Source organism: Vicugna pacos, chromosome 33, assembly GCF_048564905.1.
Source record: "Vicugna pacos chromosome 33, VicPac4, whole genome shotgun sequence".
In the NCBI taxonomy this organism is placed as follows: Eukaryota; Metazoa; Chordata; class Mammalia; order Artiodactyla; family Camelidae; genus Vicugna; species Vicugna pacos.
Window position 1 is genome coordinate 5,123,657 of NC_133019.1, and position 1,051,735 is coordinate 6,175,391.

At 49.0% G+C, this 1,051,735-nt stretch overlaps 8 protein-coding genes, 3 long non-coding RNA genes and 1 other non-coding gene across 39 annotated transcripts; 5 read left to right on the forward strand and 7 right to left on the reverse strand.

The window, feature by feature from the left end:
- The first annotated feature begins 311,150 nt into the window (after positions 1-311,150).
- On the forward strand, positions 311,151-797,100 carry KIRREL3 (kirre like nephrin family adhesion molecule 3). The gene is made up of 17 exons (XM_006209871.4): positions 311,151-311,579; positions 690,158-690,235; positions 714,586-714,735; positions 719,301-719,450; positions 759,204-759,361; positions 764,766-764,916; positions 769,983-770,088; positions 775,284-775,432; positions 776,768-776,895; positions 777,838-777,964; positions 781,635-781,735; positions 783,634-783,832; positions 785,298-785,333; positions 788,632-788,739; positions 790,199-790,308; positions 794,844-794,930; positions 795,480-797,100. Exons 1-17 carry the CDS (start codon positions 311,525-311,527, stop codon positions 795,921-795,923), a joined length of 2,337 nt encoding a protein of 778 aa, XP_006209933.1. The 5' UTR covers positions 311,151-311,524; the 3' UTR covers positions 795,924-797,100.
- Positions 797,101-805,110: 8,010 nt separating this feature from the next.
- On the reverse strand, positions 805,111-839,065 carry ST3GAL4 (ST3 beta-galactoside alpha-2,3-sialyltransferase 4). Of its 15 annotated transcripts, none has more exons than XM_072953982.1 (11): positions 839,051-839,065; positions 812,701-812,773; positions 812,327-812,411; positions 811,837-811,917; positions 811,572-811,669; positions 811,319-811,379; positions 810,781-810,876; positions 810,497-810,686; positions 809,668-809,811; positions 806,060-806,203; positions 805,111-805,786 (listed from the first exon to the last, which is right to left on the reverse strand). In XM_072953982.1, exons 1-11 carry the CDS (start codon positions 839,051-839,053, stop codon positions 805,700-805,702), a joined length of 1,062 nt encoding a protein of 353 aa, XP_072810083.1. In that variant the 5' UTR covers positions 839,054-839,065; the 3' UTR covers positions 805,111-805,699. The 15 variants fall into 15 exon arrangements, with proteins under 15 accessions (XP_072810083.1, XP_072810087.1, XP_072810085.1 ...); XM_072953986.1 differs by lacking the exon at positions 839,051-839,065 and adding an exon at positions 837,988-838,199; XM_072953984.1 differs by lacking the exon at positions 839,051-839,065 and adding an exon at positions 837,988-838,199 and having other exon boundaries at positions 812,327-812,435.
- On the forward strand, positions 831,036-845,428 carry LOC116276717 (uncharacterized). The gene is made up of 3 exons (XR_012066642.1): positions 831,036-834,334; positions 840,146-840,350; positions 842,744-845,428. It is a non-coding gene; the product is annotated as an uncharacterized lncRNA (long non-coding RNA).
- Positions 845,429-845,578: 150 nt separating this feature from the next.
- Positions 845,579-878,664, reverse strand: DCPS (decapping enzyme, scavenger). 2 transcript variants are annotated; one of them, XM_072953990.1, is made up of 7 exons: positions 878,428-878,664; positions 877,023-877,197; positions 856,495-856,640; positions 852,226-852,339; positions 847,783-847,893; positions 846,304-846,479; positions 845,842-845,980 (listed from the first exon to the last, which is right to left on the reverse strand). In XM_072953990.1, the coding sequence occupies exons 1-6, from the start codon at positions 878,626-878,628 to the stop codon at positions 846,351-846,353; spliced, it is 876 nt and encodes a 291-aa protein (XP_072810091.1). In that variant the 5' UTR covers positions 878,629-878,664; the 3' UTR covers positions 845,842-845,980; positions 846,304-846,350. The 2 variants fall into 2 exon arrangements, with proteins under 2 accessions (XP_072810090.1, XP_072810091.1); XM_072953989.1 differs by lacking the exon at positions 846,304-846,479 and having other exon boundaries at positions 845,579-845,980; positions 878,428-878,663.
- A 207-nt stretch (positions 878,665-878,871) lies between these two features.
- Positions 878,872-880,574, forward strand: LOC116276719 (uncharacterized). The gene is made up of 3 exons (XR_012066659.1): positions 878,872-879,020; positions 879,185-879,240; positions 880,068-880,574. It is a non-coding gene; the product is annotated as an uncharacterized lncRNA (long non-coding RNA).
- Positions 880,575-882,899: 2,325 nt separating this feature from the next.
- Positions 882,900-896,822, reverse strand: TIRAP (TIR domain containing adaptor protein). 3 transcript variants are annotated; one of them, XM_072953996.1, is made up of 6 exons: positions 896,110-896,822; positions 890,029-890,248; positions 889,133-889,256; positions 888,780-888,938; positions 886,543-887,235; positions 882,900-885,614 (listed from the first exon to the last, which is right to left on the reverse strand). In XM_072953996.1, the coding sequence occupies exons 4-6, from the start codon at positions 888,844-888,846 to the stop codon at positions 885,595-885,597; spliced, it is 780 nt and encodes a 259-aa protein (XP_072810097.1). In that variant the 5' UTR covers positions 888,847-888,938; positions 889,133-889,256; positions 890,029-890,248; positions 896,110-896,822; the 3' UTR covers positions 882,900-885,594. The 3 variants fall into 3 exon arrangements, with proteins under 3 accessions (XP_072810097.1, XP_072810099.1, XP_072810098.1); XM_072953998.1 differs by lacking the exon at positions 896,110-896,822 and adding an exon at positions 895,683-896,103; XM_072953997.1 differs by lacking the exon at positions 896,110-896,822 and adding an exon at positions 894,781-895,670.
- A 135-nt stretch (positions 896,823-896,957) lies between these two features.
- FOXRED1 (FAD dependent oxidoreductase domain containing 1) lies at positions 896,958-904,236 on the reverse strand. Of its 7 annotated transcripts, none has more exons than XM_015244106.3 (11): positions 904,083-904,236; positions 901,977-902,197; positions 901,166-901,276; positions 900,780-900,898; positions 899,625-899,719; positions 899,243-899,344; positions 898,796-898,872; positions 898,450-898,704; positions 898,218-898,347; positions 897,881-898,019; positions 896,958-897,671 (listed from the first exon to the last, which is right to left on the reverse strand). In XM_015244106.3, the coding sequence occupies exons 1-11, from the start codon at positions 904,165-904,167 to the stop codon at positions 897,479-897,481; spliced, it is 1,527 nt and encodes a 508-aa protein (XP_015099592.1). In that variant the 5' UTR covers positions 904,168-904,236; the 3' UTR covers positions 896,958-897,478. The 7 variants fall into 7 exon arrangements, with proteins under 7 accessions (XP_015099592.1, XP_006209932.1, XP_072810093.1 ...); XM_006209870.4 differs by having other exon boundaries at positions 897,881-897,985; positions 898,450-898,610; positions 904,083-904,235; XM_015244109.3 differs by having other exon boundaries at positions 897,535-897,671; positions 897,881-897,985.
- Positions 904,237-904,453: 217 nt separating this feature from the next.
- Positions 904,454-910,402, forward strand: SRPRA (SRP receptor subunit alpha). Its single transcript, XM_006209868.3, has 14 exons — positions 904,454-904,690; positions 905,308-905,391; positions 905,688-905,851; positions 906,035-906,198; positions 906,449-906,605; positions 906,740-906,893; positions 907,127-907,218; positions 907,322-907,440; positions 907,569-907,655; positions 907,967-908,139; positions 908,231-908,444; positions 908,848-909,011; positions 909,093-909,191; positions 909,336-910,402. The coding sequence occupies exons 1-14, from the start codon at positions 904,574-904,576 to the stop codon at positions 909,462-909,464; spliced, it is 1,917 nt and encodes a 638-aa protein (XP_006209930.1). The 5' UTR covers positions 904,454-904,573; the 3' UTR covers positions 909,465-910,402.
- Positions 910,403-910,680: 278 nt separating this feature from the next.
- Positions 910,681-948,839, reverse strand: FAM118B (family with sequence similarity 118 member B). Of its 4 annotated transcripts, none has more exons than XM_015244110.3 (8): positions 948,748-948,839; positions 929,301-929,393; positions 925,180-925,432; positions 918,189-918,416; positions 915,505-915,633; positions 914,032-914,317; positions 911,440-911,499; positions 910,681-911,185 (listed from the first exon to the last, which is right to left on the reverse strand). In XM_015244110.3, exons 2-8 carry the CDS (start codon positions 929,384-929,386, stop codon positions 911,172-911,174), a joined length of 1,056 nt encoding a protein of 351 aa, XP_015099596.1. In that variant the 5' UTR covers positions 929,387-929,393; positions 948,748-948,839; the 3' UTR covers positions 910,681-911,171. The 4 variants fall into 4 exon arrangements, with proteins under 4 accessions (XP_015099596.1, XP_072810251.1, XP_072810250.1 ...); XM_072954150.1 differs by lacking the exon at positions 948,748-948,839 and adding an exon at positions 935,024-935,131 and having other exon boundaries at positions 911,440-911,496; XM_072954149.1 differs by lacking the exon at positions 948,748-948,839 and adding an exon at positions 935,024-935,131.
- An 80-nt stretch (positions 948,840-948,919) lies between these two features.
- RPUSD4 (RNA pseudouridine synthase D4) lies at positions 948,920-956,868 on the forward strand. Of its 2 annotated transcripts, none has more exons than XM_072953822.1 (7): positions 948,920-949,128; positions 949,499-949,664; positions 950,953-951,154; positions 954,187-954,280; positions 954,356-954,500; positions 955,654-955,751; positions 956,315-956,868. In XM_072953822.1, exons 1-7 carry the CDS (start codon positions 948,943-948,945, stop codon positions 956,552-956,554), a joined length of 1,131 nt encoding a protein of 376 aa, XP_072809923.1. In that variant the 5' UTR covers positions 948,920-948,942; the 3' UTR covers positions 956,555-956,868. The 2 variants fall into 2 exon arrangements, with proteins under 2 accessions (XP_072809923.1, XP_072809924.1); XM_072953823.1 differs by lacking the exon at positions 948,920-949,128 and adding an exon at positions 949,184-949,349.
- A 6,459-nt stretch (positions 956,869-963,327) lies between these two features.
- LOC140691081 (uncharacterized) lies at positions 963,328-969,126 on the reverse strand. The gene is made up of 2 exons (XR_012066539.1): positions 969,002-969,126; positions 963,328-963,986 (listed from the first exon to the last, which is right to left on the reverse strand). It is a non-coding gene; the product is annotated as an uncharacterized lncRNA (long non-coding RNA).
- A 46,674-nt stretch (positions 969,127-1,015,800) lies between these two features.
- On the reverse strand, positions 1,015,801-1,015,874 carry TRNAV-GAC (transfer RNA valine (anticodon GAC)). Its single transcript has one exon. It is a non-coding gene; the product is annotated as a tRNA-Val (tRNA).
- Positions 1,015,875-1,051,735: the final 35,861 nt, after the last annotated feature.

Consider the following 1,051,735-nt stretch of genomic DNA (forward strand, 5'->3'; position numbering starts at 1 on the left):
TAATTAGTCGACATTAGCCTCCCCATAATTTCGACTCATTGGTCCTAGATCTGCTGGCTGAAATAACACACAATAAATACACTGCTAAGTCTCCAGAACAAGTCTTCAAGTATTTGATGATAAATCTCTGCTACTTTTAACATGATCTCTTTTTTTTTCCCTTTTCAAATGACTATTTCTTTTTCCTGCCACATTCTAGTCATTAATATCACCCAATTAAAACCTCAGGGATGAATATGAAATAGTATCCTTTGTCTTGTGGGAAAACATCCATTGATTTTGCTTTTCCCCCATGCTTATGAGGTGACATAATGAGGCCAGCAGAGTAGAGGAAGATGCTGGCTGTAGGTAGAAACCTGCTCAGGAGGTGCAGGGAAAGGCTGTGTGGCTCCTACCTAATTGGAAAGCTGGGCTGCAGCCCTCTGCACTGTGTTAAAATAAGAATGGCTCTGATGAATGGCAGTGCTGAATGTCCAATATGGCGCCTCCTGAACAAATTCCAAGTGTCAGGTTAATGTCCCAGTGGGTGGGGCTTTAAGAAATAACAAGATATCCACACATAAAGGTCAGGATTGCAGCATCCGATCAGCCCTGAAGAAAGACACCAAGCAGGGCCTTGGGTTGGTAACACTAATGATGAAAATAATAATGGAATGCACAAGGGCTGACACATTTTGGGTCATTATGATGAGTTCACCACTGAACCAAGTTATTAAAGTTCTGACCTCGCTAAGACTTTCAATACGACAACAATTCACATTTTACAAATAAAGATATTGACCCAGAGATTCGTAAGTGGAAGGCGTGGGATTCCACCCCAGGTTGTCCGACCCTCAGTCCCTTCATCTTAGTACCTGTGCTCTACTGGCTCAGTCACCTCCTGGAGTTCAGAACATGTCCCTGCTGATAATAAGCCTGAAGCATCAGGCACATCAACCAACGATGTTCAAAGGAAGGAAACCAAAGCAGAAACTCAGTTCAAAGAAGCAGGTCAGCGCAGGCAGAGCTGAGATCTATGCAGATGCCCAACACGTGCCACGTGGCACTTGGGAGCTCAGCCTGATCTGCTGCACAGAAAACTTGGAGCAGAGACACTTGGACTCCTGTCAGTGGCGGCAGGCCCACCAGGCACAGCACGCATTTGATTCAAGCCCGAGACGTCTCAGGCAAATTACTTGCCCTCCACCCTGATCTCAATTGAATCAGAAGCCCAGAGAGCCTGGATCTGCAGCAGCAGCAAGTAGAGGTGCAGGGATCCCGGCAGAAAGCACACCCGGGGAGCAGGGCAGGGGCTGACCTACACTGGAAAAGAGACATCTGGGGCCCGAGCATCTTGATCCTCTGCTTTCTTATCTTCTCCTGAGAATAACAGAACACAGCCTGCATCACGTTGCTTCTTTCTGTGTCACTGTTACCCTTGGGGGCATCCAGTTTTGCAGTTTTATTTAGGCATTTTTCACTTTCTTCTACAAAATCTCATTTTTAAGCTCTTTGGTCAGGTCAGCAACTCTCCTCCCACGTTCCCTGTGAGATGAACGCCGTCTCTTGCCAGGAACTCTTTGTTCAGGAAAGCCATGGTCCAGGAAAACAAATTCTGCTTTGACACCATCTACACAGCCAGCTGTTCCCTACTCAGATCTTACTTTCCCTGCCAACTTACAGCCTCCAATTGGAAACGGAGTTGGAAAAGCAAAACTTGTTATTCCTACTGTTTTCTTTTTTAATCTTATATCCAGAACTTCAAAAATCATCACATCGTCATATCAGCTTGGCTCTGATGATATCATTAGCCAGCAGAAAAGTACAAGTCAATGTGCTTGGTGTGTTTTGGAAAACATTCTATTTCTGGGTCTCCTTGCATATCTGTCTTTCCTTTCAGGCATCTGTCTCTCCCGAAGAAGAAAGTAATTGACTATTATAATTCTTCTCTTCCTTTTGGAAGATGTTGAAAGACACCATATTGTATATGATTTAAATCGTGCTGTGAAGGACAGGAAATTTCTTCCCAAAGACTTAACGTTGCCATACCCAGAAAAATCTTCATACTTGTTATACCCCATGAGACAGTTTTTCCTACTCAGGTGTGAGGTAGCAAGCAGAATGGAAATTGGATGGGCAGAGAGGAATGGGAGAAGAGAATCTAGGTTGATGAAATTGTAAATATAGCCATTAAGAGACAACACAGCTTGGTACACTTGGGAGATCGTGAAAAATCTAGCCTTGCTGGCAGACTATGTGTTGAACAATAATCGGAAATGAACAACAGTAGGGGATGAGGGATTGGCTATAAAGTATACCCAGAGATGATTTTTCAGGCTTGCATGCTAGGTTGACACGTCTGAACATTGCAAATAACTGAAGAATGAGTGTTCATTAGCTAATAAGTAAAGTTGCTTGATAGAATGACTGTTTCTGAAATATTTTGGGGGTTATATAGAGTTTAGCTTACAAGTCTAGCGGATGAATAGAGAGGGCTAGAAAGAGTCAGGAAGCCCCTTCTGCAAGACTTTGCATCTAGAATGGGACCTGGGTATGTGGTGGGTGTCAAGCGGGAGATGCAAGCTGGTGAGAGTATGGATTAGTGTTGATCAGCTCATGGTGTCCGACATGAAGAGAGATCAAGGGACTGGGGCGTGCTGCTTCGGTTTCCCCCAAGAGCTTTCCCTCTGTCTTCTCAATGGGAAAATGAAAACATATTAAAAATACTCACTGCAAACTCTAAGATGCTAAGTATCTTATCCAGTATTGAGGTCCTGTGTTCAGTTCAGTGCTGTAGTCATGCAAGCACTTTTCAAACGCCTCTTGGCAGGGACGAGATGTGTGATTGTCCCTGGACTTAGCATCTGATCTGTGCTCTGCTGACCCCCGCTGGCATCATGACCGAGGGGGCCTCCAGATGCTTCTTGCCACCTCCTAAAACAAGGCATCCTGTGCACGCATTTGCATGTCGGCCCCCCGTAAAATGGATCTTTGCTCTAAACCATCATGTCTGAGGGCAAGGAACTTGGAGTTTTCCTGGGGCGTTTAATTCCCGAGAGATGATTCCAGGAACGACTTCTCATTCGGGTTTATTAGCTCCTAGCACATCACAGCTGAACAAATGAACCGAAAGCTTCCGGAGCTTAGTAGGATTTACAAGCAATTACTGGAGTTGCGAAGGCAGCCCGCGCTAGGAGAGAGCATCTCACAGAACGCGGGGCGCCGAAGGAGGTCCTGCGGGTGGTTCTTCTCAGGCAGGTGCACTCTCGGCGCGGGGGAGAGGGTGCAAAGGGCAATGATTGGCACAGTCCTTTTCTCACCTCAGGCTTCTCACTCCCTCGAACCACTGCCTGAAAATTGGATGCTTACTGTGTAATTTTTGACCCTTCAACTTATACCTAGAGGTTCCTAGAAATACTAAAACAAAGCGTTTGGAACTCAATTATTTTCCTGCATGCCAAACTCGAGCTCTATTTTGCTTCAGTTTTTTTTTAATTTTTATTTTTAAATGGGAAGCAGACTCTTCTTCCAAGAAAGCAGTGATATTAATCATTAGAAGCAAAGGTCCTGTGGTCAGTCACACCTAAGGTCTAATTATTGTCTCCGTCAGCTTTCTCCAGGCAGACCTCTGAGATGTTGCTGGTTCGGTTCCAGACCACCACAGTAGAGCCAATTTTTTTAGTTTCTCAATGCATACAAAAGTTATGTTTACACTACACTGCATTCTATTAAGTATGTAAAAGCATCCGTATGTCTTAAAAAAACAATGTACATACACCTTACTTAAAAAAATACTCTTTGTTAAAAAATGCAAACCACCATCTGAGCCTTCAGAGAGCCCTAATCTTTTTGCTCGTGGAGTTTCTTTCCTGGATGTCGATGGCTGCTGACCGATCGGGGTGATGGCTGCTGAAAGTCAGGGTCACTGTGGCAGTTTCTTAAAATAAGACAACAACGAAGTTTGCTGCACTGATTGACGCTTCCTTTCACATGAACACTTACATGGGGTTGTCGGGTTATTAACTGGTCTAATTTCAATAGCGTTGTGTCTCAGGGAAGAGGATGATCACAGATCACCGTAACACATATAGTCATAATGAAAAACACTGTGAGAATTATTAAAATGTGACATGGAGATATGAAGTGAGCAAATGCTGTTGGAAAAATGGCTCCAAAAGACTTGCTCAACACATGGTTGCTGTTAAAAAAAAAAAAGCAATATCTGTAAAGAATCATGAAATAAAGCACAATAAAATAAGGTATGCCTGTAACTGGGGAGTCCTAAGTAAATAAAAGTATTAACCTCAATTTTCCCATCTGTAAAATGGTAATGATAACTTGCTATAATTTTTTGAGAATTAAATGAGATGATATATGTAAATCACCTAGCAAATTTAAAAATAAGATTTGGTAGATTTACCCACATAAGCAATATTGGATATTTGTGGTTTTCCCTATTTTAGGGGCTGAACTTATAAAACTTTTCCATATAGGAAAATCCAAAATGTGAGTTCTCTGAACCAAAAGGATATGAAAATTGAAAAACAGAAGAAAAGCTGAGGGTTCAAATCCACCCATCTATTAAGTTACTCCTTTCAGGGGGTGGAGCACGGGAGGAAGCAAAGAGACAAGAAGTAGCCCAAAGAAGGGAACATCAGGAGTGAGGGATAAGCCCCATCTCAAAAACAATGTACAGACATTGTTAGAAGATCTTCACTTTCATTACACATTTTTTTATGTGATGTCCATTGTAAGCATTATTTATTTTTTAATAAATAATAGACTTATTTTTTAATAATTTATTTTATTTATTTTTGTTTGTTTTTTGCTTTTGTTTTGGAGAGGAGGTCACTAAGCTTATTTATTTACTTATTTATTTTAATGGAGGCACTGAGGATTGAACCCAGGACCTCGTGCATGCTAAGCATGTGCTCTACCGCTGAGCTATACCCTGCCCCCCTCCATAAGCACTATTTCTAATGGAAAAATTCCAACATGGGGATTATTTCTGTAGCTATTTCCCAACTACTGGCCATTTAATTTTTTCAGTGTTTTGCTAAGATAAATAACTTCTTTGGTAAATATCTTTAAATATGAATCTTTGTCTGAATTTCTGATCATTTCCTCAGAATAAATTTATATAAGTGAGATTACTAAATCAAAAACTGATTTTATGATTCTCATTACATTTTGCCACATATGAAGAAAATGTGTTACATTCTCAATAGCAGTAAATAAAGTTGCTGGTCTCATGAGCTCCTGGTTGGAACTAAATATTATTCTTTTAAAAGCACTATTATTTTGTTTGAAACAAGCAGGTATCTTATTGTCATTTAAATCTGTATTTGGACACTTGCACCCCAATGTTCATAGCAGCACTATTTACAATAGCCAAAACATGGAAACAGCCTAAATGTGCATCGACAGATGACTGGATAATGAAGCTGTGGTATATTTATACAATGGAATACTATTCAGCCATAAAAACCGATAACATAACGCCATTTGCAGCAACCTGGATGTTCGTGGAGAATGTCATTCTAAGTGAAATAAGTCAGAAAGAGAAAGAAAAATACCATATGTAGAATTTAAAAAAAAAAAGAACATAAATACAAAACAGAAACAGACTCATAGATATAGAATACAAACTTGTGGTTGCCAAGGGGGCGGGGGTGGGAAGGGACAGACTGGGATTTCAAAATGTAGAATAGATAAACAAGATTATACTGTATAGCACAGGGAAATATATACAAGATCTTGTGGTAGCTCACAGAGGAAAAAAAAAGTGACAATGAATATATGTATGTTCATGTATAACTGAAAAATTGTGCTCTACACTGGAATTTGACACAACATTGTAAAATGACTGTAACTCAATAAAAGAAGTAAAAAAAAATCTGTATTTGATTCAGTAAAATGTTCTTATGTTTAATAGCCATGAGCTATTTACATTTGTTATAAATACCTGTCCACGCCCTTTGCCCACATTTTTGAGTGCTGGAATTTTAGTGTGTTTCTTAACACTTTGCAAGAGTTCTGAATGTATCAAGTAGAATTTTGACAAGTGGAAAAATTAGGATGAAGCAGTGACATCGTGTTTGCTACAATTGTAAATTTTAGATATCAGAAATTTTATGAGCAGAAATGTAGGAGGTCTCAAGTCATGTATGATTGTAGCAGGCAGTTCGGTTGGAGACACATCCACATGAGGATGCACCAAGGACTGGGGGTTTTGAAATCTTGGAACTGTAGTTTGGACCTTTTAAAATGCCACATTAAGAAATGGAGGCTTTGTTTAATGATTAGTGTTTTTTAGTGCTTCTTATGTGACCCTAGTAGGTGTTTTATAACTCTGGGCCCCACCCTGGACCAATTAAATCAGAATCTCTAGGCTTGCATTGGTGAACCAAGAACAAACCATCTGAGAGATATTGTGGTTTTGAAAACCAAATTTACCTAATGGCAGTGGTAGGAAGGAAGGAAAAGAGAAGCCAATGGAAAAAGAGGAGGATGCAAGGGAGGGGAGGGAAGGAATAAAACACTGGAACGGAGCAGACCAGAACAGAACAAAGCAGAACAGGGACCAGAGGCCACTGAAAGAAGGAGAAACGGTTAGATGGCTGCAGTAGCTCAGGAAGGGGACAACAGGAGCTGCTCTAGGGTGACGGCCGTGAGAGGACATGGGGGGAGGAGACAGAAGAAGTAATGTCCTCAAGCTTCTAATGTAGCCATAAGCTGAGTGAGATAAAGGTAGGAGTCAAGCCTGAGGTTTGAGGGCGAGGAAGTGTAGAAATGAACAGTTAGAAGGGCTTCCGTGGGGAGTTAAGAAGTGCATACAGTGGTTTTCAGGCAACAGTGAAAGCTAAAATAAAAATGGAGGCAAAGGGGAAGGAAAAAGTGTCAGGTGACAGATGGATGTAGCACCCAGCACAAGGTCCAGCGCACAGAAAGTGCTTCACACGTCGTTGTTCAAAGAATAAAGGAAAGGGAAGCTGAGGATAGAGTCTTTTCCAGGGCCCCTTTCAACAAGCAGAAGGAAAAAGGCACAGCACCAGACATAACAAATGGGATGATCAGCAGACACAGATACAGTGATTTACGTTTCAACGAGACTGTGGGGGATGGAGAACTGAGACAGTGGAAGTTAAAGAGGGGCAACCAATCATATTTTATTGGGACAGCAGCTCTCCTCTGAAAGCAGGCTACACGTATTTATAAATGGTTGAGGAAACAGTGAGGAATCCAGGGTTAAGTGAGTATAAACTTTTCCTGGTAAGAAGAACTTACACTGGCAAGACAGCTTGCACGTACTGCTGTTTTGTTTGGGAGTTTATTACTATTAATTTTTAAATTTTTCTGAAGTGTAATCAGTTTACAATGTTGTGTTCATTTCTGGTGTACGGCACAGTGATTCAGTTATACACATATATATTCCTTTTCATATTCTTTTTCATCATCGTCTATTAGAAGGTATTGAATATTGTTTCCTGGGCTATCTAGTAAGAACTTCTTTAATCACAATAAAAAATCTTTGAAGATGTTTAAATAATCTAGTGAGATTATCCGATTTATGTTAAAATGTGCTGGGAGGGGGGCAGTGGCTGCTGTGTGAAAATATTTTGGGGGAAAGACAAAAGTAGAAGTGAAGATTGAGACAAATGAAGAGAATCTCTATATATATATATATATAATCTGGAGATAAAACAGTCCCATATGCTGATGGCTAAATGTAGGGGGTGATCAAGAAAAGAACCAAGAGACTTCCAGTTCTCTGGCATGAGCCCACGGGTGGAGAGCAGTGACAATTTCTGAGATGCAGAAGACTTTCAGACAGGAAACCATCTAAATAGAAGAGGTGAGAACACTGATTCCAATTTTAAGACTTAACTCAGTCTCTCTCCTCCGGTTTGAAAGGAGGAACTAAAATGTCCACGTTATTGGTTAGACTTCCTTAATGGAAAGTAACAGACGCAGACCAGGACAGCTTAGGCAAAGGTGATGAGTGGGGAAAGCTCCTGGGGACTCACAGGATCAAGGAGAATCAAGGAGAATCTCCAACCAGGCTTGGAGACAAGTAGAAACCGAGGTACTAAAGGCAGAAACTACAAGTGACTGATTTGAGCCACTTCCTTCTGGAATAAAATGGAGTGACAATCGTTTTCAGTGTTTTTGAATCTCTGTGCAAGAGACTGTGCCCAGGAAAGGAGTGTCTGCCTGGCTTAGTTTGTATCACGTGTTCACCCCTTGCGCCAGACGGTAATCAAGGGGAAAAAGTAGATTTCTCACATGAAGCGCGGGGAGCAGCCATTGGGCAGCCAGGCCTACACCCGACACGTGCACAGGAAGCTGCCGAGAGGAGAGACCGAAAGGCGAAACAGCCAGCGGTCCAGCAGTAATCAGGCCCCCACCCAGCCGCCTGGAAAACCCCAAGATGAGGAGGAGGGGTTGGGAGTACAGCTGTCTCTGAATTGTACTCAGGAGGGTGACAGGTACGGGCACCAAGGATGCCAAGGGGAAGGGCCCTTTTCCACAAACCACATCACCCCCCTCAGCCCCGGATACAAAAATAGCATAATTACTAGCGTTTTCAGCAGACATATTTAATTGCCTTTTTTGGTCTGCATTTGGTGACCCAGGCGAATTAGTGAACCTGGGTCCTCTTCACTACACCGGGCTGATTTAGCTAATGATCTGTTAACGAGTTCTTAATCATTTATTCAAATTGGGAAGGTTGGGTGACTGAGCAGGTGCTCAACCTGGAGGAAGAATCTATTGCAATAAAACCTTCCAATTTCACCTTCCCTGGGAGGAAGCTCCCTGCTCCCTCTTCACTTTCCCTGTATGTATGTGGGTGTTTTTCTTTTTTTTTTCCTTCCACTTTCTGGCAGGCTTGTGAACAAACATGGCCCCTGATGTATCCTGAAGGGCTGCTAAGCCAGGGTCTGCTAGCCTTGAATGCTGCATCTCGGTTGCTGGTGCAGTTGTGAACTGTAGGAAAGCAGCAGTTTGGCTTCACCAATTGGAAAACCATTGAGCTTCGGAAAAGTAATAATTGATTGATCTGTTAGTAACTCTGGCACCCACAAGCTGTAAAATTCCAAACAACCGTATGGAATCATGTGATTTATGAAAATATTTTCAGAGGCGCAATCTCATTGTATCAGAAACAGCAACCACGTAAGATGAAATGATGGGGTATTTTCCAGATGATGCGATGTGGGCTGAGGGAGTTTGAGAAGTATTTCCAAGGTCTCTTAACTTGACAGTAACGGAACTGGATTTTAATCCAGGTGTGACTGACTCCAAATCCTATTTGCTGAACCGTGTTGCCTCTCCTAGAATCTGAAGTAAACATTTTAAAAGATATGGAATTGACATCATGTCCTTCATGCATGAAACATGCACTTTGCTTTTATATGAGGGTTATTAAACCACAGACAAGAGAAAACCTCCTTCAGAAACACAGGGCATTGGTTAAAATTTCTAATCTCCATTCCGGGTCAGAATCTCTGACAGTAGGTCCCATAAATGTGTACGTTATACATTCTCCGAGCAGTGTTTATACACGCCGGGAATTTTAGTCTCTCACTGATTGCTGTGCCCATTATCATATTCAACATGTTTAATAAAATTAATGGCTTAGAAACATAACCTTAGAAAATGAAATAGGAAAGACTTTTTGAGGTGGGTACACGTATCAGGAATGGTGATATCTGACAAACTCCTACTAAGAAATAGGAAAGAATCACTAAAATGTAGCTATAAGCCTATATTCATTACAGTAAAGTGTAGTGTTGGAAATAGTTATGCTCATCCTGGCTCAAGAGGAAAAAAAAAGTTTAAATTATATGTAGTACCCTTTCTCTGTGAATACCAGGAAGAACCTAATAATGTTTAAAACGGTCTGTGGAAGAACTTTAAACTAAAAACATATTTTGGGACTTGCAGAAATAAAATTCATCTCTAAGAGTTCCTTCAAGTAAGAACGTTTGACTGTAAGTTGAAACACCAAGGTTCAAATCCCAGCCCTGATGACTAATTTTAGAAACACGGGAGAGAGTCTTAACCTCTATTTTCTTGCTTTCCGTTTTCTCATAGCTGTAAAATGACCTAAGTTGTGAGGATGAAGTGAAACAATGGCTGTGACAGCCGCGTGGTTTGGAAAAGCACTGTATGCATGTTAGGTATTATGAGTATCTGAAAAATTTCCATACGACGTTTTACTCACTTTATTCCCCCCTGGTTCTGGATTAATAAGGCATCGCTGTGTTCTGTTTACTAGCCAGCACAGGCCTACAGGACTTACCTATTCCTTAAATATAAGTATGAGTCCAGTGAAATGACTCACCAGAAAACTCTTGCTCCTGGCCTTTGTTCTTAGTTAAGATGTGTGGCCTCGGGCAGAACTCCCCTTACTGGTTATAAGCTTTCTTATCCCAAGAATGGGATTGGGAGTCCCTACTGGATGTGTATCAAAACGCATGCCATAAGAACAGTGGAGGAGGTCTGGGGAAAATGAACCCTTTGGGCACCCCTGTCCTCCAGATGTAAATTAATATTATTATAAGACATGGAAAATATTTTCCTTGAAGTGGCTGATCACCAAAGCTAGTAGGTGAGCCAGATAACTTGTGTGCTCAATTTTTGTATCACTGAACCTAGAAATTCTAAACCAATCATTCCACTGACAAATTCTATGGAAGATTTTAAGAGTTGGGTTAATTTAGGGGAATGATGAGAGTTGATATTTTTGTTCTTGCTGTTTCTTTGCTTTTCTCCTTTGTTTTGTGGTGTGTGTTCTTGATTCAATATTTCTTAAAATTAATAGTCTGAGAGGCATCTAAGGTAAATTGAGCAATATTTTTTAAACATTTTTTTCCTATTGAGTCATACTTTCTCATTTTCTAGAGAAAAGGGAATGTTTGAGGCTTACTGACCAGCAGGGTTTAAAAAGAAATAGAAGCAGAAAATTTTAAAGCCAAGGGGAAAACGCATAAATGTGTCACTCCCACAAAATGTATGTTATTTTCTTTAACTCCTTGTTGGCAAGTGAAATTTCAGGGAGCCAGAGATCCACATTGTCTAACACATACTAGTCCACACCGGCTTGTCTGATATACATTTTATAAATTTACTTACTTCACGGTTTAAGGTACCAACTCGTGTTTTCTTTTTCTTCCAAAAGCAGAAGGGAAATTTTATTTTATTCTATAATCATATTATCCGATAATTCTCACATGAAATCATTTTGAAAGCCTTTTTAATATGCTACCAGTTTGAGTATTTTATCCCGGTCAAGGAATTAAAAATTGCTTTTAAATTTCTTTTCAGGATCATTGATTCCTGTTAGAGACACAAGACCCAGAATTCAGAACCGTTAACCAAAACTCCCAAACCAACCATATTTTAAGGCATGTCTAAGGACCTGGTTAGGGGACATTCAGTTTTCCTCTGTGTTAGACAATTCTGCCAGTTCCCCTTCTTTCAAAGATAAATGCACTTGTTATATTTATCTGAGAAAGGGATGTGGAGAAATAAATGAAAGTTATTAAAGAAAGGGAGATGGATGGCAATTGAGACAGCCGTTTGTTTTGCCACAGCCAAATTTATTTCCAGAAAAAAAAGCCCTTATCAATTTCTAGGGGACGGTCTGCTCTGTCGTGGTGGATGCAGTGTTAATGTTCTTTACGGCTCTCTTGGAGCCAGTGCAGTGACACCAATCTAAATAAAAGGAGAAGGGAAGGCTTAATCACACCTGTCACTGACCAGTTATTAACATTTTCCAACAAGGGCATTAGAGGAAACATTCAGAGAGGTCAATTTGTTTTTCAAGAGTGGAGCCAAAAGAGAGAAAGCTGACTTGAAAGCAATGTGCTTATGACAAGAGCAGGTACGTGAAGTCCACTCCACGTGGGCCAGGCTTTATCAAGCATCTTCTATAACAGAATCATCATCATGCAAGAAGTTCACTGTCTTACTTGAGAAAACTACTAGGGAAAAAAATTAACTCAGCAAACATTTGTCAATGCAGTTTGGAAAGACATATACAAGATACAAAGGAGAGATTGATTAACCCTTCCCAGAAAACTAGAGCCAGGGAAAGGCTTGAGTTAGAAACTCGGCTGTGGGAGACAAAACATCTGACACAAGAGGCGGGAGGGAAGCTCTGGGCAAAGAGCATACGTGAGCAAAGGCTTGGAACTGAAAGGCACCACGGAAAATTCTAGAAAACGTGGTTCCATACTGATGGAGCATAATGTTCCTGGGTTGGGGACAGAAAGAAAAGATTTAGGAGACAAGCAGGACCCTATGAAACAGAAACTTATGTTGGAAAGCTACTGATGGGTATTTTGAAGAAGAGTTATATGATCAAGTCATATTCTACAAAGATTGTTCAGGCAGCTTTGCAGAGATTGGGTTAAAAGGGGTCAAGAGAAGAGACATGGAGATGAGTTAGGAAAATGTGGTAAAATCTACAAGTAAGAGATATGGTGCTTGTAAATTAAGGCAGAGGTGAAATCAAGGATTGAAACGATTATACAGGTAGGAGAAATTTTTTTTTTTTTTTAGGATTTCTAGGTCTCAGCATTGTTTTGATATAGAATAGGTGTTTAACTCGTTGTAGACATGACAGCCACCTATTTTAAAGTCCAAATCTACTATGCCTACTGTATGCTTTTCTGGCCGTCTGTCCTCCGCTGTCCTGTCATCATATAATCACATGCCCTTCGTCCTTACACAGCCTCCAATTTTCAAACCATTCTGCTGTACCCCCGGAACTGCCAGTCCTGCGGTATGTGTGGTATACGTATGTAAATAGTATGTTTTTCATTTATACAACGTTCACTCTGAAATCTATCTGCATTGTAGACGTCATGGATTCAGTTCATTTTGGCATCATTTACGCACTTGTTTTCATGCTTAACTGAAGTGGTAGATAATTGTTTTCTCACATCTGTTTTAACTCGAGATAAAGAAGTACCCGTTCTAGCCTTCTGGTTCCCTATGGCTTCTTATTGCTTCTCCTGGTAAAAGTAAACTGTCTCCTTTGAGGTTTCTGCTCTTGGACTATACCATTCTCTAAATACTATTATCTATTGGACCTTCAATTTATTCCTCTTGAGTCATTAGTCTGTCCCATGAATTTTCACTCACTAAATGTTCCATCTCATTCTCTTTAAATCCAACTGAAACTTTGTCAAAATTCTAACATCAACTTCCATTACTTCGGATTCCACAGGGATGATTTATTGAATATTTTGGCTCACTTCCTTAGCCTCTTCATCTCTAAATGACCGTCTCTGATCCATTCAAGTATGTTCCTTGAACTTGGTATTATGGTAGACTGCTCCACATTCCAAAATCCTGAAGTCAATCATCCCCTTCTCTAGATAAAATTTTTTATCTTCCATCTTGCTTATCAAATTATTCCTACTTTAACCTTATCACCTCCAGTCCATTCTTCTTATCTTTGGAATCCAGACTCCATTATTTAAATAACACTGCCTATAAATCTTAAATTCATTTTACCCTTAGTGTTTTGCCTCGTCTATCTTTCAAACCCCCAATGCTGAAAGAACCCAAACAAATGTGTCCTCCATACCTGCACCTGAGTTGCTGAGCACAGATTAAACACACATGCACCTGCACGTACACGCGCACACACACACACACACACACGTACACGGAGACAACTTTGTTCCACTACAACTCCAAGGTCTCCAAACTATGATGAGTTAACTACATTGACTGCAAGTCTACTCTTTTCTCTCTTCAAATCTTTCTCTCACTCCTCAAGTATCTCTACTGTTGTTTCAAAGAGAAAATAGAAGCCATCAGACAGGAACTCTTTCTTATTTCTCTTCCCAGACATAAAAATCTTCCATCATCTGCACCCTTCCTTGCTACCTCTCCTATTACGTGAAAACCTTGTCTAAATTTCTGCAAAGTGTGCCTTCTTCCATTCCTTCTGACCTTCTGAAGAACTTAACACTATTTTTAATCCTTCTTTCTGTAGCAGCATCCTCCTGCATTAGATTTTTCCACCAATGTTTAATTGAGCTGAACTTACTCTAAACAACTAGAAACAAAACAATGCACAACAACCCACAGATGGGAGAAAATATTTACAAATCATATTTCAGATAAGGACCTAGTAGCCGGAATACACAAAGAATGCTTATAATTTAATAATAAAGTGTAACTCAATTGAAAATGAGCCAAAGATCTGAATAGATTTTTTTTTACAAGGAAGATATAAAAATAGCCAATAAACAAGTGAAAAAAATGGTGAACATAATTCACCATCAGGGAAATGCAAATCAAAACCATCATGAAATACTACTTTACCCTTCTTTTATAGTTAGAAAGACAGATTGTAAGTAAAAAGTGTCATTAGGGTTTGGAAAAATTGGAGCCCTTATACACTCCCAGTAGAAATGTAAATCTTTGGAAAATAGTCTGGCAGGTTCTCAAAATATTAAACATAAATTTATCACATTATGTAAGTTTCACTTGTAAAACATTATATTTCCATTTCTGTATACCTACAGCATTCTCACCAGGAAGAATTTAGTTTCCATCCATCACCATATGGTTAAACTCTTATGCCCATTTTGCCCTCCCTCCCCTCTAGCAACCACAACTTTATCCTCTGTATCTCTGTGTTTGTTTTTGTTCAGTTTGGTTTCTTCATTTATTTTTTTTTAATTTGTATGCATATTTATTACATTCCACATACAGTGAAGTCATACAGTATTTATCTTTCTCCATCTGACTTATTTCACTTAGCAAAATACCATTAACACCATCCATGCTGTTACAATGGCAAGATTTCATCTTTTTTATTGCTGAGTAGTATTCCATTGTGTGTATACATATATATATGCACATGTATGTACACACAATAGAATATATATGTACTGCTTCTTAATCATTCATTCGTTGATGGGCACTTAGGTTGTTTCCATACTTTGACTATTGTAAGTAATACTGCAATGAACATGAGGGTGCACATTTCCTTTCAAATTAGTGTTTTCATATTATTTAGATGAAACATATAATATTGTAAACCAATGTTACCTCAATTTAAAAAATAAAAGATTAAATTTAGAATTGCCATATGACCCAGTAATTCTACTTCTAGGTATATATCCAGGAGAGCTGAAAACATGTCCACACTAAGATGTATACATGAATGTTCACATAGGAATTATTCATAATATCCCAAAAACGAAGACAATCCAAATAACCAACTGATGGACGGATAAATCAAACGTGGCACATCACCTTAGTTCAAGATTTTAAACGTAAAGGAATTAGAAGGGATGATGTGGCATATACTACAACATGGGTGAACCTTGAAAACCTCATGCTAAGTAAAGTAAGTCAGTCAGAAAAGACCATATGTTGTATGACTATTTAGATGTAAAGTCTGGAATAGGCAAATCTATTGAGGAAGAGAAACAGAACAGCGAGTATTCGCCTAGAGCCGGGAGTTTGGTGAGAAACAAGAAGTGACAATGAATGATGACTAAGTTTTCTTTTTGGGGGCTGATGAACATGTTCTCAATTTGATTGTCGTGATGGTTGCACAACTGTGGAAATAACTGAAAATCACTGTATTGCACACTTTAAGTGGATGAATTATGTTACGTGAATTGTATCTCAATAAAGCTGTTTAAAAAAAAAACTCTGGAATCTGATTTTTATGAGAATGCAGTTTTATGAAAGACTGAAGGCAGTGAGGACAGGTAAGACACCACCACAGTTACACAGGCAAGAAATAATGACAGCGGGACACGGACCAAGGAAAGCCACGAGAAGAGCAGCAAAGGAGGGAGGAGACTCAACAAACCTTGAGAAGGTTTCATGTTATACCTGGTCGGTTTGTGACATGACTTCCAAGGGGAAGGTTGGAAGGGAGAGGAATCAAGGATCAGGCCAAGGTTTCCAGTAGAGTGAGCCAGTTGTCTTTGAACTAACAAGTGATCTAGAAAACACAGAAAGAAGGCTGAGTTTAGGAAAAGCTGCAAGTGTTTTGTTCTTGAAGACCAGGTACGTGTCTTTTCCCATCTAGCAGATCCAGCATGAACCATAGTGCAAATCAGATAACTGAATGGACACATTGCAGTAGAACTAGATTCCCAAATCAGGTATCCAGGTTCTCAAGCTTCCGCTGAGCCGATTCCCCCAAAACCCCCCCAAAAAATGGCCAGCATTTGGAACAAATGCAGAAAGTAGTAGTTAAGCGTTCCTCTGGTTTCTAAGCCTGCCTGGTGCTCTATAAAAAGAGGTACTTGCCAAAGTTCATGGTGACAGAATTGTGGAGGAAAGGATGTTATTGGGGTGGAAAAACAGGCAGGCTTTGCAGAATTCTGATTTAGAGCCTCAGCTGTAAATGCCAGTTGTTCCACTAACTTCATTTTGCTAATGCAAGAACAGCGTTTGCAGTAATAACATATTTCAGTGTGAATGTCTTTTTAATAATCCTTAATTTGAGTCCTAATTCCCTTGATAGCCACTTTGAAGAGACAACTGCATTCCAAAAGTAACACTGCATGAGCACATTTGAGGGAAGACTAACCATATGCGCACACACACACACAATCAGAAAGATGTTACATATATTTTAACACATTATCATATTTCTTAAATGTCATCAAAGGAAGACCCCGAGCCCTTTAATAAGCAGTCACTCAGAATTTCACAGGCATCAGCAATTAACCACCCATACCTTATCGTCTGTCAGCATCTGAGCAGGACAGAGATAGAAGGCAAGGATGCTGTGATGAAAAGAGCAATAATAGAGAAAGACAAAAGAGGTGGGTAGAGAAAAAAGCACAACTCATAGTGTAACCACAGAAGCCAGGGCAAGCTTGCAGCAGCGGGGACAGCTGAATATATTTTATCGTGGAATCCGATATAATTTAGCCACATTTTTTTTTTTATCCAGTGGAGACAGGCAACAAGCCAAGTCGGGATCAATGAGTTGACATTGATGGGTCCAGAGTAACAAAACTGCCAAGAAAACATAAATGCCAACAAAGAAATATGTGTGTGCCCTCACCTTTCCCCTCCCGAGCCCTCGGTAGAACAAATTTATTTTTGTGTTATAGAAAATTGCTCACACTAGCACCCCCACACTCCTCATCCATCCCCAACTGTCTTCCATTCTTCCCACCTGCAGTAATTCTTAACTCTTGCCCTGAGAACAGTGTCATGAGACTAGCCTTGAAATTTGGGCCAGGAGGCTCAGAGAAACTTGGTCACCATGAAAGAAATGTCAGCAATGCCGTGTTTATGCAATGCTTTTTACCTGCCACATGGGAAGAACTAATTACTTAAATATAAACAGAATGTAAGTATTTATTATTCTTCAATCTCTTACCTCCCCAGCCACATAAAGTCTCCTTCTTGTTAGAGCTTTTTGTTTGTTGACCACCTTGTGTTCCCTTTTTATGCCACTTACATCCTTAAACAATAACATTTGTAAGTACTTTTCGTTGTCTGTTTCCTTGACTGTGAGTCCCATGAGACTAGGGAATGTCTTTGTTCACTGATCCCTTCTCCTAGTCCAATGGACATTAAGCTAACATGTGTTTAGGGGTGGTAGGGGGAAGGTACAGATGGAAGAGAGAAAAAGGAGAAAGAAGAAACAGGAAAGAAAAGAAGAAATGTCAACTCTTGTTTACTCATGATCAGAATACACAGCTAAGCATGCATGGCTCAGGCATTTTGGCTCTATACATTTAATAAGATTTGGGTCACATGGCCCCACCAGATCTTTACTCATACAAGAGAAGTAACAATTTATGATCTAGGTCCCACTTGCCCCAGTATATGCCAGCTCCTGGCCCGTTCCCGTATCTACTATGGTGGACAAAGTAGGGAAGACCAGCTCCATAGTCTATGGAATTTCCATCTTAAGGCCCAGACATTTTTTAAAAAGCATAGCAGAGTGATCTAAAGAAAGAAAAAATAGTAAGCATGATGTTATATGACCACAGTTCTCTATCCCTTGATTAGACAGCTCCATCTTTTACAGACCAGTCCAAAAGGAGCCCCATTCATAAGAAGTGGTCTCTAACATCACAAAACATTGCCTACAAATAACAAAGTAATTGTTTCTCCAGTGACACTATGAGTACAAAAACAAACACAAAAACACAAAAAAACACAAAAACTTTAGTATGGCCCCTCAAGGTAATCTGTCTCTTTTGAATTTTCCAAAGGACGTAAGTTCTACAACACTGTGGAATAGAACTTTCTGTAGTGATGAAGATGTGAAGTTTATCCCCATCTGTGCCATCTCCAATATGGCACCCATGGCTATTCAGTACTTGAAATTTGGCTGATGTGACTAAAAAGTTAAAATTTTTATTTCATTTAACTTTATTTACATTCAAATTTAAATAGCCACATATGGTTCGCGGTTACTGTGTTGGACAACTCAAGATAACATCAGAATGACTTGGCTAATGAGGAAGGCTGGCTTCAGCCTCCTGCTCGTTGACTTTCTGTTTCCAAAAACAGTCTGAGTGGACATTTCTAGTAATATCTGACTGCACTTTAATTGGTAAGCCAATAACTACAGATGTATTAAACCCTATGAGTAAATCTTCATCCTGTCTTTTTACAACCTAGCTTGAAATATTCCTCTCTAGAGTCACCTCTTTGGTTTACACAATAAAGAATGGGGGCATTTTCTTCAAATAATAATGCACATGCCTTGTGAGGAAGGAAACATGTCACTGTATGATCTGCAGGTGGAGGTGGTACCAAATGTGGAAGACAGTCACAGGCAGGAAGTCTCACTGGAAATTTGGGAGGTTCAAAGCAAGAGAAGTAGGATGGTTCATTCACATTCTGAATCCTGCAAATCAGGAGATGGGAGTGCAGTGGCAGGTTATCCTCAGAGGGCTCAGCTGAGAGGGTACCAGTCTATACACCAGTGGACGTTAGTCTGAACACCACCACTAGCACTGTACACTGTCAGCTTCTGTCCTGGGTCTGGCGTATGGGAATACATTGTCACAAGATAACTGTTCCTAAGAGAGCAAGAAACCTTAGGAATTATCAGAAGATTTTAGTTACCAATGTTTCTTCTTTCTCTCTCTCTCTCCTCCCCTTCAACTTTTACTTGATCAATAGTTATTTGTTGGTGATGGATCATGTTCTGGGCTCTGTATGGAGCAACAGGGACACAGCACTACACTAGTCTTAGACCATGACTTAAAAAAAGCCAAGTTATGTTGGGGAAACAAACGAGTCAACAGTATTAAGTTGCCTTGTGAAACTCATTGAAAAACTTCATTTCAAAAATCCTGAGCTTCTACTAAAGGAGAGCTGGAATGAACACATGGTGTTGGTACATAGTCTGGGGCCCAGAGAGCACTACCTTCAAGCCCACTGTTTTCCTCAAACACACACACACACACACACACAAAACAGGTTTTCCAAATTCCATTTTTAAAAAAGCCCAGAATACAATGACGTGATGGGCCTGATTTTCCTCTTTTGTTTTATATTTATAGAAAACATTTAGATGATGATTTTTGCTGCCTTTGCTTTTCCAGCCTTTCAAAGGCAACATTATTCAAAACCCCTAGAGCTTTAATTCATTCATTCATTCATTCATTCATTTTGGTTTGGCTTCAGAATTTGCATTCCTAAGACTAGATATTGGTCAATGAGATGAGATGAGATGGGGCCTAGGCAAAGACCCTGGCGCCACCATCAAGGCTGGCAAGGTTTGTAACCACAAGCACTGGGAAAACCTCTAGCCTGGGCATTGGTGCTGGATGGTTGACACGGATTTGGAGAAGGGGGGTGTGGTCCTGACACACTTCTATTCCACAGGGACCCACTGATGTTATAACTGAGTTGAGTTTAAAATGTGAAACAGATTGGCTTTGCTGGCAAACTCTGAGCACAGGTGTGTTTATTTCTTCATAAAACAATGGTACTTCCATACAAAGCCACGGAACCCCAGCTGGGTCCCCTATTTCTCATCATGTAGCATCATCAACTGAATTACAGATGGAACCCACTTAACTCATTCCATACTCCTTTCTTAGACTCATTTAATTATCCACAGTTATTGCTGTTATTTTTTAAGGGCATTTAAAAAATTACATCTTTTCATGTACCAATGTGGCATACAGAAAAAAATAATCTGAGGCCTGATATGAATAAATATCTCCCTTCAGCAGTGAAAATGCCATCAGTCCACTAGACTTTTGGTTTGATGGCAGCGCCGCCTTTGATTTGACTGACCTTGGCCCTGACCAGAATATCACCCTTTTACAATATGCTCCCTCCAATATACCATGTCAGCTCCCACCACAAGGATTACACTTCCCCAGATTGTCCTGTATTGAATTAAACAACCAGAGTACAAGGTTTTCTCCTGTTTATGACTCAGACCACTTATAACCCAACCCCTGCTAATTACCTTAGGTCATGAGGAAGACTATGACAAGAGGTTCTTGTTTTAAAGAACACATGATAACTAAGGCAGATGTAGAAGTAATTTTAACACATGATGATGCCTATAACAATATAAGTATGATCACAAAGCTGGGATGTAGACCTGAGGAAGGAGAGACACTCAGTTTGGAGAACCAAGAAAGTTTCAGGGAAGAGACCCCTCCTTCATCAGGTTTGATAAGAACCCATCACATACAAAAATGGGAGACTCTTTGAGGAATAAAGGATATGAAATTGCATGTTCACCTCCATAGGTAGGTATCAGAAATGAAATATTTAGTGAGTACTTCCTACGAAGTATAGTGAAAAGATCAGCTAGACTTTGTGGTTTCAATTTCTGATCCTACTTCTTACTGCATGGCTTTAGGAAAATGATTGACCCTCTCCAGGCTTCGGTTTCCTCATTTGTAAGGTGGAGAAATGTTACTTTTGGCATTGGGTTGCAGTAAGAATAAATAAAACAGTGAACACAAACTCATAGAAAATGTTTAAGCTCCCACATCAGAAGCTCCCACTTCTGTCCTGGCCGTGAGATGACAGAACACCAAGCACAATTTCTCTTGGGGAGTGACTACTCTTCAGACCTCCACAGGGAAGCTCGAGGAGCCCAGGATGCCAGACTTCTTTCTGATAGGATGTCCTCTCCTGTGAAGGTCACTGTCTCCCTTGACCATCATTCCTAACTTTTAGGGAAGCTCCTGGCAAAGTTACAGTGAAGACAAAGTTCAGCTCTGCCTGCCTTTCTTCAGGCTCCAGGCTCTGGAAGTCAATCCAAAGTCGGGAAAGCCAACGGGGCCTTTCCTGGCCATTAGGTCTATCAAGTCGCTGCACAGCACACGCTCCATTCGAGAGCTGTGTGATATCTACCAGGGAAGCAGAGCAACAGCCTGGGTGACAGTAGCGGCAGCTCTGAAAATAATAGAACCACACCCTTAGGGGGAAAAGCTTTAAAAGTTAAGTCGCTTTCTCACTTAGTTATCTCCACTCATTATTCACACCAAAGTGCACTTAGAGGAAACGCAAGGCTGCAGTAAATGGATTCTAACTCTACGCAGGACGCCAATTTCCTGACGGTGACGGGGTCGCTCTTGGAACTTGCTCTTCTTGGGAATCAGACTGATGTCTCTTGGCCGTGGCTGGTTAACCCTGATGGTTAAGGGACAATGATAACAAGGCCGGGCTCATGGGTTTGATGCCAGGGAGGTCCAGTCAGCCATGCCTTGCCCCTTCCCATTCATTCCTCAGCCGTTTGCTAGGTGCCAGACCACGTGCAAGGCAATAAACAGAAGGAAAAGGGTCACGCTCTAACTCGGAGGGAACACACAGTTTAATGGAAAGGCAGCAACGATAGTAAGGTAACAGAGCAGCTCATTGGTGGACCAGTGCTGAAAGAGCCATGATGGCAGCCTTGGAGAAGCAGCCCCAGAGCTCTGGCCGTCGCCAGGATATGGGAGCACCCTTGGAGGCCGGATTAACTGTACAGTGAAGAGACAATGGGTCTCACCAGCGTTCCAGGTCACTCACATTCACAGATGTGTGCTGCTGAGTATGGCCCAGTCCATCTGCGAAAACTGTATGAACAACATCCTGGAAGAGCTATGGCTAATTCCACAATCTCTTGTGGTTAGAGCCATGTAACAACCCAGGAATTCCACCCCAGACCAGCGCCAGGCAAGCAGACCTTAGCATCTGGAGGGAGAAGTCCCAAGTAGGCTTCAGCCCAGGCTAGCAGCCCCTCTTCCAAGGACCAAGCAGGGCTAGTGAGGCTGGTGAGGGCCAGTGCAGGTCCCTATCCCAGTCCCTGGGAGCACAACAGACAAGGAAAACTATGTCCTGCCACCCACAGCCACAGAGGAAGACAGCCAGTGTCCACAAGGTGAGAAGGTGTGAGTGGGTCAGTGCAGACCAACTGCTTCTGAAAAAAGTACAACCTCGAAGTGTGTATCATGCAAATATTAGATCCACAGCACCCTGCAAGAATGCAGTATTAATCCTACTGCCCCGGCCAAATCACTCTGATGACCTTCTGATATCTGCAATAGGCTGTTCTTCACATTCTACAAAGAAGAGCGCTGAGCCGTGTAGCATAGCAGTGACTTCCACAAGTCTCTGTCACAGACCAGAAGTCAGGGCAGAAACGCCACCGGCGAAGAGGGTGGCCCAAGAGTGAGGATAATGTAGCCCCATCCTTGGCCATCAGCTGATCTCTCTAGAATGGAAACCTGGGAGGATCCTGGGATCGAGACCCAGACAGTCTTCGGACGGGGTCCTAGCTCTGCCACTTGCTGACCGTGTAACCTAGTGCAAGGTCACTGAAGATCCCCTTGCCCCAGGGCTTTATTCGTAAAACAGAAATTGCAGTTTCACTCCCACAGGATGGCGGTGAGGGTTAAATAAGAGCTTGGATGAACACAAAATACTTCCGGCATGACAAGCAGTTGCAATCAAAATATGCCAATGGCCTTCCATCGTTCGGTTTGCATCTGAAAAATACGTCTGACCTCCCCAGATATGGAAAGCGTTGAGCTCCTGGGTGATAGACCTAGAAATTCAAAGTGAATCTTTGAGGTGGGACTTTATTCTGATAGTCAGAGGCTTCTTTAGAACAGCCCCTGCCGGTGATCGGGCTGGCATTAGGGATTTGCATTTTTTTGCTCCTGCTAACCCCGGTCTCCCAAGACAGCGGAGGACTGTGTTAACTGATACATCGTATGTTACAGGAACCGGGAGCTCACACACAAGCTGAAGATTAAACTGAGCCGCAGACCCAGAGCCTCGTTTACAACCTCTGCATGTTCACTGCTGCCGTTTAGCAAGCCGGGGCGCTGTGATTATTACCTGAAGCAAATAATATAGTCAGCACTTCATAAGAAATGCAAACGCTTCACCCTTCCTTCGGTTTTCAGAGCAATACCATTAATTATGATAAATTCTTCTGATACTTGTGTGACTGAGGTAGGTAATTTCTTAGGTATTCCTCTGCAATTTGACATCAATCATTGTCCACTTAGCATAAAGTAGGGCCAAGATTCCACGGCTAAATTTTACCACTTACTCTGCCTCGTTCAAGGAAGCTAATTCTTTTCTTAAACAGGTATCAAGTTGTTTTCAAAAGGTATTTTTTAGCAGTGGGTGTGTTCAGGGCTTCATTTACGCTGTTCCCAACACACAGAACTCTCACAGGGATTTTCAGCGGCCGTCCTACCTTACGAACCCGAGAGAAAGTTCAGTTTCCTGAAAGAGCTCTGGGACTTCCCGGTTCAGGGTCTCTGAGTCATTTTACACGATGCTCCATCAACATCTCCCGCCACTTTGTCTAACTGTCTGTCGCCTTCCTCTTATTCACAACTCTCTTAATGAACCCGACAAGGCTGATTCTCATTAACCGAAAATCTGCGAGAGTATTGGGGTGTTGATGGCTTCTCTTCATGGACTTAAACTTTCAGAAGAAATACATCCTGGGAAAGAGAGATGGAGCGGAATTATCTCCACGTAGCAAAGTCACGTGACGCTAGGATACCAGGAAGAACTACCTAAGGAGATCTGCCTGATTCCTTCTTTTCTCCCTCTCCTCGCACAGATTCAAACATTTCAATTTGCCCCTGGGAAAAAAAAAAAGTGGCTGACAAGTCTCCAGAGTACCATGGGCATGTAAAGGCGTCTCCTTGTTTATCAAATCTGTACTTAGAGTTGGAGAAATCTTATGGTTCCTAGGATGCAGCAATCTATCAGTAAGCATGTATGCAGCATACAGCGGTGTTCCAGGGCTGAATAAGGCTCTGCTGATGCTGAGCCAGAGTGGGGTATGGCCCACCCAGGAGCTCATAGGCTGTTGAGCAATGAGACTTGTGCTCCTGAAATGAAACATGAAGATGACAGTCCCCACAGCTCTGGGATTGAAAATAGCTTCTCCACAATATCAGAGACAGATCGAGTCATGATCAGCGAGGATTCATAAAGAAGGTGAAACTAAAGCAGTAGCTTGAAGAATTCTTATCGGGGCAGAGCAGCTGGGTGAGGTGGATATTATGGAAAATCACAGGAGCATGAGGCCGGGTAAGTAGGTGAGAGGAATGGCTCATGGCAAGTTTCTGGAACCAGTGAGAAGGTCACCTGCTCTGAGACGAAGTCCTCACTGGAGGGTATAATTTTGGATGGGATTGCTAAAGCTGAACTTACCATGCCAATGCCCTTTCAAGCCCAGGGCGTAGCATGAAGACAAGCGCTGCAGTTTGAAGGAGAAGGGATGGGGACTCCCTATTATTAGGTTAAGGAAGCTGCTCTGGTAACCACTGTATAGAAACATCTCACAACTTGAAAGCCCGAAGAACACTGGCTTCTTGGTCAGAAAAAAAAAAAAAAAAAGATCGTGAGGCTTTCAAGATTCTGAAACCCAAACTTTTCATTTTGTAGATGAGGCTGGTCCTTGGGCGCTTGGTGACTCAGTGAGGACACACGATCAGCTAGTGGCTGAGAACTGTTGACGCCCCCTCGGGCCAGGGCGCCCTGCTTCTTCTCTCCTCATCACCGTCAGCTCGCTCCAACTTGCTCCTCCCTCCCTCAGGGAGGGAAGTCTTCCTAAAGACCATTTAGCAAGGCTGTCCCTTCACCCAGAGTTCTCCTCCGCTCAGGGTAGGATCTTGCCGTGTTCTGAGATCTAGCATCGACGTCACCTGCTTAAAAAGGACTCGTTGGTTCCAAGAGCAGCCGTGATGTCTCCCTTCTGCTGAGCTCACAAAGCCAAACACCTGTGGCTCTGGTGACTTCCCGTCACGTCTTGTTCCCAGTCACTCGTGCGCGTGTCTCAGCCTCGGGGTTACGAGGGAGCTTTCCGGGATGAGAACCTTGTGTTGCTCGTCTCAGTGCCCCCTCTCTGTTTAGCGCAGTGTCTTCACATAACAGGGTCCCTAAATACCTAATGAATGTGTTGGACTGTTGTACCCAGTGTATTTGTATCAGTCAGTAGCTATTAAACACAAGGTGCCTGAATCACAAGTGCAACGGCCTAGTGTAAAACACCGCTGAGGGGAATTCCTCCGAAATGCATTCCAGTGAGTTTCCTAGGCGAGGTAGCCTGAAACAGAATAATACTAATTATTGTCGTTGTTAGGGCCTACAATGTGCTGGGAAGTCGTGACTTGGAATATTGCAAATTTATGGGCATCCTGCCTATAACGGAGTTATCAGCTGAGACAAGACATCGTCCTCTCTAGAGTCACTCTGTGAATGCTGGCAGGTCTGATGGATTTGCCGAGCTAAGCTGGCTTTGGTGGGAACTGAAATAATTTGTCAAACTCTGAGGGGTTGTGAGCGTGAACGGGTATGGGAGCGGACGTTTAATGCTGCCTGGAATGCGAATCCGGGACTTTTAGCCAAGGCCAGACGACCCAGGAAGGAAATAGCCCAAGGACACTGAAGCGGGCAAGGCGAAGTCCTGTGCATCTGGCTCTGGTTAAAGGTTGACAGGAGGAAAGATTGACATCCTTGATTTACAGGCAGTGAGAGGGCCAGCTTCCCACAGAAATGGGCCCCAGCCTCAAGTTAAAGCAGCGATTTCCAGGGATGAAGGAGGAATTGAATCCCCAAACCACCGCTCTGGCCCTTGGCCTCTCTTCTGAAACTTCAGGTGTTTGGGGAAAACATATGCTGAGTCAGCAAGCACAGTGAACGGGAGGCAGGCCTGTAATCGCAGCCCGGGGTGCCTGCTGGTAAACCGGCCCCGCCCGGGCTCTCTGTCCTCAAGGAGACTGCCATCTAGCAGGGGCTGAGCTCATGAATGAAGAAAAAAACCTGAAGGAATGTGAGAATGAAAAGATGTGAAAAACCTGGAGGAAAGGGAAGCTGGCACTAACCTGTGTGATTTAGAGGAGGGCTGGAGGGCAGAGATGTGCTGAGTGCTGTGGGCAGGGACGGAGAAGCCATGGAGCTGCCACCATCTGTCCGCAATCTGCCCACTGCGGGCACCTGGAAAACGCAGTCTCCTCCTAGACTAGCCCCTGACACTGTTACCCAGCAGCATGACATTAATTCATCAAAATCTCCGTCTCCTCCTCCCTAGGTTAGAACTGTGGTTAGAAATGCCAGGATGGCTTATTAACAGGACTCTGTCAAGCGCTGTCAGCAAACGTAATAACAATAGATAGTATTTATCAGTTATTTACTCTTTGATGAGCATTATTCCAAACTTATCACATATATCAATTTGTTTAATCTTGGCAAAACTTCCAAGAGGTAGGAAATATTATTATCCCCCGTTTTACTGATGAGAAAACTGAGACACAGAGAGGTTAGATACCTGGTTGAGGTTACATAGTTGGTAAGTAGGGGAGCTGGGATCCTAACCCAGGCAGTCTACTCCAGCCCTTGCCCCCGGTAGCCAGACAGTGTACAGTCGGCAGAGCCAGGACTGCCAGGGGATGCTGTGGTCCCTGGGGAAGAGGTCTTCACTGCAGGCTCTCCCGGACAACTGCGGACACCTGCTAGCTTCTCCACTGAAGTCTAGTCCAATAGGATCATCAGCACTTCAGTCTTCATGCCCAGGTCAGACCTCTCTTTCCTCCCCTGACTGTGAGCCAGGTGATCTGCCTACCATTCGGGAGGGCAGGGTAGCCCACTGCTGCTGTCTTTTATTCAGTCTCCTACTGACTATGCGGGGGGTTAGGCAGGGGAGGAAGGGGAAGAAGGGAATTGAGAACATGCAAGCATGGAAAACTTCTTATGGCAGATGTTTAAGCTGATTTTTCAGCCCGTGGATGTTTTCGTGGGTCCTGAGAGCCTCTCCCGCGGGGCCCCTCAGCTGCAGACCCCAGGGTGCTGGCAGGGCTTCCTCCCCTCCAGCTGCTGCTGCCGCCTCCTGAGCCCAGGTGCACACGTCACCCAACATAGGTCATTTCCGCTGGAATCCGAACTCCTTCAGAGTCCTCCAGGGAAGGGTTTTAACCAGCCCCAGGCTGATTCTCCACCTGTGGGGGCCACAGTCTGGTTCCTGACCCCAGTGCAGCAGCCACATCTCTCTTTTATCCAAAGCAGCTCACTAGCCCTCCTCTCTGGTCCTCTGGATGTTCTAAGTGTGAGCTGGGCATTGGTCCACCATATCCTGTAACTGCCAAAGAGCCTTCTCAAGGAGGCTGCTGGGTACGGGCTGGCAGGAGGCTTCCAAGCACTCGCGTGGCCCTCTCAAAGATGCTCCTCACCAAAACCTCCCAAAGACCTGCCTCCTTTCAAACAGTTCTGCGGACAAGGGAAATTCAAGAGTCATACCACCTTTGCAGAGGAAGCCTACTTGGCGTCCACCTCACAGAGCACAGGCACCTCGCTTTGACACTTTGCCTGGATCTCGGTGCTTCCATCAAAAGTCCTAATTCAGCATGATTTGCGGAGTGCTTATTATGTGTCAGGCACTGTTACAGTTGTTCTGAATGTACTACCTAAGTTAAGCTTCAAAATAATTCTATCGTGAGGCACCAACACCCATATTTTAGATATAAGGAGAGTGAGACTTAGACTGCAGATGTGTCTCAGTGCAAAGTATAAGGGCTTAGCCACTTCAGGCAAAGGACCTGCCCTTCTACATAAGTTGTCTACGCTTGCCGTCTGCACCATTTTACTCTGAAGCTCATTCCAATCTGACTTTCAATCCTCCCAGCTCCCTTAGAACAACTCTTTTGCAAGCATCAAGCACTTCCTCGCTGCCAGAGCTTGTCATCTGACATAGCTGAGCCCTTCTGTCTTCTTGAAACACTTACTTCTCCAGGATTCCATGACCACAACTCTTCTGATTTGCTTCCCACCCTGCTGGCTGCCTGCTCTCAGTTCCCCTCTGCTACTTCTTCAGCTGGCCCCTATGTGTTGAAATGACCTAGACCTCAGCCCTGGACCCTCTTCTCTTCCCTGCATTCTCTCCCTTGGCACTGAATGTGAGGCCTTTAACTGCCACACCTATGCTGATGAGTCCCATAACTAAGTCTCCACCATGACCCCTCTAAGTATGAGATTTGTACATTTTCACTTGGAGATCTTAACAGGTATATTAAGCAGAATTTGTCCAGTATGGAGTTTTTGATAACCTACTCCTATCTGAATATCTTTTTCCTGCCTCCTATCCTGGTTTCCTCATTTAAAAAAACTAGCATCACGGTGCATCAATCTAAGTACCAACCACTGTTACATCCTCCGTTAAAACTGTGCCCTAGTCTCCACGTTTCCTCCATCATCAAATCCAATTGTTTTTATTTTCAAAATACATCTCAATCCTCTCCAACTTCATGGTCATCACTAGTCCAAGCCACCAACTCTTTTTCTCCAGACTCCTGATAAACTTCGAGTCATCTCCTTAACCGACGTGTGTGTTATTACATTTCTTTACACAGCAGCCAAGGTGATCTTAGAACTATAGATCAAATTGCACTGTGCTTTGGATTAAAACCTCTCCACATGATCCCATTGCACGTAGATAAAATATTCAAACTCAGCTCCATAGCCTACTTCTTTTTCCTCTTCAGCCCAGATTTCTTCTCTTCACTAACTTATGCTTCAATTCCACCGCCTACCTTTAATTTCTGAGCATGCCAAACCCTTTCCCACCACTGGAAACTCCCATTTGCTGCACGTCATCCTTGAAGCACTCTTCCTCAAGCTTTCTGCAGTGCTGGTTCCTTCTTCAAAGGCCAGCTTGGATAGCACATTCTCTCAAAGGCCATTGATGGCCATCTTATTCGAAATGGCTTTCTCCTTTTAATCTCTATCTCATCACTCTCTTTATGGCTTTTCTAATATCACCACCATTTGTAAATAAACAAAATATTATTTATCCATGTGTTTGTGTAATTGTTGGTCTCCTCCATCAGAAGGGAAGCCTCAGAGGATGGTGAACCTTATCTCTTGCTTTCATTGGTATGTTCACATAACCTCTCATATAGTAAGTAGTCAATAAATATTGTTATTGACTGGATGAATGAATGAACAAATGGATGGATGGTTGAAGGGCTAAAGCAATGAATCATGACATGTTGGTAGATTGAACACACTATTAAGTAGGTAACATATCAAGCCCTGGAGTAAAATTGGACAAAAATGGATATTTTACAAAATGTTAAATGGAAAAATTGATCCTGTTTACAACTGATCCTTTTCTACAGATAGCTTAGCCCCTTTGGCAACTGAAACCACAACACTGCCTTTCCAGGGCTCAGAGCGGAGGCACAGAGAGGGGCGCTCTGGACATCGATGAGCCTCAGGCAGCCCAGCCAGAAGATGTCCAGTTGGAAGCAGTAGGAGGGAGAATGCCCTTTCCCTCAGAACAAAAGCCTCCAGTAAGCCTGCAGGATCCCGCATGATTGCAGTCCTGAAGGCTCCACTTTGGAAGATTTTAATCTGAGAAAAATGGCTTAATACATAACATGCTGCGGGGATATTTGTTTTGGAGGAGATTGAGTTCAAGTCAAATGCTCTGCATTTACAAATCCAACTGATTAATAAACAGCCACAGAATCTTGCTCTTTCTCTACAACACACTCAGGAAAATGGATGAATTTTATTATTCTACTTATTATTTTTTATCAGCAAAAGTAAAAAAACATGATTTCTCCCATCCCTCCTCAGCTGTAAAGTGAGAGAGGCAGTATGATTATATATTGCTGGAAAGAGATGCAATTGTAGGGAATTATAAATCATATTCTTTTGTTTGGTTGGCATTTTTGTTTATTTGTGTCTAATGCAAAGAGCAGAAGATTTACCATAATTTGTGTTCTATAACCTGCAGTACATGTGACAGAAGAAAAAAAAAATCTATTAGCAAAAATGTGTTTTGCCTTTCTGGACCAAAAGCAAAATAGCGCCAGGTTGAAATATTCATCCATTTCTCCTGCCAGGGTTTATTCCTTTTAGTGGCAGTCCTCTACCCTTAAAAAACAGACAGACAAACAAAAACTCTAAGGGAGTCTCTCAAAAGGCGTTGGACAAAATGGAAAGCTTTGTCTTCTGGTCTCATTAGTGATTATAGTGACGGATTTCTTTCCAAGGAGGGAAAAGATTCCTTCTCTTAGGCTTTTTCTTTGTAAAACAAAATGCGAGTGATCAAGTTGCAGGGGTCCTCAGGGCGGGACTGTGACTGGGAAGCACGTGTGGGGCAGCACACGCACTCATGGTGGGAACGCTGTGCAAAGGAGAAGTCTTCAAGTGGGTCTGCGTATGCTCTGCATTCTGAAACCACCTTTCGTGGCAGAATTCAAGTCTGTAAAGGAAACACGCTTAAGTGTATGAGCAGGTTTTGCGATCATTTTCTTTGTATCCATTCAGGGCAAGTCAAGAGAATACATACTTAAATGTTAGTATAAAATCTTTAAGCTAGACAACTGGAAACTCATTTAAATGCTGAGGGTAATAAGATAGGAGACGACGTTCCTAAGGGAATTTTGAGAGTGTAACCCTTTCCAGATAGTTTTAGTTTTGTGTAACAAAACCAATCACATACATAAGGGCAGATATAAAGCAAGTAAACCCACATGTCTCTTGCTTTTTTAAAAAAATTCCTCATTCTACTTGCTCTTTGTTGGTACATAGGAATGTGACTGTCTTTGTACATCAATCTTGAATCCTGTGACCTTGCTATAATTGGTTATTTGTTCTAATTTGTTTTTTTTGTTTTGTCAGTTCTTTTGGATTTTCTATATAATCAGGCCACCTGTGAACACTGACATTTTTATGTCTTCCTTCCCAATTTATTTTTTTTTTCAATTTCTTTTTCTTGCCTTATTGCATTACCTGGAACTTCCAGCTCAGTGTTGGAAAGAAATGGCAAGAAGGGATTTCCTTACCTTGTACCTGATCTTCGTGACACGTCTTCAAGTTTCTGACCTTCAAGTGTGAGGGGACAGTTCAGCAAATCAGAGAGACCACCCATGGTTCCCTACTTCGGGGAGCCCCATCTTACTGCATTGATGGGCTCTTGTTCATAACCAGACTACTAGAAAGCAGGCGTGGTTTTACAGCTTATTGTTAAAATTCATGCGTATACACTTGAGATCACAAAAGCAGGAAGACGTAGTGTGCAGACTTCAAAGGATGCTGGAGCAGTGATGAAAACTGGTGGAGAGAATTTTAAATGGCAAGATCTTTTGAAGAGAGGCTAGGCCAACTGGTACAGCACACGCTAACCTGCTTGTCCCCCCTGCCCCACCCCAGTCGTTGGGGAAGAAGGAACCTGGTTGATGGTCTTCATACCCACCACAGGCAACACTCGTATCCTAGGAGACATGAATGTCCGTCTGGGCTGCCTCTTCAACATCCTGACCTTTCAGTCTCTTGAGCAGATCATCTCCAATGACATTTTCCACTCTATTCATGCTACTCATTCCCATAGTTACATTCCGGACCCTGTCATCATTCATAATTGCTCTGTCTCACCACCTCCCATCTTTCTCTTACTGTTTATATGCTTCAAAACAATTGAGAATTTCAGCCTGTTAACCATATACTTCCACTTACTCCATCGTCCCTCTGTTTTCTTCTCTTTCTATCGATGTTAGGTTACCCCTTTATTACCCATCTCAGATGGCATGGTCCGTATTTTTAGTAATATTCTTACCAATACCCTTGGCCACTATTTTTCTCATTTTTAACCATTCATTTTCTGACAGGCTTAATCTTTTGAAAAACTACAACCAGGAGGAATCCTTTATTCCTGCCCTTCCATGGCTCTCTTGGGGCAATGCCTGAATGGAGAGAAAAGAGAAGAGAGCTGCGTGGGAGGGAAAACAAAGCTGGCTAATATTTCAGAAAGAATATCTGGCCACATGAATATTTTAAAAGTTAATTCTGCTAATTACTGTGGAGAGGGAGCTCAGGGCACTATCAGAGCACGCCCAAGTGATCCGAACGCTTCCTCATCAGGGACCCAAGGAATAGGGAGAAGGCGTCAGATTAGTGAGACGGTGCTGTCCAGCCCTCCTTCTGATATTTGTACTTCAAGATATCAAATTTAACTCCTGTCACTAAGGAAATGAAGATGGCTTAGCCCTCACTCCTCTTATATATACGTCTCAGCATCCTGCCATCTGTGACTTATTTTTCTTTTTAGGGCTTCCCTAGACAATTGTTTACTGTCTTCTAATTTTGTCTGGAAAAGAGTGACAGATTGTGCGTGCATGTGAGGAAGGGGTAAAGTGAGAGAGGGCAGTGAAAAGTGTCACCAAACCCAGCCTCCCCCCTCGCCGCCCCCACCCCCACCCCGGGGATGAATCTTGGCTCTGCATTTGCATCCCATTGCCCTCCCCCCAACAGCTGCTGCAGTTGCAGAAATGACCACGTATGCAGGTGACGGTGTTGAACAAACCTGACATTCACCCTCTGCTGAGCTTTGACAAAGAACGTGAATTTCTCAGCATAAGTAGTTAATGAGAGAGACGATCATTGTCTTCAAAGGTGGAAGAAGAGCCAAGGGCAATACCCTAAGTTCCCAGTAAGAAGCGGCAGCAAATCCTTAGTTCTGAATCCAAATCCCATCTCAATTTTCCACCAGGTGATCTGATCCACCCGCACTTGCTGACCGTCAGCTGCAGGTTGTCGGCTTGTCCTGCAGCAGAATCAGTGCTCGCTGGAGCCTCTTTCCCGCCTCGAAAAAGTACAACCACCTTCTCCCTTTCGAGCCTCTCTCCTGCTTACTTATGTCCCTGCACCGAATCTGCCGGTGTTCAGGAGCTGGGGGGAGCCAGATAACCACCAGGTCCCATGGTCGTGTACGGCCTGCCAGTTGCCAACATGGGTTCGTACTGGCTGGCCCTTCTAACCGGATTCCAAATCAGAGCAATTCATTTCAGCGCCGCTGTTCCTTGCAGGCAAATGTGCAATAACGCAGTCGGCCCATTAACACTGCAGCTGCAGAGATGAGCCACTTGTGCTGCGCCGCCCGGTTAAAGCATCCACAGCCACTCATGGAGTTAGGGCCTGGCACGGGTGCAACGAGCTGGCGCGCCGTGCGCAGCCATCTCCCAGCGCAGACAACACAGTCTCAGTTTTCCGTGTGGGCTGGGAGGCTGAAAACATCTCCCAGCAAATTGGAAATTTCTACACCGCTCAAGAGTGAGGGAAAGGGTCCAGGTGATCCCCATTCTCTGCTCCACCGGGGCTCTCCAAGCTGAGTTTAAAACCGTGACTGCCTTCATCGGCTTGCCCACAAAGATGGATTGACACCTTCCTCAAACCAACGATGGCTTTTGATTGGTTATAACGGATCCTGAAATCTCTACAGAACAAGGGCTTCATGTGATCGCCCTCTGCAGTGCTCAACATTATAGCAAACGGTGCTGTGCTCTTGGATTGCAATGTATCCTGGGAAACACACTCTCCTTGTGTACAAATATTTCATGGATATCTCCGTATCATCGTTTCAAAGACTTGAGGATAAAGGGAACACAAACGTGCAGAAATGACTTCCATTTTTACGATGCGTCTTAAACAAGAGGAAGAAATGCTCTTGGCACCAAGGCTGAGCGTCTTTCCAGACCTTCCCAGGCATGACGTGAAGTAGCTTCAAGCGCAAAAATAACTAATAGCAACCGAAGGAGTGAGGCTCAAGATGGTAACGCTCTCGTCCTGGGGTGTAAGCTGAAAGATGATCACATTTCTCACATTCCTACGAGATAGCGCGCATTTGTCAGAGAGACAGAGAAAACATATTTAAGAACCTTCCAGTAAACATATGTAAGAACCTTCTTAAATGTGTCATCACAACCGCATTTGCCAAGACCTTTCCTAAAATGATGGGCTCACTTCTGTTCCTGTGAGACATCACAGATAGCCCTTGAATTAGCCTGCGAGGGCTATCATGACAAAATACCACAATCTGGTTGGGTTAAACAACAGACATTTATTTTCTTACAACCCCAGAGGCTAGAAGTCCATGATCAAGCCGTCAGAAGGTCTGGAGTCTTCTGAAGTCTCCCTCCTTGGCTTGAAGCTGCATCTTCTCACTGTGTCCTCATGCGCTCTTTCCCAGTCGCCTCTTCCAAAGAACACCAGTTCACCAGTTGGACCGGGTTGCAGCCCACCCTAAGGGCCTTATTTTAACTTAATCACCTGTTTAAAGGTTTCCTCTCCAAATGCAGTCACATTCTGAGGTCTTGGGGATTAGGTACAGATGAATCTTGAAGGGACAAATTTCAGCCTGTCACAGCCCTTCACACATCAGTCTGTGTCTACACTGAAGAGTGGAGGAGGTATCCTTCGGGGACAGGTTAGCTCCTTGCTTTCAGTACTGGCTGCACCTTAGAACCAACTAGGGAATTGTTAAAGCTACCAGTGCCCAGAGCTCCACCTCACGAGAATGAAAGCATCGTCTCACCTCGGAGGGTGAGGATGTGAGCATGTCTCAGACATTCACTAGGTGGTGACGGTGCACATTCAGCCCTGAGATTCACTCAGAAGAAACAGAGGAAGGGGCTGAGGGCCACACCCCAATTCCTTCCCCCAGTCTCCCAATCACATGAGCTGCTTCGCTTCTCAGGAAGATGAGTGAATAAGGAAAGAGACCAACTGGCCCTGAGTACCCCTTGCAGGTGTCAGGGTGCCCTGAGACAGGTGGCCTGTCTCAGCAGAAACAGACCCATCATGCGTGGTCAGGGATGGGGTGGTGGGGGCAGTGGCCCTCGCCCTCCTCCACTTCCCTGACATCTACAAGGGAGGCCACGACCAGTTTCTAGTAGCCAAGCCTCATTTTGCAGGATCCAGGCACAACCCTGGCAGACCTTCATCTCAGACCATCTCACTGGGGCAGCAAATTGTTCCACCCTGTCTTTGCACGAGACGTTTATGGACCACAGAAAGCCAAGATTTAGTTCTCCATTCCCTGAACCCCTCTGGCTACTGGACCTCAATTCTGGGCAGCCAGGCAACACATCAGAAATTCACTAAAGCAAATCATTTTGCTTCTCCACAGCAGGCTGACTTCAGTAACCACCAAGAATTCATGACTGCCCTGGTTTGTTTACACTGGCTGGGAACCGACAGTGTTGTGAATTATTTGGAGACACCCTTTTCCCTATAAATTAGTTTCAATCCATGCTTCAAATGAGTAGGCCGGCTTCAAAGAGTGTCTTCTTTGTTTTCCTTTCCTTCTTTAGGCAAATGGCTATTCAGGCATCGCCCTTTACAGAGCGTACCCAATCAGGAAAAATGAATATTCTCAATTAGTAAATAAGTAAGTGCCTTTGACCTCAGCTATGTGGATCTGGAGAGGAAGAACTCCTGAGTTTTGGTCCCAGCACCACCATTAACCAACTATATGAAATTTAGAAAACGCACTTATCTCATTTCTAAAGGGATGGGCATGTCAGGCTGGTCGTGATTTCTATGGTGTGGAATCTCTGTAGGAAAAACGACAGATGAAGAGAGAAGGGAGATCTGGATATTTTTGGTTTAATTAACTTAACGACACTGTTGCTGACTGTCTGCTATGTGCCCGGGACTGTGCTGGCATCCAAAGACAAGATACACAAGTAGATACTATGTGGCTCTGCCGTGAAGGGCACCTTAAAGTACAGATCTTGGTTAGCACGATGGAGAGGGAGGATACTGGCAGGTGGTGGCTGTTACAAGGATGCCTTCGTTTCTTTAAAAGAACAAAGTATCAGACTGCATTTATATCAGTCTCTTTGGAGAATGTAAGGAGCACGCCTTCCCAAGAGACAACGCAACTGGTAGCCAAGATAAAAAAAAAGTAAACGACAAGCCCAAACTGAAAGAGCGCCGTCATGTTTAATGCCAGCCAGCTAAGGACGGCGGGAGCTATCGGTGTTAAGCGTAATTGAAAAGAAGACTCCTCATTGCCCACGTGGGGTGGGAGGCAGAGGCAGGGCGTGCTCTCTGCCTGTCACTCTCCCCCACCTGCTGGGTCTGAGTGGACTGTGCTATGACGAACGACAACAGGGAACAGCCAAGGAAGGGTTAGCGCGTGCGGGGCAGAAGCAAACCTCAGGCACTGTCATCTCATGTAACACGCCGGTCCCCTAGCTGCATGGTCCACACGGAAGCGTTTTCCTTCTGCAAAATGGGTAACACAAAAGAGTGATCCAGCCGGCATACTGATAACGGGAAATAAAGGTGCCGGGGAAAACTCTCTGAAACCTCAGTGGCTAATTTGGGAATTCTCGGCTTTGCATACCAGAGAGACGCGGTGAAGATGTTACTGAACAACTGTGACGCGCAGGTGCCTCACGCTGAGCGCGCACTCTCGTTTTTGTAATTGCTGCTTATCTCAGACCTTTCCGTCCTGATCTCTGAGGACATTTTCTGAAGCTAATACTGTCACTATCTCCTGATCAGGGTTATGGGCAGCTTTCTTTTTCTTATAGAAGGATTATTTTCCTGGTCCCTCTCCCAAACACTCCAGTTTAATAACTGTATCTTTTCTGGGCAGTATTATTAGCCTGGGGTCTGTAACCCCATCTCCTGAGCTCCTACAATGAGCCAGGGACAATGGCATCTACGGTATTATGTTCCTTTTGTGGATGCCAACCCTGATTACAGTCCTAACTATGGTTGTGCACCTATGTCTGTGTGTGTATGTGTGTGTGTGTGTGTGTGTGTGTGTGTGTGACAGATGACAATCGATAGATGGATAGAAAGAATAAGTTCTCAGACTTAGAGCTACCAGTTTTCTATAATCTGTTTTTAAAGTTTAGTGACCATGGCCATGTTCTTGGTCCATAATCAGAAGCCCACCCCTCCAGGCACAAACAGTTCATGCGTCCATGCACACATCACCACCATACGCTCGGCAGAGCCAGGCGCAGAGCCAACACAGAGATAGTTTACAGGGAAGACACAGGGAACCCCACCTCAGGCACAGCCACACGGCACATGGTCCCTTCATGAGACACAGACCCTCTCAAACACAGACAATGGCACTTGCGAGCGATCAGAGGACCCCACGATGCACTTGCTCAAGTAACATCAAGTGAATCAGAGGCAGACTTTAACCTCCCCTTAACTTTTCCCTTTACCAGTATTGTGATCTGATGGGATACTCAAAATATGCTGCCAAAAAACATGTTTTGCAAGCTGCTGGACTGAAGTTATTTCAGGATGATTTTTCCCAAAGAAAGAGAAAACTTCTAAGGAAAGGGAGGTGTGCCTCTCAGCACGGCGCTTTTCAATTTGCTGAGATCGTCTCCGTCACAGCAAACATCAAGATACTAGGCGAGGCACAGCGGATTTTTGTGCCTCTATTTCTCCATCTGTAAGATAAAGCAGAAATTCCCGTTTAAGGGAACGATGATCTACGTATGGTACACATCACACGTGGTGGGAAATTACATGCTGAGCTGGGAATCCATGTTGTATTCCTGTTTTAAATACATTCTTTAAATAAGAAAAATAACAATGAACATTTCAGTAATATGAATTTGTAAGTTTCTCATCTTTCATTTATTGTTGGAGAAAATCGAATTCTACTGGGTCCCCCAGGGCGTCCTAGTTTCCATATAGAAGCTGCGGGGGTGCCCTTGACGAAGAGACTCTTCAAGTGTCCATGAGACCCAGAGTCTTCCAGAGCGTTCTTGGTGACAGTGAGGTCTACACATTTCTTGCCTACTCCTCCTGGGCCCTGAGGTGGGTCAGGCCAGCCCAGTGAGACAGAAAGGGGGCAGGGCTCAGCCATTCAAGGAATGCTACAGTGATTAACATCAAAATGGTGAAAGAGTCAACCCCCAGGACGCCTTGAGGCTCAAGATGGTGGGAGATTTGACTTCTAGTAGACCTTGAGCTTCACTATGTACCCATTGTAATATATTAACATGGTGAATAACACGCCCACAGGTACCAGGGCACTCCCAAGGCTGGCCACAGAAGGACACAGAGTGGGAAATGGCCAACTCCCTGGGAATACCAGCCCCTTTCCCAGGGTAGTTAGACTGATCCTTCCACTTATTAGCATATGAAGCCAATGAACCCATAAAAACTGGCAACACAGCGCCTCAGGGCAGCCGCCTCTCTCTTTCTCTCTCTTTCCCTGTGTCTATGGAGTGTGTACCTACTTTTAATCTGAGCACTCAACCCCCACACCTTGTGGCCTTTCTCTTGCCTTTCAATATATCTCTCTGAATAAATCTACCTTTACTCAACTGTGGCTCACTCTTGAACTCTTTCCTGTGCGAAGCCAAGGACACACACCTGGCGGGGCACGTCCCAGGGGCTCAAATGCAGCCTGGGACACGGCCCTCTTAGGGCCCAACATCGTTTTTCCTGCATCCCCAGGACAGGTCCAGGGTCTTCTCTACTGCTAAAGGGTCTTGCTGGAATTCAGAGATGTGTGTGGCCTTGGGCAGACTGGTTGGCTGGAGACAAAAGGGCTCCAGGACTGTCAGATAAAATTATTAGACAGGGATCTGCAATTTCAAGTCGAGTTCAGAGTGGGACTTTCCAGAGGACAATCAGACATTTGCTTGATAAAAATAAATTCAGTAATCTGATTGTATAGAGGCTTTAGCCCATATTGTTACAGATCAGGTTACAAGGGTCCAGGGAGGTTAACTCACTTGCCAAACCACATTGCTAATAAATGAGAAGGGAGGAATTGATACCAGATCCTTGGGCTCAAAATCCAGTGTCTTTCATCACCATGATGTGCTGCCCACGGGGGACCCTGAATCCTCTGCCTGGATCTGGCTTCAAGGAGGTTTGTCCGGTCGGCTCCATGCAGTTTGTTCAAGCACAAATGAACCATCTTGGGAGAAATATCATACTGTCCACTGCTCTGCTAATCTATCCCCTGGGCTCACAATCATTAAGACGTCTTTATTCAAGTGCTGATTAGCTCGACAAATATTTCTGGGATGTATGCTTTGTATCAGTCTGTGATATTGTGATTTATGTGAAACATATTTGGTCATTTGCATATAACTAAATACACACACACACACACACACACACACACATAGAGAGAGAGATATAAAACATAGACATTTGGATATTTGAGTTAAAACACTGAACCACAGAAGAAAGATCCAAGATGTTATATATACATAGATAGATAGATAGATAGATAGATAGATAGATAGATAGATAGATAGATACGAAACGTAAATATACATACACACCCCCACACCACCGCACGCTTGGTCTTCCATATCCATGGGTTCTGCATCTGCAGATGCAACCAATGGGTGAAAAAAAATTTTTTTTTTAATTGTAGGAATTTCAAAAAAAACAAAAAACTTGAATTTTCAATTTGCAGACAACTATTTACATAGCATTTACATTGTATTAGTTATTCTAAGTAATCTAGAGACAATTTAAAGCATAGAAGAGAACTTGCTTCGGTTGTGTGCGGATACCGCACCATTTTACAGGAGGGACTTGAGCGTCTGCAGAGCTTGGTACCCAAAGCAAGTCCTGGAGCCAGTCCGCCATGGATACTGAGGGACAGCTATATATATGTGGGTTTCCCCCCCCCCTTTGGAGCAATCACATCAGATACTAGATGGGATTTAAAGCTATTTAAATAGATGAAGTCATCGAGAGAGAGGAAAGAAGTCTCAGATCAGAGCACTGAAGAATTCCAACATTCACAGGTCTCGCTGGGGCAGAGTGATAGGCAGAAGAAACTGAGAAGGAGCGACCAGAGAAGTAGGAAAGGAATAAAGACACCACGAAGCCACAAGAGCTAAGAGGAAAGAGTGAGGCTGCATTTAGTCAACTGAAAGCCACTGTGGAGTCTGATGAGATAAGAGGTAAAAATTACCATTGAAGTTTTCAATATGGAGGATACTGGTAATCTTTGCAAAGGCGGTTTGATTGCTGTGATGAGATGTGGGCTAAATTAAAGCGGGCAGAAGAGTGCATGGGGAAGATATTTTTTATAAAAGATATTGACACGGGTGAAAGATGTTGTCATGAATCAAGCAAGCTGCAGGTTACATTTCTACCAAGTCCCTGGAAATTATAAAAAGTGTTTATTTAAAAATATTTATTTAAAGACTCTATAATAGTACTGGAAAATGAGAAGGGGTGTCATCAATAGATCAGATGGTATGAAGAACCTCTCAAAAATGGAGTGCAGATTGGATTGGACTGAAGGAGGATAGCAAACCTGAAACTCGTTCAGGGGAGGATGGATGGACAGGTGGGAGCAGCTGGAGAACTGATGCTCTATGATGGTGGATGCAAAAAGCAAGAGGCAAGGGGACCTCTTGGTGTGCTTAGCTGGAGAACAACCGAAAGACCCACCAGGGAGTTTGGCTCCTCCCTCCATCCTCCACCTGCCTCCATCTCGGGCACCAGTGAAGGTGGGGCTGGACAGGAGGAGCAGCGCCTCGCATCTGGAGACACAAGAGGGAACAGGAGCATCACCTCTCCCCAGAGTGACTACTAGAGCATCTCCCCAGTAGCAAAATCTTCCCAGCATCACAGAAGACCAACCTTTTAAGGCAGGCAGAAAGGTAACTCCACAATGAGACATCAGTATCCGAAGAGAAGCAACAACAGAAAGAGAGGCATTTCCTCGGAAATTGATAGATGGAGATATTTTTCATGTATTTCATATTTTTCATCAGCATAAGACAGGCTACATGGTGTGAGGTATTAAGTACCAGTAAAGGTCCCTGAAGGAAGAGCCAATGCCAATATGTTAGGGAAATGAGCAGAGTGGACGGAGCTGTGAAGCCAACTGGTGAGATGGAGCATCTGGATGAGGAATTATTCCCCCAAGGCAGGAAAAGTTAGCAGCCATGGGGGACAGATTTAGATCTTTTAGCATATATTTAACAGCAGATTAAGAAGGAGAAAGTAGAGAAATTTCAGAACACTAAAAGATAGAGAATCAGAACAGCTTATAGAGATTCTGAGAAGCTGACCTCGGGAGGAATGAGAAGATGAAAATACGATTTATCACTGGCACCTCTTGTTTAGACAAGAAGATTATCTCTAAAGTAATGAGGATGCTGGACATTATCTCTAAAGGAAGGAGGAAAAATAATTTTTTAACAACAGTAAAAGATGCTCTTCCCAGCTGTATTATCATTCAAGCACAAGAGCTAAACAAAGGGACCTTCAGAAATGAAGAGTCTCAGAAATTGTGCTGCAGTATGAGCTTGCACTGCTAGTTAAGAGGAATTAAAAATCACAGAGGATGAGGGTCAGGGGAAATATCAGCCACCTATGGCTACTTCTATTCCCTCCTGAAATCTCACTGAAACAACTCCAAAGGTATTTTAAAAGCAAACCCTCCAAAGATATGGAAGATAAGAGAGAGAAAACAGTAACAAAATTCTGATTGGTGCAAATCAAATAGACAAGGAGCAAAATCGTTTTGAGGCTTGAGGAAACTGAATCCCCAGCGAGAAGAAAAGCCAGGAATAAACGCAATTTACACCAGAATCTTCAAAAGACTTAATAACGGGGGAAGCCAGGCACGCTGGAAACCAGTTTGAAGCAAAGGAGCTAAATTAATGAGGATTGAGTGAAAATTGATTTAAGAAGTAAATCAGACCCTCTCGCCAACCTGGATTGGCTTGTTGACAGTCTTCCCCTTCCCTTCTGTGCAAAACTGGAGATTGGTCTTCTGAGCAAATACAAGAGAAGCTTTCTGGACTGGCGGGTACCTGTCACAGTTAGGGCAGGAGTCCATGTACTGAAAACAGGGGACCCAAGTGCATGTGTGACTACCGGACACTGACAACCTTGTCCTGTTCTTCAGTTCAGCTCCAAGAGTGCTAGCAAGCAATTCTTCGCCGCTGACAAGAGACTGGCAGTCTTCTCTGGGGAGTCCGACCCAGCCAGGAGGAAACAACCAGCAACGAAAAGGTTTCCCCGTGGGCTGGTCCAGCCAGGCCCTTCCAAGTCCTCGAGCCAGAGCCACACGCTCAGAGCCTCCAGTGAGCTTTGTAAGAATGAGTCTGAAAATAAGAGCTGGGAATGAAGGATTGCCAGACATCTGAGGATAGTTTATCATATGAAATATAGAGACCAAAAGAAATATCAATAAACACCCTCCAGAAAAAACAGAGACGAGGCAAGGAGAAAGAAATATCCCCTTATCTCCCTGCTTGCAAATAAGGAAAATTGCAGCCTTAAAGCAGGAGCAGAATGCCAATTATAGGAACACTGGGAGGCCCTGGAAATTATTTTTTGTAATAATAATAATAATAATAATATAATAATATAAGATACAGGGGGAACTATGGAGAGGTTTGGAAGGCAGCATTGAGGAGATCACGCAATATGTAGCAAAGATTTTTTAAAAAGGAGATGGAAAACAAGAAAGCAAAGATGAGGAGATCAGAGGCCCAGTGGAGGAGGTATGCATACAGATGAACACAGCCAGGTCATGGGAGGGCAGGTCCTCACGAATCCAAAGGATTCTGACGGGGGCATTTGAGCAAGTGAGCTGAGGGGATGGCAGGGGGGGTGGGGGTGGGGGTGATTGGCAAAGTGTTCCGCCAGAAAAGAAAACAAAGGAGAGAATTTCTTCAGTGGCCTCTAACGTGGCAAGAATATATAAAACACAGGTGAAAAGGCGACCATTAGCTTTAGCAATTAATAAGCCATTGATCATAAGGACCTTGGCCAGCAAAGATGCACAGCAGTTACAAGGGCAGAATTCACGTGGCCCTGGACTGAGTAATGGCTGATAAATGAGAACGTGACTGGTGGCTACTTTTAAAATTTTTATTTCTGAGGAAGTAAGGGCACAGAGCAGGGTGCTGTACAGCGGTTCTGGGTGACTTCCTGTCGGCCGTGAGCATCATGCTAGGAAGGTTTATCCTAGAGGAAGGATCATAGAAACCCGCCTCCCATGCCTGTAGTGAATGAGCGTTTTCTCAAAAACAAAACAAAACAAAAACACAGGAGGAAGACTCACATTCCACCAGGGGAGGGAGTCTGAGAGCTGGCCTTTGTCAGAAACATCTCAGAGACATCCTCCCCACAGGCTCTGACATAGAAACACCATAAATACTCCTGCGCCCTGGGTATGGTTGGCATTTGGAATATTTCTAGGGTCTTCCCCCCTGAGTTTCCTTTGAGGTACCCTTGACAATTGAGTTCACTCATCCCTCAGTATCCACAGGGGACTGGCTCATTCTAGGACCCACTCGGAGACCAGAATCTGCAAATGCTGAAGTCCTGTGTATAAAGTGGGATGTATCTGCATGTGACCTATGACACCCTCTCGTATGCTTGAAATCATTTCTAGATGATTTAAAATACCTGATACAATGTGAGTGGTATGTAAATAGTTGCCTGAAGGCAGCAAAATCAAGTCTTTCCCTTTGGAACTTGCTGAATTTTTTTCCCCCAAATATTTTCGATCTTGAGTTGGTTGGATGCTCTGACGTGGAACCTGCAGATACAGAGGGCCGACTGTATTATAGACTTTTTAACCTTGGATCTGGACCTTCTCACACGTTCATCTTGTAGTTCCAGACCTTCCCTTGCTTCGGGACTCACTTTCATTAGAACTTGGATGTCAGCAGCCGTGGGTGGCCTGCCCACCCCACATCCAACCCTGGCAACTAGAACCCAGGTTTAGGGCAGGCTCCAACCCTTGTAGGACCCAGGAAAGGAGGGGAGGGACAAGAGTAGGCGGGCGTGGTGGAAAGCGGAGTGCCCAAGGACAGGGGACTTCTCCGCTGGATGTCCCAGAGGCTAAGAGGGTACCGGGGGCTCTTCGTGTCCAGGGTAATGCCTGGCATCTGGTAGGCACAGAAGTCACTTGTGTTGGTGGGAGTGGTCGTTATTCAGACCCAACAACCAGCTCACCCGCCACCAGTTGCGGCAAGAAGGAAGCAGTCCTGCAGCGGTGAACTGGCCCGAACCCCCAGCTGTGCGCCTGGCTGCTTGCGTGAGGTTGTTACTTTCTCTAATCTTCACAATAATGCCGCCAGGCACCAGCTCCCCACCAAATTTCACAGTAGGTGAAAATGAGGCTTAGAGAAGGAGGAAGCTTGCCCAGAGCCATTCAGCGGCTGAGCCAGGGTGTGAACCAGTCCGTCCGCTTCTCCCCTCCGGGGGAGAGCGCTTTACAATGGATGGAGAGGTGATGCCAGCATTTTAAGGCGTGTGCTTTTCTGGCTAACGTCACCTTCCAGAATCAGATGCCCCATTCGCAGACTGAATTGCGACAAGCTGACTAGTCTTCAGTTTTGAAGGTGCAAAAGGTATTCCAGGGGCGTTTTGTTCTCCTGCCTCCTCCTGCGAAGGGACTATCAGATTGCAGAATGTGGCCGGGGGGACTTCCTCCCCTCCCCTCTTCCATTCTCCCTAAATGAGTTTTCATTTCATAACAGTCATTAGCAGAGCTCTGGGAACTAAGTGTAAAAATTTCCCCTCACCTCGGAGCCCTTACTGGCAGCAGTTCCTTGAAACTCCTGCAACCAGAGCTGCATTTAAGCATCAGAACCTCATCAGTTAGGGCCCCCTGTGCAAGGATCACGTGGCCTGCGCCACGCTAAGCCGGACCCACGCCGGGGAGGACCGGAGGCCTCATTACCAGCCCTGGGCTTTTGTGAAATTCCTGAATAAGCAGCCGTGGAGTATCTGCAGAAGGCTGCATTTTCTTTTTCTTTTTCTCTCTCTCTCTCTTTTTTTTTTTTAACCTGGCTTTAACAACTGCTTTTACAGACAATTTAACGCTGTGGGTTGCCAGCTGTGTTAATGCTGACCCCCTTCCCTCCTGATGTCCGCTTTGTGAAATGGCCATCAGAGGGAGACTCCGTGCCCCTCCTCTTCCCAAGAAAACCGTGCCTTTCTTCACATCCGGGGTTGGGACTCCATGCCAAGGACAAGGATTTTATCCCGGTTGCTGCTTGCACAGAAGCAACCAAGGGCTTGTAGTCTGTGTTGCCGACGTGTGACCGAGCAGGACCCTGTGGGATCTTCCCAGGGCAGACACCGCCCCCATGCATCCTCTGCAGTAGCTCCTCTCTGAAGCACCCAGATGATAGCATCTCATGTTTATTTCCTGAGTTTTTCAGATGCTAAAAACCACCACCAAATGGAAGAAATGAACTCCTTGATGATCGAGAGCACCCAGACCTTCTGGTGCCGAGGGATCATAGTGTTGACTGCCCTGCTCCCTCAACATCAGCCAATCAGAGAACTGTGCACAGCTGATCACCTACCCTGTGACACCCCCCTCCCTTACCTGGCCTTTAACTATGCTTTGCTGAAACCCTTTGGGGAATTTGGGGTTTTCTTGGGCATGAGCCACCCCATGCTCTTTGCTCGACCCTGCAATAAATCTTTCTCTGCTCCAAAATGCAACCTTTAGATTTGGTTGGACTCACAGTGAGCAGGGCACATGAACTTGCCTTCAGTAAAATGTAGCTCATTGGTTAGTGAGAAAAGGTTGCAAATGGTGAGGGTTTGAGGGGGGCGGTGATGCCCCGAGTCTAGGCTGCCTCTGGGTGGTGGACAGGGAAGCAGATGAGGAGGGGGGTGGAGCTTGATCACCGATAGTGTCTGCAGCCTCTCTGCTGAACGGGCGGTTTCAGCATATGTGTCTCATTTGCTCTTGGCCCAGGTGAGCCATGTCCACATCTGGGGGATCCCCTTGCTGCTCAGGCTGAGCCTCATGTAACAGGATCAACTCAGATCCGAGGCTTGCTTCCTCATGTTAAAGGTTCAGGAAGTGAGTTTTATCAGCTTGCTCCCTGCTAATTAGAGTCTAGGGGCATCTAATATACTGACCAAGCTCCTGTTAGGTATACGGATGAGCCAGACTCTACTGATGCTGCTTAAATTACAGTGAAAAATACCAGAATACTCACGTCCCATGGTCCCTGTCTTCTCTATTCTCTGCCCTTAAGTAAAACAGAAAACAGACACACACAGAAAGAGGCTTGAAATCTATTTCAAAACCATTAGAATACTCAGAAAATTTGAGCCAGCAATTCCACATAAAGAAACTTGAAATATGAAAATCATTAGAATTACATACAAAGATTTAGTTATTAAAAAATCTAATATTTTGGAAAAAAAAAACTAAGTGTTCACAAATAGAGGATTGACTTTAAAAATTGATTTAGCCATGCAGGTTAAACTTTCGATTACTATCTGTGCAGTAGGAATGGAGCATGACATTGTACGTTAAACAGGGAACAATAGACTTCATGGTTTTACATATCAGACTAAATAACCTGAACGACCCTCCTGCAGGAAAGAATAAAAAGTCTGGATAAAATATGCACTAAATACCCCTTGAAGGCTTATAAAAAAATGAACAACCAAATAAATGAGTGTCTATAATGCTCAGATTGTGATTTTAAACTATAGTTTCCCACTAAAAGCAGAACTTCTTAGAAAAGTAGCTAATTTTAAGTCTTGGTCAGAAAAAGTAGAAGATGATCCTGGAACATCTTGGGATCCTGTTAAAAGGACTTTGAAAGCAAGGCCCTTGAAGGGGCTCTCAATAGCCAGCGATGGAGCAATTTTTGCTTCACTGAAGATACAGGCAGACCTCAGAGATATTGTGGATTCTGTTCCAGACCACCGCAATAAAGCGACTGTCACAATCAAGAGAGTCACGTGAATTTCTTGGTTTCTCACTGCATGTAAATTTACATTTACACTATCCTGTAGTCCATTAAGTGTGCAATAGCATTATGTCTAAAAACACAATGTACATACTTTAATGTAAAAATGCATTATTGCTAAAAAATGCTAACCATCATGACACTTCAGTGAATAGTGATCTTTTTGTGATAGCAACAGCAAAGATTGCTGATCACAGACCACCATAACAAATATAATAATGAAAAAAAATGGAAATGAAGGATATGTGATTGACACAGAGCAGATAGAGATGATGTAAAGTCCTATTCTTGATCTGAGTATTGGTATAAACGTGTTTACTTTATACGTAGTTATATATTTTTGTGTGATATTCTGTATCTGTTTTTGACTTTATGATAATAAGGTTAAAATATATCAAATGGGACTAAAAAGAATTCATCGAGGTTGTTGAAGTTAACTTTTGGCCTGAGGACAAGTGCTGAATCTTGACGTCTTTGAGCCTCTCTGTTTTGAAGGCAACATGACACACTGGTTGTCGGTTTCCCAGGATCCCTGTCGGAAGCAAATTAAAATCCTCTCTGAACGAGCACACCTTCAAATCAGGCAACAAAAACTTTCCACAGATAAAGTTCCAAAGAGCATCAGCTCGTAGTAAAACTGTCAAAACCCTCAAGAAAACAAAGAACCATGAGCAAGAGACAGCAGAAACAGCTAACAGCAGAACCAGACCTGTAAAGAAAATGCCATAAAAAAGAAAGTAATAGGTAATAAGTATGCTTAATATGGAAGAAAACAAACCATTGGAAAAGTCTAAGTAGATTGTTTTTAAAAAAATCTAATTATAGAGATAAAAATAAATAAATAAACCCCAAATTAAGGACACATGAGGGGGACAGCCAACTTCAAATACGATGAAACAGCCTGCGGCAGGCAAAATGCTTGCCAAGAACAATTAGAAAAGCAAAAAAAAAAAAAAAAGTACAAACACCTATTTGAGGAAATCTCAGCACTAGTAAGGTAATCAAGTTTTGAGGGGGAAAAATTAGAAAAGGAGTAATCTCAGGAAAAATGGAACCAACATACTGCAGATAGATTTTTTTTACCTCATTGTGTTTGCTAGTTTGTGGTCCTGAACAAAATGATGTGCCAAGGAGAGAGCTTGGGGAGAGGAACCCTAGCAGTACAGAGAATATGTAAAGAAAAAAATAATGATAAAAGATAACCAAGTTAAAATTTGGCAAAGGGTTTGAATTAGCATTTCACAGATGAGAAAAATGATCGGCTGTGAACGGAAGAAAATTTGCTCAACATTATTAATAAGGAGATACATGCAAATGAAAGCCACAATACAATGGCATCTTATTCCCCCCAAATTAGTAAGTCTGACCATTTTAAGTGCTGAAAAGAATAGGAAATGATAGAAATACACCTCTCAGAGTACACTGATCTGGGAACACAGTTTAGCCTCATCTAGGCTCCGGGAGGTCGGATTTGAGGCGCACTCTGGTATGGGTGCGCCATGAGAATGGCAGGTGTTTTCAAGGAAATGTATAAATGACTTGCAGTACATTTATATAATCGGATACAATAAATAAATATGAATGAAATCCAACTATATGATGAATCTCAGGAACATACAGCAACAATGAATTTTAAAATTTATTTTTAATACAGGTATAAAAGAGTACATTCAGTGTAACACTACTTACGTCAAGTTCAGCAGCATGTACATGAGGTTAGTTGTAAAGATATTCAAAGAAATGTAACACAGACTTCAGGATATAATGTTACAATTATTTGAGGGCGTGGAGGAGGGGGTGACACAAGTGATGGATCTGGAAGTGCACCCAGGCCTCCAAAGCCCTGGTGATTTAATTGTGTATGTCAGTTGTTGTTGATTGCTTTTTAAGCCTGTATACTTATTAAAACATTTTGTATGAATTAAATATTTTAGAAAGTTTTGTTTAAAATCAATCTGTACAAAGTGCAGTATGATTATAGAAAAGGAAGGAAGGAAATTACACAGGCTGTAAAAATTTCAAAAACAGCAAGTTATTTTAAACAAGTCCTTATTTAGTAACTAATATGTTCCAGAAAAAAAAAACAATTTATGATTAGGCAATATATTTTAACACTTTGACATATTTTAATAGACGTGAGGTTCAGAGAGGTGATTTTCCACAGGTTGCCTAATTGCTAAGTGGTGAAACACTGTTTCAGAGCAGGACTTTTGATTTTATAATGTGTTCTCTTCCTTTGATTCTAACCTACTTTCTATAAAAATTCAGGTCCAAAGTTTGGAAGTTTTGGAAAGTTTTAATATTAAAAAGTATCCTCCATTATAAGGGTGTCTCCTATCAAGACATAGATTTTTTTAAAAACGGGTTAATAGGTTAATTATGTGTTTTTTTTTTATTTTATAAACTAATATTCTACAATGATCTCTTGAAAAATAAGATTATTTTCTAAGAATGATATAAAATACAGAAACTGGAATTTAAATGTTTGATTAAATAGACTACATCTTCTTTTTTTTAATCTTTCATGTGAAAAAAAAAATCACCTAAACAAACCTGAAAAGCAACTGGAAACTGGAAAACAAAATGGTTTATACCAGACAAAAACTTTTTAACCCTAATATATAATAATCTCTGGGGAAGAAGAGCAACAAAAGAAACAAATTTCCCTCCAAAAAAAAAGCAAAAGATAGAAACAGGTAATATTCAGTAAATGCTAAAGATACAAAAATACTAATTAATCAAAAAACAACACAGATAAAGAGCTTTTTAATTTTTTTAATCTATTAGTTTGGGAAAGATTGGAAAGGTTTACAAGATATGTATTGTTAGGATTTGGTCATATTTCTAGCTCTGTGTCCTATTGGTACTAAGGCAACTGGGTTTAGGTTTTCAAAGGTGCATTTGGCAATATTTTTCAAAAAACAAAGCTCACACATCCTTTGCCTGAGCAATTATGTTTCTAAAAATGTTTTCTAAGACAAGAAACAATAGCTTTCAAAGGCATACGTATTAGGTAGTTTATCAGAGCATTATTTATAATAATTAACATTTGAAAATAGCATTCATCAATAGGAAATTGATTTCATAAATTATGGAATTACATGAGTAGAATATTATGCAAAATATTATGCATTTAAATAGTCATATCAGTCAATATTGATACAGGAAATGTCTGTTCGTTGATTGAAAACAGATTAAAGAAACTGACACTGGCTTCTCTGGATGATGAAATTTTATGAGATTTTTATTTTCTTCTTTTTTTAATTACCTATTTTTATTGAAGTATAGTCAATTTGCAAAGTTATGGCAATTTCTGGTGTATAGCATAATGTTTCAGTCTTATATACACGTACATTTACTTGTTTTCATATTCTTTTGCATTATAGGTTACTGCAAGACATTGAATATAGTTCCCTGTGCTACACACTAGAAACTTGTTTATCTGTTTTATATATAGCAGTTAGTATCCTTATTTTATTTAGCAATGAGCATATCTATATGTAAATAAGAAGGAAAACCAATATTCAAAAAAAAAAGGTAAGAAAATGAATCCTCTAACACACAAGTATATTATTAGCAAGTGGGTTTTCAGAAATGTAACAGCTACCACTTATCAGATATTCCTTTTATGTCAAAAATGATTTTCCCCAAAATCCTGGAAGATATGGCTTAGTTACACACTCCTGTAAATAGCAAAGAGGTGATGTGGTTATTATTCTGAGTTCAGGCACCTCTCGCTTTCATCAGTCTATGCTGACGCATAACACTTGGGCTCTGCACCTTGACTCAGTGGACCAGAGCACCGTGGACAGGGTTCAGTGGGTCTGTGAACCTGAAATTGTAAGCAAAATTGCATTTGTATATGAATTTTTCTGGGGTAAGAGTCTATATCACCCATCACAGAGTTATTCCATATAGTCTCAAAAGATAAAGGACCCCTGCCTTCGAGGGAATATGGCTTCACATAAGATCATCAACTCCTTATAATGGTGTAGACAGCCATACCTCACTTTCCTGCACTTCACAGATACTGCATTGTTTTTTTTATAAATGGGAAGTCTGTGCAACGCTTCATCAAGCAAGTCTATAAGCACCATTCTTCCAACACTGTTTGCTTACTTCATGTCCCTGTGTCACATCTGGTAATTCTCTCCTTTCAGACTTTTTCTTTACTGTTACATTTCTGATGGAGATCAGTGACTTTCATGTTACCACTGTAATTCTTTGGGGTGCCACGAACCATGCCCAGGTGAGATTTCAAACTTAACGGATAAATGTTGTGTGTGTTCTGACCACTCCACTGACCAGCCATCCCCCAATCTTTCTTCCTCTCACTGGGCCTCCCTGTTCCCTGAGACTAAATAATATTGAAATTAGGCCAGGTGTTCAAGTGAAAGGAAAAAAATCACATATCTCTCACTTTAAATCAAAAGCTAGTGATGATTAAGCTCAGTAAGAAAGGCATGCTAGGCTGAAAGCTAGGCTGCTTGTGCCAAGAAGCCAAGTTGTGAATGCAAAGGAAAAGTTTCCTGAAGGAAATTAAAAGTGCATCCGCAGTGAACACACAAATGATAAAAAAATTGAAATCAGCATTATTGCTGATACGGTGACAGTTTTAGTGGTCTAGATAGAAGATAAAAAAGCCACAACACTCCCTTAAGCCAAAGCCTAATCCAGAGCAAAGTCCTAACTCTTTTCCATTCTACGGAAACCAAGAGAAGTGAGGAAACTGCAGAAGAAAAGTCTGAAGCTACCAGGGGTGGGTTCATGAGGTTTAAGGAAATAAGCCGTCTCCATAACATAGAAGTGACAGATGAAGCAGCCAGTGCTCACGTAGAAGCTGCACCAACCAGGACGCTCACTGAGCAAATGTCCAGAATTTTTACTGGGGTTTTAGGGCATAGACTTGATTTATTAAATCACTGGCCATGCGACTGCACTCAGTCTCCAGCCTCTCCCCTCCTTGGAGGTTGAGCTGGCTCAAAGACTGACCCTCTAATCACATGGTCAGTCTCTCTGGTGGTCAGACTCCATCCTATCTAGGGGGCCACCACCACCACCACCACTATCACCACCACCATCACCACCATCACCACCACCACCACCACCACCACCAGCATCACCACCACCACCACCAGCCACCTCATTAGCATAAACTCAGATACGATTCAAGGTGCTGATGAGTAACAAAGACACTCTGTCACCAGGGAATGCCAAGGGTTTAGAAGCCCCATGCCAGGAACCTGGGACAAAGACCAGACAAATGCTTTATTGTACCACAACCTCCCTCTTTCCATGTCTCTTTCCCACATCCCATTTTGTTTGGCTAAAATGAAACTTCCACTGTCAAACTCTGCATTTTTTAATGTGGTTTTGAAAAATCATACAGCCAACCTTATTAACATAGTTCATTCAGCAGTAATAGTCATTTATATAGACTGACTGTGGATATAAGGAATTCACTTATAAGTGAAGAATTAGACCTTAATTTTTGGCACACGGCTTTTGTCACAGCGATTCTGAATAGTCAGGGGACTTTTGTTTTCCCTTCTGTATCCTCAGTGAATCTGTCAGTGATCCGGGTACTCTAGTCTTTTCACGAGTTTGTCTGACAGTGAAGTCCCCAGTTTTAATTTACATTTAGGTTCCAACTAATCACTTGGTGTCTATGAATATTTTAGAGTGAATTAGTCTTCAATTTCCAAGTTTTTTAGATTTTTAAAAAATAATATGAAATAGTTTTAGAACCTGTGCTTAAATGTTTCTAAATTCACATGTAATAAATCACTTTGATACTTGACTGCACAGAAGTTGGCCATTCAGTATATAGACGGTTTGGCTTTCAACCTTCACTGTGTCTCTCTTATATAACACATACATATATATATATATATATACACACGCACACACACACACACACAGATATAGACACACAAACGTAGGCACACATATATGCATTTCACATAAAGGAGAAATTGGAAAAGAGAAATGGAAGAGAAATTCCTCAGGTGAGCAATTTGGGGAAGAGGGATGAGATGCCAACGGTGGTGAAATAAAAGCACAGCACAGATTCCTGCTCCTGATGAGCTTATGTTTCCATCAGGATTACCGGAGCAGCCAGTGTTCCTTTTGGCATTTTCTCCTAGAATACTAAAAATTTCAGGGAACAGAAAAACTCTCCAGATTTATTTAGGCAAAACAAGCAAAATGTAACCCATGAAACAGCAGAGCCCCTTTGGGGGCTAAGGCAGGGGGAGGAGGTGCAGGGACCTGGGAAGAGGAGCATGGTGCAGAAGTCACTCTTCATCAATGAACAAACCAAGAACCATGATAGTAAAAAACAAACAAAAAAAAATCTCAATCCAAATATGTTGTCTGTGCTAAGGAGACTAAAAACTCCTAAGAGTACCCAAGCAGAGAAGGAAATTCGATGCAACTACACTTGGATCAGATGCATTTCAGGAGCACCACTGTCTCTACTCAATTCTTAGAGTTCCTTATCAGAATCCCTGTTGGGGTCCCAGTCCTTCTGCTTTTTTCTCTCTCCTTGACCTCGTCCACCTCTGAGTATGCACATGCAGGGAGAGAAATGACTTGGTCAGAGGCCAAAACTGATGCACAATTCTGTCATGAGTTCCCCCTAAATCAACTGAGAGCAGCAGAAGAAATGGCTTGGAAGAAAACCTAGAAAACAGCAAGTCCTCTTTCTCTCTCTCTCTCTCTCTCATCCTTGTAGCTTTGGGGCCACCAGATGGCGATGTCACAGACCAGCGCTTAGAGCCTCCGTGCGCAGTGCAAGCCTGAGAGTTGGAGGGTGCGTTAAAGGGAACCCTGCAGGGTGTCGGTGCCCGTGTCCCCGACTGAGAAGCCAAATGCTGTGCGAAGAACAGCAGCGGCTTAAAGGTGGATAACTTTCCTCCCAAAGTTCATTCTGAAACAGCAGGAGGCTACAAAGCAGATTCCACGGGGTTAGATCAGTTTAACCTCACCAGCCAGATCGGTTGTGAACACACAGATGTTTACGGAGAGTCAAGGTTTGCTTGAAGACTCCAGCGAAAAAGACAAAACCCAATGAAACCAGTGAAACCAGTCAAATCACGCTCTCAAGAGCTTCATGTCACCCCATCCTTTGTTTAATTCTTTCCGTTCACTGGAGCCGCCAGCCACCTGTCACTGCAGACCACCCCGACACAGGCAACACATGCACACACTCACATTTTAAAGTGTAGAGATGGCAGAATTACCAATAACCACACTGGCTAACCAAAGAAAGCTTTTCATTGATTTCTTGTGTTGTAAATTGATCCAGATAATTTTGGTGGCTTAAGGGGCTCATTAACTCACTAATTCGAAATAATCTGAACATAAGCCGAGTTAAAGTTTTCTCTTGCCCTGTGTCCAGACTCATTTAACTCAATTTCTTGGAGCCTGGTGCAAAGGGAGCCAAAGCTCAATGTACACTTGCTTGTACTGTGTTCCACTGACAGCACTTCTTGCTCTCAACCCTGGCTGCGTGTCTAGGATTAAGGTCAGAAGAGGAAGTTAAGGAGCAGGGACAGAAAAGAGAGCATGAATGGAGAAATACAAATATACTCTGGTGACTGGGGGGGGAAATACTTCAAATCCAGTCTCTGGTTTTCATTCGAGGTAAGATGGAGAAAACCCAACCACACTGTCCCTCCCATTGAATGCAGCTCTATCGCCAGTACAGAATGCACAGAGCATCCTTTTGGGGGCTCTTAATAGTAAATAGTAGCAAGAGGGTTGGCGAAGAAGACGAAAATTCCAGTACCACTAAATTGGCAGCAAGTTTCATATCGTAATTCCTTTCTCCTCTCCTGTGGGCTTACAGTAGCATAAAAGCTCTAAGTGGGCACTGGCCTGTGGGTAGAAAGCACAGCGGAAGGAACGTGGAAAAGAAATAAAACCATCCTTATTCACAGGTGACATAATTTTCTATGTAGAAACTTCAAGAAAGCAACAAAAAAAAAACCCTAGAAATAATGAGTTTAGCAAAGTCACGGGATATAAGGTAACACACAAACATCCACTGTATTTATACATAGTGGCAATAAACAGTTGGAAACAGAATTTTTTTTTTAAAAAAAGCACTGCTTATAATAGCTTTAAAAAACATAAAAGACTTAGGTATAAATCTCACAATTCATACTGTACTGTATCTCTGTGCTGAACACTGTAAAACGTTGATGAAAGAAATCAAAGAAGACCGAATAAATGCAGGGACACACAGTGTACGTGTATTGGGAGACAATAGGTAAAAATGTCAATTTCAAATTCATCTATAGATGACACAATTCCAATAGTAAGAAACAAACAACTCAACTGAAAATACGCAAAAACCTTAAACAGACACTTCCCCTAAGAGGATATATATATATAGGGTAAAACAAAACACACCAGCACAGAAAGATAATCAATAGCACCCAGAGACAGCCATTGGGGAAATGCAGATTAAAACCACACGTGATCCATCCACACTCCTACCAGAATGGCTAAAATAAAACATTCTGACAATACCAAGTGCTAGCCAGACACAGAGCAGCCGAAACTCTCATGCCTTACTGCACGGTAGTACAGCTGCTTCAGGACACAGTTTTTCTAAACCTAAACATATATTTACCATAGGACCCAGAAGTCCTACTCCGGCACATTTTACCTTTGAGACTTGAAAATCCACATTCACACAAAAAGCTGTACATCAAATGTTGATAGCAGCTGTAGTCACAGTTGCCAAACCTGGAAACAATCCAAGTGCCTTTCAAAGAGTGAATGATACACACGCTGTGATACATCCACGCACTGGACTGCCACTCGGCAACGGGAAGGAACAAACTGTGGATACACACAACCACTTGGATGAATCTCAAAAGCATTATGTGGAGTGAAAGAAGCTGGTTACAAAAGGTTATATAGTGCATAATTCCATTTCTATGATAGTCTCAAAAAGACAAATCTACAGTGATGGAGGATATATCAGCATTTGCCAGGAGTTAGGAGGCTGGGGTGGCACACAAAGAGGTGAACAAAGGAGTCTTTCGGGGACATGGAGCTGTTCTGCATTCTGTGGTTACGATAATCTGTAAATACTGTAACAGTCACAGATCTGCATGCCCCCCCCACAAAGACTCGGTTTTGCTGTATCGTTTATAGGACAGGCATTTTACATATATTATCTCATGTAACCCATATGACTCTCCAATTGGTTGGGCTTTATTATCCTTTTTTTTAAACATTTTTTTATTGAGTTACAGTCATTTTACAATGTTGTGTCAAATTCCAGTGTGGAGCACAATTTTTCAGTTATACATGAACACACATATATTCGTTGTCACATTTTTTTCACTATGAGCTACCACAAGATCTTGTATATATTTCCCTGTGCTATGCAGTATAATCTTGTTTATCTATTCTACATTTTGAAATCCCAGCCTGTCCCTTTCCACTCCCTGGCCCCTTGGCAGCCACAAGTTTGTATTCTAAAAAAAAAAAAAAAACATAAATACAGAACAGAAACAGACTCATAGACCTGGGTTTTATTACTCTTACGTTAAAAATGAGAAATGAGCATTTGGAATGGTTAAGCAGATAGCTAGCAAACAGAGGAATTAAAATTCGAAACACAACTGTCTGCTTTCAGGGACTTCATGCCTGCCTGTTATGCTATAGCCTCTCCATCACTTAATTAAAGGAGGTAGGTTAATGCTACCTAAAGTATAAACTTTCTAATCTCTTTTAAAACTATTTACTATGTAAAACTTGGCTATTTATTAAACCAGCCCCAGCAGGCCTTCCACTTGGAAGTGTCTTATTAGATATTGGTTAGTTTTTCCGTGTAGTCTTAGAAAGTGCCTTCTCCAACCCTGTCATCCAGGTCTCCCTCTGATTCTGATCGACCCCACCTTTGCTTATTACACATGCATAAGGCTTTTATTTTATTACATACCTCTTGGACATGAAAGGATTCATTTCTGAGGTTGTTCTATCTCAAAGCTGAAGTCTTACACAGGCCCTAATTAAACACGGCACTGCTATTTAAACCCTCTGATTTAAGAACAAGATGGAATCGTGGTTCAAGTCTTTGAAGTAAAACTCTGCTGCATATGCAGTTCGTGGAGTTGCGATAATCCGTGCCTGTGTGTGGAGGCCCCTGGCACGGCCCAGAGAGGACCGCCCTAGTTCTGTCCTCCAAAGGCATAGCATATATCAAATGCGTACTGTCACCTGGTCATGCATCATTCATGCAAAAAAAAGAAAAAAGGTCTGATCCTAAAACAGATAGCTTTAACGTCTTCCACAACAGGCATTATCATTTCTGCCACTTGATGTGCTCCTCAGGCCCTGGGTCTGGCATTCCGTGCCCAGGAAGTGAAATTGTCTAAAGGGAGAATACATCCAGCCTCCAGCAAAGAAATCCTACACATGCCACTATGGTTGTGGGTGTTGAGCCCAGTTATGACGTGCCTGTAAGAGAGAGGGAGAGGAGCAGGGAGCTCCGATTCAGGCATCTAGGGGAGGGGATTAGCTCACACATCCAAACTGCTCCTAACTTACAATCCAATGAGTAAAAAGCACCAGGGACGCATGAAGATGGACGGGCTTCTTAGTGTAATCAAGCGGGCACTCAATTTCTTTTCACTCTAACAACCTTTTTTGGACTTCAGGACGGGCGAACAAAGGAAACCCATCACAGGTGACCCCTATGAGCTACAATAAGATCTTTCGGAGGGAAGAAATTCAGCACTACTGATTTTGCTGATCTTACTGCAGGGTCTAGCATATGGCAGACGCTCGACAAATGAGGAGGGGAGGAACAGGAAGAGAAGAACAGGAAGAAAGAATCCAGAGAAGAGAGACAGCTGGCCAGGAGGTGAGCTGGCTCCCAATTAGGCGGAAAGACTGAGCCCACAATTAGCAGAAGGGATTCTCCCAGAAGGCGCTGGTAGTGTCTGCAATGACTCCACCTCTCTTTACTTGATCGAGGAAGCAGGCTTAGGAATCCTCTCATGATCACAAGGAGCCGTGAGGCACTGGTAGATGATCCGCCAGCAAGCCGCTTCCTAGCCTCCGACAAGAATCCAAGTGGAAGTACACCGGCCATACCAGCCTCGAGGATTTCCCAGCCTGGTGTGCAGGCTAGTTGGGTGGATCAGACAACCTCTACAGAAGCTTCACTACTTTCTGTTACTTCACTGCACATACAAAATTAATGATGGCATGAATGATTAGCATAAATAACCTTATGCATATGGTAATAGTGTCCGTGGGCACCTCCTACGTACACAGGCAGGGCGCCAGGTGGTGTCACCAAGTTGTATCAGACATAATGGAAAATCCAGGCACAACTCATGTTTCCATGAATAAGGACCCATTTTCTTATTCACTAGTCAACACAAGTATACAAATAACTCTGAAGTCCAGGTTCAGGAGAATCAGTGTCGCATGGAGAGGGGGCAGTACACCTGGAGAAAGCGGGAGGGTGAGCACTGATCTGTGGTTGGATGACACTAGCTAGTAACTCCCCAGATCAGGGCCACTGTGTCCTAATCTAGAAGATGCGGGGTTTGATCAAGAGCAGCGCTTCTCAGACTGTAATGTGCATTTGCATCACATGGGGATCTTGGTCAGAGGCGTGATCTGAATCAGGAGGTTTGAAGTGGGAATTCTGTGTTTCTCCAGGCTTCCTGCAATAGCCATGCTCGGCTGCATCTTCAGTAGCAAGGATGCAGACAATCTGTAAGGTAACACTTTGCTCTAAAACTCTGAACTAAGGAAGGGATGGTCTGGCGGCCAGTTCTGTGCATGTTGTCTCTGGAGTGTGGTTTTGTAAATGTGACCCACAGTAAGAGCAGGGAGTGAGGGGTGTGCTTCCATCAGGAGCCCATGAGTCAGTGGACCCCAAAAGTGGAAGATGCAGAGACTGGCCCCCATCCAACCTTCAAGAAGAAAAGCCACTGAAGAGAACGCAGTTACGAGAATGGCATCGAATCCGCACCACTGCCGGTGCGTTCCAACGCCACGTTCCCTGCCGTGAAGTTGCAACACATTTCAAAAGTCTTATTTCATTCTGAAATCATCTTTCTTTCCAGCCTCCCACCCACACTGCCACACAAACCATTTGTTTCTTAGGAGAGGGAACATTCCTGCGAGACCACCCAGAGCTCAGAGCAGGGCTGAGGGTGGGAGACTGATGAGATATGAGCAGTTCAAACTTGGGTTTTGTTTTGTTTTGTTTTTCCCTCCAAATCTCAGCCGGTTCTAACACTTCACAGACCACAACTCATTAAGAAAGAAAGTAGAAATTCTGAGCTATACCCTTCTTTCAGCTCCCCAAACTGTGGTTCTCCAAGTTGCACAATAACATCAACTTTACGAGGAGGTGAGCAGACAAGTAAAAGCAACAACAAACAGCAAAAAACATACAAGCAAACAAACCTGGACTAAAGACTGTTCCTGAGTCATAAAACCAGCCATGCAGGCTTATTGCCCATCCTAGGAATTAATTAGAAACCAGTTCATCTCTCATCTAAGAAAATAATATCACTTCTCTTGCTTTAATATGCTTGGGCTTTGACTGACATTTCATTTGTTCAGGAGGATTTTTTTTTTTTTTTGCTCTTTCCTGTCGAGAGACATTGGCAAAGCTTCGTGCAATCAACTTTCTCATCCCTCCTGGCAAGGACTGTTAGATGCTAAGACAGGAGCTGCGCGCGGCCGCTGTCATGGATTTGGATACTCAGCATATGGATGCAGAGCCATAAAACAGGAAGTTTTTAATGAGACACCTCAGCCCCCAAATGTGACTTGTTTGAACACTGTTCAAACTCTCGTCTAACTCCTCCACTGCTCTCTGCTGGCATCTGCGAGGGGAAAGGAATTAAGCAAGAATGCATCATCTTCCTGAGTTTGCAAATAACGTTCCCATGTGAGGCGCCTCCATCTCCCCCGCTGGAAAATGGTGATGGAAATGACCTACCTTATTTAATCAGTGTTTATAATACTTGATTAGCCCCCCAGGCCACGGCGGCGAGGTTTAGCTAAGAACGGAAAGTCCTCTACACGAGGCTGTTACCTTCCCTGCTTCTGGGAGAGATTCCGTGTGCAGCTGACAATAGCAAAGTGACTTTGCCTCCCATCTGCTTGGGTAGATGGAAAATACAGAAGTAGGGGAGGGAGTTAAAAATGAGCCACGATTCAACTGGGTTCCCAGGAGAGCAGAAAATGGGCCAAACAAAATAATGTATATTTTTAACTCATAAATAGGCCAGCAATATCATGTTCAATCTTTATGAAGTGCTCTGGTACAAATGTGGCCACTAATATCCTCCTTTGCCTGGCCATCTCCACGTTTCTTAATGTATTTTATTTCACTACATGAAGAAAATAATAGGAGGCTTTGTTAGGTAATGATTCTACATTCAAAATGAATTAAGTAATATAACTAATGACTCTGATTGTTTAAATGATTATGGCTACTTCACTCTAATCATGTGGGTGTTTCACGAAAGGTTTTAGGTACAACCTTTCCTCCTGCCCGCAATAAAAGTATCTCCGGAAATACTGACATTCTGCTAAACCTTTTGTGAATAGGTAAACTAAGTCCTTAGCTTACACTTGGAAACCAACTATTAAATCTTTCTAGCCCTTAGAGTCTACGAGTTTTAAGTCGCAGCCCCATTTTTAGAAATTTACAAATCAAAAATTCATTCATTCACTATTTTTTTCTCCAAGAAACATTTATTGAGTAGCAATTACTTCCTGGGCATTGTGCTGTGTATATAGTATACAAGCGTGACCAAAGAGTTCCTCCCTCATGGGGATTACAGTCCACTGGAGAAGACAAAAGTCAAACAAACTAATAAATCCTAATTAGCAAGGATACTAAGTACTTCCATGAAAGCTTAAGACTGGGTACTTAATCAGTTCTGGGAAAGTAATATTTGACCTGAGTACTGATGGGTCAGGAGGGATTACAACTGAGAGAACAGCATGTGCAAAGGCCATGTGGGGGGGGGGCACTGTGTATTAAGAGAAGTGAAACAAGGCTTGAGTCAAGTTGCATGTAGCACTAACTGATCAAATGAATGCCATAGAACATGAAAGGAGGGAGGATCTCCATTTAGAAGAGGTGATCAAGGAAGACTTCCTGGAGAAAACAAGACTTGAAGCCAAATTTTAAAGAAAATGAAGATGATAGAAAGGAAAGTATTAAGTATTTCCAGCAACTGGCATAGCAAAAACAAAGGCACAAAGTATGATAGCATCAAATATTTTATCACTTTTTACTACCTTTTTTTTAACGTATGTACATGTGAACTTGTTCTTTTGAAAATCAAAGATGTAAACTGCCATATTTTACAATTGAATTTATACAGAGGAGGACCTAAAATAAAAAGGATCAGTTCTTCTCATACAAAAATTAACTCAAAATGGATTACAGACTTAATGTAAAAGGTAAAACTATAAAGATTTTAGAAAAAAAAAAGTAAGAGAACAATTTCCGGTTCTAGGACTAAGTAAAGAGTTCTCAGATTTGACATTGGAAAAACTGATAAATTGAACTTCATCATAATGAAAACTTTGTTCTGCAAAAGCCCACATCAGGAGTATGAAAAGGCAAGCTAGAAACTCAGAGAAAATAATTTGCAAGCCAAATCTCTAACAAAGGACTTGTATCTAGAACATATAAAGAGTTCTTAAAATTCTGCAGTGAAAAAAATTTAAAAATGAGCAAATAAGCACATGAAAAGATGCTCTACATATTAGCCTTCGGGGAAATGCAAATTAAAAACCGTGATATCACCATACTCCGATCAGAATAGTTTAAACAAAAAGAGTGACAACACCAAATGCTGACAAGGATGTGGAGAAACAGGACCATTTCTACGTTGCTGGTGGGAATGCAAAATGGTACAGTCACTCTAGAAAAGTTTGGCAGTTTCCTATAAAATTAAGCATTTAATTACTCTGTGTCCCAGTAATTGCCTTCTTGGGCATTTATTCCAGAGAAATGGAAACATACTCAGACAAAAACCTATGCATGCCTGTTTCCACCAGCTTTATTGAGAATAACCAAAAACTGGGAACAGCCTAGATGTCCTTCAGCCAGTGAGGGGTTAAACTGTGATGCATAGCTTCCGTGGAACGCTATTCAGAAACGAAAAGTAACTAACTATTGGCATACACAACCACATGATGTATACCCAGGTGATTATGCTGAGAGAAAAAAAAAAGCCAAAGGTTATATACTGTATGATTCCATTTACATAACATTTGTGAAATAACAAAATTTTAGAAATGATGAACAGATTGGTGGTTGCTGGGGTTAAGGATACTGAAGGTTGTACATTAAAAATTACAGAGATATTTGCAGCCTAGAATGATATTACCTGAGAACATTTTTTTCTGACAGGTGACTGAGAAAGGAGCAGTCCAAATCACCTGAACCCAGCAAAAGACGTGTATGATGAAAACCTAGGCATCAGTCCATGCAAGGTCCGGTTTATTTAGGATTTACTCTTAATCCCAGTGTATTGCTCCTCCATGTCCTAACCTAAAGCATATGGGATTCACCAAGGACCCGCTACTTGCAGACCATGAACTTCAGCATTTGTTCTGAAGTCGTTTGAGTCTCCTGAAGCTCTGCCCAGCTATGCTTCTTAAATCCACAGATGTCCCTCTAGTTAAAAGCTCACTTCTCTTGGCTTTCTTCTTAGGGATTTTTGGCTTCACACTTCTTCAATGCTTTGTTACTTCTCAATGCTTCAGATTCTTTCCCCTAGGTTTTCTAGTTTTTCTCACTGGAAGCTCTGCAGTCTGCCTTTCGTGGAAGAGGAAGTCTCGGTTGCTTTTTATTTTTAATTTTATAAAAGAGCTTAACAAAACCTCTATTTTGTACTGAAGTAGAGTTGATTTACAGTGTTCTGTTAGCTTCTGGTGTACAGGATAGTGGTTCAGTTGCTTTCTTACCTTGATATTCATCTAATTTACCCCTGTTTTCTGTATACTTTCACCCAGAGACACCTATCCTTCTGCTCCAACCTGAAATAATTACTTTCAGAATGTACTCTTGTGAAAGATAAAAAGTCTTTATCCTCAGATGTCTCGAAAATATTTGTATCTCTTTTACAATTTTTTAAATTGAAGTATAGTCAGTTACAATGTGTCCATTTCTGGTGCACAGCACAATGTCCCAGTCATGCATGTACACACATGTATTCATTTTCATATTCTTTTTCATTAAAGGTAATAATGAGATATTGAATATAGTTCCCTGTGCTATACAGAAGCAGCTTGTTTTTAATCTATTTTTATGTATAGCGGCTAACATTTGCAAATCTCAAACTCTCAAATTTATCCCTTCCCACCCTCTTTCCCCGGTAACTATAAGACTGTTTACTACGTGTGCGAGTCTGTTTCTGTTTTGTAGATGAGTTCATAGAGTCCTGTATCCCTTTTGATTAGAATGTTTTCTGGCTGTGGTAGTTTAGTTTGCCCATCATTTTCACTCAGGTGTTTGAAGTCATTTGCCACGTTGCTCTGAGCGCATTTAGCGAGCACTCGGAGTTGCTGATGAGAACACAACTTCATTGGATCTGGAGCGTTTCTTCTTCCTCTTCCTCTTCTTCCTTCTCCTTCCCCGCATCCTCTTCTCCTCCTCCCGCCCTTCCACTCCCTCTGTTGTTCCTCCTTCTTCTTTGTCGATATGCATTTTCCCACTGTTTCTCCCTCCTGCGTCTCCTATTGGTTGGATGTTGAATCTCTGTTGTCAATTACTGACATTCCTATTCTTTACTTGCCAAATTTTTATCTTTATAGATTTTCCTAATAAATTCTGAGCAATTTTCTCAGTTTTTAATGTTTTATCTCTTCTCTTTGCGTGTATTCATTGCAGCAATAATATTAGTGATTTTTTCCCTTAATTTTTAGGAGGTTCTTCTGGTTATCTGACTATCCCATTCTTACAGTGTTCTGTACTTATTTCATAAATAAAGTGTCTTCTTTTATCTGAGAATGTTGATTTTTGTAAGTATCTCTAAGTGGTGGTTTTAAAATATGTTGACAAAATCTTTTCCAATCCATCCCTCTAAAGATAGAGACGAATTCCTCTCTCCTTGAGTGTGGGCTAAAAACTTAGTGACTCACTTCTAAGGAACAGAATATGGCAAAAGTTGCCACCAGTAAAATGGCAAATCAAACAGTTTAAAATATAAATGTACAAACCTATATATTCTCAGATCTCATTTATCTGCACTCATAAGTGGCAGACTAGCTCCTCTATAACAATGTTTGTGAACTTGTTTAATTTAATGGAAGTTGAAATATTTTAGAAAGATAATATGACATTGGAAAATATAGGAAAATAATTGAGGTATAGTTGATTTACAATGTTGTATTAGTTTCTGGTGTACAGCATAGTGATTCAGTTATACATATGTGTGTGTGTGTATGTTTATGTGTGTGTGTGTATGTGTGTGTGTGTATATACACACACACACACATGCATATTATTTTTCATTATAAGGTACTAAAGGCAGCTTTTCAGCAGTGAAGCAATTTAAACATTTCCTTTTCAGCAGACCAAGGTTTGCCATACAGGACAAGGCAGAAAATAGATAACATACTCAATTAGTGGGCTATGTAATTCCTTATCGATCAGACAGATAGATTGCTGGCTGAAATTGAAACAACCCATAACTAATGGTACAAACATGTCAGTGGTAAAAGGACTTTTTCATAGTACATTGTTAGACTTGATACATAACAGAATAATAGAAATTCTTGTTAACTTAGTGGCATAAATTACTAGTTTCTGATTATATGGATATTAATCCACGATTCTGTTTTGTTTTGTTTTGTTTTGTTTTTGTATTTCATACATCAGAAACTGAAAAAAATACTAGAGAAAAAATATTGAGCAAAAAATAGACCTGGAGCATGATTGGAAACTTATTTTCTTGAGAAAGATAGAAACATTAATCAAATAGTCACACAAGTAATTGCTTGACTAAGTCAGCATTTCCCAAATTTTGGAACACAGAATTTATTACAAATAAAAATGTATTATTGATGAAACACCAATAAAAGACCCTAAGATACAACATGCAAATGAGTGAAAGCAGGTGGCAGGGAGTGGCATCACAGAGTACTTAATTACTGTGAGGAGTGATAAAAATTTGATTCGCTTGGGGTTTCTGTTGATTCTATCATAGAAAAAATCAAAATTAGAGAGAGAGAGATTTTATTAAAAACAAGAATAAACAAGATGATTCAGTATCACAATATATGTAAAAAATAAGACCCTGTGCACAAGATGGGCCAGCAGAGACAAAACAGACCACATACATCAATGTGATAGTTAGTTTGTAAATGCGGCCAGTGCGTCAGTGCACAAACTGAATGTCGTTTATCCATGCATCAGGTGGTCAGCCGGGCAGCACCTCAGCGTTCTTCATGATCACACCCCATTTCTTAAAAGGCAAACAACAGCATAGTAAAGCAAACAGTGATAAAAACATTCTTAGTATTTTTTTTCATACATATATTTTTAAAACATGTTTATAAGAAAGCCTATTCCATGCATCACTTTCTTTTTTCTTGGGCGCTTCTCTCTCCTAAGTATCTTCTGGGACACTCTGTGTAAGCACCAGCAGGGAATCTCTGAGGGAACGTGTTTTTAACTCTCTATTGAATAATTAGATAATAGAAAGTTAAAAATAGGAGTGAACTTCAGGGATAATTTTAGTTAAAAATCATAATATTACAAAAGAAGAAATAACAAATTTTTCAGAATATTGCAGCATTTTAGAAATTAAAAATACCCTAAAAAATATCTAACTAGACCCCCTATTGAAACTGGCACTGTGCAAAATTCCTTGCCCAGCATTCATGTAGCGCCTGCCTTGAAATTTTCACAGATGGATGCATTCTCATATTTGTCTGTTCAGTAGATGTTAATAGACTACATTTGTTATGCTAGAGATAATTGCAAAATCTCAGAAAATGTGGTTTTCTAAGCTCTCAAATAACTACAATTTAATAAGGATCATAATAGCAATGAGGTCATACTTGACACATTCTACAATAGAGGAGAAATAAACCTAAATATTACTGGAACTTCAAACAAATTAAAAATTAGACACTTAGTATTCAATCTCAGCTTTGTAAAAATATGCTATTTTTTTCATGTGCAATGATTAGGATACAGAGGGAAATCATTTTAGGTTAAAAAAAAAGAAAAGCTAACGTTAACAGAGGCATGTTGTAAACAACCAGCAAGTATTATCAAAATTATTAAGTTGCTCAGGGTGGCCGGGACTGTTGTGATGTCTTCATCATTAAATTCCACGTTTTTTCTTTAACCGAGATAACTAACACCTTCATTAACCTAAAATGTTTCCTTGCACTCCTTTGTAATTCCTCCCTCTCCATCTACCTTTCCAGTAACCCTAGACAAACACTGGTCTGCATTGAACCACTATACATTTTAGTTTGTTTTCTAAAATTTCACATATGCAGAATCATAAGTGTGTGCTCTTATTTTGCCTGAATTCTTTCACTCAGCCTAATTATTTTGAGATTTATCCTTGCTGTCTCATGTATCAGTAGTCCATCCTTTTATACAGCTGAATAGTATTCCAGTATACGGATAAAACACAATTTGTTTATCCAGTCACCTGTTGATGGACAGTTTGGGGCAATTACAAATAAAGCTGTTACAGCCAATTCTGTACCAGTCTTTGTATAATTTTTTTTAAATTTTTGTCATATTTATGTATCAGTACTAGTCGAAAGACTGAGTTGAATGGTAGATCTGTTTATCTTCTTAAAGAGACTTCCAAACTCTTTTCCAAAATATGTGCACCATTTTATATCCCTCCCAGCAATGCATAAATGTTCTAATTCTTTCACATCCTTGCCAATATTTGATACAGTCTTTAATGTTAGATATTCTACTAGATATGCAGTGATAGCTCATGGATTTGATTCACCTTTCCCTAACAACTAACGCTGCTCATCATGTTTCCATGTGCTTATTTGTCATGCACATCTATTTTACCCATTTCATTGTCAGATTTTTTACTGAGTTTTCTTGTTATTGAGCTTGAGAGATCTTTATATATTATAAACACAAGTCCTTTATCATATATGTGGCTTGCCATGATTTCCTCCCAGTCTGTGACTTTTTCTCATCCTCCTAACATTATCATTTAAAGGGCACAGTTCCTAATTTCGATAAAGTGCAATTTGCCAATTTCTTTTGTGACTATGCTTTGTACGTTGAACTGTGTTTTCTGGCTTAAAGCAGAGGTCAACAAACTTATTTTTTTCCTGTAAAATGTCAGAGAGTAAATAAAGTGAAAAACTACCGTGTACAGTAACCAAGGTGGTGTGGTATCAATAGACACCGATCGATTGAACAGATTGGAGGATCCAGGTATGTATTCACACAAACACGATAAATTAATTTATGATAAAAATACAAAAACTATTCAGTGAGGGAAAGGATAACCTTTTTCAAGAAGTAGAGTTTGAGCAATCAGACATCCTTGTATTAAAAAGAAAAAGAACTAAAACCTATACATTACACCTCACAAGTTTATTTGTAAAACATAGAGCGTTAAAACTTTGAGAAGAAAACATAGGCTAGAACCTTTACACTTTTCATCTTAGGTAAATGGTTTTAAAATATGATCTGAGGGTACAATCCATAAAAGAAAAAAAGGGGATTAAATTTCAGCAAAATAAAAAAGTAATTCTGCAAAAGACACTGTTAAGAAAATTAAAAGACAAGATACATGTGCAATTCCTATGTTTGACAAAGTATTTGTACAGGCATAGCTCAGTTTATTGCACTTAATTTTATTGAGATTTGCAGTTATTGCATTTTTTACAAATTGAAGGGCTGTGGCAACCCTGCATAGAACAGGTCGATCAGTGCCATTTTCCAATAGTATTATTTTTTCATTAAGGTATGTACATTTTTAGACATAATTTAATACACTATAGTATAGCGTAAACATAACTTTTATATGAACTGGTGGTCTAACCCACACATCTCACCCACATTGTCCCCACGGTGTGCCTGTATCTGGGACGTATAAAGAAATCTCAAGACTCAACAAAAAGAAAACAAATAACTTAGTCAAAAAAACAAACAGGTAAAAGATTTGATCGGTCATGTCTCGAAAGAAGATTTTGGTTGGCGAGTAAGTACATGAATAGGTACTCTAGGTCACTAGACACTGGGGAAATGCAAATTAAAACCATCGTGAGACACTAATGCACTTATTAAAAATAACATTTTTGTAATGAAACTGACAATATCAAGTACTGGTGAGGATGCAGAACAATGAGAACTCACACACTGGTGCTGGGTGCGTGCAAAGGCACATCCACTCAGGAGAAGAGTTTGGCAGTTTCCTGTAAACTTAAAACATACTGGGATTTCAAAATGTAGACTGGATAAACAAGATTATACTGTACAGCGCAGGTAAATATATACAAGATCTTGTGGTAGTTCACAGAGAAAAGAAAATGTGACAATGAATATATATATGCTCATGTATAACTGAAAAATTGTGCTGTACACTGGAATTTGACACATTGTAAAATGACTATAACTCCATAAAAAAGTTAAAAAAAAAGCATATAATCACCACATGACCCAGAAATTACACCCCTGTGTTTTACTCTAGAAAAATGAAAACTTAGGTTCATATAAACACCTGTACATGAGTGTCTATAGCGGCTCATTCAGAACTGCCCAAAACGAGGAATACCTCAAGCGCCCTTCAGCAGATACATGTAACACACTGAGGTGCATCTGTGGAAGGGAACATGACTCAGGAATAAAAAGGGAGTGACTGCTGATGCTCTCACAACCTGCAGTGTCTGCGTGAAGAATCCGGCCTCAAAAAGTTGCATGATTCTATTCACGTGACATTTTGGAAAATGAAAAACTGTAGTTCCTAGAAATAGATAAATGGCTACTAGGAGCTGGCGGAGGGGGGTTTAACTGCAAAAGGGCGGCACAGGGGATGAAGTGTTTGATTGATAGACCTGTTTTGAGTGGGGGAGGGGCTGCATGAACATACACATGTGTTAAAACTCATAGAACTCTTCACACAAAAGTTAATTTTACAGCACACTCACTTAAAAACACAACATTACAGTCTCTTTAATGACTGCAACTCATTTGTAGCTCTGGCAAACCCAGGACACTGAAGATCCTGCTCAGCACAATTTCACTAATTTATTTTAAAATTCTGGATAGACAACCCTGTGAAAGTGGAAACAATTTATGACAATGAAACGCATATGAATATTCTGGTAGTGTAATCAAGAAAATCACATCGAGTTAAATTCATAGCAAAACTCATTTAACATGTGTTACTGTTAATGAATCATTATTACTGGGTGGCATGACACGTCGTCTGTTTAAATGAGGGTAATGAGCGTTGCTTTTATAGACACCCATTGTAAACATTTCCGTAGACTCTGCAACTGTTGTCAATGTTTTTAATCCTGCTGATCATCAAACACAAAACTCCTGTACAGACCTCCTACGCTTGGTCCTTAGAACAAGAGAAAGCATTGTTTAGAAGTGGCATGATTGGATCATTGGGCTACTGAAGAGAAATATTGGAAGACTTCTAGGAACCCACAATGATTTCTTGCATACCTACTGCATACAATGTAGCGTGTTAGAACTTTGTGGACACAATTGCAAATAATCCATGACCCTCAATGAGATTCACGGAAGAGGGAGAAAGATAGAAATCGTGAAACGGCAGATTCGAATATGTGAACTCTAACGTGTTGTGTGAACCACAAATACTACGAAGGAGGGCTTGGTCCACACGGTAACCACAATAATCACAAAATTCATTAGGTTTTCGCAGGAGGAAGAGAGGGTTTGTAACGGGAAAGGGCGAGGACCTTGCTGGGAGGACAGCAATTGAGTGGCACAGCAGTCAGAGTCAAGGGCATACTGAGACTGCGCGATGCACTTGGGATGGCAGCCACTGAGTGAGGAGACACGGGAATGGAGGCTGGAAAGATGAGGAATGTGGTTGGGACAGGCTGAGTTTGAGGCGTGGAGTCGATGGAAATGCCTATCGGAAAAAAATAAGGTGAAATGGATGAGATCATCAAGAAAATGGATAGAATGAGAAGGAAGAAGGGATGCGAACAAACATCTAAATCATACGGGCTTTAGTAGGAGAAGGCGTCGAGGATACAGGCTGAGCAGGGGCTGGCGAGGGAGGAGAGCTGGGAAAGTGGACTAGAGAGGAGGGAGAGAAGACCTTACTAAACCCTGCAGGATGCTGGTGACTTACTTTTCATAGGCTGCTGTCGATGGAAGCCAAATTTCACATACATGAAGACAGAATGAGAGGCAAGCAAGCAAAAACACAAAGTAAAGATGTTTTAGGAGATTTAAACATCCAGTGTGAAAAGGTCAGCAAGCCTGATTCTCTTAGGACAGGGTTAGTCTCAAAGAATGGTAATGGCCACAACAGACATTTGGATTACGTGCAGAATTGGCCCCGCTTCTTCTCGGAACAGAATATCCACAGAGCCGTTAAATCGGTACCTGCCATTGTGGCTGGACAGCACCTCAGCCTGGGAGGTCAAGGGAGAGGCATCATTTTTCTGATGATTTGCAGCCTTCTGGGGAAAAACAATGTTGTAAGCGGGGTTTTTCTCCAGCTGTGACAATTTCCCCACGCTGCATTAAGGCGTTCAGCTCGGAAGCAGCGAGCTCAGACGACTGGAGCTCCCAGGACACCTCACCGTCCAGGCACCAGGGAATAAACGAGTACCACCTCTTGGTCAGGTCGTCATTTTCCTTTTGTCCTTCGGGGACTATTGCTACCACCCATAACTGGGTCCTCGGACAGTCTGTTGGCAAGGTTCTGCGGTGCATCCTCAAGTTTTCCGCGTTCTGGACCTAACCTCACGAGGCGCTTCTCATTTGCTGTGACCTGCTCCTGATCGGTGAGGGCGCAGCGACTCATCACACTGGGGGAGCGACAGGTGAGCAAGGCGGACTGGAGAAACCAGAATCAGCGTCTCTCCAGAGGCTCTTGTTCCTTTTTTTTTTTCAGTGGTCACACATGATAGTGGCCCCATGGGCTGGAGTAAGACATTTCACATCCAAGAAAACATAGCAAAAATATCTTCCCTCTTTTGCTGCCCCAGCCTCTTCTTCCAGGACGTGAGCATTCCAAGACAATAAAATACCCTTACGGAAACAGGCTAAGTGGGTTGTTTTAATACGTGTTTTTGTTTCATTTTTACTGAAGCTTCATTCTACTGCTGTGGAGACCTGGCTGGAGGGTATTGGATAAATGCTAAATAATGATCAGGCTGAGAAAAAGAAATGGATTTCCCAGCATAGTGGACATAAAGAGAACAGGCTTAATTATTGATTCTCATTCCTGCCTTGTTCACACCTCGGCTCACATTCGAATAACTTGAGGGAGAAAATAGTTCAGAATCTAGTAAAGCAGAAACTATTCTAAGGCGGTTAGAGTGTCAATTCCATCTTTCCTTTAATTTGGAAATGCATTTCTATGCCGTGGTACCACATCAATAAAGAAAATACAGGAAGAAAGTTTACCGACACAGAGTCTAGGGGCTGAAGTTGTGGCTTGCCAGATGGAAGATTAAGCACAGGAGGAGTCAGACAGCCTGGCCCATGGGATGTTCTGAGGCCACCTTTCTATAGGATTTTCAGTTTAGAAGCGTGTGTCTTTAACTACCAATTAGAAACCTCAAGAAAATCTTTGGAGGCAGTGGCTTGGCGTGTATTTTGCTTTGGCATTTTGTGTCCATGAGTTTTGAATCACTCCAGCTTTTTACTAAAGGAACCACATGAAACATGAACGTCTCTCCGATTTATGAAACTAGTTCCAGACTCTCTTCTGGTGTATCAGGGTCAAATTCAACGAGTTAATGTAGGTGGAGAAACAGATGTCTACAACAGGCGTATTACCTTTGTCACTTTCAACATGAAATAGTTCGGGCGCTTCAGTGAAATAATAAAGAAAAAAATCAGAAGTCTGAGCTGTATGAATAACAGGAACGTGTTTGTAATTGTTCCGCAAGCTTGACTTTCAAGACGTTTCTCCAGAGGCGCAGTGAAAAAGAGAATTGAGGCAATTACACATTCAATCTAGGTGTCAGCTGAGGTCACCGTGTCCTTTGAGACTTACATAAAATTAACTTTGACCACTATTCTCATCTTTAATAAGAAGCTCAATATCCTCTGTAAGATTTTTGCGCACACCTTAAATGCACCTTCTCGTGGTTGTCTGTGTTTTTAATTAACTATTCCTATTGAAGGTGCACCTACCCTCCCATGACTGTTTCCCTCTGGTTGTCCCAGAGCTGACTCACACACCGACAGTCCCTTTACTCCCTAAAACTCTATCCTTAGAAGACATTTTTATGTAGCAAATGGCCATTACATTGCAACACTATCCAGAATTAATTTTAAATATGAATCGTGCTATAATTCCTCCAGCCACCCCCACCACCAGGAAATCCTCATTGTCCAGCATTTTTTTCCGGAACCCTTCCCACAGACACCGGAACTTCTCTCAAGTTGCTTGGCCCTGTCTCCTGTCCTCAGAAGTCTCCCCTTCTTTTAATTTTTTGCTTCCTCAAATAAGTGTTAGCACTCATGCAAAGCAATTTAACTGTCTCTTCATTTCATGGTCTTCTTCCAGAATTTCATGTTCTCAGAGCTTCCTCTTTCACACCTACGAGCAAGGCATTTTGCTAAACAGAAGAACAGAAAGCCATCCTGTTAGGAGAGGGTCACACCACTCCCCTAAGGGGCAAAAGAGCAGTTATCATGCTTTTTAAAATTGTTTTTCCATGTAAAGTAACCATCCCTATTGAAAGTTGAACAGAAATTAAGCAGCTTGTTGAAAGCCACAAACGTGGCCATGGAACTGGTCTGGTACCTCAGGCCCACCTGGCCCTGAAGTCTTTAAGCTCTTTCTTTTGTGCGTCACCAACCAAGCAGGCCTGCTTTAGGTGCAGTTGCTCAATGAACACGAACCCAGTGTGTGATCCGCAGCCCATACTGGCCATATTATCCAAGAGAACATCACAGTAAATTCTGCTAAAAATCTAGCTGCAGGTGAAAATGCACTAAACCTAAAGTATGACTTTATCAACCACCCATTTAATCCTGAGTTTGTTTTTAAAATGACTTAAAATCAGAATGACTAAATTGCCTAACAACCTAAATTCACTTCAAATTGTGATTCAAATTGTCTCCCATGTTAAGCACATGTATATGAGCTTCTGGGGGTAATTGTCAATTGTCCTAGTCTGTAGTTTGGAACCCACCATTTTTCCCATATTAAATAGTAAGACAAAGTTTCTCTCAAGCAGCCTCTGATATGGTTGCATTCTTCAAAGTACATCACAATTGATTCCTGAGTCATTATTTTTACCATTTTTTCTCTACCCTGTTGTGTAATTTGTTTACACCAAGTAACCCAAACACCATTAATACAGCCAGCTGAACTTTTACCAGCTCTGTTAGTATTACAAAATTTCCTTCTCCTTTCTTTGCCTTCTTTGCCTCTTCTTCTTCTTTTTAAAATTTCATTTTCTGATTATAAAAAAAAGAAAGTAAAGTAGCAATGAAGATAGTGGATATGAGTCATGTTGTTCTTGTCTTTTTTTTTTTTTTTGGTTTTTAATGAGATCATCTCTAGAGTTTTGCCATCAAATATGTTAGCTGTTGATTTCAGTTGAATACCCTTTTGCAACAGAGTTTAATCTTCTAAATCTAGTTTCCTTAATGTGTTTATACTTTTGTAAAAAAAAAATTGAAAATATATTGATTGTCATCAAACATTTTACAGCATCTTTTAAGATTATAATGGTGGTATTTTTGTATTAGACTTAGAGATACGGCATATTGCAATCATCTCTCTCCTGATAATATACCAGCCTTTCAATCTTAGGACCAATCCTACTTGGTCATGGTGGGTGATTATGTGAAGATATTTGAATTTGATTTGCTAGTAGTTTGGGGTTTGTATCAGTTTTTCTCAGTGAACTCACTTACAGATTATTATTTTTTCTTTCTTTCCTGATAGCTGGCAGCTTTCTTGTGCAGGTCTTTTTGTGGCATTAGAGCTTAAGAAAATGAAGTGGATAACACTGTCATCTTCAATGCTTTAGAATAGTTTATATAGCATGGAAATTATCTCCTCTTTGAAATTCTAATGGTAAAGTTATTTGATTATGGATCTGTTTTGAAGACTTTTTGGTAATTTATTTTATATTATTGTTCAAATCAAATTTTCTACTTTTCCTTAATTTAATTTTGGCCAACTGATATTTTTTTTCCCTAGGAAATCATTCACTTAATGTAGTTTTAAAGTTATTTAGCATAAATTGTGTGTAATATTTCTTTGAATTAAAAACAAAAAAACCCAAAATACCACTTATATGTGGAATCTAAAAAAAAAAAAACACAAATGAACTTATTTACAAAATAGAAACAGCCTCACAGACATAGAAAACAAACTTATGGGGGAAGATGGGGTGGAGGGATAAACTGGGAGTTTGGGATTTGCAGATACCAACTACTACATAAAAAACAGATAAACAACAAGGTCCTACTGTGTAGCACAGGACCTATGACAGCCTATAATGAAAACGAATATGAGATGGAGTATACATGTACGTATAACTGAATCACCGTGCTGCACACTAGAAATTAATGTAACAATGCAAGCCGACTATACTTCAATCAAAAAGTCTCTCTTACTATGTACTTATTTTTTAAAAATATTTTTGTTTTCTCTTTTTTGTCTTGATGGGATTTGCTTTTTCACTGGCATTAGTATGTTGTGCTTAAAGAACAGCTCTTGGATTTACTGAGAAATTATATTATTTTGTTTTGAATTCATTAAAAACCCCTATACTTATTACATGTTTTCCTCCATTTTCTTAGGTTTATTTTGTGGCTGCTTTGCTGACATATTGTCTTGACTGCAAAATTTCTTTACTTTATTATTATTTTAATAATGGAAACATTTAAGATTATTGCCTCTGAGAATAACTTCCGTTGCATTGCACTAAAATAATAAGTAATGGGTTTTTTTATTTCTGTTATTTTTCTAAATAGCCTATTATTGTAAGTTTGATTTCTTTTTTGTCCTAATAGGTTTTGTAAAGAATGTTTTAAATTACCAAATTGCTGGGTTTTATTTTTGTTGGTTTTTTTAACCTTTGGTTATTAATTTAGTTTATTATATTGTGACCGGGTAACATTTTCCCGTTCAATTTCTGATTTGCAAATCTTATTTGTGTTCCACAATTGAATCAATTTTTATAATTGTTCATTAAGATTTGAAAATAAGACATATGCTCTGGATGTCATGTACAAGGTTCAATATATCCATGAACTGAAATGTATTATAATATTAAAACTGCCTAAGTCTTCAAGATATATTTTAATGCTTCCTATAACAAGCATGTTTCAATCAATTTCTCATTTACTCATTTAACCAGTGTTATTTAGCACCTTCTTTGTGCCAGGCTCACTTCGAGGTGCTGGGAACACAGCAGTGAAGATGATGTGGGAAGACCTCTGGGGGCAGAAGCCGAGGAAGTGAAATCATTTACCCAAGGTCACACTGTAAGAGATGAATGACTAGGTAACGTGCATCCATATATACGTCTCCCACATTGAAAGACTTCTATAAACACCATACTTTCTGTACACACTGCTTTATACTTTGATTTTTATCATTTTTCTTTCTATCTTGGTTTCAGTACATCTTATTTTATTGCGTCTTCATGGATGTCATAGTGGAAGAACCTGGGACCAACAGACAGACGCATTCAAATGGATTCAGCTCCCCCTCAGTTAGGCCTGGCTTATCCTTTATGGTTTCATGTTCATTTTTCTTCCCCTTAAGAGAGAAGTTGTGGGTGAGCCATTCCCTTTCCCTTGCTGCTCTCTGTCTGAACTACATGACCTTCCTCAAGAAAGTTGCTTGCCCGTCTTCATGAAACGCCTCTTGAACGAACTTGAAGTCCTCTAGGTTCCATCTCTTACTCCAGCCGTGGCTGCAGCAGTCCATTCCAAGAAAACATCCGCCAACCTAGAACACCACACCTCTGTGCTGTGCCCCCATCACGTCCTGCTCAGGTCCCTTCTGCAGCGGAAGTGGTCGGTGTGACCCCCACCCAGCCACAACCCGGAAGTGCAGCACACCATCCTCAACCACGGAAGGATGAGAAGACGGACAATACAGCTAGCTTTCATTTTGGGGTCAGGCAGACATGAGTCCCACCTCAAAAGGCTCCTCAGAAGGTTTGTGGGTTCCAGCCACACTCTCTCTGAACAGTGACCAACTCTACCACGCGTCCTGGTGTGGGCTTTGCCTCTTGCCCTGTTTCATGCCTCTGCCCTGAAGCCTGCTTCTTGGCATCACGTCCAAATATGTCACCACACCTGAGCTTTTGTCTCGGGCTCTGCTTTCTGGAAAACCCAGGCTGGGACAGTTCTCTTGCTCATCCTGCTCTGCACATAGCTTTTAACTCTTCTTATGCTTTTTAAAGCATCTTTCTCAAGTCTTCAACTCATTTTCACATTTAGGCTACCGAACATTATTCTTACAACCTGGTGTTGCTCTTTTGTATTCTCCTGATGTTTATTTTTCTCCTTCAGTATTTAATATATGTCCTTTTAAAACTGGAACACGACTTTCAATGACATTAGCGCCTTTAGATTTATATCCTCTTTCTTTACCATTAGAATAGTTTCTGATTGTATGGATTTTGTTTCCTGAGGTGTCTTCTTTTTTTTTTTTTTAACCATCCTATCCCTCTTAAGCTGTGTTATCTTTCAAGCCTCTTTCCTCAGGATCACACACCCACCCACACATTCTGATTATTTTTAACTGCGGTTCTGAAGTCATGTGTGTGTCTTTTGAGGCTTTGTGAACATCATGAGATTGCGTTCTCCAAGCACCTCTCATGACAGTGACCAGATTTGCCTCCACGGTCAGAATTAAAGCAGTGTGACAGTTCCCTCCTTGTGACTTTCTTTGCCACTTAAAGTACTAAACAAGAGCAAGTCATGTCCCGGCTTTAACAGGATGCTCCACTTTTAGAAGATTCAGATCCTCTAGGGGTGCCTGCACAGTCAGACTATCCCAATAGGTCAGTCCCTTTTCCCCTGAGGAGTTTTGCATCATGTTTCAGGGACATTTATACAGTGGCTTAGCGAGGTCACAGCATCCCTCTGCAATCACAACACTTTTACTTGTTTCTGCTTTAATTCCATGGTCAACTATATGCCATCATGCTCCAGCCTGAGGCTGGAGATTTCTACCAATAAGAGTATCTTAACATGTGTGTCTTAACTGTTCTCCTGCGATTTTTATTGCATTCGTTTCGTTGATGCAAGCTGTCCCCTTCTATCACTGCATTGTAGCTATATTTAAATTATATATATATATATATATATATACACATATATATGTATCTGTCACTTTGTATTGAAATGCGCAGCCAGATCTTACCTAATGGCAGTGTTCAGTGCCTGACACACAGATACCTGAGGCCCACTGATATTGTACTTACTATATTCATTATTTTCTCATTGTCCCTCCACCCCCGTCCCAAGGCACACCTTTTGCTATCCATGGTATTAATTTTGCAGTTGAAGCGTTCTTCTGCCTTTTCAGAGAATGTTTATTTTTTGTTTTAGTTGTGATCACAGTGATGAGTGGTTTACATCTTCTTCCAGGTGTTTACATGAGGTCCTCCATTATTTTGTCGGAGAACATCATTCTTTTATAATAAGCCATGATGCAGAAAACCAATTTTTCCCTTATTATTAGTGTAATCAGGAGATTATTTCCCATAGCCTCCTCCTAGTAATAACAAAAATAACAACTACAGTTACAAGTAATTGAGTTTCTTTGCTGCACTAGGCTTACTGTTTTTTATGTACATTGTATCGAACCCTCATAACACCCATGAGAGCTGAGGGCTCCTGGCCCCTTTCCCAGTTAAGAAGATTGAGTTCTTGAAATCAGAAGTGGCGGATCCACCATTTACCCTAACTTATCTGATCCCAAATCTTTTGCTCTTCTCTCTACTGCAATATATTTATTTGTTGATTACGGTTCCAAAGTTGTTTTAATGTCCCTTGGTTGCTGTAATTACAGGGAAGACAGGAAAGAATTTTTTTTAAGCCTAGGTGTTCTGTCCCTGGTCAGGTATGCAGAGTCAATAAAGACGTTTTCTCTTTCTCTGTACCTCTTCCTTTTTCTCTTGTGAAAGAGATGAAGTACGTTGTGCTCGGAGTGTTTGGCAATACAAGTGCACACTCTGCAATTCACCGTGCCGTGTGTACACGTGGTGCTCGGCTTCACACGTCTCGTCCTCTTGGGCCCATAATGGAAGTTCCTACCCCTGCTCTATTCCTCTGCTGGCGCAGGAGGCTGCCACTTCTGCAAACACCCTGGCTTGGTCCTCTGTTGGAAAATGCCCCAATCTCTTTGGTAGACCTTTTGTAGTTGTTGTATTTAATACCTGGTGATAGAAGAACAGACAGAAAGATGCACTACCGATGAGTTAAACGATAGTGAAAATCTTTGAACATTGTAAAGAGACGTTCAAATAGAAGATCTTACAGAAGAGGAGTTAGATTCCCCCTGCCCCCTTGCAAGGACTTGAGAAGATAAGGGAGAGTTATACTCTTATCAAAATGAACATCATTATTGCTCAAAATTGTATTGAACTCATTCTTCCAGACAACCAGAGTCCAACATGGATGATGTTTACATTGACAAACTGAGTCCCTGTTGAGTCAAGTCAACACAAAAAGTCAAGGAATCCTGATTCCTGTTGTGGAGATGACTTAAATCACAGCCTTTGCACGTGGCTTCAGGTTCCACCGCTTACAAGCTATATATATTCTTCAGCAAGTCACGTAGACTCTCCGTGCCTCCGCTCTCCCATCTTCTGTAGAGCATACCTTAATTTTTATAGCTGTCATGTAAGTCCACAGTCCTCTTGGAATCTCAGAGGTCAATGACTGGCGTGGTTTGTAAATAAGTGAGGACTTTTGCGGATGCTCTAAGAATCTCTGTAAACTCTGTATCTCTTGTCCCATGGCTACTGTGTTAGTGAGGTGGCTGTTAGCTCATCAGTTCACTCAGCTCTGCAGTTACCTTTTTGGGGACAAGTACTCACAAAGTCCCAGACCCTGAGGTCTGTCTCTGAAACGGTTGCAGGAAATAATCTCTTCCTTCTGGGAGCAAATTCTCAACAGCAAATAAACAAGGTATTGGTTGACTTTTTCTTTCCAAAGAAGAGTGAATTTATATTTTGGTTTGTAGGTGGAATCAGAAAATAGCTATAAAAGAGACTAAGAAATTTTCCCAAGGTCATATGGTGACGTAGGTGAGAAAACCAGGGCTTATGCCCAAGTCTTCTAGATACGAAACCCTATGCTTTTCATCTCTACCCCATTACCCCCATGGGAAATACATCCTTGCAAATATATTTACTGAAAAAATGCAAGTACCTTATCATCAAACAGATAAAGTTTAAGAGAGAAGTAGGGGTTTCAGAGAGGGCTGGAATCAGTTGTGGGGTGGGGGGTGGATCTACGTGGAAAGCCACACAGATGAGCTGGGCGTATGATGTGGACGCTGGGAGCTCTGAGGAAGAAGGTTCCAAGCAGAGACCATTGGCACCAAAGGGGTGAAAGCTGTCTGAGGACAAAGCTAACCAATTTTACAAATCTGTCTTAGGGTGACAGTCTGTACTTTTGGAGTCCCTCGTGGGTCAATATCCAATACAGTATCCATTGTCCAGGAGAGATTTGTCTTTGTTGCTGATGCAGTTATGTGTGCGTGTGTGTGTGTGTGTGTGTGTATCCCAGCAACCACAATTTTTAATAAATATTAATGGATGAGGAGAGGAGAGAGGAGTAGAGAGAGCAGTGGTGTTTGGCCTTGGGACAGCACGCAGAACCCACCTCTTTAGTTTAGGTATCCCCAGTGGGCTAGATACTGGGTTTGCTGCATTGATTGCTGTTTCATAATATAAAATTTAATTATCTCTATTATTTTACAATAAGCTGTTCTGCCTTGGGGCCGCTGGCACAGGGTACAGTTAGTAACAAATCTAATAAATAAAGAAATAAAACACTTCATTTCCCGTTCAGAAGGAAGCTGTGTTCTGTTCTATATGCTTTGAGCTTAGGGGAATTCACTTTAGCTTTCCCAAATGCACTTGTTCTTTGGCTGAGATGAAACAAAGTTGTCTTCCAGAAGAAGGGTTTCAGAGAGGCCACCATCAGAGGCTCTAGACTTTAAGATGTGGGAACAATTGTGCTCCTCCTAGCATTAAACATGTCGCATCTCCACACATGTTCTGGGGGTTTTTTCTTTCTCCTCAGACTTTTATTGGAGTCCCCCTCCTTACCTTTGTTAGTCCAAGAAGCACAGACTTATGAATCCTAACTCTGATCAGTCCTTCACCTACCTACATTTTGCTTACCCAGTTTTTGTCTTTTGAGCAAAGATTTCAGTATTAGCCAGAGTCAGGTTAGCAGATACAAAGCACAGATTCTGAAAGACGGAAGAAATGTTACTGAGGATGTAATTGAAGTCAAACACTGTGGTTCAGTGAGATGAGGAATACATGAGATGTAGTTATTATTAAGCCATCCAGACTTTGGATAATATGTAATAAAGGGTCCTCCATCCAAACACACACTGTCAGTCTCAACAGCATGCATTTAATAAGCATTGTATAAGCATAAAGTACGCAAAATCGTTATGTCTAGTGTTTTTGAGGATACAAAGAGATCTGAAACAAACACTTTGAAGGCCTAAAAAAATCAGGAATAAATATAAAAGAGATGCAAAATTGTATCTCAAGGCAGAATATAGGAGCTCCTAAAAAATAAGAAGAAGTTAAATGTTCTGTCAAAGAGCATATGGAATCTGGTAGAATGATGGGAAAGACTTGATGGAAGTGATGGTGCTTAAAGTTGGCCTAGAAAAAAATGAACACGCTACAAACATAATATTCAGTGAAGAAACAATTTCAAAAATTATATTCAATATAGTCTCTATAAATTTGAAACTTTTTAAAATTAAAAATAGGTGGCTTAGGAAATACACACAGATGGAACTAGAAAAAAAGGTAAAGTGATTATCACAAAAAAATTTTAAATCATTTCTACTCTGGGGAAAAGCAGGAGGATGTAATTGGGTTTAGTACCCACCAGTGGGAACGTATATTCTAAACCAGGCTGTTGGTCGATGGGCTTTGCTTTATAAACACTCTTTGAGTTGTGTATGGTAGTACATATGGCTTCTGTAGGCGCTTCTGCGTGTATGGTGCACTTCGAAATAAAAAGGTTAAAATATACATGTATGATTAAATTTCCTTAAATAAGTTGGCAAAAAGGGAAATGGTTTGCCATTGTAGAGATCAAGCTATTGGGGACAACAAGATTGTATCTTAATTTTATTAGGCTTCATATGATTAAATGAAACTGAATTAAAAATAAGGTAAACTATTAGTATTTTTTCAGCATGGGGGGAAGGCATTAACATCTGAAGTAAGTTAATGTCAGTAGAGACTTAAAAAATAAAAGGAGGGTGTTTCTGAGGCTTTGAGGATGGACAAAGTGTACTGATTAGAGTTGTTTTTGTTTTGTTTTGTTTTGTTAAGCCACAAACAAGCACCAGTTCATCCCTCTTCTATCTTTCAAAGGTCAAAGTCTCTGAAAGAGTTATGTGTTTGGGGTTTCTAATTTCCATGATTTAATTACATAACATGGCACCCTCGAAGGCTTCCCTGTATTCCAAGATCCCCTTTTCCTACCCTAAGATTTTTTTTTAACCACAGCCAAGCTGGGAATATGACAGGAGACAATCATCTCCTTTCTCCAGTCTTCATACACTAGGATGAAGATGTAGATATGGTCCAAAGAAGTAGCAAAGGTAAAAATTGGACATTAGTGCTTCAGAATCAACTGGAAGAATCTGAATGACTCTCCATTGGCTGACTGTGTTCCAGCCATGGTAGCCTCCTTGCTCATTCTCCAATTCACCATCTAGCCTCAGTGCCTTTGAAAGTGCCTTCCTGGCATTCCACTCCTCTTCCTCAAATATTCACACAATTCACTTTCTCACTTCAATAGATCATTGCTCAAATATGCACACATCAGAAAGACCTTCTTAAACACTATCTAAATTAGCTCCTCACCACACCCCAATGTTCACAATAGCACTATTTACAATAGCCAAGACATGGAAACAATCTAAATGTCCATTGACAGATGACTGGATTAAAAAGTTGTGGTATGCATATACAATGAAATATTACTCAGCGATAGAAAAGAACAGAATAATGCCATTTGCAGCAACATGGATGGACCTGGAGATCATCATTCTAAGTGAAGTAAGCCAGAAAAAGAAAGAAAAATACCATATGATATCACTTACATGTGGAATCTTAAAAAAGAGACACAAATAAACTTATTTACAAAACAGAAACAGACTCACAGACATAGAAAAGAGACCTATGGCAAAGGGGGTGGGAAGGGATAAATTGGGAGTTAAAATTTGCACCTCTTGGGGAGTGATGGAAATATTAGCTATCTTGATTGTGCTGGTGGTTTCATGGGTATATACATCTATCAAAATTCATCAAATTGCACATCTGTTGAAAGTCAGTTTACTGTATAGAGATTATACCATAATAAAGTTGTTTAAATTTTTTTTAAAATGAAGAAAAAGTAGTGCCTTTATCTCCCCCCAAAGTCAGGGATGTATTTCCCTGATTGAGATTTTTCCTACCTAATTTTTCATATATTTAGGTTTCTGTTATGTTATCCGACTCCCACACTGAAATGTAAACTCCATGAGAACAGGGACATTTCTCCATTTTTTTGTTACTGTGTCTCTAGAATTTGAAACAAGGCCCTGGCACACAATGGGGTCTAATAATTATTTGTGGGATAAATGTGTTTGTGTTTGAAAGACCTTAATAGATTCAATGGCTCTTGTGCCCAAAGAGTTGGCAGTAACGCTGGCAAGTGAGCACCATAAATATCCCTCTTCCTTGCTCTCCCTGGTGGCCATTAGGACACTCCATGGAATGAGGACTGGATTTAAAAATTAAAGAGAACAGCAGAGCTAAAAGAAAAAGAAAAAAACCTCCCTTTTCACTTATAAAGATTGCAGAATTCCTACTTAATCTGAGAGCAGCACTTAATGTGAGAGTTTCCATCATACCTTGAAGGCAACCCCCCAAAAACCAACAAAAATCAATAAAAAGTGGGCTTGCAAAGCAGGTGTAACATCAGGATAAGTCCCTTCCCAGCCCCTCTTCCTGCCCTGCCTCCCTCCTGACAAGGGTATCCCTCTCATACAGACGCACAGTGGCCCCCACCATTGAAAAGGTGAGTAAGAGGTGTTTTGGGTGCGGCTGAGCGTGGGGAAGCTGTTTCAAGATCTGGATGGACTAGGAAAGGCAGCTCAAGTGTAGGGATGGCGAGGCTCTGCTGGGTTTCACTAGAAGGAGCATTGTTGTGGCTGGAGTGGCGGTGAGATGAGATCAAGGGAAGGGGAGAGGAAAATTCAAGGGGAATCTAAGAACCAAGATTATGAAAAGCTTCCTACTTATGGATGCTGTTTCCAACCCCAACTCTGCATATGATAAAGACCCCAGGAACCTCCCCCTTGGGCCCCCATGCTAATGTGCCCATTCACTTCCCGCCAGCATCCCATATGAGCTTACTGATGCATGTGGCTCATTTTCTTTGAGCTTTTATGAGGTTTTGCTTGGTGAGACCATCCCACTGTGTTCAGATCCTGTTTACCTACAGAATCTGCAGCACTGCTATATGGTGTTGAATCGAAGGGCATTTGAAAAGGGGCATGAAAGGAAATGAAAGCTCGTCCTTACCTTGAAACACGTATCAGGAGCTGAAATTAGATCCCACCTACTGGGAAGGGAGAGCACCTGTGTCACCCAGCAAAGCTCAGCCCCCTTGGCACATCCAAAGCCTCATGTCCCTGCCCCCTGGGCTTTGGCACCAGGGGTTCTATGGCTGTGCCCAGGATAAAAGCACTGTCCCCAGCCTGCTCTCAGGCAAAGACAGCCTGCTTTTAATTAGAAGCAGGAGCCGTTGTTAGATTTGTATTTTTCTTTCCTTTTTTCCCCCTATGTTTGATGGCATGATGTGTGTTACATATTTAATTAAAGAGGATCTAATGAGTACTTCTAACAGCCCTGGGGTCAGAAGAGCCACTGCAGAGATTCATGCAAATGAAATAGGCTTTATTGCTTCCCTAGTGAGCAGCAGTGATGTTGTCCAAAATGGCAGAGTCGGTGGGAGCCCATTGATTTCCAATATTCCCCAGGAAAAAAAAAAAAACCCAGTGGGGGCAGGCAGAGAGGTGGGGAGTAGAATTTGCAGGCTTGTGTCTGGGCCCAGAAATAAGTCTAAATATAGAAGGGGGGGATGTCTAAATAAAGTCTAAACTTTATGAAGAAAAGGTACAAAGGAGCCAACTGGGTCAATGGCTTAGGCCCGAGAGCAACTCAAGAGGACTAAGACTCTTAGGAACCCACTTCTGGACATAGGAAAGTGAATCAGGAAAGAGCAAAGGAAGCGGAGGTGAAGTAAAATCTGCTAAGGCATTTGAAGTTCATTTTATGGGAAATGGGTCGTTAAATGATTTGATACGCACTTTCTTCATCATGCTGCGTTCATGTATCTGTCATAGCACTTGTCCCGTGGTTTATCTGTAGATGTATCTATGTCCTCTTGGACTCTGGACTGACTCCTTTAGAGTGGGCACCTCCTGTCTCTGCTCCCATGGCTCCTACTAAACTTCTTCTGCTATACGAGGTACCCCACTATACTATAATTGCCTGTTGAGTTTCTGTCTATTGTGCCTACCTGAGAGTTGATTGAGTGCGAGAATTTTTTTTTCCATATTATTTTTTTCTTATTCAGATGTATATGTCTAGCATCTGGCACAGTGCTCGGAATATCGTATGCCCTAAGCAAGTCATCATTAAATGTATGAATGAATGAATGAACCCATTATAATCGATCTGAGTTGAGGTTAGTCTCAGAATACTTACTGCATCCACAACAAAGACTGACCACAAATTTGCCCCTGAAAATTAAAATAAGAGAGTTGTTTAGAATTTTATTGAAAGTCAGCTACTTGGGCAAATGGTGAATGATGTTACATTACATATTATACCAGAAGACTTCTTTAGAACCTTCCCTAAACTAAGATATAAAATAAGAAATGTAACTCATTGTCCATAGTTGTATTTTAGTTTTGAAAAAAAAAATACTGAGCTGTTAAAGATATTTTTGATAATTGGAGGATAGTGGTATTAGATGATATTCAGAAATAATGTTTGTTGGTACAATAATAGAGGCTGTGTTATATAGAAGGTTGTCTTTGTGGTGGCTTTTAAAAGTAGCTGCAAAGGAGCTACCCCATGGAGGGAAGGGGGTCTATGGCCCTTTCCCTTGAATGTGGGTGTGCATGTGCCGGTGTTGGCCAACAGGGTTCAGTGGAAGTGATGCTACGAGGCTCCCAAGGCTTTGTCAGATAAGCCTGAGCAGCTTCTCCTGGAAAGGTCATTCCTCTCTTGAGATGCTCCCCATCAGAGCCCAAGTGCCATGCTGGGAGAGGCCCATGCCACCTGGAGGGGCCACATCTGGCAGCTCTCGTCCACAAGCCCAACTGAAACCAGACTTTGAGTCATTCCTGGGCTTATTTACAGAGGCCTCCAGATAAATCCAGCCTGCAGCCATTTGGACACTTCCTACTGAAATCCCAGATACCGTGGGGCAGGGGCAAGCCACGTCTCCATGCACCCCTGACCCGTGGAGTCTGCAAGTGCAGTGAAGCCATTGCTACACTGTGTCAGTAAGTCTGGAGTGGTTTGTTCAGCAGAAATAGTAGCTGCAACTGTCTTTGCTATTTTCTGGAGGTGCATGCCAAAGAACTGAGAATGAAGGGCCATGACACCTTAGCTTACTTGTAAAATGGCTGCCCCAAAATGTGAACAAAGACAGCCAGATAGACAGAGCAGTCACACTCAGCACAATATTGGCAACTGTCAAAAATAGACAATGATTCTGTTGTTACCCCTTGCTCTCTTTTTCTACTTTTCTGTAAGTTTTAAATTTTGTATAACAAAATTTTATTTTAATAGTGTTTTTAAACATCTCTTTCTTTCCCCAAAGATAGGTTGATCAGGAAAAAAACTAAATTTATCACTCACATAGCTCTCTGATCTCTCACAAACCTCTTTGTACAACTGTCTCCTTGTTCGGGTCCTGCTTCCTCCCCTTTCCTCCATCAGGAACTCTTCTGCCTGGTGGTTCCAATGAAGAAATGCAACCTTCTGCCAGCAAAATCACCTCTCTTTTTAGGAAAATATATCCAAGATCTTGTGGTAGCTCACAGCGAAAAAAAAAAAATGTGACAATGAATATACGTACGTCCATGTATAACTGAAAAATTGTGCTCTACACTGGAATTTGACACAACATTGTAAAATGACTATAACTCAATAAAAACATGTTAAAAAAAATCACCACTCTTTTTGAGATGCGTCATTTTCCAAGGCAGGGGAAGGGATTAGGATTGTAATAACTAATACTTTAATAGAGTTTCTTTCAAATTAATGACATAATATTTAAAAGACTTTTTGAAACTACTAAGATTAGTAAAAAAAAAAAAAAAAAGAACAGAAGACCTTCATTAAATTTCATATCTATTGGCAAAACAAGGGCAAAAGACTTCCTGCTTTCAAAATTTAAAATTTCCAAAGCAAGGTGAATGATTATTATTCTCATCAGAAGAAAGCAAAGCATTTTTCTAACTCATTGTAGGACAAATCAAGCCAAAAAAAAAAAAAAAAAAAGAGGAACGTTAAAAAAGCTTTGATCAGAAGTGTTTCTGCCTCTATCCTGACTCCCAACCCCAGGCTCCCTTTACTGTTTAATTTACTCTGGAAGTTCCAGCGTGAACCCCTCCCTGCTTTCCCCATCCCCTGCTCACTGCCCTGACCATCTGTTCCTTTCTCCTTTTGAAGGTCACTCTTCCTCGGAAGAGCAGAACCAGGGTGAACCCCTTGGAATTCCTATTCTATTACAGACAAAATTTCTTACATCTTTAAAATGTTCCTTAAACACGCCTCCCCACCAGGCTACGTAGACAGAAATCATTTTCTCCCCAATGACGCCAATTCCTGTACATCCTTTCTGATAATAATAATAATAACAACAACAACATGAATGCTAATTTTATTGACTGTGTACTGTTCTCTTATTAATTATTTCAATTAATCTTCACAGCAGCCCCATCGTTAGATTAGACACCATTATTATGGCCACTTTAGAGATGAGGAAACTGAGGCGAGAGGTGGTTGAGTAGCTTACCCAGGACCGTTAAGCTAGGAAGGAACTGAACCAGCATAGAAGCCAGGAGTCTGACCAAGAACCATCATGCGTTACTGCCTCCCCTAGAAGCCTTTCAACAAGCTCCGATTCTGCACCCCCCAACCCTAACGCCCAGAACCAGAAGGAATCTTCTTGTGCTCAGTGCATCATCCAGACCGCTGTCGCCTGGCTGTGCCAAGACATCTGCGAACCTTTGAAGTCCATGCCGTGTTGTCCTCATGATCTATGTGGCACCAGGACACTCACAGGTTCCTTGACTTCACCATGTGGAAGTCATTATACTTCTGCTATTGTTCCCTGATCCTACGCACCAACAATCATGCTGAAGATCTTGTAACACTCCAGGATCTTCAGAGACCGGCTAATCTTCTGAGCTTCTTACAGCCGCATGTCACCATCACTCAGAATTGACTCTTCTGCCTCTACGGTCTTGGACTCGCAGCAGTTCCTTTCTGATTTCTCCCTCTTTATTCTGTCTCCCTTTTGCCTTTGCTTCTACTAAAGCCGCTCTTCATTTTAGCTGTGAGTTGCAGTGTGTGTGCCGTTCCTTGTCCTGTAACTCCCAGCTTCCATTCTCAGCTCACCTCTCTCCCTTCTCACCTCAACGTTCTGCTGAGTCACTTCACCGCCGCCCTCAAATGCTTCGTTCTCCTTGTCTTGTTTCTCCTTGACAGTTTTCAACTTCGGGAAACTACCCTTTGGTTTTTCCATCCACCCACCAAGGCTGTGAAATGCAACTGGAGAATTTCATAAAAACCTGATTAATCTTTGTTAATCATGAGTTGATTTAATTCAACTCAGCTAGCTTTTCATCTCATCTGAAATTTCATCACCCACTTATCTCAACTTCACATCTAATTTCCCCTGGAAGATGCCTGAAATCGATTTCTTCACCCACCCAACCCACTCACACTCCACCCTAGGAACACGTACGTAATCTGTCAGAAGTCTAGAATGCCTTCCTTTGCTCACCCTCTCAATCAAACCTCTTATAACAGAAGCAACACCCAATGCTTCTTCTTGAGACCAAGCTCACTATGTTGGGTTTCTTTCCCATCACTTCCTTCTTTCTCAAATCTTACTCTATCAAATATCCTCACCTTCTGTCTTATAGCCTCAGTCATTCTTCTCTGACTACCTCTGTTCTATTTACAAACATGTTTTTATGTCTTCGCAACCTCAAAATAAAATGCCCTTCTGCTCTCCTGCTAACCTATCTCTCATTACCTTGAAGCTGCTACTCTATTCCCTCAACAGGGTCTCCCCGCCACCCTGACCTTCAGCAAAGACATTTGCATTCATATCCTAACCACTCACTGACTAGTTACATCTTTGCGAGATGGCTTTCCCTCACCAGTCTTTCAAAATGGTTCTCTCCAGGATGCTGGTGGTCTCTAGATCATTAAAGCCAACAAGCGTTTCCAAGTTCTCATGCGCAGACTTCTCTAAAGAATCTGAAATCTTTGATTATCCTGTATATCATCAAATTCTATCCCATATAAATCTCCTTGTCCCCTTTCCTCTCTCTCTTTCCTATTCTTCTTTCTCAAAAAGAAAGCCATGAGGTCAGGTCTTTTATCACTGGTCCCATAAGATTCTTTCCCTAAATTTCCTCAAAATTGTCACTTCCAAGTAAATGTCTATATAAATGTATAGTTTTCAGCCCCTGCTTATTTTCTCCTGATGTCCAGTCTGGAACTTCCCAGTGCTCCTGGATGTCTGCATACATTGTACAGCCGTTTCAGACCCAAAACGTAAAGCTGGATGGCCAGAGTGAGCATCTTACTGTAACTAGCCTGTTCCTGTTTGTTGCCGAGTCCGCTAACTGCCTTGGCACTCCCCCTCCTACTGAATTAGGTCACTAATCCTCCACCTGGGCACCAGTAGTCCATACAGTGGAGTGCTCATCGTGGCGTGCCTCTGCTCAAGAGCCTTCAAATGCTCCCTTCTGTCGATGAACCAAATCCAGTCTCTGCACTGGCAGTCAAGTTCTCCCGTGCTCTTATGTACCCTAATTTTCTCTTCTCTTCTCATATATGTATTCTGTTGTCTGTTAGGCCAATGTGTGAAGAGTTTAAGCTCTTTTTAAAAGAGTGTGTTATCAGTACATTTATAAAACAAGGGTGCCTGCTTTAACATGCCTCAGGAGAACGCAGTGATTAAAGGGATGGGCTTTGTGGTCCTATTTAAGCACCTTAGAATCCTAATTCTGCCTATCTAGGAGCTCTATGCCCTGGACAAATTACATCCTTTCTCTACGTTTCAGTGTTCTCATCTATAAAATGGGTGTTTTGTGAATCAAATGAAATAATGCAAGAAAAGTGCTGTCTAGAGTACCTAGCACATAGGTAACATTTTAAATGCTTCTTATTTTTCATTTTGTCTAACTGTTTTATAATGATGGATCTCTGCTGTTTCACTCCGGGTCCCACACAAAGGACCTTCATTCCAAGCTCACTTCATAAACAAGCAGTTCATTTACATAACAAAGAATTGGGATTCCAGCAGCCAGTGTTCTGTTGTCCTCGGTGAGAACTCATCAAATGATTTAAGTAGTTTCTGACTTTTCCGGAGGCCACTTACTTTAGTAAATAGAACTGTTCAAACCAACTGAAACTAGAAAATGAGCCCTCGAGTTTTCTGAGCAGCCATCAGAAGTCCAAGAACTCATTTAGTAACTGGAGGCCCCTTCCTTCGTCTCCCGGTGCTGACTCTCTGACTCACCAACTAGCCGCCCAGGTTCTTTCTGAATTTGGAAAAAGCCATCTGAGTTCTGGTTTTGAATCTACCAGGCGGTCTCTGTGTAACCAAGGTGAAGTACATACATATCTTGGGCTTTTGTTTTCTCAATTCCCCTCCAAAAAAATAAGAATTTCCCTTACCCTCACCTAAAAGCACGTGTTAGGTGCTCAGTGAGTGTCTACATGAGTCAATAGCTGCTCTGAAAGCCAAGTGAGTCATTAGGCACAATCACACTTTGAAAACTAAAATAATAATTTAAACTTACACAAGTTATTAAATAACATACTATAAATACAGCAATTGCCTAGGTTCGAAGACTTGAGGACCTTCCCTATACAGGCGGTGTGCGTCCGCGGGCTCCGCGGGCGGACCCAACCAACCGGATTCGGAGGGCGGGCTGTACTACCCGCCACTGTATGTAAGGAACTTGAGCAGCCGGGGATCTCAGTAAATGAGGGAGATCCTGGAACCCTTCCCTCACGGATACAGGGGTGGCTGTAATCCTCCGACTCCCCAGACCCCCCCCCCCAGCCCCTCCTAGAAGCCCTCCCGAAACACTTCACCGGAACAGAGCATCTCAGGTGGAGCACGGAGCCATCCTACCCAGGGGCTCTCCGCGTACCACCAGCGCTCGGGGACCTCAGTATCAGTAATTTCTCCGGGATGCCTGTTACCGGTTCCTTGCAGCATCAGACGGGGCCGGAGAGCTGGGGAGGCTCCTGGCGCCTGTCCCGGCCCGCCTGCTCTCCCGGTGACCCCAGCCCGGGGCAGCCCCCGGAGGCGCCTCCCTGGCACGCGAGCCCGGAGCTCAGTCCCGCTGGCGCGCGGGTCTCGCCCTCCCGGCTGGGAAGCAGTGACTGAGGTAAACCCTGGCACCGCAAACCCCACAGCCATAAATTTCACTTACATCTAGTAAAACACAGGCGTCCAATTAAACCCATAATCCTATAAACTCGCCAGCAATCAAGCTCACAGTTAAAAATGAAGACGGACAGGTGCACTCAATCAATACCGCAGAGGTTACAGCCTGCAGTTTGGAGGCTGGCCCTACGCTGATTCTTGCGCCCCGCTCCTGCTGCTGTTTGTTTTCTGCCTGGGCAGAAACAACAAATGTTCTTGCTTACTCTTCCGTTACGTCGTCCTGAGCACTGGAGCGCGGCGGAACCCCGAGGCCGCCCCGATGTGGGACACGCAGGGGCGGGGCGGTCCCTCCCGCAGTGCGGCCCCCGCTCCCCGCCCCATCCCGCTCCGCGACCCGCGTGGCCCCTTTCCGGCCAGACCCCGGGTTTAGACTCAAGTGCCTAGAGGGTGGCAGGGAGTCACTGGTCTTTTCCTCAGCCTGGGGGATGGCCTCTGCCTCAAGGGCCTCCTCTGACCTTTACATCCATTCCCTTGGCCCTCTGGCCACCACGGCTGGCTGCTGCCCTCCTCTCCCAGGACCATTTACACTCGCTGGGTTGCTATGGTTATCCAATTTCCAGGGGATTTCATTTAAAGATGAACACCTTTGAAGAGTATGAAAAAAAGAGTTAATCACTTAACATTTCAGCAGGCAACAGCCCTCTGAAAGGGCAAGGCGGGGGCGGCCTTGGGGGTGCTAACTTCCAGCACTTTCCTCAATACTCCCGTCCCCTTGTGCAGCTTCTTCCTCGCTTTCCTTTAAGTCCTCCTGCCTTCCTCCCCTTGATTCTCTTCTGTCTGCCCGCCAAGCCCTTCCCTCCCTCCATCTGTCCTTTCTCGCCTCCCATCCTCTCACACCTATTGTGTGTATGACCCAGTCTGCACGCGCCCTTCTCCCCTTTTTTTCTCCAGCTCCATAATGTAAACTAACCTCTCCTGATTGCTAAGTGAACGGTGAGGTTATAGTTTTGTCTTCACGGTGCTCTAATTTTTCCAAGAACGCAGAAAGCGGCTGCACGGGTCTCTCAACAGATTTCTTCGGCTATGAATTAATGTCTCCCAAAGCTTCCCTTCCCTCTTTTGCCAACTGAAAAAAAAGATCCATAATGGGAAGTTTAAATGCTCAGGAAGGAAAATGCATCTAAGCAACACATCTAGGTCCTGGCGTTTGTTAGGATCAAAAGAGATTTTGGTGACTAATGACTTTTTTCCTTCTCTGCAAATTCCTAATGGAGTCTCTAGTCGGGCCTTTGGACCGTTAGCTTCTCCGATGTGGACGTCTCCTGTTGGCTCAGGTACTGGGGCCTGGGATTTGCCAAGTCTTGTTCATTATCCCGGGGACACTAGTCATTACAACATATAGAAGAAATGTTTCTGGCAGCGTGCACGTCTGATCCCCGCAAGTAACAACATCAGGGAGACAGGAAGGCTTTGGAAGAAATTCAGGTCTATTTCTCACAGAAGCCTCTACATTTCCCTTGTCCAAGGATCACGCAGCTCTTGAACTGGGGGAAACGGGTATATAGGGAACATAAAGAGGATTATGAAAAAATCCAACCATGTAGATATGTTCTTTCCTTAAAAATCATACAACTCACGTTCACAAATACACACACACACACACACACACACACACACATATTTTGTATTTTCTCAGACGGGTGTATTGTTGTATAGATTGGAATTAGCTCTTTAAACCTCAGTGGTCAGATTCCAAGGCTGGAAGAGAACACAGTCTTCTTTTACACAATACACCTCCCCGCAAGGCTGCATGTGGACCAGAAAATAAACTCCACCTGCTCTAAGGCAGCCGATTTGGCAGAAAAAGGGAAAAGCTATGAAATAGGTCCTCAGCCATCACAGACACCCAGGCTACTACAAATAACAGCCGGAAATGAGGTCGAGGCGTTGGACCTGGCGCCTCCCATTCATGTGGCCTTCTTTCATTTTCAAGACAACCCCATGACTTGAGTGTCACCGTTTTCCCCATTTTGCCAGTGAAATGTCATAGCCAGAACTGAGACGTGAACCTGCGTCTTCTGTCTCCGCGGTTTGATTCTGGCCTCTGCCCCGTGCCAGCCCCGCTGGGCGTGGACTGCCTTGGCACCGAGGAGAGTTAGTCTTCATGCCACTTGGCGCGCGGGCAAAGCAGATGTTACCCCCAGCAGCCTCAGCCCCAGGAGAGGGGCAGGGCGGCTCTTTCCCTCGCCTGCCTCTCCGAACCTGGCGACAGGGATAAACCCCACAGAAAGGGTAGCTTCAGCGAGCGTGGATAATCTCCTTCAGACACTGGTGGATAGGAAATATATAGATATATATATATACTTTGTCATTAAAATAACCCTGTTTTTCTAAGCTGCTAATAGGATTATTCAAAATGTTTAAAGCAAAATCCCAAAGCCTGTTATTGGTTTGCCAAAGAAACTAAGTCTTTTTTTTTTTTTAATCTTTCTAGAATGTTGATTCTGAGTCAGGCAAACAAATGGGCACCCCTTTCTGGGCTATGCCTGTCGCTCAGCATGCAAGGATTTCCTGAGTAGGTTTCACCAGCCCTGGTCCCTCCCTCTTGTTACTCCATCTGCCTCCCACCACCCTCCTTGGCACCATCACACAGATACAGGAGGCATCAATCTGGCTCGGCAACCTTCCTGCGGTAACCGGGCAGATGGGCAGAAGTGCGCAGTGACTGCATCTTCTTCCACTCAGCACTCAGGTACGCAGCCCGGGCGGTGAGAACTAGTGCTTGCTGAGGGTTATCTGGTAAATGCTCTTAAGTCACGTCAAGTCGGTGTGTTTTCTTCTGGCAATTAGATTTGAAGGAATGCGAGATGGCAAGGTGGATTTCTGTTTCTTTATTCTGGGTTATTGCATCTCTCTGTCCTCCTTGCTCCATCACCACACGTCACGAAAGCCCCGTGCCTTGGCACGTGCCTCGTACAGAGTTAGGGGACAAGTACCCAAGGGAGAGGTCAGCCCTGGTACAGACAGCAGCTTCTGTCTGGGGGAGTGGCCATCGGTCCAAGTAAACAACAGAGCACATCTTTTTGACAAGAAACACCCGGGCAGATAATGATGGGGGAGTGAGATGCCTGGAGGTGTACTATCCAGAGAGGACAGACGCTTGCACACACAGGTTTACAGGCTGTTTATAGAAGCTTTCCAGGGTGCTTATGGAATGCAAAGCAGAGCACCTCTCCAGATAGATAAGTAGCTCCTGCCTGCTTCTGCTGCCACATCCCCCTACTCACCTCCCTCCTCCCATCTCCACCCCTGGACCCTGTGCCGCGGCCGCGTACTATAACCGAGACTGGACTCAGACATCACCTCCTTTCTGAAAGCCTTCCCTGGCCGTGCACTGCCCAGCCCACACCTCCAAACCCCCCGCTCACGGCTGCCCAGCTCCTCCTCCCAGAGCCCCCGTGACCCCCTGAGCTCAGCTCAGCTCAGCTTGCTCTTCTTCTACTAGAATTAGTTCTTACTCGTTGTTCAAATCCCCAGTGCCGAGAACGTAAGTTGAGGGCATGGAGCACATACTCAGTGAGCATTTGCGATCTAGAAGAATTCGCCAGTGACTTCATGACCCAGACTGGCGGGTTCTGCTTCCACTTAGTCCTGCTCTAGCTCCACTGGTCTTTCCTCCGTATGTTCCTTCCCTAAATACAAACTACTGGAATGGGAGTTTTCCATCCTTCTACCTGGAATGTCTCAGGTTTTGCAAATAATAGCAGGAAATTGCAGTGCTGTGATGATGTCGGCTTTTAGTTTATTGTTTCCTTCTGTAACCTGACGTCGTAGCACATACACACACAAACCCTCGCGTGATAGAGCTGCATTCTCCCTCGGTGGATGAAGTCCCCCATGGATGGCGCTTGGGGGGCTATGTCATTTGTCTGAGAGATACGGGAGGAAGAGTTAATATTATGGGGAAACAGACAATTAGCATAACAGGGTCATTAAATTGACAACGTAAGAGAACACGGCTCCACAGTCCCCCAAGGCAATCAGGGTGTCCTAAAATGGGAGACTGGGGGTGACAACAAAAGAAACCAAACATACTCTGTCTCGCTTTTGTAGTTGCCCTGAATCTGGTTTTCACTAGAATCTGTATCCGGGGAAGGCTCTGAGTAAGTCTGCTGCACACAGATGCCTGCATTCTCGGCTAAGAAGCGAAGAGCAGGAAGAGACGGTAGACTTGCTAAGAGGGGCAGGAGGCAGTGAAAATGCTAAGGGGGTGGGGGGAATTGGGGAAATTGTCAACGAAAATGTGTAGGCCAAAAAAATGCCTGGGAGGGCTAATTGGTTTTGAAAATTATTTTCTCTGCCAAAAATGCTGATCAGGGATCTTGCCTTCTATTGGGAAAACAGAAACCATCACACACAGTCTCTCGCCCTCCAAACATCAAACCTACAAACCTGTTTTCCCTTCATTTATCTTCTTCTTCCCTCTTGTTACAGAAAAACATTTCAGCCACTCATTTACTCAAGTGAAAAAGGAAAAAACAAAAAGGGTTATCTTCGATCCGCCCTGTTCTTTCATCCCCTCAACCTACAGAGCAGCAGATTCACATTAACTCTTGCTCCAGCTCCCCGGTCATAACCCTTGTCAGCTCAGCACTTCCCTCTTACCTGGACTGATGCAGTAGTTTTCTCACTGGTGTCTGCTTCCCCCCCCCCCCCGGCCTCCTCTGATCTCTCCACACAGAGGCCTGAGCGATCTTGGCAACTTCCAAGTTGTTTAAGGTCCCAGTTTTGCTTAAAACACTCAGATTACCTCCTCGCCACTTAGAATAAAGTCCAGACTCCTTATGACGGTCTTCTGTGTTCTACAGGAGCTGGCCCTCACCTGTCTCTCCAACTTCTGGCCACACTTTTCCTTGCTCACTAGCCCATAGGCACCAGCCAACTGGACTTCTTATGAGATGTAGAAAACACCATGCCTTTTCACTCTTTTTCTTTTTAAATTTTTATTGAAGCGTACTTGATGAACAATGTTAGTTTCAGTTATACAGCAAAGTGATTCAGTTATCCATATCCACAAACACATTTTGTTTCTTTCCAGATTCTTTTCCATTATATGTCATTATAAGAAATTGAATATAGCTCCCTGTGCTCTACAACAGGTCCTTGTTGTTTAGCTATTTTCTGTATAGCAACACATGTCTGTTAACCCTCAACCCCTAATTTATCCCTACTCACCCTTTCCCCTTTGGTAACCATAGTTTGTCTTCTACGTCCATGAGTCTGTTTTTGGTTTATAGATAGAATTTGTTTTTTTTTAATTCCACATGCAAGTGATGTATTTGTCTTTGTCTAACTTACTTCCCTCAGATGATGACCTCTAGGCGCGCCCGTGCTGCTGCGCGTTTTATTCCTTCCGTTGAGACTGAAACGCTCTCCCCTGCCATCCACTTTGCTCATCCTCTTCCATCATAAGCTCTCCCGGAAGCCTTCTCTGTCTAACTTAGGCCCCTTCCGTAATTCTCTCCCTTATCGTCACCTTATTGTTTCTTGTAAACGTTTCACGGCTTGCGGTGAGTTAATGCATGTGTTTCTTTTCCTGTGCTTGGGTCACTCCCTGGAGTGGAAGCTCCGCGAGGGCAGGCCCCACCTGGGACAGTGTTGTCCCCTGGGCTACCCTGAGGTTTAACTGTCATGTCTTCAACACAGTGAGCTTTTGGTTAGTGGGGTGGACTCTAGCAATTCAGATGAATTTAGAAATAAAATAGGAGAGCGGTAGAACGACAAAGAAATGCACTTTTAGGACTTTCAGGACATGCAACGCGCTCCTACAAGGCCTAACTTATTGAAGGGGTAAGACTCGTTTGTAGCTGGCAGCATCCATTTGTACCCATCTGCAGCCCAGTGATTAATGCCAAGTTCTTAGAAGCAGTCTGTTCCCTTAAGGAGGCAGAGTCTGCGTTTAAATTTGATAGAAGTGGCCTGGGTCATGGGAGAACTTGACTCTGTCTTCTTGAATTGTTCTCTGTTCTTTTCCACATGTGAGAGTCTCTTTCAAACCAACTGTAAGACACTTAATAGGGAGGAATTTGCCCTGTATTTTCTCTCTTTATTTAAACCCTAAAAACTGCAAACTTTCCTTTTTGCTAATTCTAAACATAAAATGCATCCTTCATGCATGAGACAAGTTGTGTGTGTGTGTGTGTGTGTGTATCTGTGTGTGTACAAGTTTGTGAGCGCCCACTCTGTCATTGTCGCTACCACACAATGAACAATGTGTTAGAATTCCATATCACCTCTTAATTCAGGTGAAGAATGCATTTCCACTATGCCTCCCTGCTATTTTCTGTTGCTATTCAGAATATAATCGAAAAGAAAATAGGGTTTAATCCCGTATAAATAGGCTAAAATATGAATTCCGTGAGGGCGGGAGACACAGTCTACTTTGTTCATTGTTGACTTACCGGTGAGCACAGAGCACCAAGGCTGCTGCGCTGTAAGTGCTCGGTCAGGACTGAATTGATGTAACGCTTCCTGTAGGTTTAGATCATGTCCAGAGGTAATTTCTTGTGCATCTTCCTCCTGGTCTGTCCTTCACAGGGCTCATGGCAGGTGTCAAGAAAATAAACATCTGTTGATTTTCCCTGACAGCTGAGGTTCCCAATGCCTTCCCATGGCCCCGGTTCCTCCAGCTAGGCTGTTTTTGAAAAACGATGTCTTCCCAGCAGTTTCAGTGACCATGTGGTTTATCTGTAGGCAGTTTTTTTTAAAAAAGGAAAAAACAGCCCAAACAAACAGGGGTTCTGCGACCCAAAAGGAGAGGTTAGCACACCCAGCCTGTTGGGGATCCCAGAGCCCTGAGCCCTGCAGAGCCCTCCAGAAAGGAGTTTCCCATCTCAGTTCCCTCTGGCACCGCCAGCGTTAACGCTCCAAGCATTTATCCCTGTACCTTTTCTGTTCTCAGATAACTCAGAAATGGTTGGATTAAGAATGTCAAACTTGGCCTTTAGGTAATCCTCAGTGCAGAAGGCAGCAGAGTTAAATTTGAAGAGAAAAATGGTTAAAAGATAAAGAAGATCTGAAGCAGCAGGAGGAGCCGGCACGTCTTATTTTAGGGGACATGGAGACATTTTCAAAACCCTTTTCATCAATTAGGTGCCTGGGTATTTTCTGCGTATTCGCCACGGCCCGTCTGGTGTGGGCTACAGGATGACAAAGACGGACAGGAAGTTCCAAGACCCTCCCACACTGGAATCTCGCAGCTGCAAGAATCTCCCTGTTCTCAGCTCTGGGCCCTTGCTCAACAGTCTGGGCTCAGACCCTGTTCCTGTCGCTCACAGGCTGTGGGAACTTGGACCAATGACCTAACCTCTTGGAACTTGTTTCTCCTCTGTCAAACGGAGGTGTTAACCGTGTCTGTCTCACAAAGCTGCTGTGATGAGTTTACCCACAGCAGCAATTCCTCCGGGGCACGGACCGTGGCAATTGCTAACTACGCGTCATCCCTAACATCATCATCCTCTCCTTCTTCATCATCGTTAAAAGCACTCATCTCTTCTCCCCTCCTTTCAGCAGCACAAGGTGGCAGATCAGGACCCCCCTCCCCGTCCTACCTGGGCAGTATAACGTGAGGGCTCACCTCCATGGTGCAGACTTTCGCCAGCTCCTGCCTGGATTAGCACACCAGCTCCGAGGCTGGCCACTGGCCTCCACCAGTGCTGTTATATCCTGAACAGCAACAGACAATAGCAGGGAGAACCTCTCTGCCCCAGAACCCTCCTACTCACCACTTCCTTGTTTAGTTTGACTCTGTCAACACTATTAAATGAATCTTTGCCGCTGTGGCCAGTTTGGGCATCTCACTGCCTCCCCTCAGCTTGTACCCATCACTGGCCCCTGCTTAGCCCTTTTTAGCCACCTCGCTTGTCCTCTCTCACATTTCTGCTTCATCTATATAAAGCTACTTTCTCCATGAAGCTTCCCCTGACTATTAGCTGCAATATCTAAGTCTGAATTTCTCTAACACTTTATAGCCTGTTTCTCTCTTCCGGGGACGTGGTTAATCAGACACTACCTTATTCATGATGAATGTGTTATCTATGTTGGAGGGCAAACAAGCCTTGGTTCTGTCTGTGTGTCTGTGGGGAAGGTATTTAAATTCTCTGGGACTCAGTGGAACACATACAAAATGGAAGTAGTTGTACACACTTTGACTGGTTATATAAATGAGCGCGTCTAAGAGGAGTCATGTTAACACAGGGCCAGGTTCGTTTTAGGAGTTTAATAAACAGCAGGGGCATTGTCCTGAGACTGTCCATGTCTGGAACCTCTTCAAAGACAGGGCTTTATATTTCTTTGCATACTCACGTTGAGCAGAAAAATATCACACTTGTCATATACCCTTAGTTTATGGTGATTAGTACCTACTTACTGAATGAATGAATGAAACATACTTCTACCCATAAATCTCTTCTGTCTTGGTGTGTTTACCATCCAGCTGTTCTGGAGTTTTGTGTGTGTGTGTGCGCGCATGTATATGTTTTGCAATTCCTTTAATAGACTCAGCCTCGTCTGTAAAATAATTAGATCTCTCTAGAGATCTTAAAATTGACATCCAGTATCAATTTGTCACAAAGATTGAAATTCCACCATTACAGAGATTTTCATGTGGGTTAAGCATTGGGCTCACCCAGTAATCCTTTCTTTTTAGTGCAAAACCCGCATTTCCAGGTCTGTATTCATCAGCTCAGGCTGCCATAGCAAAATACCGTGGACTAGGAGCCCAAAGCAACAGAAATCTGTGTTCTCACAGTTCCTGAGGCTGTAAAGTCCAGGATCAAGGTGTGAGCAGGGCCAGCGTCTGGTGAGATTCTCCCCGTGGGCTGCTGACGGCCGCCTTCGTACCGTGTCCTCACATGGCCTTTTCTCAGTGTGTGCATACAGAGAGCTCTCTCTCTCTTCCCCTTCTTGTAAGGCCACCGAGCCTATCAGATGAGGATCCTTAATTACCTCCTAAAATACAGTCATGTAGGGAGTTAGGGCTTCAGTATATGAATTTGCAGGGACACAATTTGATCCATAGAGAAGTAATTCACACCCTCATGTAAATTCCACTTCTGGTACTTTTCCCTCCCTGAAAATGACAACAGGTGACGTGGGGAGTAGGGTCTGATAGTGGGGAAATGACTGCAGGCAAACTTCATCTGGGGCTTCCTGCGCACAATTGCCTTGTTGCAAAAGTATTGTCATGGTCCCAGCATATTAGGCTGTCATAATAAATTTGTCGAAGCAACTTGGACCCCCACCGGCCAAACCCTCAGAGCTGTGGGAGAGGAAGATGGATGCGGGCCCTTCACGTTTCTTCCCACGACCCCACCACTGCCGTTAAATCCCAGCCTTCCAGCTGCTGCCGGAGATGGAGGTCAGCTCTCTACAGCTCACGGACAGTGTCATCAGTTTTGAGTAACTGTCCCCATCCATGATGGGGACCTTGTGAAGATCAAAGCCATAAGGCCCAACCTCTGCCCAAAATGGAGAGCAGTGGTCTCTGGCAGGAAAAGGGCACATGAGAAAGAGGGAAAACAGAAAGCCAGTTTCCAAGGCTCAGTGTGACTAAGCGCCCATAAATCACTGCCAGCCCGGAGGGCTTGCTTTCTTGTTGGTGTTCTTTGTTGTGATTCGCTTGCTCTCTAGCTGCTCTTAAACTAGAATCCTCCCCCTACCTCTATGTTTGTTGCTTTTTATGATAATGATTTTTTGAAGAGTACAAACCAGTTGCCTTGTAAAATGCCCCTTGTATTAGTTTCCTGTTGCTGTGAAACAAATTACCATACATTTAGCAGCTTAAAATAATACCTTCCCTGCCTCCCAGTTTCCAGGGGGTGGGAGCCTGAGCCTGGTTGTTTGGTCTTCTGCACAGAGCCTCACCAGGCTGAAATCAAGGTACTGGCTGGGGCTGAGATCTCCTCTGAGGGTCAGGGCTCTCTTCCAAGCTCACTGGTTGTTAGAAGAATTCATTTCCTTGCAGGTGTCGATCTGAGGCTCTCAGTTCCTAAGTCCTCCATCTGCCATGTGTCCTCTGCATGGCAGTTTCCTTCTTCACGGCTAAAAGGAGAATGTTTGCTGCTGCTTCTCTCCCAAGGGAAAGGGCTGAGCCTTTATTTAAGCTCCTCTTACTGACTGAGTCAAGTCCACCCAGCAAAATCTCCTTCCAAGTAATCATCTAAAAGTCAACTGATTAGGGACTTTAATTACATCAGCAAAATCCTTTCACCTTTGCCATATAAAATATTCACCAGGCTTGGTTCCAGGACCCACCTGCCCTTGCCATGAATACCAAAATCCACAGATGCTCCAGTCCCTTCTAAATGGACTTCCATAAAATTGTCTAGTACAGACAGACATCCATGTCCACAGGTTCTGCATCTGAAACCCCTGGGTACAGAGGGCCAAGTGTATGTGAACAATCAAGGGAGGGACTGTCCATCATCCACAGGCCCTGCCCCTCCAATGTGGGTGATAACACAGGGAACGCACAACTGAAGGATCTGGGGTCCACCTTAGCAATCTGCCCATCACACCCTCCACTTTGGATATGCCGGACTGTCTATCTCCTCATAATTAAAGTCAGGCCATAGATTTTTGGCAAGGCCACTGATGGAGTGGTGCACACATGTTTTCTCATCTCCACTGCTCCTAAAATACTGCAGGAGAGGAAGGGAGTCCATGTTTGTCTAGTGGCTCTAGTCCCATCAGAATATCAGCTGACCTGGCACCTCCCCATGGTGACACCTGCCACCAGGAGGAATCAGATACTGGTCGAGTGTGCTGCAGTAACACTGCCTGGATTCAAATTCTGACATCAGCACTTACTGGCAAATGACTAAACTCTCCATTTTCCATTCATAAAATATGGATATTCCTAAGCCTACACAGAGCCCATCCCTAACATTTTTAAGGTCTAGAGGAAGAATACGAATAGCAGCTTACAGATCATGCATCAGAATATTCCAAAGTAGAAATGAAGCTAACAGATCTTTGAGTAAAACATATCTTATCCTCCTCACTGGGCAAATGCAGGTGTGTAACAATCTGGAGGCACAAGGACTGAGCGCAGAACACTTGGACTCCCAGGAGGTCCTTGCTGAAATGGGATGCTGTCAGGGAGACAGTGCCTAAGCTTCTGCTCGTGGATGACTCTCTTCCCATTCTCTTCCCACCCCTGGCTCCATCCCACGTTATGAGTTACATAAAAGTAAGTTGACTGACAGCCCAGCCTGCACAAAACACTCTGTGTGTCCGTCAGCCATGCAGGGGGGTCCAGTCCTGGCTTGGAGACCCAGGACCACGTTGAGAACACAGTCTTCCAGCAAGGAAAGACCCAGGTACGAGGTCTGCTCAGAACCTCAATTCAACTTGAGGATGTTAGGAAAGGAAACCAGGGTCCCAGGTGCCTGGTGGGTATGTCCTTTTGTCCTCATAGAGCAGATTCTTACCCTCTGAGGAGTGACACATATGGCAAAGAGCCAAAATCAACCCACTGAAGCAGGGAGTCGAAGTAGGGACCTCCTTTGTCTGAGTCTAAGGGGGAAACTGACCTATCTCATAAAGATGAGTGAGAAACGAATGAGAAAATGCATGTTGAGTGCTTAGACCAGGGTCTGGTACAAAACAAGTTTCAGTATATAAGTTAAGTAGTTATTTTCAGATGCTCTGCAGTTTGAGAGAGGGAGAAACTCCAGCACCACCAGCATCTGGCATTGAATTCTCTTGCACTATTGCATTTTCTAGCATCTTCTCAAACCTAAAGGCAAACACAGAGGGAACGCTGCAGGCAAGCTGTATTGTCAAATCAGTTTCTGGCAGCCAGGGATGACGTCGTGCTCTGAGCCCTGTGAGTCAAATTAAAATCCCTACCTACTCCTCTACCTCAAATGGAGCCTGCCTGATCAAACCACTTATCACAGACAGGGACGAAACACACATCTCACCACGTCTGACATCCCGATTCCTTCTTCATTTGGCCGGTATTCATCTGCTGTCTCTCTGCATCTTCATTCGGTTTATGAGTTATCGTTAATTACAGAATAAATCATGAATACATGCTAATCTGAAGAATCTTGTCTTTGAAAAGCTTCTTGCTGCCTTCTCAGTTTGTAGAGAGCTGTGTTGAGAAGGAAAATGCATTCCCCGGCTGGCAGACTTTGTCTTCCTTAGAATTTAGGTGTGATCTATATTCAAATGACAGTTTAATGAGCCTTTTCCTATTTCCAGAAACCTTATCACATCATTAAAGTGTAGAAATGAATAATACATCTAGCAGTTGGATTAAGCTGAACTTGAGACCTGATGCATCTTCAAAGAGAAAAAAAAAATGGAGCAGAGGCAAAATCAAGGGATGCTGAGCCCAGGAGAAGGGGTTAAATGAGGGGGTCAAGAAGGGATATTTTTACTCTCATGAACCAACATAGGTAAATGTCACCAGCATTTTTCAAAGTCTTAATGTGGCCCTCCTGCTTCTCTGGGCATGGGCTGGAAGAGGATTTTGGAAAATGATCGGCTGCCAGCCATCCTGGCTGAGGATGACGCGTTTACCTGCCGTGACGTCATTGTGAGCAAGACGTAAGCTGCCTGCATACATGTCCACACCGTTCCCAGGGCAGGGGAGCTCACAGTGATCAGAGACCTGAGCCCCAGGGTCAGAACTCCTCCTCTGTCTCCCCCTGTGTGTCCTTGGGTTGAATAGCTTGACCTCCCTACGTTTCAGTTTTTTTTTTTTTTCCATCTGCAAAATGAAAACAGTAAGTGCACTTGCTTGGGTGGGCTGTGGGGATGACCCAGCGAGTAAGCCTAGATCCAGGTCTTAGCGCTGGGCGTGGTACCAGTAAAGGCACAGTATCTTTCAGCTGTTATTTTCCATTCCTTAGTATTATTGCCAAAAAGTTGGCCTCTGTACCCCGTTATCTGAATTGCAAGTAGGAGGCAGAGTTTGGGGAGAATTAAGAAAGAACAGCTTTATTGCTTTACAGGCAAAGGGGGTCACAGCCGGCTGGTGCCTTAACGACTGTGAGCCCACCTTGGAGTGAGAGTCCTGGGGTCTTATAGAAAAATGGGAACAGCAGGGTGATAGCAATCAGGGTGTGAGCAGGGGCTACATTCCTTTCATCTTAATAAGAACTTGCTGTTGTTACGGAGGAATTTAGGAGGATCTGCCCATTTTCTTGAGGTTCAGTCCATGATCTTCTTTCAAGACCTCTAGGGTAAAAGGATAAGTTATTCTAAGAAAAGAGTGCACAGGGCGGGGAGCGTGTTAGTCACAAGATCAGTTTAGCTGCAAGTACTGGCCTGAGCCACTCAGGAGCCATCTTGTTAATTTTCTACTCTTTCAGTACCTTTGCACTTGCTACGTCCTCTGCTGGGAATGACCTATTTTCCTGACCTTCACCCAAGTCCACTCTCCAGCCTCAATTCCCCAGTCTTTCTCCTTCTGAGAACTCCTGCTCATCTTTCAAAACCCAGCTGAAGTGTTCCCCAGCATGATCCTCCCTGACATCCCTAGTCAGATCAAGTGCTCCTTCTCCACATCCCCTTAATTCCCTCGGCACACTTGTGATCAACGTACCACTCTTAAATGTTGATCAAATGAGTCTAGCTTCACTTTTCTCTCCTTCCCGATGGGTGGAGATACAGAGGTGAGGGCACATTTCCTGGTGGCCTCAGGGCTCTCTGTCCAAGGCGGAGAGATGCACGTGTTGGTGATAAGGGCTTTTCATTGCCCCAGAGCAAAGTCCTTTGACAAATTCAGCCAAGAGAGCAAACATTTTAACCCAACACGCCCCATCCAGAGTGTTGGCGTGAACATGGCAAGTTAAGTCCACTCCAAGTTCCACTGCCCCGGACAAAGTGTCTTGGAGATGCTGCAGATTCAGAGGCCATCCCTCACAACTCCCTTTCCCCCACGCACCGCACTGGGGAGCTGCCAGGGCACTGCACCACTCACGGTCCTCCCGTCCATCTCCCTGCGTCCTTCTCTTCACATCCCCTGGCTCACAGCATCAGGACCTTCTCCTGATTACAATATCTCCTCCTGACTGTCTCCTATTTATCTCCCTGAGGAATAAATCTAATATGTCATTCTCCTACTTTTAAAACAAAGTAGCATTTTTCCTGACAAAAGGAGCCCAAACTTCTAAGCTAAGAATTCGAACCCTTCATACTCTGATCCCAACTTTCTTTTAGATTTATTTCTTCGTACTTTCTTTTGTGAGCGGAGTCTCGAAGCTACACCCTGTGCCATTGCAAATGTGTAAATCAGATCACGCTACTCCTCGGTTTCAACCAAATTTTGAGTAACCACATTGGAAAACTGGCAGTTCCACTTAGACTGATCATGTATAACCTATGACCTAGCAAGGCCTCTCCTGGATGCTTTCCCAACATAAATCCATATAAGCGCACTGCAAAAAAAAGTGTGCAGAGATGTTCAGAGCAGCACTATTTGTAACAACACCAAAGTGAAACAAATTAAATACCCCAAAGGGTACAATGAATGACTTATGTTATAGTCCCACAAAGAAACACTATACAGCAATGATAATACATTTTCTAGAGCCCCATGCAGTGACGTAAATGAATCTCACAAATGCATTTTGAGAACAAGGAAGCAAACACAACCAGAACGAACTGTATGACTCCTTTTGTGTGAAGTTTTAAAAAAAAACCTTTTTTTTTAAAAGTAAAGTTGTTAAAAAAAAACAAAAAACAAAAAACAGGACAGTGCTGCCCTTGGGGAAGGTGCAACTAAAAAGGGACTGAAATGGGTTAAATTGTGCCTCCCAGAAATGCGTGTCCAAGTCCTTACCCTGGATGGTTGTAAATGTGAGTTTATTTGGGAATAGGGTCTCTGGAGATGTAATTTAGTTAAGGATTTCAAGATGAGCTCATCCTGGCTCTGGGTGGCCTTAAATCCAATGACTGGTGTCCTTATGAGAGAAAGGAGAGGGAGCATGGAAACACACAGAGGGAAGGCCGTGTGAAGATGAAGACGGAGGTTGGACTGATTCACCTACAAGCCAGGCCACGCTGAGGATTGCTGACAGGCGCCAGAAGGCAGGCGAGAGGCATGGAAACGACTCTCCCTCAGATCCTCAGAGGAAACTAGTCACGCCGATGCCTTGATTTCAGACTTTGAGCCTCCAGAATCACAAGGGGACACGTGTCTGTTGTTCTAAGCCATCTGGGTTGTGGTAATTCGTTACAGCAGCCCTGAGAAACCAATACAGGGGCATTCGGGGGGTAACTGGGATGCAGGTGACATTCTGCTTCTGGATTCATGTTCAGCTGATGAAGATTCACTTGGCTGTACCCTTTGCTACATGGGCACAATTCAATATGTATGTATTCTAAAAAGTTAGAAGCATATATAATTGCTCTTAATTATAGTTTGAAAGAAGCCGTCTCATCACAGTCCCACAGGGAGAATAAGACTGGATGTTGTCTAGTCACAGATCATCCCATATGACCCATGACAGCCAAGGCCTGTATCCCACCCACGCGGCACGTCTTTTGGGGGTCACCCGTGGCTCTGCTTCGCATCACCTTCATGAACCAGCTCAAGTTTTCCTTCCGTGTGACGCTTTCCAGAATTGTGGAGGCAGACAGGAGATAACAACAGAAGTTCTCTTTCTCCCATTTCATTGCTTTTATTTTGGCTACTTGCTTGCACATCTATTTCTGGCACTAGGTGTGAACACCCAGATGGCAGGACCATCCTCCTCACCGAGCAGAGCTTAATGATTGGGGGTGCAGTTTTCACATCAGACTTGGTGTCAGACGGACTGGGGCTTTGCTCCCATCCCTAGTGACCTCAGGCTACTTAATCCCACTCGGCCTCAGTTTCCGCAGCTGTAAGATACGGGGTAGTGCTACTGATGACCTGACAACGTTGTGAGGACTAAAGATGATAATAGATGAAAAGTTCTCAAAACCATCAGTAAACACTCCCCGTGTCCTTACTGCTATTACACACCTACTGCAGGTCCGGCTCTGATCTAGGGTTCTAGGACTTACGGTAAAAAAGACACAGTCCTGGCCCTTAGTGGGCTAGGCTGCTGCCCTTGCCACTGTTAGCTGTTGTCTGTACGCCGAGCCCCCAGCACAGAGGACACATCGTAGGTCCGTGATAAATGTTGTTGAATGCTCACTACTCATCCCCTGACTCCAAACTGCCAAGCTTACTCCTGACTTCTCGTCCTTTCAGACTTTTCCCTCAATATTTTTTCTCCCTGGATTCTCACTCCCATGTTTTCATGAGTCATTCCTTGAGAAAAGCCAGCTTTTGGGGTGAGTGTCGCAGCCTAATCTCTGTAGCATCACGTACATAATAATCCATGTTAACAGATGCCTGATTTATAGGGAAATGTTAGGCTATGATGTGGGGAAATTATTCATCTCATGCTTTTGTGGAAGAAGCAAAACACACAGTCAATTAAGTCTGGTCTTCTTGAAACTCTGAATTTTTTAAAAAATTGTGACAGACCTTGGGGAGCACACTCTGTACCACGTGGCATTAATTATTTAGTCGTTGTGAATCGGTTTCAATTGCATTACACGGGAAAATGCAAGGGCCCTCCAGCGGCCGGATAATCCCTCTTGAATCCCAAGGGTTCTTTGCGGCAGACGGCGTCTCCAACGGAATGAAATGCCCGCTTCGTCTTCTGTAGGGAAGGAAAGAGGGCGAGCCCCATTAAGGTCCCATTTTCCCATTTTAAAAAGGACTCTTGTCTGATTCCAAACACTCAGACAAGTTTGAAGCAAACTGCTTTATCCCTTAACGCAGAGATCACACCGTCTTTCTGAGAGCTAACCGTCGCCATCAGACAGCACCTTTTTGATTAAGCAACTATTGTAGCTGGGCTTTGTGGGAGGGAACAGCCTACGGAGGGAGAGCGAGGTGAGCAGAACACATTGCTTCCATCCCCGAGGGACTTCCAGTCTGTTGAGGGGACAAGACTGACTCCTTTGGACAGCAGGATGACCCTGTATGGGGCTAAGCTTGACCTTTCTTGTCCTTTGGCACTCTCTTCAGGGCACGGGAAAAACACTGCCTCGTTAGAATAAATAAAAATGTATTTGCAATTTACTGATAGTAAGTGCTTGTGAGCACCTGTGCTGGAGGGACCAGCATGAAGGTAGCCGTGGCCCCCGACAGTCTGCGGGGGGAGTAATGACAAGTGAACAGGGGTCAGGGGGCCTGACGGGTGCTGGGACAGACAAAGTACCGGCGGTCTGAGGACACACGGAGTAAGCGTCTAACTAAAACCGAGGAGGGGAGGGCGGCCAGGGAAGCTTCTAGAGGAAGTGACATTTAGGTCAGGGCCTGAAATGAAGAGCTATTTAGTGACCAAGTGATGAGGATGGGCTTAGAATGTTCTAGGAGGTGGGAAAGGGGGCTGTGAAGAGCTGATGGGGGAGGGAGGGTTGTAAGACTGAAAGACATTCCGTGTGGCTGGAGCAGAGGGTTGGGGACTCAGGGAGAGGAGGGGTGGGAGCCGCGCTACAGCACTGGGAGCTGCAGATAAACGCTGCTGCCCACCAGAGCTGGTCCAGGCTCCACACAGACCCTTTCTTCCATTATCTCCTGCCAAACACCATTCCGTCTAATCAGAACTTATTTTTGCTTCCAATTCCCCCAATTAACACACATTTTGATTCTTGATTTATCTTCCAAATCCACTGCATCCTAAGGTCAGTCAACTCCTGGGCACCAACCTGCTTCCAGTTTCTGGTTTTAACTCTCACGCCCTTTCAAAAAAATGCAATCCTGTCATGTGAGCATTTTTTCAGTCACTTTTCTAATAATATTTCCTCGCTGCTGGGCCCAGTCAGTTCCTAGAAGGAGTCCTCAGCCGGGCCTGGGTCAGGAAGGAAGGTGCTGGAACACCTGGGGAAGCCACCCCTGCCTCGGGTGTCTGAGGGGCACGTGGCTGCCCTCACTCGCACCTGCAAGAATCGCCAAATCAAGAGGAGGGAGGGAGTGGTCCCACATCCGAGTCGGGAGATGTGCAATCTGTCAGTGAGATGAACAGCAAATCTGCCCTGAGCCTTGCACTTTGCTGTGAAATGGTGTTTGGTCTAATGTCACTGGGCGCAGACCCCTCAAAATGAATTCATCCACAGGGACAAGAGAGGACAACATCCTCTTCTGGCCCCGACCCAGCTGCACATGAAGCCTCTCCCCAGCGCCCTGGCCGACCTCGTCCCGGTGGCCAGTAAGCCTTCCCATGCGTCCCTGCCATCCCGAAAATGACCCCTGGTCTTCAGCATGGGAGAAGAATGATTCTCAAAGTAAACACACTTTCTTTTGTTTTTCATCACAGAAAACACTCTGCAGGGCTGATAAGGAGGGTTAGACCGTTGAGCTATGTCAGCCTGAGGCTCAGCACGGCAGGCTCACGGGGTGTACTAGTGCAGAAAGTAATTTGGACCCGATAGGTTTTTGCACAGTAGAGGGCAAACCAGCCACTTCCGTCAGCCAGGACTGCCCGTTACCTGCCGCGGGTGACCTGCGCTGGTGGCCGTCAAGCCCAGGGAGCTGGACTCCCGACAGGAGACAAGAGCCGATTTTGAAACTGAGGAGGGTCTTTAAACTGGTGGCAACATCCCAGGAACTGATGCACCTTCACACCACGGGTGCCTGGAGCTCCACGCAAACCCAGCTGTGGTTCAAGTTCTGCACTTGCAACTCGGGATCTCCTTCTGGACAAGTTTTCTTCAGCCCCAGGGCTGGCTCCATCTTTGGTGACAGGATTGAGAAGATAAAGTGTATACAGAGGCCAGTTCCGACAGTTCGAGGTTTCGCGACCTGTCTGGGGATCCTGAGAAGCACACAGCCCTGTCGCTTCCCTCTTCCTCCTGTTGTGTCCACCGTCTTCCCCTTTCTCCTTCTTCTCCTTCTTCACTATTCATATTTATTTACTATGGCAAGAACACTTGACTTGAGATCTTCTTCTCTTAAAAACAAATTTTTAAGGGCATTGTAAGGGCATACAGCAGTGTTAACTATGGGCACAATGTCGCACGGCAGACCTCTAGAACTTACTCATCTCGTGCACCCACTGAACAGCACCCCCTTCCCTCCCCACCAACCCCCGACAGCCACCGTTGTGCCCTGTTTCTAGAATAGCAAAAAACCAAATAACCCAATTTAAAAAGGGGCGAAGGAATTGACTGGATATCTCTCCAAAGAGAGCACAAAAATGGTCAAAAGGTCTATGAAAACATGCTCAACATCCCTAATTATCAGAGCTGCAAATCTTCTCCCTTAGTATCCAAGTCATCTTTAGGTGTAAGGAGGAGGAAGAGAAATGGACTAGGGTATCTCCAGGTCCAGTGATGCCAACACAGCCTCTGTGTGTGTGTGTGTGTGTGTGTGTGCGCGCGCACGCAGAGGGTCAGGGGACAGAGGGAGGGGGACATTGGGGTGGGATGGGCATTGGATTCTCAGAGATTGTATTACATGTAGAATGAAAGAGTAAATGCTTCCCCGTCTGTTAGTCAGAGGTTCGAGTCCTGCGTCTGACACGGACTAGCCACGAAACCTCAGCCAAACCACTGCTGTCATAGCCTCCTAGTGCTTCTCCACCCAGAGACGGAGGAACAGAAATAGTGCTTTCCCCGACAGTCATTGTGGGGACGGACAAACACAGCAGTCAGAAAGCTCAAGTGCCAATAGGACCCACAGCATCGAAGTTCGACGCAGCTGGGTGTGACAGAACCGGACACCAAGCACAGGAGCTCACTGGCAAGAGGACACACCACAGAGAGCCTTTCAAATGCAGTTTAAGACAAGATGATCGCTGTGCATCTGGGAGCCACAGTATATGTGTGTGTATACGAGCCACAGCTCACCGGCTGTTACTCCACAGGGAAAGGTCTGGCCCTGGTTACAGTTACCGTCTGGTTACCGTTATTTCCTCCAGAAGAAGCCCCAGCTCGGACTTTCCAGACCCCCCCAGAGATACCCAGCCCACTCGAGAGCCTGCTCTGGAACCCGACTGTTTTTTATTTCCAGCAGAACCCCCGGCCCGCCCTCACCGAGACGGAGGAAGGACTGCTGATTCTCCGCTGGAAACAATCTCGATTTCCAGATGCTTCCACTGCTTCCTTCTGCTGCGGTTCTCCTCTGCCCCCACCCCCTGCTTTCGCTGCCACCCGAATCCAGCACCGACAGGACAGCGGGCGAGGACGCCGGCAAGGATGCGCACCACCTCTGCCTGCGCCGCGAGCCAAGCGACGGTCGGCTCTGTCCCCTCTGGCGTCCTCTCTCCTGCGTCCCTGCAGCTCAGAGCCTGTGCGCGGCCTGATTTGGCTTCCCGGAGAGCAGGCTGCCCTATTCCTAGTCGTCCAGAAGCCAGGCTGGAGTCCTGTAACAGCGGACTACTGACCTGCGGGCCAGAGCAGGAGCAAATCAGGTGGCATTCACCTTTCTCCATGGGAGAGTCTTTTATTCTAGAGATGAGAAACTGCAAACAGCCTTTGATTCGTGGTGCCCATCTCTGCAGGCCATGGGCTCCTTCCTAACTCGGATTTATTTTCCAACGTGAGACCCAGAACAGAAAACAGAGAATAAAGGGGGACGTGTTAGGTTTCGCCCGCTGACGTAAGTCGCAGCATTATGCCTTGTGACTGGGGAGAGGTCCCCGCGCCGCGTGCTGGTCTACCCCTGATATTTTCCCCAGAGGCCCCGAGGGCGAAGAGACCGGACTGCCTGGAATGGATGATTTACACCTGGAAGTTGTGGACTCACATCCCTACATGCAGATGTCATCCAGGGTGCCTCCCAGGTCAGATGAGGGAAGGTGGGCTGACCCCTTCTTCTGCCCTGCAGACTTCTTCTAGAATGCCGCAGAAACTCTGCCCGCTCCCTCTCCCATCCTTCCTAGGACGGGCCTCATCAGTCCTCAGGACATGGCAGAGCTGGGATTCCAAACAACAGCCTTCCCCTTGGAGGCTGTGCAAAATGCACAGTCCTCAGCCTCCCCCCAGAAGTTCTTATTCATTTGGGGGCTGCTTTTTATAATGTCCTTGGTGGCTACATGGGAGCTCCTGGCTGAGAATCCCCGCTTTAGAGAGCGGAGGAGGAGCAGGAGGGGGGCCTGAGGCCTCTCTCTGTCTGGGCTCCGGGGTCTGTGTCCTCTGATCGCATTGTGGTCCTTAGACCCGTGTGCAGTGCACTTCAAGGGACTGTCACTGCATCGCCATTGCCCACCAGACGGACAGCCCAGCAGCGAAACTTGCCCGCCAATTCTCTGTGTCCTGCGGAAATCGTGAGTCTAGGGGGACGTCAAGAGCTTTGGACCGAGGTGTCTGAGTCCTGCCTCTGACCTGGCTCAGTCCTGTCACCACCTGCTCAGATGACCTTGGGTTGGGCAGACCCTTGAACACTTTCCCAATCTCACTTTCTGCACCAGTTACGAGATGAGGTTGAAATAAATAATAATTTCCCTACCAACAGCAAAACTCTGCGATTAAACAATCATGTCATGGATCTTAAAAAAAAAAAAACTTGTTCATGTATTATTTTGATTCATTTTTGATGGAATTTGGTACAATGAACTTTCTCAATTTATCTTGAACTTTTTTGTAAAAAGCAGAAAATAAAGTTCTTGGCATGTCAAAAATTGCAAAAAAAACCCCCAATTATGTAATGGATTTTTAATAAAGTCAATATTTTCCCCCCTTTGGAGTAGCAATCCTTGGTTTCAGGGTCTAATAGTTAAACCCAAAGTGATAAGAATCAAATCAAGTGATAAGAATTTTAACTCTGTCATCAGACTCCTATGTGGTGATGGCTAAGTCTCTTCCTGGTGCTCATGTATCGAGGGAGGGTATTGAGGGGAAAAACAGGTGCTGGCGGAGCCCGCAGGTCCCCAGAATTAGGGATGGGACCGGTGGCTGTGGAGCTCATACCCTGATGTTATCAACAGGGCCCGGGGCCCAAGCCTGGTGACTCCAGGTCAGGATAAGAGAAAACTGCCACTGAAACTCTGCCCCAAGCAAGGGCCTTTTCCTTGCAAAGATCTTGCAAAATAATAAGGGAAGGGAAGGAGGGGAGAAGATGGCTGTATTTGAAGTAGAATCATGAATCTAAAGAGAACGTTTCCAAAGATTTCTACGATGCATCAGCAGCTCCTTAAAGTCACAGCAAACAGTTTAGATGCATTATTTAGTTTCCATGGAAAATAAACAACAGGGTCGAGTAGAATAGTAATAGTGAATTCAGTCTTCCGTCCCCATCCGTCACCTGTGCCCATGCATTTTTAAGACAGGAAAGCATTTTCCTGATTCTAGCTGGAGCCAGAAGGAGGAGAGGGAGGTGGGTTGGCTGGGGCCTGCCGGACGCCTGGCCTGTGTGCCCGCGGGGCCTGAGGTCAGAATGGGACAGAGTCTGGGCGGTCTTTAGGGTCAAGGGGATACCTGGTCCCACTCCAGGCAAGACCCATCCCTGCACAGGGCTTCACAAGCCCACTTTGAGGTGTTCAGAACCGGAGTGCCTCCACCCCCAGGCTCTGCGCCTCAGGCCCTCAGGGCTCCTCCCTGCCACCTGGGTGGGGGGCTGGAAGGGTCCTAATGTGCCTGTTCAGAAAGCCTGCAAGGGGGCCCCACAGCCCATCACGAAGGCCTCACCCTACCCCGTCAAGTCCTCCCCTGGAAATCAGCCCGGCCACCTCCCAGAAAGCAAAGCAGGGAGGCAGGAGAAGCTCTGTGTGCCTCGCTCGCCAGCAGGGCTGCCAGAGATCTGAGCGCCGGCTCTCGCCGTCTGATCGCGCTTCCCCACTTAGGGATGACTTCACACACCCGAAATAGCAGCAGCCACAGAACAAAACACAGCGAGGCTCAGGCAGTAAGAGCAGAATCAAGAAATAAAAATTAACATGAGAAGTGCCCACCAGTATCCAAGGTGACGTTAGGACCTTCTCATGATGCTGAGACAGGATGAGCTGAAGGTCAGGGACTGGGGCCGTCGAAAGGGCTCTGTTTTAATGACGCAGCAGAGAAATGAGACCAAGTTTTTCTAATATCTTGTTTTGGTGGTTTTGTAAAAGCATTTTGAACATGTCCATGTTAGTCCCAGACCGAGCTGTTTGGGACTTTTCTGCGAGCAGAGGCACAAGGCATCTAGAATTCCAAACTCCACCCCATCGTCTAGGTACCGAGGGGTGCACCGAATTCTGTCCACAACATTAACCGAGGGAGAGAGAAGTGAAGCATGCCAGCTCCAATCTCTCTCATCTCACCTTTCAGACTGAATTCCTGTCTAGTAATTACCGCCTGTGATTCTGAGCCGTAATACACAGTTATCAGCCAGCACTCATCAGAGAGGTTAGCAGAGCAGGGCACCCGCCGTAGCCTCGGAGAAGAGGCTTCATTATGTTTTTGCTGAGTTACTTCACCCTGTGGCTGTTTATAGTTATCTCCGCTCTGCAGAGCTGTTCTGCTCTTCCAGGTCCCGAGTCCAGACCTTTCCCCTCTCCACCGCTGGAAGCGGGGAGAGTTCACAGACCAGACCCTCCCCTTGAAAATGTAAGACTGAGGCTTGTGGCACATTCTTGGAGGAAGTCCTTCACTCTTGGGTTCCTCCTCCCAGACACACAACCTTGTGCAACCTGAACATTTACTCTCTCACTTAGGAGCCAAATGCCGTTAAGAAGTATCCTGGATCACTTTGAGGCTCGCTGTCTCCTTCTGTAAAATGCAGATGGATAATACCTACCTCATACTGCTTTTATGAAGATTAAATTAAATAATATAGAGAAAATAAATAGGTCAAGTGGTTAAATTCGATTGAGTACAGCATCTTGGGTCTTGCTGAAGCTCAGGAAATGGTAGGTGACATTGTTATGATCTTCTATGCAGGTTTTGCTATGAAATTTGAAAGTAACTGATACTATGCCTGAAACAACACTCAGCAGATAGGTCAGCTGCCCCCTCCTGTCGCTGGACCACGCCTCCCCCACTGGCACACAGGCCACCAGGGAGGGAGCCCCGGAGCCTGGATCCCCGCCCAGCACAGCGTCTCTCCCACTGCACTCACAGCATCATCGTTCCTGTACACACCATGGTGACTGAGCATTGAGGAAAGAGTGCTTTTTTCTCTTCTCAGCTTCTGTCTCTGCTCAGCTCTCACCAAACGAACCACCAAGGAGCAGAGTTGGTTGATCAAAACCCACAGGTTCACTTGGTGACCAGCAGGTGTATCCTCAGCTGTTTCTCTGTTGAACCTCCTTACCAGCCCTGAAAGGGAGATATTATTATGTTCCCTTTTCCTATGGTGTTTAAAAGCTTGGTCTGGGTTAACAGTCTGCCCCAGGGTCCATAGCATATGTGTGGCAGGGAAGGATCTGAGTCCCGGGCGCCCAAGAGGGTCAGGTGAGGCCAGGTGATGTAGGTGGAGGGCCTGGCACAATGCTGACATACAATCTCAGTAATCTGATCTTTTCCTTACCCTTATCACCTCCCATAGTAAACCCTAGTACGGAGGTGGTCCTGCCAAAAAATGTACCTGCCATCTCTCTGACCTCTGCACCCCTCACACCCGTGCTGCAGGCATGATGAGCCTCTTGCCAGTGTTTAATTGTGGTCATTTCACCTGTGCACACTGAGCCGGGGCAACCCACTCCTCCCCTCCAGCTACATCGCCTGCTTGCCATTGTCTTTAAATTCCTCTGATAAGAAACATGCCCTACAGAAGACCTAAATAGACATTTCTCCAAAGACATCCAGATGGCCAAAGGGCACATGAAAAGATGCTCAACATCACTAATTATTAAAGAAATGCAAATCAAACCTACAATGAGGTATGACCTCACACCAGTCAGAATGGCCATCACCAAAGAGTCTACAAATGATAAATGCTGGAGAAGGTGTGGAGAAAAGGGAACCCCCCTACACTGTTGGTGGGAATGTAAATTGGTGCAGCCCTATGGAGGACAGTAAGGACGTTCCTTAAAAAATTAAAAATAGAGCTACCATATGATCCAGCAATCCCACCCCTGGGCATATAGCCAGGAAAGATGAAAACTCTAATTTAAAAAGATACATGCACCCCATGTTCATAACAGCACTGTTTACAGTAGCCAAGATATGGAAGAAACCTAAGTGTGTATTGACAGAGAATAGACAAAGCAGTTGTTATATATGTATTTTCACACACACACACACACACACACACACACACACACACACACACACACACAATGGAATATTACTCAGCCATTAAAAAGAATGAAATAATGCCATCTGCAACAGCTTGGATGGACCTAAAGATTATCACACTAAGTGAAGCAAGTCAGACAGAGAAAGACAAATATTATATGGTATCACTTATATGTGGAATCTGAGAAATAGTACAAATGGACTTATTTACAAGACAGAAACAGACTCACAAGCATAGAAAACAAACTTATGGTTACTAAAGGGAAAGGGTTGGGAAGGGCTAAATTAGGAGTTTGGGATTAACAGACACACACTACTATTTTATATATAGATTATACACACTACCTATTTTATATATAGATAAACAACAAGGATTAACTGCATAGCACAGAGAACTACATTCAATATGTTATAGTAACCTGTAACGGAAAATAATTGAAAAAAGAATGCAAATATGTATATATAACCAAATCACTTTGCTGTACACCTGAAACTAACACAATGTCACAAATTCAGTTTTAAAACAAAGAAAAGAAATGAGCCCTGTTTCCCCCAAAACAATTGGACATTATCTCCTTTTGCTCCAGGAGCAACTTGTTATCCTGTACCTCTGATTATAAATTCCTTCTCTGTTTGACTCTCTCTCTTACTGGATTCAGAACCTTGGGTACCAGAGTTTATGGCTTATTCTTTTTGTATTCCTGGCATCTAACAGAAGGGTTGGCACATAGTAGGCACTTAACAAATTTTTGTTAAATGAATTAAAGCTATTGAATAAAACCCCTGGAGTCCCATGGTTTCTGATCCTCTGCTGACTCCCTGGAACACAGACAGGGAAAGGCTAAGGTTCAAGTGATAACAATTGAGCATCTGGAAAGAAGCAGGCATTAAATGAGGCCCCTGCTTAGAGGGTCCTCAATTCAGTGCCTGTCCCTCTGGGAGCAGGAGGGATTTCCGTTCTTTCCAGCTCCCTGAAAACTCTGGCAACCCCTTGTGCGGCTGAAAAGAATGGACAGTGTCCCCTTTGGGGGAGGCATCCTGAAGGCACCTGGATGGACGGAGCCCTGTGCAGACAGGCGAGTTCCTCCAGGTGTGACTCTGTGATGGAAAAGCACTGTGGGCACTTCCAGGAGGCACCTGGGTGGTTATCCTGGCCCAGCCTGCACGCAGCCGCAGACAGCTGTGTGAGTTCCACGAGGGTGCACTGGCATAAATGTACTGGATTTCCACGTTCCTTTTTCTCTTCTCCATGCGCATTCCTTCCATGCCAGAGGAGGTGATCACCTGACTAGATGTTTACAACTGCCCAGCAACATGGCTAGAGACCAGACCAAGAAAAAAGAGATGTTTCAAAGGCCAGGAGAAGGAAGATAACAGCTCTATATTTCAGCCAAATATATGCCCCACTGGGGCCGTGCAGATATGACAAACCTGGGCTGAGCCTAAAGAGAAGAGGTGGTCCAGACCCAAAGCCTGGGAGATGGTATCCCTGCAGATGTGCCGGGGTCTCACTCGCCCCCTCTGGACGAACTTGGACTACGCACAACTCCCATCTGCAAAACCAGGAGAGTCGCATTTCGTAGTCACAGTGTAAGAAGGGTCTCCAGAGATGTTAGTCCCAAATCCCTCATTTTAAGGGGGAGGAGACACAGATGTGCAGGGGACCACCCGGGCAGTCTGCCACAGCGCAGGGGTAGGGACCCAGGTCCCTCCCTCCATCTCTCAGTCACTGCACTTCCTCTGAACAGCATTTCCGATTCCTAGAAGACAGCGCTCTGAGCCAAACAAACTTACAGTCTTGCTCTGTGTTGAACCCAGGGACTAGGAGTAGTTGTGCGCAGCTTTAGAAGACCAAGAGCTGCCGAGATAATATGTCTAAGGTTTGTGTCTATGAATTGTGCTTGTGGCTCGATGCTGGATTGAACATTAAAGTCCGAGAGTCTAAGGAAAATGTTAACAATCAGATATGTCTTCCCTTTCGCATGGTCTCTTACCCCAAGCTTGATGAGGTCCCCAGGGAATTTTTCCCCTATGCTTTCATTCCTGAAGCCTCCGCAATTTGACTTCGCATCGGTTCCTGCCCCGGCTGTCCCGGTTTCACACACTCACACGCCCATCCACACTTACGAAACAGAAATAGTTTTATCAAGTGGCCATGCCACAGATTGCTTCCAAACAGCTGGGCTCAGGAAAAGCTCTGGGGATGAGTTGGGATCAGGAGCGGTCTTCCCTGGCACGCTGTCTCTGGATCTGCATACATGTGGGCTGAATGTTTTAATTAGCGCTGTCAGCCAGTCTGCTCACAGCTCCCCACCAAATGCCCTGCTTCTTAGGCGAGCGGTCGAAGGCTGCTCAGACGTGGAGCGTTCGGGCTTCTAGAAAAGGGAAACAACACCTGGGCATCTGCAGCTTACTTTTTCATTCTTGTTCAGCAGCTCTTCCTCGAGGACCTATTAAGTGCCAGGTATTGCGCTAGAACGTGGGGATTCCAAGAGCGGTAAGACATGACTCCTGTTCACAAAGAGAACACAGATGATAGGCGTTAAATGAACGTGTTATAAATGGGCAGCAGGTGGGAAATGTGGACTGCGATGACACCGAGGTGCCCAGGGGGTCACAGGAGACCAGAGGAGGAGCATTTTACCCCACCTGGGGCACCTGTGGGAGGGGCCAGGGAGTGCTTTCCAGGGCTGAGAATCAGGGAAGGCTTCCTGGAGGAGACGTTCAAAATGAATCCCAAAGGATTTGCAAGAGCTGTTAGGAAACAGGATGGAGTGGGCAAGGCTTTCTTGGCAGAAGGAACAGGATGAACAAAGAAATGAAGAAGAGCAGCGTGGGAGCGGGGTGGACCAGCAGTACAGGCGGCCGCAATTTGAAGAGGTGGCTGGAAACGGAAAATAGCATTTGGCAGTGAGTGAGGGGTGGAGCAGGGGAAGGGGAAGAGGTGCAGGTGGGGAGCACGTGCTTGACATTGGCCCAGCGTCTCGCGCGTTGGCATGCATTGGCTCATCAGCTGCAGAGCAGCCTTGTAGTGTGTCCAGGGGAGATGCTAGCTCTTTGCAAGTCCGCTGGCAGGCCCTTAATAGCCAGCCTAATGATTCATCTTCCATCTCCATCCTGCTCTGCCTCCCGTCGCCCGTCCTCTCTCAAGCTCAAGGATCTTCCTCGTTCCTGCTCTTCCTCTTAGCACTCCGGTTTTCCCTTTCAGTCTCCTTGGCAGCTAATCCACTTCAGTGTAACCCTAAATATTCCCTTCCCTGGGGACTTACCCTTGGCCCTCCTGTCACTACAATTGCACCCATATCTTCGTGATTACCAGATCCAACTCCCCAGCTCCTACCTGCCTCCGGGGATCTGGTCATGAATCTCCACCTGTCCGAGTGGACATCTCCACCTAGGTAACGGGCACCTCACTGACTATGTGTGAGCTCATGATTTCTCCATCAGACCTTCTCTTTTAGCGGCAGTGCTGATCTTTGGCAAACTGGACCCCGTTCTTCTCTGCATTACCCCGAGTCCTTCTTTTATCCCCAAACCTCATCCATCTCTAAATGGTGTCTTCTAATTCAGAGCCATTTCCTGCATCAGCTCTTCTCACTGTCCACCCACCTGCTGCTCCCATGGCAAGGCCTCCACGTACAGACGTCCTATGACCCTACTGTGAAGCCTTCCTTGATTCCACAAAGCATCCATGAAAGTTTTTCAGTCTGTGTTATTCCACTTGTTTCACTGAATTATTATTACCTTTTAAGTCATCTGCTACTGGCCTGAGCGCCTAAAAGGTAGAGAACAATCACCCACTGCTGGGCTAGTCCCAGGTTGAGACTCAGACTATCACCTGGTGTCTGAATGAATCATCAATTTACAGGAAGGAGAACTGAGGTTTGGAGAAGTCAAGCATCTCGTGAAAAGTCCAACACTGGTCTATCTGGGACTAAAACCTTGGCTGTGGGTTCACAGATTTTTCCTTTAAAGTCAAAACCAACATCTCCAAGTGTACCACTTCCAATTCCAGTGGCATCACTTCTGGGAACACCCTCTACAAGGCATCGCCTCATTTCTTGGGTAGCTGAACCTCCAGGGGTTCACGTCCCAGTGCACGTAGGGCAGCCAGCTGTCTAGAGCGAGGGACGCCAGCAGTGACAGCCCCCAAGCTGCACAGCAAGTTGCTTTTCAAATGACTCTTAGGACAGAGTGAGCCCCTGCCAGGACACATACACTCAGCCGCAGCCTAAGTGTCTCCCCCGAGTCACACCTGCAACTGGACTCCAGCCCTGCCGTTTCCCAGTGCCACGACCTTGAGCAAATCACACCGCATGGAGCTTGTGTTTGCTCACCAACGGGAGTGAAGATAGCTACCCTTCATAACTGTTGTGCAGGACACGCAAAGCAACAGTAGAAGCGATAGACACAGTTTCCACGTGCCTCTTTACCGTAGCTTGGGGAACCCACTCACACCGCAGCAGCCCAGTCGGTGCTCAGCGTGATGGCATCAAGTGCCACGTGGTCTGAACGACTATCTGTTCTCTCTTCAGCAATTTCTCTGAGCCTTGGATCCTCTGGAGCCCCCTTTGGTGGCCCTCCAGACCTTGAATGTGCAGAGAAAGGAGAATGCAAACTCAAATAAATAAAATAGAGTCTTGATACACTGCAGATCCACCGTGGTGGTGCTGTTCTGACCTTATTGTGGTCACTTTTAGCAAAATGCTTTGATATCACCCCCCACCCCTGGAAAAAGAGACATGCAAGAGAAATGCAAGATATGTGAGAGGGAGAAGAAACCTGCGCAGAGGTGCTCCTGAGGGTCAATCAGACTAAACATCTTAGAGAGGGTATTTTTCTTATAAAGGCATTTTCCCCAAATGAGTCTGCGCGGGTTCCACAGTTTTCACGCATCTCTTAAAGAAAAGGCCGGTGTACTCCTGGCGTTAGAAATTCAGCCAAATGGTCCGAGCATCCAGGAAATTGTTAGATCTATTTCTAAGAATTCCCACAGGCTTCATCACCCCAACTTTTATTTGCCTTATAAACCCAAAGTTTCCAACCTGCGTGCCAAGGGCCCTTAAAGGATATAAAACTATTGCAAGCAGTTCCAAATTGAAGTGTGCATTGTGTCATCTCCCACCTAAAAAAAAAAAATGATAATTAGTGCTTTGCAAATACCTCCACACTTATTTTATTTTCAAGTGTATTTTATATTGTCATCAGTAAAATGTATGTCTGTATAAGATCATTACTGAATTTATAACAGCTGTTGGTCATTATGCATTTCCCTCCAAAATAAGTATTAAAGGGACTAATAATAACTTAAACTTTTATTGTGGGGAAATTGGCAAGGGGTGTGCTCTGCAAAACGTTTGACATAAAAAGCAATGGCAATACCAGAAAAGTTTAGACATCACTCTTACAAGTCAGAAGCCAGGATAGGAGCGGACCTGGCAGTTGGCTTCCGGGAGCAACTCAGAAACATATGTGTGCTGCAGAATGACCTTGAGGAAGATCTTCCTGCTCCAGAAGATGAAGCTATTTGGGTCTGTCTGCCAAGCTAATCCACCACACAGCCCTGGCATGAGATGCAGGGAGAGCTAATCTTTCCTCCTTCCATCTGGGGGACCCAGGGGGGGACCCGGGGGGGCCCAGCAGCAGCTCCCAACCCAGGGCCAATAGGAGGATGAGCAGAAAAGGGCAGTGGCAGCACCTCCCTGCCAGGAGCATCTCTCCTCCGTTCCTCCCGCATCCCTCTCCATCAGCCCTCATGACAAGGCACCAGCAGAAAGTTAGATTGGCAAACACTCGGCCAGGAGAACACAGCGGGGGCAAGCAAGGTGACTAACCTCATCAAGTCGTCACAAATTCAATACGGTCTGTGCAGGAGAGTTCACCTCCCTGCTTGCTTTGGGAACAGGAAGCTGAGATTTTCTACACTCTGACCAGGTAAAGCCAGCCTAGGTCGGGACAGGACCAGTGTGAGCGACACTCACAGCAGGATTGTCAGCTCACCGCCAGTGGTACACAGCGGTCACCTAGGCAGGTCACTGCCTGCCCCCTGGGTAACACAGACGTGGACCCTGGTAAATTGGCTGAAGACTCCTTTCTTCCCCTCTGAGCAGAATAACCAGCCACTGGACCAGCCACTGGACTCCCGCACGCCTGTGTCCCCGTGAGGGAGGAAGGATGCTGTTAATACCCACTCACCTTCCGCAGGGAGCCGAAGCCTTAATTAAGCACGGCTTGTGAAGTGCTCTGAGGTTGCTGGATGAAAGCTGAGCTCTGAGTGCAAACTATTATTGCTAATTAATTATTGTCAGCAGAACTATTTGCTCTGTGTTTTCAGGACCAGGAGCCCTTGTTTTCTGGTGAAAGAATGTTTTCGTTGTCTGTTTTCCATCCTTCTCTCCCATCCACAGCTCTAGCTTGTATCTCTCTAGACTTTCTCCACCGCCCTCCTTCCTTCCTCTCGCTTTTCCCAGGTCCCTACCTGGAAAACAAGGTATTCAGCCTCCTCCTCGCACCCTAGACGTAAGCAGACTTTCATAAAGAGAGGATGAGAAATCCTTAGGAATGTGACTATGAGCTGGAAAATAAGAGGGATCTGAAAGTAAACGTCTGTAGGGTTGGCTAGGAAACACAGAGTCCCTTTGGGAAAAATATGCAATTAATCCTCAACAGAACACAGAGCTGAAAGATGGGAGCTTTCCGCTGAGTTGATTTTTGCTAGTGTACGACCATGACCTCTGAGGGGCGATGATGCGCGCGATCAGAAGAAGGCATCGGAAATTCTCGGCGCAGTGAGCCTATCGTCAGGGCCAGCAGTCCTCCTTTTTATAAATCCCTCCCCTATGCCACCATCCCACAAAAAAAAAAAAAAAAGCCTGTTTAACTTTAATTTCTATCTTCAATTAGTTAGGATAACAATCCTATAGAATTCCTAGAATAACGTGCGCCCCTGAGATTAAAAAGAGGGAGGCCAGAGGCATTAGGAGAACAAAGCAACCGGGATGGAACAATGCACCGTCTTCCCATCTTGGCTGCCACCTGGCGCTCACCACGCTGGCATCTGAATCAAGGGCATTGTGGATGCAAGACAAGGGACTCCCCAGTGAACGGTAGCTTTTATGAATAAATTGTACTTGCCAAAATTGGCTGGTTGTTTGTGGACATTGATTTATTTCCTCTGATTCTTTCTGATTGTTATATTTTGGATGGTGCTTACTGACGTGCGAAAGCCATCTCGAATGGCTGATAAATCTTAGAGATAACGGCAGAGGTCAGAGAAAGTAGGGAGGAAGGAAAAGGTGCACTTGCCGTACACTGGGAAAACTTTGTATGTAAAGAGTGACTCCCCTGCCCACTTAAATGCCGTTTCACCCCGTTTTGTCATTGTACAGTTCGTCAGGACATTTGCTTGTTTTGTTTTGTTTTGTTTCGCTTAATTTCCCTTTCTGGAGTCAAGGCTGGAATGGAGAGCGTGGTGGAAGGGTGCGTTTTATCTGCATGCTCAGACATTCCTGCTGGGTTTCTTTGTTACTTCTTTGCCTTTGACTCCTTGACACTGCACTTGTGTGTGTGTGTGTGAGAGAGAGAGAGAGAGAGAGAGGTGGGTGAGGGCAGAGAAAGAAGGAGAGGGGGAGCTTTTGGTGTAGCAGTGATTGGCACCCCTGGAGAATAGGACCTTCTAATACTGCTTTGAATGTGCACACCTAACATTTTCAAGGTCATGCAATGTGAGCCCGACCTGCTCGATTCCCTGGGTCTCAGTGCTGGCTATACTGGCGTCTGAGTGCCAAGTTTGCATCTGGCTGGCTTTCTATAAAAAGAGCATTGAACTCAGTTTAACTTGCAGGGGGATAGTTACGCATTAAAAGTTGCAGATGTAAGGCTGGGGGGCCAGGGAGGTGGGGAGAGGAAGCAAGGGCTGAGAGGGTGGCAAGAGGCTGTTTCATCTTTGGATCACAACTCCTGAAACATTACACCTAAAATAGGTCAACAGGGATTTGGGATAAAGTGGGATAAGCTTTGGTTAATTATCCCAATGTGCCGAACGCCTGCTTTTAAATCCTGAGTTGGATTTAATCACAGGAGCTGAGAAGATCTTCCAACATCCAAACCCATTTGAAAATTGACCAGAGGAGCACCCTATCCAAAAGGATAGCTTGTCCAGTAACAAGGGAACAAACACAGCAGCCGCATGGAGACGGGAACTCATGAGGGCTCGTCTGTGCGCCGGCTCCCGGTGTCATTCTGGGAGCCATGCAGCAGATAGAATTAAGGAGCAAGGGCTGGCTCTGATCATTTTCCACATCCTCCCTGTCAGGCTGGGTCTCCTCAGTAGAACAAACCTCAAATTCAATACAACAGAGACAGGAGAGGAGACAAAACATCTGCAATCAATTGGTGGGGAGACGTTAATAAGAGAGATGCTGAAAATGGGGGACGGAGGGCACTTTAAACCTCACTTTTAGACACACTTTGTATTTAGAATTCTCTTTGCTTTTTGATAATCCCGCACTTGTGAGTGCACAGTGGGGGCCCATTTTAAGGAGAAGTGTGAGCCCTCCTGAGAGGTACATTATTGTTAAAAAGACTAACTTTTGCTACAGGTCTAACAGCAAGTCGATTTATTTCAAGAACAATTTGAAAACCATCCTAGAAAATGGTTTGGGTTAACCTCTACTGATGGCTTTTTTAAAAAGCTTTCCATGACCTTGGTGAGGCAGAGATTCAAAACAGACCTCCGCAACCCAGATTCCTTCCCCCACCGCAGATCCATCCCACCCCCTCCACCCACAAAGGCATTGCGCACGAGAGACCTGAAGTTGGAACCCTACTGTCAGAACCCATCTGAGTCTACTAGCTCTGTGTTTCAACATTTTCTTTTCAGTTTTCTTCCCCTTTGCTATGCATCCCAAATCACATGTTTGCAGAGGGCAAGGGTCCTATCCACTTAGGTTTGGGAGTTAAAAATCTCAAAGAGTACTATACCTTTGAAGAGCACTAGACTATGTCTGTTGTTCAATAAATGATGAAATGATAGTGAAATGAACTGTTCTAATGACATTGGTTGAGTGTCCAATATGCAACATTGCTGTTGTAATGTGTGCAAAAGCTCAAGAGCTCTTTGCCCTCAGGAAGCTTATAAGCTAAGAATGGAAGGAGGAGCAGAAGCAGAAGGCAGGAAAATGACTGCAATGGAGGTAGAAGAAACTGAGCGCCACATCAGTTGTGCAAATAATGTGTCAAAAGAACACAGAGCAGGAAGGGTTTCATGGAGATGACAGGTGGAGGGCTTCATGGAGAAGGTGGCATATGAGTTGGATTTCATGGGAAGATTAGGGCTCTGAGAGAACAGGGCAGGAGAGGAATTCCAGGCTAAGAAAGCTACATGAACAGCAGTACGGAGAGGTGAACACGAGGGTGGGGTCAGTCCACCGTGATCAGCCCAGCATCTACTTTGACCCAGGATGCCTCGACAGATGTGGGAGGAGCAAACCAAGGTTCCTTGGAGAATCACTTCACTCACCTGCTTCTAGAATTAAGGGAGTCTCTTCAACACCCAGGAATCAGAGAAATAAATTTCCTTTGCAAAATTACCGTATCATTCCAGGGAAGAACCCACAAAGTCATCAAGTATCACACAAACAAAGACCCCGAATTCCCCAAATCTCACTCTCATGAAATAGCTAACCCCTACGCCAACCCTCTCTCCCCGGGTCGTTTGGGAGGCCTTCCACAGTCACAGATACAGAGCTTTCTGCCAGACTTTAAAACAAGAATTTCACCTCGGAGGTGAGAATGGATATGAGAAATTTCAGCCCAAAGAGTGATTTTTCCCCCAAGGCTGTCATGAGCACCTGAAAACAGGGGTTTATAATGGAAGTGTCATCGCAACTGTAACTACATTGCCATGGAAGTGTGACACTGTCCTCCAGGACCAGCACGATAATAAGACGGAGCATTTAAATGATGCTTGGAAGGACAGCCAAGAGATGTCGTCGTCTTTTTCTAGATCATCTCTTCTCCCTCTCTTCCATTTCCAGCTTTTAGACACACAAGTTTCACTGGGAAAAAACCTAGTGCAATAACAGGAAGTTTTATAACTGGAGAAAAAATAATTACGGAGGATGCTGGTCTCTGACTTGAGGCAACTGTCACAAGGAGGCTCTGATAACCTCAGGGCTCTTGGAGAGTTCACCAGGGTTCAGTTCCCTCCTGGCCAGCCCCCGAGCCTCGCCAAGCAATTCCCAGGGATTGTCCCAGAGTCAGTTATCTTAACATTCCATTACAGTGCAGAATCAAGGTTGTGGGGTCAGGCTCTCCCATTAGACAGCACAGCATAAAATGTAGCTCTTTGCAAGAAGCTGTAGCCAATATTAACACAAAAGGAGGTTCCTTCTCCAACAGTTGTACAAACTACTTCATTGATCCGCTTCCATAGACTATATCCTGAGTTCATGCAGAGTTTCATCAAATTTAATGAAGATGTCCCAAGTCACAGAGGGGGGAGGAATGAGATTCACGTGCTCACATGAGACATCAGGGAGAACAAAGCTCACAGAAAATGAAAACCACCCTGTCATCAGGATGAAAACGCACACACGGTGTACAGCCATACATTGTATATTATATACATGTTTGTTTCAAAGCTATAAGCAAGTTTCCACATCATACGTGCCTGTAGGAATATCCTTTTGATGTAACAGAATTCCACACCGAAAGCTGTGCGTCTCAGTCTTTCCCTCATGCTAAGTGGGAGCAATTTAGCTAATTGTGCATGGCTTTATTTTCATTAGTACAATTTCAGTCCTCCTTGAGTGATTTGTTAAAGAATAGCAAACCTCCCCCACTGTCACATTTAGCTTAAGACATCCTCTCTCAAGGGACGTTGGGTACCACGAGCGAGCACGCCCATCAGCACTAGCGAACCTGCCCGTGAACCAGCCGCTCGGACACCTGCCGTGCATACTTGCACCCTGAACAGCTCTGAGAAGTCAGCCCTCCACAGGACAACACAGACTTTCCCAAACTTGTTTCACCACAGTATTTATATTCCCCACCCTCGTCTTAATTATTTTTCTGACGTGACAATTATTCATTGGGAGCGTTTTTGGGAAATGATGCGTGAAATCAGCATGCACACTCACAGAGTATGATGCAGGGTTAGGGGTCAAGGTCACCAGGAGAGGCCGCTTCCCCAGCCTGCGTTTCCGTGTGGAGGGCCCTACACCAGAGAAGTGCATCAGGCCTCCCCTCCTCCCCGCTCTGGATCTGTCTTCCTCCACACCCCTACTGGGGCAGCTGGGACGGAGGCTGAGCGTGAGGGACGTTAAGTCTCTCTGGTTCTGGGGTGAAATTTTAACCCTTGTCAGTGAGTCCAAAGCTACATCCTCCAAACTGTTTCATCTCCAAACAGATGACATTTTTGAACTCCATCTGTGAACTCTGTATCTACCCTTCAGATGATCCCAAACTTGGTTTGTTTGCTCCCTAAATTTAACTAGCAGCAAAAGTGTTTCTTCTTCCCTAAAGCCGGTATCACTGATCCACAGTGTTGGGCTCCCTTCAGGAGCGGCTAACACAGGCTCGTCGCGAGAGGTAGGTGCAGCGTTTGCGATGTGAGGGAGGGTTACACCTGGACGGCCCCCAGTCAGAGGGAACACGCCTTCCTCAGAATGGAGGTTCCACCATTCGATAGCCAGCCGTCCAATCCCAGATGTTCACTTGTAAGCATCACCTGGAAAATAAATCATTAATGTCCCTGGAGAAGAGGTTACAAATGTAATCTTTCACAAATCGTTACATTAGCAATAGACTATATTTGAAAATTCATGGGTTTTGCAATCAAATGGTCCTCAATTCCAATCTTGTGTCTCCCACTCAGAATGAGGTTCAAGATACATACGGTGGTTTGAAGCTTGTCTGGAGTGAGTGACATAATCTATTTGGCAACATGTGACGTCCAGTCCACAACACGAGCCTGAACCACTGTGTCAGGTGACTGATGTCAGGGCCCCATCCTCTGCCCGACCCTGATATGTGAGAAAGAGTGGAACATTCTCACTGAAAGGAGAGGTGAGGTCGAGGAGGAGCCAGGCCAATTCACGGGGCCGGACAGTGGGGTAAATGGGACAGAGCCCCAGCGAGAGGTCTCAGACTCGGGTACAGGCCCTGCCTGTCCCCTCCATGGCTCCACCTGAGCCAATTCTGAGGAAGCAAGCGCCCAGGTTCCTAGCCTCTGGCCACTAGGGTGTTTCTTAGGACACCAAGAAGGCTGTGACAAGTTCAGGGACTGGCTCCAAATCCTGCTCCAAGATTCATCTCAAAGTGGCTCGGTGCCCAGCGAGCCCCTGCCCAGGCTCCAGGCAGCTCAGGCCAGCCTCGCGGCCTGTCTGCAGACACCTCCCCCCCGCCCCGTTCCAGTGCCTCCAGGGGCAGCCACAGCCCCGTAGCAGACAAGCATGGCTTGCAGTGTGTGTCATTTTAAGTCCGCACCATCTGTTCTGGGCCCTCATTATGAATTCATAATGAACATATGTGACAATTGCATCTGTAAAAGGAAAAAAGGAGGATTTTTTTTGTGATTTTAGTTTCAAGTCAGTGTTCTTTGTGCAAGCAAGCGTTGTTCTGAGGACTTTATTTTTGTTTTTATTTTTGTTTTCCTTTCTTCCTAATACTCGAGAAACTATTTGCCACAGACAAGTTCGAGTTCTAAGCGCCAACATTCAGCTTCGAGTGACCAGAAATGGAAGACTACAGCTCCCTGCTCTAAGAAGAAGACATAAAGTAAAAACCAGGACCTCCCCCCTGCCCCCTGCCCCCAGGAGCGACGCTGGAGTCAGGATGCAGTAACAGCTGGGATGGAGAGCTTGGACCACGGCTCTGATCTCCTCCCAACTCTGTGACCTCAAGCAAGTGGCTCTAAGCCTTGTCCCCTCTACATAACAGACATAACAGCAACTCTGCGTCAGGTCGGGAGGAATAAGGGGGGAAGCCTGGCAGGGCGACCAACACAGCACACAAGGCAGCTTTTAGCATCGGGCTGCAGTTTTACCAAACTTGAAGTGAGAGAAGGACTGACGTTTTATAGACCAATAGTTGGAAATAGATCTGGCCCTCACTTTCCAGAGGCCAAGAATCTTATAGTGATAAACTAGAAGTTTTGAAATCTGGACAGTTCTTTTACCGTGTGTGTGTGTGTGTGTGTGTGTAGCTATGTGGAGACAGATGAATGATACATTCATCTATACATAGTTAGATACATAGATACATAGATTACATACATAGATATGTAGATAATAGACAGACAGACGTGTTTCACCCACGAAAAACTGGGAGACCATGTTTATCATTTAAATAATGATTAGCTCTGATAGTATGATTGGAAAGGCAGGGGAGGGAGAAAGTTAAGAAAAACAAAAAATAAGCTGCATAAGGGCTCTTTGAAGACCATTCTTAGTGTTCTGAATAGTCACAGATTCAACCCACGTAACCAGGAGGGCTTCTCTGCTCCTGACGGCAGCACAGGGAGACATTACAGAAGGTTCTGGACTTATTTGCAGGTATGCATGCTGGGCCAGGTTGAAAGGAAACCGTTTTGAAATGTGGGGAACGGAATTCACAGCCTGACTCATCCGCTCCTCAGGAGGGTCTGATAACGTGGAAAAGCACCAGGTCACCTCTGCTGCCAGGTCAGCAGGAACGTGGCCGGGAGGCGGGCCGCACCAGCACCTCAGCAGCAGATGCCAGGATGTGCGAGAACCCGGGACGACCCTGGGCTCCGGGCCCTGCAGCTGCTTAATCCCACCTGAGCCCTACGGTGTAGGGGGGACGTCTGCCCCCTGAAAGCAGGTAGAGAAAGACCCATGACGTGCCTGTCCCACATGGGGTGGATTTAATGAGCTTAACACTTCAGTCCGTTGCTTCTGCCCCTAAAAGCACAGGAGAAGCTCAGGGCCACCTGGTGAATGGTAATTGCTCGCTCTGTGTCCAGGAGCAGATCAGGCACAGCAATTACAAACTTCTTTTTTGCCTGGACGAGGTAGCAGTGGACGGCTGGCAGTGTTCAGCCAATCCGAGCTCCACTTAGCAAGGCGCCCCGTGGTACCCCTCATGCGGAGTAGCGCCCATCACCAGGGCACGTGGGCTTAGATGGTGCGCCGAGGGCACTGCACAGGGAGCTGGGAAGTGTGCTGCTCAGACCCGTGGGACAGAAATGCTGCCTGACAGATGGGGAGTCAGGCTGGAGACTGACCCACGAAGAGGTGCAGTGACATGTGTAATGGTTTGGACGTCTCGAGACCTAATACTACCATCCACCTCGTCCCCTCCACAGGCAGGTGAACGTAGGGAGAACTTCTTGAGATGTCCACCTGCTTGCACACAAAACCTGCATCATCTCTTTTTTTTTTTAAACCTGAAACTTGGGTGATTGTGCTATGACAGCTTCTTAAAATCCTCTGGTTCAACCCTCCTCCCCCACTGTACACATAAAAGAAATGAAGGAATCCTCAAGGGTGCAGGCTTTCTGAAGTCTTTGGAGTGTTTGTCCTACTGCCTTGATGATGAATCAATGTCTCTCTCTCTCATTATGACCTTTTCGGTCTTAATTTCCCTTTTTTGAGAAGTCATCTTACTTATTCTGTGATGTTGCCCAATTGTCAGCCCTCAAGTTCCCGCTCCCCTGATTTGCAAATTATTCCTCTGCACTCAGGAAAAAGAGGAGTGTGTGACCTGATTAATTTGAGGTGGGGTGATGAGGAGAGAGGATGAAATCTTACTGTTCTTCCTCAATCATATTTAAAAATTATAGCAGAGATGCACTCAGAGGAGCCCTGGACCAGATGCTGCCCTGCCTAGGTCCCCTGCCTCCAGTATTCCCGCTTCCACACCATGCTTACGTCGGATCCTATCTGTAATCCTGTCTGCTGATCTTTGGTGACATCCATCTGAACCCAGGTATCTGACATCTGGGGGTCTTCAGATATAATTCAATAATATTAGGGATGTTTAAAGTATGTCTTTATTTCTGATAATGTAAAAATTAACCCAAGCATTTTGAGAGTCACCCAGATGTTCACCTTGTAACAGAAAACTGCCAAGCAATTAAATTGCTTGTGTCTGTGTTTATGTTTACAGCAGCGATGGTGACAAGTTGTTCTTGCTTCATACCGAAAGCTAATGAGAGGAGAACAGAGGCCGACTACATACATAAATTATGCTCTCTTTCAAAGTGAAGGTCAAATGACCTCAGTGTTCACCATATGCATGAAGATTTCCCAGTAGATGGAATAGAGAGACATAGTGGAAGAATGGAGTTATCACACTGCACAGGGTAATAAATTATGACAAACACAAAAGCTACATCGCGGCAGCCGATCACCCACACAGACCTGCAATTTAGACACACAACCCAGAGCACCGTATTAAACTTTGCTTCATTTTGATTTTATTGGCTTTAGTTTCATCTGTGTTTAGTTACCCATTTTTAAATTTTTTTAGTTCTATTAGAGCTATAAGAACTGTATCCCTTAATGGGTTTGTGCATATACAGCTGTGTTGTAATAAAACTATTTTTGTCAACATTGAGGGCTGACGGGTCTGTCAGTTAGGGTCCCTGAACCACCTCTTTCCAGAGAAGGCACACGTAGAAGGGTTAGTCTGAAAATATTTTAATTTTTATTTTAATAATGAAGGAATGAAAGGGAATCAACAAAGCTTGTTGAGGAATCCGAGAACTAGCAGCAGTGGACCCAAAGGGGCAAAGGGAGGTCTCTCGGAGAGCGCAAGGAGCCAGAGCAGCTGCAAGAGGGGCTGTGACCAGTCCTACAGCCCAGAGAGACTGGACCACTTCCACAACCCAGCACCTAAGAAGAGGGAGATGAGGGAACAAGTGCCTGTCGCTCTTCCCAGCATGCTCTGACCGCCGCGGAGATGGCCCCAGTCATCCAGAAGCCAGAGGGCACGGGAAACTGGAGGAAGCAATTTACAGAGGACACCCCGGGGCCACAGAGCAAAGTGAAGGAGGGTGGAGACTGGCTGGGGGAGGAAATGAAGAATAACCAGAATAATGTGGATTTTTATTTTTTCTTTAAAAAGTGCAGCATAAGTGATTCAAATTTGAGAAACACTGTCCTGAAAGCCGGAGTCCATAGCGCGGTTCCCAAGACCCTCCCCTGGCTGGACTTCACCCACCCGTCCATTCTAATCTCTAGCCAGGTGAAGTCGCTCACAGTTTTCATAGTGAACCATGTTTCAAGCCACTATCACCTTCCTAACATTAAACTCCCTGCCCAAAATATCCCTCTTCACCCCACCTGCTTGTTTACCACCCACCTGTAAACAGTAACTCACCTTGCAAGTTTCAGCACAAAGGTCAGTCCTTCCATAAAATCCCTCCTGACTGCCCTTAGCACAGATGAAGCAGTTAACTGCACCCTTCTCTGCACGCCTAGTGTGATATCCACACACACAGCACTCAGACTAGCACAAAGGCATTCACCTTAGCACTGGACTCTAAGTTCCTAAAGGGCAAGGTGCATATCTTTACTATCTCTTTATTCACACCCATTAAAAGAGTATGTCATATAATAGAACTCAATAAGCACTAGGAAGGGAGGGAGGGAGGGAGGAAGGGAGGAAGGAAGGAAGGAAAGGAAGGAAGGGAGGGAAGAAGAAAGGAAAGAAGGAAGGAAGGGAGGAAGGGAAGAAGGGAAGAAGGAAGGAAGGAAGGGAGGGAGGGAAGAAGAAAGGAAAGAAGGAAGGGAGGAAGGAAAGAAGGGAAGAAGGAAGGAAGGAAGGGAGGGGAGAAGGAAGGAAAGAAGGAAGGAAGGGAGGAAGGAATGAAGGAAGGAAGGAAGGGAGGGAGGGAGGGAAGAAGAAAGGAAAGAAGGAAGGGTGGAAGGAAAGAAGGGAAGAAGGAAGGAAGGAAGGAAGGGAGGAAGGAAGGAAGGAAAGGAGGAAGGAAATGAGACCATATGAGTATCCAAGTTTTGTCATTATAGGATCTTGAGCAATTGATTGCATCTCTGGGTCTCAACATCCTTATCAATGAAATTAAGACAATGATAACCAGGTTCTCACGGATCGTGAGAAATCTAAATGGGAAAAAGTATAAGCCCCTAGCACCGTAGCTGACTTACTGAAAACAAATACAAATGTTCCTTTATCTCATCATCCATTGTCTCCATCTACCCACCGTCTTTCAGAAACTGAAAGCACTTGTAACTGATCCAGTCAGTTTTCTGGATCTACTCCTGAGTCTAAAAATAGCAATTATGTGGCCCCATGGATAGACCTGTCCACCGGAGCCCGTATTTCCTTCTAAGGGAAACAAAAACCAAAATAAAAACAAACACCAAAAAACATGCTGCTTCTCTCTTGATTGAGCAAGAAGGGAGAAAGTAAACTGGTGAAGACATGTGGGTGGAAATACGTGATTTCTGCTCTTCAGCAGATTTTTTTTTTCCTTCAGATGACTGACTGGCCGACTAAATGGATGGGTGAATGAAAGAATTTTCTTCAGCATAGGAGTATGCTGCTTGCATGGCTGGTGTCTCTGAATTTTATTCATGGAAGGAACCAGCTAATTTTATCCATGGAGGGAAATTGTTGACCAGGCAGAACCCAAAGGAACTGCTGGTTATATGGGGAAAAGCAGAAAGAAGTCAATACTTGCTTCTTGAGATCAAGTCGAATCAAGTCAACTGTTAAGCTCTTACCTATAAGGTCATTGACAGCTCAGAGAAAATACCCCAAACCAGACCAAAACAGAATGGACAAAGAAACACTGTGAGAGGCTTTCCACGTAAACCCCCAGATGTCTGATGGACCTATATTCGTTGATACATTTCTGCCTGAAAGCTCTAAGTGAACATTGAGTGTCTGTCAGTTGATATAAAGAGATTTACTCCTAGGTTCATTCTGTTGGAGATGCTGGCCAATTTTGTGAATCTCTGTCGTAGTGAGGCAATTCTACAAATACCAACGTTATTTTTTTAGTAGAATCAACATGCTACATCACAAACTTTTTGCATTGTCATAGTGGGAAACTTCCTAGTTTATGTAACTTCAGACGTGTGTGATTTACAGCAAAGCCAACAAATTTAACAGTGGCTTCTGTTGGATCCGTGTTTCTCTGCAGCTCAGTTTCATGTAATGTTATCCATGCAAAAAGGAAATGAACACTCTGAGCAAAGAGGGTAGAGGTGAAGACTCTCCAGGGATGGAGGAAATTCTTCTGACCCAAAGATCTGTGGGGTTGCTTCCTTTTTCAGTTCTCCAATTTTCCCATAGCTCCTTTAAAATGCAATATGTAAAAATCTTCATAATATAGGGCACGCTCTTGTGGAAAAATTACTTTAAACTTTTACCATAATTTAGTACATTTATTTCCATCTTGTAATAGCATCTTATCGGGATTGATCTGCAGTTGTGATTTGGACTCTCCTTCAGATCTTTCCTTTGAAACTTCCCCGTCTCACCACAGCTTACATATTTTGGGTTTCTAGCTTTAATTGCATTACTTGGTACCTCTTCATTCCGAGTTATGAGTTTTACTACAGCTTGTTGAGGTCATTTGAATGACATCTCAAGGTCATTTTGAATTTTCTTTTTCTTTGCAATGAGGAATGTGTTAAGATTATTTTCACATTTTCCTACTCTGCACTTGGGACCCGCGATGATCTGACTGCCATCCGGGACCTCTCTCTGAAGCATCACTTGACACAAACCTCTGGTCTGCTTCACGCTGACAACAGTTACCTTTCAGAAATGGTCTTGATCATTCCTCCAACTAACAAGAACATACCTTTTCAGCCAAAGTTGAAAGTACCATTTACACAATTAAAGCAAAAACCCTACTGAGGTTAAGAAAGATCATTGTCTACTTCATCTAAGTGTCATAGCAGGAAACCATGTTGGTCGAGAAGCCTCACTTGCCGAAGTGTGGTCCATGGACTAGCAGCATCAGCCTAGTCTGGCAGCTTCCTAGAAATGCAGAATCGCACCCCTACCTCAGACCTGAGTTCAAGTCTGCAATTAACAACATCTTGGTGCCCCATGTGCACATTTGAGTTTGAGAACCAGAGATCTAGATGATGTATTTTTCTGATAAAATGTCCTGTGCTTTCCTGGATAGCTGGAAATGGATAGTTTCCTGGTTTGCCTTAAGATTGCCTCGATTTTGATGGGGCTGCAGTTTTCAGGGTAATAATTTTTCAGGGATGGCACCTACACGTGCCCTCCAGCAGTCCTCAAGAACTTTCTACTTCTACATAATTTCTCTGTAGAAGTATTTACCAATTACATTATTACCTCAATATACTTCAAATTTAACTCTCCCTGCCTTTCACACTCCAAGGAAACTTGAAGTAGCTTAACAGGTTATATAAAGGAAAAATAAGATTATTGACTTTCTTCGCACGGGTACCCAGTACGAAATTCTTAACTGATTGAAGGGCAATGTTTAAGCAAAACAGAAGCGTGAACGTGTATTCACATTTATACCCGAGTAATTTGATTCAGAAGATGCTGACTCTTGTAACAAGCTGTTTTATAATCTCATGGGCAATCCTGCTACTTCTTTGGACCATGGACTTCACTGTAGAATGTAGAAGGCATGGGCTTGGAGTTAGTGCTGGGTTGCGATGATAACTTATGTGGTCATTGGCTGATACTTAACCGCCTTCAGTTCAGATTTAGCATATGTAAAATGAAACAGTAGTACCTACTTTATGGATATTTATGAGCATCAAATAAAACGATGCATGAAAAAACACCTCTCTGGACCATACGGGGTACTCAATAAATAATTGTTGTTATTGTTGTTAAAATGACACTCAAAATTGTTAAGATTGCTAAGGATTGAGACCTTCTCTTAATTATTCAATATTTTATCCCCAGTGCTTGGGGCTCATTAACTATGTGTTGAATTAACGATTAAATGGATAGATGGATGGATGGATGGATGGATGGACAGATGGGTGGATAGATGGATGGATGGGTCTAGCTTTCCTGACCTCTAAAGTGACAGATTTTTAATAAATGATCACCAAATTATCCTCTACCTTTAAATTTTGACCTGTATTATAAGTAATCCCTAGATTTGTGCTTAGCATTGATTTCTAGACATGACTAAACCTTAAAAGCAAGAATATGGGCGTGTTCAGAAGGAAAACTGTGCTATGGCCAAGGATAACGTTACAAAGTATACCAGGGGAAGCCAAGGGGAAAAAATTGTGACATCCCAGGGAACACGTTCCACCAGCCACTCTGGTTGTGAATGTCATCCATTGTTGCTTTCAGCAAACCAGGGATCCAGAAAATAGGTAAGTGCTAATGACCCCAGGGAAAAAGCAGCCTATCTATTTTCATACGCACACCTAGAAGAAATTACACCTTCCTGACAACTTGATTTAGATGAAATGTCATGAGAAAAAGAATGTGCTCAATTTTTCAACAGGGAGAAAAAAAAATCCAGTAGAAAACTCAGGTCTTGTGGGTAAGATTTTCTTGATATTAAGCTGATGATGCCCTGTGTGCAATAACTGCCCCTTGACTTTTATTTGTATAAAGATAGTTTTCTTCACAGATTCAATCATTTTTAATCATTGCCTCTGCTTGGGACCTGACCCCGTACAGTGCAAGAGATTGGAAAATATTTCTTGAATGGAATTACTTCATTTAACCCTCACGACTATAATTCTCGATAGCGGACACAACAGATTTAGGTAGTTTTATTTTGTGGTTTTCAAGTTTCTGAAAGGTTAAAAATTACTCAAGTGCACTTGGCAAATACTAGTAAAGTCAGGTCTCGAACCACTGACCGTTGTCCCAAAGTCACTGCACAAACCAAGATATCACACTACCTTTGGTGGCTACAGAAGCTGGATTGAGACCAGGAGTCACTCATTCAGTTAATATTCATTGGATACATCCTAGGTACTAAATATATAATGATAAACAAATCAAACATAATTACTGCCCCAGGTAAAGTTGTTAGGAGATGAAATAGGCTGATAAAAGATGAAGTTATGTTGCCTGACTCCTACCAGGACTATCCTTTGGCAATTGGATAACCCATCTAAAATATTTTTTAAAAACCTGTAACCCCTCAGAGGACTCAGTGATAGACTTTCAAATGGCAACGTTTAGTGACCAGGCGGATTTCCACGCAAATCTGTCCTCTGCTTCTGGTCGGCCAAGTGCCCCTGGGAATGTCAGGAGGCCCACTTTTCCGAATATCAGTTTCATCATCTCCAAAAACAGGGATACAATGTGCACTTTGAGGAACCATGAGAACAAAAGGAACTTTAATACAAGAAAGCCTGGAAGGCAGGGCCTATCACAGAATAAGAGCTCGAAAGACTTTATTTTCTTTCCCCTTTTTTACTTCCTGTCTTAGAAGTCAATGGCAAGCACCTTGATTTCCTTAAAAGACATGAAGTCCCATAAAAAGCAAATGAAACAGGCATAGAAAGGGGAAACGGGATGCCTGGCTGCCCAGTTGGTATGTGACTCTACATTTCAGCAGAGACTGGATGGCATCCTCCCAGCAGCCCCGGCGACTTACGAATAGGCAGCTCAGCGCCACGTGGCTTAGCCTCCCCGCAGAGCCGTAGCAAGGGGGCAGCCGTGGTTTCACATCTAAGAGCTTTGGGGATGGTTCTCCTGGAAACCAGAGTGGAGTGGACGACCACCACGTATCTCCAGCTCCAAGCATTCTGAGTGTCTATAAAGAAACATGCTGAGCATCTTTAAGGAAAATATGATTATTAAAAATTATTGTGGCACTTCTGTGATTTGTTCCCAATATGCCTCTCTATTCTGTCCTGTTATTCATTTCTCCTTAAACATTCTCTACTCGACCCAAACTGCATTATTTTATTTTCCTTCAGTTTGTTCTGAGTTTCGCTGACTTGGATCATGCTGTTCTCTCCCTATGGAATGACTTTTTCCCTTTGCTACTTCAAACCCTAACAGTCCAACAAGACCCAGACCAAACACTCCTTTCCCGTCAAATTTTCCTGAAATGCCCACCTCCCATCCCACTGCCAGGTGAAATTAAACCTCCAACTCTGGTTTCTCTTTGCACTGCCTGCCTACTTCTTGCTGCACTCTCATTTTCCATCATGTATTAATGTTATCTCTGTATATGTCTTATCTTCCCTTTTAGATCTGAACTTCCCTGAAAGTAGGAACCACATTGCAGTCATTTTTATGTCCTGATGGAACCACAGTTGATTAACATATAATGAAAGCTAAACAAGTCTTCGTGAAATGAAGATGATAGTTGTTATGATGATGATGGTGGTTGTGGTCATGATGGTGATGATGATGGTGATGATGGTGATGATGATGATGGTGGTGATGGTGATGATGGTGATGGTGATGATAATGATGATGATGATCAACTAACATTAATTAAAGATTACTATGAGTCAGGCCTTCTTCTTGAGTTCTTTACATGGCTTATCTCATTGAAGTCACTCCATAAACCTATGTAGTAGTAACTGCAGTTACTATCTTCAAAGATGCCAAGTTACCCACCCAGAATCACATAGCAAGAACATGGATTTTAACCAAGTCATTTTTCTTCAGAGATAGCATGAAGAACTATAAAAAAAACGGTGAGAGTTAATTTTACGTGTCAACTTGACTGGGACAGGAGGTGTCCAGATTAAGTATTATTTCTAGATGTGTCTGTGAGGCTGTTTCTGGATGAGTTAGCATTTGAACCTGTGTACTCAGTGAAGTAGATGGCCTTCCCAAAGTGGGCGGGCATCATCCAATCCATTGCTGGCTGAAATGAAACAAAAAGGTGAGAAAGGAGGCATTCCCTATTTTCTTCCTGCCTCCCTGCTTGAGCTGAAACATCTCATCTTCTCCTACCCTTGTACTGGGGTTTACAGCATCAGCTCCCTTGTTCTCAGGTCTTCAGACTCAACCAAACTGGAATGATGATTTTCCTGAGTCTCCAGCTTGCAAATGGCAAATTGTAGGACTTCTCAGCCTCCCTAATTGCAGGAGCCATTTCCCCTTAATAAATTCTATCTATATATCTGTCAATACCTCTTACTGGCTCTGGTTCTGGTTCTCAGAGAACCCTGACAAGTACCACTACCTGACTTACCTCCATTTTTTGTCCTTACATTCTCATGATTTTAGGAAAGCACTCCTATGATTTTAGAATTACATAGCCTCTAAAGAAAACTTTCAGACTCATTTCTTCTTTATACTCTTTTTCCCTCCTATCTTTCAAAAATGAGGCTTTTAACAACCACTTAGTGAGAAGACATTGTGGTTAATTCTGACCAGAGCAAAGCTAAAAGGACGCCCCAGCTGAGTGGACACAAACCTTTGATGCATCCAGAGTCCTGGCTGAGTCAAGTGCTTTCAACTTCCCTTCAAAAGGAATTATTCCCACAGGATTATATTTAAAGCCCTGCAGATATTAACAAAAGCAGATGCATCAGAGCAGCAAGACATACACCGGGGACGGCGGGACAGGAGGAGATCCCCAAGTTCCTCCCTCACTCCACAGGTCAAGTTAATGCATAAGTGTCATCGCAGAGTGTGGACACCCCAGAAAGTGAATATCTCTGTACCAGTTAGCATTCTAATGAAGAGATACATGGTGCACGTGATCAAGGACTAAAATGGGTGGTTCCAGCAAACCTCAGACAGAATGACGGGGAAGAGGAGAGAGTAACATGTAGGCTGGGGTCTGGCACGAGGGAGGGTGTGATGATGAGGAAGCAAGGTGGCAGGATTCCAGGATCTCTGAGCTCTCTACAGTTCTGCTCCCCCATCTGGAATGGCCCTCAGGGATTCAAAGGCAAACAGAAGCAGCACAAACTGGGGGCTCATTAAAATGGCACGGGGCACATTTCCATTAGAGTTCCTGACATGTGGATGGAGAGTACAGACCTGGGTCATTTCTTGGCTTCCCCTGACCCTCTTGCCCTGCCCCAGCCCAGTGTCTCTCTTTGCACTGGCTTCCCTTTCTGGTCCGGCGTCCCATTTTCTCTCTCATTTTCGCAGCCGTTTCCCTGATGTTTTTCGTATATGAACACAGCACACGGCCTTGCACGCTGTGGATGCTCAAAAAACATTTATTGGTGGGTGGGGGGTGATTTGGCAAAGGTGTTTAGTCTTTGTATCTTTGGAACGTAGCTAATCAATAAAGGCTGATTGGAATAGAATGAGGGCTCTGTGGCCAAAGAAACGTTTTTCTGAAGCTCAATGGCTTGATTTCGGAAAGCGCCTGTGCCTTGGCAAGAAGGTGTCCATTCCAAATTCGCAGCATAAATTCTGTTTAATTAGTGACATGAACTAGATGGCCACAGCTGCTGTTTCTTGCAGCGGCCAAGGGCCTGGGGGGACAAAGCAGCGGCAAGTGCAAAATGACTCAAATGCTCGGGGAGCAGAGCGTGGTGGGCACAGATGGGCCCTGCAGACCTCTCCCTGCTCCGCCGCCCAGGCCCGGAGGAAGTGACGTCAGAGACGCAGAGACACACCTCGTGGCGCCTGGCCTTTAGGTTCCCCCAGGAGGGGTCTTGGGAGCCCAGGAAAGTTTCATCATTTTTATTTTTACACACGCATTCAAAAAGGAGCTACGAAGCAGCCTTATTTAGGGGACTAAATGTAGAATTTACAGTCAAAAGATGGAGCTTAAGAATTGTTATTTTTGAACAGGTGTTTTTTTTAAATTGAATTTTAGTTGCTGTACAATGTTGTGTTAGTTTCCGGCATAGAGCACAGCGATTCAGTTGTATGTATATTATTTTCTCTATAATACTCTTTAAAGTCTGCTCCGACAGACAAATGGTACGAGGCTTGACAAATGTATCTGATGACAAAGTCATCTCTAAAAGGGTATCAGTAATAAAATAAGGCAAAATGATACACGTTTCATAATTACTGTTGTAACTGGGATGGCGGAAATGTAATATTTGGATGTCTATGTTATTACTAATGCAAAATTAAGAATTTATGTACACTCAAAAGTTCTCTCTTTAATGGGAAATAAAATCCAAGTGAATGACTTAAAAAAAAAAAAGGAGACAACATCTGACTCCATCTGCAGACACTAGCCATGTGCCATTAAGTGACCCGCTTTTTGGCTTTGAGCCTCCATTTCCCAACCTGCTAAACAGGAATGACAGTTCTGGCTCTAACCACCTCAGCAGTATGCTGCAGTTATCAACTGAGTCCGTGCACACATGTTTAGTAAAGAGCAAAGTATCGTATAAATGCAGATGAGTTCATATTTACCAAACAAGTGGCCCACTTGTGGACAGAACGCGGCCCGCTACCCTATTAGGGAATTTTTGCTCCGTAATCCCATCCACTTCACACAAAACCTCTGTGCAGGCAGTAGTACCTTCCCTTTGCAAGGCAGGAAATTAAAGACGGGTTTTATGTTTGCGAGCTGTCACAGAGCTCACGAATCTGGATTCACCTTGTTTCTGCTCCTAATCCTGTGGAAACGGAGCCCTTGGCCCCGACTCTAAGTCTACCTGTGGTTCACATTTGGGCTCACAGCTTTAAATTATGGTACAGTCACCACTGGCCCTCTGTACCCTGGGTTCCACACCCACAGAACCAAATGCTGACTGATTTTTTTTTTTAACTCCAGAAAGTTCCAAAAAGCAAACCTTGAATTTGCCTCCAGCACTTACATTTCACCAACCTATAGAACATTTGCACTCTGTTAGGCATCATGAGTGATCTAGAGATGGTTTTTAAAGAACGCAGGAGGATGTGTGTAGGTTATATGCAAATACTGTGCCATTTTACATAAAGGCCTTGAGCATCCTTGGATTGGGCGTCTGCAGGAGGTTCTGGAACCAGTGCCCCAAGGGTACCAAGGGATGCCTGCACTGTCTTCTGAACTCCCACACTCAGGCACGATTCATCCAGCCCTCCCATCCGCCTGCTCGCTCTACGTGTAAGGCATTATTTTCAATCCTGTGGAATATTTTTAAATGTGTTAGTGGCAATGTCTTCCTTCATGAAGCTTACATTCCAGACGGAAAGAAAAATCGGGGAAAATTACTTACAATACCATGTATCACAGACCGATGACCAGCTGTGGTGTTAAACACTGACTATATAATAAACTCCCTTCTAAGCATTTCAAATGTACCGGCTGTGGACATAAATGAAGACCACCCAGATGAGGAAAAGCAATTTATTCAGAGCTTGCTGTGGCAGAGGAGGCAGTCACCCTCACTTGCTTCTGGCTGAGACTCAAATGCAGGCAAAGAGTGACAGCGCTTTATAAAGGGGGAAGGGAAGGCTCCGGGCGCGCCCTGATCGGAAGCTGTTGGTATGGGGAAGCTGGAGGCGGGCCACCTGCAGGTGCAACACCCCGCGTGGCCAGTGAGGGGAGCATGCTTGGCTTTCTCTAATTAGTCCTAAGTGGGAAGCAAGGCAAAAGTCAGGGAAGCTGGCAGAGGTTGCCACACAGGTTGTGGCTTGGACTAGTCACTTCCCGGACTAGTCACGGAAGACTGTGGGTGTTCTGTTCTCAGACATGTCTGGCCACTGTCCATTTGTGTATTCAGTCCCTCATAATTCACTTGCCACCATTGTGTGGCACAGACGCTGTGTTAGCCAGAGGAAACTGAGGCACAGAGGGATGAGTTAACCTGCCCAGAGTCACACAGCTAGTAAGAGCCAGGACCGTGATTCGAATCCAGGCTTCCCCCAGAACCTGTACCCTCACCCACCACACTAATGCCGTTGAATAATAAAAGATCAGCCACACGAAAGGAAATGGGCAGAGAACCAGAGCAGAGAGTTTACAAAGAAGAAATGCAATAACTCAAGATTAAAAAGGACATTCAGACTTAACCAAATTCAGGGGAATAGAAAATAAATTACAATCAGATACCCTTATAATTTTACCTACCTGGTTGGTAAAGATCAAAAAGTCTGATGATATGCAATGTGGGTGAACTTGTAAATTTGAAAATCTGTGAAAGAGAATTTGATAATATGGATCAAAACTACAAAGACACCTCTCTTTGTCCCAAGTTTTATTCTTAGATATTTATCACACAGATATAAAGCTATGAGAGAAACGACATACACACAGGGACATTCGTGATCACATTTGTAAGAGCAAGCCCTGGGACAGGAGAACTCACCGTTCTCAGTGCTTCACATGCATTAACTCATTAATTCCCCGTAATGATCCTAGGAGGTGGGCACTCCCTCCATAGTTTACTAGATGAGTCAACCAATGTACAGAGAGCTAAAGTAAGTTGCCCAAGGTCATAGAGACAAGATTTAGACTCAGGCAGACTGGCTTCAAATTCTGTTCTTAACCACTGTGCTATGCTGTTTCACCACTGCAGTTACAGAAGACATGGTTCTACAGGTACCAATATATAATGATCTCCAAGAAATAAAATGAGAAAAAAAAAAACACAACACAGGGCAAGATTCAGAATAATATGTATGTGTGTTAATTGGATCTATAACACATAAATATATATAAACATTATATTATATGTATATGACATGTATGGAATATACTCAGAAGGTGAGAGGAAGGACAGGGTTGAGGAAGAGATGCATCCACCACAAAAAGTTATTTTTTGAATTTTGGGCCATAGATATGTTATTAAAAACATAAGGATAAGCACTGAATCAGCTCATATCACTTTCCTACTGGAAACCCTAGAGTTGCTCCTATGGTACTGAGAACAACCAACTGCAGACTCCCTGGCACCATTGAGGCCCCGCCTCAACTACCCCTTCCCCCCCTGTAGTGTGCAAATCTCCATCCAGGTCATGCTGTGCAGCGTCTCAGGTCTCCTTTCACAGCTTAAACATGCTGAGCTGTTTCCCACCTCAGGGCCTTTGCACATGCTATACTTTCTGCCTAGTTTCTTTTTTCCCACATTTTGCAACCACTTGACTACCTCTCATCCTGCAGGCCTTGCCTTAGCTTCCCAAGGAAACCATCTCAAGTTGTTTCCCTCGTTTCTGTTATTTATCAAGTACCTTCTTTTATTTATTTTTCTCAATTAGCATGACTCATAAGCTGTAATTACTTATTTTGATTCTACTTTCTTAATGCCTTTTTAATTTGTTATTTCCTTTCCCACAACAGGACTGTATTTGTCTTCGTTTGCATGGCAGAGCCAGCGCCTATCACAGTTCAGAGCAAATAGCAGGTCCTCAATATTAATTTGCTAATTAGCCCTGTTATTCATATAGAAAGAAATAAAGCACCAAGGGAATTTGAAGGGCAGGACTTTTCACTCCCAGCCTACAGCACAGTGGGAGGCAGGAGGATTTCACAAGAAACCTTACCTTCACTTATTGAAAGGGTCCCCCAAATCTTGAAACGAAGTAGTTGCATGATCTGTGAGGGAAAGATAAACGCACCAGCTTTGATGTTATAGAGGCCAGAATTCAAACTTCTGTCAGCATATTCTGGGGCTCTGGGTAAAAAATTAACACCTAAGAGCTTGAATTGTATCATCTGCAAACTTGGGATGGTGAAAATACGGTGAGGATTGAATAAAACAAAATGTGTAAATCTTGGCCCATAACAGTCCCTCAGTTAATGGTGATTGTTAACACCTCCTCATTCTTTACCCGAGCACACGGATGCCTTCAGAGATGGAACCAGCAACTGACAGCCAAGCCTGCTTGAGGGTCCCACGTCCCTCAGAGTCTGGAAGGAGGATCCCTCCCCCCAGACTGCTGTCACTGCTGTTGCTTTGGCCCCACCGTGACATGGGACAATAGCAAACCCTAAGCATCATAGTCCTTCGCTCTGCGGTGTGGAGCCGCGTCTCCATGAACAGCGTGTAGTGCTGCTGGGGATGCGACTCCATCAGCGTCACCCAGGTCCTGTTGTCGCCATCAGCCTGGAGCACAATGGCCGCATGTCAGGGCCTTACAAAAGCTTTCATTAAGGAGGATTTGAATGTCGGGGTTTTTTTATTACTATTATTCCTTTTCTCCTTGGGCTGTGCAGCCAATGTTGGCTGGATGCTGTGAAGCAGACGGGTTATCACTGACCTGCTTCTTCCCCGGGTTCTCGAAGATCAGAGGACCCGCCTGTTCCGAGGAGAGGCGGACCCCGGGGCTTCAGGCCGGCCTGGGCACCGCGGCCGGCTGTGCCCGAGACGGGCCTGAGACCCTCACACGCGAGTCACGCCTCCCCGGCAGGCTGCCTGTCGTGGCCCACGGGAGCAGAACGAGGCAGTGCCCCTGCGGACGGGCGTCCTAAAGGCAGCGGAGAGGGGAGCTGACACGCCCTTCAGGGCTCCGCCCGGTTCCAGAGGAAGGATGTGGACTCCTGGTCTGCTGTTTCCCGAAGTCCAGCCTCCAGGCCCCTCAGATTTCTCCCCACCGTTCGAGGAGGAAAAACAAAGACATCCAGCCAAAGAAAGAGAGAACTCTGCCAGCCAGACTCATCAGCCTGTCCTCAGGCTCTGAGAGCGTGAAATGGAAATGGCCGGTCTCCAGTGAGCCTGCTCTGACTGTATTATTTCAAAAGGCTCTGGACACAGATTAACTCCCTTTGCCTGCTGTTTAGCTTTTGTTTTTCCTTCTCTGTCTTCTTCTAGGGAATGAGAACAAGATGCTCGGTGATGAATTCGTCGGCCAGCGCTCTGCCCCCACCACAAATCCTGGACGTGCCTCTCTCACCGCTTCTGGACGGGAACGTTCCATCCCAGAGCCAAGCTCCTCATTCTGTCAACCCAGACACATTCCTTCAGCGCCGCCCCAAACAGCCACGCCACGGCCATCAGGGAGCAGAGAGGAGGGAGCGAGGCAGGGGGGCGATTCCTCTCCTTACCGGGACGGGCGGGACACATCCATCTCCCAGCAGTCGGCTCCCCGTCCGCAATGGCTTTCCATCCACTTTGCAGTGGTGCAGATGGCCTCTCTCTGGCAATGCTTAGCTGCTCTGCTTCTAGCACCTCGAGGGGCCCTGGCAGGAGGTGGGCCACCTACAGTGAGTGATGACATTGGCCTCCCCCGCGCTGTAGCTGAGGGAAGTCGCACTAAATACTCCAGACACCGTCTGTGCAGAATACAGACGTCCAGAAAGCAGACAGCTCATCCTGCCGAGTAACCGTAGTGGAGGCAAGGGTTAGTGCGAGCAGGACGGTGCTGAAGATGAGAGCCCCTGCGTCCTCCTCTTCCAGTAACGAACTCTCTTACGGCCTCGAGCGCGTGCCAGCCTTAGTTTCTCCATCAGTCAAATGGGATGACTCCTCACTGAGAGAACGGCATTCTTTATTCTCACATTTCTCAGACTCTGCTTTGAATCCTTTGATTTCTTTTAATATGTGCAGTTTTTTCTCTTCCAAGGCAGCATGTTATGGTGAAAAAGCAGACAAGCTGCAAGAGAGTACCAGCTCTTTTCTTTGCTGCCTGACCTTGAGCAAGTGTTTGTATTCTTTATGCCTCAGTTTTCCCATTTGTAAAGCCAGAATTAGCGCTACCTTCCTTGGAGAAGATAAGATAATGGTTTGAAACTGCTTAACGGATGTATTCCAAAAGTGGTAGCCACTCCCATTGTGACTCACGACCACCAGGCACTCACTTGACATAAATGTCCCGTCTCCTTGCATGCCTAGGACATCCCTGGCGTACAGCAGACTCTCCGTAAATATTTGCTAATTGATACACTTTCAAGCTTCAAGGCAGAACAGAACTGTATTCACTAATGGTGTCATCCTTGCAGAATGATTTTATAACCCCATTAGTTTGAGAGCGGTAAATGGAGCTAAAAATGTTCACGTCAAAGAGTCGTGGTATCCAGGCCACTGAAACATTTGATTTTCTCCTTTTCCCCATCAAGTGCCAACATGTGAGTGAATTCATCTCTCCTCTCCATTTTGATGTCTGTCTTGACGGGAAACCCATTCTGGGAATGAGCTGATGACACCCAAACCGTATCCTATTAACACATCTTCCTTTCAGAAGCCGCTGCTATTTTACAAAACGCCTTTGGGCGCGTCGCGGAGAGAATGCCTGTGACAAAGGAATCCAGGCTTTGATCAGAATTGTTTTCCTTTGCGCTCTCTTCAGGCACCGCAGGAATTTTACTCTCACAACAGACTGACACAGTTGTCAGCGATTCTCATGGAAATTTGGGGAAATATTGTTTCTGTAGTCCCTGCATTTCTGGTCGGAAACACTGCTCCTGAGGCCAGCCAGCCACACGAGCGCTGCTGTCCTGGCAGGGCCACTGTCCAGCTCTGACCACCTTGCTGCCGAGGCTTTGATGGTTTCAGGAGGATTATTCTATTTCCTGGGCCCTCGATATTCCTGATCCATGAAGCTAGGGCCACTATGCCACTATCTGCAGATCCCGCCCTGGCCCAGCCTCCAAGAATGATCCTGTCCCCTGGCTGGGGGAATACAAGTTCCCTAATTCAACATAGGGAAGAGTTTGTGCAGTTCCCATCCTAAGGACATTTATTGAACCAGCTAGTCTGTAAGCAAGTGGCTGCCTTATTACATTGATTCTTCTCCACAGCCCTAGGAAGTGGGGGGTACTATGATTCTTATTTTACGTAGGAAGACATTGAAGCACAGAGAGGTCACATCGCTTGTCAAGGTTCCTTAGCGAGAAAGTATTGGAGCCAATGGTCAGACATGGGGACCTCTGCTTTTAACCCCTTGCACACCGCTGTCTCCTAGGGCTGCCTCTGGTTGTCCTGCAGCCACTCTGTCTGATACCTGGGTCTTGTTCAAGGCTGGATTTCTTTTTTTTTTTTTAACACCTTATTGTAGTATGGTTCCTGTACAGTAAACCATATATATTTCAAACGTACAATTTGATGAATTTTGATAGATGTATACACCAATGTAATCTACCACAATCGAGATAGCTAACATTTCCATCACTCCCCAAGAGGTGCAATTTTCGAATTTTCTTGATCGTGAAATCTATACAGAGCTGCTCAAACTTTAATGTGCAATGAATCACTTGTAGGTGACTTGGAGAAGGGGGGGGCTTCAAAGAGAAGTGTGTACAGAAGTGTGGCAGGGAGGAGGGGGGATGCTGGTAAGAAGGCATCCTGGGCAGAGAGAAGAGCAGAATAAAGGACACCGGTAAGAGGGACACAGCCACTGGGAGTCCTGCAGGCAGCCCAGCCTGTCTGGCATCAAGTCAGTCTTTCCGCAGTTCCCGTCTATCCTGATGACAGCCTAGCTTGCCAGGACCAGATTGTCCAGATGAGGCAAGAGATGCAGGCAGGGTCTGGCCACCAGGACTGCAGGTCACAGAGAAAGAAGCCAGAGGTGGGTTACCTGACACGTAGGGCAAAGTGAAAGGCCAGCCTAGAAGTGGAAAGAACTGGCTTCACAGAAAATCCGTGTTACATTCCAAGGTTCAGTGTGAGTCCAAGACACAGCGTGTGTGCCCCAGTCAGGGCCAGCCAGGCAAAGCGCTGGGTAGCACAGAGCTTCTGGCAGGGAGGCCCCCCTTGGGGGAGATGCTGGCAGCCAGTATCAGTGCCCAGGACCACATTCACTAGATGTTTGCTATCAAAACACGCAGGGGACACAACGTCACCGCTGTGATATTCCTGCCAATAACACATAGCCTGAATCTAATTATGAGGGAACATCAGACAGTCGCAAATTGAGGGGCATTCTGCAAAATAACGGGCCTCTACCATTCAAAATTTTCAAGGTCAAGAAGGACAAAAACAGCTGAACAGTTGCTCCAGATTACAGGAGACTCAGAAGACACGGTCACCAAATGTGATCTGGGATTGGACCCTGGACCAAGATGGGAAATTGATAGAAAGGATGTTATCATTGAAAATCAGAAGACACAGGGACCGAATGCAACACGTGACCTTGGATTGGACCCTGGACCAAGGGGGAAATGTGATAGGAAGGATGTTACAATAGAAAATTTTTTACTATAACCTGTGCTAGATAACAGTATTGTATCAAACTTAAACTTCCTGATTTTGATTAATGTGAGAGAATATCCCTTTTCCTGAGGAATTTAGGGGTATGGGGGCACATTGTTACAAACTTATTTCCAAGTACTTCAAAAAAGCATATATCATATCTCTAAATATGTAGAGAAAGAATAAGAAAGAAAAATGCAAACAATTGTTGAATTTGAATTTGGATAAAAGAGTATAGTATTTCTTGCACAATTCTTGTAATTTTTCTGTAAGTTTTAAATTAATATTAAAATATATTTTTAAGTTCCAAAAGAAAAAAAAGACTTAAGAGATATATAAGAAAAAGAGAATGGATCTTTAACCTGTAATTTATTAGCATGACAGGCTCTCAGACCCCATACCAGACCCACAGACTCAGAACCTACATTTTAACAAGATCCCCATGTGATGTATATTCACCTACAAGTCTGGGAATCTCTGCCCTACTGCACCCAGGGCTGGGCACCTGCTCCTGGCTCTCAGATGTTTCAGTCCTAAATCATCTCCAAACTAGGTCCCAAACTCCTACACATCCCCTAAAACACAATCCAGAAATCATCTCCTCCATGCAAATATTTCGTACCCCTGCCCACAGCTTCCTTCCAGAATATCTTGCTATATTCAGTGATTTCCAAGGGAAATTTTGATTGTATCCCCATTTTCACCTTAAATTGGAATTCAGTTGCATTTTTCTATTAGACTAAGATACTTATTCTTTGGGTACCCTCGGCACTGAGTCAGTGCTCAAGAAACTTTTGTGTGAATGAATGAATAGACAGTTGAATGAATAAATTCAACTTGGTGCTGTCAACCTCCCTGCTATACGGATGGCTCCGGGAATATACCGCTGGAGTCTCAGAAGGGACAAGAGGTAATTTAGGTCCAAGCAGGCACTGGGGTCTCTCAGCAGGGAACAAAGGAGTTGGTAGGAAGAGGGGTCACAGCAAGCAGATTTCCAGCCTCTAACCCAACATTGCTCCAACACACTGCAAAGATAACTAGCACGTGACCTTGTTATTCTCGGGGCTCTGTGCCTTTAAGAGGCAGCCCTTTCTCTCCGCTCTGGCAGGTGCAGGTGGGAATACAGAACAGAGAACATCAGAAAGCTCAGGTGACTGAAAGGAAAGGAGAGGCTTTGGTTTCAGAGGAATGATCTCCCTCTCTTGGCTTCAAATGCACAATAAGGAATGGATTTATAATGAGCTGCTTCTGTCCAAGAAGTAAAGCAAATTTAAAAAGATCTGCTAGTTACAATCCAGCCTCCCTGGTGTTTTCAGTGAAAGAATAATTTTGGATCTCAAACCAGAGCATCCTGGCTATGCGAAGCTATGCAGACTCCAGATCTTACAGTGCAGACGAGATCGGCTACCACAGGACTTGCAGAAGAAATATTTTATTTTGAATCAACAAGGGACTTCTTAAGAAATCCCCCAGGAACAGGGTTTTGCCAAAAACTGAAGCTTCATTTAATGAGGGTGAAAAGTTTAAGAAAGAAATATAAAAGGAAAGTCCCGCAAGGACAGAAGACTTGGAGCAGAATCTTGGGCCCAACTAGTTGAAACGCATCAGCCATGGCAGGGATTTTCAGTGAGACTCTCCCCAGCCTGGCGCATGTGCCAGAAGCTTCTCAAATGTGCAAAAAGAGAGCCGGGTAGAATCGCTTGAGGGAGTTTATTTATTTTAATACCGACTATGTGATAACTTCATCTGAGTCTGGGAGGCAGGTAAAAATCACCTTTGTCTTGCAGATACAAAGGCACAGAGGACCAGCGCCTGCCCAAGATCACACAGTCTTCAGAAAGGTCCACATCTCCCAACTTGAGAAGGCCACAGCAGCCCTTTAAAAAGCTATCTCTTTGTTTACAGAGCCATCAAGCCACCTCTCCTGGTACCTCTTCCTACTTACTCTCTGAACCTCAGGCCCTGTGGGCTTGCAGACCCAGCTGGGATCTTCACCTGGGACTGTCCGCATCTGCTGGCCTCCTACAGAATTTTCACTTCAGTCTCATCCTTTGGTTCAAAGCCTACCTTCACTCAAGATGTTCCTTCAGACCCTTTGGTTCCCACTGCCCCAGCCAAGAGCCTGTGCACCCATTTGTGCAGCCCTGGCTCCCAGGGCACCAGCCGACAGCGCAGGTTCCTGGTCTACAGCAGAACCAGAACTTAACTCCAAAGTCCAGGCTCATTTTCCTGTTCCTCAATGTCAACTGAAGATGTCCCGTGCTCCGTCTCTTCTCTGTGGCTGAGTAATTAAACATATTGAAATGTCGGCTTCTCTGCTCTCAGAAACCTGTCTTCTAAGCTGAAAAGCCTAATACTTTCAAGGTCCACAAATCAAATCTAAGAATTCTCCTGCTCATATTTCATTGTTCCACAAACAGTTTAAGAGCCAGATGAAGCTCTGCCATCATTAAATGGCAATCTACCATTTAATGTAAGCCCTGGCACAATCAAAGCCTGCAAACTAGAAGATATAAAATACTCATCCCTATCAAATACGTGATTTTTTTAAAGAGTGCATTTGTACTTAAGGTACGGACTGAGAAATTAAAAAGTGACATATTGGTAAGTGGGGAGGAACAGTGACAGGAAGAATGGGGAAGTCACTGGCCCATGGTAAGACCAGAGACAGAGCGTGTTTGGCAGCTGATCTAAGTCAACGCACCCAAAGACTGGACGCTGACTGGGCTCTTGCTCTCACCACGCTTCCTTATGAACATCATCTTCAAGCTTTCATGCTGGTTTCTCCATGAGGCTGGACCCATGGCCACCGGCAGTTTCGGGGCTCCTGTCTTCTCATCTTTACGGCCAGGGTGCACAGTAGTCTCTTTCCTTGGATTTATTTCCCAAAAGAAGTTCACAAAACTATTGATTAGCTGGGCTTGGCTCACATGACCAGCCCCCTGGCCAGGAGGACTCAGTGGCATAGTTGCCCATGGATGGAATTTGAAACAAGTTTCACAGGAGAAGAGATGTGGACTATCCAGAAAAAAAAAAAAAACTATTGACCTCCACTATATTCTTGAAGGAGAAAGAAAACTGTTTTTAATTCACAAGGGCTGTTGGTTAGGATAAAAGAGAAAAGAAGAAAGAGCTTTACAATAGTGAATTCTTTCATTTCCTAGAGTGAGCCCAAATACAGAGCTGAAGCACTTTGCTATAATTGGTGAAAAAGCTCAAATCAACATTAACCACAGCCCTGATCACATTGCATTATAGCTCTCTGTGCCCAAGACTGTTTTCCCAACGACAACCGAGCTCTTTAAACTTCAGATCCTATTGTATCTTTACTCCTGAGGCCAAGGCCAGCGCCAGCAAATAGCAGAGGAGTTTCTGCAAATGTATAAGCAGGGAAGGAAGAAAAAGGAGAGGGAGAAGGGATTCTTTACTCAAATTGCCCACCGTCCAGTGGAAGAGCAGGCATGATGCAAACAAGGGCAACTCAAGACAGAATAATCAGTGCCAAGTGAGATTATTAAAACGTACTTCAGTCATTTCAAAGCAGTGACTTACCGCACTGAGGAAATCAGATAAAGCTTCATAAGAAAGTTACCTTGGCGGTATTCCCATAGAAGCTCAACTCAATGGCCCACAAAGAGGAGACGGTGTTCAGATCTAAGCAACAGGCAGAAACTCTGCACCATAACCGTAAATCGCTTGTACGTAGCATAGGGTGACTTCAAGTGTCCAAGAAAGGTCCTTTTCCCTCTTATCTCTGTAAAAGGATCTCCTTCATCTACTCATATTGCCTGAGAATTACTTGTAAGGAACAAAGCCTTTCACTCCATAATTAAGGACAAGTTTTTAAGTGCAAATATTCTTTGACTTACAGGAAGGAGTAAGTGACTGATAACTAACCCTTCTGCAGAAGCTAATTGTGCTGGAAGGAAGGGAAAGGGTAAAATGGAGGCACTGGGTTCTGAAGATCCAAAAAGACACTGCTGAGAGAAGGCAAGTACACCCTCACGCTCAGAAAGGCAGTGAAAAGGGGAGGTAGAACCCACCCCAGGCTGGACGATCTCGCAGTGTCTGTTGGGCTGGAAATGCAGTGACACTCCTCCTGATGCCAGACCCTCCATTAGAAAGTAAAGCAAGCGACCACTGGCTCCGTCTTAGCATGCCTTGGTGTTAGTAGATTAAACTTAGGTGGGGACTTGGCTTCACAGTCAACTCTGTGCTCTACCATGGCAAGGGGAATCAGCCTTTCAATGAAAATCAAATTAGCTCATAAAAAAGCAAGAAAGTGGTTTGACTGAGTTCTTTTGCCACAACAGTGAGTGCTACATAGCAAATTCAAGGACTTGAAAGTAAACTTTTATCATTGCTCACAGGTACATGGCACAATGGTTCATTTTGAGGGTTAACTTGGCTATTGGTGTCCAGGTGTTGGTCAAACACGAGTCTAGATGTTGCTGTGATGGTATTTTGTCGATGTGATTAACATTTACAATCAGTAGGCTTTAAGTAAAGCAAATTGCCCTCCATAATATGGGTGGGTCTCATCCAATCAGTTGAAGGCCTTAAGAGTAAAGACTCAAGCTTGCTAAGGAAGAGGAAATTCTGCTTTAAGACTGCAACATAGAAACCCTGCTTGAGGCTCCCATCTGTCAGCCCGCCCTACAGATTTTTAGACTCAAGACCACAGTATCAATTCTTACCTGAATTTCAAGGCTGCAGGCCTACTCTACAGATTTCAGACTTGCCAGAAGCCATAGTCATGTGAGCCAATTCCTTAAAGTCTCTTGATTTATAGGTGATAGATAGATAGATAGATAGATAGATAGATAGATAGATAGATATTCTACTCCATAGAACCCTGACTGATGCACATAATTGGATAGGTGGGCAATTCTTTGGGTCTCAGTGATTACAGGCTGGTCTCTCCTGTTCTAGCAGGTGAGGCAGGCTCATTCTCAGGGTGGCACAGGCATATGACAAGAGTGGGGGTAAAGCACCTAAAGAGAGGGTGGAGGACATCTCGAGATCTAGACTCAGAGCCAGCACACCATCACTCCCACCACTTCTGGTGGCCAAAACAAGTTGCAAGGCCAGTTTGGATTCAAGGAGTGGGACAGTAGAGTCTGCTCTTAGGTGGGAAGCATGGCAAAGCCAAGTGCAGAAGGCATGGAACCAGGGAGGCCATTACTGGGGCAATGAATGCGGTCAACCTAACACACTTAGGAAACAGGCCTGCAGAGTCTTGACGACAATGCAGTTATGATCTGCAACCTGGTTTGGTGACTGCCGACCCCCTCTCGCACGAGGGCACGTGGCTGTCCTCTGAGTTCTTATTCATATTTTCCCGTGCAGCCCGGCTCTTAAAAGGAGTCTTAAGTGCTGGTGGGAGCAGAGCATCCCAAATCTAATAAAAGACCTAATCCATACAAGAACGTTTAGATTTTATGATTCGATCTACGCAGCACTCATCAGCTCACAAAGCACTGTTGCAGTCATCGTCAGCTTTGATACATAAGACCCAGGAAATGCTAAGGGTACAAATGGAATTAAGGAAAAACTAAACAAAAGGGAGCGAGAGGAAGACCTGAGGAAAGAAGGGCGCTGAGGCTCAAAAGCGTTTCTGCCCAAAGACAAATGCGAGAACGAGCACTTGTGGGGAGAGCTGTGCGCACCTCGGGGACAATTCTGAATTAGATTTGGAGATGGATAGTGAGTGGGTGAAGATGACGGATGGCATTAGGGGGGATATATGGCACCAACTCCTGGAGCACGAGAGCAAAACAATATCTTTGGAAGATGAATTTGGGGAAGAAAGTCTTCCGAGGTGTAAGCAAAAGTATATTAAATGCGAGTGTGTTTTTATTTCTTTGAAACACATTTCTTTTTACCTCTCCCCTCCTCTTAGGAAAAAAGAGAAAGGGCGGAGGAAGGGAAGGGACATGATACAGAGCACAGGAGAGGAAAGAGGACGGGAAAGGCGTGGAAGGGATTCTCTGCCTCCTTCTTCAAAGTCACCTGGAGGTGGGATCCGGGGGTGAGAGTGGAACGAGCCACGAGGGTGGAGAGCCACGGTGTCGGAGCTCAGAGAGCGTGTGGGCTTGCCGTAGCATGACTAGGAAAACAAAAGCAGCCCCGAGATGCTCACAGCCAGGGTTCACTCTGGGATGACAAGAGATTTAGGCAGATGTGCTGAGAGCTTGAACATCCCTGCGCCTGTTAGCAAAATGATGGAACTCCCCTCACAGCTGTTCCCAGAGGAAGGTCAAGTGTTAAAAACATACCCAGGGCTGAGCGGTCTGAGCGAAGCACGCAGGCCCTTTCAAACGCTCAGGGACATCAGGACAGCAGTTTGATGTGTATTAAACACCAGCGGGGTCTCCAGCAGAGCGCCAGTCCCTGCGAAAGCTCAGGCCTCAGCGCAGAGACATGTTACAGGCAAGGGCACCAGGGAGGCCAGGTCTGGGCAGCCACCATCATCACACAGTCGGGCTGGCCTTTTACAATCTGGTCACTGTGGGCAGGGAAGGAGTCTGCTTTCAGAATGAGATGTTTTATTAATCTTCTCCCCCTTGGAAGCGTTTCCACAGCCAGCCATCAGAGAAAACCCTAGATGATCAGGAAAGGATGAAATATTTTCTGGAGTAGAGAGTGCGAAAAGAGATTGGAAATAAATGATGTAGAAGGCAGTAACAGCCACGGTCCGCCCACGCCGGCATCGCTGCCAGTCACGTTTGTTCGGGAAAGTCACTAGGCTTGAGGGAGAGGGTCTGACTCAGGACAAATAGCAGGGGGAAAAAAAGACGAGGTTAAGTGAAACCCGACAAGGAGGTCCATAAAAGGAAGTCCAAGGAATGAAAAGTAATTCTCAAAATTATATGACATCACAGATCAAAACAAACATGAATACGATGTGATTTGGGGAAAAAGCACAAAACTGAACATTAGAAGAAGCTGGTTCAGATCCTGGCTCTGCCACTGACCAGCTGGTACTCGATCTCCTCCAGTCTCAGTTTCCCCCAGGAACTGGGAGAACAGTCCTAACTCACGTGATTACGGTGAGTCTCAAGGAGAGAAGTCCTAGGAATGTGCCTGTAAGCTACAAGCGTAGCTTTTCAAATGTTAATTCCATAATTGGTATTATCATCATGTTTGATAAAAAAAAAAGGTGATTCCAGCATGTAAATTTGCATATTCACTCAAAGCTATGAAAATGCTGATGCTGTAACTGCAGTCACTGCTGCGGAACCCTCCTCAGTCTAGATCGTCCAAAACGAGGATTACAGAAACAAGTCTGAGGCAGACCTGCTCTCCCTCTTGCGCCGGTGAGAGAAATGAAAAATGGACTGTATCTTTCGCAGGAATGTCCCTGTTACCGCCTTCAAACTAAATATTCATTCTTGCCAACTCTCAGAGCTATTCTGAGACAAAGCAGAGATCATAGTTTATCTCTTGGGCTTTTAATATCCCCCACTGGCGTGGATCGAGAAGTTGAGGTGCACGGAGATGTAACGCAGCTGGTACCAAACCCACGTCTGCTGGGTCCAGCCCGGCCTCCACCGCCCGAGGGCAGGACCCCGCCAGGCGCCCCAGCTGCAGGCGAGGAGCAAAACCCAGAGAGGATGTAAAATGTTAAACAAATCAAGACCAAGAAGGGAAGAAAAAGATGTATTCGGAGGCGTATTTTCAGAATAAGAAAGATAAATTCTAAGAATGAAGCAGGTTGGGAGAACAAGACAGATGCTGAAATAAATATGAAAAGAAGACGAATGTGGGCCATCCAGAAAGTAGAACTCGAAAGTATTGGATGGTGGTTGAAGAAAAGGTAAAAGCGGGGGAGTCAGATAAACACAGAAAGGCAATAAATCATGGAAAAGCACTTCTGAGGATTATTGGGAATACAACACATCCCACAAAGTGAGTCTGCAGGAGTGAGACAAATGCAGCGTGACGCAAGAATGCAGATATCGTGACACGGATGGAGGCCACTGTTGGGAAGATAAATGCCCAGAACAGGGGCCGGGCCGCCCCGGCCGTGCGCAGGAAATCCAGTTTACACGCGCTTCCCTAAACCCTTCCTCTGGGCTCTTCTCTGGTCCCTTGCTGCCCAGTCTGGGAGTGGAGGTCTCCTCCTCTGACCTGATAGTGGCTCTTAGTTACTTTGTAAGTGATAGATGGACTTGTCCCCTTCAGAGAGACACTGTCCTCCTGCTATAACTGGTAACTTCTCCTGGGGAAGAAGCCACAACCCTGCTCTCCTATTCCCAAGTCTGGGCCTGGTTGCAGGGAGGTGAGTGGCTCCAGTTACTGCAGGCAACATCCACAACGTGCCCATCTTTAGCCCGGAGCTCATCACCACCTTCCCACGGAGTCCTCAGGCCCGAGATGAGGCTCGTCACCTGCCTCTACCATGAAAATCCCCGGACCAGAGGGAGAAACAGCGGCTTGTCACGGGGCAGTGGAGGCCGGCTTTGGAGTCAGACACACGAGGACTTGACATTCTGCAGCCGTTGCAGATCAGCTGTGTGATGTTGAACCAGTTAGTTGACTTCTCCGAGGCCCCCGCTGCTTCATCCGGGAAATGGGACTAACATTTAACACGCAGAGATAATTAGAAAATGCATGTGTTTTACGTAAAACATCTGGCTGCTCTGAGAACTCAGAAAAGGTAGCGTTCGGAATGCCTACGACTCATCACAACCATAATCCTCACCTGCACGTGGGGTCTGGGTTCTGGTGGCCCGAGGCCTCACCACCCCCGGGAAGCTCAGACACGGCAGAGATGAGGCTAGAGAGGACCCACATCTCAGCTCTGAAAGCAGGCGGGAGTCCAATTAAAGCAACAGGCAGCACCCAGACCACAGTGACGCCGTCATGCTGGCATCACTCATTCCACGTTCATCAGGTGCTTTCGCTCAAGGAGGGGCTCGGACTTTGCATACTGGGCACAACTGACAGGATGCTAAGCCTACCGACTCTCTTTATAGAACAGGGGTTTTTTTATTGTTGTTTTTCCTTTGTAAGTAGTTTCACATCCATTGTCTAATGTGATCGCTTCCTTTCAGTGACATAAACGGAGCAGGGGAATAGCTTTCTCGTTCCTTATCTGAGGAACCTGAGCCCCAAGGGTCGTGACCCACCTAAAGTCACGCAAGGTCATGCAACCAGTAGGTAGCAGCTCACAGAGGTTCCAGATCCACCACAGAGGACAGGACAGCTCCCAGCTGTCCCCAGCGCTCTGCAAAGGGAAAGAGTGATTGCTTCCCGTGCTGCATCACAAGGACCCCCTTAGCTAAAACCCCTCAGGCAAATGAGTTCTCCTTGAGGGAAGAGAGTGCACAGCCAAACGATCAGATCAGCGGGAGAGTAAACGCAGTTACTGTCAGAGCGGAGACCCGGAAATTGCCTCTTCTCTCCACACAAAGTGTGGTGCTCCAACCAGCAGCACCGTCGCACCAGCGTGCTCGTGAGAAATGCAGAATCTCGGGGCCCCCTCCAGAGCCTCTGAATCAAAATCTGCATTTTAACAGAATTCCCAGATGATTCACGTGCAGATTCATATTTCAGCAGCACTGATCTCAATAATTCAGACAGGAAATCACCTTGCCACCAATAGAGTCCTGAATTCACTCTGTCGGGGAGGAGCTCTACTCTGCACTGATGGACCAGGACGGCTTTTAGGATCCACCTGCGTAATGACCTACCCTCACTGCTCCCTGAGCGCATCCACCCAGCTGTCTGCGTCAGTTTGTCTACCTTCTTCCCAGCTGGCTCCTGTCTTGACAGAACAGATGCAGAGAGACCACAGTTGGGGGAAACAGCCCTCATAGAACTAGAGAGGGGATAAAGCTGACTCAGCCTACATCATCTCAGGGTCTCTTGCAATCCCAAAACCCCAAGGACGGCTCTGTGTTGTATTCTTAGTTTGAGCTTCTTGTTCCGTGCAGGTTTCAGAACTTTGGCTTGCCCTGATCTCTGACACGTCCCTATTTGTCAGATATTTACCAGGGGAAACATCAGATGTGTACTTTTTAACCTGCTTACCTGGGGATAAATTTACAGGCATAGTTGACTGCTCTCCTGATTACTTCTGACCTCTGTTACTGGAAGAATCACCCAACAGCAATTGACTCTGCGTGGTCCCTCTTATTGGAACGGCTGCATCTGGAATTCAGAGAAACGGTCCTTTCAGAATATTCTGGGGAGAGGCATGTTCAGTCTATGACCCAATTTCATCTGTTTTGCAAAAATAAGGCAACTCTACCTGGCTTTTCTCCTAGGAGAAGTTGGACCACATTACATCATGCACTGGGAGGTGTCCAGAGGTCCCACACAAAGGTCATCATTGTGGAACAGGATTATTACCCTCTTGCCCCTCAATTAAAATAAGTGGCACTTTAAAATGCAGTAACAGCTGCTCCCAGCAGTGTCTCCTTGCAAAGCATTTGTGTTCCCAGTTCTTGCTTTTCCCTACAGCCTTTTACATCTTTGTTTAAGCTGTGCTTCCCACTCACCATTGTGAAATCCACAGGAAATCCTCAATATGAAATACCCGATTCCATCATCCGAAACCAAAACGGAGCCCAGGGACCCAGAGAATGCGCTACAGCTCTCACACCTGGACCTAAAAGGCCCTTTGCCACTAGAGCATTTTGTAGCCATAGCTTAAGGGGGTAGGGGTGTCTTCCTGTGATGCAGTCAAATCCACAGGCTTCACACTTGGGTCCTGTAAGAGGCCAGTGGCGTGCAGTAAAAGCAACACAATGTGTCAACTACATGTGCTCACCATTGGGAAAAAAAATTCGGATGCATCCAAACCAGAAGAGATGGATCCGCAGGCTTAGTTTCTATGGTCTATTTCATGACATAAAATAACCAGTGTCAAATACAGAAAACGATGAAAATAATCAACAGGAATAATCTAACTCTTCACGCTGTATTCTCTTCTCTTCTCAAACGTCCAACAGCCCTTCCCACTTCCTTGCTCCTAGCTAATGACCTTGCTTATGAAGAACTTTCGTAAAGCTCTGTCTACTCCCATCTGAGTCCTTATTCTGCCTACCTCCCCGCCTTATGTTAATCACCGAGGACCAGTGCTCACCACAGGCCAAACACAGCCCCTAATCCTGGGGACCGGACCTCATCACCTCTCCCTACTCAAGAACATCACTACAGAAATTCTCTTCTCTCTCCATCCCGTTCCTTATTTCCTGGTTCTTCTCCACTGCTGGGCTGTTCCCACTGACATCCGAGCATATCGTAATTTTTCACATGAAAAGATGGATGCTTACAGCTACATTTCCCTCTATCTACTGACCCCTTTTTTTGTACACTCCTTTAAAACAAAACTCCCTGGAAGTGTTTTTCCATACTCACTGTCTCAATTTGTCTTCTGTTAACTTCCATTCCAACTTTCACACCTGACTGTCTCCAGTGAAACTGCTCCTCTCAAGGTCAACAGTGACTGACACATGGTTAAATCTAACTTCACATTTTCAGTCCTTATTTCATTTGATTTATTAGCAGCATTTGATAGGACTGACCACTTCTTTCCCTCGGTGTGCCCTCTTCACCAGGCTTCCAGGATGCAAAGGAATATTCTTGGTTTCTTTTTACCTCACCGGTGGCTCTTTCTTGGTCTTCTTTTCTGATTCTTCCTCAGTTCCCTGATCTTTAAACACTTGAGTGTCCATGGCTTGAACCCTGGTCCTCTCTGTTCCAGATATACATTCCTCCCCTCGGTGACCTCGCCCAGCACGACAACTTTGATTTACAGGTGGACGACTCCCAAGTTTATACAGCCAGCCCTAACACCTGTCCTTAACTCCAAATCTTCAATATTTAATAGGCATCTCAAACTTAATAGGCCCCAAACGGACATCCTGGTCTTGGTCCTCAAACCCACTCCTCCTACAGTTGTTCCCATTTCAGTTAAACGCAGCGCATCCTTTATTTGCTTGGTCCAAAGCCATTGTTTCATCCACGATTTCTTTCTTTCCCTCACACCTCACAGCCAATCCATCAGAATTTTTTAAAAAATTTCTCACAAATCATTGAGAAGGTGTTCACTTCTCATCAACTACGTTATTCCCATGTTGGTCCAAGTCACCGTCATTTCTTACCTTTCAAATGACCTCGGGGTTTCTATCCCTGTCCTCTAAAGTCCAGCCAAAGTGATCCTTTTAAAATATATTCATTAGATCATGTCACTATTCTGTTCAAAACTTTCTGGAGGTTTCCAATCTTACTTTATAGCTGGGTCAAGTCATCATTTGCAGGACTTCCATATACGCATCTACGAAATGATAACAGAGGTCGCTACCTCATAGAATACCGGCGAAGAGTAGATGCTGTAATGTCTGCAGCTCATTTAGGGGAATTCTTGGGGTGTGCGAGAAGCTCGGAGATGTAAACTCTCATCATCCTTAGCAAATACGTTGATAAAATATTTAATCAAAAGGATCAGTATTCTATGTCTACAAATTATAATAAGATCTAGAAATAAAGTGAGAAATCCTGTTTTGCTCTCTGTGCACTTATTCCTAAAGAACCAGACTTAACATCAGGCACACCGTGAGCTCGCCTGGGCACCGGGCATCGGGAGGGGTAAATAAGCTTACTCAGCCGGCAGAGAAAGTGTCCAGTGCTGGAAGCCAAAAGGTGGTGACAGTGGTAGCAACAAAGTCAGTGAGGAAGGACATGTCGGTGACGACCAGCAAGAACTCACCCAGGACATCCGTCCTGCCGCCGGCTCTAACTCACCACGGCTCTGCCTCCGGGGGCAGTTGGACCCCTGCGGTCCCTCGTGCTGCCTCACCCCGTCCCGGCCCTCTGGCGCCTCCATCTCCGCCCCACTCGCCAGCGCTCCCCGCGGGGACCCTCTGTGGCCGCTTCTGAAGGACAGGCGTCCCACCCCGTTCTTCGCGCTGGTGTCTGGCGACTTCTCCTGTGCGCGTGGTTTCCGTTTCCCCCCGAACCGACTATGACCGCTTACCACCTGAACGGCACCACTAATGCAGCGAGAGAGGAAGGAAAAGCGCCAAAGCCCATTAAAATGTAACGACAAAATAGCCCGAGGCTCAAGATGCTGAGGCTGCTCGCAGGAGCGCTCCTTCCCGTCCTCACTCTCTCTCTCACTCAGCCACCCTCCCCGACAGGTCGGCCTCCCCCTCTCCGCCCCCAACGCTTTTATTTTCCCCCGTTGGCTGCCTGGGTTTCCACATTCTCCTTCCTTCCCTTCCCTTGTCCCAGCCTCCTCGCCATCCCTCCTTCCTGAAAGATTTCCCTTCACAGCCTCTTCCTTTCAGCCTCTGGGTAGGCTGGTGTTACCGGGTCTACGTATTACTAATTCTCAGTGAGAGCATCATCCTGGGGACACGGGGAGGATGGGGATGGATGAAGGGAGACCAAAGGAAGCAGGAGACCTGCCCGTCCTCCTCACAGCAAGCCCTTAGCCAGAGGTAAGCGGTGATGAAGGACAAGGACACAGCAGGAATGGGGACAGAGAGCCCTGCTGGGGGAATCCAGAGCACAGGGCTCAGAGGCAGCACGGGGTACAGAGGAAAACTGCCACTGACTTGCTGGGTGACTATGAACAGGCCATTAAACCCTATGAGTCTCATCTGTAAAATGGGCGTGGCAAGCTCTCCCCACCTCCTGGCCTCTGTGAAGGTCAAATGAATGGTAATTACATGGGAGAAGTTAGCATAACTATAAATTGGTTGTTAGTATTACTCATGGAATCTCTTGAAGAAAAGATATGCGTAGGCTCATCCTGGTGGCCCCAGAATTAACAGATGACCTTGCATGTGGCAGGCAGCCATTGAACTCTTGTGGAATAGAACTGAATTGAATTCCCAATCTTTTCACATATTCTGGGAACACCCTAATATTTGATTTCAACAATAGTCATTTCTTCTATCTCTCAAAATCACTAGGACTAAATAAAACATGGCACTGCCCTCTAATGAAATATCTTCTGTGCGATTGTTAAAAATTACCTATTTAATGAGTTTTATTAGCCTGACAAAAATGCTCTTGTTATATTAAGTTTTAAAAGATACAAAATTGCTTATATAGTATGAGCCGAATTATTCATGTTGTGAGTACATACTCCAAGTATTAATATTTATATCTAAAATACTAACATTCCAAAATATTATTACTCTTAATTTTAATAGCAGTGATTTCTGGATTGTGAAATTATGGTATATATAATTTTGTGTGTGTGTGTGTATATATATATATATATATATATATTGCTATTTAGAAGATTTCAACAATGATTAGTATTTTGGTAATTTAAAGAAAATACAGAATGCTATTTTAAACAAAGACTACAATGGCAAGGAGCAACTATCTCTGCCCCCTCCTCACTGCCAGCTTACCAACAGTACCGAGTTCTTCTAAGACAAGCAGAGAGCGCAGGGTCAGGAAACCCATAAGACACCAATGAGTATGTGAGTTACCTTATTTCCAAGACATCACACCTAAAATTCCAGTGCCTCCATTTCTCTCAGATGTCAACAACCTCTTCTCTTCATGTAGAACATTTGGACTAGGTTGTTATGTTCGTGAGTCCAAGAATGGGTTACCAAGATGGCAGAGGAAGAAGGAGGTGGCCGCGTTCATAATTCGCCTGAACTTCCTAGCATCTTCTCTCAGACGTGTGACAGCGCAGGTCTGTAGGTGGCCGTACGTTTTTACTTCTCCTTGAAGGAGCTGCGCTCGCTGATCACTGAGGGGGGCGTACCCAGTGTGGAGCTGACAGAGCCGCCACATGGAGGCCGCGATGGGGTCGTGCAGGAGAAGGATCACCTAGGTGGGATACAGCACCGGGTACTGGACCAGGGGGAGGGAAGGTTTATGAAAAACACCAACTTTCCGTGCAAAACCTATATTTTTATGTCCTCTCTCTTCTAAAAGATATACCTGTCAAACCCTGACTCATTCAGTACCAAGCTCCCAACACTCCCAGAGATAGCGGGAAGCTCCCTCACACGTGTTTTATGTCTTTTTGCACTAGAGGCTTCTGTGCTCTCAATCCAGCCGTCTTGGTTCCCATGTTTGTTGGAAGGGGCTTTTGTCTGCTCATCTGGGACTTTTCCTGTATTAGATGAGGTATCCCAAAGGTTTCTGCTTTGAGAAAAGTAAACAAAGGTATCCTCCCATGGAGAAACGTTAAGTATTTTAAACCTTCCAGACATTGTGGACTGAATCAGGAGCTGCGATGTAAAAAGTAACATCATGGTGAGAAAGTAGGTCTCTTATGAAGCTGACTTGACATTGAATTCAACTGCTTAACAGGAAGCTAGTGATTAGCAAAATTAGGCAACAGCCTTGGACCATAAAGAGAAATTTCTTGGATTCCAGGACGGAACCTGTTCCCCAGAGGCAGAATCTGTGCAGAGAAAATTCCATTGTTGGACCTGCCTTTTCTCCATCGCTGGAAGAGATTTTTGTTAAGGCATCTAAACAAAAATGTGCCTATTTTCTGAGGAACCTCATTGGCTCTAGATTCATATCTTATAAACAGAAGACACCTCCAAACAAGAGAACGCAGGTAACATTCCTTGGTGTGTGTGGGCGTTTTACCAAGTGTAATTTTCTAAAAGAACCTCGGAAAGGGTGCATGGTTTGTAATATGGGTCTAGGATTTACCCTGAGTCTTTGCACTGACGTGGCGCATTTGTGTCTGCTACAGCTGTGTGCTTGGTGCGTCCCATCGGGTGCCCCACCTTACCTGGTCCTTTTCTAACACTGAATTAATGTCAGAATCCCAGCCCTGGTGACGGGAAAAGGCCCAGTGACAGGAAAAGGCGTGGTGATCTTTTTCCCTAAGTTGCATCTAGATATACATGCATATATATATTTGTACATATATATAGATGTATAAATGTATTAGTACATGCAGATGTAATATATATATTAATATATGCAGACATTATATATGTGTGTGTGTATATGTGTGTGTGTATATATATATATATATATGTATGTACACCACTCCTGCTGTGTTATTTTTTTTTCAAACTTTTACCTGGGTTCACTCAGCTCTCACTAACACTTGAGCTATTTATCTTAGCTTGGACTCCAAAAAATATTTTTTTGAAGTGTATAAGCATTCGAATTTTGGTTGAATACTGCTCCTTGGATACGTATGAACCTTCAAAATAAATCTTTCTTTTGATGTTGGGTCACTGAGTGCCTCATACCTTTCCTGCAGTGCCATTTATCTTAACCAACGTATTTTCTCATTGGCTGTATAAATACATATACGTTTTCTTGTTTTATTCACCTTGCCACAGAGGGGGGAAAATGGACTCTGACAAGAGGCCTGGGTGATTCCTCTTCTGCCACAGTCCCAGGAGGAAAAAGTGGCACAGAGAATGTCAAAACCTGGAGAATGCCTGAAGTGTAAAGACTTGTCTAACTAGCCTTCACAGCATAAACCACTTTGAGAAGCTTCCAGAATGGCAACCACGATAGTAAATCGACAGTGCCATCTGCCAAATGGCCTGGAGATGCAGAGAACCGATGGGCTCATTAATTATGGATGACAATCAGAGTCAATTTGACTTCATTAGGGGCCAAGAAGAGGAAATCATTGAGAAGCCTGTTCTTAATGGACCTAAGTGTGACGGGGGGGGGGGTGTCATGGGGGTGGGAGGGCCCATCTCCCCACCTCCCCTCTTCCTTCTCTTGGAGAGCAGCACTGTGACCAGAACTGCATGAAGTATCTAAATAATTTAGGCAAAAGTCAAACCGTGGGAGGCCCTGAATTTCCAAAACCCAATACCTGTCTGTATGGCTCACAGCTCATCAGATCATGGCACTATCCTCCCCTGCAGGGAGGAAGAGGACTTCACCAAAATTGCGTTTCTTCAAGAATTTTTTTATCCCTGATTTTGTGCCCTCTGTTCAGGGGACGATGCAAGTCACCTCCCTGTAGATGAGACACACCAGGGCGTGCGGAGATGAGGGGACCGCAGGGCTGCCATCAGCCTCTCTGTCACACTGACTCAGCTTCCTGGACCGTTTATCCACTCCTTGGTCACAGCCTGTATTTCTCAGAGCACAGACTTTGGGAAAAGAGTGAAGCTGAGTGTGACCTCTGATTGGACCTGCAGGGGGAGCTTTCGGGAGACAGGATGCAATTACTCAATGGGGTTGCAGCCAGAGCCAACGGGATGACTCCGCCTCCTTTGTATTTCTCCAGCAGAGCTCACTGCCGCTTTCCCATTTGAGTTTGGGAAGAGCCTCCATCCTTCTCCAGCACTTTCTCTTTCAAACAATTCAGTTCCACTGAGCAAAACAGAGATGAAGACACCCCTGTTGTTGTGCAATTCATTCTGGGAGTTCTAAGCAGAGTCAGAGGTGTTATCTATGTGATCAATTTAGTCTGTTTGTGGAAACAAAATGTAGACCAAAGAAGCAATCAGAGAGTAATAGAAAGCATACACTAGTTCACAAGCAAGGGGCCCCAAGCCGATGTTACCATTATTCCTAGAGAGGAAAGGGAACCATGAGCTCTCTCCTTGGCTACAGGGGACATAGCAAGTGATCTTGAACTTAATTAATTTGTTAATAATCATACCTGTACATTGAAAAATTAATTGAGACAGGATAGATGTGTTTTGATTAGCTAAACTACCCCAATTCATTTCTCAGTGCATAGACCTGAATTTTCTCTCCATTCTAAACTAGTGTTTTTCCAATCATACTTCTCTAGAATCACTCTTTGGCAAGTGCTTTTGTCACCACGGTACTATGTAGAGCTCATCTTCACTCAAGGATGGATGTTTGAAGCTTCCGAGCAATAGGCATGCCCCTTGATCCCTACCATGGTGGCTCTTCCCTCTGTGCATCCTCGTGAACCTCTCTCATTAGGAACTATGAGCAGTTAAATCAGAAAAACCCCTTCTGCTCATTTTGAAGTGTCCTGTGCAGTTTGCTTATACTTATTCTTTGAAATTATTACTTTGGATTTTTAAATGCACATTAAATTAATTGGAGACTACTAGTGAAATATAATAGGAGGCAAATCAAATGTAATATTGAGAAATGCCCATGCTCATTACCGCCCACTATGCAACCAGGGTGGTCCTTCTCAAAATATATATCAGAAAAAGCATGCTCCTTTTTAGAGTATATTAGAAAGACTACTGTTTTCCAGTATAATAGAGTACCTTCATAACCATTCAAAATATTTGCATAAGCATTGTCATATTTGATTCCCACAGAGATACTCCGAGGCAGGTAGCGCATGTTTTCCTGTCCCCACATTCCTACTGAAGAAACTGAAGTTCTGCCTGCTCGTATACTTCTCTAAGGTCACACTGCTAGGAAGTTTCACAGCCAGCTGCTCGACCGACTCCTGGTCCAGTGTTGTCTCTGCTACAATCTCTTTCTCTACACCAGGTATCAAGAATTAAGAATTTAAATGGGATAGATTCTACCCTATTTGCAAGCTGACAAGTTAGACGGCCACAGTGTCATGGATGCTGGAAGAAGACATGAAACTCCTGGTTCAGAGATAAAGGGTTATTACCCACAGCAGTTGTCATAGCTAGAGGAAAAGCATCTAGCCCCAGTTCCCACAGTCCAGTTCCCTCAGTTGCTGGACCAGGTGACGCCGGAAAAGGCAATAAGCTCCATTATAAAAGAGTAACAAAAATAAATAACAATAAATAAATAAATAAAAGGATAACAAACACTAACCATAAGGAACCAAGCCTTATACGTTGTGCGTTAAGCATACCTGTCTTTGCACGTTGTCTTTTTCTTTATTGAAGAAGAGTTGATTTGCAGTGTTGTGCTAGTTTCTGGTGTACAGCAGAGTGATCCAGTATGTGTACTTTTTCACCAGGCTTCGTTACAAGGTATTGAGTATAGTGCTCGGTGTTATACAGCAGGGCCTTATTTTTTTAATCTATTTTATATACAGTAGTTTGTATCTGTATGTCGTCTTTTTCATACTGGAAGTAGATGCTTTCCCTTCTCTCCAGATGGATGTTTGTGCTCTCTCTCTCTCTCCATATATATATCTCCTTTAAAAAAGTATATGTGTATATATATATCCTTTTAAAAGTGTATATATACACCCTTTGAAAAAGTGTATGTATATATATATGCACACTTTAAAAAAGTATATATATATATAATCCTTTTTAAAAAGTATATATATATACCTTCTTTAAAAAAGTATATATATATATATATATATATATATCGCCTTTAAAAATGAGTCTCAAAGGCACTCAATACCTCTGTAAGGTACGCAGAAATATAAGAGACTGATGGGGAATTGCCTCTGATTCTATGTACTAATACTACGATGTGCAGGTGTTAACGGTTCACTTGAGTTCAAGTGAACTATTCCATGTAACAAAAACTAGTAATGGTTGGGTTAGTACTTAAAACCCATGTATTTCTACTCTACATTCCATTTTCTACTATTCTACGCAGCCTGTCCACGGTTGAGGCAGCATCTGGAGACAATGAATATCTCTACATCCATGAAATCACACCTTCTGGTCAACGAGCTCTCCCTCAGTCCTGTAGTAGAAAAACCAAGAACCTACTTCCTTTGCATGCATGCTACACCCTCTATATAGCAGGAAATGTACTGTGACTCCAAAGAGAGTGAACATGAAACAGATGGACTTTGATCTGATGAGCTACTTGACAGGAGTGTGAGTCCAAGATCTGGAGCCAGAGAGAACCTGGTCGCCCTGAATGAAAAGGCAAGAAGACATTGAAATGGGAGGATGGAGATCAAGAAGGGAGGGAGGATATTTGTGGAGCCCAGAGGCTGAGTAGAGTTTGGGCAGCTACTTAAGAAAACAGAACTAATAAGATGTGAGTTCTTATGATGCACCCTAGTGCTTTGGAAGCATTGGGAAGAGGGTCTTTGAGAAGAACTGGCAAGTACTGAGTTTCATTGGTGGGTCTCCTCAGGATAGAGACAGTGGTAAGTCAGGGTTCTGAAGGGAAGGGAATCAAAAAAATCACACCTGTCTGGAAACTCACCAAAGCCTCAGGAAGACCTAGGACATTTCCAGAGATGCTTTGTGCTACAGAAAGTTGACTTAACATAGTCTGTATCGATTGACCCCTTTTTCCTCCGGGTTCTAGTTGGTTGAGTTCAGCCAATGGGAGGGATCAACAGTAGATCCAGAGGAGGAGACTGTAGCCAGGGTAGTCAATTCCCCAGCTCCCCAACTAATTGGCTGTCTCACTTTACCTGCCCTCACAGTTCTTATCGGGTCATCCTCTCCTAACACCTTCTCTCTCTAACTCCATACCTTGATCTCAAGGAAAACCCAGTTGTCATCAAGGTAGAGTGCCATCGCTTGGATTCTTAATTAGGCTTTACCACTTACTAGCTGTGTGATCTTGGGTAACTAATTGACTTCTCTGTGCTTCCTTCTTTATGTGTAAAATTGAGTTAAAAATAGTACCTATGGCAGAGGGATGTGTGATGATTAAATAAGAAAGTCCTAGCATAGTGTTTGGCATGTAGTAAGTAGCTGACAAACATTAGCTAATTTTCATCATTTTATTATTGCTGTTATTGATATTTTTCAACATCATCAGTGTGGGAAAGAAGTAAGTTTTGCTCTCAAAGGCCCAGTAGCTGTTAAAACTGAAAGACCTAGCTAGATACCCAGTAAACGTCAGTGAACATGTGGCCCTCCTAAACCAGGAAAAGTCTAGACCTCATCGTATTCATAGCATATTCAGAGCATAAGTTGTGCATATTTCAGTTGGCATGTCAAATATTAACAGCCCATGTTTGAATATGTTCATTCAGTTCTAGAAAAGATGTCATCTCCATATCAAGGGATTAAAATCATTGTGTGAATGTTTCCTCTAAGCTGAGATTTCTTTCACGTTATAGGATTCTCTATTATTAATCATTTTCTTTAATATCTTAATAATGTGATAGGAAAATCAAATTAGGCTGCTAGAAATTCCCCATCAAACCATATTAACTTTGTCTAGTAGAGACTTGAGTTCTCTTCCTAATGAGAATGCTAACAGCCGGCTTCATCTGCACACCGCGCACCTCAGACAAGCTCCCAACCCCGCTTTTTCTGGAGAACGTGCCCGTCACCCTGCACTCTTTCCCCTTTGTTGTCATTTACAACCAGCCGGTTTCTAGTGTTTGTCAATTCTGCTCTTGTATTAACTCCCCACTCTCTGTTCTCTCTACCAGGGCACAGACCCTCACTAACCCGTGTCTAGTCTGTCATCACCCCCAGCAGTGGCCCCTGCCTGGCCTGTTAACACTCTAATTGATCTTCCACATTTTTGCCATATTAAAAATCGATCAAAGGCATGCCTCTGATTATGTCATTTCCTTGTTCAAAAGGCTTTTATGATACCCTATTACCTACCGGAGGCAGAGGTTAGGGGACACATTCTTAGCATTTCAAGCACACCAGTGCTGGTCCTAAATTACTTTCCCAACCTTGTCTCACACTACTGTCTTCACTAACATGTTTTGGTAGTCGAATTGGATTTTTAAGCTATGCTGTATATTTTCACTTTGCATATTTGCACGACATTTCCAAATGCACCCTCTACTTTCTCCACCCTGCTCTGTGCACCAGGAAATTTGGCCTATGGGGGTTATCTTCCTCTCTGGTTTCTAGCTGGGTTTGGCCCTTGAGAAGTACAAGTAAGAGATCAGCAAGCTGGAGGAAAGTTACTGTTAAGGTCCCCACCCTTTCACAGAAAATCCCTTTATTAAACTCTCTTCAGCTACACAGGTTGAGTAATCGGCACCCATCTGTTCTCCGCTGGGACCCTGGCTGATTTAGTAGCAGGTACCAAGAGTGGCACCAAGGAAACAGCCCTCCAGTGTGATTCAGGGGATGGATTTCAGGAGCACATGCATAACCTTGAAAGAGGGAAACAGAATGCTGGTTATCTGCTTTCAACGGCATTAAGATCACTCAAATTAACAAGCATGGCAGCATGAGACAGGCAGCAATCAGGAAGCTGTGGCATTGAAATGGCTATAGGGATTCTAAAGCTGTGAGGTCAGGTGACGCTGCTCCCGCCAGCCATAGAGAGAGCACACAGGGAGAAGGACAGACGGAAGCTCTTCAATTCCCAGCTCAGGACTTGGGTGGAAAGTCAGGAAGGTTCCATGACGGCTTCGAAGGAGGCCCTCATCCCTGTGGCTGCAGGGCGGTTATGGCTGAGCAAAGACACCGTGGCAATTAAATATCAAAATTCGCCAGATGTCTTATGTCAAGGTAAGGCCACCGGTGGGAGAGGAGAGGAGAGGAGAGGAATCCCATGGCACAGGAGGGGGCATTTAGTCAGATGAATCAGAAGGGTCTGAGAACTCTGGATCTGCAAACCCCTCCGAACCTCCTTTATCTATAGAAGCCCCTCACTGCAGCCCTGCCTGATGGAAACTGCCTTCCCTTGTGTAAAAAAAAAAAACATTAGTGATTTACATGAGGCAACTATTTTACAAGGCATCACTGACCTCCTGCAGAACCACCCCCTCTCATCACCTACTACCCTGCATCACCCCCAGGACCATAAGAAGAACCAGATCCCAGACGGAGAACCTGGGCCTGGAAGACTTAGGCTATGCATGGAAAGAGCTGAGGACATCACCTGTCTGTATTGCAGATTATATTAAAGAATTGTATGAGAGCAGACTTAATGGGTGTGAGATCGCGGTTGCCATTGGTAATGCCATCCCTCTATGGAAAGTTACGTCTCCGGCTTCTGATTCATCTGCCTAAATGTCCCCTCCCACATCATGCGATTCCACTCCTTTCCCACCGGTGGCCTTACTTTGACATAAGATGGTACAGTTGCATTTATGTTAAACGTCCCAAATAGGTGAACCTGTAGAGACAGAAAGTAGATTTGTGGTTGCCTGGGGCTGGGAGGAAAATGGGAATTAACTATCAAGAAGCATGAGGGACCACACTGGGGTCATAAAACTGTTCTGAAACTGGTTATGTTGATAGTTGCACAACTGGGTAAAGTGACAAAAGATCATTTACTTTTGCACTTGAAGTGGGTGAGTTTTATGATATATAAATTACTCCTTCATAAAAAAAAAAAAAGAAAAAGAACCGCTTGCTGCCCTCCAACCCCCCCACACCAAAAAAAAAAAATCTAGTGAAAGCTCTTGAAAACCACTCTCCAGTATTGCCTGTTTTGGGGCAGGGAGTTCTTCGTATTTTTAACTAACTAAACTGATTAATTTTTCCTTCAGTCAGAAATTTGCAGTTTTTTCCAATTCCAATGGCACTGTGCTTAGCTCATCAACTTTTTTCAGCTCTTCCCTCTCACTGACACTTGGCACCTCTACTGCTGTAACATAAACACAGAGTAAAAGAGTTGTAGCTGCGATTTGCAAGGCCCACAGGAAGAGCAAGAGACTCCAAGAAACAGATTTTAAGCAATAACATGTGAATATATCTCATTCTCATAAATGGCCTTTTTCAAACCTTATATTTGCCAAATTGGTAAAGAGCTATATTTTATTGCCTTTTTACCTTAAACAACAAAGGTGAGTTCTTGAGTGAGTGCTTCCACTGTTAACACGACACCACAACCCCTCTACGTGCTCAAACGCTAAATAACTGGATAAAAGTTTCTCAAGTGCAGTTTCCCCAACTTGAAAAGAGGGGGTGAGGCTGCAGGAAGCAACTGGAATCAGGTTATCCTGGAAGCATGGAGACATTCTGATGGTCTGGAGATGAGTAGACAGAAGGGCAAAAGGCATCTAAGCTACAAGGAACAGAAGAGCCTGGAGGCTGGAAATTACTGCATAATGTCAGGAAACAAGAGGTAGTCAGGAGAGAGAATCCAAGGCTCTCACTGGGTTTTGTGATCCTTGTACGCTGCACTTGTCTTTCAAGCCATTAGAATAAACATTTCCTTACTGAAAGATTTGAGCTGAGTTCCTGGTTCATTCATATGATAGGTGTGTGCTGTGAGCTACTATGCATCAGACGATATATTATGGAAAGCATAGCGGCGCACCATGGGGAAAGCAGGGTGGCACGTTGGTTAAGAATGAATTTCAAAGTCAAACTCCTTCAAGGTCAAGTCCGGGCTGCTCCATTACTAACAATGTGACCTCAGGTAATTAGCCTGTCTTAGCCGGTTTCCTCATCAATAAACTGGGGATAAAACATACGTCCTACATCACAGGGATATTAGAAGAATAAGATAAGAGATTGTATATGAAATTCTTAGCAGTGTCTGGTAAATAAGTATTCAGTAGTGGTTACCTTTTATTTCCTGAAAGAGTCAGTGTAGAATAGTATTATGTTGATGAGAGCAATCACCAGTGAAACACTCTGGGTCTGGAGTTCTCTTTGAGGGATAAGAAGTTTAGTTTCTTTAACAGCTGTAAGGCTACTAAGCTTTTCTATTTCGTCTTGTATCAACATGGGTAATTGTATTTTTCAAAATATTTGTTTCTTTCAATGAAGTTGTTGAATTTAGTATCATTTTGTTGTTCATAGTAGCCCCTTATTTTTCTCTCTATATATGATATATTTTATATATAATATGTGTCTGTATATGCATATATATAGATAGACGTGTATGAATATATATGTTCCATGGTGATAATTACGTACATTCTTGATGCTGTTAATTTATTTTTTCTCTTTTCTCCTTGATGGGTCCACCTAGGAGTTTATCAATTTTGTCGATTTTCTTCAGACAACCAACGTTTGGCCTTGTTAATTTTCTCTATCTGTGAGTATTCTATTTCACTCATTTCTGCTCTTATCTATTATTTTTTCCTTCTATTTATTTTAGTTCTACTTTGCTCTTCTTTTCCTAGCTTCCTTAGGTACAAACCTAGGCCATTGATACCATATCTTTTTTTTTTTTGTAGAGGCATTTTAATATTATAAATTTCCTTCTAGGCATTGCTTTGGAAACAAACAAATTCTAATATATTGTATTTTTATTACCATTTAGTTCTATTTTCTAAATGTTTCCTGTGATTTCTCCTCTGACTCGTGGGCTGCTTATAAATTAAATTTCCATATTGCAATTCCCTCCGTGCTCACTCATTACTGCCTTATTCTCTTTTACATTCTTGAACATAAACATAATAGCTCTATACACTCTTCATCTGCTAAATCCAACATCTGGGTCTGTTTCTGTTGATTGTTCTTTCTCTTGAATATCAATTGCTACATTTTTGTGTATTTTCCTATGCCTAGTAAATTTGTTTTTATTTTTATTTGGTTCCAGATTGACAGAGATATAACTGACATATAACATTGTGTAAGTTTAAGGTGTACAATGTGTTGAATTAATACACATATATGTTGCATGATGATTACCAGCCCAGCATTAGCTAACACCTCCACTGTGTCACATAATTACCATTTCCTTTTCCATCTAAGATTTATCCTCTCAGCAAGTTTCAAATATATAATATAGTATTATTAACTATAATCAGAGGCCCTGAGCTGGCTGTTAATACGGTTCCTGAACTTGGTGGGTGGAGGGGTGGGGGAGGGGAGGGGAGGGGAGGGGAGAGGGGGCAGACGAGTGGTGGCAGCGAAGGTGAACCCCTGTGGAATAAGAGCTGGGGAAACGTGCGGGGAGTGCCCAGCACCTGTGCTGGCTGTTGGCTTTGTTGGTGCTGCAACCTGCTGGGTTTGTCTGCAGAGCAGGTCTCTGTGAACCACAACTGCTCGCACTGTGGGGTTGCTACTGGTAGCTTATGATTTTCATCCTTCTCCCCAGCTGTCTCTGCACAGCTCAGCTCTGCCAGCCTGGGTGGGGTGGAACCAATTCGGGACCTTTGTGCGATGACCTGAAGGCTGTGGAGGATCTTCCTTTCCTGTTCTGCTGGAAGGGGAACCTGTTTCCCTAGGAAGCGCCCTCTGGACACTGAGCAATGCTGGCTTGGGGGAAGGATCTGGTGTGGGATGATGCAGGCAAAATGAAGCTCTCTTTTTTCCCTTTTTGTGTGGTTACACTCAGGTTTTTTGGTCCACTGTGTTGCTAAGTTTCTTATGTGGACTCCAGAGCTGCTTTTTGTTCATTGATCTTTGTAGGGGGCTGGAGGCTGGGGTCTCCTTTGCCACCATTTTTGTCTGCGTCTAATAAATTAGGATTGTCATCTAAACACTGTGTATGATAAACTGCAGAAACTCTGGATCCAGTTACATCCCTCCAAAGAGTCTTGATTTTGTTTTGTTTTAGTAGCCACCTAACTAGACGTAGATTCAGAACTCAACCTGTTTGGGGAGGGGGAAGATGCTGAAACCTCTGTCCCTTCTTTGTGTCTTGGCTGGGATGCTCGGAGTCAACCTGGGGCATGCGCATTTCAAGGCTTAGTCACAGATCTGGGCAGTTGATTTATTTACAGTATGGGGGAGGGTGCCCTCTCTCAGGCTCTCCTTTCAAGGATTCTCCTCCTCCTCACTTTCCAGTTGCTGTGAGCGCCCTAAACTCTGGCCTCTTGTACTTCAAGACAATCTGATTACAATCTTCTATCTAAGTATTTCCCACTTTGCCTAGTAGGTACTGGGGTCTGTGCTCAGGAAACAAACAAGCCAATAAACACAAAACCAGCCCCTTGACAATGGATTGAATAACACTGCAGAAATAAAAGTGACAAACCTGTCAACCAATTAGCAATAAGGGAGTAAGAGAGAAATCAAAGACACACACACGGAGCTCCTCTGATCTGGAAAGCCGCCTTCTCTGCACGCATCAAAAGCTAATTCATCCTTCGAGGCACAGCTCAAGTTTCTTTTCCCAGTCCAACCTTTCTCATTTCCAAACATCACAGAGGCACTGCCTTGGGTTGCGTGGGGCTTTGTGGAGCATGTGCTTTGCACTATCCAAGTCGATTTCAAGCTCTGTGAAATTAAAAACACGCTTGATGCATTGTTGTATCGTCATAGGGCCAATCATAGGGGAGGTTCTTCATAAATACTTGGCGATTAATTGATTCTCCCACTAATCTTAACTCACAGTGTCTCTGATAATAGAGAAATAGCTCCTAAGCATCTCTAATCCTCAACAGGCTTTCTTAACATTTGCTGAACCTCCGCTCAGAAGGAATTGCTACACTTGCTGTCAAGCTTGCTGATCCGTTTATAACATCAGGTTTTGCCAGAATTGTCCATTTCAAAGGGACAGAAAAAAATGCTGCATTGAGAAGGAAGAACTATTCCTTTTGAGTAGCTAAAGACCTAAAGAAAACATACTGGACTGGTAAGTAGGTCCCTGTAGCATGGCTCTAGCTCATCTTCGATCAGGAAGAAGGGGAGCATTGTCTGTGGCCACAGGGCCCTCCCTGTGGGGTGACCTGTCTGTGTGGGGCAGAGGAAACCCTGTGCAGCTCTTAGAAATGTTGATGCACTAGACTGCAGACATAATGAATGCTAACATGCAGCTGCTCACATCCAAAGGCTTCTTAGTATAAATAACAAAATGCAAAATTATAATAAATGGAGGCTCTGTACTTCCGGAAAGTTCCCAGAAGGCAGCAAATTGAAACGGCTCAAAAGCCCGAAGCAGAGTAAGAGAAAGGAAGGCCAAGGTGCCCTGGATCACAGGGCCCTGAGGAGCTCCCAGCCAAATGCGGCCCACGGAGAAGGCGGCTGGGGTCCCCTGTGAGGAAAGACCATGACTCGCCGACGATTGGATGGAGCCTGTTTTAAGCCTACACCCAATACACACACATACATGCACACACACACACGCACACTCTCTCTCTCTCTTTACCCCCTCATGCAATGAATGAGAAAGAGTAAGTCTTAAGACACAGAGAATTCTGCAATCTTGATTCACTTTGTCTCTTCATAGGGTTAGCCTGATTAAAGCAAACAATGTTTAGAAATGTCTATACAATAAGAACAGGTTTTAGGGGACAAACCAGAGGCAAAGGTGGGACCTGAGCATGAGCAGAGAGGGGCAGGTTAATTGCTGCCACCACAACATCCACCACCACAACCTGCGCAACATGCCTCTCCCGGAGACACAGCCAAGTGTTCCCTTCTGTCTCTCCCGGAATGTGACTAGTGAGCCCTGTGTCCATTCTTTGTTAAAGAGCCCCTGTCGGGAGAACAGGTGTGTTCTGGACCCGTCTTCTCCTGACCTCCCTGAAGCCTCCACGACCCTGGGGTGAGGTCAGCTCAGCACAAGGATGCGATTTGTTCCATTGCTGGATCAGCCCCGTGAGGGTAGAGGCACCACCCCGGCCTTCCTTGTAACCGGTGTGTCCAGCAAGGCAGAGCCTGGCACACAGTCAGCACCCAATGCACGTCTCTTACCAGCTTAGTGGCTTGGTTTCCACGTCTTTAAATAGGAATATGGATAATTAAAACACTTAACTCACAGGATCTCATTATTATGATATATTAAATGAGTTTAAACATTTAAGGCAATAAATCAATGCCAGGCCATCCTAAATGTCCAATAAGTGCTATTTATTATTATAATAGTTATTACTAATATTATTAAATTGGATCCTCCCAATGGTATTTTACAGACAAAAGACTGTGATGTTTAAGAGCACCTATAAAGACCCTCTATTTTAACATATTTCCCTCACTGAAATAAAAGTACATAAAGATTAAATGTCTTTTGTAAAAAAAAATATTCTCCTTTACTTACTGATCATTTTGAATATATAACCTCTGGGTGGAGAAAAACCAGAGATCTCCAAAACCTTGCTAAGTTTGAGCTTTTAAGGTGATTTTTCCTTAGGCAGAATGGAAGCACCGAGAACCCTGGAGCTGCTAGCAAAACGTAACAAAAAGTGGAAGAAAGACAAACTACTCTGGGGTTCAGTTTCTTCATTTAGAAAAGGAAGTGGCTGGCCTGAGTGGTTTTTTTTTAAACATCTTTTTATTGAGTTATAGTCATTTTACAATGTTGTGTCAATTTCTGGTGTAGTGCACAATTTTTCAGTTATATGTGAACATACATGTATTCATTGTCACATTTTTTTCTCTGTGAGCTACCACAAGATCTTGTATATGTTGGTTTCTAATGAGCTTTCATTTCTAAGAAGCCATAAGCTCATTTAATAAGCTAACTTGGTTGAAATTAAAATGTCATCTCAGCCCAGACTTGCCAGTTGTTAGGCTAAAGTCCATCCCTCCTGGTTTTACTTTGGAAGCTCGCCGTCTGGTTATCTGCACTCCCACGTTCTTATCTGTCTAATAGGTGGTGCGGAAAGACTGCAGAGCCTCTCAGGCGGCATGGCTTATCAGGAAGAAGGACAAGGGGGCCCAGTTTCAGAGTGAGGGTCCAAGGCGGCCCCACGCCAGGAAGCCAAGCCAGAGCTGCCACGACTACTGCTGTGGTCAGCGGTTACGTCGCCTGCCAGCTTCCGCCCCCGTCCTTTCTGAGAGCCCTGTGCCTCGGTGTTCCAGGCAGGCAAGCTCTTCAGCACAAAATGACTTTGTCTGCACTGTGTGCGAGCGTGTGTGTACACGCGCGTGCGTGTGTGTGAACGCAGACAGGCATGGCATATGCAGAACGGTCCTATCCAAGAATGTTCCTCCAAGCATCACGATCATGAAGACCCAATGCGTTGTTCCCATTTTACAGATCGAGAAGATTGCCTCCAGAGTCTTACTCACAGGTCTTCTCTCAGCCAATCCTGAGGACCCCGTCTCCTCATTACGCACCTGTAACTGGGTCCCAACACACTTATGAGTTGGCTTCCCACAAGAAGCACTCAGTAACGTCTTGAGAAGAAAGTAACAGATTCTCAAGAAGCAGAGACTGTAGGACCAACGCAAAATTAATCATGTCCTACACTCCCGTCAGTCCCACCTCCATAGAAAACCCAACCTGAACTATGAAATATTGCTTCCTCCCTAGAGAGCAACTTAACAAGGAAGGCCAGAAATCCCCCAAATAAAAAAGATTACCAAAAAAAAAAAATCCCTGATGTTGCAGCTTAAGATGCAAATGAGACCTCGTATATAACGTCGCGTCTGGCTTTACTGATGGCACCCGGGTTCCCGCGCCGCACCCCCGCCTGGCGAGGACCAGCAGCGAGGCTCCAGGCTGTGCCCTCCGTCTTCGCTCTCACTGCTGGGAAGATGGAGAAGCCCGGCGGGTGTGTTTAATCATGCAGCCTCCTCACCTCCAAACTTCAGAAAAAGAAAGGGGGGTAGGGAGAAGGTTAACATGCCAACATTTTCCTCCTACCTCTTTTTGCTTTTCACATGGAAAGAAAGGGGAAAGGTGAGATGTTTTGGCTGATAGCCAAGCCAGGGAAAGCAAGATCTGAGCCCTGCGAAGGAGAGTTAAAGAAAGACTCCTTTATATCTGGAGGTGAATGATGAGACATTTCTGCTTGTCAGTAGAATCTAAGGAAAATATTTATTTACTGGGCAGCTGCCCGGGGCCCTGGGGAACTTAGGTGGAAGAAACCAACTCATCGACCTCCCTTTGGCTGGTCTGGGAAGTCCAAAGGATCCAACCACGGAAGCCCTGCAAGTAGGGACTAACCCCTCCCTGCCCATGCCTTCCATGCGCTGGGTAAGAAAGATGGCTCCTAGGTGCCAGGGCCATGGAGATCAGGACCCCTGTGGTGCAGTAAGTGAGATGCCCCACCAAGGAGAGAAACCAAGACCTTTAGAGAGCTGCACGTCTTGCTGAAGGCCTGGGGTGAGCGGCAGGTCCATGGCCAGACAGCCAAGGTGAGTCTACACTGAAGGGGATTCATTGCACCTGGACTTGGACTGCGAGTCACAGAGATACTGGGGCTGAGCTATGGAGACTCGTGTTAATCTGTAAACAGGATGCCGCTGGCACTAGGAACCGAGCCATTGCCCTGGAGCCGGGAGGAAGGAGGGAGGACCCCCTTCATGAGACAATAGCTGTCAGCAGGGCTGCTTCTGGGTGAGGGCTCACACCAGGCTCTTGGATAATATTTGGCAACAAGATGGCCCCTCGGAGTAAGAATTCGGGGACTGGTTGTCTACCTGGGACCTTCCGCTGGCTCACTTAGCAAGGCAATGGAAAGTGCGAGGGCTACAGCAGGACTTTCCTGGGGAAAAATACTCATGGGAAGTTGTTTGAGGCCCATAAAATCTGACTCTGACCAGTAGATCGTTTTCAGCAACATGGCAATGAACCACACCTTGCTAAATTTAGAGGAATTTGATAGATCTCTGAGGATGGCAAATTAAACCCGTTTAGTCCAGGGGCTGTAAATGAATGGCCCAGGGCTAAACGTGGAGCTGGCTTCAGAAACACTCTCTCTCTCCAGGTGCTTCTCCCAGTGGAATGCAGTCCCTGTCGCTCCCTGTTTGATGTGTGTCCCCCATCTGCTGGTGTCGTAGGTCCCTGGGGGTGATATAGGCTGTGATTTTACTCCAATTCCTTTTCCTTGGACGGATGAGGACACCAAGACCCAGAGAGTTAGGGGGCAGAGGTGCTTCTTCTTCAGGCTGTCTTCTGTCATGGCCTGTTCCTTCCTCGCTGGTATTTCTTCTGGCTCTCCCCGGGCTTTTAGTTCTGGACTAAGGATCGAGTCATTTTCTGCCTGGAGATTCTGACAGCACCACCCCCTCCCGTGCATGGGCTCTGGGACTGCATTGTTCCTTTGCAGACTGAGCCCCTGGTAAGTGTCCAGGACCTGAATGAACGTGTCCATCTGGGTCCTCCTGACCTTTACCGCATTCATCAAGTTTCACCGGGTTGAGAGAAAGGTAATAGTGCCTTTTCTTTCCTCTGTTCTCACAATTCATCACCTGATCCTCAATTCAAGTCTATTACCTTTGAAAAGCTCGTGAGGAATTGTTTTCCTTTTGTCAAATCTCAGTTGAAGGAAAAACTCTTATTCGGGCTTTTTGATGGGTCTCATCTCTAGTACCACCTGTGAAATACCCGTCTTGGCTACTAAGTTCCTGGCAAATTGTCAAGAGTTCAGTTTGTCGTCGCTGTCAGTAATTAGACAACCTTCACCTTGTGTGATGGAAAAACCTGCAGCTTCTCCTTCCTGCGTAAGGGAAAAACCCAGCTCCCTGTGTGTCTCCTTTACCTCCATGGAGAACACTTTTGACGCTTCACTTCTGGTCATCAAATGCGTGAAGGACTTTCCCCACGTGAAACAATTCTCTGTGACCCCAGTTGGGTGTCCTTACCACTCAACTCAACTCTGACACTGTCTGCTAAGAGGTAGTGTCAGGTCCCACAGGTTAAGGACTCAATCCCACAAGACTGCCTCCCACCACCCCCAACACACACACACACACACACATGCACACACACTTCAGATGCCCTCACGAGTCCAGGTTGTTACCTGTGCTTCTGACCAACCAGCTGTAGATCAGAGGTTCCACGACTCCTTCTCTGTGTTCAGTTAATTTACTAGAGTGGCTCATGGAACTCTTACACTCACCAGTTCAGTATAAAGGGATATGATAAAGGATACAGATGAACACCCAGAAGGAAGCGATGCACAGGGCAACACATGAGTGGAAACTCCACGCCCTCTTCAGGAACACCACTCTTCTAGCATCTCCATATGTCACCAACCCCAAAGCTCTCCAAACCCGGTGCTTTTGGGACTTTTATAGAGCCTTCAACATGTAGGCATAATCGATTATTAACTCCTTCTCAGGAGAATGGAGGGCAGAGCTGAAAATTCCAAGCTTTCAATCACAGGTTGGTCTTTCTGGTGACCAACCCTTTCCCAAGAGCCCACCTAAAGTCACCTCATTAGAACAAAGGTCACTCTTATCACCCAGGAAATTACAGGGGGATCAGGAGTCCTGTGTCAGGAACCAGGAGCAAAAACCAATGTATATTTTCTATTATCTCACACCTTGGTACCCTTTACTTCCCAAAATTGAAAGTTACTTGGGCCAAACGTTAACGTTTTGGGGCTTCCTTCAAGGCCATAACACATGTGTCCATCAGACCTAAGGGCTGCATTCTTCCAAGCAGGTAGCTTTCCAGGAGAGAAAGCTTTCAGGAAATTTGCCTGAGTTTTGATCACACGGCACCCCTCTATCATTTGATCAAAGAACAAATGATATCTTGGCTCCACAAATGAATGAACCATTGAATGAGTGAAGGGATAAGCATATACATGAATTGAACGAATAAACAGAAGGAAACAGCGAACAAAGTGGGAGAGGCTGCAATCCGTCGGTTGAGCTGCTCAGACTGTCAGTTCTATGCTTTCATAGTCAGAGAAGAAGGATGCTGAGACTGTGTAAGGGAGTCCACAAGTTTTATCGTGGCAAGAACACCTAGATGCAGTTCATTCTCTTCCTCATACCGTGATGTCACTTGCCATTTTCACGTGCTCTAAATTGACGTCACCCAGACGAGGGAAGTCACGGGGAAAGAACGCAGGACTCTGACTCCCAGACCAGTGGGCTCTCCACCCAGAGCCCTTCCCCAGCTGGGAAGGTGTCAGAGAACTTTTGAACCCAGCAATTTCAGAGTTCCGATAGCCACTCTGCAGCTCTGTTTTTTTTTTAAAGGACTTATTTCCTTTTGTTTCCAAATGCGGATGCCAATCTATGAAGGATAATGCACCTTTTAAGCAAAAATTTTACCAGAGAATGTATTCTCAGAGAACAGTCAATAAATACACATTTCTCTAAAACACATATAAATGGCAGAAAAGTGATTATCTATCAAGCGGGTTTGGCACCAAGAAGAAAGGTTTGCATTAAGTGCAATGGTCAACAGAGGAGTCGTTCAGAACTCTGGAACCTCAACCTAAAACCTATGATCTTCTTTAAGGAAAAATGATTGTCTAACCGAAGGCAGATTGCAAAGAGCAGAGAAAGCCGCTGCGACAGGGCTTCCTACAAATGCTTCTGAGACAGAGGGCGTAGACTTGAGTGGGGGAGGTAAAAGGTAAAGTTCTAGAACTTTCCTGGTGCAGATTGCCATGGGCGCCCTCTCCACCGCGCACCAGCTCCACAAAGGCTGCTGCGCACTCAGAGCCTTGGGTCTGGCCTGGGCAGACTCTGAAGTCCCCTCCACAAGGACTGACATCTCGATAGACAGACGGCTCCCATACTGACAGCACAGACACCCAGCCCCGCGGCCTCACTGGGCACCCGTCAGCGCCCTCAGAAACAACAAAAAAAGGTCTCTTCGAGGAAACAAAAGAAAGGAAAGAAGAGGAAAACATCTTCCTAAAAATAGTAATAATAACAAAGGGCATAGAATTTGCTTTGGTTGCGGCCCTGCCCTTCCTTCCCTGTCATGCAGCTGGAGTTGAACTCTCCTGCTAGTCTGACCTTGACCTAAAGCTGTCTTACACTCTGCAGACCCTTACGAGCTGCTTAGCATCCAGCCAGTAAGCCTTGGCCTCTGCCTGCCTTCTGCGAGCTGCCCCAGCCGGGGCCCAGGAGCGCGGACTTCACCACGAACTGTGGCCCACATTACTGGGCTGCGTTCCCCCAGCCCAAGGCTCCACACTCGTCTCCCGAGCAGGGAACCCTCATGATCCTACGGGACAGTCTGTGCCTGATTTGTTAGTTATAATCAGCGGCTGAAAGACTGCAAACAGATGAGGCACTCAACTGTTTCTTGAGTGAATGAAAGGAAAAAGGATGAATGGATGGATGGAAATTCCTGGGGCGTTTGACTGTCAACCACTCCAGGAATCCTGAACTCACCCCCTCACAGCCCACCCAGAGCTGGGCGGACTGTCAGCCTCCTGAACCCCCACATTCTCTAGACTTTCTTCAGCTGTTTCCATCCTGATTTATCATTTATTAGTTCATTGTTTTTAACTTAGCATCTGCACTTGCTTCACCTTCATCTCACTCATTCGAAACGTAGCTATTGGACGCTAAATGTTCTATGAGTTTTAGAGGATAAAGAGACAAACCAGGTCCACGCCATCTCCTCTGGCGTGGATGCTGGCTGGAGGTGGCGGGGGGAAAGGGTGTGGCCCAGACTCGACGGTGTGGGGAGTGGAGAGAAGTGGGTGAGAAGCAGAGAACCCTTAGAAGAGCTCATGTGTATTGAGCGCTTGCTGTGTAATAGACCTACTAAGTGCTTGGCAAGCATTAGCTCATCCTTGCAAGACTCCCCCGGAGTCAGCGTCACTACCGCCCCCACCTGGCGGACGAAGAAACCGACTCAGGCTTAGAATGGTTACGCAACCAGCAAAGTAAAAGCCAGACTGGGGGTGGGGGTGACTTAGGAGTTTAGGATTAGCAGGCACACACACTATATTGAAAACAGATAAACAACAAAGACCTACTCTAAAGCACAGGGAACTATATTCAATAATATTTTTAAAGAGCCAGAAAGACTTTTCTAACTCAAGAATGAATTCCAATTTATTCCCTCTTTATCTCTCTCTCTTTCTCTCTTTCACACACACACACACACACACACACATACACACACACACATACATGTTTTGAATGTCTGAATTTATATTTTAAGGACAATAGCTTCTATATCATTAGGAAACCAGTCTCACATGTGTAACTATTTTATTGAACGGACTGGACTGGATAAAGTGCAATCAAAAGAGTAAATTTATTCTTTCTTCCAAAGTCCCTGCAAAATCACTCTGGATTAGTCTTCTCTATCCCTGGGATAAAATTTCAGGAAAGTCTTAAAGCTACCCAAGCTCCTTTTAATCACAAAAGCAGTCTCGATTCAGTAACTGAGTCCAAAAGCACCCAGCGCAGTCTAATCGTCAGAATGCCGAACTTCGCTCCCCTTTAGGATTCTCCTTCAGCCCGAGCCTGAGCACCTGCAGTGAGGCAGTGGGGACCCACCACTCCCCTTCCACTGCTCAGCCTGCTCCCTTCCTACGCCCCCGCCCTGCCCAGGATGAGAGGGAATTAAAAGGAAACTACACCATTATTCACGGAAGGTACAGTTGTAATCTGGAGATGGGCACCCTCTGGATAGCAGGTGTACAATTGTTAGCCTTTTTGCTGTATTTTGCTTGTTGTCTTTGCTTTTAAAAGCCTCCTGCTGGGACCCTTCACCGCTTCTCCCTGGATCTGAGCAGTCTTTCCTCCTGAGACCACCTAGGACTTCCCTTCCAGAAGCCCAGCCATCCAGGGCTCACTGTGGGGGTTTTGCTCCTCTCAAGCAGAATCCCCATCAGACATCCCCAAGCCAACACCCACGCGTGGCCTCTGGGATGCGTCTCCCTTCATATTAGAAGAGACGTCTCTCCCAGGAGCCTCTCTGTGCTGGTACCAGGCAACCAGCTCCACCCTCAGCTTCCATCTTCCTCAGGCAGAGATTAGACAGCAGTCCTTAGATTTCCCAAGCTCTAGAGAGCTCCTGACAGGTTCTCTGGGTAGCCAGCCCCCTTAGAAGCTTCCCTTATTCTGCCTCGAAGAAGAAGTAATGCTTTAGGGCTCCAAAAGCCCCTTCCCAGCCTCTCCAACCTTGACTGCTCCTGTCGGGTGGGTGAGGGTGGTCCCCACCTGTGCTGTTTCAGAACCGTCCCAGTATCTCCTGCACAGGAAGAGCCGCCTGGCCCTTATCTTCTACTTCCCTCTACTTCTCCTTTCGTGGAGGAAAACTTGGAGTTTGGGCTTTACAGCTTTCCTCTTTCTTTTTTTCTGTTTCATTATATATTTTGTCAACAGATAATGACAGTAATGACAAGAAGGTCAGATGTTCCGTCTGCACATCCGAAGTTATGTTCAGTGAGACTTTGCCCCCCTCCTAAAACCATGAGTTTTAGAACTTTCTCTTTCCTTCAGAGGCAGAAGCAAGTTGCAGCTGGTCCCTGGGACTGAATCCGACTTCCGGGAAAGAATACAGACCTTCAGCCAGAAGGCTTTCCTTCCTGCCCTCTCTGCACCGGTGCCTGTGTCAGCAGGGCGCCACCACGAGAGACTTTATCTCATCTTATCCAACTGCTGGCAAGTTCTGAATCTTAATGAGAACTGTTTTGTAGTACAAAGATGAGAGTGCTTCATAGACTACTAAAAAGGCAAAAGGGAAAAAAAAACTAAGTCATCAAGAAAAGTTTTTAAAAACCCTCTCTGCATAGACTTAGTTGAAGAGCCTGTATAATGCGCTTGGAATTTACTTTAATTATTAACATTGAAAGAAAATGTTCCTTCTAAGCATAGAAACTTCAAAGGGTAAATAGTGATCAGGCTCCGGGTACCTTTTCTTAACGTGCTGTCGTGACAGCAGGTGTAGCCACGCACTGTTTGGAGCTTTGGTGGTGGTTGGGGGTGGGGTTTGTCTTGTTGTGTTTTACGCAGTGATTGCAAAGTGTTTTATTAGCGAAAAATAATCGATAAAATTCTATGTCGTTGGAGCAAACTGAGACATAAACTCTGACTTGGCCCAAGGTCACCCTGCCAATCCTCAGAGGATGCCCTGCTCTTTGCATCAGCGACCGAGGAGAGGGCTTCCAAGGGGACAGTGAAAGAAGGCGAATGTGTGTGGCAGCCTGCTCAGTGACGAGTATCTGAGATGTGCCAAGGATCTTGATGCCAGGAGGAGAGGGACTGATTAAGGAGACTGAAAGGGAGGAGGAAACAAGACCTGTTAGAAACTGCAGAGTCCAGCCAGATACATACACACGACCTTGGATGTCCTGTAAACAGCTTGGAGACTCCAAAGCGGTCCCCATCACTTGTGCAGCTTAGGCCTAAACTCATGGACACACCAGCCCTCCTTTCACAGAAACGAGAGAATAACCTGCTAGTTGTTTGCAACTGTCACCTCTTCCCATCTGCAATACTGAGCAGCTGCAGTTTGACTTTCTGGTGGGAAACCATGGCTCGGAAGTCGGGGAAGCCGTCTCAGGTGACACTGACCTGAGTTTCGTTTGTTTGTTTGCTTTAGTTATTTGTAACTTTACTCTCAAAAGAGCCTGATGATTAACAGGAAGAGTTTCCTCTGAGAGCTCACCAAATAAACTACAAAGTGGAAGGAGGTCCTTAAACCACGGCTTTGTCGCTGCTACCGTCTTCATCACCATCTTCATCCCTGTCTTCTTCCTCTTTGTCATGCTCATCCCCATCACCATCCTCAACATCAGCACCATCGTCATCAGAGACAGTCATCAGCCTGTTTTAAGTTATGGGGTAAGTATTTCGCATCCAGCTCATATTTGGACAGGCTTCTTTGCATTCCTTAAACACTCGTCTTCACCTGGAGTGTCCTTGACCTTGTTCCCCTTAGCTGAAAAATTTCTTTTCAGCTGTAGCCTCATCACCTTGTCCCTGCCAATTAGATTCTATCCGTGTCTCCAGGAGTAATCTACAAAGGAGAGTGTGCAACATGTGTGCTCACACCTCCCTGCAGGTGGCCAAGAGGCCTGTCACTAGAAATCCCGGAAGTCACCTGCTTGGTTCGGTTGGGAGACATACACACTTACACACACACACACACACACACACGCACAGAGTAAACGCTCAACATTGGTGCTTTTCCACGGGCGGGTTATTGATGGATTATCCTGAAGGTGGCCGAAGAATGGAGAAGAAACAGGAGGCACAGACCAAACACTGAGTATTTGCTCACTGATTAATTCAATCAACAAAAATGTATTGAGCTTGGAAACTCCAAACCCTCACTTGTACAGCCTCTTCCCTCAATAAACTTGATTCTACACTAAGTTCAGCAGAAGCAATTATTTAAAGGAATCAAGCCTCGTCGATTGACAATCTCAGCTAAGAAACACCTGCATCCTCTTTTCTTGAAGAGTTTGCCTTTATTTTTGATAAAAGCAGAATCCTAGGCCAAGCTCGCCTTCCAGTGTCACACGCTCAGCCTGATTCCAGGCCTCTCATTCGTAATAATGCCCACTTAACTGGTGCCATCATTGCTACTGTCATTGTCATCAATAAATATCTGTGGAACAGCTACTGGGTGTCTTGTGCTGGACCAAAATCCTTAAGGATTTTGTAAAACAGAGAATGTGCCGTCCCTGCTGTCTAGAAGCTTAAAGCAGTAGATGTTCAATAGATTAGCTAATTAATGGCAGAGAATTGTTTAAAACTCCAGAGCTGGACCAAACTTGAAAAAAAATAAAAGCTCTCATGTATAATCAGTTACTTTTGATTTATGGAAAATATACTCTCTTCCCCTCTAATAACAAGCAGGGAAATAGCTATTTTCTGTTTCGCCCACAGGGATCTCTGCATACAAATAATTCAAACAAAACTAAACTCTCAAACTTCACGCTTTCCCAAGGGAATCATCTTTTATTAGAAATCGTCACTTCAAAGGTTGGAATAAATGTGGGTTTGTTTTTTTTAAACACTGCCAGCAATTTGCATTTTTGTGTGTACGTTCACTAAATGATTCTGATCAGATTCGGGGAATTCATCCTGCCAGGAGTGCTGTGAAAGTGTGAAACTTCATAGCACAGCGATATCAACCAATTAGTGGCAGAAATTGGCTGGATGTTCGAGCCCCTCAAATAAACTTGGGATCAATCAGATGAATTTCTGACCCAAGCACAAGAACTGATGGTCGGAGTGTGTTTGTGTAGAACCCCTTCTCCAGCAGCATCAAGGGCTTTTAAAGACTTCCTTGTTCCTGACAGATGTCATTTTTAACAATAATAACCTGACATTTTCTTTAGCACGTTACCAAAGTTTACAAAATGCTTTCTCACCCAATATTTTATTTCTGTCCTCTTTAAACATTCCCATGAGTTTGATCTTGTTATTCTTCTTATTTTATGATCAGAAAACTGAAGTTCAGGCCCGGTAAGAATTGCACAGTTAAAACACAGACAAGCAAGATCTGGAAGCCAGATTTTATTTTAATATATTGGAATCCATCTTAAGCTGTTTTGGCCTGAAGTTTTCAGATGGTTTTATATCAAACTGTATGGGGAGAGTAACGGTGATGATAAAAGGAACCTAAATTATCCAAAAATGCCATTACGTGCATTAGAAATAGTCCAGATTAAAAGTGACCTTTCTACATCCCTTGATGCCAAGCAGAACTACACCAGGAAAAGACTTAAATCAAATTGCTAACTAGCCCTGTCTTTCTAACCACAAAAAAACCATGCCATGTGAATAAACCAGCAAAGCGCTGAGACTCAGCTCATATCCAGAGCCAATCATCACGGGTGTGCCCCGGCACAACCTGTCTAGTTGTTAACGACACGCCTCCTTTCTCACGCGTGAGCCCCTGCAGTTGGACGCCGAGAGCTTTCTGTAAGCCTGACTCTAACCTGAGCGGCGTCGGATACCGTAGCTCGTGGAGCTCTCAACAGCACCATTCTGGGATGAGCATCAGCCTAATTTTTTTGTTGTTCTTCTTCTTCTTTATTTTTTGGTGCATCTTAAAGACATTGAAAAATGTCTGAAGATGCTGCTGAGTAACTCACACAAGCTGTAGCCATAGGGACACGCGCTGGGGAAAGCAGGCGGGCTGTGTTTAGCTGGGGGGGAGTGCCAGTGGGTATTTCGTATGAGGGGCAACTATAATCTATTGTATGGCCACTGTAGGAGAGAGGATTTTTTTCAATCTGCTTATCTCCCACGCTGGCTTTATTTGCCTTTGATGAGACCTCTCTCTTAGCCTCATCTTGCATAATACACAGCAGAATGCCAATGAAGCTTGGCGAACTCCTTAGGAAATCATCAGTGCCCCACAGGGACTGGAGCCATTGATTCCCTCCTGGGAACTGCCTTTAGAAAGAGTGATCTCAGAGGAATTTAGAAGAAGCATTAGCTCTGTCAGTAAGCCCAGAGGGGGAAAAAAAGTTGAGACAAATTCCACCCTCTATTCAATTCAATTCAGCAAGTATTTACTGAGCCTAATGGAGTCTTCAGGACATAAAAGGAGAGGGAGGCAGACCTTGTCTTCAAGGCGTTTGCCCTCTAAGGGTGAGATGAAGGGGAGCTCCCGTTTCCTGCAGAGTGACTGTGTCCCCCGATTCGCCTTCTGCTCCCTTTTTGTCCACGGGGCCAACTCCTTGACACTTGCCCACCTGTCCTCTGCTGTTGGCACTGTCTGTAAGTGTTTGGGACATAACTCAACGTGGTCTATTGGTATTTTCCAGCTGTTCTCTGCCGAAGTCCTTCCTGTTCTCTGTTCATAATAATGTGTCAGCTTACCTTTGTTGGTTACGCACATCTGATTAGCAAGGCAAACGCCAAGAACCATAGCATGGGCGTCCCTCACAGCCTGCTTTTCCTGACACCTCACTGCCTCCATTCTCTCTATTTTGTTTTTCCTGGAGAAGGCAGAAGGACCTAGATTCGCTTTCCTTTGCAAGCATCTTAACTTCGTTTTGTGTTGTGCCTACACATGAATCAAATTCTCTAATAAATAAAGCTAATGAAGAATGAGGTTCAGTTGAACAAAGAGGGTCTATCATGCAGTGACTTGGAGAAGAGGCTTAAGGACCAATTAAGAAAGATGATTTTGATGAGGGAAAAAAAAAATGACAGCTTATTTTCTGCCAGTAAGTGTGAGATGTGTGTGCAGGTCAGAAAATACCAGTTAGGTTTAATTTATTTTCCTGAATTGGAAAATACTAGTTAGAGATATGCCAATTTCACACACATACAACAGATTCAAAGTGTATCAGCCAAAATAGACTGCCTCCATGAAAGAGGAGACCCACGTGTACATCTAAATACTAAAAAGCTTTAAACCAAATAATCAACAAAGTAAAATCTGTTCTACTTTCCCACCTTAACAAACATAATTCACTATGACTTAAAAGATCAGCTTTGAATTCAGAATTGCGGGCCTCCTCTGAGTTCTCCATTGCGTCCTGGTGGAAGAGAGAGAACTGGGGGTTACCAAGCCTGTATTGCACCTTCTCACCTCTGGCTCTGACCCACAACACAAGGAGCCTCATACACACGTCTGTGTGCGCCCAAGCATCACCGCCGCCCACTGCCCACAGCCTCCCCTGGACCCCACAGGCCTAGCGGTGCGCACGTCAGTGATGCAGCCCATCCTCAGGAGGGAAGACCAGAAAAGGGGCCCTTTCAGATGCAGTGAGGGAGCTAAAAGCTGTTTGAGTGGGGAATTTTGAGATCCTGGGTAACCAGAAAACAAACGGTCTAGAAAAGGGGTGAAGCCTCAAAGTGTGCACAGTCCCCTGGCCCCACCGACCCCTCGCCCCGTGGGGAAGGGCAGGACTCTCCTCTCCTCAGAAAGTGGTCCATGGATTAGCATCAGCTACATGGCCTGGGAGAGTCAGACTGCATCGTCCCAATGTCCCAGATGAACTGGACGCACAGTGAAGTTCAAGAAGCGCTGCTCTGAAGTGTGGAGCCTGAAAGTGGCCCGGTTTGCCCGGGCGAAGGCAGTGCTGGCCATAGTGGTGTGTGCCCCTCTGTCCCTCTCCTACCGCCCCAAAATCCACATGGACCCTCCGCTTGCTGCCTGATGACCCTCTCATGTTGGTTGGTGGCTAATGGCAAATCTCGTTTCATCTGTGAGTCGTTCAGCCACAAGTGAGGCTCCCCAGTTATTTCAAGGCCATTTTCCTGGCCCGTGAATGGAGAGCCTCAGAAACACAACTTCGATGCCAAAGAACGTGCCTCCCTTTGTGATCCCCATGCAAAGTAGGTCGAGGAACTCAAAGATAATCAAAGCGTTTTAAATTGGAATCAGCTCCCAGATACCCTATAATGGTTTGCAAATGCAGGCTTATCTCTTCCCCATTTAATTCCTTTCAGTAGGTGCAGGTAGAGAGAGGCCTACTTTATTCCGAAACATCCTTGAGTCATAGCCCCTGGACTCCAGTTCCTGAAAACATTACAACATTGATCAGGGCTATGATTCTGAGCTAAAAGGTGTCTATTATTGGAGGCCCCTGCTGCTAGGCCACATGAAGAGCGCTGGAGGGACTGCAGAGGGGTATTAAGAGGCCCTGAGATATGAAACAGTTCCCTTGATGGTCGTGACTCCAATACACAGATCCCTGAATGAGGAAAGGCAGAGAGAAGTGCAAACACCCTGTAAGAAAATGAAGACAGTGACATAGAAGAGTCTGTGTTTCAGGTTCTTCCAACCTATTAAAGACTTGATTCTCAAGTTTCTGGACGGATCAAAAGGAATTGACCTCAGGTCTCAGAAAATTATCTTCTTCTGCAGGGTACCTCTTCTGCTCTAGGTAAGGCAGAAAGGCTGTTTTTGACATCTTTATGTTTTTATCTTTTATAAGAATTGTATTTATACGTGTTCCCAAAGTACAGAATTTGTAACTGGCATTTCCCAGCTCATAACGAAATAGAGACATGTGGAAGACTGAGTTTTTGTTTTGATATTTAGAGTGGGAAGGCATGTTCTGGAAAGTCCATCTGTAGAAAAAATGACGATTACTTTATTAGAATCATTACTAATAGAACAGGTTGACATAACTCAAAGTGGAAAGTAGGGAATTATCAAGATAATTTATAATTCAGTACAAACGGACACTAGAATGTCTGCCTTAAAAATTCGAATCCACTATGTCTGTGGTTCTCAAAGTCTGGACCCCAGAGCCATAGCACCACATCACAGGAAAATTTGTCAGAAATGGATTCTCAGATCCCGCCTCGTACAGGATTCAAAATCTCTGGGGACAGAGCCCAGCAGCCTTGTGTTTTAACAAGACGGTCTGATGCACAGTCAACTGGAGAGCCACTGCACTAGATCACTGGGTCTCAAATTTGGTAACAAATACCAACTCAGGGCTCACCTTAGACCCTTTGAGATGCAATCCATTACATGGAGCCCAGGTTTCTCAGGAGTTTTTAAAGCTCCCCCAGTGATTCTAATTCTAATTCTGCCTAAGCCAATGGCTGAGACCCCCCTATACTGGTAATTTTCATTTTATAGACATAGCTCTCATGTACTTCTCAGAAAACTTTTATTCAAGAATCAGCAGGCAATTTACAAGCAGGGGCATGTCATCAAAGACCTGTACAGCCAAGCCACGATCCCCAAATCATCGTGGGCTTTGGGCATACATAGCTCAAAACTGCGGCATTCCAGGCTAGCAAGCATCATTTGCACAGCTACAATTATTTCAACCATGGTTAAAAAATGAGAAAGGAATTCAATTAGCTTGCAGTCTTTTTACATGTTTCTCGAGAACATGGCACCTGTCACTCGGAATAAGAAGTGCGTCTCCGTCTCTCAGGATGTGGTATAATGAGGTCCCTCTCTGAGCTCTGAATGCAGAGATGTATTTATGGCACAAAGGGAGATTTATGTATTTTCTAAAAATCCTGGCAGCCAATAATAGCCTTGACTGACTCTCTAGGGCTCCAAATGCAACTAGATTGTATTTGGGTATAAATCTGGATGCATTGTAATCTTAGCCCTGTTTCCCTCCATTAAAGGCCAGATGGGGCAAAGGGGTTTAGAGGGGAAAAGTAATGAAATTATTTATAAAATGCATAAAAATAAAATACTAAGCCAGAGAAGGCCATTTTGGTATAATCTGCACAAAATTCTCAAAGACATCGTGCATAAGTGCCATCTTGGCGACTATGCTAATGAGTTCTTGGATAACACGGATTCTGTACAATCACAGCTTGGTGGGTAACATTTTAATTTTCCTTAGTGTCATAGAGAGTTGTAAGGAAAATATATTCAGTAAAGGATTTGTCCCAGGGTAAGAAAGCGATTCCAGAACTGTTTAACATCTGCCATCTGATATTTCCTCTCTCCTCGATCACTTCCCCCTCATTTGAGAAAGCATTAATAAGAGAATGAAAAGTTGGGAATGGAAGTGACATCCTTCACGTCCCTGTCTGTGATAGATGGGATGACCCCGGGTCTCGGGAAGACGGGGTGGCGGCAGGTGTAGACAGTTTCTTAGAATCACTCCGGCTCTGAAGTGAGGCATGTATTCCAACAGTTAAAGATTGTAAGCGCCCAAGAAGAACTTAAAAAGAGCTGACATATGGCCATCAGTGAAACTGCGCTAAACACGTAGCATGATCGCTTTAGGAATTCAGAGGACGGAGGCTTGGGCTGTATCCTACCCGGTTCCATTAGCCTTGTCCCTACTCCAGACCTGAGCGTTCTTGGAAATAACTTGTTCGTAATACCAAGCATTTCTCTGCACTATTGAGTCTTGACAAGCTGTTATCTATCACTCATCAGTCAGAGCTCGATGGAGATTCATGACCACACCCAGAAGGACACCAGCAGAGGCCCGAGTGTGTGGAAGCTGCGGTGACATAAACCCAAAGGCCACTGTAAGGGCTCTGACGAGGGTGGCAGGTCAGGACTGCTCCCAATTTCTATCCTCCCGAATAGGATAAAAAACATCATTTTGGCCACAGCCATTTGGGAACTTGATTAAAAACAAAATCTATCCTATGGAGCAGAACCAAGAGTAGTAGAAATGCCCTAAAGACATTTTTTCCAACTAAATTACACGCATTTATTTTTCACCATGGGGGTCAGGATCGAAAAGCTAACAGGCTCCAGAGGGACGGTGCGTGCTAATTTCACTCATGGTAAAGGTCCTTTCAGACGCCACTCACGCCGGCAGCACTGGCGGGTTTGCGGGGTGCTTGGCTGGAGGGGTGCCGGGCACGCTCCCCCTGGAACCCATTAGACCGCCTGCAGAGAGATGGGCGCTGCCTGGCCACACATGCATCCCCGCCATCCCAAAGTTTAAAAAAAATTACTAAGCAATTACACAGATTTCCCAGCTCTAACAACAAGGCTAATGGCAGCCTATTTATGACTGAGGACAGCAGATCGGTGCGGCACAAAGACAGCTAAGCAGTTTAGCGGCGCGTTCCAAGCTCCCATCGAAATCACATTCAATTGCGATTCATAGAAAATTGTGGGGAGGGGTTGTGTTTCGTGGTGCACACACTGGGTACCACCCTCAACCATGTGGAGGGAGGCAGGCCACACCCGACTCCCTAAATGTTCGAAGATGCTCTCCTAATCGGCTTACGGGATAAACAGATGCCGGAACACCATCTTCAGGTACTCAAAAGGAAGCAAAGACAAGCAGGTCCAGTCTGCCTAGCTCTGATTTTATAGAAGAGGAAACTGAGACTTCCAAATTAACGCATGAACACATACACATGCACACATGTGCATACACGTGCTCATGTACACACACACACCACACACACACACACAAACACACACACACACACATACACACACACGTCTCTCTAAAGAACAATATATAACCTAAAAAAAAGCTATTAGGGACTCTTCCAAAGGAGTGTCATGCCAACAAAATTCTCTTCCCGAGAAACCTAACCCAATCGTGCAGGTCACGTCCCTCTTGGAGCGAAAAGCATAGAGTGGAGACACTGCCTGGATTTCTACCTAATGCCGCACAAATCAGAGCATCCTAGCCCTTTTCCCAGCTGTAATTTATGATCTATCACACCGTCACTTGTTTAATCTCTGTCACTCGCAACTGTAAGCTTCATGAGGCCCAGGTGAGATCACAGGCTTGTTCACTATTGGATGCCCAACACCCGAAACCATACCTCACCCATGACAGTCACCCTATAAATATTGGTTGAATGAAATGAACAAAATAAGAAGAAAACTCGGTGGATGTCACAGTATGGTGTTGAAGTGCTTCAGCTGAGCCTCTCAGTGAAGCTCTCCTTCTCTCTACAGACAGGAAACCCAGAGAATACATAGCTGCTCCTCCACAGGTGAAAACTGCCCCACCCCACCCTGAAACCCCACTCTCCATCTTGGATGACCGTGAATAACACCATTACCTCAGCTCGTAGTAATGACAGCAATGGTAGGAAAGGTGAGAGCTTTCTTCCTGTCAAGAAGCATAAGGCAGAGGCTCCAGCCTATCCCAGGGGAGTGACCATTCTCACTGCAAAGGATATTTGGGGAAGGCCTGTCACTCTCCACTGTGCCTTCAGTCAATGGCAGGGACTGGCAAGGCTCGTTGCAAGGAGGTTAAATCTATCACTGCCCTGTTATGAAAGTCGTGGTGTGGGAGCCCAAACCTGTGTCTGACCCGGGAGGCTGAGCTCTTCTCGGACAGGACGTTTGCCGTGACCAGCATCGCCAAAGGCCAGAAGAGTGCCCCGCATGGAGGAGGAGTTCAATGAACGCCTGTTGATGGAAAGCGGAGGTGGGACAGAAAAAGACGATGATGGAGAGGAGAAAGTACGTGAGTGACGGCAGAGACGACGTCTTGTTTACTCTGTCCCCGGGCCTTGCACGGGACACAGACCGTGGCATGTGTCCAGGACACCAACGGCACACACTGGAGACTTCCAGGCTAAAGCAAACCACAGCTTCCTGACTTCCGAGGGGAAGAATCCAAAGTGATGGGTGCCGTGTTTCTTCACATCAGTGAAGGAAAATTAGCCGGCCCCATGAGTTCAGCAGAGCAGCTGAGGTCTCCAAGGACGATACCAAAGTTTCACACTTGACGTAGCTGGTCCCCTCCAGCCCCTCTGCAGGAGAGCTCCCCCATCCAGCGGCAGCCTCCTCTCTGCTTCTCTCCTCATCTGCTTAACTTCCTCCCGCAAGACCAGCAGCAGTTCAACTGTGGACTACGTAATTCAGTAGATTCGCAGACATGTCTTGAGTCAATTTTAATTCTATTTAAAGGACAGTCGATAGAGTCATCTCTGGGGCTTTCTGAGCTGAATTTCATATTCCATACACTGAACAACGTGGACAAGAAAAACGCACTTCTCTTTAAAGATACACGACTTAGGTTTCCAGATTTCTCCATGTCTACCCCATGTCTCCATTTCAATGAGACTCAGGCTCAAGCTTGGGAACTCATTTAGAAAATCTGAATGGCAAAGGAGGATCGCATTTATACATAAAGGAAGGTTTAGACTGATCACCGTCTTTTTCTTTGGGGTTTGCCAGAATGAAACTGGTAGTCACATCTTTCTCAGGAATTTCTCACTCTTGTACCTTTCCCTGAATTCATGCTGTTCCCTCTTCCTGGGGTGCTCTTCCTTGCCTTCCTATATGTTCTCATCCCTCCATGCTTTCAAGACCCAGCTCTAATGCTACACCCACCATCTAGTATCCTCTTCCCTCCCACTCATCCCCACTCCCCCACTGGAAAGCACCTCCTGAGAGTATTGCCTCTCTTTATCCCATTTTAGCTCATATTGTTGCTATGAAATTTATTTTTTTAATTTTTCTCACTCATCTGCAAGGTCCTTGAGGGCAGCTGACATACCTGATTTATTTTGCTGTCCTCCTCTATTAGTCTGGTTTTGTTGGTTAAAGTTTGCTATTCCAATGAATCTAGTAACTATGCCCAAAGTTTCACTTATGACAACAAACATGGATTTCCCTCACTTGTGCATCTGACAGTCAGCTGCGGTGCCTCTTCCGGGGACTGAGTTCAAGTGCACTCACCTGCCTCTCAGTCTGGGACCCGGACTGAAGAAGCAGTAGCTACTTGAACAAAGCTTTCCCTCTGGTGAATCGCAGGGAATCAGGAGGCCGGGCTAAGCCATGCAAACGCAGTTAAAGCCTCTGCTCATGTCACATTCTCTCCTATGACATTGGTCGATGCACGTCACTTGGCCAAACCCAAAGTCAGCTGTGGGGGTAGGAGGAGAGCAGAGATGAATACTCTGCACTGCAGAGTCACATGGGTGCATAATTCTGTCCCATTTTCTCCACCTCGCAGTCTGCCAGCTTCTCATGGTGCTTGGCCGAGAGTCTAGGAAGCCCAGCAGGTGTCACAGCCACTGCCAACGAGCTGCAGCGCACTGCCCACCGCTTGTACTTGGCCCAGCACAGTTCTGGAGGTTGTTTGAGAGTTGAACACACAAGGAAGTGAGTAGGGTCAAGAGGGTGGCTTTTCGTGTGCGACACGGCCTAGCTCCTGTCGAGCTCCTAGCCTGGGGTGTATCCACAAAGGGGCCACGGGGTGGAGGGAGAGAGCAGACAGCCATCGCTAAATGATGGCTGGGACGTTTCGGGGAAGCAATCCATTTCGAGACGTTGGTGGTACTGAGTGGACTACCGCCGACGTTTATCGCTAGGGTTCTGGAGGAGAGAACAACATCTTTGCTCCTTAAGATTTTCATCTGCTCCTGCTGTCTTTTCCCACCTGAAGTGCCAAGTAAGCCTCTTCCGGCCGCGTCACAGCCACCTCTGGGGCAGGACTCACTGCAGGGTCCGAACACCCGCCTGCGGGCTCACGTGTGAATGACCAGCGGGTGTGAGCGAAACAGACAAACAGCGAAAATCCCACGTCTCTGGGGCTGTAACAAAGAGGAGGGAAAGCAAAACAGATACTCCAGGGAAGAGCCTCCTGTACACTCGCGACTTAGCCAAGCTCAAGGTGTTCTCCCGCATTAATTCACGGACACTGGGGAGTACGCAGAATGCAGAGGAGGCTGGCGCGCACCTGCTCTTCCTCAAAGGCTGAAAGAGAGGGGCCCAGAAGCAGCCAGTCCTTTCGGAAGGTCAAGGGGGACTGGGCGTTTGGGCGAGGTCTAGCGTGCCGAGATGCCGGCCCCCGAGGCTCGGCGCTTGTCCCCAGACCGCACTCCGGAAAGCATTGCTATTAAAACACTTACTCTGCTATTGGATTCCATTCCAGTCAGTGTTCAAGGAGGCTTTTAATTGTACAATAAAGTCCGTTCGTTTGATCCACGATGCCGGCTTTCTGAACTGTGTTTGCTCCCACACACCCTGATCCACGCTGCTCAGTGCACAGTAATTAGTCAAGTCGATCACAGCCCTTAGTGCAAATTAACGAGGTTCTACCAGAGTGGGCTTCTGAGATCTTGATGCAACATGAGGATGTCACCGCCTCTGCCCTCATGATAGATGATCAATTTATTTAACTCGAATTGCATTTTCAATAGCCCTCTCTTCCCAGAGTCAGCATGTCTGCTGCAACTTACACTTGAGACGGGGAGCCAGTGACAGGGTGTAGCGGCTGAAGAGAAGCTGGGTAGCAAGAGAAGTAGTTTTTTTTTTTTTTTTTTTTTTTGCACGCTAACTTGGATAAGATCAGTGACATTTTGAGCAAGGACAACAGTGCCAGTGGTAGCCACAGTCCTCCTCAGCCGGGAAAATTACCAGGGGATCTGTGCTGCCCAGGCTTCCTGTAAGTTCTCCCGATATGATGTTAGTGGAATAATTAATGTATATCAAAGCAAAGGCTAGCCCAAGTGGATATTTAAACAGCATGCCGTGTTCCCTCGTCAGATGGCTTCCTTCTAACTGCACAGAAAACCCAAGTGAACACATAATTCCCTATTATGCCTTGGAAATGAACTTGATGGCACTGATAACAGCATCACTCTAAGACGGAAAGTTGAGAGAACATATTCCCGGTGTCACCCACATGGCATATTTGTCTTCTGCTTAATTTGCCCTCACTGTGTGTTATTAGAAGTTAACACTGTAGTTTTGTTTAATAACTGGCTTCACCGCCCATGGCTGACTCCAAACTGATCACTCAGGCCTGCTGATGAGAGTCCTAATTCATCCTTGTTAGAGCAATTAGAGGGAAATTGGATAACCGTGCCTCTTCTTGCAAAGGTCTACGTGCAGCCACAGCCTATCCCCCAAGAGGTTAAACAAACGCTCACTTTGGCTGCAAGTGAAATAGATACTTTCCTTGTAAGTGAGATAGGACCAAATTAATTTAGACTTCAAGAAGTTTTTAAGTGGGAGCTGGAGCTCAGCTCCCAGTCTCCTCTCCGCTCCGTTCCCCTCCCTGCACACGGCCAGGTTAAGTGTTCTCTGCCATTAGAAATCAATTATGATGCTCTGCAGCGCTGCACGGGCTGCCAGGGCCCCAGCTCCACCTCAGCACATTGCCTCCAGGCGTCTCTCCTTCTTGCCCTTGACGTTCGAGTCATTATCTGAAAGTGGTTAAGTTCTCGGAGCTTTACGGCGCATCCTGTCTCTGACAGATCCCACGTGCCTGACGGAAAGATAGCCACACATGGCTTGCGTCCACCTGGGAAGATGCTGTTTCTTCTGGAGATGGATTTTAACCACAACGGAAAGGTTCTGGGGTTGGGGAGAGGGGTATGATGGGCTGGGGAGACGATAGATGGGAGGAGGAACACAAAAAACGACGTGAGATGTGAGGAGAGACGTCTGTTGTGTGATGGTCCAGTTGGTCTGGACCCAAAGGACAAAGACAAGCAAGAAGCAAGCGTCAGTGAAAAATCACAACATTTCTAACCCTTAAGCCGATGTTTCTGCTAAGATTGCTAAGTTTGCTCTGAGTCTTAATCATACGTATTTAATTCCTTGGGTCTCTTATCTGTTTTCTTATCTGTTAAACGAGGTCCCTGTGATCTCAAAAGTTCCCGCTGACTCTGTAACAGAAATGTGTTTTGCTACAAGTAACAGAGAAAATGTTTTTTTTTTTTTTTTGGTGTCACACCACGAGGAATCTAGAGAGAAGATGCTGTTGACGTTGGTTCAGCCATTAGTGGTTACCCAGATCCGTATCTCTGCAGTTCTTTGGGGCTTTTTCTCATCTTGCCACCTGCTGGTCGCCCAGGTGGCTAGTGGCTTCCAGGAGTGGCGTCCATGTTGTTCCACACAAGAACACGGGGACGAGCGAGGAAGCTCCTCTTCCTGAGGGTTTGTCTCTTTTCGGAAAGAGATGCTCTCTCCTAGATGCTTTCTGCCTACATCTGGTTTTCTTGGAACCTGCCCTTGGCCACCCCTCGGTGCAGAGGTTCCGGGAAGTCAAGGGTTTTCCAGCCTCTGATGAAAAGGAGGCAAAGTCAGAGGGTGTTACGATGGGTTCTGAGTCAACCTGCAAATCTGTCCCCGGGTTTAGAGCTTGAAGTGTGCTGCCTCCCAGCTTGGCTGTCTCAGACACTCAGAGGAAGGCAGTGTGGGCAGGCATTATTACTGCCATAAGTATTCCCAGTTCTTTTCCATTTCCATACCCACTCTGAGGGGTAGTGCTTCTCCAGCACAAGAAGAAAGGTGCAGCCAGGTAACTTGCTCTGGCCAATAACATGTTTGCTAAAGTGGGGTGTGTCCATGCCCCCCGTAGTTTCATCACAGATGAAAGCATTTATGAGCCAGCATGCAGTTCTTAGCATCTTCTCATCCCCTACCTCCAGAGGTGTTCCCGGGGCCGGGAGCTCCGTCAGCCTGGGTCCAGATGTGAGGATGAAATGAGGCAGAGGCCCCGATGGTACCCCAGCTGCACGTGGTGGGAGTGTGATTCCGGGGGTTGCCAGTTATCACAGTATAACTTAGAGTGTCTGGACTGAAACAGATGGGCCAAGAGGGTGTCCTTATTGTTGAAAATTCCACAACAGCTGTGAGGCCCCAGTCTAGACCCTCGCATCACCAGCTTTCCCAGAGTTGGCCCGTTTCCTTTGCCCCTTTCCTTCACTTCTGCCCTGCAGTCTTGAGAGCTCCCCAGATGACTGAGTGCTATTCTGGCCATGGAGATGTGATGATGGAAAATCTGCGGAGGTGAGCGCTTTTAGAGCGCGGCAGCTTTGTGTCGCGATGGGGACCACCTGGAGGTTTTCCTTTCAACATCTGTTTGTTGAGTTTCTCTCCGGCTCCTCCAGGCAGGGGAGAATGAGGACCTTTCCTGGGCTGCCGCACTTGAAATCATTTTGTTGCTGCAGCAAATGCAATAATAACAATGGCAAAGATTTCGTAACCATTTCCTGGGACCCTTTTTCCGCATAATCATCACCACCACCCCAAGGCCATCATGATTATTACTGCTGCCTCTAATGACATCTAACATATAGGGAGCCCTGCGGTTGGGCTGGCGATGGGAAATGTATAATCTCTTCCCACTGAACATACATCTTTAAAAGCCACTGAGACAGGCAAGCCATAGAAACGCCCGAGAGATGGAAAATCCTCACCTAGAGACGCAAAGCGAGGCAGGGTAGGAGGGAGAAGGGGCGGGTTAGACGTTCAGGAAACTCGTTTCGTACTCATTTACAGCCTCCCCTCTGTGCCCTAAATGAGGCTCCTGTCTTTTTAGGGTCCCACTTTCTCCAATTCACTATTAAATATAAAGGACGTAGGCACTTGAATTCTTTGTGTTCTAGTAAACCCAGAGAGACAAGCATTGATTTTAGAAAAATCTACATAAGGGTCAACCTGCCCAAGCCATGTCCGCGGTGTGGTGAGTGTCTTCACAGGCACCGGGTCCTCCCTGAGAAGGCGTTTCCTCCTTTGTCCGAGCTATTCGTTTACTTGGAAGGAGAGACGTGGACAAGCAAACAGGAAAGGCTAAAGAACATTGGGCTATTTCTTTGCAAATATGAGCAGTCCTGTGGGGTCTGCAAATGCAGGAAGATGTCAGATCACAAAGAAGCAGCAGAGATGGCTTATCGGCCAGGAACACCTCACTTCTGGCTACAAAGTCTCATGCGCCACTTAGACACACTAGCTCTCCGAGTCCTTCCTGACATGAGCTTCCCCTGGGGGCTCATACGTGCCGTGTTCGGCCAATTCTGGGGCCCGCTGAGCGGTCTGGGGAGGGGACCTCTTCCCCAGTCTCCCTTCCAGGAGCTGGCATCTTCCTCCACGGGTGGACAGAAACAGAAGGGTGGTTGAGTTCCCGAACGCCTGGCCAATATCACTCGGAGGCCAGCTGCCCTTTGAACGGAGACCCGGGAGTCATGGCCCCTTCCTGGGAAGCTGCCCTTTCCTGACCTGGTTTTCCACCGGGTTTTCCACTCACGCCCTCTCTCTGTTGGAAGACGCCATGCTGCATCTGGTTGCCATGTCTCCTTCGTCTTCTCCGGTCTGTGCCGTTATCTGTCTTTCCTTGTTTTTCATGATCTTGGCAGTTTTAAAGAGTACTAGTCAGATAGTTCGTAGAATGTCCCTCGATTTGGATTTAGCTGACGTTTTTCTCACAATTGTTCTGGAATTTGGGGTCTGGGAATGACTATCACAAGAGGTGAAGCGCCCTCGTACCAGGAAGCAGGGGGCGGGTGGGGTCTGCGTCGCTTTCACCAGTGATGTGTTGCAGCTTCTCTTCTGCAAAGTCACCGCTTTACGTTTCTTTACGCTGTTCTTAGGCGGTCGGGGCCACACCCAGGAAGTGGGGAGGCAGTTCAGCTCCACCTCCTGGAGAGGGTATTTATAGACATTGTTTTTGGAAGAAAGATTTTTGTGAGGACGATTTGTCCTTTCACCACCATTTATTTATTTATATTGGTGTGGACTTCTGTGTGTTTGGCTTAGACTCCGGGTTACAATTCAATGCTATGTGATTTATTCTCGCTCAGAGTGTTCCAGCTCCGGTCAAGGGGAGCACTTTCAAGTTGGCTCTGTGTTCTTTTGATATGCTGGCATCTCCCTTCCTCCCTTTCCTCATTCCTCTCTCTCTCTCTCCCCTTCTTCCCCTTCTTCCCCTTCTTCCTTTATTTTTGTGTAAAATGTTTAGCACTTTCTTGCTTTCTGCCACTACAGTGCACTCCAGGCACATCCCGCATTCTCCCTGCTCCAGCCCTGACAGCAGGAAACCCTCCAAGGAGCTCTAGTTTCTTTTTTCTTTTTCTTTTTCTTTTTCTTACTGAAGTTTAGTCAGTTACAATGTGTCAATTTCTGGAGTACAACATAATGTCCCAGTCATGCATGCATATATATATATATATTTGTTTTCATATTCAGTTGCTTTAACTGGAGAATGGCATGTAGAAACCAAATCTTAGTACTGAGTATGCTCCTTGCTACCCGTGTCACTGCTTCTAGCATCTCAGCTAACTGAGCTGGAAAATACACATATGTGTATGTACGATTGTTTGTTTCCTGTCTCCCCAACTAGACAGGAAGCTCCACGTGGGCGGAGACTCCACCTGCCTTACTCACCACTGCATCCTAGGACAGTATGCCCTCCAAAGCAGGTGTTCACTGAATACTGAAGAAACTGCACTATTACCGGTAAATAGGAATGTTATTAAGATTGTTGGCTTTCTTAATATCAACACAGGACTCAATCTCCAAAATTTATTTTGTTAAAAGTTGCTTTCTTATTGAAGCCTAACATTGGCTCTTTAGGGTTTTCGTTAATTTTTTCTTTTCTTTTTTTCTTTGTTTAGGTTTTCTGTTTGTTTCCAGCTGTATGATAAAGTCACCAAAACATTTCAAAAATAGCAATAATAGTCACACATCTGGTTAATATCTGTGTTGATATTAAGGAAACCAACCACCCGGGTCACTTTCACTTCCCGTCCAAATTCTATTCTGTGCTCCTGGGCGCTGTTAACGCCTCACTTGCCCGCTCACCTCACCTTTGATTCTTCTGTCTGCCCTTGTGTTGTAAAGTGTGTGGGGTCAGACACCATCACTTCACTTTGCTAAGTAACAATGCTAGAATCGCAGATAATGATGAGGGCATGTGAAATTCATTTCAGTTCCTCCTCCAGCACCTCGGGACGCCCCAAGCTTACAACAACACTCTGTACAGAAGAGGCTCTTTATTTTAGACCAGAGGAAGGACGGAAAGAATGATGCATTCTTTACAATCTGAATTAAATACAAATAATAAAGCAGTTCAGTTTCATTCCTTTTAAATACAAATAATAACTAAAACCAGGTTTAAAAAAATTGGTGTTGAATACAGATTCTGGGGGACCTGTTTTCACAAAAATAAATGCTATCGACCTGGCATTTCATACTTGATTCTAAGCCAACTGTAAATGCCAGCTGCCATGAGTAACAGTGGACGTTGCTAACTTTGATCAGATGTGTGTTACAGATTCCTCCACGTGCGCCTACCTACAATGCATTAGAATTTTGCCCATTTACAGAGGTAACTGAGTCCCGAGTCGTCAGGAAGTTACATGCCCAGAGGGACATGGAGTTCTGTCCTGAACCTCACTTCTTACGACCTTATTTATTTTATGAAACCCTTGTAAAAATAAACTCCAAACCTTTACCCAACTCTCTAGGAATTTGGAAAGAAAGAGATCAGAGGTGGAGAAATGCTACCACAGTCGCCTGGGGAGATTGGGAATCAAGGAGTGCAGTGCTGGAAACCGCGCCATCATTTTGGGCTCTGAAAGCAATTCCCCCATGAACCTTTATTTTCAACTCGTATAAATCTTAGCAGATCAATTCTGCAGGGACACCACTCGCTCCCCGCCTCCTCCCTTTGACTCAGAGGAGAGTCGTTTTGGCAAGTTTCGGCCGAAGCAGAGGTGCCCTTTGTGAGCCACGGGCCCGAGAAAAATTAACGGGTTTGGGTTTGCTTGTTTTGTTTTGTTTTTAAAAAGTCAAGACCTTTTTTCCCCGGCTCCCCATAAGTCACAAATAGCTTTTCTTTCAAAGTTCAACCTTGTCAGGCCGTTAATCCTCGGTGAGGAAAAGCGCCTGTGATAGGTTTCGAAAGGTTTAGCTTTCCAATAAGGAAGTTATTAACTTTTACATTCCTGGTTGGCACTTTCTCGATGGTTCTGGAAGTCTCTTGGAGACTAAACAACAAAGGAGCTCCAGCATTGGGGCAGCTGGGCCAACCTTCTCCTCTGGGACCCTTTCTTTGCCTCAGTCCTGCGCTTTCCCCATTTGGAGAAAAGATGCCCTCATAGAGACGTCGCCATACAGCACAGGGCAGGATTGGGGAAAAGGGGCAAACTTCAGGCGGAACACCCGGGCGCGGGAAGGGCGGCAGCCTGGGCTGGGGGCCTCGGCATCTGAGCACCAACTCCCGCGCTCGCAGGGGGATGCTATTCATGTGGGTTGAACACCGTAAATTAGACCTCAAATATTCTTGGGCTTATCAATAAGTTATTAGTACCCTTCAGATTCATTATCCATCAGTTATCAAGGCTTTCCCAAGGTAGCTGTGGAAAGAGTGAGGGAAGGGAGTAAGGATTTTAAGTTAAAAGATCTGATTTTGAATCCCAGCTCCAGGCTAGGTAAGTCGACACTCCTGAGCCAGTTGGTGTCTCCTCACCTATAAAGTGAGAATAATAATCTCCACTTCTTCAGGGGTTGATGAAGATAGTCGTTAACTGGCATTTACCGAGTGCTCACCACGTGCCAGGCACCGTTTTATGTACGTTTCTTACTTCATCTTCGCAGGGGGCACACGTCATTATCATCTTCATTTTCTAGATGAGGAAACGGAGGTTTCCTGAGATTAGGTAACTGTTAGCCAAGAGAGCAGACAGGGTTTCCCAAAGCCCACTTATTTAGCCATGGGAGGTAATGGATGTCAGAGCATTTTGTAAACTCTAAAGGGCTGCACAAAGGTTCTTATTTGTATTGTCTTCATCAATATATGGCATCTTGAGTATAATTCCAGATGCTACAAGTGACCTTGAAGTAAACCCAGCAGAGGAGGAACCGTGAGCCCCTGACAGGTGATTTTGTGTAATGCAGTGGTTTGCAAACTTTAGTGAACTTCCGGATCACCTGGAGGGCTTCCTGAAACACAGATGACCAGGCCCAAGCCCGGAGCTTTGGCTTCAGTGGGTCTGGAGTGGGGCAGCGGACATGCGTCTCTCACCAGTGCCCAGATGATGCTGGCGCTGCTGACCTGGAACATGCTTTGAGCCCCACGGATGAGCGTTTGAAAGCACAGGCTTGGAACCAGAACTCAGTTTTGCCCTTTGCCGACTGAACAAGTTTTCTGGACCAATCCTCTCATCTACAAAGCATAAATCACAATAATGTCTACCTTGTAGACATTCAATGAGGGTAATCATCAGTAAAACACATGTCCAGGCCTTCGACCCAGACCTGGAACGTGGGAAACGCTATGTGTGTGGACGCTGTCCTCTGCAGACCCAGCTTTGCATCCTTGTCGGAGATTTACTGCCAAATCCTGTAAGGGTTAAACAGACCATCGACATTTTCTGTCTTTGAAAATCTGCAATTTCATTTTTCATTGAAAAGGGGATGAAGTCATACTAACATGCTGTAACCGTCAGGGTCCCAACAGGAAACAGATGGTACACTCAAAATAGGAAAATTCCAGGAGGGTATTTACAAAGGGACTGTGCATAATGTGTGGGCGCTGGGGAACCACACGGGAGGAGACAGTGACCTGGGGCGGAGGAGCAGTGAAGGGGCCATCACTCTCCAGCCAGAAGGAATGAGGACGGAAGGGGCTGTCGTTGGAGCTGGTGAGAAAGGATGCCTTAGCGTCGGCTGCCTTGAAAGCAGTAATCTTTGATCAGGGGAAACAACCAGATACGGGCGGGCAGGGCGAGAGCCCAGGGAATCGATGCCCACGCTCCTCCCTCCCTGCGTCCTGCCAGGGCTCCCAGATGACAGCAGCGTTGACTCTGTTCCGTCCCACAGAGACCAAACCCAGCTGTGAGCCAGAGAGCATGGGAACGGGGATGAATCCAGCAGACGTGCTGACGTGTATCGTACCATTTCATCCTTACACAAGCCCTATGTTCTCCCCATTTTACAGATAAAGAAACAGAATCGAGCTAGTGCAAGCAATTTGCTCAACACCATGCTGCTGGAAGTGGCTGGGTCCTCAAACCCAGGCAGCCTTGTTCCAGAGGAGGTCCCTCAACAGTTACAGTTGAGGAAGCCTCTAGAGAGAAATATCAGAAATTAAGATGCATATTCTTGGTTAGTATTAAAAAAAAAACCCTGTAAATGATGAATATTATGTCATTGTGGGAGCTAGGGCCCCCGTGACCTCATCTGTCTTGTGAAGTTTTTATTTCTTTTAATTGAAGTGCAGTCAGTTACAATCTGTCAATCTCTGGTGCACAGCACAATGTCCCGGTCATGCATATATATACATATAATCATTTTCATATTCTTTTTCGTTAAAGGTTATTACAAGATATGTCTTGCGAAGTTTGAAATTAAAAGGAAACAACTTTATATGCTAAGATGACAAATTGGTAAAATGTGCACGTGGTCATTGGTAATGCTGGCTATACTATGGCATTCAGATGACGGACAATTTTCTTTTTATTTTCTCCATTTTCTGAAGTTCTGTAACATGGGCAGATCAAGCTCACATCTTCTCAGCATAAAAGCAATCAAATAAAATTTTAAAAAATAAAGTAAAGTGAAGGGTGAACCAGAGAATCTCCAAGTTCCCTTGAATGTTTTATGAGGCCACAATCTTGATGTCAATCTCTTTATCTCTCCTCTTTTAATATTAAAGCCACCCTACAAATATGAATAAAGGTCTGCAGAATCCGTGTCAAGCCTGCAGACCGCGTGCTTTCAGAAAACTGGTGTGACGGGAGTGAAAGGGGTGAAGTATTACAAAACTGCGGCGAATCCCTCCGGAGCAGAAGCGGTGGTTTTTACCCTCTGGCTGGGGAGAGCGTGATGGTCCACAGACGCCCCTGACGAGGCCACAGGCGGGCTGTGGACCATCTTCCACAGGTGTCTCCCTGCGTGCGGGTGATGGAAACTACCCCAGTGCTTCTCCCCTGAAACAAAAGTGCTCCATAAAGACGACATAGAAGGGCAGGCTTCTGCGTTTCTGACTGTGGTGCCATGTTTCACCGTCACAAATACGGGAGGCTAACACAAGACCGTCAGTTCTCAATAGGGTGCCGGCATCTTTTCTGTGTGTTCTCACTGGTCCACCATCCATGTCTAAGATGGGCTAGCTCTCTCCTAAGCAGAGAGATTATCTCATCTGGCAAGTCACCCACTTTCCACTCAGCATCTCTTCGAGGGCACTGAGGCAGTGGTCCCTCATGGACCTTTTGCTTTGTAGCTCTTCTCAAACCACGTTGACAGAAGAACAGCAAATTCACCCTCAATGGGCAAAGGAAGTGCCCTCGACTTTTTAAAACCCTGCAGAGTTCCCAGCATAAGGCCTTGTATTGGGGGCAGATAGAGGTGAAGAGACAGGCAAGCTAATACATCCGAAATGTCAGTGCCTCTCACTTGCAAGAACCCATTCCGAGACCCTAAAACTGATTTTTATGACTGTACTTTTGCATTCTTCTTTCTAAAGAGAGCCCCCCAAACTGTGCACAATTCAGACATCGCAAAACCTAGATGCACCTTGCATGTACATGTGAGGATTTCAGACTATTCCGGGCTCTCTAATTCGCTTACGTTTAAGTAACAAAAGCCCGAGAAATGCTCTCCTCCACCGCTCCCCACTACCTCGCAGCTGGTCGGCAGCTAGAAGGAGAAGATGGTCTCGGTGCCTGAGCCATTTAGAGATGAAGGATGCCCACCCCGATGGACTGCACCTCAGTCATCGGATGGGGACTAGGTTCCGGATGGGCGGCAGTGACAGCGAGGGCAGAGCCGAGCTGCCCAGCAGGCACGGGCACAGGGCCCGGGTCCCGCGTGGTGATGAAAAAAATGGGCTGCAGGCATCCGAGCACGTTCCTCCGCGGCGCTCAGAACTGCCAGCCTCAGCCTCCTCATTTACAAGGGGAAAGCGATCTTATCTAGCTCTCCAGGTTTCTGTGACGATAAAATGGGACAATACGTGTAAAATGCCCAGCGTGTTGCCTGACACATCGTAGCTATTCTGTAAACAGTAGCTAATTTTCTTACCACTAAACCAGAAAAATAATAATGATAATCAGAGCCCCACACCGCCACGTGACATGCAGTGCGATGCTTTACTGAGCACCTTACATCACTCCTTGGACCAGCCTTCTCACGTCTCTTATTGGCACACCATTGTAACTATTACAATTTTATAACCATCCTATAAATGGGAAAATATACCATAGAATTGAGAATAGAAGTGAAAACTCAAATTGACACAACAACAAATTACAAAATCAAAATCGGGAATCATATTCCGAGGGAGCTCAAACAGTTCACGGTGCCAGTAAAATTTACTTCAATGTATGTTCACTGATCATCTTCTGCATATAGGCATTTTGCGTGATGCTATGAGGAAGTCGAAGATCAGAGAGATTCTCTACTCTCAAAAAGCTTGAAATAAGCCAGGGTGGATTTCCCAAAATGGACTGTTTCCATGGAATTCTAGTACTGGTAGGTGTTATATGAAAAAGTTGTTCTATGGACAAATCTCAGAAACTTTGGGTTAAACAGAAGTAAGCACGCTTCTCGACTATACGACTTCTCAGGGTCTTCATAATGCTTATTCTCTTTACAAACCTGCTCAAAGGGAAAAAAATCAGCCCGCAGCACTTTCCAAACTCATTTAACCACAGAACTCTTCACTATTGTAGAATCCCACGGGTCCAGTGTTCCTGGAAGATACGGAGGGAAATACTGGGTTGGAGAAGGGAGACCTGCCACAAACACACCCGCGACTCTAAGGCTGAGTGGCATTCGACATTTTATAGAAACTGGATAAAGAGAGCTGGTGCCCTAGTTAGTGAGAGTCTGGAAAGGCTTCCAAGGGAGGTGTGGTCTGTGGTGGTCCTCAAGGGCTGGGCCAGGTGTTGTGTGATGGCGACACACAGAAGAGAGGTGGGAAAGGTCAGAGAGCTTGGGTGGAGCCTTGCCACAGGGTAGCACGGGAACCGCAGCAAAGAGTCCTTGGAGGTGACTGAGCCGGGACCAAAGCCACATGCCAAGAAGGACATTCCGACCAAACGTGAAGCCTGCGTTGCAGGGGGTAAAGTGAGGAAGTGGGAGACCAGACAAAGCTTATCTCATGAATCTCAGCAAGAAGTAATATATTTTGAACCAAAGAGACAACAACCAAAAGCCGGGGCTGAAGCGTTTGGGAGCTAAAATCGAGCTGACTTGACAGCTTCTGTATGTTTTATTATATTGAGTGACATCTTTTTTACAGTCAGATGTGGTCAAGTTGTGTGTATTGAGTTTACAAGATTAAGTGAACTCAGCTTCTGTGATTCTCAGCGTGGCGTGAACTTGAGAACATGAACTTGAGAACCCGAACAAGCTGCTAACGGACAGGTGTGTACATTTCTCACAACAGAAGACTTGCCACGGGAACCAGGGACACAGGATGTGACCAGATAATGACAGACCCTTCTCATCTCCCGAAAGGTGATGCCTGGAGGCAGATCTGAAATCCTACGTGCCTTTCTTTCCCTTGACTCATGGCTGCCAGTATCCAGGAGGGTCCCCCAGACACCACCCACTTGGAATCCAAGGTTCTGCAAACCTGGAACCACGCTGAAAATTGCTCCCAGCACAGTACACAAACAGGCCCCGAGAGCAACGTAAGCCCGGGCCTCTGCTCTCTTGCTGACCAACTGGCCGACCCACAGCACGTGATGCTGTGACTCTAGCTGCTCAGGCGGCGGCTGGCTGTCTCGGCCTCCTGGCCCGGATCCACCGCCCAGAGGGCGCACACCCGCGTGTGCACGGAGAGGCCTGTGCTCCATCCGGCAGATGAAGACCTTGCTGCCCCATCCTGTGAAAGGCAGGTGTTTTCTTCCTTAATTGTTGAAGATTAAAATTCACAAACCAAAAGATAAAAATGCTTCCCCAGGCCATGACAGTCAATCAAATCACAGACTTTGGGAAGAAATACGTTGACTTTTTCCTCCCTTCTCCAAGTGAGTGAAATTGCCCCCGCCCCTCCTCAAGTTATTTTAGCCACACACAGATTCGTGCTCCCTTCTGCGCCAGGTAGTCACCAGTTACTCCTCCGAGGGCAGCCGGAGCAGGGAGCCTAGGTGCCTCTGTACTTGAGAAACTGGTGTTATTCAGCCACTCAAGAAACCTATCTTGTTAACATCCCGAGCAAAGCTCTGTGCTAGACACTGTGAGGGAGATTCAAGTGTTTGTTCAAGAGACCTCATCTCAATGAGAGAAATCAGGGAAGTGATCTTTGAGCTGCACTTGAAGACCAGGAAGGATTTGAACAGGTAAAGATGAAAACCTGGGCATTCTTTGGGAGATAAATTGTCAGAAAATATCAGACAAATAATTAAAAGCTAGGTTTGGGGTCCAGGATAGTAAGCCAGACCGAAGGCATCATAGAGTAATTATCTGCGGTTTATGCCTGAGTTATGTGAATAGATGAATAGATGGATCTTGGATTATTTGCATGACTGATAGAACAGTAATAACCCTTTTTTATTTTATGGAAAATGTGCACAATCTAAAAGGGCTCCAAAGAATTAACTTGGTTACAGAACAATGTGCAAAATCATATTAGAATTTAAAACACAGGCACAAATTCTAACTGTGCTGGAAAAGGAAAGAACTGATTTATCAGCAATTGTTCCTAATTAGACAAGTCCACTCCACTGTCTGGTTACCCAGCTGGCAGACGCAATAATCTTTACACATCTACCCTTGGCAAAAATGGACTACAGTTCATTTTAAATTTCCAGGTTTATTTTGGAAGTATAAGTACCCTTTTGGACGTAATGAGATATAATCGGAATGATAAATATGAGTTGATTCACATATACAGGGCTTCAGTCTAATAACTGTTTAATGAAAAATTATTTGGCTGTTGTTAAATCTTAATAAATGTTTTAAATAATAAATTGGCCTGTATTCACGGCTGGCTATTAGCTCTCACACTTCTTATTATGTACTAACACAGTGCTTTAGATTTAATATGGTCGTTCTCATTGTTTATTTTCACAGTTATTGCTCAGACCTAATACTGCATTTTTATTCCTCCCGATTCTCAGAGCTCCTTTCTAATGTTAATGATGACTTCTCTCTTTTTCTAAACCCCCGATGACCTCCATCCAAACACAGCTGCACCACTGGGTGCATTCAAGGACCTACCTACCCAAATGAAGACTCTGCTTTCAGAATTTTCCAGACTCTTGTCTTTCTCGGTCATGGCTTTGACTAGGCTTCCATTTTAATGATGCTAAAGAACTTAATGCAACCTGTGACTCTTTGGGGTGATGGCACCTGTTGAAAGGACTCACCATAAATGTGAATTCCTCTTCTGTCTTTTACCATAATGTAGGGATTGAAGAGAATGTTCAGTGAAAAGGAACCTGGGGCATCACAGCAGAGCAAAGGGTCCACGGTGCCCCTGACGCTCCATCCGGTGATGGCAGGACCCCGCCCTCACTGGGGCATCTTCTCCGCTTGAACCCTCGGAACAAGTCTCGGCTCCTTTAAGAGCCTCCAGTGAGAATTCCGTCATTGTCTCTGTGGAAAGAACAGTTCCCCCGGTGCAGCGTGGTAAATCACGGGTAATAATAGCTCTTTCCAAAATAATCCTGAGGCAGAAGCAAAATCCAGCTGAGAAGGTAGTTCAGAGTCAAAACGTGGGACCTGGATCTGTCTTTTATTTAGCTCCATAAAAACACTGAGTATCTTCTGTCGCTGCTGTTGACATAATGTATTATTATTACTATTCAGCTATTATTCCCTTAATGCCTGTATTTTTGTCTTTTATCTCCTACCAGGCCTTCATTCAATGGGCCAAGTGTCCACCTTTAACCCTTAGTTGCCTGCTGGCCAGAGTATTGTTCAAAGTCTCTCCACTTCACCACCAAGCGTCAGGGCCACACTTTAGGGAGATTTCTAGTGACAACATCCTAGTGTGCAGGGAGTAGAGCCAGGTTTCTAAATTGCCCTGATTTCCACTTCATGGTGGGTGGAATTATCAAGGTCGGATTTTTTTTTTTTTTAGGCAAAACCCCCATCACGTTTGTTAAGTCATTTTCACAGTATAAGAGCAAGTTGAACGTTTTATGTCCATGCAGGGACCCTCAGAGGGACTTCCAGCCCTGTCTTGACCACAACTCATTGTGGTGACTCATCTTCTGTGTCAGCTTGACTGGGCTAAGGATGCCCGGGTAGCTGGTGAAAGCTGTTTCTGGAAGCATCCGTGAAGGTGTTTCCAGAAGACAGCAGCATGTGACTCAGTTCGCTGGTTGAAGCTCTGCCCTCCCCAGTGTGGGCAACAGCCCATCCACCAAGGCCCGAATAGAACAGAAATGCAGAGGAAGGGGGAGCTCTCTCTCTCTCTCCTTGGGCCGGGATGATCGTCTTCTGCTGGCCTTGAACACTGAAGCTCCTGGGTCTCAGGTCTGTGGACTGGGGGACTTGACACCAGTGGCCCTTGGTTCTCAGGGCTTTGACCTTAGGATGAATCACACAAGTGGCTTCCCTAGTTCTCCAGCTGCAGAGGACACACTGTGGGACTCCCCGGCCACTGTGGCCACACCAGCCAATTCCTGCAATAAATCTCCTCTTGTATTTACATACATATTATATATTATATATGTGTGTGTATATATCTTATTGGTTCTGTGTTTCTCTCAAGAATCCTGACTAATACCCTGATTATCTGGGGCTGGCTGGGACTGCTTATAACGTGACTTAACGGGCAGAGATGTGGAAGTTTTGCCACAAGAGTGTTCAGAGAGCGACTCACCACGCAGTTCACAGCCCGAGTCTTAGTGGTACCACAGCACCGCCTGGAAGATAGGGCGCCCCATCCCGAAGACCCCATGTCCTGCACATTCCTAAACCCTAACTCCCTATGCACTCAGGTGCCAGAGCTACCTGGGGCTCAGCCAGCCAAGTCTCCTCCTTAGGAGCTTCGACTAAGTTTCCAAGACCCCAGGATGAGACATCACCCACAAGTTCGTGCTTGGCTTCTTTTTGACTTATGAGACAAACCAGGATCATAACTCTATTTTAAAATATCATAAGGCAGATTGTTTCATTTTCCTTCTTTAGCGTGTAATTATTTCTAATTCCACAATTACTTTGCAAAGTGACAGTGCAGTGATTAAGAATGCTCGCTTTTAGCAAATTTTTCTTATCACCAAACTCTATAAAAAATTTAACTTCCTCCAAAAATTATGGTGTTGTTGGGTAGTTTTTTATTAGACAATTTTGGGACCTGAAAACTCTTTGTGACTAGTTCTTCCGTACTCCAGCACGTGTGTAATTATAATTAATTGCTTTTCTGCACATTTCCTTTTTCTCTGGAAGAAGAGAAATAGTTTTGGGAAAAACAAGAACTGTAGGAAAAGCAGGGAGGGGCCCTTTTCTTTGTTAACTGTGTGAGGCTGGCTGCCTGTCTAGCTACAGTCAGCATTTCAACCGCACATCTTTTCAAGCTGTGCTCCTGAGCAGCTGGAACAGGCTATGAGACCCAGGCCAGGATGAAGTGCCACAGCGTTACATGGTTTCAAACCAGCAGCCAGTCTATGTCTCCCTGTCTCTCTCTCACGCACAGACACACTCACACACAGACACACTCACACACGGGGACTGGGACTTGAACTGCCCCAGAGTCTGTCATTATGCTGGATGATACGGGCTTCAGAAGCACGTGAGTTGGCAAACCTCTGCTCTTCACCTTCTCTGAATCCCAAGCGAGGTCTGAACCCCAGGCCAGGAAGAGCCTAGGAAAACAAGTCACCTGGTCACTCAGGCACGTGTCCCGGGGTCCCCATCACTGATCAGGTACACACATGATGCTTTGCGAAATCAAGTTCCAAATCTCTGGAGCCTCACCCCAGGGTGAGCCTGCGAACGAGGATGAGAGGCCAGATTCAGACGCCCGCAGAGCTCTCGGCCACTGGAGGCATAGCCCTGCCGGGTCACTCGTTTTCTCCCAGGACCACAACTGAATGAGCCTCTCTCTGGGGGCCGTTGTTGCGAGTAAAGAAAAGAACAATATGCCTTTTTATCCAACCACAGTGAAAGGCTTATGGAAAAAATGCGGAGCCTGGCATTTGATGGAGACCAGAAAGATAAATAATCCCTCATACTTGGGTCTCTTAATTATCTGAGGGGCAATGAGGTCTGGCTAACCTTCCCTTCATTATCTCTGACCCCCGCTCTCCGACTCTGGACAATGGAATTGGAAGCCGAAAGCTGAATGAAGGGCAGGGAGCAGCTCCTCAGACGATTTTCAGGAGGAAGTGCCAGAGAGAGCCTGGGAAACTTCCGTTCCAGCAGGTCGACGAGGCGGGGGCAGTAATAGCTCAGTGCTCTGTGTGTGTGTGTGTGTGTGTGTGCGTTAAATGCGCTAAGTGCTTCCTAGACATGAGCTCACACAGCCTCACGGTTCCCTGGTGAGGCAGGTGGGAAGCTTCTGATGCCTCTTCTGCGTGCGCTGACTGTCAGCACCAGCGCAGACCCGCCTGTGCAAAACCTCAGAGGAAGTCCCAGGTACCGAGGGAGCTGAGGGAGCTGAGGGAGCTGCCCCCACCCACCCATCCCGATACACTAGGATCTGACGGGCAAAGATGGATTAAGTCCCTACTGTGTGCCTTGAATTGTTCTGCGTGAAATACACACTGAGAAAGAGGGAGATGCAGTTTTTCCTCTTGACGACCTAACACTGTGGGTCAGGGAATGAAGCTGTATGTGTAAGAAAAGCCGGCAGCATGGCCCGTGGGGAGAGCCGGGCAGCAACTGGACCTGCTGCTAAAATCCCCACGTTTCGCATCTCAGGGCCGCCTTCGTGGGCGACTGGCGCGGCCTTCTTTGCAGTGCTCCGTCTGGACATTCCACTGGGGATGTGTGGGCTCCTTAGGACTTCCACTAGAGGAAGACTTCAGGGTTTTTGTTTTTGAGATTCTGGATCTGCTCCCAAGACTTGAGCCCCCTTGGCGTCACCCTCCAGTCCAAACACAAGGACAAATGCACGTCCTGGAAACGCTGGCGGCCTCTGAGAGGCAGCTGGAACCCCTCGATGTCTGCTCCGGGTGGGGCGCTGCTGGCCTCCGGCGGGAGGGCGCACTGCTGCCCGTGAACTTGCGGCCGCGGTTCTTCCATTAGCGTGCCCGCGGGTCAAAGGCAAAGGTGGAGCGGACCGCGCACCGCCCGGCCTCCCGCCTAGGGCTGCGGAGGGGCGCCGGCAGGGCCCGGCTGGGCGGGGAGAGGCGTTCCCCCCTGTCTCTCTGTCAAAAATAAAATAACAATAATAATAGTAATGCTGAGGATGAAAAGCCCATTATGGCTGGAGGGCGAAAATAACATTTTCCTTCTAAAGTCTATACGAGACATCTTCCCGTAGAAAATGATGATCTTGCACGTCGGGGAGTGCAAAGACTATTTAATCAAAGCCTTTAAGAAGATCAAACCTCATCATGAGATGTTAAAAAAAAATAGACAAAAGCAGATAAGAAGAGGTTTGGGCTGCATGACCAGAATCTGAAAATCAGAAAAGAGCCTTTTAGTTCCTTCCACGACAAGAGAAATATGTCATTTTTTTTTTCCCCTCTCGCTCAGCAATCCAATTTACTTGCTACAGTGGTACGAGATGGGACTTAAATAGCATGGCCACTCCGACAGCCTGGGCCCCACAGTGCTTGCCTGGCTCTTGTTCTCCGCACGGTCGTTACTGACTGGCCCCGTTTTCTTGTTTTGGTTCATGTTAGGTACGATTTTTAAAAGAAAGAGATGGTAGAGACATTCCACCAGACACGGATAAGAAGGTGCCATGGGAAGAATAACAAGGTTGCAGAGGGATATGGGACGGGGTGTGCGGCTCCCTCTTGCTGGTCCCAGGAGAAGACTGAGGGTTCAGATCTTCACTCTTAATGAGGTGGGAAGCCCCATAAAGACACTGGCAGGACCCCCAGGCAGGGCCACTACTATCCTGCCAGCACCATCCGGTTCCCTGGCCCAGATGCTCTATCTTACTTTTTGCCTCTGAACTGGCTTACTTATCCCTAAAATTCTATTGGTTCCCTGAGCTCACTCCTGATTGGTTATTTCCTTCACTCCTGATTGGTCCACTTCCCTCACTTCTGATTAGTTATTTCTCTCCCTCCTGATTGGTCCGTTTCTACAAAGCTTGTTCCTAATTAATCAACTTTTGTTATACCTTTTTTACATGTGATGTTGCAAAGTGTAAACTGTCAGCATATAAAAGCCTGTGTAAACCTACACACAGGGTCCAGAGCTAGGAGTGTGAACTCCTCTGGGTCTGTTTGTGTAGTAAAGCTGAGTTCTCCAACTCTCCAAAGTGCTGCTTGGCCTCTTGCCCAGATCCAGGTTGCTGTTACAATTGAGCTGTAACACATTTTTCTGCAACATTAAGACCAGAGCAGGACCAGCCCCACAGAGGGCCCGGGTGCACAGTGGGATGCTGGAGCACAAAGCCTGTAGAGAAAGTAGGGGTGGAAACAATACCATAAGGATGAGACCAAGGACTCAGGGCACAATGATATTTTAATGCAATTATCTGTACTTCCGCCAATACAAAGTGAAGTGTGCTGGACACTGTACATGGGGAAATATTAACACCAGTAGCTCCCAATGAGGCATTACCACTTTCCTACGTTGTGTCTAATTCACCACAACCCCTCCAGATAGGCATTCTTTAACCTCACTTCACCCGGAGTCAGAAAGGTGAGGCCACTGGATTCATCTAAGTTGTAGCTGGAAAGAGCCAGACCTGGAATCCACCTCAGGTCTGCACAATTACAGAAGCTTTGCTCTTTTACTTACTGAATAATTCCCAATTCTTTTCAAATATAAAAGCCTCTTTTTATACCCACCTTCCCTTTAAAAAAAATTTAGAAATTTTACTGAGAGGTAGTTGCACGTTCATGTGTACAGTCTGTGGGCAATATCGGTTTACACTTGCCTTCAGAGGCCCGTAGCAATCTCTCTGCAGCCCCAGAGGCTCTCAGTCCTCATCATAAAGAACTTACTATGAAAACCATTCTGAGAAAAACAAACATGAGTGGTGGGCAAGGGTTCACACATTCAGGCTCCCTCTTCCCTGTTGAAAAAAGAAAGAGGTCAGCTAGCAGGTAGGCTACAAGATGTAGCCAGCTGCGGCTCCATCCCTCCTGGCAGCCCCTTGGGCTTCTTACATTTTGTGATATCTTCCTCCTCCAGCATGTTTGCCAGATCATTGTTTCCCTGCTGTTGCCTCTCCAGACTCCTTTGATTAACACAGCATCATTGTTTAATCAGATTTCACCTAGACAGAATCGTGGGGTAATTTCCCAGGACCCTCAGAATCTGCTAGGAAGGGTTCTAGGTACAGTTTGATGAACAAGGCAGACACAGGGAACACACACACACAATACGATGAGATCTCAGCGCATGAAACACACACATGTAGAATGCAATGAGATCTCAGCGTGTGTAAGGAATATATATATATATATATACACATATAATAATAGTACTAATTATTATAGCATAAAATTGTGTAGAGGTAGTAAGAGGATGGCACACAACAGAGGAATGGGAACTTTACAAAGTTCTTAAAGAGGTTTTACACATGGAAGGAAACGAGCTAAAAGAAGATTTTGAACAGAGGAGAGAGAAGATGAAATGAACACCCCCACGATGAGAAGGACTCACTAGGCAGTAATGAATTGGAGACAATATAGAACATGAGTTTTGATGTGTTTTACCATTGAGCTGAGGATAAATAAGCAATCCACACAAATAAAAGAAAAACTAAGGCAAGCACTGCACAGCATCCTAAAAATGACACTGCTAAGTTTTGGCCTCTCCATGACCTTTTTCTTTCCGCCACCTCCTTGGGGAAGAACTACTCTGAGGAGGAAGGAAAAAGTCCCGGGAAAAGGCTAGGCTTCTGCCTTCCTTGGTTTCCTGTCCCGGCTTCTTCCGAGCCCAGGCAGGCCAAGAAGAGCCCAGTGGGAGATACACAGGACACACGCTTCTGCCCCCAGCATCACTTCGGAAGTTGTAAATGTGCTGACTCCCACTTGGAAAAGAAGAAAAGGTGAAAATAAGAGATGATATAATGTCTGCATGTGCCTCTGTCTCTCTCTTACTCAAGCCTGTCACCTCCAAAGAAGGAAATGGAAAAATGTAGCCAGGAGCCTTTTGAAGGGGAGAAATGTTGCAGTCTGTAAGCAGTATGTTTGTACCTGGTGCCCGGGTTCTCCTCTCGGAAAGATGTGGCCTTCTGTAACTCTGCGTTAGCCATTTTCACGCTCCTGAGAGCAAGCCTATTTTATAATCAGCAAATACGCATGAGGGTTCCCGGCTTTAAGCAGTCTCCCACTATTTTGGTGAAACTGCCTATTAATCTTCACATATCACATATACATAACCAGAGGCACTTAGAGATAGATCCGAATCCTACAGGAAGCCCCTGGGGCACCGGTGACCAGAGGTGCGGGTGGTGGGGGGGTTCCGGATACCAGGATATTTAGACAGTTGTCTTCACAGTGCTTCTTGCTGCTTCCTGATCTCAGCGGCTCGAGTGGCTCGGGGAAACTGGGCTACCCAGGATGGCTGAACACCTCTCCACACTAAACCCTTCCACATTCATGATCTCACTCAATCCCAACCACAAGCCTTCAGGGTAGACAGTTTATTATTAATGTTACTTTATCAAAGAAGGAACTACATTGCCCCAAATCAGTCAAAGGAGTCTGAGTCAAAGGCAGGTGGGTCTGGGCCACACCCCAGAGTTTGCAGATCAGCGTCCTGCAGAGACAAGGACCTGGTCTTGAACACAGATAGCGTGGAGAGAGGCAGGCTCTTTGGAAGACACTTTGGAAAAGGGATTTAATGAGTCAAGACCCAGCAGAGGGTGACTCGTGTTGCGACAGCAGAACTGACCCGAGCTGAGGGTGTGGAGTGGAGTGACGAGGCTGCCTCCGGCAGTGTTCTGGGGACACAGTGATGCCCTGCTGGGTCACATGGATGCCCATCAGACCAAAGACCCAGCTCCTTTGGTTTCCAGCAGAATAGCAAAGCAGGAAAGCTTGACCTTGGTGTGTGCTTTGGTCCGTCCCACTACCCTCTCTTTCCCTGCAGACCGCTCTCCCCACCACCAGTTTAAAGATGTGTCCCCAGGAACATCTTCCTTGGTGCCCCTTTCATCAACATTGTATTTTGCTGATACAGGTGCATGGCCCTTATTTATGTTCATCTCCTAACCTTGGATCTTTTTCTGACCCTCCTCACTCTTACCCCTTTCCTTTCTGTAATATTTCCTTACTCGCTGCTGTGATTTCTCATCTATTTTTCTCTCCTGAGATAGCAAAGAGAACAAAAGAATAAGAATGGGAGAGATCCTTTGCATCGCCCTGAATGATTCATAATTTGATTTTCTTTCATTACATTCTTTGAATAAGCTTCATAAGATCTATGGTAACTGGGTACCCTATTTGTGTCAAATGCTCTTTTGATATCTTGGCATTGACTAAATAAGCATTTTGGAGCATCTTCACTTTCCTTTCTTCATTTCACGAGTCTGATGGTTGGGTTTCCAGCTAAAGGAAGAGAGGAAAGGAAAGGGAAGAGAGAAAAGAAAAGAGAAAAAAGATTTGCAGGCCAGACAGAGGCCAGACAGAGAGCAGGCCTTGTCCATTCCCTGGACCATTCTGGCCTTTGTGTTCCCTCGGGAGAGAGAGACACGGTCAGGGAAGAAGTTCAGAACGTGCCACCCCAAAATACATCACTTTGGCATGTCGATTAGCTTGAGCTGAAAGCACTTAAAAAACAGCAGGGGCTGAAAGGCCCCTCTTCCCTCCCCTTCTCTAATATTAAATAACAAAAAATCAATAATTTTTAAATTTCAAGATCTAATTGGCTTTATTAAATGATTCATGAATAGGGCAACTTCCCATCTTGCAAGCAGAGAGGCACTCTGAGGAGCTGTACAAAATGGAAGGCTTTTATTGGCAGAAGAGGGAAAAGAGTGGATGTTTCAGGCTTAGGTACCTGCCCACGGGGAATAGAAGGGGCCTCCACGGCAGATCACTTCATTGCTGAAGACCAGAAAGTTCCAGACTGTCTGGTTAAGACTGCTTTTCCTGGGGGAGGTTGTAGCTGCAATGAGGTTAGGGATTAAGTCTTGGTTTGCTGATGTGGGGCTTGGCATAAGTGACTCCATATCGGGCCTGTCATTTCTTTTGTGAAAGTATCTGAAAGCAGGATGTAAAATTTCCCATGAGAAATGTGTCCCCTCTGCACTGGGAAGAAAGGAACATTCTTATCACCAGAAACCAGGAGTCAGCGCCGAAATGGACCCATACAAACAAATCTACCAGAATAGCCGTGATCTTCTGTTCGTTCCCCCTTACACTTCCTAGTCACTTTCTCGCAATGGACTGACCCCGAGAAGCTTAACCCCCCTTTCCTTTGTCTTGTCACTTCTGCACAAAGTTATCTTTCTTTGTTAAAAAAGGTATATAAGCTCTCAGTCTTAACCTCCCTTTCAGATCTTCATTTTTCCTATGAAGGCTCCCACATGCACGAAAAAATATTAAATAAAATGCGTATGCTTTTCTTCTGTTAATCTGTCTTTTGTCAGTTCAATCCATAAGCCCCAGCCACAGAACTAAGAGGGTAGAGGAAAATTCTTTATTCTCCCCTACAGCATCAATTCAGTGTTTTGTACATGTGCACGTGCACACATGCACACGTGCACACACACACACACATGCACACACTCTTCATTTTCTCTGGAAATGTCAGGGTTGGAAAGGCATGGAATCGTGTAGACCACCCATTCATTTTGGAGCTGCAGAAACAAAGACCCAGAGGGGCATAGTGACCTCATTAAGCAACTAAAACCCCTTCCTGTTTACACTGGAACTAGCATCCAAGCATCCTGACTCCCATTTTGCCATATTCTTTCCACGGACCCACCTAGACATGGAGCACTGAGGCCTTCTGCCTTTCCCTGCAGTAATCATTTTTGGCTCTATTTTCCATGAACTTGTCTGAAGTCTTCTTAAAGCTATTTCTGGTTTCAGTGTCACGCTCCCAAGCAAGAGGTTGAAGCCACTTGGACAAAGGAAGATGGGACCAGGAAGGGTTTTATTTTTGTACTGTCTCCGATTCATGACCTCTGTCCTTCTGAGAGAGTCAGGGGCCTTGCAGCTTAGGAGAGTGATGTAGACGTGGAGGACTTTGTTTTAGGAGGGGCCTCATGGCAAGCTGTTAGAATTTCTCAGGTAATGAGTTATCCTTCCTCCCAGATAGAGGTTGGCAGCCCACAGACATATAAATGGTAACCTGGTCTGACTCTGCTCTTGGACACCTGTCCACTTCTTCCATTACAGCCGTCAGTGAGCTGAGAGCCAGAGGATGTCTCAGCCGGGACCCCCACCTGCCTCAAAACCTTCATTAGCCCCCTGGCGGACAAACATGGGCCAAACTACCCAACTGGCTCCTAAATATGATAAAAATAGCCAGTGGAAACCAGCCAGCTATCTTCAGCAACAGATCACGGGAGAGTCAGGAATAGAACCCAAGGGTCAAGATTCCCAGGCAACAGAGCAAGCTCAGCTTTGTTCTGGGAGAGACTTTCTTTGCCTTGGCCAGCTGTTCAGAACTGAGGAATTTTTCAAATGTCTCTTGAAAATCCAAAGTTGAGAAAGGTCTTCTTTTTAATGATCTCGGCCTCCTCCTGTTCATTTCCCCGCAACGTGGCCTTTCATTTTACCTGGGGTCTGAAATTAAAGGGCTTGGCCGGGGCGGAGAAAGAGACAGGAGAAAGCAGAGAACCACAGGGCGTGGGGCTGGATTCTCTCCCTTCAGGCTGTGAGGATACCAGCTGCTTGAGGGATTTGCATAATGAAGAAGCGAGAAACTGGGGAGGCTGGAGCTGAGAAAGGCTGAGGGGTGGGGGGCAGTCGGGTGGGGTGTGCTGCCGTGGAGAGAGACGGGGGACCCTGCCAAACTGCTCCTTTTCTTCTTAAGGAAATTCTCATTTCAACTTTGCTCTGTCTTCTCTGTGACCATTTAGAGGAAGGAAGACTCCCAATCTGCATTTAAATGGAATGATTTCAGGAAGCACAGAAGCCAGTGCAGGCTTTGCACCTTCCCCTCCTGGAGAAGGCCTTAGATGCATCTAAACTGACAGCTGCTCTTTGCAAAAGCAGAGGGCAGTTCCCGCCCATTTCCAGGAGCCCCGATGGGCCTCTGCCAGGGGCTCTTGTGATTTGGTTTCGAGGATGGAGAAGGGCCTTGGCTCAAAGGAAGGATCGAATGCCATTTGGAATTCCACCATTTAATCGAACTGAACTTCCTCCCCTGTTGCTTTGATCTGTTTTTAAACTACAGACGTCCCAGAAGAGGTAAAGCTCTAACTGATTATCGGCCGTTCACATCTAGGTGTGACTGGGGGCTTTGAGAAGAGGTTTTCATTCCTTTCACAGATATTTGAAAAGCAGCTGGTCCCGGGCAGGCGCCGTGCTGGTTTCTGGGAACAAGGCAAGGCCTGGCTGAAAGGAATCCTCAGTCCATCGGTGGGTTTGCAGCTCAGGATAAGGTGAGAGGGCGCGAGGTGGAGGGAGAGAATCTGAGCTCAATGGGAGGGAAGGTGGGGCCAAAAAAGAGAAGCTTGGCATGCTGAAGATGCACGTTTAGGACAATTTTGTGATTTTCCCTTTTTGCCCTGGGTGGGTCCTGTCTCTGGTAAATGGCTCCCTGCTTAACTTCAGGGGAGAAGAGGCTCCTGGCCTCATCCTGGAGTCACTGAAAAGAGAGCAAGGGGCCGGGAAATAACTGTTCCCATAAACGAGGGTGTCATTTTCTGAGTCTCCTCCCCGTCCCCCCCCCCCCCAAGACAGCTTCGCTTCGTCCTCTTATTAAAATCTCCCCTCCAGTTTGCTTGGTCAGCACGTGAATGTGCCTTTTCATTAAGATTATTTCTATTTCTGACAGGCCCCCGGGTGGGTCGCGGGACGGCCGCTTCACGCTCTTGCCACCATCAGTCCTCATAATTACTTCTGGAGCTGGCACTCCGCACATCTGCATTGCCTGGGGGCCAGGGAGGGCGCGTAAACCCTCCGAGTGACTGTTGGAGACAGCTGGGGGGCAGGAACAGGAGGAAGTGGGTGAGTGGGATGGGGCACAGTTTGTGTGAGACCCTAGTAAGCACCCCATCCTTGGCTTTCAGAAGAGATGAATCAGCGATCTGGGCCAGAGGTGGGCGGGGGAGAGAGGGGAGGAGATGAACCCTGGAAGATTCACCACAAAAACAGTACCTTCTCACCAGGACAGGCTTCTCCTGTCACGGCATTTGCCCAGCAGAAAAGCCCTCTACTCCGTTCTTTCCGTCTGGGAACTGGCTCCTGAGTTCTGGCTCTGGCACAGGGAACTTGGCAGCTTTTACAGGTGCTGCAGCCATGCGAGGGAAAGGCTCGTTGCCAGAGGACGGCAAAGTGTTGGAATGCCCCGGGAAGGACCCCCCCGGCCCCACCCCCGTGGGCCACTGCAAAAAGTTAGCATTGACCAGGTAGATGAATGAAACTTCTGGGGTGAGGTTCAACAGTCATGTGGCCCAACAGCCAGGCTGAAGCACCTTTCCCAGCCTGGCAGCACTGACTGGACCCGCCTTCAGGCGGGAAAGGTCCTTATTAGGGTTACTTTTGTTTTACGGCTGAGGCAAGTGAGGAAGACCCCAAGCAGCTCCAGGAAGTCCCCAGGGCCCCTCGGGGATAGGAGACGCCGGAGTCCTGGTCCTCCTCCCGGGCTGCGGGGCTTCTGCTAAGTCTGTGTGCTCTCTGTTTAGGGCTTAGATGACTAAGAGGGTACAGGCCGGATGCCACTCCTGCCGCTCACATTCTGAGAGGAGGACGCTGCCTTGGACCCTCGGGTCCCCTGCTCATCCTCCCTGGGTGCCGGATGGTCCAGGCTCAGCAGTGAGCACGGCACGGGGCAGAGGGGACAGAGCCCCACTGTAGAGACATGATGGGACTTCAGTACTGAGCAGCTCTTCCTGGGACCAAAAAAAAAAAAAAAACACTTCTCACAGCTGCGTCTCCTCTTCAAGTCATCTCTGTCTCGGGACGGGTGCTGGAAGCTCACGGCTGCCAAGCCAGCCCTGTGTATTCGTCTGTACATTCCTTTGTTCTTGGTGTTGAGCACAGCGGGGCCAACTACATGCCCCCCACATCCTGATGGGGGATGCACAGATAGGACCAGATACTGCCTGCAGGGAGCACTCATATTGCCTCTCGAAGGCAATGGCATCCCTGCTGCCTCCACCTTCGTGGAGCAGCGCAGTCACTGTCCTTTGTGCTTCACAGATGTCTCGTCCTAACTCAGAGCAAGCCCATGGGGCGGGTGCTGAGTGGCCCAAGGTCACATGGGTCCCCCAGAGCCATGATTTGAAGCTGGCTCTCTGCCATCTGAGCTCCTGCTCTCAGCCACCACGCTGACACACACCAGACCAGCAGTAGGACTTGGTGTCCAGAGCGGGTTGCGGCTGTTCAGAGACCACAGCCATCTCCTCTATGGTCCCTGCCAGGTGGCTTTTGATAGCTGCTTCCTGACGCTCCACCAAAAATCCTGGCAGCTTTCCTAGGCTGGCTTAGAGACAGGGACAGAAGGATGGTCCATTCTGATTGGCCCTGTGTCTCAGAACAGGAACTATTCCCCACTCCCTGGCTTCAGGATGCCAGGCTTTCTGCTCTAGAGCTGAGATGAACGGTGAGGCTGGGAGGGGCCTTAGAGGTAATCCGGTAGACCAGTCCACCTCCATCCCTCAGTTTACCGGAAAGGAAACGGAGGCTCAGGCCGACTTACCAAGGGTCACGGTCTGTGGCAAAGTGGGAACCCAGCCCTGGGCCCCTGTGTTCCCGCGCTCTGCTGCTTCTCGGGTAGGAGTTCACCAGGGAGGCTTAGGGAGAGTGGCTGGCTTTAGCGTGTACTGTCTACGAGGTCAAACGGGGGATGAACAGAGGAGCACTGATCTGGGGCCCTTGGCTTCTGTCAGCCTCCCCTCTTTTCCCCAGCCTGGCGTTCACCGAAGACCAGATTCTGAAAACTCCCATTTGAAGGAAGTCTCTCCCTGCTTCATCCTGACCTGCAGCCCTCACTGAGCACAGCCCGCTGAGCTGGCAGTCCCTTGCTCTCCTCGGCGAGGGACTGAGCCTAGGGCAGCACCTGGGCTGGGGTTTCCCTCCACCTGCACGGTCTGGTCTCCACACTCCCTCGCCTCAGCCCCGTCAGCGAGTGTGCGGCCAAGAGCACCCCAAGGATGTTGTGAGACTGACCGAACCCCGCGACCTGGGGGGCGGGCTATAAAATGAACTGTTCATTTTACCGGTTTTATGAATGAGGACCCAGGGCCGCGCTGGATTTTGAGTTTGGGGAGGATGTGTCAGCTAGGGTCATCTCTGCAGCAGGAGAGAACTAGCAGGGGACTAGAAGGGGGTGGCCCAGGGGGAGATAACATCTCCCACCTGAAGAGCCAGGGCGATGATTTACAGGTCTGGGAGTCGAGTGCCTGATTCAGCAGAAACCCTTTGTTTTATTGCACCGGGTGAAATTCAATCATTCCCAGGGAGGGCCTTTGCCCGGGAAGGGGGAGATTCGGGCTCTTGGTAAATTAGGATTAAATTGCTGATTTCAGCGAATGAAAACTAACAACGGCGGCCGGCCTCCCATTGGCGGGGGCACCTGCCGAGGAGACGCAGCCCCGCTCCGGTGAGGACGGCTTGAGCCGCCGCGTGAGGGTTTGGATAGGCCTGTGGGGGTGGCCATGCTTTAGGGCAGCTCTTGGAATCTGCCATCTCAAAGCCCTTGCTAGGGCTTATTTCCTTCCCGAGCTGCCACAGAGAGGGAACACAGGGTGAAGAATGGAGCCCTGATCTCCCGGGAGCTGCACCCTAGGGCTGCCCTGCGAGCTTCTGCACAGCTGCTGCTCCGTTCACTCTGGCCCTGCACACTGGTGTCACCTTCCTGAGTCTTCTGCCGGAGCACGTGGAAACGTCCCCGCCCTCCTTCCCTGACTGCTCTGCAACGGTGTGCCCGGTCCTCGGGGTCTCTGTGTCCCCTCTCAGGGAAGGCGCGGGATGGCTGCCCTCACCTAAGGGCAGTGTAAATTCTCTCGTCTCCAAGTATCTCCGTCGCGGATGCAGGTGTGACTTAGGCCAGTGCCTCATCAGACAGCACGTTAGCTCGGCTTAGTAACAATCAACTGAGACTGAACGTGAGGCTGAGCAGCCACAGTAATGGCAGTAGCTGTCATCTGCTGAGTAATTACTAGGTACCAGGCACTATGCTAAGCTCTCTACAAACAACATCCTCCTTCCTTTCTCTCTCTTTTTTAAATCCTGACTGCAGCTCGGAGACAGGCATCACATTCCACGTTCAGAAAAGTTCAGAAACGTATCCAGGGTTACACACCAAGTAAGCCGAGTCAGAAGCCAGCTCCAGGTGGTCTGACCACCCCTCTGACCCCCAGCTTAGACTTGCCACAAATGCCAGGCAAGGGGAGCTCCGAAGGTGGGGACTTTGCCTCCAGGGGGCCAGAGAGGAAGGAAGGAGAGCAGAAGTGATGGAACAATGAACGTCCTTAGAGCGGCCCAGAGCCTGACCCCAGTTCAGTTCTGACATGGTCTCCCCGCCTTTGCCTGACTTCAGGCAACTCGCTTGCCCCCGATTGTCATTTTCCTTGTCTGGTAATAGGGACAGGGTTACCCCCACTCGCCTCCCTATTCCCGGGTCTCTGCTTAGGGTTTCTTCTCAGAAGCCTCCCTGACCTTTCAGCCCAAACATATTTTGCCCTTTCAAGGCAGGGATGTATCTCAAACACAGTTACGCCCTCAGCCCCTCATACATATTAAATGAATAAGTGAATGGATGGATGAATGAATGAATGGGTAAATGCATGAGCTAGCAATGGGAGGGCAATAGCCTGGAACACAGATGGCATCCAAGACATTAGCTCCATTGGCTCCTCTGGTAACTTTGCCGGGGGTGGCTCCAGCGTTAAGGCTCCGAGTCACGCTCCTGTGCTCCTGTGAACTACGACAACAGCGCTTGAGGGCGAAGAGACTTTTATTATTGATATTTCCCTGTGTTGGGCGGGCAGCTCCGGCCCTCGGAAGGTATTCCCTTACCGTCAACCTCCGGTTTCCGAGCATCTGTTTCTCCGACTCACGAGGTGGCGCTAAGCTTGTTAGGGAGCAGGACTCAGCGATGTGCTCTCCACCTGGAAGGCAGCCGATGGTGTCCTCTGTCCTGCAGGTAAATGTCACACCTGTTCCCTCACCTGGCCGCCCAGGTGTGCAGAGACACCCCTCCTCCAGTAGGTCCGTGGGTTCTTCAAAGCAGGATGGAAGCGAGCTCCGACGTTGAGCCTCCCACACCCACCTTTCTCCCCTTTTACACACCCATGCACACACATGTGTGTGCTCACACTCATGCACACATGCACACACATGCCTATATGCACACACACTCATACACGCACCTCCACCTGAAGTCCTGCTGCAGACATCAGCTGCTCACGCTCCCAGGGAACAGAAAGGTGCAGTCGCTGGTGTCCCGGGGACAGCCTCCTTCCTGTGCACCTTCCTCGCCTGCGTTGGCTTCTGACAACCAGGCAGATATTTTTCAAACCACTTTTGTTTTTTTACTGAACAAAGGAAGGAAAAAAATGTTCCTGTCATTGTTCACTCCGCTGCTCCTTCCTCCTATTAGCTCTGCTAAAATGCACCCGAAGAAAAGAAAATACAATTGCATACAATTAGCAATGGAAATTATTAATAGGAGCAAGAGATTCAATCCATTCTACAAGTAATTCTGAAGTGATTTTAGTAATTGATAGTAATTAAACACTAATTAATTCATTTCCTCACTAATGTATTTACTTTATTTATGGGTATTCACTTTAATTACACTTGTTTGCAGTCCTTGGGTGAAGCAATACAAATCTGCTCTGTTTTCTGAAAATATTTAGCCGGGCTTCTGTAAGTCATTCTTTGAACAAAGACTAATTAATTGCTTTGGGTGGCGGCGAAGCGCGCCGACCGCTCACCTGGGAAGGTGGAGCTGAGGGGAGGGGAGGCTGTGTTACCTGCTGGACTGGGCCCCTCGCTGTTCGGTTTAGCTGTTTAATGAACACTTTGTTGACGCCTCTTAGGAAAGACCAGAAGCTTAACCATGGGAATCTGTTCCCCATGGACCTGAAATGTCAGAAAATGGAAATCCCATCTTTGAGCCTCATTGGAATGAGTATGTGGACCCCAAAAAGACATGGCGCAAGCATGTGCCTGTTCTCTGGGTTGTGGGGTTGTTAGCTGTATTTGACTCCCAGACTCAAAGTGCTGGGAAGGGCCCCCCTCCCTGGTCCAGCCACTCAGTTGCTGCTCATCTGTCTCTATCAACTGGCCATGCTCCCCGTATTCAGACACTCCCCCTAATATTCCATTTCTGAGCAGCTCCAACAATTAGAAATTCTTCCTCATATTGAGCCCAAAAGTCTTTATTTGAAAGTATCTTCCTCCCTGATGACTCCCCATCCTCAAGAGCTCTACCCACAAGGCCATAAGAGTAAGTTCAAGTCCTTCCACAGGTCAGCCCATCTGATGTGGAACAAATAACATGGCGGCTCTAGACACACCAACCCATTCACCATTCTCACACTGAATGTGTTTGTATCCCTTCAGCATCCTGCTGCCTGAGGGGAGTCCAGTCTCTTCTTCATCACCTCTAAAGTATGTGAATGGCTCTGGTTTGACTATCACAGTGAAAAATGGACATGACCTCCCTCAGTCAAGATCCTGTACTTCTATTAATGAGTGCATGCGCTTGGACTGGTCACATAACAATCATGACTCACAGGGTTGTTGGCGCTGCGAGGAGCAACAGATGGTGTGCTGAGTATTTCTGAGGACTGTTACGGATAATGGGTAGGTCACAAGGAGTAAAGTGACTCTTAGTCATGAAAAACGTTTGGAAATCCCAGGCCTGGCATCAGCTAGAGGGAAGAGGAAGTCTGCCTCCCTGTGCCTCCCTTTGATGCAGATTGTGTTTGAGCTCAGCCTCAGCCCGAAGAAGGGGTGAGGAGTCAACGGAGGCACACAAAACGCACAGGATGAGGACAGCAAACAGGGCCACGCTCATGAGGGCTGCCACTTCTGTCCCCATCATTCTGGATCTCTAAAGCTCCTCTCCATTTGGGGAAGGAAGGAGGCCCAGGTAGGGGAGCAGTGGTTGAATTTGGAAGGGACAGGAGAGTTGGGATGGGTCTGTCTTCTGGGGCGCCCCGAACTGAATGTGCGTGTGGGGCACAAGGGCAGGGGCTGACGGCAACGGCCACACAGCCGGACTGCCGGAGAGTCACGCCTGGGGCTTGATGTGCTGAGAGAACTGCGTTGGAGAAGGGTCGGGGGCAACCCAGGAGAAGGCCCCATTCCTGGCCTGGAGGAGCTCGTGCCCGGCGAACACCTGGGTGCGCAGAGGAGGCTGCAGGAATGACCACACTCCCCCCGCCCCCCTGGGGCGGATGGAGCCTGCTCCCCGCGGGGAGGAGGGCACCCGCCTTCCCAGCCCCCCAGTGTTATCTGGTCCCTTAGAAATGCCTTTCGTCCCATTAAGGAACTCCTGCCTCACTGGTTTTTGAAACTGCAAACGAAAAGGGTTTCCACCTGCGTAGAAGTGAATGTATCAGTAATATGGATGTATGTGGATTTTCATGAAAATTGCGTGTGTGTGCGCGCGCGCGTGCGCACATGCCATCTAGAGGTACCCAGAGGTGTGTGGTTTAGTTTCATCGGCCTACGGTGTAGGATTTGCATCTGCTAATCAGTTCAGGATCCAGAAAAGTAGCTTCTGATAGAAGAGGTCCATTACCAGTCAGCCAGCTGCGAAATGCTGTGCCTGGTCTGTATCGTACAAAGAAAGCCTGTTTTCATCTCCTACACATACACACACACACATGCGCGCGCACACACACACGCCCCATGTGCCCCTGGCATGCCACAAGGGAAAGCAGGTGAGAATTCATGGAAAAGTCCCTGAAAGGAGAAAAAAAAATCAAGATTCTTTGAATTTAGTTTTTCTGTGAACTGGAATGAGATTTCAGGACCAGAATCTTTAACATGCTGGTTTATAATTAAGGAAGGATGGAAGGAAAAAGGGAAGGAAGGAAGGGAAGGAAGGGAGGGAGGGAGGGAGGAAAAGGACCCTTGCAAACACAGAGGAGTGTGAGCTTGATAAAAAGCTGTTAAATGAAAAATAATAATTATGAGAATAAAGTGCATATGACCCGTATATAGGCCAAATTGTCTCACCATCTCTCCTTCTTTCGTCATCTTTGGAGTGGTGACATTTAAGCATTGACTGGAGTCACATCCCCTGAGCTATTGATCACTGGGTTTTCGCTCTGAGAGTGTAATGTTAACGCAATTTTAAGAAAATGAGAGTACGAAGGAGAAAAAAAAATCAAATGAACCACAATGGAAGAAGAATAATGGGGCCTTATTGAGAATTGTAGTCCATTATCCTATTTGTTGCTAATCATGACCCTTTGCCTTGGTTTCTTGTCCCAAAAAGGACCCTCTCTACATTCAACGTGAGTTGTGTATGTGACAACATTTAGGCAAGGAGATTCCTAACCCAGAAAAATAAGTGGAACACAGCCACCTTTCTTGGAGGAGAATAATTCAAACTGGCAACAAAGCACCCACCCCACCACTTAATACAGAGGCTGGACAAGCACAGGATTCTGACCAGCTTTCTATTTATAGTGAGTTTCATAATCAGGAGTCTAATTACTGAAAGGCTCTCATTGACATGAGATGAGAACTGGAGCAAAACGAATGACCTGACCACTCCACGCCTGAAAAAGGATGAGCAGCCTAAAATGAAGCCAGATGAGCTGGGGACACAGGCGGCATCTAATCGAGGTGCAGAAGCAAGTGAAGGGCTTGAAGAATCAACAGAACAATCAAGAAAATGCCCCGTTGGATGCGTCTCTGCTCTGACACGATGGTTTCCGCTCACTGCTCTCTCCCCGTGAACAATTTCACTCTGTTTATTTTCCGTTGCCTGCTTATGTAAGTCTTCTCCCTCCAAACACTCGGCTGCACATCCACCTGCTTGATGTGCTGGTCCCCCAGTGAACATACCACCGCCACCTACAAAGCCGGCCGTGTACCCGGCCTCCCGCATTGCTCTCCTGCTGTATTTCACATGGTTGATCAGTCCACTCCCCTGGGCTACCAAGACACTACCTCTCATGTTGGCTTCCGACTCTGGGGAACTGAATGTGCCAGGACCTTGAAGTGTGTGCACTTTGACCTGAACGGTGTACGCACTCATGCTAGGGAAACTCCCGGCTCCTCTTCCTCTGTTCCCTCTTCCTGAACAGAGAGACTTACGGCCACCAGCGCTTCCCTCCCTTCCCTGTGTGTTCTCTCATAGCAGTTGCACACACTGATAAGGCTTCGACTCCCACCTCCATACATATGATTATCTAATTTAACTTCAGTCCTGAAAACAGGCCCAAGAGCCACTGCCAAATGTCCAATGGCTTGTGAACGTATCCATCTGGACGTTCCCACCAGAACTTGAAACTCGGTACATCCCAGTTTGAACTCACCGTTCCTCCTCTATGTCACCAAAAAAGAAATGAGCTTCTCCGTGCATCACGTGGGTCTGTTATGACACCTCCATCACCGCAGGACGCAAACCCTCAGCATTCCCCTTCCTCTTCCTCTGCAGCTGATTTCTTTTTGAGCTTTGTCCATGTTGGCTCCGTGCTGTTTGCTTTATCTGCCTTCAGACACCGGTCATCTGCCGTGAGGGTTACTGGAATAGCCTCTTACCTGCTTCGATACCCCTCGTCTTCCGCATCTCTAACTCATCTTACAAATCCCTGCCAGAGTGGTCTTCCTAAAGCCTCGCCCTGATCATCTTACTGACCTGTCTGAAAACTTCCGGGTCTCCTGATTCACTCAGTCACAAATAAAGCAAAAGAAACACCACAAACAAAACCGTCATAATCTGCATCCACAGCCCTCCCCACAAAATCTGGCGTAACTTGACCACATCACCCACTGATGCTGTCACCCACCCGAGCGTCTGATCCAGGCTGGACCACGTGCTGCTCCCTGCCCACCGCCACTTCTGACTCTGCACCTTCGCTCCCGGGGCTCACTCAGCCTGGAACGCTGTGCCCATTTCCACAGAGGCAAATCTCTGACTCGGATGCCATCTCCACCTAGAAGTCATCCCTGGTCTCCAACTGAAAGCAATGTTATATTCATCTGATCTCATCTACCCTTTTTTTTTTCATAATCCTATCCCTTTCAACTTTGTATTAAAGTTGTATGATAGCATCTCATTTCTTTCAGAAAACAGAAAGTCCTTGAACTCGAAGCCAATCTCTTCACACACACACACACACACAGGCACTCACCCCGTGCCTTCTGCACGGTCTGTGCTTAACATGCACTGAATTGATGATCATATATGAATAAATACAGGCATCTGAATGCTCATACCTGCTCACTAAACATGCAGCCACTCATGGCCACAAAATATGACTCAGTCACTATATAAGTCACTTAACCAACGTTATGATGTTCCCACGGTGAGAGCTGTGTGTGTATAATTGCCTGTCCACGTGCCCTCATGTTTAAAAAGACAGGAAAACAAACTCTTTGAAAACATGGGCAATGACTCTTTCTCCAAGCACCACGAGGCATCCTAGTGCGGGCACCTATATAAGAAAAGAAGGTCGAAACACGGAAGTTGCTTTGAGAATTCCCAGACCAGATGAAAAAGCTGCAGCAACTGGATGAAGTCCACATGCGTTGGATAGATATGTGAGCGAGGACGGGGGCCGACCCAAGCTGCCGCTGCTGGGATGAGGAAACCCGGCCCAAGAATGTGCTTCGGGCGAAGGAAGCACAGCCACAGACAATCCCAAAATGGCTCTATGTGAAAAACGGCCTCCCAAATATGCAGCAAGCGACACTGGTGTGGCTGGCATGGAGCTGTGTGTGTGTGTGTGTGTGTGTGGATGGGGTGGGGAGGAATATGGGAATGAATGAATGAATGAGTTCAGGGCACCCTGATAAATTCCCCCTGGGATAAAATCCAAACGTCTGCTTCTAAGAGATAAACAGAAAGCTCTGCTCCTCAGAGGCATGGCCAGTGGCTGAACACCACGCTAATCTCCTCTGCACCGGGTCCCGGGCACCACGGCAAATGTGTGTCCAAAAAAAAAAAAAAAGAAAAGAAAAAGGAAGCAAAGAAGAAGAGAATCTCGCTAAAGGCAATAATGTGAATTCAAATACTCTTTGCAGTTTGGATGAAAGGAACCCAAATTAATGTTGTTTCAAAGAGGGAACAGGAGCAAGAGCAGAGAAATAGATTAACTTGGCTGGAGAGATGAGGAGGACCCCCCAGCTAAAGGGGTGAGGGCCGGCCGGCTGCCAGCGAGCTCAGCGATGCTGGGCCTCCCCGCGCGTTGTCCCCTGCTGAGCACTTTTCCCTTCACTGAGCCGTTTGATCTTCCGAGCCCCGCAGGGAACAGCAGCCCAGGTGCTACCATTCCCCCTCCAGGGAATGGGGAAGAAGTTCCTGAGACCCGAGAGAGCCCCACACTGGCCCCCACCTCCTAAGGGCTTCAGGCTGGTGCTTCTGAGGTTAGTGTGACACCACCTGGGGCTGTCCTGAAATCCAGATTCCAGGGGGTCGGTACAGCTCGGTGGTAGAGCGCGCGCTTAGCATCACATGAGGTCCCAGGTTCCACCCCCAGTACCTCCATTAAAAGAATATGTAAATAAAAAATAACAATAAAGAAACCTACTTACCTCCCCGAAAAAAAAACGGATTTAAAAAGTCCAGATTCTAGCTGCCAGTCAGAGGGAGGCCCGTGACTGCCCTTTCGCGTCCCCCAGGCGAGGCGGAGGCTGCCCACTCGGGCCGACACTTTGAGCAGCCCGGCTTTGACGCCGCGTCTGTCTGTGCGTGCCGGGTTGGAATGACTTGTCTTGGTGAAACCAAACTATTGGCTCTTCATTCAAAGAATGTTCTTCAATTTACACTTCTAAAGCCCCAGAGCAGGTGTCACCAGGGGCGCCCGGTAGGACTGAGTGGTCTTCGGCTCCGACGGGCATCCTGAGCTGGAGCGATGCCCCCGTGCCTCCGAGGTGACCCGGCACACACCGCAGACTCTGCAGATCTCCGTGTCTCCGAGTGAGCAGAACCAAAAGCTCGCCGCCTCCGGTACCACACTACTGCCCCGCTGAAGGAGGTGGAGAAGCCTCCTTGTTCTGATCAATTTGGCCCTTGCAAACCCCCCGAAGTCCCCAAGCGCGGAGACTCCAAAGGAAGCTGGTCTGCCCCACAACACAAGGCAAAATTGACTCCTCGTGTGCCTTCAGGGACCTCACACGCTTCATCACCATCGCGGTGCCCCTCGTACGGGAAGAGCAGGCAGGTGTCATTACTCCAGCCCTCCCTGAGGAAGCAGATAGGCACGAGGAGGGAGAGCATCTTACCCAGCATCCTGGAGCGAGGTCAGGACCGGGCTCCGATGCCCCATTGCTGACCCCACGCTGGAGAGAAAGGACCAGCTCCTCACTGACCACGCACGGCGCCTGCGTCCCACCACTTCAAATGTACACCTCTGGGACTCAGCCCTTTTTATCTTCAGAATGTGGTACGTACGCTCCATGACACGCTCTTTGGACTTAAAAAGGAAGGAAATACTGACATTTGCTGCAGCATGGATGGACCTTGAGGACATTATACTAAATGAAAGAAGCCAGGCACAAAAAGACACGTCATGTGTGATTCCACTTAGATGGGGCACTTAGAGCCCTCAGATTCACAGGGACAGAAAGTAGAACCACCCTTGCCAGGGGCCGGAGGCGGGAGGAACGGGGAGTGACTGCTGAGTGGGTACAGAGTTTCAACAGAAGACTTCTGTGGATGTATGGTGGTGGTGATTGCACCGCAGTGTGAATGTGCTTGATGCCACTGAATTGTACACTTAAAAATGGTTAAGATAGTAGATTTTATGTCACATATATTTTATCACAATAAAAAACGGAAAAAATGTTGTTCTAAAACTAGAATCATTCCCGGGAGAGCTGGGTAACACTTTTAAACTCGAATCATTTAACATCAAAGGAATTTATGTATTAGATTTCTGGTGACAACCAGCTGATACAAAGGCACTGCTAGAATGAGGGGAGGGAGGGGCCCGGAGGGGCAGGAGGGGACCCCTGAACGCCAGGCCCGTTTGTACGTCTCCACCTGCACCGCCGGGCCTCGGCACTGGCTGCGGGGACTGACCTCAAGGCTGTCGTGGCCTCCAGAGGCTCCCTGGCCAGACACGGTCCTCCCTGCCCGTGTCCCCCATCCACGCTCAGGCTGAGCTGTGGTTGGTTCCCAGAGCAGGGGCACCTGGACGCCTCCGTGCTGTTTCTAGGACGTGGCTTCGGGTCAGGGAGACTGGGGTCACTGACTTCACAGCAGCTCAGCGCTGAGCAGGCCCTGCTCCGCGCAGCTCACCCTCGGCAGCCTCAAGGAGACGGTGACAAAGAACTCCGGAATCTGGCCGCCCCGCTCCAGGACCTGCTGCCGCAGCCTCATTGCCAGCCCCAAACGCCCTTCAGGGACAGCAAACCTCCAGGAAAAATTAAATCCTCACCCAACACCCTTTAATTTTATCCACTTGGCTTAACGAAGGTTCCGGTATCAGTGACCTCGGGGGCTTTTTGTGTGACAGTGCCGCTGGTAACCAAGCCCTGGGCTGCGCGCCCCCACCCCTCCCTGCAGCCTGGAATCTCAAGCATTGCCTGTAATCGTATTATCTATTTCTGGGCTCTGTTGCATTAGCACCTTTTTATTTCTCCTGGCATGTTTGACAGTGAGTTCAGGCTGGTGAGAATCATCTCTTTGTGCTGGCAAAACGGGGACTGCACTGGTGGTTTTAGAATAACGACTTATAGTTAAAATTACCCCCAGGATGTCATAATTACATGGTTACAGCTTTCTTCTTTGACAAGGTGGAGAGGCAGAGCTCAGGTGGCCTGCAGGAAGTTGCTTTGGGCAGAGGAGAGACAGAGATAAACAGACGCACACCCAGAGTCCCCGGGAAGCATGACAGGAACAGAGGCCTAAGCTTGTGATCAGGAAGGAGGCTGTTCACCCCACGCCCCCGACATCCTCCTGCCCATCCAGGACGGACGTGAGAATTTGCAGGATTCCCCCCCACACCCCGTAACCACGAATACCCCAGGCTGTGGGGTTCCCCCCCCCCCCGGTGTCTGAAATTCACAAGCAAAGCTTCCATTCGGCCTCACTCATTAAAGAAAGGTCTCTGCTAAAAGGGAAATGTTATTGGAGGGGGTGGGGCTCACTATGAACATTAATAATCCAGGATACGTTAATTCATAGGGGCTCTATTGCAATTTTTTTTTACGTTTGCTTTTAGTATCAAGATAAACAATATCTCACGTGAAGCAGAACGTAGAATGCAGTGGTATCAGGACTGTGACCTGGCTCCCGCCCACTCAGCCCTCCATCCCCGCCCCACACTCGGGCTTCCAATGAGGAAGGGGGGGCGGTGGTGTGGCTTGACAGCCACTGCCCTGTCAGCCTCTAGCAGGAACAAAGGGGGTGGTATCCAGAGATTGGAAAAGGAAAGTTTTAAAACGCCGATTCCTGTCAAGGAAGGAGGTCACAGGGGAAGGCCAGGATGATGGGGATACAGGCCCCTGGGGGAACTGATGTAGGGTCAGAATAGGAGCAGAAATGGGACGGGGGTAAGGTATGTGCATCCCTCAAAAGGGCCAACGCAGATGAGCGGGCGTGAACCTGGCCTCGAGAGTCACACCTGGGTCCAGCCCCAGCCCCAACACGACCACCTGTGGGTCACTGAGCAGATTACTTAACTTCTCTGTGACTCAATTTTCTCGTTTCTGAAATGAGAGCAATAGGAGAACCTAATTTACAGTGAGGACTGAGCACGTTAGCACAGCGGAGCGCTCCGAGCCGAGTCGGCCGGGCGCAGCGGCATCGGCAAATGCTTTTCACATTTTTATTATTTCCGTGTAGCCACTGCTGTTGGGACTGCCACCCTCAGCCCCTGAACTGCTGTCTCCTTCTCCTCGTCTGCGAGTCCCCAGAGTGCCGCACTCAGCCCCCGGGGAAGAGGGTCTGGAAGAGATTCCAGGGCAGCTGGGAGCTGAATTGGTTGAGTCTGGAGGAGACACAGCGTAGGGGGAACAGGGTGAGCCCAGGGCTGGGCGCAGCCTGCGTTTGTCAGGAGGGTGAACGGGAGCCCAGCGGGGTACGAGGAAGTGAGGTGGGACCCCGAGAAAGCCGATTTCTTTAAACCCAACTTCTAATCTGTGTAATTACTGTCACGGGGCCAAGGCACCAGGGAGAAGGAACATTGTACGCCATCTTCTCTTTTTGTTTTCCTCTTCATCAGGGAGACCTTGAGACCTCCCCAAGGTTTTGAAACAAAATTACATTTTTTCCAAGAGCAGGGCGGACTCAGCCTGCAGGAATGAGGCTGCATCCCAGCCTCCCAGGTTGCCAACTGGGGCTCCGGAGAAGCCAATGTGCAACAGGCCATTTTTCAAATGACACTAATTAATATGGGGGTTGTTGGAAGAGCCAGTCTACTTTGGCACCTTGATTATAACGCTCATTGCTCCCCAGTGACACTGTCTGTCCAATGGGCTTCTGGTGGGTGCTTGTGTGGGGCCAGCTGAGGAAGGAGGCACGTGCTTGGTCGCCATTTCCATCCCAGTCTGTCTGTCGCTCGGACTAAACTGTCGCCTGAGAGCCTGACAGCTTTCTCCGGGTCTCATGAGATAAAGGGTGATGATCAGCACCATGGAGGATGGGAGCAAGAAGGTGGTATGATCTCACGCAGGGACCCAGAAGACGTGAGTTTAAGCCAGCGTCATCTTTGACTGATCAGGCTACCTAACTAACTTCTTGGACTGTTATCATGAATAATACTGATGTTCCTGAGTCCAAACTTGTTCTGCTCACCGCACAACAGGCCAGTAAGTGTTGGGGCAAGGAATAATGACTTTGTTCAGAAAGCCAGCATCTTCCCCAAGTCAGAATTCAGGCTTCTTTTATACTGAAAAGGGGAAGTGTGTGCTTGTTGCAAATTTCTTGGTGTTGGAACCCTTTGTTCTTGCAGCTGCCCATGTGGGTCGGGTCACGGTGTCCCCTGCAAAACCTCCCACAAATGTTATTTTCTACTCTGCAATGTTCTATCTTTTTATGAATGCAAAGGTGTTAATATCCTTAACAGTCAGAGCCCTGAGAGTAGGCTGCCCTGTGTGTCTCGGGCTCCAGGGAACATTCTTTTACAAAGCGTGCAGGACCAGCCCAGGAAACAGAGCACGGGGCTCAAGCCAAAGGAACGGGTCTAACGTGGAGTCAGACCTGCTCTTTTCTATTACACTGATACCGCCCAGCCTACCTCACAGGCGTATGCATCCTGTCGTAGTGGGTGCCAGAGAGCCTTCTAAAGGCCCACAGGACAAGGTGACTATCAGGATGGCGCTCAGAGACACAGCAGGAACGGGCAGTCGATCCAGCAACACCAGGGCGTGCAGTGCAAGTCTTGGTACGGCAGCGAGGGAGTGGGGTCGGGATCACGCTGGAGTCCGCTAGCGACAGCTGTGGAATGAGGTGTCAGAGAGCACCACACCCTCAGCCTTTCTTTCTGACCATGGGGATGCTGCCCCCTCGGAGATCCTCCTCTGTGATGCCGCCCTGGGGAGGCTCCCTCCCTACCGTGGTCACGCAAAGCACTCAGTGCCAGGCACTCCCCACCAACGCATTATCCGTTTCTTATGTCTGGACGCCTTGCCTCCTTGCACACACAGTGACGTCTCTGATTCTCTCCGCAGCTCATGTCTGTGTCTCACTGACCTGGTGGCAGGATGCCCCTCGGCCCGGTGCATCTAGTGAGCTCGAAAGCAGATATCGACCGACTGAGCCCGGTTCTCCCCAGTTCGCTCAGTGCCCGGCTGTGTGGGGAGGACCTGGCTTCTTCGTTTCCTGAGACCCATCCTTCCACGGCTCTCTCTGCCTGCAGGAACCATGCTGAGGCCCCAGCCCCAGCCCCTACCAGGCTGGCTGTGCTCTGTCACTCCCAGGGCCAGTCTGGAGGACCCCAGGACCCAACCCAGGTCCTCTTCTCTTGAAGAGAAGTGACACCTTTCCCCAGCCGTCCACACCCACCAGAGAAAGAACCAGGGCAAAGTTTTGCAGGGTCAACATATGAGGGGGGCTGTCATCTAAGATGTGCAGCCTCAAGTCAGCAGAGCTAGGTTACCATTCTCTTTCTCTCTCTGGGCCTTGACGTACTCATCTGTGAGATAAAGGGCCTGGACCAGGTGATCCCTGCAGTCCTTCCTACACCTGAGACTCCACAGTCCACCAAGGAGGACGGGACGGCAGCCAGGAATCACTCAACAGAGAGCTAAGAACCAGGTCGGTTCCCAGACTCCGGGGCTTCAGTTCCACAGGTGCCCTGTGCCAGCCCCCTTCCTCACCGCGGGCAGGGACAGCACAGGTGGCAGAGAAGGTGTGAGGGCGGCTGATCAGCTGGCTGTGGGCCCAGCAGGGTGGTGCTCTCATTGCAGGACGGTTACCCCCATGTTTTACACATTGCTTTACAAGCGCCCCCTTTACTAGTTGTCAATCACGCCTCCATAAAGCTGTTAAAATTTGAAAAGAATCTGCTTATAAGAGAATGTCTATTTTCTTCCCATCATTTTCACAGCATCATTTGTTTACACACAGGAAAGAGAAAGTAAGGGATTATGAAGGAGGATCTGTCCACGCCCTGGTTTTGTGCTTTGTTCTGGCTCCGAAATAAATTACACATTATTCTGAAAAAGAAAACAAAAAAGAGGGTTAAGCCCTTTGATTGGAGAGTTGGCAGCTTGTGTTCAGATCCTGATTTTGCCTCTTACAAGCTGTCTGATCTGGGCTAGGTGATAATTGTCCCAGTCCTCGGTTACATCGTTCCTAGAGGAATAACATATATCCCGCCAAATACGAGCGTGGCAAGGATTCAGTGATGCCCTTGGCACCTGGCATAGGTTAGGTACTGAGTAAGTGACAGTTCAGGGGTTAAAGCCGGGATCTGAATTGCAGGGGGACGTCACACCCAGGACCACGTGAAGTTTCACCCTGTTCCTGAGGTCTAGCCTGGTTTTGTGAAATTGTAGGTCATTTTATTTTAAGTGGAAGAAATCTCCAAAAAGAGTCCAAAAGAATCTTAACCCCCCAGGGTCCAACAGCACAAGCGGTGAAATACTGGGGTCCGATGTTAGCTATGTGGCTCCAAGTCTGATGTCTCAGGGCTTCTTTGTGTACTATTTCCCCCCAGTTCTTACCCCTTTTTCCTACAGGAGAACCTCACGCCCCGCCTCTCCCTGGACCTCTGAGCCACGCTGCCTCCGAGGCACTGGCTCCAGGCTGCGACCCCCGATTCAGGAGAATGCAAACAGTCTGATCTCTTGGCATGTTACAGCTGTGTCATGCCACTCTCCTGAGATGGCAATTTCTTGTCTGCTGTTCTGCTGAGTACATTTTCAAAGAAGATTCTCTTGGCCGCCGCTGCCTCACTCTCCTTTGTGGTTAGATGCAGTGGCTGGAATCTTGCACGTACGTACAAGTCAATTTGCTTTTAATGATGATTTTACCTGCTCTGAAGCTTATCAGAGGGAGGGCTCACACACCCGGGGTCTCGGCTCGGAGCTTTCCGTGGTTCTCACCAGCTGGTCCATAGGCAGTTGCACCTGTTTTGAATGTCATCAATGTGATGCTAATATGCAGAGCGATTTGTGATGCAGGAAACTGGAACCAACAGTGAAAGAAATTGTGTTTGGGATTATAAATCACTTCCCCATCAGCCGCTGAGCTTTCTTGGGGATTCAGCCGAGGGGGTTCCGCAGGCGGTGGGACCCTGCGCCATCCCCTTAATTGACTCCTGGTCTCTGAGAGGAGGGTCCGAAGGGACATTGTTAAATCTGGGAAGGCAGAATTAGAGGGGGCTCAGGTGGAGGAGAGGCTGTACGCAGAAGGCAGGAGCGAGGGAGAGAGGGCATTTATCTGGCAAAAGGCTCCAAGGAAGCATGCTTAGGCCCGCTTCCCTTGCTATGTCTGGTGGCTTTTGCAGAGGTTTGAATGGAGAGTTCTGGAAGGGCCTTACCAAGAAGAAGGGCTCCTTTAGGGCTCATTAGAAACTCAAGACTATAATCCCCACCTCAGAAAAGCCTCCACTTCAGGGAGTTGCTGTTAATGACTTTGAATGAACCAACTTCCATTAGCGAAATAGGATGGGGAAAGTTCAGGGTCCACTAAGTCCTGGGGACGGCCGGGCTCATTCCGAAGCTGAGCCTCCTGACTTCCGTAGAGTCCCAGGGATGTCTCCCAAAACGCAGTCGGGTCCTGGTTGCGCGCATCTGTGAAACGGAGCCAAACCCTCTCCTGAGCGGCCGGGCCTGGAGAGTTTCTGTATGCTGTTATCTTTGTTTCCTTGTTTTATTTCTCAGAAAGAGTGAGGACGGGCACAGCATAAAACAATACATGACCCTGAGACCTAGCTCTAAAGACACTCACCATCCTTCCGTTGCCCTTGAAGCTGCACGCTCCTCGCGACTGAAAACAGGTGTGGAACGAGGCTGGGATTCTTTAGTTCAAGCCATAGAGTTCACCGTGGTTTGACCATGCGGGTAACTCAGAATTTTCTGGAAAGCTGCAGAGAAGTTTCGGGTTTGGGTGACAAAGGACAACAAGGCGGGGTGGTGCAGGTAAGAGAGACTACTTTGTGTCTACTTGTGACAGCTTTTACGTGAAGGTTGCTGCAGGCTGTCAGCGCTGCGGGACAAATGAGCCTGGGCATCTGCTATGGGCAGGACACCGGGCAACAGCCCGCCCTGGAAGAGTTAACGCAGCCATGAAACAGCAGACTAAAAGCACAAGGTGGCGGGTCCCAGGTGTACGATGTTGGTGCGCTGAATGCGGCAGGATGTCAAGGGAAGGGGAGCTTATCCTAGCTGGGGGCAAAGAGGAGGCGAAACTTGATCTGGAACTCAGGAACTGGAGTGGAAGTGGGGAGGGCATTCTGGACAGAAAGAGCATCAGGGACAAAGGACAGGGTGCGTGCACGGCGGTGCAGCCTGAGGACTAGCAACACGGAGCTGCATAGCGTAGGAGAGGGAGACCTTGTGTACCGGGAAGCCATCAGGGCAGCAGAGGACACAAAATGAAGACACCCTGAACTTGCGATCTTGCTGCTGTGTACCTGAGACGCAGGGAGTGCAGGTGGGGTGGGGAACCCACTGAGAGTCTCGCCACCCAAGCCGGCAGGTTCTGTTCTCACAGCTGCAAATAATCCATTTTCATCAACACTAGAGGGGGTTAGCTGGCAGCGTGTGAGCCCACAGGAGTCTGGGAAAAGGCGTCCCCATCGCAGCTCCCTCCCAGCTAACTCATGCAAGTGTCTGGGTACAGCTGAGTCTCCACCAGCTGAAGAGAGTCAATCAGAGAGTCAGCTTGCGAAGGTCTCTGAGTCCCAATCCTGCTCTCGCTGTTTTCAAAGCTGCAGAACTCTGGTCCCTCTGGATTTCCTGGGGAGAAAAAACTGTTATTTACTCAGTGGGTTTATTAAAAATGCACCCATTACCTGAACACTGCGAGGCAACCATACAAAAATATATTTTTAAAAGAATGAGAACTAAACTAAGCAGAGATGCCGGCGCACCTGCAAGTATGCCAGCGGGGCTGCCCCCCATTGGATGGATAAGAGCCCCGATGTGAGGGGTCACTCAGGATGTTCAGGCTCCCTAATCCAGCAGTGGGAGAGCCATGGAGATGGAAAGGTCCACCATGTGGTTTCCCATCTTCCTGCTCATCCCCATTCCAACCTGGGGCTTCTAGAGTGGTGCTCAGACTTCAGTCAGTGATGAGACCGGGAATGGATGGGATGGGAGGTCTCAGGTAGAAATATCCTGGAAGGGAGTTTGGGAAACACTGTTAATTAGCTGCCTGCGTGTTATTCGGGCTTCACGCTCCTCCATAATCTGAAACACGTTTGTGGTTAGGCTGTGACTATTCCTGAAGAAATCTTGGGGGGTAGGCAATGATCTTTCTAAAACTCAAATCAGATGATGTCCATAAGAGTCCCCATGGGTGCCCAATGCTTTAGGGTCCAGATCCTTCCTTAACACAGTGTGTGTGGTACTTTGTCACACACTGGCTGGCTGGCTCACTCCCCTGACACCCCCACCCCTGGTCACTCACAGCTTTTTCTAGGGCCTCAAACCATGCTCAGCTGGTCTGCACCCCCAGGTGGAAAGCCATTTCATCTCTCCAGAGTACCTGAAATGTGGACATCAATATCTCACTTCTGCCCCAAGTGATTGCTCCTCCTCCTGCAGGTCACCAAAGGCGTCACCTACTCCTGGAAGCCGTCCCGGGGCTTCCACTCTGGGATAGGAGCTCCTTCCCAAATCCCAAAGGGCCTGAAGATCACACTGGGTTGTAACCCTTTGCTCACCTGACTGTCCCTCTGGGGACAGTTCATCCCAGGATGACAGTGCCTACTGCCTCAAAGGAGAACCTCCAAGTTAAAATAAAGGCCTGACTCTGATGCTTGAGTTCCCTAAACCTCAGGCTCTCCTCTTTCTGTAAAAAGGAGGTGATAATAACACCTGCCTCGTTGAAACATTTTGTGAGGATGAAGGAAGACACTGTACAGAGACAACGCAGCTCATCACCTTGTGCAGAAAGTGACCGGCGTGGACAACCACGGCCCCTGTCCTGGACTTCTTCAAAAGAAAAGACTGAGGCTCAGAAAAGTGAACTCACTCACCCAAAGTCACGAGCAAGGTAAGGAGACAGCACAACCTGGGCTTAGCCAGCTCCAAAGCCCTGCCCAAACCTCTGCGCCACCCAGGGCCCTGCGGACTAGAGACACCACTCCCTGGCCAGACCCGGCCCAGACGGCAGACCCGTTTCTGGTGCAAGGGCAACGCAGACTTCCTGGGCCTTCCAGCTGAAGAATCTGGGGGATCTGCTTCACCCTAATCATCCGGGGCAGTGATTCCGAGTTAAGTTTGCTGAAGACACGTTTGTTTATGTCTGGAAAATGTAATAGTTTAATGGAATGAGCAAAGGACTGGGAGTCAGCTACCACCTAATGAAACATTATCATGTCAGTTCCTTTCCAGCCCTTCCTTTCTCCATCATAAAATAAGAATTTGGGGATAAATGATCTCTATGGTCCTACCCGTTTCCAAATTTCTGTGCCACATGTGGGAAATAAGACAGCTAATGCATTCCCAAGTCAACACAGGCCTTGTGTGGCCCTCTCTCGGGTGACACACACCTCTGCTTCCCTCCTTGGCTGTGCATCATCCAAACCTGTCAGTGCTTTTCTGCTCGCCGCCAAGGTGAGGTTATGGTAGTAAGGTCAGCCACAGGGAGAAAACATTCGTGCCAAACAAAGACGGTTCGAGCCTCCCTGAGCGCCGTAGGTCTCCCGGGGGACAAGGAAGCAGGTGCAAGAACCACGCCTGCATATTCTCTCAGCACCCTGCTCAGAGGCCAGTCCATCTCTGGCCCCCTGGTCTAGTGAGGACTTGGTCCTGGAGGAGCAGCTACTTAAGAGAACTGACAGCCTCCCATCAGCTACACTACAAGAGGCTGATCGGCTGCTGGCCCAGCAATCGCTGCTAAGAGACCAGTCTCCACTGGGGATCACAGCTGTGTTTGCATTAACTGTCGAGGGTGACCTGCCTTCCCCAGAGGCTCAGCGCACGCTCAGCCCCACGGCTCGGCTCAGAGAAGGCTTTGCTTTCAAGGAAAAGAGCGTGTTTACCATCGATGTGATCATGTGTCACAGGGAGCTTGAGACTTGCCTGGCTTTTGCTGCAGCTGTGTGAATGGCTGTCACAAACTTTTCTCTGTCTGGCCCCAGATCACCCAGAGCCATCGCATAACCCTCTCTACCTACCAAGTGGTTAGGGGCAGGGAGTGGCCACGAAGATGTCGTCTCCACCGCAGGCTGCCCTTGATTCACGCAGAGAGAAAGCCCCAGGTTGCAGGCAGCGGCACCGTAGCTGCGCTCAGATGCTGTGATTGCTTCATCGACCATCACCTCATTGGCATTAATTCAAAATAGCACCTACCTCATAGGTCTGTTGTGAAGATGAAATGAACGAATATACTCAAAGCCCTGAAAACGGTGTCTGGCACGGTGGAAGCTGGCTACAAGTGTTAATTGTTGTTTATATTCATTCAGTCCAATGAACATTTGGGAGCACCTATTCTGTACCAGGCACTGAGCCGGGACTGGAGACTTAACAGTGGGTAATGGGCAATGGAGACCTGCTTCCCTGCTGCCCTCCAGACACTTAGACCCACGAGCGTCCTGGGGGACCTTCTCCAGAGCACAGAAGCCTTCCCCATCGGGTGGGAAGAGCAGCCTCTCAAATTCCCACTGTCCAGGGTGACATGTGAGAGAAGTCGCTCAGACGGACTTCTGTCTGAGATGCAAAGCAGAGGACTCCCCGCCTGCATCTCCCCTTGGGCTCTGCAAGGCACCCGCTGTCAAAGCTGGTCCCTAAGGCCATTTGGTTTCAACTTCATATTTACCTACTGAAAAAAAAATCCCTTTCAGCAAGGCCTCCAGGTCCGTCTTCTAGCAGGACCACTCCAGGTAGAGTGAGTCCCCCACTCAGCCCTTTCAGTAAAATTGTCCTTTGTCGGTAAGAAACAAGAACAACATAACACTGAGAAGATGATCCCATTGCCACCCTCGGTGAACTCATTTTTGGTACCCCATAAGACCTCATTATTCAGTGATGACCTGATATTAACTGGGCAGTCGCCCCAGAGCAGCTGCAGCATCTCAACCTGGCCTCCTCCTCTTCAGGAGCAGAGAACAGCCACTCAGCATCCTCAGTGAACAGCCCCGGGAGGGGAGCCCAACCCTCCGAAATGCCAAGCAGATGCAGAGAAAAGTCTGGAATTCCTCTTAGGAATTCATTTTAACTGATCCCTCATTCAAAAAATATTGACCACGTGGCACTAGAGGTTAAAAGAGTAAGAAACATCTCTTCATTCAAGGAGCTCACAATCCTGTAGGGGACACAAATGTAGAAATTGTACAATGCAGATGGGTGAGCTTGACAATAGAAATGTCCAATGAGTGACTGCTTACTGCAGAGTAATTTGTTTGAAATGTTATGTGGTTGCTGACAGGCTTTCCATCCTCAAAAACGATTCTCATCTATTCTCTGGAAATTCCTGAGATAAATGTATACTATGTTGGTTAATTCCTTCACCTGCATGCCCTTCCCTCCTATTTCTTGTCCGTATGGTAAACTCCTATTCATCCTTTAAAACCCTTTTCAGACTTTGTCATTCATTTTAAGTGTTCCCTTCCCTATACTACTTCCCCACTTTTTTCATATTTCTCTGTTTGCACGTATTGTTCTATAGTCTAATGAATTATTTGCACGTCCACATTCTTTACTAGGTCACATGTTTCTTTAGGGATTAAGACAGTACCTAGCAGATATTCTTAAATGTTCATTGAACTAAACTGTGTATAACAAAGAGTGGTGTGACTACTATGACCACCACTGTATCTACTATTTTTGAGAATTTTTATGAGCCAGGCATTCTGATAAGTACTTTATGTGTATTTCCTCAGTTTTTCCTCAAAATGACCTTAAAAGCAGGAAGTTATCACAGTTGGCTTCTCCAGTAAGTGGTACCTTACACAAAGGGAGAAAGGGAGAAAGGAAGAAAGGAAGGAAGGAAGGAAGGAAGAAAGAAATAAAGAAAGAAAGAAAAGAAAGAAAGAAAAGAAAGAAAGAAAAGAAGAGCAGGCAGTATCTTTCATGATCCAAGGGAGTTATTTAGATAGAAAATAGTATTCTTCATAAACTCCAAATACTCTTCAACCAAGCAAAGGAAAAGGAAGATCAGTGAGCACTGGAGCCTGGAAGTACTGAGTATATCACTTGATAGAACACCCTCGTCTTACAAAGAGAAGTCTAAGGAACCCAGGTGAAATAAACGGCCTTTGTGCTTTCAGTTGAATCTAGGCAGAGACCTTTTGCTTCTCACCCATCACTTTAGCCTTGGACCCAACGCTTCTCAAGGACAGTCCCACTGGCCTCTTGTGTGTTCTATTTCCCCAAGCAAAGGGGGCGATACCAGTGGACACTGAGTGTCCGTTTATTTCTAACCTCTTTACTGCCCATTCTGTGTCAGGCTCTCTACCAGGTCCTGGGTTCACAGAGGCCTGTCCTCTGAAAGCTCGTATTTTGAGGCCAGGTGATCCCACCCCATCCTCATGAATCCCACTACGCAAACCACCCAAGGTCAGCTCACCAGTGGTGGGAACGTCTGTGTACTCACCTAGCCAATAAAGGTTTTCAAAACTACTTAAAAATCAGGAAGAGAGAAATAATAAACACCTGAAATCGAATTGGCCTCTGATTTTAACCTAAGAGTTGGAGTGACTGTGGGGAAAATGTTATGCATAGAAAATAAATGTAAAATGCGCCCACTTCATTTTTCCCTGCGTCGTAGTTAACAATTATCTGTGACAAATGCCTTTCCAGAGCAAATCTCCAGATTTGTTAGAATCTACTTGTAGACTATGAAGTCAGGCAACCTGCAGTCCTTCCTCCCTCCCATATTCTGTTATCTGACTTGCAGCCAGCCTCCCGCAGAGCCCGGGACCACGTGACAAAACTCATCCTTCTCTTAAGGCACCGAGGGAGGGGTTGTCTGTGCTCAGAATTCCTCGCCGACGAGGCTGCTCAGAATGCTCCACAGTCCTCCTGGATCTCTGCCCCCATCTTCTCCAAAGCTCTCATCCCATGTCCCAGCCTCCCTGAGACAGTTGCTCAAGGTTGAAGGAATCACCAAAGGGTCACCCGTTGACTGCCAACTGGTAATAGGTTTACAGGATGAGCCAGATTTTTCCAAGCCGAGGAGAAGGAAATCCAGCTCCTTTCGGGGTAGAAGTAAGCGATGTACCTCACGCTGAGACCGCAGCTTCCCTCACCCGTCACCCTGCGACTTCCCAGACACCTGTGGCGACTAAAGCCCCAGGCAAGTGTTAGGTTGTCACACCCAACCTGGACTCCCAAAGCGCTCCTCACCCACCAGGGCTGCTCAGGCAGCGGGAAGGCGATTATAACCTGTAATTTCTCATCTCGGTTAGCAGGTGACAGGCTCCCATAACGTGGCATCCATATGGCATCACCCGTTCTGTTGAGCACAATTTTAGGGCAAGATTCATACTGCTTCTCTCTGTGCTCAAAATAGATGCCCAAAATTGGGATAGAATTTACATAAGTTGGCTGAAGAGACTGTGTTCAATTAAAAAGCTTTTGTTGCCAAGGAATTTTTTTAGTTGATACATATGCTCCTTTATTGCAGTCCTATGGGGGGGGTTGTTGGTTCCCTCTCTACCCCCCCCCCTCCTTCAGTTCCTTAATTAACAAGGAAGGGGAGGAGATGGGTATCTGCCCTGATTTGAGCGAGCAGCAAATGAAAAAGCAACCCAGATGGAAAGAACACAGAACCTGGCCCAGGAGAAACAGAAGCCGGCGGTGCCCTCCTGCCTAGCCTGGGGCAGGGCAGGCTACGGCTCTCGTCTCTGTGTGTATTCTGGGCTCTGTCCCAGGGAGAGTGGGCTGCCCCACTTTGCAGTCACCATAAATTCCATGGGATGTGTTTTCAAATGTGCTGACACTGAGACAGGGATTCTAAAATACAAAACATGCTTTTAAAAAAAATAAAATAATGCTGTTCTTGGGCAAAAACTGGAAAACAGAAAAGCACAACAGAGAGGAAATTCATAGGTAATTTGATCTTTCAAAGATGGACCCTGTTAACATCTCAGTGCCTTTCCTTCCAGCCTTTGCTGCAACGGTGTATATTCACACAAATTTGGGACCATAATATATAAATACTTTTGTAACTCAGCAGTTCTGTTTAAAGTTGTATTCTAATTTCCTGAGCACTTTTCTATATTATATATTTTAGGAACATCACTTTTAATGGATGTAGTCTAAGGTCTTAAACACTTTCTCTGTTTTGGATATTTGTGTTATTTCCAGTTGTTTTGCTAGCCCTATATAAATATTTTTGCAATTAACAGCCTTGACTTTGCACACACCTCTGATGACTTTCTCAGGATAACATTTGCCTGGGTTGAGATCTGAAGTGTATATTTGATAGTGAAAAAAGTTACAGTGAGCTTTTCACATGCTTTGGGACTTTATGATTAATGCATGCTTTTTTTTTTTCTGTGACCCAAGGTTTGTCTCCCAAACTATCCTGATTGCAAAACTCAAGAGGGGTGCTTGTTAAATACACAGATCACTGGGTCTCTTCTCTGGGAATCCTGATTCGTAAGTTTTCATTGGGGTGAAGAAGTCAGGGTGATGGACAAGCACCTGGAACCATGTTTTGGGCACGTCTGAAAACCCTGCAAATCAGTAGAGCTCTCCTGGCTATAACCAGGATATAACGGATAATGTCAACTAACCATAATCACAAAGAACTAGTAGCATCTAGAAAAGCAGTCCTGTGAAGAGGAGAGACCCCTATCAAGGGGATTCAATGTCCTGGACTCAGATCCCTACTCGGACACTTGCTAGCTGGTGGCTTGGTGCAAATTATGTAATTTCTCTGAACCTGTGTTTCTGCCTTTGCAAAATAAAGAAGACACTCATTGCCTCTTTCCCTTCAAGAAATGTAATTAGATGATGTGTGTAAAAGTGTGCCATAGATGAGAGGAATTTTCGGTTTGATGTCTTGACTGGGAGCAAGAGCTGTAAGATGCTCTTTATGATGGAGGAGACAAGCTTTGCCACAGACACCAGTTGTTTGTAAATATTCGCTCCACGAAAACCACTCATTGCAGGGCTGTCCCATTTTATGTCAATACACCAACGCTGGAAGGTCACCTCAATAAATAACAATTAGCATTTATTGAGCACTTACTCTCCGTCAGGCATAATTCCAGGTGAATTAGTCACATGGATCAATTGAAGCCTCACACAGCTCCATGAATAGGGGCTACTTTGATTACTACCATTTTTCAGTTGAGGAAACTGAGATGTAGCTGCGGTCTATTTGCACAGCCTACCCGAGGTGCAACAGCGGCATAGTTAACTACCCCGCGAGAGGGCACACAGCTGTTCAGGAGCAGAACGAGGCTCTGAGTGCAGGCAGTCTGCCTCCGTGGTCCCTCCTTCTGATCCACTAAACCACGTGACTTCTCAAGATGATGGGTGGTCTCCACAGTGACCGGGAGAGCAGCTAGGGTTTCCGGTTCCTTACTCTGCCTCCCCTTTAAAAAAAATGCGAAAGAGATGAATAGGCAGCACCGTGTGATACCATAGTGGTGGATACATTCATTCTGCACGTGTTCAAACCCATAGGATGTACAACATCAAGAGTAAACCCCGTGTACACTCTGCACTCTGGGTGATAACAACGTGTCAGTGTAGGTTCATTGTTGTAACAAAGGTGCCATCAGGGCCAAGGGGGACACTGCTGGTGGGGGAAGCAGGGGATATATGGTAGCTCTCTGGACCTTCCCCTCAGTTTTGCTGTGAACATAAAACTGCTCTAAGAAAACTGTCTATTAAAAAAAAATGCAAAAGGTAGTAGTTTTCGTATAGGCCAGCCTACGGACGTCCATTTGCCCTCTACAGCGTTCGGCCTTCTCCTCCACAGTAACAGAATATTAGGACTGGATGGCATGTGGACAGACACAGAGTCCAGGGGGAGCTCAAAGCAGAGGCCCCGTTCCAAATGCGGCCCCCCGCAGCCTTGAGGTGCTGCTGTGTTGGGGAAGGCCTTTTGGAAAGGCAACAGTAGGCACCTTAGCACTGTAACACCTGGCCATTTCACATCTGTATTGCCTGCCCAGTCCCAAAAGGCACTTGAGTTTGCTCTCTTATCCAGTCTCACCCTCCAAGAAGAGACAAAAAGCCCAGACAAATGAAATGGGTTGCCCAGGTTCAAAGCAAATGAACGGCAGCGTCTGGAATAGACCCCAGCTCTCCCAACTCCCAGACCAGTGCTCTTCCAAACCACAATGCAGGGGGAGCCACAGCAGCATCCTGGCCCGCAGCTAAAAAAAAAAAAAAAGAAAAAGGAAAGAAAAGAAACAACCAAAATCATGACGCAGTTAGGAAGGGAGAGTGAGGATGGCTGGAGACGGAACAGACGGCTCCTCTGCCCGACGCGGGACAGGAAGGCGCCCGGGGCCGCCAGCTGCCCTCGCAGCGCAGGTGCTCGCGCGGTCGCCAAGCCACCCTCGGCTGTCGCGGTGCCTGGAAGGGGGAGGGGGAAGCCTCGGAAGCGCCCCACCCCCGCCCGGAGAGGCGGGAGAGGCGAGGCTGCCGCCGATTGTGGAGCCTTAATTGAAGCCGGGGAAGAAGAATAGGGGCGCCCGGGCGCTTTCTCGGAGGCCCCGCAAAGAAAGTGTGCAGAAAGGATGCGGGAGCAGAGCCGCACAAAGCGCGCCCCGGGCCGCCTTCGGATTGCCGCCTCCCAGCGCCTTGTAGCTCTGGAGAACTTTTAATAGAAATCTGCGGAATGAAATGGGCTACAGCTGTTTGCCTTGATAAATATATTTTATGCTACATGCCTCAGCCGCCATCTGTTTGCTGATACGAGCACTTCTTCGTGGCAACTAAGGAGAAGCCATCAAAAGGCATAGCAGGAGATGGGTTTCCGAGCAGGTAGAGAGGGAGAGGGGGCAGGGCAGGGGACTGTTTTCAGGCTGAAAGGGGCCGGCCTGGGGATGAAGGAGGCAGAGGGCAGGTGCAGAATAAGAAGTGCTTCGGGCGAGCTGGAGAAACCACCGACCCGTCCCCTCTTCAGCCATTTTCCAGGATGCTCCCACTGCATCCTAGAGCCCTCATTCTCTCCTCCCTCCTACTCCCGCCTTTGGCCTCCAACACTAACACCAAGATGGTGCCAGGAATTGCAACGTGCCTTTCTGCCAGCCAGTGTGGCCCCGTGGTGAGCATGGCGAGTCAGTCCCCCTGCACCTGATTCCGCAGTCCCCTGAGCCCGCCTTCCAACCCCTCTGATCTGGGCTGAGTGCAGAACAGACACGGACAGGGGCAGAGGCCAGTGCCCTGAAATAATGTAACCTATTCCAGGACCAAACCAAATCAGGGAGCAGTTTTAAAGGCCCTCTGCTGAGCCCTGTGGCCACACAGCTACCCAGCCCTGTAAGACCATTGGAGAGATGGCCTACATGTGCTGAGAACAGACATGGAGGAGGAGAGGTTACCCATCCTGGAACTCTCAAATATTTTCATGAGAGGCAACAGATTGGCTCACTCTCGAACCCTTAAAGCAAAAGAACAGAGGATACCAGCATCCCTGGGGAAAGGCTAAAATACTGGGAGACTTCTGTTTTCTGAGTGCAGAACCTATGTGAATGCATCTTTCTTCTTCCTTTCCTTCCTCAGGGAAAAATGGGAGAGGCCGGTATGACTCACCCCTGTCCTAAGTGGCTCCTATTTCTGGCACCCCGTGGCATCACTTCCTCCTGTGACCCTACCCACCAGCTCTGCCGCAGCTCCCCTGAGAACAGCGCAGCCCGGCTGGGAAATGGAGTCAGCAGCTGTGGACCCCACAGAGCCCCACACGGAACAAACTCACCCCCTCCAAGTGCCTCTCCCAACGGGGTGCTGTCAGGGAAGAGACCGTGCTGACCCATCCAGTCACACGAGGGCCACTGTCACCACCAGCCTGCACCTGGTGCCTCCTTCCCAGCCCTTTTTGGGGCTGAAAAGGGGGGACGAGTTTCCAAAAATGTATTTGTCAGAAACAAGCTGGATGGAGCACCTGCTGCTCGGTGCCACCTCCTGGCAAGGACGTGGGCAGGGTGACTGTTGGTGACATGTTTGAGATGCTCTGACAGAAGGCACTAAATCATTGTGCACTGAAGATGGTGATTTTTGGTCCAAGAAACCAAGGGCTTTGGCCGTGCTTCAAAACTGCTGGCTGTTCATCGGAGCCAGAGCAAGCCTCGGGCTCTGTCAGAGCCGCGGCCCCTGGTATTAATAAGTGTTTCCATGGCACTTGATATTTGCAATTATCTTTTCTAACACGTCTGCCTTAGCAGAGGTAGCAGGCCAAATGAACATCCTTCTGCCCTCCCTGATGTCTGCCAACCTCTGAGGGAGCGGTCCTGGCCCCATCGTCCACCTTGAGAGGTGATTAGCAGGGCCGGCTGGTCCTAGAGTTTGCAGCGTCTTCTGTCTATACTCGGTTGCTGGCTTCACCCTCACTTCTTCGAGAACTTCTCTGTCCACGCTTCAAGGCCCATTCAAAACAGACTTTATCCACTTGCTCCTCCACTCATTTATTTCTCAGTTTTTTGTTGAGCACCTGCTATGTTCCAGGCACCATTTTAGGCACTGAAGATACAGTGGTGAATAAAATAGAAAAAAAAATCGCTGTCCTCATGGAACTTACATTCAATGAGGTGGTAGATAAATAATAAGCAGGTAAATATTTAGTACTATGAATAAAAATAATGCTAGGGGAGGGTTAGAGAGTACCTGGAAAGGATATTATTATAGATCTGATGGTCCAATGGCCTGACCTCTGAGCAGAAACTGGAATGAAATAAGGAACTAAGTTAGGCATCCAGGGAGAAACATCCCAGGTAGTGAGAGAAGCAGGTGCAAAGGCCCTGAGGTGAGAGCACACTGAGTGCTGAGAAACAGCAAGGAGGACCAGTGCAGGACATGTGTTGTCATGGTAACAGATATGGACAAAGAGGTAGCCAGGTCTTTCTCTTTCCAACAGATCCAGCCCCACAGGACAACCCTATACTGGTCCTGTGAACTATACTGTTCCCGAAGTGGCTCATTTGGACCTTACTGACACCTGTTTTGTAGCTTCACCATTTCACACACTTGTGTTTTCTATGCCCAAAGTAGATGAAGTTTCCCCAGAATTTCTCCAGATTCCTGTGTCTTTCCCAGGCCCCGTGGTCATCCCATCCGTCCCTCCTGCCCAACATCCTGGCTGCCTTTCCATTGCCCCCGTGAAAGGGGATGCTGTGAAAGAACCACATCTCGTCCATCAAATGTCCCCGTGAACCCACCCGAGCGCTCAGGACCACCTGCATTTTTAGTTTTATTTTCAATCAGAGAATGGTTCCACTGTTCAAATTAACCTTAAACACTTATCCATCTTATGAGAGAGCATTTATTCACTCAGGAGTCATTGATTGATTCATTAACTTAAAAAAAAGTTTTACTCTGTGCTAAACACTGTGCTGGGGAACAAAAGGTGAAGAAGGCAGGTCCCCTCAATCAGCACTAAGTCTAGTGGACAAACAAGCTATAAGAACAGAAGCAAATGCCAATACAAAAATACAGAGAGAGGGCAGAAGACACAGCAGTTAATTTCCCATCCTTTCTGGAGAAGACCGGGAAGGCATTCCAGGGGCAGTGACATGATAGATGGGCACTGAAGGATGAGTAGGAGTTTACCAGTCAGAAGGGAGTGAAAGGCTTTAGAACCAAGACTCTCCCCTGGAGGTGATGTTTTCTCTCTGGGACAATGGGCAATGTCTGGAGACAAGTTGGTTGTTGTGACTCAGGGCAGGGGTGCTTCTGGCCCCTATTGGGTAAAGAACGTGCAGAATAGTCCCCAGCACGCGGCTATCCAGGCCAAATGACAGTGGTGCGGAGGTTGAGAGACCCATGTTAGAAGTAAAGAGAACAACATGTAAAAGGCATCAAGTTGTACAAGGGTCAGGAAATTCTAGAGAACAGTTGAGGTTCAAGTGTGAAGCAGAAATCTGGTGGCAGTTGGGTCCATGGCAGGAGATGATGCTGCAAACGCAGATTTGAGGCAGAGAGAAGTCTCACACCCTAAACTATGAAGTCTGGCCCCACAGATAAAAGGGAGCCGATCAAAGAGAAGCTGAAGTGGGTGAAAAGGACAGCTGTCAGCCCCCCAGCCTCTGCCCCGAGCAGGTGCTTTATGCGTCACCTCTCATTCTTAGAAGAGAGAGACGGAGAAACTCAGAGAGCGGTTGTTGTTTCTGCCTTGACGATGAGGAAACAGGGAAACCAAAGTTCAGAAAAGGGAGGCTGCTTACTCAAGGCCAGCCACAGGGGCAGCCACAGAAAAGGATCCGGATTCCAGTGAGATCTACCCGATGTCTGAGCCAGTACCCTCGCTGGCAGGGCAGCCACTCCCTGTCTGACCTGCATGCTGTGAATCCCCGCTGGCTTCCAGAGGCAGCCTTCCGGCCCCTGGGATGTAACCACGCTGCTCTGCACAGAGCCCTCCTGGAGGAAGGGGAGGCTGGCTAACACGTGCGTCCACTGGGGAAGCTGGCGGCCAGATTCCATTCTTTCTACTCGTTGGCATATTTTGGGTCCCGGAAAACATGTTTGAATCATCTCTGGAGAACAAAGGAGCATTTGAGAGTCGTTCCCTTTTTCCTTTCTTCCTCTCTCTCTCTTTCTTTTCTCTTTCTTTTCTCTCTTTCTTTCTTTCTTTCTTTCTGTCTGTCTGTCTGTCCTTCTGTCAGTCTGCCTTCCTTTCCCCTGAGTCGGTGTGCTTGGCACACTGTGAAAATTCACTGAAACCCATCTGCCTTCCCCCCAAGCACATAAGCAGTGGCATTTCCCAGCCCTCCTGTAGCCAGGTAATGGAATCCCGGCCAATGAGATCTCCACGACAGTGGCCTGTACCTCGTGCAGGTGTGGCCCACACATCCACCTGCCTGCCCCTCCTGCTCCCGCTCCCCATCCGCTGCGTCCCGGGGGTGTGGAGGGTGTGGAGTTCCGAGGGAAGGAGCACAAAGCCTGGGGGCCAGGAGGTCTGCTGCCGACCCACTGTGCTCTCTCTGGGCTTGATGTGAATGGCAAGCTTTTGCTGGACTGAGCTACTGACACTCGGAAGTTTGCTACAGCAGCTGGATTTACTTGCCCTACCTAATATAGGGAGCGTGGAGGAAGGAAGATAACCTGGAACTGAGTTTTCCATACACACAGAATTCAAACAAGTGGCTTCTCAGTCTGAAGTCCAGGAACAGGCCGGTCTGGCAGTCATCTGGGCATCACGGCCCTCCCACATGCCTGCTTCACCGTCTCTAGAGTGGGATGCCGACACCACATTGGCCTTAGATCCAAGCAGACATCACTGTTTAGGCTGAAAGAATGAGAAAGAACACAAGAGAAATGCCCCTAGTGCGTCAGCTCCGTCGAGGGCCACGCCTGGAAGCCCCACCCATCGGTCCACCCCGGGGGACTTGCCTCCTTGCAGGGGAGGCTGGAAAACGTTACCCTTCTGCTTAGCATCTTGCTTCTCAGGATAAAATCAGAGTTCGGATAGTAAGAAAGCAGGGAGAATGGATATTGGCTGGGAAACTAGGAGTATTTGTTTTTAAAAAAAGGAGGTGATAGTGGTTGTGAATCAGATGCTGCCGGATTGGCTATGTGATGCCGCCCTCCGCCCTCCATTTATGTTCTGGGCTGCTTCTGGCTTCAGTGGCCCATGAGGTAAAGACATGGGTGTCGAAAATGGCTCTGCCCCAGGAGACGCCCACCCCCACCTCCGAGACAGGACGTGCCCCCGCTTCGTCCCTCACGCTCAGCCCAAACCCCCTGCACGCTTGCTCCCACCTGGTTCTCCAAGAGCCACTCCTGCAGGAGATGCTCCTTCCAGCAGACTCGCCCACGACAGGGAGCCAGGGCGTGCCAGGGCTTCTGAGCGCCAGCGGCTCCCTCGCCTCCCAGTGAGCACCATGAAAACACACATTCTCCTGCCATCTGACGAAGCCAGTTTCCAAGTCACGGGAGGCGCTGACGCTGCTCTCTCTGCCTTTCCTGCTCGGTGTTACCAAACGCTGCTCCCTGTGGCACTCAGCACAGGCCTGCAGGGAGAGCTGAGCCCAGAAGTCACCTTGAACGTAGGTGTGCGGGTGACAAACAGCTTTACCAAAATGAGCATAATAAAGGGCCAGGAATCAGCCCCTTGAAGTTTGCGCTTTGGGGGGCCCCATGGGAAAAAAACTGGGCTGCATTTTCAGACTTTATACCAGGGCCCCCACCCCTGCACCCCGGCGACGAGCGAGGAGGCCAGCTGAGGAAGTGGAAGTCGGCCTGCCTGGCACCTGTGCCCCGGGAACCAGGCGGGGAGCGGGGCCACTCACTCAACCGGGCAATGGCCGCGAACCGAGGCTGCTCCTGGAGCCCCGGCACTGGGATTTTAGGTACAGACTCTCCATGGTTTGGTATAATTCAGTGTCTCCCCTGCAGGTCAGACTGTCTCTTTTTGTTTTCCTCTGTTTCTGTTTCACTGAATCTGATTTCTTCCCTTCTCTCTTGTTTGAGAAATATCTTATTCACCCGTGGAGGGGGTAGGGGGACTCTGGTAACCCAGGGCAGTGCTTCCTAAATGCTAATGTGTGTACACATCCCTGGGGGATCTTGTTAAAATGGAGATCCTGATTCAGTAGGTACAGGGTAGGTCTGAGATCTGAATTCTAAAGAGCTCCCGGGTAACGTCAGTGCTGCTGGTCCAGGGACCAGCCCTTCACCTGGGCATCGCTGGCAAATTCGCTTTGACTGGGTTAAGCTCTGAGATTTGAAGGTTGATTTTTCCAGTGTACCTGGAGCACCATCAGGACCTTGGATGGAAGACGCTGGCACTTTTAGAATTGCTGATCCTTCCCTGCACCTTAAAAGGTCATGAGTCTAAGGCTTAGAGGCATATTCAAAGGCAGAGCACTTTGGCAAACGAGCCCTCCCCCCATGAGACAGCGAGGTGCACCTGAGATGTGGATGCGTTGTTCCCAGGAGGCACCACTGGCTTTGGGCAGGCCATGAGGGGGTGACTCTCACTGTACGGTATCTCTGGGGGATGTCCTGCTTGCCCGTGGCCTCCCGAGCAGAGGGGGCCAAAGAAGCTCATGCCTCCTCCTCTCTTTGTTGTCAACAAACGGCTGTGTCAACAGCATCCCAAAGACTGATAATCTCGGCGAAAACAAGGCAGGCACAAGGCGTTCACCAGAGCACAAAGCTGAGGGCCTGTCCCTCTAAGTCAGCCTCACAGGGATCACCTGACAGTGTTAGGAAGGAGCCAGCGCTGCTCTGCAAAGTGTCCATGACCACCTTCCAGGCGTGCACCCGGCACCACGTGGAAGGCTCTTGTGTCTAAAGCATCCTTAACAACAGACTGAGCCACTTCATCCGCCCAGGTCTTCGCCTCCCACCTCATCTTCTCTCTCTTCTGTTAGACACTTAACTGCCTCTTTCTCTCCTAGATTTTCCCAATTGTTCTTTGTCTTGTCCTTGCTTCACCCTTTGGATATGACACATTCTGTTGCCTTCCCAGTAACAATTGTGTGACTTTAGTTTCTCTTTTCTCCATTTCCAACTTTGGATGAGAAGCAGGTCCTTCAGCCACCTTAGGTAAGACGCTTCCCACTCCATCCACTCTCCCAGGTGACCTCATCCACCCCATGGTTTCATCGACCATCAGTGTGCTGAGGTATCCCAAAGCTCTTCACTGTTCCAGACTCAAATATCCACAGGCATATCAAATTCAAGGTGTTCTGAATGGTGCTCATCATCAGATCTGAAAGAATAAAGGAAAGAAATAAGCAAAGGACTTGCTCTTTAATCCCCTAGTTCGTGAAATGGCACAATCACACCCCCCCCCAGACGCCAGGAAACACCCTTCACTCTGCCCTCACCCTCGCCCACCCACAGCTTAATCAAGTTTTAAGTCTTATAACTTCCTTCCTCCAAACTACTGTAGACCCTGCCGTGTTTTTGACTCTTCAGTGTCTGCGTACAACCTTTTCCCTGTGCTTGGGTGCTCGTCCTCCTCTTCTTAAATGGCTTACCGTTGGCAACCTTGCGGATCACGTCCCAGCCTTCTTTGACTCGCCAACGGTGTATCGACTCTTTGTTGCCAAACGAGGGCACAGAGGAAGTGGCCCACGAGTGCGTGAGTCAGGAAAGGCGCGGCTAAGTAGGGGGTTTTGCCCAGAGCTGATTGCCCTTGGCTTTCAGGTCATTTACACAGCACTGCTGAAGACACTAATATTTTCCCCAGGAGAACGATTCCCGGTTATTCCAAGAAAGAAGAGCCACCCCCATGACTCAGCAGAGAACAGCAAACTCTCCCCACTCGTGATGTGTTTGTCTCTCCAGGGATCACGTCCCTGCGGGTGAAAGTTTACCGCACTGACTCCCCCCTGACTTGTTTCTGGCCAGCAGGGAGATGGGAGCGATTAGAGACGGTTTGGAGGAGGCTAATGAGCCCATGCTCTGCTGCTCGAGCCACACGGTTTTCTCCCTTTCTTTTTGCCTCTCCTCCTGCCTAGGAGCGCTTCTCATGCAAGAATCCTAGAGTCTTTGAAAGGCAACTCCGTTTTCAACAGTGCATCTTGTGTGTGTGTGTGTGTGTGTGTGTGTGTGTGTGTGTCTATGTGTTCCAATAAAGCTTTATTTACAAAAATAGGCAGTGGCCAGATTTGGCCACAGGATGTAGTTTGCAGATCTTTGTCCTAGACCATCATTTGTCCATGAGGCCTTGGACTGAATGCTCTGTTGACTCCCCAGGGCATGGCAGGGCCTTTGGGAACTGGTGGAGTGGGGAGGGGTGGACTTCAGAAGTCTCTTGCTCAGGCCTAGTGGGACCGAAGCCCTGGCAAGGGAAGGGGCTGAGACAGAAGACACTGGGGAGGACAGGAGCCACCTGAAGCCATTATCGCATCCTCGGTTAATGCTAATTCCTGGGCTCACTCAGGAGCCAGCAGCTCTCAGTCTGCGGGCCATCAGAATCGTCTGGGGCATTTGTTTAAAAACTCATGGACCCCTGACCTCAGAGCTTCCAGGGGGTTCAGTGAAGCTCAACAGTGCATCCTTATACCACGGACCCCAAAATGCTTTTCAGGAGCTGATACACGATGCGAGCAGGCTGCATAATTCTGCATGAACTAGAATACCAAGCCTTGGCCTCCAAGCGCTAGGTCTGTCTCTTACCCGTGACGCGAACGTGGGCAAGTTACTCAGCATCTCCGACCCTCAGTGTCTTCCTTTGTACAACGGATCTCTGCCCACCTCAGTGACTATGCTAATTATTGGAAGTAATATCAGCATTTTATAACCTCTAAATCATGAGATTACTACTGCTGATAACAGTAAGTGGTTATAAGCAAGTTTTGGTTTTTTTTTTGTTTTTTTTGTTTGTTTGTTTTTGCAGGAGCTGGTTACAAACAACTTCAGAATTGTTAAACATTATAAAGAGAAGATGAAGTAGAGAGGAGGTAACAATGAGTCATAAAATGAAGACAACAAAGGCTCCAAGACAAGAGAGTTTGGTGATGGGAAGGCGCTGGCACGCAGACTCTGGGGGTGGGGTGATAAGAGGTGGGGTGGGGGTGTGAGCAGCGCCCATCTGTGCAGACCTTTGGAGGCCACATTAGGGGGTCTGGATGCTTTTCTGAAGGCCATGGAAGTGCTCAATGTACTTCAAGCAGAGGAGCGCTGTGATACAGTTTTCATTTAAGAAAGTCATTCAGACTGCAGTGTGGATATTGGACCCAAGTACGTCAAGACCAAAAGTAAGGAAACCAACTCAGGACTCTGCGGCAGTGACCCAATCTAGGACAGACAGCAGTGATCAGGGCTTAGGGAACAGCCACGGGGATGGAGAATGGTGGAGGGAGTCAAGAACAGAGTCCAAACGTCACAATCTCATCTCTGAAACCTCAGCTCAGCAACTGCAAAGGACTCCCTCTGGGAAGGCAGACGGGGTTAGCAGGAAGGCTCCACACTCCTAATCAAAAAATCTGTATTTAACTCCTAGCCTTGCAGTTAATTAATAATTTAAGTTAGCTTCATGGATTTGGACAAGTCACTTAACCTCTGCAAGCCTCAGTTTCCTCATCCATCAAATGGGGATAATTAAGACTGTCCCACCGCACTTCCTGAGTGGTTGTGAAGCTCAGATCAAATACAATACAGAAGTGGTGCCTTGTGAATTGTCAAGTGCTGCGCAGTTGTGAAGCAGCCACAGCGTTCTCCAGAGACGCAGTCAAACCCAACACAAAAGGAATAGACATAAGAGACAAAGATCACACGGCTCCTCATCTGAGCCTCCTGCCTGACTCTTCCTTGGCCTGTCTGACTTATATTAGGCCAGGGCTTATTTTCATGGTTCCTTAAATTTTATAAAAGCTTTCATAGTGAGAAAACTTTGTGAGAATCTTATTAGACACAGCAAAGACCAAATCAGCACAAATCTCACATATAAAAGCTTTAGGAAAAAATAAGGATTTCTCTAGAGGTTCTATATGTGCTTAAATGGCGCAGATTGCTAAATGGTGAAATTACAAATGAGATGTGGAATGGCATATTTGATTATACAGAGTTATCTGCAATGCCTCATAGCGCAGAAGAAATTTGAGAGACTGTTTATCTGGCGCGAGCTGAGGAGAAATCTGCAGAACTGAATGAGCTCTAACAGGGCATTCCCCAGACAGAGGAGTGCTCTGCGGGGACTACACGGCCTCATTGGGGTGACTGGGACCCCGGTTCCACACTCTCTCCCAAATTCCGAAGGCTCACATGAATTTGATTTCACTTGACACACCTGCAAAGAAATGCAAAGATCATCCCTGTTTCACAGGTAATGAGATTGAACTCTAAACAGTTATAAGGTGTGGTCTCTACTCCCAACCAGTTGGCAATCTCTTCGGGTCCGTGAGATGGGTGTGTGATACAAATAGTGCTCCTGCGTGGTCCAGTACCAACACAGGGTCCTACATCCTCTGGGAGACCAGAGACCACAGGCTTTGGTTTGTGTACACAAAGGAGTACTACTCAGCCATAAAAAAGAATAAACCAATGCCATTTGTAGCAACATGGATGGACCTGGAGATCGTCATTCTAAGTGAAGTAAGCCAGAGAGAGAAAGGAAGATACCATATGGTATCACTTGTAAATGGAATCTAAGAAAAAGACACAAGTGAACTTATTTGAATCACTATTAATAGTCTGCTTGTGTTGTGGATGGTGCTTACGACCAAGGGTGAATGGAAAGTCATCCAAATGAGGGGGGGTTGCACCAAGGGAGTACGTGGCCTCTTCTGATCCTAGATCAGCACCATGCTCTTCATCAAAGTCCCAAACGTCATCTAGGGGCACGTGAGTCCTAGCCACAGTAACCCCTTAGATGTGGATGTTACAGTGGCACCCTCACACATCTGTACTCTCAAAGTAGACGGTAAGATGATCAAACAAAAGCAGGTGCCCTCCCCCCACCCAAATTCCGCTGGAGCACCCACAGCCAGTCTTCTCTCTGCGCCCCAGCCCGGCCTTAGGGGCCCGTGGCTGCTTGGCCAGGGCCCTTGGGAAGGAGGGCCAGGCTCCGGGATGCTGGCGTGGCAGCTGCAGCGCCCAGCAGGCAGGTGTGCGGGCGGGAGGCGCTCACGGGAAAGAACAGATTGAGAAGGGCTTTGGGAAGCCTCCGGCACAGATGCCAACGCAGAAGGGAAACTCCCCCCTGTGCTTCATCTTCCCGCCCCTCCCAGCAGCCCAAGGAGTGGGGCAAGGAGTCTGAGATGGAGCGGAGCTCTTCATTTGAATCCTGCAAGGTCTAGTGCCTCCTCTTCAAATCTGGGCAATTGAGGCTGTGACCCTGGAGGTCAACATCAAGGTGGATATTTATTAAGGCCCACGTGCAGGGGGCCACATCCCCCTCAATGACAAGAATTTGTCATCTGATTGTGGAAGCACAGATGAGTTTTGCACAGATGACAAAGCAAACACATAATAAACCTGGGTTTGTGTGTCTGTGCATGTTGGTGGGGCAGACATGTGTTGAAATAGAGGGGATGAGGAGATAGGAGATCCACACACGTTAGTGTGACTTCACTTTGTAATCATTATTAAAAGAATGAAGGTGGAAATTGGAATCAAGAAATAGCGCAAAGGCGGAAAGAGAAGGCTGTTTCCTACTGGCACCGCCTACTTTTCCTCAGGTCATAAATAACTGCGAAGAGGGGTCTACAACAGCCTTTCCTACAGTGATTCCATTTTGTGATTCTTACACACACACGTACACACACCAAGTTTAAGTAACATTTCTCAGCTGAGGGAGGCACTGTTTGTCTACCCTTTTATCTTAGACCTTGTCACAGAAATAGACCCCAGGAAACCCTGGTTACAAGACCCCCCTGCACAACCAAGTCCGCTTCTGCCTAATGTCTGCCTGAGCTCAATCCACAGACACACGTTCAACGCCCACGATGTGTCACATCCCACGGATCGCATCCCACGGCAGGTCCTCCAGGAAGCCTTCCTTGATCCAACCCCGAGCTTTGCTCAGCGTTCCTCATCTCTGCCCTCAGAGACCCTGCATTTGCATTTTTGTAGCACCATGTGGTATTAAAATAATTTACTTGTAGATCCGCCTCTGACACTGAATCGATTGTAACCTCTTGCAGGCTTTGTATGCTTTTAGCGTAGAACAGTGTCCGCCGCTGAGTGGACACGCCGGGGACGTCTGCTTGCCAGTGCTCGGCCTCCGTCGTGGCACGGTACGTCGTGTTACAGTCCCTGATGTACCTGGCCGTCTCACCTAGCCGACTGTGGGCTCCTTAAGGACAAGACCGGATTCACCTCGGAATCCCCAGGGCCTAGCACAGCGCTTGGTACCCAGTCATGAACAAATGAAAGATGAGTGAATCGCACATGAATGAATCTATCTTTAAATTCCCTACGACTGCTCTGAGGCTTGCTCTAATTCTGAAATGAGAGTGAATGTGTACCACATGCGCGCATAGGCCATAAGTGCTATTACCTTCCACAGGAGGGGAAGGCCAATGGATCGGGAGGTTTTCTAGGGAAAACGTGATTTCAGCTGGGCCTGGAGAAGGCGCGGTATTTGGATATGTTGACGGAGAGGAGAGGATTGTCCGGGAGGAAGGAAGACGGAGCAAGAGGAAGGAGCTGAGAAGGAGCAGTCCCTCTGGCCCCCGGGCCTGCTGTCTGTGTCTGCTCTGTGTGCAAGAAGGAGCAAGGGGTTGGCTCTTTCTCCTTCCCTTGCACTCGTTTCAGACTTCTCCGAGCGAGCTGGTTATCTGATTTGCTTCCCACATGATCTTTCATAACTAAATATCCTGGGGCAGGGATGCAGGGGGATCATAAGGTGACCAACTGTCCCAGTTTGTCAGGGAGTAATGGTCTGCTCGGACTCAGGACTCCCAGTGGTAGAGCTGGGCACATCCCAGGCACAGAGGGATAAGGTGGCCCCCGCAGCCCTGGTGAAGAGATGGGGAGAACCGGGAAGAGTCACATGAAGCTCTCAGAACGACTCTCAGCCCCTTCCTACTACAGCCTCTAATTCTTGATTTGTTTTCTCCTTTGAGGACAAAAGGAAATAGTTTCACAACTGAAGGAAATATTCAATCCCCTCCAAGAAGCTTTCTCTCATGCCTCCCCCTCCTGATTTAGGTGCCCCACCTCAGGGCTACCATAGGAAAATCGCAGCCTTGTGTGCACCACCGACTGTTGTGAGGTAGTGATCTGAAGTCCACGCTCCCCAGGTGCGCGGTGAGCCCTCTGCCGGCACGCGCTGTGCCTTACCCGTCCTGGCAGCCTCAGTGCAGAGCGCCGTGCAAGCCGCCCGGGGCGCATCGGTGAGTTTTGTTGGTTGGTTTATTGGCTGTTAGGTGATGGTGCCCCATGATTTGAATGTTCCACGGTAACTAGTGGATCCATCCAAAACCAACCGGTGTAGGCCCTTCTGGAAACAACCTACTCCATCAGCAATCCCATTTTGAAAGGAAGATGAGGCAACTTTGGTGCTGAGCAGAAATCCCCCATGTGACACCAGTTTTTAGTCACAGGTATCCACTGTCGGAGGCTGAAGGCTCAGCAAACCTTAGGCCACTGAGGCCCCGTACCTCCCCAGACATTCTCTCAGGTCAGTGAGGAGCTAAACAGCTTTCACCATCCCCGCTGGGGAGGCAGCAGAGCCCAGAGGTGGAGGCCCCGTCTTGGCAGACTCATTATCAGAAGCCTTGGCCCCAAGCAACTTGCTACGTCATGCTGATATTTGGGGGAAGGGATGAATTAAAGGGGAGAAATTCCAAAGCACGTCCAGGAAAAGGAGAATTTATGGATGAAATCATGTCGGCTAACTGTATTTTTCCCAAGGCTTTTTTTTTTTAATTTTTAAGCCTACTGAAGATGGAAAGTGAATATGAATGGAAATGTATATATCTTTCTTTGAACTTGGATCTCCAATTGCTAACATTTTGCTCTATTTGCGTGAGATTGCTCTCAATGTTTTTGCTAAGTCATTTGAAAATTAGTTACAGACGTCTTGAAATTTGACCCCTGAAATACTCCAGCATGCATGTCCTAAGAATTACACATTATCCTACATAAGCACAATATGTTTTTTTCACTCCTAAGACATTTACCTCCCAAAGCATTGATACAATAACATCATCTAATATATTGCCCATACACAAACTTTCCCAATTGTCTTAGAAATGTTCTGATCCAGGAAGCAATCAAGAATCATCTACCCCAGGTAACTGACATTCTCTTTAGTCTTGACAGTCTTTTTAATCTAGGGAAGCCCCCTACTTTTTTTTTAATCATCTTTTTAGACTAATAGTTTTGGAGCACAGGTTAATGTCTTGTAGATTATCCCACAGTCTAAATTCAGGTGTTTGTTTCTTCACTATCAAGTTCAGATCAGACATTTCTGGATGATGTCTCACCCAGCATATCAGGAAGCTCACAGTGTCACTTTGTTTCCGTCTTGGTAATGATCCCCCATGGCATCAAAGGCTCAGGAGCAAGAACAAGTGGGGCAATCAGGCAGGACCCTTTGTTCCTGCCACTTGGGTAAGGTGATGTCTGCTAGAACTCTCCGCCACGAAATCTCCTCTACTGTTTGTAGATGGCAAGTAACACGCAGGGTGAGACCACGTGAATATCCCATTCTCCAACGGAATTCATCCAGCGGGTTTATCATCCATTGATGATCTTTGTCCGAATCCGTTATTGCCATGGTGGTTACAAGTGGTGATTTTTTTTTTCGAATTCTATCATTTCTGCTCCATATATAGGCTAGCATTCTTCTGTAAAGAACACCATGGTACCACCTAGGCATACACATGCTTATTTGTTAACTTTTTATCTCAAAATAATTATAGACCCACAAGAAGTTGCAAAAACACTATTACAGAGAGGCTCAGTGTACCCAAGCGCAGCTTTCCCCAGCGATAACATCCCACACAGCACTTATCAAAGCCAGCGAAATGACACTGGCACAGCGTGATTAACTAGACTCCAAAGTGGTTGTGAGTTTCGCTACTTTTCACAATTTTTTTTCAAACTTAATTGTTTGCATCACTTTTGACTCACTGTTTTCACTGTGTTATAATCTATTACTGTCCTTATTTTTTTTGATGCTCAAATTATCTCCAGTTTGGCGAGTGAGAGCCCCTTCAAGCCAGCTCATGTAACTTGTTATAAGCGACCAGCACTCTCTGAGCTATTCTTTGGTTTCTGGTGCAAGACGTCCCAGGCTCCAGACCTGAAATTAGTCGTTTCTCCTGGTCCCTTCTTTTTTTTTCCCCCCTTGAAACTGATTCCATTTTTTTCAGTGGGGAATGATATTTCATTCTAGGTGCTATGTGAGCAAATTGCTACCGGTGTGTAAGGCCCTTTCTGTGAACAAACCAGAGTTCAGACTGATTCCTCTCATTCAAATCCAACAGCACGGAATTCTTGCTCGTATTTCTACAAACCTTCTCCCTGGCTCCTTTCACCATCAATATATTTAACTCATCCGCTCAGACCTACAATATATTCAGAATTGTTAGAATTACTAGATCACTGCTGACCACAAGCCTGCTAAGTAAGTTCAAAGTGTCCTTACAGTTCTTTTTTTTTTTTTTCAAATAATCCATCAGGATATACAGTTGGAACATTGTACTTGAGAGTCTGTGAATTCATTATTTTCCGCATGCTTATGTTACCAATTTGATACGTGGTTGACTTCCTTTGTTTCATTTTATATTCAGGTTTAAGATTTGCTTTGTATTCATTCTGACTGATTTAATCTCATTTTAAGAGAGATATATATATATAAAACATTTCTATGATTTATAAGTCAAAACTCTATGGAAAGGCACATTCAGAGAAGTCCCACTCTCCTTCCTGACCATCCCTACTCCCCTCGTCCCACAGACCCCAGGACAGGTAACCATTTTCATTAGTTTCTGGTTCATGCTCCCTGCATTTCTTTTTGCAAAAACAGGAAAATAAGTACATTGTCTTGTTTCTTTCCTATACAGAAGGTAACATACGATATGTACACTTTCACACCTTAGGTTTTGTATTTAACAACATATCCTGGAAATCACTGTGCATCAGTTCATAGAGCGTCTTCATTCTTTCTTACATCGTGTGTACTCACCCGTGTGGATACACCATAGATTATTCAAACACTCGAGTTTAGACTATGGGATATTCTACAAGACATACAGAAGGCATTTCAGTTGAGTTCATTTTTTTTTTTTTTACAACAAATAACGTCACAGTAGACAACCTCATGGCGGTGGTTTGTATTTGTGGAAGGGCATCGCAGGGCAAATCCCAACAAGAGTAATTGCTCAAAAGGTAAGTGTCCAGCTTTGTTCAGGATCCTGGATTCTTCTCCATGGAGATACCATTCTACTTGCCCACCATCAATTGATAAGAGTACCTATTTCCCTGTCCAAAGTGTGTTTTGTCCACCTTTTTAATTCTACCAATCTAATAGGTGAAAAATCGTGTCAGAGTTTTGTTTTACATTTCTCTTATTAAGAGTAAGTTTGAGCAGTTTTTTACGTTTGAAGACTATTTGTATATATTTTTCTCTAAAATGTCTCCTTCTTTTGCTCATGTTTCTTTCCAGTTTTGGACTTTCTTGATTTTCGAATGTTCTTTAAGTATTAGGGAGCTGTCAGCCCTTTATCTATGAGCTATGTTGCATATAGTTTCTCCAAGTTTGTTGGTAGTCTTTTGGCTTTGTGATTTTTTTTTTTTTTTGCCATGCAAGAATTCTGTGTTTTTTTTAAAATATGGTCAAATTTATCAATCTTTTTTTCTTCTTAAATCTGGATTTTGAATTATGATTAGAAGAGATTTCTCCATACTCAGATTATAAAGAAATTCACTCATGTTTTTTCAAGTACTTACATGGTTTCTTCTTTCTTCTTTTTTAACATTTAAATCTCTGATACATTTAGAATATAGTTTGGAAGAGAGTGTGATGTATGAGTTCATTTTTATCTTTTCCCAAATGGCTATCCAGTTGTCCAACCCTTTATTAAAATGTCCACCCATTTCTCAGAGCTTCTTAAATTCAGAGGCCTTCTACCCTAACAAGTCCGGCAGTCAGCATTAGTCAGGTTGAACCAGAAACGGATGGCTTTTTATGTTCTGTGTGAAGCTGCCAAACCTAAAAGAAAGAGAAGACACTGAAACAGGGTTAGAAACTCAGAGTTTCTAAATATACATATTTTGCTTATTTTTAAGAAATACATGCAAATGACAAGTATATTTTTAAGAAATGCATGCTAATGACAAAAATGTTAAATAATATAAAAAAGTTGTAGAGTGAAATGTGAAATCATCCTCCTATATCAGAGCGCAGCCTCTCTAGAAGCTACCACTGTTGCCAGATTCTTACATTTCCATCCACATAATAGATGTCTGTGCAGAGAGAGAAAATGAGAGAAAGAGAGAGAGAGAGACAAATGCATTAAATGAAAGAGGAGGAAAGTGAGCTCACATCCCCTGAAGACTCAAGCACAGAGCACACACAGGTTATCTCTATATCTGCCAATGATCCACATCTTCCAATGGTTCTGTATTTTCACTCCATTTTACAGATCAGAAATTGAAGTTCAGAGATGTAAAGTGACTTGTCCAAAGACCTCGGCTTGCAAGGGGAGGCTCTGGATTTAAATCAACACTGTCTTCTCAGCACCATGATGTGCACACACACGGAGTGGGTGGTCACCACATATAAGTGGCTCCTTGGAACTCTTGGGGGCACACTGATCACTCCCAAAAATGACTTGGCAGTGGAGCAAAGGGATATCCAGGTTGTGCTGAGAAATGAACACGTCATGTTCTATTCACGCACTCCTCGACAGGAAACTCCCCACAATGGGAAGGGAGGTTCATACATCCAGGCTAAACCTCCCATTCCACCAAAACTCTGAAATTTTTCCCTAAGCCCTGCTGCCAGGAGAGAAAAAAATCAAAAGAAAAACTGGATTGTGTCAAGAAACATTAGCAGCTATGACTCAAAGATGCATGGTGGGTGGGGGGTGCAGATCTGTTGACTCAGAGGGGTCCGTTTCTTAGTCACTTAGCAGCTTTCACCACACTTTAATCTTTTAGAGAAAGAAAGTGATTTACAAAGTGGGGGGGAGGTAAAAATAAAGAATGGCAACAGAAGGATTTGCTTCACAACAGCAGTCCGTGGCAGCATGCAAGGAAAGTATAGAGAAGAGAGCATTGTTATTTCTATTCTGGAGAGAGGGCTTTTGAATACTGAAGTAGATGGGTGTCAATTTCTTTGTATTAAAACACTCAAAACACAACTCTTTCTCACAGAAGTTCCCTCCATTGTAGTGGAAATGGGTTTTTTTTTTTTCTTGTTTTTTTTCCTTCTCCTCTTTAGGGATTACGACTCTGTAGATGTGCACAGGATAAAAGAGAAAGGAGGAGTCAGGGGCGACGATGGGGGCGGGGGTGGCAGATGCAATTCCTCTAGAAGGTTTACAGGCTGTTTTTGATTCCCTGAGGATTTTACTGCTTCTAGACTGAGGTCCTTGGGCTGGTCCCTTCCTTGAGATCCATGAATGTTGGACAGTAACAAGCCTCTCCAGTCGGTACTTCATCAGTATATGGTGGAGTTCTAGCTCATGACCAATCCTGCCCAGCTCCACCCTACCCTCTTTCCAGTCCCCTCAATTGTCACCACCACAGAAGATTGTGGGGCACTAGAATTCTGGATTCTGCACCTGCACTGGACATGCATACAGTTTATCTTGATTTTGATCACCAACTGCAAACCTGCACTTCTCTTGCAAGTACACTGGAGGCCTTGCAAGAATGCTCATCTTCCGAGGATGCCCGTCCCTGCATCGATGACCATCTTTGCTCGGACAGCCCTCTGTGCACAGATGCTCATACAATCGTCTGCTTGCTCAAGGGCAGGCTCCACCCCAGCACCTCACCTGTGACCTCCCAGCCTTCCAGTGACCCTCCTCCTTTTCTTCGTCCTTTACCTAATTTCCTTCCGCTTCTACTCAGATTCTAGCCAAGGGAAAATGCTGTTCCTACTCAGATTTTCTCCTTTGTACCATCAGGAAATATTCCTCTGCTCTTCCTAGCAAGTCTCCACACTCCTTTCCATTTAAAAATTCTATTAAAAACCCATGATTCATAGCAAATCTCCCTTGAGTTCTTCAAATGTTTCAAACAACTCTATTCTCACCCTTTAGCATCTGTCTATTGATCCAACAACTAGCATGTTTATTAGGCACTGCTAATATGAGGCGAAAATGACATTTGTTTATAAGACTTTACAATTTGCAAGGAATTTTCACACATTTTCCTATATCACCTCCACAGTAAGCCCTAAAGTAGGATGGGTAGAAATAATTAGTAATCCCATACTGCAGATTAGAAAACTAAGGCCCACCCAGAGAGGTCAGGTGGCCACTTGGAAGTGACAAATCGCAAAATTCAGAGATCATGTTTGAAAGCTTAGGCACTTTGCATTAAGCAGGAAGTTGCACGTGTGCACGGGCATGCGCACGGGCGTGCGCCCCACCCCCAGCCCACACACACACACACACACACACAAACACACACAGTCTCTCTTTATAGTTGGAATTAGTTGGAAGCATGTTTTTCTCTGTCTTTCTAATGTGTTTGTTCTGCCTTCCCTTTAATCAATAAAGTCCCCCTAGACTGGAGCCCAGAGTGGCTCTCTGAGCTTGGTGCCGAAAGGGGTTGGGAAAGTCAAATAAAGCCACAGCTCTTAAAAGCCAAGCTGGATGAAGGTTTCGATTTGCGCAGGTGCTGTCCCGTCTGAAATCCCAGCGAGAGGTACTGAGGACCCTTGCAGGTGGGCTCCCTTGAGCTTTACCCATTTCGTAAGTATTAGTGTTTTGGGGGGAGCAATTTCCGTTCTGCCGACAGGATAGAGAATGAATCGGCGCTGCGGTCTCCATCCCAGCCACGCTCCCTCCCCTCGACACAAAGGCCAGTGCAGATGAAAAGCCCCCATAGTGGGCACATAATTATCATCAAACTGCAAACCCATTTCTCAAGGCTCCTTCCCCATGGCTTGAGAACTGGATTAATCAGCATGGCGCACAGTGGTTTTTGCATCTCTTAATTTACTACCAAACACTCCTTCTCTCCTGAGAGGAGATGTTTTGTTATGTGTAATTAGACCATGTACGCAAGCCTGTGTGGGGCTTGTTATTTTTGCCCAGGAGGATTACGGAGCAGTCTCCAGGTGGGGGACGCTGACATGCTGCGGGAACAAAGGTATGCTGGCTGCACGTTCATTCGCAAACCTCCTCTGGCCCAGCACTGGCAGGCTCAGTCGGGAGACGTCAGGGCTGGAGGCATACATGGGCCCAGCTCCTCCTCTGACTAATTGTCTGGGGCCAAGAGGATCAGGAGATGGTGGCTGAAGCCTGTGCTCTGTTGCTCCTGAGGCTTCCTGCCTCCTGAGAGCAAGGCTGGCGGCAGCCACCATGGGGCTGGTGGTGGCTTCAGAGCCCCCCTCTCCAGGACACACGCAGGGGAGCAGGACATCTAGGTTGAGCTGCCTCTGATTTTGGGGAACCAAGAGGTGACTGGGCTTTGGAGACCGAGGTGCCAAAAGGCTTTAATCGCCCGTCTCGGGGCTTTTCCTTGCGAAAGCCCAATTCCCCATAGTCCTCAGCACCGCCCACATGAGGATCTTGCAGCTCTCAATCTCACCAGAAGCAAAATGAAAAGAGAACCCTTAAGCTCCTACGCGCCTGTTTCCAAACCTCTCCACTAAACTCGCTTAGAACCTCCGCTTGTGACTCAGAGTGTATGAGAAAAAGCTGTTTAGAACTCGAGCCAGTCCGTGAAAAGCACCCTGTGTTTGCACATGTCCTCAGCTGTCTTTATTTTCCTGCTAATGATGGAGAAGCAAGGTCTGTCGGGATTACTTAGGGTCAAGCTCCTCACGGAGCGAGAGGCGTGCTGGTCAGGCAGGAGAGACTTGACGCCAGTCTAGACTGTGTGGTTAGGAGGCCCCAGAGCTCAGCCACGCTTTCGATCAGAGGTCCCCGGTTCCTGCTTCATCGCTTCCTGGCTGTGTGACCTTGGGTAAGTCATCAGGTCTCTGAGCCTCCCTCTCCCCAGGCATCCGAGGATGATAACAGCGGCAAGGTCTGACCTACCTCCCAGGGCCCCTGGCGAGGATCAAAGGAGAGATAATGGACGTGAAAGAGCTTTGTAAGCCATACTCCGCTATACAAAGGAGAGTCGTTGTTTTTAATAATAATGACTCTTCCCGCTGGTAATGGCTCTCATCTGGGACTTGGGGCGGGGGTGTTCTGCCAGCTCTGTTAAGGTCCTTTGTAAAGGACCAGCGCTGAGGAGCGTGCACCCTGTCCCTCCCCAGGAGACACCCCAGGGGACTCTGTCAGAGGTGCCAGAGGAGAAGGGCCAGGGCACCCCGTCCCTCAGGGTTGACACAGCATAATTGTTTTGACATATGATGGAATTTGTCCTCGCGTGGGTCAGAAAAAAAGCCCGGTCCTGATGCTTTTCATCTCATTTCAATTACAGTCATTAAAACCCTTACTCCTGAGTCAAGCCTTTCCAAAAAGCCATCAACGACAGCCCATTACAGAAGAGTTATTTATAGCGGCGCATGTTAATTTTACAGTACCACAGACCGATGATTCATGGCTTGGCATTAGGGAGAGACATCATTCACTGGGCTGAGTGATCCCTGCCATAACAAGACGGCTCTGTATCTCTGCGGGGACGACTCAAGGCCTCAGACTAGAGGCCAGGCCCTGTTCAGAGCATCTTAGCCTTGGCCCATGTCACCCAAGGAGGTGCTCTGCCCTGGGTGGGGGAAGGACGGTACGACCTGCTTTGGGGTCGGTGGGTGATGTCTGTGGGGTTTCTGAGAAGGTCTCTGGACTGGGCCAGAATTTCAGCTTCTCCTTCTCATACTTACAGCTATTAGTGTGGGCATTCGGTAGACCTCATCTCATTTGCTGCTGTTCAGTACCTCTTAGGGGATATTTGATACTCGCCTGGACTGGATGGAAAAAGATGGATCTGGGGCCATCAAAAGCCTAGCATCCTTTTATCCAGACTCCTCCAACCTCAGGTTTGTAAGTGCCACTTTGACCAATCAATATTGGGCCTCTTGATTCTCGGTCTATTTGTAGCTGAAATTCTCCCCCTTGATTAAAAATTCACCAGGAGGCAGCCTGATGTGACATTTATGAGTTCCTGGAAGTCCATAAATGTTGAATGTTAGAAATTAGCCCGAGTTGTTTAGATGATGAAAAGCAATAAGCAAGCAGGAGGGCTAATATTCAACACTCCTATATTTTTATTATCTGTCTGTAAAACCTCATGGCGAAGTGGAACTCAAACTTCATACAAAGCACCTCCGTGTTTGATGGAACCTTTGTACCAATCTCTCCCTCTAAACGACCCTCCCTTGCAAAAGAAGTTGGGTCGGGTTCAGTGCGACTGACAACCCTCTCTCCTTCCAGCTGGTAACACTTTGACAAAGGCTAGCTGGCCCAGGTTCCCTGCTCTGTCTTAACACAGACCATGAAAACAAGTATTGGAATTGATTACTTTTGCTCTGTCTTCATATAATAGTAGTTCTGTGATCACTGGGAGGGTAGATTGGCAAAAACACGTGACTTCATTATTTTGGAGTTTTCAGCCACAGAATTTTCACACTCGACCCACGATTATTCCTTTGAAATTATTTCCTACCCACATCCCAGCACTTTTCCAAGCCTCTGTTCCCTTCTTTTAAGCGACTTCTTCTGACATTTCTATAACGTTCCCTCTGTAGACCCTTCTGGGCCATTGATCACGGCTCTGGGAGCTTTGCACGCTTCCTGGGAGGCCTTGTCTAGTCTGGGCTGAAGTCAATGAAAAGACAGAGGAGGTTCAATGACTGAAGCGCTAATCAAGCAGGCTGAGGGCTGTTCTGTTTCTTTCACTGCACGGCCATCCAGAGAGCAGTTTGTACATGGAATTCCAATTCTGTCTGGCGGCCGGTACATCTTACAAAATACACAGAGAAACTCTTCTTGACTCTGGAATGGGGAAACCTAGAAATGTGGTCTCTTAGGGGTGGACTAAGGAAGTGCAGGGGTAAGAAGGCAGAATCTGGAGCCGAGTGGTTTGAGTTGACTCCTAGCTCTTCTGTGCATCAGGTCTGTGACCTTGTCCCTCTGCATCAATTTTGTCTTCTGTAAAAAGGAGGTAATGATGACATCTGTCTCAGAGGGTTGTTATGAGACAGTAAATGAGCTAATATTTGAGGGCATTTCCTAGCACACAGTGTATACTAAGTGTTGTTAAATAAGACATTTTAATTTAAGAAGTGTTTGTGGAATACCCATCACCTGCTGCAAGACACAGTATTAACATGCGAATGTGGAAAGGGAATAAAATGTGTTCACCTTTAAGGACACTTTTTGGAAAGGTGTAGACATGTTCTCAAACAAGAGGGCAGGGCTGGAAGGTGCCCTACACGGGTCTACTCACACAAGCCATGGAGGAAGATGCTCTAGCTGGGAGGAGTCCAATGGTTACACAAGAGACAATATTTGAATTGTTCCTTAATGGATGAGTAGTATTTCCAAGGGCAGGGAAGGTGGGGCGGGCGGCAGAAGGCTGCCCCACCCCATGCGCGCAGCACAAGCACAAGCCAGTTGCCTACCCCGCACGTCCACCAGCCCCGTGTCTGTCCCCTCCACGTGCCTCATTTCCTAGGTCGGCCTGCCCTTTCTTCCTTTTTTTCCCATCCCTTCCTCTACTTGCAAATTTCTACCACTGGCCTCCCTTCCCCTCCAATTACTACTTTCTGTTTATTCTCTGTTTCTTTTTATCTCAAAAGAAAAGCAAGCAATTTTTAAAAATAAATAATATAGAAGGGTATAAAATGAAAAGCAAAATGCTCCACCATCTCCTCCTTAGAGGTAACAACAGTGTGGTGGTCCGTGAATTCTTGATGCATCTCCCCTGGATGGGGGCATTTTGTCTCTCTCTCTCCTTGAGTCTGAGCCAGCTTACAACCCCTTCCACCCCTAGAGAAGTGACAAGTGGCAGTGACAAGTCTTCCCAGGCTGAGGCATAAAAGGCCACGCAGCTTCCTTGCCACTCAACACACATAGACACACACACACACACTCTCCTTTCTTTCTCTCTCTCTCTCTCCCCCCCCCCAGAGCCCTGGGCTGCCATATAAGACAGCTTCCCCGAGACAGCCTTGCTGAAGGGCGCTGGCACTCGGGGCAGTCGTCCCCGCTAGGTCCTGTCTTCCAGTTTCCTCCAGTGCTCACCTAGCTACCTCTCCTAGCGAACGGACGCCACTGCACAACTGACTTAACCAGCCTTTTAATGGTAACCACTGCAGTAACCTCCAGGTTTTTGCATTACAATATGCAGCCATAGGGGGAGGGTATAGCTCAGTGATAGAGCGGCACCTGCTTAGAATGCACAAGTCCTGGGTTCAAGCCCCAGTACCTCCATTTTTAAGAAGTATAAATAAACCTAATTACCTCCCCCCAAAAAATTAAAAATAAATTTTAAAAAATGCAGCCATGAACATTCTTATCCATATGGTTTGGTGCATTGTCTGGGGATGTCTGCAAGATGGACTCCTAGAAATAACATTGCTGAACCAAAGAATATGTAATTTTTTAAAAATTTGCCAGACAGTACCAAATTGCCCTCCAAATAGGCCCCATCAGTTTAGACTTTTCCTGACAGTGCATAGAGAACCTGTTTCCCTGCAACATCACCAACACTGCGTGTTACAAACTTTTTCATCTCTACCATTCTAACGTTGCCTCTGCCTTCCTTACCGTGCGCCCCAGCTATACACAGTGTGAGCAATGATCCCAGCGTGCAAACCCGTGGGGCTGAGGTGCGTGTGGAAGCAGGCAGGGGGCACGTGGGATGGTAAAGGACAAAGACAATGCCAAGGGCCAGCTATTCCTAACTCAGGTGGATGAGAGCTAATTTAACATAAAGGTGAGCCACAGAACATCGCAGCCCAGCAGAACGAATCTGTCAGAAAGTAATGAAATTCAGCTCAGTGACATCCTGCTAATGGCAAGTGTTATCTGAGGTCCAGAAAGACTCAGTTGGAAGAAGAGGGCTGGGGGCTTACGGAATGAGGAGGGAGAAAAAAAGAAGGTCTCTCAGTTTATCGAAGTACTCACTGGACAGCTGGCTAAAAATGGAATATTTTATAACGATTGATTTCAACCTGCACGATTGAAAGAATAGTGATCCCCACACCCAGCTGCCGAGCGGTATTACCTGAAGCGATTTTTAGAAAAATACAGATACTTCATCTTCCTTGCCACCGCCTCTGAGCGCATACACTGTCATTTTAGATTCTGATACAGTCCACCTGCCCATCTAACCAGCCCTCAGGAAATTCTGAAGCAGAACAAGGTTAAGGAAAGTGTTTCTGGAGCAGCGTTTCTCACACTTGAATGTGCGTCAGAATCACCCAGGACTTATTAAAACCCAGGGAGCTGGACGCCACCACCCCAGCTTCTGATGTGGTACATCTGGGTGGACCTGAGCTGCTGCATTTCCAGCAAGCTCCCGGGTGGTGCTGGTCTGGAGCCAGAGCTCGAGGAAGGTTCCCACAGCATCAGCAACACCTGGGAGCTGGCTGGACCTGCGGGCTCCGAAGCCCCAGACCTAGCGCGTCAGAATCTGCATTTAACAAGATCCCCTGGGATCTGCGTGCCCCCACTCAAGTTTGAGGAGCGGTGCCCTAAGAGTCTTACCTCTATTGCCTCGGGTACTATTCAAAGGGAAGAGAAAGCTGGGGGAGGACCTGGGTTCTGGTCCCAGCGCTTCTACTAATAACCTTTGTGATAAAATTAATTGCTTCATTTCTAATGGTTACTAATTCCTTTTAAATAAAATGAAAAGCTGGGCTAAGTAATCCTTTAGATGACTTTCCTTCTTTCCTTTGATTCTAATTTGGTCATTTGTACACTGTTATGGGCTGAACTGTGTTCACCCAAAAATACATATGTTGAAGCTCTAGCCCCCCCAGTACCTCATGATGGGACCATATTTAGAGACAGTGTCTTTAAAAAGGTACTGAAAGTTACATTCGGTCATTAGAGTGGTAACAAAATTCGACTGGTGTCCTTACAAGAAGAGATTGGGACGCAGACCTGGTAAGATCGTTGCCAGAACACGGCCACGTACAAGCCAAGGAGAGAGGCCTTAGAAGACGTCAACCCTGCTGACACCTTGACCTTGGACTTGTACCCCCTACAAGTGTGAGGAAATTAATTTCCGTTGTTTAAGCCGCCCAGTGTGGGCTTCTTTGTTACGACAGCACTGACAGATAAATACATACATATTGAGCTTTGTAACTAAAGCTAGATTAGAGTCTAAATGCAGAAATCTAATTTCTTACTGCGACTCATTTCACATCAGATCCATTAGCTCCTGTAGGCAGATTCGCCAAGAATGCCAGGGCTCTCCGCGTGCAGTGTCTCAGGTTTTCTGGGCAATACCAACCCAGGCGCAGACTCATTTCCCTGGATTCCATTCCCAAGATCCACGGAACCCTCATTTACCACCACACATTCATCCCTCTCTCTCCAATCTGTCATTCCTGCACCCCCGCCAGCCCCTCCCACTCTGCCTGCATTTAGCTGTAAATTTTGATCTCTGACCTCTGATCTCCTTACACCCTCTTTTTCAGAAATCAGGCAAAGTACACTTCTACACCCTGGCCCTGATTGTTTCACAATCCCTTTGCCCAAGAAAAAGTTTACACTTTTTACATTTTCAGTCAGATCGTGTCCTTTTTCTCGGCTACACCAAAGAACTCTTCTAGAGCAAACAAAGGAGAAAGATGATGAGGAATGAACCCTCCCGTGTATGTGCATTCAGATTACCTCCCCACTTCACTGTGGCTGCTGGCGCAACACAGCTAGAAACAAGGATTCTGGAATTCCTCTAGTCAAATCAAAGACTCAGACCTCAAAACATTAACATGGGACTTCCCACTGTTTTGAGAGCCATAAAGGTAAGCCTGTTTTTCACATGCAAAGGATGTAGGCACCTTGGGCATTCTTCAGTAGAGACACAGGTAGAGTCCCACAAAAACAAAAAATTAAGACATTTTCTGAGCAATGGAGAACACGTTAACACTTACTTTTTTCTTTTTTCCCATCACGGTAGTGTAAAGCTTGTTTCTCAAACGGAAATGTGCATGCCTGCCACCTGGGGTCTCGTTAAAGTGTTGATTCTGATCCAGAAGGTCTCGGGTGGGGCCTGAGAGTCTACCTTTTTTAAAAGCTCCTAGTGGAGGCCCGGTCTGCTAGTCCCTTGACTGCACTCTGAATAGCAGGGGTCTAATGGCAGCTAAGACCTGTGCTTTCTGCGGTTTCTGCAGAGACACACACACCCTAGCCTGGTTAGGAAAGCTTAGCGGGCTTCTCGCCTGGTCCTAGAGGGCACAGTGACCGCGTGACTGTAACTCACGGTACCCACCGGAAACGGCAGTCATCAGTATCCCCAAGAGTTCACCAAGTTTCCGAGCAAATCCATGTGAATAGTGCTCTCCATACTTGTCTGCACACTGGGGTCACCTGGGAAGCTTTGGAAATTGCGGATGCCCAGGATGACCCCCCAAAGACTGTGATTTAATTGGTCTGGAGTATGTCCTGAGCTTTAGAATTTTTTTAAGATCCCACCCCTACGCCAGGGTGGTTCAAATGTGCAAACAAGTCTGGGAATCACCACTGCAGGGTGTACTGACTGAGTACAGGATTGAGGTGAGGGAAACTGGTTTTCTGGAGGACTCTCAATTGATCGTTCATGCATTCATGCATGCATATGTGCAACAAATAATCACTGAGAACAGACTTTGTGCCAACACTATGCTGGGTCCTTAAAATTCAAAGAGGAAAGACATAGCCCCTGCCCTGACAGGGTTTATAGTCTAGGGGAGGAGATGCAGATGAGTGAACAGACAACTAGAGTGCAGGGTGATGGTTCCCGGCGGGTGGACCTGCGGGAGCAGAAGTGAGGCCGCGGGGCTGAGAAACACAGGAGGGGCGACATGAGTGACACAGAGCCACTACCTCTCAGGGTCAGGAAGCCAGACAGCAGTTCTGATGGGAAGAGCTTATGACACTCATTCATTTAACAAACATTCCGTGAGAGCACGGAGCATGGGTCAGTCATCCAGTGAGTGGCCGAGAAGATTGCAAATGAAGCAGTCCACTCGATAAACACAAAATGTCTCGCGCTCCACTCAGAATTTTTGGACTTCCCAGTAGAGTAGATGTTTCTTGTCCCCACCTGCAGGTAATCCATTCTCTCTGCTGGTACCAGAACTCTGAACTTCCTCTGAGAAACAACTTCTCCATCACTCTCTGCCCATGTTATCTGAGGATCTACGTTCTTCAGAACACCAAGTCTGCCCGGCTCTGACTTTACACTTGGACTTCAACCCGGTGTGTATGTGGACATGGAACTGCTGGCTGCCATCTTTAAACTGATGGATAGAGGCTAAAGATGCAGCCAACCTGGAGAAGGGAGCCAGGAAGCAGAGACGGGCGTCTGATGACACTGTGTACCTAGAGGAAGTCATGCCTTTGTCCCCTGCTGCATCTGCTCATGCATTTCCTTTGGGGCCTAATACAATTTGAGTTAGCTTTTCTGTTATTTGCAACCCAAAGTGTCCTGCCTCCTACACCTAAAATGTGTGATTAAAAAAAAGACCCATTAATGTCTGTTCACGAATTGCTCAGTTTCCTGTTTTGTGAAAATGTGTTTTATAGAGATTCTATTCTAATCTGCCTTTAGGTGTATAAATGGAATTCTATCAAATCAGTCAGATCGTGAGCTTAAGATGTTCTTTAGAAAAGCATTTAAATGGTGCTATACCTAGTTAGCAGCTGCCAGCTAAGGCTCAAAGAGCAGGTGGAGAAAAATATTCCAGATTGTTCTATTCACCTTCTAACAAGTCCCTGAGAAAACCTTCCAGGTTCGGAGAAATGCACTGGGGGTTTTCACTTTCCAGACAGTATTGCTGTGTGATTGGGACTCATGGGTGAAGAGGAGCTGGCGAGGCATGGGAGGTCCTAAGGCGCAGAAACACAGCCAGTCAGCCTGGAGTCCCAGCAGAGGGATGTGCTCAGCTCCTCCAGGGCCAGGGTGTCCTGGGCCCCAGGGTGCACTGTGGTCACTACAGTGGTAGCAAAGGTTATAAGGTGAGCTGGAGAAGAGATTGTTAAACTAAGCCTGTCTCTTCACCAAGTCCTATTGGTGTCCTGTTTCTAAATATCTCTTAAATTGTCCTCTGGATTCCAAACATCCTAACATGTTTGTCCAAATTCTCTTCAGCACTAGCCTAAACTAATGCAACAGCCTCTTAATTGTTCTTCCCACTTTTACTAGCATTTCCACCTGCAGGCACACCTTCAGTCCATCGTGCAAACTGCTGCCCAAGTGGTCCAATCATGCTACCTGCTTAGAAAGTTCCACACTTGTCCCATGACTTAGAGAAGAAGGTCCAAGATTTGTGTCAAGGTACCTTTTGCCTCTGTCTACCTGTGAAGCCTCCACATCCGGTCCCCAGCATGGGCCAGGCTGCTTCAAGTATTTGTGCCCATGCTCACAGCATTCCTTCTGTCTTGAAGCCTACTGGGAAAACTCCTCTTCATCCTTCAAAACCAAGTTCAGATATTCCCATCTTCAGGAAGCCTTTCTAAGAACCCTCCCCACCGATAAAGCCAATTCCTTTCTCCTCTGTGCTGTGTGTGTAACTTCCATTTACTTTTGTCCCCTAACATCCTGTTATTATATGCTTGCCTTTCTGTCTAAATTTGAGTCCCTTTAAGATGGACCCGTTTCTTATTTATTTTCTATCTCTAATACCAAGTATAGTGCCTGACATAGAGTAAGCACTCAGTGAACGTTCAGTGAATTGAACTGATTGTGTTTGTCTCCAAGTCAGCATTGAGGGTGGTTTAGAAGCACCTGATCATCAGGCTGGAGATGTGGTTAAGATGTGGTGGGTAACAGCTAAAAGTCAGCAATGAAACGTTACCCGCATGTTGTCGTCTCCCCTGAAAGGTTATTTGATTTAATATGTAAGGCTTCCCATGCTTAGCTCTGGCATTAGAATTCATATATTGTGACTAATATCTGAAAAAAATATATATTTATAAAATGTGTAGGTTTGAGCTGAAGTCTCCATAGAAATCTCAGAGGCTCACACTGACTTATACCCAAACATCCTCTAGTTCACTCTGGGAGAAAATGGGATTCTAATTACCTACCCTAAATTAAGTAAAAACGTCTAAGAGAAAAAGGAATTCTTGAAAAAAAAATTAAAAGACCGACTTTGATCCTAATTATGCAAAACTAAAATTAACTAGTTGAGACAATCTAGGCTGAATCCCAAAGGGTCAGAACCGGCTGAGGAAAGAGCGAAGGCTCACCGCCAGCCCGCCTCCCCGACCCAGATGACAGTTCCTGAGTGATGATTTCCGAATAATCCGGCCCAGAGCGGGGGCGGGGGGGGGGCGTGAACTGGATGGCCCCTTGTTTTTTTTCCCCTGAGTCTACATTCTCCCTCCTTGGATAAGACCTGCTGGATCTGGGTTGTGTTTATTCCCAGTAACCATTACAGTTACAGCATTACTTTAAACTAGCTGCAGTAAAAGAAGGGAAAAAACAACAACAACAAAAAAAAACAAGCCAGAGGGAGGCGGAGATTGCCTTGTAAAATTGGCAAGGACTTTCACTTGCTTTTTGCTGGTGCTCTTAAATTCAAGGCTGGTTTCCATGTTCCAGAAGCCCTGTTCTGCTATTGACTGACACTCAGCAGAAAAGGCAGGGGGCTCTGGGGCTATCGTGCCCGCCGTTTACCCTCCTTGTTTAGCAGGCTCCTCGTTAACATAACAAGATTAGCTTTTCTGCTGCAGTAAGTGTGGCCTCCTCCTTCCAAGGACACCATCATGTTCATAAGTATAATAAACCCTTAAAAAGAAAGGCAACAACAATCAAGAGACAAATGTAACAACCTGGAATTTCTGGAGTCTCCATCAATCTAAGTAGAATGGCAGTGAAAGGACACGTGTCTAATTAAACCGCCAATCAAACTGAAATGATACCCATCCTATTTATACAAATGTTTACTTCTGTGGCTGGAATCAGCCCTTCTAGCAGAGGAGGCAGCAACTGGTGATTAAAAAAAACAAGTGAGATCAGATGTCTCCACCAACTAAGTAAAGTAACAGCTTTACTTGGCTGCTACAATGCATCTGATTCTTTTTTTTTTCTCATTAAAAATGGTTTTATCTTTTTAACAAAAATGCATATATTATAAATACATGGCTTGATCAGTTTCGCCGTACTGAAGGCATCCATTTACTAGCACCAATCACAGAACGTGTCCAGCACCCCCGAAATCTGCCACTTACCCCTTCCAGTAACTCATCCCTCTCCTCTCAGGAGTAACCACCGCCCTAGCTTCTCTCCACAGAGCTGACTGTTGCCTGTTTTTGTTCATTATATAAATAGAGTCATTTGAAATGTACCCTCTAAGTGTCTGTCTTCTTAACTCAACACGACATGCGATTCACCCAGAGTGCTGTGTTTTACCTCATTCTGCCTTGTGACCGGGTAGCGTGTGTGTGACTCCACGGGTCCACCCTGCTGTTGGATCCTGTTCTTTGTTTCCTGTTTGGGGCTACTATAAGTAGTGTTGCCATTAACATTCCAGTACTTGCCCCTTGGTCAAATACATTCACAGGCCGACTAGGTACATACATAGGGCTGTAATGGCTGGACCATAGGTTACGCACGTGTCGTGAACACTGCCACGTGGTTTTTCCGCGTAGCTTGTAGCAATTCGCACTTCCACCGTCATGATAACTCTGGCTGCCCCACTTGGATGCTGCACACGTGGCCGGGACTAGGCAGTATGTTACTGAGTCTTCACATCAGCCCCACGTTCAGATGGGGAAATTGAGGCTAAGAGACTTGCCAAGATAACGCTAAGGGACAGCTGGGGCTCCCACCCAGGTCCTCTTGTCCTGAAAGCTGGAGCTTTTATTCTCTCTGCTAATGCCTCCCAAGTGTTCTGGTTTGATGTCAGATACCAAATGCACCTCATTCCTAGCAGAACTCCCAGACTCCTGCAGTCTTGTGTTGTGGTGCTTGTCAACTTCACTCACACCTACCCATCATTTTTGTTCTCTGAAGTTTTAAGTCCAAGTGATGAAAGGTTCACTTGACTTCCAGGGACCTACACTCTCCTCATTTTCCTTCTTGGCCTCCTGGCTGGTTCCTTCTCTCCCCTCCACCTCTGAATGTCCCAATGTCCAAGGCTCATCCTTTCTGTCTCCACTTCTCCCTTAGTGATTGTGGAGACCATGACAACCCAGTGCTCCAGATGTTTCTGCCTCTCTGTCTCCCAGGCACAAGGTAGGACTGTGCTTGCTAGGCTACCCGACACCTCTTGTACTTGAGTGAGGCTGTGTGGCTAGTTCTGGCCAGTGGTTGTGAGCAGATGTGATGTGTGTCACTTCTGAGCCAGAATGTTTCATTGTTGACACAGTGTCTCCAGAGCTAGCTTCCCTTCTGCCCACCTTGTCAGCCTGGATCCTGGAGGAAGGGAAGGCAGAGCAGAGCTCACAGTTGACCCACAAGGGATAAATTGCATAACAAGGAAGAAAAGTGGTGAAGGTATAAACCACTAAGATTCAGGAGAGTAAGAAGTGTTTGTTACTTAGCATAACCAAGCCCATTCTAACTGATACAATGAACGTATTAGTTTTAAGAATTTAGGTAGACCCTATATTTTCACAGTTCTCAAATTTTAACTCTTGGTTGATTCTGAGTCCTGAACTCCAGACCCAATTATTCCATCACTTCTCTCAATCTTCTCTTGGGGAACTAATATACATCGCAAACTAGGCATGTCCAAAATGGAGTTTCTGATCTCTCCTCTCCCTGAACTTGGACCACCTACAATCTTCCATTTCTCAATGAATAGCAGCTGCAGTATTCCCGGGACTCAGGACAAAATCCTTGGGAGAATTCTTGTCTCCTTCTCTTATACCCCACACTGAATCCATCAGCAAATCATTCAGGCTTACTTTACTTTTTCATAGTTTCTTATATTTTCCAAATATATCCAGAATCTGACCCTCCTTTGGTTATCTAATTCTAGATATCATGTTTTTTTTCAAAAATTCATTATTCTAGATTTTTGCACTTTTACTGCTGTTTTTCTTTGAAATGTTCCCACAGCACCCTGTCTCACCCTGCCCTCAACCTTTATGCCATGACGTTATGGGGTCCTGACTCTCCTGTTTTGATGTTTCTTTGCATTTCACTGGCTACTTTCTCTCCCTCATTTCAGCTCCCTGATCTTCTTGCTATTCTGTCTCCATGAGAAAATCAATGCTTCTTATGGCTTTAATTTTCATTTTTATCCACGGTTTACAAAGTGTATTGGTAACTATTATGATGCTGGGAATGATGTTAGGAGGTATATGGATGAATATTTCTGTTTTAACTGTTATCATTTTATTTTAATTGTGTATTAGACAAAAGACAACTAGCATATAAAGCCTGAGATTTCACAGATATTATTGCTTAGATGAAGTCAAAAAAATAAGTTCGAGTCAGATTATAGTAAAATATTAAATAAACAATATTATAGGAGGTGTGAGACAGAGTGAAAAATGTAAGTAGTGAATCCTCAAAGATGAAAGGCAGTCAGTTCTCTTCAGTAAATGGACACTTGTGGCCACCTGGAGAGTTCCATCTGGATGGTCTGCCATACCCCCAACATTAATCAATAAATCTGAAGTGGATTTTCCCCCCAAAACCAGTTCATCTGTTCATTCAAGGATGCCACTCTTCTAGCAGGCCAAGTCCAACAACTGGACGTCATCTTTTATTCATCTCTCTCTTTTGTCCCTTTTATTCACTACATTTTAAAATCCTGCAATGACTGTCACATTTACCCTTTCCCTTTTATTCTCATTAACATCATCCCAAGCCATGACCCAATTACCTCATACCCAGATCATTGTAATGACCTCCAAACTATCCTCCTGCCTCCATCTAAATGCAACTGCATTCTGCCAGCGCCCCAAATTCATCATCCCCATGTTACTGATGACAATGTCCAAGATCCCTAACCTCATGCTAATAATAACTAGCGTTTATTGAGTTTTCTGTGCTAAAAGCCTTACAGGAATTTTCTTATTTAATCCTCATGACAACCCTATGAGGTAGAAACTACAGATGAGGAGACTAAACTTTAGAGGTTAAATGACTTGGCAAGAGCTAGTTCTGGCAGAACCACAGTTTCACCCCAAATGGCCTAATGCCAGCATCTTTGCTCTAAACTGCCATAGTATACTGCCTACTGACAACATTAGCATTCTTTCTAATTACACATCATCTTTGTGTCCTCTGTTCTACTTCCTTTTCCCCCTTTATTTAGGTGAGTCTCATTCTTCTTTATATTTGATTTTTACTCATCTTTTTTATTGAAGTATAGTCGATTTACAATGTGTTACTTTCTGGTGTACAGCATAATGATTCACTTATACACACACATGCACACACACTATATATACATTCCTTTTCATATTCTTTTTCATTATAGGCCATTATGAGGTATTGAATATAGTTCCCTTTGCTATACATTAGAACCTTCTTGTTTATCTATTTTATATATAGTAGTGTGTATCTACAAATCCTGAATTTCCAATTTGTCACTCCCCATCCCCTTTCCCATCCTGGTAACAACCTTCCTACACAGTTGGTGAGAATGTAGTTTGGTGCAGCCATTAACAAAAACAGTATGGAAATTCCCTAAAAAACTGAAAATAGACTTACCCTACGATTAGCAATCCCACTCCTGGGCATATATCTAGAGGAAACTTTAATTTGAAAAGACACATGCACCCCAGTGTTCACAGCAGCACAATTTACAACAGCCAAGACATGGAAGCAACCTAAATGTCTATTGACAGATGATTGGATAAAGAAGATGTGGTATATTTATACAATGGAATGCTACTCAGCCACAAAAAAGAATAAAATAATGCTCAAGGCTGGGCTTCTCAACTACTTATGCACACAGGGCCTTTTCTGCTGCCCATTCCTTGTGTTCAATAGACATTCATAATCATAATAACACAGGCTGATTTCCAAAACAAGCCAGTGTTTCAGAGACAAGGAGTCAGGTGTGAGTCCTGCCCAGAGAAATCATGGCCTCAGTGAGCATTTGGTCCACCAGGATTTGTTTTGCTCATTGATCTTCTTTCAACTGGTCAATTCATTCCTTGAGTTTTTGTCCACAGAGAAGCTGGAAAAGAAATTGAGCTGGCAAAGATAAGCTGTCTCTTCTGTCCTTTCTGTGTAATAAAAGGCCACACACACACACACACAAATCTTAGAAACTTAGACATCATGTTGCCCCACCCCTTCATTTTGAGATGAAAAAACTAAGACTGATACAAAGTGACCCACACAGGATCACATAATTAATAATAATTAGTGGCAGCTCCAGGACTGGAAACCAGAACTTTAACCACCAATGCAGCTTGTAAATCCTAGCTCTTTTAATAAAGTCATGGCCTTGCAAACATGGCTCTTTCTGAGATTCAGTTTTCTTAATTCTGCAACAAGGCTAATATTAATGATTACACTTATTTTGAAGGATTGTTATAAGAGTCAATTATAGTTAAGTGAAATAAGTAGGGAGCAAACATCCAACACATAATAGTTGCTCAACAGACGTTTGTTTATTCACCCAAATGGTTAAGTCAAAAGACACCCAGGAAGAATCTAGAAAAGAGATGTTTTTAGAAGATGACAAAAACACTGAAGATCTAATCACACACAGTTTCCAAAAATCAGAGAGAGCCTTGAAATCAGGGTAGGGAAAAGGGAGGCAGGAGAGAGAGGGGAGTTTAATAGCAAAGGTGTCTCGGGTGTTTGTTTATTAAAGGAAAAGGTGTGTGTCAGCTGGGTGACCCGTGAAACACTAATTAAATTTTTTATTCTTTTTATCCCCGGAAAACAAACAAACCACTTTTAGCAATGCCAAGCTTTCTGGAGACCCAGGAAAATAATTGCCTGGGTTGAACATTAATTGCTTTAAAAACTAGTTTCAAATTTTAGCTTTGGCTTTGTTTTTCAAGATGTTAAATGATTGTTAGGGCCAAGTCTTAGGTGGCTGGTGACCCCTACCCCAGCAGGAGGAGGCAAAGCTGAGGGGAGTTGCTCACCAACCTCTCACCCTGAGCAGCTCGGGCTCCTTGCTGGGTCTCTGTGTAGCCCTGGTGCAGGGCTACGATGTCACACCCCAGCTCTCCCATTGACTTGGTGGAGGCCCTTGGAAGACAGTTTCTCTGAGTGTCTCTTTCTGTCCTTGTCTGTTTGCTCCGAAGGCTACGAGATTTAAGGCTTACATGGAGACTGTGAGGACTGATATTAAGTGATCAGGAAAATTCTGATCTTGCAAAATGTCTTGAATTTTTAAATTATGAAAAACTTACATGCATGGAAGTACATAGTATCATTTAACAATTATTACCCATGAGCCATCCATATTTGACACACGTTAAGTGAGATTTGCAAATGTCAGCCACTATATATAAAAATAGATTTTTAAAAAGCTTCTTCTGTATTATACAGGGAACTATATTCAATATCTTATAATAATCTTTAATGAAAAAGAATATGAAAACGAATATATGTATGTAAATGCATGACTGGGACATTGTGCTGTACACCAGAAATTCACAGTGTAACTGACTGTACTTCATTTTAAAAAATTCCTTATCTGCTTTAGAAAAAATTGTTTAATGGAAAAATTTACAGATATAATTGAACCCCCTCCAAACCACTTTTCTCCCTCTTCAAAGATAATCACCACCTTGAAGTTGGATTTTTGTCTGTCCCATTTATATTTTTACTACTTAGCTATTCACATATAACACACAATATTAATGTGTTTGTGAATTTTCTATAAATCATCTGCACATATATTTTTGTAACTTGCTCTTTTCACTCAATAGCATATTTTTGAGATTATGTATGTTGATACATTTACATCTAGTTCATTTTATTTTAATTAGTAGAAAATGAAAACATTTCATTGTATGAATGGACTACACTTTATCCATTGCATTATTGATAAACATGTAGCTTGTTTCTGATTTTTTGCAATAAGTAGTAAGTCTGCGGTGAGTATCATTGATCATACCTGCTTGTGAACATGTGCAAGATGTTCTCGAGGATATGCATTTAGAAGTCAATTCCTGGATCACAAGGCATGTATATCTTCAGCTTTACTAGATATTGACAAATTCTTCTCCAAAGAGGCTGCACTAATTTATACTCTAATCTCCAGTTTATAACAATTCTTGTCTCCTCTTCAGTGCTTGATGTTATGAGACTTTAAAATATTTTTCCTAATCAGATGGGTGTAAAATTGACCTTTCCTTTAGAAGTTAGTCCTTGACCGCTAGTCTGAGACCCTCTGCATTTTGGGTGACCGTTTCACCAGCAGGCCTGTTTCCCTCCATGACTAACTGTATAAGTAAGTGCTTAGAAAGGAATAAATTAATTCTTTAATAACTTCTCTATTTTAACATATTTTCTTTTCTACCAACAAGTTTGCACATCTTAAAATTTTATTGGCTATTTGAATTTCCTCTTCTGTAGATTTCTTGTTCATGTCCTTTGCCAATTTCTCTCATTTTTTTTAACATGTTTGTAGAAAAATATTTTTAATATTATGGAAACGAATCCCTTGTTGACTATGCAATATTGATTTCCACGTTCCAGAGCTCTCAGTTATTTCTAATGGGCAGACGTGAATGTGAGAGCAGTCACGAATAAGCCCTCATGTTCAGAGTTGCCCAGGCACAGTCACAGCAGATCTGGAGAGCAATATGGTGGGGGGGCTGGAATTCAGAAGCCCTGGTTTCTACACTCACCTTGACCTTGATTATCTAGGAATTCTCAGGCCTCTTTTTCTTCATCTGTGCAATCATAATATTAATACCAGCCTCCAGAGCTTTTGTGAAAAGCAAATAAGATACATGAAACCACCTTTGAAAATGCTGTGCAAATGCTGTTCTTGCAGCAGGACAAGATGCAGCAGAAATTCAAACGTAAGGCTATTGTTTAGACCGCTTGGGTTAGTGTAGATAAAGACCAGAGGCTGGGTGGTTTAAACAATAGAAATTTATTTTCCCACAGTTCTGGAAGCTGGAAGTTCAAGATCAGGTGCCGGCTGCGTTGGTTCCTGGTAAGCACTTCCATACTGGTTTGCAGACTGTCCCCCTCTTGTCATTTCCTCGTGTCGTGGAGAGTGAGTCTGGTGTCTCATCCTCTTCTCATAGGGGGACCAGTCCTACCAGATGAGGGCTTCACCATTATAACCCCTTCTAACCTTTATCACCTCCTCAAAACTCCAGATGTAGTCACACTGGGGGTTAGAGTTTCAACATAAGAATTTTAGGGAGACACAATTCAGTCCACAGGAGCCATGGTCCATTGGTGTTCACACATTTATTTCCAAATAGATCTAAGTTTCTTAATCTTTCATCGGAGCTCGGAGACTTAGATGGGAACACCATTAATTTTGTAGCATTATCTCTGGCTTGCTCTGTTCAAAAGTATTATTATTATCAAACCAAGGCTTGACTACTTCTGTGACTAGCATTCGTCTTTTTCCCATACAAAACTGATTGGGCAAAGAGACTAGACCAATACTGTCCAATGGAACTTTCTGTGATTTTAGAAACAGTCTATCGAGTCTACAGTGTCTAACACAGTAGCCACTGCTGGACCTACATGTGGCTACTGGGCACTTGCATAGGAGTGAAATGATGGAAGAATTGTATTTTTAATTTTAGTTAATTAATGTCAAGTTAAAGAGTCCCACGAGGGTAGTGGCTACTGCATCAGGCCGTGCAGGTCTGGACCACGTGTGCTCCTCCATCACGAGTGACTGTTCCAGCAGCTGGCTTCCCCTCCTCCATTGTGTGCTCATCGGTCCCAGACTCGGCACAAGACGGTGCCTTGTATCTCCCTACCCTCTGATGACCAAAAAGGAAAAGAATAGGAGCTTGAAGCTCACATCAGAATTCCAAACTGGGGACTGGGTGTGGGTGTCAGAGAATGGCACAAAGCAGGAGGCCTATGAAGTCAGGAAGGAAAAGAATCTGCGGGAAACACTCCTGCAGAAAGTGCAGCACCCGCACATGCTTCAAAGGTCAAGCATTCGGAAAACATCAGGTTTTTACCTTTCCCATCTTTCTTTCACTTTCAGGAAATCTGAGAAATAATCCTTGGCAATAGAGGGTTTCCAGATTTATGATGGAGAGGTCCCCCTGCAACCGCACTGAACTAAAATTCAGCACGCCTGAAATGAGAAGAGAAAAAAGGCAGCCACTTGTTACTTCAAAAGGTTTCTGCTTTTAAAATGATTTTCCCTGGGTCCCAAAATAAGAGTAGTGCACAGAAGGGGACCAGAGAGCAAGACAATTCAATTACCAGCCAGACTGTGAGATCAGCCATCGCTGGTCCCATCTCTTTTGAGGATGTCCCAGGGAAAGTTAATCAATTCAAGTTCCCAGTGCATCTGAAACTAAGAGCTATTAGTTGAAATAAGCAGGATGCCCTCAGCTTGTTGATAAGAGAGAAATACCACAGATTTATGAAAGCCATGACTCTGAATTATTCGTCAAAGCAGAAGACAGACTGGTCCCAAATCTGCTCTGAGAAAACAGGTTTGAAAATACCAGCTTTTCCCTACAGTGTTTGGAATCTTGAAAGCTACTTCTCCAAACCCTGAGTCTGAACTTTCAACCACCAACCTGTCTCTCTGGCTCACCCTGCCTCTCACACACTCCCAAGCTGTATTCACTGCGTTTGTGATTTAGCAAATGCTTTTGTGTGCCTGACAACAACAGACATTCAAATGACGAGAACAAATTATTGTGTCCAGATCAATAGGCCAAAGCCACACTTACATTTTTGCTCAGAAAAAAGCTTTCCATTTCCCCACCTAATGGCCTTTAACATCTGTGCCAATAACCATCAAGCCAGGACTAAGTGTCCCAGAGCTCGAGCAGGGAGGTGAGTGAGACAGGAGCCGGGGGATGGCGGACACCATGTAACTCGCCAGAATCGTAACGGTTCGGAGTTCCCTGAGGCAAGCTCGCCCTCCAGATCTCCGCTCCGTTGTGAGGTCCCTCGCCCACCCTCCTTCGCCGTGCGGACACTTCTGCGGCCTTGCCCCAAGTGTCGGGCGTCATCGGGGCCCTCCAAAGCGATGGCAGGATCCAGGTTTCCACCGTGAGACAATCTGGCCTCACGTGAGAGAGGCACAAAGCCTGGAGGCATCCTACTGACTTTTCGGAAGTCTTGTTCCGCCCCTGTCACTCACTCAGTGGGCCCCATTGCTGTTATTTCTCGCAACACATTCCCGTCTCCTGCCTAAGAATCAGAGTAACAGCCAACGCCAGCAGAGTGACCTGCAGTTAACAACACACTTGGTTGGGAAGGGATGCTAGGGCCACTCCCCCCAGCACCCCCACTTGACCTGGGGAACACTGTCAAACCTCCCAGCCTCTCTTCCCATCCACACCGTGGGGATCATAATAGTAACAGACCTCTGGTTCCTGGGGTTTCTGAGAGAGAATTCTCCATCAAGGACCCCCAGACGCCCGAGTGTTGCTGAGTCTGGTCCCCCGGCTCTATTAAAACTCCCAGCCAGGAGGGAGGCAGCACAGGCTTTCTCACTCCCTCATCTCACCCAGACCCAGTGACAACAAACCGTGAGAGGTTTAACACTATCCATGGTGCCATTCGGGCATGTCTTGCACCTACAAATTTGAAAAAAGAAAATTAAGAAAAAAAAAGTCTCACTTGGGCTGTAACACAGAGCAAACAGTGATGAGCCAGGGGTGTGCAGTCTCACCACGGAGCCCAGCCAGGGCGCCGTCTGCATCTCTCCAGATTCCCTTACTACTCATTTGCTTTCAATGTCACTTGCATGACAGGGGCAATGCCTTGCAGGCCCCAATGCCCCTTCCCTGGTTCACAAGGACTCCTTAGCTTCCCCCCCGAAATCCACAAACTCGCGCTCCAAGAAGCATCTCCGGTTTTGTTCTCTTGCCCTTGAGTATTTCACAGCAACGGACAGTGGAGGCAGGCAGGAGAGACTGCGCCTTACTTTGGAAGACTGTGTCCCAGCGGAGGTGGGCAGCAGAAACGTTTTTCCCTCCCTGTCCTATCGCAGGCTTCGGGGGTGACTGACCCACGGCTCCCTTGGTGATCCTTGGAGGTTCCTAAGACTGTGCAGGGCCTACCAGTGAACATGCCAGAAATCCTGTCTGTGCTGAGCGGGACTCTGTCCACCTACTGGTGAGAAACAGAAAGAGACCCTCGGAAGGAGCCCAGCAAGGCAGGGCTGCAGGAAACACCTAAGGAAGCCGGCCAAGGAAGAGAAAACCAGACAAAGAAAGGCACAGTGGAAACAAAAGCTGGTAGTCTGGGGGCAGAATTTGCTTCCAAGTATCATTGCACATGGGAGATTTAGAAGGAATTCTTTCCAGAAAGTTCTGAATTTAAAACATCAGAGTCAAATGTGGAAAAAAAAAAGTTACGGGAAAAGCAAGTAATGCAAAATAATCTCGGGTTTTAGAAAAACTGATTGTCCCTAGATTTTCTTTCTAATTGGATGAAAAATCGGATGTAACTTTGTTTTTATGGAAATCTGGCCACCGGCAGTGATTCACAACCCAGCCCAAAGGACCCAGTGCACAGTGTCCAATGTCTGTCTACCCCAGTCCTTGCGGACCCCTGGGAGCGCCAGATAGGTGAGGCCGCTCCCAGTGGCAGAGCTGCGAGGAGACAGAGCTGTTTCTCCCCCACACATATGTTGATATGCAGAAAAGCGGACGGCCCTGCTTCGCGCAAGCTGTCCTATTGAAGCCTCATTTCCTGTCAATCTTCCTTTTTTTTTTTTTTTGCCATGAAGCTTTAATTTTTTGCCACAGCACTTTCTACATTTTGGTTTCCTGCAAACCTCAGGAAATAGACTGAAATTAATATCGTCAGATGCTTCTAAAAGTGCTGGCTTGGCGGCATTGCAGAACGCTTTCGGATGCCATTTTGGGATTAAAATATACCAGTTATGTCCCCATTGTTTGTCGGAGAGATCTGTGCGAGGGGTTGTGTCTGAGGTGGGACCGAATTGAAACGCAGGTTTAAAAAAATGGGGAAAGAGCCCCGCAGTCTGAGACCAGGCAGAGGAGGCAGGTAAGCACACTGGAGGAGGAGGCGAAGAAACCCAGCTCCAGGCTCACAGAGCTTCCCCAGCGCCCCATCGGGGGAAACTGAGTCCAGGACCCCTCACTCCTGTTCTCCATGTAGAACTTTTCAGCGTTGGGTAAGACCTCAGCGCCTCCAGATCTGACTCCAGAGGGAAACAGAATGTGTCAGGAGGAGTGAGAAGAGGTGGAGAGATCTTTTATTAGCTCTGCATTCTGAAGCCGCAATGTGTTGGGGGAGGAAGTAGCCAGACCCTGGCTTTTCTCATGTCTCAGGCCCTGAGGAGTCCAGGCCCGGGGTGAGGCCGACTGAATTTCGAGTGCCCGCCGCACCCCGGTTCTCAGCAGACCCCCACCTTTGCAGACTGCAGTTTCTCTGTCAGACTAACGGGGAGAGACGGCAGTCTTCCCTTTCTCGCTGTGCAAGGACCTCGCAACGATCCACTTGTAACAACTGTGCAAACAGGCTTTGGGTTCTTGAGGGGGAGAGTGTGACATGAATCCAAGTTATTTTTATTGTTGTTGGCTTCTGCATCGACGACTTCCTCAGAGTGTTAGATGAGGCCACGCTGGTTCCGCGTCCTCTAAAATCTACATAAAATCTTTGTGATGTTGCGGAATACTCAGTCCTTTCACGTTGTTTGGGTTTGATGTAGTCGTCTTTGGGACGAGTCAGCTACAGTGTCTCCCTCTACACCACACAGCCCCCATCCAGTCAACCCGGGAGACTTACTGATCATATAACCAACTCCTTTTCCTGTGGGTGGACACCCCCGGTTCTTTCTCTCCAAGCCCAAGAACCACACAACTGGCTTTCCTGCTCCAGGCTCTCACTCTTCAGACAGGCTCCCCATCACCTTCTCCCATCTTCCTAACGTGTTGCTCTACACAGGAAACCTCAATCGTCCTTCATAGAGCATCTAAGAAAACCTGTATTTTACAAACGAGGACACCATTCCCAGAAAAGCTAAGGGCATCACCCTGACTCACCTTGCTAGCCAGGGGAAGAGCCAGACTAAAAGCTAGATCAGATGGCCGAATACCAGGTCTATGTGATTACTTATCGCGTCCAGGGCTACCGCAGGACTAGAAGCACAGTCCCCTAGCACCCCATCTGCACTCCCGCACGTCAGCCTTCCGGAGCGCCATGTATCCCACAGAGTAAACTCGAATGCTGGACCACTACACGCAGCTTCATGGAACAGAAATATGACACAGAGGCTTGAACACTGGGGTTCGCTTTTTTCACATAAGGAGAAGTCAGGAGGTAGGTGTTTTAAATCAGATGCTGCTGCCCCAGGAAGTCATCCTGGATGCAGGTGGCTTCTCACGCCCTTTCTGCCCTCCTAAGCCTGGGTCTTCGTTTTGTGGTCCCAAGACACCTGCTCTACCTCCAGGTCTCAAGTGCACATTCTAGACAGGAAGAGGGAGAGAGGAGCAAAGGGTCAAAAGCATGGACCGAGTGAATCCGTTTTTATCAGTTGTCCAGTAGCTTTCCCAGGAACCTCGTCTGGTAGACGTCTACTTACAGGTGGAAGGTGAGAGGTCACGTGACACCCTCTAGCTGCAAGGGAGGTGAAGAGGTTCAGAGTTTTAAATGGACATAATGCCACTCTAAAAAAAAGCTGAGATTCTGTTAGTAAAGACAAAGAGGAGAAGGAATATTGAACAGATCACTGGCCATTTCAGCCCCAGAGAGCTTAGTGTCGGCATTCAGACCCTCAGTAGTCCCAGCCCAGCTGACTTTTCTGGTCCCACTTCTTCTGCCCGGCCGCTCGCTCCAAAGCCCAGCCACCCCAGGGCTCCCCGGGCCCTCCCAAGCCCGTGTGGTGCTTGCTACCTTACATCGCTCATTGCCCCTCACTTCTTTAAAACCCAGATGAAACATCTCTTCGCTTTCCTAATGCCCGCAGTCAAAATGGACCTCCACCTTTTCTGTGCTCCTATAACATACTGTATTTATCTCTAGGAAAGGACTCAGCACATCCCACTTTGAATCATAATTTGCCATGCACAGATAGGCCTCATTCAGCAGAACATAAGCTTCAGAAGAGCAAGGACCACCTCTTGTTTATCTCCATATCCAGGACAAAATTTAAAACGCTGATATTTCCCTAGTAAATGCCAAAGTGTTTATAATTGGAAATTTTTTTTCATTTTGCAAGCATGGCTAATGATGGATGAAAAGGAACATCTCATAAAACTGTGTCAGTAAAAAGGCTATTGCATCCCATCCCCCTGGAATTGTGGAGTATTGCTCTCCTTAGAAGCAGAAGGATGAATTCTGGAATTCTCTTCCAGCCTGTGGATTCTGTGATGGTGTTGACACCCCAGGGATCATGACTGCAGCCTCGGTGGCTGGTGGTTTGCTCTGCATCCTTCAAGCTCTAAGCACGCTGGGTGACAAGGACCAGGGTTTCTTTGCCCTTTTGGTTTGAACCTAAGCCTTGTGAAACTCTGGCGAGTTTTTCTGCCCTGCCCTGTTCTGGCTTCCAGTCCAAATTTCCATCAGGCTGAAAGGACGGCTATTTTCTGTATCCCCTCACTGCCGTCAGCACCACCAGGACTCACTCTCTGACCTTCTCCCCTTGGCTCTGTGCCCTGGGCTGACTCTGTGGACTTCATCTCCAGATTCCTTCTCTTCTTGGTTTCCATTTGGGTTCAGCCATCAGGAGTCACCCAAAAGAGATGAGTGTGCAGGAGGAGAGAGAGGTGGGAGTACTTCTTCTGTATCCTTTCTACTTCAGTTCTGACACTGGGTGCATCCTGTCCCTCCAAGATTCAGCCCCTGCCGGGGGCCCCGCCCACTTGTCTTCAGTTCACAGAGGCTCCACCTACACTGGTGCCTCCCCTCACTGTGCTTCAGGGCTGCAGCACTGGTAATGGGTTAACCACTGTACCTCTCCCCTGAGTGCCTCAACATCACCTCTTATTGACTCTCATAACCCTGCCCATCCCTCTGGGCAGTCTCTGAACTTCCCTTCCACATCCCATCTGAGTGCACCTTATTTTATCCAGACTGGCCTGGCTGCCCAGGCCCTTGCTCTATGAGCTGCACTAAACATCTTCATGGTAAGGAGTATTCAGGATTCTGAACCGACTCCACAAACGTACCATCTGTGACAGTTTCCAGAGAAGCCCCGGGCAGTGTCCTTGTTCTCCGAGGACTAAGTGGATCTTCACCAAAGACCCAGATGTGTGTCTGTTTCCACAACTGCACTATGCTGGCATGTTCCAGAATGAAATCTCCTTCTCTCATAACAAAAAGAACACTTGTCCTGTCTGGTCCGATGGCTTATATTTGGGGAGATGGGGAGAGGAGTCAGGGATAAAGACCCAATGGATATTGAAGTCTCTGATTCATTGTGTCTAGAACCAAATAAAGAATTTTCCCCCAAAGACTTCATCTCTTTCCAGAGCTGAAAGGTTTGGATGTAAAGAGAGAGCTGGTCAGACGGCCACCCTGGGAACTCAGAGTGAACACTTCTCTGCTTTGTGTGTGTGCTCAGGATGTGCTGAGGGGATGGAAGCTTCCAAACCCTTCCTTCCTTCTTTCCTTCCTCCCTCCCTTCCTTCCTCCCTTCCTGGCAGGGGTACCCTAAAAGAACACCACTAAAGCATGCGTACGTTTTTGCACGTGGAAAATGACCACTGTCTGTGGCCTTGCTAGTGGTTAGTTTCAGGTTACTGGGGCTCCTCCCCGAGGCCTGCTGAACACTGTTCGCCTAAAACTGTCAAGAGTTCATCTTTGGCCCTTGTTTCCTTTCTGTGCATTTGGGCCAAATTTAAAACCCTGGCGACTCAGTGTAGCTCATGCCTGCTCCTGGGCCCTCGCCTTTTCCCTTCTGCCCTTTTTTCCCACCCAGGACTGCAATTACCGCTTCCCCGGGAGCCCGGATCAGATACGGATGAAAAAAAAGCAAGTCTTGCCTTGGAAAGCAGAAGACAAAAGGAAATGAATGCCTCAATTTCTGCTTCCTGCAGGCATATTAAAGCAGACTATCACTGGGAAAAATCGATGAGATATATTGTTAAATTCAAAGAAGATATAATTGCGGAATAGCATGTACCATGTGTGATTCCATTTCTGTGTTTGTGCACCGAGCACTTGTTCCTTTGTGTGTATAAACACGGAACAAAAGACTAGAACTGTTACCCCTTGGAGCAGATTTGGGGTGAGGGTGGGTCAAGGAAAGTGTTCACATTTTACTCTATATGCTTCTGCAGTATTTGGTTTTATAAAATGAGATCATCTTCTTTGGGTTTTGCTTACATAAGTAATACATGGATTCAATCACAAATAGTGAATTCTTTCACAGTTTCACAGGATCTTTTCTTTTCCTTCTGGTCTACAGGGAAGAACCAGATTAATTTTCTTTAAGTTTTAAAACTTGAGATTCCTTCCCCTGAAACACATTCTCTGTCATTTCGGGGTGTCATCTTGCTTCCCGATCATGATTTAAAATAGGTTGTAATGAATCATGTTCCACAGCAAGTTTGACTCAGTCAAATAAAAATGGTTCAAAGGAAATCAAAATTATGAATTAATCTCCTCCTCGATTAGCACCGTGATGCCTCCTGCACTGAGTTTTATGGCTTGTGTTCTGGGAGGTGGAGCACCAAGGGGAGAAAAAGGGAGCACTGGGCATCGGGGTCTCTGGTTTAACAGGGATTCTGTCGGGCTCAAGCCCTGTCCCTTCCCACTGTGAACCCGTGACGAGACTCCCCTGCTCACCCAGCCCCTCCCCAGAGCATCCGTGTCTCCGAATCACTATCAACCTCTCTTAGGAGCTTATACTGCTGTCCCCTATGTCTCATGAGACAATGACAGGCTCCTTGAGGACAGAATGTAACATTTTTGTCTTTGTTTTCATTTGAGTGGGGGGAGTAATTAGGTTTATTTATTTACTTATTTTTGGAGGAGGGACTGGGGATTGAACCCAGGACCCGGTGCGTGCTAAGCATGCACTCTACTACTAAAACTATCCCCTCCCCCTAGAATGTAAATCTTTTTTGTCTCTGTGTCGCCAGCTCCTGAATCAAGCGTCTGACACAGAGTAGGTGCTCAGTAAATGTGTGTCACGTGAACATCAGAATGAGTGAACAAATGGTGGGCTGCCTGTGTGTCTTCAACTGCATCGAAGGTACTCAAGGGCCAGGACTTATGTCTTAAATCCTCTGCAGCCCCCTAGAATGGCCTAAGAAAAATCAGCATTCAACAAATACGTTGATAGATTGCTCCTGTTTTAAAGGATGATAAAAACTATTCACAGAGATTTATCTCTTGATTTTTTTTGCCAGCCTATTGACAATTTCAAGGGGAGGAAAGATGTATTTTTTTCCCTCATTTGGTAGGTAATTTAGACGAGGCACAGAAAGATGAGATGGTTTGACAAGTGAGGAGAATGGAAATGTACCTCCTGACCTTTCCAGGGGCCTTTCTGGCCCCCTCCAGAGCCCAGTGTTTTTGACTGGACTTCCTCTTCCCCATTAGGGAGCACGCCCGAGCTTGGTTGACAGCCCACTGCTAAGTGATCTCTGAGTTTCAGGTTAGTTAAAGTAGAAAGTGGCACTTCATAATTAGATGGTAATAGCATAATTATATGAAGATGCCTTATAATTACATCCTTCCTCCCCAAGCTCCTTTAGCTGCTTCAGCTGGGATCTCTGGTTCTGTCCCGTTTGTGTCCTGTATCAATGCAATGCCACGGGGCCAACATGAAGTGTTTACCAGCAATGGTTGTACCTTACCAAGGGAGGAGCCCTCCGATGGATTCTCTCGCAAACTCAGAACTCATGGGCTCTCACTGCTACAGCGTGGCTAGCTCTACTTCAAATCATTTTGCACGTGGCGCCAGATAAATGAGTTAGGGGGTTGAGAGATCATTGAGAAGCCATTAAATCTAGATACCTCTTCAAGATTTATCTCAGAAGGACTCTGTGACTTCAGTACACCTTGCTGAAATTCTTGCCATAAGCAATTCTTTCTTATTTTGTAACTTCCGGTCTCATGACAAACAGATTTCCTATTGGCTTAGCCTGGAAATAGAAGAAAAATTACCGTCACCACCCTCCACCGAAGAAAAATATCTGTGCTTCCCTTTTCTCTTGAGATAGAGTATACCTTCAAACCGACGGTCCCTGAGCAGGCAACACCCCCGAAGACGAGGGCAGAGAGCGCTAACCATCAGCTCAGGTGGAACAGCGTGGGGGCTCGCAGTCAATAGCACACATCACCCACTTTGAAAAATGGCTGATTGAATGAACACCTTGTCTCAAGAAAGAAAGGGGCCAAGGGAGTCATTAATGAAAGCAAGAAACTCAGTTGTACATCTCATTCCAAAGATGGATTCACTGTCCTCCTCTCCGTCCAGGTGGGTGAGTTAGTGTAGTGTGGAATTTGTCTGCCCTCGCTGAGAACTCCGGTTAGGCGATGAATTATTCCAAGTAAATTAACTGTATCGATCCCCTCCCCTTTCTGACACTTTACAGATATTGCTATCAAATCACGCTCTACACAAGTGTCAGTTTTTGCCACAGACATCTGAACAGAAGAGCAAATATTCTCTTGAGTGTCTCAGAGTCTAATAAAGCCTCGTGGGGTCTCACGGGGCCTGAGGGAAGCGGGCGGTGACCTAGCCCTTTGATGAGACTGGCTGCTCACCTTGGAGGGCTGGCACACTCAGCTGATAAGAACAAGCTCATGGGTATACTCCCTTCTATGTCTGAGGTGATGTCAGATCCTAGTCATGGGCTGTATCTTAACTCTGGCCAATTCTCATACAAGTGCAAAGGGACCAGAAGGAAGATCTGGGCCACAGAGCCTGGACAAAAATTGTGACTATTACAATTCTGGGAAAATAATCAGACTACATACCCTATGAATATGATGTAACACAAAACTTCATAACCTCTAAGGAGGCAGCCTCTTCCAAGGTGAAGTCGTGCAGAATTTTGTTAAGGGCCACAACAAGGGCTGGCTTCTTTGATGTTAATTCTTCTTCCTCATTATAATAACCAAACTCATTCTTTTCTGAATAATAAATTCTTGATCCAAAAAAAAAAAAGAAATCTTTCTCTTTCTTATCTAATTGAGCAGTTTTTTTTTTTTGTCTTTTTTATCCCCCTTCGGATGAAAACTACCATATTAAGTCTGTTGAATGTATTCTAAGGATGAATTGTCTAAGATGACAATTCATTCTTAGCTATCTGGTCTGTCCCAGATAACTAGCAAGTGTATACTACACAGTATTCTTTTCATCCACACTAAAGGCCCTTATCGCAAACTGAAATACTTATGGATGAAGGGATACAATCTCTGAATTTGCCTCAAAATAAGGAAGAGGCACGGAGGATAAGTGAAACAGACTTGGCCACGGCTTGATCATGGTTGAGGCTGGGTGATGGCACAGGGGGGTTCTAACAGCAGTGGTTCTCAAACAATGGTGTGCATCTGAATTATGTGGAAGGCTTGTTAAAACACCGAGAGCTGGGCCCCGCCCCAGAGGTTCTGATCCAGGAGGGCTGGCAGAAGCCTTAGAGTTTGCATCTCTGCTTGGCACTGCTGGCCCAGAAACCACACAGTGAGTCATTTGTACTATACTACTCCCCGTTTCAGATGATTTAAAAAAAAAAAATCAAGTGGGGCTGAACTGGGCTGGCACAACAAAGCAAGGTGGAGGAAAAGGAGTTTCTACTTCTGCTCAGAATCTCAGACACACAGCAGAAAAGAGACACAGACTACAGGGGAAACACTGAACCACCAGCTCAATTCCTATTGGGCCGAGTTTGGGAAATATTAACACTGGTTCTCCTCATCTCCTTTGAACCTATACTATGAAGTATGCTAGCTTCTCAACTGTCTTCAGGCTGTGCCACCAAGCACAACAACCAGGATTTCTCACTGTTCTTTTCATACAAGTGCTGGAGTTAGGCTGTGATCTATACAGACTGACAGCACCACTTCCCACATCTGCCTCAGACTTGGGCTGGGTTTCAAATGCATAGTCAGAAATCCTTTTCTTCCATCTTTCATATGCACCTTGTTCCAGAAGATGGATATAGAATTTTATGCATCTAGTTGGGTATCAGATGATGGAGAAAGAAAATTTCAAGCTTGAGGCTGAAGGATCACCAGGAGGACAGCAGGGCTTTGGGTCTAATTTTATTTTGTTTAAAAAAACATTTAGCAAATAATTACTAGATGCCCAGCATTAAGCAATAGACTCTGGGAAATGCAAAAAAAAGTGGCCCTTTACCCTGAAGATCTCATGTATAGTTTGGAAGGAAGACATACAAATAAATAATTATACTATAATATTAATTATCATGGAATAAAGGATCATAAATGCTGAGGCAAACTAGATGAATGCACTTCTTTTTTGTATATATGTATAGTTTCATATTTTATTCATTTATTATTGTATCATTTTATTTTAAATTGGTGGGGGGAAGTAATTAGGTTTTATTTTCTTTTTAGAGGAGGTACTGGAGATTGAACACAGGACCTCAAACATGCTAAGCATGCACTCTACCACTTGAACTATACCCTCTCCCTGTATATATATGTATATATGATATATATACATATATATATAAAATTAAAGTGTAGTCAGTTTACACTGTGTCAATTTCTGGTGTATAGCATAATGCTTCTGTCATACATGAACATACACAGATTCGTTTTCATACTCTCCTTCACCACAGGCTGCCACAAGATATTGAATATAGTTCCCTGTGCTGTACAGTATGAACCTGTTGTCCATCTATTTTATATATATTTGTTAGTATCTGCAAATCCTGAACTCCCCATTTATCCCTCCCCATCCCCTTCCCCCTAGTAACCATAAGTTCGTTTCACTGTTCATTTTTGACTCGGAGGAGAAAGAGGTGAAGCAAAAGTCATTATAGAAAACAGTATGGAGATTCCTTTAAAAAATTGAAAATAGGCTTGTCCTATGATCAGCAATCCCACTCCTGGGCATATAACCAGAGGAAACTCTAACTTGAAAAGATACGTCCACCCCAATGTTCATAGCAACACTATTTACAATAGCCAAGACATGTAAACAACCTAAATGTCCACCAACAGATGACTGGATAAAGAAGATATGTTCTATTTATACAATGGAATACTACTCAGCCATAAAAAGAATAAAATATTGCCATTTGCAGCAACATGGATGAACTTGGAGATGGTTATACTAACTGAAGTAAGCCAGAAAAAGAAAAATATCATATGATATCACTTATATGTAGAATCTAGAAAAATGACACAAATGAATTTATTCACAAAACAGAAACAGACTCACAAAGAGAACAAATTTATGGTAACCAAGGGGGATGTGGGTGGAAAGGGATGAATAAGGAGTTCAAGATTTGCAGATGCTTACTACTATATATAAAATGGATAAACAACAAGGTCCTACTGTATAGCACAGAGAACTATATATAATATCTTATAAGAGCCTATAATGAAAAAGAATCTGAAAAGAAATACATGTATGTGTGTGTTGTATGTATAACTGAATCACTGTGATGTACATCAGAAATTAACACAACATTGTAAACTGACTATACTCCAATTTAAAAAAATTTTTAAAGAAAAAAATACTGTACATATAATAAACAGAAAAGAAAAATTAAAGTTTGTCATCTAGGAAAAAAGCTTAAAGGGCTTCAAGTGAGACACACCTGCTCCCTGGGCTCCTATAAAGTTTTACTAACCTAGGCCTAGGGTATGTGTGTGTGAGGGGGAAGGGGGTTATGAAAAAGAATAATGGAGAAAAAAGAATAAATGCAGTAAGATTTTTTTTAAAGACTTTGAAGACCACAAATGAGTCATAAATTGGAATTTCACTTTGTCTTTCAACATTTTCCGCATAATCAGCCCATTCATATATACATGGCCTGTTCCAAAATAACACAAGATGTGTTCCAAGCGCTGAAGAGGCATGCTGAGGCTCGCTTCTGGTGCCATCCCTGGGGCATGGATGAAGGTCCCGGCCTGTGCGTTCAGTTGGCGATGAGACAAGGCCCGGGGGCACTGCCACCTGCTTTCATACCGTTTCCCGTATCTTTTCTTCCCTGTAAATTATACACTCCAGGCTTTTGCCGAGGGAGATAATGCTGTTCCCATGTGCACTGAATACCCAGCGCCCTGCATGTATGCGTGTGTGAAGGCTAAACAGGTCTATTGTTCTTAAACAGTGCTGCCGGAGAATTGTCTCCTCGTGCAGAATGATGCTGAAGAGATAAAAATATCTTTCATTTCTATAGTGCTGTGCATCTTAAAGTGTGTTCCACATTTTGCAAACTATATATAGGCTCGATTCATTACCCATCCCCATAAAATACAGCCGGAGCAGTGGCAGGCACGTGCCAGATGTTTGACAATGATTTAATAACAGAGGGAAGAATAAGTTATATTGGACTCAGAAGAGAGGAAACAGGATGTGGGGCACTAGGTAAAACGTTGCCGTTCAGCCCACATCATGTACTAAGTGCCTACTGCCTACTAGGGTACCAGCTGGGTGCTGTGTGACCTGGGGAGGCTCCGCTCCCACGTTCGTGGGGCTTCCGGGAAGTCGAGGGAGACACACAATCAGATTGATTCTACAGTTGAGTCTGATTCATGTTAAGATTGAGTTAAAATCAAGGCGCCATGGTCCTACTGCCTTTGAAGGGAGTCTTTTAACCATCAGCCACTCTGATATCAGCATTTCCTCCCTTTACTAAAAGGCTTGCACCAGCACCATGATAGAATGTATGTTGCAGAAAAGCTGTTCTGGAACCCAGAATCCAGGCCGGACTTGAGGCATAGGTCTAGGGGAAATAAGGAAAGAAGAGAAATCACAAGTTGAACAAGTTGGGGAAAGACCGAGGGCACTCTGAGTAAGATGAACGTGAAACAGTTTGGGGAACAGTCATAATCAACCAGCGCAGAGGGGTCGCAGGGAGAACGGAATCGGCCACACTCCCTCTCTTTGCCTCCGGGCCCAGGGACTCAGCAGTGTTACCCCGCCTGCGCAGTACCCGCGTGTTGTTGCGGAATGACTGGCACCGCGCAAGCGCAGTGGTTAGCCCACCCGGTTGGCTACATGGCTTTGCTTGCTTTGCTGTATAAGGTGGGCGGGGCTTTCCTCCGCGCCACCACGGAAGCGGGTGTACTCCGCTCCACGATAAATGCGTGTCAGGGATACCTACAGTGTTCTCCGGTCTGCCTGAATCCGTCAAGCTGCCAGGCCTCAAGCACTTGCAGTATAGGGGTCCATGCAGATGCCAGGGCCATTGCTAATGTTCTTGGGGGTGCGTATCTGCCCTGATGCTGAAGTCATTGAGTCACTGGGGAAGCACTTCCAAATCTCTCCAGGCTGAGAGGTGTGGCTTGTGGAAAACAGATAATAGGATGTTAGGATTGGGAGGGATCCCAGAGAGCCACTGCCTGAAGAAGGATATACCCAGGTTTATTGAGTGGCTACGAAAGGTAGCAGTGCCCAGGCCAAAAGGCTCACCATGACCTCTCACTCGGGCCTGGCCTTTAGTGAATCAGTGATGCAGACTTGCCTGCCCTTCGAGGGATGCTTCTGAAAGCTGCATTTCTGGTTCTTGGGGCCTTACTGCATGGCTGTGGAGAGACTGACCACAGTAAACAGGGGTTAAGGTCTTGTAATCCACCTACGTAGATGTGAGGAAGGAATTTGTTTCAGATGAGTGAAAAAGAAATAGGCTAGAAGATTATGACTGCCCAGGTCAGACAGGCTGCCACCAGGGAGACCCTCGGAAGCCCATTTGTTCTCCGGAAGTATATGTAGCTTCACGCCCTTATTAACTTATCCAGGATGGAAGAGTCAGGTTACCCCAAACTCCCAGGAGGGGCTGGTTCAAAATGTGTTTAAATCCCTGGACAAGGAAGCTTAAACCAGCACTGGCAGGATATATGAAAAACAAAAGGAAATGTGGTTTATAATGTATCTGTGCAACCAATATTGCAAAGAGGCATTAAACAGGAAATTCTCTGCTCATGATGACAGCCTGCCTCATAAAACAGCCTTTCTCTCCCATTCGTGGCAAGGCTACCTGGTGAACACAGCTGTAGATGGGGTGGGGGTGGGGGCAGTCAAAACTCTGACCCAAAGGTTGTGCTGCTTCTCAGCCCAGCAGCTTCCTGTAAGACTACAAGCAAATCAGCCTAGAAAGACCAGTCTTGAAAGGATTCCACCTGACTCCAGGGCAGTTGTCTGTCATATTAAAAAGCTAGTGAGATGTTCCATCATTTTTTTCCCCTGCATGCACCTGTGAACACATCTCCCCAGCTAGAGGACAAACTTTCCAAGAACAAGAATTCATGTATTCATTCCACACGTCTTTATTCAGTACCCAAAACAGGCCTTTGCACAAACTGAGGGAGTAATAAATATTACAGACACTGAACTAACAGCCAGGAGGAAAGTCACTAGAAAGCAGTGATGAGTCAGGGTCTGACCTCCTGCTGGTTCAGGCTGAATAGCAGTGCCCCTCCCCCCCACCCCACCTGCACCTGGGCCCAGAATCTCCTGCCTCACTCTGTTTGTCCCAGATCTCAGAAACCGCCCGGGCACGCTTGCTGCCGGGAGAGTAGAGATTGGAAGATGCGCAGGGGAGACTTGCCCCTCTGGAACTTCTTGGCCAGCGAGCAGCGGTCTCTGGGGCAAGCCCTCATTCCCTGGGGCTCCGCCCCCGCGCAGCTCTGGGCGATCCCGCTTCGCCCGCCCCGCCGGCGTGAGGTGGTTCAAGGGACACAGCACTTGGCCCAGAAGGCCTCGGAGGGGGGGGGGGGTCAGGGAGCGGGGAACTGAGGACTGCTGAAGAAGGCCTCCCGGGCTGCACGCCAGGTGAAGAAACGCTAGAGAGGATGCCACCTGCTGGTGAGGGGCCCCGGCTCGCACGGTGGGCGCCACGGAGACCCGGAGCCTGGATGTGCACAGAAGAATTCGGGCAGCTTCCCAAGTGACTGGTTTTCGGCTGTCTCTTTAGGGCCGCCAGCTCCTCAGACCGAGCCCACAGCCCCGGACCCCCGGGCAGCGCGCTCCGGACGCCCAGGGACGCCCAGGTTTCCCACCCGGGGCGGCCGGCGTCCTCGGCCCCTCCCCTCGCGCGGCGCTCCAGGTCTGAGACTCCAGCTCATCTCCATCAGGTGGAGCCGTCAGCTCCTCGCCGCCTCCCTCCTCCCCTCCCGCCTCGCCAGAGAACTGCACGCCGGCACCTCGCAGCGCCAGGAGGTTAACCGAGCCCCCGGAGGAGGTGAGGCCAAGGACCAGCCTGGGCGGAGATGGCGGGGCCGCCGTCGGGTCTGGCGCCAGAGCCCGGCCGACTATGGGTCCTGCAGGTACCGCTGTGTTCTCGCTGCCCCACGTGGTGGCTGCCGAAGACGGCCGTGGTTTTTCCGGCACTCAGGGTTGAAACGCCTCTTGGTCCTTTTAGAGGCAGGCAGCTCACCACTTAATCCGAGCTTTCTTCCTTTCTGCCGGAGACCGGAGGCTGCGAGGAGGGGGGTCGAGGGGGTGGAGAGGGGAACAGGTCCAGCTGGCTGGGGGATCTGAGCCAGACTGGGGGTCAGGAGGCCAATCGCAGGGACCAGGGGGAGAGCAAAACCAGGTCCTTCAAACTTCGCACTCCCCCACCCCTATTCTCCTGTCTAGGAGTGAGTGTGTGTGGTTGCACGTGCCTGTATGTGGGCCTGATTTCAGTGCATTTCACAGGTCATGACCCGGGCATCATGACCCTGGGCCTCAACCCTGGTTTTGTAATGTTTTCCTCAGTGACTGAATTAAGTAAGTCTGGGCCCCAGGCCACTTAGGAATTAGCAATCAAAATTAAACAACAGCTTAAAGGATAAATGTCAGTTACAACATCAAATGTTGCTGTGTGAGGCAGAGTTTACGTTCTAATATTATTAGTCTTATCCACTGCAAGGTTGGTCTTAGGAATGGTACCCAGACCTTAAACTTCTTCCCGCCCCTGTAGATTTAATGGAAACTTCCTACCAAAGTTACAGCACTACACATGCCATATTTCCACTCTTGGTATGTTATTTGGCATACGTTATTTAGAATGATTATTCATCTTTCGCATGTGTTTCTAGTTTGCCTCTTCTGTTTCATTGTGTTGTCTGTTATAGCAAGTCCTTGGACTAAGGCAGTTCTGACACTTGGCTTCTTCTGTACCTTGTTTGCTAATTTAGATGATGAGGTGCCTTTTTTGGGTTCCTTTAGTTTCTGTGGCTCAGCGTTCCCCCCCCCCCCCAAGCTTGCTTACAAATTTCCTTTGATATATTTAACAGCCTCGAAGGGATGCAGTTAAATAAACTATTAAGAGCAGAAAAGTCAACAAAGTAGACACCTATTAACTTGTAGATCTTTGATGTCAACATGTCACTACCAGACGTCAGCTCCTACCAGCAGACACTCTCACACGTGCCCCTTGCTCATAAATACCAAGGGGTGCGTTTTTAAAAGTTAAGATCCACACGGAAACTTGGATTTGTAATGTGCAATGCAATCAGCAAAGTCCCCCAAATATGCAATAGTGATGGAAGAAAAGCTAAGGGTTTCCCAACAAATCTCCCCAAGGTCCAATGACTGATGAAAGTAATGATTGATTTTATAATCGCAGGGCACAAATCAAGAGAGAATCTTTCATTTCCCTCTTCTTACTCATGACCTCCCCTTCTGTATATTTTTATACGTTGTTTTGTAATGATCCTTATAATTTGTATCCTACGTGTATACTCCGCTCCCACATTAAATTATGAGCTCCTGAAGGCATGGTCTGTGTGCCTGTGATTTTATTTCCCCCAATGCCCTGCTTATACCAGGCATATCTACATGTCTATCAAGTAAATAGCTCTAGATAAACTCCCTTTGATATTCTGGATGAAATACAGTTTGATTTGAGTGTGGGTTTCACGACAGGTAAAAGGTTCTTAGGAGGCGGTTGCCTATGACCTTGGCCTCTCCTTCGCAATAGGATTCACAGCACCTCTTGGAGAAGAGGCATGCTCAGAGTGATGGAGAGGCTCCAAATGCAAAGACAGTCTGTTCCCCTATCCTTGGTAGGAAATGCACAAACCAGGATAATAATAATAAGTAGGCATGTGTCACAAATCTGCCTATTTTCCCTCTAGTTCCTTCATTTTGTTTTCCAGGAGTATCGCGAAGCAAAGCCAAGGTCCAAACGTTCTGGTTTTATTACCTAGCCCGCCCCCACCTAGGAAAGTCTCAGAAATGCAAAGCATGTTTATCTCTTCCCCAACTCAGAGACTCCTGCTGCACACCCCGGCCAAGTCCTTCCCTAGGAAAGATGCACCCCCTCGCTGGCCCCTTTTCCCCGCTCAGCCCAGTTTCCAGTCCCCGGTACAAAGGCAAGGCACGCTTATCTTGATGTGGGTTCGTGCAGACAGCCATCCTTAAGTTCACCCCTTAAACAACATTATGTCCTGTGGACAGAAAGTCACAGCTCCGCTCCCTGTTCAAGATGCCTTTTGGTCCATAATGGTGACCAAAGCTGAATTTCCCTCTGTGTACGGGGTTATAGAAAGAAGGAAGGAAAGAACAGAGCCTCCCCCCACTCCCTCCGTTTTGCCTAGATCTCCTTTTTCCGAGTGTTTCCTCTTTAATTATGACCTGTTTCCCCTCCCTCTCCCCCCGCCCCAGCTTCAGTGAAAGGAGCCCTTCTGTCACTCGTCACTCGCTCCCTGGCTCGCTCGCGCGCTGGCTGTGGGAGGAGCCGCCGGAGGAAGCCGTGTGCCTGGGATGCCGAGCGCCAGAGGATGGATCTGCTCCGAGAGGGGACGTCGCTGACGATCCCGGCTTCCCGAGGCGGCTAGAGACAGGCAACTTGCCTCGGCTGGCTGCGGATCCCGCGAGGCACGGAGCCCGAGGCCACCCGGAGGGACCGACGGACAGACCGATGGTCGGCGCGGAGCCGGGAGGACCGCGGCGGAGGCTGAGCAGCGCGAGCCGCCGGGCGGGAGAAACTCGCCGCGAACCCAAGTTGCCCCGCCGGCTTCCCCTCGCCGCGCGGAGGAATGAGACCTTTCCAGCTCGACCTGCTCTTCGTCTGCTTCTTCCTTTTCAGTCAAGGTAGGACCCGTGCGCCGCTGGAGTTGCAAAGAAAGTCGGCGGGGTTGTCAGGGCGCGGGAGGCGGCGGGCAGGCGTGCGTGCAGGCTTCGCAAACTCGGACTGATGGATGCGTGTCTCCCGGTGCCCGGCCGAGCTGCACTGGCCCTGCCTCTTTGCCTTTGAAAAGGCAACAAAATGACAGTTTGTTTTGCCTTGGAAGGAAGGGCTGCGGGAGGGGAGGGTGACTTTCTCCCCTCACTTGTCAACATCCAGCTCAAACTCTCCAATGCAAATGAGTTCTTTATGCTCCCGGTATGTTAATTAGGAGTATCTCGGTGGATGTGCCGCTCTGAACTTCTGGGCGCCACCTCTCCTTCAGACGCAGGTTGGGGAAGGAGAGGCTGGAGAAGGAGAGCTTTGTTTAGGTAGATTTTTCAGCTCTAATAAGGTCTGGCTTGCACGGGCGTATTCGGAAGGGAATGTGTGCAGAGGGCTGCGATGACCGAATGGACCGTGGGGGTGATTCGCAGTGGCTGGGGAAAAAGCTTCTAAAGAGTTTCCTTGTACGTAATGGAGTTCTCTGAATAAGGCTGAATTCCGAGTCCTTCACGGCACTCGATTTCAGGGTATAAATGCAGTTCCGCCCCTGGTGCTGATTGCTGCCTTTCTGCAGCCTAGCAGGGGCAGAGAAGCTGGTGGGCACTGGGAGAGAACTTTGCCACCTGGGGCTCCCTGCCACTGGGAGCCCTGGGGCTGGGAGCGGTGGAGGGCGGGGAGGGCAGTTCGGGAAAGGGATGGTGAGTGCCGGCTAAGCCGGCAGCGTCGGGAGTCACCTGTGGAATTGAGTTTGAGGGCTAAGTCAGCCGGCTCCTTCCCCCTCTCTTGGAATGCTGTGGCTGTCTCTGCCATCTGAGGCAGTGTTGGTGCCAGCCAGCACAGCTCGGAGAGGAACAGGACTCGCTCAGAAAAATCCACAACAGAGCACGTCCATCTGTTGATTAAATGAAGGGTAAAAGTTTTCGAGAAAGCAGAGCACGGCCATGGGTGGCTGGCTGTGTAAGCACACGGCATAGCTTCCTCTCCTCCCCTGTCAGGGTGAAGCCAAATGAAAGCAGAAACCCACGCCTCCTTCCCCAGATCTTCCCCTGGTCCTTGTGGTCGCTGCAGATTTTCCCCTTGTCCAACTTGGCTTGTGACCATCCTGATTAAACCTGGAGGGCCCTCCCCGCTCGAGTACATATGTACCCCTGCTTGTGTATAATTATAATGTACACACACACTCTCATGTATTCCAGTGGTTCTGTGCCTCTCACCAGGACTCCCTACAGCAGCAGGAAGATAAATTGCCTTCCCCAGAGCTTTCAGGCTGAATGAATAAGAACTATCTTGGAACACGAGTATAGAAACATTTGGGTTCCATGACCATTTGGTGAGATTGCCTTCTTTCTTGGATGTGTGCGTGCTGGCTCATGGGACACACCTACACCAACACACAAGCTCACCTGCATTCCCCTTTGCCTCCTTCCAGTTCACTCACTCAGGAGGTTACCTGTAGAATCCCTAAAGAGAGGATCCAACCATCCCCCCTACACCCACGTTCACCAGACCAGTGCATGTTGTAATCAGTCATCTGCAGTCTTAGAAGCCTGAGCCGTGACTCCTCTCTAGATGGACAGGAGAAGCTAGAGGTATCTAAGTGCCTCTCTGGCTGTCGGAACCATCACAGCCTGCATCTTCTACTTTGCTTCTTCCTTTCTCAGTCCAGAGCTGTTTCTTGACTGCCTCATATAAATTTTTAAATATTTACCTATGGAGGTTAAATGCTCTGTTTCTTCTCCCCTTAGCCCTGAAAGCACTAGGAAGAAACCACAACGTCATGGGGGTTCATAGGTCCTTGTTATCCCTGAGTGTTCTGAGCTTGGCCAGCTCTGCCCACCCTACCGAATGGTAGATGCATAGTCCACGGGACTCCAAAACAGGTCTAAGGAAAGACAAGGAGACCAAGGTGGACAGAGCCAGTCAGAATCCCCTCCATCACTGGGCAGGGTAGGCTCCTTGAATAGACAGTGTCTGACTACAGGAATTAATGGTCAGGTGGGACAATGCTTACCAGACTTCACTGGGAATATCTTTTGACTTGATCCCTGGACATTTATTTGAATGTGGGTGTTGTTTTGAGTATTGTAAATTCCCCAGAGGATTCTACTTGACCCTCTGCACATAAATGCTCATGTATGTTCATACACTGTGCCAGCCCCTACCTGGTGCCGTTTATCAAGTTATGGGATAGAGTGTATCTACTTTGAGCAAGTCATGAGAAGACTACCCCACAGGCTCTAGATGGCACCCGCTGTCATGCCCCTGACTGTGGTTACACCCCACCTGGCAACCCCGCACAGCCACCCATCTGATCCCACCTCCTGTGATGCTTTCCAAGGAAATGTGTGGCGATTCAGGGATGGCCCACCACTCAGAGAAAACAAGTATCCAGGGTTCTTTTTAGGGCTTTCTCTGGCCCTCTAGTGACACATCCATCTGCTGACTGACACCTGTCACAGCGAGAACCTGCATGTCATTTTGGAGTTTCTGGGAACAGTCCTCCTGCTTCAGATCCAGGTTATCTTAGTTTCCATAAAGAGAGGGTACTCCCAAGGGCACTCTGAAGGCTTTAAAACACCTAGATAAACTCTTAAAGTCATTTCAATCATCCTTTCTCTTCTAATTTGTTGAACATTTATTCACTTTTCCTTTTTTTCATGACCCTTTAGAGAGTGAAATTAAGATATAATTCATGTCAGTGATATGCTGTATCTTTTCAATTAAAGTTTGGGCCTTGCATGTAGACTGTGATGAAATGTTTATTTATCATTCTTAAGGTGGCAGTAGAGAGGCCACATGCCAGCCCTCTGTTTCCACCCTGGCCGGTGTCCCTGGGCCCGGCTCCCCGCGAGAACGCGGAGCGCTGCCCGTATGTGCTGTTGGTGGGTTTCTTTCTCGCTGGGGATGCCTCTTCCTCAGCTGTCAGGACCGCGTGCTCTGTACAGAGAGGGATAGTGTCACAGCACCATTTGCCTCCTGCAGAGAAGAGGCCTGTTCTGCCCCTGGGTGAAAAGGAATCGATTCTCTTGTCATCCATACACTTAGAACTTGCTATACTTTTTTCCCTTTATCATTTTGGTTTGCCCACAATGATTTCTTCTTCTGCCCTCCTTCGTCTTCCAGACCAGCCCAGCCAGCCCGCACACCCACGTCTTAAGTAGCTTTGGAGGGATGGTGCTCTAGCAAGACGATGATGCCTTGCTGGCCATCAGATCTCGGGGTTGCGGACGGTTTGGGGGGATGTGCGCTGATACAAACTCGCCGCCTCCCACTGCAGCCGCTCCTAGGAAAGTTGTCCTCTTCCCTGCTCGCTGACCTTTGCCTCTAGCACTCCCAGAGTGTCCTGTTCTGCCTAGTAACTTTGTGGGTCTGAAAGTTCTAATTCAGTGAGTCCAGCTCTCTCGTTGGGTGTCTGTGTGCGCCACGCTGCTCTGAACTTGTTGGGGTGAAGGTGAAAGCTTGCATTGCCCTGTCCGTGGCATCCCTGAGTGGAGGACTCACCCGGGGTCTCATTTCCCCCTTGGGAAGAATCTAAGCCACTTGCTCTCCCGACTTGCTCTCAGGATCACCAGGACGGGCTGTCAGCTGGCCATTGAAAGGGCAGAGGGTCATGGTGGCGTGAATGTCCAAGGGAATAGAGGAGCATCGAGTGGGCTGAGGGTAAAATAGAGTGTGAATAAGGAGAGGTGGTCAGGTGAGGGGAGCCCTGGGGGTGACAGGAAGTGTGAAGAGGGAGGACCAAGACGAGAGGCGTCAACTTCCAACAAGTGCCCTTGGTGGCAGGGAGGGAGGGGGCGAGGAGGGAGGGAGAGGGCATCAGAAACAGCAAGAGCCCATCAGAGGCGGGCAGCCACAGGAATGGAGGGGACCCTAGGGGGTACAGCCCAGAAGGCATTAGGAAAGGAAACTGGGAATGAACAGCAACTTTGGAAACATTTATCGTTCCCCAGAAATGTCACAGAACAAAAGACGGGGCAAGTCGTTTAGTGTGATGCTTCCCCATGGGCACCCCAAGTGGTCTGACGCCTTGTCTCAGGGAGGAAGAATTGCTTCTTTTGTCCTGGAAGGTCAGTGCATGGCTGCCAAGGGCGTGGGACCACTTCTTTCACAAACCTGCTGGGTGAGGGGAACTGGGGCCGGTCTATAGGGTCAAGGGGGGCGGTCACTGTGTCTGCTGCCCAGCAGGGAGTTCTCAATTCCCAGCCAGACCTACTGAGCAGGGAGGAGAAACTCCCCAGGTGGAGAGGGAGTGGGTGGGGTCTGGGCCCTCACACTGCACTTGGAGGATCCCACGGGGGCCTCCCTCCAGGGATGCAAAGGCAGAGCTCACTTGGAACATGGCAGCAAGGAGCCAGGCATGGTCCCAAGGAGCAGGTCTGCCTGGCGCGCCGGCGCTGGTAGGAGCCAGGGCCAGCAGGAGAGCAGGGAGGGGGGAGCAGGGCGTTAGGCCTGAAGATGCAATTTTTCTTTTTTGTTCAGCCCAGTGGGGGTGACTTAGGCGGCATTATATTGCAGACCCAAAAAAGCGCATGAATAATCCCGAACGAATTTGAGAGATTTCAATAGCAAAATAATAACAGTACTAATGATTCCTTTGATTCGCAGAGTACTTTTCTTCCAAGGAGATAAAAAGATAAACTGTTTTGGAAACATGAACGAGGGAAAGAAAATTGCCTGTGGTGGAGGATTGGGGAGCAAGGCCAAGAACATTCAATTTGGGGTCTCGGTGTACACGGGGGTGGGGAGGGGGTCACGCAGGCCTAGGCATCGCTTCTCAGCTACAGTCCTTATCCCTGCAAGGTGACTTTTGGGTGAAAGATCAGCCCAAGCCTTTTGAGCCAGGGTCACTGCAGCAAAGGCAGGGCACCAAACTCCCTTCTCCTGTGCCTGGGAACAAGGACATTTTAATTCAGCAGTGGAGGGGGCAGTAAGGCCAGGAGCAGGCTGGACTCCACACTTGGACCCTCACCGCTGCGCCAATCCTGATTTAATGGTAGTTCTCACAGCGGAGCGATGGGGGCCCCGGTCTTCCCTCAGGTGGACACCCCAGCGGTCACGGTGCAGGGCCTGCCTGGAGCTGCTGCCCTGGGATGCCCGCACCTGTGGGCTTCACATCACATCACCGCTCCCCACAAGGGGACCAGGAGCAAAGCCTGCCAGCATCCTGGGCCCAGGTTGTGATAGTGTCTCCCAGTGTCCCGAACAGAGTGGGATTTCATTTCCAGTTAGGAGCATGAGGCAGCATCCAGTGCATAGGGACAGGACTGCTCCTGGGTCATTTTCTTTTCTCCAGCGGAAAGCCAGACTCACCCGGTTAGGAGGGCGCATCAGATGAGAATACAGATACCTGTAGATCCTTGGGATATTTTGGTCGTGGTCACACAGAAAATGCTGCGTCCTGCTTTCTGCTGAGCTCGAGGCGTGAGCCGAATCCATCCCGGTGTCACTGCATAGGGGTCTCCACCCGCACATTTACCATGAACTTTTTATTAACTTTCTCCTTCTCACCCACTGAAAGAGCTAGCAGTCAAGCATTATGCTCTTTTTTCCCCCCTTTTCCTCCTTTCCCAATGGTAAAAATGAGTATTCTGGCTGGATACTTCTAGAAGTCAGTAAATGTCAATATTAGATAAGTGTTTCCTTTATATCACTGCAATTTAGCATAAGCTGCTTGGAAACAAATGTCTTCCGTAAGCATACAGCGTTTCCATGAGTACACAGTCAATACCTCTATGAGGATTAAATAAATGTCAGCTTTCCCTGGATGCTCCGGTAACGAGTCAAAGCCAGGGGAAGAGTGGCCAGCGCGAGCGAAGCCTGCGCCTTGCTGAGTTTTTCTGTTGCAGCCCCGGCTGGGGCGTGGAGGGTGGGAGGTGGCCAGTCATCTACGTCCCCGCCAGAATCAAGGCGAGGGGCTTCCTGGCAGTCTGGACACCTCACCACGCCCAGTCCAAGCCTGCTCCCATCCGTGACCCAACTCTTGAGACACACACACACACACTATTGCTAGAGTGTAGCGATGCCCAGAACTTAGAACAAATGAGCCATTTTCCTCAAACGGGAGATGACCTCCCCCGCTGATCTTCCGCCTGGTGTTGGTGTCCTCGTGTGCAACGTGAAGTTAGATTCACCCGAGGTCGTTTCTGGACTGTTGAGACGAACGTTGCAGTAGAGACCGTTTGTGAGGACTAGAAGGAGGCGCCCACCAGGCTGGACTCTCTAGATGGTCTGCTCACGTGGCCGCGTTCACTGGACAGTTGGTACAAGTTCTTTCTTACGCCTGGAAGACAGAGGTCTGAAGTCTGGCGCTGAGAGCAGCAGCAGCGACCAGCAAACCTCAGCCCCGCCGTTCCATCTGCCCCGGGGCCCCCGTACAGTCTGGGTCCCGAGGGCCATGTTTGTTACTCCTTCCTTTGTGATCAAGCAGCATTTTATGACACCGAAGCTCAGCCCTGGGCCACTAGGCCATCCCTCATCGTGGGCCTACTATGTGGTAGGCACGGTGCCAGGGGCTGGTGCTGTAGAGGTGAGCATGGCTCTGTTCCAGCCCTAGGGGAGCGCTCAGTCTAGTCCAGGAGCAAACACGTGGCCTCGCGGTTACAACACTGCATGGCTCAGAGCAGGCCGACTGGTCCGAGGGCGGCAGGACCGGCTGAGGGCATCAAGAAAGGCTGCGTAGAGGAGGTGGCGATTGTAGAAGACATCTAGCGCGGTCCCGATGAACCTCTGAGTGTGTGTGCAGGCCAGAAGGCAGGACAGAGGGTGGTGGCTCCGAAGCATTGGGTTCCATGGTGGCTGGAAGGCCGTACGTGGGGGCAAGTGGGAGAGGAGGCTGGGGCTGGTCGGGACACCAGGCTAAACGTTTTGCGGATGGATTGTCAGAATTAAGTCTGTTCCTCATTGTCAGTAACTCATGGGTCTGTGATTCTGTCTATATCATGGGTTCCAAGGACAAAAAAAAAAAAAAAGAGAAGAATCAACATGTTATTTATTCTTGGTATTCCTTGAGTTTCACATGGGGGTTAAAAAAATGTAGAATTGAATGGAAGTACACTCACTCATCTTCCTACACAGGTGTGCACAGAGGGGTAGAAATGTGAGCAAGAGAGTAAGTGTGAAGGACTGGCCTTAACTGTTGGTTTAGATTCCAGAAGGAAGGCCAAGGAAGGTAGTAGGTAGGTGCTTTCTTAAGAGTGATGTGCTGGGTAAAGAAAATGTGGAAGGGACCACGAGGACACAGAAGCAGAGGCGGCCGAGGACACACTGGACTGTTGGTTGGACGCAGTGCAATGAGGAACAGAGGTTACCGGTTTCCGGGGCCCCCGGGAAGGCTGGCCAGAGACAGAGGCAGCCTAACAGTGAGGACGAATGGTAAAGCAGATGAGCAGACGGGAACAAGGATGAGACAATCAAGAGATACCTAGGGCCGCTGTGCGGATGACATCCTTCCTGTTCTCAAGAGGAAGCTAAGCCCCACTGGCTTTGAGGGAAACAAGGTTATAAGCCAAGCAATGTGACTCAGGTGTGAAAAATGTTTACGGGTCTCCAGCCCCAAGAAACCTTTCCTTCGGGAGTAAACATCATCGCATCGACCACGTGCTCCGTGTTCTGTTCCCTTCAGGAAATGGGGCGGGGGAGGGGGGCTGGCAGGACAATCCCAAGACTGCAGCCAAACTAGCCATTGTTGTGCAAAAGCAGACAGTGACATCTCCAAGACTCGACATCCAACCCTAGTGTCTAAGGCTGGACCAGTGGATAGCCTCCCACTGCTGAAAAGCCAAGGGAGTCTGGGCCACCAGGAATGGAAGAATCAGCTCCTAAGAAGTAGATCAGAGAGTAGACTAGATGACCTCGAAATTCTCTGCAATTCCAAGCTCCCCTGAGTATTGCCTGTTAACAACAAGCTGCTTATTTCGGACCGTGCCTTCCTCTGCTGTCTGCAAGGTAGATGATGTGTTATAGATCTCTTTGCCCAGCACATGTTCTTGTAGGTGCCAGACAGACTCTTTTGGTGGTTGGTGGTGGTGGTGGTGATGGTGGCAATAATTGCACAATCAAGATGATTGTGATAATATTTAGTGTTTCTGTGAAGCTTCATGTGTTGCAGACCGCCTTCCACACGCACTGGTTCATTTCATGACCACGGCAGCAGGGAGAGGCAGCTCTTGCCACCATCATGCCCTCAGAAACGTGCTGTTGCTTGACCGAACTCACTCCCCATCCAGTTCACTGCGCCGTGTGCCTCGATGCTTCTCAAGATGCCCTTAGACCCGATTCACCGACACTGAATAATGCATGAGAGGATCCTAAGCTGTGGCCGAAGATGAGCCATGTTAAAACCTGTGGGAATCCTCAGTGTCTAGGCACAGAAGAGGGTTTTAGGGGTTCCCTATGACAGGTGGGGAGCTGATCTCTGAACCAGGACCCCCATTGGAGGGCTTTTCTCTTTTTGACTTCAGATTTTTTCTGAGTTGGTGCCTCCGCCTTTCTGGCATTCAGCTTATCTTCAGGGCCCAAGGTTCCCAGGCCCCTCCCACCTGGGGAAAGGACAGGCCAGCCTTTGGATAGCAATCCAGGACACAGTGCCTGGGTACTTCCTTTGGTAGTTGTTCTGACCAAAAAAGACGAAAGAAAGATTAAAAAAAAAAAAAAAAAGCAAGGCAGGGTCTTTTCTTAACTGGTTGATTAAAATATCCATTTCTTTTATCCGTGCACCACATCTTCCATCCCCGTGCCTAGCACACTATCTGGAACCTAGGAAGCTCTGAATAAATACTGAAATATTGGGATGAGATGTGAGGACAAAGGAAAGAAAGCTGCCCCCCCAACACCCCCACATCACCACATAGCACAGCGGAGGCTGGGAGCCCCCACAGGGGGCGGAGGAAAGACCCCGACTATTTAAAGTGTAGTTTTGCCCCGTAGGAAGCTGTTCCTCTCCAAGTGAGGCCTTGGATGGCCATGGGGTCACCAGGATCACTGCCAAGAGAAGCATCCTCTGGCTGGCCACCCACTCCTCCCAAGGAGCAATCAGCAGGGGAGGGTATAGCTCAGTGGTGGAGCACATGCCTAGCAGGGTTCAATCCCCAGTACCTCCATTAAAATAAATAAATAAACCTAATTACCCCCCAAAAAAAGACTCCAAAACAAACAAAACAAGCCCCAAGAAACAATCTGGCCCTTCTGTTCCCTAATGCGTGTCTGTCCCCATCTCTGTCAGTCACCTGCACATGTCACAGGTGACTCATCTCTGGTGCAGTGTGACAGCCCACCTGTCACCCTTGGCGATGCTGGGAGCTATGACAGCTTCAGCATGATTCCAGGCCTGGCTGGCTCGTCACGCAGGCATTTCAGGGGACAGAAACTTAGAGCTCTCTCCTGGAGACCCATCCCAGTGCCGCCCAGGGAGCGCCTGCCCCCGTCGCCTCCACACCACCCCCGTTACAGGAAACAGCAACTGCCAGTTAGTCTCGAAGTGGCTTTGCTCTCCACAGCCTGGGACCTGCACTTCGCTGTGCCACGCTGAAGGATGCTGGGGTTTACCCCACGTTCACAGGGAGACCCATATCTTTGGGGAGCTGGACTCTGAAGCCTCCTTCTTGCATAGGATGCTGTGTGAGTGGGACCTGGGGTGAGAGAGCCGTTTTTATCTTGGGACCACGTGGATCAAGAGCTGGCTGAACGGTTTCGGATCTGAAACCAGATGAGCACTGCAGTTCCTACATTGGCCTGATGGTGGCAGCAGCAGCGCTTGCAAAGCCCAAGCGTGAGCTGAGAGCCGGAGGGCCCCGGCGGCCCCTTAGTGCTAGGAAGAGAGCGGGGCCCCCTGGCGAGGGTGCCGGGCCCTTCTCCGCCCCGGGCGGCGGGGCTGCGGCAGCTGAGCGTGAGCAGAGGGCACGGGAAGGGGGAGCCGGCCTTCTGCATGGCAGCGGCTTCCGGAGGAGGCTCCCTTCCTTCCCCTCTTTCTGGTAGTGTGAGGGCAGGGTGTGAAGGGGGCGCCCGTGCACGGGGGCAGGAGGTAGCCGGCTGGATTAAAGACGCTCCCGGGCCTTCAGGTACAAACTGCTGCATATAAAATAGATAAACAAGAGACCCTGCTGTGTAGAACAGGGAGCCGTGGTCACTGGCTTGTAGTAACCTATAATGGAAACGAATAGGAAAATATATGTAATTAATGGCTAATGGAATAGCTATGTTGTGCACCGGAAACCAGCACAACTTCAATTTAAAAAAATGCTCAAGGGGCTTGGAAGAGCTGAGGAAGTGAGAGCAGTCTCCCTGCGGGTCATAAATGGGTCAGTCCTCCCAGGAGGGTGGCTGGCAGCCAGGAGCCCCACTTCTCCCCCAGGGTGCCCCCTCCCAGGTGTTGCCCTTTAATGATCTGGGAACCAGTATGCCTGCTGCTGCTCCCCTCTCCTGCTGAAAAAGCCAAACAACCATGCTGAACTTAGCCCTCATTGTTCCTGATCCCCTGGGCAGCTTGAGAGGAGTTACTCTGTTTCACCTCTGGACAGAAACGGACACCATTAGAAAGTAGCCATGAGCGGTGGCTGTGTGTTGGGAAGTGTGTCTTTCCAGGCAGGGTGACCGGATCCCGACGCGGGTGCCAGTCACCCATGCCCTGCGCTCTGCTGGAGGGAAGTGGAGGAGTCCTCTTGGCCCCGAGAATTCCTTACATCTTCCTTTATCTTCTGGGGGAAGCCGTTGCCTTGTCCACCTTTTGAGAATTACAAGCAAGATGGACTGAAGGCCCAGGGTCGATCCACGTGCAGCAGAAAGCAAGATAGTGAAAAGTGGGCTGGAGGAAGGGCGAGGTCATGCTTGGAGCGGGCCTCCCCCGTCGTCTCCGTGTGGCCTGGTCGGGGCTGCTCGAGCTGGCCGTTTCTGTTGCCTGAAGTCATCAGACACTGTGTGACCGTCTGTTAGGTTTTGGTTACCAGTGCGATTTTGGATGAAGTTTGCTCCAACCCAAGCAGCCTCCCAGACCTGAGTCACCACCACAGCCCCTCGCTGCCATCTGCCAGTCCTCACTGTCTGCCTGTCTTCCCGGGGGCGGGGGAGGGCCCAGGGGAGGTGGGGCGGAGGTAGGATTGTGCCGTTCGTTCGTTCTACCGACAGGTCCACCGGCGAACAGCAGGTCACCTCCTGGGCATCTCATGTCAGAGAGGAGAACCTTTGGCATAAGGTTTGCAAAACCTTGTTTGAAGCTGCAGGCTAGGCGCTAACGCAGGTCAGGGAGGAAGAGCAGGGCTGCATAATTTGAGAATTTGCTAAACACGAGAGAGATAGTAAACCGATGCCACAGCAACATGGTGTGTGCCCTTGGTCCTCCGCCCTCCTGGCCCCTTGATTTGGCCGGCGGCTCCCCTCTCTCCTTTCCTCCTGGGCTTCAGTGGAAGGGTGCCCGGGGGAGCGGGGACGTGGCGGGAACAGGGAAGAATCAGAACCGGAGCGCTCTCACTGTGCTTCGGTCTCTCCCGCTAACCCCTGTGGTTGCTGTTCGGCACAGCCGTGGGGAGGCGTTACCAGGGCCTGTGGCCAGGTCCTTTGCTGAGTCTGCCTGCACTCTCTGTCCCGGTTCATCCCCCCAGCAACCTGATAAAGCCGGGGCTGCTGTACCCATTTGCAGATGAAAACTACTGAGGCTTAGATGCCATAACTTGCCCAAAGGTCGCACCACTGGAGAGGGTGGAACCACCATTCAGACACTCGTATGAAGATCCCGGGTGCTTTGCCACCCATCCCTTCAGGAAGAATTCTGGTCCCACTGTCCCTTGCAAGCCACAGAAAGCCTCGGCCTCGCCCGTGGTCCTCCTGCTTTATAACGTGTAGGGCCTGGGGAGAGGAGCTGATGAAAGTGGAAGAAATCGTCTCTCCTAATGCAAAAGCGCAGGGGAGAATTCGAGGAGCTCTGCTCCATGGCTGGTGCCGCCTGTCCCCTCCACAGCCCAGCCCCGGTTCAGCCTAATGTTTTGAAAGCCAAGTGCTGATTTCTTAACAAGGCTCCATCATCCCCTAACTTTCCTTCCGTGGATTAATAAAACAAGTTAAACCTCATTCTGCTTAGGGAGAGGTCAGCCTGGCATTAGCCCTGCTGTAAGGATGGGGCCACTCTACGTGAAAGGACACGCAGGACGTCAAAACCCTCCTTTCTGTCAAGTCTCGACAAGTGAAAATGGCAGGAGACCACATGGTTCTGAAGCAATGAACACTGGTCCTTAGGGAGAAATAGAAAGGACTCTTAGGAAACAGGGGAGTCTGCACTCCGTCAGCCCTCGACTCTCCTCTCTTCACCTCCAGCAGGTGCGTCTCACCTTGTGTCAGAAGTTGTTTCTGAAGATGGCATGGCTCTACCGAGGCCATGCTGGAGGTCATAATATTGGCTTAAGATAGACACTTGTGATAAACTAGCAAGACATGAAAGTTCTTCGAAGTTTTCAAAGCTCCTTTAGGTGCAACCAGTGGAATACAGAGGAAGGATGCCGGGCAGGTAGATCTCTGCATGGAAGACATAGAGCCCCTTCTCACTGCACTTCAGCAGAGCACACGGGTCGCGCTGGCGCTGCACTGCCCGCCTTCCCAGGGCTCCGAATCCCCGTGGAGGGGTGCCTGTTTCTCCAGGCATGAGCTTTGCTTGGGGGGTTCTCATCACCAAATCAGGGCAGAGGCACTCACAGATAGAAATCCATGTTTTATAGGTGAAAGCAATTGAATGATGAGCTGATGAGAATCAAGGAATACCATCTGGAGAAACATATTACCTCCCTCCCCTGTCCTGCTGCTGATAATCATGGCAAATCTCTGTTTCCCTCTCATTATCAGCAGATACTCATTTTCTCAGGTCCATGCCGCTGAATTCTTGCTGAGGGAAGTAAAACTCTATATACACTGCCACATTTTTTTAAGTGAAATTGTCTTTGTCTTCTTGTGTTGTGTTGTCCACCTTAAATGTTCACACAGGCGGGGCAGGGGTGTCTACATCTTTCACGAGGGCTGTTGTAACCATATGGGCTGAAATACGTATTTTCAAAGCCAAATAGGAGTACCCTTTACACCAAACAGTTCTGCTGCTTTTGCTGAATAGGGTTTAAAGCATTTGAATGTCCACCAGGCACCAGTGTGTGGGGCACAGAGGTCACAACTTTCAGTAAATGTTCAGATGCTCTCGTATAGCAACTTGGTGGGTACGTGTCCATATAAGGAAAACAAGTCTCTGGTGGGTGCGTTTTCTTGCGTTCGAATTCCCCGCGTTGACTCTGCCCCCAGCCTCAACCTCACTTCTGTGTGAATACTGCACATATTAACTTAGGCGGGACAAGGGGTCTGAGAGCAGAAAAGGTCAGGTGACTCGTGGGAGCTGCCTCTGAGAGTTTTTGCATCACGTTATCTTTTATTTTTATTTATTTATTTTTTTATCGAAGTATCGTTGATTTATAATATTGTGTTAGTTTCAGATGTACAGCAAAGTGATTCAGTTATATATGTATAAATATTCTTTTTCAGATTCGTTTCCATTATTGGTTAATACAGAATACGGAATACAGTTCCCTGTGTATACAGTAGGTCTTTATAGATAGTAGTGTGTATCTGTTAATCCCAAACCCCTAATTTATCCCTCCCCATCTTTCCTCTTTGGTGAGTCCGCTTGTGTTTCGTAAATAAGTTCATCTTAGGATGACTTGCCTGGTGAGAATGGACTAAGGGATCTCCCTGGGTCCTGAGCTCAGGAGACCAGACGGGTGCTACGGCCAAGAACATACAATTTGGAACACGGTGGCTCTGTCCGCCTGTCACTCACGTCACTGTCTCCTCACAGCCGAGAAAAAATCTGAGAATCACTCCTTTCCGTGTGACTCTCAGCCCTGACCCACGGCGGGGAGCCCGGGAGAGCCAAGCGATCGTCTGTGCTGATGGGGAGAAGGGCGCTCAGGACCTGCCATAGGTTTTCTTCCACCTGCATTTTACAATGTGTATTTTAAAGTCCACCAGCGATGCTCGTGTCCATAAAGAATGGGTTTTCTGTTTGGTCCAGTGAGGAGAGTCCACATGTATATAACAGTGCACCCCGAGAATTCCTGTTGCGTTTTTAGAAAATCTTCAAGGTCAGGACAACCACAGATACTGATATTTACTTCCTGGTGAACTGGGATCTGCTGGCTGCTTGCTGTCGTTTTATTTTTCAATTCATATAAAAAAGATGTTCTCATCACGAGGCCTCTGGGCCTCTTTCTTCAACCCAGATCACCCAGAGGAAAGCAAACGCAGGAGCTGGTGAATCCAGCGATGGGAGGGGAGAGCGGTGGGGCCGGCGCCAGACTTGAAGGCAACTTCAGCCCCGCGGTGGCTTCTGTGGCTGCCTCGTGCGCGTCCCCAGGTGTCTGAGTAACGACGTGGTGATCAGAGAGACGAAGGTGCAGAGAGACACAGGTGCGTGCAGCTGGCAGGCTCGCGAGGAGAGACAGATGGGCAGACAGAAAGATTGAGCCGGCTGAGATGCGTGTGGGAGACAGACACTCGTCCCCCAGAGATCATAAGACTAGGGTTCAAAGGAACAGCTTTAACCCTCCCGATCTGGGTCGGGGGCGGGGACCGTCTTTTTCATGATCAGCTCTCACCCTCACTTTAAAAAGACCAAGTTATGTCGAGTGGCCTCTCTAAGGTCACACGGGCAGTCAGGGTGGAAGTGAAGGTGGAAACCCAGAAGTTCCAAATACAAGCCCAGAGGTGCCTCCACCCTCCCCACTGGGCTCCTGTCCCCAAGGGGCACGGACTTAGCTGGCTCTTGGCAGCATAGGCCTCTGGGGTGTTTCCTGCATCATCACGTGGGGCGTGCTGGGGGCAGTGTCTCCACCAGGAGGCAGGAGAACTTGGGAGGGGGCCTCGGGCAAGGGTCCTGGTCAAGGAGGCGTGGCTGGTGCTGGTTCCAAGTCAGGTGCAGAGGTCTCTGTGCAGAGGCTGGGGGAAAAGTAATACTCTTGACGGGGCCTCTCTCTTATAAATGAGGCAAAATGAAGACACTTAGTAGCCTTGTTACAGTGAGGCCTTTATGGTGCCTGGACACTCTTCCCAGGGCACCTGCATGGGTCTGTCAGCCTGTCAGTCAAGGAAGACCTGGTTGAGGGCCCAGAGCACCCTCGTCAACTCGTCATCCTCCAAGCCTGTGACGTCGGCCCTAGACTAGAGGCCAGAAGCCATTGCCTGTGCCCGTGCCTGTGGCCTGGCGCTGGGCCTGGTGCTGGGCATGACCCTCGGTGTAACCCTCACATGTAAAAGGGCCCCAGGCGTCCTCCCCTCCCCGCCACCCAAAGGTGTTACTCACTGAGGGGCGTTTTGAATCGTTACGAAGCTGCGCTGCGCAGAGGTGAGGTGTTTGTCCCTCTGGTTCAGCGTCTCCAGATGTGTCGAGCCGGTGCCCAAGGTCAGGACAGACCTGCTGGGGTCCTCAGTCTCTCTTCAAGGCAGGACACCACGCAGCTGTCTGCCAGCAGGCGAGGCCAGTCAACCTTTCTCAACAGAGCTCATCAGGAGAATTAAACTCAAATGCCCTAAAAGATACCCATTGTATTAACGAATGAATTTATCCCTTCTGCTTCTAAAGTGGTGCTAGGGATGTGGTGTCCTTGGGAGAAGAGAAAAGATAGTTTTCCAAGTGCTCCGGTTCAGAAAAGAGACCCCCGTGGAGGAAGGCTGTCTGGGACTGCATTAGCTTCCTCTGGCCGGTGTGCAAATGACCACAAGCTTTAGTGGCTTAAAATGACACAAATGTATGATATTACAGTTCTAAACCAGTCTCATTGGGCTGAAGTCCAGTTGTCAGCGGGGCTGGTTCCTTCTGGTTCTTCCTTGGGGAAATCTGTTCCCTTGCCTTTCCGGCTTCCAGAGGCCAGCCACCTGCATTCCTTGGTGTGTGGCTCATTCCCGACATCACTCCGACCTCTTGCCTCTGCCATCACATCTGCTCCCACTGAGTCTGACCCTCCCGCCGCTCTCATAAGGAAGCTTGTGATGCCATGAAGCCTACAGAGAGAAGCCAGGGTAATCTCCCATCTCGGGATCTTTTAACTTAATCACATCCGCGAAGCCCCTTCTGCCTCGTAAGGTGACATATTCAAGGGTCAGGCACGGACATCTTTGGGGGTTCATTATTCTGCCCACGACAGGGGCCAAAGACAGAGCAGAGCCTTTCAGGAACACGAAGGCATCTCTGTCTCTCTCTGTGTGAAATCTGTGCCTCAGTCTCCCTGGTCCTAAATTAGAGAGGACCATCTCCCGCCCCATTTATATGTATAACGTGCTTCGGGATGATCAAGCAAGAGGTGCTTGGTGTGGAAGGGCTACTGTAATATCCCACTGTGACTGGTATAAATTATGCTACATTAATCAATGGAGCTGCTGCTAAGCCCGGTGCTGGAGTCCCCTGGGGAGAGGCTGGGAGGGGTGTGTCTATTAAGAGTCTGTAGTCAAACCTCACTAAATGATTCTTAATAGTGATTTACTTTGGCTTCATTAGCACGGGGTGTGGGAACGCTCCTTTAAGACGCCGTATAGCCGGGCCTCCTCCTGTCTTCGGAGTAACTGAAATGAAACAGGGGTCCACGCAACAATCGCGTAAAACAGAGGCCACAGGGCCCTGGGTTTCCACCTGGGTCTGCGGGCTGTGGGCACGTTGGCTGTTCCGTCCCTTTGCCTCTGTGTCTGGTTGAGTTTCTGGCCTTTGGCTGAGGATCCGGCCAGGAGGGAGGCACGCGGAGTGGGTGTCACGGGTATGTGGCAGTGAGCGTGGGCTTGTGGGCTCAGGGATGGGCTGTGGGTTCCTCGACGCGCCAAGCAAAGCAGAGTGTAGACTGTGATGGATTTAGACACCACTTTGGATCGTTTAGGTTATGAGGCCCCATCAGTGCCCTGGGAAGGCTTCAGGAAGGCTCCCGCAGGTTAGAGAGGGAAGAAAGTCAGGAGCGTAGCTCCCCGCCGCCCAGCCCGCCACCAGGTGCCTGAAGGCCCTGGGGAAGGCTTGGGCTGTTGGCTCCTTGCCTCGGCACTCGTCAAGGGCTGGAGTGACCGGCCCTGTCCTGGGCCAGCTCCCCGGCTTCCAGGAGTACAAAATGTGGGGCCTCCAACAGGCCTGTGAGTCTGCCCCCATCCTGCCCTCACCCCAAAACCCCCGCAGCTCTACCTCTGAAGCCCCATAAGAGACGCCAGCGGTGGACAGTGACAGCATCTTCAAACAGGTTCACAGAATGCTCAGCCCTCCAAGAGCCTGTGTCCAGAAAGGTCCTGTTGCTGCTGGACAGTCCCGGGGCATCGCCGCCGGCTCCGAGCCTGGAGCTCTGGGGACTCAGAGGAGAGACAGGCCCAGAGAATGATTATAATCCCATTATGCAGAGCTTCCCCTATTTATTTCTTCATATGGATGCATTTGTATATATTTGCATTTTGTTCTATCTGATAATATGCATAGAATTCAAATTGAAATGACTTGAATCGATTTGAATATTAATGAGGCGTTTAAAGGCTGCCATTCCTGGCAGAGTCCCCTGGCAAGAGAGCTTGTGGTGCAGGAGTTCAGCCATCTCCTCGGGCACCAGCCCCACCAGGCACGGCCACCAGAGCCCAGGGCGGGGGAGGGGCACGCCCCGGGATCGAGATTGAGGCCCCTGCACGGCTCCCAGCCCCACGCCAGGAGCCCACTCCACTGCAGGGGGCACCTTGAAGACAGCCCCTCCGTGTGTGCTTCAGTTCTGCTCAGAGATCAGATGGTCTGAGCAAGGCCAGGAAGGATGCTTCCCACATTAAGAAAAGCCTGGATGGGAGGGTATAGCTCAAGGGTAGAGTGTGTGCTTAGCATGTACCAGGTCCTGGGTCCAACTCCCGGTACCACCATCAAACAAACAAACAAACCTAACTTACCTCCCCCACAAAACAAGCAAACAAACAAAAGCCCCAAACAAACGAGCAAGGAAAGCCCAATTGCCTTTCTCTTCGAGAATTGGGTCACGAGGGGCAGAGGCGTGTGGCTCCCAGGCAGGTCCGGGCGAGGGTGGCTCTTGCTCAGTGACCCATCCCGGTGCTGGGCTGTCTGGAGTCCTGGAGCTGCTCCAACACATACAGTACCTCCCAGGTATTTTCTACAGGATGATGACAATGTGTCCAGGTGCTCTCAGGGGGCTTGAGGCCGTCAGCTCTTCTCGAGGCTCTGGTACGGAAACACAGGATGCTGGTCACTGCAGGACAGCCGCATCATGGCACCTGCTTAGGTCCTGGGCTGAACTTGCAGAAGAAACGAGATAGAATGGCAGGTGCACGTAAGGATGCCCCCACTGGGGCTCAGCTGGCCACCCTTCCTCTCTTTGTCTAGACACTTGGGGAGCAGTTTATCCTAAGATGTGTCTAAGAGGTTTGTCCTAAGCCTGTGGTACCTACCAGGCTTCAAATATTTAAAACTCAGCATCAAAATTTGTAGGCCCATCGTAGAAGAATAGCATTTTCCAGCAATTTAAATTGGGTTAACCGTTGTCCACTGTATAGAGTATTAAGGATTAACACTTCTAAGTGATGCCCAAATCACTCAATCTTGGCTAGTTCCAAGTTTAAACCCCTAACTTCCATTCTAACGGCTAATTATGAGAGCAAGTGGTAACGAAAATATATTTGAGTCATTTAGCTTCCTCATCCACAAGGGTCTCATGTATACCTCATTGTCACTTCTAATTCAGCCATCTGAAAACTAAAATCACTTCACCCCCGGTTGTGGTCCTAATCTCAGTAAAGGGCACGCCTGTCTTGCCAGTACCTCGCTCTGAAACTCGGGTCACCAGCAGCCTCCCTCTCATCTCCCCTGGCCAATCGGTTCTCTTATCATGACAGACTTTCCCTCCTTGGTCTCTCTTTTCTCTTCCATTGTCCCACTTACCCTCATCATTTTCTCCCAAAGTATTAGAGCATCCTGTCGATTCCTCACTTTTCTCCTAAGTCGTCTTTCACCATTGTCTTTCTTTATTACTTGTATCCTCCTAAGAGATAAGTCAGATTTACTCTTCCCCATCTCAGCCAAGTCCAACTGGCTACCCTTACCCCTTGCCATTCCTATAAATGGAGCCCCAGCACCTCCACCTGTATCTCAGTCTACACCATCGCCCCACATTGAAAGTGCTCTGCAGTCTGGTGCCACCTGTCTTCCCAGCACCACCTTCTCCCCATCCCTCCTTGCTCTCCAAGCGTCAGCCAGATAAATAAATAAATAAAAGACAAAAACAAAAAACTGATGTTCCCTGGAGAGATCAAGCCTTCACATCTTTGCGTATGCTGTGCCTTCAGCCTAAGTATTCTTTTCTCATCATTTTTAGAAATACTCTTTATATGTCAAGGCTCAGCTCAAACCTCACCTGTTCCGTGAAGCCACTTCCTGTTTGCAGCTCAGGGATGCTCCTTTCTCTGTCCTCCTCCCTCAATGCGGTGTAAATGTCCTGTTGTATCTGGTGTTCCATCCTGTCCAGCTTGTGTTTACCTGATGTCTTACCAGCTCAGTTGTGAGTCCCACAGGGAGAGAAACCCTAACGTTTAGCATTTTTGTATCATCTGATCATCTGTGAGCATGCTCCACAAATGTTTAATGAGTGAGTAAGTGACAGGAACGAGGGGAAAAGATACACTACTATTCAGAGCTTGCCCGGTTCTCTGCAGCCTCCTGTTCAGCCCTTGCCCCGTCCGGCATCTAGTTGTCTTGGAAAGACACTGACATTTACTAAGCACGTGCTCCACGTGCCGGGTTTGTCTCGTGATCTCATTTGATCCCCCACAAAAACACCATGATGAAAACATCCTCACTCCCATTTTGTAGGCGGGGAAACTGAGTCTCAATGAGTTTCAGAAATTTGCCCTAGGTCATATCTCGGGTGGATAACAGAGCTGAAACGGAAGCCGAAACCTTCTGACTCCTGTCCTCTTGCCACTCCCCAAAGCCGCCTCTCCCTCTCGAGGGAGTCCGAGCAGCCTGCTCCTGGCTTCCCCGGCCTCCGTGTCAGGCCTCAGCGCTCCGGGAGAATGAGTCTCCTTCAGATCAGTCCTGGATGCAGTTACTATTTTAGAGGGATGTTGTAAGTTGATAAGGTAGCTGTTATATGTTAATGGCTATTGTAATGTTGTTCTTAAGGCCTATTACTTGTGCTGGCTTGTATTTTAATGTGTGCAAAGATGATTACAACTTTAATATGAATGTTAAACAGATCAGCTGATTTATATGTGAAATAAATAAATAAAATAAACTCATACTCTCATTTCTATTCATTTCTCTCTCCCTCTCTGTCTTCCCCCTCTGTCCAAAAGCAGATGTGGTCTGTGGAGCACTGACAATGGAACAAAAGGAGAGTGTTTTCTGGGGGATAATAGTGGTTACAGACAGGTCTTCTGTTCCGAGTGAGTTTGGACTCTGTGCCCTTGATAGCTGCTTGTCTGAGAGTTTGTGCTTCTGGCTGTGTTTGGGGAGTTCAGTTTTGTTTGTGAATTGTACGTTCACCATTCTCTCCCTTGAAATTGTGTTTCCCACCTCTGGTTCGCCCCTGGTGTCCTCTCGGTACACACTGGAAAGTGTGTCAAGCTTTTACAAAGGCAAGGCCATCCCTGTGCATCCCGACGTATCCATGGGCGCAGGACACAGAAGGGAAGACAGATTAGAAAACGAGCAATTAGAGCGCAGAAAGCTGGGGCCAGGCGGTCTGCACTGAGGTACTTCTGTGGGAGCCGGCGGGAGGGAGGCGAGCCGCCTGGTGGGGCGAGCTCTCAGAGGAAGCTGCCTCCAGGAAGCAGAGCTCCCAGGACGAGCTGAAGTTAGCTAAGAAAACACACAGGGGGTCTGAGGGGGCAGGGGAGGGAGCTTAGGGGAAGGAGAGGGCATTGCAGGCAGAGGCAGTGGCATGTGCTAAATCCCCGGAGAATGCAGCCCAAGAGCTCGGCGTGGCCAGAGCCAGAGGCACCGAGGCCGTCGGTAGCGCCAGGGCTTCAACACACTGTGCACAGGTCCACAAGCCAGGGAGGGGCCGTAAAGGGTGTGAGGTTGCCAGGGCGCCTTCCGTGAGGATGTCACTGCTACAAGGACAGACGAAGGGAGGAGAGGGTGCAGTTTGGTTAGAGAGATTCCTTACGTGGGGTGGAGGGAACCTAATTAACAGTCATTGAAAGTGAAGTTTGAAGGGAGGGTGGAGAACATACCGCTCTGAGAGGACAGGGAGACACAGAAAGAATGGTAGTGGAGAAGTACACAGTCACAAAATATTGGAGAAAGAGGGACAGAAGTGATGCTGGAAGCACCCCGTGATTACGTACATCCAGCACATCATGATCAGTTATGGTAGCATTAAAATCCAACCCCCTGAAGTGTTGACAGTTATCCCCTGGGCTTGATGTCACAGGCTTGTAGGCGGCACCTCTGAGGGGGCCACAGTGAGGATGAAGGTGATAGCCGGACCGGGCATCAGCCCTCCATCGTGCGGGAATCCGGGCTCCAGAGTGCAGGGTGCATGGTGGGCAGAAACTGAGCGAGAAATCAAAGAAGAAACAGACAAAGGTGATTCCTCTGACTGCGCAGCGCACAGGAAATGGGTGCTCTTTCCCAGTGCACAGAAGTGAGTTACAGCCGCGATGGGGCCCTCCAGCTCTGTGCACACTGGCTGGAAGGCCTGTCTGGAAAAAGCAGAATTCTTGACATATTCCCTAATAACCTTGTAGGCATCTTGATTTTGCAGATGGTTGGAGGGGAAAAAAAAATCAATGACGGACTCTACCACTCTAGGCTCAAGTCTAAATAATCTTCACTTTTCCAACAAGTATTTAATACTTATTGAACACCCAATATGTGCCAGGCCTCATGCCAGCAAGATATAAACCTCTTGATGACTTAGATAGGCATGTACAACTAGGCACTCAGTAAATGAATCCTGAAAGCGTGTAGGGATGATGAACGAATGTGATGGGAACCTCGAAGGGAAATGGGTGCTCATCTTCAGAATTATAATGAAAACATGGCACTGGGCATGATCAGACGCCTATCGCTGAAATCTAGAGAAAAGAAAGATCTAGAAGCATGAGGAAAAGGAAAGTTGGCTCCAGAAAGGTGAGAGCTATAGGCCTATCGCTGAAATCCAGAGAAAAGAAAGATCTAGAAAGATGCGTGAGGAAAAGGAAAGTTGGCTCCAGAAAAGTGAGAGCTTCAAACAACAGAAGGTACTTTGACAATACAATGCAAACCATCCTGATGAAGAAGGAGAGGGGGCAACGTCTAGAGAAACCAACGTGGCCGCATGGACAACCTCCAAGGAACTCAGGTTGTAAAAAGACCACATAGAAAGGATGGAAGGGGGTACCTGGCACAGGGTGAGGACAAAAGAGGAGGACAGGCCAGGTGGCATAAAGAGCCCGACTGAGCCAAGTGTGCAGAAAAGGAAAAAAGAAAAAGCAAACTGTGAGAAACAACAATATGGAGATTTTTAGGCTCCAAGAAAAGTGAATTAAAAGGAGAGTACTTCTTACGAAAGGAGCGTAACGTTAATCAGTTATGGAGAACCTCTCCTCAGCTTCTCTTTTGGTGCCGCCTTTTGGTTGGGGAGGAGTTGAAAGCTGAGAGAGGTGGTGTGATGGTCAGAGCCTGCATAAAGTGGTGGGTGGTCCAGAGTCCCAGAGGTCAAGGATGCAGCGGCAGCTCGGCCTCTTCGTAAACTTGTGCCCGTGGTAACCTCTCCTGGTTGAGTTTTCCCTACTGTAAGATAGAGGTGACAAGAATATGTATGTCACAGATCTGTTGTAAAGATTAAAAGATAGGATGCCAATAAAACACTCAAAGTCTGACACATAAAAAAATTCAATCAACGTTAGCTGTCGTGATGCTGATGAGGATGGTGATGATGATTAAATGTTTAAAACAAATCTGATTACAAAGCCCAACAAAATTAACTTCCCGGGATATTGAAACAATTTGAAGCTATGTCCCTGGAACCATGCTGGGTGAACAATAGTCAAGAAATAATGGAAAATAGGAGAGTCTGGAAAAATATCGTGATTTTTTATTTTTAAAGTGGAGGAGTAGATGGCAGTAGATTCTAGAAACAGTGGACAGGAGGTCATAGAGACCTCCAGAAAAACAAATCTGCAAGAGATTAATTTGATGGTTCATAAACACCCAGAAAGTCATCTGTGGTCACTAGAAGCCACCATGGGCTTGCTCAGAGCAAGTCATGCTAACATTTCATTTAAGAAAAAAGATTGGCATTATAATTTCATCATCTGTCTCTCCTTTGTGATGTTGTATTATTTGCAAATTTGATAAACAAATCATCCTCTGTCAGGTGTATTCCAGAGTCTTAACTGAAAAGATTTGTTTATCGAAATCTCAGCAATGAGCTCACTGTGTGACATGGTGACAGATAGTGGACCCTTCCGTTTCCTCAGTAGAAAGCACTGTGTTCGGGCTGGGGACACTGGTGGTCCCACAGCACTCTCTGCTGATGTGACCCCATGTGGGATAAGTGTGCTCCACCCTGAGGGTCATGCCTTAGCTGCTCACAAACGAGGACGTACGCAGAAGAGCCAGGGTGGTGCCAAGCCTGGGGGTTAAGTCATCTGAGGAGGGTGGGGAAACTGTGTGTTATTTAGGCAAGTCAAGACTTCGGGGTTCTCTAGCTTTATTGTGCATCAGAATCACCTGGGGTGCTTGTTTCAATTGCAGATTCCAGTGAATCCAATCCCCAGATTCACAGAGATTCCGATTCATTGATCCCAGGAGGAGCCCGGGAGATTGCAATCAAACAAACGTTCCAGGCAGTTCTCATTCCAGTGGCCCAAAGACCATATTTTAAGCAACAGTGACTTGGAAGAACAAAATAACTGTCTTCAGAAATAAAAGTTAGACTCTCGCATGTGGTTAAGAGGAGTCCTCGACTCCCCTGTCGGCCACCGGAAGGTGGGAACCCTGGCTACTCACGCCTGTGTCTCTGGTTCCAAATAGGGTGCCTGGCACCCAGGAGGAGGCCAGCAAATACTTGTTTAATGAAATCACAGGAAGGCGGGAGGAAGGACTTTGCCGAGGAAGAGAGCTGCTGGAAAAGGAAGCAGGTGGCCTTGTTAGGCAGCCAGCCGCCCATCAAAAGCCATCTCCACGGGGAGACTGGATCCTAATGTGTAAGAGCTGGCGTCAAGGAGATCGCACAGGGAGAGAGGTTCGTCTATGGTGACCTCCAGCACTTCCCACATTCTTAAAACTCAGGTAAAGAAATATATTGAAAACAGCTATTTGACCACAGTCCAGAGATAATGGAGTCAGAAGGACACGGAGAGGAAAGGGACGTAGGTGATGAGCATTCAAGCAACACTTAAAACACTTGACAGAAAGCACGCGATGTCTTATCTGCAGAATCAGCACCTGCAACACTGTACATTGTATGTACCTTAACCCAACCCCAAACATTCATTGAGCACCTACTGTACACAGGCAGGAAGCAGAGTTGGAGCTGGTCTCTGCCCTCAGGAAGCTTACAGGACGACAGATGAGGTCATGAGTCTTGTTCTGCCCACCCCCCACCGCTGATCACAGACCATGAACCTGCCCCTTCTAGTAGGAACAGCACCATCTGTCACACAAACCACTAGGTCCCCAGTGCTTAGCACACTCCTTGCATGCTGGGAGCATCCATAAATATGTGTTCAATGAATCGATGAATCAGTGAATGAATCAATGAACAGATGAAACTAGCATTTACTGAATCCCTTTTTGCTGGACAGTGTGGTGCCTACTTTGCATCTATCATGACTCTTAATTCTCCCAAACCCTCTAAAAAGCATCCCGCTTGTTTTATAGACATCAGAATGGAAGCACCGTGGAGTTACTTGCCCAAGGTCATAAAGCTTGTGTTTGAGTTTTGTGTCTCTTAAACCCATGCCCTTTCCACTGCACCGTACTAGTACGGCTAACTCTGTTTCAGACAAGGGGACTGAGATCCAGAGAGGTACAAGGTCTTGGTCAGGGGCAGCCTAATTTTTTGTAACAGAACTGGGTCCAGACCTAAGCTCAGAACCATGGTTTCAGAACCATCTGGGGCTCTTTGTCACACAGCAGCAGCTGACCTTGCCCCGCCCACTGATCCATTTTTGCCAACCCTTTCAGGCTCCCAGCTTTCGCCCAGGGGAGCGTGTGCCTTAGCCAGCTTTCTCTTTGCCACTGAGTGGGGGCCCCCGAGGCCACCTCGACATTGGGTGGGTCAGTTTGAGCTTGGCCGTGCAGGGGCTGGGAACTGTGGCAATGCAGACAGCCTAAGAAGACTCTCCCACCATAAAAATGAGCAGATCTTCATGCCCGGGGATGTTTGGCCTGTTACTCAGAAGCCCGTGACTAACATACTCATGCAGATTCACCTCAGGACTCAATTTCTTCCTCTTTCTTCTTCTTCTTCTTTTTTTTTTTTTTCCAAAACTCAGTGTTGGCAGCGAAATAAGTTGTGTGCTAAATTGTTCTCCAGCCTCTCTGGGCTCAGCTCTGCCCTTAGTTATACAAATCGAATTCCCATTGACTTTGGCCAGCGTCCTGCTTGAGTGGAAGAGAGGGTAGATTTCAGGCGATCAGCTCAATCAGAGCAGAATATTGTTCCTTCTTCTCTGTCACATTTTATGTGGACGATGGGGAAAATGAATAAAGGGCTTTTTCCCCTGACTCCTCTGCGGTTTGTCAGCTAGCTGTGCTGCAACATTTTTCAAGGCAAGAGAAGAAGACTGCACAGGGAAGGAAGAGAGGGTGTGTGGTGTGGTGTGTACACACATGAGGGGTGCTTGCATGCACACGTGGGTACGGTGTCAGCAGGGACCTGAGCGGCCAGCAACAGGAGCCATCTGGCTGGTGTAAATAGAATAGTGGGCAGGTCACAGAATTGCACAAGAGCCGATGAACCAGGCTCTGAGGTGGTCCGCATAATACCCCAGACCATCATCCGCACGCCCGCTGTGACCTGCACACACGCTGACCCCAGCGCCGATCTCACCAGCCCTGCCAGAAGGGATGCTCTGCTTAGCCACTTCTCAGCATCCCTGCCTCTCGAGGCTGAGTCTGAGAAGTGGGTCACGTGAGCAGTGGCTGGGTCCTGGGCCTGCACTCTAGCTGCAAGGGAGGCTAGGAAAACCAGGATCAAGGCTTCCCTTAGTCTCAGGGGAAACACAGCATGGGAAGGGAGATGGGCGCACAATGCCTCTCGCTCTGCCAGGCCTTTTCTGTGCAATCACAGGTCTGGGAAAGGTATGCAGGCCGATTCTCTCCTGTGATATTTTTCCCTGTGAGATAGCCTGCCCTCTAACTCATCTGCAATTCTCAGCTTTCCAAGCGGGAGAAACCAGACGAGCTTCTGTGTCACTTTGCAGCCATGGGTTTATAATCATAAATTGGAAAAGGGACCCTATAAATTCTCTGTCATGCATCTGTCTCTCCCAGCCTGGTTGAATTTTCAGATGTTGCTTTTACCTCATCAGGTTCAGTTCCTGGTCGTGCTGTCTGTGCACTGAGCCCAAGTCACAAAGAACCAGTATGTTTGAAAAATTAGAGTCTTTTGAAATAAATAGCAAGAGTCCCCTGTCTCTTTGTCTGCAAGCCTTACAGGATGGACTCTAGGAAAGACGCAGAAGCCCAGCCTGGTGGTCTTGGCTAATTTAGGTCAGAGACGTTGATTTATGACAAGTGCCTTCTGTACTAACACTTTAGGTTGACCTCAAAGCAGAGAATCACAATGATTTTTTTTCACCTCCATGGTTCCTTTCAGAGCTCTCACTACAGTAACTCCCCCTCCTAGGAGTGCTGAGTTAAGGTCATGCGATCCCTTTAATGGGCGCAAGAAAGAAACAGTCTCAATGACATGTCGAAGGTCAGATGACAGGACAGAGAAGACGGCACCCAGAATAGAACCTAAAAAGCCTGTCCACCGTCCAGGGCTTCTAACTCTCATTTTCACACCTAGCTGTTATCTCTTGAGACTTTCTAAGCAATTGGTAATGATTACATTCCTTTAGATACAGATCATTACTCTCTGGTCATAGCTGGAAAAACCGGGCACTCAGTGAGTTGCGTCTGCAACCCCTGTTCGTTCAAGGATCAGACACACATCTTGGTGATTTTTCACTAATGATTTAACCTCCAAACTGGTGCACTTTTTGTGACATCTCTTCAGTTTTGTTTTGGAATTCATGTTACCAGAATTGTAGATAATACATTCTGCTCATAAACAGTCAAAACCCACCTAAGTAAGAATCTGCTTCATTGAGAGAGATGACAAAGAAGTTGTGGTATATGTATACAGTGGAATATTACTCAGCCATAAAAAAGAATAAAATAATGCCATTTGCAGCAACATAGATGGACCTGGAGATTGTCATTCTAAGTGAAGTAAGATGATCATTCTAAGTGAAGTAAGTCAGAAAGAGAAAGAAAAATACCATGTATGTGGAATGTAAACAAAAGACAAATGAAGTTATTTACAAAACAGAAACAGACTCACGGCTATAGAAAACAAACTTATGGTTACCAGAGGGGGAAGGAGGTGGGAAAGGATAAATTGGGAGTTTGAGATTTGCAGATACTAACTACTATATATAAAATAGATAAACAACAACTTTATATGGTATAACACAGGGAACTATAGTACCCTACAATGAAAAAGTATATGAAAATGAATATATGTATGACTGAAACATTATGCTGCACACCAGACGTTGACACAACATTGTACACTGACTACACTTCAATAAAAAAAAAAGAGATACAAAGGAAGGTGAAAGCTGTTGTGTTGAGGGGACTAACAACAGATTAAAGGGGAGTTGAAAAGCAATATTTGTTTACTGTTTCAACTCTTAAAATTACCGGAGCCATTCGCAGCCACTGCAAGTGATGGAGGTACTGGGGGCTGGAATCCGAGGGAGAGACCACAGCACCGCCACAGCCAGTCTGTCCCTCTGCAGCTGCATGGACATCTCCTAGAGACTTATCAGATACCCACGCTCAAGTGTTTCTTCACTTCCTCAGATGTCACTTATTTGGAACTCGGCAAACACCATTGTTATGGAAGCAGTGTTCTAAATTAAACTGGATTCCTAAGCAAATCCACAGAATTGTATTTAACTCGGAATGTAGCTGAAATACTAAATGTCTGCAGTTTAATATCGTGTAGAAGCCATCCCTGTCATCGTGTCAGTAAACTCGTTAACAATTCAATGACTGAATTTAAAAAGGTAAAATCAAAAAACTCTTCCGTAATTTGGTACTTAATAAAAATCAGATTTCTTTAGAGGACAATATGTTGATGCAATGCATGACTTTTCTGAACCCTAAAAGGGTGTCAGGGCACTTGTAAGTGTTGTTTATTTGTTTGTTTGTTTTGGTGGGGAAATGTAATTAGGCTTATTTATTTTTCAACAGAGGTACTGGGGATTGAACCCAGGACCTTGTGCATGCTAAGTGAAGAGTGAAAAACAGGAAGAAGGACTTTCGAAATGCATAACATCCCTGAAGGGAAGAGGGTGGAGGGAGAGAAGGCCGCAGTCCCCCAACCCACCCCCAGGTGGCAGTGTCAACCCTGTGCAGCTTGGCTGTGGTTTGACTTGGGCAAAAAAAAGAAGGCTAATTTCAGCCAGGTTTTCTTTCGCGTTGTGTCGTCTTAACTCAGGTGGAGTCTTGCATTAAGCCTATTAACACAAAACTGTTTCCCCTCATTGGTTTTGCTGGAACAAAATGCCAACCCTTCAACAGCACTTAGCGCACTCGGACCCCAGAACTCTGCAGTTCCCAGGCAGTGCAGGGTAGGGAGAAGGTGGAAGGTTAAAAAGCATGGAAAGGCCTCTTTCCTCCACCCAACAAGAAAATCCTGGGAGGAACCCCTCTCCAACTTTGAAGACATCCGCGAAAGCCCTATTCTGCTACGGCAAGCCCATCGCTAAAGTACTCAAATTAGCCTCCTGCCATCAACGGTGTGAAGAGCTTCAAGCCCGCCATCACAGCTCGCTGGAGGCCCTTCCACTGCTGCTCCCTCTGCCTTTGTTCACGGGGGCAGACTCTGCCGTGTGGAGGGCAGCCCCTGCATCCTGATACAGGGCGGCTTCCATCGCCCTGAACACACCACGCTGCATCCTGCCCTCCCCACAGCTCCACAACCCCAACGAGACCTTCTTACTCCCTCTGCCCTGGTTCCCACCGACTCATCCTTCCAGACTCTGCCTGGACAGCCCTTCCTCAGGAGACTTCTTTCACTCTTTCTGTGAATTTTCCTAGCACCCACGCTTGCCCCCTCTTCAGACTTGCCACACCCTACTGAACGGCCCCTAAGTTTTCCCCCGCGGTAGCCCCTCTCGCTGGAAGACTGGCGTTCCTAAAGATAGAAATCTGTCTTAGCTCTCCTCCCCCTGTGCCCACGGGAGGCCTTCAGCAAGCGTTTATTGACTGAATCCGCCTGGACCACACTGATGTTCACTGACCCTTTTGCCCCCAACCTGGTTTTCACCGATGAGCGGCTGCATTGGCACTTGAGCGCCATCTTCTGTCCGAAGAGAAGTTGGCTGTGCTCTGAGCCTGGTTCTCTGGTGGTCCCAGAGCCTAGGTCTCTCCCGGCAGAGACCTGTTCCAAAGATGTGGCAGAATTTTTCAGGATGGTTGGAAACACATGTAATCATATCCTGTTAGAGCTGCAGGGACTTGAGATACCGTCCAGCCACACCCAGCCTGTTTACAAATGAAGGAACTGGGACCGAGAGAGGTGCAGTCTTCTTCCTAGAGTCACACAGCAAGTTTGCCGGCAGGCCTGCAACTAGAAATTTCACCTCATACCCCCGCCCCTTTTCTACTGCAAAGTCCTATTGCGTAGGATTCCAGATCCACGGGCTCCTGAGAGCCTCCTCCTGGGATAAAGTGAGCAAAAAGGGTGCAGTCTTATAAATGGGCTAAATACATAAATATGACAGCTCACCCATCTCAGAGCAGCCTTCTTCAGGAGGAGCTTAGCATATTTAGTAGGGTACTTGTAAACAGGAGTAATTTGAATAGTTTCTCCAGCACACTGTTAACATTTATACGTGCCCCATTTCATCTGTAATCTGTTTTTACAAGGCGCTGGTGAGCCTTTGATGGCACCAACGAATGACCCAGACGGCTTCATCCCAAATGTTCAAACCGAGCTGAAAATTTGGGAGCATCTAAGGTATTCATCTCTGTTAAAAAAAAAAAAAACAAAATCCAAACACATTGACTAAAATTGCTCTTTTCCATCCAGATACATTGACTTTTTCTTCTTTTTTTCCTGTCTTCCTTTTGCATTTTGCCATTACCATGTTCTGGTTATTGCCCACATCTGGAGTACGGCAGCTGTCCTGTAATGTGCCGGCTGCGGTGTGTAATTTGGAGGACTGGAATACAAATATCTGTTAATTAAAAAAAATACAGAAGCATGTTTGTCAGCTTGTAATTATGTAAAGAAGAACACCAACTCCCAAACTAATTTAAAAAGCACAATGAAAATAACTTCACCAGCGGCTTTCCCAAATCCAACAACTCTGCATGTAGCTATTAAGTTTCCTCCGAGCAGCCCAGCTTCCTTTGCAAACGTCCGTGAAGCGTCTCTGCGGAAGGCAGGTGGGCCCACTAGGACAATCAGGGGAGCAGGCCTGGGCTGACGGTCAGGTCACTGTTATTTGTCCCTCGTGACGAGTCTAAGGCAGGGGTTCTCAGCCTCGGCACTGCTGCTGTTTCGGGATGGGTGATTCTTCGTTGTGATGGGCGGTCCTGTGCGCTGCAGGATCCTTAACCGCATCTTCCGCCTCTACTCCCTGGAAGCCAGTGGACCCACCCACTCCCCAGGGGTGATGAACAAAATGTCTCCAGACACTGACAAAGGTCCCTGGGGAAGGAGTCGGGGGAGGACTTGCCCCAGCTGAGATGCAGTCATTTTCACTGGCTGTATAATATAAAGAACGTGGCGCTTGGCCTCCAACGACTTGGGTTTAAGTGGACATTTCATTCTGATTCTAAGACCCCGGCCACATCACCTGGCTTTTCTCTACACCTGCTTCCTCACCTCTGCCATGGGTTGCTGTGAAGATCATGTGAGACATGGAAGATTAGATTCAGAAAAGAGCATTATAAAGGGAAGTTTTGTCATTGTATTATTATTATTATTATTATTATTATTATTATTATTATTATTATTATTATTATTATTATAAGATGGCGAGGTGAAAGTTTGGAGGCCATGGGATGCTATGCGCCGTGGGAAGTGATGCCCTGTTAGGTCTTGGACCTCGTTAACACAGGGCACAAACTGATTGGCCTTCACCTATTAGCACAGGTAGGGAGGACCCCCCCACACACGCCAAGGCTGGGTAGGCAGGTAGAGCTCGCGATGTCCTTTGGAGAATCTGTGGGCGCCAATGGAAGAGCACAGGGCAGAGACACTTGCTGAGAAACAGCTGATGGAAATGGAATAATTTTACACACACGAGAGGAAGGGCTGTGGAAGGGGCCCAGTCCCTTCCCACACCCTCCCTTCCCCCTTTACAGGTCGAAAGGTGTCTGAGCTACTCAAGCTGCTGTGAGGTTGTGTTTCTGAACCTTTTCTATTGTTTTTTCTTTTTTTTTCTTTTTCCTTAAACTGAAGTATAGTTGATTTGTGATGTTGTGTTAGTTTCAGGTGTACGGCATAGTGATTCAGTTGTACAGATACCTATATATTGTTTTTCAGAGTCTTTTCCATAATCAGTGACTGTAAGATATTGAATCTAGTTCCCTGCGTTTGTGATAATCTAATGGTCTTTTAAAAGCAAAGAGATTGGCAGCTGTCTGGGCGGATGGGAAGACAGCTGGGTGGATGGTGAGGTGATCTCTCAGGGGCCCTTTCAGCTCCAGAATTCCAGGACTCCGCGTTCAGGCCCAGGCATTCTGGAGTCCAGACCCTCCCTTAACTCGACCACCGACTTCTGTGGAGATCGCTGGGACAGCAGCAGCTGCCACTCACCGAGGACAGCTCCGGGCCAGACAGTGTGCGCAGCCTTTTCGGTTTATTATCGCATTTAATCTTCCAGACAGTCCTGTCAGGTGGCTGTGATTCCCAGTTTCCAGCCGAGAAAGCTGACGTGTTTACAGGTGAAGTGACTTAACGCGGAGCAAGGGAGCGCTGTTTGTAAGAACGAGCTGGTCCATGTCGCGCCCACGCCAGTCAGGAGCAGGGTCTGGGGAGGTCGCTGGGCTCCCAGCACACAGGCACGTGGGGACGGAGGGACAAGGGGATGGTGCCCGGGGCGGGGGTGCAGAACTGGCCTGTCCGCACCCCTCCTCCCCTACCCCCCCCCCGCCTCCTCTGCTGAGCTCTTGATGGCTCCGCGGCTAAGCTTTGAAGGCCAAGCATTATGTGAGGGTTTAGGGGGATGCTGCAATGTAGAAAATAAAAAATAAAATGAAGACAGGAGGGAGAAGCTGACAGCTTGACTAGAGCACACACAATCAATACACCCAAGACAACAACTCCAGCAGAAGCGCGCCTTGCTTACCCAGACCCCCAGGAGACGCACTCGGCGGGGATTCTGACGCGCTGCAGATCTTTTCATCTCCTGCCTGCTCTTGCCGACTGTTTCATTTTACGTTATTAAATATTACATCCCGTAAACACTTTCATTTGTCTGCGCCATATCGTCAGTCCAATTGCCCCTTGGTAACCGTGTCAGTTCCTGTTGGTTTCACTTATCCCCTGAGCAGTTCCAAAATCCTAGTGCAGGAGAAGACACTGCTGGCCAGGACTCCTGCGTTCTTTTTTTTTTTTTTTCAGACCCTGGCATCAGCTAACCCCTTGTATCTACTCAAGCCAAATTGTTTTCTTTCCAAGTGAACAGAATGGACATGCTAGTAAGACCCCACTGTCCCTCCAACAGACTTAAGTCAACTGGTATAACTTTGACAGTTCAAAATTCTAGAAGTTGAGCTCCGTCAACTCCAGTACCTGGGTGTGGGTTAGACAGAGCACGTCCTCGAAGTTACTGTCTTGACACCCAGAACACGTCACATTCTGTGACTTCTCTGGCTGTCACTGGCTGATGCTGTGGAATTGTTCATTATTTCCCAGTTCAATAGCCAAAGAAGAACATAATGAGGCCAACGTGATACCCAGGGAAATAATATAGTCTGAAGTCAGAAGGAAATAAGATTGCTGAGTTGGATGATATTTTGGATTATCTATGTCTCTTTTCTCTCTGTGGCAAAGACAATCAAAGCTTAACAATATTTACAGTTCAGTTTTGAGACATTATGAAAGGAAGAATAATTAGATACAGGTATTCAAATGCCAGCTACTTGTGGGTGAGTAGTTTATCATGTTTCTCAGTAGCCGCATCCCAGGACCCCACTGTGAAGGCCAAGGCAGTCCTGAGAATTGGGGGGTGGTAACTATCACGCAGCTAGAAGAACAGGCCGTGACCCTTCCCCTCCAGTAACTACCAGTGTACTTCACTCGCTAAGTCCAGTACCAGTGTTCGATAGATAGAGCTTATGATGTGTAAACAGCCAAAACGCCTCCCTGTAAATAAGCAATACAATTGACCGACCCAAGGAGATTTGTCAACAATGGGAAATAAATTAACTAAATTAAAGTAATTAAATCAAATGGACTTACGTTTTTACCAGGAACTTTAATTAAGGCTTCGTCCTATAGATCTTTGCTAGTCCCCCCAGAGCTCCCAACCCACGCTTACGTCTAATCCATCTTCTCATTCTCATGCCGGCTTTGTTAGTTAACCTTTTCTTGGCTCTCAAGACCCATCTGTTGAGTTGGGAGGGCCAACAGTCTTACGCATCTGGCAGAGCGTGGTACGCTTTAATGAATGTTTGGAAAGTGCTTTGAACTGGAAGTGCTCGGTATTAATATTGCTTTCCAATGCCCTAGACAGTCTAATGAAATGATATCTTAATCTGTGTCACAGCTAATTCATTTTGGAACTGAGTCTACTGAAGACAGATTTCAGTTTGGGGGTCACGGGGAAGATTTCTTTTTCCTTGGGGCAAATATTGACCTCCTGAGCCTCCGTCAATATTTACCTCTTGGGTCAATAAATCTCAGTGTTGACCTTGATAAAAAGTCAACATCTCCGCAGAACCTCAGGGTCTTCGTCTGTGCTGCCTTAGCTCCAAGACTGTCACTTGATTCTGTTTTAATAAATCCTTATTTGGAGGAGCTTAGAACACAAGCTGTTGGTGGGCCCCCGGGGACAGAGTTGCTGGGTGTGTCCCCGGCACTTGTGCAGAAATGCCGAGCTGAAACTCTCAGTGTGCTTCCTAGAGAATTTCTGGTCTTTTGTTCATACTTCTGTTCTTGCATACTTCTGGCTTCCTAGGAGGGCGGACCCAACATGGAATAAAAGGAGGGCCAGGCAGACTCCTCGCAGAGTTTATCTAACTGGACGATTTCATTGAGCAGCTGAAGGCTGTCTGTCTATTTGGGAGAAGGGCGCTGCACACAGGGGCCCCACCTTGGGACTGTAGACGGTGGACGCTAATCTGAACATACTGACTGTAATCAGTAATGCCCTTTGTGACCTAAGGGACCATGTCACTTCCACTCCAAACCTATGAACGTGCCTGGAATACTTTGCCGCCTGGTCTGGGACCCATTGTTTCACGTGTGCGGATGTAGTCATTCGATAGTCATGTTCATTGGATATTTTTTAAGAAACTGCTGTGCCAGGCTCTTTGCCCAGATGAGGGTCTGTTCGCTCTCAGTCCCCGCAGTTGCCCGCCACCTGGTAGGGGCTGAGAATGCAAAACTGCATGAGGCGTGGGGCTGGTAATGAGGGAGCTTCCCCGAGATCACAGGCACAGTGGAGTAGACTCTTTATTTTCCCCACATCTCACCTTGCTCAAGGGCTCCTGCCCACGCCTATGCTGCTGTGAGTGAGTTCCGACCTTGCTGATGCATGTGTGTCTCTCAAGCTGGAGTCACGTGCGGGCAGGACTGAGGCAGGTCATTCACTCCAGGGCCATCGCTTCCAACCCCCTTCAGACATCTCACCAGCGTCGCATCATCTGTGATCTTCAGGGAATGGTTGGGGGATTTGCCTTGGATGAAGACGTGAGAAACACGTTTCATAAGAGCAGGAGGTGTCTGCCTTTGAGCCCACGGAGAAGACGTTATCCAAGAGGGAGGGAGGGCAGTGGTGAAATGACAAACTGATAGTGTGTCTGCTGTGTTCATCATGTTTGGTCTTTGAGGTTTGAATTTAATTGCTCTTCATATAGATTCGAGGAGTGAGAATGGTTCATCACAAAGTATTTTGTTCAGAAACATTGCACAGATAAACAGATTTCTAGAATAAATGTATGTCAAACTCAAAACCCTGTCCAACACACCTTAAGATAAATGAGATATTTTTATGCAATTCCCATTGATTTATCTGCTTTTAATGGGCCCATTTGCAAGCAGCAGTGCTTCCAAACTCTCACGGATGGGTGTGTGTGTGTGTGTGTGTGTGTGTGTGTGTGTTTGGTGAAGGAGGAAAACTAGCAGTTCTTTCACTTCAGAGACCTGAGTGTCGGAAGGCCAGATCTCTCCTGCAGCTCTTCCTCTCCTCTCCCTTATTTGTCAGTCGTATCAGTAATTCAGGGTATAAAGCCTATTTTGTATTTACCTAGATTTTTCCAAATAGTTGAGGAAAAGGCATTCATGAGAAGGTGAAAAGGAAGGGAACTTTGGACTTATTCACAGGGAGGGTCTGTGTTGTCTGAAATTTTAGCTTAACTGTCTGCTTCCCATCTGCGTTTTTCTGGGTATCCCGGGCTGCCTCGTCTCCATCCAGGAGCCAGCTCAGCAGTCTGGTCTCCAAACCGTTAGCAGCTGCCTGGAACCACAATTCAAATCAGATCAATCTGGATGAGTTTGATTAATTGAGCTCCAGGAGTTTTGCTTGGTGCTGGTCCTTTGACTCAAAGCCTGAAGATCCCAGGCAGTGTGTGTGTTGGGAAAACTCTAAATATGCCCCAGTGGCTCTTTAGAAAGATTGGATTTGTCTCAGTGTCCTAGGCTCCGTTTCTGAAAATGGCAAACAAAAACAAAAACAGACAAACAAAATCTCCCATAGCAGAGTTTGCCCCGTACCATGGAGAGTAGCTGGGACATCAGCTGCCCTGCTGTTAAGATAACTGCTTGTTTTTGTTTTCCTCACTTCACATTCATTTGTGGGGAATTTGCCTTGTATTAATTTCTGGCAAACAAATTACCTTCTTTTTCTCCTTTATGTGTCCCGAGTCATGCCAAGGTCTTATCAGGTGCTCTGCCTTGTTTCCTACTCCCAGCAGACTTCCAGGGGAAGTCATTCATTCACTCATTCATTCAGACAACAGCCATTTATGAAGTTTCTGATATTTGCCAAGTATTTTGCTGAGAACTGTGGAATTTTAAAAAAAAAATGCATCAATCAGGATTCCTGCCCACAAGGACAAAATGTAGCATAGAAAGACAAGTCTCTATAAACATGTGCAATATACATTAGAAGTGATGATGATAAATGACCTTAAACAGTGCTAATGTGCATGGGGTGGGAGCAAGTCTCCTGTCCTTGAGCACTGGTTGGATTTAGAGAGCATCAGACACATGGCCCCAAGGTTGGCTAACAGAGTGAAAGGTAGAGCATCCTCTGGAATAGGGACCAGTGGAGGGGAGGAAGGTTCATGTAGAAAGTGCCATCATCTCCTTTGGACTCACTGAATGTGAGGGAACTTGGGGATCCAGGCAGGGAGGTCAAGTTGACAGCTGCATGTAAGATACTAGAGCTTGAAGTGTGAAGGTGGGGGGATCTGGAACAAAGAGAAAGATTTGGGATTTTTCAACATAAGGGTGGTGGTTGGAACAAGGGGAGTGGCTGAAGTTATCCAAGTATAGCTTGTGGGATGAAGACAAAACAGGCTCAAACAAAGTTCCAGTAAAAAACAAAATCCAGGGTGTAGTGGTCAGGATTTTCCAGGGGAAGCAAACAAACAAACAAACAAACAAATGAAAAACAGAACCAATAGGCTGTACAGCGAAAGAAAAAGAGATTCATTAAAAGAAATGGGCTTATGTGGTGTGGAGGCTGGGAAGCCCCGCCATCTGCTGTCCGTAAGCTAGAAGACTAGGAGAACCACTGATGTAAGTCCCAGTCCAAAAGCAGGCAGGTTGACCCAGGAAGAGCCAATACTTTAGTTAGAGTCCTAAAGCAGGAAAAAAATTGATCATCTATTCAAGAAGTGAGGCAGGAGGAATTCCCTCTTCCTCATGGGAAGGTTAGCCCTTTTGGCTCTTGTCAGGCCCTCAACTGATTGGGTGAGGCCCACCGACATGCAGGAGGGCAATCTGCTTTTCTCAGTCTACTGATTTAAATACTAATCTTTTCCAGCAGCACCCTCCCAGGCATACCCAGAGTACTGTTTCACCAAATATCTGGGCGCCATGTGAACCAATGAAGTTGACACATAGAATTAACCATCACAGGGGCATACAGAGGAGACGGAAGGGGCACCAGAGAAAGAGAAGGTAAAAGAGATAAGAGAAGTGCTCTCATTGGTAGGAATAATCCCCCCAACCACCTTTAACACTCTTTGTCAGGGAGGTTTTGCATGAGTATTTTGTATTTGTTTGCACACTTCAATATGATTGAGCAGAAGAGCTGTGTGTGAAAAGCCCCATGCTAGGTATTTTAGGAGAATTCACAGATGAAGATGATCCCATGCCATCAGATTTAGTGAAAGAGGTAGGCATATCCATGGATAAAATGGAAGAGTAGGGATGGGGCTGATGAAAGCACCAGCCAGTCTCAAGGTCTTGGATGTGGGTCCCTGTCATACACCGTCACTTAATGCAGCAGTCGGGGAGAGGTCCCCTCACCCAGAGGATGGGAGTTGGACTCAAATGCAGGAGCTTTTTACAGATGCTCGTACGATGTCAGAAGGAAGATATTTCCATGGGGCACCAGCCCATGTAGCTTTCACTTAAGATCCAGGGTCCTCTGGGGACATCCCATGTTCCAACATTCTGTCACTGTGAGTGATGACTGGTCATGGTCACACAATTATTCTTTCATATTCACACTCCCAGATATCCTGTTAATTTTTTTTTCTTAAAAATTCTAAACTGCAACTATTGGCAGCGGTGAATTAACATTTGTTAAATGCCAGGCAGTGTGCTCCACACATACATGAAATTGTCCATAAACCTAAAACTTCAAGCCACTTGAGATTATAAGAAGCTGTGAGGCTTAAGAGACAATAGAGGAACCCTGTTCTCCATTGTGCTTTGTAGACTGCAGAGCAGCAAACAACTGAACGATGTTATGGCTGAGTGAGAGGGCAGCCCTCGAGACTGATGGCATGCTGCCCATTTTACAGAGGACCAAACAAAAGTTCCTTGAGACTAATTTACTAGTGACTAGTAAAAGCTGGCAGTAAGCCCAGGTCTTCTGACATCTAGACCTGTTGGTCCCAACCTGGTCCTCCAGGCCACCCCCAGCTGCCTGTGCAGGAGGAGGTCAAGGCTTGGCCCCGCATCCTGCTCCTGTCCTGGCGGAGGTCGACCGCAATTCAGCAGACAGCCTGCAACCTGCAACAGGGCCACCCTGCCTCCTGCTTCTTAGAAACCTCTCCCATTCTAGAACTCACCCAACTGCCAGGTCCAGCATTTCTTTGCAGCCTGTGCTCTCTTTTAGACCCAGAAACTGCAGCCCTGGCACCGCCGGCGGCTCTATTCTCAGGAACACTGAACATCAGGTAAGGTAGGTTTGAGCTCTCACCTTCCCCCTGGCAACAAGATTTGACAAGATTTTGCAGTAAAAAAAATTAAAGATTAATACTTGACAATTAATCTCTGACTTGAAAGAGCCGTCTATACCATACGTGTAACCCCTGGACATTTCAATTTCCAATCTGCGCCAGTAAGATAACATCCTGAAAATGAAACGCAATCATTAATTAGCATCGTTCCTTGGGATAGATTGATCTGCAGGGGTAAGCAGTTTCCATGATCTGAGCAGTGGCTTTTGATAAGGAAGAAGGAGAGAGATGAGCGTCGGAGCCTTGAGATAGGTCTCAGGGGCTGGAGGGCGGAAGGCCAGCTTCTGTGAGCCAGTGGCCAGCTCCATCCTCCTGGGACCTAGCTCTGTGCATTCATCAGCCAGCAGCAGCCATTATCTCGGCCACAGTGGGTGAACTGAGGCACAGTGGGGAGACACCAAAGAAACACAGAGGAGGTGGCCCCTGCTATGAAGACTTGTAATTGCACTGCAGAATCAGATCATATACACATGGAGCAGGTTAGGCACACCACCAAGAGGGACCCACAGGAGCACAGATCCCTCCAGGGTCTGGTGTTCCTGGGCCCGTTTTCCTCCCTCTGTGTCACTGAGGATGACAACTAGAATTGCCTGGCAGCGGTTGTTAAAAAAAAAAAAGTATTTGTAGATCCTTGGCGAGGAGTCATCAGGCCAAAACAGTGCATTGTGATTTCTTATTATATTTAATGGAAAATTGAAGCACTCGGATATTTCCAAAGTGTAATTTGTTCTGATGGGTGGGCCGACAGTGAATTGGACTGCTTCGCTAGGGAAGAGGCAAAAAATAAATTAAACAAATTAATGACTGTGACGCATTCCAGGGGAAAGAAAGCGTGTTGATCATCCACCCCCATTACCACCCCTAACAAAAAAAAATCATCATTTTTATTGCAGTCACATCTCCTTGCGCTGCTGCTTCTTGTGGGTATTTTTTAAAGAAAACTTCCCCTCCAGTCGTTTTCTTTAGCCCAATAAGCACAGTTGCTAATTTTCTCTCATTTGGAGATTCCCTCCTGGAACCATATGCCATTAAAATGCTTAGACATGTGGAAATGGGCTGATGAAGATATGAGGAGACAGGGAGCTTCAGACGAGGAGAGACTTTGTCAGACGGAATGACTCTGACATGGGATTCACTAACCAAAAGAGAAGGATCCTGCCACGGGGTGGTGAGGAGGGGAGCTGCGCCCTGTCCCCTGAAGCGTCCGGGAGGCATCGTGTCCCTGGTGCACAGTTCAGTGCCCAGCCTCCAGCAACTGCTCCTTGGCCAAGCGAGTGAATGAATGAGTGAATGAATGAATGAACCGACGAGCAAACGGACGACTGAGCAAGGCAGTTGAGCCACGGAAGCAGAGAGGGGGACTAGAGTCTGGGAAGCAGGTGGCAGTGGGATGCCGGGCTTGGGAGCCGGTGAGCATTCAGTGGGGACCGTCAACAGAGGGCAGACAGAGCCCAGCATGGCGGCTTGGCCCATGTCCCTCGGGCCAATGTGGACCCAGAGTGGTAGAACTTTTTACATGGCGCGTTTACTTGTGTGATCATTCTTTTTCTCAGGGTAATGTTCAAACTATGTAGGAACTGGTGTGTCAATGGCACAGACCATCCAGAACAGACTCAATCCCAAGGGACAGTGGCTGCGAGGCCTGACCGTGTCTCTGTCACGAGGCGTAAGCTTTCTGAAGATGAGGTCATGCTTGTTTCAGTACCGCTTGGACGCCTCAGCACCTGGCTCAAGCTTCCGTTACAAACGTAGTTCCTCGTTTCGGCACTGTGGCTGCTCTGTGTGCAGCAGCTGCTCAGTAAATATTTGTGGAATGCGTGAAGGAAGGTGTTAGGTGAGGAGGGATGGGTTGGGACAGACCGCAGTGAGGTGTGGGCAGGGAGGTTTCCCGGGCTTACGCAGACTGCAGGACCACCTCCCTTCCCTCCGGGGGCCACATAGGACCACCCTAGGGCCTTGACGTGCTGGGGAGGGAGGGCACAGGCAGGCCCAGGCACCCCCAAGCAGCTCAGACGTTTCCTCCAAAGAGCTTTCCTCGGCTTGGGTAAGGAAACCTGTTCATACTCTCCGACCTCCTCCCCTTTGTTAGGGAGCCCAGCGTATTAATTAAAAACTGCGGGCAGCTCTAAGTATCTCCAGAACAAGGATTAAGCCCGCTTTGTGTCAGTTGCTTTCAAAGCAATTGCTTTTGCTCGAGCAGTGCTTTCTTTAGGGGTTAAAGCAACATGCTTTCCACTCATCTCCTCTGTGACCTCATTATCCCGCTGGCCCCGTCCCCTAATTCATGCTTCAAAGCAAGTGCAGCGGGGGGACCACAGTGAAGCGCCATGTGCCTGCAGCCACGCCCCTTGGACAGACGAACAGACGTGGTTCACCGGGTGCTCATGTGATCAGAGCATGGCCAGCATCGCGAGTGGTCAGCTCCCCTGCCCCCAGCCACCTCTCCGCGTCGGCTGAGTTAAGACACCTGCAGTATGTTGACGTCACTCACGCTGAGTCGTGTGGATGACAGTCTTCTTTTTGGCGTCCATCATGTAAGCATTGCGGACTCTGTGTCGGTGAGCACACCAGGGGGCACGTTTCTGCCTTTTCTGGGAAGGGACTTTCTGAGAGAGCCATTTAAGGTGAGCCAGGCTGTCCACAGGGGGAAGCCACTGGGACGGGCACTGAATGACTATTAAAATGAACCGCCCATGAGGGCCACCCGGATGGCCTGTAAAGGCCCTTCCTAGGTTGACACATAGTTTCATAAATCAAGCGGGCTTGAGGTTTGAGCGAAGACCCTCGCCCCTCCTCGGTGGCAGGCAAGGCTGTGCGCCTTGTGGGCCGTCTGCTCTGTGGGGCCTGTGCCGCAGGCCCCCATTATCCGGTTTCCCTTTCTTCAGTGTCAGCTACCCATGGTCATTGGCAGTCTGGAAATTACTAACTGGAGAATTCCAGAAATAAACAAGGCATGGGTTTTAAATCTCGTGCCGTTCTGAGTAGTGTGATGAAATCTGATGCTGCTGTGCCCTGTCCTGCCTGGGACAGGAACCATCCCTCTGGTCCGGCGCATCCTGCCTGTCAGCCACTTGGTAGCTGTCTCGGTTGTCAGACGGACTGTGTTCAAGTAACCATATTTTACCTAATAATGTCCCCAGAGTGCCAGAGTAGTGACACCGGCAAAGAAAAGCCATAAAATACCTAAGTGAAAAGTTTTAAGTTCTCAACATTATAAGGAAAGAAAAAGCCTCGCGTGCTGAGATTACTAAGATCTCCGATGAATCTTCTATCCGTGAAATTGTGAAGAAGGAAAGGAAACGGGGCTAGTTTTACCGTCACACCTTGAACTGCACAGGTGAGGGCCACCGTGCATGATGAGTGCTTAGTTAAGATAGAAAAGGCATTGGATTTGTACAGTGAGACATCTTGAGAGAGAGAGAAGCCACATTCACGTAACGTTTATTGCAGTGTAGTGTTACCCTTGTTCTATTTTATTAGTCGTCATTGTTGGTGATCTCTTATTCCTCCTAGTTTATAAATTAAACTTTATCGTAGGTACGTGTGTGCAGGAAAACCCATGGTGTCTATAGGGTTTCCTGCTTCCCGCAGTTGCAGGCATCCGTTGGGGGTCTTGGGTCTTGGAACGCATCCCCCAGGAACAGGGGAGACTACTGCCTAGAGGGCTGGAGGGGGACGTGGGGGTCGGGGTGGGAGACAGACAAGCACAGGAAAGGCAGGACAGAAGGAAGCCATTCTGAGCCCCCAGACAATTTGTAATTTGCAGATTTTTATGTTATGAGCAACGAATATTAAGCAAATCAGTACATTCTCCATTGAAGTGATAAATAGTCAATCAGCTGTAATAGTACAAAATATGTCTAAATTCAACTCTAATGTGGCCATAAAATAAAATGTCAAATCTGAGGCAGACTTTTTTGGAGAGACCTGATGTGAACTTCCCGAATTCCTCCCTAAACCTCACTTGGGTGCAGGTGATGGCTGACTTCATCCTCCAGTACCCATGGTGTTGACGTCAGTATCTCCATCACCCTCGTTGGGAAACTGAGAGGAGTTACATAAGCTACAAGAGATGTTCACAGCCCCTGGTGAGAATTTAGACTCAGCACACACACATGCAAGCGCGTGCACACACAGGCACACGTCCGGGCATCTTGTCTGTATGCCATTCAGCGGACTGCACTGTGAAACCCAGCTTCAGCAAAGAAAGAAAGGGGGAAAGAAAAGATCTAAATCAGGATCACATAAATACGCCTGTGGCAGGCAGAGAAAAACCCAAACAAGTAATAACACCAGGGAAAAGTCACTGCAGAATTTATATAAAAACAGTATATCAGAAAAGCTGTTTGAGAGACCTCTGAGAGGCAGAAATCATGAAAACTCTTTCCTGCCAGCCTGAGGTTTAAAAGTGTAAGAATTACTCTTCTGTGAAAAACTGGTGACCAATTTGATTATTTTCTGTCAGCAATCAGCCTTTCTGTCTTAGTGGCTTAGTGGGGCTGCCTCTGTCTCCAATGTGTGTGTGTGGGTTTAACTCACATCTGCATCTCCGATCTTTTCTGCAGCTCTTCTCTCTGAACTATCAACGTGTTCAAATCATAAACAAATAAACAGAACTCTGTTCTTGAGTCCTCATTGTTCCTCTATCTCCTATCTTTTTAGAACTTTCTGCAGGACAGCTATGCAGGAAAGATGCATACATATTTGTTCGAGCTCTTGTGAGCCTCCAGCCCATGATTGGCCTTTTGTAAAAGCGTAGTTTCAGTTCTTCTTTGTCTTCCCCTTTGGTGAATGGCTTCTTTCCCCCAGGGGAGTGCTCTGCTGCAGACTTCAGGAGAGTGGAAAGGATGTCCAGGAGGCGTTCAGCCAGTTCTGCCTCTGCAGGATTGATGGACCAGCCTGTCTGCGGCTCCTGCCATCACTCAGAGGCTTGGTTTCCTTCTGGTTACATTGTCTCCAGTGTCTCATATGCCAGCGTAGAGGTGGGCACAGCTGTCTTCACACCTCAAATGCAGTCAGCCCTTCCACGATGAGGAGGTGGGCACGTGTTTCTCATGGAGACCTTGGCCTCTAATCACAGTCCTGTGACAACAAAACCTTCTTGTTCAGGACTGTCTACTACTCCCTGAGTCATTCCTAAGTAGAAAACACCCCTCCACCAGCAGCAGACACCCCACAACTTCCTCCTTATGCCAACACTCACGCTGGTCAGTAAGGCATTACTGGGCGTTCACTGTGTGCTCTGCAGTGAGCCAGATGCTGTGGGCAATAAACTGGAAACGGTACGACATGGTTTCTGCTCATGCTCTAATTAGAGAAAAATTCAGAAATCTGAGAGTCCATTATCAAATGCTCAAAGCGTTTCTACCGATGCACTCGCCTCTCTTTTTAACCTCAGGGCTCTGGGATTATTAGGCTTTTTCCGTTGCTTCTATTTTGTCTCGAAGCAAAAGGCACACGCGGCTCCTCTCTCCCAGGGCCCTTGTCAGAGCACGTGCTTTCCTCGCCTCTTACGGTGGCCCGACAGCGGCCCCCGAAGATGTCCACCTCCTAACCCGGAGCCGCTGCGTGTGCTAGTTTACATGTCCACAGTGACTCTGCGGATGTGATTTGGTGAAGGATTTTACCATGGGGAGATTACCTTGGGTTGTGTGGGTGGGTCTAATGTCATCACAAGAGCCATTCTATGGAGAGACAGGAGGGACAGAGCCAGAGAAGGAAATGTGATAACAGAAGCAGAGGTTGGAGCGATGCAGGACCAGGAGCCAAGGGATGCAGGCAGCCTCTAGAAGCTGGAAAAGTCAAGGAAGGATTCTCCCCCCGGGGCTTCCAGAAGGAACCCAGCCCTGCCAACCCATCTTCGACTTCTGACCTCCAGGACTGTAAGACAGTAAAATGGTGTTATTTTCAGCTGTTGAATTTGCAGTCATTTGCTACAGCACCAATAGGAAACTAGCACACAATCATGCCAGCCCTGGTCACTTGACCCCCATGTGTATCAGCCAAAGCTGATTTGAATGATGACACATTGTATTAAACTTGGGAGCATTTTTCTCTGCTATCTAAAAACCGGTTTTTCTGAATAGGACACCTAGCTTAGAACTTTCTTCCTATCTCTGTGTAACTTCCCTGCCCTCGTGGCACAGGAATCCTCTCTCTGAACTGATCTGGTCTTGGAAAGTCCCCTTTATTTGAGAAATTCAATCTTTGTTCCCTAAGAGGCCTTTCAGCCCAGATCTGCGTCATCATTTTTGTACCAAGGAGCTTAGTTACTGTGTAAGTGTAACCAGTCCTAGCCTCCTGACTGTCCTGTGGTGAATGCACAGATGGGTGGCTCCCCGCCCCAGCCCTCAGCTGTGCAGCGGGAGATGGGAGAAGAGAGAGTTCAGCCCAGGTCAGCACCAGCTGGCAAAGGCTTTCATTCCCAGCTGGACCTCAGAGAAGGATGTGTCTTCCTACATGGAGGAGGAGAATGTAAGCTTCTTTTTAATACAGCAAGCGTGAGTAGAGACCTGAAGGTAGAAATAAGAATGAGCATTGGGAGAAAGGTGGCCACAGTGAGGAGAGCAGCCTGGTTAAGCTGGAGCGTTTATGAGACATGGAATTAGTTAAGCGCACAGGGTCAGGTTCTGAAGGACCTTAACCGCCAGCCAAGGGATTAGCCTTGGTGTTAGAGCGCTGGGTGTCCTCATGTATTTAAAGTTGGGAAGTGATCTAATGCTTAGGTTTCCATAAATAACCAACCAAAAGCAAGAAGAAAAAAAATAGCCAGATATCTTACATTGCTCTTGGGCCTATTGCCTGGTTTATCTTGGACCCCAAACACATAGACATGTGCAGGCTTTCTCAGATTATTTATTTTGGTTTTAATGTACACAGTGGAGAACTCGATGTGAGCTTGGCTGGATGCTTCAGAGAAAAGGGCTGTGTTCTGCGTGCATCTGTTGATGCAACTGGTACCCAGACCATCTGTGGGTGGTTCCTGCCATTCTTAGCAGCCCTCCTCTCTTGGAGAAAGAAGGCTCCTACACTGAGTCATTGGGTGGCCACTGGATTTTATTTTAGGAATGTGTCCTCAGTGCTGCGGGCTTCCCACTCACTGTGCAGAAGAGGATGCCTTGTGAGGAGAGGAGCCCTGTTTGTCCAACAGCAGCGCGCTGCTCAGGCAACCTCTGCCTTTTGTCGCAGGCTGGATGAGGAAATGCTCAGCCTTTGATCTCCGAGGGCGAGAGAATCCGGGGAGGAGGCGAAGCAGCCTGTTCGGGCTTGAGTCCTTTATAGACTCGATCCACAGACATGAAAACACCCTTCCGTCCCTCCACATGAAGACGCGTGTGCATCACCATTGCAGCGTCGCAGGAGAACAGAATCAGGAAGCGTGAGAGCTAGAAGGGGCCTGCGAGTCCGACCCTGCTGGTCACCGAGCTCCCTTTACAGAAGTGCCAGTGAAGGGTCCCGCTGCTGCTTCCCGCTCGCTTCTGCTGGCGGAAGACCCACCACCCCACAGAGGTGTCTAATCCACAGCGCCCAGGAAGCTCACACACTGCTCACACACAGCACTTCCAGAGAGACCGGGTTATATGTCTAAAGTTCACTGAAAATCATGTTTGCAGACCCAGCAAATTCATATCTAAGAATTTACCTAAGGAAATAAATGAATCAATCAATGTCTAATATTCCTCTCAATGTCTAATAGTAAAGAAATTAAGTGAATTAAAAATCATGTTGTAGAATGATAAATATTATTACAGGAAACCAGTAATAGCTAACATTTTCAGCACTCAGTCTGCGCCTTTCCTGAGAGCTTTGCATGTGTTGTTTCATTCATCACTCACTCAGCTCTGCAGTGTTTCTGGTATGTGGGCATGTGAGCGGGTTTTGGAGGCCGGAAGGTTTGGGGATTCTGTGAACACGTTAGAGTTTATGCGGACCAGCTAGTGAAGTTTCCTCCCTCACATCCCTGGCGCTGGCTTCTGAATTGCTCTGCCTGCCCCCAGCTCTCTGCCTCCCTGGGGCTGAACAAAGCATCCCCCCAGTTTGCTTACCCCATGAGTGGGGTCAGTTACCTGTTACTCCCATCCTATCAAGACAGGCACCCTCGGGAGACGGGACATTTTAGGAGGGCTTTGAAGAAAGAGAAAAACAGCATTGGGTGAAGCTCTGAAGAAGGAAAATGGAATCCCATGAGTCTTTTTAATGTTTAATTGTTTTTGATGTTCTTTGAGAAGCCAAAAGCCCCTCCTTGTTTCTTGGACCTGTCGCCCCTAGGGAAGAGCTGCGCTGCCGTCTGTCTGGACACTGGACTGTGAACCAGGGCTCCTCCTTGGAGGTCCTAGCATGACTCTGCTGACTTCCCAGCTGTGCACGTAGCCTGTGACTGTCCTGGACCTTAGCTAACAGCTCGGTGATTAGAGCCAGATCCAGGTCTCCCCGAGCTCCCAGCCGCACTGAACTCCTCCTACACAGGGGACAGCTTCATTCCAGGGAGTCTTTCTTATGCTGTTCTTGAAACTTGACCATTTTTTTTTAAACAATCAAGAACACTTTCAATCATACAGAATTGGTTTCTTATTAAATGAAAGGAGGAAAGATACCAAGCGTGGTAGGTATTATACTTTAAGTTGATTACAAAAAGCATTTATTGAGGGTTAACCACTAGGCAATGGATAGAAAATCAATTACACGGTAGTTAAACATCCAATAATATGTGTTTTAATGAACAATTCATATTTAACACCTCTTAGGAAATAATGAGTGGTATTGGAGTTTGGGGTAGCTAAGCCGCAGGTGGGATTTCTGAGTTAATTCCTGAAGAGCCTGGCACCATTTTTTTTTAATTGAAGTAGAGTTGATTTATAAATATTATGTTGGTTTCAGGAGTATCACTTACATGTGGAATCTGATGCCATGTTTTATCAAACAGCATTTTACAGCCTCGTGGTGAGTGAGGGCTGGTTCACTTCTGCTCAGGCACTGTGCTTCCTGACAGCTTAAATGACCACGCAGCTTCTAAGAGTCACCCATGTAGGCTGGGATCAGAGAGACCACTGATGTCAGGTTGGTCAGAAGGAGCGGGTCGTTGTTTTGGAGAGCTCGCTAAGATGACGCTGTGCCTCATGAGATTACATTTCCAGGTTTCCTTAGGTAACGTAGCGGCCACGGCATCCCAGTCCTGCATCGGCTGCCATGTGTCTCCCACGTGGTACATGAGAACCTGGCCCCGAGCGCTTCATCTTTCAGAGGTGTGGTGTGCACTGCGTGCCTGTTTAACTCAGCTCAGCTCCTCTCCGTGCTTTCCCGTCTCCCTACACTGTCCAGGCAGGTGTGGTTGCCAGAGAGAAAGAGGTCACCCAGGGTCGACACCTGCCGAGACGCCCACACCTCCAGCGTCCCTGGAAGCCGTTCCGGAACCCCTGGCTCTGCTTCGGCTCTGGGTTCTCTTACGTGCAGCTGCTGTTTCCAAAGTTCACAGTTTGTGCTCCTAGAGTCAGCCCATGGTAGAGTCCTCCAGTTTAGTCAATTCACAGATATTTTACAGAGTTACAGGAGAGGTGAAGGAGGGAGCAGGGAGTGGAGGACAAGAAGAAAATAGCAGTGTTCAGCTGGCAACTGAAAATGAGAACAAGTGAAGCAGGGAGAATACAAAGTGGATATTTCACGGGCAGAGGACGGCGGAGGGGAAGGTGAGCTCACACGCGGGGACGCGCAGTGGGAAGAGGACCAGAGGAGCAGGTGAGCTACTGACTCCGACAGCACCGGCTTTGGTGGACGTTGTGAAGATCGCCAGCCCAAGCTGAGGGAGGAAGGGTGGTTGGCAGTTAGGATCCTGGGCTGCCGAGCCTGGCAGGCAGGATTTCTGGTTCTTCCTGCCAGTTGTTAGCCTTGTGGCCGGGATGTCATGTAACCCTTCGAGATGCAAGGCCTGCCATGCCCTAGTCACACAGTAAGCATTGTGGATGCACCATGTGTGGACCCGTCGACCCAGTGTGGTTGTTTTGTCCAGATAAATTGCAAAACCCCATGTAGAACATTCAACGTATTGCCTGGTACATGACAACTATGACGTTAATAGTAACAATAATTATTGTTGCGTCCAGGAGTAAGTGGGATAGCCAAGCGTTTGATTCTCTGTAGCCACTGAATCTTAGTATCTAAGTGATGTTCTTCCTGTTGCTTTGTGAGCTCTTTTCATAGTGACTGGCATAAAACGTGTTCCCAAGATACGTTCAGTAAATGAATCAATTAGTCTGTAGAATTTTATGGTGGAAGTTCACCCTACTGAACATCCAGTCTAACCTGTAGGTTATATGGGCATGGCCTATAACTCCTTGTCTGACCATTTATCAATAACTAAAGCAGAACAGCATTGCATTCACGAGGAAGCTGAGGCCCAGAGCGGTTAGTTGGTTTGGGCTGGGTGACCCAGTGCATGGGGACCAAACCAGACTTACAGCCAGGCCTTGCAGCTCCCGGCGTGGTAGCATGTCACGTCAACCAGGTCCTCCCGCCCACGGGACAAGGGTGGCTGGCCAGTTGCAGAGCCTGGAGGCCACTGCCTGAGATGTGACTTCATTTTGCAGTTTCAGGGGCTTCACCATCATTTCAGGGGAAGAAATGCAACTTGAGTCTAAACTCTGGGTTTTTGTCCTCACAATGAGGGTTTGCGCCCCCCACCCCATTCGAGGCCTCGGGGTTCCTGGGTTCCTGGTCAGAATGCTTGGCGGTTCTGGTTAGGCTTCTTGACTCGATCTGCATTTCTAAAGCACCCGCCCAGCATCTGAGGTTTGGAGAGACTGCCGTCTAGTAGCTGTCAGCACACGTTGTGGGAAGGGTGGGTGCAGAGTGCCAGGGGTCAGATGAAAGAGGTCAGTGCCGTCTGGGGAGAAAGCGGCAGTTCTCCTTGGAGGGTGAGAAGATGGTGACTATGGGGGATGAGAAGTGAGACGGGGTGTGAGCACCTGCATCCAAGAAGCATTTGGTCTCATTTCCTCTTCCAGCCAGGTTTACTCCAGCCCGTTCCCTCAGGACTTCAATCCCGGGGACTCTTAGCAAAAGGCCTGACACATGACAGGTACTCAATATGTGTTTGATGAATGAATGAATGAATGACTCCCTGAATGAATAGAACTTTAGAGCTAAAAGGGACCTTAATGGACCACAAGTGATGAATATAACCAATATCATTGCAATCATTAATTCCAATAAAGCAGCTCTCAATAAAGCACTATAAAATGCAGAATTTATACTCATCAACACGCTTATTGTTGTCGCCATCAGGAGGGTGGCCTGCCTGGGATTTCCCTTCTCTTTTCCAACTGCCCAAAGGAGGTGGGAAGACTGACATACAGCCCCGCGGGGGAAGGGAGCATCTATTGTGAATCTAATGCGGCTCTGAGGGTGGAGGCAGGTGAGCGTCTTCCCCTGAAGGCACCAGAGGAACCTGAGATCTGTTTCCCCACAGCCCCAGGGGACATCTCTAAAGATCTGCTAAATTACAAATACAGATTAAAATGATATTGAAAGGCCGCAGGCCATATTCTTCTAGAGAGTGGAGACCCGGGAAAAATGACTTCTTTCAACAGGATGATGGCAGTGCTGGCTGGAAGGACGGTGAGGAAAGAAGGCGTAGGAATGGCTCCTCAGTGCCTCCAGGAAATGAGCAGAGGTGTCCTGGTGCCCGGGACACAGCCGTCACACCCACACTTGTGGCAGAAGAGCTGCAGACTCTGGGATGCCCGAGAAGGATCTTGGCGGCTTTGACATCACCAAAATCACCCCAGCGAGCTGGGGGTGGGGGCTGCAGAGGGGAAGGCCCCGAGAATCTATGAACACGTCAAAGCAGTTTTACCATCGGAAAAGCAAACTAAAAGTGAAGCATAATGGAGAACTCGGCAGATAGAGTCTGTCAGTGAGATTTAATTTGTTTCGGAGCAGAGAGAGTTGCGAGGGCCCCGGATCTTGATTGGAGTGGACAGCGGGGAGGTGGCTGCGTGGAGGGCCGGAGCTGTTCAACTCAGGTCGGGCTCGGGTAAACCAACCGGATCAACCTCTTCATTAGCGTCTTGAATAAAAGGCAAGTGGAAAGAGGGCAGAGAACAGCCTGTAGATTAAATTTGGTTGGAGCCAATAGCTGACAATCCCCCATGCTGTTAGCCAAATGAAAGCTAATGCAACTATGAATTAGCAGCTCCAGGAGCCGTGGAGGAGGGAGTTCAATTCTCCCTCCAACTCAGCTCCAGCCTGGATGCAGAGGAGCCCCAGAGGCTGGTGTGCCCTCCCCAAGCCCGCACGTGTCGGAGGGGGTGGTGGGGAGCAGGGCGCCCCCCCAGGCTTCCCCGCTCAGGTCTCAGCTTGTGATCTCAGTCATGCCTTGTCTCCAACGGGGCCCACATTGAGGCCTGCCTCTTCTGAAAGTTTTCAGGTGCAAAGGAGCTCTGTCGCCTCTGAGAAAAATGGATTCATCTTCTTACCTTCCCCTGCCAACCTGGAGAAGGACTCTTTCCTCATGGTGAGCCCTGGCCTGGCACCCGATCCAAATTAAGAAGTCCCCAGTCAGCCTGAATTCAGTAACAGTGTAGCCCCCAAATCTTGAGACTGGCCATTTCCTCACCTTGTTTTCACCCATCCCCACCAGATGTTAGTGAAACTAAGAGGACGTAGGGGACAAGGACGCCTTCCTTTTACTTAATGAAAATTTGCTCTTGAATTCTTCCCTTAGAGGAAATGCCTGCCCTTGACCCCTCACATCACTCATTCTGGTCCCACTGACCCTGTGGTCATGCCCAGCTCCCAACCTTCCACCCAACATGGCACTTATGCTCAGAAATGGATTCAATATTTATGTGTGACTTCATTTATCTTTCGGTCTGTGATTTAATCTCGTCCTGAGCTTGCCCTTACCCGTGGCGCTGTATGAATGTGCCTGCAGGCTCCAAAGAGGCCACATCAGCCCCGTCTAGGCAGGTCTGTGTGTACAGTACAATCTGTAAAGGGCTTCTTTTGATGCAGTGGGGGATAATGATATCAGATTGTGCCGAGAAGGGCAGAGAAGAGCTGAGATGAGACGCAGGAGTGAGGTGTTCTGTGGCGGAGATGGAATCTCCATCCCTCCCTCCCCGGACATGGCTTTCACTGTAAGCGAGGGGAGGGAAGGGATGAAGATGAATGTCTTACCATGGGGGCTGCTCAAGGCCCAAAGCCATCTCAAGAGCCAACCCCGAGGCCCCCAGGGAGAGGCCCAGTGGAGCCGCACCAGGGCCTGTGACACTGATGGAACATTTATCAGGAATCTGTGCAAATGAGAATGCCAGAGCAGGCTGGTCCCAGGAGACTCTGTCTGCCGGAGGTGGGAGGTTGGAGGAATATCTCAGAATAAAATCTTTTAATGTTCCTCTCCACAGCAATACAGCCTCCTTAATATGACAGACCGGAGCTCCTGCGTGCCTTACTGCCTGCATGCTGATGAGTGGAGCCGTGTAACAGTGCCTCTGGGTGAGGGGACTTTACAAACAACTTGGCTTTGCGATGCTCAGAGATAGAGAAGGAAGATGAGGCTGCCCCCCTGCAAGCCCGGGGGTCTCAAGGAGAGCCCCCAGGGAGAGTCCCCGCTCTTGGAGTGGCCACACCGAGGGAGCCGGGGGAGATGTCTGAGCCTGCCTTCCACTGAAGGACCCCATTCATTAAAACAATATACAAAACACCCTCCAGCACAGGCCACACGACTCCCAGGATGAATGCAGGTCACTGTCCCTGCCTCGTGGCCACTCCATGGTGCTTGAGTGACCCTCTCCAGCTGGGAGAGCAGGGAAGGGTGTGGGACCTGGGCTTTTACGGGATGAGTAAGCCCCTGTTTTCCGAGTTCAAGGTTAAGGTTGTGCCCTGATTCTTTGTTGCCAGGTTCTTGAGATCAGTTGACAGGGTGACACGGTGGCCAGTGTGAATTGAGCCCTTTGGAACCCTGTTCTGTGATAATGGTGATGAGGAGGAGAAGGTAACACCACATAACATGTACTCAGTGTTTCCACGTGCCAGGCATGGCAGCATGGGTGTTAGATGCTTGTATCATTTAATGCTTACTCAGCTCTTCGCTCGATAATGCCATTACTCCATTTTTATTAATGAGTAAACTATGTCTCAAACAGATTAATAACTTGATTACAGTTATAAAGCTCTTAGGTGATGGAGAGTGTAAACGTATTAATCATTGGAAGAACACGCACGGAGCTCCCTTGCAGTATGCCGTACTGCAGAGTGCTTGAGCCAGAAGAGAATTTGGTGTCATCTGGCCCAACACTTTTCATTACTCTGGTGAAAAACACCGAAGCCTGGAAAGCCTGGAGAGACTTCTGTAAGGCTGAAGCCCTGGAAACTGGCGAGGCTGGTATGAGACGCTAGTTCTGCTGAATTCTAGCCCTTTGTTCATTTCGCTTTGGCAAACTCCTTCTCTCGTCGTCTGTCAGTGTGGAGCATTGCAGGATTTTAATTCTTAAGTAACTTGTTGATGGCTTGTGGGGAATTAAGTGCCTGACGGAACTCAACCATCTAAAAATTGGAAAACCACCAAGGGGAATGCTTTTGTCCGTTGAGAAGTTACAGCTGAACTGAGGCAGACAGCTGGGGAGCCCGCCACCTTCCCTGGGGGTGCACCACCCACCATGGGGGCATCTCTGCCTCCACCCAGCCCACTTGGGGAAGGCTGCAGAGTTGGAGGCGTCTGGCTCTGGGACCCTTGTTCATCCAGGCAGGCTTGTCCCTGAAGACTGAAAAAGGATGACGAGGAAAGAGTGGGGAAATGACCAGAGATGAAGCCTTCTGTCTAACCCACCCAGGCGTGCCTAGCCCGTGCTCTGGGCTGGAGTGGTTTAAATGCCAGTTTATGTCCCATGCTGGGCTGGCTGCCAGGAGTCCCTTGGAGAGTAAATTAAAGGTAGATTCCTAACCTCTTCTCCTGAAACTTCTGATTCAGTAAGTCTAGGTTATGATGCATCTATATTTGTAAAAATTGCTTCCCAGGTAATTCTGATTATTGGCCAGACTTGGACCCACCACTGAGGGCTCTAATGTCACTGGGCAGAAACACACTGGGAGCTGGAGAGATCAAGTGACAGAGATGGCCAGTTAAATGAAAGAAGGTGGTGTGGGGCCTCGGGATGTTTTTGTTTTTGTTTTAACTGTAACTCCTGGGCCGTGGCTAAGTATGATGCTGAGAGTGATTCTGGTGCTGAGAAACAAGAGAGAAAGGACTTATGAGCAGGAGCCATTATTTGAATGCAGATGAAATTTTCAATAATTACAACTTCTTGTCAAACATAAAGGCTCGATTGAAATAAAATCATGAATGGTGTCCGGATTATCTAGATCGATTCTCCTGTAGACACAGTCCTGGTATTCAGCAGATAAAGCTTCTATCACACTAGGCAATTATCTGGATAAGTGAGACAACTGATAAACTCCACAGTAACCTGGCCATAAGTGGATTCGCTGGGACAACTCTGGCCGATGGAGCTGGAGCAGAGGAGGGAACCAGAGCACAGTCCCAAAGGCTGCAGGACCGTCATGGCCTCATCTGGTGCTGTTGACATTTAAGGGCTGAATTACTGCCTGTAGGAGGAAAGATGGGGGAACAGGATAAATTAGAGGTCTAAGGTCATCCCTCAGTTTTGCAGCTGGCAGGCTCCCAAAGAGAAGTGTTATGAGCCTTAAAAAATATGGCAACTTCAACACTGAGAACATGACCTGAGCACATAAGAGATGAATGTGTGGACACTCTGTGGTAGCAGACGGGGGTGAACACACACACACAAACACACACACACACATGCATGCATGTGCACACATGCACACACACATATATACACAGTGCAGAAGTGGAGAAAAGTTACTTCTCTCTGTTGTAAATTCAAATGAAGTCCGGAGTAGTGAAGGCCATTTGTAAGGTCTGCTGAGCTAATGGATTCATAATGACTTTTAAAGCTTCACTCGGAGAAGGAACACTGTTCATTTTTTAATTGCACATAATTATACTTTTTCATAATCTAGGGCGGCATAGCAAAAGTAAATCTACTGGCTTAATTATAAATCTTTTTATTATCTGGAACCCTGCTGAAATAGGAGGCAAAAGAAACAACTATTGTTCTTCTAGTCTAGGAGAAAGGATTAAAAAAAGTTCTCTCAATGTTAAATGAGTTATGGTGCTTTTGATGGGAAAACACTGGTTAGTTTCACGGTCGATACTCCTTTTGGGGGAAGGCGGTTTGTAGAAGGGCCGGGGGTTCTGCCTGCCTGTGGTCCACACTGCTTCTTGTCCTGGAGGAGTGAGCATTTGGTGGCCTTTTCAATAAGCTAAGAGTCCACATTTATCCCTAGAGGTGGACTCTGGGCAGAGCTTCCAGCTTGAAGGGGCAGGAGACTGGGGGGTGGGGCAGCGGAGGGGGTGAGAAGTCAGAGCTGGTGAAGCTCCTGGGGGCATAATCAGATGCTTCTTTCTACTGGGTGTCTCCTAATGATTTTCCCAAGGCCCTTGTGTGACGCTGTGGCTCATTCCGAGTGACCCTGAGGGGGAAGATGCATCTCTGATGGACATGGGATGATAAGTTGGCCAGGAAGATTCATGGCTTTCATGGAGATAAGATTTGCTGTATTCTCAGTTTCCTGCAAAGCAGAAATGCTGAATCAGTCATGCAAGGGAAACAGCACCATCTGGGGGGAGTGAGGGCAAGTTCCAGGGCTGTGTGGAGGGAGGGAGGGATATTTTTCTCACCGAGGTACAGCATGGTTCTCCACGTCCGGCTCTCCTTGTGTCTTATCTCGCAAATCCGAGAGATGCCCGCAGCCTGTCAGAGGGCCCGTCTCTAGGAGGCAGCAGTTGGGTGGTCAGTGGAAGCCCTGTTAGTGCTGGAACTTGTGAAAATGGGGTGCGCTCTCAACGGCCCCGTCCCAGCCCTTGCTGAGCTGCCCCCAGGGGCCTGTCTTCTCCCTGGGCCAGGGTTCCACGGTCCCTTCCAAAGGCATCAATTCTGGATGCCCCTGGTTTGAATGAGTCAATTATTCAGTCATTGTTTGGGAGGCAGGAATCCAGAAAGAAAAACTAATTAAGCCCTTAAAGGTTGAGCAAGCCATTCGGGTCTGGCAGAGATGAATGGTGGGGCAGCGCACCTCAGAAGGGGGAGATTACTTCTTGTGAGGAGACAGCAGTTAGCAACTAACATCTCTGAGTCCCTCTGAACTGCTTTTTAACCATCCTCTCCCAATTCCAAACCGACATGCGCGTCAAGCCCCATGACAGCTCAGTACGCTGCAAAGTACCTGTGTACCTGTGCCACACCTGGAATAGCCATCGTGGCCACCTCGGCGGTGCGTGCGGTCTGTGCCCGGAGCTGGCTCCTCTCACTGAAGCCTCTGTTTGCCCAGGCAGGCTCCCGGGGCTGGGCTTCACCCTCCGCGGGGCCTCTTGTCTCCTTTTGCCGCTTCTAGGCTCCAGGAGCTGTCCTTACATCAGGTGCTGCCGAAAAGTAGTGTTTCAGTTTTTACCCCTCTTTCTAGAAAGAAGCAGAAAGAAGTGGAGAAGTCCCTTACTGTCCTCTACATCCTGTAATTAGTGTGGGTTTCCTGGAAAAGGTGGACTTTAAGGTGCAAAGGTGGTAGTAAACAGTGAAAAGACAACTGGGTCGAGAAAGACTTTATTGTACGGTGTAAAGTATGAATATTGTAACACACCTGCAAGCATTATGAGTGTTGCTAGCTAACCTGAATCCCGCTCGGAAACTTCCAGACCCGTTTCCAAGTATATGATCAATAGAGACCTAGAACAACTGGTCACTTTATCCCAGGGCATGCACTTTATTCCCTTCAGCTCCCTCATAGCCAACAAGACACATGCAAGTTGAGCATCCCGGCACCACCACTTACTAGCTCTGTGACCTTGTGCAATTTACTTAACCTTTCTTAGCCTCAGTGTGTTCATCTATAAAATGGCAATAATAATACCGAGTTTGCAGAATTGTAAGAATTAGAGAAAAGATAAAAGTCAGGTGCCTGGAGTCAGAGGCTGGGTACCTAATTGATGCTCAGTAGGTGGTTTTTGTCCTTGTCACTGTTATCACTGTCGCATGACTGGATGCAGAAAACTGCGTACAAGTCACTATTTTCCCACTTGCTGGGAGTTTGATCTTGGATGAATTGCACAGTTTTTCAAAACCTTAGTTTTGGCATCTGTGAAGTGACTAGTAATTTCTACTTTACCAGAGAGCAAAAGGTTTGGCAACAGCAAACAGAAAAGCCAACCACAGTGGCTTAAACAAGTAGGGATCCATTCATCTCACTTAACAAGCCTGCCAGGGACATGATGCTAGAGATGGTTCAATAGCTTAACCTCATCAGGACCAGCACCTCAGCAGCTCTCCAGGGTTCTCCGGACCTTTTCTATTGGCTCCACTCTTCGTGGTCTCAGTACAACTGCTGTCCCTTTACCGCGTCGGGGAAGGGGGAAGCAAAAGGCGCGGAAGATCTACCTCTTTGTGTCAGGAAAGCAAAAGCTTCCCCAGCCAGCAAATTGATGCTCGCATGTCCCTGACCACGACTGGGATGAGGGTCGGCCCAGCCAGCTAACAGTGTTTGCCACATCTCGTAATAGTGCTACTGAGAGAAAGATGAGCTAGTGTACGTTAAAGCATTTTGTAAGTGCTTTACAAAAGAAAGTAATTATCCTTACCCCAGCCTTTCCACAAAGCAGAGGCCAGTCAACTGGTAAGTGATAACTACATCGTTCAGGCCTTTTAACCCCCACGGAGATCAATGGAAGGCACTCGGGAGGCGGTGGTTGTTACAGTGCTAGCAGGCAGGTCATACCCTCCTTCTGACCAAGGTGGGGGTTATCCTGTTTCACTCTGCCAGTGAGATGATGCTGGGATGGGGCTTGGTGGCTTCAGTTGTCTCTGCTTGATCTAACTATGAGGGGACGCCCTAGATAAATCCATGGGATTTCTAGTACCAGCGGGGGGGACTCCTGAAAGACTCCTTCTCCAGTAACAGGGTGATGTTACGTTCACCAGAGGTGGTCCCCTTAATGGGTACCCCCTAATTCGTGTACCCTCATGGCGTCTGTAACAAGCATCTGCTATTTTTTAACAGCTTTACTGAGGTTTAATTTACATACTGTAAAATTCACTAAATGCACAATTGAATGATCTTTAGTAAATTTACGCAGTCGTGCAACCATTACTACAATCCAGTTTTAGAATAATTCCATCTCCCTAAAAGGGTCCCTCGTGCCCCTCGGCAAACAGCCCTCGGAACTGTCTCCTGCCCCACCCCCGCCCTGCTCTGGGCAATTACTAAGCTCCTTTCTATCTCTAGATCTGCCTTTTCTGGACAGTGGAACTGTACAATATGTGGTCTTTTGCATCTGGCTTCCTTCACTTAGCACATGAAAATGATCACATTTTTGCATGTAACTATCCAACTGTTCCAGCACTGTTTGTTGCAAAGATTATTCTCCCATTGAATTGCTGTGACATCTTTTTAAAAAAAATCAATTGACCATAAGTGTAAGGGTTTCGTTCCAGACTCTCTATTCTGTTCCATTGATCTACATGTCTGCCCTTATGTCAACACCACACTGTGGGGATTACCGTAGCTTTACAGAGTGTTTTAAAATCAGAAAATGTAAGTAATCCAACTTCTTTCTTTTTCAAAATTATTTGGGCTATTCTGAGTTCCTTGCATTTCTGTATAAATCTTGGTATTGGATTATCAATTATTGCAAAAAAAAAAAAAACCCGTTGAGATTTTGATAGGAATTATGTAAAATCTAAAGATCATTTGGGAAGAATTACCATTTAACATTTCTGAGTCTTTCTATCCATGAACATGGAATGTTTGTCCATCTATTTAAAACTTCTTTAACTTCTCTCAGCAATGTGTTTTAGTTGGCAGTGTGCAAAGTTTTCCCTTTTGCTAAATTTATTCCTGAGCATTTATTATTTTTGGTGTACTGCACATGGGTTCTTTTCTTAGTTTGGGATTTAGATTATCACCAGTATATAGAAATAAAACTAATTTCTATATCTTGGCCTTATATCCTGTGACCTTGCTGAATTCATTTATTAATTGTAATAATTTTTGTTGTAGACACCTTAGGATTTTTAATATATAGGATCAGCTACAAAGAAAAACAGTTTTCTTTCCTTCGTCTTTCCCATCTGGCTGTCGAATATCTGTTATTAAATTTTACATTTAATTACAAAGAGGAGAGAGGAGGTCCCCAGGGAAGATGATGTGATGACCTGGCAGAGGCAGGACCTGCAGATTATTAGGTCTGCGACGGCAGAAGGACCAAGGAGTCCCTCATTAGACTGCAATGAGTTTGGACACATGCATTCACTTCCCAAAGTGCTGGGATGAAGGAACTTTCACGAGAAAGACATGTCTAGGCTTGATGGCAAGGACTTTGATGGTGAGACAGAAGATGCGCTATCGTTGAGCTCCTTTCAGAGAAACTGAACGGCAATCTGGTGTTTTTCACCTTGGTCCGTGATGAAATGGTTTGTTCCCTTTCCGTTAAGTCGGATGCCCTGTTCTGCTCAGCAGAGAATGGCTGGTACTCTGTCCGTTCCAAATAAAGGTGAGAAAACGGTGCCACTAAGGTAGCCAGCTGAACAGTCAAGAAAGCCTGAGTACACGGGTTTATCTGCCATCCCGGCGGTAATCCCAAAGCGTAACAGCCGTGCCTCCTCCTTTCCAGTGAAGAGCCTTTTAAATCAGCCTCATTATTTAACCTGCAATGGCTATATGGCTGTGTGAGCTGTTATCTATTTATGTTGACTATTAATAAATTATTAGAGCATATTGTGTGGGTTTTAATAACTCCATAGGAAGGGAAGTGTGGCCAGGAGGTGAAATCTCAAGCAATTACACATTCGTAGGTTGAGTTAATTTTTTTCTAGCACACCGAAGCTGTTCACTTACAAGTCAGTTAAACACGTGGGCCCTGTTGCCCTTACTGAGGGTTCCGGCCGTGCAGAGAGAAGGCTGTCCCCGCAGGCGCACGGCGCCTGGCCGGGAGAGCGGGCAGGGAGCAGGCGCGGCGGGGACGGCCCGGGGAGGACTGACGCCTGTTGCGTTGGGTGCTCTGAGCCTTGGCTGTTCACGTGGGCCGAAAGCCTCCCTTGGGACAGGAATGTTGATGGCCGTGGTCCTATCTGCGTGAGGCCAGCCAGGGCTGTTAAAACGTATTCTTCTAAATCCGCCTTAAAACAGGGCCCCCGAAATTGGCCCGCTCAACGGCTTTCCGCATGAGACCCAGGGAGCCACACGGCACCCCTTACACGCATACTCTTTCCTATTCTGGACAATCGAGTGAGAGGCTGTTGGAAAGTCAGGATTAGAGTGCCAGCCAGGGAGCTACCTGAGGAACTCTGCTCTGCGATGTCAGACAGAGGCAGGGGAAGCGCCAGGCTGCAGCCACAACATGGAGATGGACTCAAATCTTTTTCTTGTCAGCAAGGATTTTAAAATCAATACGAAGCCTCCTTGAGACATACTTATTCTTTTTCTTCTTCCCTTGCTGTGTGCTGAGGGTAAGGGTGCAGCCTTATTTCCAGACAGCCGTGGAAATAAAATCCTTATACTCTCCCTGGGACATGGGGGCCTCGTCCCCACCCATCCAGGGGAGAACACAGCACCCCGCTCTGCAGTGTTTGTCACCATCTTTCCCCTTTGCCATCAGGAGATTGAATCCAACTTTCCTGCCTTGTGGCTCCCGTCTGGAAGCTGGTGCCAGCCTTTCCGAGGATGCCGTAAGGAAGAATGAGGACAGGCAGACGACTTGCCGTTCCACATCTGAATTATTTGGAAACCTCTAGACTACTCAGATCCTCACTCTTACACTTGCTACTAGAAAGCAGTTTTGGACGTAAAATAAATTTGTTTCCTAGGACAGCCATCCTAGAGGGTTTTCTTAGGGAGTGGTCAAAAGAGAAGTATTGTAAGATTGTCCCAAGCATGGAGCCCACAACACCTGGGCTCCCAGAAGATAGAGAGGGTCTCCGCTGTATCCTTCTTCTCTTTCCATGACCAGTAGCGGATGCTTGCGGAGTGATTGACTGCAAAGCACAGAGGGAAGGAAAAAGATGAGAGGGAGGGAGGAAGGGAGGAAGAAGGGACAGGTATAAGAGAGTCAAGTCTGTCCACTCATTCACTCAGTCTTGACTTTAGCACATGCCATGCGCCAGGCACTGCAGTAAATGCTGGAGATACAGCAGCACCCACGATGCGGGCCCTTCCCTCAAGGAGGGTATTGATGAGCTGGGGAGCAGACACTCATGGATAACATGCAGAAGTCTGTGCTGGGGTAAGTGCAGAGCGCTCAGCGGTGGGGTGTTCGACTCCACAAAGGTTTCTGAGAGAAGGTGAGGACTTCTTGTCCACGTGAGAATGGACGATCAGGAGGGGAGGGTACTGGGAAGAGGGAATAGAATGTGAAGCCCGGAGGGGAATGACTGCATGGTCTGGTTGAGTCGTTCAGTGCAGCTGGGAAGAGTGCGGGTAGAAGAGGGTGGGGGCCCTGGGGCCAGGGGGATGCCCGGTCTGTAGGTGATGAAGAGCTCTGTAAGAAGATGTGGGGAGGATTTGGGACACAACCCTGAGATCAAGGACGGTTGGGGGCTTTTACGCAGGGATATGGCATGACCAGCTAGGCAGTTCGGTCAGCCCCTCTGGACTGCACTGGGTAGGGGATGGACTGGAGGAGCAGGGCTGAGTGCGTGAAGACGATGAGGGGGCTGCTGTGAAGGAAGATGGTAAACCGAGTGGAGGCGGCGGAATGAAGGGGATCCAGTGCCCCGCCCTGCGTCCTCCACAGCCTTCCTGGGTATGAGTTCCAGGCACAGGAGGGCGGAACGCTTGAACCAAGAAAGTGGATGGATCGTAGACACAGCTTTTAAGCTTGGAGAAACCTTGAGGGAGAAAGGGAAACTCTTGCCACCGAGCCCTGGAAAGCTTAGGAAAAGTCCGGAAAAGCCTGCCCCAAACTCTAGAGTTAGGCCGAAAAGTGATGGGCACCACGGATGGGTTTGGAGACATTTGGGAGGAGCTCCGTTATAATGCGGTGCACACGGGGCTGAGCAGGCACAAGTGAGACCCAAACATTGCAAAGAAAGAGGGAGAGAAAGCTTTGGAGGCACAATGGGCTTCATTCATGAACTTACCGAGTTGCTCCTGTTACCACAGTAACACGTCAAGGGTTTTGCAGATCTGGGAGGGAAAAAAAAAAAGAAACCCTGAGTTACAGTACTCAAAGCAAATTAGGTCACTGTTACGAGTTATTAATTTTAATGCATTAAGAAAAGTGTGCAGGGGGAGTGAAGGGTTTTGTGTGTGTGTGTGTGTTTTTAAAAACACAGTAAATGGGAAACAGCAAAAAGTACAACAATAATTATGCTGAAAGCAAAGTGAAGTGTTCCATAAAATGTAAGAAATGAACAAATTACACGCCCCTCCTGCCTCCTCCCTTCAGTTTCGTTGGGAGCCCGGGAGATGGGGGTGGGGCGGCTCCCACAGCCCTCTGATGCAATTGCGAGCTCTCGGCTTACATCTTTGTGCCTGTCGCGTGGTGTTACTTAAGCCAAGCTGAAATTCTGCGCTGAAAAGAAGGCACACAGGGGCATTTTTCTGGGCTGAGTTATGTTGAGTGTGGAATCGCTCTCAGGCAAATGTGCAGTCTGATGAGGGGGAAATTGGAAGCCATGAATAGATTCTCCAGGAACTCTGGTACCCAAGGGGACTCGGGCAGGCTGGGTTTTTGGTTTCTGGGCCTGGCTGACTCACTCCGCAGCCTACTTCCCTGATGGGGCTCCGGGTCTCCTGGCTGTAAATCTGGGTCATGTTCTGCTCCAGCCAGAACAGTCTCTGCTTTTGTTCTGTCTTCTCTGACTTCCCTTTTGTTGTTGTGTCTCTTTGTTTTCTGTCTGTTCGGTTGGGTTCTGCATCTTTTGGGACAAGTCGGAAAATTCTACATTCCAGATGATGTCACGTGTGCAACTGATCTCCTTTTTTCTATGCACAGGGTACCTGCCTCACCCCGACCCTCTGATCTCTTCCTGAACACACCATGGCCACCCACATGCCCATACATGCTCCCCTTCACTCCCTGTCCCAGGGGCCATTTAGGTCATTAGATGCTTTTCAGACTTGGGAGGAGAAGCTAAGACTCAACACTGGGGCTGCATCACCTCATTTGGCCCCTGGGATCTGACCACACTGACCTCCGTGAAGCTCTCTTCTCCTTTGCCCTATGAGATCACTTCCTCTCCTGTTCCTTTTCTCCTCTCTGACCACAGTCACAACCACTCTCTGAACCCTGTTCCCTGCCCACATTCTTAAAAGTTCCTAAGGGGTCTGTGTGTCCAAACTGGATACCTCCCTCTCCCTCTCTCTGTTTTCTCTGGCTAACTTTATTCTTTCCTTCTCATAGTTTTGCCAATCAGGGATCAGCGCACGACTCCCAAGCTCAAATTTTGGCCTTAATCTTTTACATAAACTCAGAGGAACCAGTGAGACCCCACCACCCGTGGAGCTCGTGAGCAGCACAAAACCATTTCTTTTAAAACTAAACTCCGTTTCCTCCTCTCCTCAGTCACCTATTCTACTTTCATCCTCTCCCAGCAAACAAATAAGACAAAACAAAGCAAAATTATATTAAAAAAAAAAACAATGACTACTCTACTTATCTTTTATTCCTTATTACCACTGAAGGATAGCATTTCCCAGCCAGTCATGTAGGTGAGAGGTGCTTGAGGCAGCCTGGATCTCACCCTTTCAATCCCTGTTTGGGAATTATGCTTCTGCAATAGCTCACAAGCCTCCCTCTCCTCCTGTTGCCATTGTGATTGCTGTGGTTCCAGCCATCACCCTTTCCAGCTCATTTCCAGCTCTTTCAGAAGCAATGTCTGTCTGCAGAGTTTCCCTTCTCTAATCCATTCTCTACACTGATTTCAGAGTTGTCTTTCCAAAACCTGGACCTGATTGAGGCATTTCCTACCTATGGTCCTGGGATAGCTTCTCATTGACTAGAGGATGATATAAGAAGCATTTCAAGTCCCAGTGAAATCAAGGCCCAGTCAACCTTGCTGCCCTCATTTCTGGCCACTCTTCCCTACCCCATGACTAGCCGCACGTCCTCTAGTCTCTAAATGCTCTGTGCACATCCCTCTGTCTGAGCCTTTGCTCCCAATCTTCCCTCTGATGGAATCCATCCCAACTTTTCTATACCTGGAAAACTCCTACTCATCCTCCAGGCCCTGATGCCCCCATGAAGAGTGACTCTCCCTCCCCGGACTCTGGGGAATCACCTTTACTGTAGCACTCTTCACAGTGCCTTGTGTTTACCTGTGCACATGTCTGGTTCCCCCATCAGATTCTGAGCTCCTTGAGAGACACCATCTTTGAACCCTCATCCAGCATGGGGAAGCTTTATTCTTTCTTATTCTTGATTCATGTTTTATTCTTCTCCTCAACTACATTCTCACTTACAAATGGAGGAGTCCATCACAACCTATTCAAGACTGCAGATCCCAAAGGTGGCAAAGCTTAAGTGAATTGAGAGGTTGGAGTAGAGGATACTGCTCAGAATTCCTCCTCTGGATGACAGTCTCTCCAAGGTCACACATTCTAGGAATGGATACTCGGAGATTCTGAGAACATATGAAAGTGCCAGGTGGATGACAGAGTAAGCTCCTGTGCCTGGCTCTTTTGCAGATGTTGCTAGGGGGTCAGGGGTCAGAGGGCAAAGAGTGGGTGGGAAAAACTCTTAAAATTCTGGGTTTCTTTTCTACTGTGTTGTTAGGTGGTTGGAGTAAAAGTCATGTCTACATTTTCCCATAAAATAGTCCAAAGGAAGAGTGGATGGGGGAACCTTCATTTTTCATTTATTCAATGATGCTTATTTTTATGATAAAGGGAGAAAGAAAAATATAAGCCTAGTAGAATCTCACAGAAGTCTGGCAGATCTCATGTGGGACAGATCGAGAATGGTGTATATAACTGACTAGCACATATAAGTATATGAGTGTGTGTACATGAAGTCATAAATCCAATCAGTATTTGTTGAGTAGCCACTGTGTCCCAAGTACACCGTGTGTGTGTGTACATGTGGGCACACATGTGCACACGTACGTGCCATGAGCTTCAGTAAGCAGCTGTCCTTTGAGTAATTTGTGTGACCTCATCTCATCTGTCTTTCGTACATTCTGGACACTGAGGCTGGAAAAGCAGATTTTTTTTCCCCAGAAGTTAATTTACCTGGGGAGCGGAAAGCTCTGTTTTAATTGATTCTGCCTTTCACAAGCCAAGTAACCTATACTCTCAGCACAACTGTCAGTATTTTGCCTGCCTCATCCCTTAGCCTCGAGCACGCAGATGGCGCAGGCAGAGAGCCCTGTCACGCCTCAGGGGGGAAGGCGCGAGCAGCTCCGGGGAATGATCTGCTTTTGATTTTTGTCCCTTCCGTTTCCTACAGCCTCTCTCAAATCCACGAAAACGGGGGGACATCCAGAGCGATTAGAAAAACTTCTGACTGAGACGTCTTTCTCCTTCGGCTTTCCTTTTTTTCCCACCCTCTTTAGCATTCAGAAGCCACCTGAACATCAGAGGTTTCCACAGTGCTTGGCTGTGCCCAGCATCCCAACCACAGAGTGAGAAAAAAATTCTCACTGGAGATGTCGCCGTTCCTTTCAGGCCGGTGCCAGGTGGTCCGTCACTCCCAGAAAGAATTCTGGTGGTGAGTCACTGAAGCAGGGAGGGCTTTCTGCAGAGGCAAAGAGGGCAGGTGGAGATGTGAGTTCAGTGGGGAGTAGCCGCTGACTGTACAGGGGACTCAGAGTCTCTCAACTGTCCCATAGACACGGAGCTACCCGGACAGAAGCTGGGGAGGGAGGCACATGCAGGAGTTTAGGGTGGCTCCCCAGAGAGATGCGTGGGTCATCAGATGACAATATAATACTCTGAGTAGCCCAGCAGGCTCAGTAATGATACTGGGTTCTCTGTTAGGAGTGCTTCATGTTGACTTTCATTCTACAACCCGCTAGTTCTGTATTCATCTTCCCATCTTACAGAAGACGAGTCTGATTCCTAGCTGAGGTGGCACAACGAGCAGGCGGTTGACCAGATTTCAAACCCAGGTGTGCCAGGCTCCCGTCCATCTTTACTGCTGCTGTTGCCCAGTGTCTCCTCCACTCTGGGGCCTGATGTGATGTGATGTGACGTGCGGGCAGGGAGTGAGGACACGAGGAAGGGGAGGGGCATGCAAGGTGGGGGTTGTAAAAAGGACACTGGGGAAGAGAAGCAGGATGTCTCAGCCCTCTGCCTGCCTCGCATAGGACAGATTGTGCTTCTGGACATGGGTGTCCCAGATCCAGATGTGTCTGGTTTCTGTCGGCCTCAGCCTGTTCCCTCACTGTTGCAGCTACAAAGAGGAGTGAGTGCCTGGGAACGCACGCGGCAGAAGCGGGTTGGAGAAGACAGGCACCTGCAGGTGGGGAGCTGCTGGGGCACTGCCACCGCCTGGGGTCAAGGAGCAGTGGAGGGGCTGGGCGGGCGGGAGGGGCAGCTGAGCGGGTTTTAGTGCTGAGTCCCAGATGGTCATGGGAGGATGGAGCTGGGAACTGGCGGTCACTGACGGCAGGAAGACACAATGCCAAGGAGGAGAGGGCAGGCCGGGCAAGCTCCCAGCCGCTGACATCTGCTCCCCAGCTCAGCCCTCCTTCTGAGCTCGGCTCAGGCCTGACAGCCCCCTCCATTTAATCCATAAATCCCCCCATGGGCCTCAGACAGCCTCCGTGACTCCATGCCTGTGTTACAGGGCAGCCACTGCATTTTCCTGCTCTGCTCCATCCCTTCCTCGTTGTCAGCCTTCCGTCAGTGGAGGAAAGCAGTGGCCTGCTGCCGCACGGGGACCCGGCCCCTCTCACCTGTCAGGACGTGTGCACATGGGCTGGATCCCAGGGCATCGAGAGCCCAGAGAAAGGACAGGAGAGCCTTCCAGTGACAAGTGGATGGTGATGGTGTGTGGCAGGTGGAGGATGGCAGAGGGGCAATGGCCAAACCTTTGCAAGGGCTTCCAAGATCCTGTAAACCCTCACCCTTTTCCCTGCAGAAGGAGAGCGCTGGGAATATGAGCAGGGCTCTCCCCAGGACAGCCCGTTTCAAGGGCACACACACCCTTGCCCTTTGCCCTCAGAGCACGGCTCCCAGGGAGATTTCTTACTCCTTCCCTGTCTCCTCTGCCACCACACACACACACACACACACCACAGAGTCACATTGAACGTCCAGGTGTTGGGAAGTGAATTATGCTAATAACAACTTCCATTCTCAACTTCTCAACCTCCAGGGAAGCCAACCAGGAGGGGCAGGGAAACGGGGGGGGGGGGGGTCCCTGGGGCGGGGCAGCGTGCATGGAGGCGTCCAGGCGGTCCTGCAGTGGCGGGAGTGCAGGCGAGCAGGGGAGCAGCCCTGTTTGCTTGGAGAGACAGGGATTTTAACAGAGCCAAGCTGATCCTTCTCCTTCCCCTTCTTTCAAAGCCCCACATGGCCTTGCCTCGAAATGACGGCCACTCTGGGGCCAGTTTCTAGGAGGGAGGAAACAGGAGCTGGAGTGCAGACTGTGGGGCTGGTGTGTGGAGCCACATATGGTCCTTATTGCAAATGGGCAAATATAATAATGACATAAAATTAACGGGCATTAGACTGCCTGCGTGCCTGGAAATCCTCTTTGTTTTAGATCCCAATCGTTTCTTAGGCTGAACAGATACTTCTGGAGTGCCTGACACGTGCTGGGGCCTGTGCTAGGTGCTGGGAGAGAGCTCTCTGCAGGATGTAAACAGGAGCGTGAGACCTGATTTGTGTTTTGAAAGGCACTGTCTTTGCAGTGAGGAGAGTGGGTGAGGGTCAGGATGTGAGGGTCAGGAAACCCAGGCAGGAAGATTCAGCCAGGTGGGAGATGACTGTGGCCTGAACTAGGAAAGTGTGGGAGGAGCAGAGCGCCCAGAGTCAGGAGGTGTCTCGTCTCCCAGAGGCAAAGCCACTGCTTATGGAGTGCCTGCTGTGGACAGGGCGCTGTGCCGAGTGCCGGGACAGAGCGGTGAGCGGTGCTGAGGAGCGAGATGAGGAGAGCTTAGTGATGGGCTGGTCATGGGCGGAGGGGCAGGGAGAAGCCATGACGACTGGTGCTCCCATTTCTGGTTTGAACCAGTGGGGTGGACGGAAGAGCCTCACAGTGACTGGGATCCCGTGGGGAGGAGAGGGTTTGGGAGCAAAGCCAATGAGTTCCATTTTGGACATACTGAGCTGGCACTGGTTCTGGGGCCTTTAAGTAGAGATGTCCAGGAAATATTTGGTTACGTGGGGCTGGAGCCCAGGAGAGAAATCTGCTCCAGGTTTGTGAAAGGAATCTGGGCAGAATTCCCAAGGAATACCAACATTAAAGAAAGAGGCAAAAAAAAAAAAAAAAAGAGGTCGACAAGGCAGCCTGGGAAGAAATACCCGGAAAAGCAGGAAGGAAACCAGGACAGAGTGCTGGCACAGAGGCCAAGGCAAGACTGCTTCAAGGACAGAAACATGACCGGTGACATACATAGTGACCCGTGGTCACTGAAATTCAGAGCAACGAGGTTGTTAAACCTCAGAGAAAGACGTTCAAGAGGCAGGTGGACACGGACGCCAGAACGCTGTGGGATGAGGAAGCAACAGGGGTGAGAAACAGGTACGGTGAATGCACACCTCCTTCAAGAAGGCTGGCGGTAAGCAGAGGGGAGAAAGCCGGGGCGTAGACGCAGAGGAATGTGGGGTAAAGACAGAGTTGCTTTTGTTTTTACGATGAAAGAGACTGGCACATCTTTTAATCCTACTGGGAAGAAGGAGAGAGGGCAACACTAACAGGACAGCGTCCCCAAAAGCGGGAGAGTAGGGGATCCAGGGCACAGAGGGAGTCGCCAGCCTTCTGTGGGCAGTGCTGCGCTTTTCCTGTGTCGTGAGAGGAGAGGTGGGGAGGCTGAGCACAGATAAAGTCGAGATGATGGATTTGGAGACAGGACTTGAGAAAACGCTGATCTGTTGGCTTTATTTTCTCTGAGGAGTCAGGACGGAGCATCTGCTCCCCGTAGAAGCCAGGGAAGGCAGCAGTGGAGTTTAGGAAGCACGGGGAAGGTGGGATTCAGCCTTTGTGGGGAGGGGCCGACAGCTCGGACACAGGGGCACAGCGCATGGGACACAGTGCAGGGGGCCAATTGAGGCTGGAGGTCACATACACCAGAGGGGCCAGTCTGAGTGTCAGGGTAATTTGGTCTAGCAACTCCCAGCATCCCAGAACTAGGCACAGGGGAGGCAGACCATGAAGTGATCTGAGGTTGGGGTGTTCAGGGAAAGTCAGATGTGAGGACAAAGGGTAAGAGCAGTGGGGGACGTGGTAGCCCGCGGGGTCTGAGCTGCGTCGGGAAGAGCGAGGATTTGCACGGGTCTGAGGGACAGGGAGGAAGAAAGAGGCCAGAGAGCAGAGGTCTCAGTGACATCCAAGGACATATTCTGAGAAATAGCCAAGAAAGATCAGGAAGACTAGGGAGCTGTGGGCAGGAAGAAAAGGATCTAAATTTCCCTTTTGAGAAAAAAGGGCCATGGCCCTGCCCCCCAGGAGAAAAATGAGCACCAGTAGTATCTCTCCACAGGAAACTTTCTTTAACTGGACCCCAAATCCAGATGCAGTGGCTTAAATTGCATGGTGAAGTGAGGAGCTTTGCACTCGGAGTGATTTCCCTCTACCTTCAATTCCTCGGTGCAGTGATGTGAAAGCATGGTCCTAATGCTGTGCACTTACCTCTGTCTAATCAATAGGTCTCTTGGGATCTACAGACACATCTTCTAGTGATAAAAAAAGACATTTTATGGGCAGAGTCAGTTGTGGGAGAGCAACTCAGACCGTGTCAAGGCAATAAAGCGGGAGAGTTAGGGGAATGAGTTTTGGGGGTCAGATTTCTAACCTCGCCACCTCCTGTCCGTTTGACTGTAGCGAGGGGGTTTGCTCTCTCTGAGTTTTCATCTCTACAGTAGAGAGAATGAGAAGCACTCCGTGGCACTGATATGATGATTAAACAATAGAATTAACTGATGGAATAGATGATGTGATCATAAACGCAGCATCATGTCCAGCATGCAGTAACTGTGCAGTGAATGACAGCTAGTGGTGGCTGTGGTATTGTCACTGATCAAGGCAGGGGGACAAGCCAGAGTCTAGGGCACATCTCTAGAAATCAACAGCTATGGCTCACGCTTGCTGTTGCCAGCTGAGCCAGTCCCACGCAGCTCCTGCCTGTCCCCTCTGGAATCCTTACACCCTCACCCTTCTCCACATCTGCTCAGAAAACCGTGTGCTCTGATTTAGCGCCTCATCAGGAAGAGAGCTTCTCTTCCAGACCACAGCTGACTGTGAGAGTTCAAAAGGCTTCTGCACCACGGGCCTCCCTACACTGAAGCAGGACTTGGCCACTGCTGCCGGAGTGGCCCAGCCCAGCTTTGTTATCTCCCCCAGCCAGGGAAGCAGGCTCGAGCCCGCATGCAGAAGCCATGGGTGGTGGCTCAACATCAAGGACCTGGTTATCAATTATTCTAATTGCTATTCCTCTCCGCGGCCAGCACTGCCGAGGTTTAAAGTCGTTTCCATCCTCCAGATCCATAAACTTGCCCTTGGCTTATTGAGCCAACCACACTAGTTTAAGAGAAGTGATTTTAATTACTTGACTGGAACTACAAAAGGGAGGGCATGAGGAGGGTCCGGGGCTGTGATCAGTGTTCAAGCAAAGGGCTGGCATTCTCCCATCTTGGAGGCAAAGCCGTTCCTAAGGGCTCCATCTCCCACAGTGCTCTCTCCCACCCATGGCACTGAGAGGGCAGACGTACAGAAACCCCCAAAACCCCCATTCCTCCATTCTACAGATTACACAGTTATTTAGGACTTGGAAGGAGTGGAAACCCAAGCTGATGGTATAAAATTTTATTTCCCTTGGTCTGCAGCAATACACTCCTTCCCCCGACCCAGTGTCACAGGAACATCTTGCTGATCCAACTCTCCACTCTCTCTAATGTACATCGATCAGGGTTGCACACAGTGCTATTGATTGGTAGTGGCTGCTTGGCATACAACGTAGGAAAAGAGGCTGAAAAAGAACTCTGTGCTTGACTAGTGATGTCTGCCATGGGCACAGGCATGAAGAACGGAAGTACCCTTTCTAGGTATTTGCAAACCCTTTCTTAGATTACAAACTTCCAGGAGGAAGGGAACGTACCGTTTTAGTGCTCTGTGCAAACGTACCTAACATACGTTGTGAGTTATTGATGATGGTGAAGAACATTTATGCAAAAATACAGTCATTTAACTAGTGAGCTAAAATCTGCTGTTTGCCCTCTACCCCGTGAGCCTGCCAGAGGCCTGTCAGAGAATAAGCAACGGAGTTTACAAGGTCTTCACTCCTTACACTCAAAACTACTTGGATAGTCTAAAGCACCGTTGTAAATATTAGACGCCAAATTGTCAAAATAAATAAAGAAGGAAGTTGTGTGGTGTGGCAAAGTCTTCTCTTCTCCTACTAAATCATGTTTATTTGCTTACTTGTGATTCACTGGCTGTCCTCAGCATCCAGAGACAGTTTTGAGGCTCAGCTGGATGCGTGCAGGGTAGGGAAAACAGCATTATAAGCAAATGAACGACAAATATTTATTTGGCTTCAGTATCATTCATCTCACTCAAGTCGTGTGTCCTTCCACTGTTACGCCGTGGGTCTGTCTTCCGCACGTATATCATAATGCGCTAACCTCGTATTTCTGAGAATGCATAACACACACGTACACGACTTGAGGAGATGAGTCGCACCAGCCAAGTCTTGCCGCCCCTGTAAGCTGCATAATCACATCCCGAGTGAGAGATCACCGACTCGCAGAGGCACAGTGAGACTGGGGGGAGGAGCAGACACCCCAGTGCTTCTATCATCCCATTCTCCAGAAACGTCACCCCAACTTTGACGTACGTCCCTCAGCTTAGGAAATTAGTGGAGGGCACAAAAATGAGTATCTGCTGCCCTCAGAAGTCATGGTGTTGCAGAAAAAATGTGTTATAGCTCAGTGTTACAGCTTGGTGTTACAGCTCAGTTGTGACAGCAACCTGGATCCAGGCGAGAGACCAAGCAGCACTTAGAGAGTTGGAGAACTCAGGTTTAGTATGCCAGCGAGCCCAGAGGAGTTAACACTCCAAGCTCTGGACCCTGTCTGTAGGTTTATACAGGCTATTATTATACGCTGCCAGTTTACGCTTTGCAACATCATATGCAAATAAGGCATAACAGAAGTGGACTAATTAAGAACAAGCTTTGTAGAAATGGACCAATCAGGAGGGAGAGAAATAACCATTCGGGAGTGAGCTCCATGCAAATGAAGTACTACAAATGGACCAATCAGGAGTTAGGGAAATGGACCAATCAGGAGTGAAGGAAGTAACCAATCAGGAGTGAAGGAAATAACCAATCAGGAGTGAGCTCAGGGAACCAATAGAATTTTAGGGGTAAGTAAGCTCTTACAGAGGCAAAAAGTGAGATAGAGCCTCTGGGTCAGGGAACTGGATGGTGCTGGCAGGAGAGTAGGGGCCCTGCCTGGGGGTCCTGCCAGTCTTTTTCTGGGGCTTCCAACCTCAGTGGCAGCCACCAGAAACCTCACACAAGAACTAGATTACTCGAGTTCATCATTACTCATTACCCACAAAATGTAAGTCTGTAAAGAACCAACTGGAGCTGCTACTGGAGAAGCAGGCTGGGGGCAGCCGTGCCTCCCTTGGAACTGGCCCACAGCTGAAGCATCAGCCTTAAGGAGAACCCGGGATGCTGGGCCAGGCAGAGTCACCTGTCTAAACCTTCAGTTTCCTTCTACAGATGTGAAAATGAGAAGGTTGCACCAAGTGATCGCTCATGACCTTTCCAGCTCTGAAGTTTCTACTCAGGACCTGAGCTCGCACTCAGTAAAATTCCAACTAAATTTGATTCTAAGTTGGAATATTCCTAAATTGGAACCCCCCCATCCCATGATCTAGATTAGTGATTTTGAGTGTTTGTTTTACTTTGTAGGTAAAAAGTAATGAAATGAAGAGAGGAAAAGCCTTCAAAAGGCTTCTGGAATTAAACCTCACAGCCTGGCTTTCTACACTGATGAGCTGAGTTTGGCAGCCTAGTGTAGGCTCACGGCATGTTCAGAAGAGTCTCTCTATCTTAGGCTTTTGTTTTGCCCTTCATGAGATATGATCTTAATGAGTGATTCTCAAAGTGTGGTCCCAGGACCAGTATCATCTGGAAACTTAGTGAAAATGCAGATTTCAGGCCTCCCCCAGACCTGCTTAATTAATACTCTGGGGCTGGAGCTCAGCAATTTGTGTTTCAATAAATCCTCCAGGTGATCTTGAGGCATGCTAAACCTTCAGAAACACCGATCTACATGAAAAAAAAAAAATAGCGCATTCTAAGAATCAGGTGACTTGACGTCTACTCTGGTTTTCCCATTGACTGGCTTTGTAAGAACTTAAGTTACTTGCCTCAGCTGCTTTGTAAGTGAACTAGGGATGGCTTTTCCTATGTTACCCATTCAGACCACAATTCATCCATCGGCATGGAAGTGCTGTGAACAGGCTGAATGCATTTTTCATATGATTAGACTCTTATTCATTCATTTAACAAATATTTCTCATCATCTGTATGTACCAGACACTGCTCTGGGCCTGGAGGATGCTCCAGGAAGAAGACAGATGAGGCCTTCACCATCATGGAGCCTGCATTGCACACTGGATCCTTTGTGAAACCGTTTGATATTTGCAAACGCTTAGTATGATCCATTTCAAGACTGGGTTCAGGCCTCTCAGGGAATGGGAAAACGGGAAATGCTTTTACCTAAGAGTAAGATCAGGTTATGTCAACTATAATAAAGAAGAAGTTGAATACAGCGCAACTAAAGCAATATCAACTACCAGGACAGAACACAGGAAGAGATTTAAAAACTGTCAAGCTGGGCCTTGCCCTGCTCTGGTAAAGACTCGAATAAATGGTAGTCTAGGCCTTATCCAGCTCCTAAGATCACAGTTCTGCTCTCTCCATTCAAGCCGACTATCTTGATTTGTCTTGGACAAAACTGTATACTACAAGGAGTAAAGCAAAGTATGTATTTCCTGACCTCTTTTCCAGAATCGTAATTGGTCAGATCTCTACCATCTGAGATACGGGCCCAGTGAGAATAGATAAACATTCACCAGACGGATGGACCCCAGGACAAATGTTCAGAAGTCAGATTTTAATCCTTAGCCACTATCATTGGCAAGTAGCTGCTTTTTCTTTTCTTTTAAATCTAGAGCTAGAATTCAATTTCCTAAATTTTATGAAAAGAAATGAAAAATATGCTGGGGGGAAGAGAGTGGCTCCGGAGAGGTTTTGGACTTCAGAACCCTCGAAAATCTTTTAATGATTTAAGTGTAAAGGAATCAGAAACATACAGATGAAATTCCCCTTGGTAGCCACATGGTGCTTACAAATTCTGGAGGGAAGTTTCCAGCCATGAAATCTGCTATTTTTTATCAAGCCCAAACCATTTGAGATGCCTGGTGAACTTCAATATGGTGCAATCATATCTTTTTCATAACAATCCCTTCTCCCCAAGGGCAGAAGGGGAAGGAAAGGCCTAATTAAGGAACGTTGGTTTTTCAGGTCAGAGTCTTAGGGGGATGTCAGGTTATCACACGCTGAGTTGTTTGTGGTGTTTGCACTGACCCACAGATGTGCTGTGAATGCACAAAATTAAGATGGTGATTGTCTAATTTTGTGCTACTTTTCAACATACATTTGGCAAGACTGGTTGCATCTTCAAGTTCGAAAACAGTAAATTTCCAAGCTGTCATAATATTGAGGTCTCATGTGTATTGCTTGCTCTGCATAATTAATTGTAAAGTGCTAATTTGTACACTAAGATATTTTCATTCAAACATGGAAGTGAAAGTCTCAGCTTCTTCGCCTCCAGCAGGCAGGAGGAAAAGTGGCATGTGTGCTACCCAGGCATTTACGACGCCCCTCCTTTCACCGAGGCCACCTGGCAAGGTGCTTGGAGAATCTTCCGCTGTTCAGGCCTTGGCATCCACCTGCGGTGAAGCCTGCCCGGGACTTTCCAAGTCCCGTCCATTTTTGAAGATTGTGCGAGCGAGAGTAGTCGTGTCTGGTCTCCTTTCTTCTGAATTCTGATGGCCCCCACAGTCTCTGTGTCTAATGTTTCCCTGAATTTTGTACTCTCCATCATTCTTTCTGGAGCTTACTGTGTCTGTGAACTTTCTGAGAACAGAAACCGTGCCTCATAGCTCCGTGTCTTCCAAATCACTCTGCAGAGTCCTAAGCATGTAGTCGTGCTTCATGTACACTTGTCTTAGCTTGGCTGCCATAGCAGACAACTTTAGCATCTCAGTGGCCTCCAGCAGGAAATACTGACCTCTCGTTAATGTCACTGGGGGGCTGTGGGTCAGCTGTGCCTCTCCTCCATGTCACTTCATTTTAGGGTCCTGGTTGAAGGAGGACCACCAATCGGAGACGTTTCTTTCTCATGACTGAGGGCAGAAATTGGCCACACCAATCAGACACCTACCGTCCAAGCGTCTGCTCACACGTGGCATATATCTTATTTCCTCGTATTCCGTCAGCCAAAGCGAGTGCTAAAGCAGGGGCCAGTGTAAGCCAGGCTAAGAGGTGAGGAAGAAAACCGTGCCTACAGGGAACACTACAAGTCACATGGCAAAGGGGGCGGGGCCCAGGAGTGGGGAGCAAAATATAGCCTCCCCTAGTGCTCCTGATTGACGGTATTCGAAGGAGGGAGGGCTGGCCTGTTCCTCCTGAGCGTGGAGTAATGTGCTGCCCAGGACGGAGCCCCCTCCGAAGCGTGGATACGGGCCCCAGTCACAGGCGCTCCTCCTTGGCTTTGCAGCCCTTACGGTCCATGTGTCCTCTCTTCTGCTAGGTCACTTCCAGTGTCTTTGGTCAGCACTAGTCTTCCCAGGCAGACATGGAAGGAGGTACTTCTTCTTCCAGAAGTATTCTTTGGGCTTCAAGGAACAGAAACTGACTCCAATTGTCTAAAGCCATAAAAAAAAAATGTTGCCAACATAACCAGAAGTTCAGAGCGAGGTACTGTTGAAGGAAGGCACAGGGTCTATTTCTCCCTCTTTGTCTCGGCCCCTTCTACCACGGATGGCCTCAGAGAGCTGCCGACATCAACCTTGGCAACGTGATTCTGGGTTTATATCCAGAGAGAGAGTGTGTGTGGCTTCCCATCACTCTCTCTTAAGAGTGACATGAGCTCCCAAGCAGCCTCGGCAGCCCTGCGCCTCACGGGTCCAAAGAGGGGCACCAGCCCAGCTCTGAACTGATTACTTGTCAGGGGATGGAGAGCCCTCAGACCAGTCAGTCTTATCCAGGGAGTGACCAGCTGGCCATTTCCCTAAAGAGTACTGCTGCTGTTCAATGGAGGAGGAGTCGAATGGGTCTCAGAGAGTGGACTACATTCTCCAACCGTGTCTGGGAAATCTGGTGTCCCCTGCAGCCACTCCTGAACCCGGATGTCTCATGGAGAGGGATGTTGGGAGCTGGGCGAGATGCGCAGGGCCATTCGCATCTCGTTGGGTAGTTAAGGTCAGAGGTGCATTCTAAACTTCACCTGCCTACCACCCACTCCTGTTAACTGCGTTTGCTTGGCTGAGAGCCTTTTCAAGGGAGCTGGTGGTTCCCTTAAGACTGCCTCTCTTGCCTGCCTTGACTGATTAGCTCACCCCAGATGTCACGACTCAGCACCCCCTAGTAGGTCAGCAAGAGAAAATGGTACTGGTAGTTATGATAATGAGTCAGGTTCATCACTAGGTTCCATTATTGCATCAAGTCTGTCTTGGCTACGCTTCACCTGCCACGCCAGTGGGAACCAAGAGAGAGGCTGGTAATTAGGCTGATACAGCAGGATTCTTTGTGGTGCCTAGATTCAAAACAAAGACCTTGAAACCTAATGAATGGCAGGGGCAGGGGCCCCACGGCTACACAGCGTGGCCTCTTGGATGGAGGCACAGTGCTTCTTCCTTTCTCTGTTCATCAAGATCTTACTCCAAACTAACAGGCAGGCTGAGTTATTCCTGTCTTGCAGCTCATGGTGGGTTGCCTGTTTTGTTTGTGTGTGTGATGTCCTCTTGGTTCATGCGTAGTGTGAGAGGTGCTCAGGGCTGGGGCCGCTGAAACTGCCAAAACCTTCACACAAACTCGCTGGAGGAGTGTGAGATGGAGAGGGGCGATTGGTGTGGAGGGAAATGGAGCAATGCCTCAGATGGCGACCGGCAGGGCCCAGAGGGGTGAAGAGATGGGAGAGGCGGGGCGGGGAGACCAGCTCTCCGCACCTGGGCAGCACCTTTACATCCCGAGAGCCCCGTTGGGCCAGGTCAGCCTGCTGGAGGTGTGGACTTGAGCATCTCTGGGGAAGGTGACTGTGCTAATGGCTGCCTATGTGTCCACCCTACCCCGTCTTTCTGAAAGGAGTGGTCTCCAGACTGGCTTTCTGGAGGCTTGACTCACTTTATCTAGGTTTCTTGACTGCCCTGCTCTTGCTTGGGCTCTGAATGATGATTTGGGGTTCGCCTTAGGTGCCTGGGGCTGGAAGCAACTCTCCGGGGCTGCTTTCCTGGTCTCTACAAAGTCTTCCCACGTGCTGTTCTCATTACAATGTCCCACCGGCCACTGGGTCCAGAAGAGGAGCCATGTTCCTTCACAGTCATCCCTCTGCCCCCCACCCCCACCTCCTGCTGCGTCCTGGGAGTTTGCCCACATGACAAATCCTTCCTCTTGCAGGGAAAGGAGTGGGGCAGACACAAATCTGGGCTGAGCCTCCCTTTCTCTGGCTGTCGATGGCCAGCAAGGCGTGGAGGTAATTTAATGGCTGGGCAGTCTTAATGCTAGAATGCCCTGCTCTGTCTCTGCACCAGCGTCCACATTGGATTGGGCCAGATGGAGACTTCACCAGCAGATGTATTGGCGGCTTCCCTCTGTCTGCAAAATCTCCATTTGGTTTTTTAATTAGACAAATGTCAGTGTCTTATTCCGGGTGAGAAACTGTTTTCTGAGTGTGACCGCAATGCCACTTTCAAAAAAGCGGCTCAGCATGCAGACTGCCTGTTCTTTGGGTGCCTCCTTCCGCCTCGGCGGCTCCTACTTGGAGAGGACGGGTGGACCTGGAAACCCGTAGTCATCATTGTCATCAGCAGTGCCTCCGAGCTGTCACCCCTTGGAGCTTCTTGCTTCTCGCTGCTTCCCTGCCTCCCATCCCTTCCTCCCCACCTCCTTCTGATCACCATGACTTTCTCCCCCACAGAGGATGAAACACAAGGGGAGGAGCAGTGGCCCAGGGCAGTTGCAGGGGGGAAGGTAGGGAAGACCCACCCTACCTTCCTTCCTTCTGACCGTTGGAACACGTCTTTCTGTCCTGCTCGGTGCTAAGCCCAGGGGTCCAGCCCAGAGCGACTGCTGGGCTCCTGTGCTCTCGGTATCACTGGAGGACAGCGGCGCTCCAGCAGAGGTGTTACCTCCACCAGCTAAATGGGGCCTGAAGTGTTGAAAACGCACTGCGTTCCGTCAGAGTGACTATTACTGTTTCCCGGGACGCGGGGCAGGTCGCGGCTGACGTGTGAATGTAGATTGGTTCTCTGGGCTCTGGGGCCCAGCCCAGCTGCCTTATTAGCCATGTGATTTTTGAGTCTTGGAGGGGCTGAGAAACTTGCTCAATTTCATCATCCATGAAATGGGAATACTCTTATTTCCTTCATGGGATTGCTCTGAGAATTGAATCGGTTCGTTTATGACAGTCCCTCCACAGGGGTCTGAGCCTTGGTAAGCTCTTAGTAAATCATAGTAAGATGTATCGTGGAAACTCCCCACTGACCCCAGGTCTGAGCACAGGCTTCTCAAGTCCTTGTTACGCACCTTGTCACCCAGATGGACAACTACAAAGTCCCAATCGAGGATTTCAGTACCTTTATACTTGCTAGCCTCCAATCCAAAGAAGCCTAGAAACTCCCCCTAGACGATCCCTTCTCTGCAAAGTGCTCCTTGGTTGACCCCTTACTCTTCTTTTAAATAAGCGCCTTTATCCCAGGGGCTGGGTATCCATCAAACAGCTGCCCCCTTTCCCTTCCTAAGCAGGCAGAATCCACATCCACAGAGGGGGTCTTTACAAAGCCTGGGTGCTCCTGGGAGTAGAAGATTGAACCGTATGTCGATTCCAGGGTGCTGACGCACCGTAAGGAAAAGCCTGCCCGGTGATAGACTCAGGACTGAGTTAGGCTTGTTGCTCTGAGTTCAGGTTGACAATTTAGGGTGATTTTAATGACTCTGAAATGTTTTATCTTTTACAACCCTTGGAACTGCTGCTCTGCAACCTCCACAAATTGCCGGCTTTCCATCCCTCGCTCCCTGTCATCTTCAGTTAATGCAGGGTCCATTAGGAGTTGAGAAACTTATTATTGCAATAAAAAAATATATCCTATCCATATCACAGACCATATATCTGAATCTCGCATAACACCCTCCCCGGGATTAATGCATATTTTAACCACGTGTTTTACAACGGAGATGCCTCAGCCCCTTGCACAGCCATTTCCACCAATGCTGAGACAATAGTCACAAAAGGTCATCTCTGAGGTTGGGATGCTGCCTCTTCTGAGTTTATGGAGAACAAAGTGCATCCCTGCCTCCTCCAGGCCTCCCAGGAGATGCCTCGCTCCTGAAAGAGTGGAAGACCCCACGGAGATGGGCTGTTACGACCCCAGTCAACAGAGTCCAATCTCAGTTGTAAATTACCCAGGGGGTGCCTGTGTGGGGGGCGCATGTCTGACCGGAGACCACCACCTCATCACCAGAGCCACGTCCCGTGAGCTGGTGTGCAGCAGGTTGCGCCTTCACCCTGGGGCACCCTGGATGCACTATGTACTGTGCCTGGTGTCTTCTGCAACTACAAAGAGTCTTTCTTGCTCTCTTGTTCTGAGAACATGTCAGGCTGGTGAGAATGTCCACACTCAATCCTATGGCTATAAACTGATGATGGAAAGAGCCCCCAGCTGGGATCTGGATTTTAGGTCCACCATTCCTGTTAACTCCTTCTTCTCCCTTCCCTGCCCCATTGGCTCATTTCTGCTCAGCCTTCAGATCTCAGCTTGTATGCCATTTCTCCAAGGATGCCTCTCCGTTTCCCCTTAGCACCTGGAGAATACAGAGTAGGTCTCCTATCCCTCAGGATCACGGGGCCCTATATCTTCATAGCGCTCACCTAAATTGTGAATAAATATTTACATGACTCTGTGTTCAACATTCAACTCTCTACTTAGGTTACAGGTTTCACAAAAGAAAGAACTGTCATATTTAATCTGTTGCAGAATCCCCAGGTTCTGGTAACAGGAGACACTTAAATTTGTTGAATGAATGGATGAATGAGTGAATGGTTTAGAGCAAGTTACTTAACTCTCATAGCTTTTGTTTTTCTTAATAATAATAAAAATAGTGAATGCTTCTATGATGCTTACCTTAAACCATGACTATTCTAAGAATTTTGTATAATTACAATCAATCTTCATAACAACCCTATGAGAGGGTCACTGTTACTTCCCCCATGTTACATATGAGAAAACTGAGGCACAGAGAGGTTGCATGACTTGCCAAAGGTCACACAGCTATCCAGTGATGGAGCTCAGGTTTGAACCCAGGCAGTCTGGCTCCAGAGCCCCTGCTTTTGGTTGGACAAAATGATCACAAAAATCTCTTTAGCTCTTCAGTATGTGTGAATTTAGAAGCTACCAGCTGGAATGTCCACCTAGATTCATCTGTTTAATCAGTATTTATCAATGTCTGTTACGTATCTGGAAACTGGAGACACCGCAGTAACCAGAACAGAGGGTCTTGCCGTCATGGAACTTAGGTGCAGATGAGGGGAGTCAGGATAAAAAATAAAATAAACAACAGATTTGGTAAGTTAGATAATGAGTGCAGTGGAGGGAGATAAAGCAGGGGAGAGGTTTGAGGGTCATATGGGTGGTGGCATAATTCCTTAAAAAATTTTTTTTTAATTGAAGTAGAGTCAGTTTACAATATGTTCATTTCTGGTGCACAACACAGTGATTCGGTCATACACACACACACACACACACACACACACACACACACACACACACACACACACATCCCTTTTCATATCAGGTGGTCAAGGGAGGTTCTGTGGAAAAGGCGACATGTGGGTAAAGATCTGAAGACCGTGAGGGGGCGAGCCACTCAGATCCCCAGAGGAAGAGAAGCCCGGGCAGAGAGGTGGGCAAGTGGAGAGGCCCTAGCGAGGGAAGGGCCTGGAAGAGATGGAGAAAGTGCAGAAACTGAGCCGGAGGGAGGGCAGGAAGAGACGAGGCTGGAGGGCAGCAGAAGCCGGACTCTGTGGCGTCGTGTTCATCTCCATCACTCTGCTTTAATTTTCTGTTTACAATTCGGTCCATATTTCTGTTAGCCTCAGGGAAAGACCCTTTCATCTCTGTGGCTCCGAGGTTGAGCTCTGAGCCCTGCCACAGCTGGTGCTCAGAAGGCTTTTTCGACAAATGCTAGGAGTGCTAGCAGACCTCCAATCCTATACTTTTTTTTCTCTTATGTTGCCAAAGTTCTCTTATACTTTACAGTCTGTCTTTCCAGCGAAAGTTTCCTTGCCTGGCCTGGAATCTACAAGGTGTCTTGTATTTCACTGTGTTATGTGCCATTGTTAATGACCTCCCATTGCAATTTCCTCTCTATTGCTGCCATCCCAAGGTCTTGGGGACACTGTGATAGTCTTTGGTGAATGCAGTCATAATGATACTTGACAGATGATGATGTGATGATGTGCAGAGTCCTCCCCGTCAGGAGAGGCACGGGTTCACGGTCAATGTGGGTGCGTGTGGAGCTTAAGATCAGTCACTGTGTCTGAAGATCGGGGGTCTGGGGAAAGAGTGCAAGGGCATTTCCAACTGGAAGAGACGTAGCTTTGCACTCTGATCAAATCTCAAGTCGAAATTCAGGTGCAACCCTCTACTGACTGGTTCATGGACTGTGTGCCGGGCTCCACGTGGGTAATTGGACACATGTCAGAGAGATGCTCTCATTTGAAAAAGTAAGGTAACTGAGGCTTCCTTCATGGGTTTGCTTCCCTCTTCTCTTTGGATGTCCAAACGGTGAACCTTTCTTCATGCTTTTCCTCTGTCAACTAGAATAACTCGGAAGCAGAAAAAAGTGGGGTTCCGCCAAGCCACTCTGATTTCCCCGGTGCCCCCCCAGAAAGGCAGAACAGCCCCCAACGAGGCAGATATCCCAGCGAGAGGCCAGATGCAGCCTCCGACGTGGGGCTACACAGGAGAGATTAGGGTCTGAAGGGATTGCAAACTTTCTGGAAGATCTAATTTGTTTCATAACATGTGCAATTCACACCTTCTGTTTTTAATACGATTCCTAATTATTGGTGAATATAATGTTCCCATACATGCTGAAAACAGTGAAAGGAAATGAGATCTGAAGGAAAAACACCACTGTGTGTGGCAGGAGACTCCCCATCGGCTTGTCTGCTGGAGGAGAGTCAGGTTACCGGGCAGAGGGAGCAAGGAAATTGTTTGGTAGGTCCTTGCCATCAGGGAGGGCCTGTGACTCATCTCTGGGAGTAATCTTGCTGGTAATATTCCCCTTTTCTGAGCCTCAGTTTTCTTCTGTTTATAAAAGACTAAGGCTCCCCGTTCTTTCTCAGCCTCTCTACCTTCAAATGCTTCTCTTTAGCAAAACCCACACCAGCAACAAAAAGACCTCTGCAGCCTCGCAAGGCAAGATGACTTTGATTTCAGAGACTGGGAGCCACGTCTTTGAACCGCCTGCCTCTCTAGTGGTCAAGGGGCAGAAAGAGGCCCATCAAAAGTCTTCAAAGGAGAGGGGGGGCGTGGGGAGACCGAGGGCCAGTGTCTGCAGTGAGAGGACTCGGAGAGGGGCAGGCCGGGCTGGGCCTGGGGCTCTGCACCCCGCCCAGCCTTGAAGTCCGCCTGGCATTTTGTTCTACAAAGCTTCTACTTTAGCAGATAAAATGGATTTTGACCCGGAGACCTGAACTGACAACTCTGTGTACAAACCCCAAACAGAATGGCTCTGCCTGTCAGCTGTTTTGTCTCCGCTGGGCTTCCCCACTTTGCGCAGCTGGACCAGGACGCTGGCGCCGCTAGGTGTGAACAGGAGCACCCTGGACCCTTCGGGGAGTCTCATCCCCGCTGCAGCCGCTCCCCAGCAGCTCAGCACGGAGTGGCAGCCGGCAGATGGGATCGGGCTCTGTGTTGTCGGCCGTGGAGGTGGGCAATGACTCCATCTCACGTGTGTCTCCCGTGTTTTGTTAAAGGTTCACAGCCAGACGGGTTAGACAGTGGTGGAGCCTTTCAGCAACTGAATCCCATGCCAGTCCAGCGCGTGGGCTGAGGCTTGCAATGTGCTTACGGGTCGCAAGTAGGACAAGTCCAGTAAAACCTAAAAAAAAGACCCTCTCTCCCCACTCTCTGACCCCGGCGAGGAACAGTAAATACCACACATGGTCTCCTCGACTAGGAATCCCAACGAGAAAGGGCAGCATGGAAGTGCCTACCTGGCATGTTGATGAATCACAGTTATTTAGGGCTGTTCGCCCAGGATACCACTTTGCAAATGAGAGAACAAGACAGTTGAAGGTTAGAGGATGTCCATGAATCTCACCAGAAGCCCGTCTACCTGGTTCAGACCCACAACTAGCAGCCCCCTGTGTGAGCCTCACCTTCACTGAAAGCCATTAACCATCTCCTCCATCCACGTGTGCCCGGTGGGTCCCGTCTTCAAGGAGAAACCCCTCTGAATCGAGCCCAGCCCCCCCCCCTACAAATCGAGCGATGTGGCATCAGGGCCATCCATCAGTGATACAAAGTGGACTTTAGACATAGCACTGCCCTTTTTGCCAGACCAGGGGATGACCCAGACCCCCGTTAACATCTCCTCTGAAGCACTGCCACAAATGCCAATCTGAAGATGGGATTTTATGTCACCATTTCATCATCATCTGCAGTCAGTTATTCTTTGCATGCATAACAATCCTCTGTCCTAGACACCTTCAAAGAGCATTTTCACAGTTTCTATTCTCTGGGGTCTTACTGTCTCAGAGGAATAGCCCTGATGCTTACAGACACAAAGAGAGTGTTCCAAACATTGAGTGAACGTGGAATAAGAGTAGATAAGGCAAGATTAAATATGTACACTATGCAGACCTCCCTCCTTGATCACCTTCCCCCTAAGCTATAGATGTGCTGAGTGGTAGCAGGAGACAGACTTTCTTGGTCCAAGTAAGAGCAGTCTTATAAAACAGATTATTTCTTTCCCTGCTGTCAAAAACATCGACTTAGACTCATCAGTGGAAAAGCAGCAGAAGCCGAACTAAGAAGTGTGGCTAAGAAGTCTTAAGGAAATGTTACTAGGAATGACCCCTTATTCATAAAAGATTTTGTGACCGAAAGTCTGTCATATTGATGTTGCTTCAGACCGGGTCTCTTTAACAACTGTAATATCCCTGTGAGTAATCAGTTCTGATTAGAGCCAGAGATGCAGTAAATATCAGGGCACAATTTAACCAGCAACAGCAAAATAGCAAGTAATCATAAGTGTGGGGGCCTTTGGCCATAAAAATGCAGATGTTTACGTTGAAGGCTGGTTTAAACCACCTAGATTTTGTGCCAAATGAAGCTTGAAATGCATCATCTGAAGTACAGTGTCCAACTGATAAAAATAGTCCTAAAAGCTTTGCCTTTGTATTAAAAAGAGGTTTCCAAGGGGATGGGCCTCTTAGAGCCAGGCAGTTTGCTCTTTGCTGTTTTCGTAAAATCATAGCATTTCAGAGTTGCAAAGAACCTTCGAGGTCTTACAATCCAGCCACCTCCCAATGCAGAAATCCCTGCTTGAGAATTACCTCCAGATTGGGCTTGAAGTGTGCTATCTACCCAGGGCAAGGGTATCATAGGACCACCTTAGGAAGGGTCGATTGTGTTTCAGGGTAAACCAAGGGACTACATTCATTGTTGGGCACCTGAAGCTAACGTGCACCTCCCAGGCAAGGTGCCCAAATAACCCGGTCTCCCTGCGGGAGCAAGGGGGCAGAAGGACTTGCGATATTTGGAAATTTCTTTGATTCAGGACCATCTCCTTATTTTTCCAGCTGGCAGCATCCATTGTCATGCTGACCTATTAGGGTGATTACAGAAATTGTCGGTGCCCCCGCATATCTCATTTTCATCATTGCCAGCCTCCTGCAATCACGACCCCTGAACATGCTGTAAATCCAATAGACTGAACGGCTCCGGGAACTCAGCAAAGAGGCTGCAGCTTTTTTGTCTTCACTTAGGCCAAGGGTATGAGTAGTAATAAACTGAGCAGTCAGGGCCAGAAATGTGATCATTGAGGGAAATGAAAAAGGGTTCAAGAAAAAGAAAACCAAAGCCAGAAAAATGCCCAGCTCTCCTTGCTTTGCTGAGTTTCCAAATTCATTAGCAACCCCAATTATTCAGTTCTTCGATTTTAATCTCTAATTAAACACTGCCACCGACACTGTATCTATGGAGGGTGAAATTTAAGTGGCCTCGTCTTAATAATTGTGCAACTATGATCCCTGCATTCTTAACCTGGGGTGGGGGGTGGAGACAAAAAAAAAGTTTATAAAGAAAAAAGAAGAAAGGAAAGAAGAACATGGAGTGCCTAAAGCTCATACCAAATGATAACTGCAGAGAGATGGCTGTTTCCCTCTAAATATAGCAGAGATGACTACAAGGCTTCCAGCATTTTCCTCTATTAAATTTCTTAAATCAAAAGCATATTTGCCAATATGAGGATGTTTACCATAGCTATTCTTTCTGGGATAATTAGACAAGCTGAAAACAACAGGCCGAGGAACACTATGTTGCTGGCTGAATGATGAGACGATTGTTTGCTTATTTCACAAGGTTGAAGAATCCTGGGCTTCCTTTTTAAAAAAAAAAAATTATTGTTCAGATGAAGTAATGAAATCAATGAATATAGGCAAAGATGTCAGGTGGTAGCATTTTGGTGACCAGATTTCTGTTTACTTAAAGAAAATCTCCCTGAGAGAGGGAAGGCACATTGACACATCCTCCTAAGGAAATGTGATTAAACACAGATAAGAGGGAAACAGAACACAAAATTGTGTCTCTTCCATGAAGATAGCCATGTAAGAACTGGATTTTTCATACATGATATTGGAAGGGAGCTGGGTCGTCATGCTTGCCCAGCATTCTGTTCTCTTCCTTACACGCTGCATTGTAATTGTTGGTTTTCTCACTCATCTGCCCATAGATTGTGGACTTTTAAGGGAAAAGAGCATGTCTTTCACTTCTGTACCCATAGAAATTAGCACCTTGCTTGACACATGGCAAGTGCCAAACAAATGTTTGTTAGACAAATCTGCTGCATTAAGGCAATATAATCATGAATACATTCTTTTGAATTCCATTTTATAAAGCCTTAAACTAATATCATAAGAAATATGCACTTTAAAATCATGAGTGAATATCTATCGCATAAGTTTGTGTATATATGTGTGCATACACATATTTCAAATAGATTAATTTGATCCAAAAAAATCAAACTAAAAGGAAGCCAGAAATTTTAAGCAATGGCAAGAAAACTTTTCCTCTGTTGTAAACACACAGCGTGTTCCATGTGGCCGGGATGGGTCTCTTTTGTCCATTATCTAGACTCCTTCACCCAGAGGGCATTTCCTTGCCAGACTCCACCACAGAACTTTACGTGGTCCCAAAGCCCTCTGCACTCTCCCTGATGGTAACACCATAGGACCAAGGCTCCGTGGGTGTTTCTGACTGAAGAGTGACACCCAGGAGCCAGGATGTGCTTTGTAGACCCCACAGTGCTGGGCACTGGGGGTGTTACTCATTGTCCTGTGGAAGTGAAGAATGTGGCTGGGGAGGCTTTGCTCCAGACCACAGTGGGGGTGTCCCCAGAGCCCCCTGGCAACCAGCTGGAGTCACTTCAGCTGTGAGTTCTAGGATGGCAATGGTTCCCGGTGAATTCATTGGTTATTTCTTTGTTTCAAGGAGGACAACTGATGTTGAAGTCGTTTGCACTGGGCACCCTCAAGGTGCATGTATTTTATTGAGACTATCAAGCAAGAAAAGGACTTTTTCAATCTCTCCCCCCAAGAAGTTTACAGTCATGTAGGGGAAATGACTTAGAATTACAAATCTAATTGTAATTAGAATTACAAATAGCCCCACATTTGGGGCTATTCATCAGTTTGTCAGCATCGTATATGACGTTCTGAGACACCCAAGTTGTGAGCTAAGCCAAAAAGAAAAATGTTGAGAGCCAGACACTAAGAAGAATCTGTAACTCGAAGCAGGTACCATACACAGGTTTGAGCCAATATCCCAGCGCCTGGCTGTTGGTTCCATATTTCGGTCTTTGCCATTAATTTCTGCCTTAAGTCTCCCCCAGGTTCCTTTCTTCTCTCTCTTGCCCTCTTAACTTCCCCTCTTTTCCTGGTTTCCAAGAAAAAGCAGTCACTTGACTTAACTTACAACTATTTTGAAAATGTCTTTAAATAAGTGCAATGCATCCCTTCCAACAGAACACTCTGGAAGAGCTCGACAGCCCTGAAGATACACAATCAATACTTTGCCTGAACCATTGATACCCCTGCCCATCACTTAAATATCATTACAGGAAAGATTTCAACAAGATCACGGCACTTTATACTTTAAAGTTTGACTTTAAAGGATGCCTGGGCTTTGCTGAAAGGCATTAGTAATGGAATTCTTTATCTCTGAGCTTAATTTATTCTGAGGAGAATAGGGCCATTATCTTAAATCTATTTTTTTTTCCAACAGAGAAAACAGGCCTCAAAAGTCCAGCACTTATAAAGAAATCATTGTTTAATTACTTTTTTGCTTAACCCTTTGCAGAAGGAAAGGGAATGGGAGTGCATTATTGGGAAATGAATATGCATTCCTATTGGGTTGCCATCAATAGACCTGCAGTATTTCTTTTTTTTTTCCTGTCTTTTCTATTCCTAGGCTTCTCTGCATTTTTCACATGCAGGAACTCTGCAGTCAAGGAAGCCTCTGAGTAGTTCTGAACCCCAACTGAATCCACTTTCCTCTTGATCATTGGTGATAAAGGGGTCTTTGGTTTGAATAATGCAAGCTGTCGGTGACTGAGGGATTCATGTTCTGGTGTTAGACTACGTATTTGATATAAATTCAGCACATGAGACCTGTGTCTTTACCCACATGGGAGCAGACACCCTTGCATTTAACTCCTCGACTCTGGCAGCATGTGTCCACCATGCAAAACACCTGTTTGAAGGGTAGGGAAGATGATTTATCAGGGATCTGTCAACCAAATATGCCTTTTACAAAACACCAACCACCACACAATTAATATGACTATTGCTGCTTCCCACCACCAGCAGATTTGCTCAACTGAAGGGCAGTGTTGGCTTTGTAGAAGGAGATTTGAGCTCCAGGAAAGATGCTAAGGAAATGCTGCGCGTCTAGGACGTCTTCCAGGGCCTCGACTTGCTTTTTCGTTTTTTCTTTTTTTCCTATTCTAATATGTAAAACTCAATCACTGGGCCTCCATGACACATTTTGGGTCACATTTGGGCGTCATTTGTGAACTAAATGGTGTGTCCAAATGCTATAGAACTTCAGGATCAGCTGCTTTGCTAGCCTTCGGCTTAACCAACCTCTGTGCTCAGCTCTTCGGCTTGAGAGTACCTTTCACAACAGCTGCTTCCAGAACCCCAGCCCTAGGATTCATCTCGTCAGATAGGCCAGTTGATGGGAATGGCATGGCTTTCTAGAGATTGAGGGGCGATTCCCAACTTTGAGGAAGGTTTGTCTTCCACTACCTTCTTGCAGATTCTTAGACAAATGGAGGGAGAAAAGCAGGCACCATTATAATCCCAGGAACAGGATTCTTATCAGCCCTCCACATATGACTTCCAGCTCCTTCCTTTCCCTTCCTTTGTCAGTTAGGGTACGTGACACTTTTTTTTTTTTTTTACTGCTTTTATCAGAGATTCTGTGTTTAATGGTTGCTGGGTCACATTTTACAAGTGCAAATGACTTTGATGACCTCCATCCACTTATTCATAGCTATCTCCACATCTACAAGGAGTGAAAGGCTATAAAGAATTCAGACCAGCTCTTGTTTTGATCAGCCTCTCCGGATGATCATTATACCCAAGTCAGAAAGTCAATGCACTTCTCAGATTGGAGTCATGTATGTAGGACACCCCCATTTCACAAGAGTGTAGAACATCCCTTGGCTTTGTTTCCTTCTGGTGGATCAGTTAGTTTGTAACTGAGTCTAACTGACCTCCTGCCTTCTGTTAGCCTTTATTACCTGCAGTCCCAGGGAGCTCAGAAATGGGAGAGGTTTTTTTCCACCTGCTTTCACATCTCCTCATCTTACAGCAGCCCTACTGACTGTCCAGGTTTGTAGATTCCAGGACAGTCGGAAAAGGGAGCCTCGCTTGTAATCATCAGAGTTTGTGTTGAAATTTACATACACCGTGTACTAAATTAATGGCTGTTTTTTTAAGTCGAACATAAGCCACAAAGACTTCGGCTAATCGTACGTCTCAGTTTATGGAATATTAGCACCCGTTAAGGAAGAACTCTTTTTTCTGTATTTTTTAACCTTTATTCCTGGTCCTCACTCCTATTTCCCCTCCTCTCCCTAGGTAACTGGTCTATGTTTGCTACATGTCTTTGAATGCATATGTAAAACATGCAGCATTCTCTGTGTGAATGATCTTAATTTATCTCGACGACATAGTGCTGCATAGATAGTTCTGTTTCTTCTCCCATCCAAGTCTGCTTTTAGTAATTGCTCATATTGTTGATATTTACCCAGTTCTTGTCTCTAACTGACACATTTATCAGTTTTATTCATCCATCTCCTTTCGATGGAACTTTAGGTTGCTTCTGATTCCATTCCCCACTGCCGTGAACCTGTTTGAAAATTCTGGCATTCATTCCACCAGACAAGATTTCTGGGTCTTAGGCTACGTCATTTTATTAAGTACTGCCACGTGTGTTTGAAAATAATTGACTAGTCTGCATTCTCACCACTAGTACCTGAGGGTTTTGTGCTCCCCACGGGCTCACTAGCCCTTGGTGTTCTCTGCTTTTCTAGTTCTTGCTTGCTTAATTGACACAAAGTAGTATTTCATTGTGGTTTTCATTTACTCTCGTTGCTGATAACTTTGACGCTAAGTGTTTACTCTCAACTGTGCACGAGGTAGGAAGGAGCAGCATCAGAGAATAGAAGCAGGGCCAGCAACCTGAGGGTGCCTGGCATGAATGGCGTGGCTCTGCAAGGCAGCCGTGCAAACTCCCCGACCTCTGTGAGCTGCAGGCCTCCTAAACGCTGCTCCGATTCCCATTCTGCAGGGATCCCGCAGCACTTGACAGGCTTGGCCCGCACGAGCATCTAGTCCCCCTTCCTAAGCAGAGGCAAAGTTACACGCCCTCCCTGGTCCCAGCTGCAGCTCGGGGTGTCATCCATCAGTGGCTATGTACAGACTCACTTAGTTTAATGTTTCTGTCAAAGTAGCCCACAAGTGCCATCTTATCAGAGGATCAATTTTATCTCAGAGGGTCATTAAATTCTTTTTCACGAGCATAAAATGGGCTTCTGCTGCTGCGTGGTGTACTGCTGCTCATCTGAAACTGGAGATGAGATCAAAAGGGAAGAGATTTAACCAAATTATCCATCTTCGGAAAGTAAGCTGCAATGCAAATGTATTTTTGATGTGGCATTGTGCAGCGCACAGAGAGGGGAAATGAAAACATCCTGACAGCCCTGCTCTGCACAAACAGGGGGAGGCCGTGAGTGTAACCCTCCATGGAAGCAGGCTCGCCTCTCCTTCCACTGGCAGCGAGGTGGGGAGTGGGCTTGGTTGGGAGTATGACGGGTGAACGACGGAGGTCTCACGTTCATGGTAGACCATGCTGGGGTCCAGGTGAATTGCACATTCAATTGTTAAGTCTTTTTCCAAAATAAGAGAACCCTTGGGGGAAAGCTTTTGATTGTCTGTCTGTAAGGGTTTGAACACCTTAAAGAGAAGCCTTCCTAAACTGTGTGATCCCAGACTGGCCGCTTCATCATGGGGTTTCCCACCCACATGGGAGCAACACTCTGCTCACTCCACCCCCAGCGCGGTGGGCCTGGGCCAATCGCCGCTCTTCCCCATGCGGCCACACGTGCTCATCTGGTCCAGGGGCCGGAAGAGATTGTTAGAGTTGTGGAGTTGTTTGCAGTCCACGTGTGTGAGGCACGCTTCTTGGGTTGATAGCTTGGATGGTTGCAAGAACAGGGAAGGAAGAGGCCGGGGCACAGCACACTCGGAGGAGTTCAGCCCCAGGAAGGCGCCCGGGGCCCATTATCCACTGCAGCTCCTTCCCCAGCCTCTTCCTAGCGTCCTGTGTCTGCAAAGTCTTAAAGGAGCCAATGAAAGGAGCCAGAAGCATCAAACAGCAGCCATAGCCACACTTACTAACATATCCCTGGGCGGAGTACAAGACTAAGTACGATTGGGCGTAAGGGGTGTCAACAATAGTAAAGCAGAAACTGCTTGGATGAGATCTAAAGAGGCAACTAGTCACAGGGATGACACCTGTGCTGAGTGAATTCCCAGGTGCCGGGGGCTGCCGACCACGCTCCCCCTCACCCCGGGGTCTGAGCAGAGTCGGATCTCTGGATGGCATTACAGTCCTGGCCAATTGGCACAGTCCCCCGCTCCTTGGATGGAGGGCACTGAAGCCACTGACGGGCCCCACCTTCTCCACGCAGTGTTCTAGGGCACCTGTGCCAGTGTTCCGTCCGCTGGGAATACCCCAGCTCTGCCTGCTGCTTAGGCTCTGATGTTTTCTCCATTCCACGTAAGCAGCAGAAACCTTTAAAAAGCGTGCCCGGGTACCTGGAGGAGGTGTGGAGGAGCGCCGTGGAGGAGCATCCTCGGGACCCAAAGCCCCATGTTGGGAGAACTCAGAGAAGCCCACTCAGAAGACCAGCTCAGGTCTGCTCTGAGATGCTGCCCTTTTCTCAGGGATCACTTCCCCCCTGCAGACTAGCGAAGAGGCAGGATGCTGTGGGGTTACTTGCTTAGATACCCAAACACCTCTCAGTGGATTAGAGCGCTCACGGTGTCCTGGAGAATGACTTCTCTGTGATTAATGGAGGCCTTGCCTTGAAAAGGCCCAGCAACATTTTATATTTGCCATAAGCCATGCATGCGCTCTTCAGAGAAAACAAGAATTAAAAAAAAAAAAAACCATTTGCAAGATAAGTAAAGAGAAATGTAATCCCTCAGTGGAATGAAGGGCGCTTTGAAATGAATGGGGGATAATCCTTTTGTTGTCTATTACAAATGCACTGTATTTCTGCATTATCAGGCTATGAGAATGTGCCATTCAGTCTGGCGACAAAGCCACTGCAGTGTCTTCTCTTGATGTCACAGTAAGTGTGTGCTGCCAGTAGTGTTCATCGCCTGGGGTTCTAGCCATCTGCCCGACGGGGTCGTGTGGCCACGTGGCTCCTGGCAGAATGTGTTCTGTCCCAGGCCCAGGGCAGCAGTAAAAGGGAGGCTAAGGACAGCGATGGAATGGACGTCCCACCCCCACCTGCTCCAGAGGCTAAAGAAGCCGGCGCTCTATTCACAAGGGCTTTCAGTAACCAGAAGAGTCGTAACTCAGACCCTGGCTCCATCTGAGACCTGGGACCCGTCCGGCTCTTCTGGGATCTGGCATTCAGTTGTCTTAAAGGGGGAACAGGAAAACGCCAAGGGCTTCTCAGAAGCTTTGCTTTGGATGTTCCTTCCCTCCTCCCGCCTCTCTGCTTTTCGTCTCCTTCCACAAGAAGGATGCTCCTCGACGGGAGGCAGGTGTCATGGAAGCACTAGGAACGGTCGCAAGCTGTAACATCGGAGAATCTCTCTTCCTGGGAGTTGATTCCTTCGAAGCTCAGTGTTTCTCGCGCTCATCTGTGGCTTCTCGCAGGCTGCCTTGAAGCCCTACACCCTCTGGATTCCCAGAGAAGATGCAGCATGTTATGAATGGTTTGATATCTCCCGCTGTTAGTGCCTAGAAAGCTCAAGAGCTCATTTGATCTCTGGTCAAGAAAACATTGGGGGACGAGGGTGATAAATGATGATGTCACTGTCTTGCTTTAATGCTCCCGTGGCCGAGGATAAAAATGAAGCCCTGTGGCTGGGACTGCAGAGAGCTGCCTGCTCCAACAGGGAGCCTGGCCCAACAGCCTTCAGCCGATGCCACCCTCTTCTTGGTCTTTTAGCTCTTGGCTGTTTTGTGCCCCGGGACCTTCACGCATCTCCTCTCTGTGCCTAGAATGCCCTCCCCTTTACCATTAGTCTGATGACTCCTACTCATCCCTCAGACCCCAGCTGAAGCATCACTTCCTCAGGGAAGCCCCTGGACCTCACTGAGTAAATCGGGCACCCCATAGCTCTTCATTTTACTTAATATGATTAAAAATGAAGAATCAGCTGGGGAAGTAGCTGCTTGCTGCGGTCTCCTCACACTGGAATATCGGCTCAAGAGGCAGGAATCACACCTGCCCTGTTTCCCACTGTACCCCTACACAGGGAGAAATACTTACCAAACAAAGAAATAAATGAAGGCCACCCTAACCTCCTCCAGTTTGTATATACAAACCTCAACTCATCACTTCCCTTCACTCCTTTCGAAGGAAGACGGGAAGCCTGAATTCCCCATAGTGTCTCTCAAAATCACATCATCCTCCGAGGTCCCCCAGACATGATGATGCAGGCATGCCACCCCTGGAAATAGATTTTGTCATATCTTCCAGCTGCACCCGGGGAGGATTCTGCTTGACTCTCATCACTGGCCTTCCCACCATCTCATTCCGTACAGCAGCATCCAAAAGCCCACGCGAAACACCGAGCACCACATGGCTCTGGGGGAGACACGTGCAGAGACCATCTCATGGGTTCGTGTTCTGCCTCCCGAGAGCTTACAGTCTAAAAAATAGAAGCAGATGCTGGAAACACAAACTCTGTCCAAAATATCCTGGGTCAAACATGATCAAAACATGAAACTATGAACGTTTAGTTGTTCATAACATACATAGTCTAATAATATAACCTTTTTTTCTTAGCAGGAAGGAACCAGTTTAAGTGCATTTGGAGGTGGTAGATGGTTGGCTGGCTGAGATGATGGGACAAATAGAGGGTGAAGCTTTGAAGTCCAGGGAAAAACAAAGGATTATCTCATAAGAACCCAGACAGCCAGGACTTACAGAGGGTCAGTTTCTCTAGAGTCTAAAACTTCCAGCCTTGCAGGTGGCTGGTTCACTGGTTCTGTTCAGGGCATGAGCTCAGCAGCAAATTAAGGAGAGTGACCCAGTAAGTGCTAATAAAGGCCAAGAGGAACCTGGGCATCCCCATGCATACCACACACACTCGTTAGCACCCCTGCTATGACGGAGACCAGCGGAGTGACCTTCAATCATCAGAAGCTTAAAAAGCTATGACTTAAGTTTAGGGGGACACATACTACATTGTAAAACCTAATTAGTGTTACCTTTGCTAATTGCTGCCTAGCACTGAGCTGGAGAGAATAAATGCGTGATGGACGTTTCTGGGCTGCAGGTATAACCCCATCACCATTTTTAAAGGAAGTGAAATTATAGGAGAAGCGCCATTTGAAAAGGTATTTATCTGACTTGTTGTGAGTGGTTTGAGGGAAGTGGGGGAGGCATGGGCAGTCAGCAGATTTATTTGTATGAATCCTAAAGGCTGAAATTTTCTCGGAAGAACACTCTTCTCTGATACGTCTCTGAGGTGAACGCAGGGAGGCCAAACAATAAGGGAAAATTACTCCATGCGCAAAATCCCTCCCTCGCGTGCAAACAGCTGTGCAGGGAGACAGCGAAAGCTGTCCCACCGGCGCTTAGAATACCCAGCGCTGCCCCCGCGCAGACCGGCAGCCCGCCGCGGCCAGGCTGGGCTTGTCCCCTAGACCAGCCCTGCGTGAGACCCACTCTCCGGAGGCCCAGTGAGCTACCTGCGCTCACGTGGGATGTGAGGAGACCCCAGCCCCTCTGACCATCTGGGGCGACTGTGTCCCCCGTGCCAGGGGCACAGGACTCAGGTTGGGCCGCAGCTCTCTTGGCCCTGCTACTGCAAACAAAATCAAAATAGCAAAAAGGGTTGACCTTCCAACCACACCCACCCACCACGCACACACACGCACACACACGCACACACACAGCCTCACCTTGCTTCCAGCTGCGCTTAGCATTCGTAATAAGGTTGTGAAAGGGAAATCGTTTTCTCAGGGTTGTCATTTTCTTTCTTCCTCCTTAAGGATAAATGATAGCTGATCTCCCAAGAAGAGTCTGTCACTTGTGCCTCTCTCAGGGCCCCTCCTGAGTGTATACGAAATGGTAGCGATTAAAATCGAGTCATAAACGGTACAGCGAGAAGCGGTCGTAAAGCTAGTTCAGAGCTTTGTTTTCGTGTTGGGTTCTGAGAAGGGCCGAGGTGCTCTGAGGTCCCTCAGCCTCGGCTGGGGCGGCAGGGTGGGAGGGGGACCTCCTGCCACCAGGGCAGCCCCTCTTTGTTATTTTAAATCATGAGTTTGGATGTAAAATCTCATTTGGAGAAGAAAACACTTTCACTGCTAAAAATGGTTTGAAAATCTGCAAAGCCATTGAAGACCAGGGAGGCTATGTGACTTCCCTGGGGCTGCGCCCCGATCGTGGCAGGGCCAGGGCCAGCATTCAGGCCTCCTGGCTCAGTGATCTGTCTCCAGGTTGCGAGAGAAGGAAAGGGAAGAGCCCCAGCAGCTCGCAGGGCTGCTGGTGGCTTAGAGTTGATCATCGGCGACACCCTGAACAACGTCCAACCCAGCCCGCCTTTCACAGACACTCTTAGGTGTTCTTAGATAAGATTCCTTTCCCTGAGCTAGCTGGCCAGGACCATGCTCCTCTTTCAGGGACAACAGGGACCTCACTGACGCAGGTGTGGAGGCGGGTGTTAGATCTTGCCCGCTGCTGCTGCCCCGCATCACCTCCACCACTGCCCTGGCTCTCGGGACAGCAGGTCCTAGGAGCCAGCCTTCCTTGACTCAGCTGGTCAGGGCTGGATTCGAAGCCAGCTGCCTCAGTGTGGCTTCTGGAGTCTGTGCATTTGCCTTGATTGTCAGCCCACGTGGCTTCTCTGGGAGAGGCCCCTGCCATTTGCTGCCTGAGACAGCAAGACAGACCAGCAGCTAGAGAAACTCCTCCTCCATCTGCAGCGCAGGAGTCCCTGCATCCAGGGATGGCAAGGCCTGTCAACGGCAGTCACTGCGCAGGACTTCACAGCACTGCTGTTTTCACACCCACCCTCCTCTCCGTCCTTCCTCCCAGCGTCCCTGTCCTTTACAAGAGCTGAAGTTTTTTTTTTTTAAATCGAGCTGCTGATAATTAAAATTAAATCTTTGTTCCACCAATGTCTGAAACTCTGGGAAGTTATTATCAGAGTCAGACAGTGATATTTTGATATCCCAGAATCGTTTTGATATAAGGAATAAAGTTCTAAGGCAGGAGCAGATAGGAGCACCGAGCTATTTCCTAATCAGGCTTTATAACATGCAGTACCTTGGAATGCTTCTCAGATGTTCCCACCGTGGCTTCTGTACACTTCAAACCCGTGTGCCTTTAAATGCAGAAGCTAGGGACTGAATTAATGAAGGGAGCTTCAAAAGCCCCCCTCTTTGGCAGGCTGAAGATCTGAGGGCGAGCTCAAAGAGGGCGATGGGGCTTTGAAAATTACTAAGCACAAACAATAAACCTCATTAAATGAAGTCAGCAGAGTGGGCTTAGAAATGTAATAAGGCAACTGGGGGACAGACGGGTCGAGACTCAGCCTGAGAACTGGCTCTGTCAGGGGGCTGGGGCTGGAGTGGAGAGGAGTGCATCTGCAGCGGGATCACGTGACCCCAGTAGAAGCCGTGCTTGAAGAAGTGGTCGGGAGGATGCTGGGAGAGCCCGGGCCACTGCGGGGACGTGATGCTGGCATGGCTGGCCTGTGGCACAAGGGTGCTGTGGGCTGAGGGGCACTCTGAGGTTAGGAGCGGGGTTGCCGGCTCCTCTCTTGCTCACCCCAGCAGCTTCAGTAACGTCAGAAGAAGGCAGGACTTTTGAGCAGGGCCTGTTAAAGGAAGAGAGATGCTGGGGGAGACCGCGTGGCCATCCACATGACGTCCCTGAAGCTTTGTCAGGGTGTGACTCACACCATCCAGCAGAAGCTGAGCTGGGGCTTCCACAGCCCTGCAGGTGCCTCTGTGTGCAGCCAGGAAGTGGGAAACGGGGGAGCTTATCACTCTTAGATGGGAGAGTTCTTCATGAGATCCTGTTAAAAACTGGCCAGCACACGGGACAATCAGTGCCAGGCCAGTGGGTAGAGTTTTCAGACGTAGGTTGGGACCGCCGGGCAGTATGTGGAGATGTTTCATTGGGACACAGCGGGAGCACGTTGAGGGCTGCTCAGCAACGGGGTCCATCCTTATGCCTCTAGGCCCTCCGGCAGGAAAGCCAAGGCCACTGGGCAAGCGAGGGCTTGTCCTCTGCAACAGCCGGCGCAAACCCTTCTTGGCTGTCATTGCCAGTCAGGGCAGCCCACTGTAGGTACCAGGCATCCCTAAGGGCCCTCTGGGGGAGGCCAGTTCTCTCGTGATCCTGCTGATCATCGCAAAGCACCCCCCGCCCCTCCCACCTCACCCCACCTAATAATTATATCTTCATTTTAATTCAAGAACTTAACTACAGAGATGCCAGTGACCCTTTCCCCCAGAAGGAGAGGACGGAGGATCCTCCACCAGATAGTTATTTGTGGTTGCGGCTGGGGGTTTATTTAAACTAATTTTATTACTCATGACACTGACAATTTATGCAGCGAATGCAATTATAGGCTATGATTGGCTGCCACGGCTCAGGGCGAAAAGTGCCACTTCCCTGGATATGCAAGAAAGAAAGGCAGAGAATATTAGAAAAATGATCAGCCGCAGTGATATTTTTTATGAAGTGTTCCCCCCAAACCTTCACTTAAAAAAAAAAAGCTAATTTAATTTCCCAAACACCCTGCAAAAGATATCTAATTATCCGCTCCTAAATTGCTCTCGTAATTTTTCCCAAGTTCTCTATTGTTTGTGCCTCTGTGAGTTCTCCTTGTCTACAAGCAAAGAAGCTGTCATCTCAACGTGCAGCTCCCAAGAAAACCTACTTGTAGTGACCCCTTTTAATGCTGTGCTCAGAAGTCCCATGCAGCCTCTGATACGTTTGTCCGTTTAATCAGGAAGTATTTGAGGAACAAGAATGGTTGTCATCTACAGCTGGAGAAGGAGTAGAGGGCACTGACCTTTTTCCCCTTTTCCTTACATCAAATCAAAATGAATCGGGGTGCGTCCACACAGCGGAATACACCTCGGCAGTAGAAAGGAGTGAGCGACTGGTACGTGCAATAACGTGGATGAATCTCGAAATAGTTCTGTTGTGTGAAAGGAACCCGGCCAAAAAGGAGGTCTTAGTATGTGATTCCATTTATAAAGCACTAGAAAAGCAAGCTCGTTTTTAGAAACAGAGAGCGGACCAGGTAGCCGCTTGAATCGGGGGAGGCAAAAGAGAGAGAGTACAGGGGAGCGTGAGAAAGCTTTGGAGGAGTGATGGGAACATTGTCTTGGTTGCAGTGATGACTTCATGGGTGAATACACAGCACAGCTGATCAAATGTACATGTTAAATGCGTGCAGCCCATTGTATGCTGATGACGTCGCAATAAACCTGTTAAGACAGACACGCACCCCTTAGTTAAATCTCGGCTCCAGCATTACTAGATATTTGACCTTAACCTCTCTGGATGTTCGCTTACTCATCTGTAAAACAGGGATGAGAAGGTCTTCGCTACTTACCCCATAGGGTGTTAGGAACATCAACGCGAGGAAACAACAGTCCAGGCATATACCTACTAATAACTTCACAAGTGGCCTTCCTCAGCCTTAATGCCTCGGAGAAGTAAGAGGAATCCATGCTACTGTCCCAGGGCCCAGCACAGAACCACCACTCAGTCTTTGTTTAACTGAAATGACTGACACTTAGTAAACCTCCATGGGCAGCACAGAGTCTAATTATTATCTATTCACTGAACGTCTGTTAGGGACTCAGAATCCTGAAATAGAGCATCTTAGAATGGAAGGGCATCAGGAGAGCCTTGGTGCCACATCCTAGCCTCAAATGGATAAAATATAATGAAGCCTAGGGATTCAGGGCATCTGGCCTGGCCTTTAGACGGGATGCTTAACGAAGGAGAAAGTGGTGATCAAGACAAAATTCCTAGAACTTTCGGTGTGCCCTCCCACGCTGTTGCCTGCTGCAGGGACTGATCTGTAGAGAGCCTGGTAAGAATCTGGTAAGAGCCCTTTAAATTCACAGCACAGCCAAGTGGAACCGAGGTGGGGGAGCTCCCTCACTTCAGAGCCTCTTCCAGGCCTCGGAGGGCTCTGAATTGTAAACTGTCTGATGCCGGCTTTCCTGGCTGCTGTCTAGATTAGCATCCCAAACTCTCAGAATTTTCTCCCTAGCTTCCTGGCAATCAATTCAGCCCACTTGATCGCACACCTGCCTCACTCCAGCCTGTGCGAAACGTGTTTATGTTGCCCTTTGCAGATCCCAAAGTACTTTCACATAATTATCACATTTAGTCCTCACCTTGGTTCTGTGGGGTGTATAGGATGGGTCCTGCTAAGATTCCTGCTTGTGGTTAAAGGAATGGATGCCCAGGTTGATAAAAGATTTTCCCAAGTTCCCCACTGAACAGAGTGGAGAGAAGAACCAGTTCACTACCTTCTCGCATTGTTTCCCGCGCTCTCTCTTCTCATGCCACCCCTCAGGAGACGGATGACCTCGCCTCTGGTCGGCTGATTCTGCAGGTGACATTATGCCAGTCCCCACTTTTCCAATGTGATGGAGACAAGTAATGTGACCTACGTAAGGTCACACGATGGCTGAGTGGAGATGAAATCCTCCTTTCCGCTGTACCAGTTTCCTTTCCAGCACAGGCACACCTCGTTTTATTGTGCTTCACAGATGCTGCATTTTTTACAGATTGAAGGTTTGCGGCAACCCTGCGTCGAGCAACTCTGTCAGCGTTGCTTTCCCCCCGGCGTTTGCTCCCTTCATGTATCTGTGTCACATTTTGCTAATTCTTGAAATACTTCAAACCCTCCACTAGCAAAAAGATTATGACTCACTGAAGACTCAGTTGACGGTTAGCATTTTTTAGCAGTCAGGTATTTTTTAAGTAAGGTATGTACATTTTTTAGCTGTAATGCTATTGCACACTCAGTAGACTACAGTATAGTGTAAACGTCCCTTTTACATGCACTGGGAAACCACAGACATTCGTGTGGCTGGCTTTATTGCGATGTTTGCTTTATTGCAGGGGTCTGGAGCCGAACCCCCAGGATCTCCAAGGCACTCGGTTCATTTCAAACATTTGAAATGTGTGTGGCATTCTGTTGCATTTACTTTCCCAGCCAGGGCTGGGGAGCCCTGGGGTGCTAGGAGGTGTGGGGGAGGAGGGGTTGAGAAATGAAAACTGACTCAGTGGACCAGCCCAGATCCCTGCCTCTCCCATTCCATCCCTGCGGGGATGGATGGGTTGCAGAATAACACACCTCACCGCTTGCTGAGGAAAGAGTGACCCTTTGACTTCATGAATTTGGCAAAAGAACAGCATGGAAGCTAAATTTGGGCAGATGGGAGAATCCTCCCCAGAAAGCACGCTGACCGTGACCGTAATCAGTAATGCTCCTTACACCTTAGCCTCCGACCCCCGCAGCATCTCCCGCTGGTCCACCGACAAAGACATGCTTGTCCTTTTGTCTTAGAGTGATGACCGCGCGTGCTTGCTCTAATATTCATGGGCTACACTCAAAACTGAACCTGAGCAATCACCAGGAGTTTCGGAAGGTCAGACTCAGATGTTTCAGATGACATGATACCTCAATTATTCAGAGGCAACCGTTTCCAAATTGCCTTCTGCAATTCCGGGCCCCGCTCACTTTGCATGGGTTCCTGCGTGCTCCGCCATCACTGTCTGCCTTTCCCACAGTCAAGGTGAAGCAGTGCGGGGCCGGGGAGAATGATGCCTAACTCACGTGTTCACCTTAGACTTTGACTTCCTGAGCCCACTTGGAACCATTATCCTCTTTTTTGAATGTCGAAGACTTCCTTTTTCCCCCCAAGGACACATTTATGAAACGGATCACCATTGGAATGTGAATTTTCTTGTCAAGGGTGGGACAGAATAAAGAATGTGACCATTATTCTCTGCTCATGCAAGAAGCTTCCCTCCAGCTGTTATTCAAGAGACAATCTAAGCCCGCGCGGCGCCCGGTCACCCGGCAGACTGGCGTTCCCCAGCCGAGGGCCCGTCCAGTGCTCGGCGTGTGGGACCAAGCTGTCGACTGATGGCAGAGCTCGGCTCTCCAGCCCAACTGTTCAATAATGCTCTAATTAACTATTGCAAACTTCAGAGGACCCACTAACTATAATTGAGAGATCAACAGAGCTGCACAGAGTGAGCTGTGCATGCTAACTACTGAATTATCCAACACCTGTTTGGAATGTAGCACTGCAACATGGCTGTGTTTTCAGGCAAAAGACCTTTGGTCTGAGAAAAAAGTTTGTCTTTAGTGAAAAAAAGTAAGGCTCACTTCTTGTCTGATGAACAAGACAGTTTTCTTGGCTCCGGTAGGTGATAAAGCGATGGCTGAGGCAACACCAATGAAGGCGGTACGTGGACTTGACCTCAGGGGTGAGTGTGAAGGGGAAGAAAGGGACTGCTGAAAATGGATATTAATGAGGACTTGGGTGGCAGGGAGGGAGCCACGCTTAGGATCCGGGTGTTTCACAGTTGTATCCAAACATCATCACACCTCTGAATCTTCTGCATCCAGCTTGTACCACCATCTGGATGCTATTAATGGGTCAAAACCACTTAGCATCTTCCTGAAGATGGGGAGGAGCAGGATGGGGTCAAGATATGTCAAAGGGCATCTCTTGAGTGAAGAGGAAAGGCGGGGGTAGGGGGAGGCAGGAGCTCCCGCAGGGATGAGCAGAAGAGCACGGGCTGAGAGAGGAGAGGGCGCAGAGCTCAGGTGAGAAACTGATTGCACGGGGAAGAGAAGAAACCACTCATTATTCCCATTCCTTATGTTACTGATTAGCTTCGATGACCCATAATCAGTGAATTCAGACAGAGGTGAAATCATGCTTACCCTGGGAGCCTTATAATTTTTTAGTTAAAATATTTGTTGCCCAATAGAAAAGCAAAACTTGTTTTTCGAGCCCCAAGCACCCTAGGATGAGCACAGTGGGGCGTGCCCAAGGCATCCAACCTGAGACAGGTCTCGAGCCAGCTGGCTGCCCTCTGCTCTGTGCTCCGTCTAACTGATACCCACCTTATTCAGAAAAGAAGGGACTCCCATGGAAGAAGTGCCTGCAATGAAATAATAATGCAGATTCAGTATTTCTGGCTTTTCCCCCGTTGAGAGAAGAATGTTGGATGATGCTCAGGATGCTGGTGTTGGCAGTGATGGTGGTGGCGGCGAACAGGATAGCTGGCTTTCACAAACAACACAAACAAAACCTAACAAGATCTAAGGGATGCTGGGCGTCTAGGATGATCTGTTCTCGAGCTGTCTTTTCTAAGAAATTCAATGCATTTGATAAGAATATGCCTGAAAATTTCTCAGAACATCCATTTGGGGAACACACTAGATTTTCCTGTCTCCATCCTTTCTCCAGGAAGCCTGTGCTAAGAATGAAACAACGTGGGCGTTGCAGACCGTATCACCACACTGAGATCCCTTATTTTTCCCATGGTATTCCTACTGTGGGATCCAGGTAGCCTGAATGTGAATCTTCTCAGACTTGACACACCTCTGTATTTGTGACTTTTCTCATTGCTGAAGTGTAAAAATGAAGTGATTGTTATCCATGAAGAAGACCCATGGTCATCCATTGGCATCAGATTCTTCTCCCATATTCAAAGCCATAACAGTCTGAAATAGCCCGGTTCCCTCCCACTGCCCAAGCTGAATGGAGGGCCTCTGTATTAACACTAAATCCATGGAAGGGTTTGTATTTAAATACACTATCCTAGCCTCTTAAACTTTTGCCTCCTTTGCCCAGCGTTTATTCACAAATGGCTGGGTTAAATTATCAACTCCGAATGATGTTGTGTTGGCTGTCTGATTCGAAGAAACCCCATTGCCAAGCAACCGCTGGTTGTGTTTCCCATGTCTACCGACCGCTCCACCTCTGCGCTGAGACACACTTGTCGTGCTTCCTAGATGAGCTTTTCCAGTTCGTTAGCCTCTGCGGAGAGGTGACATCACTGCCTTTGAGCTCTCCTGCAACCTTGGCAAATCTCCTGGTCTCCTTTCTCCGAGAATATGCCTCAAACTCTGTCATCTAACTGATCAATTAATGAGTTTCCTGGGTCGCGATCCTCCTTGTGTGATCATTTGTTATTCCCCCCCCGTAGCGCGCTGTGCTGTGTTTGCCTTTAGAGAAGTGGGATCCGAGTCGGTTTTCTGCGAGTGTCTGTTATCCACCTGCCCAGCCTTCCTCAGAGTCTCCAAGCACATTTTCTCTGAGCCCTGACAACCTGGCTTTGTCGACTTACACGTCTCTCTGGGGTTAGACTTTGAGCCCAAATTGTAAACTTTTATACGCTTGTGTATTGGGAGCTACCTGAACCTTGGGTTAACGTCATGTCGATAGAAAGATGCATTTGTTGAATAACGAGGTTTAGGGTCCACTGATTGGCACACTCTAGAACGGTGTTTCTCCAATGGTGGTCCTGGACCTACTTCCAACAAAGTTATCTGCGGTGACTGTTAGAATGCAGATTCCCAGTGACTGCCTCCACATGACTAACAAGGTTTCTGGGACTGGAGCCCAGGATTTTCACAAGCTTCACAAGTGAGTCTTATGCATGCGGAGAACCAGGTGATACTAGAGAACTTTTTGTAACTAGTAGACAGGAACAATTTGTTCTATAGGCCTAATGCTTCTTAGAATCCTAAGGCTGACCATGAATCATAAGGCCCACTGAGGCCATTTGTGCCATCTCCCAAGGAGACCACGCATCCTCCACTTCAATATTTGCAGAGATAGGGAGCTCACGACTTCAAGAGACTTCCATCGAAGCTGCTCTAATGATGAGAAAGTTCTTTGTACTGATTTAAGCCTCCATCTTCACCTCTCCATTATGGTGTCAACTCTGAATAAATATATAACAGCCCTCCTTTTATACATGCTTTCTAATACTGGATCAGAAGTTCAAATCAACAAGTATTTTTGAGCACTCTTTATGCATCCATACGCCAACTTGTGTTTGGCTCTGGAGTTCCAGGCCTAAGTTTTGGGCCAAAGGCTTGTCCATGAGATTTTCACAGTGTGATATGGGAGAAGGAAAACTGTATGAAGGGAGGTGAGTGCTAAAACAGGGGGGTGTGAGAGCCCCAAGGTGAGAGCAATGCAGTCTTCAACACTGAAAAAGTACCCTTTATGAAACTTAAAGAGGGTGTTGGAATTTTTTTCCAGGTGCAGAAATTGAGTAAATGTCATTCCAAGCAGGGGTGTCAGCATGAGCAGCGTCATGGAAACTGTGATAGGGACCGTGCACTTCAGGACTAGTGCCAAGTCACATGCGCACAGGAAACAGGAAAACGGGGGTGCAGCGGCAGGCAGTGCCAGGCAGTGAGAGGAGGGGCACTTGCTGGGAACAGGCTGCAAAGGGCTTCAAATGCTGCGCTGTCTGAAGGTATCTCTCACCACCCCTCGTGGCCTGTTTTGCCTTTCCAAGTTGCCTCGCTCTCCTCTTAAATGTCGCTGGCTTCTCAAGGACCCTTTACAGCACGTGATGATTCTCCTGTCTCCTCCTTACCTGCCAAGAAGTGAGGTCCCAGATTCAGTATCTGACTCAATCCCTTTTCAGAAGGGAAGTAAAATTAAAGTAACAAACCTTAAGGACTTCTACTTCAACAGGAGGAGATTCACTACTTTTAACTAACATGATACTTGCTCTAATGGGAAGCATGTGTATCCATGGCAGTTGGGGTGCTAGCAGATGGGTTCCGCAGGCAGACCTCAGGGTCTGTCTAAACTCTCAGCTCTTCCTCCCTACGGGGAGGAGGAAGAGGAGAGTAACAACCCCAGAGAACCTCTTTGGCTAAGAGATCATGCTCTTCCCTACGGAGTCTTTCTGGTTGGTACCCGGATTTCTGGAACCTGCAAGTCATCGAGGTGGTGGTTTGGATGAGTGGTCCATCAGCTTCTGTCATTATGAAATTCACCTGTAGCCCAGTGAAGGGTGTGTGTGGAACATTCATTAAACAATTGTAAGTATCTTGGGGAAAAAAACCTCTCTACTCATTAAATGTCCACACATCCTATCCAGGGAGGTGAAGTTCTCTGCATCCACGGACCCTGAACCCAGGAACTCTAAAGCTTTCTTTGTTTGAGTGACTTTTAAAGTTTCTGCAGAATTGGAAAGCTGCCACTCAAAATGCACCCATTAGTCAGTCCAAGTATGTGACCGAAAGTTTTCAGGGAGTCACAGAAGAGGGGCAAAATCAGCTGTTTGCTGCACTTCAGACAATCAAGAATGTCCAGGATTGGCTTCTGCCACTGCAACATCTGTTGGCATCAGCAGAAAGTATGAAAAATAATGGAAACAGGATTGCTGATGAGCAGAGAGTTGAGGGACACGGTTTCTGCCTTCATTCCACTGTCAGCTGGGATGCCTCCCTCCCCAGTTTCTCGTCGCACTGAGACCCAGAGTGCTTCTCCTGATCACAACTGCACACTCACACAAAGGGCAGGGTGGACAAGCCAGCCCAGCATTTCAGAACAGCAAGAGGCAAATACACAAGGGAAGCTTTGTGTTGTGAAGGTGGTTAACCAGGGACATGGACACTGTAACTACAGGGTTAGATGTATTCCCACCAAGCCTCCCCCACTGTGCACAAGCAGGATGAAATTCTAAATGGTGGCCCCTGCGGAAAAGGGGGTCTAGAGCTCCTGATCTAAATGAGACCGTGATGTATGCACCTGCTCACACTTGAACAAGTGGTGGGCAATTCTTAGATACATTTGAAAGCACCCTTCGGTGAAAAGTGTTCTCAGAGAATGTCAAGAGGGCATGAGTCAGGGTGAGCGCCAAGTTTCCAGAACTAAAGTGCTCATTTCCCAGATGTTCTAGAATACAGAGAAATCATATGGAAAATGACCTCAATCAGGGGCCTCTTTACGACCTGACCCCATCTACCCTTGCACCCCAGAAAAGCTTGCTGAGCTCATCCTGCTTTTAGTTCAAAGTAGAAATGAATTTTCCCGAGAAGTTTTGATGCTGGTTTTTCAAAACCAGGCACCTTTTTTCTTTTTTTAAGTTGCGTTAAAAGCTTTAAGGAAAGCCAGCTCAGCCACTTGCTGAGACAGGTCCTAGCCTAGGCCCTTGTGTCTTGGTGACCATGACCGAGGAGAGCACAGTAGGGCTGATTCTGAAATTCCCGAACCAGGCTCCTTGGCCAGGAAGCCAGGTCTGAACTGAGTGTTTGTGATGCCAGCCTGTTTGTGGGCTCAGCAGCCTCTGACAAGGGCATGGCTCTGGAGGAGCGTGGAGAAAAGAAATGCGACTAGCTGGCACCTGAGAATGGCGCCATCAGCAGGACTCAAGGAGAAGGGAGAGGCATCGGCACACAGAGTTCTGCCCCTCGGTGCCTCGATTCCATGCCGGCTGGTACAGGAGACACTCCCATTAGGCGCATTACACTGACGCTGTGATTGGTGGAGGAGCAAAGCACTTGTCAGCCAAGTGAGTATTGGCTGTCACTCCTGTTCTCAAGCTGCCTGCTTATTTGCGATTTTATTTTCAGATGTGATTGACAGCTGGATGGCTCTGACATTCTCGGCGCAAACATACAGCCTGTTATTATGCCTGCATTAACATTTTGATAAACACACGGTGCAGCACTGGAAAAGTAATTACATGTCATCACTTCAGTGCTTCATCAAAGAAAAGTTTACTGTGTAATTGCTCTGTGATTTACCTAGGTAGAATGTGTTACGGTCCACAAAGGCTCTCTCCACTTAATAGTTTACATTTACTCTTTAAAATACACAAGATCCCTTCCCAGGGGCTTCCTTGGTCTAAAATAAACTTGGCAATATAATTTAGCTTTCCATAAATATACTTAGATATGACTGTGGAGTACTTTTGCATAATAGTTATTTAATGCCAAGTGTAAATATGCAGCACATTATATTGGCTGAGCTATCCAAAAAAAAAAAGAACTTTTTGACGACAAGGAAAAATGGGATATTGTTACCTTGGTTTCCGCATTAAGAAAAGGGCCTTTTGCTCTTATATTTATATCCATGCTTTTCACAATGACATCTAATTTTACAATAAAGTGACTTGAGCTGAGGCGCCGAGCAGTAGAATCTAAAATATTGGTTCTTGTTAGCGTTTAAAGAGCTCTTCTGATATGGCACTGAAAGAAGTATATTCTGGAGGAAAGCACGAATGATTGCAGGGCACTCGTGAAGTGGAGACAAAGGGACGGTTTGACTGATGTTCACTCAGTGGGATCTGTCTGAGCAGCTGGAATGTCTAGGGAGCAAAAGGTGGGGGTATGTGGGTTGAAGCAGATAGCACTTGAAAGCCCCCAATAGCATCTCCAAACATACCTTGCTTTTATGGCTGATGTCGGCCAGGCACTTTGATTGTCACGTGCTTTGTAATTACTGAGGAGCAAATCCTTAAAGCTGCAGCCGAGATCAAATAGGTAAAGCGTTTCTAGGATGCTTGCTGATCATCGGAACATCTGGATTAGCCTCCACTTGAGGAAGGATAGGCACGGGGAGGTGATGGGGCGGAGAGGGTGGGCCAGATCACTGTCACAACAGCCCAGACCTTTAGCTTCCCACCCCAAGGGTTCTCCATAGGCACAACACCTACCAATAAATACCATGGCTTCCTCCTTGAACACTGAGATGGAAAGTGGGGCTGATTTTGAGATGGAAGCTCAAAAGTGGGCCAGTCACCCAGGAAGGGACATGGAGATATCTGGAGATAGAAGCTCCTGAGTCAGAAGCTTTTGAGTCCTTGAGATGACCTTTACCATGAATCTAAGTGGTCGCTTTGCCAAAGGATTATTCTCTCAGATGACCCACTCGGTACTGTGCCAAGGGTAAGTGACCAAACCACAAAGATCCAGGTGAAATCCAGAGGATTTTGATTCTCTGGCTGTTTCTCCATTCTTTTGGGATAACTCACAGCTGCATGGAACGTGGTGCAGCCGTGAGAGAACCGGGGAGAAATGGAGGAGTTTGCAGCCTGATCTTGGAAAGGAAAGTGGGAAACTGACTTCTAGACAAAGATAAAGAGGAGCAGGGAAATGATCAGAAGCGGGCGAGGGCCGTGGTCTTGATCAGAAGGGACTCCCGTCATCCCAACAGCATGACACCTATTCAGCTAACCCTAAAAAGCAATGGCAACTTTATCAGCTGCTTCTCCAGTGCAGCTGGCAGCCACAAAAAAGAAACCGTTAAAACACACATTTCCAGATGTGTATAACGGTTCGATAATTCCACGTTAGTGTCTATTAATCCTCCCTGGAAACTGGCATTAACTCGGCTTTAGCACCAGTCTAAATAAACAAGTCAGCTCTTAGAGCAGGAGCGTGTTTGCATAACAGCTGCATATAGCATCTGCATCCTGGTTACAGGTTCCCTCTATGATACCTCTGAAACGGGCTCCCCTTTCCCACTTTACGTTTAGCCAGTCTCAGAATATTTCCTGCGTTTGCTGTCAGCGATGAGAAGAAAGATGCCGCTGTAATTGCCAATTGGCCTGCAGAGTAATGTCCTGTAATTGACAACGATTGCTTAGCTGCAAGAAAGAAAGATACACTGACAGGAGAGATCGTCTCCAGCATTGCGTCCAACCCACTCTCTTCTCCCCCTTTGCATTCCACCTGAGCCCTATGCAGGATGTCTCTTACTCTTTGCTCTACTGTTCCCTTTTGCAGAAGAAAAAAGTGTGGTGAGTACCCACAAGAGAACAGCCGGTCCCTTGGGAGTAATTTCACCGAGCTGGGACATTTAATATGGATATATGCTGAACTATCCAAAACCAGAATTTGTTCCCCATCACTTTTAACGCACCCTTTGACCTGCTAATCCAGGGGCGGCCAAGGCTTCAGGCCATTTTTCACCCGTGCCTCAAACTACTAGGCTAGATCTTTAGATCTTCATTATCCTTGGCGGGGGCGGGGGGGTGCACGTGCACACGCGCACACCTTTGCTCCTAAATTCAGGGATGTGTTGCATTTTTCCTTGAGAGTAACATTGATTCTTTTTTTTTTTTCAGAAAGCTTTAAAAAATTGCACTGTTAGAAAAAATATATATGGGTTAAAATGCATTTTTCATGTCCTTTCACGCTCTATTGATTTTTTTTCCTCTCGTTTTTCTTACAAAAGAAAGTTTTAATGCAGTTAGGGGGAAAAAAGCAGTCAGCAGTCGCTCCCTCCCCCAGAAATAAAAACACTGGACACTTTGCTTAAAAATGCTACAGCATATGTGTATATTGTATATATATATATACATATATATATATACACATATACTATATATACACATTTATATATCAGCGTCTGTATATAATGGGGGCGGGAGGTGGTGAAACCCCATTAGTTACCTGTAACAACTCTTCCCACTACACAGTGTTTTAATAGCTGCAGGGGACTTTTAACTCTCCACACTTTTAACTCTGCAGTAAAGTTTAAATGTCCTACGGGGAGTTTTTGATGTACCTGTGGGATATTCAACCTGAAAATAGAGTAATTGTATCTAAAAACTAACACTACCTAGAGACTATGTATTTATCCATCTATCTCCCATCCACATGCCTACCCATCTCTCTCCCTACGAGTGAAAGGTCACGTGTGGAGTAGAAAAGCACTGAGTCGCAAGCCAAGGGCATCCAGGTTTTAATCCCAGCTCCAAGATGATGGACAAGTCGCCTCTGAGTCATCTGTGAAATGAGAAGTGTGGACTAGATCTCCAAGGAGAAGTCCAGCCTTGACACTGCAACTGTTTAGCACCAACTATATTAATATTCTGCCTTCTCATGCATAAAAAAAATGTGAGTCTAAGGTCTCTGTTATCACATATTGTTGTATGTCACTTCCTTTATGTGATGCTGTTTCTGTCACCTCGGTATTTCTGAACACCATCCTGAGCTCACAGATATTTTAGCGACAGTTCAACCAATTTCTCCCTGTTCAAAGTTCTACTTGCTCATTCACAAGTTATGCTAGCCAAGCAAATTGATAAATTGGGATAATTTTTCAAACAACCCAAGTTGCTTTCATCTAAGTCAAATGATGCTGAAATTATTTTAGCTCCCAATGTAGTTTACTTCATCTTTCTGGGGTGGACCCCGTGTGCAGTAGGTGTATCTGGGAAGTTGAGGAGGGAGGCAAGTGAAAGAGAGAGAGACTTTCCACTGCAGGATCATAGATCTTAACTATGAGCTGCTTGGATTCCGTGGATCAGATAATTTACTCCCTCTGCCCCTTTACTGACCAAACCCCATCCATTCAGACTTCCACTTGGCTTAAAAGTACAGACGCCACAGGAGGATTTGGAAAATACAGTCATCCCTTGGTGTCCACAGGGGATTGGTTCTAGAACCCCCACAGATACCAAACTCCATGGATGCTCAAGTTTCTTATGTAAGATGGTGTCTTATTTGCATCTGATCTACATACATCCTCCCGTACACTTTAAATCATCTTCAGATTACTTACAATACCAAATTCAAGTTTTGCTTTGGGGGACTTTCTGGAAAAAAATTTTTAATGTTTTCAATCCTTAATTGGTTGAATCCACAGAAACAGAACCGGCAGATATAGAGGGCTGACTGTATGTGTATGTATGAAATCCAGTTTTCATATCTGAGCCCAGTTCCAGGTGCAGTTCAACTCCTGGCTGGCCATTGCAGGAAAAAAAAAAAAAAACCTGTTGCCTCCAGTGGCCCCGTGCTTCTTGCTATCAGCTAAGAAGCATACAGTGCGCCGTCTCAATCCGTGGTCCCTTACCAGAGGCGGACATCTGCTTGGCTTCCCCCTTCCTGTTCGGAACATCTGCCAAGCCTCCTATCTGCCCGGCGAGGGTCTCCAGCCTTGCCTTGGCCAAGTGCCATAACCAACTTCCACATTTCTGCAAACTCAGGCAGACTCCCACTCCTTCCTTATCCATTCTTCCTTTTCCTTGGTCCTCATTAATTCAACTCTTCATCATTTCAGAGTTAGTCTGTCTTAAAGCTTTCTGTCATCTCCTATAGGGGTTATCAGTTATGAAATATTTTGGCTTAATGACAGTCATTCATTTTGTTTGGTGTTTTTTTTTTTAATCCATTAAAAACTATTTACTCAGTGTCTACCGTGAGCCAAGCCCTGTGATAGACGTTCCAGGCATAGCCAGGAGCCACGCAGCGGAGCCGGCACCAACCGCCCAGCGATGCGCTGACATTCCCCTGAGTGTGATGAGAGAATAAGCTATCCAGATGGTCTCCAAGCTTCTTTTTACCACATTGACGCCCCTTTCCACATTTTTCTTGTCCCTATTCAGTGCCTCTAGCCTGGGAAGCTGATTTTAGGGACCCTTCCCCCAGCAGAAGTGTTTCTTCCCGGATGGAGCCTCGCCAGGCCAGCTGGAGCAAATCCTGGTCAGTAGAGAGAACCTCTGATGCTGATTCTGGAGAGAAGAGACCTGAGCCTTGTCTCAGTTGTCTGTGATATTTATGCCAGAAGGTTCTGAAGGGTAGATAGAACAAATGTGCTTTGAAGTCACTATCTCCAACATAAGGTCACCTGGCACGTTCCTCCCATCCCCAAAGTCAAGCATGGCCATGCTGTGCTCACTGCCTCTGGGGAATCATAGATTTAATTTCGCTTTCACCGCCAAGCCCTTGCCCGTTTCTAACATTTTACGATGTAGGGACAAGTCCTCCCATGAGATGCGTGTTTTCTCTCAAAGTATTCATTTCATTAATGATCATACTGTGTTACTGTTTTCCCTGTACAATTCTATAGATCATTTTTATTATGTAGATACGAACTCTTTGATATTATAATTGTGAAGTACATATTATGAAGACAAATGCTTCGGGTATAATGAGAATGGATTGCCAATAAAACTTGAAAAACAATGAACCATATTTAAAAGCGAACTCCTATCCAGAGCACTGTCACTCTCAATGCTCTGTAGAAGGCCCTGGGACGGAAGAAGCCTATTTTCAGTCTAATGTTGATAAAGCTTTGACTTTGGTAGCATCTTAATTATCTGATAAAAGCCAGAACCCTGTGCCCTGCTCACCTCTAATGTCTAATGCCTTCTACTGGCATTAAAATTATCGCCACGGCTCCAGAAAGAGAAAGCAGCGTTGGATTTCCACGATGTGAATTAGAGTTTAAAGAGTCACTTGGTTTTGTTTAAACAAATTACAAAAATAATGGGTTGCCCTTAAAAGGTCTGTTTCATATATTGTCATCCTTCACTTGTGACACCCTGACAATGCCATTTCCAACATTATGTCTCCCATTAGTCGCTGGGGAGATTCGTGATTTCTGGGGGTCTCATATGTGCTTTTTCCCCCCACTTTACCTCTGATTCTGAAGAGCAGAGTGAGGACGTTCAGGGTCATACCTGGAGATGTGCAGAACAGATCAGTTGATTGACTGATGGATAGACTGACTGATGGATGTAAACTCAGAAAGTCTGAATTTGCAGAGGGTTGGGAGAAGATGGGAAAGGGGCCAGAAATCGAGGTGGGGTCCCTAGAGGCCAGTAGGTGTTCTAGAATATGGAGGAAACAAGAGGGGCAAACACAGACCTCTGCCAGTTCAGGGCCAATCACACAACAGGAGAGGGTGACCTAGACGGGCGCGTAAGCTGTGTGACCTCCTCGGGTCACTTCACCTCTCTGGACCTCTGCGTCTCCACTACAAAATGAGGATGCTGGGCTGGGTGTTGCTGCGCCTTTAAGATTTCATGAGCCTCTTGGGGCTGGAAGCAGAGCCAACCGGGAGGCTTAATTCTGAAAACGTCCCCTCTCAAAGAGCGAACGTGCCTGTGTAAGTGTGTAAGGAAACATTTTGTAGAGTTGACCCAATTCCCACATTAAGGAAATAATGCCCAGGCCCATATGGCTAATTCCTTCCCAGACTGTTTGTTTGCCATCATGCAGACCTACCCTGAAAATAAAGCGTCTAGTCGAGTTTCAGAACCCAAATGGAGCAGAATGCAAATGAGCAAGATAATGGCGAAAAGTACATTTACTTTGAAAATTCTTCCGTGTGCAGTCATCAGCCACAGAGGCACCAGCACTGTTGATTTTTAAACTACGCCGCTTCGTGATTCGATCATGAAATTTTTGCCTTGGATAAGAGATGCCTTTTATTGAACACCTTCCCCTACTCTTTTTTTTTCGCTTTGACAAGCACCTAGCCTTGCTCACAAGCATAGTTGGAGATCTGAAATACTTGTATGTTGTGTCGCAAAAGAAAGGGCATTTGACCTCACTGTAGACCGTGACCCTGGCCCCTAAGGTCGGGAGAGTTCCTGAAGGCCGTGTAGCTGCTTCAGCTCCAAGTCCCATCTGCCTGATGCCTCTTGGGAATAAGAAAGTGAGAATGGACCTACGACCAGAGGGTTGCATTGAAGTAAGGTTGGGGTGGGTACCCTGTATCACTTTGGTCCATGAAGTACCCACAGCACAGGGAGATGTGACGCTGTGGGGTTAGTCTTGATGCTGCAGATCAGCAGGCTGGAGAGATGGGAGTCCTCAGGGGAGGAGAGAGGGTGAGCGGTGACCTGGGTGTCCCAGTCTGTTGCCTTGCTGTTGGACTAACCTTCTAATTTCCTATCTCGGCATCCTTTAGTACTAGGTAAACAGTTATCGCTCCTTTGCTTGAAAAAGCTTCTGTCCAGCACACAGGTAGTGGAGTCCGGCTAGACAAGGGCTTAGATCCTCTCCGAGAGGCCGCTGGTCCATGAGGACATGGAGGTGTCCCAAAGGCCTTTGTTCTGGGTGTGAGTCACTCCCCTTAGCTTTTAGTGTGTTGGAAAATAATTTTCCATGGGCTGGTAATTATATAAAAATTGCTTTTGCTTTAAACAAGAATTATGCGTGAACCTTTTGAGCAAGAAGAAAAATGTACAGAGGGAATCATTAATTTTGAATAAAAACACTTACTTTCCCGTAGCCAACGAGGGAGGGGAATGCGAAATTGGTGTTTTGTACAAACCGCCCAGCGCCGCTCCCCAGTCTGTTCGCCTGATCTATTATCCAGTCGCCTGCAAAGCTGAGTGTCTTGTCTGGCCTGAAACTGACTTTCATTCTTCTCCCCCCTACCTGTTTTTTAAGGACTGTGTTATATGCATACCTCAGACTTCATTTGCATCACATTAAAGTAAAACATTTTGAATTTCTTCACAGCAGAAGTAAATCTGACAGACTTTATGAGGCTATTATACCTGCAGGTATTTTCTGCTTTTAAAATACATTCTTGTCAAGCCGTCTTAATTATATTATTATATGTACTTTTGAACTTGTATCCGCTCTTCCGTGATATATTACACTTTTGACAGCGCTGTCCAAAAAAGCTTCCATTTATATCCAAGTTCTCTGGCTGAACAGAGATGTATCTGTTTCGGATTCTGGAGGAATTTGTTAATTTACACGCTGGAATGTGCAGCCACTGATGGGGCCGGTCGCTTTAATTTTCCATCCGGGCGATGACACATTGCCGTTGGCCTTCAGGAGTGGTGGCCAGAGGAGAAGCTGGTCTCCAGCTGCCTAATAACTCAGCTGTAGAGGTGAACACTGGCCGAGCCCCGGATGCCCTCCAGGCCTGCTCTCAGGCTGCCGTTCAAAGGACCACAGCTGTCGTCAGGGTGCCCGCAGCCCACCAAGAGTGCGGAGGGCTGAGCAGTGTCTCATTTGCTTTCTCATTTCTATTCGGCACCGTTGGTGCACCGAGCAGGAAAGTGTCCACATTCACAGAGAAGATGAAACGAGGCTGGGCCAGGCTGGGGTGTGATGGGAACAGAGGAAGAAAAGCTAGATGCTCTACAAAACTGTTTCAGAGGTACCCAGCCTGGGGTCCCTTCAAGGCTGCGGCTTTAATGGAGCTGCTCTCTGCATTCGGTGCAAAGTGAGGACACTGTGGTCTGTCGGGGCAGCCTGATCAGGTTGGAGGACATCCTGAACTAGTCAGACCACGCCTCTCTTTGCTCCTGAGGAGGGCGCCCTCGGGGTGCAGGCTCCATGAGGGCAGGCACGGGGATGCCTGGTTCACTGGTGTCTCTGGCATCCTGCACGGACCCCAGTGAAGTGTGCTGAGTGAACAGGGTTGAGCTGCTTTTGGTTCCAGGTGCTCAGGGCTCTCTGTCTTCTCTGGACTCGTTTTTCCAATGACCTGTTTTCCGTGTCCTCTGATAGCCACCCTCCCACAAATACACTGCTGATCTGAGGGAGACAAGCTTGTTGTCATAAACGTGCTCAAGCCAATCCTGCAGAAGGGATTTCTGCTTCCAAAGAGCAGCTGGGGCAAATGACAGAGGCCCTTCTCCCTCTGACTGACTAGATTCTCTCATAGAGGTTTACAGGGTAACTCAGCACTCCTGACCAGAGGTCAGGAGAATGACAGTAGCTTCATTCAGAAGCCCCATCCTTCCCTTGGAGAAAAGATTTTTATCCCCTTCTTTTTCTGATCTCCCAAACCCTGTGAGGTGAATCTGTATCTGGCATTGTCGAAGGAGCAGAGAGGTTAGGTGACTTACCCAAAGTCACACAGCACAATACAGCATGAAATGCCCTAAACAGCCCAGCTTTTTTATCATTCAGGCCATGGATCTCCCCCTTGATGTCCTTTGAGGTCAAAGGTGGCCCTGCATGTTCCCCTCCCACTCAGATGTAGAAGTCCTTTATCAGTGGTGGAGGGAGTCACCTGTTCTTGCTTCTTCTTCCTTCCCAAGAATACACAGGCCTGATCTGGGCATCAGAGCAGAAGGCAGTGTGCTCACTGAACCTGGCCGGCAGGGTACAGCTGTTTGAGGGATGGAGATTGTTTCTGAAGGTCTATTTGGACTGTTTCAGGCATCATCTGCTCGCTTGACCAAAGGAGGCTCCACGGATGCTCTTGATGTCTGGTCCTGGCTCCAGGCCCCCCGCCAGGCCAGCTTCCGGGTCGTAGACAGACCTGCTTGTCTGGAGAAATGGGCTCCATGCCTTTGGAGGCCAAGGAGAACAGTGTGGGTCCAATCTCTCTCTGAGGCAGGAAAAAAAAAAAAAAAACCCATTGCCCAGGGCAGAAAACACATGTCCCCGTTGTCACCCAGTGTATATCCTGTGGTCCCTGCAGTGCCCTGCTCCAAGCCCTCCTCTGTTCCCCATAGGGAGCTTCACGTCTGGCAGGCCGAGTCCCAGGGCCTCTGAGCACAGACCGTGCAGCCTGTGCGCCAGCTCCAGCAGGAGCAGGAGGTGGCACGCCCCAGGCCTCCTGGAGGCCCTGCTCGCATTCTCACTGCCGCCTTCACAATGAGTGGAATTGGAAGAGAGGTTAGGGGAGCAGCTGTTTATCCAGTTTGGGGCCTGCCAAGCCTGGCATGATGAAGGTGGGGTGAAGCCAGGAGGGCCCGCTTTTTGGGGAAAAGCAGGGGCTAGGCCAGGAGGCTATGTTCTAGTGAGATGTTTGCTTCTCACAAGACTGATCTTTCGTGAAGGATCTGCCTTCAGGGAGATGTATGTCTCTAGGAACCAAGGTCAGAAGCTCAGGGAGAGCACTCCGGCTCTGGTTGAGCTCTTTGGCTCTGACCCAGCAGTGGGGAGCCATGTCTAAGTGATGATCCACTTGGCAGGACTGGGCATCCACTGGCCTCTGCCTCCGTAAGCCAGGCCAGTTCAGTTGCCACCTTGGATAATTACATCCTTGGCAACAATCAGCCATCTAATGGATCAACTGTTGAGTGTGTGGTACACACAGCCCTGGCATCTCAAGGAGGGTATGCAGAGTGGGCCGTGTGGCTGGCAGAGGAGGAAGATGCACTCTGCTGCCCTGGCAGAGTATCAGGCTGGACCAGAGAGGACGTGGCCTTGGCCTTGGCCTTGGCCTTGGCCCGTGGACAGGAGCCTGGCCCCAGGACAGTGATTGCACGGGCCAGACCCTCGCCAACTCCCACTTCTGCTCAATAATCAGGCCCCGGTTTCAAAGGATGTGTTCGTCTGCACATGGAAGGGATGAACTCTACTGAAGATAAGAGTGTTTAGAGTCATTTGAAACTGATGGAGGAAAAGGTACTGGGGATACCATTTGAAAGGCCACTCAGGGTTGGCACAACATGATAAATAAAATAATGGACCCATTATAAGGCACTTGTGAACACTGTGGCTTTGAGGACCAAACTTTCATCACTTTAGAAGCCACAGAAAGGCATAAGGACCAGCTTGATTTTGGACAGAGGGGTATTTTTTCTGCTTAACACAATCCAATTTAAAGACCATTCATTGAACACCCACTCTGTGAGAGTGACCTGGCCCACTGTCAGACGTCCCTAAAGAGAACTGGCTATGCCCACACACCAGCGCCCCCCCCCACCAGTCTCCCCGGAGCACTTTTCTATCTGAGGAAAGAGAAGTTTCCAAATCTGGAAGCTCTCTGGCCACTCAATAAATGATCAAGTTTCTGTCGAATGCCTATTGCTTACCTGGCTCTGAGGTGAGGCACTGTAGTGGGTACGGATATGTCAGGCACGCGTGGCCTCCTCAGGGAGTCCACAGTTTTACTGCGGACCTAAACTAAAACCTAAAAATCAATTACCTCAGAAGTAATACTGGACTGAGAGGCAGTAAAGGTGGTGGTTAAAGGCTCATAAAAGAAAAAAGAAGGCAGAAAGTCTGGGTTCAGATTCTGGCCAACTTACTTGTCTCCTAGCTGAATGTAGCTTTAAATAGTCACCTCACAGAGCCCCCATCTCTGTCACCTGGAAATCTTAACAGCACATCCTGACGGGGTTTGTGAGAGTGGAAAGAGGTATTGCGTGGAAACCACCACGTGGCGCCCAAGGATCACTCAATGAAATGCACTAGTATTATTCTCTAATATTGGATTATCTGTTATCTGATTCGAGTCACTGCTGACTCAAAGCACTGTGGAAGTTTGGGGAAGTGAGTAAGCAGAAAGGCTTAGTCATGGAAAGAGTGATGGATGAAGTGGGTGTTAGATTGGCCCTTGAGACAGTTTCAGAAATGGGAGGGAAGGGAAAGAGCCTCCCAGACCAGGAGAACAGCTGGACAGGATGCTCGATGGCGAAGGCATGCTGTGTGCCGGCATCTCGGGGCACCTGGACCCACAGGAGTGCCCGGGAAATCATGAGACAGTCAGGAGTGCAGGTCCTGAGGGCTGAGTGCCTGGATTCAATTTGCCTGGAAAATGGTTTTGGGTATCTAAGCAGGGGAATGGCGTGCCAGCGATGGAGTCTCAAGCAGGTGATTCTTCTGGAGGTGTAGGATGGTTCTAAGTGCAAGAACCTGGGAACGAGGGGGCCGCCCAGGCTGTGGGAGGGAGCCTTGCCCTGCCTGGCCAGGTCAGGTGGGAAGGGAAGCACAGTCTCCCTGCAAGACACCAACCACTTTCCCACGTTCTCTTTCTTCCTAAATGCTGGGCAATCTTTGGCTTCTCCATAGTGTTTAGACAAGGAAGAAATCCCAGTCCACCATCTTCCTCCAATCACTCTCCTAGGATCCCAGTCCAGATACACAACGGAAGCATGCATATTTCTCTTTCTTCTGTTTTGCGCTCCAAAGACGAGCTGACATTGGTAAATCACTGCAGCAGGCTTTAAATGATGTATGAAATGAAAAATCCCTTCCCTGTGTATTGGGAGCCTCTTGCCCAGTAAACAGTTGTCTTTGCCAGGCTGGCTACTGTATTATTCAGCTCAGAGGCAGACTGAAACTCAATGGAGGTGAGAAACTTGAGATTACAAAGGAAAACAAAGGTAAAATTTTAGAGAAAGGTAATAAAAATATCTACTGAAACATTTACATGCCTTTCACTTTTTTTTTCCTTTTAATTTTTGCTAAAGCTTTTTGGATAGGAAAACTTTTTCTCTACTTCCTTATGGATTTTTCTTCCATCCAAGTGTCTGCTCTCATTCTTTGAATTCCCCAGAAGACAGAAACAAAGACTTTGTCAATCCCTTCAGTCCTATGCTGTCAATCAGTTCAGTCCTGCACAAGCGATAGTATTTCTGTCCCTTTCTCAAGGACCATTTTTGGTTTGACCTGCTGCTTTGAGCCATTCAGGATGACCAAGGTGGGAGGGACATTGGTGATGGATTTGCCCAGGTGGGTTCCCCACCCCTCGGAGTCGTGGACAGTGTCCCTGCAGGGGATGCAGGATGGTTGTTGCTTCGGCAACCTGGGTCTGCTTTAAGAAGCGGTGGGAGGAAACAATTCACCTGATCTCTACCCCAGGATCGACTGATCCCAGGCTTAAACACAGCCATGACTCACCCACTCTGTGAACTCCATCAGTGCAGAGAGCAACAGGCAGCCTCCACTCAGGGCAGCCGCGTCTTGCCTTTCAGACAGAGCTACAAATAGACTGAGAGCCTCCTTAGTCTGCAGGGAGGGCAGGCTTGATCAATTTGCTTTTAGCCGATGAAATAATCATTGACGTTTAGACGGACTTCTAATCTTGGCGCAGAACAGTCAAGAGGCATTTTAGCTATAGATGGTAAATGGAATCATCCCAGGATAAATTTAGCAAGGTGGCCTGGGGGCAGAAGAGAAGGAGGCTTTGGGATCCAGGAAACATGTGGGAGCTAGAGGCTCTCCACGCCTGGAGGCAAGCGGCGTAATTCCCCCTGCTTTCTCGGAGGGGACCCCAGGTGTGTGTGATGGGGTCGTCCACACGTGCGTGCAAGGACGGGCGAGGGGGCGCTCCGTGCTGGGCGCTGGGCGCGGAATCACGAGTGTGACACACACTGTAGGTGCCTACAGGCCGCCAGAAAAACACGCAGGGGAGTAGAAAATCGTGGGCAAGCAGTGAGCGGTGCGCATGTGCGGGATTGATGCTGGGGCCGGAGCGATCGGAGCATGCGCCCTGCAGCCGCGCAGCTGGGACTGGAGTCCGGGCTCCCCCGGCTTCAGGGGCGCGCACTTGGGGAGTTCATCTCCCCTCGATCTCCTTACCCGTACGACGAGGATAAATCTACACCAACTTATTGGTGTAGCTTATTGGGAGGGACAAATACATGCAAGGCACATACTGCAATGAAGTGCGGGTCATTATTTCTTAGGAGGAGGAGAGCAAGAGGGGACACCTGGCAGTTCACACAAAATCAGCTCCAGTCTTACATTTGCTTCTAAAATGAGAGCGGCCACGGACAGTCGTCCCTCGGTATCTGTTGGGGATCGGTCCCAAGACCTCCAGGGATGCTCAAGTCCCTCATGTAAGATGGCATAGAACTGACGGCCCTTCCCAGGCACTGGATACAGAGGGGCGACTGGACTTTTCCCAAGTAATAAGAATTATAGAACTTTGTCATTGCCCTCACCCCCGCCACATGGCCATCACATCATGTCACCATGGCAAAGCAGATGTCATGGGAGGCATGTGACCCTCCTAGCCCCACTCCCACTTTTCTCCAAAGTTCACAGGGGAAGGGGGAGGGGTGGTGCTCCATTATCAGCATTTTCACGTGCCTGCAAGGATCTGGGCTTCACCGACTCCATTCCTCTTTCTCTCCCTGAGGCTGCACATGTGCGCACACATGTGCACACACCCATTGCCCCCTCCGTCGAATATCTGGAAGCCTGACTGGGCTGAACTGTCTTTCTGGACATCTGAGAAGGCTGGACCCCAGCGCGGAACGGCAGCTGAGTAGTATTCCCCCAGGCAGCACGTTCCAAACCAGTAGCCCCGCTGCTGCAGAAACACCTCCGTACTCTCCTCCACACCTCCATGCAGGTGAAGAAGGCGTCATCGAGGCCATGGCAGCCAGGCATCCACAGAAGTTGCTGACAGCCTTTCAGACAGAGGGGAGTGAACAGGAAAGGAGGAGACCAGTCCCCAACCGTCACACTTCCTACGTATGGAATTAACGCCTTGTCACTCACAGCTCTGGTCTCCCAGTGCTGGCTGTCATGGCCACGGAGCAGGTGTGATGCCCAGGCTCTCCGTGGCCAGAGAGCCACAGCTAGAAACTGCCAGCAACACTCCCATTCTGTCAGTGTAGACTCAGCCCCAAGGGTCTACACTGTCAAATACATCACTCTGGCAGGTTGATTTCTCTGTTCCTTCTCCATCTCTCAGAGTCACAGAATGCAGAACCAGAAAGGACCTTGATGTTACTGATGAAATAATGAGGCCCAATGGGGTTAGAGTAGATGGTAGGAGTCGTGGATGGTAACTGGGGACCAGAAGTCAGCGCCTGCCGCCTGATGCGTGCTTCTCCTGTTGCCTCAGCCTGGGGAGACTGAACCTCTTCACTCATCACAGCTGCTCACTGCCGACAAGGGGCAGGGGCTGGAGGCCCCTTCCCAAGCCCGCTGCCCTTGTACCCATGTCCATTAAACTGGCTCACCTGCTACTGCTCAGACGGGTTCGGATTTTCCCAGCTCCCAGGAGGAATGGAGTTTTTGTCAATACCCACAGCGGAGGCTCTGGCTTGGTTTCCAGTAAGAGTCAGTGAAGCTGGGAAAATTACTCATTACAGTTTTATTGATATTCACTTCACTCTGCAAATGACGTGGGATGGTTCCGACAGGATGTCTTAATGGGACTGGCTGAGAATCCATTTGGGTGGATGTGGGTTAATGGGGCTGAAGGACGAAAGGGTTCAATTGCATTGGCCCTATTCCCCAGGCATCTCCTCCACCGTAAGGAGCAAAACAACAGGACAGTGCCCGGCGTGATGCTTGGGGTAGAACTGCTGCTCAGAAAATTCTCACGTGTCTTTCCCTCTCTCTCCTGCCATCATCTGAATAGCATCAAATGTCCTCCCTTGGCTATGGCTTTGTTCGTCAGGGGTGCTCACTGCCAAGAAGGGCAGGGGCTGGAGAGACCCGCTCCAAGCCTGACGTCCACCTGCCCATCCATATTAAACTGGTTCCAATGCTAGAGGTTTAGAAGCAGGTCACTACAGTCTTCTGCAGAAAGCTTTCTTATCATCTGATGCAGTAGAGTGTCCCAGACACCGGTGACAACCTGTTGGATGTATATGTCCCATGGACTGGCCCCAGGGAAACACCGCCTGCCCATCCCCACCCCAGACCCAGGCGGGGAGAGAATTAATGACTGAACAGTTAAATATGGATTCTCTTTGACTGCCAGACAAGACTCCAAACTACAAGAGTAAATAACTTGAGAGCTGTGTTCGGGTAGTTTTCTGTAATTCACTAAGGGCTTTTACATATGTCATTCCATTTGATGCTTGCCACTATCCTGTGAAATAAGTAGAGCTAGCGACACCTTGTGAATTTCCTATGTTGATCACTTGCCTGTTTATGAGGTCAGATCTACCCCTATCCTTCCTCTGCAAACTGCACCTCCCAGACTTCTTTCCAGCTGGTTTCTGTGTGGGTTCAGCTAATGGAGCTGCTGTCCAGGGATCAGAGGGAGAGAAGAGAAGCCCGTGTGTTTCACCCCTTCTATTCTGGCTTCAGGGGGCCTGTAAGACTGTAATTGTGTCTCACTGGTGGTCCAGTTCCCTCTGGGTGGCCCTGTGCCCCCAGCCCTGGCCTGGCTGACCGCTGTTACTAGCCTTTGGGCATCCTCACTCTCCCCTTTTAGGCCACCTGGCATGGACTGTGCTCACCCAGCTGCAGCCTGGCTGATGCATTCCCAGAAATGATGAAACCAAGGCCAGGGCAACACAGCTACCATGTCCCATACCTTCACTGCAAAATAAGTCTTCATACTTCCAGAACCCTGCCCTTTCCCAACCCATGTGAGGGCAAAGAAAAGGAGTCAATTTAATATAAGTTAATACAATTCAAATTAGTACAACTCTAGGGGACCCAGACGGAAAAGCACAGACCCAGAGCAGGGGAGCAGAGGAGGGGGAGTTTGTCTGCAGACTGGGGCATCAGTAAAGGCTTTGTGGAAGAGGTGACGTGTTTGAGCTGGGTAGGATATGAATGTGCTGAAATGGGCATAAGGGAGACACTGGGCCCCACACTGCAGAAAAGGATCAGGTGTGGGTGACCCCACTTTCCGAGTGTCCCTGGGTGCTGCCCTGCATGTGTCCCTGTGCCTCCCTCCCCGTGGCTGACAAGATTCTCCTCCTCCCGCCTCGGACCAAGGCGGCGGTCTCCTGGCCAGGCGGCTGCCCCTTCTCCACCCGCTGTTAGGGAGCATTTCTCTAAAGCACACATCCCACCAAGCCAGCCTCCTGTCTAGACACCTGAGATGCCTCCCTGTTGCTTATGAGATTGGTTCCTGCTCCCAAGCCCGGGATCCAAGGCCCACGGGTGGCAGTCTGGCCACATTGGGAACAGTCATCAAGTCTCAGGGAGGCCGTGTGTTTCTCTTCTTTTGCTCAAACTCTCCCCTCTGCCTGGAATGCCCTCCTTTTTTCATCCAGCAAACTCCTGCCCAGCATGTAATGCTGTTAAACGCCATCACTTCTGGAACTCCCTTGTGAAGCGTAAATACTGGCACTCTTCTCTGTGTCCCCGGTACCTGTTGCCCACGCTTAGACTGGATTGTATCGAATCTTTGTATCATGAGGCACTTACCAGTCAGTTCCCACACCAGGAGCTCACAGCTTGTCTTCTGCCTCCCAGCACCAAGCGTCAGGCAACTGGCCCATAATAGGTGCTCATTAAACATCTGTTGCCCTGAAGTGAATTCCAGTGTCCTCCCTCCTCCTCATCTCCTTGTGCTTATTCCCCTCCTGAATTCCTCTACTTAAACTACAGTGTCTCTCCCCGTCCACACTGTGATGGGCGCTCAGGGGTGTCTGGGGGGCTGGGGGGTGAGAACCCCGACCAGCCCCAGCACTAACACAGCTTTCTTTCACATGTGCTTTTCACGCAATAGTACATCGACAGAGCTGAATACGGCTAGAAAGGTAAATGATAGCAGGGAAGAAGGAAATTAAGAGGAAAAGTCCAAAAAGAAAGATTTGTTTTCAACGCAAATACAGAGAATTTTTTTTTTAAAGGGGGTAAGGCAGGTCAGCTGGGAAGAAGTGGTAGGTCGTGGGAAAGAGGAACAGCCAGACTCAGGCTGAAGTTGGCGCTGTGACCAGCAGCCTCCCCCTCCCCACGGCCTCCTGGTCCATTCTCCATCCTCTCCTCACCATTTTCATTCGGAAGTCACTTCCTCTTCCAGGGAGCTGGCCTGACTGCACCTTCAGAAAAAACTTCTTTCCACAACTACATTTCTTCTCAGGGTTGGGTCATACTTTTATCTCTAATGGTAATTAGATTTATGCGTGTTTGGGCCAACACTTTAAGTCTCCTCCACGTGTATGTATGTGTGTGTGGTTCCCACACTGAATTATAACGAACTCCTCTGGTTAAGAGGCCCTTTTGAGACAATCTCATCCTTGTCCTCTGGGCACGGCTTCCCCCCGTCCTTCGACACTGCTCGCTACCGTCCAGCCAAACCATCCCTCTGTACGAAGAAGTTATGTAGCCCCAACGCTTAGAAGCAGAGACTAAAACCAGACTGTCTGCCTCCCCACCCAGCTCTGCTGAACGCAGCCCTGCAGCTTTGCGTGAGTTTCCACACCTGAGTTTCCTCATGAGACAAAATAGGGATACTGATGGGAGCTCCCCCACGGGCCCACTGTGAGGGTTAAATTCACTAGTATGTATAAAGCGTGGGGGACAGCACCTAACTCGGAATAAGTAGCATGTGAGTATTTGCGACTATCATGACGATTATTTTTCAGCTGCTGGCTCTCCTCCCCTCTTCCTATCTGAGGGCCAGGGACAAGACTCTTTGCTTTGAGATTGTATAAAGTCTCCTTTCCAAGGCTCTGCCTACAGGGTAGCCGAGAAAAAATCAACTGTTGTCCTTGCATGACTTTCTTCAAAGGGTATTTGCACCCCAACAGCTCGGAGTGTAAATTTGAGGGAAACCAGAATCCTTGTCCACAGCTTGAGTCTTCAGGGGCTGAGGCCTCTGTCCTGAGAGACTGTGGCCCTGTGGCCAACCCTGGGAACCCCAGCCAGGAGCAGTGCAGCAGCCTTGCTTAAACCATGCTTCCCTCCTGAACCCTTATCCCAGCAAAAGCCACAGTCCATCCCGGCAGCCTGACACCCTGCCTCTCCAGCTATAAATAGAACTGTGACTGGGCTGGGTTTGAAAACAGCCTTTCCCTCAGCATCCTTCTGCAGAAGACGCTGCGTATCTGCTCTCTGTACACAGGCTGGTTTGTACGTCGTCCAGCACAGCCAACTCTGCCCCTCTTGCTTCTCGGAGTCCGAATGGAACACACACACACGCACGCACACGCGTGTGCACAGCTGACCAACCTCCTAAGTGATCAGAGCCAAAATATGAATCTGCCTTGTGGATGACAGGTGAAGATTCAACCTGGCTCGTGTGTGTGTGTGTGTGTGTGTGTGTGTGCGTGCACGTGCACGCCCGCAACAGAGAGTGTGAATGTGCTAATGTCTTAGGAGGCCAGAACCGAGAGATTAATCTCTTTTGCTGATGGGAAACATCACCCAGTGGCAAGCAGCATGCACCTGGCCCCTCATCCCCATCTTTCTCCCCCTCCTGCATGCCCCATTCTCAGTGTTTACACTGGAACCCTAGTGTAAATGAGAGAAATGCATTTGGCAGTCTGATGTCCGCCGTTTAAGTCCTGTTGCTTCATGGAATCGGGCCCGGCAGCCTCTTCTCATCAGAGCCGGCCCTAGAGCAGACTTCGACGGGCTGTGTGGCATCCTTCAAGGTTAATGAGAGGAAAGCTCCCCTGGACAAGTTTGGTCTCTATTTGTGTATTTAGCTGCCATGACATGATAGCTGAAATGGACCAAATTGCTTCCCAGCATGGGCCCACAGTAAGATTTCTCGAGCTTTCATACAGGAGCCTCTTGGTCCGGTTGGCTGGGGGGGTTTGTGTGGGGCCCCGGCCGGGTGCCAGCAGGCTCTGCATGTCTATTCCGTATTCCACTTTCAGCACCAGCTCGGTGCCCTTTGGCTGTCTGGAGCAGGGCTGGGGCACCAACGCCGGTTAACTTCCCCCAGGTCTGTGGAGGGGTGGGGATGGGAGAGAGGGCTTCTCCACCTCCCTGTCGGAGCCTTTCACTGCCCCCAGCCCCTGTCGTCCTTCCATGCACACCCTCGGTGGAGCTGGAGGACCCAGGCCCAACCCTGCACCCTGGATGAGCAGGTCTGCCCAGAGATCCTCCTCCCGCCACGTCTGCTGCCTCCTTGGGAATCAGGCAGGGAGCTGTGACAGGAAACGTGTCCACTCTGGGTCTGGAAGACCCCATTTGAGTTCTGGATGTGCTGCTTACGAAAGACATGACCGTGAAGGAAATACCTGTCTCAGGTCAGAGTCCCAGATGCAGCCCCGAAGCAAGGATTCCTGAACAAGTGCTCCCAGGAGAGACAGGAAGGAGAAGGGGCAGCAGATAGAGATGGAGAAGAAGCCAAGCAGGAGGGTGACTTCAGGCGGAGACTCAGTCCCGCTGATCCTGCCAAGAAGCCCCAGAATGTTAATTACGCATCTCAGCAAACACTCATCCTCCCCCACCGATCACTGACTAAGGGTCCCACGGAGCATAGACACTATCGGGCATTCCCCATTCTCTGTAAGTTTGGGCAAACAGTGGGGCCAAGTGTCTCCCTGGGCCCAGGGGTAGTGGTGCCCGAAGAGTTGCAGGTGCGGACCAGTAGAAACAAAGCACACAGGTGGGTAGGGAAGGCACATGGGACCAGCAGAAGGATGCCGAGGGTCTGGGTGGACCACAAGTCATGGCCCCTGCACTCCCAAGTCCACTGAGCTTCACGGCCCTCAGTGTAAATGGAGGATCCTGATGGGTATACCGTGAAGTTGACATGAGAGTAAAAGGGGGTCACGCACACAAACGCTCCACACCTGTGGGCACAGGTACTGTCAGCAACCTTCTTTCCCATTCACCTGTCAGGTTTCCCACCTGCTGTCAACAGTGCCACTCAGTTAAGAAATTGAGTGCTTGTGACGTAATGTTAAGTAGGAAAAAAATTCAGTATATAGATCTGTGTCTCGCCATTTTATAAAAATCTTACATATATAATATATGTGTGTATATATTATAGATACAGCATTATTAGAAAATGCTCAACATGCTAATAGTGATTATCTCTTGGTATTGGAACTATGAGTTATTTGTTATTTTGTCTTTAAACTTTCCTGATTTTTCTATCATGAGCAAGTGTTATTTTTATTTTAAAAAAGATATTTTAACATCTTTAACATTTAGAAACATCAAGCCGTTTAATTAAATACTGTGGGAAAAAACTTAAAGGCCATCTTGTCTTCATTTGTTCCCAACTCCCACGTTCCGATGCAGAAGCAGAGTCGTGAGGTTGATAGATTTTATCTTTGGTTCTTAAACCCCAGCCTAGTTATGTATTTGCATCTCAGTGGAGATCTTGGTGAATACTGTGGTTTAGGTAAAGTTAAACAGGCGTCCTTACCGTTTTGCCAGCGTCTTCGGTGTAGTCCAGTGCATCTTGGTAGGTACCCTATGAAGTGTTCTACAAAATTACCTAGCCCTGGGACTGTTTCTTCAAGGAGATTTTGAGGCACTTTTATTCCAGGACCAACTCTGGGAAACAGCAGGCTTAAGGCAAAGAGAAGGAGGGGCTCTTGTGGCAGATGTTTTGGGGGCAAGGACATCTTTCAGTGCCTCCAAATCTCCTGCGGGGTCCACAGGCCCTGCCTCCGCCCACTGCCTGGACCAGATCCAGGAGAGCCCAGGTGCCAGCAGAGGTGGTGAGAGGGAAGAAAACATGGGCCATCACCCCAAGGTGGGCTGATCACGCCATGTCTGGCTAGACCTTACCCAAAGGTGGTCGGAGGAAGTCTGGGGGATGAGCCCCCAGTTCTGTGGCAGGCGGATGTTTTTCCTGTCTTAATTTCTTTTGTGGTATCAAATTTTGTTTTAATGTTAAGGAAAATGGACAAAATGGTAAAGGTAACATTTGAGAAACTAAACTCATGAAAAGCACATTAAGACTGACATCACTTCTTTTACCCATTAAAACACCCAGAAATGGAGAGTGGGGTGAGATAAAAGCAGAATATCCTGCTTAGTGCAAATGAAAGCAATTCCTCATCTTAAAGACTCAAATTATGGCCACAAGATAACTCCCGGAGATGGCAGTTCACAGAATCAATAAAACTCCAGTTTGTTTGGAAAGCCAAGTTGCCTATATGCCAAAATACATATTTTGCAAATTGCTTAATTTACATTTGAAAGGACCCAACCTTAATTCTTCAAGAAACTGAGTGGAAGGATTGAGAGAAAGCAAAGAAAAAAAAAAAAGAAAGAAACCCACAACACAGCAATTTAAGCATCCTTTTTTGGTTCTGCAATATACATAATTTGATTGAAATTGATAGCATTTGGGAAAAGGAAAAAAATTTTTTTCCCATTTAAGAAAAAAAATAGCAACAACACAAAACACTTGCCAGAGTTACACGAAGTGGGGCCAAGCGTCTCCCTGGGCCCAGGGGTAGTGGTGCCCGAAGAGTTGCAGGTGCGGACCAGTAGAAACAAAGCACACAGGTGGGTAGGGAAGGCACATGGGACCAGCAGAAGGATGCCGAGAGTCTGGGTGGACCACAAGTCATGGCCCCTGCACTCCCAAGTCCACTGAGCTTCATGGCCCTCAGTGTAAATGGAGGATCCTGATGGGTATACCGTAAAGTTGACATGAGAGTAAAAGGGGGTCACGCACACAACTGTGCTGACAGACTCTGAGATGGAGGAGACACGTCTGACCAGGCTCAGCGCCTGCACTGCCTTGCTGTGGTGGGACCTTTAGCTCAGGGCCTTAACCTTCATGCTTCAGTTTCTTCGTTGAAAATGAATCAATCATAAAAGCCCAGCAGATACTCTGAGCTCAGATAGAGGGTCTTGAATTTGAATTCGTAAGGTGCTTTCTTTCTCTGCTGTCACCAGATCATTGCATCAGTGACGCTCTCAGCTCATGGCATCAAAGGAGAGAGGGCTCAGGCTTTGGGGTCTCAAAGCTGGGATGCCTCACACAAATGACTTCTTCTCTCAGGACTGGGATTCCTGGCTGTGGTGAGAAGTGAGGAAGTTTGTGTGTATGGTATGTGGCACAGAGCACGCTCTCGGGAACAGCCGCTGGCCCCGTTCCTGCCTGCTCATTGAAGAGCATGTCGTTCTACAGACAGGCTTCAGGGAGATTAGACAGTTTGGTCCCAGGCTAGATGGCTGTAAATGGCAGAGCTGAGACTACACCCACGGCCTTCTGAGTCTCACCCAGCCCAGTGGTTGTTCCACTCACTTCATCCCCTCCCCGTCTCTAGAACTCCCGAAAAGTTGTGAGTTATAAAAGGATGGCTGTGTATGTGTATGTATATGTGTGTGTGTGTATATATCTATATATAACTGGATCTCTTTGCTGTACACCTGAAACTAACATTGTGAATCAACTACACTTCAATAAAAGTTAAATTTAAAAGACAAACAGAAAAAGAATGTCAGATGGAAAGCAGTGGGGTCAGGTGAGGAGGTGGGGCGGCCGAGGCCTCCGCCAGCCCACCCTGCTCACAGTGCAGAGGGCTAATTTATGGCTGCTCGTGCGTCTCCCTACCCATGTGCTGGAGTATCCTGCCCACGTGGACATTCATGGCCCTAAGGGAGCTCAGAGGGACGATCTGGCTTTATGCTGTCCCATCAAAAACAAGCGAAGAAAGAGCTTGCCTCCTTGCCAGGACATCTTTATCACTCTCGCCGGGAGCCTGAGTCCACCATTTGCAGCCTACAGGCCAGAAAAGAGAGAGACCCACACAGGGGAGACAGGGTGGGTGACCTGAAAATAGGCACCTTGGCCTTGGCGGGTGAGTGCTGGCTCCTTGGCCAGCACTGTCTCTGGCTGAAACAAACCTCGTGGCTTGAGAGCAGGGCGGGAGAAGGGAGCAGATGTGACCCGGGGTGGCTCTCAGACCATCTCCCCCTAAGTAGCTCCAACAATTCATCACTTCCTCGAATTGAACCATAAATATCTGTTTGTGTGGCACCGAAGTGATGTGCTGAACAAGCTTCCACACAGCCATGGGGAGAGGTGCCTCCCTGCATGGGCGCATCACACGTGTCCCCCAAAGGTCTGCAACAGCCTACTTAGGTCCAGCCGTTTATAAGTGATGCTGTGACCCCCAGTCCAGGGCTTTTCCTACTGTACCATCAGCATGTCATCTGGGGCAGCACAGCCCAAGGACCCACACACTCAGATTTCCAAAACACAGCCCTTTCATTCAGTACATACACTGGCAGTCTGGTCCATGTGCAGTTGGACACGGACACAAGGATCTGAGATCAAAGCCTTCTCTGTACAGAATCCTTCCGCTTCCCAGCCCTCGGAGCTCCTACCAGAGGCAGCCTGAGGCCCCGCTGCCTTCAGGGAGGGGCACCCAGGGACCCCACGTGGGCTGGTCACAGCAGTCACCTGAACTTCCAGCAGCCAGCACTGCCCTGTGTTTGACTCGGCTTGTAGTATCAATGTGGTTCAGGGTCTGTGTTATCCCCTTGTCTTCCGATCTGCCCGCCTCCGTGGCCTGGCTTTGGGTGTGGGGGTCTCCTGGTGAACCAGATGAAGGTTTCTCCTGATCAGAATCCTCGGGGGCCCTAGTCTCTTAGCCTCGCTCCCCTGTGCAGGGTGGGGCCCTCATGGGCTAGATTCCCGGACCCAACATTTCAACCCCTGAGTCCGTCTTTTGAATTTGGTAATAAATATTAGCCGAAATACTGTCCTCTGGAGTCCTGGCGAAACTGTTCCTCTGTTGGCAGCAGGGATGGTGGCCGGGAGTCATCCACTCCCTCCCAGCCCCTGACCCCCGTCAGTGTGCGTGGGTAGCTCATGGTCACCATGGGAGGTGCAGGGCGCCTGAGCCAGGGCAGTGAGGTACCAGAGGAAGAGGAGGCTCCCCCGATGGTCCATCCCCATCCAGAAGGCAGGCGCCCCCTGCTGCAGGGAAGCAAGACCCCAGCAGTCTCCTCTCTCCCCCTCCAGCTCCTCCCCTGAAACGTGGAGATAATAAAATCCACCCGACAGTGCAGCTCAAGTGAGCTAATATGGGTGAGATGTCTCCGGAAATTGCGAAGTGCCCTGCAGACAGTGGCTGTTGTCACCGTGTCAGTAGCCATTGGACTCCGACTCCTCCGGCCCAGGCTCAGGCCAGGCCCGACTGCAGGGACCCCACCTTTCACTGGTGGCCAAAGGAAGAGGTCCTGCCGCTACCTGACAAAAACGGTTACGCTTCATCTCTTCTTTTAGAAAGTGAAATGGATAAAACGTAGCAGTTTGTGGACACTAAAGAGCCTTTTCATATCAATTTGGGAGGAGTTGTCAGCTTTGATTTATTAAGTTAAGTTCCAGGGTTACTGGCGAGCTGTCAGCCTCCTGGTCCCGGATGGGCCTCAGCTGGGCCGTGCCAAGCCTGCATCCCAGCCCCGCCACCTGCCAGAGACGCAGCCCTGAAAAGGCCGTACTGGCGTTAAGGCGGCCCCATGGCTCTCTCAGTGGGTCTGCCCACTTGCCATCCCCACCTTGGTTTCTTTCCATCTCTGCAGTGCCCCCCACCCCATGCCCATTCTCCTCTCTCAGACCCCTGTCACCAAGGGCTTGTGGCTGGAAAACATCAGTGGGTTTTGCAAGCTTGTCTCCTGCCACACCTGATTGAGGGGTCCCACCAGTCAGGAGGGATGGGGTGGCTAGGAAGACCCTCTTGGAGGAGGCTCCCCTGGAGACCCCTGTGTCTTTGCCAGGCTTCGTGGTCTTGCTTCTGGTGGTCAGCGCCCTGGTGGTCAGCGCCCTGGTGGTCACTTGTCCACAGTACAACCCACGAGGCAGTGAACATTCCTGGGGGATGAGAATGGGCAGACTCACGTCGAATGCAGGGACGGGGCAGGAGTTGCTCCCCCTTGTAATCAGTGGTTGAGCGAACGGGCTCACTAACTCCAATACCCTCCACGAAATCTCTCTCCGGAAGCATCTCACGGGAGCCTTTATACTCGGGGATCTTCCAGATTCCCTTGACCTCCAGGCAAGAGCGAACCCCACCTCCAGGCCTGAACACCTGCCTTCTGTACAGTGGGGACGCACATTAAGCTGTGCCAGTGGGTTTTCTGTTAGTGTTTCCTCTTGGTTCTGTCTGGTTCGGAGACCATATCTTGGTCCCAGAGAGCTGTTCTGTGCCTCCTCTTGCTACTCTGACCATGCAGGGTGTTGTCCTACAGGGCAGGGGAGAACAAGGATGCCTCTGTCCAGAAACAGGGGCCAGCCTGTCAGTTTGGCTCTGGGTTGTGTACAGTGAGGCAGGGAGTCTGTGGAACATGCAGGTTCTTCAAAGCATCGAGTAAAGGCCTTGCTTTGCAAAAAGAAAAAAAAAAAACCTGTGATGGTTGGTCCTTCTGAACTCGACCCCTATTCTCTCCTGACTGGGAGGTCAGCTGTCAGTCCGGCTGGAGGGTGTCATACTGAGTCAGACTCGTGGTCAGCCCAGTGACTGTCTGTGACAGGGGCCAAAAGGACACTGGGCCTTTGGCGGGTGGTAGTCCAGTTTCTGAGAATAGACCTGTGTCCTCATCACCAAGAATTCGCCCTTCAGGGCCCCCTGAATGTGGCTCCATCGTCCCTGTGCCACCTCCTGGGGTGAGTTCTTTAGCCTCATTGTAGAAACCATCACGTGTGGACCAGAGCCAGGTCTGACTATGAAGCTCTGCAGATTCTTCGGCCTCCAGAAGGGGGGCCATCAGTCCCACACTTGTGCTGTGGTCCCAGGATTAGATCCCAGGATTAGATCCCAGGTGACCCGTAGAGGACATCAGGGCACTTAGTCTGTAAAGGAAGAGGGTGAGCCCTAATGCAATCACTGTCTTCCAGTGGATAAGTGCTTCCTATAAGGAGCGGCAGATGTTGGTCTGTCCACCTGGAACAGAGTAGATGGAAAAGCATGTGTGTCCCAGAATCCGAGAGACCCGACTCAAAGTAGGGGGCAGTTTTCTCATGACTAAGAGAGTCAGGTCCTAAAACAAGTTTAAGAAAGTCCTTCAGTAGCTCAGACATAGACAGTTGAGAAGACGAAGCCATGTGGCACGAGGCAAACCAGATTCAGCTTCATGGTGGGATGTGCTGTCTCAGTCCTGTTGTAGATGCAGAGATGGATACAGGCGAGCCTCCATGGGCCAGCCCCGTCCAGGCAGCCTCGACAAGGCCCCTTCCCACCACCTACTCCCAGGAGTGCTCCGTCTGTCCTTGCCCTACATCTTCACTGCGGCAGAGCTCAGCGGAGCCTGGACACGTCCCGCCGCTGCTTGCCTGCCCCGTCCTTCCTGGCCCAGAGCCTGCGGGGTGTACAGGCTAAGGGGGAAAAAAGGGGGAAGGGTTACTCCCTTGGACTGCTTTTCATTCCTCCTTGCTTCAACCCAAAGGCTCATCTTCATGATATATGTAGTCTTCGTCTCTTCCTTCAGGACCCAGGTAGAAAAAAAGACAGTTGTTGGGTAAGTGGGCGTAAGAGTAAAACCTTTCTGGCCATTTCAGACAGAATCAAAAAGAGCACCATGAACAGTAATTTAAAAGTATGCCTAGACCCTGAGCATGGCTCTGAAGGACGAAGATGACATTGTAGGGCACACAGGGGCGAATAAGTTTCAGCTTTATTGCTGCAATTAATTGAAATGTAATGGATATAACTCTCTTTCAATCAGCAAACATTTGTCAAGTACTCATGGTGCTTGGCCCTGGGAATACAGATCAATAAAATGGGACTTCTGCCTTTGAGGGCACAGCCATCTAGCGGGCCAGACGAACATGCAAGCAAATAAGGAAGCAGAGAAATCTGATACATGCTACAGAGGGATCTACACAGGACGCTACAGACACCAGAGGGGGATTCACTTCTGAATCCATGTCTGTGCCTGGCCCTGTGCTGGGTACTGGGGATGCTAAAGTAGCAGATAGAGCCCTTGCCCTCGTCGGGGCTCACACTCAGATGAACACACCTCAGTCTGCCTGCAGAGCTCAGGCCCGTCTCCGGGAGAGACGGGACCCAGGACTTGGAGAAGAGCTTTAGCTGTTCCACAGACACACACACAGGACAAGGGCACTCTACACAGAAGGAACAGAAAGGACAGAAAGGACAAGAACCTGGAGCTGCAGACGGATGGCCTGTTTGGGGAAGGTCGGCAAACTTCTCTGCTGCTTCCTTGGTAACCCCAGCCCCATCTGCCCTTTCAACTCAGATCCTCAGATGCTGTGAGTGATGGGAAATATGGCCACGTCACCCATGTGCAGCCTCAGAACATCAGCTGAGATCCTTGGACGTGACCCTGGGCACTGGGACGTTCCTGACCATTTTGATGAAGATGAGTCAGTCCTCTTGTCCGTGAGATTTGTCCAGAAATCATATACGAACTAGAAGAAACTAGACTGGATTTCAGTACCTTCTGGAGCCGTGATGTACATGAATTGCCCCTTTCTGCTAATAGGAAGGATAAAAATTATAACTCTCCCCTAGAACTCTTGTCTCCAAAATGGCATGAGAAGGCAGTGATTACCAGTGTCGGGAGACACCCATATAATTTAATCTCGGTAGTGGATCTTATTTTTTAATGGATCAATCTCGCAAAGATTTCTCAATGTTCATGTCCCCAGTGAGAAGTCGATTTTATTGCTCTCGCTGTGTGCACTTCCCTTCCTGAAATCAAGAATACAGAAAGCGTTCTGTAAGACACCCAGCAGGAAGAGGATTCATCCTTGTCCACTTAAATATTCATGACAGCTTGCATTTTGGTTCAAAAAGACACTTGTTTATTTAGATAAGATTTAATTTATTCATAATTTACCTAAATTTGCAGACGCGCACATGTACATTTCAGCGTGTAAGTAGCACAATACATAAAACATCACCAAAGCATGCAAATTGTACAGTGACAGCAGTGGAGCCTGCCTGGATGTTCCAGGGAGATAACACATTTCCACCACAGCAAAGACCTCAGCACAATGGCCTGGGATTGTTTGCCTGCAATATGCTGACTCATCATGAGCTTTTTACCCAAGGCAGACTTCTCATTAAAAACTAAAATGTATATATAATAAAAAGTGATGCTGAAAAATAGCTTTCCCGAACCAGTGTCGTGCTTTCTCCTCTTCTCCCTGGTCCTTCGTTGTTATACAGCCGACCCCTTCTCCGCCCCCAGCCCCCAAACAAAAAAACAACAAATTTCAATTCCTTCTACGTTTCCAGTTAATTAATGACCACCTTACATTCGCACGTATTTATTCACTCATTCAACTAATGTCCATTGTGCACTTGTTGCGAATGATGACTATTCAAGGCTGTTTCAGCAGCCCCCTAGAGCCTCGTCTCTGTCTCCTCCACTGAGGACAGTGAGCTCGCTGAAGACAGATGCCGTGACCTGTCCACCCCGGTGACACAGCGCCCAGCCCTGACCCTGGCAGGTGGTAGCTGATGGATAAATGCTGTTCATGGTCTGGATCATTCTTTTCAGCAGCATATGGAAATCTTAGAAATAAAGATAAAAAGGAACTTTCCGTGAAAGTTCTTGCCATGGGCACTTTCTCGTGGCTTGTCGCTGGCCTTGAACCTGACAGGTCCTTCATCCTGACTCTTACAAGAGGAGGAGAGCCCAGTTCTCGCCCAGAGCCAGCGAGGCTGTGCATTTTCCTTCTTGGTCTTCAGGGTCTCTCCAGCCAGAGTACCATTTATAGGCTTTGGGGGAGGAATGGGAGAGACACAGTCTGAAGAGGGCGTAAGAAGATTTAAAGGAAGGGGATTTGTTTGGAGTCTTTGCTACCTAAAGGCATTAAAACTTTATAATGCCAAACAATCCCGTTTTTCTTTATTTATGGATCATATATTCCCCCGTTATTACTGCCATATATTTTTCCAACCTGACAGCTGATAACACCAAAAATTCACTGCTAGGAAAAATTCCATTTACCACTCTCTCCAAGATAATAATTTTAGAATTAAAGGAAAAAAATACATATACATGTCTATGCAAAAAATCCATATTTATTTTTAGCCCCTGAATTCACTCTCCACACTGGATATGAATTTGGGGTCTAGAATCACATTTTGATCAGAGTTCAGGGGGATTCTTTTAAGAACATAATCCTCAGATATCCTCTCTTGCCTGTTAACTATTAATTTGGGAAAGAAATATCAGAGCAGGTCATCCTGGTTTCCCCAGAGTTGGTGCAATTTAATTTCAATTTGTCAAATGTGGCACTAGGGCAGAGATTTATTTTTCCTCTTGATTTATTAGAAATGTTCTGAAAGGGGCAGTCTGTCACTCAGGTCATTTCTGCCAGTCCTCTTGTTGCCATTTCTTTTCCTTTGGCTTGCGATCCAAATCCACAAGAAGGGGAAAACCCGCCTAAGAGATAAAAACCACAAGGGGGAAAAAGAAAGAAATCAATGTGTTTTAAACATGATGGCAGGATGGGTTGTTTAAATTGCTTCTGCACATTGATTTAAAGCATGCCCGTAGAAACTTCTATTATATTAACAATCTTTTCCCTTCATTTCAATCACTGTAGTTGCGGTATCTTATTACCTTTCAGACAGATGATGTCCAGATATAATGTTGAATGTGATTTTTTTATGATTATTATTTGTTAGAAGCATGATGGGCAGTGACTTAGAGGTCTGGGGACAGGATTGGTAACATAAATAATGTGAATTCCAAGTAACCCAAGATAATGATAAATCAACTGCACATTTAACTATAGGTTATGTCCTAGATGTATTTCTGAAAACAGCAGCTCTTCCAGGCTCCAGAGTATAGGGAGGTAAGATGTAATTCTGGCCGCAGACAGTGAGTGGTGGGAAATGGACAGCCAGTTGTCTTCCCATGCGGAATGAACGGCGCTTCCGGTGCGAGACATTGTGTTGGGTGTGGACAGAAATCACCTTTAATCTCAACAGTTTGTCACTGAGATACCATTACCGAGACTGCTGACATCTTTTCTAGGACTGCTTCTTGCAGCCTACCTGTGCTTCAGCTCAGAGGAAGTGGAGCCATTATTCTCTGTGTTGGTTTGACAGCCTTACGCCAGAGTGACTCCCTGATGATCGTTAGGATGGGAGAGGGAGGTTAGGGGTCTTCTAATTCTGAGCCCATGTCTTAGACAAGATCTGGCTTCTGAGTAATTATTACCGAAGTAGCCCAGTGAGAAAGAATCCAACCCACCAATTTGCTAGGTTCCTCCTTCTACTCTGAGTCTAGGACCATCTTTATATGTGAGGATCCTAGTGTTTCATTCAGGACTGTGACATGTGATCTGACCTATATTTGGAATTTCGCTTTTTTGCACACTGAGCACGTGTTTTCACATATGCCGTCTCCCTCAGTCTCATGAAGCTGATTAGATTCAACCCATTTCACAGTTGAAGAAACTGAGTTTTAAGCAAAAATGTCACTCATCCCAGGTGAAACACTGAGATTAGATTTGAACCAAATGACTTTTTTTAATCCAAAATTTCTATTCTCTTCTGTACACATTACTCTGAAGCTGTTGTTTTGTTCATTTCACCAAAACAAACAAAAAAAAAAACTGACAACGCCTTCTGTATGTCAGGCCCATCACTGTCCGAGGTGCTGAGGATCAAAGCAAGGACCCATGGAACCTACTGCTAGGGGTGCAGTACGCAGTTAAGTGCACTGTGTGTTAGAAGAGCCGTGCCCGGGGTGTTGTGAGAGCACCTGGGGTCTCCATGACCACCAGGCTCAGGGAGAGCCTCTTGAATGAGCAACCCTGTGTCAGATCTGACCACGAAACCCTTGCATGCTTCATCCCTCTGGGAAGTGTCCACCTCGTGCACATAACCAGGAGGTCTGTTGACCCATTCTGCAATACGGAGGTCAAGGAGAAATCTGAACGTTTTCTCTTTCCTATGCAAGCCATATACACAAAGAGGAAGCTGGCCTTCTTGCTCCCATGTTCTTTCATAAGGTTAAAAAAAAAAGAAAAGAAAGGGGACAGCTCCATCCTCTCGGCATCCCAGACAGGCGTCTCTAACCAGGTTGTCAGTACAGTGAAGACTTTCTGACTGTTTGGTTTGGGTTCAAGCAGTCTGCTCATCTTCCTTTTATCTGCTTGGCTCAGATTCTTATCATACACCTAACAGTCCTGGTAAGGAGAACAAAGGCTGTTTACGGGGCTTTGTTAGAGGCAGGATTTATACCAGGCAAGAATCTTAAAGGTATCAGATTTCAGAGTTATTCAGCGGCACCTTTATTCCCTGCCTACCAGATTCCCCTTCATCCTTGTGTGAGTCAGACCCTCTGTATAGTTCGAGGGAACAGCCCCACAAGAGACCACCTCTCTTCTGACATAGACTGCAAGTTCAGGAGGGTCCCCCAAACCACCCTCAGGTGTGATCATTTTCTAGAGTGACTTACCAAACTCACCCGAAGCTGTTCTAGTCACAGTTAAGGTTTTCTGCAGGAAAAGGATGAAAATCAGCTGAGGGAGGAAGACCTCGGGGCAGAATGTGGGCAAGCACCAAATACAGAGCTTTGCATGCCCTCTTCTTGCGGAGTCAGGATGGTCATCTTCCTGGCATCCAGGGAGAGTTGCCAACCAGGCCAATTCACCCGAGCCTCATCGTTCAGAGTTTTTACTGGGGCTCCGTTACATAGGCATGATTGGTTGATAGATCGATTGATTGCTCTCAGGGTTGATCTCCGTCTCCAGGTCCACTGATGCCACACAACCCAAAGCCCCCAACCTAAGTCACATGGTTAGACTGTGTGGTGTGAAGCAAAGCCCCGGGCAAGTGAAGGCACTGGAGACACTGGCAGAAACACTGACAATGGCCAGACCTCTTTAGGGGCAAAGTTAAGTTCTTTACAACACCAGCCTCAGTACCAGCTCATAGGTGCACCCCCGACCCCCGTGCAGAATCTGCTTTTCCCTGTGAGCCCCCACAGCACTTTTCCATGTCTCTGTTTACTTTGATTGTACTGTAAACTCCTTGGGGCTGGAGACCACATCTGAGGACTTACCCTGCCTCCCATACTCAGCACCTATAGGATCAAGCACATAATATGTGTTCAATAAATTTTCATTGGGTTGAATTTTTCCACTTGATAAAGAGACCCATCTTTGGATTTGTCCGGAGTTTGGATCTTCCCAGCTGCTTTTCTTTTGTTTTCTGGCTGACATCTCCCTTTTTAGGTATAATTCTTCCCTAATATCCAAGTGCAAGACATCAAAAAAAATTTTTTTTAACTTTCTCCTTAGCTTCGACTGATGGTCACAGAATCTTCCTAAGGCTGAGCAAGTACCATACGCCTTCCTGGGCATGTCGACCGCGTAATGTTTATAGGAGAAAATTATTTCAAAACCCTGGGAGGTATAGAGTCCAAAGCAGCTGTTCCTTACTTTGTGTTGTTTCTCCATGTGGTGACATTATTAAAGGTAAGTCTGTAGGAGAATCCAGCCCACTGAGAATCAATCTCTGGACTTTGGTTAGGAAAACTGCACTATGGTAGAAACAGAAAATTTCAAACAAAATGTGAACCGTAGAGAAGAGGCAGGGAAGTCACTGAAAACTGCACAACTGGATGCACCTGGTTTTCCCCCCGGTATCTGTTTGTTGTTGTATGTTTGTTGTCATGTGGGTGGAGCCGCTATACCCTGAGCATGATCAGTGGGCGGAACGCTCGCAAAAAAAGCAATGATTTGCTTGCGCTGAGCTTCTAACTACGTGCCAGCTGTGGAGTGTTCCTAATGTGTCTGGAACAGTGGTGCGGACGAGGGGCCACTCTGCCAGCTGTGCGTGTGAGAGCGCCGTTGGCAGTGCAACGCCGCGCAGCCCGCCACGGTCCACGGTAGCGAGGAGGGCTGGGAGCTGGGGGTTGCCGAGACACCGGTTGTGAGAATTCCCTTCCTTACAAATTGGGGTAGAGCAAGACTCTTAGATGGCAGAATTTCCAACCAAGAGCATCTCAAAATAATATTCAGCCTAGCGTCCAGAGTGCCCTTGAGTGTTCTAATTCCCAAACTTTTTTCTCAGTAGAGCGCTGCTGAGATGGTCTCCAGTGTCATCGGTTTGTTCTCTCTCTTGCCAAGAGCCAGACTCTGATAGAGGATTTTCTTGGAGCTTCTGAAAGGACAGGGGTGTCCACATTGTATCTATGACTCAGGCTTTTCTCTTAGCCCCAGATCAGAGCAGGTGTTAACGTACCAGTGAGCAGTTTCACCCTCACTTAGACTTGTTCTGGTGGCTACAGTCATCTGGAAGGTAAACTCTCGAGACAAATCAGTCCCCACCCAAACTCCAGGTCACGTGAGCTCTGGCAGCCTTGGCCTGCAATAGGAGGTCGTGTGATGGGGTCATAGGCCCTGCAGCGTGGCTGCTGGGATTATAGGCCACCCAGCCTCAAACCACAACTCGAAATTCTATGTATCTCTCTCTAGATTTAATGGTTGTGTTTCAGCTATCCCTGGTACAAAATTATAATGTAGGGGGGAAAAAATCTTAGAAAACAGACTTTCTCTCAAATGGTTGTACATTTAGGTGGACGCATGTGGGGGGAGCAGATGCTCAGGGCAGAAGAAGTTGAGAAAAAAAGACATGGTGGCCCCTGAAGGCTGAAACAGAAGGTAGACTTTCAAGGGACTAAAACCTCAGGAAGTGGCAGGGTGTTAATTCTTCCTCGTACATGTGGAGTCGGATGTAGGCTGAACATCATTTTCAAGAGTCTGAGACCTAATCAGCCCTGTAAAAACACACCAAGAGACACGTGGAACAGGGGGAGATGGGAGCGATCTGTGGACGATTTCAAATCAGCATTTGCTGAACACGGCAGAGAGTTCCATGTGTCAGCAGCCCGTTCATGTGTCTGGAGACACGCCACGCTCGGGGGGCTAAAGGTGTGAGGGCGCTCATTCTTCATACGCAGCAACGTGTCATCAGCAAACTCACAAAGGAATTCCAATTTGCATGTGTCGGGGCAAAGGAAACACTTTTGAGACTCAGGCATCACTGTCCTAACGGAATGGTGCTGATCTTCCAAAGGGTTCTTGTTAAGTGGGAACCACTGTTGAGCAGATAGCAAGACAGAAATTAGTTCACACAGCACATGTGCAAGTAGAGGTGATCAGATGAGTTTTTCTGTCAACGGGGAGGCAGCCGTGTGGACCTGATGTGGGCCAGCTGGTCTCGGGACCGAAGGTGAATCCCGTTTGCCATAGATGGTTCGAGTTTGCACTCCTGTGTGCCTGTTTGTGATATGCGGGTGTGCCTGTTTTGTGCTTTGAAGGGCTCGTTACCCCGGGAGTAAAATTCTTAACCAAGAAAAGGGGAAATGACTGGGCTGCATGTGGAAGCAAGTTGGCTTCATCCTTGCACTGTTTGCAGGAGGATGGGTGGTGCCGCGTGCAAATCATTTCTGTTTGAAATGGTTGGAGCCGAGCATCGAGGAGACTAGATAAGAGAACTAGGATGATCCTGTTATGAGGATAACAGCAGTGAGAAGTCTGTGGACAGCCGTCCGTGGGCTCAGTCCGCTGATGTAAAGGTGGTGTGGCAGCCTGAAACGCGATTCTCTGCCTTGGATTGCTTCAGTGCAGACATTTAACATGATTCAAACGGAGCTTGCTCTGTGCACTGCAATAGAGTCTCCTTGAACAAATCCCTGTTCAAAGGAACGTGCCATCTGGGTACCAAACGGAAACACAAAAACAAGCACTGTGAGGTCCTGAAAGAGTCCATGCAGGGAAGAGTCCAGGCTGAAAAAGAAGAGGTTTTCTGTGTCCCAGTAGCTTCATCCTGGGCCACAAGGACCCTTTCAGAGCCCAAGTCTGCTTATTAAAAAGCACAAGTTCAGTGCCACCTCTCAGAGCAGGGACCTTAGGAAGGAAGACCCTTCAGGAGCATAAGAAGAGAAATATTGTGGCCCCACGAGTTTATTCTCCACCAGGCTCTACCCTCACAAAATACACAGCTCCTGCTCTGAGTATTCCAAATGTTCAGGGAATCTGCTGTCCTGAAATACACTCCTGCCTCAAGCTTTCCTTAGGATAATTTCAGCCACTGGGAGAGGGAGGAGGCTTGCCTTTCTGTGCAGCCTCTTCTGGGAGTCTCCTTACAGGAGCAGGTTTCTTTTGGAGCAATTATAAATTTTCACAAGCTCGTTTATTTATTTTCTCCATCATATTTATCTCCCAAGCATATAATCATTGTGCGAGCTTCACTTTAAAAACAAACATACATTGACTCCTAAGCCTTACATTAATGGATGCTGTTCATTCTCATTTACTGCTGCGCCGAGCCAAGGGAGAAACATCTATTCACACCGTGTACGTACCGACGGTGATGCTAAACATTGCCACCAGACACGGAAATGACTTGACCCTGTCATTCCCTTCAGACCCCCACCGGCTGCAGAATCTGGGACATATGCTCATCTTCCTTATTTTAAAAGAAAACATGGGGAAATATTTGACAGAGAAATAACACTTACTTTTTGAGAGTTTCCAAGGTTTAAATAGTATAGAATCAATTGTAGATAAAGATTTAAGGAGTATATTATTTACACAGCCATAGAGATAGATAGATGGATAGATAGACAGATAGGTAGAGAGAGAGAGAGATTAATGCCTGCTTGTCAACCAGTTATAGGCCATGGAGGCAACTGCTAAATAATGTTTCACAAATATAATAACAACAGTATGAGCTTGTTCTTAGTTCCTTGACCACGTACTTGAGTCTAACTGTCACCTCGGATTATTTCTCTAAACTTACAACTTGAGGTTGTTGCTTGAATAGGGTATTAGGATCCCCTCAGGAAAGATTCCAGGCTCAGTAGCCTTCAAAAAAAAAAAAAAAAAAAACCAAACCAAACCTTACAAATTTGGGGTAAAAATTATTCAAGAACACATTCATCAATCATTGAGCCAGTTAAGGAGGGTTGCATTTGTTGCTTCTAAGATTCCTTGGGACCTTCAAAATTATGTACCTATTTTTTAAAAAATAGTTCAAAAGAATGCGTTTGGGCTATGCATAGGTCACCTGATGACCTAGGTTGCTATTTAGAGTAGAAGAGGATGAGATGGATGGATGGATGGATGGATGGATGGACAGATGGATGGATGAAGCATGGGAAGAGAGAAAGAAAGAGAGATTGATTTAACAAATAATGCGCACATCCTCCAAGAAAGCTGTGCTGTGACTTGACTTACTGAGCCCAGCAATTCTCTAGCCGTCACCGTCCCCCTAGAACATCATCTCGGTGACAGTGATCTTGCACTGGCGACTAGACGGCATCAGTGCAACCTCAAAATTGAGCTTAAGCCAGGAGCTGTCAGAAGTATTATGCCAGGTATTTGATACTTACTCAATAACCTTAAAGTAAGTATCAATGTCCCTGTTTTACAGATGCAGGCAGTGAGGCCCGTGCAGAATAAACAGTGTGCTTAAGACCAGAGAGCTAGGAAGTGGCCGTGCCAGGATTCAACCCCAACTTTGTATGATCCATGATCCATGCTCCTAATCCCTGAGCTGAGGTTTAGTGTCTGTAAAGTCTGGGTGATGATAATACCCAGGGTGGTATTATTCATATATATGAAGACATACGTGGACATACTCTTCAGCCACAAAGCAACATTCCCGTAATTATGATGTGATCTTTCTTCTAATTGCTCTAATGAAGGACCAGGGTGGCAAAAAGTATGGAAGCCCCAGGCTGCAGTCATCGGTGACATAAACAATAAAGCCACCCCTTGGCCCAGCACGGGGAGGCGCACTGTTAGGAAGAAATCACTTCAAGAGCTTTCACACTTCAGATGCTATGCGAAACTCGTTTTGCATCCAGGCAGTTAGACAGTGAATGCATCTGGCACCAACGCCTTTCTCTAAATGCCTGCCTGTCCAATCCCTGCTTAGCTGGCTCTTAACAGCCTCACTGAAATCGAAGCACTAAAAGATGACTGTCACCAAGCCACCTGTAGAATCCAGGGCTGCAAAAGGATAAGTCCCTCATTTAATTGTAAATGGGAGCTCCTTGCAGTCCAATTCAGAGGGCCATCACTTAGAAATGTTAAAGCTATTGATTGTAGCATGCAAGGATAATGGCATTTCTCAACATCTGTTTTCATTTAAAATTTCCAAGTTGCCTTTGTGTTCAGTTCTGTGGGCACCACTTGGTAATGATGCAGCTCCTACTTATGAAGCAGGAGGACGGACAGTGGCAAGTGGGAACCCAAACAAAATGTTATTAATGAATATTTGCAGCTGCTGGTGGGACGTGGTGAACAGCTGCCAGCATGGATGACAGAATTCATCTTGTAAAACGTACCTATGATAAATATCGCCCAGGAGTGATTAGCAATGGTCATTAGTTCATGAATGACTTGCAAGCAAACCAGCGACTTGATTGCCACCAGTCACAGGGTGCATTTTTCTTTCCTTTTGCAAGGTAACCAGGGGCTTAAGACCATAACATGGTCCTCACAGCCACATTGTTGGCTTTCCCTTTGTATCTTGAGAGGTTTAATCTGGAAGAAGAAAGAAATAAAAGAAGCAGAAATGTCTGCGTGTTCAGGGAAATGAACTGTGGAAAGACCATGCACATCTTTCAAGGCTCGGATTAAAACTCACTTCTTCCCAACAGCCTTTTGGGCAACTTCAGCCTTTGGAACCCTCCCTCCGGGTTTCCACTATAGTCACCTGACTTTCCGCTCATTTAGCATTTAATGGTATTTTGCCTTTTATGATAAAGACGTACTTTTGCATTTCTTATTTTCCTGTGTATACTTCAAGTTCTTAAAGAGTATCCATTTTTACCTCTTCCTCCCATCTTGACCCCACCACAGCCCCCAGACTTGGTCCCTGGCACCTAGTAGTTCTCATTAACCATTTCATTATTTTATTAAAGTATAGTTTATTTACAATGTTGTATTAGTCTCTGGTGTACAGCATAGGGATTCACTTATACATATATATATATATTCCTTTTTCATATTCTTTTTCATTATAAGTTATTACAAGCTATTGAATATAGTTCCCTGTGCTATACAGTAGGACCGTGTTGTTTATCTATTTTGTATATAGTACTTTCTATCTGCTAATCCCAAACTCCTAATTTATGCCTCCCCCATCCCCTTTGGTAACCATAAGGTTGTTTTCTATGTCTGGAGTCTGTTTCTATTTTGCAAATAAGATCATTTGTATCATATTTTAGATTCCACATATAAATTGTGGGGGAAGCTCTTTAGGCATCAGGATGGATATCCATTTGTTCCCTTCCCATCCCACGGCTACGTTCTTAGGGGCGAGTAGAACTCTTGGCAGCTGGTTGGAGCCCCAGAGGCACCCACCTCTCTGCAGACCAGAGCACGGGCTTTGGAGGAGAGCCAGTGTCTGTGCTGAGCGATGTCTCTCAACACCTCAAACAAACATTTCCCAGAACATCCAAGTCCTGGAAGTTCAAAGCAGAAATAGTGTCTGAAAAAATTGGAGGAGATTCAGAGAGAATGATGATCCGGAGGCCAGGGAGAAAAAGGGACCCGCTTGATAAACAGCCGTGAAAGGATCTGTCTAGTGATTGGTTACGTGGTAACATGAGGGGCGGGGCCAAGTCAGTCAGTATCATCTCCAGGAGGCAGGTGATCTCTCCAGGACTAGTGATTCATCATCCTCCATTCATTCTTTCTGCTCATAGTTACAGAGCACCTACCTCGTGCCGGGCACACAGGTTAGGGGTCGGGGTACAAAGGGGATCACACCGGGCAGATCACACACGTGGCACTCGCCATCTAGCCAGAGAAACTGGTGCTAACTCAAGGGCGACATGAATAGACGTCCGCTTGCCATGGTGGTCAGTCCTGGAAGGAGGAGAACTGAGCTGAGGGCTCAGAGCTATAGATGAACGGCCTGGGTGGGTGACTCTTCAGGGCAGGCTGCTCTGAAGAAGGGGGACCTAAAGGCTGGCTGGCGGTTAACTGGGCCCAGGGGAGGGAACAGCACTCAAAACACCTGAAATGACAGTCGTTCTTGGATTTTCACTACATCTCCTTATTCTTTGCATTGATACTGAAGCTTGTGCTGTAACTATCCCACAAATGTGGGTTTTTTTATATTTTTGTAACTGTATTTCAGTGCAATTGCTTTCTTTTGCAATGCTATCTGTTTTGTTTTATCTTTTGAAAACATTATTCTGAAAAGAGGTCCACTGAGTCACCAGACTGCCGAAGTGTAAGAATTCCTTTCCTGAGTCTAGTGTTCAGTTTCTAAGCATGATTTTCAGGGTGTTTCACATCCAATGACCCCACTGTTGTTGCTCTACCTAGAGCCACAGTGTATGTAGCTACTGGATGGTGGAAATTATGCTGGAATAAGAGTCAGGAGGCCCATATTTATGTGTGGATACTGCCCATGGCTGGCTGTGTGGCTTTGGGTAAGGTATTACCCTCTCTGAACCTAAGTGTCCTCATAGCAAATCTTAGGTAATTTAATGCCTGCCTCGCGGGGTGACATGAGTAGGAAATGAGACCATTTATGTGAAGGCGCCTGGCACAGACGGATCTTCCATATATGTTCTTTGAATCTGATTCAAGGCTGTAGGCGCTTCAGTTCATCTGCATATGCAAACATCAGCTTGTAGGAGGAGAATGCTTTTTGTCTCCCTCCTGCTGGGACTCGGGGCCTACTGGGATGCCTGGGGTGGCTCAGACAGTGAGGTGCCAAGAGAAAACCTGGCTCCGTTTCCAGCCGTGTCCCCACGGGCAAACCATGCTGAGCCGGAGGGTTCACAGGGATCAGCAGGAAAAGGGAAAACAATTTGTTCAGAGGCCCTAGAGTCAGACACTCAGCATGCTGGGCTCGTGGGGTTTTTCAGCTTTAATCAGCATCAAGTCGATCCCATTTTAAGAGATGCTGACGAATCCAGAATATCTACAGGTAGCTCTAGCCAGACAGCCTGGCTCTCCACCCGGCCCCTGCCCCTTCCCCTGCCATCCTGGAGGCTGCTGGGCACCAGTGCCTGGACCACTGTTCTGGATTCAGCTGTCAGCATCCGCCTCCATGCTTCAGCTGGGGACAGTGGGCAGCAGAAATTTTGTTTTCTCTTTCAGGCTTGTCAGATCAGTTTTTTTTTTTCCCTCCTGTCTCTTCTTCTGTTGAGTTCCATTTTTTCAAAAATTAATTTATTGTGGCTGAAAGAACAGCAGACAGGGAACCCCGGAGACTGAATTCCCCCTATTTATCCAAGGCACCAGCCCGGTGCTAGCAGTGACAAAGCATGTTCCTCGTTGCACGAACCCACCAACGAGACCAGCCAGGATCTGGAGTTAAATAGCTTCTGTTCTCGGAGAAGCTCAAAGCACTTTAGAAACATGAGCTCATTTGGGGTCCGTTCTGACCTGGATTCAAAGTGCCCCACGATCCTCCCAGGACACAGATGTCTAAGAAAGCCTGTGTTCCTGCAGAGGCCATTCTGTCTGCCCAGCGTCAGAGAAGTGGAGGCATAAAGCTCAAGTTAGATGCGCCTGTAATGACCAGCAAATGCCCTGAGGTTAGATGAGGGACTTTCAGTTGACTCCTCATGTCCTCCAGGCTTTGGTTTATACCTTAGCTGAAGCGTAATACTTTCTTTTCAAAGGATCAGAAGAAATCATGAATATGAAAGCACCTAGCGCAATGCACTGCAAACAGTAGGTACTCAGTAAATGTTAGCTGAATCCACAATGTTCAGAGCGATGCAGGCCAATGGGTTCTGTACCTGTTGTATTGCCTGGGATGGACAGTGTAGTCCCGAACATCCAACTCCTCTTTCTCTTTCTCTGGAACATCTTTTGTGAATACTAGAGGTGTTAGATGGACTAGAGAGGGTCGCAGAGAGATAGTCTTCTCACTGGGAGGTAGGCGTGTTCATTGGAGCCCATTGAATATGGTGGGCCTCTGACTACTTTGACCCACAGGAAATGGTAGATGCAATGCTGCATATTTCCTGGCCCAGCCCTTAAGAGACCGTCTCTGCAAATACCCTTTCTGGAATCCCTGTTCTGAAGAAGTCCGAGCTAGCCACCGGGAAAGGCCATGAGCAAGAGCCATGCCAGCCAGCCCTCAGCTCTCCTGGCCAGCCCAGCCCAACCACCAGGCCCTGGACCCTCCACTCTAGACCAGCTGAATAACTGAGACCGTGCGCAGCAGAGGAACCACCCAGCCACGCCCTGTGTGAATTTCTGACCCTGCATCGTGAGCTATAATACAGTGATGGCTATTGAGTCTCTACGTTTGGGGGCATTTTGTTGTACAGCAACAAAAACCTCAAAACTACCCGAGTTACAGAGAGTACCCAGGGTCAGACCACCTTCCTCAGGAAGACATACATATTAAAATTACATTAAAGCAGGAACTGGGCAAACTATGTGAGTGCAGGACCCCCTGGAATTTGAGATGTGTGGCTGGAGTGTAAGTGGGGACACTGCAGTTAGGGGAAGAGAAAGTCCTAGAGCAGGAGCCCCGGTCCCTCCTCCGGTCACCTTCCCATACAGCAACGAGAACCCGTGTTGTGTCTGAGGACGTACTGTGCACTCTGTGGAAAAGTAAGGCCACCGGCCAGTGCTCCGGGGGCCCTTACCACGTGGCATGCTGACACCTCCCACAGACTGGCCATTTATCCCTGACAGAGGTCCCACAAGGTAGCTCTTAGGAGCATCCCCATTTTACACCTGAGAAAACTAAGGAACAGAGAAGTCGAGTCTTTCCCAAGGTTACAAATCTAGAAGTACACTGTAATATTTCATCGTCCCATTAACTCATGTGTGGTTTCCTATTGTTGCTGTAACAAATTACCAGAAGCCCCATGGCTTAAAGCAACACAAATTTACTATCTTATATTGCTAGAGGTCTGAAATCCAAAATGGGTATCTCTCTGTGCTACAGTCAAGGTGTGGACAGGGCTGCGTGCCTTCGGGTTGCTCTAAGCATCTGAATTTGTCTCCTCGCCTTTTCCAGCTTCCAGAGGCTGCCACACTCCTTGCCCTCTGGCCCTCTGGCCCCCTGGCCCCCTAACTTCTTCTTCAAAACCAACCATGCTCAGGCAAGCCTTTCTTACACTGCATCATTCTCACCTCCCTCTTTCACTTATAAGGACCCTTGTGACTGCGTTGGGCCACCTAGATACACAGGATAATCTCCCCAGCTCCAGGTCAGCTGATTGGCAACCTTAATTTTATCTACAGCTTTAATCCCCTCCCCTTGCCAGGTGACGTAACATTTCCAGGCTCCAGGAATTTGGACATGGACATCATTTTTTTTTTCCTTTTTCTTTTTTGGCTGCAGGGTATTATTCTGCCTGCCATGCCCGAGGAGATGGGAATGACTAGGTCTCCCTTTATAAATGTGGGAGCTGAGGCTCACAGCAGTTAAATAATTTTTCCAAGGTCATGCAAACCAAATGTCACTTCGTATGAAAACTGTAGGGTCTCCGGCCAAAAAGCAAGAGTAGCCTGGAAAATGGCCAGATAAGCCCTTCCCTAAGGAAGGCATGTTATTTGGAAGTGGACTTAAAAAAAAAAATCACCATGCCTTTCCACCAACCATGGAAATAGAATTTTTTCCATCAGCTTTACGGTGGTGAGAAGCGTTATTGGGGGTTTTCCCCCCGCCAGCTCCTCCAGCCCGAACAAAAGAGAGAAGCCTTGTCTAGGAAAACCCCTCTGAGGTTGCTCGCTTATCTGTCCCCGAGAATTGAAGAAACACCATTTCTCATATCCAGTAAAGCTTCCGATAATGAACTCTGCGATAAGGAGGCTCCATTCATCGTGAAGCTACAAATCGTTCCAGTGCATCAACCCTTTCAGTCCCAAGAGCGATAAAGAGAGGATGTTTTGGAGCTCTTAAAAAATAGTTTGTGTGTCTCGGACCTAGAAAGCTGAAAATGTCCCACCTGACACCCCGCGAGCCCTGCCCCACGTGCGAGGTCTCGCCCCCGCCAGGCTGCTGGCCTGATCTGCACACATGCCACACAGCAGCCGTTCACCGAGCACCGGCGGCGAGCCAGGCACTTGAGATACGTGCCCTTTCACCCTCACCAAAACCCCTCTCTGGCCCTTAGCTTCCACATCTGCAGAATGGGGATAAAGATGCTATCAACAGCAGTAAGTGGCCGCAGGATTCCACCCAGGTCTGTTTGGCCCCAACCCCATGCCCTGGCCACCTTGCTTTCTCCCTTGAACCTGCTCGCTCTGCCTGCTGAGCCTCTGCCCATTACTTGTCCTCCCAGGGACACCATCTGTCACACTGTCACATCTCCCATCTGTCAGAACCTCCCGGCTCTCCCACCCCACCTCGCCCACCAGGAAGCCTTCCCCACCTGCTCCTACTTTGTTCCTCCCCTTAGCCAAAATCCTCTACCTCTTACAGGGCAGCGGCCCGTAACTATGTGTTCATATTCATCTCTCCTCCTGGGTTGGGTTCATTCTCTCAGGAGAGACCGTGAACCCGTCTGGGACAGAATCCGAACCTTACCCAGTATTTCACTTGAGTTCATCACAGGCCCCACCATAGGATTAGGGGCACAGGTGTTCAGTAGTATATCTTGATCTGAAGATGGACCTACTTTATCTTCTGAACTTCTTGGTTATTCTTTGAAGACGTTTACTATAAAGTTTCATTCGGAAAGTTAAGGCGCCCGTGGAGCACCCACGGCCAGTTCCTTGCTGGGTTAACCCTGAGCCTCTGCAGTGTCCCCTCCACCCCAGGGGCTGGCTGCAACCTTTTTCTTAAAGAAAATTGCTACAGGAACAAAATGGGGTGGGGATTTTTGTATGTTTCATTCATTGGTGGACCCCCCAGTACCTGGCACATGGTAGGAGCTCGAAAAATATCACATGAATGAATGAAAATTGTTGAAAATATTTTGCATGTAAGTTTCAGGTGGCTACCTTAATTAGCTGTTAATTAGATGACTGTCTTAATGAGCCCTCATCTGATGGAATCCGGATGTTCTGGACTCCCTCAAGTGTAGTCTGACTTTGAATGTTTGTAGTAAGGTCTGGATGATGAGATTCTCAACCCCCTTTCTGGATAATTCTGAAAAACTCCAAAGCTTAAGAACCACTGCTTTATAGTGGAATTGGTCGTTAGTTCCAAACCTAGCAAAGGGCTCTAAGTTACATTGATAAACTGTCTGCAGGTGACATCTTTTTGGCCGGCTGAGAGGTTGGCCAAGTTGACCCTATCACCCTTCCTCAGAGAGGTGTGTGGAGGACCACCTCCTCCAGGCAGCCTTCCAAAGTCTACTCTGAGCCCTACCCAAAGGACTCTGAACCGTTGTAACTGTGGGAGGAGACTCGCTGAAGTGCTCATAATTGGGAGGCCGCCGGGAAGAACCATGCGCCAGTTCTGCCCCCTGCGATGGGCCTGCGGCCCCTGCTCGCCCTCACAATTGATATTCATGTTGTTTTGTCTTGACAAGCAAGGTGGAGCCATGTCAGCAAGTTGCTTCTGTATCTCTGTCTTCTTTCTGCATATGGCCCTGAGCGGCTCACAGGGCTGGACCTGCACTCAGAACCTTTAATGCCCCGCAGCTTGGGAGGGGGCGGTGCACACTGAGAGAAGCCCTGGTGGGCAGGCAGGAGCCCAATAGACCAGCCCTTCACCCCAGGCTGCCCGGCAAACTAGGGACCCCAGGTTTCCTGCCACCCTTCTCCTCAGGGCCCCGCCTGTCCCCCCTCCCTCCCCTCCTTCCACTAGACTGGGTGCGGGAGTTCTAGACATCTGCACCTGCCCCCATGCCCTCACCAGGCCTCCTTCTTGCTCCTCTTCCCCTGGCCCACCACGTAGGCTTAGCGCAGTTCAACAAAAGATACCGGGTGTTCGCCACGGACAGGGCCCTGGGCCAGGGGAGGCATGTGGGGATACGCTCCCTGCCACTGGGGGCTCACCGTCTAGTGGTGTCTCGTATCTAAGGAAGCTGAATGGCTGTGAAAAGCCCTGCAGAATTTGGGGACCAGAGATGAAGTGATGGACTCTAGATGGAAGCAGACCTGGAATCAACAATTACGACCCTTGGTAGAGTCCACACAATGGGGGATCCTGACAATTAACAAGGATTTATTTCTCTGTAGTATCTCCGAAGCCTCCAGATGACTCTTAAGGACCTCTCTCTCTCTCTCTCTGTCTCTACACACACACACACACACACACACACTTTACCAAATTCTACTTTAAACAACATATGTAGTAAAATGGATGGTTAACATTTTATTGAAACCCTATAGCTTTCTGGGTGCTTTATACACATGCTTTTATTTAATATATGCAACAGCTGTGGGAGAGAGATGTCATCATAATTAGGTGAGAAAGCTGAGGCTCAGAGAGGTTAGGGAACTTGCCCAAAGCCACACAGCTAGTACACGGCAGAGACGGGATTCGAGTGTCGTCCACCTTGCTCCCAAGTGGGTTGGGCACCTCATACTCTGCCACACGGCCTCCCTGTAGACATTTCTTCTCTTCCCTGTTCACCCTTCCTAAGTCATTATTTGCCTTTTGGATGAACCAGGAGCAACTGCAAAGGGCTGGCCTGTGATCGGGGCCTCTCTTTCCCACTAGAGCGCCCCCCAGCCACCTCCCCAGCTGTGAACACATTTCATCTGGTGCGTGCAGGCCCGCTCCCCGGCTCTCTCTGCGGAGTCCCTGGCCCTAGACTCGCCTCACAAGCTGATCTCTGACAGGTGCTCTTGCCTGCCTGAGAGCCGCATGCCAATTGTCTGCTGGATCTGAGCATCCTCGGAAGGGTCCTAATACTCTCGTCAAGATCAAGCGGCGCTTCTGCAGAGCGCAGTGACCATCCTAATCAGTCTGGGCTCTTTTGAGGCTCTCCTCCTGCTGCAGCCACTGATTGGAGAGCTGCCTGGCTCACCAGAGGTGTTTGTAAAGGGAACCGCCCCCAGGCCTAACAGGAGGGGCCCCAAGATCTGGAGTCTGCTCCTGGACTGTTACGGGTGAGCAAGAAAGCTTCTTCCCCGTGGGTTACCAGTGGGTCCACATAATGCCCTCTTGGCCCACAGATCAGGGTGGGGGTGAGGCAGCCAGACCCCCAGGGAGTCAAATCCAAATCCATCACCTGTTTACTCCATGCCCCCTAAAAATAGTGTCCTTCTCTGCGTGTCTCAGGACAGGAATGAGTTTGGGGAGCTCTAAGCGGGGAGCTCAGTGGAGCTTCCAGATCCCTCTGAGACCCGATATTGTGTCTGACTTGTCTTTTTGTCATTTCATGAATGTCATTCTGCTGTCCCTCAGACTAGAAGGACAAGAAAGCAAGACATCCCCCCTGGTCAGGGCTGGGGCGGGGGGTTGGTAACTGAGACAAAGTTTCCAATGATAGGACATCAGGGACTTGGTCACATGGACACTTGATTGGTTAGAGGAGTGGCATGGATGGCCCGTGCCTCCATCTGGCCCTTCCCATGAGTGGGCGAAAGAGCAGCATCGTTACCCCGTCCTCTTTGCTGCTGGAGACCAGGAGGCAGAAGCCCGTGGTTGCCTGCAGCCCTCGGCCAGCAGTGTCATCTAAGTCACCATCAGCTTTTGCTAACTGGCTCTGCCATTGCCACCGCCCTCGGCACGCTGGGCCCTCCCTCCTTGGAAACCAACTCTGACTCACAAAATCCTCATTCCCTTCCTTTTCAGTTGACAGATGCAAAAGTAAACATCTTCAGCACAGTGTGCACTGTTTATCCCCTCTGCTTCCTTGGATCCTGAATGGGCTATTTATCCACTTGGCGTTTTTGCTATGTGTTGATGGCCTAGCCGTTTGATTTTTTTTTCCCCATTCCTGTTCATTTCAGTAGCACTGGCTTTCTCCCACGTGGTCTTTTTTCCCTGCACTCCTACAATTGCGTGCTCTTTCCCTCAGCCCTGTGTTTAATGCAGCAGGTGCCCCCTTTCATCAGGTGACGTGTTCCCTGTAAGTGCTTCTGATTGTGCCCAGTACATGTACATTTGCTTAACGAGGCTCTGCTCAGCTGCTCCCTTTAGGTGCCAAGTCCATGATTAGAAGGAATGCCTTGCGTGTGCCATTTCTGCATGCCTTTTCAATAAATCATTTATTCCTCTTCTCTGAGTTTGTTTCCTGGACAATGATTGATTGTCTGAGCCTCCTACCGCTCCGAGAGCACCTTCAGTCTGTAACAACGTGGAGAGAGACCTTGGAGCCTCAAAGAGCCGTAGCTTTTGCTTCCATGTGGCCTCTGACCTCCCACCTGGGGTGGAGGTGGGGGGTGAGAAGGAGAAGATTGACAAGGTCCCTGAAACTCTGTGAGCACTTGGGAAATCCCTGGTTTGGAGATTAGTACTTGGATCTGACCTTAAAATTCAGCACGAGGGATTCTGAATGAAAACATAGCCAGAACTTTCTTTTTCCCTCTTGGGTCTCTAACTTTACAATTCTAAGCAGTTCTAACACAATTAATTCAGGACTGAGGCAATGAATCCAGAGCAGAGACAGATGAAACTTGCCCTCGGCCCACTTCTAAATCCAGTAGCCATTATAACACTGTCGGCTTGTCAAACAATAGGTTCTTCACTTCATCTCAGGAAACATAAACTCAAAAAGAAACCTTCCTCCAAAAGGAGAAAAACACTTTGCCTATTGTCTGTGAAATTTTAGGATAATTAAGCTGACATACATTAGAATGACAATGAATAAATACTGCTCTTATTTTTTTTACCTACTTTCTAATTTTAACGTGTAGCACTAGTGATAATGACCAAATTCTATATTTATGGAAAACTGATTCTTAAGAATCCAGTGGGGCAATTATCTCCATATTGTATGTACTGTTTCTCTATAAATGTTGAAAATTCAATAATTACCACTAGAACGAGCTGTGGCATTTTGAATACAGACACATAATGAGGAAAGAGGTCACTTATTCATTAATATTCATAACACACACTGATTCCTCCTCTTCTATGGCAGATGAGCTCAACTTTGCGTTTTGTAAGAACTTTACATATGCCATTGAAAACCTCTGTTATCATGTGGCTTTTACTTACTAAGAGTTGATAAGAGCTGTAAGAAAGGGAAAATGGAACAAGAAGTATATCTTATAATAAAAATAATAAATCCTGTTTATTGAATACTCATTATGTATCATGTATTGTGTAATTTCAAACTGGTCCTCTTCATTCTCTCAATAGCTTTACAAACTAGGCACCATCCTTCTCTCATGTTGCAGAGAAGTCAATTGAGGGTTCAGAGAAGTTAGTCATGTGCCTGAGGTCACACAGCAAGAGGAGTGAGAGCCAAGGACAGAAGCAGGGACGGTCTGGTTCCACAGCCTCGTCCCTTCTGCCTCATCCCTTCTAGCAGACCCAGTCATCTCAGGGGCTGGGCTGGAATCTTGATGCCCCAGATGTCTCAGTTGGGAAATAAAGTGTGTCAAGGGTTGTTATGGAAATGAACTCATAAGCACTACTTGCTCCTTATGGTCCTAGAGAAGAATTATGAAGGTATAAACCAGAGACTTTCATTATCTCTTCCCAGTAAGCCAACACTGCGGGAGTAGATTTCCATTTTTGTAAAGATTTAGAGCCAAAAGAAGGCACCAACAGGTTTAGGTGCTTCCGTGTCAGGGATCAGTCTTCTGAATTTAGGGTACAAAGGCAGGAAGGTAACCTAAAAGAGCCTATTCTTTTTTTGGTTTGGTTTGGCTTTGTTTTATCGCTTGGTAGGTTTTGAATGAGAAGCTTTGCGTTAAGTACCCCATTCATTTACTCATAACTGTGACCCATTTGCTTGAAAGTCATCATATGTATAAACCTCAATACAAATTATCTAAGCTCATGAGTCCTAATGGCAAAAGAGTTAATCAAGGTGTCAAGATGCTTACGAAGATGTTGCTGTTTTTTTATTGGGTTGCTTGTTTTCCTTGTTGTGAAGCTGTGTGAGCTGTTTGTATATTCTGGAAGGTAAGCCCTTGTCAGTTGCATTATTTGCAAGTATTTTCTCCCAGTCTGTAGGCTGTCTCTTCATTTTGCTTATGGTTTCCTCTGCAGTGCAAAAGCTTATAAGTTTAATTAGGTCCCATTTGTTTATGTTGGCTTTTATTTCTACTGCCTTGGGAGACTGACCTCGGATGGCATTGCTACCATTTATGTTACAGAATATTTTGCCTATGTTCTCTTCTAGGAGATTTATGGGGTCCTGTTTAATGTTTAAGTCTTTAAGCTATTTTGAGTTTATTTTTGTGTGTATGGTGTGAGGGAGTGTCCTAACATCACTGATTTACATGCAACTGTCCAGCTTTCCCAACACAACTTGCCAAAGAGGCTGTCTTTTCTCCATTGTATATTCTTGCCTCCTTTGTCAATTAAAGATTAATTGACCATAGGTGTGTGGGCATATTTCTGGTTTCTCAATTCTGATCCATCTATCTGTATGTCTGGTCTTGTGCTGATGCCATACTGTTTTGATTACTGTAGCTTTGTAGTATTGTCTGAAGTCTAGGAGGGTTATGCCTCCAGCTTCATTCTATTTCTTCAGTATTGCTTTGGCAATTCTAGGTCCTTTGTGATTCTATATAAATTTTAGGGTTATTTGTTCTATTTCCATGAAAAATGTCCTGGGTAATTTGATAGAGAGCACATTAATTCTATAGCACATGAAAAGATGTTCAGTATCACTAATTATCAGAGAAATGCAAATCAAAACTACAATGAAGTATTACCCCACACCAGTCAGAATGGACATCATTTAAAAATCCCCAAATGATAAAATGCTGGAGAGGGTATGGAGAAATACTGGTGGTAGGGATGTAATTTGGTGCAACTACTGTGGAAAACAGTATGGAGATTTCTTTAAAAACTAAAAATGGACTTGCCATGTGATCCAGCAATCCCACTCCTGGGCATATACCTGGAGAAAACTGCAATTCAAAAAGATATACGCACCCTAATGTTCATAGTAGCACTGTTTACAATAGTACTGGACTATCAAGATGTGGAAGCATCCTAAATGTCCATAGACAGATAATTGGATAAAGAAGTTGTTATATATATACATATACATACACAATGGACTATTACTCGGCCATAAAAAAGAATGAAATAATGCCATTTGCAGCAACATGAATGGACCTAAAGATGATCATACTAAGTAAATCAGAGAAAGACAAATATCACACACATTTATATGTGGAATCTAAAAAAAAATGAGATAAATGAATGTATTAAAAAACAGAAACAGACTCACAGACATAGAAAACAAACTTACGGTTACCAAAGAGGAAGGAGGGAGGGGGATAAATTAGGAGTTTGGAATTAGCATATACAAACTACTATATATAAAATAGATAAACAACCAGGTCCTACAGTATAGCACAGGGAGCTATATTCAATGCCTTGCAATAACCTATAATGGAAAAGAATATGAAAAAGAAGATGCATATACATATATAAAATAGAATCACTATGCTGTATACCAGAAACTAACACAACATTGTAAATCAACTATACTTCAATTTTTTAAAAAATATTAAGCACTAAGTGAGCAAGGGAATTTATTCTTCAGTCATTCTTTGGGCAAAATTTCCACTCACTGCAGTGAAAGTCAGGTGGGCAAAATCTCAAGGCAATATTTTGGTCCAAAATACTTACAACTTTTTAACCAAAAATATCATCTTAGCAGTGTGAATGTGTGATGAGATAAAGGAAGGACTACCCAAGGAGAAGCAAGCAACAGGGATCAGAGATGGATCAGAGATTCCGCCAATTTATTTGCTTCATACACAGGTGGTGAGAGGTGCTTTGGACTAATGAACATGTTTTTAATGATTTTGAAGTGAATCCCAAAGCCTTGTTATCGCTCTAGTCACAAAGGGAAACAAGGCTGCAAATGCCTTCATCTCGATGAGTCCTGGGTATCTGAAGACACAGTCCTTGAATCAAGTTATTTTCAGCTTAAACCCATCTCTGAATTATTTTCACTAAATACCTATCACCTCCCTAAAGTCGTGCAGTGATTACGAGGAGAGGCAGGTTCTATTTCAATGTTGGAAGCCAGTTTATGGGTCTGAACTGGGGAAAACAGGACCTGACACATAAGGAGCTGTGACTCATGACATGGAGAAACAGACATTATTACCTTGATCTGCATTATGTTGTGCACCTGGCCATGGACCCCAATGAGAGCCCCAGCTTCCCGTGAGAGTTAAGGTGAGCGGGCTCCCACAGTCCTCTTCCTCAGGACAGCACCATGTTCTTGGGCAAGTGAACGGGGATGGTTCACACAGAGTCGGAGAGACAGTGCCCAGCCCAGAACCTACAGCAGAGCTTGACGGAAGGAAACACATTGGCTGATCGCTTGAGCCTGGGTCTCAGTGAAACAGACATAGCTGCTCATCTCAACAGAAAGAATCTGAGTTTCCAGGACAGAGGCTCACAGTCCAAGAGAACTAAGAGCGTCTAATTACTCACCATTACCTTTCATCTGAAACCTCACAGGCTAGTCATCAGATAGTCAGCTGCATTTGTGACGTGTCTACCACGTGCTGAGTCCTAGAGACGCATAACTGACTTGTGGGTGTATTGGCTTACCTTTCTAGGGCACCTCACTCTGCCCGCTAGACTGCGTTCACTGTGGATGCTGTCAGAGCTCACCTAGAAGTGATGTCATTAAGTGTGAATAAATTCTGGGGGAGCTCTGCTGCCAAAACCAAAAGTGATTGGCCCCGGAGAGCCTGCGCCATCCCCGCAACTCCTTGTCAGTATCAACGTCAGCCACATCTTCATAACAGTGCTACTGACAGCCTGCTGTATACGCGGCTCTATCATCAATGCCCCCAAAGCTCCCAAGTCGGAGAGTTAAGGTCTTTGGTCTTCTGGGTCCTATGATCACAAGAGAAAAATTAGGTTAAATGGTAGAAAATAGCAAACTGTTTGCTTAATAGGTAGAGTCTATTATATGTTGATATCAGAGTAAATGGTTCAAATGTAAAATCGAGCTTAAAAAATTCTGCAATCCTGAAAGTGCCTTAACCATCTCATCTTTACCAGTGACAACAGAAGGTCTGGGCTGTGTCAGTGTCAGTGCTGGAGTAGTGGGAGGGCTGGATTCAGAAATAGTCTCTTGGCTGTAAATTAATGCTCTAAGGGCTTGGTCTGATTTATTTTAGGCTTAACGAAGTTCATCGCTAATGTGAAGTGCTATAAAAGAAGGCTTAGCTCTAGCCAGTACTGTTTCTGCCCATGGCACACTGGTCCCCATTCATTTCCTCATTCATTTATCCATCCATCCATCCATCCAGTCAACCACTATTTATGGAGACTTCTCTATGTTCCAGGCCTTTGCAAGGTTCTAGGAACACAGCAAGAAACAATCCACACACAGCCCCGCTACCCTTTTGGAACTTATAGGACGGCAACCACATGGAAAATTCAAACAAGGACCACACGGCTCCATACAAAATCATTTGGTTTCTGGGTCAGCGTTCTCCCTGGAGAAAGAGGATGATGGGAGGGAGGAGGGGGGAGTGCTGAGGAGCACCTCCCTGAGAAGAGCAGCTTTCTCAGAACAAGAGGAGAGAGGCAACTGCGAACTCAAACAGGCCCTGGTGATGCACCAGCCATGCGGCTGCTTGCTGACTTCTCAGAGCCTGGCCGCAGCAGGAGCTTAGAATTGGGGATTTAACACCCCTGTTCGGCCCTCAGCGGGGACCAGCAGTGTGCCCAGGGGTGCAGGCTGAGCAGGCTGAGAGCCTGGGTGGCCAATGGAATGGAGCAGATGGGGTTTGTCAAGCGGGCTGCATGGCTCATTAGCGCGCTCCCTCCTTCCCGCACGCACTCCTACACGCATGCAAACACCTGCAGCTGCTGGGGAAAGAGCTCAGGGCTTGCGGGGCTTCAGACAACCTCCAGAATAGCATCGCACTCTCGGGGCTGCAGCCAGGACCACAACAAAAGGTGGAAACTGCTCTCTCTTGCTCAGCCTTCCTGATTAATTTGGTGTTTCAGACTCAGTAGCCCATGAGGTCTTCATCTCTTTCAGCTACTCCTCCAAACAGATGTCTGTTTCATGAGCCATTCCTTAGCCTTTCTTGGGAGCCAATCCCGCACCCCCCCCCCACATTAATGCCTCTGGCTTCAACCAGCCTCCAGAACACCAGTGATGCCCTGGTACAGGGCTGAGAAGACCTCTGGGCTGATCGTTCTTCCTCATGGTCCCATACTGCCATTTATAGAATGTTTGCAAGATACTTAAACCAAGAAGAGAAAACATGGTACAGCTTGGAAACGGGTAGAAATCAGATTCTGGAAGAACCCTACGAGACTTGAGGGCTTACACAAAATATTTTTAAAGTGCTGTCCAGAAAGAAGACCCCCCGGGAAGCCCTCACGTGTCTGCAGGAAGCTAATATATGGTAATCAGGGCAGTGTGGAGCGGCTGTAATTGTCGACAACATAACAAGGAACTTATCACTGTTTTCCGCTGTGGCTGCATATTCCTAGAATCCCTGCTTGCTGGAGAGGCGTGAATAGAAGATTTATTTTGTATTGTTAGACTGTCAAGGCACTCTAGAGCAACAACTTTTAAATGATAACCTCCCAAGCTTACAGAAGTTGTGAATTACATGCCTTTAGTCCAGTGTGAGCGAGGGGCTGACAGCTCTCCCCTCCCATCATCCTTCACTCCGTGCCCTGTATGATCAGTCACTGAACACGCTGCCCTTCCCAAACCCAATGGGACCATTATTAAGAATGACAGAAATCTATTTCTAGCCACGAGGCGAGCTGAGGCCACTGAAGTGTCATCACAGAAAGAGAACTTTTTCACACCTGGGCCCCCAGGGCCTCGGGAGAAACTTCTTTGCCAAGATTGAGACCATCTCAAGTTAACTGAATGTGAGAAAGGATTCTGAGGATGGGTGGGGAAGAGAGGGAGGGATGTGCTAGGAGATGGATGCAGCTTCGGGGACATTTTGTCCGTCTTCCACCTTAGCCGCTACTTAGTCTTGGGGGCAGCACAGCTATTCCCTAGACGCAGGCATGATCGCGAAGTTTGTCCAGGGCAGGACACAACGCACTTTGTCCTTGACCTCGTAAAGTAAACCCTCTAACGTCTCCAGTCAGCACTGAGGGATTGAGTTAATCAATTAGCTAGCGAACAAATCTCTTGAATGGGGTTACTAACAGAGCATCAGTCTAAAGACACAGGACAGGGCAGTTTCATTTTCACTCCTGCCTCCTCCTTCCTTTGCATCCACATCGCATTTAGAACTCCTCTTGTTCCACGGGCATTGCAGTCACTTAAGTGTCTGTCTCCCCTACCTGCCCTGCCTGCTGTATGAAACAAGCCTTTGGGAGCATGGTCAGTGCCTTCTTTGTGGTCTTCTCTGTCACCTCAATAAAGCGAAGATCGCAGTAAAGCAAGTCACACAAATGTTTTTGGTTTCCCAGTGTGTATCAAAGTTACACTATACTGTAGTCTATGGAGCATGCAATCAATAGCATAATGCTTAAAAATACAAAGTACGTACCCAACACACACAGCACTTGGTCTGCACCTGAATAAACGGTCATTGGGTTGAATCAGGGTCCCAGCTGATCATAAGGCCGTCTTGAGCGCAAAGGAGCGGGTGTGTTTCCTTCAGCCTCCAGCCTGCTTTCATTTGCTCCTGGGGCATGTGAGTCAGGGCTTGTTTGCCAGACTGGGCGATCCTCTTCTTCCCCGCTGCCCCTTAATGAAGGTCTGCAGAAGCCAAAGGCGCATGTTGTGAAACTGTTATTGTAATATTACCCGTGCCTGCCGCCCTCAGGTTTCTTATTAGAGGCCTGTGCACAAGAGCTGGCTCCTTGCCTGTTGGTGTTTTTTTTTTTTCCCTAAGGCAGCTGAAAACAGAATAGTTGCATTTGTTTTGAGGAGGGGAAAGGGACAAGAGATTTTGCAAACAGTTATGAAAAAAAGCCGAACTGGTCTATTTTGGAAACTCTCGACCTTGACAGAGTCCTTCTAATGCTCTATAAACATTTGTTTTGGGTATTTAATAAGCTGCCAGCTGACAAATTGCAGAACTTCTTTTTGCAAGAGCCCCTTATCTTTTCTAGAACCACTGAGATGGCAAAATATATTCTCTGTCTCCACAATTCACTCTCTATTTGCATGTGGAAATTGGAAAGCAAGTTGTTTTTCTTCGTTTGCATGACAAAACTCAGGCCCCAAAATACAATTCAGCATTTAATTTGAGCTAGTTAGAGAGTGCAGGAAAGGGCGTCAGCCCCCGCTTGGCTCCATTTTGCAGCCGCTGCTTCTGTCATTACAATTAAAATTGATGTATGACACTCAGGACATAAAATACCTCCTCGGGCAGCGCTGCAGTGAACCTGGGGAGTCGGCTGCCTCAGGAGGTCACTGGGAAAGAAACAAACCCGGTGAAAAACTGCCTTTATTTTAAGGCCTTAATAACTCGGTTACAACTTGGCAGAGGCCTCCCCTCAGCATGAGAGGGGGGCCCGTCGGCCCTGGGCAAGGACAGTTTCGAGAGTGACCCCTTGGAAGCAGCCCCTGATCGCAGCTTGCCAAGAACAGATCATGAAAAAGAACTTAGGACAGTTAATGTTTAAGTAAGTGCGCTCCTTGGCTAAAGACTCCCCGGCAGCATCCTGCGGCTACACTGATGGTCTAGCCTTTTTCCCTCCCAGCCTCCAGGGGGCGCTCAGTGGTCCAAACTGCAAGCAATTCTCCCTCCCCGCAGGGCAGTGGCTGCTCCCGGGAGGGCGTGGAGTGGAGGTCGCCTCCGGTTTGCCAGGAACCCTCTTCACACACCTTCTTTCTGATCCACACCAGCTGGGACGTGCATCCAGTGCTGACTGTGAGGCGGGCACCATGCCGGGCACAGAGGGGCACAGATAAAGAGGATCCGCTCTGTGCCCCGCGGTCCAGCGAGGAAGCAGGCAAGCGAGCCCCAAGCTGGGCGGTGAAGTGAAACTCTGGAAGGAAGTTGGACCCGATTCTGCCTCCGACATACCGAGGTTCTGTGTCCTCGGGCAGGTTACCCACACTCCCTAACTTGAATTTCCTCTCATCACCTTCCCCTAAGAGCGTGATGAGCATTATTTAAGACCGCGTCTGTGAACCATCTAATCGCATGCCTGGCACTTACCGCTGAATAATTGGTGGTCAAGTCTGTCCCAGGAAAGAACAATGAGCCCTCAAGGAGGAGTCCCGACCCGCGTTGCAGAGGAGACGCGCGGAATAAGCTCGAAAGCCTTCTAGAGATGCTGAAAAGACCATTTTGCAAAACTCAGGTGATGGGTGAGGGGAAAAGACACTCTAGGCAGGAGAAGGGACAGGATAAAGGTCTGAAGATGGGAAAGGGCAGAGTTTCATCGGGCACCTGCAGGTGGTTTCCTGTGATGACGCATGGGGCAAAGTTGGTGTGTCCCGTTGCCGTGGGTCCATGTCACACAGGGGTTCCAGGTGACTTTTTAAAAATTTTGTTTGTTTGTTTGTTTGTTTGTGGAGAAGGGTTAATTTGGTTTATATATTTATTTTTAATGGAGGTGCTGGGGATTGAACCCAGGACCTCATGCTCGCTAAGCATGCACTCTACCGCTGAGCTGCGCACTCCCCACTAAAGTTTTTAATTGAAACACATTTTAAAATTTCCCATAGTTATATATGTATGAATTATGAAACACATCGCTAATGAGGTCTCAAACACTAGAGGCTGAGGGTGAGTCTGAGGGCTGCCTGCCTGCCAGTCGGAACATCTGTCCCTGCAGAGAAGGGGGGAGACAGAGCTGGGCCATCTCATTTCCCAGAACTGTCCCTTCTCCTGACATCTTTCTCACTGCACGGAGATGCAGCCATAGTTCACCTTAGTGATCTGATGATTCCCTGAGCTACCTTCCAAAATCTCAGTGTGGAGAGTTCCTTCATTAAATGAGAAGTGTACAGTGTCATCAGTGGGGGCCTGTGTGGTCAGAAGAACTAAAACTCTGGCAGGGCAGAGCTCTGAGCCGCCCCCTTCTTCCCTGCCATACCGCACCCTACTGGCAAACATGCCTGTGCACTGGACAGGCCACCACTCTCTCAGGGTCTCAGTGACACATCCTCTGCAGAAAGCAACGTGGTTAATATCAGATCCTCACCTAACGAGGCAACTGGCTGACCTTGGAGGTATTGTGGGTTCGGTTCCAGACCACCTCAATAAAGCAAAGATCGCAATAAAGCAAGTCACACAAATGTTTTTGGTTTCCCAGTGTGTATCAAAGTTACACTATACTGTAGTCTATGGAGCATGCAATAAATAGCATTATGCCTAAAAATACAAAGTACGTACCTTAATTAAAAAATATTTTATTGCTAAGAAATGCTAACCATCATCTGAGCCTTCAGCTAGTTGTAGAAGTAACATTAAAGATCACAGATCACAGAGCACCACAACAAATCTATTAGTAACGAAAACGTTTTGAAATAGTGTGAGAATTACCCAGATGTGACACAGAGACACAAAGTGAGCAAATGCTGTGGGGAAAATGGCGCCATTAGACTTGCTCGACGCAGGGTCGCCTCGCACCTTCAATTTGTAAAAATTGCATTATCTGCGGAGCACAATAAAACAAAACACACTAAAGCGAGACATCCTCTATTATTACCCCTAACTTACAGGTGAAGAGCCAGAAGCATAGGAGAGGTCATACAACTTGCCCGAAGTTACACACAGCAAGTACACTGTCTGGCTTGAGGGGGTGGGGGGTGACACTTCAAAGCCCATGAACAATGGCCACTACACTGAGCTCCATCTCTGGCTGAATAAAGGATTTTCACGGTTACTCAAACTATTTGAGCTTCTCGTCCCAGAGTAATACAATCTTAGGTCTAGAAATGACTTACTCTCCTACAACCCCCACCCCCAGTTTCCAGATGGAGATCTGCGGGAGTGAGGGGCTGCTAGCCCGGGGCCCCAGGGCTACTTGGGGGCAATGCTAGGCAGGGGACCACATCTGAAGGCAATCTATTCTTTTTTATTACCATCACTATTAGCACTCAGATTGTTGTTGTGGGTACATGAGGGAGAATATTATTCATGTTTTTATTATCTCCATGAGGCTCATGAAGGCTGAGGATTCAAGACAATAATTTTCCCTGAAGATCTTGGCCAGGTTTTCATCTTATACATTCCCCAGCCTCTCTTTCTGTCTCTTTGCAGTCCGCACTCAAATTGGGATTCAAGGTCTGGATGTGTGTACAACTGCTGGGCTGGTGACTGTTCAGGCATTTCATCTGGCACATGACAGATTCTGTGTGAATTCTGAAAATGTGTTGAAATCGTTGAAGGAGGGAGCTTGGGACGTGGGCATAGTAAGAGGACAGCCAAGGAGCAGATGGCACAAGGACACAAGTGCCACCCACCCTAGCACTGCCCAGTGGGTTGGGTTTGAGCCTCTGGTCCCGTGGAGGTGGGCAGGGGGCTTGGATGGAGAGGCCGAGCTGGAAACTGTGAACAGCCCTGGGTACTGATACCTCCTCCTCCCTTCGTTCCTCCTTCCCCTCACGTATAAATAAATATTGAAAGTCTGTTATGCACTTTGTGCTGTGGAGATTGGCAGTCATCCTGAAAATCAACGCTCTTCAGCTGACAAGGTGACAGGGCGGGGAAATATTATTTAATTTATTCATAGATGAATGAGTGGCAACATAGAGACAGTGGACTGCAATCAGATCAAGATTTCCTTTCTTTTGATGGGACACCCTACCACACGAAACACTAGAGTTTAGAGCAAAACCAGATGAGGTGGGGTCAGTCTGGGGGAGCAAATTGTCCAAAAAGTGCACGAGGACCTTTGAGGAAGATGAGCAGAACTTTTGAGTAATTAAAGCCTTTCCATCAAAAATGGCTCCTAATAGGTTCATCTCCTCCCCTCCTCCCTTACCAGGTCTGTTTATTAAGGAGAGGCAGCCCTTCTGCAGACCTTCAGTATGAGACCTAAATTTGTAAAGAAGTCTTTTCTGGTATTTAGAACACTTGTCATCACTGCACTGTTTTATGTGTTCATCTATGAAGGAATTAATCTGAATAAAAAATGATGTTTTAGTACATTAATGTATAAATACGTATACACATGCATATAGAAGTCTTTCGTTATAGGTTGAGACCATCCACAAAAACTCCGCAGACCTTATGAACTGTTCTCCTTAAATGATAAGCCAGCCCTTTTTCATCTCTATCTCCTGATAACCCCTCCCACAGCAAAACACCCACCCAACCTCATCCGTCCGCTCATCTCAACCCCTAGCCAAGCAATGTCCAGCCAGTCACTAGAATGTGATTCCTGACCTTTTTTTATATCTGTGATCCCTTTGAAAATCTAATTAAATCCTGGAATCTGCTCCCTAGAAAAACGTGCCCAACATTTGCAGATGGTTTCAGCAGTTCCTTCACTCTTAGGGATCGGAGTGCTCCCAGGTTGGGAAGCCCTGCTTGGGGGAGAGGCGGTTATGTAACAGTGACTGTCCAGTTTCTGTTAGTAAATGTTGTTGTGAATGTGATCTGTGACTTTTAGTTTCATTCAGCTGACAAATGTCCATATATTTTTTTAAACAAAAAGTTACAGATCAAAGGAGGAGGGTATGTTTCACAGTTTCTTTCTCCCTCACTAAAAAGGTATTTTGTCAAAAGATACTTACCCACACATCAGCTCCTCCTCCTCCCCAGCCAAAAACCAGTTTCAGACCTATTTTTCAAGGGCAAGTTCACCAGAAGGGTCAGATGCGCTTCCTTGCCATCTTCTCAGAAACCTCCAAGTAGACTTCATCTGCACCTTTCCACAAACGAGAGATGTGCCATCGGAGAGCATTTTTCAGTTCGTAGGCATTTCCCTTCCACCTTTATGTACTTAAGAAAGAAAATTGCCACTTATTTGTACAGAGTAAATTGGCTTATGTGCCATAATAGGCTTCTCCACTCTTGCCTCTGCCAGGAACAGGTCATCTTCAGACTCCTGCGCTGCACAGAGCTCAGGGATTCTTGACAGCAAGTAGAGAAATCACATGCTCCTAAACTGTAATTTCCTTCTCAGATTAAGACCTCACCGGTCACAGGTTTTTGGTTTCAGCAGGTTTATTTCCTAGCATTGCTGGTTGTTGACTGGGATGTAAATTGTATTTCATGTGCCCATATCAACATACAGCCAGAATGTCTGAAACACGCATGTGCACAAACCAACCTGCATCCTCCGAAGGAAACATACGTGCATACATGCACGCTTACAAACACAGACACAAACATGCGCGCACACACACAAGCATCAACATGCAAACCCACGCCACTGTCTTTGCTCTTTTCGGTTGGAATAACTCTTCAGGGCACCACTCAGCTATGTCCTACTGCAAAGGACCCTGTTCCGATTTGATGTTATTAGCCATTGCCTTGGCAACAGATATAGATGTTGTATGTGTGGCAGTGGGATCCCAGGTCCCTGTGGAGCTCTTACTCTTGAGTGTATCCAGTTTATAGCTGAGACAAAATGAACATAAAACAAGTGGGTTAGGAAAGAGGCAAAAAACATGTCGTGTCCGGGGTGGGGGATAGCATAGTTGACAGCAGGTGGTTGCCCAAAGGGTGCATGTGGAAAGTTAGCCCTGAGCATCCTGGAATGGAAGTCCTCCTTTAATTAAAATATCATCTGCTTCAGCTTATCTTAACCTGAGGACTTAATTATTTACAGGAGAATTTCATAGGAGCCAAATATTTTGCAATTTTTATATATTACAAATCCCACTAACAATAGGATTTACTTACTTTTTATTGAAGTATAGTTGGTTTACAATGTGTTGATTTCTGGTGTACAGTGATTCAGTTTTATATATATATATATATATTCCTTTTCATATTCTTTTTCATTATACGTTATTACAAGGTATTGAATATAGTTCCCTGTGCTGTACAGAAGGACTTTGTTGTTTATCTATTTTATATATAGTAGTTAGTATCTGAAAATCCTGAACTCCCCGTTTATCCCTCCACCCGCCTTTCTTTCCTCACTGGTAACCATCAGTTTGTTTGCTGTGTCAGTGAGTATGTTTCTGCTTTGTAAATAAGTTCATTTGGGTTGTGTTTTTAGATTCCACATAGAAGTGATCTCATATGGTATTTTTCTTTCTCTTTCTGGTTTCCCTCACTTAGCCTGGCCATCTCCTTCCAACCCTTTGCCTGGGCTCCTCAGCCCAGGCATTTCGGAGGCCAGGGGTGCCCCTCAGACTCTCCTCTGCCACCCCCCCAGCACCTGGCATCCAGCCTGGGCTGGCACTCCGTTTTCACGTATTCAGTGTTTCTGAATTGATGAATGAAGGAATCAATTAGGTGACTGTGTGATACCCATTTAGGAAGCTCCCAGGAAATACAGCTCCCTTATGTACAGAAACCATTTCCCGTGCCGTGTGAGTGATGAGTCTAGTACCAGCACTGTCTCCCTGGGCTGGTCTTCCTTTGTTTCTTCCCCCACCTGCCTTAACCACGAGCATGCCATGTGTAGAATATTTTAACTGCTCCCTGGTTTACTTCTCCACTTGAGGTAGGGCCAAGGCAGAGAAAGGAAGAGAACCACAAGCAGAGGACTAACCACAAGCGGCAGGCGAAAGGCAGTAGTAACTGTGACACTGAAACCTAGCTTCTGGGTCTCTTCTCCATCACAGCCACACAGCTGATTGGTGGCATCGCCTGCCTATGGAGCAGCAATCAATCAAGTTGCTACCGACTGACTGGGGATTTGGGGTGTTCGGAAGCAGTGGAGCGGAATCTTGTTTTATTTTTGCTTCTCTTAGGTTTTAGAATGGTTCAACTTTTGATGTCAAACAAATGAACTAAGGATGTCTCCTGTGACAGGCCCCATGCCAGGCACGTGTGTGTTTCTCACTTATCCCCGTCCCGTGTTGCTGGGTGGGTGTCATGATTCATCTTACAGATGAGAAACAGGGCCTGGCCAAGGTTCGGCAGCACCCAGGGCCTCCGACTCAGATCCTTGGGCTCTTTGCACTGCATCCTGGTGCTAACATGGCTCGTATTTGGGGAGAATTGTTTTCTCATCTAACTCGCACATTTTAGAGATTTGGGGATGGACACACCACACAAAAAAACCCCATGGATCATGCGGTTTGTCTTGGGCTGTGTGCTCAGGTGCCACATCGTCCACATTCACACTTGTACCAATGGCAACAATATTCCAGCCCCTTGCCTGGTGTCTGACTTACAGTGGAAATTCAAGAAATGTTTGTGTCAGTGAATCCATGAGAAGCGATGTATCTGTCTGATGTCCTCAAAGACTGTGAAGCCGTCAATTAACTATGCTGTAACTCTGAGGATAGAAAAGAAAGCAAGTACATTTAAAAAAAGATTTTCTACAAACTTACGGCTACCGAAGGGAAAGGTAGGGGAGGGATAAATTAGGAATATGGGATTAGCAGATACACACTGCTAAGTACTCCTTTAAAGAAGATAATCATATCTTCGCCTTCCTATCTAGTTTAGTACCAACATGTTATGTCTCAAATAAAATTTTTGAGGACAAAAATCCATAATTTCTATGATGACAAGGTTGATAAAGAATTAGGAGTCATAAACTACCAGATTATCTTAAAATTAGAGATACGTATAGGTAACACGTGCTTACGTCAGACATAGGGGTTCCCCAGAAATCATTCTGAAGTAAAGTTTTTAAAGGTGAAAAGGAAGGCTTTCTAAAAACAATTGAAACTTAAAAGGGGTGGAGTTTCCAGTGAATCCTCAGTTATGCAGGATAAACTCAGTTAACCATAAATCCACATCTTTTTTCAAGCACTCAAGTTAATCAAAGTTTTACCAAAAAGCAGAAAGCTGGATGAGGCTGAAGTTTTGCTGATGTCAGGCCTGAGGGCACGCGTGCACCAGAGATGTGAGGTCCTCAGTGTCCTCATTCCTAAGCAGCCCTGCCCCTCACCGGCCCCAACAGCCAGCAGACATCCTATTAGCCGAAGCTTCCTGAAGCCACGGCCCAGAACCCGGCCACTCTGCTCTGCCATCTCATTATCCCTGGTGACAGCCACAGCCCCTGTAGAATGATCCCTGGCTTCCTGTTTGCTCCCTCATTGTCCAGGGGTTGAATGGTTCTGTTCAGCTGGAAGGCCTGGAGTTCACGCCTGGCCCTCGCGGTGGCCTGTTTGTATGCTGGGGACTGAGTGTTGCATCTCGGTCGCTAATGGAGCTGAAAAGGTGCCTGGGACTCATTATTCTCGAGGTAGTCCTGAAGGTCACAGTCCCACAAACGCCGTTTGCAGACCGAAAAGGCAAGAAAGAAGCATATTTGAGATATCTGAGAATCCTAGTATTTGGTAGATGTTTTTTTTTTCCCCATTTACAAGAGGTATAAGGTTTCTGATCTTCTACTGCAATTAAATCTTAATCAAGGGAGAAATCCCTGCCTGGAGATCTTCATACCTGCCATTTGTGTCATTTACACTAACACCCTAGTGAGACTGTCTTTCTCTAGGTGCCGAGCGCCTCAGACCCAGGGCATCCTAGTGCAGCCCCCTGCTTTATCGGGGAAACCTGGCTTTCCCCAGACCAGAAGGTGGAGCAGGTGCTCAGGCAATGCTGAGAGCTCAAATGAGGACACAGGGATGGGCCACGTTTCCCGTAGACAGAGACGGAGGCTCTCGGTCCCACTTGGGTCAGATTCTAAATAGCCCAATTTAATTAGTTTTCTGTCAGTCTAGACCACTTCTCTGAGCTCTCCCAGGAAATTCTTAATGATGCCAAACCCATGGGCACAAGGGATGTGCCCTGGATGCAGCAAGGACCCTGGCCCTTTGAGATCTGGTTACAGGCAACCTGCGGCAGTGTTTAAAATGCTCCTCAGCCCTGGCTCTCGTTGGGATCCCTGGGAGAGTTTCAAAGTAACTCCAGGGCTTGAAGTCCCACCTCCGGAGATTCTGATGCGTGGCCTGGAGAGGAGCCTGGGAACGTGCCATTGTAAAGAACAGCAGAGGGGAGACCATCATCCGAAGCCCCTGCGGCCCCCAGCAGCTCACATTCTCGTGCTCAGCCCCAGCATCCCCGGGCGCTGTTGGCACTGCAGCCCCTGGAGGGCAGCCTCAGTTCCTGTGGGTCTGTCCCCGGAAGAAACCGCTCACAGCCTCCCCGCGTTCTCCTGGAAGTTTCTCAAAGTTGGGGGCAGAAGAGTTTCCAGGGACAAGGAAAAGGTTCTGCCATCTCACTGGCTCTCCTCCCGCCTGACCGCTTTCCTTCCTCCTGGCTCTCCTCTCTCTGCAGAACAACAGGAGATACTCCTCTTGCTTTCTGCTGAACTGCTAGTTCCCCTGGGCTCACGTTCCTGGGAAGCGCTTTTGCCTGCAAGTCCTCTTCATCTTATTTTTCCAAGGAAAACCATTCCTAAACAAGAGAAATCTGGGAAGAGCTATTAATATAGTGTTTCCCCCTCTCCATCACACACACACTCACACACACACATACACACACACATAAACACATACACACACACACACACACATACACACATACACACATACACACATAAACACATAAATACATACACACATACACACATACATCACACATACACACACATAAACACATACATACACACATACATGCACACGTACACACACATACACACACACATACACATACACACCCCTCTTTGCAGTTTACTGAGCATCTGCTTATAAGTCCTCACAGGCGCCCCTTTGTGCTAGGGCGCAGTGTGATCTCCATTTTACAGATGGAGAGACTGAGGCACAGCTTGGTTAAAACCACAGAGCTGCTGGGGATCTGGACCCGCCTTTAGAGCCTGCAGACCCCAAACCCATACTCTTTCCGCTTACAGCACTTTGCCTCCTTGGTCAGAAACCGTTTCTCGGGCTAAGATTCCTCTGCACCATTTCTCTAAGGAGACCCCTGAAGACGTGCCCACCGTCCAGTCAGAGCCCCAGAAACCAAAGGACTATCAGAACCTGGAAGTCAGGCCTGGAGGGCACACTCAGAGGCTCCGCGTGTTAAAACGATTGCACGCGGCTCCCGCAGCCCTCCTGCAGCCCCCCACGCCCCAGGCCAGCCTGTGCTTGTCAAGGGTGCTCAACCCCACAGTCCGCCGGGGGAGGCTGGCTGCTGGGAGACCCTCTGTTTCTGCTAATGAGGGGCTCTTCAACTCTTTTATTGAAATAGCAAATGGCAGCCCTTTCACAAAAGAGATGTTTTCCTAATTCTTTAGTTACCCTGCTTCCGTGGAACCCAGCACATCTGTTTCTGCTGCCACTGGACCCGGAGCCCTGGGAGGATCCCAGGACGTCAGTCAGCACGTCGGGATTCCCAGTAAGCGCTACACTGCGGTTCTGGTCAAGGAGCAGGCTGGGACAGACACGGAAGACTCATGTGTTTTCAGAGAGGAAGGGCTCGTGTGCCTGGGGTCCCAGAGTGGGGCCGCCCTGGGAGTCACTCCCGGGGGCCCCAGAATTGGGAAAGCAGAGGGGGGCTGCAAAGACACCTGCCTGGGGCCCCCCAGAGCACAGGGAAATCTTTCCTTTCCACCTGGCTGTGGTGGGAGCAATGAGCCATCACTTACACAGTCGTCAGTTCTCACAGTGGGGAGCAGAAATCCACCTGCTGCAAGATAATCCCCACCCTCCTCCTTGCCAGGCACACAGGGAAGGCGGAAAACACAGAAGAAGCCCATGCGTTGCTTCACAGTGTCCACGGCCGGCAGGATTTGCATGTACGCACAGATGAATTGTTTCAGGCGAGTCAGGATGCAATGATTTCATTTTCCTTCCCATTCCGAATTGTTGATGTTTGGAAATAAATTGCTCCTGGTGCTTCTGATTCACAAGGACAAAATGCGAATTCAGGAAACAGGTTCAGTGGAGTGATTTCCATTACAATTACAATTCTTTTCAACCATATGATTGTGCGCTTTCCTCATATACATCAGCCCAGTGCTGACTGTGCTCGGAGACTGAGGCTCATGCTCCCACGGCCCCATCAGCAGCGCCCGGGCTTCAGGAGCCTTAGCTGCCGTGGATTAGGTCTCAGCTCCACAGTAAGCCACCAGTAGAACTCGAGTGCCCATCAGGGCTGGCTTTGGGGGACCAGCAGGGAGGAGGAGGGGACTGAGCTGGCTCCACAGGTGATGATGAAGGGGGCAGCTCTGCGCACAGGAGTCGGGGGGGCACTAGACACTGACCAGCAGATTCCTCCTACCGACAACAGCCGTGCCGTCAATACTATCAGTATCAAGTCCTTCCCTGGGCCAGATACTGTGCTAAGAAATAGACGTGTCTTATGCTCACAACAGCTCTCTAAAATAAGCTTATTATTCGTCTATTTTATGGGGATGAGAAACTGAGTCTCAGAGAGGCTAAGTAAGTGGCAGAGGTAGGACTTACATCCAAATCGGTTAGATATTCAGAGCCCAGGCTTCTGTTCCCCTGCACAAGGGTGCATCCCCCAAATCTGGTGACCCAAGGTTCAGACCCCAGAGCTATGGTTTGCTAATTGCAGGTGGCCTTGAACTGTGGGCTTCGGGGAATCTGAAGGGTGCTTTTTTTCTCCCCTTCTCTCCCAGGTATCATTTTTTTCCTCCCAGAAAATGTGCAGAGGTCTGCATAGTACCAGCCTTTCTGGCCCCAGCCCTGCTATGACCCTGCACCCCAGAAATGCTGTTTCGGGGATCTTCCCCGCTCACAGGCAGGCCTTTTGCTGCCATGACACTCATGCACTTGGAGCTGCAGCTCTGTTTGGGAGCATCAGCATTTGAAACGAGCAAGAGAGAGGGTGATAGTTAACTCAAGGGGGATCCCACGCCAGCATCTCAAGTGCCCTATTACCCAGTGGGTGTCTGCTCGGCACTTCACGTGGGAAGGAGGAGAATTTCGGCCTCAGTGGCGGACACGTTGGGACATTTCAAATCACACCACTTAGACGACCTGGTCTTCTCAAGGGGAAGGCCATCTCTGCCACCACGCTTGTGATGTGCCCTCCTCCAGCCATGCTGACTGGCTGGCTCTCCAAGGCTCTCCTCCTTCCCGCTAGATTTAGCAACGCCCTGGCCCTGTGCAGCAGGACAGGACTGCAGAATGAAGTCCCTCCATCCAAGGGGAATTTCGAGGTCAGCCTGGGCTGGGACCCAGAAGCCGGGGGACCACTACCAACTGAGCCTCTCTCTTTTTATCCCATTAGCCATATCTTTCGGTTTTCTGGTTCCCTATTTTAACATATAATCAGTCAGGCCTTACCCTCCCCCCCACAATTCCCCGGGTCACCTCTGGAGACTGATGGGTATGTTCAGGATTCCAACTTTATTGCATTAGCAAAAATAAAACAAACCCTATGTGCCCCCACGGATGCAAAAGTGTCCCAGCGAAAGGTTAGTCTAAATCACAAATTGAATGCAAGCGTGATAGCGAAGTGGCTTCTTATTGGCGGTATGAATAGCAAAATAACCAGACAAGGTAATAGTTCAGCATGAAAAATGTGCTGTCATTTTTGATTCATGCTTTTCCCAGTGCCTGCGTGAGCCTTTACCTGGGGTGGGAAGGAGCCTGGCGTTGCCGAGGCTGCGCTGGCGTGGGAGAGCTGTTTCGCTGTGGGTACCACCAGGTAGGGAAGAAGAGCCAGTAGTTCATGCAGCTCTGTAATTAATTTTTTTAATAAATAGGCTTTATTTCTTAGAGCAGTTTTAGATTTACAGGAAAATTGAACAGAAAGTGCAGACACTCCCACATACACTCTCCCCACCCCTGTTATTAACATCTTGCATTCGTGTGGTATGTTTATTACCCTTGATGATCCAGTATTAACATATTTTTATTAATTAAAGTCCCAGGGGTGTGGATAATACACAGTCCTTTCAGATCAGCATCTTTCACTTAGCAATACACATTTAAATTTCCTCCATGTCTTCATGACTTGATAGCTCATTTCTTTTTATTGCTGAATAATACGCCATTGTCTGGATGTACCACAGTTTGTTTATTCATTCACCTATGGAAAGACATCTTGGTTGACTCCAGTGTTTGGGAATTAGGGAAAAAAGCTGCCTTATGCATGTATGTGCAGGTTTCTGTGTGAACATAATTTTTCAACTCATTTCAGTCAATGCCTAGGAGAACAACTCCTGGATCATCTGATAAGAGTATACGTAGGTTTGGAAGAAACCACCGCGCTGTCTTGCAAAGTGGCTGCACCATTTTGCATTCCCACCAGCACCAAATGAGAGTTCTCATCAGTCCACATCCTCGTTGGCATTTGGTTGTAATGTACTTGCAGGAAGTTCCAGGTTCGAATATTTATGCAGCCAAACAAACCAATATTACGTGACATTTTCACACACATTCTCTCATTTGATCTTCGTTCCCACCCTGTGAGGAAGCGTCTATTATCCCCATTTTATAGATGAGGAAACTGAGACTCAGAAAGATTATAAGAAAAGCCCAAAGTCATACACTAAGTGATGAGAGCAGAGGCTGGAATCCAGTCTTCTGAGGACAAAGTCCATGTTCTCTTGCTTCTATCTCATTGAACCAAAGAGACGGTACCCAGGAGGGAACTGTAGACCCAGGCTGGCGGGCTCTAGCTCTTCCGGGTTTATTTACCCAGGAGACAGACTGAACATGTCCTAAGGGTACCCAAGTCGTGTTTTGGATAAAATTTTATATTAAGTGTTTTAAAAACTTAACTCCGACTGCCATAAGAAATATCAGAACATCGTTGGACTTCCTTACCATAATGTTGTGTCTTAGAATTGTTTTTACTTTTAAATAACGGAGGAAGGCACACTATAATATTTTCAGTGCTTAGTCCCCTTTAAAGGTTTCAATCCAGCCCTGCTCTCACCTTGTTCAGATATCTCACATCCTATCATTGGAAACTCAACTACTAGAAATGCATTCATTTATGCCTTTATATAACTTTCCAGATTTTCTATAGGTACCTATTAAAACCCAGGTACTGGTTGAGAGTGAGGAGAAGTAACATGTGTATTTGGATTGCAAATTTATTCACCGCAGAGCTCAGATATGCAGAGGAACTAGCATTACTCCTAACTCCTCTTCCTTATCTGCACTTCTCACGAGTGGGCACTTTTGGCTCACTCCAGTACACTTGGGCCAAGGGAATAATTTATACATGTGCCTCAGTTAATTCTGTTTCTTTGGGTGAACTTGTTTAGTCTCTCAAATTGCGCCCTCTTCCTGCAGCTGCTCCCTATCACATCCTCCTGGGAAGTGCTCACACTGGCCTCGCACTGATTCGCTTGTGAGGGTCAGTGTCGGCGAGCCAAGGTGTCCACCTGGTGCTGCCATGAGCCTTCTGCTGAGCTCCTGGTGACGTCTGGTCTACCTCGCTATTACTGCCCCTTCTTCTCTTTTTCTCCTTCACCCTCTGGCTAACTCATCACACCCCTGACTCAGCATTCGTATCCCAGGGAACTGAGGAAGGATTGAAAGGACAAAGGCAACCCTCCCTCAGCCCGACAGAGGAAGGGTGGGGTTGGCTGGGCCGGGACCACAGCCTTGCCCATCGACTCAGAAACTGCTCTCAGACCCCTTTGCAGACCCCTCCTCTCTTTAGTCACTCTGTTAAGTCACTCTGTTTCATAAGTGCCCTAGAAAATCGTTTTTTTTTTTTCTTTTGAAAGAAGGATGAGAAAAGGAAATAGATCTGCATGATAGGTACGATTTTCTGCAAACGCTATAAACATCAGAGTGGCCAGGCTCTCATTTCCCACGAGCTGAGGCCCAGAGGAAACTCCTGTGAGCAGAAGTCTGGTGAGATGCCTGCATTAGGCCCAGGCCAGGGACGACGAATTCAATTTTTATCCTAACACTCTCTGCCCTTCCTTCAGGATTTAATACCTCAACTATTTCCTATCTCGTCAGGTCGAAAAATAACAACCAAATTATCTGTACAGGCCCCCCAAAAGTGCACTCTTTCCTCCGTAAGAGGTTCCCCAACACAGACCTTTCTTCTGAAGCACACAGCGCGCAGAAGGCAATTTCTGATCTTTTGTTCCCGAAGATGGTTTTCCTCTCACCATCCTAGCGGTAGAAAAAGGCCATTCTGAAAAACCACTCTTTTTTTTTTCCCTCCCAAACCTAACAGGTGACCTCAGTTTCATTTGCATTCTCCTTTGCAAATCCCCCACACCACCCGATTTAGTCAGTATATTATTTTATTCATAATTTTTAAAAGAACACGGGCCGTTTCTAAGCAGAGCACAATAGGCATTGTTCTTGTTTATGGTATTTCCATCCATCATTTGCTCCTCCGGGAGCAGAAGCAGAAGCAGGAACAGGAGACAGCGGCAAAGCCTGGGCCAGCGGTGGAGACGGGGGCAGGGGCGGCAGAAGAACTCCCTGACCCACGTCCGAGCCAGCACCGTTCCCACCACGCCTGGGATCGGGGCTGACATCACTCCTTCCTCTGACTCGTTGGCGGTGATATGTGCCCGTCGTTTATTCATTTGTTCATATGCTGTTTAGGCTTACCGCAGGCTGGGTGTAACACACGCTGAAAACAATCCGAAAACGTAATTGATCAAATGGTCCGGTCGTTTGTGTTACAGTGTGTTTTCTCAGTTAAGCCTGAACTGAGCACTAACGGTGCGCTAGGTGTTACGCATGCTGCAGCTTTGCAATAACCCCAAGAGTTAGCTGTTTACTCGTCTTGCTTTATAGATCAATAAACTGAGTCTTTACAAAATTTAACTCTCTGATCAATGGCACTGGACACATCAGGAATGGGCCCCTTTCCATGAGGACTTGAAGCCACAACTTTGACGGGGAGTCTTTTACTGTTCACTCATTCTTTAGTCTGTTTCCCGAGCATGTGGACCAGGATAGTTTCCTCTGTTAGTATCTTCCCAGGACCCAGCGCAATGCCTGGCCATCTCAGATTGGGAGAAGAGAGACAAGTGGGCAAGAAACAAGTGGCGAACCCATGGGGTCACGGAGAGGACCACCCAGGCAGAGTGGGTGAGGGGAATTAGAGACGGGGCCCAGATTCCAGCCTGGGCAACTAGGTAGACAGAGATTTTAACTGTGAAGATAAAGAAGATGAGAAAAGGATGTGGTTGCAGGGGAGGCATGTGATTAAAAAGGTTGACTTGGAACAGGGGCCCTTTGAAGTGCCTTTGAGACATTTAAGGGAGTTGGATGCAATGAAAAAGTTTGGGCTGGAGATACAGATAAGGGAATTGTCCACCATATATGATGGAACTGATGGGATTATTAAAGAGAGTACAGCATGGAAAGGAGAGGTCAAGGGTCCCATGTTTAGGGAATGGGAAACTTCCAAGGAGGCTGAGAAGAGCGGAAAGAGAGGGATGGGCGGGAACAGCAGAGTGCCCATCACCCAGGCTAGGGGGAAGTTGGGAGCAGGCAACCATGTTCAGTGTTTCCTGCAGCTCAAAGAGGATGGAGACAAAAGGCAGATAGACCCCAAGACTTGGCATTGGTCTTGACAAGACAAGTTTTTGTAACCGTAGGGTAGAAACCAGAAAAGGTCAGCTCAAGAGTGAATGGGAGGAGGTGAGGTGGACCTACTGTGTGTGGACAGCTTCTTCCAGATGTTTTCTGGAGACGAATGCAGAGAGAGGGGATGACCGCCAGAGTCAGCTGTAGGGTCTAAGGGGGATTTCAAGAGCGGGTGGTAACTGAGCATAGGTTTGCTTGCTTTTTGCCTAATGGGGATGATCCAGGGGAGAGAGAAGGAGCTTCAGGATGCAAGAAAACGAGGAGAGAGCTGAGGAGTCCTTAAGAAGAAAGGAGGAGGTAGATGCAAAGAACGTGGTGAAGGGTTGGCATCTGTCAGGAGAGACTGTAAACACAAGAGGACGGAAGAAGGGCAAGATGGATGCAGATGTGATGGGGTTGTGGGTGTGATGGTGGCAATGTCTAGATTCTCCATAAACTATTGAGAGTCATCAACATTTAACAAACCTACATTAAGTGCCTACTGTATGCCCAGGCTAGTAAACACTAGAAATGCAAAGGGGATGAAGAGTGCTTTTTGCACCTAAAGGGCTCGTGGTCACAGGGGGAGATGAACACCCTGTATTACAGCCTCGTTACATGACAGAGACAGTCACAGGATGTGGCGTGCAAAGGAAGGGACACAACCAATCATCGGGGCAAAGAAAGCAGCTTGGGTTGCCGCACAGGGGGCTGAATAGCTGTCACACTTTGATGGTGACAGTTATTTAGAATTCTGATATTCTACAAATCGAAGTCATGACGGAGGAACCGAAATCTACAAAACAGCCCATTTTTTCTCCCTCCTTTTCCTATGACGCTGATGGCACAATGTGCAGCTGCCTGGACTACTCCAGATTGAACTCTGACTGTCTCCAGATCAAAACAGTCAGTTTGTTTGGTGGTGATCGTAAGGCCTTTGTGGTCAGTAAGGTGGAGAGGTGGTGACCATGGGTCTGGTGAGGCTAAAGCTGACTCTTACCCAAGGCATCGTGCAGGCTACGTTGTGCACGCCTCTCCAAGGTAAGCGTGACCCCCAGGCCCCCCTGCACCTCCACACCCCCAGGAGGTGGCTGTGCTGCCTGCTCCCTTGGGCCTCTTTCACAGCAGCGTGTGCGCGCTGCAGGACTACCAGCCGGAAACGGACAGGGGAGGCCAGGAAGGGAACCCGTCCCTGTCTCACTGTCAAAGCCAAGGGCATGGAAAGCCAGTGAGACCAAGATGAATGCCAAAGAACTTGGACCTGCAGCCCTGGGAGGCCGTGTCCATAGGAACGGAAGAGAAATGGTTAGAAATGATATCCTCCCAGATTGTGAGGGCAGGGACTGAGCCCCTCTCATCTCTTCCCACCCCCAACTCCATCCCCTGCTCTCTCACACCCACAGTGTCTAGCAGTTGTCAGGGGAGGCAGAATAGCATCGTGGCTGAGAGCCCGGGCTCTGGGGCCAGGCTGCCGAGTTCATCGTGTATCAGCTGCGTCAAGTCTTGACCTCTCAGTGCTTCCATTTTCCCATCTGTGAAATGGGGATAATGATGGTTGTAATATGAGCAGCTACATCACAGGATCACTGAAAGGATGAAAGAGAAATAGTGCCTGGCACATGGTAGATAGTTAATAAATAAATAAAACTGGATGAATGCTGAGAGGAAATAGGGTGAAGAGTTGAGGTGTCAGAATAAACCTGCTTGCATTGTTGGAAGACAATCCAGTGAAGCCAATTCATCAGGAGTGTTTCCTTCTAAGACAAGCTGTCTCCGCTGGCTGACGGGACGGCAGACTTAGAACAAAAGCCCAGGCGGAGAGCATCTGTGCTTCACTGGGTGGTGAAAAGGAGAAGAAATAACAAGAACCAAGTATTGTGTTCCTGAAACTGGCTGTCCAAGCGGTCCCATCTCTTCCGCCAAACTAAGGTGCGGAAAGAACACTTACGGTCATTAAAAATTTATCTTTCCAGGCAAATAAAAAAGGACCAGTCTTTTTTCTTTCCTCTAGTGAGCAACATGAAAAGAAGATGTGGAAGTTGGCATGAAAAGTTGGCTCTCCCTTCTTTCACTATAGGAAGGAAAATAGTGTGGTGGAAAGTCCTGTTGTGTATTTGGGCATGTTTATGTTGATTTGGATCAGGTTGGTTTGAGTTTATTGTTCTCAGCATTTGGCAAGGGCTTAAGTTATGTGAGTAACAGACACCACCGTGGGGCCGCCGGCCCATGTGATACAATTAGTTGCGGAAACTCCTCGAACATAAAGCTGGCTGCTTCCTTGTGGTCGACACATTGCAAATCAGAGAGGATGCCGAGACCATGTGCATCGGGAATGAGGAAACCCATCCCCCTGGGGGTTGATTGGCCCCATCATTTCATCATTCTGTCATTCATTACATCAGCTGTTCCCTCCAGTGGGTGGGCCCCTGGCTCAGCTAAATTACATCTGGCCCATCTTTTCGCTGATAACCTAACTGGCCCCCCGAGCTGCCCCTTTCCTGCTATCATGCAGGCAAATTCCCGAAACCCACCATGCTCCATCAGCCAAGATTGCCTCTAACTGCAGTTAAGGGGATGCAGAGAGAGCCACTGCCTCTCCCTCAGACCCCCGCTGCTCCTGCCACCACTGATTGCTCATCCGGAAAGACCAGCTCCACTCCCCGTCCTCTTTCGTACTGGCCTTCACTCCTGGCCGCCTGTCCAGGGGCTCCGGCCCAGTTAGGAAATCAATGAGGGCTTCATCCAAGGTGTCCTGCAAGCAGGACCGGCCCAGCTAGTGCTCCCTCGCGTCGGCCCAGCGAGCCCCGGGAGAAAAGCTTTGGCTCCCGGGCGGGCGAGACATTTGCTCGGTGGCTGCTCCACTGTGAGCTACGAGCAAGCCTGGAGTTGGCCAGCTCCCTCCCCACTGTCCGTCTAGATTGACAAAACACCAATCACCTTGATGAGAAAAAGTCCCCCCAGACTGGTCCTGGAGGAAGTCAGTGTGTCTGAAATCATCACACCATTTTCTTGCCAGGCTGTGTCTCCTTTTACAAATTCATTATTCATTTTTATTAATGTTCTTTTATTACTGATGGCCATTGCTGTCTTTTTACACATACTGTGGAACCCCGTTCCACTACTCATATGCACTGGGGGACAGGACTAGACATAGGTTTAAAATAATCTCTTCCATTGGGGTGTAATATTACCATATCACAGAAAATTTGGAAACTAGAGAAAAAAGAAAAAGAATCAACTCAGATCCCACCAGTCTAATACAAGCTCTATTAGCACTTCGGTGAGTTTCCTCTGAGCCTTTTTCTTATGTATATTTTACCATAGTAGTGATTATCTTTGCTTATATCGTCTGTCTCCCCTTTTTTTTTCTCTGAGCCTAGTCATCATACACAATTTCCACCTTATGTAATTCTCATAAGCGATTGTTTTTAGGATTCCATAATATTCCGTCAAACCTACGAACCATAATTTATTTAACCATATCTCAAATGCTGAATATTTGGGCTGTTTCTGTTATTACACTTATGATGTCTTGGTGTTTAGAACTATCTTCTTAGAACAGATTTACAAAAGTGGGATTACTGAGTCAAAAGAGCATGAACATATTTTTGACTGCTGATATGCACTGCCAAATTGCTTTCTACTCCTTATCTCAGTCTAACTATATTCTACAGGCTTTTTTAGTCTACAGAGCTGTTTTTGTGTTTGTAGGGGAACAAATGGCCCAGGCATTGCAGCAGTATGGTGACAGTCTGGGCTACCTTGCCACTTAGAGGAAAGGTCCCTTGAGAAGGCCATCCTCATTCCCTGGAGCCCTTCACACCGCAGGGCCCTTGGTAGACAAGGAAGGGACAAACAGGGGGCCTCTGACCGCGCTGGCAGTGAGGGCAGCCTTGGAAGAAACATGTCAGTGCATTTCTTGGTTGGGGTGAGAAGCAGAAAATTAATGTCAGACTTGTGATGCATAACTCAAAATGATTGTTTCTGCTACATTAAGACATTTCCTTACAGAGAGCCACCTGGCTAGCTGTCACCAGTTCATACGTAAATAATGAAAAACAGCTCTCTGAGGGCAAAGCTCTGGATGGATTCCCCTCGTTTCTACCCCCACCCCGCCACCCCCTACACCTTCCACAACTCTTTGCCCCCATTGGGGTTCAGAGGAGTTTGAGATAAGATTCTCCCTCTACTTGTTTCTGTGGGCAAAATGTAATTGAGACCGACTTCCCTGTGAGATCCTCATCTCCCTTGAAATGTCTGGCAAAACTTCCCAACAGGTAGAAAACCAGAGCTGGAATTGTCCGGGCTTGGAAAGCAGTGCTTCTTGAAGACAAATCCATTGGCCAATGTGGCTCATGAGGTTTCTCCTGCAAACTCATAGGTGATCCTCTGTCAAACACCCATTTATGATGCAACTGACGATTCTTTTGTCTCTAGTACAAATTAATACTACATTCAGATGCAAGACAAGCTCCAAGCAAAATCGTGCAAGAGGGTAATTCTGACTTCAGGACTGCCACACAGGCATGTGCAGGTTGTCCACTGCACAAGAGCACCTGGCTTGGGGAGCCCGGGGGGTAGTGACTGGGGAGGGAGGGCTTGGCAAGTAGGTTAAGACTGACACTCAGCCTCCTACCTACTGTCCAGTTTATATACCCTAGCATAAGGCTATGTCCAGTTAATATTTTTATTCTAAGAGTATCATCTTTTAAATGAACCTTTTATTTGAGAACAGTTTTAAAGTTACAGAAAAATTGCAACATGTAACAGAGTTCCTACATATCCCCCATCCAGTTTCCTCTGTCATTAACATCTTACATTATTGTGTTGCAGTTGTTCTAATTAAGGAATCAATATTGATACATTATTATTAACTTCATTCCATACTTCATTTAGAGCTTCTTAGTTTTTACTTACTGTCTTTTTTCTGTCCAAGGACCCCATCCCGGACGCCACACGACATTTGGTAGTTTTGTCTCCTTGGGCTGCTCTTGACTGTGCCAGTTTCTCAGATTTTGTGTGGTTCTTTGATGACCTTGACAGTTTTGAGGAGTACTGGTCAGGCATCTTGTAGAAGGTCCCCTGGTCTGAATTTGTCTGATGTTTTTTCGTGATTAGACTGGGGTCATGGGTTTGGGGGAGACCGCAAAGGTAAAGTGCCACTTTCATCATGTCACGGCTTGTCACTGCTGAGGTTAACTTTGATCACCTGGCTGAGGTCGTGAGTGTCAGGTTCTCCACTGGAAAGTTACTCTTTTGTTCCCACTTTTCATATTGCTTTAGAAGGACATCACTATGTGCAGCCCACACTTAAGGGGTGGGGAGCTGTGCTCCCCCAGCTCAAGGGCAGAGTATCTACACAAATTATTTGGAATTCCTTTGCATTGGAGATTTATCTGTCCTCCTGTATTTGTTTTACTTATTTTTTCAGTCATTTATGTACGAGTCCATACCACATCTACATTATAACCCCAGTCCTAAAATCAGCTGTTTCTTCAAGGAGCCCTGGTTCCTTTTATGAGACAGTGGCATTAGAAACCAAAATCTGGATGCTAAATGTGCTTGTTGCTACTGGAGTGTTGTTGCTTCTGGGCCCTTTCAGAAGACGAAGAAAGGAAATATACGTGTGCACACTAACCCTCACATACACACGTCGGTAAATAATTCCATATGTAACCATCTGTATCTGTATTGAGCTAAACATGCATTCAAACTCTGTCCAACTCTAATCCATTGCCACATTCCAGCTGCCTCCTTTTACTTATCTGTAACCTCCCACCCCAACAGTGAGTTATCTGGCACCCACCATCCGCCATCCGTTTACTTAATTGTTCGACTCCAGTCTACATGTAGAGCATATCAGAATGGTTAACCTGGAGATTCCTTTCATTATTCACACAAAAGGCACTACCATCTGGGCTGCTGGCATCCCTGCATCGCCTCCAAGCTGAGCTTCCTGCCAGCCAGGTGTAAGGGCCTGCAAGCTCTGCACTCCCCGCCTTGTCTTCTCCAAAACCAACCTTGTCTCTCAAAAGGGTCCGTTACAGTTTCTTATTTCTCTGTACCAGTCAGAATAAGCTAGGCTTAGCCGCAGGAACAAATGAACGTCAGAACCTCAGCTCTGCTTAGCACAACAAAGTTTTATTTCTTATTCACATCAGATTCTGATGTCACTCGGGTGGCCCTCCTCCACTCTCAGCTTTATCATCTTGAACTTGTGGCCTCCAAAGTAGGGACCGGAGGGGAAGAGAGAGCTGAAAGCTCATGCAGGACCTTTTAAAGACCCAGGCCTGGCAGTCACTTACATCCCTTCTGCCCACATGCCAGTGGAAGGGCTGTCTCTTGGCCTGAAGCTACTTTCTAGGAAGGCTGGGGCAGCGGAAGTCTCCCTGTGAGCCAGGAAGAGGAAACCATACGCCGACCACATAGCGTTGTCTCTGCCTTAATCTTTGTGTGAGTTTTGGTCAGTGTGTTAACTTTCCCCAAAGCAGTTTTATTTTAAATCTTACCTTTGTAACAAAAGGTCTTATTTTACGATTAAGGGGTTTTGAATATTTGTAACCAGGGAGAAAGGAAAGGACATTTTTTTTTATTGAAGTATAGCCCGTTTACAATGTTGTGTTAATTTCTGTTGTACAGCATCGTGGTTCCAGAATGGGCATTTTAGGAAATGTTTTTAGCCCCTCCCCTGAAATCGATTGTATAGGTAGCCCTTTTTCTCCCAACACACAAGGTCAAATTCATGATGATATTTAATTTTTTTAAAACCTCCTTCATTTGTCGATGACTCACCACCAGAAGCAAGTCCACAGTTTCCTCTTGTTCTCCAGAGCTAAGGCATCAGGGGGACGTGCACCAGCCACTTGTTCTCCAGAGCTAAGGCGGCAGGTGGACATGGACGGGCCACTTGTTCTCCAGAGCTGAGGCGTCAGGGGGATGTTCACGGGCCACTTGTTCTCCAGAGCTAAGGCAGCAGGTGGACATGGATGGGCCAGGTGGTCCACAGAGCCCTCTGCTGTTCTTTTGTGATGCATGGACCAAAGAGATCTGCGAGGCCCCTTTCAAGGGCACCTTCCTCTGTGTGATTTCTGCTGCTGTGGGAGAACAAATGTTTTTATTAGGAAAGGAGATGAGCCCCATTCTTCATAGAATTTTAGTGTCAGAAGAAACCTTAAAAATGAGGTCCAAATAATTTTTTAATGACACAGGGAGAAAGAGTATGATAATTTAACATTAAGGGGGAGGAAGTGCGTGTTACAAAATTGTTCCATTTCACTCTGCAATACACTATGTGCAGAGAAAGCAGAATACACCAAAATATTAAGCATGGTTTTCTCTGAGTGGTGGAATAATGGAGGTTTTTAATTCCCTTGTTTATATTTTGATGTATTTCCCAAGCTTTCTATAGTGAGTATACATGACTTTTATCATCTGAAAAGGAATGCTAGGAAAAACTTTAAAAGATCTCCAATACAACTCACCTCCCCATTGTAAAGATGAGAAAACCAAGCCCAGAGAGATTAGATGATTTGTCCAACATCACACAGACAGTAAATTGAAAGGTCAGGAGCCAAAGTGCCAGCATAGTTAGAGAGTATAGTATAGCAGGTGTAGGCTAGGCCCTGGGGAAGCGTCACCCCACTGCCACCGCCCCCCTTTCACCCTGATCCAAAACACCTAGAGTTAAAAATGGCTCCCAAATCCTCCTTCTGTTCCACCCAGAGGCTTGGAGCTCTTGCAGTCTCTTGGGAGGGGAAAGGAGCTTTGATTTCGCATCTGAAATGGACAGGCTTTGTGCCGGAACTGTATAGCTTATTGACACCCAACAGTGAGAATCGGAAAGGGTGGGGAGTGGGGAGAGGATGACTAACATTTGAACTCAACAAACCAAGCTGTAAGACTGCTTCATCCCCATTCTACAGATGAGGAGACTGAGGCAAACTCACAGCCACCAGTAGCAGAGCTAGGATGCAGACGTCACCCCCGGGTTTCTGGCCTAAAGCCCTCATGTGAACACCGTGACGACTCAGCCTCCCTGCTGTACTGTGTTTCAGATGCATATGCAAAGCTCCATACGTATCTGTAGAATATATGCAAAGGCCACAGTTGTATCTTATGCTCGCGGTTTCAGCAGGCTATCATATCTCACCATAGAAACACCTGCCAGCCGAGCACAGGTGGCCTGGCCTGCATCCCGAGATGATGGATATGTCACAGATGTGGGCATCTGGGCACTTCTGGGAACCCATATACCTCTGCACAGGACACCCCCAAGCTGGATGCCCTGTCAGGAGGCTGCTCGGGGAAGATATATACTGATGAGAAATCTCAGCCCCAAAATTCATTTTTCAAAGAAGCCAAGCAAATCTGGTGATTTATTCTCTGTCATTCTGATCCCAGCATATGTTCCACATCAGGTAAGTGAGATAGAAAGGATGGTTCAGCAAACATTAAGTTAAAAGAAACCCTGTCAGGCTGCCCCACGAATAGCTGGTTTTTATTTAAAGCCACAAAGTAATTAATTACATTGAGTAAAAAGCGAAGGCTCAGTCCTGCTCATCACTTCTCATGGGTTTTCAGCAGAAGACGCTGTTCTTACACAACCGCAGCACACACGCCCCCGCTAGCCTGGGGCTGTGTGGCTTCCTCCTTTCCTCCCTTCTCATCCGCCGTCTCTTCCTGTTTTCCTCTGGATCTGAATCCCTCCCTGCCTGTGTCTGTCTGTGCTTCCTGCCCACCTTCCCTCTCCTAACTCCTTTCCTATCTCTCCCTTCACTGTGACTCCTGTTTCTGGTCTCAGAAGTTCAGTCCCTTCTTCCACACACAACCTGGGGCTTCCCACCGATGCATGAAGCCAGGCTCGGCCCAGCTCCCCCTGCAGCTCTGCCTCTGGCGACAGACCTAGAACTTGTCCTCTCCATCCCTGCCAGCTCTGCGTCTCCTCCTGCAGGTTCAGATGGCAGCAGAGCACTTGGCTCACTCAATTCTGCTTGATCCTAGGAACGGAGTTGGACCGCATGCCATTAGTTCATGAAAACTAATCTGAATAGGAGAGGACGTTATGAATCTAGTTTGCTTCCTCAGTGACTATTGTGGATGGAGCCCCGTAGATGGACGGATGGGAGGAAGGAAATAAAAAAGAATAAGACATTCTCATTTCATTCATACATTAATTCAAAGAGCATTTATGAAACACCTACTGTGGGCTAAGCTTGGTGTCAGACGTTGAGGATCTGGAGATAAAATAAGGTTCTGATTCTTAACAGTCTAGTTGGGGAGACACACATGAAAATAATAATTACAGTACAAAGGGAGACATTATAAATAGTGTTTGGGCAAGATTTTCTGGGACTACAGAAAGGATAGCATTGCTTGGGTGGGGCAGGGAGAAAGAGGGTTAACACAGGTTTCCCAGGAGACAATTCTGCAGACAAACAAGGTAGGAAAGGGAAAATATGTTTTAGGGAGAAAGAATAGCCCTGTTCCCCATCACAGGGGAATAAAGGGCTGAATCCTGTTAGGAGACCTACTGGTACAGCATGGCTGGGACATGGGCGAGGGTGGGAGACCCATGGGGGATAAAGCTTCCGGGTCTTAGGGGCAGGTCATGGAGAATTCTAAGTCCTACCAAGGATCCAGACTTCAGGGTGTGGACAGTGGGGAGCCCCTGAAGACATTTAAGCAAAGGAATAACATGGTCCATCTTGCATTTGGTACATCACTCTAGCACATGTATAGATCAGCTTATAGGTTTGCCAGACAGGTGCTGGAGACAACCACACAGATAAGAGATGAGAAAGGCTGTACCCAGAGCAGAAAATCATCAGCAAAGGTGGCAGGAGCACTGGCTGAGTTTCTGCTGTGTCCTAGGCGCTTGGCTCGATGGCTTCATACACGTGACCTCGTGTGCGTGTTCAGAGGCACATATACACAACTGCAGGGCTCACCAAACCAAAACTGCACGTGTACATCTGGTAGACCTTAAGGTCCTGAGTGACAGTTCTTCTACACTGAAATGATATCGAGGGGTCCTTGAATGGAGTTAAGATAGCTTGTCTTGGTGTTTACGTGGACTACGTGATAGCTTTTGTTCAAAAAGAGCCAACGTGGCCCTCTCCAGACACCCCGCGTAGTAATGTGTGTCGGTACAACCTTTCTGCAGACCAGCATGCTCAGACTTCTCAAAAGCTGTGAAGTATGCAGTTTTGCTTCCAGCCATTTCTAGTCTAGAAATTCAAACTAAGGGAAAACTAGGGATGTGTGCAAAAATTTAGCTTGAAGGATATTTATCACAGCATTGTTGTCATAGCAAAAATCTAAAAGCGATACAAATCGCAACATTTGAGGCCTGGTTTAATACATTATAGCACAAGCGTTCAGTCACGTTGACTTTCAATGCCGTGGGGTGGGGGTATATTCGTGGACATAGAAAGATGTTCACACAGATTTAGCCCCTCTTCAAAGATGCAGTCTAAATAAAAACGGGTGATTGCTATGCAAACACAACCTTAAGGCAAATCCCCTGGCATCGCCTTGCACTCGTTTCTAATATATTTTTAGGTGAAGAAGCAAGCTACAGAACAACATATATAGTATGATCCCATTTTAATTAAAAATAAAAATATGTGCATGGGAATCTCATGAATATGTAATCCTAGAAAGGGCGGCGTGGTGTCTACTGAAATGTTAAGTGTATTTGTCACGGAGTAGCGAATCATAGGGTGGGATAATTTTTACTTTCTTCTTTCAGACTGTCTGTTGTTTATTGTTTGTTTGTTTGTTTTCATTTATTTGTACAATGAGGATGTATTTCTTATATTTTAAAAAAAAGAAAACAGGAGGAAGGGAGCCCATCACAGTCCTTACAACTGTGCGGTGCACAGACTTACCCCCCCGCCCCTTTTGCCTCATTTATTCAACCGCCAAGCCCGATGTTCCTATGAACTCTAGGCGTCATGGACGGTGTTGGGATACCAGGATAACTAAGCGTGATTCCTGTCCTCAGAGAGCTTACAATCTAACAGAAAAACTGATTAATACATAGTGGTTACAACATGGTGTGGTAGGCTGAGCAATGATGGACGTATTCATGTTGTTTGATAGGCTCACAGGTGCTTAGAAAGGGACTTAATGAAAGCGCGTGGGTGGCTGTCATTCTGCTCTCCAAGCATCTCTTCTTGTCTTGTCTAACAAAGCAGCACGGGGTACGGTAGAAAGAGCACCGGGTGGGAACTCGGTTCAGTCCGGCCCTTCAGCCAACCCAGGAAGCCTTTGTTGTCTGTGGGGCAAAGCCTCATCATTTGGTGCACAAGACCTTTCTCTGGCTCCAGCCTACCTTTCCAGCCTCACCTCCTGCTGGGACCTTCATTAACTCCACATCTGCTTCACACCTGAACGATCACTGTCCTCTAGACCTTCCAGACCCGTGAACAACTCGGCGACTTCAAACATACTGTTCTCTTTACCTCTAACCCAGGGCTTCTGTTCCTCAGCACTGTTGACATTTGGGGCCAGGTAATCCCTGACTGTGGGGCCGTGCTGTGCCCGTGCTTTGGAGGATGTTGACAGCATCCCTGACCTCCTCTCACTAGAAGCAGTGGCCTCCCTCCAGTCATGATCATCAAAAACGTCTCCAGACGTTGTCAAATGTCCCCGGAGGAAACTATCATCCAGAAAGTTGGACGTGGAATTAGAACCAAGCAAATACCCTGTGCTGTGACGGTCCAAGTTTCATGTTTACTGGGTTCCCCCTTATGCTCCACACTGTGCTGTGGGTTAAGGGGCCACTGGAAGAAATTCTGTCCCTGCTCCCTCCAGTTGCTGGGAAAAAAAAAAAAAAAACCTGTGCAGACCACATGACTAACAAGCATCAGGCTGCCACGGGTGAGCCGGGCCCAGTTCTGGGTCACAGCGCGCTCCTACACGGCAGCTCAGCTGGTGATGCTGTTCCAGGGCCCGGGGAGAGGAGCCCTTTTCTATCCTGACACCTGAGGTTTGGGACCACTCGCAGACGGCAGTGCTGGCAACTCTCAGGAAGGCACACGGTGCCTCCGTGGTTGCAAATCCAAATTCCGAGGCCCCACGGAGGCCGCACGTGGACGTCCCCCTGCTGGCTCCCGCGGACCGCTCCAGGCGGGACCATGAGAGTTGGGCTCTGCTGGCTGAGTGGGAGGCCCTGTCGCCCTGGGCTGATCTGAAGATGCTTTCTCTGGGCAAGAACAGCAGGCGGAGGACTTGCTGAAAGGGAAAAAAGGCTGAGCCGCCCCTCCGCCCTCTCTGGATAACCAACAGGTCTACCAGTTGGCTGCGGTCACCCCAAACCCCCCAAGCTTTGAAAAGATGTCCTGCATTGGATGGAGCTAGAGCCTCTTGCTCGAGAAGGACTCAGTCTCTCTTAGGGGCCTGGATTAACCTCAGTGTTTGCTCACGTGGTAGGAAACCCAGGGTGGACCTGGCCTCACTGCCAGTGCCCTGCAACTCCACGTCTCCACTGAGATGTATTTTTCCAGCACTTGCACATCATCTCATTTGACTCCCAACCACCCTGGGAAGTAAGTGGCAGTTGTCTTTATTCTACCAACGGGAAACTGCGGTTCTGCGAGATGCCATCGCTTGCTGAGGATGGACAGAACCAGGACCCAAAACCCATGTGTCTGCCTCTCTCCGTGCTCGCTGCCCGGCCCCTCAGAAAGCTCCATCCGAAACACGCCTCCCCCCACCCCCCGGTGTTCTTCACCCCTCCCTGTGCGGAGCAGGAAGGGAGTCCGGGAGAGAGCAGAGCCTGGGAGCCCCTGAACTGGAAGGTGCCCTGCAAGCGCCCGAGCCAGGCCCGACTGCCCTCCGGGGGAGAGGCTCTGCTCCCACCGTGCTGCCTCCAGAAGGACGGTGGTCCGTCAGGCTCCCCCGAGCCACAGAAGGCAGGAGCCTCTGTCTGCAAGTTCTCAGGTAAAGAGCAGGGACGTTGCCAGTGCGATGTAAGAGAGCCCCAGACTTGGCGTGAGGAGAAATGAATTCAAATCCTGGCAGTTCCCTCATCTACAAAATGCAAATAATAGCGTTTCCCCCTCCAAGATCTGTTGGGCTTAAAACTACAACTTCTAAAAAAAAAAAAAATCACATATGAAAGATATTTTCCAGTACCTGGTACGTGAAAGGCAACTGTTTGTTGGGAAATGTTTCTTGAGCACTTACTATGCACCAGGAAGAGGACGTGAGGGAACGAGACGGGCTTTGCGTGGCCTCGGTGGCCTGGAGCGCCCAGCAGGGCCTGACTGGGCTGCTCAGACTTGCCTAGAGGGGTGGCTGGGGTGCTCGGGAGGAGGGCGCGGCTGACACAGGAGGAAGAGGGAGGTGGCACGCCCTGGGACTTGTATTTATCTCCTAGGGAGCTGAGACGGGCACCTGGATCAAGGAGCTCCCACCAGCTGCATTCCCCGCACAAAGCTGGCTTTATTGGGAGTGTCCATGCTGCTGGGAAAGATATGTAACTTGATGCTTAACTCAGTGGGACTGGGGAGAATTCCATTCTGCTGTCGGGAACCAGTTTCCGATGCATCCATCTGAATTTTTAAATCGATGGACTCCTTAAGTGAGCGCATCTGGCAAACAGCTCCTTCCGCCTGCCTCCCGTGGCTTGCATATTCTTTTACAGAACAACCAGGAGGTGGATGCAGTGGCTTCTAAGAATGAGGAGCTGCTCTGGGACCTGGGGAGCTGTATATTTGTTGTTTGCCCCAAGTGCTTAGAAACACTCAGGCCTAGGGGACAACTGGTTATCAATAGCATATTGGGAAACTTATTTTATTAAGTTAAACCACATTCCAGGTTCTGGGGTGCAGCCGAGGCTCGTCCTGGGGTGCTTTGGGGTGGAGCGGCTCATAGGCGACATCCAAGACTTGTTACGGAGCAGCCAGGAGCAGGGGTAGCACCTTTATAAATAGGAGCAGGAGGCTGGGCTGCAGCAGGAGCCAGCTGTCAGCTTGGTTTCCACTGAGGATGCAGATCTGATCGGCTCAGAAGATGGGTCGGCATCTCTGAGAGAGCCCTGTCCTGGAGGAGCCAACCCAGCCCAAGGGCTCAGCTGTCCAAAGGAGAACTTTTCCAGCTGGAGCTGAACGAACTTGACAGGAGCCCCATTCTGCCTCCACCCTGGGGGATGCACAGCTCACACAGATGCAGTGTTGGGGTGCAGGGGTGCAGCCCAAACCCACACTCAACCCCTCTGTTGGCACGCTGCCCACATGCACTGCGCTAGGCGTGGGTGAGGGCACGCATGGCGTCCTGGCTGCAGATAGCCCAGAGCTTTGACAACCAGAGCAAACTTCTGTAACTAAAGTCCCAACTTCCCCCTCCACCTGCGTATCTGACGGCAGAGCCCACCCCGGGGGCCCAGAGGCCCCAGTCTACTGCCGGGGCACCCAGGGCACAGGCCCTGGGCCCCAGCTCAAGGTGACTAAGTGGCCACTAGCATGGGTTCTGTTCTTTCCCCCTCCTTCTGCACATGGGTGTTCCGTCCTAGGCCCGTTCTCCTGCTGGGTCAGGGCCCTTGACCTTAACCCCCTCTCTACTTCCTGCCCCTTCTTCATTTATTTAAATAACCTGAAGACCACCTGCAAGAGCCTGCACCCACGTCCCTGGCGGAGAGCCGGCCACGGGGAAGGTATTTGGTACAAGGGGCGTCCCTCCCTGCCCTCCCGTCTCCCTCCAGGCTTCATGTTCACTGTGACCCCCAGAACCCCCATCGCTTCTACCTCAGTCAGAGGCCCTCCAGTTCTCTCCCCTGGCCTCGTTCCTATCCTCCAAGATACTGGGGTGGGGGTGCAGGAGACACACGGAGGGGACTAGTATGTGTCCTGCTGCCTGGGGATTTGGAAGGTCCCCAGAAGTATCCACATAATTGAGACACACAAGTTTTTCTTTCCATCAGTCACTCACTCAGTACTTACTGTCTGCCAAGTCAGTGTCAGGGACTGGGGCAAAAGGAATGAATAATGTGGGTCCCAGGCTCCCAGGAAACACACACCCACGTGTGCATGTGCGCACACACACACACACACACACACACACACACACGGCTTGCCGCTCTTCCTTCACTGGTGCTCCCAGGGTGGGAGGACTGGAAATTGTGTCCATTATTCACGTCTTTGCCGTGACCTGGGTTCTAGACCCAATGTTAGTTCTCATACCTCATTGGGCCTTGAATTAGCCAGAGTTCTCCAGAGAAATAGAATCTACAGATGTGTATATATATATATAGAAAGAGAGATTTATTTTGAGGAATTGGTTCACACGATCGTGGGGCTGGCAGGTCCAAAGCCCGCTGGGTGGGCTGGTGGGCTGGACACCCAGGGCAGAATCCGAAGGCCGTCTGCTGCCGGGGTTCCGTGCTGCTCAGGGGAAGTTAGTGATTGTTCTGTTCAGGCCTTCGGCTGATCGGACGAGGCCCCCATCACAAGTAGAGCACATTGGACGGCAGTCCACCGACCTCAAGGCTAAATCCAAACACAGCTTCACAGAAAACAGCCGGAATATGTTTGACCAAGTATCTGGGCACAGGTGTCAGTCGACACATGAAATTAAGCATCGCTGGCCTATGAAATCAAGAGATTAAACTGCAATGATTTGGAAGGTTCCTTCATTTCCAGTATCTCAGGCATCTAGCAGCCCTGGAAAAGGAGACACAGACAGTCCTTCCCCTGTTGGAGCTCTTTAGAGAACCAACATATCCTTGGGGGTTTGCCCAAGGTCAGCGATGCCGCAAAATGATCCCACCGTGTGCCCCCCTCCCCAGCTTACTCCAGACGACGGGAACCCCAGGACAGGGCTTTGCTCAGTGGTCCAGTTCTAACGTTCATGGGAATCACCTGGGGAGCTTTCAACCAAGCAGGTTCTCAGCCCATCTGTGAAGGTTACGATTCGTTAGATGTGGCATGAGTGTCGGGGGCTTGGGCCCTAAAACCTACCCAGCCAGAAAGGAGCTACTTGGGACCTTGGAAGAAACACCCCCGGGCAGGAGGAAGCCAAGAGCACCATGCCTGCACCCCCAGGAGGCTGCTTGACTTCATCTGGGGTGGCCTGTGGATGCATTTTGAGAAATGCTGGCCTGGCCTCCCCAAAGCATCCTAGGCTGAAGCAGTGAAGGTGGGGGAGGTAGGTGCCTTTGGAAACACATCAGTTAGCAACGCCCCGCTCCCCTTTGCTCTTTCCTACACCCCTGACTCCTCACCTGCCCCTCCCACCCTGTGGCTGAAGCCCCCTCCTTCCAAACCTCTTCCTCAAATTACCCCAAACTGTAAGCCATCCCTGCTCAGGGTGGCACTGCTCAGGTTGGTGTTTTACCTGCCTGAATGCTGCTTATCACTCTCTATCCCAGAAACTGTCTTAGCAACCTCAAGTCTGAGGGTCTGCTCTTCCAAAGAAAGATCAGGAAGGAATTCAGCATCCTTCCTGAACCCCCATATCCAAAATCTTACTATTGTGTCCCATTTTTAATTTGTAATGCCTCTCTCCTGCCAAATAACCCTTGGAGATCATCAGACCTGCTCTGACAGGTTTGGGGTCTAGAGGAGTTAAGAGCTCCCCCATCAGTGGGAGCTGCACTGGGTCTGTCTGCCTGGGGAGCCAGCTGCAGCCTCCCTGCTCTCCAGGCAGGTGGAGAGATCGTGGTTCCCTGAAAGTGCCCCCTCCCCGCCACCCCAAGTCAGGAGGCAGGTGGAGAGGAAAGGGTTTAGGGAGGCGGGAGCGCGTCCAAGGCTATTAGGATATAATTAAGACGAGAGGATGCTGTTTTTGATTGATGCACGCTTAGCCTGTCAATAAAGGAAGTGTAGAGAGGGGCCTCAGATCTTTGGGTCAGGACTCGATTCCTACAGGACAAAAGGCACATCCAGCTGCATTCGCCTGTACCAAATCTATTGCTTCCTCTGAAAATGTTTTTCAGTAAAGATGTTGACTGGCCACCAGATGATCTTACCTTGGTCACCTCTAACGATTCACAGCCAAAGAGGAAGCCAGCCGTTCATTCAGCGAATCTCGTTTTTAACTGTCCACCGGCATCAAGACAGGCACTGGCGATACGGTGCCGAATGCGAAAGACAGTGACGCGCTGCCCTGGTAAAAGCCTACAGCAGAGCCAGGAGAAGAGGCAAGCAAAGGATTAGACAGACGGATGGTGGATAACAGATGGTGGATAACGGTTTTAACACTCGGAGGGAGAAGTGCGAGGAGTCCTGTAGGGCGGAAAGGGGTGCAGGCTCCCTAACCAGGTGCTGCAAGTTCAAGTCCCACTGCCGCCCAATCAAAGTCTAAGCCTCAGTTCCCTCATCTGTCAAAAATAGTAATAACGAAGCAAAGGGGTAGAACACCTTTGCTCGGCAGGTTGGCCAAGGATGACCGAGATGACCGGAGTGGGGACAGCGCCCACAGACCTGGGCTGTAACACTGTGTGGTCGGTGTTGCTTCCTCTTCCTGCCCCTCCATCTTCCGTGGCGCCGCTGGTCAGCTCCCTCGCCTGCCTGGGATGCGATGTGGAGCCCGGGCAAGGGCTCCAGGGGGAAGCCGAAGTGAGCCCTCCTCAAATGCCCCCGTGAGGGAGAGCCCCAGGGGTGGCGGGTGGCAGGCAAGGGAGCCTCCCCCATCCGGTGTGATGGGGCGGAGTTACCAGGCCACTCAAAGCTCGTGCGTGACCGGCCGCCCCCGTGACCACTCCCAACAAGACGCCTGACGCGCTTCGCATGATTTTATAACCATCAAGGCATTTTAAAAAACATTCTGTGAATTGCCATTTGCAGACGATTATTACCTATTCAGAATCCCCTGGCGCAAATGGATCACACGCCATACATCGTGTCTGAGCTCACATCACCCACTCACTTGCCCCAAATGCTGCTGGGTGGGACTGGAGCGACAGGAAGGGGAAGGGGCTGACCCGCAGGGACGGGGCCGAAGTCTCGGGAGAAAACCGGAAGGCTCCTTTGGGTGTCTGTAGGTCAGGTGAGGGATCAATTTTTGGTCTCTCTGGGGCATGTTTAAGGCAAGAGAAGAGAAAGGAAGTGAGTGCGTGGGTTCCGCTCACGACTGGAGCAGCAGTGGCCGGAGGACGCTGACCGGGGTGCAGCAGGGGGGCTCCTGCCCACACCCGACTCGGGCTGCTGGCTCAGGCACTGCTCTAGGTTGAGCTGTGGCCATCCAGACTCTGAGGCTTGGCATGTGGGAAGGAGGGAAGCTGGACATGCCTGTGGAGTCTAATCAGGAGACTTTAATGGGATCCTCAAACCTTCCTATAGAGGGAGCTGGGAAAAATGGTCATCAACAGCTGTTATCCGCAGAGTCCTAGCCGTGTGCCCATCACCCTGTTATGTCAACCTGAGCAGTTACGTATTATTACCCTCGCTTTACAAATGAGGAACCAGGGCTCAAGGAGGTTGCCAGTGGCCCAAGACCACACAACACACCAGAGTCAATACTGAGACCCACATCTTTTGATTGCACGACACCAGCTGGAATCCGTGTTGTAATCTTTTGCCTCTCCCCTGGGAGCCGTCCTCTGGGAGTTCACCAAGGACACATCTCTACTTCCTTATCCTTCCCAGGGCCCAACATCAAGCAGGATATTCAGGAGACATTTAATTAAAAGCTGCTAAATGAAGGAAGGAAGGAACTGGGAGACTGAGAAGTCTGTCCATGCATTTCAATGTTAAATGAAAATATACAAAATGCGTGAATATCATATGCAAATCGACATCCATCATTCGCATCAGCTGTCACACTGGAGAGAGGAGAGGGTCACACGGTTTCCACGGGGATGGGCTCCCCTTCCTGATGACAGTATCTTTCAATCACGTCCACGTCGACTTGAGCAGGTGTTGCAGGATTCATGTGCTCTGGCCTCTCCTTATCATCTATCAAAATTCTATCCATCCTTCAAGATTTGCTTCCACGGAGCCTACCCTGACCACTGGCCCTTAGCGAATCAATTAAGCCCCTACCATGTTTCTGGGCCCTTCGCTAGGGGAGACACATGTAAGCCGGTAATGGCGATGTATTAGACATCGTGCAATGTTAGATGCACCAGCCCCCTGCCATCAGATTTGGTAGGAAAAGTCCTTGGTCTGTCCCAGAGGCCCTTGACCACGGGGCTGGGGGCCTGATGTAAAACACATAGGGAGGGAAGCTGACTTCTAGACTTGCTGTCTCTTCCTGTGTCCCAGTGTGTACTGCCAGCTGCCCTGTCCCCCCATTTGAGCCTGACACCCCCTGGAAACCCCAGCACCTCCACCAATGTGCTTCTAGCCTTGTTCCTAAACAGCCACACTCAGCAGGAGCGCTGGGGGCCTCGGTCATGCCCACCTCTTTGTTGTGTTAGACCGCCTGTATATCTCACATTGGTTCCCCTTACGCACAAAGCATCCACCCCCAACCCCCTCCTCTGTGCAGGGCCCTCAGTCTCTGTGCCTGGACCAGTCCCTGTGGCCAGGAAGAATTAGTGCTTTGTCTCCGTGCCTCAGTTTGCCTGCATGCCAGAGGGAGCAATCTCTTTCTCTTACCTTCACAAAAGAGTCCTCAGGGATGAATCAGCATAAGCAAATCACTTTAACCAGCATAATTATCAACAGCACTTTCTGATCCCCAGTCAGGAAGATGATCATCAGGTTTTCAGCACCCCTCTCCCCCTGCCCCAGGCAGAACGTTAATTCCACAGGTGCCTGTTGAGATGACGAAAGCCCTAACCAAGAGCGCCTGTGAATGTGCCCCATTCGGGGAGAGGCTCATGGGTGATGCTCTTAACTGCACCACGAGGCACAGCAACCTCTTACAATGTTTCCCTAAGACCCAGGTGATGCCGTCCCCTTCCCAGCAAACTTGTTTGCTGGGTTAGAGACACAGGGTTGCATGCCCGTCTCTCTCTTTAATGGAATAAAAGAAAATGAAAGAGGAATAATGCCACACATCTTAGGAGGAGAGGAGAGAGAGAGAAAGCCAACTAGCACAAGATTCCAACCCTGCCCCCTCTCTCCCCAGGTTCTTTCCTCTCTATGTAGGAGTGAGTGTTCTAATTCTGCGATGCTGTCATTACTGTAATGGGCCTGGCAGGCCCATATTACAGCAGCGAGGCTGTCAGGAATGGATGACACGCTGTCTGTTACGGGCTCCTACTGTTCTCAGCCAACCGAAGGCCAGGAAGACAGGGGAGGAGGTGGGGGAGAGAGACTCCAGTTGGTTTAGGCATCCCAAGAGATGATCATTTTAACCCACTCACAACATTAGAGACAAAAATGATACTGGAGGCCACCCCTGGAGGGCTGGCAAATGCAAAGGGTTATGGGGATTGGAAGGAAACAGCAAAACAAGGAGATGAATTTACTCCACTGAGAGCATCCTTCCCGGGTGGCCCAGCTTGGATTGCTGGTGACGGATTCTGTAACATAAAGCTAAAGTGGAAACCGTAGAACACCGGATTATGGGGCTTGCCAGGGGGTCGGGGGTGACAGCAAATTAAATTTTTAAAGTTTTAACTGGAAAAAAAAATGGTGAGCTGGAACCTAGTTGAGTACGTGGCCATAATCACTTCCTCGCCTCCCAGCCAGATGGCAGCAGTGGGGACAATTAACTGCCCTGAGAGCTGAGGAGTGCCTCACTCACCCAGGCTGAGATCACCTTTGTCGCTGCTGCTTCGCCCCTTCTAAAACCACCTGACTCCCTTTGCCTGATCTCTGACCTCACTAAAGGGAGACAGTGAAGACAATTATAGTAGTGCCCTCTTCCTGGAGCCCTAAGGAAAAGGGCTTTCTTCAATAAAATAACTACATACTTCAATTAAAAAAAACACTATAGAAGTAAATGATCGTGACCAGGCAACTATCAGAACATTGTTTATTCCACAGCTAAATGCTGGAACCACAACCCAGCTGCAATATCATAGCACCTGCGAGGAGCACCTGTGACAAGGAAGATGCTCCCCCACACGCTCTGCGAGGGTCCGGGGGCGCAGGTGCTGCGTGGGTGTGGGTGTGGGGGACAGACGCCCCCGGTCCTCAGGAGGACGTGGGCACGTTGGTCCAGGCTTTTGCTTTGCTCTGCGCCGTCTGCAGTTGGGAGCCGCCCTGGAAAGGAGAAATACTGGGAAGAGAGTGGGGAAGGACACGGGGACCTAAGTCTGAGGGATTTTAGGACGTGCATAAATCCATAGATGGACCTGGTGACAGCTGGGTCAAGACTCCCCTTCTTTCAGCCCTAGAAGTTTGTCCACCATCATGGCTTTCGTTTTATAGTTAGGGAAACTGACACCTACCCAGTAGAAAGAGTTGGCAGAGTCGTGGAATATGGTTGGTCAGGGGTATCTGGTGACCATCAGGGACTTCTGAGTTACCAGTCTGTGGCCGCAGAAGGTGGGAGATTCTAGGCACTTTTTATGACCCTCTGACCTTTAATGCACGGCTTCCCTCCCCCATCTCTTGGCACCATGACTGCCCTCTTGTGTTGTCTCCAAGCTGATAGCTTTGACTTTTCCACCTGTGCACTGTTTGATTGCCCTCCAGAATTCTTCAAACCACAGCAAGGAACTCCTGCACTTGACGATCAGAGCTGAGGTATTGATGCAAGGGACCCTTAGGTGGTTCACTGCAGAGGATCCGGGCGTGTGGGGGTCTCAGCCGAAGGCCCAGCCTTCAGGGGACCCCCACTTTGGGTCCTGAAGTAGGGCCGTGGAAGAGCCATGTGTATGGGGTCCCCGAGGCTGACATCACAACCCCCAGCAGCTGAATATTATGTACCTGCCCCGTGTGTGAAGTAACTGACAAACCCAGCATTTGGGGCCTGCGTGTGCAGAGAGAGGGAGGGGTGCTAAGCAAAGATAGCAGAAACTGAGACTCGTGGAATGAGTGGACAATCATTTTCGGGATTGAGGTCCGGTTGTCACTGGCTCACAGAGGGCTGGCGGGAGCCTCGTGGGGCAGTGGGGCTGCGGCAGAGAAGGAGCCGAGGGGAGAAGGTCCCCAGTGCCCCCGGAGAAGGTGCATCCTCTGAGAGCAAACCCAGAGCAGCAAAACCCGAATCCACACTGCCACCTGTTTGTAGCACAAACCTCCGAAGTTTCCGCCAAAGGCAGAACACAGCACAGGGCGGTCACCTTCCATCCACAGCCGCTAGGAGAGGGAGTGAGGGGCAGTGCGCACGGCAGAGCTGATGTTCGCCGAGACTGCGGCACTGCTGCCGTCGGCCCATGGACCAGAATGACCTGCTGTCTGATGTCTTTCATGGAGAAACCGAGTTCCGTTTCATTTTGCCCCCAGGGTATGTGGGTGAGCGGGTTAGACAGAGGGAAAGCTAGCATTTGATTCATTCTGATCTGAATCCTTTTTAAAACTCAAATGGCATGCATAATCCTCCCCTTAATTAGAGCTTCTGAAATATCACTGGGCATCTGTATAACCCCACCTGTCCTTGCCCTCCGCAAAGAAGGATGATGGGAGAACTTGGCTGGGGAGGGGGCACTGGTGCAGGCTTGTGGGGAAGAAAAGAGACAGGAAAAGAGAGGAAAGATCCAGGCGGCAGAAGCCAAGAGAGTCGGAAGGTCGCTGCAGTCCAAGTGGGATGCTTAACCAGAGTCTGACGCTCTCAGAGAAGAGAGGGAGACAGAGAAACCGCGCTCGCTCAGCACCTCCTGTGGGTCCGGTGAGGCGCGAATATTCCTCCCCACGTGTGCACATTAGAGGGGGCCATTTCTGTCATCGTGACTTGACAGGTGAGGAAACGGAGGCTTGGAAACTCATTCAAGGTCATATAGCAAGGATGGGGAAGGGCAGGCTTCAGTCCTGTGCTGAGGGCACCCGCTCACCTCCCACGGAGCCCTGCCAGGGCTTCGGCCCCTCCACCGGGGCCCAGCCCTTGAGTAACCGATCAGGCTGTTATAGATTCCATGTGCATGTCACTTGGCTCCAGAGAGACCAGACTGCTCAAGAGAAGACCCCTGACAGCTGTCACCTCTGTAATGCCCCTCGCACCCTCCATCCCCCTGCCCCGCCACCAACAGAGCACCGTTCAGGGCTCAGCAAATGATGAGAAGTGAGCAGAGCTGCTCCGCCCAGCCCTCAGCACAGATGTGGACCTTCCTAGGGTCATCATTTGCTTCATATATTGAAGATCACACTGCAGCCACAAGGCTGGTCATGGAGCTGTCAGATTATGGAATGCCAGGTTGGAAGGAATTCCAGCCATCATCTAGCCTAACTCCCTTATTTGGCTCCAGAAGGAAGAGAGTTGTTCAAAAATCACACAGCTGGCTCATGGCAGAGCCAGAATCAGCTCTCGAATCCAGACCAGCACTCTTTTTTCTCACCCAGACAACGAGAGAAACGTGTTTGGAAGTCAGGGCAGGACCCCTGAGCCCCTGCCACTCTCTTCCTACCTTGTCACGCTCTCAAACTTCAGTCCTGGGAGCCCTGAGCGTGAGTGGCCTCTGAGAGTGTCTCTCCATAGCTGTCAGCCACAACCAAAGGGAAACAAAGAAACAAAGGAGAGATTCAGGGCCAAGCACGAGTTGGAAGGGACTTGCAAAAGATGTCCCCAGTTCGGGGGAGCTGTGCCCCACCTCCGACTTAACTTTTACCCAAAGAGCCTGCCTAGCAAGTTGACAAAGGAGAACATGACAGGAGTCCCCACTCTCACCCCCCCCCCGCACTGAAGGTCTCCATAGCAACAGTCATGCAACCTCTTAGGGTCACGTGACAAAGACCCAACTTAACCATGTTGTAAACCAACAGAGTTCATCTCTCTGTCACAGGCAGTCAGGAGGTGGGCAGGAGAGCATGACTCCCATCTCTGTCCATGCTTCAACTCCCACTGTCCTGCCCACATTCCAGTCGACGGGAAGGGGAGAAACAGAAGGGAAGCACTTGTCTCTTTCTTTTAATGGTGGACCCATCCCTCCTGCTCACGTGTCGTTGACCAGGAGTTGATCACATAGCTGCATGGAAGGATGGGGAGTGCAGGCTTATTCTGGGCAGCCACATTTTCCACTCATCTTTCGGGTGTGCTTTAGTGGTAGCTAAAAAAGCAAAGAAGAATGTCTATCAGAAACATCTAGTAATCTTTGTCTCTGTGGACATTATTTCTAACGAACATAAGGCATCGGCTTTGGCAGCCCAATGCAAGCCAGCTCCCCCAGCCCGGGGGTCCCACTGCAAGCACTCCCCAGGGCATTGCAAAATGAAAGAGGAGTAAGCGAAGATGAACAACCAGGAGACCCGGAGTAAATTCAATTATGGGAGATTCAGAGCTAGATATCAGAAAATGAGATTGAAAGCAGGGGGCAACCTCCTGGGGAGGCTCCCCAAGAGATTTTTATAGGAAAGAAGATAAAACCAAGAAGAAACAGCACGGATCATAACTCTGCTCCAGCCCCCAGGGGCCGGGAGGGGTGCCCACGGTCTACCTCCTACGATCCGGTGATATACAGGCACTACACGGTAATTACATTTCTCCAAGATTAGTTAGCCGTAAGAGTAACTACGTCCCAAAGTAATAACAGTATAGACATATAATCTGAGTGAGTTAGGCTTGCATTTGCTTCCTAAATCCTCTTCCCATTTACGGATCCTGACACTTCAGGGCATTTCCAAGGAGCTGTTGACCGCTAACCTCGTTTCAGAGGAGAAGGAGCAGGGGATGGGACTGGGGTTGTCTTACTCCGGAGGAGGCAGTAGGAATAGACTCTGGACACTGCCCTCTGCTGGTGATGAGTGGCAAGTCGCAATACCCTGCCCGCCTCAATGGGTAAGAAATTCTCAGGCATGGCCAGTCCACCATGGTCCCCTGCAGTGAGCCTCAGGGAGGGCTGTCAGTAGTCTTTGCCTGGGACAGGCAGATTGCCATCGCGCTTCCTTTATTTAGGCCGTTCATGACCCCAAGCCCCTGTCAACTCCATTTCCACCCAGAGTTTCCGTTCTTCTCAGACTGGTCAGGACAGGGATTCCAAGCCCTAGCAGATTCGAGAAGAAGGGATGGGTTGGAGGAAGTGGACCACGTCCCCCATGGTCCAACATCAAGGAATGTGTAGAGACACTGAGCTTTGGTTTCTTACTCCATTTATTGTTAACAGTATGCGTCCTAGAGGGTGAAAATGGACAACAGAATAACCACCTTCCTAACCACCCCAAACCAGAGTGACCACCCTCCTTTAACAGTAACTCCTAAGATGCGCATGGTGCGCTCCAGTTTATAAAGCATTTCCACACCGATTGTTTCAGTTCCTCCTCAAGACTGTCCTATCCATAGGTATCATAGGCCTCTATCTGATAAGACTCAGAGATAGAAGTCGTTTGCCCAAGGTCGTATAGCTAATAAGTGATGGAGCTACGACTGGAATCATGATCATGTGACTTCAAGTCCTCGACTTTATTACTGCATCACAACAGCCTCCCAATTCCCAGCAGACCCTAGGAGAGAGCACTGGCCCTGCTGGGTGTGGTGATGTGTGTGTGACAGTGGGTTCGTCTTGCTCTGCGATAGTCTTGTTAATTCTTCTAATTATGATGCAAGGCAGTAAGAACAGGGACTGGCTCTTAAGTGCTCCTTGGGAGCCCTCCAGCATCAAGCTCAAGACTGAACATAAAGGGGGTTCCCAAACATGAGTGAAATAGTTGTTGGTGGTCCATAGAAATGCAAGCTGCATGAACATGCTAGAATGAAGCCCTCTGATGGAGACAGCTGCCGGGAAGAAGTGGGGTTGGTGCAGATAGGCTGGGCGTGCCTGGTGGCTCCCACTGGCTGTGAAAGGTCTCACTTCTCCTCCTACTGTTTGAGCTCTGTTTGAACATATTTAATGAGCTAAGATTCTCACTAGGGGAGCAATGGACAATAAATAGGAGCCGTGAGTTGGCAGCCTCCCAAAATTTCAGAATGGAGACCTACGGGTGACTCCCAGACCAAAAGGAGAGAGGAAAAGAGAATCTCAGAATGGTCAGAACCATGCCAGAGACATCTTAAATATCCAGGTAATATTCGTGATTGAATGAATGGGGATGAATGAATATTCCTTGAGAATAAGGAAAGCCATGCCAGCTAAAACCCAGTTGCATGGGGAAGCTCAGAGGTCTTTCTGTCTGTGTTGGGTGGGCGTTGGGTAGGGTGCCTTTGGACTCTAGACCTGTGCTTGGACTAGCTTAGCTGGCATCACGTATTGCCCAATTCTTCTCCATCCTGGCCATTCTCCTCTGAAAACACCTCATCCTGTCTTATTCCAGATGGACTTTCCTACCCCAAAGAGAATTGGATCTGTAATTCTTCACTTGGAGAGACTACACTGATAACTAGCTTTTCAGAGAAGCATATTTCTTCATTGTCTGAATAGAAAGGGGTATAAAATATTAGATGTATTTAAGTCCAGTTCTTAGAGTCAGGCTCTTTATGTCATAGAAGTAAATACTTTCTCTAACAGTATGTTTGTAGAAACAGCTAATGAGCTTTTCCTTCTAGAAAATTCTCTTTAAAAGCAAGCCATCCTCCTGGCCAGCACCATAGAATGTGTTGTCTACTAATGATCATCGAAGATTTTTCTTTGATCACTAATCCCTACTGGTAAAAAATTTAGCATACGCCCGAAGTATATGCATCTCTGCATAAATTACACACATGGACTCCAGTTCCAATGTGTTGTATGCATTTAAAAAATACATCTGCAAAATAACAGTATAGAATTAAGAGGTGAGATATTTTCCTGTATCCCATAGGATCAAATGGCTTCCTGGAGTGCCCACAACCCACTTTGGAGGCCACTGGCTTAGACAAGATGGCACCCAGCACACCCAAAATAAACAGAATCAAAGAAGCATCTTAAACAGTTTTCCTGGCTAGCTCCTGTTTTCCGAATCAGTGCTCAAACATCTCATTCTCAAAGGTTCCATTCCATCTCGTAAGGGTTAAAAAAACGCCGACATGCCACACTTCATATCGGTCAAAGCTTTTTCTGCCACAGAAGCAGTTTTGAGGGAGAAATTGTCATCTAGCACCACAGTTATGCAAATGTGATAGTTATTTCTGACACTGGTAAATAATAGTTCTGTATGCACAGACACTGTTTTCCTACCTTATCATGCAAGGTCTCAAGTCATAATTTAGATGTTCGCAAGTGATTAGCATTTTGGGGCAACAGCAAGCAATTTGTGCTGTGTTCTCAACTGTCCTCTACCTTGAAAGGTGATTAGCACTTTGGGGGTGGGGGAGGGCAGAGCCTCACCAAATGCTGCTCTGATCAAGGCAAATCATGCTGTCTGACGGGATGACTGGCTGACATCCGTGTACAAGCAACACCCAGGGTTGTCCTGTGTTCACACTAGAATTAACGAAAGCTGCCTTTATCAGAAACTCATCTGACTTCTCTTCAAATGGTAGGAAAATCACTGCTCCTCACAATAGTATTACTATAAATTATTGGATGCAGAACAAAAATGGAATGAAAATATGCGTGTGACACTGGTAATACAATAAGCATAGTGCTGTTATAAAAATCTTTAAAAGACTGCAAGACAGCACTGCCAGCCCACTCTAAAAATAGCTAATTGAGAAAGATTCCTTGATGCTAATGCTCTTAATTGCCTGGACAGCTTTATAGAAAAGTCAGTTCGTTACTGGCTAGTACTTTGAGAATCTTAATAGTCAAAAACCTGGAGCCCAGTTAAATAGTGTCACAGCGAGAACCCTGGTTCCTTCCTGCATGGCTGTACTGGAAGTCTTTCTGGCTAATTAGTGAATCACAGCCATTATGCAAATGAGCGCCTCCTGATTGGCAACAGCTTGTGTCTCTCCCCACCACCCATGCAAATGAGGCCAACTGAATGGCTGTTTGTAGTCCAGTGCAGAATGAGAGAATGGTAAAAAGTCAGAGCCAGTCTCCTTTAGGGATCACATGGTCCAAGCCTCAGTTTTATAGATGAGGAAACTGAATCTTCAGAAATTAGGATTCTTGCCTACATTTCCCTAGTTAGCTAGTGGTACAGCCAAGCTTAATTTCAGGTTTTTAAACTTCTAATAGACTGTTTTTCCCTGCCTTTAATTTTTATTTCATCTTGTAAAACTTTGGGATTCTACACACAGAAACTCATGAGAGTCTACTGTAGCAACAGGAAAACTAAGGTTGATAGAATGAAGTGTCATCAGATCAAGGACTCAAGAGAGCTGTCCTTTGAGGGACCTTAAAACCGCTGGACTCTCCACCATCATGTGGGTACTGAGCCTGTGCCCATGGGAAAATTCCTGGGTCTTCTAACACCATCAGGAAAGGACATTGGCATGACTTTCAAAAGCCCTTGGAACACTTCCCCATACTGCTTAGGAAATACCCAGTCTTTCGATTCCCCGCCCCCTCCCCAAAGTTCTGAGCTGAGGCCAATGGCTTCAGTCATAGCAAATTTGTACATGAAACCTCTGGACTTCTGGATTGTTGGGACTGGCTTTCTGTTTTCTTCCCTTTTCCTTTCTTTTCCCAACTCCTTTGTAATCATCTCAAAGCCAAATGCTCATTTCCACCAGAACTTTAAACATTGTGCCTTTATGTAGCACAGCTTTTAATTTTCCTCTCTAACAGAAGTGATTGTTTATGTTGTAAATGCCACATTAGTCTCCATGAAATGGAGATGGAATTGATTTTCATTTCAGAGATTTCACAGCTTGCCCCAGAACTTTATGCTTGATTGCCAATGCTCAGAAATGCATGGGCTTCTGAGAGGTTCAGAAATGATGTGTGTAACATGGCATATAAAAATGTGAGAATTGGAGCCGCATTTGTTGGGAGACGGACCCCTGTGTCTCAGTAGCTGTGCCCATCCAGGCACTCAAAGAAACCAATGCCTTGAGTACAGGTGACACCTTCAAGAAACAGTTTTCAGTCTGAAGTCAGCTTACCCACAGTACCACCATCTTTCCCTGCTGGAAAGCTCTGGGAGATTTATCCGTGGATCTCTTATTTTAACAAGCGTTTCCTGAGTACGTGCTCAGAGTTGCTTAGGCATATAGGAGTGAAAGGAAGAGTAACATGCACCTTGAGAAGTTTATAACATAACTGGGGAGAGAAAACACAGGATGCCACCAGTGTATTTGGTAGGGACGTGTGGATGCACTCCAAACTGAATTCAGAGTGTACACCGCTCAGAGCAAAGGAAGGGGAAAGCTACACAAGCACATGAGGGATGGAAATGGAATGGAGGGCAGATGTCAGATTAACCCAAAGGAAATGTTTTATTTTTGCCTTGTCTCCCCTGCTGCCTACAAAGCTGAAGCCCCCTCCCCCTTGGGGAACTTGTTGTATTTAACTGCTGAAGCCAAGACAACAGATGGCTCCCGTCTCTTCCAGAGATGTGAGATAATGCCATTGGCATTTTTCAGGCTTGGACCAATACTCCACCTGTCCTGGTCTTGGTCATCTGTTGGCTTGATCATCCAGGGGGCATGCCTTCCAAGGGGCCTGACTTACTTTCCTGGAAGCCCCTTCCTTTTCAAGAACTCCTTTGAAACTGGAGTTTTTAGAACACAGTTGACATTCAATACAATACAATTAAGATATTCCCTATCATTCTATTGACTATTTATTACATTTGACAGATCATTTTAAAGGTTTACATATATGTAAGGGGTGGGCAGAATGACATCTCTGTAGCATACTATTTTTTTTCTGTGTAAGTTTTTAACTTTTTAACACAAATTTCTATTTTTTAATTAAAATATAATTGACATACAGTATTGTATTAGTTTCAGGTGTGTAACATGGTGACTCAATACTTTTATTTAAGTCTGGTTACCTTCAGTCATCATACAAAATTATCACAATATTTTTGACATATATATTTGTAATATATCTTTAAGCATATAGACTGCTTCCATATCTCGGCTATTGTAGATGATGCTGCAATGAACACTGGGGTGCATAAATATTTTCAAACTGGTGTTTTCATTTTCTTCAGATTAATACCCAGAAGTGGAATTCCTGGATCACATGGTAGTTCTGTTTTTAATTTTTTGAGGAAACTACATTTTATTTTTCATACTGACTGTATCAGTTTACATTCCCACAGAAGGATTCTCTTTTTTCCGCATCCTTGCCAAAACTCGTTATGTCTTGTCTTTTTGATAATAGCCATTCTGACAGGTGTGAGGTGCTCTGTGGTCTTCATTTGCATATCCCTGATGGTTAGTGGTCCTGAGCATCTTTTCATGTGCCTTTTGTAGTACCACACAAATATTACGATTATTTGTTCCAGTTCTGTGAAAAATGCCCTGGGTATTTTGATAGGGATTGCATTGAATCTGTAGTTTGCTTTAAGTTTGCTTTAATGCATGGGCATTTTAACAATATTAATTTTTTCAATCCATAAGCATCATCTTTCCATTCATTTGTATCATGTTCAATTTTTTTTCATCAGTGTCTTGTAGATTTCAGAGTGCAAGTCTTTCACCTCCTTGGTTAAATCTATTCCTAGGTATGTTATTTCTTTTGCTACAATTGTAAATGGGATTACTCTCTTAATTTCTCTTTCTGATAGTTTGTTATTAGTGTATAAAAATGCAAAAGATTTCTCTATATTAAATTTTGTACCATGCAACATTGCTGAATACATTTATCAGTTCTAATAGTTTCTTGGTAGAGTGTTTAGGGTTTTCTATGTGTAGTATCATGTCATCTGCATATAGTAACACTTTTACTTCTTCCCTTCCAATGCCTTTTGTTTCTTTTTTCTTGCTTGATTGCTGTGGCTAAGACTGCTAATACCAAGTTGAATAAAGGTGGCAGGAGTGGGCATCCTTGTCTTGCTCCTGATCTTAGAGGAAATACTTTCAGCTTTTCACCATTGAGTATGGTGTTTCTGCGAGTCTGTCATTTATGGTCTTTATTATGTTGAGTTATGTTTTCTCTATACCCGCTTTACTGAGGGGTTTTATCATATATGAACATTAGGTTTTGTCAAAAGCTTTTTCTGCGTCTTTTGAGATGGCCATACGATTTTTGTTCTTCGTTCTGTTAGTGTGGTCTATCACACTGATTGACTTTTCAGGTATTAAACCATCTACATCCCTGAAATAAATCCAATTTTATCTTTTTAATGTGTTGTTGAATTTGGCTTGCTAATATTTTGTTGAAATTTTTTGATTCTCTGTTCATCAGTTGTAACTTATCCCCTTTTATTTCTGATTTTATTTATTTAGGTCATCTCTCTTTTTCTTTTAATGAATCTGGCTAAAGGTTTATCAATTTTGTTTATCTTTTCAAAGAACCAGTTCTTAATTTCATTAACCTTTCATATTTTTTTAGTCTCTATTTCATTTTTTTCCATCCTATTCTTTATTATTTTCTTTTTCTACTACCTTTGTAGATAGTAGGGGTTTGTTCCTCTTTTTCTAATACCTTTAGGTACAAAGTCAGAGTGTTTATTTGAGATTTTTCTTGCTTCTTGAGGTAGTGTCTTATTGCTATAAACGTCCCTCTTAGAACTGCTTTTGCTGCATCCCACACATTTTGGAAGTTGTGTTTCCATTTTCATTTGTCTGAAGGTATATTCTGATTTTTTTCTTTGATTTCTTCATTCACCCATTAGCTGTTTAGTCTCCATGTATATATGTTTTTTTCCAGTTTTCTTCTTGTAATTTATTTCTAATTTCCTACCATTGTGGTCAGAAAAGATGCTTGATATTATTTCAGTCTTCTTAAATTTATTGAGACTTGTTTTATGGTCAAACATGTGATCTACCCTAGAGATCGTTCCTTGTGCCCTTGAAAAGAATATGTGTTCTGCAGTTCTGGGATGAAATGTTCTCTATATATCTAGTAAATCCATCTGATGTAATGTGTCACTTAAGACCAATGTTTCCTTATTGTTTTTCTGTCTGGATGATCTATCCATTGATGTAAGTGGGGCATTAAAGTCCCCTACTATTATTTCATTACTGTTAGTTTCTCCCTTTATGTTTGTTAACATTTGCTTTATATATTTAGATGCTCCTATATTCGGTGTGAAAATATTTACAAATGTTATATCCTCTTTTTGGATTGATCCTTTTATCATTATGTAATGCCCTTCTTTGTCTTTGGTTTCAGTCTTTGTTTTGAAGTGTATTTTTTCTGACATTAGTATTGTTACCCCAGCTTTCTTTTTGTTTCCATTTGTATGGAATATCTTTTTCCTTCCCTTCACTTTCTGCCTATGTGTGTCTTTAGACCTGAAAGGAGTCTCTTGTAGGCAGCATAGAGATTGGTCTTGTTTTTTAATTCATTCAGCTACCCTATGTTTTATGATTGGAGCATCTAGCCCATTTACGTTTAAAGGAATTATTGACAGATGTGTATTATTTCCAGTTCGTTAATTGCTTTCTGGTTATTTTCATAGTTCTTCTTTGTTTCTTTCTTCTTGTCTTGGTTTCTTCTCTTGTGATTTGATTATTTTCCTTAGTGTTATGTTTGGGCTCCTTTTTCTTAATTTTTTGTGTATATATTGTAGGTTTTTGGTTTATGGTTACAATGAGGTTCATATACATCAGCCTATTTTAAGCTGGTGGTTGCTTAAGTTTGAATGCATTCTAAACGCACTATATTTTTGCTACCTGCTCTCTGTTTTATGTTTCTGATGTCATACTTTACACCTTTTTATTTTGTGTATCCCTTCACTACTTACTGTAGTTATAGTTGCTTTTAGTGCTTTTGTCTTTCAACCTTCATACTAGCTTTTTCAGTGGCTGCTCCACTGCCTTTGCTATATATTTGCCTTTACCAATGAGATCTTTTTCTTTCATGTATTTTCTTACTACTGTGCCCTTTTCTTTTCTGCTTAAAGAAAACCCTTTAACATTTCTTGTCAGGCTGCTTTCGTGATGATGAACTCCTTTATTTTTGCTTGCCTGGGAAATTCGTTATCTGTCCTTCAATTCTGAATGATAATCTTGCTGGGTAGAGCACTCCTGGTTGTAAGTTTGTTGGTGGTGGTTTTTTTTCTTTTTCTTTTGGCATTTTAAATATATCATGCCACTTTCTTCTGGCTTATAAAGTTTCTCCTTATAAATCAGCTACAGTCTTATGGGAGTCCCCTTACATGTAACTAGTTGTTTTTCTCTTGCTGTCTTTAAATTTTCTCTTTATCTTTAACTTTTGCCATTTTAATTATGGTTTGTCTTAGTGTGGTTCTCTTTAGGTTCATCTTATTTAGGACTCTCCGTGCTTCGGGAAACTGAATATCTGTTTCCTGCCCCAGGTTAAGGAGGTTTTCAGCCATTAGTTCTTCCAATAAGTTTCCTGCCTCTTTCTCTGTCTCTCTAATTTCTTTGAAAGAGCTCCCTTTCCCTGCCTTGAAGGCATGGCTTTGTGTAGGTGCATCCCCTATGTAGACTGTGTGTGCTGGGTGGCTTTGGCAGACCGCATAGAGCTAAGGTGGTCGTGGGCCAGGGGGAATCCCAGGGTGCACCAGGCAGCATGTAATTTACATGGCAGTGTTGGAGGATGGAGTCATCTGCTGGAGGATATCAGGGAATCTTAATTTGAATGCTTCTCATCATTGTTATTATAAACCTTTCTACTTAATTATCTCTAGCTCTATTGAGTTATAAATACATATCTTTTAATGTTAACAGTATGAGCTTTATTGGCCAAAGACATAATCAGTGATTAAAACAGAAATATCTCGATGTCAAAAAACTGTCACCCTAAATTAACGATAGAGTGTAGAGAGCCCCAATTCCACTGCCAGTCAATTAATAAGACTTCTTTACATCAAGATAACAACTAGGTGTGATTTAATATTTCTGAGTGAGGCTCCAAAATTGGGCATTGGGTCATCCAGGCTGGTGCAAGACTCTCTCTCCCTGTCTGTCTGTCTGTCTGTCTGTGCGTCTCTCTCTTTTTCTTATCTCCCCTCCAAATAGCAGATGGCAAACACACATGCAAGGTAGGGGGGAGGAAGTGGAAAAAAGTGCAAGTAAGTGGCATGGAGAAGACTTACTTGAAGCTGTTAGGGAGACACATTTTGACAAGAAGAGCTGGAATTAGCTGGCTGCCAAGGAAAGCTCTGGAGCCACAGGAATGGGAAAGGGGTGGGGGGATAGGCACTCAGGGAAGCCTAGGTCAGTATGCTGACCATTTTCCATTGTAAGCCTTTTTCTTCTTTTTATCTGTTCTCTCTCTCTCTCTCTCTCAACTTTCTGGTGTGTTTCTTCTTTAAACAGAGTAGGGGAGGAGGCGGCTTTACCAAGTCCAGTTTTCATTTTGCATTGAAGAGTAGTATCGATTTTCTGCCCATGACTGCTGAAAATTAGAATTTCTTCATGAAGCCAGGCTCTATTCTTGTTGTGTCCCTTATCTTTTTAAATATGATTACCTGCACTCTGGGGCTTCATGGCTAAAATCGTAATGAAATTCCCCACCCACCGCAGTGCACAGGATCAAGATAGAATTGCCTGCAGGCCCGTGTTTGTGGCTGTAGGAGGGCCAGCAAAGGCCTTGGGCTGGAATAAATGTTTTTCCTCTGGTTACTTAATGCCCTGTCTTTGGGCCACCGGCTTATTGACTTACTACTAATTTTCTTGTCAGGATAATTCTTCCAATCAAGATTTAAAACAAACTAGGAGGTTACTAAAGTGCTGAGATTAAAGCCTAATGCTTTTTTTAAAATTTGATTAAGATACTCTTATCTGGATTCTTTGGGCCCAATTTAGCCTCAGCACAAGCCTTCCTTAAAGGGCCAGGCTTGTTTGTTTCAAGCAAACACTTTCTTTCACATCAGCCTCTCCTGCTGCGTATTTGCTCACTAGGAAGAAAAAACAAATTATCCCCACTGCATCAACTTTCATGCAGCTGCTCAAGGCAATTTTCTTCAATGTCTTACCCTGGAAAAAGAGACCAGTCATTTCCTAAGTGGTGATTTGGGGTGACCTATATTTTAGGAAACTGTTGGGTTCACCATCAACTCCTTTCCTTCCAACATATAGACCCAAAGCCTTAATAGAGAACTGCACTTAGAGGAGAGATTATTGAGGAGGGAGAGACAGTTCAGGAAGAACAGAGCACAGTCACCTGACGCAACTAAATGTGCAGACTTACCATGGCTTTAAAGCCCTCCAACCAAACATCCAGCTCAGCGACCTAGTCTGAGTTGAAGACCAGAGACAGACAGACAGAGAGCATGAAGTTCGAGGGGTAGGTTCTAGAGATGCTGTTTTCAACACTGAACATCTTTATTTTCCACCAAGTTTTCTTTTAATCTCTCTTTCTATTAAAAGTCTTCTCAACGCTAATGCAATAAATTTAGATCTGTAGCCAGATGCAAAGCAAAACTTTTGGCAGGGAATATTCTGTCAAAAGACATTGCAAATGAAATATGCGCTCCCTTGGGGATTATTTTACAGTTTAATTTAATTTGATATTTCAAATTAAATTAATTCAAATGGTTTTGCAGTTTCCAGGGAAAACAGACTTCGTTTGTGATGTTCTGCCACCAAATTGTTTGGAAGCCATCATATATCTTCCATTGTTAACTAAGAAAGATAAATAGCAACAAGGTAGGCTTTTCCCCTCGTTTTGGTCCCAGCCTTGAATGAAACACGAGGAAATCCTTCCAACATCATACTCCCCCTTTACTGGGCAGCATAAATATTTATTAAGACTGTTATAGTTAAGACTAATGTTATCTGTGGACCCTTCTATCTAATCATTTCCAGGCATTAATGAAGATGTATGGAACCTCATGGGAGGAACAGATGTGATGATTCCCATTTTATAGAGCAGGGGACAGGTGGTGATGAGATTTACCCAGCCTCATATGGGAGCCAGGATGAGAGGCAGGAGCTCAGATCCAGTGCCCAGGTTCTCAACACTTTGTTTTATCAGGTTATGCTCCCAGTTTGTAGCCCTTCACTAGGTCTGCACTGTCCAAGAAAAGAGAAAATTGAGTCATTATTGAGTAAATGAATCAAGATAGACATTCCATCTGGGAGCTGGGGAGAAGACTCATGTTCCATGGTTGTCTTTAATTTTGTAGATTAGCATGCAGTAAAATTGCCTCTTTTCTTCAGCTGTCATTTTGCTTGTTGTTTTTCCTAAATAACCGAGGCCGCCAACTTTCTTTTGCAAGTGCGGATATCCAGGAAGGGGGCCCTCTAACCCCGTGGTTCAGGATGGAAGGTAGCAGCCCCTCAGGGTAACTACGGATGCTCCCGTCTGGTTCCGGAAAGCCTGGCTGGCTGTGAGTTGGAGAGAAAGATGCAGAGCCCCTCGGAGGCCCTGGGGAATGCTTGGTGCTCTGATGCTAGGTCACTTTGATTGGAAAGGCTTCCTCCGGTGTGGAGAATGGGCAGGCAAACATTCGCCAACATGTTATGGCCTGGGGAACTTTTCTTGCCTGTTTTTCTTCTTTCTTTTATAGCCTAAGTTTATTGAACGCATGCTGTTCTTTGGGTCTTCTATCCTCACATCCCTAAACGTTGACTGGAGGAAGGCAGACCATTTGTGGAAGGCTTACATCTCTGTTAGTGCCTTCTTACCCACTGGACACGTGAAAACTCCTAGACTTTTCTGCTGAAACAGAACTTAGTATTATCACAGGAGACTCTGAAAGAGCACAGAAAGCTAGGTTTACTGCGGTTCATTGCTACTTCCATCAACAAAGGACACATGTTTTAGAGAACAAAGAGGTTTTATCTATACCAACACCTCCTCACCACCTCCAACACTGCGCAGCTCAGCCCCATTTCCTCCTAAAATCCACAAGGAAACGTGCAGACCCCATCACTCTTTCTTACACTCTTCGCTTTGAGAGAATTCTTTCTCAGGGATACAGCTAGGAGAATCCATGGATTTAGATTTCTTCGTCAGGAGAAGTGAAATCTGCATTCCTCTGACATATGAACCTTAAGGGGAAAAAACAGTAATTATTAGAACAATGATACTTTATACAACAGATGCTCGTAAATTGTACCCAAACTTGAAAGGGCTCAGTGTCCTATGGTTCTGCGTTTGTTTTCAGGTGCAGCACCCAGTGGGCTTATTCTGTTGTAAGGATAGTGCTATTATGCAATCATTATTATTAGCACAGGAATGATCATGTAAATTCTGCAGCTACCTAATTAACTCACCAGCCAACTAGCACCTAGGATCTCTTGAAGTCATAAATGCCTAACTAATCCTGACATTTTTTTAAAGCCATCTTTTCAACTCTTGGGAAAGGAATCCACAAAATCCAAAAGGGAGGAGGCTCCTAAAGATAGTTTCAGAAGCCAAGACCCATAGCCAGCTACGTGGTTGAAGAGAAACAGGAGGGCTACAATGGTTCCTGTCCTGATTTTGCAAAAGAAGAAACTGAGCCACAAGGAGATGAAGTCACCTGGTCAAGGTCACACGCCTAGGCAGAGCTGGGATTTGCAACCTGCTCTCTCTGGCTCTCCAGCTCGGATTCTGACAGATTGCGTGTCATTCTCTGCCTGCCCTGGTGACAGGTAGAGACAAATGGGGAGCCTAGACTTTTGTCTCTTCTGTTCTTTCATCTATCACTCTATGCCCTTTGCATGTTACCCTTCTCGGGCTGTCTTCTCATAATCAGATAGACACTGGAATTTAAGACTAGTTCTCGCTCTTTGTTTTTTTTTTCTTTTTCACTCAAAAATATTAGGGAAGGATCCATTTGCAGCAGGTATTGTAACAATTACTTTGCACAGCTTTTTAGCCAATGGTCGCTCTTGCCCCTAAGATCTCACATTCTAAAATTATTGTAGCTCTCTTATCAAAGGGCTAGATGTGTGGAAAATGATCTCTCTCTGTGACAAATACTAAATGAATCGAGTTTATTTAGCCAGAGGAAGAGAAACTGGAACAGTGTTTTTAAAACAGCTTTCAAGTTTATAACAGAGATATTGAAACCTTCCCAGCTGTTCACCATTGCGAGCAAAAACAGAACAGAAGGAAAGCAGTTCACTCAAAGCAATAGACATTCTGATTATGTGTAAGAACTTTCTGGCTGTGAAGAATTGTTAGACAAGGACATGGTTTACTGAAGCGGGTCGTCCTTGGAGACCTTTCTGAATACGACGACTTGCTTCCTGGGGCACTTGAGACTTGGGGGGAGTGGACTGAAAGAGCCGAGTAGAAGGGTCATCCAGTCTGAGTCTTCTCATTGTGCAGAATGCATTCAGTTTGCCTACACAGTCAACATGAAGTGGAAGTTTCATCAATTTTCTGGTAAATTCTGCAGCACACCTATAAGATAAAATATATTTGATCTAAATGATCGAAATTGATTTCTCTGTCCAAATCACAGGAGTACACATCCATACAGTGAAACTAGACAGGATCATATTAAGATAACAAGCTTAATTGGATTTATAAAAATCTATAAGTGTTTTTAGATTCTTAGAGGTGGGTGCCGTGTAAATGCCAGTCATCTCTAGAATGGTAGTCACTACGTGCTTTATTAGCACTGCCCTGAAAACAGAGAGATGAGCATCGGTCACCAAGGAGCTGGGTTCAAAGCCTTGCACTGCCATTGGATCCTTTGTGCAATTCATGTGGTACATCTGAGAGTCCACTTTCTTATCTATAAAATGCAAAACATTCCACCTACTTCCTGATATGGGAGGAGAGAGGTTAAAATAGATGGCATTTGCCAGTCACCCCGCAGAGTGCCTACCAATACTGGGAAGGTTGGTTCCCTCCCAGTAAAGTGTTCCAGGGAGCCTCTTCCGTTCCCACAGGGGCTGGTGGCCCTGGTCTAGGCCAGGAGCACTGTAAGACCCTGCTGTTCTGTTCTTGCTCTGAACTTGCTCTGGCAAGTTCATACCACATCCCTAAGCCTTTCTCAGCCAAACCCCTCCTGTCTGGGCCCTCGTTTCCAGAGAGGACAGGAGAGGAGCCCTCCTCTCTGGCCAGCCTCACTTGAAGCTTCAGTGTTGGCTTTGCGCCCCTGCATGCTTGAGCACTGAGCATTTTTGCAGCCAGTGAGTCATAATTGAGGACGTTTTCATGGCATCTCCAAGGAACAGGTGTGTGCTCAATGGGGTAGACACTGAGGAGGCGGCACTATGGCAGAAGCCTGAACTGGCCGTTAAAGGACCCACATTCTGGCTGCAGGACTGCCGAGGTGACTTTGGGCAGGTCACCTCACTGCTCTGTGTCTCAGTAGCAATTAGGGCTCATTCGGTGCCTACTGTGTGCCAGGAACCTGTTGATTACACAGTTTTCCACATCCACAGTAAGCCCCAAGGTAGATGACACAACCTTCGTGTTACCGATGGGGACACCAAGGTTCAGCAGAGTTGGGAGGTTTCACCGAGGACCCCTGATAGCCAGTTAACAGAGGAGCGGACATTCCCGCTCATGACGCGTGACAACCCAGTTGCACCTGCTTCGCAGCCCCGCCTCGGTTTCCTCGCGGAGAAAATGAGGTCAGACAAAGATCTCTAGGGTTTTCTATGGCCCAGAGAGTTGATGACTATAGTTCTGGACTTCTTCCCAGCCGCACAGCCAGCCGGAACGCACTGGGGTGGCGTTACGGAAATGATCACAAGAGTCAATTTCATCTCTCTCACTCCCGCCCCTTAATTTGTCTCCTTTCCTCCGTAAAGACCATCTGGGAGTTCTCCTTTATTTCCTTCTCTGAGAAGTCATTGTTGACTTTTTTTTTAAGAAGTGCTTTTTGGTAGAGGGGGCAGAATTGAAAGAGCACTTTGGTAAAGAAGTCACTCAAAAAATGATCCTATTTCCTTTGGAAGTGCTCTTGTGGCATGATTATGAGCCATCTGTTAACCTCCTCTCCCCTCCCAGGACCTTCCTGGTGCTCAGCCGCTGGTGTCCCCAAGGGAAGACTGGCAGGAAGGTGGGAGTGAGCTTCCTCCCTGGGCAGGGAGGAGCGGGGCGACTTGGGCAGGGCTAGTCGGTGCAGTGTAGCAAAGGTGTGGAAAATGCAAGCCAGACCTAAGTACCAGCCAATGCTCTAGGGATTAGCAGAGAAGTCACATCAGGAGAGGGCCAGGGAGCCAAACGGATACACTTGAAAAACGATCCAGCTCCCAGGAAACATAAGCACAGTCTATAAACACTCCACAAACACAGCATAAATGAAGTAAGGGAATTCATCACCGTCGCCAAAGCCAGGCGGACAAGGTGCACCAGCCCTGAGCAGGGAGCGGGAGATGGGAAGTGTACCCGTGGAAAGCTCAGAGCCGAGAGGCAGCTGGGCGGAGGGCCGGGGGAAGTCTTCACCATGGCCCGGAGACTCGGGCGGGAGGAGGTTAAGGGCTCAGAGACCCGGGGTCCAGGGAGGCCCAGGAAGGCTAGACGGTCAAATAGGATGACCCAAGTGGCTCTCCCTCCTACGAGTCCGTGAACGGAGGAGTGGTTGTGTGCTCTCTCATACTGCTTGGTAAATACACTGAGTAAATCAAAGACGCCGTTTCGGCAGCAGAGTAGTTGGGGATGAGCGGGTTGGGGGCTGCGGACTCCAACGAGATCCCATGCAGAGTTGCGTTTATCAGTGAGATTTTTTATCCTCACCTTGGTGGCACACTTGCCCCGGTTTAATCCACAGTTATTAATATGAAAAGCAGCTGCCCTTGTCTGAGGGCAGGCACTCAACCAAGGGCCTTCTCCCGGCCTCAGCCTCCCTGGCCCAGCCCCCTTCCAGAAGGATCCTCCTCCTCCCTCCTCCCCACGACACTCTCTCCCACCTTCCTGCCCACCCCACCTTCAACAATATTAATGGTCCCAGCCTAAGTACCTGAGCGGAGCCAGGCCTCTCCTCCACAGAGCCCACTTAGAGCTGGCCTGCAATGCCTGCTGGGAATAATTCTAGCCGTAGGCGAGCTCAGGAATTATTGATGAAATAACCTTTGGGGGCCTGAGTCCGGGGTTTTGCAGATGCAGTGGCAAGATTATTGTTTAAGTGGGGACTTGATCAGGCGGTGACCTAGAAAACATTTAGTTCTTTTATTGCTTTCATAGCTTCCTGGGGCTCACGCTGCCTTCTGCCACGGAAGCCTGGGCAGCTGACTGGGAAAGGGAGTAAAAGGAAGCAGACAGTGAGATTGGCTGCATGTCCAGGAGGCTCAAAATTCCCAACGGAGCACCTGGCCTCAGGATGAGAGGGCTCTGGGCCGCCACTGAGCCAGCCGGACTGGAATGGCATAAAATAGTTCAGCTTTGCAGTGACTGGCTCTTTTCACCTTAAAAGCTCAACCTCACCAGATTCAGAGCAGATAAATCAATCACGAAGGAGGTGGTTATTAATGGAGCCGCTCTTTACAGGGGCCACAGTGCTAGGCTGGTTCAGACAGAGACTGAGAAGTAGATGAGAGGAAACTCATCCGGGAAGGCCACATCCAGGGCCAGAGGGACAGGAAAAAGGGTAACGCCCTTCGGTGGTGGGGGCATCAGGCTGGCCGTGGTCTCTACGGGGCAAAGGCACTGAAAGCACCCTCTGCAAGAACAGTTCTGCAGCAGGTATCGGGGTCCTGTCTCCACTCTGCGTGTGGTCATTCCCTCACTCAGTCATTCACTCTCTCCGTTTGCACTGAGCACCCACCCTGGGCCAGGCACTTTGCTGGGTTTGGAGATTCCAAAATAAATAAGACAGTTTCCAATCTCAACATGCTCAAGGGAGATACACCTCCAATCACATCGGGTCCTTAGTACCACAATAGAGGGATATACAAAGCCATCCCTGTGAGCACAGTGGCAACTGCCAAGAACACTGCTTTGTAGAAAGGTAACATATGAATAGGCCTTTGAGGGGTGAGTAGGAGTTTCTAGTTAGAGAAAGACAAGCCAGACAGTGGCAATGAGATTGCATGACTTAATCAAGGAATAGCAAATGATCTGGGATAATGAGGGTGTAGAGTGCCTAGTGGGGAAAGCATGAGATAATATAGCTTTCAGTATTAAGGTCTTACCACCTTACCACACGCTGGCTACTTGGCCAAGGGCTCTGCTTCTGCGATTTATTTAATCCTTATCACAACTATTCAAAGAGTTAAATAATTACATGACTTGCGAGGGTCATGGCTTGTTAGGACAGAGTAGGGATGTGAAATCTGCTTGCCTGAGATGAAACCGCATACCAAGCTCTGTGGTTTAAGTCAACTTTATTGAAGGAAGGGCTAGGAGATTTAAAATTTTAGAATCCAGTGCACCAGAGCTATAAAGTACCTTAGAGATCACTGAGGCCAACCTGGTCATTGGGTAGAGAAGAAAAACAGGTTAGTTACACAGCTGAAGGGATTCCATCATTTTAGGAAAGGCCTTTAGTACCACATTAAGAAGTTCAGAGTTACTCAAGGTAGGACATGAGCATGTCTTTTTCATAATATACTCTGGAGCCAGTGAGGGCTAATTAGAGTAGAGCAGAGATGGAAGGCAGAGAGCCAACACTTGTACATGGTGTGGTCCACAAACCACTCACCTTGGAGCCACCAGAGGCCCTTCTCCCAGACCTAGAAACCAGACGTTCTAGGCAAGGGGCTGGAGAATCTATGTTTGTAATAAGCTTCCCATGTGACTCATAAATATGATGGAGTTTAAGACCAGTGCATTGGGAAGTGATTATAATGCTTGCAATACTCGAGGTTAGAGATAGCGAGGGCAGTGATTATGGCAATGGAAGGAGGCAGGTCAGGATTTTTGTAGTGATCAGTCATCAGGATGTGGTTGGATGAGACATAAAGAAAAATCTCCAAGATCACTCTGGGGTTTCCAGCTTGGGTGACTGGGTAGCTGGAAATGGAGATACTTGGAGGTTGGAGTTAGCTTTGAAAATCTTGAGTGTTTGACATATCTGCAGGGTAAGCCAGTGGAAATGTCTGTCAAGTCGTTTGAAACTCAAGTATGGAGCTCAGAAGACAAGAGGCAGAACCCTGATACAGATATGAATTGGGAGTCTTGATAATCACGTTCTCTGCTGTCCATCCATGACACCTGTACAACACACATGACCCCGTGCTGTATCTGTGTTATGTACCTGCTCCTCTGCTAAACCACAGCCTGATTAAGAGCAAGGACCCAAGAGTGACTCTCAGTGTTTAGACCACTTGAGGCCACCTGGCTACTTTTTTCTTCTCTCCTTGATCTCTGGCTTTGACCTTGTAGGCCTCTTTTCATACAGATGTTTAGGAATTTGGTGGGGAAAACAAAGAACCCGTAGAAACGGCCCTGCCAAGTACACCGAGTATTTACCATAACACAGCCAGTTATCTGCAGGGTTCATTTGGGTTTATTTTCTTTCTTTCTTTCTTTCTTTCTTTCTTTCTTTCTTTCTTTCTTTCTTTCTTTCTTTCTTTCTTTCTTTTCTTTTCTTTTTTTCTTATCTTGGTCTTGTTTCACTGGTCTCAGCTCATGTGACACCATTATAAAATTCCATTTTGTCTTTTTTTCAGATGTTGAAATGTGAACCAAACGCTGTTTTTAATGAGTTAGGAAATTGTTCGGGCTTCTCTCTGTCTTTTTCCTTTTGAATTGCTACAGGACACACCTCAAAGCTTCAGTTGGAAGCTGGCAATTTCAGAGTAGTTTCCTTTAGGCAAAAGAGGCTATTCTGTATCACAGCGATATCATGACAGCTCAAATTCAAAGAGTCTCTGGTGAGGAACCAGGACACAGGACTCAGAAGCTGGGAGGGTGATGTTGGGGGAGGTTCCCTGAGATCCTCTCAGGGGGATGGCCAGAGGCAGGGTGACTGCCTGGGATAGCAGGGTGCCCACTGGTGGTCAGGGTCTCCCTCTTTAAGCTGGGCCTCTAGCCCAGAATATTCAACTACTCAGTGGACATGTCCACCAGGATGGCTCCCATCATCTCAAACCTAACATGTCTTGAACAGGGTCAATTGCTTTCCTTGCTGAATCAGTTCTGTTATTGCTTCAACCTTTGTTTAGTGTCTTCTATGTGGCAGATGCAATTTTAGGTGTTGGGATCATGGTGGGCCACAAAGACACAGTTCCTGGCTTGTGAAGTCTGTGCTCTCACAGGGAAAGCAGATCTGAAGTGTTGTTGACATTGTCCTGAGCGTCATGAATAGCAGTAGTAAGAGTAATGTTCTCTGAGTCCTGAGTATCTACCAGACACCATTGCCGTCACCATCGGACATGGGACGAAGAGCCTAGACTTAGTCCCAGGGTCAGGAAAGGCTCGGAATCCTCTTCCTCAGCCCCATTTAGTGTCCCTGTTGACCCCAACTTGCTTCCGGATACACACACTGAGGTCTCTGCCTCTTCTTTCCACACCTCCCTCTCTAGCATCACCAGGCCTGGCACCACAGCCATCACTTGCCCTCCTCTCCATCCCTCCTGGCTCACACTGTTCCAGCAGTCTGTCCCGCACACCTGGAATGTCACAACAGCCCTGGCCTCTCTGGTCTGCACAGCTCCTCCAGATGAACTTTCTAGAAAGGCTGCTCACTGCTCAACGTCTTAGTCACTTATTCAACAAAGATTTTTCAAAGGAGCATGCATCCCCCCCCAAAGAAATCAGGTTATATGTTTCAAAAGAGAAACATGCCTTTTATGTCCCTTAGCTCAGGAGAGTCCAGCCTCCTTAGCCTGGCACTTCTGCTCCCCGCCCCCGCCCACCCCACAGAGGCCAGCTTGCCAGGTTCATCCCCACAAATGGCCTGTTCACCATTTCCCCAAGCATGACTTCTGCCTTCTGGGGCCCCCACCACTCTCCATTCCTATTTTATTATCCAGTAATAAAGCCCTGATCACATGTCACCCCCCCACCCCGAGGCCGTCCCTGATGAAGCCAAGCAGAAGTGTAGCAGTTCCTCCATCACTGAATTTGTTCTGAGGTACATCCACACTGCACACGTGCACCTGTCCGTGCCTCACACACCCACACACACACCACGCACATCGCCGAGAGCCCCCAGGAATCCGTGTGTGTACCTGCCGTCAGTTAGCCTCGGCTTTCTCCAGGTCTGTGCTGAGCAGCCCAGCCAGAATCTCTCTTTTTACTCATCACAACCTTCTAATGAAGTGGGCACCGTAACCATACCTCTGTGTTACAGATGAGATGAAAGAGGTTAGGTGAATTGCATCAATTAGGTCACACAGCCGTAAGTGGCAAAGTAAAGATTCAAACCAGTTTGGACCAAATCCCATGTATGAAATACTACACTGCCATTCATCAGGCGAGAGTTCTTTAAACAGTCGTGTGCCTCAGTGGCCTTGTAGAGTGCTTTGCACACAGTCACATTCACAGTTATGTTCGCAGTACCTTACAGAGTCCAGAACCTCTCCTGCCGTGCAGTCTACACCTGTGACGAGTGATGGGGACCACCGTTGGCCACCGCGACAAACCTTCTGAATGAGAACAGCGAAATGGGGGTCTGAGCGTCTGTGTTTACAGAAGTCCAGGTGATTCTGTGCAGCCCACGGTGGTTAATTGACTTGCCCGAGGTTTTGCAGCCTCCCTCCCACCTCCAAGACACTTCTTCTGGCCAGAGCTTTTCTAGTCCCTCTGCCTGTCTGCCTGGCTGGAAGGTAACATGCTAACACTGGGCAGCGAGCAAGCCTGTATCTCCACCTGTCCCGTCTAAGGGGATCTTCCGTTGGTTTTCCTGACTCTTCCCTCCGAGCAGGTCCTTACTGAGACAAGCCGAGCAGGGGACAGCCTCTGAGCAGCTGACCTAGAAACTCCAAAAGACCACAAACCAAGTCTTTGACCTGGAAGTGCCTTGCTGTTGGGTTTTGCTTCATGCAGATCCATCATCTTTGGAATCTCCTTCTTCCCTCTTCAGAGAGGAGCCACGTTGCCTGGCAACCAGTCTGTCAGGGACTTGGCCAACCTGGTGATCCGTAACGATCTGGCTGCGTAACCTCTCTCTGAAGCTGTGCTTGGCGTGTCTAGTTCTAAAAACCACTGTCTGCTGATTTCTTAGCACCTAGGGTGATATAGTCGAAAGAAAATAAGATTGTGGAGTTAGACATACCTGGGTTGATGCCCCAATTCAGCCACATACTGGCTGTGTAATCTTGACAAGTCACTTGCCCTCTCTGATCCTCAGTTTCATCATCCCTATTGTGAGGGGAGTTTGATGGAAAATCTCTGGTTCCTTCCAGTTCGTACATCTATGACCTGTGTTCCATGGCCTGAGGTGTGAGCACCTCCTATGATCCAAGGTTAGCCTGATGAAAAGACTGTTCTGTTTCATGTTGGCCATTCTGAGTTATCTGTCCAACCCACTGAGGCAGGAGAATAAATCAGAAGCACCGAGAAGTTAGGATACATTATCCTTCTCTGAATACCCCTCCTCCCAACCGCCCCATCTTGCCTTGATAATGAAACTCCATTGCATACAGACAGACAGCACGACTCTCTGGGAAATCCTCAAGAAATGCCGTCCATATGTTTCTGAGTCATTTACACTGAACCCATCATAATATTGTTCTTTGAAGATCCATTTACATTTGTTCTAAAGGCTTATTTTAAAGCTTATGCAAATGAGCTAGATTAAGGTTGCATTCTGGAAGCCGAAGCTGGAAAATGGGAAGTTCATTTGAAAGCTTGGTGTAAATAGAGTTTCACATGTGTTCTAAATAGTTCTCCCTTCTTAGCCCAAGTGTCCTCCATTCAACCCCCTGATATCCTCAGACCGATGGAAGTTCTCTGGGAGGGAAATGCTAATCGAGGGCAGTTAGGAGGAATGGAAGGAGCGAGCGAATGGGACTCTAATTCTCCCCCTCTTGACTAGCCTTATGGCGCTGGATGAGTCACTTAACTTTCCTAGCTTTCCATCTCTTCATTTGGGACCCACACAAGAACTCTGCGGGGCCCTCATGTCAGCAGCATGAGAGTCGCCTGCGAAGCAGATTCTGGACTTCTCACTCTGATCCACTGAATTGTAGTCTCCAAGAGTGACGCCCCAGAATCTGAATTTTTCATGAGCCCCCTAAGTAATTCTGGCATGTGCCAAGGGATGAGAACCACTAGACCAGATCGCCTGCAAGGATCTCTCCTCTCTACCTACAGGATGCCATGATTTGTTGCTGACATATCTCTTTTCAACTCGTATCTCCCTACCTTCCTCCTACTCTCTCGGATGTGCTGCAACTTCCCATTCATCATACGGCCCCTACTGTGGGCTCTCAGGCATTTTCTCTGAAGAATCTTGATGCCCTTGCTGAACTTGGGTTGGATGCAAGAAACCATCACTTGTCATCCCAACACACTCTGATGGGGAATGTGAGGTTAGGGTTCAGCATGCAGCTGCGTTACAGAGCCCTGAAGAGTGGCTGTGCTTGCCCTTCGGAGGCTAGGAGACCCACCGGTGGGCACACGCAGCTGCATCAGGAAAATGACATGCATATGAACACCCGTATGTCTATGCAGGTGATGGGTGAGTAGCATCATGAGGCTCTGCGTTAGAACTTGGACCTGTGCTCCAAAGCACTGGTGAGAGTGGAGATGGAGGCGGGGGTGGGGGTGCAGAGAAGAGGCCTGTGCATAGGGAAGGACACCTTGTCTTTGATCCGAGTTGCCTTTTCCTGCTGGTGAGAACAGAGAGCTGGCCTATGTTACCTGATGCCCGGGGGTGGTTTTTGCATTCAGTGCCCGCAGAAATGAGCTTGTGTGCTGAAACCTTCTCCCTGCCCTGCCACTGCCCCTGTCCCCACACAGCCCCACGGTCAGCGCTGTCCAATGATATTTCCAAGAACCTTGTCACTTGTTATGCCGTGGAGGACTCTCCTGGACCAATCTACCTCTTCCGCTCAGTGAGTCCAGCTTGCACCAAGTAGCATGACCTCGTTTTAACTCAAATCTAGCAAGGGTTACCTTCTCTGCCCCCTACAAGAAAAGGAGCTGCCGGAGCCCAGCGAGGCAGAATTAAGAATTTGTCTAAACTGGACCTTCAGTCCATTTCTGTGCCCCACACCCCTCACCTCTCTGCTCCATCAAAGGTCTAAGTGCCCCTCTACCAGACCCTAGCATCTGGGGTTCTCGGTACGGGACTATTGTCTTACTAGCCTTCCCTCCCAAGATAAAAGATGCTAGAGGAGAGCAGTGCTTTACCCATAGGGATGCGTTGCAAATTTAAGCAGCGTGCTTCCAGGCAGGGGAGAGATCTCTGAGGGAGGGGCTTCCGTGGGACCCCACCCCCAGCCCCAAGTCTGAGCATGTTGCGACCGCTGAATATCCAGACGGACTTTTCTCCAGGCAACTCACAGACGACTGTGGCACCAAAAGTAGAACAAATACCGTCTCCATTGAATTTAGCAAGAGAGCAGTTTCGTTTCTTTCAATGCTGTTTGAAAAGCCATATTTTACAGTGCTGCTTCAATTCAGCCCATCTGCAGTTTCTTCCATTAATCACAGTAGAATTTCCCACTGTAGCTCTCATTACCTGCTCAGAATGAATGTGGAGAGAAAACATAATTAGATGCCACTTTAAAAAAATAATATCTTGAAAATAGAGCAATGACTTAAATAAAAAAGGAAGGGGGGGTGAAAAACACCATTTGAACTAATGGGCCAAATTACCTCAGGTTAAGCTGGATTTTAAATCAGCTTTTTCTTTCTCTCTCTCTCTCTCTCTGCCCCCACCCCTCCAGTGAGTGAATCATGACAAATCTAGAGTTCAGCTGGATGGATGATTCGATTTCCTCCTCTCTGCTGAAACAATGAAATATTTCTGTAATATTAAGCCCGTCAAACTGATCAAAGTGTGGTGTCAAAATTCTAAGTGCTCCTTCCTGTCCAATCCTCTCGGCTCTGGCAAAACGGAGCACATTTCATTTGCTGGCCCCAAACTCCCTGAGGGTTTTAAAATCCGATCCGCGCCGCCCGATTGGCAGGGGCTGGTGCTCTTCTCCTTTGCGGCCATCCAAGCCGCGGTGGGAGTGTTCACTGAAGGCCGCCTCGCCTCCCGAGCCCCCCACACCTCTGACTGTGGTCTGCGCCTCCTCCTCAGCCGGGCCTGAAGTACGGACTCTGTGTGTGATCAGACCACGCGGCTGAGCCGGCCAGAGGCCCTCGAGCAGAGCGCGTCAGGGGGCGGAAGACCCAGGCAGGGCTCCTAGTGCTACCTGACACCCGGCCCCTGACCGACAGACCAAATGCTGCTCCACCTTCCCCACACCCCTCCGCGTCTTCACCTGTAAAGTTCGAGCCATTCAGTAATGCCTGCTCAGCCTACCCCGTGAGGCTGTTAGTCGGATGAAGATTAAGTGATTTATGGAGAAGCCTGTAACCAGGCCAGTAGAAGGTCAAATTAATACCCACATTAGTGTCGTCTAACGCTCTGTGGGCAAGGCGTCTGCGGAAGGCAGGCCATTCACATAAGGTGGAATCTGCATTTGAGACAGTAATTGGGACCGTGGGAAGAGGCTGGATTTGGGTTTCTGTTCTGTGCGGCTCTGAGCAGGTTACCTGGTCTTTCAGAAACACGGTTTCTTCGTGTGTACGATGGAGATAATACACACCTGCCTTTAAGATTGCGGAGGTGTTAGAGGATTAAGGGAAATGTGTGCTTAAGCACCTGGGACACAGTGGGCCCTCAGGAAGTGGAAGCTCGGCCACTGAGGTGCTCTGTTTACTAGACATGGTCGGGAAGAAGGAGGAAGCAAGAGACGTCGCTCTGCCTTTAAGGAATTTCTTGTCTGACACCAGGTCAGGCCTGGTGGGCTGGGGGGCTGATGGCGGAGTTCATTCTTTTCTTTTTTTATAAGCCTTTTCTGTTTCCCAGATAACTATCTCATTAATGCAGCCGCAAACCTCTTTCTGGGTTGGTGTGTGTGTGTGTGTGTGTTTTAATGTTTTATTTTGGCCTTTTGTTCCTAAGACCTGCTTGGGCTGAAATAGGAAAAGACATTTCTGGGAAGGGACAAGGACAGAGGGAGCCAAAAATGGGATGGCTCCGGTGACTTCACTCCTTAATAAATGAGAAACAAGCTCAAGGTTTACAGATTAAGTGCTGTTAATTACCACCGAGCAAACATTGAACCACAATGTTGTGCTCCTAGAAAAAAACAGGAAAAGTCAGCCTGATTACTAAAGGGCTCCATTAGCAGGAGGTATGAACCCTGTGCCTCCAAGAAGCCCACTTCCACGTGTGGCCCGTGTCTGGGACCACGGGTGAGGAGGACGGGGGTGAGCTCTCCGCGGGAGGGGAGGCGGAGGACCAAGTCCATGGGGGAGGCAGGACGGCCAGCGGGGCTGCTGGAGGCTTCTCACCTTGGAATCAAAGATAGGTCGGGTTTTGTTGCTGGGACTAGCTGTGGGCCTCGCACACTTTGTAACTCGCACGCCCAGGTGTACTTGAGCATTTTAAATGTCCAGACTTGACCAACCTTCTGCACACACAAGCCTCCTCTAGGTCACCATGTCCCCAAATGCCCTCATTCACTGGAGGAAGCCGAGATGGGGAAGCAGGTAGCACATACTGACATATCCTATGTGCCATCACTGCACTAAGTGTCTGAGTAAGTGCTCTCATCCCGTCACCACCAGGATGGTGGCCATCATTGTTCTGGTCAGGAAACCGAGACTTTGTGATGCTGAGACCTTGCCCAGTCCTTTGCCAGGATCCACACGTGGCCTTGCTCTCTCCCGCCCCCACATGCTGCCTCACTCCTGGAGGGCTGCTTGGCTGCTAAGGCACGGGATGGGTGATGGGGGAGCGAAGGCCAGCTCATGCCCGCCCGCCGTCTCCCAGCCTCTGCACTGTCCCCTCGGCGTCTGGAGCGGAAGCAGTCCTCCAAGTGTCCTCCCTCTCGTGTCCTTGGGCCCCAGCCCAATGCGCTGACAGCCACCACTAAAGCCGGCCCCCGGTCAGGAGGACACACTCACTCTCCCCTTGGCAAGCACATCCCTACTCAGCACACTCTCACCCAGGTTCCGCCGAATCCTCATCAGAAAATTGCCAAACAGAGCAAAGTGGGAAACTTACTTCTTGAGAAAACTTTAACCTTTTTTTTTTTTAATTTTCTGAATCTAAATAAGGGCACACCCTTTGAGTTCTTTTTCCTGGCTACCACAGGGACAAGTTTGGTGAGCCTCACCGGCCTCTCTCCCTGTGAAAAAAGCTTGACCTTTAACCCCACCCCCACCTCAACATTCTCATCTGTAAAATCAGGACACTGGTCTGGACCAGGGTTTCTCAACCTCAGCTCTATGGACATTTCAGGCAGGAAGATCTGTTGTCACGGGGACCATCTGAAGAATGTTTAGCAGGATCCCTGGCCTCTCCCGGCTAGATGCCAGTACCCCACCCCTCCACCTAGTAGTGGCAGCCCCAAATGCCTTCAGACATTGTCAGATGTCCTCTGGAGAACAAAACTGCCCCCAGTTGAGAACCACTAGCCTACATGATTGCTGAGGGTCCTCCCAACGTTCAAGTTCTCTGTTTAGAAGATGATATGAATACACAAAGAGCTTGGATGGGGTGGGCTGACTAGAAGTGGACTTCTGTTCAAATCCTAGTTAGGGTCAGGGTTCTGGCATTTGCATTTTAGCTTTTTATAACTGGTCCAATTACTTCACTTCTCTGAGCCTCAGTTTGCTTATCTGCAAAATGGATCATAGGGTTGATTGATGGATTCAATTAGAAAATGTATATGAAACATGCCCATGGCACATAGTACACTGCCCAGTAAGTGGTGCTGCGATTGCTATGACTGAGACTCAGAGCAAGCCAGATCATTTGCTTTCTCCAGACAGTCCCTCTTGTGACCCAGTTCATGCAAATCCACACGCAGGTGGCAGCCAGCTGCAATACCTCCGCAAAGAAAGACACCGATGTGCGTATTAAACGTCACTGCGTGCTGGGCGCTCTGCTAGGCTCCTCCGTGGAAATTCTCGGGCTACGTCAGGAAGAAGCAGCATTGAGAACGAACAGATGCAGTGACAACTGTGGTCATACCCAGGTCCCTGTCAGAGCGCCAGTGCCTGCACGGTCAGGACCTGGAAACATCGGGGTATTTATTTTGTACCTTCAGTATCGGGAACGATTCCTCTTGCTTTTGCCATTAAATTAAGATTATCCCTTCATCCGGTACCCAGGGCTAATGCCATATATGAGAAAAGAAGGGATGAAAAGGAATTTTTAGCTGGACTTGTTCATTCCCAGTGAGTTCACGTCTCCTCTTTGGCTTGGTTCTGGCCAAAGAGCAATTTACTTCAGTTCCTACAGAAAGAGACAAGGAGGCAATATCTGCCCTTAAGCCGGAGTTACAGGTTTCAGTTTCCTCTTTTCTCATTTCCCGTTTTCCGAGGCCTGACAGCTGCCTGTTAACCTCCAACGCCGCCCTCCCCAGTAAGCGCCGATTCCCCAGCGCACGTCACTGAGCTCACATCGCTGGGCCAGCCTGCCCCACAAGAGGTTTCACTCTTCAGCGGGCGTATTGATCTGTCGCCGGGTTCCAGGCCTGGTTTCTATGTTAAGTGCCAACGAAGAGTGGCGGGGGAGGCCGGAGATGGGGCCGCTGGAATCTCTCCTTTCCTTCTTCCTGGTTGGGATCTCGCTGCTCCAGGGTCCCAGCAGGGCTCACCTGGCCACGTTGGTTTCATCTGCTATTACTCATCAGCCTCTGAATCGCGCTCAGATCCAGTCACGTTTGGGCACGCCTGCAAAGCGCCAGTCTCTTTCACATATTCGATCTCACCTCGCCTTCACAGGAACCCATTTTACAGATTTATAGAGAGGTCAAGGGTATCATCAAAGACCACCCTGAACAATTGGTAGAAATGAGTTGACACGTCCCCCCAACTCTGAGTCCCATTGCTTGCTCCTCACTCCAGCAGCTGCCAGCCACGGTCTCGACAGGAAACCCCTCTCTTCCCCAGGATAGGAGACACCCCGTCCACGCTGCAGATGCTCTGACGCTCCAGACAGTGCCTGTCATCCCTGCCCTTGACTGGAGCCAGAAACAGGGCTGGACCAGAGGACATTGTCATTCCCACCTGAACGTTTACATCCGTGTCTTTTAGTCATCATTTCCTTGGCCTCAGTGAACATCACCCTCCCAACCACCCCTTCTCGTCTGCCTGCAAACTTCTATTCATCCGTCAAGAATCAGTTCAAGAATCACGTCTGCAAGGAAAACATCCCTGACCTCTCCATGAGTCTCCACTCTGCGTGTCTTTAGCACTTGGCACACACCTCTGCTCTAGCAGAGGTCGTCCCATACCTTATTTATCACTTTCTGCAATTCCTCGCACATGGTGGTACTAAGTCAAGATTTCCTAAATGAACAAATGGATGAATGGAAGCATCGAGGGTGAACTCTTGGGCCAAATAACACACTATTTGAACTCCTTTAGAAATGGCCCAAGAAGAATCTGCCAGAGATTCTGAAAGTAGAGCTTTTTTTTTTTTCTTTTTTTACATGAAAGCCTGGGAGTTTGAGAGAGCAGCAGAGAAAAGCCTCTTTTCTTCCCACCCACTGGTTGATTTCCTTTACTGCAATGCCTCTCCAACTTTAGTGGGCACACAAATCACCTGCGGATCTTGTTAAGATGCAGATTCTGACTCAGTGGTCCTGGGGTGGGGCTCCCAGGTGGCCCACGGGCTGCTGGACCACACTTTGAGAAGGAGACTCTGATTTCTTCCGCGCTGCATCCCGCCTCGTCTGCAGTTGCTGGCCTGTCACTCAGAGCCCCCAGCAGGGCCAGAACGCCCTGGCGTCCCCGTGCCAGCTTGGCAAAGCAGCTGTCTGCTGGTTTATTTATTTCCTCCCATTATCACCAGGGGAAGAGAATCCGTAGACATGCCACATCTTGTTTACAGCGAGCCCCGGAAAAGTTAAAAGTGCAAGTTTAAAAAAAATTGCATCAGCAGCCCCTTAGAATCATACATATCAGGGGAAAAACGGGCTAAAGGAAATTCATAAAATATTAAATGACACTGTGTCAAGACACAGATAGGGGCAGAACAGTAATTAAAGTAAACAGCACATCAAAACCCTGGCTAAAACCGTTATTTAAATTGAAAGTAAATGTAAGAACGGATCATGTAGCCTGTATAAATGTGTTTCCAAGAGCCTTTTAAGAATATTAATGATTATGGAAGTATAATGGCTGCATATCAATGATCATTTCTACAGCAAGTGACAGCTCAGAGGGAGAAAAGAGGAGTCCAGATTCTTCGGAAGATGCAGCCGGTTTGGTCTTCCCCTCACGCTGTGTCCCTCCCGGGGACAGGGGGAGGGCTGGGGGGACGATGGAGGTGTCCTGAGCGAGTGATGCCGCTTTCCTGGGTGTGAAGGCCAGACGGCTGTTCAGACAGGGTGCCTTGGCCGTCACTGGTCCTCCTCCTTCTCACCCAAGACGCCAGCTGAGCTCCCACTATGGGCGTTGGCACCGTGAGTCCCCACCATCTCTGAAAATACTTTCCCACCTTGCTTTCAAGTTTCTGAAAATGTCAGCAGACCAAACCAAAAGGGAGACCGCAGAGTCCCATAACTGACTTTTCAACCAGGGTGCTAGGATCACCCACCTGAATTGGAAGGTTGTGCTCGTCTCGGAGGCGAAGTGCTCCGAATGTCTCAAGACGCCTCAGAGCCCCGCGTTCTTTTCTTCCATATTCACAGTGAGGGCCAGTCCCCCTCCTTTGACATTGGACTTCACCAAAAGTCTCTGAGAATACAATGGGTAGGCGAGCTGTTCGGGGTCCCAAGTGAAGCCCTTATGCACGGTTCCCCCCGGTGGTTCAGCCTCCCGCTAACTTCTGGTCTGCGTGGCTTCCTGGTGAGGGACGGGCTCCCACTCGGCCTTGTCTGCCTACAGCCCTCTGGGGTCAGATCCCAGGTCTCTCCCTGGGACTCTTCCTTGGCAAAATCTCCTAGAGGGCCTCTCCCAGCATCACAAGGTCACCTGCCTAAAATCGTCTCCTCTTCTGTCCTGTGTTCTCCAGGACGGCAGGCAGCCAAGCCGGAGAGAGTGTCCTGGTTCTGGGCCAGCTTCCCGGGCCAACCCCAGAGCAGGGGTTGGAGAGAAATGCTCGCTCTTTGTTGTCTGTCGTCCCTGGCTCCAGCCTCCCTGGGACTGGTGACACACTGGATTGGCCATTGTCGTGACGCTGTTTAGGCCTGACTCACGTAGCAGGAAACGGTCTCGTCCGGCTGACCTGAGCGCTCCGGAGCTCTGCGCCCAAGCGCCGCTAACAGCAAAGCGCCGGTTCCCTTTCTGGGCTTGCGTTTTCTCAGGGCAGCCTCATGAGGAGTGAGTGGACAGGACTGGGGTGCTTCTGCAACCCTGGGCGCAATCGAGTAACTTCCCAAATTACTGCATTATTACAAGCGAGGAAATCACGTTATTGTTGATAATAGTTTCATGTTAGTTACTGTATCATTCTAGCCATCACTCACAATCCTCCATCCCAGATCTCTGGCTCTGACTGCCGTTCCTGCAGGAACCTCCAGTCTCCTAACGGACAGACGGGTGAGGTCCCGAGGGGGCGGCGAGGAGGTGAGATTAACGAGGTCCCCACTCCTGGTGCTCCCCGGATACTCGCCGAGCCTCTGGCGGGGCGCCTCCCTTTGGGATTTTATTCACCTTCTAGCAACCACTTCCCCCTCTTCTCCCGCTGGGGGCTCCGTCCTCCGCCGCTCCCTCAGAGAGCCGCTTGCGCCAAAGCAGACACTGTTTCCAGCATCTTTCTTTCACAATCCCCTTTGTTCTCTGCTTTTGATCCGGCGTATGCTGGGGGGGCCAGGCTTCTGTCTTTCAGCTTGTGAATAAATGGAGGCCCTTAGGAGCAACGACAATCTGGCGCGTTTCTCATTCTCCCCTAACTGGGAGCGGGTGGCGTCAGGCAGCTTGGGACCTACCAGTGGTCTTCTTGGGGGCCATCAGGTCTGGTGAGCAGATTAGAGCTTGGGAGTCTCGAGACCTGAGGGCCAGGCTCCGTCCGTCCAGCAATCAGGTGTGTGACGTTCAGCCAAGCCTGCCCCCTCCACCCACTCATCCCCCATGCACGTCTGTGTCCTCAAGGAGACTGCAGAAATGCGGGAGGCACACAGGAGAATACATACGAGTCATGGTGGAGGGGACACTGAGCTAAAGCTTGAAGGATTAGGTAAACACTGGCCTTAGATGCCAACAGTGGATGTGGTGGATGAGCCCTGGGACACAGTCATGCAAGAGCATGGTTCACAGGGAGCTGCAAGTCACCCTGTGAGGCTGGAGCAGAGAGAGGAGAGAGATGGAAGTCGGGGCTGAAGAGGTGGTTGGCAGGGGACAGATCACAGTGAATTGCAGACAGTATTCACAGGTCTGTATCCTTAGATTCAACCAACCGTGGATCGGTCGCATTTGAAAAAGATTCCAGGCAGTTCCAAAAAGCAGACTTGAATCTGTCACGCAGCAGCAACTGTTTCCACAGCATTTACATCGTAGTTGGTATTATAAGTAATCTAGAGATGCTTTGATGTACACGAGAGGATGAACGTAGGTTATATGCACATGTGAGGACATTTTATATAAGGGACTTGAGCATCTGGGACTTTTGGTATCCGCGGGGGTTCCTGAAACAATCCCCCATGGATACCGAGGGAGGACCGTATGCTCAGAAGTTGAGAAGCAGAGAAACGCAGACAGATTTGTTTGTAGTGAAGAATTCTCTTGGGAAGCAAGGAAGAGAGCGGCTTCAAGGGGGACATGGGGACAGAGAGACCAGTTAGGAAAACGTGGCATCACCTCAGCCAGGGTTTGTTGGCTTTACGGCATCCCCACTTGGACTGTTGATCCTTGCTGTGGATGGCTGTCCTGTGCATCATGAGATGTTCAGCCGCATCCCTGGCCTCCACTCACTAGGTGCCGGCAGCAGCCACTCAGTTGTGACGATCAGAAATGTCTCCAGACATCGCCAGTTACCCCCGCGAGGGCAAAGTCTCCCTGGGTGAGCACCGCTCGTCTAAGCAAAGGATGATGATGGTGGCACACCTAAGTGTGGTGTGAAGATGGGGACAGATTGAAAGCATATCTTGGAGTCAGTCTGACTCGTGACTCACAGATACCAGGGGAGGGGGGGTGGGCTGAGGCCAGGCCGACCCCGAGATTTGGGTAGACAGCTAGGGGATGCTGAAGGTGCCCTGAGATGGGGGAAGAGGGGGTCGTCCAGACGGGGTGGACACGGTGACCAGGCTGTTTGGATTCATCACACTTGAGGGCCAGTAGGTCCCCTGGCCGCAGGGATCCAGCTCCACAGGGCTAAGGGCCCGAGCCCCGGTGTGGGTGGGAGACACAGATTGAAGGTCCCTGGGAGGAAGGAGACTGCCCTTAGGAGGAGCATCCCAGAGAGAAGAGGGCCGAGGACAGGCCAACATTTAAGCGGCTGGGGAAAGGACAGGTCACTGAAGAAATGGTCAGAGACGTCAGTGGGAGATCAGGAGGACGGTGTCCCAGAAAGAAGACGGGGAGAGAGAGTTTGCAGAGAAAATGTCACAGAAATGTCAAGGAAGGGACGGGTGGGAACATGTCCATCGACACCTCAAGGGGGTGCTTTTGGAGCAAATGTGAAAGCTCTGGAAAAGGTTCACAGGGCCGGACAAACGTGACAGCTCTCAATGGCGACTGCGTCCCCTCCCTGACGGGGGGTCCCTGCGCTTCTGGCCGCCGCCTCATCTTGTAATGTAGCAGGCGCTGCACCACCACTGTCCCCTGCCCCAGGGGGCACCCCGTGCCCCACAGTGGCCGTAGCACCACCTGTGAGCTGCCGGCCAGCCTGTCCCCTGTCTCTCCTCTGACCCCCGCCGTCTCCAGCAGCAAAACGCCAAGGAGCAGCTCCTGTCTGCCTGTAGCCCTGTGTGTACAAGGAGAACCCCCCGCGTGTGGGGACAAATCACTCCCTTAGGGAGCGAGGAGAGACCCTGCTGACCCACTGGTTCCCTCCTGGGCTCCCTGAGGCTCTGGCTGCGGTGACCTGGCGAAACTGTCCAAATTCCCACTTTCTTTTTGTTTTCTCTTTTTTAATTGAAGTGTAATCGGTTTGCATTGTTGCGTTGATTTCTGGTGTACAGCATAGTGATTCAGTTATACATACATATATAATGCTCCTTTTTATATTCTTTTCCATTAGAGGTTATTACAAGCCATTGAATATAGTTCCCTGTGCTGTACAGCAGGTCCTTGTTGTTTATGTTTTTTATATAGTAGAGTGTGTCTGCAAATCCCAGATCCCTCCATTCAAAAAAATTTCCTCTTTTTGTCTCTCCTGCCTTGTCCCTAAGCGGACCCTCCCAGGCCCCACTCCCTCCTTCCCCCGTCTCTCCTTCCACCCTTTATCCACACTCCACCTCTTCCCTGTGTTTCTCAGAAGTCTGTTCGCCACACTCCATTAGACCATCACATCCTCAGCACCTCTTCTGCCCCGCCCCTCCTCCCACCCCTCAAGCTTTGGAGCCTGGGCTCCGCTCCCCAAATACAGACGGCACCCTGGGGATGGGGACAGCGCCTGTGAGGTGCACAGAGACCAGGGCAGGAGCTGCAGCCCTGCTCTGTTTGAATGACCACAGGAGAGGAGAGGGGCCGTGGAATCAGCACAGGGGAGGGAGGGACAGGGCGCAGAGGACCCAGTGACTTACTGGACAGGTCTGTCCCTAAGTCCTTCACAGCCCTCGCTCCACTGATCAGCCCTCGGGGCTTCCTCTGCCTCTCCTCCCGCCCTGTGCAAAGTCCGGGTTTCCAGGGTTTCTTGGGTCCTACATCGGCATCACTCAGCCTGGAAACAACTAACCATGTGAGCAGGCGGCCAGCAGTCTAACGTGTCATTTCCCCTCGGGTGAACAAGGATTGGTAAATTCCGCACAGGCCAGGCAGAGTGCTTAGCGCTGGAATAAAGCAGGAAGCAAGACACACCCTGTCCTGCCCCTTTAGAGACCTGCTATGTTCTAGCGGGAGAACACACCCACAGACACCTGCCTTTAGCGTGATGGGTGAGCGGGACGTGCACGGTGCAGGCGTGGCCAGGGTGCTACAGGAGGGCACCCACCCACGTGACACCCCATACCCATTCTGCAGAGGGCAAAACTGAGGCTCAGGAGCTTCAAGTGATCACCCAAGGTCGCACAGCTATTCGGAGGTCCCCTGGCCCTGCACCCCGGTGGTCATGTTTATTTCACGGGGGCTGGCTGCCCTGCTGCAATGACCTCTGTGAGTCCGACCTGCCTCGTGGGGACTGCCTTTGCCCCACTCTCACGTGGAATGTGCTGGAAGCTCCCAGGCAGCATTGCCCTGCTTCTCCCAGAGCGGCTGGGTGTAGGGCCTGCAGACGAAGTGCTTGCAGACCTGAGGCGGCCCCACTCCAAGTCCATGCCGTCCTCTGGGCCTCCTCATCCCTGGACTTGGGTCAGCATCCTGCTGCCTGCAAGTGTCCTCACCTGCACTGGTACCAGGTTAGTCACTCAGGCACAGCTCTGGCTCCCCACCCCCCACAGCCCCTTGGAGGTCACCATTTTGGCCCTTTTGTCCTCACAGAGACCGTGTTTCAGTGGCAATTGTGGAAACGGCCCAAGCTAAGTCAAATCTGATCTTCTTTGGGAAGGAAATTGAATTCTCCACTTTGTGAGGCAGACAGAGGGATTAGGAGAAGGAGGACCAGAAAAGCACAGCTCGCCCGGGGCGCCACGCCAGACGCTCCGCGGGGCGGAGGGAGGGGCCCTGCCGAGCAGGGCTGCCGGCCAGGGGGTGGAGACCAGTCGAGAGGTGAGCAGTTCTCCGCCTTTGAACCTTCCGACTAATCACAGAAGACACATCCTTCAAATTTAGACTCAGCACCAGATCAGGGCACTGCTGTCCATTTACTTCCTCATCCTAAAGATCTGTCAACTTGGCGACCTGTCTGCTCAGGCTGAGGCCACCAGAGGCAGAACGCTGTGTTTCTGGTGGAGAACGCTTTCCAGGGGAACATGGGAGGTGAGGAGGAAGAGGTGGCCCGCGCTTCTGCGAACCCAGCCAGGTGGCCGTGCCTGGCCAGCCCGCTGGCTGCATGCGGGTCCAGCCAGCCTCACGTGGGAGCTGCCCCGGAAGCCACCTCTTCTGGGGAAGCAGCCAGCTGTACCTGAGCCTTTGCTGTTGTCCTCCGTCACTTCACACACGTGTATTGATAGTTTCTCCCGGGAACTCTGTGCTATGCGCTGGGAATTCGGATCAGAGAGCTCTCAAGCTTCTTGTCCCCACCAGCCATGACAGGCCCTGCTGCGACCTCTGACAGGGGTGTGTCCCAGAGGATAAGGTGTCTCAGAGGAAGAAGCAGTTGACTGCCCTATATGAGAGGGTGAGAAAGAGATGAAACCTTTCAAGAGGGGGGCATCTGAGCCAGGCTTTGAAGGATGAGTAGGAGTTTTCCAAGAAGAAGGTAAAAATGTGGCGTTCCTAGCATGGGGAACAGCATAAGCAAAGGCATGGAGGTGCAGACACATGGCATGTGCAGGAGTGGCATGCGGTCCAGTGCAGTTTCTCTGAGAGAAGAGAAATGACAGGGGAGGGGAGAAGAGGCTGGAAAGGGAGGCTGGGGTCACCCATAAAGAGGCATCTTGAGAAGCTGGACTATTCCACGAAGCCAAAAGTTCACCCCCAGGGAAGTCCCAAGAGAAACAATGGGAAATTTATCAGAGAAAATTCCAGAAAACATATCAGAGCTCTTTCATGGGTTAGTGAGGGATTTCAGGCATAATGGCTCCCCTAACATCCCAGAATGTCAGAGCTTTAAGAAACTTCGGAGAGTGTCTCTGTGGTTGTCAAACTGGGTTCAGAGAGCCCCAGGGTTCCAAAGAAGGGCCTTTGAGAGGCAGTCTAGGATGTTGGGTTTAGAGTGTGAGGGAGGGGGCTCAGTGGGGTGGTCCGCAGGGCCCCAGGGACAGAGACCACCAGCCCTGAACATCCACTCCCAGGCTCCTCCAGCAAAGGCAGGGCGACAGTCCATCTCGCTGCATCCTCCAACCAAGGCTGGCTTCTGAGGAAGTCAGGGGAGCCACTGAACACACACATTCACACCCAGGGGGGAAAAAGGAACCAGCCAGCTTGTGGGCGAGCAGGAGCAGCCTGATAGCAAGATAATGCTTCTATTCACGGACAGGCAACAGTGAGATGTTAGGGGATGTCAGAAAAGAAAGTCCAGGCGGATGTCAGCACAGTTTCCAAACATGATGGTTTGCTTGTGCCCAGAGTCAGCAAGTCAAGCCACTAATGCACAGAGCACCAAAATGAACCCTTTTGTTTTGCTTTGATCGCTCCTGATCGCACACTCTGCCAGAGATATCACAGCTTTGATCTCTTGCCACTGATGTTAAGTTCTGGAGCTCAGGAGCATCTCCTTGAGATTAATTCTTCCTGACACACCCCGCACCACGCTGTCCTCTCCCATATATCACACCCAACCACGTGTCCCTCTGGCCTCCTGCCGCAGTGGTTACCCACAGGCTTAGGAAATACCCACCTATGTCCTCCCCGTCTGACCTCCTCTCACCAAAACCCACACTGGTTAAAACCCTGTTACAATGAAAAGCCCGCTAGGCAGACACCAGGAGACAGGCCTTTGATTCCTGAATCAGCCACTTTTCAGGGAAATTCCTCACCTCTCTGAACCTCAGTCTCTTCATCTGTAGAACAGGAATGAAAGTACCTATTTCCATACGTGGCACACTGCCTGGCACAAAGTTAAGGCGCCATCAATATTTATCGAATGATGAATTGACTGGGTGACCTGTGATAAAGAGGAGTACAGGGAAGTTATTACTAAATTATTCAAGTTTAATAAGAACTCTTGTCACAGAAGCAAGTCTTGGTCTTGCTTCCCAAGTTCAGCACTCAAACGATGTTTCCCTGGAATTCAAAAGGCGAAAGGAAAGCCTCAGGAAGGAAGGTGGCTAACGCATACACCTGGACTCAGTCTCGTCATGACGTATCTGCTGAGCAGCAGAACAGACGTGGCCATCCCCCAGGGAGAGAAAGGTTTCGCTCCAGCTGGAAACGCATAGAGCCCACCCATTTCATCAGCAGCCCCTCCCAGATCCTGCCTGGATCTTCGGAGAGGGCTGATAGGGAGTGACAAGGCTCAGAACCTCCAGGGTGTCCATCTGCTAGCTCACTCACTCTGAATCTTCTCCGTAAGAGGAATGAGCCATGACAAGAAGTCTGCGTGTGTGTGTGCGCGCGCGCGCCAGGGGCCTGTCTCGTGGTGATGCACCATGGCACAGGTGTTTAAGGTGCAGAGAAAATGAACCAACCTCAAGGAGATGGAAACAAGAAATCTCACATAGGAACCTCTCTTCCCCTCATCAGGGCAGAAGACACCTACCTTTGAAGGGGGACTGGGGGTCACGTTCTTCGCCCCACTTGTCTCTTAGGTCACCCCTGGGCCCAGTGAGAGCAGGGTGTGGTCTGCATCTCTTCCCCAGCAGGAGACTTGGGTCTAAGAAAGAGCCAGAAAGACGCAGAAGCTCCAACGAGACAGACTCAGCGATCTCTCTTTCCATCGTGCGTGCCCGGGGGTCTGCCTACACAGCCTTTCAACACAGAGCTTCGTGAGAGCAATCAGATCAGAGTCCAGTTTTCTGCAGCCGCGTTCGTGGGTAGAAGAAAGTCCCCAGGCACCCTGGAGGGAGCGATCGCAGGAACGGTGCTCACCTTCTCATAAAGCGCCGTAGTGTTTTGTTGGGGTGGGGGCTTGTTTCCCCAGTTCCAAGTCCCAGCACGCACTTGTGCTGGTCCCTTTCTTCCTTCGTTCCCTCTTCCCCTACTTTTGCACGTCATACCAGATCATTTATGTAATTCAACAAAAAATTAATTGACCAACTACTCCGTAATCAAGCACTAAGGATAAATGCTGAGCGCTAAGGGCATAAACACATAACACATAGTCGCTACTCTCAAAAAACTCGCAGTTTAGAAGGGCAGACAATACTATGTTTGCTTTGGTTGCTCAGTTAGGGCCTTCTTTTTTAATTGAAGTGTAGTTGATTTACAATGTTGTGTTGGTTTCTGGTGTACAGCATAGTGATTCAGTTGTACACACACATTCTTTTTCATTATAGGTTATTACAAGATGTTGAATATGGTTGCATGGCTGTACTATACAGTAGGACCTTATTGTCTACTTTACATATAAAAGTTTGTATCTGCTATTCCCAAGCTTCTAATTTATCCCGTCCCCACTCCTTTCCCTTTTGGTGACCATAAGTTTGTTTTCTATGCCTGTGAGTCTGTTTCTGTTTTGTAAGTAAGTTCGTCTGTTGATACATCTGTCTAGATCCCACATGGAAGTGATGTCATAGGGCATTTGTCCTTCTCTGGCTGGCTTACTTCACTCAGTATGGTCATCTCTAGGTCCATCCATGTTGCTACAAATGGCATTTAAGGCTTTTCTTTTTAAAGAAAAAGGAGGAGGAGGGTCCAGGAAATGCTTCCCTGCCTTAGGTGAGGTGCTAGGTAATGTCAGCCACAACTGTTTATCAGGCCCACAGAGTGTGTGAGTCAGGAAGCTACGAAGAAGTGATTTTAAAAAATTGATCCCTCTTCATAACAGAGTATGATGGACAGGTCGTGGCCCCTCCCTTCATTCATTAACCATTTCTGGCTCCTTCTCCATCACCTCCCCACTCCATGAATGCAGTGCTCTCTGGGTCAGCCCTCTGCTCCCTCCTTTCCATTGCATTCCGCAGACACCAACGAGCCGGCTAAGTAGGAGGGCTGCCGAGGTGTCAGTGGGTAAGTCCAGCTGTGTCCCCCGAGGACCCACAACTGGCCAATGCCACTGGCTCTGAGCTGGCTGCCGGGGCAGAGATGACGAATCCACGGTCCCTGCCCACGAGGGGCTCAGCCAAGCGCAGGAGCCCTACCTGTGCCAGACACTGCAGTGCCATTTCCACATGCAGCCAGGGAAGACGTAGGGGGCACAGAGAGGGTTGATTCCGCCTGGGGAGACAAAGGATGGCTTCAGGATAGACGTGACAGCTGGAGCTTACCGTCCAGGGAGAGAAATGAGGTTTTGTGTGGAAATCTCTTTGCTCCAAAGTAACGCACTTATTAATCAAATTAAAGCACGATGGGAGCATCGGGAGGGAGTGTCGATCAGGCCAGAAGACAGGGAGTGCTTCGGGACGAGGGAGTGTTGGAGCCGGACCTTGCCACGGGTAGCATTTTCAACATCCATCCATTTAGCCAGTGTTTACTGAATAGCGACCATGTTGCCCTAAGTAAATAGGAATGCAATAAATCAGAAGACAGACAAAAACGCTTGCCCGCCTAGAGCTTACCTTCTAGTAGGGAAGTCAGAAAATGAACGGTATAAATTAGCTAGAGTAGGGGTCTAGCAGACCTCCTGGAAGGGGTCGCTGGCACACAGTTCAGTCTTTAAGGCCACATGGTCCCTGGAACAACTACTCAGCTCTGCTGTTGAGGCAGAAAAGCAGCCGTGGACGGTACGTAAATGAACAGGTGCGGCTGTGCGCCAATAAAACTGAATTCACAGCAATGATGGGGGGTGGGGGCTGGATCTGGCCCGTGGGCCCTCATTTGCCAAGCGCTGATATAGTGTGTTAGATGGTCAGAAGTGCTCAGAAAGAAACCACAAATCGGGAAAGTGAAAGTACATGCGAGACATGTTGGAGGAAGGGGGTGAAATTTTAGTAGGGCGGCCGGAGGAAGGGTCCCCAAGAGAAGGGGGATGAGACCTCCTGTAGCAAGTGGGGGCACAGGCGCGCCCGAGGCCAGGAGAAGAGCCTGCAACGGAGGGAGCAGCGAGTCCAGAGCCCCGGAGCCAAATGAGGAGGAGATGACCGGGAAGAGGATGCTTGCAGGCCGACAGATTTGATAGATAAGGCAGAGATGCCACATTAAGGAATCCTGATTTTCTTCATTGGGAAGGACTTTTCTGCAAATTCCTCTCTTCTGACCAGAGAAGACACAAATGGTTCAGAAACACGAGCTTTTCAGCGGTGTGGCACCATCCTGGTGTCTGCCGTGTGTAGCTGCCCCCGGTCGGGGACAGTGCTTGGGGCCCCGATGGCCCTGAACAGGCGTGAAGCTGCAGTCACCCCACCAAAGCTCCCCGTCGTTGTCCGCCATCGGTGTACAAGCCTCCTCCCCATCCTCACGGGGCCCTTCAGCTCATCTCCCAGCTCCTCCCTGCAAGCCTAGCGTGAAGGCTGCGTGTTTGGTCCTATCCTCGCCTTCTTGCGGAAGAGGCTCCTTAGAGAAGATGCCAGGGAAGCACTGTTCTGGGCTTTGTGTTGTGCTGGATGCCTTGTGTGTGCTGTTCATTCCTCAGTTTTTCCAGGACGGTGGCAGGAGGAAACTGAGGCAGGGCACAGTCTGTGACACCCTCACGGTCCAGCTCATGGGTGTCGGGAGGTGAGACTCAGCCAGGACCCAACACTCCTTCTGAGTCCCCATGAGGCTCCTCACTCAGCCGACCCCAGAATGCGCTTTGGCTCCCAGCCAAAACCCTTCCATTTCATGGTCTCCTCTCTGACCAGCTCAGCAGGGGCCTGACTCACTCCTTCCTTAGGAAGCCCAGTTTCTCTCTTCTCTTCTCTTGGGCATATGAAACAGAACTTCTCCTGGACTCTTCCAGCCCCTGCCCTTTCACCACGTCAGACCAGATCTCCCACACTTCTCGGCCCTTTCCTGGCTCCTCCTCCTCTGCCGATCCCCTCTCTGTCTCCTCCCATTTTTTCCCAGGCATCTTCTTCAGCCTCATTCCTCCAGCATTGTCCCCATGCCTGCCAGTCCTGGCCATCAGCCAGCCCCTTCCTCCTCGATTAGGGTGATCACACCTAGTCTGCCCAGGACAGGCCTGGCTTGTGCCCACTGTCATGGCATAATCCTTAATAACTCCCCATTCGCTCTCCAAAGTGTCTCTGTTCGAGTGATAGATATCTTCACCTGGACTGAGTATGGGCGTGAACATGAATTTAAACCCCTTGGATCTAAGTTGAAAATAATCTTCAGTTTGTTACAACTTTCTACCCATCAAATGGTTTTTATTCCCTTATATCATCCTGCAATCTAGCATATTTCCTTGGGGTCTGATCTTAACTACCGTAGTAACACCTTCTTGGAGGGACCCAGAGCCTCGCATTTAGAACTCGGCATCGCCAGGGTGCCAGGCAGATACAGCCCTTCAGCAGAGCCCTGCCGTGCTGTATGCCCACATCTCATGCAAACAGCACTGCGCCGCACGGTGGGACAGTCATGCTGGGTCTAAATCCGTCCCCTCAGCAAATATTTACTGGGCACCTACTATATGCCTGGGGACACAGAGGTAGACAAAACAGATAGTGTCTCTGTTCTCCAAGAGCTCACATTCTTGAGGAGGAGACACACAATCCACAAAACAAATACACAGTATCAGGTGATGAGCAGTTCGATGAAGAAAGAGATGGCAGGCCGACAAAAAACAGGAAGGACCGAGATCCTGGGGAGGGACCTGCTCGGCGTGTTTGAGAAACAGCAAGGTTAGTGCGGCTGAAGCAGAGGAAGTAAAGAGGTGAGGAGGAGCTGAGGTCCAAGGGGTGAAGAGGCCAGATCCTGACCCTGAGCCCCTGAAGGGTTTGAACAAAGGAGCACCAGGATCCGATTCACGCTGTGCACGGGGTGGGGGGGCGCCATCACCCTGGGGGAGGGGAGACTGCAGGTGCTCTCACCCGGGTGCAAGCGAATGCTGTCTGGGGCCAGGGTGGCAGCAGAGACGGGGTGAGGAATGCTCGTTTTCTGGATAAAAGATTGCACGTGGAGTGTTAGAGAAAGAGAGGCGTCAAGGATGGCTCCTGAGGTTGCAGCCTGAGCAAGGGGAAGACTCAAGTTGCCGTTTCCTGAGTCGGGGATGATATTGAGAGGATCAGGGTGGGGGCAGTGGGCACGGTGTGGGGAAGGCAGGCTGGGAATCGGGGCCTTGGGGTTTCATTTTGGATGGGTTACATTTTAGATGCCCGTCAGACACCCAAATGGAGATATCAGGCAAGGTCATGCCTTTGCATGTGGATGGTATTGGAATTCTCAGGACTAAATGAGATAACCTAGGCGGTGGGTGTAGACAGCCAGAGAAGCCCTGAGGTCCTCCAACAATTAGGAGCAACAGAGATGAAAGAGAACCAACAAGGAGACGGAGAAGTTGCCGCCGTGATTTAAGAGTAGACCCAAAAGAGATTGTCCTCCCAGGGGCTGAGAGAAGAAAGCAGTCAGACAGGAAGAGCTGAGCAACCACGTCACCTCAGAGCTGACCACAGGACTTGGCAGCAACCTGGGAGAGAACTGTCTCAGTGGAGAGCTGGGAGCAAAATCCAAGTGAGTGGGTTCAAGAGACAGCGGATGAAGGGGAACTGGAGGCCGTGGGAGACGGCTCTTCTGAGTTACGTACACGAGGACACAGAAGAACATCTATAGCCGGAGGAAGACAGGGTTAAGGGAGGTTTGTTCATTTTTTGAAACTCAGAGATATTATAGCATGTTTGTAAGAAGGTAACTAAATAGAGAAGGGGAAAATGATGGTCCTGGAGAAAAAGAAGACAAATGTTTGGATCAGAGTCCTTGGATGGGAGAGAGGGGCTGAGATTCGGCCCCAGAGAGGAGGGTTTGGCCTCAGGGGGAGGAGTCAGCGAGGCCCCACTAGCATCACACCCATTGGGGTGCCTGGCCAGCGTGGTGCTACCCAGAGCCCAGGTAGTTCTGTGAGCGCCCCAGTGAACTTGGCAACCACTTATTACCTCATTCTCAGTTTCCTTGTCTCAACTGTCACCTGACCATGCCCGCCTCAAATGACATAGGTCAGTGGTAGAGTGCATGCTTAGCATGCACAAGGTCCTGGGTTCAATCCCCAGTACCTCCATTAAAAATAAAATAGACAAAGCTAATTACTTCCCCCCTCAACAAAATTTTAAAAATAAAATAAATAAATTTTTAAAAGGCTAATCAATTAAAATATATGTGCAGAGCACAGCACTTATCCCACCGCGGGGGCTCAGCAAAGGCGAGTCCCTTCTCCCCTCCACCCCCAAGCTTGCCCTCCAGGGCCTCCCTGGGGAACTGTGACTCATCTTGAGAAACGTGGATGGCCCTTCTGCATCCATTGCTGCTTCGAGGCCAGCAGGGCTAAAAGCAGGAACAGCCAGGAGCTGTAGCTTTCCCAAACACCCCTTTGCATATTTGTCTCAGTAGATTTTTGCCTGCGTGTTTGGTGAGTCATTCTTCTATGAGGAGTTTTCATTTCTGTGCAGCCTCATGGAGCTGGGCTCTGTAACCCACACCTGCTGGCAGCTAGCATCTTCAAAGAGCTACTTCCCACTGAGTGGAGCCCAGCCAGGGACCCCCGCCCTCCCCTGGAGCCATGGCACAGGAGAGGTAGATGCCTGGCTGCCGTTCCAGGACAGCCCAGCCTGCCTGAGCCTGAGACCGAGGGCAGAAAGGCAGCTAGCAGGAGATGGAGGTCTCCCTCCTGACAGCCTCCGGGCAGCCGGGGTGGGAGAGAGACCCAGACCCAGGACCCAAGCCCCCCTCTCAGCCAAAGCTCTGCGTTGCTCCCTTGCCCAAGCTGGGGATCCGTGAATCCCTGACCCAGAAAGGCAGGGCTCTTGTCATGAGGAAAGGGACATTTTAACTTCCATCCACAAACCTCCCGAGGAAAAAGATTTAAAGTTCTGTCAAAAGAGGTTAGCATATTAGCAATCACGGCTCCCTACCATCTGTATTTGTTCCATTTGAGGTGTTTATGACGGTTATCCACATTAATTATTTCGCTGCTAAAGTCCCTTCTAATTTCTGAACACTGTTATTTCTAAGAAAGATGGATATTAAATATGCCACGCATCAGCACAGGGTGGCATTACAGCATGCTATTAAGTTCGGATGCTGAGGCTCGGCAGAAAAGGCTTTGCTGTTCGTAATCGCCATGAAATGTTTTATGCTGCGGCTCAAAATGAAGTCTAGCATTGATGGAAACCGATTTCTGAGTTTGGCGATGACTTTGAGGTCACCAAGGAAAGCAGGGGCCACCAGGCTAGTGGGGCGGGGAAGGGGAGACAACCAGAGCACAACGATGGGGGTGGGGGCAGGGGGAGGAGAAACTGCAGAAACAGTGATTCCCCGGAGTGGCGGCAGGGCAGACCTGCCCCACGGGGTTTAAAAGGACCAGTTTCCAGAGAGAATCCTCAGGTTTAAAAGGTCTCAGGTGAGGAGTAGCCGAACTGCTAGGACATGAGCCCCCATAAGAGAATTTACAGATGGAGAAGGACAGTAGAACCACTTTCAAGAGCCTCTGCTTACAGACCACACTCACATATCCACTATTTCACCGGACAGTGCGGCCAACTGGGAAAGGAGCCTTTCTCATTCTCATTACAGAGGCAAAACAAGATAGGTAATCTTCCTCCTAACTCCCAACCCCACGCCCCAAAAAAGACAGCAGTGGGTTAACCAGCTAAACCCCAAGAAGGCATCTTGAAGACAAGGTCCAGCATGAAGGTCGTTGGAAAGCAAAGAAAGTTCCCTTTGTGGGGCTCTTTGCCTAAAAGCGGCATTTGAGGTTCCGATCTGAAGGGGGTTTGGTAGGATTAATGCTTCCTCGAGGTCCCTTCTTGCACTCTCCCATAGGCTCATTCATTTATCAAGAACACACAGCACAGCTGCAGGCGCCAGGCTCTCAGCCCGCCCCGGGCCAGCAGAAGTGAATGGGACACAATTCACTTTCCAAGGGAGAAGGACAGCTAACCGGAGCAACAAGCAAGGCCACGGTTAGCGATTGAGAAAAAGAAGCAAACAGATACTGACTGAGAACAGTGGGTAGATCCCATTTAGATGGGGTCCAGGGTGCAGTGAAAATCAGCTGATATGAATCAGCTTAGTCAGCTGTTGCCTTCCCAGATCACCAACTAATCCGCCACCAACTCCAGCTAGCAAATAGCTCCCTTGCCCGGCATGGCTAGTTCTTAAATCAAGGTGGGGAGATATTTCTGCTGGGGAGATAGCTCCCCCTGGTGGTTGGAGGCCTAAGTTTTTACATGGATAGGACAGTATAGGAATCCTCTGTGCTAATTCCCATCACCGTAGATGGGACCTCAGAGATCCAAAAAAGCGGATGCCTGCCTTCTCCCCAGGAGTGGGGGCGATCTTGAGTCATCCTAAACTTCCTTTATAGCTGAGTTCGAATCCCAACCTACCTACTTCCTCAGTGTTGTGATTTGGGACAACACTACTTAAATTCCCAAAGCCCTTTGTTTCCTCACTTTATTAAAAAAAAAAAAATGAGTGGGACGGTACCAATGCAGTGTTGGTGTAAGGATTTAAAAAGATAGCGGAACAGCACCTAGCTCAGTGTGTGGCACCTAGCAGGTCCTCCAGAGATGTTAGCTGCTTTCCTTGTAGCTTAGCTTAAGATTTTCAAAATCTTTCCTTATAGCTCCCTTCCTCTCCCTTCCTCTCCCCTCCCCTCCTTCCCAAATTCTTATCCTGTCCTCTCTCCTCTTCCCCAGCCGTCCCGCCTCTGTTCTCCATCCCCACTTCTTCCTCTCTTCCTCCATCATCTCCCACATTCCCCCTCACTTTCCGATGCTCCTCCCCCCCGCCCCCCTCACCGCATCCTCCACCTTCTCATGCCCAATCTCTTGCCAAGGCATCTGAGAACTAACACAGGGGGTGGGGGGGTGCCCTCCGGGGATAAACTGCATCCTGTGCTAAGTCAGAGACGAGCCATCTTCTGTTAATCAGTAACACTGCCGATGGCCCCCCGTATTCTTCAGTGGGGCACCAAGAGCCTCTCCTGCCACATCCCCCTGGACTCATGGTCCCGCCGCCAACGCCGCCGCCGCCGCCGCCGCCGCCGCCGCCTAGGTCGTCCTGGGGGATGACTGCGCATGCTCTGTCTTCCGCTCGCTGCGGTGCACGCTCCCTCGTGTTCGCACGCTCTGTGTCCCGCTTTCCCCTCCTTTGCCTGACTGCCCTCTGCCTCCTTCTTATCTCATCTTGCTTTTTTTCTGTATCCTTTCGCATGCTCTCTGCCCCTTTCCTCTTGTTTTTGATGTGCAAAATGGCCCGCGTTACTCTTTATTCCCAGACTGCCTTTGCTCAAGCAGCCTGCCAGAGATCTCTCCTGTCACGGTAAAAGCTCTTTCATCTCCATTTGGAGCCATTTGCCCCGATCATTTCTCTCTTTAAGATCACACTGATGAGCCCATGTGGTCTTTAGCTGTCAACAATCCCCAGGAAAGGAGAACAGGTCCTTAAAACTTGCATTTTAATTTGGGGACCCCCTCGGGGGCTGGTGGGTGCCTGGTGAAAGCCACCAACTGGCTCAAACGGGCCAACTGGGCACTGAGCTCTTTGGGAAGGAAATTGGAAAGCATGGAATGGTTGTGTTTCCTTCCCACACAAGACAGATGGAAGGGGTATTGGAGGCCAAGACTGCTTTTTCTCAAGTGATTCTTTCTCTACACAGTTTTCCTTAAGGAGGAAGGAAACAGAATTATCAGATGACAAAACAGAGTCCACATCAGTCGTCTGGGCATCGGTCCTGGGGTGGAGGGACAGGAGGCTTGCACAAGGCCCCCGACTGTAGCGTCCCCAGAATACAGTCACACAGAAAGGAGGCTGGGAGTTTAGAATTTTTTACATCTATGTATTAGGCTCAATTCCTCACCCTGTGGCTTGAGGCCTACAGAGGGGGAAAAGTCATACAAATGAAACTGCTAGTTGTCCAGAAGTAGGCCTCCCTTCTCTCGGGTGGGACTTGGCCATGTGCCTCCCACCTTGGGGACATCCTGCTATCTTGTTTGGGTTCCTCTCAAAGCAGATTCTGTGACAAGGATTCAAATGCACATGGTTTTGTTTGCGGGGAGAGGTGATCCCAGGAAACACTGGTCTGGGGGCAGGGAGTGAGCAAGAAAGGGAAGGGAAGGAGCCAATGTCACTGTCACATTGTCATCGCTGAGTGCGTTGTGCCCAGGCCCACTAGGCAGCTCCGGGCTGCGGCCTTAGCCCACTGAGAAGTGAGCAAATTGGGATATTTGTCCTCGTAAAACCCATCCATCATTTGTTGAGGGTTCTTCCAGGGCGATAATCCCCTGCACACACACACCCCCTCCCCTTGCTCCTTACATGGACCGAGCATGTTCCTGCAGCTACAAAAGATACCCTCCTCCGCCAGGGCCTGCGGACAGTCCCAGGTGTGCCCGCAGGTGCCTGTGTGTGCAGAGCTGGGTGCTGAGGGTCATGGGCAGTGCCCTCACGGCATCCGTGCTTGGCCTGCACCCCTGCCCCCTCATTCTTGCTGTTCTAGCCGTGGGGCAGCAGACTTTTTCTGTAAAGAGCCAGAGAGCAAATAATTTAGGCTTTGTGACCAGACTCTGGCAACTACTCAGTTCTGCCGCTGAAGTGCAGCGGGACAGGGAGGAGCAGAAGGCAGGCAGGGAGCCCGAGGTGCAAGATTAAAGGGGATGCTCGCTGCCAGGGCTAGGCTGGGGCACCCCGCCGTGAGTGAGGGCCCCTTCGATGTTGCACCCTGGACACCTCTCCTCCCTTACACGAGTCCTGGCCCAGTAAAGAGAAAATTGACCACACCCACAATGTGCGCAGATGGGTGAAGCTGTGTTCCGATACAGCGACATCCAGGGTCAGGCCGACCGTAGCTGGCCCACCTCTGCCCATGCCAGACTGGTCTTCAAGGTCCTCAGAGCAGCCTGCTCCTTCCTACTCTACCTTTTCAGGTGCTGTTCCCTCCATACCACCCCCCATCACCTCACCTGGATGTGTGCTACTCAGCCTTCAGGTCAATGTCACTTCCTCAAGGAAGCCTGCCCCACGCCCCGGGCCAGAGCAGCCCCTCCCCTAACAGGCCCTCACACCCTCCGCTCCCCTTCAGGACACTTATCTCGGTAGTAATTGCATAATTAATTGTGTAATTAGTTGTTTAATGTCTGTCTCCCTCCCCAGAACACAAGCTCCCATCAGTTACCAAGGCCTGTTAGGCCTACTTGCTAACACGTCTGGAATCTTCCCCAGCCCCTTTCTTCCTCCAGGCCAGGCCTTCGTCTGGTCTCACCTAGGCCCCTGCAACAGCCTCCTGACTGACCCTCCTGGATGTGTCACTCCTTTACTTAAAAGCATCCTGTGGCTTCATGAGAACGCCCAGAGCACTGAGGACCCTCCAGCCCGCACTTGGCTGCCAGCCTCAGCCAGGCCCTTGGCCTCGGTCATGCTGGCTACCAGTTGTCCCTGACTTCCTAGAGGAGGCCTCTAGGCCTTTGCCTGGCTGCCCTTTCTCTCCCCTCCACTCTTCCCATCAGTCCAGCACTTCCCTGGGAGGCCTTCCCAGGCCCTTTGTCCTCACACCCCACAGCATCCCCAGACTTACATAGGTATCTGCGCCATGGGCCTCCACAGCCCTCGTGTTTACCTGATTTCATGTTTCTTACACTGTGTCACGGCTGACTGTTTACCTGTCTGTCACCTTTAACAGACTATGAGCATCCGGAGACCCCAAGCCAAACACCTAGCACTCAGCGTGGAGCACCTAACACCCAGCACCTACCACCCTAGCATCCAGTACCTACCACCTAGCACATAGCACCGCACCTGCACTTAGGAGGCCCTGAATATCTGGTGAATGACCAAAACCCTTGGAACACCTGAATCGTAGCTTCTCTCAGATGACTGGCAGAGGGCTGGAGTGGCCTCTGGACCTCCTGTCACTTTGTGGGAGAAGCAAGGATGGAAAAAAGGGAGTCTTGGCCCCAAAGTGGCACTATCTCCACCCGCTCCTTTTCTCTACTGGCAGCTTTTTGGTTGTCACCAACCTCAGAAAACCAAAGTCCCAAACTCACAGACCCCCATCCCCACCCTTCCCTCCCACAAGCCCCACACGGCGACTGGACGGAAGCCCTAGACCCTGATGTCAGGGCACATGGCCTCATGCCTGGGGCCTCTCCTGCATCCTGGCTCCTAAGGAGGAGGTACCAGCACCAGGAGAACAAGGGGATGACCCGCAAGCCTGTTTTGTCTTTTCCTCCCACATCCCCAGGAAACAGGGGACACACTGAGATTGGACTGAAATCTAGGGGCTGAAGAGGGGGAGCAGATGGCAGGAGTGGCCCCCTGGCTTGAAGAGGTCCTGGCCTATGACTGTCATAGCATCACCCACACAGGGCGGCCTCTGAGTGTGTCATCCCTCCCAGCTCCTGCCTCCCTCAGAAAGGCCCCGTCAGGAATTGCTGACAAGTGGGGACAGCCCCGGCTCCCCGGTGTGCACACATACGCAAGTGCGCACACACACACGCACCCACACACTCACACGCACGCTCCCCCGTGGCTGCAGCACACACTGCCTCCTCCTCCGGGCTCCCGGCAGCCAGCTGTGCTGTCACTCTTATGATTGCAGATAATTCACATTCAAACAAACTCTGACTCACCAGGGACACAGAGGAAAACGCTAGCACGGTGGGAACACCGCAGCTCACTGCTCTGCTTTTCCCTTTCCCAGCATCTTTCATGTCCAAGAGGACCGTGGGGAGGGGGGCTTGGCTGGCGGCGGCGGAAGCCCAGGTACCACGGCACGAAGGCACAGTAGACCAGTGCCCCTGGGGAGTGGGCTTCCTGGATCTCCCTTTCAGTGGAGTGCTAGTTCGATCATGTGCCTGGAATATCTTCGGGGTGTTACTGCCCCCTTCGTGAAGTGCTGCATAGCCGGCCCTGTACAGAGTCACCCGGAGAGGTGGGGCAGGTGACAGAGTGGCTCTGTGGCTTCGAGAAGCCCTGGCCTTTGCCTGCAGAGCGTCATCAGGCAGTGCGGACTGGGCTAGAAATCCCCACCTTACGAAGTCAGATCTCTCAGCCCATGCCCCCTAAACCAAATTTCTATGGGTCCAAACCTTTCAATTTTTTTCCCTCACAACTAACATGATACTGGTTCTCCTAACCATGTGGGAACCTTGATTTAATACATTATACTACCAAGAGTTCTCCTTAAGTTTAGGTGGTTACTTGCTCACATCTTAGGCAGGATGGAGATCCTTATTTCACACTAACTCCGCCCCTCTGCCACCCACTCGGTCCACGGAAGGACGGAGCAAGGTCTTTTCCCTAAGGATCGAAAAGCACATCCTAGCCTCCTGAGGTTAGCGTTAGAAACCTGAATGCTAAGAGTGTTGGATCTTTAGGTGGCTAATTTGACTAGTTGTAGACCACAGATTTTTCTTGAGGGACGGTGAACTTGGCCAGCTTCTCCCCGCGAAGAGCTGAGCAGAGGCAGCTGCAGCTCTCACTGCCCAGGGAGGGGGCGCCCGGCACCCAGGGCTCCCATAGCCCCTTCTCCGAGGTGAACCTTCCCCACTACCCCCGGCCCCACCGCACCTCACTCACTGTGAAGAGATCTGTTGGGTTAAGACTGTTGCCTTGCATTAATTAGAGTTTCATTCATTATTGATGTGGCATTTATTGACCTTCTGCGACTCCAGAATCAGCTTTTGTGTTTTTGACTGTTGCTGCTCTTTAGCGAGTCTGTTCTTAATAATCGACTGTGATCTGTTTGCCTTGGAGTCAACTTTTCTTATTAAATGAAACCAAACCTTGATTGGAGGTACTTAATTATAAGTTAGACGAATTTGCTTCCCCTTGGGGCACTAGGGACTCCAAGTCCACAGTGGGATGAGGGGCTCCCCCATCTGAGGGCTGAGAAGGGGCACCCTCCCTGGGAGACACGAGGGGTGATGGTCATTCGCACAGAGCGTGGTTTAGCGAAGTACTCCCCCGAGCTCGCATCCGCACACACGTTAACTGGATCTCTAAGGACCGCCTTCTCGTCTTAGGAATGTCGCAGCCATGGAGAGTTACTTGAATGAGATGAAACTGTCTCAGGAAGCTTCAGCCGGCTCCCCACTTGGGTACTTCCAGGACCAGGCTGAATATAGACTGGAAGGGTGGGTGGGGCGGTGGAAAGGACACTGCGCTGTTCCTCCTTCCCTCGGCTCTGTGAAGCCCTGCCTTTCTGACCCTCTGAGCTCGGTGAGCATCCCCCTCTAGACAAGGCTCTGCTCCTGAAACCCACCTGGTGGTCAGGGACCTGCTGCCCATGGACAGGACTGGGGCCGACGGATGCCAGCCCAGCTGCTGATTGACACACAGCACGGAAGCAGGGACACAGGCTTTGCAGGGAGGAGACTGAGTTTCAAATCCAAGAGCTGATGCTCACTTTCCATGTCTCCTGGGGATGTTTACTATCATTCTGAGCTTTGGCTCCAATGTCTCTAAAATGGCTGTGACAATAATGACCTTGCAGCGTGTTTATGAGGATTAGAGGTGATGAACGTGAAACGCTCGCATGGCAGCGCGATGCTTGGTGCATAGAAGATGCTCAGTAAATGTGGCACAGCCTCCTGCCCCCTTGCCCGCTGCCCCCTCTTCTTCAACCCATCCCTGCTTGGGCTTCTGGCTCCTGTATGCATCTGCCAGGGCGGCCATAACAAAGACCCACGGACCGGGCGGCTTGAACAATGGAAGTTTATTTTCTTACAGTTCTGGAGGCTGCAAATCCAAGGCCAAGGTGCCAGCCGGTTGGCTTACTGAGGCCCCTGTCCTCGGCTGCAATTTGGCCGTCTTCTCCCTGTGTCCTCGCGTGCTCTTCCCTTGTGTGTCTGTGTCCTTATAAGGACACCGGTCATACTGGATTAGAAGCCCCCCTGAAGACCTCATTTGAATTGAATTACCTCTTTAAAGTCCCTGTCTCCAAATACAGTCACATTCCGTGGTACTGGGGGCTAGGACTTCAACACATGAATTTGGGGGGAACGCAGTTCAGCTCTTAGCAGTTTCCTCCCACCACCACAGCCACGTGTCAGTAGCTGCATGTCTGGCCTTTAGCCGGGTAGGTGTGAGCCCTGTCTTTCCTTTTTGCACCTTCCACCATATGGCCTGCCCTTGCCACCCACTGCTCCTCCAAGAGAACTTGATCGGAACCAAGTTCACCTTGGGATAGAGTTTGTGATAAGGCCAAGTAGTCAAGTTAGAGTCTTATTATAGGGGAAGTTTGGGATGCCAGGCAAAGAACCTGGGATTGCTCTAATAATTTCTGGATCCGTTTGCTTCGGGATCTAATAAAACATACTTCTTAAGGTTGTTAAGTGAAGTGAGCACAAAGTGTAATGGTGCCCAATGCAATGTAGGCGTTCAAATACTGCCGCCCTTCTCTCTTGATCGGGAGGGATATGCTGAACGTGGTGTTATAGAAAGATGCATCCGGCTGCGAGGGCACAGGCTGCACTGGGATGGGGCAGAAACTGTGGGATTAAGATGGACCAGTTTTCCCAGTACCACTTAAAGGGACTTATCCCCCCTGTTTAAAAAAAAAAAAAAAGATGGATCAGGGCAATTACAGTGAGATAGAGAAGAAGAAAACTTCAAGACACTTGAAAGAAGAAACACTGAATTTAGGGAGTTTGGATATGAGGAGGCGAGAATGAAAAAGAAAGGGAGAGATGATAGTCGATCTTGTGGTCTTGGACCTGGCTTAGTGGAAAACAGTACACTTGACAGAAGGGAAGCTGGAGAGTGAAGGGAGGGGCCCGTGAGTTCCATAGAGGTCATGCTGAGGGGGAACGGAGGACCCTGGAGGTACTGGAGAAAGCAGGGAGAAGGTTAGATCCATCAGCCACGGAGTGTGAGCTGAGATAGCCTTGGCTCTCCAGTCCCCGGGGGCCACTCCTGGACATTGAACTGCCCGCCTCCCCGACCCTGGGAAGTCCCCTGGGAAATGCAGCTTGTTAATTAAGCCATTGTTACTGATGGTGATGACTCCTGGTCTTGTGTACCCTGGGCCAGGATTTGAGACCTGAGATGAAGGGCTCTACTTCCAGCCCTTTCCTCCAGTCACTCCCTTTAAAAAGGAAATAGGGTATTCACAGCTGAATTGCAGATCAGCTTTCCCATTTTTCCAGGGGGAGACCAAGGAGAATTCCTGAGCAGGAGAGCTTTGCTGGCTACATGCCCTTGGTGAGCGGGACACTGTTAGGCCACCAGTACTGTTCATTTCAGACTTTCAGGCTTTCTCAGATGCTTGACTTCACATAGTCATTTTGCCTGCTTTCATGGCAAGGAAACGGGGAGACAGAGGAAGACACACCAGCAGATGAAACTTCGGGAGACATAAATATTTTCTGACTCCCTGATCAGGAATTTCTTTCACAGGTGAAAAGCCGGTGGAAGAGGAACACAATTATATCTTGATCATCTCATGGCACTCAGATACCGTAGAACCTGTGTCAGGGACACCTACGAGAAGTCTTTCCATCTGGTAGTGTCCTTCCCTCCTATCCCACCAAGCTGCCCCATGTGACACTGCAGGGGAGTGGATGGGCAAGAGAATGAATGGGCATGGAGGAAGAACTATTTTCCTGAGGAGGCAGGAAGAGAGAGGTTTTGGCCCCAGGTAGAAGGGTTCCCAGGAAAGCAAGAAAAGCTAATCACAGGGACCGAGAGGAAGCACCTAAGAGCAATTAATTAAAGGAATTTTTCTACTAGGGAGAAATGAACCAAGGGAGGGAGACTTCCTAAATAAGTGCAGCCTATGGAAGAAAAGAATGAGTTAGATTAGAGTTATTATCTCTGGGGCTGGCAACGGGGCTGAGTGCCCCAGACCCTGGAGTCGAAAACAAAGCCATCCCAGAGGAAGTGCCCGCTGGAACAGCTGAGAAGCAGATTTTAGGCGCCGGCGAGGAATAGAGAGATCAAGGGGACAAGGTAGAGAATGCAGAAATAGACTCCCATATGTGTGGGAGGTAGTATATGATAAAAGGGCATTTCAAAGCAGTGGGGGCAAGATCGATGAATCAATATATGCTGTTGAGCAACCGGCTAGACATTTGGGAAGAAAAAAGTTAAACAGGATCCCTTCCTCATGCCTTATACCAAAATGGAGTCCACCTGGATAAAAAAATTAACAAAATCATAGCACAAGAGAAAAAGAAAATGTATCACACACACACGTGTGTGTGTCTGTGTGTGTGTGTGTGTGTGTGTGTGTGTGTGTTGGTGTACCCAAAATCAGAGGCTAAAAAATAATCTGTGAGAAAATATTTGTAACACAAAAGACAAAGGGCTAGTTTCTTCCATTTGTCATCTGAGAGCTCTTATATATAATTCAATAAGGAAAAGAGTGCTTAAAATTCAATAAAGAAGAAAGCTCTTATGAGCCAGTAGAAAAATGAGCAAAGGACAGCCCCAGAAAAAGAAAAAAAAATAGCTAATAAACATATCAAAAGACAAACCACTTCAATCATCGTTGAAGAAAAGCAAACTAAAACATGGTTGATTTTTTTTTTAATCTCTCAGGCAAAAAAAGATTAAAAGTTTGATTACAGCCCCGTGCCCTTGTGAGCAAGGCTACAGGGGCTCGAGCACACTGGAATCCTTCTGGTGGGAGTGCAAAATGCAACTTTGGAGGATAACTTGGCAATACTTGTCAAAATTTTAAAGTCACATGCCATTCAATAAAAATTTTATTTCTAGGAATTTAACCTAGAGATATATATGTATACATGTGTACAAATACACACGATACCCCTCCAGGGAGCCAGGTATCACGTAAATGTCCTTTAATATGATGGTAGTTTTATAAAATTGTAGTACAGCCAATCAGTGCATGAGTACATAGTCATTAAAATGATAAATCAATCTATGTGATTCAGTTCGCTCTCTATGTACCAAGCCACTGCACAACATGGTAGCTTAAAACCTTAGCCACTATTTACTGTCTTTCATGGTTTTGTGGCTTGGCTGGTCTTGGGCCAGTGGTTCATTTGCTCTGGCATCATCTGTAACAGGAGGGTAAGGTGATAACCGTGCCCACCTTGCAGGCTGTGGGGGAGGGTAGAGGTAAAGTCTTAGCACCTGACACACGACAGGTGATCAGTAATTGGTCGAGGTGATACTGTTGCTGGCAGTGATGACAGTGATTCCATTGGCTTCTCACGAGAGTCCCTGAGCAAAGCTGCTACACCGTCCAGGATGAACGGTGCCCCGTTCATCCCTGCTAGGTGCGGCTGGCAACCCTTGGCCTTGTTCAGTACACAACCTGCACAGCTACCCACAGCAGCCGCGGCCGTGAGGCAGGCCAGGCGAGGTAAACAGGAAGGAATCCAGGGTTCCTGGCTCCTCCCAGGCCTCCCACCCCGTCCCCCCGGACCTGTGAGAGGAGCTGATCGAAGCACGGGCCGGGCTTCTCCCTCCAGCCCGACATCAGCCTGTCAGAGGAGGCTCCTGCCCATGGCCCACCCAGCCCAGCGACGGGCGCCACCTGCAGCACCTGGGCTTCGAGTGAGGGTGCGAGAGAGTCAGTGATGATAAGAGGAATCATAAGGTCACGCATTTCTGAATTCAAGGAGATCGCGCCTTCTTTCGTTTGTTGCTCCGCACAAGCCTGCGTGAATACCTGCGCTGCCGGCAGCCGGGCGTGTTCTGTCTGACGGGCCCCACGCTGAGCACTTCACACGCATCGTCGTTCAATTCTCACAACAAATCTGCGAGGCGGGAGTCGTTCTTCCCCATTTCGCAGATGAGGACGGCAGTGGGAAGCCAGCCCTAGGGGGCTTTCCTAAGATCGGGTAGCTGGTTAGCGGCAGAGCCCAGATTTAAAGTCAGGTATCGCTGGCCCCAGGCCCACACGCACAGCCGTTCGTTTTATTTACAAGTTAAGCAGGGAGTGCCTTATGACCCTGTTCTAAAGAAGGCTGCGGAGGCCTGACAAAGGTTAATGACCTTGCCCGGGGCCACACAGCGAGCTGATGACCAGAAGCCAGGACCTGACCAGTAGTGACTAGCCTAAGAGTCTTAATAAGATAAAAATTTTAAAACCCAAAGAATCTTCTCCAGTACCTTCCAGGATGTTTGCCTGCCCTCTTTATAGATGGGAAACCTGAAGTAGAGGCCAAACTCCCCCAGTGACGGTGAGGCATCGCTCCCCCGGGCTGGGAGCGGCTGCAGGACCCCTTCAGGGAGTGGTCCCGGGGGACCCCGGCCCATCTCCTCCACAGTCTGCCCTTCTAACCCCTCCTCTAGCGAGCGCGGTTCTGTGGGGTCTGCCCCCCGCTTCTCTTTCACGCGCTGTGAGCGTCCCCAAGCACCCCAGGAGGGCAGCGCCAACCCAGTGGCTTTCCGAGGAATCTGGTCTCAAGACGACTGGCCGCGGGGTGACAGGCAGCGAGCTCGAAGCCGCCAAGGAGGAAGAGCCGCTGACTCGGGGCCGTCGTGCCCCGCTGCCTCCCTGCACGTCTCTGAGGTGTCCTCTCACAGCAGCACGAACACGCGCCCGCTGCCTCGCCGCTCGCGACAGAGAACCCGGGGCTCGGGGCATCTCCACGAGTCGTGTTGATGTTTGGATTTACGTGGACAGAGGGCTGCTGTGGAGACCACTCGCTTGTGACGTCAGCTCCTCTAGGAATTCGTCATGAAAGTGGGGAGGGGGTCACACACACACACACACACACCCCAATCATGTGATTCATTTAGCGTCAAAGGGACTGCGTTTCTGAGAAATGAGCCTTGGTCTCGGAAAGTGGTTGAAATGCATTGAGATAATTTCTCTGGAGCTGCCTGGTTCAAATGGCCCTTTCATGGCAATGCAGTGTGGTTTTGCAAAGAGACCCTGACGTAGGCCCAGGCTTTCAGAGGCTATTTCGGGATGAATGGGCTGCTGGGCCGGCTTTTGTGGGTTCTTGTTAAATGAAGTGAATCTGGAGGCCTTGATTCTGGGCTTTGTCCGCATGGCCAGACACAAACCGAGGAAAGGAAGGTCTGAGGCAGAAGCTGGGTTTGGAGGGACTGAGCTCATTAACCCAGCACCGCCGAGGAAGGCTGGGCGTGAGCGCCGTGGCTGTGAAGGAGAGCTCAGGGAGATGTTAGCCCACCACGAATTTAGACCTATTTGGACAGTGGAGCCGGAAGGAGGTTGCAGAAGAAGAGAGTTAATGTGCTGAAAGGTGACATGAACTTGACAGACAAACCACGCCTGGCCCTGGGGGTTCCTGGCCGCTTCTTGAGGCCAGCCCCCCAGCCCTCTGAGAATGCTGCCCACCAGGTACACCTGGGACAGGATGCGGCCCAGTAAGGGCCAGTGTGCCCCAGCTTGGTCCAGGGACAGAGGCAGAAGCGAATAAAGGGCAGTTGTGTACGTGTAGCACAAAGCGATAACCTTCAAGCATTTCCCAGCCCTGCTGCTCCGAGAACCTGGCTGGCTTCTTAAGAAGAAAGGAGCTATGAGGAAGGGGAAACAAACCAAATGGGAGAGTTTACGGAGCTGAGGATACAAGGCCGCTCTGGTGGGTGGCGTCATAACAGCTCCAGTGGTGGGACGGTGTTTCCCTCTCATCCACCCTCCCTCTCTGGAGTCTAAACATTTCCAGGCTTACGTGAGATATTTTGCTGACCCCTGGAGCTGGAATGGGAAGATGTGAAGGGATTTTTTTTTAATATATTTTTATTGAAGTATAGTCACTTTACAGTGTGTGTCCATTTCTGGTGCACAGCACAATACTTCAGCCATATAGGAACATACATGTTTTTGTTTTCATATTCTTTTGAACCATAAGTTACTACAAGATATTAAATACAGTTCCCTGTGCTGTACAGTATAAAGTTGCTGTCTTTCTATTTTATATATAGTAGTTAGTATCTGCAAATCTCGAACTTCCAGTTTGTCCCTTCCCACCCCCTTCCCCTCCTGGTAACCATGAGTTTGTTTCTGTTTTGTAAATAATTTTGTTTGTCTTTTTTTTTTCTTAGATTCCCCATGTAAGTGGTATCATACGATCTTGACTCTAACCCACAGTCTTTATTAGGACCACTACGGGGTGGGTGTGGGACCTTGGGTGGTTACATGGTGGGGCCTTAGATTCAAGACGTCAGCTCTGAGCTCAGTCCGCTCATAACAATGCCTTTAACATATCACTCCTTACACTCCTCTTTCATTCATTCTGCATTTCCTGCGCAGCTAGCGTGTGCCAGGCTGGACGGCATGATGAAAAACGATGATAAACGTATAAGACATGTTTTCCTGCTCTTGAGTTCACAGTCTAGGGACAGAGATGGACACCGAAGTTATTAGAAGACCATGGTGTATTGTAATAAGTTATAATAAAGGAAAGAACATAGTGCAGTGACAGCGTTGGGTGAGGGGGGATCTAGAAAGTTTGAACCAAAGAAGAGACTTTTGAGTTGATTTTCAAGGACACGTGGGAGGTAGCAAGGAAGAGGGGAGGGGAAGGTACTGCTGACAAAAGGGAGAGTTTGCACAAAATCTCAGAGACAAGAAGGGCCAAGGCACCAGCAAGAAGTCAGCGGTGCAGGAGGTGGTGGCCCTTCTTCCCGGAACCGGTCATCCTCCAAGAAGGAAAGGCAGCGGCCAACCAGCAGCCTTAGGATAATGAGCCTGAAAGCCTTTCACGTACAGGATTTCCTTTGATTCTCACATCAGCCCTGTGGCCACTGGCGCCATTCTGCAGGTGAACTATGAGCTTGGGGTTGCACACGGCTCCCTGGCTGCAGTGCTAACGAGAAGGGGAGAGGGGAGGGAGCTGCCAAGGATCCATAGTCATCCCTCGGTATCCCCACGGGACTGGTTCTGGGATCTTCAAGGACACCAAAGTCCATAGATGTTCAAGTCCCTTACCTAAAACAGCGGCGTGTTTGCATGTAACTACACATCCTCCCGTGTACTTTAAGTCCTCTCCTGATAACTTATGATTCCTAATACAATGCAAGTGCTGTGTAAACAGTTGTGAACACAACGTAAAATAGTTGCCGACGTGCGGCAAATTCAAGTTCTGGTCTTTGGAACTTTCTGGAATTTTTTCCCAATATTTTCAGTCCACAGCTGGTTGAATCCATGGATGCAGAGCCCATGAATACAGGGGCTGAGTGTAGCCTCCTCCCAACAGAGTTGACAGGAGCATGAGGGTGAGGGAAGGAGGGAAGGAGGAGGGAGTTGGCCAAGGTACCTCTTTCGTTGATTCTAACAAGAAATGAACTCCACCTCGTCCAGATAAATGGCTCTACATTATTGTCCAGTAACTTCTCTTAGGCCTTAGAAACTGTAGGGCAGAAAAGGAATGTTCACCCGTCCCTGCACCTGTCCTCCTACTCCTAGGATCCTGGGGGATCCTGGGAGTCCCACCAGGAAGCGCTCGCTCTCAGAGCATCAATCGTCTGTGTTAGGTCCACCCCACCCCCCCACTTCTGTTCATGGAAGCACTGTTCTTCTGTCATCCAAGCTCAAAACCTTGGACGTCAAGTCTGACCTCCCCTTCCTTCCTGCATCCTCCAACTCACAGTGGTGAATTGTTAATACCACTTCCCTCCATCCATTCCTTTCCACTTGCACCACTGCACTGCTTTAGACCTAAGATTCACCCAGAGGCTTCTCGGCTTCCCCTTTTACCCCATTTCCCCCATTGCCGCCCACCCATGTGACCCCAGGAGATCACATGATCTAAGGCAAAGCTTCGACCACTTTGGTCCCCCCCTTCGAAGCCACTCTAGCGTCCTAAGTGCTCATCAAACGTTTGGTGAATGAAATAGTCTTGAGGGAGTTACACTGCCTTCTCAGTGACGTGCAGAGCCGTCTGCATTCAGAGCCTTCCTTCTACAACCAGGTCCGGCTTCCCTCTGTAGCCTGGTCTTCCACGCCTTGCTCACGCCTGGCCTGCTCTGCAGAGATCTGGGCTGTGGCCGTCCTCCGCACGGAGTCCATACTTCCCTGCTCTACTTTGATCATGGCTGTTCCTCAAACGAGAAACCCTTCCCCCTGCCCTCACCTATCTCTCTGTGGCAGAGTGGCTCCCCTCTGTCAGGGCCCTGGTGGAATGCCACCTCCTCTAGCAAGCCATACCAGGTGACACCTAAAACATACACGCGTCTCTGCGTGTTTAAGAAGAGAAGGGTGTTAACTTAGTCCTCTGAGGCCACACGTCTGAATCTCATTTTTATCCATCTGTTAAAAAATAGTGATATTAACTGTCTTTATCTCACAAATTTGCTGAGAAGATCAAATGAGATCATGTACATGAAAGTTTTTAGCAAATGACTGTCAGGGGTTTAACAACAATAATTACTATGCACATATTATAATTATTCTTATACATACATTTTTCTCTCCTTGATAAGCTCTGGGTCTGCTCTGTCTACTGCCGTCACCACCAGCGACACAGAGGCCAGTCTGCATTCAGATGGTGGTATAAGTGCAAATGATTTTAAAGACATGACCAAAATGAGTGAAGTATCTGGTTAATCATTTTTATTATGATCATTGATTGAATTAATCATATTTGGGCTATGTTAGCTTAAGTAAAACATACTATTAAAATAAATTTCACATTTCTTTTCACTTGTTTAATGCAGCTACTAGGAAATTTAAAATCCCGTGTTATATGTCTATCAGACATCGCTGCCCTACAAAATCGGAAGCATGTTGTATTCATCTTTTATAGCACTTGTGGGGACACTCTCAGCATTTGTCGAATAAACAGTGATGTGAGTGAACTCTTTTCTTCATCCACTCAGCCACCCTGGGGGAGGTCTGCTTGTGACATCGCCTTGTGTGAGGACGAGCTGTGGGGAGGGGCTCTGACTTTGCTGTAATCACCTCCCAGTGCGATTTCCCCCGCCCAGTCTGCACGTGGCCCCAATCGGCCACACCCCAGTGGCATCCAATGCCACCACCACACCCCTCGGCCTTCATTCAGGGTGCACGCGGGGTACAGCCTCCCCCCTCCTTTCACCCGCCCTGCCTGTCTCCTGGCTGCCCCTCCCCACCCCACCCCCCACCTCTGCAACTAGGAAGGGAACCCTTTACTAGAAGGAAGTGGAGGTAAATTAGGGAGTGATTTTCTTACATGAAGATAAAACTTACACATGAACAACCTGCAGGGCCCTCCCCATGCAGCATCCTTGGACCGGAGACCCCCCCCCACCAACACACACCTCTCTCTATGGAGCAACGGTCAGTGCTTTGCTTCCTGGCTGTGAAGAGGCAGTAACTTGGGCGGGAAACCTGGAGCCTTTCCTACTGGACTCCATGCTGGAGGCCACCTGTCTTCTCTGGGACTCACTGCCAGAGCAGGGAGAGGAGCCAACGGCAGTTGGAGTCGCTCAGAGCACTGGACAGGCCTGGGCCGCCCTCCCCTGGCCAGCGGAGCTGGTGTCTGAGCCATCGATACGCCCAGCCCCTCCCGCTCAGCTTCTCCCCTTCCATTTGGATTCCTCTTCCTCCTCTGGGGGCAGAACCCTGGCTTTGGTGGCTGAGAGACACTAAAGGGCTAGCCCTGAACAGGTGCCCTCCTGGCCTGCCACCTTCAGGACACGCGGCCTGTGTCTCCACCAGGGAGCGGCACCACCTGCCCCTCCTGGTCCACCCAGGGCCGCCCCACCAAGACAGGCCCGCGGAGAACACCCGGGGTGGGGCCGTCCCCTGGCCTTGCCTCCTTTTGACTCCATAATGGCGCCAGAAGAGCTTATATGACTTTTTAAAGTGGAGTCTTAGCAGGCCCAGGAGAGGGATTTGTCCCTCCTGAGTGTCTTTTTCTTTGGGATATGAGTCAGAAGGATTCTTAAGTCTTCAAAAGCCCCTCATCTCTCCGTGAGCGTGAGATCGTGGTAGCAGCAAGGCACAGTAAAAAACCTGCTGATAGACAGATGGAATGGTGTAATTATACGCAGGAGGGAGAGAGGGAGCGTTTGCTGAAATTATTAGTGTGGGCAGACAATTAGAGGCTTTTCCAGAAGATTACACTTTTCCCTCCCATCTGCGCTCCATTTAGGAGTTTTTACATTCACAACACTATTTCCTCCTCAGCTGTGCCATTTGCCATTTTGCCCAAATTATTATTGTGCTTGACTTTGCGTTTGCTCCGACTTCACCAGCGTTCCCGTCTTCTCCTGGCGCTGGCTCCCTCCTCGTCACTTCCCATCTCTTCCTCCTTCACTCCCCCTCCCGCCTACTCCCTCATCCCCCGACAGAGCTGAAAATGTCTATAGAGAGTCTGGTGCTGCATCGAAGGCTGAGCAGGACGCAATCTGATGCAAAATGATAGGGAGGTGGTCAAAGCAACCTGGGGCGCTGCCTGCCAGCCCCGGCCCCGCCCTGAAGCCAGGCGAGAGGCCGAGCCCCCTGGGATTCTGGGTTGGACAAATCCACGGTTCGGTGTGGGAGGAGAGGTCGTGTGTTCTCTCTCCATTCAGTTTCACCTAAGCTCAGGTCACCGGGATGATCTAAATCTTCTGAGTTCTTACAAGCCCAGGGCTCTAGATCCCAGGGCCTCATTCACAGTGACTACTCATTCATTCATTCATTCATTCGTCCGACACAGTCCCGGAACAGCTGCTGTAAGCCAGTAACAGGACTAAGCCCTGGAACGGCAGAGCAGGACCTCGTTTACTCAGTGCCTGCTCTGACTCAGGGCCTGCGGAAGGCACTCTCTTGGCAAGTAGGAGTTACTGTCTTTACATTCTAGAGGAGAAACCAGGTTCCAGGAGGCTGAGATACCAGAGGCATTGTACCGGATCCTGGATCTCTGGCTCCAAGGCCAGTGCTCTCCACGGCATCCCCTTGGCCCTAGGAAAATACAATGGTCCTGTAGCAGCCCTCTCATGGTCCTGTCATCTTCTGGATAAACAAGCACCTGAACAATTACAGCAGTAAGTGAGGGAGGGAAGCCATGAGGGAGGGAAGCCGTGAGCCAGGAGACAGGGGTGTGCGGCAGCCAGGCAGAGTGGGTGACTGAGCGTCTGCGAGAAGCCAGAGGCGAGTGTGCTGGAGCAGCGGCCAAAGTCAGCCAGGGAGAGAGGCAGGGAAGGGTGTCCTGGGCAAGGGGGCAGCAGGCGTGTCCGGCAGGGCTGAAGGAAAGGAGGTGGCCCTTAATGCATCTATGTATCCAGCCCTTTCACGTACATGGTACCATTTAATCCTTGGGGCAGCCCTTAGGCAGACATCGCTGTCTGCATTATACTGATGAAGAAACGGAGGCTCTAAAAGGGCGAGCAACTTCCTTAGAAAGGAACTTTCCTTTCTTTCTTTCTTTCTTCCCTTCTTTCTTTCTTTCCTTCTTTCTTTCCTTCTTTCTTTCTTTCCTTCCTTCTTTCTTCCTTTCTTCCTTTCTTCCTTTCTTCCTTTCTTTCTTTCTTTCTTTCTTTCTTTCTTTTTTGTTAATGGACATACTGGGGATTGATCCCAGGACCTCATGCATGCTAAGCATGCGCTCTACCGCTGAGCTACACCCATCCCCCGCATTGGGGCTTTCTTATCCGAGACAGCTGTGCCAAGAATATTTTGAATGAGAGATAACCTCACTCCTTCCTCACGAAAAGTAAATTAAAAAATAAGGTCTCCCAGGGGCGTGATGCTATATGGGAAAAGGAAGAGTCTCCAAAAGTCAAGCTTCCGCTTCCTGAGTCCTTCACCTCTCGAGTCTCTGTCCCAGCTCCTCCTTGCAAAGCTGCAGAGCCTTGGAGACGTGAAAGCCTGCAGACATGCCATCCCATGTCCCATGTAGACACACAGACAGAGAGACCCCACACCGACGTGCTGGCTCGGCCCTCGACACAGTTCTCTGACTCCCAACCCGGGGGTGAGCAGAGGCCCACACAGCTGGCTGATCGTGTTCTTGGGGCACAGGGACACCAGTATCTCTGGAAGTGTTTGCTGTGCCTGCCGAGATGGTGGCACTTTGACAAGGGGTCTAGAGGGTGAAGTCTTGGGAGAGGTGGGGGACCAATGCCAGCTTTAGAGCCAGGTGGAGAATTCCACCCACCACGTGACTGAGAGAACTACAGAGTGAATCCCAGTGGCTTTGACCAGAGAAACCCCGAAGGACCGATGATTCGAGCAGGGGTTGGCAGACTTCTTCTGCAAAGGACCAGAGAGTTAATATTTTCGGCCCTGTGGGCTCTGTGGTTTCTCCCACAAATACTCAGCTCAGCCTTTGTGGCAGGAAAGCCCCACAAACAGAGCACAAACAAACAGGCGTGCGTGCATCCCAACACAGCTTTATTTACAAAAACTGGCAGTGGCCAGATTTGGCCATTGTTCGCTGACCCCTGACACAGAGCATTCTGGGCACAGTGAGCCTCACATCGAATCTTCCAATCAAGGAGAAGAATGAGGCACCTCCGTCCTTTGGAGAGTCCACGGCATGCAGTGCGGGTTCAGAAGGCGAGGAGAGGTCGGATGCTAAGCTCCCTTCCAGCCGTCTGGAAGAGGGAACTTTACATTTACTGAGAACCTGCCCGGTCCTCGGTGAGACTTCACATATGCAATAAACCTCCACCATCATTACTATTAACAACAGCCCTGTCTTAATAACCTCTCTTACAGGTTAAAAAAAAAGAGGTTAAGAACCGTCCTGGGGTCGCATTGCTTAGAGTAGGGCCAGGATAAAACTTCAAAGACTTGGAATGGCATATCACCATTCATTAATCCCCCAAAACACACTCTTCTTTGTTCGAAGGCTATTCCTTGCCCCCAAACCTGCCCTCAAAGCTGCCTTCTCTGCACCCCTCCCTCCAGAGCTGACGGATATCCGAACAGTCATTCTCCACACTTTCCTTGCTTTCTCTGCAGTATTTTCCTTCCCCACTTTTAAATGTCATGGAGCGTGATGCTGACACAATCAGACAGAATCCCCAATCTAGACAGCCCCACAGCCAGGGGAGACACAACCCCGGCACACACTCACTGGGATACAATGGAAAAGTGCAATTCACTTTAAATAGATTCCCGTAAATAAGCAATAAAACAGGAACAGCCATTTGCAGTGAGCATTTCCAAGTTTTGATGAGCTAGGAGTTCGGACTGGGGGAAAAACAAAGAGCCTTTTTCATTATTTCCTCATCCCTGCAATTTTCTTTTACTGCCTGCCGACTTTGAAAGAGAAAAAAGCAAATGCGGCTCCCTTAGGGATGGAGCCTGTGCTCCCCTCGCCCGCTGCCACCTGCCAAATTCCACCTCCCAGTTGTGCGAGTGTCACTTTGAGATCTGTGCCTCTGCCCGTCTTCTACATCCGACCCCTGCTGCCCCCACCTGCCTCCTCCCTCCTCCAGCCTGCCCTAGGCTTCTGTCATCAAGGGTCAAGTGTCAGCAGAGATGAGGTGGACAGATGGGTTCAGATCTGGGGAAGGGGCAAGGAGGCGGAGGTTGGGACCAGAGAATCTAGGTTTTATAAAGATGTATCTAGATGTGGATTCGGGGTGCAGCCCAGGCTGGTCATGGTCAGAAATGTCTCTGTTTCCTTTCCCTTCTTCTCTGCTCGCAAACGTAACTTCATCACTGGGAAGTAACCCAACCTTAGTTTACAGGAGCATGGAAAGCTACAGAGGTGGCCACTGTGGACCAATGAGATTTCCCCTTTGTAAACTCACCCGAGTTGAAATGCAGCTAGTCTGGCTATAGGTGTGTGTGTGTGTGTGTGTACACATGTGTGTGCACCCATGCATAATATAACGTACACTTACATGTTCAATCTGTCTGGAACCATATCCCATGCCTGAGTCACATGACCCTATGGCATTCCTGTATAGTCTCTCTTTCCTTGTTGACTTTTAAAGCATTCATCACCTCCCAATGGAAATTTTCCATGTTCTGACTTCCCATGTGGCCTTTTGACAACCTCTGGCTCTGTTTTTCACCTTGAGTCCCAGGATGCTTAAAACCAGAGTGAGCTGTAACCAAGATCTGGTTTTTCTACTAACGTCAAGCCACTCTTTCTCTCCAAAACTCACTGCGCTTTCTATGACTATTTAGTGATGTCGAACCCCAGCAAAGTGGCCACTCTCTGAGGTTGTCCTTAGTAGCCATGCTGCAAGCCCCTTACAGGTGATCACACAATTTAACATTTGTTTTTCTATTATCGTATATTGTTCTAAAGTTGATTCATATGTGTTAGACTGTTAAGCTCTCTAAAGATAAAAAAAAAATACACACATACACATAGACATTTCTCATTCATCCTCATAGTAACAGCTAGCTATTGCTGCATAAGAAATAACACCAAACTCAGTAGCTGGCAAAACTAGAAGCACTTCTTATTGCTCACCTAGCTAATGTGTCAGCTGGGCAATGTTGCTCATCTGGGCCAGGCTCAGCTGAACTTAGCTGGACTGTCACCTGTCTGTAGTTACCTGGAGGTAACTGGGGAATGGCTAGTGTTAGATGAACTCTCTCACATATCTGGTGGTTGTCTGAGTGGTGACAGTCATTATAGCCATGCCTGAGCCATATATCTCCTGTGGCCCAGCATGCTGTCACAGGCTTGTTCACACAGCAGTATCAGGGCTCCAAAGGGGCGAGTGGAAGCATGCAGAACCGCTAATGGCCTCAGCTCAGAACTGGCACACTCTCACTCCCACTATATTCTACTGGCCAAAGTAAGTCACAAGCTCAGCTCAGATCCACAGGGGAAGAAAACAGACTTCACCCACCAATGGAAAGAGCTGCAATGGCTCATTGCAAAGGATATGTGTCTAAGGAGAGGTGGCATCTTTGCAGTTACCCACTAATGGATGGATACTTAACATAAACCAGCGCAAAATCCAAAACAGGGTTCTGTTGTCACTATACCCATTTAGACGTTCTCATCCTTCTTTATACCTAACTTTGGTCTCTTCCAAGTTTGGCCGTGGTGTGGTCATCCTGGAACTCCACTGCAGGTCAGGAGGAGAAGATCTTTGTTGCTACCAAATAGATCATTCAGTTAAATAGGATCAAGGGATGAATTCGTCTATTGTTAGATGAGCCAACTTGTGAATTCATTGGATGGTAGTAAATCCAGTGAGTTTCATTACCTCCTTTAATAAACAGTCAACAAGCATTCAAATCTTAAGTCAAAAATGCTGGCCTAATCATTGCCCAGAGAACAGCCCCAGGGTCAAGGCGAAGGGACTTAGAAGGGCCTGTAGCTTCCACCCTCTGGCCAGTCTCTCTCCTCCACGCTAAAACTCAGTAGTTATGTGACTTCAAGGTTGCCTTCCATCCAGATCAAGATCATCTGCAAGGTTTGTATTTGTGGCCAGGTTGAGACATAACTGAATCAAATACAACCACGAATGACACACTGTCATCTTTAATCTACAAGTGGCTCATTTTACTTGCTTCTTAATGGATGTGTTTGTTCACTTACGTATCTCTTTTGTGTGGAGAGTAGGGGGTAAGGCCAGGTTGGTCTGTTGGAGTTTTAGGAGTTCAGAGTCATTTTTTCAATGCTAAGTTGACCCTGAGATTCTTCTCTTGAACATTTGGCAGTAATGTAGTGAGTGCTTACAGTGTGGCTCCTGCCTTTTTTTAATGTGTTTTTTAATTGTAGTAAAAAAAATAAACGTAACATAAAATTTACCATCTTAACCATTTTTAGTGCACAGTTCAATACTGTTAAGTATTTTCATATTGTTGTAAAAAAGATCTCCAGACTCTTTTATTTTGTGCAAATCTGAAACTCTATACCCACTAACACCCCCCCTTTCCTCCCACCCTCCGGCCCCTGGTAACCAACATTCTACTTTCTGTTTCTGTGAATTTGACTACTTGAGATACCTCATATAAGTGGAATCATTCAGTATTTGTCTTTTTGTGACTGGCTTTTTTTTTTAATGTAAACAAAGTTTATTCTAGGAATAGCAATTCACTGAGAGATAAATACTATTTTAAAATGTACATCTATGTACTGTTCATTTTTTCTAAGAACAATTTAGATCTTTAGCTTTTTAAACTTACATAGTTATCAAAGGAATAAAGCCAACCACAAAATAAGAATCAGCAGAATGCAGTGATCCAATCATAGAGGACAGTGAAATGTGCTCATACATATTCAAGAAATCAGTCATCTAAATTATAAATAATAAGTAGTTCATTTGAGTCCTTTTTTTTTTTAGATTCCACATATAAGTGATACCATGTGGTATTTTTCTTTCTCTGTCTAGCTTACTTCACTTAGAATGACAATATCCAGGTCCAGCCATCTTGCTGCAAATGGCATTACTTTATTCTTTTTGATGGCTGGGTAGTATTCCATTGTATATGTATACCACATTTTCTTTATCTGTGACTGGCTTATTTTACTCACCCTTTTAAGGCTGAATAGTATTTTATTGTGTGTATGGACCACATTCTGCTTATCCATTCATCTGTAGATGGACATTTGGGTAGCTTCCATCTCTTGGCTATTGTGAATAAAGCTGCTATGAACATGGGTATACAGATATATCTTTGAGCCCCAACTTTCAAATCTTTTGGCTATATACCCAGAATTGGGACTGTTGGATCAGAAGGCAGTTTTAGTTTTTAATTTTCTGAGTATCCTCCATTCTGTTTTCCATAGCAGTAGCACCATTTTACATTCCCACCAACAGGGACCAGGGCTCCAGTTTCTCCACATTCTTGACAACACTTATATTTCCTGGTTCTTTCATAGTAGCCATCCTGGTGAGTGTGAGGTGGTATCTCATTGTGGTTTTGATTTCCATTTCTCTGATAATTGGTGATATTGAACAACTTTTCATAAGCTTGTTGGCTACTTGCATGTCTTCCTTAGAGAAACACGCAAGTCCTTCGGTCATTTTTTAACTGCGTTATTTGATATTATGTTTTTGTTGTTGCATTTATGTATTTAATGCTATAAATGTCCATTAAATCACCAACAAACAAGAAAACTAGAACGTTGACGTCAGTCTGTGTCGTACCCCGATTTTCCTCTGTCCAAAGCAGCTAAGCACTCTCTTGAACTCTGCGTTTGTTACTGTCTTTCCCCCTTTTCAAATAAAGTTTTATTACAGCTACATGTTTTCTTTAAAAAACAGTATTTGGGTGTTGGATTCATTTTAACTTTTATTTATTTTGTGTATTTTATTTGTAGTATATTGTATTATTTATTTTATTAACTTATGAATTTATTTATTATGATACAAAGGATATCATGTGATATTTATTATTTGGAGGCTTTTGCTTTTTTTTTTTTACTCAAATTCTATCACTAAGACTGATCCATACTGTTGCATGTAGCTAGCGTTCATTTCGGCTGAGGCTTCTTATTGCATCAATTGCATTGTAAGCCCACAACACAATGTAATTTTTCATTCTCTTATCAGAGAACGTACGTACGGTTTCCAGGTTTTTCCTGTTTGTGGACAGTGCTCATATGACTGTTCTCGAACATGTATACTGGAGTCCACCTACAGGAGTTGCCCTTGAGTACATCCCCGGGAGTGGGACGGCTGGGTTCTAAGGCAGTTGAATGTTCAACTTCACAAGATGATGCCAGCTGTTTCCAAAGTGGCTGCACGATTTCACACCCCCACCAGCAATGTACACAATGTCCTGGAGATCCACGTTCTACCCAGCACTTGATATCGTCAAACATCTCAATTTTTAACAGTCCAGGGGGTGAGGATGGTGGCTCATTTGCCCTTGATGCAGATTTCCATGATCACTAATGAGGCTGAACATCCCTTCATGTGCTTATTGGCCGTATGTGTTTCTTACATCAAATTAAGAGCTTCTGTTCATCAAGACACTGCAAAGAAAGTGAAAAATAAGTTCCCAACCAAGACGAGCTCTTTGCCACACACACACAGGTGACAAAGACTTAGTGCGAAGAATATTTGCAAGATGAGGACAGTTCACCTAATGGAAAATGGGCAAAAGAAATGGCAGGCATTTTACAGAAAATCCCCAGTTATTACTTTATTAACCATAAAGATGTGTTTCTGTTCATAACACCAGCTGGTCATAGAATGGAGTCCTTTTAAACATCGAACAGCAACTTCTTTTAGTGTAGACATGGTTTTCTAAAGCCCCATCCTCAGCTCGTTCAGAGACTGGGCAGAAAAGCTTGCTACTTCCTCCCTTGCCAACTGGAGGATTCATCTGAGTCCAGAAAAGGTGTTCACAGGGACAAAACCTCGAAGCCAAGGGACTCTCACAGATGGTTACCTAGGGACACTCAGGGCTCAGAAAACTCCAACGCTGAAAGCATGAACCAGCGTCCTTCCCGAGGAGAACTAGGTAACATTCTCCCCATAGGGCCCCTTCCGGAGTGTTTCCAGGGGAGGCGGGGAGTCCCCATGATGATCCGTGCACTGAGGAAAGGCACCATTTCTCCTGCCCTAACACTGCTCTCAGATTGATGACCCCCCCCAAAAAAAAAACCTACGTGGAACTAATTTCTTTCAGACATTCCCCAGAATCAAAGAAACCGTGAAGTATTTAGGCTTTGGAGGACTTCCCTGCTGGGGTGAGGTTCCTGGTGATGAGTAAAGAGGAGGAAGGCAAGAGATTAGCAAGGAAATGAATTAAGGGGAACAGACCCAAGATGTCAGTAGTTTAAACACAGACTGCACTGCACATAATGCCAAAATGCGATCATCCTGGAGGTCAGCTGAGGCTCCCCTCTCCGACTTCCTCCAGCGGCTTAGGGGAAATCCTAGACAGAAGGTCCGAGCGGGAGAAAAGCAGTGAGACAGGGAGACACAGAGGGACTAAAACTACAGTTGGTGCTCACACCCCTGTCCTGTTTCTCTAACTAGCCTTCTAAGGTGCTGCTTGCCATCTGCAGTGAATAGCAAGTGTCTTCCCATATTTATTCACGTGCCTGTCAAGGGGATCTATTCCCGGTGCCGCAGTGGGAAGTCTGAGTAGCAGAGGATGCCTTCGGTGCTAACGTGTCAGTCCTAGGATCTCCTCTGCTGGGTAAGAGACCCAGGCAGCCCCAGAGGAGTGACAGGCAGGCAGGTAGCTGGTTGCATCGGCTTGAAGCAAAACTAAAAGCTGGACCCTTGCAATGGAAGCTACCAGAGGAACTGGCTAACAACACATCTTTTCCAATCTCCAAGCAGGGTCTGGATGGAATAATTAGACATGTCTACACCGGGGAGTGTCAAGGTAAGACAGGCCAGGTGACAAGACCGGCAGCTAGAAAGTCTGAAGGCGTCTCCTGCTTCAGGACATAGGAAGCATCCTCTGGGGAGCTTGAAGGGGCTGGAGTGGCTGAGCCTGTGATCTCCCACGCCCGCACACGCATACACGCGTGCGTGCGTGCACACACACATGCACTGGGGAGGATGCTAAATGAGAGGCTGGAGGTTCATCCTTTGGGTGACTCATTGTCCCTCCAAGTCTAGATGCAGCAAATTCCTACACTGTATGTTCATTTCAGAGGCCACTGGCAGAACATACTGGCTCATTTGAAAATCATCTTTCTTAACTATTTCCAGGATTCTTTCCAGTTGCTAAAATGCCACATCACAGGTAGTTGACATTGCCAGCAGGATCACAGAGGTTCAGCTTATCACCTGCTGAAGATGGGGCGACTCGTACCCAGTACATCACTACACTCCTCTCTCTTCCTCTCCCCGCCGCGCGCACACACACACACACACACACACACACACACACTTCTACATCACTTCTTTACAGCCAGCCAAACAAAAACAAGATTGGGAGAAAAAATAATCCCTCCATCCAACCATTTTCTTGCTTTTGCCTCCTCCTTCCTCATCATCCTGGCTCCTCTTTGGAGCCGAGAGAGGTTCAGGTAGTTAGTGTTCCATGTTATTAAGCAAGAATTTCCTGTGACAGCCACCATGTCATCTCTGAGTCTTCCAGCATTGACAGAGACAAGAACAGAGCATATAAAATACACACACATCCTTCCTTACAGGAAACTGGGGCAGCAACAGAGCTTATAAAACACACACCGTCCTCCTCACAGAAAACTGATGCCACACATTCAAAGCAAGTAACAGTTCCTTCCTTCATTGTTTAATTATGAGCTGACGCAGCCAAGATAAAGGCCCAACCATTTTAGGGCTCAAAAATGCCAATCACCTTCTAAAGAAAGCGGAGGCTTACCCTCTCCTTTTATTACATTTGTTATGGTTTTAGTTTGTTCAGTGGTAAGTGCAATATTGACATTTAGAACCCCTAGCAAAAAGAAAGGGAGGGAGGAAGGAAAGATGGAAGGAAGGAAGAAAAAAAGAGAGAGAAAGGAAGGAAGGGAGGAAGGGAGGAAAAGCAACCAAAACATCATTAGCTTCAAATCCTTGAGCAGTTTCAACTGGAGGCCATGAGTGCTTCCTCCCTGTTTTTAATTTTTTCCCCTCCCCCCCAAGTATTTCCATAGAGGCGTGTCTACAACGTGTCTGCAGTCAATATCTCTTATGTACAGCATGCATGCAATCATGTTCTAAATGGAAAGGGAAGGCTATTAAATGCACTTATCAGATCGTCTGGCTGTGGCCGGAGCTGGGCGAGGAGGTAGCCAGACAGCAGAAGCAGGGCAGGTGGGAGAAGGATGCTCCCAGCGTTGCTAATTTAAGTGTCAACAGTGATGCTGAGCGCGCGGGCAACATCCATCTTAAAGCCCCAGTTCTTTCGGGCTTCTCTGTGTTGATGTATTCGCAGGAGTTATTCTTAAAGAAGTTATGTGTCTTTTTACCCTTCACATTTTCATAAATAAAATTATTTGTCACTCAAATTTAACCTGTGCCCAGGATCCCTTTTATTTTAGTTTATTTTCCTGGATTTTTTTGGTCTTGTTTGGTCGGGGGGAGGGGCCTCTCCCCCACCGGCCACGGAGCTCCTCATCCAGGACTGGCCACTCCAAAGGGCTGGGGGTACTTTTAGAAGCTTTGGTCTCCATTCTCGTGGCTTCCCCCACACACGAAAGCTTCCAGCTGAGTGCGACTGCTTTACTTCCAAGGTTTAATGGTTCAAAAATAAAAATAATTTTAAATAACTTTGGGCTAAGTAAATCTGGGGCTGTTATATTAGGGGTGGGTGTGTATGTGTGTGTGTGTGTGTGTGTGTGAATTCCTCCGTCTCTGTATCAATCAGAAAGAGATTTTTCGGTTGCAAATGTGAGTCAGCTTTGGCGAGAAAGCCAGGAGAGAAAATAAACAAGTAGCTCATTGCCCAGTGCAGAGCAACACCCGGCAAATACCTGAGACAATGTTGTATAAGTTAATTAGCTCCTTTCTGCGGCCTGGTCTTTCCTAGTCCATTCATGGCCTTGAGCCCTCCTGGGTGTGTCCCGAAATGAGGCGTGTCCTACCTGTGTCTGCCGCCGGTTTCTGGCCTCAAATCCCCGGGAACCCCACCTCCAGCCACACCTCTCCTTGCAATTCCAGGAACGCCGTGCCCTGCGGGGCCCTCCTGCTTTTGAACGTGTTGCCTTCTCTTCTAAGGTGGCCTTCCCCTTTTATCATCTACTTAGTAACTCTTACTTGCCTTTCAAAATGTAGCTTAGGGTCACAAGCCCAGGAAACTGTCCCTCCCCTGCCCTCCCCCTGGGTCCGTGCCCCACCGCCCCCCCCCCATCACAGCAGGCAGCACTGTCTCCCTCAAACCCTCAGGACTCCCATTGTCTGTGAACCTTCCCTTCCTGTTGGTTGATAAGGTTCATGAGGCTAAGATGAGGTCTTTTGTGTCTGAATCCCGGCACCAAGCAGAACGCCTAGAATGGTCCGTAAGCGTCTCCTGATGAGTGGATACACGGGTGAAATAATGAAAGGACGCTCGCATGGTGAAAAGTCTGGGGACGGCCTTGAGAAGCCACACAATACACAGAAACCTGCCTCTAGACTTGAGCCATGAGTCAGAAAGCACGGGTGGGCAGATGGGCAGTGGGGAAGCTCAAAGTGGGGCAGGAGGCAGAGACGCCTGCCCACAAGCAGGACCAGAGGGAGAGGGGGATCTCGTGCGGTCGGGGCTGCGCGAGGCGGGCTGTGCTCGCACCCAGGGAGGGGCTGTGGAGCCGGAGAAGATGGCCTTTCCTGGTCTAGAAGGCACGGGAACAAGCTGCCGCGCGGACCGAGGGGGTGAAGTTTTTACAGGGGGACTAGAGTCAGCTGCTGTGTGAAGAGGCATGGGGGAAGGAGGAGGCTCCAGTGACCCCTGACTCTGGCGACATGGCCATCCGGTCCCCAGGGGTGTGAAGTGGCTCTGGAAACGGCCCCTAAGGATGTGCGTTCAACCGCTCTGCACGGCCAAGAGGCTGACAACAAACAGTGGGGACACATTCAGCGTCATGAGCGAAAGATCAAGATGAGATGGAAAGACCCTGTCACAGTGTTTTAATTCAGCCATTGTATTTTAGAATGTTTTAATTAAGGTTTATCTGTTACCATCATGACTGTAATCCTGAGAAGCACCAAGCCGGCCCTGGCAGAGGGAAGAGAGAAGGAAAGCACATCGTAATTAAAATAATTATTAATCTAATCTCATTAAGTATAGATTGCCAATATCACTGCTGTTATGATGCACTGGGGACAGACCACGCTCCTGAACCCGTCTCGTCGGCGTGTGTGGAGGTGGGGAGGGCAGCCGTGCCGGGAAACCCTTCTCCCTCTCATAAGGCAGCCACCTCATCTCCTTCCCGTGGAATTCCTACCTCCCGCTCTCCTTCAGGAAGCCCTGCTGCACAAAATCCTCACTGTGCTGGGTTCGAGAGAGGCTCTGTGTTTGGTTGTGTGCCCTTCGCCTGCCCTTCACTGCCTTGTGCGGAGCTGCTGGCTCCTTCCCCTGCCCTCGGCCCCGAGGACACCTCCCCAGTCCTTCCTGCACTGGCCGTTTTTGTGGGTCCAGCTCCCCATCTATGGCCATGAGCTCCCTGAAGGGATTTACCATGTCCTTCATCTTTCTATTTCCTTCAGCATCTCTTTCCATTTTAGTAGCTACAGGACTGTGTATGTAATATTGCTTCAGCTGTGGAGCAAGAAGGGAGGAAGGAGGCAGGGAGGGAAGGGGGCAAAGAGAGAGAAGAAAGAAGAAGAGGAAAGCGGTGTGGAGTGAGACAAAGGCTAGAACCTGGGTCTGCTGAGGGCCACTAGTGACCTGGACCAGCCGCTCCTCCACCTTCTGGAGTGCTCCCCCCACTCCCAGCCCCACCCTCCCCCAGATACACACACACACACAAAACCAACCAGCTATCTCTTTCCATTCCTCATGGGTGCAGATGACTAATGACTATCAAAGCGAAGTGATTAGGTGGCCTTTACAAGCTTCAGCACCTACCAGGATAACTATAAGTCACTCTGACATCATAAATGCCTTCTCGGAAGTATAAACAGAGGAGGAGACCTACCCAAAAAAGTGAATTTACTTCTTAAATGTTTTCTCTCTCTCTCTCTCCTTTTTTTTCAATCACTAGTGAGTAAAGTTAGACTTGCCTGGTTTGCCTGGTAAGGGATTAAAGTGTTCTGAACCCAATTCCAACACTGGGGTTTAGGTGGTATGGGTCCCACGCCACCACCAATTCTCCGCCACCCCAGCTGTGCGTCTTACAGTTCCGCTCAACTCTCTTGGCACCATCTGCGCAGAGAGAGCCAGGCACGAATCACCTCGGGACCCAGGAGGCCTACGACAGTCCGCACTAGTCTGGGGCCTGGCCAGTGTTTCAAGACTGCGTCTTGTTTCTACTCCGTAAGCAAGTTTACCTCCTGAGAGAGAGGAGGCTGCCAGGCCCGCTGAATGGAGCCTAATTGGGGCTTTCACTGCTCGTAGACAAAACGGAAAAGGGGCTGATATCAGCACCCTTATTTTCGGCTCCTGTGCTTCAGATCCACACTCCCAGGTCTCCGTGGTCCCTGGATGGTGGTGGTCCGCGGCTCACACCCTAGCTAGTCGTTAGCATTGCTTGAACACTACTGAGTGTCAGAGCACGTGCTGGGGGCGTTACACACCAAGTCTCCTGTTACCCTCCCAACCCCTCTTTAATAGGGCACCACTGGGCTTCCCATTATGCAGAGAAGAAACATAGGTTTCAAGAGGTCTGGTGACTTGCCCAAAGTCACGTAGAGCCCGTGTCTGTAAAATGCACTGGATGCCCCAGACCCACAGCTCAGAGTCAGATGCGGAAGTGTTTCCCCTTGTGGGTGGCAGCTGTTTGGAGAAACTCTCCTGACGTCACATAGTCTGTCTCACTCACTCACAAACCATCCAATTATCCAGACATTCCACTACTTCAGAATCGCACTTCTAACTCTCAGATTCAGTTCACGCCCTTGGAAGTAGCTCCAAGAGCTCATGACACCATCTGTCCCAGTTTGTTGGCGGGAAAATTTGGGTCACAGTCTCCATCTGATATGGATCATAGGGCTTGACATTGATTCTCGTCTATAAAAATATCTCATGGAAAGATACCTGAAATCCTATCATGAGTTCTTTTCTCTCTTTTTATCTTAAAAATTAACCACTGCTGTATTATTTTTTTTTAATATCAATAGCCCTAAAGAGAAACATGGTAACTTCATAGCCTCTTAGAGTGATCCAGTTTACCAGATTCCCAGTCCTCCCTGAGAAGACTGATGGGAGACGTCTCCACTCAGAGATCATTGCTCATTTGTAGAAAAGACCTGAAAGAGGCATGGGAGGGAAAAGCAAATACAGCAAATACAGCTGCCCTGCCTCACCAGGAGCTGGGCCAGATGCCTTCCGTCCAATTTATTTACTCCCAGCACAGCCCCTGCCCCCATTTTACAGATGAGGACAGTGTGATTCCAGGAGGATACACTATTTGCCAGTGTCACCTATTCCAAGCTAAAAAGAAGAATCAGTAAGTGTGGGGCTGGATAGGAGTGCACACATCCAAGAGATGTTTCAGAACCAGAAGCACAGGATTCTGAGTCCTGCAGACCCCCCGGGTCTAAGGCACAGATCTTGGGCACACCCTCAGTACCGGTTTTGTGCCACTTCCTCTTTCTTCTCTCAGGTCCTGGAGATGACTTTTTCAGCGGTTACGGAAAGGAATATTTTATTTCTTTGCATCAAAAAATAGAGAACATAGAACTTTAAATCTGGAAACAACTGAAGAGTTAGTCCAATTTTGACATCTGGTCTCCTGATTCCCAAACTAATATTTTCTTTCATTCTACGAGATGGTAGGATGTTTGAAATCTAATGTATAAAAAAATTCTGAGCAATCTTTCTGTTGCATGATTTCATTTTTTTAAAGGTACATTTGATTTGCTTGCAATGTGTTTCTCATCTCTCAGGACTCAGGATTCAGAAAGGCAGATTCCGCAGGAATACTGATGCAATAGTATTAGCCTTACAGCGCCCTGAAGCAGACCAGAACAGGGGTAGGATTAACACCGAAAGAAATTCAATTAAGCAAATATTGACTGAGTCCCTACTGTGTGTGAGGGAGGCACTAACTCCGGGGATGATTTGCAAAGCTCGAGCATCAACCTCCAGGTTCTATCGCTGATCCTGTGTGTGTGTGTGTGTTTCTGTGTGTGTCTGTGCACACATCCCCATGGACATATACAGTTCTCCACTTTTCCCACGGCGAACAGAAATGAATAAATCCCCATAAACTGCCCCCCTCATGAGCAACCTTGGAAATAAGTCCCATTTACAAATATTTCATCAGCCCCCCTATCTCCAGCCCCATGTTCCCCTGATGACTGTTGGCAAGCACATGAATAAAACTCAGAATGATTTCCTTCCACTGGGCATCAGTCATCACTTTCCTGGGCAGGTAGGTAAGTGATTCAGTGCAAGGCTACTCTGGAGGCTTTAGGGAATGTCTGCAAACTCCATGACTCTGGGGCTGGGACCCTGGAAAACCTAGCTAGGGGAAGGGTACGCTGCATCCAAGCAGGGCACCAGGGCGCCTTTGGAAGCGCCTGACGTTACTTCTCACATTTTACCACCTAGGTGGAAGCTAGAAGTCCCTTTAGTCATTGCCACAGAAACACGTTTTGACACAAACTCTCATACATCACGACGGAGGTTAGTTACCAAAATGCACACATTTGCCTTAGCCGGTTTCATTTACTACCCTTTAAATTATTCCTCAGCCTTGCAAATCTTGCTGTGACAGACAGAGCAGGGGAGGGGAACCACTAAGTGTTCATTTTTCATATAATATATTCCAATCCTGTTAGGTCGTGCTGCTGAAGGTAATATTTCTGGCATTCATTTAATGAAATTGACAGTGATGAATGGTTAATTATACAAATTACATTCTTATTAAATCCCCTAGAATCGGTGCCTTAAAAATTTCCTAGCTATGGGCTTCTTGTGGTTGATACCTTTTTTCGCTCTGAGTAGCTCCTCTGTCAGTGGCTGTAAGACTCACTCTGCATATTTTTCCTCCTCTAAGAAACTTTGAAACGCATTAAAAATCCCCTAGTTAAGGCAATTACTGCAGATAAGTTAATCTTCGTGGGATGTCTAAACCCCAGTTCTTGCATATGTTTATTCTGATTTTTTCCCCCTCTCTAGACAGTTTCTGCCCTGAAGGTGGTAGGAAAAAGGGGAAAACGCTGCCTCCTGCTGAATAAGGGTCTGAGGGGCTGGGAGGAGAGAGAATTAGCTGTGCAGCCCACACCCTCCGCTGGCTGCTGGCTATGTGTGTAGACCTAGTAAGGAGTTGATGCACATTGGGCTGGTGGGAAAGAATTAATAAGTGGTCCCTCACCTGCTAAGTATCATCGGCTGATACATGTTATCAGGAGAGCAGCCTGGTTTTCGCCCTTTCTCTGGGGAATAGAAGGATGCATCGTGTTCAGTAAGAGAACATTTTTTTTCTGTTACCCTGACTGGGCACAAGACCGCTGATCATCTGCTAAGCGGCGGGCACGGAGTAGGCACCTCGGGAAACTGGGAATGGTCTCAAGCAGTTCAGACGTTCTTGGGATGTTCTCAGAGAACTATCACAGACTTGGATTGTCTCCTCCAACCAGGAGAGGCAACAGAAAGAAGCGTGGCTGGGAGAACCAGACCAGTTCTCAGAGCCATTGTCATCTTTCTCAGTCGTCAAAGCCTTTAGAAGACGCTGCTTCCGCTCTGAACCCACGGCTCTGAGCGGGGCTCTGCCGGCTCCACCGGCTCAGCTGGGGGGCCCCCTCCCGCCTGTGCCCACTGGTGTCTGCGTCTCTTCTGTCTCTGTCATTCTTTGACCATCCAGTTGGCTGGCGACGGCGGGGGGCAGGGGTTAGGTTAGTTTGATCAATTTCAACCTGTGAATAAGCGTGGCGGGTGTGGACTGCTTGTGGCAGGCTGGGGCGGGGGTGGCATGCTATGTCAAGTCATCGGTTAGACTGAAGTTCGCCTTATTATCTCAGTGAGTCATGTGGGCAAACCTCCTGATTTATGCCGAGTACTATCCAGCCAGCCAGACACTAAGCAACACTCATTCCCTCACATCAGTGCTCAAGTGAACCATCTGCAAAGTCACAGACCACAATGGTTAATAGTCCTGACTCTCCAGAGTCAGAAAGACTTGGGTTCAAATCCAGACTCTGCTCCTTCCTCACTATGCGACCTTAATAGGCTTAAACTCCGTGTCCTCAACTACAAAATGGAGGGAATAAACTCACCTGCTTCAGAGGAATGTTGTCAAGCGTCAGAATGCATTTAGCAAAGTCATGGGTATGGGGCTCAGTTCGTGAGAGTCATTTATATTAAACAGGAATATTTTTCAGCTACAAGTAACACAATGCCCTTTTGACTGTGGCTTAAACCATAAGGACATATATTGTTGGCTTAACAAAAGGTCCAGGGGTAGATGGCCTCAGAGTTGGTCTGCCAGCTGAGCAATGTAATCAAGAACCCAGGCTCCCTCTATTTTACAATTCTACCATCCATAGCGTGTTACTTCTTTTTTTTTTTAAAGATACTGTACTTTGAATAGCCTTTTTTTTTGAACAATTTTAGACTCACAGGAAAAGTGAGCAGAGAGCACAGAGATTTCCCATATACTCCCTGCCCCCACACATGCACTTCCTCCCCTGTTATCAACATCCACATGTTACCTTTTCATCCTCATACTCACAAAACGGCTGCCAACATTCCAAGTATCACATCCACATTCAGTGCAAGAAGAAGAAAGGGGCAACACCAGCAAACATTCATAGCATGCCTTGCCATTTTTTCCAGAAAGTGAAGTATCTTTCCTAGAAACAGAAATCTGCATAGCAGATGTCTCCTTCTATCTCAGTGGTCAGAACTTGGTTATCTGTCCAGCTCTTTACTACTAGGTGGGTAAGGGGGCAGGAAGTCGGAAGTGGCTTTGGAGTAGCTCTGTCATTCGTGTCATCTAATTCAGCCTCACATCTTCTTGTCCTGGTACAGGAGGCTAGCCCAGCCATCTTTCTTTTTGCTGATTAAGGGGTGCATGGCCACCTCCACTGAGATCGTCTGTCCATACTGGTTCTGTCACTCTCCTGCTGGAAGGCGTGGGAATGGGTAAGACCAGGCAAAAGATGGCAGAAGGGTCCTTTCTCCTCGAGTCTCTTTACTTCTGAAAGGTCACTCCCTTAGAAGCAAAACAGCTCTACCACCCTGTCCAGAGGAAGAAAGCCCTTCTCCACGTCTTCTCTCGGCCTCCCAGCCCAGACCCATCTGCACTGGAGTCAGCTCGTGCAATCACACATTCCTGGTTTTAATTGTACAGCAAGGGGGAAGATGGGAGATATTAATCAGGTGTTGTAAGCTCAGAGAGTGAATGTAATAAATAGACTATTAAGTTAACCAAGTTTTCGGCTCCACTAGTGAAAGCTGCCATCTATCTTGTGTGGTTTTCTGCATGCTTCATTACCGCATATAACCATACTGAAAAAATATGCCTTATCCTTTATAATGAGATGATAAGTTCCCCGTGGCGGCTGTAGCAGATCCCTGATTCTGAAGGTCCACGAAGCTGGAGCATGGGGAGCGTGTGTGTCCCAGGGTCTGACCGAGGCCGATGACAGGACAGGGCTTTGGTGGTAACCAGCTGGAATCATCTGGTCCTGAACATGCCCAGGGCACCGGGATGCCTGGGGGCTCAGACCCCTGCCATTCCCTCCCCATCGTGGAGAAGCAGTAAAAGAGGGACGTTTACCCCAACCCCGGGCAAACATCGAGTTGTTCCTGAAGCCTCACCCTGATCTGGTCCAGCAAGCTCCGCAGGAGTCATTCGGGAGCCGCACTCATGAGACGGCTGGACTGTTTCTCTTCTCTCACCCACCCCATCCCGCCTGCAGCACTTAGCAACTCAGCGGATGCCTGCAGCCAGACGGGGCTGGGTGTCCATCCCGGCACGACCTCTCCTGGTCTCGGGGGCCTTGGACAATTCATTTAATCGCCCTAACCTTGGGTCTCTCCTCTGTAAAATGGGGTTAATAAGGCTATCTTTCTGGAGAGATGGAGAGAATCAGACGAGATAAAAAAAAAAAGCACCCAGCCCTGTGTTTGATGCCAAGATCCTCCTCCAGAGTGAAGACAAATTATCAGATGGGTTAATGAAATCTTTAAGAGTCTCAGCCGACCACATATTAGATGGTTCCACTCATAGGAAGTGTCTAGAACAGGGAGCTCTCAAGAGACAGAAAGCAGTCTGGCGGTTGTCTAGGGCCAGGGAGAGGGGCTGAGGCCAAGTCTAAGGGGGACAGCAGAAGAGTGTAGGGCTTCTTTGGGGATGGTTGAGAATGTCCTAAATCTGACAGTGGTGGTGATCATCTATATCTGTGAATATACTAAAAACTATTGAATGATATGCTTTTAATTGGTGAACTGTGTAGTATGAGAACTATTTCTCAACTATTAAAAAAAAAAAAGACCCATTTGCTCTCACAGAAGTAAAATGTTACCGTAGCAAAGATGTTAGCACGTGGTGGTGTGTGGCTGCCTGTGGGCCTGAGACGTATCTCTAGTCCAGGCACACGGAGCCCAGGGCCACGTCAGATAATCTTGAACTTGAGAACCCAAAGGCCCCTCAGAATATGCATCCCCAGACCATCAGGGGCAGTTCTCTAAAGAACTCTCAGCACCTTTCCCAATGCGCCCCAAACCAACCACCAATAAACAAGAAAAAAATATGCCTACAGACGCTAGTTTGAGAAACGTGGGTCTAAGAGCAGCGTGGATGAGGCCGCTCCCCAGAGCCAGCCCAGCAGCCCCCGGGGGTGGGAGAGGCCCCAGGATGGGAGGGGATTCTCCCGTGACCGAGACAGGCTGGAGAAGGATGGGCGTGGCCGAATTCCTCCTAGGGTATGAACGGTGTTTTCTCAGCCTCCTCCCTCCTGGAGCTTCTCCACTCGGCCTGCCCCTTGGACGGTGTGCCCCCACAGCTGTGTGCTTCTTTTTTGCTGGGTGATTTCCCCTGTGCCTTTGAGGTCCCCTTGCGCCCTGAGGCTGAGGACACCCCCATTTTGTGTCTCAGGCAGGTCTCTCCTCGGGTCTCTACACAGAGACCTAGATCCGTGCGCCAGCTCAGATCCCGTCTGCCCCATGCTGAGCCTGCATCCTCTTCCACTCTCAGACTTCCTTCTGCTGGATTTCTTATTCTGGTTTTATCCTCATCCATCTAATTTCTCAAACCAAAAGCACGGAACACCTCATCCTCAACACCTCCCTCTCCTCCTGTCTCTCAATCGACAAATCCCTTCCATTCTGCCTACTAAATAGCTCCCTCTCCTCTGCTTGGACTACTTCTGTGGCCTCCTAAGTGTCCCCAAGCTTCCAGTCTCTCTTCATTAACCCGTTACCCATGCAGCTGCTGAAGTGATCATTTCCCTGCTTTGAATGGTTACCCGTTGCCCACAGACTAGAGTTCAATCCCCTGTGCGTGGCTTACAAAGCCTTTCATGAGCTGAGCCTCTGAGTGCCTCCTTTCACTCCTCACCTCCACCACGACCGGCTCCCAGTTGGCCAGGAAGCAGACTCTTTGTTCCTGGGAGTGACAAAGACAGACAGCAGGCATTGGGACGCCCCCACATTATATGCTGGTGATTGACCCTTTGTCCCCACCGCCCCCAGACCCCCAGCTAGAGAAAAATGGTCTAACACTGCTGCCTGCAGGCTTCAGTCCTGTGATACTCAGCTCCCCCGTCACCGACTCCATCCCTAACCCCCACGTGAAACTAGATGGAGGCCAGTGCGAAATGTTTTTCATTGTAGCCTCCATCCAAAATTGTGGGCTTTTAAAATAGAGAATTGAGCCGTAATTAATAATGCGCCGAGTGTATAATCACAGAGCCAAGCAAAGGAGGCCCAGCCCATTAGGTCAAACGTGCTGAGTGCTGTGGGGCAGCAGAAATCCACTTCTAAAGACATGAACAGTAGCAGGAAACATGAAAGGTCAGATCGCTGGCTCAGTTGGACTTGATTATATGAGACTAGTGGGGAGATAAAGGCCCCAGAGCTGGGATGGTGCGTCTGAGAGATAAACGGACCCAGCAGGAGAGGGGGTGCTGACGTCAGCCCTCAGAGGACCTGAGAGGCCAGCGGGAGGGGCGGGCAGATAGCCAGCCCGGAGGTGAGGGCCTTCCACAGATGCTGAACTTGGAAGGTGTGGCCCCAGTAGGGCCACATGCACCTCCCTCCTCTTGACCGGAGACAGACCCCCTTTCTGTGTGTACCGGTTAACGTAATCTGCACCACCTCAACTGGAAACCTACTTTTCTCCAGGTAGAAGTAAGACTCGCTGTACCATTTCTTCAAGACACCCAACAGAGCAGCCAAGGGTAATGTGTTTTCATTGCTGTCCAGGCTGGGGGACCAGAGGGAGTGTTCAGAGAAAGCAAATCCGCTCCTTAGAATCCATTGACCATGACCATCTCTTAAGTAGAAGTTAAAATTCTTAGCCTCCAAGCAAAGCCCCCACCATCCCTTCCCACTAACCTTTTCAAATGCTCTTGCCAGGAAATTTGGAAGAGAAGTGAAAAGAATAGTTTCCTTGTGTGGGTCCCCAAGCAGAACAAGGGCTTGGGTGAATGTCGGTATTGGGGGATGATTTCCTGTGTGGGATTAGGGAAGAAGATGGGTGCTGGGCCGTGGGGTCTGGATCCTGAGAGTTCGTGGGTGGGCTGCTGGAAGCTCCCTCGCTGGGAGCCTGCTCAGGGTGGCAGCTCCCCGAGCTTGTTCCAGCCCGTCCTTGGCGCCACTGCTTTGTCTGGACATCTCAGGGTGGAGTCAGCACTGACAAGCACAGGGTCTGGTCTGGCCCGTGGCAGGTGCTCACTAAGACCTTGCAATGGCTGCAAAATCCTGGACAGAGATCGCCTGTGCGCCTGTGAAGTCCCACCCCCTAGTCGATGGGACAGATCGCACAAAAAAGCAGAATATAGCGTCTTTGGAGTTCTTTCCAAGCTACAGAATTCCCAAGACATTGCTGAGAAAAGAACCGCCTTTCCCTTCTTGCGTTCTGGCAGAGCAGACCGTTTCCAGGGCAGACCCGGCGAGCGATAAGGAGTAGAGTTTGACAGGATCCTCCAAGCCCTCCCATTTGAGCCTCTCCATCAATGAGTGGACGTGGGGGCCAGAAGGGTTTAAGGGGTTCACCCAAGATTGCAAGTGAGTTAATGGCAGAGGCATGACCAGATGTAGCTTTAGTCTCAGAGAAGCCCCCAAACCGACGAGCCTCCCTGGTCTATGCTGAGCTCTGTTGTCCTCCAACCCTTTCATGGTTACCTCGTGGAAAAAGCTCAGCATGGAGGGAGGGGGCTCTCTCCTGGCCTTCAGAGCTTCTTTAAATGCTTCTGTGAGCAGAGCAGGGACTGACACAGTTCCCAGGGGAGGGAGATCTGACAGACCCCACCCAGAATTGTCCCTGGATTTGGAGTATATTCCAGAAACTCCTCGCTGTTCTGCTCTGGGAACCTCACACAAGGCACGTGTGTGATGAGCGAGGCCCTGGGCTCCCATTCGTCCTTCCCTCCCCAGTCCCTGTGCCAGCTCCGACTGTGGCAATGAGTGAAAACACAGATGAATTTTGGAAACATATTAAGAAGCAATTATAGATTCCTTGCCTTTAGATGCTTCCTCCTTCCCCTTGGGTCTCAGGAATTAACATAATGCCTTGGTCAGGAGAAGCTATGAAAATACTATCCATCTGGATCTAATTTTCAGAGCTTCTGGGCTACAAACTGACCAGAGCTAAAGGTCTATTCATAAATTTTCCTCTCGGTGCCGCCTGCCTGAGCCCAAACTCTGCCTGCAACCCGCCTGTCCTGACCAGATAACAGATGGGACCGGCTCGGATTCTGCACACACAGCACCGCTCTCCGGCTGACCACGCTCTCTCTCTCTGCCCTTCCAGGCCAAATGTGGCCTTGTTCCCTTGAACTTCATTTGTCTGGGTTGTCTGCCTTTACATCTTTGCAGGCGTGGCTGCCCAAGTTAGCTGAATACAACCATGTGCCCATCATTGGACCTGCTTCTCCTGTGGCTTTTCAAGCCCGCGACTACATTGCCCCTTCCCGGCTCCAGCTGCACACCCGGGGACCATTTCTGTCTCTAATACTTTCCCTGGAGTGCAAGGAGGGCTAGGTGAGGAGGGAACTCAAGCCTCTTTCATAGGCTACTTTCTATAATTTGATGAAGAGCAGATCACTAATAATCGGCTAAAATATGAAGTTTGATACTTAAAGTTTACCTCAAAGCAATTAGAACACAAGACTGATTCAAATAGGGATGAGAGTTTGCTACTTAACTGGTTAGCTGGTTTGTTAGCCTAGTTAGGTGACAGGAAGGGAGGAACTCATTGCTATAGATACAAAAAAAAAACAAACCCTCAACCGGTTCTCTAGCGAGACAGCAAATTCCCTAAGTCCTCTTAAGGCTGTTTTTTTATCTTTGTATCCTCCCAGCTCTGTGCCAGGAATGGAGGACAAAGATTATCTTAAAATTCCCTGTGCTCCATCTATCCAGCCCTCTCCCCTCCCCAAGCCTGTGGCAACCACTTACCTGTTCGCCATCTCTAGAGTTCTGCCTTTTTCCAGTGTCACATAAATGAAATCATACTGCATGTAGTTTCTTCAGATTGGTTTCTTTCACTGAGCAATGTGTGTCTAACATTCACCCATATTGTGGACAGATAGCTCATCTCTTTTAATTGCTGAATGGTAGTCCATTGTATGGATTCACCCAAGTCTGTTTATCTTTTCATCCATTGGAGGACATCTTGGTTGCTTCCAGTTTTTGATGGTTTTGAATAAACTTGCCATCAGCATTCCCATGTTTTTGTGTGCACATAAGTTTTCAGATCAGTTGGGTAAATCCTAAAACTGCAATTCCCTGATTATTTGGTAGGAGTATGTTTAGCTTTGTGAGAAACTTCCAAACCATCTTCCAAAGTGCCATTTGCATTCCTACCAGCAACGAATGGGGGTCCCTGTGGCTCTGCATCCCTGCACTGTCTTGTCAGCTTTTCCAATTTTAGCCATTCTAATAGGCATGTAGAAGTATCTAATTGTATTTTAAATTTGCATTTCCCTAATGGCAGATGATATTCAGTATCTTTTCGTATGCTTACGTGCCATCTGTATGTATTCTTTGGTGAAGTGTCTGTTCAGATCTTTTGCCCAATTTTTAATTGGGCTGTTTGTTTTCTTATTGCTGAGTTCTAAGAGTTCTTTACCTGATATATGACTTGCAAATATGTTCTCCCAGTCAGTGCTGATTTGCTTGTAAAAGATTACTGTGCCTGCTCATATAGGGACATTTTTAGGGAGCAAAAGAAAAAGCAGAGAGACCAGTTGGGAAGACTAATACAAGGGCCCACACAGGAGCTGATGGTGGCTTGGACTAGAATGGTGGCAGTGGAGAGACGTGAAGAGATTCTGGATATTTTCTGGATCAAGCACCCACAGGACTTCCTGGCTTTTGAATATGGTGGGAGAGGGAAAGGGAGAAATCAGGAGAGACTTTTAGGTGTGAGGCTTGAGCCACTGGCTGGATGGTGTTGCAAAGTACCAACAAGCCAAAGACTGGGAGAGGAGCAGACTGCGGGTGGGGGGCTGGGGTTGTGAGGCTGTTTTGGATATGATACAGTTTTCAGTAACTATCAGATCTAGAAAGAGATTCAAAAAGGCAGTTGAATAAAGCTAGAGCTCAGAGGATAGGTCAGAGCTGGGTTTACAGTTTTAAAAGTCATTTGTACACCAATGGCATTTAAAGCCTTGAAATTTCATGCAATAACCTTGGGAGAAAAAATTTAAATGAGAAGAGGGGAAAGCCCACAGTGCGCCCGGGTGTCCTCCAACTTGGCCTGGGTAATCTGACTCATGAGGAGGTGGGAGGGGGCGTGGAATGAGCCAACCACAGAGTTAGCAAGTCTTCAGTGTTTGCTGCCGAGACCTGTAGCCTTGTGCCAGAAAAGATGGATTAATTCCATACCAGGAGGGAAAAAGTCTAACCACCTGCAATTAACAAAGATGCCCTGAAATACACATAAGCTATTACAAGAATTAACCACAGATATGGAAAGACTGGGGAATATGCTAGTGGATTACAAATAGATGGGGTTCAAGAGGGAAAATTTCCTGGAGGAAGTGGTCTAAGATCTGAAAGCTGAAAAAGAGGCAAGTGATACAGAAGGAGAAAGACCGTGTAAGCATCTGACACCACCTGGGGGGAGCCTGTCTCAGGGCCAGGACCCTGGACCTAGAGGCCCCTCTCACTTCCATCCGTACAGTGGGTCTAGCGACTTCCCAGAGTGGTCCAAGATGGGCAACCCAGCGAAAACAACCGAAGAAAGATCCACGTGCCAGTGCAGCAGACCCAAAGAACAGAGAATGGGCGAGTTTGGGCGACAGACATTTCTCTCGTTAGCTTCATGCTGTAAAACTCTTTGCCAGGAGCGGGGATGGAAAATCCTCACAGGTGGAGAAAACTTCAGGACATCACCGGAAACCACCCTTCATCCAGAGCGTTCTTACTCTCAGCGCATGCCACCTCAACCACGGGCAAGTGGGAGGACTGGCATTTTCGTTAACTCGACAATAACCAAACGCCCACAGGAATAGACTCCCAGCTGCACATTCAGGGCTAGGGGTTTAAAATGGAGCTGAACGTTATTAAAAGCCCAGGTGAGTCACCTGGGGGAATTAAACTTAAAAAAAAAAAGGAATGGCCTGCCTACAGCTCTTTACAGATTTGGGATAGCAAATGGCATGTTATTGGCTGACTCTCAGCCATAATGAAAACCAAGCAGGGGCCCTTCTGTCATCTGGGGAGATGGGAAGGAACTAAAAAGGAGCAGGAGGAAGGGTCACCGTGTTACCTGGGCTCTTCTTCCCCCAGAAGCTCCCCAAGCTTTAATCCATCAGACTGTGGGGAGAGGGAAGCAGTCTGGGGAGAGGGAGGTCCAGCCTCTTTCTGCAGCCACCAGTTCTGCTCTTAACACTTCATGAGGTGCTGAGGTTGTCCTGAGACAAGGTTCCCAAAATCCGCAGTCACTAACGAGTGTGACCAAACAGGTCTGCCCCACACCCTAGAGAAAAGAAGCTACAGGGTTTCTCTCCAGGATGCAGGGAGTCCAGGATTTTAACTGCTTTGTCCCAAGATCAGGGAACACTGACCTCTGCAGACGAGCCACATCCAGAACTTTGGGGTCTTCTGTGAAGATGTCACAGGCTTACTGCACTTCTGCCCAAAGTTAAGAGGTTTCCCTAAATAGCACTGGCCTCATTTGTCCTTGAAAATAGTGCCCCCCACACACATACTCACACACACACATGCACATTCACACACTTCTCAGAAATGTTAGCTGTGAGTATCCCAAATGAGACCCCAGGAGGGGGCTCAGAGTCCAGGTAGGATGCCCATTCAGCTGGGTAACTTGAGATTCTGTCTGGGAGCCGAAGCACAGGCTAAATTGTTTGTTGAGTCCATCACAGCAAAGTCGAAGTCATTATAGCCATGGCCCTCCAGGGAAAACAGGTTATGAAGAGGCTGCGTTTCTCTCTCTCTTCTCCGCAAATCTTCCATCCACCTCACATCGGGAGTCACAAATTCATCCATAGAAACCCGCTGCTTTCCAGGCAATTCCCTTCTGCAAAAGTCCATTAAACACGCAAGCTACACCTATGTGCAAACAGCCCAGCTGTCTCTAAAGCCACATTATTGTTGTTCCAGGAGCACTTCTAGGCAGGCAGTTTTGAACCAAAATATTTGTCAAGCAACTTAATATCCAACCTTGTGCATACAGTACTTCTGAAAGATATTTGCAACTGGAAATTGTTTGTCTAGAATTCAAGAGAATGGAAATGGACTTTTGCTGTGATTGAATTCATCAGAGGCACATTCTCTGATTGTTTTTTTATTTCCTGAAACTCTCAACTTTCAAAGTTATTTCCTTGAGATGCTTTGTCCTACATCATAGAGTCATCTGGAGCCTTTTTTTTTTAGTTTGTTTTTTAACCCAGAGTGATATCATTGCCTGAAATAAATTGAACAGAAAAATGCAGAAGTATTGACCAAGAAGAATGCCTTGTTGAACAAGTTGCCTGGTCACTCCAGCATTTCCTCGGAGCGATGTCGAGTACCTGAACCTTGTAGGAGTGTGACGTTGGGAGGGAACCCTGACCCTGAGGCTGTCGGTCAGGACTGCTCCCTCCCCAGGAATCTTTCAGCAGTTATTTGCCCATTCCGGACCCAAAATGCATCTACCCACACCAGCACTGCTCACTGATCAACACATCAGTTCAGGGACTGGTTTCTCAAGAACATGGTCTTTTTTATTCTTCTGATGCAAGACTTCACAGAGAATACAAATAAAAATGGGACAAGCCAAAACCCCACCAGAGAGAAAAAGAGAACCGTGTTCAGCCCTGAGCGTTAATATCACGCAGCAGGAAAATCAGCCGTGTTGGGAGAGAGCCTGGATGACCGGGCGGCACAAATCACTGATATTGTTTTCCCTGTGCCGTGGAAGTGAGAAAAATGTTTCTTCGTTGTAAGTGAAGGAAATGGGTTATTGTTCAATAAACTTGGCTGTAACTTTCTTCTCATTAGATTTGTCCCATCTTGGTCAATTCTCAGAAGGCTGGGCAGCCCGCAAAGAGCTCTGAGGGCACCGAGTTCTCCACTCCGCAGGAGCTGGGTGGATGGCGCACACACTTTCCTTCTTCCCTTACCCTGCTCTCAAGCTCTTCTTTGCTCACTCATGGCTGCAGGAAGAGGAGCTGGTGCCCGGACAAGGGCTGGAACCCAAGGCTGTCCGTGGTAAATACAGAGAGATGGCGAGATAACTGGAAATAATTTGCCAGTGAGAACTGGATTCCAGGAATCCATGCTCATCCCAATTAACTGAGATCCCACTGCACTTGTTTCTTGTTGATGAATGCTTCCTCCACGTCTATAAAAAAAAAAAAAGAAAGAAGAAGAAGAAGAAGAAGAAGAAGAAGAAGAAGAAGAAGAAGAAGAAGAAGAAGGAGAAGGAGAAGGAGAAGGAGAAGGAGAAGGAGGAGAAGAAGAAGAAGAAGACAAATGGTTCTGAACCAAGGGTGTAAGTCTCAGCATCTCCTGAACAGGTTTTTCAGCATGAAAACGCCCAGATCTTCCCACTCCAGGGACAACAACAACAAAGACAAAAGTATAAATGTACTCATAGTCACCAAGCATAAGAAGAACCTGTTCTAAATTCTTTACATAAATTACTCCATGTCATCTTCCTCACAGCCCTAGGTGATAGGTACTGTTATGACCCTCATGTTACAGACGAAGACATGAGCACACTTGGAGTTGAAGAAAACTTCCCAGAGTCACACAGCTGATGAGAGCTGGAGGCGGGCCTGAAACCCACGTCATATGTTTCCAAATTCCATGCTCTTTACCGCTAGGGCTTGCTTACATTTCCATTGAAATGTCTCCTGAAATATGCATACCTGGCTAAGAGCCACTGCACTAAAACTTATTTTAAAATATTCTCAGTGTAGAATTTTCCCCTCGGAGCTGGCAGTCTCAGGTGCAAAACATATGTGTGGAATGAAAACATCATCCCACAAGCGTCGTCTGCAGACCGCAGTGGCTGTATCTGGATTTTCTTGCCAGGCAGGTTGACTGGTTTGTCGGTAGCAGTGATGAGACTCACCTCAGGAAGGTGGAAGGAACTTCATGACAGTTCAAAAAAATTTTACAGGGAACTGCCCTGTGACTTGCACTGCACTTAACACAGAGGATACAAGCTGAACAAAACATGGTCTCTGCTCGTGGTGTGACGGGGAAAAGAGACATGCTCTGAATAATCATCATGTCATAAGTAGCATATCGAAGGCTGTGGACACCTAGAGTATGATCATAGTTCGTCCTGCCTGGAGAGAGAAGGGTGGCAGCCATCAGGCTGGATGCTGAGGGATGAGCTCCAGGACCTGTGGGTGGATGTTCTCCCCAGGGCATTCCTATCAAGAACATAGAGCGTTTGTGGAATAGGAAGCATATTCGCGTGGCTGCCGCTGAGGATGGAAAGGGATGCAGTTCAGCCAAGTGTCACTGAACCAGCCTTTGAGGGACCTGAATTAAGGGAACCAGTTTCCCAGATGCTCTGCAGGACGTTTGGTCCTGTCTAAAACATCCGTAAGATACTTGGTCCGTGCCAAGGGGTTCTTGAAATTCGGCACTATCCAAAACATCCAGGAGCACATATGGTCCATGCCACACGGCTTAAGACAGGACCAAATATCAAGGACCTTTTGGAATGGGCCAAATGTCTCGTGGAAATTTGGGGCAGGACCGAATGGTCCCCCAGATGCCTAGGGCTTTTTGGCTTGCACTGAGTGTTTAGTGGGTGTCTAGGACAGGACCAAACGTCTGCCAACTCCAAGGCGACTCACAGCCCAGGGAACAACAGGAGGCATGGGCCTTGACGGTGTAGACAGCAGAGCTAGTAAAGATGGGGAGACTCTGGGTGGCCCTGTTATAGAAATGACCCCAAGAGGATGAGACCTGAATTCCCTCATCCCTTTCAGTATCCCCAGCCCTGCAGAAGACCTGCTGCCCTCCGTCCCTCTGAGGCTGCTCCAGCCCGGTCTCATTTAGAGGAGGTGGTGGGAGGAGGGGGAAGCCTTTCTCAACGCGGAAAAGTGAGATCCACCCCATGAGGTTTCCCTGGACTTCACCCTCCTCCGCATGCTTCCTCTTTTATGCACTTCCGGTTTGTCGCTTTGGACAAGGATAGGTTCCGTGTGATGCTCTTCGCACTCTGCCTGCTGCATAGAGTAGGTGCTGGGAATGATGATACTAATGATGCGGAAATGCAGACGGACCCAGGAAAAGTGCACATCCTCCCTCTGATCCTCAGATTGGTAATAGAGGGTGGAAGGTGCGTTGCGGATATCCCACTCCACTTGCTCTGAACAGCTCCAGCATTAACGGAAATTTTAATGAAAACCTAAGCCTTGATCCGGTTGCCGTGCAGAACTCCCACCCTGGGCAGAGTCTGGTTGATTCCCCTCGTGCCAGGGGCACGGGCTCTCCCACTCTCCCACACACACCCCACACAGCGAATTCCCTCCAGCCTCCAGGCCAGTGACCCTCATGCTTTCTCCTGCCAGTCTACGCCTAGAGCTTTAGGCACGATTGCGGCACCTCGCCCGTGCTGATAATCAGAGCAAGCTCAGAAATTAGAAATTGCCCAAGAGCTCCAAGGCCTCTCAACCTTCTTCAGCTGCTCAGATGGAACCTGGAATCTGCCACAAGGAGCAGTAGGTTCAGAGGTAAAAGTCCAAGGGGTGCTGTGCCCCTCCCTTGCTGGCATCCCTGGAGTGCCACCCCCCACTTCCCTGGGCACGAGCTATTTGTGTGACTTCCCGAGAAAAGCGGAGCACACGCTCCTGGGAGATGTTTTAATTATGACAAACAGCTCCGTCTATCCCTGTGCAGGAGAAACCGTCACCTCCCTGTGGAGAACCAGGAGTTGTGGGAGAGAAGCCCTCAGTGGCTTTGCCTTGTTAAACCAAGACATGATACAGAAGCTTCCTCCACGGCCCCCTCCCGCCTTGGCGAGTCGGCAGTTGCCCAGACTCCACGGCACTGTTTCCGCTGCTTCCTCCCGGGCCAAGCCTGAGCAGCAACCTGACACCTGCTCTTCAACAGCATCTCTGCCGAGGAGAGGCCAGTGCACAGGGAGCGTGGATCCCTGACTCCTGTTCTGAGTAGATATACATGAGTAAGAGGAGAGATGGAACAAAGAAAGGAAAAAGAAATGACTTCGGAAAAAGTGAGACACTCTAGACAGCTAAAGAGCCTGCTGTCGAGAACCCATTTGAAACAGAGGTGATGCTCAGGGCCTCTTCTTATTTCCCTCCCCAGACGTCCCTCCCTTGATAAGTCACACGCTCTGCTTTGCCATTTCCAACATCACCGTGTTCTCCAAGGGGCCTGCCCCCTTTTCTGGTTTCTTTGATGGTCAATGAGCAGATTCCCCAAAGTCACTGGCAGTTGCCATGGTAATGGGCTCTTGGTCATAGCAGTGCATTTTCTCCTTTTATTAGGCCCTCATGCTGCTGTTCAGCAGGTGCCTGACTCCTCTGTGATTGCTGGTGGAAATACTACATTTTCCTAAATGATAACACTTTTCAGGGGTAAGAGTAAACACAGCTTTCACCTTTCAGACCCTGGTGGCAAAAAAAAAAAACAAAACTATTCAGGGAAAATCAATCTTATTTTTCTCCTCTCAGTAGGCTTTTGGCCCTCTCTGTTTCTCCCATCCCCTCTTCCCTTCCTGTCCGCGCCTCCCTCCCCTCACCACTCTTAGGAGGAGGAAGGCCATTTCCAAGGCTGGGTTTCGGCCTCAGCTTTGTGAACTGAACCAGGGTCTCCTGTTTTCACTCAGATCCCAGTAGAGATTTCTGCTCAGACCATCTCAACCCTGACTGCACATAGATTCTCCAGGGTGCTTTATAAAATTACCCACATTGGGGTCCCACCTCAGACCAATTAAATCAGAATCTTTGGAGGCGAAGCTTGGGTATCTGTTTTTTATGTTCCCCCATGGGATCTTAAGCAGCCAGTGGTGGAAACCACTCTGTCTACATCATCCCCAAAGCCATAGACAGTTGCCCTCAGAACCCTGCAGGGGTAATCTTCGCAGCCCACGTCTGCTAGTTCTGATAGGGGGTGGGGTCATGGGTGACCTGGCAGAAACAGAGTCAGCAGGATCTCCAGCTGATAGGGAACCCACTGAAAAGACCCTATGAGTACAAATGAACCCCAGACGTAGGCTCTCTGGCCCACCTGAGTAATGTACCACCTCCTTCAATTACCTTTCAGCCCAGGACATTCATTTCTTATTCTCATTTGGGACAGAACACAGAATTGTGAAAGTTGTAGGGGCACTTCTCTCCTGCTTCTTACAGAAGGTAGCTCATGAGCCTGTCTGACAATGGTACCTGTTCTCTTTGTGATAAACAGCACACAAGCAAACAGGGCTTATCAGAAACCCACAGGAGGCATGACCCACTGCTAGTTCCTATTTATTCCGAGAGACAGCGTCTGTGCCATCTGGGAGCTTATGTCATAAGAAAAATGACACCATCCAAAACACAGCTACCCAGAAGGCAGTTACAACTTTGTGCTGTCTTTTTTTCTTTCTTTTTCTTTTTTTTTTTCCTTAGTATGTTTGGTTTTGAAATCTATTTAGGATATTTCACCAAGATGTTAAATGAGAGAATAGCGTGGCTGTGACACGTAAACAGCAGTGGTTTCTTTAGTGTCTTGGTTTCTTTAGAGGCTTATTCCTTCCAAGTCTTTCATCTGGTCCCAAATGATCTCCCCACTGGCCTCTGTCTCCTCCTTGCTATGCAAAAGTCAAAGCAAAGCAGAGTCAAACCTCTATCCCTCTAGCTTCCTGGATGGTGTTAATATACAGCCCAGGGGAAACCATATTGCATCTTTTATTGGTTCTTGGAATGGCTTCATCCTTTACTAACCAAGCTTCATCTTTCTCAGTGTCAGTGCATGTTCTAGCTGGGAGACAGTTTGATGGTTTACTGCCTTGGCAATCAATGTGACATGCCGAACAAGATTGCTTTCTCTGGCCTGATAATGGTCAGGTCACCCTTAAAAGTTTGTTCCTCCTCCAATGGGCATCAGCCTGACGTTTCCAGCCATTTACTTGGCTCTCACGGGAACTCTCATCATCCAGACAATGGGTTCCCTTCTTGGAAATGGTCCAAGACACACAGTCAGTTCTCAATTAGCCATGCTAATGGAGGCGAGCAGTGGTGCAGATAATCCAAAATAGCAGATTATCTGAAAATCGCTTTTATTGGCTTTGGAACAAATGCAATGATGCAGTGCATGTAAGTGTGTATGCGTGAGTGTGTTTCCCAGAGCATCGTATTTTCCATGGATTGTCTGTGTTTCACTTGTAGCAGAGTTTGCATTCTCTGAGGTGGCATCATTTGGAAGTGGGGGTGAGCCTCCCAGTTGTATCATGGTAACAGAGGGAAGCCAGCCTGGAGTTGCAGATGCTCCCTAAGTATCTGCAGAGGCTGCATAAAGGGCTGTGGACCTCTGTTTCAGTGGTTTTGTGGGCACTGCCGGGCTTGTCCCTTCCCACCAGGGGCCCCACTTGGCCCTGCGTGCCCCCCGTGGGGTTGCTGGTGCCCGCTGTCTGCCCCAGATCCTGGCAGGGATGTCAGGAGCTGCTCCCAGCCACTCTCTCTACAGTCTGCACAGTTACCCCTGCTTGGTGGCCACCCTGAATTTTGACTGCCCCCTTTAGCACCAGAATGCCACCTGGGACGTGGAGCCTGTCAGATTCTCCTGCAGAGTAAGCATCTCACAAGCTCAGCCTGTCTTGGAAGTTGGTCGCAAGGGTTGGCTTGAAAGGGACCACGTGGTGGGAAGTGGTTCTCAGACTTTACTGAACATAAGAATCACCCAAGGAGCTTGTTTTAATTTCAAATACTGGGCTCTACTCACAAAAATTCTAGTTTGGATGGGGTGGGTTCCTTCCATTTGCATTGTTGTCAAGCACATGACCCTTTGAGAGACTCGCTCTGTTTAGAGAACCATTCAGACTCTGCTTCTGATCTGACGCTGGGAAGTGGCTTAAGTGAAGATAAACATCAGCATTTTCAGGGCCTTTTCCTCCATAAACCATTGTGTTGTGGTCCAAGTGTGATTTGTGATGGGCCAGTAGGGACCGTAGATTTGGGGTGGGGCAGCCTTCACCAGGTGGGCAGCCTTCACCAAGTGTCTAGACACTTGGACCAGTGCACCTTCATCCCAGCCTGACCATGTCCAGAAATGCACAGGCGACTCACAAGCCCAGAGCCTTCTTCGATGACACAGTAATATAGCTACTGCCTGTGAGTCAGCCAGAATTATTGTGAATGTTCCACATGAATTTTTCTCATTGAATTCTCTTAATTCTATGGGGTGTTATTCTCATTTTGGAAGGACCCGTGGAGAAGCTATCTCAGTCTTTGTAGAGCCAATTTTAAAATAAGAGAAAAAAATAAACAAACCCAGCATGTTTGAGATTCTTGAAGGAAAGACAGCATGTAAATCAGCTAATTGTTATTAACATTCATAACTATATCCTTGCAGGCAAGAGGAAAAAAGTATGATTTTCTGTAGCTTTCTAAGAGATGGTTAAGACTAGAGCAATTAGCTAACTAATTAGCCAGTTGAAATGGTTTTCTGTGATCCTCTGATGGATGCCCACTGGCCTGTTCTCTGTGTGAGACATAAGGGTTAGGTCAATCCAACAGCTGGGACCAACTGCCTAAAATGGGATTGTCACTCTGGACAACTTCCCCTGCTCCAAAGATCAGGGTGGGCAAAGTAACAAGTCCAATTGTTTATGTGATCATTGACTTTCTAAAATAAGCAGTAGGATTCATGGTCACATAAAGGACAGTACTCCTGGTAGATCAACCAAATGTTGTCAGTCTTGAGGCAGAATCACGCAGGGTGTGGTGGAGGAGGAGGAAGTGGAATAAGGCCCAGAGGCAACGAGAGAAGCTGTTGACATGGAGCCCTCAAGACAGAGGAAAGGCCTTAACGAGATGCAAATCCTGTTCAGGAAAGCTCTCCAACTCAGTAATTAAAGTCTATTCAGGAGTGTAGGGCTGGCAAGGTATAACAGATCAAAAGGTTAAATACTTTATGTTGTTTAATCAGATACTTAGCACAAATCAGATATTACTTTATTGAGGTTATGAGGCTAAATGAGGGCACAGTGGTGGTGAACATTCATTACTGAGATGCCAACAGGTCACAAAAATAGCAAGATACATCCCTGAGTCACCTCGAGCCCTGAGATGAGGAATCAGACCAGAAAGCCCGTGCAGGACTAAAGTGGCATCTCGGCTTTTTCTTTAGGAGCAGCTTAGGAAGTTTGGGTTATGTGTTTCCCCAGAGAATGAAAGGTACCAAGTCCTGAATTATATAGAAATGACAGTCTCCTTGAAGCTGGATATACCTACTGATGTGCAAAAGCGAGGTAGGCAGCCACAGCATTCAGGACCATGGAAAGTTCCCTGGTTCTTGCAGTAAGACAGAGCCTTCTCATCCTGGGCATTACCGACACAGACATGGCAGTGCTAGGGTACTGAAGCTGCAAGCCTTAGAAACACTTCCCTGAGAAGGGATCCCATGGGGATAAGGAGTGTTCTGGACCCTTCTAGAAGCGGGAGAGCTTGACTGAATCACAGAGGAACCGAGTGATCTCCAGGCTTTGGCAATGGTGATTTTCTCTGCTAGGTTCAGGAGCATCCAGTGAGGAGAGCTTTGTGGACTGGTCATTACCTGCACTCTGCTAGCTTTGCTGACCTTGATCTAGTCAAGTTATTTCCTGGTCTTTTCCAGTAGCTAGAGGTAAAGCCAGATGGAATTTTGCTGAAAACTAAGAGGAAGCAAAAGGGAAAGGAGCAATAGAACTCCAAAAGCATTGCCACAACTGAACACATCACAGGGTTCTGCATCGACATGGTCAGACTGCACAGCTCCAGCCGACCCCATCTGCAGGAACCCCAGCCGATTCTCACGCCCTCCCAGAGCCCACACAGAGCCCTGTCTGGGGTGGAGACAGCCAGTCTCTATATTATTTTCTCTATCCCCTTACTCCACCTCAACCCCAACCCATTTGCAAGCCCTGACTTTCCACAATTCCTGGCCCCACTCCAGGTGAGAAAAGGGAAAAGACCCTGCCCTTTCTCTTCCAAAGAGCACATCCCTGGGCATCGGTTCCACCAGCTCTCACCCGGCAAACCTGTGTCCTGTCCCACCTGGAGGTTTCTCCTGATCATCTCACTCTGGATTGGTTGCTTGGTTCACCAAAACATGTTAACTAGCCAGATATTAGGCTGGACTCTACTTTTTTTGAAACAATCCACTATTTCCCCAATACTCCAAGCCAGCAGCTTTCTAACTGAGCCCCTCAGAGCCTTGTGGTTCCAAGAAAGTCCAAACTGCCTCTGCAGTCAGTGGGGAAGCTGAGCAGGCAGGAGCCAGGACCGCACCACCCCCTTTCACCCACTGCCTTATACCTTACTGATACCAACTTTATTTGTTGAGATTCCACGTAAAATCTCATCTGAAAATAAATCCACTACTTAAGAAACAAAGATTGGAAGCCATTACGCCAGGTTTTCCAGAGACTCCAATGACAGCCTCTTTTATTCGATTTCCTTCCCAGAAGATAACAAAACAATCATAACAATAGCCATTGTTGGAGGCTTATTGTGGGCCAAGAGTTTTCAATACGTTGTCTGATTTAAACGTTTCTGTAAATGAAGAAACTTCATTCTGCACATGAAGAAGTGAAGAGAGATGATGATTTTAAAATAAAATTTTAAAAAAGCCCAAAACCTCACCGGTATGAATGGCAAAAGCACTGGCATGACTCCAAACTCTGTAGTCCTCCTGACCCCCCTCACCAAACACTGCTCCTGTGAACACCTGCTATTTCTGGTTCCAGAGACATGTCCAGTTTTTGACCCCTTGGCAGAGCAAAGATAATTGACAGCCCAGAGTCCAGGGAGCCCTCAGGACTTTGTAGCTCAGGTTTTCATTTCCACCCACTTCTGGAGGATTCTAATTAGCTTCCAGCACCTCCTGTCACCCTTCTCAGGCCCCACCCACCTTTTAGAGTCACAGCGTTTTATCGACAACACCTTAGTCAGTAACAAAGTGTCAGGAGCAGGAAGAATAAGAAAAAGGTAATTTTGGCCTCAAAAGCCAAATAAAGCTGATGTTTGCTTTTGCTGCTGTGTTGTTTCCCCCTGTTTGAGCAGAGTGGGTGGAATTTCTGTCGTGGTGTCACCACGTAGAGACCCGAGCCCCAGACAAGGCTAAGGAGACCAGGCCACCAGGACCTTCCCTCTAGCTGGGCACCCACTGAAACAGCTGGGACCCAGCCTTCGTACGGCTCTCCGGGGCAGCCTGGCACATCCTGCTCTGGAGATGACAAGTGTGTTGTGAGAACTGTACCCCCTCTCTCTTCTCAAAGTGGCTTCCAGTCCCCAGAGTGAGAACGCAGTAGCTTCCTTCCCTGGGTAGGAAAGGAAGCAACTTGATAGGAGGAGGGAGAGCTTTTGAGTTGACAAGTGAAGTGATTTTTAACCTTCGAAATTCAGTTGTTGTTTTGGGGGGGGGGGTGTAGGAGAAAAGAGGCAGGCATGAATGCTTCAGCCAGTCAGACTTTTCAGAGAAACAAAGAAGGTATTTGTCAGAGCAGAGAGCTGTGTAAACCCACGGAGAATTCAGGCAGTTAGCACCTTGGCAAGCCCCTGCCTTTGCAAGCTGTGACCTAATTTCAAGAGATACCACTTACATTGTTTTCTGGATAAAAGCAAGCAACAGCAGAAGCTCTCCTGGATGAGGTTTTGACATCAGGAAAAATTATCCTGATGCAAGTGACTAGTCCCCTTTCTCCATAACCCTACCCTGTCTCCTTTTCACAAATCTCTGCCAGAGCTGCCAGATCACCAGCCACCAGCACAGACAGGCAGGTACACACCTGCACCACCTGTCCACGGTGGGTAAGACCCACGGTTAATGCAGCCTTTGCCAGTGGGTGAGCTGGGGACGTCTCTCAACGTCTTCTTCCACCCTAATTAAAATCTGACGGCTTAAGCTGTCTTTTTAAGGCCAGGAAAGACCAAGGAGTTACCTCTAGGGTGAGTGAATAGCCCTCTGCAGACCCCTGGCCTATTAGCTAGTAGGTTACTAATAAAACTTACGGAGAAGAGGGAAAAGCTTTAAAGAAGCAAATCCTTAAAACACTCATATGGTTTAAAATAAAATTAAAAAGCACTGAGGCATCATGGAAGGGAAAGCGAATGGAGATTCAGATACACAAGATTCCACTGAGTCCAGGAGTCTGAGATTCTGAGGGGCTCAGACCTCCTACAATGTCAGGCGGTGTGGCTGCAGCTGGAAAGGTCTGGAGAGGCGTGGCCCAAGCCCAGTGCTCCCTCCAGACAGATGCGGCCATCACGTTCTCAGGCGGGCAGAAGGGGAGGGGAGGGGCATCTGTCTGAAGCAGAGGAGCTTCCTAGGTTACACCTGCTCCTCTGCTCTGTAAGGTGACCCGTAGGAAACTCCCTCCTTGGAGGTCTCCCCGGAAAGGCCCAGCCTGTCCTCGTCTTCAGGACTTCAGGGGCAGCATTCACGTCGAATTCCGTTCAGTTTAAGTGTTCTAGACCCACCTTCTTGGGGTCGATCCTTCATCCTATCACTGAAATGGAAAAAGTCCCGGGTGCTAAGGAGAAGACCCATCCTTTAGCAGCTTTTAGTGGTAAAGTCACCGTTCCCAGTCGGGAAGGCGCCCCAGCTCCCTCTGCCCCAGGTATCCTAACCGTGAGTCCTCGCTCATCAGCCTACTGAAGCTGACACAGAGATCAAAGTGGAAGTTAACGTGTCCAGGCGCCCCTCCCCGGGAACCAGAGGCCCCTGGTGGGGAGAATCAGAGTCATTAGACTCCAGAATTGTGGGCTGTGGCCTCCCTGTGACTGAGGTGGAGATGGGTGCTGGCTTTGAGCCTGGGGTGGAGGAGGATGGTAGAGAAGACGTGGCCCTGCCCTCCAGGCAGTTCCAACCAGGGAGAAGTTGGGGCACCTCCCCCGGGATCTGCAGATAGACATTTGCAAGCTATCCTTTCCACCTCCCTTTTTGGCGCAACTGAATACGGCTATAGTGGAACGGAGGTGTCATTTTCCATTTGCTAGCACGAGAGGTGGGAGAAACTTCAAGAGCCTCCCACCTCCCATCCTCAGATCTCAATGTGCTTCCTGTGTGTAACATCAGGGAGCCTTCAGAATGGCCCGGGGGCCTTACCCCATCTCGCCCAGCTTCTCCCACCAGGCAGACGGGCTCTGCTCGTTGTGCTGGGCAGCAGCGGGCCATCCTGAATGCTGCCAGGACCGAGCTGAGCTCAACTGTCCCTCTGAGCTGGAACAGAGCTCAAAGAGCGGCACCTGGAGATGCGTGTTATAGGACGCCTGCCCCTGGGGTTGCTTTCTCTCACGCAATATCTGGCGTCTGCATTGCACTTGACATATTTCAGGGCCGTTCTGTATCCATTTCCCTATTCGAATTTCACGACAATCCTGTCAAGTATCTTCACCCTCATCTTAGAGCAAGAAAAGTGAGGCACTAGACCCCAGGGTCAAACACCTAGTTAAGACTGAGGCCAAGAGCTTGTCTTCCTCACTGGGTCCAGTTGGTGCCCCTTCTGCCATCCCATCCCGGCCCGTCCTTCAGGGAGCAGCTCACGCGCTTCTTCTTCTAAGACGCCTTCCAGGATCACGCCAGGCCCCAGTGCTGTCTCCTCCGTCTGACTGCAGTAGGCCCCCTGTCTGCATCTCTCAGTTGCCTGGTTATTCAATCACTCTCTTGTCTACTTAACTTTTCAGGTGTGTACATATATTCTTCCAAGAAAATTATAAACAAGGTGTCTGGCATAAGCTTTATTATACTTGCTCCCTCCCCCCCCTCCCCCCGCAACAAAACCCAATTAAGAGTGTAGGAGACATTTAACAAATGCTGGCTGCTGGATGCATGAATGAATGACTTTTTTAATCAAATATAAATTAAACTGGTGTCTCATCCAAAGCAGAACTCCTTTTTGCATTAACCCCTGTGGAGGCTCCTCTCACGGCAGGAGGAGACTTGCCGGGTGGCTGGTCCTTTTGTTGCTGCTCCACAGAAAAGAACCCGGGGGGAGGGCGGAATCTGAAGGCCTCTGACCTGGCGGATGCCCTGTGGAGTGAAAATTTGGTATTAAGATTTCAAAAAAGAATAACTCTTCCATGCTCCCCATGTGGGGTGGTAGTAACAGTGGTAGCTTCGATGAGGTTATGATAGCAGGGAAGACAGGAGACTGTACTGCATATGATTAAGGGCAGGGCTTCAGAATCAAACATCCCCAGGGACCCCGCCCTGCCCCTTACTGGTTGAATGGATGACCCTGGGCAAGTTGTATGCCCTCCTGCCCAAAGTCCCCTGACCTGTGACGCGGAGGTAATAATAGAATCTACAGCATAGGGCTGCTATGAGGATGGGATGACACAGTGTCTGCAGAGCGCCAACCGCCCTGCCTAGCATTCAGAATGTGCCCCAAGTGTGGTGGCTCCTGTCACCACGACCATGGGCTCCTTCGGTGAGCTCAGTCCAGGCCCCGTCCTGCCTACCCAGGCTCATTGGCCAGAGGGGACCAATTACACATTAAAAAAAAAAAAAGAAGAAGAAATAAAAGGGGACCGAACTGAAAGAAGCCCGTCCTTCCTTTCTGAAAGGCTGAAATCCCAGCTTTCCGGTGACCCCCCTAGAAGCACGGGTTCCTCTCAAAGGAGGCCTCTGGACAGGCCAGAGGCCACAGGTGCCTGTCGGCCTCCGGGCCCAGAGTTAACAGGCCCTCACCAGCTCATCTTTTCCCCTTTGGTGGGAAGGAGGTCGGACTTCCCTTTTTTTTGCCTCATTCTCTAGGAGACATCATGACTTCCTCCACCTTCTCCTCAATATCTGAATTCAGAAGCGTTAATTGGGGACCTCCCACGACCTTACGGAGGTGTCATGATTAGACCTGTTATTACCACCCCAAATGGGAAAATTGAACACCCACTGCTTGATGAACCCTTTATCACAATTGATGCCGTCTCCAGGACTTCCCGTGTATTGGGTGCACTGGAGTCATCATTCCTTATGTGTGTTTCAAGACCCTGTACAGATACAAATAATTTAAACTAATTAGCTTATTATGAAAAAGGAATGAAAACAAATGGCACATGAATGAATTGTGAGGTTTCATATGGATTTAATATCTCCCTAATACCTGCAAATTTGGTAAATCCATTATGCGTCTATAATCACACCTGATGAATCCCCTCGATAATTCAGAAGTAATTATGCATGAACTGCTGCCACTTACTTTAAAGTGCTAGCAAAATAAGAGATTTAGCCTCAAGATCTAGTTGGGCTCCGGGATGGCGAGCACTAACCCGACATGTCCTGGCGAAGTCAGCCATCAGAAACGGCACTGGCTTTGCATCCCCCTGGGGCCTCCACTGACGTCTCTAAGAAGCAGCCTGAAGCCTCAGAATGATTCCCTGCTTGAGACACGGAGTTGAGTTCTCATTGAGATTGGTGTGTGAGATTTGGGGCGATGGAGCAGGATCCCCATCTGGAAGAGCCAGCAAGGCCAGTGGAGCCCAGCACGCCATCCGGGATCACCAGTTCCCAAGGGCCAGTCATGATCTAGCGGACGGATCTTATGGCAAGGAACCATTTTCTCCTTTCAGCATGGATTGAAGGTTTATTTTTTCTTCCCCCAATACCTGTAGTTAAATCAGGGCCCCTGACTTCAGCAGGCCCTTCCAACCAGGCAAAACGAAATTTTCTTGCCTTTGAACTACCATAGCTGTTTATTTCCGGCTTTCTTGAGATATAGCTCATTATTTATTTTCAGACATAGCTCCTATTTTGATTGTTTCTTAAAGACTGTGACAGTGCTATTTATTACATATATTCATTATATACGTGTGTACATATATACATATATAAAATATTTATTAAGTATCTCTGGGCTGGGGACTGATATATCAACAAGTAAAACAGACAAGTATCCACGCTTCCATGGGTTTGACATTCTGGTGGAGGGGGGGGACAAAAAATAAACACATAAGTAAGATGAATAATATGTCATATGGGGATAAGTACTCAAGAGAAAAATAAAGCAGGGAAAGGGATACAGTACAGGAGTGGGGTGCAGATTTTAAATTAGGTGGTCAGTCCCTGAGAAGCTGACAACAGAGCCATGTCCTGACGGAAGTGAAGGGTTGAACCATGTGGATCAATTAAGGGTAGGACATGTTGGGCAGAAGGGACAGCAAGTGCAAAGGCCCTGAGGCAGGAAATGCCAGATGTGTTCAGGGAACAGCAAAGAGGCCAGAGAGATTGGAATGAAGTCAGCAAAAGAGGGGAGATGGAGTTAAAGAGGGAACAAGAAGGCAAGACCACGTAGGATGCTGTAAGTCATGGAAGGGGTTTGGGGTTTTATCCTGAGATGATTTGGGATAGAAAAATGACACCATCCAACTTGAGTTATTAAAAGCATCAACCAGACTGTGCAGTTGAGAAGAGAGTGTGGGGTTGCAAGGGTGGCAGCAGAGGGACCAGTTAGGAGTCTCCGTCAATAATCCAGGTGAAGGATCCTCATAACTTGGCCCAGGATGTAGCAGTGATGGGTGAGAAACAATCAGAGCCTGAATTTGAACACTTTGAAGGAAAAGCCAATGGGATTTGCTGACAGATTTGATCTTCTCTGTAAACATTTCAGTTCCCAGAAGAGTACCTTATACCTAGAAAGTGCCTGATAACTGTTTGCTGGATGACTAAACTAAACGTATTCATAAAGTATTCAAATAATTTGGACCTCAATCAGGAGGGTTGGGGTTGAATTCGCTTTGATTAGAGGAAGAAGAGCACAGCTCCCACAACTCAGTTCCTCTCCCAGGGCTGAGCGTCCTTACCTGGTAGAAACTCGTTAAATATTTGTTGAATATGTGAATAAACAGGTTAATTAAAATAGTTGTGCAAGACCTGGGACCTTGTTTTGACTTCCAACTGAAACTCCAGCAGATTGGCCCTGGGTCCAGGGGAACTTCTTTCTATAGCCCCTGGCAGAGTTGCAGGGGTAAGTCTGGGCTTCATAAATATTGCAAAAGGGTGACGAATCTGGGGTGCCCAGAAAAGTGCCTAAATCTGGTTTGTCAGCCATGGGAAACGAGACATACTGCCTAAGTGCTTAAATGTCATCATCATTACTAAATTGCTGTAGGAATCAAAATTCAGTTTATGCTATTGAGAATCATTAAACTCTCTTCTGAATCTGATGCCAAAATTGAAATAATCGGCTCGTCGATGGTGCAACATGGAAAATAACTACATCGGCTCATGGAGGGAAATGTTGTTTCAACGTAGAGAACAGAGCGGGGACTTGGGTAGGTAGATCGGTTCGGCTGGCAGTGTTGCTGCCCTGCCACTACCGTTGACAGCCCAGATCATGATTAAAAATACCTGGAGCACACATTTAGAGTTACAGGAAAATAAATGGATTTTGCAATTAAACAAGAGTTTTAAATCCATTGGCTTTTCCAAGGCACGGTTAAATTCTGTTTTGGGAGGTCAAGTGCAGATCAGACATACTGACAGTCAGCGCAGGGACGGCACCAAACAAGAAGAAAATAAATAAAAACAATAACAGATTGAGCTACGGTCCAAGAACAAAGATGTGTTTTAAATGAAAATCGTCACTCACAGACGCCAGAGCACAAACCCAGACCGATTCAGCGCCGGTTCCAAGGTAGAGAAAGACCCACAGAGCGCTCTTATCTTAACCTGCAGATGCTAATGGTGACCTGTCGGTGGGGGTGGGGTGGGTTAATTAGCTGCTGGTTGTAAAGCATTATTGCTTTGCTGAGTATTATTATTTTAATAAAAGAGGCTCATGAAAACGTCTCTGGTGGTAACTCCTGAAGAATCATTTTGAGGACAAGAGTACTCATACATCACCCTGAGTGCCGCCTATGTATCTGAGTATCAACAAAAAATTTACTGTTTAAACATAAATCTCTGGAAGAAGTTGAAGTTAATTAAAAAGGTTTAACAGCGTATGCATTAGTATTAGCCCTGGCCCTCTTTAGCATGGAAGGAAGGGAAGGAAATAAAACAAGGTAAGCGAGGAAGCAGTCGATGTAGGCATTTAATTAAATGTGGTCCAAAGCAGAGGCAAAGATACCGCTTTATCTGCCATTCAGAGCCAGGAGAGAGGATGGGAGGCAGGGACTGTTCCCTGAAGAGCTGTTCGTGTTTTTAATTAACAAAGGCTTTGAGAGTCCTTCCTACATTTTTTTTTTCTAAGTTTAGAAACCTAGAATTTCACCTTGTGCTATGATGCTTCCGGTTCAGATGTGGGCGACCTCTGGCCAAAAGCTGTAGCCTAGTTTCAGTACGTCTCCTCTGACTTATGCCCAGCTGTTACTCACTGACTGGTTCATACATGCCACAAAGATCTGTAGAGCTCTCGCTCTGCACAGCCCGTGGAGCCCTGTCGATGGCGGGGGCTGCCGGCATGGGCTGACCTGTGCCCTCAGTGGCTCACAGTAGAGAGAGGAGGACTGGCATGCCAACCACAGCACTCCGTGGTCAATAACAAGAAAGGCATGCACTCAGTATTTGGGGATCACAGCTGAGGACGTTTGGGTTCCATGTAAAAACTAAATGCTTCAGCTGGCCCAAGACTGTGACTACAGCAAAGCCAACGTGGGGATATTTTGTTGCTTTGGAATTTTCGTAACATCGGTCTGCATGCCTCCATCTTCGGGTCCCACTATGGTTCCTAACTTTGTTCTTCATACCTCCCAGCCTGCCTCCCTCCATGCCATGTTTCAGAACATGCCACGTTTGTTCCACTTCTGCTCATTTATTTCCGCCGCATTGTTTGGAGCGCCTACCCCAGCCCTCAAGGTTCACCCCAATCCACCTCTTCCACGCTGTGTATCTTGACTCTCCTGGGCTGCAATGGTACCTCCTAGGACTTGGAATGTTTGCCGTTTGTCAAGAGGGTTGGTCAAAAGCACTAGAATCAAGCTGTATGTGGCCAGTACCACTCACTGTAGCACTTAAAATAGTTGATGTCTTATAACCTCTCGCTTATTACTTGTTTCATAGATGTCCCTTGACCTTCCAACTCAAGAAGACTTTAACTCTTTGAGGCATTTAGTAGGAAATCAATACATTCATCCTTTATATTGTTTTCCCCAGACCCATTTCAACTTAAGCTCTTTGCCCCAATCATTTCATCCACCATAATTTCTCTCCCTCCTTCTCACCTCATCTACAAGTTTTCTGGACACAACCCCATTTTCCTCCAGGATTTTAGGACCAGGTTCTCAGCAACTCCCCCCGCCTCCTCTTTCTCATCACCTCTTTCATCCCTAGTGATTTCTGATCCTTCCAAGCCCCCGACTTCTTCGGTTTCAAGTCCTCTTCCCACCAGTGATCTCTATCTCTACCTCTTCTGCATCTTGAAACTCACAACTCAGAACTGCTGAACATTCGGATTTTCAACTGTTAAAACCCTTCCGCATCCTTACGCATTTTCTCACTCCCTCTTCACCTGTCTGACTTTCCCGTCGCCTGCCATCTTTTCACCCTCTGCTGTTTTCTCACTTCCCTCCCTGGCCAAGCCTGAGACTTCCTTGCTTGTTGTTGTGGCCTATTCCCGGATGTTAGCTTGGAGATGATGGTCGTCGAAGGAAATCAGACCTGTTCTTCTTAGACTGAGAGCTGGCTTGGAAAGGGCAGAGGAGAAGGAGGGAGCAGGAAGACGAGGGCAGAGCTTACATTCCTGTGAGTCTCGCTTGGGCTTGGCCACGTGGTAATCCGCTCTCACAGAGAGGCAGTTTCGTTCCCCTCCTGTTCCCAGTAGGAGTCCAGAAGCAAACTCAGTGTTCTCTCCCAGGAATGCTTTGCCTCATGTGGGCACAGCCACAGTATTTACAGGGAAACTTGGCACAAACAGAGCCACTTACTGGTCTCAGAAGAGGAAACAGTGAGAACTAATCACCAACCCTAGTGAGACCGGTGCAGGAAGGGCTTTGAAACTGGGACTGGAAGGCAGGGAGGCATCTGTCAAAATCTGTTCCTTGACACGCTAACAATATTGTTGGTGCTCCCTCTGCTGCCATGGGTGACGGAGATACACTCTTTGAAGGGGGCCTTTGGTTCTCCAAAGAGCAGCCCCCCAGCAGCCCATGGGGACCTGGGCTCCATCCGAAGCATCCGAGGACATCTGCACATTTACAGGGAGGCTTCTCCCCACTGGACGCCTTCCTCGTGTAGGGTGCACAGAGGGCCCTTTCATAACCGCCACTTGGAGCTGCAGAACTGGCACTCTTGCCCTGAGAAAGGGTGGAAGTCGGGCATCTGCACATCCAAGCAAGAGCACCTCTGATGAGGAGTTCAGTGAGCATCGCCTGGGTCTATGGGAACTGGACTAGCAGGATGGATGCAAAGGTCAAGGAGAGGAAGGGAAAAGAGCAGGGAGCAGAGGCCCGCGACCCAGGGAAAAATGACAAAGGGGAACCCAGGAAAATTCTTTCTCGCTTGCCTCTCTCATGGGCTAGTCCTCATGCAGAGCTGGGCATCCCGAAATACAAAGGTCCCAATGGTTCAGCCTGAGATTCAGGTGGAATCGATGTGAAACGGCACCCAGTGATACAAGAGGGAACATCTTTAAGACCAAGTTGTGTGGTTCAGTCCAAGTGCGATGAGGTGTGTTCACCTGATGACTGGAACCCTCCAAGCCACACTTTTCAGGGGCAGGCAGCCCAGAGGGAAAAGCTGACTTAATTCATAATCCAAGTTCCTCTCTCAGATCTATGCACATCATGTACACCGCGAGCAGATTAGAATGCTTTTGATGTTTATAATCTGACCTGACAGTCTGTTTGCTAGTTCCAGATGAGGACACCTTTCGATTGTGTGTGTGTTTGTGTGTGTGTGTGTGTGTGTGTGTGTGTGTGTGTGGTGTGTTCCATCAGTCTTGACAGCCTTCTTTTCCAAACCAAAGTGGGACCCCCAGGGCCCCCACCTCTCCACTGTCCATGCTCCTCCAGGTGGCCCAGACCGGTCTCCACACTACAAATGACAAGAGCTCTCAGGGACTCCTCAGAAGCTGAAGGGAAGTGATGGTCTCAGGAAATCACAGAGCTTCTAAGCCTTATTCTTTTTTTAGCACAGTGCAGGGGAAAATAAAACAGTGATGACTTGAGAAGGCGGGAGATTAATTGTCTTCTCTGGGCACGTTCATTCCATATTCATCGTCACAGCGCTGATCGTAATGAAGTCACTTAGTATTCATGCAGGTGCCACATCAGGTTCCTCCATAGATGTTTTATTGTAATTTAGCATACGTTAATGGATATCTATATTAAAGTGTTCCCAATTAAGCAAGTGGCCCTTCTATTCTGCAGGCCAGATTGGATTGGATGGCCATGAAGTGTAACCAAGCTAAGCTTCCTCAGATCCCAGCTTCAGGGGTCAAACCTGAAATGAGTTTAGCTCCTTCTTGTGTCTATTTCACAAGAATTCTAGTGGTTCAAAAATAACTTTGTAATTGACTGATCCAGACAGAAGAGTTAGAAGGTGGGTGATGGATGGGCCCAATATATTTGAACAAAAATCAGCACTGGGGAGAATGCTAATTGCACGTCAGGCCAGCTAGCAGAGCGGACAGGAGAACAGAGTCAGGATTCACTGATCGCATCTCCAGCCTGCAGAGCCCTGAGCCTCGCCAGCAACTGTCCTGGGATGCAGTTGGTGGTTGTTCAGCATCTGCCTTCTGAACTCTCCTGGATTAGAAGCTGCTGCATTAGAGCTCAGTGGTTACTTTTCAAGGCTTAAGGGATTGGGTTCCATTAAAAAAAAACACAAACAACTTTTAAATGAAGTTTGGTCAAGCAAGGGAATTTTTTTCCCTTTATGTTTACCCAGAAGTAGACAAAGAAAAGGACCAAAAAAAATTTCAAACAGAAATACAAATAGCTGATTAGACTTTCATTGGAGATAGGACTGATTCAGTCAGCACATAAGGTTTCATTTTTTGAAATGTTATCAAAAGGTCAGAGCCAGTGGCCTTTGAAGACAAATCTCATCTGACAGAGGTGGCCCTCCAGAGCTTCCTAAGGCTCCAGGTCCGTCAGCACTGAAGTGTTTCTTCTGACTGGGCTTTGGGATGGTTGGGGTCTAGCCAGGTCATAAAGAAACCCGTGGACTGTGGCAACACAACTCAGGATTACGAGATACCAGCAGGACAAATGGAGATGCCTCTCATGTTGCTGGAGAATCTTAGTTCATCCAACAAAAACTTATTACACTGCATTCTTCCCGGCCCTGGGGATACAGTGGTGAGCAAAACAGAGCTTACACGTTCTGGAAAAGGAGATGGGTAATAAATCAATATCCAAATGCTATGCCTTCTGTCACTGGGGCTGTGGGAGACTGGGAGATGCTCCCATCCCCACCTGGCTCTTCAAGACTGAAGTTCTTTTGAACGGCGGTCCCCTCACCACCTTCTCACCAAAGTTCCTACACTAAATGAATTTCAAGCCTCAGCCTGGGCTTCCACTTACCAAGGCTGATCCACGACTACCACTGGCTGCCAAAGGACTGCAGTGATGAGAAAGTATAGGATAAATGAAGAAAAATAAAGAGGAGGGAATTGTCCACAGACAATTGGGGCTACCCTCCCCAGACCATATATGGCAAGATGGTGGCCCCCATCTGAGCTCTCCCACTTTGGGCTGAATGTGATCCCTACCCAAACAATAATTATTTCTGCTTCCATAGACTCTGGGAGCCCAGGCAAGACCACAAACGGGACAGAGAACAACTCCTGTAGCTTTGAGCTTAGTTGAAAACGAGGGTTGGTGAAACACAAAGAGTTTCTGGCTCTCCTAAGGAGAAGATCAACTTTAATTGCAGTCAGAGGACAGACAGGCAGGTTTTTTCCAACAGCAGAAGATAGTGGAGTGAAAGAGAAATGTGTTGGAGCTTTGAATTCCTTAAAAGCAAGTGAGGTGTTTCTATTCCAACCTCTTTGGCATGTTTTAGGGAAGTCCTGTCAAGAGGAAATACCTAAATGTTTGGAGTTCTCTGATTCCAAAGCAAAGTCCCTGTTCTGAGCCTCCCCTTCCCAGGACATTATAGTTCTCCCCATATGTTGGAGCAATTATAGATTTTATAACGATTTCGGAGTTTACTGATCTTAGTACCACACATGTGCCAACGAAAGGGAATGCTGCAAAGCTCAATTCTCTTTGTGCCTCGATCTTTAATTCAAGAGCCCCCTTCTTCAAAGACGTCGTCCCTTTCTGCCACTGACTCAGATGTCTCTCCTCAGGCTCCTGTTGCGATCTTAGCATGTACCCCACTATATGGTGATCTCGATTTTCTTGCCAGTCTTCCCACTATGATCTGTCTGTCCCCAAAGCCAGGCTAGGCTTGGTACACTGTAGACATTCTGCAAGTATTTATTAAATGAATAACTAGATAGGTGGATGGATGGATGGATGGATGGATGGATGGATGGACAGTTAGATGGATATTGGAGCCACCGATTATTAGCTTCTACTAGGAAAATCTTTCTCTGCATTTTTACCCTTTTTTAAGTGACTGATCTTCAGGGGTAACCAGCCTGAGGGAAAGAAATAGGTCCCCATTTTCCAAGTAGGATTTTATCAGACAGCACCAAGCCATATTTTTAGCAGGATTTAGACCTGATTCAGTTTCTTCCTTTCTTCCAGGACTAGGAATTCAAACAAACCCGTAGATAGGATTTGCAAGAGGACAGACTAGCTAAGTTTGCCTGCCGGCTCTGAGCAAATAAGTAGACGGAGGCTTGGACAAGAGGCTGGAGAAGAGACGGGAGGAGACTGGCCTGTAGCACTAAGCAGGGAGAGTGGCATCTGCAGTGGCAACGCGCAGCCGAGGTCCAGAGGAGGGGAAAACAGGGTCACAAAGGTATTTGGAGCAGGAGACAGAAGAAGTGAGAAGAGGGTGGTTGCAGTGTGATTCACAAATGCTGCCTCTGCTAATTATGGAAATTTCCCAAGTACTCAGAAATCAGCCTGCCTGCAAATCAAAGCTCAGCACACCAGTGAGGAGGTTCTGTTCTCCACTCCAGAAAATACGTGCAGCTAAAAACCCTTCTTGAGGCTGGATCGGGGTTTTCCAGAGCACAATGAGGAGGTGGGGGTGATGCGGTGAGGGGTGAAGAGTAGGGGCTGAGTCGTCTCGCCGTCCTGCCCTCCACCCTCCCCTCAGCAGGCTTTGCGATGGGAGGAAAGAGAAGAGGAAGAAGGGAGGTAACTCGATATTTACCAAGTACGTCCCCTTCTAGTGCTTTCACATGTCACCTCTTTTTATCCCTCAGTAAATGCGATGCAATAGGTATCACTCTCACTGTGCCGACGAGGACGCAGACTCGCTGACATTAAGCGCTTACCTGAGGTTACATAGCAAGTGGTTACAGCAGGACTCAGATTCCAGCCCAGATGATCTAGGCCCCCAGGGTGGCGTTAGCCCTGTAATCCCCACTCTGAAGAGGCACAGGGGGCTCAGCCCATCCGGCCGAGACCATAAGCAGCAGCAAGACAAGGGTCCCAGGCACATACCGAGCCCCAAGAGAGCATGGGTAAGAGTGCTGGGGGGGGCACACACAAAGCACCGGAAGCCAATAGAAGAACAGGGGGCCGGAGAGATCTGGGAGGCAGGAGGAGGGGCCGACGCTCAGCACTCTGAACGTGAGCCCCGTGTGCAAGCAGAGATGCCGCACACCCTGTGGCTCCATACACTTTTCAGGTCAGGGCCAATTCCAAGTTTGGGCATCACCGAGCCCTCGAGAGGACAAGTACGGGAAAGGAGAAAGAGGAGGACCACTGGTTTCTAGGACTCCTGGTCCTACGTGCCAAGGGCTGCTTGCACGCCTCCTAGCTCTCTGAAATAGATATTTTCTCCATCTGAGGCAAAGATAATTAGCTCAAGAAAAAAATAACAACAACGGTCTACATTTATTGAGCACCTAGTGTATGCCAGACCTGTGCACACCTGTGTCTCTCTTATGCCAGGATTCTATGGCTATTTAATGGTAGTGCTATTACCAGTCCTGTCTTCACAAATAGGAAGACTGAAATTTGGGGTTTTCTGTGACTTTCCTGATATCATGAAAATAATAAGTTGCAAAGTGGAAATGTCATCCCGCATCTGTCAAACTGGGGGGGCGGCTTCTGAGAGCAGACTCTGACTCAGGGACACTTGAGTCTTACAGGAGACACATCACTTCCTTCACTGATCCTCTCCCTACCTTCAGGCCTGCTGGTCCTTCCCGTGACTTAAAAATAGCCAAGTTATTTGCGAAATTCTTTAGTATTTTCACACTGGGAATGGGAACCCAGGGAGGATGTCTTGGGGGAGAAGGCAGGGCCTCCCCCTCGCTCCTCGTGCCTGGGACACACTCGTTCTTTACAAGGCATTTTCATACCCACTGGCTCTTTAGACTTTCACAACTATCTCCTGAAGTAGTTGAGCAGGTATTTCCATCCCCATTTTACAGATGAGGAAGCTGAGAACCCAGGGGATTTTGCAACCTGACCAAATATCCAGTTGGTATCACAGCCATGTGTTAGACCTATGTACCTCTGACTCCTGACTCAAGATCTCTGCTCTCTCTGATCTGGCAGCGGTGCCCATCACTGTGGGCACACAATGTCCAGCTGAGAAGGCATCCCAGCCTCCAAGTGTCTCCCCATTCCCAGTCTCTCCTCCTCTGGCCATCTCCTGCACCAGGCCCTTGACCACTGTCCAGCTCCAGCCCCACTGTCCTGTGGCCCAGGAGCCTGGAGGTGCTAAGGGCCTTGGCCACTCCATCACTCCTGCCCTTTCAATGAGGAAGCTTCTCTGCTCCTGCTAAGCCTCATGTAACCCTCAAATCCAACCTCCATGGGCCAAGGGAGGGAAAAAACTGAGGCCAGTGATCTGTTCTGGAGGAGGAGGGGATATAGCCTTGCCTTTGAGATTTAGAACTTTTTTTAAAGGTCAATCCTGAAAAGAAAAAGGGTTTCTTGTGCTTATTCTCAGCATTACTCCTGAGCTAGAAGTTTAGGGGCAAGTGAGGCCCAGAAGCAGGATCTGTCCCCACTTCCTAACCAAGGACAGCAGCTAAAACTGCAGGCTGCATGAGAGGCTGAGCCAGCTTCCTTCCCTGGGTGCACGGACACTCTCCCTTCTGCTCCCTATAGAGCAATGAGCCCCTCTTGGAGGCCAGAGAGGTGAGAGGTCCAATGGAAGGAACACCAGCAGAGATGGCCATAGCCAAGAGGGGCCAGACCTGCAACCCAGGACTGAGGTGGCTTTTTTTGGAAACCTGATTCTTTACCTGCTGGGTGGAAATGGGGTGTGAGGCGAGCTGGATGAGGGAGACTGTGATCCCCAATACATTCCTGCCAGGTATGCCCAGGGCCAAGCTAACCAAAGACACCTGGTTCCCTTTTGTACTTTTTTGAGAAGAAAAGCAAACCTTAAACCCTCAGGACTCAAGGGTCAAAGCTTATCTCCCACACAAAGCCCCCAGCTTCTCCAGCCCAGTGGGTCCTTCCCTCAGTGCCAGAGTTGTTCCAGCCCAGCCATTCTACTGCCCTCTGAGCCATCACTTGCTTCACCTTGATTGGGCCCAGCCATGTCCCAGGCATCAAGAGTGAGGCCAACATTCTCCCAGGGAGGCCAGCAACTGCAGTACTGTGATGAGCACAGGCTTGAGTGGAGGCTCCTGGCTCTGTCCCTGGCCAGCTGTAAAATGAGGAGGGGAAATAAAGGCACCTTTGTCATTCAATTATTGTGAAGACTAAATGGAATCATTCATGTCAAGTGCTTATCACAGAGCCTGGCACAAAGTACATGCTCAGCTGGGAGCTCGCACCACTCACTCATGGAAAGCAAAGTTGGGTACAAGCCACCTACCTGTTGACAGAGTAGAATAGAAAACTCACACAATCTGCACCCAAAACAGACTTCCACAACTGGGTCACCCCAAAAAAGAGACTACTCTCCCTTCAAACGAGAGCTTTGAGGGAAGTGAAGCCAGATGACCAAAGCAGCCCTCCGGAGCAAGAGGGCAGGGTTCCCCGGCGGGCAGGTCACGTGGTGCAGACTGGGCGTTAGTCCACTGAAGGCGGCTAGAAATGCCTTTGAACAGAGACACTGTGGCAGTAACATGACTAAACCATGTGAAACAAAGTCTCTGTTGGATACATCCATCCTTCCTGTCCTTTCCATGTCTACATTGTAGATAAATTCTCAGCACTCAGGTTCTGCTCACATAAATATACTGCCAGTATAAAAGTATGCATGGATGGATGATGAAAAAGGAAGACAAGGTAACATTTAAACTGAATTCTAACATCTAAGGAGTAATTTCTTTAAAAACGTTGACTCCAAGTGGCATAGCGAAACAAGGATTAATGAGAGGTTGGAAGTACATTCCTCACAGTGGTGGCCGATACACAGTTGAGGGGGCTGATGAACACGGGAAGCTGGGCTTGGCAGCTGGGAGCTGTCCGAGGTGCTGACAGCAGCCCTCTGTGGCCTGAGTGCCCAGAGCAGCAGGAGGCGGAAATAAGAGACTCAGATAAGTAAGGTGTTTCCCCAGAACAGGTCAGCTGGAAACAGAAGCTAGATTCAGAAGGAATGAAAGGGATATAAAATAAGGAAACACAGAAACTCCTACCTTCAGCAGGATACATGCACCCTGACACAACATTACCACAGCAATTGCCTCCCTGCATCAAGTGTGTGTCTAGGTCAGCTCACACCTGTTTTGAAGCAGACAGCTGAGCTGTAGTGCACTGCCCCTGAGTGGACATACAAGAAATGGAAGATGAGGGAGGCTACAGGGGAAAACGCGAGCAACAGTTCAAGCAGGTCCTACAAGGGCTCCTGCCAGGTTGGCCAGGGGGCCTGGACACATTGCTGATCCCTGTCTCCTGGGACCCACAGCCCCTCACTGCCTTACCCCTCCACAGGCCTGCTGTGTAGGCTGAACAGAAAAGCAGTGGCACAGGGAAGGGGGCCAGCAGCAGGGAAGGAGATGAGCAAGAAAGGAGCAGGGGCAAGGAATTAAGTGCTCAGCCCTGAGAGGAGGGAGCACGGAGGGTGAGAAGGTAATCTGTGTTATTGCCAGTGTGTCAGTCACAATTACTCACTAGCGAGAAAAGTAATAAAGTTACATTATTCACACATTACGTGGAACAAGCTATTCATGCTGCCTTCCTCTGAGCCAAATATTGTGATAATTTTAGAGATCGTAACTTAATTGAACAATGAATTAATAATCTCATGTGTGGACATTTTCTTTTTGTGTGTGAACCAAAAAGCCCTACGGTCTCTTCCCATTCTCTGGGCCACACTGCACTCAGTCACAGAAGCAAGAACACATGCAGATTTCCCACCTCAGGGAGAGACCCACAAGGTCAAGCCTCTCTTTGTCTGGGGCTTATTTAGCCCAAAATGTGATCCCAGGTCAAAGAAATCCAGCCAAATATTCATACAACGTTGCTTGATATTAGTAGTTCTCAAAGTGTGGTCCCTAACCAGCAAGCAGTAACAACATCCCCTGGGAACCTGTTAGAAATGCAGGTTCTTGGGCATCCCAGGCCCCTTGAGTCAGAAACTCTGGGATAGGTCACAGAAATCTGTGTGATAGCCTTCCAGGTGATTCTGATGCCCAGGGAAATTTGAGAATACTGCTTTATAGAGTCTAGGTGGCCTGGAACCCAAGAGTGAGGGGTTTCTCAGAGTCTGGGGAGCCAGACTTTCCCTAAATGGCTCCAAATCAGAAAGTGATGAAAAAGGAAGGGAAGCATCCTGCACAGACCATAAGACCAGGGGTCAGGGACCCATGTTTTCATCTAGGGTCCCCGGCTTAGGACAAGTTACATAACCTCACTGAGCCTGTTCCTCTGCAAAATAAGGATAACAATTCCTGCCTCTTCACAAGATTATTCTGGGGAGAAAATGAGCTAATGGATTTGAAAGTGCTTTGAAAACTACAAAGTGCTACACAAAAGTAAGGGATTGTTATTATGTCAATACAGGAAGAGGCTGTGACAGCGTGCCATGTTCTCCCTTCTGCTGCTGATGCAAATCATCTCAGGGTGAATTGGCTCTGCCTGCACCCGCCCCCAATCTCCCGCTGGGTTTTCTTTCCTCATGTCTCTCCTTCTCCCCTTTTGCACACACAGCCATACCTGCTCTGAGCAGAGCCCACAGAAGTGTGACTTGGGGAAGGAGAGGTGGGGTTTCCTTGGGACCTTCTACTTCTTCACATGAACAATTTCTAACTGTCTGTGAATAGAAGACATTGTTCTGGGGCTTGAGGGTTCAAGTTCTTATGTCATACTACTCACTTCAAACCCAGTTCCAACACTTACTAGCCATGTGGCCCTCAGCAAGCTACTGAGTCACTCTTTGACTCAGTTTCCTCCTGTGTAAACTGGCAATAATAATAGAACGTAGCTGATAGAGACATGTGAGGATGCTCAGTAAAGAGCAGAAGAATGAATGAATGAATGAACAGACAACTGAGTATTGGCTGGATGCTCAGATAGCTAAACGAAGAGTGAAAATGAAGTGGCTGCTGTGTCATGTACAAGCAGAAAGGTCCGTTTCATCTACATGAGAAGAAAAATCTGTTCCATGTTTTGGTGTGGGGAACACCAGGCAGGGGTGGAAATGGATATTTCAGGCAGGACACGTCATGGAGAAAGTGTCTCCCTCCCAGTCAGTCGGGGGCACCACTTGGGTGGAGTGGAGTGGAACATGAGGTATGTTGGGGGATGATCAGACCTGCATTGCAGGTGGTCACAGCATCAGGTCAAGGGCAGGCTCACATTGTGGGGCCTCTGTGTGTGGTAGTGCTAATTGGAGTCCCAGGCCTGCAGGATAGAGAACACCAATTCAAACCATTGGGCCAAAGGGCCAATTAGGAGTCAAAGAAGAGCTCCTTGGCTGGGACCAGGGCATACTTCTAAAAGTTCACCTATATTAGGTACTTTTCCCCACTAGCACTTTTCCAAACCCAATGTGTCTATCTGGAAATGGGGACCTTTGTCACCTGCAGAGCTCTGCATTCTGCTCCTCACCAAAGCTGGCATCCCAGGAGTCATCTGACACCAACAGGATCCTTCTGACTATGTCTGGTGAGAAGGCTTGGTCTGAAAGAGAGCAGGTGATTCTATCAGGATCCTGGCAGAAAAAGATGACACAATTGAACTGTGTAATCTGGAGAGAGTTTAATAAAGAGACTGTTTGCAAGGCTGTGTTCAGGGAGTCACACCAGGAACAACAGCCTGGGGATAGAAACAGAGGCAGCCCTTACCAGCCCTGCCTATAGGAGCGAGGAGAGGGAGTGGTGAGAACCAGGGGCGAGGAGAGGGTGTTGTTAGATGGGGTAGGAAGGAGAACCAGAAAAGAGAGCATCTCATACAGTACCCGCCTTAACAAGGAGCTGCAAACTCCAGCCGAGAGACAGATGATCTCATAGAGGAAGAGTTGGGGTCAGACTCCCAGGGCTTGGGGCCGGGTGGGGGTGGGTCTGGAGAAGCAAACAATTACTTTCCAGCTCAACAGTCACTCCAGCCCCACAGAAAGCAGCGCAAAGCCCTTTCTCACAGCTGCCTTTGCTCCTCCGTCCACGTGGCCACTTGGAAAGGAAAGTATGGCGAGAGGCCCAGGAAACACCCCTGATGGCCCAGAGGTCCCTCAGCTGGTCCCCCAGCCCTCACCCCGGAGCTTCACCCCAGGAAGCTCAGAAGGCTGGCAGCTGCCACTCATTCATGAGCCCACTTGGATCCCCGCTGCGCTTCCTGGGGTACGGACATCTGCCTGGCTCCTGGGAGCATCGTCCTGGTGCGCCTCCAGCCACGTGTGCACATCCTCTGCAAGCCAAGTGCACACAGTAGGCCCACACTAAAGAAGAGCTCTACATCCCCCAGAGAGCGACTTAACTGAAGGAAACATGAAACATACCTTTTGCACAGGCTTGGTCTAGAAGTAAGGAGGATGCGTCCTGGGCGGGGGGTGGGGGTGCGGGTATTAAGGAGGGGCGGAGAGGAGAGGGGGAAACTGAAAAAGCAGAGGTGCTGTCATCAGAATCTGCAGCCTGCCCTCCATGGCCAGTCATTCCTGGCCCTCTTCACTAGGATGTGCCCTTTAAGTGCTCATTATCAGAGATTCTCAAATTGCGTGGGTTTGATGCCTCTGCTGGGTTAGTAAAATTTGCCTCCCTGCTACAATTAGACACTTTCACAACACCCTCAGTTGCTCAGATTTTACCCGGAAAAGACCCTGTATGGGAGCAGGGAGCTCTGAGGGGGCAATGAGGAGGGAGACTGGGCTCCAGGTTGCAGGTTCGACGGGGAATCTGAAGTCCAGGGGAAGGTGGGGGTGCTCCGTTTCTCCCTCCCAGCGGAGGGTGGGAGAGGATGGCGGAGAGGATGGCGATCAAGTTTCTATTTTCTGGTCTGGAGAGACAAAGGGGCCCCAGAGGAGATGCAGGTTAGCCCTCAGAAGGAGGTCTGTGGAAAGGCTGACAATAGAACAAGTTGTTGGAAGAAATTTTGAGATCTCCCACCACTGTTGTGAAGGCTGTGAGAATGAGATGTACTGCTTCTCGTGCTCAGAGGGCATTTATCAGCTGCCTACTGTGTGTTCTCAGGGCAGAGTTTAGAAGTGTGCCCTGGGCGAAGCTCCCACAGTCAGAGGAAGGAGAGCAAGGGCTTGATAAAATGAGTGATCAGAGGGAAAAAAAAAAAAAGAGTGATCAGAGGATGCAGGCAGGAAGCCCTGGAAAGACAGGTGAGGTGTGTCCAATGAAACACTAAGGACTAACCTGGCCTGAGCAAAGAATGCTCCCCGATGTCCCCAAATTAGAACCATAAATTTGGGGAAGGGGCACACCTCGCCTTGCTTGGTGTTGAGAGAGACAGCACGAGGATCCAAGCCTCCCGATTCCTGACACACTGCCCCCCACCCTATCCTGTCACTATGCCAGGAGAGGGGATCTCCGCTGGTCCCCGCGAGGTCTCTCTGAGCATCTGACATCTCTCCAATCCTGCCAACACCCCCCACAAAGTACATCCCTCCCCCTCTGCCCAGCCACCAATGCCATCTCCCTTCTCTCGAGCTAATGAGGCAGCAGGCCCCATGCGGGGTCCCAGTGACAGCTGCTAGGAGCATGTTTACCGAAGCCAACCGCTGGACCTGACAAGACGTGTTAATTAGGAGATGATGTACTGTGGTAGGACACAGCAGCCTCATGGCAGCTGGACGGACAGCGTCAGTCACCATGGAGCCAAAGAGGCTGCCATGACATTCCTAATTGAAGTGAAGCTTGTCCCCTTCACCAAGTGACAGCCCCACACCTGGTGGAGATGGCACCATTGGTTGTCCCTGACAGGGCCACCCGGAAGCCTGCCCCAGCAATACAGTTTGGCTAGAGGGCTGCCTGTGGGAACGCAGGCAAGATAATAGTGCTTCCCTGGGGCTTTCAAGGCCCTTCACAGTCTGGCTTCAATCCTTCCTCTCTTTCCTGTGCCCCCAGTTATTCCCAGCATCACGCAATCAATCACCTTTCCCAAATAGGCCCATTCACACATCTGTGAACTTGTTCACTTCCCCGGGCCTGAAATCCCCTGATCCCCACCTCCTTCTCCTTATATGGAAACACAACTGAAAGAGAGGTCCAGCTCAAATGCTGCTTCTTCTAAAAGCTTTGCCTCTTTCTTTCACACGCACACACACACATATACACACACACACATCTTTCTTCAAAGGTGGGTTCAAAATTTTGGTTGTTCTTTTATGAGACTTATCGACAGGCTGGAATGCACCAGTACAACAGTACTAGGGCCAGTTGTTAAAGTACTGAAATATTTTCATACCGACAGATAAGGAGCCGCTGGTCCAAGCCCCCTCACCGAATGTGCCTCTCCTCTGCCCAGACCCTCCTCCGTGATACCTCCAACTGGCCAGCACCTGAAGGGTTAATGCTTGGCGCAGTGGGCCCCGCTTTGGCCCTGTGGCCAGTGTCCGTCCTGATTGGTCAATGCACAGGCAGTGCCAGTTACTGAACATTTGAACATCAACCCTGCTCCTCTGTCTGCTGTACATCGAAGTACTATGTGCTGTTTCCCCCAGTAGAAGGTCTGCCCCTACTCCCCTAGAGGTCCGTGGTTGTACATATGCCCGGGGCTGTTGTTGTCAAAGAATCTGGCAGTTAAAGGGCACACATCCACCCCCAAGAGCCCCAACATGCTAACGAGTTGAGGCACTGCCTTTCTGCCTCTCGATCTCAATCCCATGGACCCAGGACTGTAGAAACGTGTGTCTGCGGGGCCAACGTTTGTGCTCGAAACCTGACCGACGGCTCCCACCTCACAGCTTTCTCTTCCGGAACACAACCCCGCCATTCATTGGGTGAGCACGCAGAGAACACCTCCTGTGTGCCCAGAAGTGGGCTGTGGACATGAAAAAGGCTCAGCCCCTCACCACGGAAACTCAAATCGCAGTGGGTGTAGACAAGAAAACCAATCACACTGCAACAGGAAGGCTGTTATAACAGAGATAAAGTAAAGGCTGAGTGGTGTCCTGGGGGGTCTCAGAGGGGGAAGGGCTCCTAATTCTGTGCAGGGGCAGGTAAGGTTCTCAGGGCTGGAGAGAAGAGCTGGCTCTTTTTAAGGATGGGCAGGAGTTTCCCAGGCAGCACACGGGAGGAGACACAGGGAATTTCATGTAGGAAATATCACAGTGGATAAGAGGGCACAGAAGGGGCAGCAATGACCAGAGTGGCTGGAACAGGAGGGGCGGGACATCAAACTGAAGACTTGGGGTGAGATGACAAGGATCAAGCCAAGGAGTTTATCCTGTCAGCGGAGACGGGCTGATGGAGGCCTTTATGCCAGGAAGTGACAAGATTCAATTTGTCTTGTAGCAAGATACGTGAGTAGCAGTCTGGAGACTGGATTGGAATGCAGGGCAGACGGGGCAGCAGAACCGGACTGATATGGGATCTGTGTATGAGCAGCTTCTTACAGTTACTAACCCTGAGGTTTGTACAGAGCCTTTTTGGAAGGAAATATAACTTGGTTCAGGGCATAAAGTCGAATGGTTTCCAGAGATCCTACCTCACAGTGACTGGGCATAGACCTGGGTAAGAAAGTCTGAGACCTGGATTCTAGCCCAGCCATGACTACCTCGCTGTGTGACCTTGAGCAAGAAGCTTAACCTCTCTGAAAGCAGCCACTGGGAGCACACACTAAAGCAGTCCCATGCTCAGATCCCAGGGCACAGGGTAGGAGGTTGTACTCAGGGCCTACTACTGCAGGACTAGAGGCGTTCGGCTTCAGTATTATAGGGACATGCAATGTTTCTGGTCGAAGAGGATGGGAGAACTCACACTATTCTCTGCAACAGGGTGCAGTCTGACTTCCCAGGGCCTGGCAAGCAAGGTAAGAGTTTAGGATAATCCAATACTCAGTGACCTTTGCGATGAGTCACTAGGAAAGCTGTCAACAGTCGCCTCCACCACCCGGCCCCACCCCAGTCCCCACCATCCTTACCTTGGGAGGTGTTGAAATTTTTCAGGCCGCCTCCCCAAGCCCTGAGTCAGTATCCAAGGGCCCCTTCCGGCAGCCCCGCCCTCAAGGTTGGCCACAAGTCAGGCATCTTGAGGTTGCCCTGCATCACATCATGACAGGTGTTATTGATGTGTGGGAGTTACTCAGCCCTTTGAAAAATCACAGCCACAATATTTGTCTCCATTAACATCCATGGCAGCACTTCAGTGAATCAATAGGGTGCTTAATGCTGAATTACATGACATGCTCAGCCGGCCTCTGCGGAGTATAACCTGTCAGGTGAAGAGCAAGGGAGAGTGCTCCCAGCTGGCCCCCAGGCTAGGAAGGGGAGACCTGAGTTTTTCCATCTGCATAAATATGCATTTGTTTACCTGCTGAAAATGAACCACAGATTCTCAGTCTTGCCAATTATAATTGCTTTTTAAGCACCGGATGGTGCTTTCCTTGTGTGTTTGGTGTAAGTGAGTCGTGCTTTGTGGTATAAGACCAGGGGGGTTGGTTTTCAACTAGTGGAAATCAGAAGAAAAGAAAAGAATCATCTCTTTAGGGAGAATAACAGATGATCCCAGCTGCACAGACGTACCCCCATCCTCTGATTCCCCCATCTTTCATTCCAGCTTTCCCCTAGGGGTCCTTGTCCATCATTCTTATTGATTTGACCCACAGTGCCATCTTCCTTGTCAGTAGCCTGACCTGTCCTCCAGGGATCTCGAAGCACTAAATCAACATCCGTCACCAGTGAGGATGGTCCTTCCCAGGCCAAGGTGATAAAGCAGTCATGGCAGGTGCAGAAGAGACTAGCTCTTCTGCCCTCCTCATCTCAGCTTCTGGCTCTTCAGTTCTGATCAGTTCAAGCATTATTTATTGAATTCAGACAACCGTTCAGTATTATTCTCTCAATGGGCTACAATATCTACCTGCCAGCCCGTCCCGAACTGGGGGGAAGGGGGCACAACTTTGATTGCTGGGTTCAACACAGGCCCCAATTCACAGAAAAGGACTTTTCTGGTTGGTTGGTTCCTTTTCTTGAGGACATAGAGCTTCCCCGTATGTCTTTGTCTGCTCGCCTGGTGTCCAGTCAGTGCCTTTGTCCTGGCCTCCCTTGGCTGCTCTTTCCTCTTGTTTAAGGCAGCCATAGGGATGCCCCGCATGCAGCCTAGCCCTGACGACAGGCGCCCCCTCTTCCCCTGCAGGCCTGTCAGCTCTTGCCCCTTCCACCTTCCTGCCCACTCCTATCTGCTTTCCCCTCCTTCTTCCACATGCAGGATTCACACAGATGCTTTTCTGATCATTTCTGTGGCTGCAAAAATCTCATCAGCGCATCAAACAGTCGACATCACAAAATACCAACACAAAGACCTTCAAAGTCCTTGACATGATGGTAAATTAGCAGCAAACTGAGAAGAGCACATCAGAGGGGGTGGAAATGCAGGAGAACTAAGAGCCCCCCCCCCCGCTTCATTAATTTGCACGTAATCCAGGCTGAGTCCATTTGCTGCTGGGACACTGCTCCCCCAGGGGGCTTGTCTCACACAGTGTCATGGGAGGGAGGTGTTTTCTGGTGAGGCAGACAGTGCATGTGCTGAAAACCTTGGCTTCCCTTCCACGTGACAGGTTATTATATCTTCCACCCATGATGCTGTGTTCAAGAGAGGCAGCAAGCTGTCCTGCCAGCAGGTTTTGGCTGTGTCACCATAGGCCAACGACTACCTACGTCCGTTTTCCTATCTCTAAAATGGAATCAAAGGTTGTCGGGAAGCTCAAATGAGATAATTAGTGGGTAAGACTTTATGAATTATAAATGTGACATAGATTTGTTTATCTAAGAGCCTGGACTCCAAGAGTCAGACTGCCTGGGTTTGAAATCTGTGTCCACTGCTCCCTAGTGGTGCGACCTTGTGCAAAATACTTAATCTCTCAGTGCCTCAGTTTCCTCCTTGTAAAACAGGGCCCAAGTAGTGTCTGCCTTGTGAGATCTGTTGCAAGGATTGAAAGGATTAGTATAGATAGAGCATTGGGAACAGTGTCTGGCATGTACTTAGCACTCTATAAAGAGTGTGGCGGCCGTGATTAGATTCCCCTTTTAGAATTGGAGCTCCTGGAAATCAAGAATCTAGCCTCTCCTAGAGCGTAGTGAAGGTGCCAAGTTAATTGCATCGGGACCTGATAAGAGTGTGTGAGATCTCACAGGGACCACTGATTGCTGTCCTGCGAGGGGTTATCAGTAGCGGCCCTTTCTCCAGAGGGACCACGAACATCATCACTCAAAAGCCAGAGCCTGTGCCTCCCCCTCCACCTTCACCAAGACCTTCGTCCAGAGAATGGAAACTCAAGGTTCAGCATGAGATTAAAAATGTCACCATTTTTAACAACATTTAAAAGGTGCCTCTAAGAAGAGTAATTAAAACAGCACCCAAAGGTGTGTTAACTTTTTCTCTAAGAACACAGAGTTCTCCGCTGGCAGGTTTAGCACGTGAACAATTGCTGTATGAGCCACAAGTTCCAAGAGAGACTAGCACCTACAGGGGAATAGCGACACAGATGCCGTCCCAGGTAGCTCCTCTGATCTGTGCTGTGGCCCTGCTTCTAACACCCACCAGCTCCTGGCCAGCACTGGGACAGTACGCCAGAGCTGTCCACTCCAGAAATGACACAACTGGCATCCTCAGGGACCACAAGCCCAGGTCCCCAACTCCATCAGCAGCCAGAAATGAGCATTTTCCATCCATTTTGGACAAGATAATTGTCTTCATAAGGTTTGAGAAATATGATGATGTATCTCATTTTATATAGCACAGTAAGGTTAGAATTTAGTGCAAGACAGTAAAACAAATCTAAAAATATAAGGTACTAGCGTAAAATCAATAGGGGTTATTAGGAGCAGAGCGTTACATCTGAGGCGATAAAGCCTTGGGAATCCAAGAAAACAATGTTCTAGTAAAACTACAATAAATGGCCCTGATTTAATCACATGGTAAATAAGTTGTTATTTCTACGGATTTTATAGTTTCATGGTATAAAATGCACATTAGGGATTCATCCAAGATAGTTCTTATAGAGTGTATCCAGGAGTGCTATCATTCTGGCAATTTATGCTTTTAAATAATAGTATATTATTTTCTTCACAGACCTAGATTTTAAGCCTCTCACGTGCTTTTAAGATTTCACTTACCAGTAGGCTAACGCTCTGCAGACCCTCAAGTCTTTGAGCACATGGAATTCTATTATCCACTCTGTTCTCCTGCCCCATAGAAGAGATAGGCTTGGGAATTCTTAGAGGAACTTGATTTTCCTATTTTTCATTTCGCTGGGAAGTAATTCCAAAGGTTGGTTCAGAAAACAGAAGGCCGTTTTACTTGGAGTTCTCAGCCCCTATTTAAATAACCGGAATCAGAGGAGGCTCTCCCCATCCCCCGCTCAGAGCTGTTCTGAATAGTCAAATGAAGATTAAACTCTTGATTTAAGTAGCTACATCTTAGCAGTAATTAACATGTACATCAAATACTTTTTTCCCTTTGATATGATGTGGTACTAGAATTTAAACCCTGTTGAAGGTGCCAAAATTAACTGCAATGGGAAATGAATAATAATTCTTTTAAGATGACTTTGCCCTTTGCATTAGCTTTCATTCGAGCCCTTTGCCAGACTCTGTGCTCTGCTCTTAAGAAATCTGCAAGTCAGGCACCCAGGTCAGTTCCAAAGATCTATGAGTCTAGAAAAGAAAAGAAAAGAAAAAAAAAACCTTGGCCCCATTCCCACATCTCTATGTTCTCATCCCCATTCGTTGGACACACTAGGCTTTTCTCTAAGAAAAAAGCAGAGGTTGTCTTCTCTGGGTTTGGATGATTTCTAATTAGCTCAAAACGGAATTTAAAGTGGGTTGTGAGGCAGGAAGAAGAGATCAAGGGACCTGTAAAGGCATTTGACGCAGGAGGGAAGAGAATGAATGTGGGACCAAAGAAGGGACTAATTGCAGCTTCTCCTTAGTGTAAAAATCCCTTGATTTAACTTCCTAGGGCAACGGTTCTCTACGTTTGAGGGCGATGAAAATTTGAGACCTGAATGAAAGCTATGGACTCTCTTCCCAGGAATGTACGCACAGCACACAAGTGCACCGTGTGCTGAAGGACTCACCCATCCCACCGACTTCTCCTCCCGTCTTGCCTTCTCCTGCCTCTCCTGGCCCTGTGCCAGCCCCTCTCCCATCTGTTCCCCCAAGCCTCCATTTCTCAGTTCTCCTTGCAGCCATCCACTAATTGGCAGTGTCATCTCAGGAATATTATTCCTGTGCCTTTGGCTACGCCATCACTTTGATGAAAAACTTCCTGGGAGCACTCCCTCCTTCATCATCTGCTTCTGCCCCTCTGCCTTGTACCCAGAGCCACCCAGTAATGCAATCACTGTGTCTTTGTGAAATGGACGGAGAAATGAATACAACATTTCACGGCCGAAGCAGTCATGCATCTCCACCCCAACGCCCAGGGCTCCTCTCTCCATTCTCTCCTGTCTCCTGGGGCATCCAAAGGAGTCTGCTCCCCAGACACGTGACCGTGGGCCTTAATGAGAATTGCAGGCTGGTGGCAGAGGAGGCCGGATACTCATTACCTGGGGGTGACCACAGCTGCCAAGAGAGCATTCCGTCCTGGAGCCTGCGCAGCAGAGGTAGTGGGGCTCTCCCTGGGCCAGACCAACGCCTTGCTTGCGCATGGAGCTGGGATAAGAGGCTGATGGGAGCAGTAACCAGGTGACCTAGGACTTTAAAGCACTGCCAGCCTCTGGCTCCATTATCATCTGGGACCATCCTAACTCAATCAGGACTCACCGCTCTGGCATAACCAGTTCACCCAAATAGTTGTATATCTTCAACCTGAATACCTCCGGGACTGGGGACCCCCACCCCACAAAACAACCCACCCAGGGTGCTGGCAGGAAGGGCTACACAACAGTTAGGAGCACAGGTTTTGAGTCAGACGGGCTTGAGGTCACAGCCCATCTCCGCTACACGCTGGCTGTGGCTTTCCATACTACTTAACTGCCTTAGGCTCTGGTTTCCTTACCTGTAGAATGGGGTAATAAACAGACCTACCTCTCGGAGCGCTGGAAGAGTTAAAGGCAATAAGCAAGAAAATTGCTCTGCATGGTGGGCATTCATGACAGTCATTAACCATCGTAGAGATGGTAGTAAACATCCAGTGAAGATCGTGTCAGGAGCTGGATGAGGAACGAGGAAGGCAGAGGTGAGAAAGATGTGGTCTCAAGGCAGAGGAGATGGTAGTGAAAGCAGGAGGGAGGGAGCCCAGCTCTGTATTATAGCAGTTCCTCCTTACAGTGCAGCAAAGTCCACTTTCCCTGGCTCTCTCCTCGCTGGCCCAGGTTCAGCCCCCTGGAGCATCTAAAATCACCGTGATCCCTCTTCCGCATGGCAGCCTGTTCGCCTCTTGAAGACCACAAATCATGTCCCCTTAGGCCCCCTCTTTTCTAGGGTAAGCAGTCCCAGCTCCCCTCTAAAAGTAATAAGCCTGGCTTGTCTGCCTACACGCCCTTCTCCAAGGAACAAAAGGCATTTTACCAGCCCCAGCTCATCCATCTTCTCCGCACAACGGGCCCACAAACAAGGGAAGGTTTACCCGCCCAGCCCAGGCCTGATACTGAGAGAAAGTCGGTTCTTTTTGGGACCCCTGCCCAGGGCTCCCCAGCTGAGACACCTCAGACCCCAGCTCGGATGCACCGTCCGACAGGTTGTGGCCTGGTTGTCTACAAACACATTTCACCAGCTTTGGCTGGTGAGACCCCACTGCCCAGCTCATAGCATTGGGCCACCAGAAATCCAAAGGAACTCTTGGAATCGTCTGGACCAGGGCTTCTCAGCCTGGCTTTGTGGCAGAATCTCCCAGGGAGTGTTTAATGAAGACACCAATGTCCAGCCCCATTCACCCACCCACAAGAAATTCTGATTTAATTGATCTAAAGCTCTGGGCATCAAAATCGTTTCCAAAGCCCCCCAGGGCATTCTAATAGACAGCCAGGATTAAACCCCACCTGTCCAGTTCACCGTTTCCTTTGGCACTTGAGAAAACTGCCCGAAGAGTAGGAGTGACCTGTCCAAGGTCCCAAAGCTAGCTAGAGGAGAAAGCAGACTGGAAGTCCTGCCTCACAGTCCTAGCATCTTTTCCACTAGGCTACCTGGAGGTTAACATCCTGACCTCAGACTAGAACCCAAGGTGTGCGCTTGCGCCATGAGATGCTGTGAGAAACAGTGGGTCTCACTCTTCCAGCCTCTAAGACCCCCCATGCTGATCCCGCTTCTCTTTTCTAAGTCTTCGCTGCTCCCTCGCCTCTGTACTCCTGTCTTAAAATGCAGTGTCAAAGTGTCAGCCACAAAGGGAGAGCTCTATTCAGTTTTCAGCCAAAAGAATTACACAGGAAAGAACCTCATCGTAAATCAAAAGCCAAAAGCAATTCTTAAAACCAAATTAAGGTCCTGAGCATTCAGCAATGTCTCTTTAGAAACCAGCCCTTTGGGTTAACTCCTCTGCTAAATAAAGGCTATATAGTGGGGAGGGTTGGGGGTAGGGGGCTGTATTAAGATTCCAGAAATGTAATCTGAAATAAATACGTGACATTTTCTGGTCAGGGTAATGCAAGGGTTTTAGCTCCCAGTGTGATGGAGCTACTTTACATTTTAATAAACGCACATTGAGAAAATAATATTATTGCTCTGATATTGGGAGATTATTTGTGAACATAAAACATTAGAACTTGTCAGGAAGGCATTTATTTTCTTTTTCCTTCTTTCCCTACTGCAATATTCTTTCACCTAATAGAAGATGATTGCAAAAATAATTATATCAAACAGTAGTCAACTGTTTGGCCAACACACAAAATAAATGGGGAAAAAAACGAAGGTTATCCAGCATTGGATTGCCAACATGAGAAGGGGAAAGCGTGTGTCAAAGCAGAGGGGGGATAACTGCGCATCAATCAGATGATTACAGAGTGGGTGGGAAAAATTAAGGCAACTGATTGGCTGCTGAATGTTCAGATCCCAGATGGAAATCAGAACATGGATCAGAACTCATTAGTCAAATTATCCGTTTCCTGTATCCATGTGGAAAAGCCAAAAATGTAGATGGAGTTACGTGTCTGAGAACATCAGCTCACCTTAAAACGCTGCCACGTGTGAGCCTGTAACCACGGAACACTGGGACCACAGCCGGTTTCTGGCGGCTCTTGAGCTCCTGGAATCATGTGTATTCGTGGATATACCTTTATCTAGAAAGGGATTCTAGGATTTTTTTAATATACTTCTAAAAAATTTATCAAAAATAAATAAAAATGAAAAATTGACAACTGCTAAACGGGTCTCTCCTCTTCATTTGAAAAATAAAATAAAAATAAAACTGCTCCCAGGAAACAGTTTGGCAGTTCTGCAAAAAGTTAAACATTGAGTTACCATGTGACCCAGCGATTCCACCCCAAGGATGTGCCCAAGAGAACCAAAAACCTGTGTTTACACAAAAACCTTACACAAATGTCCATAGCAGCTTTATTTGCAATAGTCAAAAGGTAGAAACCCAAATGTCCACCTAATGATGAATTAGATAAACAAAATATTGTATAGCTGTACGTGGAATATTATTCAAACATAAAAAAGAATGAAGTATGGCCAAATTCGAAAGACAGAAAGAGACTAGTGGTTGCCAGCGGTGCAGGGGGGCTGGAATTAGAAGTGACCCCTCATGGATACAGGGCTGATTTTTAGGGTGATGAAAATACTTCAGAATTAGCTGATGGCAATGGTTACGAAAGACGGTAGATAAAAACCACCGCGTCATACATTTTAAAGGAGTGAATTTTATGGTAGGTGAACTCTACCTCATTTTTCAAATGAGCATCCAAACAAAAAAATCTGTCCCCAATAATTACTGAGTTCACCAGACAGTAGTGGAGGCAGATCATAGGAGAGCATACTGAGAGCAAGTAAAAGATAGACGAAATCAACCCAGATTGATGGCATGTGTATCTATTCACTCAAATACTGATGGAATGCTTATCACACGCCAGCACAGTGGGCCCCGCCGACGCCGGCCCCGAAGTGGAGCCACAGACGTCCTCCTGCTCTCTTGGACTGGCCTTCAAGCGGGAGGGAGACAGTTCACCAGACACACAGCAAACTGTGTAATTACAACAGTGATGAAAGATGTGAAGGGGGAGCACAGGGGAGTTGAGAGTGTAACAGGCCGGGCAGGTGTGGGGCGGGAGGCCCCCTGGAGGAGGTGGGACTGAGGGCGTAGGATTAAAGCACATCTAAGGAACTAAAGAAGACCCGCGTGGCCAAAGGCACCAGAGAAAGACGGAGGGGTGGCGGGGTCCAGAGAGACAACAGTGGCCTGTGGACCAGGTTAAGGATTCGGGGCTTTAAGCTGATGGGTCAAGCAGAGACGTGATCTGTTCCTAAAGCATCAAGCTGGCGTCTCTGTGGGGAAAAGATGGAGAGAGGCAGTGTTGGCATGTGGAGAGCAACTGGGAGGCTACTGTGGTCTTGTCAGCCAGAAAAAGGGTCCAGGGACCAGTGTGGGGTGGTGGAGGGCAGCCTGCTGTGGGGTACGGATGGGAAGGACACAGGAAAGCAAGTTTCTGCAAATGCTGTTACAACACCTGGGCTCCGGCACGTCATACCACTCGCCACACCGTCAAGAAAGATATGAGGACTGCAAACGGGGACGTGAAAAAGGAGTCAGTGAGGTGGGAAACATGAAGACACTCCATCATCCTCACCGTCCAATCTGAAGACGCCAGGCAGAAAGGGAGTCTAGCTTCCAGGTGTGCACTCCCCAGAGTGAAAGACTGTGGAGTAAATTGAATAGAGAACCACCCTTGACGTTTGAAAGAAGCCTAAACCTGCAGACGACATTACCCCTCAAAGGTGTTAGACGCTGAAAATATAAATGGGTTCTTGAAGGAAAGTAGTGGAGAAGGTTCCGATGGTGGTGGCAACAGTAACAGTGATAACAGCACTACTGACCGAGCATCGGGAGGGAAGGGCTGGGCTGAGCACGTCACAGGTGTCACCTCACTCATCTTCCCCGTGACCCTCTGAGGGAGGTCCTATTCTGGCCCCCTCTTGGATGAGCACTTTCCTGGGTTCACAGGGCTAAGACGGAGGGGAGGCAGACCTGAGCCCGGCACTCTTGTCCCCAGCACCTGCCTTCCTGGCCCCTGAGGCAGGCGGCCCCTTCCTGCCAGCATCTCCATCGCAGGTCCCGGAGGCTGTCAGGAGGGTCTGGATTCCTCCTGAGGCTTGGAGGCGTGTGGCCAAGAGTCCCGGCCTTCAGCGCCTGCTCGAGTCAGACTGTGAGGGCCAAGGGCCTCTTCGGCTCTTTGAGGGCCTGCTATTCCCTGAGGGTGAAGGCCTTGCCAGGCCTGCAGGGACCCGGGAACGGCTGAGGTAGCTTCAGATGAACCCAATGAGCCTGCTCTCAGGGGGACGGAGAGCCCCCCGAGTGACCACAGGGAAGCAGACTCCCGTTCCCCTTGGCCGCGTCCGCAGGCCAGGCCCCTGCAGACTCTCCTTGGCTCCTCCGTCCCCATTGGCTTATAGACCAGAGCCTGACGCTGGCTTTATAGCCCTCAGATCTTGAGCGCAAATGCCCCACCCCGGTGAGTGGATGGGGTCAGCAGCGCACAGTGCCGTGACCACCCGTTATCCCAGGGAAGTCCCTTTGTCCCTAAGCCCAAAGCTTCATTTGTTAATACAAAGCACTACTTAGGAAACTGTTTAACAAAACCCTCTTCCAGATGGAACCTCAAAATTCCTCCACCCTCTGGCCACCTTTCCAATGACCTTCCAAAGGCGATACAATGTGGTGCAAACGTTTAAGAGCACAGGCTTTGGAGTCAGGCGTAGCTTTGCAACGGAATAGAAGTGTGACCTTGGGCCAGTTTATTTAACCTCCCCGAGCCTCAGTTTCTCCATCTGCAACATAGTAATAAGAACATCTCCCAACAACATTGGGCTGTTCTAAATGTTCCCTGAAACTACCTACGTAAAATCTTACCTCTGTGCCTGGCACACAGTAGGAGTCAATTAATGGTCCCCGCTCTTGTTCGTAATGATTAAAGGAATAAACTACCACAAAAGGAATGTGCTGCAACAGCCGTTCTCAACCTTGGCTGGGTATCAGACTCACCCGGGGAGCTTCTAAACCACTCCGTGGGAGGCCGCACCCCATACCAGTCTCTGGTGAGGGAACCAGTTGTCAGTGCCTGTCAAAGCTCTGGATGATGCCAATATGCAGCGAAAGTTAAGAACCACTGGAACAGGACAACCCAGGATCCCATTCCTCGCCTGCTCCACCCAGATGAGTGGAATCCAAGTGAACAGCTGAGTTTCCCCTAGAAAGGAGCTGAGCTGAACAGGAAGATGTCCCCTTACTCTGGCTTCACTCACACCCACCCACCCTTCTCCCCGAGCCCCTCTTGGCCTCAAAGTCACTACAGGTAGGTTGCGAAGGAGACCTTCCTCACACATCTCCCCAGGCAGGAATAACTCAGCCAGCCATGCTGTCCCTCTAGGACAGAGAAAAGGAAATCATTAGTAATAGTTGCTACATAAACAACGTGCAATTAACCCAGCCGCCAGGGCCTGGGAAGACACACATGAGCCGTCCTGGCAAGAGGCTAAGCTGAGACGTGAAGGAAGCCACCTGGGGTTACGGAAGAGCAGCAGCTAAACCTCAGCCCCCCAGAAGCCGCCCCCTCCCTCCCAGTCCCCTTCTGAAGTCCTGGAGTCCTGGCCTCAGCAGGAGTGACATACACCCAAGGTAGATGGAAGGGACAGTCATCAGTTTAGCACGATTAAGTGTGGGGTTAGAGTCGGCAGGAATTTAGCCCCAGCTCCGTTTCTGTGGAAGATTGTTCTGGTTCCCCTGTATCACCAATAGCCTTTCTCTTCCGTCACTGCCGCTCTGCCTGAGTGTTTGTTGCCTGCCCCCAAATCCGCCCCCTCCCCACAGTGATGATTTGTTTATCAGGGGCTCAGCACATCCTCAGCCTGCAGCCTGGCTCAGGAGCTGCCCTGCCAGCTCCCTCCCCTGCTGCCCCCAGCGTGGCCTCCTCACTGTGCGTCTCTGTTGCCCATCCCAGCATCAGAAGCACACTGTGCACCAGCGCAGCTGGGCCCCAGGAAACAGCAAATCACACGTGCTAGTTACCAGCTCACAAGTGTGCCCAGTTCTCTGCCTCTGGACCAGCCTCCCCATCCTGGTCGACTTCCCTGCCCCACCCGGGACCACCCCACCCCACCCCCACCCCCCCGCCTTAGGCAGGGACGGCTCCTGCTGCACCTGCTTCGGTCCAGGGTGATGACTGGCTGGGAGAGGAGCTTGGTGATTAAGGAAGCCATCTGGGCGAGGGGAGAGGAGGCACATTCCTGGAACACCTGCCTGGGAACCACTCTAGGAAGGCCAGACGTGCACCTCCCACAGACAGAGGAAGGGCACCAGGGGCTAAATGCAGTCGAAAAGCAAGGTTAGTGGATTTAATGAGGTGATCTTAGGCAGCTTAATTCAGCTCGATAGCCTGGGGCTAGAGGAGGAGCTGAGCGGAGCAGAGTCAGACGTTAAGGCTGTACTAATTAGATTTCACAAATGCCTTTGTTACTCAGCCCGCCAGGTGGATGGGAGGCTCCCCCAAGGGGGCTTCGGAGGCCGCCCCACTCAGCTGCCTCCCACCTTTCTCTCCCACCTGGCCTGCCCACCCTCGCCCCAGCAGTGGTCCTGACTGGGGCACCTGGCTCAGACCCCACCTGGCCGCCCCTTGGGGTGGTAAAGGGTGTGGGTGGGGCAGCAGCTACCACCTCTTTCCTGGCTGGCATGACAGGCTGGCTGGGTGGCAGGAAGGCTCAGGAGAGAGTGGAAGGTGCTCATCATGGTCGCTGGTCGCTGAGATGGGGTGTCCGTTCCCCAGCCTGACGGCTGCAGAGCTGACCCAGCTATGACTGTCCTGAGCTGAGTGGCGATCCCGTCTCGGGGCTCCTGCTGGTTGCAGCATCCTCACTATTCACCTGTGCACCTGCAGGGCCAGGACTCGGAGAGGAAGAGGCCCGAACAGAAGGAGGGGTGCCCCTCTCGGGAGGATTGGGCCCCTAAGCAAGGAATGGAGGACTCAGTTTCTCCATCTGCAAAATGGCTGCTTGCAGAGGCCCCAGGACGTAAATTACAGTCGTGCAGCCTCCTTTTGACCTTGCTGTCATTAGTGTTCCGAGGACAGAGGAAGCCACCGAATGCCTGCGTGACAACAGGGACCAATTAATAATGGCCGTAATAGTTCTTGAACCAGGAGAGCCGCTTAGCTCCTGAGGAGCAGGAGCCACATTCCTGCTACGGAGGTGGGGCCCCACCTGTGGAGAGGCTGCTCCCCCCAGTGGAAGGCCATGGTTATGGTCAGAAGCTCCCGCCTCCGCTCCTCTGCGTCCTGATCTCGCCCTCAGTCCTCCCTCTCCAGACTAGAGCTTCACATCCACATCAGAAAACAGCCGACCATCACAGACTCATCGAGTCTGACTCCAAAATGTCACAGAGGGAGGGGTCTGCCTCGCTTGCCTTTCCTGGAAAAGGGCCCATCTCAGCTCGGCTGCCCCATGGCTCCCCGATGGTTCCCCGGGGCTTGGGCGCCAGCGCCCCCACCCCCGGTGGCCTCCCAGGAGGGCTGGTACTTCTAAGCCGGTGACAAGCCCTGTGGCTGGTTCACAGCCGCCCGCCTGCCGGGACAGCCCCTTGGAAGCCGGCAGCTACTTAATGAGGGAAACATGCGCGTGAAATTACAAAGCTCTGGAATCCAGGCAGGTTCTCGAGCTGCTAATTTCAGCCAGAAATTACCTGCCCCTGCCGGCTGCCCCCTCCCCACACATCCAGGGCCCTCGGCCACCCCTCAGATTCCTCCCTTCTTTGATCAGTCCACGCTTTTGGAGGAGAAAAAAAAAAGAGCGAGGAGGAGAGCAGGCCTGTTGATGCATGGCAGTTCCAGCAAGTTTTAAGGCCTCTGCAGAGTTTGAGGAGAACATCCCTGGAATCTTAAACGTGCGCCCTGCATTCCCTCCCCCTCTGCCTTGAGCCAGGTCACATGTCTTGGGAACTGGGGCTGGAGGTCTGGGTCCCTCCTCCCCTTGCTCCCCGCACTGGAATGTCTAGGGTCTCAGCCTGGCATCAGCCCCAGGATGTGCAGGGCCACCTGGGATGTGGCCCTGTGACCAGCTTAAGGTGGTGCGCTGTGGCCTGGACTCTCCTCCCTCCACAGCCCTGTGAAATCAGCAACTATGGTGATCATAGTCCCTGATGTTTCCTGAGTCATTACCGTGTCCCAGGTCCTGTTCTGAAGGACTTAACACAGCTTATCTAGTTCCATCCCCACAACAACCCTATGAGGCAGGTGTTATTATGTCCCTGTATTCCATGGTGAGCAAACTGGGACACAGAAAGCTGAAGTCACTGAACTCTAATGTCACAGCCAGTAAGTGACAGACCTGAAATCTGAACCCAGACAGTCTGGCTCCAGACCCCATACTCCTAAATCCTATGCTAAGCTGTTTCTTCATAAAATTAGTATTTGGCGGGGTAGGGTAGGGTGTATATGTACAACTCAGGGGTAGAGAGCATGCTTAGCATGCATGAGGTCCTGGGTTCAATTCCCAGTACCTCCATTTAAAAAAACATAGTATTTTAAAATGCATACAGTTGGCTCTGATTTGAATGCTTCATATGCTGGGTGCTGTGTTAGGAGCTTTGCGTGCCTTGTGTCAGGGAATGCTCACAACAGCCCTGCGAGGCAAATGCTATGATCTCCTTTTATAAAGGAAGCTATGGAGGCTCAGAGAAATTAAGTAAATAGCCCAAAGTCACAGAGATGGTGAGTAGCCGACTGGGATGCCTTCCCAAGTCTGTGTGAGCCCAGAGCCTGAGCCCACTTGGAGATAGTACCCTCCACTGCTCCTTTCCAAAGGGGACTGTCCGAGTGCCTCTTTTTTGTGAGCCAACGAATGAATGAGAGGGTCTCTGGGGGTCCCCTGTCTATGTGCCTCTGATTTGACTCTGGAGAAAAGGTGCAATGAGAGGTATCTATTTAACTCCCAAGAGGGACCACGTCCCCTGCCTTCCCAGACCTCAGCTCACCACTCATGTGCCCCATGCTTGCCTCCCTCATCCCTTCCCCCAGCTCCCAGCACCCCTGATATACCCCAGGCAGGGATGAGCAGGGATGCTCAGCTCCAGGCCCAGCATGACGGATATGTATGGCCAAGAATGGTAATGTATTTATTAAGTGAAACCGACAACTTTCATTAACCCAAGCAGACATTATTAAAACACGCTGGTTATCTCTGGGAAATGAAGTGCCCAGTGCAGGCTGCGAGCAGAGCCCCAGCTTGCATGCTCCAAGCTGCTGAGTGTGGGCTGGGCCTTCCTCCTGGCATCCTGCATCTCATCCATCATTTCCCACGAAGTGGGCCCCGTCCTGAGCCCCCATGTTCCTCCCTTGCAGCAGTCACCGCAGGACCTCTCCCTCCGGCATCCCTCTGAGGCAGGAATCCCAGACCCAGGCGGCCTGAGGCCCAGAGACCGTGGGCGCTCTACCCTCCCCCCACCTGCACCTGGAGTTGGAGCTGCCACTGGGCCCCTGAGTGACTACAGTAAATGCAGCCCATTATACCTGACCAGAAGCCTGGCAGCGGCTGAGGAGGCACCACTGAAGATGTGCCCTGGTGGGGCCCCAGCTTTCCAATCCCCTAGACTCAGTTGCAAGATAGAGTTACCCATGGGGTCCCAGCTGGGGCAGGTGGGAAAGCAGGGATGCCAGAGAAGAGGCAAGAGGATGGGGGGGACCGAGTAGAAAGGGCAGGACTGAGAAAAGCAGGAGACAGGCCGATGGGGCGGGACCACCCCTGTGCTGTGCGTTGTCTGTGATCATGGGTCTTTGCTGAGGTTGCAATCCACATTGCAATTTACAGTAGACCATCCCATTTGCTCCTGGTAAGTCAACCTGTAAGGTTTCAGTGGCGGGAGGGGACCCAGCGAGGTTTAGTAGCTCAAGTGACTTTGCAACATGGGAAGTGGCAGCTTCAGGATGGAGCCCGGGCCTCTGACTCAGCCTCCAGCCTTGTTTCACAGCCTCACCTCACCTCACCTCACAGACCGCACCGTTCTTAAGTTTTAAACATTGGTGCCTGGCCAGGTCGAGATGCTCTGCTTAGAGCGTGCCATTCTGCACAACCTCGGACCCACGCCCAGGTGCACCAGAGGCTCAGGCCACATGCTGTGCACACGCTCCACCCACAGGAGCATGGCCAGCAGGGCCAGCGAGGACCGCACCACCCTGACTGATCTACTGGGCTCTCCATCGCCGTATCTGCACAGTGAGCCCTCTGCAGGCTGTGGAGGACACTAACTAGATGCTGTGTGCAAGTTGTCCAGTGCAGCCTGGCGCACAGTAGGTGTTCAGCATCCCATGGCTCCTAGCGTTCTTCCTAAAGACCAGGGCAAAGCTGTGCTGTGTGGCCAGTGTTTATTGGCTACTCTAGTTTCATCCTGGTTTAGGAGCAGTACGTCTCAGGCTTTCAGGGATGGTCTGTTCCTAAAAGTCAACTCACCCTTGTCACCGCCGTGTCCTCATTTTTGGTTGAAAAATGCTGTTGTCATAATGCTGGGCACCCCGAGGAGACAGCACGAGGGCAGGGGCTGGGGCTTAGTCATCTTCTATTCCCACTGCCCAGCGTCTTGCCTGATGTGACGGATTATCAATAAATGTTAATAGATGGATAGGAGGGAGGGAAGAAGGAAAAATGCCAAGTAAACCAAAAGCGGTTGGGTGATAAGCATCATGCCATTCCGTGGACGCTTGGCCATCTCAGCAGATTCAGGTGCCTCTTCACGACAGCTCAGCACAGGTGATGCTCAGCCGTGGGACCAGAGCAGGAAGGGGTAGCCGTCTGGAGGACGTGGGTAAATGCCTTGAGCTGGGGAGGACCGGTCCTATGCGTACTCCTGGCCTGTATCACTTTTCTCTTCCCATCAGCGGGCCTGGCCAACCCAGAGCTGCCAGCCCTTCAGGGCCAGAAGGGTGACAGCCCCAGCCCACCTGCCAGCGCTGTGACTGCCGGGCATCAGGCAGAGCCCAGAGAGCGGTCGGGCCGGGCTGCCAGCGGCAGATGTCCCCGCATTAGTGCGCTGATGCGTGGCCCCAGCGTGGCCTCAGATGGCCAAGACCCGCACCCCTTCCTTCCCTCTCAGCATGTCTGTGGAGAGAAGGTGACAGAGGTGAGGCTCCAGTGGGGGCTTTCGCTGACCCTTCTGTGCCCTCCTCTCCTTCTGTGCCCCCCTCTGCTTTGGCAAGGCCGTCTGTCCTCCGTGCAATTCCACGCTTGGCCCCGGCCCCACCCCTTCCCGTGACCTCTCCTTCCCTAGGCCCCAGGGAGGCTTCTGCCTCCTCATTTATCAGGAGCTAGGGCTCTCGCCGTGGGGAGGAGAGATATTTCTCTCCAAACCAGCTGCTATGAGATGATGCCAGGAGGGAGCCGGAGCTGGCTGGAGCCCCCACCTGCCTGCTCATTGGTATTCAACAGGAATTTATTGTTTTAATCAAAGCACTAAGTGAAACAGGGAGCTCTGGTAGCCTCGCCCTGGCATGGGGCTCAGCAGCTCTAGAAATCTGTAGAGGATTCTCCAAATTACAGTCCATCCAATGCAAAATGGATTCTCTTCTCAGAGTGCGGCCAGAGCTGCGCGGCTGGGAGCTGGGGTCCAGATGCACGGCGTCGGTTCTCCAAGCAAGTAAGGGAAGGATCTCAGGCTGGTCTCCATGCCTCAACCAACCAGACCCCCAGTAATGATGTACTGAGACCCCTGCAGACAAGGCTGAGAGACAGAGGCTGGCACCTCCCTTGGCCATCCTTCCTCGGGCAGCTCCTCACCATGGCCTTAAACTCTCCCGGAGCAGTTCTTGGAAAGCTCATTTCCTCTTAGTTGTCCTTCCAGCCCCGAGAACTGGCCCAGAACAGACGGCAGCAAGTTCGGGGTGAATGGGTTCATCGAGGCCGTGGTTCCCAGAACCGGCCAAGGGAGGGTCACAAGTTGGAACCCTAGCCCCAGTGACAAAAGTCCAAAGCTAGGACGAGGCTTCAGCCCTGACCCTGGCACCACATCCCCTCCTTCCGGTGATGGAATTGTGAAGTCGAAATGCCTGGATGCTAGAAAGGGCTGGGGAGGGATAAATTGGGGTTGAGGATTAACAGACACAAGTCACTATATATAGAATAGATAAACAACAAGGACCTACTGTACAGCATAGGGAGCTATATTTAATTTCTTGTGATAACCTATAATGGAAAAGAATCTGAAAAGAAAAAATATATATGTGTGTGTTTATGTATAACTGAATCACTTTGCTGTACACCTGAAACTACACTTCAGAAAAAAATTTTTTAAAAAAAGCACCTGGATACGGGCCCGAATTCTGTCACTTACTAACTGTATGACTTCGGACAAAGTGCTTAACCTCTCTGAGCCTGTCCGCATCCCCAGATGAGGAGGGTCTCGCAGGATGGCTGTGAGGATCAGATGAAATAACGTACGCAGATGTGCTGGGCCATCCGTGAGGCGCTGACAAAGGCAAGTTGCTGTTACTGTAGCATCTCTGGCCCAAGTAGACAGTGCAAAGGTCCCCAGGGCCAGGCCTCAGGGAGCGGGGTTGGAAGACCTGCCTCCTCCCCAGTAACCCCACACACCACACGCTTCGTGACCCCCAGACCTGGAGAGCTCAGAGGGCTCGGGTCTCCCAGCCGGAGCCACCCCTGACGGCGCACACACAATGCGCGCCTTGCTTCAGAGCGGCGGCTCCAGCATTCATCAAACGGCAAACAGAAAGGCCGCCGGGGCTGACCTCTTTGCCACCACTCCTGGGGAAAGACTTTGTTTTGAGAGGAGGGAGGTGAGCCATTCCCCATCTCCGTAAACAAACTCAGCCATTCAGTTAGCTCCCGCGTGGTGTTGATCGCACACCGGGAAAGGCTGCTGCCCCACCGGGCCTCGCCGGGCCCCGCCGGTTGCTTCTGTGACTTTGCCAGGAGAATCAAAGTGGCAGCCTCGGGTGACCTTGTTTCATCTCAGACGCTCACAGGATCCCTGGTCTCCTGAAATGCGTGCTGTCCTGTGTGCACAGCTCTCAGGCTGAGATGTCTGCTTTTAACACAGAGTCCTGAAGGAGGGCCAGGTGCTGAGGAGGAAGGGCGGAGCTGGGAGGGGAGGATCTGGCCTTTATGGGGCACCTCCTGGGTACCAGGGTGGGACAGAGGAAGGAGACTGTCGCGCTGCTGGTTATGCCTCACTCCCCCGTCTCTTTCCTCTGGATCCTACCGCCTCACATCTGCAGCTTGCGTGGGCGGCTTTGGAAGGTGGGTCACAGTGGGGGCGCACGTGGGCACAGCGGAACAGAACTCCAAAAACACGCATGGCAGCAGGGCTGTGGTTTGGGGTGAGCAGGAGATTCCAAACTGGTGTCTAGGAATTTCTGGGGGAGGCTCCATGGCATTGCAGGAGGACGGAGTAGGATGGACGGGGCGACAGAGCAGGGAACTGGCAGGCCCAGCCTCCCAGACTGTCTCTCGTAGGCGTTTGGGGGAGGCCTGGCCGAGTGGTGAAGTAGAAGGCTTCTGTTTACAGCCATCTATCTCCCATAATTAGCCATTTAAGAAGAAAATAGCCTTCAAATTCAAAGGTAAATTGACTTACATTGAGATAATAACGTTTGATTGAGCACGGGAAGTTCATCTTTAGAGTATGAGAGCAAACAAATTGCTTTTCTTCCCCAGTGCTTGGGAAGAAACAAGATGAGACTGCAGGTGCTCCCAGAGCTGTGTTCCCGTCGCCCGAGGGCATTAGCAGGCCCCGGGCTCAGCCGCGGAACGGAGGGCACCCATGTCTCAGTCTCGGCCGGTCGTTTCCTGACTCTTGTTTGGGAGGGTTTTTAAATTATATTGCATCACGTTGATGCAGCAATCCATTATTACTGTCACCAAGAACATGAAGAGACATAAATTCCCTCCCTTAGATAGAGACTGGTTCATAAATACATTTGTTTATTGCTTCCTAGATTGGAGAAATTGCTCGGGGCTTTGGCTTCCTGGAACGTGGCGGGGGCCGGGGGAGAGCGGGGCAAGGGTTTTTACATTTTGCTTCTAAGGCTGTGAAATCGTGGCTGATTTCCTGTGGATGTCACTGAGCTCTGAGCTTCCCTGGGAGGGGGATCGGGAAGGGGTGAGAAGGTGAGGAGGGAACACATAAATAATAAAACACACTGGGCTGTGTGCTGTGATACAGAGACACACTGTTGTGTCCGGGACTCAGACAGGGGACAGGAGCTCTCACTGGAGCAATTGGGTAATTTTTTTTCAGAGGAAGAAAGTTTGAGTCAGGCTTTGAAAGATGAGCCATGGAAATGAATTATCAGAGGTGCACACAGACCCCCAGGGCCTCCTTGGCCCAACTCCCTCTGTCACTTTGGATTCTGGAAGAAATTCAGATTTTACTTAGGTTACTAACAGAAACTCCTCCATGAGCTTTACCTCAGCTATGTCTTTCCTTCATTTATTCTGATCATGCATTTTTAGGATAGGGGTGAAGTGACTTGAGCAGCCCGCAGATTAGAGCACACGTTTGTGTGTGTGTGTGTGTGTGTGTGTGTACATGAGTGTACCGCTAAAGTGGATGTGAAAGGTTTCAGTCCTTGAGTCTAAATATGGAAGAGCAAAAGAAACACTTTTTCAAAAAAGCTGATAAGGACCTGTATTTGTTACCTACTGCTGTGGAACAAAGTACCCCCAAATTAGCAGCTTAACACAGATTTATTATCTCCAAATCTCTCAGCTCCCAGCAGTCCCAGGGCTGCAGTCAAGGTATTGGCCAGGGCTGTAGGCACCACAAGGCTCACCTGGGGGAGGATCTGGTTCCGTACTCCTGCTCGTGGCTGTTGGCTGTTGGACTGAGGGCCTCAGTTCCCCACCGGATGTTAGCCAAAGGCCACGCTCAGTTCTTGTCCCATGGCCTCTCCAACAAGGCGTCTTTCTTCTGCAAAGCAAGTAGCCCAGAGGACAAGTCAAAGAGTGTGTGTGCCAACCAGGCAGAACCCAGAAGTCACCGCCTCGGATGGCTGAATTACAGATGTGCCCCGCATCACGCTGGCCGTATTGTCTTCACTAGAAACAACCACCAGGTCCGGCCCAGACTCGAGTGGAGGGGAGTACACATGGATTTGGGGACCACTGGGAAGCTGCCTTGGTCACACAGGCCCTGAGCTACCAAGTCAAACCCCTGAATGTAGACTGAAACAGTGGAAGGCCGGTCAGAGGTTGAGGTCAGGAGCAGGGCCCGGGTCTTCTGGTTCTCTCCCAGGGCCTGTTCCACCACAGAGAAGGTCGCACCGGAAGGGTAGTCAGAGGATGGACCAGAGCCAGGGGACAGTCCTGGAGAAGCCGGCCCAGCACTTATCTGCTGAGCAGTGTGAGCAGGTTCCCTGCAGAGGCCAGTGGTGGTCCCAGGAATCTTCTCTAGGCACAGCAGACCTCCCCTAGAGGTTTTCACTCAAAGGAAAAAAAGAGGTTTTCATTTGAAAAAAAAAAAGTGGGCCTCCCATTTCTAGGCAGGCCCCTACATGCCTGACCCAGATCCAGCTGGATGCCAGGAGAGAAAGGGGTGAAGCAGAGAGCCACATGGGGGTGGTGAGAGGAATAAGCAGTCCAAGAAGAGCCGCTACCTTTTCACTAAGCGTTAAAGGCAACAGAGAAGATTCAGGGATGAAATCACAGGTGTGGAGGAAAGCGCCTGCCTCAGAAAGTGCCATTAGGGGCCAAGATGCAGAGCAGGAACAATGCGGCTGAGACAATGGACGCGCTGAAAAGCCCTGGAAATAGGGTGCGCAGGCTCCCGCTTCTGGGACGTCTTCACAGATTAATAAGGCTTTTGAGGATTTCTAGAAATGTTTCTATGAGTCAGAGCCTGAGAGGGGCCAACATGGGGCTCTTTGAAGCTTCCTTTTCAGCAGCTTGAAACAGCAGACTTTTCTGCACCCAGCAAGGAGGGGCGAGGCCTGCACGAGCCAGGAAAGGCTATTGTGTCTCTAGAAAATGGGAGCCTGTGAGGGGACTTGATAACAACCCCTAGGAAGCTATTGAAGTTGGAAGGCAGGCACATGCCTTAGCCCAGGAACAATCCACCCCAACAATGGGAGGGAGGCCGCCATCACTCAGATACCAAAAAATGCATGATCTTCAGATTTCAGAGGGGGGTGGCATTCTCAGAAGCTTATGAGTAGGCCCCAGAAGGCAGAGATAACGTTTACAAGGCAAAAACAAGAATTACTATTCCCATGGTAGAGGTACAGAAACTGAAGCAAAAAGACATTTAATAACTTACCCAAAGTCTTGGGAATAAATGATAGAGCAGGCACTCATTCTGTACCATTGGCATCCACTAGTTAGTAGCAGAGATCCAAAGCACCAGTGGCATAAACAAGCTAGGAGTTAACTTTTCTCTCATATAGCATGAAGTCCAGAAGAACGTAGGCAGCCCATCCTTAGCAATGGCTTTCATACTTCGTTTATTCCTCATGGTCATAAAATGGCTGCTGAAGCTCAAGCCATCAGCTTTACATTGCAGGTAGGAAGAAGAAGAAGAGCAAAAAAGCAAAACACCCTCTCAGGACAATCAGCCGTCTTTAAAGAATTGTTTATGATTTTATCTCATTAGCCACCTCTAGCTATTCAAGAGGGGACTAGGAAATTCATACTTTTTTTAGCTTAGTTGCAGTCCTATATATATATATATATATATATATATATATATTAGGTAAGTGAATAGTACTTTTTGCCATAAGACCCAAATTTCCTGAATCTAAATCCAAAGTTCTGTCTACTACCTACACTACCTAGGGTGACCATGGACAGAATGGCCCAGACTACCGGCCAATACCATATCCCCTAATGCTAACACAAAGTCAGTGGCTACACTGAGCTATCCAGTATCCAGAGTGTCCTGATGCCCAAGCATTGGTGCTGAGCCAAAGGCCCCAGGAAAATACTACTGTGCCCAGTAAATCCTGGCCCCATTAGCTATGGGCCAGCCCACATCTCCACTCCATTCTACTCTGCTCAAATGAACTCATCTCTCCAAGAGCTGTGCAGAACAGAGCACGGGTCTTTGCTTCCATCGTAGGCCTATTGTGAGATGTCGTAGGAGGATGAAGTGGCTGTTATATTCCACTCCAGACAGAACTGTATTTCCAGACGCTATAGTATTGGTCAAGTTCTGCAGAAATCGGAGCAGAAGGTTGGCAGTCAGTTGCATGTATTTTTTAATTCCCCAGCAATCAGGGCAAGTTGCCACATTCGCCCCATTGATACCAACTTTTATTCCATGTCTGGGAAGACAAGGGTCCCATTTTTCACTGGTGCAGCAAACAAAGAGCCCCATGACCAGCCGTGGGGGAAGGAAGGTACTTGAGAGAGCAGAGTGGGGCCACTTGCCCTTTGAGACCAAAATCGTTTGGCGCTCCCACTGGAAACGGTGACGCTGACAGCAGAGCAATGTGACAGGGTCATTCTTCCCACCAGCTTCCTCTTCCCCCGTTTCCAAATTTCTTCCTGTGACATTTCAAGTTACAAGGCTCCCATCTCAGAACTTTGACTTTGAGTGTCTTTTCATATTGGCCTTAAAGAAGATGGTGTCATCCATGACCTTTTTAAAAGACCACGGGGGCTTAATTAAAAACTAAACTTGGCCACTTAATTCAGACGATCCTGTCGACTCTGGGGTGCTGGAGTGAACTCAGCCTTGTCAGCGTGCAGCGGGCTGCTGGCACTGCCCTTTGGTGTCCCCGCACTGTGGGGCTGCAGAGCGACAGGCAGACTCTGGCCGAGGCCCCAGGACCAGCAATGCTGCTCCTGGCGAGAGAGGGGCCTGGCCACCAAGAGCCAAGGGGCTGAGGCAGGAGGGAGGAGCCCGTGCGAGACGGAAGCATCTGTGCAGGGAAAGGCCCTCAAAGGAGGAGCTTAGGGGCCACACTGGTGTCTGGTGATGGCTAGTCCAGAGCAAGGACTGTGTCCTAGCTTTCCTGTTAGTAACTCAGTGGAGGGGGGACTAGAAGCCATACCTTCCTGCTTTAAAGAGTCTAGTGACTGACAGATGGCTGTGTGGACACATATCCCTTGGGGCCCAGAAACTGCAGTATGGGCTCTGTCTCTTGCTTCCAGGACCCATCTTTAGCAGCCATCAAACTCATCAGGAAGACCAGGTCAGGGGGCAGCTTCTGCTTTTTTTCCTTTATTAGAGGTGGCTTTTATCCTCGCTTCTCTAGAGAGGAAAGCAGGGTTTACGGTACCCAGGGAGGCTGTGAAGGGCTGTGTGCTCCTCGGAGACCGTGGAGGGCCCTGGACAGAAGCATCTTCTCTCTGCTGGTGTGCCTCCTGGAAGACGAGAGGCGCGTTCCTTTCCAGATGGAAACCATTTCTTCTTTGCCACACCCAGTAACTATAGACTCAGTGCAGCTAGGAAACATGGAAAGAACTTGTCAGAGGCCAAACCAGCTGCTTGACGCTGGAGCTGAGGTTCTCACATTCCTACTTTCCCCTCTTCAGAAGGAAGAGCGTGTAGTGAAAGGAGATCTCGATTCTGGTACTTCTCCCACCACTAAGTGGCTGTGCAACCTTGGACATGTTACTTAACCTCTCTGGGCCTCAAGTGCCATCTCTGTGAAATAGAGTGACTAATACTCGGCAGGTGATGATCTTCTCGGTTTCCTTGTACTTCATTCATTCATTCAAGAGTTTGCTGAGCATCTACCATATGCCAGGCACTCCTTAAATCTGAGCACAAGGCCGTGAACAAAGCATTCTTGCTACACTCCTTTATGGGCATAGATGCTAACGTCAGTTACTGGTACTTTCTGGATGGTGACCCTTGAAATTGGTGAACAACCTCTGGAGAAGACAGCTCCGCCGTGAGGCGGGATCCCCAACTTCAGTTCATATGGCTTTCCCTGCGGCCCACCAGAGCCTAGGGCAGAGGGGTTCACCCCGGGAGTTTTTCCCTGGAGACCTGTGCTGCATCCCCTGCTCCTAAAGGAGGAAGCCCCTTGCCAGCCTGTGCCTCTGGCTCTGAAATCATAGTTTATTACAATTCTTTATGACCACGTGCACACCACAGGAAGCTTTGGAAAAGCAGGCAGAGCCCATAGCTGTAGAGCTGGGGAAGCTTCTGGCGAGGAGCTCCTGGCCCACTTCTGTCACTGCTGGTCACCTAAGGCTTCGTCGTTTCTTGTCATTCCCCTGTCACTCTCAAGGAGGCAGTGTGGCCTGGCTGAAGGGACTGGAGAGTGGGTGGTCTACGAGGTCGTTGGAAAAGGAAATCTCATTCTAGTCCTGTCTCTGCCACTTACTGGCTGTGTGACCTTGGGCAAAGCACTTAATTTCTCTGAGTCACAGCAGCAGCATCCATAAAAGGCACTCACAACATACACCCATAAGGTTTGTGGTGGAAATAAAATGAGATGATTTATGTAAACACTTGGTAAATTACGAGGCTCAAATCCAAGGTCAAGTGTTTCAATAGGAAGACCCTGACAAGGGAGAAATAGCCAGGACTCAAGTCATCCACTGAACGGTGCTACCCAAGGCCTCCCTCTCGGGGTATTGCCTCCTGCTGATTCCCATCCTGGTCTCCTCCCACTGGGCACGGCAGGACTCTGCTCTGCCTCCTGCCCTGCCCTCCGCCTCCCGGGCTCCAGAGCCTGGCTGAAGAGTGAGCTGAGTCAGGCTCCTTTGTCTGCCCAGAGTGGGCTTCCACCCCGGTCAGGCCCTTCCACCCCTGCTCAAGTGTGTTAAGAGCCCTGGAAAGAGAAGAGGTCAGTGAAGCGGCCCTTGAGGGCTCTCCAGTTGGGCCAGCCACCCACAGACCTTGTCACCATCCCCACAGCTGCAAGGAAACAATGCCCCGAGTAGCCAAGAGGACCCTGCATCCATGTGCAGGCCTGCTTAGGGAGTGGTGCCAAATGCACAACAAGCAGGAAGGCCCCACTGGGCCCAGGGTCCCAGCGCAGCTGCAAAGTGGCTTTTGCCAGGAAATGCCGTTTCCCCCAGACCCCCGCCCCGATGGAGCAGAGGGCTGAGAGCTGCACGCGTAAAGCTTGCAGAAAACACCATGCAGACCCTAAATACAAGCTCCTTCTCTGTGACTTCAGAATTTTGTATGATCTCTAGGACAGTGATTTTTTTTCCTATGTTCTATTGAGTGTCTCTGTCTTTCAGTGAGGACCCGTGGCTAGACAGAGAAAGGGAACTGGCCAGGAGTGTGCGTCGCAAATCAGAGAAGCTCAGAGCTGGGCAGGGACCTTACAGAGTTTCTGCTGCTGCCTCTTTGTATCCTTTAAAGTCCCACTCGTGAGGCCTCTGAGGCTCAGAGAGGTCAACCAACTGGCCCAGACCTTCCAGCAGTGGACAGTCACGCTGCCTGGAAAGAAAGGACTCGCTTCCCCCAACCCCTGACCCTGCAGAACTGAGCCCTGCCCTGCATCTCCCTCCTTAGAATATGCCGATTCCCCCACCCCTCCCGGCCGCCCCCTGCCTTCCTCCGCCCCCAGGTAAGTTTGTCCCGCGCCCTACTGCAGACCTGCACTACTCAGCACTGTGCCCAGCGCGGAGATGGGGTCTTGGGAACGGAAGGGACGTCCACTGTGCCAAGACACGGCCGAGGGAAGGGAGAAAAGCAGTATGAGGTCTTTTCCCCATTAACATGGAAAGGAAATGCAGGAGGTTCTGCAAATGCAGTGTCTCCTCCATCTCGCCCTGTGATTTGTTAGTCAGTCAGCAAACACCCGCCTATCCACGGGACGCAGTTGACAAAGTAAGGACCTGGCCTTTTCCTCCAGAGAACAGTCAGACCACATCTCCTGATGCCCTGAGTACCGTGGCAATGATGACAACAATACAGTGGGTCAAACTGCACAGCTTCCTGGAGGGGTGATCTAAGAACCATCTAAGACTCTTGCTGGGGCCAGGCGGGGGTGTCACAGATCCTTTAGAGAATCTGCCAAAAGCTGTGAGGACTATGAATGTTCTCCCTCCCTAAAGCTTCCATGCACTTTCCCTCAAAATTAAGAAATTGCACAAGTCCCGCAAATCACCCTCCCTGTGCACACGCAGACTCCAGTGAGCACGCTGTTCTAGACTGTCTTACACATGGAGCAGTGAGGCCGTGGAGAAACAACCTGCAGGCACGTAGGTTGGCTGACTGGACAGCAGGGAGCAGGGACCAGCGCGTGTTCCCCTGCCCACCCTGACCCCGGAGAGTCCACTTAGCACCCTGCCCTGGTGCCCACACGAGCAGGGCGGGACTGGGGCTGGGGACTGTGCAGCACGCTGCCTGCTACCACGGCCAGAGACAGCTGGCAGAGTGGAGATGCTGGTGCCCCTGAAGCCTCCCGGTAACGGTGGTAAACAAAGGTAATTTTCAAGTCACCAGTTAACACTGGCTGAACGTGTGAGCAGTGACGGGGGGTCAGTCACTTACTGGGCTCACTGTCGGGAAACTGCTCTGAAGAGCCACCGGGTCCATGGTCCGCATCTGTACAAGGGTGACTTGCAGGAAACAGCATCTCGGCTCCTTGGAAAGCCAAGCCCACCACACTCACCTCTCCAAAGCCCTGGTGCTTTTCCTACTGGAGAGCCATTTTCTGCGGAAGGGGTGAGCTGCACGGGCTTCTGGCCAAGAAGCCCTTTGTGCGAGAATCCTAACGTGGCTGGACCGCGTGCTCTTCCCCTTCAGCGCCTCCAGCCCGGCCTGGCCCAGCCAGCGCCTCCACCCCGAAGGCCTGCAAGGCCCTCTGCTCTGGGCAACAGCCCGTTTCTCGTTCCTCCAGCCCCTTGCCTCTGTGGCCACACCCAGCTCCCTACCCCGGCATCCATTCCTCAGAGCACACACAGCCCAACCTCGGACTGGTTCCAAACTCACTTCCTCCCCAAGGCCTTCCCAAATGGACTTGCTGGGCCCACTACCCTGGTTCACTTGGCCCCAGCCCAAGCCGAAGCGCTGCTTACTTCCGGCCCCAGGCACATTGCCTGCCGCGCAGTAGGCTCACCTGAGGTGCCGTGTTTTCTTTGCCATGGTCCTTTCCATCCTGATGTGTTCTGTCTTCCCAGCGGACCAGACTCCTCCAGGAAGCCACCTCCTCTAGACCCCGATCTTCCTTGGGAGGCCACACAGTGCAGGAGAAAGAGCAGGAACTTTGGGGTCAGCTGAAATTGTCAAATCTTGGCCCCCCCATGTCTCAGCTGTGCGACTTCAGACTTTGCGCGGCCTCAGTCTTCTCATCCATGTAAAGGAAGCCAGGATGCCTACTTCACTGGGCTCTTTAAAAGGATTCAAACAGTAGCTGTTGGGAAAATACCTGGAACCGGGCCTGAGACATTATAGGTGCTCAGTTCACTAAGTCCCTATCCATGGGGACTGACCACAGTTCTGGAATTTTATTTCATGGCCCACCGGAGGCTGCAGACTAACCCTTAGCCATCTCAGGGACTCATCTCTGGAGAATCCAAGGCGAGAACCCCCAAGCCCTAGCATTGCAGGCCCCTAAATCTGCCGGCACCCTAAGAGGTACCCTGAGGGGATGGAAGGCGGGTGGGGACTCTTGGTCCTGCAAAGGGCTAGAGCTGCTTAGGATCCAGGAACGGTAAACTGTGTGACCTTGGGCAGGACACAGAACCTCTCTGAGCTCCCCTTTCCTCATCATAAGGAAAATCTCCACCCTGTCAACCCCAAGCATTGTCAAGAGGAGCAACGTCAGTGCCCCGGGCGGAGTAACCAGCTGGGGCTCCCCCTACTCAGACTCCCTCCCTGCCAGAACATAGGGACTTCTCCCTGGGATTTATGCCTGGAGGTTAAGAAATTCTCTTGTTAAAGTATTTATACCCTTGGGTTATGGCTGGTTACAAGCATCGAGCCAGTTGTTAAAACTTGAACACCTTAATGCCATATTAGGGAATGGGGTGAAATGAGACACACAGGACAAGCAAATTGTGATGCAAGAAGGCACAGAGACAGTAGGGGAGGAAGAGCCCCGGTGGGGTGCCCAGCAAGAGGGCTCTTGAGAAGCCTGGGATCCTGGCTCTCCTGGATGTGTGGTGAGGGGACGAGGTGGGCAGATGAGAGGGCAAGAGAAAGTTTCACTCGCTTCCAAATTTTTTGGTGATATTTCCTGCCTCACTCCATCTCCATTCTCACTCCCATCCCCCACTCCACATGCACACTCCCAGAGATGCTCAGGGATCTGCAGTTACCGGGTCCAAAATCCCCGATGCTATTCCTCTTCCCCCTGGACAAGCAGACACACTCCTCCCCAACTCGGGAGGTCAGAGACTACTGTCTGTGTCCCCAGCCTCCTTGAGCCGGGGACAGCCACCCCCCCCCGCCCCCCGAGCATAGCCCAGACCCTAATTACACCCTCAATCACTTTCCCACTGAGGCTGAAATGGGGACAGATCACTCACCAAGCAGTGGCAGCGACCTTCACAGGCTGTTTCACCTCCATCCAGCCCCCTAGTTGCCAGAGACCATGTTCTCTTTCCTCTGGAGCGTTGGCTCAGTGCTACAGCAAAGCCAAGTGTGGCCATCGGACACAGAGCTTGCAAGGGGAAGGGAAACCGGGCTTCAGCCCTCAGCCACACAGGAAGGCAACAAAAAAGGGCTTACCCAAGGTGGCTCATTTCTGGAAGACCTGGGGACTTAGGACCAGCTAAAAACCCTAATGGTTGGCAACCCTGGGACTTGGGGTGGGGGGAAAGTGAGTGTAAACTTAGACTACATTAATTGCAAAATGATGTTCAAAGGTTACAGGGACATGACGTATCCCTGGGCCTTGCTCGGTCGGGCCACATCTGGGATTTTGCATTCAGTTCTAGATGTCGGTTTGAAAAGGGGTATTAACAAAACAGAGACTACCAGGGTGGTTAATTAAAGGAGCATGTCATGTAAGAGGAGGGAGAGGCAGGACATACAATGGGTAAGAGCCCAGATCTCCAGAGTCAGCTTCCTGGGTTCACATCTAAGATTCAGTAAAAGCTCAACAAGTGCAAACCAGTATCAGCGTTTGCGTTTAGTCTTAGTGTTAATCACCGTTAGGAGTCCTCTCCGTAATCGTATCTGTATGTGTATCAGTATCAGCATCCATATTCATACCCTCATGTTAGTGTCCATGTGCCTGTGGGCGCCCAAAGGACGCACTCTGCCGCAGCGGGGCCCTGGCTGGAATTCAGGGGGAGGGGGAGGCACAGGAGAGAGGGGCTCTCGGGTGCATAACTGAAACAGGATGGCCCCAGCCGCGGTGGGATGGGGTGCAGGGCGTTTCTCCAGAGCACAGGCAACAGGTGCCCCAGTCAGGACCCCGAGGCTGGGAGGTCAGGGGCTGTGCTCACACACGCCCTCCAGGGTGCAGCGCTTGGAACCCGGGGTGCCCGAAAGGACGGATGTGCTCTGAATTCAGAAACATGGGAGGTCTTACCCCAGCGCTGCTGCTTAATGAGCTGTGTGGCCCAGAGCAAATTACTCAACCTCCCTGAGTTCCCATTTTCTCATTTGAAACTGAGAGCAGCTGCTCCGCAGGGCTATTAGGAGGGGAAGATACTTTGCAAGACCGACCCACTGGACCCTGACGGAACGCTAGCTCCCTCTCCGTGGCAAGAGCAGAAGACCCTGAGCCATCGGCAGCATAGCTAATGCCAGCCCCTGCCGGTGGGCGGGCGGGCAGCGGCCATGGCCCTGACCCCTTGGCCAGAGTGACCCTGGTCACGGACAGAGTGGTCTGAAAGTCCCGGAAGAGCCAGCTGCGCGGCCCGCGAGGGCTGTCACTTTGGTTCCCTCCACGCAGGCCCAGCTGACAGCCCAGGCTGTCCAGCTCTGGAGGGCTTGGCGGGCCCTTCATCTGCCGACAGGTTATTTGTTGTCCCTATTGTCACGAGGAGCAGCAGAGAAACACTGTCTCCAGCCAGAGCCACAGGAGGCAGACACCCCAAGCGGCAGTAATTGCTCTGATTGGAAGGTGTTTCGTCAGGTCGCTGGGAGGGACAGGGAAGTGCAGCCACACTGCAGGTGCCCGGGGGCTCCCGGGAAACCCTGGGGGCTCGTGGCTCCCTTGAAGAATGGGTGCCGGGCTCCACGCACCAAATCGCTGTTCTGTCTTCTGCCTGCAACAAGATCCCCGCCACAGAGACTGATGCCTCTGGTTTACCCTGGTTCCCCCACCACCATCTTTCCAACCTTGCCTGTTATCTCAGGAGACAGAATTCCAGCCCCGCTCATAAATCCACTCTCCGGGCACATATTCCTAAGTGCCTGCCAACTGCCAGGCTGTATTCTAGGTGCTCAGGGTGTGCTGGGGAACAAAAGGGATCCCTGAACTAGGGGGACAGACACTAAACAAAACATAATACACAAGTAACTTATATAGAATGCCTCCGTGCGTGAAGTGCTGGTGGGGAATGTGGGTAGAACAGAGTGAGGAGGACTGGGAGTGCTGGGGCAGGGCACCCAAAGGGAGCTTCCCACAGGCTCTTCCCAGGTTCCGCCCCCTCCCTCCCCCGCAGCGAGTTTCCACCAAACCACTTCCGATTGCTGCTTCAGGGAAGGAGAGCCCCGACTTCCCCCAAACTCCTGTTTCCACCCCGACCAGCTAGGGCAGCCCTCCCAGAAGATTCACATTTTGCAAAGCACTTTTAACATGAAAAATCCCGTTTAATTTTCTCCCCAAGGACACCTGTGGCCAAGTATGCTTAGTCCCATTTTGCAGATTAGGAAACGAGCTCCAGGAGACTGAGTAAGACCAAGGTCACATGGCTCTAGTGACTGATGTCGCCCCAATGTGACCCAGACCTGGGTTCCCAACCCAGCCCTGGGGCACCCTGCAGTCAGTGAGGCCCTCACTCCCCGATCTCATTCCACCCGGAGCAATCACATGAACCAGGAATAATGAAGCCCATTTTGCTGATGGGAAACCAAGACTCAGAGAGTCTAAGTAGCTTGCTGAAAGCCACACGGTGAGCAAATGTCAGAGCCAGGATGCTTCCCAGATTCACCTCCTGTCCCAGTGCCCCTCCCTGACCACAGATCCCTCATCTTCTTACGTCAGCTTGTCCCTCCTTCCTCAAAGTCCTCCAAAGACGGCCCTTGGCCCCATCTCTGCACCCAGACCCTGGCTCTCCTTGAAGTCATTCATTCTTTCTAGTCAGTCGCCCCCACGAACACTAAAAAGAAGAGAGAAGATAGATGGCAATAAGAATTGCGTTCCACTATTTTACTTAAGTCATAATCATTCCTAATCTAAATTTGCAGGGACGTATTACACAGTCTAATCATTCACATATATTGTACTGCAGTTTCAATTTAGTGAAAAGTAAAAGCCATTCTGAAGGCGGAAATACGTTAAATGAACATCTCCCAGATCACAGTCCTTCAGTTGATAAAGCACAGCCAGAATTTTTAACTCGTGGATTAGTACTGTCCGCTCTGGTCTGGGTGCACTTCCAGCAGCTCCTTCATGGATGGTTAAAGGGTGAGGGGATCCAGAGCAAAGTGAAGGCTTCCAGGCTGTGGGGTCAGGGCGAGGGAAGGGCTGTGTGTTAGGGAGACAAGGTGGCTCCAAGGACTCACTTCCCCCGTGATGGCAAAGACGCATCCTGGGGGCTGCTGACAGCTCCTGGCTTAGCCCTCAGCTTCCCGCCCCCCCACTCCCCCTCCAGCCCTGCACCAGCGCACACTAAACGTGCCATCACCTGGGCAGACGGCGCTGCTTCTGACCTCCCCGCCTTTGCACGTGCTGTCTCCAGAGCCTGGAACACTCAGTGGTCCCATGTTATCTGCCTGTCTCCTTCTTGTCCCTGGGGTTTCAGCTTAGATGCCACGTGCCCTGTAAACGTTCTCCAGGAATTGCCGTATCTGGTGGTGGCTCTCCCTACAAGTCAAGGCGCAGGGCCCCTCTCATCGGAGCAGCCACCGCTCTCTCTTACAATTGTCTGTTGATGTGTCTCTCCCACTGGTCCGCCAGCTCCTTGAGGGCAGGGACTCTGCCTTGTTTACAGTGTGTCCCTAAGCCTGGTCCCGGAAGGTGCTCAGTGAATGTTCATGGGGAGAATCGGTGGTCCTGAGCATCTGCGCACTGATTTGCACTCCTCAGACACTTTCAGAGTCTTGGCCACATACCTACCTCAAGACTTCCCTGTGAGCTGGGCCAGGTGTCCTCATCCAGCCAAGGGTCTGCAGTGAGCCCCCAGCAGATCAGTGGCCAAGTCTCATGAAACCCAGGCCTGGCCACTGGCCCCGAGACTCCCGCTGCCCCGCCGGTGATGGCTACCTATCAACACGGGGAAGCGGATGCGCCAAGGTCCACGCAGCCCAGAAAATGTGGTGTGGCCTGATGTCGCATGAAAATTGGCTTTGACCAGAGTTCATCTCCTACTTCTGCCACATATACTGTGCGACACTGAACAAGTCATCTGATTAATATCTGAGCCTCCATTGTCAGGTTTACAAAAGATGGTGCAGATGCCTGCTACCTGTCTCAAAGGGTTGTTATTAAAGATCGAATGATAAGCAAAGCATGACAGGGGTTACAGACGTCAAGGTGACAGTGCCTATGTGAGCATATGGGCCACAAGACACCCCCAACTCCTGTACAAAAAGGGGGGGTGCTCAGTCAGGCAGCTTTGAACTTGCTCGGGAATATCCAGCTCCGGCTGGGTTCCCCAGCTGCCCAGTTACCCAGTGATGATTTAGACCAGGGAAGAAGCAGTGCACAGCAAGGTGACGCTTCCTGATTTGGGCTCTGTGTCCCTCACGGACTGGGATGCGTGAACGAGAGCCTCTCCGATTCAAGGTCCTCAGGTGCCTCTTCCGGGCCAGACGTCTTACTGTGTTTTCCCAAATGTGCACCGTAACCTGAGCTCACCCCTCAGTAACCATCGTGGAAACGCAGCCACGGTGGGGAGGGACCCTGCGGCTGAGTGGTGCTCTCCAACGGAGCGTGTGTTTTTAAAGAGAGGAAGTAAAGAGCAAAGCTCCTGTTGCGGGCTGCGGAGGGAATTGGGAAGGCAGACAGCCATTACTCAGGCTGGAATCCGGCCAGGGCTTATGATATCATAGTTATTTGCCAAGAAAAACACCGCCCTCTCATCTCTCAGACAGTGAGGGGAAGCCAAAGCCCGGCGGCCACGTTTTGTGCGGAAAGGTCGAAGACACAGACAGAATCTAGCAATAACAGCGGCCATTTCGTGTATAAAGTACCTTTTAGCTGGATGGACCCCCAGAGCGACAGGCATTGTGGACAGATGGACAGACAGACCTGAAGGGCGAGGCACAGGTCCCCTCCCTCCCGCCGCTCTCACAGGCGGCCTCCCTCAAGTCGTCTTTCCCATTTGGCGTGAAGGTGGGAAATCAAGCAGTTTCCTTCCCTGTCCTCTGCTTCCAAACACTGGGAAGAACACGGGGGTGAAAGAACATCCTGTCGATAAAAGTGCCCAGGCTGTCTTGGCAAAGGTTCATTCCTTTCCAGCGCACCCCAGAGCACTGCACAGGGGGGTCCAAAGTGTGTGGCAGGCGATGTTGCTGAGCTAAATGGCTGTTACTGGGGTCGGGCCTGCTGGCTGTGAGACGCGTGTGGTGGAGGCATCCGACCTACAGCTGTAACCGGACGTGATGAAGAAGGCCTTCCCAAACCGTAGTGAAACCCCTCCCGCTTCAGCTTTGGTCCGGCGGGACCAAGGGAGCTTGTAGGGCCGATGTCTGTTACTCTGAGTGCCCCGGTACTAGAGGAGACATGAGCCCACGAGGAAAATTGGGAAGAGCCGCCTTTGCTTTCTCGGCTGCTTGGACGGCAAGGCCGGGCCAAGCCCACAACGGGGGCCCGCCAGAGAAACATGTACAAAATGGGTTTTCAGACCCCTGGGGGCCACGTAATGCAAGGGAGGAAGGGGCTCATCGGGGAATCCAGGAGCGTGAGCTTTGACAAGCTGCAGGGACAGCAGGAGAGGGGGCCATCAGCAGGAGCCGGCCAGACCACATAGACATATTATACAGGACCGAGATCTGGGCGGCAAAGAAATGGGGACCCCGACACCCAGCCTCCGGGCCACGGGCTGTGAACACCCTCTCCCCAGCAGCTGGGCCATGCCCCCAGCGCCCTCGTATTATTTATTTTCCTCCTTCGAGCATGCAGCAAGCGTGCGCCGGGTGCCCTGATTGCCCCCACATTGTATTTCTCAACTTTCGCTCATGAGGACAGCTTTGTGGCAGATACATCATCTCATTTTCCAGGAGGTCCTGAGGGGCAGCCACCAGCCTGCACGCGCTGAATGTCAGCTACGTTAAACTAGCACATTCACATCATTGAAAAACCCTATTTACACATAATAAACATGGGGATAGATGCCACGGAGGAAATAATACAGTATTGATTAAAACAATGGCCTGTAATGCCTTCTGAAAGGCTGCAGTCACCAGCAGCTTCCTCAGCGGGCCGCTCACAGGCAGCCTCCCCTCCTGGCAGCCGCTGGCTGTCACTCCCCAGGCTAAGAAGACAGGCATTTCCAGGGGCCACGAGCGAGACCGCAGGAGCCTCCCCGGTGTGGAGCCCTCGCTGCGGGCTAGGCGCCGTGTTCAGTGATCGATCTCATTTTATCCCCGTAGCAGCTCCACGAGTGGGTGGTATAATTGTTTCCATTTGACAAAGAAGGAAAGAGAGGAGTTAAATGTCTTGCCTGGAGTTGTGCAATTAAGGAGCGGTGGAGCTGGCTGGAAACCTGGTCTGCCTGAGTCCGCAGCACATCCTGTCTGCACTGCGCTCGCCCCTTTGGTGTCTGCGTTCTGTGTCTGTGTGTGTGAATACGTAGCTGGGGGAGAGAGGGAGGCGCCTGTGTGTTAGGCTGGCACCAGGCGCCGGGGGCCTGGAGGAGACCATTACTGCTGATTTGGTGGCATTGGGGGGGGGGGGCTGGGTTTGTGAGCAGCTCAGGCTTGGCCGTGATCCCTGCTGTCCTGTGCTGGGAGGAAGACCTGCAGTTTGGCAAACCTGGAGGTTTCAGAGTCTCAGAAATGGAAAACCTCATTTTAGAAAGACAACTCATTGCCCTGGAGCGGCTGGCAAGCCGAGAGCGGGAGCGTATCTTCCCTGGTAACCACACAGCCCCCTCAGTGCGAAGGAGTCCCCAGGCAGCTGAGGGCAGCAGGGGAGCCTGCGACCTGACAGATCTGTGGGTCAGGTGGAGGAGGCTCCCTCCGAGAGCGCACGGGAGGTGCAGGACCAGGGGAGCAGGCCAAGGACAGCAGGGTTGTTTTCCGTGATGATGAGAAGCTGGTGTCGAGCAGGGGAGGATGGGAGAGGCTGACGGCCAAGAACAGACAGCAGTGTCCCCCTGGCAGGGACGAGAAGCTCTTCCCTGCGCTGTCACTTACTGATTGTGTGACTTTGGGCGAGTCACTTAAGCTGCCTGAGCCTCAGACCAAGCATTAGGATAATCCTACTTCTGTGTCCATGTTGTAAGGAATTAGTAGGAAAAGGAGCGCTGGGGCAGGAGGCGCTGGCCTGCGGGGCGGTCAGCACTCGATGGAGTCTCGGCCTGAGTGCAGGCAGCAGGCACTGCTTGGTCCCCGTGGGACTCAGGCCAGCGGGAATTCTGCATTCAGCTCCCCCTTCCCCACCTGGCCCGGAGCTGAGGGTGTCCGCCTGCACCGCCGCCGGCCCCGCCGGGCAGCCCGGATTTGGAAGGTAAATGGGCAGGTTTTGCATCTGCCTAGATCCCTGCTTTGCGGGCTTTTGCCTTCTTCCGCTGTAGCGGAGGATTTCCACTAAACCCTCCAACCGTGTCAGGATTATTGCTTCCGGAAGCATCAAGGGAGCTCGTTCTGCTACCAGCTCACGCCGGCAAAACACGGCAAGCAGAAACACAAACGGGGACTTAGCGCAGCTGGTGACGGCGGCCACTGGGGCTGCTGCCTAGCAAACAGACAGCCCGTCCTCGGGGCGGGCAGCGGTGGGACCCTGGTCTGACCCGAGCACAGAGGTCACTGAGTGCTCACCCCCTGGTTGGAGAGAGGAGAAGCCTGAGGTTCAGCGAGGTTCCATAATTTGGTCAAGTTCACCCAGGAGGGCTGATCGAACCACAGAGGCCAACCTGGACCAAACGAAGGGGAGGAGCCTGGCTTGGAATCAGCCGGACTTGGGTTACTGCCCTCCTGCCACTTAGCTGTGCGACTTTGGGCAGGTTGCTTAACTCCCAAGAATCTGTCTCCTCATCTGTGAAAGGCTGTGAGAACCTACCTCACAGAACCAGGGAGCGTGAGGCCAGGGCTGGTCTCTCAGAGGCTCAGTGAGCGGCAGCCCCTGGCCGGCACCCCCTCCCCTCTCCCTCCAGGTGCCCCTGCCTCAGAAAGACACCAGAGGCTCTCCGTGTGAGGTGCTGAGTGTCTTACTCTGGTCCTAAGACCCAGTCCTCGTTCAAGAGGAGACTTCTGGGTTAGGCCCCGGCCATGTGGGGGCAGAGGTCCCCCAGACCAGAAGATCCCAGGGCCTGGACTCAGAGTGGAAATGGGCAGAGCTCTGCTTGTCCACGGCGCATGGAAACCATGCCAGCCCCTTCCCGGACATGCACACACTCACCCCCACTCCCCACACTCTCACACAACGTGACAGTACCCACCGCATGTCCACCCCACAGGGACTCCTGTGCCCATCTTCTCAGCCATCCCCACAGAGGGGCACGTACACTCTGTGTATGAGGTGCCCAGGGAGGTCGCACCAAGATCAGGTCACTGTCCTTCCTTTTCTGAATGTGTGAGGTCAAGGATTCCTCTGAGAAATTCCCATTTTGCTCTCCTCCTTCTCAAGATGCTGAGGAAGGAGCAGTGAGTGCAAAAAGGGGTCCAGGGTATGCAGAGAGGCTGGGGGAGGATTTCCTAGGCTGCCTAGGTCCCAAACTCCCAAAGGTTGTTTTTCTTGGAGAAGAGGAGGACCGTCTGCTAAATGTCTGAGTAGTCGGATGGAAGGGGGATGGCTCTTGTTCTGTGTGGCCCCAGGGGACAGATTTGGGACCACTGAGTCACAGTTGCAGGGCCATAGAGGATATTTAAGCTAAATATAAAAGAACTTTAAAATTATTTTAGCTTTCCAAAAATGAAAAGTACAGCCTTGCAAAGTAATGGGCTCCCTGTCACTAGAAGGATCCAAGGGGAAACCCTGTGATTACTTCTCTGAGATGCTGGAGACGGTTTACTGCACTGGCTGTGAGAGTGGGACTGAGTGACCTCAAAATCCCTTTCTATAAGAAGAATCTAGAACGAGGAGTCATTACTCCCCTTGCTCAGCTGCTCTCCCTGAAGGCAAGGATGAAGTCTAGAGCAGAGGAAGGATGGCCAGTTTCTAGGATGCTGGCCTCCAGGTAGGACTCCACCCCATCTTGGGTTATTGGACCCACCCTGGTCCAACAGGTGCCCCAGACCTTCTTCTTCCCTGGATTCTGCCTCCGGCCATCAGCCTGAGTGCAGAAGTCCAGGGACTGAATTTGCTGCAGGTGACATTTTGATGAATTTAGACCCAAACTCACTCAGCTTATTGATCCTAGAGAAAATGTTCATCCTTTAAAGACCACCCAGCTGCATACTTAATCCATGTGCCGTGTGCCTGGTCGATACGAGATGCAGCCAGGATAAACATGTTGCAAGCCCTTTATTGAAAGGGGGCTTGTGACATTCAGGTCCACTCTTCCTTCCAGCAGGCAGTGCCATCCCAGTACGTGGGAAGGTGCCCCAGGGGCTGGGTGGTGGTCAGTCAGCAGGAATCATGGGTTCTGAGCCCCCTCGGCTGCTGGCTACTGACAGCTATGGGACTGGGGACCAGCATTTACCTGCCCTAAGCCTGTTTTCTCCTCTGAGAAAGGAGACTAACAGCGCCCTCACCAGTTCCGTGTGGAGTAAATGACATAACTGTGTGTGACGGTGCCCAGCACCAGGAATGGCTCGCTAAGCCTAGTCCCTTGTCCTTTGGTCCAGCACAGAAAACTTCATCTGTGGCTCAGATGTCTCTTGCGCCTCGACTGATTAAAAAGCGCCCAGACATAGAGCATTAGGGAGGAGAGGAAGCAAACTGACAAGCAAATTGACACTCAGACCAGTGGCCCCGCCGGTCACACGCAGGGCCAGGTGTGGCACCTGACACACACCCTGCCCACCTGAGGTCAGCTCTGGGAACAGCATTTTGCAAGTGGCGGTGCTGAGGCCCAGGGACTTGTCCACGTGGTGTGACACTTCCTACCACTACATGATGTGTCCGAAACGGAAGCTCGGGAGGACGAGCGTTGTCCATCTGGTGCACCGCGACGTCTGTAGCACACAGCACCGACTTGGAGTGAACGCTCAACAAGTGTGGGAGGAATGAACGAGTGAGTCAATGACGGCTAGAAAGAAGACTCAAAGATGAAAATCCAAATGACTTGGAACTTAACCACATAAGGCTGACCCCTACCTGAGGCTGATTAAGGCCCATTTCTGGCAAAGGAAGGGCTATTGAAGGAAGAAGATGCAGAGTTCTGTTCTCAAACCGCCAGATAAACGCTCAAACCTGAGCCCTCCCTCAGCCCCCAGTACATAAGGGTAGGTTGTCCCAGTCCATTAAGTCACTCTGCACGTGTAAGTGTGTACTGAGTGCCTGCTGTGCACCGGGCTCTGTGCTAGGTAGTAGATTTGCAAGAATCAGTGAAGATGGTCCCCACCTCATAGGTGACAGGGGTGGAGCTAAAGATAATAAACCATCATCCCACTCATAGGAAGTCCCATAGCCACAGTATGTGTGAGGCGTGGGGATGCCTAACTGTGGGGTTAGGTGAGAGAGGGCCACATGGAGAAGGATTTTCAGCGGGTGGGGAGGCAAAGGGCCTGGACCATGAGTGGGATGGGATGTTTGAGGGGGTGTAGGAATCCCTGGGAGATCGAACAGCGAGCTCCAAGGCACAGAGCTGGAATTCTTCTCAGAACCAGTCATCATGACCAGCCCTATGATGGGGCAAGGATGGGTCTGGAAACAAGACTAGGGACGGACACGGAGTGATCATCCCTGCCATCCAGGGCTGAAGAACGCGGCTCTGCCTCTGGCGGCTCTGGGCACATCACTCCTTGCCTCTGAGCGTTGGTTTCCTCCTCTGTACAAGGCTGAAGGAGGTGATGTCTAAGTTTCCTTCCGGTTCTACCATTCTGTGACACTTCTGGCTAACGCACAAGATCAAATATGTACACAAGACCAGGAGCATAAGAAAATACACAAAGAAATGTGGGTTAATCTCTTGCAAAGAGAGCAAGAACTGAATAGCATGGCTATGCTGGCAATTCCTGTTACACCAGTGGGGTCATCCCCCAGATCCATATCCTGGCTCCCAGGAGCCCGTAGTCCCTCCCCAACCCTCAAGGAAGGGGAGGTTCCCAACTGTCCCCTGGGAAGTCTCACCCATGCAAGCTAAACGCCTCCAGTTGGTACAGGAAGAAGCAGACAGGAGGGCCTCCCTGCCTTCGTGTTGGGCCAGGGGAAGGAGCTGAAAGTGCACCTCATCCCATGAAGCTCCCAACACTCAGAAAAAAATACTTCAGTCAAGAGTAGTAGGAATCCTTCCCAGCCCCCAGTCCCTGCGGTCGGCTCTGTTTCTAAGCTATGGTCTCCAAGGAACAGGAGGTCCTCGGACTCAACAAATCTAAAGCTAGAGGAGCCTTAGGGATCCCTTTGTGAGAGGTTGTTAGTTTGGGACGGGGGAGCACCAGCCCCTTTGACAGTACATGAAAACCAGTTTTCTCCCCAGAAGAAAATGCCTGCACACGCCTCAGTTTTGTATGCAAATCCAGAAGAGTAGAAAAACTCCTGACGGAGGTCCCCTCGAGGTCCTGAGAGCCCAGCTGAAGTCCCCTGCCCTTGTCAAACTCTCCATTCTGCAAATGAGAAAATCGAAAGAACAGGCGCCTTGCCCACGGGCACCTGGCTAGTAGTTACGTCCCAGCTTTTCTGCATCGGTACGTCCACTCCTCATCAAGGCCCAGGAGGTCTTCAATTCACAGGATGGGGGAGCAATGAAGGGGCCACCTGAGTCAAGAGCCAGGGGGCACTGGGAGGGGCCACACTACTGTGTGAGAAGTCCCAAGGGCCATGGGGTCAGTGGTCCAAGCTTCCTGGGGTGGCTTCCCTTGGCCTCAGGAGCCGGGAGAGGACCGGGCCGTCCCTCAAAGCCTGAAAGCCAGGACAGCTCAGGACCTCCTGCTCACCAGGCCCCTGGGTTGAAAGGCCCATCTTTGTCTTAGACCAGCCTACCTCACTGTGTCCTCCAGCCAGAGAAACCTCCCCAGATTAAGCAGAGGTACAAATCCTCCTGCAGACAGGGCCTGGGCCACCGGTCTCCCGCACGAGGCTATGATGTCCTCTGTGCACTGGCCGGAGCCCTAGTCAAGGCCCCGCAATGGTTTCTGATGGGCAAACAGGTCACAAAGGCATCATGAACCCCCTCCACCCACGTGCACTGGAACCTCTGAGAGCCACTGCTCCGGAATAGAGCAGGAGGGGTCCACGTGGACCCAGGTCCTTTCTGGTACCGCTCATGCCCGCTCTCAAAAGTAGTAAGCAGCCCACAGACGACCCAAGCAATAGAGGGGCAGGTGGTGAATAAATACCGTTCTCTCTTCCAGGGAGATTTGTTTATGGTCAGCTGGAGCCTGGAACCCCTTCCCATTCTCCCACTGTGGTACACGAGCACGTGCCTTCCCCCTCGCTCCCAGACATCATCCCAGCGCCCTGTCCTCTGCCCTGGCGGGGCTGCCAGGTTGATGGCCCCAAATGGGGTCACCTCTCCAGGGCTCAGCTATTGCTGTGCAGGGTGTGTGGAGTCCCCGGCGTGCCTAGTAGCAATCAGCCTCCCGCTGGGCCGGCCTCGTGGTAAATAAACTTTCATGTTCTTATTAAGTGATGGCTGGTGGTTCAGAATCACTACCCTGATCTGTTTGAGGTTGATTCCTTAATCCAAGCTCTCAGGCTCTCCTCGCCCCCTCACCGCTGAAAGGTTATCATTAAAGAGAAGAAAGGCACTTTGATTTCTGTTGCTGGGCTGCCAGCTTGGATCCGGGGCTCTGGGAGGATTGGGGGAGCTTAGTTTTACCCCAAGCCTTGTGTTCAAATCAGCTCTGCCAGCGCCAGCTGGGTGACTTTGGGCAAGTCGTGGAACCTCTCTGATCCTCAGTGCCCTCCTCCAGGTCCATCTCAGGTGCGGGGAGGGTCAAGGAGAGCTTGTATCTGACGGACGCTGCTAAGCCTGCCAAGCCCCGCGGGATATCTGAGTCCTAATACCCAGTCACAACCACACTCTCGTTCAAGTCCCTCTGGGCAAGGGGCTTCTGTGGAGCTTTCTGGAAATAGTGAACCTTCCATAAGGCATCTTAGAGAAGGACGGGGGATTAGAACCAGCCTGTGGCATTCACCTAACCCTCTCCCAGAGGTGTCCCCCAGTAAGAGCTCAGCCCGCGGCCCCGGCGCAGCCCTGCCTTCCTCGCTTCCCCCTTCCTGTCCACATCTGTGCTTTTTGAAGTCGAGAGAAACGTTGGGCTGGGGCCTCCATGTAGCTACATGGATAAATAATTACTAAATAAATAAGTAAATAAATATAAGCAAAGAAAGCCTCCAGTGAGCTTGAATTTCTGCCGTGCTGAGAGGTAACTGGCAGATTCGATTTAATTATAAGATACAGAGTTGTAATGGGGTGTGTGAGGCTCAAGAGGATTTCAGTGATGGAAGGACAGCAGGGCTCCCTGCCTTCTCTGCCGGCTCCTCTCCGAACCCCACCATCTCTTATCCTTCCTCGCCGGGTGGACGGGGGCGGGGGTGGAAGGTTTGACACTGTCCTGGGGGACCAGGTCTGGCCCACCCTGGGTCTTCAGTCCTCGTCAGCCTCAGCCTTCAAGACTGCTCAAGTCATGATGCCCTGGTGGACAGGCCTAGGTTGGAGGTGGGCGGAGGGGCAGAGCAGGAAGGCCTACACACTCGTCCACATCGCTCCCTCCTCTGCCCCAGGGAAGGTGTGCAGTTTCTAGATGGACACGGGCCACACGGCCAGGCAAGGCATGGCATGACAACTGGACTAGGAGGAAGGCAGCTGTGACAGTCCCTGCCTGGGGACCAGAACATGTCATCACCTGGCCTCCCTCCTGTATGGCTCTTCTACCCAGAGAGTGAAGGGCACATCCTCCAGCTCACCGAGGCTCAGTCTACCCTCTTCCAGCCCAGGTACCCTAAAAGACTCTACGCTCCCGGCACTCCCGGGACATTTTTTCTTTCTTTCCATCCTCTTCCCCAGTGCCAGGTGAGAACAGGTGTCTCCCTCCACCCCTACCCTGTTCAGTGGAATGTGGGCTTGAGGGAAAAGCCGGCCATTCCTGCCTGACACCAGTGAGAAATCTTTTTAAGCGTGTGGCCCTTATAGGACCCTCTTGGTTAATCCTCAGCCTTCATGATTTTATTTGGGCCATAAATGGGTGACAGGGAGCTTTGTAAGCACAAAGCTAAACTGCGGCAGGACTCCTGTTGCACCCTGCCCCCACCCGGGTGGGCAGCTGCGCCCCGTACCTCCCTGCCCTACCCCCCCACCACCACCTCCCCAGAGACAGCCCTTCCCGCTCCAGGCAGGGGCTCCCTGGGGACCTGGCTCCCACGAGGGCTTCTCAGCCCCCCCAACCACCAGGAAGTGCTGACCTAAATGGCCAACACCCTCTGGACGCATGTGGTCCCCTCCTTCCCGCTGGGGCCTCGGCGGGGCACCTGGGCAGTGTGCGCGGCAGCCTGGGCGCTGGGGCCTCGGTGGGGCACCTGGGCAGTGTGCACGGCAGCCTGGGCACTGGGGCAGATGGGCCTGGACTTTCATCCCGGCTCCTCCACTTCCCGGTTACATGACTTCGGAAAAATTACCTAACTTCCCTGAGCCTCACCTGAACCACAGGGCTACGAATCTGTGTGAACATCAAATCCACAAATCAGTCTTACATCCAAAGCCTCTTATGGGGCCTCTGCCTTTCCAAAGAGCTGGGCTTTAAGAGAAGGACAGGGGATGGGGTGGGGGCTTGTGGGCGTGGAAGGGGGACCTTCAGCCTTGTCCTCTGGGGGACATTGTTGGTCCTACTAGAAAAGAGAGGAGAGATGCCCTCTTTCTGCCTGGCCTCCCAACGTGACTGGCAGTGGCTGTGCCCAGCTGAGGCTCCCCAGGGGAAGGGCCACAGCTGTCGGGCATCTGGCCCCATTCAAACATTAGTCCCAGCTCCCAACTTTCTCTTAGGAAAAGTCTAAAAGCCTTGCAGGCAGATGGCCTTCAGCAGTGCAGTGTCTCACAGGATGAGGAGACTGACAACAGTCTGGTTGGGGTGGTGGGGATGCAGGAGTGGCCCTCATGATCCCCCACAGAGCAGTTAACCACCAGGACTAGCCATCTTAAATCAGAGATGGCCGAGGTCATCTTGTACATGCGATAAAACTGTATCTCATAAAATTACTCCACCAGCGTTACTAAACTTTCCCCGATTCCCTGAACCTCTCACAAAGAGATTATGCTAGTCGTCCAAAGAACCTCATTTATAACCACTTTTCCTGGCCTCCAACTTACTAGCTGTAGGACCCTGAGTGAGAATTTCATCTTTTGGATTATCAGCTCCCCACTATTAGAAGCAAGAATAGTATTTACCTTATATAGAATTTTTTATGATGGAAGATAATGCATGCAAAGTTCTTAGCCCGGAGACTAACAAACCAGAAGTAATCAGTAAACGACAACTTTAATTGCAATGGTGAATTCAGGGAGCTTGGTCCCAGGTGAACCGTAACCGGCCCAGTGGAGAGGGACAAAGCTGGGCTGCGTCCAGCCCCCGGGGACAGGTGGAAAGCCAGCGCGCAGAGGGGTGTGGTAGACTCTGCCAACCTTGGGGGCCGCACTGATGCCCAAGTGGCCCAGAGGAAGGCCACGTTCCCAGTCAGCTGGTGGCCGTGTTGGAATTCCGAGCAATTAATCAGCTGGGAGAAAGGCCCCAGGCAGCATCTGAGGGAGGGGATGAGAAAGGTAAGGAGGGTGACAAGAGGCAGGCAAGGTCTCGGAGAACCAGCCCAGGGGTCTGAGACTCAGAATTGGTGACGAGTTGTACGTCACAGAGAAGGGAGACCAGCGTAGCAAGGTCACCAGGCGTGTAGTCAGGCATAAAGCTTTGCCACTCACAGCTAAGGGATGCTGGCAAACTTTTTACGCCTCTAAAATGTCCAATTCTTTACAATCAGAGGCAGGAACAGTGAAACTTATCTTCATGAGGTTGGTGTGAGGGTAAAACAAGACAAGGAAAATAAATGCTCAGGGCTGTCTTTTTCTGGCCCACGAATACAGACTCGGGGCAGTAAACAGTGATTTGGGGAAGTCGGAGGCCTGGGGACCACATGGACACCAGGTTTCCCGCAGGCACATGGGATCTGGAGCCAGGAGCAACACAGACAATTGTGGACCCCACAGCTGGTGGTGAGGCATTTGCTAACATGCTGCCTGCCTTGGCTGCACCGCGGTAGGTCTGTGCCAGCCAGTAAATGGCACGGCCGAGGCGGCCGAGAAGGCGGGGCTGGCAGAAGGCTACCCCTGTGTTGGTCCTTGTTGTCACTGTAGGAAGCCACAGGGTACTTATCATCCTTACTGCATACAAAGCTGGTAAGGGTGCACTGCTGGTCATAAAAAGTTTTTGCAATTATCACAATGATTGCCGGTCTTTCCTAAAAGAGACTAACTTGACGTGAGCTTTTACTGTAATTCATTGTTTTGAAAACTTAATTTAAGACCACGGCTGTTTCAGGTTTCTCTTATAAGAGCTTAATAGGTATATAATAGCATAGTTAATTAAATACAAATCAATAGTTTAAAGGAACTAATTGATACTTAATATGAATTGGGAACAAACTTTGTTCTAATATAATTAACCCGTATTAAATAAGCAATGAAAAGATCAATTATGTCTTTACAACAATGCAAACTTTATAGTGTTTTAATAAACTTAGAATTAGCAAGCAATGAGATTCAAAAATTATGAAACAGGTATGATTGGGCTATTAAACATTTATTACTTATCCTAGAGGCCCAGGGCCATGCACTAGTCAGGATCCAGAAACATTTACTGCTCCTCTCTTCAGGATGTTTTACTCGAGAGGTTGACCAGGAAACTGTGATCTTTGCATGCGTTATGGGCATCCTTATTGGCTGGGATGGGAGTAATTATGCTGAAAGCAGGACGAGGCAGACCCGATGCAGAAAGCAGTTTAGCAGAATCATGGTGAGAACTTTCCAATCATGAGACTCCAGCACCCTGCTGCCTTGGTGGGGGTCAGCGCCGAGCAGAATGGCTTGTGATGGACGGTCACTTGTAAGAGAGGACCCAGGTACAGACACCCACTGAAGGCTAACCCCAGACAAATCTGCAGCCTCCCAGGCCCTTTGGCGGAGCCACCCCACCACCCTCCCCTGGACCCCTACTGCAAGCACTGCCGTTCGTGTGGAGGTAACTCCAGCACTGCCTTGTGACACTTTTTGGACTGAACTGTCACTTGTCTTCGACTTTTCTTTACCATTTCGCAGGTATATGCCTAACGTAACCAACTGGATCGTAATCTCACTGGCAGAGGAAACATGTGTTACGTGTTTTTGTCTTGTACACAGTGCCTGGCGCTTAGCAGCCTCTCGATGAGTGTTTGTGGGTTGGGTTTTGTGGCTGTCACGTTCTGTGAATAGTGCTGGTGGTGGAGGGGTGGCAGTGACACTGTGCAGAGGCCACTGGTTTTTATGTCATTCATCGCATCATGAATTGGTCTCCAGACCAAGATATTCACTCTCCGAGGTCAGTGAAGCTGGGTAAAAATGTGTCTCTTCAGATCTGAACTCCTGCGCGTGTAATCATTCAGAACCCACCCACTGGGGAATCCCTCAAGCACAGAGTCCCAAATGCACAACTGTCACCACCCCACCCCCGTGACCTAACTGGCTTCCTCTGTCGATCACTTCTGACACAGAGCCCTCATTTCCCCCAGTCTTCCCCACTAAAGACGCTGTAGTCATCCAGTCCCTTTCCTCTGCCTGAGCCTCTCTGACCCTTAGCCCCATTGTCTCGGCTGAGAACGTCTCTCCAATTCGCCGTTTTCTCTCCACCCTCAGCACCTCTGGTCCCCTGACCTCGCCTGCTCCACTCACTGGTGGTCTTCCTGACTCACTTTACTCCTCCAGCCCAGCTGACTTCACTAACCTTCAAAGATGTCACCTAAGGTTTATTATATCACCTTGGACAAGTCATATCACCTCCAAGTCTCCCCTTTCATATCCGTTAAAAAAAAAAAAGCAGGGGAGCAGGGAAGGATTTGATGGTCTCTAAACTCCAGTCTATTTTATTTCTATTTCTTGAATTTACCCTTAATTCATTCTACGCCCTTTTCATCAAGTGCTGTCTCATTTGATTTTCATGTTAGCTGAGGGAGGAGGGTCTTTCTACCAGGATCCACATTTCATAGGTGAGAAAATTAAAGCCCAGAGAAGCCCTGAGAACTGTCAAGTACCGAAACAAGGCTCCAGCAGGCGATGATAGTTTTGAAGCACACATGGCGTCCCCTGCCCCTCATGGCACCCCCATGCTCCAGCCAGGTCCCGCTGACATCTTCTCCATCTGCTTTCTGGGACCATCTAGGGGGCTGTTTAACACCTTTGCACTGATCTCCTGTGTCAAGGCAGTGGGGATATGGAGGCTCTGAATGTTCCCCTGAGAAGCCCAGGGTCCTTTCACCTGCTTTCTCATCTCAGGCTGTCTCGGGAAGGCAGGAAGAGGGAACAGACATCTACCCCTCACCTCTCACCAGGAGTGTTGCCATAGTCTCCCAGCTGTACTCGGCTGTCTGGGAGTACCTTCTCCCGTCCGTCACCTGTACCAGCACTGATGATCTTTATAAGATGCAAGTCTGGCCTGTCTGTCTTCTGCTAAGCGCTCTGTAGGAAACGTCCAGACTCCTGGCAAGGCTCACCAGGTTCCCCCAGAATCTGATCCCTGGCCCCATCTCCTGCCTCATCTCACATTCTCTGCTCCCGAAATCTTTGCTGCAGCCACACCAAACTGCCAGCCCGTCACACTCTATTTCTTGTTCAGTAGGCTTCTGGGGACATGGTGGAATTTAATAGCTTCAGGTGGTAAAGGGTTAGTTCTCAGCAAGCATCCTGAACCATTGTGACTGGGCACCCTGGGGACAGGAGGGCACCCCAGTGTGCTGAAAAGCCTCAGGAATGGTGAGACAGCAGGACCTGGTACCTGTCCGTTGTCACCAGCTCTGTCCATGGTTACTTCGGAGCTCAGGAGTTTCTGGCTCGAGCAATAAGCAAGCACTCTCCTGGCCAACATCAGCCTCCTGCCAGTGGCAGGACTGCTCAAGTCCTCCTGAATTGCCATCAAGTCACACAGCCAGTCCCCCTCACCTCCCTTCTTTCCCATCACGTCTTGTGCCACCACCCCCACTGTCCCTTCTTAGCAGCCCTACCGACTGCTCTCCAGTCGGTTGGTGCCTCTGACGAGCCTTTTGAGTGGCCATGTGACGCTGCTCCCTGCATCCCCTGGGACCAAGAGATGGGAGTCAAAGAGTCTCAGCCAGTGGAAACAGCCAGGTCCTACAGAAGACCAGTTTCTCTGCCCTTCCTGTCTGTATTAGCCAGGGATGCCATGACAAAGTGCCACAAACGCGGTGGCCGAAAGCTCAGAAATGTATTGTCTCTCAGTTCTGGAAGCTAGTAGTCCAGAAAAGGTGTTGGCAGGGTTGGCTCCTTCTGAGGGGTGTGAGGAAAGGGTCTGCTCAAGGCCTCCCTCCTTGGCTTGTCGATGGCCGTCCCCATGTTCGTTGGCATTGTCCCTGTATGTGTGTCTGTCCTAAATTTCCCCTTTTCATGAGGACACCAGTCACACTGGATTAGAGCCCCCCAGTGACCATTTTAACTTGACGACCTTAACTTAAGTCTCTGTCTCCAAATAAAGGCACATTCTAAGGTACTGGGATTAGGGCTTCAAGATCGGATTTTGGGGAACACAGTCCACCCCATCTCTGCTGTCTCTTCTCTGTCTGTTTTGAGTCACAGCATCAGCAGCCCTGGGATCCCAGAACTCACCCTAAGAACTAAGTCAGCGATCGGACCTGGGTTCCGGCCCGAGCGCCGTCACCAGCTGCTCTTTGCCCTTGAATCATAGTTACTTTATTTCTCTGAGCTGGTTTCTGAAACCAAAATGGAGGAGACCATTCCTGCTTTACCTACTTCTCAGAGCTTCTGTGAACATCCGATAAGATGGTGAATATAATAGCCTCATGAAAAACTAAGCACCCCACAAAAGTGGGGTAACATCACTGTACTATCAGTATGATTTCTAGTAAGAAGACAGGAATCCTCAGGCTAGAATAAGCCCACCCTCACCCTCTGAGACTGAAGGAAAACCGTTCCGTTTATGAAGCCATCCCTTTTTATTCCTCCCAAGAGGAAACCTCACAGTTCCCAGACTCCAGTTCAGATGAATTACAGAGTTGGTTCACTCCACACCGTCCTCACCTAACCCACCCACTGTGCCACGTCTAAGCCCCCGGGTTTCTTTCTGGCCTGAATAGAGGAGAACTGATTGTCACCCAGCATTTTCCAGTTGGCCCCGTCTATTAAGTCAGACTTGACCTGCTCACTCACCACGCGCCAGGTGCTGTGCTTGGGACGAGGGTCTCAGAGCCCAAAAAGGCATCAGCCTCGCCCTTCTGTTGCTCCCAGTCTAGAGGCCAGGAGTCCTGGCGCCAAGTGGCCTTCTCCCTGAGAAACATAGCCCTTCCCAGGAAGCGCTTCCTAACCTCTGTTCTCCTCAGACAGTGCCCTCACACCCCCCTCACAGGTAACCTTAGCCTTCTTGGCTGTGAACTGTCCCTTAAGCCAGGCTGACTCCATTCGTGTTAGTGTCTTCCACGGGTGACTTCGGTGCGTCTGGTGGTCCTGCTAGGGATTCATGCTCAGCCGAAGGCTGCAGCCCCAGCGTCTACGTGGAGAAGACCGCATCACCCTGCTGTTCTCGAATGGGTATCTGGGACCTGATTCCACCCTCGGTCCTGTGCAGTGTGACAAGAGAGGTGGCAGTCTGGTGGCTGGTCTAGCTCCCGAATGAAGGATTCTTGTTCTTTCCATCACATCATCTCTCCCCTGGTAGCCCGGTTGATCTGGCTGAGGGGAGTTTTCCCAAGTCTAAACTACTAGTTCCTGCTCCCCCCAGTTTCTCTCTGGTCAGTATGTTTGACAGCACTGTCTTCCCCACCTGTGTTTGCAGATTCTCCTGCCCTCCCCCACTTCAGCCCCTGGCACGCTTCCTCGTGTGGACCCAGGGACCTCTAATTTAGCTGAGAATCTCTCCTAAGAACACCCCAAATTTTCCTATATGGAGAGCTAGCTAATCCTCATTTCACTAACCCCCCAACCTGCTCGTCCTTGCAAAGATCCCAGTGGCTTCTCCCCACTTCTCAGTAAAGGCTTAGAGAGCCTCTCACTTAATAAATTTCTGCAGTTTGCTTATTAGTGCCTTGTAATGCAGCCACCTAAATAATTAAGACTAACCCACACATGTCAAATTAAATGAGCCAAATACATTGAGAGATTGCCTCGTCCTCCATTTCTTTTATTAATCAGTTTTTTTAAAAAGAAAAAAAAACCTCTCTTCCTGCTCATTTGCAAAAATCAAACATGGTCCATAAGACTCTTTCTTGCAATAACTGTGAGGACGTGTAGCCTCTTTCCCTGGGCGAGCCCCCTGGGGGGCTCATTATGTGACGTAGGGTGGGGAGGAGGGGGTTGGGGTGACTGAGACAGCCAATGTAGATAACAGAGAGTCAACAGGTTGTCTAGTCTCTAAATCTTTAGGAGAGTCATGCCCCCTCCATTTTCCTGAGCGTTTAGGGGACTGTGCAGGAAGCTCAGCAGGAAATCCATCCAGCATCCTTTCTGCCCCAACTCTTCAGTGCTCCCCTGGGCTCAGTGCGAGAACCCAAGCTCCCTTTCTCATTAGGAGCCGCTGCTGATGGGCCTCAGATGGGCATAAGAAGGCATCGGAAAATGTAATAGGAATCATCAGCAATTGTATCGCTCTGAGGATGAACAATACGCGTGCAATTACGATGGGCTGGTTAACGCGGCCTGTCGTCAGCATGTTGAGGTTTCAATACAGAGCAGGCAAGAGGCTATTGTTTGCTGGAGCTCAGCGCCTCCTCGCAGCTTGAGCTTCCGCTGGCTCCCTCCTGGCTCACTGCATTCCTGCCTCTTGAAGGTGGTTGTTAGAAAGAATCCACAAATACAGTAAGTAAACATCAAAGGGGCTTTGATCCGCACGGCCCTCGACAGAGCAGGAGCCCCTGAAGAAAGGGCCGAGGCCTTGGATGAGGGAACTTAACATCGCCAATTTGGGCGCCTGAGATGTAAGGCTGTTTGAAGTGAGGGCGGTTTGGCTGTGCCTTCAGACAAGCGAGCGAGCGTGGAGGGAGAGGAAGAGAAGTGAGTGCCTTTGGAAAAGGCACGCTCAGATCTGCTTCTCTGCTCTTTACTGATAGTCAATAAACCCCTTTAAAGAATCAGAAGATCAAAGCCGGCAACCTCCCTGGGCCATGGCATTCTGCCACCGTCCACCACGCTTTGTTTATCTCTGGGCAAGAACCCCCAAGCTTGGCTTATCTGGGTCTCTTGGGCCCTTTCATCCTGCTGCCCGCGGAGGCTGGGCCTGGGCAACAAGTGGTGGGTGGGGAGGTCGGGAGGAGAATGAGCCCACCCCTCTACACTCACAGCCTGGATGCTGACTGGCTGGGGCTCCGAGAAACACCCAGGGTCGTGGGAGAAGCTACTGTGAAACACCATTCAGTGGGACCCTCCTTCTCTAAGAAACCGATGGAGGGAGCAGCTGGGCGCCTGGAAAGCTGGCAAAGCCGGGGAGGAGCGGCAGTCACTTCCCCCAGAAGTCATATCCATTTACCCAGTTTTTGGCAGCTGCCACATTTGTATGACTTCAAAGCAAAGACGTGGGGACAGGGAGTCTAAAATAATCACGGGCAGTCGTTTAACATCTTTGAACTTCAATTTTCTCATCTGCATAATATGAATAGTAATAACCGATCTGCCTACCCCATGCGGTGGTTGTGAGGGTCAAAAGAGAAACTTGGTGTGGTTTTATTGCTTCAGAACCCGTAAAATGCTTAAAACAAATCAGGAGTGAAGGAGAAATAGCAGAGAGGGAACCTTGGCTGGCCGAGAAACTCCAGTCCAATGCTCACACACAATGGGCACTGATTTACAAAATATCCCCGGGGGGGAAAATGCTCTCTTGCGTTTGCTACCTAGAATTGTCGTTCTAACTTGCTTTTCCATTGGGTCAAAGTCTTGAGGGACCAGAGTCTAAGTCTTATGTCCCTTAGCTGTCCCAACTCCTGTGTTCCACACTGAGTCTGCACCCTGTAAGGGCCTAATGATGATGCTGAATTGTGCCTGAATATAAGGATGCACAGAGATCCCCAGTCCTGGAAATTCACTCTCTACCTGTACCGTGGCCCCTGTGTCTTCCCCCAGATTCACCCAATCACTTCTTCACCCACTGTCTGGTTGTACTGCTCCATCCTGGACACCACTGGCTGGACCCTGCCTCTTCTCTGGGCCTGATCACAATTCTGGGATATATAGGGCCTCGTTAACCTAGAGAGTAATGGTTATGAGCATGGGCTGTGGATTCAGACTGCCTGGGTTCAAACTCTTGGCTCCATCATCTACTAGCTCTTTCAGCTGAGGCTGCCTACTTAATATGTCCGTACAGGAGATAATATAAAATGGGGATAACAATGGTATATACCTCATAAGGTTGTGAGAATCAAATGTGGAATTATTGGCCTGCTATTATGCCTGGACCATAGTAAGTGCTTTCTAAATGTTTATTAAATAACTAAGTAGCCCTTTTATAGGAGGAACAAGCTTCACATCCCTTACAAAGGGACCTTCACTGACACCTGACCTATTCCCAGCTCACCCCAGTATGCTTTCCTTCCAGAGCTGGGCCTCCAGAAGAGAGGATGCTGTCTGGTGCTGGGCTACATGGCCAAGGACAAGTTTCGGAGAATGAATGAAGGTAAGTGAGAACCCGCCCACACTCTCAGGGGCAGTGGGGAGGGAAGGAGCCACGCTGCACAACTATGGTATCAGGGAAGAGACCCTGGGGCATCTCAGAACGGACAGTGGACAGAGCAGTTTGGTTTTGATGCAGCTGTTCATGCAAGAATGTGGGGAAGGGTAGCTCATGCCTGATTCATGAGCGTTTTCCCTTATGCCACCCTCCCTCCTCCTTTTGTACCCCGACTTCTCTCTCTTCCCTGCCTTTTGTTCCTCACCTACCCACCCAGTGCAATTAAACTTGCTTCTATTTTTTTTTCTAATTCAGACCTCTCTGCCTTTCTCTTTAATCATTCACATTTCTTGAGTGCTTATTGAATAAATAGCACCTCACAGGGCACTTGGGAGGACACTGAAGAAGAATAAGGCAGAGCTTTTATTCTTACAGAACTTCCACTTGGAAACCTGCCCTCTTTTCCAACTCCATTGGCCCTACCTCGCCCTCTTCCTCATAGGCCGTTCTGCCTTCCTCTAGTTCTGGGTCTTTCCTCCGAGGCTTGACTGGGTCACAGAAGGCTGGGGGAAGGTATTGACATTGACATGCAGGCTGGGGTGTGGAAGGGGGGCTGTCACTTATGGGTCTGCTGTAATAAAGAGCCAATCCCCTCATCCCCAGCCATCTGTCTCTGTGCAGCTAATAACCCTCTCCATCAGTTGCCACAGACTGTTTGTCAGGATTCAACAGTAGATAAACAATGGCTGGGGATGCCATTTATTCATTAAAGTCAGACAAATGAAGCCCTGGCTTCCCACCAGCCCAGCTTGCGGTGAGCCGAGCCCCTCCCCTCCCAAGGCCCAAGGCCCTCGTAGCCTCATTTCCATTCCAGGCATGGAAAAGGCAGCTCACCTGTACCATCTCAACCCCCAGAGTTAGACCATAGCATGGTTCCAGTGCCCTCTTTCTATGCTTCTCTGCCGGCTCTCTTCCCAGCCTGCAGTTCAGGACACCCACACCTCCATGTGCTCCCCAGACCTAACGCCTCACCAACTATAAGCTTGTTGCCAGCACCCATCATGGTGACAGTCTGACAACAGTTAGGGCAGCACAATTAAACGCAAGGAGTATTGCCTTCCCCATTTTGCTGCCTGCCTGTGTAAGAAGGCAACAGCATCAAGAAGCCACTTCCTATTTGTAGTAACCCCATGGCTAAGCACAGCCAGGGTTGAGGGCTGCATTTTCTGCATCCTGCCAGTCAGCCTCCCATCCTGACTTTTCTTTCTCAGCCTACCCCCTCCCTTTCCGCCACCACCTTCTTGCGAGTGCTCGGCAGTAACTTCTAATTTGTGGAAACTGACAGCATGCCTCTGTCCGTGGTGCTGAATAGACACATACTCTTGCTGGCAATGCTCATTAGAGAAGCTGAAATGAGGTTCACACGGATTGGGGGAAGCTCCAAAAAGTCAGCAGCTGGTCTGGATTCAAAAGCTCAAGCTTCTAGTGTCTGACCCCAGTAGAAGGATGCTTACTCCAGATCTTGGGGCCTAAAAAGAGTCTTACTTTTCACGAGGCTGATGGACACGTTGACTCCCCCTACCTTTCACAAATGGCTAAGAGGGTATCCAGTCAGCCTGGGCCATAACAAAATACCACAGACTGGGTGGCTTAAACAGAGAAATTTTTTTTCTCATGGTCCTGGAAGTCCAAGATCAGAGTGCCTGCATGGTCAGGTTCTGGTGAGGGCTCTCTTCCTGGTTTGCAGACAGCAACCTTCTCACTGAGTCCTCACATAGCAGAGAGAGCAAGTTCACTGGTGTCTCTTCTTATAAAGACATGAAGCCTATCAGATCAAGGTTCTACCCTTAGGACTATTTAACCTTAACACTTAAAGGCCCTATCTCCAAATACGGTCACAATTAGGGGTTGGGACTTCAACATAGAAATGGAGGGTGGACATAATTCAGACCATAACAAGGAGTCTAAATACACTGGCCACAGCAGAAAGGTACAGTGGCAATACTCTGAATCAGAGGTTAGGAAAATAGTAAGAAAAATAAGTGAAGCCTTAATATCTCCTTAGACATTGTTTAAGTAAAGAAGGGAGGAAGAAAGTCCAGGAGGACTAGAAGAGAATTTGGAAACAAGACCAGGACCTGGTTACCTCTGAGGACACTCAGCCTTACTTTGTACAACAACTTTTCAATAGTTCTTTCTTGTTTAAAAAGGAAGGTGCCTCTTCTCTCTAAGCCCCCTCTTCAAACACACACAATCCATACAAATGGGTTATTCCTTTCAACTGATTGTGGTCAACTCAGTTAGGAATGAGAGCTCCCAGGTGCCTTACCCCAACCTATACCCTCCCCCAGTGAAGACGAATTGAGAATCAAGCAAGGTATTCAGAAAGAGGGAGGCAACAGAGGCATAGTAATGGCCAGGAGGCAACAGAGCAGCTAACCCCCCACCCCTGCCTTCCTCTCTGCATGTGCTTCTCACCCCTTCCAAATGCAGTGACACACATTCATGCTCACACACAACCACACACAGAGTAGCTGCTTCTCCTTCTGGATAAACAAGGAGATAAGGGGCTGGTAAGCAAGTTAAACCACCATATGTGAGGAGTTGCAACTCTCAACTAACAAAGAGGAGACAAGATGGGAGGTGGGTGAGTGGGGTAGAAGGAGAGGTGCAGGAGGTGGGTCGGCTTTGGTTCTGGAGGGGTGGAAGGCATGAGGAGGAAAGGAGGAAGGGGCCTGGCGGGGAGTGGAAGGCTCCTCGGCTCCCACCCCAGCCAGTCTTGCTACCCGAAGCACCACATTATACATTTTTTTCTATTTCTAATGCTCACATGCCCAAACTCCAACATGCCTGCAGATAAGAAAGAGCATCTGCATGGAGAGCTGTTTTATGGTTTATAATTATCTTGTACCAATACTCAAAATAATTATAACTTCCACATATTAATAATTGAACTGGAACAGCAGCTATGACATAGATCAAGAAACAGAAATCTCTGTCCATGCTGCACTATACACCTTGGTATAAACTGAATAATCGGTAAAACAGTAAAAAATATATACACTTTTTTCTCCCAGATGCTGGAATTACTGAGATATTGGAACAATTAGTTGCCTCTTCCATTAAAGATAAGGTGGTGATCATTATAGTTCCAAATCAGAATAAACATAAAAGACCTATTGTGCTGTATTAAAGCATATTTGTTCGGTTTAACAGTGTCTAGCAGGGTGTCTGTCACCCGGGGAGAAGTGGTCCCCTATTTCATTTGTTTCCTTGTTAATGTGGTGTGTTTTTATTTTCTTTTCTCTCCACTCTCCCCACCTCACTACATGCCCCCCAAAATAACAGCTTGGGAAGAAACAAGAGAAAAATAATGAATGAACAACTTTATGGATCTGGGGTTTATCATAAGCTAGAGTAATCACAATTGATGCTGTTAAACTACACAAAGCAATGAAAAGAAAACACTGTTCAAAGATCATTTAAGGAGGCATGTGATAGTCAGTGAGAGGTTTGCTCTATTTGGAAGCACGTAATAGCTTCTCTGCTAAAATCTGCAGCATTTGCAGGAATGGCGGTGGCTGGTAATACGGGGGGTGGGGGTGTGTGCATGTGTTCTTTCCTGTTTGGACTCAACACATCTGAGGCATCCAATGGAGATATGAACCCAAATTAATGAAGGATAGACAAGAAAGGAGCAAATAAAGACAGACTAGGCATCAGAATATCCGATTTGCTTGACACAATTGTCTTCATGTGATTAAGTACATGGGTGCTTTAAGTAGAACCTGCTGGAAGGAGATCATTTATGTATTCATCAAACAGTCAATGAATACGCACTGTAAAAATAATACCCATTTTTCGTAATAAATGCCAGCCACTGTTCTAGGCACGGGAGCTTTAAAGTAACTAAGATGTAGCTCCTGCCCTCAAGCTCCCAATAAAAACACACAGGTGCGTCTCAGTGTCCACAGGGACACTGTACCCGACCACTTCACCTAAATTAGAGACCCCTCTTCCTCCACCAGTGTGCTCCATTGTGACAACCAGCCTATTTTCTTTGTGGCACTTCCCCTAACTGGTGATTATTTGCTTACTAGACTGTCCCACCTCAGAGTTACCTTCAGGGAGGCAAAGACCCTGCTCCCTCCTTTCCTCCTAATCCTGGGGACTTAGGCCAGGGTCTTGCACATAGGGAGCAATCAATCAATTCTAATGTAAGTAATTAAGTAGCATGACGAGTGACAACAGAGGAATGCACAAAGTCACCCACAGGTGTAAGGTGCATCTTGAGAAGGCGCCCAGCCAGCAGAGCACCCTGACGTACAGCATGAGTCTCCACATCCCAGCAATTCCATAAGCCTTGCCTCTCAGCCTCTCCTCTGCTTCCAGTTCCACAGTCCCTCCTGGGAGGCCAGGACCCGGGCAGGGTAACAGAGTGGGAGGACTAGGAGTGGAGGCCACCAGGGGTGGTGTCCATCCTGTCCCCACCTGCCTTTCTTTCTCACTCCTCCTACAAGTGGGCCACCTTCTCACCTAGGGCATCCCTAGGCAGGTGTCTCCAATCAGATCTGCAAGGGGAATTGCTTTCACGGTCCCCTCCCCACACAACCCAGCACACACACACACACACACACACACACCCATTCCCTTTCCTTCTCTCGTCCTTCCCCAGTTACCCATTTCTCCTGGGGAGCGCAGAACGACTCACCTGCCGAGCCCACATTGCTCGCCCAGGGCTGATCCTGCCCACTGGCAGGATAGGAAGCTCTCACATGGTCTCAGATGAGGGGCTCTGCCTGCCTCTCAGAAAGCACAATACTCTTCTATGTTAGAGCCATAAGCAACCTTACAACTATGGTGCAACCCATCAACCCAAGGACACCCAGGGCCATCGAGGGACTTGCCCAGGGTAAATAAGAAGTTGCTGGAAGAGCCAGGACCACAACCCAGGTCTCCTGACACCCAGTCCAGTGCTCTTAGAATTTAGAAAGAGGAGGCTGAGACCATGATCAGAGGGGGAGCCCCTAACACTTTGACTTGAAAATACAGAGAAAGTGGGAGGGGCGGGGAGGAAAGTGGGTGCACAGAACACAGGAGAGGCTCAACCTGATGTGGGAGAAAATCAGGAAAGAGGTGGGGAGGGGGACACAGGCCAGGGAACACCCTTCTATGGAACCGGAAAAGTCTATGAGGCCCTAGGACTCTTGAGAAGGGTAACGCGGGGAAATGGCAGGGAGTGAGGAAGAGGATGTTCAAGGCAGGAGAGAGGAGGCAGCAAAGCCTGGCATCCCTTCCCAGGTGTCCCTTGGAGGACGAGGTGGGCCCACCCATGAAGCTCTCCATCCTCCAACAGCGGCACCTTCTCGGGCTGCACATCTGGTGGGCGGCAAATTTCCCAGACCTTCAGAATCACAGTGACCGGCTGCTTCCCCCAGCACAGTGAAGGGAGAGCAGATATGCCTCCAAGCACTGTCGCTTTCATCTTCCCAGGAAGAAACAAATGCAAGTGATTAGCAAAGGCAGCTTCTGTTCACTGGAGACCGAGCCACTGTGGGAGGGGCTGGAGTGTCTGGGAAGGAGAAGGCAGCTGGCCCCACCCTGGGCTCCGGCTGCCCCACAGCCCCAGAGGGCGCCGTGGTCCTGGACCAGGCTCTGCGTGTGAACATCCTCACCTCTCAGCCTGTGGGGGAGACAGAGCCTTGAGGATGAGATCAGGCATCTTGAGCAGCTCAGAGTTCTTGGGATGGCGGGGGAGCCCACTCTCTCTTTCTGTACCCCTCTTCCTAATCCGTAAGAATGAGTCCAAAAGGTCCACTGCTTCTGGCCTGTCCCCCGTCCCCCCAGAGCTGATAAGGAGCCCAGGTGCCCCATCAGCATGTGTAGTGGAGGGGCCACAACGGACAACGTTGGATGCTGTCATCTGTAAGCCTTTGAAATGCGATGATTCAAAAACCCATCCTGGCTCTCAACACCCTGCCACACTCTGTTCTCACCCCCTATCCCATGACTTTAAACACTTGGTCACCAAAGGAGCCAGCACTAGGAAATTCAGCAGCCTCAGAAGACGGATATGTGTCTTTTTCTATCTGTCCCCTGAGAACGAATTCGGGCAAATGTCAGCTGTACCCGGGGTTGAAGGGAGGCCATCGAGCTGGCCTGTGGGACAAGCTGCACTTTTTTCAGGCTGGGGCAGCAAGAGTAGAATGGTCTGGACGTGGCCCGGGGACCTGACCCGGGAGAGAGTAGTTCTGGTGACGCAGGAGCCCCTCCCCGTCTGCCTGTGCCCCCCCCCCCCCGCAGTCTGGCTCACGCTCAAGGCCCGCAGTCATCTTCCTGAGACCGTCCCTTTACTGCCTGCCAGAGCCCCCGGGATGCTGGCTGATACTGTCATTTTGTTAGCTGGGGCTTTGGGGTGTGTTTTTTCTTACTTCATTTTTCTTACTGATGCGTTTTCTTCCACTGGCGCTGCAAAGCTGGTTATTTGAATAACGTCCCTGTTTATTATTTATAGCAAGACTCAGATTTCCAGGGCACTGTATGATTGTTATTTAATTCACTCGGTGCCTTGGAACAAAGGGCCCGCCGTTTCCATTCTGCCGCGATCTGATTGGGGATCCCAAGCTTTCACCCATGTTGGTTCCTCAGGCCACAATTCCTACTGGGAGACCTGCTTCTCTGAGGAGGACTGGGGGCCACCTAGACCGTAGACCAAGCCAAGCTCCTTCAGACTTCCTTTCCCTTCACACCCATAGCCAGTCCTCACCAAGACCTAGAAATGTTCCCTGCTCAGCGTCTCTTGAATCCATCCACCTCTGTCCATCCGACGGCCACCACCCTTACCCATCGCCACCCCACCCTCCCTGACCTGGAGTGCAGCTGCGCTCGCCTAACTGGTTCCGTTGTGCCCGGCCCCTTCCCTCCCAGTTCATTTTCCTCACTTCAGCCAGAGCAATATTTCAAATGCAAATCCAAACATGTACATTCCTCTTGAAAATATTTCAATGGCTTTCTATTGCCATTAGGAAAAATACCCAAATCCTTGGCATGTTTTATAAAGCTCTATGTGATCTGGTTCCTACCAACCCCTTTGGCTTCATCTTGCCCCCTTAACACTCTGTTCTCTAGAACAAACATGGGTCTTTTTTCAGCTCCTCTAACATGGCACGCTCCCGCCTGCAATATAGCCCTTTGTCTACACTGGTCCCTCCTCTTGGGATAGTGGCCACATTCGCCACACCCCATCCCCAAACCCTTCACGTAGTGACTCCTGCTCATCTTTCAGATCCCAGTTCAAGTATCACTTCTCCAGTGACGCCTCCTCGGAGCCACCCCTCCCATCTAGATCAAGTTCCTGTGTTACATGCTCTCATAGAACCATATTCCTTTCCCTCCGAGGGCTTAGCTCAGTCTGCATGTGGACGTTCATATTGCAGTTACTTGTCTCATGCCTGTCTCCTCTCCCAGTCTGCAAGTTCTGCTTGCTCTCTGTTGTCTCCCAGGAGCCTAGCATCATGTTTGCACAGAGTAGAAGAGTTTGAAAGAAGAGTGAGGGCAGTGAACTTTTCTGCCCCTGGTCAGTGGCTCCCAGGGTGTGGGGGCTGGATGACTTAAGAATCATAGACTCCTAGAAAAAACATCAGGAACCACTTGGAAAAGAGGAAGCCGAGACTCAGGAAAGTGACGTGGCTTACCCGGAGTAGCACAGCTGGCAAGCGATAGAGCGAAGGCTTGAACCCAGGCTTCTGAGCCTAAGTCCAGCTCTCTTCCCGCTTCCCTGTGCCAAGTCCTGAATGTCTGGGCATGACAGGCTGAGCAGATCCTTCAGGGAAAGTGGATTTGAGGCCATGTTTTGAAAGAGACAAGAAGCAAGGACCTCTGGAAAAAAAGGAAGGGAGGTAGGTTCTTTGATACATACATAAAACATGTCCTCTAGGAGCCCAATGCTGTGCTGGGTACAGGAGCTGCTGAGGCTGGACAGTCTTTGTCCTTAGGAACTTCGTCCTCCACTTGGAGAGATTAGATATATTTCACATCAAGTTGATTTTGTGGTTGTTTTGTGTTTGTTTTTCTCCTTAGCTTTGCAGTTAGTGTGCTTAATGGTTAAGCACTGTGACTTGCGAGCCACAGAAATCTGGATTCAAATTCCAGGCGTAGTCAGAGCAGGTTTAGAACCATATCATCAAAGATTCTTAAGACCGGAAGGGATCCAAGTTCCAGTCCACAACCTCTTCTGATGATGCAACATCCCTGCCAAGTACCAATGCACAAAAATTCTTTTGAATACTGAGGTGCTATGCACTCATTCATTCACCAACCATGTATCAAGTGCCAGCCCTGTGCCCAGCACTGTGCTGGGCCCTTGGCATGTAAAGACGCCACCCCTGTCCCCAAGGATATCGCAGCAATTACAGCACAATGTCATAATTGCTGTAACCAGGTGTGTCCAGAGCCGTGGGAACAGAGAAGGGGAATCCAGTCAAACTGTCAGCCAAGTGAATCATGCCCAAGACAGCCTCCTGGAGAAAGTGATATCTGAGCTGAGCCCTGTGAGCAAATTTTATTATAAGAGAGCATGGCAGCGTCCGCTTGAATCCCTCCAAGACAGGAAACTCACTGCCTACCAAGGCCGTGGGCAGTTCCTCAGCCAGGCTCTCATAAAGGAGTTTCAAATGTAAAACACCCCTTCCACCCCAAGAGTCTACAGTTTTGTCATTCTAACTGCACTGATGACACTGGGACAGAGTGACAGGTGGCAGACACTGGCCAAAACTTCAGGCCTCTCCCTATGCCAGCTGCTAGGTCCTGAGGAGGCATTCCTTCCTCTCTCTGCCTCCCCCTCTCCATCCTCAGCTGCCTCAAAGGCTTCCTCACTGAATACTGAGACCCTCCCTCCACCCTCCTCCCCAGGGTGGGAGAGTCTGAATAAATGAGGGTGCTTAATGGCCTGCGGTGCCGTAAAGTTTTAGAGCCGCGTGATGGAATGAGCAGGTTCAGGCTGAGATGAATTATCCAGACCTTTTATCAGAGGAGAGTCAATAAAAATCTGAAGGCGCTCACCCCATCTCCAGAGAGTGGCCGTGTCACACAGCAGGGCCCTGAGCTCTGGAAATAGTCATCGGCAGGCGCGTTGCCCCCCAATCCATCTGCTTTCTTCCCTGCGCCTTCCCTCCTCAAGTGTATTCGTCTCTATGGTAACTGTGTTGTGACTGGTATGGGAGGAGTTTAATGACATTCAGAAGTACCAAATCAAGTCCATTTATATAATGGTTTGAAATACACATAATGGCCTATGGAATATAGGATAGGGTGACAGTTTCAGTAACTGCGTACAGACTGTGGGATAAATAGAGCAATGCAATGCCCCGCTCCACCTCCAAGTCAAACGTACCAGGAATAACCACTATTTTAGTACGAGAGCAGTCTTCTCAGCCATTACTCATGAAAGGGTCTCAATACACGACACCAAGCTCTTCTCTCATTGAGGAAGGATGCTGGCTAGACCGCAGGTCCTCTGCACCTGCCTGGGTTTGACAAGAGCGTCAGGTCGGGCAGGTCCAGAGAAGGCAGGGCCTTCCAGAGGAGTGAAAGGCACAGCCGTCCCGCCCTGGGTCCTCGGGCACCCCCTCTCTGCCAGCCTGTAGTAGGACATCCACTCCACGCGCCTGGACCTATAGCTCCCTCCTGTCTGGTTCAGAGATTTCCCAGACTCCCACGGTGTGCCTGGCGCAGTGGGGGACGTGGAGGACGCCCGTATCTTGGCTCGGGCTCCCCCAGAAGCAGACCCTAGGCGAGGACCAACCTGGGAGGTGCAGAAAGTGCCAGAAGGAGCATAGGGAATTGACATGGGAAAAAGAAGGTGGCCAACGCAGGGGCACCGGCAGGCCCCCCGCACGGTGGGTGGCCGGAGCCTAATCCTAGTGGCAGGCTCTGGGAAGTGCTGCAAAATACATGCCTTACAATTAAGCCACTTAAGGAACAGGGTATCTAGACAGCACTCTCGTCAGTCGCTGGCTGAGGGCTGTGTGGGTTGCGCTGTTCATTCCCCGGCACTTCTGACCTGCTCTTTGCAAGGACAGAGTGGCCTCTGCAGGGGAAGAGAAAGACCTCGGGAGAAGAGTGGTGGTTGTCCTGAGGGATCAGGTGGGGCACTGACAGAGTTGGCTACAGACCCCAGGGAATTTTGACTCCAATGGGGAGACAGGCTCATAGTGAAACAGCAGAAGGCAGGGTAATGGGAGAGCTAAAGGGGTGTGCAGGTGAGAGGCTCTGGGAGGCGGGGAGGCCATTTGTTCTGACGGGAGTAATGCCCGGGGGACTTTGACGAAGTGGGATGAGTGACGGGGGGCCAGCCTGAGAAGGTGCAGGCGAGGGAGGCACTTTCACACACATGTCACTTGATCCTCACGACATCACAAGGTAGGTGGCACTGCCTCCATTTTGAGGATGACATAACTGAGGCTCAGAAAGATTGAGTCATCTACCAAAGGCATGTAGCTATTACCCAGTAAACCTGAGATTCAAACCCTGGTCCTCTTACTTCTGCTCAGCCATGGGAAGCTTGGTGTGTTTGGGAGATGGGGGTGGGCTGACTTGCTCCATCACCATCAAGGGCAGACACGACCTGCTGGATATCCATAAAGACTTCTTCCCATGGCCAAGGACAGCCCTCTCCCCCATCTCGCCACATCGCACTGCCCACGGACCCCCACTCAGCCAGTCAGGCAGCCCTTCTGATCTGCCCCAGATGTGAGCTGGACTGACCACGCCTAATATTGAGTGAATTATCTGGAAGGACTGCCCTGGGGGTACGGGAAGGAGAAGAGGCAGTCTGGGGAGGGGGGGCGCTTCAGTTCTAACGGTCCCCACAAGCATGCTTGTTGCTGGTCCTCACCCTCCCGGCTCTCCTCTCCCAGCCCTGCTCCAAACGCCACTGCCTCAGAAAATGTGGCAGAGGAGGGATCACACACACAGTTCTCCCTGGAGCAGCATTTCTGCAGCATGTTAATAGGTTTTCTGTGAAATACAGGCTGCATGGGTAAATAAGGTGGGGGAGAAGCTGGGTTGGCCCTAATGAATCACATCTCTCCTACAGAACCTCCCAGAGCCTTTAACACGCCAAAAGGTCCTCAGAGTTTCCCAAACTTACTTGACCACAGAATATTTTTCCTGTGTGTATTAGGGCTAGGGTTTCTTGGAATCCACTTAGGGAAATAATGTTTTAAGGCCAGATCTGCCACTAACTCTTTGTCAAATGACAATAAATTAAGCCTGCCTCATGAGAACCAATAAAATAACAGGGATGAAAACTCTCTACACACCATAAAGTAAATGGTGCTGTGAAAGAGGACATGAAAGAGGACGCTATTGTTTATTCACATGAAACAAACATACTCAGTTTCCCTGAGAATATTTCATTAGGAGGCCAAAAATAATAATAATAAAAATAATTAATTTTTTAAATAAAAAGTTCTGTTCCTGAATAGGCATGTGACCTTGATTGTGATCTCTCTTGATCTATATCTTTTCATCTGCAAAATGGGTGTACTCATGATGCTATCCCTCTTTCTTCCATGTATTTGTTTCCATGATAAAATATGTACAATGGTTGTACAGGTCCTTTGAGAAAGTACAAAGTACCGTAAAATGCAAGGCATGATTATTACTGTTCCAGGTTAATACCCTCAATTCAGCCCCTTTTGCGCTGAGACCAAAACAGGAGATGTGTTGAGGGGGGGATTGGCTAGTGGGAGAAATAACAATGACTAATAATTTTCATCCATATTTATGATGATAGGAGCCTTGTATGAGCATGTCGCTGAGGGGAGAAAATGAATATTTCATGAGTGAACACTAAATGTAGTATTAGGATGAAATGGACAGAAAGACACCCCCCACCCCCACCCCGCCTTGCCTCTGCCTGCAGGTTCAGCTGGGAAATCAGCACAGGTCCAGGCTCATGGCTGGTTCCAGGGAGCAGGGCAGCCAGTCAAGAGGGAAGAGCTCCGCCCCCAGCGTGGATAGGGAGCTGTCCAGCACGGACTGGCTGAGGGAATCCTGTCCTGGAAGACAGGAGAGCCAGTGTCCACTCCATACACCAGCTGGGTAGCCTTGGGCAAGTTACTGTCACCACCCTGAGCCTCCACTTCCACACTGTTAGATGGGGGTGATAACACAATCAGCTCTGCCTGGCTGTGAGGTCTCAACCCAAGCTCGGTTGTTTGGGAGAAGGCGTTGCAATGCACACAGGTGGGAAGTGTTACTATTCATTTATGCACTCAACAGACCGCTACTGAACATCCACTAGGTGCCAATCACTGCCACGACCACAGTGTGCCAAACGCTACGCTCATCACTTTATACACATCACCTTGTTTAATCATCACCACAATCCTGAGAGGTGTCTGTTACTACTCTCATTTTCCACATGACAAAATGAAACTCGGGAAAGATAAAGAACTTGTCCAAAGCCCTCCGACTAGTAAATGGCAGAATCCAAGGCTGTATGAAGCCAAAACTCTTCATTCTTCACCCATTTTTGTCTGTGCTTCTGCAGAGTCAGTGGTCACTCTGCCTCCACCCCTCCAGCTCTTCCCTGTTCTGTTCATGCCTCGAACTCCTCCTGGCAGCACCCCTCCCTCACCCAAAGGAGGAAGCCTTGCCATCCCCTTTCGGTATCCTTCAGGACGCCCTCCCTTTGTTTTCCAACCCCCCTCCCCTCTCCCAAGACTCTTTTAAGAGGTCTGGTTGTCCATCCTCCTTAATGCATTCGCCCTGAAGTGCTAATTTCTGTCTCCATCCATCAAGACCTGTGCCTCCCAAGACCCCTGGGCAAACTTCATCTCTGGGCCAGCCATCGGGTGGTGCAAAGATTGAACGCTTCTCCCTTAAACACCCTCAGAAGATGAAGCGAGGACAGACTGGGCAGTGCCAAGGTTAAACCCAGCCAGGTCTCCTCTGCCTCCTGATGGACGCCTCTGGAGGTGGCTTCTGGCTCCCTCTGTCCACCACACAGCACGAGGACACAACCATCCCTGCAAACCTCTTCCCTGTGGGGCACTTCCATGTTATCTTGGCTCATCCGTTCTCCAGAGATGAAGAGATTGTTTTAAACCTGCCGCCGCACCAGCTCTGCTCCTGGCTTCCAATGCCATTAAGTTTCATTACAACAAATAAACACCACAGTGACATTTATAAGTTACCACTGAGCACAGAAGCACAAATATGAAGCAGATAAACTGCATTTGATCCAAATAATTACTGCAGGCAGTATTGGGCTTGGTCGGAGCTGGCAGCCGGGTACCGAGTAATTTATTAGATTGCGAAAGGCAATGTTGCCCAATGTGTTTTCCATTATTATGTCCCTTCCCCTCTCTGTGGTCTAAATAGGTTAGAGGAGTTTAGACAGTGCACGGCCAAACGAAGACAGACTTTGCTCAAGCAGATTAAGGCTGGGAAGGGTCCAGGAATGACCGCTTCCCAACCAACATGGCACTTGTAAGAGAAGAGAGGGTTCAGGATTATCTTGATGCTGCCGCCATGGACAGTTCCCTGTACTCCCCACCCACTGGCCCGGATACAGAAAGAGGCTTGATGGAGGGAATGAATGGAAGGGCTGGATGGAGCCCCCAGGACAGCAAGCCTGGTTCCTGCTGCTCAGTTCCTGCTGAGTTCCTTTGTGTTCTGCCAAAGACCCTCTCTACCAAAAGGCCCTGGGTAGCCCCAGGCAGCCCCGGGCAGCCCCAGACCCCAGTCCCAGACCTCTCCTGCAATAAATAAAGGGAAGGAAGCAGTCTGCCAGCCAACTCTGCAAAACAAAGCAATGAGAGCTGGCTACCAGCTGCCGCCTCCCTGCCAAACCCAAACTCATAAAGTTTGATTCAAGGGGTTACAATACCTCCTATTCAGAGTCCCTCCTGCCCCATTCTCCCAGCCTTAGTAAATTACCCAATAAGCAGCAAGGACCTGTAGTTATTGTGCAGTTAAACGGTATTTGCCCAGTAAATCCTGAGCAGAGCACTAACAGTGATATACAGTAACTAATTACAGACATGAATTCTCTCCCCAAGACGCCAAGTGGTACCAGATATTGTTGCATCTCAGGGAGAAGCCTAGAAAGCCGCCCTGTTCCCTCCAGTGAAGCCATGAGTAGCTCTCCTATTAGAGGGAGCTGTCAGCTCATCCAGTGCCACTTCAGGCTGGAAAACAGAGACGTCCCCAGGAGGCAGGCAGGAGTGGGGCCTTGTCTCCAGGGAAGCCCCCCATTGGCTGCCCCGATCCCGGGCCCAGCAGAAGGGCCTGGCCGGGCACCCGCTGTCCTCCTTGAGTCGTCTTACAATGGAGAGGAGGCTCCACATCACAGTGGCTGTTGCCAAGGCCCAAGGCTCCAGCCGTGAAGGGATTCAAAGTCATTACTCACAAGACCCCCAGATTGAGCTAAGAAATCTATTTCAAGGACTTGGCCTTTGCAAAGGGCTTCTGAGCAAGGATGCAGTGAAGTGGGCCATGCCTCTGCCTGGGTGTGGGCGCCTTTTGCCCTAAACTTTCATTCATGGGGCAGATCTCATGCCTAAGGGTGCCTGGGAGGCTCAGCGTTTTCTCTGGCTGATTGTGGTCTGCAGGCGGGACAGGGCCTGTGCCCGGCAGCAAGAAGCAGATGTCCCGTCAGCTTCATGTGTGTTTTGGAGCACAGCTCAGGGCAGCTGGGGGACTCAGTAGTCACTTCTGCTTCGTGAAGAGGAAACCACACAGCTCAAACACCCTCTGCACTTACCAGGGACTGTCTCGTAAACAAAAGCCCAGAACTGGAGTCAGATGGTTCAAATACCAGCCTCCAGCACACACTGTGTGACCTTGAATAGGTTTCTCAACCTCTCTGAGCTTCTATTTCCTAATCCATAAAAAATGAAAAGGATTTGCTCTACCCCATGGGATTGTTGATGTGAAAATATCTCGCCTGGAGTTGAGGCTACTGCTTCCAAGGAGCTCTGTGCCTGCCGGTCCCATCCTTCCTGCCACCAACTCATCTTCTGTGACACATGAGCTCAGGGACCCAGCCTAAGCCTCCTGGAAAGGAAGAAAACCACTCAGCCCATCCGGCACCCCCAGCAGCATGCACACTCCCTCATTTTCCTCTCAAGGTGCTTCTAGTACAAAATCTCTCCTTTTCCAACATCTCCACTTCATACAATCAAAACAAAGACAGGGGCAGTAATTGCAAGATCATTTTCTTTTGTTTCCTTGGCTGCTGCATTCTCAGGGTTGATGCAGATAATCCCATCCCTTGCCAGGGCCGCTGCTAGGTGGCAATGGGAGATTAGGTGACAGTGACACAGAAGAGGGCTGGGATGGGGCACACACTTGCAGTGGGACTTTGGCTTTGAGCCTTGACCTTCGAGTGTCTACATCACAGCTGATTATAGAATGTTCTCAGCTGGGTGTCGGAAGGATGGATTAAGTAAAATAACGTATGTGAAGAACTTTGTGGAGTAGAAAGTGTATACTCAAGTTAGTTGTGGTTAATATCCAAAAGCAGTTGGAAGATGGGACCCAGAACCCCAGGGCCGTGAGAAGAAGAATGACTTTTTTAATTAGGACACATATGTAGTTAGCTCTCAATTATCTGTTGGCAAATTGTCCCCATTCCTGGCAAATGCCATCGCCAAGATTGCTTAATGAAGTCCTCTGTTAACATTTCACAGCTTCCTATTTTGTTCTTATTTGCATGAAGGCCCAAAGGGAATGCAAGTCCTTTAAAGGCAAAATTAGCTAAGATCCCCGTCCCCTCCTGGAGAAGGCGTGAGCTGTACAGACAGCGAGCTGGACAGGGTGGAGCGGGCCAGTACCAGGGGTGATGTTCTCCACCCAGCTGAGTAGGAGGCAGGAGGGAGCTCCATCACTGGGCTTTTTGTGACTTTTTATAAGTATTAAAAATGCCCAGAACCTCAAACACATCCATATCCAAACACGGATACCCAAATGCTTTCCAAAATTGAAAATAAATGTTACTTATGATTATTTGTTATTTTGGAATGGCCACCATTTTGGATTCTTCACATCCTTGCTCCTCTCCATTAATAAGGATCACTAAGAGTTGACTGTATGCAGGCTCCAAGAGGGGAGGAATTCAGGACATTGCACTGAGATGCTCTGCTTCCCATTGGGAAGGACTTCAGCAGGCAGGAGAAGATTCCTCTGTAAACACCAGGTCTCAATCATGGCCCCAAGGCAGGGTTAGTGAGTGACACAGAAGTAACTCACGCTTCAAGTCCAGCCTCCCTTAGCCACAGTGCAGTCTGGATCCTGGGCCTGCTTTGCACCTCTCAGTGGGTACAGCAAGGTTGTCCTTCCTGTTACACCTGGAGACCAGCAAAACTGCCCAGGTCCTTCTGATTCCATGAACATCCACAGAGGGACCTTGGGGTCCACTGTACGGGGGCCACGGCACAGGACTCCATCCTTCCAGCTCCACCTCAGCTTTGTCTGCAGCCACTTCATCCACACGAGATTCTAGCGACAAAAGGATGCAGACAAAAAAAAATATGAAAGCTACTGACCTCATCCAATGTCTTCACTGTGCAGCCTAGAAAACCAAGGGATGTTCAGAGACAGACAGCTTGACCAAGGTCACACAGCAGCCGAGCCGAAACTGGCAAGAGCCCAGTCTCTCTGAGCCCGCGCTGTTTGCATACAAAGGTGCTTCTCAGATGTGAAGCAAAAACCACCTGAGAAGCTGTTAAAATCCAGATTCCTTGGCCCAGCTCAGATCCACTGTTTTGAAATTTCTGTCTTAAAGCCCAGGAAACTGTATTTTCCATAAGTTCTCCAGGTGATTCTCACACACATAGAAGTTTTAGCACAATTTCCAGCTGGCAAGGCCTATACCAGCATAAAATGATGCTTTGAGATGTTTGGTCTTTCTTTTAATGATGTTTAGGACATAGATCTTTCCCCAACAGACCAAGTGTCCCTGGGAGATTTGCTTTTCCTTCCTTGTGCTTCATTTTCTTCTTTTCAGCCATAGGGCTCCCCGAAAGAAGACTGGATAAATCACAACTCAGAACGTTTTGATTGGCTCAATCCGGGCCAGACAGATTGACTTCTAGTTCAAACCCTGCATTTACAGATGGGAACTGAATCTCAGAGATGGGAAGGGTCACACAAGGGCACAGCTAAGAGGTGGAAGAGGTGGCAGCAAATTGGTACCTTCTGGGCCTGGGTGCACATGGCCAGGGCATGGCTTCCTATGTCTGGACAGTATCTCTTACAAAAGGGAACAAGACTTGCTGGACATCGTGGGGTCAGTCATCCCCGGCCTTGCCTCCAGCCTATCCCAATGGTTCCCAAGCTGATGCGCTCTAAGAGGGCACCGGAGAAGCTCGATCTGCCCGTAGCTGATGCCTACAGCTACCTCTCAGGCTAACAACAGTTCATAACTGCTCTTTAGTGCCACTTTCTTTATCTCATGCCGCTCCCTCCCCCAACAGTGATTCAGTGAACACATATTCCAGTCCTGAAGACACAAGAGCCTGAGACTCAGAGAAAAAAGGGGGCTTAGCCTGGGCCCCTGGCCAGCCAGCAGCAAGCCTGAGAGGGCGCCCAGGGCCCCAGCCTTCACGGGCCGCCTGAGCGTCTCCCATCTCTACCTCCCGCACCGTCACCACCAAAGCCCCCACTGCTTTGCCCGTCCCCTCTCGGTCAGACCCCAGGATGACCGCAGGCAGGGATGGATGGGCTCTTTCACCGGCACCGACACACCAGTGTTTCCAGCAGCCCTTATCAGTGTCTTCTTGGCAGCCAGAACTCGGCTGAATGGATGGGGGATTACCTCTCCTGGCCACTAATGAGCACAGTGCAGCCTCTGGCTGGGGCCACAGGCTGATAATCAGGAGGCGAAGGATTTATAGTGACCTTGGAGTCACCCTGCCGCGGCCAACCCCATTGTTTTTCATTAAAGCCCCACGCTGTCCAGGACAACCTTGGCGGACTGTGCGTCCTGAGGAGAGACCCGGGCAGCCGGGAGAATCACAGGCTGCCCGGCGGCCCGAGCTCAGGGAAGGCGTGAGGCGGGACGCCCTCAGAACTGCTGCCCCTCACCCAGCCCGGGGAGCGCAGGCCGCCTCTCCCTCGTAAGCCCAATAAAACTCCAGCACGATGTCTGGAATGTTCATAGTATTGGCAAGCTTCTCCTCACCTGCGTATCAGAATCAAGGCAACCAACAGCTGCCAATGGCAATGCTGGGGCTGGAAGTGTTTGCAAGCCTCTCTCCCAGCAGAGGCCTGGGAGAAACAGGCAATGGAAAAGGCCCGTCTTCCACCCCTGTTTGTTCTTCTGGCTTCACTGTATTTCCAATCCTGGTCCAAAGGGAGATGCTTGACCTCTCTACAGCCCAACAGGGCTCTAAGCCTGTGCAAACCTTGACAGGAGCTAGATGTGCACCCAAGGCTGCCGCTCCCAATGCTCCCAACCTGGAGCAACCAAGTCCCTCTTAGACAGTCACATCAATGACTATAACTTTCCACATTTGGAGGTGAGTTCTCAGGTCAACACCACACGAGAGGACACATTGTAAGGCTACTTGTCCCACTGCCTGAGCCATAGTGAATGCTCAGTAGGTGCGAGTGAATCCCACCTTCTTCCTCCAGACCCTCGAGAGCATCTTCTCCTGAGTGATTCGGGGCTCCTCTCCATCAGCATATTTACAACTGAGCTCACTGCCCCCCAGCCTCTTCTTCTCCTGAGACAAAAATGGCTCCACTAGTCACCTATTCACCCCGCCCTGCAGGCCAGGGAGAGGGGGCCTTTCCTCCTCCGTCTTCTTCATCCCTCATCAAGTGCTACAATTCGACCTTCAATGGCTCCTAAGTCCATGTGCTTCTTTCCGTGGATAAGCTTTAGCCTGAGCCCTTATGAGCAAAATCCCTTTGATCGGTCTTCCTACCTTCAGATTACCCTGCTTCATCCATCCTCCCCACGGTGGCCGCTGCGATCCTTCTGAGACTCTGATCTGAGCGGATGGGTCCAAACGTCTGATGACTTCTCATTAAGTGCAAACTTCTTAGCGTGCGTTTGAGGGCCCACGCAGCCAGACCTCCCACGTTCTCGCGATACGCATCCTGGTAAACACATCCCTGCACCAGTCCCACCAGGCTCGTGGCGAGAGCAGCAGCTGCCGGGTGGAGGGCACGCAGGGCTCCGTGCACTTTCCTCAAACTGTCCTGATTTATTCTACAAACATCTGACAAGCACTGATGGCCACCCTGTGGGGACACTGAGGTTCAGAGCAACTGAGAAATTTTCCCAGGGCGCACATCTCTAATGGCAGAGCCAGAGATCAAGCCTGGACCGGGGGGCATCCGTGCTCTTATTCCCTGAGCACATTCTGGCCCCCAGGCTTCCCCTACCCTGGGCCCCATCCCAGGGAACCTTCTCCCTCCTTGCTTCCCCTTCGAGGCCATTTCCAAAGCCAACCCTTCCGTGACGCCCCTCAGAAGGAAAAATCTTTCTTCGTAGGACTTTCTTTTTATTATTGTCATTATTATTATATAAGTTTCAGGCGTACAACATAGTGATCCACAAGTTTTAAAGGTTATACTCCATTTATAGTTACTATAAAACATGGGCTCTGTTCACTGTGTTGTATAATACATCCTTGTAGATTATTTATTTTACACACAGTAGCTTGTGCCTCTTAATCCCTTATCCCTATCTTGCCCCCCACACACACACACACACTGCTGGTAACCACTCGTTTGTTCTCTGTATCTCTGAATCTGTTTCTTTGTTACATCCTTGGGACTTCCTTTATACCTCACTTTATACAACACCTTTTATTTTAGCTCCCTGTGCACATATGTGTCTCCTCCAGACACTAAGCTACTTGTCACGGAAGACACATCCCTCCCTCCCCTGCAGCCCCACACCCGGCCAGGGGTCCTGGAGGCTGTCAGGGTGGGACCTGGGTGGGACTCGCCCGCGCCTGTGGCCCGTGGCTTATCACCAGTACCGCTACACTCTCCGTCACAATCAGTCAATCAGGGGCTAGGACATAACCCCATCACCCCCAATCTCATTCCCCCGAGTGGGTCACGACAGGGCATTCTGGAAATTTCTCAAAGCTCATTCTCCTGCATTAGGAGCCGGTCCTGTGCTGAGCAGCAGGAAAACAGCCGAAGTCGAGACTTGGGCTTCCAGGTGGGATCTGAGCCATCCTGCCCTGGTCCCTTCCACCCCGCCTGGCCTTGTTCTGGTGCCAGCTGGGCGGGGGGCTGACTCACTCCTTCCCTTCCTCCCATCTGCTTGCTTCTCCAGACCTGGGCGGCTTCCCTTAATCTCATAAGAGGCAATTTGCGTGCTCCAGGCTGGGATAAAGCTGGCGACAAATATCCCTGGTGCAGGTACTCTTGATCCTTCCTCTTTTGGTCACTAATAACAGAGCAGACGGTGACATTTGAGCCTTTTCTGCATGGCTGACCAGGCAGCTCCGGGAGGCTGAAGCCGGCTGGGGCCGCGGCAAAGGCAGAGCTGCGGGAGGATCAAATGCTCACATCTCTCACCTGCGTGACTCACGGGAAGAAGCAGATTCCAATCGGGCCAACTTCAGATTTGCAAAGCCTCCTTGCCCGGCTCTGGGACCCGTCATGACAGGGGCTGCTCTGGCTCCAGTCCTAGCAGTCCTGGGCTCAGGAAAGGCTCATGAATAGTGATGAAAATTAGAACCAACCTTGAGGAAGCACTTTGCATGCGCCCAGATCACTTCCACGTGAGGCCTCGCATCCTCACAGCAGTTTGGCAAAGGAGGTATGTCACCCCATTTTACAGATGAGGAAAGCGAGGCTCAGCGTGAGCGAGGAAAGTGCCCCAGTTCATACCGCTAGTGATAGGGCTGGAGTTCCTTCCCAGGCCTGCCTGACCTTGTGTTTTTCCCACTGTCCAGGACCCAGCCCTGGTAGGTGACCCTTCGGGCAGATACTTGAAGCAGGTACCTGGGTTGCCCATCACTCACGCCTTCGTGTGTGCTTTTCCTGCGCCAGAATTTCATCTCTCCTCCATCACATCCCCATTTCCTGATTCTTCCTGCAGGAAGCCCCTCTGTCTCTTCCCCCACCCCATGCTTGCAGCAGGCCTTTATTTAAACCCCAAAAGAACCTTATATGACTTTTGATGAGACACATTACTTTCTCCGTGGTAGTCTCAGGACTTGGGTTAAGTGTGGCCACGCACAGACTCTCAGCAAGTTTTGCTGAACGTCCTGGGCGTTGCATGAGGCAGGCAGGACTTCAGCTGGACTGTCCCGAATTCAGGAGTAGGGGTGGTGATGGATGCCTCCCAGGGCACTAGAGAGGTTCTTACTCCACCTGCTCCTGGACTGCTGAGCATCCTTGGGGCATCACTCAGCCTCCCCATCCCTGCTGCTCCCCCTCTGAAGGAACAAGTGAGAGCGGCCGTGCCCTGGGCTCTGTAAAAGCCAAGCAAGCTCACCAAATGGCCCTAACGTTCCTGTCCAGGTCTGGATGGGATTAATCCCAAGGGCAGTTGTCACCTCACCTCCACCTGCTGTGGGAGCAAAGGTCTGGCCAACGTGCCCAGGGAGACGGTGGGGGTGGGGTGAGCACACCCACACCGTCTCCTGACCACTTTGACCTGACCTCTGAGCATGGATCGAGGGGGGATTGCAGGGGACACAGGGATATTAGCGCCCTGCTCCCCACATCAGGCTCCAGTGCGAGTTTGCACCGAGGCTTTCTCTCCTGTTCCACTCACTCACTCCAAATCCTTTGGTCTTTGAACTAGTCCAGGCGTCCCTACAGACAGCTGCCTCTCACCACCACCCTCGGGCTTCTCGCCCACGCCCCTGCCCGCTCCTCTGCAGGATGCTTCCTGAGCCCAGCTTCTCAGGGACCCTCACCAACACCAAGCGGAAGCGGGATCGGGGGCGGGGAGAATGGGCCAGTCCCCATCTCAGGCCTCCCTGCTCGTGAGCATCCCAAGGGCTCAGGCACCCTGCTGCAGGACCGGCTCATTCCAACTCCCTCAGCTCCCCACTGACAACCTGATAATTCGCTCTGCTAACACAGTCTTTGCAAGCTATTGCAGTTGTCTTGACACTGTCCTTCTTGCCAGAAAGATTCTAAGATAAAAGAATGTGCCGTGAAATCATCATTAGAGCCTGGGGAAGGAGCCTAGGAGAGGACCCGTCTCCCTGCCCACTCACCCTCTCCCTGCACCCTCCTCACCCCCTCTCCTCTCCTCCCTGACGTCTTCCCTCCGTCTCTCTCTCTCGCTTTTCTTCCTTCCTCCCTGTTCCTCTCCTGCTCTGCTCACCCCTTCGCCTTCTTGCTCCTTCTCCAGAATCTCCCTTCCCCTCCAGCTTTTCTCTCTCATCTCTACCCGCCTTCTCTCTCTTGTTTTGGTGCCAGAAACAGTCTAATTACAACAGAGAACTTGAAGAGACGGCGGGGGGGGGGGGAACCTCCACATATAGCTGATTAAAATGTCCTATGAAATCTAATTTGTAAAGCTCAAATCAGAATAAAAAATGTTACTCCCACAATTCAGGGCCAATCTGATTTTTAATGAGATGCCTCAGAGACCCAGCCAAGATCTCATCAGCTACCTTCCCACCTGCCACAAACTCTCCGATATGGGCCTCTGTCTCTCCTCTGCCACCATCCCAGCGTCTCTCGGAGCCACACACCAGTCTCCCTTCTTAGGGCCATCTGCCGCTGAGAGCTTGGCCCTAACCATCGTCCGAGTCTGGGGCTTTTGTATCCCCAAGATGGGCAAGCGTCATTGTCCAGGACCTCCGTGGCCATCCCTGACTCCCTCGGGTGGGGGGAGAGGGGCCGTGGCAGCAGCCTGCCCACTAGGTCCAGTTTCCCTGGGCTGTGTATCTGTATGTGCAAATCAGGGTGTGGGAAAGAATCCAGGCCTAGAAGTCATGGACCCCAGACAAACCCTACTCGTTAGCTGTGTGACCTCCAGCAGGTTACTTTGCCTCTCTGATCTGGGTTTCTTTGCTATAAAATGGAAATAGTTCTGCTCCAAACTGTAATTACACGGTTACAAGAGGGACGGCTTGTGAAACACAGGTGGCGCTGTGGGCCAGGAGCTCAGTGGGCATCAGTGTCCTGTGTCCTGTTGTCCACTCAACTGTGGACTCCCAGGGAACGTGCGTGGGTCACAGCACCCTCCTTCTTCAGCACCCTCCTGATCCAAGGCCGGGCACGGGACTCTGCACTCAGCACAGCTCGGGAGATGAGGACACAGTCATTAGAGCCAGAAAGCCTTGGATTCACAGCCCTGGTCCCACCGCCTGATGCTCCCTGGACAACTTAGCGAACCTCTAGGGCTCTGTGTGCTGAGTCCCCGCGAATTGAGGTTGTTAAGGCTCCACACGACCAGTGTGGGGACCGTGACAGCCACAGGGAGGGCAGACAGGGCACCTGGTGAGTAATTAACATGCACGGCTCCTGTGACTGTTTTCCCCTCCTTGGGCTTCACTTCCTCATCTGGAAGATGGGGATAAAAGTAGTACTTACCTATTAGGTTGTTATGAGGGTGAAAATGTTAATGAGCCAACATTCTTACATCCCAGAACGATACCTGGCCTATTATGCACACTGGGGGTGTCTCTTTAGTAACATAGGAACAGGCTGCTTAGCGGGTTCAGTGAAGTGTCAGTGGGGAAGGCATGGGATCACACTGGGTGATTTGCTCCCAAGTGAGAGTGAGGCTGGGGTAGTGTCCACTGCAGAAAAGAAAAGGACAGGAGGACAGGTGGAGAGGATTAATCACCTGCTCCCTCGCCCACACCACCCACCACACTGCACCACCCCTCATCCCGCTGAATTTGGCCCCAGTACCATCCTGGAAGCCACGAAAACAGTAAGATTATTTCTTGGATTCTCAGGTTTAGCTGAAGCACACCAACCCCCACGCCCGCTGCCCTCTTGAAGCACACCCCCTGCAGACAGCCTCTGGCTGGTGGTCTCCCTCCTGCCTCTGCCCTCTCGTGGAACTAGGTGCCAGGAAGTGGCGTGAAATGGAAAGGGGAGCAGCATGTCCCAAGCGCAGTGGGGCGCGGCCCGTATGCGGGCTGGAGGATGGCTGGACCACAGTGCAAGTGCGCTGAGGGTTGATGAGCAGGGATGCTGCAGCCGGGAGCCGGCTCCTGAAAGCGGAGGATTGAGCTGGGAGCAGCGAGGAAGCACTGCTGGACCCCAGGCAGAAAGTGAGGCACTCCGTGGGCCCCGGTCCCCTGGGCCAGCCTGGGCTCTGCTCTCACAACTTGAGGGGAAGCCCTCTAGGCACCGCTCTCTGCAAGTAACTGGCTGCTGTGTTTTTTCCTTCCTAGGTCAAGTGTACTCCTTCAGCCAGCAGCCCCAGGACCAGGCCGTGGTGTCGGGGCAGCCGGTGACCCTGCTGTGCGCCATCCCCGAATATGATGGCTTCGTTCTGTGGATCAAAGACGGCTTGGCTCTGGGCGTGGGCAGGGACCTCTCAAGTGAGTGCCCCCGGGTCTCCTCAGAAAGGCCTGGGACTCGCCCCTCCCTTGCCCACCCACCCACCCTCCTAGGAAACTGCATCTTCATGGGGGTTTGAGGATTAAATCTCACCTTTCATTGCAGATCCCATGGGCAGAGTCAGGCAAGGCTGGCCCGGGGGCCAGAATCCACAGGACCTTGAGGGCTCCTCTGACGACCGATGAAATATGAGTCAGTCCTCACTCTCGCAGTCAGTTCTGCACCTAACACACTGTTGCCCTGGAGGGTCCATTCCAGGGTCAAACACATGTCTCATAAAGTCAGATTTCCAGAAGTACCGTGTTCTTGTTTCTTGGTCCAAAATGTATTCCCCACTTAAGTCACAACCTGGTTCTTCCTGCCTCCCGTCCATTAAGGGAGCCAAGCAGATTGAAGTCAAAGAAACCTGGTTGGTTTGAGGGGTTACCATGTGATGGGAAGAAAAGAAAAGTGTTTAAAATAAATTCCAAATCTTATTCAGCCCACCCAGACTGGTACTCAGCAAAGATGGGCTCCTGTGACTGCTGGTGACTGGCATCTAAGCTGCCTGCTTGGTGCCCAAGCCCCATCACCTGTTAACTATTGTAAGTGTCAACCCATAGGCCCATATGGACACCTTTCCAATCCATATTCTCCCCTGGGAGAAAAAAGAATGAGATCATCTTCCTGGTCACTCACCCGTCAGCCATTACTGTTCTCGCCCCGGGAGGGGAGGCATGTGGCTGTTCGCCAAGCTAAGCATAAACTATGAAATTCAGAACGAGGGATGTGGGTGTCTCTGGGACTGGAGAACGTCTAGGGTGGAGAAGGAGAGAAAAATACGAATGCCACCGAGAAGTAGCTTTGCCTCTCTCGTGGTATGCAGCTACAGGAAAAATAAAAATCCAAGCGCACTTGGGAACATGACGGTTGGGAAATTAATATTTTAAAATGGGAGTTATGTCTCGCCAAAAATGTATATTGAAACATTATAGCAACGGTCAAAGGCATCACAGGGCTTCAGAGCTGCAGCCCAGCTGAGCAGGGATAAAATACACAATAGCTCCAAAATATACTGTGCGGCCATAAAATTTAAGTATTATGGGAACCAGCCAATTTCAGGGACTCTGAACTCCCTTACCCCAGAGGGACAGGGGAAATGACAAGGAGCCTCCCAAACCTGAAACGTTCACACTCCGCGTGGCTCTTAACGCTGCTAGTTAAGGAGGCTCTGAGTTCCCGGCCAGCGGCTTTCAGCTTCGGTGAGGGCCCGGGGTCTTGTTGGGTCTCTGGGCAAGCGGAGGCCACAGGACACCATGGATGGCTCACAAAGTGGTCACCACCACGTGGATAATTGACCCTCTGGCATCCACTTCCATGAATGGCTTTCTGGGATGGAGGATTGGGCCCTGCTATGTGCTGGGGGGCAATGATGGAACTGGGGTCTGCTTCCTCTCCAACTTGGTCTGTGGATAGAAAGGTCAGCCCTCTTCTTGCAGAGCCAATGAACTCAGACTCGAGTGTGAAGTTTCTCTGTATTTGATCACCCCCCAAAACAGCATCATGACAATAATGATAGATGCTCAATAAACACTGGTTTCTTGCCTGATAAGAAAGTGAGGGTAATAGAGAATTCAGTTCTGCACGTATTTGCAGAGCACTTAATACTACAAGGAGACTGGAGCCCAGCGTCAGGGGACTTCGTCCGGCTGCAGCTCTGCCCTCTTCTATTTTAAATGTGTGGCCCCATCCAGTCTACCAGGAGTGATGCCTGAACGGAAGACCTCACTGTCTTTCTGGTCACCGAGGCTGGAAAAAACAGTCGAAGGAAGTGATTTATAAATATACTGCCTCATATTGATGGAACATTTTTCTTCTAAGAAGCTCAAGTACTTCTCAGACAGGATCTCATAAATCTACAATGATTCACGAGGAGAAAAAGAAGGCTTTCCCCCTTTATTTGGCAGGTAAATAAAGTCACAGCTGAGGAAGAAATTGATTCAAACTTATGCCCAGTCCCAATGTGTGGGACCCTGGCTCCTAACCCCCAAAGCCTGTGTACCTGGTCTGATCTTCCTCCTAAAGATGGGAGGAGCCCTCTTGGGCTGCCCTGCAGCACTGTTACATTAAACCAGCATTTACAGACTACTTACTGTGTGCCAGGCACTTTACCTAGATTATCCTATCTTATGGTGTTAGGGTGAAGATAACTCTGTAAGGTACTAGCATTGTCCCTATTTGATGAGAAAACGGAAGCATAAAGAAATTAAAGTAACTGACCCAAGACAACAGAGCTAGGAAGTGACGGAGCTTCCAGCCAAGTTGGAACCCAGGCAATTTGTCTGTAGAACCCAGACTCCCAAAAATGTTGCTTCCTGCCCCGGAAATAGCAAGAAAGAGTAAGGATGCCGTGGAAGGAGCTAGAGCTTCCTCAGACAGAGCCTGCACTTCTGGGCCTGCACTTTCCGAAGATGCTGTGGGATGGTATCACGGCTCGCTGCCTAATTAGGCAAACACAAACAAACCCATCACTGATGTTTTCAGCAGCTGATGAGAGCAAAATCCTGCCGCTGATAGCGTGCAAGACAACAAAAACACCAGCTCCAGACAAGAAGCCTGCAGGAGACCAGGGGCTGATCACAGGACCGCGGGATCCAGAGGCTGGTCCGGAGGGGCTGGGGGCCATAAGCCAGCTTCACCAAGGGCAGCTGCAGCAGGGAGAGTGTGGACAACACCCACGTCCAGCCCCTCACCCCGCCCTGGGCAGAGCCAGCCTAGCTTCCCCGGGCTCCTTCCAAAGCCCAGCAGAGGGCAGGAAGGGCTGGCAGGAGGGGAGGCGGTGCTCTTGGGTGTACAGATGATGGCTTGTAGCATCTCTGGCCAGGCCCGAACAGCTGTGGAGGGCAGGGCCATTTGATGGCATGTTGAGGACAATGCTAGCCATGAAGACGTGAGCCTGCAAGGCTCAGCCACACAGGATGCACCCAAAAACACCCTTGGGAGCCTGGTGGAGGATCCCAGCTACCTCCACTGACCAGGAATGGGTGCCCTTAACAGCCCATCCCCAGGAGCACTGCTCCAGCTCTGGAAGACCCTCAGAGCTCCAGTACTTCATCCGGGGTAGAAATCTCCTCCGCAGTGTCCCTGACAGGTGATCACATAACCTCTGCTTGAATGTAGCCAGTGACGGGGACCTCACTACCACCTCTGGGAGCCCAGATCTTTGTTGGACATCCGTAAATTGTTAACAATATTCTAAAAGTGTTTCCCCATGTTAATTCTGCCCCTTGGTGTTAATGCCATCCTTGGGAGCTGCATGAACACAGCTAAGCCCCACTAAGAGACTTAGAAATATTTTAAGAGAGCTGTTGCACACCTCTTTGTCTTTGTTTCTGTCTCTTAAGCCCTCATCTTCTCCAGAAGGCCAGATGTGCCCAATGCCCTCCTCCTGTAGCACATTTCTGAGAGCTCCCTCTGTCCCAGCAAAGGCCCTTCAGAAAGAGGAGCAGTTTGGGGCTGCTGGAGGGTAGATGGGTCTCTGAGGAGGGAAGGGGACCAGGGCAGGGAAGAAGGACCCTGTGAAAGACTGGTGGGGAGAAAGCAGAGCCCCGGGAAGAGGCTGGATAGAGAACAGTTCCTGCTGGGAGAAACTAAGGAAGTTGGGGGCCCAGTACCCGAGAGGAGAGGCCCGGCCCTGCCTGGCCAGCCACAACTCACGCCGGCATTTATATTCAGTCCTGCACAGCAGCAGGAGAGCTGCTTAAAGATTAATCATCCTCAAGCTTTTATTTATCTATTATTCATCGCCAGTGGTATAAGAGGCCCCAAATTCCTAAGTGTCCTGAGTGCCTCGTAAGTGTTTAATCAGGCCCTGGGGTTCAAGGGTGGTCGTACCAATGACCAGAAAAGAGCCACTTACGATTCAAAGTGACCAGAGGTTCCTGGGCGCTGGCGGGGTGGACGTTGGTTTCTACTTCCTGTCCATCCTGAAGCAAAAGTTTTCCCCAAAAGCCACTCTTGGTCCTTTCCCGAGTATTTCTCTGTTTCCTTCTTCTTTCTCCCTCTGACTCGGTCTGCTCCCTGTGAATCTCAGCCTGGGTCTCTCTGTCTCTCTGCGTGTCTCCTTATCAGAACGTGTGTCTGCTTGCTAAACGGCAGCGCTGAGCGCGCCCCCTTCCAGGGTAACGGCCCCGCTGTGCCCGTCCACACTTAGTGCTTCCAACCCTGCTCTCTCCTTCCCATTCTATTAATAGCTTCCCTATCATTTCTAAACTTAAAACCTACGATACCCTTACACACATGCACACACACACGCACACACACACACGCACACATGCACACACACGCGTGCACACACGCATGCACACACGCTGCCCCAACACCCTGGGGAAACCCATTCTTGTGCTCCTTGCACTGAGACCAGGACTGTGAGCGGTCACCTGCTCTGCCAGCCCTCCAGACCAGCCCCACCACTCCTGTTCAAGTGTCCCCTCCACTGCGCCGGTCTGTCCCGACCATCTCCTCCACCGCTGCCCCAGCCCCCCTGATATGCCTGCTCTCCCCGCAGGTTACCCACAGTACCTGGTGGTAGGGAACCACCTGTCCGGGGAACATCACCTAAAGATCCTGCGGGCTGAGCTGCAAGACGATGCCGTGTACGAGTGCCAGGCCATCCAGGCCGCCATCCGGTCCCGCCCCGCACGCCTCACCGTCCTAGGTAAGAGCCGGCCGTACACGGGGGTGAGGATGCTGTGGGAAGCACCCTGGGCTCAGCTCCAGAAGCCAGGGGCCAGGCTGGAGGGGCCCCCCCGATGGACATGGGTCAGCTGGCATCGGCCTTCCGATGTCCAGGGCAGGAAATTTCACTTTCTCCCTTTTGGGGAGGAGGTACTGACATATGGGGCAGCAGTGGCCGGAGCCCTGGGGGACAGTTTGTGTGTGCAGCAGGGGCGCTAAAAAGGGCTCCTGAGTGCTTATTTACTTGGTCAGGAAGAAGGTCCTGCATATGTGATCCACGTCAGGTCCTGTGCTGGGAGATGGTGATATAGAGAAGGGGACACATCCCTGAGCTCCTTCTTCCTGACTCAACCTCCCCTGGGTGCTAACAAAGCCCCGTCTACCACCTCCCCCGTCAGGTTCAGCCTGGAGCTTGATCCTCCTTGTGATTCTATTCCAGCCCCCACAGGGGCCACCCCGATCCTGCTCCCTCCCACCTTCACTGACCCCTGGGAGACCTGGCTCTCCGGTAGAGGACTGGGCTGCCTACATCACCCCTAGGAAACGTCATTTCAGGCTCTTGTTCCAAATCACATCTTTGCCCCTTGGTCTTTCCTCATCTCAGCTTCCCAGGAGCCCCGTGTCTCTGGGACAACCTGCCTGGAGAGGCCCCCACTCCTTGACTCAGGCACACCTGCCTGGAGACCAGGGAATGGGCTCAGCTACCCCTTAAGCTGCCTTGTCCTGATTTAGAGTTCAGACCCGTCGACTCCCTCCTCCGGCCAGATGTTAGGAGGAGCCCGGCCTGCTGGGAACCCAGCCGGCACACGTAGTAATAGCTCACATTTGCACAGTGCTTCACAGCAGTGCTCACAGCACTCTCCCTCACGCTCCCTGGCTCCCTCGCCCGTTCTGCGGGACAGGGATTGCTGCCCCTGATGAGAGGCTGAGGCTCAGAGAAGCAAAGAGCCCTGCGTTGTGGGTGGCGCACAGGCAGCCAGAGGAGGGAGGCCCCCTCCCGCCCTGCCCGCCTCCAGCAGCTGCCGTGAAGTTTGACAACAGGGCCAGCAGCTGGGGTGCTGCCTCCTCGCCGCCAGGCAGATGAGGCGCACGGCTGCTCAGGGATGAAACATTGAAGAGGGTGTCAGGTTATCTTCAGATCTACATGGCCAGCTCGCGGGGCAGCCTGCCCCAAGCACAGCTGCAGACAGGCCCTGGAGGGCCACTCACCCAGCCCGGAACCTCGCTTCCTGAGCGGGGAGGAGGAACTCGGGGGCCAACCTCAGGAATCCCATTCAACCTCCGAGTCTCCCCTTGCCTGCGATGAAAGGATTGAGAAAATAAACTTGGTCTGGAGGGTAAATAAGCTGGGTTCACTTGACCAGGAAGCAGGCCTCCAGTGTTTAAGGGGGAGGCTGCCGTCTTTTTTTTTTTTCCTTTTTTTTGAAATACAGTTTACAATGTTGCGTTAATTTCTGGTGCATAGCATGTTTCAGTCATACATGAACATACATATATATTCCTTTTCAGATTATTTTTCATTATAGGCTACTACAAGATATTGAATATAGTTCCCTGTGCCGTACAGTAGAAACTTGTTTATCTATTTTATATATAGCAGTATCTGCAGATCTTGAACTCCCATTTTATCCCTTCTCACCCTCTTCCCCCTACTGGTAACCATGAGTTTGTTTTCTATGTCTATAAGTCTGTTTTGTAAATAAGTTCATTTGTATCTTATTTTTAGATTCCACATATATCATATGGTATTTTTCTTTCTCATTCTGGCTTACTTCACTTAGAATGATGATCTCTAGGTCCGTCCATGTTGCTGCAAATGGCATCATTTTATGCTTTTTTATGGCTGAGTAGTATTCCATTGTATAAACATACCACAACTTCTTTTTTCCAGTCATCTGTCAATGGACGTTTAGGTTGCTTCCATGTCTTGGCTATTGTAAATAGTGCTGCTATGAACATTGGGGTGCATGTGTCTTTTCAAGTTAGAGTTCCCTCCAGATATATGCCCAGGAGTGGGATTGCTGGATCATAGGATAAGCCTGTTTTTAGTTTTTTTGAGAAGAGAGGTTGACGCCTTCATCTCTCCTGAGATGGTGGCTAAAATGGGACCAGGTCTGCAATTGGTATAGTTACTGAGGGAGGAGAGATGGAGGATTTAGTGTCTAATATATTTTCTGATTTTTGAGGATTGCAAAAGACCAGAACAGATTTGCTGAGCAGAGTTGTAGAATCTTCATCTCCAGAGATTTTACAGCCCCCCTACCCCCACCCACTTTGTACTCCTTCTTGAGGGTCCCAGAGATGCTAAAATGGGAGGAATCTGAGCAGTACCCACTCCTGACCTCATGCAGGACCGAAAACAGATGGAGACGCCTCTCATCCTTAAGTTCCCGTCCTGGTATCGGAGCTTCTCCTAGTCATATCCGGCCACTTACAGCCTCCTTTCCTTCCCACAATCTCTGTTAGATAACAAAGTCCACATTATCCCAAATTATTTACAGATAAGGACATTGAGACTCAGAGAGGTAAAGGCTCTCATGGGAGGTCACACAGCTCAATTAACCCTCAGAATAGTCCCCAGATTTTCCAACTCCAAACCAATGCTTCCTGCCCAGTCTCCGAGTTTCTAAAAGCAAGCAGAATCTCCTTCGTCTGGCTGGCTAAAAGCCAAGACTCAGAGCCAGGTCTTGGGATCTGATCTCAAGAGACTTAATTTTGTCTTGGGTCACATATAAAAGGCTCGCCACCCCCGCACCCCGACTCCACTGGCCTGACCTGGCACTGCCTCCTGGGCACTGAGCTGGTCTGTTGGGGGAGAGATATTTTACATGCCTGGAGATCAGGTGAAGAGGCGGAAGGCAGAGCTTCTAGGAGACCCCAGCAGGATGGCCTGGGTGGACTCCCTGAGCCTGGAAGGGGACCGGAGCTGACGCTTGTCCATCAGCCTTTCATACAGACTCCACAAAAACCATTCCTCCTGAACAAACTAACCCCAGGCAGGAAAGAGCTTCCCTAGGTCCGGCCTACAGTCCTCCCTGACTCCTCAAGGCCATCCTAGGTCCCCGCCCCCGGGTTGGGCCTGTAGGGGCTGGGCCTGCAGGGCTCTGGCTGTTTCTGCGAGGTACGCAGCCCCACCTGCTGCCCTGGAGGGAGGCTCTGCGTGCAGAAGCTGACCCAGGCTTCTAGAAGTGGAGCCCTGGTCTGTTCACGGTGATGGATAGACAGGGGTCCTGTTCCAGCAGAGGAGAGAGGGGTGTTTCTACCTTGGCCAGTCAGCTTCCCAACCAAGGTCCCATCTGCTGTTTCGCTGTGACATCTCAGCCTGGGAAGATGTCCCAGCCGGCTCCCCAAGAGGGGCTGCCTTCCCCGTGCTCCAGGAATGAGAGAGCTTCTTAATTTAGTCTGTATTTGTCTGAGATAGATTTTTAATTAAATAAAGTAAGAGCCTGATTAGAACCTGCAGAAGAAGTGAGAGCAGAATCAGATGGTATTCTGGCAAAACTGCAAAGCAAACACTTTGACGGGAACAGAGGGAGACCCCCGGGGTCTTCCATCAAAGCACCAAGTGGAAAGGGCAAATATGAGAGATTACATAGCCAACAGATGTGCACTGTTAAAATATGCATCTGCCAGCAGCCTGCATGGAGAAGCCAGGGGGCCGGCTCGCGGAGTCTGCCGCGCTCCAGGCAGGGCATGGGGACCCGGGCCCGGCAGCCAAGCCTAGAGTCACAGACACATTCATTAGCCTTGTGTTTCCAGCTCTCAGAAGCAATCAGGCAAGGAGCAACTGTGAGCTGAGCGTTTGGTATCCCGCGGAGGCAGAGGGAGGGAGCCAGGGGACCGAAAGGGAGAGGTGCCGGGGCAGATCGTGGGAAGCTGAGTGAGGCAAGGACTGGGCACCTTTCTACCTCCAGAACATCTCAGGTATCATGGTATCAGAGACAGAGCAGCAGGCTTGGAGGCAGCAGTCTTGAGGTCCTGTATTAATCAGCTGTGTGATCTTGGCCTTGTTGCCCAACCTCTCTGGGTCTCAGCTTCCTCACCTGTAAAATGAAGGTGGTGATAAACCAAATGATCTCTTATTATTTGACCTATTATTATTAAGAACTGTCCAGCTCCCAGAAAGCCACGACATCCACATAATAAGGAGCCCAATTTGCTCCACCAAATATTTGAGGAAAATCCCCCAGGGAACCCGAATTCTCATGGTATCTGAGGCATAGACCGTAACTGATGGGGGTATTTTAGGCACCATCTCACTCTGAGGCTGCAGACGGGACCTTTCAAACTCCTGCCCAGCCCTGGGATTCTGGATGTGGCTGCGCACCTTTGCCCCAAAGTGCCACCTCAGTACCCAGCTTCCATGTACACCCAGCCATCACTGCAGGGACACAGCATAGGACCTCTGCCACGTGCGCAGAGCGGTGGTGCAGGAGGAGGGGCTGGGGCTGGAACCCAGAATACCTGCACGCAGCTTACTCACTGTGTGACCTTGGCCAAGGTCCTTGGAGCTCCCCCTGGTCCTCTGGTTCAACTCTATGACCAGCACTTAGTCCAGGACAGGTGCTCAGTAACACTGGGGACTTTTAATAAATGTATGAGTGAATGAATGAATAATTCCTCACCTATAAAATGGAGATAATAAAAATAGCAACTCCTAGAATTGTTGTAAGTATGAGACTAACACACACACACACACACACACACTAAGGGCCATGCACTTTCAGAGTACACACCCACGCACACTGCTGCTCCTCCCACCTGCAGGAATCCCAGTGTTGAAAAGAACCAAAACTGTTCCAGGATCAGAGCTGTAAGGGTGATACTGCATTTGATGCTTCTAACTTCCTGAAAACTTGCAAGGCAAGGATTTGGGGGACCCAGAACAGGAGGACATGGGCACCAAGGATTCGATCAACAAGTCTTTACTGAGTACCTATTGTATGCCAGGCACTGATCAAGGCACTGGAGGTTGATCAGTAAATGAGAGGGAAAAGCACTCCTGCCCTGGGCGAGCTTGTGTTCTAGCAGAGGGAAGAGACAGTAAAGAAGAAACGTTAAGCAAGTGCATTGCAGAGCTGCGTAGGATGTCAGAGGGTAACGTGTGCTGCAAAAATGATAAAGTAGAGCAGGGTAAGGGGGTTTGGAAGCAGGCAGGGGAGGATGGTGGATGTCTGGTTAATTATTAAACAGGGGATTTTTCCCAGTCTTCCTACCCCATTTCCCTCTTCTTCTGGGCCTGTGTTCTAATACAAACTCTGCTATCTTGTGGCTCCCATTAGAAATAAAGCTTCCCAAATCAACATGAATCGTTTAACGATGGAGAGTAAGACAAGTCAAGTAAAGAGGGAGTCTTTAAAATGACGTCAAGCCTCAGATACTTAGGGGCAAACGGATAAGGCCCAGATGTGTCCTTACCTGGTGCATTTTTCAAAACCACAAGCTTCACCTGCAAATCTTCCAGCAGGGGAGCTGCAGGGTAAGGACTCCTAAGTCCACAGGGCTGGCAGTTGGAAACCCCCAGTTTCCAACCCCCTGACCTCCTGGGTAGGTGGGTCCAGAGAAACAGTGCATGACTCAGGTCACACAGCCAGGGAAGGCAGAGCTGAAGCAGAGCCAAGAGCGCTGGCTTCTAAGATCATTCTTCCAGAAACTGGTGGCAAGAAAGCCAGCCAGTCGCCCTGTCGGTAGGGGATAGTCTGAGCCGCTCTTCAGGGGTAAGGAAGCACCTCCACAGAACAAAACCCAAGCTCTGTCCGCGGCACATGGGACCCCCTCGGGCCTGCCCTCTGCTTCCTCTGCAGCCCCAGGTCCAGGATAACGGCGAGCGCGCAGCGCCCTGCACTCACACACCTCTGTGCCTTCACTCATGCGTGTTCCTGCCTGGGATGCGCTTCCCACCTTTCTTCCCTTGGCTACCTCGTGCTCACCTGTCAGGATCCATCTTAGACATCGCCTCCTCCTGGAAGCCCTCCCTGAACCCCACATGACCTGGCCGTCCCGCTCTGCGCTCCCTTAGCCTTTTGTCCTCGCCTCAGTCACAACACTGTTGTGTTGAAAGTCACCGTTCACATGTCTGTCTCCCCTGCTGGGTCTCCCCGAGGCAGCGGGCACCCCTCACACCTGGCACAGCCTGCAGACACATACCAGGTACTTAGTAAGTGTTCATCGTGTGACCCTAGTGACAGGGCTTGGGGCTAATTAGGGTGACAACACTGACCCTCACCACACAGAACAGTCCCTGGCGGATAGTACGCCCTCAATACGTGTGAGAGTGGTGTTGTGTTGTTGTGCTGTGTTGCGTTGGGTTTAGAGAAGCAACGTGGCTTCACGGTTAAGAGCCCAGACGCCGCCAGCCAGCCTGCCTACACTTGAAAGCTGGCTGTGTCTCTTTACCTGTGGTGACATCTTGGACAGTTTTCCACCCCTCTGTGCCCCAGTTTCCTCGTGTATAAAATGGGGGAATAATCACACCTGCCCTCTTAAGGTTGTAGAGAAGGTTTCATAAAATAATACATGCAGGGCGCTTCTCAAAGCAGCGCCTCGTTTGCGGCCGGGCACGTAAGCGCTGGCTGTTACTGATTCCTGTGGTTGTTGCTGCTGCTATCCCTGCTGTGTTAAGAGGCACGGACAAGCGACTTCTCCTCCCTGGGGAGTCAGGCCTGGGTCCTAGGGAAGCTTCTCCATCCAGCAGGGAGGCAGGAAGGCACGAATCCTGCAGCCTCTCCCGGCCCACGCGCCTGGGAAGACGCGCAGAATTGACTTCCTTATCTCCTCATTAGGCACGTTTTGCCTGCGCCCCGGCCTGGTCTGAGGTGCCGTATCGCATTTGTGCTGTGGGCCTGTTTCCTGCCACATTCATTACCCTGCAGTCACCCTCAGGTTGGGGCAGCAACCCAGCCAGAGATGGGAGGGAGGAGCAGAAAAGCACCCCTGGCTCCTGAAGCCGCAGATGGGAGGCGGTGCCTGAGCCCCCGTGCGCCTCACCCCCACACCCCCGCCCCTGCCACCGCTCCGCCCTCGCCCTTCCTGCTGCGGCGCCCTTCTCGGGGACTCAGGCCACCCCCACGGTCCCTGGGGCCAGAAGCAGTTTCCACTCCTCACCCTCTCTTTGGCCGCTGCTCTCCCCTCTCTGGGATCCTGGTTTAGCTCTGTGCCCACCTGCTCGCACAGGTGTCATTAAATTACCTGAAGCAGACCAATGGTCCCTCTCTTCCAAATTACACTCTAAGCTCCCTGAGGGTGGGGTCGGGGTCTCTGAGGTCCACACTTGGGTTCAGTGCCGTATGTCCCCCTGAGAGGCTGCCCAGAGCTGTCGCTGGAGGATAGGGGAGATGGAGGGTCTCCCTGGTGGTCCCTGTAGCCACAGGTGGAGGTGTGTTGACTTCAGAGCTGAGTCACTGTGGGCAGTGCCACTGAGTCCCGCTGCACGCTAAATCAACCCCTGTGGCCCCTCAGCCTCCTTGTTCCTATAATTTGCCATGATGCTTGGAGAGGAGTGGCCTCTCCGCCCCCTCCCCTCTCCCTGTTCTTTATCTCAGCCTCCATGGGATGTCAGGAGAGGCCGCTCCTCCCTAGCCGGGACCCATCCATCACGGTGGGAAATGAAAGGAGGGAAGGAGACTCACAGATGCTGGGAGACTCCCGAGGCTCCAGAAGGGCTGAGGATTCCTCAGGGATGGAGGCAAACTCAGGGCGTCCCTCTTGGCCTGGATGTAGGTGGCAGGGGGCAGGCGGGGACAGACTGGGCCGATGAGAGGAGAGCTAAGCTGTCTAAGTGGCCTTGCTGGAGGCACACCCACACCCACACCGCCACCCCAGGGCCAGCCCCTCCCCTCTGCTGTTTCAGCATCTCTTGCTTTCAACACCTGCGCAAGGGAAGACAGGGAGGTTCTGTCGGAGCCCACCCAGGGTCTGCTGCATGCAGGAGGCTCAGCCCCCTCTCCTGTCCCCCACCGCTGCATTTCTAGTTCTGCTGACCCCCAGTACACCCCGCCGTCACCAAATGACTTAGGCTGTCCCGGGCAGCCCTGCAGTCCTGAGTGCACCTCCTCCATGCCTGGGGCACCAGCATTTCTCCGGGTCCGAGCAGGACAAAGGCCCTGGCCTGGACTTCCGGAGGCGTGTGTTGTTGCCCCGGTCCTGCCAGTGACCAGCCGTGAGACATGGGGCCGTGATGCTTAACATCTAAGGCCTGCTTTCCTTCTCCCCGGGAAAACCGGGAGCTGGAAAGCTGACGTGCAAATCCACCCCACAGTCTGACTGCAGTTCTCCCTCATTCCATCGCGGCTTAGGAGTCGGGCAGGAGGGACATTGTTCCCTGAGCCGTTCTTCCCTTGCTCCCAAGAGCAAGGATAATATTTCCTTCTGCTGCTGTGACCGAGCGTGACCCTAAGAGACACTGAACAGGCTCCTCTGCTGAGCCCCAGGGAGCACGGGCTCAGACCATGGAGATTTGCAGAAGTCAGGACCTTGATCCTCTGGTGTCTGCCATTCAGCGTGAAACCAGCAGCTCCACGGCTGCCCGTGAAATTCAAGCCAGTTTCTTATAACTTTCAGAATGCAGCTGCCTTGAGGAGGTCCTCACCCACTCTGCCATCACCGGCTGCTTCCTCTGGCTGGGACGTGGCCTCCAGCATCCCTCCTGCCAGAGAAAACACAGGCCAGAGCCGCCTGCTGTTGGGGTGCCCTACTGCCTCCCCAGTCAGGAAGCCCAGCCGGCCACTGGCTGTTTACCAGGCTCCCTGTTCATGCATCCAGACACAGAGACGCCATGCATCAAGGACATACGCACTGGTGTGCACGCAGGTACACACACACACGCACACACACACAACTCAGAGCATGGCCAATTCATCAGTACCCCCACCACAGAAAGACACAAGAACACTCACTCAAGACAATAATCACTATTGGGAAATGGATACATTTTGGTGACCTGACAAAAGTATTGACCCCCCTGCTTGTCAGAAAAGGATGGAGTAGGCGGGGCAAGAGACCCCCAGCATCAGGCCCACTTCTCCACCGAATCCCACAGTGAGAAATGACGTGGAGGGAAGAGTCACAGCTGACTGAGAGGGAGGGCAGGGCCGGTCAGTCCCCCGGGGGTGAAGCCCCTCTCGCGGCCAGCCTCGGGGGCAGCGTGGGGGTCACCCCCAAGACTCTGCCCAGGGCCAGCCCCGGGGAAAGCCCCAGAGGCCGGAGCGGGGCAGGGAGACCTCTCGGGGTAAGAATAACTCACTGCTTCTCCGCTCCGACCTCAGCCCCGGCCTGAGACGAGGGCTTCATGGCAAATTATGGATTTAAAACTAGCAATGAATCTCCATTACAGCATGAAATGAGAAAGGAAAATGCCACTAAATGGAAGTATCCCCAGCAGCCAATGGGCAGGGGAAGGTGTAGTTTTAGGAGGAAGGTTAGAGATGTAGTCGTGCCACCCCAAGCAGACTCTCTGGAGCGGTCCCCAAGAGATCCCTTGTCCTGGGCCGCGCAGGACGACACAGAGGCAGAGGACACAAAGTCTCCTTTTACAGGTGAGGGGCTGACCCACAAAGAGCCCGTGGTCACACAAGAAAGAAAGAGAGCTAGAACCTGAATTCAGGTCTTTCTGGATCAAGTCATGCCCCTCCCCTTTCCCAAAGTTCTGCTCAGAATTACTCCTCCCCTTAAGATCACAGGTCTCCTTCCAGCCCCCGGGGGCTCTGGGAGCCCTGTCTGAACCCTCCGGCTGCCCAGACCCCCAGAGTCAGAGAGGCGGCCTGCATGATGACCCGAAGGCTGCAGAAACCCTGTCCCCGCAGCCCTGTTCCCCTGACGCGCCTTGGAGCCAGGGCCCCCAGCGCCACAGCATCCATTTCCCATCCCATTAAGCCTTATTGTCAGGGGACTGCCCGCTGCTTCTTTTCCCATCGCTCTGGGCCTCTTAATTATTCTGCCCATGTGAGGGTTTTCCTAAGCGGGAGGATCATAGGCCCCCAGAAGCCCACACAGCTGCCTCCAACCCACGAAAATAGCTAACGGAGCCCCACAGCCCACGAAGGCTGGCTTCCAAAACAGTGTCGCATGTTCACAAGTCGATCAAGGTGTTTGTAAATGTTTATAGAAAGGGGGAACTTTCCATATGTAAATGTGTCAGGAGCCATGTTAGCAGCTGAGAAATCACCCGGGGCAGGGGACACCACTTCACCACTGTAGCCTCTGGAGTGGAAGGCAGGACACGGGGGAGCCGGCTGGTGGCCACACAGCCAACCCCTCAGAAGAGATGGCCCTGCTCTGCCCCAAACACACCCCTGCTCACTTCCCGTCTCTCTGCGCACAGAGGAAGAGGCTCTGACAGTAATACAGATGAGAGGTGAGGGGGCTTGGGCTAGGATGGTAGCAGTGGGGGCAGTGGACGGTGGTATGACAGAAGGAGAGGAGCCAAGGACGATGCCAAGGATTTGGGCCTGAAGCCTTTTCTCCCTATAAAATTGGGTGCAAAACTCTGAATGAAGATGTGCGTTTCTGGGGAGAGGCTTCACTTTTTTTTATTGCAGTATAGTTGCTGTATAATACTATATGTGACAGGTGTACAATATAGTGATTCACAAGTTTTAAAGGTTATGCTCCATTTATAGTTATTATAAAATATTGGCCACATTCCCCATGTTGTACAATACATCCTTGTAGCGGATTTTATGCCTAAAGTTTGTAAGAGAGGTTTCACATTTTCAAAGGAGTCAGTCAGTAAGCTCCCCAGAATTTAAGAACGCCTAATCTAGACCAACCTCTTCATTTGTAGGAAACTATGGCTCAGAAGGGTTGAACGACTTCCCCAAGGCCACACAGCAAACTAGCAGTAAATTTAGAGCTATCCCAGCTGCTTTTCCCACCATCTCGGGGGTAAGCCCAGTGGTATTGTTGCGGCAAAGTGTGTTACAGCTCAGTGTTACAGCTCAGTTATGACAGCAACCTGGATCCGAGCAAGACACCAAGCAGCACTCAGAGGGCTGGAGAACTCAGGTTTATCACTCCAGCGGGCCCAGAGGAGTTAACACTCCAGGCTCTGGACCCTGCCTATAGCTTTACACAGGCCTTTATAGGCTACCAGTCTAGACTTTGCAACATTGTGCAACATCATATGTAAATAAGATATAACAAAGGTGACTAATTAGGAACAAGCTTTGTAGAAATGGACCAATCAGGAGTGAGATCCATGCAAATGAAGCACTACAAATGGACCAATCAAGAGTTAGCTCAGGGAACCAATAGAATCTTAGGGATAAGTTCCACTTTCCTAGAAGTAAGCCATTTCAGAGTTTAAAAAGCAAAATAATGCTGCAGGGCCAGGGAACCGAATGGTGCTGGCAGGAGGGTAGTGGCCCTGCCTGGGGGTCCTGCTGTCTTTTTCATGGGGCTTCCCACCTCAGCATGTGTAGTCAGGACCCCGCCCTGCCAATCCAATAAGACTCATTCACCCCAAGTTAGAAGCATCTACAGGAGAGAGCAAGTGTATAGAGATGGCCCCTCCTCTGCATCCAGGCCAGGGTGCCCCTCCCAGTGCCCGCAGCGGCCTTCGCAGTCACGTGCCTCCCTTTCCCACGGCCATTGGTTCATGTGGGACCCGCAGGCTCTGAAACTGCCCCAGAAGGATCTGAGAGAACGCCTCTGCACCACTCGCAGCTCCCTTTTCACACAGAATCGCAGGAAAGCTGCAGCTTATCTGCCTAAGAGAATGAGAGCCCTTGGTTTTTATCTGTGTGGGAATCTTATCTGAACAGGTTCAGGTGGCAAGAGTGGGAGAGAAAAATAACTAAGGGGAAGGCAGGTGAAATGTTGACATTATTATTACCTAAGTGCTCCAAAGCTTTTAGTTCATGTTTTTGTACCTGTGACACCCAGTGAGGGGAAATCAACCTGGCCCATTATCTGAGCTACACACCCGCTCGCCCCACCTCCCCACCACCTATAAATCTTATTAAATGGGTTCCATTGGCAAGACAGAAAAATAATTAAGGCGAAGGTGGGTGAAATGTTGAAGTTATTACTGTAATGCAGCAGCCTGTTCGGTTTCTACACCAATGAAACGCAACCGAGGGAAATCAGTTTTAAAGATTACCTTTCCAAGATGCACATCGGAGCGTGGGAGAGTACGTCAAACCAGGAAACGTTTCCAAGTCTGTGCCAGTCTCTTAGGGGCTTTTAAGCCCACAATTTACCTTTTGACTGCATTCTATTTTCTTGCAAATCCTTTATTTCCCACTTATTTATTGACTAGAGGCACAGCACCAAAAGAAGAAAAAAGGAGAGTGATTCTCCAGTCGCTGGTCTTAAAAATCCATAGCAGGAAATGGTTCTCTGGAGGGAGGATTTTAGCACTTGCTGTGAACCAGCGCTTAATTGAATCGCTTTCCCTCCCTCTGAGGTGTGCCCGCCCAGAGGGGATGGCTTCTTCCTACGGCCACTGGACAGAGGAGCTGCCCCATCTTATCTGACCCAGGGGAATGGGCTAGGGGGCTGTGGGCAGCATTTCCAGGACAGGGCCCTGAGCCTTGCACACATGAGAAGCCTGGAACTCTGTCCAACAAGAGATGTCAAATGCCTACTCTGTACGAGGGACTGTGGGGTCTCCCAAAGAATGAGAGGCCATCAGAGTGGGCAGACACCCTACGACTCCCCGCGCCCAGGTCACGAGTGGCAACCAGCAGCTGGCAGGCCAGATCCGCACTCATACATAGACATGTCTGGTTGATGCCCAGAGCATCTTAAGAGATTTTTTTTTAATTCGTCACCAACATTTAAGATTCTGGAGGGTTTTGTTTTAAAAATTCAGATTTCTGGCTTCTGTTGCAGAGATCTGGCAACATCAGGCGCATTCGCCTGCTTGGCAACAATTGTGTGAGGCCTGCTCCCTTCGGGCAGTGTGGCCACCAGCCCCGATCGATGGGCTCACATTACCTGCACTGAATCTGCTGTCCCTGATCCCGCCAACCCCAGACCTGCCTTCTGGGAGCTCACAGTGGGGAACGAGGGTTAAACTAGAAACAGAAACGGGAAAAGGAGATGCAGAAAGGAGATCCCAGTCCTGCCAGTGGAGGCATCAAGGGCAGACTTGAACGGGCTTTAGGTGAGGTTTCAGGCCTTGGAAGGGTTTGGACAATTTAGTCGATTTGGCCTAGACGAGGGGGCAGCGTGTCCTTCCTTGCTAACAGCAGATCTATTGTAAAGAACCCAGAGCTTGGAGCTGAACTCTCCCTGCCACTCACTGTCTGGTATGAAAATGCACCATGTAGGCTGTGGCCCAGAAACAGGACCCAGGACGGGATGGACCAGGATCTACTCAGCAGGCGGTGAACTGAGCAAAATTACTCACGTTCCCCAGCGGGGCCAGGGAGAGGCTCTCCGCTAGTCAGTCTTGCATTCCGGTTAATAGAGAGTCATCATCAATTTTATACCCACATCAGTACCAAAAAATAAATAAATAAATAAGAATGCATTAAAAATAGATCCCATTTTCCTCTGAACGAATGTGAGTCTCTGGAATAACTTGTGAGCTGCCTCATTTGATACAGAATAGGCTTTGGTCGCAGGCCCTCAGCGCTGCCCTGGGTGATGGGGTCTCTGAGGACTCCCAGGGGGGCCTCCAGAGCTCTCGGTTCAGTGTGGCAGCCACCAGCCACAAGTGGCTCTTTAATTTTAATTTCAAATTAAATTAAAATTAAATAAAACTAAAAATACAGCTCCTCCGTGGCACTAGGCTCACTTCAAGTGCTGAGGCGCGTGGGGCTTTGGGAAGGCTGGTTTAAACTGGATTCAGGCATTCCTGGCCAAATTCCATCTAATCAAACTTCAGCAACCCAACAGCATCCAATGGCAGAAACAAATGCAAAGACTTGGACCTGGAAGCACAGAGGTCAGCTTCCCGGGAGCATTTGCACTGATGTCATAATGCAGTCAGTGAGTGGATGCTTCTCATTAATTCACTCACCCGTCTCTACACCAAATCGTCATTAAATTCGTACTATGTATAAAAGCATCCCATAGATACAAAGTGGAGGTTTAAAACATCATCTGTGCCTTCCAGAAGCCATGGGAGAGAAAAAACATAGAAACTGCACAACCATACAAGGCAGAATGAAAAAGGTGCTTGAAACAAGATACAAAATGTTAATTTCAACTGAGAAAATCTGGGAAGACTTCACAAAGGAATTGTCAAACTCTCCTTTGATAGAAGGAGTGGGATTTCAGTAGACTGATTATTTAAATTATTTGACAGATTATTTTCAAGTAAATGAGGCATCACCTCACACCTGGCAGAATGGCCATCATCAAAATTCTACAAATAAATGCTGGAGAGGGTGTGAAGAAAAGGAAACCCTCCTACACTGTTGGTGGGAATGCAAATGATCCAGTCACTATGGAGAACAGTGTGGAGATTCCTTAACAAGCTAAAAATAGAGTTGCCATATGATCCAGCAATCTCACTCCCGGGCATATATCTAGAAAAGATGAAAACTGTGATTTGAAAAGATACACGAACCCCAGTGTTCAGAGCAGCACTATTTACAATAGCCAAGACATGCAAGCAACTTGAGTGTCCATCAACAAATGAATGGATAAAGAAAATATAGTGATGAATGGATAAAGAAATACATATATAAAGGTGTATATAATGGAATATTACTCGGCCATAAAAAAGAATGAAATAATGCCATTTGCAGCAACATGGATGGCCCTAGAGATTATCATACTAAGTAAAGTAAGTCAGACAGATAAAAACAAATGTCTTATGATATCACTTACATGTGGAATCTAAAAAAATGATACAATTGAACTTATTTACAAAACAGAAATAGACTCACATAGAAAATAAACTCATGGTTACCAAAGGGGAAAGGCAGGGAGAGGTATAAATTAAGAGTTTGAAATTTACAGATACACACCAAGATATATAACAAGGACCTACTGTATATCACAGGAAACTATATTCAATATCATAATAACTTTTAATGGAAAAAAATCTGAAAAAGAATATATATATATATATATATATCTGAATCACTTTGCTGTACACCTGAAACTAACATAACATTGTAAATCAACTATATTTGAATTAAAAAATAAAATTTAAAGAGATAATAAAAATAATCATACAAACTAAAGCAAAGGCATGCATCTGAAGGTGGGGAAGTGCTGGCTAGTTAGATCCTGGCTAAACAGAAGGTAGGACAACCAAGACTTTGCCAACGTACTTGCTAGAGACAAAAAAGAAAGACACGCCCAGAGAGAGGGTACTAAAATGTGGGTGAGAGGCACTCCTCTCAGTTTTCGTTAGCCAGGGAACACCTGGGAATGCCTTGAATCCCATTCAACTCAACAGTGATTCCAGCAGCAAATATCCCATGATGCCTAAACAATGTAGTTTCTTTAATGATCCAGAAGGTTCCATGCCTCCAGGCCCTGAGCCACTTAATTGGCGTTTGCTGTGGGCCCACTGACCGAACTGCCAATGTGTGGGAGAAGGTGCTGCCCACAGCAGCCAGGTGACCCGGACGCCAGGCCAGCTCTGCTCCCGCAGGCCCAGCCGCCTGGCCCTGAGCCGTGAGTCCCTCTGGGTCTCTCTACGCACTGGAAGGTCAGAGGATGAAAACCACGGTGTGAGGTCGCCCACTCCCCAGAAGCCCCTGGCCCTGAGTCTTGGCTCTTGGCGGCCCGGGAGACCATTAGCACCTCTCTGGGAATATTTAACTGAAAGCAATTTCTAGCCGGGATCTGTTATAATTACTAATTAGATCTGATTATAATTATCTCTCGCTGCCATCCCTTACCTGACACGCAGGCTAGGACAGGGCCTCACAACAATTAGCGGCAAGTCTTCCCTGATGCCTCTGCTGATGAGGAACACAATTGCAGGGTCGGGGGCCTGGCTTATTAGACGGAGGCTGCTGTTTACCGAGGAATGTTGTGATCAAATTAGATTAAAATTAGTGAGGGGGAAACGCGGAGTGCGGAAATGCACATTTTTCCCCTCAACCATCTCCTTTTTGTCTCAGCTGATGACATCATTTTGGGGAAGAAGCAGAACTCCCCGCTGTGCTCCCCTCCTCTTCCTCACCTTGGGTTTTCAGGGTTCAATGGCCAACCCGAGTCTGCCCCTTTCTACTCAGCCAGCCCAGAGTGATGCAGTGGACGTGATCTAAAGACTCACTGGTGTGTGACTTTGGACCACAGCTCAGTCATCTGGGAATCTCTGGGCTCAGCCCCTGGCTTGGCTCAGAGAAAGTGCTGGTAACGGAAGGAGAAACTGCATGAACTCCCATCCAGGACCCACAGAGGGGCGTCTCCCGCCCCAAGAGCAGCAGGCCCCACCGGGAGACGAGATGCCAGCAGAGATGGGGCTGACCAATGCTGGACATCCTCAGCTGCGCACCCCGCTGCTTCCTTCCCCTGCCCAACAGAGGGAGTCACTTCTCAGAGTGATTCTCCATGAGGAGAGGAAAGCTGGGAGCCAGCTGTGCATCCTGGGGCAAGTGAACTCACTTCTCTGGGCTTGAGCGTCTTCATCCATAGAGACTTCTAGGCTCCCGGGGCTGATTCTGGAGAGCAGAGGCAAGCTTTAACAGTTCTGGAAGAGTGCGGTGTGGCCATGACATGGAGATTCTGGCAGCTGTGGGCTGGTGCCCTGGGGAGACCTGAATACTTTGCTTAAACTACTCAAATTACCAGGCAGGTCTACCATCAACGTGCTCTATGCCAGCGAGAGACAGCAGAAGGGCCAGGCCCACAGGAAACAGCCCCTCTCACCATTTTGGTGAAAGGAGACACTCCTCACACTCACACTCATACACACACACACAAGCACACACCCAGCCAGACAGGCCCTGAAGCCCAGCTGCAAGGCGAGCACCCCCTGTGTGCAGCCTGCAAATGCAGGCAGCTGCCCTGCCTGAGCATTTCACCTGCGACCTGCAGGGACTCTCGGCGGAGTCCAGGAGGACATTTCCTCCGCCATCACCCCAGCTCCAAGAGTGGACCCCCCGGCTCCCTCCACCCCTGGTTCCTCACCAACGGCCCCCTCCACCCGCTCGGGATCCCAAGAAGGAGTTCTGGACAATTGTGACCCAGGGGTGGGGGCAGCCCCTTCCCAGAGTTTCCTGGAGTTAGAATCTGTGTCTGTCCCCCTGGGCTGAGCCCTGCTTTCCCAGCCTTGACACCCGCGCCTGCCGCCCGCCGACAACCTTTCTAGGGGCTCGTGTTCAGGGTGCTGGCCTGGGGGAGACGCAGGCCAGGGCTAGCCTTCAGTAACTTGATATCCTCCCTGGATTGAACCTCCTTTCCCAGGAACCCCTCCCCCGCCCTACCTCCCCAGAGGCCTTCCTTCCAATTGCCTCCATCACACCCACTCCTCACTCTGAACTTGGCCAAAGACTTGGGTTCCCACATGGTGAGCAGTGAGCTGGAAAGGAGACAGGAGTGGTAGAGAAAGCAGGGACTTACCATCAGATCCTTCAGCCACTTTGAACAAATCAGTTCATCTTTGAGCCTCAGTTTTCTCATCTGATAAATGGACATAATGGCTGCCCACCTGAAAGGTTGTTGTGCAGCTCAGACGAGTACTGAACGAGAATGTGAAGGTCTGAAGAGAAGTTAGGGGAGTCACGCTGGCACGGTGGTGGGCTGCCCAGGACGGCTGCCGGCAGACATCTCTTCCCAACTCTGCATCAGTGACAACATGTCGGCAGCTTGAAATTGGCCATAATGGGAGGATTTACACCTTATAAATCTCCCAGCACGACAGTCAGGGTTTTGTTTGGTGCTACGTCGCGTTTGGAGGGCTGGTTTACCAGCACACCATTCCTGCAGCCCCTCCCCAACTTCATGTGTAAAATAGGAACAAGTATTACTGTCTGTGCCCGCAGTCCACAGAGCTGTTAGACATGAATGGACGCACCCTGACCTCTTTGGCAAAACCAGGCTGGAGAACCCGCAAGTGTGAGCCATTATTTCCTGTGATTAATGTCCCTTAGTATAATCACCCTTCATCATAAAACAAGGAAGAGCAGGGACTGAGCTGTGACTCACACCAGGAACTGTGCCCAGACTGGAGAGGCTGAGGGTTTTCTCAGCAGCCTCCCCAGGGGCTGGCCTGGGCATGGGCCCCGGAGAGCACACGTGATTCAGGCCACGGCCACCCTGGAGGGCTGAAATGACGAGGCTGGGCCCCAGAGGGCCTGACTCTGACCCAGGCTCTACCCCTCACTGATAGGTGACCTCAGGCATCTCACTTTACCCCTGTGAGCCTCCAGGGATTGACAAGAAGATGAAATAAGATCCTGTATTGAAAGCCACTGGAAAAGCACACAGTGCTAACCTAACGTGAAGTTGGGGTCCGAGGAGGCCTTCCGGCAGACGTGGGAGCTGGACGTGGCCTGACGGGATGCAGGTCTAGCCACCCAGATGGAGACAGGAGAACTCGGCCCCCTATCCTGCAGCTAGTAGGAGCTAAACCATTCGTCTTAAGCACCTGCTGTGTGTCATCGCTTTTCTAGGCACTAAGATACGACAGTAAGCAAAGCAGAAAAAGTCACTTGTCTCATGGACCTTCCACCGGCGTAAGGAGACAAGCAAGTATACAACGTCCTGGGTGTCACAGAGCAGGCGAAGCAGGGTGTGAGGAGAGGGACGGCACATATTCTATATGGGCGACCGTATAAGCGTCCATATTTTGTAGAGGTAACCAGGGAGGGCCTCTTAGAGCAAGTAACATATAATCAAAGATCTGAAGAACGTGAGGGAGCTGGCGGAGCAGACGGTTGGAGAAAGAACATTCCAGATGGGGCAGGACAGGGGGAGGGGGTTGCGGGTACAGCAGAGGCCCCGAGGTAGGCGTGTTCTTGTCATTTTCCAGGAACAGCAAACAGGCCTGCTTGTTTGTGAATAAAGGAGCAAGTGACAGAGAGGAGGTCAGAGGAGCAGGGGCCGGATCTGGTGGGGTCCTGGAGGTCACAGTAATGACCGCAGGTTTGACTCTGCTTAAGATGGAGACCAGCAGAATTCCTGGGCAGCGGGGAGGCGGAATGCGGACGGCATCCTCCTGGCTGCCGTTTTGAGAAGAGATCCTGGGACTGGGAAGGAGGAGGAGATTGAATGCAGGAAACCAGTTTGGAAGCCACTGTGTCATCCAGGCGTCAGGTCCCAGCGACCCAGCTCGGGGGCAGTAGTGCAGGCGTGAGAGGCGATGAGGTGGGCCAGGGAAGGTGGGGGGCCCTGGAGGTGAGGAGCAGAGAAGGGTTCCTATGGAGCACCTGTGGTGGGTCAGAGGGCTGGAGAGGCTGGGGGACAGAGGGTCTTGAAATCGAGCTGCAGGTTCAGCTCCATTCTGCAGGTGCGGGGTCTCTGAGCAGGCAAAGAGGAGGGTGTGTAGGCCCATCCTTAAGCTGTCCACCTCCACCTGAGTCCACTGCCTCCCCTCTCTTCCCGCACTCCCTCCCAGCCCCCCAACCCAGCCCAGGGTCTGAGCAGTAGGGCTGAGGCCTGCATGGAGGAAGGGGGCCAGTCAAGTTCACAGCACCCACTGGAATCAATCGGTGCCCAGCCTGGCTGCCCTGGCTGAACCTCACCCCTTCCGGTCACCAGCTCAGAGCCTGCAGGAACCTCCACTCAGTGGCTTCTCTCTGCCTCCCTGTCCCTGAAACCTGGGGCCTCTTGGTCTGTTTAAGATGAGTGTCGGTTCCACTGGGAACTTGATGGATGGCCTCGGGTCTGGAGGCTCGTCTCTATCTGCAGGGCCTGGGAGCCCATCCATCTTCCCTTGGCAGCCCATTCCCGCCCCAGTGCTCCCCTTCCTGGGGACAATTCTAGGCATAGGTGGGTCCCCAGAGCCCAAGGGGCTCGCCTGCATCTTGTCCCCACCAGGTACAGGAAAGAGGGGAAGCATTAGAGCAGGACCAAGGCTGGAGTGAGGCACAAAATGTAAGGGGCATCCAAAAACTCCGTGATCTAGATAATACTTGAATGTCATATTTTTTTAAATCAAAATTAACACCAAAAAAGCACTACTTTCTGAACAAAAAATTAAAATATTAAATGGAGACAGGATTGGTACCGGTGCCAAGCCAAGACATACTGGAGCCTAAAGCAAGAGTTAAAAATGTGAGCCCCTATTCTGCTATTTCCATGATTTTATGTATTTTTTAATGGTTAATTTTCTTGTCAGAATGTTAATGTACTTGAAAAAATACTGAAACATTTAAAAGTAGGTGTATTTAAACCCACAACATTATTTTAAGCCTAAATATTCTGTTTACAGCAAAATGGGGTTTACTCTCATCTTGCTTTCCTGGCTTTGATGGAAGCTAAATGCATCAGTGATGATAATAATCTATGTCCCTTTGCTTATCTCATTTTTAGTTGAAAAAATGGCCATGTTTGATCATTTCTCATGACCAAGTGACCATATTAAATCATTTTTAATTAATTTCGGCTCAATGATCCTGTCTTTTTTTTTTTTTAATTGAACTGTAGTCAGTTACAATGTATCAATTTCTGGTGTGCAGCACAATGTCCCAGTTATGCATATATATACATATATTCGTTTTCATATTCTTTTTCATTAAAGGTTTTTACAAGATATTGAATATAGTTCCCTGTGCTGTACAGAAGAAATTTGTTTTTTATCTATTTTTATATTTAGTGGCTAACGTTTGCAAATCTTAAACTCCCACATTTGTCCCTTCCCACCTCCTTTCCCCTGGTAACCATAAGATTATTTACTATGTCTGAGAGTCTGTTTCTGTTTTGTAGATGAGTTCATAATGTCCTTTTTCCTTTTTTTGTTTTTTTGTTTTTAGAGTCCACATAAGAGTGACATCATATGGTATTTATTTAAAATTGTGATGGTTTCTTCATCATGGATATTTTTGCATTCATTTTGGTATTTTTTTTCAATTTTCATTTAAATGTGATTTCTCCATTACTGAGGGTTTTGGTGTGCCCATAAATTTCATGCCTGGCCTTGGATTGGAGCAGAGGGCTTAGATCGCCTGCTCCCAGCCCGAACCAGGAAAGGGTTCCAGGACCCGGGGCTGGGGGAGGGGCGCTAGGACTGAGCCAGCTCTGGGGCAGTCGGCAGTCACCGTGCATCCGTCCAGGCAGGGCCAGCTGGGGATGCTGAGCACAAGATTCAGGAGGCTGGGGGCTGGGGAAACTGCCCTGAACCTAAAGTTCCGGCTCCAACTCAGATTCCTGCTGTGTGAGGTCAGGCAACTCTCTGATCCGATCCCTGCTGGGCTCTCTGCTCCCGAGTCCCAGAGGGCCGTTCAGGCCCTGACCCGCCCTGCCCCGCCCTGCCCCGCCCTGCCCTGCCCACCTCACTGGCTCACGGTGAGGTTCAAGGTAAATAAGACGAATGCCCGCCCCATGCTGGTCAGCCAGGGCACCCGAGGCTATTCCACAGCCTCTTGGTAATGCAGCATCAGAAAGCTCTGCTGAGAGTTCAACTGAATTCCTCCACCCTCCCTCCCGGGCGCATCTTTTCTGGACGACCAGCCTCCCTGTCCTGCCCCGAGGTGTCTATTCAGTCCTATGGACCCCCATTGGCTCCCAGCCATGGCTCCGAGGCAGCCACCTGAACACCCCTTTCCTGAGCATCCGAGAGGTGGCCGGGAGCTGGGGGCTCAGAGCAGTAAGAGGTCAGGGTCTTCCCTGCACACACACCCTACCTCCCAGCCCCTTCGGCACCCTGATATTTCACCGTGAACAGCTGTGGAGGCATAAACCACGTATAAGAAAGGGCCCTTTCAGAGTCAATTTATCAAAATTTGATAGGAAGCCATAAACACTACCTGGTGGCTGTTCCCGGGCCAGCAGCCGAGCTCCCTGACCATTAGGATCAGCAGCCTCCTCCGCTCCCCTCCCCACTCCAGCCCCATCCTTCCCAGTGCCCCCCCTACCCCTACCCTCTTCTCCCCACTCCTCCACAAGAACTGGACGGAGGCTAATTGGGAGCAGGGAAGAAACTTCAGGAAAACTAATGAGTGAGTGTGTAAGTGGATGTCAGCTGAGGGGATCTGAGAAGCCATGAGGTCCATCCCCCGCCTCAGGACCATGTCACCACACCACACTCAGCTCATCCCTGACAGGGGAAACCAGGGCTCCACAGAGAGAGAGACCAGCCCCCTTTCCCTCCCTGCGTCTCCAACAACAGTTCTTCCTGATGTCTAACCTCACTCCCCCAGGCTGCACTGCAGCCCGTCTTCCCCTTCCAGTGCCATGGAGACTGTCTACAGACCATCCTGTGTGTATCACTGGCCCCCCTATTACCAATGTCCATCCTTATATTTGATAAGCCCTTGGGAACTGAGTCAAGCAAGGATGAGGGCCATGTGGCTCACAGAAGGCAAGTAAGAAAATAAAAGTCTGGATTCTGAAATCACCGTTCCTGAAAAAACACATCCGTGCTTCAGGGCACCCAGAGCCATGGGGATGAGTCACCAAGGCCACAATTCAATACCAGGTCTGACTCCAAACACAGCCCTGCAGCACTGGACACACACACACACACACATTCACTCACTCACACAATGTGCTCCAAAGTCAAATGCAAATGGTATTTCCAATTATATACCAAATGTGGATTATCCATGCCTCTGGCCACGAACATTAATGCCCATCACAGAAGCCGACTGTGGCTTTAAGACACATCCAATACATTTCACCTCAAACCGGCACTGAACACCTCACCCCGTCCATGCCTCTGAGCAGCTGATGGGCTGCTCCCGCGCGACACATATCTGTGCAGCACTGACACCCCAGGTTCCTGCACAGTGACAGTGATGTAGATCTGAGCTGAAACCCATATATTCTGATCCCAGGACACTCCCAGCAACTCTGTGCTGTCCTGTCTCTTTATAAAAAGTGTCCACCGTGCACAGAACACATTCCATGGTGAACCAATTGCTAATCAAAGGGAAAGGAAGGTCTTAGAGGGGAGGCGGCAAAAAGAAAGGAGGTGATTAAGGATCCAAGGGTGGCCAGGGCTGGCTGATGGGTCCCAGAGAGAGGGGTGGTTGGACGTGGAGAGCGGGGAGCACAGAGGATAAGAGACTTGTCCGAGGTTTCAAAAAATCCCAGGGACACCAACTGTCCTGGGTCTCGTTTGGTGATTCAAATGCCTGTAGCCACCTCCGAACCAGGAACGCCCTAAAATTGGCTTGTGAGTCCCACCTGGAGTGCCAGTATGGCCACAGGGGACCCCCTGGATCCTAGCAGGTCTTCGATGCATCTTAGTGTTTAACAGTGTTTCTAGATCTGTCTTCTCCAGGCATCCCCACCGGAAGCTTCGTTTCCCCTCCCAGCGCCCTCTTCACGCAGGTGTCACCTCCTGCCCCTCACTCATTTGCTCAGCACTCGTCTGTTAAGCACCAGCTCTGTGTGAGCTCTCAGCCGGGGCAGGACAGACAAGAAAGAACACGACAGGGCTGCTCCCTCAGGAAGTCACACCGACCCAGCCATCCGCGAGGCTCAGGAGCCCCGCAGGAGCCCAGGAGAGGCTCCCACCCAGTTCAGCCCCACAGCACTGGCTGAGGCGCCTTGCTAGACACCAGGACACACGGGGATGAGACCGGTCCCTGCTCAGCTGCAAGGTAGTGGGGGTCATGGGAGGCACTTCAGCAAAGCCTGAAGGTCCCCTAGGTGCCCGCCAGTCAGAAAGGAAGGACGGGTGCCCCAGGAAGAGGGAGCCACCCTCCCCTCCCCGCCCACCGTCCAGGGACGGGAGGGCATCTAGGCCACAGGGTGACTGCAGGCAGAGAGGCTGGCACGGGGGCTGTACCTCATAGGCGTCGGGGAGTGATGGAGAGGGCCCTCGTGGACTCACACGCCCCAGTGAGGGCCAGCCTCCCCAAGGCCAGCAAGGGGAGGAAAACAGAAAACATCACTCAGAATAGAGAGAATTTATCTTCCAATTGAGGTCCGGGCACCCACCAGTGAGTGGGATTCTTTTCAGCCTGAGGGATGACAGCACACAGAGGGTCCTATCGGGACCCTCCTCCTCCAAATGGTGGAAGGGGTTTGGGGGAGAGTGGGAGACTGGAAGGAGACCCAGGAGTGCATCAGAATCAGGGCCACGGGACAGCTGGCCCAGGGCACCACCCAGCGTGGGGGGCTCCTCCATCCTGGGGCCAGGGGTATCTGAGCCCCCACACGCCCCCGGCTGCCCAGCTCCCACTGAGGGGCCATCAAGAGGGAAAGGTCTCTAGGCTGGAGGTCAGAAAGATGAGATCAAAATCCTCATTCCGCCACTGAAAAGCTCTGAGACCTTGACACCCAGCTTCAGAACAGCACCCCCACCTCACGCGTCTCCTAGCAGCATGAGGGTGACCCCCCAGTGAGTAACTGTGGGGGGAGAATTAGCACAGTGGCTGTGTGACCACTGACACTGTGAAGTGGAAAGTTAGCATAAACACTAGGGCTGTCTGGGGAGCCGCCTTCTCCATCCCAGGCCAGCCCCCAACCCAGTTTTCCACCTTGTCACAGTTACCTGTATGTCTGTAGGGCTGTTACCCTGTATGGCTGTCTGGGAAGATCTGATAAGTTTATCGGTGGCCATTGTCATCATGGGACACCAGGGCTCCTTCCCCGTTGCTTCTCGTACATTGCACATAACATTTTACTTGAGTTTTTTCTTTTTTCCAGCTTCATTGAGATATAATTGACATATAACATTATGTAAGTTTAAGGTATATGTGTTGATTCGATACTTTTATACATTGCATATGATTACTGCCGCTCCATTAGCTAACACCTCCATCCACCACATAATTACCATTTCTGTTTAGTGGTGAGAACATTTATGACCTATTCTCTTAGCAACATTCAAATATATAATACAGTGTAATTAGCCATAATCACCATGCTGTACATTGGATCCCCAAAACTTGTTAATCTTATAACTGGAAGTTTGTACCCTTTGACCAATATCTCCCCATTTCCCCACCCTCAGCCCCTGTTAACCATCATTCTACTGTCTGTTTCTTGGAGTTCAGCTTTTTTTAGATTCCACATGTGTGCTATCATACAGTATTTGTCTTTCTCTGTCTGACTTATCTCACTGAGCATAATGCTCTCAACTTTTATACTAGTTGTCGCAAATGGCAAAATTTCCTTCTTTCTCGTGGCTGAATAGTATTCCATTATATTTTATATATATACACAACATCTTCTTTCTCTATATCCAAAACATATAAAGACCTCATACACTTCAATAGCAAAAAATCAAACAACTCAAAATTAAAAAAGGCAGAGGAATTGAACACACTGTTTTCCAAAAAAGACATACAGATGGCCAACAGGCATATGAAAAGATGCTCAACATCACTAATCATCAGGGAAATGCAAATCAAAACCATAGTGATACATCACTTCACATCTGTTAGAAGGGCTGTCATCAAAAAGACAAGAGATAACGAAGTATTGGTGAGGATGCGGAGAAAAGGGAACCTTTGTTCACTGCTGGTGGGAATGTAAATTGGTGCAGCCACTATGGAAAACAGTATGGAGGTTCTCAAAAAAATTAAAAATAGAACTACCACATGATCCAGCAATTGTACTTCTAGGATATATCCAAAGGAACTGAAATCAAGATCTTATGGAGATATCTGTACTCCCACGTTCACTGCAGCATTATTCACAGTAGCCGAGAAGTGGAAGCAACCCAAGTGTCCATCAACAGATGACTGAATAAAGAAGATGCGCTATATTATGTACAATGGAATACTACTCAGCCATGAAAAAGAAGGAAATCCTAAAATTTGTATGGAGCCACAAAAGATCCCTCATAACCAAAGCAATCCTGAGGAAGAAGAACAAAGCTAGAGATATCACACATCCTGATTTCAAACTATACTACAAAGCTACTTAAAAATTTTTTTAATAAGAATAAGAAGTTTTTTAAAAGCTACAGTAATCAAAACAGTACTGTGCTGGTATTACAGTAGACACATAGGTCAATGGAACAGAACAGAGAGCAGAAATAAACTCACGCACATACAGTCAACTAACAGCTGACAAGGCAGCCGAGCATATCCAAGGAGAAAAGGGCAGTCTCCGCAATAAATGGTGTTGGGAAAACTGGTTAATCACATGCAGAGCAATGAAATTGGCCAAAACATCACTCACAAAACATGAACTTGAAATAGAGTAAAGACTTAAACATAAGACTTTGAAACCCTGAAACTCCCAGAAGGAAACACAGGGGGAAAGCTCCTTGACATTGGTCTTGGCAGTGATCTCCTGGATTGAACACCAAAAGCAAAACCAACAAAAGCAAAAAGAAATAAGAATGACGACCTCCAGCTGAAAAGCTTCTGCACAGCAAAGGAAACCGTCAACAGAATGAAAAGGCAGCCTACAGAATGGGAGAAAATATTTGCAAATCACACACCTGCCTTGAGCTTTGCTGACACTCTGCCTTAACCGCAGGAGCCCCCGACATAACAGGAGAGCAGGCGGCGGGCCTCCACCCCAGCCACCCCAGGTCCCGGCCACCAGCACGGAGCACCTGGCACCGCTCATGCGTCTCCTCGTTCAGTCCTGCACCACATGAGGCCACCATTAGCCCCACTTTATAGATGAGGAAACGAAGCTCAGGAAGTTTAGAAACTCGCCCAAGGTCACCCTGGTCTGTCTGAGAGCAAAGACGGTGCCCACTCCTCATCCCTATACTGCTCCCCTGGGGCCAGAGATGCAGGGGTTGTGGGGCCCCAAACCCAGCCCACCAACACCAGCAAACACCAGCTGTGGGGATGACCAGAGGCCAGTGGAGAGCCCTTCCCTCCCCTGGTAAGTCGCGCCAAGAGCACAGAGTCAAGCCAACATCTCCTAGCCACCCACCCAGCTTTTCTCTGAAGGGGTGGTGATCTGATACAGAGCACACTGGGACCAAAACCATCCCCACCCACCACAGTAGTGATGAGGAAAAGGGGGCCCTCCGGGAGGAGGGGCCCTGCCCCTCTCCTGCGTGCACCACCTGCAGTGGACGCTGGGCTGGCCACCCTGACTTCCCTTCCTCCTTTCAGGACGGAAGGACTCCTCCTCAGTTGCTGGGCTGTCGGAGGTGGCCAGCTCTCTGCTGAGCCCCCTCTGGGTGGAGGACCACCTGCAGCCACAGGGAGGAAGCCCACTTCCAGTGACTGGCCCCCCAAGGATGCAAAGGCCAGCCTTCCCTCCCAGAATCAGACAGCCCGAAGGAGCCCCTCAGCTGTACTGCTTCTAGTGGGATCCACGGGGAAATGTGAGGTGCCACTCTCATGGTCCAGACTGCCCCTCTGTCCCGTTGGGGGTGATCCAGAAAGGCCTCCCCACTAGACGTCCTCAGGGCTCTACCTCAGGAGTTGGTTTGCAGGACCCCAACCCATGTCCTCCCCAGGGCGAGACAACCCTATTTCTCCGAGTGACGCCCTGTGGATGCAAAGACTTTTTACGGTCCACGTCGCAGCATCCTGGCAGACTGTAAAGCAGCAATGTTCGCCTATGAAACGTACCCTCTCCATCTCAAATGCAATGCAGTGCTCACCAATTCCTGAGGAGAAATGTGGTCTCTCTCTGTGAAGAGTGAGGAAGACAGGTGATTTCAAAAGTACCTATGATGCTCAAGTACAGATGAGCGGTGAGACGCTTTGGGTAATGAATTCTAAAAGAATCGCCCTTTTTCAAATTTAGAGGCTTGCGGGGTTTTTTCCAAAAACAGGCTCAGCTCAGAAAAAGACTTTTTTTTTCCTCTTAGGATTCTGGCAAATAGCGGATTTGGTAAATTTGCATAAAGTTGAAAGGTACATTTAGTGGTTTTTCTGGGATTCCCTGAAATGAATTTTTGTGGCAAGAGGCCCAGAGGAAGCGTTCTGCCTGTTTTCCTCACTTGGCGCGCAGCCGCTTGGCTTCACGGTTCCGCGTGACGAGGGACAGTGTATTGTCTCTGCTCCTGTTCTCCCCATGGATGACTGGCCCCTCGCTCGGCTCTCTTCTCCTCCTGCCTGTTTCTCCCTGTGCCCCCCTCCCTGAACTCGCTCTGTCTCTCTTGCTCCTCCTCCGTCTTCCCTGCGCTGCTTCAGCCAACTGCCATCTGGAACAAATGCGCGTCTTTGTACTGCGAACGGCGGTGTTCCTGATCTCTCATTTTAAAAGCCAATTATTGGGATTTTGTAAGTTTGCTTTTAAGCCCCTTAATGAGGCGACCCTTTCCCCTGCCCCTCCATCTCTGCAAAGGCTCCTGAGGCTCCAGGTACCGGTGAGGAGGGTTCCACCTGGGCCCCTCTCCCTCCGTAGCGCGAGCCTCAGGGCTCCTGGAGGAGGCTGACTTGCCAGATGGGAGCCTCTAGCAAAACCAACCATACTGATTCCGCTTTCTATTTATGGGACCAACCTGGACACTCCCGAGTCCCGCGGCGTTTTGCTGGGTCAGGGTGGCCGCCTTGAAGCTGTCCGCACAGAGCGGGGCGCACGGGGATGCAGCCAGGCGGCACTGAGGTTAGGAGAGCGCCGCTGGGCTTCCAGCGCCTGAGCCAGTTTCCCGGGTCCCCCACTTGTGAGCTGAGTGACTTGTGCCAAGCGGATTGGCCGTTCTGTGCCTCAGTTTCTCCCTCTGTGAGTTGAAGATAACTGCGAGGCCCCATGATGGCATGAGACTACTGTGAGGTCCAAATGAGTAAGTGGCAACCCATGCCACCACGCTCGACTTCTCCCCCAGCCCGAGCCACGTTGAGCGAGAGAACCTCCAAATCAAGTCAAGGTCGGAACCAGCCAGAGAGCTTTGGGAGACGCTGTGCAGCAGACATGCGCCAGAAACTCCTGCAAACATGCCCAGGAAGGGCTCTCCCCCTGTCCTGCAGCCGTCTGCACAGGAGCCCAGCCGGACAGGGCGCCGGTCCCTCCGCATGACAACCCACCTCCCCGGTGCCTGAGGGACGTTCTCCCCTCCTCCCCCTGCTGCCCTACGGTCCCACCTGCTGCCCCACGGCACACTGTTCCTCTTGCTGCTGCTCTCACGGGCCGCCCCTTCCCTGCTGATTTCTCCCTCTGGCCACGAAAGGGGGCTACCTCAAGTCCTCCTGCACCTGCTGTCCCCACACTGTCACACATCTCCCACCATCAGCCTGTGCCGGGCGCTTCCATGGACACACACACAGGCACAAGGACACACACACACACAGAGGTACACACACCCCTGCTTGCGTGGAGCCGATGTCTGTGCCCTCCCCCTCCCCATCACCCTCTCTCTCCCCCTGCTCCACACACATCCTGTGATTCATTTGTGTGCTCAGTATTAATGAAACATCCGTCTCCTCGCAAACAGCTCCTCACTGATGAGATGGCTCAGACCTTTTCAGGGTTTAATCGGAAATGAACAGAACGCTCACTCTTCCTAAACTGAGGGGGGAAACAAGTGACTTGGTGTGACTTTGTCCCTGACAACATCGGTCTCCCTTGCCTTCACCTCTCCTCCCTGGGGGTCCCTACCCATCCTGGCCTGTTACCTCCTCGTCGTCACCGTGGTCGGTGCTTTGCGGCAAGGTGCTGACCATGACGTCTAGGGAGGCTGGGGGTGCGGAACAAGGAGGTAACAGAATAAGAGGTTGAAACAAGCAGTTTCACGTGTACCTCTATCTCGTAAATCTGGCAACACTGAAAGTATCCCAACTCCTCTACTTACTGGCTATGTTACGCTGGGCAAGTAACTGTGTCAACCTCGTATGGGGTTGTTGTGAGGATTAAGTGATACTTTTTATAGCGCTGGGAGAGTCCTGGAAGTGCAAGCAGTGTACCAATGTTAGCTGTTATCCGCACCAGTGCTGTTGTGTCCTTATTGCTACCTCGGAGGTAATACGCCAGGTGGTGGGGGAAGTGCAAAGGCGCATTCAGACTCGCCAGGACCTGCAGGGGACCTAAGACAGGTCGTCAGTGTAACGGGGACTGCAGCGGGTGCCAGGGTGAAGGCAGAGGCTCAGCGCTGAGGGAGCAGGGCGAGTTCGCTTCCAGTCCGTGGGATCAGACAGGCACCGCCAACCAATATTTACTAAGGCTCACTGTGTGCTGGACACTATAATGGTACAGGGATAAAAAGAAGAACCCGGCGAGGGCCAGCCATCAAGGAGCTCACAGCTGTGGGGCAGCCAGCCATTATGGGCTCACGGATGTGGCACACGGTCTTAGGGCAGAGGCTGAGATTGTGAAAGGGCTTCCTGGAGGAGCCCTTTTGTTAACAACCAAGCGTTAACACGGCAAAGGGGGCCTTGGAGCTGATTGAAGAGAGGGTGGGATTCCAGCCAGTTAAGATGCAGGATCAGGGCATTCCCAGCAGAGGGAATATCACAAACCCTAGCATGTAGTTCTAAAGATCAGGCTATTCTTGCGGAGAGGTGAAGAGATGAGGCCAATGAAAGCATGAGAGAAAGAGCTGGGAGAGAAGGCGGGGCCGTGGAGAGCCCTGGATGTGCTGCACGCTGAGAAATGGGGCTTCATCCCGGAGCAGCGGGGAGCAATGAACACGGTCAGCAGTGGAGGTGGCGCCTGTGGACAGTCAGCTGGCCGGTGGAGGTAGAAAGGATTGGAGTGGAGCAGAGAGGCCCAGCTGTGGGCCCAGGGCTGAGGTGACCACAGGAGCCCAGAGCTTTGGGCCATCTCTCGGGAGCAAACCGGACAGCAGGCGCCCGCTGAGTCTATCAGCGAACTTCTGCCACTTAATCAACTGCCCCAAACTGAATGATCCTATGAGTCTGCCGTTTGGCTGAGCTCAGCTGAGATCACCCACCTCTGCTCCACACGGGTCGGCTGGGTTCACGCCCACCTTTGCAGCCTTCTGGTCCCATGGCCTGTCTCTCGTGGGCACAGAATGTGGGGGAACTGGAGGGCCAAGCCAGGCAGGGCAGCAGATCCCCCCTCCCCGGGGAGCAGCAGGGTCTTCATCCCGTGTCTGGTGAGGACGGGGAGGGGGAAATGGAGAGAGACCGCCGCTTCCCAGGCAGACAGCGCAGCAGAATTCTAAGCCCCAGGCACTCAGCCAGCCATCTTTCAAGGGAATGAGCCCAGTCTGCCTGGAGAACAAATAACATGTATAAAATGCTGGACCACTTATAAAGCGTCTTCCCCACTGCATCTCACTTGATCCTGGCAGCTACAGAGCAAATCTGGTCTCATTATATTTTCTACTTTACAAGTGAAGAAACTGAGGTATGGAGAGGCTAAGAGACTTGTCCGTGGCCACAAACTAGCACAGGTAGGTCTCAGCATTTGAGCCCAAGCTGCCTGACCTTCAGTTAGCTAAGAAAAGGGAAAGTGACAATTGGGAAAGAGTGACTTATTCCAAGAATTGCAGGTGATTCTTATCCACAGGAATAAATTGAGTTAAGAAGAGACGGGAAATGAGGCAGGAGAGGTTGGCAGGAGCCAAGAAGTTCAGACTTTGCCTAGGTGGCAGTGGGAGACTTTTGAAAGCTTTTAAACAAAGGAATGCTGGCTATTCAGTGAATGGTGAGGGAATGAGTAATTGAGTATGTAGGTGAATGATCAAACTGCTGTAAAGAGCACTGTGGGGCAGTGAGGCGGGTGGAGAAGAGGGTATTAAGTACTGTCACCCAAGCGAAAAACAACGAAGGCCTGAGCCAGGGAGACTGTTGGTGATGACAACAGACAAAATTGTTTCTCTTCCTTCCTTACCTGTGGTACTCAGTTCTGCCTGTAGTCATCATTCATGTCAGCAAGTATTCTTGAGTTGGTGTTGTTTCTTTTTAACACCTTTATAGTGATATGATTCCTGTACAGTAAACTACACATATCTCAGATGCACAATTTCACGAATTTTGACAGAGGCATGTACATCAGTGAAACCACCATCACAGTCAAGGTAGTTCACATTTCCATCACTCCTCAAGAGGTGCAAATTTCACACTCCCAACTTATCCCTTCCCACCCTCTTTGCCGCCTGGTAACCACAAGTTTGTTCTCTGTGTCTGCGTCTGTCGACAAGAGACAAATCTGAGAGCTATTTCAGAGAATTAACCAGGATGGTTAGCAACACCGGGTGAAGGAGAATAGAATCCAGAAAGACGCACAGATTTCTGGCTTTAGTAACTGAATGGTGGTGCCATTCCCCAAAATAGGAGATACGCCTATTTGGGATTTGTCAACATGCAGATGTTGGCTCAGTCCACAGGAAAGCAATGGATGGAGTTTAGAATGACGTATGCAGGTAAGAGCAAGCCCCAGGGATGACTGACAGTTACGGGTGGGAAGAAGGCAGAAAGCAGCATCCAGAGAGGCCGGGAGAAAACCAGAAGAGGACCCTGGCGGCCAGGTTAGGATTTCCCTGTTCCCTGCCTGTTCTTATTTTTAATTAGAACTACTTACCAACACCCAACATCGTATTATGTATTTATCCATTTATTGTGTCTCTCTCACTAGAATATAAACTCCACCCAGGCAGGAGTTTTGCGTCCCCGGTGCCTTGAACAGGGCCTAGCACGCAGAGGATGGATTTTCTGAACGCACTTTGAGCTGGCCCTAAAAAGCTGACCCTAAAAAACTGGTGCATCTCAGTCCTCTTTACGTTCTGCAGTTCTGCACTTTGGCCATTAGGTGGCGCGTCTATGCGCGCGAGGAAGCTGGAGGCTGGGATGACACGCGGCCCAGAACCTGAGGACAGGGCAGAACGACGAAAGGGAGCCCCACCCTGGATGTGAGCAGCAAGAATCATTCCTCCACTCCCGCAGCAGACGTCTCTCGATCACAAACTGCGAGCCAGGCCCACGCCTCCTTGAGCCCTCTGAAATCAGCTTAGGGATGCGGGGTCTGAATGCGCAGGAATAGAGGCTGGGGGCAGGGGGCTGGGTGGGAAGGGCTATGAAGCGCTGCCCCAGCTCCAGGGGCGGTCCGTGCGCTGCTCTGACTCCAGCAGAACCTATCACAGGATCACACAAACCTGGCTCTAAATTGCAACCCTACCCCTTACCTGCTGTGTTGCTTAGCTCAGTAATTTGCCCTCTCTGACCTCTAGATTCCTAATCTACAAAATGGGAAGATCCTAATAGCACCTGTTTCGAAGGATACTGAGAATAAAACAGGAGGGCCCTTGGCCCAGTGTTGTCCACATAAACAAAACTAAATACTATTCTTAAAAACTGGACGTGATGTCTGTCTCACCCTTTACAAAGCTCTCCTCGTTCTTCACATCATAAAGGTAGCCCTCACAACAACCCCGCAGTTATCTTTATTGTCCCACTTCCCAGGTAAGAGGGCTAAGGTTGTCAGATTATATAACTCGCCCGCAATCATACAGCTTGTAAAGGGATGGACTCAAGCCAGGTTCGGCTCAGGAAACACATACGGGATATTTACAGAGTGGCAGGTGCTTTGCCAGGTGACAGGGACCGAGGATGGATGAGGCTGCTGTCCAGGAGAGAGACAAACGTGCGAATCGTTTCCAGAGAAGAGGTTATATATTGAGACAGAAGGGTGCCTGGGATGCTATGGGATCACAGACAAAAGTCACTTGATCCAACCAGGAGATCCCAGAAAGACCTTATGGACTAGGCAACCCCTTAGCTAAATCTGGAAGGCTGGGTAAGAGTGATCCGGGGAAAGAAGGAACTCCAGCATCCCAAGATAAAGAACTGCCCGTGCAAAGGCACCTGTTATGAAACCGGTTCATATTGGGTTCTGCCTTCAAACCCAGTGTACAGTGAGCAGAACGCTAGCCCAGAGAGTCACGAAGGCAACAGGGGGCCAATCAAGGGACGAAGGGCCCACGCGTGTTCTCATTATCTGGTGAGCCTTTTTACAAAGCACTCATCCATTTGTAACCACCCTCAGAGGCCTCCAGAGCAGTACTCCTCAGACATCAGTGTACATATACGTTATCTGGGTCTTTTTTAAGCGTAGATTCAGATTTAGGTGGTCCTGAGGAGGAGCTCAAGTGTCTGTATTTCTTTTTTTTATTATGGAAGTATAGTCGGTTTACCATGTAGTGTCAGTTTCTGGTGCACAGCATAAAGTTTCCATCATACATGTACATACGTACATTCTTACTCATATTCTTTTTCATGGTAGGTTACTACAAGATACTGGATATAGTTCCCTGGGCTGCACAGTATAAACTTGTTGTTGATCTATTTTACATATAGTAGTTTTACATATCTACAAATCTCCAGCTCCCAATTTATCCCTTCCCACCCCATCTGCATTTCTAACAAGCTCCCAGGCGGTGCGGAGGCTGCAGGTCTGTCCCAGGCACACACTTTGAGAAGCAGAGTTCTCCCCATCAGCTCCAAGAGGGCAGGATGTGTCTGGTTTCACTCAACTACACAGACTATGACGTTGAAGAGGCTGAAAGAAAGACATGGAGGAAGAAAAGTCGGGAGCTGAACACTGATGCAAAGACAAGCCTCTTCGGTGGCAAACCTCCTCTTCCCTCCAAGCCAAGGGCCCTCTGAGCTGCCATCCTGCCTGCCTGCAGCCTTCTCCCCAGCCTATGACCCAGACAAACCAGACTGGGATCCCTGTTTGACCGAGGGATCTCATGCTTCCAAGAAAACAGGCTGAGAACCACCACCACCCGAAGCCCTTCCCGCCCAGGCTTCCCCTCTTCAGAAATGGCAGCAAGCAGTCAGTCGCCCAAGACCAAGCCACAGAGACGTCCTAGCCAGTTCTCACCTGCCACCCCCAGCTCTACCCACTCCTCTGCGCACACGCAGCACTCAAACTGCTGGCCTCAGAGCCAAGTCCCATGACAGACCCCTCACCCAGGATCTTTCATTTATTCATTCAACAAATATTTACTGAAAACCTACCGCATGCCGGGCACGGGTCTGGACAAGGCAACGCTGCAGTGACCGAGACAGACAGGGTCTGTCTTTGTTCTCAGGGAGCCTCCTTTCCAGTAAAGGGAGATAATAAATGAATCCAGCGATAAAGAAAACTGAAGTGGGCTGGTGTGATGGAGACTGATTGAGGGGCTGTTATGCAGGTTGGCCGTCCTCACCGAGGATGTGACATTTAAGCTGCACTGTCATTGACAGGGAGAAGCCAGTGGGATAAGGATACAGAAAAGAGCATTCCAGATGGAAAAGCCGTGGGGCGGGGCGTGGGGAGGGTCGCGTGACTGAGGGGAACCATGTCCCAGAGGCAGGATGGGGCCGGGGTGCAGGCACTTGTAGGCACTTGTAGGCGCTTGTAGGTGCTTGTAGGCAACTGAGAGGAGTTCAGATTATATTCCAAGGAGAGTGTGGAGCCCCTGGAGGTCCTGGAGCAGAGCACTGCCACAACCAGACTGTGTTTTCACCAGACTGCTGCTGGAGAACTCGCCGTACACAAGTTGAACAAGACTGGGGCGGGCCTGCCCTCCAAGGAGCTTAGTGTCCACAAGGTATTCCCGGGGAGGGGGAGGATGACCTTGCTGACCTCCCCACCTGTGCCACTGGCGTCATAACCTCCACATCCGTGCAGCTGTGACTTCCCTTGGCAGCTGTGCCCCATCTACCATCTCTGGAGACATCGTCTGGGCTGGCAGAGCATCCGGGGACTTCTGGACGCCCAGCAAGGGCCACTTAGGTGACCAGCTGGACTTTGGAGGAAACCTCAGAGGGCTGCCCATGGCCTGGCACCGAGGGAATTTTCCCAGCCTGTCTGGGCGAGGTTGGCCAACCCCACAAACCAAGACCAAGGACTCAAATGGACCTGATGCCTTGTGGTTGCCAGACACTGAGGCAGAGAGCAGTTCCAGGCTGGGGCGGAAACCCTCTGAACCCAGCCCCACTTTGCCATCTGTGCAGCCGATGTCCTGTGGGAAGGACAGCCAGATGGTCACCCCTGGCACAGGCTCCAGGCCAGAAGTCCAAAGCCTTCTGATCGTGGGAGCCCTTCTCAGAGACAGCCGTGGGGCTAGGGGCCATTCCATAAACCTTCAGCCACAGAATCTCTTACTTCCGTAAAATGGTATCAAGAGCCCTAGTGCACAAAACAGATGAAAGCTTGACCTCCCTGGTGGAGCCGGGCTGGCTCCCCCATCCTTCCCTGCCCTCACTCACTGAAGCTCTGCACAGTCTGTCCTCTCTGGCCTCGGTTTCCTTCTCCGTCAACGCCGAGCTGCACCTGCCTCCCTGCCAGCCTCCCCACGTGAGCCCCCTCGCCCTCGGCAGCAGAGCCTGGAGAAAGTCCTCAGGGGCTCCCTCCCGCACAGGGAGGGGGGCGCCCCACAGTGCCCAGCCACGCATGCGGCGCCGTCTGCAGGGCTGGTGGCCCGAGAGGGGCAGAGCAAGAAGGAAGGCCCCCCAGCCGCCGGCCCAACTCCTGGTGGCAAGAGAGTAACCTGCAAAGAGCCAACCAGCCCACGACGGCGGGACCCTCAGCCGCAGGATGTCCCTTTCATAAGCAGCACTGAGGAGCCAGTGGGTTCTCACTCCCACCAGCGCCTGTCGGGCCAAGCCTTCCAGCTCTAGGGACCTGCTCTGTCTCGGAACCGCTCAGGTCCTCCAGGCCTCAGTCACCCAACGGTTAATGCATTTCTTCCTGACTGACAACAAGCACAACACCGAAACAGTCAACTATTTTTATCTCCGGATTAATCACAAAAGGCTAATGCTTCCACCTTCCCTGTGATTAAAAATTAGGAGACCAAGCTCTACAGTGGCTCAGGATAATAACCAATCCGGAGAGGGCTTGATGTATGAATAATGCATCTCCGGCTCGGGCTGCTTGAGACTTTCTCCCCTCCTGGCCCCCAGCTCCGGGCCCCCATCTAAATGGAGGGGTAATGAGTGCCCCCTCCCGTTGGAGCCACAGCTGCCAAGAGCGACTGTTGATTTCTATTCAGCCTGCTGGCCCTCAAACCTCCCCCTCCTCCCCCACCCGCCCCCACACACCCCAGCCCCATCCGCACCCCCCACCCCATCTGGTGTGCACCGAGGCGGAGGCCGATCAATAATGCATGGTTACATGAATAACCGGCGTGATAACCACTTATTCAGGAAGACGTAATCAGGGCCCATTCTGAGACTGTGTGTGTGTGTGTGTGTGTGTGAGTGAGCCTGAGCACACACACAGCACAGTCCCACTTCCCTCTTCCCTCCTCTAACCCAATATTCCAAAACACAGCACCAGACATCCTTGGGTGGAGGGTAGAGCTCAGTGGTAGAGCACATGCTTAGCATGCACGAGGTCCTGGCTTCAATCCCCAGTGCCTCCATTAAAAACAAACAAATAAACAAACAAAAACAAAACACAGCACCAGAGAAGCAGGAGGGAAGGGCCCGCCCCCTACTGTGCTTGCTTTTTGGAAAGGCCCCCTCAGTCTCTACGCTGTGATCGTAGGAGGTTCCGCTGAGCAAAGGCCCAGAGACAGTCAGTTCTCAAACCTGGTCACACCCTGGAATCCTCTGGGAGCTTTAAAAAGCCCTGCTGCTCGGGTCCACCTCCCAGGATGGGGATTTAGCTGGTGTGGCCCAGCAATGGGACATTTAAGTTTAACAACTCCCCTAGAACGCTGTAAAATGCAGCCTAGGTTGAGAATCACTGTCTCAGACCCAACAAATGTCAGTGCCCAGGGGAGGGCTCCAGATCACCTTTTATATCTGAGGAAATAAAAGCGGGAAAGGGGACGGCCTTCCCGCTCCAGCCTCTGGTCTCGGGCACTTTCCACAATCGCTCCCCCTTGGCTCACCACTGGGGAGGCCCAGAGACAGGATGGTCAGATACTTATTCTGCTCCTGAAGCTTCGGATGGTCCTTTCCAATCTCCCTGGCCCTCCTCAGGCTGGGCCTGAGGACCTCCATCCGGAGCAGCGAGCAGGAGAAAGCTGCCACCACAGAGGGAGGGCGGGAACCCCAGCCCAGCCCAGCCCTCCCCCTGGAAAGGCCGTAGCTCAGAGATAAAATCCCTTCCTCAGCACTGTCGCACCCACCGCCCATTTCTGGAAAGCCCTCATTAGCCTCCCCGTGGCTCCCTGGCCACACCCGCACCAAGGAGGCCTCTGGCACTAATGAGGGGGTAAGGGCTGGGCGGGGATGGGGGGCTGTCTTCACCGTCCAGCCCACACCCACCATCTGCCTGCACCCAGGGCCCCCTGGGAGGCTGAGCAGGGTTGAATGAGGCCGACTTCCTTCCTGGGCCAGGATTGTGCCGGAGTCCTGGAGCTGCTGAGAGCAACTTGGAAGCCCTAGGGTTTTTCCCTTAGAAAATAGACACTTGGGGGTTGGCACTCGCTGGGCTGTAGTCCTGAACCAGGCCTCCTGGAGGCCGGAAGGGCAGGGCCAGAGCCTCCAGCTGAAGGTGCACTGCTCTGGGTACTTACCTGGCCCCAGGGTCTCCTGGAGTTTCCTGAGGATCCAGGGAGGAGCAGGAGGGAGTGGCAGGTGGGAGTGGGGGCGCTGGAAGGCCGAGCTACTAGGTCAGGGCTGGCCTCCTCTGCCTGGAGCTGCCGGCTCCCCCAGCCTGCAAGCGCAGAAGGTCGCCTGCTTCCCGGCTGGAAGGATGGCCTTTCTCTGGCTACTGGGCAAAGGAGGCCCTTTGCGCAAAGATCCCAACTTCTCACCCAACGACCCCTACGTCCACTCACTGAGCAGACTTGCAGCCCAGCCCTCCCCAGGCCTCCAGAACTGACTGACCGGCCCCTCCCCAGGAGAGGAAGACCAGGGGTTCTTCAGGCGGTCTCCAGGGGGCCCTGCCCCTTCTGGTTTGTCCAGGGAGGAAAGGTGGGGAGCAGCAGAGGCCTGAGACCTTTGTGCGTCCACAAGCACGAACATCAGAAGAGGCTCTGTGACCTTCGTTCAGTCACTTAACTTCTCTGGGCCTTTTCTCCCGACAGAGGTCACCCATCTTCATACCTGCCTATCCCCACACCCCATGCTCATCATGGGGATGGAAGGTGTGACTCTGCTGGAGTTGGCCGATGTTCATGGAGCTTCTGCCAGGCACTGGGCTCTGTGCTGGGCACCGTGGGCACCCCCCGTCTCTCAGCGGGGACCACACTACTATGAAATGGAGTGGAAGAAACGGGCAGGAGAGATTGTCTGACTCTGGGATGAGGGGTTGGAGCCGCTCTGGGTGACTTAAGTGCTAAGAAGATGCCGGGGGTAGCGCGGTCCTCTGAAACACCGTCTCGGCCTTCAGCAGTGGCCTGTCACCTGTCCCCTGCGAGGGAAGCGGCCAGCCTGGTGCTCTGAGTGTCCGGGGACCTGCTTCCAGCCCTGGCTCTGCCACTCACTCGCTAAGGGACCTCGAGCAAGTCACTTAATCCTGCTGAGCCTCGGTTTCCGGGTCTGTGTAATTGGGCTAACAATGTTTACCTCGCAAGATTGTCGTGAGGATTCAATCGGACAACAGATGTGATAGGACTCTGTTTAAAAAGAGAGAGAGAGAGAAAAGAAAGAGAGAAGTTAAAAAGAAAGAAACTGGGAGTGTTATCCGGGCAGCAGCCGTGCTTCCCGATCTGTGAACCGGGTCTGCCCTGTCCCCTCGCAGGCTGCCCCGCGGGATGAGATGATGACACGAATGTTCTCTGCAAATAAACACGGGAGAGTGTCAGGGTGTCAGGGATCCCTGCTGCTGCTGCTGCTGCTGCTGCTGCTGCTGCTGCTGCTGTTACAATACAGGGGATTATGCATTTTTTTAAAGAGTGATCATTACGGTTTGTCATCCTCTCCATAAAATCAGCCCAGCCCGAGGGGAAGGGCGCCCTCAGCCTGACCTCTCCCTCCACCCCCTCTCCCTGCAGTGCCGCCCGATGATCCTGTCATCCTCGGGGGGCCCGTGATCAGCCTGCGGGCCGGGGACCCCCTCAACCTCACCTGCCACGCAGACAACGCCAAGCCTGCAGCCTCCATCATCTGGTTGCGGAAGGGAGAGGTCATCAACGGGGCCACCTACTCCAAGGTGAGGCCGGGGCAGACGGAGGGAGGGGGCTGCGAGGAGGGGCCGCCTCCCCTCATCCCTCTGCCTCCCTTGCTCTGTGTCTGTGACTTTCTGCCGCTTTTTCTTTCTGGCTCTTTGTCTCTCCGCCTCTCTGTGTCTTTCCTTTCCTCTCTCCTGCTGTGGCTCTTTATCTGACCTTTTCTGTCTCTCCTCCTCTCTCTCTTCCCTGGGGTAATCGCTGGGCTTGGGGAAGACCCTAAGGACAGAGTGGTCAGAGGAGGAGACTCCAGAAGTGGCCAGTGCCTGATAAAATACAGGACACCCAGTTAAACTTGAATCTCTGCCAAACAGCAAATAACTTTTTAGTGTGAGTATGTCCCGAAGATGGCATGGGGCGTACTTCTGGGCCATACTTATACTAAAGATCACTCCTTGTCTCTCTGAAGCTCACACTTGACTGATGGCCTAGATTTTCATTTGTTCAAGCTGGCCGCTTCCCCAGGGCTGCCCAGTGAGGCTGTTTAGGTATTTCCTGCCCCAGGTGCCTGGCTGGGGAGGGCGGGAGGGGACCAGGGAGGGCCGAATCCAGCCCCTAATCCCTTACCAAGCCCTGCGCCCTACTGTACCTACCTGCGGGGGCGCTTTTCTCTAATTCGCACGAGCTGCCGTGCGTCGGAAGGTCCCTGAACTGGTCTCTGTGTTTGCCGTGTTTCATATTTTCTGTATTTTATGATGTTGTGACATCCTGAGGAAGGACTGTCCCTCCCAGGGCTGGCTAGTTCCTAGAGACAGCAAACAGCTGAGAACAGGCCTCTGGTGTGCAAACCGAACAGCCCTGGTCCCCCCCTTTCTCAGGGAATGACCATCCAGACAAGGTGAAGAAGGAAGGGCGTGTCCCTCCGGTCTGTCCCGTGCCCCCCGGAAGCTGGGTCGGCCTGGCCTCTGCCAGGGTTCATGTCCCAGAGGACATGCCCCCATTCCTTATACCCAGCATTTTGTCCTCATCCACACGGAGAAGGGCCCTGGGAGAGCCTGGCCCCGTGTGACTGCGCACCGGAGCAGGGAGGCCACACTCCACCCCCTACCCCGCCCAACCCTGTCACATTCCCACCACCCTGATGGGAATGACAGCCCTCAGCAGGGAGGGGGCTGGGTTCCACCCCTGCTGTGTAACCTCAGGAAAGTCATGTGCTCTTGGCCTCAGTCTCCTTGTCTGCGAAACAAAGGGTCTGGATCAGGGACTCTGTGTCAGTCTGCTCGGGCTGTCTTCATAAAACACTGCAGACCAGTGGCTGAAACCACCAGTCACCCAGCACGCTCCATCCCATCTGTCCGTCTTAGTGGCTGGAGTCCCTCCCTTAGATGCAGCTGCCACTCATCCTGGCCTCCTTTGTGACGGGCACCCCTGCTGGCCCCTGGGGCACAAGACTGGGGTTCAGCCCCTGAGGATGCAGGGTCTGGGGCAAAAGGCACTGTGCAAATCCCCACCTCCTATTACGGCCTTATTCAAAACACGTGAGAACAGGCACCCAGTAGATCCTCTAGACAGCTACTAAAAGGGGAAACAGCGTTAACATTTAATGGTAACTCACAAGCCTTGGACCAACTAAAAGGGGAAGCAGAGAGATGGTAAAAGAAAAAAACAAAGGGGCCCAGCAGGTGGGCGAGGTGGGTGACTAGGGAGAGAGAGGAGGCCTTGTTGCCAGGCAATCAGGCCACTCCGGCCCTTTCCAGGCTGTGTGCATATCAATGAACATCCCAGATTTAGCACCAGGCTTGGGGCACCCACACTGCGTTCCCTCCAAACCTCCATCCTCCCTCACCTGTGACGAAGCAGGCGTCACCAGGCCTCCCACCTCTAGGAGCTCAGCCTAGCTCTCCACTGCCCAGCTGAGGCTTGGGGTCTTTGGAAAGAGCAGAGTGGCAGCAGCTGCCCACGCCGGACAACCTCACACCGCGTGCAGTTTGCCCCCCACCAGCCCAGCCCTGCCACCACCACTGCCAATTGAATGCCAAGTGCCTGCCCTGCCGGTAGGACAGGGGAGCTGGGTGCACAGACAGGAAGCAGCACAGGAAGGCAGGCAGGGTCCAGGGATGAGCCCCAGGCCTCCCACAGCCTCCGGGACAGTCAGGAAAGCTCTTTAGAAGCAGTCCGTGCACACGCACACAGGCAGAGGGACGGAAGCCCACCCAGGCAGGCCTCGGTCCTGGCATGCTCACCCCTGCAGGTGAGGCATGTATGCCCACTCCTGGTCCCTACCTGCACATACAGGTGGGCTGGGTCCTAGTGAACCTGCAGGAGCTGCCATCAGGGTCACACTAGTGCCCCTCAAGCTGGAGGGAGAGCTGCCCCAGGCCTTGGAGATGGTGGCCCCAGAAATGAGTGACTCACCATTAATAATCCACTGACACCCCCTCCCCCTGCGCTGATGTGTGTGCTTATGAAGGTTTCTGAAGCAGGAGGTGGGGGGCTGGGGCCCCGGGGTGCCCCCAGAGCCAAGTTCAGGGGAGGGAAGACAGAAGAAGGAGCAAGGAAGACAGGGAAGCAGGACTGTGACAAGAATCAGCAAATGAGAGAATGTTCACCTGGCCCGGACCTCTAAGTCCAAGGGCTTCTTTTGCATGTGAGAAGAAGGGAGGCCAGGCGAGGTTTCTACCAGAGAAAGAAAGGAAAGGTGAGGAGGGAGCAACGAGGGAAGGAGGAACTGGGGTGAGAAGATGGAGGCCCAGCTCTTCGCCCCAAGGCTTGGCTCCCTCCCCACAACTGGACCCGTGAGCTGGGGGCCTGGGTGGGGTGCTCAGGGCCTCCCCTGGGGAGCGGGCGCTGAGCTCTGCCCTTGCTTAATGAACACATCTCCCCTTCCCTAATTAGGTGGAACAAACAACTTGGACCAGAATTTTTATTTCCCAGAAAAGCACACGCCTGGACACAGTAAATATGTCATTCATCATCATTCTGGGCGAGGAGCCCCCTGCGTGCAGGGAGCAGGGCAGCAGCCAGGGGCCTAATTAGGAGCTCGGGCCGCTTCCTCCCCTCCGGCAGGCAGGCACCCGGTAGGCCCTGCTCCCCTCCACCCCTCAGCAGAGCAAGCCGTTGTCGTTGGTTCCTGGCAGAGTAAAATTTATGTAAATGTCCCTGTTAGCACAACGGGAAAGTAAAGAAAAGGAGAAGGAAGAACAAAACGGCTCTCCCTCCCCAACTCCCCCACCCCAACCCCGAGGACTTATTTTCATCCAGGAAATTGTTCTTATTATCACTTGGCTATTTATAGACCCAGGAGGTCTGCTGGAAAGCCCTGAGCCAGCCCGTTGCCATGGTTCGGCCGAGCTCCGGGCTCCGGCTGGGCTTGGGGCTAAACCACCCCCACCTCCAACCCCACCCCCGTTTGCAGGCCTCCAGTTTAGCGCCCTGGCCCTGAGGCTGAGCTCAAGACCCTCACCCCACTGGCGCCTGGGACTGACCACGTCACCCTCCATCCCTCTCCGAGATCCCTCTGCCCAGGGTTGAGGCCCCCACCCCGCGTCCTGGGAAAGAATCAGACTGGACCCAAGCCGGTTTAGAGCAGAGGAGAGACAGTCCAGGCCTGCTGCCCTGCTCTGTGGATCTCCCTGGCATCTGAGTCTCGCTTTGTCTACAGCAGGATGAGCTGTTCTGGACCGAGGCTCAAGTCCTGTTCCCCTGGTGCTGGAGGCTACTGAACTGGGGACCCAGAGGCAGGGTCCAGCAGCCTGCATGTCACTGCTAAACTCGGAGGCTCCTTAATCGTCTGAATGTTCCCACCTTTAAGTGAGGTCACACTAACCGCTTTCTAGGGTCTCCAGAGGCCGTGAGGGGGGCCGTGGGCGCAGGGATCGCCATTCTCAAGCGCAGATCCCAGCCCTGCCCAGCGAGGTCCTGACTGACTTTGAACTCAGTCTTCTCTTCTGTTATGTAGGAAACAAGACGCCCTTCCCCCAGGGCCCTGTGAGGATTAGAGACGATGTTGGGGCTCTTTCCAGGGAGATCTGAGCAAGTGGCCTGTTCTTCTATTCCTTGGCTCTGGCCGTGATGAAACAAGACGGTGTCAGGCACCGCTTCCCTGTAGGGTCAGGTTCCTCTCTGGGGCGCCGTGAGCAAGTCCAGGCCCCCCACTCCTAGCGGCCCTCCTGCCCAGCCCGCTCCCCAGCACGCACCCACCTCAGTGGGCCATCGGGGAGCTCAGGGAGCAGAGCACCAAGCTGATGGGGAGGTGGCCGGAACGGGGCGCAGGGGAGGAAGCGGTGGCAGCAGTGACGGAGAGCAGCTGCTGTGGGGAATGACCTCGTGGTCACGGGGAAGACAGGAGACCTTCAGGCCCGGCGTTAGTTTCTGGGGCTGCCGTGACCAAGTAGCACAACTCGTTTCTTCAGACAACCAAAGTTTGTCGTCTCACAGCTGTAGAGGCCGAAAGTCTGAAATGAAGGTGTGGGCAGGGCTGGGCTTCCTCCAAAGGCCAGGGAGGACCGTCCTGGCTCCCGGCATTCCTTGATAGCATCACTCCAGTTTCTGCCTCCTTCTTCCCTCGGCCTCCTTCCTGTGTCTCCCTGTGTCTTTCCTCTTCTTGCAGGGACACCAGTCAGGGGGTTGAGGGCCCACTCTACATCCAGGGTGATCTTGTCTCAAGATCCTTAACTGATTACTAGGGACTTGACTAAGTTGTGAAGGCCCTGTTTCCCAGTCAGGTCACATTCTGAGGCTCCGGGTGCACACGAGTTGAGGGAGAAACTATTACAAGCCCACTCCGAGCCCGTCTTACTTATTTCGCCACCACCCTGAAGTGAGTTCGGTCAACTCCATGCCCTCTCTTGATCACACCTGTTTGCCCCCGGTCAAGTGGAAGGTCACAGCATCTGTCCTGCCTGTGGCTTGGTCAGAGCTCTCCTGAAGCCAGGAGGTGAAATGATTGAAAAGTTGAAAGGATTTATACAGATGAGACAAGGGAAGGGTCAGTGTGCATTGGTCCCACCCTCACCCCCACCCTCCAAACTGCACGCCCCCCGCACATCTCCCATCTGTGGCCTCCATCTCAGTGCCTCCCGCAGACGCAGAGACTCTCCCAGGCCAGGCACAGATAGTGGGAGGTCATTTCTACACAAGACCTGCAGCCTGGTTTCCGTGGGACCCACGCATCAGGGTGGACAAGTCCAGGCTGATTTTCACACATGATGGAAAACCTTCTAGTTCCTTTCTCCTCCCACAGCGTTGCGCTCAGCCAGGCCAGGAAGCCAAGGGTAACCCCCACCCCCAGCTCTCGGTGGAGATGGGTGCCCCCAGGTGTCCTGAGCCGACCGCCCCCACCCACAGCACGCCCCTCTCCTCTCTGAGGCTGGCGCGTCCTCCCCCATCCGCCCAGGCAATCCCAGCCGAGTGATGCATGACATGAGGCCCTCTCTCCCCTCCTCCCAGACCCTACTTCGAGACGGCAAGCGTGAGAGCATCGTGAGCACCCTCTTCATCTCCCCCGGCGACGTGGAGAACGGGCAGAGCATCGTGTGCCGAGCCACCAACAAAGCCATCCCCGGAGGGAAAGAGACCTCGGTCACCATCGACATCCAACGTGAGTACTGACCTGGCCTGAGGCCCAGAGCCACACCCCTGAGGGACAGCTGGAGGCAGGACCTGGGTCAGTCATCTCCATGGACCGGCGCATGTGTATCTATGGGCGCCCATAGGACCATCTTGTCCTTCTTATACTGTCACAGATGAGGGTGACAGTCTTCTTAAAACAACACAGATGAGAGTCCTTTGCAAATGGCCTGTTCAAGCCACATTTCCACACCTGTATAAGGTAGATCTTCCACAGCAACGAATAGCGAGGTCAGCCCGGGCCCTGCTGGCCCGGCCAGGCAGCCCCACGCCTTTCTTGGAGAGGAAGCCAGAGCAGGGACGCTGGGGTCAGAAGGCACTCGGGGCTCCAGAGTGGGGAAGCAGGCCCTGCAGAGGGTGCCTGGGCCCCCCTCGTGGAAGGGCCAGTCAAGGAGGGAAAAGCGGAGCAGGAAGATCATCCCTGAGCCAGCTCACACTCTGCACGTACTCTATCATTCAGTCTTTTTTTTAACTTTTCTGTTTTTTGAAGTCTAGTCAGTTTACAATGTTGTGTCCATTTCTGGTGCACAGCATAATGTTTCAGCCTTACATGAACATACATATATTGCTTTCATCTTTACAACAGCCGTTTGGTCCCTCTCGGAGGAAACCGAGGCACCCAAGGCCGCACGGGGGTCGGAGGCGGGCAGCCTAGCTCCCCAGAGCCCGCGCGGGCCCCTCCTTCCCCGCGCGTCCGCACGGGAGCCCTCAGCCCATGTCGGTTATTATGGTTCCCATTAACAATAATGATGCTTTAAAACTCCGCCTGCACCACATTCCAAAAGTCACCTAAGGAGGCTCCTGAAGTCGAAAGTGCCCGTCGGCCCGGGAACAAGGCGATCCCGGCAGGGGAGCCCACGGCCTCTCGCGGCTGGGCTGGTTCAGACTGGAAATATCAGCCCTCGGAAGTCGACTTTTCTTCTCTTAAACCCCCGCCCACCCCTGCCCCGGAGCACGATGTCACCACATGCTGGTGGCTTTGTTTGGAGGCCCTTGAAGATCCCGGTCAGAGCTGCAGGCTGGCATTCACGTCCTCCCTGTCATTCTACTCACTTTAAACCAAATCCACGTAAAGAAACTCCCCAACAGCCCTGGCTCATCTAAGGCCCCTAGATTCTGCCCTCCACGTGGCTCCCCACGGATCTGGAGTCTGGAGGGGCCGTGTCCTGGGGCTTCCAGAGCCCATCTCGGGAGCCAGGGAGCAGGCTTCCCTCGGTCTGGAATCCTGGCAGATGCAGTTTAGGCTCCAGAGGGCATAAGAAACTGTTGTAACCCTCAGAGGTGGGACACCCAGACACACATGGCCACCGTCCGCTCCCTCCTTCCCCCACCCCAGTCCCCCAGGAGGCCGATGCCAGCCCCGGAACCCCACAAAAGAGACCACCTGGTCAGCTCCTGGGCCCTGGCAGGAGCGACCCCGAGGGAGCAGTGTTTCTTCTCCAGCCCGTGACCCATCACACAGAAGAACCTCTTCTGTCAACAAGAAAGTCCTCATGACAACAGCCCACCAACTGTTGAAACAGTCCTCTAAACACACTCTAATGAGATGATCAACTTCCCAGCGCACACAGACTACAGTCTGCACCCGAGGTGAGCACCAGCCTGACCACGTCTCTGGGCCTCGCTGGCTTTCTTTCCAGGGGCGACTCAGCCACCTGAGGAGGGAGCCAGTGGGAATGGTCGGGGTGAGGCTGAGAAACCAGGTGCCCGGTTTCCTAGTTCAGCCCCATCCGAGGCCGCCCAGGGTCGTGGTTAAAGCCACAGCATTCCTCCTGGTTTGGAGTCTAGCTCTGCCACTTACTGAGTGATGCTGACCTGGTTATTTAACCTCTTTGTGCCTGGGTTTCCTCCCCTGTACATGTAGGTAACAGTGCTCGGCTCACATGCCGGCCGGGAGAATTCGATTAAATCACCCTGTGCACACTCTGCGCCTGTCAGCTGCTGTCGCCATGTCCCCCCAACCCCACCGACTGTCCCAACAGGATGAGGTCTCCATCCACTCGTCCCCTCTTCTGAAGGTGTCTGCATGTTCCTGCCAAGCAAAAGAACACGCTCTCTCCACCTCCTCCCTCCTGCCCTGCACCCGCCCCACGCCCACCGACTTATTCCTTTGTTCACTCAGTAAGCATCCGACTGTTCACTGCGGACACCACGGGCTGGGTCAGAGCTGCCTTTGCAAACCTGCTCATTTTCTCAGCCAACCAAGAAGCATTCAAACTCAGCAAAAACACATTTGTTGTTTGTTTCCCTTGGTCTTCAGATGTTACCCAACGGAAGACAAAGCCCCCAGACTGAGTAATGGGAGAGAAAGCTTAACACCCTCGACGTCTCGCTACATCTGGACTCTGCATCCAGCTGCCAAATTTCAAATGGATGTGCTATAAAATCACTGAGTCATGGAGTTTCTCTCTCTTCTCACCCCCTCCTCGATGTACTACTTCCCCTGAACACACACACACACACACACACAGGCAGGCAGGCAGGCAGGCAGGTTGCTTATAGAAACACTAACAGACTCTCAGCTGTAACATCTGTTCAATGTGATCTCAGTTCCACCAGCTACATCAAAGCTGCCCCCTGCAAGTTATGCAGCCGACATCACAAATGGGATTAAAGTCATGCTTAATAGTTGGATATGACATAAGCTATTTCTACCTCTGGAGCCTGGGAGACTCCTGGAAATTCATACCCTGTGCATCCAGAGGAAACAGGTGGACGGAGGGACACAGGTGCCTCTGGGCCTGGAGTGGAGGCACAGGTGAGGCAGGCAAGTGTGGAAGCATCCCTGGGGCCTGTTCTCCTGGGCACCGAGGATGTCACAGAGAGGTAGGGAAGGTGCGGGAGAGAGGCATCCACAGGGTGAACTGAGAAGGCAACTGTTGGTGGAGGAGGGGATCAGGCAGCAGGAGGGGTCCTCCAACAGGTGCGTGCTCCCCTCCCTGCCCCGCACGCCTCATCGCTTTATAAAGTACACCCAGGTCAGGGCAGGTTTTAGAGTCTATTGAACTGGCCCTGGAAGCTGGTCAGCACTGGGGTGATGGGTGCAGGCTGGGGAGAGGCTGCAGGACTCCAGGGGGCAGAGTTCTCCTGGGAGGTGGGAGGAGGCTCTCATGGCTAGTCCTGGCTGCATGTCTTGGTGACCACTGGAGTTAAGCTTTAAAAACCAAGATGGAGATCGCTGAAGTACCCAGCACTTCCCTGGTAATTAACTCTCCAGGAAAAGGCGGCAAGCCAGCTGTTCCAGTAGTAGAGGCTCCCAGATCGTGGCCCCCATCTGGAACAGGGGGAGAACCCGGGGAGAGCAGGCCCCAGCACAGCCCGCCACCGATGCCCAGGAAGCAGCGTTCTCTCCCCGTGTCTTAACCAGCTGTCCGCCAACACCAGTGCAGGCCTCCGTGGGCCATCTCCCGGGCCCGGCCCCGGGGCCCCAGGCTGGGCAAGCAGGCATGGCCCGGCTTGAGCTTGGACAGGGCACAGGGAGGCCAGGCAGCCAAACCAGCCCAACTGCGCGGTGGGCTGGGCTCAGGCCGCAGCCGGGCGGCTGTGCTGATGGCTCTCAGAGAGGCTCGGGAAGCCCCTGTCGTCTCAGCCAGGAGCTGGGCCCGGCGGCTGCTGTCTTGTTCCCCCCGTGGCGCCCTTCACACGCACCCAGAGGAGCGGCATTTTTCTCGATGGTCTCTGAGAAACTGGCCTCCTTACTTCTTTTTCTGAAAAAGGGCTGGACCCCTGGAAAGTTCTCATGCCCTTCCAGCACTCTGCTGTGCAAAGTGGTAAGGACGGGCGGGAAGATGTGGCCAGGGGCCTGGCTGGGACGCGGGCACCAAGCTGCTCTCTTCACTCAGCCGAGAGCTGAGCTCCAGCCAGACCTCCAGACCCCGACGAGGAAGGATGGGCGCGAGCTGTGGTCTCCCCTCCCCTGGAGCGCGAGCCCAGGGGCGCGGTGATGCCCGGGTTTTAGAGCTGGTCCTGGGCCAGCTTCCCCTGAGCTCAGGAGGGCCAGCCTGACTCAAGGCCACTCTCTGGGCCAATTCTCCACCTGTGTCTCTCTGCCGTAGCTCCCTTCTCCTCTCTTTCCATCTCTAGGTCCCTCCGTGCCCTTCTTGTTCCCTCGTTATTTCGTTTGGTCTTTCTCCCCAGCACTTCATTATTTTCTGCCTCCATCTATTTGGTCTCTCTTGGTCTTTTTGCTTTTGGTCTGAAATCTTTGTCTGGTTATGTGTCTCCGCATATATGTCAGTCTCTCTCTGCACCTCCCTCCATCTCTGCTCTCTGCTTCTCTGTTTCCTGCTTCTTTTTCTTATTCTGCATCTACACTTCTCTCTCTCTCTGCACCCCTCCCCTCATCTCGATGCCTCTCTCCTCTCTAGGCCTCTCTCTGCCTGGCCCCCTCCCCTCCTGCACAGGTCTCTGTCTCTCTTCCTCCCTCTGACTTCCCATCCCCTCCACCTCCACCGCAGAGCTGGGCTTCTCATCACACTGAGTGAGAAAGACGAGCCCAGCCTGGGGAGCTGAGGGCTGGGTGACACCAGTCAGGACACAGCAGAGATGATTAAGCTGATGACAGGCTGTAAATGCCACTTTCAAGGTAACAAACACACCAGAACACAGAGGCACGAACAGACATGTCAAAGGCAGAAAGTTTGTATTTAAACGGGGCTTAGTGTCCGCATCCCCCTCCTGCCCCCCCACCCCCTCTTCCCCTCTCCTTTCTTAAGTGTTTTGTTCTCCCTAAAGCTGGAAGGTGGGCAGCATGCGCAGGCAGCCCTACATCCTGGCTGGCTGTTCAGCCCAACATCCAGCCTTGAATCCACAGCAGGAGCCCTGACCCTGCCGCCAGGGCCACCTGGATGGGACACTTTCAGGGAGTGAGGGAGCAGCCCACTGAGGCCCCCGGCTTTCAGGGGACCACCAGGGGAGGGGCTGCTCTGAGGGTCCCGGGGTGGTGGAATCACTTTCCTCTACTCTCCGTGTTACCCCTGGGGGTTCAGTCTCCAAACCACGCACAGTCCCCCAGAAGGGAATCTCTTCTCTCTGCAGACCCCCCGCTTGTCAACCTGTCGGTGGAGCCACAGCCAGTGCTGGAGGACAACGTCGTCACGTTTCACTGCTCCGCAAAGGCCAACCCAGCTGTCACCCAGTACAGGTAAGAGGCACTGCTGGGGAGGCACAGCCTGGCCACCGGACCCTCCACCCCCCCGCCCATCACGTGGGTGTCACTTGTGCTCCGGGGCAGCCAGCGCAGTGCTTGGTCCACCGTGGGGTCCGGGATCCTTCGCAGCACACCTGTCCTCGCCTGGCCAGGGGTAGACTTTGCCTTCCTTCATTAACACACCCCCCTTCCTCTGCGGCAGAAGACAGCGCTCCTGTTTGAATCGCTTGTTACCCCTTATTTCTATAAAGAGGCTCAGGGGAAAAAAAAAGTTAAGACAACCAGGAGATCCAGCACAATCGGCATGTGGACTCTAGTCCTGTCTCACCCAGCCCTTCGCCCGGGTAGGGCAGGATTTCCGGGACAGCCGGCCCTGCGCACCGGTACCCGGGATCCTTCATCCACGGCCACTGTGCGTCTCCTGCTCACAGCACTGAGGAAAGCATCACGGCTTTTTACACGCTTGTCTTTCCCTGTTGACTGAGCTTCTCGGAGGCAGGACCTGCACTCTAGTCACTTACGGCGCCCAGCGTGGAGCAGGCGCGTGGCAGGCACTGGGTACTCCAGAACGTGGGCTCGCCGGCCAGATCAACACGCAGAGCTGCCCCTCTGTGCACCTTCCTGCCCGGGCGCCATCACCGCACAAGACTTCCAGAGACAGAGTGGCCTCAGTGGCGCTCAAGGGGCCGACTCAGACACTCACCTCCTTGTGGTGCCTGTGGAACTGGCCATGGCTCTCACTCTGCCCCGTCCCTTCCCCCCAGCCCAGACCTGCGAGAGCCCAGCGTCGCCTCCACCATCAAGATAGGTCATTAAGCCACAGCATCAGCCAGTGCCAGGGGTGCTAATGGTCCCAGGCTGGAGAGACAAGGGCAGTGCAGCCCCAGAGGGCAGAATGAGAGGAAATGGGCCAAAGAGGCCGCCAGAGATTCAGGTTGGACATAAGGCTGTGCTCCCTGCAGTGCAGATAATTAAACAACGCTGGAACCAGAAACCCAGGAAAGGCATAGACTCTTTATCCTTGAGGATATTTTTAAATAGGATGAAAACCCATCTGGCTGTCGATGTAACCGTTCACCAGGCTGGAGGCAGGAGAAAGATCAGACCACCTCCAGGCTCCCTGGAGTCATACCGCCCCATAGGTCCAGGGGTCAGGGCTGGCGTGGCTCGGACAAGTGGCAAAGATGCAGAAGGAAGCACGCAAAGAGGCTTTCTCCAGGCTTCTGCTCCGCACCTGCGAGACATGGGCTCCATCCTCAAGGTCAGCGTCTCTCTGCTGTCTGCTCTCTGCTCATAATCCTTAAACACCAGACACCATGTGCCCAGGAAACACCTCTAATGCCAGTTTCCGTGGGCATCCCTTCTCTCCTACTGACCACCGGGCAAACTCACCCACGTGCACACTCACAGCCATCCAGGAATACCTGTTGGACCCCAGACCAGAGCACCCAGCTTCCAACTTCCATTTCTCTTCCCAGTCAGCCTCCAGGTCACCTGAGGACCTAGCCACGCACAGGCTGGGCAGAGGGCATGGCCCTGCTCCAGGACCTACCTACGTCCCCAACTCTGACCAGGCCAGGGTGCCCGATAACCCAAGAAACCAGGCAGCTAGGCCTGATTCCCAGGACACCACCCTCGAAAAGGCAGAGCAGCAATGATGATGAGGACAGTAATAAGGTGTAAACCTGTGTATGGGGGGATCATCAGAGAGCAAACGTGGGGAAAAAAGCAAATGTGGCAAGATACTAACCACCGGTGAATCTGGGTGCGGGGGATGTGGCAGCCACCTGGACCATTCTTGTGACTCTTCTGTAACTCCAAAGTTCTGTTTAGTTTTCAAACTAAAAAGTTAACAAACACACCGAGAAGCAAGCACAGGCCGTGCAGGTTTCCCCAGGCTCCAGGTACCTGCGGTATCCCTCCACCTGCATCTATCCCTGCAGCTCAGAGTCCCGGGTCAGCCCATCACATGCAAGGAGGAGCCAAGAGTTCAGGTGGCCCCTGCAGATGTGCACTGATCTCACTTGTCCCCTTCCCTCCTGGCCTTCCAATCCGCCAAAGGGCCCCAAATGCTTCAGTGTGGATCAGACTCCCTCCGGGACTCCAGAGGCTTTTGGGGGAGACTTTCTGGCCTTCAGGAAAATGTGGGAGAGCCGGGGTGACCTGGGAAGGAAGGGTGGGGTGAGGTCGTGGCAGGAGGAGGTAGGCGCCCGTGTGCCCACCCCTGCCGGCTCAGCCCCTCAGCCTCAGGGAGGGCTCACCCCGCAGGCAGATGGTTCTCCTAGACGTAGTGCTGGGCTCCAAGGGGAAAAGCCTTGAGCACATCTCATCACATGAGTACCTTGATTTTTCCCAACTGACTTTGACAAGGCTGCAGGGATCTTGGATTCTTTACTTCCGTTAGTCTTGACTCCTTCCTCCCTGCTCAGCACAGAGGCTGTGGTCTCAGAAATTGGAGATATGCCCTCCTCCACCCTAGCACCCAGCCAAGAGGCCCCAAGGAAGTCGGGGGCAGGGGACCTCATCCAGCTGGGCTCAGCGGTCACTTCGGCTGCCCTGCGGGACCAGGAGCCCAGGGTGAGCGGAGCAGGCCCACGCACAGAAGTACATCTCCACCTGCCTCTCTGCTCCCCTCTGAGACTCTCAGGGCCGCCAGCCCCACCCCGCAGGGAGCAGGGAGGGGCGCAAGGCCCAGTGTGAAAGGCGGGGCACTGCGGGAGGCCTGACTGACGCCTGTGATACACCAGCCTCCTGATTCTGTGATAGAAATAATTAACCCTCTTACATTTGCCCAGGCATTGATTGGAAATGGCTTAACCTGACTTCTGTTCTGAGGGGCTGGGAGAGGCAGTGAAAGCACCAGGGGTGGCAGCGGGGCAGGTGGCGGTGGGAGGCTGAAGGGACAGGAGGAAAGAGGAGGAGGAGCGAAGCCAAAAGGCAGAAGAGAGGAGACGGAGAGGAGATGGGAGCTAGGAGAGGGGATGGGCGGGGACACAGGAGAGGGGTGGGACTTGCTCCCTGGCTCACGCGTGATCAGGTGGCCAGCTGCTTCCGTGAGTGATCTGAGCTTCTGGAAGGAATCCCTATGAGGGAGTTTTGGTTGGGGAGGGAGGGAGGGGAAGAAAGATGGGGAAGAGAAGGACTAGCAGAGTTAGATGTGAGCAGGGGACTCGTGGGGCACACCCCAAAGGCTCAGCCCCAAGCCAGCTTCCTGTAGCCCTGCGAGGACAGTGTAAGAACTCCTCCTGTTCTCTGCCCGCCTCTCAGGTGGGGTCGGGCCCTAGGGAGCCGCGAGCGGCAGCTGCACAGAGGGCAGGGCTCAGAGCCTCATTCCCCACAGCCGCCCAGCATCCCCTCATGTCTCCCTTCTTGGCTTTGAAGGGGAAGCCAGGCTGGTCTGGGAAGAGGGGATCAGTGTGGCCTGGAGCACCGGCTTCAGGCAGTTCTGAGCTCCTCGGGGCCCTCCTGCTGGGGAGAAAACCCCCTCTTCCCCAGGAGCCCCCAATAACAGAAGAGGACTGTCCGTCAGAGCCCAATCACCGGGCCAAGCCAATCCCTGCCCCAGCATCCGGGGCTGTGCGCAGCCAGGACCAGGGGCCCGCCTCCTCCCAGCGCAGCCAGCTGCCCGGCCTCCCCCGCGTCCCACCACCCGACCCCTGACTGCAGCAGGGTGGATGGACCCTGTCTGGGACTGAACTCATCCGCCTCAGGCAGGAGCTGTGCCTGACTATTAAGTCTGGTCATTACATTAAAGTTAGAGATTGAAATGATTCATGAATAACTCATAATGGCTTGTTGGGAGGCTCCTTCAGCTCTCGGGGAGCTAAGGTTTGCTCTGTTGTTAAACTGTAATTGTTATTATTAATCGTCTTCTTCATAACTACCCGATAGTAATTGGAGATAATGACCACACAGTGCCAGCCTGGTTCTCTGTGTGATGCCAGGAGACGGCCGCCTCTCGGGGCCGGATGGGTGGGCTGGGCAGGAGCCAGTGGAGGGAAGGGCAGGAGACCGGCCTCTGCGGCACCAGGAGAGGCTCTGCGGCTGTGGTTACAGGGAGCCCCGGTCCCGGAGTAACACTGTGGAGCCCAGCTCTGGTCAAGACATACACCCCAAAGTAGGCTTGAACCGCAGCAAGAAGAGCCGGCTGGCAGCTGTGTGATTTTTTTGAAGCGTGTTGTCCACCGTAGGGTTAAACCAGGGAAAGCCACGAGTTCTGTCTCCTTGGTTGTCTGTAAGGAAAGCCCCAGCCTCACACACGTAGGCACACGCCCCCCTGGGGCGCACGGCCCCACAGAGGCAGGCTGCTGTCACTGGTCCAATGCAGGGATCACCGCCCCAGGTCTCTCCCCTCCGGTGGTACCAATGAAAAGAGTCCGCACAGCCGTCTTCCCACTCCCCCCACCCCCAAGCAAACCAGGGCTGCTGGAGCCCAGGCCTCCGAGGAGGGGAGCAGGGTGGGAGGCAGAGGCCGGGCAGGGCAGGTACCATCCCCAGGACGGAGGCTGAAAGGGCTTTCAGGGAGAGGGGGCACCATGAGGGGTCCCACCCTGGGGACAAGAGTCAGGACAGGGGAGCCTTGAGAGCTGGCCAAGGGGAAGGGAGGGGCAGCCGGAACCACGGCTAATATCTCTCCATCAGCTTCTCACCTTGTCGGGAAATTAAGCCTCCTGAGCCCCTTGTGTGCACAGGCGTGTGTGCAGGCGTGTGTGCTTGTGCAGGAGTGCACACGTGGATGCCCACACACCATTAGACCATGGCCTCTTCAGTCGCGGACTTGGCCTCCTTCTTTTCCAAAGTGGCCCAGGACAGGGCCCCCAAGAGAGCTCAGAGCAGGACGGCCAAGCTGTCTGGGGACTGACTGTGGGGTTACCCATCACCAGGCCGGCCAGGTGGACTGACCCACTGATAAGACAACCCACCTCCCTCCAGAGTAACCCTCTTGTTAAGTGCCGCTGACAGCCTGGTGACCTGTGGACCGGAGCCCACCACCTCCACCACCGACCCCTCCCCTAGCCCTGGAAGGAACCCCTCTGTGGAGATTTCCCCTGAGGCACCCTCCGCCCGTCCCCAGGCCTCGGTCCCTGTGGGATGGGTGCCTGCAGCTCCCAGACAGAAGCCCGTCCCCAGGCGGGAGGGGTGCCCTCGCCGCTGGAGGCCCACAACAGCCGGGGATGCGTGTGTTGCAGGTGGGCCAAGCGGGGCCAGATCATCAAGGAGGCCTCGGGGGAGGTGTACCGGACCACCGTGGACTACACGTACTTCTCAGAGCCCGTCTCCTGCGAGGTGACCAACGCCCTGGGCAGCACCAACATCAGCCGCACAGTCGACGTCTACTGTGAGTGTTGCCGTCTAGGGGCTTTCACGGGCCAGCGGGCGCTGTGTGGCCTCCGCTCACGGCCGGAGGGGCTGTCGTGGACTTGTCGCACGATGACAAAGCCTCACCAGCTCACAGCGCCATGCATTTTATGAAAAGCTTCCCCGTGTGCTGTTCCGTGTTTATCTTGACCCTCATAATCGCCCAGGGAGGCTGGAATTCTTATCCCCAGTCCCCAGATGAGGGGATGGAGGCCCGAGGTCACGTGACAAGGAGGTGGCAGAGTGAGAATGAGATGGGGTCTTCCTCCTATTAGGGGCTCACGGACATCCCCCTCCCCCCTGGCGGCCTGGCAGGGAGCCGCGGTCGCTGTTCACAGCACGAAGCGTTGGCTGGCCTACTGCCCTTCCCAGGTCTACCAGCACTTTCACAGCCTGCGGGCCCGCCCGCCACCCGCCGCCCCCGGCGGCCCAGCGGGATGCGCTGCTACTCCCTTCTCGGACCAAGGGACTAGTCTGGGTCTCCTGGCCCTGGTGTCACGCCTCCTGCTCCCAGGGAGCGGCTCCCTGCACACCCTGCCGTCACTGCCCCTGAAATCCCACCGCTGCACCCACTCTGGGGACCACGCCTTGGTCTGCAGGGGTGCCAGTTGGGGCAAGTGTAGGGGGAAGGCAGTTGGGGGGCCTCCACTAACCTGCACTTAGCAGGGGCGCCCCTGCTTCAGTGAGTTGAAAAGAGGCTGGTGGAACTGGAGGGGAGGATGATCTGAGAGTACCTCGGAGGATGGCCTCCCCGACTCCTTATCTCAGAGCCCCTCGGAGGACCTGGGAGGGCCCAGGGAGCTAAGCCAGGTGCACGAGTACCTCGACTCCAGGTCACAAGGCTGAGGCCTGCCAGAGGTGGGCAGTTGACCTGAAGGCAGACACACAGAGATTCCAAGACCCAAGGTCTCTGAGACAGGAGAAAGGACCCTCTGCCCACACTCTGGGGTAGGGGAGCTTCCTGGGGCTAGGACAGAGGGAAGAGGATGGGAGAGAGCCCAGGGCCAAATCCAGGCAGAAATGGGGCCAGAGCAGCCTTCTCTAGGGCTGGTGCCGCCTACTCCCCTGGTGGACCTGAGGGAGGCTGGGCTTGGGGAAAGAGGGGCCTCTTCCTTACTTCCCAAGTCCCACTCCCAGACCCAGGCCCAGAAGGGAGTGGACTGACATGTCGGGGAAAGGGCTGCAGTGGGTCCAGGTGGCACCCATGCTCCCCCGCCATCTCCCCTCCAGGATGGGGGAAGGGAGGCAGCAGCCAGGAGGGTCCCCAGAGCTCCTGGCCCACCAGAGCCCTGTCTCCTCCTCCCTCCCATCACAGTCGGCCCCAGGATGACCACGGAGCCCCAGTCCCTGCTCGTGGATCTGGGCTCTGACGCCGTCTTCAGCTGCGCCTGGACAGGCAACCCGTCCCTGACCATCGTCTGGATGAAGCGGGGCTCTGGCGTGGTGAGTCTGTGGCTCAGCCCCCCAAGAACCCTGCAGGGGTGGGGGGACCGCAAACCCGGAGGGAACTGCCTCCCAGGACCCCTCTCACTCTTAGACTGGGGGCGTCAGATACCAGTGTCAGCTGAAGGAAGGACCCAGAAAGAGGAGAGGGCACCCCAGGCACCCACACGTACCCATCTTGACCCTACACACATCCAGCCACTGCAGTTTTGCCCTATCACGAACCTTTAAAAAAAGCAGGTGGTCCCCAAGACACTGGGGGTGAAAAGTCACTAGAAAGGCTTTTCAACTTTCCCCAAATAGTTGCTGCCTCTCAGCTTTGGGGTGAAGCTCTGCTTTCTTCCCGTGCTCCTCCTTGTACTGCACGGTGCTCTGGGCATCGCTGCCCCGTCACGGGGGTAAGGAAGGGGCATCAGACAGGGTCACTAACGCCCAAAGCCGCACAAGGAGGCACCGCTAAGGCCGGGATTCCACTCAGAGCAGATAATGCCAAAGCCTGTTTGTTTTCATCCCCCCGAACCACATCCCAAAGGGAAAGACGGGCCCAGGCCCTCAGAGAAGCTCAGCTGTGGGGTGGCTTCACCCGAGGCCAGCCTGGTGCAGGCTGGTCGGCAGCCCCCCTGGACGAGAAAGCCTCCGGGGGCCCAGCCAGGGAGCCCCCGCCTCCCCCCACACTCTCCTCTCCCCCAGACACCCACCCCTGAGGGCCGCCTCTGGGTCGGAGCATCTTCAGCCACACAGGGTCCTCCGTGCTGTGGGCTCCCCGGGACAGCTCACCCAGCACACTGGGTAATAAGACGTTCTGCCCCACACCGCCCCCCTGGTTTTCACTAGAGATGCTGGAGGCCACGTCCCCTACCACCGGGCCTGCCTCGCAGCCCCTCCTGCTGGTTCTGAGAGAGAGTCCTACTCTCATTGCCTGACCCTCCCCAATTCTCCTAGGTCCTGAGCAATGAGAAGACCCTGACCCTCAAAACCGTCCGCCAGGAGGATGCAGGGAAGTACGTGTGTCGAGCCGTGGTGCCCCGGGTGGGGGCCGGGGAGCGAGAGGTGACCCTGACTGTCAATGGTAAGACCCTACTTATGCCAGGGCGGGCACGGTGGGGGGGGCCGCCGAGAGGCACCCAAGTCATCCTGATCCCAGGCATGGCCCCATGGGGCTGATGTTGGTCCATAGTAATTATGTCCACCTCATCCAGTCCATGTGCGGGCCAGCCCCAAGGTAAGGGAGGACCTGGGCGGTTTTCTGGTCACCTCCCTCCTCTGTGCCCCTTCTAAGGGATCTCAGCCCTAAGAGTGGTGGCTGATAAATTCATTTCCTGGCCAGGAGAAAAGGGTCAGAGGGTCACTGGGCAGCCAACATCAAATCCACAGCCATCCTTTGACCTTGACCTTGGCCCTGGTGGGAAATTTAAGGGGGCATCTCTGTGACACCTAGTCTGCCTCTTCCTATTGAATTAGAGCCGCTCAGTGGGGAAAATCTGCCACCGTCCCCACGAGACCAAGTTCAGGGGGTCCCCTGAGGGCAATGAACGTGTCTCATTACACATAATAAAGTCATTCTCACAGGAGAGCATCGCCATCTCTCTCCAAGAACACAGTGTGAGTTAGCGGGTGACAGTTACAGAGACATTTAGGGGATGGGGCCTGGAGGATGGGATGCTGAAGGTCACAGAGAAGCTGAGTCCTAGCTCAGATCAGACCCAAGGAGGCTGTGGCACCAGGATGGAAATGCCATGTCCCTGTGGTGAAGCGTGTTTGGGCCGCTGGTCTGAGAGGAGGAAGAGGCTAAGGCGGCTCCCTCTGTGTTTCCTGACGTCCTCCCTCAGCTAGGTTTCAGTTTCCTTGCGAGCTCCCTGCTGCCAAGTAGTCTGTCTCCGATCAAAGCCCCCGAGGCTCTGAGCCCCAGCAGGAACCAAACCACAGACCCACGTCTGCAGGGCCTCTGTGTCTGGACCCAGATCAGGGCCTTAGGGAGGGACTGAGCTAAGGTCCAGAAATCAGCCCAGGTGCCTTTATCTCAACCCGGGAAGCTGCCCACGGACAGCCTCACCTATTTCCCCTCTACTAGAAGCCAAATCCAGCTTGGTGCTCCCTCAGCCACCCCCTCTGCTGGCCCCGCTAGCCAGCCCCTCTCGTCTCTTCCCTTTCCTCCCCACCCCTCTACAAGAGTCACGGCAACCCCAGAGTGGGGGCTATGCTACTCGGACCCCACAGCCGTCTGTCCTGGGCAGAACCCTGACTTGGGAAGCCTTCTTGCCTTTCCTACGTGTTCCCAGGACGCCACCAATAAATTGGCACTGCAGGGCTAAAAATAACAGCATCTGATCGCGCCTCCATATATCCATGGCAACCAAGCTGCAGCCTTTTCCTGCCGGCTCTGGTGTCTGACACGCAGCTCAGGAGCCAGTCTCCGGTGAAATCAGCAGCCTCCCCCGCTGCCCACTCCCGGAGGGCACTGGGAGTCGTGCTGGCCCGTGACCACGGGCTCGGGACCCTCAGACTCACGCAAGGCTCCTGGTGTCCCCAAGCTTGAAGCTTTTAAACGAGCATCCTCGTTTCTGGGGAAAACACTGTGGATAAAGGAGGGACTGACATTCCGTTGTCACTGCAGAATTTCAGGCATTTCTCAACAGATTCAAAGCGGTTTCCTGAGGAAGGAACACACGCCTCTGAGGGATATTCCTCTTGGATGGGACACCGGGCCTGAGCCCTGGTGTCTGTCCAGGGTTTAATGTGCACCCTCCAGGGTTCATCTTTCCAACCCCTTCCTCAGCCTCCAACCCTTCCGGTACAAGCTCCCCTAGGCTACCAGGAAGAGAAACACTCAGGAGATTAGAGTCAAGCAAGGAGGCTGTTTGCTTGTTTCTGCTGAACGAGGGTCATCTCGCCCTGAGGCAGGGGGATGGATTGAGTGGCCCAGAGGGGAACCTGCTAGCCTCACACCGGAGTGGACTTGGGAGTGGACTTGTCTGTAGCTGTACCAGGTGGAGGGATGGTAAACCCTTTGGGCAGGGCCTGGACGAGGCTGAAGGGATCGACCTATGAAAGGATCCAGAATGAGATGAGGTTCTCATCAGAACACATCCCAGCCAGTGGATGACTGCTGGCCGCTGCCCTGTGGGGAATAAACCGGCACAGATTTTAGCTGGTTTGGCTCAAACCTGGGATCTGCAGGGAGTGGGAGATGGACAGACCATATTACTGCTGCCCCCGGTTCCCCCAACCCCATCTACCCTTATCCTGATTTCCGTTTTCTTTCGAGAAGACTTTTAAAAAAGAATGTATTTGCCTGATTGCTGTTAGAACAGCTGAGAACCCCCCAGGGAAATCCTAGCTCCTGGGAAGTGAAGGGGAAAAGGTTTTACGGTATCATCACTTTCAGCCTAGCAGCAAAACAGAGCCCCATCCAAGTTCCTAAAAGCATCAAGCCTTCCTGGCTTTGGGTCAAAGAGAGGAACTCTTAAAGCCCTCTGAGAGTGGAAGCCCTATCTTGAGGGTCCCCCACACCTGCCTCACCCAGCTCCAAGCCATGTGACAGCCTTAACTCAATAGGAGTCACCTGAGTGTCTCCCAGTACCTTTTTCCCCTTGGCTGAGAGCTACTCATAGAAATGCAAATCTGTTTTAATTAAACTGGCTAATAAACAGCAATTATGTTTGCAGTGATTTTTGTTTTGTTCCCAGCATAAATCTGCCTGTCCTCCAGGTCCCTTGCTCTAGCTCCCTTTCCTGTTTCCTGCCACCTAAGCCCCCAGTTTTACCCCAGGGATCAGGAAAGGGGCACTAGGGTCTCCACCTCTAGATCCCTTGCTTCAACCGCCCAGCCCAGCCAGGAACCAGCGGCTCCTCCGCCCGCCCTCACTGCCAGGTGGGCATCACGCAGGAGAGACTTGGGTTAGATAACAGGCAGAACTGGACAGAGAGCCCTGCTGGATTCCTGGTGGGCCCTCCGGGCTGTCCAACGCCATAGATGAAACAGGTGTTCCCAGAGACATCCGTAAACATGACAGACACAAGCACCCAAGCCTGGGCTGGGTGGGATAAAGTCGGGGTCAGCTTTGGAGACATGGTCCCTCCTGGGTGTCCGCATATGTACGTGCAGGCAGGCCAGGGATGAGCTAAGGCAGCTCCTGAGACACCTGTGAGATGAAGGCCCCCAGTGTGCCCAGCTCAGTCCATCTAGGCAGGGTGCTTCCCCACCGGGTGGAGGAACATCTTTTATTTCTCTTCCTGTCCGGTTTGCCAGGCCTGCCAAGGATGCCAGTTTGTAGGGCAAGCGCGCCCTCTACTGGAAATATGATGGAATAGTTTGAAATTGAACTGCAGGTTCCCACGGAGGTGACAATAAGGTAGCAGAGGTGACATTAAATGCTTCCTGACATTTCCCCAGCTCCCTTCTCAGGCTTACCACCTCCTTCCTAAAGCGTTCCCCACCTGCCAGGTAGGTTATTCTCTCCCCTCTAAAATCGGTTAGCGCTTCGTCTACACAGCTCACTTCACCACCTTTTATTAGTTATTTACGTCTCTGGGTGTCGGACTTAGAAGTGCTTACTCAGATCCCTTGAGAGGTTTATGGCAGAAGGCCTCGTTTATCTCTGAGTCCCCTGCTCGCCCATCACCTTGCAGGTATAGGCCTTCAGTAAATGTTTGCTGAATGAGTTAATGAAGGTATAAACTTCTGAATCTGCCAAGAGGGGCCCAGCCAGGGCCTCTGATGAGCCGCTGTCTCCCCAACAGGACCCCCCATCATCTCCAGCACGCAGACCCAGCATGCCCTGCACGGGGAGAAGGGCCAGATCAAGTGCTTCATCCGGAGCACGCCGCCACCCGACCGCATTGTGAGTGCTCCAGGGAGGGCAGGGGGGCGAGGGGCACGGCCAGTGCATTGGGCAGCCTGGCGGTTCATCTCTGCCCACAGCTGCGCGACCCCCAGGCTGGCCAGTGACACCTCTGCGTTGCCTTTCCTTGGTGGGGAAAATTATTCCTGCCTTGTGTCTCTTGGAAAGGCATCGTGAAGACGAAAATCACAGGCAGCCTCCTGTCTCCGGGCAGGCTGTGCTCCTCGCCTGCAGGTGTGTTTGACTCCGCTCTGCCCCTCAGCTGTGCGCCCACGTGAACCGTTCCAACCGCATTCTGCATTCTGGAGGCAGACGGGCCAGTGAGGGCAGCAGAAGGAAACAATAAACAATGTATTCCCTCTCTTGGGTCCAAGGCCAGCCTTTAGCCAAATCGTGGACAGGGTGCAGTTTGCAGTTGGCAAAGCCCTTTCTGCACCTCCCGGAGCCCTCTATCGGCCTCCTCTGCTTTGATGTCCACAGAGAACGCTGCCCCGTTTATTGAGTTTTCCCTCTAAAGACATCCCTCCATTCTCCCTCCCGTCTTCAAAACCCTCATCCCCGCAGGGCAGCCCAGGCTGCCTGAGGGTCTCACACCTGGTCCCCCCCACCGCCCGCCCGGGTATTTCCGTTTGTAAAAGCGAGGGTCCTCCATCCAAGTCCAGCTGAAACTGGTGGAAACCAGGGCATGGAAACCGAGGGAGGCGAGCATCTCCCAGCACTGTGGGGGCGGGGGATGGGATGTTGTCAGTGAGACTCAGTGCCCAGGCAGTCCTCCCAGAAGACTGCCCCCGGGTCAAGTTCACAGGGCTTGGCAGCGCCAAGGAGGGCGTGGGGGCATACGCCCAACAAATCCAATGTCACCCTGAAGTTGAGATGTTGTAAGAGCATCACTGTTACACCCTTCCTCAGACGTTCGGTTCATTCACCGTCTGAGTCACACAAAAATGGCAAGAATTCACGCGTTGAACTAGTACCTACGCCTCCCCGTTCCCTTCGCTCCTCAATTTTTTTTTAATTGTAAGTGTAACACGTGCCTGTTGTAGAATCCCACTCACTCCTGAGCATGTTCACACAGTCTCTCTCTTCACGGAGATGGAACTCAACCGGGGCGGCCCTGCCCCCAGGGGACATTTGGCAATGCCTGGAGACACTGCAGGATGCAGCCCAACATCCTATAGACCCAGGACAGTCCCCCACAACCAAGAATGGTCGGGTCCGGAAAGTCAGCGGTGTCGAGCCCGGGAAGCCGCTCCCGGCTCAGCCGCCCCCACCTCCCGCAGCACTGGCCGTGTTGCCCCGATCCCACAAACACTGCAGCCGGGGTGGGGTTGGGCGCTCACTGTGCACGGGAAACGGCCCTGAGGAAGGTTAGACGGTCATCCTTGTAAACCAAGATAAAGAGTCTCACAGATGCAACCCTGGGAACATACGTTTGTACAAACAGACCAGACTCAGTCACTCTGGGGCTGGCCTTCCACTCTGCCTGTCAGGGGTGCCTGCTGGTGGAGGGGCCCCCACCGCTGCCCCAGAGTCCCCTGCTTGCCTGGGAAGATGTTCCAGGACAGAGACACATAAGGCCCCTGGTTGACAAAAATACCCTCCAAGTTGGCCCTGCCTATGTGTATGCTGTGTGTAGTGATGAGTGTGGACCTGTGTGTGCACGTGTTGGCGCCGTGTTGGGGGCGGGGCTGTACCAGTGCTGTGATGTGTGTGTGTACTGTGCTGTGTGCATACGTGTCATGATGTGTGCATGTACCTTTCTGTACACATGCGGGTGCCCTGCGCAGTGAGCATGACCATGAGCCTGGCAGCGCCCACCCCGGAGCAGGGAGGTGGCCCGGTGGACCTGGCGGGGTGGCTCTGTCGGGATGTCCTCCTAATTCTTCGCACCCGGACAGGCCTGGTCCTGGAAGGAGAACGTGCTGGAGTCGGGGACGTCTGGGCGCTACACGGTGGAGACGGTCAGCACCGAGGAGGGCGTCATCTCCACGCTGACCATCAGCAACATTGTGCGGGCTGACTTCCAAACCATCTACAACTGCACCGCCTGGAACAGCTTTGGCTCCGACACGGAGATCATCAGGCTCAAGGAGCAAGGTGGGGCTGCCTGGGCCGCCGGGCCACCGGCCTCTCCCCGCTGAGGGCAGCACCCCAGGCCAGGTTCTCCAGGGTCCTAAGGGGAAAGAGCGCCTACAGGGTACAGGCGGGTCAGGGCCCTTTCCCACCTGCCTGCAGCCTGGGCTGGTCAGCGGGAGTGGCCCTCCTCAGCCCAGCTCCCCCGAGGCCAGGGCCAATGGCCTGCACCAGGAAGCCAGCGGGGAGGAGAGCTGCTCAGGTGGTGGCCCCTTGGGCAATCGACCCAGATTTCAAGGAAAGGCGACCACAGAGGGGGCCGAGCTAATGGCCAGGATGAGCTGCCCCACATTTCCTAAAGGCCCTGCCTCTGGCCCTCAGTAGTTCAGGGGTGGGATCCCCGAGGAGCGCCCCTCACCAGCGACGCACCAGACAGGTGCTGGGGAACCTGGCCTAGCCCATTAAGATAACAAGCCAGAACATTTTCCCAAAAGTCCCCCGAGGGTGCCTGCGCTAAGCTAGGAGGTAGCACCTGAGCTGTCCAGTCGGACTGTCTGCAGCTCCCTGGGAGACACAGGAGACCCAGGGACCACTGTGCACTGACGGAGACACCAACCAGAAGGGCAGCGCTGGGCAGAGGGGCTCAGGGCTGCCAGCCGGGTGGGAGGGAGGAGGTGGCAGGAGGAAGGCTCACCCTGCTGTGACCCCGTGTGCAGACCGCCCAGCTCCTGGTCAAAGGAGATGCTAAGAACTCTAGTCTTGGCTCCGAGTTCTCAGCCTGGACCAGAGGGCCGAGAGCCTTGGAGAGGAATAGAGGGGGCTCCGGAGAAGCTCAGCAGACAGCCAGCAGCACGCTGCGTCCTGAGATGGGCTGCAGATCTAGCCCCTCTGCCAGCAGGGGTTAAGTCCAGGCAGACAGGCCGATCCAGGGGGCCGCAGCCCTGGCGGTCTCTGACTCTCTCCAAGAGGAAGGCCCACCCACAGGCCATCAGGCCCTGGAAGAGAGTCTGGGCTGAGCAGGTGGTCTAGGCTGGGCCCCTGGGACCTCAGTGCTACCCTGTGGATCACGCATTGCTCCCAACACCTCTTCCCTAAAAGGCGCTGCTTTGCATAATGCTTTGCACATAATTTGCATAATATCATCCACACATCATCCCAAGCCTCCCGGTCCCCTGTTGCTTGCCCTCCGTGTCTCCCCTTCAGCTCCCCCACTCCCATGCCCTCCGCTTAGTGCTCTCACCCCAGCCTCCTCAGAACCCCACCCACACTCAACCGTGACCTCTCTCTCGGGTCCCACCCCTCTGGAGTCTCTAAGTCAGTCTGAACGAACTCCAAGTTCAGTTTGGCTAGCCTGGATCTGTGAGGCGTCCCGGAGACGTGATGCAGGAGGGAGCCCCCGCCCCAGCCCCTCCCGATGGCCACCCCTCAGTCCCACCCCACCCTGGCCAGCCAGGTCCTGGCTGTGGACGCTTCCTTTATTTCCAAACAGGTTCGGAAATGAAGTCGGGAGCCGGGCTGGAAGCAGGTAGGAAGGAGACATGAGAAGCCCCCGGGACGGGAGAAGGGACTGCTGGGCTAGTAGGGGAGGGAGCCCAAAATGGGGGTAGGGAGGCCGGTGTAGGCCACTAACTTCTCTGCCCACCCCCCATCTTGAGGGTTTAGTACAGTCAGAGAAGCAGGGAGAGGGTCCCCAACCAGCACGGGTCTAGGGACCCCAGAGACCTGTCTCGCAGCCCACAGGCTCCTCGCAGCCCAGGACACTGGCTCCTGCCCCAACTTTCTCCCATCCCTTCTCTTCTGAAGCCCTGGCTCCTCCCCTCTGGGGTCAGCTCGCCCTGCCTGATTCCTCCTGCTTCTCAACATCACCACCAGCGTGGCCATCGCTTCGAGGACACCAGGGCCGCCCAGCCCTGCCATGGCCTGCGCCATCCATGCTAACCCCATGCTTTGTGCTGGCCAGCTCCACCCTCCCAACCCCCGCTCCTGCATTCCCCATGGAGTTGTCATTTCACCACCAGCCTGAGGCCTCCGGGCAGAGCCTCTCTCCCGAGGCACCTGGCAGCAAAGGGGTGACCAGGCTCCCTGAGTCGAGTTGCTCTATCTTGGGACATCACGGGAAACGGGTGCCCCCACCCTTCAGGCAGAAACCCAGAAAAGAGAATCAGGACATTGCAGGCCAGACCCTTGTTCCCACCGCGCTGGCCCAGAAGGAGCTGGGGCCAGTCAGTTCCTTGTGGGGCCCACATGCCCCCTCCCCTTTGGGTGCACGTCCCCTTTAAGAGCACCAATCTGAGCACAGGTAAACTCACAGAGGCGACACAGTGTCAAGTCCTGCAGTGTTCTCCCTGATGCCCCCCAGAGCCCTTCCTGGTGCTGAGCTGGTGTCGCCCTCTGTCTGCACCTCACCTGTCTGCACACTCATCTGGGCTCACACTCGTCAAGGCTCCCTGACAGCTTCCTTGGTGGCTGAGACTCCCTCAGCTCCCTGACAGCTTCCTTGGTGGCTGAGACTCCTCGTACCCAACCCACCTCCTCGGATGGAGAGGAGGCTGAGCCGGAGGGCAGCCCCTTCCTCCTCTCCCTCTCAGGGACATCCGAGGGGAGCTCTGTCGGGAGAGGGGCAGCCGACACAGGTGACCGAGGCAAGGAGCAAACACGCACAGGGAGGCTGCTGAGGGGTGCCGCCCCGGACCCCTGGGCCCCTGCCCCCGCGGGACTCCCTCTGCCCCACCCACCCACTCAGGGCAGTTCTTCAGATAAGATGGTGCCCCACCGCCACTCCCCTCAGCTGTTGACCGCTTAAGGAAATCTGGCTTCACAGGATGCCGGAGTCAGAAGACACCTCAGATGCCACTTCCTGGTACTCGGGTTTCACAGGTGAAACACTGAGGCCCTGTTAAGGAACGTCCCACTGTCATCCTCTGGCTCTGAGCTCAGCTGAGAAAAGACCTGACTTTTTCCAAGGAAAATTCCTAGGAGTCTATAGGAGAAACCAAACCCAACTCACATTAATAAAATTCTAAAGCGTAGAACCAGTGAGCTTCCACAACAGCTTTCCTTTCCTGATGGAGCTGAAGCCCAGAGACAGACTCACCTCGCAGAGCAAGCTCACGGGCTGGCTGAGGCCAAGCATCTCTTCTCACTCCTGACTGTTGACACCAGCCCAGACACCTCCCATTTTCAGCCGTACCTGCTCCCCCGTCATCCCCCCTGCTGTCCTACGGGGTCCCAGCCGCCGGTAGACAGATGATGAATGCACAGTGTGCAGGTCCTGGGCTGGAAGGAAAGCCCCCGTGTGACTGCCAACACTGCCAACCATGGGGCAGCCCCTCCCCCTGGGGAGGGACCCCCTCCTCCCAGCAGTGTCTCTCTGTGGTGCTCTACCTCTCTTCCTCTTTCTAAAGAAAACCACAGTGACAGGCCAGAGGCTAACCCGCAGCCCGAGACAAATACCTGGACATGCCCCGTCACCCACACCGAGAACACGGCATGGCGTGGTGGGGTGGGGCGGAGCCTCGGAAAGGGCCTTGCTCCCCTTGCGTCTGCGGCAGGCCCCCTTCCCACACAGACACTGGAGCAAAGGCTTGGCTAGGCCTGGGCGCCAGGCTCAGTGCCAGCCTTCACCTGCATTCACTCATCTAAGCTCCAAACACCCCCCTGAGGCAGGCACTGTAAGTATCCCATTTTACAGATAAGAAAAGAGAGGTAACATGCATTGCTCAGAAGACAGCCTGGCACCTGGGCTGTGCAGAGCGCGTGAGACTTGGAGGATGCCATGTGATGCAGTGCACGGAGCTGGGCAAGATGAAGGGGGCGGATAAGGGCAGACCTGGACTTACACTGGCTTTACTGCAGCTATGTGTCCTTAACCAAGTCACTTGATTTCTCTGGACCTCTGGGCTTCCATCCATCAGTGGGAGGCTTAGACTCTGAGCCCTAAGCTCTTCCTGCCCCTGCGTTTTCTACTTTTATTCCCCTATGCACTGTTCAGGGTCCCACATCATGTGCTCGGGCCCCCTACGCAGCCTCTACAGAAGGGTCAGTACTGTCTGGAAAGCACCCACCACAGCCCAGCCCAATGTCACCCTCTCCACCCCGTCTCTACTTGGCTAGGGCAGGAGGCAGACTACAGACGCTCAGCAGCCTGAAGGTTTGCCTGGCTGGGGTGGGGGTGTGCAGGGATTCCTGCCCAGAGGACTGGCCTAGGGGGAGCAGGACTGGGCATCGCTCCTTAAAGAGGTGGGGCAGCTGTGGTCCGCACCCCCGGCCCAAGACCTGGCCTCTGGCAGCTACTGCCTGTGATGTCCAGGCCCCGGGAAGAGGCTGCCTCAGACCTGAAAACTCTCTAACAGCTGGTTGTCGGTGTCCACCCTCTCAGCACATGGGGAAGGGAAGAGAAGGGAAAAGCAAACGAATAAATAGCAGCAGTGACCATGGTCAATTTTCAAAGAAAAGCCAGGACTCCTGACTCCGCAGCCGCTGCAGGACGGAACGCTCCTGGTTTAATCCCGCCAAGAGCTAAACTGTACCAGCCGAGCCTCTCACCTCCGGCGTCCCCACCCCCTCCCCGTGTCTGCTTGCCTCCTCTCCCCCCACCACCGCTCCCGTCCCCCAGTTCCCCTGCCCTCTCCTCCACCCCGAGCCCCGCCCGAGCTGACCCCTGTTGGACTCCTGCCCAGGCCTCCTCGGCCTTTCCCGGGAGCGCCCACGCGCAGCGCTCCACCCCCAGCTTGGCAGGGGCCGTGCCCGAGGGAACTGTGAGATCGGGGGGGACAGTGGGCTGTCCCAGCTCCCTCCTCAGTGCACCCGCTTCTCCCCCACAGAGTCTGTGCCGATGGCCGTCATCATCGGGGTGGCTGTAGGAGCCGGCGTGGCCTTCCTCGTCCTTCTGGCAACCATCGTGGCCTTCTGCTGTGCCCGCTCCCAGAGAAGTACGGGAGGGAGACCCGGGAGCTCAGGGAGGGGGACAGAGAAAAAGGCCAGGCTTAGACTGCCCCGGAGAGCAAGTAAGCAGGAGTGCCACGAGCAGGGGCCCTACCGGTGCTGCGAGCCGCTGGGGCAGGGATGGGGTCTGATGGAGCCTTTTACGTGCAGTGCTTTGCACAGCAGCTGGCACAGAGTGGGCACGTGGACTGATGCTGAGCTGGACGGAGATGAACTACACCCGGCAGGGCCGTCAGCTAGCACCTTGGATTGAGCACATACAGCACGTTCAGTCCATCGGGAAATGCAGAGAAGCCCCGGGGGACGGGAGGGGGGTGATCTTTGCCCTCCAAGATCTGCTAGTCTAACCAGAAAAGCAGGTCACCCACACACATGAAAAAGAAAAAAAAATTCAAGGAATTGCTTTGTGCAGACTTTTAAAGGTCTTTAGTCATTAGCAATAAAGTTCTGGTGTTTATGCTCTCTTGAATCCTGTGTGCCCGGAGCTTCCATCCTGGGCATAGCTCTGAAGTTATGCGTGACAGACGGATATGTGGAAGGGTAAAATGGGGTGGTAGAAACAATGCAGACAGTCTTCTGGTCCTACTTCTTCTACCCTGTGACCCCGGGCAAGCCATAGCTGTTCCAGGCCTCAGTTTCCTCCCGGGTAATAGCAAGGGGGTGGATGACGTAGTTTTAGGGCCCTACCTGGCTCTAACATCTACGAGCATAAGGCACAAAAGGAATAATCAGGGTGAGCCTGCCCCTCGTCCACTTGGCAGCCTTTACGCGCTGGCAGAAAGCTGCCTGTATCCACCACCCAACCTGAGCAGCCTTGCTCTCTTGACTGCCCCCAGTGATGCCATCTCAGGCCCTCCCTCGCCACCCTCTCAGCGGACAGCATAGGGGAGCATATTTTAGCAAGAATTTTTTAACGGAGCTCTCCAGGTATAAGTCAGCTTCCTCCCCCAGAAGCTGTAAGCTCTCCATCACGGAAGGGTTGACACCATCACGGAATCTGGACCACCATGTGCAGGGACGTGTCTGCTCTGGGCGGGAGGTTGATCATGGGATCTCGAGGCCCTTTCTAACTGTCAGATGTGTGATTCTCTGAACAGAGAGATCAGAGCCTGGTGAAGTAGGTCAGGGAAGACTTTTAGAAGATGAGAAGTTAGTAGGATGACAAAGTGGGCAAATGGATGAGAATGACCTCCCAAGCCATGGGAGGAGCAGTGAGAGGCTGAGGGGCGTGCAACCAGGAGCCAACAGAGAAAGCGCTCTGAGGCCCCAGCAGCCCACAGCGTGTCCAGACAGCTGTTCTCTTTTTGGGGGGCGGGGGGTGGCATGAACTGCGGAGTTCAGGGGCTGGAGGGTAAACTCAAGGGGTGGGGGAGCTTGACATCTCGGGCCCTAATGCCTGTGATGACAACTGAATCTGTTGTCTACACTTTCCTATTTTATGTCCAGATCTCAAAGGTGTTGTGTCAGCCAAGAATGATATCCGAGTCGAGATTGTCCACAAGGAGCCTGCCTCTGGCCGGGAGGCTGAGGAACACCCCACCATCAAGCAGCTGATGGTGAGAATGCGGTCTGCTCCCCATCCCGCCCCGACCTCTGTGCCCTGAAGCTCCCAGGACCAGGGGCTTCCGGATGCTCTAATGCCCCTGAGAAGCAAAGCTTCAGCTGAGACATGCTCCCTTCTCCCCCTCCCATAATAAGCCAGGGACCTACAGGCAGACCTAGGAGACATTGTAGGTTCGGCTCCAGACCCTCACAATAAAGCGAGTCACAGAAGCTTGGGGGGTCTCCTAGTACATACCAAAGTTATGTTTATCTATTCTATAGTCTGTTAAGTGTGCAATAGCATTATGTCTTTTAAAAATGTACATACCTTAATGAAAAAGTACTTAATTGCTAAAAAATGCTAACCATCCTCTGAGCCTTCAGCAAGTCGTCGCAGGGAACATCAGAGGCCACGGATCACAGATCACCATAACAAATATGATAATGATGAAAAACTTTAAAAATTTGTGAGAATTACCAAAATGTGGCCCAGAGACACAAAGTAAGCAAATGCTGTTGGAAAAAGGGCACCGACAGACTTGCTCGAGGCAGGGTTACCACACACCTTGAATCTGTAAAAAAAAATGAAATATTTGTAAAGCACAGTAAAACTAAGTATGTTTGTATTCTCAGCCAGCAAAGGTTTATTGTGTGTCTACTGTATTGTGCTTGGGGTTCTAGGAGATCAAAGGTATCTAAGACGCAGTCCTGGCTTTCAGAGACCCCAGCTATTCCATGGGGAGGGGAGACGGGCATAAATGGCTGTAATATGCTGTGATATGACGTGTAATTCTACACACACACACACACACACACACACACACACACACACACACACAGAGCTATTACAGTATCAGGTCCCTCCCCTGCTCCCCTGACTCCCCCAGAAGTCTGCGGTGGGCACAGGTTCCTCTTCAGGGACTAGACTGCCTGTCAGAAGCAAACTCATGACTTTTCCAGCCACCCCAAAGCCACTCCTCCTCCTCCAACTCCCCACTCATGCACCATCACCCACCCACCTGTCCAAGCAGAATCCTGGAAAACCCAGGCACATACTGCGTCACGGTTGTGACATACTGGAGTAGCAGCAGCAATCAAGTGGGTAAAGAGCCTGGGCCTCCCTGTGCGTCAGACTCCTTGTCGAGCAAATGGGACGAAGGTCAGGGTACGCGAGGCAGGGGTGAGGGCTGAGTGAGTCAAGCCCAGAAGAGGCTGGAGCCCCCCCCCCCCGCCCCGGCACACGGTGAGCGCTCAGGGAATGGTAGCTGTTGGCGCTGCTGTGAAATCACCCGTTTCCTTATCTGTCTCCACTAGATGGTGAGCAAGCTGCCTTCTCCATCCCCGTGTCCCCACAGCCTTCACACAGCCCCTGGCAGATGCTCACCAGCACTTAGTGGATTGAACTGACCTTTTCTCTGCTGCTCTTTTTCTATCCCGTTGATTTTCCGATCCTGTCAATTCTGCTTCAAAACATTTCAAATCTGTGCCCCTGCCTGTCCTCCACGGTTACTCCTCAGTTTGGGCCTCTCCGAGGCTCCCCCAGTCTATGGCAGCATCCTCCTGTGTGGTCTCTCATTCTAGCCTTTCACCACATTCCTCAGTCCGTGCCACAGAGTCCCACAAAGGGTCCTTCTAAGATGCAGATCTGGTCCTGTTACTGCCCTGGTCCTGTTAAAATTCCCCAGTGGCTCCAGGTCTGCTAGAGAGCCCCACCGCCGAGCGTGTCCTCGGGCCCTTTATCAGGAGGCGGCTGCCAGTCTGTCTGGCTCCATCTTCATGCCAAAGGCACCCAGTCCTCCAACACCCCAAAGAACTTGCATTCCCAGCCTTTGAGTCTTCCATGTCTCGAAGGCTTTGCGTTGCTGTTCTCTCTACCTGTGGGTCTTGTCTGTCAAATTTCACATTCTCCTATGAGAAGCAGCTTGAATGTCACCTCCTCTGTAATTTTCCAGGCTTGTCCCTCAATAGCTGGCAGAGCTGGGAACTTTCTGCACCACCATGCCCCCCACAAACACTTTGCACACTCCTCTTTCATGGTGCTGTCGCCTGAAAGAAAACGCACAACCTAAAAGTTGAGAATTGTGTTTTATTTGATGGATTTTCTGAGGAATCAAGCCCCAGAGCTGGCCTCTCAGATGGCTCTAAGACTGCTCTGGAGAGGCAGGGGAGGAGCCAGGATATCTAGGAATTTTTGCAACAAAGACCAGGTAGTCAGAACTTTAAAGGATGACTGTTAATTAAAGAAAAGACATCTCAAGTTAAGGAACTTAGCACTCTTCTGTGTATGGGAAGGTGCAAAAGTCTGGGCTCACTGAAATCATTCCTTTGATATGCACCTAGCTCTCTAGGGCCAGTGTCCTCTTTCCCATCCCGAGGGCCCTCAGGGCACACTGCTAGGGGTGTCTGCAGAGGCCAGGCTGCCTGCTTGTCTCCATCCTGAGTTCCCCGATCACCATCTGGGCGGTAGTAGTGGCTGACGACTTGATGGCTGCAGCCACCTTTGTTTACTGATATGGCTAGAAATTTTTTTTTCCTTCACAGTGCATTGCTCTAATTACGTGTTAACCTCTCCAATTACCCCAGAGTTCTTCAAGGGCAAAGGTCACGCTCCCCAGTTGTTGAATGCCTACCCCCTCCAGGCCTAACTTAGTGCCTGACACAGCAGAACATTCCGTCTTACAAGGGAGGGAACCACAGCCCAGACCTGGGCAGGAATGGGCGTCTCCGTAGATGAGCTTTACCAAGTCTGGCGTGGAAGTACCCAGCCTGTCCTTTGTCCCCAGGGGACCTTGCATCCCCTCCCACTGGGACATTCTGACCCCCTCAGACTGTCTCCACAACACCCCCCCAGTCCAAACCCACAGGAAAGAGTGGGGGTCACTCAGGAGTTGGTTCAGAGTGGGGCTAACCCTGGCAGAGACCCCCTCGAGGGCTCCCCTTGGGGAGACCTTTGTTCCCTCGCTCCGTTCACTCCCGGCCCTATACGGCCCCAATGTGGAGGCGAGTCAGGCTTAGAAGCTGAATCTGGTGGGAAAGAAGAATTCAATCCAGATAGAGCCACAGCATTTACTGGGAAATAGAAAAAAGCAGCATTAGCAGGGAGGTGACAGGGTGCAAGAACTTTGGCCAATTCTGCGAGGCTCCAACAAGAGATCGGGGAAATGAGTCATGATGGAGAAGACACGTCCCGGTGCCCGGAGTGGGTGGGAGCCTGGCCTAGATCATGCCATGTGCAGAAGGGCTACGTGGAAGGGCATTCTGTGCCACAGGACAAGCATGGCTCCGGCTGTTCGGATTAATTAACAAACCCACTGTGTGCCAAGTCTGCTCTGTTTTCATTGTCAGAAAGTCATTCAGAGCTGCGTCACTTGCTTCATTCATCTGACATCAACCTAACACTGGTGACAGTCCTACTGCACACCGGACACTGGCAGATCAAAGAATTAATACAACATGGTTAACTATGATTCCACTCCCAAAGCATTTTGATCGCTGACCACGATCTGTAAGGCACTGTACCTGGTGTGCTGGGGGCCCCAACAGAAACAAGAAGCCATCCTTGTCCTCAGGCTCTTTTTGGCTTCTGTTAAGGAAAACATGAGTAATGGAAATCATTGCTGTGAGTAACAGGTGAGGTCCTAGCTGCCAGCACCTCACAGGTAGTTATTCCTTCTCAAGACCTTCATGAAGCTTATCACCGGTGAGGAACTGCCCTGCGGAGCCCAAGCCCTGCCCAGAGGGTCTGTCCTTGTTTATCCACAGGTCTAGCTCCCTGATGAACACAAATGTTTCTTCTTTTTTCTTAATAGAAGAAGTGGCAAAAGTGTTTTTTCTTTTTTTTTTTAATTTTGTTATTTTAATTGAAGTATAGTTGACTTATAATGTGAGCTTCAGGTGTACAGTAAAGCGACGCAGTCACATGTATATGTACATAGAGATGTATTTTTCCTATTCTTGTCCATTATATGTTATTACAAGAAATTGAATATAGTTCCCCATGCTATACAGTATGTCCTTGTTCTTTATCTATTTTATGGATAGTAGTGTGTATCTGTTAAGCCCCAAACTTCTCCTAATTTATCCCTTGTCTGCCGTTTCCCCTCTGGTAACCATGGTTTGTTTGCTATGTCTGAGCACAAGTGTTTCTTAATGTATCTTAATCTACTCTGCTCGCCTGCCCCTGAGCACAATGCCTGGCCTGGAAGTCAGTAAATGCTCTCCGAATTGAATTAAATCAAAGTGCGGTCTCTGGGAGTGATAACCCTACCCCAATGGAAGAACGTAGGTCTTAGAGACCTGGCCGTCACCCACCTCCCTCTCCATCTGAATCGCTCAGGAGGGGTGGGGGTGGGGTGGGGGTCCAAGAACAACAGTGAGGTCTGGAATCTCCTCCTGACTCTTGTCACCTGTCTCCAGGGGCCAGGCAGGGAGGGGTGGAAGGGAGGCAGAGATGGAAGCTTCTTTTGAGTACCTTTCTTCAGCTTTTCCTGGGGGGAAGTGGACGGTCAGCCCACCTCCTATCCCCTGAGCGGCCACTTTTGGGTTATAGATGGACCGGGGTGAATTCCAACAAGACTCAGTCCTGAAGCAGCTGGAGGTGCTCAAGGAAGAGGAGAAGGAGTTTCAGAACCTGAAGGTAAGAAGGTTATGACACAGCTCTCATGACTCCAGCCCCAGATCCAGGCAAACAATGGCAGCAAAGAGAAGAGAAAGGCCAGAGGTCACCCTGGGGACAGGTGCCTGTCCTCTCCCTAAGGGTGGACACCCTCCCTGCTACAAAGGCACCTGCTCTTTCTCCCCAACACTACGGCGAGAGTTAAGGCTGAGGCCTCACAATTTTCCCCTCCCACAACTCCTCACCACTAACTTTTTAAATGAAGTTCCCATGTTCCAGACAGAAACAAAAACCAATGAAATCCCGGTGCTCAAATGGGTTTGAGCTGCCATGACTTACCAAATCGTACTTGCCAGGACCCATCCTGCCTCCTTCCCCTAGTGCTCCCCCTCCCTGCTGCCACTTGACTATCTGCCGGACGGCTCTGCTCCAAGTCCCCCCCAGGCCAAGCCTCCCCCGCCGTCCATCCCCTTCCTCCCTCCCCTTGTAGGGAGGGACTGGCTCAGCCGAGAGCCCCCCGCCTTGCTCAGAGCCGGTGGCCTGACGCTGCTCTCCCTCCGGCCCCCCCAGGACCCCACCAACGGCTACTACAGCGTCAACACCTTCAAGGAGCATCACTCGACCCCCACCATCTCGCTGTCCAGCTGCCAGCCGGACCTGCGGCCCGCGGGCAAGCAGCGAGTGCCCACGGGCATGTCCTTCACCAACATCTACAGCACGCTGAGCGGCCAGGGCCGCCTCTACGACTACGGGCAGAGGTTCGTGCTGGGCGTGGGCAGCTCGTCCATCGAGCTCTGCGAGCGGGAGTTCCAGCGGGGCTCCCTGAGCGACAGCAGCTCCTTCCTGGACACGCAGTGCGACAGCAGCGTCAGCAGCAGCGGCAAGCAGGACGGCTACGTGCAGTTCGACAAGGCGAGCAAGGCCTCGGCCTCCTCCTCCCACCACTCCCAGTCCTCCTCCCAGAACTCCGACCCCAGCCGGCCCCTGCAGCGGCGGATGCAGACTCACGTCTGAGGCCGCCGGACCGTGGGCGGGGAGGCCCGCGGGGGCCGCAGCCGTGCTGGCTCTGCAGACACGGTGGGTCCTCGGCAGAGGACCCCACAACCAGCCGCCTCCAGGACAGCTCCGAGGGCCTCGGCCACCACCCTCCTCCGCAGCCCCCACCAAGCACAAGCGCGGGCCGGGCCGCAGTGTGTCCCGGGCGTGAGGATGCGGCCGTGGTCAGAGGACGCAGCTGAGCGCCTCGTGCCGTGCTGCGCGCCCCGGCCCCCGGCCCTCTCCTGGAGGCCCCTCCTCGGCCTGCCCCCCCACAGGCACTAGAGGCAGCTGTACCTCTGCTTTAACGGAACTGCTCCGGGCTCCCGATGAGCTCTACCCCTTGCTGAACCGCAAGCCCTTCCCCTGTGCCTATGCTCCTAGACAGCCCTGGGGAGCCGGGGGTCAAGCGCTCCCCGCCCCGAGCTGCCCCAGAGAACCCAGCGCCCCTGCTGCTCACAGCCCAGACCCCGGAGGCTGAGAAGCCAGAGCGGCCCCGGCCACCACGCTGGCCCGGAGCCCACCCCCAATCTGTTTGGTGTTTTGTGTCCATACTCTTGCAGTTTTGTCCTTGGACTGGATGCCTCTGGACTCTGAGGTGGGACTGGCCCAGGTGGAGACTGGTGTCTGGGACGGAGAGGGAGGGAAAGGGGGGAGTGTGACACCCGGGGGCCCCTCGCCAGGCTGGGATCCAGAGCCTCCCCACCCACCCACCCCTGCTTCATGTACCCCGCTCCTCTCCTCGGCACATGCAGAGTCAATATAAGGAGGGTGAGAGCTTCTCTGGTCAGGGTTTTTGAAACAGCCACTGGAAGGAGTGTATCCCGGGAGACGTGGGGTTTGAGGGGACTGGACGGCAGGTCTTTAAGATGCTGAGACCTGCCTTCTCCACTGAGCCTGGATTCACACAAGGAACCGTGGTCCTGTCTTCAGTAAGGCTCCCGGGGCAAGCGAGACAGCAGACCTGCACCTCACTCCTCCCCGCCACTGGAGAATAAATGTTTGGGGCCGTTACTCCAACAGATCCACTCTGACCTTTTGTTCCTGCAGAGCCCCAGGAAGAACCCAAGGGCTCAGGGTACGCTTTGGGAACCCAGGGTTCCTTGCCCTGCTCTGATTCAGCTTTCCTAGATCGTGAAGGCGTCTGGTAGCCCTGGCTTTCGTGGCAATAGAGCCTCCAGGTAGACTCCTGTCCTGGTGGACGTGCCCAACCCAGAGGGACACACCAACCACCTGACTCATGCCAAACACAGCTCAGAGGCAAAGGGCTCAGACTGCACATTTGAGGTGCCCTCCTAGGCCTTTCTCTCAGCAATATTCTGCAAGGGTAGCTCCCTCCACTGGGGGTTCAAGGGAGGTGGCCCTCTTCAAAGAGCCTGTCACCAAGCACCCCAACACTCTAATGTGAGGTTCAAATAATGCTCTAAGAATGGCCGCATTTTGGTGGGAGCCTTGATGTGGCGCGGGCAGATGGGCTGGTGGATAAACAGGGCCGAGTAAGACTGCTAGCTCAGGAAGCAGGATTCCCAAGGAACTTTGGAGAAGCCACACTGTCCCGGACATTGGAGGTTCCTCCTAAGCTTTCCACCCATCTCCTCCACCTTCCCCGGCAGCCCTTACCCATCAAGAGAACCTTCATCGCAGAAGGCTGTGTCTCGTTCATACGTTGATTCCTTGGACAACCCCACCCCACAGATTCTATACATAGCCTTTCCAGTGCCTCCAGCCAGAGGATTTTTCTGCTTCCATCATACTTTCTATTGCTTCAAAACCCTCCATTCCCTAGATATCTTCCTTTGCAGACTCCAAGCCCGAGGGAGTAGAAACTGGTAAGAAATACATGTGTACGCCCCACCCCTACGTCCTGCTCCTGGTAACATTCCCCGTGCAGCACTGATGCCCCGTGTGCTGCAGCTTCATCCTGACAAGCCATCTTCCTTCCTGTCATGTTTTGCCTTTGCCAACAAGCAATAAGGATCTAAGAGCAGATGCAAAGGCCTTGGTATGCTAGAGTAAGGAAGAGGATGACCTAAGTGATGTGTCCGTTTATTTCTCCTGGTCTCCCCAGCTTGGAGGTGGGGGGGAATCTACCTCCTACTCCTCACCACAGCCTACCTTGCCCCTGGGCCCCTGCCACACACACACACAGCTCTCATAATAGGATGGAGGTACCCTTTCTTTCTTGGGACCCAAAGTTCTGGCACAGAATAACCAGGGGAACAGGAAGAAATCCCATCTCCCAGAGAACAGAACTCTCTTCTCCCTCGGGAGCCTCAGACACTCGCAGGGCGAGAGTATGGACATTGTGGAAGATGGGCAGAGAGCACAGGGGCAGTGCAGTCAGGACTCGGCTACCCGGTGTCCACCCCTGAGCCCCCTCCACGGCACAAACACAGCAAAGGACTGCCGAAGGGGTAGGAGACGGCAAGCGAGGCCCTGGCGAAAGAGGAGAGCACAGACGGGGGAAAGTGGCAGGCTCTGGGGGCTTCTGGAATGTTGAGACGTTGAGAAGGAGCCTGGACGGCACCATGTGCACTCCTCAACCCCTCAGTTGTCTCCAGCAACACTTACTTCTCATGCAGGAATAAGGTGAAAAAAAGCTGGTAAAGGGAAGTGTTTAAAAAAAAAAATGAAGGCAGTGGGAAGCCCTGAAGTCCCCTGTAGGTGATTTCAAATTAACTGAAATGGGTCCTTCACATTTATAATCTTACTTCATTCTCACAATTCTACAAAGCATTACCGTTGTACAGACGAGGGAATGAGGCTTAAAGAAGCCAAAAGACCAGCCCAAGGTCACAGAGCTAACAAGTGACAAGCAAGAGATTTAAACACACATGATTTCCCCCGTGAAATGCTTCCATCCTACAGTGCGAGCCCAGGCCACTTTCATCCTAGAACATGATGAAAACGGCCAACGTCAAAGGCCATGAGCTGGGACTCACTCGGGGGCAGGCTGAGCAAGGGCCGGCTGCAGCTCCAGGGGGAGGGCAGGACTGGCACCCTCCCCCGCCAGTCCCCAGATGACCTGGAAAGACCACAGCTCCCTGGGAAAGCTCGTCTGTGTATCAAATCACCCCCAGCCCTCCCAAGGCCAGGATCCAGTTTTCTGATAGCTTTGCAGTTCATTTTTGGCTCCGAGTCACTGGATGGGGGCCCAGTGTCTAACTCTCAGGCTCTCTATCGGTCTGGAAAGATCAGGGTTACTTCCACCACGTCTTCAACTTTCACGGCACAGGAAGCGGTCTCACACTGAGCACTAGCACACCGCATCAAACCCGCCTCCGATGCACTGGAAGCCAGCGTTGTAAAGGAGCAGGCCTTGAAGCTGCCTTCGAGCTTCTGGAGTAGGAAAGTCTGGGGGAAATAACAGCAAACGTGATGCAGCCCTTTGGGGATTTCTCAGGACGGGAGAAAAGGAGCTCGCAGCAACTCCAGTTCTCACTCCCTGCTTGGAGAGGCACACACGGCGCGAGGCGTTTTCTGTGATGGGGTCAGAACTGAAATCACAAGGCCCATGCTCCGCCAGTCCCATCAGCCCTTCCCAGGTGTGGTGAGCGGTCTATGACGGTGCCAGCAAAGAAGGACGAGGGGGGACCCTGTGATTAGTTTCTTCTCTAGGAAGTTGCCCTAGAAAACACACTCTTTATTAAAATAAAAGTATAAATATTTAAATAAAACGATCCTAATTTGCATATCTATTTTTATTTACAATACCACTTTGGGTGTCTGTTTAAAGAAACATGAACATTCAGACATAATGACATCTCAACCAAGTCTTCCATTTTATTTCCCCTTTAAAAAAGCCTTTTAGAAGGCTCTTAATGGACGTTGTTTTTAGATGTAACCACACACCAGCTATTTGCAGCTTCAGCAGCAAAACCACGAGCGATCTCTGAGAGTCACTGATAAAACCTTCCCTCGCTCTGACAGTTCCTTCTTATACCCAGTAAGGCTCCAATCTTTTCCCCAACTCCCTATGTTTCCATCTTCCTAACTAGGTCACAAACTGGGGGAAATGAGAAAATTCCAAGCTACTCCTCTTTCTGAAAATAAGGATTTGTTTTCCTGGATGAATACATTCGTGATGCAGGGAGAGGACCACCCGCACTTCCCCTCGCTAACTGCCATTCTTCCTGGGTCCGTCTCCCGCGCCTCTCGAATGGCCAAGTCTTGGGCACACACTGAACGCTTTCATGACTAAGGCCCTGCGGTTTCACTCCTACCACCGCCCTCATCTTTAAAAGGCCTTTTGTAAACACATGCCATTCACAAGATGCGTCGTTGAATTGTGGTTGGCATCCCTGGTGCCCATATCCGCCTGCCGTGCCACGTTCCCAGAACTCCTCTCTGGGACAGTCCGCTCCGCCCACCCGCAGGGCTGGGACGGCCTCAACCCCTGGGCCGAAAGTCTCCCTCGAGATCACTGCTCAGGGAGCCCAGCCATGCGAGGGGATCCTCTTCCCTCCTGTGGCCCTAGGTCATATCTTGGGATGCTGAGAACATTCCCATAATGCTCCCCTAGAGCTGTCTCCTTTGTGGTAAATGTGAGTTATGCAATGTTCAAAGACAAGGTAAAGGAAGTCTCAGGAAACAGGTCTTCTGTGGGAGAATCAGGTTCTTATTCAATGGACCCCCTCTGAAATCTACTCCCCATTATGCAAGAGGGTAAGTACAACTCAGGATAGGAGCTGAATATAGGGGTTCATCCCTGAAAGTCACCCTCAATTAGGCAAAGACAGGTTCAAGTGGACTAAGTTTGAGATACCATCTTGACCACCTTCATAAAGAAATTAAAGGGCCAGGGCCTTGCTGCCCAAGGACATAGTGGGCACTGCACTTGGGAGAAATACGCAGTGAAGAAGGCATTCGAGATCAAGGGATACAGATGAGGATTCAGGACTTCTACAGCAGGACTGTCAGATAAAATTTCCTACCTGACTTTATTTAAAAGTTTCTCTAGCTCTCTTGCCATGCAGGGCCACGAGTCGAACAGAAATCTACAGAGAAAAAGAACCAAACTGGAGAGAATCTCCCCACCAAACTGTAACTTGTTCTCTGACATTTTTCCTCAGGAGAGAAACAGATTTTTAAGCAAGTGAAGACACTCCTTAAGTGTTAAGGTTGGTGGTGTACGTAAATAGAGTTTTAGGAAACCTCAGAATAATAGACAGTTCTGGAACAGCTTTGTTCAGTAATTCCAACTTCGATCCCCTGGGGTGATTTCTCTCATTCCCTCCGCCAACTCCACCCTCCCAGTCTCACAAGATTCTTGATGAAGCAGTGTCTCTGTCGAGGGGTGTAGTTCTTTAAACTGTTGGTCTTGCCTGGGAACCCGAAATCTGGCTCCCAAAGTTCATTCTTCCCTAAAAACCTTTGTCATATTCCTCTGTGCTAACTCCTAGACAGGACTGTGGTCTCCTCAACCTGCTCCCAACCCTGCAATCCCTTCACTTGAAGAGGTGAAGCCCTCCAATACATTTGGGCTCCCCCCAAATCTGACATCTAACGAGACCCAAGGTTCACCTCCCTGCCTTACTTCTCGGGTCCTCAGAACTCAACAAGAAGAGAAAGGAAACAGGAAAACAGGCTATAACTACTGACATACATACATACATACATACATACATACATACATAGATTCCTCCTTAAACTTTTAAGTTGGAAAGATTTCCTGGAACCACGTCTGGTACAAAACCATGGAAATGCTCAAAACTAACAAATAGTTTTCTGAAGCTATAATTAAGACATCAAAAACGTCAGATGGTTTAGGGGAGAGCATACCAACTCTGAGGATGTACTTCTCAACCTTCGTTTAGGAACCTATCCCGGTATGCTGCGTGCCCTGGAAATGGACAATGGCACCCAAGAAACCCCCTTCTCCAAAAAGCCCTAAGGGCATCTGACTTCAATATAAAAACCACTGCCAGAGAGCAGTTTGAACTCACAGTTCACTGTTGGGATTATGCAAAGCCTGTACCTGAGTCCTCTCACCAATGTCTTACCTTCCCCTACTTAGCCTGAGGGTGATTTGAAGACAAAGACCTTTTTTGTAACTAGTGGTACCTGGGCACGTGTTTGGCCCTCCAGATGTACCTCACCTGTTTCATACATGCTTTCCGGCATTTTCTATTATGCAAGGCAGCTTTCCAATCTAATATTTATATCATACTTTACAGTCTACACAGTGTTTTTCCAGACGTATTCCCACTGGATCCTTAAAGCCTCATTGTGAGGCAGGCAGACATAATCAGTACTTAACAGGTCACATGACAGAGCAGGGCGTAGACCCCAGGAGAGTATGAGTGCTTACACCTTACTGCCTCACAGACAGAGCATCTTCCGCGTTCAAAATTTTCACAGGCTGGCCAGTCTCTGGGGGAGGCAACTGGGTGTATTCATACCTCAGAAAGCGTAAATGAGAACACACAGCTAAGGCACACTACTTGATGTGAGTGTACACTATCATGTAAATGTGTTGCTGGGCTGGGTAAAATTTTGGGGGGGGTAATTAGGTTAATTTATGTTATTTATTCTCAGAGGAGGTACTGGGGATTGAACCCCGGGCCTTGTGCATGCTAAGCATGCGCTCTATCACTTAAGCTATACCCTCCCCCTATAAAGACCCAAACTCTGTCTTGCCCAGCTAGGAGGTTGAGCTGGGAGCCCCTTCATTTCGCCCGGCCTCAGTTTCCCCTCTGCGGAGGAGAGCTGCACTGCGCAGTCTAAACTGGATGGAGCAGATGGCTCCGGGTCCCTCGCTGTCCTAGTCTGTCCCACCCCGGCCCCTGCGGTGCAGCCCACGTAGGTCACGTGAACGGGGCCCAGGGGGAGTTAGACCAGCCCAGGGAAACTCGGGCGGAGAAAACCGCCGCAAGGCTGCAAACCCCGCAGACAGGCGCTGACTCGGCGGCCGTTGCCAGGCCCGGAGCCGGTTGCCAGGGAGGCGCCGGCCTCCCAGCGCCGGGAGATGCCTCCCTCTGCGCGGGCTGCCCGAGGGCGCCGCTCCGCCGCCGCGCCAGCCCCGCGCCCGCGCGACGACGCATGCGCGCCCCGGCCTCCGCCCGCCCTCGCCCTCGCCCCCGCCCGCGGGGGAGAACCGCGCGTGCGTCTAATTAACGCGGCTCAAGGGCACGAGGGATTAGGATGGGCTTTGCACGCAGACCGTTGAGTTGGAAGAGGCCTGTGAGATCATCCGTAGTCTAGACGACTAGGGCAGTGGTTTGCGGGTGCTTGCTGAAATTCCAGATTCCTGGGCCCCATCCCCAGCGACCTGGGTAAGAGCCAAGAATCTCCATTCTTAAGTCACCCCCAGATAATTCCGGTATAGGTGGTCCTCATTGGCTGAACCCGCCCTCGTGTCTCAAGGAATGTAGGAATTGGAGCATAGACGTGGAGAAGTGATCAGCCCAAGGTCGGGCAGAATTAGGTGGCAGAGCCCAGTCGTCTGTGCCTTGCTTCCCTCCTGCCTCCTTTTAAGAGTGAAGTTTAATCAGGACCAGGCAGGCCGGCTGACAGGCAGTTCATCCACACAGGTCTGGCTAACTTTAAGAACGAAAGTCCCTTTTTCAGAACGCCAAAGAACCCATCCAGCAACTCCACATCAAAGCTCCACCGCCTGCTCTGACCCCACGGTACTGCCTCCCTCTGCCTAGGGGTTGGAGCACCCTGGGAGGGCTGAGCCCACCCCCAGAACGATAGCGAGTTGGGGGGTATACACCCCTACCCCATACACACTCCTGTGTGGATGTAGCCATGTGGCATCACAGGCATCACCCAAGAATGTAAAACGCTCTTGTGTCTACATGCGTGGGTGTGCAGTTTGAGGGGCAGAGTATGAGTTTGGATTCTGGCTCGAGTTTAGGCACATTCAGTAACAGGCAGTGGCCCTGATCCAGGACAGCTGGATCACATGTGCTGACAGCCACTTTCAATGGCCTGGACGGGGAAATGGACACTCCCTTGCATACCTTCACGAGACGCAGCTGGAGAAACGTCAGGGGTAAGCGGAGCTGAGATCCCCACACACACTCACGCCGCTCAGAGTCAGCGAGGCCCCCCAGAACAACGCCCGGGTGACAAAGCTCACCCGTGTGGAGAGAAGGGGGTTTGGGGCTGCAGCCCAATTTGCTTTTAGAATCCCCCCTCCCCTGGGAGGAGAGCAGCTAGCCAAGTAGTTCTGCCAGGCTTCCGAGAGACCAGGCAACTCCATTCCCCGCGATGGTCCTCAGGACCTCTCTGTGGGATGAGCATGGGTGTTCTCAAGGCCACTCCAACACTGTTGAGAAGGGTGTCCTCTTCCTGTTCCTCCCAAATCTCTGCCCTTCTCTGTCTGTCCGGTCCCAGCCTAGCTGTCTCAAAACCTCAAGGCTCAATTCTTTCTGAGAAAGCCAGGAACACAGCTGTGAGTCCCTTCCCTGTGGGGGAGGTCCAGTTCTCCCTCCTGGCTCCAGATGTAAAGGAACAGCTGTGAGAGTGGCGGGAAACCCAGCTGGCGGCTCAGCAGGGCCTGGGAAGATGGAGAACAAAGGCGGGTGGAGATAGGCAAACAGCAGGGCAATCACAATTCTGGAGACATGGGGGGATTTCATTCCCTGGCCCAGTTACTGGCTGACAGGCTGTGCCAATCCCTCAGATGCTGCCCATGCGCTGCCCATCCCCACTCTGGCTGCCAGGGCCACTGGCAGGACCATCTGTAAACTCCATTTTATGACCCCACTTACTCTGAGAAGGAAAACTTGGCTTTCTTTGTGTGACTCCACCCCTGTCCTCAAACGCACACCTCCTGGCTTGAGATTTTTGGAAACAAGGCTAGAGAGGGAGAGGAAGGGAGGTGGAAGAGGGTTCTGCCACTCCCATCTGGCATCCTCCTGCCCCTCCCTACCTCTGGAAAGTGAGCCAGAATGGAGACATCAGGCTAGGAGTCCAGCAGACAGGGCTGCTCTGGGTACCACTTGCTTGCCTGCTACACCAGGGTGATGGTGCATGACTTGGCACCAACCAAGCACTGTACTCAGTAAATAATTATTTCCTGGATGACCCTGGCCTGCTCCGGGCCCCACTGGCTCTCTAACCAGCCTGTCCACTGCCGGGAGCGGGGCCCACTGCTGTGTCCCACCACCCATCCATGCCTTCTTCAATTTGGAAAGACACAGGGTATCACGATCGCTTCTGTTTTAGGAAAAATAGTTTAATGATAAGTCTGTAACCTCTTTTCTAGATGTCTTCCCCTTCTGCATGGAACCCTTATGCCAGTGCTCTCCCCATGCCTGCTGGGAGGGAGCAGCCCCTCTCTGAAGGGCACCACCCACTCCGGGTACCGCCCGCTCCAGACGCCCTCACCCTCCTGGGAGGCCTGCTCTGGGTCTAGGCCCTAGAAGGTCCATCATTTTTGTTTTTATAAAAGTGGGCAGAACACTGTACGATGCCCCCTTTTCTGGATGCCATAGGACCAGCCCACAGCACGTTCCTACCCTTAATTAAATAGCCCATTAAATAATCTCCTGGCCCTGGCAGAGAGGGAGTGCCACAGCAGCCAGCCCCAGGCCTTGGCTGGGCTCCTGCTGCCCCGGGCCTCCACCCTGACTGGATCCGGCCTCCACCAGAGCAGCCAGGGGCACGGCCTCATCTCAGACCTGGCCTCCTCCCCACACAGGGGAGGGTGAGTCTGAGCAGGTCATGCTGGCACCAGGCACCCCCACAGCCACGGATGGGGGCCGCTCAGCACGGGAGCAGGACGGGTTCAGCTCCTGCCCAAGTCAGAAGTAAGTGAGGTTCTTGACCGCTCCAATCTCCAGCATCCGCTTGATGGCCAGGGCTTCCTGGGAGACATTGTGGCCTGACCCCTGCAGAGAGCCAAGGAAGCAAACTGAGGAACTCCTAGGCAGCTCCTGGCCGGCCCAGGACCCCACGGCCCCGGAGCTCCGTTCCCTGGGCGGCTCTCGGAAGGCAGACAGAACGCAGAGGACGCTGGCCTGGGAGTCCAGATGCCTTGGTTCCAGTTCTGACCCTCCATATGTCCTCACCGTGAGCCATCTCTGGGCCCCTGCCACCCCCTCACTCACCCGGGGATTCCAGGCCCACTCGCCCCACTGAGCTGACACGTGGGGGCCACTTACCGCCATGGACTTGAGCGTGATCTGCTCATAGTAGTGAATGGTCTGCTTCTTGTTGTGGGCGTCTGGGTAGCCGAAGCCGGCAATGTGCACCAAGTCGCAGAGGTGGAGGGCCAGGGTGATGGCCAGCAGGCCCGTGGTGGGCTTCTGAGGGACAAGGAGTGGGGAAGGCATTAGAGGGAGCCCCGCTCCTTCCACCACCTCTAGGCGGCGCTCTGCCGCAGAGCCTTCTGTCAGGCAGCCAGGAGCCATGCGGCGCTAGTGCAACTAAGGCACTGAACTCTTAATTTTATCCAATTTTAATTAAAATGTAAATAGCCGCACGTGCCTCCTGGCTACCATACTGCCTCGTACAACTCAACACATCTGGGGAGGGTCTGGGCCTCTAAGGGCGATGATGGCAACCAGGATGGCAAGAATGATGGTAGAACAGTAATGACACATACCGCTTTCTGAGCAGGTGCTGCGTGCCAGACGCTGTGTTAAGTGTTTCAGCCAGTGTAATGTATCATCTCATTCGGTCCTCACAAACACACTGACGTAGATGCTGTCATTAGCCCCATTTCACAGATAGGGAACTGAGGCTTACAACTGTTAAGCAAGTCACTCTGGGAGTGAAAAGGTTCTGCTCTCTGCGTTGGAGACCCTCACCTCTTTCAGGAGCCCTGGGGCTCTCACACTCCTGGGCTGTGCACCCTTCATGAGGGTGGGCTCTCCCCTTCTGTAAAATGGGGACAGCAGTACACACCCCATTCCCAGCGGCACGGGCTGCTATGAGGACCTCACTTCCTCCAACCCTAATTCATCCATGGGGATGGGCCACCTGATAGTCTCACCTCACAAACCGCCTTCCTCCGCTGGGGTGACTGCTCTCCAGACCGCTTTGGTGCCCACTCCCCGGACCTTGTCAGGCCCCCTAGTGCTGGGTTCCCCCCGGCGTCCCTTCTGGAGCCCTCCTCTCCCTCATCTGCCACTTCCTGCCCAGGACTTCCGTCTCAGTCCCGTTGCTTTTACTACCATGGTGTTATCAAGTTCAGACCTCTGCCAGACCACACATACATCAGCTCTAGCTGGCTCTGCTCGGACGTGGGCTCCTTAAACTCACCGCACTCTCCTCTCCCCATTTTCCCTTTGTTGCTTAAACATACTGCTATTCACCTGGTTGTCCCTGCTGGAAATCTAGAATTATCATAAATCTTTCATTTTCACTTTAAAATCATGCTGTAGCAGGAGAATTCTAAGAGGAACCTTGAGAGTGTGCGAAACCTATGAATATGATGAGACATGCTGTGTTATTCTGCTTTGTAGGGCACAGGACCATAAGATAGGGAGATAAATCCTGGTGGGCTTGACCTCATCTCACGTGTTTTACACCGGGGTCTAGAGAGCTGTCCTGGAGGAAGTCGGAGACACAAAAAGGATTTATCATGCGTAGCTGGTCTGACAATGGAGGGGGTCGCACAGCAAGATACGCGGGCAGCCGCTATGAGCTAAGGGTACCACCCCAGGCCGAAGCCAGTCGGGAAATGGGGACCTTGGACCTGGAACCACAAGGAGCTAAATCCTTCCAAGAATGAACTTGGAAGAAAATCTCCCCACTGAGCCTCCAGACAAGAACTCAGTCTGGCAGCCAACTTGACTTCAGCCTTGTATACCCTACGCAGAGATTCCAGCCATGCTGTGCTGGACTTCTGACCTCCAGAATATGAGCCAATACATGGATGTTGTTTTAAGCCGCTAAACTGGTGACTTGTTAGGAAGCAACAGGAAACCAACACAGATATCCAGTCCATCCGCTCCTTTCCTCTTCCCACTGCCAAGAGAGCCAGGCTCTGGCCTTAACTTTCTCCTGTGCTCTCTAGCCTCACTCCCTGCCATCAGGGGCATAAACTCCTCCTCGCTGGCCCCTCAGCATCACGTGCACGGGAACTCAGTACCAGGGAGTTGCTGGTCTTGCCAAATGCTCCCAAAAGGTCCAACTCCAGTACCACCTCCTCTAATGGTCCCACCTCCAGACAGCCCTGAACAGAGGTCAGCCCCTGCTCCGAGACCCCACAGCACTTGGGACAACTCTCTGCCAGAGCATTTTGTCATTCCAGGCTGCAACCTGTATGTTTATTCTGTTAGATTGAGTTTTCCTAGGGCAAAGAGCATGTCTTACTTCCCACACATGCAAACTTGGGGGCCGGCGCTGAGCGGTCACAGAAGCAGGCAGTCAGCACAGGAAGTTGAGTCAGAGTAAATGTTCAGTAAATAATAAAATCATGTATTCAAAATTTGGTAAGTATTTATTGAGTGTTCACTGTATACCAATCTCCATGATAGGCATATGACATGATTACCTCTTTAACTCTTAGAATGGCTTTAAAACGTCAGCATTAATATTATCTCCAGCACACAGATAAGAAAACCAAGGCTCTGCATGGTTGACTAGCCCAGGGTCACCCAGTAAGGTACGAAGCACAGCGAGTCTTGTCTGTGTCTCCTAGCAACCTCTGTCCCACACAGCCCCTCTGAGGGCTCAAAGGACACAGTGGAGGCACAGGCTTGGGACCACAAGGGCAGTGAGAGCTGAAACCGCACCCATAACTTACGAAACTACACTGACTCCCAAAACTGCCACACCTACCCAACCTGGATCTGCAGGACCAACTGCTACCTCAAATCCTTTTAACTCCTTTAGACCAATATGTTCCACGATAAGATCGCAGAAAAAGTGATTAAAAAAAATTGACTGCAGGGCTTAGGCTGCACTCCATGTTTTAAAGATAAGACTACTGACTGTCCCAGCAAATCCCAGAAAAAAAAAATGTGAATGAAGGGCCACAAATAGCAAAATAGCCTTCTTTCTTACGGGTGAGTTGCATTCCATTACATACATACGCTGCCTCTTCTTTATCCACTCGTCTATTGATGTGCACTAAGGATGCTTCCATATCTTGGCAATTATAAATAATGCTGCTATTAATAGCAGGGTATACGTATCTTTTTGAATTAATTCTTCTTTTGTTGTTGGCTTTATTCTTTTGATAACTATGTAAGTTTAAAAAGCTAAAGCTCTAAACGTTCTTAAAAACAATGAACAGTACTTACATGTAAATTTTTAAAAATATGAACAGGATATTGTATGTTATGTATTTACATGCAATATATTGTGTATGTGCAAACTGTAACAGTTCTACCTAATAAAACTGAAAAATGAGAAAAGTAAATTTAAAAAAAGACCACTGACTGTCCCAGCATATCCTATTTATGAATTCTGTTTATAAATTTTGATCAGCACCTGCCAAAACCATCCTCTAACACCAGCCTCCTAAGCCCTAGAAATACCCTTCCCTGACTCCTCGCTTTGGAGAAGGCCTGGGGCATCTCAGAAGTGTGCGCTCTTCCCAGCTGCACAAGCCGGTATACCTGACTCTGATTACAGGTGTGTGCCTGAGGTCAGGGAACTTCAACAGGTGTTATTCAAATGCCAGCTGCGATCTCTGCTATAATTCTCCCCTCTCCTGGGGTCCTCCATGCCTTCCTAAGCCTCTAGGAAGCCCCACCTACTTTCCACCCAGAACGTCAGATGTCCAACCCCAGCTGCTGGGTCCTCAGCCCATCATCACCTGCTTAATCTTGCGAGGCTGTTGCATTGGTAGGCTCAGCAGTTTGTCAGCTGCAATCTCCATAAAGAAGGGATTGAGAATCCGAATCTGTTTGGGGTTGACGTCCCAGATGAGGGGAGGCTGTTTCCAGAAGCCCTTCCGCACCTAGCAGGGCAGGGTTGGAAGGGAGAGACAGGAGTGGGTGGGGGCCAGCCAGGTGGTCCTCGGCCAGGGGCTGTGCTCCATGCGAGGGCAGAGGCCCTCAAGGGTGCCGGGTGAGGGGAGGAGGGGGAGGCAAGAGGAGAGGAGTGGGGAGAGAGAGCAGCCCCGAGGGGAGACCAGGTGGCACGTGTGAAGAGTTTGGGTCCAACCACTGCCCACTTCCAAGGATATCTGCACAAGTAGAAGGCGCTAGCTCAACACTTGGCAAAAAACGCCAGGTCGGACAGTTCGGCATCCAACCAGATGGCAAAGAGACAGAGTGGATTTTCTGGGGTCCTCCTAGAAGGACACAGATCTCGACTGTTTCAACCTGCCCCCACCTGGAGGTGACTACGGACTGGTCCCTTTGCTCCCAAGCTTCTCACTGGCAAACATATTTTGGCAGCTTTTCCGTCCCAGGCAGCCTCAAGCTGGGCATGCCCTGGGCTGCTGCTGCCTGACTCCTGCAGGCCCTCAGGCCCAGGCTGCGGGGCGGCCCGTCAGAAGCCCCGCAGAGCACTGAGCTCACGCCTCCCCGTCCCCGGTTCTCAGGAACTGCAGGGCACACATTCTGGTGTGGGAGGTCCTGACCCAGGCAGTGTCCCCATCACCAGGCCTCGACCTCTCCCCTCCCAGTCTCCCCACATACCCGCTTCTTATCACTCAGGATGGTCTCAATCCAGTGGAAGTCCATGGCCTTGAAAGCTACCAGGACGAGGAGTGTGTCCGGGTTGTTCTCCACTTTGGGGTTGAAGTGGGCGGATTCAGGGTAGAAGAGGCGCATGGTGGTCTTAGAGCCCACGTCACCCTCGTAGCCGGCCACGGGGGCGTTGTTTAACCTGGGAGGTGGGGGGAGGACGCCTGTCACCTGGAGCCCCGCTGGGCCTGCTCACCACCAGCCCACACAGAGGAGGGGAGGGCGGCCACACGGACCTGATGACCACGTCATATTTGTTGATGGCTTCGCCCAGCGAGCTGTTCCGCAGCCGATGTCCGTTGCCCACCACCACGCAGCGGCGACACTTGAGGCTGCCACGGGGAGAGGGTGGTCAGGGCAGAAGCAGCCCCTGCTCCTGCTCCGCCCAACTTTCCTTCCCAGGCCCCTGCAGCCCCTGCTCCCCAGGCATCTCTGAGGAGTCCTGCTTGTGGTCTTGCTGACTCTGCAGCCCCAGGCTTTCAAAGGGGAGGAAACTGAGCAGAACATGGCAGAGAGAGCAGGGACGGAGGGAGGTATTTGGGAAGTACCAAGCAGAAACCCCATTTCGGAGCCCCACCCCCCACTGCCTGCTGCCCAGGCCTGCCTGTTACCACGTCGATGCCCTCCGCCACCTCTGCCACTCTGGCAGCCGGATGCTCAGGCTCAGTTGCCATGGGGACTGGCATATCCACCTCCCCCGGAGACAGGCAGGCTCACTGGGAGGTGCTGAACCATGACCCTTTCACACCAGGGCAGGAAGGAGTGTCTCCTTACCTCTGGATGCTCTCCGGAATGGAGTAGCTGGTGATGGCTAGAACCCGGAGAAGCAGGTCTTCTACAAAAAGAGCCGGGTTGGAAGGGGCTGATGACAACAGCTAGCTCTCCAAAGGCTGCCAACTCTCCCTCCCCTGACCTCAGTATCTGAGCCTGGCTAAGAGCGTGGGCACTGGGACCGTGGGCAGCAAAGAACGGGAAGCAGTGTGGCGAGGTGAGCCCACTGTTCCCACCCCACCAGGTGGGCACTTACCACTCCCCTTGGTCCCAAAGGGCAGCTCATAGGCAGATGGTGTCTTGACCCAGAAATAATCCTTAAGCTGCAGGAAGATGGGCTGTTCTCGGGAGTAGCTGCACAAGGTGAAAGCAGGGTGAGGAAGGGATTAATCCTGATGCCAGCAACAGGGTCAGACCACTAATAACATGTACACACAGCCAACGCCTCTGCTTCCCTCTCTGCCTTCATCTGACCTGTGCCCGCAGCACTCAGCACCCCCACCCCGTACTCACACACTTACTTGCCGAAGAGCTTAGAGGCCTTCCTCTCCGCCTCACCCTGGAGGCATGGCTCTTTCTTCTCTGGGATGGGAAAATAAAAACTGGAGACAGAAAAGGAGAGGAGGCAGGAGCTCCAGTCAGACCTCAGGGCTAAGAGGCCAGCATCAGCCCAGGTGGCCCCCACCTCCTCCCAGGGCACACAGGTCCCAAGGTGCTGGAGAGCAACTCGCAGGGTGGAACCGTGTCAGCCAGTCTGACACCAAATCATTGTGAATCCAGCTCTTCCTTCTCCTGAACGCCCTGGGTGAGGGACCTGGGGAGTCATCCCTACCCTACCCTCCAGACCCACCACCCACCCTCACAGAAGGATTTCATGCTGGCATGTACCAGAGCGGTCACGCCCTGGCTCTCTGAACCCTCCTGCCCCACTAGGTGCCCACCTCCTGATGCTCCAGCTTCCAACCCCGTTCCCAAGAAGAACCCACGGAAGGTCACGGAATATGGACTCACAGCTCAATGTACCTGTCTTCCCGGGAGATGGAATACCACACCATGACAGCCAGGACCAGAGCCAGCATGGCCAGGAGCTTCCAGCCTGCAGGGCACATGCACAGAGGAGCTGGAGGCAGAAACAGGCAGGGACAGCCCCAGTCCATCTTCTCGTCTGCCCATTTGGGGCTCCTGCAACCCCAGCTCAAGCAGGCCCTGAGCTTTCTGGCATGGGGCTTGGACCTGAGTGTTTCCACTGTCCTTTGAGATAAAGAGAGAGGCCCCTGGGTCCGTGTCTGTCCCGCCACAACCCCAGGGCGGTCCCAGGATGATGCTGAAGACTACTTCGGCGGAGCCCATCATTCAGGGTGGGAGAGCCCCCAGAGAACACTCACGGGACTTGCTGACCATGTTTCTCAGGCAGCAGGGTTCCTGGGGAGAGCTGTCATCCCGGCTGCCTCGAGCCACCTAGGAGGTAAGAGTCACAGGTGTCTGGTCAGCTCCAACACCCTCGCTTAGCCACTGGAGCAGGGCACACCCACAGCCTGCCTCTTCCCGCCTCCAGAAATCACAAAGCTGCTTCTGGGGTGGCCACCCAGAGAGCAGGCCCCTTCACCCTGGACGTCGCCTTAACCCCTCAGAGGCAGCATCAGGGATCCAGGGGGGCGTCCTGCGCCCCAGAAAGAAAGGGAAACCAAGTCCCACCCCTCACGGATTTGGTCCCAGGCCAGGCTGGCCTACTCTAGCTTTTCCCTGGCCCGGTTCCCCTCACTGTCCTCTCCCTCATTTTGACCAAGGAAGGGCCGGCTCCGGCAGGCAGCTGTGCCTCCGCCCATTTTCTACAGGAAAGTTAAGTTAACTGTGCAAGGGCATGATTCAGATCTACACAACCGAAGTTAAGCTTATCGATTCCTCACTGTCCAAGGCATTCCCCTGCTTCTGGCTGCTCCCTCTCCATCATCAATCTCCCACCACTCCGCCCAGACACTGGGGTGAGGGTGGGGCCACCAGATGGTCCATGAGGCCCCCTCCAGCCCTCCTAGACTCTGGCTGAATGCAAAGTACCCACGCCCTCATCACCCAGGTGCATGGGGGAATCAGGGTAGGCAGGCTCTCTGTATGGGAGCTTGGGGAGTGGGAAGGGTCTGTTTAGTCAAAGAGGAGACAGGAGACCCTTTCAGGTAAGGATGGGGCTGTGGAGGAAGTGAGTTGCTACACACAGATAAACAGAGAGGTCCCTCCAGTCACAAACCCAGCCAAGGGCCAAGCTTCTGAGTCAACAAGGAAGAGATTTCTGCAGTTTCCACAGCCACATGAAGAGGCACAGGACACACAGAGCCAGTTTCTTCTATCCAGGCCATGCTCCCCAGTGATCTGGGTGGTACGCATCACATGGGCCACTTATTGAAAACACAGATTCCAGAGCCCTTCTCTGAGATTGCTTCAGCACTGGGGTGGGACTTGGGGTGGGCATTTTCACAAGCAGCCCATGTGATTCTCTTGATGGATCAGGAAAGGGAGGGAAGCATGAATGTGTTCTCTTGAGGATCAGTGAAAAGATCTCAAATTTATTTCTCAAGGGTTGGGGGGACCGCCTCTGGATGAGGTCTGGTTTTTGTTACAAACCATAAATCGATTATCCTGAACACGGTCCTATTATGGAGTTGATGCTTTGCTCCCAAGGGTATCCCCCATGCTGAGTCCACAAACACCCAAGGATGAGAGTCTTGAGGGGAAGAGTAACCCAGGTGGGGCAGGGCGGGGACCAGAGTCAGATGTGCTCAGTAGGGTCGGGAACACCAGTGGGGATGGGGACGGCCCTGCCCAGTAAAGAAAAGTCTTAGATTTGTAATCAGAAGACCCCAGTGAAAGCCAAGGTTCTAGTAACTTCCCTGGTTGCTTTTCCGAGGGTGGTCTGCTTCCCCGACCTACCCATGGCAACCGTCAAGTCATCCCCTACCTTGTTATCCCCTCCACAGCACTTCTCATCTGTAATTAGTTTAGTTACTTGCTCACTTGCTTTCTGTCTCCCCCACTAACTACAAGCCCTGTGAGGGCAGGAAGGGGGTCTGTCTGATTCCCAGCTCCAGTCCCAGCATGTTGCCTGACACCCCGCCAGAGCTCATCAATTATTGAATGAATAACACAATGGGTTATCTTGGGGGGGGTTCATTTTTCCCTCTCTGACCTTCAGTTTTTTGGTCTGTAAAACTGCAAAGTTGGTCTAAGAAATGCTTGCAACTCAAATACAATTATCAGATCAACAGCCTGGGCCTCACTAGGGATCATGTTAGAAACGTACGAATGCACAAATCAGAACCTGCATTTGAATAAGACCCCCTCGATGATTCACATGCACATTCAGGTTTGAGAAGCACTCCTCTTGACCTCGGCTGAACAAGAAAATGGCAGGATCTGGGTCCCAGGCCTGGGGATTCTGACTTCACTGGTCTGGCCCCGCGCTGGAATTTTTTCTTGCACCCTAGGCGATACTAACCCAGCCAAGGCTGAGAACCGCTGGTCCGGATAATGGCGAAAGCAGGCTTCTTAAACTCTGATGTGCACATCCTGACTCAGTGGGTGTGGTGGGTCTGCATTCTCACCAGCTCCTGGGGCTCCCTGCTGCTAGGCTGAGACCACACTTTGAGCTGCAAAGCTCTAAACCAGGTCCTTCCCAGCTCTCACATCTCATTCCATGAGGGGCTGCACCCTCTCCCGCCCACCACACCGCCCCCGCCCTCCCAGTCTTCCTTTCTCATCACGGTCCAGGCCATCGCACTTATCTCCCTTTATCAGGAGGTCGCAGCACTGGTTGCACAAGGCAATTCCGGAGACACTGAAGTATGACAGGTGTCCAGGCCCCGCTCTCCAAGAGTCTTATTTAATTGGTTGGGGGCGGGGCCCAGGCATCGGCAAGTAGGAAACCAAACAAAAAAACTTCACCTTTCCTGTGATTCTAACAGGCAACTGAGATGGAGTATGTTCCCCAGTCACTGAAAGTCAAGGCCTTGGCCACACCACAGGCCCTGCCTCCACGGAGGAGAACTTTGGGGGTCAGAGGTGACAGGTTCTGAGCCACAAGACAACTGGCCTTCTTTGGTCTCCTCCCTGGGAAAGCTGTACCCTTCCCCCCTAAACTGTGCTGGTCTCGGGCTGAGCAGGCTGGCTAGTCCTGGAGCCCTGCTCCAAGAGACCCCCTCGGAGACTTCATTAGCCAACCCCCTCCCCTTGCTGGGCCAAGCCAAGAGGCTCACTGAGCCCCGAGACATTCCTGGAGCACGGGCTTCTTGGGCTGGCTGCCGCCTCAGGACAATGACTAGCCTTCACCCAGCAGCTGTCCCACATGACTGCCAGCCCCTGGGAACCAAAGGACAGGAGGAAAGTCATAGAAGGGCCTGGGCAGGAGAGCAGGAGTCTGATCCACTCATGGGTGGATCAAGGTGCCCCAACCTCTACCTGCCAACAGCTGCCGAGGAGACCGGCCCACCCAACCCACTGGGTAAAGCGGACCCCAGGGCAGGAAGGCCGTGTGCTCTCCTGCTGCCATGCTAAGAGCCACGGCGTCCCTGGCTGAAGCCAGGCTGCGGAGCACGGCCACAGAACTCGCCAAGAGGCAGAACTGGAGCACGGGGTGAAGAAATAAGCCCCCACGCTGCCCTGGCACCAGCTGCCTCGCTCACAGGAAGTGCTCCGAGGGCACTCCCTATACTGAGAGGAACAGAACCGGATACCACCCACGGGCCCAGCAGGAAGCCAGGCCCCCCCCAGAGCCCTTGGCCCATCAAAGGGATCCGGCTTCAGGTTCCTGAGAAGGGCATGGGAAGACCAGTGGGACCCAAGCACAGGCTCTGTCCTTCCTGGTTCAGAGCAAGTCACTTGATCAATGTCACCGACCTTCAGTTTCCTGGAGAAAACCCAGAGCCGCCTGCCGGCCACCTGACTCACCTGGCCTTCTTGCTTCCTCCTCACCCCTCCCCACTGGACACGATCCCACGCACCTTTCCAGCATTGTTCCCAACCAGTGACCCCCCTTGCCTGGTCTCTCCGCCCCTGCCTCCTCCTCCACTCAAGTCTCCCTCTGCCTAAAGCAAAACAAAACCCTTCTCTGCCTCTAGCTCCTCTTCAGGCTACCTGTGCCTCTCTGCCCTGGCCTCCAGTGCTCTAACTCCTGAATCTGGGCCACATCCTCACCTCCCACCCCCCCACCCCTCCACCGCCCCTGGTTCCCACCCCTGTTTTCATGCAGAAATCGCTCTGGCTGAAGCCTTCGGTGGCCTCCTAGTTGTTGCACCTGAGAAAGGTCTATTCTCACTCTTTCCTGTACTCTGAGGACTTCGCTACAATCAGACGACACCTCCTTGGCTTCTGCGTCAAGACTCTCTCCAGGTTTTCCGCCTACCTCGCTCCGATTCCCAGAGAGCCGCCCTCGGACCTCGGCCCTTCCCCCGCCTGCTTTCACAGGACAAGTTCATTCACCACGAGAGGCTTAACTACTGCTCATGCCCTGATGATCCAAGCTCTTTTTCAGCTCTTTCACTTCTCTCCCCAATCCCATCTTAATATTTCTAATTTTCTACTGTGCACCCTCCCTGGAATGATCTTAAACTCTTCAAACTCAACATGTCCAAAACTGGACCCAGGCTACCCACCGACCCCCACACGATCATCAGCTCATCCTTCCAACATCCCCTCCCCTTCACACCATCCCCACTAAACATGATCTGTTCTACCCCCTTTTCCTCGTTCCAGCAAATGCTTGAATTCCTACTAAATGTTTGCCATAGTGGGAGGCACGGGGGATGTGAAGCTTTATAAGCTCAGCACAGTGTAAAGGCCACATAGTCCAGAGTCTCCGAAGTACTTTGGAATGCAGCCCTCCACCTCTCTTCTTGAGTCACAGGTTGATTGTAGATCCCACCCCCATTTACCTGCTTCCTGACTGGTCCCTCGACAAGTCTTTCGTCACTCAAGCCTCTTCTTTGGAACTGCCAACACAGTATCTTTCCAAGAAACAATATGGACCAAATTACCCTCCCGCTTCAATGGCTCCCCATTCCTTAAATGGAAAATCAAAGCTCCTTAGAGGCAGCCAGGGCCCTTCAATCCCAGGCCACAAGCCCTGCAGGTGCATCTTCCAGCTCCTCCCAAGCACAGGGCAGGAGCCCCCTTCTCATTCCACAGGCCCACCTCTGCACGAGCTTTCCTCCATCAGGAAGACCCTAGGCCCTCCCTGCCGCTCCCCTGGACAGTCTCACTCCTCCTGCAGCGCTGGCTCAAATGGCACCTCCCCTAGGAGGTCTTTCCCGACATTTCTAAACGATGGTTTCTTCCCACAAAATATAGTCCATAACTTGATTTTAGCACCCACCAGGTAATATAATTTCATATTACATAATTACTATTTTCATGTCTTGCCCACTGTCCTCTGACCTCTGAAATTGGAGGCTTGTTTATACCAAGAGTCTATCAGAGTACCCGGGCTAGAGAAGATGCTTTATCACATAATATAATTTTATATTATTAACTGTTTTTGCTTCTTGCCCATGAGACTATGATCTCTGTGGTCCAGGCCTGCTTTTTATCTTCAGACTTTATCCCAGGGCCTAGAATGTAGCAAATATTTCATAAACATTTGACACAGGCATAACAAGATGAGATTAAAAATGTACTACATCCCTTACTGAGAGCTGAAATGTATTGCAGACTTACATGTGCAACACCAGGGGTCCCAACCTCCTCGCCACTGCTTTGGGGACCAGACTAATCACTGTTGTGGGGGGCTGTCCTGTGCACCATAGGATGGTTACCGACACCTCTGACCCCTACTCACTAGATGTCAGCAGGACCCCCACTCCCCAGTTCTGACACCCTGAATGTCTCCAGACATTACCAAATGTTGAGAACTGCTGTGCTAGACACTTCCAAGGGCTGTCCAAGTATGATCTCAACCCTGTGAGTTAAACACTATCATTACCTCCATTGTGGAGACAGAGAAATGAGATGCAAAAACGGTCAGCATCTTGCCCAGGGGCCCAGAGCTAGTGAGGAGCTTAGCTCCAGGGCCCACACTCCTAACCCGCTCCCCCGACCCCGCCGCCTCTAAACCTTCCTGTGAAGAAATGGCTTCCTAGACACCAAGATCCCTGGAACGCCCACCTGCTGCCCTTTGGAGCAACTGGAGGAGGTCACCCTCCATCACATCAAAGTCCTTCAAAGGCTTACAGCAGCAAAGGGGCGCCTCCCGTGCTCGGTCTCAGGAAGGCTTCCTCATGAGACATGGTTTCTGCACCCCCCATCGCCCCGGGGCGCTCCTGGAAGCCCTCCAGCAGGTCTCCAGTGCCCACAGCTGCATTCGCGGGATGACTGGACACCATCTGGACACCAGACTTCCACGAATGCTGGCTAAGACTGTGTTCACTTTCTCACCGTCATGCCACTCCACTGGCACAGCACCAACACCCCTGGCTGGTGGTGAGCCAGGCCTCCTGGGCCCTGAACTTGTGTGGCTTTCCTTTTGAACCTAAAAGCAGGACTGTTCTACACCTGCCTGCAAACATCTCGCGTCAGGAATCTCAGGCCATGTTTCCAGCCTGTCAAGCTGTGTGAATCTCGACGGTGCCAGCTAACCCCCAGCAATGCCTCTCAGCTTAGAGCCCTCTGCCAGTATTCCAGCGGGCACCAAGCTGGACGGTGATTTAATGTAACTAACTCAACCACAAGGTAAGGCGAGGTGAGGACACAGGCCACTGAAGTTCTCCTGTCTGTGAATTATAATCCACTTTAATCAGTCACTCTTGGGTGTTGCTGGCCAAAGAACCACAATTCTCTGGAATGAATCAGTCATCTAGATCACCCCTCCTTAGCTCAAAACCTCTCCATGGCTCCCACTGACTCAGAGAGGAAGCCCACGCCCTTGCTCTGACCTGGAAGGACGCAGTGTCTACTGGGCAGCACCTCTGTGCCCTCCCTCCCCATCTCCCTCATGTGCTCGGCTCCACTCACACGGACCTCACCATCCTTGACTGGGCGAGGCCAGCTCCCTCCTCTGGGCCATTGCACTGGCTGTTCCTTCAGCCTGGGATGCTTTTCCCCTAGACATGAGCTTGATAGCTACAATGAGCTCTTCACCCTCCTTCTCCACCTCCAGTCAAAAGTCCTGCACACACCCAACATTTCAGATACCGCTCCTACGCTTACATAGAACTTTTGTTGTTTTTTTCATTCACTGCTGTATCACCAATGTCTAAAACAGTGACTGGCACACAACAGGCTCTCGATACAAATCTGATGAATTCATCCATGGGGCTATTCGTCGGGGACGTCGTTGCCACAGAGCAGGCAGAGCAAGAAGGGACAGGCAGTAGCAATAGGTCAGATACCCGCTCCAGCCCCTCTGGCCCGGCCGTTGGCTCGACACAGCCCGCACTGTGCCCTCTCCCCATCGTGAGCAGCACAGCATGGTCACGGCGGGCCCAGGAGGGAGCAGGCTGGTCTTGGCCCAAGTTCACATGAGGGAGCAGAAGGCAGAAAAATTCCCAATGGCTTCAGGGCCAACAGTGGGCAGGTGGGGGCATCTCTCCAGCCATCCAAGCTTCGAGGAAAGGGAATGGATAGGTTCCCCACTGCAGCGCAGGAAGGCTCTCTGTTCCCCATCCTTGGGGTCCACAAGATACCCCCCAACTGGTGCTCCAGACAGCCTGGGGCTGCAGCCTCCTGTGTAGAAACCCTGTCTCCTCCACTTTATCAGCTGCCAGTCACAAGACACCACAGGATCTTGTGGTGAAAACCATACTTGTGGTGCCTGCCCGGGTGGGGCAGAAGCTTTGAATTCCATTCTCTGGGTGAAAGAGCTGAAGTGCTGTGACGGGTCAGGAATCAAAAGGGCAGGTTCATGCCCAGAATAAATAAAGGAAAAATCCGGTGTGGTCATGGACCTGCCCCAAACTCCCGGGCACAGTCCTTCCTCAGACCTCCCACCCTGGAATCAATGAATTTGGCCCCAAGGAGCCAAAGCTAAAAGCACTACTGGAAGCAGGGTTTGAACCCAGCTCATCACCAGTACGGCCAGTGCCTTCCCTCCTCTGGCCTCCAGATGCCCCTTCCGGAGATGGTGGACGGCACCAGCCCCATCCCATCCCGAGGGGGCCCCCAGCCTCATGTAGAGCACTTGCAATGCTTCTGGTCCAGGCTCAGGAGCGCTGGAAGTGGGGAACACACACACTGGACTTCAAAGACTTAGTACAAAGGGAAACGATCACCTTAAAAATTATTTACATTGATCACACATTGAAATAATATTTTGCCTGGATTGGGTTAAAACGGTAAAATTAATGTCAGTTTCTTATTTTTACTTTTTAACAATGTGGCAAAAATAACTTTTTTTTTTAATTTAAAATTACATGTGTGGCTCATCTTTGTGGTCCCCATTGCATTTCTATTGGACGGCACTGGACCAGACCATCTCCAAGGCCCCACGTGGATGGAACTTCACCTGCCTCCCAGACTCCTTTTCAGGAAGGCTTCACCGCAAAGCAGGGAGGCCTGGGGAGGCCCCGGTCACTTGGACTCACAGCCACAGTGAATACTATACTGTCCCTGGGTCTCAAGAGTGTCACAGCCAATAAGCCCCTGCTCTCCCATCTCTGTCAGGGTTCAGGGCGTGGAGCACAGTTCAACGTGACACTGCCACCGGGCCCACCGGCCCAGACTCCACTCTGCCCACACTCACCCTCTTCCTGAACTTGGCATCTTGCCCCAGTGCCTGCCAGGACGGGTTCACAGCTCTGCCCTACACACCGCACCTTCCTGGGCCCCACACAGACGGCTGTGGTGGGCGGGCAAGCAGGTCATGTGGAACTGTCTCCCCAGAGCCTTCTCTCCCTCCTCTGACCACCAGGAGAATGGTCACCGGGACTGAATCCTGCCTCGGTCACTTGCCAGACTATGACTCTGGGGAAACCACTAAGCACCGCTAAGCCTTAGTCTGCCAATTTGTAAAGTGGAGATAAAGACTTCCTACCAGGTTGGTTGCGGAGGTAAACAAGAAAACGCAGGTAAGGCACCCAGAAAATGCACAGGAAGATCGGCAGTACTCCTGCCTTGTGCGCTAAGTGGAATCCAGCAGCTGCCACTGTGTGGCCTGAGGGGTAGATTCAAACATCATTGAGAAAAACACCATTTTCCAGTCTGTTCTGTGACCAAGAGCACAGCAGTAAAAACTGAACCTTACCAGATGCAGAACAGGATGGCCAAGGGACTGAGGAAGCCCCGGGTGACCCCCAAGACCTCACCAGCACTTCTAAACACACCTTCCTCTCCCCAAAGACAAGAATCTTAGCTCACATGCCCCCATCTGCACTCCAACCTCTTTCGGGATGAAGGCGGGGGAGGCAGGGTCAGTACCAACCCTCATCAGGGGGGCTGATGACAGTATAAATGTTGGGGGATCTGAAATCACTTTAGGGACCCAAGCCCAGGCCGCTGTCCCCAGCTTCCCCTCAAGAGTCCAGCACTCAGACTCCCCCCGAACCTCCAGCCCCTGCTCTGGACGCAGGGTCCCAACCACTCCGGCAGTCCGCCCACCCCATCACCTGTTTCATGTCTCTGTAGCAGGGGCACCACACTGTCTCCTGTGCTCACAAGCTCGTACAACCCAAGAAAGTAGGGACTTCCGGTGGCCCGCAGTATCCCCAGCACCCAGTTTAATACCTTATGTGTGGTAGGTAACTGACAAATATTGAAATGAACAGATGTCCAAATGAATGAACAGATTAGCAGAACAAGTGTGAACAGAAAGCTTCATCAAGTTAAAACATCGCAGACCCATACTTCGCAATTACCTGGGCAAACGAGGTGCCACGGGCTCGTTGGAGGCTCGGCGTAGGGCTTGGCAGAGACAGCAAGGACCGCACTTTCTGACAATCACACGTTGCTGCGCTCACACCCTTATATCAAAGAGGTGTGGTTTCTACAGAACCGTCTTCCACTACTTTTGACACCTTTTAATCAGTGTCGACTCCAAGATGGCTGGACCACACCATGGGCTGATGTCAACACACCCTGTGGGCTCCCAGGAGAGGTACAGGTCTGGAGACACCCTGTTACCCAGGAAACCCCCCTTCTTCCTTACTTGCCCCTCAAGAGGGCTAGCCAGGGCGAAAACCCCAGCCAGCAGTCCCCAGACCTCCAAGTACCCTTCACCTGCTGGAAGTAGAGGAAAGGGGTCTGGACACAGATCTGAGATCCAACCCAGCCTATGCAGTCACAGGCTGGATGTCCCTGGACAAGGTCCTACATGCCTCATCTGTGAAACGGGGGTAGCAAGAGCAAGTTCTGGGAGGTGTGGGAGCCTCAAAACACATCCCGGGATTGAAAGTCCTCAGTCTCAGAACCAGCCCCTGATCAGACCCCTCTCCTGAGCGGTGCCCCCTCTGCAGGACAGATCCTCCCAGAGCTGCTCAGCCACAGGCAGAGGCGGTGGTGCTGTGGTGAGAGTTCCAGCCTCGGACAAGTCAGAGACGGCATGTAACCAACAAATACCAGGATATATCAGTACTCCTTCAAATCAATAAGAAGAAAAGACCAAGGAACCAAAGAGAATAAAGCAAAGGACAGGAAAAGGCAATTCACAGCTTAAACTCACACAACTAATGAACATGAAAAGATGTTCAACCCCACTAAGTGACCAGGGAACGCAGATTAAAACCAAGTATCCCTTCTTGCATGTTCTGGCAGGAGTTCACTGAGTTAAGGGCTTACAAGAGTAATTCATAATTTCTCGTAAGGCTGAAGGTGTGCAGACTCTACAATCCGGCAATTCCACGTCCAGGCGTAGCCCAGAGTCAGCCACCCTCGTACGTCTACACCCACTAGAGATGCTCATTGCAGCACCGCGGCAACAGCAAAAGAACTGAAACATCTTAACTAGCCATGAGTGGAGGGGTGACTGAACAAACTGTGTATCATCACACAACCGAATACCAGACAACCATTTAAACTGAATAAATTACTCTGCATGAATCTATTTGGAAAAACCTGATGTCCAGATTTTTAAAGATTGTAAAAAGATACATATAGTATGATCGCATTAACTTAAAAAAAAACACACAAAATAAGACCATATAGATAGCATGTAAGTGAAAAGAATTAAAAAAAATAGAGGAATCATTCTTGGTGACTATCACATTCTAGGAAGAGATGAAGTAGATTGGGATGGATTGTGCAGATAAGACTTAGGTTTTTTTTTCTAATATTCTACTTCCTTGAAAAAAATCAGATATACAGAAAACATTAACATCTGTAAGTCTGGCTGACTGTCACATGGGATTCTATTATCCTTCATATTTGGAAACATTTTTATATTTAAAAGAGGGAGTATGGCATAGAGGGGAGGCTATAGCTCAGTGGTAGAGTGTGTGCTTAGCATGCTGGAGGTCCTGGGGATTGAACCCAGGACTTCCATTTAAACAAATACATAAATAAATAAATAAAACTAATTACCCCCCCAAAAAAAGTTTTAAAATAAAAGAGGGAGTATAGATTTTAAGACAAAAATTCAGAGGCTATAAAAATAGAAAGATAAATTCAACAACGTAAAGATTTAAGAAGCGGGGGTGGGGGGTTGTGGGAAGGGGAGGGAGAGAAAGAGAATAAACAGTGAAAAGACAAATGAGGAACTAGGACAACTACCTGCATCATACATACATCAGACCAATGAATTCCCTGAGCCTGTAATGCGCTCGTGCAAGGCAAAAAGGAGAAAAGTCAACAGGTCAAATAGAGAAATGGGCTCAGAACATGAATATTCAGTTTACAGAAAGTAATACGACGGCCCCAGAGGAGAGATTCATTCTTCACGGATCCTACCGGCAGAGCTCCAGAAGCCTCAGAGCCTCCGGTGCTGGGGGCAGGGGGACAGGCTCTTTCACGGATCAGTAGTGAAAGTAAAGCCGGGGTGACCTTTCTGGAGGTGACTTGGCAGTGTCTGTCGAAATCCCCCTTAGTCCAGGAAGTCCACTGCTGGAAGTTTATTCTACAGTAAAGTCTCCTATGTTTGCACGAACTTTTCTATCAAGATCTTTACCGCCAGCACTGTTAGTGACGGCAAAAGATGGAAAAGACTTGAAAATCTACCAAAAACCCACAGGGACCTGTTTGGACCCAACACCACACAGACAACGGAACACATTGCCTTTGAAAAAGTGGATACCTACACACACTGCCACAAAACGGTCTCCCAAGCATATGATGACACTGTGAAAAGGCAAGGGGAGAGCAGTGTTTTGTGTCTCTCCAATGTGCTTTCACCAAAAGACTTGTGTGCATACGTGGATAAGTCTCTACAGAAATAGGTTATTTGAAGGATGCAGAAGAAACTCGGCAGTGGGGGGCAGGGGTCGGAAGGGGAGAAAGACTTTCTTTATATCATATAATCATACACTCTTTTTTATGTTTAATTTTTTTAACTAGTGACTGTGATACAGTTTCAACTAAAATTGTGCTAAGAGAAGAGGGAACAAACAAGGAATGTAATCTCTGGCATCTGACACACCCAGACCTGAATTCCGGATCAACCATTTCCAGGCTGCACAGGTGTTGGACAAGTTACCTCTCTGATCTCAAGTTTTCTGTTGGGTCAAATGGAGATAAAAGCAGGGCACTTCCTCCCAGGGTGACTGGACATGCCGGTAAGAGCAGCTCTAAGGTTGTTACCATGGAGAAGAGGAAGCAGCCGGCCTGACGCCAGAGCCTGCATCACTTTTCCCTCTCACGGGTCCAGTGGGCACGGGCCCTCCTGTCCCTCCTTCTGTCCCGCTCTGCAGACAGGGGATGGCAGGGGCAGGGCCACTGGGCATGGCTGTGCACCCTGGACGTGCATGGTCAGGCCTGGCGGGGAAAGCTGGGGCTGAAATTCAGCCCTCCCTCGGCTTGTCAAACCATCGTCCTGGGCAGGGCTGTGTTCAACTGCAGGACCATTTATCCTGCTTTCCATGAAGGCTCTGAATGGGCCAGCAGCGGAGCACTTTAACCCTCCTCCAATCTCTTTGTCAAGTTATAAAGAGCCCAGAGCAAAGATCTGAGTGTCTGCAGACCGGGGGTTGGCCCCGGGAAGGCTGGCCTACTCAACCCATCCATATGTATCTTTGTGTGCATCATTTCCTCTGAATGCACAAAGATACCCTTTTGACTAGCAGAAGTGGTTTGTAGGGAACTGAGTCCTGCCACCTTTGGCCATCCGTACCGACTTCCCAAACCTAGGCCATCAGGGTGATGTTCTCAGTGAGGTCGCCCTGAGGATTAGCCCTGTGTGAGGCCAGGAGAGCCACGGGGACACCTCCCTTCTCCCCACTTGCTCCTCCGAAGGGCTTGTCAGAAAGAACAGCCCTGTCCCAAGGCAGGCTGGGGTCCCGCGGCCCCAGGGACGCGGTGAAGCTGGGCCGTTCAGCAGAAATCGGAGCCTCCAGGGCATGCGGGCCTGCGTGCGGGGACTTCATTAGGGCAGGAAACCAGGTAACAGGCCTGGGCACGCCTGGGGGCAGGGAGACACACCTGACAAATACAGAGGTGAGTAAGAAAATGTGACGTCGAAACACACCGTGAGGCCAACAGGACGGGGCCGTGGAGCAGAAACAGAGCAGCTCCTTGGGAGGGAGGGTCAGCGAGGAGCCGGCTCTTGACCTCAGACCACAGAGGTGGGTGTGTTTCCAGGCCTAAAGAAGAGCCTGTGGTTTGCCGGGTATGAGGAACAGAAACAAGTCCAAAGTGCCTGCAAACAGTGAGTAAGGAAGGGCCAGCATGGCTGCCAGCTCAGCCGCCGGCTGGACAGTCCAGGATGTCACAGGCCACTCCGGGAACCTGGACGTTATGCAAGGTCCCAGAAGTCACTGGAGGGTACTGACAGAGGAACACCCTGGATTCATTTTTAAAAGATTCCTGGGGCGGTTCTGCAGCTCTTGTGCATAATCTTATTTAATTTTTAAAACATTCTACGTGGTAGTCCTCTTTTATTCTGATTTACAGATGAGGAAGATGAGTAATAAATTAAAGGTCCCAGGGTCACCAGAAACAAAGAATTCAAGCAGTCTGAACTGCCCGGAAGCCCAGCTCTGGGTATCCATGGACTGGGGCGAACTGCCTGGGGTCAGTTTGGACAAGGTCTTGCATCTCTTAGGCCTCAGATTCCTCAGCTGTGAAATGGGGGGGGGAGGCAAGAACAAATTCTGGAGGAAAGAGATTCACAGACAGAGAAAACAAACGTGGTTACGGGGGGTGGGGGGGAGCGGGGAGGGAGGGGTAAACTGGGACTTTGGGATTGGCAAATTCAAACTATGTACAGAACAGATGAACGACAATGTCCTACTGTATAGCACAGGACATTGTATTTAATAGCTTGTAGAAGCCTGTAACAAGAAATATGAAAAAGAATATATATACATATATATGTACGTACAACTGGATCACTATGCTGTACACTAGAAACTAATGCAACATTGTAAATCAACTATACTTCAATTTTAAAAATGTTAAAAAAAAAAAAAAAGAACAAGTTCTGGGAGGTGTAGGAGCCTCAAAACACCCCCTGGGATGGAAAGTCCACAGTCTCAGTACCAGCCTGGCCCAGAGCAAGCACTTGGCCCTGGCAGCTGAAGGAGACTCCTGGTCTGGGCCTCCCTGGGCGCCCCTCTCCACTGAGGGTCTGCCCCAGGCCGGCACACGGCGGGGTCCACAGCTCCCACCTGCTACCACAACCACAACCACACTCCTAGCCGCTGGGTCCACCCCACACGCTAAACGGGGCATGCGCAGCTGCCAGGGGGGACAGGGGTACTGACACCCAGGCTCTGCCCTGCACTGAAAGCGCATCCCGCGTCCTAGCCAGGTTCAGGGTGCATTGCTAGGGTCGGGAGGAGGAGGGGGTGGGGGAGAGGGGCATGAGGCTTCACTGGAGAAGCTGCTCTCCCTTCCTGAGTGCAGCGCCTCCTAGAGAAGGTGCCCAGGCCCCTGACCTGTCCACCTGAAGCCATCGCAGTGGGGCATGGCCACAGACCCCCTGCCAGTGCAGAGCCCCTCCCCACAGCCGCTCCAGAGTTGAGCCCTCTTCACTGGAACACCGCCTCATTTCCAGCACGATGTTCCCTCTGCTAGCTGCCGTCCCCTCTCCAGAGCTGGTACTCCCAAAGTCCCCGAGCAGGGACAGTCCAGTTCAGCCCGGGGATCCCTGTAGAAGTGGATGAAATTCCAGCTCTAACCACAAAGGGTGGCTGTCGGCACGGTAACGTTTTGGAGTATCTGGGAGCAGGGATTCAGGCACAGAAACCTCTCTCCCCTGACCTCGAGTTCCAGTAGGGCTCTGGCTTCTGCAGGACCCGAGCCTCCCTCCTTTCTTCACCAGAACCCCTGGCCAGCACTGTGATGCACACTGGCCTGCAGCGGTGGCTCTGAAAGAAGGAGGCTGCAGGGTGTCAGCACGAGAAAGCGCACGTCTTAATTTCTATTAGGAGCACAACAGGGTTAGAGCTGCTAAGGGTCGGATTAGGGCAAAGGGAAAGGGTGGTGCAGGCTGGTGGGGGGCAGGCAGCACAGGCCCCTGTGGCTGGGTCTCTGGAAGAGAAATGAAGCCACAGACCAGGAAAACAAGACCTCCATTTCCCGCGTCCCGCATCTGTCCCCCAGGAATAGAGACGCCACTAAGAGAGGCCCTTTTGAGGTCATTTCGCATTGGTAAGACTTTCCATGAATGAGCTGTATACACACTCTCCCTGAAGTAAAGGTTAACGACGAGGAGAGGGGAGGGGCGGCCAGCCTTCTAGGTGTTGCTGGGGAAGGTGCAGACCCTCCAGTCTGAGCAACAGTCCTTCTGGGGCAGGACCCAGGGCAGAGCAGGTGGGTCTGCCGGCAGGAGGGCTGGCTGATGCTCAGGCTGTCCGAGATGCCCCAGGGCCCCCCTGCCCCAGGGCTCACCAGCCTCTACGGGGAAATGTGGAGGCAGATCTGAGCACCCGTAGCTCCAACCACCCCAGAGCCAGGAGGCAACCGGAAGACACTCTGAAGACCTTCTCAGGCCAACTCTGCTCTGGACCACTAGGACCCTCTGTGTTGAAAGCCTACAAGCACAACTCTGAGCACAAACACAAGGATCCCTGTTCAAACACAAGAGTGCACCCCAGAGCAGAGGAACGTGGTGACCCCCAGACGCACGCACACACGTGCACACACACACACTCCTCCTTTCCCCCACTCCCTGCCCGCCCCACCACCACCCTCAACATACAGCGTCCGGGGCCTGCTGGGCCCCCTCTGCCAGGCCGCTCTCTTCCCCCATCCCTCGTGCAGGGCACTGCCCGCTGGTTCCTTCAACTTCGGCTGCGGCTCCAGCCCAGTTTGTTTGTCAGGTTTCAGGTCCCTTGGGCTACCAGCCAGGGAGCCTGGAGCTGCGAGAGGATCAGGGAGTGGCTAAGCCAATCCTCTGGGGATCTCTTCACCTCCAAAAGTTGAGTAAAGGGAAGCCCTGGGGCAGCCAAGCCCAGATCCCAGAAAGAGAGCCTTGCCCCTTTCAAGCTGAGAGGTACCTGGGAAGGTGGGGTGTGGGGGGTCATAAAAGCAAAGGAGGAGGATATGCAGCCTTAAAGGGGTGTCTGGGGACAAGGGAGTGTCCGGGGGCAGCCCATGGCCAAGGGCAGGCATGGGGCAGAAGGCCCTACCCCAGTGGAGGGCACTGCACAGCACCCAACACTCACTCACCATCCTCCTGGCCTGTCCCAGCCTCTGTGCACCTGCTCCTAATCTTGATCTTCCCACAAACAAATCCAGGAACTCTGAGGCCCTCCCCTGCCACCTTCTGCACTGCTCAAGCCCTTTTGGGCTCAAGCCCCAAGGCATCAGCAACTCCAGCATGTCCTGGCACCCAGTTCTGGGGGTGGCGGCGCTAGAGGGAGGGCAGGACTCGGGCAGTCAGGGCCCAGGGACTGAGGATTCCAGGTCTAGGGCTTGCTGAGCCGGTTTGGGCCTCGCCCACGCTGCCTCTCCCCAGAGCTGCTGGCCTGGGGTCCTACAGGATGTCCCTGGGCACACATCCTCAGTCTCCTCTAATCCTGGGCCTGGCCCGCAGCTCCTCCACTCTGCCCTCTCAGAAGCCATCCTTGTTCTCAAGCTGGAAGAGCAGCAGCTGTGAGTCCGCTGTGGGCTGGGGACGAACACCACCCTCTGGGCCAGATCACATCCAGGGCTCTCTCCAAGGAAGCCTGTGGCAGAAGAAGACTTGGAGAAACGGAGGCAAGGAGGAGACACAGACCCAGAAGGTGGGAGGCCAGAGGACCCGTCCGTCTTCCCGGCCCCTCCCAAGAACGTTGTGCTTGGAGCGGCAGGATCAGGGCCCTGGGACAGGGTGCCACTCACCCCCGAGAACACACCCAAGCCTGGCCAGCTCACCTGGCCATCCCGGCCTGTCAGTCCAGCTGTTCCGGAAAGAGAACGTTTTCTTCTCCCTCTATTTGGGCAGCTGCAGGGACAGTGATGGTGAGAAGAGAATGTCCGACTATTGAGGGAGGGGGCTGCAGGGAGCAGGGCCACAGGGCCTCTGAGGGGGGGCCCAGGCTCTGGAGCCGGGGGCCCGGGGCTGCTCGACAAGGACAGGCAGAGGCTGCGGCCCTACAAAGAGGGAGCCAGAGGGGCTTCTGGGATCAGGTCCAGGGCCCAGGAGGAGGGAACAGAGGCCAGAGGGCACCAGCGGAGAAGGGTTCCCATCTTAAGGGAATGTGATCGGTTACAGGGCGGGGTGAGGACGGCCTCTCCGGCCCAGCCCCAAACCCTGTCTGGCCTCACTCCCAGACAGGCCCACAGCCCCCTCCTCTGCAGCTCCAGGGCTGGCAGGTGGGGCTCCAGAAAGGAAGGCAGGCATCAACAGGGCAGGGTCAGAGGACCTGGAAACGCAGCTTCTTCCCACCCTAGGAGGCCAGAAGCAGAACTGCAGGGTCAGTGCTTCTCCTCCCTCATCCCACACTCCCCGCTTCTCAACGGTTGGTCTCTCTCACTGCCCTCCCTCTCCTCCTCCTCCGGGTCCCTGTCCCCTTTCCAACCACCCCATCCTGGTGTCTCCTTGTCCCCATCTCCAGCTTCTCCTGCCTGCCTCCCCCGCCCCCGGTTATGTAAGGGTCCTGAGAACACACAGAGGGAGCTTTGTTGTCAAACCAAATCCATACGGAGCCGGGATCGGCCAGCGCAGCTGTTCCCCATTCCCTCCGCCTTGGCAGGGTCGAGATCCCGGGCAGGAAGCCCCCACGCGCCCCCATTTTGGGAGGTGGGGTCAAACACTGGCCCCAGGCTCCCCAGGCAACTGAATGGGTGGCCAGAGATCAGTCACCACTGCGTGGGACCACAGCAGGGGACTAGCCGGTCCCCAGGACAGAACAAAGCCTCGGTGCAAAGCCAGGGCCCCAAAGCCCAGAGAGCAGAGCTCTGTGCTGGGAACAGGGCTGCACGGCAAAGGCCCAGAGGGGAGTCCAGACTCCCACCCGCACATCCACACATGGATGCAGGTCCGTGTTCTCTCCCACACAGCCCACGTACACACTCATCCACACACTTATATGTGCACACACACGCGTGCGCATGCACCGTGTGTGCTCGCCTGGAAGGCCTCTGAGCAGAAACCTCTCTGCTCTGGCCAGCCTCCTCCATCCCAGCCGGTGCCGCTGGGGGAAGGCTTCTGCTTTGGAGAGAGGAGGGCGGAGGGCAGAGGGCAGAGGGCAGAGGCCAGAGAAGCTCCACCAGCCAGCACTTCTTTGGAGACCCTCTGGCTCCGGAATGAGATTCTGCTTTCCTGCCCAGGAAGATGTCCAAGGAGGTGGGTGAGGGCCCAGGAAGCTGAGCTTAAGATCAGAGCATCGCACACTTCGGGCAGGCACTGCCCCTTTACCAAGCCCACCTCAAAAATGCTGGAGCTGCCAACAAGAAGTGCTCCTGAAACTGCACTGTCCCGACCCAGCCCACCCGAAGTCCAGCGGCCACATCAGGCAGGACGGCGTGGATGCTGAGGCCTGGGGTGGGGCAGGGTGGAGGGCAAAGGAAAGGGGAGGAGGCAGACATGAAGGAAGAGAGGTGACCAGGATGGAGGTGAGAGAAATCTAGAGGAGACGGGAGGGAAGGCAGAAGGGTCGGAAAAAGAAGAGGAAAAGGACCAAGGAGGGGACAGCAGACGAAGGAGGGCGGTGTGGAGAAAAGGCCCCCACAGCCTGCGAGGGTGCCCCCACTCCACGAACGCACCCCCGCAGCCCCCACACACCCTCTCAGTCGGACAAGCGGGTCCAGGAGCAGCAGGACAGGGAAGGGGATCTTGGAACCTGGAGGATAGAGCAGGACCTCAGAGAAAGGACAGACAGGGGCAGGGTGAGAGGGAGCGCCAGGGAGGCCCAGGATTCCTCCTGAGGCAGCCCCTGCCTGGGGGAGTGTCACTCTGTGACCTTGAACAGCAAGTTACTTTTCTGAGTCTCAGCTCCTTTCTTGCAAAAAGAAAGCGTTATTGAGAGGCTGCTGTGTGCCAGTGCGGTGCCGGGTGCTGGGGATACGACGGGGCTGAGACGGTCCCAGTCCTGCCCTGCAGTCTAACAGCAGCCTGGACTTCGCAATGCCTGTCAGCTGTGCACCAGGCCCCGTGAGCTACCCACGTGCTATCAGCCCGATTATCAGATGTGCTGATGGAAGACCAATAAAGCCCCAGACATACCCAATTCACACAGCTGGGAGCACACACAGGTGACAGTCTACCTGCCCCACTTCCTGGCCCAGAAGGAAGGCAGCCTTGGGCCCACCCTGAGTCACAGAAAACACACCCGCATATACAGAGCTGGGCCCCAGGCGCTGGGATGTTACTTGAAATGCACTCTCATTCAAAAGCGTCACTTACTCAGAGGAGGAAACCAAGGCTCCACGTGGGACCCAGGGCCTTGCAGCCTGGCAAAGCACATGACCCGTCTCAGAGCCCTGCCCTCGCCCACCCGTCTGGTTCGGCTTGTGCCCCTCTGGGCTCCTGGGGAACAGGGTCCCCTGATGTGACAGATTAGGACCTGTTGGGGGGGTGAGGGTGCAAGGGTAAGTGACAAGTGTGCAGGGCTGTAGGGGAGGCCTCAGAACAGGCTGGAGCTGGATGCTGAAGGACATGCAATCCAGACAGCGGACTGCTGACAGCACCCAAGCCATTCGGGGGACAGGGGAGCAGAGGCGGGGAGCTGAGAGCATGCTGTGGGGAATGTAAGGACAGCCTTACCAAAGCCCAATGGGGGTTTTCAAATAAAAATGTCTTTAGGCCAAGACACCCTCTGTCCCACTTTCAAATGAAATTTTATGTGGAAACCCAGTATGTAGCAGGAATAGAGTGGAGCTGTTTGGGTCCCAGCAGGAATAGGCGTGAACCGCCCCCTCCTGAGCCCACACTCCTGAGATGACACCCCCCCTCGGGGGCGCCTTTCTTGGACCCAAATAAGGGGACAGCTGACGTCAGGACAGGAGGGGAGGTAAGGACCAGTCTGTGCAAGGACCCGAAGGCTGGGCTGAGGAGGGCAACAGATGGGGGCAGGAGTGTGGCCAGCTGGCCTGGAGAGGGGGGAAGGGGGAAATGCCCTCCTGGGGGGCCGACTCCTGTCCAACCCCCCGGGCTCCTGCCTGCCTCTGTGGTGTCTGAACAGACTGCGGGGCCGGGCCCTGGGACAGACAGCTCGGATATCAGAAGGGAAACTCTCTCTTCACCCCAGGAAAAAGGGGAAGCAAGGCAGGGCCACAGAGAAGACAAGGTCAGAAAACCCAATCTACATCCTCCTTCTGTTCATCAAACAAATGTTTACTGAGCACTTCTTTGCTAGACATCGTTCCAGGCATGAAGAACACGGCGCCCACCAACAGGTTCCCAGAGCTCACACCAAACCCGAAAATCTCAGGAAGGAAAAGGCCCTGAAAGTTTTCAAACCCACCCACACCACAAACATGCCCCTCCAATGCCTGCATCTCCTCTGGTGGTCCCTGTCAAGGTCATGGGTCTAAGCTTGTTCATCTTCAGCAACCAGGCACTCGCCCCTCCACAGGCAGAGGCGCGCCTCTGGGTCCCTCCCCGCCCAGCAGAGGCAAGGGAGTCAACAGAGCACTGAATGCACTGTTAAACCTACAAGTTTTATTTTATATCATGACAAAATATAATGCCTCATGTCTAGCTCTGCTGGTTCTCAGTCAATTGCTTGGAACCAAAGGAAACAAGCAGGCTCCATGCTCACCTGCCCAGGGTTCCTAGGTCCCTCGGCCTCTGCCACGTCTGTCCCCTGCTTTGCTCCCCTCCCATGACCCTTGAGCAGTGGGTTCCCAAAGCTGGCCCCTGCTGGCCCCCACGTCTCTCCTGTGGTCCTTCCAACCAGGCCTCCCACCCCCTGACCCGAGCTGAGAGGGCTGTGGTGGCGGCGGCCTGAGGGTGGGACAGAGCGGAAAAGGGTCTTTGAGGAGCCTCTCTGGCCTTGAGCCAGGCTAGGACGGGGGTCCGGGAGAGCCTGGAAGCAAAGCTGCTGCGACCTGGCAGGAACCTGGGGACGCCAGGGGCCGAGAGCAGCCACCTTGCCAGGGTCCCTGGCACACAGACCCCGCAGGACCCCTCCCCTTCCCCACGTGTCGTCGTGGTTGCCGGATGAGGCCTTGCAGCCTTGTGGGCGGCAGCCGGGGAGCTGCCTTTCCAAGGAATAGGAGCCGGCGGGCAGGCCAGATGGAAGCAATTACGGGCGGGAAAGCGGGAGAGGTGGGGGCCTGGCAGGGGCTGGGAGGGGCCCCAGCGGGAGGGAGGAAGGCAAACCCGACCCTGCCCAGCTCGAGAGGCCGGGACAGGACGCAGGGGACGGGGCGCCAGGACCGGCAGGGCCAGATGTGGGGTGCAGGACTGCAGAGAGCTGCGGGCCGGGAATCAGGAGGGCCGTGCTCCCCCTTTGTCACCACCACCCTGTGGCCTTGAGCAAACCTCTTCACACCTCTGGGTCTCAGCCTCTTCACGGATCACAGGGCAGGGTAAGATGAGCTCGGGAGCAGCAGAGAACGGGGCTGAAAAGTGCAGGTTTTGGAAACAGGCCTAGGTGTGAGTCCCAGCGCAGTGCCTTAGGAGCTGTGTGACCTTGGCCAAGTGGCTTAATCTTGTCTTCATTTACAAATGGGTTTAAAGAAAGGGTTGTGTGAGCTCACCTGAAGTGATGTAAATAAGTGGACAGCTCAGCACTTTTTTTTCTTCAGGTTATGGGGTCAGGCTTTTAGTAAGAGCTTGATAGTTAAATGCTCACTACTTCTGTTATTTGCCAAGTCCCTTCTGTTGTAAAGACAGGTATCTACGGCCGCTGTCCGGGCAGGGGACACGGGTCAGACCACAGGCCCTAGGAGCACCACTGCGGGCCGTGGAACCCACACCCTGCAGGAGGGTCTGGAGCCGAAGCAGACACTCCGGTGCGCTGGCCCAGCCCTCTGCAAACCGCTCTCTGTCCTCTTGCGCACAACCATCTTCCCCACCCCACCTCCCCGGGGAAGGTAAGATCCTGGAGCCCCTGACCCACTCAGGTTTTGGAGTGAAGCTGCCAGCAGGAAGAAGGGACCATCCTACTCCCAGGCCTTCCTCGCCCTCAAAGCCCAGAAGCACACCCCACGGCCCGGGCAGCAGCGCCCTCCTCCCTGCGGGGCTTGCGGCAGCAGCCAGGGCCTCAGGCTCCAGAGCGGTCTCCTCCTGTCTCTGTAGGGTGCCTTCGCAAGGGGTGGGGAGGCAGAGATCCAGCAGTAGGTCTCCTGGTCCCCAGGCAAGGGGCCAAGACTAAAAGAAAACCTGCAGCTCTGAATGGCCTTCCTCACTCTGAAGAGCAATCAACCCAGCACACCCCTGGCAGAGTCCACCGCCTGCTAGGCTCATGGGCGCCAGTCGGGGGCCCATGGCACCTGCCTGGGGCCCAGGCATCATGTACAGCTGCTCCTACTTGTAGCTACGTTTGACCACTTCCTCCATCTGTGGAATAAAGTGCGTCACAGCGTGCACACACACACACAGACACAGGGAATGCAGTCGAGGTCAGGAGGAAACAAACCTGAGGCCAGAGGTGGCCAGCAGCCCTTCCAGGGGTACTCAAAACACTCATGCAAAAGTGCTGAGGGCCTCTGGGAAGGGGTGACAAATGAGAGAGGGGAATTAATAACCACAGCCAGCGCAACCCACATGCCCTAGTCATTTCCTCAAGAAAACCAAAAATTTCAGGGCAAGGCCATGAGTCTTGAGAAGCAAGAAGGACCCTGAGGGCAAGGGGCAGAAGAAACCAACCAGCGGCTGCAGGGAATCGGCTGCAGGGAATCACGTAGCCACGGGGCAGCTGAGGAATCAGGAGGGAGGTCTGTTTGCTTTCTGGGTGCCCTGCTCCCCAGCTCCCCCGAGGAGCGGGCTCTGGTGGCCGCCTTGGCCACAGTCTGTAGGTCTGGGCCTCACACTGTGGGACCCTCTGGGACACTGATCTGAAGGGTCCCCTTCAGGAGGCAGGGGCTCTGCGTCCCCGGGGGCTGGAACCATTCTGTATGATTCTGAGGTGGAGGGTCCCCCTTCCCCCAGACAGCGCGGGCAAACCTTTAAGCTGCTCTGAGAGGAGGAATTCACCCAGAATGTGCCCAGACCGGGCCTGGGTGAGCAGCCGGTGCACGGCAGAGGCGAGGCCAGTGGCGGTTAGCCACATATGACCACAGGTTAAGCTGGGACACAGGAAGGAAGGTCTGGCCACTCTGCTCCAGCTGGAGAAGGGAGGGTCCTTTCAGGATTTGTTACAATTCTGAAAGCAGATTCTCGGCTCTGCCCAGAAAACTGGATCCTAGGACTCTAAAAGGTCTGGGAGGGCGGAAGGACCAAAGAACTCCGTTTCTGAGGAGTGGGGGTTGAGGCAGTGCTCTGGGTAGGGAAGCGGGCAAGGGAGGGGAGGGAAGGGAAGACAGCCCAGAAGGCACCAAGGGCTTCCTTAGCTGGGCCTCCACTCACCGGCAAGGGGCCCTGTGGCCACGAGCAGCAGCTCACACCACAACCACAGATGCCTCTCAGCTCGCGTCCCAAGCAGGAGACTCACTCTACTTTCTGAACTCCTTTCTCCAACACCCCTCTGCTCCTAACTCCTGTCAACCTGGACTCTGGGTGGGGGATGGTCCCCACTCCTGTCTCTCCCTCAGCTGCAAGAGGGAGATCCAGGACCCAGGGAACAGCCTCAGATCTCCCACCTAGCACACTGGTGCTCAAGGACGAGGCACCAGAGCACTCCCAGTGGAGACAAAAGCAGGGCCGGGAACAGCTCGGAGGGACCTGGGCCACCTCGGCTCAGGTAGGAGGTATTCACAGCTCCCAGCACAAGAAAACACCCCAGAAGTTAATTTCTAGGCCCCAAACAGCTGGCATCTCCCAGGCACACTCTCTAGAATTATGGGGCAGCTCTGGAATGAGAGTGTGAGAGAAACACTGCTAACAGCAGACACACACATACCTCTGCCTTGGCGCAGACACCTTCCACAGCGCTCAGCACCTATCAGCTCGTTTACGATCTCCCCACAGATGCCAGGGCCGAGGCCTGGAGCTGGTGGGCGGCACAGCAGCACCGTTCAGGAGAGCGCGGCATTGGTTTGTGCCTCTTGGGACACCCTAGCCAGACCAGGCCCGTTCCCAAGGTTCCGCAAAGAATAAGTCAGCCTGAACTTGGCTTCCACATTGTGCCTCTCCCCTGGCGGTGGAAAGCACAGGCTTCCCTGAGAAGCCTGTAGGGGTGCCAGCCCGTGGGTGGTCATGAGGTCAGACGGGCACAGCTGGGCACCCGGACACTGCCTAGAGCCCCAGCCTTCTGGTAGGAGCCCCCTCCCCTGGCCCTCAGGATCCAGTCTGTGGGACAGAGGGAGCAGCAGCAGTAGATCAGGCCCCGGATGGCCCAGACAGAGCCTCCCCCAAGACTGGGAGTGGAGGGGGCAGACGTGCTGGAAGCTTTAGGATGCCTGGGAGGTCCCTGCCGGCAGGGGCCCCCAAGGGGCACCAGGAGCAGACAGCTGCGCCCATGGATTCTGGCCCCTCTGTACTCCACCTTCACCCCAACCCCATCCCTCCCCACTGCCCACCAGCCAAGCAGCTCTGAGGCACAGTAGCCTAGGCCCAAAGACCCCCACGACGTGGACCTGGTGTCCTCGCATGGCCAGCCTTCAGCTAGCAACCCCCTCCTTTGGGCTCTTCTTGGCGACCTTGGGACTCCTGCACACAGAAGGACCCAGCAAAGCCTGTCACCTCCAGCAGAGCCAGCCCATGGATCTCCTGGACGTGGTAGGGCAGTTGTGGGGAGAAACCATGGCTCAGAGGCGGCTGAAGGTGGGGACGCCTCTCCAGCCTGGGCGCAGGGGTAGCGGCTAGAAACTTTCCAGAGAAGAGGACCGTCCTGTTCGCGCACTCCCAGGGAGCAAAGAGAAGCGGCTTCCCGCGAAAAGCGGTCCAGAGAAAGGGATACGGGGCTGTGGCCGCCCCCCCCGCCACCCCGGGAGCCGGCCCCGCGCGGCGCCCACGTGCCCGGCCCGACCACCAGCTCCCCCGGCCGCGGGGCCGGGCCGGGCGGGGGGCCCGGCGGCCGGGCCCGGGCGCGCCCCGCCCTCCCCCGCGGGCCCCACGGGCCGGGCCGCCGCGTACTCACCCTCGCGGGTGGAGCGGGGCGGGGCAGGGCAGTTCCGCGCGCAGCTCCGATCCGCTAGGCGCTCGCGCTGGAGGCGCGGCGCTGGCGCGGCGGCTCCGCTCGGCCGGGTCCCTGTCCCGGGCGCGGGGCCGGCCTGGGAGCGGGCGAGTCCGCCTGCTGGGAGGCGGGGGCCCGGGCCCGGGCCCGGTCGCGGGGCGGGGAAGGGGCCGGACACGCTTGCGCACACGGCCAGGGAGCCGACTGGGGAGCAGGCGGGTGGAGGAGGAAGGGCGGGGTGGAGGAGGAGGAAGGGCAGGGGCTATCCCGCTTGCGGGCGGGGCCGCTGCCGGGCGGCTCGGGATGGTGCGGGAGCCGCGGAGGCCGGGGGAGAGGGCGGGCGGCGGGGCCCGGCAGCCAGGGGCGCGGAGGGGTCGACCGACCGGGCAGGCGCGGAGGGGCGGGAGAGGAGGCCGGTGGGGTGAGGGGAGAGCTCTGGCGGGCGCAGCCTGTGAGTGGCACCAGAATGGATGTGCCCAGCGCAGCCTCTGCACACCCTCCTGGGAACAATGAGACCCAACAAAGGGCTCTCCGCTCTCCCACACGGTGAGCCGCATCCTTCCCTCACGCAGGAAAGCGAGGCACTGAAGAGGGAGGGCCACCCCACCATGCACAGTGGCCAGGTGCCCTGGACAGAGACCTGGGCCCTTCCCCTGCCCTGCTCCGGATCTGCTGCCCCCACACTGTTCCCTCTACATCCCTCTTTGCACACCCTCTCTTGGCCTTGAGAAAGTGTCTCAGTTTCTGTTCCTTACTGAAGGCGCCAGGCATCCTGTCTCCGGGGGAAACCCCATCAGGCCGCTACCCTAGTTCCTGGGGCCCACGCACCGCAATCAAACCTGGGAACTATTCAGGCCAGTAACAGTCCAGAAGTCACCCACAGAACAGTCCTCAGCACCCAGGACTCTCTTTCATAGGTTAGTGTTTACTGAGCCCTTAGTGTGAACAGCCTGATGCTGGGGGCTCCAGGGCTAAGAGGAAAGTGTAAGACACCCCACCACCACCACCACCACCCAAGGAAGCTCACCATCCAGTAACAGAGAGAAGGCTCACGGCGGACTCCCATTCAACAATAAGGCAAGACAGGATGTGACTAAGTATAAGGTGTAACTGCCGAAGAGGAGTCACAAGTGTCAGTTCAAGATTCATTTCACCTGAAACTGGACGGACTGTTTATCGGCTGAGAACAGATAACACAGAAAGCTCTACCCTGCATGAGCAAAGTGGAGAAAGCAGGGTGAAGACAGACAGCCTCAAGTTCTTCCATAGGTGACTGTTCCCTCCTAAATCACACCTTGTGTGGGCAGAGGTCTTTTTCTGCATTTCACCCATATCTAACTTAATTATGTTTGAATCGTGCCTTTGTCAAATATTCGCTCAACAAATATTTATTGTATATCAGCTCCAGGTCTGGAACTAAGCTAGGGAGAAAGAACACAATGACTTAAGTCCCTGCCCTGGGTAAGGCTAGAGGAAGATGGAATCGCTTCCCTGTCGTACAGGTGGGAAACCTGGCCTGAAGGGAGTGAGCATCCACCCAAAGTGACCGGGCGAGTCTGGCAGTGCTGAGCTGAGAAACAGCCCAGCGTCTGCACTTCAGTCAACTAGATCTCCACACAGTTGGCAGTTCTCGCTGTGAACCATGTAAGAGTCACTTTGTGGGAAAACAGAACAGAAGGGTCCACTTTTGCTCCTGGAGACCTGATTTCCAACTCTGCCTCAGTCACTAAATAACTTTAATTTTCTTACTAGAAGAAAATGAAATAAGTGTGCTAATTTAAAGGGCTGTAACACAACATTGTAAAATGACTATAACTCAATTTTTTAAAGTTTATAAAATTTTAAAATTTTAAAAAATTTTAAAAAATAATAAAGGGCCGTTGTAAGTATTAACTCAGGCAGTGGACCTGAATTTGCTCTGGAAGTACAAGGTGCTATGTAAGTGTGTGCTGTTGTTCCACGGGTGGAATCCCCCCTCTGTCCTATAAGCTGCATTCAGATCTCCTATCCCCGCCCTCCTCCAGTTTATCCCAGGCCTGGTGACTGGTTGCCAGAAGCTAACTGTAATCCTGACTTCTCCCCTCAGGCCACAATGTGCTGACTCATGATCTTTCCCCTCCAGCTTCTCAATGGCACAGCCAGATGCTGACCTAGCCGCCTAGAACCCGTCATCCGTGGGTCAGGAGGATTCTGGTACTTTTCATCTGGAGCCCCTTCTGCCTCTCCAGCCCCTCTTCAGCCCATCTGCAAGGCACTTTGAGTTGCTCAGCAAGAGGCCATGTGGTGGGGCAAGCAGGACTCTGGCTCCTGAGACCGCCCTGTCGGAGGTGAGCTGTGCAAAGGTTGCAGGAAGACTACCTGAGGGTCCATGGTCTGGGTTCTGGTCCCCTTCTCAGCCATGCTGCCTCCATTCCCACCTCCTCTGCCCCCCTCCCTTACCTCTCTGGCTCTGGCTCTGCTGTGGTGGAAGTGGAGGACACCGCTCTGCTGGGGCAGCAGAGGGCCCTCGCTTGGAGCAGAGGGAGGAGGCAGAGGACAAGGGGCGTGGGAGGGGCAGTTGCATCTGGAGCTGGGGGGCCCAGGGCCCGCGGCTCCTCCCTGGCAGGCAGGGGTGTGGGTAGCAGGCGCCGAGCTACTTGACACATGTCCCTCACAGGCTTCTGGCCCCCATCCCTCACACGTGCCATGTTAGCATCCTGCCCACCAGGAGGAGGGAACGGCAGGATGCTGTTTGAGGAAGAAACAGACCCAATCCGGCATTTCAGAACGCTTTTAAAAATAGCAACTCCAGGATGGTGTTTCAGCTCCTATTTTTATCAGATTTATATGGCTGGACGTTGGAACTGAGCAGTTCCCAGGGTTCTCAATAGCAGTGGACATCACTATTGTAGTCTTAGAAACCGGCTGGTAGGCCAGGCCTAAAATGCATTCCAGGAGCCTGTAGGCTGGAAGAGATCCCGAGAAGTCATTGCACACAATTCTTGTCTCTTTTGGGGGCCATAAGCAATTAACCACAGATAGTTTGTGGCTTGTTTTTTGCGTTAAAGTCTCTTGGTTGCCATGACTCCACTACATAATCTAGGATTTCACGGCCTTCTAATCTAGAGATCCTTTTAAACATCTAACCCAAATATCGCTGGGCGCAACCTTTAGGCCCTTCTTGCAGTAGGAAGATAGCAGTTACCATTTATGAGCTCTTAGTATGTCCACAAAACTCACTTATTTAATCCTCGCCAAACCCCTCAGGGTGGGCACTGCTATCACTCCTAGTTTAGGAGCAGTTATGGGACTTGCCCAAGATCATATCTGGTTATGATGCAGCTCCTCTGCCGGAATCATCACAACATGCTGGCTCTCCAAAGGAGGTGGAACAGAAGTTAAGAACTTCCCCCTTTAGCCTTGACTTTCATTTCTTCCTCATGGTCCTGAAGAGAAAACTGGCCAGGGTGCTATTCAATGTGTGTGCCCCCTGCTAGAAGCCAAGTTCTAGGTCCCAGCCATGCTGAGCCATGGTCTCCCTGACTGCTGGGTTTTGGCTTCAGCTGGCCATTTGGCTGTCAAGTTTTAGCCCAGAAGTCTGGCTTCTCTTGGCATAAGCTCCCACAGCCCCCTGTGCTTTTCCACTCGTGGAATTACTTTGTACCTACATTCCTCACTATGGTAAGCTCCAGGAGAGTTCTATGTCCATAGAGTTGCTTAAAAAACGAAAAAAAAAAAGTAGGGTAGATGTTTACAACCTGCTGATTGAATTGAAACACTTTAAACAAATACAGCCCATGCTTATTTTTTTATCAGTGGTTAAAACTTGGTAGCTTCAAATTTATATAAACTTCAGAATCCAATATAATTTCAGTAATAATATAGAACAACTGTAGGGTTGGCAACATTAATTTTGCTAGGCAAAGCTATTTAAAAAACAAGTACTGTTAATTATCACCATCTTCTTACAAAGGACATTTTAGCATTCTATACATATGTTTGAAATAAAGATTTAGTCCTTTCTGAGAAGAGTCAGCAGACCAACATGAACCTATTCAGAAAGAAAATAGATACATTAAAATGTTTAGGATATAGAAGTATTACAAGAGAAATATTTTCAAGTATCACTTGGTATGTAATTGTTTCTTAATTTTTTTCTCCATTCCAGGATCTATATAGGCAACAAAAAACAGGCAATGTGGAGCTCACTGTCCAACTTGTCCTGAAATGTTATTTTTCTCAGTTTCACGAAGGAATGTTGACAAATGTAGAACTCTCAGCAATTTTGCTCTGTGAGGAAACATTTGGGCAAACTGAGAGGAGCCAAGCAACAGGAGTCCAGCCTCCCACCACTCCCTCCCCTCCCCAACCAAGCTGGGAAGGTGGCAGGGAGCCATCCAGGATTTATCCAGGCAGGGTGACATCTACCACGGCTCCAGCAGAGAAGGGCCGCAGGCAGGCACACTGAGGGCACGCAATAAAACCCGGAAGACCCTCTTTCCAGCACCAGGAACAGATGCACACACTGCCAGAAAGGGGCTGGGGTTGCTCCTTAGTCAAGGTGGGGCTTCAGGCTCCTGGGTCTGGCTTTCTCACGATGCTGTCTCAGAGGAGGGAGGAGGCTGGGTTCTGCAAAACGAAAGCAGCAGGAGAGCTGAGGCTGAGGAGGTGGGTGGCTCTTATTCTGGACTGAGAACCAGGAGACTGGACTGGATTCAGAGCCGAGCTCCTTTGCTTGCAGGTGAAAGGTGCTGGTCCAGCTGCCGCCACCTGCTCCGGGCCCAAGATGCTGTGATGGAGGGAGCTGCTTTTGGATCCCCGTGGACAGAGACTACCTAGACACAAGTTCAGAAGAAGCATAACAAAGCGACTGGCCTCCTGACTCGGCCAGTTCTTCCCTGCAGCTCTTCCAGAGTCCCACCACTCAGGTGAGATGGAGATGCAGTGAAGGAACGGTTCCCAGTGGTGACAAAGTTAGTCTACCTCAGGCGGAGAGTCTCGAGGTCCATCACCAAGGCCCCTTTTATCCAACTGGCCGTTTCCCAGAGTAAATGCAAACAATTCTTGTGGGCAGTGACCCTAGACACTGCTGGGGGCTTTGGGGGCAGGAGGCTGAGCCGGACGTCTTCTCTGAGAGCAGTTTCTGGCTTGCAGGTGCTCCCTGGGTCTTAGTTACTCCTCTTGCAGGCTCTGGGGGAGAACTGACTCTCTTCCCCTTGAAAAGCAGAGTGGGTCCTGACACACAAGCATCATCTCTGCCTCCCAGTCCTGCAAGGGAGCAAACCGAGCCTCCCTCTAGATCAGCCCCTAACTCCCGTCCTGTCCCGTCCTGTCCTCTGCTCACCAGCCCCACTGAGCCACGCCTCTGGAGGGTACCATCCACAGGTCGTACTGCCTCCCTGTTCCCATCAGCACTTTGCAGTGCTGGTCCATGGAGACGCTGGTAGGTATTTGGTGGATGGATGAGCAAACATGTGAGGAGGGAGATGGGGCAGATCAGGCACTGATCTGCCAGGGAGTCAAGGCGGGAGAGGCCGGGGATGCCTTCACAGGGCACAGCTCCAGGGAGTTAAGAGACCCATCCTGGCTGTCCTCCTGTTGGTCCAGGATTGGCCACCTGTTAGTCTTACCTGAACTTTCACCCTCCGTGTGAAGCCGGATGAGACCCTCGCTGACAGAACTTGATCTGTCAGGGGCGAGAGGACACTCCCAGGATGGAGTCCCTCCACTCTGCCAAGAGGAACCTCTCTAGGTTAGTGTCCCCTCCACTCCTCTGATCGGCCTCGTTTATTTTCATGATAGTTCAGGAGGAGGTCCTCTTCAGACCTCCCAACTCTTTATTTTTCTTATACACGGATGACAAGGACAAGCAGGGCTCCCCTTCAAAGCCAGCCGGGTGTTCTCTGGCCGGAATCCCCACCTGGCGGGGGAAGCTGGCTCCCGCCTCAGGGCCCCACTCCCAGCTCTCTCCCTCCAACTGGCCCCTCAGCACCCTCGACACCCCACTTCACTCAGGCCTTCCTGCTGGAGGCGCGCTGGGTGGGCCACTGTGCCAAATGCTGTTGAGATTCCAAAAGCCCACTCTGGACATCAGCCTGGGGCAGCCCTGTCTGCAGGGCAGCCTCCCCTGTGTTGTCTCCTTTAACTCCTAAGTTCGCCGGTCTGCGTGCCCACTGGCCTGGAGGCCGGGAGCTTCATTTTAGTCATCTCTGCACCCCACGCTCAGGACACTGTCAGGACCAGTCAGCCAGTGAGTCAAAGTGTGAGAGGAAGCAACATGGTCCCACGTGATGTTTACCCAGCAGATCACGGATCCTCACCCCTGCTCCCCTTTACAAAGAAAAAGGCTCAGGAACAGGCTCTGGATGCCTTGGGTCTGGGACGGTGTTCTGGGGTGAATGTCGACCCCGGGAGGAGAGCACGGACCAGCATCCAGGGCGGTGCCTCACCTGTAGTACATGTCTAATAAACACGTAAGGAACAAAGGACCGGAGCTCAGCTCTGAACCCAGCCTCCTGGCTCTCGGTCCAGGGGAGCAGAAGAGCCACACCCCTCCACCGCCTCAGCTCTCCTCCCGCTTCCATTTTGCAGACCCCACCTCCTGCCTCCTCTGAGTAGAGCATCATGAGAAAGCCAGTCCCAGGAGCCCGCAGCCCCACCTTGACTAAGGAGCAGATGCCAGCCCCTCTCCACCAGCACGTGCATCTGTCCCCGGTGCCGGAAAGCGGGCCTCGTGTTTAACTGCGTGCCCTCAACATCCGCCGCGCCCGTGTCCCTGCTCTGCTGGAGCAGTAGTAGATGTCACCTTGCCCAGATAAGCCCCTGATGGCTCCCTGCAGCCATCAGCCTCGGACACTTTTAAGTCCCTTCCTGGCCTTGAGACTCTTTGGACGGGGACCTATGACGCTGGTCACACCTTGAACCCCTGCCCCTCAGGGCTTTTGGACTCCACTGCAACCATGTCATTTTGCCCTGCTGAGACACTTTGTATTTGCTCTTCTGGTTGCTCCGTGTGAGTTTGTTTTGTCTTCCTGCCCAGATAATGAACTCAAGGCCAGGGACTCACTGACCAAATAATGGAAGCAAAGGCAGGCTTCTGGGGCTTATGTCACCTGATTCTTATTAAAGCCCTCCTCCTTCCAGGAGGCGATCTTCCATCCTTGTCAACAGGAGTTTATCAGCGGGGTTGGCTCACATGCGGGAAGTGTGACCTCAATGCTCAATGGGAAGGGAAAGAGGAAGTACCACAAAAAAAACTGATAGATTTTTTTTCCAAAAAGTTTCCGTCTTTGGTTTTTTGGGGAAACTCCCAGATATAGGAACCCAGAAAACTAACAGAAAGATACAGCAAGTGGGAAGAAGGAAGAGGGCCATGGCAGCAGGAGTGAAAGCAGAGGTAGTCGGACTCAGGACGCGGGAGTCAGCGAGGACGGGCAGGTGCACAGGGACCCAGAGGGAGCCCTGCATCCTCCCAGCCGGCTGCAGCCGCCACCAGACACTCGCCCCCACTCAAGACCTTCCCTGCTGGGTTCTGCCCACTCCACCTCCCCAGGCCACACCGGCAGGCCACACCAAATGAGACCGACACTTTATTCTCATGCTGGGAAGAAGCCAGTACAAAATACACTTTTAAAAAAAATTCACTTGGTGCTAAAAATCCCACCCCCCGCCCACATCAGTGTTTTTCTCCAGACGGCCTGGGGCGGGGGAATCAGCTTTTCTGGGCCTCCTGCAAGAGCGCGAGCAGGGGGTCATCGGCCCTGAGGGCAAAGGTGAGGGTGCGCCGCTGGTAGTGCTCAGGGTCGTGCTCCAGGTTCTCGATCACCTCGGCCAGCAGGTGGGCGCGCTCCACCCCCGCGCCGGGGGCCTCGAAGCCCAGCGCCGCGAAGTGCACGTGCAGGTGGTAGTAGGAGGGCAGGTAGTGCAGGAACACACGGAGGCGGTCAGCCCTCACCTGGTAGCGCTGCAGGATGGCCTCCTGGCGAGAGAGGACAGTGACGGGGGGTCACTCTGCTGCCCGTAAAGCAGCACCAGAACCCCCTCCTGCTTGCGATGCGACCAGCCTCTGGACATCTAGTCAAAGCCCTCCCCACGGCTCTCTGCCAATCTAGGGAGTCAGCAAGTGCGGGTGACAGCAGCAAAACGGAGGCGCTTTCTCCCAAAGGAAGGGGGCGGCAGCCTGGACCGGCCTCCCACATGGTAAAACCTCAACAGTCACCACTGGCCATCTAGGAAGTCCCACTGCTAGGACAGGCCCAGATTCCCAAGACCGTGGGGCCCGTCCTCCCCCGGATGATTTACCGGCACTTAAATCACCCAGACGGCAGGAGGAAGCCTTGTTCTCCCTCTCAGTACGGAACAGAGTGGAGCAGGGACACCAGGAGATGGGCTGGGGCTGCCTGGGGCTTGGGGAAAGAGAAAGGACAGGGGAGGGGCCTCGGGCAGGCGACTGTGAGCCGCAAGGTCTCGCTGGACTCCTGGCGGGAAAGGAAAGCATCGACTGTGGCCCCGGCTCCCTCCGCCCACCCCAAACTTGCTCAGGGGTAGAGCTGTTTCTACCCAACCCGCTTCAGGATTACTACGAGACTCATTTCCATTGTGAGCAAACCTCTGAGGCCATCAGAGGTGAAGAGAAAAAGACAGGGGCCTCAGTGGGCTCAGCACACCCCAGAACTGTACCCTATGCTGCCATGTGGAGCTCCCCCGGGGGTCTTGGCAGCAGGGTGACACCAGGGCCAGGGCACCCAGAGGGCTTCCGGTGGGAGTGCTGGCCTGGCATCTTCTGGAGAGAAAGACGCCGTGCTCAGCCATCCAGGGCCGTTTCAGCGGAGAAACGGGTCACTCCAGAGAGAGACAAAGGCAGCCAGGGAGACGGTGCTGCGGGTGAGTGGAGAGAAGGCAGGCTAGGCACAGTGACGAGGGTGGCTCAGAGGTGAAGGGCCTGGAGGTGCAGGGAGGGTCGCCCTGGGCAGAGCCCCACTGGCAGGTCGGTGTCGGAGCCCTGGAACCACCCTGGTTGAAACAGGTGAGCCTGTCCCCTGCTGGGTACCCTGGTGACTGCAGGCTCTGGCACGGGGGCCGCATCTCCTGATTCCTCAGAGCGGAAGCACGGCTGAGAACAACCAGGCAGAATGGCAGGCTCAGGAGGATCCCTTCCAGACACTGAGGCCCAGAGAGGTGAAGTGCCCTGCCTGAGGGCACCCGGCGGGCTAGGTCACAGTGTCAGAACCAGGACCAGTGTCCAAGATTCTAGGCTCTCTTCTTCCATCTCCCCTCACCTCCAGGGCTCCTTTTACACCCCGCTATTTCATTCAATTCAGCAAATCCCCCAGGAGGAAAGTATCCTAGAATGCCAGGTGCTAGATAATTCACGTCTCTGCTCTCCAGGAAGATGAGGAGGGACGTGTAGACATGCGTCAGGTTGTGGACTATCAACCAAGAAATGTGTCCAGCACCACGTGGCTGTCACAAGCAGGGCAGGTAATCCTGGGATGGGAGGGCATCCCAGATGCAACCTGCAGGAGAACGGCAGGGAGCAAAAGCGGGAAGCCAGGCTGAGGAGGGCCTGTGTGGGGTGGAGAGGGGGCTGAAGGTAGAGATGGAGGGCAGGGCAGGACCAGGGACAAGGGTCCTGCGAGTCCACCAAGAGCCTTCATGGGCCCCCGCATGGACATCCAGAGATGGACGTCTGGGAAGGGTGAGGAAAGGGGCCCCAGAACACACTGGAATCGGAATGTAATTCCTCTGGGCTCCAGGGTGGATTCAGCCAAGGTGGCTCACCTGCCCCTCCCAGAGGATGTTCCTGAGCAGTGGCAGGTGCTCTGGAGTGAGGTCCCGAAGCGACTTGATGCCCCGGCGATGGCAAATGGCGATCAGGTACAGGTCATCGAGCTGTGCGGAGACAGACAGGGTTAAAACGGGCTCAGCAGGAGACAGGGCCAGGGAGGCTGCCAATCCTGGAATTCCTCCCAGGAGCCAGGAAGCACCTACACCCAAGGCCTGCGGAGCCAGCCACACCCAACCCCAGGGACCCCGTGGCTGGACCAACCCCAGTCAATGTGTGCACCCATGTGCCCAAGGTGAGTGGGACAGTCTAAGAGGTGGAGCTTCTGTTTATTCTTCCTGCTGAAAAATATTATGAGAATATTTATATACTCACAGCTGCTGGGAAGTGGGAGGTAGGAAGGAGGTTCAAGAAAGTGCCAAGGTCAACTCTCACGGTCTAACTGCCTGTACATAAGTAACTGCCTTAAGACATAAAGTGACAAACGTACAGGAGGAAACTGATGCAACATTGTAAACTGACCATTCTTCAGTTAAAAAAAAAAGTACAGGAGGAAGAAGGAAAGACTAGCTAGGCTGATCCAGAGAGGCTTCCTGGAAGAGGAGGCAGGGGATCTGGGTCTTGAAGAAGAGGTAGGGTTTGGATAAAGGGCACTGAGGTAGAGGCAAGTGAAAACAAAGGCTTGGAGGCAAGAAGTATTGGGCACCTAAGGCAGAGAGTAAACCACTCCGTTTCCAGAGTCAGAGGCTGGTGAGGGGTGACGAGGCATGTGAGGGGGGACAGGGAGCCTGAGGCCAGCTTGGCACCAGCACAGCCTCACCCTCTGCTCTCTTCTCCTATCTCATGGGACTCACGGGTGGCCCTTCCTGCTGTCCTTCCTGAAAACAGTGCCTGGCTGAAGACCCGGAGGTCACCTCAGTACAAAGACCCAAGGCCAACAAGATCTTGAGCCAAGAGCAAATGGATGCTTCCTCCCACCCGTCTCTGCTTACCCAAACCCAGCCTTGGCCGGTTACCACGTCCATGTGTGAGGCAAGCCCCAGACACCAGGGCTCCAGGGGCAAGGCATGGAGACAATCCAGCAGCCCTCAGCCCTGCCATGTGAGTTGCTAAGATTCTTCAAGGAGATAATTTGGGGACCATGAGTCACCCAACCAAATCCCCAAAGGCCCTGACTTAAAAACTGAAAATGAGACTTTCCATCTGGTGCCCGATGTCCAACTGGGCCTCTTCATGCCACACACACCCCTCTCTGCCGCAGCCCTAAGAGGCCGGGCTTTCTGCCCCAGACCCGCTGCAGACGAGCCCAGTGGGGACCTTCCAGCTGATGGCCCGGCTGTGCCCTCCGGGGCTTCAGTTGTGCCCACAAGTCTCTTCTGGACTCCTCCTTCTCGTGGCCTGAGACCACGACATTTACTCCTCCGCCTGCCCCCCGCCTGCTAGGGGCCCAAGGAGAAGCAGGAAACAAAACTGCTTAAAGATGGAAGCATGTGTGCATGCCTGTGGTGTCTTCAGCTGTTCTCACGGTCACTGCCACAGGACTCCCAAATACCAGGAGCATTTGTTTTAGATGACCCCTGCTGACCAGTCTCAACCACAACAATACATCACACCTCTCTGCTCCACTGGTACGGAATGAGGCACGACGCCTGGGCTGGGTATCAGCTCACGGGCTGCGTGAGGAAGGGAAAGGAACCCAGACTTTGGTATCAGACATGACCTCAGATTTTCTGCAGGCAGCCAAAGGGCCCCCAGCCCAGAGAGAGGATCTGAAAAAAGCTAGACAAGGGACTGGCCAGGCTCTCGGGCTGGCACCGCGAAGGCGGCCCATCAATCACTCAGTGGGGACACCAGCAATCTCTTTATAAGGGAGGATGGTAAAACCAGAGTAACAGCTTCCTAGCAAGGGTGAGAGAGGCGGAGAACGGCTGGAGCTTTGAAGCACCACCTCTCCTTCTCCGGAGAGGCTCCAAGGAGCCGCTTCCTGTCTGAGTGCTTTGGACACAAGATTCTGAGTTACATGAACTGAAATGGATGTGTGTCTGTATAAACACATACATGCTGACACGTATAGTACGGAAAGACTGTCTCTGGAAGGGGAGACATACAGTCTCTTCTGGGGAAGGGAAATGGAGGAACTGGGCTGAGAGAACTTACTTTCACTGTCCGCTCTTTGCACTATTTGCTTCTTACCACATACATGTATTAACTAGACCCACTTCCCAAAATAAGCAAATAAAAAAGAATCTACAGGCTCTCTCTTAAGAGAACTGAGGGATGCTAAGACCTCTGGAGAATTAAGAGTGTCTAGGAGGCATCAGGCACTTGATAAATATCTGTGAAACAGATGGATGGACTGGGTACTTGACCCCGAGCCATCAGCTAGGGGAAAAAAGATACACTTCTGCAAGACTCTAGGGTGGTTACAAGACCCCTCAAAGCACATGCCAGACCCTTCTCTTTGGTCCTTCCCTGCTGGAGGAGGACGAGGGACAGAGGTCCAGGCCTGGCCTATCTCCCTGCTGGACACACTGCGTGATTCTAGGGAGCTGTCAACCTCAGTGCTCTGTCACAAGTCCGGTGGCAGTACAAAGAGGCAAGTGCTAATTACGCAAAGGTTAAGGACAATCACACCTGCACTGCCATCAAAGGCAGTGACATTTAAGCTGGCTCGTTCACAACCAGAGGGTGAGTCGCCCAGCCGTATGGCTGGGAGCCCAGTGCAGCTCTCGAAGCCTTTCCTGTCTTAAAGGGGACAGAGAGAGGACAGCTCCCTGGCAGGCCAGGCAGGACGCCTGCCAGCACCAGGTCAGAAGGACAGAGGATTTCCGTTCTCGGTGCTGCGGGCGCCAGTGTGTTAGGGCTTCTTGAATGGGGATGCTCCTGCTGTCCTACATGGCCCTCAGACCACCATCCCCCGTGGATCACAAGGTCTTCAGTCTTCAGGGATCTTGTGAGCCACAAGTTCCTCTTACCACATCCCCCACCTCCTTCGACCCGTCTGTAATCCAGAGCCTGCAGGTGTGGGCCACCCAGGGGACAGACAGAGTCCCCAGAGCCACACAAAGGCACTGCCCAGAGTTGCCGCCAGTGTTCCCATTCCATAGCCTTGTGCCGGCTCCCCAGCCCCCCGCCCCCGCCCCCGGGCAGGGATAAGCTGCGGGGCAGGGGAGAGGGCCGCCTCTGCCCTGCAGCACCCCACGAAGGGAGGGCTGTCTTCGCAGGCCTACCAGCCTCTGGTGAATCACACTCAGGGCTGCAGCCCCCAGAAACTCCCTTCAAATCCCCCACCCGCCTTGAGCATGTTTAGGAACTCCCTTGAGCCTCCCTAAGACACAGCTGGCACTCACCTGCCTGTGAGCCTCTGAGCCAAAATTCTGTGCCCCTCACCCCAGCCGCAGGCTCTGGACACCCCTTCTTTGGCAACGAAGCTGGTAGCGAAACCACCAAATCACACCAGGCAAACTGCAGCTGAGCTCAGCTTAGGACCCAGAGGCCTAACGGACAGGCCAAGCTGAGAACGCACGAGAAGGTGCCTGGGCAGATGGCGGGCCTGGCCTCCAGAGCAGCGTCTCTGGGTGATCACGTGACCGTGAGAGGAACACAGAAACCAGAGGGTCCAGAAATCTGAGAGAACGGCAGACCTGAGCTTGGACTACCACAGATTTCAGCTGGAGGACGGGGCATTTATCTAGTCCCCACCCCTGCCCAGCAAGCCCAGGGCTGAGTGGGACCAGCTCGCCTGCACACCGGGCTTTGCCCGTTCCTGTCACTCTCGGGTGGGGCGACGGCTAAGTGTGAGTGGTGATGGGCCACCGTGAGGGTGAGGAGGGAGGAGAGGGTACAGGGAACAGGAGAGGGACAGCGAGAGTGAAGACAGCTCCTCCAGAAACCTGCTCCCAAGGTCAGGAGAGGAGAGGGCCCCTGGAGGCCAGGAAGCAGAGCTGAGAGGCCCCGGCGGCCCCTGGGCGCCTCCTCTGCAGCTCAGGCCACGTGGGCGACTCCTCAGGGGGTCACCATGGCCTCTGCCAGCCAGCGCTGCAGACCGTGGGCCTGCCTGGGTCTGCTGGTGTCCGGGGGGATGCACGCAGTCCACCTCAGAGCTCCAGGTGCTCCTGGGAGGGAGGGTGGTAGCCCCAGCATTTGGCTGGGGCAGGAAAGGCCTGAGTGGTGATGGGGGCAAATGCTGGCTTGCTCCTCACCCCGTGGGTGGGAGCAGAGCCAGAAAATGGCTCTAAACTGAACCAACACAGTGTGAACATTTGCATATGACAGGTAGGCACTCCCACGCAGACAGCTCGGGCCTCCCGCCCCTCCTTGTTGGTTAATTATAATCTGCTCAGAGAGAGAGCCCATGTGGGGAGAAGGGCAGGATTAAGGAGGCCCTGCAGCCTGGAGCAGGGTCCTCAGAGACAGAGGCCCAGCACAAGATCCTTTACCTGCTGTTGGTTCCACTTGAGGTCAGGGATGAGGACAAAGCCGTCAGAGGGATCTGGGTTCTCAAAAACAATCCGGTCGGCTTCAGCCTTCTTGTCGAGAATATTATACACCCACTGGAAGGAGGGGGAGAGACAGGGTTCACACAACAGTCACCTTCCCTTGAGAGACACCCAGCCCTGGGCCATGTAGGCTCTCGAGCCTCCCCAGGAAGGACAGCCAAGTCACAAAAGGCCACTAAGCTTGGGGGATCAACACTCAGGCTGTCTCGTGTCCAGGGATCTACTCATGGGGTCTGGAAGAGATCTCCCCTCTCCCACCACAGCCATCCCCACAGGGGTCCCTGCAGCTCAGACGGGGCCGGCTGTTTAGACTCTTCCTGCCAGCACTGTGTCTGTGCCCTGCTGTGGCCTCACAGGCCTGGTCCGCATCTGCCCCTTTCCCTGCCCACAGGCCTCGGGAGAAGTGCCCCGTGGGCCCCGTGCCACCTTATTCAGGACCACGGGCAAAACGAGTCGGGCTGGGAGTTCCTTCTTGTAGAGGGGCCCGCTACGGGACAAGGCAGGGCGGGCCTCGGTTCTAGACGGTAACGTGCTGGGTTTCTCTGCCTGCTGGGGGTCTTGTGAGTGGTGGGGTTCGCACCTCTGCCCCACTTGGAGACACAGCTGATGTGGGCCCTGCGCGACAAACGCCACGTGGAGATGACACCGACTTTTCCTGTCAACCCCGGGCTGCCAGCTCTCTCTCACCCTTTGATCAGCTGCTGCCAACAGTCTTCTGAGGACCCTTCCTTGGGTGCTGTGTGGATCCCAAGGACGTCACTTTATCATTAAGGCCCTGGTGGCCTCTCTGAAGAAGCCAGCCTGCAGGGGGTTAAGATAAGAAGGCCCCTGTTCTCACTGGGCTCCAACCATGGGCCCGCTCCTCTCCGCTTCCCCAAATTCTGACAGCCCTTTGCAAACGTGACTTCCCTCCAGGTCAGTGAACTCTGTGCCCGACACAGGAGAGAGAGCCCCGCTGGAGCACCACAGAGAGTAGGAGCTGGGCGCACGCTGCTGTGCCTTCGCCTCACAGTCATGCAGGGCCTCGAACTGACCGAGGGGTGGGTGGGAGGCCAGGGCAGCGACACGGCCAGTTGAGTGGAGGGCTCCTCTGCCCACTCCCGTGAGTGCTGACAGCAGTACCAGCGAAGGCCGAGACTCACCCCGCGTCCACGTGCTTGGCTTTCGGCCACCAGGGCCAAGACCAAGTGCAACTATCAGAGAAGGAGGAAGGAGAGGGGACCTGCCTGGGAATATCAGGGCCTCAAGAGCCCCTGGTAGGAGCCGCAGGCCAGTCACGACGTAGTCGATCCCCAGAAAAGAGGGGCTTTCCCAAGAAAGCCTGGCCGCGCCTCTGTCGGGGCGGAGTCTGGAGGCCCAGGAGCACCGGGGCCAGAGTGATGACCGTCCAGCAAGTCAGTGTCCCGAGGAGGCACTTCCTCTCTGACTGGAAATCTCTCTGGGAATGTGTGGCTGGAGAAAAACGCCAGCCGGAACCTGAGCTGAAGCGTCCCCAAAATAAAGGGGACGGAGAGGATGCTACCTCTCCATGAAGAGCCCTGTCCTTTGCCCCCAGATAAGCAGCTCCTGCCTCCAACTGGAGGCACCTCTCTCAGCTTGCACTAGGACCCCAGGATGGAGGTGCTGTCATGGCATTTTCCAGACATGGAAACGGGCTCAGGATGCTCCAGGATGGCAGGGCGAGTGTCCACATGGCTGACGCTGAAGTCAACATCTGGTGACTCACGAATCGACACTTTAGCCTGACACGCTCTGACATCCAGGCAGCCTGCCACATTTACTGGGGCGGGGGGGAATTACAAGTACCTCAAATTTGAGAAGACAAATAGGGTAGCTGGCTAAGGGCACAGATGCTGGGGCCAGACCGCCTGGATTTGGATCCGCCTCCAAAGGGCTGTTGTGAGGATCCAATGAGGTGACGCACATGAAATGCTTGCAACAGTCCCTGGCACCCTGTGAGTACTCAGCAAGTCCCAACTGAACGTCCACCCTGCTGTCCCCACCCTGTGCTGGTTAACGATGCCACTATCCACCATTCACCACCCAAGCTAGACCTGGAGTCACCCCAGATCCTGCCCTTGCTGCTCCGCATCAACCAGTGTCAACACCCTGCCTCTTACAACACAAGGGAAGCCCCTGGGGCCTCTACCCTGGTTCAGTCTCCCTGCTTCTACCCTCACTGCTTCCAACTAACTGGTCCTTGTTGCCCACATGCTTAAAACCAAGTATGGGACCCTCATCACCTACAGCAACGGTCTCAAACCTGACGGTTAGAAACAGAGAGGTTTTTTCAAAAATGCAGATTTTAAAATCCTGGCCCCTGCCTGCCTTTTTCTGTCGTCTCCTGCCAGCTCTCCAATGCATCAAGGGATTCCAGCCCTCTGTGCCTCCGTTCCTGCCCACCCCTCTGCTGGGGATGCCCCGTCTGCCTTGTCCACCTGGCACACTTCTCTTTGTCCCTTAAGACCCAACAGGAGGATCCTTTCCTCTGTGTAGCCCCCCCCCCCCCAGTCTGGGCTGATCACTCCCCCTTTGTGTCACCACTGTACCTCATATACAGACCACCGAAGTGCTTATCCCTTTATCATGCAAGTTTCAGACTGCAGGTCTAGCCTCCTTACAAGACTACGGGGACGTTATCAGTGTTCACCTTGCTGACCTTCCAGAGCCTCACACAGGGCTGGGACAGAGGAGATGCCCAATAAACACGACTGCTGCCAATTAAACTGAGTACCTGTAAATTTGCCAGGGACAGCCGAGCAAGGATACATGAGTAATCTTGTCAGACAGGAGCTAGAAGAGGAGTGGGGTTTTTTCTATTATTTTCCAAGAGGAACTGCATAGTGGTCTATAAGAAGGTCTATATGTGACTAATGCCAACTGTATTAAAAGGCTTCTTCTTTTCAGTCCCACATATGTGCAACCAGTGCAATACATTCCAGGAGATCCCCCGCCACCCCGAATAGCAGACACTGTCTAGGAAGATGGAGATTTACTTCCTTTCCACTTAGAAGACAGAGCTAGGATTTCTTTTTTAAAAAAAAGGGAAAAAAAAATCAAGCCAGTGTGAGCTAGAGGGGCCTCGTGCAATACTGCAGAGGGGACTGTGGCTCCCAGCCGGGCCGGGTCTCCCCCAGTGGGACAGAGGGCTGTTGGCACACGGGGCCTCCGGCAAGCCCTGCAAACCTCCTGTACTTCCTCCTCCCAAGTACAACCCACGGCCAGTGCCCTCACCCCCAGGGCGCCCTCCTTTCTCCTGGGCCTGGGAGAAAGAGCTGTGAGTCTCCCATGTTAGAATAGCTGCCACCACTGTAGCCTGAATTTCAGGTGAAATGCATGAGAGACAGGAGTGAGCGATGAAGAGATGGAGACAGCGAAAGCCACAAGTGAGCAAGAACACAGCTCATCCATCATACTCTCTCTGAGCGTGCACGTGGGGCCAATCCCGGGCAGAGGCTCTGCTTGGCGCTGGGCACAGACCCAGGGAGAAGTGGGATCTCTTAGCAAAACGGCCTCGTGTCTGGCCCAGTGGCTGAAGAAGCCCAGAAGCAGCTTCCAACTCGCAAGCACAGCCCTGAAAGAAGAGGCCCCACACCAAGCCCCCAGGTCCCATCCTCTGGAACGAATGCGGGGGGAGCGAGGCAAGGGGAAGTTTCTACCTGGGACTCAGCTCCTGGAGGCTGGTTTGCTGCACGTGAAACCGGGAAGCAGGGTCTGGATGGGGTGGACTTAGCCAGCAAGGGTCTTTACCACTCCCAGACCCCCAGCCAGAGCCATTCTGAGACTACATCACGGCTACTACAGAGTAGACAGAAACTCCTCCTACGGACCAGACTGCTTGGAGATCCCAGGGCGCCTTGGCAGTGCGCTCAAGCCCCTCATCAGTGACGGTGACCTCCTCTGTGAAACAGCGACCTCGCTCCAGCACTTTCCACGCCCCGTATCCTGCTCATGCTTCTCCCAGCACTCACAGCCTCATGTCTTGGGTGGTTGCACACATCTGCGTGCTGTCTGCGGCCCGCACAGGAGGGAAGCCCCACGAAGGCTGGGACACAGGCGGCTGTGCTCTCTGCTGTGTCCCCACCTGTGCTGGATGACAGCACTGGCCCATCTGTGGTGACATCTCCACAGATGCTTGAGAAGATACACTGGCCGTGGGGACAGCACTCCGAGTCTGACCCCTGAGCCTGACCCCCTGAGGCCAGTCACCTGGATGCTGAGGCTCTGGGACTCCAGGTGGGGCAAGGTGATGTTCCTGTAGTCGCTTCCAGTCTCTCGGACCAGGTGGAGGTCCTGGTGCAGGTATTTCTGCAGGTGCGCCTCTGTGGCAGGGTAAACCACGGTTGTCTTCACATCTGCAACGACACAGCATGGCCCGGGGCCAGAGTTAGCCCCCGGCCCTGCACCGTCCTGCCACACCCTGGCCCCACAGGCACCACAGAAAGGAGATGGCCCCCATCCCGTCTTTGATTCCCTAACAAAGGGAGCCAAAGGCTAAGAAGTTATATTCACTCGTGACCCACCCCTACGAGGTGCTTTGGGCCACGAATTTGTGAGCTGAGCCACATTCAGAGTCTGGAAGACACAAAGTCTTCCTGACGGGTCACTGGGCCCCTCGTCCGCCACCGTGCCCTCCCCTCTTATTTTCTGGGCACAGGAATGAAAGGTTTCTGGCTCTTCTCATGTACCAAATGTCCAGGTCTGTGGCTTTCTGGACTCAAAGCTGAGAATCTGGTTTAAAGCCAAGGAGCCTCCCTCAATGCAAAGCAGTGCAGAACAGCACAGTGGTTAAAGGTGCGGACTCTGGAGCGGGACTGTCAGAGTTCGAGTCCTCGCTCTGCCAGCTCCGTCCCTGGGACACGGACCCCAATCCGTGTTTAACCTCCCTGGGCCCCTACTTCCCTACCTGTCAGCTGAGGGTAACGGCGGACCCTGTGTCACAGGATCAGGAGGACTGGCAAGTTAATACCCGCGGAGCTCTTGGAACACCACCTGACACGTAGGAATACTTGAGTACTGGCTATTTTCAGTCCCTGGTTTCTCAGCCTTGGCACCATCGACATCGTGTCAACATTTGTGTTGTGGGGGCGGTCCTGCGTGTTGCAGGAGAGTTAGCAGCATCACAGGCTCCCACTAGAAGGCTCGTTAAACCCTCTCTCCAGTTGTGACAACCATAAGTGCCTCCAGACACTGCCAACTGTCCCCTGGGGGATAAACCCAAACTGCCCCTGGTCGAGAACCACTGTTTTCATCAGCAGGAAACCAGGTAGTTTTTTCTAAACAGCCTCCAGGCGAGGGTCCTGATCCAACACCACCCGGTTCTGGTTAAGTCCCTTTCCCAATTTCCAGCAACATCTGCTACAGCTGTCACCACTACTCTAGTACTTCTGTGCAGTGCTTCCACATAGATCCTGAAAGGAGGACAGGAAAACGGTGTCTTAAAACCAGTCGGGATGTTTTCGAAAGACCCACGTCCTCCCTGACTCTGGATTCAGAGGTGCCCTCCAGAGAGAGGGGAGCAGTGAGCAAGGGCTTTTTAACACTCTGGGAAATTCTCAGGTTTGCCTACACACCTCGAGACCCAGCTCAGAACCACTAACCCAGACTTGCAGTTGGTCCAAGGACACAGGTGATTTTAATGCTCGTTTCGCAGGTGAGTGTGAAAAGAGGTCACAGGGTTCAAGACTTTTCCCACAGCACGCCGCGGGACGGGGCAGAGGCAGCACTGGACCACAGCCTCCCCACCTGCAGCCTCTGCTCTTTCCACCCCGGCCTAAAGGCCCAGGGCCGTCTTCCAGCAGCCGGTGGGGGCGTCCAGAGGTGGACGCCAAGCACACGACATCTGGTGGGTGTTCACCCGCTCTGGCAGGTGAAGCAGCACGAGGAAATGTGGGCGGATGTGCGGCTTGCCCCTTCTGGGCTGTGCCACCTTGGGTCTGTTATTTTAACTTCTGAGTCAGCTTCCTCATCTGTTAAAGGTGGTCATAAAAATCTAACCCAAAGAGTTGTTGACGTTAAACAAAATGTGTCATCTGAACCACCAGAGGAGCTAAATAAATGTCACCCCACTTCCTGGGAATCTCTGGATCTGACTCGGAAAGGGAGGCACCAAGGCCTCCTCACAACCCTCTGGCCACTTCTCACCCCACCACTCTCTAACAGCCCAGGGTCACAGGCCAGAGGTCAGAGGTCAAGCACACCAAGAGCTCAGGAGGCAGGAAACTGCCTGAAATAGATGGAATGTCACTGCCTTGGCCTCTGCAGTGGCCCCTAAGAAATCCCATGGGATCTGCAGTGAAGCCTGGTGGAGGACGGATGGAGATTCCAGCCCTAATCAGCCTGGGTTCAAATCCTGCCTGTGTGACCTTGGGCACATGAGGAGCTAATGAGCAGCAGGCAGGAAGCCTTTAAAAAGTACCCCGCCCCAAACACACATGGAAAATTGCTCCCCAAATGCTGGCTCTTACTCTTTCTGTGTCGCTGTGTTGCCTGGGCAGGGTGGCAGGGACAAAAGCCCTGAGCACTGGTGTGGGGGAGATGGCAGGGATCATGGCAGAGCGGACGCCAGAGGAGAGCCTGGCCTACTGGCCACGCACACCCAGCCCTGGGCTCACGGCCTGGGCTCCCTGGCTGCTCTGGGCAGAGAGCCGCTGGGCCTGCGGGATGCCCGCTCGCCAAGGCTGGTCAAAGCCCGCCCCAGCCACCCGCGGGGAAACAGGCCCCTCACAAGGCCAGCCCCTCCCACCCACCCCACAGCAGCAGGGATAAATAAAAAAGGCTACTTTCCAACTGCTCACTTCCTGCTGACCTTCTTCACTTCCAGAGAAACCCTGCCCGGAGGAGAAACCCCTTGCTGCACCCTGAGCCCCGTCAGAGCCCGTCACTCCCCGGCCCGGCCTCGGCAGACCACAAAGCCCTAGCCAGGAGCTTGCAGCATCGGGGCCCGCCCAGCTGGGACAGTCCCCTCCTGAGGGGCTGCCCCTGCAATCTTGCACCAGACCTCCCCCAACTTCACTGATCGCCATTCTCCCCTTGGACCTCTCTGCTCCAGCCACAGCGACCTCCCAACACGCCCCCTCACTCACATCAAGCACATGCCCACCTCGGCCTCGCACCAGCTACTCCAGGGCCAGGCCAGCCTCCCACCTGAGTCATGGTTGCTGTCTCCTTCATTCAGGTCTCTGTCCAAAGGTCAGCTCCTCAGAGCTCCTGACAGCCCCATCACGCCATCTCCTTCACTCATCATTACTTCACAATGGAGTGGACAGTTACTGTCTGATTCCCCCATTAGATGTACCTTCCAGGAGGACAGGAATAGCACATGGTATCCAGTAAGCCCTCAACAAATATTTACTGAACAAATGAATCTGGACTTTTTAGACTTTAAGCCCAAGAAGGAAGAGGCTTTTGTCCCAAATGGGAATAAAACCTCTGAAAAAAAAGTCAATATATTTCCCAATGCTCTCACTGGCAGCCAAAAGCAAACACTGGTGTTTATTTAAATGACCTGCAACTGCGCTTCACAAGGGAGTCAATGCCCAGTAAGTGCTCAAATTATCGGGTGAAAATATGTTGGGGAACAGGATATCCATGCAGGGCCTCAAAAATATCTCCCTAGAGATTACTTATTAATAACAGAGGGGAGACACAAAGTGACCGGAGTTAACATCACTACTCATGGGATGAACTGACATCACGTGCCTCCTGGGACGTGCCACGGTGCACCGGCCAAAAGGCATAACCCAAATCCAATCATGAAGAGACATCCGCCTCCCACACCGACTTCTGCACAACAAGTAGCTTCACAACTCTTCAAAAGTGTCACAGACACGGCTGAGGGACTACTCCAGGTTAAAGGACACCAGAGACGGGGCTGGATCCAGGATGGGGGAGGCCAGCGGAGACTGGGGGGTGAGGGTCCTGCTTGAAAGATGGTATTGAAACACTGGTAAAATTTAATAATGCTCTCCACATTAAATAATAGTTTTATATAAATATGAAAGTTCCTAAAATTGATCATTTTACTCTGGTTCCTAGGACGTGCTTAGCAATGGGGGTTATGATGTCTGCAACTTACCTTTCAGTAACAATAGTAACAAAATATTATTATTATTACATGTAGATGGGGAGAGAGAAAAAGGAAAGGACGCCAAATGTTAACAAGAAGTGAAGGCTTTTTAAGGGAGTTCTTTGTACTGTTCTTACAACATTTCTATAAGGCTGAAAGTTTTTTTTCAAAATATAAAGTTAAAAAAAAAAAAGGTGTCAGTACCCTCTGGACCCTGGGAGCTAATGGCTAGCAGATGTGCTGGGCACTGTTCTAAACCCTGTACGTGTAGTAACTCACTCACTCTCCACCTGCAGCGTGAGGCGGGCGGGTATTGCTATGATCCCCACGTCACCCACGAAGCTGAGGCTCAGGACTGGGGTCCAGCCATGCGGTCAGCAGGCCCGCCTGGTGCCCTCTCCGTAACAAGCCAGGCAGCAAGTTGACCTAAGGGGCCACCCACCCAGGGTAAGAAGTACTTGGCACCTCCCAGCCCAGAAGCTTTTCTCTGTGGCTGGAGAAACACCAAGAACTTCCTGACCCTCCCCTCTTGCTCGCTTTTTTTTTTAGAAAGCATTTTTTTTAATTTTTAAATTTTTTATTTATTTTTATTTTTTATTAATTTTTTACCTGCTGACATACTTAAAATTAAAAACTCCAAAACCCGTCCCTCAAAAATGTTCACAATCTATTGAGAGAGCTTCCCTGACATGCCTTGTAAAGCCTCCTACCTGTCATACTTTTTCAAACTTTGCTGTTATTTTTAGTTTAGGGTGTGTTTGCACATAGGTTAAAGGTGAAATGAAGGTGCTTTTAAAATGTTCCCTGCTCCTTCAACTGAGCACCATTTTCAACTCTTTCAGCCATTTCTTTGGTTCTGCACTGCCAGAGTTCCAAATGACAAACATTTTTGTATCTTGTTCCGCCTTGATTTTTCAGTTTTATCATTACTCATTGGAAGATAACGATTTAGGGTTTTTTTTACCAGCTCTCTACCAAAAGAGCCTGAGCACGAGTATGTACGTACGTACATCTGTACATACATACACACACACACACACAGTGTGCTCTTTCTACCCCTACCCTCCCAACACAACCAGATCACAATTTTGAATAAATTCATATTCAACATCAACACCATTCTGATGACGTAAATGCTATCTACTGCTGAAAAGTACACTAGGACTATTTTTCCTTTTTAGCACAATTGTTGGTTTACCAAGGTAGTATATATTTTTTTGTTTACTTTTCTATAAACCTGTCACTAATTCATCCCCACATCCACTTCCCATTTTATAAAAAAAGTCTCCTCTGGATGTCCTGAAACTCATCAGGCACGAGAGCAATGGTATGTTCACAGAGCCTCTGACCTGCGCCAGCAGGTGCCCTGTGCGGAACTGTGCCCCGGGGCTCCGGGCCCTGTCATCCTGGATGGTCCCGCTCCCTCTCTCTTGTGCTGGGTACCTCGTTTCCTGGATCCACTATCTTCCTCTTTCACATTTATGTCTTTATTTTGCTAGACCCATGGTTCTCAAACTTTAGCATGCGTCAGAACCACCTGACTCAGGATGTCTGGAGTAAAGCCCTGGAAGTGCATTTCTAACAAGTTCCCAGATGCAGCCGCTGCCACTGGCCGAGGGACCACACACCAAGAACCAACAGCACTGAAGTACAAACTCAAGATACTTCTGGAGATATGACCCAAGGGAGATACATTTAGAGACTTGAAACATCTGAAAACGTCTTTGTTCTACTGTTGCACTTAATTAGGAGCTTGGTTAAAGAGTTCTAGGATGGAAAGCAATGACCCCCAAAGTCTGAAAGCACTGCTCTATGACCTTCCAGATTGTAATGCTGCTCTTAAGAAGTCTGAGGTCATTCTGATCCCCAAACTCTTGTGCTGGCCTGTTTTTTTCTTGCTGTCCCCCATGTCCTGATTGTGTTTATGCATCTTGGAGTGGGTTTATTTTTATCCATCATGCTGGGTAACTGTTGGGTCCTTTCTATCTTGAAAATCATGTTCTTCAGCCTTGAGACTCTTATTTCTTTGATCATTTTCTTCCCCATTCTCTCTGCCCTTTTTTTCTGGAACACTATTTGGATATGTAACTTCTTCAGTTCACTTTCCAGTTTTCTTCTCTCTCCCATTTTCTATCTATGACTTTCTGCTATACTTTGCAGGAATCTGTCTTCATCTTCTACTCTTCTATTGAATTTTTCACTTCTGCTATATTTTTAATTTCCAAGAGCTCTGAAAAAAAGTCCTTATGGATAGTATCTTGTCCTTTTGCACGTATTATAATTTCTCTCTGAGATTAATGACAGTCTTTGAAAATTTCTTCTCCCTGCATGGTTTCTATCTCCTCCAAGTCTCTTTCTTTTCCTTCCTTCCTTTTTCTGGTCCTTTCATTGTTCAACTGAGACTCTGCTCAAAAGCCTGGCTACCTGGCCTGTCCCCTGTCACATGCACGAATACAGCAGTAAGACGCTGACAGGAAGCTTATGGACAGAGGGGTGCTCACCTAGAGCTTCATTCTAGGATGGTCAGGCTACTCCTCTGCGTGACGGAGCCCCCAAGAGCTTATGGCTTTTCCCTTGGGCTGGTCAGATTCCCCACAGAGGGCTCTGTCATATCATATGTGAAGGGATGAGGCTGGTGGACTGCATTCGAGTGATGAGGAAGACAAGCAGGTGGGCGGGGGGCGGGCACAGAGTCAGCTCAACACTGACGGTGTGAACCTCCACTTAGGCCCCTACGTTTCAGCACCGTGGCCCCACCTTTACCTGCACCTGGAATCTCCAGACCCTCTGATTTAACCTCTCCAGGGACCACATCTCTGCAAAAGCAGCCTCCAGTCCTGTGACGTGGCAAAGGGGATTTAGGCTCAGATTCCTCTCTGCCAGCTCAGGTTCCCCACCTCAGACCTGCCAAGCCAGTCCCTCCTCCTCCCTTCGCTTCCTCGCTTTGTCTCCTCTCCCTTCCTCTAGTCTTTACGGGGTCATTTTATTTGAAGGTAATTCCTTTCATGTCATTTTTAGCAGTGGTTTTAAAAGGAAGTGCGCGAGCACTTGAACTGCCCCCTTTTAACTGGAGGCCTAGCTCCCTGTCCTTCTGTCTCCTTTCTCAGCTGTTTATTGCCACTTGACCTATTTATTTGTTATTTATGGTTCATCTCCTCCAACTGGACGTAAGCTTCTTGAAAGCAGAGGCTGTGTTTTGTACGGCGGGTGTGCTATGCCTAAAACAGCACCTGCCACACATGGGCCCTAATATGGTATGTAGAACAGAATATGTATTATGCCATTTCATTGTTAAAAGAGTATATGCATGTACAAATGCATACACATGAGCACACACAGAAAAAAGTCCAAAATTCAGGACATATTTCAAGATGTTGTGACCTTATCTCTGGGTAGTGAAGTTCTTTGTGACTACAATTTTTATTAAGTTAGTTTTTTGGGGGGTGTTTATTACGTTTTCTAAAATAAATATGGATCACTTACATAACAAATACACTGAAAACAAGCCGCCCCTTAAAACTGAAGCCCAGAGAGGTTAAGTAATTTACCCAAGGTCACACAGTAAGTGGTTGAGCTGAGATTTGCACCTGACTCCTCAACAGTTTCCCATGCCACAGAGCCATCCTCTTTCAGGCCTTTCCCTAAGAAACCTGTGCTGTAGCCATATCCTCCAAAAAGCAACTCTATCAGATAGGAGGAACATGATTAGTTTCAGCCCCTCCCAGAGACACATAAACAGCCATCAGCAAAACCAAAGAGCACAATGAGGTGCCAGAGCAACGAGAGTTGTAGGCTGAAAGGTCCGGGAGGATGCCAGAGCGAGCAGAGGCCAACACGATGCTTGCTGTGATGCCCCTGGGAGCGCAGGAAGTAGAGGCCCGCTGCTCTCAGCGCTGGAGGGCTGTCTGAGGAGCGGCAGCACGGAGTACGCTGCAGCCAGACGTGGGCTGGGACAGGCTCGGGAGGGGTGCACAGAGGGGAGAAGACAAGCCTCTCACAACAAGGAACGATGGCTGTTGTACTGACGATGGCGTGTGGTACCAACCGCCCTGCCCCCACCAAATCCAACAGTGCGGGATCGTGGGGCAGGCAGCCTGGGGTGGGGCGGTGGCAGCCTTTGTGGGGCTTGGGGCAGCAGCTCTTTCTCTACAGGGATGTTCTGGAGGTAGGAATGGTCACACCAACACACCACAGATGAGCAGCCGCCCTGTCCACACCTGGTCCCTCCCTCCAAAGCGCAGGGCTGATGTGCCGCTGGCTAGCACACGGCTCGGTCCTGCCCGTCAAGACCCTTCATAAGGTCTTCTGAAACCCTTCTCCAGTAAATGAAGCCAGCTCTGTTCCCCCCACTCCCCCCTACTCCAGACACGAAAGCCCAATTGCCTCCAGAGGCGAGAGGCAGGGCTGTGGAGAGGAAAGAGCAGCTGCCTTTCTTGCTGTCTGCCAAAGCTAGCTTAGCCAAATCCCCAGGAAAATGCTGTTGCACATGAAACATGAAAATGCAAACCACAGACAGTCTGCTCAGCTTCCCATACACATGTTCAAACAAGACTGTTTCCAGCCGTCGCTGAGGACTTCTGCATGATGAGGTCATTTCCATGGCTCGGCCTGTGGCTTTTGCTCTCCCTTCATTACGATGAGCCAGTTTCAACTTATTTGACCCAGATGTGTAGTCCCAGGGGAGCAGGGAAGAAGCGACAGCAAAGCATGATTGGAGTGGGAAGCCACCCTACTCCCTCCACCGTCCACAGAGGCTAAGCAGAGCCATGCGGGGGACGGGCTGCGAGACCCAGGCTGGTAGGGCAGCCCATCACGGCACTCAGAGGAGGCTGGCAAGGGGGGAGGCTGGCGGAGGGTCTCATGGGACTCGCATTTTCCTTCCTCTTCTTGGGGAATCTCCCCTGGCTGGCTGGACACCCTCCTCAGCCCTGGTGACCAGCGAGGGCAGGCCAGAGGCTGGAGAGGAGGCCAGGGCGTGGCATCCACAGTCCCACACTGCGGGAAGCTGGAAGTACTCAAGTGAGGCCTGAAGAGACCTCCAGATCAAGGATAAATGGGGCTGCAGGGCACGGTCGGGATCCTGCTGGAAGCCTCCAATGCCCCACAGCAAACCTCCAAACCGCTAATTACCTGTCTCAATGAAAGCAAAGGGATGCCCCTGGAGACAGCGGAGAGGCACATGCTGATTTTAGCAAGACCTTGGACCTGACAGGCTCCTTCCCTGTCTCTCCTCAGTCCTCTCGGGCCCAGAAACTGACAGCCCGGTGGTAACTCTGAATGCAGCAGCCCCGCCCAGGGGTTACTCATATAGAAGGTGGTCCTCTAGGGATGGGAACTGCCCCTGCTGGCTGGCTATGTGGTGCACCGCTCTCCACAAAGTTCCATCTGAACAAAAGGATGAGAGTGACATCTAATGAGATAACGAGGCTCCTGGCTGACAGTCCTGGCCTTAGAGCTGCGAGACCCCCATCCCCACAAGCAGAATAAACTGTTCTGGGGTCAAGCAGACCAGACTAGAAGAGATATTAGACTGAACACTTAGGAGGCCCAAAATATGGCCTGTCTCTCCACTTCCCGTCTAAAGGTATCTCCTTACTTCACTCTGAAAGGAGCACAGGTGCCAGGTCTCAGAGCAACACCGACGTGCCCGCCATCCTGTGTGTGTCGGCGGCAAGGGAGGAGGAGCCCACTGGGAGAGGATACCTCCCCTCCTGGGGGGCCAGGACAATTGGAATTCTGGGCCACCGCTCACTATGGATCAGAACCAGGCTGCCACAGGCTGGAGCCAAACACTGAAGTGGAACCAGCTACCCTGCTGCTAATCTGCCTTCACCCACTGGTCCTGAGTTAACTGGCTTCCCGCTGACTGGAGCCTTAAGACTGCCACAGAGTCTTGGGACTTTGTCTCGTCTCTGAGAGAGAATGAGAGAAAGAGAAACAGATAAACAAAAGGAGAAAGAGAGGACACACTAGTCTTGTGGTGGCGGCTACATCTCACTAGCTCAGGATCCATTCACTTCCGAACAAGCTCTGAATGCAACACCTTTTCCTGGCCTCCTGAAAGCCACACGTTTAAAGGGAGAACTCAACAGGGACCTCTGCTCCCAGCTGGTGATGGAGGAGACGGGGGCACAGAGGAGGCAGGACTCAAGGGCTCTCGGAGCTGAGGTGGCAGCAGCAGGAGGGCACGGGACAATCAGACAGCCGAGGGGGGCAGGACCCAGATTCTGGGTCAAGAATTTCACTCGTGTGGCAGGGACATTTCCACCTTAAAGTGTCTGCCTGTCGTTATTCCACTGTCCTTCCAAGCCCCAGAGGGGCCCCAGCTCGTTGGTTTTGAAAGCTCTGAAGCACCAGAGAGAAAGGTAGACAGAAATTGGCCATCTTTAGGTGTCTTCAACCGATGGAGACCCCTGTGGGCTCCCTCGTCTTTCCCCTGCCCCATTAGTGAAGCCCCATTTCAACGCCCAGGTAATGCCAGGAGCCCACTCCACAGCTCTGTCCACACTGCTGCCCTCACCTGGAACACCCCTCTACCACCCCGTGTCCAGGTGTGCACACTCCACCTCACTAGCTCCCAGCAGCACCCGCCGCGGCCAGGCACTCTTCATCGGCATCTCACAGGCATGTCTCTGCAGGCAGGTGTAAACCTCCAGTTTGGGGTCCACGTATCTGGGGGGTACGCAGTACTTGCTGGTGAACTGACAAGCCCCACGCATTCAGGCTGTGCAGTAAGGAAGCAGCCAGAGGCCCCAGTTCAGGCTAATCTTTTGATCTGCTTCTTTGTTTTGTTTGTTTGGTGATGAGGTTGATATCCTAAAAGATATCTATCTATCTATCTATCTATCTATCTATCTATCTATCTATCTATCTATCTATCTAACTATCTATCTATCTATCTATCATGTATCACATGAGGATACTCTCAAAATAATTCAGAAGTCTAACCCCCCAGCTAATAATAGTTGGGTGCTCAGGATTTCAGTCTTTTCTTTAATGAATTTACATTAAATGTGAACATATCTACATACAGGTCTGTTTTTTTAGCACAAGAGGGAGGACCCTTTACGGGTTACCTGGGACCTCAGAGACCCCCCCCACGACAGTCCACGCAGACCCTCCTTTGGAACAGCTGTGCAGTAGCCCATGCTATGCACACACTACACCTTCCCCCTTCTCTACACACACAGAGTCCCTTAGACTGTTTTTGTCTTTATTTTTCATTTTTTCTATCACAAATAATGCTGTAATGAACATTCTTGCCCCTCTTTGTGCACATGTATGAGTGATTATTTGAGTCAGATCCTGAAGGTAGAAATGCTAGGTCAGAGGGACACAGGTTGTACCACCGCGGCTCTGGCCTTACCTGGCTTACAGCCCACCCACTGCACATGAGCACCCAGCACCCTCTCTGTGCAGGGGAGTTTGGGAGAAACGAGGGGTCTGTCTCAGCTCAGCAACACCGGCTCCATCTGGGTCTGGCCTCAGTGGGGTAACTTCCCTATGGTCTAAGCTACCTACACCTACAAAGCCCGGCCAGCACATCCACACGTAAGTGGAAGGCCCCCGACCCCTATTTAACAGCAACTCTCAGACCGTTCCAAAAACCCACTGCAGTGGCAGTAATGAAGGACAGAGGGGAACAAATCCACAACAGTGACGGGAACAAGACTGGGGAGACAGCAGAGAACAAGAGATTGCAATTCATTTCCTGAAGTTAGAAAGTGGAAGGCAGGGTGTGAGTGGATAAGACCGCAGTGAAGGGAGCTGCGACTTGGAGCATCCAGTGGGCTACATGGAGGTGACCACCAGCATCACCATGGGAACCCAGAAGAGGATGTGGGCTCCAAACAAGCAGGGACAGAGGACAGGATGGGAAACAAAGCTGGAAACTAGGACCAACCACAGGGTCCCTCTGGAGAAGAAATGTACCAGTCGGCTCCATCCACTGCCCGACCCTGAACCTAGGGGCAACACTTAATGCAGATGAAAACAGAGGGCTGTGATCCAGGGATATGAACCCTTGGACTGGAGCAGGGGTAGGCAAACTCTTCTGCACAAATTTGACAGTAAATGTTTTAGGCACTGCCGGCTACATATAGTCTCGTTATTGTATGCTTCTTAATTTTTTTTTTTAAATAAGCCTCTAAAAATGAAAAATCTATTCCCATCTTTCGGGCCATACAAAAGGAAGCAGGCAGATGCGGCCCGTGAGCTCTGGTGGACTGGAGCACATGCAGGCTGCAGAGTCGGCCGGTGCCTCCGGAGAGCTGGGCAAACCACACACTCAGGCGAGGCCAGTCGGCTGACCAGCCTGCTCCCTGTCTGCACGGCACCCGGCGGCTACCTGTCCACCAGGGCCTACTGTGGGGCTAGACCTACCTATCAGCTCGCTAGACCTTCAGCCTGGTTCTTCATTTTAAAAAACAAATGAACCAACATTCACCAGACATTAGGGGAAAACGAGCAGCCTGAAAAAGAATGACCAAAATAAACAACCAGAACCAGATCCCAGAAGAAATGGGATCATTTAAGGGTCAGGAGATAATTTTTAAAACAATTCTAATTAGTGTCTCAGAGAAAGTCAACCCAATTTGGCCTCTGTGAAGCAAGAGCAAGATGCTATGAAAATGAAATAATCAGAGGACCAGAAGGAAGGAAGCTAAATGTGGCTCCCAAATTAAAACCTTCCCTGGAAGGTCTGGAGGACAATGTCAAGACAACAAGACAGATCATAGAAAGACAAGACAGAGAGGGGAAAAGTGAGAAAACAGAAGCAGCACCTGGGATCACCCTAGAAAGTCTAACAATTAACACGATTTCCAGTAGGAGGAAACAAACCGAGAAAAGGAAGGTATCAAAGAAATAATTGAAAAACGCTCAGAGTTGAAGGCTGATGTAAGACTTTAAATTGAAAGGGTCCAAAAGTGCCTAGAGGCGTGAGTGAAAAAAAAAAAATTCCAGCCTAGTAACAGCCTTACAAAACTTCAGTAGACTAAGGATGAAGAGGGCATCCTATACGCTTCCAGAGAAGGAAACTAACAAAGCAAAAATGAAGTCAGAGAAATGAGAACTGAACTGGCATCAGATATCTTATTAGCAACAGTGGATGCTTTAAGTCAACAGGCAGATGCCCTTAATGTTTGAAGGGAAAAGAAATTTAAATTCTGTGTTCAGTCAAACCATCAACTGAAAGCAAGGGCAACTGTAGAGCAAAGGGAACCATATTCAATATCTTGTAGTAAACTGTGGTGAAGAAGTACGTGAGAATGAATGTTTGCATGTTCCTGTGTGACTCAAGTATTTGTGCTGTACACCAGAAACTGATACAACATTGTAAAATGACTGTACTTCAATAAAAAAATATATATATGTATATATATATAAAAAGGGAGGGCAAAGGAAAGGACTCAAAGTTTACCTCTCATGTATGCTTTCTGAGGAAGTCCTTAAGAAAGCACTTCAGCTAAATGAGAGAGTAAAATAAGAAAGAAAAAGACACAGCATCCAGAAAATAGTGGCTCTCATCCAAGAAAGCTGTGGAGGGGAAGTCAAGTTGAGAGTTAAGAGGGGGCCTCAAGAATCAGCTGTCCAATCTGGAGGGGCAGGAACAAGTGTTCTGGAAACAATGTTACAGGAGGGAAGAAACTATCATATAACACACTATTAAAACTAAGTGACTACCTAATTTCACAAACAGAACCGCTCTTTCTCAACTCGTGAGGGCGTTACGGGCTCATAAACCCATTGTGAGTCATAAATGCATTTACTACACCTAAGCTACAGAACATCATAACTGGGCCTCGCCTACCTTAAACGTGCTCAGAACACATTAGCCTACAGCTGGGCAAAGTCATCGAACGCAAAGCCACAAAATAAGCTACAAGGATGTACTGTACAATATGGGGAATATAACCAATATTTTATAACTATAAGTGGAGTATAACCTTTAAAAATTGTGAATCACTACACTGTACACCTGTAACATATAATACTGTATCTCAACTATACTTCAGTTTAAAAAACGATGATACTGTAAAATAAATACATAAATAAAATTTTTTTAAAAAGAAATTAAGAGAAAGGAAAAAAAAATCAAACACAAAGCCTGTTTTATAATAAAATGTCAAGTATCTCATGTAATTGATTACTGAAAGTGAAAACCAGAATGGCCTTCTGGGTACAGAACGGTTGTAAGTGACTTGCCCTCATGATCTCAGGGCTGATGGGGAGCTATAAGATACAAGGATGGCTAACAGAGAAGCCGGGGGACAGTAAAGGACAGAAGAGGCGCTGGAAAGGGAAGACTGGAGGCTTCTCACCATACTCACCTTGGACAGAGTGATTCGACCTCGAGTACATGGAACAAGGACTAATGGTTTCAGTATATTTAGGATTCCAGAGGCGATTAAAAAAAAAACATTGAAAATAATAATATAAACATCAAAAATTGAGGAGGGAGAGTGAGAAAAGTACAAAGGAGCTAAGCCTTTCATCTTCCACTGTGGGAAACTGATAACCTCAAAATTTGATAAATCAAGAAAGAGTTGCTTAAGTACATTATTCAATTAAGTGTCTGGAAGAAACCACCAGAAGCACTAGAAATTTTCCTAATAGCAGTTACTTCTGGAAGGCAGAACCAGAGCTGGGCAGAGTGGTACCAGAGCCTGCACACGTCCAGATCAGCCCTCGTGCTATTTGACTAAATGACCACATCACTGTGTGACTCTGATAAATGCCCCAGCCTATCCCAGAGACTCAATCAGTCGGTCCAGGTTCTGTATTCAAGAAAACACCTCAAGCAATTCTGATGAGTAATTCTAGGTAAGAACTACATTACTAGATCACCTCTGTGTTCCACTCAAAGCTGAGAAACGATTCTATGACCTCACATGACGCAGAAGCCCCCAACTCCTTACTTTTCATTTAAGAAACTGAGTCCCAGCACAATGCCATGGCTGGGCCTGGTGGTGTCTGTGGGCCCTAAGCCTGGGGTATTTCCCATGTTGGATGATGACGGCGCTCTGGCGGTGTCCTGGCTGAGACCTGCCTGGCAAAGCTTGCCCTGCCGGTCACTGTTCAGACAGCTCGCATCCTTTGGCTCAGCTGCATCGGGAGGGCTGCCGAGGACACCGGCAGGGGATGGGGTGAGAGGCCGTGCCAGTCTGTGCTGGAGTGGAGCCACAGAGCCTGGTACCGGGCCCTGTCCTCCAGTGGTTGGAGGAGGTCACAAGCCACTGACTCTGCTGGCTGGCACTGTCCTGAGTCCCTGCACAGCATGGGGCTCCCCTGTCCACTAGAGAGCAAGGGTCAGACCCGGCCACCCCTCTGCCCCAGAGAAGAGGTGGAGCAGAGACGAAAGTGTGCTACTGCCCAAAAGCCAAAGGAAGGGGCCTTAATGAAATACTTTCAGCAACAGTGACTAGAAACCAAACCTGAGAATGCAGGCAGAGCTCCAAAATGTAGTGGGGGAATGTCCTTAGTTTTCCTAAGGACCTGTCAGTTTTTCTTAATTTTTAATTGGAACACATATTGTACATATAAAACAATGTAGGGGAGGAGGGTAGAGCTCAGCGGGAGAGTGCGTGCTTAGCGTGCACAAGGTCCTGGGTTCAATTCCCAGCACCTCCGTTAAAAAATAAATGAAACCTAATTACCTCCCCTCCCTGACAAAAACAAATTACAAAAAAACCAATGTGGGTGTCTACACACATAAACACATAGTTTACATACACATACATGTATACACATATACACATATATACATATTTAAATATAAAATATATACCTTTTAAAGACCTAAAATAAAAGAACAGCGACGCATGGAGTGTGTAGTCTAAGAAAGAAGTATTACAGAACTCTCTGCCCCGCTCCCACCACGAGCAATCCCTCTGCAGAACTGGGGTTAATCACTCCTTTTCTGTCTCCCTAGTTTCATCAGGCACAGGTGCGTCCCTGAGCAGCGTGCTGTTTAGGTCGGCCTGTTTTTCAGCTTTCCCTGACCGGAATAAGTGTGCGCCCTGCACGTCTTGCTTTCCCTGCTCTGCGTCGGGGGACTCCTTCCTGACGTGTGCAGCTGTAGCTCACTGATTTCCACCGGCGCAGAGGTGTCCAGCGCAGGATTTGCTTATCTAGGCTACTGTTAGTTGTTGTCTAGACTGTTTCTAGTTCTTCTATCATGAACAATGCTGCCAGGGAAACTCTTTTGGGAGTGGCCAGTCTTGCAAAATGCTTCTCCCAGACAAGGCCTCACTCGGGGCTCCAGAACCCCGGCTTTGCCTCGGCTCGGAGCACAGGAGGAACACCAGGCATGGCGGGAGCACTGAGAGCTCCCTGCAGCCAAGAGAAGGTGTGATTCCCAGGGTCCCTCTGCTCCCTGGCCTGGCCTGACTCACACACAGGAGCCTTCCGCCCTGAACCTGAGATTCCACACCCCTGCAGGGAAAACAATGGCCTTTTCAGACAGGGTCTGGATTTATGAGCCACACCTCTCTCCCTATTATCTCCCCCCTTCTTCCCCAGGTTACAGGAAAGAGAGCTCAATGAAAGGGCTCCATTGACAGGCCACAGGCCTGAGAGCTGAAGCAGGAGGCGGTGACCCAGGCTCTGCCCTGCCTGGATGGCGTGAAGACGCCAGCCATCTGGCCACCTCAGCCCTCACACACCTCGGCCACAGTCACAGGGAGAACAAAGATAACCTGTCTGTGGTTGAGGCCTGGGATTTTTTAATATGTTACATATAATTTAAGGCTCGTATAATTTTATCAGTGGGAAAACAACAGAAAATGACTAACACTTTTTGAACGCACGCCACATGGCAACTGTCCTAAAGTGTTTTATACACCTTATCTCAGTGGGTCATAGCCCATGGTGGCGGTGATGAAATTAATTTAGAAGGTTAAGACCAGCATTTATAAAAAAGGAAACAGACAAGACTAGAATTAAGATGAGAATACTAGATTGTGTCCCATGAAGTAAGGCTAAGTACTGTTTTGTGAGCTTTTTGTTCCCTGTGTATTCGTGTAAATCTACTCACTTCTGCTGGGTCACAATGTCAAATACATCTCTCACTTTGGGTAGAGGCTAAAAAATTGTATAAAACCCTTTCTTGTCTCATTTATTTCATAGCCATCCTGATGGAGGTTCAGTTACTAACCTAATTTAATAAGAAAATAACTGAAGCCACTTTCTCACCTTCATCTGGGTCACACACCTCAGTCACCACCCACCCACCCACGCTTCCGGTTAACAGCCTCCTTTCTATTCCTCTGTCCTGCCCCAGGACACGTCCTGCTCCCTCAGCCCAGAACATTCTCCGCACCCCCCCCACCCAGTTCTCTGCACAGCTGGCTCCTTTCCACCCTTTAGGCCACAGCTTGGGAGGCACGTGTGCAGAGAGCCCGAGGAGCCCCTCTCCTGCTCACAGCTGGGTTGACGTGTGTCGCCTTGTTTGCCGTCTGCCTTCCCCACTGCACCCCCAAAGACAGAGGTAACATGTGACGTCCTCACCGGGGCGCACATGGCACCCGACCCAGCACCGGACACGCGGCGGGCGCTTCCTATTTGTTAGATGAACAAAGACACTCCGAGTCTCTGCAGTTCGTAAATGGCGAAGCAAGGATCCCGGCCCAGGTATGTCCGACCCGAGGCTGCTCCTAACCCCTGCACTATATGCTAAAGCTCAGAAACAGCACGTCGCCCCAGGCCCCACCAAGAGGAATTGTTAGCATTTGGCTGGGCTGAACTCTGACGCCTGTGCTCTGTTATGTCAACAGGGTGGGGGTCCGAGAGTGCCTCACTGAACCGCGTCTGGTGGTCAGCTGAGACTCTGAAAGGGGTAAGTCAGGAGACTGCAAAACCTCAGGCTAAAGGAGAAGAAATCTGCCAGAGAATGGAGAAACACCAAAAGAAATCATGAGAGAGGCCAGCTTAGAAATGAGTTGGTGACTCTGCCACTGAGACTGGAGAGGCAAGGCTGAGAAGGCTCCAGACAAGGGCCAAGGAGCCGGCAGCAAAGAGACCTTGGCCTTGCTGCCACCTTGTGGCTGTGGAATGTTCAGTCCACAGGGCAAAACAGAGGTGGTCAGGTCTGTGGGTTCACTCTTCACGGGTCATTTACTGAGCCCCTAACGTGGGTCTGGCTGACTGCTGGGGCCTGGAAATGAGACTGACGTGGCTCCAACGTTCAAGGTCCACTGTTCCCTCCATCAGGCAGAGACCCAATCCTGAGAGGTTTACTTCTCCCTTTTCATAATAATTTGGGGGGTGCCCCTCCCCCAAACAAGACTGGGAAGGCAGAGATGGCATCTTATTCATGCCTGAAGCTCCAGTGTCCAGCACTTCCCAGCACCCAGTGCATCAGAATAATCATATGTGCTAAGTGCTTCTAAAGACAGCACATCTGATTCTCACACCTGACCTGTGAGATCACCAAATAGAGATGCCAAAGAGGTGTTGATTTCAACATGAGCCTGGAGTTCTTGGAGAGGTCGCAGATGAAGGAATGAAAGTGAGCACCACCCATATACACAGATGGTGTCTAAAGGCCAGTGCCTCTCAACAAGTTTAATGTGCATATGGCTCACCTGGGGTTTTTGCTAATCTGCAGATTCTGATTCTGAGGTTGGGAGTGGGGTCTGAGATTCTGCGTTTCTAATAAGCTCCCAGGTGATACCAATGGTTGCTGGTCCACAGACCACACTTTGAGTGGGAAAAATCTAGACCAGAGGTTGACAAACTATGGCCAGGTCAAATCCGGCCTGTGTCCTGGTTTTCTATATCCAGCAAGATAAGAGCAGTATTTTTTTTTTCATTTTTAAAAGGATTAAAAAAAAAGAATATGTGACTGAGACCACTTGTGGCTCACAAAGCGTAAAATATTTATGCTCAGGTCCTTGACAGAAAGAGTCTGCCAACCCTGATCTGGAATGCCACCCAGGGACGTGGGTATAGCCAAATGGGACAGGGCTGGGGACGGAGCCCTGAGCCAAGTATTTATGACTTCCTTACCGCCATGCCTCGTCCAGGCAGAAAAAATAAAAGCACAATGCACTGTTTGTGTGCTAATACTCATGCTAAAGAGACAGTGAGCCCTGGAAACGATGAGCTAAAGGCTCAGACTCCCAGGTGGGAGTGGGGAGCCCTGAGGAAAAGGGTAGACATTTGGGGTGCTGACTGGGGACGAAGACCTGCGATCTGATAACCGACAGCCTCTTCCATTGCTTATCTTGGGAAAAAATGACAAAAACAGTGGCCAAAGCAGTGGCCACCACCAACTGTGTGCAGTACACAGAAGTACACGTGCTGGAAAAATAAAAAGAGGAAAGGCTGTGAATTCTACGGGGTTGCCCCTTGAAACCTTCCGAATTCTGGCCGGGGTGGGGAGAGAAGAGGGGAAGGTGAGGGGAATGCGTTGCCGCAGAACGGGCTCCACGTCGTGTGTAGCTACAGCGCCTTCTGTCGCGCCTCCGCCACCTCTGTTGGGGACTGTATTGCTTAAATGTCAACGCCTGAAAAGCAAATACAGCTGGCCATTTCTGTCACCGTGCATCAATCAATCTGGCTCTCTTTCAATAAAGGACCAGGCTGCTTTGCTTTCAGCTGTGAAAGGTTTACTTGTCTCACATCCAGCGCTCACGTATGTTTCCAAAGGACAACAATAGCACCCTTTCTTGGGGCGGGGTGGGGGCAGAAAAGACTAAAACTATCAAAATGACAGTGGCAGGATATCTGTAAAGCCAAGCTGTTCGTAAATGCTGGAGGGCAAATAAAGACAGAAGGATATTACAAAACCGTCATGTGCTGCAAAGCAGATCCCAGCATTTCCTTGTTGGAAGGAACCTTCAGTGTCAACCCGTCGCCCTCCTGCTTTCCACAAAACTGCCTCACATCACAATTGGCTTTGGCACAGAACATTCTTCTTCCACATCTTAATAAATTAAAAGACACTTAAAATCAAAAACAAATCCCTGCCTTTTGACCTACGAACTCCTGCCTTCTCAAGCCCCCACCCCTCGCTCACACTCGTCTCCCCAGCAGGGAGGGAGTTCTTCCAAGGAAGCAAGTGATCGTGCGGCACCCAAGACACTCACTGCTCATCCCACAGCCGCGTGGTAAGCAAGTCCTCAGTCTGCTCAAGCTCTCAGTTTTTCTGACACCTATCTGCTGTCTGATCTTGGACAACTTCCTTAACCTTTCCAAACCCCAGTTTCCCTACCTGCAAAGTCCTATCACAATAGGGCCGTCCTGAGGATTAGATATGATGACACACGTAGAATGCTCAGAATGGCGGCTAGTATGATAGCTGACGACCCCTAGAATTCAATCAGAAGATGAAACTGTTCTACTCCACGAATCACCCTCCCACCCCAAAACACATCACACCGGAGCTGGCTTTCTCAACCTCAGCACCACTGTTTGCTGTGGGGACCATCCCACATTTTCTAGGATATTTAGCAGCATCTCTGGCCTCTACCCTCTAGGTACCAGCAGCACCCCTGCCTCCCCGGTGCTGCCCACCAAAAATGTCTTCAGAGATTGCCAAATGTCTCGCTCCCCCTTCCACAGAGAACTACTGCACTAGAATACGTAGATCAGTTAGGGAGTGTTCACCATGCCCCCTCCCTCCCCACTCTCCCCACAGGCAGCCCCCTCAGCCCCACTCGCTTACCACTCAGCTGCCTTGGAGGGAACAGGTGATAGGTGCTGTAGATATCATTGGAGAACTGCAGCTGGAGCTCAGGGCTGCCCGTCAGGACCTGGGCCACCTGGTCCACCTGAAACGGCGTCTTCTCCAGGATCACAATGGCATCCTCTCCGTCGCCATCCCCAGAAGCCTCATTCACCTGTGGGCAGAGCCATAGGTGAGGCCTGGAGAGCAAAGGTAAAAGCTCCTGGGGCCTCTGTGAGCCCAATACTTGGGCTTTTCTTCCCCATAGTCTTCCCTCTGGGGAAGTCTAGTCAATGGCACTCATGTTTCTTCTCCCAAAGAAGGCATCTCATTAACCAAATCCTCGTGGCAGCTCTCACATCTTTTTTTCTAAAAGATGCAAAGCTTCTCAGGTGTCTTCTGTTTTAGGCTCACGAGGACTCTATCAAATTCTCCTCACTTTACAGATGAGAAACTGAGGTCTAGAGAAAATTAAGTGACTTGCCCAAGGTCACATGAATAGTCGCTGTCAAAATAAGCTAGAATCTGGGTATCCCAACTAGCTTCTAGCTCAAAGGTTCTCACGGCTAAAATTTTCAACAGGTGCTGCAGACTAAAGACAGGTAGGGCTGAAAGAACCAGACAGAACCTTGCGAAAAACAAGAGCCACAGAGAGAGGCATGGAAGCCTCGGCCCAGGTCCCCCTGATCTTCCCAAAAGTGAGAGCTCCTACCAGTTCTGGGGAACTTTTGGATAGCCTCCTCACAAGTTCTTGGGATGGTCTCCAGCCTCTCCTTAACCCCTGCTAGAGCTGAGCACATGATTTTAGGGCCAGCTGTGTCTGCCTGTCTACCCTACGATACTCTGCACTCCAGAAGGTCAAGGATGCTAACTTCCATCTCTACAACCCCTGCCCCAGGCCCGGCAGCGCATAATATGTGGAAATGAATCACCAATTTAATAAACTCTCTCCTCTGTTAGGGTTGAAGTCCTGTACAGCCAGGATCATCTCTCTTACAGTCTCCATGTCGCTGCCTGGGGCCTGGGTGAGCAAGACCGCCGAGCAACATTTACTGGGTCCCTACCCATTACAGATTTAATAAATGAATGATGAATGCTTCGGAAATTTAACGTCATTTTTCACTGGCAATAGATCTCCAAGTGTTAGTTTTTTATTTTAGTAAGAGAAGAATTAGGAAAACTAGCTGTACGCGTGTTAATTCCCTTAATTTCAGGGGTAATCGTGTCTCCTCCACGAACCAACTCCCCCCTATGATTTTAGTGGAGCACTCTGCCTCCCGCCCCGAGTAACGCGATTGGTATTTTCCGAAGAATCTCCCCCTCAAAAAAAAAAAAAATTCCGCCTCAAAGGCGACGATTGGATCATTCCTTCCTGCATCACCACCCCAGGGCTGCCTAATGGTACCTTCCCGTGTAGGAAAATGATTTTGTCCCGCGCAGACTCCCTCAGCACTTTTTTCACTCTAAAGCCGGAGAAAGGTAGGCGCACAGAGGCAGAGGTACCATTCCCAACGCCTGCTTCCTTTTCCTCAGTGCTGGGCGCCTCGGCCTCCTCGGCGTCCAGTTCGCGCTTTCTCTTGCTGGGTTGAGACGCTGTGTCCGCCATGCTGCCCGGCGCGAGGTGTGCGCCTGCGCAAGCCCCGGCCGCGGCCCCGCCCCTTCCCGGCTGCGGCCCCGCCCCTCCCCGGGCCACCTCCTCCCACCTCCGCGAAGGAGCCGTGACTACGACTCCCGACGTGCTCCGCGCGGGAGCCTGCAGCCCTGCCGGCTCCAGGGAGCCTTGCAGGGCTGATCCTTGGGACCCGTCCAGAATGAGCATTTTAATTCGAATTACCTGTCTGTGGTCCCTTCGTGGAGGTCGATGCTGAGGAAAGAGAGAAGAAGGCAGCAAGTCCCTTAACAGGAGGGCTAGAGAGCTACAGTAGAGAGGGCAGCCCCAGCCTCCCTGGGGGCCGGAGCTGGAAAACACCGTTTGGACTCTGAATGCTTTGACACCTTGTATGAATACATTTTAATCAGAATTGTACCTGTATTGATTACAGTGGAAAGAATGTTTCTGAAACAAATGTGTTCAGCCAATCTTATTTCTTGTTTTTGTTTGTTTTTTTTTTTGAGAGAGGTCGTAAAACCATTCCCATTTTTCAACCATTTTCATTTTACAGAAATTTTCAACGTGTTCAGTTCTTTATACATTGAGTACTTTATGCTGAAAAGAAAGGTAAGTGAACAGAGACAGCTTCTATTCATTGCGTGCTTCTTTCCGTGTGGGCTGGAGGCTTCTGCCCCTCTATATCCGTTCCTGAACCAGACTTGGGTCTTCTGCACTCAACCAACCAATCTACTCATGCTGGGTTGTAGTAAAGGAAAGTACAGCTTTTACTGCAAGGTTCTTAAGGTGGAACCAAGCAAGAAGGGGCAGCTCATACTCAAAACCCTTGAACTCCCTGCTGGCTTTCAGGGAAGGGTTCTTAAAGAAAAGGTGGGGAGTCAGTTGACCAGTGCCTGATCAGCTCTGTGGACATTCTTCTGATTGGTTGGTGGTGAGGTAAGTGGGGGTTATTTCAGGAATTAACCTCAACCTTCTGGCTGGAACAGCCAGTCTGGGGTCTTGCTGGTTGTGGTCAGCACCGAGTTTGCAGTTAACTTCTTCCACCTGCTGGAAGTTTCCGTATCTGCTGAATAACTCTAGGTTATGTCTCAGGATGTTATCTCTGGCCCTTGAGGAGAAACTATTGTTACTTAGTCTTGCTTGACTGTTTCCCTTTGTTTCAGCATTTTCTCACTTCTCTGATTAGATTGCTCTTTGGAACTCGAGGAGGGCCTAGGAGGCCAAAGCTTTTCTACGTATAAGTGGCTGGGAATATGGGGGCTGGAGGGAGGGGGTGCCTGTCCCCTCACGGTGTCCTGTGTGGTTTCCACCAGTTTGACCGTGTGTCTACCGTGCTACCCGCGGATGTGGTTTACAGCATGAATATGATTCATCTATCAGTTTCTTTTGTTTCTTTTTTTGGCCATATAAAATTTTTACTTATTATTTCTTTGCAGCCTCCAGTTCTTGAGCACGCCATTCCAGGGACCAGCAGCCTATCAACATCACCTCCTGAAAACTCAGTTCACCTCTGCTGAAAGCTGCCAACTGAAAAAAACGCACAACCTAAAATTTGAGAGTTATATTTTATTTGGCAACCTTACTGAGAAATATAGCCCAGGAGACAGCCTCTCAAATAATGCTGAGGAACTGTTCCAAAGAGGTAAGGGAGGAGCCAGGATATATGAGTTTTTGCTGGTAAAAAAACACAAAAAACGAAACATGTATTTGAAAATCAAGATATTACAAAAAATAGACATCTTGAATTAATGATTTTATTGCTTTTCTATGTACAGGAAGATGCAAGAGTCTGGGCTCACTGAAATTATTCCTTAGATATGTGTCTTAACTATCTGGGGCCAGTACTCTGTTTCTCTTCATCCTGAATTCCCCTCAAGGTGCTCCACTGGGGCGGCTGCCATGGCTGATGGCTTGATGATAGGCAATATTTGTTACTTATTGAAATGACGGGCAGCATTTTTTGTCTGCAAACCATTGGTGTTTTCTACTCATCCTTTCTTTTTTTTTTTTTAATTTGGTGGGTGGGAGCATACTGAGGAGAAGGGTTTCAAAGCACTGTTGGGTGAGCTTGCTGTGGTCCACTTCAATTTCTAGCACTTTCTCTAGCTTCCCTCCCCAGTCCCCGCAAAAGCTTCAGTGACCAGCTGGACTATCAGCAAGACCGGTTGAAATTATGGTGGCTTTGGTGGAAACTTCAGGGGAGTGAAGTCTCTGCTTTCTAGAAAAAGGCGTTTGTCTGTTGATCATTTTTCAGTCCAGCTTGTTTGGAAGCATTAGACGGCTCTGCACTGCCCTATCCAATAGCCACTAGCCACATGCAGCTATTTACCTTTACATTAATTAGAAGCAAGTAAAATATAAAATTCAGTTCCTCAGTCATGCAGCCATGTTTCAAGTGCTTAATAGCCACATATGGCCCATGGCTGCCATCTTGGACAGCAAATGTGGAACAATTTTATCACCACAGAAAGTTCCCCTGGACGTTGCTGGATTAGAAGGTTATCACTGAGACGCCCTAGTCTCTAAGCTTTAATCCTTCCGTTTTCTTGTGGAATGTCAAAACTTCTCCCCCATTTTTTGTTTTTTAAAGAAAGTCTAGACACTTCCATTTCAGGTTTTATGATATCCTAAAAACAAGTCAGCTAAAAACACCTGAACATTCCAGATGCAAAATTAAAAACATACTTCTGGTTACATTTCTGCTCTCTCAAGAACATAAAATTTTCAGAAACGAAAAATGTGGGAGCACAAACCTATAGCATCGTAAGTGGCTATGAAGCTGGAGTTCTAAGGGTGATTGCTGGTTTCTAGGACTTGAGAGCCTTGGGCTTTAACTGTGATGCTGAAGGCACAGGCCTGGGCTTGTGCAAGTGAGGGGCTGGAAGAGAGAACTTCCCAGAGAGCCGAGATCTCTAAAGGGCCACCACCTCAATGAAAGGGCCAACTATTAAAAAAAAAAAAGCTGCCCCACTAAAGGAGACAAGATATTTAGGAAGCTTATCTGCCTCAACATCTGGCTGTGAAATGAAGAAAGCAGAAATCCCATTAAAATTTGTGATCACCGTAATCACAGACCAATCTTCATGCAGGTTTAGAATTCAGATTCATACTGCCTGTGGGATCCACGAATTCAAACCGAAAAATCTGTGTAAAGTAGTCTTCTATTCTTTACTATTTACTGTATACCAGATTGACTCTAGAAGAAATGAAAAATCTAAATAGATCTATAACTCTTTAAGACCCTGAAACTGTGATTTTAAATCCTCCCCCAACCCTTTGCAAAAAATGCTAGGCTAAAATGGATTTACAGAGGAGTCTAACAATTAATTCCAAGCTTTACTTCTTCACTGAATATTATTTCTAAAAAAAAATTATTTCTAGGGGCAAGGCTATAGCTCAAGTGGTAGAGCGCATGCTTAGCAGGCACAAGGTTCTGGGTTCAATCCCCAGTACCTCCTCTAAAAATAAATAAATGAATAAACCTAATTACCTCCCTCTCAAAAAAAATTATTTCTGAAGAAAGCTGGTAGAACTGGTAACAAAAGCAGAAAAGGATTACACAAGAAAGGACAATTATGGGCCAATCCTACATACGGGCATAGATGTTAAATCCTAAAGAACATGTTGGCAATCTGAATCCTGTGATTTGTAAGAAAGGTAATAATTCATCACAGTCAGTTTGTGTTTACCCCAGGAATGAAAGGCTGGCTTAACACAAGAAAATCTAACGTTATTCTCTGCAGTAACCACTTAAAAGAGGGAAAACCACATCATCTCAGTAGATGCAGAAATTTTGTATTAAATTTCAAACCTATTCAAGATAGGTAAAAGTCTTAATCAACTAGGAACAACAGTAAACTTACAACTTGTTGAAAAACATGTACCAAACCGAAAATCTACAACAAATGTCACATGTAGTGGTGAAATATTTGAAGCATTTCCTTTAAAATAATGATTTAGACAAAGATAGCTACTATTGTCACTTTCAACATTTTACTGGCAGTCCTAGGCAGCAGAAAAAGACAAGAAACTATAGTTTTTGTTTTGTTTTGCAAATTATATGATTGTTTTTTATAGAAACCCAACAAAGCCTACAGTCTTGTAGAATAAATAATTCAGCAGTTTGCTTAGGTCAATATGAAAAATGCAATCCTTTCTACCAGTAATAGACAAAAAATATAATTTTTAAAATACACTTTATAGTAGCAATAGAAAATATGAAGTACTAAGGAATAAATCTCATAAAACACGAGACTAACCAATATGGAAAAGATTTACAAAGTTTTATTGAAATACATTTAAAGATATAAATGGAGACATACCATTTTTTTGGTGCGAAAGATTCTGGTATCATTAAAACATCTATTCTTTGCAAATTAATCTCAACTCAATGTAAATCCAATAAAACACTAATTGGCATTTTCCTGGCAACTGACAAACTGAATAAAGAATTTACATGGAAGAGTAAAGAAACTGTGATTTTGATGAGTAAGAGGCATGGGAGGACTGACAGGTTTATTGAGGCTCACTAACCACCACCGTCAGTAAGCCACTGACACACGGATGCACGAACAGAGAGGAGCCTGAACACCCAGGATTAGACCCCTGAGTATGACAACGTGACAGCAGTGACATCACAATCAGTGGGGGGAAGGATGGACTAGTCAGTAAATAATGGGTATTCAAATGGGAAAAACAAATGGCTCTCTGACTCATACACCAAGAGGAATAACAACAAAAACAAACTCAAATAAAACATCCAGTTGGATTAAAGACCTAAATGTGAAATACTTCGAGAAGAAAATACAGGAATAGGGAAAGACTTGCTAAAGAACACACAAAAAGCACAGACTACAAAGTAATAGGTAAAAGTTTTTATATAAAAAATAAAACTTCTGTTCTTTAAAATATGCTGTTATATTGTGGTCATATTTAAAAAAAACTACTAATACATACTTAAATATTTAGGAAAAATAATACCTGGGATTTACTTCAAAATGATCTGGTGGGGAGGGAATGGGTAGGTAATAAATACAAACTTATCTCTGGTAATGGTTGAAACTGGATGATAGGTATATGAAGGTTCATCAAACTTTCTCTTTCATTTAGTAGAAAAAAATTTTTTTTTCATAAAAAAGGCAAAAGGAAAAAAGAATATTAAGACAATAGGATACCAGCTTTCACCCACCAGATTAGCAAACATTTAAAAATCTGATAATCCTACGTGTTAGCAAGAACATGAAAAAGTGGCAACCCTTATACACAAATGGTAGGAACAAAAATTGGCACAACCAATTTGGAAGAAAATTTAGTATCGTCTTAACAAAACCGAAGATGTGTATTCTTGACTACCCAGCTGTTCCCTATCTAGACTAAATTCTAGAAGATCTTGCTCCTGGAAACATTTACAAGAATAAAAATGTTCATAGGCTCATTGTTTTTAATAGCAAAAGAACTGGAAACAACCAAGTGTCCTTTTGTAAAAGAATGTGCAACTATAAACAGTGGTCTATTTACATAACGGAATCAAAGTGAGCTTACTGGAGCTACACGCATCAACACATATCCTACAAACATGGTTTATAAAAAGGATTTTGCAGAATATAAAGATAACACCATTTATGTAAAGTATAAAACCATGTAGAAGTAAATATGTAGTCAGGGCTGCGTACATGTGTAATAAATTCCTAGAGAACAGCTAAGAATGATGCATTCAAAATTCAGAATAGTGGTGACTTCCGGCGGGAGAATGGAAGAGAATGGGGAGTGTAAGGTTTTGCTTCTAAGCTGGGTGTTGGGTACATGAGTATACATTATACTATTCTTTAGTCCTTCCATATGTAATAAGATAATTTGTAATTAAAAATAAAATTTTTTCACAAAATATACAAATAGCGAATCATGTACACTTGAAACTAATATGTCAATTATATCTCACTTTAAAATATATAAATTCCTTGCAGTCAAAGGAGGAGAAATGGTAGGGGAAAATGAGAGAAGAGACACAAAAGTACATGTTGGGGCACTAATAAATTCATTTCAATTCAACAATCAAAACAACTTCTATTGAGAACAGTTGAATGAAATTTTGACTATCCTACAAGGTACACGGTCATCTGCCAGAAGAAGTACGCTGATTCTTCTGAGTGCGAGAGGGGAGGGAGCTACCGGAAAAGCATGAATTCTGGCCAGACCCCCGATGAGGCCCCCAGATGTCAAAGCATTGGCAGGTGGGCTTTTGAGGCCAGCTGAAGGGGCTGAGCTTTCCTCTCCTTCACCCTGCCTGCTCCCTGCCCTCTCCTGTCTGTTCAGAATGGTTTCTAGGTTTGAGCCTTTAATGACAGGCAGGCAGTAAAAAGAAATACAGGACCGTGCTGAGTGTGTCTTCCACGTAGCTTTCGGAAGCGAAGGCCGCCTCCGGGAGGCAGCGGGAGCAGCAGTGTGAGTGTGAAAGACTCCGTGCTCCCTCCTGCCGCCTGCTCAGGGCTGCCCCGCGCAGCAGGGGCCAGCAGTCTAGGCTTCCGGCTTCTTAAGCAGGCGAGTCCCCTCGTCGGGAGGAATGCATCCTTCGCCAGCACCTGATTCCATGGGAAGAAGCCATGGGCACTACGTGCCAGGCTGCATATCCAATTAGGCAGGAGGCAAGACATGGGTGATCATCTTGGTATCAGCAGCTCCTCCCATCTCTGCTTTCTGGCTTCCCCAGGCCTTCCTGGGGGAGTCCCCAGCTTCCTCACTGCCTTTCCTGGGAGGGTCCCCAGTTTCCCCGGGGCCTTCCTGGGAGCCCACAGTAATGGAAGGCATAGGCAATCAGATCCCAGGGAGGGTCACATACAACATGCTGCCAACTCATTCCTTACAACTCAGCATATCTGCTGGAATCCAAGCCCTGCAAGGCCCTGGGCTCTCTAACTCCATTTCCTGCTTTGCTCCAACTTTCTGGGTCCCATGGTGAGCAAAGTGTCAGCTGAGGCTCTGCAGATCTGAAAGAGACCAAACAGAAACAGGGCTTGTCCCTCTCCTCAAATCCCAGCATCTGTTTTCCCCAACAGGCTCCTGCCTCTGCTACATTTTGGTCTATTTTACTTACAAACCCACTGTAATATTATGCCCCTTCCCTGGGTATGTGTGTCTTAGGCAAGTCTTTCCTACTGTTTTGCACCTGTTTGCCTTACGAAACCAATACTAAACCAGGGTCCCTCCTGGCATCTTCCCAGCTCTCGGTGGTCATCTCCAACTGGATCTCAGAGAGAGAAACCTAACACTATTAATACTAATAATGATAATAATGGCTATTACTTATTGAGGATTTGTGCGCTAGGCCCTGCCTGTTATGAGTACTTTACACGTGCCAGGCCCTGTTCTGAATGCTTAGTGTATATACTTATTTAGGTATACAGTATCACTATCATTTAACCAATGAGAAAGCCCAGGCACAGAGCAGTTAAGTAACTTGCCCAAGTAACACAGTCTTCTAGAGTCTGCATTTGGAACTACAGGCACACCTTAGAGTGAGAGTTCAGTTCCAGACCACCGCGATAAAGCCAACATGGCAGTAAAGGGAGTTACGCAAATCTTTCTGGCTTCCCAGCGCACATAAAAGTGATGCGTACACTAGTCTGTAGTCTGTTAAGTATGCAAACAGCATTATGTTTTTTAAACAATGCACAGGACTTAATTTAAAAAAAATGTTTTATCGGTTAAAAAAAAGGCTAACCGTCTTCTGACAACGCAGCGTTGCCGCAAACCTCCAATTTGTAAAAACGCGCAGTATCTGCTAAATGCAATAAAGCAAAGTGCAATACAAGATCCGCCCGTGCTGGGCCACAGTGGGCGTCCCCTAAGAGCCAAAGTAGAGCAGGCGCTCTGGCTGAAGCCCCTTCCCGCCCTTCCTTTCACCCCACAGCTTACATCGCAGGACAGCCTCCTGGACTTGGCGAAAGCCGCCATCGGGGCCCCGGCCGTCCACGAAGTACATGAAACGCAGCTCGGCGGGGTAGGCGGCTCTGGTGAGGCCTGACATCAGCGGGATGGTGCGGCCCTCCGCGCCGGGGGCCTCGCTCAGCGCCTGCAGCATCTGGTACCTGCACCACGGGTCCCGGAGGAAGCCCGGGGTGATGAGCAGCACGCGGCAGTGGCTGCTGCTCAGCGCCTGGCACAGCTCGGACACGATGGCGCCGCCTGGGGTGGCATCGCGAAGCTGCAGGAAGCAGCGCAGGCGGGCAGCGTGGCCCTCCAGGTAGGAGACCAGCTCCTGGGCGGCCGCCAGGTCCTCCTCGCTGTGGCACACGCACACATCGTAGTCCTTGCTCCAGCGGCCGCTGCTGCTGCTGCTGCCGCTGCCGCCGCCACCGCCGCCGCCGCCGCCGCCGCCGCCGCCGCCGCCGCCGCCGCCGCCGCCGCCGCCGCCGCCGCCGCCGCCGCCGCCGCCGAGGCTGCTCTCGGCGCCTGCGCGTGTCGCTGTGGGGGTGGGCGACGCCTCTGAGCAGGGGCCCAGGGGTGAGGGGCTGTCCCGTGAGCTCGGCTGTGAAATGTCACTGGGGGAGCATTCCGGGGAGACGGGCGTCTTCGTGGCCTTCTTGGACAGGGCCTGCCTGAACCAGTCTGCGGGGAGAAACACTGCTCAGGCCCCCAGTGCACAGCAGGGAGGAGCCACCCAGGCAGGACCCTACCCATCTCCCCTGCCCACCTTATTTCCACACCTGCTGCTCTGCTAGTGTGTACAGTCTTCCGGACTTGCCCCAAAGTCCCCCTTGTCTTTAAAGGTTTGGGGATACATAAAACTCTGGCTGTTTTATAAGTCGCTGGGGATGTCATGTCCAGCCTGTCCGCTATAGTTAACAATACCATATTGCATATTTGAAAGCTGCTAAGAGAGTAGACCTTAAAATTTCTCATCACAAGAAGAGAGGGGAGGGTATAGCTCAAGTGGTAGAGCACATGCTTAGCATGCAGGAGGTTCTGGGTTCAATCCCCAGTACCTCCTCTAATAAGTAAATAAATAAACCTAATTACCACCTCCCCTAAAAAAAGTTCTCATCACAAGAAGAAACAGAAGTCAGTAACTATGTATGATGATGGACATTAACTAGACTTACTGTGGTGACCATTTCACAATGTATACAAATATGGAATCATTATGTTGTATATCTGAAGCTAATAGAATGTTATATGTCAATTATACCTCAATAATTAAAAAAACACACAAACAACTTTAGTATAACAATATGAGAGAGGAGAAGAAAAAAAAAAAGACAAGAACTCTGGCTGTTTTTACCAGCCTGACTGGGAAGAATGACTGCCTGCTCCAGGCCCTTTGATTCGTGGTAACCCTAGCCTATCCTAACCAGAACTTCCCACGAGCTGACTAGTCAACCACCTGTGAGACTGTTAAGTAGAACGACGCAAAGCTGGTAAAGATTAGTTCCCAAACCCGCTCTCAGCACTGAGGGGAGATGGATTTCGATTAAGGGGCTCCCCATTATGGGAGGGAGAGAGGGGCAGGGATTGGCATGTGTTTGGTCCTGAGAAACCCGAGCTTGTGGCTAAATGGGTAAAGTGTGGGAGGCGGCCACTGCTCAGAGCTCCTGGAGAGCTTGGAGCTGAATGACTCAGAACCACGCTTTGGAGTCGGGCACAGATTTGACTGTGGACCTGCTGTTTGCTTTCTGTATGATCTGAAGCAAGTCAGTTTCTGTCTCCATTTCCTCATCTGTATTTTAGCTGTTGCTGAAGATTAACTGAGATAATGGAGTGTCGGGTATATTGTGAGGACTCTAGATGATTTCAATTCAGCTGTCCCCTTCTGACAGGGATAGAAAGTCTGGTGTTCTGGAGATGGATTTGTTTGCTCTCTCTGCTTGGCTCCTTCCTCGGAATGGTTCTGAAGATGTGGGTGACAAGAGACACAGTGTAAAGCACTCAGCACAGTAGTTTCCAGGCTGGGAAGAGGAGCTGAGCACACCTGGAAAACCCGTGAGCCAGAGGATTGAAGGTTCCCTGATGGACGCCTCCTCTTCTTGCTCCCCACAGAGCCTCTGGGCACCAAGGTCAAGGCAGGAGCCCCTGTCGTCAGCCTTCCTGCCTCTCTCCAGGGCCCATATGCAGGCCAGGCAGCCTCCTGGAATTTGGAGTCTGCATCCACTCACCAGCCATCCTGCCCAGAGGCTTCCTGGACCTGGAGCGAGGAGCTGGGGAGGAGGTTGATGATGCCATAGTGTTGGGCTCCAAACTAACCCCATGAGACCAGGCATTGGTAAAGTGGGAGATGGGAGGGGACCCAGTCTTGACCTCATGGAACAGCCATCCTACAAGAGACAGAGAGGATCACAAAAGCCACACTCCCCTTCCTCCCGGCCCCAGCGCACAGGCTCTGGATGCTCGTTCTCTCCTTGTGCCTGACAGAGGCTCAGTCTCATCCCTTACGGGATTAAGGACAGATGGCCCTGTGATGAGAGCTGCTTTCTAGATAAACCCCGACCTCTGTAGCGGTCAGACTTACAGCATATGAACTCAGCATGACCAGGACAGCGACTGTTCTCTGCTCCACCCAGCTCGGAGAGCATTTGGGATCTGCGGAAGGGCGGCCAGCAGGCAGCTCTTTATAGGAACTTCCTGTGTAAATGCTGAAATCAGAGAAGAACGTCCATTGCTGTTTGGTCAAATAATTATGTATCGAGGCAGACAGAGGCTGAGCAGTAGAGAGAGGGCATGTGTAAAGAAACCTCCAAGTCTGCCTTCCCCTGAATCACTCCCTCCATCCACCCCTCCCTCCCTCCCTCCCCATCTCCCTCAGCTGTCCGCGGGGAGGTAGTGTCACACAGGGGTGAAGACCGAAGAGTCTGCAGGCAGAGCACCCAGATCTCTTATTAACCGGGGCTTTTGGCAGACTCCATCTTGCCAAGCTTTAGATTTTCCATCTGTGACATGAAATGATGCTAGAGCCTGCTCAGCATTACTGTGGAGATTACATGAGATGATCTGTGTAAACTGCTAGCGGTCCATCGCATACAATGCCCAGAAAACAGTGTTATGTATGTTAGTATGTGTTTAAAATAATCCAGATATTGGACGGATATGTTATGTTCATGGTTTAGAAGACTCAGTATTATAATCAGTTTTCCCCAAACTACTCTTTTTAACAAAATTTTGTTTGCTTTTTTAGGGGGGACGTAATTAGGTTTGTTTGTTTGTTTATTTTAGTGGAGGTACTGGGGATTGAACCCAAGACCTCATGCATGCTAGGCATACACCCTACCACTGAGCTATACCCTACCCCCTAAAACTACTCTTTAGATCAATGCTACCCCAAATTTCAGAAAGTTTTTGTGTTTTTGGAGGGAAGGGATAGTCAAACGGCTTCTAAATGTATATGGAAGTGCAAAGGACCAAGAGTACCTTAGACGGGCAACCTGCCATGTTCTCTGTCTACCACAATAGCCAATGTCCCTGATGGTGGAGGCTCTTTCAGCCTAGGTTTCTGGGAGGACACTGCCTGGAGCAGAGCCCGCCCTGATTTGTGATGAAGCCACTACATTCTAGTGACACTTCTGAAGATGAAGGGCTGGTGGAGAACTTGGCTGTAGAGCAAGGTCTGCTTCCTCACGACTTGATGGACCTGCAGAGGTCAAAACAGTTAGAACAACTGGTATGAACAGACATACTGAGACAAGTTTTTCCAAAATTTAAAGGCTGTCCACCAGCGCTGGACAACAGTGCTTTGTTCTGCTAACTGCTGAACACCCTTATGCCAAGATGAAGCACAGAAGACAAGAGATACTGATGACTCACGAAAACATATCCAAGTTCAAAAAAAGGAGAACTTAAGCTGCAGCAGCAGAGGGTGGGGGTCGGGGGACAGAAGGAAGAATTGGAAAGGGCTATGGGGCCAAAGGTATATTTGGAAAAGAAAAGCAGATAGCTGCCAAGCCAGCAAAAAGGACATGAAAAGGAGAACATTAGCAAGAGCCTGTGTTTCTTTTCCTATCCTATACTCTGGATCTCAGACCGTAGAAGTAGTGAAGTTGCGCCAATGCCTGGTAACCACTGTTAGCTTTTGAAATCCTTCTCCTGCTCAGGGGTTGCTGTCTCTTGATATCTTCAGTGCAGCCTTTCAAGATGTTCTTTCCCCTCCCCCCTCTTAGTAGACATAATGTCACTCACTTTTTGATATTATTTAAATATTTTTAATTGCATTTAAATTTGAACATTCACTATTTGTCTTTGAGCCACTCACAAACTGAGAATTATTTGATATTTTTAATGATAGCCTACAGGTTCCAAATTAACATAACACTTAACGGATGTAGATTTAAAAGTTTCAGTTTCTCATTTTATCAAATGACTTACCCTTTTGGCAATACACAGTGCTTTTTGGTAACTGCCTTTTTTTATTGCTTGGTTAAGAAGAAATCCAGTTGCCTAAGAGCCACTGAAAGTGGCTTGGTAAAAGCCCTAGTGATCGACGTTACGGAAAAGCTTAGACAAAGGAAATAACAGCATGTCTGACACAGGATAATTGAGCAAGAGTGCGGGTAAGTGCCATTAACCATACACACTGCCTGCTTCCTAGAAGCCACAACCCTACTGCACTTTCCTTGCTGCTTTTCCGTTCTTGTGCAGCTGAGGCCGTGGAGCGATCGCACTCAAATGTGCTTTAATCTTTACAAGATTTCATGATAGTCACATATCGAGCTATAGAAGCCATTGCTGTCAAGCAGATAAGAAGATAATGAACTCAAATCTCCATCACTATCTCTGTCTGTTCTCTGATTTGTTGTGTGGCCTTACGTGTAGTCACTTTTCCCTGTGCTTTAAAAAGAAATTCATCCAGCAGGAAGATAGAGACCTAAATACCTACTTTGGAGATAATTACAAAGACTTGACAGAAAATTAGTGAAAACCTTCTTCAAAACAAGCAAGAGTATGTCACCTTCAGTGTTCCTGGGATGCTTGTTCAATATTATATGAAGGAACTTCATGCGTGAGGTACATACTATAAGGTTTCACTGTGTAAAATCCAAAGTGTATTAAATATTCTCCAGTATCTAACTGGTCTCCAGTATGTATCATACAGGGAATGTACTGAAACCTATGCAGGCCTATGATTAGAATCTGTATCCTGTGTAACTCACATTACATTTGGGTTAAGCCGGAATCACTGTCTGTGGTAGACAGGACGGTGGTCCCCCAAAGATGTTCACCTCTTAATCCTCAGAACCAGGGAAAAGAAGCTACCCGACTTGACAGAAGCAGACTTTGCAGGTGTGATTAAGGAGCTGGAGATGGGAAGATTATCCTGGGTCATCCAGGTGGGCCAAATGTAAGCACAAAAGTCTTAGAAGAGGAAGGTGGGAGGGTAAGAGGGAGAGTGGAGATGTGACAGCAGAAGCTGAGGTTGATATAACGTGGGGTCATGAGCAAGGACTGCTGCAGCTTCTAGAAACTGGAAATATATATATAAGATCATGTGTGTATATATGTATATGCATACATACATACATTCAGTATGTATATTTACCATGTAAGATGTGTATATATTATATATATATAAAATATATACATGGATAGTGTGTACATATGTATGTATGTGCATATGTGTGGATGCGGGTGTAAAAGTCCATCTCAGCAGCCTGGAGAGACACTCCCTTGCTGACTTGGAAGAATTTTCCGTGTCATGAGAGGGCCAGGTATCAAGGAACTTTGGACAGCCTCCAGAAGCTGCGAGTGGTGTCCAGCTAATGGCCAGCAAGAAAACAGACCTCAGTCCTACAACTGCAAGGTGATGGATTCTGCCAACAAACAACCCGAGGGGGCTTGGAAATGGATCTTTTCTCATTTGCACCTCTGATGGCGTCGAAGCCGCAGCTGACACCTGGACTGTGGCCAGGTGAGACCCCAGCAGAAGACTTTCCCGGGCCTTTGACCCGCAGAAACTATGAGATAACGACAAAAAGTAGCAAACTGGATCTTGGAAAACAGTTTTTTAGTTAAAAAAAACTCCCTTTGTTTTAAACTGCATATGTACTCAAGGCCATTTTTAACTGAAATGGTGTGAATTTATTTTGTATTTACTTTGCTGCAGGTCTCACATAAATATACGCAGGCACTGAATGCCATGTAGATTGTGTCAGCAGTGGATTTAATGATGGATGCAGTTTACGAATTATGCCTTTATACATTAGTTCCCTTTTGAGCTTACAAAATGACTGCTATTTATATATTTTTGAAAATGACCTTGGGGGCTGGGTTAGATTTTTTTTAAACCCTACAATTTTTAGAGAGGAACTTTAAGAGGACTTCCACTACCAAAGTAATAAAGACTTACTCTAAAGGAACAGTAATTAAGGCACAGAGATACTGGTGCACAAGGTCAGACAGATGAAGAACAGGGTGTCCAAAAACAGACCCCTTCCATACAGTCTCCTGATTTATGACAAAGCTGACACTGCAGTGCAGGGGGAAAGCTGGCCTTTTTAATAGATGGTGCTGGGTCAATTTAGACAGCCTTGTGTCTAAAATACAGCTAGTTTATTTTTATTTATTTATGAATCTTGACCCATATATCACACTATATCAAAAAAAATTTTTTTTCAAATGTATAGTAGGTATTTGTGAGGATAACAATAAAGCTTTTAGAGGAAAATATAGGAGATTAGCATCTTTGATTATTTATCAGATTTTTAAAAATTGAGATATAACTGACATGTAACATTACATTAATTTCAGGTGTACAACACAATGATTCAGTATGTGTACCTATTGGGAGATAATCATCTCAATAAGTCTAGGTAACATCCATTAGCACACAAAATTACGAATTTTTTTCTCATCATCAGAACTTTTAAGTGCTACTCTCTTAGGCACTCTCAAATATACAGTAGAGTATTATTAACCATTGTCACCATGTTGTACATTACATCCCAGGACTTATATATTTTATAACTAGAAATTTATACCTCTTGACCACCTTCACCCATTTCAGCCACCCCCTACCCGCCCAAGATAGACAACGATTTCTTTTTAAACTAGCCATAAATAATAGAACCATAAGGGAAAAAATAATAAATTGGACAATATTAAAATGAAGAACTTCTGTTTTTCAAAAGACATTGTTAGGAGAGTGAAATGGCAATCACCTGAGAGAGAGAGAAGATATTTAAAATATATATATAGCCAATGTATACCATATCCAGAATTTTTAAGAGCGCTAATCAACTGGTAAGAAAAAGAGAGACAATCTCTTGGAAAAATGGGCAGAAGAATTGAACAGATAATTCACAAAAGGATATCCTAATGCCCAACAGACATATGAAAAGATAAGCAATCTATTAGTCATCAGAGAAATGCAAATTAAACCTCAATGCAACCCCACTTCCCAAACACTCAGCAGAGTGGCTGCAATGAAAAAGACAGACAATATCAAGTATTGGTAAGAGAGTGGAGGAACTCTGGTGCTGCCCATGGGAGTGTAAATTGGTACAAGGAGCTTGAAAAACTGGCATTATAGACTACAGCCGAACACAAACACAGCGGTCAGTTCCACTGCTAGGGATATACTCAACAGAAGTGCTTATGAATATTGACCAAAAGACCAACATAAGAATGTCTCAGCAGGGGGAGGGTATAGCTCAAAGTGGTAGAGCACGTGCTTAGCATGCACTAGGTCCTGGGTTCAATCCCCAGTACCTCCTCTAAAAAGTAAGTAAATAAGTAAATCTAAGTACATCCCTCCCCCCTAAACAAAATAAATAAAGAAAGAAACCTAATTAAAGTAAAAAACAAACCATAACAGTCGGGGAAAAAGAAAAAAAAGAATGCCTCAGCAGTGGTATTTAAAATAACTCCAAGCTCAGTCCATCAAATATCCAGTAGAATGTAAGAATAAACTGTGGTCTATCCATAAGTGCAAAATTACACTTCAGTGAAAAGAAATGAACTGCTAAATGCAACGTGGGGCAATCTACATATTAAGTATAAAACATCATACACAAAAAGTACCTGAGTATGATTCCAAGTATCAGAATTTCATCATTAAGTAAAACTATTTATGTTGTTAGAAGCCAGGACAGCAGTCACCCTTAGGGGAAAGTAGTCTCTGGAAGCGGGAATACAGGAGGGCGTCTGGAGTGCCAGTAATGTTTTACTTACTCTGAACGCGGCTGCTCGGGACTGTTCACTGTGTGATACTGAGTAAGCTGCACACTTAAGATCTGCGCACTTCTCTGGACACAGGTGGCAGTTCAGTTTTTTAAAACGGCTTTAAAAATAACTAGATGTGACTTCCTCTGACAATCGGTCATTCCTGACCCTCCGAGTCGCCTAGGTTAGGTGCGTCAGCTCCGCGGTTTGTAGTCCACACCTCCCGTCTCTTAGCCGCACTTGTCGGGGTGTGTGTGATTTCTAACGTCTCCAGGAGGAGGACGTGGGCGCACTGTCCTGTTCACTGCTGTCACACGTTGCCCAGCCCACGGTAGATGTTCGAGAAATGATTAAGTACAGGATTCCTCGATAGGCCCTTAACCCTAAATAAAACCCTGTGCTCGCTGAAACACTGTCACAAAGGCCATCAGAAGGGCAGAGGGAGAGGCTGCGACCGGGGCAGAGGGAGAGGCTGCGACCGGAGCAGAGGAGGCGAGGAGACTGTGGGAGGAAAAGAATCTACAGTTCAAGACAGAAGCCACCTGGCCTAGCCAGGCTCCTCAAGCTCAAGGAGAGCTCCCTGCACCGGCTTCTCGGCGACAGAGAAGGTGACAGGTCTCTCCGAGGGCCTTTCCACCCTGTTTCCGCCTTGTGGGTGCTACACGGCAGCCAGGTGAAGGGACGCAGAGAGGACGGCGGTGAGCCGCGCAGAAGGGCCGCAGGGAGGGGCAAGTCCGGGACAGGTGACGGGGGGATTCGGGCCGCTAGTGGGATCGGACTCGGGGGTCCACCGGACGCGGGGGTCCACTGCCCGCGGGGCCCCTGCCGGTCCTGCCGCCCTCCTGCCCCGCCCGGGCCGCGGGGCCCCGCCGCTCCCGCTCCGCCCGCCCGCGCCTCCGCCCAGCGCTCACCTGCGCCTGGGTGCGCGGCGGCCCCGTCGCGGTGGGGCCGGTGCGGGGCGCGGGCTCCGGCGGCGCCGTGCCGGCCGCCCCGCCCAGGGAAGTGCCGCCGGCCGCCGGCCGCCCGCTGCCCCGGAAGCGCCGAGGCGCCTGGCCCGCGCGGCCCCTCCTCCCGCCGCCGCTCCTGCGCTCCGTATGCGACCCGAGGGGGCGCCCAGTCCCGGGCAGCCGCGTCCTTCGTGCCCGCCTCCCCCGGGCCGGCCGGGAGGCTCGTGGGCAGCTGCGCAGCCACTGACCCGCCGGAAGCCTGGAGATCAGTCTTCACTCCCAAGTTCCCCGAAACCCACCAGGAGAACCGGCAGCCAATCGGGGAGAAAGAAAGAAGCCCTTATTTCATTCATTGCCTCCCCTCAACACCCTGCAAAGGAAGCGTTTATACCTTTTTTCTTTTGATACAATCGAGGAAAATAACGCAGGGAGACTGAACGACTTTTCCAAAGGCCGCACGCAGTGAGCGGTAAGGCGGGGCTGGAACGCGGAGAGGCCGGCGCCGGGGCAGCGGGGAAGGCAGCCCCGGGCCGCGCGCACCTGGCACGCTCCCCTGGGCTCCGGTCCAAGCGCGTGGCCGGGCGCTGCTCTGCGGGCGCTAACGTGGAGTGTGACCCGCTGGGCTCCTCCCCACCCCTCTGCCTCCACTTCGCGATCTAGCCAGGACACCCTACTTACTAATTCTTGGCCCCAGGCTTTTACGTATGCTTTTCCCTCAGCCTGGGCTTACCGCCCCTGCTTTTCCGGTCTCCACCCCCAACCCGCCCATTCACTTTGTTAAAATGCCCATCCTTTAGGCTCAGCTTCCGCGGTCAACTTCCCCGGGAAGCTTGCCGGAGAAAGACCCAGCGGGGTGGGAGTCCGTGTCCTGTGCTTACTCCCAGCGCCCAGGGACTGCACTGTACCCGATCTAGAGGCGAGGGGCCAGGCAGATCAGAGGTGGAAACACTCCAGTGAGGACAGACACTGTGCTCTGCCTGCTGATGAGTCTCTAGTATGTAGGCCTGGCCAAGAGTAGGAGCTGAATCAATACTCAATAGGTGAACGAACACCTTCCTTCCGTCTGCAGCCAAACCCCTGCAGGAACTAGGGAGAGGGGGAACTAGGGTGCCAACAAGATGCTTCACACTCAGGATTTAAGAAGGCTCCTGTGCTCCTCCCAGCCTGGTACCAAAGGCAGCGGGTGCTTCAAAAACAACTGCTGTGAGGTGAAAAGATGAAGGGACAGAAGACTGAAAGGAAGGAGTTAATCACATTTACTGATTGATAAATAGGGTAAACAGACAAGTCCATAGATCTGGGCCAGGATGCCCCCGAATGCTCCCTGCCTGCGCTCTGCTGGGGTGTGCAGAGATGGGCAGAGGCACTCTTTCTGGGTAGGAACCAGGAAGGAGCCAGTCCTGGGCCACGGTGCTCAGGTCCCCTGAGGTGTTCTGTCCAGCTGGGCTATGGCTGGGTGGCATCAGCCTAAGCCATGACCAGTCCTGGGGTCCCGCCCCATCATTCTCTGTCAGCTTGGGCCTTGGGTGCAGTGGTCTGCCTGCCTGCCCAGCCATATAGATGACCTGGATGAGAAAGTGTAGGTGACCCCAGCATGGGGCTGAGGAGGAATCAGGCAGTGAGGTGGGTGTGAACACGGGCCAGAATTAGAGCCCAGGGTGACAGATGGGCAGTGGGGCCCGTGGAAAGCTGACAGGCTCAGATGATACAGTGCTCCTGGGCCTTCTCTCCCAAGTAGAAGCGGCTGAAGAGGAAGGGGCTCAAGTCAATGGTCTGGAAGCGGCCCTCCAGCACCATCTCTGCCACTGCCCGCCCCACGGCAGGGGCCTGCTGGAGCCCGTGGCCACTGAAGCCCGTTGCAAAGTACATGTTGACGACCAGGGGGTGGGGGCCCACCACGCCATTCTGGTCAAAGGTGTTGTAGTCATAGTAGCCAGCCCAAGCACTCTTGACCTGCAAGTGCACAAGACGTGGGGTTCTCAGGGGGCTGCCGAACTGCGCCATCTCACTCCCGGTCAGGGTCTGCACACAGCACCCTCCACCACTGCTGAGGGGGTGGACAGGATGGGTCCTCAGCAGATGTAGGGTGGAGGCACTGAGGTGTGGACAGGCTGTCCAAGGGCACCGAGACGTCCCAGTGCCAGCCATCTCCTTCAAGTTACCTTGAGAGTCTCGAAAGCTGGTACCCTCTGGGCCAAAAGGGGCCACACCTTATCCTGGAAGAAGTCGTGGTCCACTTCCAGGTTCCTTGGGTCCGGTTCCTCTTCCTGGGGGGAGAGGTGGGCACAAGGCTTACACTGCCTGTGACACAAGGGCAGACCCAGATCTCACTGACCCCTTGAATCAGTCCCCTTGTAGGTGGGGGATATGGGGGGGGAGTCCCCATTTCCAACCCAAAAGGGACTGCTACATCACTACCAGTGCCAGGCCTTCCAAGGAAGCCTGACCCCTCACTGAAACCCCCGTCCCCCTCCTGGCACCCTGACCCATGGAGCTCACCGCAGTGGGACTGCAGCCGCCCAGGTAGTTGTTGCCTAATCCATCTCGGCGGAAATAGGCTCCACTGGGGTCTGCAAGGAGCGGAGCCTCCAGGCCTGGCCCCTGGGGGCAGTGCCACAGGTACACGTACCTGCCGTGACCAGCGGTGTTAAGAAGCAGTGGGGACAGCAACCCCTCCCCGACTCTCTTCTCATCACCCCCTCAGCTGCCTCAGGGTTAGGGGTGGTGTCACCTTTTCCTCGGCTCCACGGGCAGCTTGGTGCCCTGTAGGGTGCCAGGTGGCCCCTTCCCAATACCAGCCAGCTCTGCGATTTGCCCAGACCAGGCCCCCGCTGTGTTGACCACTATGGCACATTCCACAGGCTGGTACTCCTGGCTGTGGTCCACCTTGACCTGTGGGCACCAGAGGGAGAGCAGAGGGAGGGCCTGGCCCATGCACCGGGCACCGGGAGGGGTACCTTTCTTCCTGAGCCTCAGTTTCCCCACACTGGAAGTAGGTCAAAGAAGGTCAAAATGACAGTCACCGCCTTCCTCATCTCTGCATTTTGGTAAAGGAGGTCCTTAGGCTGGGAACTTACGTGGACTTCGTGGATCTTTTTCAAAATCACCTCCTCCCCACTTGGGGTCTCCGTGCGGTCAGATGAAGAGACAAAACCTGCAGGAAAAAGAAAAGAAATGAAGCCTCTGAGGCCTTGAAGAGGAAGAAGATGGGGGCTTCACTGGTTTCACAAGGAAGGTGAGCTGGAAGGCAGGGAGCTTTCCCACAGACACTGAAGCACACAGAGATGGGGCAACTGGGATGAACTTGGCTGCCCAGGACAGGAGAGCTGTCCAAAGCTTCAAGCAGATCACAAGTCACAGAGAATCCTGGTCAGGAGCTAGAGTCAGGATGCCTGGGACCAGCTCTCAGGGAGAACCCCCTGCCCCCACCAGCCCTGCTCAGTGTGTGTGTGATGGTAAGACCTGGTCTAGGCTGGCCCTGGCTGGCAGGGGAAACAAGTGGGAACGCGGGACCTCAGACGCACGTGTCACCTCTCCTTGGCAGAAAAGGACCCCCATGGACTGGACCTTTCGCCGAAGCCCCTGGAGCAGTGACCAGGGGTCAAACCAACCTTCGTTCTCCAGCCCTGTAAGGAGAACGAGGACTCGTGAAGAGGGGCTAGGACTCGCCCCTCCTGCGGTATTTCCTGCCACTTTCACTCTTCTTTAGGGCTTGTAAGCTGGGGAAGCTCATATTGACCAACTGCACCAGAGTCAAACCCCATGGAAGGCCAGAGTGCTAGCATGGCCTTGGGGAGGCCCTGCTGGCCAGGAGGGACGTGTTCCTCCTTGATGAGGCTGTGGGGTGCTGAGACCTCCAACCTGAGGTGCCCCTCAACCCCTGACCCCTCTGCAAACATGCCTCACCATAAGATGCCAAAGCCACTCCCTCTGTGTTTATCCAGGGAAACTTGTTCCGAAGCTGCTCTGGAGACATCAGACAAACTTTGGCTCCTTCCTGCCTGGAGAAATGTGTGGGTCTGTGTGTGTGTGGTGGAGAGGGTGAGTGTGCAGAGGGAGTATGGGCCCCAACTCCACAAGTGGGGGCTCCATGCCATTCACGTCACTCCTCCACCCCAAACCCCCCTTGCTGCCTGGGCTAAGACCAAGCTCCATCTTCAGCATCTGACCCGCTTCCCTTCCTATAGCCTGGCCTCCCTTTGGCCACACTGAACGTCTTGTCACCCCATCACTGTTCCACATCCTTTCACAACAGGACAGGTCATTTTGTTCCCTCCACTCCTGCCTGGGACGGCCTTCCTGTCCACTTCCTAGTACAACCCTGTTCACCAGCACAACCACCTCCTCTGGGACCCTAATGCCCAGAAGTAGCCTTGTAGGTGCTGAAAGAGCACAGCCCCGACCAGACTGCCTGGTTCAAGTCCCAGGGCCACCACTTACTAGCTCTGGGTGCCTCCGTTTCATCACATGTAAAGTGGGGATGTTCTGATGATTAAATGAGTTACTATCGGGAGTGCATTTAGGACAAGACCTGATGTTATTAGTGAGATTTGTGGAAGCGTCTGTTAAAGGTGCCTGCCCTTGACTGGTCATGAGACCCACTTGAGGTGGGGCAGGCAAGTCAGGCGCCAGCCTGTCTCTTACACGAGCCCTGCTCCTTTGCTTGCTTTTTGTCTGTGGCTGCCTTTGTGCTTCAGGTGCAGAGTTGAGTGACTGCAACAGAGACCGTACGGCCTGCCGAGCCTGCAAGTTCTACTCTCTGGCTCTTACAGAAGAAGTTTGCTGATTCCTGGGCCCCGCCCTGGAGACCCTGACTTATTAGGTGGGGCGTGTTCTGGGAGGCTGTCACCGCCCGGCAGTTTAGGAACCACAGCACAGTGCTCAGTCCGCGTCTGTATCACAGCACTTAGCACTGGGGATTGGAAGCCTCCCCGTGTCTGTCGTTCCTGACAGACTGAGCTCCCAGAGAGTATGGCCTGTCTCCTCAACTGTCGTCCCGGTTCCCCAAACCACTGCGTGCGTGCGGCTGGGCAGCAGCGTGGAGCCACGCCAGGTGCCCACCTCTGCACTTTCACGTTGTTTTCCATGGTCGCCGCACCCTTCTCTGAAGCCAGAAAGAGGTAGCCGGAGGGGTTGAACCGGAGGTCCAGGGGAGGATCATCGACCACAGCCAGGTACTCCTGTGTGCAAAGCAAAGCTCCTCGAAGAAGCTGACTTCAGGAAGAGAGGGAGCGCTTCCCCGGCTTTCCCAGCACAGCCTCCGGGCTCGGTGCCCCAGCCCTGAGAGAAGCCCTCTCCAGGCACCACCACTGGGAAGAAAACCAGGGGTGCCAACTCCTAGCTGCCTGACCCACTCCTGCTCCATGTTCCCCCAGCTAGCTGGGCTGCTCCTCTCTCTGGGCTAAAGAAGGGGTCACCACCCCACCACCAAATTTCACTGCACGTACATTGATGTTGCGCAGAAATTCGACCGAGAAGAGGGAAAGCTGGATGTTCTCCGGCAATGAGAACTGCTGACGAATCCCGCCCACAGACAGCACGGTGGAGGCCTGGGAATACTGTGGAAAGACAAGGGAAGTCGAGGGGGACCCTGTCACACGTGAGCAGGATACTGTAACGGAGGGTGTCACATACCCCGAATTAAAGGGGAGTCCTATTTGCAAGTTTATGATCTAAATTTGCATAAACTCATAGAATAAGCCAACCCGTGGCCCAGAGGACAACAGTTATTAAAATCCTTATTAGCAGATGTGCAGAGCAGAGAGGGTCAGTCCTCGAAAAAGGGCTGGGCACTGTCGGACAAAATGGTAAAGGCCCGGAAGTTGAAGGCAGGAGACTGACATTTGCTCTACTAATTAGAACACAGAGGGATCTGGCCAGAGTAGCAAGATTCATGACTAGCTGGCAGTATAGAAACAACCAAAGTGCAAAAACCTCAGAAGTAACGCAGCCTAAAAGGGGGCTGTGATAGCTGTTTGTGTGAATTATAGCTTGAATGCAGGCCAGACCTGTGAGATCTCAAAAGCTCCAACATTGTGAAATTTGTTTTCAGAAGCAAAAACCTTACTGTCAAGGTCCCTAGTTTGAGTGAGGAAGAACCTGGGACTATTTCTCAACAAAGTCCAAAGCACAGACCCGGCCCTTTGGACCTTCAAAGATTGAGGTCTTTCCTCTCTCCCCCCTTCCCCTGTCCCTAGAGTCCTTAGTGAAATAAGAGTCTGTGCCCGACTCCTGACTCTGCCCTACCCCAGATCTCACCGTGTGGTCCCGTTCCACCACCAGCACCTTAATGGCACCTCGCTGCTTCTCCAACCTCTTCAGCCAATAGGCCACAGACAGGCCAAGCACCCCACCCCCCACAATCACCACATCTGAGTGTTCAGGGGGCAGGTGGCTGGTGTCATACAGTGGATTCCAGGCCCCTCCGGGAATGACAGACTGGATCTTCTTCTTAATCTCGGACACCTTTCCATCCCATTCTGTGGGATGCAGTTATGGTCAAAGAGGGCCAGACATTTCCTTTCCAGGAGGAGGGGGGGTCAGAGGATGAGCACAGGAAAAGGTGGGCTAAACTGACACTGAGGTGGCAGTCCTCACTGTCATCCCTTCTCACAAGGTCACCCTGCACCCAGCAGCGTCCCACAGCTTTGCTTCATGGTCTCTATGACAGAGTCCCTCTTCCTTTGCATGCATTATGCCCAGCACTGCAAGATTCAACTTCCTAAAATTAACACTCTCTACTCTTTCCCTAGGCTAGGGGAACTTACACATATTTTTCTCCTGTGCAGACCCTTCTCTCCTCTGAGCCCAGGCTCCTGGACCAAGAGGTCCTGGCACACCCCAAGCTGCACTGCCCACTGAAGCATGGTACCTCTGAGTGGTACCTTATCCTGGATATCCGTCACAACCATCAAACCTACGTGCATGTCCCATCTGTTATCAAGTCCTGATGACTTTGCCTCCTCAGTATCTCCCCAACCTATCCCCTTTTTTCTCATCTCTACCACCACCACCCTAGACCAAACCACGATAATCTCTCCTAGACTGGCAAAATCTCCTGTTTCCACTCATTCTCCTCTTGCCCACCCCACCCCCTGACTTCTTTTCTATATCACAGCTAGAATGATCTTTTCTAAACACCAATTTAACTGCACACCCTCTTGCTTAAAACCCTCTGTTGGCTTTCCCTTACTCTAAGGATTAAAGTCCAAAATCTTTAACCTGGCCCATGAGACCCTGTGCGCTCTGGCTCCCGTTCACCTTATCCTCCCTGCACACTCCAGTCCCAGCCCCTTCATTCCCACCCCAGGGGATCCACATGGATATTCTCTCTGCTCTGAAACTCTTGTGTCCACTTCTTTGCCTAGTTAACTCCTTGCTTCCATTAGATCTCAGCTCAGTTATCATATTTCTCAGGGAAGCCTTTCCTGACCCCCCAGACTATGCCAAGTTCTCCTGTCACGCTATCTCATAGCTCTGTGAACCACTCTTGCAACTTTGAGTTTATCTGTGATTGCTTCCTGCTGTACTATGTCTACCCTCTCCACTGAATCTCCAGCCTAGCACAGTGCCTGGCACACCCTAAATGCTCAATGTCTTGAATAAATGAATCCTTTTGTTTTTCATCCCTAACACACAAATCTCCAAGTCTTCCGTCTCCAATTCAAAGTTCCATCTCTTCTCAGTAGCATTCAAATCTTTCTTTGATCTTAATACATTTCACGCTACTGCTAACTCTCTATCGAGATGGACTTTGCTAATTCCTTGCACAAGAACATTTTTTTTCCCCTTCTAACCTTGCTCAGTTCTCCAGAGCCTGGAACTCATGCCTTCTTTGAACCAGTAAACATCGGCTTTCAAGGTTGATCTCAGTTCCCACCTGCTGCATGAACTTCTACAATTACGCTAGCTACTGGCACTAGCAGTGCAGGGCAACCTACAAGTTGGGTTCTACCCAGTGTTGGACTGTTCTACTGAAGCCTCCCCTCTTCAGGCACCTGCAGAGCATACATCGAATCGTCTCTTTCTCTGCTCCCTCCTTCACAGCCACAACACTAAGAGCAGCACCCTGCACGCGAGCAGGACTTAATGCACATCTAAGCAACCAGTGAATCAGCCTTGCTGTTATTCTGGAGGAAAGGTGAAGCGTAGAATGACCTGGGAATTGTTACCTGAGAAGGGCAACCTTGGCATTTATACATCTGCCCAGGTCTTACAAGCTCCGGTAGGCAAGGTTACCCCCTCCTCCCAGCGAACCACTGTCTTCCCTCCGTGGGCTGGGCCCCCAAGTCCTGAAGGTCTGGACATAGCTGGAGATTGGGGGCACCCAAGAACCACGATACCCTCCGCTGCCCTCCACTTTACCCAGAGTAGAGACTCCTCTGCGTGTGCCTAGCCCCAGGCCCAAGAGGCCCCGGCCCCAGCCGAGCCACAGTGCCCTCCGAAGCATGGCCCTGCTGCGCCTGACAGGTCTGAGAGGGCCGCCTCACACCAATAGCGTCCCACCCTTACGTCACTGCTTCGCGCCGCCGGCCGTTCAGGCGGGCGCGCCCATTGGCCAGCCTTCCCTCCGGACCCCGCCCCTCCGCCCTATAGGCAGCCGTCCTCTCCCGTGACTCCCCAAGAGCCCCGCCCAGTCCCGCCCCCTCCCTCCATTGGCGAGCCCGGCGTCTACGTCAGTCCTGCGCGCCCTGGGGTGGAGCGGGGGAGGGTCTCCCGCGGCGCCGAGCGGAAGTGCGGCTGAGCCGGTTTCCGGGGCCACTGGTGTGACGTGTCCCGCGCTTGACGCAGCAGGAAGCGGCGGCGATCGCGGCCTGAGTTCCCGGCGCCGGCCCGGCTCCTCTCCCGCTGCCGCCATGCTCGACTTCTTCACCATTTTCTCGAAAGGCGGGCTCGTGCTCTGGTGCTTCCAGGGCGTGAGCGACTCATGCACCGGGCCCGTTAACGCGTTGATTCGTTCCGTGCTGCTGCAGGTACCGCCCCCGCGGGATCAGAACTCTGGGCGTCCCCCTGACCTGGTCCATAGTCCCCTCGACTGACCCCGCGCCTCCCTCCCACCCCGTCGGCCCACCTCAAACTGGTCCCTAAGTCGTAATCCGGACCCGACTTCTTTCTCCCGCCCCCGTCAGACCCTCTCGCAACTTTGCGACGTCCCCTCCCCCTCCGCTTTCTGGGACTCTGGCCTGATTCCCTATCCTATTGAGACTTCCCATCGTTCCCTCCACTCACTCCCAGCAGCTTGGTTCTCTGTCATTTCGAAGGCTGGATGAGATAATGGATGGAAAAGCGTCTTTGAAGAACTGTAGATAGTGTACAGCTGCTAATAAATCCGATTGTTTATATGAGGACTACTTTCCTTCCGGCTCCACGTGTGCTTCCTTCCCACCTCCTTCCCCCCCACCCCAGCTTGGTGTCTCCTTTTTTCCCTGGTGTAGTGCTGGAGAGCAAGCAGTCCCCGCGCATCTTCTCGCCCTGGGAACAGATTTGACTTTGGGGGAATGTCTAGTTATTTCTCAAAGGTAATCCTGAAGGCGTCCAAGTTTATGTTTCGTGGTGATGGTCCGAACTCTGAGATACACTCTTTTTCCAGGAAAGGGGAGGTAACAACTCCTTCACCCATGAGGCACTTACACTCAAGTACAAACTGGACAACCAGTTTGAGCTGGTGTTTGTGGTAAGTGGAGATATTTTAGAGGGGCATGAATACGTTTGCAACACAGTCCTGATTATTAGGAGAATCCTGATGAATTGCATCCAGTGTATATGATGAAGTAACTGAGAAGATAGGGAGGGTGGAGGGGGAAAGGGAGGAAGCTCTTGGGCCCAGTCAGAGAGCTTAGCTGTTCCTCCGGTCGGGGCAACCTGCCAAGTGGCTGAGCCAATCTCTGGAGGCCTGGGTTGAGTTGGCTTGCCTCTGTTCTGGGCTGGCATGTAAGCAGATCTGTTGGCTCTGTTTATTTCCCTAAACAGGTTGGTTTTCAGAAGATCCTAACACTGACGTACGTAGACAAGTTGATAGATGATGTGCACCGGCTGTTTCGGGACAAGTACCGCACTGAGATCCAACAGCAAAGTGCTTTAAGTCTATTGAATGGCACTTTTGATTTCCAAAATGACTTCCTGCGGCTCCTTCGGTGAGAGGCCTCTCCCTTCAAAACCAGTTTCCATGACTTGATGAGCTCCCTCCTTCCCGAGGGCAGTTCAAGTGTAGTAAATTGTGGCTCGAAGGACACTCCTGAGCTTGCTGCTCAGTTCTGATTGTCCTCTTGGTGTGAGGGCCATGTCTCTGGATTTGGACTATCCTTTTTTCTCTTTAGTGAAGCAGAGGAGAGCAGTAAGATCCGTGCTCCCACGACCATGAAGAAATTTGAAGATTCTGAAAAGGCCAAGAAACCTGTGAGGTCCATGATTGAGACACGGGGTGAAAAGCCCAAGGAAAAAGCAAAGAACAGCAGAAAAACCAAGGGGGCCAAGAAAGAAGGTGAGTTTGAGCTTGGACGTCCTGGGGCCTGAGAAGTCGTCAAGGACTGAAGTGGTCCCTGTCCTTCCTCTGTCATTGCTTGCCTCCCTCACTTGGGGGCCTGCCACCCTCACTGTCACCTCCAGTCCTTGTCATCCCTAAGATGTTTGCTCCTAGATGTTTCCTCAGTACAACTTGGAACACTTTTTCCCATTTGTTTATTTTGTTGGGATTTGGTCCTTCTTTTTTCAGTGAGTTTTCTCCTTGATAGGTTCTGATGGCCCTTTGGCTACCAGCAAAGCAGTCCCCGCAGAAAAGCCAGGTCCAGTGGGGCCTGAGAATGGGGTGGAACTTTCCAAAGAGGAACTGATACGCAGGAAGCGAGAAGAGTTCATGCAGAAGCACGGGAGGGGTATGGAGAAGTCCGGGTGAGCATCCGAGCTTGCACCATGAGTACCGTTATCTAGACACGCTGGAGCGAGAGTTCTCGTCTCTGACTCTTGGGTGGATGTTTCCTCTCCCATTTCTCCACCATAACCCTTTGTGCTGTAACCCTTTGCAGTAAGTCTGCAAAGTCAGATGCTCCCAAGGAGAAGGGCAAAAAAGCGCCCCGGGTGTGGGCACTGGGTGGCTCTGCTCCCAAGGAAGTCTTGGACTACAGCACCCCCACCACCAACGGAGCCCCCGAGGTGGCCCCGCCTGAGGACATCAACTTGGTAAGAGGCAGCAGGGGCCAGAGTGAAGGCTACCATTAGTAAGAAACGGGGGAGGAAGTGGAGATGAGGAAGGTGGCACCCTTGATTTCTTGGAGTGAGGGGGTGAGTCACACTTGGAGCTTCCCAAATCACAAAGGGAGAGCAGAGCAGGCAGGGCGAATCCTGGGCTTTTCTCCCTCACAGAGCCCTTAGTGTCCCTGACCCCACCTCCTTCCTTTCCCTACACCCTCCAGATCCGAGGCACTGGGCCTGGGGGGCAGCTCCAGGATCTGGACTGCAGCAGCTCAGATGACGAAGGGACGGCTCAAAACTCCACCAAACCCAGGTAGGGGGTTTCAGGTGGTGGGTGGTACGTGCAGCTGCAGAGCTGACGGGCCTGGACCCCTGCACTCTGGCTTTTGTGCATCTGTACTCTCCTATGCCTGCAGTGCTACCAAGGGGACTCTGGGTGGCATGTTTGGGATGCTGAAGGGCCTTGTGGGTTCCAAGAGCTTGACTCGTGAAGACATGGAATCTGTGCTGGACAAGATGCGTGACCACCTCATTGGTGAGTCTGCCGAGCAGGTGGGCTCGTGTTTATGGGGTAGGGATGGCATGGGGTGGTTTCTCAGTGGTACCGTGAGGGTCATTCACTGCTGATGTGGCACTCACATCGCACCTGTCCCCCCTCCTCAGCTAAGAATGTGGCAGCCGACATTGCAGTTCAGCTCTGTGAGTCTGTGGCCAGCAAGCTGGAAGGGAAGGTGATGGGGACGTTCAGTAGTAAGTACCTCCCTCAGCCAGAAGTGCTTAGGTAAGGCGTTATCCAGGAGGCTTCCACTAGACCTCCGTTCTTACTTAGGTGTGTGATTTTTGACAAATTCCATAACCTCTAATCTATTTCATAGCTTAGACTGTAGGTGTTAATAACATCTAAATTAGAAGAATTGAATGAGTTAATACTTGTAAAGTGCTGTCGGGTATGGTGTGGATTCCCGGGCAGACTCCTAGTTCCTTAAGCTCTGAGTCGTTCTGGGCGTCCTCGGAGTATGTTATTTGGGTTTCATGGATCTGCCTCCTCCTCCCCCTTTCAGCGGTGACTTCCACAGTAAAGCAAGCTCTTCAAGAGTCCCTGGTGCAGATTCTGCAGCCACAGCGCCGCGTAGACATGCTCCGGGATATCATGGACGCCCAGCGTCACCAGCGCCCTTACGTGGTCACTTTCTGCGGCGTTAACGGCGTGGGGAAGTCCACTAACCTTGCCAAGGTCAGTGCAGTTCCCCAGTTCATCTCTGACGTTATTCTTCCCCATTTCCTAGCCTCTGGGTCCAGGTGACAGTTTCTTTTGCCATTTTCAGATTTCCTTCTGGCTGTTGGAGAATCGCTTCAGTGTCCTCATTGCGGCCTGTGATACGTTTCGCGCTGGGGCTGTGGAGCAGCTGCGGACGCACACCCGGCGCCTGAGCGCCCTCCACCCCCCGGAGAAGCACGGCGGCCGCACCATGGTGCAGCTGTTCGAGAAGGGCTACGGCAAGGATGCTGCCGGCATTGCCATGGAAGCTATTGCCTTTGGTACAGTGCACAGCAAGCGGGGAGCTGGTCTGGGCCCCGTTCTTCCTTGGTTTGTCTTGGAACTTGGAGAGGACCAGGGTTACCTACCACCAACTTACTGCTCAGAAACGGGTCAGCCTTAGTGACATGCTCTGCTCTGGGGTCCCAGGTGTAGTTACAGGCAAGGCTAACGTATCCCAACCAGAGAGGCCTCTCCTTGGTCACCTTTATCCTACTGTCATCCTTCTACTAAATGTGCCTGGTGGCCGAGCATGGGAGTTTTTTCTGATTTTACATGAACTGGTAGGTCACCTAGAGCCCGAGGAAACAGGCTTTTAAGATGGCCAGTCTGGGACTCCTTCAGGGCAAGCTGGAAATGAGCGCAGTAATCCAGATTTGAGCTGAGCGCTTTTTTTCTCTCTAGCACGAAACCAAGGCTTTGATGTGGTGCTGGTGGACACGGCGGGCCGCATGCAAGACAATGCCCCTCTGATGACTGCCCTGGCCAAGCTCATTACTGTCAACGCGCCCGACTTGGTGCTGTTTGTAGGGGAGGCCTTAGTAGGCAATGAGGCTGTGGACCAGCTGGTGAGGGCTAGAGCCTGGTTCTGTTTCCAGCCTCAGCCTTGGCCACTGTAGCAGGAGCACTGACATGTTTCTCCTTTCCAGGTCAAGTTCAACAGAGCCTTGGCTGACCATTCTATGGCTCAGACGCCTCGCCTCATTGATGGCATTGTCCTTACCAAATTTGATACGATTGATGACAAGGTAAGTATGGACATGGGGCAGAGTGGGGCTGGGAGGGAGACGGCCAGCCTTCACAAGGGAGCAGTTGGCTCCAAAGCCTTCTGTTGCTGAGGGAGTGGCAGGGAGTGGCCTGGAGCTGACTGGGGATCCTTTTCTCCCATTCAGGTGGGAGCTGCTATTTCTATGACCTACATCACAAGCAAACCCATCGTCTTTGTGGGCACTGGCCAGACCTACTGTGACCTACGCAGTCTCAATGCCAAGGCTGTTGTGGCTGCCCTCATGAAGGCTTAACATGGCTTTTGCCCAATACCAAATCACCGCTTCCCCCCAAAGCCCCCATCCCTGCATCAAGACTGTGCTTCAGAGTATGTGAGCGACTTGTCTTCAGTGTAGTTCAAAGGCAGAGCAAGGGGAGCTCCAGGGGCTTCCAGCTTTAGGTGGAGCTCCTAACCCCACTCCCTGTTCAGCCCAGCCTCCACCTGCAAGGAGGGCCTAGTCATGTTAACAATCACTGCCCGGTGCCCCCCCCCCCACCCCGGTCCTCCCTGTTCCTACTCAGGCATCCCTTCACTCTGCCTAGAGACTCGGTCTCATTACAGCTTTGACCAATGGTTAGAAGATCCAACACCAGAGCTTGGCTACTTAGGAATTAGGGAATGTCCGAACATTGTTGCCAGCTCTGGGCCTTGAGTGGCACCTCTCCCCTAGGATAGTCTTCAGGTCCCTGGGGCCAGGATGACACCCCACATGGTGGCAGTGTATGGCCTGTTCTTAATTGCTGCTAACTCGCTGATGACCCCTCTCCCCGTTTACCCAAAGCATCAGCTAGGCCAGAGAGGTGCTGCAGACGGGTGAAAGGGGAGTCCCCGCTTCCTCGGAAACACAGGGAGCCGAGCTGCAGTGCTGCAAGGGGCTTCTCAGCCTCCCAAACCACCTCCCATTCTGAGAATCCAGACATAACTTTGCATGTTCCCTTTCCTGGGAGAAAACCAGCTGTCAGAAGGGGATACACGTGGCCCCCAGCCCCTTCTTCACCTGAGCAGTTCCTGGCTTTTCCTCCTCTCTACAGTGCCTGGTAGACAAGTGCTACGTTGAAGAATACGAACCTTGTTGAGACTTGTCCGGTAGCTTGGTATTACAGACGTGCTATTAGTGCAATAAGGTGAAGGCTGTCTGCCCAGAGAAATACATAATTTATATAAGAAAATAAATTTCATAAATAAACCGCCTTTTAGGTCTTGGGAGTTACTTTATAGAGGACTGGGAACTAAAATCCCTCCTCGCACTAACTCTAGCTCTAGGACGTATGGTAAGAAAGGAAACACCGGATGGATGCTGAGGGATCTGGTAAAACGAGTGGTTCTGAGAACGAGACCGCCCTGCTCCAAGGTGGGAAAACACAACCTGGAAGATTTAAACTGAGTTGCGAACATGAGGCTGGTCAGTGCTTCTGCAGGTCAGGCGATCTCTAAAGTGATTCTAGAAGTAGAGCCGGGGCCCTGGGAAGTAAACGAACAAGCTTTTAATACAGCTCAATTATGTAAAATACTGTACACTGTAAAAGGTCTAGAAAACTAGAGCTTCAAGTCATGTTTTAAAAAAGCCATTAAGCTTAATTGAAAAACCAAGTCGAGAGTACAAAACCGCAGCCAGGGCCACGGCCAGTCCATGGCGTCCAGATCCCAAATCCTTCACACAGCGCCGCAGCCACAGTCAGCAGGGGGGTCCTGTGACCTGCTCTGTGGACACAGGGTGCCAGCCGGGGGTGGGGCGGGGGCTGCACCTGGGTCACTGGGTATGCTTGAAAGGGAACGCCAAGGACCAGCCGGCACGAGGGCTAGGCAGGACCTGCCCCCCGACACCGCCCTGGCCCCGGCCTTCCACCTCCGGGCTGCGGTGCTTCCTGGGAGCTGCTGTGGGTTCTTGTACGTTTGCCTGTTAAACACTGTCCACGGCGGCCCTTACAGCTTGGTCTCAGGGTGGCGAGTCCTCTAGTCCTCATGTACTATGGTCTGTGGAGAGAGAAAAGGCAGAGAATACAGTGAAGCTTCAAAGAACAGGGCTACACACCTAAAGCTGCAGGTACTCGAGCTCAGCCCTTCAGGAGACAAGGCATGCAAGAAACCAGGGATCTTGTCACAGAGGTGACGGGGACACAGGCTCAGTAACAGGTAAGGGAGGGAAGGAGTCACTATTCTTCAAGGTGTTAGGCTCAGGAGAACACTTTCTGCTCACAGACTGACAAGTAGAACTGGAAATACCATACCTCTCACTTCACTGTGTGCTGCAGAGGAGCCATTTAGCTGACCTTCTCTCACCACCCCTGCTAAACGGAACACACATCAGTATCAGATACTAGACTGAAAAGCTAAAACTTAACAGCAGAAAAGAAAAGAACCAGCTGAAGGGAGATGAAAACACAAGGTCTGACTAAGAAGGGTGGCAGGAGGAGGAGGTGGGGAGAATAAACTGGGTTAGTTTTTGCACTGCTGTATCAAGTAACAGGGATGCGCTGAGGTCCCTGAGTGCGCTAACATTCCTGGTGAGCAAAACAAAAGTGTGCTTGCCGTCCCTAACTAGTCTAGAAGGCCAAGTTTAGGTTCAAAAAATTACTGCAGCCTGGGATAAGAAGCCACACACAGGTGGGCAAATTCAACCAAGCATAAGAGTGAACAGCGGCAGACATCCCACGGGATAAGATGGGTTTCCAGGATACGGTGCAATTGGCCACATGCCGCTGTTTTAAGAATTCTCTTCCTCAGTCACACTAAGCACATTTCAGATGCTCAACAGCCACGTGTGGCTTGTGGTTACAGTACTAGACAGTGAAGATTATAAAATATTTCTCATTGTAGGAAACTATCGGACAGCACTGGGATAGACAAGGTGTAGGAAGAAGTTTGAAACCAAATATATGGAAGAAAAAAACCAGCAAAAACAGCAATCAGAAATATGTCCAATTAGAGTATAAATAAAAGACACGAGTTAGTACGCCCCTTTTAGAAAAAGCACTTCAGCGATGCTTCTCAACCACTAAAACGTTCATGTCCTTTGACCAGTAAATACACTGAGAGTGCATCCTAAGGAAATGAGGCAAGAGGGAAAACTGTAGTGATGACGATGCTGTTCACCGCAACAGTGCTCACAACACGAAAAACCAGGAAAAACCTAGAAACTCCTAACTTAGGGGAATAATTAGGTAACTGGCATCCACACTGGATTTTAGTCATTAAAAACACTGGTTATGAAGACTGCAGCTATGTGGGAAAATGTATACTGCATCACTGAATAAAAGAAGTACCAAGACTATGTATACTTTGTTTACAACCATGAAGAAATGCTTAGGGAAAAGTGCTGACCGGAAATGGACCAAACTTACTGCTTGTAGGACACTAATGAATTTATACGAGAATCATTTGCTTTTCACAATTACTTGATTTTTCTGAAATAAACGTACTCGGCTCCCACAGAATCTTCTGAACCCAAGTAATGCTCACTATGCAAAAGCAAGTACAAAATAATAAAATTAGGAATTATTTTGCTTGAGACTTCTGGTCAGCTGATATAATCTTCTGATTTTTTACTCATGTTTCACTTCTTTTATCTTGCTCTACAACCAAAATTCCAAATCGTTTGAAATAGAGAATGTTTTCTTAAAAATAAGAAAGTGCAGAGCAAAATGCCAGGCACACAGCAAAAGCTCAGTGCTAAAAACAACAGCAGCAAAAGACCTCCGCCCTCTCGTCAGTATTTACCTACAGAGACTCAGAACATAACCAAGAATGGAAGATAAGCTTGACTTGTCTCAGAATGAAAACACGTTTTTAACCTAAAACTGCTCTGCTAGATTTCCGATCACAAACTCGGCTGACCATTCTAATAAAGCCCCCGGCCACGCTGCAAATCCTTGATTTTTAAGAATCCGTGGTAGCCTAAGGAGTGGTAACTTTGGGGAAAGCCGCTCTGCTATGATGCTACGCAGCTAATGAGAGAATCCATGCGATACCACGATACTTGTGATGATTTTGTCAAGAAGACTTAGGATTTAGTGTAACAGGAACAGCGGTCTGGCAGGATTTCGTTCTTTTCAACTTTAGTATCCTCCCGGGGTGGACGATCTCTGAACGTAGATCAAAAGAAATACGTAGAGCTTGGGTACGTGCTCCTTGCCCAGTGGAAAAGCCCGCTGAAAGTCTGATGTGTGGGCAAACACCAGAAAACATAACCCCGAGAAAGAGTAACAAATTGTTTTCACAAAAGAGATAAACTGAAAAGATCTGATTTTTTTAAGGTTTTTTTTTAAAAAGCTTTCTGGAGAAAGGGTAGATCTAGTTTTCAGTGTTTGGTTATGGTGATGCCTTTTACAAATCTTCCATCAAAACACAGCCATGGATAATAAGAGCTTGCGGAATTTCTCATCACAGGAGAATCCCACTTGAAGCAACCCGATTCAGAAAAGAAACCTGGGAACGATTATTGGGTACAGGACCAGTTCTCTCTGTATTAAATTCCCTGTACTTTAATAGGCCCTCTAAGATACATTCAGAATGACAATGAAAAGGCATAGACACATACTTTTTAAGAACATATTCTACACAAGGGGGATTTCTGGGTCAAAGGTTTTAAAATGTTCAACATGCTCCAAATCTCCCCTTCAGAAAAGCTGTACCAACTCTACCTTCCCACTGACACTATGTGAATGTATTTCTTTCCTGACAGCCTTGACCTCTAAATCCACACTGCACCTCACTGATTAGTCTACCCTGCAGACTAGCCACGATCTCCCTTCAGTCCGGTTAGGACTCTACTCCTCATCCTGGCAATGACGTTACCCCCGCTTATCTCAAACGCCTCTCACCTGATCCTCCCCGCGTGGAGATCTCACACGTTAGCCGCTTGAAGTACTCCGGAAGGTCGGCGTATTCATTTCCATAGGAGATGACCTTAATCCCTTTGTCCAGCATGTTTTCTCGAAGCTTCTTGAACTCATCCACATCTCCTCTCCGAACCAGCATGAAATGTTCTAAGTCAGATTTATGCTTGACAGCCTCCAGAAAAAGGGCTTGGAAAGTGGTGTCATCCACAGTCCAGCCACAACCCAGGAAAAGAAACGACTTGTTTTCATAGAGTTTCTGAATCTCCCTCTTGTAGGAAAAGAAACAACACGTTAATGACACCAAGACACCATGAAGATGTGTCTGAAACAAAAAAGTCAACAGGGTCATAACTGCTACATTTAGCAGACCAGGATGACCGATTTAACTGCTACATTTAGCAGACCAGGATGACCGATTAACCCAGATTTAAGGGGCAGATACGTCCTGCGAAGGAGTCTCATCTCCTTGTTACTACAACTTGACGACTACTCTAAAACTGTCTCTTTACCTGGCCTTCTCCTGCAGGCTCTCTAGACAGGGTTCACGGATCTACGTATAGTTTATTTTTCGGATCTATGTGCCCAGAGGCCATAAGGCAATGAGTAGTCTTCAGTATATCTCACTCTTGCCATTTTCGGGATCATATCTGCCTTTTTTGATTTACAGACTGAGCCACGGATCACCAGAGATAATTCTATCACCAGATTTGCTCAAAGAAAGTCTGACACTTAGAACATCCATATGTAAGTGTGTATGTATGTATATATGTATGTGTGTCTATACATATACACATGCATACACACACACACACATACAAACATAAAAACACTGGAAATGATTTTGCTTAAGGGATTACTCAATGTCTGTAACAGATGCAGTTGAAACAGATGTCAGAGCAAAGAACAGGTCAAAAGTAGTCCCCTTATGCTTTAGAAAACATCACATTTTCTTGGTCTTTTTTCACCAAAACTCCTTCATTTTATCACCCTATCCAAACTGTTTTCAATTTTTTCCACTGAGCAATAAATGTGAATAAATGTGATGATTCAATATAAGCCCGCCACCATTTATACAAAATCTCTTTAGAATGTGGGCACCAGTAGTGACTGGACGGACAGTGAAAAGCTGCATAAATCAGTTTCAGCACAGAGAGGGTGATTAACACTATGAAGTACCAAACAACGAAGAAGGTGATATATTCTTTATGAAGCTGATGCCAATTAGATTGCCCTCTGCTGGCTGTCAATCAAGAACAAAGTAAAACCCTGACACCTGAAGAGGCTCGACCTCTCCTAAGATGGCATGCACACCCACAAGCTGAGCAGCACAGGAAAGAAGGCTTGACCTTCCCATTTTAATTAATGTACAGAAACGGTTATCTCTGCAAGACCAATGGCGTACTTAGGGGTTTCCCAGGAAGGCTTCCTGAGAGCGGCAAGGTCAGCACCACTCACCATGACTTCAGTGTTCCTGAGCACATTCTGATACCCAGCTGGATGAAGGACAATGCCACTGGGGTTGGTGTAGACCCCATGGATGTGTAAGACGCTCAGCTTCCGCTTCTCCTGAGCCCACTCTAGGACCTGCACGACACAAATACAGCTCAGCCAGGTGGGCAGGGCTAGCACTTGTTTCAAGGTTCCAAAGGGCAAGAGGCTATTCTGAGGATAAGGCTCTGACCTAACCCTCCAGCTTCACCGGCGGGCAAGAATGTGGCCGCCCGATGTGGCCTCACTTTCCATTTCGGGCATGGCTGTTGAGACTGACGGTAACAAGTCTGCTGATTTCTCTTTGCAAGTAACAATCAAATATTAGAATTTCTTTGTCATCATTTGCAAAAACAATAGGGGCTCTTTCCATTGGTGACATACATGACAGCTTTGGGTGACTGTTTCAGTTAATGGTCCCCAAGACATCAAGCCTCCTTAATTCTGTGCCTCCCTAGTCCCCTTTCACACTTCCTCCAGGCTTGGCCACGTGGCTTGTTTTAGCTAAAGGGACATTATTAGCAAACATGACAAGCAGAAGCTTGGAAATGTTGGCACAATGAGTCTTATTTCTCTTGCTGCATTTTGGAACCTAGCCACCACATGGAGAAGCCTGATGGCCTGCGGGGGTGCATGGCCCAGCTAAGTGCCTGCACCGACAGGTGTGGAAGCAACCCAACCCCCACCACCCAGGCTGGCCACCAGAAGACTGCAGCCATGAGGGTAACCTGCAAAACCAGCGGAACTGCCCAACTGAGCCACTGGGTCCAGCTCAAATAGCCAATTCACATTATCATGGGCTAATAAAACATTGTTTTAAACCCCAAAGTTTTCAGGGTGGTTTCTTGTGCAGTAATTGATAAGCAGCACAAGCGGGACTTTGGTCACCTCTGGGTTACCTAAAAGGCTACCAGTGAAAAACGATCATTTAGATGATGGCTAAGAATGGCCAACAGGATTCCATGGTTCTATATTCTCAAGGTCCTGAGACAGTATAGATTCATTCTTATAACATTCTAGAGAAATAAGATATGGATTAGGGAAAAACAGTTAAGAGGCACAGAGATTGAGAACTAGAATATTACCAAGCCCCATCCTAATGACTAGTCAGTAACTTTAACTGTTAGGCTTCCATACTGCCCCTAATGTGCACTAAAAATACAAAGCAAATCTTGAGGTTCTGGGGTGAAAATGAGAAGGGAAATTTTAAGTCTGGGAGAGATCCTTAACTTTGAAAAGCCCCTTACGCTTCTGATGTTGGTAATGATCTTCGGAGATTATGTAAGCTGTTTCTAGCCATTAATTTCTGAGTTTCATTCAGTCATTTACTAATTCAAAAATTACTTACTGAGCACCTACGATGTGCCAAGTACTACCTGAGACATCAGTGTGAGAAGGGCTGGCATGTTACCTGTCAAAATGGAGCTGCTCTTCCTGAGGAGCCAACAGCCAGAACACAAACGAACCAAGACAAAAATGGGAAGTTATAGTAAGTGCTTCACTGAGGGAGAAGGACCATCATTCTTAATTAGGATGGTCAGAGAAGGCCTCTCAGAGGAGGTGACACTTAAGTGGAGACTTACAGGTGAAGAAGAAGCCACACAAGGCAGGGGGCAGGCAGCAGGCGGAAAAGACTCCAGCCAGAGAAAACCAGCCTTCACAGCACCATTTCTCTAAGTTGGATTTCCTTTTAAAAGCTGACTTCAAGGTCAGCAAAATCACAAGACTGGTATTGTAGCTGCTACTCTGGCAGAGGGGGAACTGGGACACTTAGTGCCAGTGGGTGAATCATTTGTCTATTCAAACTCCACTCAGCTGGGCTCTAAGCTGGACACAAAGGCAGGTTCCTAGGGAAAAAAAGTACACAAGGGAAATTACAGACACCACAGGGCGGGACAAATGAGAGCTGGTGGCGCTTTATTACCTGTTTTTTCTTTTTCTTCTTTTTCTCCTTCAATCATTACGTCTTTCACATCTTTCTATGGCAATGAAAACATTTTCCCTTTTATGGCTTCAGTGTATTTCATCAAATGAATGGTGTTATTTATAGAATCTCCTCTCAGTGCCAGATTTCAAATTACAAACTCTGGTGACGGTTCTAATAAAACCTTCTCTCGTTAGCTGACCCAGGTTGACATCTATAATTCTATATTATGGTAGATGGCTGGGGTATAGTATGGCTACATTGGGGAAAAAAAGTCTGCTGAGTGTCCACTGCATCTTAATCTCAACCCAGCTGCCACCTGGCCTGAAACTCGCTCTTCAGACATAAAACGGTCTTTATACAGTTCAAGATGCCACGAAGAGCAAAGCCTAACAGAGAACTCTAAATTAGTACTGCAGCGACTTTATATTATCAAGTGCTAAAGATTTAGCTTTTACAGTTCAAAAGAGTTCCTGCAATCTTGCTTTCAAACTGAGTGAAACTGTCAAAACCCAAAGAGTGAACACTTTTAAGATCTGTGCTTTATACTGTGTATTAATTTCATTACAAAACCTAAAAACAAAAATCCAACCAGGGATAAGAGTCCCCCTTTCTACCTCTCCGTAAATCTCAGCACCACACAGTATCCCGACCAGAAAACGGTATTTCTTATGAGGATACGATCCGCTGGCCTGAGGAAGAGACGAACCAGTCCTTTATTTTTTACCTTCTTCTCATCAGTAAGGTCAAGGGATTCAAGTTGTTTGCCCTGATCTGCTGCGTACAGTTCCAGGAGATTGTCAAAATTTGTAGTTAATACCAGGGCTCCATTTTCCATCAGGTGGAGAACTGACTGAAGTAGCTGTTTTCCAGAATCTTCCATCTTTGACTCCAAGTCATCAAATACTTCATATAAACAGTCCTTGAAAAATGTGGATCGAACGTTACTAGTACGCTGGGGAGGGATGTGAGAGAGAGAAGTCAGTCCGGGGGGTTCTGGTACATCATTTGTTTTCATTACAACAAGAGCAACTTTTTGAAGAGTACCTTGCCTTTAAAATAAAGGTAAGATATCCTCTCCCTCACAGGGTTATAATAAGGAAAACAGGAGGATACCTGCCAAGCGCTAGCACAACACCTAGCACGTAGCAAGTGAGCAGGACTATCACACGGCACGCAAACACCCAAAAGCTCTCTATTTAGGCATTTTTACAGAATGACGGCAGTGGAGAAGGCTGAGAGATGTGACTCACTACCAGGAAGAAAGGACAGCTGGGGCAGAAAGCACGGCACCCACGACCCTCTAAGTAGGCCTCAGGTAAGAAGACAATACTTTCGGTTAAACTTCCCTCATCTAGGGCGAGACCGCTAAGAGCCAGCTCTGAAGGCGGTTAACGTTGTTTTTCTGATCCCGGGGCTTTTTACAGATGCTGATGGATTTAGGGGAAACTGCTTAGCTGCTCCCTGCCTGTTTGTTTCCCAGCATAATTCAGCAACTTGTTTACAGGGTTGCTAGGAAGGATACTTAGTATATAATACAGGTAATCAAAAAAAATCTGCATTTTGCAGCTGTTAAAAATACCAAACACTAATTGGTTCTGAACAGACTCCCTGTTTCTTAACATATGGTTCATTTAAATAACTGCTTTCCCAGCTTGTTTTGAATACATGTAAATATCTCTGAGGACTAACAAAGAAACAGAACACGAATGAATCTCAAATGGGAAGTTGGCTTTCTAACTTAAAAGACAAAGGGATCCCTGGGACAAAAGGAATCTGAAATGGGAAAGTAACTGTAATGCTATAATAAATATCTGATCTCTATCCTATTCCTGCAAAACCATTCCATTAGACAGTATCAAAACAAGGGGGGAGGGTACAGCTCAAGTGGTAGAGTGAATACTCAGCATGCACGAAGTCATGGGTTCAATCCCCAGTACCTCTACTGAAATACCAAATAAATAAACTTAATTACCTATCCCCTCCAAAAAAAAAAAAAAAAAGCAAGAATTAGTTCTTACAGACCCCAGTATTCCCCATTTAAGCTCCAAGTAACTGCAATTAGCTGTTAAACAGCAGATTAGCAAAAACCCTTCTGTTATTCCTCAAAGTAATCCCCCGACCTTCCTGGTTTCCTTTGTGTATCTTTCCAATAACAAAATGCTCCAATAAAGATCTGTTTCCACAGAATCTCGTAAGCAGATTCATAAAACACATTTCAATTTGCCAAATCGTTTTCCTATTTTTCAAAGTATTTTTTATAAAAGTATCAGTTCTTTCATTATACCTATCAAATAAATGGTAAATTACTTTCACGGGAGAAAAATCAGAACACGGAGGTGAAAGAGTACCTCTGCCCAGTGACGCCACCCCCAGAAGTGCACCTGGCTCCGTCAGTCACTGTTCCACGCCGCGTCTACCGCGAGACGGGCTTCTCACTGAGCCCTGCTGTCAGTGGGCTCGAAGATTCTTCTCTAGGGCTACTAGACGGTTCAGCCCACAATTTATGTGGCTAAGAATGTAGGTCATATTTTTCAACTTTTGTCCATTCTCATTACAACATAGCATAGGTAATTATGTCACATGCTAGCAGCCTGTAGGTAACCAATGGGGGAACTCTCACACTTAACCAGAATGAACCACCTGATCAGAAATAAATGAAGATTTATCACTCTAGTTACTGAATTTCACTACATACAAGAGTCAGCTACTACTGAATGCCAGGCACTTTTCTAGATTTGTCATCAAAAATATGACGCCACTTTAACTACCAAAAAAGACAATCCACTTGCCCTACAATCTTGCCATCTCAGTTCTGGGAACATACCTGACAGATGTAACTGCAAACAAATGAAAAGACGTATGTAACATTATCACTGATCTGCTATCTGTGACAGTAAGAGGCTGGAAACAAGCCAAGTACCCGCATAGAGGAAACTGGTGGGGAGGGTTCCCCAGGATACAGCTGTTAAGTGAAACAAACAAGGTGCAGATCAGCACACCTACGATGCCGCCTACTGACGTGGGCACGGAGGCCGTGAGGTAAGAATAAATATAATCCTATTGGCTTGTTTTTGCAGAGAAGAACACTGGAAGGATATTCAAAAGGAGTGACCAAAAGAAAAAAAACCCCAAAAAACAAAAAAAAAAAACGTAAAAAAAGAAAAGAAACAAAGGCGCGGTGACCAATGTGGGGCAAGTTTGAGAAAAGGAGGCAAAGACATGGGTGGGAGCAAGCTGCCGCGCCCCATGTCAGTCTTTCCACATCATTTTCATTTCCGCCATGTGTGTAGATGATATCCATTCAAAAAAGCTAAAGTAAGTTTAAAATTACAGACTATGGTGATTCTAAGAACTTCCTTGTTGAGTTTTGTAACTTCATTTTGGACCCTGATTCATACACACGCGGTTAAACAGCACTGTTATCTGGCACCAGTTAAATCATTATGCAAACTGGTAAAAACACCTGGGTATACAACCAGGTAAGCATGGGTGTGGGATGTATTTTCTTGCTTCTAAGAAGTACAAAAGGTTAAAGGCTGGAAATAAATGTCATGAGTCACTTATTTTGGCTAACTACCTTTTGATCCCATCTCTTCCAGTTACGACATTTTGCATGCCAACACAGAGGAAGGAAAGGGGCTTTTGTAGCTGCATTGATTTCCTCACACTGAAAAACGAACTTTTTCTCTTGAAACAGGTGACCCTAGAACTCAATTTCCCACCAGTGGCCTCTCTAAGTAAAGACAAAAGAATGAAAACAAACAGGGAGGTTCCATGGTCAAAAGGAAATGCCAAACTCCCACACACATTTATGGACATTTTCTCACTCATTTAAAACGGTGAACTGGGTCCAATGTTGCTTCATTTCCTTCTGCTCTGCAACTCCCACCCTTCCAATCCCAGATACAAGTAAAAACAAAGCCAAAAAAATCCTGACTTATTTTAACCAAGGTAATTAACATTTATAGTGCATTTACTATGTGCCAGACACTTCGTATATTCTGAGAAGTTCCCTGATGTGCCCAGGGTCCCAGTACACTTAAATGGCAGGGTCTTTCTGACTCCGAAACCCAAGCTCTTTGCAGTGTCACTTCCTACTGTGAGAAGCTGGCTCTGCATATGGGCCTGTTAACCCTGTCATATTATTGTTGCTTGTTAGATTCTTAAAATATACACACACACATATACATACACTTAAAAGATATATATATTTATATGTACTTTCCCAAGTATGTATCTCTGAAATCTGATTTTTTTCATATACATAAACCAAAACAACACAAACAAACTGAACTATGTAAAGCATATACGAAAATTCATTTTCTACTGAGACATTGTAGAGATCTGCAAAAAACTGAAACTACTACTCTTCTCATTTATTTATTTAAAAAAATTTGGGGGGGCAGACAGAGGTAATTAGGTCTGTCTGTCTGTCTGTCTATCTATTTTTAGGGGAGGCACTGGGGATTGAACCCAGGACCTCGTGCACGCTAAGCATGTGCTCTATCACTGAGCTATACCCTCCCCCCCAATTTATTTTTATTTGGGGAAATATAATTACTTTGCATAAACATGTTATTTATGTTACTGTGTAACATAACTTATTATTTTAAAATTAATTTAATATTTTAAAATTTTGTTTTAATTCTTAAAACAGTGTATGTCAATATATATAACCCACAAAAACAAAAGCTGTTTGAGATTCTCAGTAACTTTTAAAGAGAAAGGAGAAAGAGAAAGGAGAACAAAGGTGTTTTGAGACCAAAAAGTTTGAAAATTGCTACTCTATCGGATCTGACACTAATCGACAACTAAGATTAATAACAAATCTTTATCCAAAGACAGTGATTCCAGTTTGATATATTTGGTTAATATAGATTTGTTAACATTGACCCTAAATTCTCTTATTACTTTTGATCAACTAACCCAACTAGCAAAATCATGCCTTCTATTCTCAGGAGACCATTTGAATGGATGAGTGAAGGCTCAGCCGAGGTACCAGGGCGACAAGGCACCACTGTGGGTCCTGGCTTCAAACTGGGCTTCTTCATTCACAGACCAGTCTTCCTGGACTAATACAGCAATCGGTCCTCACAGGCTCTTTCTTTCTTCTTTTCCAGAAAGACGACATTTTTATGAACTAACTGGCTGACACACTTCTTTAATACTTTTTTCTTAAATTTCTGGGCAATATACTCTTTAATGACCTTTTTATATGACAGTGATTTAGTATTCTTTTGGACATTCCCTCCTTTTTTCTCTCAAGTGTACATATCAGATGTCAACACAGCCACTCACTTTCTGTTGACTGGTGTTTGAATCATTTACCTTTTTTATGCTTTCACCTATTTTTAACAGCTTTATCGAGATATAATTCACATAACACACAATCCACCTATTTGAAGCACATGGTTATTTGTAGATTCACAGATGTGTGCAACTGTCACAATTTTAGAACATTTTCATCAACTCAAAAAGAAACCCTGTACCCTTTAACTATCATCCTCCTGCCTTCCATCTCTGTTCCAGTCCTAGGCAACTACTAAACTATTTTCTGTCTCTTAACAGATTTCCCTATTCTGGACATTTCATACGAATGAAATAATCTAATATGTGGTCTTTTGTGACTGGCTTCCACTCCGCATAATGTTTTTAAAGGTTCACGCACGTTGCAGCATGTATCAGTGCTTAATTTCTTTTTATTGGCAAGTAATATTCTATTGAATATTCCATATGAATACGCCACAATTTTGTTTACTTGTGCAAGTTAATGGACATCTGCATTACTTACAGGTTCTGTCTCTTATGAATAATGCTATAAACATGTTTGTAAGTCCTTACACAAACATATGCTTTCATTTCTCTTGTGTACATATCTGTAAGTGAAACCACTGGATCATATGCTGACTCTATATATTTAATTGTTTGAGGAATGGCTAGACTGTTTTCCATACTGTCTGCATCATTTCACAATCCCAGCAGTGTGGAAGGGTTCCAGCTTCTCCACATTCTCGCCAGCACTTAACTTCTCTGACTTTTTGATCCTAGCCATCCTAGTGGGTCTGAGGTGTTAGGTCACGCGGTTTTGATTTGTGTTTTTTAATGACTAATGATGTCAAGCATCTTTTCATGCGCTTACTGGCCATCTGTATAATTTTCTTCAGATAAATGTCTATTCAAATCCTTTGTTCGTTCTTTCTTTCTTTCTTTCTTTCTTTCTTTCTTTCTTTCTTTCAAGTATCACAGGTTTATAATGTTGTGTTTATTTCTGGTGACAGGCACAGTGAATTCGTTTATATATACACATATACACTTTCTCATTATAGGCTATTACAAGGTATTGACTATGGTTCCCTGTGCTGTACAGTAGGACCTTGCTGTTTATCTATTTTATGTACAGTAGTTAGTATCTGCAAATTCTGAACTCCCACTTTATTCTTCCACCCCAACCCCATTTTTAAATTGGATTATTTGCCTTTTTATTGCTAGGCTGTAACAGTTCTTTATATATTCTGGTTACTAAACCCTTATCAGACACAGGAACTGCTAACATCCCCTGCCACTCTGGGGGCTGTCTCCTCACTTTCCCGGCAGCACTCTGTGAGCCTAACAGCTCTCATTAACTTGAAGTCTAGTTTATCTACGTTTTCTTTTGTTGCTTGTGCTTTGGGTGTCATGTTTCAAAAACTACTGCCAGATCCAAAGTCAGGAAGCTTTCAATCTATGTTTTATACTAAGAGTTTTATAGTTTTTAGCTCTTACATTTAGGTCTTTAATCCATTTTGAGTTCATTTTTGTCTGTGGTATGAGATGGGGATTCCATGAGTTCTTTAAAGTCTGTTAATTTCTTATATTGTTCTAGATTAGTAGAAACTTTATCCCAATTAAGGACAAGGAAATGAAAAGAGGAAGTAAAAGGCGCTAAGTTTTGGACGAATTGTGAACCAGGAGGAAATTACTTTTAACCGCCTTTTAGGTTACCCCTTAATGATACGTCTTTCCTACAGGCCCTAGGGCACAGGGGGAAGAAAACCAACACTTACAATTGACTTTTTAAAGAGTAAGAGTTACACCTTTTGTCAAGGTGCACTTACCTTATGAAGACCTTAAAACATGCTTGGCCTACTCTATTATTTCCAAATGTATCTTAAGTGAATCTTGATTTTTAAAACCAATCAAGACAAGGAGGCCCTTAAATCATTCAGAAATTGATATCCAGCTCAGCTTAATGAAACAAGACAAAATTCCACATACATATATTTGTGTGTGTGCGCACGTGTATTTGCCTTTATAAGGAATGTTAAAAACTAGTGTTGCTTTATCTACAAAGTAAGAATCATGCCTAATCTTTCAGAGATTCCCTAAAAGGCATGGAAGTCAAGGAACACAGCAGTTATAGTGTTGAGCATAGAAAAAGTAAACTCAAAACACAGCACTAATGGGACAGTGGTCTCATTGTTGTACATATAAAGGCCACAACATAATCACCATCATCACACGTGCGAGCGCACGCACGCACACAAACACACACACACACAGACTGAAATGGGAGTGTCAAGGTAACTACCCTCAGTCAGGTCCACAAACTGACATTTTGCAGACAAGCCAAATGCTATGTGAATCTATAAGCTAGAAATGAACATCCTCACTGCATTTAGCAAGCATGTCCAGTTTTACGGGAGATCAAACGCCAGGACATACGGAAGGGTACTCACTGGAGAGAGTTTCTGGATAAGGTCATGGGCAACATGCACAAGGTTCTTGTCTTCATGGAGACATTTCTGAAACTTTTTGCTCTCTTCATCTTCCAGAAGATCAAAATCAATGGCAGCGTCCAGCAAGGCCTGGATCAACCCCTTCCAGGATTTCAGGGCTGGGACCTGGGGCGCGACCGCAGCACTGATGCCTGTTCCAATCACCAGCACTAGCTCCCGCGGCTTCTTAGTTTTCAGGCTTGGGAGCAGCTTCCTGAAAAAGCCAAACAAATGAGAGGACTGGAAACACCCCACAGACATGAGGCGCAGGGAGAGGCCATCTAAAGCCATGAGTTTCAGCTCTAACTCTTACAGTCGCAAAGATGACAACTACCAGTTCCTGACCCCTTTCCAAAGGAACATAAGCTTAAGACCAGGATATCATGCCAGAGCTTCCTGAAAAACAAAGCAATTACCCTACTGCGGAAATCCTGAAGACCAGTCGTAAAATGAATTTTCTCCCTCATAGTCCCCTCAGCCTAAGAAATATTAGGAAAAGGGCCGGTTATTACAGCTCAGCTGAGTTCTGCTAACTAAATTGTATCTTAAACTAACATTAAATTTCAAAAAACATGCCTGATTTGGATTCCAGAGAGAAAAGAAACCCACACATATTAAATTCCTACTGTTGAGAAATGCAAAACAGGAGATGAAAGAGAGCCAACAAAAAATTTAAGTCCAAATTTTGTGAACATTAAGATGAAAATGAGCATGACTAGAATTGAGCACGACATAGTCAAAATGGGAATAAATCTGCCTTCAGTTTTGTTCTAGATATCCTCAGGGGGGAGGGAGAGAGAGAGGGAGAGGAAGAGGGAGGGAGAGGGAGAGAAAGAGAGAGCGGAAAGAAAGAAAAGAAAGAAAGGAGAGGAGAGGGGAGGGAAGGGGAGGAGAAGAAAAGAAAAGAAAGAAAAGAAACGGAGAAAGGTGGCCAACAGAATTCTGGAAACACAAGAGCCTCATGTACCTAAATAAAGAAACAACTATTCATCGGGAACGAGGGAAGCTGGAAAACACTCCTTTCCTCCTGTGATGAGAATGGAGTTCTGCCCTGAGCTTCTAAGTGAGGCAGCATGGGTACAAGCTTTTGTGTTTCGTTTCTCTATGCCCCCTTCATCCTGGAAACTATACTAAGATCTGCTTGAAGTAGGTTTATTCACTTTAATTTTGCTGATGGCATGTTTTTTTTTCTCCCTAAGACACTGCCTTTCTCAACCTTTTGTCCAAATGATAAAATGAACAACAAAAAAGGATCTGCATTCCTTTTGCCATAATGCAAGAAAGGACCGGTACTTTGAGCCTTGAGAAACCTGGTTTCAGGGGAACCCCCTCCAGACCTGCTGTCCCTGCCCCCAACTCCATGAAACACTCATCGAGCACCAGACACTCAGATCGGCGCTGGTGATGGCTCTGTGGACACAAGGGAGTGCCTGACCTCAAGAGCTTCAGCTGCTGGGGAAGATGGATAATGGATGCGAGAAGGAAATGATGAAAAATGAGCTTCAGTTGCAGGGAATCAAGACAGTGAAGCACACACATGTATTTACAGAAAACTAGGATGCATAAGAGCTGTAAATAGTGATTAACTCGTGACTGGGGAGGACTAGGATTTTTACTCTTCACTGGAATATGCTGTACTCTTTGAATTCTTTATCTCATACATTATAGATTTGAGGTGCACTTTTTCTGAATTTAAGACTTCCAGTTAAAAAGGAAGAATTTAACAGTTATGTTTCACTTTTAGTTCCTCCTAAAACACTAAATAACAGTAATTTTTTAAGAAGGTGTACATTCATAAAAAGTAGAATAGGCAAAGATGACAAAAACAAGAAAAGCAAACAAAAGAGGTCAACAAATTTTAGAAGTTGTCAAGTAAGAGCTGACTCCCTCTGTGGAAGCTTGGGAGTGTTCAGGTACGTCTGAAGGTGGAGGGGCAGGTGGGGCCAGCGCCGGAGAACTCACTGCAGGGCTGTATTAGAAGCAGTCAGAATCCTAGGACGGGACGCTTACCTTCCAGGGAGGTTGAACCAGAGGACTCTGTGCCTGGGAACACTGTGCACAGCTCGGGGCGGGGGGAGGTAAACTGTGTTTAAGAACTATGAGACCCTCCCTGCTCCTAGAGGAGGACTCCCCGGCACTGGCAGTCACACTTACACCTGCACCGCACTCCCCGTCCGGTCAGCAGATGGGAACAGATCCCTTTGGGGAAAGGGGCCAGCATAAGAGCAAAGACCCACAGATTCTGACAGGAAGAGAGTTCCTCAGCTTGGAACCCAGTCCATGCTTGACACCCACAGTGAAACCCGCCAGGCACCGTGCCCCTCGTGCACACGCTGATTCTCCAACTGGCTTTTTAGTCTCTCTCCCTCTCTTTCTTAAAGTGTTTTCTCTTAAATATGAGCAGAAAAATAAGAGTCATCTTACATTTGAACAAAGCCCCCAGCATAAGTGTTACACCAAAACAAACCAGGAGACAGAGCTTGAGGGAAGGAAGACACAACATGGGAAAGAGAAGAAAAACTGAAAATGAAACTGACATCCTCACACAGATTTTTTTTTTTAAAAAATGGCATCCATGGAACGTGAACAGAATGCTATGAAAAAGAAATGGGCAAACAAAAAGATTTTTTAGAAATTAAAGCTACAAAAGAAATAAAAATTGATAAGGTTAGAAGATACAATGGAGAAGCTCTCTGAGAAAGTACAATAATAAAAACAAAAGAGATAAGACAACTATAAGAAAATTAAGAGACTTGATCCAGAAGCCAACATCTGAACACTAAGAGTTCTATACAGACAGAATGTAGAAAGGAAATTAATCAAATTAATAACACAAGAAAATTTCTCCAAAGTAAATCAGTAGCCAGCTTACAAGAGCTACCTGATTTCTATATTCATGTGAAGATGTATCATTGTGAAATTTCAGGCTACTGAGAATAAAATAACCATCCTTACCAGCTTCTAATGAGAAAACAAAAAAAGGTCATATAATACAAGGGACCGGGAATTGGAACAAAGTGGCTACTTTGGCAGGATCACACAGATGTTAGCAGAGAATGGGCAATGACTGCAACTCTAAAGAAAATGATTTCCCATCTAAAGTTCTGCACTCAAGCCAGACCATCAAATAAATGTACGAGCACAATAAAGACAGTGTCAAATGTCTCCCCACACTTTCTGCCTATGAGTCCTCACTAAGGAAAAAGCTAATGAGATGTTTTTCAGCAAAGTGAAGGAAAGAAGACATGAGGAAGGAAGACACTGAAAAGGAAGACATATGATCCAGGGAACAGAGGATCCAATACAGGAGAGACATATGAGGAATTCTCAGCGTGACAGTGAAGGAAAACGGCAGACAGCGGCGGTGCAGAGGCCCGGAGGACTGCCGTCCGGAGGGAAGAAGCCACGGAACAAGCTGAACGAGAACACTGCTGCCGCGCGTGTCGGCAGCTCGGGGAGGTTTCCTCTCTGTCACAGAGTCTGAAGATAAATTGACAGGCACACAGGAAACAAAGCCAACTAAAAAAATGAGCTGATCTTTAATAGCTTGGAGAAAAAATTCTAATCACAACACATTAGGCTCAGCTATGAATACTATGTACACAGTCATACAATGTAAATATTAAAAACCGATTTAACAAAAACTTGCGATAGGAAACACACTGGGAGGCCGAGGGGAGTCCACGTGTGTGTGGTGGTGGTGGAGGGCGATGCGCAGGGGAGGAGTCATAAGACTAATCCTCATTTTCCATAATTGGAAACAAGACAAAACCAAACCCTTAAAAAAAGCAGCACACACACAGCATTCAAAATACAGATGTAAATATTAAAAGAAATGGATAAAGCTGAGAAGTGGGAGGGGTGAGGCATCATGAGCCTTGCAGTACTGACTTTTAAAATTATATATTTCTGAACTTGATAAAAAATAAAAATTAAATGCAAAATAAAAATAATTTAATTTTTACATGAAGGCCAGTGTTAATTAGTGACACCAACTGGGATGCAGGGTAGGTTCATTATTTTTCGTTATCTGCCACCAATGGTGATTTACTCTGTTCCTCGGACTCCCTTCCCTTGTTTACCTGGGCTTTTTGGTGGGGGGTGAGCCATCACTGAAGAATCCCAAAATCTTGTCTATATCCGAGGCCTGGCTCCCTGTAGAAGCCATCCAGTTTCTAAAATAGATTAAACACCATGGACCACAATTAGATCTGTGAAGTATACCATTCAGAATCAGCATATACACTTAACAGTTTTAAGAAGCTGTACATTCTAAAAGTGTTTTAGAGGTATAATCTGCTAAACAGAAATTTATTGATTAATGAGTGTTCCAAACTTAAGGAATTAAATTCATCCAAAAGAAAGTAACCTCGAAATTAGGACTTTGGTCCTCTACTTCTGTTCCTGAAGGGTCCTCCCCGTTTCTCAAAAAATGAAACCAAACCAATGTCAACTCATGTCAATTACTGGCCATCACTTTGTGGAGACTATGAAATATACCTGTTTTTCTCCTCTGAGACAGGCTTGGGGAAGACTTAAGGGATAAAAATAACCCATGGGTAAGTGTGCTAATAACCCCCAGTTATCCATTTACTATCAGCTCAAGAAATCACTGGGCCAAGAATAGAACAATCAATACGAACTTGCTGATTGTTGGACCTTCCAGGCTGCTGGACAACTGTTCTATCATGGGCAGCAAGATTAAACATAGTGAGACACTGCGAGGAATGGGAAAGGGATTACCAAGTAATTATTCAGGTGATGAGCTAATCAGCAAAAGTACAAGAATTATCATGGTACTCCATGGTAAGATCAATAAAGAGAAGCTGTAACTGCTCAGAAGTTTAGTAAATTTGCTAAATATAAGGACCACTAATTCTAAAATAGCAGTGTTTTAAATATTGCTACACACAGGACAGAACACAATCCAGAATCCCAGAGTTTTGGGTGTTTTATTACCTTGCATGGTCAATATACAGAAAGAACCTAATCACTAATAATTACTTGAAGATTGCTGTTTTATTAGCTTTTTTATTTCTTAAAACATTTAAAAATATTTGCTGAATTAGCTTCCCTGGTAAACAGGCTAATTTTGCTCACTCCGTATTTCATCCCACATAATGCAATTCTTTGATATCACAAACCCGAGGAAAATAGGGATCACAGAATCACAGCAGCGAGCGAGGAAGCAAACCACCTTTCTAGTCAAACCTTTGGTTCTGTTGGTGAGAAAGCGGGGAGCTCAGAGACAACAGATGAATTACTTAACTCACAAATCTTGCCTCAACCTCATAATCATCTGAGATGCCTGTTGAAAGTATATGTTCTTAAAGATGAAGTCTTATTAATCAACTTAAAAGACAGTATATTTCTCAGGCTCTAATCCCAAATAACTGAACCAGAATCTTCAGGGGAATCTTATGATGAGACACAGGAAACACCTAAATGAAATGCAAAAAAAGTCTTCCACAATCCAATGTTTTGCTAAATAGAGGACGCACACCACATGCCGCCCTCCCTTCTCCCACATGCACACATCGTTTATTACAGTCTCGCCAATACCAAGAGTTAGGAGTTAACTACCATTAAAATATTTCCATGAGGTTTTAATATATGTGAAGTCATTTCTTCCTTTAAGGTCTAGTCTATGTTCCAGACTGGAACAGTGGCAGCAGAGTGGGAACCTCTCCCACATACAGGACAACCTATCAATTTGGGGATATTTTTTTAAAGTACACAAAGAAAAGTGTGTATTCTTACACTCTCTCCTTAAATATGGTTCTATAAGCCTGTCATCTGGACAAAGTACGCTCATGTAGAAAATACTGCGCATTGAGAAAGATGAGAGTAAACTACAGAGGGAAGTCATTTAATGTTCATTAAGTTTCAAAGATGGACATCTTCAGAACCCAGTGTTTAATTCAGCTACGTTAAACCAGAGATTTAACGAACTCTTAGATGGTGCTTACCACGTGCCGAGCACTATTTACAAATATTAACTCGTGTAGTGCCATAACCTTATGAAGTACTATTATCGTCCTATTTTAGTGATGGGAAAACTGAAGCACGGAAAGGCTGGGTACCGTAATTCAAACCAGGGCGGTCTGCCTCCCAGGTCCATGCTCTTTAACCACACCGCCACAACCTAAAAATGTTCTCCAATTACCAGCCTCTCAGTCTTTTTTTTTTTCGCCTGTTTTTAATTTGCAGTCCAAAACTACCAAAAAAGGAAGCTCCTTGCACTCTAGAAAACAGATTTTCTTGAAATAATTGTGTGATGCTTAATAGCTGCTACATGACCAGGTGCCCCGCTGATGCAACCAACCATTATCAACTAAATTCAGGAGCTGAATGAAACCACTTTTTTCTGGTGATAATCACTATTTATTATGTACCTCTCACCACCACTCATCTACCAGAACCCTAGATCAGCTCTATCATTTTCTCCTGGAAAATATGCAAGACTGTTTTTGCTGGATTCTCTTCTCTGACAGATGGTCAATTCTTAGCGTCTACACCTGAATACTTAGCTTTTCAAATTTTTTTCTTTACAGAGTCAACTGTTCTGAAGGCCCTGTCCATCTGCATAATTTAAAAGAATTAAATACGGCCAACAGCGCCTGAGAAGCTGTTACTGGAATGTTCTGGGTCCTCTTACTTAGGAACTGAATGAGAAGTAATTCAATATGCTCACATGATATCTGATCATATACTCATTCTGTTTTCTAATCAGATGACATCTTTTCTTCAGGCTAAAGGATGCCTCATATGACACAACCTTATATGTACACCCCAGTGACATCTAAGTATAAACCATATTTTATTCCTTCTAGAGTGTTATTTCAGGGAAAAAAAATCCATTTTAGTGTTTATTTTACCCTAACAATCTGCAAGTACTGCTGAAGAGCTTCTAAGTAACCTGAAAACCCTGCATAGAATTCCTACATGCATCAACTAGTTCACACATAAATCTCTTTTTGTGATCACTATTTGAGTTTTCATTTTAGTGGGACTTAGCAGAGGCGGAAAAAGCTTTTCTGCCACAAGAAAACAAAGGCAATCACCAGTGTCTTCATTACTCCAATTACCGCTAAGCCACCGAGAAATCCTCCAAGGCCAGCTGAGTTCAGCGTAATAGAAGTTAGACACTTGGTAAGTCCCGAGACAAGTAACCTCATTAACAAAAGTTTTAAGGCCTAAGTCTTCATATCAGACAGGACACTTTCACTTTGAATTCTATCAACTTGGCAGGAAACAGCATACTTACATCTGGTGGGTAAAAAAGGGAAAAAAATCAAGGCAAGTGTTCCAGGAAAAATCCATGAAGAAACATGGAAAAAGGACAGGAGGAAAAGGATTGGTTATATGAATGAAATTAGGTTTATATAAACTAGAGGACTTGTGGATTTGAAAATAAGAAAGAATTCCAGAAGCTCTTGCTCTCACAGCATCTTGGTGCCAGGAAAGACGGCAAAATCTGGCTTCTTTTTGGTGTAAGAACAAGTGAGGTCCCCCAGCCTGCTCTCCTCACGCTGACCAGGGTCTCTCTGCACTTCCAGTGCGTAGCCTTTGGCTGAAACCGCTGACACGCCAGGAGGAGTGCAGAACAGTACATGTGCAGATGAGGGTGGATGGAATTAATCAAACGGGGAGAAAAGTTCTGATGATAACATTTTTGCCTGGAAATAAAAGATCTACATACAAATGACTAGCCCGCAAAGGTGGTACATTTCTTGCTTTATAAGATCAGTTCTATATGTAGCTAGCTTTCCCCTCTTCTATTAAAAAAAAAAGTGATTAGAATAAAGTCTGGCTTATTTCTCTAGCATAAATATAGAAACGGGTTAACCTCATTTGTTTAAGGGAAAAACACAGTTATCCTCTGACCTGGAAGAAACCAATCCCCGCGACTGTGGCTTTTGGACTAATCCCAGCACATCTGTTTTTTAGCAACTGTGTGGGGAGGGAGGGAGCCAGTGTAGGGTAACGGTCGACAATGAACAAATACAATGGTTTAGCAAGGCAGGTGATGAATTCAGTCCTATAAAGCAAACTGCGGGCTATGCTACTTGTTTCGTACACAACAAAGTTCCTACCTTCTTCTCATTCACACAAAAAAATGGAACTGATGCAGAGGAACCGCACACAGCTGCGCCAGGGTGTGATCCCCCGGGTACCCCGGTGCGGAGGAGGTTCCTCTACCTCTGGTTAACCTAGTCTGCTCCTACTTTGATCCCTGACTCTGTGGACCCGACACCCTCTGCCTTCGGCCAGATGAGATCGGTATCACACTCACTTTCTGAAAATTTGCTTTAATACAGTCACTGATAAAATGCCAGACTGATAAACCACTTATTCTTGGGATTTTACCAGCAAGAAATGACCTATAAATGAAAAATGTGAGAATGAACTCATAAAATACAGGGTTTCTGGAAAGACTTTAAGGACTGAGGGGTATAACCACAAATTCTAGAAAGCCTTTTAACTCAAGTCCCCAAAATAAACCACACTGGTATTCCAGGCTCAAGAGCTCAAATTTTGTTTATATCAGTGATTCTCAGTTATAAAACTGAAATAACACATCATGTACAGGAACAAAACTGTTTCAAGGAGTAATGGAACATCCAAATTAAGATCTGATTTGAATTAGAAGTTAGTGATGGAGGCTGATGATTTTATCGTGCAAAGAATAACTGGTAACTTCCTTCTCTGTCATGGCTTTCCCTCCTGTGAAGCTTCTGAAAAGGTACATCCTGAAAACAATGTCACATGTTGCTAAGGAAGGACACTTGAAAAATACTGAATAAAAATATTTCCCCTGTATCAAGTAGTATAATCATACAAGCAACCCCATCACAAAGGGCCCAGGCTGTTCATTAAAAATGAGATTAAATAAATCTTCAAGGGCAAGATTCTACATTCTAGCGAGTCCCTAAGAACTAAAACCCTCCTGGTAAAACAATGTCAATTACAAATGGTACACCCTCCGCTGCTTCCTCTCCTGCGGAAGAGGACGCTGAGTGCACATGCAGACTCCTTCAAGTCTGGGCGGGCCCGGAGGGTGTCACCAGTGTGGACGACCTCTCTATGACTGAAACCTGACGGGTCTTGAAGGGAAGGCTTTCTGTCATAATAAAAATAAAAATGTTTAGTATTTTGACGTGAAGCTTGGCAAATGTTATGACTAAAAACCTCGCGTAGCTGCACGTTAACAGTGATTAAGGGGATTGTCAGCACCAGGTGAGACATCTCAGAGGTCCCCACATTGCTGCCTGTACTCCAAACCCCATCAACAGTAAAACAAGGACAGAATATAAGAAAGGTACAGACCTGTCTTTGCATGGTATCTTAAACAGATACAACATATGAAAAAAAATAGACAACCTGAATAGACTCCCATCTTAGGTTCTTAATTATGTTTAAAACTCTAATCATCAAAATACCCAATAAAGAGGGATTAAAGAGTAAGTGTGTTTTAAGTACATTGAATCTTTTAATCTTGTCATTCAGGGGCCCCTGCATGTCCACAAAATGCTTGCTCTTGAACTTCCCCTAAACCTAGGACGGCACTGGAACCAGACAGAGGCCTAAAGAGGTCACAGCATTTCCTCTGAAGGAAAGAGAGAGGGCAGACCATTACATTTTGGGGTGATTCACGTGCAGTCATATTTAAAGGAAGGAGAGAAAAGGTCCTGCAAAACTTTCAAGGGCCCTTCCAACTCGCAGTTAGTCATATTAACTCATCCCATTTTCCTTGTTCACTGTGATGTGAACGCAGATTGTTCTGCTTCAGAAAGTCACAGACCTGAGCTTCTCAGCGTTTTCTTCCGTGATCCTCAGCTTCGGCCTCATGGGAACTAAGCTAGAAATGATGACCAGCAATTTGCAGAAGACTGAAATATGAAACCACCGCACAAACTGGGGAAGGAATGAAGATGAAAGAAGTTTAAGAAACCACAAACGATGCCCTGAAAAGTAAAATTCAGAAACAACAAGGGAAAAGATCAGGTATGGACAAGGATAGCTGGAACAGCCCCCGTGATCTCACTGAGTAAACCAAGCCCGGTTCTGTACGGAGAGTACTGCGCATCTGAAACAAAGACGATGCTGAACATACGCAACGACGTAACACTCCTGATACGCACATGACTTTGGCAACATTCTACCACATCAGTCATCGATTAGGACCTAATGAGAGTAGCGTGCCTCATTTAGGCTGGAAACTTAAGAAACACATGGACAATTTCACTGAGTCAAAGACCAGAAAATATAGATCAGCAAACCAAAATGTTAAAAGGACTGACAGTATCAAGCTTGAAAGAAATAAGGCAGGTAACCACACCTGCTCTTCAAGCACAGTTTCCCCTAGATGAGGCCCAATCCTCACCCCCATCACTGCCCCTTTTGGAGGTAAGTGCATTCAGCACCGTTGCCATCCTTTGCTATAAAACAAAGCCCTTTGGCTTTTTAACTTGAGATCTATAAACTGAAATGGTAAAATTTTCAGTGTTTACTAAATGCTAGGTCATATGAGCTTGTGATCCAACATCAGTTGCTTATTCACAGAAAAAGAGAGATTTCTTTTTGTTTGTTTAGCTGTCCTATGAAATGAATTTAAGAACCTTTAGTGTTACTTTGGAATTCTCTAATTCAAGTTAAGGCATGAGTCAGGGTATTTATAGGTTACCATCTGCAACGCATTTATAGGATGGAAATTCTTCGCCTAATTATTCATTTCTTTTGGCTTATGAACTTTCCCAATTTGACTGAGAAGTCTGTTCCTAAAAAGCTGAGGTGCTCCCTCCCTCCCTCCAGACCTGCTGGCCTCTTTACTGTTCCTCAGACAGCCCTGGAACACCCTTGGCCTTTCTTTGTACTGGTTGTTCCTCCTCCTGGACCTGCTCTTCCCCCAGGTGTCTGCACAAGTTTCCAAGCCTTTGCTTAACTCACACCTTCTCAGTGACACTTCCCTTGACCACCGTATTTAAAATCACAACCTCCTCACTCATTGCATCAACTGTTCTATTTTTCATTTCACAGCACATACCACCCACTAGCATACTAATTATATTTAATATTAGCATAATAAATATATTAATAATGCTTATTATTCACATCTGCCTCCTCCCATCAGAATGTAAACTCCTCAAAGGTAGGGATTCTTGTTTAGTTCCCAGTGTATCCCAAGGTTGTAAAACAGTGCCTGGTACGGAACAGGCATGCAAATATTTATTGAATGAACTAACTGAAATGCAAGATGTTGCTCATGATTAGAATTACAAGAAAGACATTTATTATGCAACAGAAAAAGCGTTTCCAATTAAAAGCAAAACCCCATTACTGCTTTTACTGCAGCAACGACCATAAAAGGACATTTCTTTTTTAAATGGGACAAATGAAAAAAGACAAATTCCTGTGAAAATTGTGTGCACAGTAAATCAAAATTCAAGCTATCACTTTCCAGATACACCAGCAGTCATAACAGGGAGTGAAAGTAATCTGATTCTAGCAGGCAAAAGGATTTCAGAGTTAAGGTTTCAAGACTCTCCTCTGATACTAACTGAACATTTTTAGATATAAATCATTTTATTTTTATAACTCAAGTTTCTGATATCTAAGATGCAAACTGATTTTATGGGTGGATTCTTAAGGCAAGACTTTTCTGGCAAATGACTCAAGGACATCAGTATTAAGGGCTAAGAAATCAGTTTCCTGTATTTTATACTTAAAATCTATCTAAAGTGTTTTACCGCTAGAGAAGAAGAAAGGCTTTGTAGCAGCAAAAGGGATTTCGAAACACAAATTAGATTAAGTCATGGTTTAAAGTCACTCAATGGCTTCTCTGTGTTTAATAAAATGAAACCCCTGCTCATGCCTGCAAGACCTGGTCTGGTCTGGCATCTGCAGTCTCCTTCAGAGCATCTCACCCAGGCTTTCCCCCATCCACACAGAACACATCACACACTTTCCTGCTCACACACTCTTTACTTAGTCATCATACACTTGGCAAGCAGTGCCTTCTCCATCCCCACCCATCCCCTAAGTCTCGGCTTAACTGTTACCTTTTCTGCCCCTTCCCACCAAGTGTCTCACCAAAGATGACTAAGAGCATACCCTTAGGGGCCACACCCCCGAAAGATCTCCACCTTTAGAGGAAACAGAACTGTAAACAAATATTTATAATAGATTTGCACTAAGTTAAATGTGCACGTATGTGGTTCAGAGACGACTATGTTTGAGTTAAGAGCAAGGAAAGCTTTATGCGAAATAGACACCATTACGGCAAAATTCAATGAAATCGTTAGGATTTCTCTTCCTTTACCTCTCAAAAGCATGTGACACTTAATTCCATTCTTATCTCCTCTGGATACTATGTTTTTTCCTGGCCTTCCTCCCATCCCTGTAGGGGAAGCTCTCTTCCCTTTGCGCACTCCCTGAATGTGGACCAACTTCAGGGCACTGCGGGAGGCTCTCCAGTCTTACCGCTTTACGTATCCCCTCCCCTCATTTACTCCAATGGTTAAATTAAAAATGTCAACTAAATGCTAATGACTCCCAAATCTGGGTCTTCAGCTCGGATCTCTCCTGTGTTTCAGATCCATGAGAGCCTACTCAGAAGTTTCAGTACACAGTGCTTCAAAACTCAAACACACCTTAACAGAGTTCAATAACCTGTTCCTTATCATGTGTCAGAGGTCTCTGAATGGCAGAAACAATCTCTGGGTGGCAGGATTATAGGTGATTATTTCCTTCTTTCTGTCTCAATTACTAACACAAGTACTTATTGATTTTGTCATTTACTTTAGAAAAGTTCTTGCAAGGACCTTCCTTGGATCAATTTCAGTAATCCCTCAAGAACAAGAGACTGAGGGGCCAGGGCAACGCAGGAAAGCGGTTAAGCTTGTAACTATAAACCACCTTGATAGTCCTTTCAGGGACATTTGTTTTTTTCTAATAAAAATTAACTGGGAAATATTCTCTTTGATCTGTAAATGAAGTGAGAGATGAAAGTATTGTTCAGATCTGAAATAAGAATCTGAACGCTCCAAAAAGAGGTTGCTACCTGCCATAGAGGCCACCAGAACTAGGAAGACGAGCCTGACTTAGAAGAAATGGCTTTATCAGCACTGCTTTGCAGAGGAGGTGGCATCAGTCTTAAAAAATGGCTGGTGAAAATAACTGAGGGAAAAAAAACAGATGAGAGAAAAACAGTCTAGGGAGACCCAGAAACACGCTTTCATAAAGAGAGAAGGAGGTCAGGGCAGGAGGAGAGAGGATCCATGGGAGCAGCCTGGGAGGAAGCACACCCTCCCTCACCGCCCAGGAAGGGCCAGTCCAGGCAGGCGCTCCGGGGCAGACAAAGTGAAGCAGAAAAGCAAGGGGCGCTGCGCTGTAATCCCACCTGCAGGGAGCTGCTGCTGCTACTTCGGTTTACGTGGGGAAACGCGGTTTTCAAGAGGAACTCTTGGAGGAAGTGTAAGCATCCCAGTTTCATGTTCCTATCAGTTCAAAAACTGGATTCTTAAGAGTCTGCCCTGCTTTTACAGTATCAATTTTCTTATATGGAAGCCCCCTTTGTGTTTTTGTTCAAACTTTTCATCCTTCATTTATCTTAGCGTCTTAGTAAAATTAACTTCTGAAAAAGTCAGGTAGCTTGAGGATTTATCCAAAGAGAAGAGAGCATGTCTGCAGAGCAGAAGAAAGACAGCAGCATTTCCAGTAACTGAGGGGGACCGGGAGGGAGGGAGCAGGGGCAGGGTCTCCCTGTCCCAGAGGGCATGCCTTAGAGGGGTCTATAGAGCTGGGGTGAAGAGCTATCACATGCAGGGCTTGCCAATATTTTCAGGTTGACTTTCATTCTAGCAACAGATCTCAAATCTGCTCCAGTGCAGAGAGCAGAAAACTGAAACACTATAATGGGCCCTCTTTGAAGCTACCATTTCCATGGGAGGAGAATGAGTATTATGAAAAAGAAAAACAAAAGAAAGGGAGAAAAATCACAGAAATAATAGAACAAAATGGCCCAGAACTGAAGGACATGACTTTCCAGAATGAAAGGGTCCACTGAGTTCCCAGAACAGTAGATAAGGAAAGACCCACACCAGGGAACAGCATCATGAGATAAACTTCCAGTGAGGGAGAAAGGAAAAGAAAAAACCAAGCCAACAAAACAGTTACATAAAAAGGTCTAAATGACCGTGCCTGGAGAGCACCTGCAAACACCAGACAGCATGACAGACCGTCTTCAAAACTCTGAGGGAAAATTATTTCCAACCTGGAATTCTACTACACCTCCAAACTACCAAACAAGGTTGTGGACAAAATAAAGCCATTCAAATACTTCGCAGGAAGTTAGGAAGGATGTAAACCTAGGAATGGGATGGCATGGGAGCCAGCCCAGAAAGGGAGTAAAGGTCGGTTCCTGAATGACACTGGGCGATAATTCCTGATGGGAGGCAGTGAAAGGCAGAAGAGGAAGATGCAGGGCTCCAGTAGAACATGGCAGTGACACATCTGAGCCCATGGAAACACACACAGGAAACGTTACAAATAATGTGATAAATACGTTGGAGCATTTGGAAAAAAATTACCATGCACAAGTGAACGAAACAGGCAAAGGTGAACCCACACACAAGGAAGAGCAGAGCTGTCACAGATCACCTGGCTCGACGGCGAATGGCATTGGGCAGAAGTATAAATACATAAAAGCATCCTGTTTTAACCAAATATTACAAGATGGCAAACCTCTAAGAAAAAACAGAGGCAAAACATTCTCTGATGCAAATCACAGCCATGTTCTCCTAGGGCAGTCTACAGAAGCAATAGAATTAAAAGCGAAAATAATCAAATGGGACCTAATTAAACTTACAAGCTTTTGCACAGCAAAGGAAACAAAATGAAAAGACAATCTACATAACAGGAGAAAATATTTGCAAATGATGTGACTGACAGGGGCTTAATTTCCAGAATGTACAAACAGCCCATAGACCTCAATAACCAAAACACAAACAACCCAATCCAAAAATGGGCAGAAGAGCCAAACAGACGTATCTCCAATAAAGACATACAAATGGCCAAGAGGCACATGAAAAAATGCTCCATGTGGCTAGTTATCAGAGAAATGCAAATCAAAACAGAATAGCCATCATTAAAAAGCTCACAAACGATAAATGCTGGAGAGGGTGTGGAGAAAAGGGAACCTTCCTACACTGTTGGTGGGAATGTAGTTTGGTGCAGCCACTGTGGAAAATAGTATGGAGATTGCTTAAATAACTGAAAACAGACTTACCCTATGATCCAGCAACCCTACTCCTGGGCATATATCCAGAGGAAATTCTAATTCAAAAAGATACATGCACCCTGATGTTCATAGCAGCACTATTTACAGTAGTCAAGACACGGAAGCAACCTGGGTGTCCATCGACAGATGATTAAAGAAGTTGTGGTGCGTGTGTGTGTGCGCGCGCGCGCGCACACACGCACACACACACACACACAATAGAATACTACTCAGCCATAAAAAAGAATAAAATAATGCCATTTGCAGCAACGTGGATGGAACTGGAGATCGTCATACTAAGTGAAGTAAGCCAGAAAGAGAAAGAAAAATACCGTATGATATATGTGGAATCTAAAAAAAAAAGACACAAATAAACTTATCTACAAAACAAACTTATGGTTACCAGAGGGGAGGGGAGGGATAAATTGTGAGTCTGGACTTGTAGATACACACTACTATACATAAAATAGATAAACAACAAGGTCCTACTGTGTAACACAGGGAACTGTATTCAATACCTTGTCATAGCCTAAAATGAAAAAGAACATATACATAAAACTGAATCAATGTGCCATACACCAGAAACTAACACACTGTAAATCAGCTATACTTGAATTAAAAAGAAAACAAACCCGAAACAATATGGCGATGTTAGGGGGTGGACGGTGCGGAAAGTCAGGATGGGGTGGGTGGAGGAACTGAGTCCTGATCTAGCACCTAACAGGCCAGACACTTGCCAGCTGACCAGAGCTAATACCATATTGAGCGATTGAGAAACGTGGAGGTGAAGCCTGAGGTAAGAGGAAAGTAACCCCGTGGCTCCCCTAACGGCTGAGCCTGGGAGGCGGGGAGAGCAGAGGAAACTGTTGTTTTTTCCTTTATCTGACTTTTTAAATTATGCACATGACTTACTCTGATTAAAAAGAAAGAAAAAAGAGAGAAAACAGCAACACTCAAAATTTGCAATTTTTCTTTCTACATTTTTTCGTAACCTTATCTTTTGTCTGGTATATCCATAACGAAAGAATTTTTAGTCCAGGAGCCCAGAGTGCTGTGGGCTAGGAACGAGGGAGGGAAGCCCATTCCTGGGCATCCAGCATTCGCTGAATCAAAATTTCTAGAGGAGTGAGCTATAGATTTCAAAGTACCTTGGGGGATTCTTATCATCAAGCAAGTTGGAGAAATGCTGACTAGCACACTGGGGTCAGTAAACTTAGAGTGGATTTGGTTTTCTTTCTTTTTTTTTTTTTTTTTTGGATTTGGTTTTCTAAGTGAGTTAATGCTGTGGTGCTCCTTATGACAGCGGTGTAAGTTATTTTCACTAAACTAACAATGTTATTAGAGCAAACACTTACAGCATGTTCCAATTATTAACAATTAAAACACACACACACAAACCACATCTTTTTATATGGGCAATTAATCTATGACAAAGAAGGCAAAAATATACAATAGGGAAAAGAGAGCCTCGTCAATAACCGGAGTTGGGAAAACTGGACAGCTACATGTAAAAGACTGAAACCAGACCACTTTCTTACACCACATACAAAAATAAACTAGAAATGGATTAAAAACTTAAATGCAAGACCTTAAACCATGAAACTCCTAGAAGAAAATACAGGTAGTGTACTCTTTGACCTTGGTCTTATAATTTTTTATGGATCTGTTTCCTCAGGCAAGGGGAACAAAAAGCAAAAATAAACAAATGGGACTACATCAAACTAAAAAGGTTGTACACAGCAAGGGAGACGATCAACAAAACGAAGACAGCTTACTGAGTGGGAGACGTTTGCAAACTGTGTATCTGATAAAAGGCTAATATCCTAAGTATACAAAGAATTCATACAACATCAAAAAACAAAACAAAATAAAACAACCCGATTTAAAAAATGGGCAGAGGACCTGAAAAGACATTTTTCCAAGAAGGCATACAGATGGCCAAAAGGCACATGAAAAGATGCTTAACATCACTTATCATCAGGGAATCAAAACCAGAAGGAGACACCAACTCATACCTGTCAGAATGGCTACCATCAAAAAGGCAAGAGGTAACAAGTGTTGCCGAGAATGTGGAGAAAATGGAAACCCTGTGCACTGCTTGTAGGACTGTAAGCTTGTGCAGCCACTACAGAAAATTGTATTAAGGTTCCTCAGAAAATTAAAAATAGAACTGCCTTATGATTCAGCAATTTCACTTCTGGGTATTTATCAGAAGAAAACAAAAATAATTCAAAAAGATATATGCACACCAATGTTCACTGCATCATTATTTACAATAGTCAAGATGTGGAAGTAACCTTGTGTCCACTGACAGATGAAGGGAGAAGATGTAATACACACACACACACAGATACTGGAATATTACTCAGCCACTTATGACAATATGGATGGATCTAGAGGGTATTATGCTAAGTGAAATAAATCAGAGAAACACAAATACCATATGATCTCACTTATATGTGGAATCTAAAAAATAATAATAATAAAATAAAGAAAACAAATGAAAACAGACTCATACAGAGAACAACAGGTGGTTGCCAGAGGGGAATGGGTGGAGGTGGGGGCCAAACAGGTGAAGGGAATTAAGAGATACAAACATCCAGTTATAAAATAAATAAGCCACAGGGATGTAATACACAGCATACAGAATATGATCAATAATATTCTAATAACTTTGTACGGGGACAGATGGTTACTAGACTTATCGTGGAGGTCATTTCATAAAGTATGCAAACATCAAATCACGACGCAGTACACCTGAAACTAATGTAACACTGTGTGCCAACTATATTTTGATGAAAAAAAATCTACCTCTCTAACTTATTGTTGAAATTTTCAAATGATGCAAAAAACAGGTTTATTCAACTTAGGCAACTACCTGTTGCAAATACCTTCTCGAATTTCTCTACAGCTTTTATCCAACCACATGGATGAACAGTCCTTCAATTTTCCATGGTCCATGTTCTGGAAACAGTTTCCATGTTCACCCTTCCAGCATATATTCCTTTTCCCATAAGATACTTGGTCATCTTCACTTATACAAATGCCATAAAATAAATAATAATAGCTCCTTAATATCTTGAAATGCTCCATGTAACACTCTTATTTTAACTTCTCATCACAAAATGCTGATTCATAACCTGAGTACCTACTACAACCAGAGGCACTGGTCATGCTGCTCACCACCACCACCTGACTAGGTAGGTATTATTAACTCCATGCTTGTAAATAACAAAGTGTGATGCAAACGCCAGTCTGTTTTCAAAGATTATGCTGTTTCTAAAATGCCAAGCTGCCTCCCTTCCTGAGAGCACTGGAATTTTTGCCTGATTTCTAGTTCACTCCATTCCTCTTTTTGGATGAGAAATTTAGGGCCCAAAACTTTGAGGTGAATCCCCTAAGCTGTAGAATTAGTCCAAATTCCGTAGCTCCTGACTCTGTATTTTTATTCCACAAATCCACGCACCTGGTGCCGCACCAGGTGCTGGACAGAGCTAGTACTTCTTGAAGTTCCACAGTGCTTTTTCCCCTGCATTAACTCATTGGACTCTCACGGTGGCTCTAAGGTAGATACTGTCCGTATTTTACAGGATAAAAAAACTAAAGTGAGAGAGGCTAAGTAACTTGCACAAGGTTACACAGCCAGCAGTGGCAGAGCTGGATCTGAAACCTAGCCTGTCTGACTCCAAAGTGCAAGCTGTTAGCATCCCCAAGGTTTTCAGCCCACGTGTCTCTCTGGAATGCCCATACAGTTTTAGTCTTCTAATTAAGTGTATGCCTAATGTGTGGACCTTTTTTGCACCCTGATTCAAATTAACTGTTAAAACAAAAGAATGTGAGACCAATAGGAAAGTCTGTGCACTGACTGGCTGCTTGGTGATATTAAAGAATATATATTTTTCAAGGTGTGATAATTGTATCGAGGTTATGTTGAAAACTAGTCCTTATCTTTTATGAATAAACACTCAAGTGTTTACAGATGAAATGATACTTATGGGATTTGATTCAAAACCATCTGGGAATTAAAAGTGGGATACAGAACAAGACTGGCCCCGTGCTGGCTGGTTGGCTGAAGAAGCTGGCTGATGGGTACAAGGAGTTTATAAGAGTTTATTCTGTAAACATTTGAAAATTTCCACAATTAAGAAAAAATGCATGCTAAAAAAAGGAGAAAAAATGTGGTATTAACAGTATTTGGGAACAGAACTGTGAATGATTTTCCCCCACTCTACTTTTTGTATTTTCCACGTTTTCTGTATTATTTTTATAGTGGAAAGCATAAAATAAGCTATTTAAAGAAATTTCCTATCTTCTCTAAATAGGCAGAACAAGACTGCCCATAATCTAAGGAGGTCAAAGCTTATTATTTCCCATCTCTTTATCAGTTAATTACCTTTCATACACTTTTAAAAAGGCCACTTTGTAAGGAAAGGTACGGTCTTTAGATATAAACTAGCCAAGAGCATAAAGGCACGCAAGTGCAAAATGATTAGAGACAGATTTAACACAAATAATTATGGAAATTAGACCTGTGGTTGCGACCACGTTGTAGCGTACACAAATGTTGAATTATAATGCTGAACAACTGAAACTTTCACTAATGTAAAAAAAGAAAGGAAACCCAAAACAGGTATGTTCAGACAGAAATGTGCTACCTTCAAGGAATAATATATGTCATGCTTTGGTTAAAAACAAAACAAAACAACTAATGATACAGTTCCTCTTGATAGTTAGGCAGAGTTTGAAGGGACAAAGACCTTAAATGTGTAATGCTGACCTTCCCCATAGTCAAGTGGGCCACAGATAGGGATCTCTTCAGCCTGTGGATGGGCGGTCAGGTGGGGACTGGGCACAGCCACAGCTCCCAGGCCAGCTGTTTTCTGTGGGTCGCTTCCAGTTTTCCTCAGTGACACATCAATCATTTACGTATGTGTCGCTGTATGAAAAATGTTTGGGCGGCAGTGATTTAAGCCAGACCCGCCCTGATCATTACTCAAAAGCTGAATATAAGTATCACAAGGGGCAACAGTACAATGCAATCGCTGAAATGCTGGCATGGAAAAAAGAACTAACACCCTTGTTATAGGTCGACAGCATTGCTTTCTAATTTGTTTTTTCTATCTGCACCTCTTCCCACACCCTACTTAGGAAATCTCAAGGTACACTCCAGCAGCACTCAATGAAGTAACCTCCAAACACAAACGTTAGCTCAGTGGCACAAGGTTAAGCTCTGGGGATAAAAGCAAAATCCTGGTTCTCTGTGCCAACGCTAAACGTATTCAAGATAAGTCTGAAATAATTTCACTTGTTGAGAAAAAGAAGTACTTCAGTGTCAGTGGAAACTCTTCAGAGAACAGAAGCTTAGAGCTGGCAAGGATCTTCTTTTAAAAGACAAAAACCTGAAGCACAAAGCACTTTCGCAAGTTCACAAGCAGCTGAACTGGGACTCGTCCCCAGATCTCCCAGCTCCCAACAACTGCCCTTTCCAGGGCACCTCCAGAGAGCTCCTGCTGCCTGCTCCTCTGAGTCTGTCTAAAACCATAAAACAATATCCAAGTACTTCCTGCTCTTCAGGGAAGCTGAATCTCTGGTTAATTTGCAACTAGCAGATTGCTGTTCAAGGAACCAGAATTTAACCTTATGCTGCTAATTAACCTTAAATTTGTGATACTTAAACACAAGTTCCTTTATTAGTCGGTTCCTGTTCGTATTTAAGAAATGAAAAGGAGGCTTTGCTGTTCTTGCACAGGTCAGGAAATGGCCTTAAAAACAAATGATTAAGTTCTTCTTCACATGGTTATTTTAGGGGCACACACTATTATACATCAAAACCTGTGTAAATAAGCCATGTCTGTACTCTACAAGAATGAACACACCACTAATAAATTTCCATCCTGTACCGAGAAAACAGTCCAGACAGGAAGAGTCCCCAACGAGAGAAGATGAGATTGGTGCAGAAGTGGAAAAATGAAATGCCTAAAAGAGGATCAACTAAATGGGGAAAAGGAAGGAGGCAATATATATCATATTTGCATAAATTCAAATCAGCAAGCGCCTACACTCAAAACATTAAGGAAACAGAAACTTCTGTGCCCATATTGGCTAAAGCTGTACTGTGATACGAGGCAAAAACTCTGAATTCTTCGAATTTCTCCTACCAAGCTGCAACAAGAAAAACCCAAAAGTTCCTTCTCCAGAAAAAAAGCCACCGATTTTTTTATTCCTAGGCACTACTGTGTGTGCCTTGGGTTAATCTGAAAACCAAGAACACAAGCTCTGTGTCCCTAGCAATGACATCCGAGTTGGTTCTTTATTTTGTTTCCTGCCACAGAAGACCCAATTCTGCAAGAACAGGTGTCACTTCTTGATGTGCCATTAAGGACAGGTGAAGGTAGAAATAGGTTCTCCCAGCTCCCACACAATCCATAAAAGTCCGATATCTAAAACAGGTTTGTAACTAATGATATGAATTTCAGTCCTGATGTCCAAATTTCAGAGTCCTGGAAAGGAGGCTTCATGTACCTACGTAACATGTGATATACAACTGTTCAGTGAAATCAGAACCTGGGTCTGGAGCGTATCAGTAAAAGGAAGTAATTCTCAACTCATATAGATTTGTGTGTCCTCCCAGCAAATCTGCAGGGGAAAAAAACAGCAGGAGAGAGAGAAGTTGTTTCCCAATCTCCACTTGCATTCCTCGTATTTATACCCCAATCACCGTTCTTATTGCAGAGGCATACATGGGACTTCCCCCTCTTTACAAACACATTTACTCTCACCTCCACTCTTCAGGTCAAAAGCAGACAGAAATCAGACAAGTCAAAATGTTCAGACACACCTAACACATGTCTATGATGCACTTAAATCATCTGAGGAATATTTGGGAGTTTACCCTGTACTAGACCTGGGGATAAAAAAATGAATGAGTCCTTAAAGGACTCACAGTTCAACAGCTGCTGCCAATGGTATATCTTGACCCATATAACTCAAAATCAGCTCAAATGCAAAGGACAAGACAATGCAGTGAAAAGGACCACTGGACGAGCCATAGCCTTATTACTCACCACCCAGATTGCTGCATCCTAGCTGATTTCCAGGCTAGCAAAGCCATCTCCTTTTCAATTTGTCCTGCATTCAACTACCCGGGTCACTTTAAGAATTCCACGTTCAAGGAGTCTCTTTCCTGCTCTAGAAGCTTCAAAGACTCCTCACATCCAGTTCAAACGCTTCAAGTTAAAGCCTTGTACAGACGAGCTCCACTTAACCTGTTCAACTTTGTTTCATGCTCAATATGGCTCCCTTCTGCCAAACCCTTTTAGAGGGGAAGGGCGCAAATCCCACTCCACTAGTTCCTCTAACTTCTCAGGCAGCCTTCATTCTAAGCCGTCTTAAAAACTGTTTCCTCTGTCATCAGCACAGATCCATTAATTGTCTCACATCCCTTCAGGGCTGGCCATCAGCTTTGTTAACAAAGGGCAGGTATGTCCCAAGGCATTTTTAACATTGCCATCCTAACCAGATGCTCACCTTCCCTGCCACCCCTTAGTGAAGTCAGAGGGTCTTGACTTAGTTAAGTCACTGGCAGTTGGGGCATGGGAGTCCCAACACTGCACCTTGTAAGAGAAGGAAAGAGGGTCTGGAGCGGTTGCAAACCACGGAGAGGGAAAACGAAGGAAGCAGAAGACGGTAGGAAAGATTCGTACTCTGTACTTTGTCTTTCGTTTGGAAGAAGTAGGGAGAGGGAGAGGAGACTCCAAGAAATGAATTCTTGAAGAAGGCAGAAGAAACTCAAGGTGCTCCCTAGGAAGGAAGTATGGGCCCCCGGATAAGGGAAGGCCTCCCCATCCCCTCTGGGAAAGAACGCTAAATTGCAACATGAAACAAAGAGGTTGGGAGTCAGGAGGTGAGGGGGGAGAGGCTTCCGAGATCTAGCATCTCTGAAGGTCGAGCGCTAAGGAAAGGAGAAGGGACGCGACGCCTCCCTAGGGGAACTGGCCGAACACAGGGGACGCGGTTGCCATGAGGGACGAGGTGGGCGCCCAGGACGGTCCGGGGCGAGCGTTTCTGGTGCGTCGCTTCCACGGGGCGCGGGGGCGGGGAAGTGTTTTTGAGTGGGATCTTCTCCCAAAGGGAGAAACGGCTTCCCATGGCAGGGATCTCCGAAAACGGGAATCCTGAGGACGCGAAAACGTTAAACCGCTGAGGCACCGGCATTTCCCAGCCCCAGCCCGGCTTCCCCACACACTCACCGCGTCTCCTCCAAACGCCACCGCTCCAGCTGCAGCTACCGGCCGGCGCAGCCGCACTGAGCGCGCACCGCCCCCACGTGACTAGGTCCTGCCCCGCCCCGCCCGCCGCACGTGACCCGCGGGCCCGCCCACGCCCTCCTCCCGCTCGCCGCCCTTCTGCACGTGCTTTTGGCGCGCCCCGCCCTTCTTGGCAAGATGGCGGCGCCCGGCTGGACGGCGCCGGGCCTCTGGATCCGTGGTTCCTCGCAGCGTCGGGGGAGTCTCTTCACTCTCGTCTCAAAGCCATTCTGCTCCACTGCTACTGCCTCTAGGCCCCTGGATGCCCAGCGATTAGCGGAGAGGCTCCGAGCCCAGAAACAAGAACAAAAGGCGAAGGAGCGGGTGAGGCCAGAGGACCACAATTCCCAAGAGGCAGTGCGCTCACGGGTTTCCCAGGCGGGGAGGGAGGTAGGAGGGTCTCTGACAAATATGAAGTAAATTTCGAAGACTTGTGGGAGAATGGGAAGAAAGCCCAGGGGAGAGGTCAGCAGGGTGCGGTATCTTCCTGTGGGCTGGGTCTTCGGCTCCTGCCGACCGCGGGCCTAAGCACTACGTGGGTACAGGTGAGACAGATACGCACCCCTGCTCTCAAATTACCCGGGAAGGCGAGAGTCTAATGGTGACATACAAGCATTCCCAACCTAAATTCTCACACAGACTTAAGGAAGGTCCTCCTCACCAGGCATTTCCCGTCTCTCCTTTATTCCCGTAGGTGCCCGCAAGTCCTGTTCAGCGGAGAGTGCGAGAACTAGTGCGGTTCACACAGCAACTGCAGCGAGTCCACCCCAACGTGCTTGCTAAGGCGCTGAGCCGAGGGATTGTCCACCAGGACAAGGACCTTGTGGTCATCAATAAGCCCTACGGTCTCCCTGTGCATGGTAAGGAGCACGTGGGAAAGGGAGGGGGCCGCTGCTGTTCTCTGCTACAACCAGGGGCAACTCTGGTACATTATTTGTGGGGCTCTCTGAAGCCTTGCTTTCAAAATAATTAAACTTTTGTGGGATACTGTCTTATGTAAGGCACTACTGAGGATCCAAAGATAAATAAGACAGTCCCCTCCTTCTAAACATCTGGCAGCCAGCAGTGATTTATGGAATTTGCTGTGTGCAGGCCATCACAGGGGATTGCTATAGAGAAATGCAAACGCGTGTGCTCCTGCCTTCAGATTAATTTCCATCAAAACTTGGAAAGAGAACATACCGTGGTTCTCCCCAGGGTACCTAGAGTTTAGTGGACACTCACATGTTTTTGAATATGTTAAATTTAGTTGTCAAAGACAGCTGGAGTGAATCAGGAAAGATTGATCGAAAAAATGCATTTGTGGAAAGAGTTTTGCTAGGGGAAAAGGCATATTTTAGCTCAAAAAACGAATGCTTTGTGGAGAAGTATGGAGAAGGTTGTGCATGAAGACAAGGAATTAAATCAGACATTGCCCAGGGCTTTGTGTGGTATTTTTCTCTCTTGATCCTCACAGTAGCTTCCTGCCTTTCTATTCCCTGTGAGATAATTATTATCCAGATACTTGTTTAATACCTGAGAAAACCAAAAGTTGGAAAGGGTAAGTAATCTGTCCAAGGTCAACGGCTAGTTAGGAGGGTAGGTACATGGAGTGGAACCCAGGAATGTCTCACCATAAAGCCCACTGTCTTACATCGTCTGTAGTGCCTTAGGAGGGCCTCATGGTCTTGCATTTGTCACTAGGGTTTACCTGGCAAATTCTCAAGCCTTTGTCTATGTAGTGAAATATCAGGCCTAATTTTGGTTGCTGATTTTAGTGTAAATACATAAGTGCATTTTTAAGTTTATATGTATATAGTATACATATGTATGTATATATATTTCTCCTGAGATATGTATGTGTATATGTCTCAGGAGAAAGCTGCATTCTCTAGGACAGTGCTACTCAAACTTTAATATGTGCGTGAATCACTTGGACGTTTTGTTAAAAATTCAGACTTTGATTTATTAGACTGGGTTGGGGGCCTGAGATTACCGTCTAGGAGGCTCACTGGGCACACTGATACGGTGCTGATCCCTGGTCCACACTTCAGTGTTAAGGCTCTAGAAAGCATTTATAGTTAATCCAGTATGGGCTGTTTTCCCAAGTAGAGGTCTTTGGTGGAGTCTTTTTCTGGCCACTCAAACCTCTGGCTTTTTCCTTCTTAGGTGGCCCTGGGGTCCAGCTCTGCATCAGTGATGTACTGCCTATCCTGGCAAAAATCCTTCGTGGCCACAAGGCCGAGCCCCTGCATCTGTGCCATCGGCTGGACAAGGAAACTACAGGTGTAATGGTGCTGGCTTGGGAAAAAGAAGTGGCACATCAAGTCCAGGAGTTGTTTAGAACCCGGCAGGTGACCAAGAAGTACTGGTATGAAGCCCATTGTTAGCGATCGAGGTGGTGTCAATGCAGGCATCCTTTTCATCCATTCGTTTAGCAGGAACCCCTGGTAATAGAAGGCGCTGTACTAGGACCTGTGGGCAAATAAAATGTGTAGAAATCAGATTTAGTGCTTAAGAGTGTTGGAGTCTGATAGCATAGTAGTTCCTAATTGTGGCTGTACATAAAAATTATTAAAAATTACTTCTACGAATAATGCATGATTTCATTCCTGTAGTAAAATGTCAGACAGCAAAGATAAAGCAAAAAACTTCTGGAGAATCCATTCTGTTGTTCTAGGTTCTTCCCTTGGGGTAGTTTGGTTTTTATTCCTCTGGTCTTTACTCAGCGTATTTATATTCGTGTCCAGCATATATACTGCGTGTGTATCTACATGCACACGTGTATGTATAGGTCTGTATCACATTGTACAGTGTACATTGTACTTTCTTTTCCCACCTGACTCTCTTGGGGATTTTTCCATGGTAGTGTGTATAGATTTATCTATTTTTTTTTTAAAGCAGAAAGATACATCAGCAAAAATGAAACCTATTCCTGTCCCCCATCTACTCAGTTTCCTTCTCCAGAAGCAGTCAGTGTTTTTAGTGTCTTGTGGAAACTTCCAGACTTACACAGAGCCTGCATAGTGCCGAATGGCAGCATACTGTGCCCTGCTTTCCAGCCTTTTTTCACTTGGACAGTATATCTTGGAGAGCATTTTGTGCTGTACGTTTAGAGCTTGCTCTTTTTAATGGCTCTACTGTATGTTTTCATTGTATGGATATATTGTAATTTCCTTATTGATGATTGTTTAGATAAGGTCCCATTTTTCAGAGCCTATTGCAAGAATATGTGAGTATATCTTTAGGACAAATGTCCAGAAATATAATTGCTGGGTGGAAGCATGCACACATTTAAAATCTGACTAGTTACTACCTAAATTGCTTTTCAAAGTTGTGTCAGTTTGCACTCCCACTGGCAGTGGTTAAGTACCCACTTCCCATTATGCCTGACCAATGCATTTTTAAAAGATTTGCCACCCTGATGGACAAAAAACTATATATATATATATTTTCCCTGTGTAGTAGTGAAGTTGACTGTCTTTTTGTGTTTATTGGCTGTTTGAGTTTTCCTTTCTATGAATAGACCATTTTCCTTTGCCTACTTTGTATTGTTTATTATTTTCTATCTGATTTGTGATTCTTTTTTTTTTTTAATACTTTGGTTGCTAGTCTTTTTGTATTACAGATTTTGCAGCTGTTTCATAATCTTGGGAACCTTTAAAAAATCTATATGCTTGAGATCCACACATAGAGGTTATGATTTATAAGCCTGGTGGGTGTGGCAGTTGGGCATCTATATTGTAAAAAACACCACAAATGACTCTGATGTAGAATCGACTTTAAGAATCACTGTAATAAGAGATTACAGATAAGGGAGGAAGTTTAGCATGGTAGCTAAGAGCTCAAAAAGATCTGTGTTCAGTTCTCACCTGTGTCATTTACTAGTGTGGGACCTTCGGCAAATTACTGAACTTTTCTAAGCTTTGTCTTCATAAGAAAAAATGGGAATAATGGAGTTGATGAGGGAGTTAAGTGAGACAATGCATGTGAAGTGTTTAACACGGTACCTCCCTCATAGTAAAGGCCGAAAGATAGAAAATCAAGACTATTACTATGTATTTAAGTAATCAAAATGTAAGTGTATAAAAACATGTTGTATTATCTGTGAAAATTGTCCATGGAAGTTCAGCATTGGTAGCCATTCTCAGCATCAGGCTTCATGGAGGAATTGAAATAATTAGTTGGGTCTTGATGAACGAAGAATTTGGTAGACGAGGTGGAGAAATGTGTTCTAGATTATGGGGACAGTGTGCACAAAGCAGTAAGTCATATCCTCCAGGGTGGCGAAGGGGATGCTGGCAGATAATGCTGGAAAGGTAGGTGGGAACCTAGTTAATGATGGTCTTAAATACCAGGTGCAGGAGATAGAATAGAAGTGAAACGTAGTAGGCAACTGACAAACATTTGCTGACTTACTATGACAGCAGTTTGTTATATTATAGTTATTTGTTTGAATCTTCTTCCTGGCTTGGAATTCCTCCAGACAAGGGATTTTTGTCTTGCTCACTCATCAGACCTAGTTACCTACCTTAACGGTGCCTGTTTACATTTAGTGAATACTTACTGACTGAGCGTTTCTGGGCAGTAGTGTTACGTCCCTAGGAAGGGCGATCTGGCAGTCACAGCTCTGTCAGTAGGGGAAAATGTGTCAGACAGCAGCCCAAACCACTACCAACCTGCAGCGGGGCTCCAGGGTGTGAAGTGTTACATCTGGATGGGCTTTTGACCCCTTGGCCGGTGATTCTGTGTTAGGCCACCAAGCAGCCAAGCCAGCTGATTAACCTGGAAGGGGCATAAACATAAGGACAGATGAAACAGTCTCCTACCTGTCTGTGGTGTGATGGGAGGAGTCCTCCCACAGGAGTGATTTGGAGTGACTTAGTGAGCCCTGGGTGTGGTTCCTGTGACTTTTCTGAGCCCAGAACCTCCCTGTTTTATCTACTTGGCAAATAGGGCAGGAGTGATCCTGTGAATTTTTCGTTCAGTTCATTCATTTATTCGTTTATTTCATATGCAACTGAAACTTACCATCTTTTATTATTTAAAAAGAAAAACAGGATACCAAACCATATTGCCCTAGTTTTATTTTGAACTATACACACTCACTTTTAAAGGCTGGATGAAAGACCATGTTAGCAATATAATTTTCTTTCTGTTTTTTTCCCCAAATATTCTACAATCAGCATGTATTACTTTAGCAGTAAAAAAAAAAAAAAACCTGTAAGAATAGTGTCAAGCTCTTAAGCCAAGCACTGTAGCGAAAGATCATTAGGGATCCTCAAGTTTTAAGAACTGACCACAGTGCTGTAGAGGTCCGCTGTTAAAACCTCGAAGTAGGCAAATCCAAGGAGCTCCTCGCTCACCTTCGTGGCTTAAGCAAGGGCCTGTGTCTCCCTGCAGGGCCATCACCGTGCGTGTCCCGGTTCCTGCGGCAGGAGTCGTGGACATCCCCATCATCGAGAAGGAGGTGCAGGGCCAGCAGCAGCACCACAAGGTGGGTGAGCTGCCTCCAAAGAGGTGGGCGTTCTGCTCTTCCTTTAAAATCATATCTTGATTTCTTTGGCTTCAGATGACACTGTCCCCCAGCTACCGCATGGACAACGGGAAGATGGTGAGAGTACGGCCCAGCCGGAATGCGCACCTGGCTGTGACTCAGTACCGGGTGCTCAGCAGCACCCTCTCCTCCGCCCTCCTGGAGCTCCAGCCTATTACTGGTGAGGGCGCCGCCGGTCTGCAGTGGGTGGCAAAGCCCCAGCGCTCCTGAGCTTCACCCGGGGCTTTGTGCTGGGTTCTGCCCTTCTTCTGAGCAGCTTAGCTTGTGCTGTGGGGGTGCTAGGGTCGCAGTTGGCATTTGAGACTGTGCCTCTGATGCTGATCTGAGGCTGGGAGCGCCAGTAGGGATGATTGTTAAAAACAGGAGGTAGCAGAAGGGTATAAACAGTCTGCTTACATTTATTTAGAAATTTGCAAGTTGATTCTCAGAAAATGAAGCATAGAATTGCATGTGATCCAGGAATTCTGCTCCCTGTATATATGCAAAAGAATTGAAAACAGGGATTCAAAAAGATACTGCATACCCATGTTCGTAGCAACACTATTCATAAGAGCCAAAAGATGAAGACAACCCAAATGTCCATTAACAGATGAGTGGATAAATAAAATGTGGTCCTTCGTGCAGTGGAATATTATTCAGCCTTAGAAAGGAAATTCTGACACGTGCTGCAGTGTGGGTGAAGCTTAAAGACATGATGCTAAATGGAATAAGCCAGAGGCTTAAAGACAAATGTACAGTTCCATTAATGTGAGGTGCCTGGGGTGGTCAAATTCCTGGAGACAGATAGTAGAGGGGTGGTTACCAGGTCCTGGAGGGAGGAGGGAGGAGGGAGTTATTGTTTCCTAGGGACAGAGTTTCCGTTTGGGGTGATGAAGAAGTTCTGGAAACGGATGCTGGTGGTGGCTGCACAACAGTGTGAGTGCATTTAATGCCACTGAACTGTACACTTCAGAAGTGTTAAAATGGTAAATTTTATGTATATTTTACCACAATAAAAAATAAATGCGCAAAATAATACTATTTCGTGTTATACAGTAAAATTAACTTTTTTAAAAAAGCGTGGCAGTGATAGACACCAAGTTGATGATAATCGTTATCTGTGGTGGAAAGGGGACCTGTGAGGGGGGAAACTTGGAGGCTTAACAGTATTTATAATGTTTATTTGCTAATAGCTTATAGTTACATTATTCTTTATTGCAGCTGGGGCTTTGCCAGTGTTACTGTGCTTTGATTTATTATGATCAGAAGCAGATGCCGCCAGCAGGGTTGTTTCTGTAGCTGCTCGAAGTTTCCTCTCTCTCTCTTTTTTAAAGGGATAAAACATCAGCTTCGAGTTCACTTGGCTTTTGGGTTGGATTGCCCGGTCCTCGGTGATCACAAGTACTCAGACTGGAACAGGCTGGCCCCCCAGGTAATACTGGTTTGAGCCAAATGCAGCGGGAATAAGGGCGGGAACTTCTGCTTTCCCCTCATTAAAGGCGGGGCCCTGAAGTGAGTCGCAGCAAAGGCGTGTCGATTGTCTCCAGACAGGGTGCCTTGCTAGTTCCCTGGCTTACGTAGCAATCCGGAAGCAGTCAGCCCCGTCCTCGTGGAGCTGCAGGATGTGCTAGCAGAACACCTCTGCTTCGTTGTTTACACTCAGATTTGCGGGCGGCGGGGGACGACTTTCTGAAGGCTCAGAGCAGCCTTTCGTGCTACTGCTGAAGAGCCTTGGTGGAAGCGTTTTTGGGTTTTGCCATTAAGCTCATTCTCTTGGAAGGCCAGAGAACTGGTCAAGGAGAGCTTCCCTGGTGTGGTGGGTTTTCTCTTACGTGGGTTCTGAACCCTTCCTGGAAGTGGCCCTGAAGCAGGCTGTCTGTCCCTGTGTCTTCTGGGGGTTGGTGAGGAGGCCCCGTGAGTGGAGGTCTTCTGCCCCGCCTGCCGGTCAAGGAGGACCCGTCAGCCTTGCTCTCACGAGCGCTTTTCTTTGTGCAGAAGCTGCCTGTCGGGATCCTGAAGAAGCTGGGGCTGCCGCAGTCCAAGGCCCGCCACGTCCCCCTTCACCTGCATGCCCGCCAGCTGACCCTGCCTGCCCTGCAGTCCGGGAAGGAGGAGCTCAGCTTGGTCTGCAAGCCTCCTCTCTACTTCGTGCGTTCCCTGCGCCATCTGGGCTTAGGGATCCCGAGTCAGGATCAAAATGGGGACGAGGATGCCGCACACCCAGGAGGGCGATGAACACTGTCGGGCAGTTTGCCCTGAGTTCTTTGCTTTGTTTAAGGACCTCTGCTGATTTCTCGCTTGGGACAGACTCCAGAAGAGCCAGGTGTGATGAGCTGGAGAAACAGCTGCCTCAGGCTTTTACTGGAGATGAGCGTCTGGTTACCCCCACCTTGGCCATGCTCTGGAGAAGTCAGCGCAGTCTCCCCGCCTCAGAGTGGAAGGGAGCGTAGGACCAGGCAGGTGGGTCAGTAATCAGAGAAGGAAAACTAAAGCACAAAATCTGTGATCAAGAACCGTTTTCATCCAACAATAAAGCTCTTGATGCATCAGGAGAGTTCCCGTGGTTGGAAAGGACAGAATGGTCATCTCGCTCAGAGAAACTCAGAAGCGCCGGCTGCATCCTCATGGAGCTGCAGGCTCTCTCAGCAAAGCCCCTGCTTTGTTTGATTAGTCTCGGACTTTGTAGACACTGATCATAGACTCAGGGATGTTCTCTAGCCTCAGCCTGGGAGCCTTGCTGTGCTGGTGACAGTGGAGCCTCTGAAAGGGTGTTTGGTGACCAAGGAAAGCAGGTGTAAATGGCGGCAGGTCATGGAAACGTGTGAAGCAGGCAGGGTGTCAGGCCGTGGGGGCAGCACCCACGTCTCGAGGGGGCAGTTGTTAACCTCAGCTGAGTTGCTATGTGGGAACAGATTCTCTAATTATTTCAGACAGTCAGGAAACCCAGATGTTTATGTGAAATCTCTGAGTATCTTGCCAACTAAATCAAATGTTTAAAAAACACTTGGGCAGCCAAGCAAATCATATTTGCAGGTTGGACCTGGTCTGTGGGCTACCTCTTTGCCATCCGTGTTTGAAGAATGGGGTAGGAGTTTGGGGAGAGGTGCCATCGTGAAAGTTCTGGATCAGTGGTTGGCATTTTAGCTCCACGTAGTATCTGTCCTTTCTAGAGCAGGGGATGGCTTTGGTTAAGCTGTAAATGTGTGGCCGTGAGGGTGCCGCCATCCTCTGATCCTGGTTTTGGAAGCAAGCCTCCTATTCTTGGGTCTCAGGAAGGAGGTGCTGAGCTAAGTACCCCTCGGGAGGAGATGATCTCAGCCACGCCACTCAATTGTCCAGCTAGCTCGCATCTTCTTTCTTTCAACAGTGCAATCTCGCAGATGGATACACCTCACGTTACCTTGGGCTGAGCTGAGCAGAGTTGGAGTGACAGCCCGTTGGGGAACAGCTTTTATGTGCTCGCTCTCTGTTGATACCACGACCGCCTCAGCCCCCTTCCCTGTTTCCAAGATGCCTGTTACCATGCACGATGGATTTAACTTTAGAAGCACACATATCATCACTGTTTACCTAAAGCCTAACAGTGTTGGCTGTTGCTTCTACTTTTAGTAAACCATGCTTCTTGAGATAAAGGTGGAAGAATGTGATGTTCAGAAAATACTCATAGTTGACTTTGAATTGGGGAGAAAATTGAAGAGGACCCCTGGTTTTGTGAGTGTTTGGAGAAATCCCAGGCACCCGGGAAAGTACTGCCAGGCACCAGGCAGGAGCCATGTCCGGACGCAGAGCAGACCTGGGCTGCAGGTGTCGGTGGTCGGAACAGGTGGGACAGCCTGCAGGAGTCTTCTCGCAGCATTCACAGCTGCTGCGGCGGGCGGGGCAAGGAACGGTGCTCTTGCCTTTCCTGCCCGCGTTTTCTTAGTCCTGCCGGGTGAGGTAGCTGTCTTTAGTCATGAGGATGGTCTGCGAGAACTCTCGCCCCAGGTCGCTGTGGCCTGGGGAGCTGGCCCGCAGGAGGCTGGAAAGTGCCTGAGATGAAATACTGGCTAGAACCAGTGGCAAGACTGAATTTAGTATTAAGTCAGAATTAATAAGGAAAGAGTTTTTCAGTTCTTTTCTTAAAAGTTCCACATGTACGTGATTTTTTTAAAAATCTAGAACTAAAAGGCTTATAATGGGAAACTGTGTCCCTTGCCCATTTGGGGCTTTTATTTTTAGCTCCCCCCAAATGCCCACTGAGAGCCTCTGGGACAAGCCAGTTGTATTTCGGGGGGTCAGAGGGTGGGCTCACCCCAGCACCCCTTGCTGCAGGGAGCCTCCCGGGCTGCTGGTCAGCAGGCAGGTTTTTCCGGGCTGGGCGCCCGCACTCCTGGCGAGTGACCAGCCGTGGCTGTCTGTATAGGTGCCTCCCTCAGCTGGAGCCTTAGGGTCCTTTCAGACAAGTGGCCCTGAGATATTTCTGCTCACTTCCTCTCTGGTGCCCCACTTGGCACACACTCACCTGCTATGATCCACAGCGGTGAGAATGGGGTTCTAATCAGGGTGATCACACTGTAGGCTGAAGCTCTTCTTTCCTGCTGTGGATTCACACTTACAGTCAATGCATCCTAAATACACAGGCGCCTGGGCAGCAGTAACCAGGCTCAAAGTGCAGCTTGGAAGTAGAATGAATGGGTGCAGCTGACTGGGAACTGATGGATGGGGTACATGGAGAGTCTTGGATGACTCTCAGGGAGTCCGAGTGGTGGGACAGATGAGGTGGGTTGACAAAAAATGGGGGAAGAAGAGGCTTGGGGTGGCCCTGCCAGTCTGATGTGAGTGCCATTATACATCCACGCATCCAGGAGGGAGGCCGGAGGTCGCGCGTTACCCTGTGTTCCCAGAGTACCGCGAGCGAGCTTTTCCCAGCGTCATCGTCCCACAGTGACAACAGAGCATCTTCATCGTTTCCTGGGACTACATCTGCCTCCTCCCAGCCCATGAGCTTCTTGAGGGCAGGCACCAAGGCGTTCATCTTTATGCCTTTGGCCCCGAGCCCTATACCTGTGAACCCTCAGAAAGTGACTCCTGAACAGAGAGACCGCCCTAGGGCTGTGGTGGTTCTCAGGCTCTGGAGCCAGATGGGCTCTGGGTTCAAATGATGGGTCTACTGTTTATTTGCTATGACTGTGGATAACTGATCTCACTTATCTGGGTCTCAGTTCAGGCACCCACAAAATGGGTATGATAATAATTCCTCTATCGCACATATTTTAAGGATTAATTGAAATCATTCACGTTAAGTTCCCAGAAGAGTTCCTGACATACGGCAAGAGCCCAAATAACATAACACATTAGGTTAAAACAGGTTAAATTTGCCATTTAAAAAACATTTTTATTGAGGTGAAATTCACGTACCATAAAATTCATCCATTTAAAGTAATTCTATGGTTTTAGTATATTTCCAGAACTGGACAGCTACCACCACGATCTAATTTTAGAATATTTTTGTCCTCCTCAAAGGAAGCCTGATACGGTTCAGCAGTTGCTCCCCGTTCCCACTCCCACTCCCACCCACCCAGAGCCAGCCACTGACCTATTTTCTGCCTCTAGATCTACCTATTCTGGATACTTAACAGAGTCATGGAATTTGTGATCTTTCGTGCCTCTTCCACTCAGTGTGATGTTTTCAAGGTTCATCCTGTTGTAACGTGTCAGTATTTCACTTCTTATTGCTGAGTAATACTCCGTGGTATAAATATGCCAGATTTTGTTTATCCAGTCATCAGCTGATGATTGTTTCCACTTTCTGGTTGTTATGAATCATGCTGCTATGAATAGTCGTGTAAGTTTTTGTGTGGATGTGTGTTTGCATTTCTCTTGGGTACATAACTAGGAGTGGAATTGCTGGCTCCTACGGTAACTCGAGGTCACTCGGTCACTCTGCTTAATACTTTGTAGAACTGCCAGACTGTTTCCCAAAGCGATTGCTCCATTTTACACGCCAGCAACAACGTCTGACACCCAGTTTCTCACCGACACTTCTCATTACCATCTTTCTGACTATGGGCAGCCTAGTGAGTGGGAAGTGGTTTCTCACTGTGGTTTAGATCTGCCTTTCACTGATGACTTATGATATCAAGAGTATTTTCATGTGTTTATTAACCATTTGTATGTTTTGCTTGGAGAAATGTCTTCAAATCCTTGGCCCATTTTAAAATTGGGTTGTCGTTTTATTATTAAGTTTTTCTAAAAGTTCTTTATGTATTCTGGATGCCAGTCCCTTATCAGATATATTATTTGCAAATATTTTCTCCCCTTCTGTGGATTGTCTTTACACATTTTTAATGATAACATTTGCAACACCAAATTTTTAATTTTGATGTCAAATTCTCATTTCCTTTTGTTGATGGTGCTTTTGGTGTCATATATAAGAAAACACTGCCTAATCCAAAGTCATGGAGATTTCCTCCTATTTTTTCTTCTAATAATTTTCTAGTTCTAGTTTCTAGTTTGGGCCTATGATCCATTTTAAATAAATTTTTGAGTATGATGTATTAAGGTGTCCAACTTTGCATGTGGGTAGCTGGTGGTCCCAGCACCATTAGTTGAAAAGATTATTCTTCCTCCCATGGAATTGTTTTGATAAACTTCCATTTTTGAAGGTCACACAGGGCCAAATACAGATAATTTTATAGGGTACAATTTAGTTGTATTACAGTATTAATGTAAGTGAAGCAAAATGAGAAGTAGCTGCAGTTTATTGTTTTGCCACCAGATGGCAGAAGTCTCCCAGATTTATGATCCCTCTCTGGGCTGAAAGTGAGAACGGGTATGAATCAAATACATCAAGTATTCACCATAATAGTGGTTCCTTGTCTTTCTCTAACCTGATACTTCTGATGCTGGCTACCCCAGTGTTGTAAATCTCAGTCCTTTATTTTTTTAGTTAGCTTAAACATGGCATTTTCTGTTCTCAGATGGAGAGTGAGATGGGATGGAAATCATGGTTTAGGTTCCCCGAGTATCTTCAAAATAGAATTTGACTCATAAACACTCAGTTATGAAAGTACTACAACTTCATTATAGAAACGTGGAACCTGTGATCAAGCTGTTCTCAGCCATCAAAAAGCCTAACGGTGCACTCAGATAAGGATATGTCTTAGGTAGGATGGCAAAGTGACACCCATCCCTGTACCGGGAGCCCCATGTTACCAACCCCAGGTCTGTGTTATGGGGTCTGCTTAACTGCCTAGATCTGCCTAGACCACAGCACATCCCTGGCACACCAGGGGCAGAGAAGGAAGAAATGAAAGTATGAACCTGAAAGCCTTACCTTCCTTTCAGGAATAAATACCTTCTGCTCTGGCTCACTGGCCCCTCTTGCCTGTTTCTCAAAGTATCAGTAGTTCTGAATTCCCAAAACCTACCCCGGAGGAGCACTGCTGCTTCCACACCTCTGCTTCCTGGCTGAACGTGGGGTCGAAGGGCCACCTTTGCCTCCCAGTTCCCCTAGAGACCGCAGGTCTGCTCTGTGAATCCTGTCCACGGGGCCCACTCCATGTTCTGCAGTTTCCATTCGTTTATAATACATTGCTGCTTTCAATTTTTCACCAAAAAAACAAAAGCGCCTAATGGAAACATGCATTTACACACCATGTGCTTGCATGGCTCCACTGAAATGACACATGTTCTTCTCTTTTGGCAGCTTTTATTTTGGTTCATTGTAGTAAAAAACAATGCAATCTCTTTGTTGATCAGAAGCACTAATTGATAGTTATGAATGATTTTGACTAATAAAAACAGGGCAATATAATGTTATGTAATAAGTAACGGGGAAATAAAGAGGGCAGGTTTGGAAGCCTGTGCTGCAATGATGCATTTTAGGCAGGTGACACGTGTGAGCAGCTGCCACCTTTCCCTCCCCAGTTCCCCCGCCCCGGCACGCCTCCCCCATGCTCCCCACAGCCTTTCTGGCAAGTCCTCAGGCCCCTCCCCTCTCCCACACCTCCTACCCGCATCTGTGGGCTCTGAACCCTAGCATCAGAGTGGACTGTGCACCTCCTTTTCTCAGCACCCACTGACCAGACTGTCCCGGGGGAGCTGCCGGGGTCGGGTGCAGGAACGGGGCAGCAGCGGGAAGCCCCAAGGCCTAGCTCAGGCCGTGCTAACCCGAAGCTAGTCTTTCAACACTCTGGGAGCTATTACCGTCTGTCCGTCAGCAGCTTCAAGGAGCCAGCAGTGATGACCTGGACCCATTCAGGGAGCAGGCAAGGGGAAGGGGTCCCCACTTTGATGTGAGCTACAAGGTCAGGGAGGGAGCAGGAGGTGAGGGCCGGGCTGGGGTGGGGGTGGGGAGGGGCGGCTGCTGGAGGCCATCTCCTCCCCCATCCAGGCGTCAGGCTCGTCTTCCTCACCCCTTTCATGTCTCCTTCTCTGGGGCCAGGCCTCTGGGCTGCTCTGGGCTCCCTGCCCCACACCTCCAGCCAGTGTCCCAAATGTGGCCCCTACGGCTGGCCCACACACCCTCCTTGGACGGGTAGGGAGGGATGGTGGCCAGGGGAGCACCTGGGGTGGGGACCAAACCCACCTATTTAATTTGTCATTGATTCTAAGGGCCAGGTGGTAACGGTTTCATGCATGAAGCACCCAGCGTGAGAGTCAGAGAAGAGAATCTTCCCTTAAGAACCGAGATCCCAGGGCTGGGAGGGGCCTCGGCGGGGGGGAGGCGGGTGGGCAGCCTCTACCTCCAGCTACAGGCAGCTGTCCAGCTGGCCTTACACACTCGCACTGCCGGGAGCACCGTCTCTGGAGGTTCCCACCCTCGTGGGGTGGGGGGGAGAAGATGAGAGAACAGGGAGGGAGGGAGATGGACAGAAGGACAGATGGGGGAGAGCCCCAATGGCTGCCCCAGAGTCACACACGCACACACGCACGCACATGCACCCCAGGGCCTCCGAGAGCCAGGCCTGAAAGGCTGCCAGCTCATCCTGGCCCAGCCGGGGAGTCTGGCCTTGTTCCTGTCTAAAGTTACAGAATTTTCCAGAAGTTTCCCCGTTTTTTTTTCCTCTGGAGTTATAAACCAGATTTCTCCTGTCCCCCTACTTCTCTGGCCTACAGAAGAAAAGCCAAAGTGGGGAAGCAAGCAGGCAGAGGGCCTTTGGCCACACGGAAGGCTGACCCGTCCCTCCCTCCTACTCCGAGCTCCCGGTCCCTGACAGTGACAGTCGCTGGAACACCCAACCCGTGTGGCCCACGCGGAGCCTGTGCGTGTATTAGCTTATTTAAAGCCTCCAGTAACAGCCTTGTGAGGAATAATACGCTGTTCTTCCAAGTTCTGGCTCCTGTTTTACAGGTGAGACCCACACAGCCCAGAGTGGCCACTGCCTGAGGTCACATCCAGCTCCACAGCAGAACGAGGTTCTGACCGTCTGTCTCACCTTGGAGCCCTTGCTCTTTGCCTGCATCTCACCAGCCATCCAGGTGTCCAGAGATGAACAAAGAAGCCCCAGGTGTCCTCTTCCGGCCTCCCCACATCCCAGTCAGATGGACAGCGGCCCAGAAGGGAGCGAGGTGTGTGCTTGGAACAGGAAAGAGCTTCTCATAGCGGAGGAGGATTCAGCTGCGTTATTTTCATCCTGCTGATAGCTAGCGGGGCCACAATCTCTCTGGGCCTCAGTGTCCTCACCTGTAAAATGGGTAGAATGAGGCAATGTCTATGATCCCAGTCTCCAGCTAAGACAGTCCCTGAGACCTCTCTTAGTTGCAGGACCCTGAGTCTGATTATGCTGAGAACACTGATTTGGAAGAAGAAATAATGCCCTCGGCCCCTTGCCTGGAACCCACAAGTTTTCTGCCTAAGAACCTTCCACACGTAAGAGGGCAGTGTGATAACTCGATATTTGGGTCCGACCTAGGAGTCTTGCCTGTCTTTGGAGGTTAAGCCTCACAGACGGGTCCTGGGGACACAGGGTCCTTACCATTCTGCCCAGCACCTGAGCGGGGAGGCACAGGCCCCACCATCCTGGGCAGTGAGCCAGCACGCCCACCGCTGCTGGGCAGGGTCATCAGAGCAAGAACGACTCGCTTACATTGCGCACTTACAGTGTACACCGTGCTCTGTGCTTTATCTTACTGAGCGTGAGCTCAGTAAATCCTTACAACAGTAGGTATTCTGGAGACCAGGAAATTGAGTTAAGAAAATGGCCAGCGGCCGGCAGCTCGGAAATGAGGGGGCTGAGATCTGTGCACAAATCTTATCCATCATGCTCTCCTGCGGCCGGATTTCAGGCGCAGTCTTAGATTTCCACCAACTTTTCTGGAGAGGAGGCGGGTCTCAGGTTAGGCTCCGTGAGCATGTTTAGTATGTTCACTGAATAGTACGTTTTCTTAGAGTTCCCCAGGGGATGAAGAACAAACCTAGCCACACCGTCTTCACTGCCATTTAGGGGAGAAGTAGGAAAGGAAGGAGGGGTTGGGGCCTCCCCACTTCGAGGAAGACGCGTCCCAAGCTGGACATGGGGGGAGCCCGGCAATGACCGAGAAGTCAGAGCTCCAGGAGCGAGTGTGAGGAGCCCTCAGGGTCGCTCAGGAGACCGCCCTGAGAACAGGGTGGGAACGCAGGGGTTTCCCAAACTGGACGGTCCACCAAAGATGGAGCTGTAGACTATCTCGCGAGACACCCCCAGCCAAAACACCCAGCCTGGGAGTGGGCGGATCCGAGGGAGGGCACAGCACCATGGGGGGTCCCCAAAGGGCCTTGGATCCCTTGAGGAGTGTGGGGTGACTTCAAGGTGCTGGCATGAAGCCCGGACTCTTGGATTCCTGATTTGAAGGCCAGAAGCCCAGGACACCAGGGCTGAGGGCACCCTCTGAGATCTGGTATCAGTTCCTCTCCCTGTCCCGAAATCAGAGGGGGAGGGTGGAGGTCGCTTTATCAAAAGCTTTCTCTCCTTCCCAGCCTCCAAGCAGGTTCCCCCAGCGCCCAGCGTCACTCATCCCTGGGCAGTTTAGCTGCCACCAGTGCTGCTATTTGGTGCAGGGAGAGGGAAAGGGGAGGCAGGGCAGGAAGGAGAGCAGAGGGCAGGGCCCTGGGGCGTGGGGGACACTGGTAGCTTTGTCTCCCAGGTCGCCTTGGAGGGAGGGAGGGTGGGGGTGAGTGGCGCCCCACACGCTACGCGGCAGCAGCCCTGTGTCTGGGTCAGGGAATTAAGCTGTCCTCACCTCCCCAGCATGAATAAGGCCTGGGGGGCTCTGACAAGAGCTGTCAGTGCTGGTGTCCTGTCCCAGCAATCGCTGACAAGGCCAGGCAGCTCAGGGCGCCTGGGAAAGGACTGGAAGAGCAGGGCCCAGGGCTCGCCAGGGGAGGGGTGCAGACAGGGACACAGCAAACTTTGTGCGCACCTGACGAGCACTGGCCATGGACAGCTTCCCGTCGGGGGTTCTGTCCCTGACCTGCCTCCCCACACCTGGAATTTGCACACGATGTTCGCCCCCCACCATCCTCGTTCCCCGCAGCCCCAGCCCCTCCACTGTACCCCTTCAATCCTGCCGCAAATCTAGCAGGTCTAGCCTCGCCATCACGCCTCTTACAGCTCCTCAGCGGCTTCCGCCCTTTCCCAGAAGACCCTCGCGCTGCGTCCACGCACCTCTCTGGGGCGGAGCCTCACCTCGCCCCGCCCCCTCCACTCACCTGTCACTCAAACGGGGCCTCACTGCTAGTCTTGCCTGTGTGGCCCATCGCCCGCCCCTCCTTCCGGCCTCAGGGACCACCACCCAGCCCGCCGCAGGTCTCTGGGTCCTTCTGCTCGGTCCGACGCCCCTGCCCCGTCACGCAGCCTCCTCTGTGAGATGTGCATCCCCATCGGACGCTGCCCTCCGTGGGCTCAGGGAGGGAGGGTTTACTGAAAATCTACAACGTGCCAGTTGCTGAAGTAGGATTTTTCATGCCTTCTTCCTCATTTAATCATCCCAGGAGTCCTCCTTTTCTAGAGGAGGGAACTGGGGATCAGAGAGGTAGACAGTCAGCCCAGGACTCACAGCGCATCGCCGGCTTTGCGGGATGACCTCCCTTCTCCACGCCCCCCTCCTCCTCAGGGCCCTGCCTAAAGGCCTTGGGCGCTGGCTGCCAAGTGCAGGCGGTGCTAGGCTGTTGCCCGGCAGTTGTCTGCATTTGTAAATGCCTGGGTCTAACAGACGTTTTTTGCTGCACGCTCTCTACCCCAGACTTGGGCTAGTTTGGGGGCTGGACTTACCCAACGGGGTGTGTGCAGCGTTTCTGGGAGGTCACCTGTAGGCCTCTGGGCCACTGCTCTCCAGCAGCTATGGGGCCAGGGCTGGAAGGAGGAGGGGCGGGCGTGGGCGTGTGTGGGGTGGGCTGTGGGGTGAGGAGGGCGAGGCGGAGGGGCCTAGGTTTAATGAGGTGACTGCCACTTGTAAATGAAACAGAAGGCGGCGCAGCTTGGGTGAACTGTGACCTCTCCTGTCCATCTCGCCTTTCAGCGGGAGCTTTACGAGGGGCCGCCTCCCTCGGGAGGGACCCACCGCAGCCGGGGGATGCTCGGTGGGGAGGAGAGAAGGCGGGCTGGGCCCGAGGCGCAGTCTAGAATTCACTGGAGCCCAGGACCTCGGGCCTCTCTGAGAGCAGCTTTGGAAAACAGAAGGGTGGTGGGGCTAGATTTGAGAGAAATAGATGGCAAACCTGGAGACGTCTAAAAATGCAAATTCCAAGGCCCCATATCCAGAGTTTCTGCTTCAGTAAGCTCGAAGTGGGGCTTGGAAATCTGTATTTTTGAAAAGCTCCCACAGTGATTCTTAAACACAGCTGAGTTTAGCAACCACCATCTGGGACACATGGAAACGTCCACTGGCCAGAATCATCAGCTCACCCCACCAGGAAACGCCGATTCTCAGGGATGATGTTTGGCTTCGTGTCCTGGGTGTCCCCATGCCTCAGACACTGTGCTCAGTGTTCTACAGCCATCGCCCTTCGGGGCTCCACATAATTCTGCAGGGTAGGTGGCATCCCCTACATTTCACAAATGGGACAGGATGAAATGGTTTGCCCAAGGGGACACAGAACGGAGACTGGAAAATGTTTCTACCTGACTCCAGGAGTCCTCGTTAAGCAGATACTGTTTCATTGCCTGGTGGACCCATGTAAATGTCGCCATCAACACTGACATATCCAGTGTGTGGGAACCAAGAAATCATTGTCTTACTGCATCTTAAATATACTCCCAGGGCCAGCTTTGGACTCCATGAGTGAACCCAGTGCCACGGGGCAGAGACACTTGTCTTGTTAATGACAGCCTCCCCAGTGCTGAACACAGGCCTGGCTTGTAAGATATACCTAATCGGCACTCGTCAAATGGGTGGTAAATATTGTCAGAAAGGAAAAAATAGGAAAGATCCTCAGTGCAAAGTTAAGGCAGCCCCTTCTACATTGGACGCCCCTTCATAAAACAAAAGATTCTTTCCTTTCTCTTTTGAGCAAAGGAAGTGGGTTTGGCTGACCAGGACCTGCTCTGGGGAGGGTGTGTGTGTCACTGCTGCAGGAACGGAAGGAAGTCCCCTTCCCTCCTGCCTGCACCATGAGGGCAGGTTTCAGGGGGGTCCACCACGCTCAGTGCCGTCTTCTGGAGAGAGGGGCCCTGCCTAGAGTGATGTGTTGGCAGCTTTGGTGTAATGTCACCAGTGCTTCATTCATTCAAAAATTACTTTTCAAAAAGGATCATTTCTGAATATGAAAATGAATATGTGTGTGTACGTGCATGACTGGGACATTGTGCTGTGCACCAGAAATTGACACCTTGTAACTACAGTACTTCAATTATTAAAAAAAGAAAAAAGAAAAAGAAAAGGATCATTTCTGGAGCTTCTCCTGTTTGCCAGGCACTAGATGCAGAAAGTGGGAAGGACCTGGTCTGGGATGTTAAGGAGCAGGGCGGGCAGGGAGCTGGTGAAGGGCAGAAATGAAATGTGAGGGGCTGGGGCTTCTCAGCCTGGGGAGGAGGAAGAAGGCTACTGACTGCAGGGCTCCGTGGGAAAATCACCGCTGCCTTCAGAGATTTGCAGAAGAGGCCTGGGGCGCTCCTGGCTGAGGACAGATGACACAGGAGGCACTCAGCTTGGAGCGGTGGCATATAGATTTGCAGTTAGCATTACTCAGGAAATGCTGACTCATTTCTGGAGTTAAGATCAGGGCTGATGAAGAAGGGCCGGACTCCATCAAAGGCATCTCTTACCTAAATCTCAGGGCAGTTCATCGGGCACGAAGGGAGGGGGTAATGTTTGGGCCTTTGCAGAGGACTCATGGTCCTGAGAGTGTAGGGGGAGGAGTCTGGACAAGAGAATCCAGGTGGGAGGTGACCCAAGTTGGCATCCGAACCTGCAAGGGAAACATCTGCCTTCTCAGTCTTTCCTTGACCTGGAGCCCTGGGGAAATAGCAGAATGAGCTTGAAGAGACATCTTACCAGTTTCCCTGGGCCCTCCACTCTCTTAGGAAGAGGAGGAGGAGAAATTGAACGGCAGGATTAGAGATCTCAGACACTGGGCTCTGAGAGTCTGCTTATACTGGTAAGCTTTGTCATTTCCTTCCTCAGAAGTCAGAATTCGATGAAGGAGATCTTAGAAATCCAAAAGCCCAACAATTTCAGTGCATAGATAAAGAAACCAAGGCCCAGAGAGGTGAAGAGACTCACCCAAGGTCACAGAGCCAGTTGGTGGCAAGGCTGATCTGGAACCCAGCGCCCTCTCCGTATCACTCCCGTGCCGCCCTACTCCCTGCATGGGGCAATTTAGAGCCACGGGAGCCAGGACGTTTAATGGTTGTGGATGTGACTGCAGCCAGGGACTTCTCACACCCGGGGTGAAGCCCAGCTGAGAACAAACATGGGAGTGCCTGGGACAGCGGCCGTCCCCCTGCCCTCCCTGGAGGCGGTGAGAGCTGTGAGTTCAACAGCAGCGCGAGGCATCTTGTTCGGATTTTCTCGGCTGGGCGGTCCTGGCAGCAGCTCTTCATTTCCTGTAAAGGAATGAGTGTTTCATCTCTGAGCTCGGCCTCACTGGAAATGGGGTGGGAGTCGGGGCAGAAAAACTGAATCCCCAAAAGTAGAGTCCCTTCTCCCCATCCTGGGCGCTCTGACAGGCTGATGGTAGCCACATAGCTGAAAGCACGGGGCCCTATCCACGTGGGCTCTGGGCAGATCCAAGGCTGGAGGACGGGAGGCAGAGCAGGGCCACTCCCTGAGGCGTCCGCCCAGCCTTGGGCTCATAGTAAACAGCCTGGGTCTTCCCTGTTTCATCTGAGACCAGCCGGAGGGGAAAACTCATTTCCCGGCCATGCTCCATGTTGCATCTCACTTCAGCCTCCTTGGTCCACCAGGTCTGGGTTCGGTGCCCTTCTGGATCCTTACGCCCACCGTGACCCCTGCTGCTCTTGTTTCTAGCCTCATCAACTGTGGCATCGCCTGCCTTCCTGTACGCATCTGCCTGCCACCCAGACTCTGACAGGGAGGTGTCCCTGTAATTAAATGAGAAAGGTGAGATGGGGTGGAGGAGGGAGAAACCTATACCTTTGTGGTTGTGGCTGAGGCCTGAGGTCCCATCTGGTCCCAAGAGGCCTCTGGAGCAGGGATGACCCTTTGGAAGGAGCCCAGAGAGGTCCAGGATGCCAGGCCTTTCTCTCCCCAGCAGGCTACCCCTTGGCAAGGCAGTTCCCAGTGAGGGAGGTGGGTGTGAGCCACCAGCCCCCCAGCGTTCCCGGGAGATGGGGAACAGGTCTGTTAGCCTTGAAGAGGGGCTCTGGGCCAGGCCCCACTGTCTCACCTTGAAGATGGAGACGTCTTGAGTGCTGTGGTAGCACACTGCATGTCACCTGACACTTCAGAGCCATCCACAACTATTCATAGGGGTAAATGAAACATAGCATGTTGAGAGCCTTTTCTTCTCTGGCTAAAAATGCCAGGTCCTTCGAACATTCCTCACATAATGTAATTTTCCGTGCTCGCCTTGACCTGGCTTTTGTCTCCTTTGAGTCTATTCCTCCTAAAATGTGACCTCCAGAACTTATAGCAGCTCTCCAGAGAGGACTGGCCCACGAAGCCAAGCCATCCCATCTCCAAATCTAGACGCTGCTTTTCTAGAATGTGACCTGAGATTTTTAGCAGCTACAGAGAACTCAGCCTCCTGTTGTGACTACAGCTTCCTCGGATCTGAAAGTTTTTCTTCCCAGATACATACTGCTGGCTTCCCTGCCTTGCCCTCATAAAACTCTGTGTATGTGTGTGTGTGTGTGTGTGTGTGTGTGTGTCACAGAGGGAGGAGAAAGGGAGGAATCTAAGTGTAAGATCTTGCATTTATTCTTATTAAATTTTATCTTGACTGACTTGCTCTATGGGTCCAACCTCCTGAGACCTGGATTTTTTTTTTACTGAGAGGTTTTCCGCTGCCCTCAGACTCTCCAAAATTGCTGATATGTGTGCTCTGTACTTAGCACGTGCCAGTAAGAATCTAATCACTTTACGTGGATTTTTTTTTCATTCTCCCTTTAACCTTCACAACAACCTATGAGGTAGGAACTTTTATTGGCCTTATTTTATAGATAAAGAAACAGAGTAGAGAGATTAATTCATTTTCCCAAAGTTGTGAGAGTTAACTGATCGTGGAGCAGGGATGAGACCCCATCTGTCTGACTTCAGCATGTGCTCTTAACTCCACCGTATGTAATTCCCATGTTCTCATCCAGCTCATTCACGAAAACGATGGGAAGGAAAAACTCGGGGACAATACGGTCGAGGAGGTGAACATGGAAAAGCATGTATCAGCAGGGAGCTGCCTGTGTCAGAGTGAGGATTCTAATGTGAAGGGAGGTCACATCGTCTGTCCCCACTGTTTCTTGTCACACTTACCCATTTGCAAGGGACCTAGGAATCCCCTGGAACAGAACTCAGATATCTCCAGTGATGTCCAGATCATCTATGAATCTATAAATGCAGGGAGGCAAAATGAGACAGGAAAAAAACACTCAAAGCCAGAAGTATTGACCAGGGCCTTTGCACATGCAGTTCCCTTTACCTGGACCGTCATTGACACTCCTCCCAACCCCCACCCCAACCCTTTGTTTAGCCAGTTTCTACGAATCCTTCAGTCTCAGCTCATATCACGCTTTCTAGAAATCCTCCCCTGATTCCTCAGATCATTTGGCCCACTTGGTATGAGTTTCTGCAGCACCTTGTCCACCTCCGAAATGCCCGGCACACCTGGAGGGCTCACTCCTTGTCCGGCTTCTGTGAGACTGTGAGTTCCATGAAGGCAGAGACCTTACCTGTCCTGTTCTCTACTCTGACTCACCTCCAAGCCTAACCCAGAGCAGGTTCTTCTTAGAAAATCAATGAACAGATTTTGAAAACAGCAAGTGGAGGCAGAGGGAGGGAGGCAGCTGCCCAGTCTATCCTATGCCCCCCTGGCCCTGCCGCTCATCCCCACCGTCTCTCCCATGCCTCGCCCCCATCATCAAGGGCTTTCCTTGATGTTCATTTGAACTGGTTTTCACCATCAGCTAATGTGAACAGGAAGGGAGGGCCCACAGAGCTCAGGTCGGTCCTGGCCCGGGGCACAGCCCTGCTCAGGGGATGCAGCCAGGCCTTTCTTCTGCTGCCGGATATTTGGTGCTTTATGCCTCAAGCCTGCCAGCCTGGCCCGACTGTGACTCAGATATTTTTGTCTGCCAGAGCGAGTCACTGTTGGGAAGGTTTTAAAGATGGCATTCAAATCACAGCCATTCTCCAGTGACTCTGAAAGTGAGAATGGGCCTTGGAGAAATGGGGTGTCACTGCCCTGAGAACACAGCATCCTGGGAGTTACCGCCGCGTGGATCTGCGGCTCCATGTGGCTCTTTTTTCTGATCACAGCCTCCAGAATGAGGCCGAACCTCCCAGGTCCTCTTTGCATCCCGCTGGAGCAGTGTCAATTCCCCAAATAAAGGGAACAAAGGAACCCTGATTATGTGCTTAACACAGAAAGTGGAGATTGCTGGCGACCTGACACTTGTGTTGCTTTTAGAGTCAGTTGGTGCTGATTCTTCACTCTGCGGCAGACAGTGTATTGCTTGCTGTCTCATTTATCCTTACAGCTCGGTCACAGGTGGAGTAAGGGTCACTATCTCCATGTTGCAGTTGAGGAAACTGAAGTGTAGGGAAGTTATACGTGGCCAGTCCAGACTAGCTTCCTGATCTTTGCTAGATCCTAGGCTCTCTCGGCTAGTCCCCACTGTTAGCGGCCTTGGGGCCACTGGGTGTGGAATTTCCCCTGACCGGGGTAAGACACAGAAGGAGGCAAAAGCAGGCATGTAACTGATGTGGGGAGCTGGCTGTTTCCTTCCTCGGCCACGTGAATATTTTCCAAATCTGGGGAGCCATCTGTTGATGATGTGAGAATCGGGCAACTTCCACTCTCATCCCGAGCTTGGCAGCGATGGAAAGTGAGTGCAGAAAGAGCCCTTGTGTGTCATAAAGGAAATTTAAGCCGTATGTTTCTCATTCATTGACTCTTAAGTCATCAAAATGTTGGTTTTAAAGAAGCTTTTGATGTCCAACCCGCTTTCTGCTTTTTTTTATGGGGGAGAGAGAGAGGAAGTCACGATTCTTTAGCTGTAAATCGCCCGGCTTGGGGGAAGCTGGAGATGGTCCAGGACCCCAGATACCGGCAGGATGGAGGAACCTCCAGGCAGCGGTCTTATTTAGGAACTTGGACAGAGACACTCACTCTCATCCAAAAAAAAATGGACGTTGAATACTTAGCGTCGGGCATAGTAACAAGTACCAGGTAAACAAATCACGGTTGTCGTCCGTAAGTTTAGCAGAAAGCAGGAGGACAAACAGCTGAATAAGTGGCCCTTCTGTTCCTCTGCGCACAGTCACCTTCTGAAGCTGTGGCGCCAGGCAGCAATGCTGCTGTGAAAGAACCGGAGAGGGCACGAGGGCCCGAGGTTACCTGCGCAGAGGACACCGGCCCGGAGCTGGGGTGGGATCTCGGCTGGCTTGCTCTGGAGCTCCTGTTCGTAACGTCTGCTGCCCCCAGGGCAGGAGGTGCTACCTAGGCAGGGAGAAAGGGACAGAACTCTCCAGGCGGAGGAAGCCACCCCTGAGAGGGCCCCCAGCAGGGAAGGACATGGCACCTGTGAGGAGCAGAAAGGCCAGTGTGGGGAGCACAGGAGAGGGGCCCAAGGTGAGGCTGGAGAGGGGGCAAGGGCCAGACTGGAGGGCCTTGGGGCCAAGGCAAGGATGTGGTCTCTAACTGAAGAGCAGAGGGAAAGCACTGGAAGGTTGTCTGAAGTCTCCAGGTGCCTCTAATACCCATTCAGGTTTGAGAACCACTGGGGCTAAGGTGGTAGCCATTAAGGCAAGGAGAAGTGGGCAAAAAGAAGAGCCTTGGGCTTCAGTTTATAGAACTTGGAGTGTTGCTTGGCAGGGAGGGAAGGGCAGGCACTGAGCATGGGGAGGGAGCAGGAAGCGATGGAGGGACTGGGAAGTGATGGTCATGGACTCTCCCCAGGGCAGGGGTTCAGGGACCTGGGATTTCTAGGAGGCAGCTGCCGTCCTGACACTCTTATTAACACCAGAGCCTCTATCTGAGGAGTGAGCTCAGCTGTGCTCTGAAGGTCGTGCTGGCTTTGAAATCAGATCACTTTTGTCCTTGTAATGCAAACAGCCTAATGAATCTGTGTATAATACAACATGGCCAGTGTCACAACAGAGATATAAATAAGACGCTAGAGTTGCTGAGAGAACTGAGGGGCCAGATCGGCCAGGGGAGTCAGGGGGTGCTTTACTGAGGTGGTTCTTAGAAAGATCAGTGCTTGTTCTCAGATGAAGAACAAGGGTGTCCTGAGCACGTAAGAGGGCATGGGGTTGTACAGGCCCCGTGGAGTCTGGGGGACAGTGGGAAGTTCAGGGTGGCAGCCATGTAGGCGTGTCCGGGAGATGGACTGGGACGAGATGGAGAGATGGGCTGGGACCAGCAGAGAAGGGCTGTGGAAGCCAAATGAAGGATTTGGATTTTCCTTTTGGTCCCACTCCTCTAATCCTTAAGTTCTCCTCCTCAGAGGACTTGGTCGGGTACTTTTTGTTGGGAGCTTATGAAAACAAGAGAATCCTTGGAGCCAGTGGGCCTTTGGAAAGTCATATAATCCATTCTCGTGTCCTTGAGGGCACCAGATGTAAACTGCCCTGGATGCAAGAGAAACTGTCCTGTGTTTAAAGCATTTTAAAGATCCTACCTCACTGAGTCACCGGTTGACAGGATCTCTCATCCTAATTTTTTTTTCTCTATAGTTTCAACTTATGTTTGTAGATTCTCAAAGGAATGGAAACAGTCACCACTTGCTGTCATGCAAGAGTCCCACAATCTGAGGCAATCGCCATTGAAAAACATTTACTGGACCCTTACTATGCGAGTGGTTCTGTGCAGATCTGACTATAACGAGTTAGAAGATGCACTCTCTGGCTTTGAGTTGCTCATATCTGGGGAGTCAGGAAATAAAAAAGATAAGAACATGAGTAACAGCAGGCGACATATGCTCAGTGTCAAATGAAAACGTCCCGACTCCCCCAGACAGACCTGGGTTGCTCTCTGCCTGTGTTCCCTTTGTCCCTGGTGCACACATTACTTGCACGTAGCAATGATCCTGTGATGTCAGGGCTGTTTGTTTCCCTTCTGTTTCCCCAGCATATTGAGCTCCTTAAGGCAGAACAACTTCTTTTTTTTAATTTTTATTGAAGTATAGCGAGTTACAATGTGTCAATTTCAGTGTTCCATTCATGCATATATACACATATATTCGTTTTCATATTCTTTTTCATTAAAGGTTATTATAAGACGTTGCATATAGTTCCCAGAACAACCTTTGTCTCTCTGTGTGACTCCTTTCTCCCTACTGCAGAGTCTAGCTTATACAGATGTTGCTCAGGAAATGTCTGATGGAGTCATAAATGAATGGTAAAGACAGCACGTTCCTCTTGGGAGTTCAGAGACTACGGCGTCCCTATGGGCCAAAAGGGTCAGGAAGTTTGACAAAGGCACTGAGGCTCCTACCATGGGCCTAACTTTTAGTGGTGGGAAATGGGAACCAAAGTAATGAGGTTAAGAAGGGTAAGTCAGGTAGGAAAAAGGTGTCCCGCAGTCACACTCTAGCCAATATTTTCCAGGTTGGAGCCATGACCTCTTACTTGAAACATAACCAGGGGGAGGTGTAGCTCAGTGGTGCAGTGTATGCGTAGCATGCACAAGGTCCTAGGTTCAATCCCCAGTACTTCTGTTAAAATAAAACAAACAAATAAATAAAATAAACCTAACTACCTCCCCCTCAAAAAATTTTTTTTAAATATGTGGACTAAGACCAAGAACAACATAGATCTAAAACACACACACACACACACACACACACAATGGATTCTGGGACGACTGACAAGTGAATCATCCCAGTGTGTGACCATGGGTCAAGTCACGGGGCTCCTGACCAGGACCGTCTCTCCTCGGCATTCTCGCGGGTGCTGGAGCACGAGATGTTGCCCTGGTTTATCTGGAGTTCCCTGAGCTCCCACAATCTGCTCTAGATTGTGCCCCCTTCTGAGTCAGTCCCTTTCTCTCCTGCTCAAATTAAAACAGCTAATTTTAGACACTTCCTGATTACTCCTCGCTGGGTCTCATTAGTGAAGTTAAAACATTTGGAACCTCCACTGGAGGAGGAGCGTCTTTCCTTGGTCCTGGTCTGTTTTCCATCTCCACGTTCCTGTTGATGTTGGCTGCCTTGGAGAAAAGCAAAATGAACTCTTTCCCTAAGAGGGTGGACCACAGGCTGTTGGCTGTGTGCCTAAACCAGTGGGTGAGGAGTGAAGGCACACATGTCCAAGGGGTATGACCACCTCTGGTGGCAGCCACGTGTTCGGCTCATAATACATCCAAAAAAATGCATAGGGGTTTGTTTTTTCATTTATATATTCATTCAACATTTAGTGACCATTTAGCACATACCAGACGCTAAACTATCCTACAGCCCCAGGTTCTAAGGACATGAAAGCATTTAATGAATGGCTCTTGCTAGCCAAGAACTTACAATCAGGTGGATGCGATGGACAAGCGTATGACTACCAACCCACGGATCCACGTCCCAGCACGTGAAGGGCGCTGGGCAGACTAGCGACAGCAACTCATTTTGGGAGTGATGTTCCAGGTTCTGTCTAAGGATTTTACATGAATTAATCCTCACAATAGCCTGATGAGCATAGGGAAGGACCACCTAGCTTAGTGGGAGTGAGAGCAAAGAACAGGTACCTGAGGGGAGGAAGGGCATTCCAGGCAGATGGAATGGCATGTGCAAAGGTGTGGCGGCCCCACGCGCAGATCAAGTTTGGGGATCTGTTTACCTCTTTTTGCAGTTCTTCTCTGTCTCAGAGGAGAATGTCCCTGTGAATATCTTGCAGTTGGTAATACCTGTTGATTACAAGATGGATTTCAAACATCTCCAGGGCATTTTTGTTCCACCGAAAACCGACTCCTGCAATAGCGCTTGTTTCCTGCTGATTTGCACCTAACCTAACCTGGCTGCTCACCCTCACTGTCAACATTCCCTCTGTTTTGCTCCTCCCTCTGCTCCCATCAATTGATCCCAGAAGCATTCTTCTCACTGTTAGTCTAGAGCCTCCTAGGATGGCTCTTTTCCCTCTGCTAACACAGCACATTTCCTCATGGAACACATTGTCCGGGCCTCTCATCTCTTCCCTTTGAGTCACAGTCATCCTGGGACTGTCCCCAAGCAGGAGCGACAGCCAAAATACTTCAACAATAACAAGATAAATTAGAAGCAGCAGCCGCGGTCAGTGTTCATCCATGCGCTGCCTGTGCTGGACACTGTAGAGTTCAGTGTCTTCTGTCTGACAGTCTGATGCCCACATTGGGATTTAAGTGGACCCTCGATCAAAGGATTTACGCGGTACCCACATCTAGTGCAGGAAATGGAGACGGGATCTGTAGAGCGAGAGGAGTTATCAGCACAATGTGGGTCACGGAGGAGACACGTCTGGAGTCACTGAGAAATGTGATCCTGCGAGAACAGCAAGACTACAAATAGTGACGTTTCCAGTCCCGAGTCAGATGGCCTGAGAATCTCAGCACATCTGACCGTCACTGCCTCTTTTCAAGAACTTGATGCTCCTTCTTGGGCTCAAGGCCAAGGAGACAGAGCCCTTTCCCTCTCTCCTGCATGCCCTTTGTCCCAAATCATAGCAAGAGAAGTTCCAAGCCCCAGGCTGAGACAAGGGAGGCAGGGAGCCCTGAACCTGGCCTCGGAGGGGAGAGGACAGTACCTCTCAAGAAAGGCAGCCTTCCTCCTGCCTTGTGTCTTGGCTCCAGAGGACGATGCTCTCCAGAGCACTTGAGGCCTAGAGCCTTTTTTTAATGGGAACAAGAGACTCGTAAATCCCAAAGCCAGACTCCCTTGGAAGCTCCTGGCTCAGCGACGGCCTCCTGGGCTCCCTGCCACAGGGAGCGTCTCCCCGCTGCCCTCCCTCCCTCCCAGAGGACTTCACACATTGACTCCTGGCTCCGGCGGGACAGCCTCTACCGCCTGGCTGAGGCCGTGGACCTGCTCTGGTTACGATGGGTGAGCATCTCAGGGCTGAGCCATAGCCCTCAAGTCCTTCTGAGACTTGGGGTCGCTGCATGGAGAGATGGTGACCCAGCCTTTGGGGGACAGTCTGAGAGGTTAAGTGTGGAGAGGTCCCAGGCAGCCATCAAAATAGGAAGAGTTTAGGTGAAATCTACCTACAGTCACCTTTCCTTAAGTGGAGGCCCTGGCACCCAGGTCCACCCATTCTTTGTGAGGCCCCACCCCAGGGGACACATCTCCCACCAGGTCCAGCGAGCCATCCGGGAGTCTGCCTTCCACTCTGATAAGGGGACTCTCAGCCTCTCCCCTCATCGCTTCCTTTTCCAGTCAACCTTGTCCTTTGACTAGAGGTCATGAGCAGAGACCTCCAGGTGCAGCTCGTGCTGGGATAAGGGGAGTCAGCCCCTCACTGTCAGGCGGATCTGTCAAGAGGGCTTTGAGGTTTGTAATTAGGAGGGCCAGCTGGCCTTCTTCTTGAGTCTCCTCCCATTCCCTCACCACCACCCCTCCACCTCACAGTCTGGCTTGTAACTTGACTTTTTAAGATGGAACCAAAAATTAAGAAGAAAGAAAGAAAGAAAAAGAAAGGGGACAATTAACCCCTACCCCTTCCCCATGTTCTAAAAACCTCCTTGTGCCAGGTCTTCCTTCTTCCTCCTTGAATCCTGGTGTATCTAACTGTCCTCAGAATTTGCAGGACAAAGTTTCTGATGGAGGAAACTGATTCCTGGAAGTCATCAGAGGAGCGAGGTTTCTCTCCTTTGTGTTACAGCAGATGGGCCGTGGGGCTGGGGTGGAACCCAGACATCCCTGCGTCCCAGGCTTGACTGGCGTTAACAGGGTGGAAATCACCCAGAGGGCACTGGCAGCCCTGGGGGCTGGTCCGGCTCGGGCCTTAACTTGTAAGGTGACCTTGGACCAGATGTTTCTCCTCTCTGGTCTCAGGGCACTTCTGCTTTTGAAGGTACTTCAGATAAGCAACTGCAGGGAAGGAGTGACCACTGCTAGTAGCAGAGGTGGACGGCGTCTTACAGGATTTAGCAGTGGAGCTGGACTGCAGTGTTTTCACTGAATCTTGGAGGGGACGTTGGCTCTGAGGGGCGAGAGCTGCCGGCTGGAGAAGGCTGCTGAGGTGTGGACAATGCAGGAAGTCACCGAGTCTGTGGAAGGTCCAGGCAGGTCCAGGCAGGTCCACGGCTTGTTCTCGAAGATTCATTTCCTCTCTCAGGCCAATTCAGAGGACATCAGACCATGTCATGGGCACAAAGTTCTAGAAAAACGTTTCTTGACCATTAGGGCGAATCTGCCTGTGGCTCTCTGTCTGCACCTCCTGGGTCTCACTCTCTCTGTGGGACCCTCCCCCTTTGGGACCCAATTACTGAAACGTCCAGGAACGTTTAATTGAATATTTGTATTGAAAACAGGAGCCAGGGCCCACAGCCCTGATTATGGGAAGCCAGGGACAAGAGGGGAGCCGTGCTTGCTTTTCACTCCAGATTAGAGCCCTTTAATTGTGCCGAGAGCAGAGAGTGGGGCTGGGGGTTAATGAGTCTGAAGTTTGTTTTCTCCCCAAACTGCCCCTCCCTCTTGCCTCCCCCCCTGCAGAGAAAAGGTCGGGGCAAATGGCCGCAGGCCGTCCTGGCTGCCGTCCACCGGGCGTCCCCTGGGAAGGTGCTGTTCGCTCTGGGCCCCAGTCTGGGTGTCGGGAGCTGTGATGAACTGCACTTGTGCCCAGTGGGAGGGGAGGGTGTGCAGGTTTGGGGGGGGGTCACATGGCAGGGGACGGTGAGAAGGCTTCTGTGGAGGGCCCTTGGCCCTTGGGCATGTGACAGAGATGCTCTTGTCAGGACAGTAGTGACAGCAGAACCCACCTTGCAGGGCGCTCAGCTGGCCCCATGGGTGTGATTTATTGAGCCCTAAGGTGTGCCATCCGGCTTTCTCTGAGTGTCCCCTGTTCCTGCCCATCGCTCTGAGGCCCCTGTGAACATTACTGCTTATTATCTGAGTGGATTCGAGAGAAGCCCCTGACTTGGAGATGCTGGGGGACTTGCCCTGGGTGGCACCCTACGGGGTCTGCTGGCATCAGGTGTAGTCATGTGCCAGGGGCTCACCCGGCGAGACAGGCACCACTGGATGTGGTCTGTGAGCTGAAGACAATTAGATCATACAAATCACTTTCTTAAGGCCACACAACCAGCTCCAGGCAGAACTGGGATTTGACCGTGGTTTGGCTGCTCCAAAGCCCATGCTCCTCCTTAGCTCCTACCTTGTGTGATCAAAAGTGAGGCGCAGGGGCTTTCGGCCTCGGCTAGAGACAGGAAGTTTGGTTCTTCTACCTTTTACTCTGAAGGAGGCTTGTGAAGAGAGACACGCGATCACTGGCGGTGACTCAGTCAGGAGCAGTGTGAGGATGGAAGAGCAGCGCCGTCTCGGGCCCTGGGCCCCCTCCGTGTGCGCCCCCGGGCCCGGCCTGTGCTGTGCGCTGGGCAAGGGCTCCGCATGGGTAGCTCACTGAGTCCTGGCCGCAGCCATGGCGTGGGGTCCTCTGTCGATTGTAAGAGGGAGCTGAGGCACAGAGATGCTGGGTAACACATTCACTGGCTCGGGAGCCAGGGATCTGCCTCCTGGTCCCAGCCCTGAGGGAAATACTTCCAGCAGCCCTACTGCCACCTCTCCGAAGGGGCCTACCTAGGGCTGGAGGGGGTGACGGGGGGGTGCGGGTGATGTCACTTCCCTCAGCTACTAGCAGCCCAGAGATCAGAAGAGGCAAGGTTGACCCCGCTTTGGACAGGGAGCCCCCCCACCGCTGCCCTCTGGGCCTGGTAGCAGCGGGGTGACAGGGTGGCCAGGACTGCAGGGCTCTGAGCTTCCTCAGTTCCTCACAAGAGGGGCTGAGTCTGTCCCATCTGCAGCAGCCCCAGGGCACAGGGCGTTTGTAGTGGCCCTGGTGACTGGGGTGTGGGAGGGGCAGGGGCCATGCGGTACCTGACCTCCAATGGAGGTGACAACACTCGGAAGCCCCAGGGCATGTCACGTGTGGCTCCTTTGCCTGACAAATGCTCTGACTGACTCTGCCTCATTCTTTAAGTCTTTATCCCTCTGCCTGGGTGTGTTTATCAGTGAGGGCGTTGGAGGGAATCCAAGGTCCAGAGAGATGGGGGAACAGAGGAGGAGGCTGAACAATAGAGCCCAGAGTTTGGGGCCCCACCCAGGATGCTCCGCATTCACGGACTGTGCTTGCTGTCTTGCTCTCCCAGACCCGCCGAGCGCACTTAAAACCCACGACTGAGGCCAAGTGGGGCTGGGAGGATGCTGAGGCCGGCTCCCCATGCAGTAAACAGTAGGAGGAAAATGCAACTGTTTGTGTATAAACTGAAGCCTGTTAGAGACCTGGAAGCTTCTGACTCCAAGGCCCACAGGCTTGGAGCAGAGGGCATGACTGGGAGGAAAATCGCATGTGAGCTGTGACGGCTGGGCCCCACGCATCTTGCTGCTGCCCTCCCCACACTCCTGCCAGAGCCCAGACACGGTCCAGCAGCAGGAACACCAGCCTCCCTTTATGTCCTCTGCTCCCGCACAAACAGAGCAGGTCTGAGGGGCAGAGACTGGGGAGAGGCCGGTCAGCTGGGACAGGGCTTTCCCTGGGGATAGGGGACTGAAAAAACCCTCCAGAGGCTGGGCACAGACAGACACTGGACCCCAGTCACCCACGAGGGTACCGGGAGCAGGCCCCTAACCAGAGGGAGGGCAGGAATAGAAAGGGACACTGGAGTTTAGAGTCAGGCGGAGTCCACTCTGCGGGGTCGGGGAGAGGGTGGGACAGCCCCGGGGAGAAAAGGTTGGGGATCAGGGCCCTGAGGAAGGCAGCAGTGGGGATGGGGCACTCAGTCCGTTTTGGCATTAACTGGTTATGTACATAACACGCAGATTGGCCCTTTATTGTGTTTCAGTCAATAGCCAGGCATTTTTTATCTCTGACTGGAAGCTTTGGCCTCTGTAGGTCCCAGTAGGTCACCAGGTGGGAGGGGGGCCATCAGCCTCAGAAAAAGGAGGACGGGAGGGAAGGAGTCATCACTTTCCTCTGCCCAGTAGCTGTCACACCGAAGGGGCTGCGGGGGGGCTGGCGGCAGATAGCCCCTGGGAGTCCCCCCAGGGGGCCCTCTGATGGTGGGGCTGACATCCATAGGCGGGGGTGGGGGTGCAGAGGGGAGGGGGTCGTGTTGAGCCTGATGGATGGGTGCTGGCAGCAGCTCTGGCCAACCTGTTGGGGGTTGGGGCCTAGGCTCTCCAGAGCAAGGTCAGGCTGAGGGCGGAGGGGGCGCTGGCAGACAAAATGTCCACAGGGGCGGACCTGGGGACAGGGGCTGTAGGAGGGGCTGGTGATGGGAGGTGGGTGTCTGGTGGGAAGAGAGAAAGGACAGGTTCCATGTGGGGAAGAGACTAAGGGACATTCTAGGGGAACATGGTCAGAGAGAACCATCTTGAGTTGTGTTTCCAGGTTTCCTAAGGGACTAAAGTGCCTGCCTTTTGGGTGGGTGTCAGGGTGCCTGTGTTGGGGAGGGGTGGTGTCCAAAGGCAGTCTACAGGCAGAGCAGATATTGTCTTTCTTGTCAGCCTCCTTCACCTACAACCTCCCCACACACACAACTTCCTTTCATTAAAAAAAGAGGAATCTGGTTTCCAGGGAAACCTGACCACTTATAAAACCAAGGTGTCTAAATTGACATTTTTGGATGTAAATCATGTCTCTCCTCCCACCTGTTTCTCCTGTGCCCCAAATGCGGTGCTGAATTCCGCCCCGCTCAGTCCCTGAGAGTCCATCTCGCCCGTACAGGCTCCGCACCCCTCCCCCTTATATGTCTGAGAATTGTGGGGTGGGGATGTGGGGGGCCGGGGGGCAGTCCCATCTATTCTTGCCTCATGGTCACAAAACGGAGACCCAGTTTCCTGTCTTCAGAGGTAGGAGCTGAGCTCTGCGGGAACCCGGGAGTAGCCGTCTGTGTCTTCTCCCTTTCCAACCTGAACCTGCACCCCAGGGCGTGCACGGCGTCTCCCAGAAGCCTTCCAGCGGCCTGGCATCCTAGGGCGAGAATCTTGTTTCCTTGAGGTGAACGTTCTCCAGGATGGTTCGGGGTTGAGGCTACAGGGTTGGGGCAGAGGCCAGCAGACAGCTGTCAAACCGGCTGCCTCCTCACTTCATAAATTCCCCTGCCATTTCCCCGGGATACCTTGATTTTGACCTCAGTGCAGGGAGCAAAGTCCTTTCTTTGTCTCCTAATAAACAGCCTCAGCCATCGCTGGCCTCCAGCTGTTCCTCGGCCCCTCCGGCCCCACGCCCCTCACCCTAGAGGTTCTTTCTCCCTGTGAAGTCTCATTAACTGGAGGCTTGGGGCCAAGACGGGGCCCTAGCAGGCCACCCCTCTCCTTATTAGCACAATCATTTCTGTCCAGCGTGATGGCCTGAGCTCCTTCTGGAAACCTGTCGCCCAAAGGCCCCTCCGAGGCCCTGGAAACACTGCCGTGTGTCCTCAGATTGACCAGGGCCTTTCTCCCTGTCATTAGTGCAAAGTGGCCATGGGGGGACTCCTAGGTCTTCTCCAGGCCCAAAGAGGCAGCTGCTGGGGGATCAGATACAGGGCTGGTGGGTCTCTAATGTCTTCTTCCTAAAAGCCGGCTCTGGCCTTCTTTCCTAAGATTCCTCGCAGCGTTCACCCACCGTACACTCGGGTTACCCAGAAGGTATTTCTCTGCGTCCACGCATTCTGTTCCCACACACAGCTCGCTCCCTTCCTAAATCCAGTGCAAAACCTGAGCTGGGCAAGAGAAATCTCACAGGGACACTTGGAATGCCCTTTGCAAGTTGGACAGCTGAGTGGAGCCTGGATTTTAGGCTCTTCTCTGTTCGCCCCCACCCCCAACTTCAGTCTGCGAAATCCAAAGTGCTTCCCACTTTCTCCTTCTAGAAACAATTGTGTAGTGGTATGGAGTCAAAGATGTGCGGCCAGGCAGTCCTGGGTTCCAATCCTACTATTGCTACTTACTAGCTGGGTGACAGGGAAATATTTCTGAGCCTCCGTTTCTTTATCTGGAAAATGGGGGCAATGAAAGCAATGCCGACCATGGGGCTTCTGTGAGCATGATGACAGAGAATTCCCACAACACACACAAGGCTCGCTGTTACCGCAAAAACAAAGCACGCGGGTCTGTATGCAGAGTCTGAGGGAGGAGTTTCCTGTCCCGCACATCCAGGGCTGGTGCCTGGGATTCCATGCTTTTCCCTCTCACCCCCGAGCAGCGAAGTCCCCAATCAGCCCAGAAAGTTTGTTTCAGTGGAGAATGGTTTTTCTCTTTCTAAAGAAGACGTGGAGGTAGGAAGTCTCTGAAAGGAGCTCAAGGCCCTGGAAATATCAGGACTTGCCATCCCAGGTCTTCTTGATTCCTTTATTCTATGTGTACATCACGTAAAACTTCTAAAAAATGTACAAAATTTAAAAATTAAATTTCAGAAACATATAAAAGGAGACATGTTGGGATAGAAGTTCCTCCAGCTTTCTTAATCCTTGAACCTTGAGGGGTTCAGCTGTCTGGGCTGGGCAGTGGGCTCCCTTAGGAGGCATTCTTCAGAGGGGAGAGTGGTGTGGCACCCTGAGGGTAGAGGGTCCAAGGCCCCAGGGGGGTCACGTGGATCTGTTTGGAGTGATTTCCTTGGCAGGTTATATTTTGTTAACAGTCTGGCTTTTCTTCAAGGTTTAGCTCAAGTTCCACCCCTCCGTGAAGTCCTCTTTGTTCTGACGGGATCAGAATTCACCTCCCCATCCTTTCACATATTTTTTTTTTCTGGTTTCTCTATCCTAGCTCTTTCCTCTGGCCTGTTTTATATTATCTCTAGCCATTTGGATGCTAGGCCCCACTATTAGCTTTGAAGTCCCCAGAGGACTGACGACCAAGGCTCACACTAATTCTAGAGATCCTGACCTGGAGCCCAGAACATCAGAAGCTCTCCATCAATGCTTGTGATGCATGAGTGAATGAGTGAGTAGCTTTTAGCCCTCCGGGCCTCATCGACAGGCTCTGATAGGTCCTGATTCTTTGAACCTCAGTTTCCCATCAGTCGGGTAGGGGTTGCAATAATAGAAGCATCTGAGAGAGATCAGCTGGGTAGGGCCAGGGTCTCAGCCGCGCCATTCACCCTAACGGCCACCTGATACATTTGGGAAGTGCTAGCTCTCCTTGTGGGACCACAGGTGTCCTCAGACTTCTGGTAAGCTCTCCCGTGCACAGATTTTGCCTTCCTACCATGCCCTACGTGGTTTCTTGATGTCAAGGTCATAAACTTAGCGGGGAGAGCGCATGCTTAGCATGCAGGAGGTCCTGGGTTCAATCCTCAGTCTTGCCTCTAAAAATAAATAAATAAACAGAATTACCTCCTTCCCAAAAAAGGGGTCGTAAACTTAGCTGGCATTAGGCTTGGCCTAACTTTAGGGCCCATCACCCCAGACCCCGAGGAATCAGCCCTCGGCCCCCTGGGGACAGGCATCGGGGCCAGTGCTTGGAGGCCCTTGGGTGCTTTGCAGGAGCGTCCAGCTGTGAGCAAGGCAATCTCTGCAATGTTCACCTCATGCCTGTTACCTCCCACTAGAAGCCCTTCCTCCTTTCTCCTTCACTCTTGCCTGCCTCGTCTCCAAGTCACCCACTGGGTTACATCTGCAGGCGGTGAGGCTGTGATGTAAGAGGAGCTGGTGTGACCGTGGAAGGAGCATCCCTTGCTTTCACTGACCTGCCGTCTCCGGTTTGTCATCTGGTCCTGCTTCCAGCAGGAGCTCGTGGGCTCTGCTGAGTGAAAAGAGGCTCTTTTCATCCTCCCTGTCATTCCTCCCTGGTCCTCCCCGCTCTGTCCCTAAGAGGCCCACTGGAGGAAGGGTCTGGCCAAGGTTCTTCTGTAAGCAGAACACTTCTGTGTGACAGATAACAGGGCCCCACGGGGCCCCATCGATCTCCCCTCAAATGAGACCTTCAGTCCCTTCCTCAGAAAGAAGGCCTCTCCGCCCATTGCACAGTGGGGAGCCAGGCATCTGAAGGTTGGGGACATGCAAGATAATGTCACAAGCGTACCAGGGCCGTCATAGGGCCTTTTCTTTCCTTTCCCTGTCACGGGCAAACACTCCAACCTCCCCAGGGTAGCAGAGACCCAGGGCAGCAGCCGCAGCAGCTGGTAAGATGCTACAGCCCACAGCCAGGACCCTGGCAGCACCCTCTTCCTCTGCCTCTTCTGTATCTGCTCCACAGTCCTCAGCCCCAGTGGAAGCACCTTCAGATTTATATGGTGCTATTTACTGGCCCTCTGCCAATTAGTGACACTTTGAAATTCCCTGACATGACGCTCTGCTGCTCCGACAATAAACAAGTCATTAGCTAGGTCGGAGGGCAGCTTCCAGCTGGATTTGATTCATTGTTTCTGATCCAGCTCAAGAGGCTCATTAAGATGCAGGATCCCCAGCCCCAGGCTCAGGAAACCCCTAAAGCTGGAGGCAGACGGGGCTTTTGCGCATCCAGGTGCCGGGTCACCGTGTCATCTGCTTTCTCCTATGATCCCCAACTGAGGCTCACCTCTGCTGGAGGGGACACTAATTGCCAGTGCAGCCTCCTTCCCCCATTTCTTAAGCCACAGACATGGGACCAAGGCTTCCCAGACAGAGAGCTTGGCAAAGCAGCAGGGCATGGTGAAAGGAGGCTGAGTGGGAAGGAGAGGCTTAGGCACCAGAGGAAAGAGAGGCAGCAGGGAGACAGAAACTCCAGGGGGTGATCTGGGGCAGGGGAAATCTGGGGGACACCTGCGTGTGAGCCTGACTGTTTTATCCAGTTTGTGTTCTTACCTTGCAGCCGCAAGTGCTGTCGGACCTGAAGGGGGCCTTGGAGGTGGCCCAGATCATTCCTCTTCCTGTTTCACAGATGCAGAATCAGATGCCCCAGCCAGATGATGTGACTTTTCCTCAAGTGCCTGAGATCGGACGACAACTAGGTCTCACTCTTGGTCCAAATCTCTACCTGCACTACCTCCTAGGAAAGAAGCGTAGCTTGGAAGAGAGCAGTGAGGTGTCCTGCTCCAGGACCAGTGCTCAGTTATGCAGTTCTCCTCCCGTGTTCGCCTCGCATGCCTCTGGCTTACGGGGTTCTGCATAGATGGAGGGGTCATGTGTAGGTGCCTCGGGGTTTTGTCTGTTTGGGTGAATAAGTAAGGAGGCTTGTGGCAGAGCACTGTGCTAGGCATTACAGGGATGAACTAGGCAGGCTTCTCAAGGACTGGCTTTGTTTGCAAAAACTCGTGACCTAGAATGCTGAGCACAATGAGAGAGTTACCAGTCGGTAAACATAGAGCTTAAAATCTGAATGGTGACTTCCACAAGCTGGTGCCATGGGGGATACTAGATTAGATGCAGCCCTAGGTGTTAGGGACTATGGTTTTGATGCCAGCATGGGGGCAGATGACTTGATCTCTGGTTTATAAGAGGCAGGCAGAAATCGACACCTCTGCAAAAGCTCGCACACTGTGAGGGATGCATCCGCAGAGGAGTCAGGGCTAGAGACTCGTATCCCTCACAGCCTCAGGACAGTGAGAGCTAAGCTTGTGCTGCCTGGCGCTCTGAACAGAAAAAAGTCTCCAGTGAGAAAAAGAAGCTCCAGGCCCAAACCATATGTGGCTGGAGTGTCTGGATTTCCACAGTTGGAATTCCCAAGCTGAGAAATTAATGTAAAAATAGGTTCCAGACCAGCAAAACTCATGGGATATCAAGAGGAGGAAGTGCAAGACTGTTCTGGAAGAATGTGCCCCAGAGCAACAGCATTCTCACAGCAAAATATAATCCTCTTTGAAGCTGCATCAAGAATTAAAAAAAAAATTGCAAATAAACAAATGGGACCTAATGAAACTTACAAGCTTCTGCAGAGCAAAGGAAACCAGAAATAAAACAAGAAGAAAACCTACGGAATGGGAGAAAATTTTTGCAAGTGAAACCGACAAAGGCTTGATCTCCAAAATATATAAGCAGCTCATACGACTCAATAAGAAAAAAATAAACAACCCAATCCAAAAATGGGCAGAAGACCTAAACAAGCAATTCTCCAAGGAAGACATACAAATGATCAAAAAGCACATGAAAAAATGTTCAATATCACTAATTATCAGAGAAATGCAAATCAAAACTACAATGAGGCATCACCTCACACCAGTCAGAATGGCCGTCATTCAAAAATCCAAAAATGACAAATGCTGGAGAGGCTGTGGAGAAAGGGGAACCCTCCTACACTGCTGGTGGGAATGCAGTTTGGTGCAGCCACTATGGAAAACAGTGTGGAGATTCCTCAAAAGACTAGGAATAGACTTACCATATGACCCAGGAATCCCACTCCTGGGCTTGTACCCAGAAGGAAATCTACTTCAGGATGACACCTGCACCCCAATGTTCATAGCAGCACTATTTACAATAGCCAAAACATGGAAACAGCCTAAATGTCCATCAACAGGTGACTGGATAAAGAAGATGTGGTATATTTATACAACGGAATACTACTCAGCCATAAAAACTGACAACATAATGCCATTTGCAGCAACATGGATGCTCCTAGAGAATGTCATTCTAAGTGAAGTAAGCCAGAAAGAGAAAGAAAAATACCATATGAGATCACTCATATGTGGAATCTAAAAAAACAAACAAACAAACAAACAAACAAAAACAAAGCATAAATACAGGACAGAAATAGACTCATGGACAGAGAATACAGACTTGTGGTTACCAGGGGGGTAGAGGGTGGGAAGGGATAGACTGGGATTTCAAAATTGTAGAATAGATAAACAAGATTACACTGTATAGCACAGGGAAATATACACAAAATGTTATGATAAATCACAGAGAAAAAAATGTGACAATGAGTGTGTATATGTCCATGAATGACTGAAAAATTGTGCTGAACACTGGAATTTGACACAACACTGTAAAATGATTATAAATCAATAAAAAATGTTAAAAAAAATTGCAAACCACATAAGGAAATGATGTGCCATTAGCGAAAGTCAGCAAACAGAGCAGACTAGTTTAGCATTCTAATAACATACAAGAATACAGCAGTCTGAAAGGGACTTTAAAATAACTGTGTTTAAAATGATTATAAAGGCAAAAAAAAAAAAACAACCCATAAAGAAAGGATAGGCTATTTTGAAAGAGAACAGAGAAATTTGCAAAAAGAACCAAATGGAACTTTCCAGAAATGGAAAAAACAAAAGGTCATTGAAATAAAAGCTCAGTGGATGTGTCAAACATCAGGTTAGACAAAGCTGAACAGAGATTTAGTGAACTGAAAGGCAGATCAGGGAAATTGCCCCCCAAAGCAGCACAGGCAGATAAGGAGAGAGAAAACACGAAAGAGAAGCTAAGAGACCTGGAAGGCAAAGCAAGAAGGTCCAAACTTCCCTGCAGAGAGATGCAGAAGGAGAAGAACAGAGAGAATGGGGGACTGGCAACGCTCCATTTTCCCAAATGGATGGGAGACATTCATCCTGAGATTAAAGAAATGTTCGGAGTTCTGAGAAGGACCCACAAAAACAAACCCACGTTCAGATAAGTTGCAGGGAAACTGGATTCAAAGAAGCACAAGCAAGTGTATAATTTTTCCCAGGAATGTCAGAAAGTTCATGGATCACTGGGGCTTGAAGGCTGTTTAGAATCTTAAGAGGCAGAGAATATGGTGAGGCTGTCAAGGAGATCTAAGAAGTAGTAGGAACACATGAGATTCCAGCCTGTTGGACTAGTTTCTGAACAAGTTTTAACACAACTTGTTTTGAATTAAGTTACCTAGACTCTGGACACCTGTTTGTTACCTGAGGGTTTCAAGGGACCCTCCCCTGCTCTGTGTCTTCACTTCAGCCTGGCCTTTGATCCTCCTGTTCGGGTCCCCTGCTCTGTCTCTGAGATCCACCACGATTCCACAGCCCTGGGAAGAAGGTCTTTTTCTGAGATCACTCATAACCGTCTTGCCCTTTGAGCCTCCCCGCTTCTTGGGGCTGGGTTGAAATTGGACTATCAAACCTTCCTCCTGTCTCCTTGGTGTCCTTTGGGAAATAGAAAGCCCCTGCTCTGAAGTGGACAGCAGGGGCTGGCCCCACTGCATCTGTGCCTTGTTAGCGGGGCCAGTGGCTTCAGAGGAACAGAAAAACCTGCCTGTGGTAATTGGCTCATGAAAGCTGCGTGTTGCTGGAGGGGGTGGGCGGGTCTGGTGAGGAAGGGGAGCAGGCTTAATGGGAAGCAAATGTGAGAGAAGAGCCTCGTGCAGACCCTCCCCCAATTCATGGCCATTAGCATTCCTCAGACACCTGCAGGCACTTGGTCCTGGCTGTGGATAGGATGTGCTGGCTCCTTCCTGCTGGCGCGCAGAACAGAAAGATGAAGTTTGGTTCCAATTAACAGGGGCAGGGAGCAGGGGTGGACGTGAGACGGGAGATCTCTTCTTTCTTGTGTCTTTTGAGAGTATGATTTGATTTTTTGGGAGATTTTATCTGGCAGTTGTTGAATTCTGCCCCACCTTATGGTTGTATGTGGTGTCAGGGAGAGAGCACTGGGCTTTGGGATCAGATGAACCTAGGTCTGAAGACCCGATGAGCCCTATCCTGGCTTTGTGACCGTAGGAAAAGTTCTGAATCTCTGTAGTCCTCAGCCTCCTCCTCTGTAAGAACAATAAAGGAATAATACCTACCAAACAGGGCTACTGTAAGGAATACGTAAGGTAGACCCCTCCAAGGCGCCTAGCAGAGTACTTTCTAGGACACAAGCACTCCAAAAATAGAATTTTCTTTATCCCTGGATTGTAAATCCCTTTAGGGAAGGATGGCATCTTGTCCATCTTTGTAACCCCTGAGGTCACTACTACAGTGCCAGGCAGACGAAGCCGACTGTTGAGTATGTTAAGGAGTGAATGCCCTACACACTGAGCGCCCCCTGCCCGCTGGTACAGGTCAAAGTTCAGCTCAAGAAGCCTGAGATGCCAGGAAGGAAAAAAATTGAGTCCCTGACATCATTACAATGAGCATGTGGCAAACTGGTGAACAACCAGTAGGAGAGCAACACGTGTTTCCTTGAGGCCACTTGAAGAACTTCATCTGGTTACTGGGGGACTCTAGGTCTGTCTTGCAGGGAGGGAGCTGTGGCTGGGAAGTAGGACACTGCCCTGCCCGGGGACCCAGCCTGGCCGGGGAAGAAGGGCGTCCCTTTTCGACTTCTCCCAGCCGGTGCAGATACCCTGCTGGGATCAGGCTGGAGGAGGGCGAAATGGTCTCTGGGGCTGGCGCCCCTCCAGCCATGGAGGCCTTTGGCGGGGGCTCCTCTCCACCTGCTCTCCAGCTGCTGCTGGTGGAGGCCCGGTCGGCTGCGGCATCCTCCATGCATCTTTAATCTGTCATGCCTTGGTGCCAAACATCTGTAGCGTAGATCTACTGGCCGTTTATTTTCTGTTTGTCTTGGGTGTGACACAATCTCCCTTCTTCACTTCAATGACTCCTCTCTTCATTATTACTGTCTCAGCCACTCTGTTTATTTGCTTTCCCCCAGCCCCAGCCACTTTCCCTCTCTTCTCCCAGATTGGCGGGGACCCTGCCAGCCCTCCCTGCTTCCCTTTCTCCCCAGCTCTGGACTCTCTCCTCTGCTGTCCCAGGGCCCTGCTCTCCCTGCTGGGAACCTCACTCAAACCAGATGTGGCTTCCTCCTCCTCTTCCTCCTTCTTTCCCTGATTTGCCAAGGGCTGCCGGGGGCAGGGGGGAGGAGAGCCTCCCCACCCACTTCCTGCTCCCCCTCCTCTGCTTCTCTGCCCAGCTCCGCGGCCCCCGTCAAAGGGCGGCGAGCAGCGCACGACAGGACGTGTGTTTGGTGCCAATGGTGAGGCGTGGTGGGCCATTCTGGGCAGGAATCTTACCCCTGGGAGCTTAGCCAGCGGGAGCCTTGATCCCTCCTGCAACACAGCTGCCCTAGAAGAGTCTGGGCACAACTGCTGACGTTAAATATCCCAAACTCTTTGACCGTGGATTGTATCAAGGCCTCTCTGCCTAAGCATCGCCCGATTAGCAACATCTCACAACTGGTTCGTCCTTATGGGCTATGGAAGGGCCTTAGTTCCAAAGCCTCAGCCACCCTCTCCGTGGCCCTGGGGTGCAGGGTCATCGGCCGCTCACGACAGAGAAGTCTCAGCTCCGGCATGGCTCAATGATGAAGGCCAAGTAAAGATCTGACCTCACGTCTGGTCTGATGTGAAGAATGGCTGATTAGCTTAAAATTTGGGGCCGCCTTTCTCCACCTGGCTCCTTCTGACCCTGTTCCAACACGTGGAAATGCGTCTACTTTGACAATTAAAGCCCAGGTTTGGAGGTAACAGCCAGCCTGGGGCACAGCTCTCTGTTTCTGGAATCCTTTCTACCTCTGGCCACGATGGGCATGGGAGTTTGACCTCTGAGATGACCGCAGTGACTGTTAGCGGTGCATTATAGCTCTCACTGGGCAAAGAACATTGGATTGTACGAGGAGTGGGGGATGTAAGAGAAACTGGAGACGGCCTGTCACCAGACGGAGGGTGTGACAAAGGCTTAAGACCCTATAAAAAATCACCAGTCAACTAGCTCAGCCAGGGGCCAGGCCGGGTCTTTGGGGGCCTGATCGTTTATTATGTGGCGGTTAGGCTCTCTTTAAGTAAAAGAACTCACAAGTATGAACACAGAATTACCAGGGCCCCTCCCAGGGCCTTGCAACGAGCCAGTGCAAAGATCTTTCAGTTCTTGGAAAATCCGCCCCAAAGATAGCTTGAGTACATAGGTGGATTCTCAGTGAAAGCTTTGTTTGGAACAGATCAGGACAGTGGTTCTCTCCCTTAGTGGGCCCAAGGCACACATGGAGCATGTGTTAAAATGTGGGCCCTGCCTCACCCCCAGAATCCCTGCTTCCATGATCTGGGTGGAGACTATGAACCTGTATTTTAACTTGGAGTCGTCCAGAGGATTCTGATCCTGGACACCTGGGGATTAAACTCCAGGAAGTACTGGTCCAGCCAACCCTGTCACCAGGAAGTGATGGTGGAGAACGGAAGAGCCTTGCTACAGTCACAGAGCCAGTCGGCAGAGCTGAGATCTGGGGCCTGCGCACCCCGCTCCAGGTTCTTTCAGCTGGACTCACTCCTGGTCAGACTGCACTTCCTGAAGAAGGTGGGTAATTAACCTGGAGGTAGGGACGTGACTGATGTGAAAAGCAGGGAGAGGCAAGGAAGGTGGGGGCTGAGGGGTGAGACACATACAGCCCCACTGCCTGGGACTCTTGAAAGGAAAGACCTAGGGCCCTGAAGGCGGTGCCCAGGTCGCTGGGGAGGGGACCTTTAATTGCTGGCAGGTGCCGTAGGAGTGGGGCAGAGCTTCTCCCAGAGAGGAGCTTCCATGAACAGTCGCTCAAAGCCTTCCAGAGCTCCCCACGCCAAAGGCCACCAAGAAAGGATACAAATGTTAAGGCAACACTCTCATTAAGCTGAAATACTGACTTGTCTCAATAGGAACTTTGTTTTGACCAGACGTTCAGTTTAACATGTAAATGACTCTCACCCACTGGTGAGTACGCCTCCTCTTCCTCTGGAGTCTCTTCTGAAGACTTGGTACCCAGCGAGGAGACTAGGGACGAGGAGGGCTGGAAGCGGGCTCCTCGCTGTCCTGAGCGACAGAGGGGGCAGCGGAGAGGATGTAGCTGGAACAGGGAAGACAGCACCTGGCTGATGGGAGACATGCCCACCTGCTGTGTGGGGCGGAGCCTGCCCAGATCGGCCCTGCCCCTAGGCTCCAGGTGTGAGGTGAGGGGCACTGCACGTGGCTTCCCTCCTCCAGGCTCCGCCAGCAGCCACCAGGGCCGGGCCTGAGACGCAGGTCCACAGCCTCAAATGTGGAGGAAGCCAGCTCTCAGCTCAGATTAAAGGAAGGAGGAAATTGCTCCAAGTTTCAAGAGGGCTTAGGAGCCTGACAGGCCTCGAGTATTAGGATGAGATGCTCTTAGCCTCTCTGCACTGCACAACTCCAGGGGGCGCCAGTCACAAAGTAGTCTAGTGACAAGGCGGCCTGCTCTTACTCAGTGTTCGCCGGCTCACGGGGAGGAAGGGTGAGGACAGCGGAGGAGGAAGAGGGAAGAAAGGAAGGATGGAAGGAAGAAAGGAAGGATGGAAAGGAGGGGCAGTTTTCCCTGAATACCTGCTTTGTGTCAGGCCGTGGGCTGGGACGCTCAGGTGGGCAAGCGCAGGGAGGCCCGAGAGCAGGACGAGAGGAGAGTGGGGCGGGGGCAGCAGAGCCAAGCCGCCGGAGGAGGGCTGAGCCCCTTGAAAGCTGCTATTGTTTGAGGTCTCTGCTCAGAGAAGCCCCGAGTAAAAAGAGCTTGTTAGAGAGGGCCAGGCGGGAGACAAGCGGCTCTCAGAGAGCCAGTGAACCGTGCGAAATGACTTAAACTAACATCCCTGACTGCACTGGGCTGGGACCCGGGAGTCAGGACCGTGTGCTCATCAGAAATTCATAGAAGGTGCCCCGCGGCTGGGTTTTCTCTGGCCGCCTTGTTCACTGAGCGGTTTTTTCTTTCCAGCCCCGCGGATCTGAAAGGGAGACAGGGGCTGCCTGATGGGGAAGATCAAGTGGCCTTTGAAAACCTCTCTTGGAGTTTATTAAACCCCGGGGCCAAGGCAGGCCGACCTGGAGGCCCAGCCAGGCCTGGCTCCGCCCACCGGGCTCCCCGTGAGGAACCTGGCCGGTTCTCCTGTCTCAAACTTGGCAGGTCTACACGAGGGACAGGGAGCCAGTCCTGGAGGAACCAGAGTGAACACACACATCTTCTTTCAGAAGATGAGTGGGGGATGCGAGGGCAGGAGCCTGGGCCGGGGTGCAGATGATGCAGATGATGCAGCCTTCTCTCCCCAGGCCGGCCCGGAGGACACCGCCTGCCTCCTGCTGGAACTCTTCACTCGGGGACCCCTCCAAAGCGTCTGTGCTAAAGGTCCGCACAGGGGAATCGGAAGGTCTCTAATCTGGATCACTGCTCACTGCCCAAGGAAGGGCGGGAATGAGGCTTCTCGGAGCAAGCCTCGGTTTCTGGGATCTGGAGCCCCGCAGAGACGGAGAGGCAGGAGATCACACCAGCTGATGCTCAGTTTGCCCCCAACCTCAACTCCAGAGGGGCTGGTCCGCGCTGAGACAGCTCACAGGAGGGGCCCAGGAAGGTCGACATTCAGCTCAGAAAACTCCGGTGAAAGTGCTCTGTAAACTGCGAAGCCTGGAGCCTATGGAAAGCAGAGTTGTGGCGGACCTGCTTATTTCACAAATACTTACCGAGGGCCTTCCACGTGCCGGACGCTCTTCCAGACGCTGGGCAGGAGGAGGGAGCAAAGCAGCGGCTGTGTTAGTGAGCGGACGGGGAGCGGCCGCTCTGGAACCAACACGCTGGTGACCCCAGGCAGTAACTGCACTCCTCTGAGCCCAGGGAGGGGAAGGAAGGGGCAGGACCAGGAGGGAACCACATCTGAGCAGAGCAGCTCCCTTTCATCACTTCACATCCTGGGATTCGGCGTCCGATTTCTTTTGAAAAGACAGTTCTGCCGATTTAAAAGGTTGAAAACCATCCATCAAGTCTCCCCACCCCCTATTTGAATCTTTTTTTGCCTTGTTTCATTGCCAGTGCCCCCTTCCCAAGTCATTTCTAGGCTCTCTTCTTCCTCCTCCCTATACCCCTCGCCCAGAGGAGACTGCTCTCTCCCAAGCCAGCCTTAGGATTTGGAATCCAATCTGTCTCGGTCCCTTTCTAAAACGCGCGCCCTTCAAACAAGTTCAAAGCCGTTTCAAGTTTTTCCTGAGTCTCTTTCTCGATAACTGTAGAGAATAAACAGATGGTGCCAGTCTGAAGATGTAAAGCTGGAGTTCAAAGTCATATATGGTAACTGTCCCTGGACTTTGAATGGATTGCAAGGTGTGAGAAATGGCCCTACTGCCCCTATGCTGTAGAGGTCTTCCTCCAGGGCCCAGGCGGCTAACAGGCAAGTTTGAAGCACTCACCTCCCAAGTTAAGGCTAGCCCTCGTGTCCTGTTGGAATTACAGACTAGCGCCTTGTCCTATGGGTCTAGGAGGCCACGAAAGACATGGTTTGGGCAGCGATGCTGGCAGTCCCTTTAGACAGGCACTTGTGGAACCAGACACCAACCAAATCCGGCTAGCAGAGAGATTCCAGCTCATGTACCAACCCTTTCCGATGCGGGGTGGCCGCCTGGAGTGCTCTGTTTAGACAGATCCCGAGACTGTGTTGTTGTTATTATTATGAGAGTGTTATTATTGACTTGTGATGTCTGCCAGGAGCATGAGCTGGAGGCGTGGTAGAATCCATGATGCTCTTCTCACTCCAGAACCAAAGGAAGAGAGGGGAGGGTTATGAAGCTTATGCTGATCATATTTTTTTCTGCACAAAAAATATGAGAACAAATGATCTGACAGCAAGCCAGAATATCTGAATTTGGGAACTGTGCCCAAAAGTTGGTACATGTGTTCACTGCATGTTCCTTCCTAGAATCAGAGTTCTTACAGCTGGTAGGGACTCCCAAGAGAAATTATACCTTCGTGGTTTTCAAATGATTCTTTTACAGGCTTGCAACGGTAAGCCTTTCTTTCCAGGAAATCTTACACAAAAGCATGAACAAACACAGCAGATAATGTGGAGCTGCTCTGGTTGAGATGGGGTGTGAGACATCGGCCCTGCTGGCTGTGAGCGTCCTCCCTCCCACCGCCAAGCTCCTTCCTCTCCTTGCCCTCTGCTGGCTTCCCAGGACTCCTGGTGCTCCTTGGAGCCCATCTGAAGCTCCTCACCTACTCTTCCTCCCTGCTTTTAGGCAGGGTATTTTAAAATACTTTTGCAGAGGTGAACAAACTAAGGCTCAGGAGTCTGAATTAAATTAGACGGAGTCAATGTCCAATTATCCTGGAAGCTGTATCACATTCACACACCTCCATACACACCACCATTACCCACATCCTCAAACTTTCTCTAGTCCCCTTGCTCCCGAGCCGTGAACCACCTCCTGCTTTTTTCCTTTCTAACCTTGCTCACCCAGGCTGCTCCAGGCCTTGCTGAGCATGCCCTTATAGTATAAGCACATTTCACACCCCCTCCCTCATGCCCACAGCTTAATGGGGACCCCAAGTCCTGGTCCTCAGCCTGGGCTGCATCTTGGTACCATTGGCCCCATCCTCTTCTCCATCACTTGTCCACCTCCCTTTGTTCTGCAGGTCCAGAGTGACCTCCAACCCCGTACACATGGGACAACCTCTGGCTCTGTGCCCAGAGCCCACTCTGTCCTTCCCCACCTCCTCCCTCTCCTACCCTGGCTCCTTCCCCTTACTGGATGCACCACCTGGTTCTCTTACCTACCACTTTGGGCTTCTGTTCATTCCACTCCCTGAAATGCCCTTCTGTCCAAATTTTCTCCTCTATTTCATTTTAAGGAAGTTTGAGAAGCCAGTTTCTTCCCAGGAGCCTCCCTGGATCGAATGGAAGTAAAGCTATTTTTCCCTAATATTTCCACCCATTCATCCATGCTTAGCACAAAACCCACTGGCACATGGTACTGGACATCATGCCAGGGTTAGTTTACTTTGTTCTTGGGTGCTGAGCCCTGGTGTCTTCCTGATTTATTTTGTGCCCTCTGCATCTCTCCGCATACACACGGCGGTTGGACGCTGTAGCCCCCTAGGCAGGCATTTAATAAAGAAAGCACAGGAGAGAAGCAAGCGGATCTGGTAGAGGGCAGGATGGCTGTGGGTGCAGGGACTCGGCTGGGGGTGATGAGGGGAAGAGGCGGGATGGAGGGGGCAGGATGGCTGCGGGTGCAGGGACTCGGCTGGGGGTGATGAGGGGAAGAGGCGGGATGGAGGGGGCACTTGTTCAGACCCTTTGTCCTTGATGGGGAGCTTCAGGACTGTGTTGGCTGGACTTCCCAGCTCCCACCCAAATCTCCTCGTCCGGGGCTGCATCAGGGACCTCATCTTTGCTGACAGCCCTCTCCTTACTTCCCCAAAAGACAGCAAGGGGCTGGTTGCAGTTCAGTGCCTGTCAACCCATTCGGTGGGAAGGAAACATTAAACACTCAAAACACTGCTTATTGGAGCTGGGTAAACTCAGCACACCACAGTTTACTTTGCTGTCAGAAATCCCTTGGCTTACCACAGAGCAGAGCCCTGAGGACCAGGACCCCCTCCATGCCTCCTTCCCCACCCACCGGAGGAGACTCGCCTCTCTCCTTTCAGCCCGCCAGCCTGTGTCCTCCCTTCGGAGTTTCTGCCCCCACCCTATCTCTTGTCTCTCCCAGCTCTCCTCCTCCTGTCTCTTTCCATCCAACTCTGGATCCTTCCTGAACACCCCTCCAGATCTGGTGTCTTTCAGCAGCCAAAGGCCAAGGGAGCTCAGCCCTCAGAGTGGAGAGATGAGGCCAGGGGAGGTGAGGCCCAGGCATTTTTTTCAGGGGCAGACAGAAATCAGGATTCACTCCCTTTTCTTCCTCACTCCACACAGCCCCGGGCTTCGACCCCTCGGTTCAGGGAGGGCAGGTGCTGAGGCAGAGGGGCAGCCCTGACGGCAGGGGTTGGAGGAACGCGCAGGCGCGTGAGAGGCGTTTGGACGAGAGCTGGAAGCGGCTGCGCCCCTGCGTAGGTGCCTTGGGGAGTTTCGAGTTAGGAATGAGGGTGTCACCGATTTTGGACCGAGCTTTGCGTTAACTCAAATGTTCCTCGCCGTGACAGCTCCCACCTCCCTGTGGGCCTCCCCTCACCCCCACCTCTCCTAAGACGTTTGCAGCCGAGCCAAGGTTTTCTCTTGGGCTCCACTTGGAAGTGCAAACCTTGTGGGCTTGAGATGAAACATATGCTGCTCTGGAATGTGGCTATTAGCCAAGGGAACGCTCAGAGGCCCCTGCAGAATTTGCAGCCATCTGCCTGGGGTTCAGTGGGGGTGTGTAACAGACCATTTGGGGCCAGGAAGGAGCAATGGCGGCCGAGGGCACCTTCCTTCTCTCCACCCCACTTAGGACCAGTGCTTCTTTCAACACCCGAGTAGATCTCAATGTCCTGTACTTCCTCCCCTGGGGAGACCCAAAGCCAGGCTCAACCTCAGATGCCACGGGCCCCAGGCTGCGGGCTCCCCAGTGAACAGGTGCTGATTAGTCTGGCATTTTGCATATTCTTTGAATCTAATTCATTTCCTGCCAAAAGGCACAAACAATTGCCCCGCCATGCTCTCCCGGGACCCGCGTCTTCTGCTCGCCTCTCTGACTCCACGTGACTCTCCCCCCTTGCCTTCTCCTATAGCTTCCTCTGTCCTCACAGGCCCCAGTGGCCCAGCTGGAACCCCCTTCCCCACCGTGGGATGAGTCCTTGCCGCCCAGCGTGCCCTCCCTGCTGTGGTCAGAGAGCAAGGGCTCAGGCTCTGTCCTCAGCTTCCCCAAAGCACAGAAATAAATTTGCTTCTTGAAATGAGGATTCCTGACCCCACCCTGCAGGGCGCCCTGCCTACAGATGGCTGCAGGGCCAGGCTGGAAAGCTTCTGGCCGGGGCCAGTCCCCAGGGGTGGGGGTCTTGTCACGGGAGAGAGGCAGCTGGCGGAGACCCCACCAAAGTCGTGGGTCAAAGGGCTCTGTTCTGTGCATTTCTGGGAAATTGCTGGGGGGAAGGGCTGGCAAGGAGATGGGTTTGGGGAATTCTAAGGGGTTAGAAGGGACCTTATAGATTATGTAACTCAACAGTGTTCATTTATTATTATCACTAAGCTTATTTTTTAACTAATGGGGAGTCTAAGAACCAGAGAGCGAAGGCTGTTTCCTGAGGCCATTCAGTGGATCGGTGGCAGAGCCGAAGTCAGGGGCAGGGACTCCTGGCTCCCAGTTCAGTGCTATTTCCACAAGACACTATCTCCTTGAGCACTTCTTTGAGAAATTTCACCCTGTGCCCAGAGCTCTAGGAAGGTGACAGTGCTTCAGAGGAGCTCTCGCCCCTCCCTGGCTTTCAAGATCCACTTCTGGATGGAGGGATTCTTTGAGGAGCAATGTTACCTGTCCCCAGAAACACATGGGGGGCAGACACCCCTTGGGAGGGGTAAGTCTGCTTCTCAGCTTGTTCCCCAACTCTCAGCCCCTGCTACCGTAAAACCGCTGTGTACCTGGTGTTCCCTCCTCAGCTTGCTTGCCCAGGAGGAGATGCCCGAGGCCTGCGGGACGCTGGCGGGACCACAGCCGCTCCGCTTTTCTCTCTGAGAGTCTGAAATCAAAAAGCACAGACTCTGAAGCCGTTTAGCTGCAGGCAGCGACACTAAAACTTCTTGTTCAGGAGGACTTGAGTCAGGGCCACGTGGCGAAACCACGGGCAGACCAAATAACACACAGACCCAAGTCTGGGCCGGACACTCTGCAGCCCAAGACGAGCAAAGCCTGTGAGGCCCGATGCCTCACCCATTTGAAATCTCTTTGTCCTACAGAGGCTGTCCCCATATCCACTCTGATCATGTGACCAGGTTTCTGCCCCTTGTGACCCAAAGCACTTCCACCAGAAGTGATGCGGAAGGGAGCCCGACCCAAAGAAGGCTGGACAACAGCTGCCCGTGGGTTAGGTGTAGTCTGTCAAGGCAGAGATGGGACTCAGGGATGGAGAATTAGGGACTGCTGCTATCAAATGTCATGTTCCCAGGAGAGAAGAACCCAGCCACAGGCCACTACTACCTCCCCACACCTTCCTTCAGGGAGAAAGCTCCTGTGTGGAGGGCACCCTAGCTTGAGAAGCCCACTGTATCCTATTTCACTTCCTAGAGGCTGTTGGAATGAATGTAAGTCTTCCCTGGTGGAGAAACTCTCCCCTGGTGTATCCACTGCTGTCATCAGGTACTGTCCTCCTCTGGAAATATCACTCTGTGTGTGTATGTGTGTGTGTGTGTGTGTGTGTGTTGGGGGGTTGTAGGGGTGGTAGAGACAATGGACAAATGGTCAGTTGATTCCTGGAATGTGGATTTGAGGGGACAAAGATATAATCAGCTCCATCTAAGTTGGCACAAGGACTCGGGGGTTTGGAAGGAGGTGACAGACCCGTGAGGATGCCCCACCCTGGCTCCAAGCAGAGAGAAACCAGTTCCACCTCGGGACTCCTGGGCACCCTCCCATCTGGAAGACAGAGCTGTGTCTTGCAGCAAAGCTCCATCTGCCAGCCAGATGAGCGATACCTGTAAAAACTTCCCACATCAAGCCTTGTGAGGCTAATGCCTCTTCCAGAGCCTGCTGACAGCAGGAGAACGACCCCAGAACTGCACTTCCCGGAGGACTGGGAGATCTTGCCCCTGAGAATGGTGTGGAGGGTTTGATTTGTCCACAGACATCTCGGGAAGAAGTGTTGCAATGAGAGATGAACAGGAGGCGGTCCGGACCAACAAGGGGAGGAATTAGGGGACAAAAGCAGATTCTCAAAAAGAGGTCCTACCTTCTCCAGAACAAAAATCCCTACCGTTTACTGAGCGCCTCCAACCTGCCCCTTATAGACAGTAGTTCCTTTAGTTCTCACAGCTCTCCAGAGGACACACTGCTTTCCTCATTTCACAGAGGAAGAAAATGCAGTGCCAAGAGGGCAAGGTTTTCCAAGATCACAGGATTGCCACCCCGTCGGCTGCTTCACGTCTCAGTGAAACAGAGCTGTCTTCCAGACAGCACAAGACCAGCATGGGGAAACACTGAAAAAATGGAGCTTGAAGAGAAAAAGTCGACTTCAAACCTCGGTCTTGGCTCTCCTGGAAGTGATGGTCTAAAAAGAAAAGACGAAGAACAGAGTTCCTGAAACTAACAAGTGTCTTTTTTAATAAACACACCAAAGCTTGACTGTCCAGAAACGCGGGCCATGCTTTGAAAGCAGGTCCTTGGAAAGCTGTGTTCTATCAGAGCTGCTTTCTGGCCATGGCCTTTAGGGCTTGCAGAACATTCCCTGGAAAATCTTCAGTTGTGGCAAATCTTCCTCTTCATTGTCTGGGGCAGATTTGATTTCAGGGAGCAAGAGCCAGAAGTCATTTCAGACTCGAGTGAGTCATCATACTGGGCTGTGTTATTTCGGGTCCAAATGAGGTTCTGCCATCCTGCAGGATAGTGCCCTGTGTCATCAAAAACTCAGCAGAGCCCCTGGGGTTTGGTGGGGAGATGTGCCCAGGAACCCACAGCGGCTGGAGCGTCCTTGCAGAGGCTGTGGAAGGGCCTTGAACAAGATCTGAAGTTTCTTCAGACGGAGAGACACGATCAGACCCAATCAGGGCATAAGTGAAAACACACACGGCTCCATAAAGTGGCCTGGGAAAGATGCCACGTTAATAAAAGGAAAAATGCAGAGGAATGTGTGAGGAGGGAGCTGCTGAGAACATGCGAGCGCCTATAAACTCTGCTCTGCAAACCCCAACCCCCCCATCTCTGCTCCAACTTGTTTTTCATTAAAACTCAAGAAAAGCCTTAAAGAAACCAGCCTGTTCGTGAGGCAGCAGAAGGTGGAGCTGGACACCTGGCTCAGGTCTCACCTTTACTGGTCCTCGGTGTGTCCCCTGCCCTGCTGCCTCTTCCTTTCTGCATGTCCCTGGGGCTGACTGACCTGTGTAACATTCCCCTGGGCCAGACCAGGATACTTGGTGTGAGGAAGACGGTTAGAGTGGATAGGGTGCGATGAGGACCACAGTTTCCACCCTGCTGCATTCTGAAACTCTATTTACAGAATACGAGTCATTTTCCTGTTCATCTCCCCAAACTGGTCTTGGGGACCAGCCAGTCTGTTGGCAGCCAATCCAAACCTTATCACATTTCCAGGCCCCACCCCAACAGGAAATGAGCTCCAACTGTCATCAGAGGGTAGCTCCCAGGTAGAACTTCCCAAGAATCAAATAATCAGAAATGCAAACACCAACAGCAATTCAGAAGAGGAGGAGACCTGTCTGTACACCAGAGGGGCTCCTGGTTTATGGAGTGGGTGAGAGAGACACTGACATGAGCATGAAAATAAAATGGAGAGAAAACACCAGCAAACGTAAGGGTGTTAGCAAAACTTATCAAGTAAGCACCCAGCATTTAGGAAGCTGGGGAAAGAACCATGGGGAGGAATAGCCCGGCTAGAGTCTCATGGTACCACTCATAGCAGTTTCGGGGAGAAGAAAAGTCTTCAGTGGAGATCTGTGGCTGAGAGAAGGACGAGGGTTGCTGTGGGAATGGGGGCGGGGAGGGCATCTGTCAGGCCTGGGAGTGGGCACAGCTGAGCTCGGGAGGCAGGCAGCAGGATACATCTTGCTGAAGCGGGGCGCTGAGCTAGCGTGAGTAGTAGAGTAGTTTGTGCCAGTGGTTTGACTGTGGGGAGGACAGCTGTCCGAGTGATTCAGTTCTGAAAGACTGACCTAGGAGGCCACAAAAATCACCCCAAGATTTCTGAAAACTGAGCCCTGCTTCTGTCTTTGTGCCTGGAAGCAGGGCCCCAGGCGCACTCGATTCCTGGGGTCCTGTCCAGCCTAGGAGGAAAGCTTGCTCTGCGATGATGGAGAAACTCTTTTGTGCCCCACCCCCACCTTCTGGGGTGTGATCAGATGCAGAACTGGATGGACTGTCTTTGCTTAGGAGTCTGTGCAGGGACCCAAGGGGCAGGAAGCAGCTGAGTTGCCGCCAGTTAACACTGCAACCTGAACACCCCCTAAAAGAAGGTCAGCGGGAGACCTGACAGACTCTGCATTGTTCAGCCAGACAGCTGGGAGCAGCTGCAGGGCCCCCAGGTCTCCCTGAGCGTAGGGATTGTGGCTAAACCTCAGCCCAGGATCACAGACATCCTGTGAGATCAGTGAAGTGCCAGCCCGTCTGGGGTGGTACCCGAGTTGGGGAGTAATCACTAGTCAATGGCAATCAAGGATGGAATTCTCTAACAGCTCATAATCTAGCCTGAAAGAGCTCACGCTGACGTTGTGGGAGGCTGGAGGAAGGAGCCAAGAATGGAGGGACCTGTTGCGGTAGTGGAGGGGGGACAGGGTCCTCTCACCATTTTGGAGCAGCTGGCTAAGTGCCCAAGCTCCAGATGGCATTCAGAGTGCCACAGGCCAAGTCATTTTCCTAGTGACTAGGGGATTTGTCTTTTCCCAAGAGGGAGGCCAGCCAGGAATTGAATCAAAGAATCATACAGTTTCAGAGCAAGAAGTGACCTCAAAGATCATGCAGTTGATGACTTTTACATTACAATACCTAGAAAAGTGAGGTAACCCACTCAAAGTCACACCCCTCATTAGTGTCAGAGGCAGAATCTAAAACCCGGGTATCTAGACTTGAAGGCCAGGGGTCAGGCCATTGCTACTCTGGATGAAGCCACTCAACCCCGCTCTCCAGAGGCTGGCACGGGCCAAGACCGAGGTGGAAGGGGCAGGAATTGGGTAAACCAGTGTGTCCATTTCAACCCAAAGTGATCAACATACAAAGGAGATGAAAAATGAGAGGTGAAGGAACATTAAAGATTAGGAGGAGTGAACAGCAGTGGGAACAGCAATGGGAACAGCAGTGGAAAGGGTTCTGGGCTCTGAGTCAATAGACTGTGCTTTAGATTCCTGGCCTGTCACTTGTTCGCTATGGGGCTGGGAAAATATGACAGTATTTCGGAGCCACAGCTCATTCATCTGTTAAATGGGGCTAAAAATACTGTAGAGTTCTGGTGAGAAATAGCATACGTCAAAGGACTTTGCAGACAGGAGGGGGCCAGGCAAATACCAGTTGTTGTTAGGGTTATCGGGGTTGTCCGGGGCCAGGCTGGCAAGTTTGGAGGCTGGAAGAGGTCTAGTTGGGATTCTCCTGGTTCTCTGGGCTTGTCAGCAGAAGAGGGAAATCTGATCACAGATAAATTCGGGAGAGCAAAACCCAACGCCCGGGTGGGAGTTAAGCTACACAGTGGAAACCTTCGGGATGAGGATTTCCAGTCTCCAGTTTCTGCTCCAAGAGTCCTGGCCCTCCCTGAGAGGGTGCCTCTGACACCTCTCAGCCTGAACAGGATCCCTCTTGGCTGTCTGGAGGGGGAGGGTGGAGTCAGGGGGAGAGGGCAGGAAGGGGGCTGCCAGCCATAAGGCCACGTGCTCCAACCAAGCCACTTGGAGCCACTTGGACAAAGGGACCCAAAGCATCCTCTCTAGTGGGCCTGCTGGTACCACCCTTCTGACTTTTGGCCCCAGTCTTGGACAGGAAGTTACAACTCAGGCATTAAACTCAGGGTGCAGTGTGCGGTACCTAGAAGGGGAAGGGTTTGGAGAAGGGAGGGTCTTGTGATCCAGCCCAGAGCAGCAGTTTTTCATAGGTAACAGCCCTGCTGTGCAGGCTGAGGTCATTCCTGGCACGCGCTCCCCGCTCGCTGCAGATGCCTGCAGGTCTGTTTTAATATCTGCAGCAACCACATTCCTAAGCAGGGTGGGTAAGAGGCTTTCTGGACAAGACTGCTTTCCATCAGAAATTAAATTCATGAGGGTCAGATATTTTAGAGAGAGCTGGATTGCTTTCTTTTTTTTTTAAAGGAAGAAAATAAAAATTCAGAGAGAATGACTAAATGCAGGAACTAGAAGCGGGCAGGGTCCTGAGGGCTGGAGAAGGGAGGAGGGAGCTGGGGGTCATAAATGAGAGGAAGAAAGGGACAAAAGATGAGGCAGCGGGTCTGGGAAGGAGCCCACTTTTGAGTTGAGCCCAACCAGGCCTTTCTCAGATCCTGATGAGTTTATCTGTTACCATCATTCATTCATCCATCCACTCAACCCATGCTTGACTTCTGCTCTACACCAAGTGCTGTGCTAGAAATACAAAGAAATTGTATTAGTTATCTATTTCTGTGTAACAAGTTACCATGAAACTTAGTGGCTGAAAACTACACATGTCTGTTATCTCATGGCTTCTGTGGGCCAGGAGTCCAAGAGCAGCGTAGCTGGGGCTCAGGGTCTTCAGACTAAGGTTTTGATCAGGGCTGGAGTCTTGTCTGAAATCTCAGCTGGGGAAGGATCCACTTCCAAGCTCATGTGGTCGTGGGCAGAATTCAGCTTGTTGAGGGTTGTTGGACTGAGGGTCTCGGTGGCTAGCTTGCCCTTAGCCAGAGGCTGTTCTCCACTCCTTGCCCACATGGCTTCTCCAACATGCCAGCATGCAAGCTGGAGGCAACAGGGTCTGCTAGCAAGGTGGAACTTTACGTAACCGAATGGTAGAAGTGAAGTCTCGTCATCTTTGCCATATTCTGTCAATGAAAAGCAAGCTACAGGTCCCACCCAAACTCAAGGATTGCATAGGGCTGGGACACCAGGACATGGACATTGTCCAGGACCATCTTAGAGTCTGCCTGACACAGAAGTCAAGTGGTTTCCTGCCCTCAGGCAACTCAGTGTCCACAGCTCCAATAGTGATGGCCAATGCAGTGCACTCGGATGTGCTTACAGTGTGTCAGGAACTGTGTGGGGTTGTTTTCTGTGCACTTGCTTTTAATCTCTATTAAGGAGACACAATCACGATCTTCTTTTTAGATGAGGGAGCAGTCTCAGAGAGAGCATGGCAGTGAGAGAGCCGGAGAATTTGGACTCAAATTTGTCAGATGTCAAAGGCCTTGCTCCCACCCCCATCAATCTCTGGCTCCCAGAGGAAGGACCGCATCACATGGGCAGTGCAAGACGGGTCAGCCCCTGTGTTTGGGGGCCCCAGGGGAGGCTTCCAGAGGTGAGGACAAGGGGGGAGCACGGCTCAGGGAGCAGCAGGGCCCTAGAGGAAGTCGAGGGGGCGGAAAGACGCCGTCCTTTACTCTAGAGGAGCCCTTGAAGCTCAAGTGGGGAACCAGCCCTGGGACGGTCTTGGGGCGCCTGCTGGGAACGGCAGCAAGTGCACACTGAGCAGCTGTTTGAAAGAGCTCTGAAGAGACTGGAAGCCAGTGGCTGTTTAGATTAGTTTTCTAATTGGCTGAGTGTTAGCAAAGCCTCTTGTGTATACAATGGAAACAGTTCATCTTGTCTATTTGTATATCCACTCATGTTCTGTCACTCCCTGATCCACTCAGCTGTCTGCCTCTTACTGTCAGTTTTAGCGCAAGAGAGGGTTCAAGTCCGTGGGACTCTTTCTACACAGCCCCCAGCGGGGGTGGGCAGCGGGAGGGGGCGATAAGGATGGAGATGATTCCAGCACTCCCCACCCCCACCCCACCCTCCTCACAGCCCGCCTGTCCCCTTCCTGCAGAGCCTGTCTTCCCCCACATACCAGTTCCAGTCATCGCAACCCATATGTGGCCTTACATCTGTCACCTCGTACCTTCATGACAAACCTGGACACTAGGCTTTATTATCGCAAATTAACCCGAGAGAGAGGTCAGGTGACTTGCTGGGCTCACACAGACTTTGTGAGGCTGAGCCAAGCCTTGAACTTCGGTCCCACACTCTTTCATTTTCTTGTTTTGTCTGTCCACCTGCCCCACCCCACACACCACATCCATCATAGAATTTCCTTGCTCAGTAAGCCACAAACGCTCCCCTTGGCTGGCTGTGCCAGTCCCTCTGAAATGGAACAGGACCCCGTGAAGCCCTCCCAGGTACAAATCCTTTCTGTGTCCCCAGTTTCTGGTTTGTAGGAGATAAACTTCATTCCGCCTCCTTGACCTCCCCTGAATTCCAAAGGGCAGATCCAAACAGTTGCGAACCAGGGAAGGGGTGCAGAGACCAAGGAGGAGCAGTCAAGAAACAATAGTGCAGTCAAGGGGCAGGGTCCTGGCTCCTCCTCAGAGGATATACACAACAGTATCCTTGAGTTCTTCTGCAGGAACTAGCGCCCCCACCCAGATGGCAACTTCAGGCCAAGCACAAGATTCCTGGAACACAGCCCTGTTACCTCACCACCAAGCAGTCAGAAGAAAGTCCACACACAGTGGAAGGTAATGCAGACTCTGACCTCCTCCCAAAATGATTCTCCCTTTGAAAATTTTCATGGTCCAGTAGAATCTTTGCAATTGGTTTTTGGACACAAGTCTGCCTTTTCCCCAGGTGGCTGGCCTCCTGAATAAAGCAACCTTTCTGTTCTCAGCAGCACTTGTCTCTTGAATATTGGCTTTTGAGAGGCGAGGAGCCAAACCTGAGTTCAGTAACACATCCACATGCTCTACCTACCTTTCAGGGTCCTCTAGCACCTCCCATTCTGTCCCCCGCCACGAACCCATCTCAGCCTTACTCTGGGCTTCTGCAGGAACCAGCCCAGGCTCCCTGACAACGAAACATCTTGTTCGTCAGTTCCCTCTCAAATCAGACTGGCACCTTTAGATCAGGGACCAAGATCCGAATCCTCCCACGCTACTCCAAGCCCAGGCACAAAGTAAGTATTTATGCCTTGGCTGATAATGACGATAAGGCTTTCAGAGGCAGAAATGAGCCCTCCGCCTCTCAGGTCTCTTCCAGCCACTTCCTTCCCCAGAGCCCTGCCTTTGACCTCTAGGTGTCTGTTAACGATTTTCTTTCCTCCTGAGGCCCCAGTGTGGTCAGAATTCCTCCTTGAAATAGCTCCAGGCTCAGACATGTCCTTAAATACATACGTTTGGGAGGAGGGGCGGGGGGAGGAAGAGCTCTACACAGACGGTGGCACTCATGTCAAAGCCCGGGGAGGGGTGGCAAGGACAAGGTCCACGTTCAACAGATGGGACCCGCATGACCAGATTTGCTTCTTGGGAACATCATTCAGAGAATTAGAAAGAGATGGCTCTACAAATGAGATACACAGTGAGAGGGTGTTGACTTCCCCAGTCTTACATGTAACTTCAGGACACATAGTTACAGCCACCATTGATTAGACACGTCCTGTGTGCCAGACGTGCTACTGATGCCCTGCAAAAGTGACCATATTTTGTCTTCAAAACTACTTTGCAAAGTAGCATTAGCATCATCCTGGTTGGAAACTGGCACTCACAGCGATTAGGTAGATTGTTCAAGTAAATTACACAGGGAGTATAGAAGTCAGAAGAATTTGAACCCAGGTTGCCTGGTCCCCAGACCTTCGTCCTTAATCTCTAATGCCCGTGGATAGCCTCAGCACTTTTTGTTTATTTCTGAGAGGGACACAGCAAACATGCCTGTACCTCCTCTCGGGCTGGGCTTCGGTAGAAGGGAGTGAGAAGGTTGAGGCTCCTCCTTCTCCAAGAAGGCGCCAGGTCTCGGTTCCTTCCCCACCCAGCACAACCCTCGGCTTTGCAACTTTGCAGAAGTGGGCAGCTGGCAGGAGAGGCGCATTTTTTAGGCCCCAGGCTGCCTTCTTATCTCAGGGAGCCTTGATTTATGTTCCTCTATCTTATCTCAGTCCAGGGCCCTGGTGATGGATTTCACCTCTGGCATTTGGAGGGTTTCTCTTTGCCAAGAGCACTCCCCTGTAGACAGATGGAGAAGGAGACAGCTCTGGGCTCCCCGCTCTGGGATCCGCCCCTACCTCCTGCCTCCCCCAGCTCCCACGGAGAGAGGAGGATGCTACTCTTTCTGATTGGAGGGGGTGAGGTGGGACTTGGTGGCTTAGCAAGGATAAAACTGGCTTTCCCCAGATGTGGCCCAGGCCTGTCCTTAATTGAGATGTGTTAGGGGAACAAGAGGAGAAAAAAATTAATAATATCAATGCAGTACTTTCCTTCTTGTTGTGATCATCCGTATGTTTTTTCAAATTTAATCTTTACAATAATTAAAGGAAACGGCTTTTGTGGCTCCCTTTTACAGATGAGGCTCAGCGGGATTAGGGTCACACAGACAGGAAGTGAAGAGTTGGCTGTCCACCACGTGTATTCTGACTTTAAATCCTGTGCACATTTCACGACACATCACAGCACACTTTTCTCTTTTGGGGAACAGGGCTCCCATGTGCCTTCTCTTGGTTTTTACTTCTTCAAAACAGAATTGTGGCTTAGATCAGAATGGCCCCCTTCGCTATACCGGACACAAAGGGAGGGGGCGTGGCCAGTAGGAAGGGGTACTGTGTTGAGTGAGGATCTGAGGGTCCACGTTAGGCAGACTTGAGGTGGGAAGTCACACTGAGAAGGGAGAAGGTGGACGCCAATCCCTGCTTGTGCCTGGAAGGGAATCCACAGTGAAACAGTTTCTCAGCAAACAAGCCTTGAAACCCTTCAGAAGGCATCATGCTGGGGTGACACACAGTCATTCAAGGCCAGGAGCTATCATACAAATCCAGGATATTGGACCCTAAATCTGTTAGTAAACCAGAGGCCTCCCTTTCTCTTGTGCTCTGCGTTTGGGGATGTGGGAGTTCTCCCCTCCAGACCCAGAACAGCACCTTACAGGTGGCAGCCTCACTAGGTAACCCCCGCTTCCTAACCCGCTCTGCATCCATCCTGAAGATTTAAGGGGAGAAGGCAGGGATGGTTAACAAGTGGGGTTCCGGTGAGTTGCAGAAAGAACTCCAGACGGTCCCTTGCTAGCTGTGTGTAAATCTTTAAGGACGGGGACTGGGCCTTATTCATCTTTGTGTTCCTGGTGATTAACCCTGTGCTGAGTGGGCAAATAGCAGGCTGACTTGGATCAGAGACATTAAGTCATGGGGTTCAAAACCACAGAAGCTCTTTTGGCAGGTTGCCCCAAAGTGTACAAATTCATGGAGTGGAACTCGGGGACACTAAGGAAGGGAGAGGCTCTTTAAGGAAGGAGGAATTGGGCTGTTAGGTGGGAGGTTTGAAGGGCTGATTACAAAAGCACATCTTTATCCACATAAAAGAAAAAAAAAAGGCGCATCTTTATTGGAGTTAAGGAGACCTGGTTTCTAGTCCCAGCTTTGTCACTCACCAGCTGAGGGACCTGGGCCACTGGCTTCCTCTCCATGAGGCTTCGTTCACTCATTTGTAGAGCGAAGGTTGGGACCAGCATTCTAAAATGACTTTCAACTCTAACGGAGCATGAGCTCTGAGTCATTAGCCCATCCCCTCACCCGCCCCCACGGGTTCCGGGGCAAGATAAAGAAAGTCACCTCTTAAAACAGAAAAGAGTTTTACCTCCAACCAGGACGAGTTGGAAGCCACCCTCCTTGAAAGATGAGAAGGGTCGAGGTGGCATTCGCTCTCCAGGTCTTTTCAAGCATGGGGATGTGGTTGGTTTAGAGAGTGGCTCCCGAAGCTCATCTCTAGAGACAATTTGACTCAGGCTTCAGAGCCCGGAGGAGGAGGTGGGGCGGAGACAGCGCAGCTCCAGTGGGTAATTCTCAGCTCCCCAGCGTGCTAGCCATCTCCCACCCAGGCCTCGTTTGCACTGCTAATCTGTTATGTCTTCCTCCGTAATTTAGCACTTTCAGACAGTTATGGTTAGATTCTGTTTATTTTTCTAAACCTCACAAAAGCCCCATAATACAGCCAGGGAGTGAGCAGCAAAGGAGAAGGGGGTGGAGGGGAGTTTTTCTAGAAATATAAACTCAAGGTTCAGATGCTCTTCCCCATCTGCAGGACAGCTGTTGTGGCTCCCCGTCCATCTCGAAAGCCCCGGCATTCCACTTCCAGGCTCTTGGGCTGGTCCCCCCCCCCCCCATCGTTCCTTTGAGAGAATGTGGCCTTGAGATCAAGCCGCGGGGAGCTGCCAGTTACTGCCACCTGACACAAAGCCTCATCGCCCTGGCCTAAGTCTTTCCCCCTCCTCCATCCTCGCTAGGGGTCAAGAAGTGGGACGTTCCTACCTTTTATTCGCAGTAAGAGCAGGGGACGCGAGGGCTGGAAAAAGAGACTTCTCCCCTACGTGGCTGAGTAGAAGGAAGCTTGGGGTCCAAGTGGGCCAGCCCCTAACCTCACCTAATCTAGTCTAATTTAACACAATCTCCCCCCAGCCTGGGGCCCCAGGTGGATTTCTTGTTTTCTTCCCAGGAGGTTGCTGTGTGTCTAACCACCCAGATCTAGCTGGGGTGGTGGAGGGAAATTGATGTCAATGAACTTCTGCGGAAGGAAGGAAGGAACGAAGGAAGGAAGGAAGGGATGGATGACAGCTTAGAGAACTGACTGAAGTGGGAGCAAGAGACAGGAAGACAAGGCCAAGACAGTGTGGCTCACCAAACACCCTCATGGAGCTTGGAAAGAAGAAAGATTCAGACGGAAGAGGCAGCAAAGGATGAGTTCAAATTGAGGCATAAAGGATATAGAGCTGAATCTTCCCCCTTCATAATGACCTGGGTGTCCCAACCAGGACCCATCCCTCCCAAGTCCCAGTCTAGGATTTTCTAACTGAGCATGTCATTAGAAGAAAGTGTAATCCCCATGGATCTGACGCGCTGATCGCTAAGTTATCCTAATGTTGGATTCTGGGAACAGTTTCAACTTTTGGATTGGTGAGTTGGCCAAAATGGAATAAACAGCTACCCTGAGAAATGGAAGAAAGTTTCCAGTAGAGGCATGACCTAGGCTCTTCCCCTCAGCCTACCTAAGGACAGGAGGGACAGCAGGGAGCATGCTGAAAATCTAGAAATGGACCTCAATTAATCAAACCCCCATCTTCCCTTCTGCTTGTACGTCAGGGACACTGAGCCCTACTGAGGAATCTCACCCAGGCTGGAAGATGGTGTCACCACAGATTTACAGCACTTTATCTCTGTGGCACCCCCAAGGGTATGCAGAGATCCCATCCAGTGAGTCTTCAAGGCCAATCCAGACCTCTAGCACTCTTCTCAAGACCCCAGACCCTCTTTCTCAACAATTTTCTGTTTTGCAGGGAAAAGGGGTGCCCCTCAAGGCAGAATTTCCCCCATTGCCCTTCAACCTCTGCAAACCTATCTTCCCCAGCAACCCTCCTCCTCAACTGGGGCCATTTCTGAAGGGCGAGCCCAGCTCCAGTGCTCTCTGCTGGGCCATTGCGTCACCCTTCAACTCCTCTCTCTGCCCGGTCTGATGCCTTGGCCCCCTCACCCGGCCCATTTTGCTTCCAAGATCACCCCCGAGTAATTCTCCTACATAAAAGTCTCAGAGTCTGTTTCAGGCATAGGGAACGTGCAATTGGGATCCCATGTCTTCCTCCGTCCTCTGTTCCATTTTCCCCTCTTTTCTCCTGAGTCTTCAAACTCCACCTCTCCTTAGTGTATATACTTCCTCAGGTCTTTCCCATGTTAAAAAATGAAAATTAAACGTTCCTTGTACCTGAAGTTCCTCTTTAGCTTTTACCCCACACATCTTCCCTTTTGGTCAAGCTTCTCGAAAAATCGACCTGTCATCACTCACTTCGCCTCACACTCACTCTCCACCGCAGGGTGGTCCACGTCTACTGTCAGCACTGAAATGCACTCCTCCAAGTCACCACCAGTAGGCGCTTTTCAGTCTTTGTCTTGCTTGACCTGTGAGTGGTGTTTGACACCATCAGCCTTTCTCTCAATCTAGACCTGCTTTGCTTCTTTGGTTTGTGAGACTGCTCTTCCCTGAATCTCTTTCCACTACTTTGGAGGATTCTGTTTAGTCTCTTTTGTCCCCCCGCCCCCAACTCCAGATCCATACCCGTTGGTGAGGTTGTCCCAGAGCCGTCCACAGCCATCCATGCCTTCTCACTCTACATGCCTCCACTTCTGGCTAAGTGACATCCTCATGCCCATAACTCCACATCTGCATTTCCAACCAAGGTCTCTCTTCTGAAGTCCACCTGAAGTTCTCTGAGATAAAGCAGGACTCATCAGCAGGACACTCTCCCTGCCACCAATCTGCTCACCCTTCTGTAGGAGCTGCATCTTGGAGAAGGGTGTCAACAATTTCCCACGGCCTCTGCCTTATCCCCAACATCTAATCAGTCACTCAGTCCTGTCAATTTGACCCCTTCATCATCCCTCCCCGCTGCTCTAGCCCCATTTCTCCTACCTTAGTGCAGCATTCACTTCCTGGTGGCTATTGCTACAGTCTCCCCATGGGTTTCCCCCTGGTCAGAATGATCGTGCTCAATCCACACTGCATACACATGGCCGCAAGAGGGATATTGTTGAGACAAATCTCGTCCCTCTCTCCTTTGCTTAAAATTCTCCAGTGGTTTCCCATTACTCTCAGGTTGACATCTCAATTCTTCAACATGGCATCAAAGATCCTGTAGGATCTGGTTCCTGTTGGTTTAGCCTCATTTCCCCTTCCCACGCCTCCTCTTAATGCCGGCAACACTGGGGTCCACTGTTCTGACTTCCAGGACACAGCAGGTTTCTCATGACTCTGCATCTTTGCACTTGCTCCTTCCTCCGCCCGTGTTCCCATTTCTTGGCTTGTCTGCCAGGAAGATGCCTATTCATCTTCCCAGGGACAATTCATGTACTGTCTCGTCTTGAGAGCCTTCCCTGATTTCTCAAGCTGAATTAAAGTCTTCTTCCACTCACTTCCCTCTGCTGCATTTGGTACCTGCCTCCCTGGGGTAGGAGACTCTGCCCACCCCTTCACCTCTAAACTTCTTGAGCGCCGTGTCCGGATCTTTTCATCTTTGTATCTCTTCTACCAAGCACAGGGCCAGGTGTTATAATCGGCACTCGATAAATGTTTAATTAGTAATTATGCCGAGCTTTTATGAAGCAATTTCAATAAGGCCAGGTGGAGTGCTAAGCACTTTAACATCCATTCTGTGATTTCATTCACACAATTACAATGACTCTATGAGCTCTTTTAAAGATGAAAACGGAGGCTTAGCAGGGTCAGGCAACTGTCCCAAGCCAGTCAGTGCTTCAGAGGGGATGTGACCGTGCTCGTCATTAAGCACAAGTGTGTGCAGCCCTTCATGGCAAGAGGCACCCAGTAGAGGGACTAGTGTAGCTCTGAGGAACTGCCTCGCACGCTGTCTACCTGCCCCAGCCCATCAGTGCGTACACTTAATGGGCCCTGAGGCTGGCACTTGGGGAACAAGATTTCCGCATTTCCTGTTCAGCCAGTCTTTTCTCCCAGGTCAAAATCCTCTCTCGTGCTGGAGCCCCACGGCCCTGTCCAGACTCGTCCAGATCTGATGCCCGGTTTCCTGGTCTCCTGGCTGAGCGTTCCACTTCCTGACCTTTGCAGACTTGTAACTGGCAACACTCAGCGATGAGTGGTTCCCAGACTTGCCTGGCCAGGAGGTCTGTCTTGGGTCTCTAGCCCTGGTGTGCACCCCAAGCCACACCCCCAGCTCTGACCTGAGCACCTCCCGAGGAGACCCAGTAGTCTTAGCGCACCTGCCCCCTGACCCAGGGCCCCCCTGCCTTTCTCTGAGTCTCCTTGTCCTGAGTTCAGCCCCTGTTGTCTGCTCGTACTAACAGCAGCTCAGGGACCAGTCGGCCAGAGGAGACAGAGAAGCAGGGGAGCTCTTGGAAAGGCCAGTGAGAGCCAATCGGGGACCCACTGAGGCTGACAGGACAGGTGAGTCGACACCTGGTGGGCCTCATCCCCGACACCTGCGGCTGGAGAGCTCACACCTGAACTCTGGAGCCCCAGGCCCACTTCCCGTGCTTCACTCTCCGTCGCTATTTTGCATTAGGGCAAAGTTACAATGAAAGTACAAGTGACATGCCCTTGACTAATAGGACTGATATTCTAAAGCCAGCTTTGATCACTATGTGAATGATCATTTGTGCCTGACTAGAGCAATTACATTAACAGTAAGCAGTCACTGATGAGTAAAACTTGGACTTTAGAAATACACTGTGGCCAGGTTGATCTAAACAGTGAAACTATTTTAAATGCTAGTGTCTCAATTTTGTAGGTCATATTTATTTTTTAAATTTTTTTATAAGTTGAATTTATTTATTTATTTTTAACTCAAAGTTTTACTTTAAAAACAATTATTTTTTACTGGAGGTGCTGGGGATTGAACCCAGAACCTTGTGCATGTCAAGCATGCGCTCTACCACTGAGCTATACCCCTCCCCTCACTTTGATTATAAAGCACTTTTACACATGTCATATTGTTTCAACTTGGTTAATACTTTTTCTTCCTCATCCAATAAAGGGGAATGAACTGCGACTGAAAATCATGCCATATTTATCCATCAATGTGAACAACAGCAGTGCCAGTGCTGAAGACTTAATATGCAGCATTCGATTCTTCTGTACAGCAGCCACTAAAGTTGAGAATTGTAGAGACAGAAGAAGCTCAGTAGATTGCACCCTGTCTCACAGCCGACAGCAGAAAGGCCCAGACCAGAAACCAGGCTTTCTGGGTGCTAATGTCTGTGGCCCCACGTCGGGCTGCCTGCCTGCCCCAGGTTGGGTCTCAGTCGGCGGGCCTCTCCGTGGTCCTGCCCTGGGCTCTGGGCTTCAATGGGGGTTAAATACTACCATCTCCCCGCCTCTCCGTGGTGTCGATTTTCTTATGTATTAAACACAGCTTCCTGGTGTTCGCCTCCAGTCCCTACGGCCTGAGATGGTTTTCCTGTCCTGTCCCCCGGCTGGAACCCACGCTCTAGGTAACGGACATTCCTGTCTGACTCACTGACTCACTGGTGCCTGGCACGTAGCTGTGAGCCGGCTGCCACAGGGAGCCACCCTTCCCAGGGAGAAGGCAAGGCGGTTCCCGGTTACTATCTAATTGATCTCGAGATTCTGCCATTGGGATAGTGCTGGTCTCCTTGAAACCATCCTGACCACAAAGGGCCCCCACTGGTCAGAATAGTCCAGAAGACTGGCAGGGGAAGGGGCACTGCAGGGGCGAGTGGGAAGAGGTCTGATTCTGTCTCCAGAAAACCCGTTCTTAAAGACGTTGGCAAGTTTCCTGCTCTCCCAGGGCTTCTGTAGGTTGAATTCGTTCCTAGGGCATCCTGAGAGCCCCCCGGCGTTCCAGTGGTCCCCAGGGCCAACCCCAGGGGTTCTTAGGAGAGACTCTGCCTCCTGCGCAGGCTGGGACTGCCAGAGCCAGCCTCGAGCCTGGGGGTCCCAGCACCCCGGCGGAAGGTGGCAGCCTCAGCCACACACAGCGTTGCAAGGCTAGGGCCCAGTGGGGGGTTCTGCGGACCGCAGGGAGCACAGGAGCGTACACAAATGAGTGCGTGTGGAAGCGTGCAGTGGGCGAGTGTTTGTTTATTCTAGGAGCGGTTGCTAAGTCGGGGGTGTTTGCCAGCAGAGAGCTGCCTGAGTGCTGTGTTTGTTTACTTAGCAGAGTGCAGGGAAGGACAGGGCGAGAGGCAAGTGCAGCTCCCTAGAGTTAGAGCTGGCCTTGGGGGCCACTCTGAGGGGTCCCAGACAGGGTTCTGCTGGCTCTAGAGCACCCCCTTCAGGCACACAGGCTCTGCTTTGCCTTTCTCAGCAGGTGCTCCACGCCTGACCCTCCACCCAAGCAGGGTCAAATTGCTTATCTCCCATCTTCCCTTCACCCTGGGGGTCTCCTGGCGGCAGGGCCCTGAGAGACAGTGGGAGAGAACCAGGAGGGACAGGGGTATAATGACAGAACGACCAATTCCACGCTGGGCTCCACTGACCCATAACTGCATGGCCTTTGGCAAGTCACTTAACCTCACTGAGCCTTGCCTGTTCCTCATCTATAGAATGAGGGTGACTTTGGAGGTTCCTGGTAGCTGTATGTTGTTTCTTTCAGGACCTGGAGACATGCGCCAGCTGCTTCCCGTCCCGTGGCACCTGTAAGCACGCTCCTGCCCCTTGGGTCTCATCCCACTCCCATCCCTGCCTGAGAGCACTTCCACCGCCTCGGCTTAGACTGGCCTCTCCCACAGGCAACACGTCTGTGTAAGACTGAGACCCCCAGCCTCCTAGCACCTCGCGCTCTGCCTTCCAGGTTATCTATTGGTCCTCTGTTCTCTGACTTCAGGAGAGAGAGAGAGAGACAGAGAAGAGAGAGAGAAAGTGGACAAACCAACAAGAGACCCTCCTGATTCCCTGTCCACCGCCAGCCGCAGGCCAGGCAGGACTGTTTCCCCAGAAGCTGAGCTGGCTGGAGTTCAGGGTTGGTACTTCCCGGCTGGGTGGCCCCAGGGACTCCCCAGAGGCATCTCCCTCCCTCCCCCTGCCCTTGGGCCCCAGCAGCGCGTCTGCACGTCTCTGAGGGAGCACCGGCCCCCCAGACACAGGCTGGCTGGCAGCCAGGGCTGGTGTTCTGGCTCCTGCACCAGCCAGAAGGGTGGCAGGAAGGCCCTGTTAATCCCCTGGGAGAAAGCTCCTTGGCAAACAGAAAAGACAGAGTGCCTGCCCTCTGCCCCTGCCCTGGGGCACCGCACCCCAGGCTTTCAGGCGGGCTTCGTGCCCCAGTTCTGCCCACGCTCCCAGGGTGCTTGGCAGATCCCAGCTGGGCCTGCCGGGTAGGAAAGGGAGACCGGCTTCTTCCCTTTCAGGTTAAGGCCCTTCTGTAATCTCTGGCGTACCCCCGTTCCTCTCAAAAACCCAGAGGAATCACGAAGAAAGAGGGTAGGTGGGCACTTGGTCCCTCCAGGCTGCAGGCTTCTCTGGCTCCCATTGGTCGGCAGGCTTTCCTGACAGTGTTTGGAGAAGCAACCAGGCTCAGGCTTACTAATTCCTTCTCCTCTTCCTCACCCATCACCTCAGCAGCCCTCTGCCCCCAGCCCACACACACACACACACACACACACACACACACGCAGAGTCAGCCTTCTGCCCCTGAGGCTGCCTCTTCTGCAGGTGCCACATAGCAACAGAGGAAGAGCTGGGAAAACCACCCCAGGGCCAAAGAGAATCATTGTGGAAAAAGCAGGGGAGAGAGAGAAACCAGATACCGAGACGACAGCCAGCTGGGGGAGTGTGTGCTGCCAGCAGGCCTCCTGCAGTTGTCCCTCAGAACCAGGGGCCAGGTAAGGGCCTGGGCCCAGCCTCGGCTTTTGCCCTGCTCACTTAGCGGGCCTGCCACCTGCCAGTGCCTGCCAGGCCTCTGCTCCTCTCGCGCCCTAGTCCCAGATCTGGGAAAAAGGATTCCTCCCCCACAAACTAACCCAAGCCCCCTCCTTGCTTGACTGTTACTGAGCGAGCCAGTCACCAAGGGTCCAGCAACTTCTTGCCTTCTCCTGCTATCTCTGCCTCGCCTGCATCCACATTTCTTCCAGCACGATAAACAAGTAAGGCTTTGAATTTGGGATGGGGGTGGAGTGGATTTCACCCTTCCCAATAGCAAAGAGGAAGCAAATCTGGTCTCAGTTTGAGAGACCTCCACATCCCCAAGGGAGCTGGTGCCACTCACCCTGGAGGGTCATTTAAGGACCCCTTCCAGGACTGCCTTAGTGCTCTCAATGCAGGAGGCCAGCAGAAAGGGTCAGTAGGTAGGATGGCTTCCCTGGTTCCCCCAGGTCACAGCTTAGCTCTGGCATTCCCGAGGGGAATGCTCTAAACCAAGCAAGGTCCCCTGTGTCCAGGCATACCATTCCCAAACCCATTTCTGGCACGGATCATTTCCTAGAGACCTTCCAAGATGGGAAATCACAACTGAAGCTGGCTGTTTAGATCGGAAAGAGAGAAACCGGGGAGTCTCCTCAGATGAAGCTGCTCCCCTGGCCTGTCCACTCCTCTCCCCTGAGTCACGACAATCGACGTCTTGGACACTGGGCTTTCGGCCAAGCCAAGTGCTCCCGTGGGCCCTGCTCCTGCCAGCCCTGCCCCTGCAGATAAGTGATTGTTCACGCCTCCTGATGGAGGCCAGAACTGAGGCCCAGGGCAGCCATGGGGCCCGCCCGAGATTCTACAGGCAGCAGGCTTGGGCAGGACCTGACTTGAAACCTTGGGTTCTTTGCCTGGAATCCTTTCTCCTGGCGACCTGGGGACGTGTCAGGGAACCGGAGCCCCCTGATCATTGGCGGGAGGAAGGGACTCATGGCTGCCTTCCAGCGGGGCCTTTGGCGGCGGCCTCCGCCCTCCCAGATCCCCAGGAGCCATCCCCAGATCTTCTTCTCGTGTGCCTGCCAGGCCAAACTTGTCCTTTTCTTCTCTCTGAGTCACCTGCCCTGAAGAACCCCTACTCCTTTCCTGCTTTTCCATTCCCCCCTCCCAGAAATTCTGGCCCTTGCTTCGAGAGTAAGGCGGGGGGATACCCTGGCAGAGGGGCCAGCATTCCCGGGGTGCTTGGCTCTTACACTGCCTCTTGTGCCCTCCCTCCATTTTGTTTTGGCTTCACCATGGCAACTGAACTCTGTTGGGATGCTTTGGGGCTTGTAAAGGACCCCCAGTACCTAGCCCTGTCCTCAGCCGTACTATGCGACCATAAACAGAAATTCAGACTCTTCCAGGCCTTTGTGTTCTGGAGCAGACGAATGTGGGAACCCAAATCTCGACTCAAGAGGCAGAAGTGAGCTGAGAGGCACAAAAAGTACCCTTTTCTCTCTGGCAGAAGTCTGCTCCGGTCCATCCGGTTCCCTACGAAGCCGTTCCTCTCACCCGATGACCTTGGAACCCCTACCCCAGGCCTCTCAGGGAAAAAGCCACGTTTCTCCCAAGTAACGCAATGACTATCCTGGGGGGGGGGGGAGGAGGCTTTATCCAAAACACATGCTATTGCCACTGTTCTAGTTATCTTGGATATTTCCTGCGTGTTTGTCACCATGGCAACTGACTCAGCACGAAGCCTTGTTGCTGGGCCCTGGGGTCCGGCATAGCGACCATGTGGTGTCAATTTGGGCCTCTCGATGCTTTTCTGTCTCTCTGTCTGTCTCCCCCAGCTCGAGTCTCTGTCTTTTTGTCTTTGTCTCTGTCTTTTCTCAGCCTGTCTCTGGGCCTCTCCGTTTCCTTTTTCCAGGGAATAGCTGCTCCTGCATCCTTGGGTGATGTAGGTGGAGGCAGGGCCCTGTTCTGCCCGCCCCCAAGCCCTTGGGCAGTCCCTCCTGGCAGTCCTTGGCCAAGGATGTCCAGGGCAGATGGGGAAGGCGCATGGCACAGGAAACGCAGGAGGCTGGCTTTTGGCGGAGAAAGGGCTCAGTTAGGCTGCTTGTCTGAGAAAGACCTAAGCCACCTGCCCGCTGAAGGCCCCCCGGGGAAGGAGAGGCTTGGGTTCTGGGACACACGTGTCAGAGGGCTGTGGGCTTCTGACCCTGACTTCCCCTGTGTGTGGGAGTGTGGTGTCTCTACCCCTCAGAGCCTCGTTCCCTAGACCTTTGAAGAAGAGATAGGTGTCGAATGACAGAGCCGAGAAAGAGTTAAAGTTCACAGGAGAGAAGCTAAGGGATGCTGAGGAGTCCCCGACCCTGGAAGGGAGGGGCATCGGGGGGGGGGGTAGGGGGGAGCTCACTGTTCCTAGTTCTTTCTCCCAGGGCTGCGGGGTAGGGCAGAGTCCTCGCAGAGAGCAGTGTCCCTCGTGGGGGGACCAGGCAACAGGGAGGGTGTTGACAACAACAGCGTGTGAGGGAGCAGGGGCCAGCAGTCTGGAAAGGACCGCGCATGCAGACAGAATATAAACAGGCAGCTCCACGGGAGGTGAGGGTGTCTCCTGGCTCCCCCGCCATCCCCCGCCCCCGCCCCCGCCCCCGGGTCTTCCTTCCCTGCCTGCCCAGGAGGCCCGGGCCTGGCAGCTCCTGCCGGCTGCTCTTTTCCAAGGTAGCTGCATCCACACCCTTTCCGAGAAGCCTTTCCAGACCACCTTCCAAATCTCCACATTTAAAAAAAATTTTTAAATGGAAGTACTGGGGAGTGAACCCAGGACCTCGAGCATGCTAGGCACCACAGTCCACCACTGAGCCCGGCCACCCCCACCGATCTTTGCATTTGTCCTTGGCTGTTTCTGATCGTGCCTGCTCCCCACTCCCTGAGCAAGGTAGGCCTGGAAATTGTAAAGGACCCAGATTTTCAGGCCGGGCTGGCCCCTGCCGGCGGATGGCTCAGAGGAGAGGGGAATGGCATCAGGCTCAGAACCCGGTGTCTGAGTCAGAAACAGCCCCTGTCACGACTCCTGCAGGCTCAGCCCCCAAGGGTGACGGGACCCAGATGAGAAGAGGGAGGCTGGAGAGGCAGCCACTGGACGGGGCCCTGAGAGCAGTATCGTACTGCTGTACAGCCAGCATCCGAAAGGGTACAGCCAATCAGCCTTCTTTTGGGCCAGGGCTGTTCCCCAGCGGTCCAGTCCTATGGATGGGCCAGAACAGCAGGAAGGCGGTCAGAAAGGACAGCAATAGCATGGCTCTGGGGGTCAGCCAATAGGATGCAGGGGCCCTCTGGGCTCTCAGGGTCCCAGGGATCAGGGACTGATCCCAGGGAGAGGAACTGCCGAGAATTAGGCGGTGTGTCAGGGCTTCAGTCACGTTGGAAAGGATTCAGGAAAGGCTCTATTCCCAGTGAGGCACTGAAAGGCCAAGGGGGAAAGGGAGGCGAGACCAAGCAGGCAGAGGCTGGGGGGACAGCGGGGTTGGCAGGACCAAGAGGGCCCCGCGTTGGGGGAAGAGCAGTCACAGAACCAAACAGACATGGCTCGGCGTCCGGCGCCACCATTCAGCCTCGGGCAAGTTCGAGAACTCTCTGAACCCCGGTGTTCTCACCTGTAAAATGGAGAAAATACCGATTTTGCAGGTTCTTGCAGGAAATAACTAAGATGTTCTGGAGAAAGAACAGTATCTAAGACCCCATGGGAGGTGCCTGACAGAGTTCTGCCTTCCCTGGAAAGGAGGGGATGATTCCACACCCTTCCCCTAAGACTGATACGCTTCTTGTTTTTCGCTAGGACTGGCCCAAAGCCTCTCTGGGACTAGAGGCGGCGGGGCGGGCACTGACGGCCGAGAGCAGGGCGAGGGTGGGAGGGGATGGCTGCCCCCGCCGGGGAGTGCAAGAGGGCAGTTGTGAGTGGGAGTACTTTCGGGGTAGGGGGTCCCTGCCCGGTGCGCTGGAAACCAAGCCTCAGTGTCCGCGTCCTCCCTCCTCACGTGCAAGCCTCAGGGAGGCGCAGGCGAGCAGAGACCCTGTGACCACTGTGTTGAAGAAGGGTGTCCCAAAGGATCGGGGACCCAGCGTGGGATGCTGTGGACGAGTGACACAGGCAGCAAGAGCCAGGGTGTGAAGCCAAGTATGGAGTCAGAGCGGCGGTTGCGTGGGACAGAGAGCAAGGTCCCAGGCACGCCCGGGGCAGGCCTGGCTGTGGGAGTCTGGGTGTGAGGAAGCCCATGGGCCAGGCTGGGGAGACACGTCGGGCCACTTGGCCTCAGGGACGGTCTCTCTTTCCAGTGCTAAGGATCCAGCCGGTATCTCCAGCTCCACCCAAAGTCCAAGGCTGTAGACTTTAGTCCTCATAACGACCTTGCTACCTGGAGTGAGTCGGAGGCCCTCTGCAGTCCTGTTTTCCTGCTGGACAAACGGCGCTGGGGGAGAGGGAAGTGGGCTGTGAAGAGGAGGGCAGAGCGGTGCTTCCAGAGAAGCGGGCTGTGGACACCGCAGGAGGGCAGTGAGGGCCAGGGAGGCCGCAGAGGGCTCCAGGGCTGGAGCCAGGGTTCCAGCTCACCGATGTGGGGCCACAGAGGATTTGGGTGAGAGGGAAGGGCCTTCCACTCCTCCCTGTCCTCTCAGTCCTCCCCGCAGAGACCACACCTCGGGACCCAGCTGTCCTCTCCCAGTGACTCAGGCTTCGGCCGCCCTGCTGCCCACGCCCAAGCTGGCCCAGTGCCCACAGCAGGAAGGGCTGCGGCGTGGGCTCCGGGGTGGGGGCACTGCCGGGGGCCTCGGTGCATGAGGAGAGGTCCGGGCGGAGAAGCCCTTGTACCTTGCGGCCGTGTCACCCTGGGCCACCTCGGGAATGTGGCTTTGGGCTGTGGTGGAGAGCTGTCCTCCTCCCTCTGCGCTGAGCACAGCAGGCCACTTGTTTCTCATTAGCAAACTACACAACGTCATCCCTGCAGGGTGGATGTGCATTTCTGTCCTATTTACTGGAGCAGTGGGTAGATAGTGGTGGGGACAAGTGGGCTGAGCCAGGGACAGGGCCTGTGGGGCAGAGCCACTTGGAGGCCACAGGAAACCATGGTCCCTGCTGGAGCCCAAGGGCAGTTTTGCAAAGACAAGGGGAAAAGAGAAAGGAGGAACCAAGGATGCTGGGGTTATAGTTATTGGCCGTAAGTATTGTTAATGATAGTAGCTAGCATTCGTGTCTTGGGGGCCAGCCTGAGCTAGGTCACTCATGTGTATTATTTCTTTCGTTTTCCCAATAACTCAGTGTTACAGGTGAGGAAAGTGAAGCTCAGAAAACTGAAGCAAGTGCCCTCATTTTCATAACAGTGAAGCATTAGAGCTGGGATTTTTACCCAGGCCTCTGATACCCTGCTGTCTTTCCCACTGCACCACATTGCTCCTACCAGGGTCTAACGCTTTTGTGCCATGAGCACAGCCTGGTTAAGCTGGGAGGCTCTTCTCAGAATAATGTTTTTATAAAAAATACATTAGATTTACAAAGGAAACCAATTACATTGACATATACTTGTCAAAACAGTAAGAATGTGTGATGCAGTAACATACGTGCTTTTAATTAACACATTAAATAACAAAATCTAACAACTATCATAATTTCAAAACAGTGATGGATGCAAAAATGTTTTGTGACATCGGCAAAAACTGCTGTGTGATTTCTATTCGTGACAGAGTTATGGGTACTGATAACACCAATATTCTTTTGTTTTGTTTTGTTTTTTTACTTCTTTTTTTTTAATTGAAATACAGTTACTTTACAATGTGTCAATTTCTGGTGCACGGCATAATGTTTCAGTCATACAGATACAGACATATATTCTTTGTCATATTCTTTTTCATTATAGATTACTACAAGATATTGAATACAATTCCCTGTGCGGTACAGTAGGTCCTTGATGTTCATTTATTTTATATGTATAGTTAGTATCTGCAAACCTCGAACTCCCAATTTATCCTTTCCTCTCTGGTAACTGTAAGTTTCTTTTCTATGTCTGTGAGCCTGTTTCTGTTTTGTAAATAAGTTCATTTGTGTCTTTTTTTTTAGATTCCACCTATGAGTGATATCATATGGTATTTTTCTTTCTTTTTCTCACTTACTTCACTTAGAAGGACGATCTCCAGGTCCATCTATGATGCTGCAAATGGCATCATTTTATCCTTTTTTATGGCTGAGTAGTATGCTATTGCATATATACAACACAGCTTCTTTATCCAGTCATCTGGGGATGGAGGTTTAGGTTGTTTCCGTGTCTTGGCGATTGTAAACAGTGCTGCTTTGAATATTGGGGTGTATGTATCTTTTCGAATTAGAGTTCCCTCTGGACATATGCCAGGAGTGGGATTGCTAGATCATACGGTAAGTCTATTTTTAGTTTTTTGAGGAATCTCCATACTGTTTTCCATAGTGGCTGCACCAAACTACATTCCCACCAGCAGTGTAGGAGGGTTCCCTTTTCCCCACACCTTTTCCAGCAATTATCATTTGTGGCCTTTTTAAGGTAGCAGATTACACAGGGCCTCGCAGGGCATTAGAAAGACCTTGGTGTGTACCCTGGGTGAGGGGGGAAGACAGCAGAAGTTCCTGAGCAGAGCGCTGGCATGATCTGCTCTAAGTACTAAATGGTCCTTGCAGGTGCTTGGCGGGGGCAGGGTTTGTACCCAGTGCTGGCAGGCAGGGCGCAGACTGTAAGAACGCTACATTACACAATGTCTACCCACAAAGCACTTACACGCTGTGGGGGAGTCATGGCAAGGCAGGGTGGCGCAGTGGTAAGAGCCAGAGCTTTAAGACAGAGGATCTGGGTTTGAGTCTTCCCACTACTAATTCCCAGCCTGAAAAGTTACCCAAGGCCTCAGTTACCCAAGCAGTGACATGGTAGTGACCACACCTGCTTAATGGCTCCCCACAAATGCCAGGTGCAGAAAAAACAGTAGCTTTGTTATTATGAGTTTTTTTAAAAAATTGTTTGTTGATGTTTCATTAGTTTTTTCCCCCAGGGTTTCTCTCTCTTTTTTTTTTTTAATGGAGGTGCTGGGGATTGAACCCAGAACCTTGTGCGTGCTAAGCACTAAGTGGTGGTGCTCTGCCACTGAGCTATATGCACAACTCTTTGCTATTATTTAAATAACAGTGCGAGGTAGCCTTGAACTCCTCACCCAAGGGTGCAGACGATGGTGGCTGATGGTCTGGAGGCTGTGGGCTCCTCACAGGAGGGGAGACTGCGAACCACCGAAGGTGCAGGAATCGGGAGGCGGGGGGTGGAGACTGACAGAGCCCAGAGGCCAGACGGAGTAAGCAGTGGGTTCTCCACCGAGACACACAGGGTGAGGCCAGCATGATATCTTAGATGGAAACTCAAGAGGCTGAAGGAGGGGGAGGCAGGGGCTGAATTAAGCAGGTGGGAAGGCCAGATTCTGAAAAGCATGAATGGGAATTATCTTACTGGAGGTAACAGTGATGGGAGAGGGACTAGATTTGGGCAGTGAGGGAGGAGCACGACAGACCCACGATGAGGCCAGAGGGGTCGGGAGGGGGCTGGCCCTGGGCAGGTGTCCTGGCGCCCAGGATTGCCAGGCAAGAGGAAGCAAGCCTGTTTTTCCTGAAACCTGATCTTTCAGGCAGCTGTCCCCCTCAGCCTGATGGAGACAGGAGGGGACAGGGGACTGATGGGCTGTCCCATCCCAAGACATAATTTCCACCAGCTTCCCTCCAGGGCCAGCTCTCCAAGAGGACAGGGGCCCCAGGAGAATCCCCGAGGGGAGGTGACAGGGCACTGCCTCCTCTGAGCGCAGCCCCCAGCTCTTCTCTTCCCGCCTTTCCTGCGCGCGGGTCTGTGCAGCCTTACTAGGCTCTCGGCCCCTGACCCCCGACCTGGACACACCAAGTCCCCAGGCATCCCGGGAGGCAGACTTGGAGGTCAGGGAGCTATTGTCATGTTCAGGGGAAAATCTCGTAGAAATTGTATATTTTCTGTAATAAGGCTACATCCTTCAGATACCAACTGCAATGTCATCCTTCTGGGAAGCTTTTCTGACCTTTTACATAAGTCAGGCTCCCAGCAGGAGCGGGTGGCTCAGGCAGGCAACTGAGTGTTGAAGAAGGGACGACTGAACAAGCTATTGGCTGGATTAAGGGATGCTCATGACAGCATCTGGAGCCCTCACCCACGCACGGCCTAAAGGGACAAGGGAAAGGGGCAGTGATTAGGCCACCGTGAGAGCTATGGTGATAGTAGGGGCTGCCTGACAGCCACTGTGGCCTTCAGGAGGGGATCACAGCCTCAGCCGACCCACGGTGGCTCATCAACGAGGGAGCTGACCTCATCCTCCTCAGGCCAGGGCCTCCCATTGGCAAAAACCCACCTGGAAGCTCGAGGTCAGAGGACCCCCACAGATACAGTCCTTCAAGTCGGGCCTTGGGGTCCAGGGCAGGAGATTGAGGAGTAGAGTGGATTTGGAGGGACAAAGGACAATATCCAGCCTACTTCCTGTGCTCATATGCTTGGGCTACTATAACCAGATACCATGGATTGCGTGGTTCAATCAATAGAAACTTATTTCTTATAGTTCTGGAGGCTGGAAGTCCAAGATCAGGGTGCTAGCAAGCTTGGTTCCTGGTGAGGACTCTCCTCCTGGCTTGTCGATAGCCACCTTCTCATCACGTCCTCACATGGCCTTTCTCCCAGGCATGTCGGTGGAGAGAGAGCACTCCTGTGTCTTCTCTTATAAGGGCACTAATCTCATTATAGGGGCCCCATCCTCATGACCTCATCTAACCCTAATCACACCCTTACCTCCAAATGCCTTCACATCATGAGGTAAGGCTTCAACATATGCATTCAGGCCATAATACCTCCGAAGGCTGCATTTGGTGTCCCCTGAATCTCCCATCCAACCCTGTGCTTACCTAGAACATAACACTGTCATACTCTACCGTAATTGGCTGTTTTCTGTATCATCTGTGAGACTTGAGTCTTCTCAAGGGTAGGGACTGTGGTTTAGTCATACATGCTCAATAACATTCATCAGAAAAAACAAATAAAAGCGTTGCTCAGACTAACTAAAACATCACATTTCTTTATTTCGGCTGAAATTACATCATCTCACTGTGGCAGCAGCAGTTACATCCTGCAATCAGAAGCTTGAATCACCAGTTACATAGGCCTGATTAGTAAAACACGAGGCAATAAAGCAAATTGGTAATTTAATGAATTCGGTTTGTTTAGTAGACAAAAGTCCTTCAATACAATTCATGGAGTGAGAATGAGAACAATAAAAGGAGTCCTTGGTGCTGAAAAGTCTCTGAAAATACCCCCTCGGCCATGATGGGTCGGCCGTTCCGAGGGAGTTCACGTCTCCTGTGTAACTCACAGCAGGCCAGCACACGGCCCTCCAGGGCACAGCAGGCCGCCAATTATAAACGGGGCTCTGTACAGCAGCCTCTGTGGGCCTGCCTGCCTCTCTCCGTGTCTACCACCCCTCTGAAGCCAAGTCACCAGTCTACACCTCTTAAACCACTGCCCACTTTGCCTGGGAGTGAAGTCTTACCTCCTCCCCTCTGTCTTATGCTTGGTTACAGGAGGGCAAGCTTTGCCATCTGGCCTGCCTGGTTTGAATCCTGGCTCTACCACTTACTTACTTAACTTCTCTGGGCCTCAGTTTCCTCATTCTCAAAATGAGGATAACTCTGAAGATTAAAAATATATATATATTGCACCTCCAGCCTGGACTGCGGCTCCAACAGCCTGACGAATCCCACCATTTTCCATTCTGGCCACCTCCCCGCCTCCTCCTTTCTTCTCTCTACCCAGTGGCACAAAATTAGCCCATTCCTTTGCTCAAAACCTCACAATGGCTTCTTATTTCACTTAGAACACAACCCAGGTTCCTTAAGGGGCCGTGAAGACCCCCCCCACCTCACAGCTGCACTTCTGCTCTCGGCTGGAACTGTTTCCCTCCCACTTGGCCCTGTCATATTTCAGAGCTCAGATTGAATATCCTTTGCTCAAAGGAGTGTTCCCAGGGCCCCAGAGTTCCCTGTTACATTCTCATGATGGCCCATACTTTCCCATCCCAGCACTCCACGCAGCCAGGGAAAACTCACTGCAACTCACTGTGATGGACTGGGGCCTGGCTGCTCCACTGCGGGCTGCCTCCCGCACTGCCGAGTCCCCAGTGGCCTGTGCAGTCCTGTCTAATGCATGTTGGTTAAAAGAATAACAAAGGGAAAGGTCTTTCCTGGAATGACAACAAGCTTGCTGGGGAGACCAGGCTTGACCTAGGAAACTGTCACACAGGATAATTTGTGTCTGGCCATCTCCTAAGAGCTTGGCCCTCACTCTTGGGGCTTTAGGAATTCAGAGAAAGAAGGAAAGGGTGGGAGCCATCCGGTGAAGACCCTGCTTGAGGCACTCATTCCAGGGAGAAGGAAGAGCAGGAAAAGTAACACTTGTCATGTGTCTACAACATGCCAGAGACCTAGCACCCAACATCTTTTCAAATCTTCACAGTTATCCTTGTTTGACAAAGGAGGAAACTGAGGCCCCAAGAAGGTGCGTAAACTGCCCACAGTCACATGGCAAGAAAGTGTCAGAGCCAGGATGTCAAAGTTTGCATCTTGGTAACCAGGCCTAGGACCGGAGGTGGTGAGACTTCACTCCCAGGCAAAGTGGGCGGTGGTTTAAGTGAGGCTGATGACAGAAAAGCATCTAATCTAACCCTCTGAAGGCTGAGTTGTTCTGATGCTGGGCCCAGGTCTTAAATGCCACCTAGGTGCATGAAGTGTGGGTTTTGAGGGGTCCAGTAACACGCAGGGCAGCTGGGCCCACCCAGAGCAGCTGCAGCCCTCGGAGATGGCCCAACATTGGACCGGCCCTGGAATGAGGGTCTGGGCACTGCTCCCAGCATCTGCCCTTGGAAGGAGCCAGCAGCGCTGTGGTTTGGGAGATCTTCCTTCCCCAGCTAAGACCCACTGGAGCCTGTTGCAAGGACACAGGTAAGGGAGCCAGGTGGTGTGCCGTGGCTGGGGCACGGAGGCTCGGTTCTGTCTTAGGAGGTGGGGGAGGACCAGGAGGGGGTCATTCCTACCAGGCTGACCTCAGCTGGGTAATGTGATCAGCCTGTCATGGTTCGGAGTCCTGATTTGGGAAGAACAAAGAGGCCAGGCCCCTCTGCCTCCTCTAGCCCAGGAATGCAGCTGGGGCCAGGCCGTGACCGATCGGGAATGCAGGTTGGGAGCGCGGCGAATGCAGTTTGTACAGCCAGGCTTTCATGCTGTGACGGGAGCGGGCTCACAAAGCCGCGCTGATGTGCCCCCGAGCTTCCAGCTTTGCCATCCCAGCCCTGCTTTGGGGAACGACGCATCCCAGATCTGGCCCTGACTGCCCTGCTGTGGCCCTTGAGGTGGTGATGGGGTGGCAAGAGGAAAGTCCAAATCCATACATCCACCCCCCTGCCCATGTTCCCAGGTGCCAGCATCTCCTTGTCCGTCTCTGTGCATCTCGGGAAGCCTGATAAACAGGCAAAGGGAAGGAAGGCAGCTGCTACTGAGCCTGCTCCTCAGGGTTGGGGAGAGATGGATGCACAGATAGATAGACAGATGTCCCACAGAAGAGGCTGTCAGGCCTCGGGCCGCCGCTGCTGCTTGGGACAGGTCACAGAAAGCTCCTGAGGCCACCTCCTCTGGGGAGGTGAATAATATGGGGGGGTTGGGGGGTCTGACTTCGAGGCTGACGGCTGGATGCTTTCTGCATTCTGAAGCTCCTCAGCTCCCCTCCCCAGCCCAGTTCTATCAGTGTGGGGTCCTCTGGGACTGCCCTTCTCTGCCCTCCCAACTTCCAGTGCCCCCTCCTCTCCAGCCTCCCCCACGCTCCCTGCACTTCCTCTCTCCCGGGTGTCAGCAGCAAAGGTGCCTCAAAGCTCACAGAGCACGTTTGCAGACACTACATCATTTGATCCTTAGAAGAACCCTAAGAAGTAGGTGTTTTCATCCTCATCTTATGCAGGAGGGAAAGAAGCAACAGAGGAGGTGGAAGCTTCCAGAAGGAAGAGGTTTGAAGATACTGGATGGCGTGCTCACATCGGTGTTTCAGTTGCCTCCAACGATGGCAGGGGTGGAGATGGAGAAGATAGCCGGGAAGCCAGGAGCTAAAGTAGCCCATGATGTGGGGACCAGCAGCTCGGAAACTTTCTATCCCCAGTTCCCGAGCACTGGAGGCACTTACTAAATGTTTGTTGACTGACTGAATGTGCCCAGCGTTTTCTTGATCTCCCTGCCTTATACCTGCTCTTATGAAAAGATGTGAAAGCTACCCTGAGATGTACATAACTGATGGTTTTCAAACGATGCTGCTCAAAGGAGTCAGTTCTTGTGTTACGGATGCCGTTCCAGTGAGCAGACACTGAGTCTCTATAATGGGAAGACCCAAAGGAAAAGGACAGAGGGAAGGGCTTTCCCAGACAGACCACCGGTTTGCCAAGGCTGCAGGGGCTCTCTGCTCGGATCCACAGGAAGGAGAGTTTGATGGAGCAGAAAGGAAGCCTGGGAGGAGCTCTGGCTTCCCCTCCAAAGTCCCTCTCACAGTCATGGAGTGTGAGAGGCAGAGGGACCTTAGAAATGAGCTAGACTTTTGGTTAAAAAGAAAGTGTCCCCTTTCTCTGCTGCTCTGTGTGTTGGCTGCATTCACTCAGGCCCTCTGGCAGCTCCTGGGTTTTTGTCATCTCAGCTTCCTAACTAGAGAGAAAACAGGGCTTCTCTCTTCCGGATCCAGCTGGTGTGAAGGAATGGACTCCACAGTGGTTCAGCTTGAGGGATGCTCACCACCCTAAACCCATGATGGTGGCCCTGGAAGCAGCATGTCCCAGCGCATCTTCAGACTGCAGGTTAAAGGATGCAGAAGGAGGAAATGGTTGCCCAAGACAGAGGGTGATGGTGTACGTGGCCACCGTGTGAACACGAGCTAGACAATCACCCCACACTGAGTCTACGACAAAGCAAGTTCATTACTGCATCTAGAAACATTCCCTTCTTTATCCATCGGGAAACAGGTGAATCAGCTGAATAAGAATGGTACCCCTTACAGAATCCTGTGCAGCTTTTAAAAAGATTGAAGTAGAACTGTACATCTCTAGATGGAAAATATCTATATTATATATGGTCTGTATGGTATTACCTCATTTATGCAAAACAAAGCAAAACAAAACCCTGTGTATCTATACACTTATGTCCTTAAAATTCACTTTTAAAAAGTTTGAAAAACTTTATACCAAACTGCTAATAAGATGACCTTTATATATGTACATATATTTAAATTTTTTTTAACCAAGGGCATATGTTGCTTTTGCATTAAAAATGAATGTAAGTGGAAGGGAAAAGGCCCAATGCTCATAGTCTGCAAGTAGGAAACACGAGGGATAAAGAAATTAAACAACCTGCACAAAAGCACAGACAGGAAAATAAGAGCCCTGATCTTCAAACTGCCTAGGAAGGAGGTGGGTTTCTTTAAGGATCTGGCCAGTCTAGCTGCAGGGATGGAGCCGGGTGGGAACCACGGGGAATCCAGGCCAGGCGGCACCAGGGATGTGTCCATGAGGAAGGGGGGAGTCTGCAGTCGAGGAGTGGAGTGGGTGTTAATTCTGTGACTTGCTGATGCCATGGACTATTCGCCACCGCCCCCTGCTCTGCCAGCAAACACATCCATCCATCTGAAGGCCAGGAATGGGTTAAACCAGAGCCTTGCTGGAGAAGGAGAGGCCTGGGTCTTCTGGAACATGAAAGGAACTCAGTGGCTCCTGGTGGTAATGAGAAGTGAAGAGGCTCAGGACCGAGTCAATTAGAGTCTCTATCTGAAATGTAAACCAGGTTCCTGCCCGATCGCCCCTCTCCCTCATCCTGGCCCTGGAGTCCCACAGGAAGAAAAAGAGAACAATGCAGCCTTTGGAGTGGCTGCCTTTTGGAGGCCACAGCTGTCTCCTCCGTGGAGTCCCTGGCCCACGTGGGGAGCGGTGGCATCTCACCCGCCCTCTTCCTTGCTCCTGGCTTCTGCTAACACTAAGCCCTCAGCAGCCAGAGTCGCCGGTGTTAACTCTGAGCTCCACAAGGATCTCCACGCATGGGATTCTCTCCTGGCTCAAAGGGCAGACTGTCCTTAATCACCAGAACAGCTGTGCACTCCTGGGGAAACAAAGACATACCAGCCATCATAATGCGCGTGAGCAACCACAGCTGGGCAGGGCGTAACAGACCAGAAGGACTGCTCACAGCATTTATGTACACCTTGCCCACTTCCAGAAGCGGTTGGTGATGAAGTAGCAAGAGCAACCCAGGATTTAAAGATGAGAAAATCTGGCTTCAAATCTCTGCTTCACCTATTGGCAACTCATTTCTTGAGATTCTGTTTCCTCACTGCTAAGTTGAAGCTGATAATTAGAATACTGAATACTGTACAGCACAGGGTACTATATTCAATATCTTGTAGTAACCTATAATGAAAAAGAATACGAAAACGAATATATACATGTATGTGTATGACCAAAACATTATGCTGCACACCAGAAATTGACACAACATTGTAAACTGACTATACTTCAATAAATAAAAAACAAAAAAAATTAAAAAGATTAAAAACATGGCTTTAAGACTTAAACATAAGACACTATTAAAAAAAGAATATTGACTTTATCATATGATTATCATGAAACTCAAATGAGACTATTTATATGTATATATGTCTGTATATACTCTTTATATGCAAATTACTATTTTCAGATAAAATACAAATCCAGACTTAGGAAGGATGGACTTTATTCAGAAAGGATTACGGCCAGGTTGGGGAGGGGACGGGACTGTCGCACTACTGAGAACGCTATTGACTATGAGATTTGCAAGCATCTCAAGAGCTGGGCAAAAAGGGCTTTTCCTTTACAGAGGGGCTTGAACAAGAGCCAGGTGGAGGGAAGTGGGACGGATGAGAGGCTGGCATTATGCGACAGCCAATCAGGGAATGTTTTACTCTGCGTCCAGTCTATTCTCAGGACGACTGTTTGCTGGCTGAGGGTGGGCTCAAGTTCAGGAAGGAGAGCAGCCTGACCGCAGTTCCACTAATGAGCGTTTTGTCCTGATCGGTCAGTGTGGACAAGCGGTTCAGATCATTTTTTTATGAGGTGAAGAAAGAGTTTTGAGGGTCTCTGTCTGGCCTTGTCACTGAACGAGGAGGGCATCGTGGAGCCAGTCACGTGGGGAAGGCGGGGTTCTTTGCAGCGGCCGACTCCCGGAGCATGGAAGGCGAGGGGATTTCTTAGCCCTCGCTGCTTTCCAGGATCTCAGGTCGCCTTTGACACTGGTGCTATCCGCGTGCTACGTGGCAGTCGCAGAAGTGGTCACTGGAGAAGCAGCAGAAGTACTAACAGTGGTAGATGTAGTAGAAGTAGCTAATAGTAGTAGAAGCAACAGCAATGGTAGAATACACGTGTAAAATAAAGCTTAACGTAGAAATAAGCCCCCAAAACCACACAGAGAGGAAGAGGAAAATAAAGATGCATTTAGTTGAGTACGAGGCTTCCTGGCAACTATACAAAAATGAAAACATCATGATTCTTGCTGATAAAAAGCAAACAAAAATAGAAAAACCTTCTTCTGGTGCTAAATTCAAAGCAAAATCCTATCCAGGCAAAGTGTCACAGGACACAGAATGAGCAGCGTAATGAACAATATCTTCAACCAGAGTTTTTCAAACGATGCAGAATTCTTCTGATAACGTCTTATGATAATCCTCAACAAAAATTGATATCAAAATATTGTTTAATGAAAGCATTTCTCTGAAATCTAGACATAGTCTTCTTGTGACAAAAATCATAGTTTCTTTTACCATACTTTTATCAGAAACTAGGCTGACAGGTTTCTAATCCTCACAACAGCCCAAAATGTTAAATGTTATTACCCTCTTTTTACAAATGAGAAGACAGAAAGGGTGAGTGATTTTACCAAGGCCACACAGCCCGAAGTGGTGGAGTCACCATAAGGCTTAATCCCTTTCCGTTAAACCAGGCCACCTGAAGCTTGATACCTGGATTAGGTTTATGATGTGATTGACCGGTATGCCCTTTAGCTGATCTTCTTCAAAAACTATGATCTCAGGCAGGCTTGGGGAGAGGAACGGGGCAATAGTTCAATGTTCAGTTCCCGTGTGAGCATCCAGGGCTCAGACACTCTCCTCTAACTGAAGGGAGACCCTACAGTTTCTTTGCAGCTTCATCTCATTCAGCTTTCCCCCCAGCATTTGATAATATGGAATATCCTTTCTGTTATAGCAATAAAGCAAAATAAATTGTAGTCAATAAAATTGTGCACACTTTCTTCTTAGCAAATCCTAGTTTTGTGTTTCCTGGGCAATATTTTGCATGGGGAGCAACTGGGGGTTTTCAAGCACAGCCACTCCATACTGGTTGCTGATTTTCAGTCTGAGGCTGTGAAGAAATCGGTCAAAAGCCAATATCAGGTTGTCTGAGGCTTCTGCTAGCTTCTCATCAGCCTTGATTCAGTGAACAGGAAACAGAGCATAAGAACAGGAGAGATCCCTGGTTGTTAGTGTCCATATAAATCCTGCACTGGACGCCACCATGAGAATCAAAGCCCTTGGGAATCAGAGCAAATAATAATTTAGGACATTCTGAACCACAACACCATCCTGATTTCTCTCTCTCTCTCTTTTTTTTTTTCCCTCTTTGGTCCTACCCTACCTTTTAATCTTCAAATATAAAAAAAATGTATACTCTAATAGTCTGCTCTCGGATTATCTATGGATGGATATCTTTGCTTTAGGAATAGAAGGGGAGGGAGTCCTCTTAAATGCAGGTGTGCTAGGCCTTCCGTTTGCCGTGATCTAAGAATAGGCATATAGAGAGGACAGGGTCCTGGAATCTCACCATGCTGAGTGACTGCCTGCTGTTCTGAACAGAATTACTCTCTGGGGCAGATACCATCCTCCAAAATTGAACTGGCTCATCTAGGATAATCCTGCAGGTCAGATGCATCAACCTAGCAAATTCAAGAGTACATTTACAATTAATCTTCTTCGTAGATGGAGGAGGGCATTGCTCCAAGCTAGGTCTTCCAAGGGAGCATTTTTGAGATTTTTCTATGACTGAGTTTAGTAGTTGATGGCAACATTGCCCTCTGGACGTTGTCAAGATCCAAGTAATTTTCATTATCATTTATGGCCAGGTTTCAAATGGAGTTCATATATCCTGAGGGAAATATGCCACATGCCACAGGGGTTTAAAAAAAACACAGGACTCATTTTCCGAGAGCATCCCTTTTCTTAAAGACTGTTGGTGAGAAGTGTGAATAATTTAACAGATAAGTAACTTAACAGAAGTATATTACAGAGTATAAAATATTTTTATGAAATTTCAAGATAAAACGTGGAACTTTAAAGGGATTTCATGCTAAGGACAAGCTACCTGTCTCAGACTCCTTGGGCTACACAGAAATTTCTCATTATTGGAGGGTAATTGATTCTGGAAAATGGTCATTTAAAGTGAATCCACTTAGAATGAGGACCAAATATTTCATAGTAAAGAGTGGGGGGAAAGGTGTAGATTAAAATTTTAGCAATAAGTTTATACTGTATAGCACAGAGAACTATATTCAATATCTTATAGCAACTTATGGTCAAAAAGAATATGAAAAAGAATATACGTATGCTCCTATATGACTGAAGTATCGTGCTGTGCACCAGAAATTGACACAACATTGTAAACTGACTTACTTCAATTAAAAAATTTAAAATTTTATATTTAAATTTGTACAAATAATATGAAAAATAAGTTCATATCCCATGTTTAACAAAATGTAAGTTATGGCAACCTTGCATTATTTCTCTAAAAACAAATGGTGATTCAAGCTTTGGGAAGATTACTGGCAGGATACAATATGGCATGAGATATCTCCTCCCTTTCCCTTTTGACTTTCGCAGCATGATCGTGAAGAAGGTTATGTTTGCAAAATGTTCCAAAGTCCCATCAATGTTCTCAAGGAAGTAAAATCCTTGTTACTCAAACATTCTCCTTCAGAGCACCTATCAAGTTAACAATGTCAGTTTTCTCTATAATTGTTAGTGATCTGTCATTTTCTAATGGCTTTGCGTGAGTTTCAGCAGTTACCTGACACCACTTCCATGGACTTCACGAAATCCTGTATTCTGTGCAGGACTTGTCATTGTCTTTGAATTTTTTGGTCAGATACTCACCACATCTACCACTCAGACCAGCAGGCAGACTCAGGAACAATGACGCTGATGCGGCGGGGGAAGAGAGGCATATAGAGATGAATGCTGAGTTAGGGGGGAGGCTAATTACATAAGTGGTCCATTCATTAGAGAACATTTTCGTATTATAACAACATTTTATTTTCCCTACACAATTTTGGAAACTGCAGGGATTCACACAGAAACACTTAAATAATGAGGAACCCAGGGCACATGCCTTTGCCATGAAGGATGCTTTGGTGAGAAAGGTGGGATCTTTTCTACAGCGTAGAACTTCGGGAAATTAATTGACCACTTGTTCATGGACTATAACAAACTAAGATGAGTTTCAAAAGAAAAATCCTGTCTTTACTCATGGGTATTCCTCCAGCCTTGCTCTGTGCTGAGGTGGAATAACCCTCCACACAGGTGAGAGTCCTGGTGAGACACCTTAAAAACAGTATTAATGTGGTTATCTGCTCAGCTGGTTTCTACACATGGATCTGATCTCATTCGTCCACAAGGACTACCAGCATTTCACGGTCCCTTTTTGGAATATAATATTGAACTACCTGCCATCCAGTACCTTTCAAAGGTGACATTTATGGGAGATTATCTGAGGAATACTGAATTTACCCATTTCTTCAAATTTTAGAATTTCTATCTTTTTCAAGCAGGGATCCCAGTTCTGGTCTAAGCTGTATCTACCATTGCAATCTGAGACAAGTCTAAGCAAATTTAGCAAACTGGTGAGCCAAGCTCTCTAAAAGTCTATTTGCATGAAGGACCGAGGCACCTCCCAGGAAATAAATCCCAAGGAAAAAGCTAGGGAGGCAGGTTTGATCTCGTCCCAAAGCTTGGTGTCTAGTGGGGAAAAGAGAGAATTTCTGAATATACCTTGTTGGGGGGTGGGGTGGGGGATAATCTTGTGTACAGTATTCTTTGGGTTTGTCCCCTGCCTTGCCTGGGCTTCAGGGGGGAAAAAAGCGGGCAGCTGCATGGAAAAATCAAAATTGTTTTCATTAAAATCTGAGTTGATATTGCAACACAAGACTGCATTACTTTAGTGGATCTTTAACAGAATAGAATGGAAGGGAGAAGAAGGCATTTTTTTCCTTTTCAGTTGAGAACACCGTGTGGTGTCCTTAGGGCTTTCTGGGAGCTCACCCTGAAAGAGCATCGAAGTCCAGTGTGGTCCATGATGCTGGGCTGGCTTGGTGCTCCCTGTGCTGTTGCTGGGCCTCTGAAGAAAAAGGCAGCTGATCTGAGACTTAATATAAGCTATTCCCCGCAGAGGTGGCAGTGCCCAGTGGATGCCCAGCTGACTGGACTGGTTTGTGTGTACATGCAAGACACCCCCTGGGTTCTCCGAGGATTAATTATGGGAAGACTGTGCAGAGAACCAGAAGCCCGGCACCAGCAGCTAGGAGCAAGAGCCAGGAGAATGCAGACTGTTTCTCCTGAGTAGTCACCGTGTGCTCCCCAGGCTGATGTGACCAGAACAGGATGGTGTGGCAGATGCTGTCAGCAGTCTCCCAACCCTCCTTGGCCTGTACCGTTTCAGGGCACTCTGGACCACGTTCCTGTGCCAGCACCTGCATCTCGGCCTGAAGGCTTTCTCTGCTTGCCCGGCCTGCTCTGGCCACACTGGCTGGAGTTAATGCTCCCGGGAGTAGCCTTCAATCAAGGACTGATGCCAATTGGTGTATAAATGCCCCCCTCAACCCAGGTAGGATGACTTTGAGGCTGTTTGACACTCCCCGAATTTCCAAAGGGGTAGGTTCTAATTTCCCTTTGTAGCAACCAGCTTGATAACACACCTTTTTGGGGGGGGGAGGCTTCTTTTTCTTCCCTATCTCACTTCCCCACCCCCTACCTATTTACTGGGATCATATCGCAAATAAACGACTTGCATCCTTTTCTTTTTTTTCCGAGGAGGTACTGGGGATTTTTTAGAGGAGGTACTGGGGATTGAACCCAAGACCTTGTGTATGCTAAGCATGCGCTCTACCACTTGAGCTATACGCTTCCGCCCTCTCTCGCGGAATCCTTTTCTTCAGGTGTGCTTCCGCCAAACTAAGGCAGCTGGGTTACACTTGGAGCAAAATTAAGCAACACAAGACCGTTCTTCTGGGTTATTTTCTCTTAAATATTCATCGGTCTGTCTTTACAGAGTTGCATTCTAATGTCGATGCCTTTAGTTTTCATTGACTGAGCCCAGTAGCAGCCACAGGACGCCAATGCCTCAGTGTCCCCTGAAGCCGTTGTCAGTTGTTACGCAGCACTTCCTACGTGATGTTCATTGTGAGAAGTTTCTTCTAAAATTTCAAGATGGAAAAAATGTTTGGTTAACCTGCCATAGTTCCTCCATTCTGATAAAGAGAATTACAGACCAGACCCACCCCACTGCCCCACTCCGCCGTCTCTCTCTCCAGCGCACTTGAGCGTTCTCCTCTCGTCGTCTGGATTTCAGTTCATATGTTTTCTCTGGTCCCGGTAATTTATTCCCATTTATATTTACCTCCATTTTTTAAAATATGCGTCTCTTTGTTAACTGCTCAGCTCTTCTGTGGAAATAGTGGGCATATAAATAAGGTGTTTAATAAGCGTTTATTTAATGAATTACATTCAGATGCCAACTCTGCAGATACATTGTCCTGAAAATAGAGATGTAAGAATCTCCCTTCCAGAGCATCTTGCTGCTTGGAGCAGTGCTTTTCAGGCTTTCTAGGTGTGATGGTTCCTTCAGCTGAAATCTTACAGGGAAGATATAGCAAGTGAAGGGAAGCAGAGGTTCAGCTGAGAGGTGTGGGCCAGAGGAGGGGACTCCTCACTGGGCTCGGACCATCCCCTTCCCCATCTCCCACTGCCCCTCTGAATCACCTCCTAAGCCTTAGGTCCCCGGGGAGCAGGTTGACAAAGAGCCTTGGAGAACATCCAGCAGGGTGTGGGGTCTCAGACCCCAGGGCTGGGGCTGAGCCACCCGGGAGAGAGGGACCCCTCCTCACCGCGGGTCTGTCTGCCGGCAGTGGCTGAGGGCCGTCCTCCCCCAGTTTACCTTACCCCAGGCACTGACCCACAGGTCAAGAACTCTCCTGAGGGCAGGCCCCTCCCCCAGCCACCTGTCTGTCACTTCATATCTGTCTGGACCATCCTCTGGCCCATTTGACACTGGTTTGGGTTCCCCTCTAGCTGTGGTGAAGGTGCGGGAGTGGGGCTGGGACCGGAGGTGAAGGGCCCCCGGGCTCAGCGGGGCTGGGTGTGGAAGGATCCTGCCCCCCAGGCCCCTGCCTCCGCCTCTCCTGGAAGCTCCCGGTTCCCAGCTGAGACTCACCCCGACACGCCCCACCCACACCCCCGCTGCTTGTCTAATGAGGAAACCTTTTTGACCCAGCCAGTTAAAAGTCCTGGCCCTTCGCCTCATTGCTGCCAAGCCCAGAACTAAAGAGGTGAAAGCTGGCAGCCGTGGGCTGCCTTCAACTTGGCAACTGCCTCTCGGGGTCTGTGTCTGGGAGTCCCGGCCTCTCAATAGGGCTGTGTTCTCAGTCCTAGTTAAACAAAGCAGAGCAGTCGCCCTCCGGGGCCTGAGCTCCCCATTCTCATCTTTCTCTGGGGGATTAAGGGCTGCTCTTTTGTTTGGGTGTCCCTCTCCCTTTGAACCTCCGTGGCTTCATCTGGTTTCGGGCTCAGCTTCCTGCCAGGAAGTGGAGTTACCTCTGATTTGTTGTTATTCTCTCCACAGGATGATGCCAAGGGGGAGTGAGTCCCTTTCTCCCCCGAGACCCCCACCTCATGCGTTCCCCTCTCCCCTCCCCCATCTCTCTCCAACCTGAGGCCCCAGAGGAGCTCCCAGCTACCTCCTCCTCCCCCTGAACTCTCCTGCCACACAGGCAAAGGGGGGCACTCTGCAGTTGGGGGCCCAGGCCTGCTTACTCTGGGGACACAAAGGTGAGCAAGATGGAGATGGTTAAGGCTGGATGTGTGCTCTCCAGGCTGTGGTGGGAGAGAATCCGCTGAGTGGGAGGCTGGAGCCTGGGAGCTGGCTTCACTTTCCTCCTGAGAGCCCCAGAAAATGGGTGAAATGGGTGTTTCTGCCCTCGATGCTCTGGAAGCTAGGTCTCTTGAGTGCAAATCTAGGGCGATTTCTGTCTTCCAGTGTTTAAACTATGTACTTGTACCTTTATTTGCAATAGACAGAACCTTACAGCTTCAGGCCTTGAGGGGTGGAGTGTGTGTGTGTGCGCGCGCGCATGTGCAGGTGTGTGACGTAGGAAGCGGGGTGAAGGTCAACTGATTTTAAGTACACTGACATCCAGGCAAAAGGAAGAAGATGTTTCTTCTGGAGGGAAGGCTATTGTCTTTATTCTAGAAAAGATCCTCCAGAAAACATCGAGAGAAACAGCAAAGTCGAGTTAGGCTGACATTACTTACAGCGGATAGGAAGTGGCTGTCCATCTGTTTTAACATAGAAAATAAACTTATGGTTACCAGTGGAGGAAAGGGAGGGTAGAGGAATAAATTGGGGGTTCAGGATTTGCAGATATTAACTACTGTATAGAAACTAGATACACAGCAAGGTCCTACTGTACAGCACAGGAAACTATATTCAGTACTTTGTAATAGCCTATAACGTAAAAGAATATGGGAATGTATGTGTGTAACTGAATCACTATGCTGTACACCAGAAACGAACACAACATTGTAAACTAACTATCCTTCAATTAAAAAAAACCTTTTGCTTTATTAATAATCAGGGAAGGGCGAGCTTTGGCAGAAAGAATCCACATTGGCCCCTATTTCTGGAAATCCTACTCAGCGGCCTGGGTAGCTCCCTAGATCTCAGGGGAGAGAAGCTAAGGCCCCCCAAAGCTCGGAGTGAGGGATCTGCTGTGCCCTGAGATGAAAACAGATTCAGGTGTGGGGTGGGGGCTGGGAGAGGAGATCTGGGTTGGGGTGATTGATAGAAAGCAGCTCATGGGAGGAGGAGGATGGTCTCTGGCAGCTAAAGGTTAAGGGTGAAAGAGCTGGAAAGGGAAGGAGTGCTCGAGTGGATAAGCAGAGGCCAAGAGGAAGGCAGGGCCCGGGCCTCCCCTGCGTGCAGGTCGTGGGCGCAGAGGGTGCTGGCCCCGTCTGCCGCTCTCCTCACAAAGCCTGGGTTGTGCTCTTGGTAGGGCTGGGCCTCCCGTCCCCGAGGTCCTGGCTGGGGCTGCCCGCTCTGGGAGCCTCCCTTTGAGGCCAGAGGCCCCAGATTTGTCCCAGTGCCCGGACCTAATGAGACGCTCTTTGGAGTCCGTGGAGGTACCGGGCAGCAAGGAGACATGCTAATTAAAGTGATTGCTGTTCTTTAATTAAGCAATCATCCCCCCAAAGAAGGCATTATCATGCAAATAGAGCCCTCTCGGGTGAGGTAAGGGCTTTGGGCAACAGCTGAGGTCTGTTAATAAGGCCCGCGAGCGTCGGAGGGCAGGGATCCAGAGTGCCCCACGGACGGGGTGGCGGAGCCCAGGCAGCGATCACGCCTCACCGCGCGCCCTTTGTGTCTCCAGGCCTCGGCCGGGAGCCGTGGGAGGCGGGGACCCCGCACCCCTGCTGCTCCTTCCCCTCCTCTCCAGCCCTCACCTCCTCTCCCGGAGCGGCTTTCAGAGCCGTGTGGGGCACCGAGGTTTGAAGGAAAGTGTCCAGTTTGGTCCTTTGTGCAGCGGATGCCCCAGTTATCAGAGCATTGGAACAGGGGGTTGGAATGAGATGGGAGCGGGGGCGCCTCCGTGTTCATAAACATGGAAGATACAAGAGGGTGAGCAGCACCCAGCTGCTGTGATCCAACACAAGAGACCGAAATGCGTCCTCACCCCGCTGACTGGGGCCAGCCGCTTTCCCTCTCCAGGACCCGTTTCTCAGCTTTTGAATGGGGGGCTCCTAACTGCTTGCCACGGTTATCACATGGGTATAAATGGTGAACACACCTGGCACAGGGCCCGGCATCTAACCCAGTGGTTCCCAACCAGGGGTGACCTGCCCCTAGAATAAAGCTGCCAGATAAAACACATCTTCATATTTTTATTTGCTAAATTGGACAACTGGACTGCTGGGGATATTGGCGAGTCTTAGAAATATCTGGGTGGTCACAACTGGATGATGGGTGGTGCCGGCATCCGGTGGGTGGAGGCCTGGGATGCGGCCCAGCCTCCCACAGCGCCCAGGACGGCCCCACAGCCCAGGGTTACTTGCTCCAGAATCTCCCCAGTGCTCAGGCCGAAACTCTGATGCCAACAATGCCCAAGAAACCTGAGTTGGATTAAAAAGTCACAAGGAGATGGCACATTTCCTGGAGCTGGACCACAGAGGTGTGGTTGTCAATCACCTATGGCACAAGCTCTTCAGGTGTTTCTCCTTTCTTGAAAGAAAGAGTTTGGACAATAATTGTATTTGATCAGTAACTGCCTAGCTAATGGCATAGTAATGGCACAGCTAACACTTTTTAAAAAAAAAAAAAAAGAGGAGGTACTGGAATTGAACCCAGGACCTTGTGCACACTGAGCACAGATTCTACTGCTGAGCTATAAACCTTTCCCCGGTAGCTAACGCTTACAGGGCACTGGCTGTTCTAATTCTCACAACAGCCCGAGGGTAGGCTGTATTATTACCTTTATTTTGCAGATATGGAAATGAGATAACTTGCCCAGGGCCCCATCCTAGTAAGAGCCTAGATTTCAACGGAGGCGGTGTGTGAGGCTGGTCCAGCAGGGGAGCTAGTCTGCTCTGAGGCTACCCCAGGAGTCACAGACCTGGAGGCATCCCCGCTGCACGGGGGTTAGGCCCTGGGCTAAACATCCCTGTGTCCGCTGACGCTGCTGTGTGGGTCCCGAGCGGTGCCTGCATCTAGGGCTTTGGGTCCCCGACAGACAGAAGGCCAAGCTGGGAGGGGCAGGGAGTCACCGAGCCGGGTGCTGCCCATCAGAGCTCGTCTCTTTCACCAACCATAGTTTCCCCAAGCTCAGTTCCCCCAGCTTCCCCAGGCCGGGGTAGCGGGTGGTTTGGTGTTTCTAGATCTACCTTGGTAATAGCCTGCTCTCAGCTGGAGCTGGTGCGCTGCTGCAGGGGAGACAAGAGGCCGCAAGTCAACAAACCAGGCAGGCCAGCTAGGGGAAGATCGAGCCCGGTGCTCCCAGAAATCTCGGACCCCTTTCAATGTGGTGTTCACTCGCTGCAAAGTAAGTGTTTTGTGTTACAAGGAGACGGAGATACTATCTCATCAGCCCTACTAGTTTAGCACTGCCTCTGCCAACCGCTCACTCCACCTTTGGCAGGGGAAGGAGCGTGGAGAAAAACAGGACCAGGTTCTGTTTGCAAAGCATTTTCATCAGTCAAAAAACTGCCAGGGCTGTGAATATTAAATCAAGCCTGACTCGCGGAGACATATACCTTGCTGTGCTCTGCCGATCGGCCGGGTAGGAGAGTTATGTTACCCTGGAAGTGACAGCTCTAACATTCTGCAGACTTCTCAGAACTGCTCTGGCTTTTTCTGAACAAAGAACAATCCACAAAACGCCTATGGTTTGCGACGCATAGGAGTCTGTTCACAAGACCACAGACGGGCCCTCTCCTTGGTCAAAAGGGACCCAGTGACATCGCCCATTTAATCACCCTCCACCTACAGGTCGGGAGGGGTGGCCTGCAGGTCTTCTGCCAGTGGACTGAATGAGAGTGTGGCCCAAGTGTCAGGCCCTGACAGTGAGTTCCCTACGGGCCGGCCCCGTTTTTTCCATTGCAGAATTTATAAGTGGGTTTGAAATGAGAGCAGAGTGCTGCTTTGCCAGGAACAAAGGTTTTCACTGTGTTTCAGTCACTAAGCTAAGACACCATAACATAAGCCAGGCTCCCCCGTCCCCACTCTAGCAAGTCCCGAAGCAAAAGTTCATCCAAGAACAATAATAGTAGTAGGGCTGAAACTCACGCTTACCACGTGCAAGGCATTGTTCGAATCCTCACAAAACCAGGAGGGAGGTACTATTAGCCTGTCATTTTGCAGAAAGGAGCCTTCCGGTTTTCCTTCTTCGTAAGTCAGGAGAGGCTCCCATCCTGTCCCCGAGCTCTTCAGATCTCCAGCTTGTCCGCCTCATTCCACATGTAAACGACGTCGTCTCCTGTTAGCCTTGAAACAGGCCAGCCCGGCTCTTCCTGTGGTTCTCTCCCCAAGAACCATTTTTCTCTTGCTCTTTAAACCCATAACCCCAGCCTACACCGTAACCACGGAGTGTTTGTTCATGTAGTGCTTTGCCTGGCTTTCTCATTGTTGTGGAGACACATTTAAAAGGCTGCATAGCATCGGGGTTAAGTGTGTGGATTCTGATGCTCAGCTGCTTGGGTTTTAATAAAACACTATCCTCCCTAGCTGTGTCAACTTGGGCAAGTTACTCAACCTCTCTGAGCCCTGGTTTCCTCCTCTACAAAGCAGGTATAATATGCCTTCCTGACCGACCCTTCCTCCATTCCTTCCTTCCTTCCTTCCTTCCTTCCTTCCTTCCTTCCTTCCTTCCTTCCCTCCTTCCTTCCTTCCTTCCAAGAAAGGCCCCACAACCTTCTTCCTCCAGCATTTGGGAAGAGCGTTAAGCACAGTTCTCCTCAGGCGCAGTCCTTTAATCAAGGTGGAAGCCCTCTGTGAAGGGCCCAGAGAAGCTGGGCTGAGGAGAGGCTAACTGGCCCCATGTTGAGCTTCTGACAAATGGTGAAATGAGAGGAGTGGGGAAAGGTGCATCCCGAATGCAGGTGGGGCTGAGAAGGCCTGTTAACAGGCTTTTCCAAAGGCCTTCTCGTGCCCCCTCCCAGTCTGGTACCAGATCGGGGTGCTAATTTCAGTCCCTTGTCACCAGGGAGATTACTGGCCATGGGGCAAGCAGAGAAAAGGCTTTGGGCCTTAAGTGTAGGCAGCTCAGAGCCAAACGCGAGCTGGGACCTGGAAGAGGGACGAGACAGAAGGTCCTACAAAGCCAAAATACCTCCCTGGGGGGTCTGCTGTAGTACCTGAAAGTTGGCTCCTGAAGCGTGATCTCCTGAGATGCTGGGAGAACCAACGGTAAAGCTAATATCAGCTACTGACACCCTAGATTGAGTTGGTCCACCCAAGCCTTTTCAGTCTGAAAACTTGCTGAGAAGCCCATGACCAGTTTACATTGGCAACTCGGAAGAACCTGGAGGAACTCTGTCTCTCTCTTCATCCCGCTCCCCTTGTTAACTAAGGCAGTCCCTGGGGCAGGGAGGCAAGGGACAGTGAGTAAGAACACAGTGCAAATTGTTCTCCATCCCCCTCATGAACGTCCCTCACTCGGGAATGTAGTTCCCAGGGGCGTTCTCCCTACCTGCTTCCCTCCTTTTCCGGCATAAATGTGAATGTCAAGGCTGAATCCAAAACACAAGCCTCTGGCTTCTCCAGGATTCTACCTCTGCCCCGAGATAGCAGGCTTTCTTCTCCTGGTGTCCTCTCCCTGCCCGGGCCCTGGACCCTGGTCTCTCTAGCCCCTAGGGATGCAATAAGACTGAGACAGTGATGCAGAGTCAGAAAGGAGTTTCCATTTCTCCTGGGAAATGTGGTACCCAGACCTCCCAGGACTGGACAGATAGTAACTCGGGAGCAGGCACAGAGCTGGTCAAGGATGTGGTCAAGGGAGAGGATAGGGCACAGAAGAGAGAAAGTGGGGAAGCTCGGTGGCTGGCGCTGGGCATGGGGTTGGAGAGCTCAGGTCAGAGCCACATGTCAGCACTGAAGCTCTCTGTATGTACTGTAACCAACCAGAAGAAAAGAAAACACTCAGTTAGGCAGGGCAAAAGCAAGACTAAGGGTAATGGGTTATGAGGGTTCCTTGTCTTTTTATATATGTATGTATTTTGTTAACAGGCACAGTAGAATGCTCACCATGCGCCAAGTTTATCTAATCCTCATAACTATATTTTAAATTTCTGTCACTGATGGGTAACTATTCATACGAGGAGCAAGTATTATCCTTATTACTAATATGTGAAAGATGAGAACACAAACCAATAATTCATATGCACTCAATTTTTCATTGCTTGGGCAGTATGATAGTTGTTCACAACTAAAACAGAGAGAGAAAACTTCAGTCTTTTGGAGGAGAATTCACAGATTTTTACCATGATGATGATTGTCATGGTTAAAAATGATAATAGTAGCTATTTTTAATTACTGATTATAGCCTTGTTTCTGAGCCCAGGACTTTATTCACATTATTTCATTTAATCCTCACCACAGTCATAGAAAACGGATACAGTGATTATTGTTTTGTAGTAATGCCCAAAGTGTAAGAAATTTGTCTAAGATGCGAGATAGTTTTCATGACATTCTTTGCTGCTGATATAGGAAATACTCTTAATTGATTAGGAACGGTGGTTGTCTAAACCAAGCTCCTGAGTAAAAAGTGTGCTCACATGTGGCACACCTGTTCTGGGTTGGCCACACCACCAGCTGCACAATACACCCTACGTCTTCAAAACCACCTGGAGACCTATGGTATATTTATACCTGTTTTTCTGATGAGGAAACTCACCTGAGTTTATGCAGCTTACAGACCACAGGGCCAAACTCCACACCTCCAGAGACTAGCCGGGTCAGGGCTGCCTTAAGTGTTAGGTGTCCCGACAGGACTGGAAACCAGATCCTTCCAGCAGCCACTATGACATGATGCCCAGATCATTTCGTTCCTTCTGGCCTATGCTAGAGCTGTTAAAGTTGCCAGAATTCACTCCAATAACGCCAGCCCCTTGGAGACCTTCATATACTGTAGCTCATTTTTTTCCTCTCTGGGAGGAAGAAGGGAAATTCTATGGCAGAGACTAAGTGACTGGTCCAGGCCCACACAGCAGACAGGAGGATGATGAGGGACCTGGGAAAAGATCACACTGGACAGGTTTCTAAGCGCTTTCTTATGAGGACATCCAGCCTCAAATAGCTCATTGGTTAGCTGCTACGCCTTGCAGATATCCCCAATCCCTCTTCATTCTCTCTCGGGCTTTCTTTCAAGTCTCAGACAGGGCTCCTTCACCACCTGAAACTGAATGGCATGGAAGGTGGCATCCTATCTGCTCAGCCCCGTCCTCCGTTACAGACCTGTCTTTCTCTCTCCTGTAAAATGATCTCCGCATTCTTCGCTGGTGCGCAGGAGATGTGTAAAGTCATTTTCTCCCGAGCTGATGGGTGGGTAAATTAATCTGGCATCACAAACCCAGTCACAGAGTTAGGTGATCTGTGTGTAATGGGTTTAGGCAGTGAGTCTCCGGAGCTTAGCCTGCTCAGCATACAAAAGGCCATAGAAATCTCTCTCTCCGTGAAATCCTCTTGCACCCAATTCAGGAAATGTACAAGACAGTGAGAATAAAGTCAACCTACTGGAATTTCTTTCTGAAGGAAAGATACCTCACAGAGGAAAACTGTTGATGACCAAACCCCAAGCCTCGGTAGGGGGGCTATCCTGCTTCATTAGAAGTAAAATTCCAAAGGCTTGGGGGAGGGTCGGGTCACTTAACAACATGTCAATATTAAATTACATCATAAATAATCAGAACTTCCTGCATATTTAACGGGAACTTGGTTGTATAAGTTTGGAAATCATCCAACGGGAGACAAGCAACTTTTCTTATCGTTTAGCCCTCTGGGCCCAACTTACCATGTGGTTTAGTTGTTGTTTTGAACTTTGGAACCCTCAGCAGAGAGTAAGAAGGCCCTAAACCAACTGACTTTTAGATGGCCATTTTCCCTTCCCCTTTTCGGTTTTAAATTGGTTAATGTTTTTTTCTTATGCAGATAAGAGCCAATAAAAGCCAAAGCCATGACCAACAGCAAAACATCACTGTTTAGTTGGTAAACCTTCACCAGAAGGAGCCAGCTTGGTGATGACCCACTCTGATCACTCTTGCTCTTGCTACAGGGGACACTCCTTGACAATTGCCACGTCTACTAGGTTATTTCTAGCCCAAGGATATTTGAGAGGCTCTAACATTAATTTGAGCTGGTATCAAATCCAGACAATAACATCTGAGTCTGTCCCATAAGATACAATACAAGTGTAAAGATTAGTTATGACCCAAGGAAAAGAGTCTCAAAATCTTATCTACAGTTCAAACCCTTCCCTCTGGGGCCCCAACTTCTCTCACTAACTTCATCTCCCACTGCTCCTCTGCACCACTCCCCTCTAATCCCAGGGCCACTCCCCATCCAGAGCCTTCCTCCCCCCTGCAACCCAGCCCTCATCCTTTTTAAGTCTTGTACCTTGAGTTCCATAAAAACCTTCCCTCCAAATTCATCACGGTAATTGAGGGGTTTAGATATTGGAGTTTTAGAGATCTCTTCTTGGCCACAAATTTTTAGAGTTCCAGATTCTTCCTGAGGCTTCCCTTCTACTTTTGTGGTATAAATACTATTCTATGCTGATGCCTTTCAAATCTAATCCCTCCAGCTTGGACTTTTCTATCTTGTGGACACTGGTATTTGGGGATTCCACAGTCACCTCAAGTTCAAACGTGTCAAAATGAAACACATCATCATTCCTCTAAAACCTATCTTCCCTGCAGGGCATTACTCTCTTCCTGGGTACCGTGGAGGTAGAGAGATGGCCACCATCCTCTCGAGTTAGAAGACTTATGTTATCCTTGAGCCCTCTCTCTTCCTTACCGTCCACGTACAATCATGTTCCAAATCCTGCCAAGATTCCCTCTTGTTTCTGGAATTTCCTTCTTCTCTGACCTTATTATGATTGTCCTAGTTCAGTCTCTTGATCCAACTGGACTGCCTGGACTGTTTCAGAAGCCTCCAAATATTTTGATCTCAGACTTGGCTCCCTTAAATCTGTCCTTATCCTGCTGCTAGGGGATAGTTCTAAACATAACTCTGGCCATATCACACTCTCACTTAAAACCCTGCATTGACTCCCCACCACCTACAGGATAAAGTCCCAGCTTCTTGGCATGACATGCATGGCCATCTGTGATCTGGCTTCAGCGTCTTTCTGCAGTGCCTTCCCTTACCATTCCCTACCAGGCACATTATTCTTTAACTACAAAGAAAAGTTTGCAGTTCCTTTGAGCTGCCTTGTTGTTTCTTGCTTCTATGTCTTTATTCACAATGCCCTCTCTGCCTAGACCACCCTTCCACTTCTTTGGCTTAGTTCATGGGTCACTTCTTTTGGGAAGCCTTTCCTGACGAGCTGCCCTCCACTGCCCCCAGACTCTAGATAGGGTTGGCGACACTACCCCTCCCACACCCGCCTGTTGCATGGAAAATGTCTCAGTGTACTTATCCATTTATGTGTCAATATCACAGTTAGACTGAGCTCTTTGAAGCTTGGAGCTGTGTCATATTTCTTTACGTATCTCTTTGCCTAGCAGTGGCATCGAGCAGGTGCTCAATAATACCTGAAAAGTGTTTACTTTGCACTTGTAAGTGAACACATAAATAAATGCTATATTAGTGAAAAGCTGTTTTGCCCCTGAAAGGAATTCTCCACTTCACAGACAAGGCAACAAGAGAGTAATCAATATCTTCAAACATGGTGATTATTTCTTAGGTCCAATTATGAGTGACCATAGGTATGGTGATATTCAGATGGCACTGGGAGATTTTGGTGGTACCCAGAATCAGTGGAGCCCCAAGAGAGGAACCTGGAGGTGTCTGTAGTAGAATGCTGCGGTAGGGGACAACGAGGCTTCTTACAGAGAGCCACAGGAAAACTGCAAGGCTTCCAGTCCGTTAACACAAAATTCTCAGTTCAGATAAACCTTCAGTGTTTATAGGTCATCTTATTTGCTGATTGAAAAATCATTTAATATACCCTAAGTTAATAACATACAGACTCAGTTTGAATAAGTAAAAAAAAATGAAGGAATAGGACAAACTAGAGTTAGACTTCTTTTTTCCTTCCTATACTGACTTTTCTAGAATCTGATGCTTTCACACAGACCCTGGATGTAGCTAAAGTAAAACCCGAAGTTGAACACCACCACACTTTCAAAGCATTTGTTTGTCAAATTCAAATAAGGCGGTAAGGAAGACGGTCATATTTCTCCTGATGTTCAGTACTGAGTGTTTTTGAGCTTCAAGTATCATTAAGGCTCTTTTTGTAGTTAAATAGTAAGTAATGATGATGGTGGTAAAAAATTAAACTAACCGAGAAGAAGGAGGAGAAGAAGTCCTCAAACGTCCACGCAGTGGCAGGTGCTTTCCACTAAGTAGCATATTTATGCTTCTCAACATTTTAAATAGATTATTTTTCCCTTTTTCTGTTTGAACAACTAAAGTTCAGTGAGATCAGGTCACTTGGGGCACGTCCAAAGGACGAGCTGGGAAGACTCTGGGACCAAAGGCCATGCTGGTTGCACCAGGCGACACTGAGCCTCTCCTAGTCTCTGAGAAGTTTTGTTACCTGCCTGAGTGTAAATGAATGCAGGGCGGGCAGGGTGGGAAATCAGATAAAATGACCTAAGAATCTAAACATTGAAAGTGGTGAAAAGGCGAAGGAACCAAAAGCGACGGGAAGCTGGAACCATAAGGCAGACACTAGGTAAGAGCCAAGAGAAGGGATGGACTGGCCGGCTCCGCAGACGACTTAGGCGGAGGGGAGGGGGCGGGGCCGGGGCGGGGAAGCAGGGGAACGTGCGGAC

Excerpts from the sequence above, each read along its gene's own strand:
- KIRREL3 (XM_006209871.4), top strand. The coding sequence starts at position 311,525 with ATGAGACCTTTCCAGCTCGACCTGCTCTTCGTCTGCTTCTTCCTTTTC. Across the intron at positions 719,451-759,203 it reads CGCACGCCTCACCGTCCTAG|TGCCGCCCGATGATCCTGTC; the intron begins GTAAGAGCCGGC and ends CTCTCCCTGCAG. Across the intron at positions 785,334-788,631 it reads GGGAGCCGGGCTGGAAGCAG|AGTCTGTGCCGATGGCCGTC; the intron begins GTAGGAAGGAGA and ends TCTCCCCCACAG.
- ST3GAL4 (XM_072953975.1), bottom strand. The coding sequence starts at position 829,198 with ATGCTGGAGTTGCTGATGCCTTGGGGCTTGAGCCCAAAAGGGCTTGAG. Across the intron at positions 811,380-811,571 it reads CTTTGGGACCAAGGGGAGTG|AAGACCTGCTTCTCCGGGTT; the intron begins GTAAGTGCCCAC and ends CTCTTTTTGTAG. Across the intron at positions 809,812-810,496 it reads TCCTGAGTGATAAGAAGCGG|GTGCGGAAGGGCTTCTGGAA; the intron begins GTATGTGGGGAG and ends CTGCCCTGCTAG.
- DCPS (XM_072953989.1), bottom strand. The coding sequence starts at position 878,628 with ATGGCGGACACAGCGTCTCAACCCAGCAAGAGAAAGCGCGAACTGGAC. Across the intron at positions 856,641-877,022 it reads CCCTCCAAGGCAGCTGAGTG|ATGTGAAGACAACCGTGGTT; the intron begins GTAAGCGAGTGG and ends GTGTCGTTGCAG. Across the intron at positions 847,894-852,225 it reads TCAAGTGGAACCAACAGCAG|CTCGATGACCTGTACCTGAT; the intron begins GTAAAGGATCTT and ends GTCTCCGCACAG.
- TIRAP (XM_072953996.1), bottom strand. The coding sequence starts at position 888,846 with ATGGCATCATCAACCTCCTCCCCAGCTCCTCGCTCCAGGTCCAGGAAG. Across the intron at positions 887,236-888,779 it reads GCCTCTGGGCAGGATGGCTG|ACTGGTTCAGGCAGGCCCTG; the intron begins GTGAGTGGATGC and ends TTCTCCCCGCAG. Across the intron at positions 885,615-886,542 it reads CCAGGAGGCTGTCCTGCGAT|ATCTGCAGAGCCTCAGCTGA; the intron begins GTAAGCTGTGGG and ends GGTCTCTTTCAG.
- FOXRED1 (XM_015244106.3), bottom strand. The coding sequence starts at position 904,167 with ATGCTTCGGAGGGCACTGTGGCTCGGCTGGGGCCGGGGCCTCTTGGGC. Across the intron at positions 902,198-904,082 it reads CAGAGGAGTCTCTACTCTGG|AATGGGATGGAAAGGTGTCC; the intron begins GTAAAGTGGAGG and ends TGCATCCCACAG. Across the intron at positions 901,277-901,976 it reads TGGTGGAACGGGACCACACG|TATTCCCAGGCCTCCACCGT; the intron begins GTGAGATCTGGG and ends GTCTTTCCACAG.
- SRPRA (XM_006209868.3), top strand. The coding sequence starts at position 904,574 with ATGCTCGACTTCTTCACCATTTTCTCGAAAGGCGGGCTCGTGCTCTGG. Across the intron at positions 904,691-905,307 it reads TTCGTTCCGTGCTGCTGCAG|GAAAGGGGAGGTAACAACTC; the intron begins GTACCGCCCCCG and ends CTCTTTTTCCAG. Across the intron at positions 906,606-906,739 it reads AGGGGTATGGAGAAGTCCGG|TAAGTCTGCAAAGTCAGATG; the intron begins GTGAGCATCCGA and ends AACCCTTTGCAG.
- FAM118B (XM_072954149.1), bottom strand. The coding sequence starts at position 935,070 with ATGAGGCCGAAGCTGAGGATCACGGAAGAAAACGCTGAGAAGCTCAG. Across the intron at positions 914,318-915,504 it reads TCAGGAACACTGAAGTCATG|AGGGAGATTCAGAAACTCTA; the intron begins GTGAGTGGTGCT and ends TTTTCCTACAAG. Across the intron at positions 911,500-914,031 it reads CTCCACGCGGGGAGGATCAG|CAGGGGTGGTGAGAGAAGGT; the intron begins GTGAGAGGCGTT and ends TGTTCCGTTTAG.
- RPUSD4 (XM_072953822.1), top strand. The coding sequence starts at position 948,943 with ATGGCGGCGCCCGGCTGGACGGCGCCGGGCCTCTGGATCCGTGGTTCC. Across the intron at positions 954,501-955,653 it reads GGAGCTCCAGCCTATTACTG|GGATAAAACATCAGCTTCGA; the intron begins GTGAGGGCGCCG and ends TCTTTTTTAAAG. Across the intron at positions 955,752-956,314 it reads GGAACAGGCTGGCCCCCCAG|AAGCTGCCTGTCGGGATCCT; the intron begins GTAATACTGGTT and ends TTCTTTGTGCAG.